This window comes from Anas platyrhynchos, chromosome 6 (genome assembly GCF_047663525.1).
Source record: "Anas platyrhynchos isolate ZD024472 breed Pekin duck chromosome 6, IASCAAS_PekinDuck_T2T, whole genome shotgun sequence".
In the NCBI taxonomy this organism is placed as follows: domain Eukaryota; kingdom Metazoa; phylum Chordata; class Aves; order Anseriformes; family Anatidae; genus Anas; species Anas platyrhynchos.
Genome location: NC_092592.1, coordinates 16,194,265 through 17,028,423, shown reverse-complemented (window position 1 = coordinate 17,028,423; position 834,159 = coordinate 16,194,265). Strand labels below are relative to the sequence as shown.

General features: G+C 38.3%; 3 protein-coding genes and 3 long non-coding RNA genes across 16 annotated transcripts; 3 read left to right on the top strand and 3 right to left on the bottom strand.

The window, feature by feature from the left end:
• Positions 1 to 39,036: 39,036 nt before the first annotated feature.
• On the bottom strand, positions 39,037 to 43,982 carry LOC140002725 (uncharacterized). Its single transcript, XR_011810003.1, has 3 exons — positions 43,663 to 43,982; positions 40,793 to 40,970; positions 39,037 to 39,151 (listed from the first exon to the last, which is right to left on the bottom strand). It is a non-coding gene; the product is annotated as an uncharacterized lncRNA (long non-coding RNA).
• A 25,809-nt stretch (positions 43,983 to 69,791) lies between these two features.
• On the bottom strand, positions 69,792 to 176,959 carry DLG5 (discs large MAGUK scaffold protein 5). Of its 4 annotated transcripts, none has more exons than XM_038181720.2 (34): positions 176,514 to 176,959; positions 135,586 to 135,654; positions 121,198 to 121,363; positions 116,681 to 116,824; positions 115,126 to 115,309; positions 111,060 to 111,319; positions 107,242 to 107,554; positions 103,467 to 103,697; positions 101,986 to 102,170; positions 101,274 to 101,399; positions 100,401 to 100,533; positions 97,632 to 97,759; positions 96,798 to 96,973; positions 96,252 to 96,355; positions 95,842 to 95,934; positions 93,935 to 94,954; positions 92,125 to 92,263; positions 89,999 to 90,143; positions 89,380 to 89,501; positions 88,181 to 88,270; positions 86,707 to 86,875; positions 83,669 to 83,746; positions 82,857 to 83,019; positions 81,797 to 81,930; positions 81,077 to 81,241; positions 80,549 to 80,732; positions 79,473 to 79,621; positions 78,989 to 79,159; positions 77,678 to 77,874; positions 76,818 to 76,961; positions 76,512 to 76,639; positions 75,597 to 75,706; positions 74,010 to 74,119; positions 69,792 to 71,624 (listed from the first exon to the last, which is right to left on the bottom strand). In XM_038181720.2, the coding sequence occupies exons 1-34, from the start codon at positions 176,815 to 176,817 to the stop codon at positions 71,521 to 71,523; spliced, it is 6,138 nt and encodes a 2,045-aa protein (XP_038037648.1). In that variant the 5' UTR covers positions 176,818 to 176,959; the 3' UTR covers positions 69,792 to 71,520. The 4 variants fall into 4 exon arrangements, with proteins under 4 accessions (XP_038037648.1, XP_071895603.1, XP_038037649.1 ...); XM_072039502.1 differs by lacking the exon at positions 176,514 to 176,959 and adding an exon at positions 159,289 to 159,374; XM_038181721.2 differs by lacking the exon at positions 75,597 to 75,706.
• Positions 176,960 to 180,647: 3,688 nt separating this feature from the next.
• POLR3A (RNA polymerase III subunit A) lies at positions 180,648 to 226,498 on the bottom strand. 4 transcript variants are annotated; one of them, XM_072039503.1, is made up of 34 exons: positions 226,223 to 226,498; positions 225,955 to 226,090; positions 225,279 to 225,416; positions 224,293 to 224,464; positions 223,588 to 223,742; positions 222,053 to 222,292; positions 220,971 to 221,133; positions 220,651 to 220,787; positions 219,996 to 220,099; positions 218,813 to 218,954; positions 218,169 to 218,309; positions 217,146 to 217,215; positions 216,352 to 216,479; positions 214,777 to 214,915; positions 212,617 to 212,781; positions 212,172 to 212,344; positions 210,897 to 211,008; positions 209,645 to 209,763; positions 208,120 to 208,257; positions 206,461 to 206,631; positions 205,629 to 205,742; positions 204,319 to 204,354; positions 200,824 to 200,910; positions 200,656 to 200,738; positions 199,078 to 199,248; positions 198,316 to 198,409; positions 198,122 to 198,214; positions 197,484 to 197,648; positions 196,675 to 196,839; positions 196,191 to 196,322; positions 194,572 to 194,704; positions 186,420 to 191,638; positions 183,470 to 185,971; positions 180,648 to 182,439 (listed from the first exon to the last, which is right to left on the bottom strand). In XM_072039503.1, exons 1-32 carry the CDS (start codon positions 226,264 to 226,266, stop codon positions 191,490 to 191,492), a joined length of 4,209 nt encoding a protein of 1,402 aa, XP_071895604.1. In that variant the 5' UTR covers positions 226,267 to 226,498; the 3' UTR covers positions 180,648 to 182,439; positions 183,470 to 185,971; positions 186,420 to 191,489. The 4 variants fall into 4 exon arrangements, with proteins under 4 accessions (XP_071895604.1, XP_071895605.1, XP_027316503.1 ...); XM_072039504.1 differs by having other exon boundaries at positions 180,648 to 183,686; positions 185,031 to 185,971; XM_027460702.3 differs by having other exon boundaries at positions 180,648 to 185,971.
• A 77-nt stretch (positions 226,499 to 226,575) lies between these two features.
• On the top strand, positions 226,576 to 232,372 carry RPS24 (ribosomal protein S24). Of its 2 annotated transcripts, XM_027460705.3 has the most exons (7): positions 226,576 to 226,667; positions 227,380 to 227,445; positions 227,798 to 228,007; positions 228,491 to 228,601; positions 229,469 to 229,486; positions 231,364 to 231,399; positions 232,282 to 232,372. In XM_027460705.3, exons 1-5 carry the CDS (start codon positions 226,665 to 226,667, stop codon positions 229,472 to 229,474), a joined length of 396 nt encoding a protein of 131 aa, XP_027316506.1. In that variant the 5' UTR covers positions 226,576 to 226,664; the 3' UTR covers positions 229,475 to 229,486; positions 231,364 to 231,399; positions 232,282 to 232,372. The 2 variants fall into 2 exon arrangements, with proteins under 2 accessions (XP_027316506.1, XP_027316508.1); XM_027460707.3 differs by lacking the exon at positions 229,469 to 229,486.
• A 13,953-nt stretch (positions 232,373 to 246,325) lies between these two features.
• On the top strand, positions 246,326 to 788,983 carry LOC101793336 (uncharacterized). 3 transcript variants are annotated; one of them, XR_005266772.2, is made up of 10 exons: positions 307,909 to 308,138; positions 308,705 to 308,836; positions 356,385 to 356,480; positions 476,427 to 476,633; positions 520,617 to 520,749; positions 657,057 to 657,156; positions 777,389 to 777,495; positions 782,872 to 783,001; positions 784,318 to 784,497; positions 785,228 to 788,983. It is a non-coding gene; the product is annotated as an uncharacterized lncRNA (long non-coding RNA). The 3 variants fall into 3 exon arrangements; XR_005266771.2 differs by lacking the exons at positions 307,909 to 308,138; positions 308,705 to 308,836 and adding an exon at positions 246,326 to 246,538 and having other exon boundaries at positions 476,434 to 476,633; XR_005266770.2 differs by lacking the exons at positions 307,909 to 308,138; positions 308,705 to 308,836 and adding an exon at positions 246,326 to 246,538.
• Positions 788,984 to 806,355: 17,372 nt separating this feature from the next.
• Positions 806,356 to 821,124, top strand: LOC110352004 (uncharacterized). Of its 2 annotated transcripts, none has more exons than XR_011810001.1 (3): positions 806,356 to 808,273; positions 814,840 to 814,941; positions 815,815 to 821,123. It is a non-coding gene; the product is annotated as an uncharacterized lncRNA (long non-coding RNA). The 2 variants fall into 2 exon arrangements; XR_011810000.1 differs by having other exon boundaries at positions 806,359 to 807,967; positions 808,061 to 808,273; positions 814,840 to 821,124.
• Positions 821,125 to 834,159: the final 13,035 nt, after the last annotated feature.

The following is an 834,159-nucleotide window of genomic DNA, read 5'->3' as shown; positions in this document are numbered from 1 at the left end:
TCCTACAAATATTTATAATGAAACTCACACACAAAGTTAAACTCATTGATGTCAGCTGGTGAGACTCGCTGTTTCTGAAGAGCTTGATTAATGAGTTGTCTGCAAAAGACAAAGCATATATAAAGTAAGCAACTTTGTATTTTGTTCACTGATTCATAGGTAGAGAAATGACACTTGAATGAGTATCAACCAGGTGCCATTTGAGTTCACGCTGTTATGAATAAGGAAAGCCCCACTTTCAACTGGAGTTTTTATAAAGTGCAGTTTGAGAACGCACACTGGAGCTGCCTGCTTCATTTATGGTGGTAATGCCTGCCTTTTACATTGCCTTCAGAACAAACAAGGTTTTCCAACTATGTTTCCTGGTACAACCTATCCTCAGTAAACACAAAATTTAAACAAATTAGTTTTCTATTTAATATTTCAACACAAGAGCTCAAAATTTGTTTGCCTGAATAATATGTACCAAACTTAATGAGCACTGTGTTTAGCTGTGATTTTTCTGTTGCTACCATACACCATAGTCTGGGACACAGCTTGACATAAATCCGGAGGGTTAGGTTCCAGAAAAGGAGCATTTTAACAGCAAGCAAATTGCTCCTCTTTATGTAAAACAGTTCCCTCTTGTGGATGTTCTGTGCACAGTATCTCACAGAAAGCATTTAAAATATGCATCCAACCTCTATCTTTGCAATTAAAAAACAAGACCTCCACTCCGCGATGATCTCAACACACAGGACAATCTTCTTGCTAGGAATTACACAGACAGGTAAGGAAAAACAAATTATCGTATTTTATCCAGATATAATTAAGCTGCAAAATCACTCATTATCAATAATAATTTAATTCATTGCAATAACCACAACAAAGCTAAAGAAAAGTTGCATAACTGTACCTGCATGAGTCTAGCATAAATCACAGTAGTTTTGTTTGCTTCTTTGTTAGTTGCATTTATATGAGAAAACCTTCTTCACTTTACATAAAGAAACCTATGATTAAAAAAGAAGGAAAGCATACACTGTGTAAAGAAAGGAGACAATAACAGCAAAATAGTAAGGATTTCCAAGGGTCCCTGAACTAAATACTGAAGACAGAGAAATTCCTTAGAATGACAAAATTTTCATTAAAACTGTCCACACAATTAAGTGGCACAGCTTTACTGGTGATACAATATTGGGTCAGGGCTTAATTTGGCATGATGGTTCAAACAACACATGGATGCTGTAACCAGGTAAGATATATAGGTTCCCTAAATTATGACTACATTACACAAATAATATATATATATATATATATATATATATATAGTTAAGAAATTAGATGTGAGAGACTGAACACACAGACTGAACACATTCCCCAGTTTCACTGATAGGCATCTGGTCTAGCTCAGTCTGGGGAAATGATGGAAAGCAATTGCATGTTATTAGCATGTTTTTGTCTTGAGGGAAATAAAATAAACAAATTATATATATATATATATATATATTAAAAAAAAAAAAAAAAAAAAAAAGGATAGAAACTTCTGATAGAATCCAGTATACCATAAACTTGTTTACCACAATTTGTTCAATGATAATATTTGGAACCTTCAAATTTGATTAAAGGTACAGCATGAATGTTGTAAAAACAACTTAAGGTTTTTACTTTTTACTTTTCCAGGGTAAAAATTTCCTAATTCCAACAGCGAGGTATTTATTTATTCTCTGCCACACCAGACTTTGGGTTGCTATCTGAACAATCCCTTCTAAGATGCACTGTTGATACCTTCTGTGATAGTTTAACCAGCCTAAATAATTACTATTTGTGACCTCCTTCTTTATGTTTTTGTTGTCACAACAGAACATACTGTTAGCTTTTATATAACTCGAGTAGTTGTGGCAGAGGAACAACTTACACAAGGAAGTACAATAAAATAATAATAAAAATTGTTTACTTCTCAATGAGCTAGATCTGCATTATTGAGCTCAGTGGGACATTTGTTTTTGACCACAATGTTACAGACACATTATCAGCCAGACTTTGCATATAGCCACAGATGTCCTGCATAATTAACTCTGAGCATTGCTTTAATAATATTCCTAGTTTGTCTTGAGACGGGTGAAAAATAACAGATTTCTAGTGATTAGACAGGTATAGGAAAAAAAACAGCATGAGATAATTCTATGGGATTTGTGATTTAATGCAAAACGTTTGCTCTCTGAAATGCTGAGGAGGATCTCCTGCTGATGTAAAACACACATAAGCATGCATCTGCTGTCCTTGTTTTAAAGACTCTGAAGTGGAAATATTTACAGGAGGTGATACTAATGTACTTACAAAACTAGCATGACTGCATATAGCTCTATATTTGTATATGACAAATGATTACCATTTGTTCTTTTAGTACAATTCAGTCAAACTATTTCCATGAGTACTAATTGACAGTCTTGCTTAGCTTATTCTGCGTATACCCAATGCCCATTCAAAGATTGAGGTACATATTTAGCATGATCATAATTTGCACTCTCTAACACCTTCTTATCAAAGCACTTTGCAAATACGAATACATTGAGCTTCATCACATCTCTCTGTAACAGTATACACGAACACTATTCTTGGCAGCAAGATTACATAACAATTTCCTTGAATTAGTTAAAACTTCAGTATTGAAATCTATTTTGGCACTTAACCCTGGCAAAATCCTCCAGCTGGCAGGACAAAGACATACCTCAGCAGAATGTTTTAATGGGTCACCCAATCATTCAGAGCGATCGTCTCCAGAATACTGGAACCCTTGCATTCAGTCCAGCTAAATAAAATATTAAAGAAAGTGCCCTACTCATATTAATCCACACAGTATGAATAGAATTTTAATACAGATTAGTATTGCAAACATATTTTCACTTGGCTTGCCATTTTTTTTTTCATAAGTGGGTTCTTGAATATATTTTGTTTATTAGCTGGCTCCTACATCAAGACCTAAGATACTTCCATGTCCTCAATTTTCCCTTACCAAATGACCTGAGCCATGCAGTATTTGATATATGTGATATTTGTTGCCAACAGGACTCCTTCTTACTGGAAAATAAGCGTTCTTTATGCATTAATTAAACATGAAGAAGACATGGTTAGCATTTGAAAAAAAGGTGACAGCAAAAATGGTTTCAGCTATATTACACCTTCTGAGCTTGGCAAGTGCATTTAATAAATATCAATACACCTATGTGAAAGGACTCTTGACTTCTCAGAATCAGAGCCTGTTTATTACTGTTGGTACTTACGATTCTTCCTTCTAGCCAGGGATTTTACCACAGGGCAAGAGAAAATGGAAAGACATCAGGAAATATTCTTTTTTAAAGATCATTTACTATACAGCTCTGCTTTGATTTTTCATAGTTTCTGCACCTAAAAGAAAAACTACCACCACCAATTATTAGAGGTGGAGTGAACAGAAACTAGAAAGGAAGGACTGCAATTCACCATTTTTTCACTCCCACAGCTAGGGGGAACAGGCTGGTTTATTTATTTTTCCCTTCAAAAGTTCCTATAAAGCTTTCCTTTTCAGAATTAATAATCTAATTTGGTGAGCAAGCATTGCATACAGACAAATAGAACCCTAAACTACTGCTGCATATATGCTAAGATACAATATGAGCAGGGAGAGGTACAGTGTCAATGCCTGTTACAACAAACATGGGACACCCTAAAGACAGAAGTGGAGCAAGTACTGTTAAAACCCAAGTAGGCTAAATCACTATCAAGGGAGATACAGGAATAGTGCAGTAATATAATGCATCAAAATGTATCAACGTAAAAAAAAGACTTTTAAAATGTCCCTCTTATGTCGCTAATTCCCCTTTTTCTGAGTGGGCTCTGATGTCTGTCCAAATAATTGAAAGAGAGAATAAGCCAACCCTTCACCCTGCCCTGAAGGTAACAAAAGAGCAGAGACAGGAGTTACAAGAAGTGGTGTGCAAAGAATCACCACATAAGCAGGGCAAAAATTCTGTAACTTTGCCTTGGGTTGCTTTTACCATGCCGTATCACATCAGGATGGCAACATCACCCTGCAACAGCATCAGCCCAATGCCAGGACTTGATTCTGCGTTCCTTTGCAGGTTTGTTTTGTGGGTGCAGCTGTCCATTTCTTTGTCCAAGTATCTGCATTCTTTGGTGCTTTCATCCAGGCCCAGAAAAATTCTCATGAGGAATACAGCAAATATTACAGTAATACAGCAAATATTACAGTAATACAGCAAATACGTAGGTCTCTTATGTGCTACCATCACGAAAACACCAAGCAGGGCGTGTGCATCTCCCATACCTTTGGGCAGTTTCCCACTGTGCTGTTACTGCCAGCTACAAATAAAGTATTGCCATAGCAATCACAAAGACTAATACTTCTTTTTAAAAATATAGTTAATTTGCAGGGATAAAGGGTTTTTGTCTCATTTTTTAATATTTTCTATTCATTTTACTTGATATCTTGCACACTGAACACACATAGATCAGGTAGCTTTATGTAATTGTTCCTACGAACCATTTGACTTGGACTCCCTACCTTTCTAAGGGAAAAATAAAATAAAACAAAATAAAACAAAATAAAACAAAATAAAATAAAATAAAATAAAATAATAAAATAAAATAGGAAAAAGACATTTCATTTTAACATATGATTTGTTTGTACTGGACAACCCTTTATCATGTCCAGAAGCCAACTGTGCCACGTGGCACTTGCAGAGAGACGCTGCTGGCAGAATCAGAGCCCCTACCATGGAAACACTGCCCATCATTCCTGAAAGCAGCTGCCAGCCTTCACATACTGTAGGGTTCAAAAGTCTGTGGTGTACAATTTAAAACAATTATTTGGGGAGTAAAGTGGTAGCAGCAGCACTGTGCTGTTGCTCTACTCTGATTAGGCCAGTGGAAATTTTCACCAGAAACATTTTGTTTCTTTTCATAAAAGTCAGCTAATTTTGAAAAAAAAAAAAAATAAAGAAAAAAAAAAGTGAATATGTACTGAAAATATCCACTGTGAAAAACAGCTCTGCGCTCTAGGTAATTGAATGTCCACCAGGTGTAAATCTGCTTAACTCTGACAAATCAGACATCAGGCATACTAAAACCATAAAGGAGACACCATATGTTTACAAGCAGCTACTCCATTTATTTGCAGCTTATTGTCACACTTACACTTTGTTCTCCCCAGGATATATTCACATTAAGGAAGCTGGTGTTTATTTATGAGAATAGCCTCAACATGATTTCAGGAAGAGCTGAGTTTGTGATGATTTGCTTAGCTTACTTGTCTCTCGCATTTGTATGGAACAGAATGGCTGAGAACAGGAAATATGCAACAGAAAACAAATTAGAACAGAAAAACAAATGGGATTGCTTTTGCTATCAAACACCAGCAAATACAATAAGTTTTGAAATGCTGAGTCTCAGCATACTCAGAGGACACTCTCATCCCACTGCATAAACTCATATCCACCAAAGAGTCTGAAATGAGGAAGAGATAAAATCCAGTTAATGCGCAATCCAGCAAAATGCTGCCCATGGCTGCTTTGATCCACCAAAGCATTTAAACAGGTGTCTAATTTTATGCACAAGTAAGCTCACAGAATTCTGTAACCAAGTCACATGTTTAAAATTAAGCATCTGTTTTAGGGCCAGGGTGACAAGGCTCAGCACCTTGTATGATTAAGTGACTAGTAAGCTGAAGAGGTTGTGTAGGAGTCATGCCCTTAATTGCTTGCTGACTTCATCAACACATATCTAACTGAGGTTGTATTTTCTAGTGTGCACTATAAAGGTGACCTTTAGTTCCAGAATGAGTATGACCTTAGGATTCCCTTTCCTGTTTGGGACTATATGTTCTTAAATTAGCAAATAATGGAATAATAATACCCAATTTAGGAGTCACAATTTTAGAAAGATTGGTGATCTAGAGTTGTACACTAGAGTTGTATTCCTGAGAACAGACAAACTTCTGGAATACTAGTCTAAAGAAATAAGTTTCCTCACTGATAGATCCTAATATGTCCTCTCACAAGTCAATGGTGCTGCTAAGGATCGGATACATACCCGTAGTCACAGATACATGTCAAATGATGGAACTCTGCTAATGCAGCAGTCCTATATGCAGTACTAAGCCTGCAGCAAGCTATAAACAGAATACCCTCAGCATGAACTCAAATTAACTGAAGTCAAGTCCATAATGAATGGCTGCCTTAAAAAGGCAATATTTTCCAATAGGGCTTTATTATTTATTTTCTGTGCTTAATTCAGTAGATTGTTAATTCAGTGGACATATAGTGGCAACCAACAAAATGAAACTCCAGTTAAGACCTCCAGCCTATAGGCAACACGATAATGATGGAATGAAGCTTTATTGACTGAATAGCCTCATATGCTGCATATACTCACATACATGGCTTTAATTTAATCTGATCTGCAGGCATCATTCAAAGCTTCTGACAATAAATTCTTGTTTATTATTACATATATTGCCTTACCTCACACAACAGGTTTTCCCAGTGCTTCTTTTCCTAGGAGGAAGTATGCTGCTATACACGTGATAATAAACTATTGCTTATCTAACGTCAGTATTTTAGAAACAACTATGTAGAGCCTATTGACAACTTTGGTAGTTAGAATATTGTTAATTTTTACATAAGGCATTTCTGCAAATTTTATAGTGCTTGATTATGGCCTGTTTCTCATAAATTAAGGCTATAGTTAAAAGTGTATTATAAATTTTTGAACATGAATACAAAAGTGTATTATATACTTTTATTGTTAGCTACAGTAAGATTCTGAAATATAAGAGTCCTAAGTCATAAGTCCTTCAGTGGTCTGAGTGTAGCCTCAGAGGAACTCTATTGTTGAGGTATTCATTCCTATTAAAAAAAAATATAAAAATTAGAATTTCAGGGATTCACTCCTATAGACAGAACAGGTTTATTACTAACTTGCTTTCCTAGAAGGAAACTCACCTTCCTTATCTAAAAAAATAATCATAAAACACTTTATCTTTTGTTTGTGGAAAGATTCAGCTGTTTAGTGACAGGTAATCGCTAGCAAATTATTTACTAACTGTGACAGAGCAATAGACCAAAGAAAGTCTGTCAAGGGCAGGTTAAAATTAATATAAATCAATACTGTTTTAACAGGCACTATTTAGACAATACACTCTGCTCACTGTACATCAGGTTAGTGTCCTTTCAGTGACAGGCACTGTCAACTAATTAGAGTGTGATAAAATCCTGATTGATGTATCAATACAACACACTTCTGTGTGCATTGCATTGATAGATTTAACCAGTTCTTTTTATCTGCATCATTAAAATGAAAAACAGAACCTAGATTATGTTAAACAGGACCAAGTTTTATGAGTAGAAATAGACAGTAATGCCCACTGAGCATTTTTATTCCTTTGTTCTAGCTTTTTACAAATCATTGAAGTCATTCGATTTCAGGCAGAAATCCTACAGACTTTGTTAAATTACCACAGTGAGTGACACTGTAAAAGTATAAATTCACACCACTATTATAGCATGTATGGATTTTCTGCATTTAAAATGTGTTTGAAATTAAAGTTTTGGAACTGTACCCTGATAAAAGTAGTTATCCATATGATTTAACTCCCTTTCATTATCAGTTCCTTAAACTTTTGTCTGTAACCTTTGGCTGTTGCCTGTATTTTAGACCACAATCTTCCCTTTGAAATCCAGTTCTTGTGATATTTTATTCTGGTATCTGGAAGCTCAGGTATAGCACCTTTAGCCATTATTCTGCAAAAATAAGAAATAAACAAACATTTGAAATGGTGTAGGAATAAGAGAAACTTATTATTGTTCAGTCTGAGATATAATATCTACTTAGGACATAACCACTGTTTATCTATTGGGTGAACTTCTTCCAGCCTTGTACCAAAAATTGCACAAGGACATTTATCTTTGCACAGGCACTGTCAAATGGACAAGCAGGAGATGTCACACTTCATTCTCTGTGGTCTCTTCCATGAAATTTTAAATACAAAAACTGTGCCAACAAATAGTCAGTCTAGATTGTAAACCCTGAAACAATGTCTTTTCTTTGGCCAGCAGAACTTCATGGAAAATCCCCATTTCCCTGGCAGCAGCAATAGCATGGCTACAGGGAGGTACGTAGTCAGAAGTCATTTATGCTCCTCCAATCCACTGATGCCAAAACACTTGCATTTGTGCAGACCCTGAGGGACTGCATATCAAATGCGTATCAAAGCGAGTCTGTAATTACTGTCTGTGGTGACTGCAGCATAGTGACAGTGTAGTCACGAAACAGACAGAAAATGCAGAATTCACATTTGAACATACACACACACCAGCTGCCTTTTTCTTTCACGTAAACCAGAATGAGGAGCCTGGTATAAAACTGAGGTGCATAGATTTAGCCCCTTTCTCCTGCTACAAACCTCAGCACTGACACAACTCAGCTTTCTGGGACAGGTGAATGATGTTCTTTAACATATATACCATATACGCTATTAAATATAAATGGAACACTAAAGATATAGTAAGTACTTCTGACAGTAGAGGAAAGCTCTTGTTCTTTGCACTGCCTCCAAACACATTCTTGCCTGGGGTAGTAGCACATTACAGCTCCTGGGAAGAGACAAAAATAAAAGCGGCAAGTTTAAAGTGTTGCAGCTCTTGAAAACTTGAGCTTGAACACCTAAACTCTGCTGATCTACCTGGAATTAGAAATAATTTATGATGGTTAGGTATTTCAATAGATAATTCAGATGTTATGCATAATCTAATGCATAATCTCTCCTTAGACATTATTACTGGATCATGTGCTTTTGCTGTTGGCAGTAAATGGTTTAAAAAAAGAAAAAGAAAAAAGAAAAAAATAAAAAAAGGAGGGACAGGCCTTTTTCCTCAGATGGTAAAGTAACCACTTTCTAACACCAACAGAAAAATATAGCCAGCCTTTCAGCCTTTCCCAGTGGTTTACCTTCCTTTTTCCTGAAGAATTCCTGTGTCCCAGAAACTAATAAAATCAGTATTAGCCATTTTGAAACATTAACTGTCAGGTCTTCCATCTTGTCAGGCTTCAGGAAATACTAAAGACTGAGCTATTTCTTGTTTGGGCCAGATCACATTTGTTTTACCTTCTTCATCTTGGTCCAACCTGTCCAAAGCTTCCATGTTATTTGGTTCCCACCTTAGCTCTATACTTCTGCAGAAACATCATCTTTTTATCATTGCATTGGATGTGGGTCAGTGCACACACGCTTTCTGGTGTGTTTTCCTCTTGATGCCCAGAGTCTCTTGTGCAACGCGTACATGTTCTTGAAAACAAGACAGAGGCGTTTAAATCTCATCTAAACCAGGCAACGTAACTATTACTAGAAAGTACTACAGATGGCTGACTAATTGAACTATTGAGAACATCATCACACCATTTCTCAATTTAGAGCTCATTATTCATTTGAGTTCAGTCTCATTTCATTACTGTTATAATTCCATACAAAGTCAAAGTGAGCTTCAAATTTATACACCTGCACGAGGTTGATTTATAATCTTTTCTGAACTGATGCTTCACTTCCAGCCACTCCTACCAGACCACTGAATGTGACTGGGGGCACGGGGGGGAAGAGAGGGGAGGTGTTATTTGTTGATTTTCTGAGAATTTGGGATTCAAGCTTACTTATTAGAGCAGAAGCCCTAAAGCAGAGCCATGCAACCTTGGCTCTGTGACCTTGAGCAAGACATACATGCTCCCTGGATCGCATGTTTACTTATGTGCAAAGGCTGTTGTGGGGGGTTAATATTTCTGCAGCACTTTTAGAGCTTCAGATATAACTCACTGTAAAATACTTATTAATAATATATATATATTTCTAGTTCATTTCTCAGGTATGCAGCATGGGAATTTGTATTTCTACAGTGCTGAGGGTCTTCTCCAATAAGAAAGACTACAGCAGCTACTTATTTAAAGTTCTTTTGCACCAGATTAACTGAATGCCTGAGAGAATGATACTAGGTCACCTTCTTAAAATGGCCTGAATGCCAGAGGAAGATTAAGAAATGGTGGGAGTGACTATATTTTGTTACACTGAAAGCGTTGCAAAGTGTATATGAGCAAAGTGACATTCAGTGACAGATTGAATTGCATTATGATAAACTAAAAATGGCAGAGAGACTCAGTCCTTTGGAATAATAACTATTGAAGATTTTCCATTTTGATAAACAGTTGATTGACAAGGGAGTTACAATAAGAAAATGGCTGTGCTTTTTAGTTCAAAAAAAAAAAAAAAAAAGGCCACCTTGTGATCTGACATAGCTTGATCATTACAGTGGAGTGTACCTGCAGTTCTGGTGTTTCTCTGTGAATCCCTGATCACTCTTTAAAAAATCGTCTAAACCTTGACTTTCCCAGCAGTAGCACAACAGCAGCTGTAACCACATACTCATAATGCCAGACCATACGTGATGGAGGAACACGAGCTACCTTTCATCTGGCCAGGGCACTTACAGTGCCACCCTATAATTAACTATTGCTATGACTTGATTTAACATCATGTGTGTTAAAATATAGTTGGAATTCTGAGATTCTAAAGACCTTACTTAGTACCTTCTATTAATTTGTCCCATCTCTCCCTGAAGTATCTTAATGCAGAACTTGAGTGTGTGGGTTACTTCGATTGCCTTGGCATAAACATGCATCAGAGAGTAATGTTGTATTAGTAAAGGTGAAACAAGGAGAGAACAGAAAACACCCAAGAGTAGGCAAAGCTGCAAAAATCGAAGTAGGAAAAAAAAATGTAAGACAATACACTCTGAAAAAAAAGATAAGCTAAAAACAACAACAACAAAACAAACAAACAAACAAACAAACCACCTTCACTGAGTTTCTAACTGCCACGTTTGTAAGCCAGGTTACCCTTCTATACTTTTTTGGCTAATTTCCTATATAAACAAAAACATTTGCAAAGTATAATCTCTAGGGTTTTTCTAGTCAGGGATAAGCAAGCACTGTTTGTCGATAATGCATAATTTTATTTGAGCAATGTCTAACTGATATAGCACAGGTGTTAGTAAGGGACTATTAAGCATGAAAATTTGCACTCTTTATAATACATTTCTAATACATCTGTGCACATATTTTATCTGTTGTTTTTAAAATGAAAGACATGAATGCAATTAAATCTTCGCTTTTACCCTTTGAGTAAAAGTTACACAAATGTTACAGGCCAATGAAAAAAGTCAACGTACAAGATACATATAAATTTGTTGTGCTCTCTTCATTGAACAACTAAGGCATTAGATTTGCTAGTGGACTTTGAAAAGATCTGATGCTATAGTTGGCAGTAAGTGACAATCAAGCAGGAATGGCATGAATGTGATTTTATATCATCATATATTTACACTGAGTACTACTGAACGCAATGTAATACCATATTAAAAAAATGGTTCCAGGATTTCCTAAAATATACTCTTCATATAGAGAAGTTCTTTTTGAGGCTTCACTGCTCTACTGGAATTTCAAAAGTTTGCTACACATTACATTTCTTGCATTTGCATTAAGGAAGGCCTTTCTGTTCTTTACAGCCATATTCCAACATGCAGAGTGGTTGTAAAGAACATTGGCCAATATGCAGAGTTCCTATTACAAACAGCATTCTGTCCCTGGAACAAGCAGAAGCACAGCTAGACCAGTTAGATTATGTATTTTTATGTAGTAAAAATGCAATGCAAGTTTCTCATACTGTCTTTTGTGCAAGTTAGGTAACAATAGCAAATGAAAGAATCTGGAAAGGGCAGTTCTCTCAATTATGTTTAACATATCTTCGTGGCCATTTTACATGCTTGTGTTTTTCTGGTTGTTGTTGTTGGTTGTTTGCTTTGTTTTGTTTGTTTTTTCTTTAATTTAATTTATTGGTGTTAACACATTGCAATTTTACTATCTTACAGAATTAATTTTCAGCATTATATTTCACACTGAAAGACAGGTTGTTTTTTGTTTGCTTTTTTTTTTTTTAATTCAGCTTTTGTGAAAGAAAGATGCACTGTGAGAATAAAGTTACTAACTGGCCAGTATCAATACAGAAAAGGGAATACTGTTTTTCCAGGCCTAGTAACATCGAGGTGAGAAGGATATCTATATCCTCAGTATGCCATGAGCTAGTCAGTCAGCCACTGGCAGCTTGAAACCAGGTCACAGTGGAGTACAGTGATCCTGCTGCTGGGTAGTATTCTCTAACAGAGAACATACATGGGCAAAGGTACAAATTGCATCAGCAGCAACAGCTGGGCAAAAGAAGATTTAACTGCTTATTGGAAGCAGATGGTGGGCTATTAGAAATAGTCTAAAGCTGCCCTGGAGGAGCAGGAACAGGCATGAGAGAGACTGCAGCAGGCAGGAACTGAAAGCATTAGTGTAAGGACTTTGGAGGATGAACATGTTGAGGCACTCATTCCTAATGTCTCCCCACCTCTATTATAAATTTTAAGGGCCATGAGCAGAGGAGAAAGACACAAATTATAGAAACAGATGGAGAGCCAGTGAGGCATAGAAATGCAGGTGCTATATGAGCAGATGGAGTGACAAGAAAAAAAAGGAAAGGAAGAGTGTTAAGTCTGAGAGTCAGTGGACTCTGTCTATATCTGGATGCACAAAAATGTGCAGGTGTCTAGCAGTTCAGTCTTAGAGAGGGATTAAGAAATTAATTACATCACTTTCCTATTCCAATAGATGACTCTTTCCTACTAGGGATACTATTTTTTCCCTCCCTATGTGCATGAAAACAAGTTAACTTGTCCTTGAATGTATCTCACTAGCACAAGTTTTCAGAAAAGTTGTGACAAAGCGTAAGTAACTAGAAGCCTTTATCTACTTAATATAATGTCATTGCCCTTTTTCCAACTATAGACAGTGTTAGTTTACTGATCAATACTGTCAAAAAAATGGCAAAGCTGGAATGTTCCTCCTTTCAATCCCTCTTTTATTCCCCAAGACTGATATCACTCTCCTAAAAGATGGTGCCAGTAGAGGCCTTCAATTTGATTAAGTGTCTGATAAACTTGGAATGCATTCACCAAATGCCAACTCCAACATCAACTTTTTATTACACAGCAAGAAGCCACCTCACTATTTGATGTTAATTACATCTTCCCTTTTGTAGTAAAAGGAAAAAAGATGGACTGTAACCCATCTGCAAAAGTTAGTGTGTTGTTTGTATTTATTTTTTTTATGACTTACAAAATGGTTAAGAAACCCTTAAATATGAAAACAGAGTACATTCTTCTCTCCACCTCTGCTTATTCAGCACAGCAAACTGCCATTACAAATGACACTGCTCTGCAGCAGAACCAGCTCTGTGCAAACTGCACGACTGAGCCTAACAGAAGCCTGTGCTGGCAGTAGCCTGAGGCTGTGATCTAGGCTGCCCAGCAATCTGGTGACTGAAACTCAGAAGTTATACCCACCGTGCCCAGCAGCAGCAGCTGGACACACAGATGAGGCCATTTACATCCAAAGACCAGTTCTGTGAGTAATTTAGTTCAAATTAAAATGCACACAAGCATGCTGTCCTGAGGGCTCCCCTTCGAAATACCACGTTTGGAGGAATTTACATTTGAAAGCTAGGCATGGCTTTTCCTTCCATTTATCATTATGCTTTCTCCCATTACCTTTTGGAAAAGGAGGACTTAGTATTCCTGCTGGATATCGTTGATCACAAAACTCTCAGCTTCTCTGTTTTCAAATAAAGTCTCTGGTTCTTTCCTTCAACGCCATGTCTATTTGAAAACTTACTAGAAAAGATATGTCTTTTTCTCATTAAGTCCAGAAGTTAGATTGCAAAAGATCTGTTAGGTCAACCAGTCTGCCCTCTTTCAAGAGCAAGACTTCTACCTTTCACAAATTTTACAATATAAGTTTTGCAGGTCTACTTTTGGTCCCACTTTGAAAGGGTCCTGTCCACATCAACACTTGCATGCAAACCCAGATATCACCCTAAACGCTAACATTAAACAAGGTCAACACTCAAGCCTGTCCTGGCATATGATCAGAATGGAGGTGAATGCACACAGATGCAGCAGGACATGCTGGGATCCCAAAGCGGCATCCTTATGGATTCCATGACACTAATTTTCTGCATAGTTTCTGGGTCACTCTGTATAACTCTGTGCTTTGGCCTTTGGTTCTTTAGTTATCTCAGTTACACTAGTGTGGTTATTTCAGTTATCCACTAAACTTCAGTTCAGTTGCCTTTTGTTATATCAATTCAGTTATCTTCAGCGATCACTGATTCACATCAGTATTTTACCATAAAATCAGAATGGTTTCACAAAGGTCTGCCAGCTGGCTGCGGAACAAAGTTGAATGCTTATGAGATTTTGAAGGCAATATGCAATAGACTACCATTTTAGTAGATTTATGCAAGTCATGTAGCCCTACTACAATAAGATGTCTCATAAACTATCAGCTTTGGGAACACTGCAGGATAAGGCATACATTAAGCAGATTGCAAACAAATAGGAGGTGGCAAAAGACAATAGCAACCATTAAAGGAAGGATCACAAGATCTGTTGGACAAAGTAAACACTCCTAATGTGGAATCACACTTCTATAAAATTAAGCATCTCAGGCTGCTGCAGTGATATTCAGAGCAGTAGGGAAAAGCAAGATGTCACTGACTACCTTGAAAACCAGTGACAAATTCAATGCAACCATCCTCCACTACCACAAGGGACTCCTGTCCTGAAGAAACCTTACCTTTCTAACAAAATATCTGAAAGATATTTGTATATTGAGATAGCAAAACAATAGGTCATGATTATTTGCACAATTATTGTTTTTACAATTACAAAATAATTTTTATCTTGGCTAACATCTCTAAAGGAATATGTCCTTTGATTTATCCAATCCATGAAAGAGATGAAATCTTGGCCAGACAAAAAATTATATTTTCATATTAATTTAATTATCAGAAAAGTTTCCTGTAGATAGGAGGAAAAAAAAAAAAAAAAAAAAAAAAAAAGACTTTACTATCTAACCTAAGGGAAAAAAAAAAAAAAAGTGGTTTGGCCTGATTCCAGACGTTTGTTCTTATATGATTGGACATATATGATTGATTATATGATTGAACAAAGGAAACAAACAGAAAAGTTGACAGAATTCTTTGCACTCATGCACAAACACACACAAGAAAATGTTTCGAATCTACAGCCACTAGCGTGACAGATGCACCCAAGGTCTTGCTGTCATTGGCAGCCTTGCAGGGGCAATCTGTATATAAGGACAAGATGTTCTTGAGCAATTCCTCCTAATGAGGTAGGCGTAAAGATTAGTTCCTTTAATATCTCTGGCATGAAGTCTTGTCTAAGTCAGTCTTTTTGCTTATGAACTGAATACTGCAGAATCATTAGAGGACAATACTGAATAATAACAATATAATTTGTTATCAGGCCCTGAAATAGATCCCTGGAATCTTCTTTCCCATAATACAAAATACTTTTTACCCCCCTCAATTGGCGACATAGTAGCTTAATAAAAGGTTTGACCATTTTACTACAATTTGACCATTTTCCTTTAACATGTAACTGCAAAAGCAAAATCATGCAGACTGTGAAAAGTAGTCTATAATTTAACCATGCCACATGAAACACTGAAAAATGCAACTTCTACTTTAAGTAAAGAATATTTACTAAAAAAAATTACTTAAATGTTTGCATATTTAATCAAATAAAATGGTATTTTTATTTTAGTACATATTAAATAAAAATGTATTTAGAAACTGGTTGAACACTTCAAAACTGATATGTCTTCTGAAACAATGCAGTCCTGTAATGAAAGGTATGTGGCAAATAGTCTCTATTCTGATACTATGACAGCAGTATAAATTGCAACTCCTGTACAACAACACCAAGAGGAAGAGCCACACCATATGAACAAAATAGCTTTCAAATAGCTCCTATCCTGCTTACAGTGGTAAAATGAAACAAGCTCGTGGGAGCCCCCAGCTACAAATTCAAGGTAAGCTGGGGCAATCTATTCCCATATAGAAGACTTAAAATGCTTTCTGGATCATGGTTAACCCATCCTTCATCCCTAGGGTTCTTCTTATACGTGCTTCTTAGCTCTGTTTTTGTAAATGGAACAATTAACCAAAGAAATGCCACCTACTTGTTTTCCCTTCCCTTCCCCTCTGAAGCTCCTGTTAACCTTAGCAATTCTTTATCCAATCTATACATAGTTGATTTTTTTTTCCAGATTAAACACTGCACTCTTCTAATTGCAGTTTTAAGAACAAACTTTACACTGTTCTTGCCATGTGAACTCCTGAAATGTGTTTTGCTGTCATGGAAGGTGCTGTTTTATATTTAATTGTAGTAATTTCCTTTAAAACAAGATTTTTCCCCCCCAAAAAAAATAATTTAGTACTTCCCTTGTAGCCTCTTTCTGTATGCATGCATCTCTGATACACAAAGGTATAGGCATGGATAGCTTCTTAATTGAATTAATGCACTAAATATACCTATATAGGTAGTATATCTAGGCATATTATCTGTATGTGTTATTATGTAATTTGGTTGTCCTAATCAGAATCACTAAGATTGAACTGCATGCTGTAATTGCCATCTATCCCAAAAGCTCTGTTCTGCATTTCCTTTTCTTTTCACAAGGTTGCTTAGTAAAGCAGATACCTTGCAAATAATGCTTGATAGACCTGATGGAAGTAGAAAAAAGACATAAAAATTTTTAACTGTAACCTTTTCTGTAATGTCCGTTGTTGTATCTGAGTCTTTCATGAACAGTTAAGGTACAGGCTCTAATTTGCCTACAGTATTTATAGTCATTTCTATACTGACAGTGAATCTAAAATGTACCTGATATGGTAGCATTATTGTCACTTGTGGTAACAAAAGTGACACCTGAAAAGGTGGTTCTGCTTCATCTAGCCTCCTAAATAATTCATTTAAGAATAACCATCTGCACTGTATAGACCAAGAATACAGCCAGAGAAATGTTATTATATGCCCAATGGCCCCTCACCATAAGTCAAAATTAAAAACAGAAACAGAACAAATGAGCACACATGCACTGCAATGCCTGTTCAATCCTCTTCAAACAGAGTCTGGAGACTGGAGATCAGCTGCAGCAGGAAGATGGTGACAGGAATACACGTGCCTAAAAACTTCCTGGAATTCAATTCCACTTAACAAATACATACTGTAGGAATGCACTGGATTTTCTGTGGGTTTGCACCAAACTAGGATTTGGACACTTCAGGCTAGTTTTCTCATTTTTAAGCACTCTTTTTAGATCTGAAAAAGTGCAGCTCAGTTATGAGTAAATTGATAGACAATCAAAGAGGAGAGCTCATGGACAGTCCATGTTAATGTTAAAATGACTTACATCACCTTATTCACACGCTTCCTGGCATTAGGAGAGGCAATACCATGTGCTCAGGGCAGTCATACAGGTAACAAGATCAACAAGGTATTTCAATCTAAGTGACACAAATAGGCTTCACCAAAATGAGAGAAATGCCAGAGCATAGTTGACATTTTCATCTTGTGCTTTGGGCTCATTAGCTCTAATTAGCTGTCAAACCAATTAGCCTGAACAGACACACCAATCCTCCCTGTAAGACTAGCTGATGTGAGCGAGCCAGGGACTGGAGAGCTCCATGGACTCTTGGTGCAGCTAGTCCCCACCTCCCACTGAGCAGCAAGAATCTGAGCGCCCCTTCTCACAAGCAGAGGAGGAAAGAACACAGCACATAGTAATGACAGCTCCAACTTCACATGACACAGAGGGGGCTGTTGCTGAGTCAACCTTGGTGATCTGTGAATTACTGTACCTTTCATTTCCTTTGACTACCTCTTATTTATTGCAACATACCCTCATAGATGAAGGGAAGGTACAGAATTTGCCCTGCATTTATTTGTGAGCAGAGAACCAGTGCAGGGTTTATGTTTCCCTTAAACTCTCAAAACAAGGATTAAGTGTGATTTGACTGCTGCTGGGCCAGCCTGTTCTTTCACAGAGATGTGTGAAATTCATTTAGTCTGATCACAGCAAAAATATTTTCGTCTCCTTTTCCAATTGGTATTAAAGCTAACTTCTGCCAAATGAGCCTTTTGCAGGAACAGCTGCAGTAGCAGTGGTTGGTTTTGCAAGCTTTTTCAGCTCTCCCTAGAACTGTTCTAGCATGATCACGTTTTTCCCATTTTTAAAGCCGCTAGTTTTTTTTTGTCCTTTATTAGATTTTTGTATTGTACATTTTCATATATTTGTATATACTATAGCTATATTTCAATTATATTCCTCTTCCTGGAAAATTAAATTCTAAACTTAAAATTACTATCCCTGTTCTATTACACTGAGCGTAACATCTTTCTTAACAAGACTATTGTGCCCAGTTATTTAACTTCAGATGCTCTATAAGTAATGTTTTTTTGGGGGCACTATCACGGTAGAAGCAGCTAATCATATATTTTGCAGGGCTATGATCTTCACAAATATACTTTGTTAGGTAGTCTTTTTTATTTCCTAAAGCTAAGACAACATAGTTGGAGGCTAGGTCTTGAAGTCCTCATTTAATATTTCAGGTAAAATCAAAACAGCAACATAGACATCCCTGAAGATGAAAAACAACAACCCAAAGATGACTCAAGGGGAATTTGCTAAGACAATGGCTTCTGAATATAGTTAACAAGAAAAATCCCACTTGCTTTTAAGCAGTAAATTATGATACAGGAATTAAGGTCATTCTGAAATTGGACACCCTCCACCGAAACTCTCTACAAGACCACCTACACTAGAGCTTTCAGTAAGCCTCTAATTGAGCTTGTGTGAACCCAAGCCTCACCATGGCCCACAACATCTGTACAAAAGTATGAGAAGAATTATCTCTCATGCACAGCTGGGGAAAAAAAAATAAAATAAAAAAAAAATAAAAAAGAGAGAGAGAGAGAGAGACAGCTAGGTAACCTGCACAAAAGGATAGAGCAAGGTGCAAGCTAAGCCTTTAGGAATGCCAATTGTCATTTACACTCCCTGACACTTGATTTGACTATCTTTCTACACGCTGCATTGGCATATCTTACTATGTATAAGAGGTACACACATGCTGTTCTACACCCCTTACTGAAACTAGTCAAATTTCCATGCTAAAGCTCATCTAACATCTCACCAGCATGACACGCTTGGAATGCACTGCTCAGAACATGTGAGCTGTTAATTCACACAATACAAGATTTCCCTTGGAGGAGAATTCCCATAGTGAGATTTATCTGCAGAGTTTACTCTATGCTACTTAAGAGACAGCTGTTACAGCAAATGACAAAATCCAAAAACAAATTGAGACAAGCATGGCTTCGATATGTGGAACTGCCAAGAGGTTTACATTACAGCATGGCTCTAGAGGTGGAGTTGATATGAAACTTCAAGGTCTGCATTTGGCATGTAACGTGTACCAATTTAAGGAGATGTGGCTGGCAGGACACCGCTACTTAAATGTGCAACATATCTTCATTAAAAACGTAAATGTTGGATAAATTTTGTCACCAACAATATGACTTTAAGAAGGTAAACATCCTATCTTTATGCACCATCTGAGACTCCAAAGATTTAACTTTTAAGACTACCATAAGGTTTCCCAGAGCAACTTTGGATGTTTTTACTTCAGAGGCCAAATCTGAGACACCATTAGAGAGGTCTGCTTCTCCAGTAAATCAGCATGTAGCCTCCAAAATTAGCTCAAGGGGTCTCATGCCAAATGCCCAGAATAAAAATTACGAATGATTGTTTTTAAATTCCTTCACTCAGATCTTTACTGATTTGTAATTTTCCTCTTGAGGTGAAGAGAAGCCAACACATTCCTACTAGAAAGAATATCCAGTTGAGGCACTGGGCCCTCAACACATATTCCCTACAGGCAAGACCCATAGTCTGCTTCGGACATACAGAATTAAATTTTGTAATAATAGGCATAAAGATGGTAATATGTCTCAGCTGACTGAATAGCAACAACAAAAGGTTCTGAAATGACAAGGTTTTCCCAAGAAAGTGAGAGTATTAAATTACAGATGGTAGTCTGTGTACTGAAAAATAGGAAATTGTGTAAGGACAATATATGCTACCACATGAGAGCTGTTTATTATTGCTAAGCAATTAAATGTTTTTAATGAGATTTATGCATATGCTAATTGTATAGCATATATTAAACATATTATATTAAAACATTATACTATATTATGTTATGATTATATTATATGCATATGTTGTATATAATACATAATATAATATGGTTATATCTCTGCTAATTTTTCCTTGGATTTCTGTTTTTCTGTAACTAGTGGAAGAGTCATACCTGGCCTGGATATGAACCTCTTAATGGGAAATATCTAAAAAGAATTATTTTGATGCCATCTTTTATGTCTTTTTTCTACTTCCATCAGGTCTATCAAGCATTATTTGCAAGGTATCTGCTTTACTAAGCAACCTTGTGAAAAGAACTCTTTTAGATGGCATCAAAAATATAACAATATTACTCCTCTGCTGCCCTTAAACAACATTAAAATCTGTCATTACTCATATATGGTTGTCTTTGAACCCCCTGCTCCTCCCAGAGTTGGCTCCAAATCTTACAAAAAAAAAAAAAAAAAGTATTCTTCAAGACCTCAGAGCAAATACAGTTAAGCTTTGATAAGCAACTTCTAAATAAACAAAATGGTTAATGAGTAAAACAAGTATCGTTACTTTTTGCAAGTGCGCTATGAGATTGGTGATTCACTTGTGATTTTTTTAAGAAAAACAGACTGTAAACTGTCTTCATTACAACTTCTCAGATATTCAACAAGGACAGTAGTATGCACCTTCTCACAGCAACCATCTCTAATTCAAAAACAAAATTTTCAGCCAAGCTCACACTCCAGAATCTTCCACTGAAAACAAGTCTAGTCCCAATTATAGAAGAAGCATATTTTTAAAACATTTTCCCCAAATAAATTAATAATTAAGATACCTTGAGCTCAAGTATTAGTCAAATGCATAAACACATAACTACCAATAGTAATTTGAAATTGCAAAAATGAACTTCTGTATTGAATCTGTAATTTTCAGGTTTTTTGTGTTTGTTTGTTTGTTTGTTTTGCTTGTTTGTTTTTTATAGTGACATAAAGATCTTAAAACCTTATGATGAGGGATTGTTTCTCTTGTAACTTCTAGCATATTTTGCTCACAAATGCAAACAAAATAATAAAAGTAATTATAACACAGAAATACATTAACACACTGTTTTAAAACTCTTGTTTCTTTAGGCCCTGCAAAATTGCCATATCTTTTCCAAGTAAGACTTCTCCATGAAGAGGTAATATTTTTCATCACTCATAGCTATATGTGATGCTTACAACTGAAGCATGGAAACATATCCGTTTCTTTTTAAATACTCAGTTTTGATATGAATGTCTTTTATCTCTAAACTCACTGAAACTTAAAAAAAAAAAATCTCAAACTGTTAGCTTCATAACCATTTTAGCACTGCTTTAGACTGAAGAAAAAAAAAAAAAAAAAGTAAAACACTTTGTATTTAAAAGCTATCTGCCTGGGGAACCATTCACTGCCCTAGAATCAGCCTGTGCCAAATAAGAAGCTGAACAAGATCTGCAGTACGCAGAGGAAAAGTCAGAGCCCTTGACAAGCTGGACTTCGTGCTCACTGTAGCCTTGCCAGCCTGCCCAGAAATTTACGCCTTCACTTACTTTAGAGAGTTTTCAGATCTTGTCCCATTGATTTAATTTCATTTAAACATCAATTAGTTTCATGGCCCACTGCTGATAGGAATGGAAATCTCATCTTGAATTCTTCCTCTGGCTTTTAAATGATGCTAGTCTAAAGATCTTTGCTAAAAAGGGACCTCTCTGTTCAACCTGTCAAGAAAAAAAAAAAAAAAGTTCACAATATAAATTAAACACATCCAGGTTTGGGGTTAAATCTCTGCCAGCCCTTGTGTTAAGCAGTTGGTGATAACTGGGCTGTTAGTACGCTGTGGTGACATGAGCTGTGGTGACAGATCTGTCCACAACAGAAAACTGGGATGGCTCTCAGGCTTTGGGATCCATTACCCCCCACACAGCTGGCCCCATCAGAAAGGCTGAGCTGAGCCTGCAGACTCCTTGCACGTGCCCATTGCTTGTTCTTCCTTCAGCTGCTGCATTTAGGGAAAAAAAAAAAAAAAAAAAAAAAAAAAAAAGGTACCTCTAGCATTTGACCATCAAATAAATTGAACTGCAGGATGAAGGAAAAGCAGCCCCAGTCAGACTCTGGCTGGCCAGCATTGCCCTGAGCTGTCTTGCCCCATCTGCTTTATCTCTGCCAGCATTCTCCAGCTCCTGCCACCTGCTTCCTCCATCCTGCATGCCTCCAACTGAAGAGGAGGCAATATTTCTTGGCCAGCCAGGGCAATTACTGCTTTTCAGCCACATAGCTTTCCCACAGATATCAACAGCATTGCCTTCAAAACAGGATAGAGTCAGAAAATTTATGTCTCAAGTTAAGGCTCAGTGTTCTATTCACAGCATAGGCTGTAATAACCAGAGACCACATCTAGAGTTCATGAGAAAGAGCTCTGCTCAAAGCAATCACTCAAAATATGCTCCCAAATACTTTATTTGACAGCCTATATCACAAAATCAGAGCATCTATCTTAATCGTTGACTAAATGAGTACTTCCTTGCTGTGAATATAAAACATTTCCCTATTTCTTACACAGAAATTGTGAATTAATCCTCCCTTACCTCCATTGCTTCTTTCATCAGTATTAGAAATAAGGTCTGAAGCAGACAAATGATATCTTGGGTTAATTTGCTCAACTGATTGTAAAGAAAGTGTTCTGAGTTAGTAATTTCACAGAATATCTAGAAGACAGAAAAGATAAGCAGAAAGGTGTTGCTTTTTAAATACTTCCACTCCTCAAAGACATTTCAACAGTTTAACATTCTAAAAATCTCACCAACACACTGATGTCTGCTCTGTGTACTTCCCTCTTCCCTTGACTTGACATACCACATTGTAAAATTTAACATCATTTTAGCTGAATCACAATTAACTCCATCCTACTACTAATCAGGGATCAGTTGTTACAAAGGCAAAATGCACAGACGTTGGCAGCCACTTCCTACTAAAACCCCAATCTTACAAGCATGATGTGATTTCACTTTTAAGTTTTCAAACCTTCCTTTGTAGTCATCATGTTGTACAGCCACATAGCTTTTGTTTGTTTACTTGTTTTTTAAAAGTGTTTGGAAGTATTATTGGCACAAATAATTTAATTTATGTTTTCCTTTTAAGTTTTACTGCAGTATAGGGAAAAACATCTGAAATACAAATTCCAAATTAATTTATTTCAAAAGCAACTTGCAACAAATGTCAATGTGCTGTTAGTTAGCTGTAGTAACGGAGCTCTTTTGTTTAGCTACTACAGTAGATGCAGTGCTTATAGCCCTGGAGAGACATGCCATGCAGAAGAGGTATTTTTTTAAGACTATTTCTCTCAAGGCCTTTTTTTGAGATAGGCAACTGATTCATTTTTTAAGCTTTCATTAGAAAATAAACTTTAAGCACAATGTCAACTCAGAGAGCACCTCAGGCTCTTAGCTACTGAGTCAGTGATGCCAGCTTTTCTGAAATGGGAGGTTAGTCCAGTGTGGAAGCAAAGATTTGGAGTGAGTTTCTACATCCCACCACCAAATCCCTTCGTGCTGTCCATGCAGTCTGGTGTCCTGGCCCACTTCCTAAAGAAAGAAAACCTGCTCACTCACCAGTCTCCCTCTCCTCCCACCCCAGAGGCTAGGGAGGCCTGAACATCAGCATGCCCAGCCTGCTCGGAAACCCTCGGTGGTCATGCCAAATATGATGACAGAGTAATGCCATTTGTCAACCTGCAGCTGCAAGACCTGTGAGCCATGGTCTTGCCCAGTCCTGCATTTTGACCACGTGGCATGAGGAGGAGGGTTTGGTGCTGGGGCCCTGTCTGCTCTCCCAGAAGGGAAAGCTTTAATCCTGTTACTGCATGGAGCCAGCTGCTCTCTGGCAAGAGCCGTTATGAAGTTATCTGCAATTAGCAGTCGCCTCCCCTGAGCATGCATACTCTCCCTAAGGCAAAACAAAGACTTTCTCTCTCAGGGTTTCTTCTGTCATAAAAAACAGAGCTGAAAAAAAAAGCCTAACTGGGTCATTTTGAGCATTCTGTCGCCACTTGGGCAGGCTGTGTGAGGCCTGCATTTTGTACAATGCAGTTTTAAATTCTAAGGCATCTGTTCCTCAAGTAATGGATCTAACTGAAAAAAAAAAAAAAAAAAAGTTTCTCCTTTAATCCTTACAAGGACATGTGAGTGCATTCCTCCTTTAGGAAATAAAAGTTAATGGTTCTCTTTTCAGGGGTATATTTGATTAGTCATTTTATACATTTGAAAAGGCTTGTTTGCATAGTCTGAGATACATTATTTGATTTCTAGGCCTCTGTCTTAAACAGCAGCTAGCATCATTAGACATTTTCATTCAATAAAGAAGGATAAACAGGGATAACACTAATGGATGGCCTGTCACATCTCATCCATCTTTTTTTTTTTTTTTTTTTTTTTTTTAATAAAAACCATCTCATAGTAAACAGAGAGCCTCTAAACACAAAAGATGCCTCACTGCCCTGGGTCCTTTCAGCTGATCAAACTATAGTCATTCAGATCCTACAGCCACTATTCACAGCACCTTAAAAGTGAAATCTCAGCCCTGGAACACCTGCCAAGAGAATAATATTAGAAAAGACTGTGTAGAGGGATTCAGAAGCCTTAAATCCCTGAGAAAGCTATGATTAGCTGACAGATTTAGATTTCATTTTTGCTAGAAAAAACTTCAGACGCTGGGGACACTTCATCATTAGCAATAGAGCAGAAAATAAAATGCAGCAGCTTTTACCATATATTGCATTTGAAACAAAACAGTTACTTGAACCAAAAACGGTTCTCAATTTAGAAGCACAAATCAATGTAGTCAAGATAGACTGCTGAAGACTTGGCCAATATATGTCTCAGGGGAAAAGTAAAAATTGTAACCTTTCCTAATAACAATCCTGAAGAAGCTAGGTTGGCCAGCAGGTCTCCCAAAGTTAACCATGATATGACAAAAGATTCTTATACATACAAATGAAACATTCATTTTATTTGGAAACATTCCAAGCAAAATAACAGAAAGTAAGTAATTGACTTCAGGGTTTTTCTTCCTGTTTCCTTTCACCTTTTCTATTTATTTAATCCTTTTTTCCCTATACAAAAGAAACATGGAAGAAGAGCTTCAAAAACCTAATTGCCAAAAATATTTAAGTTCAAAATAGCTGAAAACAGTTTCATGAGGAAAAAAAAATGAGGATTTGAGAAAAAATGAGTCCCCTCTGCAGCTCTACTTTCATGAATCCCAACACTTTTTTTTTTTTTTTTTTTTTTATATAGCAATTAGAGTGACTGCTCATGTAGGATGAGCAAACAGCATTTATCCCGCAGCCTCTCCTTCAGTCAGATCACTTGTAGGGTCTCCCCTCTCTTTTTTGACATATTTTCACTTGATCTACAGAAATTAAATTCTCTTGCAGATTATTTTTTTTTCCACTTCTGTCAAATGAGGATGAAAACAGCTGCATTAAAAAGGATTTCAGAAAGACAGTAATTGCAGGAAACAGACAGCACAGAAAGCCTTCTTTTTTTTGGAGACCAGACTATATAAAAAAAAAAAATAATAGGTGAACGTTGCATGATAGTACATTTTTTGCAAACCAGAAGGCTATGAGCCACCACTATCTGCTTCTATGTGGAACTTTGAAACAAAAATGCCCAACAAAAGTTTCATGGCTAGTGAAATATTTTCCAAAATACATACGAAGTATTTTATGAAAGAGGTCACATTATTCTGACACTCCATCTTCCTAAGAGCAACTTGAAATTGAATTGAAAGAAAAAAGTAGATGACATTGTTTGACAGGAACAATTCAGGAGGCAGAAGCATGCAGGATGCACATGTAAGACTGCCAGGGGCATCAGCTCAAGGATGTGTTCTGTTCCTGACCTTGCTGTTGTCTTGTGGCAAGATCTTAAACAAATAGCTCTTTTCATGAGTTTTCTTTTTCACTTCATCTCTTACCTTTCTTGTCCATTTAGACTAAAATCTCACGATGCTAATGTTAAGCGGTGTTCCTCAGGATTTGTGTTTTATTTGCTGTCTTTCATACTTTCTTTTAAGAGGGCAAGGTTTCTAATAGAGAATTACATCTCTGAACTTTCAAGTCTTTTCATGTTTCATGTTTTCATGTTTTAGCGTTTCATGTTTCAGTGCAAGAATTAACTTAAAAAGCTTAAAGACTACACAAGCAGTTATTTTACTTGAAATTAATAATTCAAAACAATTCAAAACAAAATAATTCAAGCAGTGATCATACTCTGGTTGTACTTAGCAATAACCAGGAATAACAGTAATAATCAGCACTGGTCTTTTAAAATGTCTGTGAATTTTCTCCAACACTCCTATAAAACATTTTAATTTCTATTCTCTGCATTCAACTACTTCATTTTTCATAAGCATCATTGTAAACAAAGGTATAAGAGATGTCTTATTTATTCTTTAGCCTCTCCCTGTTTTGAAGTGTGATTTAGTTGAAAGGGTTTTTTTTTGTGTGTGTGTGTGTAATTTGGGGTTGGGCCAGAACACATTTCTCGGGATTTCTGTTTGGAAAGTACATCTTAGGGAAATAACAGTATTTTCTTGTTCTCTTCTTCATGTTTTCATTTGTAAGACATTACTCAGGCTATACATGCTGCTTCTTCTTTCTACCCACATCCCCCAATGGAACCTTTGTCCTTCTTACAGATAGAAGGATGAACGTTGATTTATTCCAGAATTGTTGTCAGGTAGACCCAAACCTAGGCATCAGTATGAATAAAAATAAACAAAAAGAAAAGCTACATTGTACTTTAAAAGGCAGACATAAGCTGAAAGTTAAGATGTTAGGATAATTCTTTGGTAATAAGAAATCCACTCCTGGGACGTCATACACAGAACAAAAAACAACTAAAGGACAGAGCATCCTGTAATGGATGACTATATAGGACAGGGAGGGGGGCTGAAAATAAACTCTCTGTAAACTCTCATTGTAAGCTGGGATGAGACCCTTGCACCACATCACCAGTAGTAAATTAAAAAAAAAAAAAAAAAAGAGAGAGAGAGAAATGGGCATTTTCTGCAGTGCAGGATGCTTCTGTGAGTAAGGAGATCCTCTATAACATTTTTTCCTCTTCTTTTCAAGTTTGATTTGCTAAATAAACAAATAATTTGGATGCGAAACATGACAGAAGGATAATAAATGCATTAACATATGAAATGAGCTGCCTGATGGTGTAGGTCTAGCCCTGAGTAATGAAAATCCATTTAATTGATCTGGGGCTGATGGATAATTAGTCCTCGTCACTGCCTGAAGCCTCTGATCTGTTAAACATCAGGTAAATGTTCAATGAGCTTTCTTCTGCCACTCCTTCCCAGTTATATCAATATGTTGAATATATATGTTGGGTTAAATGCTCATCCAAAGGCAGACAAAAGAATCCACACAACTTCCTACCTGACGGTTGTTAGCCTGACTTGGGCCTTAGCTCCAGTTTCTACAAAGTGGAAGATCTGCTGGAGACCTGCTGACAGCCTGCACTGCAAGCAGTTTATTCAGATCAAATGAAGAAAAGCTAAAGTTCTCCCTAAGGCACCATGCATGCATGAACTCTTCCTTTGAAGGCTCTCTGATGCTTTGCAAATCTTACCCTTTCACACTGCAACTGTGGGTGAATTTAGTTTTGAGAGCAACCTAAGACCCACAGAATTAAGTAGAAGAAACTAAACGGCAGAGATGTGTTGTAGTGCTTCACAAAGGTCTATACAAGCTAGGAAAAAAAAAAAAAATCCAAGATGTGATTAATGAAGAAAATGGCATTTTTTCTGTAGAATTATTTTGTTTCTAGCTTCTTTACCCTGGAAAATGGCTCTTTGCCAGAGAATGCTTTCTGTTCATCTCTAGTTCTATACTAAGAGAATAATACTAATTCAGACTAAAGTAAAACTTGACATTTTATTACTATGGGAAAACCTGTTTAAAGAATTTCCCTGCTGATAGATTCTACTGTCATACCAACAAAGGAGGCCACAATGCAGCTATTCACATTGTACCATCTACCAACAATACTTCATTCTATGGCATTACTTCAACAGACAAAGCTCTCGAGTCTCCACAGAGCAGAGTTGACAGGAAACCATCCAGATGTACATGCTGTTCAAAATCTTTCAGTTTGCCCTACAGTCCAAATATAAGACCTCCCTGAAGCCTTTGGAATCCGTTAACTTCTCACCTATATAGGCAGTACTGTTTTACCTCTTCTGGGTAATATTTTGTGTTCTACTTAAGTCTCTGAGAATTCAGAGCATGAAAGCATTTAAAAAAACTGCTTAGAGGGAAAACAGAAAAAAATAAAAACAGATTTATGTGAACTGAAACCATTTTGCAAATATTAATTGAGGAAGAACACCATGGCAAATTACTAAAATGAAATACCAAAAATCAAAGATGAAAGCAGTTTACTATGTTATATGTTATATGAAGTTAGCTACATGAAGTTATATGAAGTCAGCTACAGAACTGGTAGTACAGTTTGTATCACGTTCATCTCTCTGGTTTCCCTTTCACGTTCTTTTTGTTGAGGTATGTGTGTGCATGTATATATATATTCACACACAGACACAGAGAAACAGACACAATAGATTAAGCAGCTGAGAATTTCCAGAATCAGTTAACACTATTTATTTTATCATTCTAATCTCTTGTACTTTGTAAACAATTGCTATTGAAATATTTAGAAGGAAAATTTCCAGAAAGACAGTAACATGTCAGAGTGACATGTGTCAACAAGACCTCATAATCCCTAACACTGGTATACATTGTGTGGTATATCAAAACAAAACAAAAAAAATCTTGTCCTGAATGAACTTTTTACTTACCCAAGTTTGGAGAAGATGAGAACTGAGAGCACCACTGAAGAAAATGCAAGATTTCAACTGAACTGTTAGAGAACTGTATTGCCCTAAGAGCTGCTTTGTCCCTTCCTGCTGGCATTGGTACTCAAGTGGCTGCATGAGTCAGGTCTTTCTCATTGATTTGCTTAAAAACTTGCAGCTTTTCAGAAATGATCTTCCTGATCAACCAGATGATTTGGCACCCTACCCGGCCACTCTTGCACTTGTGATGCAATAGAGCATAAGAAACTATACTCCACTCTGTTAAAACATGGGTATTCTGTAACTAGCCAGATTAGCAGGAACCAGAACATGGTGTTCCCTACTTGGGCTGTGAAATAACACAATGTTTGCTCTAAGGAGCACAAAGGGCTTTTTTTGGCCACCTGTGCATGGATTAATTCTGCAGAGATGGGCAAGGGAAGCACAAGGCATCCAGGCAGGGACAGGAGCTCCCTCGCTCCCACCTGTCTTCACCTTAGCATGGGTAATGGGTAACCTGCAGGATTCAGCCTCACAACAAACTCAGATTAAAGGCAGTTTAGTATAACACTGGGTTTAAAAACAATTACATAAAAGTTTTTTAAATTCTGTTTGAGTTGAACTCAGCACTAATATAAGCCCCAGTGATTTACTGTTGCCACACATAGGATGTAGTGGAAAATAGAGAATGATACAGAACAGCAGTTCTGCTGATCCTGTGTAGGATACACAACCCATGCACAGACATGAGACTCACATAGCAGCTCAATGCCATCAGAAGTAGTAGCTCCCCTGCCCACTAGCTGTGCATACCAATTCTGCTGTCAGCACCTGCATTCCTCTAGCTCTGCAGTGAGCTGGACAAGGATGTTCACCCAGCAAAAGACTAGCACTTCTACATCTCCTCCTCTGCCTTCTACACCCACAAAGATCATCCTTAGTATCCTATCAATATTTCACCCTTACTGTTGAATCTAATTATTTCTCATTTTGCTTAGAAGAAAGTCTCATTCCTCCAGAAATGAATGAAGCTGGAAAAGTACACACTGTGTGTACACACCTCATTAGCTTCATCAGTGAGCAAAACCTTTATGCTGTATAAAAAAGGAAGCATCAAATTTAGTTCTCAGGTCTTTGCCTGAGTTTAGACATCTAACCAAAAAGGCCATCTGTAATTTGTGACAGAACATGGTAGTAATATAGCTACCTAGCATGGTGCTAGCACCATGTGAGCTTTATAGGGTCTACCCCCATCTACAGGTTCCACATTCATACATTTCTCTTGCTTATCCCTTAACCTATTTATTAGAATGCACTGTTTGTTTGTTTTTGTGTGTATGTGCTTTTGTTGTTGTTTGTTTTGTTTTGTTTTTCATTAGAGATAATACATTTTATTACTTGTGATAGCAGTAGGGAATTATATACTTCTTTCTTCCCTTCTCCCAGAATACAGCTGCTTTTGGAGTTACTTCCTTTGCCCGAAGTTGCAGGATTTAGTATAATTCACTTTCTCAATATTTTGTTGGGGATATAAACTATGACTCTTATCCTCTACATGACAGAAATACAGATTTGCTGAGCTCCGGAGTCATCAGAGTAAACAAAAAAATTATCCCATTCCAGCCATCTATCATACTGCTCTAGTCCCTTCACTGAAAATTGGGCTGAAAATTATTCCTTGAAGCTTTTAACTCATAAAGATAATGTGCACAATATGTTTCTAGAGAACACCTTACAGGAAGGATTGCCCAAGGGCATTCAACACCCTGCTGTCTGGTCATTTCTGTTCTATATTCCCTGCAGCTCGTTTGCAAGCATAAAGCTTGTCCCTTATGTTAATGCAAGCATTCATCCTGCTAAGTTCAGGTGCTGCTAGCCATATGGCTGCTGCAGACTGACACACCTAGAAAACTTACCAATGAAGCTAAATCGATATTCAGGTAGTGAGCCCGCAGTGAGCCCTGTCCACCACAGCTACGTTGATAGCAATATTTCATTTATTTCAAGTCTAGTTTCTTCATCTATGCATTAGATGAAGTCACAGCAGTGCTGGTAATATTCTCAGGAACATATGTAACATAGAAACAGGGACTACAGGGCAGCATGTGCATGACCAAGTCAAGGCCCCCAGTTTCAGGCTTCTATGCAGTAGGTATCTGTCTAGTTCAGAAAGAGTCACATCTACTATACACACAGAGCACATGCCACAGAATAGTGCCATAAATATACCATAGCAGAAAACAGACTCAATCCTAATGTGCCTCGTGAAGAGAGCAGCAGCAGACAAGGGAAACAGCAGACAAGGGAAAAATAAACAAATAATTTGGATGCGAAACATGACAGAAGGATAATAAATGCATTAACATATGAAATGAGCTGCCTGATGGTGTAGGTCTAGCCCTGAGTAATGAAAATCCATTTAATTGATCTGGGGCTGATGGATAATTAGTCCTCGTCACTGCCTGAAGCCTCTGATCTGTTAAACATCAGGTAAATGTTCAATGAGCTTTCTTCTGCCACTCCTTCCCAGTTATATCAATATGTTGAATATATATGTTGGGTTAAATGCTCATCCAAAGGCAGACAAAAGAATCCACACAACTTCCTACCTGACGGTTGTTAGCCTGACTTGGGCCTTAGCTCCAGTTTCTACAAAGTGGAAGATCTGCTGGAGACCTGCTGACAGCCTGCACTGCAAGCAGTTTATTCAGATCAAATGAAGAAAAGCTAAAGTTCTCCCTAAGGCACCATGCATGCATGAACTCTTCCTTTGAAGGCTCTCTGATGCTTTGCAAATCTTACCCTTTCACACTGCAACTGTGGGTGAATTTAGTTTTGAGAGCAACCTAAGACCCACAGAATTAAGTAGAAGAAACTAAACGGCAGAGATGTGTTGTAGTGCTTCACAAAGGTCTATACAAGCTAGGAAAAAAAAAAAAAATCCAAGATGTGATTAATGAAGAAAATGGCATTTTTTCTGTAGAATTATTTTGTTTCTAGCTTCTTTACCCTGGAAAATGGCTCTTTGCCAGAGAATGCTTTCTGTTCATCTCTAGTTCTATACTAAGAGAATAATACTAATTCAGACTAAAGTAAAACTTGACATTTTATTACTATGGGAAAACCTGTTTAAAGAATTTCCCTGCTGATAGATTCTACTGTCATACCAACAAAGGAGGCCACAATGCAGCTATTCACATTGTACCATCTACCAACAATACTTCATTCTATGGCATTACTTCAACAGACAAAGCTCTCGAGTCTCCACAGAGCAGAGTTGACAGGAAACCATCCAGATGTACATGCTGTTCAAAATCTTTCAGTTTGCCCTACAGTCCAAATATAAGACCTCCCTGAAGCCTTTGGAATCCGTTAACTTCTCACCTATATAGGCAGTACTGTTTTACCTCTTCTGGGTAATATTTTGTGTTCTACTTAAGTCTCTGAGAATTCAGAGCATGAAAGCATTTAAAAAAACTGCTTAGAGGGAAAACAGAAAAAAATAAAAACAGATTTATGTGAACTGAAACCATTTTGCAAATATTAATTGAGGAAGAACACCATGGCAAATTACTAAAATGAAATACCAAAAATCAAAGATGAAAGCAGTTTACTATGTTATATGTTATATGAAGTTAGCTACATGAAGTTATATGAAGTCAGCTACAGAACTGGTAGTACAGTTTGTATCACGTTCATCTCTCTGGTTTCCCTTTCACGTTCTTTTTGTTGAGGTATGTGTGTGCATGTATATATATATTCACACACAGACACAGAGAAACAGACACAATAGATTAAGCAGCTGAGAATTTCCAGAATCAGTTAACACTATTTATTTTATCATTCTAATCTCTTGTACTTTGTAAACAATTGCTATTGAAATATTTAGAAGGAAAATTTCCAGAAAGACAGTAACATGTCAGAGTGACATGTGTCAACAAGACCTCATAATCCCTAACACTGGTATACATTGTGTGGTATATCAAAACAAAACAAAAAAAATCTTGTCCTGAATGAACTTTTTACTTACCCAAGTTTGGAGAAGATGAGAACTGAGAGCACCACTGAAGAAAATGCAAGATTTCAACTGAACTGTTAGAGAACTGTATTGCCCTAAGAGCTGCTTTGTCCCTTCCTGCTGGCATTGGTACTCAAGTGGCTGCATGAGTCAGGTCTTTCTCATTGATTTGCTTAAAAACTTGCAGCTTTTCAGAAATGATCTTCCTGATCAACCAGATGATTTGGCACCCTACCCGGCCACTCTTGCACTTGTGATGCAATAGAGCATAAGAAACTATACTCCACTCTGTTAAAACATGGGTATTCTGTAACTAGCCAGATTAGCAGGAACCAGAACATGGTGTTCCCTACTTGGGCTGTGAAATAACACAATGTTTGCTCTAAGGAGCACAAAGGGCTTTTTTTGGCCACCTGTGCATGGATTAATTCTGCAGAGATGGGCAAGGGAAGCACAAGGCATCCAGGCAGGGACAGGAGCTCCCTCGCTCCCACCTGTCTTCACCTTAGCATGGGTAATGGGTAACCTGCAGGATTCAGCCTCACAACAAACTCAGATTAAAGGCAGTTTAGTATAACACTGGGTTTAAAAACAATTACATAAAAGTTTTTTAAATTCTGTTTGAGTTGAACTCAGCACTAATATAAGCCCCAGTGATTTACTGTTGCCACACATAGGATGTAGTGGAAAATAGAGAATGATACAGAACAGCAGTTCTGCTGATCCTGTGTAGGATACACAACCCATGCACAGACATGAGACTCACATAGCAGCTCAATGCCATCAGAAGTAGTAGCTCCCCTGCCCACTAGCTGTGCATACCAATTCTGCTGTCAGCACCTGCATTCCTCTAGCTCTGCAGTGAGCTGGACAAGGATGTTCACCCAGCAAAAGACTAGCACTTCTACATCTCCTCCTCTGCCTTCTACACCCACAAAGATCATCCTTAGTATCCTATCAATATTTCACCCTTACTGTTGAATCTAATTATTTCTCATTTTGCTTAGAAGAAAGTCTCATTCCTCCAGAAATGAATGAAGCTGGAAAAGTACACACTGTGTGTACACACCTCATTAGCTTCATCAGTGAGCAAAACCTTTATGCTGTATAAAAAAGGAAGCATCAAATTTAGTTCTCAGGTCTTTGCCTGAGTTTAGACATCTAACCAAAAAGGCCATCTGTAATTTGTGACAGAACATGGTAGTAATATAGCTACCTAGCATGGTGCTAGCACCATGTGAGCTTTATAGGGTCTACCCCCATCTACAGGTTCCACATTCATACATTTCTCTTGCTTATCCCTTAACCTATTTATTAGAATGCACTGTTTGTTTGTTTTTGTGTGTATGTGCTTTTGTTGTTGTTTGTTTTGTTTTGTTTTTCATTAGAGATAATACATTTTATTACTTGTGATAGCAGTAGGGAATTATATACTTCTTTCTTCCCTTCTCCCAGAATACAGCTGCTTTTGGAGTTACTTCCTTTGCCCGAAGTTGCAGGATTTAGTATAATTCACTTTCTCAATATTTTGTTGGGGATATAAACTATGACTCTTATCCTCTACATGACAGAAATACAGATTTGCTGAGCTCCGGAGTCATCAGAGTAAACAAAAAAATTATCCCATTCCAGCCATCTATCATACTGCTCTAGTCCCTTCACTGAAAATTGGGCTGAAAATTATTCCTTGAAGCTTTTAACTCATAAAGATAATGTGCACAATATGTTTCTAGAGAACACCTTACAGGAAGGATTGCCCAAGGGCATTCAACACCCTGCTGTCTGGTCATTTCTGTTCTATATTCCCTGCAGCTCGTTTGCAAGCATAAAGCTTGTCCCTTATGTTAATGCAAGCATTCATCCTGCTAAGTTCAGGTGCTGCTAGCCATATGGCTGCTGCAGACTGACACACCTAGAAAACTTACCAATGAAGCTAAATCGATATTCAGGTAGTGAGCCCGCAGTGAGCCCTGTCCACCACAGCTACGTTGATAGCAATATTTCATTTATTTCAAGTCTAGTTTCTTCATCTATGCATTAGATGAAGTCACAGCAGTGCTGGTAATATTCTCAGGAACATATGTAACATAGAAACAGGGACTACAGGGCAGCATGTGCATGACCAAGTCAAGGCCCCCAGTTTCAGGCTTCTATGCAGTAGGTATCTGTCTAGTTCAGAAAGAGTCACATCTACTATACACACAGAGCACATGCCACAGAATAGTGCCATAAATATACCATAGCAGAAAACAGACTCAATCCTAATGTGCCTCGTGAAGAGAGCAGCAGCAGACAAGGGAAACAGCTCCTAGAAGTTAATAAATGAAACCTCTAGATGACTTCAGGTAGCAATCGTGCAGAGAAGTGCTGGAAACCTTCAGTGAAACTTTAGCCTGGCCTGGGCCCTCCCCAACTTGAAGGAAGAATGTTACTTGAAATAAACAGTAGGTTCTTGAATACAGATGAAGGTACAGGTAACCATCAACAAAAATCGAGTTTGATGTATAGCTTCCTAGTTCTGGTGTTGAAAATGTGGTTTGGTTCAGCTTTTATTTTTTATATATTTATTTTTTAGGGGGAAGGGGTTGAAATTGCATCCATAACTCTCTACACCAAGGTGATCTGGAAGGTAGTAAAACATTGAGGAGTGTCAGGACCCATGTTTATTTCAGTTTTAAGTGCAGTTATATTTAGCATAGATACTCTTTCTTTAAAGTTATAATAAAAATAAAAGTCTCTAAACTATTTACCAAGGAAAGCTTGTGTCCATATATGTATCCTGTATCACCACAGCTCACACACTGCTCTGGGTCTTAATGAAACTCATGTGATATCAGTTATAAATGGGAACTATGCAGAGCAAGTGACACAGTGTATCTGAGAAGGAGTTATAAAAAATATGCTAATAAGATTCTTGGAAGGAAATGTGAATACATTGGTGGAACACTACAGAAAGCAACACATTCTTCCACAAAGAATTTGCTGTTGCCAAGAACCTGTTGTTACTTTTCTTAAATGGTTACTTGACATAAATGAAGGACTGGAATGTGCTTTTACAAAAAAAAAAAAAAAAAGGTTCTTTCTGAGATGCTCACATGCTCTTGGTGATGCAGAATCTTTGAATTTTCAGCTGGCCATTATGTTTTACAGCTTTTCAAACATCTCTATCTCCCAAAATCAGATGGATGAAACATGTTTGCAACAAGAACAGCTATAGTTGTAAAGACATTTTCCTTTTTGAAAAAACATGGTTAATGATAGTTTTTTAAAATGAGCTTCTCCGTGCTCTGTATCTTCTAGAGGGCTTGTGGGAGGAAAGGATTACATGCATTCCTGGGTGCTCCCTTTAGTTCCCCATTCTATTTCTAAAATCCCTTCTATAACTTGATGAACTATTTGTGAAAAAAGCAGAGAAGAGTGCATTTATCAGTTGCATCTTCACCCAGTCACAAAATACTATCTTTGAAATTACTCATCTAGATAGCTCCTTTTAAACAAATATTCTGTTCATTTTTCACTTCTCACATTCTTAGGTCTCTTGACACTACCTTCATTGAAAACAGAGAATTCGCTGAAATTTTGCAAATGAACCCCCTTCCCCCCCCCGTGGAAAATTTATCTGTTTGGTTAAACAATTTCTTGGTTTTGTTTTGTTCAATTGATTTTTTATTGTTGTGTTAGAGTGCTGATTTTACACAGGTTATTTTGATTTTAATAAGAAAAGGGAATATTTTCTATTATTCATTTGAATGTCTTTCCAAAGTGTTAGCATTTCATACTACCTACAGCTTGTATTCTTCAGCTTCTTCAACTTACCCCCCGTGAGCTAGGATCCTTCACTGAACTACGTGTCTATGCAATGGACAAGACTCTGTATTAAGAAGTGACTACGGTGTACAGCCACAGATTGAATTTATGCAATACAGGCTGTACAAAAAGACCACCGATCCATTCCAAGATACAAATACAGCAGCTTTCACTGAAAATATTACATACGTCATTTTCCGTGTTTTTTAATAATTCTCAGTCTATATATTCTCATTTTTCATATGCCTCACTTTCAATGCCAAGGGAAACATAGTGCGGCAAAATTATTTGCTATGGATGCTGTGATATGTAACCTAATTCATGTGCTATAATTTCAGTACTTGGATAAACAAATACAAAGTCTTAGATGCAATAAAGGCCAACAACTAATAACCGTTAATGAATTAAAGCACACATCTAATTGATATAGTTGTTAAAATTACAGTAGCAGCTTATATGTCTCTATTCTATGGCTTCAAAATTTACAGTATTGAACCAGGGTCAGTACTGTTGCCCCTGGAGACGTTACATTATACAGTGCCAAGAAAGTGGAATATAAAATCATGATTAAAAAAAAATCCATAAAGCAATACAAAACCAACCGTAACCTTGTTAATTTGTTTGGTAGCTTTAATAGCTAACATCTTTCTGCCAGAAATGAAGCCTCCTCTGCTTTTTCCTCACGAAGATATTGATAATTAATGTCAGAGCAACGCAGAGAATGTGCATTTCTATTTCTAAAATATTTGTCCAGAAATACTTCCTGCTCTTTTTTAACTTAATAAAGATCAGCATAAATGTATTGCATTTATTTCTTTTATACTATCCAAATAACAATGAAGAGCAACATGAACTGCAAACAGAGTGGGGAGTAAGCCCACCATGTCTATTAAATTGACAGTTTATGGAAAATGCTAGTGAATTCATTATGTATTTTACCGTTATTTCAGCTTGTATGATGTATCTGGAAAACCTTCTTATGTCTACAAGAGTTTTTTTCCAGAAGAGAACATTCATTACAGTTGTCTTGGCAACATAAGCACCAGGGAAATATAAATCAGAACTTAAGAAGATTTTGTTTATAAACTCTGAAACAAATGAGAATAAAAATAAGAGTTCTACATGAGCCAAACTTCACGATCTGGTATCTGCTAAATACGTGATATGACCAGATCCATTGCACATTGCGGTATTCCACCTCCCTTGGTGTTGTTGAGACTTGAGGTGGAGTTCAGCCCTAAATAAGAGCCAGGAGCCATACACAGAGGGAGGTGCAAGAAGGCTGCATGGAGCCCACATTTATACGTAAATCATGCTTAGAAGAACAGGACCCTTGACAAAATTAGGAGGAATTCAGAGTAGAAAAGACCAAAGGGACACATGATCATGATTTTTCAAAACCTTGATGCTGTTGAAATGCATAAAGAGAATAAGGATTAATTTTATTAAAGACTCACAAATTCAGCTTAATTTAATCATTTTTTTAAGCTGTTAATTAGTGAATATGTTTGAACAATGTAATAACCTACCTAGAAAACTTATCATTTGTTGTATTTTTAAGTACAACCTACATGAGAGATTTTGAACATTTGTTCTCATACCATTTTAAATAATTTCAAAGTTTTGTAAAATTGTTATATCTTGTATCCCACTGGACATTTTTGTTGTGAAAACCATCACTCACTTCCTCCTATAGTCTGGCTGAACCCAGCACACAGCTGTGTGCTTCCAGGGCTGCCACCTGTGGGACAGATGAACCCAGACAGAGGCACTTGAGCAGGTACACAGCCTGGCTTAGAGCAGTTGCTGCTGCTGTCACTGCCCTCATATTAATGTTTATTGAGAATCACAGACTTCACACTGGGGACCAGATTCTAATAACCTTTCTTCTCCTGCTAGCCTAAAAGGCTTGTCTAGTGGCAGTTGCAAAGGGAGAGCCGAGATGATGAGCCTGGAGGAAAGTCCTTCACCTTTGTGAACTGCCTCTGCTGCTGTTACTAGCTTTGGTCCAATACTACAGAGGAAAAATATCTAGTGAAAGCCAAGCAGGTGTTTGAAGCATTTCAGGCTAGCCACCATGTAACCCTAAATTCATCTGGGGATGGATGAAAAAGTATCAAACTTGCCAAAAGCCAAATTCACTTACCAAGGGTGACACATACAAAGTAGATTTCAGCCTGGATCCAGATTTCAAGTAAGATTTGTCTGTACATTCGTAAGAGCATGGGATGTCCTCTGAAGGTCTTATGTACTGCTCAGCAGTCACTAGTGAATGTAAACAGAAAATAAACAGTTCAAAGCAACCTCACACCAACCAGATCTCAAGCAGTTTGCAGCAGCAACGCTTAAGACTGGATAAATGCTCTCCTACTGATGCTGCTATACTTAAACTGGGCTTTATAATCTAAAATGGATATGTGGATTTCAAAAATTGGGCTAACACTTTTTTCATAACTTTCATCCTTTCCTAATCTCAAAAATTAATCTTATTATAGCTGATATTCTCAAAGTACCACTCAGAAAACTGTTGATGAAACAATACAGAAGCAGCAGGTCTGGATAGGAATCACTTCCTTCCTGTCCCAATGAAACATATCTTTTCTTAAAAAAAAAAAAAAAAAAAAAAAAAAAAAAGAAAGAAAAAGATAGATAGATATACAATATGAATGATCTGGAAGATCAAAGTCTTCTGAAAACTTTGGAAACTCTTAATGTGCTTCTTTTAAAGAGAAAACGGTGTTCTCACTTTCTTTTCCTGTTCTTTCTCCTTCACCTCTGTTAAGCTTGGATGTAACAAAGCATCTTTATGACAGTAGGGCAGACATAATATGAACACCAGTGATCTTAAGCTTGCTCTTGTCTTCATTTCAGATCTAATGAGGGCAAGTAACACCAGCCACAGGAAGGGTTTTTGATTTTTCACCCATGCTATATATCACGCAGTACTGCTGTGAAAAAATTGCTCCCAAGCATGACCCACCACTCAGAAGAACAAAGTCAAAGTACAGAGACACAAAGACAAAAGGGCACTTACTGAAGCTCAGCAAGGCAGATTCCAATGCCAACTTGAAATCATTTTTTCAGGAAATTGATATACTTAAAGATTATAAAGATTAAAGGCATACTTAAGCCTGTTGTCTGCTCATTGGGTAAGAAACTTCATTGGCTAAATGTGTTACATTTTATCTTTCTTGAGGTAGCTGCTACCTCTGATTCTTCTGACCCTTACATTACGAAAGTATCTATGGTACTTAAAGTGTATCATGCACTTATTTCAAAGGATGCCTGTGGGAAGAAAATAACAGAAACAAAACCAAACAAATACAAAAACAAACAAACAAATAAAAAACAGGTATGTTTTTCCCCATTTTATTGATGGGTGAGAGACAAAAGGCATTTTAAGTTGTGCCTAGAATCTCATAGGAAAACTGGCAGAGTGAAGAAAAGAACATTCTTCTAACTTTCAATCTGCCATGTGCAACCTGACTGCATAAAAAGCTTTCCATCTCTCTCTTTTTTCCCCCCTCCTATTTGCTATACCCATTTACAGTCTGTGAGTGTCTCCTGATAGCAACAGTAAAAGAGCAGGGGAAATGAAACCCAAGATATGCTTATAGCTTCTTGATATAGCTTCTTGACCTCCCTCCTTATTTGTATGGGGAAGATTTGCAGTGCTAGCAGAGTTTCATTACCTTAAATCAAATTGGACTGTGTTTGAAGTAGGTGATTTGAGTAGTTTCAATGCCTTTTCCCCTGTGATTCTGTGCATCTCTGGAGTGATCCTATTTGACTCCAAATTAAGAAGACCAAATTGGTTACTTGTGGCTGGGTCATGCAGATATTCTTATACAGGCTGAAATGCTTTGCTTTATTTCTCATTTCTAATGGAGACGAGTGTATACTTACATGATAGAAGAAGGAAAACGATGTTTAGCTTTTAGTTGGAGAAGACAGATGCTGAATTTTCACAATTGCTTGCAATAATGTGTTTTCAAAAGATTCCAGTCTAAAAGCTGCTCTTTCACTTGCCATATTGCCCTCAGAAACAAGTTTTGCTCATGTCAAGGTTGAATGATCTCAATATCTGAAATGGCAGCATGATGACAAGCACAGAAGAGAATGAGAAATAAAAGTACTCCCTCTCTATCTTGATCTCTTTTCATTTGATGCTTGCTTGTGATGCCACTGCAGCAAAAAGCATTTTATTTTTGGTACAGAGCCTCTGGCAGGAGACTCAGAGCTGGTAGATTTAAGATATGATGTTGTTCACTAGTCTTCTAATTGTCAGGAGATACTTTAATTTTATTAATGGAATCCAATGCTCTTGCTGGAGGATTTACCATGCACGGGAGTGTGTAACTATCAAAAGAACTTGAACTTTCATAACTCCAAAACTGGTTTCCTGGCCTCCAGACTGTTAAAAGAAACATGCAGAATGTGTATGCATTCTGAAGCAGCAAAAAAACAGCAGGTATATGAGACCAGGTCTTATCTGATATTAAGGTTGTGAAGTGAGCATAAGCTAGCAACGAAAAAAGAGGAGGCGTAACATGGTTATTACAAACCCTCTCCTTTTTTGGCTGCCTGCCATCTCTCTCCAAATATTGTACCTCAGCTAATTTTCTTTTTTTCTTTCAAGACCCTTTTCAACATCACACTATAACACATGACACAAACTCAGGTCTGACAGCTAGAAAATCTGACTGGAAGTTCACTTTTCTATAACACTCATTCTTATCACCAAAAACAGAATAAAGGTTGTATTATTTACTATTTGAGGTTAGTATAAATAAATTTGTTTTGCGATTAAACTAGTATTTTCCAAATGTTTTGTGCTTTTACCAAGTGCAACTTATTCTTGAAGGCATTCACAAAATACAGTATAGCGTGATAACTATAATCCACTGGAATTAAAATTTAAAAGCATGATGCTATACACCAGCTGGGCAAATAGGTATTTAGGGGATTTCTTAATTCTGTAGAGAAAAATCAGAAAAATAAAAAGTTGTTTCTTTACATTTTAGAGATTCTGTAAATCTCACTGATAGTTATTTTAGAGCATAGATTTAATGAGACTTTTTTAATCCTTTACATCTACTTACTGATCTTCTCCCCAAGTGACTGCTCTAAAAGCACAGGATATTTTCATCTAGAATTCAACATGGTGCAGTCTAAAGTTCAGATTTGATTTGTCTGCTATGTCAACCCATAAAGTGCTAAAGAACATAGTGCTGTGAAAAAAAAAATAATAATAATAATAATTACACTGCTCTACTCTTGTATATACAAAACTAGATTGTTAGAGCTAGGGAACAGTTTTAGGGCTAATAGCTTTGTTCCTCCGGTGTCCATCTGTAAATTGTGAACAATACTATTCATTTGGTCTCATAGTGATATTGATAAGCCAAGTTAATAACACATAGATGGGATACAGTAGGGATGAGTCCAAAGAAAATGCCATGAATCAAGTGGCCTTACTGCTACTTTGCCCTCAGAACAAGGTAATGGTACAGGAAATGGTATAAGTGAAAAATAATCTGTCATTACTACACATCTATTGGGGAAATCGTTGTGAAATTAATAATTTCTATTATAAACTGATTTTGGACTGGTCTGCTGGCTTATCTCTCTCAACACAAATGCTAAGACCCACTGAATGGCCATGAGGCAACAGCATTCCCCAACCTGTCTGGCTACAGCACACTCTGAAAAACTGCACCGTTAGCCAACTCCTAGTCATATGGAAGTCACACTGAAATTTTGCTCAAAACGGCCAAAGAACAAAGGAATGGGCTCCTGTAGAAAATACAAAGAATTAGTAAAAACAAGAATATATCATATTAAGGTTACCATGAAACCATGTTTCTCTGTAAATATATGTTGAGCTGGGATATGCATGCATCCTGTCAAATATTTTGTCAAAATATGTTATGCTATAAGGGCTCTGCAACACATTTGTGCAGGAATGAATTTTAATAATTGCACTGTTTGAATCAAGTCAGTAGTTTCAGTTGCAAAGATGTTCATAAATAATAATATAACTTTTTTGTTGTTGTTGCATTTCCTTTTTCTATTAGGCTCATCTAGCCTCGCCAAAACAAACAAACAAAAAAAAACACCGTACCCTATCAGAATTAGTTGTGCTCCATTTAGCTTCAGGAGTTAACTTTCATACACACTGCAGTCCTGGCAAACAGCTTATAGTCTAATATTTGAGTTATTAGGAAAATTTGAAAAACCTTAACTGGATCCTTCAATACTGGCTTCTGCTGATGCCCTAACAAGACTTTGTCTTGATTTCATTAGAATACAGGATCACATGGACTGGGAATAACACTTTCTTGTTTTACTATGTTTTACATAGCATGAAATACTACATTTTACATAGCATGAAATGATGTTTTGTAAAACAATGTCATCTTAGACTGTGAAATAAAATTTAAAATAGAATATTAATATTTAACAGCATTCAAGTATTTCTAAAATATTCTAAGTATAAACTACAAAATATTTATCCCTTATGTTCTAATATACATGGTATTCTGATGCATTTTAAATACAACTAAGATATATCTGTAGCTTATGATCGCAATTTTTTCTCATCAGCTGCCTTGAAAAAGACATATGCTACCATGCAGAGAAACTTCATGTTAAATTGCTGTTGGAATAACAATGTACATAAAAACACATTAGTATTAATGCTTTTCTCATTAAAGCTAATGGCAAAACCTCATTGATTATAACAGGAGCCCTTTTCAGTGAGCGTTTCTGCTTACTTTTACTGCAGGCCGAATTATAGCCCTGTAATCTCTGGAACCCATAGTATTTTCCATTGCCACATCAACAGCTGCTAGCAAGTGCTCAGACTTTTTTCAAGTGCATGGTTCTCTGCCGATGTCCCCAGCTGGCTCACTCTGTGAGGTCACATCTGAAACATACACCTTCTGCTGTGTGAATTGTCCTTTCCCTCCCATTTGGTAACTAACCTCAGCACAGATTTATACAAACTCAAATGAAAGATGTAAATGACATAAATATTTAGGTGTAAATCTCTCTGTATATACTTATTTTGGGGGCAGTACATCAACTTAATAAAGACCAGTGACAAGCCTATATTAGCTAAATCAAGATTAATTACCAAAATATCAAACAATCTTGTCAGCAATTTCAACTAAACAATGTTTTTAATCATACTTCCTGTTAGCTTGATTCGCTACAGTGTAAGAATATCAAAGGACAGCAGATGATTCTTTTCTATGTGCAGATAAATTGCAAACAAAATTTGTGGTATAATTTATTTTATAATTTTTAAGTAAAACTGCATAAATTATTGTCCATTATTTTTGTTTTCTATTACTATAAAGAATGGGATTTTGGTTTTGGGGATTGGCTCTTGTGTAGATACTGAACTTAAAAAGCTCCTACCTGCCAGCATCAGTTCCTTTCCAAAAGTTTAAGTTTTCCCTTTTTCATGCTCACTCAGCAAAGATACCCACAACATGACAGTCTGTGTAACCAAATGCAGCTATACACAGAATAGTTAATGTTAAAAGTTGTAATAGACCTCGGAGAAGAAAAAAAAAATTATATGGTTTTAAAACTCACTCCCTCTTCAGGTATTCCTGAACTCAAAATCTCTTAAACTTCTACATAAAAACATTCAATAAGGACCTACATATGTTTATGGTGGAGCTGCCATTTGGGATTTCATCCAAACTGCCATCTAATGGACACAGATGCACACACACTCTGCTTCACATCATGGCCTGTATGAACTGGTCTAAAGGAAGGTTCAAGGAAGTTTCTACAGGCACAGGAAGCTGCAAAGAAAATCATACCTATAATGCTAATTACTTTCCAGACTCTGACAATCAGTTTCAAAATTTTGGTCATGAAGACCAGTATTTTTCATTTAGTTAGTACTGTCACACAAAGGCACCGATTATGACAAATTCATCCTATCAAACCAATGTTATTTTCTCCATTTCTGTGCTTGTTTGATTCTACTCAGTGAAAGAACCAAAGGTTTTGCCTTTTGCCTGTACTTTGGCTCCTTCTATTTCTCTGTGATTGAGAGGACAATGAGTTCATGTTTACAATGGAGTGATAAAGGATGAATCTGTACAGTCCTTCAGCCCATGCCATCTGCAGAGATGGGTCATCATTTATAATGATGCCAGCTGCAGAAATGCTGAAGGCACCATTAGCCAAAAAAAGGGAGGGGGCGGGGGGGAGGGGGGGAGGAGGGATTGACAGATGTAAAACAACCATAAAGATACATTACTATTAATTAACTTATTTTAGTAAAGTATATGTTCAGTGTGCCAAGCCAGAACAAGCAATATCAACAAACTTGAGCTACCTCAGAAAGAATCTATTATCAAAACAAAGACATGCACAGCTTTACCAACAAAGTCTGTAATCACAATGCACATTATACAAAGACTTTTCATGTTGCAACTGAATAAAGACTTGAAGCTATTATCAAATTGACAAGGCTGCTGACATAAAGCAGGCAGGCAATTATTTTAGCACATTGATGGCTAAATCTCTCACAATATTTCAACACGATAGCTATTCTTCTCCTTTCAATGCCCATGTGTAATTCTCATGATCATTATTATTAACTATGCAGAGCAGCATGTTAACTTGTTGGATTCTGTTTGCAAAGGGTTGGATTCATAGTGTTTTGTTCTTATTAAGGGATATACTTTGTATACATTCATATCTATCTGCCCTGTTTTCATCCCATTAAATGTTTCCACAGACCCTAGAAAACCTAATGACCATGCTGAGTTCTCTTTGAGACAAAAAGAAAAGAAAAAGTTCTGAGGATGCATGATACAGGAAGCCCACTAGCAGAGTTCAGTACTTCCATGTGTATGGCAGTAATGACGTTAGTACATACTAATGGGTATGAGAACAAAATTAATAGTTTTAATTTTAGTCTAACTAAAATTAGTTTTTAATTTGTTCTATTAAAATTAATAGAACAAAACTCTGTGACCAGAACTGAAGTTTACTCCAAAGTCAATTTTCCAAAAAATATGGTCCTTTGAGAAGTGGCTTGTGAGAAAAATCGACATTGGTTCCTGACATAAACTTAAAGAATTAAATTACTGCATTCACAAACACAGACTTGTGAGGTGTTGACATCTCCTTTTAAACAGGCTGTTTTCTTTTCTCTAGTATATTATAGCTGTGTGTCTATGAATTGTATTCTATATTACAGCTTCTACTAATCTGCTTAGTATGCAAGCCAAACTTACAGTCAACCTGCAGTCATATCTGGAGCCAGGCTGTTGATGTCCCAGTCCCATGCCTGGTTACATTCTGCGGAACAACTAACATACCACATTATTGCCTAAAAATTCCACTTTTAATGTATTTTTGAGCATGAAGGTAAATAATTAGTGATCCTTTTAGAACTGAGATAGACATTTTTATCTTAAAATATGACCTCTTGAGATTAAGACAATTTCTCAAATTAATGTGAGATTAAAAAAAAAAAAAGAACAGAGAAGAAAAAGTTCTGCTGAATGAACTTCCTTGATAAACTTCTCCCTGAACACTGATGCAACCAATGTATCAATTTAGCTTTTCAGCAATGACTTTTATTTCCCTGACTTCTTCTTTTATATCTGAATCATCAGCCATCTCCAAAACTATACTCTGAAAGACTTCTTAGGTTCTGACGTGATAAAACCAGATTTTATTACTAGCTTTCATGTTCTTAACAGGATGCTCCAGTATAGTTTTCTCTTTAACTAGTAAAAGGTTAGGCTTATTCCTAGTTGCTTGGAAATAATTTCTACATTGACAGACTTATTTATTTTACTTCCTTTACATTGCTGTGAAGTTATAGTAGCTTTTGAAGGTCACTAAAAACATAAAATGCTAATACAGTGGATTTGGTTTACCCTTTCTTCTTAAAAAAAAAAAAAAAAAAAAAAAAAAAAAAAAAAAAAAAAAAAAGCTATTCTTTACAGAGCATCTTTGCTGCAGTTAGGTCTTAAACTAGTACATGTCACTTCAATAAGGCAAGTCACAATATAATATGGAATGTCATATCATGCATTACAATCATCCTGCCATTTATGTAAAATGTCATAATATGGCATGTAATACTGCATTATTTTATATTTATACAATATTTTATTTCATTAAAAAGACTAAGACAAGGCATAACGTAATATGGATTGACATCTCGTCTAATTTATTGGGTAGCCTGTGATACAAATGAGCACCAAATACAATGAAACTGTTTATTACTAGGAAGAAGAACAGATAAGAATTCAGTGTGCTAATTAGAGGAGCAGCTATTTTCTGGATATGTTTTTTAGCCTGGAATCATTTTTGTAGAATATTGAAAACAGATGCTCTTTTAATTAGAAGCAGAAATTCTGAGTTTCAGCTAGCAACACCCAGGAGTATGCCTGACTGTACTGGAGATAAAACAAACTTTATACGAGTTCCACCACCCTTCTGTTATGTAAATGTCTTCTTATGTATATATCTGCTAGATGGCATCAGATCGGTTAAAGCATGTGCATCTCCATGTGGCTGTGACAGTCTCCTTTTCACAGGGAAGGGACTACTAGTCAGTAAACAAGCGTGAGCTGTTCCTCTTTAATATCAGTGGTCAAGCTTTTCAAACATGGGATCCTGGATTCTATCCCCAGTACTGTCTATATGCAATTTAGTTAGCTGTCTTCTATGACTATATATAGAACCAGATTTATTACTATGGGTGTGATACCAAGAGAGCAGATCCAGCCTGAGAGAAGGAAAAATATTAATTCCCTGCAGCTGAAAAACATCTTCTGTAGTCTGCTTACCCTTCTCACTTTTATAGCCACAACAACAGTGATTGATGCCTAAAAAATACCTAAGCTAGAATAAATCTCAACAGAGGAAAAAAAAAAGCGTGACCTCTCAAAAATTTTCATTTTACAACAACAAAAACACAATAGCAACATACTATGAATGACAGCTTCATACACACAAAGAAAGTAAACTCACATGTTCACCACAAGTCATTCCATGTCTAAAAGTGGACAGCCAGAATAAGAAGGAAAAAGCACAGTCTTATTTATAATAATTCCTCTTGAGATTTGGGCAGCCATCCCAAAAATAATAGCCAGCAAGTTACAATAAAAATCACAGCCTAGACCTTAACTACTTTTGGTTCTACATAAGGTAAAACTATGGCTTTTGTTTATTCCTTCAGAATGCAGGGCTGTCCATGACAACACAGCTACAAACATTCTCATATTCTACATTGTTTTAACCACCCAAGGTTGCATCCTGTTCACTGGGCTTTTCTAAAAGGCAGAAATATCCTAATGCTTTAACATGTCTCTGGTTAAAGTCTTGGCTGAAAGCTGTGGAAGCTGAGAGAGAAACGTGCAAGAGCTACCTACCCTGTTGTCCTGAGATTATACCATTGGTCATGAGACTTGCCTAAGGTGAGCCACTGAGCTGTTACCTTAAACACTCTGAAAGCCCTGAAATCACTGATGTGACTGCATAGCTCTGATAAAAGAAAAGCATTACTCCTTCCTAAGCTCTCTTAGTTAAACAAGGAGGGGGAGAAAGAACTAATGGAACAGGACTATAGCCAGCTCAGCAGTGCAAGGACGCCTGCAGTCATTTGTTTCCTCAATACACTCTCGCTGGATTTGAGTAAAAAGGTTGGAATGTTTAAGTTACACTGCCATACCAAACACATGTACAATATCCAGTCTCTGCTTTGCAGACCTCGGCCCTAAGAAGATCACAGGACATCTGAATGCAGACTGTAGCTGCTTGTTACTATAGAGAGGAGAGTGTGGGAGGCAAGCTGTAGAGTTTTAAATAGGTTTTGAGACCTAGAAAAAAAGTCTGAGTCAACTGCAGTGAATAGGAAGAGTGAAGGGAAGGAAAACTGATATAGTGAAATGCATAAGCAGATTGGCAAGACTTGTGACAGTTGGTGTTTTCCTTAGAACCTCAGCTCTTAAAATTAAGGACTAAAGAGAGTCTGATTTAATTTAATATTAAAACATTTCTAGCTCTTGGCAAGGTCATTTCAACATTAAATTTGTAATTATCTCTCCTACTTTACACATCAGTTTAATAAAAATATTGAATTCTTTAGGTAAGGGAAAAGTTCGGTATGCATGGCATTTTCACAATTTAACTATTAAAAGCCAAAACCTTCTTATTGCAAATACGATTTCATTTTCCAAGTCAGTATTTCTCTGACTGAATCATGTTGAAGTATAAAGGGAACTAGCAAGATTCTGGACAGCAGAAGGTTAAGACAGAATAAGATAAGAATAAACTAGGTTTCTCTTCCTATAAAACTGTTCCTGTTATAGTTGCCTTGGAACATGTAATTTAAAAGCTAACTTCAAATCACAGTATTGACCAAAGTAAATCTAGAAATCATGGCAACTAGGGATGCATTATGGATACCTTAGTCTAGTATGCCAAGACATGTTTCCAAGGAATTACTTGAACTCATCTATTGTAAAGTTATTTTTCCTTTAAAATTCAGAGAAATAAGTACCAAATATATGTGTGGTCTCCTGCTTATTTCTACTACAGCTCCAAGGATCTTGAAGTACTCTGCAAAAAAATTAATTCCTTCATTTACGCTCCGGAGTTGCAAAACCAGCATTATATCTACTTTACAGACAAATAATTGGTGATTTGGGTATACCATGTGACAAACTCAAGGTCACAGAGCAAGGAGGAGCTTGGAATAAACCAGGACAAGGCTATAATTCCTGGTCTCTCTTGGCTGGCATTCTTTCCTACTCCTATGCCCGCGTTTAATGACTATACAGCACTGTAAATACCAGCCAGTCCGCCAGTCCTTCAGCACAGAAGGACAGGGTTTGCTTTAGTGCTATTTTTAGTTGAGCAGATCCCACTTTTAAATCTGCAACGCCTCCATTTTCAATATCGTGATTATGCTTAATGTTCCATAGGAAGATGAAGGAATTATAGTATGAATCAGAAAGCACAATGCAGAGTAGGCAGTACCATGCTGCCTTCTGAAACACCAGCACAGAGCAAGCAGGAACTTTGGTGGGGGCTTTGCACAGGGTGGAGGCATCAGGCAGCTGGACATGTCAGCTGGGTGCCTCGTTGGGCAGCTGGTGCAAGTGGAAGGTCAAGAGCAAGTTTACTGTTTACTGAATTTGTAAATTACTAATTATTCAGCTCACTAAGCAATGCAGGCTCATTGCCTGCATGTGATACTCCCCCTTCTGTCACCCTGAAGCACATAGGGAAGAGCAGGAATTCTCAGCTATATTTTGATAGATGGATGTCATTAAATCACCATAATAAAGGACATAAAGAGCTATAATGGGTAGGTCACTAGTAAGTACAAGCATACTTTCATGTTTGTCAGAGAACACCTGTAGAAGATAAAGCCCAGCTTTGTACTGATAAAGGACAGTCTCAGCAGAGAGCCTAGGGATAGCCTTGCTAACCAAGGGACAGGGAAACGTGGGATCTGTGTGCATGGCAGGTGGTGGCCTAGAAGGAGCTAAAAAGGAACTTTAAAGTTATAGGGAGACGTCTGTCACAAGGAGAATCAGAACTTCTGAAATCAAAAGGGTTAAGGGATGCAGATACTCTTTCTACATAGTCACTGGTTGCTGCAATATCCACCAAGATGCTTTAGCATTCTCCCAGACTGAAAATCATCCCTTTATTGTACTTAACTGCTCAGACAAGAATGGGAGCGAAGGTTAACAAATTAGCAAATGCCTAGGATAAAGAGGGCAAGTTCAGAAAACTCAAGAAAAGACGAATTATAGGTAAAGTTAATGCTTGGCATGGAGGAATAGAATATGGGTCAATTGTAGCAGAAGAAAGAGACAGCATGATTTTCAAAATACTGAAAACAGCAACAAACAAAGTGTGAGGGGATGGACGTAAACACACTGAAAACAAATAAAACCTCCATTAAAAAAAAAAAAACTTAATTCAATGGGAAAAATAATAACGAAAAGCAGCCTTGAAATCCAACAGAGACTGACAAATTGCATTGGTTCAGAACAGGTTCTATGCCAGGATGCTTTTAAGTCACCCAACTTATACCCTTCTCTCTCCCCCGCCCCCATTATTATTATTATTATTATTGTGTTGTTTTTTTTTTTGAGTTGGACCACTTCAATACAGAGTTCCACAGAAGGAAGCAGTTGGAGGCTTTTTTTTCAATCAGTTTGATATGCAGTGCCTCTGTTTACCGTAAAATGCATGAAATTCTACCTGACATCGCGAAAGACCCTTTTCAAAAATAAGAAGCACCATTAGCTTCTAAAAGCGTTTTGCACAGCTCAAGACCCAAGGGATAGATCCTTACACGAAGGATTCATCTCTTAACATTTTTTGATAGAGTATTTCAGTCTTACTGTGTATATATAAAGCTGTTTCACTGTTTTAGAGTGTACATGAAGCTGGTCCTCTAGGCCTCTCAGTATCGTTTTTGATGATGATGAGCATCTTGGATGTTTTTGTAGGTGCTGTTGCAAGTTATGGTCCAATGACATCACACAGCGGCCTTCTATTGCTCTATGGTACGTAATCTGCGTGAGATTTAAGCAGCTCTCGAATACTGGAGCTTTTAAGAATACTTGAATAACTCTATCAGTCATGATGACATGCTGAGCTGTATATACACGGTACTGTGAAACAGTTGTTCATCCTAAATGATAATGTGCACCAGGGATAGCTGCACACAGGTTGGGGGGCATTAACTGAGTTTGGGAGCTGACTTCTAAGTGACCTGAAGACAGAAGAGGGAAGGTAGTAGCTCATGTTCTGTCTAACTAAAGAAAAGCTTGTTTGACTGTTAATTTTAAAACAGTCATGTTATAAAAGTTGGGGCATTCCCATGCAATTACTAAAGAGGCCTGTGGAATAAATTAAACTGGGCTGAACTATAGTAGGATATAATGCAAACGGTAGAGGAGGAAAGGTAAGCAACTACTACATGCTATGTACAGTACAGCTAAAAACAGCCTCTCCCTCTTGGTATCTTCTCCCAATCAGAAAATGTCCCAAGAGAAATCCAAGGAAAATCTTGAAAGAGAGAAACATCATGCTTATCAAGCAGCTTCCATCTACAACCTGAGTGAGCGTTAGCTTGATTCCCTGTGCATTTCAACTCAGTTTCTTTCTGAAATACATTTCATCTTAGTTTGCCATTTGAGCTTAACAGAATAATTATGAAGTGGCACTTCAAAGAAAAAAAAAGCATATTTAGAGATCCTCTTGCTGTTGAGCATCTTCAGTTGTTGGAAAGGGCAGCAAGATGTGGTAGACTACTTCACAGTGATTTTAGCACAACTTTTCAGCAGTCATATACATATATGTATGTGTGATAGTTTTGCTCTAATTTCTGCAGAAAACAGAGCAACTTTAGTCACTTCGATCATAAGCCATAAGCTTCTTTTGGAAAAGGGCAATGGTGAGATATGGAGTGCCTCTGCTGCACTGCCTCTGGTCCTCACTCAGTCCCAAGCTGAGCTTTCAAAGATCAATTAAAAACTGACTGCAGAATAATTACTGCAGTGCTTGGCTCCAGATCTAACTTGGAAAGTGCTAAGTCATCAGCTCTACAAGCCATAAATTATCAGTTCTGGTCAGTCTCAATGAAAAATATGTGAAAGCCACAGTTTCATTAGTGGTTGTCTAGACCTAGCTGAAACCGAATCCAATTAAAACAAAACCACACAATGAAAATGTTGTGTTATGTTTTCTCCAACAGACTGTGGTGTCTTAAATACAAAGGGCAACATGGATAAGGGTGGCTCTGAGACTGAGCAACACTCACCCTAGGCATGTTGGTGATGGTCTAATCCTAGCCTGAAAAGCAGGGAAGACATACTTAAACATTTATTATGTTATACCTAAACATTTACATACTGATAACATAAAGGCAACATTGAACACTTCGCTTTTTGGAGCTCCATTCTCCCTTGCTTTGTGCCTGACTACAAGGAAAAAAAATAATTTAGAAATAGCACTAACTGTCCAAACAGTAAACATATTGGAAAAATTATTTCATTTTTGAATTATCATTGAACATTTTCTGATTTGCATGTGCCCTCTGTACGCTAATTTTTGCAATGCATTTTTGGCCTAAAGATGGTCTGTGAGCAAGTAGACTGTAGACTTCTTTTTTTGAAATCCAAGCCTTGCTGAGCATTTCACAGATAGCACACAAGCTGTTTCCATTACTTTGACTGAAACCAGGCTCTTTTTTTTTTTTTTTTTTTTCAAATAGCAGTGGTTTAGAGTTCAATATTTGCCTTCTTTAAACACTTTTATCTAAGATTAGCTGTTTCATAAACATTGTTCACCACAGATTTCTTTAAAACTACTTGCTGAAATACTGTAAGGTAAAAGTTCTGCTTGTAGATAAAATAATTCTACCTTTTATTATAACATGGACAAAAAGCACTTCCAGTTACTTGTCCAGCTGTGTTAAGAGAATATTAATCAAACAAGTAAGAAACATTTATCCAGTTTATCCAGTAATGACTCCAGTCCTGTTGCTTTTAAGTACCTTGCAATCTTATCCAGGGCACATTTCTATGAGGAAAGGATATACTGGTGCTCCTATTACAGAGACCAAGGGCAAGGCCTGGAGAGGCTACACAACCTTCTAAGGATGACCCAGAGCTTCAAACTGAAAGGAAAACACAACCACAGACTCCACTGTTTTGCTTATGAATACCCACCATCACCACCCCTGAAAGAAAACAGTATGTTACTCACCAATCCTTGCCAACTAATACCACTCACCCCCCAACACCCTTTTCTTTTTTTTTTTTTTTTCTCTCAGAAAATTAACTACTTGGAGTACAAATGGTAAACTATTAATAGGCTGGTGTGATGTTTCAAACATCACAGACAAATAGGAAACATACAATTCAACTACAAAACGGGCCCATCCAGACCAAAATCCTGAGTAAAAATTATCAAAATTCAAGCAAATAAAACACCCAGATTCTTGCATAAAATTTTCACTCTATATTTTCAACTATGGCCAAGACTTAAACACAGGCTATATGTTCAATACATTCAATATACATGAACACTTAAATGGACCAAAAGAAGGAGCCTGAAACACCCTCCTGATGCTCAAAATCTGATGGCAAGATATAATAAGGCAAAGATATTGTATGCCTCTAGGTGATAGTTGCCAGAGCAGAAAATAAAACCTGGGTACCCGCATGGTGCTCTAGAAACGCAGATGCTTCAAAAGGCGAGTTCAGACACCCTGTGCGTTGAGCAGTAAAAGCTCAGTAAAGGCTCAACCCTGAACGTTTCCAGGAGTGGTGTTGGTGGGAGGGGTTGGATGGTTCAAAGCTGCACCTCCTTTCACTGGAAGACTGTAGGATCACAACTGAGAAGGGTCTGTGGAAAGGAATGGACAAGTGAGCATTCAGAGTGACACTTGGAGAAAGAACTGATCCAGGCAGTGTCTTTTAGGAATATTCCAGGTATGGAATATTCTTTGTTCTACTCTCTGACGCTTTGTCTAGTTTCTGAACCCCAGTGGTACTAAGGTAAAATGTAGTTTGGCACGTTGTGAAAAGTCCCAAACTATTGCGAAAGATTTACTAAGGTAACATTCTGTTAAAAAAAGAAAAAAAAATAAAAAAACATGCTAGAGTCTTTACAAGTACACCCATTTACTTCAGTTTTGAAGTTAAAAAATCACTAATGCTTTAACAAGCTAAATATTTATAACAGCTTCTCTCATACATGCAATGCATAAAGCCTTCCAAATACTTGAACAAGCTAGAAATAGAGAAATATTCAAAGCTGAAAGAGCCATATTTGGGGGTGAAAAATGGAAATTGTTTAAAAACACCACCCTCAGTTAGAAGACAAATGACATATTTTAATGTATGTACTATTTTAAGTTAAGTAGGCTGTAAGGATTACAGTTAGAATTTGGCCAGCATATCATACTTGCAGAAGAGAACAGCTGCCAGTAGTACAAATAAATAAGCAATAGGAGCTCTGCAGAGACACTGCACCTATGGCCAACCCAGAGCCTGAGCTCTGGAACAACCTGTCTGCAGAGCTGGTGGTGTTCCTTCCTGCAGTATCTTGAATTTCCTTGTAACAAGGCATTCCCTGAAAACTATTTACTGTCCAAAATCATCTGCAAGATGTCCAAGGCATGCAAAGTAATTGTATTAATTTGTCTTAAAGGGTTCATTTTCTTCCTTTACTGGCATTTTTTCCTCACTCAATATCAACAGTAATGCTTGCTTTTATACCACTTGGATTTCTTCCCTAAACACAACAGCTCTCTGATTGCTATACTTTTGCAAAGTGCCAGCACAACAGCAATATCAACAGGTGAAAGTCCTTGGCTGTTTTCAGCACATGCCTGTATTTTCTGCAGATATAAACCATTTTATGTGAGAAGTCAAGACGCTGGCAGAAACAGCCAAAATGTGTATTCCATTGGTGTTACAGCTGTCACTGCAATCAGCTGACAGAAGATGATAGTAAAGCTTATGGCTGAAGACATGACCACTCTTCCCTGTTTTGGGTACTCTGAACATCAACTCCCACTTCCTCTCTTGTCACAAAAAACTGTTTTCTTTAATGTGAAAGACTGAAAGGGCCCATATTTGCTCTGCAGTCAATAAATCTCTCTTTATATTATTTTAATACATTATATATATTCCATTAGCCCATTTTCTGCAGCTTGAAAATTGTGAGTGTCTGCAAAATACAAACTTATATTCCTTATAAAGTGGAGATAGCATTGTGGCATTTCTGTCCTTCGTTTCTCCCTGCTCTTGAAGGCTGTTTTTCAAATGCAGTATTTCTCTTCCCTGAAATTTCATGACAGATGGTGGGTGCGGATGGATATTAAGGCATTTTCAGAAGCAATGAAAATGCATTTGATCATTCTTACAGACACCTGAAGAACTCAAGCTCAGCAAGGCAGGGCAGGGCACTGCAGGAAGGGCTGCATCTCTCATGTCTCTTTGCTGTTAGGACTCAGCTGAGGTACTGAAAGTATTGAATGCTCTGTGATCAAACAAATAACACCTATTTTGTGTGTTAGTTGCTATTTCAGCAGCTCCAGATCATCTCCCTTCCTCAGTGAGTTGCACTATCTGAATGTTATTACATTCAGATATTTCTCCATATACATCAGTTCTACACATTTTCCTGTTGGGCTGGACAAGGGCCAGAATGAACAGCCTCTTTGTACAAGGTGCTATACCAATTCTATATCAAATGATACAATCTGATTTCATCAAGACTGGCAAAAAAAAAAAAAATTAAATGGCATTCTTCTTCATGCAATTGAGACAAAGAATGGTAACCATTTCACGATGCATCTACATAATCTAGATAATTTGGGAAAAAGTAACATGAAGGAAGATGAAGATAATATAAACAACTTTCTTCTTCTTCTTCAAATTTGGGTAGATTTATGCTAGTGTAATGTTGACTATAGTATCTTCCTCTCTTCTCATCAAGTCTGCTAAGATTTTCATGGTATATATCCAATGCCAAACCAGACTGACTTAAATAAGATTCTACAAGTATTTCCCAGAAATGGGAGACAATTTTTCTCCAGACTCCAGCTAGCAGCTTTATAATCACTTTCTTATTTCTGCATCTTTCAACACCAGTGTTAACTGAATGCAATCTCTGCTTTGAGGAGATATATATCAATTATATAGAGAGGAAAGAGCTGTCTCTTCTCCACTGACCAAGATATGCTACTAGCCTTCCCTTTAACAGTCATCATACACAGTAAGAGTTTCAAAAGGGATGGCAGAAAACTAACTGTCAAGACCACATGGTTGATAGGAGAATCTCCTATTATATAAATATACTACACACGCAAAACATAGGTGAGTATTTCTGTGGAAGCATGCACTTGACATCCCATATTATACTTATCCTAAACTAGTGTACCTTCAGATGTACTTGTTCATACAACCCTCAGAACATGCATCAACTCTCAGTTAAAATACAAAGGCAGCTACTATGCCAAAAGGAGATGTTCTGTGAACTCAGCTGGGAGTCTCATTTTATGCATCTTACAGAAAGGCTTCTGAAAAACAGCACATTAACACAAAACAAATGATAACTGAACAGGGTACAAAGGGACTGTTCTCACAAATGTCTCATCAATAAACATCATAAAAGACTTACGTCAAAAAATATTACTCCATCTACCAGCATACTCAAACCATAGTAAATAATGAAAACATAAATACAAGAACAATAAGGAAGACAAGCAGGGAGTACAAATGATATAATTGAAACACAAATAAAGAAGCAAGGTTACTGGAGAAAATGGAAAGCATTGTCTTCAAGGGAAACTGTTCTGCTACAAGAGAAATTAATGCTGGGGATAAAAGTAAAATGCACGGACTCATTCTTTTATCAAGATGCTGGAGTTATGGGAACTGAGTTTTGCTGTTTGCAAAGAGTCACTTGAGTAAGTTGACTTTATTTTTAGCTGAAATACTTGCACATCTCACACTGTGGCGTGAATGTGCTCATCGGAATTCAAGGAACTTTTATTTCTGCAGTGTAACTCACTTCAGAATGCCTCTGTTCTTGAATGAGTGTATCCATACTGTCCATTTTGGTTTCAGCAGTCAACATTAAATTCACACAACTAGATTAACTGTCTGAAGTTCCTCCACATATGCAGGCACTAAATGAGAATAGGGAACAGAGATACACTAAAGATGAAGAAAAGAGTAAGACAAAACTATAAAGCTCATTCTGTGCTGTGCTGCAGGCAACACTTGACTCTAAAGATAAAAGTTAAGCATAAATGCAGTAGAACATTGTTAAATACATTCAATATATACACAAAGCACATTTGCACAGAAAAAAAAAAAGTTAAGATTCGTGTGAAAAAGGAATGCATTAAGAAACCAAGTTAATGATAAAAATTCAAATCTATTTATGCAGCGTTCTTACAGCACACACATTTTCTTTAATTAGAAGCAAACATCCACAAAAGAAATGCAACCTTGTAACTTATAATAGCTGAAGCATAAGCATAATTACTTGTGATGGAAACTCCAGATTACATGCTCTCATCTCTCGACCTTGCAGTCGACACGTTTCTCTCTAGCTGTAATTGATACCCACGTTTTAGGAGGGCAATGACTTTGCAGGGAATGTCAGTAAATATAGGTATTCTCACATCCTTGGTATTGACAAGTGCTGCAGGTCAAGTCCATGTTTAAGGATGAGAGACACCAGCAGTTGGGCAGCCAGCACCTCTCTTTCCTATAGGCAAAGGTTGTGCACAGAAGTTCAGTGCGGACACCACTTCAAGCAGTGAAAAGGGCACTGGAAAGTTGACCCTTTTCTGAATACATCTTCCTTTTCCCACTTCAGAAATACACCTGCAGGTTTTTTCACATGACAGAGCTGTATCATCCCAATACTTGATACTCTGCATGCAGAAGAATGTTTTTGAGAAAGCTGTGCAAGTTTGCTTGCAGCTGGTGCTACCACCTACTGCTATGTATTAGGCTTGCCCTTATGCCTCCTATTAGGATCTGCAGATGGACTAGTGGAATGGACAGAATGCAAGGAAGAAAACTATCCAAAACGCATTCTGTGAAATTTGGGAAGATATGAGATGAAAACGGAGTGGCCTCTTCTAATTGACTTATCATACTGCCAAAAAAGCAAATGCTTTGTAGGAAATGAAATACAAGCCTTGATAAACAAACAAACTAAAAACAAAATAGGAAACTATTAGTCTTTGTCTTCCAGCAACTTAAGTTTAAACTATGTGTAAAAGTGTCAGCTTCAGTGGAAGTCCATCTATAGCAGCCATTCTAGACCACGGTCTTTCAGAGAGCAGAGCACTCATGGCAGCTGGGAACAACAAACACCAAGCTGTAGTTTTGTACTGCATCAAATGTCCCTACTGCCAACTTTTCAGAGGTGCTCAGAACTCATTTTTGTCATTAATGAAAAGAAGAGAATATTGGTACTTAGTACTTGTTGGAAATCAAGACTGTAACTACACCATATTCCAGCTCTCCTGAAAATCTAGGGCGATGCTGCATAACAACGACTAATCCTCTAGTAGGAAACACTGGTAAATTAGAGCAAACTCCACTAACTGAAGCACTAATGTGATCAAGACTTTTGTCCTTCAAATTCCTTTGTTCTACAAGCTTACAAAAGGGAAAACGCAAGCAGCCAAAAATAAAAATGTTAGCAACTGTTAGAAAGGGGAATTGATGTCCATCTCTGCCCTTCATCAGGTTAAAACTGACCAACTCTTCCTCCAACTTTGGCTATAGTCCATTACTATATCCATTGTGTCAACTGGAATAAACTCAGCTTTACTTCAAAACAGGACCAAATTGATCTTTCAGCTGTCTGAGCAATGACAAAAGGTAGCAACAAGCTTTGCCTTTGAGCTGCCTTCAGTGGCACTGGAGGAAGAAGTCCTTTCTCAAAGGCCAAAAGAAATAGGAACAGAATGATGCAAGAAGTAAACTAGAGAAATGCTGATTGTGAGATACTGAAATGTTATTTCCTGGAGTAATTATTTGCCTCACTGAGTGCAATGAAATTTGCAGTCCTAAGGTAGTTTGACTCTTTATGCACCATTGTGCACTACACTTCTCCTGTTAAGCAACACAACTGGACTGACATGCCTCTCCTCTTTAAGGCATTATCTAGAGTACTACCATAAACCATGGCAAAGATGCAAAGCTGCATAAAAAGGACTTATCTTCTGGGATATGACAGAGAAGCCAAGAGGCAACAGCACTGGACAACCAACATGTGGCCACCCCTGCCATCACATCTGGTGTTGCTCAGCCTCTCACAGACCACTTCACTATTCGAGGGCTTGTTTTCATTATTTTCCTCTGGGTAATTGCAGTAGCTAACCATTCGCTGACCCTGTTGTCCCATTCCTTTTCCATGTTGCTAGATTTTCTCCAAACACAACCAGGGAGGCCACCTGTAGAATCTAGGTGATTAAAACAGCTTTGAAGTACTTTCATGTTCTCAGAGCAAATGGAGGTGGGGAACGGGGGGAAGGTGGGAAAGGGGGAGGGTGGCTGGGAGGGAACATTAGCAAGTGGGAGTCCTGGGGCCTCTGGCTGGGTGAGGAGCGATTAGCAAGAAACCCAGCCAGAATCTCAGTCCCTGAAAAAACAGCAACCCGAAACGTACAGGGAAAACACACAGCAGGCAGTGCTGGACTGCAGCCATGCTTCTCCTCGTGCCAGAATAAGACCATTTCTTGTGCCCTTTGATGGTAGGGGTTAGCACTAGAAACAGGGCACAGTTCACATCAAAACCTGTACTCAGAGGTGTCTGTAACTTGAATAAAGAAATTTAGAAGTGAAAGGTCATGGCCCAATGCATAGAGTGCAGAAGGAAAGACGTAGTAACTTTTAGTTTGGCACTGGGATAATCTGCATACACTGTGTACAAGACAGCAACACATGGCAGAATAGTTAGTTGACAAGTTAATGACTGTATTACTTACATAGGTACCTAAGCAAAACAACAAGCATGCAAATCTGTATTTTTTTTTTTTTCAGTTTAAAAGGAACTTCTATAAGTAGATAATTCTAGAAACTGGTACTCACTAAATGTGCATGTTAGGGGAAAAATGCCATTACCATTGAATTCTGGACCTTTAAAATTTAAAGCTCAAAGTCAACATAACAGGACACTGGTATTTCAAATGCTTGTGTATTAAAGGGCTTTCTCTCTCTCTATTTGTATGAATATACCTTGGAGGACTGTAGAGAGCTTTGAGTAAGTCCTAAAAGGAATGTGCTACTCCAGCTGTACATATGTTTCCATAACGAGAGAAGTGTTAAATCTGTGAAGGCTTATACAACAGTGACTTCTGCTGTGAAAGCCTTGTCAAACAAGCATATAGGTTATTAAGGTTAAAGCTTCCTGGTATTACTCTGATCACTCAAAATACTTAATATGCATTAAAATAGAACTTAACAATATGCTTCTGGCAGGAGCATTTATAAAACGAGAGGCCTCAGTTCCTGTTCTTGTGCCTACACCAAGGTAAAGTGTCTATTTCAGGGGGACAAGAATGGAGGGTAAAAAAAAAAAAAAAAAAAATTGTTTCTTCACGAGTCCCAGAACAAGAAGAACACAACTTGTTCCACTATCAGGAAATTGTAGACACTTCATTTTAAACAAAGATGGATTCAAGAACAGTTCTCAGAACCTATGTCTTATTCCATTGCACTTTACCTGAGCTGAAAGCAGAGACGGTTTTAGGAAACTAATATTATGCTTTAATCGTCTGAACACATGGATATTTTTTTCCCGGGCTGAGTTCAACAACATGTTTAATACTCTTTGCCTCTTAAACAACAAACACACACCACTGCAGAATATAATAAAATAATTAGCATTGGTCGGTTCAGGAAGTCACTTTTTTTTTTTCCTTTTTAATTAAAAAACTCAAGTGGTTTCAAGAAAGTGCTTTAACTATGAGAAAAGAGCCACCAAATCCTCACAAGTTCTGCTACAGTTATTTTCTGTAAAAACAATTACTACAGAACAAAAACCATCTGCTGCCTATAAATTACAAACAGTTAAATGCCCATCGGAAAATATTTATTTGACTAAACAAAAGAACTGTCTGCAGCTCTCTTTGTTTAAAGCCAATTTCCTTGCTTGTGTATTTATGAATAGGTGGAAAATAACTCTGCATAGGCTATACACATTGAGCTAGTCAGCATAAACTGTCACAAAGGCTTTCCATTTTAAGTCATACCTTTTATAAGTATGACTTGACACCAAGCCAGTCAGCTTGATGCTCTCTCATGCTTTTTGCATACTTTAGAGACTAGATTATTATTGTCTGGTCTCAACTAAAGGTCTATGGCCATACAAGGCTTAGTATGCCTTCATCAATTTAGAGTGATTGTTACAAAATAGCCCATATTAGGCATTTTGAATTAACACACTAGTAACACTGTATTTACAGATAAGAAATATGCCATGTTTTTTTCAATCTCCTCAGAACCCTCATTATTGGAACTCTCATTAGTTGTGGGTTGCAGACTACTGCTTACACTATTTTAAGATTCAGTCTCTTTGTGCTTTCATGTAATGTGTGAAAGCTGTTGATGTAGAGTCATCACTAACATTGCAAATTCTCACCATTGATCTTGCTAACACTTGTCTTAAAGAATAAATTGTCATGGAATAAGCATTCTTTTATTTTCTTTATTCTAAACATAACTATCTGGCTTAGCTCTTGGTTATTGAAGTACTTCATAATATACAAAAAAAAACTGTCAGGCTTGTGACCTTGAAGATGACAGTTTAAAACTCTACTCAGTCTTCCAAGAAAAACAAATGACTATAAATGAAATGTTGTAACTAAAATAAATAGTCAATTGGCATAAAGGGAATTTTTTTTTTTCAAATTTGAAAATCAGATTTGATAATGCCAATGATCTATCAAGTACTATTAATTCTTTTTTTTTTAAAACAAAACAAATCAAAACAAAAACTTTTAAAGGTCTTTTTTTTTTTTTTTTTTTTTTTTTTAAATCTTGTAGCTTTGGTACTAGCAATATTAACATACTGGGAAAAGCAAGGCTTAGTCTCACACTCACCAGAATTATTTTTCCCCGTAATCACTGCATTCTGTCTACTATGCACACTAAATATCCCCAAACAAAACTCTTAGTGATGGTAGTGATGGGTTATCCAGTACAACTCAATTTTTCAATAGCTGGCTTGAGACACATTTACAAGTGTCCTTTCTCTTTCAAATATTATTAAATATCTAGCTTCTATTACTGTAAAGATTGAAAAGCTGCAAGCCCCTTCGACATGTCATGGGTTAAGATGCCCTGAAATCACTGGCCAATACCTTGATTCAGATGGGGGGAAAAACATTTGTGTTGAGAACAGGTAAAGGAAAGTGAAAATGAGATATTTTCTGTGAGAAGCACAAAAATAAAAAATTAAAATCATGCAAACAGTGCATACCATAAAATTGGATGAAGCAGAACAACAGCCCTCCTGCTGCTGAAACTATATGTCCTATTTCAACACTTACCAAATGAAATACTTCATTTTCAGTATATTGAAAATATAATTTCATTTACATTTTCTAAATATAACTTTCAGACTCATACCAGTTTTTTAAATTGTTATAGTAAAAATTGAATAAGGCTAAGTGAAAAACAGAACACTTTTTTTTTTCTTAATGTACATAATCTATCAGCTTCATTCTAAACAATTTGATAGTTTTTCTGTTTCATTTTTACTAAGAAACCCTAAATCAGCCACTTACCTATCTGTAGTACCACTGACTTCTAAGAAGTATTCTTGTTTTGTATTATATTTGCAGAATTAGATATAAAAACAACAACAATAAAAAAGGAACACCACACCTTTTATATATTCTGAAGGGAAGCCCACACTGGACAGGTTAGCTGGCCTTTTATTTTTCCACTAAGGAACAGAACATCAGTTTGGAAGGACTATAGAGCCGTGAATTCACATTATCAAGCAGGCCAATTTAATGATGGAACAAACCCTTACTTAAACAAAGAGATCTGACAAGTAGCATGGGACAACAGAAAGACACACACTCACACACACAAAAATAATATAAAAAAAAATTGTTTTGCATCTGGTATACTTGAAAAAGTGTCCCTGGATTAAAGAGCTCCTTTAAGAATTCAATGGAAAACTGACACTGTTTTAAACCACACAGTAAGATTGTAGCATAGCCAGAAACTTTTGGTAAAGGGAACCTTCATTGCTCCAATCAATGTAATTGCTCTGCACTAGAAGAGAACAACTCTGTTCTTTTGCAAATGTTAACTTCATTTAATGACTTGAAAGTCACATTTCCATTTGCTCATGTGGTAGTAAACCTTAGTTATTCAAAGTACCTTCATTCAACCTATAAACGGCACAGAGAAGAGCTTGCAGGAATGAAGAACCTACTATATGAGAGACAACAGGTAAATTTGTTTATCTTAGTAAAACAAAAGCTGAAAGTGCTCTGCATCATCAAAGACATACTGAGGCAGTGAAGTTAAAATAGAACAAGAACAAATAAGCATTAAGGTGCCACTGATGCATTCAGTCTGGACACAAGATGATTTCTAAAAACAAGGTAGTTTGAAAGTCATTATCAAAGTACTGAAAGCAAAAAAGAAAATGACTTTCGAACTCTGGCGTAATTATTTAACAAAAGCATTTCTATATCTGAACAGACCTCGCAGTAAAAGAACCAAAACGGATCTTAAGGGACCTTAACCTGTAACATCCAACAACCTTTGTTGTTTGTCACACTGTGTATTGCAGACTAAAGAGTGATAACACATAGGAATTAGAGTAAGAATTGGGCTTCAGTGCAAAAGCAGGGTGGGGAAGAAACAAGACAAACATGGCTACTTCAGGTGAATTCCAGCACTTCAGAACTCATCAACTGACCTCTTGTAACTTCAGTAGCATCCTAAATTAGAGCAAACAAAATTAGAGCAAAAGTGGTTTATTTCTCCTGAAGCACCATTTTTTGATCTCAATAATTTTACCAAGTCGTTCAGCTATACTTCTGCATACCTTACCAGTGCAGTGTGACTGCAGAATGAGAACAGTGTAGACAGAAATCAAAATCAATTCAAAAACTGCAGCCTCTGAAAGCCAACAGAGGTCACAAAACCCTAAGGCAGGTGTGTGTACTTCCTCAAGTTGTCTTCTGTTGCTTACCAAGTCAGTTCTTTTACAAATGTAGTGCTGACACTGCTGGAAATATAGCAAGGCATCTCCTTCAGAAACTGCAGACTTGGAAGCCTTGCTAAAACATTAGGTCAGTTCCTACTGCTCACAAGATCCTCAACAATGAGTATAACGAGTGTCTAGAATCAAATCAGTACTTAATACTCAACTGCACAGCATGCTTTACAAAGCAGGCTTTACATAACATCCCAAGATACTTTAACATTAGATAACAGGGTGAGGAAGAGAGAGATTAGGTTGCATTGGCAATGGAAAAAAACGAACAACTCAGAGTTCAGGTAAGAAGTAGTGGAGCACTGATGCAAGTGATGCATGAAGAAAGGAAATGGTACTAACACTAAGTCTGCACTGGAAGACACACCTTGACAGAGGATTCATATACTAAAGGCAGCAAGACTAGAGGAAAGAGAAACTAAAGCTGCATCTAATTAAAGCTGCATCTAATTGTAAAAGAGGGACCTTGTGATGTATCCTTAACAAAGTTCTTAGATAAACCTATTCCAAGGAAAATTTCATGGAACACTTACTGAAGTTATGTGTCTGTGTATATATGTACACAGCAGCCAGGAAATGACAAATGAAAAATGCAGCATCAATTGCTGGTCAGAAACCCCATTTTAGAAGCATTCTACTCTATTTTCTGTGCTATCCTAGAAAATGGAAAGCTGTCTCATCAAAAGGACAAGGTTTCCCCTAAGGAAAAAAACATCTGTATGCTCTTTTGAAGCACCAAGTGACCTCAGAGGACTTAGACAGCTAAGGCACAGTGTGAAGCCCTGGAAGGCTCAGAACTGCCACCATGCCCTCTAAGTCATCTGAGCACATTGGGGCCAGGACTGGAAACATCTTCCTAGGGTTAATTCATGTCAAGATGGTCTGAAGTGTTCGGAAGTATCATATGGAAGAGAACAGCTGTGGATTGAAGCCAGTGCAGCCCCACACTTCTGAACTCAGTGTCTCCTGGAGTTCAAATCATGTGGCTCTGAGGGAAACTCTGCCATGTAAGGTCGAAGGATAGGGGAGAGAAAGATATGCAATTGTTCTTACAACTTCATTTGAGTTAGACTGGGGCTGTAAAATAGTCACTCTGGAACCAACTATGTGGTGCCACCCTGAAAAATGAATTCTAAATAATTGAACTGCAAATCAGTCACAGCAGGTCTCAACAGCTCACACCATAATTGTGGCTATTAAACACACATTTTTCACTACAGAATAAGTCGGAGTATAAAAGTCTGAGTAATCTCTTCACATTTGAATTTTAGAAAAACATTTGCAGCCAGAAGCTGCTCAAGGTCAGACAGTTCAACCAGCTCCACATATAAGCTGCAATGATTTGTAGCCACGGGACCAACCTTAAGGGTTACTGAGGACTTGCAGCTTGTATCACCATCCTGGAACTCCACTCCATATACCTGCGTTCTTGAGAAATTGTACTAATTTATCTTGGCATCACAAACCTATCTGATACTAAAATAATAAAAGCAATTGCTAGCATTTTCAAATCATATCTTCACAGGAGAAAATAAGTTTCTCTCTCATATGTGAGTCTATAACTTTCTATAACTTTCCCATTTCATGGGAATCAAATTTTTTTTAAGTAATTGTAACTACAAAACTACAGGATACAAAATCATACTTACACCCCTTACCCATATGTTGTGGTTTAACCCATAAGACAGCTAAGCACCACACAGCTGTTCGCTCACCCCTCACCCATCCCCGGTGGGATGGGGGAAAGAATTGTGGTAAAAAAAGTAAAAGCTTGTAGATTGAGATAAAGACACTTTTCTAGGATAGAAAAGAGAGAGAAATAATAACAACAATAATAAATAGTAACGATAATATGTACAAAGCAAGTGATGCACAATGCAATTGCTCACCACCTGCTGACCACTGCCCATCCCATCCCTGAGCAGTGGTCCCCCACCCGGCCAGCCACCCCATAATTGTTCAGCATGACATTACATGGTATGGAATACCCCTTCGGTCGGTTTGGGTCAGCTGTCCTGGTTGCATCCCCGCCCAGCTTCTTGTGCACCCCTAGCCTCCTCACTGGCAGGGCAGTAAGAGAAGCAAGTCCTTGACTTAGTGTTATAGCACTGCTCTGCAACGATTAATGGGCATCAGCCTGTTATCATCCTTATTTTCACCCTAAATCCAAAACACAGCACCATACCAGCCACAATGATGAAAATTAACTCTATCCTAGCTGAAACCAGGACACCATATTTGGATGGAATGATGCATTTTCAGACTTTTGTTGCTTGCACTATGTAAACATCAGAAAAATTCAAAACACACTCAGGTTTGTCACAGGTTGGCTGTAAATAGTCTTAATTGCGTTAACCAATTAGAGGATTTGAGTAAAGTTTAGTACTTGAAGAGTAGTCAGATCTGGCTCATTAGGAAGTTATGATTATTTCAAATGACTACCATTATTTCTAATGAGATAAGTTGTATCTGTACCAAAACCAGAAGCAGAAGTTCTGGGAAAAGGGTCACTTGCTCTGCAGAACAAAGTTACTGTTTCCAGAAAGCCAATGATCCCCTGCCTTTAGAGGACAGGAAGTATTACATAAAAAAAGCATTCCCACCTGCCCTGAGAAAACAAAACAAAAGAAAAAAAATTAAAAAGGCCTTTGCAAATCAAAGTGAAACATTACCAGATATTTGAAAGCATCTAGCACTGAATGACCGGATTCCAATCTTACAGAAATCACTGTAATCTGTCAGATGTGCATCATGTATCGGGATTAAATTGAAAGGCAAATCTTATACAGGAAAACTCATTGCAAACTCATAGTTGGATGAGATACACTACAATCGAAGTACCTTTAAAGTTCCTTTCTCACTGTTTTTAAACTAAATTACTATAGGAAATGAATATAATATATAAAAGAAAACATTTTCAGTACTGGAAGTTGTTTTGTAGGTTTACAGTACTGAAAATATTTTGAGTTTTTTTATTCACAATATCCTTTTAAGCACAGTTTACTTGAAGAAAAAAAATCCATCTAGACAGCCTTTTTATTTAAAGTTACAAAGTTAACCTAAAATTACTCAAAGAGAACAAAATTGTTTGTTAAAATAGTGCTAAACAATCCCATATTAAGCTAGTACATTTGCACTTCAGTGACAAATCCCCTATTCACCTGGTTTTTTGGTTGCACTATTTAGGTTGTGACAGCAAAAGCAGTAGTCTTTAGTAGTCTTCGAATACCAAAAGGAAAAGAACGCAACCGGAATAATTGTTTGCTATCAAATGATCATCAAAAATGTACTTCTTCCGTGAAGAACGCTGAGATATTTTCTAAGCAAAATGACAGAGAATTAAGGCTGAAAAAAAATAAAACATCTCTCTTCAAAAGCAACCAAATAAATAAAAAAAACACTTCACACCAATTGACACAGCAGATATAACAACATTTAGATATAACAGAATTTAATGGAAGAATCCAAACACCTTTTTTTTATTCTGTTGAGTTTATGCAGTTCTGGGACCATTACTGAATCAGTGCACAACACTGAAGTCTGCCTTGTTGGATATTTGTATTTTTCACAGATGTCTCTTCAATTTCCAAATGAGTGCACATTTCTCCAGTGTCAGCATATTTTAAAAGAAATCACCCATTGTGGAATAGAAATATTAGAAATTATATGCAGCCTTAAGCATAATTTTAGAAAAGATTATAACACTTCAACCATGAATAAATCTATCTCAGATGCATCCAGGAAAGCTGTTCAAGACTGCTTAGCACAATGATTGGCATTCACTGAAAGGGATTATGATACGGCCTCACAATTTATCAGACTCTGAAAAAAGACCCTTGTCTGATGCAGAGGAGTTGGAGCTGCTGGACCGTAACTCTGTATGTAACAAACCCTTGCCCTGCAATTCAGGTCAACGTGAACAGAATGCAAAGGTTTGTAAGTACATAGACAGATGCTTGTCAACAATAGATCATACAGATGGACACAGTATCTTCAGCTATTTTATGCCAGTTTAGCTATGGGAAATAAAGTAAAAAGTTAACTCCATACCTACAGCACACATGGAAGTTTAAAAGCAGGAGTGTGACATTTGCAGATTTTGTCACATAACTACATTACCTTTAAAGGATTTACAAAATAACCACAGAGCTATATTCTTTATTTGAAGACCTGTACGAAGTTATTGTTTTCAGAACAATGGCCAAATCTAGCTCCAGCATGTAGTATTATAAAATAAAATGGTGTGTCAGGTAACTCTTAATCTGAGCTGAAGGAAATTTATTCTGTGTTTAACCAAGCCTTCAGTTCTATTTCCTCGTGATCAGAAGGCATGTATGGTATGGCTTTTTATTTTTTTTTATTTTTTTTTTTACTGACCTTCCAAAGCCTGAGTATTCTCATTCTCTTTGTCCTCTATTTGAAGACAGTGTACAAGTTCTGTACTCAGATTACTGGAAGACTGATTTTCTTCCAGTCTGGTTCATGCTCAAGTTGACCGTTTAGTATTTGAGAATAAAACAACTGATAAAAAGAAAAAATAATACAAAATAATTACCTTCTCTAAGGTTTAACGTAACTCAATGAACAAACCAGGTTGGTTTATTTGAACTGTAAAAACAGAGGTACAGAATACAGGTACAGAGTACCGTAAGGCTATTAATAAATGTTTTGGCAATTTGGGTTTCACCTGAACACAGGGCAGGAATTCTCAGTGACACTCTCTTCAAAATAACAGGGATAGATTTGTTCTCCCATCAAACCCTGCATTTTTAAATACAAAAAAAAAAAAAAAAAAACTACTTAAAATCCTTATGTGCCACTTGGACACAAAACATTAAAAATCTGCAAAGAGAAACCAAAATGTCCCTTCTTGCAACCTGCTGTTTTTAACGTCTTTGGTATTTATGGCTTTTAGCTATTTTATTTGGTATTTATGGCCCTGTACACAAGGCAGGGGCAAAAAGACAAAACCAAAATTTGTTTCTTTCGAGGTGGACACTTGTACCGATATACATTAATTTTAGGCAAGAGATAAAACCCTGTATTGGACTCTAAACAGAGTCAAACAGGCCATGAGGTATAAACACCTTTTACACACAAGTCAAGTTATAGAAATTGACCTTTATTTTGCTTATAATCAGTTTCTTTAACCTTTTTTTGATACAAAGTGACGTTATTTTAGTACAGAAAATCCATGTCAGAACAGTACCAGTTTAATTTGTACCATTGTAGTCTACTCTGACCTCAAACTTTAAAAAACAAGCTAAAAGGAGATAAAAGAAAAACTGCTGTCCCTCACCATGACAAGTACTTTGATTAGTAATTCATCCATGCCACCTTCTTAATTTTTATATATATATATATATACACAGTATTATAACAGTATGGTTTAATACTATATAAAATAATACTGTATACATATATTTTGTATGTATTACAGTTCAAAAATACTCTCTATATAGTAGATAACTATATATAGTATTTTGAACTATAAAATAGCATCTGTAAAACAATTTATGTTTTGGACCAAATCTTTCTTTGAAGACCTGTACAAGAAGAATCCCTTTTTATTTACTTAAACAAGCTGCAAACAAACAAAACTGCAGGCTGTAGTGTAAAACTAGAAACCTCTACATAATGAAATGTTAGGAACAGTGATTGAGAAGCAGTTCTACTCAAATAATATTTTAAAAACAATTAAAATACAGTACTCAAAAAACATGGCACAGAGACAGAAGAGACAGGTAGAAAACCTGTGTTAGGAACACAGAGTCAGAAGTGCAAAAAAAAAAAAAAAAAAGGAACTGATACAATGGAGTTTGGTACAACAGGTAAATAAGTATTGCAACCAAAACTAAATGATCACTTTTTACAGTGAAAACATTAACAATTCAGTACCTTCCTAAAGGCTTTTAATCAAAACCCTAAACCTGTGGCTGGTCTTAAATAAAAAAAAAAAAAATCCATGTGAATGCTACACACTGAAATACAAAGATAAGAATTACCCTGCAAAATTGCACCAACATAAGCTTTCCATATTTACAGTATCTAAAAGAGACAGGGCACAGCATGCTAGGCCTAGCTTAGGACTGGTCTCCACCAGTATTTAAACCAGGCCCAACAAACAAAAATCATTATTTCTCAACACATGTTAAGCTTGGATTGTTCAGATATATTACGACGTTTAAATATTAGATTCATGCATAAAACAAGAAACAGTATCTTTGACAGACAAGTGTTGACATAATACAAACAGTGGTCTGCCCCGTAGAGGAGTGTACTTCCTTCTGAGCTTACTCCCAAGACGTACCGATAAAATCCCACATTATTATCTGGTTGTCAAGTAAATGTGCTTAGAAATAGTAAAAATCGCAAGTAAGAGTCACGTTGCGCATAAACCATTCACTCAGAATTTCACTCTGTTGTGGAGAGTTACCTCATTACATGAAAGGACACAGAGTTTAAGAAAAAAATAGGACATTCAAGTAAACAGCAACAACCAAATACTTAGAAAAGGTTTTGTAAACTGGTCATTCTACAGGGTTTTGCAGCATTGCTAAATCCATTATTTACGGAGAAGTACACACAGGTTGCACACCACATGACAACCTGTCGCATGTACGCGTACAATGAGACAAGCTCGGTGAAGTGATGAACCCCTTCCCACATGCCTCGTGTTTTGTTTTTTGTTTTTGTGTTCAGTGTTACCGTTCCCCTTCATGAAACAGAAATCACTTATATCTTTATAAAGACAGAAATGGACAGAGTCCATTGGATAGAAAGTTAGTTGGTTATTTACACCTGCAAAGCAGTTTCACAGCAAAATAAATCTACAGTGGGCCAGCTGGGATCCACAGGACTTTGTTTTGTTCTTGATCAACAGTTGTCATAATCTGAGTGCAAATGCTTGAAAGGGCTCCTCCCTGGACAATGCCTAGAGAAAAAAATAGCCCCCCAAAGAAAAAAAAATTAGGCTGAAAAACAGTTATGATTAAGTACAAAGACCAGTCTTAAGCATTTTTCTGCTGAGTGTTTATCAACATATCAGAATTAATTTGCCCAATTCAATATTTGCCAGATGCATGACCATTGAGACAGGGAGAAGAATAAACAGAGCAAGGAGGTCAAACATTCAGTACACAGTCTCTTCTGCTAGCTGTTAAAACAGCTCTGGAAAGCAGTAGAACTGATGGCTATAATCAACTAAGACAACTGTTTTGTTAGAGCCCTCCCATGTGCTATTTTCAGACACATCAGGTGGCAAAGTTTAAGTCTAAAGATGGTCAGAACCTACTATAATAAACCTCTGTTCAGCATGTGGTGCTAAGAGTTTTGTATTTATGTGATAATATACATAGAGACTATAGCTGTAGCAACTAGGCACTATTTACAAATATTAAAATCAAATTATGAAGCAGCTCACAAAGTTGAAGTAAAACAAAACAGCCATGGTTGCTACCCCAACTCTTATCGACAACTACATTCAAGGAATAGAAGGCCAACTGGAAGCAAATCCCTGAAAATCAATTAAAAGTTAAACAAAGAACACCTTGTATTCTACCCTTGTTAAAGATAACAGTCACAAGAAGTAAAATACTAACACTGACAGAGCAACGGAGAATATAGGAGCTTTAAGACATCAAAGGTAAGGAACTTCAGGACTTAAATGTGTCAGCAAAGCCTCTGGCCACAGCTAACGCTAATGCTGGAAGACTATGTCAAGCCTTATAAAACTTAAGGTGTAATTCCCATTTCTGAAAATACAGATTTTATTCTTATGTAAAAAAGTAATTGATTCTGCAGTTTATACTATAATTATGGATGTCACATGATTTTGGCTACAGAACGTGCAACCAGTAAGGTCTATGAAAGGTGACAAAGCAGTTAGGCAGTGACTCAGGTAACAAATTGTGCTTAAAATTTGGTGCAGGCAACGAAGGCACTTTAATGAGTCAAAAAATGTACTTGATGAAGTAGTTGCGGAACTCAGGTTGTAAAGTGTACCATATAACTAACTTCATGAGGAAGCTACTGTATCCAACATGCTAGTCTAATGCACCAAATCACAATTGCAGTAAGCTTACATGTCAGTGCAGTTTCAACAGGAAACCTGACTAACAGCATCTGAAAAAGCTGATGACGGCTCGAGTTCACTACACTTGACACTAACAGAGAGAGGCCCTTCCCGCAGGCAACTAAGAAGGTACACATAGCACCTTGTTTAAGGGAGTCCACTTCCACTATCAGGGTGCAAATGGAATGTAACAAATGATTTAACAAGGAGCAGATGATAACGTATAGTTCTACAATATGGCCATGCGCAAATTAAGTTCTGTGAACATTTACTCAGTATAATTTAAATGAACATTCGTCTTGCTATTACATACCAGGGAACCAGCTTGGTTGAGGATGTGCAACTTTTCTCAGGATACACGGATGAATAGCTTTGCGCTAAATGCATCCACTCCCCTGCACTTGGCAGGTATGTCTCACAAACAATTCAGTAAGAAACCCATTGTTTTGGGGGTGAGGAGTTGGGTTCTGGGTGTGTTTCAAAACACTTCTGTAAGGAACCCATTGTTTTAGGGGTGAGGGGTTGGGTTCTGGCTGGTTTGGGCTTTTTTTTTTTTTATAGGCTTTGTTGCCATTCACGTCAAGATGGATAAAATTTCATCCTTACTCTTTTGAATGTAATGTAGAACCTCATGGAAATTTACTCTGAAATAAGACAAGGCAGCCTTCAAATACAGCAACATTTCTCTGGTGAGCAGCTTATTAACTTTAATCCAAGGTTCATGTAACACACTTCAAGATGTTAAAAAGGTCTGTAAACTTAACTATTCCCAATTACAATGTGCTTGAGACATCGTGGACAAAATTTGTCCTTTTTTGAAAGATTTGAAGTACACCTCAAATAATTAGATCACCAGTTACAGGTGGGTTTTTTGTTCGTCTTTACCCAATTATGAAACAATATTCCTTACATGGTATAAAACTGATAACACCGTGTTATCTGTCATTCTCAAATTATCTTCACTGTATTTCTAATACTCCTGGGCTTGTAATAAAACATTCTCAGAATCTTCTTCAGTTTTAAGATTTGTAACATGCTAAAAACAAAGCACAAAAAAGCAAGGGATAGTACTTATATCTTCAGATTTCCTTTCCCTGTAAAATGAAACACCAGAGCATGAGGTTGCCCAATAAGGAAGGAGAAGAAATAAAAGAACTCTATGAAGGAACATATTTCTTTGGAATTACAGTGTAAATGGAAGAAATTGCCACAGTATTCCTAGTGATACACTGATTAAATACTAACCTGTAAAGTACTTGCTATATTCCTGTTCTATTTTTTGAGCCGTCTCAAACTGTTCTTTGGAATGTTTTTGTGTAACTTTGTCCCTCAGGAAGATTGGGTCTTTTTGTTCTCTGCAAAAACAAAAAGAAGGAAAAAAAGAAAAACCTTGCATAACAGTAATTTTATTTTAAATGGACTCAATATAATTACCTCTAGATACCTGAATGTGAGAAGCTAATTAATTTGCAGGCATAATGCTGTGCACAGAGTGCCATCTACTGTGGTTCAGCAGTAGTTCATAAGGTTCACTAAAGTCATCAGGATCATTTGTGTGCTAACAATTTTGGTTAGGTATCAGAGCAAGACAGTCTTGCATATAAGCATAGTTTCTTAGAGCAGTGAGAAAAAAAAAGCAATATTTTATTTTATAAATACAAAAGTCACTATGAAAATTTTAGTGATCACTGCTGTGTAGGATTCTTATGTTACACAGCTTGTGGATGGGGAGTACACAAATGTACTGTATACAAAAGTATATACTGAATGTCAATAGAATCTGTGGCAAACGAAAAAGGTTCTTCAAGAGAAACCTTTGGTGCCCAGAGGAGACAGAGGCAAAAGCAACTGCATCTTACTTTATAACTATTAGAAATCCTTGCTTTCTGTCTCTTTCAATAACTTACCAAATAGAATAGCTTTAATGGTAATTACTATTATTTTCAAATGGGCTCAAGACATGACAACTCCATTTATCATTCCATGTATGAAAATACAATCCATGCTGAAACAGACCTTTATGTCTTTCTTAAATTTGAAAGTGGTGATACTCATCTTCTTTATTAAAAAGAATCAAATTTATCTAAAGATCAAGAATCTAAGTCTTTTGCTATTTTCATTTTTGAAGTTAAAGCAAAACAAAACTGTTTCTTAATACTTATATAGGGAGATTATGTCACTTCTTGCACCTCTGTCAGAAGGTGCAAAGGCTTAATAAAACATCAAGGGATATTTTATTTAATAAAATATCACGTGGTTTGTAATTCCTGCATCCTGTTTCTGGACAGGAATTCAAGTAGGAAATTCACAATTACTTAACGAGTACTACCTCTCAAGACCACAGTATACACACTCCATGACAAAAGGTGACTTCTCTGGCTAGAGAATAGAGGAGCGAAAGCCAAAGGCAAGAATCAATTGGCTGCAGTGTAGGAGAGGAAACTGGCAAAGCATCATCATACTTGGCCCCACTGAGATGAAGCTCTAGGTCACAGTTACCACTTAACCCTCAATGTCATTATGGATCATGCCCATATCTATCTTATGGCTTAATACTATTATGGCTTAATAGAGGTAAGCAAGAAGAATTTGAATGACTCCTTGAGTACATTCAGTTTAGAAAATATTATTTAATTTCTGTGAATGATTCATTTAATTGCCATGCAACCTAAAAGAAATTAAGGCCATCTACTTCACAGGTGATTTTTATGATGGTTAATTTCTGCATTTGAAAGAGATTCAACATGACTGGGATGAAAAAAATAACACCAGCACCAAAACTCATTTTAATCGAAAATAAACGTCCCTGAACTATACCTCTTACAGACTTACTTGATCTGTTTAGCATTTTTGTAGCGAATAAAAATTACAATAGGGTAGATATGAACACTGTGGAGCCGTTCGATGGCATGAGGAGCGATGTCAAGCAGACAATGACAATCCTAAGATCAAATGTAAATGCAAAACACTCATTCAGTTAAAGAGCACAAGCACACATGCAACCCCCCTTTTTCTCCCCTACTTACATCATAACAACTCAATATAATCTCACTACGTGTTTAGCATTTTAGGGCTACTGAAATTTGTACCCAAGTAACTTGCAAGTAAAAAAAAAAAAAAAAAAAAAAAAAAAAAAAAAGGACAGAAAATGAAAAATTGCAAGAAATTCCATTCACAGTACCAAAAGCATGCACTGATAGAAATAAGAGTATTTTAAAAACTAATGAAATGAAAACTCAGACTGAAATATATGCAATATGGTGTTGCTTTTTTTTTTTTTCAATTTAAATGCACATATTCATTTTATCTTTGAGAAATCAAAAGTAAAAAAAAGTGTTTAAGTAATTAGATTTTTTATGGTTTGACAGAAAACTACAAGCAATGAACAGATTTTATTTTATGTCTGTTAATTAACCTGTCTTCAGAATCATTATGTTTACATTATGGATGACATTAAATGAAACAGTTAAAAAATCCTAGTTTTACAGGGAGGTGAAACCTATGGATTCTAAGAAGAATAATTTCAAACTTTACTTAGCAATACTGCAAAATATCCCACTTTCACAAAGGTGAGCTTACTGAAAATGATTTTTCAACTGTTACAGGTAACCACTTTGTGACCTTAGGAACAAGCCTCTCAATGGCTTCAATGACGACAACATTATAATAAATTTTAGCCCTCCCCCCGCCAATAGCATGACTACATATTACAAATTTTACCAAGAACTGCAGGATTAAGTGACTCACCTTTTCTGTTATCTCCTTTATTGAAGCTACAGTTGTCACATCAAAATGTCCGCTCCTCCGTTTATAATCTATAAACAGACAATCCTTCACGCCCCGTTCAATGGCTTGTTGGGAAGCTTTCATAACCTCTGTTACACAGAAGCAAAAGAGAGCCACTGTTCATTCCTATTCCTTAAGCATAGAACAAAACTAGCAGAATAGCCTGTAAATTAAGGTTTTGCTTTTTCCATGTTTGTGCTACCGTTTAGTTCACATACAGATGTTATTAGCTAAGGGAGAAAAAATTATTTATATGCACATACTTACCAAGAGGACATCTGCAAAATTTTCCAGGGGATTCTTTGACCAACATATCTTTCACAGCATCAAGTAATGGTCCTAGAATAAGCACAGGCCTAGGAGAGGTACAGTCCACTTTCTGTACACGCTGATACGCCAGACTTGTAGAATCTATGCACACAGAAGACTTGTTTATAGAAGCAGACATTATTCTGCTGCCATTCCTCAGATAATGAGATAACAGTAATTGTGAAAACAGCTACCTTGCAGCAGATAAGGGCCTTGAGAAGTACAAAAATGCTCACTAGCCATTATAGCATTTCACAGCTTAAAATAGCTATTTTCATCAATGAACCTCCTGCTTCCGTCCTTCACACATACTACAGCCCCACCCCAATTTTTAAAAGCAATCATTCCTGTTAGTTCCTAACAGTGTGAACAAGACACAATAATCAGTTGGTTTGCTGGTTTCTTCCGTGAAGAATCATCAGCATGACTTCTGTACAGTACTAAACAAATCAAACTGAATATTTTTGAGTGTACTCAGGATTTATGTCTAGATTAAGTCACCTGGATAAAAATTAAATAGTTGAAGGAATGATCAAAACCCCACATCAAAAAGCCATCCCCCTCTGCAAATGAAACATTAATGTCAGTAGACTTAGGAATGAACTAGGAAAAACAAAACCACTAGTCTACATTCGAGATAATCTGTCTTGCCATTTAATACATTATTTTTTGTTCTTGTTGATACTAAAAGTAATGTATGCTCATCATTTAAAGGCACACGAAAAGGAAACCTATTTTATTTGTAAAGGGTCTTGCTGCAGCAATTTAAAAACAAAAGAGAAAGGCTATCCACTCTCAAGTATTACAAAGGTACTTGCCATCCAAGAACGGAATTGAGTCTGTACTAATTGTATCAAGAGCCAGTAAATCCTTTCCATCTTTGGAACCACTTCGCTTGTGTTTATGCTTTCTTCTGAAGAATGACCTTCGTGCTGCTGCTGACAATGTCTTAGACGAGCTGTTGTCATCTTTAGCCTCCGACATACTATGTCTCCTATAGAATTCCTGATCCATCCTACAATGAAACAGAGTAAGTGGTTGGTATTTCAACACACACACACATACATACATGTACATGTATATTACTATTATTTTTTTTGACAAACCATACTACTACTGTATCTGGAACAACTTCATGACAGAAAATGCATCAAAACCAAACATTTACAATAATCAAATAAACAACATTTCAAAACTCACCCCACCACCATTTTTTCAGGTTCTTATATTATAAATAGCAACAAAGCATGTAGGGTGACCACTCTAACAGCCAGGGCAAAATTTTCCAAAGCTCCAAGAGCAGCATACCCCTACTTGCCAGTAAAGCCAGCCTTCGCATACAACTGAAGATACCATTCTTCGTATGAAGCTGCATGTTATACACATCCTTAAAAATCATCTCGTATCAGCCCAAAACAACATGTAGTTTTATTTTAGATAAGCACAAATATTTTGGCCACATAACATGTGAAATGTAGTTAATTTTACTAACCATCTTCTAGTAATAAGCCAATGTGTATGCATCTGTATGTATATAGTGCACATTCTACATAATACCATTTATCCCATGATCAGGTTGAATTTTGAGTTAAAACATGGAGAGAAGACTATCAGAAAAATACAAAGGAAAGCAGAGGAACAGTAACCTTGAAATGAACAAATGTTTTATCACTTGTAATAAGTGTAATAACTCATCTGATTTCAGTAACTATTTAAAAACTTGAGTGCTCCTGAACTTTTCTACCCATGTTATGCAGTTGAAGTGAATACACAATCTTATATTAAAATTTATATCCACAGATAACTAAAACCATTGGTACTTAGCAAGAATGAGTGCAGTAGTGAGTTAAAGGATCCTTTTGCAGTGGTTAATATCACTTACAGTTATTGAATTACCTGTCACACCATAAGGCTTTGTATCCATTCCATTTCTAATTTACTTCTCAGTAGCATTAAAGATGACTTGGTAGAGCAATATATTTAAAGTTATTAAAATATGTCACCCAGAAAACGACATCTGAGAATTAACATCTCCCGGAAATGATAGAAGCAAACACATTTTATATCACATCTCATTAGTCAGACACTTTTGAAGACCAAGGTAAGTAACTTGTATGGCTGTCACTCACATATATTTACTGGGAATCTGTCCTCTTTCCAGTTTTTGAGCATTCTCATCTAGCTGCCAGGCCATCCAGCAACCAAAGTTTCCTTGTGGTAGAGTATCATCAACATACAAAATGTCATCCTTCTTAAAACTTAAATCCTGTTCCACTTCTGCAAGACGGTCATAAAGTGCTCTGGAAAGGAAGACATAAATAATCTCTTCAACTGGTCTCCACCAACTCAAGGGCAGAACAGATGCATTTCAAAAAAAAATATAATAGATTGGGGTCACATTTTACATTTCGAGAGTACAGAAGTTTACAGTGAAACATGCATCTTTTAACCAGTGTTACAGGTTGCATACTTGCTGTCAGAAACTAGCTGGGATAAATCAATAACTTGGAATTTATAAAACGTAGTACAACATTTGCACTCTTTCTCTCATATAACAGTCAGCATGCTACCCTAAACTGCCTTATATTTTCATTACCAGCCATGCTCAAATACCTAATATAGAATCCATCTCCAGGAAGCTCTTTTATCTTATTAAATTCTTCTATTCTGTATTGAGTCTTTATTTTGATGTTTTCTCCAGGCTTCAACATTTCGAGATAAGCTTCCTCAGCTGTTTTATTGCGCATATCAATGGACCCATACTGCAAAACACAAAACCCTAAGTGTGATACAAATCTCAACGTGCAATAGAATCAGGTGAGCTTGAAAAATATGTAAAATTAGTCTTTTTCCTACTGACAGACTCAATATACAAGTGAACCTTACCACTTAACTATACTACAGTTTGCACATCAAGATGTCTAACAGGAAATTGAGGGGTTGGGGTGAAAAGCAAAATACCAACTGAATGCAGCAGACATGCCCCATGAGAGAGAGTTTATGCTTCTTTAAATAATTTTCAAAGCATAAGCTGAAAATTGTAAAATTCACAGTGGAAAGAAGTTAATATTTTTAGGGGAAACAGGTAGTCTGAGGGAAAGTCCAACACAATTACAAAGCCAAGTCTGCATCTGGATACTAGAAGCACAATGGGAGAATCTCAATGCTCAGAAAGTATAGCTCAGCTCTATCTGAAAAGCTCATAAACAAATGCACATTTATCACCTTAACAGACCAGCCTAGAAGAGAAATATTCCCATGTCAAATTGAGAAAGCAGAGTCAAAGACATGATGTTTTCCCCTGAAGCCTCATTATAATTTCATTGGGGTAAACTCAATATTCTTCTACGTTTCACAGTGTCATCCCTATTCCTGTCTTTGTCATGCATACAGCATTTGGATTCAAGGTTTTCCATTTAGATGAGAGAACAGCTCTTCATAATTCCAGTAGACATATATTAGTCCTTCAAGCCTGTGCAACTTAGATTCTCAGTGGTAGCTCTCCAGGTGTGTATTATCCAGCTCTTCACAGGTTGCCGTCAGAACAAAGATTACACACCATTCTCACCCAGTTTTTCTGGCAGACTCACAGAACATCTCCCATTGCAAGACAGCAAGATTCTTTGTTCAAATCCCTCTTTATACCATCCTAGATATTTTGTCAGTATGCTGCAGTTTTCCTAACTTACCTCAAGTATCATGTCACCCAAGACTAGTCCATCAGGCCCTTTTGCTGGGCTATCATCATCTACATCTGACACAAATATTCCATAGAGGTTTCCACCACATATCTGGATCCCAAGATCCACCTGGGATTTTTTAACAACAACAGTTCTAGGTTCAGGGGTCCGTTTATTTGTGTCCACAGGGCCCCTTGCAAAAGGAAGAAAACACAAATGTAATTCACTTTAAAAACCTGTATTAAGAGTATACAATGAACTATATTCCTGAACAATACGTGTTTGCATAATTATTATTCAAAACAGGTCACCTACAGATACAATCATGAGAAAAACTTCACATCACTTACTGATCTTCTCAACTAAATCAATCTTGTTTTAGAATTTACTTCACTCCTTGTAGAACCCATCTTTCAAATCCAAACTGAAATCCTGTACTTTTATCCCGGGTCCACTTAATTTGTCTGCTTACTCATTTGAACCAGCCACATCTACTCTGACCTTTTTGCTTTCTGTTATAAAGACAAAAAATTTTACCTTAAGGAACTCCGGGGACTTGTAGTTGGTGTGGTTTGCTTGGATGGGGGTGTCATTGTTCCTTCATCTTGTTCACTCACAGTATCAATTATGGAATGATTGTCAGGTGTTGCAGCTCCACTGCCTTGAGGGGTGGAATGATTACTCACAGGTTCTAGGCGAGAACTAATAGAAAAAAAAAATAAAAATATAAGGCTAGTGGTTAGAATTTCACCAGTGATGAGTATTTTCCATGTAGACACACAGTTTTTAATTTGACCGCAAAAAGAAGTGTAAAGCAAGAAAAAATACCCCCAAACAACATGCCAAATAACATACGCTCCCCACAAATTTGACAAAGATAAAGGTCAATCTTGATATGTGATCATGCATGAAAATGGTTTATATAATTAAGTCATATGCCTTGTCCAATTTGTTTCAGGAAACTCCTCAGCTATAGAAAGAATACAAAATTGGTTTGAAGTACTGGAATCTCTTAATACTAGTATGAGGTAATCGTCAGTTTTGGTTTAATGAATCTAAGGATTATATCTTAGGTAAGAGTAAGTATAGGTGTATAAAACGTTTTTCTTGTGATAAGCACATACTCACACATTACTTTTCTACGCAATCACATTACTTATCAACACATTTGCATACAAATTACTCATACAGAAGTTAACTACTATCTATATAACTGCATGGATTAGAGTAGTTCTTTAAAAGCCTTGCCATCCTTACCTTGATCGTGAATGATTGCCAAGCTGATACATGTGTGGGTTATACTGAGCCAGAATAGTAATGGTGTCACACTGCTGTCCAATAATTAGTCGAGCCTGTTGCTCTGTAGCATTTCTTAAATTTATTCCATTAAACTATGAAAAAAAAACACAAAACAGGATGCAAAGTTTTAAAATGGGAACTAGCAAAACCATTCTTTCAGTCTCCTTATTAGTCTAATATTTAAATGCTGATCTTCTCCCTCCCCCCCCCCCCCCAACTGGAGTAACCAGAAGCATGGAAGAGCTGCCATGCAATGATTCCTAGGGTTTAAACACTCTGGAATGAATCACTAATTTTATTATTTGGTAACGTAACCATGAGTTGAAAATCCTTTTACTACTGAAAGACATAAGTATTCTGAACTGTGTTACGATTTGCTATCATTGATTAAATGAAAGTTGGTTCAGATGACTGATGTGAAAAAATTTGGGACTGAATGGTAAATTCAGATCCATAATCCTTTTCAGGTCCATTTTATGTCACCTGCACACTGTTTAACATACCTATGCTTTAACATACATTTACAAAGTGATTCTGTACTTTATATAATGTTCCTCTACACACTCTTTGGCCATATACCAAAATGTGACTGTAGCTAATAGCATACCTCAGTATTTCTTAAACCAGTTATCTCAGGTATAGGTACAGCACAACAGCAGGACATAACTCAGTAAAAGCTGAGTATTTACTCTTATGAGGAAGACTCATAAGTTGAGTGAAGTTTGACTTTAGGACTATTTTGTTTTAGGCAACTTAGCTAGTTAACTTTAATTTGAAAAATATCTATATAAGAGGCAAAGCAGTCCTATCATCAGAAGACATTATTTTATGATAAAGCCTTATGAAAGCCACTAACAGTCACAATTACTGGACTATGACAATACAGAAAGAATAACCTCTGCTATTTCTCACAGCAGACAAACTTTCACAAGATAGTCTTTTAAGAAGGGCAGTTATTGCTGGACTCATATGAACTGAAGTAATCATTAAACCAAAGAAATAGTAAGCAAACAATTACCTCTAGTAACTGATCACCATACTCAAGGCCAGCTTGATGTGCAATGCTCCCACCTGTTACTTTAGAGACAAATATTCCACCATTTTCTCCGCTCACAATGGAAATCCCTAGTGGCTCAGAACCCTTCTGCACTTTTACATGACGTGGCTCTTCCATGTAGGGCCTTTTAGAGGAGATAGTTAAAACTGATTTGGAAAAAATTGCACTTGAACCATAACAATGAGTTTTACATGCAATATTTTATGCCTGTCTGAATTGCAATAATAAAATAAGTTTAATCGGTTACTTAAAAAAAATATTGTCAACTGTTTTAAATGCATTCCTTTAACACCATGCAATGTATGGTGGCAGAACTAAACGTATACCAGGTACACAACTGGTCTAAAGCATTATGGTAAATATGAATTACAAATATTATGGTGGAGAAATTGGTAGGAAAAGAAACTTCCAGACCCATATTATATAAAAGTAATTTAACTACTATATATAATATGTAATTTACAAGCGATATTCCAGAGGGGTATGTTACTTATAAATGCTGAGTCTTTACTGACCGTAAAAATAAGCATCAAAAATGATGAGGTAGTAAACCAAGGAACAACAATGCACAATATCAGATTTTGTATTTGTATGCAGGGAAACATAAATTAGTAATGAAAATTAAGCAGTTGCAAACTCAAGCCATTAAGACAGCAGTTTGCATGGTAGTATTAAAATTACCATGCAAATTCTCCTCAGGGCAATTATCCAAACGTAAAATAGCACAAAGTGCGCAATACTGCTTGAGAAGGACAACCTTATATCAGGCCAACCTCAAACTCCTTAGTGATGAGAACCTAGGCCTAGGAGCCACAGGGATTCTCAGAAAAGACCTATTACGGAACAGATATCTGAAAGACGTAGAAGATTTGAGAAGAGAAGAACACTTAGAAAAAGACATACAATAATACAACACCAGTAAGTATAACAAGAGAACAGATCATATGAAGTAAAACCCTGATGCATTCCCCTGTCCGCCCCCCATAGTTGGGAAGTATCCACCCATGCAAACATGGCTAGTCCCTTCCACAGTATGTATAAACAAACCAAAGTGTCCTAAAAAGTGCTGGTTCATATTACAATGGTCTTAATGGTGTCTATATACCAAAAGGCACCATCAGGTGCTAACAGCTAAACTAGTTCAGAATGAAACAGATGAGGTACCAGACGTACCTGAGGGTGTCTAGAGCACATTACTGGCAACAGCAGGTCTTGGCAGCCCTTCTAGTACACAACTTTAATAGCATTATACTACTTCTGGCATGCATTAATTGGAATGTCTTCTTTCTGTACACTTCATTATATCAATTAGAGATTCTCTGTTTATTTAAATCCTGCTGTGTTAACTGCACTTCACTCACTGCTATCAATGTGGCAGATGAAAGGTATCTTTGGGAAGACCACGATTTGGGGGATGCATGGGGGGTGAGAGGAGGGAAGAGGACATTACTTCATAAATTATGCTTATTGTTACAGGCTTTGAAGGTAAGCATTTGGTTGCCTTCTGCAGCAGGGCATAATATTTTGTCACCTTATTAATATGGAAAATATACAAACTGTCTGATAAGTATGCAACTCTGGGACCTGAACCTTATACCATCAACATCACTGCTAGCAGTAATGCCCTTGGAGCTTGTCTGTCAATGTAATGAAGATAAAGCAGTTGAGTAATATATGTAAATTACAATGTCATATACAATATCACAACATGATTACATGTTAATGGGCCCAAACAAAATTTATGAAGGTCTATCACCTCACTGGAAACTAAAATTACATCTTTCTGCTCTATTGTATTTTTCTGCTTCCATCTACCACAATCATTTTCAGTTTTGTTGTTTGTTTTGCATTGGAATAATTAAGAATCAAGACCATACAAAGTGCACAGGATCATATCTTAGAACTCTAGTCAATTCAAAATGAAAGATAACTAGTAATGCATATAGTAGGGAAACAATAATAAAATAAAACAGCATTAAAAAGGTATCTTACTTGATTAGCAGCGTAATTAAAATCAAGTGAAATGCACTCTTTTACAATATTCAGACTGTCTGCTACAATCATTAAACGCTGTTTAGAAAAAAAAATAAGTAATGAATCTGATTTTTCATTTTCATTTAAATTGGTTCTCCAAAGAACACAATAGATTGGTTTTTTAATCTGTGTTATATATTCTATGGAAATGCCAAGCAAATCTCTTATATTTTATGGGAAGGAGAAGGGATAGAAAGAGTAAATAACCATTTAACATGGCATCATCGCACATTTACTTAAAATATTTCGTTTAGCCAAGTAGCTATTTTAGGAACTATTTTTGTGTTTTGTCTTTTTTGTTTGTTTCACTTATTCTAAACAAAATCATATCCTTTTTAGACTGGGAAAGTCATTCATACTACTGTTTACATGCAAGTACAGCAAGAGTTGAGGGGCTGGCACCTGACTGTACTTCAATATTCTGATCACCATTAATAGAAGTTGTTAATTTCTAGACATCAGAATGTCCTGACCATTACACAAGTTGTAGGGATGTCAAAAATCTAGCTTTGCTGCCAAACACTAAACAGAATTAGTCAGGCGAAGAAGATACTGACTTTGAATTTGCAATTGACAATTACAGGAACATTTATATGAGAAAACGAACATAGTACAGAAGTCACACTGAAGTAAAAAAGAATGAAAACCCACAAAGACCTCTTTACATTCCATTTCAAAGTAACAGTGCACACAATCTATAGTGTCACTACAATAACTTATTTAAAGATTCTTTAAACAAGACAAAAAAGTTTCATATAACATTTTATGAAGAACTTTTTATTACTACCAGCAAACTTAGAATACAGAATATCCTTATTACTTTGTTCACATTCTTATGGTCAGTCATTTTACAAAAGCCACGCAATACAAAGGGGTCCTGAAGTACACATAAATGTAATATACTCCAACACACCATAGTTCCCGGTATGCCATACACTGCCTGAGTGGCATTTAGCTGCCTCAGTGTAAATAAAAGCCTGATTCAGATTTGTGTCTTGTTGTTCAATGCTTTGAGTTCATGCAAAATGTTTCATATATTCAGTCTAGCCAGATCACAATAAAATGAAATAAAATGCCCAAGACTGATACCATAAACAATGCATCTTGAACATACTCATCATGAGATAATAAGTCATTACAACACAAAGCTCATGATCTTAAGAAAACTATCATATGAGGTTCAAATTGTGCAAACAGCTATGCATATACTTAACGCTATTGCTAGTAGTGGTCCAGGTAAAACCAAAGCGATCATAGTCACAGTAGTAAAATAGAGTCTGTACATATAGATATATTCCGGCACAGTTTATTCTTTTTATTCATCTGGCTGAATTGAATCAAGGCACAGTGGTTAGAACGCATATTCTGCTATACTAAGTCAGCTGATATTTAGCTATCAAATATTACTAGGTATTTTGTTTAGTTTTCCATGGTACAGATGAAACCTATCATTCATAAGCATCTGAGGTAGCTCAGCTAAAGGAGTATTTTAGACTATTTGCGTTCGGTGTGGCCATTAATTTACCATAAAGAAGTAAAATCTTTATGAAATTCATTACTTTTCTGAACTCAAAGACTTAGGTTTAGAAAAAAAAACACAAAGATCTTTTATATACTTCATTAAAAAAGTAAAAACATTAAGTAACAGGACCTGAGATGCTTTTCTCTATCTTTATTTGTCATTTAAACTAACTATTCACATTCCTTCTCATCCAATAAATGTAAAAGATTTCTTCAGACACATTCCTATTAAAAGCAAATAATGTGGGGACCTTACCTATCTTTTCTACGTTCTCCAACAGATACTGGGCTAATAGAAATTCTAGGTAAAGTAGAAAGGGAGTTCTGGGATTGGCTGCTGGCAAAGGAAGATGTTTCCAAGTTAAGAGGTGACTGTGGAGGAGTTATCAAGCTAGGACTGCTACATTCAGAGTGTGACAAGGAGCCTATAAAAGAAAACAACAAAACAACAACAATCAAAGTCAGGTTTCAGTGTCCTGCATTTGTCATGCTTCAGAAGATCTACAGAGACATAGGGAAAGACATCATACACACCAGACACAAATAAGGACCACACTGTTAACCATCTAATGAGCTTAGGAAGCCAGCTTCCTACCTTTGGTAACTACCATTAGACAGTGTAAACTCTCTTTCCTTAATATATGAAGTATGTCTTTTATATGTGTGCATAGAAATATTTCCCTTCTCAGCATAAAGAACTGAGTACAGACACAGGCATGTCTGAAAACACTTCACAGTGCAGTTAAGGAAAGAGTTAAGGAAAAATAATGGAAAACAGGAAAGTTAAAATAAAGATTTAATATGTTGGTTTAGTTTCAAATAAAATCTTTATTTACTGCCTTTTCCTTTGTGTTTGACAAGCATTATGAAACACCTGAAAACACCAACAAAACCCCAGCATGAGTTTTACACAAAGACAGGAAAGTATTGCAATTTTTAACAAGCCTGACTTGGCTTTTTTTTTTTTTCACTTGTACCCTCCTTGAGACATTTACTAAACAAGTTCCCTAATAAGAACATTCAGTCATCTGCTTCTTCTGACAGAAAATAAATCTCAAGTTACTAATTACAAAAAAAAGCCATTTGCAATAATTATATTTACTTGGTTATAGAAAACAACTGCATACAATCGATTAAGGCTATAAAATATTTGAGTAATAATGGCAGCAAACAGCTGCTATTTACTGTAATCAAATTTTGAATTCTAAAGCTCTTGAGCACTCCAACTGGTATTTTTAATGTATGATACATTACATTAATTCGTATCATATTTTTAATGTATGATACATTAAAAATTGCTCAAGAGAGAATATTTATAGTGAACTACTAAATTTTTTTCAATGGATTTCAAAATATGATTTATCATATGTAATACAATAGCATACAAAATAATATAAAGAATTGAAAAAAAAAAAATACTACTGCAGGTCATTTCACTGTCAAAACATTTAAGACATCATTCCTGAGGAAAATTACAACCATAAAACCCGCAGCTATGCTTACTCTTACTTTTTTGTGCACACTTTCTTGCTGTGTTCTAGAATCAACTAACAGAAGAATCACCTTTCATTTTAAAGGTTCTTTTCTTTACCTTTTTTGTTGTAAAATACAAGTTTTGTAATATTCATAAAATTGTCAGATTTTCATGCAATGTGATAGAGCAACTGCAAAGGCATTCGATTAGCAATACTTAAAATATTACAACTAAAATTACTTATGAAATAATTCACCTCTGTCAGAGCCCACGATGGACCTTGGATATCTTGGTGTTAAAGGGATCTTAATTCGTTCTGTTCTGTATTGCAAGTTACTTGAAGAACCTATTTTTACAAGAGAAAAATTATAATTCTACAAATTGAAACGCAATAACATTGAATAAAAAATACATTAATTTTTCAGGGAACACTAAAAGGTGCTCTAAATTTCTGTAGAAGCACTGATGATTATGAATATATATCGTATACAACATACATTTTGTTAATTGTCTCGGTTACATAGCAAGTACAAACAACGTAATGCAGCCTGCACTGTGTGTGTATATACACAGTATATACTATATATATCACCATATACACACCTTCCATTCTTGACTGAAAAATATTCAAAACATTTTTTAATAGAAATGCAACTTAACCTGAAATCTTAGCAAGAAACTAATACTTGAGACTACTAAGAACCTATGAGACGTTCCAAAAGGTATTTAAAGTATTCTGATTATATTCTGCTTAGATGAACACATAACTTCTTGACACTGTTTCCACACTATTGTGCCATTTTTTCTGTAGCTCCATTGTGGCTACAAAGCTTTCAGGCTCTATTCAAATGCAGTTGCAGTCACGGGTGGAACACAAGAACACATACATGTACAAAAAAAAAGTATTACATAATTTAAAATGAAAGAAATTCTACAATATTAAATGTTACTGCTATAAAGCATATGTTTTCTTTGGTATTCTTAGAACAGGCATAAACAATTTTAAACATCAATCAAGTAAACACAATTGGAACTTATCTTCCAACAATACAATTTACATTGGGCCATTTGTCATAATTTCTTTGTTCTGCAGGCTCTCTCCTTCTTTCTTTACCTCTCCACCTCACTGAACCTCAAACATACTTTCACTAGGCCTCCCACACCTTCACGAGAATACTTTCAAATAATAAGAGGCATCTAAAGAGCAAGTTTGCATCTTTAAAATAATAATTTAAAATAATATTTTAAAGCCTATAAAGAGTGAATTAAACAAGGCTACTTCCAGGAAACACCTTTAATCATAAAACTGGAAATACGATGCAGATAAACAGGAAAACTTTTAGGCTTTGCTAGGTATAACAATCCCATTAAGCATGTCCTTAAGGAATTTTCCATTCATTACTACTCTCCAAAAGGCAGGAGTCTCACATGAAATAAATCAGAAAAGCAAGTTACCAAGTCTTGCACTGGATGGCAAGGAATTTGAGCCATGAGATGCTCTTGTACGTGAATTTTCAGAGTAATCATTGGAGTGTTTATGACTTAGGTCCAAACTCAAGCGACCTTGATGCTGAGCACTACATCAAAAGCAAAGAATAGGGCAACAGTCAGAACCACGCAAAGCATCTCATCAAATAGTAAATGGCCAAACAATTTTCATTATCCTTATCCTGAGTAAAATAAATGTTCCCCTCCTTCCCACCTCCTAATTACTTCACTACTTTATGAATTAAGACAAGTGAGAGAAAAGAGCCTAAACTGCTTTAAAAAAGGAAAAGACAAATGAAAAGCTTACTTTGTTTTGTTAAAGAAAAAAATATGAACTAGTTCATTAAAAAAGTAACTTCTTAGACAATATTAGCCCATGGAACAGGACAGAAGCCCAAACCATCAGTTGCTGAAAGCAAGATGAAAGCAACTGGCACATCATCTCTATGTAATAATGTTATTGAGAAGTCTGGGTCCAAATAACAGACAATAGCAGTCTTTCACTCTGCACTGTATAAACCAACTATCAGAAACAATTTCATCCTAATGTAAATAAGTACTGAAGGTGATATCAAGCTCAAAATACCTGGGATGCAGATGTTGATGGCATATTTGGCTGGCGACTGATGGGCAATTGTTGGTGTGAACTCTATGGCTCCATGCAGTATAGATGGGATTTCTCATGACCGCAGTTACTGCAGGGCATGGAGCTAAGCTTCTTGGTACAGTACCTGTTTAAGAGGATAAAAAGACATTCTTACTAAAATTATTAGCATATAAATTACAGATTATAAATATATTTATAATACATAATTATATAAATATTTAATTTCTGCATATACATGTACATGTATCTCTAAGTTCACTACCATGCAGAATACTCAGTATCATTCAACACCTTTTAAGTAGTACATACATACTTAAAATCTGGATTATAATTTTGTAATGACTCAATAATAAAGTATCTTGGATTACAAAACAAATAAAATTTTGGACATCCTTCTCAAATTCACTGCTAACTACAAGATTTTGTCTATTTTCAAATATTAAGCTTCTTTATACAACAACAACAAGCCTGTTTTTCTCTCCATACAGTCAAAATTTTATTCAGTACTTGAACTATGTGCAGCTAAAATGATCTTGTTTCTGTTCAGACTCCCACTTTTGACATGTCCTATGGCTTTAGCTTGTAGTATTTCATTATTTTATTATTCAGAAGACTTATTACTCAAGCTGCTCATTCAAGTACACTCATCCTTCAGTATTCTAAATCTATTTGATCAATACCCTCTTAAGTGAGTTGGAGGCATAGCATACAGCAGCAAAAACTTATTCTCGTTTCAAGACAGAATCATACCATATAATGTAGGTTTGACTTGACTGGGTTATTGTGCAATCAAGGGTACCATGACAAGATGACTATTTTAGTAAGAAAAAACTTATAACAGTTTCTGCTCTCTCTCAATGAGAAGGAAAGTGACAGATAGAAAAGAACAACAGAAACCAAATAGCAAAAGATTCTTTCAGCTGAGATACTCTTTAGTATGTCTTCACATTCTGAGACAGCCTGAAGCTGTCCATTCTTCTACACATACTAGTCATTACCTTCTCCATGGTCTCCAATAAGAAGTGCTCTAGAACCTGTAGCAGCTTGGGACTTGGCAAAAACCTGAGAGTATGTTCATAAAAATCAATATTGTCTTGGTTTGAATGTCAAGTGTCATATGAAACTGCTGAAGCACTGAAAACTGAACCATCCACCTGGCCACGAGTTTAACAGGTCTAACCAAATGCATCTTGACCAGTTCAAAGCAACCAGCATACAATAGCCTCATTACCTCCTGAGGCACTCTGCTTAGTCCATGCCAACTGTCAACCGGCTAACAATTCTACCTTCAATACCAACAACTGATTAACAGAGACAATATGTTAAGTGTTTTCAGTTTTACCTGATTATACTGATTTCCATGTGAGCTACTTCTGAGTCCCCACTTCAACAGTATCTCAAACACGCTGACTTAATCTTTTATTAAGACAGAATAAGATTATAACCAATTTGGGCATTCTATTTGAGATATTCCAAGCATTTTACTTCCAATAGGCAGAGTTTGATACATAATATTTCCTGAACATTAGTTCTTTTTTGCTTTAAAATATTTCAGAAGCTGAGTGTCCATCACTTAGGATGCTTCCACTTACTGTTCACTTTCAAAAACCTTGAACATCTCATTTGTCTCCCTAACGTACAGGCTATACCTCATTCACCACTAACACATTCAGGACTCTTTTGCACAGAAATAGATGAAACAAATCCTTCAGCCAGAAGCTGTTCAGTTTTCTTCACGGTTAAACACATTTCTACTTCTTTACAGTCCAGAAAACTAACACACCATGCTGAGATTACAACAGACCCCAAAAATATATTTTGGGATTCATGTTTGCTCCTCATTTATCCTGACTGATAGGGACAGATTCCTTGGGGCATTCCTAGGAAGTAATCTGAATTCTTATCTAATCCCAGGGTAGATATTTTGAATACAGTAGTTTAACTAAGCATATTTCTGGAATAAAATAATTCAGAAGGGGGAAATTTTGCAGTTATTATTCAGGATATCAGAAACACAGACAGGTCACATTAGATATATCTGTGACTTAAATATAAAGAACCATACTGACACTTTATATCTTGCCATCCACATCAGTGTCACGCACCTGATGACATACTTCCAGTGTATAAGGTGGAAGACACAAAGCCATCACTGTGCCTAGCAGAACGTTTTGGTGAATATGGTGCCCATTCCTGTAGCTCTGGAGACAGATGCTCCTCACTGGCTGGAGTATACTTCTGCACCTACATAAACACAGAATGTGATTACAGGCAGTTGGAGATTTAGAAGAAAATACCCATACTCAAAAGGCAGTAAATAACTTCAGACTTCCTAATACATATTCCAGAATGTGCTAGCCATCACTTAAAGGTGTAACAAGAACTGACTTTTTATCTTCTACTGATATTATTAACCTCAACTCTTCTTCTTCCACCCTGCTGTTATTTATTATTTTGTCCTCTTTTTAGGTCAGTATTTGCAACTTATCTGATGTATTTTTCTTCAGAACAGTACACCTTAGTTACATTTTTTATTACCATTTTCACAAGACACTTCAACTGTAGATCTCATTCTGTTCCTTTAGACATTATGGCAAGTGTTGCCAAAGGACACCTGGCTATCCTGCCAGAAAGTTTTCCTCTAAGCCTGCATTGTCAGATATATGTGAACCAACCTCACCTTAACATAGCAATTCAGGTTGAGGAATCATGCCAATTTGTTCTCTATATAATAAATAGGCACTGGTGAGTTAGGAGACATGAAAATAGCTCAGATATTGACAGTGATGCTACAAAGATACAAGTTCAGGGTTCAGCATGAAGAGTTTACGTAATTTAAACATGAAACACAAAAACATTACATGAAAGGATGTACTAAGTGAAAAATAGATACAATTTTTTTTAAATCAAAGTAGCATTTTAATTATACAAAGTTACTGACAGTATGAAGACTATAAAATGAAAAGAATCCTTCTTAGAACCAACACTTGAATAATACCATGGGTGTGTTAGTAATCGTACCACCTGCTACTCAGGGATCAAAATTTTCTTGAACTTACTATTTTACCAACCTACACAAACTTAGTAACATATACACATGCTATTATATGACATTTTAACTCATTTTGATGTTGATTACATACAAGGAAAAGTAACTCTGAAACTTGAGCCTTTAGGTAGCAAATACAGGTAATATTTTTTCTACCTGAAAGAATCCAAGATGAAGGATCTGAAACTATATTACTAATTACACCACTTTGTATAACATGGTCAGCTAAATAGACTAGCCTCCCTAGACCACACTTACTTTTTTCTCTACCTAACCTGGTAAGACATGACACACAGTCTCCAGAATGAGATTTAATCAAACAAATAGTCCCATTTTGAATAATGTTGTTAAATCATATTTTCATAAACGGTCTATCTTTGCAATGTGACATTCCTAATGCTCTATCGATTTCAGATTACATTTACAGATACGTAGACATATAGAAAGACTTAGAAAAAACACCACTGAATTGTATACCCTTTTCCACTAATCGGTACTGTGTGCCAATGTAATTTTTGTAAAACTTCAGAATCCTTAATTTCAGCTTTTCTAAGACTGCCTCTTTCTATTTATTTATTTTATGTTGTCAAAAACATATCAGGAAGAGCCCTGATCCTCCCTCCATGAAGCAGCATTAAAAGTCAAGATGTGGCTACTAAGCAGAAACCTATCATTCTGTTAGGTGACTTTGCATTTTATGATACTGTGAAGTGACAAGTGAGTCAGGAGTAGCTTCTAAGGGGACTTGGACCTTGACAATGGGCTATGTTTCCCCTGTAAAGGTATGCAGCTGGCTACCCAAAACCACACTTCTGAAAATACCCATATTGAAACAAAAGGCAGAAGCCTTCATATGAAAATTCTACCTGAAGAGCAGGATTAGGAATGGGCACAGGGGTCATTTTATGTCTCAGAGCAGGGGCTGATTTTGGCCTTGGTCTTTTAATCTCTGGCTCTTCAACTCTTTGAAAGCCAATATCATCTTCACATGATTTTCTTGAAGACAGATGAGTGCAGTCAATTCCCTCCTCACGATAATAGTGTCCAGCGTTCCTGCTGCGCCCCTTGAGAGTAGCTGAGTCCTGCTTAAGTGCCAAGGAAACCGGAGCTTGGGCAGTGGCTGGGCTGGTGGGTGGTGATCCAGTTGTTACTGTAGACTCAGATGCAGAGCTTGCCTGCTGTTTATGTTTAAATTTGATCGAGTCACTTCTCTTGGGAGGGGTTGGAGGAGTTGAAGCTACTTCAGCTTTTGATGGCTGAGGCGAATGTCCTGTCACCTGATTAGGAGAAAGGTACTCCAACTTAGGAGGAGTTGGTGGTCTTTTGAAAGTATCAGGATCAAAAATAGATTTCCTTTGTTTTGGCTTTTTATAAACAGAGAACTTCTCTGTTTCTGTTGCTGAGATATTAACCATGACTTTTGGCCAGGTACCACCACTATGCTTAACACCATGTCCTTTGTCAAATGTGGTCTCCACCATCATACAGTCAGTTCCTGTAGGTTCATAAGGCAGCCTCCTGTTGTCCAAATCAACAACTCCATAGCCTCGGTCCCCATATGCCTCTGGGCTGAAGGAGCTGAGACTGTGTTCTGAATTACTGTGGCAACTGTGCATTGTGCTCCTGTGAGAGTCTACTCGTAAGGTATTATTAGGGAAGGGTTTGTGATCACAAAATGAACGACTGCTCTGATCACTCTGGTCCTTCTTGCCATCCATGATGTCTGGATTGAAAATGTCAGTTTGTGTTGAGCTGTTGAGTTTCAGATTCCTTTTGTTTTGGGCTTGTATCTCTGATGCATGAACCCTACAATTTGATATTTTTTCAGAATCTTTCAGATTTTCAAATATATTTTGACCACTCCAAGATGAACTCTGAGGAAAAACCTAAAACAAAAAAACAGAACCATATTTTTACAGCTGATTTCTGTTTAGTATGAGGCATATTCTAGCCTCCTTGATTTACCTCAACCTGAATATATATGTACATATGTACAGATAATGTCAGGAAAATTTTAATAAAAAACTTGCAGATTTAAAGCACAGATCATCATATAAAATTAAGACCCCCCAAAATTGAAATACTTCTAAAAACAACCCCAAAAGGGCAACTCCACATCAAAGTGGAAGCATCAAACTGACAGCAAAGGGACGTCCATTCTAATTATACCTCTGTTAGGTTGCGCTTGCAATCATCTTCCATTGCCCATTGCGGTTCATACATTTTATCTTCACAGTTTCTTAAAAACTCAATCTCTCTGGAGCTGGAATTGTCGCTGACAGGCCCAAAATAATGGGATTCTAACCCCAACAAGCTAAGCAGAACAATATTTTTTTTATAACATTAACCCTGAAAAAGAAAGCCTACTACTTATCCCTGACGACAGAGTTCAATTTTCTGTGCAACTTCCTCCTAAGAGTAAACCCTTCTATAGCCAGGAGAGAATTTATCTTTCATGCACAGAACTGGTGCAGCTCTGCAGCAGAAAGCAATAAAATAGCAGTAACTGTGCTAGGAGTCATTCCACGTGACCAGCAAACAAATGAGAAAGAAGAACAACACATAAATTTTGTTTCCTACCAGATGCCACAACAGCCTTAGTTTGGAAATAACTATTAAGTGTACTATCAGCGAAATACATCCAGATGGTCCTATTTATAGCAGAGACTTTCCCATGGTGATATATTTATTTTTAATACACGCTTCCCTTAACAACTAAGACAACCCTGTCAAAGTTCAAGAAAACTCTGCAAATTGAGCTTTTCTTACTCACCTTCATCAGTGACAGGGTAAGAGAATCCCTGCAGTTTCGTAGCAAAGCTTCACATTCAGTAAGTGACTTATTATCTAGTGCAATGCCATTGATCTACATGCAAAAAAAAAAAAAATTACAACAGAGATAGATAAAACCAAAATGGCAGGTGGGGAGCATCTTCAAGTACCATCTCTAAGACAGGAAAAATACTAGTTCTACACGCATGTATAACTTAAGTCTGGTTGACCTTGTCCTGTTCTCCACTAAAAGCTAGGTCTTTTGAATAAATTTTGCTATTCCTAGTAGAGATGCAATTTCATAACATCTGTTTGATTACATTAGCCCTTACTCATTCATACATTCACAGTTACCTTCTGTTTCACAGACGTTCATAAGGAAAAAAAAAGTTACAATGTATTTAGACTTACAGCAATTATTCTGTCTCCCACAGAAAGGGAACCTTCTTTGGCAGCTGGGCTTCCAGGCACAACAGCAGCAACAAATACTCCATTTTCTAGGCTGACCCCGCTTTCTGAAATTTACAAAACAAACATCAGTGTACTCCTGCAGTTCAATTATCTTGCTCAAATAACTGTACATGTATGTCTGACCTGCCTGCATGAGAAAGAAATGTAACTACCAAACCAAACGAGTTTCTCCATTACTGAAATTCCTTTTAAAGAAATAGAAAACGTTGTGTGAAAATGGGGATTTGGGGCATCCCAATACTTAATATAATCAGGGGTGATTGATGGATTTAATCAAATAGAACTAAGTATGAAAACAAAGATCAAGATACTTAAGGAAGAATCCCTATCATCAATATGCTCAATTCCTAGTTTGCTAGATAAAATTGATTCACATACCTATCTAGGGGGTAGTAATGGTTTAAATGGGATTTAAACAGAAGCTCAAAACATATACCTTTATTTTTGGTTGTATGAACATGTACATCCAGCCTTTATATTCATTACCTTTATGACCAGAAACATTGATGTGAAGAGGTGTTATCACTCGCCCACCTAAGGACTTCCTTCTTCGAACCACCATGTTAATAACACCTCCTCCATTTAGAACAGCTTTTATAACTTGCTTTTTATCCTTATTAGTAAGATCCACATCGTTTATCTTCAGCAACCAGTCATTCACTCTGGCAGAAAAATTCAAATACAGATGTCAGTATTCCAAGCATACTTATCAGGACATTGCATATAAATAACATTCATGAAAAGGGGTGCAACATAGCCGATATCTCAATATGCTAATCCTTAATATTCTGGAGTTCTCCATTCCTTAAAAAGCATTAAAAAGTAGCTAAGTGAAAACAAGAACTTAATTGTAGTCTGCTCTTCACTAGCAAAGTGAAACCATCAAATCACTGATAAGTACTCCTTATTTAAAAGGAACTCTTCAAAGGTAACAAAGCGATTAAAACCCTTCTATTGAGGCTAAGAACAGAAACAGGTTTCAAATTATCCTTGACCCCTAACCAAAAGTTCACCTTCGTAAACAATCAGTTTGAAGTTTGAAGAGAAAATGAACAGAACAGGACATACAGTGAAATCAAAGACAGAAGCATCATTTCGAATCCTGGGGAGTTTTAAGAGACAAGTCAAAAAGTTTTTAATTTCTGTAACACTTCTAGGTACTGGTCTTGTCAGTGTCATTTCCTAACCGACATTAATATGGTACACATGTCAATGACAAAAGAAGAACTTGAAAAACAGTTAATACTGAAGACTTTTCACAACATGCTCATATTTAGTTTATGATCAATCAAAGATGTATCTTCTAAAGCAAAGCCTTACCTTAATCGACCATCCGCAATACTTCCTTTGTCTACTTTGGTAACAAAGATCCCACAGTCTCCAGGGAGGTATGGTTCATTCACACCTTCTGCCACATCAAAACCAAGTGCTTTCAAGTCCATATCGTCCTAATAAATATTATTAACAAGTGACTCAACTGCACTGCCAACCCACGTGTCTCTGTCTGTTAGTAAGAGGCATCAGTGCAAGCTTGTACTATGCCCTTATATTTACAGGGTATAGCCATTATTGTAAGTTGCTGCGTTTCGTACTGCAACACAAGCTCCCCTTTTCATGAGGTATTAGACATTCTGTGTCATTAGGAAATTGATTTTCTCTCAGATGAAGGCTGAAACAAGGTACTAGGGGAATTTCACAGAAAAGAAATGAGAAAGCAGAAGAGCATGGGAGAAAGCACTTTCAGAAAGCACCTGTTTTTAGGCGTGATTCTGGATGTGTCATGAGAGAAAAAGGGTATGTTCTCCAAGAATGGGCATCACTTAGGAAGAAAAATTAAAAAAAAATTACAAAGCTAAGACAACAGTATTGCATCTCAGTGATGAATTCATAAAGAATATGCTTTGTTATGGGCAGAGACCACAAGTAAAAAGCAAAAAAAAAAAAGTTTTAACATTATAGGAGAGTGATTCTAAATATATGTCAGAGGTAACATCCAACCTTTGTACAAAACAGGTAGTTCACAATGTTAAAAATTATAAGCATCTTTAACAAATTAGTCATTGAACTGAAGTGGGAAGTGTTAATTCACTGTTCATTTTGGTAAATGGGAAGGTCACTGCCAACAAAAAAAAAAAAAAAAGTTGGCCAAAGCGATAAACTGATTATTTGTTATTGTTATTTTCAATGTTAAATGATACACTTAAAAAAAAAATATTACGGAACTCTACTTGAAATCAACTGGACCAGAATTATACTAAAAGCCTTGCGACTCTTCCAGGTGTTCTACGTAACAAGAAAGTTCACAGGGAAGAGAGTGAGGCTTCTAGAAAATAAAAATGGAGAGATCATAGTATAATTGCTCAGCCTCAGAGCAAAGTGAACATTATTCCTCTCTATTTTGAGTTGAGAAGAGAATATTATTTCCCTGTTTTGAGCTGAGTAATTACGCAGAACTCAGGCATAAGGTGAGGCTGAAGCGAAAATAAAACGATATAGACTTATTTGACTCTATAATCTCCATCCAGAAATTCAAATGCTGATAAAATGCTGATAAATCAGCAAGACTTCCCCATATATCTAATCAAGGTTTGCACAACAGCATTATTATAATTTGTTAATAGAAAAAAAAAGGGGAAGTTAAATTCAAATGATAAAGGCTACACTCTTGAACTCAGTATTGCAAACATTTAGAAAAACCTTTAAAGTAAAGAATAACTAAATAGTTGTACATGAATAGAAAATTCATCAGGCCACTTTTTCTTTTTTTTCTTTTTTTTTTTTTTTAACCAAAGGTACAGCATACATTGGACTTGATAGTTAATTTTTCCAGATAATTAAAACATGAAAGTTTTAGTTTTCAGTTAAGATAGATAAGATGGCATTGCATGAAATAAGTCAATGAAGAAGCTGAACCGAAGAGATAGAAAACATGGTGAAAGAGGAGGAGATGTCCTGGAAAGATTCTAGAAGTGCTAGTCCTGATGAACCAGCATTGGTACTTGGTTCATATCTTCTTTTTCAATATATAATAATACTAAGTACTTTGAGTGTGAAAATAGGAATGTATTAATGATTCTGTTGGGACGCACCATCAGAACAAAAGCATTGCAACGGTGTTAAAAGCATGACCCCAGGTACTGCAGCAAAATAAAAAGAGATGTGATTTGAAAGCTTTCCATTGCTAATGTGGTCATTCAGGATTCAGCAAGAAATTCTAGTATGATTAAAAGCTGTTTTAGTTGAAACAGAACATGGAAAACCATGTCTAAGTGTTATAAGTCAAAAATGACTATTAGCAAACAGTATGACACATCAAACAAAAATTTCAAATAGAAAAGCATATACATGTACAAATAGCATGCAGAGCAGTGAAATTTAAATTCTAGACTGCACTGAATAAAAATAAAATTAAATGGCCTAAAGTACTACTAGGATAAGAAAAGGATGTAGAGGTTATATAGAACACTAAATAAAAAAATAAATATATTAATATACCAAAGTTAAAAAGGCATATAACTCTTTCTACAGAGAGGGAGATTAGCATCCCTTCATTGCAGTTATTCAAGCTGAAGAGCAATGTTGCACTATAATATTAAAAGTAATCATGATGAACATATTTTAACTTTATTAACCACCAAATCTAAGCAAAAGTAGGTGAAACAGCTTCATGAAAGGGCTCATCTATCCTGTACACAGGTTGTAATTGATTTTGCCTATTACAGTAGACATCAGTGTTTCTATCACGTCTTAAATTTCTCCTGCTTTAGCATTGCCATTTCTGTTATAAATCACCAATTTAAAGAACAAAACATTTAACTTAAAAACACATTTTTGATAGTATATGGACCTGAGTATCCTGCAAGTTCAGATAACGGACTGTTTTTACTTATATACGGTATGAAGACAAAGATATAGTTTGTATGTTAACAGCTTGTTTTTGTCAAGTTTTCATCTATGTGCTACCACAAATGCATGGTTCCTATCGCAATAGAAAACTTTAAAATACTATATTTCATCATACATATTATCAAGATGTTCCAGTCGACTTCAAAACTACTCAAGACAATCCAGTTAGTATCTTTGACTTACTCTGTCTTTTTCAAATTCTACCACTTCTGTTTCCCATTCCAGAGAATCTGTGTCTATGGCTGAGTCATGGGAACTATGAGCCATCAGTTGACGGAATCTGGCCTCCTTTTCCAATTGATTCTCCATCTTCTCCCTAGGGAAAGAAAAATATTTATACACATAGACAAATCTTTTAAACAAACTGATGCACAACATTATAATGATGAGATAACTTGCATTTTATTTTCTAACTCAGAAGTCCAAGGTGTGCCAAATAGGTGTGTCCCCTGCTTCCATCTTTGCAATATCCTTTGGCTACTATCAAACAGACTTTTACTTTCTATATATCATGCTATCTCTTCCTTACATTTTTTGCATTGCTTTTAAATGATTACAGTGCACAGCCTGATTTCTAACATGCCTTCCTGACAATGCATATATAGTTTACCCTGAGCTGAGCTGCATCAGTATGCTTATCACAAATCGGGCATAATAAACACCAGAAGAAAAACCTCTAACATAACCCATTGAAATGACATATAATGAAGTTTTTCTTTGCATTATTTTGGAAAGACAGGGAGAATACAGTAAGGAAGAAGTAAACTGCACTTAATCCAACTTCAGTGAAAAATTCCCATACTGCTTAAGTGTATTTACACAGTACAATCTTTAAAATCTTTGTCTCAGTAAGATAAAAAAGTTGAAATTGTAAGAGTTTTAATCATGTCAGTTACAACAATTTCCACAGTAACTAAAAACATGAGCAGTGTTTCAACATAAAAAGATCATGCTGCCAACAGGTATAAAAACAAACAGCTCATTCACAGACAGAGCTAACAAAGTGAAGTTTTAATCACAAAGACTCCATGCAGTTCAGTTATTTCTGTAACATACTTCAGTTCCTTCAGTTCACGCACAGCATCATTTTTCTGCTTTCTCATGTCGTCCAGATTGCGAAGAGCTTCAGCCAAGTCACTCACAGCCCGGTCTCTCTCTCTCCTTAAATTGTCACACAAAGTCCTTCAAAAGTAAAGGAAGCAGTTTCAAAATATCCAATAAGCTACTAAATAATAAATAAGAAAAGGTTTTAGGGAAAAAAAAAAAAAAAAAGCTACTTTTTAAGGAAGAACTCATCAGAATTACCGTATCTTTCTTCACCCATTACAAAACTTTTTTTTCTTCTGATCTTTATACTAGGAGAAAAAAATCCGATTATTTTTCCTTATTCTTTACGTGTGCAGTAACAACTATGTTAGGTACTTTTTCTGAAGTGTTCCCATAGGTGAAGAATTATTTGCAAGACTATAGCTATAACAGAGTGTAGTATAACCAGGCCTAGAAGAAGACATGCTTTGTTATTCTTTTGTAGCAGTGCTGCTAGGCTCTTAGGTATTTACTGGAGACACATTATAAAGATTAAAGTACAGACCAAGCAAAGTGTCTTGTAATATGCCCTCAACTTTAAAGAACAAACAAAAGAACTGATAGCGCAGGAGTTCCAAGAAGTTGAAACAAGTGCTAGCAAAATCCATTATATCCTAGAATTGCACTGACAGCACACAAGATGTTACAAACATCGCTCATGCACCATTTAACATTTATTTACCGTATACTTTCCCTTTCTGCAACGATCTTATCCCGCTCTTGAAAAGCCCAATCTCTCCTACACTTGGCTACTTCTGCTTCCTGGACAGCTTCCTTTAGCTCTTGTGACATTGCCTCATATTGTTTCCGAAGCATTTCAATTTCTTTGTTTGCTCTTTCTATGTCTAGTGTAGCAGAATCTTGAATCTAGAAATTAAGAAACACAGATAAGGACAGTTTTAAATATGCACTCAAAGAACCTTTACTATATGTTATCTGAAGTAGCTAATTCTCACATTTTCATGACAAAAATTTACTTACCTTAATAACAACTTTGGGTTAAAAATCAAAAACAGCAGTAATGAATTTCATTCACTGACACACATTAAAGGAAGAAAATCTACATGAATAAGAAATCTTATTTGAAATTAACACCAGTGAACATTTCATACTGTATAATGTAAAAAACATTGTGTGCTTTTATCCTGTTCTGCTTATCAGACAAAAATCTTCAAGGAGATTCAGGAATTAGATATACTATTATGAGCAGTTATAATACAGATTTCCTGCATGAGTGTCTACTATTTACTCAGGGGCAAGTAGATGAAGAAGGTCAAAAAAGTTGTAATGTTTCTTGTTTTAGATAAAAATTACTTTCTTCTTATATTAACTTGTTCCTCTACCATTCACTATTTTGAACAAGAGAGATGATGACAATGGTAACACAGATGCATAAAAAATACCTGAATTTTGCAGCACAATAAGCAGAAGTAAACTGCAATGGAAAATGTGGTTTAATACTTCCACAGATATTCATTCAGGGTTGGCAAATCCTGACAGTTAAGACTAAAAACTTTTTGTACTCATAAAGGGTTGGTTAATATTCAGTAAAAAGAGAATACGTATTTCATGAAAAAATCTGCTTTGAGAAGTTATGATACTATGCATTTTCAAACTAAGTTATATAAAAGCATTTACAGTTGTATGTGGATTGACTTTTACTAGCTCATACAGGATGAGCACCAGTAAGAACTCATCAATTTTAAGAATGTTACTATCCATACACAGAAACAGATTGTCTTTATAGTAAGAATGCATACAAATTTGAACATTTACAGTCATATTTTATTTAACTTCCTTTGTCAATTATTAGAAATAACTAACATCCTGAGCAGGTCACAGGCATGAACAACACGCAGCAACAGATGGCAACAAGCCTAATAGCAGGTAATAAGCTGCCTAGGAACCTGCGGGGTTACAACGTTATACTGGCTTCCTGTTATTGCTCTTTTTAAAAACAAACTTAATATGAAGCCTGACTGTATTTCTTGCCAATACAAAGCTCTGTCACTACTTCTTAAAGAAGACAGATGCATATGTAGGCACTCCAGAGTGACTCTAAGCAAAGGGGGAAAATAACTTATGTTGCCAGATCTTGATCAAGTATCATGAAAATGACCCTTTGAAACTAATAAGAAAAAATAAACTGAAAACTTGCAATACCTGACGGGCTTGATAGTATTCCCTTAGTAGATGGTCTCTCTGGATGATAGCTTCTGTCCTCTCTTTTCTGGCAACATCTCTTTCTTCCTTCACCGTCTCTATATCCTTGCAAGCTTGATCAAGTTCCTTCTGGGCCTCTGCTTTGTCCTTCACTTCATGACAATATTTTTCCAGCAACTCATTCCTCTCACAGATTGCTCGATCTCTTTCTACTAGAGCTGAGTTTAGCTCCTAAAACAAGATCCATTGTTTGCAGTAGGTTAAATACAGAAGGAAATGGTTCATCTTTGCAAATGGATATATGCTGACAACCTAAAAATCCTACAGAGATTGTCACCAATTTTCTGAAAAATGGAAGCAGAACAGTACTGTGCTCATATTACATACAAGTAACGACTAGCAAAGAATATTAAGTGTGGTGTTACAGTTATCACAACATCACCGATGTGTCTAGCAAAATGATACCACAGAACAAAGAAGATATGCATGAAGTGGCATGTGTGTCTCACGACTGACTCAGAGTATGGTTACTTGGTGCAACTATGCAGGACTAGAAATATTATATGTATTTTAAGGTGTTTCCGTAAGAATGAGGCACTGAAAAAGTTGAATTTCAGACTGCTGCATTTTTAGATGGTACAGCTCTCTAGGAGCACTGAGCAATGGCCAAAGTCCTTTACATACAGGCACTCTTTCTAGCTGGAAATCATTGATATTTTGATCTCAAAAAGATTCAAAACAGCTGGTATCTGAAAGACAGAAAATAAAGGGTCCAAATACTTCAAGAGAGAAAGGCACCATGCAATGAAGTGACAGTTCTGTTCTACCTTCATGGATGATTTGCAATGAATAAAACTGAGAATTTAAAGCATGGAAGTCCATTGTATTTTGCAGGACAAACATAGTTGCTCCTGAGCTACGACAACTAATTAAGGCTACTCAAGCTGTTAAAACACTTCTGTGATATATTAAAATGGAGAACTTTGTGCTAGAGTAAGACAACTACTAGAAATCATGACTCACTTTGTGAACATATCAGCAAATCCCAATTAACAGAGCACTCAAGTTTGGTTGTGATTTTTATTTTTTTTAACTGAAGAAAAAAATTCCTAAACCATAGGATAGTGCAATCAAATTTCAGTACTGTAAGCAATGTTTTGCACAGCTTAATTGTAGTCTGTATCAAAATGTGTGTTCAAGTGTATGTGCTAAACTGCTAAACTTTAAGAAAAATATTAAGTCTTTTCTAACATGCAGCAGAAATGAAAATTACCACAGTATCAAAGCAGAGGGAAAGTTGTCAGAAATCCCTTCATTAAACAAAAATTTAAAGTACTTTAAAACAATTTTAAAAAGTATTGCCACAATTTATTCCAGATTGCTTGGTATAAACTGTGTGTAGAAGAGCAGTCATTGCCTCCAGTGGTCAGTAGTAAAATTTCACCTCTGTCTTTTTCTATGACATTTGCACAAAATTACAATGCTACAGCACAGGACCACCTGCTATTTGGCACCGGTTAGTACAAACACTGTTTTGACACATTACAGTGCTTTGGTTTCAATAAAATTCTGAATTTGTAAAAAAAAAAAAAGTAATGTGTGAATAAACTTCTCACATCTGAAGACAGTGCAATCGCCTCATACAGGATAAAACTCAACAGGCCTATTAAACAAAAGGGAAGGTTGAGTAACGACGAGATAAAACACCATATTCTCAAGGATTTGCTGAGCTTAAAGTTATGCCAAACCAAGAACATGACTGGTGGGAAGGGGGTGGTGGTGTTGACATCTGTAACATCTATTGACATCTGTAACATCTATTGAAATCTATAACATCTGATGCCTAGTTTGGAATTTAAATACCTACCTAGGAAATGGACTCACCGCTGTCCTTCATAGTAACTGCTTAAGATGTAATGCTTAAAAATCACCCCCTTCTCAATTTCAGCAGCTTTTACATTTCTTCTGTATACAAAAGATACACTAGTATAAACAAGCTTCACAGAAGAAACTACATTTAAAATAACCTCAATTTGCAATCCCAAAAAGTAAGTGGATGCAAGGTAACAGTGCACGTAAAGCTGCCCTACATCAGAACAAGAACACAGCACAGTGAATTAAAATTCAGCAAGCATCGGACTAGTCACTAATAGGAAAATCCCACTTATGGAGAGGCATCTTGCAGTATACTATTTCAAGTGAACATATCACTTGATGAATCATTTTTTTCAACCTCTCTTACATATGCCTTGCCAGAGCTACAGAATCCCTTCTGCATTGAATGCAATTGCTGCTAGCCAATACAATGTGACACAGGACATAGCTGTTCACAACCACAAGTCTCATAGACACAGGAAAAGAAAAACAGAAAGAAAAAATAAAAAGAAAACTCAATACCAATATTTTACACCATTTAGCACATTACAGAAACAGTTATTTCTGCTTTCTGATGAGCCTGTCTAGGGGGTAAAGAGAAATGCATGTCTGCCCCCTCTCAGCATCTCACTCACCAGTTCTAGGCCCTTTTCCGTTCTCTATCAACCACCTGTTCAAGACAGTCATCCGGAGAGAACACACATTTAAAATTTGACATCTCCTGTCTGTTAAAGCACTTAGGAAAATTACTCATAGTGGCATGACAAAATATATAATAAATTGGAGCAGGTGTGCAAAGAAAGAACTCATGTTCACTGTCACCGGTACTCCTTATATAGCTGCACCAGTTCCACTGAAATCAATAATTTCCTATTGGTTTACTGGTGTAGATTCAAGTAGAACATGTACAAAACTTATTAAAACCTCACTCAATGCAAAAGCTCAATTCCTTGTCTGGCACACATACAGCTTTGAAAGTTTTGAATTTTTAAAACCAGAAAATAGTTATTTTTAAAAACTCTGATGCCATGTGTCATAATCTATACTATGCCCCTCAACAAGGGTGTAATTTTAAAAAAGCTCTATGCCTTGAATTTTCATAAAGGGCATTTTGTTGATTTGTAAAGCTGTGGAAAAAAAAAGTAAAATGAGATTTATAGGCAATGAAATACATTTGCTTTTATCGTTTTCATGCTGAATGAAATATTTGTAAAGCAAACAGTGAAGTGAATGCATTTCTCCTGAAATGAAACCAAGCAGCAAGCTATGTTTTAGGTATCTTAACAGCACCGTTGTAATAGCATCGTTGTAACAGTGTTGTGTTATAAACATTTCAAGAACATACTGCTGAAAGATATGATCAGGTTTCACACGCTTTAAGGCATGCCTCAGTTCAAGAGAAATATATCTTCAAAATATCCTCTAACTCAAAGCAAAGCAGAAGGAGGGCAAATGAGTAAGAATATGCATATCAGTCTCGAAAATATTAATGTATTAATGCAAAGCCTGTGCTATTTTATCTATCATGTAACATCTTAAGTCAGAGTAGATGGCATCCCGTGGTTCCTCTAGTAGTTGTTAAAAGTTAGAAATAATGGATGTTTAAACCTAAATCTGTAGAGATAGCATTACTTGAAAACGGCCTACAAAACTAACTTGGAAAAGGATGAATTGGTAATACACAAAAGAGAGTTAAGTCAAGCAAACAGCAAATCTCAACTGACATGCAGTCTATTTAAACATGGAAACTTAATAAAAGGGATTGCTGTAAGGGAATGTGAGCATGGAATTTCCTCTTTGCAGTGCATTCATATTTTCCACCAATTGGTCATACATTTCCAATTCTAGCACCAATAATGTATACTCATTTCCCTTCCCCACCAAAACAATAGCTTAGTACCTGTCTCAAAGCTTCCATCTCTTCACTAGCCACTCGTTTCTCCGAAGAGGTGTTCTTCAGTTTGGACTCTGCAAGCTCCAGCTCTGTTTGAAGTTTATCTACCTCTTTGATTACCTGATCTCTCTCACTCATTATGAGGCGGTATTCATTGAAAACTGAATCCCTTTCTTCCTTGTATTTTTCTGCATCCTTTGCTGCTTTCAGCTGCATTGTTTTGAACCTTGTCACCTCTGACTGTAATCGCTCCATCTCTCTCTGCAACTCTTTATTTTGTGTGGTGGCGTTGCTTAGTTCCTGCTGTACTGACTCAAATCTAGAAATAAGCAGAAATGGCAGTAAGATACTAATTCCTCACTTTCTCTTTTATATGAATTAAGGATTGAGCTGGATAACCAAATGTATCCATTGATAAAACACAACTGCAGTTGTGTTTAAGAAGTTGCAACTTCTTAAACAATGTACAGTACTACAAAATAAAAGTTACACTAATTATTGATTTAGTAATATTATCATGGAAGGCAGAACCTCTCTGAGGAACTGAAAAAATCCTAGAAGTTAGAATTACTTTTAATTATTAAAAATAAAATTAAATTCCATTATTCAAAAAAGGAATGCAAAAAAAAAATCATTATTTAATAGCACAAGTTTAACCTTATTTGATGTGCTGAGTTCTGATTATCTTAGAAGGTACTTCCTTTCCCAAAACACACTCCCAGGCATGTGGCAAGAAGAAAAACAAATGCAGAAACCAGAAAAAGACCCAGCTTTCACATGCCCAGACATATGCCACAAGATTGGTATCAGACAGCTTAGAGGAGAAAAAGTGGGCTGATTATAAAAATGCAAACAATGGAACTAAAACAATTAATTCAAACATGCCCATTCGTTTTAATCAGTAGGTCATCCAATAAAACTCAAATGCTACACATCTTTTAAGATGTGTTGTGTTTTTTTTTTTTAATAAAAAAAGATTGACGCAGATGGAAAGCATATGTACTTGAACATTAGAGAAAATGTTTAATTTCTTTGTAGGTAGTAATTTTTGAATTTATATTGACAAAGCATTTTTACAAGTGGACATGAAATTCCACATGTAAGTTTACAAATTAGGCTTGAAAAAGAACTTGCTCTCCCCTCGCCTCATACTGTTAAAGTGCAATTGCATGTCTAATCCAGCACGTTGCCTGACCTTTCCCCAGGGAGAGCTAATAAACCCAATTTCAAATATTCCCTTGAAAGCCTCAGTGAATTCAAAGGATTGCCATAGCATTAGTGAGGCATCTGCCAGTAGTTTCAAAACCATCTCCCTGCTCCTTTCAGGAAATTCTTCAGTCTAACAGACCATCAAGGTTGGCAGTACAGGACTCCTAACATTACAAATTATATATTATTTCTCCTTTCTAAACTGTCAACATGAAGATAAAAAGAATACAATGTAAGAGAAATACAAAGATATAAAACGAATTTAAGACAAACTATGTTGAACAACCTCATTGCCATGTAAAAAGCCACATATTTGCAAACTATTTGGGAGTCAAAACAAGGACAACACTGGGAGGACATAGGGAAGAAAGAAAATGAAAATGGCAATTTCAGGCATTGTTTGCCAAACCAAGGAGATGTCACCAGCAAAGGAAAAAAACAAACAAAAAAACCCCAAAAAACAAGATAAGCAGCCGCAGCCCAACATATGGAAAAACAACAGCATTTAGGAAAGCAACCATAGGGAGGAAGGACAGTCTCCGCCATAGAAGGCAATGCTATATTAATGTGAAATTTTATAATATATTAATATATATATTAAATAGCGATAACCAAGGAAATCTTGAAGTTCTATCTGAAAAAGCGCAGTCCTGTTTTACACTTAATTGTCTCCTAAGGAGGAAATACAGGTGGCTGGATCACATTTTTACAGATGCCTTCTGCAGAGAAAGACCAGTTGCAACGATTGTCATCAATAGGTTTTAAGTAGCACGTTTTAAATAACAGGTTTTAAGTAGCAATAAGAATAGAGTTTTTAAGTAGCAACTAGGGCAACCTGCTTTGTCTTCAATATAATCAGACTAAGGGCAGATCTTTCTGAGTGCCACAGCCACATTCAAAATGAAGAGAGACACATCAAAAGTAACGTTTGGCACATAGGAATTAGCCTGTTTCATACGCAATATATTCACTAGGTCAGTCATCTTGGTAGAGTTCCTACGCTGTGTATTATTGCAACAACTTCATAGATAAAAGAAAAATGGCTGAACAATTAAGATATTTCTTTCTTTCTTCACTCAAAAAAGAGAGCTGGGACACTAAGTCTTGTTCTTCCTGCTCTCTTTAAAAGCAACTGGTTTCCAGTTGGTATTACTAGGAAAATGCAGTGCTGCATTTTATGACTTATTCATCATTAAACTGCAAACCCATTGAGTCTTGTATTCTGAGAAGTACACCCTCTTGATACATGTATTAAAACTTTTTGTTCACCTAAACAAGTACAGTCTTGGTTATGCAGAAAGGGTATAAAACATAAGATAAAGACTGAGTTTCTGTAACTAATAACCAGTACAGAGAAGTCCAGACCCAAAGTCAACCGAATAGACAGCATGAATTCCTGAAGTCCGATCATTGTAACTTAGTTGGCTCACTGGTTCATAGGAATAACGAGATCAATCCTGACATTCTTAAAACTGATCTTTGCTCAATATCAAGCTACACGTTTTTCTCAAGAAAGGGAGCTAAATCACAAGACCATAATACAAACACATTGAGCTTCTCCACGTATTATTATTAGTATGGTTCCAGTGTCTGTTAATAGTACATACGTTGGGCTTTTCCTCACTTTCAGGAATCCATGGCACTCTAAAGTTATTCGTCAGAGGTTGGACTGGGTGATCTTAGAGGTCTCTTCCAACCTAGATGATTCTGTGATTCTGCAACTTATTACACATACTCTTTTAACTTACTAGTTAGATCTGAAATATGCACATGCTATTCACAAGTATATTATCTATGCTAAATTTCATCTTTTAAAATTACTACAAGTCTATGAATGTGGAAAACAATACTTTCTTGGCTTCGGTCTATGGCAGTAAAAATATTCTCAATGCCTACAGATGCTCTTTGGATTCCTTTTGTATATTAGCATTCATCCTACCCAATATAGTTATCTGCAGGCTCAGTATCAACCAGGACCAAAGAGAGGTATGGTGTGACACTGTGCCCTTCTGATTTGGTATTTGTGGTGCTCATAGCCACAACAGCATCTTTCTGGTGAACCAAGACCTCCAGGTAGCTGCAGTCAACTCTGCTGCCAGTCTGAGGCTCTGTCTCAAGAGTCCCCTATGGTCAGCAATTCTTATGTCATAAATGTTAGCTTGATAAAATTGTCATTTGCTGATCATCTTTGGAAATTATATGCACTTCTTGAGTATTTTTTTAAATATCTCTATAAAGATGCATATGCCAATGGACTCATCACTCTTTGAGTTAACTTGGAACACTAAACCTGATGTTTAATAAAGCTTTGGTTGTGTTTTATTTCACCTTTTGTTAGTTAGTTTTTTGTTTTTTTTTTTTTAACTTTAAGGGCAGAAAGCCCTTCTTCACATGAGGTAAACAATGGTTAAAATTCCTCATACAATTCCAAAACCCTGATCTGGAAATCCTTATACAAAAATCTGATACAGAAACACACACTTACTCAACACAAAATTAATACCAGATAAAAACTTCAGGAAAATATTAGAGATTTTACCACAGAAAAAGTCTGATGCTATATTAGGAAAGTTACTGCCTTCACAGTGTACTCTAATATCAAAAACTGATTATACCTTCTGAGAGAGGATGAATATTGCTGTTGAAAATGAATTGCTGTGTCCCTTTGCTTCATTAACATGTCAATCTGCTTCTGAAGACGTCTGTTCTCCTCCTCAGCCTGCTCCAGACGGCTAAGATCTGTATTATGACTTGCTATCTTCTCATTGTACCGCTTCCTTAAGGCATCGTAATCCTTCTTCACACCTTCTAGCTTGTCCATTGCTGTATCATAGAGCTTATTTAATATCTCCGATGACCCATTTTGCTTTATAACCTAAAAAAACAACAACAACAACAAAAACAAAAGATAGAAACTTCATTAGATTTGAGCTGTAAAGAGATAATTAAGTACACATCTTTTCACTTCTCATAAAGGGAACATGATTTGTTTTTACTTGGTTTTCACAACTCCTGTCCCCTCAGGAAAAAAATCTGTATTTAAGTAGTATTCAGACAATGCAGTGATGAAATATCTAGGGAATAATCTTGCCCTTCAGACTAATAAAAACTTAAGTCAGGAATTGTATTGATAAGGTGCTTTTAATCAGTCCAATATTTTAATTAAGACTATGTCTAAGAACATAATAATAGAACAAAAATACACCAATTTTAATGATCACTCTTTTTATTGATTAAGAAATCATGGAGCTTCTCCTTAGCATTACTGCTACTCTAAACATCACTACATCCACTTAATTTTAACTGGAACCAAGTCTGGTTTATCACAGCTTAGGGTGCATAAATGTATCCATCTCTCAAATGGTAATTGCAAACAATATTTACTAAACTCACATGGTTTTCGAATAAGTTCTTTGAGCAAGAAGTAACTTGTTTGGTGGTCGTGCTGATAGCTGTAATTTAGGAAACGACCACGAGGTGGCACTGATGACAGACTGCCTATATCCTAGAGACATGCACTCAGGCATGTGTTTTAATATTCATACAAGACTTCAACTGAAAATAACTACAAACGTTCGAGTTTCAAAAACTTTTCATAAAATATCAACGGACAGAAAATCCATTTAAACATCAATAAAATCTGACCAGAACCCTGGTTTCAAAAAAATCTCGCTGTTAAGTAGTAAGTAATAAGTAAGTAATGTTCATTCTAAATAACCAGCAACAACAAGAATCCATAAAGAACATCAGCAAATCTAGTCCTTCTGTCTCAAAAGACAAAAAATAATTTGCACTGACGAGACTGACTTTTTTTTTTTTTTTTTGGTAATGTCATGCTTTTTTTCCCCTTCTCTTTTTGTATTTTAAATCAAAATTTGAACTTCATGTAGTGGGAAGAAATAGGAAGGCTAAAGACAGAGGTGCCAGGAATTTATGTAAGCTTACCATTAACCTATAATACATTAGCCTACATCCCCAATGAGCTGAAAGAGGTGTGCGTCTGTGTGTGTGTCTTAAAAAGCTGGGGAAAAAAAAGACAGAAAAGTTGCACTTCATAAAAAGTTTCTAACAAACAGAGCAACCACTCCACAAACGGAAGTCAAATAGACCTCAACCAGACTTGTCTTTTAGCCATCTGCTGCAGAGCTGTGACAGCACAGATTCGGTACTCAGTTGGAACACACTTTCCCTGCTGTGCACACATACACCACCTCAGTGACACTTTCAGGTACTATTTGGCTCCTCGGAGCATGGATGCCTGCGTACCAGAAACAGCTGACACCATGCAGAGACTGCCCACTTTGTGCACTGCTCACTGCCCACAAGCAGCAAGTAACAAATTGCTACTGTCAGAAAAACGCTTCTGTACAGAGGCAAAAGAAGAGAAGTTCTTCATCCTGATGCTGGTCTCCTTTAGCTAACCAAGGTACATAAATAAAAACAATGAATCACTGCTCATAAAGCGGTCCTGGAACGAGGCCGGACTTTGGGGAGTCTCACCAGCATGGCTGATTGCACACACTTTCACGTCCTCAGCAGCTTCAGAAGCATAACCTGCACAGAGCTGGGCCCATGATTAGCTAGCATGCTTCACCGAACCAATTTAGAGAAGCTGAAGAAGCTGATGTTGCTTCTTATTCAAGAATATACTACCGTTCTGTGTAAGAAACTGTAGGTGTATGTAAAGTTAGATACTGTGTTGATTTATATGTGCTTGAGTGCTGTTTTTCCTGAAAACTACTTCCCAAAGCATATTTAAAACAGGTTTGAGAATGGAATATTTGAGAATCCACACAGTAACAAGCAACTTTTCACTGCCTAAAGCATATATATATATTGTTTATTTTGTTTAAAATGCTAAATAATTAAAGAAGGAAAAATATACCAGAAAGTTGATGAATTTTATCATCAATTTGCTAACAGATTTCACAAAGGAGCAAAGAAATACCATAAACAGGAAGCAGGGGAATAAGGAAAGTCTCCCATTCAAAATCCCAGTATGAGGAAAAGTAAGTAGTCCCAGATGGGCCAAAGACGACAGCTATGGCAACAAGCAACATTGTGAGCTGCAGAAACATAATCTGGTCAGCTGCTAAACAGCAAATCAATGACAAGCCCACGCTAAGAGTAACTCAATCAGAAGTTTATGCTCTCCAAGGCCACTAAGATGCTGTTTTGCTACAGCCTGACAATGGAACAACACTTCAGAGGTCAACATAAACAGAATTAGACTAACTCAGGTGAGAAGTGGCACAGACAAGATAAAGAACTTGGCGCCCCTTCAAGACAACAAACATTATTCACTCGGACATGCTGAGAAACAGTTACACAACTTTCTCATTGAGGATAACATAGGTACTTTACTGTAAAGGTCTTATCGTGATGCTGATGTGAGAATTTCTTTCAGTAAATGCTTATAACAATGCTTGAACCTCCTTTTGTGCTGCAAGACAATTTCAGATTTCAAGACAGTCTAAAAATGCAACAACCTTCTCTTGGAGGTTTTACACCTCTGCTTTGCAGACTGAGAAGCTGATGCACAAAACTATTAAGCCATTTATCCAGGTTAACACAGAACATTTACATGAAACAGCCATTTCTGCTACACAGAACACAACCCACCTTCTGAACTAAGTCAATAAACCACTTCACAGCACAACTGTCAGAGGACGGGGTCACAACCAAATACTACCTTCATTCCTTTTTGCACTAGCCCCAAAACACCCCTGAAAGTGCTACTCAGCAATACAGCTTACTTTGACCTTTGCCCCTCCTACTCTAGAAAATAATTATTTTTGTTTGCATAGGTTTTGCTTCTGAAGCCTCATGTTTGATTTGCAAGTTTGCCCTGTGAATCAGCTTACACACAGTTAAATGAGATATTCTATTTAACCATTTCATGTTACTTTAACTGTGTTAACTTAATGACCAGACTTCTGGATGTGAACAATGGACTTGATAGCGCCAGTTACTCCTGACTATTCCTCTTGACTTTGTTTCTCCAGAATGTGCAAGCAACTTTGCTCATGAGACAGCCTATTATACACAGTACTGAAATGCCCACTTCTTCCAGTCCTGAAGAGATTGCCTTTTTTGCCACAAGTTCAAAAACATTCATCAGTCTGTAGCTTTGTTCTAAGACACTCAAGTGTCTGTGACCCTAAATACGCAACCTGAGTTCAGTCATTGGCCTTGCATTTAAGATGTCACCAAAAATAAGAAAAATGGTCACTCTTTATTTCTGTGGCACTTTGAATTAAAAAAAAAAAAAAAAGCAGAAACAGCATGCAAGTTTAAAGCTAGCCCCGTCCTATAAAATACCCTTTGAAAACAGTATTTTTCATCTCTTAGCAACTTCAAACTAGGTTTTTGATTCCTCCTCCACCTACTTACTGTCACCTACAATATTCATCACGTAAACTTAGTTCTTCTCTGCATTATAATTTCTTCATGCTATTTAATATTCTACATCCCTTCTTCTTTCTCATCTAGTCACAGAAGAAAAAAAAAGTCGCATTCAAGATCTCATGCTTCACATTTTACAGCACTGAGGGAAAAAATAGGTTCTAGACTACGTGAGACAAAATTCAGCAAAATCCAGTTAATTGGTTTTATTAACTTATTTACCAAAGGAAAAGCTTAGAACTGCTTCTAGCATTTACATTACAAGCTGTAGCTTACCTGCTGCTGCTGGCTGCGTAGATCTGTTATCTCTTTCTGATCCTCGTCATGAAGTCTTTTCATTTCCTCACATGACTGCTGGAGATGATTATGTTCTCGCACCAACTGTGTGTTTTTCCTCTTCAGGGTATCCATGTCCTCCTTCAGCTGTGACTGGTCACTCAGCAGCCGACTGTGCAACGTGCTGTCATGGCATATAGAAAATATGCTCTTTGAGGCAAATTTGCGTAGACAGATTCTTGTACTAACTAGTTTCATGTATGAGTTTTCTACCAAGAAAACAGATCAAACTAACTCAAATTTTCAAATTGTAATATTCCAAGAACAAGATAAATCAGAGAAGAAAAAATCTCTAAGTATAAAAAAATGTTTAAATATACAGTACTCTTAACAGAGCATCAGAAGAGATGATGGACCTATACCACCACATCAATGCCACTTAAAAGCGACTAGATAGACAAACAGGAATTGTTTGTGAGCCAGAGATGATATTGGAGATAACAGTAATTATCCCACTCATTAAGTCCCCTTCCTCCTCGGCCTCTCCAGCTAATCAACATACAGATTGAAACTAGAAAAATCTTGTTTCCTACTGTAAAAAACAAACAGAAAGTACTCTTTCAACTACATTCAAGTCGGTAAAAAGCCACCAAAGGTATTCCACATTTCATTATGTAAGCCATAATTGTTGATAGAGATTCATTCCCACTTAGAAACTAAATAACTAAGATAGAATGCTAGCTTGATAAGGCTAGCATTCAAATTATAATTCAAGGTAAAAGCCCCAAATTAGACCTAATCACTGCTGCATGACAGCAAAACTCACTTGAACATATTATACCAGTGCATATTAAATAAAGACTGCTAGTTTGATACTGTCTTCTGTTGTTGAAACAGAATGATACAAACTGAAGTCTAAGCTGATGACCAGCAGGTATGAATGCCCATAATTAAATAAAAAACAGACGGAAGCAATGAATAGTACCATTTTACAATTTTAAAATAGCTGGTAAACTACAGAAGATACTCCATCCTCATAAACTCAAGTTTATTTGCCTCCCAGGTAAATAAAACTTCCCTATTTGCATCAATGACTGATTTTTAAACTAAAACACAGACTAGCATTATTCAACAGCTGCTGCCTGTTTTACTGCATTTTCATGAATGCTTACAACTGGTCTTGGCCTGTAATAAAACTTAAGTAAGTCATCAAAAAAGCCATCACATCATGTAAGAAATCATGAATTCTATTCTCTCAAATAATATTCTGCTCTTCAGCCTGACTGGAGTGTAATTCTAAACCAGTAACTAGGCTTTCCTTGTCAGTGTCCCACCAAGTCATTATGGACTGCCACCTCAAATTCTTCAAAATAAGACACAGTCCATAACTGTCTCATTTCAAATAGTCCCAAAGTGTTTTTATCTGATGCATTCAAACATTAATCTTGCAATTAAAGTGGAAAAATAATATAAATAATGATTTGATTACCATGTTTTAATACCTTACAGCAAAGATCAGTTAGCTCTCACCTTTTATAGCTTTACTAGTACTTACTGATAAAAATCTGCCTCTTTTGCTGCTTCTTCACACCTTTTTAGTGTCTTGGTATGTTGATTCTGCAGAGACTGAAGGTCTGACATGGCCTTCATGCACTGAATCTTCAGTCTTTCATAGTCATGATTAGGTTTTGGACTAGGCCTAGCGCAGAAAAAGAATATTAAGTCAAATGACAGCTTAGAATAAAATCCAATAAATGCTGTCACACAGCTTCGGATATATACAGACTATACTTAGGCCATATTGTACTTCAAATCAAATAGTGATGGCTTCACATCAAGATGCAACCACAAGCGAAGATAAACCTGTACCAGTGTTGTACTGAGATATACCATTTAATAACGAGCCAGTTGTCCAATGCTAAATCAAATGAAAACTGTACTGTGAGTCCACATTCCTTTCTTTGGAGCAGCAGTATTATCATAGTCCAGAACTGTCACTTGACAACTCAGCCACAGAACAAACACCGCTTCCCTACATTATCATGCCCAGACTTTCAAAGAAAAAGCACAGAGCTGCAGTGTGAGTGGGGATGAAAAGAGGCTCGCAAAGTCAAGTGGGGGTGGCATGGAAACCTGTACTAGGGAAAACTCATCATCCTGGAAACAGCTGGAGGACCTTATCTACAGGTCCCTAGGAAAACCACAGCTAGGGTTAGTTTTTAGACGGACAATCTCAACAGGACACCAAATACATGCATCTGTGCCAGCAAAGTTTGATGAGACTAGTTAGACCATTTACAGTAAGCTGAACAACATGAAAGCAAAAGTCCATCAAATGATATTTTGTTTTATTTAAGTATATCACGGTGACTGGGAGACGAGAAGCTTTCCAAAATAACTTATTTTATCTGGCAATTGACCAACATAGATTATGTCTACAATGTGTATCCACTGTATGTAACACCTCTATTTATATTAGAATATTACAAATCTTTTTGAAAACTAAATTACCAGAATTATACCACCTTCTTCTGTAGCACTAAACTCTTCAAGACACACTACACTGAACTATGTTCTTCCTCTGCAGTCTCAAATTTTTTTCACCAATGAATTTTCTACTTTCAAAATGAAGCTACTAACAGCTGTCTCTATGGCATCTCCCAGATCTCATGCCTCTAACAAACAACAAGAAAAGAAAGATATTAATTGATGTCTAATTTGACTGCTTATTCCCCTATCACATTTGCTCCACTGCTGCACAGATCACCCTTTCTCCCTTTCCTTGCTACCATTCTCTCCCCCAAACGGCTTCACTGTAAGCTCTGTCTGAGAAGTAATCACAATCCTCTTCGCTTCATATAAGAACAGCAGCATGGATTCTGGAACAGAAATTCAGCTGGCATCTGAATTGAAATAAAATGGTTTTGCATGGCTGCAGTGCTGACAGTAACAGAAAAATAAATAGCAGTCACATCTGATTCACAGATGCTCAGGGAATGTGTGCGAGATCTAAAGGTGCATTTTCGCAACCTAGTTGTGTTTAGGTTGCAGAGTAGTATGGTCTTTCATTTTAATTCCTCTTTTTCTCCCTACTCCCTGAACAAGTGTTTCTGGTGAAAACAAAGGCAAAGGAAAAAAAAAAATCCCTTCCTCAAATGACATACTGTAACAAGAAGTAAAAGTCAAATTTGTATAAAGTAACACAAAGTCAGATCTTCAGGGATGTCTTTTCAGTGTTTGTTTGGATGTTTTTCTGTTTGTTTTTACTTCACTATTTATGGGTGTAAAAAAAAATACTTCATTCATACGGCATTACAGACATATTACCATAACTATTGCAGTGTTAATTTCTCTTTGAAAATACAACCCCAATTAGTGTAAGTAAAACTACCTGAGATGTTCACACCCTTGCCAAAATCACTAAAACCACAAGTATTGATTTAAATTAGTCTCTAGGGTGAAATAATTGTAGGTAGACATCATCTGTCCCCCAGTCGTTAAAATGAGAATATTAATTGAAGCATGGTTTAGTTCAGCTGAATCTTTAAGCTTGAGTTCCATTAACACTTGCTCATATTAAGCTTGTAATCATAAACACACATTCCTGCAAAATATTTGTGCATTTTTTTTTCTAAAATGTAACTTAAGTCAGCCTCAAAGCTATGGTGAGAACTTAAACATATCTAACATCAATCACATCTGTATTTCATATATTGCTGAAGCATAATTCTAAACAGAAATCCTAGATAAAAAGATAACACGGTAAATACAAAAGTTAGCCTACCTATACAATGAGAAACAAACAACAATGCCACCAGTAACCTCCTGCACTCTAGCTCATCTACATGTAACAGAACACCTGCACTGCCAAGGCAGTTATGTCCTGCACTACTGTTTCAAGGGCTTATTAATCAGCAAGAATATGGATATGGAACTAAACGTTGGTCAGAAGTCAAAAAACTAACGCTTAAAATAAAGCAATCCACTCAAAACCACACAGTGATCAAATCTCATTTAAATAAGACCACCACAGTATAATGCTAAATTGCACCAGAACATACAAAATATTATGATTTCAATAAAGGAGAAGCATCAGTTATTGCTTTGAAAGCATTAGTTCAAACAAGATACAAATTATACAAAAAAAAAAATAAAATGCTATTGTCAGAGTTCCAGCTGTTGTTCTGATATTCACATAACAATTCTAAAATCCTCTGCATCCCAAGGGAATCACCCTGATTCTAAATGAGGGCCACATCAAGACTGACGTTTAGATATATTTGATTAGGATGTAAAAGCTAATGCCAAGAGCAGTTCCAACCTTCCTATGGGCAATACTTGACCAACAACTTTAAAACATTTTCATTTACAATATCAGGTCCATGAACAACAATTACAGACTGCACATAAACCAGTCCTTTGTTCAAAAGCAGTTTTTAGGTGTTTTCTCTGTATTGCGGTTCTCTAAGGGAAATACTACAATTACTAACATCAAATATAAGTATATAAAGTTCACCTTGATCACACTAAATAGTTTAGTTAAATTTTTGCTTAATCACCGCAACATGTGCGTGCGTATAGTCACTGTCAAGTGACTCGAGCACAGCATGAGCAATCCTACTCCTGTCCAGCAGAGTGACACGTGCTAATCTGATTCAGCTCATCACAATCCACTTCTGCAGCTCCTCTTCCATTGCTCTGGACTTAGTCAACACCAGTTTTTGAAAACAGCTCTCAACTTTGCAACTGCCAACCTTCACATCCAGCCCAGCCCAGCCTATGAACGTGTTGCAAGCTGAAATCATTTCTAAGCACGCCACCATGATGTGTCAGGATTTGTCTCTACACCACCTGCATTTGGTTCAGTGATTTTTCAAGGAGTACATGTAGACTGGAAAGCCAAAGCCTTTCGGATTGTCAGAGTGACCACCTAAACAGTGGTCTTTCAGACTTGTCAATTCAGGGTGGTAGCTGGCAATATCTGGGCTTTGACTCCTGGAAGGTTGACAATTAATTTTATATGAAGAAAGAATGTGGAACATAGTGAAAATACCAGCACATTTTCACAAACCATAGATGTATATTTAGATGAGAGCAGTAATTTCCTTTTTTACTAAAGGAAAACAGTAAGTCATCTAATCAACTTCATTCATTTCGACCCCATCAGATAATTAATTTTTAGGGGGGAAGTAGCATCCTCCATCTAACAAACTGTCCAAGCACTGCACAAACACAATGTTTATTTTCATGAGATTTGTTTAAGCTGTAAATATTTGTGTTTTCCACAACATACAAACCCTACATTGGCAGAAAATTGATTTGACAGCCAAAAAAGAGAAAACTGGGACAGTCTAGAGGACAGCTCATCAGAACTTTATTAATAGTAGCTGGGATTATAGAGAACAATATTCTAAGCTGTAAAATCCTCAATGCCTAAGCTCTACTGACTTCAAATAAGGTACTTGGTGTGAGCTAAAAGTAACACGAAGCTCAGCAGAAGATGTTAACATTTGACCTTTTCCTCTCCCATCCCTGAAACTTGTTTGAGACCCTCTGACAGAACACAAAGGTCCTCAAGCCCTACAGTATCTCTTGCAACCACATCGGCCTAGGGAGCCTAAGATGGTTAGCTAAGGAATGAATGATAAAACATTCTCTCAACATCAGTTCACTGGTTCAAACCTCAAGACCTCCTCTCCTATGGATGAAATGCTCAATTAATCACCACTTCAAAACTGCGAACACTTCAGACACACAGTCTTCCACCTCTTTCTGTAACATAACCTAGGAATCCTCAACAACTTGCTTGCTTTTCTTGAGAAGGAGTTGAGCCCTATTCCCCTCAATCCCACAGTAAAACTGCTATAAAAAGCAGAAGAAGGCATCCAACACGCAGCTCTGAAACCTGGATATGGTTACCTACGTATACATCACCACAAAGCAGGTACCTTACAGGCAACAAAAATGCACTGCAATATTATTGCTGCTTTTCAAGCAAGCAGGAGACAAGACACTTGAAAATATTCCTGAAGACTGAATTCAAATGTACATTTGTTTTATTTTTATTTTTACCTGCAGTCATCAAAAGTTGATCCAGGAGATGAAAGTGCAAGTCGCTTGCGCAGCTCATCCCTCTCTCGAGTTACCTGACGGAGCTGAAATAGTATTGTCTCCAGCTTCTCACTCATCTGTCTTGTGTCTGTTACAGGTGGTGGAGATGACGCTTTACCAGTTGTACCTGACCAAAAGACAAATAACTGACAGTTAGAAAACCCCTCAAAAGAACAATACAACTTCACCAAATATGTCAGTGCTAACAACAACAACAATAAAAAAATCACATACTTTTGGTTGCAGAATCCCATTCAAAACCAAAGTAAGTCGTGGGAGTTTTCATCAGCAAGTTGGTAGAAGAACAACTCAATTCAGTCAGACTTTACATTATTGGAAAAACTCTATCCATGTTACAAGTTAATTTTGCACTAATAGGCCCCTTGCTTCCCCCATACTTACAAGTTACCAGAGAGGACAAGTAACTAGCAGTCACAATTGCAAAGACCTCGAAAACTACAACAGTGACAAAGAACTCACAGATGCAAGGTTACTTAGAGAGAAGAGACATGTTCCATGCTTTAAAAAAAAAAAATCATATAGAAAAAAAATATACCAACATAACCCAACAACTGAGAAACTGCTACAGCACAGTAGCAGCTGCTCCTTTAGCCTCACAGACACACTATTCTATGTGCTACCGCTTCTTTTTTTTTTTAAAGATAACTTATCTTTTCATATGTCACAACTTATCAGTCCAGTTCATACAGATTTGACTTGCCAGAACATTATGAGAGATGGGCTTCGTATTAACACCAGTTAAAATGAATACATTACATAAATTGCAACTGGGCAGCATATCAAATTTCCTCTAAGGGGCAGTCATACATTAAAGAGTTTGGTGCGATCTTATTCTGTTTTCTAAATATCAGAGATGAGCAATGAATGATGTCTACTGTCTTCTCAGATACCTCAGATATCAATACAAAGAGGTCTTCTACCTAAGAGATGATAGTCTGATATATTATGTTTCACAACATGCTGACAATTAATTCTCCTCTAATTTTATTTCTACCCATTTTAATCATACACACATGACAGCAAAGATATAGGTTACAAATGTGAAAGTTAAAGTCCTGATGTATACCAGAATTTACTGTATTCTACCCAAAAGAAGTTCTAGAACTACTTGGCATTAGCTTTCTAAGATGTGCCCTAATAGTGCCATTTTTTTTTTTAATGAAACAACAAAAGATCCATTTGTAAAATGATGATCACTGATCTGTCTTTTGAAAGATAAAGAATTTCAGTTACTTCATCTGATCAAGTGCTAATGAGTTGCAAGGATTGACTTTATTATTATTATTATTATTATTCATTTTCTTCCTCTAAATGCAATTCAAGAAGGTATTACAGAATGCAAGAACTCCCTCCAATTTTTAAGTAGAACTACCTGTGCTTAAGTTTCCACACCGAAGTAACTTTAGGGTTATGACTACCATACATATAGCATAAGGATCCTTGTTCTTACTCCCTTCAGCAGCTCCTATAATTCTGTGAAGACAATTTGGGAGCACAGATTTAATTTTAATTTTAGTTTTATATAAAACTAAATTTTATATATATAAATATATAAATATATAAATTTATATAAATTTATATAAAACTAATTTTATATATATAAAATTATATAAACTAATTAATATTAATTTTAATTTTTAATTTTAGCTATTGCAAAACAGTGCATGCAAACAATTTAATAGCAAATGAAGAAATAAAGAACTGCAGGAACAACCTGTCTTCGGTAGAAAGACACAGAGATTTACATTGCTATAAAGAATTCTAAATGGAAGCTGCATTTGAGTTTTTCTCTCACTATTCTATAGTCCCCTCCTCCACCCAGGAGACCCTTCTTCTGTGAGGGCCAAGGATCTCACACTTGAAACACACATCTCCTTTCTTTTTACTATTTTGATTTTCTAAAACAGAAATCATTCTACATAGTTTTTAAGGAAAGATTATGCAGAAACCAAAAATAATAAACATGCACTATCCTAGGTTCATGATGTAAGGAGTAAATAGGGAAAAAAACAAATGCAAAAGTCAAAATGCATATTAACTTGGAACCGTTTGGACATGAGCAGGATCATTTCATAAAGAAGTGAAAAGGTAGACAAACACACTCTAATTCAAGTACTGACAGGCTGCATGGTCTTGGGCAAATTCAGTCCCAAAGCTATGCCAAGCAAGGCAAGGCTGCTTTACATAAAGACAAGCTAGCTAGCCTTAGGAAAGAAGCTTTCTTGACTAATGTGAAACCATTAATCTTAGTACCAGAAATTGTTTTTTCATTGACTCGTCCCTTTTTACATGCACATCAACAAATACCTGCATGTCAAACTCAATGATGATATTGTCAATGTTTAATACCAGCCAAGATTTACATGTAAGTGCTATAAAAATTCAGATCAATGCAATTCATATATTCTCCTTCTTAAACTTAGAAGAAGTCCAAAAAGAATATCATTGTTCAATTTAATCACAACCTTACATTTTCAATAGTTGTACAAAACGTCTAACAATGTTAAATCAAATTTGCGGACACCCCAAAAAGCTTCAGTAAGCTTCTCTTTCATCAGAAAAACTCAATACTCTTCATTTCCTTCAAAAGGGCTTTTATAGCTAGATGCTAAAAGCCCTTTATTGCATCTGACATCCTGATGCAGTGTAAGGAAAGCGACCTGTGCTTCCAGCTTTGTATTCTTTTTCCATCTGACTGCATATTTTACGCAACAGTACTTCCTTTCTGCTCTTTAACTAGACAAACTGGTCTTAAAATGTACAAGCCTAAAGGCTAAATTTCCATTATCCAAATGATGCCACCTTACAGTAACTTACCTGCTTTCTCAGATAACCTGCATTTGTTAAAAAGGATTTACTGTGTGTCTTGCCAAGTACAACTCATTCATCTGCTTCAGTAAGCCTCAAAACTCATTTCTGATGTTAGGTCCACTTTGGCACTGAGAACACAACAGTATGCAAGCCACTTTGCTGGCCAGCCTCCAGGTAAGCTGTGCTCCACTAACACCTGAAACAGCCCTACGCTGGGTGTGCGTTACGGACAAAATAAGTTTTGACTCCAATGCAGTATATGCAGTAAGTCCTGAGTACACGTGAACTTAATCTAAAGCAGATTTCCCAACATATGCTGCATTGAAAAATAAATAAATAAATAAATACATACATACATAAATTTCAATCTGAAGCAATTGTATCTTCCCTAACTGTAGTTCAAACACCTGACTTCACAGAAATCATAAAGATCCATTAACATGGTACATACCAAATAAAATTATTGATGATTTTCCTAATCATCAATGACTGAAGAGATAATACAACCATACAGAAACCACAGCACTGTTAACTTCATTTTCATGTCACCCCCATTATTTTGGTGTGGGGCAGTGCATTCTTTGAAACACACAACATGAAGAGAAATATGACTGTTGTGCTTTTTTTTAACTGACCAAGATGCGTAACACTGAAACAAGAGCATGTTGAGGTAGGAAAATGAGTACCAATGCATGAACAACTATTGTTTGTTTGCTTTGTTTTTAAGAAATACTATGAATATATTTTAAGTTATGATAAAGTCATTAATTTACTCCGAGAATACACTTGTATGAGTGTTAACCAATTCAAAAGGCAATCTACCATAAGCTAACATAATGCTTCAAATTTTACTTGGACTTTTTCACGTCATCTTACAAATTTGTGCTAATTCTTGCTTGCAGGCAATCAGACTAGTCATGGTACACCTGAGCCTTTCTCACTGCTTTCATTCCAAAAAAAAACAACATGGATAGTCAGAATATCATTTCTCTATGGCCTTGTAAATCATGAAAGAACATGTTAATAAAACTAAAAGATTTTGCAAAACAAGACAAAAGATGTGTTGCAAAGTATGACCAATAGGGTTTCTCCCTAAGCTCAGGAAGACCTACGCCAGGTGTAGGAAAATACCAGCTAAAATATTGACTTGCTCTCAGTAATTTACAAGGACTAGAATAGGATTACATAACAAAAGCTATCATTTAGATATATTTCCTCATGTGTATCTTTTGAAGTGGTCTTGAAATAACGGATCAGAACTGCCTTGCAAGTGAAATAATACTTTAATGAAAACAAGCAACAATGCATGGAGGAAGGGAAACTGAAAAGCACAATACTGAACAGTGGAAAGAGTTTCATCTGACAGACAGAAAATTTAACAGGTTATGAAAGCAGCAAAGATCATGTAACGTGCAAGAACAAGAACATAAAACACTTCAGTATTTGCTTTAATACAGAATATAACAAGATAAATCAACTGTCCAGAATATGAAACAAACTTCAGCTTAGATAAACTTAAGACTTAAGAATCTGAAGCAGTGAACCACTGAGCAGTGGTTCTGGAAAGATCAACATGAATGATAATCCCAATCTAATACCCAGTAATTACAAGGAAGGAGAAAAAATACCAGGTATGTCAGTTCAAAAATTCCCTGCAGAACTTTTCTTCAGTAAAATACAACAGAGAATAGAATCTGTAAACCTGTACCATGACCATGAAAATACAGCTGAAGCTTCTGGAGTAGAGCAGCTAAGAGCTCCCTTGTGGGAAAGATCAAACCCTTTGTAAGGCTTACAACCACACAGCAAAAGCATAACTTGGGCTCAAGAACCCCATGCAAACCTGAGCAGGGCAACTGCTAGGGTCAACTACTGCACCCCGACCAAAAGGCTGAGACCTGCCAATACTCACCCCTTCGAGGTTTTTCCTGAGGGGAGTTCTGAGCATCGTTCCACCATACTGTTTTACAGTCCTCAAAGAAAATTGCTGACACCAAAAGGATTTCCTGAATGCACAGACTGATAAAGGGCCTCAGGGAGCAGTAAAGACACCGTGTTCCAGACGTGCTGTCTGGAGTGCAGGAGATGGGTATTCACACATGCTGTATTCCCATTCAAATCATTACAGATGGAATCTTCAGGAATTCCGTAAGTCAGCTGCCAAGCATTAAGAAGATACTGCAGCGAGTGAAATGGCATGAAGTGGTCAGATACTAATTACAGGTTTTCAAGCAGAATCCTCAAGAGACCAAGAAGTAATTCAAACTGATTTATTACAGGCAATGTAAAATAATAAAAATAAAAATAAATCCTTCCTCTCCCAAGACTACATATCAGCAAAGTTAACTTTTTTTTTGTTTTTACTAGTTTTAAAAAAGAGCATCACATCCACTGAACAATTCTTGAGTACTTCTGAAGTGACAGAAGTTGAAAGAACACTGCATGACTACATTTTAACCCATAGCTACAAGGAAATGGATGCCATAAGTCAGCGAGAATACAATGAAGCTGTTCAAAGAACTTAGTACTTAAGAGAAGGTGCTTATTCGTAAACACATTGAAAATCAGGCAAAGAGATTAAGGATAACCTGTATGATTCATGAACCAAACAGAGGAAAATCAAAGGAGAGTGAAGTTACTCTAAGTTTGTGTAAGAGAGTGGTTATTTCATAAGCCATGCTTCCAGTAAACTCAACATGTACTACTCAGATCAAAGGAAAAGCAAATTACATAGGATTTAAATCTATAAAAAGCGGTTTGCCTCAACTGTTGAGGTCAAACTTTACACACAAGAAAAAATGACTTCTGAATAGAGAGTATGACTGGGATGGAGGTAGAAGGTTGAAGTCTGGGATGCCCAAAAGGATCCTGATGTGGTGTACTGGAAGCATTCTTAAGTTTTCTGCATCATTTGTGACTCTTCAGCAGGTGTTGTATTAGCACATGCTGACAAAGGAACAAGTGACAACTGTCCAGGTGTCTTTATCAAATGTAAAGGTTGTGTTTGCATTAGCACAAAACCAAAAAACATCAACAAAAAAGAGATCTACAGGCTGACTGCCAAGGAGGAGAAGCAAAGGGAAGGGAAATGACATTTTCCAGCAATGAAATAGAGTTTATCTTTGAAGGAGTATCATAAACCACACCTGTAATTGAACACTTTCTATGAATACTGAAAACAATTACTTTGTTATGCACAGCTGTACAAAGTGTGAGGCAATAAATAGAAACAATATCAATATAAAGAGACAGCTGTCAAAATGGCCAAGGTGAAATGGTGAAAAGAAAGACTATGCTTTGTTGGGAAGGAATTATTATCAGATGGGAGGGGTGTAATGTTTGCTTTGGAGTAAGAATTAAGGGCCTCAGATTAAGCACTTGAATTGCAATTAGTGAAAAACTACCTGTAAATAGCCTGTCAGGCTGATAAGCTAACAAAGTGTTAAGCAAGGAAACACTGTTGGTTCAAGTCAAATTTGGAAGAGATCAGTGGGGACAGACATATGGAACCTGATGACTACAAGAGAAAGTCATAAAACGATATTGCCGATGATGGCGTTTGTTACAGACGGGAATGGAAATTCACCTAGTAAAAGGCAGCACAGTGATACTAACAGGGTAAGAAAAAAAACACGTAGGACTAAAAGAGTGATACCAGTTGCAAAGAACTGAACAGCTGGAATAATAGCATGGTTTCAGCTGCAAGACAGAGGCTTGAATACATGATGAAGAGTACAGGGAATACAAGATTGACAGCTGCAATCACAACAACTCAGATTTAGATATGGAAATAAGGAAATTATAGAAATGCAGATGGAGAGCCTGTTCCATTCTGGAAATTCACTCATTAATATCTTGGTATAGTTTTGAAAAATGAAACAGAATGTAATGCCATTCTATTCAAAATGCATCATAAAAAAGCATAACGCAGCAGAATGTCCTCAGAGCTATTGCCTGACCCCCAAATGTAACTGCTTGTTTTTCTTTACATGTTTCTCAAAAAAATAAAGATTAAATAAGAACACTGTGCAGCAAGACGGGGACGAAGAATCACTTTTTTTTGAAAGCATTAAAAGAAAACTTCGAAGTTATATTACGTTACTGAGATATTTAAATAATGGCTTGATTCCAGAAACTATAATCCTGTCACGGCAAAACATTGCTTAGGTCAACAGCGTATTACTGGACACTGGGTTTCAAAACTCTTGTAGCATAGACTAAATAAATTCATAGAGACTTTTTTTTTTCAAAGAACGCAAGTCAGAGCAATGGCTTACCTGCCTACCATAAAAAGGGACAAAGGAGCCCGTAAAATAAAAAAATAAGAAAAAAAAAATGGGAAGTCAGGTAGATAATCCATATAGGCACAGAAACTTATTAAGACATTGTGTTACTACCTCCTGTAGCAAACAAATTTGACAATTTCATGCTGAAGTATAAGCAGGGTGGCCTTGGGCTGATGTTACATCATCTACAGGAAATGAGTCAGAACAAGCCTTCCAACCTTCCTTACAGGTCCAAAAAAAATCTGCTGGAATACAGCAAGAGTAAAAATAACTTCACATATTTTAAGAGCATACTTCAAAAATACAACACTTCTAGTCTGGACTGTTTATTCAGTTTGAGTATATCAAGGTAAGGTAAAGAACTCAAGATACATTGTACATATGGTATTCACATAAATTCCCAGTAACTTAATACTCAGAGGAACTATCACTCGGTTCCTCCTAAGTAGCTGGAATTAAGTGACTCAGTAATTAGCATCTCTCTCTCTGTAATGTTACATTTATGGAGGTTTCAGACAATGCTATAAAGTGTGGTAGCTGATACTGTACAGAATACATGCTGTACAGCAAGAAACTGAGACTGAGATTAACCTGACACTAGGAACTTAAAACTATACTACTCTTTGGAAAAAAAAAAAACAAACAGAAATCCAAAATGCACATCTCCTGAATACTTGCACCATTTTGCCTACGTCATCTACTCCTGAACATCAACAGGAACGGTCCCTTGCGCCAGTCTGGCACACTGGCACTAGAGCTGACTTCAGCATACCCTACAAATCACCTCTGACACACAAACTTAGAATAGTTCACGGAACAGCTGAGGTTGGAAAGGAGCTCTGGAGGAGGACATCTGGTCCAACCTCCCTGCTCAAGCAGGGCTGCCTGGCACTGGTTGTCCAAGACTGTGTCATACAAGTTCAGTTCAATGCTTGCTGAACATTTATCTTCAAAATTATACAAGTCAAATGTCTGAGTGCACTATACAAACTGGCACATTATAAAACAAAAAACAACCAAACAAAAGGTTTCTTTATTCTGTGTGCTTTCCCTCTCCATTACCATTACTGGTCAAGTGGGAGATGGGCCAGTGACTGTCACATACAGCTCTGTTACTGGGCTCTATCCAATTCCTAAAGTTAACACTGTTGTTCCGTTCCTGGCACGCCAGGCACTCCATCTCCATAAATAATTATTCTGATGTCAGAGATGCAGGATTGTAGCTCCATTCAGAGAGTCTGCTGGGCACGGGGAGTGGGCAGATGAAGGATGCTTCTATTTACACACAAAAATCTTTGTGACTAACAGAGAGCAAAGAGAAAGGAAATACAAAGAGAGCATGACAATTTAATGAGGATTTATTCCTTTGCAGGGAAAAAGGTGGGGCCAAAGCACAATGGTGGGATGCAGGGATTACAGCAGTTTATATCATAACTCTTTTGGGAATTAATAGCGACACGTCCCCCCCGCCCCCCCCAGTGCTACCAACGCTAGTTCCCATGCACAGCATGAACATTATTAATACAGGGGAAAGAAAAGGAAGGAAATCTAAGGGAACAAATAAAATACTGTCATCTAAACAAATTTTGAATGAAGGAAGAAAGGAAGAAACACAAGAAAAAATTGTAGAGTACAACAGCCTGTCACTCTGTACTGTATTTATGTACAGACTAAACAGACAAAAAGGCAGCTATATCTATGAAGAGCCAATTCTTTCTCCAGGTCTGATACCCTGGCTTCTACTCAACCACTTCTACCATGCGTGGCTGGGATTTCATTCCTGCTGTATCCATCATCCCCTCTAAGCAGGGGAAGGGAAAAAAGCTGGGATAACAGCACAGTGCTTGCTATAGAGTGGCCCTACACTCTTCTGTGAGTCATATCAGTAATTATACATGCTACATCACTCCTTGCTCTCTTCTCAAATCAGGACTAGAACAGCTACTGAAGGCTAAAGATGAAAAAATTCCTTGTGAATATACACCTGCAGCAACACGAGAGGGAGAGGAATTTCACAATCTGGCTCCAAATCCCATCCATTTGTGCGCTTTCCTGTTTTGGGCCAGTGAAAAGTGCATGAAACACTGAAACAGTTACTGTGGTCAGTGAAAGAAAACCTTGCTCTGTTTCAAGAATCCTACCTAACACCTAATCATGAAAAGTATTGCTACTTCGTGGTATAATTGTCAAGAAAATCCTATTTCCCCCCACTCCAAACAAACAAAAACCCCAGCAATAGCAGTATTAAACAGGTCATGCTGTACCTTAGTTTATTGTAAGGAAGTAATAGTGTGAAGGGACTACTTATTGCCATCCGGCTTATCATAAAAACAAAAGGGAAAAAAAAGTTCACATGTTATTTAAAAAGCTAAGAAGGTAGCGAGGAACCTATGCTTAGGCGCATCAAAACCCTTTTAGTAAAATTTCTTCGATACCTACCAAAAATCCCTTACTTTCCTATTGTACCAACATTCCATGTTTACAACAATAATTAAGGCTACTATGGTAATAGAAAAGCTCGTTAATGAAAACAATGACTTTGTAAATTTAAAAATCATGACTCTAACCTAGAAAAACATACAGCGAAGATGTATGGACTTCCCACATGCTTTGAAGAATCACCTTGTGCATATACAGCTCTATCTTAGCAATTCATGCATCTCGCTCTATATTGTTCTTATCTTGGAACTAACTGTTATAAAGCTTAATTTTCTCCCTCAAAAGACCTTTGCCCCACAAAGAGACATTTTTCCTCTTTCACAATTAGTTCTGCATTGGGATACCAAGAGACAGGCGAGGTCATTTTCTTGTCTTCCTGTGGGAACTGCTGCTTCTCTGATGAACGTCACCAGCCTGTCCTGCCCTGAAGGGTCCAAGCGCCTGCCCAGCTGCTGAGAGCCTGCAGACACAGCCACTGAGCATGCAGCAGGACAGAGTTCAAGACACAAACTGAAGCAAGAGAAAACAACCTTGAGGGACATGCACTGATACACTACACTGCACAACGAATGCCTTCCCCATATTAATCTGTACCCTTTAATATCAAAACTGTGAGATGTAACCAGCCTTTTTTCTGACTAAACTTAACAAATAAACAGTTAACTCACTAAGAATAGAATTTTAAAAAGATGAACACTATTACACAAGGAAAACAAAACTAGCAATGGAGCATCTGACATGGACAGAATTAAGCCAACGTAAAGCAAAGGTAGGTAAACCGTGTGCTTATCCATTTATTACATTTTTTTCAAGTACCGTTAGAAAAAAAAAGTCATTCAGCAAGGATTTCCTCCTGCATTCATGAAACGAAGGAGAAAGCTTTGCAGTCTGTTGTAGTGCCAAAGACCTAATAGATTGATCTACAAAAAGTAATTTTCCTTCTCTATTTCACTACTATCAGGTTTGCCTATCCCACAACAAGTACAATCTGCTGATCAATCCTGTTTCTGCATACACGTATCAGAATTAACAACCGTTAGCATCAGTTCACGACCACATGACCACCATTTAGTGTTACTATTCCCACTTTCAGGAGATCAGGATTCCAAGCTATTCATGCCATAAAATATGCACAAAGAAGGTAGAAACTTGTCACAGACAGTGTGTGGAGAGCATTTATACCACTTCCAGCACTGATGCTAATGAGAAAATAGATACTGCAATTTTACAGAGCAAACTACCAGCTTCTGGAACATCTTGAAGAATAATTAAAAAAAAAAAAAAAAGAGGTTGCCCAGAATTCTTACTCTCTCTAGTAATTGTCAGCTCAGGACAATCACCTGAGCAAGAGGTTTTGCCTTCATGAACTTGTCTAGTTGTTTGTCAAGGCCACATCAAATGCAAATACCTGGAGTATCCTCTAGAATGAAGCTCTCTGATTCAAATACAAGTTAGAAGAATTTGTCACGATAGCTTAAGCTGATGCCCATCCAGTTTTGTATTATCCATTCACCTTCCTCAAGCCATTGATGACTTAACAAGCATCTGACATGTCTACGATTGTCCCTTGCAGACCAAAGAAACCCAGAGTATCCAGCTGTTCCCCACATAGCTTCCCCACAGCTGCTCCACAGCTGTGCAGCTGTGCTGCTGCTCTGTGCTTGCTATCCTGTTCTCTTAGAATCAAAGATTCAGAAGCGCAAATAACCCCAGACTTAGGCACACCACAGGTTTACAGTGATAAAACCATCTTTCCTCTTCTTCCTTTCCAAATTCTAACACCATGTTTGCTTTGACTGAGGTTGAACACACACCTTCGTCAATTTGTCTTTTAAGAACTGCCCTAGAACTATTTTAGTCCTTAGATCAAGGTCTTTTTTTTTTTTTTTTCCTGAAATATGCTTCTTACTATATACATCAGCTCCATAAATTAACTCAAAATCAGCATAGCTGTAAAACTGATAGAATCATCTAAATTTCACAACATCCTGTCTTACTTGGAACTATTTCAGAAAAACATCATTTAACTGACAATGCTGGCAGCAGAAACTGCCTACAACAATAGCTAGGATTATTAAGACTGGAAATAAAAGATGAAGCATAAGGACATAATTCTTCTCTATTTAGTTTTATGAACGAGAGACCAAAGACTACAAAATTGTGGATCATCTCTCCTAGTTGAAGATGCTAAGATAGACTCTCTGCTTCTTTACCTGGACTAAATTAGCATCTATAATACAGTTCTAATTTTCTCTGAAAGGTCAAATTTCCAACTTGCTTGACAAACAGTAAACTAGGCACATCAGAAACAAAAATTCGTTAAATGCTAAATGATAATGTGTTTTGAACCCAGAAAAAAAAAAAAAAGATCCCCTCTCTGCCATACAAGGAACAAATACGTGAGTAGAGAAATGTAAATATTCTTTTATATGCATATGTGTGCACATACCTATCCATTGTCCAACGATACACTTCAAACCTTGTATTGTCTCCAAACTATGAGCTATTTACCTTTTTATACCAATGCATTCATTTCATGGGCAAAAAACTTATTTCCACTGCCCAACATGGTGGAGAGCAGTGGTGGAAGGCAGATGCATGTAACATTCCTGAAACACTGAAACAACTCACTATCTGTTGGGATTCCATCCAAGAAGTCCTAACAAGCCTTCAGGGAGCTGGCACACAAACATTTTCAGTTATGATGGCTTGTCACTCAACGGATCAGTCAGTATCCAAATAACCTGACTACAGCTTTGAAGTGACTTGCAAACATCTATTAGGACATGTTGGCTACTAAGCAGAGAAAATTTGCTATTGATATTAGACCACATTAAAAATATTATCTCTTGTAGAACAAGATATGAGGGAGAGAAAATGATTGGGAAAGAAGAATGATATTCAAGACTAACAAGTCTATAACCAGGCTATAAAACAAACATGCCAGCTTCAAACAAGGAAATCCCCTGGCTGTTAATGTATTAAATATTAAATACCCAATTTAATTTAATCATTTGATAACAACAAAAGCATGGAAATGACATATTTTGTTTAAGAATGATCACTTTTTTCTTGTTATAAATAACTTGTACCACTGCACACACCAAAGGTATGTGCACTTCCAAGGATAACACTTCCAAGGATAGCTCTGAAGGTACAATATACAGGCCAGTTATTTAGTATGCACTTCAATATTTTCAAATATGAAATGAACAAAACAGTTTCAAAATAATTCAGTTCTGATTCATATATGGGAATAAAGGAAATTTCAGAAGTAAAATGCCAAATTCTAAATAAATGTGCAGAAACAGGAAAGCAAGAGTCCTGCACTTGCATAAGGTACAGAAAATCAGTAAAATGGAAAACAGAGGCTATATACATGTAACATGCAAATGGTAACAGTTAAAGCAAAAGTTCTCTCCATGGCAGCAAATACTAGCTGTTAATCTATCTAGCTTTACTTCCAAATTTATAAAATATCAGGTACAAAGGATCAACTATGTGCATTCATGAAGTTATAAAACTCGAAAAAAAAAAAAAAAAAAAAAACAACAAGCTTAGGCATTCCCTTCCTTTATTAAAGTTGGGAACATGGGACTAGAAAGGACCACCTGCATCCTCTCATATTTCAAGCATTATTTCATCTAATTATTTCACAGACTTAATAGTATTTCACCTTTGAAGAACTTCCTTTGGAAGGCTCTTTCTGCAAAAAGAAAAAACAATCTAAAGCTTAGAAACTTTCTTCTCTTCCTACTTACAGATCATCCCCTTCTCCAGCCCCCCCCATTCATTTTTTTTTAAATAACTCAAATCATACCCTTCTTTCAGGTAGCACAGAAGTGTGACCTTGATAAAAATCAGACCAACGTGTCACTGCTTCCCATACATTCAGAAAATAGTTCAATCAACCCTAAAATCTTGTTCCTGCATGTTGGAGTTAAAAGTTCACTTCAATGACTGCAACAGATGTCTGCACACATCCTTAAACAGACAACTGACTTGCCTGGTGCTGTCAGGGAACTCCACGGATGCCTGACACTACGATGGAACTTGAAATATGCAAAACCATACATTCCCTATCCAAGACCAATGACTTTTACATGGATTTCACTATAAAATTATAAGTAAATAGGAAGATTAACGGCCCATATGTCTACTCTGAGATCATCTTGTTGTTAGAGGGCTTTTGTCCACATTCCTTTTTCCTCCAGTTTTCTTTTTTCTTTCCCAATAGCTTTAAAAACGCAAAAGATGAAGCAACTCATTACACTCAGGTTAAAAAAAAAAAAAAAAAAGGAAATAAAACAAAATAAAAGAAAAAAGGTAGCTTGCAGCCACTCACAAGAATGCTCAAATACTATTAGCTAAGATCGTAGCCTTTTAATTTCTGTGATGCTTTTTATCATTTATATAACCATATGCATCCACATATATAAATGCCTGTAATTGTATGTATTTATATATATACACACTAGACTTGTAAAAACATTGCCATTTCTACATCATTTTACTCAGTAACTTGGAGTATAGTAATATAATTTGATGTATCCAAACATCATAGATTTTATTGGCAACAACTGCATACAGATACAAAAATGCTTCAGTTGCACTACACAATATGGATATATTTTTCCCTCATCAAGATGCATAGCTCTATCATATAGTTCAACTTCTTTGATGCTATGAGTTGAAGCCCTCCACCCTTCACAAAGACAATTTGGTGAAAACCATGTTATCCCAGCTCCCAAAAAACTTGCTTATCAAGTTCTTAAATTAATCCTTTACTCACCGATGCTACTCAGAGAACTGCTGCTTTCAGAATCAGAAGGCATTATGGACAGCACACTGTAAGTAGATCCTAAAATGAGAAAAAGACAAACAGTGTTACCACTACTTCTCTTTTCTTCTCCCCAGATCAAGCTAACAATTTGTTTTCTTGGCACTGAATTAGATTTTTATGCATTAATAACATTTGTGCTCTCTAATAGGAAATGGATAACTTGTAAATAAACATCACAGTACACACCAAATAGGAAATTATTCCAGGTGAAATGGTAAAACTGAATTCGGAAGAAAAAAAATGAACTAAAACAATGAGTATTTCTGACAGTGAAAATACAAAGTTTATTCTCTGAAACATTAAGATTGAGCAGTGTCTGATGATCATCAGAATCTACTTTGATTACTTGTCTTTTAATGAGCCAAATTCAACTTGATCATCTTACTGATTTGTATTCCTTTCTTCACTTTGAAATATAATTTAATTAGTAAATAAGTTTTACTTGCATACACGTGCAACTTCAAGTATCTGATCCCAAAAGCAACTGGAACTAACTTGTCACTGATGATAATGAAAGCTTTTTTCCCCCCCCCCCCCCCACATAATTTGATCAACAGACAGAGTTGTCTTTCATTTTAGTTGATTTAAAAGTATGCTAAGCTTGACTTCCTAGAAGAACTGAAAAAACAGGTCCTAGTTAAAACCTTAACAACTAAACAGCTCCACCAACCCTCACAAACAATACGAGCATCCCATAGTAAAGGAAAGGGAATCATTTCGTAGCTAAGTGATTTGAAATCTGGTCCATTTCCAGCCACAACCAGCACATGAGCTCAAGAATGAAATGAATATATTCAGGAGCTGTCTTTCCTATAGTCCTCCTTTCTATGTTTCATCATTTGTTTCCTCCAATCTTTTTGAAATTAAGAAATGAAAGGTGAGAAGCATCACATGAAACACATGGATCTACCTTTCAAATGGATTAAATAAAGTACAGCTTTAGCTCATCTCCTGTGCTTCTTCAGGAAAAAACTAACACCTATCATCATAGTACCAGATAAAGGAAAGACAAGAAGTGATGAAGAGAAGCTAACCAACAACACAAGCAATAACAGTAAAATCAACTGAAAAAAACACACTTAGGGCCAGATTCTCAGCCAGTAAAATTTGGATGGACCCTCAGTTTCAATGTTTGCTATCTCAACAAAGAATCAGGCTCCCCAATTTGATTAAAGGGACAATGGCTAGGCAAACGCCAAGTTAAACTCCTTCCAAACAAATCCCTTGGTTTTACTAGCAGACATTGCTCCAATAAGTACAAAAAAAAAAAAGAACTGGATCATGAAATACACTGTTCCACCTGACACACTCCTGTAAATAATGATTCAAAATACATTGGTCACAAATAATTCTAGTTGATTATACAGGATGTAAGGGCTTATTTTTGCTTTGGCTTGCTCTGGTTTTTAAATAAAACCTGACAAGCACCACACTGACACACCAGCTTCAGGAAGAAGTCTGCTGTGTATTTCTGCTTCCATTTGAACCATTTTCAGATAACAATTTAAGCTGTTTCTAATTAATTAGTGCTTATTAAAAGCAAAATAATTTTGTCATTAATTAAAATCAACGTCTGCCTGTTCTAAACTCAGATTTCTTGTAGTATGAGCTGGAATGATTAGAGACAAAGGGGAAGCTGAAGAAAGCAGATCGATGTATTAAACAAAGGAACACATATTTACAACAGACAATGTGTGTCAAGATCATATTAGAACTGCATGGGACTCAAAGACAATGAAATCGCGTGCCAAGAAGTGAGACATGATTACACTCAGCAACTTAAAATCACTCACTTCCTCTAAAAGCTTACATAGGAATCCCGCATGGAAACAGAGTTCAAGTGATTGTTAGCTGCTGCTGCTTCTTTTTAGGCATGTAGAAAGAAAATGTTTCCATGACAGATAATGTGATTAAGTGCTCTCCTCTTCCTTCAGGATATTTGCAAAAAGACCAACTGCCACAACCATAATGAAAAGGATGGAAAGCATTGGAGTTTTGTAAAACCAAATTTACAAATAATCCATTGACTATTTTGTGAATGGACAGGATGTCTCTAGGTACCCAAATAAGTATCTGCAATACTGTTTTAAGTATGGTAGATCAAACTTACATGATCTGCATTTTGCCTCTAGCTCTGTCTCAGTTTTTCTGTGCAATCTGTATAAGTCATGTATTTGGTACATCTCAGTTTCCCACCTTTAAATATTTAATTTGAGGATAAACTGATCAAGATGGAAAGCTCTGAAGATAGCTTGCTACATGTGCTGTACAAAGATGAAGCAAAATAAAATTATGCACAGCCTTTTCTACCTGACACCTCAGTCTGATTTTCTCTACAGTCAGATTTAAGAATCAACATGAAAATTTTAACAGACTTAAGATATATTCTAGTGCTTAGCATCTATCATCTCAAGTTTTAAAAATGGATCACATTACGTTTAGACATTGATTGATAACACCAGTTTAAAGTAATTACTACTATAAATCTGCATATAATGATTAGCTGTAGAGTTTGTCTTTCAGAAAAATACAGTAACTCTTGTAAAAGCACTTGATATTAGAATATAACTACAGCACCTATATAGCACCCACAAAGCGAAAGAAGCCATACACTAATTAACACCGAGGCTGTAAGAAAAATCAACAAGGTGACATTCCGCAGCTGTCTTACATGTGTAACTATACTTTATTACTAAAGCCATGAACTACATTTCCCACACAACTTGGGTCAATGACAATTTTTCCAGAACAGTATCTTATTTTCCCCTTACATTTTTATGTCAACATTCTGTTTCACATGCATACTTTCAAATGATGTTCAACGGATTTCCACTGTTCAACAGATATGTCTTAAGTTACACTTGCCTATATTTGTTTATTTTAATTCACAAATTGATGAGGAAGGAGGAGGGGAAATCCACATAAGTAGTAGCAGAAAGAGAAATATATTCTGAAAATGAGTGGGCTTTTCGTGTACCTTTAAAAAAAAAAAAAATACTGGATAGAACTCCTTGATATGTAATCAAGGATTACAGCACTTTTCATATTTTAACAGTAATGTAAACAACATAAAAACTTGGATCCATTGTCCATAACATAAAATGCTTAAATTGCACATCAATGATTTTGCAAGCTGATCTGAAACAGATACTTAAACTACTCTCATCATCTGAGCTGATCTTGTTTTTATTTATCTTCAAGAGTACTAATCCCTTCTGTCCTCATTCTCTGAATTAAAAGCTAAAGCCAAAACTTAAAGAAAGTCAAATTCTGCTCTCTGGAATAGATAGAAAAGTTTTGTGAAGCTGACTTCATCAAAGCAGGACTTATGACTGTTTCCAGCAATGTTCTTAAAACATCAGTTCAGATTTTGAAATGCAAGATATGGCATGCATGATACATTATCACAGAAAATGTGAGAAGTGTGAAAACGGGAGGAATCACCAGCCCCATTCGTAATTCCTCACTATTAACACCCCAGCCCCCCAAAATCCAGTAGCACTGTTGATCGTGTTTCCAAGCTGTTTGCGGGGATGTCTGGATTTTCTAACTACACAAGTTATGAGTTCATTATTTCTAACATGCCATCGTCATCATTATCAGCAATATTAAATGTCAGAAACAATTACTAGATAACTCAGTATAGCTTTCATATTATTAAAATTAATTTTTAGCTGTTAAACTGAAACATATCCACGTATTAAATTCATGCTCAATTAGCACCATAGTTTACATGATCAGAAGTATTTGAAAACAGTCCTCAAGAGCATTTCCCCACCCTGTAGGTTGCTTCCTCACATGATATAGGAAAATGCTCCTAATCACTCCAACAGAAATTTAGATACAGAGAAAAGGCAAGAAAAAATGCATAGGCAAGATTTTATAACCAAAAAGCACTACATGATCTATTCATGAGCTCTCCTCACTGAGCAAACTGTTCTCCTCTTTATTTGAAATTCTTCAACTTTTTGGCTGTCCATCTTGTCAGACTGCACAAGGAGTAACATCGGAATACAAAAGCACCAAGAACCAGTGAGTACATTAAGTTAATATTGAAAATGCTTCACATCTGGGGGTTTGCATGCCTTTCACCATACTTGTCCAAGTATCTGCCTTTTATATGTTTCCCATAGTATTTATCACACGTGCCACAGTCTCCCAGCACACAAACTTATTATATCAAATGTCAATTCACTGACTCAAGTTCAAAATTGCAGCTTGAAGTAGAAAGATATTAGATAAACACAGTACATTTTGCTTGTACTTCATTAAAAAAAGCGACCAGACATATACAGATACACATTCAAAAAGAAGAAAAGCCCATGCTCGCCTTTGCATGGCAGACTTGCTTTTTTTTTGTGTGTGTTTTTATTTGTTTGTTTGTTATGTTTTTTTCCTATTTTGCTCAACCAGATTGAGCTTCTTATTAGTTCCTGGCTACAATAAGCAGCTTTCAAAGAACAGAGCAATTTAGTAACTGCTACATTACATACACAAAAATTTCAAGAATACCATTTCCTTCTATCTTACACAATTACAACACGTCGAAAGTCTTCAAATTGTTGCTGTTCTTATGAAGTTTGATGGGAGGAAGACCACTTAAAAAATTGGAAATTGAGGAACAGAACTAAGAACTAACAAAACTACTTGCTTAGCTGAGGAAGTCACACATAAGCTGAAAGCTAGCTTTGCTACGACTGTGTAGAGCCTTCTCTTCTTCCAGAGAGCATACCAACCAGCTCTGCTCACGGCCCTATAACAAATACTGTACTGGAAGGGATTACAGCAGCAAAAAAAAAAAAGATACAGGGGACTCAGTTTTCTCTAAATTCATCTCGTGTGTCATTAATACTTACTTTTCCCCCCAGAATGTATGTTTTACTCTCCAATACTTACAAAGTTAATAGATAAAATTCAACTGAAAGAGAGTTTTTGTCAAGTCTAAAGGCTATTTTACTTTCTAAAGTTTCCTATGCTGAGTAAGTGTGTAGGAATAAGAATAATTACTCCCTCAAATATACACCTTAAGCACAGAGCCAGAGAGGTGGGTCTACTGAAGCCGCTTCAGTATGAAGAGCCAGGCTCTAATTCACAGAACATGGGGTGCTTCATCCCTCAAGATGTAGAGTGCTCTGATTTGAGCTACACAGCCCCTGGCATGTAACCCATCTTTAAAGGATTCTATTCCCAATCTGCAATACTGCTGACTCTAAATTCATTACCCTTCCCAACTAGAACACTTAGCGCTGCAGGACTCAGCCTAGAAAGGCTGCTTTGCCCACACAAGGTTTTTCACTACACCTCTACTTTTAGGATGTCATTAAACAACTCCTCATGTTCCCCTGCTGCCAGTTTCCACTGTTAATTAACTCTGCTCTTCCTCCCACCTCCCTTCCCAGTGCTGCGGCCACCAGCTGATTTGGCTCCTTGTCAGCAAGGGCTGTTTCTGACGGGGGTCCAGCACACCGGATGGAGGGCAGCAGGACAAATATTTGTTTATCCACATCTCAGGCGCACCAAGCTCAACTGACTTTGGCAGGACTCCTACTTGCTGTGGGGGAGCAAAAAACTTTGATTAAAACTGGAAATGACCCAGATTACAGTGTTTTCATTGCTTTTCACGTTACAACAAGCAAAACTGCCCAAGGAGCTGAAGACCACATGGATCTGCCACGGTCTGTCTCTGAGGCTACTCCTCTCTTGGAAGCCTGCACAGCCAGGTTTGTCAGAAACCATAAAATGCAGTCATCTCTTGCTAGTTGTGTGACATTCAGACCTTATATCCTATTTAAGGTGTCGTGTGAGGTCAGGATTTTCGCTTCTGTCCATGTCACCTTCACTTTTGATGCTTTGTAGCCATTTACCTTTAAGGATAAGAGTAACTCCAAAACCAAAAGGCACTCAACTTCACAGTAAAGGTAAAACAGTAGCAGAGGTCAGATCAGCAAAAGCTTGCTCTCTTCTCCCATCTGCTTTTAAACACACTTTTATCATTTATTCATCATACCCACAATTCACAAACACTGTGCCTGGAAGCATAAAATACTCTCTTATTTTTAGGACAGTATGAAAACAACAACAAATAAAAAGCCATTTAATGGCTTTTTTTTTTAAAAAAAAAAAAAAAAAGAATGAAGCAGAATAAAATTTATCATTTTGATTTCTCAGATACCTCAGACTATAATAATTTTGCATAGACAGTGAAAGTCAAGGCATTTATTCTCCTTTTACAACTGAGACAATATTTTACAACAACATATTTAAGATGACAAAAATATAGTTTTGGAAAAGACATACTTTAGAGATTAGGCTATTTTTCCATTAGAAAAGATAAAGAATAAACTCTTATTAAGGACAGAACAGTTCACACACGTAAAAATCAGTGGCAGTGACAGAATAACAGATCAGGCTGATTGTAATGTAATGTGACAGTTTCTGTGCAGCTTGAGATCCAGAAAAGTTAAGTAACTTGCCTGAGGCCAGAGACATCAGTAAGCAGCCCTGAGTTCAGATGCTCAAGTTCCAAGCCATCAGTCATGTAATTAAGTACAACATCCGATGTTCAGGTGTTAGAAACAACACATCCATATCTGGAAAATTCCTGTTTTCATGAACAAATGTTCAAAACACTTTGCAGTAGACCGAAGACACTCATTACTATTTCTAAACATGCATTCCCAAATATACCCTGCTAAGTAATGACTACACTCACTGCTATAGGTAATTATTCTGATAGTCAGCAAGGAATTCAGTGAGGTACTAAAAAGAATTTATAAGGTATCTTTAAAAAGAATATAAGTCACTAGAATACTGCTGTGCATCTTACTGCAGTATGAATTACAAAAGGAAGAGAAATTGATGTTTTTAATAAACAGAGAAGAACATCAGAAAGATAAGGAGAGAAGGAAAGGGACAAGAAAGATAATTAACTTTCATATATTTTCATTTTATCATTAGGATACACTTGCTGCTATCCACATACTTTATTAACATTATTTGTTCTCGTTTACTGAATTGTGAACCTGGGGTCAAATCATCCTCTTTTCACATAAGGATGGACAGAGAAAATTAAACCACTTGACAAACCTAAATTTGCGTAGTTTGGTTCAAAAAAATACACACGATGACAGTGCTGTAGTAAACAGCATACAAGCTATTTTGCCATAGAAACAATGCTCTGATCATGTCTCACGGAGATGCAACAAAAGAAAATTTTAAGAGCCAAATGACCATGATGTTTTATTAGCAGGACATCAGCTTACATATATCTATTGCCACCTGGTGACCGCAAACAAAGAGGTAATAAAGCCTTATGACTGCTTAAAAGCTAACAAAAAAGACGCCCAAGTACATCAGGTCAGCTAGAAATAATATGACCCTTGCTACCTTCCACTCTTTCACTTATTTCTTCACTATTTACAAAACAACTTATTTAATTTCTTGCACTCTGTGAAACCACAGGAGAAGCGATTAAATGTATGTGCTGGAGCACCAGGACCAAAGATGCAACGATAATTACTACTGCTATTACGTACTTAAAAGTCCTGCAGCAATACAGGTTCTGAAGCAGCAACAACAGCTTTAACCTTTGTCTTCCTGCTTTTTGACTGGGATGGCTTTTAACTCTGCTCTAGTCAGTGCATTTTGCCTTGACAAGTCATTTGTCTCCAACACTCAGCTTCAACTGAGAGCTCCAACAGCACACAACCAACAACTATGCCCCTCTTACAGCCCTGAATTCCCATTAGGTAGTGACATGAGATGGGCGATAGTTTTTCAGCAGTTATTTTAAGGCTAACAGCAACATACCTCGCTACTGTGGAAATACCAGCATGCTAACTTACATTACACTTAGATTCTGGCAAAAAGAACAACTTCCCACTTAAAGAACTGCACACAGTGCCTTCACTGGTAACCTTCGTACAATAGAAATGTTCATTTTTAGGTTCACACTCAAAAAGGGAAAAAAAAAAAAAACAAAAAAAAACATCTCCAGATTCTTTAACCTCATAAGTTCGTACAGACAGGAAAAAGCTGCATTTAAAGACAAGTCTTAGTAAAACTGCAATGCAGGCAGCTGAATCAACTTGTCACATATTCCAGCTCTTGCACATTACAGTTAGTCCTTGCATTATTGCCAGAGCATTGGTGCTGTTTTCTGTTCTAGAAGTCTCATGAGATATTACTAAGTGATCAAACAGAAGTCATTTTCAAGAATCATGGTTAATATAAACTTGTCAAACTGCAAGTTGGCTTTTCCCAGAACAGGCCACCTCCATTACATTGGTAATGAGTCCATCATATTCATTAGTTCTTCTTTTGCTTCTAGCCAGCAGGAAGCTGACATTTTCTTGGTGGATTCTATACGATAAGCCAAAGGGGAAAAAATAAAATATAAAAATGCCTAGTAGCATTTTACTTTAACAAGCTTCCTGCAGTCTCATTTTCACATCCTCATGTTTCTCTGAAAGTTATCTTTCTGATCTGGATTCCTCTGTAAATTATATATAACAGGATATAATTAATTTTGTTTATTAAGGTAGAGAGATGTAATGTTTCATTAACCCTCACAGATGACTAAAACCTAACAGAGAACATACACCAATCCCTTTCCTTCTAGAGAAGGAAATCAGATAACCTATAGCATAAATTCAGCTGGCACACCGCTGCTCTTCCAGGGCTTTACCTGCACCGTGTCCAGCCAAACAGCATCCCGCCCTCTCACTAGGTACTCCTGACACTGAGGTAGGACCCAAGGCTCCTTCAGCTGGGCAGTGCAGTGACAGCAGTCACCAGAAAGCAGCAGGCCCTACGGACCCACATCACGTTGAGTGCACTGCTCTCAGCTCTCCCTGTGTGATGCCACCTCCAGCAGGGACTAGCTGCACACCAGCGGGAGGGCAGTGGCACATGGCATGTCTACTCCACTCAGGGCGCACCCACAAATTTCCCTGTTTTGGCCCCTGCAGCACTCCTCAAGGAGCATGCCAGTTCTTTCTGCTTTTACACCTAGCCTGGTCCCATTTGTTCTCCAACCCTTTTTATTCACCACACTCCTAACAGATCGGGGCACTTCAGACATATCCATTTCTACAAAGTTTCTCATCTGCCCTACACCTAGAGTGACTGGTTTTCATCAGTCAGACATTTAGTAAAGGTCTTTTCCAAGGCCACTATGTAATCCATCTGGACCATTTTCTGAGTTTTACTGTCACATACAGGGCAAATAAGAAGCTGAGGCATCTCTATAGATAAAAGCAAGATAAGGAATTGTTCAAGCACGCTGCTCTTGCTGCCAATGGTCTCTATCTGCAGGACCTCATGCTTCAAGCCTGCTGAACCTGAACACAGAGTAGCTGGAGAGCTGGCCGCAGAGTTCCAGATATCAGCACCAAAAGGCCACAGACACCATCTGGGTTCCTCCTAGGCCATGCCTGGAGGATGGCATTGCTCACTACAACTGCAGAAGGAAGGTGAATTTGGAAATCAGACAAGTCATCTGGCAGGATTAATCTAGAGAATACCTTAAAGCAGTAACATGATGCTAGTTAGTCCTGGAGCCCAGGGAAGTTTCCTCATCTTCATCCTACACAGCATCAGTCAAAGAAAAATTCCAAATGCTCCCCCAGTTTCTGCTGGTAGACGAACATATCTTTTTGGAAAAAGGTTTAATTGGCTTTTTATGGCCAGAGGACTTAGTGTGGTGTAAATACAGCATTGCCAATAAATCTGCAAGTGATACCACTTCTAAAAAAGGTTTAACAGAACTGTGGTCAATATAATTTCTTTAAACAAACAAACAAAAAACACACCTGTGCACACAAGCAGCAGCATGTCTCCAGCCTGCAACTAGAATATGAAGCTTGACATAAATGAAATGAAATTATCTTTTCAGCTATCAGCGTCAGAGCACATTTCCCGTATGTGAAGTGATGAAATGTTTCTTTCTTCATATCTGTACTCAAGGGCTTTGGCAAGTAAATATTTTGGCTCATCCATTTTGTTCAAGGTTAACTATAAAGCCCAAATGCAATGATCAACTGATTATTATAAATATCCAGTATCAGCAGGACCCCTGGACCAACCTAGTGTGGGACTCCACTACCCTAGGAACAAACGCAGCTTAAGTCAGTTCTGAGAAGTCCTTACACCCTGCAAAAACCTGAAGCATTTTATACCCAGTGTATCAACAAATGAGTTGAGAAAACAGGCAGAGTAAGCTGTATAAGGAAATTAGAGCTGCTACAAAGAAAAAAAAAAAAAAACACAGCGAAAGCAAAAACTGGGAAAAGTGATATGGAAGGAAAGGTAATAAATCAAAAGAAGGAAATGACTGTAGTAGCAGTGAGCACAATTTGTCCTACTGTGCAGTGCCATGAAGTATTTTTAAATGTGCACAGCAGTTGATGCTTTGGAAAACAAATGCATAACAGTTTATATATACACCCTTAAACTTCACTTGGCAAACAGAAAAGCTGGACATGGAGAAAACACCTGGTCACTGTTCCTCAGCGCCTTCCAACCTGCATCGCAGAGAAGTCTCTCCCAACCCCTCCGATGCTGTGGTACATACAGCTTTTTAAGAATACCATTGAGTTGAGAGCTTAGCAACAATTCTTAAAAATATGGAGGTTATACATCCCTTTTTATTCTGGAGGGAAGAAAGGACAGACAGATGATGCACTGAGTTACCTAACATGTCATTATTTGGGCCGGGAACAAACACCTCTTAGAATATTACAGAATCACAGAATTTCTAGGTTGGAAGAGACCTCAAGATCATCGAGTCCAACCTCTGACCTAACGCTAACAGTCCCCACTAAACCATATCCCTAAGCTCTACATCTGAACATCTTTTAATTTTTTATTGCTTCCTGTCATTAAGCTGTGGCAAAAGTAACATTTCTGACTACCTTCAATTCTCCTTGCTAGCTTCATTTAACCTCCGACAGTAATATATTCACACCTACTTTTCCTAGCACACTAACCAATTCTCGAGGTTTGACGAAAGACTTGTTGGCTGCCCATTTTGTTATTCAGCAGTCCCTTCAGGGAAAGCTCAAGTTTGCAAAGATAGTTCTCTCTCTAGAGACAATTTTATTTTATTTCTACATGAAGCTATTTTCCAGACACTTTGCAAGTAACATGGCTGAGATTTCTAAAGGATGATGCAGTCTGCCCTTTCCAACTGACCCTAAAAGATTTAAGTGAAAGGAAACGATTTTCAAAACATACCCACATACTTACACAGTCAGAAGGAAGAAATTGGTGTGGGATGAGGGTGGTAAATACCAGATCCCTAGAAATACATTAGTTATCTGTAACAGTAGGTCTACAAAATTTGCAATGGTGAAAAGAAATTTAAACTTCATTTAATTTGCATAGATATACACAGAGCTTTGTAGCATATTATTTCACCAAATAATTGTGCAATCAGGTAATATGAATGGCAAAATAAAATTAAACCCTGAACTAAATGCTATATTTAAAATTTAATTTACATTTTGGAATTAAATCAAAGTAACCACTTAATTATGTTTGTAGACACAACATGCCATAACCAAACCTACATGGAAGAAAAAAGAAACTACAGGTAGGTATTTAAAACTGCAGACACTGGTATTCAGAAGACCAGAAATCTATTAGGTAACAAGGAAAGCAAGCACTGATTCAATGAGAACAGCCTCTTACTGCATCCAATACTCCATGAACTCTCAGCCTTGTACTTGGGTTTTTACATGGCAGAACATGCCGGGTGCATGCTTGCTACTGCAGGCAACAGCAACATCTATCAAGTGCCTAACTTGAGCTTTTTTCTAGCAGCTCAGACTTCTCCCAGAACAAACGACAGCCACAGTTCACTTTTTTCATTTTGAGAACAAGTCATCAGGAACACACAAACACACACATATCTACACCCATTCATAAATGTAGTCGAAACGTAAGAATTGACCTGCTTTAATGATAATGGTACGGTCAAAGTAGTACCGGAAGAGAATGAAGTACAAAAGAAAAAAGTACTTGAGCCATAACCATTCCAAGGGATGATGGTGTTTACAACTTCAGGGGGGCTGGGGGGATTGCCTTTAGGCCAATTCTTTGTACTATTAAGAGAATATATCAAAGTCAAGGAATCCCCCCCAATACTATACACTTCATCTCAACTTGCCCACACACAATTTCATCTTACAAAGCTATCAACTCTGAATACTTCTGATTTCTACAATTCTAGCACACTGTATGTTTCTTGTGAGATAAGTATTTTTTGTCAGTTTGAATGCACTTCTTAAACAGCAGCCTTTGTTACTATTCCAGAACTAAAACAGCAACTGATTGAAGAAGTTATGGTTATACAATATCTACTCATATGCTGCTCAGTATTCCCCTCTTCAGAAAACAACAACAGGAAAAAAAAGTGCTCTGAGATGAATAGTTTCATTCAGATACCTCAGCCAAGGCTCTACGTTTAACTTTGTTGTGTTCTTACAATGGAAAAAACTACATGCCTTTCCATATAGAAGATGGCTTGCATCCAGGCTTCTTCCATCTTTCAATTCACAACAATTGTTACTTGAAATGGTAACAGAAAAGAAATAGATAAACTAGATTATTTAGTCTAAGATTTCCCATTTCCTTTACAATTTTTCAACACTCTACCTGGTTGCTTTCATTTATAAAAGGAAAAATAACCAACAAAATATAGAGCTTCCCCCCTTCCTCCCCCCTCCCCCCCCCACACACACTTAGTGCTGGAGAAGCCAGAAATCCTCCTTCCAGAAGTAATTCCGTATTAAAAATATATATATATTTAATGTAGAGTAATATATATATTAAACATACACATTATGTATTAAATATATCAATTCTGTAGGCACACAGTCCAAGGCTCTGGTCAGCAAGCAGGGTACAAGTCCCTGTCACCTACAGACTTAGGCGTAAGTCCTCCTGAAGAGGTAACCAGTAACAGGAAGCTCCTCGCAACTGTACAAATGGCACTACAGCATAGTGCGTGCTGCAAGGAACAAAATCGTTGAACGAATGGTGAAGTGACTGAAAATCCTCGCTACAATTGGTCAAATTGGAGCAAGTGTTATGTGTGTCTGTACAGAACCTTTCCAGACACGTACAAGTTCTCGCAAAGGTAATAGCTTAACCAAACAAGTTTCCAGAAATGAACATGCCAAGTACTGATACGAATGACCTCAGAAGAAGGAGTGGAGAAGGTAATGATATCAATTAAGAACATATTTAAAACATAGAATATATTTTTTCAGAAGACAAACACACAGGTATAAAAAAGAAACCACGCCTATGCTCTCTTTTAAACAACATAATTAAGCATGTCCTTAAGTGCTCTGCTGTACCGGGTGATTACTACAGAAGCCTATTACCTACGAACTATTTACAGCAATAATTTGTTGCAGAAATCCCCAGGGTGATCTTCATGCCTCTTCTGGTTGCAGCTGCACCACCCACCAGCACTTCCCCTCCCTCGCCAGCAGCAGCGGCCTGCTACCTCCTCAGCTGGCATGGGCAGCTGTACGCTTCCAAAAGGGAAAGGCAACGTGGGGAGCTGAACGTGACAGGGCCTTCTTTCTCCAGGATGCCCCAGTATAGCAATGCTCACTCTCCTGTCTGAGGCAGGGAGTGGGGAACGCTGGAAACTCGTCTGGAAGCGGTGACAGCATGCACCTCTGTCCCACTTTTGGCCTCTTCTCTATAGGGCACCCGTGTGGCTACTTACCCTTCTTCCATGGTCGTAGAAAACCATGGGAGTCCGTGCTACCCGTCCAGGCAGTTCTTGACAGGGCTGGCTAGTTTGCTTGATTTGACACAAGTATTGCAAGGGGGTCACTCTTCCAGCTTTTTTGTCATTCCTTGATGATAAACTCCTCTTTGAAGGCTAAAACAGTTTGAGTCAAGAGAGCTTTTTTGTACGCAGCAAGGATATCGACATGCTAGGTGGGTCTTTAGTTTCTTGAGATGATTTTTTGGGGAAAATATGACTATAACTGCTCCAACTCTAGCAAGTCATGGAGTAGCTCATGACTTGAAAACAATGACCTCTTAAGCCAATAGGTCTGGGTAAGAAGCAACAGCCGTGAGCATACAAAGAATAACTTAGAATTTGAGCTATCAATGACAACCAGGCATATCTTGGTGATGCAAGTATTTTTATGAGCCTAATATTCACCATTAGATCAATTATGAGGAGAAAAAAAATGCCAGCATTATTGGCAGTCATATGCTACTCACTTCATCCTTCTGGAAAAAATTTTAAAGCTTACTGGATAGGCGATACATGTACAACAGGCTGAAATTACACCCCTAACACCAAGTGGTATTGCCATCATCATTACATGACAGTGCACACTAAGACTAATGGAGTGCAACAGGCCTCTCCGGAACAGTCACAGACTGAAAAAGAGCACTTGCTGAATGCAGTTCGTGTCCAGAATGTGATTCCAAAGGTGAATGTAATGCCTTAGTCCAGCATTCAGACAGCGATGCACAAGAAGACAAAAGAGAAAAAGACTCCAACACCAGAGAAATGGAATGTGGCACACTGACAGCACACATCAGAGCTGTCAAGGACAGAAAGAGTGGCCTTCCACCTGAAAGAAATAGCTGAGCCAGTAAATAAGCCAAGAGCTGCCCTGCTTGGAAGAGCAGCTACCTCAACCTCCTCCTGCCTGCATCTCATAGGCAAAAAACAGAGAAGGATGCTGCCTCACCAGCAGCACTATTTATCAGGCATGAAGGCTGAGTGAGGACAGCTCTAACATTCAGGTTCAGGTTTACAGTGCACTGGGACTACTGGTGCCAGCACAGATATACCTTAAACAAGCGTGTTGGATGGCCTGGAGTAGCAAATAGAATAGGTAACATTGTGCAACCTCTTCATTTAACTGTATAAACATGCATGTGTTTTAACAGTTCCCATATCAACAGAGGAAGAGGCAGTAAAACTTGCGCCTCCACAGGCAGGCTTCACCTGTGCTGTGATGTCTCTGCTTCACTTCAAACCTCTGGTGAGTGTGCTGGGTCTGGTTGGAATGTGAACTTTCCCTGCAGCAGCCCATACAGTGCTGTGCTCTGCACGTGTAGCTGGAACAGCAATGTTATCACACCAGTGTTGTGTCTACTGGTGGGCAAAAAGTGAGAAGAGAAACATCACCAGGGCAGCTGACCTAAACTAACCAAAGGGATATTCCATACCATGTGATGTCACACTCAGCAATAAAAGGTGGAAACAGGAAGAAGAGAGGAGGGGTGGGCTCTCGTGAAAACATCAGTCTTCCTCCCGAACACTGGCTACGTGCATTGAGGCCCTGCTTAATTTCTTTCCTCTGCACTTCCACATAGCCTTCATTTGTTTTGTTTTCCTCCCTTTTTTCCCCTTTCCCCCTCCCTTTTCATCTTTCCCTTTTTTTTCCCCTTTAGTTAAATTGTTTAGTTCATAATAATCTTTCTTTAATTATTATTATTAATATTATTTCCCTTTAATTTAATTATCCTTATCTCAACCCATGAGTTTTCTTTGCTTTACTTCTTCCCCTCTTCATCTAAGGAGGGGGAGCGAGAGAGAGGTTGTAGTGTTTAGCTGCCCAGCACCATAAAACCACCACACTGGACAGCTTGCTTCACATCTCCCTCTTCGAACAGACTATGACTATACTGGGTATGCTTCTACTGAAGATGGTGTCAAAAAGCAGCTGCCAGGAGGCTCAATTGTTCGATTTTATTTCCCATTTCTCCATATCAATAGAACGGCAGCAAGGCACAGTATGCAGAGGAACAGGAATGACATGAAGAAAATGCCAGAGTATTAAAAAAAAAAAAAAAAAAAAAAAGATATCCCTTACATTCACTGTTCTCCTCACATACATAGTGCTTCCAGTATGAAATGCTAATGGACAGTTAAGCACTGATTATAACCAAAACCATGCATCTTCCTCTGCAGTAAGAAAATACTTATCCCCACACCAAATAAAACAAATGAACATTTCTTATCATGCTACTTCACCCATACTCATCAAGGTGTTCCAAACAGGTTACAGTGAAGACCGACTTCAACTAGTCTGTACTCTCTCTCTCTCTATATATATATACACACATACACACACACACATATATAGACATATAGATATATAGATAAGCACTGGATGAGATGTATCACTGTTTGGAAGTGTAGAACAAAAATCTACCCTACCATGTTTTACTCCTACTTTTGATACAGCAGCTCTGTTCTACAAGATGTTTTTGTTTTGTTTTTAAGCTAATCTTGCACATTATGGCATCATTTCCCATTGTTACAACACATAGTTTGATTCTATGTTTCCATTACAAAAAAAAAAAAAAAAGGAAGGAACACTCAAGATGTTTAATTTACAATTAGGTTACATTTGATTACATTTTTTCCACTTCCAACAGAGTACATGTCTGAAAAGAATAAGATGTTTTATTGTATAAATTTAAGTATGTAAAGAGAAATACAGGATCTGAGCTCAGGTCAATAGTTTGATTTCCCAATGGTGCTGTAAACCACAAGTTCCTCAGGAGAAATGTTCTTCTCTCTTCATGGATAACGCCTTCCAAAAATTGATGTTTTGAGTACATTTGAAGATATGTCAAATAAATTAAATGTGAATAATAGCTTTGATCCATTATGAAGTGGTTCCCATCTCCATATCCATAATGCAAATTTCCAAGTCTTTTAGTATGTGTGAAAGTATATAACTAACCCTTCTTTTTCCCCCGCTCCAAAAGAAAAAAAAAAAAGCCGAACACCAGAGAAAATTTTGCAGCAACTTAAATTCTTCCACTGAAAAGATTGATAGCATGCACATTTTTATCATTGCTTCCACATCTTACCCTGTTGGGAAAACAGATACTGCAACTTCTCATTTGAAAAGCTTAATTTGATGTATAATTAGCAATGCTTATGATGATTCTATTTTACTTTAAATGAAATGCAAAGAACCATCCAGAAATACGAAATAGATCGGTGGTTGTTTTTTGTTTGTTTTGTGTTGTTGTTGTTGTTTTTTTGATGGTGGTGGGTCTTTAAAGAAAGACAGTTAAATGCACAGGATAGCGATAAATGGAAAAAGAAAAAGAAAAAAAAAGTGAAATGAAATCCAAACTATCGTAGAAATCCCTGAAGGAAGAAAAAGAAAAAATAGCTTGTTTCTAACTATTAAAAAAAAATATTATAGGCTTTCTATCTGTTCATATTTATTTTTTGATCAAGGGCAACGCCAGATAACCTCATGCTGCTATCTTCACCGTGAGGATAATGGGATAAAGCAGTGAGACTTGATCTGCAGAGCATTCCTGTTTTTTAGAACATTTTCTGCATGTATTCAGTAATACGTTCTGACAGATATGAGCTTGGAGGCTGGTCATACTTATTTTTCAGTTTCATAAACTATGTTTTTCTCCATTCCCTAGGCAAATTATCAGTACAAAGGCACTCAATGCACAAATGTAATTCAAATGAGAAAAAGGTGAAAGAAGGGCGTAAACTGAGGGAGATTTGCTGAAGTCCCTGTCCCACCTATTCAAACTCTCTGCATTGCCCAAGCACTCAACAGGAAAGCTAAGCTGGTGAGTTGGCCTCAGCTCCAGATGTATGACACACAGGAGCTGATTGTTCAGTCTTTGGAACTAAGATAAACTGAGCAGAAGCATCCTCCAAGGCATATAGAAGCTTTAAAATTCAAAAGCAAGCCCAAGCTGCATCCAGGAAGATTTGGAACCTGTTTCATTTTAAAAAACATGGAAGAATTCTCTGCCCAAAAAGCACAGCCTCAAGTGCTTTGTTGGTGATGATGTACAGAAGCAATTACAACATGGAAAGGGGAGCTGGTAGAAAATCTTTGAGAAAGGAAACTTGGGAGTATCTGACCTACAATGGCCTTTTGGATAGGAAAGCAACATCCCTATCCTGGAAACCTATACAAGGCAAATATGTTTTATTTAACAAGTCAAAGGAAGCACCTCGCCTGTTTACAACACTTATCTCCCCCTGCTATGTCTATGAGCCTGTGTGAGCATTCTGGGAATAACGAATAATAGTCACTACTATAAAGCACTTCATGTCTGGGCACAGCGCACAAACAGTATTTTAGTAAATCCTGAAGAACCAATTATACAGCATGGATGACCTGATTCTCAAGATGACATGCTTCCAGTCACAAATTAAGTGCTTTTTAAAAATTATCTCCGCAGTTCCTCAGCTCACCATAAGCATGGAGGATATTTGCATAGATTAGTTGTTCAGCCACTGATTCTTGTCTGCCTGGCAGGTTATGATCCCCCTGGCTAGAGAAGTCCAGAACCCACCAGATACAACATATTGGGCAGCTGAGGACCTGGAATGATTTCTCTTTCCCCCTGCCACGTACATTGATCACCTAAACGTAATTAGCAGTAGGTAAAAATAAAAGCAACATGCAACAAAAAAGCATCAGCATTTATTGCAGCTAAGCATGACAGAAAGCACAGTATTTCATAGAAGATTAACATTCAGAGAGAGTCCAGATCAGACAACCAGGCCATCGTGTTCCTCTCTACTGGAATGCAGAGGTATTACAACTGGCTTTGTGTTTTCAGAAGTACTGAGGATCTTTCTAACTATTCCCCTCCTGTAAGATTGGGAAGAGAAGTAACTGGTAGAACTAGTAGAAACAGGGTAAGGAAATCCACACTGGCAATTGCACTCCTTCATTTTCCTCACCAGTAGAAGCCTGACAGCCCTGCATAATTCCAGCTCTGAGCCTCATCCCTCCTCAGTGGAGGTGGCTCCTATCTCCTACTTACATCTCACAACAGAAAGAGATAAGTCCTAGCTCTTTATCACAAACTTTTATCTGCTTTAAGGCATTGCTCATCTTCTTACTGTGGGCAGCTTCTTCAGTTTACCTTCTATTTAATTTTGTCTCTCTTAGGAAGAAAAAGATACAAGCTTTACTACTCAGGGGAAGGGGCACTATTATGACTAGCATTTTGGGAGAAGTGAAGAAAAGGAAAAAAAAAAAAAGCTGTCATCTGGGAGCAAACAGCCCTATTTTCAACAGTGCAAGAAGTCCCTGCCAGGAGTCCCCCTCCAAACCAACACATAACCTCTTAGAACATACAACATCACATCAAGTACCTCCTGTACACTACTCAGAAAAATAATACTTTATTTTCCCAACTAGAGACCATGCCTTTATCTTCCACTTGCCAACAAATAAGGGACGGGAGACAGGGAAAAGATGATTAGGTCCTGGAGTAATTAGATTAGGAACATGTGAAAATGAAGAACAAAAATTGTTTCACTCGAGTCCCTGCTAGCTACTTCAAGACAATTGACCTGTTATATTTTTTTATTCAACAAACAGTGGTTTTCCACTTCAGTAAATTCTCTAGGAAAGCACCTTGCTGGTGCTTTTTTAATATAAAACTATAGAACTACATGGAACTATAGCTGGAAAATATAATGCACAACGTGAAAAAAAACAAGTCTTAAATAATTACATCAAGTGACAACACAATTAGGAGGCAAGTGGGTTGCTTACTTGATTCCATTTATCAAGGTAAATTTTGCGTTTTGGATTAAATCAACAGATGTCATTTGAAACAAATGGCATTGTTTTTCTGTTGCAGGTCTTAGTACAAGACAGTAAATGTGGCTAGATTAACTTCTTCAAAAGCAGGAAAAAAAATCACCAAGCATCACTGCTGATATACGGAAGCAAGATGTGTCTGGACTTACCTTCCCAAAACTGTAAACTGACATCAAACTATTTTTCCCCTATTCCAAACCTCCATGGTTGCAAGATTGATGAGATTTTAAGCCAAATGCAGTAGCCTACATTCACAAGGGGAACATGAATGCGTCTAGATATGACTGAAAGCATTATTACTATTTTTGAAACTTCAGATGAAAATTGCATTTAGAACACAGTAAGTCTATTCATGGTGCACTATACTCCTATTGTTCTTTCTATAAACAACAAAAACAAAGAAAAAAGATAACTCATGTTTTTAGACAGCTATAAGTTTCAGCCAGTAGAATACAGCATGAAAAAAAAGAGAAATCAACCTTCAGAGTTGTTAAATTACTGGGCATGTTCTCCAAAGTTAATGGGAAGCAGACGGCTTTCTGGGAAGCTGCCAGCATACTAGTATCACTCACAGTGGTTATAAGTCTGTTCTCCAACGGTAAAGCTTTGAAAGACCAGAAATATCCATAAAACACAGCCTTATTTTGAGTGATGTAGGCATGGAAGAAGCTGATAAAACAGGATAGGAAACAGACTACTTACAACGCAGTTGCTAACAACAGGATGAGGACAGGAGAAAACCCTGCGTTATGATATACAATGCTCACGTATCGAGTGGCCATCTCAAGGGGAACACATGCCTTAGCGTCCTGCTCTCTGTGTCAAACCTCCTAACAAACTTCCAGAGCACTCTAAGGTGCTTTTTGTGTCCCTGTGACTACAAGGTTGAAGCAGATAGTTTCAAGTGGCATGGAATTACCGCAAGGATTGAGGGTAACAAGGTAAATGGGCATTTGCCTTGACCTTGCACTCTGAATCATGGAGCACACTTGAAGCACACAGCCACATTAGGCATGACTATCTGTTTTCTCCATGCATTTTGATATTTAAGCAAACATACTAAATTTAAAAACGTAAATAGCAAAACACCTATTTGAAAAGCAAGAATTACTCTTATTACACAGGTTATTTCCCATCAGAAAACTTGGAGCAACCTCAACGCAAATAAATCCTATATAATACAGACTACAATTGCAGTTTAGCACGCACATGCTTTCCACAATTACAGTCAAGCAGTACTGAAGCCCTAACAGCACATTTTAAGATGAATAAGACATATGAACCAGAAAATCCTAAAAAATAAGTCGTAACGTCATTTTAAAAATATCCTCTTGCCTCTGTGCCTAGCCATGACTGGCAGGAAGGCTGTCAGGATGATTTGTATATGCACGCTGAGAAAACTGCAATGACAAAACCCACACTTCCGTCAAGACAAACCCCTATAAAGTGATATTTTCTTTGTTAAGAAGGCATAACTAAAAGATTGGGTGGGCATATTTGTCTGAACAAAAATACTACGGACGAATGGATGGAGCAAGAATTTTAGAAGAAGGTGAAAAGCTTTTGGACAGCTGGAGAAAGATTAAATTGAGAACTTGAAGAAACTGGAGCTACAGCTGAAGCTAATGTCACTTAGCCTTAATATCCCTACAGCTGCTCTGACAGTGACACTCGATGGGGTGGCAATTGCAATTTACTAGACTACAAGATGAATTTATCTTGTAATATTTCATCTTTTACAAAATCCATGCATGTGGTAATATAAAACATAGCGAAAGCAAAGTCTACATCCCCCATGAGATACTTATCTCATGTAATTAAGTGCCACGTCACTGAAGTAGATAGTGAAGACAAATGCTATTCACCGTGTCCCATGAGTCTGTCCCTATATTTGCCTGTGGACTGTACAAGAAGCTACCGACTGTTCAAATCAGGCTTCACAAAAAGGTGATTGTGGTCCCCATTCGGCTTACTTTTCCACAAAACAGGCAGCAGATCCTGTTTTGCTGGAGGTACAGAACTATCTCTGCACAGCCCCCACAAAATGCAATTCCTGCAGACTCTGTAACTCTTAATCATTTTCACCCTTAGTCACTTCTTTTTTTTTTCTGTGGAGTGAGAAACTGGTATTTAGGATGAAATGCTACAGAACTTTGAAAACTTACAAAGCTATTTTATTGCAACTTGTTCCTTCTGAAACCCATTCTCACTACTGAAAAATTACACTAACTGTTGCAAAGGAAAAGGAACAAGAACAGTTATTACTTAGGTTTCATATCTTCAGTACAAAATGCTTAAAAATCACCTTTGCGTGAATGCCTTGTGACAGTATACATCACAGATGTGCCTAGCAATGCATGTGTGTATACAAAAATGCTCTTTTTAACATCATCTATAGAAACATCAGCTACATGTATTATTTTTCTCTTTAAACAGGTTTTAAAACAAGTTCAACTATGAACATGTTTTATTAAAGAAAAAAAAAAAAAAAAAACATTTCCACACTGCAGCCCCACTGATGCCTTTGATCAACGAGGTCTTCCACGATAGCCAGGCAACCCTCAGAAAAAAAAATACTTTCGGCCACGCTCCATTCAACACACACCGTGCAGAACTAACGTTGTTAGAGTAAATCAACTTCTCCCAGAAAAGCTATGCATTAATGTCCCTCACTCCATTCAAAATATAGGCTGTGGCATGTCCAAAACACAACAATTTCCATTTGATCCCCAGTTTGGGATAAAAAGGTTGCTACAGCTGCAAATTCAAAGCTTCGTTACAAATAACACCGCTAATACAAACCCTCCCACAGAATTTCCAGGACAAGTTCTGTTCAGTGAGACCTTAAAAACAAAAACATTTGGGGAGGTGGGTACAGAAATGAAAACACCATATGTTTGAGGACAGTGACTAGCAAGACTTCCATTTACAAAGAAGCCACTTGTAGAAAGTCCTGGCTGTAAAAATCCAGGTTTGTAATGCCTTCATTTTACAGTGTCAACTGCTAGTGAGACTGTTTCCTCTATACATGGTTAGAAATGGAAGAAGGTTAGTTGTGGGGTATGAACTGGAGACATCACATTCACACGTTCATAACTTCAACATCACTTAGAAGGAATACTTTCCTGCCTATTACACTATTTATAAAGTATCAGGGACATGCAGACCAGTATGAGGTGGTCCAACATTTCTGAAAATGTTTCAATAAGCCATTTTATCTATTGCCAAGCTATTACCAGAAATCATTTGACATCTATGGAAAAACTGTCAATACAGGAACAAACATAATGAAAAGCTACAGTGCAGAATTGCCTGCTACAGGTTCTCTACAAAGCTAAAAAGGTTAACATGGCTCATGAAGAAATTACGCCATGGCACGTAGCCATATCATATATACTATCCTATATGAAGAAAAAAATTTCTATATCTGAAGGAAAAAAAGAATCATCTTCCCCCATGTGTGGTTTTTAATCAGTCTCAAGGCAACCACAGGAAGCCAGGGTGGTTGAGACTTAAGCTGAAGAACCTCATACAATACTGAGCACTGTAAAAGGGAAGTGGGCTATGACACCATCATAACCAAACCACAAGAAAAGCCTGATTCTAGTCTCAGAATGCTTCACTTCTTCACATTGCAGATTTCTTCCCAGGAATCATACAAAATAATGCCTGCATAGGACATCAGACTGCTTGATTTGCCAGTTAAAGTGTTCTTCCTTTCATAAAGGGATACTGGCAATTTGTTTCCATTAGTTTTGCTTGTGGACAGTAACTTTCTTTACTACCGCAAAGAATAGCTAAAACACAGAATACCCTGTACAAGATGCATATCAACACCATAATGAAATTCGCCAGAAAGAGAGAAAGGTAGCACAAAGGAAGCATAAGAGTGAAAAAAACAACATAGCAACAGTAACTCAAGATTTTTCATGTCCTTTTTCCATTCTCTTTCAAAAACCAAGCAGAAAGGCAAAAGAACAGCCAACACAGAGCCCACACAGCCACACCACGCTGATGCAACCACACAATTTGCCAATACCTTTCAGTGCAGCTCTACAGTAACGCATTTCAGCTTCTGCTCTCTTCCAACTCATCCTCCACCTCAACTCAACGATTACAGGTAGATCATGCAGATGGTGAAGTATATATGTTCCTCCCCACGTCCTCCCAACCTAGCAAAGCTTTGTTATTATCATTCGGCTATTGTCTTCCTCATCAAGCCCATGTTCTGCAAACAGGTCCCTGATTAAAGGCAGACAGGTTGCTTAATGACCATAGTAATTATCACTTAGTTTCAGGTGCTTTGTGTAACATTACATTTTTATTTTTTATTTTTTTCATCATGTCATAGCAATAATGTATTTGTTGCAATCTTCAGCTCTGCTTTTAAGATGAGTGAGATGAGAAAACATGAGTTAATAAAATAGAATGAACTCTATTTGAGTTAATGCAAGCTTAAAAAAGTTCAGTATCAACTACGAAAAAAAGCATAAGGGAAGCATTATTAGAGGCAGTCACACCATACTCTACATGGAGTAACATATTCTATGAGTATGTATCAGAAGTCACTATTCAGCTTAGTCCCTGTGATTTAAAAATATAAGTTAATGCTGGGGGGGGAAAACAGATGAAGAAATTATAGTTGTGCACACCAAACAACCAAGTATTACTGGTACTCCATTAGTTGAGCTGCAGAACACATTTGTATTAAAATAGCAAGAAGATAAAAAAAAAAATCAGAACAATCCTAGGAGCAATGCCTGAATAAATGTGACACAGATCCAAAAGACCTCCATGGAAATCAGTTCAGATGCAGTTTCAAAATACTTCATATGCTTCCTGACATGGCAGTATTCTTATAAAGCAACGTCTCTGAAACAAGCCAGATCACTGGGTTTCCATATCCTTGGAAACTTAAGACAGTTCACTTTTATCAACACTTACTTAAAATTTTATTCTGATATCAGGAAATTTATACACACAAGTCTGGAGAAAGCAACCTAAAATAAGTTTTCATAGCAAACAAATATAGGTCTCTATCCCAGAGTTGCTAAAGACAAGCAGTTAAAAGACAAAAACAAAATCTCTTTTTACAAAACAAAACTAAAAAAGGTTGTAAGCTTTTACAAGCCGCATCATTGGTATAACACATAAGCAGAGTACTTGTGAGGACACGGATAGAGAAGTCCAAGCTGCCATGATCTGCTAACCCACCCAGGACACCATCACCCTTGGGGCACCACAAGCTGTGCTGTAGTGCAAACAGCAAGCACGAAATGTCGTGGCACAGCTCCTCACGCTCAGAACCCAGCGAGGCACTGCCGATACCCTCTGGACTTTGTGCTGCTGCAAGAGGCAGGGTGATTTATTAGCACAAGCTGCCCGGACGCTGGCTGACAGGTTTGGCGGCCCCCAGGCCGAGCGACCTGCAGCAAGGCCTGGGCCGCCCAACAAAGGCCTCTTGTTCTCAGCAGCGCCAGGCCGCAGCTCAACCAGTCGGCCCAGTGCCGTGCTGGTCGTGCGGCTAATGGCAGGACCGGCCGCCACCTCAGCTGACAATTACTATGTGCTGGTGTAGAGTTACACAGTTCCGGGAGGTCACTCACAGATGGATTTTACTACTGCGCTACAACCCCTTTCGAAAGGGAAACGGGGGCATTTGTTTGCTTTCAAAACTAGCTTTTGGATTTTGCCCAAATCTAGGAATCTAACCACAGCACTGCTCTTCCGTATAATGCTACAATATTGCAGTGCAACTGCACAGATGAGCTAAGTAGCTCTCACATAACGATTTTAGTTGGTAAAGGGCATATACCATGGTTCTTCCTCTTCGAGTTCCTGATATCCACTAAACTTAATTAAGAAGCTGATGAGGAAAGGGGTGAGCACCTGTGGAGAGATTAGCAAAGACAAAAAAGCACCCCATATCCAAAGACACTAGAATTGCAGTATTGAAGTACAAAATTCCCTTCACAGACTTTAATCAGAACAATCTTCTCCAAAGATGGGAAAAAAAAGTGATGACAAGTTAAGTAAAGCTTTTCAGTTCTGTACATGCAGGACAAAAACAATTCAAGTTGTACCTCCTTAAAACAAATGCCAGCTGAGCTTTCTTCTCCGTCCATGATGCTGCCAGTGTCAACAGCATCCATCCCATCACACAGCAAAGGGCTTCTCATCAGCTCAAATCCTCGTGGTGCTGTCCTAGGAGGACTATTTCCTCTCTCAATAATAATGCTCCAACAGACCTTTTCCCCTTTTCATCACCTATGCCTAAAGCGAATTACAAAGCCATACTAAAGACAGGCACAAAGCAAACAGAAAGAGGGCCAAGATGTGAAGACATCCCAATACCTTAACTGTCTTTTAACTGACTACAGAGGAAAACACGCATTTTAGTTCTTAGATGACAACGTAGTAAAACCCCAATCAGATTTCTTACTTCACTAACACTCAGCATGGCTCCAGTAAAGCTAAAGATCACTCATTAATCAGAGATTAGCTCAAATCAACTACTCTGAACAGCCACGTAATCAAGACCATTTTATGGCAGGCCTTCCTGCAATCCAGTAATAGAGGGTTCACAGAGACCACTTCTGTCCAGCTGTAAAATACCACAAACACCAGAATTACTTGGCTTTACTGTATTTCTGTGGAAGGCAACAGACCTTATGTAGATTGCCATCAAGTGAGGAAATGCATGAGAACTTGTTGTTATTTATTAATGGCATAAAAAAGTAGATGACAGTTGTTATTATCTGCAAGCAGTACACAAAGTTGCATATTTTCAGAACAGATTATGTCACGACAAGAACCAACTTAATTTTCCTAGTTTTTAAGGGAACCTTAAAATGGTGTATTATCCCATGATTCAATTAATTAATCGAAAGTTTTAAGTAAAATCTTAAGTATTTTTGATGCTTTTCCTTCAGTTTAGCATTTGCTTAGAAATTAAGAGTATTCTGAAAGATCTTGAGCAGAAGCAAGTAAAGACCAACTTAGGGCAGGTAACTTCCAAACATTGCCAGAAAAACTGGAACACAACTGACACTATACGAAAGCAAATTTTATTTGCAAATTATCTTATCAGTAACTCAGGCCCCGGTTTGACAGGATGATTAAGTATGATCCTAATGCTAACTCAGGGAAGCAGCAATATCATTATAAAACCCAAGAGAAGAACTCATTTCTTGCTTAAGAGCAGCATACACTTATAGATCTTGTTACACCAAATTGAACCTTTAATGTGTTGCTGTTTAAGGAAGGACTTCAGAACCAATTCCCAGCCCACACTTTTTTGACACACATGCCAACCAATCACTGAGAGAGAGAGAATTTCTCTACCATTCTTCATAAAGACTATACCCTGAGAGTTCGCAGAATGTAATCAATGTTAATTCCTGCACATTTAACTAAATACTTCCAAATCACAGCTTTCAGAAACATACTAATGTCTGCCAGGACACCACCAGACCTTAAAAGAACAGTAATAGTTCAGCCTTCATATTGTAGTTCAAGAACTGAACTACTTATTTCTGAAAAATGTGATACTTTCCAGAACAGTATTGATTACCAATGCTAAAATATTATGCACTCGGTTATAAGTGACCTAGTATATACACATCATCGGCAGAGGTATATTTAACAGCAGTGAATTTCAAAACCAAGAAAAGCGTGATTTTACATGGCATTCAAAAACTTTATAAATGTTACTGTGAATGCAGGAAAGTCACTTTTACTTGCTTTTTCCTACTAATTATAAATGCAAAGAGGAATAAGCAAGATGACAGAAGCCGAGAGCAAGATGAAAAGAGAAATAAACCAGATGGCATGGGAATATATTTATATATACTTAAGCTATTCCCAAATTATGAGAAGAGAAAGATCAAAATGTTTTCATTTGGCCTATAATCAGTATTCTTTCAGAAAAGACTTTTCAGATGTTTTTTCATGTAAAGTGGATTCTGAATTCTAATTAAGATATAGCTGTAAGCCAGGATCCTTCGTCATACAATTAATCTTAAATCCAACCTCTTGCAGAGCAGGCTGCAGATGTAGTTAGACTGATGTAATTACAAAGTCCATCAGCAATAAGCTACTGGGAGAGGCTGCAGTATTTCCTGTATTTCTTCTTTGGACTGGGAAGTAGGTTGTTTCTGTGGAAACGTACCAAGAAGATTCAGCTACTGTGACACCATCACAGCACTCAAATATTAGTTTTAGTTTACAACATGTACTTTAAGAAAGCAATTTTTTAAAATGGCAATTATATTCATATTTCTGTGGGCTGCACTAGAGCAGGGTGTCTTCCAGTACTAGCCTGCTTCTGTCTCTTGGGATGACCTCCTCCCTTCACTGCCTCCCCAACTACAAAACCACATTTTACCACAATTCTGAACCTGTAAATTTAGATTAACTGCTGAAAATGGAATTAGGAACATAAATTCTAATAAAAATGCAATGCAATATGGCATGTCATTTATGTCTTTTAAGACATGATTGTCGTCTGCCACAGAGATTAATATTCACATATTAGTTTCCTATGAATGACAGAAACCTGTTCCAAAAGTCTCTAATTAGATATTCATTTACAGTGTATACATTTGTAAGTGTGCAATTTTCACCAGTTTTGAGGACACAAATACCCTGTTCCACCTAAGAAATAACTTCTTACATGAAAGTGAACTGACGTCTTTATACTCAGAGAACAGTTGTAATCTTAAAACTAAACAAAATATAGAAATTTTAACTATATATTTATAATAGTCCATTTTCTTACAGCTTCAGCTTTGAGCAGGATTATTTAATAATGAGGGATGTGACATTTCATTTGACATGTTCCCCATGCAGTACCATGAAAGCTTGTTCTGCTTAGTGCTTGAAAACAGCATTAGACTGCATATTTAAAACTTGAAGATGTCTCCATTTCATTTTCAAGCAGCATTTTAACACTAGCAGTGCTAGTAAAAAAATTACAGAAGAATTTAGAAAGGTTAGCATCAGCAAGGCTGGATTTTCAGTTCAGACATACGACGGGATGGTATGGGGAAAACAGTCTGTAGGAAGTAGTTAACAAGACACCTTGTGCCAAAACTCAATTTAGCAGTCGACTGGTGCTGCATGTAGCTGAGGAATGGGCAGAGTGCAGCCCTTCCAAGGGCACCAGCAAGCTTTGGCTGCCACGAGACTACAACTCTTTTTCCTGCCATTCATGGAATGGCTAAAGGGACATGAAAAGTTGGCAAAGAAAGTCTCTCTCTGAAAAGCTATTTTAGAAGCACTATTTGAAGCTGAAATCATTTTTTGTATTACTATCAAGTAATTATCATTCTTACCTTAAAATCATTCTTAGCTTAAAGTCTACCAGATAGATCCTTAATGAACCTGTTAACGAGCACAGAGCTGTCTAAAAGATGATGCAGAGTAACAGATTTTTCCCTCTGATGCTACTTCTCGCCAAAAACGCAGACACACACTGTATCTGATGGAAACAGAATGAAACAGTCCAGGACTCAACGTTATTTTATTGAAACCCTATACTTGATCTGAGAAAAGGTATCACCAATTTATATATTTCATTATTTTCATTACTCTAACTGACCAATGCTTAACGAAAACTAGTCTTAGGTAGCTACTTCTTAACAAGAATTGTGCAAATTTCTCCAGGATGATATGAAATGAAGAATAAAAAAATAAGAACGACCACACATAAAGCACTTCCTTGAAGTGAGTTTAAAAGAATAGAAAAAAAGATATTAAGTTCAGCAAGAGCTGTAATACTAATAAATGTTTTGACAAGCCCAAATTTTATATTCAGAAGGCTGCAGATATATACTTATTTACCAGAAAAGAAACTGTTGCAGCAGAAAGAGTAACTTCTAAACCACTTCTGTCACACATAACAGAATAACTTAGAGAACAAGTTAATTTCTTCAAAACCTTTCAAAAAATCACTCCCAGAGAAGTCTCACTACTGTCTTATCTTTGGAACAGCCAAAGACACAGATGCTTTGTTACAACCTCCCAGCGCGCCATACATTCAATACCTTTGTAAATGCTCAAAAAGATGTTGTTATCTAGGGTAACTGCAGAACATCTCCCCTGAAGCTAACAAACATTGGTCATCAATATAAGGACATGCTTTAAGGGAATATATAATGATTTTATATTTATATGTATTTATATTTATATTGCTTTCTTTTATAGATATATTTATCTTATATAAAGCCCAAGCAGGACTGAAAAAATTTTTCCTGGGTTCTTCAACTTACAGTGCCACACGGTATCTTACCAACACTACAAACAGTACCTAAGATCATGTTGCCAGGGAAGAGATGGGGAGAACAACATAAGTACATTTCTATTTAAATTATCTAACATTAGAAATAAATAACTTCAAAATACTCTATTTGATCAGCTTTTAAGATGTTTATGTTTTTGTGCATGCAGTAATACAGGTCTATTACTGCCACCACCACAAAAGGATGCCCAGTACTAGATCAGAAAGGTTGCAAATCTCTTTAACACTAAGGATTCTACATTAAATGCAACCACTATTCAACATCTGATATTAGTCACCATCAAGGGCCACAATCTCCCAGTTTCACCTACAGGGTCAAAATTTTAAAAACCCTATGATCCAAAGTCAACTTGCCTCATTAACAGGGAATGATTTCCAAAAATTGCTCTAACCATGGCAAATTTCTTCTCTCACAAACTATCATTTCACCACAATGTGGAATGCATATTTCATCCACTCTCTCCTTCCATTATTTATTTATTTATTTTTGTTAACCAGCCATCTATAATCAAAATAACACAGTTGAACGTGACACAATTTTACCAGATGCACAACTAAAAAGAATGCAAGCATTTCTGAAATACATCACCATAAACTGGGAAACTGATGCCATCATCTCTGGTTCTGAACAAACAAAGAAGCCAGCAAAAGAAACAATGAAAACAAACATGCATATGTTCTTGTGTAAGTGAATACACACAGCACACATAATGAAATCATTCTGTTTCTCTTGTATTTGGCCAATACAAAATGTCCTCAGTTTTAATTCCTTTTTGAGGTCCTGTCCCATAATGTACTGATATCAAAGAGTTACCTAATCTTGAATTCATTCCCACTTGTCTTTGCTTCAATACTCACCCACTCCTGGTAAGGTATGAGTAATCTTAAAACGAATAACAGAAGGTTCAACAGCTTGTATTGGTGTGTTGTTTTTTTTAATTTGTCCATTAAATAATAATGTAAACATTTCAAAGGTCCTGTGAGGTAGGTTGCATTTTTGTTTGTTTCTTTTTTGAAAACACTCAGAACAAAACCAATACCAGCTGCCTATTGCTGCAGTCTTTAGTAATCTACTAAGTATGCAAAGAGAAAAAAAAAAAATTCCCCCCCACAGAACATCAATTTTCACGCAGTTTCGAGCACTACCTCATAACTGACCTTTCTGCTACAGTCAGAAAGCTGTCTGAAGAGTTCATAAGCTGTATCGTCAATAAATCTTAAATCCTTAAGTTTTACCAGACTTCCCCTATGCCTGACTGCACAAAAAGCATTTTCACCTGTATTATGTGGAAATGCTACCAAAAAAAATAAAGCTTGTGTTAGACACAGGTACAGGAACTGCATCATGATTTAATATTTGTAATACTAGAAATGGATGCTTTTCTGAATAGATAGGAGGTATGAGAAAATCACAAATAATTGCAAGTCCTTTTCATTTTAAGAACAATCTGCATACATCAAAGGTTGACAATAGAAGTCTAACAATAAAAGGATGCAAAAAATAGAATAAAATACGAACATTGCTATACAACATGCTCTGATGAAAGCACATGGCATCATATCAACTGTTGCTTTTCATTCACTTGCCTCATTCGTTCAAATTTATAGCATTGTTCAACATCAGAACTACTTGTCTTACTGCTTACCTCAATAGGTAAGTTTCCTGAAGTATAAATAGCCCAACAGGATCAAGAAACTTCCGGTGTAATCTCATACTCAGTAACTCACCAATATATTGAAACGTGCAGAAAAAAATACACGGGGACAAAAAAACTAAGAGAATGGAGAAAAACTTATTAATGAAAGATTTCTAACATAAAAAAGGGATCAAATATTTAATGCAAGTCAAGACTTGGAGAATATTTTTACTTAATGCTGCAATTATTTAGTAAAATCAGGCTTTGCTAGAATTTTTCAATGAGCAATACATACCCCAAGAACACATCTTCCACACACATTTTCCCAATGTTAGACAATTTTTTTTAATGTTTAAAATACTTGGATAGCAATGAAAATATAGTTGCACTTGAACAAGCACAATAAAAATACAGAAAACAGCAAAATGCAGAAATTCATTAGGATTCCATTCTTTCAACCTGAATACTTCATTTAAGTGACTAATGGAGACCTTTATCATTTATTTTTTCTCTTAATGAAAGTATGCTGTTTTATACTGACTAGCCTGTATAAAACACTACAATAGCTATAATTTCTGGCTGCCTTTAAGAAAAAAAAAATACTCTGATAATTTCCTCCGTTATTAGCATGAAGGAAAACAGTCTGGCTACTGCTAACAGATACCAAATGTGTCTTCCTTTCATTTCATCTGTATCTATTTACCCCACTACTAAAAAAAAAAAACGTTTCAATAATTACTGTGGTTTCTTGTCTTATACAATAATGGTAATATATACAACCATACCTCAACAAAACCTGAAATTTTGAGAATTTTTTCTTTGTTGCTCTCTTAAATGCAGCTATTATGTAGCAATAAGCTGAAATGTTCTAATAGGAGAGAACAGGTCTTCAAATTCTCACTTATTTTCAATACAATGCTTTTTCTCCAATAAGTATTTTTATTTACATGAGCAGGATGTATTAATGTCTGGACACTCATGATGATTTTCAAGATTAACTTAAGTTCATACCCAGATGTTGTCATTGTGGTGATGCATACAGCCTCAAAGAAAACCTTCAGATAGTCTGATTTCACCACACTCACTTGCACGATATTTGAAAGCCAGATAATCATGTTTTAAATGTGAAGTAGACCTTCCAGAAAATCCCTGCAAGCATTCACAAGACTGTGTAGGAGGTATTAAAAGAGAACTTCGAAAACACATAGCAAGAAGCTTTCCTGAGTAGTCACTAAAACCATATCCATCTCCTGCTGACTTCCAGTTGAAGAGACAATCAACCATTCTTTCTTCCAGAGGATCATGAGGAAGACCTAAAATTATGTTAAGTGCTTGAAAAGTGCGAGATCACATGGCTCGATCAAGATCATTAGATCTATTTCCTCCTAAACTTATTTTTCTATGTAACCACGCAACAGAACACTATCCACAGAAACAGTGAAGGACGTAAATATAATTTTATGCTTATTAAAATAACGTGAACATCTACATAGCAATTTAGCAGCTATATTTAGTAATTTTGATATGGATGTTTACTGCATCAGCTTAGTTTTTCCTAGTCCCGAAGTTCTTATGCTTTTGAAGAAAATCATACATATCCATACCTGCTGGCCTGCCTGTCTCAGAGAATGAATACACTCAAAAAGCAAGGATTTTGGCGCACTTCCATCAACAGGATGCAGCTCATCTGCACAGAGCACTTGGAAAGTTTGAACTAAATTATAGATCAATCCTCAAGACAAAATTTCCCGTACAAGCTCCTTTTAAGTATTACTGAAAGGAAAAAAAGTAAGTATGGCAGGTCTCAGCCATACTTACCGAGGCCCAATGTATAAATGGCAGCTTACTGAAGATGAAGACATTGGTTAATCCAACAAGCTTCATATACAAGGCCTTGATCCTGCCACCATAAGCACGTGTCCAACTTGATGCATATAAATGGGGATTACTTCACACAGTCAAAAGCCACACAAATAATACCCATACTCATGAATCAGCAACTATGGCCAGGTACAATAAAAAGCTATGGTGAAAGGAGAGAGGACACAAGAAAGTTGTCACAGTGCATGTAAACAGTCATGAGAAAAGTTTCTTGATTTATCATTGGAATTTTGTCCTGTACATTTCTGAACACACAGTTGTCATTTACATAAAATGTTTGCCAAAAAACAAACCTTGGTCTGCCAATTTTTCCTCAACCCACCAACTCGCCAGCTGAAACATTCACTGGCTTTACATTCCCTCTTGCCTTTTTTCTCCAGCTAGAGGTCCATTTGTATGCCTGCAAAGCTTCTGAACCAGGTCATAATGTGCCATTTTGAATCCAACTCCTTTATCAGCCAACAATTCAAAAAAAAATTACCAAAACACAAAGAGCAGAAACCCAGAGCACACTAATTAATGCTGTGAACAAGTGAACTGCTGAGTAACTCAGCCCAGGAATTGGTAAACTGGAGATTGCAGAAGCTGAGCGAGAAGGCAGTAGCTTGCTCTTAACTTCCTCTGACATGAGTTCGGGTAAAAAGGGCCCTCCAGTTGTATTATGTTATTCTGTATGGCCCAACAACCACACATTATCAAGAAAAATATCTTTAATTATTCAGCCCAAGTGGGCAAGTGATTGTCAGCTTCTTCAAAATGCAGCAGCCCTCCGTATCTGTTCTATCCCCAGGTACTTAACCGTGCAAAGAGCATCCTATAGAGATCAGATCCTTCTTGCACAGCAGATCGCCGAAGGCGTTCCCAAACTTGATCTTACTTATTAGTTGAAAAAACAACAGATGCTGGTATAACACCTATCACCATCAAAACAACTGTTGCTACAACACAGCCTATGGTGAGTTCATAAACACACCAATGACACAGCAAACACTGTACAGCACGCATTTCTAACTCATTTCTGAGCAATAGTGCTGTGGGTTTCCTTGAATATTTTAGTAACTCTGCCTTGCATTGAGAAGAACTAATAACCCAGAGTGACACCCAGAACACCCAAACGTGGCCCTCTTGGAAGAAGAGAACTCACATGTTAAAGATACAGTTAGAGTGCTCATCTCCTCCGGGGACAGCCCGTTCTTGGAGGCTTAGATTAAAAAAATATTGGTTACCCTCAAGTCAAAGCTCAGTCAGTGCAACATTTCCACCTCCTACATCAGGATGAATCAGTTCTAAATCAACACCATTTACTAAATAACAGCTAATGACTTGTATCTTGAGGATGATAAATAATGTATCGGCAGCAACTAAACAATATAATTAGAAAATCACAGAAGCATAGATTATGTTAATAAAGCCCCAACTTTATTATTATAAATCTTTTCCTACAAAATTATGTGCACCAACATGTTTTGCTACCTAGATCATTTTTAGATTTTATAGCATGTTCAGCATTTCAAGACTGTTTATATATAAAAAACAGGAACACCCTGAACCATGCTGGACAATGAACAGCTCTGAAAGATAAAGTAAGATGCTGACATTTACAGAATTACAGGTCTTCAAAAAAAAAAAAAGTGCAAAACTGACTGAAGAAATTTACCAAGACTTACTGGTATATTTTTATTGATACAGATTTTGATTAAAAAATTGTTGTGCTGTTAAAAAAAAAAATAAATAATGGAAATAGCAAGTAGGACTGAGGGCAAAAACATGAAAAGTAACAGGACCAAGGGAAGCTAAGAAGCAAATAGAATGAAACAAAAGGGGAGGAGAGGGTCAGAAAATGGTAAAAGCAAACAACAAAGGAAAAAAAAAAAAAAAAAGCTCAAATTGCAGGCTGTTAACTGAACTGGAAAGCCCAAAGTCATTAGCCGTGTGGTGGCTGTGGTCTTCACTATCTAGGGCAGAGGTCTAAAAAGCTCACAACACCATTACAGCTGCAATAAAACAATAACATTAAGAATGATAGTTCAATTAGATCTGAAACAAGCTTAGATAGGCATTCTCTAGCTTGAACAAGTAAGTCACCAGTTACGGAAAGCTGTTGGTTTGTTACTGACCATGTCTGAAAGTGAACTGCTCTTATTTCGGAACACTTATGAAAGTGACAAGTTAAAGGAGTCCTTCAGAAACATATCATACAAAATGACAAACCAGAGCAGAGTAAGACATCAAGTCCTGTATGTCTCCAAAGCAGCTCAGTAACTGTATGCGCTAATACCACAAAAATCACTAGTGATTTTACACTGCCAAAAACAGTGGCCCAAACAGTTTACTCTGGCTGCCTTGCTCCCTCCCATATGAGCACAACAAAAATGAAATTGAGAACCACCATGCTTGGGAGTTCTGAACTGCTAAAACAATCATTTCTTCGGGATGGAGAGACCACTTCTATCCACTTACTATTACCTATTCAGTTGTGAATACCCCTCTAACACCTGCTGGAAGCTTCCTGCATTTTTTTTTTCCCTGACACTTCCAAAAGACACCGTGTATTTGAGGTCATCAGAAGGCACAGGTACTACAAAACTAGCACTGGCTATTTTCGCAACTTTAATTACTGCTCATCACTGCCAGAGACCTGTATTTCTCCTAATGTAAGTGGCTCCTAAATGCTACCTGCTTTTTGATCTGCACCATTTTTAAGAAGTCCTCTAAGAAGGCTTGAGAGGCTACCCTGAGAACTAATAACAGGTCTGAAAGAACCCAGACATACTGCTCTACTTCTCCCACTCTTCAATTTTCAGCAGTGGAAGAGAGCATAAATTGAACCTAATTGCAAAATTGCCAGTTCAGCCCTTGAATCAGTAAATTATGCTTTTACAATTTCTCTTCATTCTCCATCTTTCCCCAGGGAGCGTACGCTTCCAGTGTTACTTCTTATCTTCTCCCTCTCTCCTCCCAAGCCTCCCTGCCTTCCCACTTCCTCCTGCAGGACGCCGCAGCCTGTCTCCGTATTTCACAGCTTATCCGCTCAGGGTCTCGGCTCCTCGCTCCAGCTCCCTGGCTCTTCTACCATCGTGGGGCACCTTTCTGCAGATGGGGGCACAAGGCAGAGACCCCAGAACCAGTCTTGAGCTGTTGTGCTCCAGCTTCCTGGGGACCCATTTCTTCTCTGCTCCTTGCCCCAGAGCTGCCAGCAAGCAGAGGGGGTCACAGCTTTCCACCTCCACACTTCATACATAAGAGGACACACTGCCTGCCTGTATATGAGGACTACAGCAATATTTACAAGTAAACTCTGACCTAAAATCAGTTCTGTCTAAAACACTATATTTTTTTTCTTTTTAAATAAAGCTGAGGAAGGAAATTGATATAATCCTTAAAAGAAAAAAAAAAAGTTTCAATTCTAACTTATTTCTACTCCTGTAAGTGCCCACATTTACTTTCTGGACTGGAAATTAACTTTATCCTTTACCAAACAGAGCTAGAAAAAATAAGCGTCATAAAAGAGCAGAAGGAAACTATTTAGTCAATTTTTAACTATCTTCCTTCTTTCCTTCAGACCCCTTTCAAGAACTTGTTTAAAAATACAATCAATCCAGAGTTCTAAATTTTGAAATTTTAAAACTAAAACTGTAACCTAGAATTGTATAAGTAAAACATCTCTGAAGACTGACATGCTCTGCTTTTAAATCCACAAGGGTGCTGAACGCTTACAGGTAAAGGAAGTCATTGTGTTCTTACTAATCTTACAGAGACGAGACGCACTTACTGCAGCAAGATGGTTACAGAAATGAAGAAAAACAATTGCTAATGTAAAAAAGGAGATTGTGAACCTACCTGTTTAATAGTTTTGAAACCATCAGCAAAGCTTTTTAAGTTGAACAATTCACTCAGCTTGTGGATACAGAGCTGGGAGCACCTTTGCCGCCACTCTACAAGTTCATATCAAAAACAAATTTCAAGCATGGCAACCCAGCCTCTCCTACTTTTTTTTTTATTATTATTATTTCCAAAAATCACAACAATAATTAAATAAATATCTAACTACAAAGCCCCAGTATTATTTTATGCTTCCAAATGGACGTGTTTTGGCCATTTTATTAAATTAATAATGAAAAAAACTTTAATAGCATTTGTCACAAATATGTATCTTCTGCTGTATTCTTGGACAAGTTTTATGTTAAAGAAATGTGTATTACATTAATGTGAAAGATCATTGGTTTAGTAGGTATCTGAAACAGAAGCAACTTCTTGGAAGTGATTTAAGTCTACGTTAGAAGGATATATTTGACTATCGGAATACAGTATTTCTCATATGAACAATAGAGGTAATTTGCCCAATCAAGCATCAAATAATAATCCCATGGGTCACCCAAATAGAGAAATAAAAGCAACTAGCACACTACTTAAAAGAAAGAGTAGGTCCGTTCAAAAAGCACTGGAAGATTTTAAATCAGCAAAGCATTCACTTTGAAATGGACAGAGCCCATTTCTCACAAAAACACTTGCACAGAACTGTAACATAATAACCAAACGTATTATTCACGGAAGAACTGAATGCCATCTATAAACATGACTACGGAAAACACAGCTAACAGTACTCTGTTTATTTTTTGCTTTGATGAAAAGTAGTTGCCCTTTCGGTTTTACACACTGTTGACTGACACTGTTGAAGCACAGTATTCTCAAAGTAGAAATAAACAAGCTTAAAAATACACATTTTATTATAAAAACTGTCATCAAACCACTACAAAGTTTTATATTTAACACAAGCAAGTAGAAACTACTATAAAGGACAAAGATATTTAAACAGGGATGGGACTGGGGAAAATTCTACAAAGAAAGCAAGCCCCTTGTAACCTCACTACACTTATCCACACTTGAGGTCTTCCAACAGATACTAGTACCCCAATTCTTTCCCTTTAGCCCTCAGAACAGCTGTTGACTTCCTTTCCTGTTGTGTAGATAAATACTTATAAAAGTGTCAGCTATACATTGTCCAGCCAGCCACAAGAGCTGTTGATATAAACAACAGCCTACATTTCCATCACAGTTCACGTTACATTTCAAATCTGAAAGGAGATTATATTAAAAATGAGACAGAAGAAAACACAGTGATTGCAACCGAAAAACAAAGAGAAAATGCAAGCCTAACCACATACATGGAAGCGTAAGGAGAACAACTCTCTCACTTGTGTCATAAACAGACTACATTTGAATTCTCCATCTCTGAACCAAATTACGTTGCTGACTACCTTCCCCTTTCTTTCACAGCAACATCGGATGGAAGAAAGGAATTAACAAGTACTGCTACAGTATCAGTTGTAAATCATTTTCACCTACAACAGGCATTCAGGAGGTGTCCTTTACACAAGTATGCCACTGCAAACTGTCATATTCCATATACTAATGGTAATCCTAAAACTTAATTCAGCCAGACAAATTCAGTTAAAGGGGTATTTAAGATGGAGGTGTTTGTTGTTGTTTTTTTCCCCTCTTTACGTAATACATGCTGAGGACTGTTTCTCTCGAGTATTTTAAAACCAGAATCCAACAGCATTTCTTACTACTATGTTTACAGTTTGCTACTACACCCAAAGAACAAAACGCAGCTTGACTCATCCGCCTTCAGCATCCACAGTGAAAAGAAGTAAAAATCCTAAGTGGCAAGACAAGAGAAGACGGGTGGTCAGACTTCCTACAGGGAGACACTACAATAAAACCTGGTTACATCTGAATACAGGTTCAAACAAGAACCCTTCTACTGCACTTACCCTCAAACATTAACCCTTCACATAACATATTCAGGATGAACTCACACAGCAGCTGTGATTCTTCAGAGGCATTCGGTGCTCACACAAGCAGTCTCATGACTACTTACCATGAGACCTCCTCAGACAAGTAATGCCGAAATACATAGGACAGTCTTTGAAGGCTCGGGTCCCCTACCTTCATACATGCATGACAGCTTATCCCTAAGCTCACTCACTGGTAGCTATTTTCTGCATACTCATTTGTAGACATGTTTATTGCAAAGCAAAATAAAACAGAGCCCTCAAAGTTAGCTCTTCTTTTGCTTTCATTTATCGGTAGTAATGAAAACCACCCTGTCGGGGGACCATCCTTCCCCATGCAGATGTTAATAGAATTCAGATGATCCTCAGGACCACATTCAGTCAAGAAGGATATGGTTAGTTTTGCTAATTAAACTACATTTTCCTTATGAGCTCAGTGTTGCGACATTCTGCAATTCTTTCATATAAAAAATAAGAAGTATTACAAAGTACAACATACACTGCATTTTTTTCTTGGCATTCACATTTTACACCTCTGCTTAAAAGGCTGGGGAACACTGGTAGACCAGTACAATTAATATGTGTTCTCAACAAGACAAGCCCCAGCATTAATCTAATCATACAGAAACATCATGGGTCCCATTTCTGAAAAGCAGCAGTGCCCTCATCGCCCATTGATGTCAGACCACATAATGCCAGAAGTGTTGAGGTCCATTGTTTAGTCTGTTTTCCCTCTCCTGTGAGGTCCCGCCATATATTCATTAGACAAGGCCATACACTATTAACACATGGATATGAAACAAAACAGAAGACCCTGACGCGTTTTTCTATTTGGCAAACTATTACCATCAACAGCATAACTCAAATAGGGGCAGATCACACGGTGCAAGTGCGCACAGAAGCACCATTTTCCTGACAGAAGCAGCTCTGAAGAATTACATTTTTTTGACCAAGTCCTATAGCCTGTAAGGGTCAAGAAGCCCTCCCAAAGCAGTTCCTTATGTAACCAGGTAGTCATCCTGCAATTCCCAAGTCTGGTAACAGCAAAAAAAAAAAACAAAAACACAACGTTCTTCTTAATCACTCGGCTTGTACGCACGCTACAAGAGGATGCCTGCACATCCCCTGGACAAACATATATTTCCTTATCTACGGATTTAAACGCAGATTTATTATTTAGTTCAATTTCAGTATTTCTCATCTAGAAACACTGCTGGACTTGAGGATTACCCCCTCTTTTTCGTTGTTGTTTTGTTTTTCTTCTGAAGCTTGATACCATCCCAAGAAAAGCAGACTGTGGTGTGCAGAAAGGAGGGAAGGGAAGACCCCTGGGCCAAAGCCCAGCTTCCGAGGAAGGTTCCCGCTGAACTCCTCTCACCTGGGCGTGCAGTTACACCCAGCTCTCCTCCTCCCAGCTCACCCCCGAGCAGCACAGCCCGCAGCAACCGCGGGACCCCCCGCAGCACAGCGCCCCAAACAGGGGTTCGCAGCCTGAGCACCCGGCGGAGCAGGACTTCGGGGCTCGTCCCCACCTCCAGCCCCGAGGGGCCCGCTCTGCCCGGCGGGGCTGGGCGGGGGCAGCCGCTCGCCCTCCCTCCTCCTCCTCCTCCTGGTCCCGGGCCGTGCCCGCGCCCCCCGCCCCGCTCACCCGCCGTCTCCTCGGCCGCCGCCGCCGTCCCGGGCGCGCCGTTGAGGTAGAGGATGGAGAGCAGGTGGGGCTGCGTCTTCTCCAGGGCCACCCGCAGGTCCTGGAAGTGGTCCCGCTCCTTGGCCAGCAGCAGGGCGATGAGCAGCTCGGCCTTGCCGCCGCCCGCCGCCTCCAGGTCGCGCAGGTCGCGGGGGCCGAGGGCGCCGGCGGCCTCCAGCAGCTCCACCACCTTGTCCACCTCGGTCATGGCCTGCGCCAGGCTCTGGCGGCACTGGGCGAGCAGCTCCTTGTGCTTCGGCTCCATGGCGGCCGACGGCCAAACTTCGCCCCCCGGCCCCGGGGAGGCGCCGCCGCCGAACTTCGTCCCGGGGAAGCGGCGCCGGGCCGGGCCGAGGGCGGCTCTGCCGCTGCCTCCCTGCGGCGCACGGGGGGCGGCCGCTCCTCGTCCTGCAGCCGGCGCCCCCCGGGCGGCGAGACAACTTCTCCTCCTTCTTCTTCCCCTCCTCCTGCCGCTGCCCGCCGGGAAAGGGGCAGCGGGAGCCGCGGGAGGGGGTCGGGGCTGCTGCTGCTACCGCCGCCTCCCGGGCAGCCGGCACCCCCGCCTGCTGCGGGGCGGCGCAGCCAACTTCTCTGCCCCGCTCGCTGCAGGCCACACGGCCCCAGGGCCGCGGGGCGAGGAGGAGGAGGAGTGGTGGCGGCGGCGGAGGAGGAGGAGGAGGAGGGGGGAGACGGCCTCAGCTCCAAGCGCCTCCTTTCATTCGCGGCCGCCCGCAGCCATGTTGGTTGCACAAGGCTGCCGCCTGCGCCCAGACGGGGCTGCGGCAATGCATGGCGCCGCCCGCCCGCTCCTCGCCGCCCGCCGCCACCAGCGAAGCGCCGCGGCCGCCCCGGCCCCGGCCGAGCACCGCCCGCCGCTCGGGGGGTCCCCGCCGGCCGCCGGGGGGTGGCGGAGGGGGGCGCGGAGGCGGGGCGCGGGCGGGGCAGGACCCGAGCCGCCGCTCCGAGGGGGGGCTCCGGCAGGAGGCGGGCGGCCGCGGGCAGCGCTCTGCGCCCAGAGGGGGCAGCACGGGGCACCCGCAGGCCCGGGGGGGCCGCCCCGCACCGGGCCCGAGGCTGCGAGGGAGGCGGCGGCGGCGAGACAAAGGCCCCGCTGCGGGCCGGGGGGTGCCGGCGGCCCCGCCCCGGCGGCCCGGTCGGTGCGGGGCGCGCACCGCCATCTCGTGGGGCCGCCGCCGCGCTGCAGCCCTCAGCGCTCCCGGTGCCCAGCCTGGGTCGTGAGCGGGGAGGAGGCCCGGGATCCCAGCAAAACGTACCCCAAAAGCGCCCGGTTTGGCCAAAAGCCACGAAATTGTACCGCCCCGGTTGGAGCTTGGTCCGTGAGGAAGTAGAAAAATGAGAGTTTTCAAACAATAGATGAAAATACTATGTGTATAGATGTAGACGTTATAAATGCGTACATGGAGGTAAGTACAAATGGCTCATCTCCCCCAGCTGTGATTTCATCTGTTTCATAAATCACTGGAGACCAGGTAATTTTCCAATATCCCATTCTCGGCAGCTGAGGGATGCAAGTTTGGCAAAGAATGAGTAACAGCGTCTGTCCGAAGGTAAGCAGCCTGCAACGAATCAATAGCACTTCAATTTCCAAACAGTGAGGGAACAGACTGCAGAACGACCACAGCCACTTACAATCTGAAACTGACGTTTTATCTAAAAGACCTCTTGCCTTGTAGGTATGTTTCTGATGTCCTGCAAAGATAACGGTGGCACTAATGACTTGGCAGGGTGTTACCAGTAATTGCGTTATCCCCACTCACTGCATCCAGGAGCAACTGAACTGGTCCAAAAGTCAGACTCCTGGCCAAATCCCCGTATGCTACCAAGCTGGAGTCAGTGAGGTACAACGGGAAGCAATTGTTTGTTATTTTTTTTTAATAACACACTGATTCAGAGAATTCAGGTGCTGCACTGTGTTTCAAGTTATATTATGTAGTTCAACGGATGAAGATGGTGTCTCTCAGATGTGAAAACAGCCTTGGGTTATGCGCATAATCATGATATGAATTCCAGTGCTGTTTTTAGAAGAGGCAGATATAGAGTAAAGGGATTTGGGGATTTTTCTCTGCCTTGAAGGTCATTATTCAAAACAATCCTCTTGATACTTGACAATATGCCATGGTTTTGAAACAAGTTTTTTCATGTTTCATCCATTGTTACTTACGCTCTTGTAGATTCCTTTCTTCTAATTTTGCATTGCTGTTTGTCTTAGGAACACTTTTACTAAGTAACATATACAGAGATTAACTATGTTGGTTAACAACTGATGTTGCAATACCTGCAAACTGTGTTCTTCCTAGACCCTTTGATTTTATCTCAAAATATGCCTATTTCTCTCCAACAAACTTAAGCCTGTAAAGCAATGGTACATGACAAAGATACTAATTAATCGTGGTCTACATCCATTTCTTTTTCAACGCAGCAAAAAGAAGCAGATGGGAGTGAAACCAGTGGTAAGAAGGGAGCCCCATCTGCAGTCAGTCAGCCAAGACAGACAGCAGTCGTCAGAGTTGCTGTGGAAGGTATCCTTTTGTGCCCTTGAGGATGAGAATCAGGGCACTGGAGTCTTTCATAAGGTACATACACCAGAAGATTGAATAAAGATTGCACAAATTATTTGACTATTTCACAGTTATTCAGTGTGAGATTTTATAAACTCAACAACAGTCCTGTGTTGCACATGTGCTTCTAAAGTTTCCTGGTAGGAGAAATAAGCATACCACCAAATGCCATCACAGGGCACTTATGATCAGAGCCACGCTTTAGATGTATGAAGCAGTCCTCAACTCTTTAACGTAAAGACCGATTGTAGGTTTTTGTCCTCTGCCTGACTCAGCACTAGGGCAGATATGTGCTGGTTGCTGGAGGCTGCAGTAACAGAGAACAGCATTCAGGCACGGGGAACTCAGGCAACTCCAGTTCCTTTCAGAAGTCCGGAGAGAGGTGCATTTTCACAAGCATTTACTCAGACGATTTACGCCTGCTTTTCCCAAACGTGTGGCGGGGTCCTCTGTTTTCTCTTCCAAATAGAACATCAGTCTTCTGAGCCTGCAATGCCTGCCTTGCCTTTTTTCTTGTAGAAGCTTGGCTGAAAATCCACATCTCTGCCTTGCATAGAATATACAAGGATTTACCCTGTATTTATCACAGTTCCCAAAGACAGGAAGGTTTTTTTCTTACTTGAAACTAACAAAAGGAAGGATTTATTTGAAACGTAATTAAAATATGCTCTGTAATTAAAAGCTCTGCCAGGGGATGTCATGGGTGTTTGTATAAAATTGGATTCAAGACAACCTGACAAATTAACAAAAAGAAGATCATTAGATTGTCTAAACTGGAGATTTGGAAACTAGGCTACTGGGAATGTATGCCTTAGGCATTAGAAAAAGCCACTGACCTTCAGGGAGCACAGTCGACCAGCAATACCTTTAGTCAGAATTAAATTTTTTTTTTTTTGAATTTCAGGCTAAGCAGAAAAAAATTAGGGTGTGGAAACAGTTCCTTGTAGTAGGCAATCCAATAATTAGTCATACCAACCACATGAACATGTCCAGGTTTTTAGTCATTCCTGGGTTGCCTATACCGTTTAAGAAAGATTTAGGGGACAGAACAGGTATACAGAGGTGGAAATGGGGTTAATATTTTGATACAATACTGCATCTTCTTTACAGAAAGAATTACAGAAACACTTGTGTTGCCTTGCGGAAATGAAGTACCCAAATACAGAGTTTGAAAAATCAAGTTGGGTACCTTTCTGGTAAATATGTGTCTGTGAAACCTCCCTCTTTAGATTGACAATGGGAGCAGAAAAGGGCTTTTAGTTGCTTTTCTTGCAGAATTGGAATTATACTATAATCCTAAACACAAGCATTGTTTCAGCAATTCAGAGTCTTGGAGCTGAAGACTATTTTTATTTTTAGTCCATGCAGCTCTGTGTGGTACACAAAATCCCAGCAAACTCCTCAAGATTAACTGTGGAGTTACATTTAAACATATATATACACACACAAGCAAGCCTTTGAAAACATGAAGAATAAAGAACAGCAGGAGCAGGAATCAACCTGTAGTACAAGACCATTTTTGTTCCCATAACTGTCAGTACACCTTTTTTATTATGCAATCATTATCACGCTTGTGTATGCAACCTCAGCACATTTCCTGAAATACAATGGTGTGTCATACATTCACATTAGAAACTAAGACAAGATTCAAGTTAATGTAACCTAGCACAGTTCTCACTATAAAAGCATATCTTCCATAAAGATTAGTCAAATTTAGACTGAAACTAAGGTGGTTCTGATCATCATGGCAATCACATGGAAAAGGGAAAAACGAGAGGAAAGTACAGAGGAAGACAAGAAAGTAAAGGAAAGATAAGAAAAAGATCAGCAGAAAAGAGAAGCCTACCTGTTTTCAAGATGGATTTCTGTGCCATAATACCAAACATTGCACCTGCAATCACAGAGACTGTACCCAGTGACTGCTCTTCTATATTGCAAATTCTTTACTTCCCAAAGACATTAGGTAATTACATTTATATTGTATATTATTGATCCACATACTGAGTGATGCTATTGTGTTATTTTAGCTTGGGCTTTTCTGATAAGACACCCTTTGGAAACATCCAGGCTTTGAAACAGATTTCTTATACTTACTTTAATAGGTCTTACTATAGTTTTTGAGTGCCAAAAATACCTGTCACTCAGTCTCAAATACTTCATCCTTTTCTCCATCTACCTGCTACTGCTGCCTGAGTCCCAGCAGCAGCTTTGCTGCTATAATTACACTGGCAAATCTCCTCCTCAATATCAGTCTAAGCTACCAGAAAGTTTAATGCCCAAAAGGAGAGGATTTACTTCAAGACTAGGATTTTTTTTTCTTATATAGAAATACACAGGAGACGTTTCATGTCCTCTATAGCTTTAGAGCCCTTCGGATTCAGGTCTTCAAGCTTCACTGGCAGCCACATAAGCTAGAAGCATAGTTTGGTAATGAAAGCTAAGCTTCTCACGTACTCATGTGACTCAGGGAACCCAGGGTTTAGAGAAAAATATTGAGAGAGTTACAGTAAGTTAATGGAAGCTGACAACACTGAGTGGAGCCTGGGAAGGAAGATTATATATTCTCTCAGTAGGAGAAATAGAAGTGATTACAGAGGTGAGATTAGAGCCGTCTAGATACAAAGTAAACAAAGATTTTGTAATAGGCATTAAATGGAACAATAGCAGTTAAGCAGTACTCAATGGGAGTGTATTGTTCCAGACTGATATAACTGGAAGACAATAAATTAGTGCTTTGATGATAGGAAGGTGCTGGTTTAATGGTCCAGCAGATCAAAAGGCCCCGTTTACCTATTAAAAGGAAAGAGACAGATATGTATATAGTGTCTCTGCCCTGCCCAAGCCAAGTATTTCAGCTGGCAGCAGCACCTGCAGACAGGGGCTCTGCCTGGAAGCACCCAGACCCCTGGCTCTGCTGCTGGAGCTGCAGCCTGAGTGAACTGCTGTTTTCCAGCTCACAGACACACACAGGTCACTGGTCTTCCTAAAAATGTGTGACCTTGAGCTACAGCAAATGGGTTAACACCTTCTTCAGAAAGTTCCTAAGGCAGACTGCATGAAGTAAAGCAAACCGAAGCTTTACATTGCTTTTTCTGTAGCCTTAAAATCTATCAGCTGTTTCATCTTGCTGGGCAGTTTCATCACTGGGCAGTTTTCAGATGGTGGTTATATGGATATATTTCTACTCTGGGTAATGTGTTGAACTGGTAATTCAGATTAAAATGAAGAAGATCTGACAGTTTCCTCAGTCAGCTTCCATAGAAACAAACCATCCTGTCTGCTGAAGGTTTTTAACATTCCTGGAGCTGCTGAAAAGGGAAAAGCAAATCAAAATGATTTTTTTTTTTATGTAAGCAACTAAAAAATTACCTACTTGAAGAAGAAAAGGCCTTCCTCTGGGGACAGGATACCTTCCAGGAGGGGTCTTGGTAGTTGATGGATGGGAGGGAAAAGGCATGGGGAGGTACACCAGCTGTTTCTGGGATGCACATAAACATGGTTGCTGCTATTTCTCAGACAACTGCTTCCAGAAACTGTCAGCAAAAGGAAAACTGCAATGCTACAGGTTCACGTGGCAATGCTAAAGGGCTACAAGAATTGCATCTTCCTTAGGGAAGACACCCAGCACACACATCTCAAGTAACAGTCTGTCCAGGACAGGACTAAAGGCAACTGGATTTTCTTCAGGAGGCTGATCTAACTTGTGACTTGCCTACCTCCATCTACAAGCCAGCACATCTTAAACAGTCCGTTTTTAAGGTTGTTGCTTGTACTTGGCTATTGGTTTAGTTCCTAGGACAGTAATTCAAGTAAATACAGGCTGCACCAGTCATTTGCTTTTATTTCTTTTTGTGCCAACAGGGAGATAAAAAGCAAACAGGTGCCCTCAACATCCCTAGGTAATATCTATGGACAAGCCATGCACAAGCTGATCATTCTTAAGGAAAACTTCAGCTGAAGGTAAACAGCTGTCATGTTAAAAACTTCTGAGTTCATCTTTGTCCTGTTTCAAGATCTTCCTTGTTTTCCTGTCAAGTCTTTTGGCTGTTACAGCAATTAATGTTTTCAAATTGCATTTGAATCTCATAAAGCAATCCTCCCATTCATTTTAAAAAGCTTCGGTTCATGTCTTGTTATTATCCACAAAAGCATACACATTTTATTCTACCAGCAGAAAACATAAATATATGTTAAAAGTGCCACAAGAAAGAAAAAGAAGTTGTTTGGATAGAATACAATTCACATCAGGCATTAGTCTGATGGGTACAGAAAGAACAAAACCCAACTCATGGTGCCTAGCAGGCAGAAATGACAAAGCAGAGATTTAGAAGGACTTACAGGCAGAACGCTTGCAGAGCTACATCGGAAACATGGCCTGAGAAGCATGAAGATGCACACTTGCAGATGGGGAACATGGGGCAGCACTTCCATTGTGGGTTGGCTGGGGTCACAGATAGACTTCAAGAAAAAAGGCTCTGGCTGCTCATTAAAAGCCAATAATCCTCAAAAGACCCAAGGTGCTCCAGGTGTCTCTAGTCCAAGCCGTAAGAGGTCCCTGACGGAATGAAGACAGATATGCATGCAACTTCAGTTGTCTGGGATTCTCTAGATTCTGTGCAGCAGAATCTAGAATTTTCACAGGATTTACCTAGGTAAATATTGCATAATTTTCATATGATTGCAATTTGAAAATAAACTTTTAATTTTAGCATTATATGATATTCTTTGTGGGGTTGAGAACCTAAAGAGAAACCCTTGTACAACTTCCTACAGTCAGCTTGCTCAGACAAAGCAGGCTGTGGTCCAAGATGCAACTAAAGATGGAGGAGTGTTCAACATTACAAAAACACTAGACCTACCTAAATCCAGTTCTGAAAACATTAACTAACATGAAACCAAGTCACTCCCAAGTCACACTCTATTTTTTTAAGGGAAAAGGAGTACAGACTTTGAGCCAGTCTACATGCCTTGGCAGGGATGGGAAAGCCACCAGGGACTTTCAAAGACTTCCACAATGAAATAATGTTTTAGCTTGGCACAGTGGCAGCTCCGTTACCAACTTCCACAATGTTTGGTCATCCAGTTTAAACTGAGCTACAAATCTTAAGCACAACTGTATTTTTCTATCTCTCACAAAACAAATGTAAAAATTAAAAATTCAACAGTTCATGGTCATTAATATTTTTCAAAGACAAATGCCATAAAAGTAATTTAGAACTTCGATTATTGCAAATGCTTAGTTCTGGCAGAACTGAACAATGTTTTATCTCTAATCCCCTCTTTCTGGAGGAGAATAAATACGTTGAGCTGGCAGTCAGAGGATCTGCCACTGCAAACTTGTCATTGGACAGCTAGAAAAATGCAGAAAAAAAATGCTCATTGTTTAATGCTATTGAGAGAGAGAGAAGTCACACACCTCCATACCAAATTAAAAATAACAGAATATATAGACAGCGTCCCTAAATACTCAGAAACATCTGAGACATAGTCCTGAACAGCATGTGAAGCTTTAAAAAGGATGTAGGTTAAAATGATTCTTCGTGGATCAAGTCTGCAGTGATGCTGTTTAGAAAAATGTTGTGCAACTGTTTGAAATTTATAGAGATGCATTGACTGGAAGGGAGTTGGTGGATATAAATATATAAAGTACATATATCAAAGCTCATCCGGTTCTGCTGAGTTACAGAGAGTTCTTTAATTGGTTTCCAGGGGACTCAGATTAAGCTCCAACTTGGTAATAAAATCACCACGCAAAAGAAAACTGAATTAAGAAGTCTTTCTCCATCTCTGCTAGGGATATTCCACAAAGGATAAATACACTTCATCAGTAAGGCAAGCCAAATATTATCCTTTTTACCACGGGCTATTTGTACTGTTATATTTTTTTTTCTTAACTCACCCTCAGAGCTGCCACCCCCGCTCCCACAAGGCTAGCAGCAGCACAGCAGCTCACTGCTTTGTCCTTGCCTGTTCCCACTTCAGTCGGTGTCTGTCTTACATCTCACTTCAGGAAGAATAACTTCTGGCCTTTCTCTGCTTTCTTTGGAAGATGAATAAGAAGAACAAAGAACTACACACAGCAACTGCTAATCATATTTCTTAATCCAGACATCCTGGCAATAAGAACGTATTAAGGGAAGAAGATATACCCTTTACCAAATCTTCTGCATGGCATATACTTTGCTCAAACACATCCTTCACTCACCATGATGATCCCGTCATTTCCTTTCACAATCATGTTGCTGAGGAAAGACTATCATCATTTAGCAGTCTTTAGTAGATTAAAGTGCAGAGAGCCTAAATATTTCCCAAGGTCATGCTAGTGTGCAGCAGGAACAGCTGATATCACATATGCACATTACCACACTCCTGCATGGAGCACGGCTGCTTCTTTTTCTTCTCTAAAGAGTAAATGTAAACACGAACAAGTGAAACAACCTTTGGGTCAGGTACAGCAAAGAACAAAAATAAGACAGAGGAAAAAGTAAGTGGAAAATTCAACAGCTGAAGAGTTTTTAGTAGTGACAGAATGCCACATCTAGCAGGGATGCCTTGCCTTTCAGTTCAGAGCACAAATACATTTCCTTATATAACAAGGTCATCAGTTCAGAAGTTATTTGACCATAACTGTAATTTTGATGGCAGTACATTTCCATATCCAGATGTGCTGAGGAGGTATTTTTTCCTCAAGTGATTTCATTATCCTCCAGGCAAAGGTTCACAGCAACCTCGCATGGCTGAGCTGAAGCCAGCCAGTGGTACAGTATGGTTGATGTAGCATTGCTGCAGGGAAGTGGTGTTACCAGCAGCGACAGCCACCATGGCCCAGAAGGAAGGAATCTATGTGAGAAACAAGGACAGGAAGAGAAAGAATAAATGTAAAGGGAAATTAGAAAATGCAAAACAGTGGCGTAAGTCAGAAGAATTAAATATCTTCTTAAAACTTAAGTGTAGAGGAAGTCTCTAATGGAACTGCAAAACGCTTGTATGAGCTGAAAACCTGGAAGATGGGCTTATGGGAAAGTGATCAAGAGTCTCATGGGCTTTCCAAATTACCTATACACATATACAAGAAATGTTTTAATATCACTGCACTAGAAAAGCGCAGGAGTCAAGTAGCAAGCAGTGAAGCGTGTCTCTCCTAGGGTGTGCACAAAAAAGGTCTCCTGCCCTCTCCGCCCTTCACCACCCCACTGCAGCGATACGGCTGAGTCCATTCCCACCACTCCAAAGACCAGCAGCAGTTGACAACAGCAGCGCTGAATCGAACAGTCGGAGAAAGCCTTACCTGTGACTGCACATTGCTCAGGCTGAAGAATTTCCTTCCTTAGGAAAAAAAAAAAAAAAAAAAAAAAAAAAAAAAGGGACTTCAGGAAGTAACTCCTTAATGAAGTAACAGAAAAAGTAATATCACAGGATTATAAGCAGGGATGAATCATACCACACTGCTAACCAATACTTCTCAGAAGTGAGCAAAACACTGAATAACAAATCAAGCCTAAGAATTTTTAAGTCTGACAGGCCTAATTCTGGCACTGTCTGGGACGGTTTACCACGGTGCAGTCTCACTATTGCTTTTGCATTTCTTGGCAATTCTCTTCATGTTGTTTTTAAAATCTGCACAACGTAATATTTAAAAAGGGGTGCATGCAGATAAAACAGCTCTATGTATGGGGATATTAACCAATCAACACCCACTTTCATGTGAAGGAGAAAAATAATCCAGATACCTGCTGCTTTCACAAGAGGTTCATTTCTTGTCGACAGTGTCTCCACCAGATGAACCATAGTCACCACAGAGGTGAAAGGAACCTGGTACGAAGTCCGGTGAAGTATCCCAGCTTTCAGTAGACAACGAAAGCCAGCCACAGCGGTGCCTGCACATCCTCTAGTCTTTTATTTATGTCTTTGGACTCCTCCACACGATCCAGCTTGGCTATCAGCAAGCTCATAACACTATGGTGGCAGACACACACTGCAAACCTCTATATACACACATACATGTATGTACATTTAATTTTACATGGAATAGTTTTCCAAACCTTCGCAAATTCAAACCTTAGCAAATTATTCACCTGATCTTCATACACACTGTATCCTCTCTGCTAGTGTGAATGGTACCACAACTAGAAACTTAGTTGATGTCATTTCCATACCGTGGCCTAGCAGCACGAGTTACAAGCTCTCATTCAGAAGAGCCCATGAACTTAGTTACACATCTGCAATGCACTAACAAAACAACAGCATCCCAGTGGGTTTCGGGCAGTAAAGGGGAAGTCATCTTTCATAACTTCGCTGTTTTTAATTGTCAGTACACACAGAAGACCACCTGTTTTATATTGTTTTCAGTCCTAGACATTGGTCTCATATCTCTCAACATCACCTTCAGGCATTAGCAATTCAGTCTTGCTCGGGAGCTCTGTGGCATCTGCAGAATACGGAATGCTACCCTACCCAGCAAGCTGCTAGGGCTTCATCCTTCAGAGAAGCTCTTGCAGCTACAGTTTTAACACAGAGACCAAAGAGACTATGGAGTATTTAAACACACTACAGAGACCAAGTGCAGATTGTAACAAGCATTTCTGCATGGAAAGTGCTGCAACAGAAGACACTATCCACTTTCACAGTACATATACTGCTCTCCCACTTGTAAAGAACAGTTAAGTACTTCAGTTCCTTTAGGAATTACATCTCTCTATCTCAATGCCACATGTATTTATTTTTTTAAAGCCAGATGGGGCAAGAGATATGGAAGTCCTTACTTGATCATGAAAAAAGCATGTCTGGACTTCCTTCTCTCCTTATTTCCTTAGTGAAATGTCTTCCTTCCCCATGTATACAATTTTGCAAGTTTACCTGCCTTCTTGTAGTTCTATTTCAACTCCAACATTGCAAAAAACTTATCTTAATCTAAAAACAAGAATTGCTAAATCTGCCCATGAAGATCTTTTCCTAAAGAAAAAAAAAAGGAAAAAAAAAAAAAAAAAAAAAGAACACTGCTCTCTAGTGGAAGATTATCGTATGATCTAGTCTCTAGTCATGCCTCACAAAATGCTTTACAGCTTTCATTTTATTATTTACAGAAAGACTTCATTTTTACAAGCACTTACACTGAAGTAGCAGCACTGGTTCATTTTATTTCATTCTTTCAGATTGTCCTGTGAGATTTGGGTATTTATTCTTTCTTAAAGATAAGTTTGCTCTGCCAATCAATGCTGTAACCACATCAAAGTGACCTGTACTTTTGCATTAAAATATTAATTTATTTTCTAATTTTATTCCTTACGATTTTTCTGTTCTTACTAGTCTGTTGGACAATTTTCTGTTCTTAGTAGTGACAAGCTTTTCTAGGTCACAATGCACAGCTGTAGCTAGCTATCTTGAAGATAAAACATTCATGAGTTAAACTCACGGAAGACTTTAGGCACATAAATGGGTACTACTAAAATCTTTATGCTGTATGCTATGGGCTTTAAAGACATTCCTATCTGCAAAGACTGTGATACCGATAATACCAAATCAAAGACTGCCTCTTGCAATGGCTACTTCAGACATACTTTTTTTCCTTCCTCTGATAAGGACACGGCATAGACCCCAAACTGACATTACTTCAAAAGTACAGCAGTAGTACATGAAGCTATCATTAATGCCTCTTCGCAGCTACTAGAAACTTCACTTCAGGAAACCTCATTAATTGTCAACAGTCTTAACTAAGTCGATGAGGGAGAGACAGGTCAGGTCACCCATAAATTAATTATGCACAAATTATAATGCATCATGCACAATAAACAAACACAAGGTTTACATTTTTATCTTTGCCTCTTTTTATTGTCATAGTAAAGGCAATGATAACAGATGTAATTCACCAAATACTTAAGACACACAGAAGAGTAAACCCACCATTTAAATAGCTTTATTTCACTACATTTACAAAAGAAAACTAGGTGGATACTCATGTCAGCACAAACATCACCCGATTACAACTGTAGAAGAATCTTTATTCATAAAAACGCCAAACTCTTTCATCAGAACTTCCCACGATAAAACCAAGTAGTTATCCACAGCAAAGCTTTACCAGCTCTCTCCATTTGGCCTCTACCTGTCATATACTTGCATCTTTAAAGACAAATAAAGCTAGACTTCTATTAAGACAAACTCTTACTTGGCAATCTCTCAGAGATTACAAAGAAAATTTAAATTTATTCTGAATTCTTTAATTATTGCAAGAGAGATGGCAAAATATATATGGCTTTCAGAGCAGGTACCAAATGCCCAACCTTTACCCTGGAGAAATCTAGGCAGAGGTATATCTTAGTATATCCTACAGAAAAAATATAAAAACATCTGAGAACAGCTATGCGTAATTTCACATCGTGTCTTCACTGCATAGAAGAAGAATTAAAAACAAAACAAAACCCTAAGAACAATGAATGGCACCCTCAACTTCAACCAACAGGTTTTACATTCTCTTAGTATAGCCTTACACTTCTCTTTTGGTTGCCACATGAAGACAAACTGCAGCACAAACTCATGGATTTTCAAATGCTAGATTATTCAACAGCCAGCTTTTACTTTGTGAGTGCAACACTTCTCTTGTCTTTGTTTCTCTCTAACCTTGACCCACCATATGAGCACATTCAATATCCAAATACTGCTGACAAGAAAAAGAACTAAGATATTTGCCCTCTGCAGCGCTAAAGTAAATTTAAACATGCTACACTACAATAATTAAAAATGTATATTCATTCTGAAAACTAGTCTAATAGACGAAAATACTTGAATCAAATTATTTCAGGTCCACACATGAAAACAGCTTCCTTTTTATTCCTGCATCATGTATCAAAATAGAATTGAGTCATTCCAATAACCCTGCTTACTTACGAAATTTCCCAAACTAAGCCTGCTCTAAGTTGCAGAGGCCAGCAGTAAAACAACTGCTATAATATGAAAAACTATTTCAGAATTGGAACATTATTCTAACAGTCTTCGCAGAACATAGTAAGAAGTTCACAATCTGCCACTTGTTGTAGGTGTGTCCTAAACCAGAATCCTGGGGGAGGGGGGGAAACCGTTTCCTGAATAGTAACTTTGGATAAGGGAAAAATATATTTAATAAGTGAGCAAAGAGCAAATACTTCATATACTTTTAACAACACTCCTGAAGTTAGCACAGGATTAATGAAATCAGAAACTAAGTTCTACTTTTCTTGAGGTACACTTCATTCCTAGGAGCATAGAACAACCTCTGCAGCACCTGCTTAAATGCTTTTTCTTTGGGCTTGCACTGTACATTAGGAACTCTCAGGCAGGTGTTTTTATCAAATCTGAATACAGAATTGGTCGAATACTGAGTTAAGAAAAACTTGCACACATTAACAGTAATGCAAATAACAAAAAATAAAGCAAGCTGTCATACTGCACATATTTTATCGACTACTTGTAATTTACAAAAATATGTTTATACTACAAATGCCTCCTCTTCACCTTCACCTGTAGCCAATATTACAGCTTCACTAAGTACACAATTCTCATGGTCATCACTTCCCCAGAATTTCCTTAAGCCTCCAAAATTCATACAGCCAGTTCCCAGGAAATAATGAGCAAGTTGTGGATTATTTTCCCAAGCATTTGTGGGTTTACTATGAAGCTTTAGCAATCCTACAAGAAGCTCCAGTTGCCTACAGAACCACAATGCATGGCAACAGTAGCTTTGACACTTGATATCCACCCACACAACACACAAATTTCCAAGTACAGCACTTCCTTTCCTACAATACCATGTTTTAACATGCATTTCAATTTTCCTTCACCCATGCCACAAGAGAACCTGAAAGAGAATTATTTCTCATCATGTGTTGTAAGCTAGCTATAGGTAATTTCTTAAAAAACAAAACAAAACAAAAAAAAACACAACAAAAAACATGTATGTTGTAACATATATTATATCCTGAACACTTTATTTTTTCTTCTTAAGGCAGCATAAAGTACATGTCAAAATTTCAGAACTTGACTTGTGGTGGTGAGAAAGCAAACTTGCTTCCTCTACAAACGAGCATCAACTAGCCTGGGAAGTCATTTTCATAAGGTACTGACAGTTTCAGGTCATTCCAAAGCATGTTACTACAGGAAGAAAACCATCAGCTGAAATCCACCTTAAATGTATTTCTACTCTCACGTGCAGAGAAGCTTCTTATATCAGAGTCCGTACAAACAACAGATGGTAAACAATTGGGCAACTCTTTTGCTAGTATTTCACCTACCAATTTAGTTATTGAGACACGCAGCACTGATAAAACATTTTCTTAAATTATGATTTCTTGCTATTTCTTGTTTTTCTATCTGGTATTATACTTGAGTGCTATGTAACAATTGGAATATGAAACTCATTATTATCAAATATCAGAGGCCTCCTAGGAGGTGTTGATTCTTTGTCTGCTTTGTGCAAAAGTTTAAAAAGTCCTGTTCCAATATTCATTGGAATTCCCATGATGATGCATTCAGAAACACCTGGGAAGGGAAAAAAAAAAACAAAAACAAAAATACATTGAACACCCAAACAGTAAAGATTTACAAAACCCTTAAATATTTTAATTTGCCCATTCTGAACACATTACCTGTAACATTTCTTTGAACCTCACATCTGAAGGCCAAGGCTCCTCACTACGTGAACTTAAATGTTATGGTTATCAGAATGTTAGATCATTATGTTACTTAATTGGTGCTACTGCTATTCTAGATACCCAGGGAAAAATTCAATCTAATCTAAACACAACCTCTAGCAATGAAAGAGCTCCAGAAGGTTTTGTTTTTGTTTTTTTTTTCCTCACAGAAGACATGTTCCATTTGGTGCCAACATAAGAAGGTACCACAGCAAAGTCACTTCATATTAATTTTTTTATTAACTCAGTGCAAAGACTTCAGTCAAATCTGACCAAGCTCCCTTGAAACTCCTGCAATTTCCTGTTAAAAAGGTGTACTTCCTACTTCAGTTTGGAGTTTTTTTTTGATTTATTTATTGCATTTTCATTATTCAAAAAGAGCTTGGTTTGAACTCAAAGACATAGACTGTCTCTATTATTTTTCATAGCTACAAAACTTCACAGCAATGTTCTGACTTATCTTCCAAATACACTGATGTATACAATTCTTCTAAAGAATAATCTATATTAAAAGTAAGCTACCAGTGTTTTTACTTCTGCCTACAGTTACGATCCAAACACAAAATTTCACACATACTCAGGAACATGAGAATACTGTCCTTCATATAAGCATTTAAAAAACACATCTATAAGTCATAAGGAACAGTACATCTGAATGCACATCGTAGGATGAAAACTCATTTCCTTAAAGTTCTGGCAAGATTTGATTATTTCTTCCTATGCAAGTGAAGATTCGGTATTTTCACTCTTAGTCCAGTGTTGCATTTCTACATGTTTTCCAGCATTATGGACATAAAAAAAAAGAAGAAGATGTAATAGAAATCTTAGGCGTTATTGTAAGTCCCACCTCCTTATGTACCCTTACAGCATACATGTTGCAATGCATAAAGGAAACACCTTTCTTAAACTTAACTAAGTAAAGCTTTCCCAGTTTTGCATAATAACATTTCAAGATGAGCCAGCCTCTGAACCATGTGAACAGCATTTAGATTTCGGAAATCCTTCTCCCCTGCTAATGCTTGCAATTATATAACCAGGAGCCCTTCCTTCCCCACTTCCTTTTGCAGCATCTGGCAGTAGTCACACATAGCAGGAGATGTATGGACAGAACATGCTGCTGTAACAACCAAGAATGTTATATATGTGCTCAGTTTAATGAATTCTAGGAACCCATTCTGCCCACTGAAAGGTGGCATCAGCAACTTGCAGAAAAAAAAACACATCGTCTTCATGTACAAAAGGCATGAATCAGCATTGCCCGTTTTTCTCAAAGGAAAAAAAAAAGGCCTCTTAAAATATGAGAAATTCAAAGGTCACATTGTGTACAACTACTTCCAGACATTCTGGAGAATCACCTATGCTGATAGCAGGCACATGCTCACTTTTCTTGGCCATGTTTATACGTTTTCATCCTCTGCAGATGCAAGAATGTGAGATACTCTTTTCATAGCAATTCAAAGAGATAAATAGTGATGACCAGGTCAGGCAGCAGCACAGCAATTTTTCTTATAAGCAAGCCAGTAAATCTCTTCTGTTTTGGGACACAGACAACCATTTTCTGTTTTGTCCACTCTGTTTCCTTACTTGAACTAAACCATTTATATAGAAGACAACATGAAAGTATCTTTGGTTTCCATATAATTCAAAACAGGATCTTACTAGGTCAGTAAGGACATAATCATTCTACCATAGGATTTTTGCTTTAACCCTGGGCAGATTGATAAAAAGAATTAATAAAATCCCACCCACATGGGAGGCTGGAGAGCCTCCAGTGACTTAAAATGCAGACTAGTAATACAAATATTTCTAACAGATTCCATTGATTCAGAAAATATTCCGTCTACAAAGAGCTGACTGCCCTTTTTAAGACCATCAAGAAATACACACAAACTAACAAACCTTAACCTAACACAATCATTTTTATACTTCAGTAGCACCCAGAAACTCTAAATGAGTAGTTACAGCTCCTGGACTGTAGGCCTTAAACACTTGATAAAAAGGGTGAAAGATATTTGACTTCTTTTCCCAGTTTAACTTACTAGATAGAGAATTGTTAACAAATAACTCCAAAAGGAGAATGAAATCTGGGAGGAATGTTGTTAAAGGAGAGGAAAAACAAAACTAAACAGAAAATATTTCCATTCCAAATAATACATAGTAGAAATGCCAAACTGAGACAAATGTTGAAACAAATTCTTATCAGATTCCTTCATTACTTCAGTGAAAAGACAGTTTAGTGGACGTTAATGTTATCTCTAAAACTTAAAAAAAAACACATTTAGAAATAAATTTCTCAGGACAGGGACCATCTCTGTTCTGAATACTGACAAAATTCACCTATATTGCCTGAAAAATAAATGTCTTTCTACTTCTCTGGAAACTTAAATATTAAGTGAGATACTAGATTCCTTAGGTAGCTCTAGGTGTTGAAGATGCACAAACTTTTGCAATTGAAAAAGCGTAACTACTGATAATGGGAGAAATGTCCTGGTATTTCCCTTATCTAAGTAGTGAGAGACAGAAAATCCACATAAATCCACGTCTACTTTAAGGAATGTAAGACAAATGTCCAGCTGATCTCAAAATCTCTGACGGAGGTGAGAAGTAGAGAAAAATCCACCAAATTTCCATGATCAGGAAGCATGGATCAGCCTCAGACCTGAAGTTTTTGACACAAGCCGAAAAGAAAGCTTAACGAGGCTAAAAAATCTAATATGTGTTCATGAGCTTTACAGCTGCTGAATGAGGACCTCAAACAGCAACAAAATTTGCAATACCTACCACAAACAGAATCCTTCTGTCCAAAGTAGGCAGCATCAAAGAGATGGTCTGCAGTCTTTTCAAAAGAAGCCAGCATCAACACACTTTCCTTCATTTTTGCCAGTCCAAACCTGGTAATGCCCAGCACTTCACCCTTGAGTGATAGAGAAACCCAAAGAAAGACTCTCATAACAGTGGCTCAAGTTATACTTGTTGAAGAAGCAAATCAAGTGAACAACAGAAATGTGTTTTGCACATGGAACAACTAGTAAATGAAGTACTGTCTATAATATAGCATTTCTGTAATAGGCTGCTTCACAGCTAGACATCCAGAAGGTTAGTAGTTCTGTAGTAACAGATATTTCAATAAACCCGAAGAGAACACTCATATACTACAGAACCAGTTATAACTGTTATTAATACTCTTTCTTCAGACAGTATCTTATTAAGATTGACAGAAACATGGACATGAGAAAAAACAGATCAATTAGGTTGCAGAGCCACAAACTTCTGTAGTCTCTCACAGCAATGCTATGAAAGCACTATACTCAAGCTACTGCCTATTGTCTCCTGATAAATTTGATTTCAGCTGCCAGGAAATTACAGAACATGTAAAATCTTTATTTTTTCACTCTCTGGAAAAAAAAGAAAAAAGAAATAAGAAAAAAAGAAAAAAGAAAAAAAGAAAAAAGAAAAAAAAGAAGAAAAAAGAAAAGCTTTTTTTTTTTAAACTATCTTGGTGTATCTCTGCCTCTTTCTAACAAACATCCGAGTTATAACTGACTCTGCAGTTTTGTAGCACAAGTCAGAAGTACAGACAAAAGAATGCATGCATGCTAGGAGTCCAACAAGTGTAGAACAGTGCACTCCAATGCCCTTTTTCCTCATTGTGTGGCAGCTGTGCACAGCCAACCCTGGGGACTGTTGCAGCTCAGTACAAAGCCCTACAGTTTTGGGAGAAGTCTCAACTTCTCCATCCATTTTACCCAAATTAAACCCTTGCCCTCTGGCAAAGAGCAGCGGAAAAACTGGACTTCACTAAGTGTACTTATATATACCTTTTTTAAAAAAACAAACAACCCCACCCGCCCCTCCAAAAAAAGAAAAAAAAAACCAACACAATACACCACCACCATTTCAGATGCAAAGGAAGAAAAAAAAGTTAATAAAGAATGGATAGGATATTTTTATTAACAAGTTCTGGAAGCCTGTTTGTACTCTAAATGTAATCTGTTTCCATCTAATGTCTATATTCTTAGGCTCATCTACACAGTGCAGCTGCTATGAACCACACCCCATGTGGTTTTCTGCACAGCAAGCCTTAAATTGCATGGATGGTTATTCAGACAGTTGATTTTCATCCTACAATTTTTAAGCTTCAGATTTTGAATATGAAACTATGATTCTCTACTCCTTATATCAACTTGTCTTCTATCAAAATAGAACATTCATCTGCCCTCCAAGAACTAGATAAAACATTTTTGTTTGATACACAATCAACAGTATTTGGTTTGTACCACTTACAATTCTTTAAATCTGTAACTGGAGTTCCTGTTCTTCAGACCTGTTCTTCTCAAAGATGGTAAAATTAATTTGTATAAGCAGGTCAATGTAACATTGAGAAAAAGCACTGTACAAACCTTGTAAGTCATTAGATCAGACAGTAACATAACATGTCTCCTGTCAATGCTCATACCATGGTTCACCATTGTATACTGAATCTCATTGATAATGGTGGTCCGAGCAGCTTCAATTCCTAGTGTTTTTTCTACCTGCAAAAAAGATCAAATAGACTTCATAAAAACCTTGGAGCACATATATGTTCCTGGAACAAATACCATCTGATGTCAGATAACACTCTATTTCCATTATTATCATTTTGTATTTCTTTGTTTTAAAAGTATTTATAGAAAAAGCTTTGAAGTCCGCTGCCAGACAAATTATTCTCTTGTGTTAATGTATTCTGACAACTATTAGTGAAATCAGGCTTGATTAGATATAAATTGTGGCATCTGAGCACAAACAAGCACTTGTAATCAAGATTCTACTGGAAAAAAAAAAAACACAAAAAAAATAAACAAACAACAACAACAACCACCACCACAATACACATTTAAACATTACCTCATAAGTGTTGTTAGAAGATGTTTTTGTGCCTTTCACTCCATGAGTAGCCATAACAGCTCGCAGATTATCACCTTCAACTAGGAGTTTGTATTTTTCCTTACCACTTTGTTCATCAATATGGATGACAGCTCGGGAAACCTCTGGTATACCTTGCACTACAACCTTCACAAAACAAAAACCCAAGTAACTTGGACTGACCCTAATCAGTATTCCAACTGATTTTGAAGCTTCACTCTTTGGCGTAGATAGTGAGTTAAGATATATATGAAATCAGATTTCACTCTTAAATATGCCAGTACAAACGTAATGTTCACACCGTACTATTAACCTTACTTAGTACCTACATTTTCTATTTCATTCCAAATATCCTTACATTCAGACCTCTCTCTCTGAAGAGTAGGTCCACACAATTGAAAGTGCATCCTGCCAATAGTTAAGTTCACTCATCAATATTTTTAAAAGCAAAAAGTAGACAGTTATCCTCACACAAAGCTGCAAAAACATCAGATACTGTCAACGTGGTTCAACTCAAGATGGAGCTACAGGAAGATAATCAGTTCATACATTTACAACTGCTGCACTCAGAATGCTTCAATAAGTGTTGTAACGAAGGCTATGTACCAAGGCTTCTTTTTTTATTTATAACAATTAGTGATAGAGTCTTAGTTTCAACTGCACGTCAGTAATAAATATGCTCAAATTACCTTCAATCTTGTCAATACTGATAAGAAATACTTCATCTTTCCACTATAAAACCCCAGATTATTGTTCCTAAACACCTCCTAAAACAGAGTCTACATTTTTACCTTTGGTAATTCCTCTTTCAGGGACTGCAATACATAATACATTGAACTCTTGCTATTTTCACGAGGGGTCACACATACAACTGCTTCTCCATGGACAGCAACATCCCCAGGCTTCACTCTGAGTTTAGATATGCAAATTGAGTAGCGCACAGTCTCTGCATTCACCTGCAGGCAAGAGTTAGTCAGCAAACATCTAGATATCTCTCAATATATGTCAATGTGCTCAAAGACATGCAGCAGTCAATATTTCTGCTCTTTCAACAGAAAATCAAAAGTGGAATGTAGAAAAAAAAACAACATAAAACCAATAACTCTTACAAGTTACATGACATACCATCCTATACTGAAGGTACATACAGGTTTGTATGTTCCTAACAGACAGACAAAAAAAATCATTTTTGTATTGAAAATGACACTAAGAAACTAATTCGCATTCTAATTTCCAAATAGAGGAAAAAGTTATCTGATTTACAAGTTGTTGTTTTTTTAATTAAAAAAAAAGACACAATAGATTTAATATTGGCACAGGACATCCTTGGTTTTCTTTCTATTTTCAGTTTCATGGGTCTGATTTTTGTTTCCGTGCAAGACCTGGATCCTTCCCAAAGCACATTCTGATTACGAGCTCAAAAACCTACCTCTAATCTCAGTAGTCTAATACGCTCTAGAGACAGCTTCACTAGGATGAAACAATCATCTGGAAGAAACACTTCTTCAATATATTCTGAAATCTTAAAAAGGACAAAACAGTTAGTATGTGAAAACGGTTAAAATGCCCTATCCTGGCTAAGATTTACATTTAAGGCATTACCAATAATACAGTATTTCCTACCTCTCCTAATAATGTTTTCTCAATTCTTCCTTTAACCAGACGAGCAAAATCAGGATCATCATCTTTGTCCAACTGTGCTGTTATAATAGGTGTGCTACAAACAATAAACATGCAAGAAAACAGATTTAGGATATAGCAATTTGAATTAAAGCTTTCCTTATGAAGCTTATCACATTATCTAAATTAATATTAAAAAAAAAAAGGAAGACCTTCAGCTTCCTCAGTCACTTTGAAGGAAGTTATCATTTATGTACTGCAGGATGGCAAAAATAAACAAACAAAAGAGATTATATTAATACATTAGGGACTATTGTGATGGCCTACAGAATTCCAGTACTGCTTAAGAATACCTCCCAGGTAGTTTTGGCTACCACTAAACAATGGTAAGCTTTGTAACATGAGAGATGCCTAACACAATATTATAATTAATTAACAAGTTTACTTAATTTAATTTAAAAAAAAAAAAAAGAAAAAAATACACTACCACCAAAAGAAACAAACAAACAAAAACAAACAAACAAACACATTTCTAATTTCTGTCTTTAAACCATCACTTAGTTGTACTGAAGCTAGATTTTTCTCATTCGGGTGGTGTTCTATGGATTCAATGTCATCTAGCATGTTACCAACAACAGGGAAATGCTATACTATAAATCCCAGAAATCAGAATGTTAAAAATTCATCAGGTTTCACTTCGGCAAAGAGGAAAGAAAAAAAAAAGATTAAGAAATGAAAACCAAACCAAACCCACAATGTTAGTACCTAATTGCCTTTGAAGCATTAATAATTTCTTTGATTCTTGGCACACCCAAAGTAATGTTCATTGAAGCAACCCCTGCAAAATGGAAAGTCTTCAGTGTCATCTGTGTGCCAGGTTCACCAATACTCTGTGCACAAAGGGCTCCTACTGCAGAACCAGGCTCCATCTGTGCCCTGAGAAAGAAATGGTTTTATAAAAAATACAGGAAGATTCAGAACTCAGTAAGTCTTGCAATCCTACACAAGTAAAGACAGCAACTCTTCTGGCAGATACAAGAGAAGCGTATTAATTTTTTAGAGAGTTTAAAAGGTCACCAATACTCAAAGACACTGGTCTCATTCAAGGCAAGAGCATGCCTTGTTATATACACATTCCACAGCCCCACAATAACATCCCTAACAGAAAAGATAAAATGCTTGGCTCCTTCTCCTCAAAACCATCAAGAAGTAAATTGTGGGTTTGCCATTCATGGAACTCCCGTACATTAGTATTTCCAAAATTCCCCTTTATATTTTGAAGCAGAACAGACCGTTATTTATTTATTTATTTATTCTTTAATAAATTATAATGCAGGCTGCTTCTAATCAGAGCAAAATCCAAATATTACTGCTTTCTTGTTTCCAGCTAATTCTTAAGCCATATTACTTACTTCCCGTTCAAGTTATGCATGTAATGGGCTCATTCCCACATTTGCGTCTTTCCAAAATTTCTGTTCTAATAACTGGTTGTCATTACAGGATAGAAAATGAAGATGGCTACACTATATCATGCGATCTCTAACTGGTTTACAATTCTTCCCTACAGTTTTCTTCAGATCATTAAGTTAGCATTCTTAAGGCTCACAAAGAGTCTGATGTGATTAGCTTTTCTAGAGCAAACACAACCTCTGAACTTAAAGCTCAATACCACAAAGATTGTTATTGATTTGAAACTGACCTATTCAGGTCAGTTTCTGTTTAAATAAATAAATATAAAATACATAAATAAAATATATAAATGAAATAAATAAATATATTTATAAAATATAGAAATAAAATAAATAAATAAATAAAACTGCTCATGGTCTCTTTGGAGGTTTGCAAAAATCTCCCGCAAGAGGAGGAGGAAGGGAACATGTTGCTATTTAAACAATATCCTCTCTCCCTCCGAATCACATTGCTTTTGGCTTTTACCAGAAACTGCTGTCAAAATGCAATTTGTGGATATAACTGGTAAAGAAATACAGAAGAAAATTGTGCCTGCAGATATGACTAGTACTATTTCAGAAGACAGGTGCCCAAATGCAAGCAGATTGTGTCAAACCTCAAGAACTGTCATACAAGGCTCACCACTGCCTTAACAGATCCACCTGTAGATGCTAATGCTTGACATTTTGGCATTTAACCTTAGTCTTGCAAATTTCATGTCACCGGGGAAAACTGTTTCTTGTTCTTTATTTGTTTTGTAGTAACACTAAAACCAACATTTCAGAATAACAATAGCAAAGACTCAGTTTTGAGTTACTCCTAGATTGCAAACAAAGCAACAGATACTAAGCTGGCAAAATAAACAAGCAGAGAGAAAATAAGCCCCAAACTTACCTCATGTATTTGTCCCTACATGTCTCTAGAAACTTCTCCAGTTGTGTTGGTGTAATCCTATCCAACTGATACAAAACTCGTGGCTGAAAAGGAAATGGAACAGTTGGAGAAGGAATAGCTTATGAAGATGGAAAATAACTACATTATTACCCCCTTGAAACTGTTTACCTCTGTTGTGCCGTTGTCATTGATCCCATACTTGTCCCTTGTTTTTTTTATTTTCTCAGAAACACCTTTGATGAATTTTTTGATTTCCTGAAATTACATGAAAACAACAGTAAGCAAAGTTATGTTCTTCATATTGAGACCTTAAGTATGAAGGTATTTGATAAGAGATCCAAATGAAATGTTTAGAATAAAAAATTATCTGTACAATATGAAGAGAGAAACATCAAAACTTAACACACACACCAAATTCACTCTTGTGTAACCACAAATTAGTAGCAGCACATGAGGAATATGGTTGACACTGAATAAAAGCATCCTTCCTGAGCACACACTGAAAACAAAAGACTTGACAATGGTTGATCCTTCCTTCCTACTCACCACTCACCAAAACTTCAAAGTTCTCCCATCAAAAAAGTCATATTAAGTAAACCCTCAAAATCATTATTTTCTGAAAATACTGACACAAAAACCTTTCTCTCTCATTTCTTAGTATTCAAAATAAGTCAACGTGAAAAGACTGAAGCAATAAAATAAAGAGTGAAGAATACCTGCTGAATAGGTTTCAGAGATTTAAGACGTACTTTAACAGGGAATAGGGAACAAAAAGTAAATAAAATACAAACAAACACTCAAAACTGATATAAATATATCAATCTACCTAGTATAATTCAAATATCAACTTCTCCATGCTGTAGAGAGGTCTTGAAAAAAAGTGCATTCAACATGTAATATTAATACATGAGCCAGTCACTTTCTTATTAGATTATGCCAAAGTATGTTTTCACTGGAATAGAAAATGAAACAAGACCATTGGAAATATATCCAAAGTTTCTATGAAACACCATTCGGGCTTTGGGTATAGATATGTACACTAGAAGTCATGAAATATGATTAAGCTTGCTCACGCAAGTGGACTCTGTGTAAGTTATTACCATAAGAGGCTTACCAAAACCAAAACGTGAACAATAAGCAAGAGGGAATCATTTTCATCTACTTCAATAATGATTTAAGGAAGCCTCTGTGGAGGACCAACAAGTTAGATTTTGAGAGTCCATTTGTACCCTGACAGCCCGGCCTGCTAAACAGACCAAGTATCCCTTCTTCTTCACTCATTACTGAACTCTTTCCAACTACTGCAATAACTGAGCACTGAAAATTACTTGCAAAATTGAGTAAATATTTGAGCAACTGCCCTTTTTTATGACTCCATTCATAGACAATTATCTAAACACAATATATCATAACAGAATCCTCAGATTTTCAAAATATAACACTCTTAATGGTATTCCAAGTATTTGCAGACAGTTCATTATGTTCTGTGAATACTAGCGCAAAGTTCAAATGAAAGAATTCACAATAGAAATGTGCTGCTGGAATGGATGCTTCAAGTTTTTGTCCAGTTGGATGACACAAGTTGCATTCATACATTTCTGCCCCTTTTGCCCTGTAGTAAGTCACTGTAATTCACAAATGAAATATTGTGTGACTCGGAAGATTTTTTTGACCCTGAAATCTTAAGATAATTTTTTTTTCTAAAACAAGTTCTAAGCAATAATGTGGTATTGGCAAGATTAATATTTTTAATTTGGTTGGATTTAAAAAAAAAAAAAAAAGGAATACTAAAGGACTGGTGAATACTGGAGAAGATCACTCACAACACTTTATCTAGAGAGAAAACACAGCAGAGAGATCCTTTAAAAGTCACTCCACTTGGAAAGATGCTTCTTTTGTGGAGGGGTAGAAAGAGGAAAGGGAAGACAGAAAGCATGACACTAAGTTCTCCCTCCAGAACAACATAGACTAAGCTCTTTTGTGTTTTCATCTACTCATACAAAACCAGGGGAATAATAATAGTAACAACCACAGGAACCCAAAAGCCTTGTTATACTGATGGAAAAATTCGTCATGTGGCCATATGGGCTAAGTCTGCAGTTGGAAAGACAAAACACCAAATTAGCATTGCACAGACTGTAAATACCATGGTGGCCTATTTTATCATCAACTGTTTCTCTTTGACAGTCCCCCAGTACTAAAATATATTTGTTTGTTTGTTTTTAAACTTCTAACAAATTAAATCATTCTGTTACATATCTTCCTGCAGAGTAAATGTAGGGTACTCTAATGATACATTATTTCCTTGTACTAGAACAAAGAAAGAATGGTGAGAAATGTATGATACATCTCTGAAGAGGAATGTTTTCCATTGTCAAAACGTTTTACTCAAGCAAAAGAGAAAATTAACTATTCCTCTCAACTTTCATTTATATTTTGGCACTTTATGTAAACTATGGCTTAATTGACATTAAAAATAAAACATAGAGACAGGCTAAGCAGAGTCAGCTGTCTGAGTTATCATCTTCAGTGCAATGCTCCATCAGCACACCTATGCAGCTCTCACAGCATGCTCAAGAAGTCATTTTTCCCACAGTCCAAACCTAGAAAGTTTTTTTGTCAGGACAATTTTACCAAAAAGGCACCAAACTGACTCAGTGATCTACACAGCCAACACTCAGTGAAAATAGCAGTTTGCATGCATCCAGGGTATAAAGCCTCCTCACTTGTATATGTGGTACATGTACCATTTTTACGTATCTGAAGCACTGCCAATTCCAACGCTGAGAAGCTCACTGAATTACTACTGAATTACCAAGTGGTACAGAACATTCCACGTGATTCAGCAGGAATCCTTTCAAGCCCAGTCAGACCCACCAGGCAAGTTCTCCATGTGCCACTCACTGTCTAAGCCTTTTTTAGATTTGCATCACACTTCCTAGTGCTTGTCTCCTACCATCTCAAAAAAAAAAAAAAAAAAAAAAAAAAAGATTATTTATTTATTTCTAGATTCTGTAGGTTTCTAATTTTTTTTTTTTGTAATTTCCATATAAAGAAAAATATAAATTTCCCTTTAGCTGTATCTTTATATATTCAAGTATGCTTGCATTACAGCATTAAGCCCTGATGAGCTGTTCCAGCCAACAATATACTTTTTCATCAGTTTATTTCCCTCCAGTGCGGACACAGCACAGGCTGAAAGAATGCTAGTCTGCTTGAAACAGGCTATTTGGACATCCTATTTTCTAGACTGGAGTGGATAAGGCCATTATAATAACCTCCTTGTACAATAACAGCAGTAAAAATGTCTCTGTTCTGGAAGGGAAAGGTAGAGGAAGGGAGAGGAAAAGATCAAAAACCTCATGTTAATATCCATGCAAATTCAAAGAATGAGTTTTACAATGGAATGTTGTGTACCAAAGGAAAGGTTCCTCAAATTCTCAAATTCTTCAAAATCTTCCAATTTGACTCTGGGAATTAATTCATTCATGGTTTTCATCACTAAAAAAGGACTCGGTCAAATTATTGGGATGAACACCTACCTCAGAATTTAACAAGCAGTAATGTATATATGCTAATCAGTTACTTTAGCACTATACACACATCTTTAGCTAAAAGCACTAACATTAATGCTCACACAGTGCACACACATGCTACAATTACCTCATTATATTTTTCATAACCTGTTTCAGTTAATGTCTTCAAGGACGAACAGAAAAAAAAAAAAGAAAAGGAAAGAAGAAAATGTAACCGTATCTGAAACTTAAAAATCAGAAGTGAAGCTCATAACCATTACTGTGATGTAAATAAATTACCTTATTTTCAGAAGGACAGATATAATTTTTACTGATATAATAAAAAAAGAATCACACCTTAAAAAGAACAGCATCATCTCTGAAGCTGAATACCATTGTGTATATATATATATATATATATACATGGTATATATACCATATATAATTTTATTTTTTCTTTACAGGTGCATAAGATATAGAGAGTATTTCAAATACATATATAATAGATTTTTCTGCTCTGCTCCAGCAGTGTAGTTACAAATCCAGTTTCTTACTGGTTTTGTCACCTCACAGTTCTGAAGCGCTCTGATCTACTCAAAAGAACCCCTCCAAAAGCAGGTTACTAAATTCATATTGTAGTCATTGCCAGATATCAGAAAGTTTGTCAAGCAAACATTTTCACATATACACACCTGGGTTAACTCTACAGGTTTTAATCAATTTCTCCTAAAATATGAAAGTATCTATACTTGAGACTAAGTACTTAAACACTCAATACTCTTTTGAACAGTTTTTCACAAATCAAAGTGAAAAGCCATGTGAATGTTCTCTCATCATTGGAAGACATGCAGGTATCTCCCAGAAGATAAAGCGCTTTCAAGCAAAACACTTCATGTGGCTGAAGACTTTTGCTGGGTTAGTATCAAAGGAAAGCAACATACATAGGTATAAGTATAGAATTTATATTAAAGGAGAACAAGCAAATGCCTTAAAGAAGTTATTCAGAAGGTTGATAATATCAAAATCAATGTATAAAGAGGATCATGACACTTGATGCTCATAGTCTGCTATATATAGTAATTGAAAATTATTTAATTTCTGACATCCCAGATGAAGCATGTTAATTACTGTACCATTTCATGCTATAAGCAGAAATTCCAACAAGGCATCTCAGATCAGATCAATGCTCACTCCTACACAAAAAAAAATCACTAGATTCTTCTCTAATTTCTTGTTTCTGTGGTCAGTGTGAACATCTACTATAGCAAGAACTACTTGTCCTACCTCCACACCCCCAAAACATACAGAAATATATTAACAAGCAAACTTCTATTCTTGCTATTAATGCATAAAATTCATCCATTTCTCCTGCAGATTGATAAAACCATTCTATTTAACTTCCTTGATTTATAAGCTATAGTTAATAGATGTGATAGCAAAGTGAGATGATGGCTTCACCTGCAGAAAACTGTCTCGGCAGCAAAGAAATTCATTCTTCTTCATGATAGATTCAGATGTTAACACCAATTCATTTTTACTAAGGGCTGGTTCACTTCGGCATGGATATACAGCCTTAAGAGGGAAAAAAAATACTTCACAACTTCACATAAAGCATACAAAACTTTATCATAAAGACAGAACAGAGATAAACAGAAACATATAACTGATTAACAGTTTAATTTAAAAAAATACACAAGAATTCTATCTTTGACTATTGTGAAGGGCCACATACGTGTCTTCCTAATGAAACTTGAAGGGATATGCATGCACATTCCTAATTGTTTCAAATCATCACACTCAGATTACGGAAAAAAAAAACAAAACACAAATAAACTATCCTGTTTTCACACATCACAACATTTATGAAGTTATTCATCAGTGTGCTAGGTCAATGACTTAAGAAGCAGTCCAACATAAAAAACATGCATGTCTTGATTTATTTATGAATTACTCTGTAATTTTAATCTTACTTAGTACACAACTGAAACAATAATAACTTGGCTACTGTTTAGTATTAAACCTTAGAAATATACCTTAGCACTAAAGAAAACTCTCCTTTTCACTGCTCGTTGAGTTTAGTTCCAGCTGCTCTGTTCTGATGTAAAAATACATTTATAACTCTTTGCATACACATGCTGGAAGGCTGTGATGAGGACCACCATAAAGGTGATTTAAAAAAAAAATATTTAATTGAAACAAGTCTCTGCATAATCTCTGCATAATTTTTTACTTCCTCCTTTAAGCTTTGCAGTCTTTTCACACTTCCAACAAAAAGTTCAGTAATACTTACTCTGATATTGTCTAGAACCCGCTTGAATTCAAGTGGTTCATCTTTCCCTTCCATAGCTGCAGGATCCAAGCCATCTCCTCCATAAATAAACTGAATAATGTCACCAGTAGAACTTCTGACTGTCAAATCATACTGCGAACAAAGATCTTCAAGAGATTTTACCAGCCGCCTCTAAGGGAAAAAAAGGTACAAGGGAGGTAAATGGGATCTCTTTAAAAATATCTATTAGTTGGGATTCCATACATACACCTACAGCTTCACTGTACATTCCCCTAAGTATTAAAAGCAGAAATAATAAAATTTGTTTTAAATTTTGTTCTCCCATTGTTTCCTATACTACAGAAATTCTATATGCTAAACTCCCATAACCTATTTTAGTCCAAAAAGTTTTTACAGTCGTTTATGACAAAGAAACTTAATTTTCCATGTCTCTTATTCTTCCAATCGGGCTTGTTTCTCAAGCAACACCAATTTTTTTGTATGGCAGCACAACAATTATTTTCACTGACATAAAACAGAGAGCTCATCCTTTAAAGCCAGTAGTCGCCATTTGTCCACCAGTATTAACTACCTACTGTCTCTTATATTGATTCACTGTAGTGGGAAATCCCTTTGCTACCATTTTCCCTCCTCCATCTCCCAATAAAGAAGGCATGCTATGAATCATCAGTGGTTAAGAACCTTTTTACTTGAAAGATGGATTTCATCATTCTATCAATGTAAATTAGCTCACTAAGGAATATAAACCGTTTTTTTTTTTTCACTGAGGAAGAATAAGTTGAGATAAAATAGAAGTTAAGAGATGTTTTATTCCAAATTCAAAGTGCTATTTATATAGGGTAAAAGTTGACAACAAAAAATATTTGCAGGTTGCACACTATATTCACGTACATATGTATATACAAAAATTGTTCTTGAAGTTTGGGAGACAAGTGGTCTCACCAGCTTATCACCCCAACATGAACTCATTTCGCTAACTTCATGAAGTTGCTTGTGTACTTCTGAATGAAATCTCAGCCCCACATTATCTTGTTTTTTCTAATGACTACTACCTTGGAGAAATGCCTATACCTAAAATTCTAAACTATTTCCATTAAAGTCTCCAGACTGTTCATAGGAGCAAGGAGCTTTGGCAGAGGGTCATTTGTTTTTACAGGAGATACAGCCAAAAACACTAGCAACCTACAGAACTTTAAGTCGAAGTCCCTACTACCCCAGGGACCTGCTACTTGAAGATGACAGATACTGAAAGCGAGCTTTAGCCATATAATACTGTATCTGAAAAATTACTCAGATCTATGTTATGATACTGATACCTGGACACACCTTACCACATAGCACTCAGATGCATTTTAAGCAAACACAGTACCTAAGAAAGCAGTTCTCAACAATTACCTAGAATAAGGGCTTTTATCACCCATATCCAACTCGAAACAGCTTAATACAAGCATATTACTGTGCCGTTGCTTGAGGTCTGTTTCACAAGCCTCATGTGTGTACTGGAGAACAGAGCCAAGTCTATTCTGCAGTACAAATTCTGTTAAATCAAAAATAAACAACAAAAACCCCTGGAAGATGTATTTACAACCCCCCAACAAGCACAAAAGAAATAGTCTCCTTTGGCAGGTTAGATAAAATCCCCACCCCACTGACAGTTACCTGCATGTATCCAGTTTCAGCTGTTTTTACAGCTGTATCAACCAGACCTTCTCGACCAGCCATTGTGTGAAAAAAAAATTCAGTGGGAGTCAACCCAGAATAGAAGCTGTTAGCAACAAAGCCTTTTGCTGCTGGAAGCTACGTGAAAGAGCAGAAAAAAAGTTAAAATGCAAAGTCTATTCTTTAGGTATGTAACAAAAACATATGTTAAATGTGGTCTAAATTCCTACAAATAGTCAGCTGATACACAAACATGGAGCAATTGACTCTATTACATTTAGCTCTTAAACTCAATGCATCTTAGGTCTGACTCAGGCTTCAAAACCCTCATCTACGTTTGCAAAACTAATACACTAGATTTTACACTGCCAACAAACCTTCCCATGCCTCTAGCCTTTATTTGCAAACACCACACCAACTTCTAACTATTCAGCTTCCCTTATTGCTAAAAGAATTGAAAGGATGATATGAACATTCATGATGAAAACTAAGGAATCCAGAAAAAATATAGAGGTATGTAAATAGCTAACTCTTTTGAATGGTTTCCTATCACGACTCAGAGAAGTTCTTGACAATGAATTTGATGCAGGTATCCCACTGAGCCAAACAATACCATGCTGTCTCCATGATCACATGGAATAATGTATAGACTACAGTAAGTTTAATCATTTGACACTATTTAATAGACAGTAGTTTCTAATTCAGTAAAAAAGATGGAGTTAAATTTGACATTCCTCCCCATATAATACACGGAGGTCTTCTTCCTTTTTTTTTTTTTTTTCAGGAAATAAAAGATTTTATGTCACAGAATTCAGAAAATCACATTTGGACATTTAGTGACACATGCAAGTGTCATGGCTATCATCCCACACAAGCTAAATAACACACCAAGTCTGACAACTGGTATAAAGAACTTTCTCTACTGATTGTTAAATTCAGACAAGCAGTTAAAACAAAACAATGAATCTCATGGATTTGGATTAACAAGTGCATGAAACTCCCCATTGTTCCATGTATAAAGCAGCCCATGATACATATCCTAGTTGAAAAAAAACAAAAACAATCCAGACTCCAGAATTGTTTATCTGGCATGTTTCACCTGACTGAAGAGCTTAACACACCTAGCAGTTATCCTGAAAAGTCATAGTACAGTGAAACAGAATGCAAGACATATATTTTAACAAATTATTTTCAGGACTATCAAAAGAGCCAAAATGCATCATCAGACTAAATTTAAACTTACTGAATTAGAAAGGTCTATATCACAAGAAACAGCAAGGCTTAACTATAAATACTCAAGCTAACGAAATGTCCTACAGCAATTCACAACATTACTGTTAATTCCCAAATTACATTCAGAACCCTTTATGTTTAACCCTTTATGTGTGTTAAACACATATGTTTAACCATATGTTTTTGTTTTCCTGCACCATGCCATGACACCACATCCTATCATGCATCCTTCTCAAAACGGTTCAACTTGTCTCACTTCTCTTTCCATTGGACTGTAAGCATATGCAATTACCTTAGAATGCTTCTCAAAATGAGGCAAGGACCTGTTCTCAAATCCATCAGGAACACGGGACCCACTGATAGCCTGTTGACCTACACATGCAATCATCTGGGATATGTTAATGAAGGAGCCTGAAAGGGAAGAAAAAAAAACTGAGTGATGAGGAATAACAGCATTCCTCTGATGACTCACTTGTCTTCAGTTCTATGATTATCTGTTAGTTTAGTAATTCTTCAAAAATGCATTTAAAATTGCATCAGTTAAAAAAAAAAATAATTTTCTATTTGTTGTTCTGTTCATATCAGTATTTATGCAGTAACTAAATTAGTTATCCATGTAGCTAAAAACCCTTTTTATTTTTTAAGTCACAGACATTCATGCCACCACTATTTTACTATGGGCCTTCTATTATCCTAATTTTTATTATGGGTTGTGGTTTATAAATCCCATGATCTTAACCTATATGTTTTGCTTCACAATTTTTTCAACAAGCATATTTAAAAATTTTTTTATAATCAAGGTTTCAGTGTCTACCAAGATTCCTACAACAAATTAAGCCTTAGAGAATTAAGTCACTAGTTATGAAGACTTATTTGCTGAACATTTTTTGCAAAAGATGACTCCCACATTCCCAAATTATACATTTGATATAGCCTTCTTTTTAGATTTCAGTATCTCTGTAAGACTTTGAAGAATGTCTTCAAAATGCAGTAGTCTCATGCCACCCTGAGGCTTTCCACAATTTCTAGACAGAAACAGAGTTAAGCAGTTTCTTCAAAATCTTACAAAGAACAAAGGAAAGCTCAGACCAGAATTTGAGTATAAAACAAATATAGGATATCCTTTAGAAGGGAAACAGTGAAAATGGCTTTATGATTTCCAATTCTTAAAGAAACATTTCTGGATGATTTTTGTGTATGATACAGATAATTGAAATGGGAAGTGCAACTGATGTCTCTATGCTGATTAACTAATTCAAGATCAATATTTTAAGAACATTTAAAGTTCTCAGAGGATGCTTTTCAACTTGTACCAAGACATTAAAGATGCAATAAAAAGTACTTTAACAGTACAGTAAAAAGAAATGAAAAATTTGCTTTCAGTTAACTAGAGCCAAACTCTATTTGTTGAGGAGTCACTTTGAATTCATATAATGTGAATTTAGTACTTGCACAACTGTCTGTATAAAACAAGCTATAAAGACAGAACAAGTAACTCTGAGAAAAAAGATGGAATGAGCAAACTAATTCCAAAGCTCGGATACCTTTAGAACCACAGAGAGCCATAATAAGGGGACTATTGCTCTTGTCGAGTTCTCTGAGACAGGCACTGCCAGCATGATCTCTGATAACTGAGAGTTCTTTAAGGATCAAAGCCTGAAATCCAAGAAAACATAAATGTGATATTAGTTAAAAATACCATACACAAACAATATGCTATCACTTGCTCACAATACTGTCAGTAGTCAATAGGAACTTCAAAGCAGAATTAAGAGAAGGTTAGATGTTTCTTTGGGTAAAGTACGTTGTAACTTAACTCATGTAATTTTCTATTTTGCTGCACAATAATTCTTTGTTGGGCTAAGACATGGGTACCTGGGGACATTACAACCTCTTTTGCTAGCAGCACCAGCTTAAGCTAATTAAACCAAATGTTGAACTGAGCTTTTCACTGTTCAATGTGAAAGATTGCCACAAAAAAAGTAATTTTGGACTTAAATTATACATTGCCAGTATCTTCAATTTTTAAGAAAACAGTAATATCAAAAACCATAGGCATCTCAGAAGAACAGTGAAAAACATGGCAAAACTTTGTTCAGGCAGAGTACAACTGCAGACTAGACAACTGTGGCAGTTAAAGCACAGCATAGGATTTTCTACCCCTCCCTTTCCCTTTTATACTTCCTTTCTACTTTTTAAAAGACAAAAAACAGACATTGATAGCCAATAGAACAAACATCTAAAACCATTAAAGGCAATGAAGACGGTATTTTTCAGTTGACTTCATTAAGAGCCTGTCCATATGTTTTTGGGCAACATTCATTGCTCTCTATCAAAGTTTTCAAAGAAAACCAACCAACCACCAAAAAAAAAAAAAAAGTAACCAAAGTACACTCAACCTTTGCCCTCATTAGTAAAAAGAAAAAAAAAAAAACACACAAAAAACAGAAGTGTAACTAAGAGTACTTTTTACTGAACTAGATTCATTGCTGTTAGTGTTCTTAACTAACTTACTACACATGGGTACATGGAATTAACTCTGTTTCAATTACCTGTGTAATTTTATTCTGTCACTTCCATACTTCCAGTGGGGTGGGAGGATCCCAGCTGTTAACTATTTAGCTAGCATTTAACATAGAGATGCCTGTATGCGTCTAAGAGAAGAGACAGACAACTAAAGTTGTGTATATAAGGGCCCTACTTGCTCGTATTTTGAAGTTTCAGTAGACACCTTTGAGCTTTACAAACTATGTGCATATATTCATGAACTTTCTACTGTATATATATATATACACAGTGATTCCATTTAAAATGTTTACCTCTAGTGTCTCTTCTGCCGTACAACCAGGCTGCTGCTGTAGTTTTCCAGTATTCAGAGCTTCAATATACTCATCACATTTCTTATAGCCAGCATTCAGGAGTTCATACTTAGCTTTTAGCAGGCCCTGACCTGGTGTGACATCACCAATTCCAATTGAAAAGCCACGATTAGCTGTCATAAAACAAAGGATTATAGGATCAACTCAATCTGACAGAATAAAGTAGAAATGAAAATCAAGAAACGTTATAATTTGTAAACATCAGCTGTTTCACCATTTGTCAGTTTCAGCTGCTTGGCTTGTAGTGTTTTTGTTTGTTTGTTTCCTTGATTGTTAAATGGGATACATTGTATTTGAAGCAAAATTCTTGCTTTATTGTTGTTTGTTTTTTTTAATCTGCTTTAGGATACTATTTCACAAGGAAATTTACTTCAGTGTTACTTACACAGATAGACAGGAGCAAGCCTGGCTAGTCGTGACATGGCATCTGCAGCTTCTACCTGTCCCCAGTCTCTCAGCAAAATGTAAAAGATATTGTTCTTGGATCCAGAACCTAAGGTTCCTTTGTCCATGCTGCCACTCATTAACTCACTGTTTTGAATTGTGACATCTACAAGTAGAAAAGGAAAAACAATTCATATTTTTTCTAAAACATTACCTAAACTCTTGTGATCAGTTATGGAGCAGGTTTGTAAATAAATGCATTGCTGACCAAAAAAGAAGGACAAAAAAAAGATAGCTATTTACCATTTCTGTAGAAATGTTTAAGGGGACTATCTACTAACTAATTTTACCCAGAAAAGCAAACATTTATGTATTACTTTTCCTCCTTAGAAGTGCAACTGTATCTATTTTTAAGACTTCTGAGAAACTTCTGAATAATCTTTTTCATTAAAGACAAAATAAATAATAAAATGCTAAACTTAGCTTCCTTAATCAAAATCAAGGTTTTAATCTTATCTGTCCAGAAATAAAGTCCTCTGTTGTGCATAGCAAATGACAGTTCTTGATTTATTTATTTTTTATCACACCAACAAAACTTCAGAAACTAAGCTACAGTTCTCTTTGTTCAAAGATTCTGATAATCATTTCACCTCTGGAAGCACAGTTTAAATTTAAAAGACATAGTGGAAGCAGATGTCTCATAGTGGAAGCATATTATAAAGACATCCATCCTGACTTTAGCCCTGTGGCCTGTACATAATGCCTCTTTTCGACAACCTCCTTTTGCTTCATCACCAACCTTCCATTTCAGGCACTGAATCTTCCTTGTGACTTTCAGCCTTTATGCAGTTAGAAAAGTATCTTCTGCACATAAAATTTAGACATATTTGGTATGCAAACCATACAATATATGTTAATTCTTAACTTCATCATTCATCTTTCGAAGAACTTATATATGAAGATAGATCCAATTTAAATCATTTTCTGCAGAACACTCTAAATGTATGCGTATGATACTCTACACTCAGTATTTTCAATACCAATTTAAATACTCATCTTGAACTGAAAGTCCATGGTCTTTACCACTTACTACAAAATGGTAATAGGATTTCTTGAAACTTCAGAGAATTTGCACAATTTTTGAATAGAATTAGTGTTAGCTAATTAGCTTTAGGAACCAAGTTTTTTCAGAGAACTAAACAGAGCCATTCAAAGGTTTTCCGCAGCACGCGTTACTCTCAAACACGAAAAACCGGAATTCAACCTATACCTCCCAGAACAGAAAGGATGCAGAGGAAAGACAAAGGTGTATGTTCACACAAGAGAATAAGATGGATTGTTTTGTTGCCTTTCACCCTACATTCTCTCAGGCTGAAAAAAATAGTATCTTCATGTTTATAGCCAACTTGACAACCACAGAGTGATCCTGTCTAACAAACAAATCTCAATCTGGTGTGGAGTGTATCCAAGTCCTCAATGGGAATTCTTTCTCACATCACCATTGCATGCCTGAGTTACTATAAACCGATGCTTCCTCCCTATGCACCTATGTTCCTAAGCTCAATTTCATGATCTGCAAGGAGATGAGCTAATCCCACCTGCTCAAGTTCTCTTTCAACTGTTACTACATAATGTTAAATGATTAATTGGAGAGGCCTTGCTCATCTCCTACAGCCTCTTCAACCCTGATGCTGTGCATGCCATTTGCCACTCCAACTTCCCCAAATGGCAAATGGTCTGACCTCCAAAAGATCCTTATCTTCCTGTCCTTTATTTCCTAACTCCTTTCACTGTTTGATTTATAATCATTGCATCACTACCCTACTTGAGATATTTAATTTTTTTCCCATTTGCCATCCACATAATCACTTCCTAAGCTTCTTGGCTTTTCTTATCTTTCTTACCTTTAAATACTTCAGTATCATAATAAGCCTAACATCACATAACAGAAATTTTATTACAAAACGCTTAAGTCTTTTCTTTGATGTTCAGCATGACTTCAACTTTTGAGAAAAAAAATAATGCATTTTTTTCCATTTCAAGAATACTAATGCAAGGCAGTGCTTTAATTCCTCCAGTAAGCTCAACAATGAACTCAACAAAACAGTATCTACAGTTTTGCTGAAGGCTTCTAAAACAGAGCTTTAAAAGTGTCACTCACAAGAATCATTGTAACACAGGTCTTCCCCTTTGCCACAATACTGTTTGCCCTTGGTTCGCAGATTCGCTTTCACAGGACAGTCATCACTGGGTTTGAGAATGAGGCTGAAAACCTGCTTTCCTGTCCAGAGTGTTACAGGCTTAGGAAAACAAAAGGACAAGAAATAGGGTTACAGAGTTTATGATACAACAGCAGTAAAACCAGCAAGCAGGAATTGAATCGTAAAATTTTGTTTTTAATATGTAATCTTTCTATACTGAACTATACTTGTGGCAGTCCATAATAGCATTATTATGAATACAGAAGTATTATGCATTTTGGAAAATATATAAGACCTGATTCACAAATGGCTCTCCTTTACATAAAGGTATGTGCATGAATTTACTGAAACATACTATTTCTCCCTTTGTCACGTTTCCCTTCCTGATTAGAAAATTTAAAAAAAAATACAATGCCACATTTATTTCATTTCCCAAGTATGGTGCCACATTTATATTTAATTCTTTATATAATGCTTCCTATTTAAATTTTTAGGAGGCTCAACATTCATACAACTATGTACTTCACTCACCTGTAGTTAAACAGAAGTAACTGTCACATCTAGTGCTAAATTTACTTATTTTGAATGACAGAAGCAGTCAAAGAAAAAGTACTCCTTGTTATCAAAAAGTTCATATAAATTCATAAAGTTTACATTAAATATCATTGCTAAATGCTCTGAACTTGCTTTACGTTACTATTGTTATTATTATTCATTCAAATTTTAGTTTCTCTTTCTGAATAATTCAGGAAGTTCCCTTAATATTACACATATAACAGTTTTAAAACTATCCATCGACTATAAGAACGTATGTATGAATACTTAATGACTACTTAACAAGTTAGAAAATGTACCAAATTCTCTCTAAATGAGTATTTGCCTTATATACAAGATTAATCAAATAGAGGTTCCCTTAAGTATATTTGAAGGAAGGCTTAATAGACTCTAATCCATTCTAATACATGATACTACAGGTCTTTTCCAAGTTTCTAACTGATACACAGATATTCAGCCCTTAACAATACTTTTTTGTGTACATGATGTAACAAATCACATAGCGCTCATTCTCTTTAATCTTCAACACAGTGACAGGTTAACAGTTAAAAGATACTATCACTCAGGTTTGACACCACCTACAGTTGGGATATTGAAACCTAGAACTGCTGAGCATTTTAACACTACTTCAGCACACCCTAGGAACAACAGTTTCTCAACCTAGCCCCATGCTAGGTTTGTCTGCTGTATGACCATCAAGAGGTGGTCTTGGAGTAGGCAGTAACAGGACAATAGCCAAACTGTTTGAACCACAATGGATTCCTGTATCTGGACCATACTATGCAAGGTTGACTCTGTTCAGTCTCAGGAACCATCAAACAACTTGAATTCTGATCTTTGCACTTCATGCCTTAGAGTATCAAATATAATACAAAACAAACACCAGAAGACACAACGACTGTCTCTCGGCTGAGAACATCAACATGGGTCAAGAGAACAGATGGTAAGTCTTTGTAATGTTAAAAAATAGTTTGACACACCTTCAAAATTGCTGGAGGTGGAAGACGAACTTTAATTTTTTCATCCTTGCCAACCAGGATAGAAGCAATGATTTGACAGGCTTTGGCTCGATCAAAAAAGGTATCTTTTAGTGTAAGAAGATAGGCACCTAGAATGTAAAACGCGATTAAATGCAAAAGCTATTATAAATATTAAAATATATTTAAAAGCTATGTTTAATACTATTCATTATTAATAATTTGATTCTGATACTACTAACTTAATTTGATTCTGATACTTACTCTGCAAAATACCATGAAACTTCCAAAAATGCACAAAGACAGTGCATTGCTACAATCTGTTCTCTTTCACACACTATCCCATAGGTCAAAAATAAAGCCTTCGTATTCCTTTTTTTAACACTTTCTCAATATTCACTGGACTTTTCTCAAATAGATAAGTAAACTTTAAAGTACTTACTATTGGTTAAAACTCATTTTAGGATAATGAGTTCAAATCCTCTCCCATAATTATAAGGAGTTCACATTACATAATGCACATGAAGACATGAAATATCTACTTTTGAAATCAAAGAAAAGATTGCAGAACATATGCAAAGCTATTAAAAATTGCACCTACAAAGGTTGACAGTATCAGAAGAAATCTGAAGAACATCATTATATTTCAGACTGACAATGGCCTTACTCTCATACTGTCAATTTGACTTGTGAAAGGAGAAACTTTTAAATTAGTAGAGAAAAATTATAAAGAAGAGGGAAGTGATTCTTAAAGAACTGTTAAATCACACAGCTCTAAATCAAGTTTATGTACATACCTGTAAGGAAATCTTGAATAGCAGCAATGAGAGGTTCTCCATTTCTTGGTGTTACCAAGTTTGCTTTAGTCTGTAAGACATAAGACAAAAATTACACACTTGAAGACACACACTTGTTGTTCAGCGGTAAACCTATTGTTTAAGACAGTTTTGTTAGCAATGGTAACAAAACCTTCTTCTTCTGATTGTAGCTAAGCCTAGCTACTGAGGATCTTGCATCTATTTGAATTCTTTGGAAACTTAACTAAGAACCAAGAGGCAAAGTCACTTTTCAGTCTCTTGCATAATACTACTAGGCTTTGTCAGGATCAGCAATTAAATCTGACACTGAGGTCAAAGTAGGTAGCCACTTCACTCCTGAATATTTTTAAAATATATCACTCACATGCACTAAATATTAAAACCAGTATGTTTTAACGTGGATCACATTCATCAACTAAAATTGTTCTCCTCAGACATCAATCTACAGTAAAGAGATTGGTTAATAAAATCAGGGTAATTAGTATGAGTTCCCAGTCATACTAATTACTGCTCCAGTTACTTATCCCCAGATCCCCACCTGGGCAGCACATGGCTGCCACAGCTTTGCCTGAACTATTTGCAGGCCCACAGAAACCTAGATCATGCACTTCATTTTTCCAGTACATGCACACTATTGCTGCCTCATTTCCAGTTTAACCATAATCCTGAAACTGCAGGCTGTCAGACCAGAACATGCACCTGTTCAGTAACAGCCACCACCCTATCTTGGTAGCAGTTGTTAACAGTAGCAAGTAGAACTATACTGATGACATGTACTTACTTAAAAGTTCTGGATTTTCTAGGAATGCTAAATACATATCTATTAGACTACCTATAAGGCTAACAGCCCTAGTTATTCTGAATTCCCTTCTGCATGATTTCAGGTAGCTTCACAGCTACATACTATCCATACCCAGGGATCTTAATGATTATTTCAGATTTCACATGCAACATAAGTACTACAAGGCATGGCCTAACTCAAGACCAACTTGACCTGCATACCCCCATTAAAACAAGTGCTTCTGCTTTTGCTTCTTCTGTCTGAGGAAGGTGAAGGTTCATCTCATCTCCATCGAAGTCTGCATTGTATGGCGTACAGACACATTCATTAAATCTGAATGTCCTATGAGGTTTTACTCTAGCCTGTAAACAGAAGAAGGGGGAAAAAAAAAGTGATGCACATGCAATCAAGCATGCTAACAGATGAAAAAACATGCCCGAATGCCTTATAAATGCTTATAGGCTTTATACTTTCTCTTATTAGACATGAATGAAAATTTCTGATCATAGGATTCAACTCAGTCAGAAAACAGACTTGGATTATATTACACAAATGTACCTAAGTTGCATTAAAAGAAATATTTATACAAAGCACAGAACACCATATGCTTTGTAAAGACCACATCAACTCTGCAAAAATTAAATCCTTACACAGGAACAGATACTATCTGTTCACTCATGGCTATTCACAGAATCGTCCAGGCTGCATAGTTACACAGTTACACATTAATTCCCATGCAAACAGCACCTCATTCATGTTTGTCCCTGCAGTTAGAGAAGAAGCTGTTTATTTCAAACAGCAGCAAAGGTAGGCCACCTAATGTTCACATGATGTATTACCTGTCTGCTAGACTGTGTGCACTTACAATGTGAGCCATGATGCTCAGCTTATGAAGAGAAGGTTGTCGGTTGAACAGGACTATATCACCATCTATAAGATGTCGCTCCACGATATCACCAAACTTCAGCTCCTGGGCCATCTTCTCTCGGTTTCCATATTTCAAAAATCTTATAGTAACACATGACAACGAAGTCAGAAGACATAAAGACAACTGCAAATAAATCCCTTGTTTATAAGGCAAGTTCCTCCATTGAACATTGGAGCATTTGTACTACAATGACTAAAAGCCAGAGCTGGTGTTGATCGCATCATTAAACATCAGTCTTGTTGCTATTTTAAATAACGAACAGATTTTTAATGTTACTTAAAACTATAGTTATTACTACAGGAACTAAGAAAAAGGCTAATCCATACAAAGTATTTGTTTCAATTGCATCATGGAGAATAGGCCGTTTCAGTCACAGACAATTATGTTGTGTATCATAGCATGGCTTAGGTTGGAAGTAACCCTAAAGCTAATCTACTTCCAACTCCCCTTCCGTGGACAGGCACACCTCCCACTACATCAGTTTACCCAGGCCCTCATCCAACCTGGTCATGAACAATTCCAGGAATGAGGCATCAACAGCTGCTCTGTGCAACCTGTTCTAGTGCCTCACCACCCTCATAGTGAAGACTTTCCTCCTCACATCGAATATAACCCCCCTAACACCCTTTTTTTAGTTAAAAACCGTTCCCCTTTGTCATATCACTATCTGCCCATGTAAAACATCACTCTCCACAAGAAGTCAATATCCATAGACTGACTGCAGATTAGTCCTCCCATAAAAAAGGCCAGCACAAAGTTACCAATATTGTCTGCCTCCACTCGTCACCTGTCAATATGACCCAAAATGCACGTCTCATTCCAGTTCCTATACTATCTACAGTATCTTAGCCTCTATTCTAAATAAAAGACACTCAGTCATAAAGAAACCTAATTGCAGTTCACTATCCTTATTATGTGCACTTGATATTTAAATCCAACATATAATCTCATAAGGTTTAGTGTGTGAGTTCTTTTTAGGTGATGATTTTTGTTACTGCCTTTTATGAAAAATGCTAAAAATGAAGATCCATTTTAACCCTTGTAGATATTACAGGTTTCATACAACAGTAAGAATGAGTTGGTGAGGAGAGATGAAAAGTGAATCATTAATGACAGGTACCTTTTCATCTGTGTGTGCCTTTGCTGAATGAAGTTGGCTCCAGGATGAACATCAGGACCATTCCGGACAAGTTTCCTCATAAAATTAATATTTGCTTTGTTAACCTGTTGCATAAAGATTTCAATCAGGAACAAGCAAAATATGTTTCAAGACCTCTTGTTTTTGCTGGTGTTCTGTGTTTTCAAATTTTAGGCTCAACTGAAAATTCCCCTCACAGCCTCAGCTGCTGAAAGGAACAGGCAGGAGGAAATAGAGGAAGAAAGTTTAAGCCTGTTTTAGAGCACAGCATCACAGTGAAATTACATTAAGAAATCTGGGAAGTAAATTCAGAAATTGAAAAAAACCCACAACCATTCCTTAGACAGTTACACCAATGAACATATGAAGCTATATAAAAGTTTAAACAGCAAGCTGAACCATTCTCTCTTGATGTGTGTGTCACTCCTTACCCCATATGCTTTCACAGTACTTGTATATATCTGATACTACAAGCTTCACTTACCAGCAGCAACAGAACTGGCAAATCATTGAATGACATGCTGAACATATAAACCACACATTTACTCCCTCTTACAGACAGACCATGAAGAAGGACAAAACTGATATATGTTTAAAAAACAAAAAGGTACAGAAGTTTTGGTTCTGTACTACCCACCTTTTCAGGAAAAGTTAATATTTTAGCAACATGAATAGGCACTGCTACTTCATCTATTCTTAAATTAGGATCTGGGGAAATGACTGTTCTGCCAGAGAAATCCACTCGCTTTCCAGACAGATTACCTCTAAAACGACCTAAAAAAAACAGCAAGTGAAAAACTCTCTTAGAGAAAGTTGATTTCAAAATGCTGTCTGCTAAGAGAACACATTAGAACACCTTTCAATATGCATCACAGTAGCACAACACAATAGTAACAAAGACGTGCTTTGGAATATCAAATAGTTGTGACTTCATTAAAAACAGCTTTGTAGACAAACCTTGCTTTCCCTTAAGTCTTTGAACAAAACCTCTGGTCCATTTTTTAGGTGCCATGTTCAGAGGAATTCCCGAGAGCTCACTGTTAATGTACAGGGCACACTGCAACTGAAGGAAGTCCCAGTCTTCCATTATCATCTGTGTTTTGGCTCCTGATATCCTGTGCTAAACAAAATAGTCACCCAGTTCAGAAAATAAGCATAGAAATAGACTAAACTAGTCAAGGTGTTTTTTTCTGATATTGAACACTTTGGAAAATAATGTTAAAAACCCTTCATAGTCACAGAAATGAAAAAGGCACAATTACTTTACATCACTATAGCATAACGCTGTTCACAAGAGAACCCAACAGAAAACCTAATTGCTTATGACTAGCATCAACACTCACAAAAATATGCATTTGTTTAAATTGCTATTTTTTTCCCAAGCCAGTGAAGTTAAGCTAATATTATTCCATAGCCAGGAAAATCACCAGAATTTAATCATTCTTCAGTCATGGGAGTTACTGCTCATTTGATTTTGTTTTCTTGGCAAAAGCCCAGTTTTGAAAATCCTGCAAAAAAAAAAATAGTCTGGTAGAGCTGTTCCTCTAAACAAATAATAAATCGTCAAATGCTTTTCTATCAGTTCGATAACTGTATTAATGGAACTTTGTTTCTTAAGAACTAGAATGACAGAATAAAGAAAGAATAAAAATGTGGTAAAGAAAATTAAGGCATGCGCAAAAGAAAATAACCTTTTAGGTATGGTATAATGTTTTCATTGTAAGCAAACTCTCAAAAATGTTATAGTGATAGACTGTGGTGGTGGGGGGGAAGTTTACAGACAAGAACTCAAATAAAAAAGTCTTCTCCTATGGGCTCCTGTAGATATTCAGCAAGTCCTACAATGCAAGCAGCCAGATAGCCAGCTCCATTTGGAGCAACTTAATTTCTCTCAATAAAATTCCAAACAGCACAGCAGTACAGTACAGACTGCTTGATAAGCCTGGGAACAACTAGATAAATACAACCACTTCCTCTACTAAATTCTAATCAAATATTTTTGAAGGCAACAGTCTTGGAGAGCTTGAAGAACGACTCACCTTTTTTATTACATCATTGAGGAAAATGATCTCTGTCAGTTTCATTGTCAAGTCGTCCTCGTTGGTGCCAGACTTCAAGTCGCTCACAACAGAGGGTCTGATACACAGTGGTGGCACTAAGAGTCGTGTGAGGATTAAATCTGAAGGCTTACCTGCTTCTGGGTTCATTAGAAGCAGAGGGATATCTTCTGCTGGGATTCTTTTAAAGAGGTTCAATACTACTAACGGATTCAAATTTTCCTACAAAATCCATTAGAAAATGTCACGATTAAGCCATCAAGTAACAATTTTCAACCCTTCCTTCCTCCCCTCATTTACTGATTATTCTGATTATTTACTCCAACTTTTGATTGTCTCAGATACTTGGTATGTTTTCTCGGTGTCTGTCTTCCCTCATTTTAACTTACATGTTTTACCTTGTGCTTATGCTACTTTTTTGAAGCAGTATTTCATAGCTCCTTGTCAAAATAATATATTAAACATTACAACAAACTTAAAATATCACAGAATCACAGAATTGTCTAGGTTGGAAGAGACCTCAAGATCATCTAGTCCAACCTAACACTAATCAGTCCTCCACTAAACCATATCACTAAGTTCAAGATCTAAACATCTTTTAAAGACCTCCAGGGATGGTGACTCCACCACTTCCCTGGGCAGCCCATTCCGATGCCTCACAACACTCTCAGTAAAGAAATTCTTCCTAATATCCAACCTAAAACACCCCTGGCGCAACTTTAGCCCATTCCCCCTCATCCTGTCACCAGGCACATGGGAGAACAGACCAACCTCCACTTCACTACAGCCTCCTTTAATTTACTTATAAAGAGCGATAAGGTCACCCCTGAGCCTCCTTTTCTCCAGGCTGAACAAGCCCAGCTCCCTCAGCCGCTCCTCGTAGGACTATTTTCTTTCATTTCATTAGTAGAAACTTACATGAATTACAATACTTTCTAGTGTTTTTCTAAAAAAATAAATAAATACAAAAACTTTTTTTCTCTTCTAGAACAGCTACTGATGCAGCATAAGAACTTCAAAATGCTCATTCCTTTTTCTGTTCATATATCTACCCTGAAATCTTTCCATCTTGCTAAGAAAAGAAGGAAACACAACCACACACAATGCAAAGCTGGATGAAACAAAAAAGCTTATTAAGCCTCCTCATTCCTCCTCAGTACTAAGTTCTTTCGAAGAAGATATCTCTGTGTATTGCAATCATCTCAGTTACAGTAAATCCACATGTAAATGTGTTATTTCTATGGGCCTACACTTTTTCTTTTTCTTTCTTCTTGAAGTTTCATACACCAAAAGCATCTCCCTTCTTTATGAATAGAAAAGTACATATCTAATAAACAAAGCTGCTCATTGATTGCCAAGTTAAAGTTATTACAATGCTAACAATATGGCAAACATGCTTCATGTGTCTTGGTATCCGGAACTACCTGACCACCTTAAGGTGCTACATTGAAAACCTTTGAGGAGTTTTATTTCACACACAAAAACTAGCAAAAAATTCAAATTGTAACAAAATTTACCTGAGCTCTTCCCAATAAGGATTCTACTTCTTTGTTATGTTCTATGGCAGTTTCAAAGGACTGGAGAAAAGTGGATACCACAGGATCTACCACTTTCTTATTGGTCTTATACTTTTCATGTATTATTTTCAACAAACCACACTTCTTCACAGTTCCTGTAAGCAAATAAATGTTGTTTTTTAATTTTTAAAAACTTAAAACAACTAAGTAATTGTTCCAAAATCCGTTACCCTCCCAGAGAACGACAAACATATTTAATCTTATGAAGAATAATGTCACAGAATTATGACAAAAGAAGTTCAAAAGTAAAGTCTACATGAAGTTCAATCAAAATTAGTCTTCCATGTTAAGGTACTGATCGCTGTCTAAAGGTTCCAATATTTTATTTATATATATATATAAATATATGTATATATATATGTATATGGTTGATCGAGACTTTTTTGCCATTATTCAAGTATTAAATATTGTTCACTGCCATGAAGAGGTACCTAAAACAAAATAAGTTACTAGGCCAATGTCCATATCCACATACATGAGAAGTGAATAAGCCTGTGCTTGGCATTAAGAATGCAACTATGTGTTTTTTAAGAAAGGCCAGAGAAAATACCCATTACCTATGGAATGAGTATTTGAGATTTTGATGCCTACCACAGCCACCAAGGTAAAAACCATCACAGCAGATAACTATCACTAACTACTCACCATTAAAGGCACCACAGTAAGGACAAGTGTTTTTCTTTCGGCACTTTTCAGACACTTTCTTCTTTAGCCCTCTCTTCTGAAGATACGTAAGGCCTGGTCGCTTCAGGTAATCCAAAAACTGTTTTTTTTCTTCCACTGACAACATGATACGGCAACAGGTTTTGCAGATCATCTTTAATATAAACACACATAAACACAGTTGTTTAATGCAGCCATGGAGAATTGTAACAGCTATTAGAACCTAGGTTCTTCAATAGTATGCACGTTTTCATTGAAATACAGCAGTCTTGGTTGAAAGACAAATTCTCATAGTGTAACACACACACAAAAAAAAAAGGACAAGGGGAAAATAATACAGGCAATAAGGTAAATTCTTATGTAAGTTCTGCAGGACCTAAACAATCCATAAAAAGTAAACAGAGCTTAGTTTTATTAGAATGTTCTAAAAGTTATGTTGCCTACACTTAGGTCAAACTACTATAGAAAGATTATGGATTAATGAGTCTGAGATCACAAAATAAAACTGATGTCTTTATAGTACTAAGAGTGATACTTAAACACAGTACTTTAAAAAACACAAGATCCAAAAAACGTATAATACAACCTTATTCTTGTCTTCTAAACTAATGTCTTTAAAGCAATCTTTACTAATCTGAGAGGAGGTTGCAGCGAAGAGGATATCGGTCTCTTTTCTTAGGTGACAAGCAATAGGACACAAGTTGCACCAGGGAAGGTTTAGATTAGATGTCAGGAATAATTTCTTTATGGAAAGAGTAGTTAGGCATTGGACAAGGGAAGTGGTGGAGGTATTTAAGAGACGTGTGGATGTGATGCTTAGGGACGTGGTTTAGTCATGGACTTGGCAGTGTTAGGTGATGGTTGGACTTGATGATCTTACGGGCCTTTTCCAACCTAACTTATTCTGTGATTCTAATAATTTCATTTCTGTAGCCTAGATATTGATAACAAATCATAATTATGTTTACCTGTAAGATGCCTATCACAGCTTTGAAGTATCCAACATGAAAACAGGGCAGTTCTAAGTCAATGTACCCATAATGTCCCAAACAGTCAGCTAGGTTTTTTCCACAGGTTTCACAGGGGCGGTCTTTTTCACTGGTTCCCTGTGAAAGAAAAGAAATACATGCTGATAATAGAATTTTATAGCTATAATGAGCTGAACATACAGAAGATGCAACAGTTTTTAAGCTAGTAGCTATCCTGACAGCAGACCCTCAGCACTTAGGTGTTTTTTTTCTAGCATTAGAAGCCTGTCAGTAGCGCTACATTTGGCCTAACCCTTAAGAAGTAAAAACGTTTTTCACACACTGGCCATCCTGATAACAGTGATACTAGCTTATCCAGCTATTGCCAGCTATCTACAGCCCACTGATCTCCAGCATGATGCTTTGCAGATGACCATCTCTGGGCCTCTGACAGTCAGGCAGCACAAACTCACCTCCTGCCCCTCAGGATGCTTTGTGGAACTTTCTCAAACCACACAGAGAGCAGCCGGCACAGCGACTGACAGCTGGTGCAATCGGAGACACATACGCACGTATTTTGAATGAACGGTGTACTTCAGTTATCTCACATTATTTTAACAATTTTGAGCAACTCTACGAAGAGGGCGTTTTTTTAAGGAAGAAGGAGAAGACTCACCATGCGGTGGTCGAGCACGCCGTACTGCAGCGGGGCGTGGTGGTTGTCCTGGCTGTACAGGTTCTTGCTGACCACCTGGATGTGCGCTTGCTGCCGCATCTCCTCGGGGGACTTCATCCCAAAGCAGATGTGGCTTCTGGCAGGGGGGACACGGGGCTGAGTGCGAACCGGGGGACACCGACACCACCTCCTCCTCCTCCTCCACACCCACCCCCGTCCCGCTCCCCACCGCCCCCGGCCCCGGCCGAGCCCCCTCAGCCCCTCTCACATCTTCTTGGCGACGTCGCTCTCTCGGAACTGCTCCTTCACCATGGTGGCGGTGGCGGCGCGGCCCCGCGGGCCGGCGGCAGGCACGGAGCACGGCACGGAGCCCGGCACCGAGCATCGAGCACCGCCCCACGCCGGGCCGGCCGTGCGGCCTCCTGAGGGACGCCGGTAGCGAGCCGGTGCCCAAACTCCCTCCGAGGGACGAGCGGGCACAGCCGGGCAGCGACTGAACCCGCTGCGGGACCTGACCCGAAGCACCGCGACCCCTCCCCGAGCCCAAGCGCAACCCCCCCGCAGCCCCGGCCGCCTCCCCCCGGCTCCGGCGCTGGGCCGAACACCCCCGGTGCAGCTCCGCCCCTTGCCCAGGCCCCGCCGCCTTATGCCGGGCCGAGGCGCACCGCCCCTTCCTCTTCGTGCTCGCCGCCTGCCCGCCAGCCGCCATCATGGTGAGGGGCCCGCGCCATCCGCCCGCCGCGCCGCCATCCCCGCGCTGAGGGGGCTCCGGGGGGCACGGCGCGGCCGGGGGGGCTCGGCCCGAGAGGGGCGGGCGGGTATGGGGGGGACGGGGTGCGCGCAGCGGCTGTGCCGGCCGGCGGGGCTGCCGCGGCCTGGCAGCGGGAGCTGGCGGGAGGGAGCCGGGTCCCTGCGCTGTGAGGGTGTCCCAGCGGTGTCGGCTGGCTTCTGCCGGGACGGAGGGGCCGCAGGTCCTGCTGCTGGGGTAGTGCCGCACAGGTTCAGGCCCCTGAGGGGGGTGCAGCGTGCTGTGCTGCTGGGTGGGCTCCTGGCTGTTCAGAAACCTAGTGAGGCAGACCCTACAGCTCCTCCTGTAGCTGTCTGTGTGTTACTATAGCACTTGGGCTCACCGTCCACGTCTTTCATTAAAAGCCATTTCAGTGTGTTAGGACAGCGGGGGCAGGGATGCTGCTGTGTTGGTTGCAAACTGGAGTTCATTCAGTGTGCTCCTCTGAAGTGTTTTCCACAACCTAGGACCAGTGTGCTTGTGAGGACACGCAGGTGAAGTCACGTTTGTGAGTTTGAAGTTATCTCGTGACAGACTAGTGACAGTTTCTTTACTGTATATTATTTATATATTTGTTAGGCTTGTAATTTTGGATAAAACTAGGATTTTGTTTCACTTCTTCATACTTCATTTTGCAGAATGACACGGTGACCATCAGAACCAGGAAATTCATGACAAACAGACTGCTTCAGCGCAAGCAGATGGTAAAAATACTGAAAAATGCCTTTATTTTTTTGTTGGTTCTGGGCTACAGGTGTTCTTTTAATGGTTACAAGTAAGGGGCCCTGGAAATTGTTTTGGCTGTCACTGTGTAAGAGCTTGTGCGTTCAAATGTCTTCATGTGCATTGAAGGTAAATCTTGATGCTAAAGCAGTGAGCTGGCCTGTCGTTATAAGCAGGAAGCTGCTAGGAACGCTTCTGCATTAAATCAATAATACTTCGTGTTGCTAAGGTGGATTAGCTCAAGTTTAAAGCTTGTGGAAGTGTAGCATGTGGCTGTTGTACTGGATATTGACTGTTTTTTGTTTTTATAACAACCTGTTAATTTGTTTTTAGGTGATTGATGTTCTTCATCCTGGGAAGGCCACCGTCCCCAAAACAGAAATCAGGGAAAAGTTGGCAAAAATGTACAAGACAACCCCTGATGTGATTTTTGTATTTGGCTTCAGAACTCACTTTGGTGGTGGCAAGACAACAGGTTTTGGCATGATCTATGATTCCCTGGACTATGCAAAGAAAAATGAACCAAAGCACAGGCTTGCGAGGGTAGGTTTTGTTTTCCAGTAAAAAGAAAACAATTGGAATGGCTTTCAAGTGTTCAGTGGTTCATTTACATGTATAAAAACTACAGTTGGTGGAAGTACTGGTATATATGGGGAATTTAGTGTTCTGTAAATTATGTTAAAAGTACTGTATAGATTATCTTTTGCAAATGCAAAGTAGGTTGCTTTTCTTAAAACCTATTATAGGTGGCTTGAGCAGTGTTATTCCTGAGATAAGGTAATAAGTCAACTAATTGCTAGTAAAGATCTTAAAGAGGCATGAGAGAGGACTGATACATATAAGATACATATAAGTGCTTGTTCTTTTGTGTCAGCTACTGAAGTTTCTAGCTATGTAGTAGTTCAGGTTCAAACAGTATTTGAAAGTTCCAGGAATAGTACAATTGGTTTAGCTCAAAACATGAAAACTTCATTTTGGAAGTTAGTATCAGAGAAGAGATGTAAAATACAACTTTTTTTTTAATAGCATGGTTTGTATGAAAAGAAAAAGACTTCCAGGAAGCAGCGGAAGGAACGTAAGAACAGAATGAAGAAAGTCAGAGGCACAGCCAAGGCTAGCGTCGGTGCTGGCAAGAAGGTAGGATGAGATGATCTGTAAGCTGGACTGTGTATGTTACTTCTGAAACGTCAAGTAGAAAGTTTTCAACAGAATAACTTTGTCTTTCTTCCATTTTTTTTTTTTTACCTGTTCTACTGGATAATAGAAGGTAATCTGTGTGGTCACATAGAGCTTCTTACCAGCTCAGTAGCTTAGTTTTGCTCATCACTGCTGCAGCTTAACTGATACACCAAGAAACCATGCTTCTTAGATTACTGTTTCCTACATCACTTGACTGAAGTTAAACTTTCTTAAATCTAACCATGTTGCTTTAATATCATAATTCAGTCATTCAGTATACAAATTAGATGTTCTTCTTAACTCTTGTTACTCAGACTGCATAAATATCTAATACTTACTCTGCCAAGGTAGTGTTCTGTTAGAAATCTTGTTAAGCATATGTAGTGTTGTGGGTGGTAAGGACTCTGTGTAATTAGTAACAAGGTAGAAGGGCTGCTTTAAATTGGTTCTGAGGGTCTGATTGGGAAAACTCGGGGCTCTCTTCCTGCTGGGAGCTTCCTGTGCTGTGGCTGGAAATTGATACAAACTTAAAAGGTATGCAGCTTGGAGGGAGACTGAATTCTTTTATCATGAAACAACCAAAACCACCAAGCTATGTAGTAGCCTGGCTGTGAAGACCTGACACCTTCCTTTGCTGAGTTCTGCACTTGGGAAAATACTGAGTAGGCTTGTGCAGCTAGGTGGATTTTGCAACAGTATTTTAATGAGGGAGGAGAGGGTGATGGGTTTTGATGCTTAGCTTTGTAGCTGCTAAGTTGCTTAACATCTCGAACTTAAGTAATCTTCACTTTTGCTTTTTTCTACTTTCTTGGGACTCTTCATCAGAAATGAAGTATCTAGCAGGTACTGGAAATGAGCATGGATGTGGTGACTGAATCACTGAAACACTTGGATATCTCCTGAAATGGAAGCACTGTACTGCCTTGCATGCATACGTGTTTACTTGAAATGTCTGTCCTGTAAAGGTTCAGATGACTGCATAATAATTTTTATTCTGTGTGACTTAAAAGTAAAATTTGGCTAATAGCAAAGGAGATGCTCAAAAATAGCAAAATACCACAGAAATAAGGAATTCGCATTGAGAAGAAAGCAGATGTATTGACTTGAGGCATTGGTTCAAAACACTACAGGTTCTGGTTCAAAGTAGTACAGTGCAATTGCATGTGTAACTTGACCTTTACACAAAAGTAGTTGTGTATTTTTATGAAAACTTAAGTCATGTCACAGCTTAATGTGTTTAAGACAGTGGTTGTAAACTATAAAATTGTCAGCATTAAACTGCTAACTATTAGCCTGTGATATTGGAAGCTAAGACAGAAATCACAGCAGCTGTTCTGAGAAATTCTTCCTCTGTAACTGAAATTCTTATAGATACATATCATTAGATACGATAAATCAGTGTTGTGGCTAACAACAGGGTGAGGGCTAGCTATTTGGAACCTTTTACCACTTCTGCTTCAGTGCTGTTTCAATAGCAAAGTTGTAGATTCATTTACAGCATAACAGTGTAAGAGCACCATCTTCATAATGTTAAGGGAGTTGTGCAGAGTTGCGTTGGTAACAGTAATGTGAGTGACTTTAGTCCCTTCAAGAATTTTGGTGCTTGAATGTGGCTGTTACTGAGTGTTAATACAGAATGGTTAAGTAACTGTCACTTCAATTAAAATTGTCTGTTTCATCTAAATTTTCTTAAAGTTGATAAGCATTTTAGAAAAAAAGACACGGTTGTGTTGAGATAATTACACAGCGTGTGACTTAGCAGAATTGTAGGGGATGGAAGGGACCTCAAGAGATGATTGGGTCCAACCCCTCTGTCAAAGCAGGTTCCCTAGAGTCTAGTTCACTTGACTTGTTTTTCAAGTACTTGTCAAAGTAGCGTGCATTGTCAATAGTAAGACAATTGTGTTTTGGTTGAAGTTTTTTGAATGTCCTCTAAAATGATAGTTTAGTTTATGACTACATAGTTTAGATCTTCTTCACCAGTTTTGTTAACCTTCGTGTCTTTGCATTAAGCATAAACTGAAGACTAATCAGCATGCCTTTTGGAAAACCTGGCTGGGAAGAGTTCTGTGCTATATCACAGAAAAAAGCTTGCAGAATACACTCCTGCCCTAAAGCTTTGTCTTGAAAAACACATGTTTGAACATAACGGTGTGGCATGGTTCAACATGCTTTTTAACAGCTATCTGCAGTTTTGAAAGAAATCCTGAAATAGGTTTTATTGTCCACCTACGTGATCTGTGACAATTGTTTATCTCAGAAGTGTTCAGGGACTTGATTATTACATTTCTTCAGGAAAGTCTGTAGTTACGAGAGTAAAAACCCATGTCTTTTCATGTTGCTACTGCACAAATGTTATCGACAGCTTTTGAGATGCAAGTCTTTCAAACAAGTATTTCTCAAGCATGATTAAACAGTAATGTGAATAGATAGGCAAATAAAGGCCTTCTGTCTTGGAGGTATAATTGAGCATGCAATTGTATCATGAGAGTTAGTTGAGCTGTAAACAACTATTGTTAGATCTGATGTTAAGTTTGAGGGAATGCATGAAATCTAAGTCCTTAGCTTCCACAGTAGTCTAGACTTCAAGGTTTTCCTATCACGTTGCTCTGTAGCAATTGAAAAAAATATATTGTCTGTGTTCTTTTCTGTTTCTTCTACAGTGGTAGGACCTTGATTAAAACTTTTCTCTTAGCAAATAATGCTTTTTTCTTTTTCAGTAACTGCACATACCTAAGATGGAAAATGGACAACAGGTATGACTTTGGAATGTTTTGTGAGAGTACACATTCAGTGGCCTGTAGTCTGACCATGATATAGGTTCAATGTTTATTTATGCAAAGAGCATGGTACTTGCACTGATACAGAAGGTAGTGCAAGAGTTGAAGACTAAGGGAGACTTAAATATTTAAAATTCACTGTTGTGCTTACTAGTGAGCTGATAATTTGTAACTTGCATGAGATACCTGATAAGTAGATAAACTGAAGTAATGGCTCAGACTAAGCTCAGATTTACTGTTGTTAAAAGATCTTACTGGTTAAAAGATCTTACTGGTTGGTCTTATTGTGAAGCATTTCTGTTTTTCAATAGTCTCAGTATGCTAAGGGTAGGGTAGGTTTGTACTGTCTTAAATAGGTCAAAGTTGCATGACTTGTATTTTGGTGCTAACTTCGTTTTCTTGCTCATAGTTCAAGTAAATGCCTTCTAAACAATCCTGATGCCATTTTGAATAAGCTTCTGACTACATTTTTCTATCTTTGCTGCAGAAACATAAGTGAATTGGATATGTTGTGGGCAGTAGCAGTTACAGACCAAAGTCTGGTTTTACTGCAAATGATTCTGAATGGCTTATTTTTAACTGTCTGGGAGTTGATAGTAGCTGATAGTGAGTATAATGTCTTAAGCAGGTGTCTGTGAAAGCAATTGTAGGTTGTTGAGATTGTCTAGAGAAATGCTGTAATCTAGGCTCTCTTTGCCATGATGGTTCAAGGCTTCACTGTACTTTGCATTCTTCTAAGAAAGGCATTGTTGTTCACCTGGCCTTGGCTTCTTTGGTAACAAGTTGTTCAGGCCATATAGTGATGTGGCTACAAAAATGTTTTATTCTTGTGGAACTAATATTTCTTTTCCTTTACAGACTACATGATTTTGTGAAGAAGTACAGGAACAATTATTCTAGAGAGAAGCTGCTCGTCTGGTTGTAACATGAAATAAACTATGTCAGTCAATTGCTGGTTTGCCATTTGGTTTTAATTTATCATAGAATCATAGAATATCCTGAGTTGGAAGGGACCCTTAAGGATCATCAAGTCCAACTCTTGACACCGCACAGGTCTACCCAAGTTCAGACCATGTGACTAAGTGCACAGTCCAATCTCTTCTTAAATTCAGTCAGGCTCGGTGCAGTGACCACTTCCCTGGGGAGCCTGTTCCAGTGTGCAACCACTCTCTCTGTGAAGAACCCCTTCCTGATGTCCAGCCTAAACTTCCCCTGTCTCAGCTTAACTCCGTTCCCGCGGGTCCTGTCGCTGGTGTTAATGGAGAAAAGGTCTCCTGCCTCTCGACACCCCCTTACGAGGAAGTTGTAGACTGCGATGAGGTCTCCCCTCAGCCTCCTCTTCTCCAGGCTGAACAGGCCCAGTGCCCTCAGCCGTTCCTCGTACGTCTTCCCCTCCAGGCCTTTCACCATCTTCGTAGCCCTCCTCTGGACACTCTCCAACAGTTTCATGTCCTTTTTATACTGTGGTGCCCAGAACTGCACACAGTACTCGAGGTGAGGCCGCACCAGCGCAGAGTAGAGCGGGACAATCACCTCCCTCGACCTGCTAGCGATGCCGTGCTTGATGCACCCCAGGACACGGTTGGCCCTCCTGGCTGCCAGGGCACACTGCCAGCTCATATTCAACTTGCTGTCTACCACGACCCCCAGATCCCTCTTTTTTTACAACTACTGTTTTGTAAAGCTTGAGAAATTCAAGATTGGTGCACTATTTGCACTGTATTAAAATCTTTTCATAATTAAACAGCTCTTGTTTTGAGTATCGATCCGAAGTATGAATTCAAGCTTTCTATAGATAGTAGTTTTAAAGACATTCCAAGCAGTCAGTGTTAACTCAATGGAGGTAGACATGCTTTGTCGTCTATTGTTCAGGTTGTATTTTGCAGAGTCCTTTTATGGTGTGCTTGACTGCTTTTATAGACCTGCAGAGTACAGCTGAAGAGAGTGGAAAAACACGTCAGCAGAGAGATTCAGAGCTGCATATTTTACAGCTGAGGTTTTAGCTACTGAAGGACTCCAGTATAACTAGTCTTTGGTTCCTCCGTTGTCAAGACAGGCTCAGGGGTCTCCATTTGCTCTGTGAATTGTGTAGTGCGTCTCTAATTTTTTTATCTGGTGGTGTTAAACGAGTCATTTGAGATTGGATTACTTGTTGGATGAGGCATGCTTTACGCTCTTAAGAGCATTCTGGTGCAGGTCTCCTGAGTAGCAGGTAGAACAGAAGTTATACAGTAAATAGGAGTGAAACTGACCGGACAGCTCTAGTGGACATGCTGATGAAGGTTCTGACCTCATTCTTAGGTAAGTGCAGTGTTTTTAAATTGTACTGCAGGTGTACTGAGGCAGGATATTGTAATACAGGTAAGACATCTTTAGTGTTTGGGGGTGGCATGGGGAGTGGGAACAACCCTGGAGCCACAGTTGAAGTGATTGGGATACTGTTACCCTAGTAACTTCAATACAGTACAGATAAAACCCTGTCTTTCCTAGTACCTTCAGTTGGTTTTTGAAATAGTGGGTTTGCTCTTAGTGTTCAGCAGCATCGCTCTCTCAGCTGTGCGATAAAGTTGCTGTACCTCATGCTATAGTATTTCTGTTTTCATTGAGGTTGGTATTTGGGGTTATGCAACTGACCTAAAGAAAGGGTAGTTGAAATTCTTCTTATAAATGTAGGTGAAGTAATGAAATCAGGCTAAGGGGATGTATAATCAGGGAGTAATTTCTTCTACAATAAGTAGTTTTGATTCTTAAGTCTTACGGAAGTAAAGGTGGTTTTTATCTTAGACCTTCAAAGATAGATGCTAGTTACACGTTCTTCCAAAAGAATGTATGCGTATTAAAATCTGAGGAGTTGATAGAGGGGCATTAGAAATAAGACTTGTTCTGCTACTTGGCGTGTCTGCTGAACTCTTGACCCTGTAGGAACACTTGGAGTAAGTGACAAATTTCTGACTAGCAAAAGGAATTTGAAGGATATGGAGCAAATATTATTCACATAAAGCATTGAGTTAAACCTAAACCTCTTTTTAAGGTAATACCTGGAGTAAAAACTTCCATTAAATGTTCAAAACTCAAGGATAGAATTCACAGAAAATATTACTGACTACTCACTAGGGGGTGGTGTGAACACAACAATACAAATACAAGACTTAAATACTTATTTTCATAATAAATAAAGCTGGAAGGAAGCTGAAATGTCCTGTCAGAGATGTCAACTCATTTGAAAGTAAGCATGGAAAATGGTTGTGGAGGATGTGAGGCTTTGTGTGATACTCCTGTCATTTTATTTGTTTTGTTTTTAATTGAATGGAAGTTGATTTTCAGTAAAGACCACATATTCAAAATACTGACTGCTTTAAAGCTCTGGAGTACTGACACTCAAATTCAAGTTGTTCTTTTCAGAATTTCTCTTACCGTAGTTAGAAGCAATCAATCTATAAATAAATCCTGACACGGGTGTCTGTTCTGCACAGTCCTGATGTTTTAATGTAAGAAAAACAATACTGTTTCCAAGGACATGTTCGTCTTGAAAAATTTAGTTCTGGAATTGAAGGTTCCCTCCGCAGTACTGTAGTATCTTCAGTGATGTATCATTAAAGGTTCACTTAAGTACAGTAGCTGTCCAAAGCAAATGGCTTGAAGTCGGTCGTCTAATTGCCTGGTACCATGCTTTGGTATTTGGTGGTGCTGTATGGTAACTGAATGACAGTGAAAAATACTGACCTAGTGATTCAGCATAACAATTGATATGTCTTGTTACATGGTTAGCTTATAACCACACATTGATAAGCTGTGTTCTTGTCTTACAGTGGGAGGCAGTAAGCACAAAAAATGGGAAGGGGAGGAAATGATTTCAAGTGATCTGAAAGTAATTAGTCCAATCAGATTTTTTCCACTATTTTGCAGCAGTGTTAATGCGGTTATGCTTTTCTTCTGTCATTCCACTTGAAAAGCGGCAGGCAACTGAAGAGCTGCCGTTGGAAATCCTCTGCTTCCACAGTCTGGAGAGCGAAGCAGCTCTTCATGCAAGTTTCTATTCTGCCAACATTTAGCCTTCGTATGCTGCAGTTTAAGCTATGTGTAGCAGATGTTCTGAATTACAGAAGTTTAATACACGTATCATGCTGTGAGGAGACTCTAGGTTAATCCCCTTTCCTGTGGGAGGTAAAACAATTAAGTAAAAAGCACTGATGAACAGGAATCTTCACTTCTTTCCCTACTGTGTGCTGAAGGTACCCTTTTATTTCCTGCTGATCTTGGCGCATCCCATCATCTATAGGTGATAGTTTTTGTCGCTGTTAGTTGCTTTTGGACTTCAGCCTGGACATCATGTAACAATATCCATGTTCTAAAAAAACAAGTTTCAAAGAGAACTTTTAAATACTGTATCTATGTAATGAGCCATCTGCAACCTAAATTATGTTACAAAGGGTTTTTGGAGAAGGAACTTAACTAAACAATTAATGAATAATGTGAAATAGGTCTACATGAAAAGACTTCCATTAACTAACATTTTAATGGGTAGGACTTGTTTGAATTACTTGTATTTTTTTTAAGAAGGTATATCAAAGTTGCAGAAAATGTTTGTTTTTTTTTTATAGTAGTAGTAGTGACTTGATACGGCTGGACAAGTAAGATTAAATCAAGTCTGTGTGTGAAATATGTTAAAAACTGCAGCAGCCTCAGAGCTTGACTTGAAGCTAGATCAAGTAGTCATATTTCTTATTGAGGTTCCACCTTTAGGTTCACGGACACAGATAAGGCATGGTCTTATATGTAATGCAGCTTCTGTCATTACAATGTAATCTTGAAGGTAAAAGACAAACTACAGCATGTGAAGAGATAGAGGGAAGCTGACTCTGGAGGAGAAGAGTTAAGTGTCTTGAGGTCAGAAGTTTGATCTGAACAACAGAAGTTGCTATCATGGGTGTAAATATTTTTGTTTTCTATCTACTGCAATAGCAGTAAGAGTAAGTTACTTCTATGAACAGACTGGTTGCAATGCTTCTTACAGGTACAGTGAGAAGGCTTAAGCTTTGACAAGTCAATGTCAGGATTAGGCATATAGAAGTATATTATAGAAGTATATTAATGTTATTGGTTTCCTTTGCTTTAAAGAGATTAAATGGCAACTTAATCATATATTGCCTGTTGGTAACATTGATCAAGTCTATGAAGCTCTAAAAAACAACAACAGAACCCCCTCTGTGGAATTTTATCTGCATCTGGACTTCGGTAAGCTTCCTTTTAATTTTAGAATTGAGTCTGTGAAGGCTGTGGTTAATGAAACAGATGTGAAAGTGACCAAAAGACATGTGCACTAGAAGACAGTTATGGGGCTTTTTGCCTGAGCTGGCCATCAATAACCACTTCAAATATATAATGATAAAAAAAAAATCATCTTCCTTTCCAGTTACTGCTGTTCATACACAGAGCTCCTAAGTAAGGTGAAGTAGTAAGATGAAGCAGAGGTAAATTCAGAACGTCTCTGACTTTGTACATAGCAGATGCTTTACAATCAGTTAAAAAAAAAAAGTGAATGCAATGTCTTGTCATGTGCCTTGTACATGATGATGGTTTTTACTTGTGTTCATTGGGTTAGAATACAGCTTGTTATCTAATAAACTGGCCAGACTCTAAACTGACCTGTGTTAAGAGAAACATGCTTCACTGCCTTTCATGATGATCTGATTTGATTGTACTGGAGCTACTACCCTGCTATCATTTTCTGTCAATTTTCACTAGCCTGTTTGTTAAGCCAGAAATCATTTGTGTGGCTTTGATAACAGGTTTCAATCACTGATAATAAAACTTCTGCAGCAGATGACCTCAGATCTGTATCTTCTGCACAGTATTGGCTGTAAGTAGAAAATTGGGTCTGACACGTTTCTCTTTTTGATACTTTGTCTTTTTAACAAGAAACTAAAATGACAATGCAAGTAGGTTAGCATTGTTAAAGTAAAAAGAGCAAAAAGGTGATTTCTAAATAGTGATCATGTTTTTTGCATTTTTTTACCTTTTTAGTTCGACAGGTTCTGGTGCAAAGCGTAAGTTAAATTAAGTCTTTTTTTTAAGGTGAACATAGGGTTGTTACAAAAATAGGGAGCTGTTAGAACTCAAGTTTTAAGTATTTACTTCAATTGATCAGTTCTAGTTTTGGAGGAAAGGTTTAAGGGGCTTTTTTTCTTTCAGCGCAAAATTAACTAAAATGTAGGAACATAGAACTGGGAGAAGTTTGTGCTCCCATGCAAATATTAACCTTAGATGTTTTGAGGTGTTAATTAAACTTAGAGGAGTATATTTTGATTACCAGTGAACTGTACAGCATTTCCTTAAAAACTCAAGCAGTGTACTGGGGCATAAACCACAGAAAACCTGATGAAAGGGAGTTGTCCAGATACAAAGAAAAGCTAAAAGGTGAACATCTAGCATTAAACATGAAGTAAAATAGAATATCCATCACTTTTTTTTGGCATTTTTATTAAATAGGAAAATCTTGAAGGGCTTGGATGCTTGTTAGTTGCCTTGCCTGTTTGTGTCTTGTGCTTTAGAAAAAATGTAGTTTTAGTATCATAGGTAGTTGCTTTCAAGTATTTTTAGGTTAGCAGTATTTTTTGGCTACTGGCAGTATTTCATTTATATGGCGTATGACCAGTGGCTTATGTGATAGACTTATTATAGGACAAAGATACTTTACAGAAGCTTTAACACAGTCCAAAGCTGGGAGTGTCGTCTTAGGAAAACTTAGACCAGTATTCGAGGCAAGTGTAAGCACTCAGGGTCTCTGTCAGGATGTTATCAGACAGTCTTCCTGGGAGATTGGGAAGTTCTTGTATTTCCACTTCACAGATGAAGCACGGAAGGGTAAGTACCAAGTCATTATTTTAAGTACTGAAATGTTTTAAAAATACAAGACCCTGTGCAAATAAACTAACTTCCTATTACTATAAGACACGTCCTTCAGGGGCTTGTCTGTATGTCAGAAAACAAGCCAACGTTACACTGGGAAGTTGAACAGTGTCAAGGTAATACTCTGTCTGCTGCTCCAGCTCCCTTTATAGCAGACCAGAGGCAGGATTTCTGTGGAAATGGTCTCAGTGAGTGCTTCGGTGTCCATGAAGCACTGAATTCCCCTGAGCCTCTGAGTTAAGTGCTACATGGCAATCTTTGGGTCAGTAACTGTGCGACGTCCAGGCTTTAGCCCAGCTGTTAGTCCCTGTTTCATGTCCCAGCCAGTGTTTTCAGCCTGCTGCCATGCAGCTGTCTAGGAGCAGGTAATTCTTTCTGCTGGGCTGAGACAGCCCAGTTACTTTTCCTTTAAAAGCTGTCCTGAATGGAGCAGAGCCTAGTTCGTGGTATTTTTAACCATTCTCACTGAATCAAAAGCTCCCATTTGTCAGCTGGCTCAAAAACAGATTTGTCTCAAATATTTTTAATGGCTCATGTGGGAATTAGCTTTTGGTGGTGACAATGCACTGAAATGATTTGGTACCTTGTAGTCTCCCAGCTATATTAACCTACATTAACCCTAAATTAACAGACTTTGTTTAGTGAAGTTTAAAAAAAAAAAAAAAAACCAATAACAACAAACCAACAAACACTGGAGGATTTATTAATTTAAAAACTGTTGTCTCAGTGGCTGTTTTATTAGAATTAGCGAATGGAAGAATGCTGTAGCAGAGGCCTATCACAAAATACTCAAATTATCTCTGAAGTCTGTTCTTCCGTTAATGTTCCTCAGTAATTTTAATGGCAGTTAAAACAACCTCACAGAAAACAGATACTCCAATCTCAGATGCTGTGAAGCACCTCTTTTGCTTTTCAGCTCAGTTCTACTAGCACTTACTAACCCAAGACTTTATTCTTACTTGTCTCATCACTTGAACAACGATCTTACAATGTGAAATGCAGGATCCTGTGTAAAATAGTTTTCCTGCAGTTTGCATAATCAAAATCGTCTGGGCATTTCCAATAAGCACAACCATCAAGAGCAAAAGTATCCTGATTTTCGTGCAATGTACATGATAGAGAAGAGCTTAGATTCTCAAGGAGGTTGTGCAAAGGAATCATTTAGCCAGCAGAGGACTGTAGAACCACACATCATAGCTATTGATGCAAAAATGTTTATTCACAAAGAATAAGGAGAAAACCTACATAGATAAGACAGTCTCTAAAACACAGTAAAATACTGAGAAGTGAGGGCTCAGTTCTTTGTTTGTTTCTCATTAAAGAATTTAATTTGCCCCAGGTTCCCTTTGTTGATGAAGATCTATGGGAATTTTGTTTACATTTGGAAGCACATTGTCAAGAAGAGTACTTTGTGCAGACGACTGAACCTTGTGGGGGAATCACAGTGCTGCAGTGACACAGAAATGGTGGCACATTCCCTAAAGGAAAGCATACTTCATTTGTAATGAACATTATGTCTGCAGAAACTAATGGCACAACCTCCTATTCAGTTTATGTAAAATAAAACAGGCCCATATGTTGCTGCTTTTAGAGTTTGGTTGTTTAAATTAAATGTTGTTTAATGAATATTCAAGCCCATTTGCTCAAAAGTTGTGCTCAGTGTAGTGTCTTTTTCCTCTGTCTTTGATCCTACCTAGAGTATTAAGCCTTTTCAAGAAGGTGCTAAAACTGAGGCATCTGTTTCTAACAAACTTCAATATTAAAATGCCAGAGCAGATGAGAGGGTAAATAAAGACATACAGTAAGAGGATCGTATTATTTTTTGTTTTGTAATTAAGACTGAGGGGGGTTTGATATGCATGATGCCCTTTAAGAAACGGGAACATTCAATGTGCTATTGCAGCAGCTGCAGATGGGTTATGTTAGAGTGTATTCACTCTGCTTCCCTTCTCCTGTAGGAGGTAATTCAGTTTCTTCAGTACATGTGGGCCAGATGCTTGTGCTGGGCTGCTTTGGCAAAGGGACATTGAGAGGCACTTACACCTATGGGGGGCCATAGGAAGCTTCTAGATCTGTGTTGATGTAGACAGGATCAGTGGTACTCTATAAAAGTTGGGGCTTGTGTGTTGCCAGCAACAAGGTGTAATTTTGTCATTGGTCCCCAGTTTGAAGTCACATAGAAATGTTAGTAGGCTGGAAGAAGTTATCTGGAAGCAAGATATGTCCCTGCAAAAGGGGTCCAGACCATTCAAATTTAAAATGCATCGCACATTTATCATCACAGACAAGTAACGGCACTGGGGTTACTCTGAGCTGGGGAAAGAAGGCTGATACAGACAGATGATTGAGTTCAGTCTCATTGTACATTTACTTATGTCTATTACATCAAGCTTTAATTCATGAAAACACTCCAGTGTATGTTTAAATTATATGTTTTCAGGAAAATCAACTCTAAGGCAAAAACTGAAATATGTACTTAAATGCTTCCATAAGCTTAATCTCCAAGTCCAGAAGTGACAGCACCATCGGCTTTTTTTTAATGGCGTGGAAAAAAAAATCTCATTAGAAGACAGCTGGAATGTAAACACAAATCACAATAATTGGCTTTTACTTGTTTTCATGAGGGTTCTTCAGATGCTTGTTTTTACTGCACAAGTGCAATATTGTAGATATACAGTGAAGCCCTCTTCAGAGAATAATTGATACATGGATAAAATACTTAGAAGATTTCCCTAATGCCGTAAATGTAAATGAAGGCCAAGACTATTACATGGGAAAAGCAAATATACAAACCCTCAAATTCTTTAAAATTCTGTTTTTGCTGAAGCTTCCCTTACTGAACTAATTCCGCTGTCTCTACTTAGCTAGGTTGTTAAGCACCCATTAGTGCGAGAACAGGACAAGAAATTGCCTGCCTGATGAGGTGTCACCTGAAGATGGTTAACCTGTGCTGGGCATGTCTGTGGACATAAAAATTTGCCATTTATCTGTCTCTTTTAGAACACTTGTTACATATCTCCAATAAGAAAAAGAAATATCTACATAGACTAAAAACAAAACAAAACAAACAAACAAAAAAACAAACACAAAAACAATACCAGCACCTTTCTGAAGTGTGAGCTTCTGAAATGAACTAAACTTGAACTTCCTCTCGTACATCAGTGGGAAATGTTCTGGCTACTGTACAGTAAGCAGTGAGAGGCCGTTCTACATTGAAATACTGGTTCTATTTTACAACTCGGTTTTGATCTCATAAATCTTGTAATACATCACAAAATGATTTTTCTTTAAAAAAATATATGATTGGGGAAGACTTGGTGAGGTTATTCTAAATTTGAAGTGGAGCTCTGTTATATCTATTTCTTACACGATCCTCTGCGTGTTGTCATGTATATTCAGTGTGTTTATCTGCTCACTGTAGTGAAACAATTCTTTCTGATTTTATCATTTATTATTTCTATGGAGCCATCCCAGACAAAAAGGGAGAAAGAACCATCTTTTGCTGTTTATCACTGGTGGGACCCCTCCATGGTTGCCATCAACTACGGGTTTCTAAACCACGTGTGCGCACAGGGGTAACAGGAAAAAACAAAATGTCAGGATGTTTTTGGAGTCAAACTGCACTGCAAGCAAATACCTGTATTTGTGCTTTATTTGCAGATAACCATGACCTCTTAGCTATAGGATAAATACAATCTGGACAATCCACAGACTTCCTGAGTTCCTTTTTTTGTGTGTTGGAAGTGCCAGGTACTGCATTATGTGATGGGACATGGGCAAATTGCTAGTTAGGTTCAGCATTCAGACTTCAGACCATACTTACGGTTCTGTTTCCCTTTGTCCCTCCTCTTGAAGGACTCCCACCCTTGCCCAGTTAGAATCTGTTTAAATCGCAGAGAGCAAACTCTTCTCCAAACACACACATCAATACAGAACACTTTTTGTTTATCATGCTTTAAAACATACTAGTGCTTTCTTCTTCACCTTTCCTCTTGGCAGATATAACAAACTGCCCTGAGGAGAGAAGAAACAATTGTTGTGGTTTGCAAACACTCTATGAATTCATGACATCAGTGCTAACATGGCTTGTTTCAGCACCAATTTAAAATCCATTCTCCTGCACCGTATGTCATCTCTTTCTGGCTATCTATCCAGCTTCTTCCAGGTTTGTTGTATTAATCTGGCATCCACCCTTTTGAATGCTAAAATGTGCTATCCTCCTTTTCTACAGTCATGTGCATGTTAAAACATTGAAATATTTTTGCATCCTCCTGAATGCTCTATAGGAGAGATGAAAGAGGCTGTGGAGAACAATTGTACATCCTGGATCTAGCCCTCAGGATAGAAGCAATACTGATGACAACCTGTCGAAATGCCGAACTCATGTTGTTGTTTGGATTAAAGAGAGAATGCAAATGAGGGATAAGGGAAAAATAAAAGCTCTGGGATGGGCAAGGGGGATTTTCCAGCAACACAACAGCAAACATTGTCAGAGCACTTGTGACTACAGGTCATACAGTTCTCCACTCTGGGAGCCAGATACGTCTCTACATCGTTTACACTCCTTCCCAGAGAGATTATAAAGCCTAAAAGAAAATAAACGTAGACAGTTTCTGCAAGCTACAGAAGAAAGATTTGCTTTATAAGTAGAAAAGACTCGTGGGCTCTGTTTGCTTGCTTCCTGCTAGTAGTTATCTTAGCATAGGCTATGAAAGTTAGTGCATTTCTATGGCATTCTGGTTTTGTATGTATGGCAAATTCACATCATTAAAATGTTTGTTAAATTATTTGAAGTAATTTCTTTGTGTAGATGTTCTCATCTGGTTTCAATTCATCTTCTAACCAGTTGTCTTAGGTTAATTAGACAGTTAAATCAGTGCTCTTGTCCTTTATAGAAAAGACCTTTAGGATGATACCTAACTACTGAAGTTAGTGGCTGCAGTTGACTCTTGTGGAGTAATATGAGGTGTCATAATGTGTAAGTCTGGGATGTATTTCTGCACTTCATTGTAGATAAGATGCACATCTTTCTAGACGATGGCCGGTTATTGCATTATGCATGAAGAAACACATTCCCAGAGCTCACACAGGTGTTTTTAAGGAGAGAACAATTCTGTTTTCAACCCAGCTTTTAGACAGAACAGGACTACAACCAAAAAAGAAGCAAGCAGCAATGGATAGAATCACTATAAAGAGGAAATCTGATTCTCTCCAGTCCTGTCTTTTTCTGTACTATGCCCTCACTTTTGCTTCCCCCCATTGCCTTGCAGGTAGGACATTAAAAGAAGTTGTGTATGAGGAACTGAGAGTAATCGGAGCACAGCAGTCTTTCTTGATTTATTACTTCATTCATTAATCCATATATAAAATGCAATTTAGGACAAGGCTCAGAAATCCTCACTCTGACATGTTCTCACATATTTGATAAATGATTCTACTGGCAGAGGCTTGAAGGGCATCTGCAGTAAATTCTGCCGAGATCTATTTCTCAAAACGTTTTTACACTTTCATATCAAATTAGAGGATATCTCTTAGATAAGGGTAAGTGATGGGATTTCTATCACTTGGGTGCATGTCTCATAACTCACATACGTGGAAGAATACAAGCAACCAGCACTGTAAGAATGGCACAACTTTAGGACAGTCCCCTTGGAAATAATTCTCAGAATTGTTTTTCTTCAGCCCAAAGTTTTTAATAATCACTGAGATGCTTAAAGACCTTGATATAAATATTTTCTCTAACTGCAGAGGAAGAAGTACTGTGATGTATGGATTCCATTTGAGTTATTCCAGGCAGAATATGGGTTCTTAAAACTCATTTGAGGGAGTTGAAAAAAATTTGAATATGGCAGTCACATAATCTCCACGTACAGGACTAGGATGACACTGAAAAGTTGGAAACTGCATTCCTTTGAATAGGATAAAGAGGGGTGGTGGAGCAAAGAGTTTCTGTTTTGGTGAACCTTACTGTTTCTGTAAACTGGCTCCAGAATTGCTGCTTTGTCCTTAGACCTTTGTCTCCCCTCCCACTCTATTTTATGTATTCTTCTTCACCCTTTCTCATTTTTATGCATAAAATTCCCTCCTCCTAGCTTACTTTACTCTTCCAGAGGGCTTTTGTCAGGCTTTTGGTTTGTGTACTCGTATTGTAATATGCTCATGCACGTAGAGATGCACAAAAGCACACTCCTGTGTTCCTGCTGTTTGAATGCCAAAGAAAAGGTCAAATGATTCCTGAGCTCTCCTGGTTATAGCAGAAAAAAGGGAGATAAAGTGGGCATTCCCCCTCTGTTCTGTGCTGTGCTATCCCACTGAAGAACAAAATCAGTTTAGGGAACAAGGCTGTACTCAGAACCTGTTCATTTATAGCTATTGTCAAGACTGACTGTCAGCAGTGGGGCTTTCTGACAGGGTGAATGAAGCTTTAACACTCTATTTTTCAATGACACAAAGGGTTCTAAAAAAAGCAAGATTTGGTCTTCAACAAACAACTCAGCTCAGAGCTAATAAACTGATTTGATATCTGTTTAAAATCTGAGCTTTTATAAACAAGGGTACATTGATCGAGGCATATAAGACCTAGAAGCGCAATTTTCTCCCTTTTATTTGGATCTTGCTTTGCTGGGAAGGTAACAATTAGACTCTGAATTCTAATGGTTACTTTGTCATTTGTGCCAACCCTTTAGTTCCAGAACCTTTTGTCCATTTCCCTTGAAATCTGGTATAGTGTCATTCTGAAGACCAGCCATAACCTGCCGATTTTGAAACCAATAAGCTTCTATTTGTGAATTCAGGGATGCTGGTTTCTAATAGCCACTTAGCTGCAACATTTCCCCTGCATCTGTAGTAAACATAGTATGCTGCATATCTCAATCGGGTATTTAAATTCTCGACGGATATATAGATTATTGCTGCTGTGCAGAGGAGATCTTTCTGCTACCCTTGAGTAATATCCTTTAGCCTTATTCAGCTTGGAAGTATTTATCAGGAAGTCATTACAGCTGTTTTGTTTGCACATAGCTTTCACTCCTCATATTTTATTGTCTGGACAGCATTAGCTCAATTAGTCTAATGAACGAGTAGGTCTTCTAATATTTACTATGTAATTAGTTCATTGGCCCACACATAATGCGCTAGGTCAAACTGTGTGATGTCTCTAGCCAAGACTACTCTGAAGAACTTTGTGGTTTATTTTTTTGATGTTTTGGCCCAGTGCTTTCTGAGGCAGACAGAGCAGGCTAATTTTGGTGTATGCTTTCCTAAATATTGACAAAGCACTAAAGCTTCTTAGAAAAATGATGTTCTTGTCCTACAAAACTCCTAGCCAGAGAAGTCTAAACCCCTTTTGTCTGGGGCAATCTGGATAGTATTAGAAAAGTAAAATAAAGGGCCATCAGTTGATTTCCAGTTGATACCTAGCATGCAACGCTAAAGCAGAAAACAACATAGTAGAGTATATAATATACCAGGGATTACAAAATGCTCTACTGCATGCTTTTCTCTCCCCACAGGGAATAGAAGAACAAATGCATAACAGATGTTAGTTATATTACTTATTAAGCAAATAGAAAGTGCTGAGATGTTTCAATAAAGAGCTGATATCAAAACATATAGATACAGCATGAATGGAAGCAAATAGAGCTAATGCTTCTATGTATAACTGAAGTAACTCAAACTTTTACTAAGAAGAAAAAAAAACAAAACCAATCATACATTTTTTCTCCTATTCTGTTAAAAATAAATAAATAAATAAATAGATAAGACAATTTAGTAAAAGACTCCTAATAGGCTGAACAGTATTACAGATACATTGCTGTTAGCCCTAACATTGTGGAGATTCCTGTCTAACCCCACCTGTAGCTACTGATGGTATAAAGCCCAGCTGATGCTCATTTTCTGTTTACCAGTCAGCAGGTCTGTGGTGTAACAATTACCCATAACACAAGTGGGGGGCGGGGGGGTTGTTTTGCTTTGTTTTGGGCTACTGCCAGTATTTCTGCTCTGAGGGCTGTGTTGCTTAAACTTAAGAAGTCATAATGAAAGAAGAGTGGAAGGGAATAGTTCAACATTCAAAGGTTTGTTTTCTCTGGATGAGAAGGTAGAAGAATGACTGTTTACCTCAAGCACACCTGGATTTTCTAGGGATCACCAGATTTACCTAGAATTCAAGGAGAACAAACTAAAAACTCGTTGAACTTAGATAAAGGTAGGAAAACTATGGACTCTCTGTTTAAGACTGATAGAGCCTCAGTAATTTTATTCAGTAATTGGGGATTCGTAGAAAGAAGAGACAGAATTTAAATATGTGAGTGAAATAATGTCTAACTGGAACTGAAACTTTTTCTTTGATTTTAAAGTAAAGAAGTTTGATTTACTTCTAAATTTAATTTTTCATATGCCAAAAAAAAGCAGGGAGAGAATATAACAGCAAAATAAATCGTGTTGAGTGGATGAACAAAACATATTAGGAAGAAATATTTCGAAAAAGAAGGTATTTCTTTTGATGGCCTTCACTTATTAGGGAATTGAACCCTTACCTTTTGAGTCAAAAAGTGCGTTTTTAACATAGGTGTTCTGTAGTTGATTATGAATATTTCAAACTACCCTTAAAATTAAAACTGGAAGATGGAAACAGAATTTCTTCCTATGTACTTAAAAACTACATAATATATTCAACGAGTAAGAGGTAGTGCAGCTTTGTATTTTTTAGGTTGTATCTTCTATGGTATTTGTTTTTTAATTTTTTAAATGTTTTTTGTAACTTAGTGACAACATGCATGGCTGCAGAGCATAAAAGGAAGATTTACAGGGCTGTAGATCTTTTGAAGTTTGCTATAGCAAACCTCAAACATACATTTTATATATGTGATTGCGAAATCATTGGGTGTATCCATGGTGTCCTTCTATGAGTACTGGAGACTCCAAGGCATTCCTGAGGTTTGCTACAAGATACTTGTATTTGTGATTATAAGAAGTTGGTCTCTAAGAGAAGTTGCGCTGTCTTTTAAGTCCCCTTTAATCAAGTAACTGAGTATTAAAGGCTTCCAAAGATAGGTGTTGGTTTTATCTTTCAGGTGGCTATCATCGTCGTGGGGGGTTAAAGTTATGGCTACATGCTATAGTGAATGCAGGACTCTGGTCACAGAGCTTGAAATCGCATTATGAAAGGCATTCTGAGATGCAGTGGCTCAGATGTTCTGCTCTAGAAGTACTTCTTGTGACAATTTAGAGATCCTCCTCTAAAATGGAAAAGGCAAGGAGCTGTCTTAAACTTAGGGCCCCATTTGTTCTGTAGAGCAGCATTACTGCTGATGTTGCTGGATGGAATTTCTAAAACACCTATTGTGAAGCATCTTAGAAATTTCTGTTGAAACCTTAAGGTTGATGTAGGATGAAAAGCTTTATGGAAATAAATATGGGGAAAAAAGCAACTTCTCATTAGTTCATATTGTTTATATTGATAGCAAACTTATTTAATTAATGTAGTGTCAGCATTATTTTAATATGCTACAGATGTTTAAATGAAGAAATGCTTGATGGCAAGTAAGGGAGGTGCTCCTTAAACAGCAATTTTACTTCCTGCCTTTTAGCAAAGTACTTATATTTGGGTGGCAGAAAGGAGATGGACTTGGCTCTTTGTGTTACCAGGTTTAAGAAGCCTTGACAGTTATCATAGGGTGTGTCAGTTTTCTGATTCTCCTCCTTGCTAATTGCTACTAAATATCTCAGACCATCTTTGTAATATCTCAAGGAACTGATTCTATTCTGATCCCCACTGGGGGAAGATTGAACCAGTGAGCCAGATCTTTGTAAACAGCTTTAGATGAAGAAAATTCTGTACCAACGACAGAACTAGAGAAAGGTGTATAACTTGCCAGAAGCTTCTACCTATATCTTTAGGCACTTTAATACCTGTGAAAGCTTGGTGCCATAGTTAATGGTTGTGGAAATAAAAGCTTGCATGGAGTACTACTGTGTCAGCATATAAGGAAGCTGTTCTGATTGCTGTACCAGTAATATTGATTGACTGTGATCAATAACAGTGCAGTCAAAAGTAGCAAGAGCAGTGCTTATGCTTCAGCTTTGGATCTGGCTTTTGGCAAAATAGGAGTATTTTGCATTCTGACAGTGCTTTTCCATCTCAACTAATGCTCCTTCTTTCTTCCTCAGTGGAGTTGTATGTAATCTGTGATGGTGCAACTCTAAAATAAGCTGGAGTCCTGCTTAGCAAACATATATAAATGTTTATAAATTGGTCTCAACATATCCAGTTATCTTATCTCTGGGCTGTGAGTGTTGACAGAATAATTTCTGATCCCTTCTACTTCATCAGTATACATTCACATAAATTCATGTGGCAGTTCAGAGCCAATTAAAATTTATAAGCCACAAGTAGTGAGTGAAATTCTGAGGATTAATTTACTCACTGGAGTATTAATCTGTGTAATGTAGTAGGTTATCCTTCAGTAAACTTGGCTATATGGAGATAGGGAGATACATTTCCTTGCATGTTTTACTGTAAATGCAGTAATTAGTCCCACTGGGCTGTTGAGCTTGAACGGTTACAGCCGGCAGTACCATCGCAGCCTTGGCCTGAACCCTGGGAGAAAGAGCCCAGTCAGCAACATGAAACCCAGCTAGCAGGATCCATTTGGCTTTTTGTTCCCTGCTCTGAGTTAGAGATAAAGAAAGGAAAAGTGAGATAAAATTAATCTTGATTTTTTTTAAAAGGAAAGCAAACATTGTTCTGAATATCAGAAAGTATAACCTATTCCCCCTGTCATCCCCAAACTTCTCCAGTAGAGTAGCTATTGGGAAAAGATTTGAGAAGGGAGACAATGATAATAAATGACTTTGCATGTTCGAGAAAAGGAGCCTCATCCTTAAGGCTGTGAGCTAGGATCCTGCAACACCAGGAGAACCTAACTGATGAAGCCTAGTAAATCTGACTGTTGTTAATGGTTTTTTAACTATCATTTATTCAGCTAATGGTCTCACTGATAGGGAGCAGGGGCAGAAGGATGTTGTGGCTTGTGGAGAGCCACAGAAACAGCTGGTACTTGATTCAACATTTTAATTTAGATCCTTTTCTCCCTGCTTAAGGACTGGTCTTTTCATCAGCTTCTGCCTTTTTCCTATGTTATTAACTGTAGACCTGTTCATGTAAAACTCACTGGAATTCATGTGTGTTTAAAAGAAAAAAAAAAAGGCAAGTACAAAAAGCTGGTGGAAAAACAGGTCTCAGGGGAGAGTGGCAAGATAAATTATTTCCATGGTTTTGTGTGGGAAAACTCAGTCAGGACAAGCAAATGAATAAATAAATATGTTATATGAACTTGTATCTGGGGAGCACTGAGGCTTGGGGATGAAGACCTGCAGTAAGGCTTCCTGGCCTAGAGGAGGCTCGGCCTGGTGTTCATGCTGGCTTTTCACTGTTGTCGCTGGCTGTGAGTTGGAAAGCCAGCTTCCTTGCTGTTATCTCACATTATTGGATTTATCTATCATATTCCCTCTGACAGGGATGATACTGAAAGGCCAAAACCTGCTGAATTGCTTTTATCTGGCTGACATGTGAATTATCCCTGTCCAATCCTCTAGTCCTAATTCTTCTGTTTGTCAATCGATGTGGAGCAGAAATGAGTGTAAAAAGGTAAATATGGCTTTCAGCAAATAGCTCCATGTCAGCTGAGGGCATGGCAGCAGAAGGCGAGTTCTCCTCCTGCCCAGCAAGCCCTGCCCTGCCTCCTAGGCTGTGCATCCCTCCTGAACCCCGAATGTTGGCTCCTGGGGGAGCTGCCTGCCCCTTGACCAACCTCAGTCCCAGTGGGTTGTGGTCATTAAGGCTGCTGTGGGGGGGCTGCAAGGGCTGCTGGCCACCAGCCATGCCCCACTAGGTGTGAGGCAGAGCCCCCCAGTGACTGAGGGCTGGCTGGGCTCTGGCCTTTTCATCTGACCCACGCTGGAGCACAGCCTGGAATAAAGGGCTGGGATTTAACTGGAAATCATGCCAGTGTTAGGTCACATATGCAACTGTTAAAATGCCATTATTAAGGTTGTCCAAGTCTTAATATAAGAAAGGTTTGAATTGGGTCACTTACCATACAGGTGCTTTTGAAAATGGTATGTCAGAGAACCTGCTGCTTATACATGTATAATACATCCTAAATGTACCAAGAATCAAAGTCGAAATTGCCCTTTGGATTTGCCTATCTGACAGAAAGAGAAATATCCATTTCAATTATATCCATTATCTGGTTGTAAATAGTAAAGCATATAAGTTGCTACACAGGTACGTACTCTAAAGGAAAAAACCCACAGCCTTGTGTGGTACATCATGAACTAACTTGTGGGAGAATGCAACCTTGTTTCATCTCATATTATTTCTAAAATGTTAACACTAATTCTTTCTTTCACCTTCTCTGTCTGGTTATTGAAGCCTGCATACTGTTTTCTTGTGCACAGTGCCTTCTAATTATCTTCTATGAGATATTGCTGGTATATCCCCACAGAGAATAACAGAACTTGGTGGAGAATCATAAAACACATTTAAGAAACATCTAATGGATGTGTGCATGTGGGGAAAAAATAGTTATTTTTGTTGTTGTATTTAGTTTAGTGTTTTTTTTTTTTTTGATGTCTATGTCTATTCAAACAGTGGCCATCAGGACACAGACTGGATAAGTAGAGGCTGTTGTATGGCGTTATTTTCTGGGGCAGTCTAGTAAGAGTTACCTTCCATGAACTTCTCCTTCATAAATAATAATGCCTGTCATTCATCATCACAGTTCTTGATCATCTAGTGTTGTTTTTTTTGTTATGACTCAATGTGAGTCACTTTTATATTTTCATATATACATGTATACACACAGATATAGTGCACGGAAACCTCAGGGAGGGCTTCCTGCCCCTTGGTTTGGGGGCATCTGGCAGCTGAGTCTCTCACCCTTGCTGCCCAGCTGCCAACACTGTGGCAGCCGCAGCTGTGTCCAACCCATGTGCTTCTGGTGAGAGCCTGTCCCCATCCACTGTGAGGTGCCTGATGCCAGGGCTGCTCCTGGCTGGGGCCAGGGGATGGGGAACTCTCTCATTGCCTGTACCCAGAGTAACTTAACTCAGGTAGGAGTTAAGGGCAAAGACAATAGGAAGCTTTTAACTGCAATAGAAGAATTCCAAGGGCTTAATTAAGCTTTGGATCAGCACTTTAGGTAGTTGTTAGTAATTTGTTGCATACAGAAATTGAAGCCTTGACCCGATGTGCCTAAATACATAATGACACAACATAGTGGTGCTAAGTGCTATTGCTTAAGGGGTTAATACCATTGACTACAAAATGCATGTCACACAGACAAGACGTTTCTCCTGTTTGCTGTAGAGAACACCTAGAACAGTGCATATGTTCAGCTGGGAGGGTAGATGTAAATTTTTTTTTCACAACACTGGGAGAATAAAGCAGGATCAGATTTATTTCAAATCCATGTCTATATCAGGAAGAGTGATGAGATTTCAGACAGATGAGGTTTTAAAGAAATTGGTTAGACCTCTGGGATTATTGTGATGCTTTGTTTTCTCAACATCAGATTGTGGTTCTTTTTGGGATAAAATTGAGAAATTATGTGCTTGGTCATCTTTGGTCCTTCAGTGACCTGCATATATTCATATAAAACTGTTAGATTTAAATTCATGTAACGTAATCGAAATATTCAATATTTTCAAAGCTTCTATAAATGAGCCTGGAGGCCACTGTGAAGCGGTGCTATCTTTGCCACCCCAGTACTGCTGGTATTCTCTGCTGCTGAGCCACTTCACATGCCTCAAGGTGCCCGGCCATTTCATGGAGAGCTCATCGACCTGCAGCTGTACTTTCCTGAACTAGTCTGGTGTCTATGTCTCCTGAAAGTCTTTGATTTGATCTTTCTCTCCTCCTGTTAAATGTTGTAGTGGGAGATGCTATTCTCTGCTGATTAAAATGCAGGATGAGCTGTCTGGCATTGCTTTTGGCAAACATTGCCCTAGTCACTGAGGTGGGGAAAACATGGAATAATGAGCTTTAATCCTTGCTAATGATACATAGGAAACACACAGACAAGCCAGTTCCAGTTGTCACAAGACCATGATTTACCAAGCCTCACCTCTTTGGGAAGAGACGATGAAGATTAATCTCTGCTTTTTGTCCATTGGTGTTTACTTCGTATTCATTTTGTTCGTGACCTTTGTTCCTTGTGAGCTTTATCACATGTTAACAGACCCCAGTGTGGTCTTCTGCATGTCAAAGAGCTGGCTCATCAGGCAGTGGTTATAAAGTGATAATTCCTTTTTATGCTCCAGTATTAAATCTGTTCAAGTTCATGTAAGGAAAAAAAAGTATATTTCTAAAAATTGATATATGACAAACCTGATGGTGATAGCAGCACAGCCCTCCTGAGGTGTAGCAGTGTGCATGCAGCTGCTCTCCCAAGATGAAAAGCCCTGGATGGGTTGTGATGTGGGATGTAACAACAACTTCAGTACACATTTTGATTTTGACCAGAGTTGACCCAGAGTTCAATAATATGTGGGACCCCTTCACTGTGCCTCAGGCCCATCCTTTATGGTGTCTTTCAGCTGTAGGCTGCTCTTGAGGTGTCAGAGGGGGAGCGTATCAATGCATGGAGCCACAGTACTGTATTATTGTGCTGCTTTTGCTGCTGCATCTTCTGCTGTGCTGGGAGGGAGAAGGAGCTGCATGAGATGACTCTTGAGGCTCTCTGTGCCCTGGCTCTCCCTTGCAGGGTTGGTGCAAGATGTGGGAGGGAAACCTGTGGCAGCGCTGCCCAGCTCTCTCCACTGTTCTGCATAGTGTATGGGTAGAGGGTATGATAGAGCTGTTGGTGTGCATTGTGGTAGCCAATGGTTTCCAGTGTTTCACGTCTATTTAAGTGTGGGCATGTGAGGAGAACTATTTGATTGGATTCTTCCAAGCAGTATCTATACCATTATCTTGATCAAATGTATTTTTAAGGGCTTTTTAATGAGATTTTCTAATATTAAATTAGTCAAGCAATGGCCTTGATCTTTACCGAATTAATTGTGTAAAACAATTTGCTTTGGTCCTAAACCAGTGGTGGACGAGAGGGGAGGTGAGCTTCCTCATTAGCACTTGTTTCTCAAGCTGGAGCTGCTTCTGTTCATATCCATAGGCTTAGAGGTGGGTTAATTCAGTAAGCTCTGTCAAGAACTGCTATTCTAGATAGACACATGGCTGCTGCTATTGGCAATATTCCCAAGGTCCTTGCTAGATCGTAAGTCTAGTTGCCTCTGTTTTCCCTAATTGTCAAGGTGATTTGTTATGTAAAAAATTAAATGTAAAAAATAAAAGGAGAGGAAGGAACATCAGAAAGAACGAGCTTCTGGAACTCTTTTGGTAAAGGACAACTTAATTGTATGTTTCATGTAATAAAAGGCTTGAATTTGATTTTATGGATCTGCATACAGTAAATAAATGAATACATTGCTTTATATTGGACCTCTTGAAGTGATCCCACAGCAAAACACAGAAAACCTTACTTGTATGTACCAACAAGGTACATACAAGGCTCTGTGTAATGCCTCGTTTAAAAAAAATAATTGAAAAAAATAATTGCTGTCTTAGGTTAAGTGCTGGGAGGTTACGCTGACTTGGAATATTGCTGTATTGCATACAAAGTCAAAATACAAATGATAGGGCTGCTTTTGAATGCTATATTTTCTTCTGTAGGAACTTGAGTATACAGATGCTATTAGTTTATATCTGTCTTCCCCTGTAAAAGGTGCAATAGGGGTCTAGAGCGTAGAACACAAATTGTTGTGTTGTAGGCTGCATGATAGGGTGAGCCTTCGCCGAGTCAGCCTCATGGTGCTGGTGGCTCAGGAGAGATCACGTTAGCTAAGAGAAATGTGTTCTGTGGAAGGACAATAAACACATGAAATGAAGTCTCTGGGATGATTGGACCTTGTGGTTTTCAGCAGCATGATGCATTATCAGTCAGCAACTTGTATATATGTGTGACTATTCACAAGCAGACTCAGTCATTGTAGCTGGTCAGGTCGTAGTCTTCCATATACAGTCCTGGTATTATGGAAAGTGTTGAACGTTGATTAGCTGTACTGGCTGGGAAAAGTAAGAATGATGCAGTGTTTGTTTTGTCTGTGGACCTCGTGCTCTTGACGCACACCTCACAAACAATATATTTGGTAAATACACAGCTTAATCGCTTCAGTGGATATTACAAGGGACCTTTCAAGGAGTTGGACATGCCACACAACAATACTGTATCGTGCTGAGTCCCCAGAGGTCACACTATCTAGAGAAAGGTCACCAAGATGCTCCAGTATTCAGCTCCTCTTGACTCCTTAAGTACTCTTGGAAGTTTAAGCCTTAGCTGTAGAAAATAGTTGTTCCCTGCTAATCATAGTTCTGGGTGAAGTTGGGGTGCAAAATGAGCTTGAACAGTGGGATGCAGCCTTGCCTATGCTGCCTGTTGTGTTTCCCAGTGCTAGCCAGGATTTCTTTGATTGAATCTGTTTTGTTAGAATCACAACCCCCTCTTCAAGCTGGTACTTGATTTTTGAGTTCCTTGCTGTACTTAGAGCCCTCTCCCCTGCAGAGTCATTAACAATGCCTTTTTGCTCATCTGCCAGAGGCTTGAAATACAGCTGTGACACTGGCTACTGCAACATAGTGCCTTTTTTCTACTGCTTAGTGTGTTCTGGTGGTCTAAAACCACTGCTGAAATAAGTGGATTCTCACACACAGAGTAAGGTAAACACATAACTTAGTCTTATTCAGGGAAACAGATTCCAGTTGATCAGGCTGAGTTTCTGCTTTAATGTTCTTTTAAATATTGTTATTGGGCAACTTGCAATCTATTAGAGAAATGAGTTCATTTGGTGTTTTTTTTTTGGTTGATTTGTGTGTTGTTTTTTTTTTTTTTACTCTTAATATATTGCCAGATCCCAGGACTGTAATGGTTTGCCTGATTAATTATCTTTTATTAGCAGTAAGCACAGTGCCCAGCTCTGACTCTGAGGCTATAGAGCATGTTACTTCAAGAAATGTACATTAATATTTTGAAGCGTAAGGATTTCTCAGCATTACCAGATAAGGGATTGTCCAGTTTCCATCTATATGTATATATAAAAAGCCTGACCACTTCCCATAGTCATAATCCTTGGATTTACTACTGCTTTGGCATTATTAGAGAGGGGCTAACTCCTTTTTTTGGGAACAAACATAGGGAAAATGTGGTTTAAATGTTAATAGCTTTTAACTCCACATTACGTGGTTTGTTAACATTAATATTTAATTTAATACAGTCAAAAGATTAATGCCTATGTTTACTTCCAAAAAAAAAAAAAAGGCGAAGATGCTGCAGGACAGTTATCTTGCTCTGCTGTGCTTTAGAAAATATAGCTGAGGAAAATCCTAATGCTGCAATTGTACAAATACACTGTTCCTTCCCTCACCCCTCTTGAAATCTATCCATTCTCTCATTGCTTATTCCTAAAAATAAGCCATAGGGTTGTAATGGGGACACTGATTAAATATTCTGCTCTGTAATTTATGCAAAAGTGAATCCCAACAGGAATCAGGGACTCTGAAAATCTGTTGTGAAATAATTATCCTGAATGACATTGTAGAAATGGTCCATGAGGATGTTGTCAATAATACATTACATAAAATCTGTTTGAAATAAAACTTGAAAATTACATGATATTCAAGGGAACCTGAAAGAATTATCAGTAAACAAATTTAATCAGCTTGATGTTATGCATACCACTCAACCTCTTATTACCTGATCATCTAGGTTTTAGAATGCTGTGGGGAATTGAATGACAATTAATGCTAAGATAAAACTGTAGGAGCTTGTGCAGTGGCTGCAGGACTACCTGATTCTCGTATTATTTGCTCATCTCTCTTCATCTGCATTCATTTCTTGCTGCTACAGAGTCTTTGGTGACACCCACTGACAGTGACCTAGCTGTTTGTTGTATCAGCCTTTCCTCTAACAAGAAGGCACTTGCTAATGAAGAACGAACCTGCTTGAAAATGAGATAATTCCAATACTTCCCACATACTGTGAAATGGTTATGCCAGTGTCTAGGCGTTGCTTGTTGTAATGTCTGAACAGCATTGTGACAGTCACATGCAACACAAACTACTCGTGCAATCATGTCCAAACTCATTGATGTTACTTGATGTAAAAGCCAGGGCCACGGTGAAATCCATAACAAACCAGTGCAGAAAAGTTGGGATCTCATTCAGCTTCACTAATGTCAGTGGAAGCCTTGCTACTGACTTCATGAGCAGAAACAGGATCAGAAATTTAAATCTGTTCCCAGGCTGCCGGTTTCCTGTTACTTTGTGGGGACATCTCATATAGATAAATGTGTAAGAGGACTCCACCAGTTTCAAAACTTTATTTTAGTAATCAGCAAAAAAGTGCAGACTTAAGTGGTACATTTCTGATGTTTCCAATCTTCAATAATGCATATGCTAGCACTCAAGATCCCACTTTCTCGCACTTCTACACATGCATTTCTTAGAGGGAATTTCTGTTTTGTATTGAATGTATTTGAGTGAAATCATCCACTACTAGAAGTGTGTCATGATGTCCATGTGCAAAATATGACTTGCCTCCATTCACTCTTCTTGAGCATTCAGGTAAAAATACTGCCAAGAGGAGCTGCACTCATTCACAGAGGTAGCCAACTTCATCATAGTTTTTCTTTCTGGTGAGTTTATGCCAAGGTGGCAGAAATACAGCCTGATGCCTTTTAAAAAAGGATGCCTATGAGCAGGAGAAGGGAGAGAACCATATGATAGACATTAAATGTATAGTTCTGCCCAAAGACTACATTACCTTTAACAAGTCACAATAGAAATGACATCTGCTTCTGTGTGTGATAGGTCTATCCAGAATTTTAAGCTTATAATCATGAAGTAACTCTTTTTCCTTGACTTTTTCCTTATAAAATGTGTTATGATATTTACCCATTCAGTGGAGCTGGCACTGAGTTAATTACGTTTGAGCAATAACATAATAGTAAGGTGATGCCAAGTCAAAGGGTCTATAATGAAGATCCTGTAGGTGACGCCTTCATTGAAGATGTTAAAAGGTTCAATTCAAGTCTTCTGGCCTGACTAGGTGGTGTTCAGTACATTTTATCAGTTCTTTAACTTACAGGAACTATTGGACATAAACTATTTGGATACGTTGCTGGAATATCCTGAGACCATATTCATGGTCTGAATTTTTGGATAGACCTGTGTGGTGCCAGGAGTGGGACTCACTGATCCTTGCGGGTCCCTCCCAACTCAGGATATTCTATGAGTTAAGGGGAAGTTGTAGTAATGAAAGAAAACTAAGATCTTCTCCATTTGTGCTTTAGCTAATAAATTTCTCATATGTACCATAGTTTTTGCCTGATGCCACAACAGCATTCTGCTGGACTCCACAATTGAAGTTCAGTTTTTCTTTTCCTCGTGTCTCAGTTGTCTCAACAGTGATGAAATGAATCTGGGTTGCTTTATGCATGTGGCTGTGGTTTCATTACAATAGTTCCAGTCACTTTGCAAAGCAATAATAATTTCTGAAATAAAGGGCAGTATTTTATTATGGAGATATGTTGTTCTGATTTCTTTTTTTTCAACTTGAAACATCTTTGTTGCCAGTTAGATGACCGTGGAATGTGCGTTCTACTTCACTCTTAAAAGAAGTGATATAACATTTGGGAAGTTTCTTTTCTTGATGTGGAAAGTTGTGGAGGTTTCTTTTCTTCTGCTGTAGCATGATATTATATGTTGAAGGGACATCTGTCCATATTAAAATTGTGTACTAGTCCAGAAAAAATAGTAATCAAAACTACAATGTTCACTAATGTGAAGTTTTTCCTTCAGGTCTCTTCACCATTTCAGTTCTGTCATCTTCCAAGTTAAATGGGTTTGTTTTTGCATCACTTTATCTGAGCCACAGGAAAATTATAATGAAAATTAAGTAGTCAAGTATCTGTTTTTCTATTCTCATAATAAGAAAGCTGTAGTTAATAGCATTTTATTTATGTTTAAATAAATTTACTTCAGGCTGGAAACAAATGAAATTGAGAGACAGAAGATACATCTTATTACTAAGATGAAGTATCCTAACCCCTGTCTGAGGGAAGATGACAGAACTAGCTAGTATTAGGAGGAGACAAGATCTGGGTCGGTTATGGTTGTATCCGCTCAAGAGATGTCTTTAAATACTTTATCTCTTCAAGTGAATCTGATTCAGCTAAGCACTGTGATCTGCTGAAGGACACAGTAATGAACTGTTCAAGAAGATACATGTAAGGGGTGACAGGACCACAAGAATTTAAAACCAGTTTATTAATGAACTACCAGCAGAATAACTTGATATGTTTTAAAGGATTATCGTGGCTTATTTTAGCATGGGTTAGGGAACAAAAACATTTAAAATCAAGAACACTGTTTCACATGAAGTGGGATAACACAAATTAGAACACAAGTTGTCTTGTGAGGTTTTGATTTAATGTGAATTTGTACCTAAGTATGGCAGAAAATTGGTGCCTGATTGTTGTAATTCTAAATCATAGATGGTCAAAATGCAATGAGTTAACTATATTTCCTTGCTTATGCTAAGGGCTATAAACTAAGCTGTTGCAGATTTGTGCACAGTAAGAAGTCGCCTAAAACTTGCCTGTAGTCAGTGCAAGAACTGAATTGTCAAAAACCCATATGGGAAGGAGAACCTCTAGAAAGGCTCCCTGATTTAACTTTTTTTTTTTCCTGAAATGATTAGGCAACCCACTTTCTATAGAGAATGTTGCTTAATTGTAGGCCAGTGCCTACACAGATACTGTTAGTTTCATCAGTGCAGTTTTTTGTCAGGTGTGTAGTTAGTCTTAATCCTCTGTGTTGTTTTGTGTGTCTCCTTCATTTGAAAAATACAGACCTTTAGGGGTATTGTTGAGCTGAAGCTTCTGAAATCCACAGTTTCAGATGTATGGTGAGTTCACTCTTTAAACATGTGCTTTAATACAAGTAGCATTTTATGACCCTAAGGTCAAATTTCCTATGCTGCTTTCAGAATATTTTGTTCAACATGATGGAATACAAATCAAGACTGGAATCCTTGTAGCTATAAAGTGTGGAGGGGTAGATAAAGGTAGCAGGATGGCACTGCATGTTAGTAATGCAGATACCCTGCTAAATTATGCGAAGGAAGAAGAGAAAATCAGTAATGGTTTGCATTGCTACCACTTTGGGTGGTGACTATGTGAAGTTACTCTGTTTTCCTTTTTTTTTTTTTTTTTTATGGTTCTGGTCTTGATAACTCTAAACTTCTGCTTTTCTAGCTGTGGACTTCATTAGTTTATGATTTCTGTCTCGTTCTGCAAGGTCAGGCAAGTGGCTAGTTTATCTAGGTGATGGGTAAGACCTTACTTGCCCTTAGCCTTGCAACTTACTCCTCTCCATGGCTGGATGCTATATGACAGTTGCACTCTTCCTTATGTTCTTGAAAGGAGAGATTAGAAAGGAGCACGTGTTTGGCTTTTTTCCTGACAGTCTTGTTTATAGGCAGTCCTGATCAGTTGGGCAAGAAAAAAAAAAAAAAGGAATTTTAGTGAATCTGATGTACAGACAGTGTATAAAAGACTGGAGAAATGACGTGACACGTTTATTGGTTTTGGTGGGGAAAGAGCTCATATGAGCTCATAAGAGCTCATATGCTGCTGTGTTTTGGATTTGTGACTAAAACAGTGTTGATGACATGCCTGTGTTTCATCAGGTAATGAACAGTGTATGCAGAGTGACAAGTTCTATTTTTGCCCCTTGCTGTGCCCAAACGTTGAGGAAGCTGAAGAGTGGCCAGAAGCTGGGAGGGGACACATCCAGACAGGTGACTTCCAACTGGCCAAAGGCATATTCTATCCCACATGTTGTTGTGGTGTTGTGCTTAGCAATAAAAGCTGGGAAAAAGGGGTAGGTGCTTAGAATTGCGATGAAGTTCTGTTTCAGTGAAGTAGCTGAACACCTGACTGCTGGTGGGAAGTGCTGAATGAATTCCTGATTTTGACTTGCTTGCACATGCGGCTTTTCTTTACCTATTGAACTGTCTTCATAACCACCCACGAGTTTTCTCACTTATATCCTTCTGATTCTAAGGGAGTGTGGGACTGCCTGCGGCTTAGCTGCTCTGCTGGGGTTAAACTACAACAAGGAAGCTAACAAACACTCAAAGTCCTGATACCAACTTTGCAAGATTGTAGACCCAGGGTGTGAGTGAATCCGCATTTTGATGAGTCAACATTGCAGGCTGTGAGGTGGCACCAAGATTTGGAGATACCTCCACAGATTTGTTGGTTGCATACCTAGTCCAATGTGTTTGTCCAAATATATTTGTCCTATTTTTGATCTTCCTAAAGGTTATATAAAACTGGTACTGGCTTAATCTTTTACTCTTGTCAGACCTATATCATATCACTCCTTCAGTGACCAGCTGGATCTATTACTTTCATCAGTCTGTAACCAGAGAAAACATTGTTCTTTTCACATTATCTGTTTAAGACCTCAAATAAAAAACAATATCCAGTCAATCATAACTTATTCATTCTGGAAAAGCTGTGTTGATCAAGCTTATTCATGCAGGTCTAAAGTATTCAGTAAATCTTTGTTCTTAGCAGGTGTTTGAACAGGCTGGCAAATCAAAATGTATGTAGATTTGTTCAATAATAGTCCACTATTACTTGAGCACTTCTATGACAGACTGTAATATTTCTCCAGCAATTGTCCTTTGTTTTCTCTGCTTTCTGACCTATATGGCTTAAATGATAATACTGTCTTTTCCTTAAAAAAACAAGTGCATTTCAGTAGTAAGGTGAGCAGTAGGTTAAAAAAAAATTTTTTTTTTACATCTATATTTGTTTATATATTTGTGTGCATACATCAAGAATATATGTAGTAGGTTTGAATGTGAATGTTAGTATACATACAGACACCTGGATAATGAATGGTAGAATATCTGACTTGAAAGGGACTCACAAGGATCATCAAGACCAACTCCAGGGTCGCCAAAGGATCACCCCACCCTCAAAAATAAATAAATCACATTATGTGCCTCAGGGTGTTGTCCAAATGTTTGTTGAACTCTGGCAGACTTGGCACTATGACCACTTGGGGAGCCTGTTCCAGTGTCCATCCACCCTTTTGGTGAACAATGTTTTTCCTGATATGTAGCCTGACCTTTCCCTGCTGCAGAATCACAGAACTGTAGGGGTTGGAAGGGACCTCGAAAGATCATTGGGTCCAACCCCCCTGACAAAGCAGGTTCCTCAGAGCAGGCTGCCCAGGTAGGCATCCAGACAGGCCTTGAATATCTCCAGAGAAGGAGACTCCACAACCTCCCTAGGCAGCCTGTTCCAATGCTCTGTCACCCTCACTGTGAAGAAGTTCTTTTGCATGTCAGTGCGGAACTTCCTGTGCTCTAACTTGCAGCCATTGTCCCTTGTCCTATCCCCACAAACCACTGAGAAGATGTTGGCTACATCCATCTGTCCCCCACCCCTCAGATATTTATATACACTGAGGAGATCCCCTCTCAGTCTTCTCTCCTCCAGGCTGAACAGACCCAGGTCTCTCAGCCTTTCCTCATGAGGAAGATGCTCCAGGCCCCGTATCATCTTTGTGGCCCTCCACTGGACTCTTTCCAGGAGATCCCTGTCTTGTACCAGAGCCCAGAACTGGACACAGTACTACAGGTGAGGCCTGACCAGGGCAGAGTAGAGGGGGAGGATCACCTCCCTTGACCTGCTGGCCACACTCCTTTTAATGCATGCCAGGATCCCATTGGCTGTCTTGGCCACAAGGGCACAGTGCTGGCTCATGGTCAACCTGTTGTCCACCAGGACCTGCAGGTCCTTCTCCTCAGAGCTCCTCTCCAGCAGGTCGTCCCCCAGCCTGTACTGATACTTCGGGCTGTTCCTTCCCAGGTGCAGGACTCTACACTTGCTCTTATTAAACCTAATTTGGTTTCTTCCTCCCCATCTTTCCAGCCAGTCCAGGTCTCGCTGAATGGCAGCACAGCCTTCTGGCGTGTCAGCCACTCCTCCCAGCTTTGTGTCATTGGCGTACTTGCTGAGGGCAGACACTATTCCCTCAGCAAGGTTGTCGATGAAGCTGTTGATCAAGACCGGACCCAGCACTGACCGCTGGGGAACACCGCTAGTCACAGGCCTCCAGCCAGACATTGCTCCTCTGATCACCACCCTCTGAGCTTGGCCAGTCAGCCAGTTCTCAACCCACCTTACTGTCCACTGCTCTATCCCACACTTTCTCAGCTTTGCTATCAGGATGTCATGGGAGACAGTATTGAAAGCCTTGCTAAAGTGAAGGTAGATGATGTTCACTGCTCTCCCCCCCATCATCTCCCCACCAGCTGGGTAGCTGGTGATGCCATCATAGAAGGCAATGAGGTTGATTGAGCATGACTTTCCCTTGGTGAATCCATGCTGACTACTCCTCATAACCTTCTTCTCTTCCAATTGCTTGGAGATGGCAACCAGAACAAGCTGCTCCAACACCTTTCCAGGGATGGAGGTGAGAATGACTGGCCTGTAGTTTCCCAGATCCTCCTTCCTGCCCTTCTTGAAGACCGGAGTGACGTTGGCTGTCCTCCAGTCTTCAGGCACCTCACCCATTCTCCAGGACCTTTCAAAGATGATAGAGAGCGGTTCGGCGATCACATCTGCCAGCTCCCTTAGCACATGTGGATGCATCCCATCGGGACCCATGGATTTGTGTGTGTTGAGCCCACTCAGATGCTCCTGAACAACATGCACCAGGGGGGAGCCCTCCATTTCCCAGACCCTTTGTCCTATTGTCAGGGGCGAGGAGTCCCAGGGAAGTGTCCTTGAAGCAAAGACTAAAGCAAAGAAAGCATTCAGTATCTCTGCCTGCTCAGCATCTCCCGTGACCATGACACCCCCCTCATTCAGCAAGGGACCCACATTATCCCTAGTCTTCCTCTTGCTGTTTACATACTTGAAAAAACTCTTCTTATTATCCTTTATCTCTTTTGCAAACATCATCTCTAGGTGGGCTTTAGCCTTCCTCGTCATGTCCCTGCAGGCCCTGACAACACATCTATACTCCTCCCAAGAGGACAGGCCCTTTTTCCACATTTCATAGACCTTCCTCTTCCTTTTGATCTTATTGATGAGATCCTTGCTCATCCCCATGGGTTTCCTGTCCCCCTTCCCCAATTTCCTATTCTTTGGGATGCACCAATCCTGAGCATGGAAGAAGTGCTGCTTAAAAGTAGCCCAGCTCTCACAAGCCTTGCATTCTAGCATCCTATCCCATGAGATACTCCCAAGCAGGTCCTGGAGGAGGTCAAAGTTGGCTCTTCGAAAGTCCAGGGTAGCAATCCTGCTTTTAGCCTTACTTCTTTTGCCTAGTTCCATCTGGAACTCCACCATCTCATGGTCACTGCATCCCAAGTTGCCCCCAACCTTCACATCCCTAACAAGACCATCCCTGTTGGTAAGAACGAGGTCCAGGAGCACTCCCTGCCGCATTGGCTCCTCCACCACCTGGGTCAGAAAACTGTCCTCAATGTATTGTAGGAACCATTTGGACTGCTCGTGCCTGGCTGAGTTGCTTACCCAGCAGATGTCTGGGTAATTGAAGTCCCCCATGAGGACCAGTGCTCATGATTGTGAGGCTACTAGTAGCTGCTCGTAGAAGCCCTCCTTGACTTCCTCCTCCTGATCTGGAGACCTGTAGTAGACCCCCACCACCATGTCTCCCATACCAGCCCACCCCTTAATTCTTACCCACAAGCTCTCCACTTGTCCTTCACCCTACCCCAGCTGGAGCTCAGTGCACTCTAATTGTTCCCTCACATAAAGGGCAACCCCACCCCCTCACTTCCCCAGCCTGTCTTTCCTAAAGAGCCCTCCATGACTGGGTTCCAGTCATGCGAGCTGTCCCACCATGTCTCAGTGATCGCAACAAGATCGTGGCCCCATGACCGAACACAGATCTCGAGCTCATCCTGTTTATTTCCCATGCTCCGTGCGTTGGTGTACAGGCACTTTAGGGAAGCAGCAGGTGCAGTTACCCCTGGGGGGATGCAAGAAGAAGATACTGGACGGGGAATTGGGGACACTACCTTCTCTGAGGAGCCCTCAGACAATCCTATGGGAGAGCTCAGAAGTTTTTCCCTGTCTTCAACGGTGACAGCAGTGACAACTTCCCCCAGCCCTTCTCTGTCCCCTTTAGCTTCCTTCCCTTCCCCCATCAAACCTAGTTTAAAGCCCTGGTAATCAGCCCAGAGAGCTTGCTTCCCAAAACATTTGTGCCCCACTTGCTCAGTTGGTGTCTGTCTGTAGCCCACATACCCGGCCTCTCAAAGGATGGCCCAAGATCAAAATACCCAAATCCCTGGTCCAGACACCACCCCCTCAGCCAGTCATTTACTTGTCCTGTTCTGCTCCTTCTATCTGCATCCCAGTCATCCAGTGGGAGGACAGAGCAGCTTAAAGCTGTTCCCTCAGGTCCTATTGCTGTCACTAGAGAGAAGAGATCAGATCAGTAATAAAAACATATATAAATACAGGCACATTTAGATGAACTTAAAGAGAGTCTATTGCTGTAAGCACTTAATGGTTTACTTTATCAGTGAAATTAATGTGAGTAAAATTTCACGGTAGTAATTTTTTTATGAAGGTTTACAACATCAGTCCATGAATTTCCAGGAAATGCTTAAGGATAATTAGGATGACTGTGCTGAAAAATGGAAATCAATGCCACCTGTAACAGCTGGTCATAGCCTCCATTATCTGTGGAGTGAGGTTTTTACGTTTTATGCATGTATATCTCCAGTTAAAAGCAGTCACAGGGAGAATGAATGTTAGAGTCCCAATTGCTTGACTTCAGCTTATGATGTATGTTGTCAGTTGAAACAGAAGTGAGTGTTTTAACTGGTGAAGTCTTCTCAATTTGTGGGAAAGCTTGCTAATTTTACTGTTGGTTCTGTTGGTTTTTAAAAACAACACTTCCAGTGTTAGTTGTGCCATTTTGCATTTTAATAAGAGAAGTCTAAAACAAATGCTTCAACTAAATGAACAAAAAATCTCTAGCATTTTCATACCAGCACTGGCAGTAAGTCTGTGGGAGTTCTTTGGGAAGGAGATGGAAGTTTTCATTCAGATCTCAACTGCTGTTCGTTGATTTATAGCCCAGTTTCCAAAATGGAATGGAGAAAATATTTTGTTCTGGGAGAGCAGAATTTACTAGTGGATGCAAGTGTAACTTCAGCAAAATACGATCGTATTGGATGTGGCAATATCATAGTATTGTTTTGCTGGCAATTAGATTCCAAACTGGCAGGGATGTATGAATATAATACTCAATTACAGTACTGTGGTGCTTTAATGCCATCTGTCAACAGTTTGCTCCTTATGCCACAGCATGTGTATCTTGGGAGGGAAAAAAATGATTTAATAGAATGAGTGAAGAGGTAACGCACACCAAATTGTATTCCACTTCTTCAACAAATGCTGTCATTTATGGAGTTCATGGTATAAACAAATTTAAACTTTGAAAGCCCCACAAGCTGCATTGTCTCCTGGTTCATGTGATATATTGTTTAGATAAATAATAATATATACTGTTTGAGACCTCTATGATCTAAGAATGCTTGCTAAACTTGATACATATGTAAAAATAAATAAATAAAATGTTGTTAATTCCTTTCTGAGTTGTCATGTGTCTTAAATAATATGTTGTAAATGGAACAATCCTATCTGTATGTGGATTTTACAGATGACCATGGAACCCTTGGCCATTGTTTGTCCACTTACCAGGTGAGGTAATAGAATTACGATTGTTCATGATGATTTTATCATGTTCTTCATGAGTATTTTAAATACTACAGAAATTTGCTATCAAATGGGCAATTGTTATGTTTACAATAATGTATATTTTATAATGTATTTGGTTTCCTAACAAACTGTATGACATTCTTGGGCTACTGGCTATAACAACACAACAGTGAACTCATGAAGATGAATTTGATCTAAGTAGAATGGAAGAAGATGGAACAGCTAACAAGGCACGTATGGATAGATAGATGTCCTGCTTATGGATTATAAGAATATATATATATAATATATACTATATAGATAATACAGATTGCAGCACTAAGGTGAAGTCACCAAGGTCCTACATGGAGAGCCTTTTGTAAATAATCTTGATGTAAGATATATTTTAGGATGACACACTGATGATAAAATTAATAACCTCTTAACAATTAGGCCTTTGTACTTAAGAGGAAAATACGTTGGAAGAAGAATCTGTTGTAGTGACTACATGATATCAGTCTGTCTCTAATCCGCAATTACCAATGAATATATTTAACTTAATAATATGAGTAGTCCCACTGAAATCATGGAAGTGATTGATATGCGTGTAAAAATGTATGTGAATGCTGTCTAGAAGCCCAAAATTTATACGTGCATATAAAGAACTGTATTAAGAATTTCACCTAACATGTCAGATTCTAGCCTGCCTACTTCCAAAATAATCAGACAGTTTCAACTTGTTTCCAAATCTTATTTCTAGCTTGGTTTTGTTTCTACCAAACACAAAAGCAGGCACAGATTGTGTCAAGTCTTTATTGAAGTACAAAAGCTGAGGTTCCAGTGTCTATTAGTGGTGGTGGAGATGATGAAATTTTGACTTACCAGTGGTTTTTTTTTGTTTGTTTGTTTGTTTTTTTTTTTTTTTTTAATCTTGAATAGAAAGCTTAGTTTTGTATCTGGGAAATGTAATCATGTAATTACTAACTGAGGCACTATTTATAAACAAATGAGTCACTGTAAAAGTATGTGATAGGATGGTATCTTATTTATGGAACAGTTCACTGTTCCATATAAAAGACATATAAGTATATATGGATATACAAAATGTCTGAATGTTTATGTGAATTTGAGCTGTAAACGATGGTCAATAGCTGTTTGTTTATATTAAAAACAGCAAAACCTTGATGAAACCTACTAAATGTATAGCCTAAGGGTGGGGTTAGAATTGAGAAATATAGGACACAAAACATATGGAATGATCAAATCTCGCTTTGAATTCTGTTCATATATAGCTTTGTCCAGATTGCTTCTCTCTTCCATAACATGAATGGCAATTTAGATCCTTGGCTTCCCTTTTGGGGGAGGAATATATTAGAGTAGATATTACCATTTTAAACTAGAACAAATTGTGAGTCATTCTGAAGGCTTTAAAGTAAACACCTTTGTGTGAAAGCAGTGTTTGGGTGGGAGAAAAACTCTATCCTACTAGTTGTTTCTCAGCTTATTCTACTTGAACAGCAATCCCACTGATCTGGGTTGCTTCTATTCTTTGTCTGTCAGGTAGCTTTAAGATGTGATTTGTTTGCTTGTGTCTCTTTTTGTGTTGTTTTAAGTAGCAGCCTAGAGACTGGAGAACAGAGCTGGCAATGTTATAGCTTTGGGCACAACACTTGTAGGAGAATATGCTGTCAAGTTAAAGGGAATTGGGAATGAATATGGGGTCAAGTTTTCTACAGAGTAAGGCAAAGCTGGCTTGTGAAAACAAGGAAATTGGGTGGGTGGAGGAGAGAAAAAAAAAAAACAACAGCAAAAGACGTTGATACAGGCTACAGGAAATGCACAAAAATTGTTTCAATTGAAGGAGGAGAAAGCTGCTGAGGCAGAGGAACTAATGGCAATGCATTACTAGTTAGGAAACTCACTTAAGAAGGTGTGTGGGGTGAATAATGAGAAACATGGGGTTAATTTCTTGAATTAAAAGTCCAGATTTTCCACCTAGTGAGAAAAAAATATAAACTGTGGATGCTGCCTTTCATTTCCAAAATAGTTACATCATTCTGCTTGGGAAGCTATGACACGGGTGTTCCACTTTTTTGAGTGTTTTCTGCAATGCATCCAGCTCCTGGGTAGGTAAACTGACTATTGCTAAAATGTCTCAAAGATTTTCTCTGTTTCCTACTAGTTTACTATGTTATTTATAGTCATAATTGTTTGGAAATATTTGCTTAGGAAACAGTCACTCTCCCCTCTTCATGACTAGCTCGGGAGAAAAGTTGTTGGCATCCAGCAGTGCTTTGGGAATTTTGCGTAGGCCCCAGTATAGAGCATGCACATCTCCACAGAGCTGAATGGTCTCATTGTGGTCAGCGATGCACTCTTCAGATACAGACCATTTGCTTACCCTGTTCAGAATCCTGCTAACCTGACTTGCTGATAAATTCTCATGGGTTGTTCTGGTTCACCAAACAAAGAAACTAAGGTGAATAGCGGGGCAAAGTAGATAGTTGTCTCATATCTTGATGTTGTCGTAGTGTATAATATTGATATGGGAGGAATAAATTCCTTAGGAAAAGGATAGTAACATTGCAAAAAGGCCACTAGCCTGTAATACATGAGAAAATGAATTGATTAAATAAAACATGACAAAATAGTTGGTAGCTGAAGTTCAGTTTTGCTTCTGAAAGGTCAGGTTTGATGCTTACTGTTACCGATTGTCCTGGCTTTGTTTTTATGATAAAATCTGTGCCTAGATTTTATTTTATTTTTTGGTCTTGATCAAAAATGCTGATTTTTTTTTTTTTTTTTTTTTTAAGTAGACATAGGCTTTAACGCTAATACTTCAGCATGAAAGCTCAAAAAGTGAATCCTAGAACTTGAAATAAAAGCTGGCAAATAGAACTTGTCATTATTTTCAAAAATTAGTTGCAGAAATATTTATTTTGATCTTTACTTTTTTTTAGTTATAGGATCTTCTAATTAAAACTGACAGGGAAGCCTTCTCATATGTCTGTAGCTCACTTAAAAAATCAGAACCTTTTTAGGGAAAAGAGTTAGGTCTGAAGCAATGTTGGAGATATTTTGTAGTAGAACCTAAACTAGAGTCTCAGTGAGAAAGTAACTGTGAATAATTCCTCTTGACCCCCTCTCCATACACAGACTTGCTTAGGTCACTCCCCTGGGTCAACCTCTTTCGTCTTTGAATCAAAGCATTGCCAGCTTTAGCAAGGATCTTGTTTTTACAGCAACTATGTTAATTGAATAATTTGTATATAAAAAAGCTGACAGACTGGACTCTTCTGGCTAATATCTGCCCTGGCATTGCAGAATAGGAACTTGAATTGGACTTCAAAATTGGTATGGGTACTACATCTGATGGAAAACTCGTTTGTCACTTGTCTACTGGTTATCAAGCCACAGATGGCTTCATCCATCCCTGTTTCTGTTCCACTAGGGTAAAAGCATCAAAAGCTTCTGGATTTGACTCAAGACTGAACAAATGAAGTGAAAGACATAGAATTTCTGGAGGGGAAAAAAGAAAGGATATCACTTGTTTTCACAGCCAGCTGTTTTGGCAATACTAGTTTCCATGGCTCATGCTGGACTTGCTGTCCCATCACTGCTAATAAATACATTATTCCTTAGGGCTGACAACCTGTGATCATTCATGATCATGACTTCCTCCACGTTGTTTTCAGTGATGACACAGAAACGGCAGGTAAAACCTATGAAGTTATAAATTTAAGTATTTGAATTCCACTCCAATTTAAATGTTATTTTTTATAAACTTCTGCTATGAAGGTATTTTTTCTCCCTTGTAAGTAATGAAGCATCCTCCTGTTGAGGTTGCTACATCTCTGCAAGTTACTGTGACTGACAAGTCAGATGATTTGTAGCTAAATGGGAAGAGGTGTCAAAATTGATGTGAGAATACCTTTTCCTCCATTTTGCAACTGTATTGTTACTTAGGCTGGGCTTCTGTTGCTGTCACACAGCTGGACTAGGGAGGGACAGCAGTTGAACTGCCGGCCTCACTCAGACCATTAGAGCAAGTCTCAGGTTTGTTACCTTTCTTTACACTGGTACTGTAGCAACACTGAAAGAAGCTCCAAGTCTATCATCACAGGCAAAACATCTCCTGCATCCAAACCACGCCTATTGGAGCCTGAGGCTGACTGTCACCACAGCTCAGTCTTGAGGTAACATTTTGCCTCTCAAGCAATCAAAGGCCAAGCAGTTTTTCTGTTAGCTCTGGAGGTTTTTGCCACTTGGTATAGCAAGTAGGATGGTAAAACCTGGGGGAGGGTATAAAGACACAGAAAGAAAAAGCTCCAAGTAGATCTTGACAGATGGTGCTTGAAAATGAGTATCTCTTTGGCACCATGAATGCTCCCTGAGGGGTTCTTCATTCTCCGACTCTTTCTCTTTCTTTTTTCCCTTCACTTGCTCCCTGACACTTCCCTTCATTTGTGGTAATTTAAATGAAAGCGCAGAAAAGGCATATTTGGTTTTAATATGTAAAGAGCTACTCCTGGGTTTGAAGCAGCCATTTAACATGCAGGATGAGTGAGGAGAGAGATGGAGACTGGGGCTGCTGGCTGTCAGTTCCTGCCACAGCAGTTGCTGCCATTGCTTGGCTGCTATCAAAGATTCATCAGGGGGGAAGTCGCTGCTTTGCAGACAAAAATAACAGATGGTCGTTCATGTTTGCCTTACTCCGGGGGCCTTGCCACAATACATGAGGTCCAAGAGAATTTGCATTACTGGGGGTGGTTGCTTTTTGTGTGTGTTCATGCATATTTGAACAGATTTTTTGTTTTTGGATTTCATAAACTTGCTAATGAGTTTAATGATGAATCTATAGATTTCCTGAGATGGTTACAGGATGTGTTGGTTTTGAAGTGAGTTTTAATTAAATTTTCCAGCACTCACCCACAATTTAGTGCTGTTCTGTTGCAAAACAAGCTTCTTACCACAGGTGGCAGGGCATGGATGTGACTCAGGAAAAAAAAAAATCTCTATTTGTGCCAACCCAAATAAACATGGTCCATTTTGGAAAAATACTTATCACATTATTTTTGTCTTCAGAAAAGTGAGTATGACGTAGTCAAAAATAAATGCCTGTTTGTGTTGAAGGCAAATAAGCCAGAAGAAAATGAACTTCAAAGATTTAAAAAGAAAAAAAGTTGATGAAATTGAATTGAAAACATCTTTACCAAGAAGTTCAATTACTTAAAACTTAACACTAAACTCGTCAAAATCAGGTAGCTCTCAAATACCGAGAAATATGTTCTTTGGTCTTTTTGTCATCTTGTTATTTTATGGTTTCCCGTTAACGAGATCTCAGTAGTCCAATTGCTATACAACTCAGTCATTGTTAGGTGTCAGTGAATGTATCTGTGAAGAGTTGGCATTGCAAAGGAGAAAAGCTGTTAATGATTTTTCCCACTATATTAATAGTTTTCCTAGTTAAGATGGTAAGCCTCCTTATGATTTTCTTAGTAGTGCTTCTCTAAATCCCACTTCAGGTTCACATATATTTATGAGCAAATTTTTAAAATGAATATAGATGTGATTAACAGCATAATGTTTTGTAGAGCCTAACAGTGAGGTGGTACTTTGTTGTGTACACACTTGAGTAGAGATTTCAACTCTTACACATTGTTACATTCTATTGTTACAACTGTACATCCAAAATGTTGACATTTTAGGTTCTAAGCCACTGGAATCTGCAGTGCTTGGCTGACTTTATTAAATGGGAAGCTTTAGAGCTGTTAAAAAATCTCAATATTTCAACAGAGAATTTCCTGGAAAAATACATAGTGTCATCATTTTACATGACAGTTAAATTTTTTTTCAAAGTACTTGTACTATGCTGAGGTTACTACTGATACAGGATAAGAGAGAAAAGAATTTTGCTGATAAAGCTTGGCAGCTTCATCAACTAAGGCTGGTAAATAGTGGAAGCAAATATAATAAAGATGAGGGGGAAAAAAAGAAAAAGTTGGCAGACATCTTGAATCCCAGGAAAATTCAAGTAATTTTTACTGAGTACTCATTCAATTCAAATATGAGTACTTTTTCAAAAGGGAAATGTGTTTGGAAGTAGAGCATACAAAACTTATGCAGTTTAAACAACCAGAGTTCCTTTTGCTCTATCACAGACAAACACATGGGCATAGTTTAGAACTTAGGTATCCAGATTTCATGTCTCTGTGGAAATGAGACGTGTTTAGCTCCCTTATGGTCTCTGTAGTAACCCATGTTTGGCTAAAAATTTTTGCCATTTTAATGGAAGAAGTCTTACTTCAATTGACAGATTTGTTTAAGGAAAGTAATTTCTGTCTTCTCTTATACTTTCTGTGTAACCTGTGATACATTCTTAAACTTCTGTTTTAGTATTCCTATATGTAATATTGAGAAAGCAGGCAGAAGGAAGATGGCTTTTTTTTTTTTTTTTTTTTTTTTTTTTTTTTTAATGAAGGTGAAGTCAGTTTCTGTTTCATGGTAATGCTACGTTAATTTGAGCTGTCTTTGAATAATTGACATCAAGAAAGTAGTTGTTAAAAACCTTGGTGTAACTGCATTGTTTAAATAGTTGCTATTATGATTATAACTATAATATAGCAACTATAGCAACTTGGGTGCTTTCTGTCAAGAGATTGGGTGGAAAGTAGATCTTTGATTATGGACTCTTGTCTCCAAAATGACTGTACATTCTGACAGAGGTGACTACTGCCAGTATGATTTGTGGCAGCTGGGGGAAGCTTGTCAGATTTCAGAGTAAATTGTTCTCTGCTTGTAACTTAATGAAGTTTCTTACGCTTCGGTCTCTGAAGGTGATTCAGAAAGTGAAGCAAGGAGGGAGTGATGGCATGGTTTGCTTCTGATTCTTTTTTAATTGATTTGTTTTTTTTTTTTTTTTATTGATTATTGATCTCTGCATATGTCCCCTGTGGCAGATGCTTACCAAAAGCCAGAGGATAAGTTAAATGTATTTATTGCTGGATTTCAGTTTATCCTACAATGTAGTTTCAACAGTGTAATGTGTTTAGCAATAAATAAATAAATAAACAGAAGGATTTTTGACTCACTCAAACAAGTAGACTTTGACCTCCAACCAGGTTAAAATACTTGGATGGTTTATTGAGCTAATAGTGAATAAGAGTTTAAGAAGGTCCTCAAATGTAATTTAGAAAAGAGCAAGCAAGTGAAAAATGATTTATGTTGAGTAACTTAACCCCAGTTTATATGGGTTATTTATAGATAAAATATATATTATGGAACTGTTGAAAATGGGGAGTGAACTTGATTGTGAATTAGGATTTTTGTTAGTTTAATTAGATTCCAGCACTGGAGAAATGAATGGTGGATTAAAAGTCATATTTGCAACATACCACAAACTTCAATTTGCTAGGTATAAATACACAGGTAGTCGAGAAACCAACATTCAACACATGTTTCTTGACAAAGTGCTGCACACAGTATTGGAAGCATGCAAACACCATGTAACATCTAGCAGTTCAAAGGAAAAAGCTTAAATAATAGGACAAAAATGGAGGCAAAAAAGGGAATGGAATTGTCCCACAGAAATAAAACATCAATACATGTGTACCATTTTTTTTAATGTAAAAGCATGTTTTCAATATTTCCCTGATAAAAGAGTAGTGTGTTTCACTACTCTTGAAGTGCTATGGTTTCAAAACTGCATAAGAACTCTTTAGAAAGTGACTGATGTTATAGTGTTAAGAACCTAATTCTTACTGAATGGCAATGAATGTTTTGCAGTTGCAGGAAGTAAAAGGAAAAGTATTTATAAGGAGACAAGTGAACCTGGATGTTTCTACCTGTTTGAATGAGGTTTGATGTACTCAAGCAACTTGAGGCGTTTAAGCTCAAAAGAAGTAAGCCATTCCTGAGGGGCAACTGAAGTGTTGTAGTGTAAGTTCCCTGAACTGTATACTTCTGACCAATATATAATGTGACAACAGTATAAAGACCATGAAGTGATGCAGTCCATAGCACTCTGGATCAGTGCTTTGTGACAGGCCATCAGGCAGTAATAATTACGGTTTGTATTCACATGTTAATTGGGAGCCCCAAGCCTTAGCTCAGGACATGCTGAAGGTACTAGCTGGGTAGAGCTTCCCTTCCCTTCTCAAATGAGTTACCAATCTAAGTTGTGACTCTGAGCCAGCTGTACTTGATTAGCTTAACTGATCTGCAACTAGTAAGCTGGGAGGAATTTGCATCTTGCCTGTGACCTAGAATAAAATAGGCTGACTTACTGCAACATATACAACATGTTTTGGGCACGGTGGATTCTCTTCAAGTCTGGTCTGTTGTTCTCTGGCTGGTCTTATCTTTTGATATGATCTCCATAACAGCCATATGTGTTTAATCCAGCTAAGACCAGAACCTGGGAGAGGTTAATGCCAGGTGCTTCAAAAGGAGGCAGAGCCCTCCAGAAGACAGAGAGAGCAACTTCACAAGCAGTGGAACAAACTCTCGGGGTTGATCTGTGAAGAAAAGCTCTTAAATGTATGTCAGCAGAGCCTGTCTCCAGTCAGTTTGACAAAACCGTGGCCAGTTCAGACTGGGAAAAGGACAAGATCTCTGGTACCAATATGTGAATGGTCAAAACAAGAAAAGCAAGAGATGATCTTAATTCTGCTTACACTGTCAGCTTTGGGTAACAGTGCTGTTGCAGTGGCACAACACTGCCATACCTGTAACATTAATGCTGTATTTTTCCGAGTAAAATGAAGCATGAAATTAGATCTTAATTGGCATAGATCACAGTGCTGGTACTTTCTTTTCTGGCAGAAATTAAGTTCCATAAGCATGTATAGGGGTAGAGCAAAAGGGTATGAACATCACTGCATCTGAGCAGCTTCTTTATTTGGAGGGTAATTAGAGAAAAAATGATTTTATCCTTTAATGTTTAACTTGGCTCCTTACCCCATGTTTTTTAGTAATTGCCCAAATACCACAGAATTACATCTTTAAATGTCCTGTGTAGTGTTTTTATGTGTCTGTATAGCAGGAGTGGAAAGCTTGTGAATTTTGGAGAAGTCAACATGATGGTGAAAATGATCTTAGAGACCAAGTTAGTTGTTGAATCTGTCAGAGATGACAAATCTTATCCCAAATCTTGTTGTTCTTCATTTTCTTAGTCTTTGGAGACTTTGGTGGAAGATAACTACAGAACACTTGTGCTTAGCAACAACAGACTATGTCTAGGAATCCTTTGCTGGGTTTCTAAACTAATAGTGCAAAGCTAGTGTGCAGATTAGTGGAAAACTATGCAGAAAGTTCTTGTGATCAAGGTTATGATGCAGCTAGGCACTAAAAGCTCAATGCTCTTAATCCTTATACATCTAACTTGTAAGAAAAAAAAAGACTACCCTCTTAAGTTTCCTACTGAAAAGGTTGTGACACAAATAAGATGAAATAGCAATGAGATAAAAATACTACTACCATAAAGAGGAGCACATTTTCAACTCTTCACCTGAAGTCAAGAAGTTTTATCAAATTTTTTGAAGCTATTTCAACATAATATCAAATTACCTTTAAGTCTCTATAAATTTTAGGTTTCTGAATGCAAAATAAGACGTTCTTCCCCAAAACAGTGGTGTTCTAATTCATTAAAATCATTGTTTAAGGAATGAAATGTGTTGATAAAGGGGCCAGTCTTGCCATTTTTTTTATATTCTTTTTTGATACTTACACTGACTGTCTTGGCCTACTACAGCAATGTAAACCAGTGCTTTTTTCTTTACCACAATTTCAGATGTTGGATGCTTGTTTTCTGAAGATAGAAAGGCAGTTCAAAACACAAGGCATGCTTATTTTGTGTAAGATGTGCCTCAAGAAGCCAGCCATATTTTCTGGATAGACCCAGTAAGAGGGCAGTTCAGAGAAAAAAGGCCTGTCCTGTGAATGTTGCTGCTGCTTGCTATACAAGAAATGGTATAAGGAGTTGGTTGTATCTGATTTACAAGAAAATGAAGTTCAGATTATTGTTTTTATACGTAGCAGATAACATAGCAAGATGTTATCAGACAATGATGTAAGACAAGTTCACAATGTAAAAAAAAAAAAAGTACCCACAATAGGGGTACAAAACTTACTATGTACTTAACCATGAGAGTGCATAGAAAGGAAATCAAATGAATAGCACTGGACTGACAGCATTTAAAATGACCTAGGTTTACCACCATCTGAATTCTTAATATTTCAAAAAACATCAAATCCCAAATCTAATTTCCCAGGCCTTCCAGCAAAAATCTGGATTTCAAGATGATGTAGAAATCCTTAAGCTTTATAATCCAAATACAGGTAGTAAATTAGTTTAAGCATTGCTTCAGTAATCCTGAAATTCTTGCTTATATTTTGGTGTCCTCAAAAAAAAAAAAAAAAAAATTCAAAATACACCCACCAAAAAAAAACACTCAACATCACTTGATCACTCACATTTAAGAATGACTCATCTCACATTAGAAGAGTTCTTGCTCAGAATATCAGAATACTACTTAATTTGCCTTGTCTTTTGGTATTCCAAAAATTACTGTTTCTTGTGGTTTTCTTGTCATAAATGAACAAAACAAGCCTTGTTAAGGGAAGCATGTATATTTGCTTTTACATAACGAATGCACCATGTTTAGCACCCCAAGCAGGGAGAAGTTCCGTATGGGACTGAATTTTCATCATGAGAACTGCAATGCCCCATCAGTGGGGTATATGAAAAGAATTCCTTTCACATGCAAAAGAACTGAGAGTCCAGTCTTAGAGCCAATAAACTGTTCTGTGTGTGTGGTGGGGAAGAGCCCTCAGTAGTATCTTCTTCCCCCAACACAGGGACAACAGACAAGTTTAATACTTCCTTCTTAAAAAAAAAAAAAAAAAAAAAGAAAAGGGGGGGGAGGGGGGACAGAATGGAAAGCACTATAAAAACCACCTAAATCATCTAAAGGTAGTCACCAAATTCACTAACAGTTGTAAACTGCTGCAAAATTACCTTCATAGATGTTACTTGTCTTCAAGGCTCTGAAATAACTTGGTCAGCAGATCATTTTTGTCCAAGAGTTCTCTTAAGGTGAATTTTCATGATCATATGTTAAAGCTATGCTGTAATGTCACATAAGGCTCAGGTGACAGCAATGAGAAGAAGCAGGGGTTTCTTGCCCTTGCAAATGTTGGCAGCTTTTGAACCTAGGTTGAACCTTAGGTTGCAACTAGACTGGGCTGAAGATAACACTGTAAATACATGCAAATAACACGATAACTCTTTTTTAAAAAACTATGGATATTTATGTAGAACAGCTTTGACACAGCTCTGAGATCCAAACATTACTGTGTAGGGAAAGCCTGTAGTTTCCCTGATTTTGCTTTTTGTGGCTCTAAAATAAGGACAGAGCAATTGCTCAGTTGCTTTCCTCTCTTGATGACCCTGAAAGGTGGTCAGGTGTTTGGCTATAGAGTACTCCAGGTTCGGATAGTACTTGACACTGTTCATTCATATGTATAACTGTAGTGATAAATGAGAGAGCGTATTCTGAAAAGTTTGCCTAATTTGGTCAGGTTATAACCTGAATGCATGTGGCAGGGATAGAGTTAAAGGCTTTAACTTCCTCTGTCTCTAGACCACCAGATGCTCTTCAATGTGCTAACAAGGATGGGTGGATTAGCAGGTGCTTCATGCAGGAAGGCTAATGAGGTTCATTGGCAATTGGGGATATGAAACAGCAGGGGAGAAGTAGGAAAGATTGGGGTCTGGGAGAGTGGTGGTGGGATTTCTGGCTGAATAAGGCTGTCTAATCTGTACAGCAGCTGCTTATTCTTGTTCTGAAACTAATAGAAAGTTATATATATATATATATGTTGTGTGTGTGCTGTTGGTGATGAATAGAGTGTAATTCTTTTTCATGCTTGCAAATGCTAGTGTTTGGATTAATTGCTTTGTCTTCCCCTGACTGCAATTCTTACTGTTAGATTGCAATTGTTTGTAATTGTATTACCCATGCTTATTCTGTGCACACTTGGTTAGTATCTTTGTCCTGAGAAATTGTGCCTTACACTGCCAACAACTCACCTTAATGGGATGGACCACAGATGGTGGAAGCTTCCTTTCCAAAGCTCCTCTGCTCCAGCTGGGCTGTCAGGGGGAGTTAACCAGATGAATTTGGTCAGTGCAGCTGAGACAATTGTGATGCTGCAGTAGCTGGTGGAAAGCACCAAACTAGGTGCCAAATCATAAACTGTTTGGGATCTGCTGATCCTTTCTCTCAACAAATAAAAAACTTAAAATATTTTACATGCCAAAATATATTTTTTTAATCTGAAATCAAATAAAATTGTTTTCACTTAATTCCCTATACATCTCAAAATCAGACATTCTTGGAAAGCTTCATGTAGATGCAGGAAATTTCCTTGTGGAGAAAGAAGGAAATTTAAGTCATGATAAGGTCATAACATTTAGTTCTACCAAACAAATAGCAATCTGACATGAAGAAAGATTCTCTGTCTGTCTAGTATCTACAATAAGTCTGGTGTGGTCATCTTTGTTTGGATGACAAGAAATACTGTTTTGAAAGGTCTCTAAAGCCTCTGTCTAAGAGGAAGTATGTTTTCAAATAAACTAGTAATAGAGACACGTAGCTTCTCTTCTCAGTCATACATATTGCTCTTCTAATGAGACTTGGTCTGCTATATTGGGGCTAAAATTATAGATTTTTACCTCTTGAGAGGAATCATGTTAAAATCTGACTGAATCCAAATGGTTGTATTTACAGATGAATGGCACTCTATTGAGTTTATGTTTAGAAAGCAAAAAATATCTTTGTGAAGAAATAACAGTATATAAACCCAACATCAGGATTTGCATTTTTTTTTCTACAAAGCACTATATAATGTAAATAGCTATTGTGCATATACACACAAAATACATGTGCACACATATTCCCTCTGTACTTCTCTATTGAAGCTATTGTGCAAACTGAGAAGACCTTGAGTGGCAGTTGGCCAGCTAACAGGGCAGTCGTACTCGCATCTTCTTTCTTAGCTTGAAATGTATCAAGTGACTTGGTTTTGATTCAGATAAACACTTAAGTGTGTCTGGGAGTGTGCAGTGGGCAGTAATATTAATATAGATGAATTCTGTGATGGGTTTTTCAACTGGTTCCTTAGGTCTAGGCATTAGAAGCCTTTGTAGGACTTCCTGGTTACAGCTGAGATGCCTAAGATGTTGAGTTAACTCTGAGTAAACTAGTTTGTTTTTAGTGTCTTCTGTTCCAATTATAGTGTTGAGGTGGACAGTTATATAGGTTAGGAATTACACAGGTAAATGCCTCTGATCTAAGTTCTCTCAGGAGTGTGAATGGCTTGAGGTGACCCAAAAGACTGGGGTCACCAACATGAAGAACATCAAGTTGCCATAAGTGTCCCAGTTGGTTTGTGTGACCTCTGTGCTGTATGGTGAGAAATGTCTGACTATAAAGACCATGTCTACAGGCACACAGGGTTGATGATGCTAAAGACAACTGACAGTTCTACATTTCCAGTGCCAAGTGCATTGCTGAATAATTCAGTCCTTGTATTGTACATTTCACTTAAAATTTGCTTGGGAAGGGATTTATTAGTTGGCACAGTAACCCTACTACTGTTCTTCTCAGAGTTTGGCTGTAGGAATGCAATAGGGTGTACTTAAGAGCAGAAAAGAGGTTTCTAGGAGACAAACTACCTGTGGTCCATGTATTGTATGGTTTAGGATAGAGCAGCTCCAATTTACAGCTGAAAAAAAAAAAGCATTCTTGAATCTTTCACAGAATCTTGTACAGTACTTTCTAACATGTTACTCAGAACATCTGTTGTATGGAGAAGCTTTTTAGGCTGCTTGCAGATAATTTTGTACCTCAATGAGCATTTTTCTTCATGCTCTGTATTGCTGTGAGCTCAAAATTCCACACACCTAATTCTCCTTGTAATGTTCATAACGTTGCAGTAAATTTGGGGCAATTAACATGAGAAAGCAGGCATCTGAATGCCAACAAAGTTGTTTCTATTATTTATCTTTGAACCACAGTTTATGGTTTTCCTTTGGTTCTGAAGGAAAAAAAAGGGGGGGGAGGGGGGAAGGGAAGTTAAAAAAAAAAAAAAAAAAAAAAAAAAAGGTGTTAGGAATCTAGGTTATGGCTTCAGTCTTTGTATGTTTCCTGGCATGTTCTCTTTGATATGCAGCAAATTGTATGACCCTTCTAGTGCCATCTACATGGTAGAGGCTTTTGAGAAGAGCATGTTCATTTAAGCATATTACAGGAGTACAGCCTGTTTGTTTAGGTCACGTTGCCTTATTGCTGTTCTGCAAATAGATCTCAACTTACAGTGTAAAGGGGCAGAAGATTGGTCATAAGCACCTTGAGCTGCTTCCCTGATCATAGTGAGATAGTAGTCTTGGTATTTATATGGGTTTACCAAAAGTTATTGAAGTTATTGTCACGTCTTGATGCTTCAGCATTTGACAACATCAGAGCAGTGGTCCTTGCTCCCCATTGTGCAGCTCTGTTGACAAATGTTGGCGAAGATCTTTGAGAGATGCTGAATAATTACTAGACATGTTTACTTGCTGGTGTATCTCATTAAAAATAATAACCACCACCTCTTTTCTTGCTGCAGTATTTTGCATGTATGTGTGTGCATGGAATACTTGAATTTTTGACTGAAGAAAATAAGAGCAGAAGAGGGATGAGAGCCTAGGTTGTGCATAAATGCTGGTTCCTTAGAAGAAAAAGGGGTGTATGGGTGGGGATGAACCAGAATCTACAGTGATGATGACCTTTAATCAAGGATGTTGTGGAATTGAAGTTGGTAGACTTGAAAATGAGTTTTTATTTTTCCTTTTCTTCTGCTTAGGCTGCATTTGAAATATAACAATACTTCTTAATCAAGACATGGAAGTCTTGCAGAATACCTGCAGAACAGGATGAGAAGATGGTGGACTTGTGCCACTGGCAACAAAAGTCTCTAAGCTTGTACAACCTGGTGGCTAACACAAAACAAGCTCCTACTGCAGTGTTAGGCTAACTGGGTCAGTAGGGCTGCTGTGTTCTTTATCAATAGGGGTTGACTCCTGTGTGTGAGATACAGCTTTGTGTTTAGTGTATAAGTATATAAAGTATCTCAGTTTCTGTAATTATTTCAATTAACAGTGTCAGTGCCCAGATACCCTCCAGCAGGTTTTCATGCTTGTGTTTTTTTGCTGTCTTAATCTGTCCAACTGGAAGTGTGTCCCTCTCTGACTTTGTTCAGTAAACAATTGAGGAGATGAAATGGAGTTACCTAGCGGTTGCATTTAGCCATCTGTTCACATGGATCCCTGGCTCACTGATTGGCTCTTTGATTAGGTTTTCTTTTTTCTTTCCAATAAACTTTTATTCTGGTAACTGAGATTTTTTGGAAACACATGGTCATGTCTTCGCATATTGTTACAGAACTCACAGGGAACTATATGGTAGCAAATAAAATGGAGTTGAAGCAGCACCTGAAACAGCTATAAGAGGTTAAGGTACACAGAAGTGTGGGGTAAGTGGATAGGATTTTCCCACAGGCAAGTGGAAAATGTTGCGGCTGGGAGACTGGGGAGGAGGGTTATATCCTTCAGCTATAATACTCAGCTGGACTCCTTAAAGCCAATATCAGTGGTACTCCTTATGCAGGAAAGCACTTGACTTAGCCTCATTATATTCAATCGCTGCTGGCTGCAGAGAGAAGAGCAGAGATAACCTGCCAGCTTTGAATGAGATAGCTCAGGTGTTAGAAGCAATTGAGGCATAGAAGCACAGAGTATCAGCTGACCTGCTGAGACCAACCTCATTTCTGGAACTGAACTGGTAGACTGTGTTTTAAATGCAAGCTCAGGTTTTCCGTACTCCAGGCAGTCAGTAGTTTACACTAATCCCCAAGTACACGTTTAAGTAAGTGATGGCCAAGCAGCATGATAAACAGGAAAGAAAACAAGGCTTTAGAGTGATTTAAGTGACTGAATGACCTGTGTCTGTCCAAATAAATATTTTTACAAGGCCCAAAGCAAGGTTAGACATCTAGGGCTAACAAACCTGTTGTTGTTGAATTGGCAACTACATCTTAGACAGCAGTGACTCCTGGTCACTGTAGCAGATTAGCAACTTGGTGCAACTCAGAGCACACTTGAGTGGTGAAAAGGACCAAGTGAACAGCGGTGATGAACAGAGGACTAGCTGTTAGGGATGGAATTGTGTCATTGCACACAACTTGGTACAAACAATATGGTACAAAATTCCAGGCCAGAACTAAAATGCTCTGTGCTTGTTCCAAACTTTGAATGGAACACTGGAACAACAACAAAGAAAAAAAAGGTGTGTATGGAAAATCACAATGTATTTGAGGGCTGTTTGTCAGTGGTGGATATTAGGAGCATGGTGTGTTTAGTGTGTCAGCAGGATTAACCAGTATCTTGCTGGTTATTGGTACCTTTACTTGCAGGAAGTTCTATAATAACTTTTTCTTCTAACAGGAAAACATAATAAACATGGCTGTCTGAAAGCTGAAGCCAGACTAATTGAAGTTAAATAAAAAGCAAATTTTTGGTAGGTTAAGTTGATTAGCTGTTACACCAAAATGTCAAGGTAACTGTGGAGTCTGTTTCCCTTAATTCCCCCAGGATAGGACTAGAAAATATAATTTGATCAAACAAGTTTTGGGTTTAAACGTGCAGGTAATTGATTAAAACTTCAAGTGTTATCTCAAGTAGGAAATTTTATTACCCTGTAATGACATTTTTTAGTTCTAATATGTCTGATCAGTTGGGGGGAAAGAAGAACAAAACATTTTTCTATGTCATGGAAAAATTATATTCTGTTAGATTTTGGTCTGGAGATGAAAAACTCCTTTGATTTTTAACTCCTTACAAATAAATGAATTTCTTTATACGAAGCTATTCCTATTACTTGAAAAGTTCATGTCAGAAGAGTGTATTTTCTGTGTTGATTGTTTATTTTGAAAATGCATTCTAAGAAGCTATGTTGTAGTGGTGGATTGTTGCATATTTAATAAATCAAGATCAGGAAGAGAGGACTGAAGCTCCTTAGAGAAAGGTGTATGGTGTTTGTTTACCTCCTACTGCTGTGCTTTTGAAACACATCTGTGAGCAGAATATTCTCAAGGGATGTTGATAATATAAGCCAGGAGCCTGTCAGCCATCAGCATTTTCGCTGCATTTTGGTGAATAAGCTACTTTTCCTTTGTGTTTTCCTGTCCTTCTTGTAAGACAAAAATAATCAGAAATCCTCAGCAATGCAGACAATTATCTGGCAGCAGGGGTCCTGGCAGCCCAAGTATACTTTTACGAAGAGAGTTGGCCTTGCCAAATTTTTCACATTTCAGGGAGCTCTGCTCATGCTGTCTGGTTGGAGTACTGGGAGCCTCCTTTGTGCTTTCATCATTCAACCTGTAGATAATGCTTGCTCATTATTAAAGACTCCTTCCTTAAGTCTTCACTTTGGTACTGGGTTCCGTAAAACACTTCACCAAGCTGGCCTTAGAGGGATTTATTAACTCTGACTTTACAGAACCATGCAATCAATAAACTGCTTGCATTTGTGTGCGGTATTTTCTTTGCCAGTGCTACTTTCAGGGGCTCGATTGTTGGTATTCGAAGTATAGTCCCTGTTCTAATGATCAACAGTGACATTTATTTAGCGGAAGAGGAAAAACAACTGTCCTCAAAACTAAACAACAAAAACCCAGCAATCTGATAACAATAGTCAACCTGGATGGTATCTTATGCCTGAAGAAAACCACACCATTAATGCCTGGAAGTGCATTAGAGCTTCAAAATAAAAATTTGGAGATAGACTTTCATCTTTGTGCTTAGTTGGAAATAGACTTTGGATTTAATTTGAATTTATTTCCAATTTATTTCTTGTAGCAAATTCCTAATGGGAAATTGTACCATTAAAAAGGTTGTCTTGTAAACTGTGTGTTACACTTAAAAAATAATAATAAAACAAGTTCTGCTATTTTTATATTTTCTGGGGACCCAAACTAAAAAGAGTGAAATTCCAGTTGCCCATTGTTTGAACACAACCATTTTGAAGCTGGTTGAAAAACAGCTACAGGAAATGGTGTTTGTGCTTTGCAGAAGTTTGGAAGTTGTTCATGGCTGGTTTTTAAAAACAGAAACAACAGAAACTCCAACAACAACAACAACAAAAATACCCAAATCAAACAAAAACCTACATGATGCTTTAGGATTATATCGAGTCAACTTTACTTTAGGCCGTTCACTGTACTGATCTGTGTAAAATACATACTGGTTAGTTTGCACTTCCCGAAGAGAAGAATCCCTTCCCTGGTCTTTCTGCTTCTGCCCTCAGTGTGATGATGGTGCCTGCCCTAGGGTGAGGCAGTGAGCTAGCTGCTGCCTGCCTAGGGCTGTGGCAAGGCTGTTTTGGCTTCCCAGCATCACAGCTATGCCTGGCCTCACCTTCTTCATACTGAAACTGGCTGCATTGTTCCCTTTGATCTCAGGGTCAGTCTGAAGGGCCACGAAGGGCAAGCACTCTGAAGTTTTGTAACAGATTTTGTGTGTGAAAGCTCAAGGCTTCTCTGTGTCTCAGCTTTCTGTTGCTTAGTCATCTGGGGTCTTGAGTTGGTGTGTATCTAAGACATCTGTTGAACACAACTTTAAGGAAGGGGAAATGTAAAATTTTACCAAGGTTCACCCATAAGGAAGCACTGCATCGGCCCCAGGTTAGCCAGGCTCTGATATTGCTCCATAGACATGATTTGAAGTCCTCAAGCCATCCTTCGATGGGATGGGTAATCAAGGCTCTCCAGCTGCAGTAGTAGGAGATACAGTGACTCTGGGACCTTGAAAAAGTTTGGGCAAAATACATGTATATATGTTGTCCAGGTGCGAAGCAGTGAAATTCAGTGGTTTGTTGTCTGTATGTGTACCTGCTTGCTAGTCCTGCTTGTATAACGAAAAGCTCCAAACAGAGTGATTGTGTAGGCTTGGTGATATGCGAGGAACCTGAAGTTCACAGACAGATTTCTCTAAGAGAAAATTTGGTATTTAGGTTGCCGAAGTGTGTAGTAACTTAGCTTTTGGAGTTTTCTCATATGTAGCATTGAAAGAAAGATTTTGTTTGCTGTACGCAAAACAATGTTTTTCTTTCTTTTTCTCCACTTAGAGATGCTACTTGAACTTCTGAATAAAATCTGATTTGTTATGTCTATTTATCATGCTTTGAACTGCGTGGAAGAAGACCAGCCTGGCTGAACAGAGAATTGTGGCTTGAGCTTAGCAGGAAAAAGAGGGTTTACAATCTTTGGAAAAGAGGGTGGGCCACCCGGGAGGACTATAAGGATGTTGCGAGGCAGTGCAGGGACAAAATTAGAAAGGCCAAAGCTCATCTGGAGCTCAATCTGGCTACTGCCATCAAAGACAACAAAAAATGTTTTTACAAATACATTAATGCAAAATGGAGGACTAAGGACAATCTCCAGCCTTTACTGGATGCAGGGGGGAACTTAGTTACGGAAGATGAGGAAAAGGCAGAGGTGCTTAATGCCTTCTTGCATCAGTCTTTAGTGGCAAAACAAGTTGCTCTCTGGATACCCAGTACCCTGAACTGGTGGAAGGGGATGGGGAGCAGAATGTGGCCCTCACTATCCATGAGGAAATGGTTGGCAACCTGCTATAGCACTTGGATGTACGCAAGTTGATGGGGCCAGATGGGATCTACCCAAGGATACTGAGAACTGGTGGAGGAGCTGGCCAAGCTGCTTACTATCATTTATCAACAGTCCTGGCTATTGGGGGAGGTCTCAGTTGACTGGCAACTAGCAAACATGACGCCCATCTACAAGAAGGGCTGGAGGGCAGACCCGGAAAACTGTAGGCCTGTCAGTTTGACCTCAGTGCCAGGGAAACTCATGGAGCAGATGATCTTGAGTGTCATCACGTGGCACTTACAGGGCAAGCAGGCAATCAGGCCCAGTCAGCATGGGTTTATGAAAGGCAGGTCCTGCTTGACGAACCTGATCTCCTATGACAAAGTGACGCGCTGGGTGGACGAGGGAAAGGCTGTGGATGTGGTCTACCTTGACTTCAGCAAGGCTTTTGACACCGTTTCCCACAGCATTCTCCTCAAGAAACTGGCTGCTTGTGGCTTGGACTGGCGTATGCTTTGTTGGGGTAAAAACTGGCTGGACAGCCGGGCCCAAAGAGTCGTGGTGAATGGAGTCAAATCCAGCTGGAGGCCGGTCACTAGTGGCGTTCCCCAGGGCTCGGTGCTGGGGCCGGTCCTCTTTAATATCTTCATCGATCATCTGGATGAGGGCATTGAGTGCACCCTCAGTAAGTTTGCAGATGACACCAAGCTATGCGCGTGTGTCGATCTGCTCGAGGGTAGGAAGGCTCTGCTGGAGGATCTGGATAGGCTGGACCGATGGGCTGAGGTCAACTGTATGAAGTTCAACAAGGCCAAGTGCCGGGTCCTGCACCTGGGGCGCAATAACCCCAAGCAGAGCTACAGGCTGGGAGATTAATGGTTGGAAAGCTGCCAGGCGGAGAGGGACCTGGGAGTATTGGTGGACAGTCGGCTGAATACGAGCCAGCAGTGTGCTCAGGTGGCCAAGAAGGCCAACAGCATCCTGGCTTACATAAGAAGCAGTGTGGCCAGGAGGTCTAGGGGAGTGATCGTTCCTCTGTACTTGGCTCTGGTGAGGCCGCACCTCGAGTACTGTGTTCAGTTTTGGGCCCCTCACTACAAGGACATCGAGGTGCTCGAGCGAGTCCAGAGAAGGGCGACGAAGCTGGTGAGGGGCCTGGAGAACAAGTCCTACGAGGAGCGGCTGAAGGAGCTGGGCTTGTTCAGCCTGGAGAAGAGGAGGCTCAGGGGTGACCTTATCGCTCTTTATAAGTACATTAAAGGAGGCTGTATTGAGGTGGGGGTTGGTCTGTTCTCCCATGTGCCTGGTGACAGGACGAGGGGGAACTGGCTAAAGTTGCACTAGGGGTGTTTTAGGTTGGATATTAGGAAGAAATTTACCAAGAGGGTTGTCAGGCATTGGAATGGGCTGCCCAGGGAAGTGGTGTAATCACCATCCCTGGAGGTCTTTAAAAGACGTTTAGATGTTGAACTCAGCGATATGGTTTAGTGGAGGACTGGTTAGTGTTAGGTCAGAGGTTGGACTCGATGATCTTGAGTTCTCTTCCAACCTAGATAATTCTGTTTGATTCTGTGATTCACATAATGTATGATGATGTGATTAAGTTCATTAAAACCTCTGTGGCAAAGGACTCTAAAATTGTATCATTTACTTAACAGATGAGCAAGCTGAACCACACAGCCTATCGGTTTCAGGTCTTCTGTAATTTGGAGGCTTTCTTGTAAATATCAATTTAGTATCTTAATTCCTGTTGTCTTTTAACTGGGTAGACTTAAACTTGAAAGAAATTTGAATAAATAATTTAACCTTTTCTTGAGTAATAGGCACTGAATTACCACAAAGTAAACTTAAGTTTCTAAGCACACTCTTGCCTCACTGAATCCTTGAGGAGGGTTTCCCTGACTTGTAACTCCTAGACCCATGGTCAAAGCACAAAAGATCATAAAGCCTGTGTCAGAGCCGTTGTGTGTGCTTGTTCTCAAAGCTCAGCTGTCTGTGTGGCACATCAAGTTAGAAATGGAAACCAGTGAAGTATCTTCCTCTGTTTACTTCGGTGGTGGAAGGTGTACAGTAATGTGGGGTCTTTGACATAAGTATAATCTTAAAAAATGAGAACGGACATCACTGTCCTTGAAAAGAATGTTTTGTGATCAAAGGAGCAGCACTTCATCCAGCAGGCTTCAAACAGGTTTCAAATCTGTTCTCCATAGATAATCTCCCCATGACCATCCTTCTACTATTTTTGTGGGTTGGTGCACTGAAGTGAGAAGCCTTTAGAGGTGAAGAACAGCATGCTCTGCACTCGTGGATCCTGTTTGTGTGATGATGCTAGGGCCAACTGCCTGGCCATGAAGGCTGGTGCAGTAGCTCCCTTGACATTAGTGTCTGTCCACCTGTGTCTGTGCTAGGTACTCTGCCTTCATTCAGGTATGCTTGGCTGTGTTGCTTATGCAGCCTTCAGGGTCAGTATCACAGTGTGACCTAAGAAACCTAGCAAGGCCCACGTGGAGCTTAACTTGAAAGTTCCAGTTTCAGTCAAAGTATTTGTGATCAAAATCTTGCCACTTGGAACTTGAAGAGATGACAACTGTTTACTCCTACAGAAGGTCTGTCTCCTGTCCTTGCCTCAGAAGATGTATTTTACTCCCACACAGCTGCCACGTGCAGTGGATCTTGTAACAGGACCTGAGATTCAGAGGTGTTGGGTACAGGAGCAGTGGTGTCAGAGTTGTTGTGGCTGCTTTGGGGATGTACTGTCTTCGTGCCTTCAGGTTGGCCTGGTTATGTGTGTATTTGTGGGGCTGAGTGAAGAAAAGGCTTCATCTTGCTAGCTGAGAAGGAAAACAGTGTATTGGCTCTTCAATAAATAGCACATATTAATTATATCTGGGTGTGGAGGTCATCTAATAGGAGAAGGGGATGGTGATTTTGGACCAATGCACTGAACACCTGATTTGCCTAAATAGCAGCTTTTATGTTCTTAATACATCACTTTACTATGTGCAGCAGGGGAAGTGTTTTCTTTTAATCTTAGTCTGTGTTTGAACATAACTTCCAAATAGTGTGCATTACAGCAGTATCTCATTTTCACCCTTGTACAGCAGTATCTCATTTTCACCCTTGCTTAATGTAGCCCCACTTCCCCCTCCTCCCAAAATATTTTATCTAGAGTGATATTTATTTATTTATTTATTTATTTATTTATTTATTTATTTATTCTAATTGAAGCTAATCCGTGATGTTCTTTCTGTTTGGTTTCCCATTCATGTATTGATATTTTTTCCTCCTTGCTTAGGACCAGGATGGATGCTTGGTTTGTTGGAGAAATTATTTAGTCAATTGTAACTTATGTATGGTGGGGCTTATGCTACAGCAACTCTGTGTTATGGGAGGTACCTGGGGTACAATTATCATCAGAGTAATGTAGTGTGTTATACGTTTGAATCAGAGTAATATGTTTGGAATGACATGAATTTCATTTCCAGATACAATCCAAGAGTGAATTAATTTTATTTCCTAAACATTATGTGCACTTGGAATATGGTCATGTATAAGCTCTTCGGGTTCTCATATTTTAATAGTTATTAGGTCTAGGAATGGACTTGTGCTCATATTTATCTTTCTATTCATACTTCGTGCATCATCCTTTAAAAAGTTAAATGCTTTTTATTTGAAAGTGGCTGGAATCAATAGTGGGAGATGCTAAAATACTCTGCCTTTAAGTAGCTTGTTCTGGATTGTCTTTAGCTGAAAAACAATTTGACGTGATGTTGTTGACTTCATCTGGCCATGTATTGAATGATTTTCACAACTGAAAAAAGATTAAAATAATAATTTAAAATAATCTTATTTTCCTTATTTCATTCCCCTCCTCATAATTCTTTATATTGAATTCAAATATCATTTTTCCTGAATGAAAGAAAAGAAATGAGCGTGACAAAGAAAGGAGTCATTTCCCAGGGGAAAAAAATGTCATTCTCCTTCTGTAAGATACTAGTATGTGCATTTCATCCCAAACTGTCTGAGAAATCTGAGCAAAAGCAAGGTGGGATAGGGGAAATTAAATCCTTGTTTTCTCCTGCACTAGTATCTGTAGTGAAGTGTAAGTTGACAATACCTTAGTTTGCTGCTACTTCAGTTTATCATTTGTTCTGCTGTCTGTATCAAGGGTGTACATGACTTAAGGATTGTTTAACAGAATGATTTGACACTAAAACCATTGGTGTGGCAGGACAATAACTGGAGGGAAAAAAATACATATAAACTTAGTCATTAGTAGTGCCATGGCATAGCTTTGTACTTGTAAGTTACATGCACAAAATCTCCGTAAGATTACGTAGTTAAACAAATAAGCAGGAAAAATAGTCTGCTCAACATGATAAGAAGCTGCTATTTTGATTGGTAATCAGTTCAACAGTGTTTGACTAACCCTTTGCTTACATTTTGTGCTTCAAGGATATTAGATAAATTTTCACCCAGTGCCAAAGATGATGGGAAAGCATCACTTAAAGTAAGAAGTAGTGTCACAGCACTGAAAAAACAGCTGCTTACTGAATAAATTGTATTTGTTTCCCCAACGCCCGCTTCACAGCATTTGATATTTTTTTCATGTATTTCACAATGCTGTTGTCTCAGCCAGAGGCGAAGAGGGAATGTAGGTGCTCTGCATACCTGCAAGAGAAGCAAGAAACTGGAATGTTCTGTCTCAGAAAGAGCATCTGCATTGTAAAGACAAGATGCTACATCTCCTGGCCCTGGTGTCCTTGTTATTTGCATCAAGGCACCAGCATGAATCAGTTCACTGCGGCAGCAGTCCAGCTGATGTGACTTGCATTATTATCAGGTACCTGATTGCAGTATCTGGATGGATGGAGGGCTGGATGTGACTAGCATACAGATAAGTATGCTGCTGCTCTCTGACAGTCAGCTCTGAGGACAGAAGCCCACCCAGCCCCATAGAGAAGTTGTTTAAGGACGCAAAGAAAGAGTTTGGTGAAATCCTAATCAGTTGCTATGATTTTGTGTTCTTTTAGACATGCTGCCTGCATGTCCAGAAGATGCTTTGGCAAACATGTTTAGGCTGTGTAGAACAAAGAAGGTACACAGCTTCTGTCATGAAACCTCAGATGTTTTCTTCTGACAAAGTTAGTTTGGAACCTGAGATATAAACCTGCATGGTTCCAAGGTTACAGTGGTCTAGGTATTGGTTTCCAGCATGATTTTTTTTTTTTCCTTTATTATTACTTAATAATGCAGTTAACGTCATTTCCTAAAATTTGGAGATAATGCTGGTGACTTGCTATATGCTCTGGTATGTTGTTGAAACACAGTGTTCTGACTGTTTACTGATCTCAAATCTCCATGATCAAACTGTACCATCTTTAGCAGAACAATTCACGATTTGCATTGGTTGCAGACTCTATAATGTGTTATTCAAACAAGACTTTTCTGAACAACAACAACAAAAAAAATAAATTGCATAAAATAATAATACAGATAATGAAATTTCAGTGACGGTTTAGCAGAAGAAAAGGCCACATAAAAGTTATTTCCCTTGATGGTCCTTCAGGAAATGAAGAAAACTTGATAACAAAAAGAAACTAACATAATAAATAGATGGAAAATAAATAAATAAATAAATATATAATGCCATTAATACAAAGAAAAATTAGGCTTTTTAGGTGCATACAGCAACAAATGAAAGACTGAAACTCAGAAGTACTGAGATCCTCACTAGTATAGAGTACTGTGCTTAAATTATTGGTCTTGGGGAGATAGTCAGTGAAGGCTATTTGACTTCAAAATGGGTGTTCTAGTCAACTGCTTGAACAAAAAATGGTCTCACTGAGCAGGGGGAAGGTGTTCCAAAAAACTTGTGTTTATGAATCACTTAAATTTTGTGAGCTACTCACTTGGTATGGTGACTACTCTTTGTATTTTATTTTTTATTTTTTTCTTGTATGAACACGTTTAAGAAATATTAGATATTCAGTATGTGAAACAATGAAGTCATTTTGTAGAAGGAAACAACTTTTTTTTCATTCTATTTTACTGCCTTAGACCTCTGTAAATTACTGACATGCATTTTCCGTAATGATACAATGTGTTTTGTGTTATTTCTCTGGTGTACTTTGAGTACAACTGAAGTTTGAGAAACACAAAACTGATTAGAATTAAGTTTCCATCATCTTTATTCTATTGTGTTCTTTTCCATTTTCTGTTCTTATTAAGTGCTCTCTCGGCCAGTGTGCCCAAGAGCAGCATCTCACCTTCTAGCTTAAAGATGACGAGGAGAAATATAATTGCTCATAATGACAACATGCTACTTACAGGTATGGATCCTTTGCTTTTAAGGACTGCAGGCAGTTGTTTAACAGGCAATAAATATTGCAGGTAACATAAGGTAATGAGCAATCCCACTCGGTATCCAGATGGAAAGATTGGAGTGGAACTATGATGTTATGACAGTTGTGCTGCTAGTGTTCCTTGTTGGGCCAGTAACAAATTTCTTTGTTGTGAACAAGTTCTTTCTCTCTTGACCTGGGTTTACCTTCAACTATTTTATTTTCTGACATTATCATGGAGGCTTAATTGCTACATGAAAAGATGACAGTGTTCCCTGTGTTACAGCAGAAAAAGGAGAAAACAGTGATGGGATGTTGTTTGTGGTGTGTTTTTAGTGAGGTCAGAGCAGCCTGTTGTGATACACAAGTGACTGGTTTGATCCACAATGTCCAAGTTACGCTGTTCTCCCCCACACCCATATTTGTACTTGTTTTGGTTGCCATCTCCTACAACTTTTGATCACTATTTCAATTTTCTGAATGTAATCTAATTTCACATTGAATATTATCATATTGTTAAGCTTGTTGTCACCATGTTAAGGTTGTTGATAAGTATTTGTCCAGTGGCTGGCCATTCTTGCTTTATTTCCTAATCTCTGAAACCTTACCACTAGCTTAAATATCACTGTAGTGTGTGCTTCCATTTTTGTTGACAGATCCACTTCATGAAATGTGAGAGTAGCCAGGTAAATTGGCACATATAAATTACAGTATTATCTGCAAGACTGTTGAACAATATGGACAGTGAGGTATGTATAAGCTGTGTTCTACCTGTAAACTATACAGCTAGCCATCCATCATACCTTAATGATGTTCTTATTTAAGTAGTAAATAAGATTATTTGTAGTTGCAGATGGTGAAATGAGTGTGTGGGGGTTGGGGGAGGAATGAGCTGACATAAATAGGATCTTTGCCTCCCGGTGGCTAACAACCTGCAAGTTTGAAGGTCATGAGCTGCTTCTGTATCATGGTTTCCACATATATTTTGATGAGTTAAACATTCAGTCCATGCCCTGGCTTTCTTGGATGTGTGTACTCCACACAATATCCACAAGTTCCATTTTGAATTGAGCTATTATCATTAGCCAGTATGACATATCAAAACAGACTGCTGAATCCAGGACACAGTATTTTTTCTCAAATGCAACTGGATTTTTTTTACATCTGAGAGCTGAAGCAGAAGTGAGCATATGCAGACACTTTAGAGAAGAACCTTTCCTCTAGGACTTGTTGCAGGTTGTGCAGAATTGCATAGGCTATGAATTTAAGCGTGAACAAAAAGCTGTGTTCCAAATTCCACTTAGTACTGGAGGCATTCTTTTCCAGATCATCCTCTGAGTTCCAATTGTGTAAGATCATGATGACTATATTTTTGAACTCTTCCAATTATTCATACAGTATTTTGAATAGTTTAGAGAAAATGTAAAGTTTTTATGCTCTTTTGAACAGAAGTAGAACTATTGCACCTATTCTGCTGATAAAAAAAAAAAAAAGCACCATATTGCAGTGAGCTCCAAGTGTCATCCATTCTGCGAACTACCCTTTGTTAACTGCTTTCTGATCCTTTGCTGAATTATTTATATCTTTATTTCAGCTTTATTTCATCCCCCTTAGATAAGGCACTGGAAACTCCAGGACTTCTTCTATCACGTTCTCAGTAAGAAAGTGCAGGATAAAACAAAGTGAAGCTTTCAGAGTAAAATGATAATTTACAGTCCAGCAGGGAAAAGAGAAATGAATATATGTCAGGGTTATGAGGGGAAAAGTCACGTTCAGATAGAAGACATTTTAAATTTTTGTGTTACACATGACCTTGTTGTGTCTGCAGGATGATCTTGTTTCTGAATATGAGGAAGGTGTTTCAGTAGACTATGTCCTACTCAAAAGTGGACTTGAGCAGTTAGACAGACAAAGCTCATTTTTGTCCCCAGTGTTTCCCTTTAGTCTCATAGACCAACATTTTAAGTAACAAACAAACAAAAAAACAAGTGAAAATAAGACCAGGCCCAGTAGCACTTCTGGAAATAGATTATTATAATCGACTAGTAAAGAACGCTACATGAAAGCCTCTGAGAGTCCCTGTACTTCTGTTCATGTATGGCAGTAACAAACCAACCTCAGAAAAGTTGTATTAGAAATTAATTGCAGAAGAAATTAATTGCTAGTTAAGTTCAGTGTCAATACAAATGGAATAATGCTTGTTGATCTAGAAGCAAAATACTGAAAATTCGGAGGTGTTCTAGATAAGAAATAAGAAGGTATGGAAACACAATCTAGCAGAAATGATAGGGCTATGGTAGAAGGAAGGCATAGTAACAAGTTCATGACACCGTCTGCACTGCAAGAAAAGGTGGGATGCCGAAGTTGCAAAAAGGCACAAGTACTTCGTAGTAAGACATTAGATGCCCACAGCATTTAAACTGTGGTTTAGATGTAAATTTTTAACTATGGGATATAAATAATTAGAGCAGGTTTTCATGGGCATGGTAAATCATATATTACTTAGACTAAGTATATAAATCAAAATGGTATACCTTAGTAAGAGAGACAATCTCATTTGACATATATCAGACAGGAATGACTTCATAAAATCATAGGAAGTGATATTAAGTGTAAGAGACTTGTCTCCTTGCATTTACTTTAGCCATTTATAAACAAAAATGTTGAACTATTTTGACATATGTTTCGTGCAAAATAGTAAGTGAATAATTTTATTGGAGAAGACCATCAAAGATGAAGTTCAGCTGCCTGACCATGTAAGGGCTAGACAAAAGTTAAAGGGTGTTAAGGGTGTTACTGAGGGCATTGTCCTAATTCTACCAGACAGGTGCAAGCAACCACTTTCTAGGAAGGCTGTTGCAGTAGGAAGGCTGTTCAAGTACATGACCACTCTCATGATAAAGAACTTCTTCCTCATTTCAAGTCTGAACCCCTCCCCCCCCCGCAGGCAGCTTTGTATTGAAGATAAATTATATTCCCTATATTCCCTTTCCAGGTTTCATAAGATATTTCTTGTAATAGATCTCAAAATCTATTCACTGTGAAGTCTAAGTCCCTGTTAGTATTTTCTGACTTCAGGAAGGAGATAAGAGTCTTTCTGGTGTGCCTTGGTGTCAATAGCATCACATTGGATGAGTTGTTATCGGTAGATCAATTGTGCTGACAGCTGATGAGAAATCAAGAGTAGTTGGTAGTTTTGACTTGCCAGTGTATGTGAACTTAGAATACCATCCATAGTTACATGGCATGTAAGAGTAATTTCTGTCTACAGTTTAAAAAAACAAACAAACGTTTTGACTACCTGGTCAGCCCCACTCTTTCAGGAATGCATACTGTGCCTGATCAGTGCTGGACAGACATTTTTAGGCATAGTAATCCTCATGTTGCAGTGTGGTACTCTTGATTGCACAATTTAAGTTATTACATTGCCTTCCTATGTTTTGTTAAAAATGAGAGCTAATATAAGTGATAAAACTAGAGAATGTTAAGTTGCTACTTACATAGCCTTAGTAGTAAAAAATAAAACAATAATCTTTTGCTTCTTTAGTTGACAAGCAAACAGCAAGAATTCACAAAGTAACTAAAACGTACATTTTCAGTTGCAAAGTCATTTTCAGTGGTGTACGTCCCCTCTCCTAGGAATAGGAGGAAGGAAAAATGAGGCACAATATACTAAACTATCTTTGTTTCCCAGTATTTGCTGACATGAAAAGTTTGCAAAACAAATCTTGTCCAAAGGAAATGAGATGCATACACAAAGAATACAAACAAGGATGAAATGGAAAGCAAATGAACTCTATCAAGTGCTTTCTAAAAGACTCTGTTCTGCAGAATTAAAAATGGGAATAATCATGCTGTGTGCTTAAAGAATTGAGAGGGCAGTCATGCACACAGTTGGCTTTGGGAAAGCAAAGGGTAGAAAAGCTCACAGTTTCTTTAGGAGATCAGTATGGTAGTTTGGGTGCCTTTTGTATATGGGAAGCAAGGAGACTGGTGGGGTTTGCTTCTTGCAGGGATTCTGACAGAATTGTTCGCAGTCACATCACAAAGGTTCCTTCTGCTGCACTGCAAAGATGTAGGGTGCTTTTGCAGTGCCTTCATGGTGTACCTATCGCAGCACTGAACATAGATAATTCAGTGTTTTACACAGTTCCTTTGGCTGACAGCTGGAGATAAGAATATGTGTGTTTTGTTAGCAAAACAGGTTCTAAGTCTTGTCTTTAAAAATTAAAATAAAAAAGTGGTTCAAGTTTTATGCTTTCTATCACTTGCTTTTGATAACAGTTTCTACTGAGTGCAGGCTTGTTTTCTGTTGAATTGTGCAGTTCTTATTTCTGTAGCAGTCAGGTAATTTGAGGGGAAGCATTTTGTCTTTCTACATGCATATAGCATTCATGTTTGGTTTGGGATTTTAGGTGACTAGCTGCATAGCTAGCTTGTGACAGCATGTATGTACATGCTGATTTATAAAGGAATGAGCTTGTTAAATTTGTCTGTATCAAATCAGAACTTGAAAAATAATTTAAAAAATGTCTTAGGGGGAGATTGTGTCTTATTGGGTCAATTGAAATACTTTGTAGTTTATTTTTCTCAATTCTAATTTTATGATGAATACACGGTTTATCTTTTAAAACAATCAAAACCTACATAATCTCTTCGTATTTTTATGTTTTCTGAGTCTAAGTATACTTCTGTAACAACCCTAGCAAAACTGAATAAGCTTATAGTGATCTTTTAGCAGAATTGTTTCCCCTTGAAATTTCTGTAAACAGTAATAACAAGGTTATTTATGTAGCTTAACTAGACAGAGCCAGCACAAAGCAATCTCTTCTGAATGCTATTTCCCATTTCTGTGTATTGTTGGTTTTGGATGCTTTGACTGCAGCTGCCTGCTTTTTGCATCGTGCACAGTGAAGTAGGATGTGGCCACTCTAGGCTGTGTGTGTTAGCCGTTTGCAAGAATGCACAGTTACTTCAAGGATTTTTCTCATATGCTTAAAAGGATTGTTTCGCTTTTTGCCTCCCTTACTCATCTTTTTGGTGGATTCTTGTACAAGACTGTCCTCAGAAATACAGGCTTGTCTTGTTATTTTATGAACAGTTTATCATTAGTTAAGAGAAACTGGAGTTTACAGCTGATGCAGACTGCTCTGTTCCATGCTTCTGTATTTTTCTCTGGGAGTTTGTGCTCGGCATGGAAATTACACTGAATCTGGAGAGACTCTTCAAAACTGAAGCTGAATTGAGTTATGGGATCTGACTTGGACAAACCACAAATACAGATGAGAGAGGAATTTATTTACACTGCCACTTCTTGTCCATTCAAATTGATCCCAATGGAATCGAGCACAAACAAACATCAATGCTGTCACGAACAAGATGTAGCCTTTCAAGCTGTGCAGAGATGCTATCAATGTATTTTCAAGGAGTGCCCAGTGCTGCCTTCCATACTTTTGCCACCTATGTGTGGCTGCCACTGACCAGAGGTCTGTCGGCCGCTTGAGTATAGAGATGAGGAGGTGCGGGGTTCAGTCGTTGCTGCCTGCTTTCACAGGGTGTCTTGCATGGTCTGTGGCAGCCCTCATGCTTTCTGAAGTGTCTTGGCTCCAGCTGAGGGTTTCCTGGAGGTCTCAAACACGGCTGAGAAAAATGATGCTGGTTTAGGCATTTCTCCAAGTGGGGAGAATCCAGCAGATGGAGGGGCATGGTGTCAGTCCCAGTACTGGCCTGAGCACTGGCAAATGGTTGGGAAACCAGGGCAAGTCCTGGCTGGAACCCTGAGGCTCGATAGGGACAGTCTGAGCAGGTATACTGGAGACATAACTTGTGTGTTCTTCATACTTGGAAAGATATCCATGTATTTGTGTATGCTTAAATAGATAAAATATTTTAAAATATATTATTTGCTAGACTCTGGAATACACATATTTAGTAATGGAAAATGTTGACAGAAGCATGTAACTTGAATCTAGCCACAAAGCCAATGTATCTGACTCTTATTTTTCTTGCCCTATTAAGGAAAGGCACTTCTTTGTACACGTATGTGTGTGTGCAGAATCCACAGAATAAGCCTATATTATTGCAGTTGGTTGTGAAAAACTAGAAAAACATTCTGAATGCCTTATGTTCTAGTCCTAATCATTATCTGCTGCATTGCTTCCTTGCAATTGTTGTGCAAGACACCCTGCCAGTGATGTTTCATTTTGGTTTATTTTGTTAGTTTTCGTTAGATGTCCATGAATAGATCTGGTGTGTTTCTCAGGGATACATGCAGTGTACACAAGTCACAAGAGTTATGATGGGAATTTTGTTTTTATGGACGTATGAGTCAAAAATGATCAGCAAATAATCAAAAATTTTAATAGGTAATGAAGCACTTGGAAATGATTTGCAAAGCAAAAAGACTACACCTAACAAATGGTACAAAGCTGGAAAAAAAAAAAAAAAAAAAGAAAAAGGATATACAGGAACCAAAAAGAAAAAAAAAAAGATGATGAAAAGATCTTCATCAATGATCTGGACGAGGGCATTGAGTGCACCCTCGGTAAGTTTGCAGATGACACCAAGCTATGCGCGTGTGTCGATCTGCTCGAGGGTAGGAAGGCTCTGCAGGAGGATCTGGATAGCTTAGACCGATGGGCTGAGGTCAACTGTATGAAGTTCAACAAGGCCAAGTGCCGGGTCCTGCACCTGGGGCGCAACAACCCCAAGCAGAGCTACAGGCTGGGAGATGAGTGATTGGAATGCTGCCAGGCAGAGAAGGACCTGGGAGTGATGGTGGACAGTCGGCTGAATATGAGCCAGCAGTGTGCTCAGGTGGCCAAGAAGGCCAACAGCATCCTGGCTTGTATCAGAAACAGTGTGACCAGCAGGGCTAGGGAGGTGATCGTTCCCCTGTACTCGGCTCTGGTGAGGCCGCACCTCGAGTACTGTGTTCAGTTTTGGGCCCCTTGCTACAAGAAGGACATCGAGGTGCTCGAGCGAGTCCAGAGAAGGGCGACGAAGCTGGTGAGGGGCCTGGAGAACAAGTCCTACGAGGAGCGGCTGAAGGAGCTGGGCTTGTTCAGCCTGGAGAAGAGGAGGCTCAGGGGTGACCTTATCGCTCTCTACAGATACCTTAAAGGAGGCTGTATTGAGGTGGGGGTTGGCCTGTTCTCCCATATGCCTGGTGACAGGATGAGGGGGAATGGGCTAAAGTTGCACCAAGGGAGTTTTAGGTTAGATGTTAGGAAGAACTTCTTTACTGAAAGGGTTGTTAGGCACTGGAACAGGCTGCCCAGGGAGGTGGTGGAGTCACCATCCCTGGAAGTCTTTAAAAGACTTTTAGATGTAGAGCTTAGGGATATGGTTTAGTGGGGACTGTTAGTGTTAGGTTAGAGGTTGGACTCGATGATCTTGAGGTCTCTTCCTGTTGCCGACGGAAGGAAGACACAGACGCTCAATATGAGTGAACAGTGAACTTCAACTTTAATGGATAGCTCAGTCGCCTTTTATCTAGTTTGAACATAATCAACTCATACACGTTGCAGAAACTAAGCTCAGGATTGGTTAACACTTCCCGGGCTTTTCAGTCTGGTCCTCCTTCTTTTGGCTACCTGTCCCGCCTTAGGGACTTTCCCGATCGCCCAAGGGCATTGTGTCTTTGAGCCTGATTGGCTCTCAGCCAGCTACATACGTGCCCAGGCTCATGTGAGTTGAGTACGGTGCTTCACCAGCCCATTGTCTCCCAACTGCTCAACATCCACATGTCCTACCTCACTTAACGATTCCTCCACATCTTCCAACCTAGAAATTCTGTGATTCTGTGATTCTATGATTCTATGAAGTTGAGAAAAATAGTAACTTAACCCAAATAGAAACTTAACTCAGATCTCTGACTCTTCTGTTAGCAATAGCCATTATTTTCTCATGAAATCTGGGATAGAGCTGTTGTCTTTCAAATGGTTTCTATACAGTTTTCTTTGTTTACTGAAGAAATTTCTTTCCAAATAAATTTACTGAAGAAAATTCTTTCCAAAACATGCTTTCCTTGCATTAAACTGTTTCAGAAAGGTTTTCAGCAGTGCAAAATAAGTGTTAAAGTTGTCCTCTTATTGATTTCCAATACTCCGTGTACCTTTTGAAAATCATCACACTTGTTTACTTTTGAATTATATTTTTTTTCATTGTTCTCTTGAAGAGTATAATAACACCTTCTGCCACTACCAGCTGGAGAATCATAGTCACCTTATACAGTGTCTTTGTATTCAAAAATAATTTTTGGAAAGATTAACCATAGAAGAATTAAAATACGCAAGCAATCTTGTAATGATGGGAAGGAAAAAATCTTTTTTTTTTTTTTAAATAGTTTTGTTCAGTTTTTCCCTCTCTGTATAAGGAAGAGATTGAATTTTCTAGCTTTGGTTACTAAGCTTTCAGCTCCTGAAGCTGTAGTTATTAATCAGCTGTCATGGCACACCATAAAAAAAAGTGGTTTTAAAAAACGTGTTTGCTTTTTAGGCTGATAATACTAGGAAGTAAAGCTGAGAGGGATACATAATGCATACATTATAAGGAACCTGTGATAATGCAGCAGTCTTCAGTTTGAAGGACTTATATTAATTCTCAAAATAAATGCCGAAGACAATTTGCCAACAAAGCTGATTCTCCCCTCCCCAGTTCAGTTGATATAATTTGTATGCCATAGCCTAGTAGATTTGCTGTGGCTTCCTTTAAAGACTTTGTTTATGCTTTTTAATCATTTGCTAATATGTATAATGAAGCAGAAGATCACAACTCAAGGTATTGCTGGACATGAAAGTGTAACTTGGACAAAAATCTGTGTCAAGGGGGGCACGGAGGAATCGGCAGAAATTCCTCAGTTTGTGTCTACACTGGGCCTTGGTCTGCCCATGGATACATACCAGTCTGATGTTTGATTGCATACAGGTAATGCTGCTGCCTCTCATGCTCTGTATTGGTTCCCCGTCTTGAAGCTTGTTTAATGCCCCAGTGCCTGCCTATTTAAAGTATTGAGACAGCTTAAGCCAGGGCAACATTTCAGAGTAGGCAAGACATTAACACTGAAATATTAGTGTTTTCCTTCAAACTGAATTTGACTGAGACATGAAACATGGAAAGAAAATTCCTTTTATCCACATGGCAGTTTCCACAGAGCATAGCAGCCAGCCTTCTCTGACACTGCTGCTGCCAATGCTGGTCACTAGCACACGTCAGTCACACCTGACAAATGAATTGGGGCTGGTTATACTTCCCCACTAACTTCTGGGGGTTGCTTGTTAATTATCAGCTTTAATAACTTGAGAGTGCAGCAGAGAGGAGTAGAGTGCTTTGCTCACAGTGCTCTAGTTCTTTGGGAATCAAGTATAACACAGAAGTCTTATTCTGGGAACTGTATTTACAGCAACACGGGATTTTTTGACACCTAACAGTCCAGAATGAGCCCTTAGTGAGCAGGAAACAGCTACATAACAAATAGTATGTCCTTAGCTATTTGCCAGTGTTGTACAACTTGGATATAGCACACTACCTTGGTTCCATTGCTTAAAATAGCACAGAGACTACCGTGCTATTTCACAGGCCCTTGCTTTGAGCATGCTTCACTCTTTCTACCACTAAATCATGTGAGACTCTCTCATGGTGTACACCAAGTCCTGGCACTCAAAAAATTTCTTTCAAAAAAAGAAATGAGCAACAAGAACAATAAGGGGCAGAGTATAAAATGCTTCCTCTGAGATTTTTTTCTCAGTTAACACAAGATTTTGGAATAGGTGCCTAACAGAAAGACAGCTGCTTGTGCAAGTAGGTTTCCACTGTTCTAGTTTTAGTTATGTGTTTTGCATTATTAGTGATGTATTTGTTTTCCTATATATCCTTAATCCAATTAGTACTGAATAATTGTAACACAAGCATGAAATCTTGGCATTAGAACTTAGTTAACCAGGTTGTCACATTGAATCACATTGAACCCCTTAAGTGAAAGCCACGACCATATGCACTCAGTTTCCAATAATAATACTCTTGCTGCTTCAAAATGGAGCCCAGGAGAGCTTAAGTCACTGCAGCCTGGCTGGTGTAACCCCATGGCAGACCCTGACTGACATCCTGGCTCCCCAGCCCTTGAGAGGCATTCTAACAGGAGGGTAAGCATAGCAGTTGTTTTCTGTGGGAGATGAGATCAAGCCTTTCAGTGATGGTCTTAGACTAATAACTGCAGAAAAAGTGTTTCTTTTTTTTTTTTTAATTCATTTTTTTAACTTTTACCTCCCATGTTTTATCTTACAGTAAGACTTCTTAGATTTGAAAAGCAGAGTGTAGTGCAAAAAAATAAATTATTATTACAACATTTATGCTCTTGCAATTTATTCCTAAGAATAAAAGCTCAAGATTAAGGGTGAGAATAATTTTTAATGACAAATGGATAGAAATGACACCGAGGTCTTCTCATCAATAAAAAGACGTCTATTCTGTGTTTAACTACAAATCTTCAGTGCACCTAGGCTTGTTTCAGGAATGTAAGTAATACTATTTTAGCAATTCATAGAAGTAGAATCAGTGTTTAGAAACGAAGGTGTCAAATTATTCTCAGTGAGGAAAAATTTACTCGGTCAGTGAGAAATCATTAATGAACTATAGCAATACCAGATTGCTGGTTTATGTACTGTATAGTGGTTTTTTTTTTGTTGTTGCTTTTTTTTTTTTTTTTTTTTTTTCCTTTATCAACATGAGATGCGGGCTTTGAGTGTTTTATCAAAATAAGTGGATGATAGAAGGGATCTAATTTGATTTGCTAATGTCTGAATATAGTTTGAATGTGCATTGTGTTTTTTAACTCCTGCACACATTAGTAGAATTCATACCTTGGGATCTGTGCAGTGTTGAAATGTTAAGGGTATCTGTTCCAGCTGTACTAGCTGTGCTGTAGTTCTGCTGATGCTGGGATGGACATAAGAACTTGAACATATAAGCTGCTGGCATTTTATAAAAACTATCATTTTTTTTTTAGTTTTATCTTCAAGTTTCAACATGGTACTGGAATTGTTTGCTAACATGTGTTGCCTAATTGATAGAAATGGACAATTCCTAAAGCTGATGCAGCCACAGTTTTTTTTTCTAGTAAAAAAACAAAAAAACAAAAAAACAAAAGCAAAAACAAAAACAAAACAAACAACAACAACAAATGCAAGGCATATGTATTTTCATGTAAGTTACAGTGAGGAATGTTGGTTTTTAGTTCTTCCCACAGGGGAATTTATTACTGTTCATGTGATTAATATTAGTCTAAGTAATATAAAAGACACTTAAAGGTCGACTGGAACAAAACATCTAGACAAAATGCAAAACATCCTCCATGTGTTATCCATGCACTTGCAAACAGTATATTAGAGGACTTCTAAAGGTCTGTGCAAGCTGAAGACTTCTTGATGTTTAATTTTCATCAGTCCTTTGCTCTAGCCGCTTAGGTGAAGTAGTGTTTCAAAAACCAGAGTTGTTAACCACTTGTTCTTTACCACTGGTGGAAATTTACCTCAAATTATTGAGATGTTGCATACAGGATGTTAAATAAGCCAATCCTTGTGTAGTTACAGCCATATTCTACTTCGTAAGTCAGACATACCAGTAAAGCTTTGAGGTTTTCTGAAATGACTAACAATTTTAATTCAGCAACTGTCTGAGGTAATGAAACTAGTGCTCTGTAGAACCATCGAAGTGAGTGTATAGGTGGTATCTGTGCACTGAGATGATCATTCAGTTGAAAAAAAATAAATAATAATAATAACAATTCTCAATTTTCGGGGCTAATTGCAACTTGATGATAAAGGACTGTAGATGCCAGAGCAGGACCTAGATCAGAAAGTGATTATGAGCTAAGTAAAGTAAATCTCATTCCAGAGCTCTCTAAAGAAGTTGTATAAAATACTGAACTATTAGCTCAGTATAACATCTGAAAAAAAGCTTGAAGCATTTTATAGCTAAGTGATGAAATCTTGCATATTTGCAAGTGACAGTGGTAGTGGTTCATCTCTATTGCTGTTTAGCACTTTGATACTTCCGACTAAGTGTTGAATAAATATCTCTATCAAACATATTTCAGTTAGCTTTGTGTCTTTACAAATCCAGTGCCAAAAATAACTGCATTCCAAGCAAGAGTTAAAGGGAAACAGTGATGAAGACAGGTGGAAACGTGGTGAATGTTAAATAGCTGCTGTGTTAATGTACGTTGTTTGGAAGGGGTCTATTCTCCTGATTCCCTTACAATGTAAATGTATAACTACTACATTGGTTACTTATAAATTTAATTTCTAATGTGTAGGCTGAACTGTTGATTCCCTGATTAAATTAAATTATGTTAAAAACACATTTTTTAAAAAAAAGAGCAAGGTAAGGATACTACAAGAAGTGTGTTCTCAGCTTGATGAACTGTCATAAAGAGCTCCAGAAATAGTCTTTTAAATTGTCTTTTAGAGAAATTGAGTATTGGTAGCAATTCTTACAATGGGATGTTTGATCCAGATAGAAAAGCAGCTGTTGCAATACTGTGGTCCCCAGTGTAGGAAAGGGGACACTCTATTTCCAAGTCTTGCATTAGGTTCATATTATTTCTATTTCAAGTTCAAAACTTCCTTCCAGATCTCTAACAAGCAAATGAAATCAATTCCTAAGGCCTGGATAAGTAGGAAATTCCCCCAAGGATGCACAGAGAAAAAGAAAAGGAAGGGTTGAGGGTTGATGCCTTGGAATATAAGGCAGACAGAGATTTGCTAGGAAAAGAGAACAGCAAGTTTTGATCACAGGAAAGATATGATCTGGTTGTGCTTCCAGCCCCCCCCAACCCCATCCCCCCACCCCTTCCTATTTCTTAAGTGATCCCAGAGGGAAAGATTGGCTTCCAGTACAGAGGTACTGACTAGAACAGGTTTTCCTGTAATAAGCAGATAGGGCATTGTCAGAGTAGCTTGACTATACATTATTTCAATCATATCATTCACTGTTCCCCCTAATAAATTAAATTAATGATGGTTTGGCTGACATACGCCTTGCAGTCATAAAACTCAAGATCCACCCTTAATAGGCAGATGAGGGACTTGCAGGCAGCATACAGCTCATCCCCATTTGTGACCTTGTGCCTAAACAGAGACCTGCTAAAAGGAGGAGGGGAGTAGGCACTCTGGGACACTAATTCAACTTAATGCTCGAGTATGATTGAAGCTGTCTCTGTAGGCAGTAAAGTATACACTCCATAAGGTCTAGGAATAATGACATGTTGTAAATTCATTTAATTTTAATTTTAAAAGCTTGCTCAAAGGTAGAATTACTAGAAGCACTTCATCTTTAGCGTGGATCTTGGGTCTGGCTTTTTTTTTTAAACCTACAGCCTCTCCAGGCAGCAGTTACTTAATTACAGATCCGGGTTTAAATATTTGATGAACTGGTTACAGATTGTGTTACTGTTGTGGGATCACTCAGAGCAGGGACCAGGTGAATCACCTTAGTGGTTTGTCATTTTCCTTTGTTGGAAGTATAGTAAAAATATAATAATAATAATAATAATAATAAAGTCCTGTCCTGTGTGTTTGCATCCATACAGCATGAATTCTGAGTTCTACCCATACAATGGGTGTGCAGGGCAGCAGAAGAAAAATGAAATGTGACCCATTGTCATAGCAGGCATGTGCTTGCAGCCTGTGTAATTACCCATCTCCAGCCAGGCTGAAAAAACCTGTAACCTCAGAGTGAACTCGAGCCCCAGACCTCTACACTGAGAGTAGAGAAACGGCATGCTCCAGCAACCACTTAGAAGCAACACAACGTCAGAGTTCACTCATGGGCTGATTTCATCCTGAATGAAGGGATGCTGGTTCTTAGCTTTATTGAAAATGCAGCTTTCTACAGATTAATTGTCTTAAAGGGTTCTTCTAGGCATTACATGGCATTATTATGATATTTTTAAAAAATACATAAAAGTGCTGTTTGCTATTACAGGCAATTATGATTTCTGCTGCCTGGAAATAGCCATTTGTAGAGCCTAGTAGTGTTTTAAATATTGTTAATAATGCTGTATATCCCACTAGCAGAATTCTCCACTCATCCTGCTTTACTCTTAGCTGATGCAAGTCCCTCCTCCATGGTGACTTGATTCAGATGCATTAAGATCTTTGCTACCAGCTTTGCTTTGGTTTTGGGGAAAGTCCCTGTGCATCTTCATCTACCAGCCTTCAGTGGCCATTAACCTTGACCAGTGGAAAAAAGAAATCTGTTTTTACCCTATGGGGAATTAAACCTTTCTGTTTTTATTTTATAAGGCTCTGAAATCTTTGTTGTTGTAAGCAGTAATAATATAATATGGAAAAGTATTTATTTCTTTACCTGACTTAGTACTAATTAGGCTTTTAATTAGCACTTACAGAAGTGATTTTTGATAGGATATCTGCAGAAAAACGTTGCATGAATATTCTTGCAGCTCTACACAGGTAAACTGTCTGCAGTAAATCCCATGTATAGCTGTGATTATGGTTCATTGTGAACTCTGTTTAAAAGAGAAAAGTGAGCTATATGGTCCAAAGCTTTATGACCAATAAATACTGAAAGTAAAAATCACAGCAGAAAATGCACAAGCAAGTGATAGGTAATTGTGTACCCTCTGTGGTAGGGAGCTGAGGATTAGATAACTCAAAGGAATAGTACCTCTATGCTTCAGTTCATCTGTGTTCAGGAAACCAATTACTCATTTACTCTTGCTTTCTAAATATCCAAAGGGAGTGGTATGTCACCATGTGTGTAGTTTCAATGGTGACATATAAACCTTTGTATTAAGGGGAAGACCAGGGGGCAGCTGCCTTTAGAATCTAGGAGACTGCAGTAAGGAATCGTATCTGAATTTAATTGAATAGTCCTTTTGCTTCCAATACTGAGCCTGATACAAATGCACTGCAGGGAGGTAAGAGGGTATTTTTAAAATAAAATCAGTTAATCAAAATAGGGCTTTACACCAGGGTGTCGATGTTACACTGATAGGTCTTTGCTTAATGTATTCCAAATGTGAGATAATTTTGCTTGCAGTAAGTCGTAGAATGTAAAAGCTGGTTTAGAGTAACTTCTGTTAATCTCCTAAACAAAAACACTGCATTTCCAGTACGCTGGAAGGAATTCAGTCCAATTTCGCATTTAAATGCGAGCTATGCTCCTACTCTGAGTCATTAGTCTGCCCCCTGCCAGGAAATAACAGTGTATTGGCTGCTTCCTGGGGAAGGCAGCCCTCACCTACCGAGACCAGGCAGTAATAGCCGGGGAGGGGGGTGGTGTATGTGTCATTCTGTGGCTTCCAAGAGCTAGTTCTATTTTTCATTAAAGAGTATATGGAGATCCGCAAGTGTCTAAATTCCCAGTTTAATGCACAGAAAAAAATCCTGTTTTCAGTAGGACAAGGTTAACTGAACGGTGAGGAACCTGTCATATCTGCTTCATCCTAAATGCTGTAATTAATCTTATGGATATTACTGGAAAGATCTGTGAATATGGTTTGTTTCTCATAAAAGCAGAAAAAACACGTTTCTAGGTTGAAAAGTTGATCTTGGTCCCTGTTATTGAGGCCTAACAGGAGTCAATATTGAGCAAGTCTTTTTTTTTTTTCTTTTTTTTTTTTTTTTTCTTCTGCCCATTCCTCTTTTTTGTCCTGTCTCAATAGCCACAGAGAGTAAGTACACCTACACCGTTCCACAGCAAGACTTTCATAGAAGTGACTCAGCAGGGATGTTCAATTCTCTCTGACCTCTGACAATCCCTTAAACTTGCGTAAAGGCAGAAAAATCTCCTAATATGAATGTTCTTGTGGTGGATTTTTATGGCTGCTACTCTACATGTTTCAAAATGGTAAGTTCAGTTCTTAATTCTAAGGAGAGGATCAAGTGATAAGGGAAGTGAACTCTGTACTTAACTCATAGCTACTTTCTGGAATAGTTTTTCCACAGCTTGACATCTCCCTTATTGTAAGGTATCTCACTCCCCATGCATTAGGCTCTTTTAATTTCACAAGCCTGCCAGGACTCATGTTTCATAAATCCATCTACATGTGTAATTCTTTCCCGTTACTCAGATAAATACTTGCACTCTCTTGCTACAGACCAGAGAACTAGAGAGAAATTGAAAGTTTTTTCTGTAGGTAAGAAAAAATTCTGTCCATCTACAGACAGTATCTGTCAATTTTTTATTTTTTTTTTTTAATCTCTGTGAAAGTCTTTCTAAAAGTCTGTGGTTAATAAGCATTTTTAGCAGATGGAATCAGGAAATTCTCTTAAAACAACAACAACAACAACAACAACAAAACACATAATGTTACAAACAGTATTTTTGCTTGAACTTTAAAGGATTTTTGATCAGGCCTGTAGTGCAATTCTAACAAGCAGACACTCAGGTTAGTCATCCTGTTGTCGTTACAGGGTGTGTTTTACAAGCATTCACCAAAAAACTAAGACGGTAACAAATGTCTGGGCTTTTAAACTGAGACCCTCAGGCTGCCTTTGGGGTAGCTAGGTATATACAGTGGCCAACTGATTCATCAAAATTGTGTGGTAAGTCAAGTCCTTTTTGTCATGCTTACTCATGTCTTTATGTAAAAATAAGCTGAAGACAGTCCAATAGTAAGTTGATGTATTTCTGAAACCTGTTCACCTATGCTTTGCATAAGTGTAATAATAATAATAATAAAAATAAATTAATAGCAATCATACTATAATCCAAAAATTCAGTTTGCTCCTTGCTGATGTGGAGGTGATGAAGGCACTATATTGTCCTCCCAGACTTTACTCACCTGCTGGTTTATATCAACTGTGTTTCTGAAAATACAGATCTTATTCTAGAATCCTGTTTTTATTTGTATTTTCATTTTATGCAACAAAATAATAATAAAAAATGTTATTAGTGAAGTTGTAATTTTTTGCTAGAGGATAAAGCATTCCATTTTTAACTGAGGGGATGTTATAAACCAAAGAAAACATGAGATAAATGAAGATATAATTTCATATTTACAGTGCACAACACTCTTGCCAAAAGGTGTCGCTTCTTTAGTCAACCTCCTATGCCTCAAACTGACAGTAATTAGGATTACTGTAATAAAGGGGACCCTGAAGAATATTAAAATGAAGTCTGTGCTAAAATATACCTAAGCATTATAGATCAGACCTAGCACTTTGAATATCCTTATGGAATGAGAAGAGTTCAGTATTATATAAAACATCAGCTTAAAAAATGCCCTCTGGGAAAGGAGTACGCTTGGATGCTGTGACTTTGATTTCTGGAAGACGAAATACTGTGGGCAAATAAATAGTCTGAACTGTTGCTCCAGGGGATAAAACTGTGCTACTTTGTTTTAAAACAAACAAACAAACAAACAAAAAACAAAAACAAAACAAGACAAACAAACAAAAAAACCTTTTTTTGGGGTGAGGATATTCTCTTGAAACTACTCTGGGCCAATTCAATAGGAAGTGAAGATTTCACTATCAAGATGTAGCTGTATCACAAAAGAATTGCTAAACAGTGTTGTAGATGTTCCCTTACAAGGGGTTGAACTTCACAGTAATTTTGGCTGTTTGGGTGCTGTAGTCTAACAGGAATCCATTTTGGGTGCATAGCAGTGTAGGCTGTGTGAGTGGCTGTGGAGCGGACTAGCTGAGGGGTGACTTCCCAAGGTGGCAGGCTGCCTCTGGTGCCAGCTCCTCCCTGGCACGCTGGAGGAGATGGGGCAGGTGTAATGTCCTCACCAAGGGCCTTGACATACTTGCTCTGCCTTTTTGAAAAAGGGAGGAAACGCTCGTGTTGTCCCATTGTGAAGTTTCTAGTGGGAATCCCATGATAGCCTTGTTTTCTTCAAACTGTAGTTTATATGTTGTATAACCATTATTTTAACTGCTACTGAATTACTTTCTAAAATTCAATTAATGTCTGGAACTCTTTATTTCTCTGTGTACTTCATTTGCCATTAGCATTATCCAGTTGGCTGACTCAGTCAAAAAATAGGCAGGAAGACAGAGCAAAGCCAGGAAATGGTAGCCAAATCTGTGATACTCTGAATCCACTGCCTTCCTTTCAGGAATGTGTCAGACTTGAATACGTGAAAGATGGCATCAAGATGTGCATGCTCTCTGAATATTCATGCATTTCTTAAAGCTTTAGAAAAAAGCACCTTCCTGGATTTTAGTGCAAAATGTGTACTTCTGCAAGTGTATTTTTGGGGACACTACTTAAGATATTATTGCACATTAAAAACCAAAATAAATAAGTGAAATCCTTTTTCTCTTCAGTAATAAACAGCCAAACCCCAAACACTTCCTGCCCATTTGTTAATTTACGTTTATCCATGTAGCATGTTTTCCCTGATAATAGCTACCCATAGCCAGCTGCCAATACTTTCTGAGGAAGGGAGGTCAAACGAAAAATCACCACTAGCTCTACGGCAGCAGGCAAATCTTGGTTTACCATCTCTCTCTGTCTTGAGTAATGGTTGCTGATTAGCTGTATTTCCACATGTAGTAGCTTGAATAGTTAGGGCTTTTTACTAAAACAGCCTCACTATGAGGGTGGAAGATTATTTTCTGCTCACTGTGGTGTAGAGCTTTAGGGTGGTCAGTTTTGGAGACAGAAAAAGTAAGTTTGGATATGTAGACCAACAGAATGCTACTGGACTTTTATATCCTTGATTGGTTCTCTAACCTGGTGCTAGTAAAATGAAGTCCCTGGATTGATCTGTCCCTTTTAATGTTGTTTGGAGAGGGCGGACAAAAACTCACTTAATTCTGGGAGAGTGCATAGTGAGACCCAAACACTTCCGCCTCATTTGTCTGGTGTATGTGGCTCTGTCAGAGTACCTGTTTCACTTTGATGCTTTTGTGTGGGGCTGTTGCATACCTGCCTGGACTATTAGACACTTAAAAAATATGTCTCTCATTGCTTTCCTTTACTGTTCAAGTTAAAAACTCTGTTCAGTGAATTTGAAACAACCTCTCCTGCTTTTCACTCCTTGGACTCGGGTCTTTCAAGTACCGTTGAAAGCCACAGAATCTAATTTCTCCCCTTAAGCTACCTGAGCCAAATACATGTACAATGCTAACAGCTGCGATGATGAATTTAGACTTCTCTAGACATGCAATAGCTTGCATGTATGTACAGACATACTGAAAGGCATGCCTGACATTTCCAAATGTTCTTCTCGCAGTTATATCATCAATAAGAGAAAGACAACAATGATATAAGGGATGCAAAATGGTGGAATAATAGCTACAGTACAACTTATTTCCAGTTGTGTTGTGTCTGGGGTCTTCTGAAAACAGTGTTTCAGTTTTTAGTTGAGATCTTAGATTTCTTTTTTCTCTTTAAATAGAACAGTCTTAACATTTGCATTTTTCTAGGGATAGTAATTGTGAACTTGATTCAGATGTCACTCATTCTGCTAGAATTCATTTTATTGGCATGGTTCCTAGTGGTAGGTATCCTAAAGAAAATCCACTCAAACTTCATTGAAGTCACTAGTGTAAAATTGCTCAAAATCAACAGATTTGAAGGGTGTCCTCCTTCATTATTTTCAGTAAAGGCAAATTTTTTTTTGATGAAAGTCATGTAAGACTGCTTACTTGAAAGCAATAACTTCTAATATCCCTATCTGTACACTTGGAGCTTAACGATATGCTAGAATTTTTCATATTTTTTCTTTTTGTGAACATCTTCAAGGCCCTTATTTTGAGTTTGTGTACAGCACCACTCATCACAGACCCAGAGAGCAGTATGGTGGTGTGTATTCAGTTAGAGCATTTAAACAGTGGAGCAGCTTTGGCTACATCAAAATCAGAGATGTCATTTTAGCTGATTACTTGGGAGTCCTTTGATTTGTTCTTTTAGGATTGTGAGGGCTTTGGCCACAATCTGGAAACTGGGAAACCAAACCTGTCTCCACTTAGCCAAAAGTAGAAAACAGATGAGGATTAAATCAAGTCCTTGTTCTATTCCATTACCATTTCTAATACTCCTCTTGAGCCAAACTTGTTTGGATGTTTTATGGATTAGTACTCAAATCAGCCATGATAGCATAGTGTCAAAACAAACAAACAAACAAACAAATACACTTTTTTTTTTCTTGCAGGTATTGGGCACCCACCCTCAAACTTGTTTAACAATTCTATTAGTATTGGTAGATGAAGATAAGCAAGGTAAAAGATTGTAGCAAATATATAGCCATCTGTTTCTTTGGTACAAGAACTGATCACCCCATGTGCAGTTTTTCTTAGAATCTACATGTCAATAGTGGTAAAACAGTTGAAGCAAGAAAAACAGATTTTGGAAGCTCATGTTTGATAGCGAATTATTGTTCCAGTTAATTATCTCCTAAGCAGTTCTCAACTGGTTTGAGAAGCATAGAGCCACGCAAACTCTTCACCATCGTTCATATTTATAAAAATATTTTAATAAACTGACTTCATACTTAATTTATGTCCTTTCTACTTAGGCCTTTCAGAAAAGCAGCTGTTCAGACGACATCTCAAGTTGCTTTCTAAAGCGCCAGGAATCAAACCAGTTAATTATGCCATTTAGAATAAGTTCCTTTGACATATATACTCATACAAAATGACTCACAAGTGTTGCTGTTACAACAGTAAAAATAAATAGTTCATTTGTGGTTTTAAGACTATACTGAGATATGCATCTGTAGGATTTGAATTGGAGTTTTCTACTACAATCAACTCTTCTAACATTATTTATAGCTGGAAACAATCCATCATTATTAAATTGATTTCTTTGAACTGCTATTTACTGTTAAGATGAACATTTTTAACAATTACATTTACAGTGCAAATCATAAATGTGATTTATGGCTTAAACGGTTAATTTACTGCAGTTGATTGTGCACCTCTGCTGCCAATTACCTGACTGTAAATTTACAGGATTTCAAATTTGTTTTCCACATAGCAATTTGGCATTGAGAGAAAGAAGCTCAGCCACAAACAAATCAGATGGGCAGATCAAGGGACAAAGGCTGTATTTTCTGCCATGAGAAATCAGGAGGCAGCTGACTAATTGAAGGTTTCTGTGATTCTGAAACTTTGAAAACCATTGAAATGCAATGCTGGTTGCATTTACCTGCTGCGTGATTTCCCTATGAGACTTTGGACACCTGGCAATAGTGAGCAATATAAGAATGAAGGCACGCTCCATAATGGCTGTTGTGTACTCTCAAGCAGACTGTTGCATGAGTAAGAACGTAGCAGTGGGAGGGATTATATGATTGCCAACTACTAGCTGCCTAGTAATTTCAAACAATTGTACAGTGGACAGTTGAGACAAATCCACAGAATATCTCATGCATGCATACACGTGTATAATGTATATGAAGTGTATAGTTTCCATATAACAAAAAGCATTACTAAGTATCCATAGAGTTCAATGCTTATCTCTGTATATAAGACATAAAAAGTGAATAGGATAGGTCAATGACCCTGTAGTGCAACTGGAATTTTTAACTTACTAAATGATTCTCTGGATGGTATGAAAACAGAGAAGGTAAAAAACAAGCCAAACACACAACCCCCCTTCACAATCCTCCTCTGCAACAGTCAATGCAAATCTGACTTGCAGGAAGAATATTTTGGCCAAAAACCTGGTGATGTGTTGAAGTGTGAACATAAGAGGAATATACATCTGCAGAATGCTACTGTCATTGAAAGTGTTAGTACCCAAATTCACTGCCTAGCTGCATAGATTTTTTTATTATTATTTTTTGCTTTTCCCCCGCAGGAAGAAGACGCTTTCTTCCTCTTCTGATTCCCCCCCCCCCCCCCCCAGAATTGAAGTTATGCTTCAAAGAAAGTAGATCCTTTTCCAGGCTTCTTTAGGTTGCCAATAAAGCAAGTCCTGATGCACAGGATTTCTGAGTGCAAACATAATGAAAGGAAAACACAATCTAGCTTGATTTTTGGTTCTCTCCTTAGAAGACCACATCAGACACAGATTCAAATACCAAGATCACTTTATTTATCTTCTGAAATTCTTGTGTGGTGTCATTCAGTCTATTTAACACATTGATTGAGCTCCAGCTCAAATCAACCTTTGGTTTCTTGTACCAGCTACCCTGAAAACATCCTCTTGCAGGACTAGTTTGAATAATATTCATGACTAAAGTATAGCCCTTTGATCCTTAATATGTCTTAAGCAGTTTTTATCCCTCCTTGATATTTATTCCTAAACATATTTCTGAAGTCAGATAGTCTCTCTTGGCATTTATTTTGCTAGCAAAACAAGCCGTCCTCTCAATATCACTGCAGACATTCAGTTTTTCTAATCACTGCAATAGGTCCTCTATGAATTAATTCCCATTTAAATTCCTAGTTCTTGCATACGACCAGAACTATATATAGTATTTTAAGTGATGTCTTACTCAAAATGTGTAAAATAGCACTTTCTTATGTCAACTAAATAGCTCATTTGATAGAGCCTGAAGTCTCAGTATCACTTGCTTATCTGAGCCAACTTTGTTCTTAAACTGCAATTACATAAGACAGGATCAATCCTAAAGTGTTCCTTGGGTAGCGTCCAGTAGTCTTATATGTTTACTTGTTGAAAACAGATGTATTTTCTTGGAATAGCTGCAGAGATAGTAGCAATCTGGGTGAAGTGCAGGTGCATCTATTTTATGCCTCTGTTTGAAAGAGCGTGGTTTATACTGTGATGGATGGTGGCATAGAGAAAATATGCAGAAATTTCAGCAGAGGCTTGTCCTGTTATCACTCCTGGAGGTATTTGGCATGCATGGGGTCAGTGTCTGTTTTTCCTGTAGGGGTTTATAGCTAGAACAATTCTGGGGGCATGTAACAGTCAGGAGAGACCCCTGCTGATTCACTTTAGTTAACAGCATTTTTGTCTGAATGGAGGTTGCAACATTTCCTGTCATTTGGAGATGCTTCTCTGAAATCCGATTGCCCAGAATAGTAAAAATGTGCTTAGCTTCAGTACAGCCTGCTGGTTCTGTCCACTTAGCTTTTCCATCTAAGTAACACTGTTTAACAAACCCATACAATTTTACTCCATTTTATGCACTGAAGAAAGCGTTGTTTTCTGTAAATATTCATGTTTTGCTTTTGCTGTTTTCTAAGTGGGTGGGTGGCAGTGACCCTAGTGTCAAAATGGAGGTACCAGAAGACTTGCATCCCAGGGGGTGAGAAACTGAGCAGAGGTTTTCAGGAGTTAGCTTCGGAGTTGGTTCCCTAGTGGAGGGGTGAGGTAGGGTTTTGACACCTCCAGATTTGTCAACCCTGCTGGCTTACCCCATAAGTGGGAGGATTACAGAAAGTCCTGCTGGCTTTCTATACACACATGAAGATTTGCGTGTAGGCGTATATGTGCATGCTCATACACAACAAGTGATCTATCTTGAGCATTTTCATTAACTGCATTATATTTCCCTTTAGCATTTCATAGAGCGTGACAGGCAGCGATAACTGTCAAATGAGGCCTCTTTGGCTACAGGAGAGCTGTGATTCATAGGCCACAGATGCAGTCAAAAATAAAAACAAAACTTGTGATATTTGCCCTTACAAGGTACCATGAAAGCTAGAATTTAGGAGCTCTTCTCATTGGCTATTTCTGTTTATATATTTTGTTTCTGATTTATGTTTGAGACAATGTTCAAATGCTAAAAGGGGGTTCCTAGCAATGCTGGCTTGAGAAATTTGAATCAGTTCCTGAAGTCAATGAATGTTGGTGGAAAAGCTTGTGCAAACATGAGATTGTTGTGACAGCAGCCTTTGGTTCAGTGCATAGCTAGGCACATAGCTAGGCAATGTCACATAGCTAGGCAATGTCAAGGGATTGTTAGGGATATATGAGAATATGGCCCTCAGGTACTTACACCTGTACATCGTATTGAGTAAAGTCAGATATGCAGTGTTTTCATTTAAACTTAAACAAACAAACAAAAAAGGCCAACAAAAAATACCTGATAAGTGTACAAGAAATTAAGATGGATACTTGTTCATTACTGTCCTTGTTGCTGTGGCTTTTAATAATTTTACTCATGACATGATACTTGAAACTGTAGTTTCATAGTGATTAAAAATATAAAAAATTAAATCTTAATTAATTTCATGAATATGTTTTTACAAAATTAAAAATTGTGTAGAAGTAAGAGTGAACAGTTAGCAACTCAAGTGGCACAGAAACATCCCCAGTCCTGTTTATAACAGAAATTGACGTTTCTGTAGCAATTTTCATTTGTTTTCCCTCATTTCGTTCACAAGTCATTCTGCTGGCTACCAGGTTGACATGCTTCTGCCGAACTACATTCACCTCTGAGATGTTCCTGGTGATCAAATGGTTCGCAGCACATTGCAAAGCTCCATGGAGGTGAAGGTTCTGTCCCCAGTGAAAGGATCCAACAGCTCTCTGTGGTGAACAGACCATACCTCAGCCTGATCTCTTTGGTCAGCTTGTGGGAGTTAAGTAATCTATTCAAGTTCTATCCAGGTGGGAGATGACTCTGAAATTTCCATCAATTCAGCTCACCTCAGTTAAGTCATTACAGTGGAATGGATTGTATCAGCATGGGACTGAAGAAACCTCATTTTCTCTTATAGCTAGTGTGTGACTGAAAAAATTATTTCAGCTGGTGTTTTGTGGAGGATGAACAGTCTTGCTGGTTGCTGTGGATCCAAAGAAATATCAGGAAGACTTGTTCAAGGCAATTGCTCTGGAAATCGGAGCTGCTTTGAAAACATCCCATCACAGCTGTCTTGTGAGCTTTGGCTGTGTTAAAAATGAGGATGCTGTCTTTTGGGCTCACTGCGTAAATATCTTAAAATGCTTCAAATAATTAATTGTCTTCATCACCACAAAGTGAGCATGCTGAAACTAAGGGTCCCTACTGCCCTACCTATTTTAAAGTTTGTGGTGTGGTCTTATCTTAACAGTTTCTGAGTCCAATAGCAGCATCTTGGAAGTCTAGCTCTAGATTTCTGTGATGCAAGGTTTGTGGGCGTACAACTTGGTTCATTACTTCAACTAGAAAAGCTCTAAACTGGAACCTGTAGAGGTTCTTGCTAGAGCCCGAGTAGTAACATACCACCCATGTTAATGAGCTGGTCACAGATAGCACTTCTAAAGGCATTTACAGGGGAGAGCATGCATCAGTGTTCACTTGATGATTTTCTTATGCAGATTTCCTGTTCCAGGATCCTGGAGGCACTGTGAGAGCAGACAGGCACTGGAACAATGAATGTGCTATTTATACTCCTCCAGCTCCCGCGGGGTTGCATGATGTTTGTTTGTTTCTTTGTGCCTTTCTTCTCTGTTATAGCCTTTCAGTCTTTAATCTGAATGAAGGAGTTGAACTGTGTAATATCCTGTGAATTTCAGGTAACTCAGAGCAGGCAATGCTGGCTGTCAGACAGACAGTATCAGGCAGTGTACAGCAGGTGGCACTATTTGGTGACTTTTGCTTAAATCAGTGTTTATTATTTCAGCGCACATGAATATATTGATACATGATCATTATTCTTCTGGGTCTTTATGGAAACATTAAGGTACACAGTCTGAAGAGGTATGTACATATGTGTCCTCCTTCCCAATGAGTAATAACTACAGTGTACTTGCTAAGCAGATCAGACACATCTGTTAGACAGTTCTGTGTTGTTATTAATAACAAATTAGATGTATCTTGATAATTTTTGGAGGGATGCTTGAAATAGGTGGAGCATTCTGGAGGAGTGGAGTAATAGTGTTTAGCTGCCACATAGTGTGGGTTACATATTTTCAAGTGGCTTAGAGGTCTGTACCAAAAAAATTCTTTCTAAATACATAGATTTGTTTTAATGGCCTCTTTAATTTTGTCACTGTACCACAAAAGGCAAAGCAAAACCTGCTGTTGCTGATGATATCTTCATTCATGATGGGAGAGAGACTTGTTGTTGCCTTGCATATTTATTTATCTTTTTAGAATAGTCACTTAAATACTAAATGCATGCTCTGTTAAACTATGATGAATAAATGTGTCTATGTGCAAGCATGTGTTTATGTTCTCTTAAGTCATATTCTATTCTCATACCATTTTTGCAGCAGGGAGATTTCTTTGAGCCACTCTAGGCTAATGTGGGTGTCAGTAAACACTTAAACAAGAAAAATATAAATACTACTCTCAACTTATTTTGTATTTAGTATGAATGTTCAACAGATGTAGTGAACCTAAACACATCTGAAATGCTACAGATGAATTGCATCTCTTCAAAAGGAAAAAAAAAAAAAAGAAGGAAGTGGTGAATGATGCAGGGAGAGAAAACAGCTTGTGAGCACACACTGGTTTCTGCCACTGCTTCTTTTCTAATGTAGCACAGAGTTATTTTTAGCACTAGGAAGTGCAAAACATGTTTAAGAGAAATAGACTGGAAAATGCAACATGCATAACCCATCTTTGTGGGTGGATGAGGTTTCTCTGTCAGGGTTGTTCTGGTCTCATTTGCATCTTCTTGCTGCGTATCACGCTCTTCTGAATTACAGATGTGTTTTGTGGCTTAGAAACCCTATCTGAGAATATTACTACATGACTGGAAAATGTATTTAAATGATATAACATACACACTAGTGTTGTTACAATCAATTTTGGATAGAAATAATTTTTAATGTTTTGATTCAATATTTCTACTTTGTTTATCAGCCTTAGAGTAATAGCAGAGTTAGAGTGAGAAGGAAGCATTTAACATGGTCTTAATATAACTTCCTATTTTGTAGGAGCAGGAAGTAAAAAACTGCTTCATGGTTATTTTGAAGGATGAACAGTATCCCTCTAGACAAGATAATGGAGGAGGACTTGAGATTACCTCTTTTTTTTTTCTTTTTTTTTCTTCCACCTTTTTAGTTTTGCCACTTGCCTCTTGGGGCAAGTCTTTTCATTTGTTTTGCTTACCTTTGTCTTTGAAATGAGGATAGTGATTCTCAATTTCTTGTTCAAGCACTTAAACATGTTCAGATGAAAAACATGTCCTAACGGTGTATTAATTTTCATGTGTTTGGCTTCTGCCATCTGCCTGTTTGCTGGACTGCTTACTCAAAGGGAAGAACCCATGCTACATGCTGAAGTGTTTTCCTCTTCAGGGTGCTCAAAATTAGGAGCTTGGGCACAAGTAATTGGTGATGCATTAATTTAATATTTAAGAAAGCAATCTCTCTGAGGAGTACACATTAGCATGGTTTTAAGATAGGAGAACACAGCGAAGGCCTCTAATTCAATCTCATGATGGAGAGAGTTGAGAGGAAAAATTCTTCTGCATGTGTATAGCAACCTGCAGTTCCTCTCCCCTTTCAGTCAGAAGGAAGAACTTAATTCTTGCCTGCAAAGAGCTTCCTTATCATGCCAAGTTATTGATCTGTACCCAGCTAGCTTGTGTGCCCATCTGCCAGCTCTACAGGTGTCCTGCCAGCAGAAAATGGGGTCCTCACTCACAGACAGTGTCAGTCTGTCTGTGTCCAAGCTTATGGTTGCTATCGTTACTTTACCTCATCTTTTTTCCTCCTTTGAGCTCCAATTAAAGATGCATGAGCTCAATAACCTTGACATAACTGACCTCAAAGATGAACTATTGAGTGTTTCCAGGCCTGTTGTATCACCCTCAGATACCTTCTAAACAGTTGTTGTAGAGAATGTAGATTTCTAAGATATTTTTTCCTTGATCCTTTTCATATTTGCACTTTCACACTTCCTCTCTTACCCTTTTTGGGTGGATGGAATAGGGTGGTGGTGGAGTGAGAGAGTTGTAGTCAGTCTGCTCCCTGGAAAGAGAAGAAAACATTATAGGTAAGGTATCTTTTTTTTTTTGAAAAACAAAAAAGCAAAAAACAGCAACAACAAAAACAAAATGTTATGATATCATCTTAATCTTAGCTCAGTCTAGAGGGGGAAGGAACTTTATACGAAGAAATGCATCCAAAAATTAAATTTGGTTTTTCCATGAGAAAGTTCACAGATAGGAAAGTGACACTAAGCTTTGCTTTCCTGTATGGTGAACACAGATGTTTTACCCTATTGATATTAAAAAAAGAAGAAGAAAAAAAGCCACTGTATGTGCACATAAGTGCAAAAAGATAATGAAGTTTATCCATTTTAAGTATATGCTTAGGCTGCCTTTTTGCCCTCATAGGTGAACGCAGGTATTCCCAAGTAGATCTGTCAATTATGTGAACTCCAAAATTCACAGTATACTCTACCATGAAGCCTCTTACCATTTTGCTTCTTAGCTCTGAAAAAGCTCAATCTAGGAAATAGGGACATAGGAAATGCAAGTGTGCAACATTTCTGTAAACCCTGTATTTGTGTCTGATGTCATCACACTAGAGGTAAACCGTGGCAGTTGAGATAAAAGCGTACCCTGTTTTTGCACATGTTGAGTTGTTTGTCAGTTTATTGCAAGTGTTGGAAACGACTGCTCACATTGAAGATGTTTCATAAATAGTTCTTAACCTTCAAAAGAACTTGAGAATAAACATCTATTTTATTGCCATTTAGTTTTTGTGGCATTTTGGAGACTTGTTTATTAAATGATGCAAGCACTAAAATGCATATTTATTCTATCATGTACAAAGTCTCACAGTCATATAAACTCTTATGTATCTGCAAGCACATCCTCCAGTATAGAGCTGCTACAGGCATTAGTCTTTTATTTGAGGATTACCACAGGCTGTAGAGAAAGGAACAATTTAAACTTCATTTTTGTGCACAACATCATTCTGAATAGTTGATCCTCACTTACCCAAACATGGTTTACAAACATACACTTCTCAACAGCACTGGGACCATCCTTGATGACCTGAAGTCCTGATTATCTAAATATGTTCATTGATACAATGATACTCAGATGATTAAGGTTGTAAGTTTTGTGCAAATTAGACACCTAGTATTTAGGTATAATTCCTTATTACATCTTGAGGTCGTTGTCATAGGCAGTGTTTAAGGTATTGAAAGAAACAGTGTCAATGAGCACATGTAGCACCAATTGGCAAGACTGGTTTCACATACACAACTTGACGAAGCTATCTGAAAAGGTGAGGTTCTCTGGTGAAAGGACCACAGGACATTTTGTACGCTGAACATGTGCCATTATCAGCTGTAAACATTCATAGAGAAGTCATGTTCTCATTGCCTTGCCATGAAGTAGTCCTGTCTAGACACGGCCTTGCAATTAGTACAGGTAAGCAACTGGAAAACAGAAGAGAAACATCAGTGAGGAAGGGGGTAGATGGGACACAGCAAACCTTGGAAGTCATAAATGATTTTTTTTTTTTTTATGATAAAAACCAAGTGTCTTGTTCGTGTCTTGTTCTCATATACAGGATGTATTTTACTATATATTTGTATGGGTCTAGTGTTGTTCTTTTACTCAACTTCTCGATGCATCTTCCTGTGTCTCATGGGGAAATATTTAGAACTTCCCCTTAAGCTACCATCTTGAGGTGGGTCCTCAGAGGTATTTTTAAAAGTGCGAGCTGTGTAATTTAGACATGAAACTGCATTGCTCACTGTCCCATATTATGTTTCCTGTTTTGACTTTTCATTACAATAAGCATGATGAACATACAAAAGAATAGACACAACATAAATGAAATGTGAGGTTCATTTTCTTAGAGCCATTTGTTAAATAACTACTTTCAGATGGTTTACAGTTTAAATAGTATTGCGAATATTGGTATGAATTTCTCTTCGCTTCTGCAGGTGCTGGTTTCCAGAGACAAATATAACCTCCAATTCCCTGCACACTGATCTGTCTAAACACAATTTGACATGCGTTGCTATTAGCTTAGCACCTTATCAAATAATGTGCCCTGATAGAGATAAAAGGTTTTACAACCTTGCAGCCTTTGTTTCTGTGTGTGTTCACCCACAGAGACAGCTCTGCAGCAGCTAATAATTAACACAAAAGACAAAGACAAATCTATATGGCTCAGTGTTGGAGGTTCCAATGTGCATGTTAAGCAGTTGGGGAAGCAAAATCCACAGTGTGAGGGTCTGGAATGGGATCTTCAAATGAGTCTTTAAAATGAATTGAAGTTGGTCTTCGTAAAGTCTCATTTTTACATGATGGAGCAGATGTCAAATCATTCTCGGGAAATCAGTTCAGTTCTGTGTGTCAGAGCATTTACTCAAACCTTCAGAGAAGCTCTTGCTGCTCTGCTGGCAGTAACCCTGTGTCGCTTTGCATACCAAGTGTAAGCAAAGCATCTGAGAATGGGATTAAGTGTGCTGAAAAAATCAGCCAGGGAGATGATGTAAAATATTCACTGAATTGAAGCTTGTTCTTCCTTCCTAACTTATTTCAGTTTTGTGTCTTTGTGGGCATACACATGCACGCAGGTTTAAGTGGTGGCTTGGGGGACTAAGCCCTAGGCCATGCTGGCTTTCTCATGCTGTTTTATCTCCATTAACACTTCAGAGCCTGGTGAAACCTCTTACATTACTTTCTAGATCCACTCAGCACCTTTAATCTACCTAGCATTTAAAATGTAGCTTTAGCCAGGCTAACTACTCCAAAATGGGAGTTGTTCTGCAATGTATGGGCAGGTCTTTCAGCATTACACAGGACTATGAAGCCAAATAGTTACCCTCACCTTCCCACCAGAGCTAGGCAAGTTCTTAAAAATAAATAAATTTTAAAAAAATCTTACTTTTAGACTCCTATGGCCATACTTGATCTGAAAAAGTCTGCTAATTGAGAACAGCAAGCTGCTTAGTAGTTCGAAAAACTGGATCAAAATTCTACTTTCATGGAGATGTGTTGTGTTTTATCTAAATACATTAAAACACATTAAAACCTGACTTTTGGAGGTTTCTGAAAACCTAAGTACAAATAGATGCTGTAGAGGATTTTGAGAATTGCATACCTGTAGGTGCTTTTAAAACTCAGTAAGTATCTGTCTGTTCTAAAGCACGCGAAAGCCTGAACAGCATCAATGAATGCTCTGAAAAAAATTTATTCTGAGGTTTACTTATACTCCTGGCCTCAAAATAAACGTGATCCTTGGTAGAGTTGGAAAGAGTCTGTGACACTCAGATGAGAGTACTTAGCAAGAGAAGCACTGAAAAATGTGACTTCTGTCGAACAAAACAAATAGGAGATACTTCAAGTCATTATCGTTTGCATCACTACGCTGACTGACTTCTAATTCATCACGCTCTCAAAATAACAAAATGAAGCTGGAAGGTCTCAATGCATTACAGCCCTGAACATCAGCAGAGACAAGCAGTTAAAGTTAAGTTTAAGAGGAAACAATGATACTTGGAGGCTTAAATGCATCTGTGGAATGGATGTTTCACTTTGATGTATTGTGGTGTAATGCTGATTCCAAAATTCAAATCAGATTTGTTTAATTGCAGTTTGGCTGAGGTTTTAAAAAGGCATCTAATGAGTTTAGATACCCAATTCCTACTGAGTTTCAGTAAGACTTGTGCTTTGGAAGTCTTGGGTTGCTGTGTTCATTTTTTTCTTCATTCTTGAAGCTTTTTTCTTTTAATGCAGCCCTAACAATCTTGTGAAGGTAAACATGCATGCTGTTACTTTGCTACCTGATGTAGCTTTCCGAAGGAATATTTTCTGCTTTGTATCTAGTGTCTGTTACTTTATTAAGCTGGTTAGAGGTGCATCGTGTTGTGATTTGGCTTCACTGGCAGTGATGGCAATTGTTTTTAATTCCATGGACCAGCAAACACAGTTTCAAGCATTTTTTGTGCACTGTAGAAATGTAATGGCACAGCATAAAACTATTCTCCTCTGTGGGACTGCTAAATGTGCAATGGAAGCTGGTTGTGCTGTTGCTTACTGCCTGATTAAATCTTTGATTTTTGTTGTGGATGTGTTATGTGATAGCCTTGGTAGTACAGCGAAGCTGCCAAGCCTTATAAATTCACCAGGTCACCAAGGGCAGTAGTCAGTGTTTATCAGCAGTGCTAAACAAAATGGTGGAAAACACTTCCTTCTTAAAGAGTTCTTTGTACCTTTCAGAATATTTTTTTTTGCCTTTTCAGTTTACATTGTAAACCACAGAGTAAGACTTAAAAGATGGCCCAATTACCCAAACCCACACATTGGTCTTGCCTGAGCTGAAAAGAAAAATGGCAGAAAACGTGGTCATGAGTAGCTACATCCTTCTGTGACTTGTGTGTTCAGCAGCTGTTTTCTCATGTACTAAAATTAGAGTGGTCTCCTTTATATTTTTTATATAATTTTGAATTTTCAGACTCCCGGGGTCTGTATATTTTGCTCCATTGCTGGTCCCCTTTCCTCTTCTGTTATTGCAGTTCTGGAATTGATGTATTATTAATCAGTGCCTCACTCACTTTCTGCTTCCTGAGCATATTTCTCTCCTGTTTTCTAATAGTTACACTTCTTTTCAGTTTGTTCTATTCGGCTTGTAGTGATGCGTTAACCTAGTTATGTGGTTAGTATTGGTTAGTAAGGCTCTATCCAGTAAAATCCCAAACCAAGGAGCAAGTGCTAGGAACTGAAGTACAGTGCAGAATGCCTTAGAGTACTGAATAGCAGTGAAAAGCAACAATGAGAAGAAGCTGCAAAGGTTTCTTAGAGAAAATCTCATAACAAGTGCAGGATCCCTGGGGACAGATTTGGGTAAGGCAGTTCCTTCATAATGCAGTTCATCTGGGGTTGAAACTTCTGCTTGGAGTTCATGACAGAAGATGTAGTTATGAAAGACAAAATGATCTTAATAGGGGAAAGCCCTAAGCAAAAGCATGGTGAAATCCCAAAGCATCCCAGATTTTACAACCTCTTCCTATAGGCTTATGTTTTTCCTGCAGAATCTAGGAAGCTTGTATGCCTTCACAGAACTCTGCAGCTCACTGTTGCCTTTAGGTATAAATTGTAAAGACAACAGTGTGGGCATGAGTGCAAGAGATACTGAGGTTTTTGAATTGGTTCTGTTGCAATGAGATGGTGAAACTAGATGGGTGCACAAATACCCTGAAATACTACTCCCAGTGATGATCTCGAAATCAGTGACATTTCAAAACACACACACACACACAAACAAACAAACAAAAAAACCTTTGGTTTACTATCTGTTATCAGTTAGTGAACTATATCGAACTGTGTGGCAGGAAGATGGACACTTGATATGTTCCTGACCTGAGCACATAACCAAGAAAATAATCACCTAAGCTGATGTCAGTGAAATAACTCAGTTTTCAATACATGAGGGTAAAGGGGCAGGGTAAGGGCTTTAGAAGTCTGATATTACTTAGTCTGAAGTCAAGGCTAAAGAATTTTACTTGATGTTTTCAGTTGAGGCTCAGTGAAGAGGTATTCCTGTATTTTCTTATTTTTTAAGAAAAAAATATTTCATGCAGTGCGACTGTGAGAGGAAAGGATATGCCCTGGTCTTCAGTAGGATTAAACAGTCTGCCCTCCTGTTCTTCAAGCAGGGTGCAACAGTGTAAGGGAAGAGGATGGAAACTGGGAAGGGACCTGGCAGTCAAACTGAAGACTGTAACAGGCACCCCGGGAAGCAGTGACACGATTGACTTCCCTCCCAGTATTAAGGAGATATGGCAAATGCACGCCAGGCATATATGCAGAGAAGACAGTAATGTACTGCTTTTACTCTGTCCTGAATGTAGGTGGGTTTTTTTGTCTGTAGTAGCTTCAATGAATCAATGAATACAACATTCTTCGAAGTGCAGGGGAGATAAATCCGTGCCTGTATGGTCTTACTGATGGAAAGATCCAGGAGAATTAGATGGGGAGATAGCACAGGTTTGATCCTGATACCTGTAAGAGAAGTGTTGTGCTGGGATGGTGATGAGCTACTGCATCGTGCCTTTTCTAACTAGTTCTGTTAATGCTTTCCTTAAATGCTTGATAAAATTTGCCGAATGGCACAGTGATAAAGGCAGTGTCTGAACTGCTATTATTTTCAGTCTGTTACTTTATTTTTAAAAAGAAAGCTTGTAGACTAATATTCATTTTTAATAAATTCATTAATATTCATTATGAAGAACATTAAGCATCTAATTTTTTATTAATAGGACACATTTGTGTTTTAATATTTTCTTTTCTATTAGCTGGTGACAAACTGAAATATACCATTCGTGCCTTGACCAACCTGAGAACCTGCTCATCTTTATTCCTGTCTTACTGCTCACAGAAAGGACAGATTGGTGGCTGAGTTGTGATTTATCTTGTAACTGACCCTGCTCTGACAACTTAGCTTCGTTTCAAGGCTTTTGATTCCATGTGTGAGGCTTTTGGGGAGAGCTGCTAACAAGGTGTAGCATCACTTTCTTATAACTCAAGCAGCTCTCTTGCACTGTGGGACAAGCTGTACGTAGAAAGCATTCAGTGCCTACACAATTGATAGTACTAGCAATTGTTTTTATTTGGTTTCTAACCAATTAGAACTTCTGAGCAAGTGTTGCAGCCCAGTTGTGCTAGGCATTGTCCATCTTTAATAGAAGAATAACTGGCATTTGATGACACACTGAGACGATAAGTGAATGCAAGAAAAATACAAGATGGTGCAAGGGTGATAATGGCCAGTGTAATACAAATCTTTAGAGAAGGCTCATTGCATGAAGAGTAGTGACTACCAAGAATAAAACAAGTGTTATTACCCTGGAAGCAGTGAAAAAAATAAATCTGAAGCAGAATTAACTACTTTCCTGCAATCTCTAATGGGAAAGAGGGATGAGGGCTGATGCAGAAGAATGTCATGTGGACACCAAGTCTGTCTTGGCCACCAGCCAGTACAAATGCTTAGAGGGCTGTGTCCTAAACTGTTCAGCTTCTTCAGGACCCTGAATACATAACCCTGGTGAGTGATGTGATTTCCTAACCCTGGAAAACCAGGGGAGAAATTTGTATGCATTACACCTTTCTGCCTCCTTTGTTACCCTTTCATTTTTCTACACGGGAGTTGTTTACCACTTTTATCTAGTTATCTAGGTTTCTGGCAGATGCCCGGTGATAGCGAAACCATTGGTCTTTTCACCGTGTTACGCTGTGTTCATCTAGTGTGTGAGCAGAGAAGAAATAAGAACAACTAATGGTAAATCCAGCTCAGATGTTCTGGCTAAGGTTTAAAAACTATTATGTTCAGAAAGGAAGCTTTTGATTGAATTATGAAAGACATGATCTCTGTGGAAATTTTATGATTTTCCTTCCCTCTCTCTCTCTTTTTTTTTTTTTTTTTGCATTTCGGATCATGTTAATTCATTCTTCTGAGTGTCTCTCCCTTTAGTGTCTCAGATTTTCACAGATTTAGTTCCGTGCCCGTTTACATAATTACCTAAGTGGGCAACTCTTTGTCGTCCATCATACTTCCCCCTCAGGACCTCTTGATTCTGCTTGCGATCTTTTGAAGTCCGGTCCCTGATTTCTGGGGTGTAGGTATTGGCTTGGTTAACTTCAAAGAGACACACCAATATCACATTAGTCTCTCAGCTGGCCTCCAGCACACTCTATGATTGTGAGTGGAATTGAAGAACTGTACTATAGGTATGTTTTTTTCTTTTTTTCTTTTTTTCTTTTTTTTTTTTTTTTCTTTTTCTCCTCCACAGCAATGGCAAAATAATTACAGATGAAGGTGAAACAATGTCATATAAGGTACCCACTCACCCCCTGTGCTGCTCAGGGGAGGACATAGAATCAGGAGTGAAATGGAGCAAGTAAAAAAGGAGGTAGGATGAGGGGAAGAGGGGGGGAAGTGTTTTATTTTTTGTCATTGTTGCTCACTGATGATCACTTTTTAGTTGGCAACAATTAAATTAATTTCCTGTAAGTCAAATCTGTTGTGCCCATGATGTTAACTGGTGCATGATCTCCCTGCCTTTAGTTCAAACCCTTAAGTATACATTCATTTGCTAGTTTATAGTATCTCCTATAGCTTTAAATGTCTAGTTTGAGAGAAAAATGGAACATCAAAAGACTTCTGTTGTTCACTGTTCTGATGTCCCAAAAGAATGTGGAGATGGGGTAGATCTGTAAATGAATTGCTTCCCTAGGACTTCACTAGTTTGAAGTAGTGGAAGACATGCAAGGATATCTTGGGTTAAACTGAAACTTGACTTATGTTTTACCAGCAACACTGTCCATGTTATCTATGCAGTACTATCTAGAGGTCAAAGCAACCTTTCTTTTACATTGATAAAAAGATAAATCATGTATAATTTTTATTAACAACATATTGCTTATATTGGCTATGGTAGTTCATTTCTTGCTGTGATACTTTTCCTACCTTATATATTTGTAGTTTATAAGCTATTTAAAGATATCATCTGGCACCAGTAATAGGTTACCAAAACTAATTATGAAAAAATACCTTGTCATCCTGATCAACTAAGCTGAGAATTTGGGGGCACAAGGAGAAATGTTCTTGGTAGAGAGGCATAGGTATTGCCAGTTTTCCTTAATAGTTAGAGATGAATAGAATCCATGTGACTTAGTTACTATAATAATTGTAATTAGGAGTTATCCTGCTACCCAGAGAACTAGTTAACCTGAGACTAGATTTGTTCACAGGTTTTCTATTGACTTGAACAGTTAGATCAATGGGGTTTTAAAGGGCACTAGATATGTTGATGACAAGTAAACTATGACTATGTCTCTCAGATTTGTTTCAGACTATTCATTTTATATATATCAGTTTTTAGAAATGTTTTCTCTTACAGTGCAGTTTAATACATTGCAGTCTCATACAGTGTCTTCTGCATGAATCAGGTTGTACTTCTTATGCAATAAAGTTCTGTAAGTAGCAGATGGAATGAAAAAAGAAATGACAAATTCAGAATTCAGACCCATGGAAACCCTTGCATGTCTCCTTTGAGAAACCAGGCTTAACCATACAACACTCCAATTAATACTGAATACTGCATATTATTTGATTACAATTCAAAAACTTTTTTTGGTGGTTCGCAGCAGAACGGCTTGATTGAAATCACCAGTTTTAATCATGATTTAAGTCAGCAGGCAGAGGCAACTTATATTTAAATAATGAATATTAATTTGCTTTTAATTCTTTTCCTAAAGAAAGTTTCAGCTCTGTTGTTGGGTATAAATAATTAAAACATACTGATTTGCAACCAGATAGATTCTTTTGATAATAATTGGTAATAATTTTGGTAATAAGGATTGTATGTTAAAGATGTACTTAAGTAATTGTCACTTAGTATACGTTTATTTATAATACTAATTTTTACATTTTATAATAATAATAAAAATGATAAATGCTATTTATCTGCATAAGGATACTTAGTTACCTAGAACTCTTTTGAAGAAGTGTGTCTTGTTTCATGAAATGAAAATGAATCAATTCATTAAGTTAAAGAGAATCTCCTTTAATGAGATGTGTACATAATCTTTAAAAGCACATTTGTAAAATATTTGGTTTGCATTTTCCATGGAGTCACTTATAAGAGGTATTATCTATAGTCAATTTAAATTCTGCATGCATTGAGTTTTCAGAAGTGTTCAGATCTGGAAGTAACCCAATTTCAATTTAGTAGGGCATTTTCTGCCCACTCGGAAAATGGAACTGGGCACTCAAATACATGTCTAGATATTGTCTTGACCAACCTTCGGTGTCTTTTCCCATGTTTTGGAAAACTTTAGAATTGACTCGTTTTATCAGCATCTGCATTCCCCTCTCCCTCCCCAGACAGGAGTAGAACATTATCTCTTTGCTTTCAACTTAAAATTGGATTTCTCAATAATGATTTTTTTTTCCAATGAATACCATTTTTAGTAGATCTACACTTAAATAAAAAAGAAAAAGAAAAAGAAAAAAAAAGGAAAAAGAAAAAGAAAAAGAAAGAAGTGGTTTATATATGATTTAAAAAATATTTAACCTTGAGTATGAATGAAAAATAGAATTTGGCACACCAATAAAACAGATTTTCAGAGGGACAAAGCAAGGCAAAACCATGTTCTTTCAACAAAGCAGCTGTTCTATACAGCTCTGCCTTTCGTGGCAGTGGCTGAACAGTACTAAAAAAGCTTCTAAGGATCCATTACACCATATTAGATCAATGACCTAGGAACTAAAGGCTCCTGTTAGCAAGCTTTGATGCAGTTGCATCTAAAAAGTCTGGTTAAAATAAATGTTCTCTGGAAAATATTGTGATTACAGTTTAATGAGGAAAGAATGCACTTTCTACCAAGTCTGTAATTATGTATTTACCTCATCTGTAATTAGAGATTTCAAAATATCTATCACTTTGGAAAATTTTAAGATAAAATATGCTATATGCTCATTTAATAGTCAGTGCTGGATAAGCAACCCCCTAATGCAAGGGAATAGTTATAATTTAAAACCGTGTTTTACTGTAGCTTATACTAGTGTTTAAGCCAGGATGTATTTCAAGAAAAGTGGTGGCGGAATCTGTTATGGGGATATGTGCTGCATTAGGTTCTAAGTTGAGCTGAGACACCTGTGGTGAAATGCTCCCTTCTATGATCTCTAGATGGCAATGGAAGAAATAATTTGACACAGAGGTTGGGCTGATAATGGCGGAAGAACTGTGTGCCTTCTAGACAGTGGGGATGTGCTAGGTAGTAGGGAGGTGTGCACTGAGGTAGTGCTAAGGGGATGCTACAAGAGCCGTACAATTTCTGTGCAGTGATTCTGTCCAGAAGTTCTTCCTGCCGGTACCCAGGAGGAAGAGTTGGCATCAGGGCTTACTGCCATCATCAGTAGTGTATGCACCCACTGGAACAATCTCCCATCTTATGAGCAGGTTATTTCTCTGTGGTCTTTGGCTGAAACAAATTCAAAACAATTCACATTATCCTAATTCAGTCTTATCCCTGTATTAACTGCTGAACAGGGCTGCCTGGGGTTTTTGAGCAAAGCTGTGCAGCTTGACAGTAAGGCATCTCTCACCAGGTTAGTGGGATTTACCATCACAACAGGGAGTGTTTTTCCTGTAGCAATGCAATGGAAGAAATAAACTGATTTTTCTTCAGCTTCATGAGAGGCCAGTCCAGCTGGTGCTGATTTCAACAGCCTTGTGATGCAGGGAGAAAGGCAAATCTGCATTCTCCGCAGTAAGACCCTGGGAGTGATCTTGACTGTTAAGTCAGATGAAAATTCATGAGCCTGTGCTGTCACCATGTGAGGCAGCATAATAGAATATGGCCTCATTGATATAAATTTCTGTTTTCTTCCCCTGCCACTTGTCTTTTTAGCTATTAAACAGGGTTAAGGGCCTTCATGTCACTAATATTAATAGAGAGAATCTACATCAAGTAGGCTTTTGCCCTTCTATTCCTTGGGAATTTTCTTGCAATGCTAGAATTAGAAATGAAGATGAAAGCTGAACAAAAATGGGGACTGAGGAAAGGGTAGATATTCAGTAGTTCTTCAAGAAAGAAAACTTAAGGGAGATTATATACGTAATCAGATACGAGGTGAGAGAAGGGTCTCCAAACTGATAAAAGAAAGGGGAACAAGATTTAAACTGATTTGTGGCCTGACCATTCAGAATATTAAAATAGGCTACTGCCCAAGTCCTTCTCTAATGATCTTGAATGTTAAGGGTTTGTTATTGATTTCAACCACTAAATTGCCATTACTATAGGGATTCACTCTTTAGGCTTCTCAGCTCAGGGAACCAAACCTTTGCTTCAAGAGGATTACAGCTCACTCCTATAGACCTAATCAACATAAACCTTTAGCCCAGCAGGCAGGTGTCACAGTAGTAGTTGGTTTATAAGGTAAGTATGTACAAGATCTGAGAAGTTCAGAATTAGTAATGCAAGTCTTCTGTCATTTTTATCATTGGGCCCTGCAGGGAGGATCTGATTAAATGGATATTAAACTCCTTCGCATTAATGTGCACCCAGTTTTAATTTGCATATAATTAACAGCACAAAAAGTATAATTTCATTATTTGCTGTTGGAAAGCACATCTCATGTAACAAGCTACATGCAGTTGCCTAAGTGTGATATAAATGACTATCTCTTATCTCTTTCTTTCTTATTCTCTTTCCTGCAGCATATTAATTTAAACATCTATTTATTAGCATAAAAAGCAACATCCAGGTAGTCTCCTGTACTAAGTTGCTTCATATATTGCTTTATCTTGTAGGTTCTTTACATAACAATAATATAACCTTATAGACCTAGTAATCTCCATGAGCACTATACAGTTTCGGTGAGGCATGTAGAGGTAAGGTACAGGGCATAAATTACAGTATAGGGATTACATTGAGAACTTGGAAGGCTTTAGTTCTAACCACCTCTTTTGGGCATCCATCTGGCATGTGAGTGGGAGCAAATCTCTGCACCTTTGTTTCCCTTCTCGCTGCTGCCTAGCTTGTCAGTTGAGACACCTGGGACCAGAATAGAAAAAGACTGGAAGAATACTTGCACTTTCACCCTGCTGTTGGACATAAATTGCTTCTGCAATCATCAAAAGTTTGGTTCCCTACTATTTTTCATTAATTAATAGGCTATATTTGAATCTACATGCTAAATATACAATTATTTCAGTTTGTTACCCTAAACAGGGGTTGGGGTCTCCTAGGAAGAAATCCTGAACTTGAATATTTCAGTAATGTCCCACATCGTTGTCTTGATGAGGCTGTTTGCAGACTAGTAATGATCTGTATTTTACCTTCCTGAGTCTTCTAGTTGCTGGTTGCTGAAAGATTGTTGGCTGCATCCGGAAGATGGTCTAGTTTTTGTCTTGTTACTAGTATCATTTTCCGCAAAATATGGTATTGTGGCTATGCAGGATAAGAAAGACCTTTAGTTCAATTTTGTATGGCAATTCTCATAATCTCATATTACCAGGTATGGTGCCTGCTCCCTACTAACTCTTGAGCATCTTTCTGCTCAGAAACAATACCCCCAAAATACATGCCATCAACATGTCTAAATGGACAGCTGTGGTGTTGTGTGCTCTTCTAGCAGTTTTAGATTTACAGCTAGTGGTTCTGTTGTCTTGTGTGTCTACAATATTGCCGCTGTTATAATGGTCATCTCTGATCTTTTGCTCAATTCAGAATTTCTTAGATCTCCTTTATACAAAGATAAAACACTCAAATTTTAAATTGAGAGAGCAGCAGAGGTGTAATTCTAAGGAATATTCCTAATTATGGAGTACTTTTTCTCCCTTTGCCGTGAATATCTGGAATGGCAGTAAAGTTGGAAAAAAATCAGCAAAGTGTAGAGAACAGACATGAAATTTATTGTTTCTCAGTTCTGGTACAGACTTTTGGGTGATATTCAGGCAGGGCGTGATTAACACTCTTTTTCCATCTATAAAATGATTAGAATGATTCCATTTTATGAAACAAGATAGGAATGTGTAATATTCAAAGGTTTACTACAAAAGCATAAAATGAGGAATAAACTTGTATTTGTAAAAAGGATTTTTCTAAGTTTATAACAGTCACTAAAAGCTATTAGCCTCCTTTTATACAAGGATTTGGAATAGCATGTGTGAGAAACCATTCAGAAATGGTGGAATTTCTTGTGTGTATGTGGTTTAAATAAACCTTCAAATGACCTGAACATTCCTTGATGGAGTTCTTTGCAGAGTTGACTCCTGTATTTTTCCCCTTTTCTCTTCCATCCTTCCAGTGAGAAGTCTGAGTATTTAAATTACCTTAAATTCTCTTAAATAATCTGTAAATGCCTGATGTAATAACTGTTAAAGATAACGTACTACAAATAAAGTCTTTTATTTCCTACTTGTATGTTTTCATTCTACCGCTGCCTATTCTTAAAGATAAGAGGTTAAGGCACGGATAGGTTATTATGGTTAAATACTTAATTGCTAATTAATGTACTCATGATGCCGAGTATTTAGATAACCAGCTGCTGTTGTAGTCTCTACATCCATGAAGTTAAACATGTAGTCAACGTGATGTGGTCAGAAAATGAAAGTAATTTTGCAAGAAATTCTATATTTATGCACTCAAACCATGCTTGGATGGAAAAAAGAAAAAAAAAAGATGGGACTTTCCAGAAATGCAAAATGTAGAAATATTTTGATTCAGCATATATAAACAGTGTTTGTGAAGGCACATTTCCCTGGCATTTTCATGGCATATAAAAGGGAATAGAACTTAGTCCACTAATTAAGAGTGAGAAAAGCGTTTTGGGTCTGGAAACAGACTCCAGTATTTGGCTCTGGATCAGAATACAGGTATTTAATATTATTTATTTATTTAACTCTAATATTTTGTGACTATTTCCTTATCAGAATAATATAGATTGAGAAGAATTTGTTTAAATATCAGCCATGCTCTATGTGAGACCGAATGCTTATTTTGCAAAATTGAGTTTTGCAGTCTAATGGCAATGGGGGCAGACAAGTCTCCGTGTTACCAGGTAGAGGAGGAACTGAAGCAGTTCACTGAAGGGCTCAGAGGACAGGTCAGCAGCTTTGCTTTTATAACTGTACCAGGAGGCCAGAGCTTATAGTACTGTGGTATGAAATCCTGAAACCCTCCTTGTTCTAGTCTGGTCGCATTAATGATTTAAAGAAACCTCTAGCACCATGCAGAATTTATTTATTTATTTATTTATTTTCACCCATTGAGGCAGTTGAAATCATAATTGGAGCTGTCTGTTCCTCATTTGGATACCTAGTATATCTCATTTGCTAGCATATGGTCTCTGTACCTTATTGTACCTTGTCCTTCTTAGCACATCTTTCCTACATTGATGTGTACCTGGAGAGAAGTTGCTGCATTTCATGTGGTCTGTAAGCAGCAGATTACTGCTGGAAAGGAATTACAGTTATTGACTAGTGTGGTCACAGTTAGTTCTGTGGGAGAGGTGTTAGGGCTAAATGATATTATAATGGCATTTTGGTTCAAATAAATGGTACCAGCATAACAAGATATATAAGTAGTTGACAAATGACCAGGAAATGCAAGTAACAAGTCCTAAATTAACACATATGTTCTGTTAACAACAATCAATCTCTATCAGTGGGCAGTACAGATGACTTGAGGGGAAGCAAGTTCTAAGCTTACTGAAAACAGGTGATACAACAACTCTAAACTGATTTTAGTACTGAAGGTCCTCACAGATCTCTTCCAAGTTCTCTCCTTAAAATGGAATTCTCTTACCACAGGCAGCAGAATTTCATTGAGGATGAAGAAACTTTTAGTATAGCTCTGAGGCCAGATTCTCTCAAGAATTTAGGCACTTAATTCCTACTTAAATGTCCCTAATTGTACCAATGAGAAATCAGGAGTGACAGTGGTGGATGATGTCTGTAGTGATGCAGTCATACTGTTAGTACAGTTGCTATCAGTTTTTCCGGAGGGATGTTCCTCACCCAGTTGCCTTGTGCCTCTTTGTAATAAGATGTGCTATGAGTGTGCTGCCTCTGTGTGTTTCACAGTGTGGGCTTCACCCGACACTACTATCTGCAGTGAGCTGCTCTCCCATGGAAGGGAATGGAGCATTACTCAAGGATGTTATTTACACAGTTACAGACTCCTATATTTTTAGGTCTAATCACTTGGTACCTCTGTAAGCTAAGGAGATTTCTAGTCCTGTCTGTTTGGTACTCCTACATAGCAGCTGCATATGGAATTGGAAATGGAATAGGCAGAGACTTCATTTGCTCTTGTTCTTGAGGTCACCTGCTCTCTTCCTCTCAGAGGCTGTGGCTTTCAGTCTATTGCTGCAGAGCATTAACTTTCTAGCTTTTGGAAGTACTCTAAGGGGCTTGCAGTGCATGACACATGCAAAAAGAAAGTTTCTGGGGTTCTTCTAGGCAGTACGATGCATGCTTGTTTGCAACAGAGGGAAGACTTGACTGGGTGTCCTGTGGGAAGGCTCCCTGGTTTATGTTCTCTAAAGCTGATGCATATTCTCTAATGCTGTCCTACGTAGGACTTTAAGCAAGAGCTAAGTGGTTTGATAACCTGGAAATCCTTCACTGAGACGTATTTGTCAAGACATGTAAAAGATTGTTTCTTTTTACTTATGTTTGCAGTATATACAGTGACTGCAGACCAGGGTGGCGAACTTACTCTACTCGGATATGTCTACACCTTTAGTTGAGTAAGAAAAAATGTATCTGAATTAAGGCATAAATAGAAATGAAGTACTATAAAAGTGTTATGTATTAGAAGTTTGACACACGTGCGATTAAAGTAAGTGTAGTTTAACTGTGGAAAGTCAAAGGTTCTGAAAAATCTACAAATTAAATATAACAACTTATTTTCAGGATCCAAGTGGAAACAACATATTTTTTTTCCAATATTCGCTCTTCTAATTTAGTAGAGGGAAGCTTTTACATAGCTGTTGTTGCCAAGGTAACCACTTCGTTCATATCCATGTGTTCAGCATGTGTGTATCACTTTATCTCTTAGCTCTCAGAGGCAATATCATGGCATTGCAATTGGGAAATGGTTTTTTTAAAAGCGTATAAAACCTTTTAACATCTAGAAGATTCATTAAATGATCTTGCTCAAGAGAGGCTTAAATTATTCTTTTGGGGTTCTTCTATGCTAAAGCTCTGAATGTGCCTGTGTCTTATCTCATCAAACTCAGTGCAGAAGTAAATTTAAAAGTAAACAAGCCAGTGTCAATAATTTATTTCAAATGCATATATATACTGATTTATGAATTATACCTACAGACATATATAAATAGATGGATTGTGCTTATATATGTATGCAGCATGCATTGATAAAGAGAAACCTAAAGGGATTTTGCCACCTTTACCTTTTCTATGGTTGATATATTTTGGTGCCAAATTCTATTAACTGTCCAGTTAACTTGAAACTGGGTCACATGAGCTGTTGGTATCAAGCAGGAATACTCACAGCAGGAGTGCTCTGGTACTGCAGTGGCTTGAGAAAAACACATCATTTCAGATATGTTCCTGTGCAGCTTACACAGTGACTAGCAACAAAAGAGTGATTTTACCTATTTCAGTATTTTTTGATTGTTTCCAATGTGCTTGTCAAGGGAGTCCATGTACAGGTAGAAAAGGGCCAAAAAAATTATGGCATAGACGAGTATACTGAAATACCTCACTTGAAACACTAACAAAATGATTTTTTAATGAAGTTGAGTAACTGCAGTTTCTATAGATGTAGAAGGACCATCACCATGCAGCTTTTGGAGTTTGCACTTAGAAATCTTTTTTAGCCTTGTGAAGGTGGGGGGGGGGGGGGTGTCTAAAACTAGGAATCCTATGAACATTTCTCACATGAATAGTTTTTGCACTATTTGTGTGTTTTTTATTTGTATGTCTGAATTTTACCTTAGAGACTAAAATGAATTAGGCCTGGTCTTGTGAGTTGGAGAGGAAAAGAAATTGATTCAGCAGTCATTAGATCAGATCCTTTGAGTAAGGCATGAGTGTAAAACAATTAAGCTTGTCCTTAGTTGAAGTATAAAACTCCATGCTCAGCTTCGTTGATCTAAAAGTTCAGGAGCTGGGTCAGTGTTCAGAGAATATTCTCAAACTCAGGAGAGAAACTGTATTGGAAAGGATCATCTTCTGATTGTAACTCAACATTACGCTGATTAATTATCAGCATATTTGACACTGTGACTAAACCTGAACAACAGGAATTGATTAAAGGACTTGTGTCTTTTTTCTACTGTACAGTATACAAGCAAAGTTAGGTCAGAAGTGAACCTGTGATACCTATGAAAGGAGAGTCACTTGGTCAATATACTGGACGAGTCTTGAGAATTTACCACACGTGGTGAAAGCAAAACTGTGTGGGCAGGTGTACAAAGAATATTTTGATAGTGTCTCTAGAGCTGTGTTGTTGCATTCAGATTCTTTCTTGACTTCCAGTGCAGTGATCTATCCTTCTGCTTTTAGCTATTTGCTTTTTGAAGTTGGTAATTAGCGTTGAGCAAATCCTCCCTAAGTGAAGTTGCAATTGCAGCATGGTATCTGTACTGGAAGATGTTCCCTTCTAGCTGGCAGTTGTGTTACCAGTTGCTGCTGTGCACCAGTGTTAATTACTAGTGAGTAGGGGCTGACTTCAAGTCCAGTTGCTGAGCAAACTAACAAGCATCAGTTTCTTGCAGTGAAGCAATTATCCCCTAGAAGGTTTTTTTGTGTCCTTATTTTCAAATTCCACTCAAGTTAAATGTATACATACTAGTACTTTTTTACTTAACAACAGAAGTTGGTTTTGTTATTTTGGCTGTAACACAGTGAAAAGGAATGTGATTTTTTTTCTTTGTGTTGTTCCTGAGCACTGACAGTTTTTTATTTCTAAATTCCACTTAGATTTTTTTCTGTTGTTGCTTTCAGGTATGACTTGCAGGGGATAAACTGTGCTTTTCTGTTGTTTGTTTTGTTTTCTTGTTGTCTGTAAAAACATGATCTCTCAAGCATTCCTACTTCCCAACTGTGTTAATGAGCAGTCGTGGTGCTTCATACTAGTTACACATTTTGTTAAGTTTGGAAAGGTAAACCCAAGTCCAGATATTCATCCTGTCTGCCTAATATCTAGTATGGCCTGTGGCTTTTCTTGTCCTGAGTGTAATAACCTAGAAAAAAAGGATGCTGTGTGAAATTTTATATTGCTGAAAACACTTGTGTAAAAGCTAACAGAAGAACTTGTATCTTTACATGAAATGTCTCCTCCTCATAATCTGGTGTATCAGATTTTTGAGTAAAGAACCACCAAACTGTACCACTGAAATGAAGGTGGGCACTTGGCTTATGGTTGTATTGCATCTTTTGGCTTGTGGACTAAAGATACCAACTGAACTATAGCCCCTAAGTCAGAGTGCTTTCAGACATTACTGTTTCAGCTATCTGCTTGCTTTCCAGAGTTACTGCCCAGAGGCAAAGTTGTCAAAATGAGCTGTGTTAAGCTACTTCAATTTTCAGTCAGGCATATACATGCAGATGAGACCTTGCTCGCAGGTGAGGAAACCCCAAGTCCATTGGGGTGTGGTAAGATCTTGTTTGCTTTGGATCCTTCCATGAATGCCAAAATGGCTTTCAGTGTTGGCAAGGATTCCACTGGATGCAGAACATGGGTACTCAGAAGTGCTGCTCTGCTCTGGGGTGAGTACCCTCCTGCAGAGGGAGAGGGTGGACAGATGAGGGTGAAAGCACCAAATCACGCCAGGTAAGCTTGCTGGAAGATGTCTGTCAGTTTCTGGGATCAGGCTTATTGAAACTCCTCTGATTGATCCTAAAGGCCAGAAGAAACATAGGATTTCAGGTCTCAGTACAATTAAAGAATGTAAACTATATCAGTTACAAAATATTTTGTAGTGAGCAGGAGCTCAGCTCCTGGCAAACTGCAAGAAGTTGAATGAGCTATATGAGCTAAATTGTTCGCTGTTTTCAGCACAAAGCTGAGCTTTAGAACAATAAATCCTGTTCTATTCAGAACTTCCTGCTGACCAACATCATGCTGAAAAATAATTCTTTTCTGCAAATGCTACTTGTGAATTTACTTCAACCATCTTTTTTATATTTGGAATTCCTGCTATCAGAACTGTCTTTGAACACTGAAGACATCGGCTGGAATGAAATTTGCAATGAATGGGGGCAGTGCACTTGGTTTGCATTGACAGCATCCAGAAATTCCAGCAATTCTCTTATCCTGCCACCAGCCAGCTCCTGCACAGCATGTCCTCCAAACTCTGAGGAGTTCTGTGCAATCTCACATGACCATATTGGACATAATTCTGCCTGCAGTCTTGAGTGGTTAGTCTGAGGTTTATTTATGTGTACAAGCTTCCTCATAGGTAAGAGGACACACACATGCACACTGCCTACAGATTCTTTGATTAAGAAAGAAAAAAAAAATGCTTGGGGGAAAGGACTGTGTTCTGCAATGGAAGAAGAATAAGATATCGTTTTGCTTTATGCCAGCATATTGGCATACTTCAGCTACATGTGCAAATACTGTTGTTTTAATGTCCAGACTGCTGTTATGAATACGTGCATTAATGTAATGATCTAAAAATCAGCCGTATTAATGTCTTTTTTCAGTTGGCTTCTATAGGTTTTAGTTTAAGGACTTGTGTAACGTCTAGGCACACAAATAAACACAATGCAGAAACCAAACATAAAAGCTTATTTCCAAAGCAAGATGAAAAAGGCCATCTGTTTTTTATTATATATATATTTTTTATTTTTATTTTTTTACAAGTGTGAAGCTCTTTGTAGTTGCACATTTTTCCTAAAGCCACCTCAACACAGCCAATCTTTAAGTGTGGATGATTTAGTTCTTTGGCTTGTTTTCCTTCTGTATTTCAGGATTCCAAAGACATACTGTGTGAGAGAAAAACTCCCTCCACTGGGAAATCCTAGACTTCAGTTATAATTACCTAAGAAACTCAGTAACAATTTTATAATTGGAACTACCTAAAATAATAAGTGATTACTAACATAAAACTAATATTATGTGGGATAGAGCATTGGTAAAAGGGGATTTTCAGTCCAACGTGTAAGTATACAACTCCTAGTTTTGAGCCACCTCTCCCTTCCTGCCACCATGCCACTGGAGTTTAAAAAGAGTCTCTAAGGTATAACTAGGGCATTTTCACAGCTCTACCTATAGTGTGAAGAAAGCAGATGATAAATAGGTTACACAAACATTTTGGAGGTAACTACATTACATTCTCTCATTTGAGAGAATGCGTTAGCCTTCTCTCATTTACTCTATCCATTCTTTTATGACATCTTCAATAAAAGGCAGTTTCCCATATCATTTTATATTTAAGAACGTTTTGTTCTGTACTTCGGTGTATCAGTTATGGCATATAGTTAGAAGGCAAACAGTTTGTATTGAGTATTCATTTGAATATTTATCTTTGAATGGAGAATTTAGCTTTTTGTTTGGAAAATCTATTGATGACATTAATGGTAATATATGACTTAGTTTTCATTTACCACTGGAAACCTGGGAATTAGGAGACAAGTAGCAGTAACAAGTAGAAGAATCATGTAACTTCAACCCTGGGGAAGGGCATTTCAAGATAGCAATAAACATACTTGTGCAGTGATTATCTGTAAAGTAAATACTCAAGAAACTCCAGGTTTTCACCAAAACAGAAAATATAACAATGTCTCAACAATTGTGTTGAGACAACTGCTGTGTTAGCAATGCTTTCAGACCAGATTTGAGTAAAAAGAAATGTATGCAATTTTTAAGATGACGTAAGAAGTGATTCTAATTTCACTCTCTTATTGGCTTTGGACTTAAAATTGTCAGCCAGCACATGCAAGATGTGAGGAAAAACTTTCTCTAATGACAAACTCAGATGGCAACAGTGTTAAAGCAAATCCAAGTAAAACTTCTTAGCCAAGAGGCTGAGTGGAATGCAATGGAAGTGGCTACTGTGCTCTGTTTTTACTATGTCCTGGTGTTACGCAGGAGTTTTTCTCTTTCAAATCAAGTATTACAAACCACTTATACTAAAAGCTGTAATTTTTCTGAATATTTAATTATACTGTCAACCAACAATTAAGTGTTTCAGCTTTGGATTACAGTATATGTTCTGTATTTTGCCTCATTCATTTGTTAAGAAAAGATGCATTAGTTTTGTGAAAGTAATGGCAAGCTTTCAGCTTGCATAAACCGAACAAAAATTGTAAGGTTTCAATACATACGTTTTACGTTTGGTAGAGATAGATCTTTCTGCTGGAGAAAATAATGTGATCTCAGCAACAAAAATAATGACCTTTGAATGTGTTTTTCTTATTTTTCTGAACAGCTTATCCTTAGATATTAGTTCAGTCTAAGAATCTCTTGCATTAGTTGAAGAGGTTATGTTTGTACCCACTCACTTCATTAGCAGATGTTACTAATTACTTGAGCTTACACATTAAAGAACCTGCAGGGGTTTAAGGAGAACAGGTTTTGTTTGTTTGTTTGTTTTTCATGGCATTTAAGCCAATCTTGTGTGTGGAAGAGTTTCAGTTGGGAACACCGAGATGTAGCTAAGTTCACACCTCTCTTGTGGGCTATGCTGTAGCTGTAGTCACATAGCCCCATTCCAGAGGTTCAGTGGAGATCCAGGTGCTCCAGGAGGGGTGATTCAGAGAAGCTTTTTGGGGCTGAAGCTGTGCCTGCAGGAGGTAGTGGTGTGCGTCCCAGTCCTTGTGTCTGCGGGAAGTTGCATCCTTGCAAGTTCTAGCCTAAAGCAGTCTTTGGACAACAAATTAAGCCCCAGTATATGGGCAACATGATGCCTTCTAAGAGTATGGGGGAGGAGAATTGCTTCTTTATGAGATGTTCAGGGCACATGAAGCAGTGCATGCACATGGTATAATTCATTTGGAGGGTTCAGGCAGGTTTCCCTAATTCATTATTTTTGTTCTGTGGAGTGGAACTGCTTTCTCACTTTTCTTAATCTAGCTGCCAGCTGTCCATAGATAGCAGTACAGTTTGACTCTCTTTCCAGAGCATGTTGCACTGATGAATTCCAGTATTAATTCCAGAAGCAAGGAGTTTATTAATGTTTTTCTCTGTCATGCTCTTGTACAAGATCTGATGGTGAGTTACCCTGGGAAATGTGAAGATGGCAGTTCTGATGACTTTCTCTGCTGGGGAGAGATGAAAGAGGAAGCCTTTCTGTTCAATCTTCCCCTTGAGCAGCTGTGTAGGACAAGTCACACACTGCTTGTCTGACTCCAAGATGAATGTTTGCCTCTTACGGGGATACTGTTGTTAATGGCATCTTACTGTCATGTACTAGATAAATCACATCATTGGGACAGTCCTCAGAAGGTTGTGTTGCTCACAGTCTTGCCAGATCCGAGTGGCTGTGTTGGACTTGAACTTGAGACACATCCCAAATATGTGCAGTTGTGCAGTTTTTGCTGATCGTATGCACATAACAAATGAAGTCAGTTGAATATATTAGAAACTGCATATACTTCAAAATATAAAGTATATAAAGTATTAAAGCCCCATAAGATAAAAAAATAAAATTAATAAAATGTCTGCAGATTGTTCATGTTGATGGAGGAATAGAGGCAGTACTAATGGATCCAGTCCACTTGGTAATGCTTTAAACAGTACACATACATGAAAATTAAAATAGCCAGTGGTGATATGACTGAGCTTATCCAGTAACAAAAAGCAGTTGAACATTGACGAATTAGCATATCAAGGATATGCCACCATCATGAACAATGGATGATCACACACTTCTGTCTTGAGCTTGAACTGATTGAAAAGATATACCCACAAATCAGATGGGTGAGATAAAAAGTATCTAGACATGTATTTCTATAAATGCTATACTATACTGCTATGATTATCAGTGGTGAACTTGAGTTTTCCATTTCTTTAGCATGTGCAATTAAACAAGAACAACCTGAGCATATTTCATCCAAAGGACTTAAACTGAATGATTTTTCTTGTTGAGATCCATACTTACTATAGTGATAGTGTATCATGGTCTTGAATTTATGTAGTTACCAGCTGAAGGATGGAGTCCCTTTGGGAAATATCCTTCAGCACAGCCTCTGTTTGATGGTAGCAGTTGTTGAAAGGCAGCCCACTACCTCCCTGAAATTATTTCTTGGATAAAATATAACAAGCCTCAGAAAAGATGTTGGGCAGGGATGCTTCTTAGCACTATTGATAAGATGTTGGAGCTGCACTGGAGGAAGGGAAAACATTTCCAATACATTGTCAGGACCTAGCCAATACTAATTAACAAACCTGCGCTCCCCTTAAGTTTGGTGGCAGAACTCTTAACAAATGACTCCCGGGAGTCCATGAGGCCTTTCCAGCATATTGTTGGTGACAGTCTGGAACTGTGTTGGGATAGCTCATTAAAATGTACATTGGTGTGATGGAACAGATGAAAAGAAGGAGCAGTGTAAGTGAAACTGGGAACTAGGAAAAAAATATCTTTATGGAACGTGTCCACTGTATAAATCATTGTTCAAACTATCCATTTCATTTCACATTTGCCATTTGTTCCACAAAAGATTTGGGCATAGTGCATTTATAGTTGTATATTATCAGGCCCACACAGGCATTTAATTCATTTTTGGCTTTACCAGGTACTTCAGCTGGAGTCGTTATTCATGGGTCAAACACAGATTATTTTAGAGAGCAGTAACAAGACATGGGACCAGACTTCTCTCCTTGCTCCAGTCCCTTTACAAGCCTGAAGGATCTAAAAAGCTCTTGTTTCTTTGCTGGTGGCAATGCCCCTGACAGAAACCTCCCTCATATAACCTCTAGGGCAATCTTTCTGGATAATTCTTTCTAGTGTGGGGGCATATGTGAGTGTTGTGGAAGTGCCAGAGCTTGCTTCTGTTTTCTGGCTGGTACAGGGGCTGCTGGAAGGCATAACAAACAGGATTAGTCCAGTGTCAACCTGTAAGCTGCAGAAGGACAAAACCGGGCAGTGGACAAGACTTGTGTCTCAAGAAGCATTGGAAACATAAAAGACAAATTCTGCATCTCAGAATAAGCGGTTGGTAACTGTAAAATTGAGATATTTCATTCTGGAAAAGCATTGTAAAACAATTTTGACAGTATGGGAAAGCTCTAAACCTCCTCACCAAAATGTGTTTAAAAAGACCCTCTTCTGGCCAAAGGGAATTAGCTTTGCCAATTATTTCTGTTGTTTTTATGGGGAGCCACAGGGGTTGTTGTAACTTCTGAAATCAGCTCTTTTGAGAAGTAAGTTGTGGCAGTGTAGCCAAAGCCACTGGAAAGTAAGATTTACCAGTGGTACAGATAAAATGTGTCTGTCTTCATTAGTTCCCTAACTTCTTGTCTCCAGCTACGCAGCCATAGCTTGTGTTGGGTATAGGATTGATAGGTTATTCCTTTGCATATGTCCTTTCTTCAGCTGGGATTCTGACTTGTGCCTTCACCTTCCACAGCTGTTTTCTGTTTCCTGATGGGTTAGTCTGTATGTCTCAGAGAAATTATGCAGATTTGTTGGAGACTGTGTTGACTGTTTTGATGATGGTGCCTTGACATGAGCCTTTTTCTTAGGCTTCAGACTACTCTGAATATTGGACAAGGACTGAATGGGTTTCACTGGCTGATGAACCTCCCTGCCTGCTTGGTTTAGAAATGGAATAATAAACTGAATTAAAGCTACATGTATACCATTGTCATAGTGTTGAGTCCTCTTTACCTTTTTTTTTGCTCCCATGTCTTTCATCTGATTTTGAGGGAAAGTCACATAAACTGCGGTGCTTTCCAGCATATTGGATTTGCTTTTCAGATGCATTTCAAGGCTAAGTTTAAGAGTAAGAATTAAATGTTGAACCTCATTGAAATAATTGGAAACTTTTGCCTTTAGGGGCAAACTGCACCAAGAATTGCTTGTCAAATCATCTGTGTAGTACTCAGACTGTGGCTCTGCATGGTTATCCTAGGCTGCAATGTACACTGCCCATATACCTAAAGAACAAGCAAGCAGAAAACAATCCCAGTTTTGATAGAGCTATCAGCAAAACCCCAGGCTTGAATCCTGAACAGAAGTGGTACTTCCCTTGGTATTTGTAGACCCACTGCCAATGTAGCAGCAGCAGCAGCTTGTGTTAGCCTAGTGGATAAGAACGGTGCACTTCAGAGAGATGAGAGGTTCTTCACATGCTGTACAGCACTTTAAAATGCTAAGTACTTCCAAATATGGCAGTACTTATCTTTTCGTTTCTACAATATCTTAATTTAAAAAAAAAAAAAAATCATTAGATTCTTGCAAGTGTTTGCTTTTATATTAATAAATCTTCAGGGAAAACACTTTTTTTTTTTTTTTTTTTTTTTTTTCTGATGGATTTTGTAATTTAACACCTGCTTTTTAAGATATTTCAAAACAGTGTTAAGCCATCGCATCCGTTTCTGTTGGATGCTATCACGTGACAGTAACAGATAACTGCTGTCTTGCAGTAATTCCATTACCATTTTATATCAATGAATACTAGAGAACAAGGATGTGTACTTCATAACAGTGCATCATCTCTAGTATTCCTTCCTTCCTGTTCCTTTTAAGGGCACTGTAAAAATAACTCATAAGCTATAATGTGGCTAATCTTCCTGCCATGAGGGTGAACTTCCTTTTCAGGGTTTTAGACAGGAAATTACTGTTGATGAAATGTGTACAATTTACAGCAATGTGAAATAAAAAATAGCACTGAATAATAGAAGAGATGAAACAGACCTGTGAGCTATGGACTTTCATTTCACCCCCTGGCAAAGATGCCCTGGTCTGACCTGGTGGGTGGAGAGGCTCACTGAGCCTCCACTAGCATTCAGGCTCTTGGCTCCTTGTTGAAGGTAAAGGCCAAAACATGCTTTCACAGGAGTTGACAGGAAGGCATTTGGGCATTATGCTGGTATCAGTCAAACTCCTACACCAGCAGTCTGCAGAGGCCTACAAACTAGTCTGAGATCTGTCATATTTCCTCATAAATCTAACTGCTGTTCCTTTGTAGCTAAGTAATGGTATGTAGTGAGTTACATGTATGACAGGCTTTTGCTTGCTGAGGTTTAAGAATGAGGTATGAATATGAGGTATGTAATATTGAACTTAGTAAGAAATCATGGTTAATCAGTGACAATACACTTCAGCAGAAGGAATATGTATTCAAATATGAGACCTGCACAACTGTGTTCTGAAATGAACTGCGTTTTGCTGTCAGCTCCAATGCATCACATGTGGTAATGTAGGTATGAGTGCTTTCAAATCTGCAGTTACCCATGTTACCCATAGAGCTCCTAATAAAGGGCAATGAATGGCAGGTGATCAGAGTGAGTGTGATTTTTGCTACAGTACCAAGAATTGGGTACATGGTGCCAGTCCTTCATGGTTATTTCTCTCCAAAAACAGGCACATTTCTAAAGGCTAAATATGACATCTGGTTTGAAATTTTGTGTAAAAATCAGGGAGCTTGTGGAACATAACGTTTCCACATTTCTCAGTCTGTATTGTGAACTTGGTAGACTCGCAAACTGTTCAATCCCCAGCCAGCCGAACTACAGTTTCAATGACCTGATTTTGACATTTGAAACTTCAATTTAATAAGCAGAGTTAGTTTTAGAGGAACAGTGCTGTTAAATGGAAGGGCCAGATCCAGGCTCACTATAAAGGGGGATGGACAGAGCCACAAAGCTCTAACTTTAACACCAAGTTCTGGTACAATCTGGTAATTATTCCTTGCAGTCCCCTTACGTGTATCTAGTCCCTGTGGCTTGTCTTATTGCCATTTTACTCTTATCTTATTATTGTTACATACACAAGACTAGATGCTATTTATTAGTTGGGCAAAATTGCTCATAGCTAATTGCCAACCCCACGATGTGTTGCTTAATATTTAAATAAGATCCTTTTGTATTCAATATGTTAGCTGCATGGAAATGTGAGGGGATATTTGATTATGGTGGTTTTACTTTCTTACTGTTTTTACATTCCTCAACTAAAATTTGAGGAAGTACCTGTTTTTGATAATGTTTTAAAAATACTTCTGCCTTGATGAAGTTTCAAAAGCAATGATATTGGTATTCACCTTGATACATATATATATATTTTTTTCTTTTACCTAGAAGCTAGTACCTGAGGTCCTAGGAGCTGCGCTGATTTGAATAAGCTGAGAGCTGATGTGGCTGTTTTTAACTTTGAAATGAGCAAAATTCTCCAAATGAGGGGTTTGAGTTGCTAGTTGCTCAAGCCCCACATTTCATGCTGTCTTTTACTCAAAGAAAACTGAGTAAGACTTATGAAATACAAATACATGTATTCTACACCTGTAGGACTGTCTCAGACTGGATACAAGGCTAAAATAAAATTTAAAATATTAATAAAAAAAATAAATCAGGTCATCTTAGACATACATACACCACCACTGCTGTGGAAAGCACATCTGCATTGTTGACTGTCACAGCAATCAGTATGTGGGAAAAGCCAAGAGTAAAAAAGCGATGGTGAGCACAGTACATTTCTATTATTCAGATGAAGACTTGCTTTAAAAAAATAGACTCCTTTTTTTTAAAGGGGGATGATGAACTTAAATCGTGCAATATCCTAAAGATCTCTTTAAGTGAGTATAAGTCACTGGTATAAACTCTTGATCTTCACTGGGAGGAGAAGAAGACAACAACAGATGTGGTCAAATTTCTTGCCAAATTTTTATCTTCAAAATATTGTTTATTCTTCTTATTATGGCAGAAGTGTCCTTTATAATCAGAGGTTGGTAAATACCCACTTATTTGAGCAAATTTCAGATTTCTGACTTTAATTTTGTAGCACTTGGTCTAAGATTTGTTTTACATGGCATACAACTTCACAGAGTTTTGTAATTTTGAAGATCACTTGGATGTTTCCTAATAAAAAATCAAGTGAAATGCGGATTTAGCTAAACAGTGATCATATTCAAATCAATCTATTGAAAATCAGTGAGATAATCCAGAGTTAGGACTAATGCTTTGATTATGTAATGAACCAGAAGTGCAGTGTTGCACCAGAAGGTGAATCAATTTTTAAGGATAAATTGCTTGCCTTTGTGTTGAATGGGGTCACTCTTGTGGAATACTTTCAAATAAATTTTGGTAAATACTTCTTTATTATGGAGGCTTTTAAATCATGTTATAGTGATGCAAAGATCTCTTCAAGACAGACAACAGGAGATACTAAATCAGTTTACCACATGACACCAGTCGGGTCCCAGTCTGGTCCTCCCTTTATTTTTAGTCCTGTCTAAATTCTTTAACCATAAGTAAGTTATAGCAACAGGGTGCTGGGAATGTTGCTCATATCCTTGGAAATAAACACTCTGGTGTCCAGCAGTGCCAAGCATGAAGTGAACAGAGGCTGTATAATGCTTCTTCTAACACAAATGGTTAAAGACTCCCAGGAGACGATTTCTCTGTGCTCTCTATCTGGGTTTTCATTTCTGAGGCATTTACTGAAATAAGATAAGAATGATATAGCACCTGCTCTTCCCAGATGGTATGTTTGTGGGACCACATCAGATGTTGAAGGTGCATTAATGGTTTTTCATTATTTATTTATTTATTTATTTATTTATTTTACAAACATAGGGGAGATGATTACTTTTCACAAACAGTCTCTCTTCTCCAGCATAAATTTTTGTGTAGTTGTTCAGGAGTTTAACTATATACAAAGCTTATCAAATTCTCTGTGCCTCATTCATTGAATCTAGTCAATAATACAGCAGCATCCCTATCTGTCCACACAAACTGGTATCTATTACGTACTTTGTTAAATTCTTGGATAAGAGGACTTCACTCTGCTCAGGTACATTTACATTAAAACTCTAGAGCCTCCTATGAGTATTGACTAATGGCATATTCAGCCAGTGTGTCTTACCTTTGACAGTGGGCCAAAGTGGGTGCCCTAGTATGAATGAGAATTGGGCATGTGTACGTGGTACCTCCCATATGCTTATGGCCATTCACTGCATGTTTAGTAATCCTCAATAGATTTTTGGTTTTCTTTCTCTTAAGTTGTACATTTTTCCCCTGAGCTGTATCTCGTTGACTATATTTTTGTCTAGGAGTCTTAGTTACTACTGCATAGTCTTGAACCATCATAAGCTTTGAGCATACCTTGCACACTTTTCTCCCGGAGGTTAGAATTCTTGGGCGAGCACCAGCTGGTCCTGGGAATTGGTTTGTTTGCCCTGTTCTCCTTAAAATCACTTGAATTTTGGAGAGATCTTTCAGGTTTCTGCAAAAGTAAGGGCTAAAGTATGGGCCAAGTGTCTAATAGTTCAAACATCACATTTCTAATACATGATGGTCTTTTCAGTGGTCAGAACTGCCATAAATAACCTGAGTTTCCTGTTTATCTTTGAGAACTTTCTGTTCTGATTGTCATCTGGCCTGCAGATTATCTGATAGGATTTGTGTTCGTATGGATGATCCAACAGTATTCATGTACATGAGGTGTTTGAAGAAAGATTTATAGGCAGTTTGGAGTCTTTTTGATAGCTTCTCAATCTCTATATTAAAATATATACATAAAACATATGTATATAAGTAGTGTGTACCAATTTTATTGTTTTTCTGGAAATGCGTGTATATGCAGTTTTTGTTTTTTATGACTATGATCAAACTTCATTTGAAGAAATGTACCAAGAGCTAGAGAGTTCAAGCACTGCTCAGCTGTGTGTGCTAGAGAGGAGTTTCTGACAGGGAGTGAATGAACCAAGTGAGAATGATTTATATGTGAAATCCTCTCATCCATAATAGTAATAAAAAAAAAATATATATATATATATATATATATTATTAGAAATGTGAAGTTTGAAGTATTAGACGCTTGGCTACAAACTAAGAAACAGCTGGAATCTTCGTTCACATTGAACAATTTTGGAAAAATACAGGGCCAATATTCAACAATGTGATAAAATTGAATATGTTATATTAAATATATGTTTTCTTCCATTAAATATAATGGAAGAAAATATTGAAAAAAGGAGGAAAAAGTCTTCATAGGTTATTTATAAAAGTAATTTAATCTTATGATAAATAGGTTGTCATTAACATTCACAGATACCCTAAAAAAAAAGCAAGACAAAAACAAACAAAAAACCTCTGCATATTGTTTTTTAAATGAATTGTTTTCAAAGGAATATTTTAAAAGGAATTGCAATCAGTAAAAAGGTGCTTATTTTCCAGTAACTTAGTCATAACTTAAGGGAAAACAGTGTATGTCAGTACAATTAGCATAGTATGAATCTGCTCCTCATTAGAATTACACAAATCTCATTAATATAAAATGAGAAATAATAGGAAATGGGAAATATTTCACTGATCATATGAATCACTGAGACCTGGGCCATATCATACTTGATTGAGGAATTTCTTTATACGTGAAAACATTTGATAATATTTTAGTAGGTTTTTGATCTGTGTTCTGAAAATAAGCAGTTCAGAATGAAGTTTCTGGTGTTCCTATCAAATCACAGGTGATTTAAAAACAGTAACATAATGAAATTAGAGGACGCTTCGAAATAATGCAAACACCTGTATTCTAAATAATGAAGTTAAAAAGCATTTCCATGTCAGTGGCTTACAGAGAGATTAGTTGAGAATGTGGGTAATTTTTAAAAAAAAAAAAAAAAACAGTGCTTTGTTCTGTGAGTTTTTTGGTATCTTTTCACAGCATCTTTTGCTGTATACTGATTTTGACAAAGGATATCATAAGCTCTTCCTGTCTGCAGCCCAGCAAAATTTGACGTGCAATATTTTTACTCTTTACTTTTAGTTTTTCTGTGGAAAGAGAATATCTTTGTATAAGTTGTATTTCCACGTCTTCATTATTTGTATGTGGAATATACAGGAAAATCATCTAGATAAGTATTGTGGGTGTGATCGGTTTACTCCTTTCCTGGGGGGGGGGAGGGGAAAGCAAATAACAACAACAAAATAATTCTTAAGGAAAAACTTGAGTTCTAATGATTCTAAACAATACTTGAAAGCTTGGAAATGGGGTTCAGCAGCTGAAATTCAAGGATAAATACCCATTGACTTCAAGAATTAAAACAAACAAACAAACAAAAAAAAAACCTCAAACAGCTGCCTTCTCTATACTTAATCAGAACCACTTGGGATTCCTCAGGCTATGAATGTTATCAGGAAAGAATGTGATTTTTTTTTTCTTTCCACCTACATTTCTGGGTACAATAAAATGATCATGTAGCTTTTGAAGGCTATGAATGTCATTGTTTTAAATTTATAACATACAACATTAATATTGACTTGTTAAAAAGCTGTATGTTTAGTTGAATATTACTTTATTCATTTGCCCACAGGTTGATAATCACTTATGTACAGTGACAGGTCTGAAGACCACGTTTCTCCTGTGTTCCACAAAATGGATCAATAGCATTCTAAGGGCAGAGAAATCTGACCCTATGCTGTTTAATTAGTGTGCACAAAACTATTAGAAAAAATATTTTGCCGAAGTAGTTACTGATGCTCTTATATTTTCCTCTTCGTCTTCTGTGTTCCTGTTATGGCCCAGCCACTTCAGAGTAGCCTGCCTCATCTTATTCTTCCTTCCCAGAGAAGGAAGAGAAGAGGTGTAGCTGCAAGACTGCTCAAAAAGATATATAACTCATTTCATACCCTTTCAAGAGTTGATATTCTCCCTCTTCATCCTTAAGGAACTCCTTAAACCCTCAAAACTAGAAGTAGAATTACTTCATGGTGATCTCATTTTTTTTTAGGCATGAACTTATGAAGTTGCTAATCCAGTCTTTTATCTTGTATTCACAATTATAATGTCAAGATTGAATAATCTGCCTTTATCTCCAGGGTGACAGCTATGTAGGAACTTCAAAAGGGACAGTTTTGCCAGCATCTAAAGACTCTTGTTAATTACTATCATGAAGTAAAGCAGGATGAAAAATGTTATTTCTTCTTGACAGTGTAGTAAAAATATCAGTGATGAAGCAGTACATTTTAAGTACCTTAAGAATGCATTTAACTGAGATCAAGACCATTTCATCATGGTGCAGGCTAATCTCTATGAGATACAAAAGACGTGTGTGGCATTGATGGTTTAGAAAGCTCATAATTAGAAATAAAATATTTTGCTTCCATTTTTCTATTGAAATAGGCTAAGATGAGTTAGTAATAGTGTTGATATACAGTGTACAGGAAGGCTTGTATTGTTATAAGTGTCTTGTAAATAAAATTTAACTTCCATTTTCTTATCTTTTCATGTTGTGTACTCCAGCTTTATGCTGTTTTGACTGCTGTTGGACTTAAATGACCTAATTAGTGTAAAGCCAGATTATATATGTTAATACAACCTGTAGCAAGCAATGTGTTGCCAGCAGAGAATATGAAGTGTATCAACCATATGCCCACATTCCTCCAGGGCTGGGATTCTGCATTGAGCATAAGTTCGTCTTTCTGGTACTTGTGGAGAGACAGAGGCCAAGTGAAACTCTGCAGGTGGGTGAATGGAGTGGTATTTGCTCCATAGACTACAAGAGCCATATGAAAGAACTCGTTAGGTCAAACCAGTAGTCTTAGACCCATGGCCAACAACTATGGCTACATTCTCATCTTTTAAAGTGATGGTGTCATGCTAGTTTTTTCATAAATTATGGAAGTCTAATATAAATAATTGCCCAAGCAGTCACCTTGGTATTACTAAGGGGAAAGCAAGTACTTCATACAGCCTAATGAAAGATAAAAATAAGGCTGAGGTTTTCAGAAAATATGTAGTATCTTATTTACTTTTAAAATCTGATTTAATATAATATACTACTATTCATATCACTAAAAACATATTAAAAACACTAGATAACTTAAAGCTGAATTGACGTTGGTGCAAGAACGTAGATCTTCATGACTAAACACTTGGAGAATGGTAATTCTGTGAGTTTAATATTACATCAGCGAAGGTTTTGAATAGTAGTTAGTCATAGAATTTTGAAGGTTGGAAAAGACCTCCATGATCATCTGGTGCAACCATCACCCTACTACCAATATCACCACTAAACCATGTCCTGAGGCAGGGAGTGGGAAGGCTGGGCCTGCACCCGATGTCCCCTGGACGAGGGCTGCCTATGGGCTGTGTTTGCGGATCGGCCGCAGGGACAGAAGCTGTGCAGGTGCACGTTAATGGCGCCTTTATGGCCTATGTGGCACTGCGCAACAACGAAGGCACACAGTTATTGAATCACAGAATCATTAGAATTGGAAAAGACTGCTAAGATCATCTGGTTCAAACATCCCCCTGCCACAAATATCACCCACTAAACCATAAGCCATGTCCTTAAGCACCAGGTCCAACCGTTCCTTGAACACCCTCAGGGGCAGTGACACCACCACTTCCTTGCACAACCTCCTCCCAGTGCCTGACCGCTCTTTCTGAGAAGAAATGTCTCCCAGTTTCCAACTTAAACCTCCCCTGGTGCAACTTGAGGCCATTCCCTCTAGGCCTATCACTAGTTATCTGTGAGAGGAGGCCAATCCCTAGCTCCCCACCACTTCCCCTCAGGTAACTGTAGAGAGCAGTGAGGCCTGCCTTGAGCCTTCTCTTCTCCAGACTAAACCATCCCAGTTCCCTCAGCTGCTCTTCACAGGCCTTGTGTTCTAGGCCCTTCGGCAGCTTTGTAGCCCCTCTGAACATGTTCCAGGGCCTCAATATCTTCCTTGAAGTGAGGGCCCAAAACTGAACACAGTACTTGAGGCCATGCTGTGGCCTCACCAGACCTGAGTACAGGTGAATGATCACCTCCCCGGTCCTGCTAGCTACACTATTCCTGATAAAAGCCAGGATGCCATTGGCCTTCTTGGACACCTGGGCACCTTGTCAGCTCATGTTCAGGTGAGCATCAATCAGCACCCCCCGATCCTTTTCCTCTGCACAGCTTTTGAGCCAGTCTCCACCAAATGGCTGTTGTTCCAAAATCCTTATGCTGCTAGTAGCTCATAAATTATGCCCTTAGGGGAGATCATCTTATGAGTATAAAGGGAGTAAGCAATTGCAGAGACTTTGGGTAAGGGGAAGAAGAACCACCCTCCCTTGTTGCTATGCTCCACATCCCCAAAATACAAGATTTGGCAGTGGTTATTCACAGTTTCCCTGCAGGAACTCCACTGTGACTGTACAAGGGATGACAATTCAGATGATATGAACCAGTCCCTGCTGCCAACAGCTGATTTTAGCAGTGCTGCTCACTTGTTTGCCTACATGTGCTGCGTTTGTGCTTTGCGATGTCTTGAAAAACATCGAAAAATAAAGGGAAGCTGGAATATTCAAGTGAGATAATACTGCCTCTGGGCAATGGAGAATCAACAAATGGAATGTTCCTTGTGTCTGTATAACTTTGTAATGGTGTCAGCAGTATGAAAACTGCAGATATAACATATCTAGTCCAGGCTTGGAGTCTCTCCCTGCGTAACAGAAGGAAATGCTGTGCGTGTGTGGCTTTCCCTGTGTACATAATTTCTTTTATTTCTTTTACTTATGGAAGAGATGAAGTTCTGAAGCAGAAGCTAAGTGCATAGATCATTGTGGTTAAATGGGGGGTCCTGCTTTTTCAGCAAAGGGACAGCTTTAAGCAATTACCAAGATGCTCTCAAGAAATTGTAATGGTTAAAATGAGTCAAGCGTGGTAATGGAGGCATTGTAGCACTTGTGCTTTCAGAAAAGTGAAGTGTACATTAGAGCTAAGGCTTGCAAAATAGTTGAATTTAGTGTTAATTTTAGTGGGATCTGTGGGGTGTTTTTTCAGTTGTGCTTGAAACTGAGAACCTTGTGTATCACTTTAGGTTGGCATGAAAGCTACTGTTTGAGTTTATTACTGGGGTCTGTTTTAAAAATACTGAGGAAGCTTAAAGGAAGTACTGCAGTTTTTTGTTTTGTTTTGTTTTGTTTTATAAGGTAGTTCTAGTGCCTGAATAGCTTTCCGAAGTTAAACCTTGTACCTGCAGGACATTAGCTTTGTAGTGCAAATGCCTCTTCTGAAAGTAGGTGTGAAAAATTACATGACTTGATATGTCCATAGCGGTGTCAGTACACTGGGACTTCTAAAAAGCTGCAGTCCTCAGATGAACTTGTATCAAGTGAGCCTGAGTAGTCTGTGCTGCCTGGCTTCAGAACAGTGCGCACAGCGCTTCCAACATGATTACACTTGAAAGAGTTGTAAGTGGGAGTATTTTAAGTGTTCTATTATTAAAGTGGTGCATGCAAACAGGCACAGCAAAATATCCATAATAAATCTAAAAAGAGTGACCTGTGAAATATGGAGTGTCCCAGGGTGGTGGAGCCAGAAATCATTGCTATTCAGTAGAAGTGGCAGAAGAGAGCAGCATGCGATGAAGTGGGCACCCAGCTTGAGAGGCAGAGCCTGTCCCAGGATGGAACTGCAATAGTGTTCTTGCACAGCTCTTTGAATAGCTGTACTAAAAAATCACAATTAAAATATGTCATTTTGTGTGCGTCTGTAACAGCAATCAAAGTGCAGTGGTGGTTTAAGTGTTCTAAAATGGCTAGGCCAAGTCATTTTCTCACATGGCTGGTTTTGATATGTAAATAATAAAAACCATGGTATGTGCATTTATGCTTTTAGAAATATATGATTTGTTACTAGGAGTAAATCTAGACTTGCTTTTAAGAATTATTATGTGTTGGCTTATTTTATTCACACAGAAAATGATGATGAAACCACCCTCAGAATCCAAAAACTGGAATGGGTCAGCCTTCACGTGTGTCAGTTAATGCATCTGTCATGCTGTGGTCAGAGATGTAAGTACAAATGATTTTAACTTTCACTGTATGTAATTATTGGAGTTTTGGTCAGAACTAACATATTGGGAAAAAAAAAAAAAAAAAGTTATATTAACTAAGACAATTGCTTCTACTGATGTGGTTGATACATTCATTGTCTTAAATGTGTGTGTGTATGTATTTATTTATGTATTTCATTAAGCTAGAATTACTTCCCAACTGGTATGTGAGAGGACCTTATATCACTTCTAATTTTCAGTCTTAAGCTTCTTAATCAAAATTTTAGAATAACTTCAGCTTACAGATAGAAACAAATGAAAATGTCTTTCAGTGACAGTAACTGAGGTTACATTACACATAAATATTCTTGGTAGCAGTAGAAAAAATCTTCCTTTTGCACTGACTGAATTGCACAGGCAAGAAGAACGGTGAGTTATTACACGTCTCTACTGTAGAAACACGTGGATACAGAGGAAAAAACTTTTGCTAATATTTTCAGTTGGTTTTAAATCCTAAATAATGTGTACTTGCCTGAACTGAAATACAGTCTAGTTTTTGCTGAACAGTTCAGTGAATTACTGCTGCAAAAAAGTGGAGTATGCAGTAGCTACTTAACCAGATTTCCCTAAAGACAGCTCTACCAGGCTTTTTGAAACTAGCTTGTCTGACTCTACACAGAAGGAAAAAACTCTTCAGTGTCTCTTTGGCAATTTCATTCAGACCTTAAATTAATGAGCAGAGTATAACCAGTTTTCAAGCAAAAAACTGAGAGGATTAGTGAGCGAGGCATGAGAAACAGTCAATCTGAATGAAGTAATTCTCAGAGTATACATGAATACATGAATATTTGCAGCGATTTCTTTTCTCTAGATAAATCTGGATTTTTAGTTGGTGTTCGCTCAGATCATCTAAGGCAGAAGGCTGTGAAGAGCACTGCACTGTCACAATATAATGCTTCGAGTTTTGGGGTGGTTCTACTGAAGGTTTCAGGGATTTTTATGCTGCGTGTGTGGTCCTATAATTGGAAGTGTAAAATTATATCTGCTGTAAATATTCAGCCACCTAATAAAGACAAAGAATGAGACTACATTTTTGTTCTCCTTTACGTCCATTTGTCTGTAGGAATTGATTCACAGTTTTAATTAGTCTGCCTTGTTTCAAAAAAATCTCTTCCAAGAAGCAAAAGTTACAAGCACTTAAGACTTTTTTTTTTTTCCTAGGTGCTTCCTTTGGTTTCAAAATTTGTACTCACAGTATTATTTTTTAGAAATGTTAATTATTAGCTCATTCAGAACTTGTGTATGTAAAATTACTGAAAGCCTGTTCTAAACTACTGGTGCATGTGTGTGCTTTGTTGGGGAAATATAAATTCTTTCAAAACCTGTGTCATTTTTGTTAAGAGTATCAGGAAAAGGTCTAGGTCTACATAGAGCTGATGAGAAAATGCAATCAATGGTGTGTTACTGAGACCCTTATCTGTTGCTGGGAGAACAGCTTTTGATTTGAAAGGAACTGGGTAGTTATTTGTGTTAATCAAAGGATCTGTTCAGAAGCAGCAAATAATCCCATTTATTAAAAAGGAGGATAGTCTCCATTCAAATCTCTGGCTGTCCTCAGAGCATAAATACCTATGCTACTAAATAACTTATCTCCTTGCTTTACTATGAAGTCCTTAAACCTTCTTTATCCATGCTGTGTGCATGGATGCCTTATTCCTTGGCCTGGTCTCAGAACAAGGCAGCTACTACCTGTTGTATGAAACCTGGATGGCTTGCAGAATAGTTGGCTCCAGGGACCTATCACTCTAAACAGTATTGATATAGTAGTGCTCGATCTGTCAGTCTTTCAGTTCTTCAACACTGTCCCATGATGTATAGACTTTCAGAGATCCTTGGGGTGTGCAACATGCAATCTCACAACAATGCCATAAAGGAAAGGATCTGGCAGGCCACGCTACAGCTCCCACTACTTAGGGTACATTGAATTGGAGGAGGGGATGCCACAGGGGTTCCGAAGGACATCTGTCTGCTCCTGCTGTTGCAAAGTGAAGGCACAGCCAGCAAGCCCCGTAAGGGAGTGATGTGAGTGGCTATGACAACATGCACACAATTTAGGGCTGTCTGGACCTACCCACTGCTTCCCAGGACATCTGCTTTAGCACTGTAGCTCTAGCACTTGATTTCCATGTTGCAGTTGAAAAGAAAACAATGGAGATTCTTTCTATACATACTCTGTTTCTGCTCACCATTAGATGTAATGTAAAAGTATATCCTTCATTTCAAGGTATTGGCTGAAGGAAGACAGCAGTTCATCTGACAAAACATTTTCACATAAGTGTATCAATTCATTGCTAAACGCTGGTCTCTTCTCCCTAAGCATAGGAACATAGGATTTATAAATCATTGAAAGCTGTAAAAAGGAATCCTATCCAGTACATCAAAATGAAATAATTGCTTTTGTTTGGAAACTTCAGTTGATCTATTTTTATTTTATTTCATTTTATTTTTACACTTAAATAAAAGAAAATCAAGAAAATATTGGAAATTTCGGACTCTAAATGCATGGTAAACAGTTGCCTGCTCAGCTGCAGTATCAGAAAATCTGTTGCTGTATTATTGTCTGTTTTAAACAGTTCAGCAAAAATTATCATACTGACAAGTCCAAACCTGAGTGCTTAAATGCTGAAATGCCTGTGGTAGTAGATTTTTAATAAACACAGTAATTAGATAAATTCTGAAATACTGACTTATATTAATTTAGTTCATGGACACCCAAATCCAACAAAACATTTGCATGTAATCCCATTAAAGTCAATATAATAGAAATTATGTATGTCCTTAAGTGCTTTTTTGGATTAGGGCCTAAATATTTGTTCTTTTCCAAGAAAATGTTTTTCAGCTCCTGGCTCTTAGACACGCTAATAAAAACAAATGTTGCAACCTGAATATCTGAGTAATGAGGCGGTCACTGCACCCAGCTATTTGTGAAGCTCAGTCTTGCCATTCTGCACTTGCCTAAGCGCATCTGACTTGAGTCAAGAAATACACGATGCTAAAGAGCTGAGAGGCTGAGGAGAAATGAGCTCCATGAGATGATGCTTATGGGAGAACAGGCTATGTAACTTCACAGACAGAGGAGCATGGATGAACTATGTGAACACAAATTTTAAGTAAATACAGATTATTGAAGATTGACCATTGTAAAGCAATTCATTTTTCTGATGTCTTGCCACAGTTAAGACAGCAAGCCTTTCTCTTAAATTTCCCCAAGGAAAGGTCTTTGAATTTACTGAGGAGTAACTCCTCTAGGAAACTATACCCCGGAAATGTAAAATATAAGAAAAAATAATATCCTCTTAACATCAATACTGTGGGAGTGGGGCTATCAGAGAGAAAGATGTGTCCTACTCTGGAAAGGGACCCTTGAATAAGAAGGCTGAGAAGGGGTAGGTGGTAGTTGAGCACAGGATGCTGTCATTGTTGTGTAGATTACAGAGATTAGATGCCTGACAAACCTGAGATTCATGTTTTTGTTCTTAGAATTATTATTCTTGTGATGATTTGATATTTTTCTTCTTAAACCTTTCATTTTTTAGGAATGTATTTAGGACGTAGGAATTTAATGTGGATACAAAAAAAAAGTGCTTGGGAACTCCGGAAAATGATTGCAAGAGTTCTGTACTCCAAAATCTTCTGGTTGCTACATACAAGGGTTTCTACCTAGAATCCATGTTGTAGATCACAGCACCTTGCAGGAAGATGGAAATATTCTTTCTGCTTCCCTTATATACCTGACCATCAAACATTCTACATGTAATAATTAAATACAGCTACTTGGATGCCTACAAATCTGTGTATATATTGTTCATTTTCTACTTCTGTCTTATTTGGACTTATCACTTGAGTTAAAAAACAAAAATGCCTTCCACTGATGTAGTATTCTGTTAGGCAGTTCCGTTGGTCTGCTAGCTCTCACTGTTCCCATCCACTTTCTTTTGTTTATCTGCCTTATATGCAAGTGCCTTGATCATGAAGCTCTTTACTACTTTGCTCTCAGATTTCCTCATGACACATTACCCTGCTCCAGGAGCAGGGAGTTGGTAATTTGTAGTGTTTTCTGTTTGAGTAGCAAACCTGAAAACTCTCAGAAGTAGTAGGAAGGTCACAATTTTCTGGTAAAAATAGGGATGAAACATAATGCAAAGCTCTTGTCATGAAGGAAATGCAGACATGATTCAGTCCAGATTTAAGAGTGTTTTGCAGCAGCACTGGAATAAAAAATAATGGTTGTACTTAGCTTGGACTGTAGGCACAGTGCTGTCAGGATGTTGTTCCTGTATTCATGATTCAGATAGCAAAACCTATTCAGAAGAGCTGGCACTACTGGATCTATGGCAGCTGTTGCAATGCATAATTAACGCAGCCCTGGGATACAGTTTCAAATACCATGTCAGTGCATACACGAAGCCAGCAAAATGGGCAGTACTTCCAATAGTCAAATATTTATGATTAAGTAACTTTTTGATGGTATACACATTACACATTTTCACAAAATACGGTGTGGAGAGGATGGATTCCCAAATACATTGTAATTGAGAGATTCCAGAGGAAATTAATGCCATTTTTTGTCCTCTATAAAGAGCGAGAGAATGATGAATTAATGTTTGCTTAAGCAGTTTGGGATATGTAGAGCATAATCAACAAAATGAGTAGAGAAAGAAACCTCTAGTTAGCTACTTCACATCTAAGTAGGTCAAAATAAGAGAAGGAAGCAAAGATGTGATCAACATTTGGGTAGTATGGTAGGTGAAGCTTGTAGGTGAAAAAGGTTTCTCAGGGAAACAGGTATGTAATATTTATGTCCAACTCCTTGCTTGGCAGGTTAAGGAAAATAAAAATGGCTCTGTTTAATATGGCTTCCTTTTGTATGTGCTGGTAGCCTTCACTGAATAATAGGAGGAGCGTCTTGTCTTTTAGGTATGAATTTGGCTCCCAAAAACTGACAATGTTATTAGAGTGTATGCTTAGTCTTCAATTATCCAAACATGTATGTGCTTGATCAGCTGAAACTGAGCTGCCATAATAAGAAATTGTCTAGGGGAAAGTCTGAAGAGAAGTTTTGTAAAAAGAGAAAAAAAAAATCTAAATATAAACCACAGCTGTGGGGAAGATCCACATTTAAAAATCTACTCTGACTGTAGACTTCATTCTTGCAGTGCGTGTTTTTTTAGAACACTATTCCTTATTGCATATGAATTATGTAAATTTGAGTTTTATTCCCAGTGCCCACAGTAGAAAACCTGCTTCATGTGTGAAATTTAACAGATGAGAAGTACAAATTGATTTTGAAATTTAGATTGTACTCCACCAGTTTTAACACTTGGGTTAAATTAACGAAGCTTTATAAATTCCAAGTAGCTCAAAACCTTTAGTGTATAGACAGATATACAGAGTATGTAGACAGATATCTATGTATAATGTCATTTCAGGACCTGAAATGTTTCTTGAAATGTTTTATGAATTTAATTGAAATAGAAAAAAAAAAATTATTATCAGGCTGAAAAAAAGAGACTGTGTGTAAAATACGAGTGATACGGGTTTCCTAAATTCCTTTGGTATGTAAGGCTTTATTTTATTGATTCTTTACTGCATAGTTGACCACAGACTAGGGATAGTGGCTGAAGCTTAAGTTAAATGACGTCTCTGTCTACAAAAGATGCCTAATTCAATGGTACTAATATAAGACAAGTTTTTCCTCCAGTCATCTATGTGCCACCCTACCTTCAAACAAGCTTTTGTGAAAATCTGAGCTTGTAGCCATCAAATGAAATCCACTAAGTAAACTAGTATATGTGTTGCAGTAAACTCATTCATCCTGTTGGTAACAATTTGCACTAGGTTGTTGTAATTAAGTTGTTTCTTAAAAAGGCATGGAGTAGAGTCCTTAAAGAATCTCTTGCACAGGTATGGGTAACTTGTGGAATGAATAATCTGTACTGTCAGGAAATGGTTTAGCTGCTACACTTCATTTCAACAAGCTCTGAGAGATCTGGAGCAGTGATATAGGAAGGCCAGCTTTTCTAGTATGTATCTTTTTAGCTAGCATGGTTCTGAAAAGCCTGGAGAAATATGAGGACCATAGAGGTTCTGATAAGCATGACCCCAAATTAGGAAACGATAGCTAATGGGCTGGCACTGCAATATGCTATTCTCAATCTGGATAGTGATTCGTGGTATCTCGCTACCTCTGTTTCGTGAAACTAAGAAATTATGCTTCAAATCGAATACCTCCAAGTTTGCTTTAATATATGTATTTTATATGCTTTTTACATGTATTTTTAATATGCTTTTTAAAATTTTTACATGCTTTTTATATGTATTTTATACATATCTAATTTGTTGGAGTAGATTGTTATTTACAAATTAAAACAAAAATTTATCAGATGTGGAAAAATGAGAAGGGAGGTAGACTGCATTTAAAGCAAAACAACTGCCCCCCAGTCCCATGACAACAAAAAAGAGGGGATACATAGACCAAAGAAATGGTTTGGGGTTTTCTAAGGCACTTCTGGGTAGTTCTTGACTCCTTTCTAAACTCCTATTGAGAAGAGCACAATTTCTTAGCTTACAGACTGCAGGCTGTTGAGCAGTATCTGCCCCCTTTTTATGAGTAGAATTTCATCTTAATTGATTATATTCGAGCTGGGTGTTCCACAGCTAACTTAGAGTGAACACAGGAAATTGTTCTTCTGCAGAGAGTAATATCTAGTTAATACATGGAATTTTATTAATAGTATATAAATGAATAATTCTATGTATTTTTAGAGTCAGGAACAAACATTATCTAGTCTAACATTACTTGAAAATGAGCAAAGAACCCCCTACCACAGGGGAAAACATAGGTGCATCTTGTTTTGTTATAGGCTTGGGTGATGCTTAAATGAGCCAGAACAAAGAAACTATTTGGAAAGAAGTTACATTAGGATTTGGTCCAGTTACTTCGTATGTGTCCCCTTTTGTTGCCAGCTGCAGAAGGCTATCCCATAATGGGTGGCCCTGTCAAAGACCATTTAGGTATAACAGAAGCAGTCTCCTAGTAAAAATGGAAGTAAATTTTTCATCTACCTACAACAACGAGTGCAAATGTTTCCAAAGCGCGTGCGTGTGTGTGTGACAACCAAACCCAAGAGCGCTTTGGTTTGTTTATTTATTTATTTATTTTTTTTGTATAAAATGCTTGGAACAACCCTGCAGTGCAGTTCTGACCTTTTCATCTACCGAACTAAGTGGTAGGGGAAATTGGGTTTCCTGTCAGCTCTTACAATCTGCTATTTCTCTCCTTTTTTTTGTGGTCAATACTTGGCTTTTCTCTAAAGCCTTGCTGGGGATATTGTTATTTCAGTTAGACCATAAAGACCCTCACCTGCCACTGCCAACGTTTCCTAGCAGAAATAGATTAGCTCAAATGACAGGATCCAGGCAAAAGTTCAACTTCAATGTTTGATGCCTTATAGAAAGCTAGCAGCATGCAATACATGGCTTAGCCGCACTTCACTGTCAATATGTGTTTTATTCAAGGTTGGCTCTTCTATATACATATATATATATAGAGAGAGAGATAATTTTAAATGCAGAGAGAATAAAATTATTCTTTCTTTCTTTTTTTATGCTTGTAAAGGAAAAATGTTTCTGGTTTGTTGTAAGATGAGATGGCAGGAAAGGACAGAAGAAAAGTAGAGGATGATGACACAAAGTATTAGAAGTGAAAAAGATTAATTAAGTGAATCAGTTTGATTTGTGAAATTGATTAAATTAGGCAAATTTCTAAACCATAAGGGAATATTATTTATTGGAAGTGATTTATAGGAGCTCAGACAATGAGTAAGCTCATCTGTACTGCCTTTTTTTAATTGGTAAAATTCTTATTGAAATTTTTAAAATGGAAGTAGCTGAAAATTGTTAAGAATGGGATTGTGTCATGTAAAATACATCACAGGCCTAGCAGACTTGGCTTGGGGTGAAAACAAAAGCTTAGCTTCAAAATTGTGATTAGAACTGTTTTGTTAGAAAGTACAAAAATGAATAAATACACAAATGAAGATCAACCCTCAAAGTGTAGATGATTCTGTGCTTGTTGTGATCTGCAGCTCTCTCCCCCTGCACTTGTGACACTGTAATTAAGGAGGATTAATTACCACGGAGGTCTTGTTGAGATTAATGCTGGTAAGAAAAGGGGCTAAAATTGATAGTCTTCTGTATCCTGTGCTAATCCATGGACAACCTTGTGGAAAATAAATGACAGGAGGAAAGACTTAGGGGAAGCTGACTTAGCAGAGTGTCAGGGTATCAAAAGGCTTCACATGAAGAAGAGGTAGAGAAGTCTGGCACGATCTGGAAAAAGTGAAATCTGTGGGACCAAGGACTGTTTTCTTTTTTCCCCTGTTCTTTTGTTTGAATGTTTTGGAAGGAGTTTACTATTTTGCTATTTCTGAAAAAGATGCTCTAGGGAATCCTTCTCAAGGAATGTGGACTTATGAAAGGTACTGTGCAGATAAGTTATGCAGAAATTATTTTGTATATAACATATCCTGTAGATCATGACAGAGAGTAAAGAACAATAAGGGAAGAGATGATATAAAAGCTGTTATTGCAGTTTTGCTTACAATAACATACTATTAATGCAAATTAAAGGCAAAGGATGGGATATCTTTATAGAGAACAGTGCATTTTTACAGAAGGTGCGTTGTGTCAGAGCTGAAGCCTTTGTTGCATGGATTGATCTTTGAGAAACGCTGCCAAAATGTTCAGCAAAAGGACAAATAAGCCATGAGAAGTGGAAGAAATAGCTTTAAGTGGGAATGCATTGGGGCCTGCCCAAGCTGCTTGGACTGCTAAGGCGAATGACTGTGCAACTGTTTTCTGAGTATTGGTCAGTATGATTTGAACTTGTTATTTTGCTCAACATTTTCCTTAAAAATAGACTTAGATGAAAAGAATAAGGGGTTAAATAAAAGGACAGAACTTCAGATAAAAAAAGAACATCTACTTATGAGTAAAATATTTTCAATCAATCCATAACACATTTGAAGGCTTCAACTGACCTAACTCTTTTACAGTACCAGATGATTTAATTTGACTGAAAAACCAGAAAACTCTGTTCACCCAACTGTATAATTGACTTAAGGAGTGTGAATAGCCTGTTTCTCCTTCCATTTGATTTTTCTTCTTTATTTCTGGAAAGAATGTTGTAGATAGGTGGAAGCAAAGGTCTGTTACTTCATAATGTTTGTTTTTACAAATGGAGGCTCTGTTTGTGAAAAGGTCACTGTATGACTTAAATTTGACAAGGTCCCCTTTAATAAAACCTCTAGAATGCAGTTAGGCTTTTGCTATTATTTTTGACAAAGTTCAGCTGGCAAATCATAAGTTCAGTGAGGACAAGTAAATCTAAGCTGCCCCATGCCAGCACAAGTTCTCCTGGTGCTACTGGTAAGCATACTGAAAAAAAAAACAGGAGCCCATGCAGAATGGTGTAGAATTATTTAGGTTGAAAAAGATCTTCAAGATCAACAAGTCCAACCATCAACCTGACCTACCGAGTCTTATTGTTGAACCATGGCCCTTGGTGTAACGGCATAGACTCTTGGTCCGTCAGTCAGGCACAGATCATTGCTTTAGATGCACAAAAGGAAAAATAATACTAATAAAAAAATAAAAAACACATAAAACATTAATGTGGGGAAAGTGCCTGGATAGATACAGAGAAATGGAAATTGTAGAGTCCCTAACGCAGAAGAGGTGCAGCTTTTTGTAGGGAGAAGGACCAGAAGAATTACACCATTTTTAAATGCTGCTTTCTTTTGTCTGGTATAGGACTTGTAGTTTCATCACATTTTGCCTCCCTGTTGCTTTCTGGGTGCACTTAGTCATTAGTCACTGACAGTGTCCTGCAAGCCAGTAGGACCAGGGAGAGGCCAGGTCAAGGATAGGTGCAACAGACTGCTCCACTGAGAGGGGACAGGATAAAGCAGCTGAAAAGACCTGAGCACTTACTGTGCAGAGAGGTCACAAAGGAAAGCAATGCAGCAGCTAAGCAGTCTGTTGTGAGTTTCATGTGACAGTAAGGATGCAGCCTCCATTGTCCTGCACAAATTCCTCCAGGCCTTGCTGAATGGCTTCATGGCATTTTCTAGAGTAAACACTCCTTTTAAAGAAAATTTCTTAGGAGAAAGACCCCAGAAACAGCCTATGGTCACAGCATGTTTGGTATAACGGAAGAAATACAAAATACAGGAACACAGTGGCTGCCTCAGTCTTTGCTGGTAAGAGCAATATTCAGGAAACCCAGGTCCATGAAAGCTGTGGTAAAGCTCAGAGCAAGGAATACTCTTTCTTGATTGGAGGACAGTTAGGTTAGGGAACTTCAGAATCAACAGGACTTGCACAGCTCAAGGGACTTAACAGGATACACCCACATGTGCTGAGGAAGGTGGCCAATGTCACTGCAAAGCCACTCAATTATCTTTGAAAGGTTGTGGCAATTGGGGAGGTTCCTGAGAACTGAATGGAAGGAAGTATTGCTGCCTTGAGCAGGGAGTGGTTGGACCAGACAATATTCAAAGGTTCCCTCCAATCTCAACCAGCTTGTTATTCTGTGAAATAGAGCTTTTCCAATAAGTGAATGAAACTGCTTGTACCACACTGCTACCTGAATTCTGTACTCCATTTGAGGGATGCATAGAACTAAGCAGTTACTAGAAGGATAAGGCTCTAGCTGACAAGAACATACAAGCTCTTCGGTTGAAAACCTGTCTACAGGGCTCCTTTTTAGATTACGTAGAGATGTGATGCTCTGTGGCTGATCCTGTACTTCATAAAAACCAGTGATTAAATTTCCACTGGGGATAGGATGTAACTGGTGAGCTCAGGGAGGGCTATAGTATCATAAATATAGATGTTGTCTTCTCAGGAGTGCCTCAGGGAGCAGGGCATTTAGAGTAAAAAATCTGTTTCCTGCTTGCCCTCTGTTGTTGCTCCCCCTGAAAGCTGCTGGGCTTTGTTGATCCTTCAGGGGCAGCTGCTAAAATTGCAGTGGAAACCCTACAGATAACAGACGCTATCATGGCAAAGAAAGAAGGTTGATTCAAATTCCTACATTCACTTTTTTCTGGTGAGTTACTTGAAAGAATACAGTTACCTTGTGCTCTCTGCCAGATATTCTGTTCGCACAGTCTTTCCTTCACCTTCATGTTGGCAAAATATAAGTTTGTTTCAAAACTTCACTTCTTCTGGTGCAAATATGCAAGGAATGTCTTTTCTATAGCCCTACTGTTGTTGAAGAGATTTCTGACGTCCCTGTGTCTAGCTCAGTTAAATTGTAAGTTAAAGATGAATGGTTTTCTATGCATGTATGTGAGATCCTACACGACTAGTTCTAAGCTCTATATGCTGTTATAAGAGAATGAAGAAATAACACGAAGACTTCAGTAATACTTCATAGCTGATGAATAGCAGACAACGCTTGTGTGGTAAGTGATTGAGTGAAATGCTATGGAATGGCATCAAACCAGCTCACTGGTGAGATTACTGACTGCAGAACTAGGCTTTGCTAAATAAACTGGTGTACGTTTCTTCACCTTGTCTTGAACTTACGCACTAAGTAGCTTGCATGCTCTCTAGCCAGAAATATACTGAAGGCAGAAGAAGGCTTTTTCACGGGATTAAAAAGAAATATATAAAAAATCAGGCTACACTTGTTTCAGTAATGATGAATGGATTTTGTAGATGTTCACCTGTAAGGGAGATGACTACAAACATATCCATTGCTAGGTGTTTCTGTGTGGATAGAATCATTTGTTCTAATTCAATTTGATTTTTCCCCCTTCTTTACATGACTTTAGTTGTGAAATAATGATGGGAATATTTTGATATTTCAGTGACATAAAGTTGATATTAGAAGATTTTTTTTCCAAGACAGCACTCTATTAGCTGACTTCTGTGTTTTGTCTGATACCCCTGTTACTATAAAAAGGAAAATAATCTATTCTTGAAGAGCTGTCAGAGGATTTTTTTGCTAACTTATTCCAGACAGTAGTTCTCATAGCAAAGACATCACCCTCATACTCAGATCATATTTACTATTCCTAATGAGAACAAATGTTTGTATTCCTGTTATAGTCAGTTTGCTCATCCTTAATTTGTTTATGAAGAAGCAGGACTGAATGTTCTGCAGCATCTGTGAAATATTAACAATTACTTTCCCATTACATCATTACTAAATAGTGTACCAGTTTTCTTGTGGATAGATCTGTGAATCACCAACAAAAGGAAAAGTTTTTAAAAATTTCATTTTTAACTAAATCACCCTTTACATGCAGACAGCTTTAATATTCTTTATTATAACTGCTTTATCTTTACTAAGTCTCTACAACTGCATATTGTGGCTTATGTTATGTAGCTGTCTCATAGCCATCTCCTTTGGGTGTACAAACAGATGTCTGGGTAAGCCAGAAATGAACAGTATGACTGTATAGAGGCACTGAGCAGTTGGTGAGATTTCAGAGCAGTCCACCAGCTAAATTTCCTGTTTGACAGAAAGGGGTCAGGTTGTTACCATGCAATCTCACACTAGCCACAGCAGTGCTACCCTAGGAGTACAGGAAATCAATGGTGACTGACAGATTCTAGTTGTGGGCACAATTTGCTGCTTGTCTCATTCATTGCTCTGTGATGAAAGAAACCTGCATTGGTTCTTTTGCTCGGATAAAATTGCTTCTCTCTATGTGTCAGTTCTGGTGCTTGATTTAGCTTGCAAGGGACCCAACAAACTGCTATTTCCTTCCTGTAACTGCCCGTGCCCTCCGCACTTTCAGAGGGAGGAGAGTGAAAATTCAGTGGTGGTTTCTTTTCCTGATGGTAGTTTAAGGGGTGCAGGCAGTCTCTGCGCCGAAATTAGGGGGGCACTTGAGCTGATTGCAGGTCATGTAGCCAGGCTCAGGACTACAAATGATAACAGATGTATCCCAATGTGTTCAAGAAACAAAAATGCTCTGGGAGGTGCACGAATATCAGTTGGTTATCTTGCGATGTAAAGTGTGTGTCAGTGCTGCTAACCTATTAGCTGCATTTAGGCAGATGGGTTGCAGAAATGATGTAAAATACACATGGAACTTAGTTTTTCTCTTTCAAAGCCTGTAAAACTTTCAGAGACAGACAAACCTTCAGAAAATCAGGTACTGTATGAAGCTGACCAAATTAGCTGAGGGACTTATGTGTCATTGTAGGCAGCAATATGGGCAAGTCCTTTTTATTATTTAGTTGATGGTTAAATAAGGAAGTTTCAGCTTTTTTTTTTTTTTTTTTTTTTTTTTTTTTTTTTTTTTTTTTTTATGGCTGTGACACTGAAGCACCCAAGTTGGTTGTAAAGTAAAAAAGTTCTAAGTATTAGACTCTTTGCAGTATGATACTGGATACTGGAAACATGAAGGGTATGGACTAATACACAATTGTTTGTCTGGAACAGTGAAGCTTGGGCAGTGAATGCACTAAGATTTCACTGTTTATATTAAATTTACCTTTTTTTTTTTAAGACTTAGTGGTTTCTGTGAGAGAACACAGTGGAGGACTAGTAAGGGAGGGATTCTGTATGGGTTTTATTCTTTTCAAATAGAAAATAAAAAGAATATTGAGATTTTATTTTCTATAGCTGGGGCCAATAGCTGGAAATAGCTGAGGAAGAGAGAGACTTGTATGTTAAGTCATTCACTTAACACAGCTGGCTTGGAGTGAGGGGGCTGTAAGGAAAATTAAGCAAACGGTGCTAGAGTTTGCCAGATGAAGTATATCCACTTGACATGGAATAGTGTAAATTGAGTAGTGCAACAAAATGTTCAGATTTCATCACAAATGCTGGGTATAAATTTGTTCACCCACGTTTAAGAATGATCGACTTTAACTGGAACAGGTACACAGAACTGCTGTGAGGTTAATGAAAAACCTGTCTTCTGAAAAGAGACAGAAAAGAGATTGCTCATTTAACTTAGGAAAATGAATCTGAGTGGGATCTGAGTGCTGTCTATGAATACATCACAGAGTACGGTGGTAGGCAGAATGCAGTGGAAAGAGATGAGCTACTTAATCTCTGAAGGACACGCACAAGAACAAATGGGTACAAACTGGTTATGAATAAATTTTAGGTTGGAAATTAGAAGAAGGTTCCTTGCCATTAGAAGAGTCAGACTTTGGCATAGCCTTAATTAGAGTAACAGGGGCAAGAAATGACCAAGCAGATTATATTAGATAGTGGATTGCTGATAGCAGGGGATTTGAATCAGTGGATAAGAAGGTCCATTTTGGGTTCACTTCTTACGTGCCCTATATTCTTTCCTGGGAAGATGAATATAAGCTGGTCTCCATATGAAAATCATGGCATTATTCATTCTACAGTACTTTCATACATAGTTACTGCAAGAGGTATTTAGATATAACCAATCATGTGTATCACTATTACACTGTTGACATCTCAGTACTGCTAAGCTCAATACATAGAAGAGAATTTGACATAGAAGTAGAAAACTTTTGCTTTGGACTAAACAGATTGTGATTGTTCATTGAGAAATTGTAAAGACAAAGCCCATATATTTTAATTTGGCCAAAACACAAATAAGATAATTTAGTAATGAGTGTATCCAAGCTGTAGGAAACCAAAGGATGGAGTGGAGGGAAAGAAAAGATGACTTATTTAGTAATCTTTCAGGGGTTACGTTAAAATTAGAAGGCACAATGATACCTTCCCATTCTGTTTTCTCCAACCTTTTTTAATGCTCCTTTCATAGGAGATAGAGCAAAATGTAAATGATTTGAGGTGTATGGTAGAGAGCAGACTGGTTTTAGGCATGAGAGTAATACTTAAAAATTATCTCATTAGCCTGTTTCTTTTTATATCTAAATCAATGCTATGCTATCCCAAATGGATAATTCAGTTAGGCTTTGGTTTATGAGACCTAACAAGAAAGCTGAAACAAAAAAAAAACAACATACAAGTTGTGTGAATTTATAAGATGCCATCAAAGCTAGTTCATGCTTCTATTTTAACATTGATTCAGTTTACCTGATATAAAAAAATGTTCCACTTGGTCTAGTAATAGAGACAGGATAAGTGTTCAGGGTAGGTGGGTTTGTAACATATAAATAAATGTTTATATTGTTCTTCAGGGTTTACTGTAAGGTTAGCCTGGTTCAAGCTCAAACATAGATCTCTGCAGGTAGGCTACAGAGGTGCTCAGTCTGTCTTCAGACCCTTCTAATATTAGCACAAAGCCACAACAGGCAGTGGGAGCAGAGTTATGCATCACAACTGAGGAGTTGAGAAAACTACTTCTGATCACCACCTATTTACTGCTTTTCAAATGAGCCCCATGAGTGCCCACATCTGTTACTGGGAGATGGGACCTGAAGGTGCTCCTTACAAGCGGAGACCACTGCTTGCCACCTCTTTGAAAGAAGTCAAGGAAACAAAACTTCTGTGCAGCTGTGCTCCAGTCTCAGCTGGGAGGGGTCATCAATGGCAAGTAATACAGAGCATAGGAAATATGTGTTTTGTCTGTGTTTGGGCATATTGGAACCCCATCCCTAAAATTAATTTTAATCACAACAATGTAAGAAGATGTGTTGATTCTTCAGGGATGAGTTCTTTCACATTGTAGACAACATCACTGCAACCTAGGCAAGTGCACCTAGACAACTGAAATTGAAGCATTTCTGCTGAAAGTCTTCCATCAGGCACAAAAAATACAACTGTATGTAAAACGTTTGGCTTTTAATAGCACTAATGACCTTGATAGAAGGTAGTCCTAGGGATTTATGAACACCTGATGTTAATGGACTCAGCTCCACCCAACCAATCATTAATTATGAGCCAATGCCCCAGACTTTGATCATTAGTGTTGAAAAACAAAATCAATTTTACATGGTTTAGGGCACCTTTTGACCAGCGATATCAACAATGCAGATTCTTAATTTTGAAAATGACCTTCCTGCTAGATTTTTTTTCCTTCCCCACATTTACCCAATGTTTAAGCATAAAATGAAAATGTCATATTTCAGCATGCTGTGTTTTGAAATGCCTAGTTTAAATCTTGAGGTGTGTTGATAATAGAAGCATAACTGCTTTTTTACATGGAGCACTTGCAGGTTCCAGAGTCTTGTAAATGGCAGTTGTTAACATTTTTTGAAGTATTTTCTGAAGACTTTGGACTTTGCATTTGAATTTAATAATGTTTGAGTTTAACATACTATTAATCATGTTGCTTTTTTGCATGCCATACCCCTGTAGGTAAGTACATGGTGTTTAAGGAGTTGTGTTGACACACTTGTGTCTGTTTTAGATGCAAATCCTGAATTCAGAAATACTAAGAGAATTTTCAGGAATATTTCAGTAACTTCAGTTATTCCACTGAAGACCACAGTAGCCTAATTTTTCTAACATACTACATATAGGCTTTTTTTCAGCTGTATACAAAAAAAAATAAATATAGTGTACATAGTAGTAAAATATAATACTTGTTCACATGTTATAAAATACAGTCTGAGACTAAGCAGACAAAACTGATGCCACGATGCTGTTTTCATATGGGATAACATGCACATCACTAACCTTCTGAACTGCATGGGCTGGATGCTCTCCTTTCCATGTTAGGAGGGAGTTTAAGTTTATGTATTAACTTAAACATAGCACTCCATTTCTATGATATCGATGCTAAGCTTTTTATTAATATAGATACACACAGACAGTCAAACAGCAAGAAAGCATTCTGAATAAAGAATATCTTGCAAAAAATAGCATTACTAAAACACATTTATTGAAAACACGACAAAAACAACTATTTTCTTTTACTACAGAACAGACTTTGATTTAACTCCCTATATACATATTTATATTTATTAAAAGACTGGCAGTGGAGTCCTAGCCCATTGAAGATTGTGACAAAATATCTCATCTCTTCTGTAGAATTAGAACTAAATATGAAAAAACAAAACAAAACAAAAACTTATTGCATAAGAAGAAAGGAGACCAGAATAAAAGAATTTGCTTGAAAATTTATTAAAACAAAAATAAAAACCACTTGGCTTATTTGAATGTCAAGGCATACTTTCTAGAGATTCAAAATGCTTTGATGTTTCTGAAAGTGTTCCTTACATAATGTAGAGCCTGACTTAAATGGTCAGTTTGCTTGAAAAATCATTAACTTTCATACCTTTCCTCTGAATTTTCTCATGTATGAATCTTAGTTGATAATACAGCTCTGTTTCTGCTTATTTTAACTAGAAACACCTACAATTACGAAGTCTTTTTTTTTCCTACTTAGTTTTAGATGAGAAATAGTTGAATAGTTACTCAAGTGTTACACTACTGTCTGTTGTACTGTGAATAAATTTGTGAAGTTTTTGATGGTAGCACCTACTACCTCTCGCAACCACAGGGATGCATCCCTGCTTTTACCATGGCTTTATTAAGGTTATTTTTCATAGGACAGTTGGTTTCCATGCATGTTTCTCCATAGGCTTTTCATTCTGGCTTAACTTACCAAGTAATAACTTGTTCTAATAACGTTATCCACCTGAATTCAGATGCTGAAGGAGTTGGCAGACATGCCTGCTGGGCCACTTTCCATCATCCATCAGCAGTCATGGTTATCTGGAGAGGTCCCAGATGACTGGAGACTTGCTAATGTGACACCCATCTATTAGAAGGATTGTAAGGAGGACCTGGTGAACCTCAGGCCTGTCAGCCTGACCTTGGTGCCAGGAAAAATGATGGAACAGGTCATCTTGAATGCAGTCACACCACGTGTGCTGTGGGATCAGGTCCAGTCAGCATAGGTTCATGAGAGGCAAGTTCTGCCTGACCAACCTCATCTCTGTATACGACCAGGTGACCTATCGGGTGGATGAGGGAAAGGCTGTTGACGTAGTCTACCAAGACTTGAGCAAGGCCTTTGACATGGCCTCCCACAGTATTCTTCTGCAGAAGCTGGCAGCCCAGGGCTTGGATAGGTACACTCTCTGCTGGTTAAAAACTGGCTGCATGGCAGGCTCAGAGTGGTGGTGAACAGAGTGAAATCTAGCTGGCGACTGGTCACCAGGGGTATTCCCCAGAGGGTCAGTGTTGAGGCCTACCCTCAACAATAAATATCTTTATTGATGACTTGGATGAGGGAATTGCATGTACCTTCAGTTAAGTTTGCAGTTGACACCAAGTTGGAGGGAAGTGTTGATCTGCTGGAGGGTGGGAGAGCCCTCCAGAGGGATCTGGACAGGTTGGGTCGATGGACAGAGGCCAGTGGGATGAGGTTCAACATGGCTAAGTGCTGGGTCCCACACTTCAGGCAAAACAACCCCCTGCAGCACTACAGGCTTGGGAGAGAGTGACTCAAAAGCTGTGCAAGGGAAAAGGATCTGGGGCTGTTGGGTTGACCCCTGCCTGAATATGAGCTGGCAGTGTGCCCAGGTGGCCAGGAAGGCCAACGGCATCTTGGCTTGTATCAGGAATAGTGTAGCCAGCAGGACCAAGGAGGTGATGGTTCCCCCGTATTCTGCTCTGGTGAGGCCGCACCTTGAGTGCTGTGTTCAGCTTTGGGCCCCTCACTACAAGAAGGACATGGAGGCCCTGGAACGTGTCCAGAGAAGGGCTACAAAGCTGGTGAAGGAGCTCAAACACAAGTCCTGTGAGGAACAGGTGAGGGAACTGGGGGTGTTTAGTCTGGAGAAAGGCTCAGGACAGTCCTCACTGCTCTCTACAGCTACCTGGGAGGAAATTGTGGGGAGCTGGGGGTTGACCTCCTCTCACAGTTAACTAGCGTTAGGCGTAGAGGGAATGGCCTCAAGTTGCGCCAGGGGAGGTTTAGGTTGGAAACTAGGAGACGTTTCTTCTCAGAAAGAGTTGTCAGGCAGTGCAACAGGTTGCCCAGGGAAGTGCCCAGGGAAGTGGTGGTGTCAGTGACCCTGGGGGGCGTATAAGGAAAGGTTGGACCTGGTGCTTAGGGACATGGTTTAGTGGGTGATGGTGGTGGTAGGTGGATGTTTGGACCAAATGGTCTTTGAGGACTTTTCCAGCCTTAGTGATTCTATGATCTTGTAACTGTGTGCTCTGTCGTGGTGCAGCACTGGAGAGGCCATAAAGGCACCTTAATGCAAGGAGAAAATGGGCTTGAAGGCAGGGCGGCAGCGGCTGAGCCCCCAGGTAGCAGCTGTGTCGACTGCACGGCTTGTGTCCCTGAGGTTGATCCTCACACACGGCTGGGGGACAGCCTTCACCCGGGGAGCAGCGTGTGCGGGCCCGGCCTTCCCCCCTTCGCTCCCCTCTGCCCAGCGGGCTGTTGGCTGGGCTGGCTGGCGGTCCATAGGGCACAAAGATGGCCCCTATCCAGCTTTGGAAAAGCTCGGCTCCACTTTCCTTGTCAGATGAGGTCCTGACAGCGCCTGAGCGCTCGGAGCTGGGTGCAGCCGCCCCCTGAGGGCCGGTCCTGGGCGGGAGGAGCCTGCCCCAGCACCACCCGGTGGCCCAGCATGGCCGGGGGCATTCAGGGGGGGTCCTGCGGGGAATGGAGGGGCTTGGAGGGAGCTGCCTGGCCCCCGTGGCCTTCCCAAGTGGTAACGCAGGGCGTCTGGTGGTAGCGAGCCGCTGTGAAGAGCTGATGGCAGAAAAGCAAAGCGAGGAGCTGAGAAGTGCATTCTGCTGTGCGTGCACACATGCATGCAGAGATAATCGCATGATTTTCCATCAGCCGAGTCTCTAGTGTGACAGAGGGAGGGAGAACAGTCACATGCATCAGCCTCATAAAATCTGCAGAAGCCCTGCTCTCAATTCAGCCATCGGCTGCTCCCAGACCTCACGCAGAGAATTACAACGAAATTCTATTTGCAGACTGACGTCCCTAATGCTGCCGTGTCCTTATGTTTACTTCGGTTAACTGTCAGCCCTTATAAAGTGCACTGTACCACAGCCACTGCTGCGGAAAAAAACCCTCAGCGTAGCTGCTTTTGGGGAGATATTTGAGAGAAACATAAATAAAAGAAGAGGAAATATTAGAAAAAAAGAAAAAAAATAAGGGGGGAGGGGAATAAAAAGCTGCTTCTATGGATCTGCACATGAGATTCAAAACAGGGATCATTCAAGCCTTGTTTTCAGCATATTTCTTGGTTTAAGTCTTCACTGATAAAATATTTAACAGCCATCTTAGCACTCAGCATAGCAATAACCAAAGCACATCCAAGCTCTCAGCCTCCACTGAGACAGAATTCCAGTGACATGAAGTTTTCTTTTCCCCCTTCAGATGTGATGTGCCGTCTAGCCTAGTTCAAGGTTTAATGTGAATTTTTTTTTTTGGGGGGGGGGGGGGGGGAAGGCCCCATTACAGCATGTCCAGTTACTGAAACACACATGGTTTTCTGGAAATTACCAATCGAAGGATGCCACCAGCACCACTATATTTAATGCTCACATTACTGCATTTTTCTGCCTTGAAAAATGTGTATAAAACAAAGGTTACCTAATCTTGTTGTTTTATTTCTTTTGTTTGTAGTCCCTGGTTAGGATGGAATTTTGTTTTTTTGCCTGCAGACATAGAACAAAAGGCCATGTCTATACTAAGGAGTGTGCTTTCTAAATAAAAAGGTTGGTGAAAGGAATCAACGAGGGATCTCTGGCAAAGAGAACAAAGTACCATGTAAAAGATTCCCCGTTATTCTCTGCTCTCAGGCCAGGAACTGAAATGAGGAATAGCTACAATCTTGCCTGTGTGTTAGTACTATTAATTTTAAGATCCCTCGATTTTTATTTTATTTTATTTTTTTTTCAGATAGGAAATTAGGAAAATGTTAATGAAAAATTACATATAAGATCAACTTCACTTGTGAGGGATTTCATATAGAAATACAGTGCATTAATTGCTATACTGTCATGTAATGATAGGAGTTGGATGGTTATTGTCGTCATGGTGGTGGTTGTTGTTTTCCCCCTCCTCTCTTCGGGAATTACCAGAGGGGTCCAGTCCCAGTTCTGACTGAGCAGTATCTTTCCAACATCTTTGCAAGGTTGGCTTTCTCAGGCATTTTGTAAGAGTGGCTGTATCAGTTCTTGAGATTTTTATTAGAGCTGTCATGGTCTTTGGTGGTTTCCTTTACGTGCCAGCTGCCAGAATCAGGAAATTACACCATCTATTCAGCTGCCGTTGCTAAATAAGTAAATATGCCCAACTTTTTCAGATGTGCAGCTTGTGATTTGGTGAGGCTCAGGAGCCATCAGTCCAGGGCTCCAGAACATCTTATCGAGAATGGATAGATTCTTAGGAATTTTGTCTGGTTAGGTTCTGATATAGGTTAGATGATGAACACATGCTTGTAGGTAGAGCCAAGAGTTAGACTTTTAGTTAAAATTCTCATCCTTTTCCTAGATGCTATTTCACACTGCCTGTAGTGTCTATAGGATTCAGCGTTTCAGAGCAAGTTTTCTCATGCCGGGTTATCTGTGTTGCTTACCTGTTTCTTTATTTCTGAATTTCAGTTTTTACTTACGATGACATCAGTAAAATGTTGGGTTTTAATGGTGTGATATTTGTTTAGGTAGTGATCATAAGTGTCTCAGAGTTAGATGACAGATCTGAAGATTTTCAAATGAGCTGAAAGTACCCTTTCCTACAGACTTCCAAAGGTGTTTTATTGTTGTTGTTGGCTGGAATAACGGTGATGAACATTTTCTTATTAAAACTAATAAACTAGGCCCTGAAACTCTTTTCCATGTGTGTCAGCTGCTGCTAGGGTTTTAACGACAGAAAAGATGAAGTAGCACTACAGCTGAGTAACTTTCTATATCAGGGATATATCTGGGCAACTTAACCCAGTTGCTCAGCATAGCAAGGCCTGTATTTTTTCATCTGTAATATGGTGAGAAGCTTTGTGAATTTTTGTTTTCTAAATGAAATTGCAAAGAACTTACTTAAAGGAACATATAAAAACTGTGTTCTTCCCAAAATTCTAGCCCTTCCTATGCCAGCCTGTTGTGGTTGACCCCAGCAGGCAGCTGAGCAGCACACAGCCATTTTCCCACCCTCCCCAGGTGGGGTGGGGGAGAGAATTGCCAAGGTCCAAGTGCCAGAACCCACAGGCTGGGATAAGGACAGTTCACCGGGGAAAGCTCAAGCCGCGCACGCAAGCAAAGCAAACCAAACCAAACCAAGGCATCCATTCACTACTTCCCATCAGCGGTGGGTGTTCAGCCGCTGCCAGGAGCGTGGGGCTCGTCTTGTGGAAGGATTCCTTGAGAAGACAAATGCCATCACCTTGAATGGCCCCCTTCCTCTTCCTTCCCCAGCAATTACAGCTGAGCATGACGCCACACAGCAGGGGGTATCCCTTTGGTCAGCCCAGGTCACGTCTCAGGGCCATGTTCCCTCCCAGGTCATGATGCACTAGTTCCTGGTGTTACCCTTCGCTGGCCAGGCAGCACGAGGAGCAAAAAAGCCCTGGGCTCTGTGTAGGCACTGCACTGGAACAGCTCAACCATTGGTGTGCTATCACCACTGTCTATGTCAAAAATCCAAAACACGGTACCATACAAGGTTCTACATGGAAAATTAACTCCATCACGGACAAAACACAGGCTAAGAAGCTGTTAAAGAGGGCTGAGCTACTCTGAGTTCAGTGTTTTTGTTGAAGGTGTCTGGTTGGATGACCAGAAAATGGGCTCAAAGAATTAGGAATCAAGAAGTATTTGGGTTGTTCCCAACATGAACCTAGGTCCATAGTGTGTGCTGGCACAAGTGGAAAGAACACTTTTCGGCGGTCAGTATTTTCAGTCATATTCTGCAGTATTGCTTCCATATCTATATTGCTAATGACCTACACTGCTAAACTTGAAGGAAGGGTGAAAATACAATTTGATTCTCATTAGATATCTGGTAGCTGAAGGCATTGCTGTTGCTAGCACTAACTGGTTTCTTTTCCGGTAGGGTGGGAGAGAGGCAAGGACAGAGGAGAAGCAGCGCTACTCTTCCTGTCCAGCTCATTTCGAGGCCTGCTGTTTTAATGTGAGGGGAAACTTTGTACCAGCTTGAGGATTGGTTGTGGGGATGGAAGTTCATATTTATTTAGATGAGCATATGCTTTTTTACTGAGAACGCTTTGAAAAGTTCGTATCATTCCTGGGTTGTGTTGCTGAGATTATCTAGGTAGTCTGGTGATGATCTGAAGTGTTCCACTGAAATGCGTTCTTCCTTTTGAGAGAAAACATTTGCTAAGCTAAAGGCTGTTTTGAATTGAGATGAAGGTCCACTTCCTGTATTTGATTTTAGTTTCTTGCTTTCTGAAGGGCATTGTCCTCCTTTTTGGAGGCTCTCCAATACCTCTACTACATTACAGCAGCTCTAATGCTGAATGAGAACCTGAATATCCAATCTCCCTAATAACTGTATTCATTTATAGAAAAACTGAAGAGAAGTGGAAATACTCAATAATGTGTACTGTATAAGGTGGGTCCCTGATCTGTCAGCATTTACCAAGCACTATCAAACCCTGTCATGCAGGTAACGTCATCTATATGCAGTGCACGAGAACGATTTTGTCTTGAGTTACAACTATGGAAATGCTAGCCACACTGAAACCCTTTCAGGGATTAAATGTGGGTCTTTATTTTCCTCATTGTTGCCTTACAAACTTCCAAGAATTTATACGTTTTTATGTCATCCTTGTTGGTAAACAGGCTTATGCTTTGGCATTAGCTCTTCTTCATGCACACAACACAAAAAGTAATGATTTCTTCCAGTGCTAATATGTTGAGGAAATAAACCACAAAAAAGCAACATCCTAATGGTTGTACAGTGACATAGCACAAACAATGTCGGCATATGCACAAAACAATGTGAAGGAGACCTGGATTTGAGTGCCTCTGTGAACATACAAACTCTATCGTTATGTTTATTGGAGATGACTTATAAAGTGTATTTGATACGAAGGTACCCTTCAGTTTCCTAACTGAAGTCTTGTTTTTAATTCTTGTTTCAAGATAGCTAAGCTGTTGCAATGAATACTTGAGCTTACTGTCAAATATGTTTAGATTATTCTGCAGTTATGAATGTTCCACTCTGTTTTTCTAGGCAAATGAACACAGTTAATAACATTAAAATGATAAGGCATTTACTATTTACCAAAAAACATTTAGCTCTGCTGTCTCTGGGGATTTATTTGGAATATCTGTATTTTCACAGCTGCAAAATACAGGTGGCGTGGGCTGTTGTTGAATGAGTATGACATGTTTTTCAAAGGCAGAAAAATGAAGTCAATAGTCACACGACTAATTGACAATCATTAGTGAGTTGATCTTTTGCACCAATTGTTGGTTGAAGGCTTGAAAAATCTATCATTATCCCTGACAGCAAAAATTAGCCTGGTGAGATTCCAGCTCTCAGTTGACTAATTAGGTTCTCTAATGCTGATAGACTTCCACCAGGTACACCTAGGAAATACAGCCACAGTAAAAACCCTCAGACACGGATTCATTTGCAGGTAGTCTCTTTTGGGGAACTACAGTGTCAGGAGATATGTGAGCAGTCTATCAGCGGCGAAGGTGTTAAAGGCAAGAAAGCACTATCTTGGTAGCCTTAGAGAAAAGGGTGGTCATGCCTAAGCTAAAATATCTTATCACAGTTTCAAAAGCTGTCTTCTAGATTAGGGAGCTACCAAACACTATCTTAAAATTATATACAGCATTGTAGATGCTTCTGATTTGAATTTTTACTTACAGGAGCTACTGAGTAGGACTAACTAAATATTTCTGGTAGAGCAAAATGGTTTTGAGAAAATGCTGCAAATCTGCTATGTTGCTCTAATACCTGAAAGTGGATGTAGAATTTTGTGTTGACTACTTTTTGAAAATAGCATTTCTAATTCTGTAAAGCAAAGTTATTAACAACAACAACTGTAATTAATGGATATATAGACAAATATTCAGTAACATTAAAAATGAGTTTTCAAGATAATGTGATTATTCCTGCATTTCTTGAAATCACTGTGACCAATGGACTGGTATTTCATAGCAAGAATGTGTAGGCCTTCTGGGCAAAACCTGACATTTACTGTCTTGGCTGAGACAGATCCAGCACAAATGGCATGTTAATAATGGCAAATAGCAAAATGTTAAATGAAAGGCTCTATATGACAGGCCATATGAAGATATAAGGTGGGTCCATTTTATTCAGATTTTTCTTTTGCTTCATCTAGCTATATAGTTCACTAAGCTGAGGCTGAAACAATGATGAATATTATTAAGTTAGATGGCTTATATTCTGCACCCTGATGTCTTCCTATCATTTGGGCACTCAGATGGCTTTGTATTCTAATCTATTACTATCACAGACTTCCTCTGACAACCTAATGAGTTACTGTCATTAATTTTATCTTTAATTTGACCACATCTGGGTGTTCAGTAGGGATGTGAAATTAATAATGTGCAAGTTCTTGAACACTCTTTGACATAGCGCTTTCACATAACTTATCACCTTCTCTCAATGTATTTTTAAGTACATTTTTCAGTGGAAATATTGGTATCTGGCAATGTTCAAATATGTTGGTGCCAGCTTTTGTTCATTGACGAAAAATATTTATATCTTATATTAACTTTATATGTTATATAATTATATATATAATGTATAATACACACATATATTTATATATATTACTTTATATATTAAGAGAGAGTAGTGTCAAACTTGAGTGTTGGCATATTTTTTCTTTTCTTATGGTTTCCTTGCTGTACCCACCCAACAACATAAAACCAACCAAGCAAACAAAAGAGAACTAACCCAAACAGTGTGTGATGATTGAAATATCAGGAGCTGGGATTTGCCTTGTTTCAACTGATCAGGAGTGGTTGCATTACACTGCAGAGTTACTAGGATTTTCAGAGTTGTCCCATGTTCTTGTGGATGAAGCGTGTGCTCTACCTCAGAGCCTGAGGCAGCTTGCAGTGAAGGAAGGGGATTTCCCCTAAAGGGCTTCAGTGATGGACAGCAAGAATACATGTATTTCTTGGTACAGAGCATGTTAATGACAGATAGTACTCAGGCACAGTTCAGCAAGATTAAACATAAGTTGAGAAGTGGGAAGGGTCTAGACCCAATTGCACGGCCACTCCAGCGAAGGTTAGGCTCTCCCTGCTCCAGCCACAGTGTCACAAGAAGTGGCAATGAAGAGCAGGGACACACCTGGTCGCCCTTATGCTTGCTGTAGAGTCTGCAAACCAGAGTATTCAAGCCTAAATCAAGTTTAAGTTTGTCAGGAATAAGAATGGCACGATTGTGCACTTACAGCTAAACGTGTAGTTAAGTGCTTTGCAGAAGTGGAGTTGAAAGAGCTGAGGAAGCCTAGTCCATCTGCAATCCATATGCAATCTGTATAGGACCTGCAGAAATTGATCCCGTCTTCTCAGGTTCAGTGTAAACAGACTGCTCTCTTACTAATGAATAATGGTAGTCTCAGAATGGCATAAAAGGTTTTTGTTCACTCAGTTTTTTCAGCTCAGTGATTTGTGCACTTATTTTTTTGTGTTTGCAGTAATCCTTACCGAGTAAGTGCATTTTGCTTGCAGTTGATTCTTTCAGTTCATCCTGCTGCTGTCAGTGTTTTTATTCCATAGCATGTATCAGAGTAGCTGATTTATTTAATTTGAATGCCCCTTTTGTAAGCTTTAGGTAAAAATTAAATGTCTTAGAAAAAGAAGGTAAGAATAAAAAGTCTGGTGTTAAATTCTGCTTCTGTGATTCAGCTGAAGCTAGGAACAGGCCTTCAGCAGCTGTGTACACTCCTAATTTCTTACAGGATAAGCATTAGTAAGTCACATACTCCAACACTGGTGACATATCAAAGGCTTTTTAGAGAAACAAAGTGTGCCACGTGAGAGCTAGTCCCTTAGATAATTGCAGATGCATATTGCACCAGTACTGAGAGCTTCTGCATTCCTGCCCAACCCTGGATTTATCAAACTCATTACATTGTGTTTTTATAAGCACACCTGAAATGTCTTTGGGAACATCTTACAACCTCTTACAAGAGAGATCATAAAATCTCTTACAATTTCTCAATCAATTCTTACAAATTTCCCCATTTGAATCTAGACCTGTAGGATATACTTCACAGCAAAGCTTGTTAGTTACTGCCTTGCAAAACTGTGAACATTTAAAATTCTCTGTACTTTACCTACTAGTATTTAACAAGGATGTATGAAGAAGCAGTGTGCCTTTTAATAGTTATTCATGCAGTACCAATCAGTTCCTCTCTAGCATTTGTTCCCCCCTCCCCCAGTTAATTAATCTCTTTCTCTGTTCTGTTTTAAAATTACCTAATTACCTGTAAACAAAAGGAAACATGTTTCTTTTTTTTATGGTGGAATTTAATTTTTACTAATCTTATTAAATAATAATATTAATAAGACTTAACAGTTTTCATACAAAGAAAGAGAGAACACTATAGAAAACATGAATACATTTAACCAGTGTAAAAACAGCTTGAACCATTTTCATTTCCACTGTGTATTATGTATTTTTTTAAAGAAGAAAATTAGACACGGGAGAATTAATTTTAACTTCATTGCTTCTGAATTATTAATTCCTTATGACTGGAGTTATTTACATACTGAATAGTTAGGCAAAGAGCAATTAGAAAGGTGTAGTTTTCTAAAACTTTAAGAAGCCAAAATAATGGGCTCTTGCTGCCTTTTTTTTTTTTTTTTTATTTGGTTTGACAGTCACATTTCCATCAGTTTTCCCTTGTGGATGTGTACGCTGTGACATGTATTCTTGCAAAGCTAGTATTGTAGCTTCCATATGCTCCACTTTTATATCTATCTCTTGACCTCCTTGTCACACTTTAGCAATTTTGTGTTTCAACTACATATTGAATATTTCCTTTTTGGTCACCATCATCTCAAATTCAACATCTCAAATTCAATTGCCTTCCTGTAGCTCCGCTTCCCTTTCTGTTGCTCAGGATTTTGTGTTGCTGTAACCCTCTCCTGCTCATTCTTTCAGCCCTTCATTGACTGTCTGTTTATTTTTCCATAGGATTCAGCTCTATTTGTTCCTTTTAGATTCTCAAACATTTGACTCCTAGCTGATTTCCTGACAAATTTTTTCTTACTCTGTTCTGAACTTTTGCCATGCAACTGTTCCTACTGTTCCTTTACCCACCTCCTTTCTATTCTTAGTCCTTGGACATGCCCGTCCGCAGAGTCTTACCCTTCTCAGTTTGCTTCCAAGGCTTGGTCAGTCTTTAGGGGAAGCAGAGAAGCATATAACATTGTTCTAAAATCCTTTTTGTCATCGTTCTTTGTTTCTGCAGCTATAGAAAACTGCAGTTGTTGATTTTAAAGAAATATATTCAGTGTATACCACAGGTTAAAGAAACTTCCAGGGGAAACTGAAGGCTCCTGGACACGGGTGAAATTAGGTGAGGTGATAAACGTGTCTGTAGGCAGGGCTGTGCTGGCTGTTAAATATTATCCCAGGGCAGATAGAAACTTGGCACCTGATGACTAAGGTGAACAATTAAACCATTGGGCGAAATTTTGCTGTGTTAGAAGATGTGGACTATATTGCTTCAGTGAAATGTTTTAATGGGATAAGAACTGCAAACCTTCCAAACCAAGCTTTTGTCAATGCTAAATAAATAAAAGGCCTGTGGTAGGTTTGTCACAAGTTGTAATCTAAAATTGCAACTTCCTACATCAGTCTGTCTTTCAAATCCTTGCTGACTTGGATTGTCAGTGACTTCAGTTTTTATTTTATTTTCCCTAGTTTTGCAAATATTTATGTTCACCAAGGAATTTTGGCCCAGTACCTAGAGCCAATATGAAGTAATGATGTTATAAGTTACAAATACTGTAGGAAGATAGAGAAAGGCCACGTCTTTATGCTTCAGTCTTCAAGATAATTTATAAAAGCTCTGAGACATTAGCAAAACTGTAATATTATAGTATTTTGTGTGATATGAAAGTATCTGGGGATCTCTGATTAAAAGATCTCAAAAGCTATTCAAGATTTGTTCTAAATTGCAAGAGAAAGAATACAGGCTTGCATATTATTCCTTCTTTAATGCCAGATGGATTAGTGTTATGATAATGAATATCCAAGGAATTAAACACGATTTGTCACTTGTTGCAAAGTTTTGCCCAGAATAGCAATCCATCATTGCTTTTTCATGAAAGAATTTTTATCGCTGAGTGAGATCTCAAAGATATTACTCTCTTCATAAAAATGCCTGTTGCCACTATTAACAGTGTTCTAATAATATCAAAGCAGGTTAAGCCCCAGTAGTTTAGCAGGAGTCAAGAGAGGGCCGAACTGACACTTTTAATGAGATCACATAGGCTTGCTTTAATGGGTTAATTTTGTACCACCCTCCCTCCTAGTTACCGTCATGCATGACTATTTCTCTTCCCTGCAGTGTGCAACAAGCAGATGGAACGGTCAGCAAGTCAAAATATGAAATGTTGGAAAGGTCACAGTACTACAGGATGCCACTGTCTTTCTCATCTGTCTTACAATTAGGATGTCTTGTTCTTGTAGCAAGAGTCATAATAAGGACTGTAATGAATACAACTTATATCTGTTCCTCTCAGCCAGCAGCTGAAAACAAAGGACAGGTGAATTTGTACTAATGAGGGACAGGGCAAGGCAGCTTTTATTTACATGAGCAAATGTTTCTCGTTATATGCTCGTACTCAAACTGGCAATTATTCAAGAAAGAAAGGATTGCAGGTCACTCCAAGACTGTTTTGAGTCTTAAACTTTTTAAGGTGGAAAAAAGCTTGGGGAACTAGAAGTGTTTTCAAAAAAAATAATTGATGGGCATGTTTTTGATCAGTATACTGGATTTAGGTTCAGGAGACCCAGGTTCTGTCCAACAATTTCATGTAGAATGTAGTGGAAGTTATTTCACTACAAGGCAAGGTATCTTTTCTTTGGTGGGAATGGAGAATGGAAGTAATGGAATATGTTCTAATCTGTCTCTGTGTTTTCTATTTTGTTTCAATTTTTTGAATGTCTTTTGAGCCACAGTTAACGTAAGTTTGGGTGACATGTGCCAGAGCTCTATCACTGCAAAAACTGATGTCCAGTAGATCTGCTGCTCTGTGCAATAATCTCATGATTTACCAGGCAGTGACTGATGGTCATACCTGCTATTCTAGTAAGCAACTTTCAATCAGGTAAAGAGAAGAGTAGAAACAATGGCATGAAACTTGTATTTTTGAAGGCCCTGTGCTGTTGTTAGTGTCGTTACCTGGCACTACCATAGTAGTGCCTAATGCTACATGTGAGCAGTTCCTAGGCCAAAGGCACCTAAGAAGCAATGAGGAAAGCAGAAATAGAATTAGACAACCATCATAATTTCCTCTGGTTATGTAGCTGGTCAGTGGCAGAGCCAGCAATATAATGTGTTCTGCAATTTCCTGGTCATCTCCGCTATCTGTGTGAACTTACACTAAAAGTATCTGACTACACAGTTACATTTGGAGACGTTTTTTCCTCAGTGTTTCTGTCTTGAATAATTTTTAAAACATGGTGTGTTTTCTTGCTTTCTCATCATTTATGGAAAAGTAGTAGTGCATGTAAAAGTATGCATTCAACTGTAACGTGAACCATGAGAGATTCATACACAATGAGCACTTTGCATGGAGGCATAAGCCAATATATGGAAAACGACTACTAGGAAGCTAATAATCCTAGAAAGAAAATGCTAGTGTTTATTCATTTTGCAAACTTTTCACACATCATTCAATGCTGGCTGGTTTTTATACATGCCACTTAAGCAAAGCACCTCATGCATCAGGGAATCTGGTATGCCTGGTTGTGGGGCTGATTCTGTGCTTCGAAACTGCACCATGGAGTGCTAGACCTTCTCTGTCAATAACTAGAGAAATATGGGAGATAGAGAATAGCTGCATGTATTTTATTCTGATTCATGGTAGAAGCTTTACACGGTGGTAACATGAAAAGGTTCAGTGAGTGAATTTTCATTAGAGTTGCAGAAGTATAGGAGTTATGGCAATAGCAGAAATGTATAGGAGTTTTGCAAATATTTTGTGAACGTTTTACTTTAGGTGAAGAGGAAAAACTTCAGGAATTTATACAGATCAACTTTGTTGTCAGGCATGCAGTGCATATTTTTGGCTCTAGAGTTTATGTGAGGAAAAATAATGGATGATATACCAGAAACCTTTGCTGAGTTATACTCCACAGTTTTTACTAAAGCTGTACTAAACCAGAATTTCTTCTTTGTCTCTATCACCTGCAGTTCACAAGCTGAATCTCCACAATTACATGTAAGGTCCTTTGCACTGCCATCAAAAGCCTTGCTGCCAGATCAGGATCTAGTTCCTTCAGAACATCTAAAGATCAGTGGAGGGAATCTTTCCACTGACTTCAGTGGGTTTGAGTCTCACTGTAACTCACTCCTTAAAGCAGTACAAATAGAAGATCTGAGGGCAGGAGTGCATTTGCAAATCTCCTTTACCCCCTGAAATACTAGAGGTGGTTGGATTTTTATGCTTTTTATGAAACTTCTGTCCTCTCCCTCACACTTTTCTCTTTCATGCCATCTTCCCCCCAGGCTTGATTTGAACCCTTATTCTTTTTTCTCTACCTTGTATATGGTCTTTCTTTCACGGGGAGGAGGAACAGGTTCTGGTTAGCTCTAAAGACCATTTCAAAAGCAGGCACAATGTGTAGAGCTAAATAATTTGGATATTTTGTATGCTGCAAAGATACCATTCTCTGAGTTTTCCTGAGTTAGGGATTTTTTGGTTTAGAGCACTTTTTTTTTTTTTTTTTTTTTTTTTTAATATATCTGGCCAATGTAAGCCTGCTAAAATTAAGCAGAGAACCAAGCTGATACCTCACTTTATGCTGATAAAAGAAACACTGAAAGACCAAGCTCACCAGTTTTTCAGGGGTTCTAGTTGGGATTTGGCTCTGTTGTAGGGTTTGACCTGAGTTTACATAATCCTTGAGCGACAGGCTGCATAGTCTTAAGGTTAAATCAGATAAACTGAATCTGCCACAAACTAGCAAAAAGCTCTTAGAGTCGTACAGTCATTTACCTTGTTGGTTGACTGACTGGCTTTTTGCTGTTGCATTAAGTGAAGGGGAAATACCACCATGGTCTTGTTTTCATTAGGTCACAGATGAATCAGTTTCCATAAAGCTTTTTCAGGTATTAATACTCGTTTCTCGCTATTGTCAGTATGAGAGCATTAGTGGGAAGGCATCCTGGTATGAAAGGGTTGCTTTATTAGGTTATGCTGTTGCTCTAAATGTTTCCTAATTATCTCTGTTATGGTAGAAATCTGAAAAAGTGCAAATTGAGTGCTTTGCATAATTTATAAATGCTGAATGTTTCTTAATTAGTTCTGTTGGGTTAATGATACCACAGCCTCATTTTTCCATGGCCCTGAGCAATGACCTTTACCCTCCTCATTTTTAACACTTTCTTTTAGTTCAAAAACATGTGGTGACCTTCCTCATCTTGAATGATCTTAGGGAGACATAATGCTTTGGAAAACGTTACAAATCCCTTCTCCCCTCTTCCTTTGAAAGTAAAGAAATGGCCTGCTTTATGCAGGCAGAGTAAAAGCCTGATTTATACAGATCCTCTGAAGAATGCTGGTGAAGTGCATTCCTTCAGTGTTTTCATAGAAACTGATGTGAGCTGCATTAGCAGAAGATGTGAAAATGGTGAGGTGGGGGAGAGAAAACCTCTCTCAAAAGGATTCTAAAATAACATTTTGCATCCTCGAGTAATTCCCAGCTCTCCCTGGCAACCATTCATTTCTTCCGAACAGCAGAAATTTGCAATATGAAAGTGGATTGGCTTGCTTTTCCCATGGGGCTCTGTATCTCTTCATCCACCGCCTAGGGTAAAAAGCAATGCATACGTTTACAATATAAATGTGATTTAATCGACCTCCCTGTCAGCGAGAAATGGCAAGCATATCAAACAAGCCCAAGATGTTAGGAAGAAAAAATCATAAATTATTCCAGTGATGAGTTTCTGAGCAGCATTTTGGACTAGTAGATGATTCTATGTAAAGCTGTTCCTTGAAACAATAATTAAGATAATTCTGTGTGACAAGGAGAAAAATGTTCAGCTTTGTATGAAATGTGCTTTATGTTTAGCAAGCTGCATGTTCACTGTATTGATTAGAATTTCCCTTAGCTGCTGCAGTGCAAAGCTAAAACTAATTGAATGATGCACCATCTTTATTTCTAAGTCCTTATTTATTATATCCTATGCAAAATCAGTTGGCTTCTAATTCAGGAAGATGATGCCTTCCTTTATGGGTGGGTCACTCTGCATGTATATGTTAAGGTTTTCAATAACAGGAATTTTGAGCTGTGAATATACAGCTATCTGGAAAATTAGATTTTTTATTGTTTATTTTTAAATCTGATTTCTATTGCTTGAAAGACACTTGAGTTGTCCTGAGAAGAAAAGCAAAAGGATTCTTCAGTGATCAAGTGCTCACGATGTTATGGCAATTAGCTTATCTCAGAGCCAGAATTATGTCCTATTTGTAGGCACAAATACACATTTTCTCTATAGTCTTTATTTCTCACAAACATAAGTAATAACATAGGTGGAAAAGTGTTTTTTGTTGTTGTTGTTGTTATTTTTTTTTTTTTTTTTTTTTGTTGTTGATTTGTTTTGGCAGTTGGAACAGTTCCCTTCGCCAGTATGATCACAGCCAGTTCCTCTTCTGGGCCTCTCTCCCCACCAATGGATTTTTTCTTTAGTCAGATTGTCCAGATTGTCTGAAACTTCCTATGCCCTTTTTTTTTTTTTTTTTTTTTTTTCCCCTTTTTCTTCTTTGCTTTAATACTATGGGGTTTGAGCCATGGGTACCTTAGTTCAGAACTCTTATCTCCATATCTTTTTCCTTTTTCTGCACAAAATCTGGGCTTGTCAATATATTAAGTTTCTGCATATTGGAAAGAGAACATGACGGGATTTTCTGGTCGTTTCCACTCATTTCACTGATAATTATTATTTTAAATATGCTATTGCATGTATCTCTTCAGTATTAGTATAACACAGTAGTAGGAGGTGGAAGAAATCATTTTGCCTCATGTCTATAAGAAGGGAGAATTGGTACTTTGTTACCTTCTTTTATGTTATCTTCTTTCAGTCTACTTCATTACATTACTAAGAAACCGCTTTCTGTTGACCTTTATCCTCCAATTGTAATGCTTAATTTGTACATTGTTTATTTTGGACTTCTTCCTTTTTCCAATGTTAGGTACTTACAACTTTATTTACAGCCTCATCCTTATCATCACTGGCTTCACATCTGCCTGGTACTGCTAAGGCTTTGGTTAAAAACAATTATGATCTGATGGATTTTTCCAAGTCGTTTCCTATGTTTTTATGTTTTGACCTGGCGTAGTATGTTTCTTTCAAACTCCTTTGACAGAATGTGTCATTTTTGAACTTTACACTTGGATTCTTGGCTCCAGCACTCTTAGAATTACTGCCTTTCTCCCCCTCTCGTGAATAAATTATAGTTCCTACCTCTTAGAGGACTGTCATACTGTCTCCTTTGCTGACCTCATGTTCTTAATTCACTTGAAAATTTCTTGTTATTTAGCTTAACCTCTTGTGTAGCTTTGCTTTCTTCCTCTGCAGTGCATTTTCTCTTTTTGTGCTCTTGGATCTTTAACGTATAATCTTCCCAATCTCATTTTGTACTTGCTATTTTACCTCTTAAAGGTCTTTATAGCAAGGTTGATATCTCTAGTAGCCTGGCCAGATTCCAGTTTAAGTAATTACATTCTGTCTTTCTAAATTCTTCTTACCCTTTAAATTGATCATGATGGTCCCTCTCTTCCCGTCCTTCACTATTGTGTGCATTGGTAAGCAGTTCCTGTGCTTCAGCCTCAAGCTTTCCTGCCACATTTTCATTTCTGATGTGTTTTGGGACAAAAGGGAAATTTAAGATCCTGTTTATCGTTATTTTAACATGTCAGCCATCCATTCTTTATGCTTTACTCTTAGTGATATATGGGTTCTTATTCACCCCTTCTCACTGTTACACAACGTGTTTAATGACCTATTTGTCCTGCAGAACCCTTTTGCAGTACTTTGGGTCTTTTGTCCAAAGTATGTTTCTCTCACGTCTCTTGTCATAGGTATTGAGCCCTTTTTTTTTTCCTTATTTTCCTTTTCTTCTCTCTCCCCTACTTCCCCCTTGTTCTAGCCCCTCTTCTGTGCTTTAAAATCTTCAATTTCTCGTGAAGTTCTCTTTGTTCATGTGTTCATGGTGAGTGTTGCATATATATATATATGTGCACCGTTCATTTCACAATAACGTGCGTAATGCCTTGCCCTACTGCACATGCCTCAGCAGCCATACCAGACTCTCAGGGCTGTTAGCAGTTGTATCAGCCTCCAGTAGGCTTGAGATAGGTCCATCTGGTTTTCTGATCTGTGTCTACAGCCCAAAAAGATGTATGAGAAATTGAAATGTTTTGGATCTCTGCAGCATTCGTGGTGCATAATAAAGAGAAAGGGATCCATGTCACTTACAGTCCCATTCTTTCCAATTCTGTTCTGAATTATATGTCTTGATGTAGGAATGGATTCTGCAATGGTCTGCATCTCTTGGTAACAACTAAGATTTGTTATTAACCAGCTGCTCCCCAAATGCTTTGGAGGCTGTGGCAGAAGTACACTGATGATCAGAAACAGGATCCTCACTTCTGTTACTGTGTTGGCCTCCCAGAAAGGAAGATGACTGTGCCGCTGCTGAGTGAAAGTCATTGCAGATGAAATAGTGTGGAAGCAAACCTCTTCTCCTGAGTTTTGAATTTTTTTCTTAAAGGGAAGTTGTCTTCTAAAATGTACTGTGCCACAAAGAATAGGTGCTGATAGCTCCTAGTGTAAAATAATTGTGTTGAAATGACATGCAGAATGAATTCAATGCTGATGTTGTGTGCTGGGATGAACATACTGAGAAATCTGAAGAGCTTTCCTATTGTAGAAGAGTTTGGCTGATTATTTGACATAATCTGTATGATTCATGACAGAGCCAATGAGATAATGAGGCTAGTTAAGTTTGGAGCAATATAACCCTCTGGGACATCAGAAAGAATCTGCTTTTATCCACCGCTCTGCTCCCTGCCCACCAAATATATATATGCATATATATATATATATATATTTATCTATCTGTTTATTTATTTATTTATTTATTTTCCTTAAGCAACTAGAGTTTCCTTGAAAAGCAAGGTGTCCGAGAAGAAGGTTACTGCTAGGTGTGATTATGGTACAGTGAGATATGAAATGCAGTAAAATCAATGGAGAGATTGGGATGGTGATTAACTGGCTTAAAAACAGAACCATACTCATCAAGACATTTTTATCTCCCCAGATACTGTGTACAGAATAGTTTAGGGCTCATACTGTTCTGCTGTTCTTTAAATAAGTGTTTGTTAGCCATCAGTGGCTATTGACATGTATTGTATGATTTCTTTTAAGCCTCCAGTGTTCCTCAGCTCAGAAGAAAATGACTATTTTAGTTTTTCATGTTAACGTCAGCAGACCCTGTTGCAGAGTCTTATCTAGGGACTGGATCACAAAGAGTTTTCAAGAGCAAGGTATATAATTAAGCAAAAGCAATAATATATCTGTCATAACCATAGAAACAGTCTAGTTAAACTATAGGCATGAGTGTATTGTGGTGAATTTGATGCAGATCCATGTGACAGGCAGGGTGTACACTGTGTGACTGATTCAGCGATAATAATTGAAGACTTACAGAGATGCAAACCAGCATGGGGGAGAGCGTAGCAAGTGGAAATTAAATACACTGCGGGGAGATATGCGTTTCTATTGCTGACTGGATTATTCACATATTCAAATCTAGATGTAGATCCCTCTCTTATTCAGAGGGCTAGCCGTAGCCAGCACAATGGGCTTCCCCCGCGCTCCCCCCGGCTGTGGTATGGGGAAGGAAAGGCTGTGCTGTAAGAGTCATTTATAATATTTCCTTTCATTTTCAGGAAAACGGGGATAAATAGAAACAGAGCTTACAAATCAGCATTAAGTAGTAGGAAAACAATCTACTTGAATGATAAACGCTGTGGCATGGCTAAGGAATACAGTTAGAAACCTGGTGCATTGTTGATATTGCTGTGAGCAGATGGACCGTCAGTGCATCCGCTGCCAAACCTTCCCAAACCCCACACGCCAGACATGGCAGCATGGCAGGAAGTTGGAGAGTGAGTGGCAGCTTGCTACCTTCCCTCTAGCATTTGTTTTTAAATTCTGTGGACATATAAGTTTTTCAGTACAAGTATAGAAATGTGTATATATATGTGTATGTAAAATGTAATCCTTATGAAAGGGATTATAGCAAGGACATAAGGAACGCTTATGTCCCTGTTAGATAGATGCCTGCCACTTTCTAACAGTGCTGATTGATGATGAAAACTGTGGCCAAAATGCCGACTGTCACAGTGGTGACAGCATCCTCTGCCACGGGCAGGACTGAGCAGCAGACCCGAGCACCACAGGGTGGCTGCAGCAGAAGCGCCATCCCCACCATCTGGTGGGCAGCAGTTGTTTCTAAAAGCAGCATAGTGTTCCTCTCCTGGTGGGCTGTGGCACTTGAGGGAGGCTGTGGTTTACTTACGGTGGCTATGAGGAGAAATGGAAGGGACATTACTGCATGTCTTTCCATGACATAAAGCAAAACTGTGCTCCTTCACACACCACCACACTCAAGACCACGTAGCTGTTAGCCTCTTGTTGTATGCATGCAAATGCTATTTTAGGTTTTTCTCTGGGGTACATTTTCATTCTAACTTCTCTAAGTAACAGAGGCAGTGGTGGAAAATATTTCTTTGAATACTCCAAAGCAGCTTTGCTCTAGATTGATAATTTTCACAGTGACCTAAACTGTTAAGAACAGTGAGACCTCCTATGACTTGGGACACTCCTGGTGAAAAAGGTCATGGAAGTATGCCAGGCTCTGGCACTAAGAATTGCAGAGCTTAGAAAAGATCCCATTAAAAGCTGCAGTTCATGACCTTCATTTTGGATGGCATCTGGCTGCCTGGGCCAGTTCTAAATATCCTTTATATCCTTTCAGACAATGTTGTACAGCCTTCTCTTGTCAGTCAAACAATGCCAAAATTGTCTTTATAAGCCTGATAACAAAATTTTTTTCTATTCCTTCTAATATTGATATTCTCTGGGGGAGAAAAAAAAAAAAAGAAAAAAAGTAAGTGCCATGGTGTATGTTTCCTGGGACTTTTTTTTTTTTTTTTTTTTTTTTTTTCAACTCGGCCAGCAGGTAAAGGAAAATATTTTCTATATTTTCACCCAGTCACTGAGAGCTGCCAAATCTTCTGGAAGATAAGTGAGGACAGACTGAGAAAGAATGAAGCATGCTAAAAACGAGGAAGGCCATGACAGAGATTTCTAAATATATTGAGGCAAAGAAGGGTGTACCAGCCATTAATATCAACAGTCCTTAGTCAACTGCCAAATTAAGGGGGGTTGAACATTGACATTGGTATGCACCTTTGAGCACGTTAGCATTCTGCCAAAACTTTTAGTCTTAGACTTTTAGTCTTCTTGTCTGAAAGAGTCCGTTCACTTTAAACCTTGGTCAATATTTCTAAATGTAAAAAAGAAAAAAAAAAAACATGCCTTTTGATTAAACCTTTACAATTTATTTAATGCTCTCAAGGTAATTTCAAATGTTCTTACATGTTTTAATGACTTTCTTTTATAGATTGTCTAATAAGCAAAGTAGGCATCACTTATCATTCTCTTGAAGAATTAAAATGGAAGAAATAAAAATTATTATTCATAAATGAAGACACATCACTTGCTAATTTATTTATATACCTTTCTCTAATTAGGACTTAAATGTACATGTGCAGTATCTACTTAAGTGTCTGTGTATGCCTTTCTGAGAAACACAGGGCATTGTCCCTGTTAGAAAAGAGTATTCCACAGCTGGTGGGAAGGTGTTACAAAACAGCATGCTTCAGGGCTTGGGCTAATCACCAAGAAAAAGGTTTTAGAAAAATAGCTGAAGTACAAATTGAAAATAAATTTGGTATCATTTACTTATATTTGTTCACTGCTATTTTCTTTTCAGTTATGGTCCAGTTCTGTGATTGTATTAAATCAGTCCAACATGGGTGATTGTGCTATGCTCTTTCCTTCCTCTGTCCTTGCCTGCTTCCAGTATACATGTAAATAGATACCTCAGGACAAAATGATGTGATGGTACTTCCACTATTACATCTGAAGTTTTGGTATCAGTGGAAAAAACTTGTATTAAAAAAAAGAAAAAAAAAAAAAAGAAAAAAAAAAGCATAGTCTGCAAACCATGAATCTAAATAATACTGTCAATAGAACAGGTGGAAAAACAAATGGGACTAAGTAATTGCTAGTCTGGTCTCCTGGTGCATCTGCAATTAATTGAAGCACTCTTTCTTCTATGAGTTGTAAGTACAGTACATGGAATTCAGAGGTCTTTTAATATATTAGTATATACATTTGCTCATTAGTGCATGGGTATCAAAGGAGAGGTTATCTGTAGATACTGATGCTGTTATATTTGCTCCTAGTTCAGTTGGTGCATTATGTGATGCCAGATTTATCTCTCTCTCTTTCCCTCCGTCCTGGCAAACAATTCTCTCGACATTTATCATTTAAAACTGTCACAGTCCAGTGCATGTTCCAGGGACCAAAATCAATACTGATCTTGGTTTGAATACATTTCTGGCAAGGTTCTTTTTGTAGCTTCACAAATAGAACTAATATGTTAAAGCCATTCAACTTGGTATTTCACAGCCTCATTGACATATTAAATATCATCATTAACCATGACTATTAACCTTATAATATTAAGAAACAAAAATCCTCTGTGCATATTTGTAACTTCAGTATTATATTGTAACATGCAGTAGTACAAAACAAAATAGAATGCAGCATGGAAAATTAGATTAATTTGGACAAATATCCATCGACTTTGCTGATATACTCTACCAAATTGCTTCACCTGCTAAAAGTTTCACCAAAGCAGGGAGAACTTCCATCCTGAGTCACCAAAGCAGGCAGAACTTCCATCTTGAGTATGCAGACCTACAGCTTGATTGTTCCCTGGATGCTTCCCCGTGCAGAAGGAACTGTCCATACTGCAGGGACTGCAGTGGACAGCATGTCTCAGGAAGAACACATGCTTTAAGTGCTTTAAGCATTTTTATTTATTTATTTATTTATTTTCCCTTTTTTAAGTAACTGGGAACAGCAGATGTAAACTAGTTACATGATTACTTCAGGCTGCCAAGCCTGTGATCAAACCACTAGAACATAAATACCATGTTTTCAGTCTTTGACTGTTTTGCTTTGTTTTGGAAGACAAACACACTTTTCCTTCTGTAATGTGACTCTTTCTCTTTTATATTGTCACAGACTCAGCTGACACTTTATCAGTCTTTTCAAACCAATGTGTTATCTATATCCAGTCCATATTATGTGACCAACTAGCACTCCTCCAGTTCAGTACCAGTGATTCTACAAGCTAAAGGATATTGAAAAATGATAGCGTTGTGCATGTCTTTTCTCCAAAGCATCTGTCCTGAGAGTTAGATGTCATCTAAAATGTTTTAGTGATCTGTTTGTCTTCTCCCAGAGGAGTGACTGGTACATCTATATGCACAGATTCAGTAAAACAGGTTGTCAACCCCCCTCTTGCCTGGGGTCCCTTCATTCTCACCAGGGAGCAGGTGCTGGCACAGATACCAGGCCCAGTCATTACACCTGTCTCTCTTACAGAAACACCCACAGTGTCACAACTTTCTTTGCAGAGTTGGAACAAATGCAGATGATACTTTGCTAAACATCTGTGCCGCTGTCAGTCACTGAAGATACCTGCAGGTCAATGCATGGAAAAAGGAGGCCTTCTGCTGCCTCCTGCAGGAGGAAAACCTGTAGGGACAGGTTTTGTCAGAGATGCTGCTGTGAACCTGGGGAGATATACCAGTGTCTCATCCTTAGGTAACATGCTTTTAGGTTTTCTCTATGATCTTGATGTCTTTTTTTTTTTTTTTTTTTTTTTTTTTTTTTTAAACTCCTGCCCCTTTCTTTTTGAAATGATAACTCAAAGAAATCTACGTTGAAGCTCCTCGCATCTTAATCACTATTTTATTCTATTCCTTAGGTGGCTTTCACTGTTTTTCTTACTTCTTTTCTCCCTTCCTTATTATATTATCATCAAACTTCTCTTGAAGCTGTTTCTCTTTGGACTGCTTTCTTTCATGAATATGGGTAAAGTCCTGAAAACAAGTCTTCATATCCACGGGCACTTAACTCACTTCTACTCTCCTCTGATCGTTAGAGACTCTATTTGCAAAGGGGAAGAGTACAGCTGAAAGGAAAAATTTGCCTTAGTGACTTCCAGAGGAAATGGGCCATTGAAAGGGCAAAGCAGAGATACAGTATCCTTCAGTAATCCAGCCAAGAGATTAATAGGCAAGATAAAAATAGAAAAATATAATTATTCTAACTTCATTTCCTCTCTTAGAAAATCTAAGATCAGGCAGGGCCTTCACAATCCTGATTCCCAGGTTTACATCTCCTTATCAGATTTGCATGACTTGAAGCACATGGAAGCCTTAGTAGTAAAACTAAGTGAATAATTCATGGTGAATAACTTATTGGATGAATTACTGAAGCCCCTTTCTCTGTTTATGTGAAAATTTTCTAGCAGATGACAATTTCTTTCAACTTATGTATTATTCAAATTTACTCAACCATTTACTTATTTATTTATTTATTAGCATGCTGATTTACTGCAAGCAGCTTCCCTGGTATTGAGCAGTACCAGACTTTTGACACAGCAATTGTGGTCCCCAAAGCCACGTGGCAGAGTTTGTTTCCCAGTTGGCTGAACATAACCTTTACACTGAGGAGAGTACTTGGAAAAGAAGGCAACGCTCTTTGATTTTCATAGAGAGAAGCAGCAATTGGTTTGAAATTCCCTCTAATTCTTTAATCTTTTTTCCTTTCTGGGTCACAGAGGCATTGTATGAGGTGTCATTCTTGTTAGGTAAAAGGCTAATGCAAGATTTATTGGCTGTGGGTAGAGTTCAGATTTAAATTTCTCCTGTCACATTCATACAGAGTAATTGCCTGTGCCTTTACAGACCTACTAGAAAATGGTACAACCAGACCCCTATCTGCTGCTTTTAATTACTTCCATATTGGGACTGTGGAAAGTGTTTTTATTTTTTTTATTATTTTTATTTTTAATTTATTTTGTTTTGTTGTGTCAAGCAATATGTCATCTCACACAAAATCTTCATCTCTTGTGGTGCAAAGGCTTTATGTGTTTGTGCTGGTGAGAAAGAGAAAGATTATTGGGATTTGTAAAACTGAAATTCTTTGCAGGGAGCGTGATGGCAAGCTCCCCTGAGCCTGTTGTTCAGTTGAACACATACATTAAGAAGCAGACCTGCACTCAGCTTCCCTTGTTCAAGGGAAGTATAATTTGCTAGTCTGTAGCCCAGGCTCAGGGAATAGTGCTGAAACAGAAGTTAAACACTATATCTTTTGCAAACAGTTAATTATTGGGGTTTCTTTGGAGATACTTTGTGGACATTGGAGACCTAGAGATGCAAAGTGAGAGCTGAGGGGTCATTTGGCAGGTAACATCCTTTAACGTTTGCAAGAGAGGAATTTGTAACAGCAAACCTTAGCAATTCTTCCTCTAAATCTCTTCTCTGTTTTTTGAGTGTTATTACACGTTATTGTGAGTTGTCAGTCTTCACAGAATTGTTTTTATTTATAGAAAACAAACAAACTGCCTTGTGCTTGGCATGCTGTTTTCTTTTGTTGCTTAGCATGTAAGCTGTGAAGTTATGCCCTCCACAACCTGTGCACCACCTTACCAGGTCTTAGCTGTTTAGATGGATTCCTGTGTTAAGAAGGTATGTCTTCTAGCAGAGAGATCCTCAGATCCCATCTTAGTCTCCTCTGCATTTACTGCTAAGATGAAGAAATCTGTGCTGCCATACCCAGGATGTATTGCTTCAATTAATGTGGGAAAAATTAGCATTGCTTGTTCTTACATGAAACACTTGTAAGACTAAGGAAGAACTGACAGAAATGGTATGCAATAAGTTAAGGGTGCAGTTTAACAACATGTCCAACCTATGTCATGAGAAATTATTTGGGATTTTACTTGACTTATACCTTCTGATTTTCCTTAGAAAAGCAGTTGTTTCCATAGTAACAGCCACATTACATGGTTCTATACTTATGATACCTCTGAGATAGACCAGCATCTCAAAGAAATATACCTCTCAATATGTCATGTAAAACTCCTGTACTTGTTAGTAAGAAAAATCTTATTTTCAGCAAAGTGAGACACCTTGTTTGAGGTTTCTAGGCTATGGTTAATTTGTTTATACTTTCTTTTTCAATCCCTCCCTCATTTATTACAGATGGTGCTTATATTGCTGCCTATTAAGGTGTCTGACACTTCCCATTATAGGCCTTTGTCTTCAGCACTATACAGCTTTTACCAAATATTAACTGTTTGTACCCATGCTTCTACTCAGGATCTCTGCCTTATGCATAATCCTTTTGGAACATCTCAGTCAAAACCATTCTATCTTTTCTGAGAATGACTGTATCTATTATTTTTTTGTAGGTTAATTATTCAATGGATCGTTTAGATTTCTGTCCTAGCATAGGTTGTTTTGATACACCTTTTGATATACCCACCGAAATCTGAATTTTCACCAAGTTATAAAAGTTGGCAATCCTTAGTATCCATGCTGTCATTTCCTTCCTTTTTGGTACTTGTGAGGGATGATAATGACATGCTCCAAATTCCTATCTCTTTCTAAATATATATTTTAGTAAGTATGTACATATAGACATCCACACGCACACTGAATAGAGGTATGCATTTAATAAGTATATTCCAGTGGTGGTCTGGAGAATGACAGGTACAACACTCCTATTCTTTCTGTGTCAGAGGAGGAAGAGATCAGGTATAGATACTGTAATAATTGGAGAATGAAGAGAGAACTCTGGGTCTCACCAATGCCACTAGTCCAAGGAGAATCAGAAGTGGTAAGCAGTCAGGTCGTGCAATTTTTGCAACTTATTCAGAAGCTGCTATGGAGACTATTAATACCTCAGATATTTCTTAATGATTTTTTTTTTTTTAAAGGATGTGTGCTTGGTTACTGCAGTGGAATGCTGTATTGTGATTCATTCCTTGCAGAAAATGTACTGAGGCACGTATTTATGAGGCCAGTGCTGTTCAGTGAATACAGAATTACTTCTGTGGTCCTTGGTCTGACACTGTGAAGAATTTTCTTTTGGTATTTTAGTATTTAAGAATTATGGTTTATTTTCTATGTCTTATTATTATTATTTATTTATTTATTTGTCTGTTTGTGTATTTTTACTGTGGGCTCTATGGGTACATTGCTCTGTTGCAAAGTAACGCTATGTCAGTATACCTGAGTGAACCCTTGAGTGCTGGTATGGCTTTTTTGGCGCTTTGCTCCATCACTATTCAGTGTAGTTGACCTGACTGAGCCACTGCACAGACACAGATCCTGACACCTGAGATCTTGTTGCTATAGGCAGGCTGCAATATTATCACAGAATCATCCAGGTTGGAAGAGACCTCCAAGATCACCTAGTCCAACCTCTGACCTAACACTAACAAATCCTCCACTAAACCACTAAGCTATATCACTAAGATTATGTTGTATTGTGTAAATTTAAGTTGTGTACCATTTACCGAATTCATCCAGATGCATGTTTCTTCTTGTGTCTGTAAGGACAGAAGTCTGCCTGGAAAGCCCTGCTGAGCCTTGGGCACCGTACCTCTTGTTTCCTGTAGAGAACACAGGTGGCGTTAAGAAGGACATGTTGCTTAGTTCAGGAGGGAGTAGAGACCCACCATCTCCTGCAGCCTCCACAGTGGTGCTTTCATGGCTGCTGCTTTGACCTGTCACTGGGGTGGTCTCCTTCAGTCTCCTCCTTGTGTGAAAATAGCTAGTGCTGTGTCATTTTCCTCGCTAGTGCAGATCTGAAGTGGTTGGTTCGGGAATGGGAGCTGCCACCCCAAACGTGGCAGGCAGAAAACAAATCAAACTCTGTAATGCAAGCAAGCTTCCCGTAATTCATGAATCTCTGAAGCAGTAAAGATAGCAAAAGGCATATTTTTAGGTGGGCACAGGCTATGTTATACTATCTCTGTAACACTTTATTTTGACAAGCTAGCAGATTTGTGGTTGATTTTTAGCTTGGGATTTTGATATCTCTCTAACTGTAACTCTGGTGTTATTGATCAGACTGTGCGTAGTGGCAAGTTAGCCGTGGGGGGTTGTCAGAGCAAAGGAGTGAAGATACAGATGGACATGAAATAGCACGAGCTGTGTGCTGCATGGGACATGTCCTTTGCTGTGCCTTGAGTAAGGACTTCTTGGGCAAACAAGTAAAAGACAACAGCAGACAGGAGCCACCTCAGAGGGCCAGGTGTTGATCAGAATAGTACCTCTGTATTACTTCCTTGTATTTGATTTTATTAAAAGAATTTAACTACTTTTCTTTTTCTTTGAATTTCTCATTTAAGAGCTGGGAAGCAGTATATTGGGCATAAACAGTAACGTAAATGTAGAAGTTCTGTCAGTAGGTTTTGGGCCTGAGACAGGAAACCCGTGTGGAGGTAGTTGAGTGTGGGTAGTGCATTTTGTGGTAGATGATAAATTGAGCAAAGCCTTGAAGTAAGAGCTGCAAGTGAACTAAATAACCTGCCTATTTATTTACTTATCCTGCCAGCGTTCTTGGAATCTGTGTATTGTCTTTTCCTCCTAACTTGTTATTTAATCCTGGACAAAAAGGCATGCAAGTGGCTTTAAGCTGAAGCAAGATAAATAAGACTAAGAATAGATGGGAGCTTCTAAAAGAGAGAGCATTTAATCGGCAGAACAGTGTACCTACAGCTGGTGTAGATTGTGGGTTGTCTGTTGTTTGGAATCTTTAGATCAAGATCGGATGTGTTTTTATACTTAACAGGGAGCTTAGCGCAGAGTTTACTGGATCAAAAACTGTCGCGTTAAAGGGGTGTAGCTGATTAACCGTTACGGGCCCAGTTGGATTCAGAGTACTGAACCAGACGGACATTCACCAAAACTGGGGGTCCGTTCGGACATTCACCAAAAACGTAATAACCACCTGGGGGTCCACTCAGACATTCACCAAAAACGTATTAACCGTCTGGGGGTCTGGTTAGATTCAGAACACTGAACTATCACAGATAACCACCCTCACCCTAGTTGCATTAATGAGAGCTATCACAATGAAATCAAGTATGGTTTATTACAGCAACAGATAATCAGGTTCTTTTGGATTGCCGGTGATAGTGACTATCTGCAAAAGCAAGCTAGTATGCATGAAATACACAGGTGTTACAGGTGTTCTAGGTGTGTGTTCTAGGTGTGTGTTCTAGGTGTGGGTTCTAGGTGTGGGTTCTAGGTGTGGGTTCTAGGTGTGGGTTCTAGGTGTGGGTTCTAGGTGTGTGTTCTAGGTGTGAGTTCTAGGTGTGAGTTCTAGGTGTGGGTTCTAGGTGTGGGTTCTAGGTGTGGGTTCTAGGTGTTCCAGGTGTTATAGGTGTTCCAGGTGCTATAGGTGTTACAGGTGCGCAGCCTAGAAATAAACGCGTTAAAAGGATCAAAGACTCTATAGAGATTTATAAGCAAATATTCAGATCTCACCCAAAGGCGTCCCAAATGGGGGGGGAAGAGAGGCTCAGCCCGTCGACTGATCCCAGGAGTCAGGAGGTCCTAAGGATGTTATATGTCCTTGGGATGGTATCTCCCCTGACGACGGTATCTTCCCTAACATCCCCTCTCTCTTGGGCCAATTTATATTATTTTCTGTCTTCTAGGTGGAGCTTGAGTGGCTCTAGTCAAGCATATCTTAGTTATGATTGGTGTAAAGTTTTCCCGTCTCCGTTTAAAGTAATAGGCTCCAAGAAATTCAGAGCGCATGCTCAGTGAGGGGTGGTCGCACCTTGGAGGCGGGTAGCTTTTGGGATGGAGGTGTGTTTTGGTATTATAATGATATTATAATGAGCAAAAAGAACACTAGGGTACAGCATTTGTCAAAACATGACAGGTCTTTGGCTTAGGGTGGCAAAAAGTGCAGCTTTGTGCACAAGAACAATGGAGGCCCCACCTGATTACAGAGCCTAGCCGTGGTGTCTCCACTCCACTCCACGCTCCGTGGTGTTCCTTAGAGCTAGCACACCAAGTTTCCCCAGCGCGATAGCATCTAAGGTTGGGAGCCTAGGGAATGCTCAGATAATGCAGTTATGCCCTACCCTGAAAGCCTCTTCAAAGCTGTACCTTTTCCTTAAAAGTGTGAGTGTTAGTTTTATTTTCCTAGTTACTTCAGGCATTTACACCACAGAAACTATGGCCCGTGTGTTGTAAGCCATCCCACCAGGTGAAAGGTTGTGAATCTTTCAGGAGAAGGATCTCTAACTCTCACTTCTCTTGGCTAATTGCTTCATATTTCCTAATTGACATGTATTTTAATTTTGCTCAATGTCACCACTCTCAGATAAAAGTATCTGAAAGTATCTAGATGAAAATATGTAAATGTACCAAATGAATATATAATACTAAAAACCAATATACTGTGTTAATCGAATAGGCTATTTTTAATATCAGATCTTCAAATTAGATCAGCATAGGTATATCTTTGTGTCCAGAGTTTGTTGCCTTCAATTCTGCAGATCCGTTTGCTGGAATAACATTGTATGTTAGGATGACAATGTGTATGGGGCCAGATCATTATCTGAAAGGTCATAATACTGTGAGTGAGTCATAAAATGAAGGATAAAATTAATTTAAGAAGTGCAAATAAATATATTGGGGTGAAATAACCTTCAGTTTGTATTTATATGTATATAAAACCACGGTTCTAAATTAGTCAATCATGCCCAGGGAGGTGATGGCAGAGCTCCACCTTCATTTTCAGGATTTTGGTAACTGTGAGCCCTAGTGTGCCTAAAGCTCTGGTTCTTCAAGTGTGCAGGCTAAAGGACTTACTGGAGCACAGGGTCTCTGCTTTCCTGCTCAAGCATGTGCTTGCTTTAAAAAGCAGATCTTGTCTGTGTGTGCAGTTGATATGTGAGGATTTGCACCTGGAAACTAGGAAGGGTTCCTTTTGGTGCTGTGGTTTAGATTCACCTCTTATGGAGGGTTTTGTGAAAACATCAGCTGTCACTGCTTGGAAGTTGTCAAAGGGCCAATAGAATGATTACAAAGTTGAGGGCATTTACAGTTAACTGTTAGAGGAAAATCAAACAAACACATTATGTCACCATAGGGTGCGTGCACTTTCTGAGTACTTCATTCAGTTTTGATCATTTCATCCAAGAATGAATACAGTAAAGGAAGGAACAGTACACCTTAGAGAAGGATAAAAAGAGCAATGTAAAATTACAGAACGGGTTTCCTGTAAGAAGAGACTGAGGTCTTTTAACGTGAAAAGAAATGACAGAATGGAGACTACTTAAGAGTTTAGCAAAACCTTGAAGGAATAGAGAAGATGATTAGAGAACAATTATGCACTAATTCTTTCAATATAAAAATCAAAGGGACCTGGGTTTAACATGACCAAACTGAAATTCTGTTGTGTTTTGTCCACGTTATGCCCAAGAATTACATTGTGTAACTCAATAATGCATGTATGATGATGCAGGCACTTAAATAATTTAGCAAGGTTCTTCAAATATGAAAGTCTGGATGGATTACCCAGATGACAAAATCCCTGAGTTACTGGCTTCTACAAGGTAGTAGGATATGCAGGGGAAGTCAAATTCTGGTTTTAGGACTCTGTATGGAGATTCGGTAATGAGTGGTAGAGCTGATGGATCCTTGGTTTGCAGCACCATAGTGCTGACAAGCTTCTACCTTATTTTGGAACCTTGAGGCCTTCTACTGTCCACTTACCTACTTAGCATTTCTCCTTATTATGACTACACAACTACCTTGGAATATGGAAAATTAGTTCTCTACTGCAAAAACACAACTTAGTTTTTCACCAGTTAGCGTATTGTAACTCTACTGCAGTCAAAAGTCTGTGCTGATTTATACCTAGGACTTTAACACTATCTCTTGTACAACACTTGCATTTATTTTACAGCAAATTTTATCACTACTTAGTTATATGACTGTTGTTTTCCCTTAATGCTTTTACATGGAAATTAGTCTTCAATATTTATTTTTAATTATTAAATTGAGCCCATGCCTGAAGTAACATCTGTCACCCACTTTTGTCTTCATTTCCATGTGAGACTTTAAAGACTCCAAATAAGATAGTAAAAGCACAAAATTACCTATGGTGTGAATATGGCTTCCCTAGACTGCCCACACATGATGCAAATGCCAAACTAAAGGATCAGGTCTGTTTCTGGTATAAACCAATGCTATTATGTTGCCTATAAGTAGCATCGTGCCATTTCTCAGGATCTGTAATCAGAAAGGGAGCAATAACCAGTCCTTCTGACAACCCTACAGGCTAATATGGGTGCATGAGGGGAGGAAAAGGGGAGCAAATTATATAGGTCAGTACCTCATTGATCACTTTTTCTAGCCACATGAAGTCCTTGCATTTGTAGTCTCCGCTCATCTGCATGATGATGCTTAGAGTCCTTTTTGCTTCCAGCAGGGTTGCTGCAATGTTAACTCATGGTCATGCTTTGTCTCAGGGAAAGTCAGAATAGTAAGGACAGGTAAAACTAACAGAGGCCAAGCAAACAGAAATGAAGGAAGCATTTGGTGGCCTTTCCTGCATTTCACCAGTCCTCCTTCACACAGGCAAAAAAAGTTGGTTGAAGTCTGAAGTGCTTAAAAGAACTGCTTCCTTTTCTCTTAGAGCCTCAGTGCAACTTAAATCCCTACTATGTGTTTGTTCATCTGCAGGGAAAAAACAGGTGCCATAATTTGTATGATTCCCAGTATAAAACTCTGAAAGCCTTTGTAATGCAAATATTTTGAAGAAAACATAAGGCAAATATTGAATGCTTATTTTCCTCTGATGAAAACAATATGCTATTTTTTTGTGAAATGGAGATGCGTTTGAAATTACATTGCAGCTAAGAACTATATTCCTTCAGTGACACATTATTCTTACTTCATACGGTAACTCTGAAGTTTCTGTGTTTCCAAAAAATTTTGGCATATGTTCCTGAGTGTCATCCCAGCTGTATGTCTGCAACTTATGCTAAATTGCTGGATAATTTATAATCTGTTCCAAAGCCAATTGAAGTTGATAGAAAAAAATGTTGACTTTTAGGAGCCTTGTATGAGGGCTTTAAAGATTTTCTTGTTTGCTGATTCTGTGTGTCAGCAGCACTATTATCAACACCTACAGACTTGTTACACTATAAAGAAACAAACCTTTGGTATTTTTCATTTCATAGTTATGGAAATTAAAGCACAGGAAGATGAAGCGGTACAGCAGCGGTCCTTAGGCAGACAGTAGTAGTAACAAATCTGATTCTGGTGCCATCAGCACTAGACCATAGTGCACTGCACAGCAAGAGGCTTAATGCGGTCTTATTTTCTAAAATATCCCTTTGTACAATGGATGCTTCTAATGGAATTAGTATTGCAGGTCCCTAGCTGTATTTATCAACAAATGAACGATTTCATCCTTAGAACAGCACCTGGATTACTGGCTTCTGTCCTGCCCCTTGTTGGCCCAGATTCATAGAGTAAATGTTCTTTAAGGCAACGATCCTAAAGTCACTATCTTTTAATGGCAGCTGCAGATAAATGAAATGATAGTAATCAGTGATGTGAAACACAGTAATGATCAGAGTCTCTGCAATCTATAGTAGTGTGCATTGTCTGCACCTGGCTTCTCAGTTACTATCATAGGTAGAAACTTAGTGCATTAACAGGAAGAATGTGTTGTACGATTCTACTTAGCTAGTTTTCTTCCAGCTTTAGATTTACAAATAAAGGAAGTGGCACATGGCTGATACTGTTCTTAATCTTATTAGAAAAAATAAAATAAAAATAAAATAAAAAAGAAAACAAAATCCCACCCCATGTACCCCATGTTAGGGTTCTGAAGAAACCCTTCAAACTGACAGCCATCTACCTGGTGTGTTTCCTTCCTGTAGTGATGAACCTTTGTTCATTCTGCACAGCTACTGGAATGTTTTTAATGCATCGTGTAAATAAGGAAGCTGTATGCAGCTGGGGGGCAGTGAAGAGTTTCAGACAGTAAGTGGTGTTTCTGTGGTTAGTTCTTGGAGATGCGTTTATCCAAAATCTCCATCGTCATTGGGCTGGTAGAACCAGCGCTCATAAGCAGAGCTATTGTCCGCCTATCTAATAATCAGTAAGACCATGTGTGACTACTCATCAGCAGTTCTGATTGATGATTCTTTGGTGGCTTGAGCTAGATGGCTCTTGGCTTACTGGGGGTTTCTGCTCCATATTTCGCTCCTTCTCCTTATTTCCACAAGCTATACTAAAAATACTTGCTTTCTGTGAAACCAGTTCCTATAGCTGTATCAGGAATAGTATTACTCTCCATTGGAAAATGACCTACATGTTTGTGAACAGGAGGTCAAGTCTTCCATGAGACATTTTATCTGTTAAGTAGTGCTTGCCATGCAAAAAACACCATGACCAACAAAAACAAACAAACAACAAACAGCAGATCAGAGCCTCTGCCAAAAGATGCAATTAACTACTCAAACATAATTTGGTGGTCCTATTTGCATCTACCAAGGATGTAGCCCTGCTGTGTTTCTGTAGGTATTTATAAAATACTTATATTGGAAAAAATTACTTCATTTTTCAAAGCGGCAGCCAGAGAATTTTAGCTACACAGATCCTGGTACAGCCAATGAGACCATTGCTATCTCAGGTAAAACACTGAAAGTATTACAACTACAGAATATAATTATGTATCTCTGTACCACACAGCCTATGTTTGACTGTTCAACCATTGCTTTTAGGATGCAGTTAGGTAAAGATAATGCACAGTCATGAATGTAATGTCATGCTGCTGTCAGGAAAACAAGCTGGTGTCAATTGTCACAGTGTGTTCAGAGGCTTGTATGCAGTAGTGCTGTGTTTACTGCAGAGAAGTCGCTCCTTTTTCTAGTTTAATATTATGTCCATAAAATAACTCAATCCGTGACAATCAAATGTTATTGCAATCTCTTTATTATGTATTATTCTTTTGCAGCACTGATAGCATTGAAATTCTCTTCAGAGTTATATTTTTATACTAACAAAACTTCTAAATTTGAAAATCAATATGGTATTTAAACTTCACTGCAGTTATGAGGAACACTTAAGTGAAATCTCCTCTTAGTTTGTAGTTGTAGGTATGTCTGGATTGCGGTTTATGTCTTGTCACTAGAGATTTTAGTGTGTGTGGAAGCACTGAAGGATAAATGGTTACACTCCTTCAGTAGGTAGTAGCGGTGCAGTGTTTGTCAGTTTACTGTTATAATCGTTTCACTTGCACCTCAGGTTACCTCCTTTCATTTGTACTAGTTCACTCAGTACTTTTTCTGCAGTTGCGAGCTACTCTAAAATTCAGCATACCCAGTATTCATAGAATCATAGAATTCTTTCCTTTTTGATTGCTGCTTAGCAAATATTAAGTCTAAGACTACTTTCTTGTTGCAGATAGAGTAATTGTAGAAAACAATTTCCTTACTTGCAGCAGCTTTGACGAAGGCTTAACATGACCATTCCTTGTACCCTACACTGCAATTATTAAGTAAGGGATCACAGAGAAACTGTAATAGGAAGAGATGTGTAAAGAAGTTAGACCAGAACTGGGTTCTGATAGTTCCATTATCCTCAAGCATCTTTCTACAAGTACAAACATTGCAGTGTAGAGCTGGAAAAAATGAGCAGTAAAACTAAAACTCCCCCAACCCCTCTGTGCTGTTACCATCCCTACTTCACAGTTGGCTACATTTGTAAAGTGGGAAATATTTGTGTAATGATATCTTCTGTTGCTCTACAGTGTTTTCCCATTATATTCACCAATTAGTTTTCCTTCTTCAAAGTAAAATTAACTGGCCTTCAAGAAAACTAACTGTGGGGTTTGAACTGGGACCCATTGTCATCAGCTCAGAAAATTCCTAATTTCATGAAGAAGTCTAAAATACTTCTGTCATATCTGGAAAATCATTTAAAAGGTATATATTTTTGAAAGTGGACTTCCCTTGAATTATCCAAACAGCATACAGTCCAACCTGGGCACCAGAGACAATAGGTAACTTGAAAGCAAGACAATACAACAAAAATTATTTTCTAGCCTATTTGACAGTTCTCTTACCTGACCTACAGCCTAGCTTTTACTTTACATATGGGTAATTTTTGATGGTATGTTTGAAAGGGATGAGTTGAAAGCTATAAACAAACGTGCACAGGCTATTACAGGAGGGCTGGTGACTTTTGGAAAATTAAATAAGCAGATACATTGCCACTACTGTCTGGACAGAGGTTGGGAAGTGACATTTCCCTGCTGAATGAAAGACAAGTAGGGCAGAGGCATGTAACGGAGAGCTTTGAGTTTGAAGAAAAGTAGTTGCAACTGCCTTAGGGCAAATAAAGGCGCACATCTCCCAGTGACTGCCATATTTCTGCATGGCTGGTGGGGTCTGAAATGTATTGGAGCAAAGTACAGTTAGGTTTTCTAAATGTGATTTTCTGTCAGTTCTCTAGGGACTAGCCTAGAAAATAAATTTCATGGGACTAGATTGAGTTTCTCGGTTCCTGTATGCTTTTCTGTTGTTACCCATTTTGTACTAAAAATCTCCTTGTTTAGGGATATCAGAAGTGACAGCAGCAGCTGATTGGATGCTATTCCCAGCAAACCAACCAGCCAACAACACCATGTCTCTGTGAAAACAATATCCCTCTCCTGCTGTCTTGTACTCTGAAGCCAGGAATAGGCAGTTTGAATGACTTCTTAGCTCCCAGCTACGTGCCAATACCAGTACCACAAACTCTGCTTGTATTTTTTTCCGCCAAGATATGAGAAGGGAACATCCAATTTCCCCTGTTGTCAATGGGTCCTCCTTACCCAAGAATGAACATGCACGTTTTCTAGGGAAAGAGGGAAACCAGTGCAAAGCTGTATTTTTCAGAAATGACCTCTTCTGCATGCTGGGTATGTAAGTTTTGAGTTCTTAGATGAGTTCTATGTGAGAGAAAAAAAAATAAAACAAAACAAAACTGACTCCAAAACCCTAGCCATCTTCATACTACTAGCAACTACTTTGAATATTTTAACCTCAGCTGCATGCATCACTGAACCCAGCAATCTGAATTTCCCCGATCCCTTTATAAGCACTCCAGGCTGAGCCCTCTCCATGACTTTCCAGGATATATCCAGGAATTATGTACTTGAAATTGTAACTTTGCAGGTTACATCCAGGAATTATGTAGTTGTAACCATAACTATGATGCAGCTTGATTTATTTATCTCACAGCTGCCTCCTGACATTGTTAGCTGATTATTGTTCACTTGCTATGAGCAAGTTTTTTTTCCATGAATGATTATTATTTAGTTCTCTTTTCAGTAGTACTTCATAAAGAACCCTTAGAAAAAATAGGGTTTTGTCCTACTTGCTTGTCATTTTGGGCCTGCATGTGCAGGTCTCAGGTTTGTCAGTCACCTTACAGCTCAACTGTGGCTGCAGGTTTGCAGATCCTCCTCTCCTAGAGGAAACTGCTCCTGGAGACAAGGCACAAGGGAAGAGAGAAATTAAGCCAGACCTTTTTGTTTGAAAACACCTCCAAAAAACAAAATATGCCAAATGGACAAAAAACTTAGTTTTTGCTTCATAAACTGGACATGGATTCTGCAGTGCAACACAAGAGTTTGGGAAGCAAAGTATTATTTTGGTCAAAAGTCAAGTCAGACAATAAAATATGAGTGAACACTATAGGCTTCTAAGTGTACACTGCATTGTCCATATCTGTCCTTCAGCCAGGCAGGGCTTCATAAGTGTATGTCTGTGAGGTTAATGTGTGGCAGTTTTGTTATAACTTTAATGATCCTAAAGACAAGAAGGAGAAGAGCCCCCAAACTTCCCTGTGAGACAGTTTGACTTGTGGCAGACTTTTCAATGCCATGGTATGCGGTGGGCAGAACTCAGGTGAAAGTCTGCAGCACTGATTCACCTACCTTTTTCCATTCTCTTCCCAGCTACCAAATGATAACCAAAGAGGCTCCTCTTTGCTCTTCCTCCTTTTCATGCAGTTGTTTACAGCAGGCTGGGCAACAGCCTGACAGCCTGAAAAGGTGGCCTGTTGTTCCAGAGTCCTGCATGGCCTCTGTGTCTGTTCTTGCTGTCCAGCCATGCAGCTGAAGTATTTTGATCCAAGGAGCATCTGCGAGACCAATTGTGAAGCATAGTGACTCTGGGAAGGGTAACTTTCCCTATTAGCCAGTATACTGTATAATGTGTAGCCCAAGCACATTGAGGTAGGTTAGGACCTACAGATGTCCTTGGTCCACTCCAAAGGGCCACCAAGCCAACCACAAACCACTTTCATATGTGTGCAGTTGCGAAGATGAATTATTGAATCAGAAAATTAATGAAAAAAGTGTTTAAGTTCATGGGTGTAAGATATTGGATATATGCCCCATACCACATCTGTTAGTAGTTGATAGTTTTTGGCTTTTCTATAGCTAGGCTTTTTGAAAGCACCTGCTACCAGCCTAACTTTTCTCGTGGTAAAAGCAATATATGAATGGTGACATTAGCAGGGGGAGAGGGTAACATTCATTTGTCCGTGGTGAGATTTTGGTGTGTCAAAGAAGGGAAGCAAAGAAATAACTTTAAACAAAAAACAGCTTCACAGATTACAGAAAATGCAACAGATCTGCTACTTCAATCCTTTTTCCCTGACCAACACGGCTGCTGAGAGGGACAGTGATACCTGGAACAATGCTCAAGATTTGTCAATGGTTATTGGACTATAAATTGTATATCTGAATATATAACTAGTGTAAGTAAGGAATATGAGTCTAAATTTACTTCCAAGCAATCCTCACAGCTGCAGACAGCATCCAAGGTGGCTGTGATCCAGAAAAGGCCTCTGAAGGTAAGCATCCCTTTCTGCTGGCATTTCCCAGCTTTTGCAAAAGGCTAGGAGCAGGAATCAGACACCCACTCATCTTTCTCTTCTCAGATCTCTGGATATGATGTATGTGAAGCCATCAGCACCTGGTTCCTCTTCTTTCTGCCACTTTGAGGTATTTTTACCGTTTTATGGCTACTTATTTCTGAGTGTGTGGATTGGTAATGTTCTTAATGCTCAAGACATAGAAAGAACAAGTAGGAGAGGGATCAGAGAATGGGGGAGGAAGAAGGAAGACCTAGTAAAACGACTTCACTTTTTCAGTGCACTCTTTTCACACCATAGCTATGTAAAATAGGATCTCTGAAGCTATCTCATACTCCCAGCTGCTTCAGGCAGCATGAGCTGCAGCCATACTCTTTAGCCCTGTTCTTAGAGGCTCCATGCTTCCCAGACAATCACTTTCAGTGCTTCACACTCCTTACCATCAGGAAGATTTTGCCCAATATATATTATTACTTTTTGCAACCCAGACTTGTTCCTTGTTGTCCTGGCCAACATGATTATTGAAAAAAGATCATGTATTTTTGTGGTAGGATTTTACCTGGACTATGTTTATATGCTTCTACTTGACTTCTTTTCAGTGAATAGACATCTCCTCTCCTCATGCCCCTTATTTTTTATTTTATTCTTTTTATATAGGCTATCCTTTCTTCATTAGATTCTTCAATACTTTTACCAAATGGTCCACATATTTCCTAAAATGTGTCTGTCAAATAAGAAGAGTTTCATCAGCTAAGAGGTACCAGTGCTGCTTGTACTTTCTGCCACTGAACTATTATCTTTTTGAATGCTGTGTTTGATGTCTGCAATGATTTTGAATTTTACCACTAATGTCCAGTATGTTTATAACCAGATATTACTTGTCTACATAGTCATCTCTATACCATCACTTTTCTTTTGTGACAGTGTAAGTTGTACCAGATCCAGGATATACATGTAGACAACCCCAGCTGATATATTTTGATAAAGATTACTTTTGCTTGATGCAGAGGTCTAGCCAGCTTGGAACATACATATGTATATATAAATATCTCTCTATATATTTGTTTATTAGGAATACTATTTACATTAGTATTTCTAGTTTTAGTTATTTTTAGCTCTCAAGACAGGCTTCTTGTCTGTGGTTACAGTTACTGTCGTAATGTCCTGCATCTTTGTCCAGAGGTCTGTCCTTTGGAGAACACCAACTCCTTTGAGATAATCCAGTGTTTAGAATTAAGATGCTGTAAACATCATCTTAACACTAGGAACTAAATATTGAAAACAATTTTTATTACTCTTAATGGTGGCTTAAAAACAGTTTATAAACTAATCCTTGTCCTTCTGGCAAACAGTCTAGGACAGAGAAAATAGCTCTTGCAAAGGTATCTTTATTTGTGTGAATACCATCCAAATCTTCAATTTCTCCTGAGTGCTCTCAGAACATTAATCAATGAATCTATCTCTTGTTAATCAGCCTTAAGAATGATGCTCAGAGCAGAGAGAGAAGAGGGAATGCTGTGTTTAAAATACTTTCTCATGTGGCATTTCCATATGTGTTGCAATGAAATGGGGTCTTGTAGGGACTTGTCCCAGTCAGAAACTCAGTTGCTGGAAAACCACAAAACTTCGTAAAATATCATAGCTGTATATGATGGTAAATGGTAGCAGAAAAAATTATAGATGAATGAAAGACTGGTTGCCTCAGTCCAGACTGAAAGGTGTATTGATATTGTGCAAGGGTATGTTGTTTTTGTGAGTGGTAAATGGGAAAATAATAAAATCCTTAAGCAGTGGAACAAAAAGGGAATATCAGAAATGAGGATTAATTTAGCTAAAGAAAGATAGAGCCTCCTTTCCCTTATGCCAGTATGCTACTCTGTCTTATTTTTCTCTCTCTTATTTCTCCTCTTCTCCCCTCTTTTTTTCATCTGGCATACATAGCTTTGCTTTTTGCACCACTGCTATGAATGTCCTATCTGAGAAGCAGTTTCAGGCTATGTCTGTGTTTTGGCATAAGGCAATAGGCATCAGCACCAGAGACAAAAGCTGCATTCTAGATCCGATGGTTTTATCTTTTTTTTTTTTTTTTTTCTTTTCTTTGTGTAACTGATTAAAATGAAGTAAGCTTAAATTGTAACAGTTCCACTTCATCTTATTGTTTCCTAAGAAAGCAGTTTTCATCATCTTCAGTACCACTCTATCAAATGATAGTCAAATGACACCTTTTGAAGACAGGAGGAGTATCTTGCCCTGTGCAGATTCTCTTCAACAATAGGTAATGAAATATGTTTTAAAATGTGCTAGTATTTCAAACACTTCAAACATTTTTCCCCAACATTCCTTTAACAAAGGTTATTGAAACAGTCCAAGCTCACGGTACTTGCTGCACAGAATTGAGACGAACTGTACTAGAGTGGTAAGATGACGTTAACATCTCTGATCCCCTGAGCTAATTTGTTCTGTTGAAAAACATCAAATAGTATTATATGTTATTCATACAAATTGCTACAGTGTGTTATGGAGTGGACTGACATGCCTGGATTTTGCCCTTGTTTTTGTTGTGATTTTTGATGGACTGTTACCTGAGTCATCCATGTACCTCAGTTTTACCAACAACTCTGTCATTTGGCTTTACTATGTCAGTAACCAGAAAAATGTTTTGAAATATTTGAGTAAAAGATTTATGCACTACAAATGCATAATAATCTAAGCATTAGAAGGATGATACTTATGACTGCTTAGTATTTTAAATACAGATGTTTTTAAAAAAAGTCATCCCTCATAGATTAAATACCCTTAAAGTTTTTTTGTGTGTGAAAGAGGGGGAGAACAAGAAATTATCAATATAGCTGACATTTATTTTAAAATGGTTTTGCCCTAAAAGTGTAGCAAAGGAACACTTCAGAAGGAAAATGAGGGTAGTTTGTCCTGGCTCCATCATTACACTTCCAGGAGGAGAGCATTCAGGTGTAGAAATAGAGAAAACTCTGAAAAGAAAACAAAACAAACCATTTGTATTTGTTTGTTTTTGTGTTTTCATTTATTTTAAACATATATATTGGAGTCTTCAGAGCTGTGGGAAAACAGCCATCCTCAAGCAGCAAGCCAGAACAGTCTTGAGTGTGTGTTGGAATATTCTTTCTGAGCTGTTTTACCCAAAGAAACAAAGGTGTCACAGCCTTTCCAGATGGAAATCACAGGCTCCTGGGAACACAGATTGCAATAGAGCAGAGAGATTCTCACTGTCATTCTTCCAGTTGCACTGTGTTTTGCAAACTAAATATTGGGAGGAAGGGTGGGATTTCTTTCTCAAAAAAACTTTTCCATTTATATTTTGTCTGCTCATTCATTAACACTTTCATGTTATGTTGTTTCCTAAACTCATTGCTTCCACTTTCTCCTCTGCAAGTGCTTTTCTGTCACTGCTGTTTTCTGGTAAAATAGTTGGCAATTGGCAGCTCTGCTTGTATTAGCAGTTTTGGGACTGCTTTTCCTTATCTCCAGCTAACTATAAAATTGTCCTGGCTTTTCAATGAAGAGATTAGCTTGGGGATATCTATAAAAGCATGACGATGTCTGTAAAAGCAGCTAGGAAGAAGATGAAGGCATTGCTGTGTGAGATGCAACCTCTTGGTACATCAGTCATTTGCCAGTCACTGGGAGAAAAATACTGTTTTGTAGTGCTTCACAATGTAAAAGACAAACTATCCTATGTTTCTTCCAGATGTTTTTCATGTTCCTCTTAATGTAAAACTGCTTGAGCTAGAAAAGTCTTTACAGTTTGTCTGATCTCTGAAATTAAATTATTATTAATTGCTGAGATCTTTGTCAGCTGACCTGTAGGCTTTCTACTACTTGTACATCTTAACATGTGATTCACGATCTTATCACTTTAAAAAAAAAAAGAAAAAAGGAATAATCAAAATGTCTACCTGATATGTGACTGAAAGATTGTTGCAATCCTAAATATCTTAAAGAAAAACAAACAAAAAAACCTTTCTATCTCTTGCCCTCTTGCGTTGACCTTTATAGCTGTTCTTGCACTACTTCAATACTTTGACAGTCTGAAAATGTATGCAAGGGATGTAATTCCCTGTGTGTTAATGGTTCCTGTTTGCACCTGAACGACACTGAGTAAATATTTAAGGGGCAGAAGTCCTGAACTTCTTCCCATAACTCAAGGTTTTTTTCCATAACTTAGGGAGCTTGAGCAAGAAATCTGACCCCCTTGGACAGCTGCCAGGATTGTCTGGAAAGGCACCTGGATTGTATGAAGTCAGTAGATAATTATTATAAACTGAGTAATGGTCAGATAAAAAGGTAAAAGAAGCTGTCATTTTCCCTGTAAATAATGTAAGATTTTACCTTAGCTAAGTATACATAGTTAATGAATTTATTTCATTACTTGTGTATATACAGTCTCAAACCAATATCGGCTTTAATATCACTTAATTCCACACAGCTGTTTTCTGGGAAAGGAGCACTGTAACTTTTAAGGAAGAAAATTCCTACAGTCAAGGTATTTTGCAGCCTACTCTTCTCTCTCAGTATCAGCCAAACCTAGTTAGCAGATTCCTCTGTCAACAACCTTTTATGCCACTAGGCTGCAACAAGGATGGAGCAGGGACAAAGACAAGGAGATTGAAGTGGTCGGGGGTATTAGTCATACAGCCCTGTGCTATGCTCTTTCCCAGGAGTGCATTCTGTGGGGCCATTAGTCAACTGAATCAGCACTAAGATGATGACGTGTATGGTGATGGTGGGTATATGTGAGGTGACTTCACTGAAAGGTAAATGGTGATAATGTATGTTTTTGTGTGGTGCTGTTTACGCAGATTCCTATTGTGTTCTTCAAAGACTACACTTTAGAGAGTTAGTTCCCATGTTATACAGACAATTAAAATACAATTAAAGAAGATAGAATGCTGAAAAAGAAAATAGTTAACAAGTAAAAGCATCGTGAGGCAAAGAGTTATTTCTAGAAAATATATACAAGGAGGGACAGGGAGTGAATGTTAGAGAAATAGAAAAGCATTCTTAAAAGTCCATCAAAAGATGACTAGTATGGGAAGGGGGAGCAATGAGTAACAGTAACTGAGCGAAATGGAGAAATATGACTAGCAGAAATGACTAAAAGGGAATGGGGGATTTGTTCCTTACTCAGGGTTTGATGAGTAATTGTTTTGGACCAATTGGTCTTTTACACATTGGGTATACAAGAAACTTTCCTAACTCTGCTCAGAGATGGCATTTTATAACCACTCCTTTCCTGCCTACATGCCTGTCATCCAGACGCCTGTTTTTCTACTTGGGGATGAAATCTAATGATTGTTCAGGCTTTTAAAAGTCTGCTTTTGAAAGACCATTGAAAATTGCTTTCAACTTCTTCTATGCTCTTCTTGTGTAGATGTCAAAACTGTTGAGAAAATATCATAGTTTAATAAGAAAATGACTTTACTTATGGAGAGTACCCTGGTGAAGACAGAAATTCTGATGAGCTGTATGGTCAGTTCCTGCACTAAATGAAGATGTATGCTGTGCTGATAGAAACAGAGAGGTGTCTTAAATGGCTACTCAGGGGTCTTAATTCTGTGAGTTGGAGAGGAGAGTCTTTAACATGTAAACAAAGTATTCGTGGCCTCTCAGTGTCCCCTGATTTAATTTGCAAATGCCAAACGTGTTGCCTCAGGACAGCATTGCTCAGAGATTGCATCCTGTCTCCTTGAATGGACTTCCCCAGTGTTCAAGGGGCACAGACTGTCCCCCTGCACCAGGGGACTCTACAAGAACAGGGAACAGTGATGTTGCAGGAGGGCTGTGAAAGTTATTTGTGTGACATTGGGACTTGAATTTATGTCCTATGTCAGAGAACCACAGAATGACTGAGGTTGGAAGAGACCTCTGAAGGCCATCTAGTCCCACCCCCTGCTCAGGCAGGGACACGTAGAGCCATTTGCCCAGGACTACGTCCTGTTGGCTAAAAAAGATCTCCAAGGATGGAGAGTACACATCCTCTGTGGGCAACCTGCGCCAGTGCTCTGTCAACCACACAGCACAGAAGTGCTTCCTGATGGTCAGAAGGAACATCCTGTGTTCCAGTTTGTGCCCGTTGCCTCTTGTCCTGGCACTGGACACCACTGAAAAGAGTCTGACATCGTCATCTTTGCACCATCCCTTCAGGGAAGGGTGTCCATTTTCTAAGACCATACACAAGTGGCCCAAGGCAGCAATGAAGAATGAAGCTTTCAATGGAAACTTGGGAATTTTAATTTTATTATTAAACTAAGTTTAATTAAACTAAATTTAAATTTAAATTTTTCTGGTTGCTGGCTCCATGACATGTGACACCATTTTTAACAATAATAATGTTCCCCTTCCTTTCAGGAATTACCAGTGAAGTGCTTTTGTTACTTAAACCCTTGGTTTTAAAGCACTGATTCTATGTCACTTGAGGTCTGCAACATGCTTAATTCTGATTTTTTAAATATTAAGTAAGAAATTGGGTCCTATAATTAGCATGCTCCACAAAATTTGATTATTTTTTGTATGTTGCAGACACTTTCTGCATTTCACTTGGACTATGTAGCAGGTGAGCTCCAGAACAAAGCTGATCTACTGATGGCCCAGGGAGGGGAACTAGCCAGAGCACCTATTGTCTTCCCTCTGACCCATGTGAATTATATTTCCTTTCAATGAGAAACAAGAGGTGATAATGTATATTCTGGTGCTGGCTCCACAGCTGGAAAGTGCATCTGGGTCTGACTGTTTAGAAGTGATTGAAGTATTTCTGTACTTTGATATAATATCGGTGTAACAAGCGTAATAGTACTGGTCTACTTTCTAGGGGACTTAGGAAAAATATTAAAGACTGTGACCTCTTACAAAATGCTGAAATAGGGAGGAAGCCCAGAGCACACTGCAGAAAGGAAATAGTTCTTCATGCACTGCCTATCCTCTCTTGAAAGTCCTTGCAATAGATTACTGTTGATGCCAGGTTTGTGCAGGTTGTGGTGTGGAGTGAAAGTGAGATGCATTTTCCTAATGAACCATAGCAATTTATATACATTGCAATGATTATATACATTGCATCTTTTCCCAGACTTGCAGGGTTTAGTCACTTTTTTCCATAGTCAGGATCTGTTTAAAGACTGTTTTCCTGGGTTAGAATGTCAGATTATTACAGGTCACCTTTTTTTTTTTTTTTTCTAGTACCCTTTTCTATTCATTAAGCAACAAAAGTGTAAAAGAATGACAGTTCAAAAATGCATCAACTTCAGTACCTAAAATGTACTTGTTGCTTTTTACTTTCAGAGTACACAATACACATCTCCAATAGAATTAGATGTATGAATTTTCATTTGTTGTATATCCATGACCCTAGGAAGGCAGGAGATCTTGTAGGCAGAAGAATGAGGCAGTTGGGCTAAAAAACAATGTGAAAGTCAAGGGAAATGGAGAGAGGTCTTCTCACTGCTTTGGTTGGTGAGAAAATATTTGTGCTAAGGATGAAGAGAAGGAATATTCTTGAGGGGAAATTATGGAGTGGAATATATTGGGGACAAGCCCTGGTTTCTGATGGTAGATGCTACTTGGAGTTTTACTAGGGATGCTGCTTTAGGAAGTTTCCCAAAAGAACATAGGTTGATTCAAGCCCATGAAGGGAAACAACTTGCAGTTCAGTGTCGTACCCTGTTGGGAAGGTGGTGGCAAATATCTTTGCCCTAATTGAGTATAAACTTGTTTTAAATGGGTACTCAGGTCTCTACTTCAAGATTTTTATGCAAGTGTATTAATGTTGAAGGAATGAAGCAGGCTTTCACCTTGCTGATTGGTCTGCAGGTTATTTGGATTTTTTGTGTATGTGAATTGAACAGAAAATTAATTCCAGTTGTTGATATTGTTAAATTAGTTATGCTGATGTATATTTGTGTGCATGCTGGAAATGCCACCGTGGCTTGAGTTCTTGATGGCTTAAAACTAAAGGTATAGCCGTTCAGTTTTCTACCACAGTTTCTGTGTGAACCCTTATGGCAAAGCAGTGAGATCAATAAAAATGCTCAGAAATAAAGTGTCAGTGGAAAGTAGCTGCACAAATATCAAAGTTGCCCAGTACATTAAATTTGATAAACAACTGTTTGGGATTCTTTAAGTGACAAACCATACTGTATATTTACGCTGGTAGTCCCCCCATCTTCTGCTGTCCACGTGCCTCCTGAGGCTGGAAAATTATGTAGACAACCTGTAACACATTCTGGAGAGGCTTGCTCACCTCTAGCTCTTATACTCCTGAGATGTGCAGTATGGCTGCAGGCTGGAGATGTGAGCTCAGGTTCAGAGGCTAAACAAGCTTGAACTGAGGTACAGCTTCTGCCAAAATACCCACATGTCATCTGAGTAGATAGCTTCTTCCTTCTCCGTTAATAAGATATAGATGTCAGCTTCCCCTTCAATCCCAACACTGCAGTATATGGGTGTCAGCTGATTGGCTCACTAGCTCCAGAAAAAATACTCTCACTGTTTTTTCAGAGAGGAAAAGTGTTTGGCTTGAATCTGGTACCTATTCAGAGATGGGAAAATGGTAAGACATTTTATTCTTTGTTCCTGTAGTGCAGGATTTATGATTTGCCATATCCTGACCCTGAAGAGTTTCTTTCTTGTAAATGAACTTGGAAATTGTGTCAACATTTTCTGATAAACATGGTGATCTGGCAAGTGTTAACCATGTTCTGAAATGTTCAGACACAGTCACTTCTATAAATGCATTTCTCTTTAGACTAATTGCTTTGCAGAGTTGACCCCTGTATACAGCTTGTTTCAATACCGCTTAGAATGTCCTTTAAGAGTGTAAAAGTCTGAATAGCTTTTAAGCTTCAATTTACTATGAATGAAAACGTTTACTTGTTGTGCTTTTTAGTTCATTAGTACTAATTAGAACTCGTTGTGCATTGTTATTGCACTTTTATGTTGTCATAAAAATCATTAGACCTCTACAGAATCACTCAACTGTACCTTAATATAAAAACTCAGCAGCAGCACATATAAGACTAATATATTGCCAATCAGTTGGGAGTGGAACTGAGGGATATTTTTATTTTAGTTTTCCAAAGCTACTAAAACAAAACACATGCAGAAATTAACTGTATAGAGATTCTCTTCAACACCTTACGTAGTTATACAATCCTTTTGTCTACAAAGCAGACCTCTTCCAGCTGTGCTTTTGTTCAGTATATTTCCCTTCAAATGCCCTAGCCTTTGAACTTCTGTAATAGGGTCACAGTTCTTCAAACTCTATACACATCACTTAATTTAAACATGTGTTGTGTGGTTATGGATGATCTTGTAAAATTTACTACATAGTAAGAGGGTCAGGGTTCTAGGTATTATTAGTTATGAGTGGCCAAAGTTCCTGATGAGTATTTCCTGTCCAGAATAATCAAACCAGTCTTAATTAAATAACCATGAAATTAGTGGCTAGACTAATTCCCTTATATTTCCTTCTGCTCAGTTATTTCTACTATGTTTAGAATTTAGTTCTGCAATCAGAAATATTTGCATTTTGTTCAGAAACAATACGTTGAAAGATATATCATCATATTCACCAGTAGACTTGAAAGCAACATCTTACGGTGTTGTATCACTGATCTGTAATAAATATTTTGTTATGGGGAAATCATGTTATAATTTTGACCTGTACAGTATTAAGTAGAGATTAGATACCTCTCATTGGACAGTTAGCTTGGAGCTGAGACATAAACTGTCTGATTCATGCCTGTATTAGTGGTTCTATTTGTTTTTGTTTTCAGAGGCGAAGACATAGGATTTGGAAGAATTGCCATAAATAACAACAGGCATAGAAATGCTGTCTGGGTTTTTACAAGATAGGTCTTTTTACCTGGACATTGTATTTGAAGTTAGGAAAAATGTTTGTATATAAAAGATTTCTAGCCTGGCATGCCCTAAATTCTGGTCAAAAAATCATATCCTTCTGGAGGAGTATTCTGTGCAGTGTGCTGAGTGATCCTGAAGTCGTCTGGTTCTGACACTTCCCTCCTGTGGCATACATCTGTGGAAAGTGCCTGTGTGTATCTGTTCATGTACTTGGCACATATTTGATGCTTCTGTTAAGGCAGTCAGACCATCTTAAACAGGGTAATTTCTTTTGCAGAAAAAGCACATTAAGATCTTTCCTCTTAGACGTGGTATGCGATCATTCTGAAATAACATCTGATACTGCATATTTGTTCAAAGCAATGAAACTTGAGAGAAACTGGCTTGTACTGTTCCAGTTTTTATGACCTTTGGGGCACTTTTAAAATTTTTGGTTTTGAAGCTGTTGCCACAGGGCAAGAGAATGGGTGTTTACGTAACACTAAAAAGAGCTTTCTTTGCATCTTAAGAAATGAAAACAGTTGCTGGCTATGAAAAAAATGCCATATAAAGGCTAGACTTGCAAAATATTGAAAGGATATTAGCTGCATCTTGTCCATTCCTGCTGTTTTGGGGCCTTTTTCCTTGTTAAAGAACACTCTAAGGATTTTTTTAGGAGCGGGTGTGTTCTCTTCTCCAGTTGCCGATTTTGGATACTAACTTATTGAAGCCAACCTAAAAAACAACTACAGGTTTTAATGTGTTAGAAGTATCTTTAAAAGTTTTCCTTCAGAAGAGTGACATAACACGGTGGATTTTCACTTCTGTCCCCTACTAGTTTAACAAATATACTTTAAAAAAATAGCGATATTTATTTTATTGCCCATCCTCTGACATGAATGTAAAATCTGAAAACTCTGGTTAATCCTTGTCATTTCCCTCTCTATTAAGCTATGGATGTGCTGGGAGTAGAGGAACTACCAAGACATCCTTGGCAGATGTGATGCCAGTAATGTCCTGGAAAAGCCGTCCCTTCCATGCTCCGGCATTTGCAAATGTCTGGAACATGAGAACAATGTGTTTAATTCAGGTTGTGTTCCTGTGAATGCTTATTCTGCACTATGCGAAGTAGGAAAGCATGGTGGAAATGTCTTGTTGTCTATTAGATAAGCATTTTGCACTTAAAATTGCACTCGAGCATACCTTTGGAGTAGAAAGCTGCTATTATGTTTTCTGTTTTGAGTAGACTTGTTCTTTAAAAGGAAAATGAAATTTCATTCCAACAATGCTGAAAGTACAGTACAATACATTACAGGATTTTGTTATGTATGTGGGAAATCAGCATAGTAAATATAGTAAATTATGCATATCTTCAGGAAATTCAGAGACAAGTTAGAGAATTCAGTTTGTAAGCGGGATATTACAACTGCTTTTCGTGGGATGCTGTAGTTTACAAAACATAATGGCTCCTAATTAGCTTTTGTGCTTTATGAAATCATAATCATGTGCATATCAAAATTATTCCATTGAATGATGGAGAGCTACAAAAATGAAGGAACTGCGATTTCTGTAAAAGATCAGTAGTGCAGAAACCAATTGCACTGCTCACTTGTGGACTGCAGGTTCAGCTGCATGCTTCCTGCCCCCTGCAATTCAGGAGACAATTCCCTTCAAACCCAAATTACTTGAAGAGCAAAATCATGAAACCAATATTTCTGATACCTTTTTGGAAGTGAGGAGGACGAACAAACAAGCTAGCAGACTTCAGCACGCTGTCCTGCTCCATGTGGAAGTAGTGCTCAGCTGAGTGGTACTCACAGAAATGCGCTCAGTAAGGACACCCATTAAAGGTGAGGTGAATATGTACAGAAAAAGTCTTGCCAAGTCGTTTATTTGATTTCTTATGACACCTAAGGGCAGTTAACGTACTGAATGATTAGGGGATGATGGCTGTGGGCCTCAAGTCATAGATAATGAATATATGTAGCCTTGAATCACGGTTTGATAATCATCAAGTGTCAATGCACATACAATGCAATACCTCAGAGAAGGGTTTGTTAAGTCTTGAGGTGGAGCTGCAGGTCTATCCATGCGGACCCAGGGAGCTGTGCTGAGCTCAGACCCTTGGCTCTGCTGCCTCAGATGTGCCGTGGTCTTGTCTCTCTCCAGAAACTTAATGCTCCTGGCTTCTTTACTGCTTCTTTCCTATGAATTTAAATGACCTATTTCTTAATGAGAGTCTACTGGCTACTCTTCAGGTATATCAGAGCTGTATTTCTGTTTGTTGATACTCCGGAGTAGTCTAAAGAACAAGGAAATGACAACATAAATGAACCCTTGCATCTGTGAACACCCTTTTTGATTTGGTCTTCATAGTGGATTCATAGTCTCACACCACAGTAACTCAATTTTTGACATAAATCAAGGTGTGGTGGAGCAGAACTGGTGGTAACTGGGCAGCCCCAAGGGATTTCCGTTAGAGTGACTGCACTGGGGTGCAAGGGAGTCAGCTGGGGATGAAGGTAGGCGAAAATGCTGAGCACTGGAATGGGGTCAGGAGGCACTAGCCCACATAAGTCAAGGCTGAGAAAGGTGAGAGCACAGAATAGATGTATTTGTTTACTGATATTAGAGGGCAGGTTCCCCCTTCTCTATAAATAACAGTGAATGGCAGAGTCAAAACATAATCTGTGGACTATGCTTTGTCTGTAAGCGAATGGTGAAATGCACCCTGCCTGGGAGCAGCATTTATACAGGTATTTGGTGTGGTATGAGCATGCAAACTTCAGAAGCCATTTGAGAGAAAAGCTGCTTCTCTCTCCTAGTGCTCCTGAGACTGTGGGCTGTCTCAGCAGCCCTGAGATACAAAATGATTTTCTCCTTTGCAAACAGCAAAAGCATTAAAGTCTTAGAAAATCATTTTGAAGCAATAGTTTTTAATTTTTAGAGGCTTTGTAGAACCTTTATATTTTAAAATAATCAGGAGTATGGTTCAGATCTTTGTTAACAAAACAGCGTTTCCTGGTTAGGTGATTTTTGGGCTGTGAGGAGAGGAAAAGTATTGCAGTGTGTTTGCTTAGTACTCCTCCCTTAGGCAGCATATGGATTTGTTTTTGTTTCTAACCCTTGTGTTTTTTTTCCTTTGTCTGGAATGATCCTGTGAAGCTGGAATCCTCAGCAGCCCTGGCTCTGTGTTTGACTTTTGCTATCTGGGACACATTGGCTGAGTTTTATTTTTATTTTTCCCCTCTATGTGCAAAAATAGCAAATGGAAATTTTTATCTTTTTAAGTTATAACAATAATGTGCTGTGCCCTGCCCCTAAGTCTGGCTTGACAGAATCCCTATGGCTTCAGAGCCACAGCCTAATTTGAGCCAGATCAATGAAGAGATTATTAAATAACTGAGCTCTTCCATTTGCGAGGCTTCACCCCTGTGGCACTTTTTACTTTCACCTCCAACTTTGGCAACACTAAAACAATCAATAATGACTCAAAAAACCCAGGCAGCGAGAAAATATTCCTCTTCTGGGGGATAACTGCAGAATGATTTCACTATTGCGATGCCTTGTTAGTGAGCAGGTAAAGGACAAAGCAGGTAAAGCATTCCCTTTAGTTGTGCAGATCCTCTTGCACTAAGTGGGGATGAGTCTTTCTGCTCTTTTACCTGTTATTTTAGATAATTTAGATAATCAGACTACCCCTTTTCCTACAGCTTTCCTTATCCCACTACTATTATTCTCGGTCCAAGTGTCCCATCAGTGCCAACCCCACTCCACTCACTGGAGGACTCAGTTCTGAGGATTAGAAGAAATTCCTTCCTGTACACATTCTATTTTGTTCTTCATTTCTCCCTTAAGACCAACATGTCAGTAGTGTATTGTACAAACCACTATCATTGGTGATACTGCTTGGTGACCTCCACCAGAATCTAACTGGTACTCAGAATGAGCAGTTATGCTATCAGTTAAGTCTTCCAAGTACTTTGTACGTTACTGGTTAACTGTATGAGTATGAACTTTTTATTTTCTTGTTTTAAAGATTGTGGATTTTTGTATTTTTAACAGTTGATTTTATTTTTTTTTCTGAGAAGCCATGCATGTGTTATGCTTTTCCAGGCTTACCCTGTATGTTTTTGTTTGCCTTCTTCTTTCTTTATTTTGAATAGAACTTTAAAAATTCATTAACAGACAATAGAAAGTAAAGGAGAATGAAATAAAAAATTCAGAGTATGTCACCACTTGATGGGACTAAGGTGAACTGAAATGATTCAGACAGAATGGGTCAAACTTGGTTTGTCCTTCAAGCAATGCACACTGCTAAAATTTGGCTATTCTTTGAATTGTACTAAGGGAATAAGGACAAGATAAAAAATGTAAAATATACTTCTGTTCTTTCCCTTTCCATCCCTCAAAAAACTTACACACTCAACCACACAGTCCACTATATATTTTGCTCCAAATATAACCAGTTTCCTGTCTTCCTTAAATCCATGCTTTTGTGCCTTTTTTTTTTTTTTTTTGCTTTTTTTATTATGGTTCTTCTCAGTTGCTGATTTCTGGATCTCTTTCTGAGTGCAGGAGTTCCCTCCTGTTCAGTGGGCCAGACACTGGGGTAGAGCTGAGCAGGCAAGGATAAGCTAGCAATCCAGCTGTTGGCTTTTTTTGTTTAGTGACAATGGTTTCTTTAGCCTGTTATTCTGTCTATCACATTTACAAGGTGACTCTACTAGTGGTTTTATAGACAGAGCAACTACTGTTCTGGGTAGAAATGAACAAACAGCGTGGGTGGGAGTGACCCAACTGGTTAAAGTGGCTCTGGCACAGAAGTACCTGTGTCCATAAACTTAATTGCAGGATGCCACAGCCAACTTCTGCTATCAAGGGTCCTGAGTGCATGTCAGGTCCTTGCCAGCTAGTTACCACATATGGGATTTCCTTGTAGATGCTCAGTGTCAGCTGGAATGGGTATCTTCTTAAGCACTGATAGAATAATAACATAGAATATATTGGGGGTTTTACACTACTTTGATTTTTCCTTTTGTTGATGTTATTGTTGTGTTTTTCACTTTGGTAGATGTTTCAGAGTGTAGGTGTTAAATTACTACCCAACACCAGAATGTTTGTTTTTATGCAGGTGAAATCCTTCATCTGTAAGCCTTTGTTTATTAGTCATTGTTAACTTGACTGAATTCTTCTTTTTCTGCAGTGACTTCACTGTTGTCTTGACTTTAACTCAAAAACAAAACAAAACAAAAAGCACAGCTCTTTAGCAAAGCTCTGGTTAAAAAAAAAAAAAAAAAGACAAAAAAAAGACAGGCTTATAGAAAAAGAAGTAGCAAAAGATTAGTATTGTAAAATTTATTCACTGATGGATACAAACCCAAAGGTATCGATTTAAATAAGAGGAAAGCATAAGGATAAGCTCTGCACACACCATACATCATCCCTGTTTGTATTCCTCTGTGCTGGTAGCTAAATGTTTGTAAAATACAAAATGTCCCAGATGAGCAAGTTTTGCTTTCTACTGTGCAGACTCAAAAGCCCTGTAGACTTGCTGTCTGTGTTGGCAAAGCGCCTCCTTCTGATTCCCATTAAAATATCTTCTGAAATCTTCATTCTGATATTTGGAAAGGATTTGTCTATGTATTAACTCTCAAAACAAAAGGAGGAAGAGAATATCTTACTGAAACTGCTATTTTTCAGTTCTGTGACCGATAAAGGCTTTTTACGTGTCTATAACCATTTCACATTTCCAAACGGGGGTGTATTGTCAAGACAGGACCAAATGGTCCATACGCTGAAATTCTGTTTACTCATGAAGTCCTTGATTATTTAATTTTATTTTATTTTATTTTATTTTATTTTATTTTATTTTATTTTATTTTATTTTATTTTATTTTAAAGTCTAGCATGTAACTGGTACATACAGTCAACAGCTAAACTTTGAAATTTTGCAAGGTGATGGTTGTAGTTAATTTATATTGCATTATTTTTCGTGTCTGTTTATTTTTCTATATTAGTAATGTCTAATAGTCATCATTTTACTATGCACAAGAAAAAAAAATAAATGCCCCAAACAGGATTTAACTGTCCTTAACACTTTTTCTTTGTTGTACTCAGAAAATATATGGTGCATGCTTCTCTTTTAATATGACTTTGACTTCAGTGCTTAGTGCATTTCTTACGAAATGAAGACAAATTGCTGTAGAGAAATAAGGTATTTGGTAAGGTGGCTTTTAATTCTTTGTCTGAGAATTGCTCTGTAGTAGAAGAGCAGTGAAACTCGATATTGGATTGAAGCCATTGAGAACTGCAGTCTGTTACTTGTTCTTGAAGAGCTGCATTTGCTTACGTATAAAACCCTTCGTGTCTCTTTCTAACAGCCGCTTAGAGATCTGCGGTGTGATAAAAATCTCCTTTCTCAATAACAATATTCAGCAGCCTCACCTTGTGCATGCTCACGTGAACTCTAAGTGTTCTTTGTAATACATAGCAGCAAAAAGAGCAGCCTGGCTTCAAACTTGCTAAAGGGCACGCGGAGGAAAGGAAGCAAAAGGCACACTTCAAATGAAACCCAGTTAGCTGTAACAATCTTCTTGATGGTTTGACTATTAGTCCTCATGTCAGCTGCCAAATGTACTTTCTGCCCTGAGCCTCCTTGCAGGCCTGGTTAACCTTTAGTCACTGCTCATCAGACACTTGAGGAAAGTTACGGGGGGGAAAATGGCTTGCTAAATATTTGCTCTTTGGAGTTTTACAGCTCTGCCTGTAGAGAAGTTCCACATGAATCCCGGTAGTTGTGGTATACATTTCAGCAATATTGTAACAACAGCAGTAGTTTGCAGTTGCTTCAGGATTTTTGTCTCCTCAGTTGTTAGCTGTGTAAGGAGCAGACTGTTTTTCAAATGTCTCTCTTAATATGTTTTACATTTTGATTGACAAAAGAAAAGAAAAAAAGTGTATTAGCTCTTCCACTTGCTTCAATGTTTTCTAGGGAGTGAAAAAAGATCTGTGCTTTGATGTGTTGTGAATAGGCTGATGTGAGCTTGGGGGATTAGTGTCTGAGTTGCTGGGCTCACCATCTGGGAGAATAATTTAATTTATTTTCTTTTTTAAGAAAGGACTGTGAAAGACCTTGAGGTCAGTGCAACTTGATGGAAGTATTCACCAGGAGTCCAACTGAAAGAACCTATGGAATTCTAGTTTTATTTACGTGCTATTTCAAAACACATTTAATGGAGTCCAGATCCTCAGTGCATGTATATCTGCTGATAAATTTAATGATATTAACAATCTCCACATCAGACTTTGTCCCGGTACAAATTCTTGCTTCCCAAAGCTCAGTATTGCTGGCTTGCAGGCAGTCGGAGGCTCTCATGAGAGGCCCTTCTGTCTCTGCTGCATCTTCCTTCTGAGTCTGTTTAAAGTAATGAGGCCAGCTGCCCTGTCTGAATGAATAGGCACTCAGGTTCAGCTCTTTTCTTTCAGTTAAACTCCAGGGAGAGGAAGCCTTTGGTACTCATCAGGATTTCTGTTTCTTGAAATTCAGAAAAACCAGACAGAAATACTGGGTCAAAATTTAGGATAAATCCACACATCATGCTACTAACTAGAACAGTTCTCTGTGTAACTTCCATTTATTTACATAGGTGGTTTGAAGGGATCTGACTGTTCAAGCCCCAAAGCACTTTTTCATGTGACCCCAAAGGGAAAGCATAGTTTCATAGCTGATTATAAAAATATGTATTCCTTCAGAAATAGACTTTGACTGAGCAAATGCTATACACATAAATGTTGTTTCACCTCGTAAGTAATTTATTATGCTTAGTAGAAATGTTTTATATAGATTGCTGTAGTAGTTTTTACTAAGGTGCAGGACTACAACAAATATTCTGGTAATGAACCATCCTTCTGTATTCTTTGAAAACACTGGCTTTTGAATACTAATATTATCCCTCCACATTCCCAAACGTGAAGGAAGGAAATCAGATATATGAGATGTGAACTGCAGTGATGCTACTTTGTCCAACTTCTTCATCTGAGCTTCAGTCACCCTGATGGGAGCTGACTGTTAGAAAATGGGATTAATAGGTGTAGCACTGCAGATGCTCTAGAGGAGTACTTAAACATCTCACTGCATGGGATGTGGCTCTGTATACCCTGAGAAAAGAGCTCTGTTCTAAATTGTCTAGGTTCCAGTGCTCTATGGGAATCTGCATTCCTGAAACAAAGCTTTGTGGGTAAGCTGTTTAGCTTACATGTAGATGAAAAGAATCTTCTGCCTGTTTTGTACTACAGAATATTTCTGAAGACCTGGACCTGGAACAGTGCAGTTGTGCTTTGTTCACCCTTACCTTGTGGTGATTGTTGCTACTTTTGTGTTTCTTAATGGATCTCTCACATTAACTAACACAGCTTCAAGACAGCGTAGAAGGCTAGGAAGCAGACAGCACTTGCTGGGCACTGCTGTGGCATTGGTTGTGCATGGTTAGCAGTCTGCTTAGTGTACTTTAAAGTACAAAAACACCCTCGCTACATTTATTAATTACCTTTCAAAGAAACATAGTTAATGATATTTTTACATATTTTACTGTAACATCAGTTAGTGGAATCAATTAAGAATTAAAGAGCTTATACCATTTATTACCAGAGGAAAATGGTTATCAGTGAATAGACCATTCAGTGACCTGAAATTAAGATGTTGTTCTGTTTGTCCTGATGTATTTTATATCTTGTCATTATTGAAGGGAGAAGAAATATAATGTCTATCAAGTGTCTCCCAAGGAGAGTATACTGCATATCAAATGAATATTTCTCATCTAACAGTGGGTCTGATCTAAGCCCGTATTTATCAGTAAATGTATTTTGTCCAGTCTGGTAGAACTATTCATTTTTGGCACCAGCCCTCAGTATTGAGAATAGATGATATAATTCTTCCAGGAAAATACAGGAACATTCTGTTCACAGACTATTTGTTTGTGTGGCTGTTAGTGAAAAAAGCAACAAAAAAAAGGGTTGTAGAAAGGAGCTAGAGCAGAGGAATAGGGGGGTATGCAGGAATAAGGAGGTAAAATAAGAACAGAAAGACTTATATAGACAGTGAAGCAAATTAGTAGGTATCAGGGAAAGAACAACAACAAACAAATAGGGTTCAGAAAGAGAAGGAAAACTGAAATGACTAATTCTGCTAGAGAACTGGAGGAATGGATTGGAAACCAGTAATAAGAACAACGGATGGAAGAAAACTGGTCAGGGAGAGGTTCAGCAAAACGGAATAAATAGAGAAAGGTCTGTTTGGGAGCTATTAACTGGTGGCCTGGTGTGTAATGCTGGTACAGTGGGGCTCAAGTTATCTGTAGCTGTAACTAAGCTAGCTCTTAGTCACATGTTTCTACTGAAATAGCAGCATTAGTGTTCATTCTTGTGATCTTGTGCTGGTGCTGAGGTTTATTCATCCCCTGCTATACTACCCACATCCCCAAAAAACCTCTAAAATTGGAATAAATGCATTGAGTAAATGAGTAAATAGTAAATGAGTAGAAAGCTCCTTTGCTCCGCTCTCTCTTTCCACCCCCTACCCACCCTATGCTTTCCCCAAACCCAACTTGTACTGAAACATTTAGGTGTGAGGCTATGCAGGGAGTCACAGCAGCGGAGAAATCACGTCCCTTCCCTCCCCCACCCCAAGGTGTATATAGATTTAGCTCAGCCCAGGGCACTGGTTGGCTGCAAAAATGCTTGCAGCAGCATAAGGATGGGGATGAGCGATGGGGTGAGTAACAGTGTTCCTAACAGCAATGGGTGCAAGTTTATGCTAGCATAAAATATAACTGTGTCTACGGCCACAAACAGCCATTTGGAAGGAAGGATTATCTTGATGGGATTTGTTGGAAGATCTAGTCAGGGATTTGTTTTCTGGAGTAAGAAGTTAGACTGAAGTAGAGTCATGGAAAAAAGGCTGTAGAAATAGCAGATTTCCGCTCAGAATGCCAATGTTATGCCATCACAAATCTGAAAATTCTGGAAAACATTAAGAACAGGTCTGTGTTGTAATTCATTTTCTTCTCATTTCCTGATGTTTTTGCAAAGGACACTACTTTTTTGAGAATGGTCCAGGAAAATGCAAGCCCAGAAGTTTCTCAAGAGGTCTTTTTTTTTTTTTTTCTTTCATGGGTAATAACAAGAAATCAAATTGACCTGTCTAGACTATACTTTTAGTATGAAATCTAGAATAAGTGAGAAGTCTGTCAAGTTAGACATTCATTTATGTAGTCTTACTGTTCACATTTTTATCTCCCTCTTTTTTTTTTTTTTTTTTTTGCGTGTGTGTGTAACATTCTGTGTATGTTTTGTACACATGGCCCTTACCGTTATTAAGCTGTAGCATGCTAATCAGAATATTTTCAGATGCAAATTCCATTTCAGCCTTCAAAGGTCTATGTGGTCATTGTTATTAGCAAGTAAGCATATGTTAACTGGATGTAAGCTCCAACTTAAACAAGGAGGTGCATAGAAAAATCCATTTGCCACAAGATGTTTTATTGGTCCAGGAAAACTCTGCATCTGTGACAGCATGTATGTACAGTTACTTGCTTACGGCTGCCATCAACTTTTTTATTCCACCTTCTTATTACTTCTTTAAACGTGCTTTTTTTTTTTTTTTATCTTACGTGTATAAAATTCTCATGAAGATCTCTCTGTTATGCTGGCACTATTAATTTTTTTCATTGCCAACTTAATATTCTTTTTATGAGTGATAGTCTCTGAGACACAGTATTTAGCTCAGTTGGGTCACAAATTATCTGTTGCAGGTATTCCAAGAATGCAGATGAAAAGACTTAAAATATGTATCATTTCTAATTTTTATTTTCATCTTGGCTTAAGTATGCCCACTTAGAGATGTCATCTTTGTCAGTAATAGGCCTCATGTGCAGAGCCCTGTCTCAAGAGACTGACACTGGGACCCCAAGTCTGGTGAAATTCCCTTTTCCGTTATAGGGGTAATAGATGGAGAGAGAAAGCACTGACTGGGGTTAGAGGGATACATAGGTTAGGAATTAAGTCAGTAGGCTGCTGGGAGACAGGCAGGGAGTCACAGTGACAGGAGGAGTTAAGGAAGTTTGCACAATGCTGGTTGCGAAGGGGCCATCAGGGTCTGCCTATATGAGATTGGCAAAGGTTACAACAGCTTCAGGAGGCTGAGGATGACCCTGTTGTCATCAATTATTAGCTGATGGTTTTGAAGCAATGTGGCTGAGAGCTCCCTTCCTCACCTCCTTCACCTAGTTTGCTTTCTTCTGGCCAGCTGCCTAGGAGAAACTCTTTTGTCCAGAAGCTTCCAATTCTTCCTTTTGTAGGCTTTTTCCATCTCCAACACTTGGGAGCTGCTGCTCCTGCAGCAAGCAACATTTTCTGATCTGGAAAGGGAAAGGACATGGGCATGGGAAGAACAAGACACAAACCTTGATCTTGTTGTTGCTGGTGGTAGAAAGAAGCAATTTTTTAAATGAAACTGCATGTGATTTTATTTATCTTGAACTGAAAACGTTTGTGGCTTGTTGTTGACATTTGTGCAGTTCTCTATCTTACATTAGAAAGGATTTTTAATTTTAGTCCTCTATTTTTACCACTTCAAATCTGTAGTTTTACCTTTTAGAACAGTGCCTCCAAAACAGGAGTTGGAAGCATTAGATTATGGATTGGAATGGCTGAGGAGCAAACTTGTGAGTACCAGGCTGTGGACAAAGCCCCTTGCCTATTGTGGTAAGCTCTGCTACTGAAAGCTGACTCAAACTCCTGAAGCAAACTTGCTTGGCTTGCGAGCACAGGAAATGCTACTGCTGTGATGTTTCCTATTTACTTGCACTCTAACTAGGAATGCCTGCTGTATGTATTCTTAACATATGTTAACCTCTCTGCTGCAGTTCTTGCCAAGAAACTGTCACAAAGGTATTTAGCAAACGAAACTGCATAGGAAACATTCCTGTTGAAGTGGAGTGCCTGGTGTAACTAATTGGGCATGTACAACAGGAGGGTGAGGATAAATAAAGCTACACGTGCACATTGTTTAAGTAAAGTGCATGATACTTTGCATCATGATTATAATTCTTTTAGATGTTAGTGATCTCCAGAAAGGCACAAAAAAACTCATCTAAACAAGCAAATGATGGAAATGCAGTCCAGCATGAGCCTTCTCCCAGGATTGGTATTAACAACATGAGGCAGGATCATGCAGGGCTGTTGTTGCAAGTATCCAAAGAAATTATTCTTTCGTGTGCATGTGTCTGGGCATGCGTGCACACACTTGCACTCTACATACATAGTGGTTGTTTCTTTTCACCTTTCCCAGCCAGGCATCCTGAGTGCTCCCACCCCTCATCCCTAAACTTGCAGGAAAAGTTGCCATGTCATTGGAAAACAGAGCTGCATTTGCAGAGTATGCTGTTGAAAAATATTTTCCGCAAATAAAAGGAAGTATCACTTCCTGCTGAAAAAGACTTGATTTTGCTGATCCAGCACAGTAGCCAGGTATATTTTGTGAGAAGCAGAGGAGGCTGTGGGTACGGTCTGCAAGCAGAAGCAGTTTGCGGGCAGGACTGAATGGCTGGGGAGGCCAGCACAGCATGCAGCATGCCACCCGTCGCTGCATGAAATGAGCCACAAGTGGGCTATGGGCTGCAGGGCAGAGGGGAAAATGGGTGGGCTAATAACATGTTAGGCTAATACCGTATTAGTTTCAAATAGGTTTTGGATATACAAAGTGGATTAGAGAAGAAAGTCTCAGATCTTTTATCTTTTCTTTTCCCTCTGGTAAATACATTTGTTCTAAATTGTAGATGGTTTCTCTTCCCCTTCCTTGTCCCTGGACTACGTATTCTTCCAGGCATGCAAGGGATATTTTGTTTTCTTCAATTTGGAAAGGCTCTCTCAGCTCAGGAATGTTGCTTGGCACAAGAAGCACGGTAACAGTCAAGAAAGATTGAGCTGTTATCCCTACAAAGAGAATTAAAAAATAATGTGTGCTGTTGTATTTAATGCTTTGCGGTGTCTGTCTCTTGTTTTAACCGAGATCACAAGTATGAAGTAAGGTAATATTTTTTATTTGAGTGATTTCCCAAAAGACAAAGAAAAGGAGTGTGTGGTCTTGTAACTTTTATTGTGAAGTTTAAATTACAAAATGGATTTACAATAATGCTGTTTTTCATTCAGTATACTAAACCACTTTAGCATTGTAGTTTTTTAATACTGTAAGTGTTGGCCAACATTGCACTTCCAAAAAGAGAATCATAAAGAAGAAATAAAATGGGAATTAAATTGTAGATTGAGTAAAATTGTGTGTTTGATGTGTATGTGTACATATATAGAGTCAGTCTCAGTTCATCTGCATCAGCATAGGTTCATTGTAATGAGGATAACCATGTCTTCACTTATCATTTTAGTAATATATGTCTATAACTAATTGTACAATTTTCTCACAAAAATAAGCCAACAAAGCAAATCAAAAGCTGCATAGTAACATGGACAAGATTTAATTCCTAATCTCAGCAGAGGAAGATTTATAACTGTTCATATGCTGCAAAAAAAAAGGGGTCAGGTGGGAAGAACAATTTACAGTGCTTTGATTACGATTTGGTTTACATGTAAATAAATTGGATTTATCCTTGTCCTAACACATCTGTGTAGTGAATTAGCAGGGAATAAGGATGTTTTGTGGCTCAGACCCATAGTTAATATCTATCCTGTCTGTCTTGGGATCCATAGCCAAAGCTTGTAGCTTAGCCAGTGCAGACTTAGGAGGACACTGGATAGGTTCTGCTTGGTGCTGCACACAGATCAATTTTATTGCTTTCCAGGGCTCATGCTTTATGCTTAAAACCAGCTGTGGTCACTGACCAATTTGAATAGGCCCCTCACTGTGGAATACCCATTGTCCTAAGTCTTGTAGGCTCTTCGTTTGTACTCAGGTGATGCCAAAAGTAGGTTATTTGAATGTACAGACCTTAGTTACTACAGCAGAAACAGAGCTTTTCAGGCAAAACTTAAAATATTTGGGAAAGCATCTTGGGCAATACACATTTCATACATGTTGCACCATGTAACAGATTTCAAGGAAACCTTACTGCGTGGATGTAACAGATCAAAATAAGGTTTTGTTTTGTAATGCTTGGACTCCTTTCATGTATGTTCTTTCTCCTGGGATTTTGAAGACCAGCTTCTTGATATATAGTATGTTGTGCTACCAAACTCTTGTGTAGTTTTTTTAGAGTTTTCTTTGAACGCTTGGAGGCTGGCAGCATGCTGTGTATTACATGAATTCTGAGAAAATGAATCCCTGGATTTCCCTTGGGAAACCGTGTTGTTCACCTCTTAACTTTGGTGTGATGATCCTTTAAAGTAGCAATGCTTTCTTCTCTTGTATTCTAGGGGTGGTTGTATGTCCTTCAACCCTGAGCTTTCAGCTGTGTGAGTGCAGGTGTGCTCCTTGTCAAGGCAGTGGAAATCTGCAGGGTGCATTGCACTCTGCTGCAGGGCTAGTTGTTCAGTTTGTCAGGTCAGACAGAAAAAAACAAGTGATTCCAAAATGAATGTCAGAGGTTTCATTTCTAGCCAAATTATCCTGGCCTTCCATCTTCTGCCATCTGGCTGAATCTGACAGAAACTCCCACTAATTTCTATATACAAGCCTCAGTTGGCTCCAGCTGTAGCCTAAGGATGTGTAAGACATATAGGGCAATTTGCCCAAGGTAAACTTCATCTATGCTTTTTGAGCAGTTGCTGACTGGGTTTAGTGATGGTTGGGTTTGATTCTTGTATAGGATTGTACCTGTGTTCTCTGCCTGTGTATGAGAGAATAGATGATTGAAACAAATCACTGTTCATCTGTAGCTGTTCCTGTGCTTGAGATTCTTTAGAAGAAATTGTGGCAAAGCTTTTGCAGGCTGTTCTAAGGAGATTTGAGGTAGTATCATGCAATGTTATCCTGAATTCCTTACCATCACAAACAGCAAAAGGGAGACACAGTTGCAGATGCACATTTGATGCCATCCAGCCTGCAGGCTGCACTTACATTGTGCTGTGCGCTGCAAATGGTAGCTAACAAGCAGCGCCAGGTGACGAGAATATCTGCTTACCTTCTTAGCTCTGCCTCTTCAGCATTGTTCTGAATTTCTGAACAGCATTTTGAATGTGAGTACCAATTTAAAGCTGTTTTTGCTGTCTAACAGGCAGTGTATTTCCTCCTTTATGAAAACAACTGGTAACGCAGGTGTGAGGGTTTTGCATGTTGACTGACTTGCCACTGGTGTTTCCACACCTCCTGCCCTGAGCCCCAAGGAGCACGTGCATTTAGTGAACTTGTTAGTTACCCACGCTTCTGCTGTGGCTCAGTGAGCAGGCTTGAAATGAGTCAAATTATATGGAGATGATGAAAACTGGAAGAGGTAAAGGAACGAAGAAAAGCTGCATAAGTTATCTAGATGTTTATACACATTTACAGATATTTGCAGGCATTTGTGTTTGTTGTTGTTGATTTTGTTTTTCCCACAACATGTTGCAGCATTTCTACCTCTATTAATGTTTAAAAAATGTGTATGGGAGCCTGCTAATGTCTGAAATTCAAGTGGAGATGAAATTCTCATATTACTTTTCCATGTGCTGAAGGTTAGAAGGGAAAGGAGCATACGGGGGGGAGGAAGGATGGCAAGATATTTCCCATTTGAATTTGAAACCTGCTTTGGCTTTTTCCTACAAGTTTGACTTTCCAGTGAACAGAAGAGTTGAAATTCCTCTTGCCAATTTTCCAATTTCCACTTGCGGGTGGGACATAAAAAATCCAGAATACAGACCACATGTGATTAGAAGGGCAGAAAACTTAGAGATCAGATGCAGGACTGCAGGTTCTTGAGTCTGGCCAATAGAGGCAGCAGCATGTGGTGTTACTGAAGACAGTCACATCACCCTGTTGGCAAGAAATGCATTCTAGGACCCTGAGTATGTGTGAAACTAAGCTCTCTGTTGCAATAACAACCTCTCTTCAAAGACCATGAAGCTGCTTAGGAAACAAGAGACACTTTGCCTGGTATTTCACAGTTCAGCTACCTGGCAGGTGAATTTAAACAGCTCTGAATTCCCTCCCCTTTCATGCTCCTGATGTGGCATGGTGCATTTTTCTCTGGATGTTTGTAATCCAGAGGATACAGGAAGAATAATGGGGGAAAGACTTGAGCAGTTACTTTGAATAAATCTAAGAGATGTTAGCAATCTGTTTGCAAACTTGTCTTGGGCATAGATTGCTTTCTAAACTAAGGTCTTTATTGCTTCACCGTAGCTCTGTGCAGCTCCTCCACACCCACACAGTAGAGTAATAATTCCTAATCACATCATCTTTAATTCCCGGAGTTCGCCAGTATCCAGGTTTTTCTTATTCATTTCCAGTGTTTTTGAAGGAAATTGAAATTTCCTTAATCTATTCACTCTTCTGCTTGAACTCTGTATTTCTTAAAAACAGCGCTCATGAAAGGTGCGTAATGTGTAATGATAGTGCTTGAGTTTTAAACCATCAATATAAACTGTTTAAGAAAAATCACTGGTAAATTTAATTTTATACATATTCATTAAGTTCATTCTTTGCACACAAAATATTTTCTTGAAGCAAAAATATATCTTGCATACTTAGCTAAAATCAGATTAATATTAATGCATTTTAATGTACCAGTGTCTTCAGGTTTGTAGCCATATAAACTTCTGTTGTTAATTCAGAATCATCATAAGCCTGTAAAGTTGTTTATGTAATACTCAGGGAACCTTTCTTCATCTTCACTGGCTATAATCAAATCTGTCTCTTGGACTTCCTGTTTCTGTTTTTTTTTAACAGTGAAAAAAAAATCATTTTGCGTTCTTGTTGTTGTTGTTTGTTTGTTTGTTTTTTCTTTTGAAACCTAAATTCAGTTACACTGTTATAAAGTAATGTCCTGATAATATGCTGAGATAAATTCAGTCTATCCGTCAGCTGGGGACTTAGAGTAGGATTGAAGTATAATACGCAGTGTTTCTAGTTCTTTAACCGTTAATGCATAATCCTCAGCAGCCTTTGTCTTTCCAAGACCTTGCTCTAGTGAACTGGTACAGGTGCCATGTACACGTATCTTACCATGCCATGTAACAAAGCAATTAACAGGTGCTGGATTAGGCACTGAACTTGAAATACTTAGACTGCACACCAGGAAGGCTGGCGGGGAGGGCAGAGCAAGACCTCCAGCAGGTTTAAGGCTGCCTGGAGATGCGAAGCAGTGTCTGCTATGCAACACCAGTGTCTACTTCCAGTGTGAAAATGGGCTGTGGAAGCAGTGTAGTTTGTAAATGCTGCAGAAACCCCGCTACTTGGAAGTAAAAGCATCCTGTTTGCAGACTTGGGCAAACAAGATGATGTAATTTGTTCTGTAAATGTACATCTATATAAATGGATTAATGTAGATCTATCTCGTGTGAATCATCTTTACATGTGAAGGCAAGCTTTAGGCAGGTGTATTCATTAACTTAAAGTTGTGGGTTTTTCTTTCCAAGTCATCTAACTGTAATAGTTTGTATGTAACTTTGTGTATGTAAATTGAGACCTTGAAAATGAATTGCAGCCATAAATTAGTTAAGTTTAAACAAATTTGTGTTCAGCATCTTTGTGTAGCAAATTTGTGTTATGTAACAGATGATTCCTGAAGTAGCTAATATATGTGTGTTAGGGAGAGACATTTCCAAAAGAAATTCCCTAAATGGATTGCCATCACTGCACAGCAGTTCAGCAGAGGTGGTGGGTGGCAGGTAACTTTCTGTAGTCGTTTCCTGTAGTTCAGCATTTAGCGATTTTTCCTCTGTGTCTCTGGGTAGGTGTGTGGCCATGGCTGTGCTGCAGCTGGCAGTTCAAAGCAAAACACAGAGGCAGCCTCTTGTTCTCTGCAGGTTGTGCAGCCTATTCAGGGCGCTGCAGAAATAGTGGCTGATACAGACAGAGTTCTGTGCTACCTGGGCTGTGTTAGAGTTGGTTTGTGTGCGTTGACTATAGAGATGCATCTGTACCTTATCTATCATTCAGATAATGTGACTAGCCATTTGAACAAAATGCCATGAGAACTGATGGATTCTTGTATCAAAATTGGAAGATAAACTTTAACAAAACGGAGCCGAACAAGTACTGGGATAACTGGATGAAATATAATGCCCTGTCATACAGTGGGTCAGTTCAAGACATGATACTTTGTTCTGCTTTTAAAAGATATAAAACTATAAAACATATATTATTCCATTATCATCCTTTTCCTTTGCTCCCCCTCCTTCCCCATCTCTCTTTACTTCAGTGGATCCATAAAGCCTCAGAAAAATCTGGTGAGTGGTGTGCTTATCCTTTGGGAAGCGAGCTGCTTTACTCATATTGCTCCCTAGAACAGCAGCTGAGAACAGTGGGAAATCAAGTGCTGGCGTTTTTGTTGGCTTTGCATTAAGCAACAGGAGAATAGGTTATTTGCAATGGAATTCACACCAGGTAGTCAAGATACAAAGATCAACATCACTCAGCAACGGACCACAGGAGCAGAATTGAAAGAACAGGCGAGCATTAAACAAGAGAGCACGTATGCAATTGTGCACACTGAATAGCATCATCACAGAGCCACAGTAGCATGCAGCCTGTGTGCCCTAACTGTAACTGCTTCCTATAACCTGCATGCTCTGTGCAGATGGACTCAGGGGAGTGAAGGCTATCCAGGGAAAAGTAGAATATTTTTGCATATTTTCACAGAAACCCTTTGGAACATTTTCAGTTCCCTCCTACTTGTCTGAGATAATCTCCCTTCCTTCCTTTCCCTTCCCCTCATATAATTCTTGCACTAGTTTAAAACATTGACGAACATAGAGGAAAATTCTTTTTGACCTGTCTTTCTGAGATCTGAAGAGAATGTAGATTAGTTCACTTGGAAGGGACCTGCAGAGACTGAATCTGGTTCTTTTGGACTGAATTTTTTCAATGTCTAACAGACATTATTGTCTATAAGACCATATCATACTTTTATGTAAAATTCGTTTCTACTGCTTGACTTGATGACTTGTAAGAAATAGCGAGTTTGTGTATCATACAAGTCAGAAGTCATTTCATGAGGTTTTTTATTTGTTCTTTTCAACTTTATAAGATGTTCCATTTGAGCATTAAGGAATAGAACTGAAAGAGGGATGCTCCTCTGCCCTCATCGTTGGGAAATAAGGTAGTGTTTACAAACAGTGGTTGGCACATTGCATCTGGTTGTATCTGTTTCCTGTTATTTAACTGCCAAGATCAAGTGTGAAGGGCTGCAATAGATAGAACTTGAAGTGAGACGAGTCAGGATTAAACTGAAAATAGCATGTGCCTTTATTCCTAATGTACTTGATGTAGGATGAAATACATTCACTAAAGCCTAAATGACTGTCTGGGGACATTGTTGAACGAATCAGCTAGAAGTTTCCTAAAACAAGATATGCAACATCCTACGATTTTGTTTTATGCGCACTGAGTTGAATAGCCCAATTCATGTAGAATTTCAGTAAATACCCTTTGAAAATTAAGCTCAAATGACCACTTAAGAAAGAACAGTCCATGAAGGACTTATTTTTCCTGAGAGAATGAAAATATGACTGCAGACAGTTGCTTCTCCATGAGGTGTAACATACTGTGTTCCACTGCAGATAGCAGGTTGCTTGAAATACAGTTTGATGAAATTGGGGAAGGAAAGTACTATTTTTGAATAAATGTACCATGAGCAAATTATGCCACTGTTGCTCTGCTGAGAAGTTCCTGAAATGCAAATGAACTGTAATTACAGAAATAGGATACTTCTGCATGGCACAAAATGACTAATAGCTGGGGAAGGACTGTAGAGCAGAAGGCTCAGCAGAGGAGGACAGCAAATAAAGAGCTGTGCTCCCCACTTCTGCATTGAACATGACTTAACCTCAGAGTTGGGGATTTTCCCTTGAGTTTCAGAGGGTTGCCTGGATGTTCGCACATAACACACAACTGCTTGTGTAGTACAGTGTGTAGGATTTTTTTCTCTGTAGTGACTGTGGCTTACTATGTGTGTATCTGTTAATCAAGTACGTATAAACAGTGTACCAATATAAATTCACAATAGCAACTTTATGATGTTGTAGTATGTGTATCGTTACGCAAAGTTCCTTACAGGATATACTTTGGGACACAAGATGAAGAAAAATGCGGTGAATTATGCAACAGTGCATGTTTGAACTTCTCTTGCTTTCATGCATATTTTATGCTGATAATTCATTTTGCAAGCTGTCAGCCTTATAGCATCTTAGCCATGTCTAAAAAAAAAAAAAGAGAGTAATATTTAAAACAATTATATATGATTATGGACTGACGTTTCACTAAAAGCTGGTTTTATTTAAACCTTAAATTCTCATTCATGTTCTGCTAACATTTGTATGAATGAGTGACTGGTGAATTTTAAACATTATTAATAAGTTCAATAGTCAAAACCTTAAAGGGATTGTAAGCTTGTTACTTTTAATTCCCTGTCTTCCCTTTTAAACTTCACTGACAAATGAAGTTTGATTGATTCCTGCTTTCTTGAACCAATTCTTTTTCATTTAGGTGCTGGCTCGTTAAGCTGCTAAAATATCTTGTGTCTTGAACTATAAAAATGGAGAACACTGGAATGGGATGGTGGTTTGGGTGTGGGGTGTTTTTTGTTTTATTTTGTTTTTCTCCCCCTCCTCCTTTCCCTTCTCTACATTTTTTCCCAGGCTCCATGCTGGCTAGACCTTGAAGCTTCTAGGAGAATATAAAAACAGAAAAGAATGGCTTTTGGAGTGAAGTGTAGGCAGTAAATGATTGGAAACCATAATAGCATTCTTGGCATCTGCTTGGCAATTTTATATAATCAGATGCCTCCTTTTAGTTAGTGGTTTGTTAAATCACTGGTTTATAGATTTTTAAATGTTTTGCTCTGTCTCTGTGCAGCTCTAAGGCTCGGGCTTATTGTCCTAGAATTGAAATTGATGACCTGGAAGGCATATTTCTCCCCCCCTCCCCTCCTATGTATTTCCACCTTTTGTCTTTTAAAAGTTATGTCAGAAAGAGTAAAATTAGGATTGGGTTTCAATGTCCAAGAACAGTGAAACATTAAACAATGAGGATGCAACTTCGTATGTTCTGACTGGGGGGTGCTCAGTTCCAGCTTACATGATAATTTTTGACTCTGTGTGTGTACCTAAGAACAAGGCAGTGTTTTACAACAGCAAGTTCATCTGGTAAGAGTTAATCTGGGCTAAAACCTTGTCTAGGATGCAAGGATAGCTATTATGTAGCAGCACCCTTTAACCAGGAAAGGTGTGGTGAACAAGTAACCGAACATAATGAGAAAGGACATTGTCATTTAGTATGGATTCTGATTAAATTATTTTTTGCTTAATGATTTGAATAGTTGGACCCCCTTTTTCATTCATATTGGACAAAATCAAATCTCTATTAGCATGTTCACTACTTGTGTGATAAGTGATGGTATAAGAAATTTTATTCAAAATTTTGCATCTCCATGCTTTTTTATTATTATTATTGTTATTAATTTATAGTACTTTCATGATAATTACATTAAAACCTTAATAGCTGCCACCAGGCAAGAGAATGCTGTTGCATTAGAGTGTGTACAGAACCATCCTGTAAGGAAGTGTCCCAACCTTCCCTTAACAACCTTTTGCTATAGGTGTGTCTGAAACATTAACATCTTGTTTATTGCATTCCCTTTGTGATAGTGACTTCTAATTTGTTCAGTTGTGTGATTTGGTTTGTATTGCTAATAGAAAAATTCAGTGTCCTTAATTTCTATCTATAGCATCTGCTGTGCAAACAGTTTTCAAAACTGTCTGAGCTTTGAAATGGGAAAACTGCTGAATGAACAATGGTCACTGACCATTGTATTACTCTGAGGGCACAGCCAGGCTAAAGTTTATGGGCCTCTGTCATGGTCTGGAAGTAAATCTTGTTCAGAGTATGATAAATTTATGTCAGCTGCTTGTTCCCAGGAGAAAACTAATAGGTTTACTGTGTTTCCACAACAAATGCCACAGAAAGATTTCTCCATTCTTTTAATGCCAGTGACTTAATCACAATTGTGAAGAAATTTAACAAGTTACTAATGAGATTGGACTCCAAAGTGTTGCAGAGTCCTTGACTTCCCATTGGTTCTTCTGAAGACTGGCAATAATTCTCGAAGGGTTTATTAGCTTGGTTATTTGTATCTTGTCTCCCAAAGTCTTTCTGCTGTTTGTTGCTGGGCTCTGCAGCATGCTTTATGAACCCGTGGAGCTGTCCTAGGAAACAGCAAGGAGCTGTTTCAGAGTTAGCGATGAATCTGTTGAGACCCTGTTTTGAGGGAGGGTAGGGCTGGTGGTGGGCATGTTGGTGACACAGTCCTACTGCAGTCAAATACAGCACTGGGTGTATGCACCAGCTGCCTTCCAAGCTGCAGAGCCAAGCCTGTGCCCCACGGGTGCATGCTAAAACATGGTGCCATCATGAAATATGTAGCACTTGTAGCTACGCTCTGCATGTGTGTAGATGCAAAATTATGGTCATACTTCATTGACAACTGTAGACCAGTGTTAAGTCTATATCTGCAGCAGTTACACTGCTGTGAACAGCAGTCTGTCTCCTGCTGGATGAGTATATTCCCTCTAAAAACACGCCTTTTTGTCTACTGATAAACAGTGTGGTGTGTTCACTGTGTGCGTGAAATGCTTTGTCTGCCTACTACATACCTATGCCAACAGCATGTATATTCTGTAACTTTTCCTAAACCTTAAAAAATATTTGTCATCTTTTTACTTTACTCTCAAAATATTATGCATTTAGAGAAGTGCATGTGCTGAAATCCATTATATTGAACCATCTGTGAACAAGTACAGTATGCAGTATGACCCACTTCTGCTGAATATCCACTCTACTAATTATCTACAAAAATTTGTCTGCATAGCCTGCTGTCCAAATTGCTGCCATGCACCAGAAGTAATTTGCTGTAGGAAGAAGGAAATGGTTTAGTAAACATTATTAGAGAATCAGACACTTAAAAAGATCTTCAGGTACTTGATCCTTAGCTGAAGGAAAATATGACAAGCAAACAAGAAAATCTGTATCCACACCGGCAACACGTTTTTTTTTTTTGTTTGTTTTGTTTTGTTTTTGTTTTAATAAAAATAATAATAATAATAATAAAAAAAGCAAAGAGCATGATGAGACGAGAAAACAGGAAAAAGTGTTTGGGTGTCTGAATATGGAGTTAGCTATTACAATCTGAAGGCAATTTGCTTAAGAGAGCAAATTTCCATGAGCTTGGTTTTAATACATAAAATTTAAGATAGCTGGCTAAGTTTGATAAAAAACTTAAGTGAGTTGACCTGGGCTAAAAATCAAGTAAAATCTTGAGTGTGAGGCATACTCAACAGAGTTTATTCCGAGTCATCTTTGAATACACTCTTTTTTTTTTTTTTATTTCAAGAAATTCATTAATGTCAAAGTCCAAGAAAAATGCGTTATAATTCAATAATCAGTATTATTATGGGGAATTGGTTTTTACAGAAGCTGGGAATAGACTTAACACTGGATTCAGTAGGACTTAAGAATTGCATTAGAATGCTTTTTCTGAATTCCAATTTGGTAGGATTTAGGTAGAACTGTAATGTGAGAAGTAGTAGAAAATTCAGTGATTGTTTCTTTTTTAAAAGTCAGTCAAGTGTTTTCATATATCCTTGATGTTCAAGTTTCCATACCTGTTAGAATTTTTCATGGAACCATACATCAAGTTCAATTCATTGCCCCAAACTTCTAAACACTGGAAATTTATAGACAAGAATAATACTAAATTATGTTGATAAAATGAAAAAGCTTAAAGTGTATTGTAAACTTGCAATACGCAGCTTTCTTTTTCCTTCCCTTTCCTGTTGTGTTCAGGAGCAATAACTGTGTCCTTTTTTATTTTTTTCAAAAAAAAAAAAAAAAAAAAAAAAGGAAAACTATTAGTTTTTCTTATAGACTACAGAAACCTGCAAACAGGTAAGAAATTAAAACTTACCTAATTACCTGCTGCATATAATTTGCTCTGCCAAAGGGTGATTCTTAAATTTTTCCATTTTGTTATACATGGAAGCCTACACCAAGACACTGAGGTCATAAATTTCTGCTTTGTTGCGCTTTAGCTTTTGGACATGATTACATTTTTATGTGCAGTTTTCCTTACATGTATGAAATCCTGCATTTACTCATGAAATCTGATGAAGTAACCCCCATGACAGTGTCTGGCAAAACACAATTAGAGGAATTGCTCAGGAAAGCTCATCTGCTTTCCAACAGATTGGACTTCAAGGTCCCTTCCAACCCAACCCATTCCATGAACTTGCCCATGACACAGGCTTGCTGCCTAGGAAATGAACCTTGCTTTGTGAGAATGGGTGATGTGGCCAGGTCTACTCCTGGAGGACTACAGTGGCAAAAAGCTCTACCTCAGCCTTGTCCCCTAGGCTGGTGGGGAAGTACCGTGCCATTCATAGGACAGCAAAATCACATAAGTTGTCATGCAAATTACTCCTGTAAGATTTCCTTTAAATTAACTGGGCATTTAATATTAGTCATAAATCTGATAGCACTTTTAATACTGCCATTCCAACTAAATGTACTAGGATCTACAGGTGCTTAGTGCCACTGCAAAACAGCCTGTGCAGTCTTCCCTGATTCCTCTGCTACTTAAAGAAGTAAAGCAAAACTAGGAAGCACTGAAACATTGTCTCAGGCTTCATTCTGTGAGATACATGTGTGTAAATCACAGGTGCAAATCAAAAGTTTGTATCTCACTAAAGTTTAGTTTCTGTGAGTTAGCTGAAGGTCAATTCTGCATGTTTGAGTAACACAAATGGGCAGACAAGGGAGTAAGGAATGCATAGGTGAATTCTACTGAGATGGCCAATTAAAATAAGATTTAGTTTTCAGAAAGTATTATTTGGGCAATGCAGAACTTGTATGCCTGTAGCTATCTGTAATACATGTCTCCTTAGGAAGTGCATACACTTAGTACAGATTGAACTTGTGGCTTGGTTTCTTACACAAGTTATAGATAGAAAGAAGTCTGATTTATTTTTTGAAGTTCAGGTCAGGTTTATTAAAATTAATCTCCTGTTTTCCTACAGAGAAGGCATTGATCCTTATCTACAATTAATATTGTGTATGAAAATGGAAATGATGAAACTGGAATTGGACTGACACCTTAACACACAGTTAGTTGTAACACTCATGCAAAACTTTCCCTGTGTGAATTTAGTTCTACTGAAACTTGGAAATCTAGCTCAGGCTGTGAACTGTAATAATTCTTTTTCTAAACAGGGAAAATAAGTGTTTTTTTAATTCTCTAATATGAAAAAATATATTTATATCTTATTAGATAATATGATTAGATAGGGCTGAGTGTTTAATGATTCAGATGAAAATGAATCAAAATGGTACAGAGTATGATAATCTTTTTTTCGTTTTTATTTTTCTTAGTCTTTATGTAAAGATGCCAAGAAGTTTTCTCATTGTGATTTCAAACACATGACCAAAGTTGTTTGGAATGAAAATGCAGTTTTCCATCTCAGTCTCATTTACTATCAGTTAAACAGTGTAAATAGGAGCATCAGATCATAGGATTTCTTGTTCTTCTCATTTAAGGAAGCAATAACATCCGTTCTTCAGCTTGTGTTGCAAATGAAGCAGTGGAAGTAAATGCTGTGTCAGGATGAATGCATATGGACAAAATAGCTTGTTGGGGGCTGCTGCATAGCCATGCCTTTACACCCCAAGGTTTGCAACCCTCCGTGTATGCAGAGCCATGAATCCACATAAGCATTGCACTGCAGCTCTACTGAGAGGATTCACCTATGCGTGAACCCAGGAAAGCTGCAGAAAGCTTTCAGGGAAAGGTGCAGCATTATAAATATTTTAAATCTTACTGTGAGCAGGGAACAGTGTGACATATGTTTTACATTTCAGTGCCTGCTATGGTACCATTATTTTAGAACCTGTCGCCTTTCGTAGGCTATGCACTCATAGACAAATGCCATCACTTCAAAACCAATAACTAAGCTGCCTCTTTTCATACTGTTTCTTTCAGTTTCAACTGACAGTTAAAAAATGTTTGTTGTTCTCTCCACACACACCCTGTTCTAAGTGATCTGACCTAAAAAGAGTGTAGCATACGTCTGAGCTGAAAACACAAACATTCCCTTTGAAAGCTGGAACATACCAAAGTCAAGGAAAATAAAAAAGAACCCAATGTTTGAGTGAAGCAGTGCATAGATAAAGCCATCATCTGAGAGAAGGGGAAGGTGTGTTTAGTGTCTGTTTCCGAGTAGTAGGAAGAAAAAATGACAGCTGTAGGGGTTCCTCCCCCCCAACTACTCCCTTTTTGTTTTTTTCATTTGAACATGGCTCAAATCGCCTGTGCTTTGCAAAGCATTGTTGTCATGGATGGGGAAACATGGCATGGCAATGATGAGATGGATCTCAGCTCCTTCTGCAGGCCAGCACTGGCACAAGGGCTTGAAGCCAGGTCTTCCAAATTCTAGCTCAGCTTTCTGTCCGCTGATCTATACCTACCTTGTGGGAGTTAAATATGTGTAAAATAGCATGAAGCATTTCAGGAGAAAATGAGTAAGCATTTTTACATTGTTCTGAACAATTAAATGGGTTCTTATTAACAAGAAGATGCACATCAGACAGTGTAACTGCAGGTAATGCTCTGTGTATGTACGCAGACCTGCTGTTTCCTTCCCACTTCTTGCAGTCTTAGTTCCTCTTTTTGTCACAGCCACAGACAGGAACCCAAACCTGACTGACTTAAAGGCAGATTGGACGAAAGGTGTAGAGGATATAGTGTGCTATGGCAAATTAATACGGGCACAGTAAAACCAATCCGGTATTCTGTGAAGTCATTTAAGAAGATTAATTTCTTTCTCCCATGTATGCTATTCTTGCAGTGTAATTAGGATAACAGCTGACAATTGTGCATTAACAGTTAATAATAATTCATTTTATAATCATGGAATAGGTATGTACAATGTGGATGAAACAATTTTTATTTAACAGTTGCCATTGACTTTTATAAAGGTCCTTTCTTGGGCCAAACAGTTTTGTGTGCCATTCAACAGGCTAATTAAAAATAGATTGTCAGGTATCTGTCAGGATTTCCTGATAAACTTAAAAAAAAAAAAATGCTAAAGGTGCTGTATTGAAACATTACTCCATAAGAGTTTTTTTCCTAGCTGGAAGCTATATAGTTGTACATTTTAAATGCTGATACAATGACAAAACAGAAGTTGAAAAGGAGATGGACTCCTGTGTCTGACAGAAATCTTAACAAGTCCCTTCTTCCTCTTCTCTTCCCCTTACCTCTACCAACTAATTAACAACAATATTTGTCACAAATTGCTTCCAGTGGCTGGAGGCATTTAGTGAACTTAAATGATATAGCTTTAAACAGTATTATTCTTAGAGGCCATCACAGGAAAATAAGACTACTGAAAAGGTGTTGAATCTGAGAGAAGAATCAGTCCAAAAATCTCAAATCTCATAGAGAGCTGCAGAAGGAGTTACTTGTGTCTTTATGTCCAGAGCTAGAAACCAGGAGCATCCCTTGGCACCTTGCAGAGAAACTGTTTTGGTAGTGTGCATTGCTCATTCAGGTAAACCCACGTCATGGTCCAACAAATGTGGCTTTGAAGTCAGGGTTTATAGATTTTTCTTGAACACATTTAGGAAAAATGTAGACCCATGAATTCTCAGTGCCAATGTTCTGAGAGAGCAATTTCTGTAATTTCACTTTGAAAGTTGATATATTGCTAGTGGTTTTAGAAGGAAAAAAACAAACAAACAAACAAAAAAAACCACCAGGACAAACAAAAAGTCAGAGAGAACAGTTGTCTGCAATGTATGCTAGTATGAAAAGAACTGATGATATTTTTTGAAATGGCAAAGGGACAGATGTCTTTCTTCTCTGTACCTATCTGACTCAGAGGATCCAGGTTTGCTCTTTTTGAAGTTACAAACTATAACCCTGCAGTCTTCACTGAGGGCTGCTGATGCCCTCACTACTGAGCCTGCTGATGGTAGGCACATTTCAAATAATCTCAGTGAAATTCCTGTCCTGCTTATGTTAAGAGACTTGCTCTCTATTTCAATGGAACGGGCTTTCACTTGTAACCTTACAGTAGTGGTAAACTCCCAAGACGCGGGGTAGATTTCTATTTTAGTTCTTTAAAAATAGCATTTTCAGTGTTCCTTTCTGAAATCATGATAAGTGCTCCTGAAATCAGGATCTGGGCTGCCTAAATTCCAGTGTGAAAATGTCCAAAAGAGTCAACAGTGAGAACATATGCTACAATTTCCATCTTCACTTAACATCAACATCTTTTTTTTTTTTTTCTTTTTTTTTTTTTAATACCGTTAAAGAGGTTTTGCTAAATGAACAAATCAGCGTTTTGTTTAAACATGGAGCTTAGCACATGAGGGTGATGCTTTAAGCCGAGTCCAGGTGCAGGGCTGAGGCTTCCACCTAACGTGCAATTTGCGGAGTGCCCTGCATGGGGAGGAAGGAGAGGGCAGCTTCACAAACTTCCCTGTCTGTATCTCAAAGCCACGCAGAAAAGTCAAAATGAAAAGTTTTCTCACACACACGTTCTGCTGCTACAGCCTATAGCAATACCCAGCTTAGTTTCAGAGAACCTTTGGAATTTGGGGGTAAAATTTTTGCCTGAAAAAAATCCTGATTGTTATGATGAAAACTTTCACCAGTACTTTCCATCCAACCCAAATATATCTCAGTTTCTTTTATACCTTTCACATGTAAACTAAGATGAGAGATTTCACTTGCATACGTGAGTATGCAAGTGCATACTCAAGTATTTGAGTACTCACATACTCAAGTCCTCCGGAATGATTGTGCAAAAGATGTTAACCTGGAACCTCAGGCAATTACTACAGAATGAGTAACAAGATTTTCTGAAGTATGGGAGGAGGTTGTTCTTAAAGTTATTCTTTATCCAATAGTACTCATGAAAACAGTTAGCTTTACTTAAATTATAAAGATTTAGGGAAACAGCCAGATAGTTCCCGCCCATAGTACTAGCTGGAACTTGTATTCTAATGTCTTTTAGCTGTCTTGAGAAGGATGGGTGTGAAATAAAATACATAAATGACTTACTGTTTCTTGCTCTAACCTCTCACCATTGACTTTTTTGAGGCAAGAGCATGTTCTAAAATGTGAGTCTTATCAAGGATGTATTTATGCATAGTAGGTAGAAATAGGGTAAATTGCAATTCATGATGTAAAGTGAATGAGTTTTTTTTTTTTTTTTTTTTTTTTAAATCAACACTAGATACGGTTACAGTATTTAAAATAATGTTTTGGCTAGGGAGTTTGATTCCTACAAGAAAAGGTGTAGATGATGGTGTGTGGATGTACAAGTATATTTCGCTATTTTAAGGACTGATTCAAAACTGCATCTCCAGGTCTCCAGAGATGATACAACAGATAAAAAGTAATTGTATAGCTCTTGTTCATACTTGGATTCCATGCTTCTGCAGAAGTTGAAATGCTCCTAGAAGTGGAAGAAACCCATTATACCAGCTGTTGCACATTTTCAGTAGTCTTCTTAGGTCTGGCTATGGATAACTTCACAACCAGTGACCTAGATAGCCCACAGTGTTCATCTGCCATTTTCCCCATCTGCCTTAGCTCTACAAATGTCTTTACTGACATAATGAGAAGAGCACAGTAGCATCTTTTGCAGTTTCTGCAGCAAGGGACCATTGTGCTGAGAAGCTAGCCAGAGGTATGAAAGACTGGTCCAGTTCTTGAGTTTTACCCCTTCATGTCACGGGGGAACGAGATGGCCCCTTTTATTGTGTTAAATGCATGTTAGGAAACTTAAGAAGGATCATGGAGGACTCAGAAATTTAGAGCAGAAAGGATTAAGTAGGTTATCTTATTACTTTCATGTGATGTTTTAGACTGGCATTATGGTAGGCACTGTGTTTAAATGCTGAAGTGCAGCAGAAAGGTTATCAGATTGCAAGTAACACATGCAAAATTACAAATGCACTGATGTTCAGAGTGGGAAAGATGAAATTGCCAGAGATTAAGTCACATCCTCTGGAGAGAGAAATATCAGGAGACTCTGGTTTGAAGGAAAGCAGGCAGTTGTGTTTCCATTTATTTTATTCAGACTGTCTTGCAGATATCAAGTCTTTGCTATATGTTCTCTGAGCTCTGCTACCCTGTACTGCCTTTAAGAAAGGGGATTAAAAGAAAATTTGTGTTTTGAAAGCATTGTGGCTAAACATGATACTACATGGCTATGATGAAATGTTTAGGTGGAGCCTTGTGTAATCAACCATAAGTCTTGACGTGTTCCCAAGCAATCAAAGTAAGAATCAATAGGATGGACTAGGAATAAAAGTGAGGTAGATAATGATATAGGTCAAATAAAGATCATGTGTTTATAAGTTATACAGGAGAAAAAAAAAAAAAAAAGAAAAAAAAAAAAACACAAAACAAAACAAAAACACCTCTGCTCCTTTAATGTAAAACCCAGCTTGGAACTGTGCCACTTAAAGGGATGTGGTGCCACCAATAAAACACAATATATGGAAACTGTGGAAAGGAGAGCAGCTAATGAACAAGAGATTGCTACTTTTTCAAATAGCTAAATGAAATAAAAAGCCTTTTTGACTCTTTTCTGTAGAAAAAAAAGCTTCATATTAGGAACAACCAAATCTGTATACACTAGACATAATTATTTGCCAGTAGATGGAGTAGTTAAATCAAATGTCTATGATTCACTATCAGATCAGTTTCTCGTATGACAGTCTCCATAGCTTCTTGACACCATTAAACCCTCGAATGCTTTCTAGTATGATTGTGGAGTCATTCTGTTACTGGTGAAGACTTTCTGCATTCACTGTAGTGGCAAACATGATTAGCTACATATCTGTCAACAAACCCCTTCTATTTTTTTCCCGCTTGGATATCACACTTGCCTGCTGGATTTTTTGTTAACATCTACTGAGAAAATGTAGAACTAAACTATTCATGATGCTAACATCAGACTGCTAATCAAGGAAGGATGGTATTGTAGGTTTTATACAGATTTTTACCTTGTCATCAGGAAACACATGATGACTCTGTTCTTTCACAGTACCATGTGATATTGATAAGGGAGTTCTTTAAAACAAACAAACAAATAAACTACAGAACCATTGGAGGATATGGGCAGGAAGTTTGCCCTTACTGAAGCTGGGACTGCCCACGTATTACCAGTACACAACTGTGAAACCCATGTTATTTCTCTTGACTTCCCTGACTCTCAGCTCTGGGGCAGTAACTTTTATAGCACCCAGGTTTTCTCTTCCTGCAGCTTGTCATCATAATGCCACAGCTTTTTAGTTACTCACAGCTTTTTAGTTACTTCATCCATAATTCTTCTCACAGGGACAAAATGTCCCCATGTCTTGCCTCCTATAGTAGAAAACAAAATGAACATTCCTGTTTTTCCTGTCTTCAGACATAAGCATAAGATGCCCTATAATCCTAGTTATGTTAATACATGTAGATTCTGAAAAATTCAAACTCATTCTACCACCATATCATGATAGCAATTATTTTTCTTTCTCTGCTTGTAAATATGGAGTGTTTCCTGTATCTGTTCAACAGAATCATATGGCATTAAATATATATATAGGTACACATATATGTATATAAAATGAGGCCATAAATGGGAGGGAGAGTAGAAACTGTGATGCCTCCAAGAATGTGTGAAAAGTAAAGATTTGTGCATGACTACTTGCACTTGGGTGAAAGAACTGAGAAATGTGGATGTAAACCCTCTCAGTGTTTTTGGAAAGGTTTGCACTGAACAATCCAAACATCTTAGCATCAAGTCTGTAGCAGACTTGTTAAAATTAGTCCAGGATTGTCTTGCAACAGTGTTAGTTTCAGTTTTTAGATTTAAATAAGCCACATATGGTCTGCTAATAGTAATTGATTGAATGGTCTGAAGAAATTTTAATCTTTGGAAATCGTGAATTACTGCTGTATAGTATTATGACATTGTGGTTGCTTTTGCTGATTGGGCAATGAAAATGGTAACCGAAGATGACTAGAAAATAGGTGGAACATGAAACAAGAACTTCTGTTCTTTATTTAAAATCATATTTTGATGCCATGCAGTATTACAGATATGTTAAGTATCACAAAAATTTCAATGCTTAAATACAAACAAAAAATGTATAAAATGATAAAGAATACAAAAGAATTCTAAGTACTTCTCCCTCCCTTCCATATCCCAAACTGAATCATTCAGTTGGCTCTGATTTTCTAACAGTTCTAAAAACTTTTAGTCCAACATGTCTGTTTTCTTAGCTGTACTGAGGGAGTGGAAAGGGGTGAAGAGGGAAATGTCTTGAAATGAAAATTCATGAAGCAGAGTTTAGTTCTGACATGTTACTTAGTGTAAAAAACAGAATATAATATTCTAAATATAATGGAAATGATTGCAGAATTTTGGTTTAGGTATACAACTAGTGATTCCCCAGCAAGCTGTGGGTATTTTATGTACATTACATAATTAGACATGTGCATTAAGAAATGAATATACAATGCCCCAAGTATTTAGAACCACTGGGAATTCAAGGTTAGTAATATACAATTTCATTTATTTGTACATTGGTTTTGGTGTTGGTACATCAGGGGTGATTTGGTTTTGTGCATTTGTTAACGATTATGAAACAAATCTGCAATACCTGTGTTAGCTGAACTGTGACAGAATCCAAAATGAGGAAAACAACCAAAAAAAACCCAAAAACTATATGAGGCTTGGGTAGTCTGCAAACCAGTGAACATGCACAAGAGACAAAAACAAACAAAAAAAAAAACAAAAACAAAACAAAACAAAAAAAAAAAACAACTGTTCAGCCAACAATAGAAAGTGGTTCAATCTGCAGGCATGCGTTAGCTACCCACTGAAGGCAGAAAGGCAGGGAAGTATGTACTAGCAAAATGAGCACTCTTAGGAACTCCATGAAGAACAGGTAAAGATGAAAGCGCAGGATCAAAGCTTCAGAGACTTCCTGACAACTGACATATGAACATCAGAGGTTTTCAAACGCCCTTTGAATAGATTTCCATGTTAGAATCTCATGTGTATTGCACATATCCTAAAGTTTTGATTGTAGATTAACCTTTCAAGCTCAAATCCATAACCTTATTCACTACATTGTGTAATTTCTAAACAGATCCTTGCTGTCACCTTTATACAGTTTTTCTGACCCAACTCTCCCCTTTTTGAGGCTCAGCCAGAAATGTGTTAGCTACCTACTTATTTAATTGATCTCTGTGGCTCATGCTTGTTGTTTAGCCACTTTGAAATATCAACAGTCCAGTCCATGCTCTCCCCATGGTTCTGCTGTCTCTCAGGAAATTCTGTGTCCACTTTGTTGATGAGCTGTCCCTAACTGCAAGAGTGGTAATTGTTTCTATGTTCAAGGACCCCTTTGTAGCTCTATCAGAAGAATATGCTGTACTATATTTGGATATAAGTAGGCATTAAGAAGTATGCTATTTTTATAAAATACTATTGCCTTTGGTAATACCAGTGAAATTCAAGATCATTAAAACTTCCGCTGATTTCAGTGTAAGACAGAAGTGAGTAAAAACTTTCTTGTATTTAAGGTTATGAATTAGTGCTTAAAACTCCTGTTTTGTTGATAACATGCTACCTTGCTCTTGCTCTTCAGCATGCAGAACCTGGCTTTTCTGCAACAGTAATAAGCTGTAAATCTACTCCAGTGGAATCTGAAAAATCTGTGTTAGCTTCAGAAATAATTTCAAGTGAAATTTAGATGAATGAGATATAATTAGGAGAGTACAGATAAGGGAGCTGCTTGTTTCAAAGTGAGTTAAGCAGGTCACAGCTGAAACAGTCACTTTCTGGTCTTTCAGCACAGCACGATGCTGAGGCATACCAGGCACTCTCCAGGCCTACGTGTTTAGTGCAGTCTCTTTGCAGACTCCATCCTGCACAAGTGTCAGATGTAACTGGAAAAAAAAATTCTTCCTTTCAGTGAAGCACAGGTGATTTTCATTTCACACCACAACTACCTCAGGTTGGCAAATTTGCCTCTGTTTTCTTTGTCTTAGATTTTAGATAAAGCTGATTGCTATCTTTATTAAAAAAGTCATGCTTTGATATAAAGAGTACAAAGCCTCAAGTAGTCTGTCTACACCAGACTCCTTTTATTTTATTTTATTTTATTTTATTTTATTTTATTTTATTTTATTTTATTTTATTTTATTTTATTTTATTTTATTTTATTTTATTTTATTTTATTTTAATTGTCAAGTAATGTCAGGTACTCAGCACATTCAGAATGGCTAGTATGACACCCCATGTAGGTTTGCCCTGGGCTATGCATTTTAAATGATATTATAGTTTCCTGAAATGGTATTCTGATATCAGTCATTTGCAGATAGCTTCTGGAAGAAGTTTGGACAATTACTCTATAACGTTGTAGCATTCTGGTCCTTAGTTTTGCCTTAGGGCCCATTACCCTGCTTCCCTCTTTTTTACCATTGAGGACTGGACATTTGTTGTCAGAAGTTATTGGACCACCCCTGCTACAAGCCTCATTTCTGTTGAGTGGCAACAAATTTACAAGTCATTTTTCTGCAATAGGCCTGCAGGTTACAGCCTGCTGTTAAGAAGAAGGTGGGGAAAAAAAAATCACCACCCTCCATCCAGCCTTGATGAATGGCGCTTCTTTTGGAAATACCGATTTGGCCACTGTAAATGCTGACAGCTGCGTATCTCCTATAGTGTGACCTGTCCTTGCTGAGTGCAGAACCCTGAATATTGCTCCATCCCTGGTTTTCTGCCATCAGAACGGCCAGTATTTGGATTTGTCTAGGCTGATGTGTTTTTCTTTTTTTCTTCTTGTTGTCTAAAGGGATTTTTGTCAAGGTCCATATTCCCTGTGGGACAAGAGAGAAATCACTCACTTAGGACCATGTCCATCACTTGTATCTAGGCCAAATAATAAATAAAATAAATCCTCTTCTGATAAGTAGCAGGCTACATTCATGTTGTCCAGATTCTCACTCTTTCTTCAGAAATGTGTCAGGGAATAGGTTGAAGCAGGTTTATGGGCAGCAGGCTGTAACAACACTTGAGTTACTATGAGTTTATGGCTATGTTCTTCCTGGCCATGCTCCTCCATCAGCTTTGGTACCTACTTTTTTTTTTTTTTCCTTTTTTTTCCTTTTTTTTTTTTTTTCCTTCAGGTTAGCTAACTGCCAGATTGGTAAATTATATAAATCTGTAGATGAATCTCGTGTGCATTGGAGCAGGTAAAATAAAAGCACTGAGAATGTGTGCCTGGGAGAGTTTTTCTCCCACTTTGGTGTCTTGTTAAGCTGGCTCACCTTGTCCCATGAAACTACACACATTCCCTGAAGGGAAGGTAGCAAATATCCTTCAGGATTCCTTCAGAAATAAGAGGTAATGCTAGTGGGTTTAGCATATCTTGCTCCTGTATCCTGTGTACTCCCTACATGTATGTTTATTTATCCAATTATGTTTGTATTTTTGTTCTGCTATAAGTGACTAAATATTCTAAATATTTCTAAATATCCTAAATATTTCTCCAATTGTTCCATTGAGATGGGTGCTGCCTTAAAACAGTGCAAAATGAGGATACAGTAGTCTGATAATCAGAACTGAGGGAAGATCAGAGGCCTGGACTTGAAGGTTTAATTTTAAGCAATGAAAACCTCAGCATTACTTCTTTGAATACTTATTTCTTACAAGGCACTGTCCATATTCCCAATGAAACCTTACTTGGAAATTCAGAAAGACAAAAAGTGGCTTACACTTGATTGGCCTCATCCTTATGTATTTATTTATTTTAAGCACAGCACAGCGAATAGAGAAAACATGTATTTCTTGGAACAGTTCCTACATTTTGCCATCAGTGGTCAGTAACTGCAGCCTGCAGCTCTGTCACCTGAAGGGCCATTTATTCAGCCAGTGCTTGTAGCATCTTCTCAAGTACTAATTCACAAATGAGACAAAGGGCAGCCAGCTACTGAGTAGCCAAATCCTTTCCAAGTTTTCATGCTCATTACTATGTGAACTCAATCAGGACTGCAAGCTAGCACAGAATATTGACAGCATGAAACCTTGAGGAACATGTCTGCATTTTGGCAAATTAGATTTACTATCTCATCCTATCTAATAGACCATTTAGAGCTCTGCCCCTGAGACAGAACTCTTAAGCTGAGCATCTACTGCCACCTTGTAATGTTTTCTCTTCAGTCTGAATGACCACAGCTTTATGAATATGCTTCTTTGTACTTTATTTCTATGGTTAGGAAAAGAAGCTGGATAGCCAGTACTGTCATTACTGCAGTTTCTAAGAAAAGGCAAACAAGGATCTGCATTAAAATGTACTCCTGGAAAACCCCGTCAAAATAAATAATTAAATAAATAAATAAATAAAATCTTTATTTATATAGGGAGACATATTTACAAACAGACACCTATGTGTATATAAATAAATAAAAAATACACTCTCCCAAATGGGATGATGTGTACAGCAGTGCAAAACAGATCTGCCATCATCCCTTCATCCCTGACAGTCTGCTGGAAATAGAGTTGATTGAATATGACTCAGACCCTCGGTCTCATTGTCCAATTCATCAGTGAATGCACTGCAGGCTCATTGATTATATGTAAGACCAGCAGGAATGCTTGGCTTGCTTCATGGGGCTGCCTGTACTGAGCTATTATAAACACCCTCTTCTGTGATGTGTGCATGTAAATAAGTTCAGATTGCTTAAATGTGACAACTTAGCCACATGTTTTAGGAATAAAAAAAAGGACAGAAATTCAGGCACAGATCTTTCTGTGCAGAAATGACTTCATCCAGAACTAAGAGGATGGGCAGTAAATCATCAGCTATGCTTTAAAGTTAATTCATGTATTCTAGTAAAACTCTGACAGGTAGATACACCTGATTGTGTAGTTTTTTTGTTTTGTTTTGTTTTGTTTTTGTTAGGTTGTTTTAAGAGCAAAAGTGAGTGGGGAATTATTTAGTTTAAACTTCAAAATTAGCAGAAGACATTGAATGGAAACAGTTTTCCGTGAGCAAGCATGATTGCATATCATATGTGCAATTTGAAAATATTTTTCTTTTAGTAACTAAGCACATGGAATGGATTTAAGTAAACCTCAGTTTCCCTGTAGAGAATGGAAATTTTACCAGCCTATGCCTCTGTAGATGTGCCTGTTCTCAGGAAAACAAAATAATTTTTAGCTGGAAGTGGTACATCATTGCACCTTTATTTTCTGTGCCCTGGTCATCCCCACAAAAGTTGACGTGAGAAGCGAGATGTGCTCAGCCATGTCCCTTACTCAGGGAAGGAAAACAGAAGTCCTTAGCTGGCTGCTGTTAGTCTCACAGGCTGTACCAATTACTTCATTGTGTCATATGGCCCACTGACAAGATATACAGAAAAAGATTTACTCGGTTTTACAGTAAGTAAAACACTAGGGTTGCCTATCTTGCTACTTCTGGATGGGCAACCCTATGAAAATGGCACCAGTCAAGTTTATAGTTAAGCGAACTTTGTATGGAAAAACTACCATTTTGTTTTGTATTATTTGGTTTTGTTTTGTTTTCATGAGAAAAATGACATTTTGCTAAGGGATATGCTATTCCTTCTATAGTCAGGCTGAATATTAGCAAGTTTTTTCCAGTCTTCTGGCCTTTGTGAAGTATTCTATGAAATCTTTGTGGGCGGTGACAATAGAGAATGTGATGAAACACCGGCTTGCTTTCCTGTCAGTGGCCTTCCATAGGAGGCAACTTGGATGAACAGAAATTTTCATGTGATCTGGGATATCAACCAAAACCATGATCACATGCCTCTGAGTTTGGTGAAAAGGAGCAGGAAAGTGAGGAAACATCAGCTTTTTTTTTTTTTTTTTTTTGCATGCACACATCCAAAATATGTCATAATATTTGTTTGCTCTAAGCATTGAGTAATTTGCAGTATGCTCTTGCAATCGTATGACAGAGAACTTTTTGTAATTGTGCATATGGGATTTACAGAGAAGTTTTCAGTAACCCAAGTATTTCATCTACTCCTCCTGCTTGGGAGCCAGAAGTCACAGTGAGGTGGAGGAGGCCAGGGATGTCATAAGGGCAGCCTGAATGTAGCAAGTGGGTTACCAGCTTCTTGTAACACAGTGTGCTATTGCTATTTGCACTGATCTCATTAGTTTGTTTACATATCCTGATTTTACTCTCTCCCTGACCAACTCCCTGTACCTTATGTTTCCTGTGTGTTCGTTTCAGTGCTGCTCACGCAGAGAGAACAAACAATTCAATCAGGCTGTGGAGTTTGCAGAACAGACTGTGCACGCCTAATGCTCATGATGCCAGCAGTCAGGTCCTGAAAAAGTGAACTGCCTTCCCACTTGTGTTTGTTTTTAAATGGCAAGTCACTCGTCCTGGGATACAAAGCCATTCTCCCATCTCTGCTGCTGACAATGTTTAGTTTTCTATGGCTTTGAAAGGGAATGTTTAGTTTGAGTCATAGGGGCTCTATATGTTGTCTTGTTAGCTCTGTAGCTCAACTACCTTCTTTAGGTGCATGATCTTCTAGTTGTTGCCCACCGGTTTCTAAATGAAAGCCCACATTCTGAGTTAAACTGGTCTGAAAACATGAAAGTTCTCAAGAAAACAACCTCTTGTCAACCTAATACTTCACTTTAGCCAGTGGGAAAATAAAGGGAAGTCAAACAACTACCAGCCTAAATATTCAGTGGGTTTAACAAAAGCTGCTTTTATAAGAAATAAATCTACTCTGTTCATGATGATGCATGTATTCTGGCATCTTTTCACCCCCGGTCACTACCCTGGATTTTGTACTTAGATGATCATTTCACAAAGACCAAGCGACTTGGTAAATCCATGTGTTGGTAAATTCTGAGGCTGAATTTTTGTTGTGTATTCAGAAATCTTCTGTTTTCTGTTAACGTGTGGTATGGTGTATTACGGTCAGAATACAATGGGTTTCACCTGAAGTTGGCACCTGCTGTTAGTTACACTACATACTTTGAAGCTTTTGTCATTTTTTCAGGTTTGCTTTTAAGCTGTTGTTTACCTGCATTTTGTTTAAATCTGACTGGAATTTGAACTGTCTGCAAATTGACAAAATAGAAGAATTGAAATGCTGCTGAACAGACACTTGTGCACTATATTCATATCCCAGGATTTAAAAACACCAGGAGTATCAATTTCTCTTGCCCAAACTTGAAAAACAGAAAAATCTTTTAGACGCTTTGGTAAACTTGAGAGAAACTTCTGAGCATTTAGCTGAGGTGAAACCCAAATTTCAGATACTTTGTGATTCCCTTGCTAAATGAATGACATTAAAGCCAGTGCCCCATAGAGATGCGAAGCTGAGTTATTGAGCACATTGAACTGTTGGGCCTGAGCAATGGGGACGTCTCTGGAGCAGCCAGGAGCAGAGGCTTCAGGAAGCAAGCTGTTGTCATGGCTTCGAGTCCTCCCTAATGTTCAGCTCACAATAGCAGAAGGATTAAGTGTTTCAAGGAAGGGATTGAAACTGTGAGTTGGTCATGAGATGGTGAAAGGGGGTTCAGAACAATCTCTGTTGGCTGCTTTCCAGCAGGGGATATACATAATAGCAAATGATGTCATGGAGTGGAGAATGCAAAAACATTCTTCAGCGGCAAAAAATAGGGGGTTACTGAAAAATAGAGACAGAGGTGTTGTGAAAATATGATATGTGTGTGTGTATGCATTTGCACACAGGTTAATAATGTATGTTTCTGGCTTCCCAGTTTCCAGGAAGGTGGCAAGGGGCAATAATATGTTTATACAATCAGTGACTGTGGCAACTGTATGGAGCAGGCAGAAATGGATGAAATGTGTTTAGCCTCTGCTTCCTTCAAGCTTTTCATTAGAGTATTGTAGATTACTGCAACAAAAATGTAATTCAGTTAAAATACTGACATTAAACAAAGCCAGATGTACTTAAGTAGCAAAATATCCAGAAGAAATGACTTAACATACAAGCTATGTGTGGATTAATGCAACTCCCTGTTCCTCCCCCTGTCTAATATCTCTGTTCTCCTCTCAGAAAAACCCCAAATCAAAACACAGCAGACAGCAGAGGAAGGGGAAGGGAAAAAAAAAAAAAAAAAAAAAAAAAACCACGCAAACCATAAAACCTAAGACTTGCAGCCAAGCCAATCACTGTAAGGCGATTTGCTAATGGTTTTGGCAGAAATGATCCTGTTCAGCTTGTCTTCCTGCCATGCTAGCAAGCTAGCATTTATCCATATGTGAAATGTTTTATTTCCCCTAACAATATTTGAATGTTTTCTTCTTTTTCTCTGAAATCTGACAAATGATCCTAATTTCACTGTTGTAGTAGAGAAAGGTTAGTTTAAAAGCAGTGTGTTGTTTATAGTTGATTTTGTGAAATCTATTGTTATCTCAGGTCTTAAGAGCGCAACTTGGAAGCAATTTGGATTCTTTCCAAGCTCTCAGAACATATTTCACATATCGCATCATATGTTTTTACTAGTTATATGAAACTCGGCGAGAAAAATTTAATCAGAGTAGTAAATATGAAAATGTCATGGCCAATAATGGCCATGATAAGGAAAACTTCACCACATTACCCTTCTGGATCTTTCTGTTGTAGAAAAGAAGAGAAATTGCAGAAATTATGGTAACTTTTACTGTTAGAAGTGTTTATACACAGGTGTGTCACAATTTGTCTTGCAAGAAATTGTTTAAATTGCATTTGGGTGGTAGAGAATGTGACCTCCATTGCAACTCATTAGGCCTGCAGAGAACTTCATGTACATTTAATATCCGGAGCTTGACATGATGGCTCCCAGATGCTCACAAGAGAAAAATCTTTAGATGATGATAGGAAAAAAAAAAAAAAAAAAAAAGAGTGGAACACAAAAAATAGTTTTGTTTTGGATTTATTTTATTTTATTGAGATATAAAACCTTTAATTCATTTCAATTAGTTTAATTACATGTCAAGAAAGATAGTTTGTTGCAAAGTTCTCATATGTCACAAGAGCCTCCAACATGTACACTTAGCTGTTCTGAAAGGGATTGAAATTCAAATTTATTTGTGCAAATCTAATTGGTCTCTTTTTTTTTTATTATTTTTTTTTTTGTTGACAGATGTAAATGTTTCTTTTGTACAAAAGTGTTATGGTAAGTTTGTTTATTTTTCTTATTCTTGAGTACCTTTTCTTAGGTTAATCAGAAGAGGAAAAAAACAAAACAAAACAAAACAAACAAACAAAAAAAACCACTAATTGGGCTCTTTTTCTGCAGATGTTTTGCTTTTTTTCCCCTGCGGTCTTTTTTCCTCTTCCATCGGAGTCTACTGCTTGTTTCCAGCTTCTGTGTACTGATAATAGCTGTATATCTACCACTATAAGATGATGTATGTCTATTAGCAGACATAAAATAAATTGATATAGTTACTCAGAGGTCATATTTTATTAAACTTGTTACAGGAGGTACCCACTGTGTGCAAAGAATAAAGTAATATAAGAAAACTGCTTTAATGCTGTATTAGAAGGGAAGACTACACTGACTCAGAAAGAGTCACTGAAATATGTACAGTTGTACCATTTGGTTAGTCTCTACTAACTCATTTCTTCCATGTCATCTACTCAGACTGCACTTCTCTCCAGTCTCTTTGCTCTACATGTGCTTTTTCACTTGAGAAAAAGAAAACTTTTGAATAAAGTGAACTTCTGGTGTAAGACTCCTGCTGGCTAAAATAAATAAATAAGCAAGTCTGCGTTGGGCTCCTGAATGCTCTTGAGGACTCTGGTGTTAGCAACTGGGTTGTTGCAGGTATAGCTTTCTCTATAAATTCATTTACAGCTACTAATTAAAAAGAGAAAAAAATAATGTGGCTGTGTGTGCAGCAAGGCAAGGGGAAGGGGATTGCAAATATCAGAATTCATTATTTAAACAAAATAACTAGGAAAGCAGTAGTTACTGATTTAAATGTTGTGATCCCTGCTGTGTCTCATTTCCTAAAATGGGGATATTCTGTCTGCTGTAACATCTGTTTTTTCTATTTTCTTTGCTCATTGCAGAGATCCTATAGCTGCTTTATATTTCTGTCAGGTATTGACAGGTATTGTTTAAATTTTCACCTTGGTTATTGCTTAGAATCACCAATGTTATTATTTTTGTATTCACTTGAATGAGGAAATCTAAACCTCTGATTTACTCTATAGCATCTCCCTGGCATTTGGATTTGAAGTTTAATGTGATGGAGGAGGTCAACTTCAAAGCATTTCTTGAATTTTATGACTTTCTAGCTAGCATTAGAAAAAGAAGAGTAAAGGTAGTCAGAAGCAGGAGTGCTTTGTCATCCTCTACCACCACCATGACAAAACCTTTAATTAAGTGCTAAAACGTTATCTTTCTTTTCTATAATTTATGGGTTTTATGTTCAAGTTGCTGCTACTGAGCTGCACTGCAAGTTTCAGGCAAGTTCAGGTAGAAGGGAAGTTAGTTTTGTAGGTGCCTCTGCCAGATCCATCAACAACTCAAAAGAAAAAAAAGAATTTTGAAGCAAGTTTCCCTCCACACTGCTCTCTGGAGCTGTACCTTTCCTCCTTTGTTGCATCTGGTGATTTCCATTCAAAGATCTTCTCCTTGCTCATCTGCTGTTCTCCTGCAGAATCCCTCCTTTATCCTTTTCTGTCCAGTTTTGGAGTCTTCACACTCACTGCTCACTTTTACAAGGGATAGTAGAAAAGAGCAGTGAGTGTTATAAAAATGGTAGTGGAACTGGAAAGGGAGGGATGTTATGGAGAAATAAAGTAATACCAGGCCAGTATCTGCATGTCAGCTAAATGTTTGCTTCACGTTCTCAGTCCCAAATAATCTGAGTGTGGATTATATGTGTAGTTCTTTGAATAGAAGCCTTCCTTTATAGCAGTGAGCAAAAATGTGGGTCACTTAAAATAATATGAGAGAGAAAACACTGCAGCAAATTTTAAAACAGATGGTAAGTAGAAATGAACTGTTTGTTTGTTTGTTTTAATCTTACCAATGGAATTTTACAGCCTGCTGAGACCATTCTCTGTTTCAGATCTCTGTTGACTAAGACAATAGAGATCCAGTTTGACTGCAGCATCACTGTTTCATTATTTTATTTTATTTTATTTTATTTTATTTTATTTTATTTTATTTTATTTTATTTTATTTTATTTTATTTTATTTTATTTTATTTTATTTTATTTTATTTTATTTTATTTTATTTTATTTTATTTTATTTTATTCCCATTATTAATCTTTGATAAACATATAGCGTCAGATTTCTGTCACTACCTCTGACAGTTCCTGATTATCCTCTAGGTAGGACCTGGCCTTTTGTAGCAGAGTTCCTATTTGGTTCAAGTAATAATATCTAATAAAAACTTACTTAAAAATAAATGTAAAGAAAAATTTTGAAAAAGATTAGAAATTAAAAGAAATAATCTCTCAAAGACATGGACATCTGCTTTCATGTTAAACCAAAATTATGAAAATGGAGGATTAATTCAGTCCTGCTGTATTTTGAGTTTGACATTTTCCATGTTGTCCCATGAAATTTATAGGCACTTTTATCTGTATTTAACAAAGAAATAATAAATTATTGTTCTGGTTGGATGATCCTATTTTATAGTCATTTTCCATTGCCTAAATAAGAGATGGGTGAAAGGCAAAGGAGAAACTTTGGCTTCTAGTTGGTGTTTACCTATTTTATCTCGTGGGATTGAGGTTATATGCGCCTCTGGCCTTGCTATTATTTAATTATTGACATGATGCATGTTGAAAATCACAGATATTGCAGTTGCAATGTACATAAAATTAGTTTCTCACCTGGAGTCAAATGGAAAAGCTAGTTTTACTGACGCCTGAACACAGAGCAACAAATTAAGATAATGCACTCATTAGTGAGCTGAAATTATCTTCCTGGTTTGGAAGAGCAAGGACCAGTTTCTTAGAGGCACTGCTTTTTCCTGAAGAGAAGTGTACAGAAGTTTTCCGTATTTTTTTCCTCATGGTTTTGCAGGTGACTAATCTGTAATATTATGACGATTTGACAAATAGACCTAAGAAAATAAACTAATTATTTGAATGTTATGACTAACATTGAATTTACAATAATGAATTATTGTCCCAGATACCTAAGTTAGGCTGTTTACGTCAGCATTTTTGAAAAGAAGACAGAATTTTATTCTGTTTACTAGCCACATAGCAGGTGCCTATTTTATTTTCAGCTATTTACAAACACAAAGGGAAAATAAATAAATAAATAATCCTGTGAAAAATACGTATGGATGAAAGGAATAACAATAATAAATAAATGAATGGAGCACCATCAGTGGAGATTTCTTCTTCCCTGTAACTGTAGAGTGTGCTGGATGCAAACTACATTTTTTCTTAAGCACTGTTCTCTTTAAACCCTGAAAGAGACCCATCTCTATATTTTCTGCTGTTTTAAGGCAAAAGGACAATCACTTGATATGGTTTTTTCACTGTAGTTTCTAATCTACATGATTTTAACATTTTTAAAGCACTGGAGTCCTGTGTGGATCTCCACTGCCAAAGATCTGTCTTCATCTCTTCTTATGAGGCAGTGGTAGCACGACTTTGTTTTTCATCTTTGGGTATTCCAGATTTTTATTGTTTGTATATTCTTGTAAAGGATTTTCAATAAACAGTAGGTATGTGGTTTTAGTTTGTCTGATGTTTGTTTTAACTTAATTTGTAGCTTTTTAAAAAGCAACCAAACAACAACAACAACAAAAATGCAGGCAGGCCTACATATCATCTGTGTCCCATCAGTGGTAACTCATACCACATAGCAGGTATGCAGGGCAACGTTAGAAATGACCGCAAGTTCTGCTTTTCACCAGAACTGTCAAAAAAAGAATAAGGTATGCAAAAACCTTGAACATAAAGGATTAATGAAAAAGAAACACTTCTGGAAAGTGGCAGATGATGATGATCATCATGCAGTGCTAGCTAGCCCCACACATTCATTCAGAAAATTAAAAACAGCCTGAAAAGGGTTAATGTAGCCTGTAGCAGAAATCTGCATTACTTCATCCTGAATATGTTGTATTTAAAATCTGCTAACTAAATCTCAGCTGAATCCAGGAAGAGTCATTAATCCTGCTGCATGCTGGGGTGGGAGCGCTAGGCCATAGAGCCTGACGCGCCAGTTGTGGTAAGCGCTCTGAGGCGGGGAAAGGCCTAACGGCAGGCATTGCAAATGATGAGGAAGCTCGCCAAGACTTGTCTGCAGCATCTGTGTCTTAAGTTTGAATCTAAATCCTTCAGCAACACTGAAGGTTGTCTTTATTTGCCATATGATGGTAATGCACAAGATATCACTCTCGAAATAACTCCTAAAGGGATGAGCAAAAGGAAAATGTTTGCACGGAAGCGTTGCTCAGGTATGTGGTTGTGGTGTGGCACATTTTACGCCTCTGCTAGCCTTTAAAAATTATACCTAGGCCTGTAGAAAGATATGTTCCACTTTGTGATTTAGTTTGTTTTCTTCATCATAGCTTACAGAATGTAAACACAAATGCTCAATACAAGCAGCTTTAAACCACAATGGCCTCTCTGTCAGGCATCTGTTAGTTTATTTTTTAACAGAAAGTGAAGAGAATCTCTTCAACAGTCAGTTGCTTCATGTTGCTGTTAAAAGATCCTTCTGTCAGCTGAGTTGGCCAGAAGATCACTGACAGAAAAAGTACTAGTATTTAGACTAGATATGTTGAGAGGCATTGCAGGTGGGTCTAAGGGGCTTTAAAGGGAACCAAAGGAAAAGGTAGAAGTTATGTTGATGCAGATTCAACCTGAATCTGGCTCAATATATTACCAATGCATGAGGATCTCTAAATTATTTTACAGAATTCTTTGAACTGAGTACAATGAAATTGCTTTTTATTATCATTGAATCAACTCTCAGAAGTACCCTGTAACGTGAAATCAAACACTTCTGGGTAGATTACTCTGGAAGTTCATCTATTGGTCGCTGTGTACTATATATACACCCTAAGCAACACAGTTTCATGTGACAATGAATATGCAGAGTAAATAAAGATGAAAGACTATTTTAAAATTGTTGTAGGGTAGTAGTATGTAGAGTACTAAAATACATGGTGCTTTTCACACATTTAAAACTTCCGATATTTTTTAGTTAGCAGCAGAAGTACAACCAGGCTTACACACTTTCTCTCGGCCTTGTTGCTGCCAACTATGATATTCTCAGATTTGCTTCCTGCAAGTTAATTCAGAGACAGGGAGTCATGTTTACCACTTGTTGTATCACATATAGTGATACAAAAGTGGCTTTATAAGGATGGATACAATTAAGCGAATTTGAAGTGATCTGTCTTGTCTTTCAGGCTGGATTTGAGTTCTCAGAATGTACTAATATTTTTTCAGTTTAATATATTAAACTTTCTATACTGTATGTAACTGATGAAGAATTTTAGAATTAAATCTTGCCTAGTGTAGGAATACAGATGTATACTTGCAATGACATTCAAATGTTTTAAGGTCTTCTATATATCACTCTTTTTTTTAGGTTTCTTATTATATTGTGGGCCTTTTTGTCCTATTGTATGGGAAAACAACCAATCCTGGGTCAAAGTGGATCAAATGGTTATAAAAATGTTTATCATATATTGATTGTCTTAAAAAAAATCATAAAAGCGAAACATATTGTGCTCGTCTCTTGCAAAAAGAGATGCTGATTTTAACCTTTAAGTGAAGTGTTAAGGCTAGCACTGCATGGGAGAAGTAGGAAAGAACAGTGTGCTATACCTGAAAAACTGCCACATCTGATTTCTATTTCACTTCCTTTATTAGGCTCCCAAAGTTTGCCTACCTCTTTCTTTTTGGGAAGCTGTTGTGCTATCACCTTTTCTTCTCTCCTTGATCCTTTTCTTGTGTTCCAGATGCAAAGCATTCAGGATTCACTTCAGTGAAAAAAAGTGATTACCTTTAGATTTTCCCTGTCTGAAATGGTAAAAATGTGTCAGGAGAAATGAGGAGGGGCAGCAGCACGGGGCGGATAGAGAATAGCAGTAGGAAGGTTTAATTTATTTCAATAGCTGGGTCTGAGTACAGCGACAGGTTATGCATTCTTGAAGCATCTAGTTCCAAAGAAGCTGTCTGAGAACTTTTTGTACTTTTCTGAAAGAGAGAGTCACAAGATACATCACAATGAATTTATAGGGTATGTGCACCTTGTTTTGTATTATCATCCTTTCATTTTAAATGAGACTATAATTTAAAGTGAAAATATTCTCATATGTTTAAGAAATCTTTGGGAATTTCCAGTGATGCAAAGCATACATAACATCTAAAAAGTCTCACCATGCTTTGGCCAGGGCTGTAGGGTTACTACTCACTGAGGAACAAAATGTTCATTATATGTCAAGTTCCAAATAAAGTTAAATCCATGTGACAAGCATTTTCATGGAATAACAAGAAAGAATGTTCGCTCACCTGTAGATGTAATTTTGAAATTTTATTGCTTGTACACAGAAGCCAGGCAATTGACTTAATTTGATGTTTGAGTAGACTTGATATTTCCAGTAAATACCAATTTGTAACAAATAATAATATGGGGATAATTTGAGAGTGATGGTAGTGGTGAGGAAGACACAGCATGTTGCTTTTGAGGTTTTCTGAAATAGGCATGTAGGATAGGCCTGTGAAAACTTCTACAAAACAAATTGCAAGGATAGGGTATAGATTTTTTGTGTTAACCCTTAGTGACCTGAGGAGCTAATGAATCAGTTGGAAGGGATCAAAATATGCCAGTTTTCCAACAAACATGCAGAGTGTTTACAATTTCAGTATCACTGAGAAACACCTATCTACAGTGCCCCTGAGTACGATCTGGCTTGCACATTGTTGCTTAGTCAGAAGGCAAGTCACTTCTTTAAGTCAGAATTCTATTGCTGCACCTGATTACTTCTAAAGCACTAACAAAGCTTAATTACCTTATTCACAGAAAGGCTAATCTAACCTTTCTTCTAATCCAGGCAATCCAGAGTGCTCTTCTCTGCTCAGGGCATATGGTTCTTACATGTCTATATTATAATGTGTCTTTTATATCTCTGTGGCACTTCAGATGTGGCATGTTCATCATACCAGGATTGAGACTCAAGACCTGTCTGAGTTTACAGTATATTTTCACATTGAGTTCATGTTTCATCTGAGTTTGAGCTTCTCTGGGTTTCATAATCTGGATTTGCTGATGATGGTACAAATGTATCTATTAGCATCATGATTTTATGAACTTTATATGACTTAATATGACAATAATCTTTATCTGACTGTCTGTAGTCTGCTTTATACATGTCTTCCCTCAGCTTTCTGTATGTCAATGATTTCCATTTACATAGTTTATTCAGACATTGAAACATTACTGTGTATTAGAAATACCGCCAGGTAATTGATTTATCTGGAAAATATTATCTCATTATAGTACTGATTCATGGTGATATTTTTTCAATTACTTTTAAAATTGTATGGGATCTTAAAGAGTTTAAGTGCTTAAGAGTATATGCCACCTATTACTTTTAACAGTAAAGAAGAAAAGAAAATAAAAGAGTGGTTAATCTAATGCCACACTGTAATTGACATGTCACATTTTGCAAGAGCAATTGTTTCTGTTATAGTGGTAACAATTGCAGACAAACAGTCCCAGACAATATCCAAGCCTACTGGAAACCTGAATTGTCAACTATTCCTAATAAATTCAATGTGTTTGAATAGTGTAGTTATTTCTGCATGGTCTGGAAACTGTGACAAGATGTCATTATTTGCTGTTAATTTTGTATCAAGTAAATCATTTCTGCTCTACGGTAACTCATACCAAATAGTTCAGATGTGAGATGGGTAAAGTCAGTCTGGGGCATGTTCAATCTGCCCCCAAACCCAGGCACTTATTTCTCAGGCACTTATCAAACGGTACAGATCAGGTATCATGAAGCTTATTTAAGCAAACACAATTGAGGCACCTGATAAACTAACCCTTGTAAATCCTGACTGTTCAGAGAAGTTGCTTAAGCAAATACACATGCCTTATTTGGTGAATACCTATAACATGCATATACTTCAAGATGAAAGAAAGGATTCTTTGATCAAGTACACAGGACTGCCCGCTTGCCATCTGGAGGAAAGTCAGACTCATGTTTGCTTTAGTGCTAACAGGTATAAATCTGTGCACTTTGATGCAGTTGTGTTTTTTCATACTGTAGTGTGCTGGGAAGGTACCTTGATCTCATGAAGCTGAGTAATATCAGGGTTCAGTAAAGAGTACAGCACAGTTAAGATGAGGTAGGAACAAGTCCCTAAATTGGGGGATTGTACCTGGAAGAGAATTTGGCAGCAGGGAGATTGCTACAAGGGGAAATATTTAAAGCGAGTTATTTTATGCATTCAATCTTCTGGTTTAGGGAATTTGAAAAAACTTCCAACTAACTATGCAAAACATTTTCTCATGTCTTGTGTTCATATAAACAACTTGTAAAAACAGCTGCTTGAAAACCTCCAGATTCAGTGAAGTCATAATAATACTGAAATTTTAAACAAAAGCAATACGTTTAAATTTGATTGGTTTATTTCTGAAAGTAACTTTTATTTCAACCAGCTTAGCTTGTTGAAATATCTCAATTGTTTCAGCTCTTCACTGAAGGTAGTATATCTTGTAATGGCAGAAAAAATAAGGTGGAAAGTCAGTGAAATGTACAACTATTAAATAAGTAAAACGTAAAGAGAAAGGAAACTACAGATGGTGCGAGTGCAAAGAAGCATGATTAGAGAGAGAGGAGAAAAGAAAGATGAAAAATATATGGATGGTGAGTGGAAAGAGAATGAGGATAAAGTGGCAATCATGTGATGAGAATGTATGCTAGAGGTGGCCATTCACCGTTCCTTTGCAGAGATGAAGCTCTGAAGAGGTAGGAAATAAAATTACAGATTTTGAACAGCTAACTTACTGTCCATCTTCCTTTTCATGAGACTATATTAATTCCCTGATAATTTAGTAAAGGAAAAATAATGTCATTTTGCATCAGCTGGGCATTCACTAGAAAATTCCCTTTTCATGTGATGGTTTTGCATAGTTTATCTCAATTCTTCCAGTATGTCACACAACCCTTTTGTTTGGTTCCCCAGTTCCTGACGTTGTGAATGGTTCTCCTCTCCTCTCCTCTCCTCTCCTCTCCTCTCCTCTCCTCTCCTCTCCTCTCCTCTCCTCTCCTCTCCTCTCCTCTCCTCTCCTCTCCTCTCCTCTCCTCTCCTCTCCTCTCCTCTCCTCTCCTCTCCTCTCCTCTCCTCTCCTCTCCTCTCCTCTCCTCTCCTCTCCTCTCCTCTCCTCTCCTCTCCTCTCCTCTCCTCTCCTCTCCTCTCCTCTCCTCTCCTCTCCTCTCCTCTCCTCTCCTCTCCTCTCCTCTCCTCTCCTCTCCTCTCCTCTCCTCTCCTCTCCTCTCCTCTCCTCTCTCTTATTTCTTATGCATTTTTATCTAACTGTGGGACAAGAGCCTGCAAAATGGTCAAGTCAGTCCTATTAAATGTAAGGATGAGTCCTTCTCCTCTCCTTTTCCAAGATAGAATGAGAATTAATTCTATCTTCTTCTAAGATTTACAGCTGACCTTCATGCAAAGTGCATTCATCTTTGTCACTATTGAACATGGGTGAACATGCAGACAAACACCACTGTTCTTTTACTCCATTGCTTGTATACCCTTGCACAGTCACTTGATAAGAAAAGTTACGGTCCTGAGGGAAAGTAATTCTGTTCTTTATTCCTGTGATCTTGTATGTGTGGTTATTGTGTTTTGGATACAGTGTTTATCAATAAAATGGTGTTGATGACCAGAAAAATGTATTTGCAGAGAGATGATAAATATACCTTCATTTTGTTGTTTAGTTGATTTTAAAAGATTTTCTGAATACTAGTAAAGCCCATACCTTTGTGTCTGATGCTGGAAATTGAGAAATTATGCAGATTTTTGACCCACTGGTTTTGAAAAGATTTGGCATCCCTCTGTGGAAGCTGGGGATTCTGCATCTCTCTGCCCTTTTAACTCCTTACACTTAACTAAAGTGTATTGACTCTGACATTCATCACATTTAAAACCCTACTGTGGTTTTACATGCCTTAATGTCTCCTTGTATGTCTGGTTTTTATATGTGATATTCTCCTGGCTCTTTGGTTTATTTTTGTTTGTTTTCTAATACCTTCTCTCAGAGTTCCAGGAAGACAACCTTTCACATTCAGGCCTGCAAAATAGAAAAAAAAATAATAAATAAAAAAAACAACAAGTGTATGTCTGTGCAGTTTTTTGAAAGGCAAATAGATGTTTACCCTGCCAGGTAACTGAATTAGAGCAGCACTGAGATTGAGCTAATGCAGTCTGCCTCCCAGCAGTTGTACAGTTTCCAGATCCAAGTTGTTTTATGGCCAGCTATCTTAATGTGGAAGCTGTGAATGTGTGGTTTTACTCATTTGTCCAGAAATACCCTTAGCTTGAGGACTGTTTTGTGACACTGTTCCATATATGAAAGTAGGCAACTGGGGGCACAGAAAAAGATGATATTTCAAGCACTTCCCTCACTCTCTGCCAAAACAGGTGTCCAGGTAAACATACAACATGTGGATTAGTCAAGGGAAAGCAGTAAATTACTGCTTTCCAAAAACCAAAGTGGTGTTTAATTTGCAGTTAGTTCTCCATGCATAAAGCCAATTAACTCGATGGACTCAATTCAAAAGTCTGGTAGGAATTTAGCCCTGCTTTACATGGTTGCTCTTCTCTGATATTTTTCAGATAAGGTTGCTGATAAGGACAATTCTCTGATAAATACCCTTTTTCTGAAATCAATCTAAATCTACCTGCCAGCCAAGCTAAAAAATAAAACACAGTATGCTCTGTCATTTCATGTCAGTATTTGGTTTCTGGAGGCAACTTATTTTGATCACTTTCACTATCAGAACTGTCCTATGTGACATTACGTTATGTCACTATCATTGCCTAAACTTCTACATTAATTAAAGAAGCAAGACATTACCAAATGCTTCTTATACTGATATCTACTAGTCCTCCTTGCCTCTTCAAACTACAGCAAACTGTGAAAGTGGAATGATGTGGAGAGAGGCATAAGCCCTTACTGTAATATGGAGAACAGCCTGATGGTCTTCAGGATCATTAAATCACCCATTGTGAGGTAAAAGTTTTAGACTTTCAGGCAATGAAACCCCATTAAATCAGTGCAGGTCTGTGAGGGAGAATGTGAAGGTTGAGTTCTGAACTGTGGCTTGCTTAAAAAAAATGATGTGTGCTGTATGCTTTTCCCAGATGTGTTAACAGTCTACACTATGTGCATTCATAAGCTGCTTTGTCTTTCTTCAAATGCACAAAATGGTTGAGCTTGGGAAGGACCTTTGTGTCCACCTTTTCTGCTCACACAGGGCCATCTAGAGCCAGTTTCCCAGGCTTCCCAGGTCCAAACAGCTTTTGAATAGAGTGGAGATAACCTCTCTTGACTGCTGGCAACGCCTTGCCTAATGCAGCCAACAACGCTGTGAGGCTCTTTAGTGGCAAGGGCACACCCTTGGCTCATGTTCAGTTTGTCCACTAAGACCTCCCAGTCCTTTCTGCCAAGCTGCTTTCCAGCACAACACATACTGGTGCCTAGCGTTGTTCCTCTCCAAGTGCAGGACTTTGCGTTCCTTTCTTGAGCTTCATGATGCTCTTGTCCACCCCTCTCTCCAGCCTGTTGAGGTCCTTCTGGATGACAGCATGACCCTCTGGCCTCTGAGCCCCTCTTTCCAATTTTGTGTCACCTGCAAACTTTCTGAGGGTAAACCCTTATATAGATACATTATTTATTCTCTTCTAATATAACTCCCACAAGAAAAGCATGAGTAACTGGTTAGTAAGCATAACGACTAGTGGTTTCCTCTGTAAGTAGTGTTATCTCACTCTTTCTTTGCGTTTTTTTTTTTTTTTGATCTCCTATTTGGTAAATTTCTGGAAGTGTCTGTCTTTTAATAGTTTGTTTGTTTGTTTGTTTTTCTTTGTTTTTTTTTTTTTTTTTTTTCAAAAGAACCTGATATAGGACATTAGGCTCTGGTCTGTAACGGGGCAATATACCAATACAAGTAACATTTATAGCACATAACTTGCTTGAACTTGAGCAAGTCAAAGAAGTCCGGAAGGTCCATGCCAACCTATACAGTAACTGTTTGACCTCTAGGAGGACAGGCTAAATGTGGGTGACCCAGAAAAGAAAACAAATATATAAACGTACAACTGTATGAAAAGTTCAAAAGCATAATATCTCGATCTTACATTGTAGGAATAGAATATAACTGCAAACTGTGGGGAATCTATGATATAATACAGTTGGCATACTCTTTTCCTAATAACAAGCTTATACTACTAATTCAAGGCATTTTGGTGATAGTTGCCCTGCTTGTTGAAGTTATTTGAATGAATCTCGTGCAGAAAGTTCATGCAAGAACTTTTTTAGAAATGTAGAGCGTGATTTTCAAATATGATTATTCCAATCATTATTCCTCTTTAAGCCTACAGGCATAATACCGAAGATGAACACTACTGTGGAAATGGCAGAACGACTGACTACTGACTGTATCAAGTCTAAGCACACTGACCTAACAGTGGCTAACATGGGCAGAAGAAATGCAACAACTTCCCTCACTTAAAATGCTCCAGATGATGGATCATGAAGAACAGCAATTATGAAAGTCATTCTTACAAGAACTCAGCAGAAGGTATGTTTTTTTCTCCGTGTTCTCTGCTACATCTATTTTTGTTTTCCTGAACACATCATCCACCTGTATGATATACTGTTAATATTGTTGCTAATCGCAGTCCTTGAAGGACCTATTTTTTTAAAAGGAGAGGGAGAATAAAAAAGCAAAGACAAAGTATTTTTTTCTTTTAAATTCATGTAATGTGTTGTGGGATAGAATCTCACCCAAGTCCTTCAGGAGGCTCACGTAAAGGTGATAACATTTCTGGAAATACTAAAATCCTTTTTATGTTCCCTTTTTCCTCTTTTTCTTTTTTACTGATATTTTTTCAAACATATTTTTTGTTGAGTTGACATTTCTCCTCTGCATGACTTCAGTTCCTGGTAGTTTACTGTGTGATCTCACAGCTACAGCTGAATAAGCTTTTAAAATGTTACCTTGCAGTTAACTTCTGATCATATCTTTCAAAAGTTCCATTAAGTTCTAATTTAGAAGAAGAAAAACATACGGGGGAGGTGGAATAAGCAGAAGTCTATATAAAAACACTGTTGGAAGTTCCAGAAAGCAGCCGAGCAAGCTCCTAATTTGTACTGCTAGCATGTAGTGTTCATTTTTGCAGCAAACATAAATAATCATGTATTGCGCAAAGGATTCTGTGGGTTGTAGAAAAGATGGTATTCTATCGTGCATTGCAGGCAGTGGGGCATGCAAAGTTCTTCATGGCTGGGAAACTAGGCGAATATGCTTGGTGGTTCTGAACCTGCTGAGGAGGAGGCAGTATAACCTGCTAGAAACTGTCAGTTACTTGTTGTGGACAACAGCTGGCTCCCTAGTCCTGTACTTCAAGGCCAGTAGGTACTAATTATATTTAATAAGACCAGTAATGCTGCTTTTTCTCCCTAAAACATTGATAAATGGCATTCACTTAAAACATCGTCATGAAGTGTTTTGCTATTGTTGCTTGCAGTGCTAGTGAATATTATGCAGAACACCAATGATTGAATTCAGGCAGGCTGAATTAAAAACAACACTCTTTTGGAGAGTTACTTTTAACCAGGGTAATTGCACTGATTGAATTTGCCACATGGCCCCAAAACAGTTGTACCTGTAGGAACAGGAGTCAGTGACCAAAGTGCTGGTGTGACTTCGGAACAGAGAGCTTTTTAAATTAAATTAGTACACTGTGAAAATCTACAACCTCATCGGTTGCAAAAGTAGTCCCTGTTCACCTGCTTAGTCCTACTGATGCCGGTAAGCTTGCTGGGCAAAATGATGCTTTTCCAGGACTGAACCTTCAGTTGTGTCTTTTTGTACCTATGTTAAGTGCTACTGTTTGATAGGTTTTCATCAGAAAATGTTCTTCTGGTTGATTCTAACTTTCCCACTTTATCTTGTCATTTTTGATGCCAAGAAGGTTAAGTATGAAATGTCCTGAGAATGACAAGAATCCTGCTTTCTACTGAGTACAGTTTTTTCCTCTGAGTCTGTGGTAGGAGGTTACCTATTTTAATTCACATCTCTTGATCACAGGGGAAATCATCAATGCCAGAGATTGTTCACGTATTTTGGAAATATGAGTGACAAATCCAGCTAAGACAAGAATTTATCATTTTTTGTGTTATCCTTAATACTATTCTGTGCTTGAAAAATACTAAGTTTTCATACTGTTGATGCTTAGTGCCTCACAGAAGTAGGCTTTGCAGACTATCGATGCATAAAACAGTCCTAAGCTTTTGTTTCAGTTCTTGTCAAAAGAACTCAATATCTCCGCTTTTGATGTATTTTAAAGTTATATAAACAAACAGTAGAGAAGACAAAAGCATAAAGGAATGAGACCTGAATATTTATCAGAAAAGATAAAACATGGAAATGGGAACTTGGAGATGGCAACTATTCTGTCTGTGCCATGGATCTTTTGTGCAATCCTGGGCAAATTGCCTAACTCTGAACAGAGGACACACTTAAATTTATAGGGTAGTAGTTTCCCAAGTCTAGTAAATAATCCCTTTATGCCTGCATTTGCCTCACTGTGAAATGGAAATAATACTATTTCTTTTGCTCATCAGATAGGTAAAACAGCATTCTGGTAGGCTGTATGGAAGTGTCTACATGCACTCCTTATAATGAAGAACACTCCTTTTGGAATACAGAAGCGTTGTGAAATCAGTAATCAGTGTCCCTAACCACCTTAAGTTTTATACCAGCCTTTTTTTTTTTTCTTGCCTGCTTTCATGGGCTCTCTGCTGCAATGAATGGTGCTTTCTAGGGAATGCAGCTGTTCAGTCCTGGAATTAATATGTAAATGTTCTTCTCTTATTGAAGCAAGGGAGGAAGATGGAATGTAGCTGTATTTTCTCTAATCAACATACTCTCCTTTTTATCTGGAACTACAACAAAGCTGACTGTCAACTACACAGATAATAGAATATTTATTTTTGCTGAAATTAACACATCTAGAAGGATACTTTTCTTGAAAGCTTTTACTGACCAACCCAAACAATATTTTAGTTCAGTGAAAATATATGTATTTAGAACTATTCACACACAAATCTCTCATGCTTTTTCAGTAAAACAAATAGAGTAAACGAAGTACGTTGACAGAATAATAAATTCAGCTGCATAAGTCTAGTATAGAACTGCAAATGTAACCACTACTGCATTTTGGGAAAATGCAAATTCATATATTGGAACCATTCCTACTGTAGAAGTCAAATTTTGTCCTCAGGTTCACAGATAGAGGTCTCCCAGGATCAGCTCAGTTGTGATTTGTGTACCTGATTCTCCACAGAACTGAGTAAAAATGTTACCCAATAGGAATAATGAAATTTAACAGATTGTTAGCACAAATGTAATTCAACAAACTAAGCGTGAGATGGTAGAAAGTAAGATACACAGACCTTAATTCACCCATATAAATAGACAACATTTCAGGACTACAGATAGCAAAGGACACCAAATGAGATATGAAGAGAGCATCAGTTATTCTCTACAGAGTTTTAGAGCAGTAGAGAATATGGTGCAAGTTGTTCTGAAGATGGCTTTTGATATGGCACAATATATACCTAGACTAAAATAATATATATTCTGAGACCAGCGTGTGAGAGACCTTGTGTGCCTCTTTACTGAGGTTTCATTTATTTTCTTCCCTTTTAGCCTAGCAGACACATCTTCACATTCAGCTGAAATTTCTTTGGACAGTTTGAGGCAGCAGTAAAATAAACCTTCAGAAAAAAACAAAATCAAAAACAAAAAAACACCACAGGACAGAGTTAAAGCTAAAAGCAAGATCCTAAAGTCAGAAACAAGAGCTTGAAGTCAATAAAGAAAGCTATTGGAAAACAATGTAAAGATTGAGTCTGGAATTGCTGGCTGGTCTGACCTAAGCCAACTTAATCGATACCTTGGCTGCTGAGTTGGGAATAAACAGAACTGCTTGTATATGAAGAAGAAAAACATGACAATGGAACTTCAACTTCTACGATAAATCTCAGCTATGTAACCTTCCCATTGAGACAGCACGTTTGCAGTGCAAATTAGCCAAGTCCTAAATGACTGAGCAAATTACTGAATTTGATCTACAAACTCTATTTTGACCTTTTAGAAAAATTAAAGGACAAAAGTAGTCCTGTGACAGTCAAGACACCCTTAAGTTGGAAGAATAAAAACACTCAGTATGTCAGTCAACATTCTGTGCATGGCATGATTCAAATTACATGAGATACAGCAGACAAATTTTCTTGGACTTAAAATTCCTATCATTGGTTATGTCCTTTTACAGGTCTTGTACTAAAAACTTTAGCTAGTGGTGACACATTAAATGATTCTTTCTCCCTGAAGAAGTGTTGTATACAGAAATGGGTCAGGTACTAAAAAGATGAATAAAGAACTGAAGATGCCTGAAAGTTAGTAGGATTAGAAAGTTAGTAGGAAGATAAAATGTAAATGCATTTCTTGAACTGCCTCCCCTGTATTGTCATCTTAATATTTCCACTTCCCCCTCCCCCCATTTTTAATGAAGTCAGAAGTGTTTTGATTCATGTTTGTGATCTATAAACCACCCTTACAACATGGTACTGTGACTATTTCTGTCAGGTTTATGGCACGTTAGGTTAACTTCAGATTTTTATTAAGTAAGTGGTGAGAAGTTAATCTACTGTTTGTTGGCAGACTAATTGTATTCCTCTGTAAGTCCATGGAGTGTTTCAGAAACTAGGAAGTTTAATACTGAGTGCTACCATAAAATAAACAAAAAACGGATTATACCGTTATCTCTCATAGAGCAGAGAGCTCTTTAAAATAACTAGCTGTTTAACTTGTGTGTCTGGTTCAAATCAGACTTTTCTTGACAAGCAGTCCCAACCATGGGTGTGAAATCTGTCCACAAATTCAGTGGTTAGAGTTCATTTTATTTTTCTAGGCACTGAATCAACCCACTCTTTGAAAACTCAGTCATCTGCAAAGCCTTAAGCCAATCCACATCCTTCTCCAAAGAGTAGTCTCAGATGCAATCTCCAATTTGTCTTCTGAAATTATAAAAGTCCTTCTTTTTAAATTGGATGACTTTTATATATTTAAGCAGGTTGAATGTCTCTAACTTAGATGCAAGTTGATGACAGTAAAGGTGGCGATAAGGCTTCACCCATTAAATCTTTCATGATAGAGGCACTTCTAATGCTGTTTCACATTTTAGAGCGACAGCAGTGAAATCCCCGGGAGAAAGGATGCTCACGTGGACTCTTTCTCAGGGTCTAGCCTCACTGCCTTTCCTGTTCCAAATCAGCCAACTGTCTGTGCACATGGCAGCAGTAGTCAGCACCCAAAGTGATTTCCCTCAAGTTACCTCCCCAGGAGCTGGGCTCTGTGTGAATCCAGAACAAGTAACAGCAATTTGTTATTTTTCTGGGAAGATGAGTGGGGGTGGCATGGGGAATGACACCATTGTGAAGTGCTGGGGGACAGAGCAGTGCCCTAGCAGTCACATCCAGCCCTTGCTGGAGTGAAGATGCTGTACATGCTGCTCTGGGTAGGGCTGGCCTGGGCCAGATCTTCTCACTTCAGGCGATACCAGGCCAGATGTAAGACTCATGTTGAGAACACTGCACTGCTGTCGAAATGTGTCAGCAATGCTCCGTACTTGTCTACTTAGAAACATGGTGCTGCTAAGGGGCTGCTGGCTGGCTGCATGCTTAACATGCTGTTAGTTTCTGCTTTTATGGTGGTTCAAGGTGTTGAGTCATTTTTTGAAGAAGGCAGCACTGGGATGAATTCTGCACTTTGCTTTACTGAATTTTTATTAACCTCAATAAAAATTACAACTTTGAACATGACAGTAAAAATGGGCTCAGAATTGAGATTTTTTTTTTTCTGTACTATGTCGAGCATGTTTCTTGTACACTTTTCTTGTTTCTTCTCCTTCTAGTCCATTGCTTTAAAAAATATTTTACTGTTATAATGCAAAATGGAAAACAATAGCATTAGACTTTCAGCTGAACTTTTGAAACTGTGGTATTTAATCAACATATCCTGTATTAAATTGGTTACTGGCTGAAGTTTTTCTGAAGGGCAGAATTGTTGGGTACAGTACGGTGTGTTTTGGGATGAGTCACCTTTTTTGGAAACAAGTCATCTTCCATACTGGCTAATTCTACAGCTTCAAATCCTTGACATGCTAGTGGTAGGTTGTTAGTACCACACTTAATTCCACTTGGAATATCTGGAATGGATGGTAGTAACTATGTGCTAAATTAATTTTTCACCAAAACATCCTAGTGAATTTAGTCTTCACTGATCTCAACAGGGAATGCTATTTTTCTTTGGTAAATTCTGCTTGCTTTACAGGCTGTCAGCCTCTTTGTTTGCTGGATTCAGTCTTAGTAAATAGTGGAATATCAAAATACTCTTAGATTCTCCTCTTCAGCAAAGTTCCCTTACTAGCTTTTTTGTTGCCTTTGACATGACCATAGAAATCCTGTATTTATTCACAAGTGAGGATATTAAGACAAGCATCTGAACTTACAGATTCCTGGACTTCTGGATAAATCTTCATCACTGAAAAAGAAGTGTCAGAATCTTCGCATCATGCAGCTGTAGTTCCTGCCACTCACCCACTGTGTCTTTTTATTGTTTGGGATTTGGGGGGTGTGTGTTCTGTTGTTTTGTTTTGTTTTGTTTTTTTAGTCTTTCATTTTAATACCTGGTGCCTCAAACATCGAGGTTAATTGATCTTGCCAATGTCTGTGTTATGAGTGTGTTTTGTAGGAATAGAACTTGAGTGCAGGGAGAGTTTGACCTGATGTTTTGCAGTCCAAAGTTTTCAAGAGCAGAACTATGCACTTCTCATTCAAAGCTAGAAGTTTGACAAGTCTAGAAAACATACTGCTGTGGGCTCCAGAATTGACAGCCTAACATTGCCTAATATTGATGGACTTCTTCAGAAGAGTTGGGCTTAGCACTTTTAATTGGAGGAATCCACACTTGTCATATGCACTGGGAAAGTGTTTGTGTCTGATAGATATGCATGATATCACAGTGGTTTTCATCTGTACAAAGCATTTCATGACAGGTGCCAACTTAGAGTACCAACATTTTGTTGCAGTGGACATCCTTTCCCAAATCCTGTTTGCAGATTCTCAATGTCTTTTGTTATTTGGCCTCTCTGTTATTCATAGTGATTTTTGCAGGGGTTTATTCAGACATGTTTTGGGACATCTTTTTGTGTATATGTATGTACATATATACACCATATATATGTGTATATATAAGTATACATATATTGTCAGGCTGATGATTGGACTTGATGATCTTGAAGGTCTTTTCCAACCTAGATGATTCTGTGATTCTATGTGTATGCAGAGGTGTGTGTGTGTACATGAATATCTGTAGATTAACATATTCAGACCTTGCTGAAGTCAAGGTCTACCTTGACTTCAGCAAGGCTTTTGACACCGTTTCCCACAGCATTCTCCTCAAGAAACTGGCTGCTCTTGGCTTGGACTGGCATGCGCTTCATTGGGTTAGAAACTGGCTGGATAGCTGGGCCCAAAGAGTCGTAGTGAATGGAGTCAAGTCCAGTTGGAGGCCGGTCACTAGTGGCCGGGGCTTGGTGCTGGGGCCGGTCCTCTTTAATACCTTCATCGATGATCTGGATGAGGGCATTGAGTGCACCCTCAGTAAGTTTGCAGATGACACCAAGCTATGCGCATGTGTCGATCTGCTCGAGGGTAGGAAGGCTCTGCAGGAGGATCTGGATAGGCTGCACCGATGGGCTGAGGTCAACAGCATGAAGTTCAACAAGGCCAAGTGCCAGGTCCTGCACCTGGGGCGCAATAACCCCAAGCAGAGCTACAGGCTGGGAGAGGAATGGTTGGAGAGCTGCCAGGTGGAGAGGGACCTGGGAGTATTGGTGGATAGTGGGCTGAATATGAGCCAGCAGTGTGCTCAGGTGGCCAAGAAGGCCAACGGCATCCTGGCTTGCATAAGAAACACTGTGACCAGCAGGGCTAGGGAGGTGATTATTCCCCTGTACTCGGCTCTGGTGAGGCCGCACCTCGAGTACTGTGTTCAGTTTTGGGCCCCTCGCTACAAGAAGGACATGGAGGTGCTCGAGCGAGTCCAGAGAAGGGCGACGAAGCTGGTGAGGGGCCTGGAGAACAAGTCCTACGAGGAGCAGCTGAGGGAGCTGGGCTTGTTCAGCCTGGAGAAGAGGAGGCTCAGGGGTGACCTTATCGCTCTTTATAAGTACATTGAAGGAGGCTGTAGTGAGGTGGGGGTTGGTCTGTTCTCCTACATGCCTGGTGACAGGACGAGGGGGAATGGGCTAAAGTTGCACCAAGGGAGTTTTAGGTTAGATGTTAGGAAGAACTTCTTTACCGAAAGGGTTGTTAGGCACTGGAACAGGCTGCCCAGGGAGGTGGTGGAGTCACCATCCCTGGAGGTCTTTAAAAGACGTTTAGATGTAGAGCTTAGGGATATAGTTTAGTGGGGACTGTTAGCGTTAGGTCAGAGGTCGGACTCGATGATCTTAAGGTCTCTTCCAACCTAGAAATTCTGTGATTCTGTGATATATACATGTTGTGTATGTTGAATAACTAACTGAATGTGATATATTGCTCAGAGTTTGTTCCTTTGCCTAGTTTTCTTAGAGAAGTGGGATCCCTGTCAAATGAGTTGATCCTGGAAAAATTCTGTATGAATGGAAGTCAACTACCTTCTCAGGGTATCCATACAGAAATACAAAAAACACCATCTAGTTATTGGAGCAAATACATGTGCTGAACAGCAAAAAGAACCATTCAGTTCTGTGCAACACTTATATTTAGAAGGAAAACATTCAGTTCTGTCCTCCCTAGTACAAGGATTCTATAGACAAAATAGTAGTTAGTCTGTCATGAAGCTGTTCTGGCTCAGTTACAGTTGTTACAGAAATGTCTAACTCTACAGTAAGGTGGTGGAATGCAACAGAAGCAATTGCACTGTTAAGGGTACCGCACAGCAAGAAGTTAATGTTGATGTGAATGCTAAATTAGGTCCAAACAAAGAATTTCAGACTTGTCTTGAAGAACCTCTCGAGCTTTGATCCTCTGGGAAAGAAATGATCTTTGATGGCAGAAACTCAGAGACGGCTGCACTCAGAGTGCCAGCAGAAAGCAGTGGAAATTGCAGTGATGAGGTGCTGCCACTCCTGCTTTAAGCCCACAGAGACTCTGTAAGGAAAGCTAAGGATGGAGCTTCCTGGGCAGTCACACTGCAAACTGAATCTGCTCTGTCTCTCCCCTCTCTGGAGTCCCATTCTTAATAAACTATGTGGAACAGTTTTCAATTCTGTAAGCATAGCCAACCAAGTCATCTTGTGGTTAAATTATTTATGCCAAGAGCTGAATGCAAGGTTGCATGAGCAATGTGTTCACTGTAATAAAAACTAGATATGGGGTGGGGGAGAAGAACCTTGACTAGTCAAATAGGATTTTTTGTGTGTGCTCTATTGCAAATTGACTGTGAGGGGGAGAGCCAAGGGGAGGGATAAAACAAAGCAGATTAAAAAGGGTGTCAAAAAGCCTGTTTTACATATGGTTTGCTAAATGGAGGGCTGCTGGGAGGGTGCTGTGGCACTGATTACTATGATTACTTTATCCACATAGAAGGAGTTTTAAGAGATCTTACAGAAATGTGAGTTTAGAGTTAAAGTTGTGTGTTTGAGCGATGTTTGAGTATGAGGGAGCGCAACGTTTCTTGATCGGTAAGCAGCAACACTCTAATGCTCTTTTTTATATACCTGTAATTGCTAGTTGCAAAATCAATTCAAGGTATGTAGCAATGGCCCATTATTTCTTTGTAGCAATCATAGGTAGTCACCTTGCAGAATCCCTCCCTTTTAGGATGAGGGATTATTTCATTTTAGCTTAAATCAGCAGCTTTAGAAATACAGAAATTTGTCTTTAAGTCAAGTGGTTGTTTGCCTCAAGTATGTCAAATACTTTTGGGGGAATCCTAGAAAACAGTTTTTCAGACTGATCCTGTTCCTGACAGAGATATGACTCAATTAAAGATGGTTCTTGAGAGCACGCTGTACAGCTGTGGGCAAATGGAATTAGAGGCTTTAGAGCACTGTAAGATAAGTTATTTTACTACAGGTTCAGGGTGGACAGCTTGCCTGCCTTTTGCTTTCCTAGCCATGCAAATCACAGCGTGAGAAATAGCTTCCATGCTTCTTTTATAATGTAACTTCGTTGCACCTGAAATTACATTGCAGAAATACTATTCTGAACTCTGGTTTCCCAGTGGTAAGCTTAGGTCAGGCAAAGTAGCCTGGAGGGATACATTTGCCTGATTAAATTTGATGTATTCTATGTATCTTTCCTTGCTTCTAGCCTTCTCCTAGTACATTTATTCTACAAGCTCCAAGTCAGTAATCAACTTCAGCACCCACCTATTAGAGTGATTATTATTTTACGATATGTAACATCTTACATTTGGGCCTTGCTGTTCTCTTTATGTAAACATAAGATGGAAAATGATTAAATTTGTACCTTGAGATAAACTGTACCATGCATGCATAGAAAGACAGCTTTAGACTTGTGTTGCCTTGATAAATTAATGCCTGTTACAAAAGAAAAAAATCCTGTCATTGAAGCCACAAAATGTACAATTATGAATCATCAGAGGCAGCCAATTCTTTCATTTCGTTCTTTCTAATGAAAAACACTGTGTACTGGAGAGAAAACAAAACAAAACAAAACACTTTTTTTTTTTTTTTTCAAAAAGGTGAAACAACAGTTTGAAAAAAAAATCACAGATAGTCTCTTGGGTGTTACAAATGTTTGAAGGTATTTTTGATGGAAAATGAAGTTTAAAAAGAGAGAGAGAAAAAGAGTATTGTCTCTGACTAAAGAGAATTGTCACCAACTAAAAGCACATCAGTGAGACAAGAAATAGTTTCTCACAAAAATCTGAAGTCATATGATGAAAATGATGTTTGGGTGAAGTTTAATGGCACTGTTGAAGCATGCTTTCCAATGTATTTGCTTTTTTCCTTTCTCCCACCTTGGCTGCTTGGCTTCCCTCTCATCATACTCCATCCAGAGAGCCACCTTCACCAATATCCTCAAGTCCTCCCAGTCCTCCACTTGCTGAGCATCAGCCACCCACACATCTGCAGACGAAAAGGAACAGAGATAATTGTTGAATTCAGACATAATTTTTCTGCTAGTGACAATAATTATTAGTCTCTTTGTTCAGCTATCATTTTTCATGACACTTAAAGAACTTGATTCTCTTTGAGATCTCACCTTTTTAGTACATGTATGGTAGAAATATGCTGGTTTCTTAAGAAGTATTAATCTAGAGTGTAGTGACCAACTGTCATGAATCCATTTTCCACAGAATAACATCTTAAATATAAGCAATATATATATATATAAACAAATATTTTGCAGTAAAGTGTGCTTACTAAATTTAAATGAAGTTTAATTCTGTATTTAACTATGGAGATATCAATATCATGTTGAAAGAAAAATATTATGTTGAAAGAAAATAAATTGATCTAATCACATTAGGTACTTAACGTTTTGCAATCTTCTAAAATAAATAAAAAAAAAATGTTTTGTTTTAAACTAAACATTAAAAAAAGTGTCAGTGAAGCAGGCTTTAGCATAAAATAGTCATTCTGTATTATCTTGGCCCAAACTGTCTTGTTACCTATTTAAAGGAAAAGAAAAAAAAAAATACAGAAGAAAAATGTCATCTCAAAAGGCCTCTGGAAGAAAAATCTGCAACTTGTTTAATGAGGTATACTCTTCAAGTGAGGTGAAAGAAATACACTTGGAGCCAGTGTAAATAAATCAAGACATATCGGACAGATGTTCAAAGATGATTAGAAGCCTGAAAATGCAAATAAGCATTGGCTAGATTTTTTTGAGTGCCTGAGTCAGATGCCTTGCTCTCACTAATTTCAGTGGGATTTAGCTGTCTAACCTGCCTAAGTGATTTTGAAAAATAACACAAGCTGCCTGTCTGCATCACTAGGTGCCTAAACACTTCTGGAAAATTTGTCCCTGAATGTCCTTAATAAAGAAAAATAACACATCAAAATGTGAGGGTGTAGTCTCAAAGCAGAGAGAACTCAAAGAACAAGGCTTCAGAAAAATCTAGCCTGAGTTCATGGCAGGTAACTCCTTTGCTGAGTCCAAAGTTGGTTGTGAGCCACAATACTTTAATTTTCTGCAAAAAGTATCCTGGTCTGTTCAAAGACTCCAAACAAAGTTTATGCATGTCCAATTATGCCTAACGGGCAAGGTCTAGGTAAAGACGGTAGTAAGCCAAATATAACCTGTGTACAGTCTGAGGTATTCACTCTATTAACAGACCATATTTCTTTTGCTATGAGCTGCACCCAACACTGAAGATGAAACACTTCAATGATCTTAGCAATATTATTTAATGAAGTGCCTTATTTAAGAAAATGTGTTGCATGTTAACTATCCATGGATTGCAACATAGTGCCTATTGAAGTTTAATTAGTCTAAGTAGCATATCCAGTGGTTCATGTAATTAATTGCAGATTACATATTCAAAAATCAATGTTTTTGTTAGTGGTATGAGCAAGCCTACAATGAGCAGTTAGGCACTGAGTCATCAGATGTACTGGAGCAGTAGCAAAGCCAAGCATCGGTTAATATGTCAAACATCCATTCCTTTTCTAAGTTCTATCAGGAAATGATGTATAAACAACAAAAATTTACTTGTACTTGGTAGCTGTGATAAATTCTTTTTTGAGTCTCATTTTACTTTCTTTGATGTTTCTGTGTTTAAGTGAGGATTCAGTGAGTTTTGCAGGCTGAAGCGAGAGTACAAATTTGGTAACATTCATGCAGAGTTAGCACGCTTAGACTGTTATAGACTAGAGCCAGACTTGGAAACTCAAAACATAGAACCCAGATCTGCAGAATCAATTAAAAATGTATTAGACAGCTGAGTATCAGCTGTCTGTATTATCACATGAATAGCCAGCTACTTTAGTGATCTGCGTGTCTGTTTTTACAAGTCAGAATGGGAATTACTTTCAAACCATTGCTCCAAAACCAGAATGATATGCAATATACCCCTGCCTTATATATAGACACAATGTGTAGGCACAAGAGACTGTAGCAAAAGGAAGGTTTTGGTACCCGTATTGAGAGCTCTCTTGCTATTAGTGGCATTATGTATGGATGAAAGAGGTCATGTGTGAAGGTCGTCTTTGCTTTGGTGTCACCTATCAAAGCTGCTGAAGACCAGTAAGGTTGCAGTGGTAGAACTTAAGGCATATTTTTTCTTCTGAGTGTTCATCAATTGTGGAAAGGAATGAAGGTAGGTGATTTTTTTCTGATCTCCAGTTGAGTCTTCAGCCTATCTTTATTACAGCAAACTGAACTGAGATGAGATCAAGTTTTTGAATTCCTGTAACTGGGGAAAAAAAAAAGAAAAAAAAAAGAGAGAGAGAGAGTGAAAGGATTGCTTTTGTTTGTCCTTACTGTCTGTATTCAGTTATTCAGTTCATGGAGATGGCAGCAGATGGTTGTAGTAAGCTGATGACTTCCTGTTGCATCTTCCGTCACACCTATTGAAGTTATTCCATATCTCTGCAGCTGACTAACAGATTATAAACGCCAACCCACAGCTATCCGTGTGAGAGTAACATATATCACTAATTCATATACAGTCTAGAGTTGCAGCCAGGATTGTCTTTAAAACCCAGTGATTGACAGGAATTTTAGGTTCCTGAAAATAAAAATTGAGATGAGGAATGGAACAGAATTTCTCAAATACTCGATTATGTCATATACCAAGCCTAACTAATGAAATTATCAATTATGATAAAGAGTAATGATAAGAAAGGAATACAAATGAAACATAACCCATTTCTTGAGGGAAGAAAATTTGTTGAAAAAAGCATGTCTATGCCATTTGTTTTACCTAATCCTTTGTCCACAAATCTGTTGCAACATGAGGTAAAGCATAAAGATTTGGAAAGATTATTTGTTTGAAAATTGCCATTTTCTTCATGGTAGCTGTCAGATTTTGTGTGTGTGCTTTTATTACAGTTTTTAATAATTGGTTGATGTGTTTTTGCCTGTTTCACTTATAATATTTGAGAAAATGATACTTATATTGTCTAGTAGGAGCTTAGTTCAGAAACACCAGATAAGCTCGTGTAGGATTTGGTTGGTCTGAATTTGTGCTTTGTCTCAACCGCTGTTGTGCAGGTTTGGGCAAGCCATTCTGCCTTGCACTTCAATTTCCTATCTGTAAAGTGGGGATAGCACACTGCTTTCTCTCACAGGAATATTGTTGTGAATAAACACATTACAGTTTATATTGCAGTCAAATTTGTTGCTTTGGAGATAATGTTAAGATAAGTATCTTACACAGATTTGAGTGTAAAACACACTTTGTTCATAATTGAATGTCAATTTATATATATATCCATATGTACAACAAGATAGTCTCACTACAGCAGGGGAGTAGGATATGCTAAAAATTAGCGTGCACTTGGGTGTACAGCAGAGTTTCTGACAATTTCCTGCTATCGATTTGGCATAATGCAATAATGTACTTCAGTGAAACCTTTATAATGCAGATGGTGCTGCTGTGTTCTGTGCAGATGGCACTGATTTACTGCTATGTTCTACAAAGTACGGGAAGTCTTTCATTGTTAGTGTGGATTGACAGCTCGGAGCAGGAATAACAAGATGCTAGACTGTTCGTGCTTCTAGCTGACTGAATATCTTCAAAGCTGAAAACCAGGGAGAGCCTGAGGTAAATAGCCCAAGCCTGTGTTTCTATATCTGTAATCCTACTACTAGTTCTTTTTTTTTTTTTTTTTTTTTTCCTCCTGACAGGTGGCAATTCTTTGTTAGTTAGTTCTGAAAGTCAAAGCATTCAGCTTGTGAGTCTGAAGAAAGTTCTTTTAATCGTAATCGCAAGAATGTTTTAAAGTATGATCTTGCCCATTCTCTTTGTTCTGTTGGTAGCCAGTTACAAGCTGCAAATGTTACACATCACATGGTCTTTAGGTAATCTATGCACATAAGAAGGCCCTTCAATATCTGGCAAATTTGAGAAATGCAGTTAAACCTCAATACACCTGTTGGTATTTAAAAAACAAACAAACAAACAAACAACAAAAAAAAAAAACCGGGGAAAATGGAATGAAAGTGATTTTTAATACTGAAAACAAAAAGAAGACAAACAAAACCCAATGAGAACCTTGAGTTCTTCCCTATTTTTTCTTCTTGCCTTTTGCATTCTTTTTCTTCCATGCTCCTGTGAATGCACCTCAGTAGCTGGCTGACAGTATCCTTATCCTCTGTAGCCCTTTGCCTCCCTTTGAGCAGGGACTGCTAGTCACATCAGACACCGCCTGAATGGGGAGCAGTTGTGTGAAGTGCACAAATGTGAGGTAGGACAAGAGCACCAAACTAATTTTAACTTGTGACCTAATCAAGGGTTTGAACCCAAGTCTCCCGAGATAAAAGGCTATTGCACTTATTTTTCATCTGAAAAGCCATTTGGTCTGCATATAGACTGTTCCCCTTGAGGGAAGGTGTCAGATTGATGTACTGCAGCACAAAATGGGAGTGTAAATGTATGTGATGTTCATGGACTAGTGAATAGAGCTAGTTTACTATGAAATGAATTACTAGCAAAATAAACGGGCTACCTCTAACCCCAGCTACTGCTTTCTTATTTGAAGCTGATGATAGCTCAGCTCCAAATGGGTGTTGATTCTGACACATTCTTAATGGCACTGACATATCAGGGAAAGTTTAAATGCTGAAAACTTGTTCTCATTTTTATTACAAATATATTAGAACAGAGGAAGTAGCTCAAAGGAATGGAAAGAATGGAAATTGCTTATTGCTTCATTGTCACAGTGCTAAGGATTCATTTATTCAAGGGCTCCTTGGCTAATATGGATTCTTGAAATTAGCCTTCATATTTAACAGCCAGAGAGACTTAGTGAGTCTGTTAAAGTCTTCAGTCAGAGTGCAGACAAGCAGCCTGTTATATTGCATAATTGTAAGGCCCAGCAGATTTTAAGACAACTTTTGTTTTGTGTTACTTGTCAAATAGAAGTAGAGATCGCTTTAAAATTAAGTAACTGAGGTCAAGACCATAATATGTTTACAACCAGACTTTTTTCAATCCTCATATATTCTTTAGTTATTACAATGTAGAAAGGGAAATGCATTTCAAAAATAGAGAGCATTTAGGTGGTGTTAGTAACGTTGGGGTTATTTCCTGTTTCCATTCCTTTTTTGGAACTGCAGGTGCTGCCTAATATAAATCTCAAATGAGCAGATTATTGTGGGAGAGAGAACAGAATGAAAAGGATATGATAAGGAATCCCAACCTAATTTTATGCCTTTGAAGACTAGTGACTTCTTATTTTTCTTGATGTTATGTATGTGTTTTATTTACCACTGGAGATTAAAAGTGTTCTGCTCTGAAACACTGTGGAGATGCAGGTTCTGAGTTTTAAAAATCACATAGCAAACTAGACTGAATCATGTCCATTGCCTGAGGCAGTGGGAAAAAAAAAAAAAGCCAAGGGAAGATAAGGAAATGGTTGCTTGGCAGGTTGAGTCTTCAAAATAATAAAAAGATATAGCCTTATCAAAGTCGCTTACAATCATTTTCCTGTTCTATGTAAAAGTAGATTAAGGTATGGAAAGGTGACATGCCTTACCCATGAGTTCCTAACAGAGCTGTATCAGGGTCAGAAATGGAATCTGGTTCTCACGAAGGTGTCTTGCCTACAGATTTGGTTATATTTTCAGGAGGAAAAAGTTTCAAAAGATTTTCTATATAAAATCTTGTTTTCCAATTATTCAAGTATTTATTGATTTCCTAGTGGTAAATCTTATATATATATATATTTATATATATGTATATAATACAAATGCTATATATTTTTTTTCTTGTGGTTATTTAAAGGAGTTACATGATTCATGGAAGATAATTGAAACTGCAAAATTTTGTGTTGAATAGTAACCTACCAACAGTGATTGGTGGGGTTGGGAACTGGGAATAGCCTTCACCTTCCCATTCAGGATTTCTAATCAGAAAGATTAGAACTGGAGAACTAGATCAGTACTAGAGATGGGTAGTCAACAGAGATGGGAAAAGGTGAAAATAATGGTGTTTTGTAAGGTTTCTAAGTCCTGGAATCATCCCAAATACCTGTCTTTTCACTCTCGCTTCACAGTCGCTTGGTTTACCCCTAAAAACATTGTCCTTAATATTACCTTGCTCCTGTTCCTCCACTCAGAATTCTGAATCATAACCAATGGCTTCTTAATAACAGCTGTTATTTTCCATTATTTTTATGAATTTGGATTCTTATTACACTATTGCTCAAACACAACACACAGAAGTAAACAGTCTGTGTTGGTATTTCTTCTGCAGAACAACTTGTACATCTGTTCTCCACCAGCAGAACTCTTCAAGAAAGGTGGTGATGCCATCACATGCTCCTTTATAGTGCTCCTTTATAGCTTCATCATAGTGAATATAGCTTTCAGTGCAGCCAAAATCTGTGTCTTAGAGTGACTTTCTGAATTCTGATGAATCAGAAGTTGCTTCTCTTCCATGTTTGTTTTCTGATTTATTGTACTAGGGGAAAAGGCATATTATTTCAATAGATAAAAGATTGTAATTTTGGAGGGTTAGGGAGTGGTTGAACAATAAATTGTGATGTTTCTGTCAACAAAATAGTTGATTAATTTAATTTCTTGACATGAATACAGCACATTCTCTTGGCTCGTATTTGTTATTTACCCATAAGAAGCAGGGACTTGGAAAAGCTTCTCTGCTCTGTTCAGTTATTTTTAATATGATGTATCGATGTGATTTCTTAATTTTTTTGTTTTGATAATTTGTTTGTCAGTGTCTTAACAGGTTAAGTTAAAATGCATTTTGTTGATTTTTTGTTTGTTTTTGAGAGAGAGATTTTAAAAGCCACTATATGGGTGCCTTCCAAATTCTAGTCTATTAAGAGCACTTCAAAAATTAAAACTGAAGCATAATATATGCATTTATTTTTTGTTTTGTCTATTTTTCCATGCATTTTTTGTTTCAAGTACTAATATTTAGAGAGGTTTGGCATAGCAATGTTCATGAAAGAAATGTGACAGAAAATTCCATGTTCAGTAGGTGCTTCTTCAAGTCAGAATATGTTATGCCAGTCTGAACTGAGAGAAGCAGCCGACCAGAAAGCTCAGTGAAAGCATAAGCAATTTCTCTTCTACTGCCAGCTACAGCAGTCAGATGAACTTGGCAAAAAATCAAGCTGGGCCAGGTGCAAACCTACTGAAGTAATAGATGAGATGAGCCCTTTTTCTCATGTGGTCATATGCACATTCCTCTTTGCCATGATCCAACCTTGTGATGGAAAGCTGCCTGTGGCTCTGAAAAGTGCCACTTCTAACAGCAGGCAGAGCTTGGTGTCTGCTCTAGTTCATCCGTCCATCAGCAGAGTTTGGTAGCAGAGCTATTCCGTGCCAGACCAAGTGTTGCTTTGGTTCTGCAGTGACTCCCACAGAGGGCTAATCCACGACCACCAACCTCCTTTCAGTTAATAAATTAAAATCAAACTGACTTCTTATTGTTTTCGTGGTCAAAAGAATAAGTGGTTAACACTGTAAGTAACTCAGCTCTGCAATTTTATGAGGTGTGTGAACGAATGTGAATTACAGCTATGGCCTTTCAAAGAACATGCCCCAAAGCAGTCTTGACCAATGTGGTGCAGACATATTGCACACACACACAGAGTACTGCTGGGGATTTCTTCTTGCTCTGCTTTCACTTATTTTCCACAGCGCAACATCTGCAAGGAATGCCATCTTAACCTTCAGCTGATTCTCTTTCTGAGGACTGAGGGATCTAGGAAAGCAGTGGGTAACATTTTCTCCTGATATACCTTCTCATTATACAATGCTGGTGCCACAGAACTGAAATTTTCTAGCAGTGTGTGTTGATTTCATCAGGGTTGCTGACAGAAGCCAGGTAGGAAATAGGCTGACTAACCTCTCCTGGTTTCTTGGGTTTTGGCCAGCCATCTTGCCAGCTAGGCTGCTTGCAAGCTGATGTGCAACCTGACGGGCTTCCTAGCTTTCCAGAGGCCAGTATTGCAGGCTGCTGGGCAGCCAGTCTCCCCAGCTGCCCTCTTGATTGTGTGCCAGGCTTCCAAAGCTGAGTCTCTGCAGGTGCAAATCCTGCTATTCCATCAAGAAAATAATTTGTTTCTGTAAGCAAGGCACTATACCCCCAGGCAATTAGTAAGGAGCTGAGTTTGGCAAGTGGGAGGGGAAATCTAACAATAGAGGGAGATTCCTAGGACTTTGTGGTCTAAGTAATTAATGATAGAAAACCATTTTCCATAGAACTGCAGCAGACCACTTCAGGTAACTTGAAACTTTGCTTCAAGTCAAGGTGTAAAAATGAAAATCACTTGAAAATGGGGCCTCTATTTTTTAATTTTAAACGCAAAAAAAAATCATCCTTAAGTTGCAATAATTTTTAAATGGGTACTTTCTTTAGATTTTTTTTTCAGACTAGTCTGCAATTTCCTATAGGACTCAGATTTACTCTTTCTCTATTTGCTTCTTCTGTTCTCTGCCTAATTTTGTAGGGATTGCAGTTGAGTATGAATATGCTATGTCCAGTATGACTTGTCTTGACAAAGTATAATTTGTACTTAGGTGTGGTACTGTCCTCTGATCACTGTGACCACACAGGGAAGACAAAATGTTTGAAGCAAGGGTAGATGTTCAGCATGCCCCATCTTTGATAAAGCTGAAAGAACCTGACTACAGCTGTGGTTGAATTCCATTGGACTCTATTATTATATTTCTCCTGAATACCTTGTTTTGAGCAGTGCAGCACATATTTTACTCACCTCTGTTGTATTCTACTGATTCAAGTGTGACTCAAATTCCTTTCTAAATATAAACTATAATATGTGTAATCACATTGTTTAATGTTCAGGAACTGAATATGTAATGTAGCTGCAAAATTGTTCATTTTAAGCTCCCACAAAATGTAGGAAAAATCAGTAAGTCATCACATTTTGTGGATATAAGGAAAAGCCCTAAAACGTGAAAAAAGGCCTCCCCTCTGGTGATATGGTTATATGGAAAAAATCCACTTCAGCTTTGTCTTTAGATAGGAAAGTTCACTTAGTGACTTTACTTCAATGATTTTAAAAGATATTTTGAGGAGTTTTTGACATCTTTATGTTCATTTTTTAGAGAGTTCTCAGCTGTGCAGATCTAAGTTTACATCAGAGGTCAGTTCCAAACCCAGTCATATTTCATGGGTTTTGCAGGCATTTCTGCATTGGAAAGTCAAAACTACATGGTGCATAGGAACCATTAGAAACAAATGTTATATGTTTTCATTCTTTCCCACCTGCCAAGATGTTTCCTTGATGGCTGCAGCCAAGAAAACCATTACAGATGAAGATTAGATTAAAATAAATTGATTTAGAGTCTACAGGATGCTGCCTTTGGGGAGATTTCTGTCTATAAAAAAGATTTATATATTTTTTTATGTATGTGTGTGTTTTATACATACACGACATACAGTGCAACAGGATGCAGAAAGATAAATCAAATAGGTCTGGAGCTATGTAGGGAGGTCTGGGTTTAGAAGAGGGGGCTGTAAGAAGGCCTGCATACCTACAATGTATGGAGCTATTTTCCTGTTCACGATGGACTTGTTTTTTGTAGTGTTTTTAATGTGCTTCAGTCTAGTCTCCTTTAGTGTATTAGCAATTTGGGAAATGCAGGGAAATGAGCATGTGTGTATGGCAAGTTGGTATCTGAATACACAAATGTCAGATTCAAGCATGTAGTTTATACCTACGTGTACAAAACCAGTTTGAAGCCTCTTTAGCAAGGTCTTTGATTCAGGATTTCATGTGTGTCTCCAGTCTCATGCCTTTTTGTTCAGGAGCTTGAGAGTGGTTCAGTGTTTGATGCTAGATCTATGCACTGCTGAATCAGTCATGAGTGCAAATCTGAGTTCAGCCTTGCAGGTCTGAATGAGTGCATTGGAGTGAACCAAAATGCTGTTTAGATGCGTAATCTGGGTTGAGGAATGATTTAACAATACAAAGATTCAAAACCTTGAAAAAATGTTGGAACCAGAAGAGGAAGATCAACAATTAATTTGTATTGAATCAAATCTTAAATCCAATTTACCACCTTACAGAATTGGCTTCAGTTAGTAATCCTTTACAGAGCTTTTTATTCAAACTAAAATGTAGAACTGGTCACACTGATGGACTGTTAAAGTAAGAGTTTTCAGTGCAGAAGGATCATTTACTGTAGATAATAATTACCTGTCCTTATCTCGTACCATGAATCACTTTGAATTTTGCCAGAACATCTAAACAAAGAAAACTATATCCCCTGCAATAAAAATACCATCTGCAAACAGGTATCAAAAAATTAAGAGTCTGATATATGGAATATGAAAGAGAAGTGATAGGTGATAAATACAAAGGCAACATGAGAACAAGACAAATCTCTTGGTACCAATAAAAGGGAGGTGAAAATCAGTATGACACTACGCGCTGTTGTTGAAATCTTTGATTAGCTCCTGCCTCTGCTGACATTTCCAAAATCACAGCTTCTGCCACCAGCTACTTTGTAGTCTACCTTTTAAAACTGTAGAGACAGCCTATGGTAAGAGGAGTGGCAAAGATCAGTTAGTCATTTTCTCTGCCACTGACTTTTCTTAAAGATTGTTTGTCATGTAAATATATCCAAGTCATACATAACCTCATTTGATAACATCTGTGGAGAAAAAAAAAAGAACAGTGATCTCAATTTTTTCTTCCATTTTCTAAGCCATTAATGGGAGAGAGCAGAATGGAATGAGAACCCATGGCATTTTTGTAAACATTTCTGCAAATGAGTGCACCTGTTCTCTCCCTCTCTCTCTCCCACTCTGTACTACCTGGTGTTGTCTGATGGACACAAAGCATGAAAAGGCCTCTTTTGGGCCATGCCATTAGGTTAGCTACCTATCTCCAAAAAAAATTCCTGACAGTTAAGTTACTTTAATAATCTACACATCAAAATACACAGAACTGCAGATTTCAATTGCCCCACTGATACACAGGCATCTTTTAAAACTGATTTTAGGTCAATCTGTATTTCATCCCATACTTGGATTCTTTGTGACATTATCTACTGATGTGGGCAGCATTCTCCTGGCTGAGTCTGGACATTTGCTTCCTGTGGCCACCAAAAAGCAGTTGGATAGTACCAGCTTGTGCATAGCTCAAAAGAAATAAATTTGAACTAGTGACTTCCTGATGAAAGAGCTCATAACTCTATATCCATGTCTGGATCATGCATCACCTTCCTAAAGCAATTTTTGGTTTATTGATTCAGGTTGAGAAAACACCCTGTAATACTGGCCTCCCACTTCACAACTCCTTTTTTTTTTTTTTCTTTTCCATAAAGGAAACAATAGTACATCAGCACTCACTTTGAGTATCTGTGTACAGCTGAGTCAAATATTCAAACTGCGTGCATCTCAATATTTTGGAGTCTTGCTGATCTCTTTCTCCATAAAGCCTTGTCTAGAAGCCTGTAACTGACTGACCTCCAATTAGCTTGTAAATAAAGAATACTTAGAGGCTAGCTGAGCTACATCTATGTATAAAAAGTTGTTTTCAACCTTTCACTGCACAGTTAGTACAAGAAAGCCATTTCCTGGAGAACGGTGCCTAGAAGCAGCTTGTGCCAGACAGCCAGACTTCATTTGTATTCTGTGGACCTTTAAATGCTATCATTTAGAAAAAAAAATAGAGGGCTTTTTTTTTTTTTTTTTTTCTGAGCTGTCCTGCTTAAATCTTCAATTTTTCTATTCATATATAAAAATAATAATGCTGAAAGGAAGCAGGTTTTGTCCTGTTCTACATAACCAGATGACCATTACCATTGACTCTTCTCTTGTAAAAAACAGTCAATGGTAGGAAAAATAATAATAATAATAAGCTTTGGCTTTTCCTCTTTTTAAACCACATGTTGAAGCTTCTTTTCTCTCTACATTTTCTATTCATGTGCAAACATTACTTATTTTGTATTAGGCATATCATAAATAAGAAGATGCTCTTTGACTGTAGCATTTCTAAGAGTTTTTCTTCCCAGAATTCAGTCCCCGTAAATCAGAAATGAATCTTCTGGAGATTATGAATGCAGTGTGGATTAAACATGTTTACTATGCAGATTAAGATTCTGTCAAAATCCACAGCTGAGCATTGATAGACTGAAGCTCTGTAACAAGTTAAACTCAGATTGGTGCCATTTAGTCCAAAACTTTCCACAAACAAACCTGACCCACTGTATTTGCTTCTGTTTGTGTTTCTGCTGCCTCTATACTTTGTGTGTTTGTTCGTCTGTCTTTAACACCTTGTTAGGGAGCTATGACATATATGACAATCTCTAAATGTGAGATGCATTTTGTCATTCTATGTTATATTCTAATCTCATTGAAATGGTAAAAAGAAAAAAAAAAATCAACCAAGAAAATATCTCCTGTGGATGACTTTTACAAAATAACAGGAAAGATACACTGATAATTTTTAAGTACAAGTGCGGAGTATTTCTAAAATTTGCCTCAGGGGTGATTAATTTTTACTTTAAGCTGTCACGACTGGTGAATTTTTTCTGGTCTCTTGACTGAATTAAGTTTCAAAATATGCTGTGTTTCTTTTGTTTTGTTTTGTTTTTTAAAGAGTTTTTTTTTTTTTTTTTTAAAGATGCCATATTCCTATAGACTTATTCTGTCCACAAGGTTTTCTCTTCAGTTTTGCTGAGTTAAATGGCCAAACGATGGTTTTAATGCTTTTTGCTTTGGATTCTGTTGGAGATGGTCTTTATGGGAACCTATGTGCTATTGTTATCTACCAAAAGCATAATATATAACTAAATTTCAATTAGTGACTCTAGGCATGATCTGTCAGAATGGCAGGGGATGGGGAGCAGTATGCATATCAGCATTATTTAAAGATGTGCAGAGAATTGCTCAAATTCATCTACAGTAAGATAGAAATTTCCTGGCATTCCCTGCAGCCAGCAACAACATGAGTGGTAATACAGAACAGCTGCTGAAATAGCTGTGTTTTGAGGCCCTAATTGGATACTGCAGGACCTTTTATTACTAGGAATGATGAGAGACTAGGACGTGCATGAAACAAAGTACCCGCATAACTTGCAGATCTCTGGTTTTGTTGGTGGTGCAGTTACTGGGTGACTGGGAGAGTCTTTTTGTTTTTACACCAGGCATGTTTATAAACCAGGTGAGATTTATAAAGTCATTTCCAAAGAAGCAGAATTGCACTATGAAGACTTACAAATTAGGTATCACAGAGCAATCTTTATCCTTTTTAGATCTGTCATCACCCTAATAGCTCATTTTACTATGAGTGGCCAAATACTGATGCTAGCAATTGGTATACGTCGTGTGGGTTTGGATTAGTGTAACTCAGGGCAGCACATGGCTTGCAGACTATGTGGAGATGACAACACGGAGGTCTGCCTACAGATAAGAAAATAGGCAGTAGCAGTTGCGCAATGGAGGGGTAATTACTATCCCATCTTTATCAGGAAAAGTGAAAATTACTTTGCTAACATACTTTAGTAGTGTGCACAAGTTGGATATGCCCGGTACCAAACTTACTGTGCTGTAGACTTGTAGCTCTGTGTTTTCCTGTGTTCATTTATCCATTTTGGAATTATCTGCTATATACCGATATCTTTCATCAGTTGCTAGCTCTGTCCATAAGGGCTTACTTCAGTTTTGGCTGTGGTATGTTAACATCTGTTCCTTTTATTTGGCTCTACTGAAGAAAGAGAAAAAGGAGAATTAAAAAAAAAAAAAAAAAAAACACTTTGAAAGATCCGTTCTTGAGAACAATTTCACTTTGTTATGCAGCTACATTTATGAGTTTTGAATACTTTCCTAGTTGTGTAAGACTTTTGTTCTGTACAAAATAAAATACTCAAGGAGCTGATTCTGGAGGAAGATAGAGGGAAATATGAAATTATTTCTTGGTGATGTCTTTTGCAATTCAATCATAAAGGTTACCTTCTACTGAGTAGTTTTGGTGAGAGTATAGGTCCTGCATTCGGAGTACCTCTCCTTTGCTTAATCTCTAATATAAGTTATGAGTAAATCCCATGTGAAAATGCATGAAAGTGTGTGGGATTTTTTCACTGTAAAGCATTTTTAAAATAGTAAGAAACTGTTGCCATGTAGTAAAACTTCTAGTAAAACTTTGAGAATTTGGAAGCAAACACCTGGCAATTTTTTGTGTTTTTTTTTTTTTTTTTTTTGTTTTGGTTTTCTCTTTTTCTTTTTTTCTTTTTGATCTAGAGCTTAAATAGGTCACCAGACAACACAGCTGATCCATTTTCAGTGGGCTACAAGCTGCCTACAGGAGCTGAGGAGTTCTGGAGTCAGAAATACTGCTGTGCAGTTCTGAAATCCATGGGGCAGGAGGTGTGTAGTCCCTAGGGAGGAAGAAGAAAGTGTGGAGCTTTTCAGGTATTAGGTGCTACGTGCAATTTTAACAGTTATTTTTTTATTTGCAATAATAGCAGAAAAGTGAAGACTTTTTTCAAAAAGCATGGTTGTCTGTAGTTCCACGGCTTTCTGTCAAGTGTTATGTTTTAACTCATTCTTCTGTGAGGATAGGCATGAATGGTTACTTTTGCTGAAAGTGAGATAGGTGGTACCACACAAGGGAGGAGAATGCAGAAGGAGATATAGAATGCTGGCCTGACCATTTCATTTTCTTCTGAAGAGCTCAGGGCAACAGGTCTGCAATTGAGTTGCTCTAACTGGTATTAAACTTGCAGCTGCGTGTTGTTTTTGTTGGCTGAAGGAGGCCACCACTGAGGGTCATGATCTCAGTTCTAAGGAGCTGTTTTTCTTTGGGGGATAGGTAGGCCTTCAGGAACTGCAAATTAGTTCAACAGGTGACCTGAGACTTGACCAGAGAGCTTTACTGAAAGAAAAAAAAAAAAAAAAAAAAAGTTGTTTTGAGCAAAGTCTGTGTATTACAGCGTGCATGGCACATAAAGCTATGAAGGTTTGCAGGCTCCACAGAGTCCTAGGATAAATTTAGGATGTGAGGAATACTGCTTTCCTGGAAAAGTCTGTTGATACTTTGTGCTTTTCTGAATCAAAGTAACACACTGATCAATATGCAAGGAGTAAACAAATAGGGAAGACCATCAGCTTTGCACATCAGGTGCTTTGAGTGCAAGTGACAGCAGAATGAAGTCTGCAATTCCTTTCTCTTGCCTGAGTGAAAAAATAGGAAATGAGAACATACATGGAGCTCAAATGTCTTCCCTCAACTCTTTTACTGTTCCACAGTTCTGAAGAGGCTCGGCTCCATTTTGTATTTTTGTCTGAAGATTTTTTCTATTCAGCTAGATTCAATATTCTTTCTCCTATTCAATTAGATAGCAAAACTTCCACTAGCTTCAGCAGGAGTTTCATCAGACTATTATATTTATTCTTATTATTAAGAGAACAATAAAGCAGAAACAACAAATGCATGGTCATTTTTAAAGCATATGCTGAATACACATTTATTTATCAGATTATTTGTATTTGGTTACCAGTTTAGATTTTAAAATATAATAATCAAATCCATTTGGAAAGTGATGCTAGAATCAGGAAACCTCAAGTCTGCCTGGAGAACTGGGAGTGCATTTTGGGTGGCAAGTATATCTTGAGGCAAAGAATAACAATCGAAAAGAATAATAATCTTCCACTAAAAGATCAGTTTCTTTCATGCACTATCTCAAATACCATTTCTGTGAATCAGGCCATGCAATAAAAATCAACGTTAAATATACTTAAGCTTTAAAAACACACCAGTAGGAGGAATACATGTATTTCTGCATTGATTTCCACTTTCATCGGGTTTATAGCTCTTTAGAATAATTTTATTAGAGCAAATGCACTTATATAAAAACAAAGTTTGCTTTTGAATGATAGACTTGCACAAGTTTACATTTTTTGTCTTGATTCTCAAATACTGGGATAAAATATTTTTCAGCTCAGATTTTTTGAAAGTTTCTTAGAATCAAGGATTTTTTAATAATTTTTTTTTTCTTTTAACAAAATTACCTAATAACATAGGACTGCAAAACAACTTTGAGTATTTTCAGACTCCATCAAAATATTGTGTTTGAGAGGATTTCATAAGGAATAAAAATTACTGGAAAATGGTTAAAATCTCTGATACCATTTCCTGCTCTCTGACTTTTATGATGGGGGATTGGACCCTAAAGTGAAATATTTTCTGAATGATTCTACTTTGTTTTGCTAATTTTTGCTCGTTGCTTTGATTTATGCTGTTTTGAGACGTTGTATACATACTTCAAACAAAATGAAAGCCTTCTATTTAACTTGAAAATTTTCGTAGAACAAGTTCTCAGCGTTTCTGAGGAGCACTTCATTCGTCCTGTGGTGGCCTTTGAAGCTTGGAGAAATAAAACAGCTTCTGGCATGAAATGCTTGATTTCTTCCTCAGGAAGCCCCATCAGGGGAATTGCCAGCATATCTAAGGAACTAAAGGTCATTTTAAAAATGATTAGGAGTCCTTATTTTTCCTACCTAAGCCAGAATTTAAAAACTGATACTGAAGATTACTGTGTTATTTTGATGATTGTTTCACTATGTTTAGCTAGGTAGCTTATCTGTGCAGTGATCATGCTCTAAAATACAATTGCAAAAAACTGTGTGGGTTTACTTTATAGTATTTTCAGTTTAAGTAGCACTTAATGGTGCAAAGTGTGCTTCCAGAGGTTGTACAAGGAGAACAATCACATTTGTAAAAATGTGTAAAAAAAAAAAAAAAAAAAAAAGTAGTTTTCCAGTGGAAATTTAGGTTGCCTGTTTAAATTAGAATGGCAATGATTTAAAATGGATTGGCTAAAACCTGTTTGAAGGTCAAATTTGACTAGGAATTACAGAGGGAAGAATACATTGTTTTTAGTTGTGGCATCTTCAATAAATTTTCAAAGGGATTTCTAAGCATCCTTTAGCCTGTATGTAGTAAAATAACTTGAAAGAAGAGTGACAAAACCTTCTCTACTGGTGATGATAAGGACAATGTTTCAATAAAGCCTTTGGCTTAGGAATTCCCAAAGTACTGAATTCCAGAAACAGAGGTCTATATTTATTATGTATTCTGTTTTTTAAGCATTTTCGCTAGGTGTGTTGTTGACAAGTGTTAAAGATGGTCTAGTGAGCAGTAGTATTCTGAGATGGGTGGTCTGATCCACTGTGCAGGTATCCAAGGCCATGTTTAGAAGAGATAAAATCCTCAACAAAATCCAGAAAGATAAAGTCAAATAAATCACATTATTTGGTTTAGCACATCTCTAGAAAGCCAGGGCTGCATATCTTACAACAGCACTACTGGAAATCTCCGAAATAGAATATTCTCAAAAATGCATACTGCATATTTAGAGAAAAAAAATCTCCAAGGTACTGAAGTTTTCTTTGGTTTATTCTCTTCTGCAAAAGCTATCCAATTTTGTTTTTCACAAGCTTTGCCTCTTAGCTGTTGTATGAGACCCATGCTGGGGTTTGTGGACAGAAAGCCTCTTTCTTCTGTTGCCAGGAGAATAGTGTGTTTGCACAGAGGGGGATAAAACATTTGAAAAGAGCAGAGGTTTTGGTGGAATAGGATTCAAATTAGATAAGATAGATGATCTAATAAAATCTGAGAGAGAGCAGTAGAAATTAAGATGTAGAAGTAATTTGTAAAGATTTGCTTATTCTACTTGCTCTATGATTAGAAGGTTTTTTTTGTTTGTTTTGTTTTATTATTATGATTTTTTTGTGGCAAAAATTGATTCAGTTCAAATAGATTTTATGTCTGCAGAACAGAGGGTTTCCCAACCTATTCTTGGATAATGGCAGCTTACATGATGTTAATTGTGAAACACTGAAAGCTCAAAGTACGTAGTCTTTGAATTCACACTTTGAAAAAGCATCCAAATCAAGTGAATTTGCCTTTACTCTTTTCTTAGAGCACTTGTTGTTTTAATAAGCCCCTGAAAATGGAACAAGAAATAAAACATTAAAAAGCCAGAGAGGTGGAGGTTCACGTAAAAATTCCTGTTGGTGCATGTGAAAGTTCTGGTGGGGATGTTTAGTAGATCTTGTTACCTTTGTTGAGATTAAAACAAACAAATATATCAACTGCAGATCTCCCTAGAAACTGTTCAGAATACTGCGCAGCAAACAAGAGCATAGAAACAGATTGCTATTCCCTCTGTCTTGATGAAAATTATCATTTAGTGATGCTTTTTATTATGTTATGTGTTTTAGCAATGCATATTAGGTGTTCTAGCAATTCTACCTCTTCTAGGGAAATGTTCATTTTCTGCACTCTCACTGTGCACTTAGTCTCCCTATTCATGCATCCTGAAATAGAACTGCTTCAGGATTTTCTGGAAAACAGAGATTTGCTAGTGAGGTGGAACAATTATTAAATTGCACTACAAGAGCAGCTTCCCATGCCAAAGCCTTGTGATGTGTTTTCAGGTGACAAGAGATGACAGGATAACCCTGTGAATCTCTGCAGCTCCCAGAGGAGAAAGCTTATGTGTTCACAGAATCACAGGATGGCTGAATTTGGAAGGGACCTCTGGTGGTCATCTTGTCCATCCAGCTCCCGTGCAGGAGCAGGCCCACCCCAGAAGTAGGGCCACTTGTATCCAAGGCTGAGGACCCCACTGCCCCTCTGGGCAACCTCTTCCAGGGCTCAGTCACACAGTGGAAAAATTGTTTCCTGATGTTCAGACAGCACCTCCTGTGTGTCATGGTGTGCCCATTCCCTCTTGTCCTGTTACTGGGCACTGACGGAAAGAGCCAGGCTTCATCTTGTTTTCACCCTTACTTCAGGTGTTCCAATAGAACACCTGAACTAGAACTGAAACATTTTCTTACAAAAAAGAAAAATCTACATGCTACTTTCTCCAGCAAAATTTTCTTAAGAGTTCTATATCCGACCAGAAAAATCAAAACATTTGTTTTGCTCAGCTTCAGTCATGGCTTTTCAGACACGTAGGATATGGTGAGAAGCCTCTTTTCTGCTTATTGTGAACTACACCTTGAGTTAAAGCCAGTGTTGTAATTCACTTACCTGGAAGTATCATCATTTCCTTGAGAAAACCTGTGCTGATTTGCTGCTGTGTTTCCTCCATGTTCCTCACTTCAGGGAATACATTTTGACTAGACATGATGAAGAGAAGTGACAGACAAAACCTCTAGGAACTAACTCAAAGCAGCTTTGCTCCCTTATTTCCTTTCATCTGTTGTGCAAAACATAATTTGCATATTTTCCACTCCCTGCATTTTCTGTCTTCAAACCTGAAGGGGGAGAAGTAATCTCCATGATACCCAGAGAAACAGGTTGTGCAGTGATTTCCATTACAGGGAAATGACCAGATGTGCTGGTGGGAGCTAACAGGGTGTACAGTCTGATAGTAGTTGCCATCCGTCATGTTCTTGCCCAAGCTGTTAGCCTTCTCAGAGTGCACAGGGCCTGGACTACGTAGCTGTAAGACATGATGGTTTGTTTCTTAGTTCAAGATTCATGTGCTACTTGTTCCTAAAGAATCAGTGCTGACTTGACAGAAGTCAGTGATATCTGCTCAGTTACATGTGCATTTCTAACAGTGGCACAGATGTCATTCACTCAAACACTAGCCTAATTTGCATTCTCAGAGCGCAGTCCAAGGACTAAATGAAAGTGTGAGCCTGAACTCCTCCCTTTCTACAAGAAATCATTATTCCCAGCCAAGGTTAGACCTACAGCTGAGACACAAAAGGAAGATCTCTCTGGTACTAATGCACTGAGAAGATGTCTAATTATAGGGTAGTTGATGCAGATCATATCTCATTGTTAATTCAAATCAACTGAATTTCTTTGATGCAGGTAATTATCAGAAATTCCTTTTGCTTTACCTTCTACATCACTTCTTGTGCTAAGTCACAGAAAGAAGCTGGCAGGAAGAATGCAGTGGAAACCCCTCAGAGTCTGCCAAATTTTGGGTTTGGTTATGTTGAAGAGAAATTTTATGGCATGAAAAATGAAGTGAGAATTTATTGTGGTAAGAGAAGAAAAGATAGGAATGATACCTATTTGTCACCACAGTACCTTAGAAATAAATCTTAAAAATCCACATCCATTGACCTGAGAATCTGTGAATGTTGACTCTCAGAAAGAGGATTTGCCAAAACCTCAGCTGAAGTTGCACTTATTTACATCAGTCAACCATCTGCTCTTGTGTTTCAGGAACCAAATTTGATTTTCAAGGATCTGGAATTCAACCAGTTTTTGCATTACTTCAATTTTAATACTGAAGGAACTAAAATAATCCTTTTTTCTCTCTGCAAGGTCTCCTTTCAGTTTCCTCACCCACCTCCCCTTCCTCTCCCTTTTAATTCCACCAGCTCCTTTTCTGGTCTGTGGGGTTGCTTTTTCCTCCCTCCAGTTCAGTTAGAAGGCTGGTGGCTGGGGACACGCCATGCAATTACTATGCAAATAGGCACACAGTATGCAGCACCCCCTTAGACGTGATGGAGAATTAAGCCCTAGGGATTTGGTAGCAACTTGGCAGGCAGCATTACACCATCTCACTGTCTTGTTTCTGACGTTAGGCTTGTTTAGATGTGGTGAATGCTGCTGAATGGTATCAGCTGCATGTGTGAGAGAGTAACAGCTCCTCTTGCACTGCATTATCTAAAGCTGCATGTGGGCATTTGGAGTGCAGCCTGGCTCACTCTGAAGAAGCAAAAATAATTGAAGAATACTCAGGTGCAGTCCACTTCGCTCAGCTGTGTTCAGAATTTTGAAGGTACCTCCAAGCTAATGAAACTGATTTACGTATGTGTGTGTGTGAACTTTATTTTACAGAATAGAAAGTTTCATAGTTCTAGATTCAGCTCTGTATAGAAGTATCCCACTCACTCAAGACTCATTGCAAGCTCAGTGAACTGAGCAACAGAGAAAGGTGACAGAAACTTCTTTCTTAGAGGTTTGAGCAAGAAGCTTTAATGTAATTTTACAAAAGAACAGTGATAATTTTGAGTGTTCTTCCCTTTCCACTGACATGAAATTAAGGCCTTTGGAAGGTAAAAGCAAAGCTGGGAGAAATTAATTTCAAGGCACTGATGGGTAAACAGTTCAAGATATAAAATCTGGGAAATGTAGGGTTTTGTCATCGTTTTCATTTTTTTCAGGCCACTTCCCACATCCCCAATGAGTGGCATAGGCTCACGTGAGATATCATTTTCCCATAGCTTGACCAAAAATTCCCTCCTGACCCCAAGAAACTAACTGTAAGTCTGTAAGGAAAAAATGCAGACAGATTCTCATTACTACAGAACAAACTTAAGTTAGTGGAATATAGAATGGAACTGGAAACCACTGAGAACTTGGATTTCTAGACCAACTTGATTGACTTTGAGTTTAATATGAATAGACAAACTCAAATCCTCCAGGGGAAAAAAAAAAAAAAAAATCAATCATGGAACTTGTTCCTCTTTCTATATTAAATCTTCAGTTAACCAAGAAATGCCCAGAAGAATGGAAATAGTAACAGAAGTTTCCCAAGTTGTGGAAACCTTTCATCGTCTTTGGCTTAAAATTTTAGAGTAAGTTCTGTTATTTTTTTAATTTCTCCAAATACACATGCTTAACCTAATTATACATTATTTTGTTTTTGGACTATTTTCGTTGATGTAATTTCTGGAGTGTTCTTAACTGCTTGTGATCTAATTATATGGCATTAATTACAAATTGTTCTACTTAGAGCTAAATGTTCCGTCCTTAGATCGTACCTTTGACCTGCGTTTCCTGACTAAGAATGATCTCAAATTACCTATTTTCTTTTTTTGCCTGCATGCTGTTATTTAGAGATACAATGGTTGCTTGCTTGCTGCTTTCATTTTAAATCCAAATCCTTACCGAGAATGATTTTATTTGTAATGTAGCAGCAGGGACACCTGCTCTTGATATGTGAGAATGCTCTGATGACATAACCAGCTACCAATAATAGAAACTGCACTCTGGGCCTTCATTGTAAGCCATGTGATGCTTCCACCGCACTGCCAAGTCAAACATGGTAATTCCACGCACTGAGAAATTACTGTTCTCCAGAGAGGGAGCAAGAGAGCAAGTCAGAAGGATTTCTGGTTTGGAGTGCTGAGTGACTTGTGAATATCCTGATGTAACACAGTTAGCTCTAGTGTGAGGTGTTTTCTTTGTATTGATGCTCTGCTTCTAGACTAATGGGAAGAGTTTTAATGTGTTCTTTGATTAAAACAGTGTGGCATGTTCTGAAAGGACTAGAATTGCAAAAATTAAGGGAAAGCATTTACTAAAGAAGTAGTTTCAGCCTGTTGCTGACATACTTTGTTTGGACATTACTTTGTTTTAATCCAATTCTTATACCCTGTCCTAGTGAGACTTGACTTACACAGGGCCCACCACTGCAATTAATATCCCTCTGAACACTTATGTGCCAAACTGACCCCTGCAGGGCCCACAGTCATTTCACAGCCTGCACTGTGAGTGAACAGGTGTGCGGAGTATTACATTTCTCTAGGGAACGATGCTTTGCTGTCCTGGAATCTGCATTCAGGCACCCTCGTGTACTGGTTTGTTATCTCCTGCTAACCTTATACTGTCAGTGTCTGTGTCACCCCTCTACATCTATGCCCTGTTTGGAGATAGTCCATGTGAAGCACATCTTTGATTTTTCCTTTTTTGCTTTGATGTGTTTGTTGTTTGTTTGTTGTTTTTTTTTTTTTTTGTTTGTTTGTTTGTTTGTTTGTTTGTTTCCATTAGGACCAGTCTGATATTTGGAGATTTTCATTAAGATCAAACATACAGTTTCTCTCCTTGAAGAGCAACTGTGAAAATAGCCTTCTTCCAAGCTGCCATGTCACTGCTTGTCACAAATGGGTTGTCTGAGTTATATTTGGTTTACAAGGTGCGTAAATCACAATAGAATTTGTCCTGCTGTCTGGCATATCAGTGCTCTGACAGATCTGTTCTTTTCATAAAAAGATCAGAGTTACTATGTCATTTTCTGCAAGAATGATTTTCTCACCTAGATGTTATAGTTTCACAACTAACTGCATTTCCAGTTTTTTGGAAGCTGTACAAAATCCTGCACACTCCTGATTTACATACCAGGTGTCAGATATGGAAAGTTTCTGCACTCCACAGCAGGGAAAATGAGAGAAAGGAGTTTACAAATGTATCAAGATGGAAGGAGGCTGAGAAGATGATTCTTTGAAAAGATCCCCAAGTTCTTTTTCTCACTTCTGCTGTTTGAAAATTTGCTCATTTATAGTAATCTGTTATTCAGAATTGCTCAGCAATGTTCCAAGCGAGTAAAAGCCTCCAGCCTGTACCTAAAGGACAGTCGCCCCGTGTCGTTGCTGGTTGTTGCTCCTAGCACTGTGTTTCCATGGCAATCTGCTTGGGCGCGGACTGGCCAAGTGTGCCGAACAAAGAGCAGGGACGCTCTGATCAATTCACTATGCTTTCCACACACTGTGGTGAATTTAAAACGTTTTTCCCTCTGAAAAGAAGAAAGCTGACAGGCTTACATAAGTTTTAGGGGGGTTGTGCAGAAGTCAGCTGCTGGCCCAAAAAACAAGTTTACTTTCCTCAAGGAATGAATGTTGGTGTACACTTCAAGCTCGTGCCCATTTCCATCAGTTTCAGACAACTAGATACTGTTCACACAGAGATAAATATATGAAGGGCAAGGAAACAAGAAATAAAAAATAACTTTGACTCACCAGATTGTTTTTGTTCAGTTTTGCCACTGTTCATCTAACTGTAAACATTGTAATTCTCTGAAGTACACCTTCACGGAGGCAAACAATGTAACTCTGAGAAACATTAAAAAGCAGTAAAAAGGAATTTAGGAGGTTCTCATGATCTTTTTTGTTAGCAAAGAAAACTGCTGATCAAGACGTTTAATGTTTCTGTTTTATATCTGCCAGTGGATTTCAGGTTGTACCTTTCTATTTTCTCTTCATCATCTCTTGCTATACGTGAAGCTTTATTCTGTGCTTAGCAATTCACCTTTTTTTCAAGCCAGTATCTTTCTAAACCCAGTAACAACAAGAGATGAAACTAACATCTTCTCAACAGCTACAGTTCAATTCCACCTTTCATTTCAGCTCATAGCACAAGGATAGCTGTCATGGGATGCCACTCTGCCAAGCTACCGCAGGAAGTTTTAGGAAATCCAAACAAAACATTATAATGACATCAAGGGACAAACAGCATCCTTGTGCCATGCATCATTCCACAGAGTAACTTTGTACTTAGCCACTTAGTAAAATGTCATGTAGTAAAACACTTGAAGAAACTGAAAGATTTGAAGCCATTTATTAATCCATTTATTAGTTTCAGGTGCTTACAACATGAAACAGTATTAATTATGAAAAACAATAATCGTTCTTCGGGTATTTTATCTGATTTGAAAATGTCCAGAGTACATATACTTCTGATAGCAATGAATGGTAACTGTGAATCCTCAGACCCATCAGCATTAGGAAATAACTAGATTTGTTTCTGTATATCTTGGGATTTTTGCTTTTGAACAAGTGGCATAAAGGACCCTCTCACCACAGCTAGTAAGCACAGCTCCAGCAACCTGCATATACTGTGTTTGAATTTGCTCTAAAAGAGGGAGGATGGGTGATTAATTTGCTATTCCTGTTAGTGAATTTACAAAAATGTAAGTAAAATACAGTGTTACATGTTGTAGACTATTGAGGCTAAGTTCCAGCTTTTAAGTGCTTTCAGCACTAGTGGTGTAGCTATAGTAGCTTTTTGTTCTCTGAGATGTCATCTATAAAGTATCACTGCAAAATTGTATGAAATGTAGTTGGCTGAAATAAGTAGGTGTAAATAGGAGCAGGCTTTAATTACAGCCAATGCCTCACATGGTTTCTTTTAATGTGAAAGAAAAATATTTTTACAAGAACCCAGCTATAATAATAGTTTCTACAAGGATGCAACACAAGTTATTTTGCGCTGTCTTTGATACAAGGGAGTGGAATATTGAAGGATGGCAGCTAGCCGGGTAAACTATGCAAGTATGCAAAAACATGCTAAGGTCAGAACAGATGTCACTAGGAAGTAGGAGCGCACCAAAGGAAGAAAGAGATATCGTTGAGACATGGGTCAAAGGGCTCTGAAGAGAAATTAATTTTGTAAATGAAAACTTCGGCATCACACAGAAAGCCTGTTCCTGATGGTCGCAATACTACATTGCAATATTAGTTAACTGTGGCTAGTTTTTTTGTGAGTAGGTAGGTCTTTATTACTAGAGTATTCCATGGTACAGAACTGTCATGTTTTTGCTAATAGTTTTGATTGAGTTGGATTGTTAGCTTCTTGTTTGTTACTTTATCATAACTTCACAAAAAATTCTTTGACCATATGACTTCTACCCTGGACATAAATAACAGGTCACCAAATTTTGGAGTTCTTTTATATTATTTTGTATTACTTTTTCATTTCATTGAGGCTCAATTACACCTTGCTATGAAATATAAAGAGCTTTATCAACTTTCTGTATGTGTGAGGTTTTTTTGTAAGTTATTTGTTCCAGTTTGAAATTAGCAATAGTTTTCAAAGTGAAAAGTCATACCAGAGATATAAATTAATATTTTGTTAGTGTAATAAAATAAAGAAGCTGTAATGCCAGTTATTTTGATATTGTAAAAACTATCTGAACTAGGATTAGGTTGAAACATGCAGCTGGTTTCTGGGGTGGTACATCTGGAATGATTTCCTTGAAGTCAGAGTTGAACAGACCAGTGCAGAATGTCCTGGGCATGGAAGTGTATTCCAGCTCCTTAATGCTAGAATAGCCCTTCTTAGCTCATCTCAGAACCACTCCCCTGATCTCTTATGCCTTGAGCTGTACCAAAAAGAAAGGGGCAGACCAGGTTTTTCCCAGTGGTTGAACAAGCTTCAACTGCCCAAACAGCCCTTTAAGGTTCCCGGCCCTCATAATGCTGCCCATAGGTTCAGCTATTTATGATGAGGTTTGCTCAGCTTCTGGTCAAGGTGGGAAACAATATTTGAAGCTCCTTTACTAGACTTTTGATGGTGCTAGCTTACCTTAAGATGAGAAATTAGCATTATGGATAGTGATGATGCCTTTCTATTTGTTTGTTATGTTCGGAAGCTGCATTTGACAAGATCTGTGGACTCATTCCATTTGTAACAAAATAAGTTCAGATCCCAATTACCCAGCACACTGCTTGTTTTTATTTAACTACATCATTTTCCGTTGTGCTGCGGGGTATGTTTTGCAAATTATGTCACTTCCAGTTACTCTCTTGAGTCTGACTGATGTTAAAGCACTGACCTGAGATGCAAAGTCAAATACTAAAAAGCAAAATAACATTTGGTTCATCACTGCTAGACTCAAAAAAGATATCTGCGACTGTTCCATTAGCCCTGAGCCCAGAGGGTTTCAGGGAGATGTAGGATTATGCTGAATATTAGGTAGAACTACAAAAAGCTTAATGAGTAGTTTTCCTGTTTGGTTGATTTTGTCACAGCTCAGCTAGAATTCTTTTGAAAACTTGTATCTTTACTTTGTAAGTGCCTAATGTCATTAAGTACTTTGCAGAGGAGTATAAAGAGAACTGGATTTTTTTTCCTTTTTTTTTTTTTTTTTTGAATTTATTTTATTTTTTTCCTTCCCCTGGAGGTATACAGTTTTTTGCAGACTGTAGGGAAGATGAAATATGTGAGTAACTACAGCAAAGTGTGCACCTAGTGATGTGTAAGGGCTTCAGATGTGCTTGTTGCTTGACTGGTAATGCAAGAAGAGAGATGCATCTTGTTGCTTTACCCCTTTCCTTTACTGCAAAACAACAAAACACTACTGAGTTTAATTTTATACCTAGGTTATAGTGAGTTGAAAGTATCCTAACTGAAGACTACACTGAAAGTTACTAGAAATATCAAGACAACTCTAAGCAGACTTTGCTGCTACATAGATCAGAAAGGAAATTTCACTTAATGTGTAAAAGTCTCAAGTGTTTGATGTATTACGAGGTGTTTGGCCACTGCAGGAAACAAGCTTCTGGATTTGACAGACAAAAGAAAGGACTGTTGGACAGTCACTGTATTTGTACAGTGTAATGGGTTGTTTCGTAAGAAGAAGAGCTCATTTGTTTACTGGAGAACACCATAGATTAGGAACTCCACAGATTGCTGACTCTCATTGAATTCTCAAAGCAGCACGTGCAAGGTAAACAGCTGAGTAGCACGGATCCCCATGAATCCCTTATAACTTTTCAAACCAGAAGTTGAGAGAATGACCAAATGTGACTGAAAAATCACTTACAGAGAGATACGATTTTCAATGAACAATTTTGTCAAATCATAGTGGGATAGGAGCAGCATAAAGCTTGAAGATGCCATGAGGCATGGCATGACTGGATAAGCTCCTATGGCAGAGACTACAGATGAAGAAGCTGTATGTTTTCAATTTGGAGGGTAAGGGCTATGTGGTTTACAAGGGGAAGGAGAGATCAAAGAAGAGTATGTCAGGTGGCCCCAGAGGGACTTCTAAATTATAGCAGGGACTGGAGTAATTTGTGAGATGCTTTTAATTTCCTGTGCTACTCGTAGAAGAGAGTTTTAGAATTTTGCATGCCAAAATTGCTGGAGAAATAGCTAATAGTTATTTCACAGAAAAGAGAAACTGTATGAGTAGCTAATTTTCAGAGGATTTCTTTGAGCTGATGCATGGAACTACTTTGGTTGAACTTTGTGAAGAGATATTTCATGTGTACATGCAAAGTGCTTAAGGATTCTTCAGGATGAAAAGCTACCTATATAAACGTAAGATATTAACAAATGTGCTTCATGCATTTAATTTCTGAAACTACATATGATTCCCGACAAATTAGTTTGTTACAGTTCTTCATGCATTTATTTTGGATTTCTCCTACAGACTTAAGAATAAAGCAGTAGGATTTTATATGTTTTATTGAAGGGGAGATGAAAATGAAATCTATTTTCATCAACTTCTAAATACATATTTAGAATTTTTTAAGTGTGTGTATATATCTAAAAATATGTAGCTATCATAAACTATATAAAGACTGCACTTGCTTTAAACTATTATAACCATTTGTCTTTAACAACAATAATTAGAGTAGCATATATATTCTGTTGAAGTTTTATTACAATCAGTTTGTTGAAGTATTAAACTAACTGTTGATGGAGATACCACCTTCCTTGTTTGTGTGAAAGTTTTCATTTTCTGTTTTGTATTTTGTTTGTTTGTTTTTGTTTATTTTGTTAATTCAGAATTAGTTCATTGAAAACTTAAAAACCACTTGGGAGAACATTGAAAAACAGTAGGATTTTTTGCTCTTCCAGTTTATGTTTAGGAACTAGATGTGAGAAAATCGGATGCACTGTTTCTCAAGTCATGGAAGAATGGAAACGATATGTTTAAATCAATTAATGTGTAAAAATATTTATTTTATCAACCGATTCAATGCCAATGCAATTTAGCACTTCATTTTTCTTAAGAAACAGACATATTTAAGATGATTTTATGTAGCAAAATTTCAAAATTCTTCTCTTATTTTAAGCAGTTTCCTGTTACCATGCTATTATGATTGATATGTATCAACTTTTTAAAAATTATCTAGTATCGATGTGTGAGCTTCATATGTATTTTCTAACATAATAAAACAAAGAATATAAATGTATTTTCCACCATAATAATACCAAAAATAAAACTAAATAAACATAAAGTAGTCATATATAACTACTAAAATAAATACATGCGTAGGAAAGCTTCAATGCAGCAAAAAGAAATACTAAATTTTATCACCCAAAAAGTAGTGAACTTTCTTTGGACGAATGACTGAAACGTACAAATAGAAATCAAATTATAATTGGTTATTTCAATTAAGGGTTTTCCTGTGAATTTAATTACAGTTAAAAGCAGTGAATTATGTTGCTTCCATTTCAGACACTGCTGTAAATATAAGTCTAGGGATGATCTGGTTTCACATAGGAAAATTGTCAACATTGTTTACCTGATATTAGAGAAAATAGGTAGGGGAAAGCACTTAAGCTTGTCAGATTTCAGTAGAAAATATTGTGGTAGAGCAGCAGATACAGAATTATTGACGTGAATTTACCTTTAAAATTTTCATTTTGAAAGCAAGATCATTATGAAATCATCTGCGGTCTTGGAAATGTACAGCTTGTACTGTTTATGTAAATACTGGGCTGGAAAAAAAGTCAGCTCTCTAGGCATACCTTCAAGAACGTACAATCTATTGCTCTGAAGAGAAGAGCTGCTAGGAGAATCAATGCAAATATAGTTCCTTTTCTCAGTAGAAAGCTCCTGACTAGGGTTCAGCCTAAGTTCAAAGATTACATTGCGTTGAAATACAATATGGTTACACTATGCTACGCTTCGAGGTTATGGATTCATCACCTTAGGCAGAAGATGCATAACTACTTGTCTGACACACGTTTGGCCATGGTGGCTTGGCTTTATCTGGCTTTCATGAGCATTGTGTTTCCTCATTCAGGACTGAGCCTAAGCAGTCTTGTTTATGCATCTCTACCTTTTTATTTCATTTCTGTGTCTTTTTTTTGGAAATGGGTAAGGCATTAAATCCATATAAAGAGAAATTTTTTTTTAGCTGTATATGAAAATGTACCCAGATTAGAATACTAGATCTTAAATTATTCTGATCCAGACATTCTTTTTGATATCATAAGTCCATCAGCATGTTGCTGTGTGCACTACATCTTGTTTCCTTAGCTTAAATGCTCAAACAACCATTCCTTAGGCAACTGAAATAAATATTCAGAAAGGTGATGTGGAAATTCGTGCACCTTTGCATCACCTTTCTAAAAGACTATTTTTCTGTACACCTCAGTCACTGAAGGGCTCATAAAAATTGGCCTGAAAATGTGAGCAAGAGGCTTCATTCATGCTGGGAAAATGTTTCACCTTTCTGGAAATCGATGTATAATTTTAATGTTTGATATGACATTGTGTGATTGGACTACATACTCTTCTGGATAGTATATTTGACTGCATAATTACTGATGAGGCAACAATACGCATCTGATTGCCATTACAAACAAAGAATAAGCAGCAAACATAATGCTCTCATGTTCCAAGGGAGCCCTGGGTGAAGAAATGTTTAATCCTTTAATGTTGGAAGTGTTAATAACCAGATAAGAAAATCTCCCTAGAGGTAGTGTAAATGCTTCCTCAAGGCAAAAATCCTTGAATGAAGGGGGGAAGCTCTTGGTGGACTGTTGGTCTGAAAATGTACAAGGTTGGTTGTAGTCCAAATGGTGTGCTTTTTCCAAATTCAGAGCTTTGTGCAGTTTGGTGGCAAAGCCTTGTCCAAGGCTCTGTGCACAGAAGTGCTGGTGAGCCAGCTGGGCTGGATTGCGGGCTCCTTGCAGCTGCTTTCACCATTTTCACTGCAGTGCTGAGACACTAAAAAATATAAAGTATTAAATTAAAAGAGTGCAAATAAATTTGGATCTAAAAATCAGCAAATTTAAATAAGTCAGCTTTTCAACATTAATTATTTTGTAAGTTGTTTCTTGTTAATAAAAAAAAAAAAAAAAAAGGAGGAAAAAAAAACAACAACAAAGAAACAAAAACAAACAAAATACTTGACCATGACAGCTATTGCGCTGAATTGAAAATGATAACAGAGTTAGGTTGGACTGAAAATGATTGTTAGACGTAAATGGTGCCCATTATGACTTGTTTCATCAGAGGCAGTTTTCATACAAGTTTCATGAAGAATTTTCTGAGCAAAGTAATTGGTGTTTAAACATTTCAGTATAAAGGGTTCCTCTCAAGATTTTGGTAAGTAAGAGGTATAAATGTATCATTTAAGAAAGTTAAAATTATTATTTAATTAATTTTTAATTTAATAATTTTCCATCATAAATTAATAGCAGTCACAATTAGGGGAAAAGTAGCCCTATCTAGAAACAACCTCTGTTTTGAAATGTAGGATCCCAATGCAATCAAGTTAGTGATGTAACAGAATTTTAAGTAGAAATGGAAGGAAGCATTGTAGTACATGTTGGCATTACATACCACCCAAATGAAAGGAGTGTTTATTCAACAAAAGCAACTGCAACAACAGTAATTATTAATAATTGCCTTGCATTTTAGAGCAGGACTAATGGATTGTAATGGAGTGATTAAAAGGTATCTGTGAGACTGTTCAGAAGAGGCAGGGGAGACCCTGGATTTGAGCATTTTGCCAATTTTGCATTTTGGGTAGTTGTGTCAAGATGACTGAAACTCCAAAAAATCCTTTGGAGCTGTGGTAGTTGTGGTATTTGAAGTTTTCTTCTATGTTTGTACTAGCACAAGATAATTAATGTGAAAATGTAATTGTGTGTATGTTTGTAAAATCAAAATTACAGTTTAGTCTAAGCAAAGTGATGGCATTTTTATTTAATTTTCTACAGTTGTTGCTGCATCTGTTTTCAGTTATTTGATGAGAAATATTAAATGTGTCTTTCAGTGTTTATTTGCCCTGTACTTGGTTCCAGGATTATTTTAGCACAAGAATAAACTGAAACTTCTACCAATAAGGTTATCCAAACCTAGGTACAAATCAGGTGTCTAAAATGCCAACACTTTTTTAATTATTATTACTATTATTTTAAAATGCTAATCTTTAGTCATCATCTGTGCGTATATTTTTGTATTATGTCTATCATTTTATTAACTAAAAACATCACCAAAGAAAAGTAACATTTGTTCCAAAACTGCTTCTTAAAAAGTTTTCTTTCCAGCTTTTTTCATTGTTGAAATGTTTAAAATTAACTCTTAAATATATATCGTAAATGTAAACCTGACTTAGATCTGGCACTTCGGAAGCACGTTCCAGTTTTCTAAGTCCCATGAAGAACTGTAATTTGTAACCTCTCTGATAAACTTGATAGTTACTGCTGAGATTCTTTAAGCATATTTTTTCAGATCAAACCAATTACTGGTGGAAAACAGTATTTTTATGTCAGGAAAAGTTGCTCTTATTTCTAAGTACTATCTTAATTATTACATTCTTCACCAGATTCTTTGCCTGACTAGAAATGAACTTCTTACCCAAAATAAATACGAATACTTACTTAGAGGCTCAGCATTTTGCCCGACTGAAAGCAACATATTTGTGTCATGTCAGTTCTGGCAAGAAAGTCAGATTAGGCATTCTCACCTCCCCCTGCCCCTAGACATTAATTTGTGTGCCTCCATTCATTGCCTTTTCATTTGCATTGGTAGAACAGCTTTGGAAAATAAACTTCAAGTCAGTTACAAGGATGCCAGTTTATTTATTTTTTAATAATTAAAAAAGAGGCAAAACCCCCCAACACTCCCCAAGAAAATATAGAGTCTGACCTTAAATAAGGATGATTTCAACCTTCTAATACAAGCAGCATTGTAATGCAAACAGCAGCGTAGGTCCAACAGAGGAGGCAGTCACCAGTGGTACAGGGCTCCACTGGTAAGATCACTATGGGCATTTTTGGTGCCTGTTTGTTTGTTTCACTTCCAAATCGGTGCATTTTCAAAACGCTGACTGGGAAGGGAATTGAAGCTTCATGCGTATATAATTATGAATTTTATATAAACACAAAGACTCAGTGTAAACAAACAGCTATAAGGACAACAGAAGCAGTTCTTGATACAGAAATGAAGGAAAGGAAGTACTGCTGGAGTGGCTGAAACCTGTACTAAGGCTTGTTTAGATGAGTCAGGGACATAAGAAGACATTTTTCTGCATTATCTTTCCAAACTTTTTTAATCCTGATGTTTAAAACTGCAAAATATAATGTATGTTAGGACAAAACAGTTTTTTTTTTTTTCCAAAATCTTGATTTCCAACATGAACATAAGGTCACATGATAGTAGCTGAGATAAAATAATAATAATAATAATAATAATAATAAAATAATTGATTAACAGTAATTAAAAACATAATTTTGTTTTATTAATTGCACTTTACAGATGTCCATGAAGAAAACAAAATGTGAGGACTTTTTATTGTTGTTAGTGTGGTTCACCTCATCTGAATTTGTAGCATTAATAGCTTCAAAAAGTGGGTGCACCTTATTTTACATGACTCTATTACATGTTAATTGCAGTTTTGACTAAAACTAATCCAGTTGGAACGAAAGTGGTTATTGAATCTGATTTTCTGTTTCTGGTAGAAGGCAGATTTCAGCTCAACGAAGGTTAACCAATGGAAGATTTATTTTAAACTTCGTAAACAAAAAAATAGCTGGATCAGTTTTATTGGCAAGCTTTACATAAGTCTTTTTGTTTCATTCAGGTCCTGGTACAATATCAGCTAAGGTCTGTGTAAGAGCAATATGACGGCTCAGAGTAAATATCTCCTGGTTTGAAGGTATGCGATGCCACAGTTCCACTTCTGGCTTGGCTGCACGCATCCTACGTGACCTTGGGTAAGTCATTTACCTTCTCTGTGTCTTAGCAGCAGTTATAATTCTCCGTATCACACAGGACATCTCTAAATAGATACACACAGGACATCTCTAAATAGATAAGAGGGAGATCAGAATATAATTACATATGTAGAATGTCTTTGATAATGAGTTAGTAGTGTGGATTGTTGTCACTGGCCATTAATTGTAAAAATATTGTATTTTGCTTTCACTGTTTTGGAGGCTATTTTGTGCTGCCATCATACTCCCTGTACTGTTTTCCTCAAGTGCCTCTCTCACAGGACTATCTTCAATAGACGAAGTAGTCACTTGCCTAGAACACAGGCTTGCCTAGAACACAAGCTACCTTGACTTTGTACCCAGCTCAGACTTGCTCCTGCTTGAGGAAAAGACAAGATTTGTGCGGTGGCAGCTGGTTGTGTCAGGGAGGTATCCCCATTCCCACATTCGTGTGCTCATTCTCCCTTGCAGCTGCAGGGTTAGCTTACCCATTCCCCCATTCCACTCCTCCCCTGCATGAGAGCCAGCTACCAGGTGAAGCTACCCTCTCTTCTTGTCCTGTCTCCAGAGCAGGTGAGCAAAAGCAGGGCTGCTGCAGTGTGGAAAACGTAAGAGGCTACTTTGTGAGCAACAGCACGAATCATTGCTTAGAGAGGAAATGCTGAGGTCTGGTTCCTGGAAGTGGTGGGGGTGAACAGTTCTTGTCAAGAACTCAATGTTTTGTCCAAAAATCACTGAACCTTTTTTGTAGTACCCAAAGGCTCTCACCTGATGATGAGAACTATTGGATAACTGGAATTATTTTTTTCCCGATTGTAACTGCAGCAGCAGTGATTTTTTCTGTCCAACTTAATTTGAGATTTAATACTTTCTTTAAAGTTCTGCCCAATTGATTTCAGTTTTTTTTTTTTTTTTTTTACAGCTTTGATAAATAGTGCATAAATACATATTTTGGAGATTAAAGAAAAAGTTTGCTGTAGCGATTTTTATTTTTTAATTCTGGTTATAGATTTCTACTTCGAGGACTGCTTTTTGATGTTTTTTATTGTTATTCTTTTATTCATCTCTATCTTATCTCAAAGACCAGTTGAAAAGCATTTCAGCTATTGTAGTTCGTGTCCAAAAGCTGTTATCATTTAGCAGCTGCTTTTGTTGTTTTTATAGCCATATGCCACTTAAAGCTTATTTGATCTCCTTAAATGACCTTATTGTGCACTCTTACGCAATCCTATTTTAAAGAGATTTAGGTGCCTACAGCTGGAAATAGGCTCAAACTGGGATTTTCAAAACTGTCTAACAGTCCGACTTGCACCAAAATCGGTGACTGTCACGCTACTGGTAAATCCCTCTAGATTCCTGTCTATCCATTTAGAAACCTTAATGACCTTGAGGAGAAGGGCCCACAGGGACCTCATGTTATCCCAGTGAAAGCGAAAACTCTCACAGTGCTCTCTGGCACCTGATACTGGTGAAGTGGGTGTGCCTGGAAAGCTGGGACTCATAGCTTGGTGGGGAGATCAGGGGAACAGAGCAGTGTTTAAACAGCAGCTAAATCTTGAAAGAATAATGGATGTGGATGCAGGGATTGTTAGCTGTGCATCTCTCTTGTTTTACTTGGAGTACTCGGCGTAGTTCTCCAACCAGATATGGTGTGTCCTGGTCGTCTGCACTGTGACAAGTAGGAACACTACTGAAAATCTGCTCTGCAACTTAAAACCTGTACAGGAATGTTACTTACCATGGGTATTTCCTATACCTGTCATCTTTCTCTTCCTGGAATGATAAATTGAGACTGTTTATACAGAACATTTGCACACTCGAAGATGCTTTTTGAGTGCTGTCAGTTAAGGAGTTGATGTAAAGCCTGGCACTGATAGACAAGTATGGAGTAGGGGACAGTAAGCTCGTGGCTAAAAGCCTGATCAGAATAGTTAGGCGAGCAAGCTCTATAAAAGTAGCTCTATGTTTTTATAAGTGAGCATCTTGTGCAGCAGAATGAAACACCTTATAACCAAAAAGTAAGGCTGTTCTGTAGCTGGAGTTAAAAAGTTCTCTGTTTATGTTGTAACAACCTTTGTTGTTACTCTCAGTTAGAGCCTGGAAGACCTAAACTTGAGAAGTAGAGTCATAGCGGGAAACTCTCACTGGCAGACTTCTGCTTCTTTGGGGAAGATTTGTCAAGCTGTAGCTCACGCATGTCATTTTGCTTTGCTGCAGCTTCCTGCAGAAAGTTATTCCATTCCTGGCCTTATGCTTCTCGCTCAACATGATTTCTTTTTTCAATACTTCCCTTTCAAGCTCACTGTTGTAATATTTTACCAGTGAAAAATGATTTTCTTCTGTCTTTTTCATGGCAATAACCTGTGTTTTTGCCATGCATTTCAGACCAATTTGAAAAACATAAGTCTCAGAGGTCCAGATTAAAAAATGGCTTCACATACCTCAGTCCTGTCTGCAGTGCAATTTAGGAGCCTGTGACTAATAGCAATTTGCGTATATACTGTGCCTCATTTCTTAAGTGCCTATTAATTCATAGGCTCCTGGTTTTCTGCCTGTAACATTGCTTTAGTACATGTCCACATGGTGTACTGTAGTGCTGTGCACAACCCTGTGCCCATAGGAAGCAGCAGTGGTTCCTTGTAGAGGTACTTGGACAACAATGGTTCCTTGTAGAGGTACTTCGACAAATATGAATCCAGAATTACTCTGCCTGCATAAGCATGATGCTGTGAAAGCTAATGTACAGCTGTTTGTTTAAAGCTCTGAGTATATCTGTCATGTCTTCATGGAGTAGGATGAGATTAGGAGGGGCAAGGACGGATTGGTATGCAAGTGAATGATGCCTAGTAGCTAGGAATTGTTTCCTGATGACACCTCCTTTTTCTCCAGTTTCATTTAAAGGAGGTAGTTTGCAATATTAATGTACCTTCATGTATTTAGCTGGTCTTGTGCTTTGCAGACAGTCAAAATATCATAATCAAAGTGCCTTCTACAGAAGTTCACTGCTGTGTGACCTGGCACTGACATCTGTAAGCTGTCCTCCTGGCACCTTTCTATAAAACAGAGTTCTACTGATTCCTAGTGTAATTATGAAATAAGAACAGTGTCATCACCAAGCTGCAGTCAAATACTGGAGAACAAATCAGATCAGAGGTAGTCATCTATGGTACTACTGTAGTTAGATCCAGTTAGTTGACTACTAGCTATTACTTTACTTCAACAACAGAGGCTCTGAAAAGTTGGAGACTAGGAGACTTGATTGCACAGACAGACTGAAAGAGTACCATGGAGTTAACCAGAGCAATTCAGGGAAACAGCAGACAAAAATCTGGATTTCACAACCTTAAATTGTTTCTGAACGATTAGCTGGAAACAATGCAGAAAAGCTCTCTGGACTTGGGAGGAGACCTTGTATTTTTCAAGTGACCCTTATTTTGTTAACCAAGATTATAGATGAGTTAAGTCTTTAATGTAATATGAATCCATCTTTTTCTGCAGCGCCATCATCATCATCTTTCAAAAGCTGATAGAAACAAATTTCCAGCTCCAAGTATAACATGAATTTGCTTGAAATATGTTGTAATAGTCACTGAAAACAGATGTCTGTCAATGATGCGTCTGCGTTGAGAAGATTACTGAAAAAAAAAAAAAGGCAATTGATCCATATGGGTAGTGGTGTGCTGTCTTTAGCAAGTTACGGAGATTTTTCAGCCTGAAATCTAAGCCTACTCAGGGTATAAGGTATCTGTGATCAATTAAAAGAATGACCTGAGAAAAATAAGTCTACAGTAATAGGCTTGTATTTCGTATGGGGCATCCATAGTCTCAGCTGTTCCTGGCTTTGATGGGTGACCAAATGTGAGGGCAGTTTGAGTCATTTGGTTGATGTGGTTTAAATGCTGTTGTAAAATATCCAACTGCTGTTTCCAAAGAAATAGAAGCAAGATGGAGAGAAATGTGAATAAATAATTTAGAAACAGAAACAATGTAGAAATTAGTTGAAGTAGAATTAGTGAACTGAAGCTGTCATTCTTGTTTATTGTTAAAAATAATAATTTATTAACAAATATATATATAACTTTATAAATTATTTTAATAAATTTATAAATAGTAAATATGTAAAATATTATTATAATTATTATTATTATTATTATGACAGCTATTCTCCAAGGAATGGAGAAGATTACAGGAGTGGACATATTTTTGGGGTATGTGTAGGTTGATTTATGATCAACTGAGTAAAGTAATGGGTTTGATGCATTAGAAGACATCACGCAGTTTGTGCTGTCTATCAAGAATCAGCATGGATGCTTCTGCTGCAAAGCAAAAAGGAAAGCCTGAAGTGTTAATGAGGATGTTTTTGTTCTGTGTTTGACACTTAGAACAATCACTGTGCAAAGAGTGTGTTGGTCTTCTTTGCCCATTTAGATTTTTAATTTAATTTTATTTTTTCAAGTCTGGTTGAAGTAAACCATCTGGATTTTTGGGTGCTATTCAGCCTGCAGAGATTTTTGCACATGTACTGTACTATAGCTGGTATTAATTTTCAGGAGGGAAATTTATAGGCTTTGTGTTGGATGCTTGTAAACGTGTACCACATCTGCAGGTGTGGCCATTATATCTATTAGCTCAATACTGTTTTCAGGTTTCTCTAGGGATGAGAGATCCACAAACTGCAATAACATATAATGTTGTATTGAAATTAATCGTTTCTACATTGTAGTGATTCCCATTTTCTAGTCCCCAAGCTCTGGTTCCTCTGCAAGTAAAATCTTTCACAGATATAAGCATCAGTTCATTGACAAACTTAAGAATGTGCTTAATTTTAAACATATGAATAGTTCCCCAGATATGTCATAAAAAGGGCACCAACAGCAGAACTTCATGTTTCATACAGTATTTAGCAAATATAGACAAAGAACACAGGTGTACTGGAAGCCACTTTTTTTTTCTAAATCATCGTTTCTGGTTCATGGTGTTATTATAAGCAGCAGTATAAGAATGAAAGCATATGCACAGTGGGAACGGGATCAGCCTTAAAGTTTATAGCCTTTGTAGGGAAATGAGAGCCACAAGGGCTTTTTAAAGGACTGCCTCACACTATTATGCATGACTGTATTTCATAATTTGATTATCATAAATATATGTTAAGATAGGTAATGCAGTAGCTGGAGAAAGTTGTGGCAACAGAAATACAGATTCACTAAAATATCTGCATTTTACACTATTTGACAGCGAGTGTCATAAGTTATAAATGCTCTGTAATGAAGACATTTAAAAGTCATAATTGTTAAATCAGAGGCTGACTTGAAATTTTTCAGACTAGATCAAACTCTAAAAAGCCACAATGAAGTAAAGTTGGCAAAGTCAAATACTTGCTCAGAAAATCAAGGTACAGTTGATTCCCTAACTTTAGAATAATTGAATAAAAGAACTCCTATAACACCCGAGAATATTTATATTGATGCTAAAGTAAATGTAAATGTTACTGTAATGTCTCTGTATGCTTTAGAAAAAATCTCAAACCCTGGATTTCCTAAACTGTCTTTGGAAAAATTCCATCATTACTTTGTTTTGATCAGTTGCTTTAGGAAGAGGGATAAGTAATGATATCAGCTGAAAGCCATCATACTACAATCTTTATAGTTTGCTTCTTTTTCATGTAGCTGTAATTACATATGAAACCTGAATTACCTCAGAGAACAAGTACATTCCAAGTGACTCCAGAAAGATGAGAGCAATTGGGTTGTATACAATGTACTTAAATTTGATACAAATTTTTGTACAAAGTTGCATGTTCAGTTACATATCTAATTTACATATTAACTACATATTCTTTTTAAAGTAATATATGTTTGATTCAGGACAATTGTCTTTCTAAAATTTTCAGAATATGGTTTCTGTATAAAAATTTGTAATCTATGACTTGTGCTTCAGTGGAACAGTTCTATAAGCAGGTGTCATGGGTGTTTGTCTATCTGAAGACATAATCAGGCATTCCCAGCCTGGAACGTGGCCTGCACTTCTTCCTGAGTTTGAAATACTCATTAAAGATCCCAAGAAATTCACTAGAGGAAAAAATTACAAAAGGATTTGGAGAACAAATGACAAAGTGTTCATTCAGCCCACATATAAGAAGGAAAACAGTGTTTAGTTGATCATTTTCTTGCAGAGCAATTCAAAGATAACAGTTGATGGACTACTGAAAGAGATTGGAGAAAAAAGTCAACAGTAGAGATTCCACAGCATTTTATCTCTGAGAATGAAATAAAACACTACTAGAAAAAGTGCAAACATCAGTTAACCTAACCTTCTTGAACTAAACACTTTCTTCTGGTGATGCTATTTCTGGCACCAGGAAAAAAAATGAAGATGACTGGTCAGACCTTTATTTGGTATAAAACTGGTGTCCAGTAGAATTCCAGACTTTGTTCTGAAGTTCTGTTTCCCATTCTGTTTGTATACTTAGCTTGGTTACTAGCAGTGTCATTTTTTTTTTAATTTTTTTTTTTTTAAAAGCTCTTACTTAGCTGAGGCATAAAAGGAAAACATTCATCTGTTAGCAGTGTCAAAAAGAACTGCATTTTCTCACCAAAGTAAAAGTAATATAAACATACAGACTTGACAGGTTCTTTTCCTGTGTTCTTATCTACCATTGAGCATGGAATTAGTAAAACACATTTCTGAACAAATCCAAAATTTTTTCTAGCTCACATCACAAATATTTTTTATCAGGTCTGAACATAACCAAAAAATGCATTCCATTGAACCCTACATATCTCAGGCATTTGTGCTTTACACCAAATATGATGTAATCATAAAAAAATCATGGCATAATTTTTCACTCCTACATTTTAAAGCGAAGCTTTGCAGAGATGATGGCACTTTGTTCTGGGAGAGGAAAGCTAATACATAAGACTGAGATCATGAATGGAGGCAGTAATATATATACATGAAAACTGGTAATATATAAATATTCCTGTTGAAAACTATTCAGAACATGAGACATTTTCATGAATTCCTTAAGGGCTGGTCAACATAGTCACTTTATTTGTAGTCAAACACTGGAATAGATCATGCTACCAGGACATCTGCTGAATAAACTGAGCCATCTGCTTAAAAACTGATGGCACAATATAGAACAGTGTTTATGATCTCTACAACTTCAGCACAACTAGTTTCTGATTTCTATAAAACTGTAATTAGAGCAAGTGTGTTGCAGGTGCAAAGTCAAGTTTCCACCTTCTGTCCTTTCAGTACTCCTGATGGAGAAGGAAACAGAGCAGACATTGCCCCTAACACCTAGGCCTATATGCCCAGGATTTAAACAGATGATGGTGAAGAAATAGGGATGGGAAGAATGGTTCTCCTCCTCTGGCACACAGCTCTGCAACCAGCTCTGCTGGGGGGAATTTTGAAGAAAATAATGAAGCAGAGCTTACATGCAGTATTACACTTGACTAGGTGCTAGTTCTCCTGTTCCTTTGGCAGTCATGAATGAGGAATAAATAAATACTCAGCTGTTAAATAGGTCTATGCTAAACTGACTTTTGCCTGGTTAAATGAACTTCACTTTAGCGTTGAACATGATCTGGTCCACACTACTGTCATGAACTTGCAATGCATCTGCACCCAATACCATATAAATTCTCTTTGAATGTGAAGTATGAGTTATTAGTCATTTTGCCTTTTTAAAACTTGTTTTATTTTGTTTTTCCCTGTTTTAAACCGTAATTTGCTGTTAAGAGAAATATGTGGACCACATACTAAATGTGATGCCAAAACTGTTCACTTGAAAAGTAAACTTACTTTTGTCTTATGCTTATTGTAATAGCACAAGTTTGGAATGCTCTAGGGGTTTTCACTGAGAACAATTTATCCAAATATTGTTGTTATTCAGGTGGAAAATTCGCATAGTTGGGATTCTGCGCTGCTCCTGAATTGTGTTTGTCCAAGGTGGATTGTGTGTGGCTCTGTGGGTGGCATGCTATAAATCTTAGGCCTACCTTTCTATTTTTTACACCTGTAGTGTAAACTAGATGAATCACAGACCTGTTCCATAATAAAACATATAAATGTCTCCCTTGAGAGTGATACTTAGGATAGGTGTTGCCAAAGTGCAGATTACTCTTCCAGAGCCTTTGCGGTATATCCTGATCATGCCTTCAGGGAAAACCTCGTTTGAAATGAAAGGTCTCTAGATAGCCGGGGGATTCCTTGTGTTTTGGGGATACCTGTCTGCTACTCTAAGGCACATGACCAGACAAGCTCTTGATACTTCCACATCCTTGATAATTGGTCTCATTTACTTGAGTGGACAAAGTTAATAGAGAATATAGAGACTCATGTCAGCCTTCACACACAATATTTTGCTAGGACAACAGATAAACTTCAATGCATCATTGTGTTAATACTTTTGTAGCACATGCAATGTTATTTCAAAACATTCTTTAATACAGTTTCAGTCCCCTTTATATCTAATTCTTTGTGTTTGGCAAGCTGAATTAGGGGTCATTCCAAAGAATTCAGCATAACTTAGAGGACAGACATTTTACTAGGCACAAAATCTAAGCTATATAAGATCACACATTCTTCTGCTGTTAATATAGTTCGTAGCTTTTTTATTATTTTTTTTTTTACAGATTTAAAACAAATCATGTGCTATTCTTTCCAAACATTTACATGTTATATGTAGGAGGTCTGTCTTTAATACTTCCATATTACCTTGTATATCTGCAAATTTTTCTTTCCTGTATTTATGCAATTGCTTAAAATAAGATATCTTTCTACTCAGATGGCAAAATCATTCAAATGTTTAAGCTTTTACTTATGTTAAAGGCACAAATAATCCTACTGGGTGCAAACACTAAGAAAATGCCAAACATAGTTGTGTGATTTCTGCTGAAATTATGTTTTTAAGTTAGGCTGGAATAATTTCTAACTACAGCTGTGAATATGTTGTTTTCCCAGATTTCAAAAATATCAGTGTAATCTCCAATTTTTGATCATTGATATTTTTCACCTTATTGTTTGACACTGAAACAGTGACTGTTGTCTCTCTTAGATACAGGGGGAACATATCTTTCCGTAGAGTTTTATTTTATTTCTTTCCACTTGCAAACTCCTTTAACTCTTTTGCCTACTCAGGACCTTTTTTTTTTAAAAAAAAAAAACACAAACCTTGCACAGTCCAGATGTTCCAGACTTCAGAGTTCCGAAATCCCATAGAGAATCCCAAGCTTTTAAACAAGTGCCAGTGTGGGCGAGGCTAAAGTACATCTAATAGAGGGCTCAATCTTCAAATGCTAGCCAAGCAGCTGGCATTTAGGCTGACATTGATCAAAAGATAGTACTTCTGATTTTATGAAGTCTGCCAAGATGAAAATCTTTCTTTCAATCTGGCTCTGCCATTAATGCAGTTCTCCACATAGTTTAATGCTAGGGTTAAGCCAAATCTCTTTCATGTTACATTCAAGCATGTTTTAGCTAGAGAAAACAGGCTCTGTAAAGCCATCAGAATAATGGGGTGATTTTAAAAACTCCCCCGGGTTTAATAAAAGGTGGTAGTTTTGGTGAAATTTCTCAGATAGGCCTTTCTGTTAATGCTTATCTAGATAATGCATCTTCCAAATGTTCTGACCAGAGTGTGTGTGATATTAAGAAGACTTTGTTATGTGGCTCCACAGATGGTTTTTCTGCACCTTTTTTATTATGAGTTGGGGTTAGAATTTCACAGCTACGTTCAAGAGTATTTTGTATTCTCTATGCATCTAGCTATAGGCATGTTGAATTCCCCAGGGGAATTTGGCAGGGGGGGTAATAGACTTCTAAAAGACAAGCTTGTTGAAATGAATGCAGTTGTTACTGCCAAATGCCAGCTGCATTATCACGGTTCAACTGCTTCTTATCCTCTTTAGTATGGTGTCTCAAGAACAACATGGTTTTGAATGCCTGGTGGTCATTGGAATATAGAGCAAGGTGCCATCAAAGGAAAGAGTGTATCAGAGTGCTCCAGGTGCAGATGAAATGTGTATTTTCAGTTGATTTGCATGTTTGGGAAGCAGAGAAATAAAATATTTTCCAGTGGTGTAAATAAGCATAGTTGTATTGATTTTGGTGGCAGTTTAAAATTGCATACATGCTAGGATCTGGTGTAGTAGTTAAAGGCTGGCTTCTAAACCAGACTTCCTTCAGATATGCTGCAAACTGACATTTTCCAATTTCTGGTTCATCTGGGAACAGCCAGTAGGAATTTTATTTATGTATTTATTTATTTATTACTGCAGCCTGGTATTTAAGCTCCTGTGTGAAACTGGCAGAATTAAAAGATAAAAAAAAAAAAAAAAAAGTAGGTGAACTTTATAATTACCTTATAAATTGTTCTAGGGGAAGATCAGTGGACAGTTGCCCTACAAGTTCTTTCATTGTAATATTTACTTATTTAAACTGCAGTGATGCAGTGAAACAGTTATTTTGATACATGTAACCATTCTCTAATAATAATAATAATTGTTTTTTCCTTCAAAGATCTTTCCTCTCTACTGGCCAAAAATATGTAACCCTTAAGGCAGACACTTGACTTGATACCCACGTGTGACTTTGCCTTTCTTTGCTCATAAAGCATTGCAATAGAGCTGCAGCCCCGTGCTGTATACTGTTGGTCAGACATCTGTCTAGAGCCTTGAAAGCAAACAGCCCTAACAACTCCTGTCTCATTACACAAAACACAGTTGTATATTGCTAGTTGGCCACCTAGTCAGTTTGTTATCTGATGTGTAAATGTACAGTTCTTGGTATCTTCAGTTTGTGAGCATATTTGCCCAGTCTAGAATTTTTGGCTCACAAGTATTTGAGCTGGGTACCATGTATGTGGTGTTCTTCAAACACCACTTCTTCAAACCTGATTCGGTCCTGCTGACTTGCAGTTCTTGTTTTCATTCCTATGACAAAATCAGCAATTTCTAGGCCAATATAGAACCCTGCCAGCATTTTCATAACTTCCCAGTTCTCACTTGTTTACAATTAAGTAGGCACAAGCCAAGAATCACAATCAGTTGATGTGTTGGATGTATTGTATGACTTGTGTTCTGCTGTTTGCTCAGTTAGGGGTTTGGAAACACTTTGAGAGTACTGATTGCATTTCAGTACAGAGTGTGTCAAATAGACCTCCCTTCTGTCTCATTTGCAATGACATGAACTGTTACCTTTCCCATTTTTAGTGTGCAAAATGAGCTTAAGCTGGTGTTACAGAGAAAAAGAGAATATATTAGAAAAACATTGGGACAGTAACTGGTGTGTATACGTGTATGTGTATAATTTTCTTGTTAACAACAGTTAAAACAGAGCTTCCAATGCAGCATTGATGTTTGGCCCCATACCATTTTTTTAAGGTTCCTATTACTCACATTTGACTTCTGATGATGCCTTCTGCAGCTGGTCAGCTCTAGAATTCACTATGTGTGTGTGTTATACTAAAAACCTACTCCTGCTAAGTAACAATTCTTACTTTCTAAGTGGTGTGATTTGCTTTATATCTGCCACAGTTTGGAGACATAATATTCAGAAACATAGTTAAGGTCTTGGCACATCTGACAATTTATCTAAAAGGACTAGGAACAGTTCAGTTGGTAGACATAGACCTGGTTATTGCCTTTTGCAATAGAGCTGTGAGAGCTTTGAAAATGTTTGGCGCTAATTAAGCTCTTACAAGTTTTGAAAAGTGCTCTGATTTCCATCTGTTCCGACTTGTCAGCAGATCACAACTTCATTTCCGAGCTCCTTGCGCTTTCACACAGAGGACATTCCAAACAATCAGCTATCCCTGTTGTCCTGTTCAGTGCTTTTCCGATACATTCTCTACGCAGGGCTGTTACAGTCTATGCAGTCTGTATAACAAATAGCTCCACTGGCTTTGCTTTACATTACCTGAGGATGTAAAAATCTATCAAAACTATGCATTTGGCCATGTCTAGGTAGCTTTGGCAATTTCATGGAGAAAGTTGGAATGACCTGTGAGCGTATTCAGAGAAAAAAAATCTTGTTTATACTCTGTAGTTTATAGTGAAAAGATAGGAATTCTCTTACTGTATGGTTATTGTTTTCTCAGTGTATAGATATTGAACAAATGCTCATTTCAAGCTTTGGATGTCTTACCGCAAACTGAAATTCCCTGATGAAATGTGTGACCATTCAAAATGTGCTTGTTCAATTTGTTCTTGCAAACCTCCACCATGATAAAATGCCCTCCACAGTGAATATTTGAATAGTGGTGCTTTCCCTTCAAACCCCCCCAAAAGAGTGGGATCATCAATAAAAAATTCCTTTTAAGCATGTGCTTTTCTCATAGACAAAAGCTCAGGAGATCAGCACCCATAATTGTACCATATTAAAAATGAACTTAGCTTTTACAATAGAAGTGTTTGCTATTTCCCTGTGTTCCGTAAAGCAGCTCTTCCAAAGAGCTGGCTTACAACTGTGTCCATTCCCCCATCCCCTGTTGTCAAAACGATAACATGAAATACAGCTGAATGACCTGATTTCTTAGGACAAGCTGACCTGCTTCATTGTTCACTCTTTGGCCATAAGCTTCAAGTGCCAGTCCTCTGGGGATCTCTTTGTAGAAACCATATTCTATGGATGCGGTCAATGTAAGGAGAGGAAACATCACTGGAATTCCACTGTTATTAATTTAGCTCTAAAGAATAAAAGAATTCTGAGCCTTGTAATGTTCTGTGCTATATTCAACATGGGAAGAAATCTGCACTGTTATGAAAAAAATTAACTGAGCCAGATCTTCTGCTGATATAGATTGCCTACTAGCTTATCATTTTGGCTCCATGATATATATGGTATAAGTTGTTTTTTTAAAAACAACAACAACAAAACGTACTAAAATGATCTGCAAGCTCAAAAATGAAGATGATTTCATTTGAAGATGTCTGTACCTCAAATAAATAAATAAAATTGCATTCACTCAATGGAAAACTGTATTTTAAAGATTTAGTAGTCCACAGTAAATGCTCAATTAACTTTCAAAGATGAGTTTTATAAAGAAAAAATTGAATTCAAAACTTTGATTTTTTTTTTTCCCTTGATTCTACAGAAATAAAAAAGCACCAGAGAAATCATCATGAAAGTTTAAATATGTTCTTGCTTTCTATACTTGAAATTTCTTCATCATTTCTTCCATCATCAAATACTCTGGGTTCTGCTATGCAGTTATACCTTATGCTGGCATCTTTGGTATGCTAGCGATGTCTGGAGTTATTACAGATGAACATGTATGAAAATACCTCTGCCATATCATGAAACATCTTCCTAATCAGCGTGAATCCTGTTTACTGTTACAGTAAATATTGTAGTACCTAATAGCTGCTTGGCTTAATCACACAGACACATAACTAAATACATATATATAAAAAAAGATAATTATTTTCAAAATCTTGGCTGAGACTAAAAAGTCTGAACTGCTGTTAATGCAGTCTGAACTGCTTCTTTCCATACAGACATAGAAAACATTAAGACACACTCAAAATAAAAATATAAAAATTTTGAGTGAACTACATGAATAGGTTTTGCTAAAGCTGATCTTGCACTAAAATGGTGCTTTCTACAAATGTCCTGTAACAGTCAAATATTAGTGTAAACCCTAGAAGCATGATTGTTTTCTTCCAATAATATATTGAATATAGTGCTCAGTAAGGGCTTTTCATGACAGCATAAATAATGTTTTAAAATAGCAAATGGTATTTTGATTTCATGTGCTTTCTTTATTCAAATTCTTGTTAAATCTCTTGCCTTGCAGAACTCTGCCTCTAAGAAACACCTCTGATTTTATATTTCAAAGTTTTGTTGAAATTTAGATTTTGCTGTCAAAGATGAAACTGGTGACTGAATTGTACTGTGCAATCAAATTAGATCATTGTTGTAAGCCACAAACGTAAAAATATTTTGTTTCACTAGAGATTCATAATAAGCCACGAAGTTGAACATCAGGCAAATAGCTGAGTCAATGACCTTTATTAATGCTGTTCGAGTTGTTGCTACTGTTGATATTCTCAGTCTGTATTTTGATCTTAGATATACGGAACGCAACACCATCTCTTACATAAACAGCTATATAATGTACATACTAATTTGTAAAGAGAAAACCTACTCAGAAATTTCCTTCCATTTCTTAATCTTAAAAACTGCAGCATCCCCTGCCATCCAAGGCACTGAAATACAAAATATCAGAATTATACATGTTTTTTACATCTCTTTGATGGCTTAATCATATACTTTCTGGAGTCTTTTTGCTTCAGTTTGTGTCTGGGATCTGGGCCTGGCTGCTAATTTATGCCTTGCGAACAATTTATGTAGAGGGTACATTGACAGTTAATACTGACTCCTTATTCAATTGTATGTTAATTATAATTAAATTTGTATGGATTCTCTTCCCTAACAGAATGCATTCTCTAACTAGTAGAACAGCAAAACCTGAAAGTAATACAGGACTGATTTTCTCTATCTCTAAATAGAGATTTTAGAGTTTTTTAATCTTTTTTTTTTTTTTTTTTTTTTTTTTTTTTTTTTTTTTCCACAGGAGATAGGCAACATTAGCAGATGCCGTTCATGGATGTCTTCTGACAAAATATTTTGTGTTGTTTGGTCAGTTCAGACTTTTGCTGTTCCTGTGGAGATCCATGTGTGCTAGTCACTTCTGAAGGCCAGCTGTATTGACATGTTAGCCATGGTGATGCCACAGTCAGCATCACTCTGAGCTGAAAAATCATCCCAATCATCCAAAAATCATAAGCTTTCTAGTAAGGATACCTTAGCAAAAATTTGTGACTTGCAGTATTTCATGGTAGCTTGTTGTCCTCATAGCTGTGTTGGCTACCTGCTGGCAGTAGCGTTATTGCAGCCTGCCCAAGCTAGGCACCTACAGACCATGTTTGCTCACGTTGAGAGAACAATCAAGTGGCATGCTCTATGATAGTGTGGGGCTCCTTCAAATGACTAAATCCCCTCTTACATGGGCACTCTACATGTTTGCTGGTTGGCTGATAAATTCGAGTGCTTGAAGTGGATGTTTATTTCATTACTCAAAAGTTGCATCCAAGCAACCTTGTTAATTAGCACCTTAGTTTTTTTAGTGAAAATTTAAGAAAAGCACAGGAAAATGTGGGGCACAGGGAACTTTCCTTTTTACTTGGTCAGCAACCCCTAAATCATTGCCAGCTTAGGTGAAGCTGTAAAAATAAAAAACAACTAATGACATCCACTTAACAACTTTTCAGCATAATACCTAACTGCGACCAGCATTATTTCCATTCCTCTTAAGGCAACTTTAAATATTGATACAATAACGATTTTTATCCTCCATAGACAAATAGGAAGTGAGTGCAGGGTGGGTTTGAAAAAGTCTGGGAATGAAGAGTGCAGAACATGAAGTGCTGGGTGGGAGGCAGAGAGATGCAACCTGTCAGTCCATCTCCCGAGCTCCCGGCAGCACACCATGTTAGTCTGACTGAAAATGAGTGTACAGACGAATGCGTAGAGAAAAGAGAAGTTATCTTTGTGATAGGGCAGATTGCTGACATACTTCTCAATCAGTTCTGTGGTGTTTGTTTGTTTGTTTGTTTGTTTTGTAGCATATTGTTATCAATATGTATTTTAGAGCACAGGTAGAGTACAAATCCTGACCCCACATAAAAAATAAGGTGTTTCCATAATAGTGTTTGCAAAATTACAAGCGCTAGTCCAAGTGGAAAAGCTTTAAAATACAAATGAAACAAAAATGTTATAGTGAAAGCAGATATCCTGCCTTCAGCATGACTCTTCTTCAGTGTATAGGTAAATAGCAGTTTTTACTATCTCTCAGACTTAATAGGGTATAATTCATAATATCTAGAAGCTTTCTTTTGTTCCCTATAGTTACATGTCTAAAAATTTGGAAGTCTTTAATCTATTAAATCCCTAGATTTTTAATTTTCTAGTTGTTTTAGTATTTGATTGCATCTCTTTTGAAGTTTTTTTCTTTTTTCCAAGTCTGCACCCAGCTACAAACTCCCAAGGTGTTAACCCAGGTTTTTGTGAAGTACTACCAGTCTACTAAATTCAGCAAGTGACTGAGTTTCCTGGCTGGGAGTTACGTCAATCAACTTGAAATGTGCATTACAAATTAGTAAATGAATGCAAATTCATTCACTGCTAGATGATGTTTCTTGTCAGATTAACTTGTGTGCCTCCCCAATTGCAGTGATTCATGATAGTTGCATCTCTTATACTTTCTTGATTTTGTTATTAGCTCTTCTCATGCCTCTGTAACGCATGTAAGATATCACTCCTTTGATATCTGAGTTTTGTGCCTTGGTAATCAATGAAGGAAATTTTAAATTCAATGCGTTTTCCAAAAGATAATGAAACTAGCAGTGAATTGGCTACTTTTTCTGTCTTAAAACAGTGCTTGATAGCAAAACTGACAGACAGCTCTAATGCCATCAAGCATGTAAGCATATACTCAGCTTTACACTTCCAAAGCAAGAAGTGTTTATCCAGACTGAAGGTCTGAAGTACTTCATCCATTTAGGCTTTTACAGAAGAACTTCCAGTGCACACCAAATTTTAATGAAGTTTTATGAAATTCTTAATGAAATCACAATGACAGAAATAATAATGACAGGACTGTATAATACTATTTTCCAAATGAACTTAGTATAGATTGTTTTGTGTCTTCCTATACACTTCTATAACTTTTTTCTGAGTACCATGTCTTATCTTTCCCTTTATCATTTACTCAGACAAATATTTCATATAAGCAGTACATTTGTAATCTGTTTTATCTTGCTTCCAATATATATTGAAAATTTAATGTAGCTGAGATCCACTTTCATTTGCTTTCTATCCAATGAACCAATTAGGTACTGTGTCCTTTAAGTAGATATTAGTGAACAGGTCATTCAATTTTAATCACCTGTGTTTTAAAAACAACCTGTAAAATTTCAAATCAGCCTACCTACTTTGAGTTACAAAATTATTTTTTCTTGTACTCCTTGACCTCAGCAGGTCTTGTGATTTCATTTTTTCTTATGTAATTGTCTGCAAAATCATGAAGTTCCAAATTACTGAGTTGTTATATGAGATTTTGTAGTCTTATTTATTTATTTGTTTTTCATTTTACACGTCCCAAAGTAGTGAGGGCAGTAATGTAACAGTGTTAACCAAAACATTAAGGCATTTTAGCTATTAGGGATGACCAACCTTTTACACAGTCAAAGCATCAATACAAGATGTACTGTGTCAAAGAGACACAAGAATTTTAAAATATTTAATATTTTCAGAGGTTTTTGTGTTGTAGTTACTACAACCTTACTATTTGGTACTGCATAAATCTGAGTAAGTTAATTCTTTGGATAGGAAGGCTTTATAAGCTTTGTGGTTTTTTTTAATGAATGAAGTAACTATCAGAAAATTTAAACCAATAATGTAGGTTTAAATTTAATTGAACTTCATAGAAGTGTAAAGCATTTTAAGCAGAAGAATCAGGCTTATATTCTTTGTCGTTGATACATACAGAGTATTATGAAAGTATTCGCACAGCTCTTAGATCTGAACTTTCTCTCTTTGCTGAAGTCTTATGCTTCCCACTATTCCCCTTTTGGCGTTCCCTGGTTGTTTCTGCTCTTCCCCCTGCCCTGCCTTTTTCCTGCTGGTCCTTGTGTGTTTGTTTTTCTCTCCTTTTCCTCTATTATTATAAACCATGGCCTTCTCACCCTCCACCAATGAGTGCATGGGATCCAGGTGGTTGTTCACACGGAGGGGAAGAAATGGCAAGCTGAGTGTTGCGGCAGCACTGCTCGCCCCACTCCGGCGGATTGATTGGGTACACTTCCAGTTCAAGCTATCAGCTCGCAGTGCAACCAGCCAATATTGACTGGCTGAAAGCCAGATGTGGCAGCTCTTTTAGATGTCTGTGCCATGACTGTACAGAAACTTTAGACACCCCACTGATAGGAAATGTTTGCAGAGAAAGTGTTTTCAGCTGAGAAGACTTGCATGTCTTTTAATGTATCCATTGTCTGCAACCCCTATTACAGTGAAATTTCTATTTGCATCACAGGAATCTGAATCTGAGTTACAATTATAATGCAGATCTCCAGCACTTCTGCTTCTGTGATGCCTTCTCCCACATTTCTACCAAAAGGGTTTTCTGATAATATCTTAGAAATTCCCACAGTAGTCATTTCAAGGAAAGTTAAGAGTTAAAAGGAAATAATCATTTGCAGAATTAAGATGCTTTTTAACCCCTAGAATACTTTTCACAGAATCCTAGCTCTAAACAAAAGAGAATTTATTTTGGATAGATAATGCTTCCAAATAAAGTAGCAACATGACTTTCTAAGAAAGATAAACCACGCTCTTGACTCATTTCTACCATTTTCTTTTTGATGAGCTGACTGCAGCATGCTGCGTACACTTGCAGACTGCATTCATCAAACATTTCATTATCAAATGGTTATTTTTAAGTAAAAAAACAATACAACTATCACTGTTGTTTTAGAAGAAATAAACATGCCGAAGTACTTAAGCACTATTAAAAAGAAAGAATTATCGGAATGTGTTTAAATGCAGATGAATTTTGACAACATGCAGTGAATACTAAGGCCTGCACAATACATTTCATTCATAACACTTAGTGTTGAACAAATATAACAGCTCTTCTGATAGAAGTTGCTGAAGGGCTAAACTGTCGTTGCAAGTCACATCACAGTGATCTATACGTAGTTCAGAATACTAAATTGTTCCATTTAGCTTTAGAGCCCCAATTAGTTGTTAGTTGTTTTTTTTTCTCTTTACAGTGATTTAAGTGATTTAAATACAAAAGGTGAATATCCCAAATCTGCTTTTTAGAGGTTGATATTAACATACTGTGTTTCTGTCTCTGCAATGACCTCTTCCGTAACCAGTCTATCAATATTTAGGGACTTGCCTAAATATGAGTATGTCTGGTTTTCCATACGGAATATTTCAGTTTTCAGAAGAAATACTTGTCCCCCTATGTGGATAGCCTTTGCAACAATAAAGTTGAAAATGGCATTAAAAACACTGTAATATTATCTTGCCATTTTAAATCTTCAACAGTACACAGAACTACTGCTAAATTGCCTTTAGTGTGCCTGTGCAGTACTCATCCACTGGCTGAGAGAGAAGAGAAATTTTGATGGATTACGATTTAAAGGAAACAACAACAACAATCTTTTATTGGTTTTGTTGTTTTATCCTGGATTATTTCACTATAAACAGCTGCATTAAGTGCAACCACTGCAGATGGCTTATTTCTTGGGGAAATGTGGAAAAGTGCAAGTGAGGAATGATGTGGCTGCATCTCTGAGAAAATGTCATAGAACTACACCCAATTTTCTCTTTCTAAGCAAATAGTCCAAGTCAGAGAATAATAAAAACCTCAGCTAGACATCTGTTCATGTGCGTCAGAAAGAAAGAAAGTCAGGATGATACATAACCATCTTATTATTTCTGATGCTACATTTCTGTTATTGAAATATATCAAGAGCTAGGGACAGTCTGAGATGAAAACCCTAGGCACAGCCAATCATTTAATTTCTTGAGTTGCATCAGGGATGAATGGGTTTGGCATGGTGCCAGTAGGTATCCCAGATGTTATGTGAGAACTGCTATATTTTCATTCTGCACACTGCCTTTAAGAGTGGTGTATTAAGTGGACATGATAGTATTTGTTTATTGCTGCTGATTGATATAATGTTTTCATTTCTGAGTAGCTGAAGCCATTTAGCTGGCCCAAAACTAGTGGCATCAGACATGAGATAAGTAAGTAGTCACCCAAGGACCTGGTGAGCTCTTTGGATCAACTTGGACCAAGTTATTGTTTTCTGATTTGCTTACTCCCTAGTGAGACTGAACGTTGATCCAAAACTACTGCCATGAGATTTTTTTCTGTGTTGGAAAGCGGGGCTGGACAAACCTGGTGTGCTGGAATTTAATAGCTCTGTTCAAGGCAAGTTTGAAGCTGCATGTTGAGTCTTTTTGATCCTGAACTGTGTAAGGTCCTGAGCTGCCAGTAGCAGATAGCACTGTCTAGAATACAGAATATAAAATTTGGTGGGATCAAGAGTTTTATCTATTTTTAAATGGATTTTACTGAGCTTGTTATATGCAAAGAGCATTTGTGTTCTGATTTTGATTCAAATCAAGTTTTGATTTTAAACATTTACCTTTTCTGAAAACAGAAGTCTAAGATTTTGGTTTAGGTCTGTCACTTGAGAAGTTAGATCCTGCTTTGGGCTCAAAGGCCATTTCTGATCTTCGGAAATACAAAGGATGCAATAACTTGATCAAGTAGGAAATAGTCTTATTAAGCACTGTCGTGTTCTAGATAACCATACTGCAGTTGATCTAATATTAGGCCAACTGTTAATAATTTTACAAGCAGAGCGTGAAATAGCAGCTTGATACCTGACTAAAGGGGAGCTACAACGCTGTACGAGAACATTTAAATGTACTACCCTTAGTGAGCAGACATTAATGCTATTTCAAGGAGTGTCAGTGAAGAGTCTTTGATATTGTGATTGGGATACTTGCTATTACATCCATAGTGACAGCTCCAATTGACAGGATTAAAAAGACAAAATTAAAAAAGGAATTATTTCATGCCCTCAAGTGCAGATAAGAACAGTTACATCTCTGCTACGTGTCTTGGCTTGACAGTGGATTTTTTTCTTAAGGCTTTTCATATTCTACACAATTCTTAAATTCCCTGTGTCATTTCACTTAGTCTTCCTCTCGTATTCTCTCCTTTCCTGCCACATCTTTTTATGCTCCTAACTCTGCCCCTCAAACCTCCTTTCTTTCTAAATGATGGACATTTGTGGTTTTTATATATTTTATATTATGGAATTATTTTTGTCTTTAGTATTTCTTTGTACAGTGCTGTTTTTAAGTCTTGTACAATGTTCATCGGTAAAATTACAGTGAGAGATGGTGATGAAAATCCTATCCCTATCCTCCAAAGAAAACCACAGAAAACTAGTAGGTTTGGATATCTGTGGTGGTTTTACTCGGGTGGGCAGCCGAGCTCCACCACAACCACTCTCACTCTCCCTCTCCTCAAAGAGGAAGGGGGAGAAAATACAACACAGAGAGCTCGAGGTTTGAGATGAGAAAGGTTTAATTAAAGGGAAGGGGAATGGGGAGAAAAAGAAACAAAAGAAACAGTAAGACTATGCGGAAGCACAGAGAGAAGGAAAAAAAAATTATTCTCTACTTCCCATCAATGAGCAATGTTCGGCCACGTCCTGGGAAGCAGGGCCTCAAAATGTGTAGTGGTTGTTCAGGAGGAACAGCCCCCTCACCCACGCGAGCCCCCCTTTTTATTGCTGAGCATGACATCAGGTGTTACGGAATATCCCTTTGGTTGGTTTAGGTCAGCTGCCCTAGCGATGTCCCCTCCCCATCACTTGTCCACCCCCAGCCTGCTGGCTCTCGGGGGCTTGGAAGGAGTCCTGATGCTGTGCCAGCACTACGCAGCAATAGACACAACACTGGAGTGATATCAGGGCTGTTCCAGCTACGAGTGCAGAGCACAGCACTGTGTGGGCTGCTGCGGGGAAAGGTGACTCCATCCCAGACAGACCCAACACAACTACATAAAGGAGAGACTTGTCACAAGATAGAAAAAAAAAAAGATTTATTCCTTTCTAAGTAAGGTTATTGAGATGGTACATACTGTAGGTAGCTTGGATGCCTTTTGTCATGTTAATATGAGAAATTCTTGAGTAAGATGAAGAAATACCTATTTACAGGCAACAAAACCAGTAAGAAGACAAGACCATTGTATGTCTCTTTCAATCTAAGAACCTGGAATGCTGTGTAAGTGACACTTTCTTTGCCAGTGTTTAATAACTAAGCTCAGGTAAACTTAGGTGCAGGAAGCTTAAATTGTCCAAAGATGCTCAGCAGACTGATGAAATAATTCAGAGCTGCTGAATCCAACAAAGTCCTAAGAAAGCAAGCAGGCAGTCCCTCCCATGCAAGTGAAAATAACTGTGACAAGTGAAAACTGATGAGATTTATAAGGGTGGTAACTACAGCTAGACCACATATTTCAAGCAAGGTTGTCTAGAATTTATGGACACATCCTGACTTTAAGTTTCTAAAGAGAAGGACAAAGTGGATGTATGTCAGAACTGTATTTGTGCAGTCAGGATGCACACTGGTGGGACTTAATCTGAAAAAGATGGAGGTCATGAGGAGAGACCAGAGGAAGTGGCATCTGTCAATCATGAAGAGAATGTCCTGTGACTGAGAATATATGTTTTTGTTTATTTCTTCCACTTGAGGAGCAGATTAAGTTGTTAGTTAAGATTTATAACTAGACCAAGGACTCAGGCAGTGGGTTTGGTAGGGAGCTACTACTTCAGCTTTTAGCTTTGCCATCCCTGTTCCTGCCACTCCTCAAAGCTATTGCAGTGCTTCTTTCAGCAAGACAGCAACCCCAGCAGATGGTGTTGACCATTGGGATCTTGGAACTGGTTAGGTACTAACAGGTATTGACGTACATATAAAGATCTTTTTTAACCTCATGTTTCTAAAACTTGTGATTTGAGATTTGATTGTGATGTAAAAGTTCCGAGAGGCTGAAATTCTTCTTCCAAACTGAATTCTTTTTCTGCCAGTGTCTTGCAGACATAGCTGTAATCACCACAGGAGTCTGAGATGGACCTTGTTTTTTATGAGCAGGCATTAAAGGGGATAGAGGTGGTTGGAACTGATTGTGTTTTCCTACTGCCTGCTCATCTGCCCGAGTGTAATCCATGAATCCATGCCCCTCCTCATGGTCTTGGGAGAGGCACCAACGAGGAACAAAGATATCCCACTGCTGTTGGCCATCGAAATGCAGTCTCCTTCTCAACTGCATTGACGTATTAGTCTGAAGGAACTCGCACTCTTTTTGCTCTTCTGCAATTGCAGAGGGTTTTCTTCTATAATCACAGCTCTGAAGACTGTAATTCCAGCACCTTATGGAACAGTGAAACAGAACTAACCCAAAGATCCCTTGTGATCCAAGTAACTGCATACAAGTATATTGACTGAAGGAAATCAACTAAATAATAGTAGAGAGGATGGGTTGCACAGAGCTGTAGCTAATAATATAGACTGTGAGGAAACATGCTAATTTGTTTATTTACAGTATGTTTGCTATGATATATCGGTCTCCACTAGGTTTCTTTTCTCTGTTAATTTTTTTTAAATGTAATTTGAATAGACTTTTTTCTTAGTCCTATTTTATTAAATCATTTTCTTTCCTATTCCTGGTGATTTTTGTTATGTTTTGATTTGTTTGAGGGAGAGATTTTTTTTAGATACAGTATTCTTTATGTTATCCTCGCTTTGGGAAAATGTTTACATGTTGCAGAGTTGCTCATTTGCAACTATTAGCTCTGCTGCATGTCTGCATTCTACTTTATACATTATTAAAGATTTCAGTTCAAGAGCCTGTGTAATTGGCTTATTTATGCCAAGTCTTTTCTGATTTCTGTAGTCTTATTCATATTCCTTACTTGTTCCCAAACATACCTATTCTCCTCAACATAAATATTCCTCTCTTCAGAAGTAGAAGAATATCATTTCTGGGTAGAGCAATGTTTTTATTAAGTCTGTGGGAATTTGGCTCATTCTTTAACGTGCAAGTTAGATTTTAATCCCCTTTCTTTACTTCTAACTGTGCATGGCTGGAATTCTGGTAATACCTTAGGAAAGATGAACTAGATATACATGCCTGACATCTATTAGTGTATGCATACATGTATGAGCAGAACTACATTTATAAATTACTTAAATGGAAGGTTTTTTTTGGTTTTTTTTTGCAAATTTTTACATCACAAAAGAGTTAGAATGCTGCACCAATAACATTTTTTGTTGCTAATATTTGCATAGGACAGCATTTCTAGTTCTTACCAGCATCAAAACAATGACATTCAGATGACCAAATGATGGTCAAGTAAGAATGTGCAAGTGAACCTTATGGAGGTAGGAGGTCCAGTGGTTACTTTGCAGATTTCAAGTCTGTAATGGTGGGCTACAAAGCTTATTGAAAGAAACACAGAAACTTAACTCATGTTTGTCTTTTTTTTTTTTTCTTGTCTGTTACTGTGTGTGTTCAACAAATTTTGTGGTTATTTTTACTCAGCAAACGTCCATTAATATATTTCATGCAGTGAATTGCTGAGAAACTATTTATTGTCACAGGTCTTTTGAGTAATTTGATACTCATCATTTATATCTGTGACTTAAATTCTTTTGACTATGCAGAGGTGGCATTTTTTTTTCTCTGACTGAATAGCAGTTATCCTTAGGAACAGGTTTCCATATTTGCTCATTCCAGTTTCATTTTCTATGAAAATATTGTTGACTTCAAATTGTCATTCTCTTTAAACTGAAGAACCTTGACTGAAGTTCTCACTTGAGTAAATTCAGAAGCTAACATATTTAAATACAATTTAGTCACTATAGCTGTTTTTTATTTGCTTAGTTCTTCAGTTACATAAACATTTCCTATAAAATCTGTATTGTCTCTTTCTTTTGAGAAGTTAGTATGTTTTATAACATTTTTTCAACCAAAAGTTGTTTACACATGACTTTGATGTGTTATAGAGGTTAATAATTGATTTTTTTGATTTCGGCTTTCTAACCTTGCTCAGAACAGTTTTCCATCTGGCTAAATAGAAACTTAGCAATCTTACACTAAACACTGAAGTCAGCATAGGTCAAATGCACATACTAAATGGCTATTTAATTATTCACTCTGTGAATGTACATATTTTATATCTAGATTGTACTTGGTTTTGACAAATCCTTGAGTTCTCAAGGACTCATGGGTAATGAATTCACACATGATTTAAATTCATTAAACTGACTGCCTTTCGAAAAATAATGATTTTATTGAAAAAATAGCAAACAGACCTCCTGCTTATTGTTGTAATGAGTAAACAGATGATCCTTCTGCAGTTCATTGAAAAATGATTTTGGCCACTTTGGGCAAAATCAGGCTTTCAAAAATTATTAATGTGGTGTATCAAAATTCATGTACTTTCTTTAAAATCTGACATTATGAGAGTGTTAATATTAAGTAATTTTTATTTCATTTTACTATTTTGAGCTCTAAGGTTTGAATACTCAGTCCACATTCTTGACATTTTTCCTCGCAAAGAGAGAGAGAAATGTGCTCATATTTCAGTGGAAAGGGAGGTTCTCATGTAACTGCTTAGTATCAGATGATGGGAACTGCTGAAAACCCTGTGTACCTCTTGTGAGGTCTACTTCAAACACATCTCAGAAAGAATAGTCTCAAAACTTTGTACAGAAAACTTTTCATAGCGGCCTTTTTCATGCTTTTATCAGGGTTTCAACTGATAAATATCTAAAAGTTGTCTATGTTCTTTCCGGTTTCTTCTTTCCTTGCTGGATAAATCTGTAGTCCTTTCCCTTCCATAACTAATAGTTACATTGAACCATACTATTTCCTGTTTCCTCTGTTTCCCAAATATATTTCTGATTATTTCTGCTCACAATTCATCAAGATCTATCATTAGTCAATCAAAACAGTAAAATCTAGAATGCATCTGCTCTGAATAGAAAATTAGAGGAACTCAGAGATAGAGTTGGTGTCTGCTTTAAAAGAGAAAGGGTTTAGCGTTGTTGTTATATTTTGTTTTGTTTTAATCAATTTCCCTAAATAGATTATGTCCATTTTTATTTTAGATATTTCTTGAAAAACGTTGTTCATATATTTATGCATCATATCAGTAAGTATCCATGTTAACACATTTATGAAAGAGCCATAGTCCCAAATTTACAAATATATTAGTAGACTTTCTCAGATTTTTGACTTGCAGATAAACTTACTATGTAAACAAAAAGTATTATTGAGTGATGTCCTATATTTGGAGAGAATATTAGAAATCAATAGCAATACAGACCAAAAATTAGGTAATGTGGTTAAGCATCTCTGATTGATTACATTTTAAAAGTTGATTGCACATAAATATGCCTATGTTTGAAATAGTGATGATTATTCATTTTATGTCTGCAAGAATGAGACTGTCTTCAAAATCATAAAGTATGTTGTGCATGTCTGGTTAAGAGGGACGAAAGACTAGCCCGTTATTGACACAGAAGCATGTGAAGAAGCATAAGATATAGCACATGGACTCTAAGAGAAACAAGTTAGGAGGTTAAGAGGCTCATGATCCTCACTATTCAGATCAACTGGGCTAGAGATGAATAAGGAAAGACTACTAAAATGTAAAGTTGGTGCCCAGACAGGACTATTTGACTTTTCTGAGAGTAAGCTACTTAACCTACTACCCCTTGGTGATCAGACAACAAAGAAATGAGGTGACCGCTGTAGACAGTTCGACATGATCTGTTATATTTGGGTTACATAATTATCATACACTCACAATATTGAACAAGCAGCATGTTTAGATTCACATTGAAAAAATATTCCTAACTAGCAAAGATTTGGTTTGTGTTTTTATAAAGGCTCTGTTCTCTAAAATTTACACCTACAACAATCTTTCTTATGCCAAGAGTCCTGTTGAAGTAAATGGAATTACTCAATCAAGAAAAATATTTGGACTAGGAAGAAGAATTAATGTGGTACACCAAGTACTACTAATAGTTAAAATAGTCTTCCTTTGACAATGGTTTCAGAATAACCAGATGTTTTTTATTATTACCACCATCTTGCCTAGAGAACTGACCATTGCTTTTCCTTTGTCTGTACTGCCAGAGGTTTGTTTTCGGGGAGTGCATGCCCTCCCTCATCCTTCCCTGCTTGAAGCATGGGCTTGTCGGATTAAGCCCTACTGTGATTTACAAATGTGAAATAGGCGAGGGAAGAGATTCTCTCTCTTTTGCAGCTCCTGTTTACATCTATAGCCATGAACAAGAGAGAGAAAATGTCAATATGCCCTTAAGGAAATCTGTCCTGATTTCCATTGTATAATGATTAAATTAATTCTTTGCATGAGTCTAAACACACTGGAGTTAAATGAAAAGACCAATTCTGGAAATGTGCTGAGACACCAATATTATCACACTAATAGTAATTTTCCCCTCTTCTTTTCCTAATTTGTTTAGAACTGTCCTAGGACTTTGAAACACAGAAAATCCTTAACTCTATATACCTGTTGAGGACAGTGTTCTGTCTCCATTGAACTCCATAAAATTTTGTAACATTCTGCTTTTCTTTGTCTCCTTACTTACCTAAGTCAGGTCATGATGCAAATCACTGCCACAGATATGGAAGGTTAGCATTCCACCTTGAAATTTCAGGTGGATATCTTTATCTGTCTGAATTTCCATTGAGTCATGCATTTATTTCTGTAGCTGTCTTCTGTCTATGCCATATCATAGGCATGATAAAATACTTATTTTTAGTCATTCCCTTTCAACTGAAATAACCTTGTGTATGCCACTGGAATAGGACTGTTCCCCACTGGAGTTCTTGTTACATGTTTCTCCAGGTAAAATCAAAAAGTAAAAAAGAAAATGCTAATTCTGCTTTCTAAAGTATCTTGAATTTTCAGATTTTGTTTCAGTTCTAGTACATTATTTTTCCTATGCTTAAAAAAAAAATCTGAACACTCACAATGTATGGGTGGCAATAAAACCTTTGAGAAGTGTTTCTAATAAAAGAACAGTAGCCTGTGAAATGTGCAGCTGTGTTGCGCAGTAAGTATAGTGGCTCACCTTGAACACTTCTTTTATTGAATACTTTAGGGCAAGCATGTCTGATTGTCTGTAAAAGCTTCTCATGTATGGTATGGAGACCTTGTGTGCTCCTCCCTTCGTGCCCTTTTCCTCCTCCTCTTTTTATTCAAGGATGTGGCTGCCAGACACAGAGCCGTGCTCCTGTACATTCTTCCCAGGAGGCCTTGTGAAATCAAGTTGCTCACTGTGTGCCAGCATGGCTTTTGTTCCTTCGAAGGCTGAGCTAGGAGCCTTCTTCCACTGGCAAGAATGCAGGCAGATTGTGCTGCGGGGAAAAAAATCCTCTTTTTTATTCACTGCACTGTTTCATCTTTTCAAGTAGCTGGCATCTGCAGCTGGTTGTGGCAGGGAAAACCTACAAACATCGCACTTGATGTTAATAAATGTGTTTGCCATTAAGTGGCTGTTGTAATGCTTTGCTTGTTTGCCTTTCTGTGTGCACTTTCATCCTTCACTGTAACACTGCTGCTGCCTTGTAATTTGTCTCAGACATTTACATTGCTGGTTGCAGGTATACAAACCTCTTAGATCAAGTAACTGCTCAGACACTTGATAAAAGGACCCGGTTAGGGTCTTTCCTATTCTGTCTGCCAAATTCAAGCATAGCCTTGATGCATGGAATACAAACTGCCTTATAGTCATAGACCACATTTCACTTCTCCTTGACTCCTGACCGAATGGTACAAACCATTAAGGAGTTTATGTGAGATCTTTAGTGCAGCCGCTGATTTTACCAGAGTCTAACGATGTCTCCTGTGACAGCTTTCTATCTCTCCCGAACAGCTGGAGCAGCTATTCCTAGAATTCTCTGAGTGAAGTCCATATTTCAAATAACTGAAAGAGGATCATATAACATTGTTCTCGGTGGGATGGCAGCCATTATCTCCTCCAGAACATGCCCACTGTAGAGAGAGAGAAGGCATCTCAAAACAACACATCTGCAGGGTTTTTTCAGCAGATGCTGTTTTCATATATACAAAAGGGACAGCTCTCCTTCCCTCTCAAAACTACCCTCTCTTCTTTTTCCTCTGAGCAAACTGTGACAAGTTGATAAAGTCAGGCTTGTCTTAGACTGACTAATGAAAGCATTACCAACAACTGGACCCATTTGGAATACAGAAGAGCAGGCAGGCTGCTTTCTGAGGCTCTGCTTTAGCAGCCTGTCTCTATTTAGCAAAGTATACAAACGTATGCTTAACTTTCGGGGACTGTAGCAGGACTTAAGCATATATTTGGCAAGATAAGTGCCACAGTGATCTGGGATGACTCGAACGTGCAGAAGCCTGAATACAGTGTACGAGATGAGGGGAGGTAAAGGGCAAGTCCTGGTAACAGCCTTTCCATTATTCCCTGGGCAAAGGTTGTACACTATGAATGAAAAAAGGGAAAAGTGGAAAGATGTGGGTCTTTTAAAGATGGTATTTCACACAGGCTCACAAATTTGGCAGAGCAGGCAAGCATAAGCGGGAAACAATGTCCTTTCTCATAAAAGTATCCTCCTTTTCCTTAGCAAAGTGCAAAATAGTGTGTCACAGCAATTCCTTTGGTTGCCATCAGTAACAGTAAGCTTAGTGTTTTGTAACTGTACTCCAGCTTATGGCAGCACAGTTACAGGAAATAAGAGCAGTTTGATGGTTGCAAAGCAACATAACCAAGGTAACTGAAATTAAATTCCCTGCATTGGAAACTGAACGCTTTCTGGTGTTCCAGCCTCGCAAGTGTCTACCTTCCAGTGTTATGATAACCTCACTAACATATGCTATTCTGGGCGGAAAGAAGATGTGTTGTTTTTAAAGAAATAAGCAAGGTTGCATTGCCCCTGTTGTGAATTGTGCTGTGTTTGTTTTTCACCAGCTGAAGTCGCTTCTTTGTCAGGCTGGTTTCCAAGTGAGAGAATCTCTTTTCTGTAACTTTCAATCCAGCAGCAGCAAAGAAGTTTTTCAGAGTGGAGCACATGTAAGTTATATGCTAAAGAGTGAATGACTAGCTCAAATACCTCCCCAATAATTACTTACTTTCACTTAATATCCTGTGGATTAATGGTTTAGCAGTGTAGGAATATAACGAGTAGGAAAGTTCTTAGAACCATACAGCACAGGAGTAAAAAGGGAGCAGTAGTAGGAGAAAACAAGACAGCAGCTGCATCTGATTCTAAGGGTCTGGGTGCAGGTCTGCAGCCCAGTGGGTAATCAGGGTGCAATGTAACAAGGAAAGAGAATCCACAGCAAAATAGCATGCTATGGATCCATGCTTGCTTGATAGCCATTTTTCTCAGAAAGCAGCTGAAGACTAATTCCCCAAAACTGCCTGTCTCCCTTGCACCAGAGAAAAAGCCCAACATTAGGGAACCTCCCTGGCAAATGTTGAAATGGCTCAAATAGACCTGGCTGTCTCTCCCCGCCTTTACGATTCCCCAGAAAGTCTGTTTGGGATGAATCAGAAGGGATGTGCTAGGGACAGCTATCTCCAAGCTGCAACAGTGGTAAAGGGCCAAAGAGAGGTAGCGATTAAAGATGCAGAAAGGGTGCAAAAGACCAGTATTCCCTGAAGGGGATCATACTTCCTTTTGGTTTGTCTTTTCCCCAAGGCAAAATTGAATCGAGCTCTCTGTTACTGGTATTTTTATTTGCATCAATGTATTTTTCTAGATGTTACTGGTAGGTCTGCTTTACTGTCTGGCACCTGTCTCATCTTGATGGCATGGCATGAAGATTTACTTTTTCTTTGGGTTTACCCAGAGATCAGTAGATTGCAGCTCAATAACTAGAACTAACCTTGCATATTCTGAAAGAAAGGAAAAAAGAAACAATCAGTGTCTCAGCTCTTCTCTGCACTTTAACCAGGCTTTGCCATCTGTGATGTTCTGACTGAGAATTTCTAATTCACTGTTTCAAGAGATGTGAGTGGTAGGAAGGATACGTTTTTTAAGGTGTAATTATCTCTTTTTAACAGTGAGCTCCTCAATGCTGCTTTGATTGTGATACCTCCACATCGCCTGATTAAATCAAAGCCAGGTTAGAGCATTAGGATTAAGGACATAAATTAATTGTAATTACATCAGAGCCAGCCAAATTAGCGAGTCATCAGTAATATAAGCAATGCTAAATGGCATCTAATTCTGTATAATAATTAATTGGGTTCTTTTACTAAATAAGACCCGACACATCGGTCCTTTATCAATCCACTAAAGGCTGGTTAGCCTTGGGCACTTCTGACATGAAACAATTACAAAGGTTCTAAAAAACAACATGTTTTTCCCCATTTTCATTTTAAGCTCCAATACCCTGCATTTACATGCTTCTCCCAATTTTCTGTTAATTAAGTCTTTCTACTCTCGGATTTCTGTTATTCATTGTGCCTGTCATCCAGGACAGCTGATAGCTAGAATAGTGCTGCCCACACATCTCAGAGAGAGAGAGTCCAAAGAGGCAACCAGAAAATGACCAGTTCTGGTGATTGGGCCAGAATGACCATTCAAGGGAGGGCTGATTTCTGAGTCAATATCAAAATTTGGGAAATAAGAGCAAAAAATGAGACCTTCCTGTAGGAGACTAAATATCAAGAAGGCAAGAAATTTTGTAAAACAACATCCAAATACAGAATTAAGGAACTCAAAATTTAGGCTGGTTATCAAGCAACTCCCACCAACAGCACTCTTAATGGGCAGATCTGTGAAAATTTGAATAAAATTTCAAGAGAAGTGGTGGGATCATCAATATTTGATCTTTTGAAACCAGTCTAGGAAAAAAACAAAACAAAACCACAATAGGATCCTGTAGAGTATAGCCTTAAATTTTCAGGTGGCTGGACTAGTAGATCAATAGGTCTTTGTCATTTTTAACAGCAGCAGTTCTGTTCTGTATCTCTTATAGAGATGCTGTTGTTGGCTTCTTACCACTGGAAGTGATTTGTTTCTTGTTTGTGTGACAGATGAAATCTTCAGTAGCTAGTCTCTCAGAACTGCATGGTTGCTCTCCCACTGCTCCAAAAGCTTTCCAATTACATATCCCTCACAAAGAAAAACATATTAGTAGTTCTTAGACCTCAGATGTAGTCTGGCTAACCTTTGTTCAGAGCAGGACCTCAAGGGAAGCAAAGCAAGCCCCAAACCACCTTTGTATTCCTCAGGTCCATTGAGCTGCCAGGAAGTAGCTTGGCATTGCTCCTAATAGTCACAGAGTATGTGAACAGCCTTTGCCATCATTCTGGGTGTTCCTCCACTGTATATACTACACATTGTAAATCTTCCTACATTATTTACCAATTATATCAATGGTAAATTGATTTAATCTGTTCCATTTTAAATTGTCACAGTTAGTGTCAGTGCCCTTCTGTTCTAGAAAAATGCTTTTGGATATTAACTCTCAGAATCCCATCCTTTCTGGGTAGTTCCACTCAAGAGAATTACAAGAGGAGTCAAAACTGAGACACAGAACTATTATCAATTTAATTTTTCACTGTATTCATTATTAACCATGTACAAATATAGTGGGAACTGTACAAATTTTGGTTTGCTTATTGCAGGGCCCCTGAAAAATGCATGAATTTTCTTTCAGAATGTGTTTGGGGATGGCTGGTGGGGTGGTGACATTGATGGACTCAGAACTCCAGAATGAGCTTCCTATTCCACTGCTGTCCTGCTCATGGCAAAGCTCACTGTTCCCTCTGCCTGCTGGCAGCACACCTGTGAAGGAGGTGATGCTTAAAAAGGAGCTAGACCCCTATTGCAGACATTCAGTGAAAGTTAAAAAAGGATACTGAAAGGTATAGTTTGCAAACAACAGCATCTAAAGAGCCATTTTAGAGCCCATGAGTTGATACTTCTGAGAGAAGGAGACTGGGATTTGCAACAAGTGCTGCATGGCAACACCAGCTCTGTGAAGTAGGTTTTAGAAACTTTACAAACCGGAATGGTTAAAATCATTACCTTCAACCTGCACTTTGCTTTTGTCTCTTAGTCGTTTAGGGTGAGTTTACCCTGTCTCTGGCAGATGAGGGAGGACTCACGCATTTTTTTTTTCCAGCCAGCAGCAAGAAAAAAGGGAGGGAAGGAGAGAAAGAGATTTATGCTGAAAAGTAATCAGGGCGGCAAATTCAGCTCCAGAGGAGTACACATGGATGTGCCCTCATGTGCATTTTTGAACGAGCTGCTATGTCAGTAGGCTTAACACAGTATGCTAAGATAACTGTCCATATGACTTTGTGGGTCAGGGACTTTGTGTCTTGCAGATTTAAAACTAAAGGGTAACATGCTTCTTCATGGCTCTGTTTTTGCTATATATGTGCATAACAGTGCTATCTCTAAAGGTAAAAATGCTGCCTCTGACTTACAGTGTGAGTTATACAGCTGACTTTCACTATGTGTCATTCTACTTTTCCACAGAAACTTTTTCTGTACATTTTAAAACACCAACCAAAATTTGATGGAAACAGTAAATAGTACTGAAAAAAAATAATCCTACAATAATATACTCCTTGTCCAGCATCTAGCATTCTGTATTCAATATCTACATTCAAAACCAACATTCAACTTTAAAATATTTCTTATATTGTTTTTGTTTGTTTGTTTGTTTGTTTTTTGTTTTGTTTTTCTGCTAAATTATTTTTAACATAACTCAGTGCTGTGCTTTTCTTGTACTATTCCCTGTGGAGAAGTCTTCTTCATGTTCACTCATGCTCTAGCAAGACAGGATATCTATGTAATACATTTGCCTAATTGTCAGATACTATGAATTCAGGAGAAATGGTAACTGGGGTGAGACCTGCTGCTATTTGTTCTACTCGATTTGCTCCAAAGATTGCTTGCTCCTGAATTCACCTAAGAGCATCCTACTTTTAAAACCTGCCGGTGCTAGTTCTGCATGAAGCAGAGACAGTGTTGCGGGATTTTTATAAATAAAATCCAGTGACATTCATAGCCTTGTAATCAATTACTTGGCCACTTGGCCAAAGATCTGTTGTACTGTAAATGTTTATACACCCAGAGTGCCTCAAGGCCTGCATAATCATTTGGCATACACCATTTGGTCCACAAGTGTAGCGTGGCCTTGCTTACAAAATACATCCATGATGGCAATTGGTAACAGCATACTGCAACATCCACGGGGTAATGAAAACAGTAAATTCAGTCCTGGGTATGACAGAATAGGTGAGGAATCTGAGAACCTTTTAACCAGAATGTTTTTTACTAAAACATATGTTTCTATGAAAACATATGCAAATGTATAGATTTGGAAATATGTACAGGCACATGTAGATCTATATCAGGTTTTTATGCATTTTAAAAAATCTAAAAAGATTGATCAGTGGCATTTATATTTATTGAAATACTTAATTCCCTGTGGTGTCCGTAGGCTTTCATATAGTGCTGAAAAAGTGGTTAAAAACTACTGGATAAAATGGATGAAGAATTGGTGTCCTTCCATATTAAGTGTTCTGAGTAGGTCAGGTGAAAGAGCTTAGGAAAACCATCTGATTTGTGAAATTATCTGGGATATAGGTAAGAGAACAGGTAACTCACCTGACAGCAATTATGGCTTTTGACAGTGCTGTCAAAGATTGAAATTTCTCCACTTATCCAGGGTTTACAGGAGACTTTTTTTGCTTTTTAAATGTATGTGTTATGAAGGTTAGATAGGAACTGAGATTTATTTATTCACCTTTCTTACATAAGTATCCAAAAGAAACAATCAAGAACCTGCCCGTAAGTGGGGATTTTGTGTATTTCAGCTGTTGATTTTTGTTAGCAGATTTTTGTATGCATGTGCTTACACCCTTTGAAAACAACACTTAGAGCCACTCAAAAGCTGTCCTTCGAAGTGCCTAAATCACTTTGGGAAAGAGGATTCCAGTTCCTGTTCAAGTACGTAAACATAATCCCTGAGATTTACAGCACATAAACAACTTCTGCTTTACATTTGCTAAATGCTTTACTCTTCCATTGGCACATTTTCTTGTCCTGTGCCAAGCAGTATGATCTCATTGCAGATACTTCTGATGTATAAGAATACTCACTTGTCATTGGTTACAAAACCTAATTAAATTATCTCTCACTTGGTAACTGTTCTGCAAATAATGTAGAACTGTTTTATTTTGGTAAGAACTGAAGAAATGGTAATGTCTGTGGCAAAATGCCTAAATGAAAGACAGTATATATGCCAGTTTCCAGTAAGAAGGTGAGCATCAAAGCTTGAGCTTATGCAGTGTATTTTATTCCAGTGTTAAATACCTGTCCTCTTGGCAGTAGTTGCCTTTTTCTTGACTTCAAGCTGTGCCTAGACTAGCATAACTAGTACTGAGAGGAATAACAGTAGTGTCTTCTGATTCAGTCTTAGGAGGCCTGGGCAAATTGCCACAGATTACATTTCAGCAAGTGAGGTAATAAAAAAATGTTTTTTCAGGTCTGATGTATCTGAACTTTAGCGGTTATTGTCCTGCTCTTAACAGTGAAATGGAAAAGGCTTGTTATTCTAACACTTTCATTTCAGGTGCCTGTCTTTTCATTACCATGGAAATTATAGCTATGAGGAGTACTATTTAAAAAAAAGGAAATGTATATTTTTGAGTTTCAAATGGCTCCTTAAATTACACCACTTCCATAAATTTCCCTCTTTGGTACAAGACAGTTTTATTTTATATGTAAGCAAAGAGTTATGCTACATTAATGTAAATAATTATGTGTATCGAAGACTACCTTACACTTATCGTCACTTTGAATCATCATCCTTCTGGTTATCTTAAAATGCTTTATAAGGCTAAGTACATTTCACATCACCTGAGACATTCAGGACACACTTTGTAGAACCTCAGGTAAAGTGACTTGCTCAGATTCATATAGGAGGCCATCAGCAAAATAAGGAATAGAATCCTTCAGTCCTCACTCCTAGGTATCTGCTATAGCCATTAAAATCTTTTTACTTCTTAGCAATTTTATTTCAAAAGTCTATATTTTGTAAAACCTTGTGATCCTAAGTTTTCCAAATAAATAAATAAAATTATGCTTAATAGTTGTGGTGTTGGAAGGGATGAATCATGGTCTGCAGACACTGTATTGTTGAGTTTTTTCCCCTCATTACTAACGTTCTCTTGGGGAAGGTTTGCCTCATACATATTCAGATATGCCACATCCCACATGGTCCCTCAATTTAAACCATATTTTTCTTCTCTTCTTTCTGCACCATTCTTGTTTTGTACATAATTATATACAATAACAGTTTTTAGAATTGTCCCTGGCAAATTTAAATGGGGATTGTAAGCAGAAGTGAAAACTGCAGGGACATGTCTTATATATCGCTTCAGTCTTTCACTTTCTATGGAGGGTAACCCTCCTAAAACGTAGTAGAAGCTGGTCCACTGGGAGTCTTTTGTTCCCTGCTGGAAAACGGATTTGAACCTTATTACTCTTTGCCATAAGACTGTTGCAAGATGAAATGTAAGAAAGAGGGAATCCCACAAAAAAAATAAAATAAAATAAATCCTGTTGGATGTGTTTGTTTCATGAAAAGCTGAAGTGAATTAGATAGGAGGGAAAGCTTACAGATTTCAGGGAAGATGTTCATGTACTGAAAAAGCTGGGATAGATCTCAGGAAATTTGCTGTCTATTCCTGCTTCCTGGTATTGTAAAGTTGGGCAAGTGACTTCATCTGTAGGTTCCTCTGCTGCTAATGTGTAAAATGGAGATAACCTCTTCTTTTGTTTGTCTTGCCTGTTTCGGGCCACTTGCCAAGGCGATCAGCTCTGGGGCAGACACGTTCTGCAGCGAAGAGGGGTATCGGACAGGCAGGGCTAATTTTTCCAGCACCGAGCCCACTTGAGGGGGCTCCCAGGACCCGGCAGCCCTCGCAAGGGAGGTGAACGAGGTGAGAAGGAGGCATAGGCGGAGCCAGCAGCGCCCCCTCCCCGGCTGTCATAAGCTGCCCCTAGGGAGCTACCAGGATGGGCAAACAGGGCATGGCGCGGCAGTTAGCATGGCAGTTCAGGCAGGAAGGCCAGAGCGTTCCCCCCTGCCCATATGAACACCTCTAATGGCAGTCTACCGCTAGCTCAGCTGCAATGGTGTACACCAGGCACAGCGTGCTCTCCAGGAAGCCTGTACACACCCAGACCAACTGCCTGCTCAAAACTGTGGCAGTTCAGGTCTCCGGGTGCGGGCAGTGCCTGAGCCTGTTGCTACCACCTGCGGGGGGCAGAGAGACTGAGGGGATCAAGTGTACCCTCAGTAAGTTCGCAGGTGACACCAAGTTAGGTGCGTGTGTCGATCTGCTCAAGGGTAGGAAGGCTCTGCAGGAGGATCTGGATAGGCTGCACCGATGGGCTGAGGTCAACTGCATGAAGTTCAACAAGGCCAAGTGCCGGGTCCTGCACCTGGGGCGCAATAACCCCAAGCAGAGCTACAGGCTGAGAGATGAGTGGTTGGAGAGCTGCCAGGCAGAGAAGGACCTGGGAGTGATGGTGGACAGTCGGCTGAATATGAGCCAGCAGTGTGCTCGGGTGGCCAAGAAGGCCAACGGCATCCTGGCTTGTATCAGAAACAGTGTGACCAGCAGGGCTAGGGAGGTGATCGTACCCCTGTACTCGGCTCTGGTGAGGCCGCACCTCGAGTAGTGTGTTCAGTTTTGGGCCCCTCTCTACAAGAAGGACATCGAGGTGCTTGAGTGAGTCCAGAGAAGGGCGACAAAGCTGGTGAGGGGTCTGGAGAACAAGTCCAATGAGGAGCGTCTGAGAGCGCTGGGTTTGTTCAGCCTGGAGAAGAGGAGGCTCAGGGGCGACCTTATCACTCTTTATAAGTACATTGAAGGAGGCTGTAGCGAGGTGAGGATTGGTCTGTTCTCCTACATGCCTGGTGACAGGTCAAGGGGGAATGGGCTAAAGTTGCACCAGGGATGTTTTAGGTTGGATATTAGGAAGAACTTCTTTACTAAGAGGGTTGTGAGGCATTGGAATGGGCTGCCCTGGGAAGTGGTGGAGTCACCATCCCTGGAGGTCTTGAAAAGATGTTTAGATGTTGAACTCAGTGATATGGTTTAGTGGAGGACTGGTTAGTTTTAGGTCAGAGGTTGAACTCGATGATCTTGAGGTCTTTTCTAACCTAGATAATTCTGTGATTCCGTGATTCTGTTTCTAAGCTTACAGGGGAAGAGGCACTTACACTACATGTTTTCTGAGAAGAAACTCCTCATAGGGTCCTAATCTCATCCAGGTTCTCTGCATATTTCTAATTGTGAAGCAAATAATAAAATTTCTGCAGTGCTACATATTGTGTTTCATAGCTGACCGTGTTACCCTGTTGTAAGACCAGAAACAGACAGTACAGTTGCATCTGAGGCTGTCTAAAAATTCTGACATATGTGGTGCTTAATTTCTTTCCCTTGTGACCTACGGCTTGTCTTGAAAATACCATCCTTGCATATTTCCCTGACTTTACATTGTTTATGAAAATGAGGTGGTATCAGAGGGCTGTGTTCTCTGTATATGCACATAGAACCATTGAGCTCTTCAGACAGGTTTTCCCCAGGTTGGATATTTCTAGAAATCTTCCTGCTCCTTGATGCTCATAACGTATGTAGCCGCCATTAACATTAATGAGAATTGCATGCACACTTGGAGGAGAGAATAGCTGCATGCCTCTGGGCATATTTAATTGCTATCAGATCAAGGCTGCTTCCACATAACATAGGGTGTGCATAGAACATGGTAATAAAATTGAGAGGCAAAGGCTTTGTTTAGGAAGGTGTGCATATTGCTCTGTGGGGAAGCTCTACAGAACTTGGAAAGCTTTGCCAAAATGGACAGAAACATGGATGGAAGACAGGCACAAATGTCATATTTGAGGAGTGCATAGGCTATAATATGTCTGTAACCAATAGTTTGGATTTCCTTTGTAGTATACAATCAAGACATGCTGCTGAGAATGATTAGCTGCAGAAGCAAGATGCTAACTTTTTTCTTTAAATCTCTTTTCTTTCCTGCATGAGGCTTGGAGGTTGCTGTGCTGCCTCTTACTCTGACTTTTCAGTGACCTTGGATTAGGTTGTAGTGAAGTGGAATAAACCAGGTGAAAGCAAGATTAAAACCAAATCATTATTTTTGAGGGAGTAGAAATTGAGTACTAGAAAAGTGCAGAGGGGTCTAGTGCCTGTGCTCTAGTCCTAACTCTGACTTCCCCTGTGAGTGGTTTGATTCACATTAGGTTCCATTCTTCAGAATAAAACTTGTTGTTGTTTTCTTTTGTTTTGTTTTGTTTTTATCCCACAAAGTACCTTTCTCAAATAAGGACTGAATGTAAGCATATGATTGGCAGCAAAAATTGAAGCAGTTCATTGCTTATGTGGGAACACTCATTTGTCTAAAATATTTTTCTAGATGAAAGGTAGAGTGTTGAACTATAGAGCTGAGGACAGTCTTTATGGATATTTACATTATGGTACCTGTGTTCTGAGGGGTGGCCATGCCCTGAGGTGTAGTGCCATACTGAGTTTCTCCTGAAACCATCTGGAGTTAAGGACTTCACCAGATGAAAGGATCAAACCTTGTACAATACAGGTGAAGACAAAGAAATGAATATGACTGATCCAAGGCCCATTAAAGACTTCTCTCTCCATCATTAAAAGGTTGGACCACATTTACATGAATGCTGTGTCTAGACAACAATACTGATACTGGACTATGCAGTGATCCCTTTACATCACAGGTACAAAGCTATCCTAAGAGCACCATGTGTACCTATAAAGAGAAATCAGAGAGGGCTGTCTCAGCCATACAGAGTGTTTTAGTCCCAGTGTCCTGCCCCTGAGGTCTCACTGTACAAGTAGAAAGAGGAAGGCACAACTGTGGCCTCTCTGCACAATTGCGACTTCAGTCACTCTGACAGCTGAAGGGCTGATGGACATTGATACTAGTTAGAAAAACCTTTTGGAAGCTGTAATTTATACCATTTACGTTCAATGCACAGTTAAGCTATGAAATGGAGGAAAACGAAGGCAATTTAAATCCACCCATCCATAAAATAAGTCACCAAAGAGCTGGTTTAATATGACACTAGTAAGAGCATAGTCATGATGAGATAATGTTGGAATGCGATCAAATGAATGTATATAATTTCATGTAAACAATGGAAGTAGCTTTTACTGGGATTTCGTAAAGAACAACATAGGATCAACAATAAGCCAGTTTTTAGACCATTTAGTGAATACGCTGTGTTCAGTATTGGGAATAGAAGCCTGCATATGCCTGTAGCTGATTTCTAATTAAAGAATGGAAGGTTCAGCAGAAGAGCAGAACCGAGCAACGCACACTCAAAGCGTTAGGAATAGCCTACTCATTTAGTGATGCATTATTATACTTCTTTCTATTGGATATCTCTTTAGTTTTCTGAAGTTAAATATGATACATATGGGAAATAGATTGAAGTACATTAATTGCCTTATTCATCACATCATTAAAATTATGGGTCTTGCTGCAGACTAGCTGCAATGTCTTATTGTGTTTCTGGTACACCATTAATAAAAGCACTCCTGCTAGTGGTATGCAAAATGTACTTTCTAAATAACTGTACAGTGATTTGGGGCTCACTTATGCAACATATTGCTACAAACTATTGTGATACCCCTGGCACTAGCTTAAACTCATTGGGCTAGTGATGGAATTAATGAGGCTGGTGCTGCTGCAGTATGCCAAGCACGCTCGGCTCCTTCGCTGCTCTTTGTCTGCGGCGCGGCTCTTGTCTTTCAGAGCTGGCTGCCGCTCTGTCTCCAGGGCTGAGCCGGGGATCAGATAATGAACAGCGTATCAGTGCAGCAGAGGGGGTAGGGGGTGATGGGAGAAGACTTATTATTCCTTCACTCTCAAACAAAACAAAATCATTGAACTGTCAGGGTCATTAAGGACCCTGGGGTTGTCATGGAAACGACCTTTGGGGGTTTATGGCTGTTAATGCATGAGTGACTGTCTGTATTATATGTGTGTGGAAGGGGTCACCGTTTTCTTGGTGGCTTCTAAAAAAAGCTGGATTGGATGGCTGATGTTCAGAAAGGAATCTCTGTGCTCTGTGGTGTGACTAACTATTCTGAATGTAGCAGACTTGGAAGGGGGAGGTGGGAATGAAAACCTTTACTGACAAATATTTAGACAGAAACGTAATTACTCTTGAATTTTGTTTCAGTAGCAATGCAACTTTATTTCCAAGTTTCAGGAAATAAAGTCAGATTCCCTCATCTTTTTATGATGCTTAAAAAAACCCTGAAAGCAAGTAATTTTGGTCCAGATAGATTATTTCAAGATAGCAATGCAGAGCACTGCCTAGAGACCGGCAATAAATTTTAGAGCTGCCACAGCCAGAGAGAAAAAATGTTAATGTACACAGCTAATAAAATCTCCCTTGTCCTCATACAGACTTCCTGTACAACCTTGGGCAAGTCATTTAACTGGTTGTCCTGTTAAAGTCAATGCAAAACACCAATTGACTTCCAAATTGCAGTAACAACATTTGTTGAAAACGAAGAATATTTGATTTTAAGAATATGATTTTAAGGGTATAAGTACTGAGAAAAAGAAGTTACAGTAAAAGGAAATCAAAGATTGCCTAATTTTTTCACAGTCTCATCTGGAAGTCATCCTGGCATTTTGCTTTATCAGCCGCTCTCTGCTGGCTGATTAACAAATATTCTGTTATACATCAGTCTTTGGTAGAAACTACAGCACTTGCCTCCATATGAAGAGAGAAAAGAAGGGGGAGGGGGAGACAAAGAGGCAGCAAGGCAGGGACAATATTGATGGTTCCTTTTACAGGCGGTGAGGAGATACCGACCACCCAGAAGCCAGAAATATTAAAGATGAGAAATGTCCGTGTTTTGAAGTCATATTTGTAATGCATGGCACTTAATATCTCTTCTGTTTAGATATCTATTCCTGCAAAAAGTTCTGTGTTTACAGTATATTGACCATGGAGCTGGATTCTTGCCCCCCAGCACCTGCTAGATAAATGAATGATTGCCAGGTTAAAATTGGAGGCAGGATTTGACTTCATCTGTGTTGTAGAGGAGGAAAGCTGAAGTCTAAGCTTAAAAGCTTAAGTCTAAACTTTTAAGTCTAAGCTTAAGTCTAGCTTAAGACTACTCAGAGTTCAGTACCCTTGACTTCACTTTTTTTTTTTCCAATTACTAAAAATGATATCACATCATCTTTCTTGACTCTCATATATCTTCTGTAAAGTAAGCATACTCATATTTTTGTGTTTCATACATACCTTGTATTAAAGTTCATTAGCTACTCTGGTAATACATCAGCATGCCTACATAAATATAGCGGACAGAGCGGTCAATAGCGGTGTGCTACACATAGGAGCTTCAGAGCCTTATAGCCCATATTCTTCTGATTTTTGTAGCCTAAGAAGTTTTGTAGAGCCATTGGGCAGAGCAAATGCAATGACAAAGTTGCTGAATATCATAACCTTATGGTTTGTATTGGTGTGCTTGTTTCAGAAATTCTGCTTTCTTGTAATTGCAGCAGTTACAGCACATCCCTGTTAAACAGATTAAGAAGATAAAAGAATGTCATCAAAGCACTGAATGTCATTGAAGCACTGAATGTTGTGTTAGTGTAGAACTGATTTAATTCAAAAAGGCACTGTTTTTATTTATGTTGATGGTTGTGTTGAAAACATTTAATTAAACTGATTGAAAAGCATATTTGCAGATTGTATTACTAGACTTTCTTTCCATAGACTCTTTAGGCATCTCTGTGTATCAGCTGCTAGAATGAGATTTGAGGCTTTCTGGCTAAACTTCTCTTCAGTGTTGTCTTGAAATTTTGTATTTTCTTTTACTAAAGGAAAAGAAAATTGTGAAAGCTCAAGATTGAATTTAGTCAAGCTCAGCATCAATTTGTTTCAATACAAAGCTTTGCATCAGCTCCAATTCCCTTGAACTGGGGCCAATGCACTCTGAAAGCATGCATGCTTTAAGACTTGGTTCATTTGACATGCCAGCTGTGTGTGATACTGGTTGTATTCACTTCTTGTAGTCATGTTGTCCCCCTTGCTTTTTGTCTTCTCTGTTTCTGCTTCTCTTCCTGCCCCTCCAAGCACTCCTTGTCCCTGCGTCTCCTGGATCTCCTCTCCCCGCACCCACCACTTTCTGTGGGGGTCTCGCAGGTTTTGTTGTCGACTGCCTCATTTCCTCCCTCAGCTTTTAATCTCTGGCATGTGCAAATGGTATTATCTCACTTTGCTACCATTTCTGTGCTGAAGGGTCATAGGTGTACCCTCTAATACCAAATCATTTTTTTCTGTCTAAACTAATATCCTGGCCTGTTTCTCTGATGCCTGTGTGCACATCTAGCTCTCAGTATAATCCCAGTCTCTTTAAATCAGAGCTGTTAATCCCCTTCACTTCTCTTACTACATCCTTTAATTGATAACTGTGAATAAAGCCACCATCCTTTCTGTAATTTGGGGATCATCTTTGTTTTTTTATCTCTCTAGGTCCTCAAATACAGAACGCATGTCATGCACAAACTTTCTACAGAGCATCTGAAATATAATTTTTCCTAGTCACCTACAGAGCTGAGACTTGTCCAGGCTCTCTTAATTGGACATCTTGGTTGTTTTAAGATCCTTCCTCTTGGTCCTGGCAAACACAGTCTCCTTTCTACAAAGACAGCAGTTCTGGATTCCTTTGCTCCTCTCTACACTGTAAATATCATTTTCGCTAAAAAATGTCTGTAGAAGTTCATCTTGAGCTCCTTAATGTGATTTGTCTATTTTCACTTTTTGGTTTGTATTGTGCCAAAGTTCCCACTGATCATCTTGATATTAAGGCTAGCAATATATATCTATATCTATATCTATATATCTGTATATAGATATAGATATATATTTTTTTTCTTTAAAATCTGGAAGAAATTGTAAATGTCTGGATGTTTGATGATCAAATATATTCCCAGCCTAAAACCAATCTCTGAAATATTTTTTTCTGGGTTGGGTCTGGGTAGGTTGGAAAAACTTTGATGTACACAGTTCTATTAGGTAAATATTTATTGATATGAGTCAAAATTCTTAGACTCTTAGTATCCTGAGATCATAAAAAATCACTCAGAATTTACACTCCTTAATGTTTTATTAATTATTGATTTATACATGGTTGCAGAAATAAATGCAGACATTAAGAGTCGAAGAAAGAATTCCTTTGTTCACTGTTCTCCAAGTTGACATATATATTTGATGAAATAATCCTCTGCAGCCTCATCCTGCTAATTTAGATAAATGTGGTATCTTTCAACATACAATAATTTGAAGCATAGTATATTGCAAGACTTGTTTTTGCTTTTGTTATTCATATTTTCCATTCAGATTTTAGTTCTGTAAAGAGAGTGTCAGTTAAGCACTTATCAAGAATAAAATTTGAAGTAGGAGAAACAGCTGCTGTAAACTGGGGTGGCTCCACTAACTTTTCCTGAACTGTGCTCATTTACACCAGTACTAGGATTTCCATTGCTATTGCACTTTCACTGCAGCCCAAGGAAACTTAGTGCAGAAGTACCATACAAACCAAGAACAATCAAAAAAAAAAAAAAAAAAAGTGATACTCATTTTCTTCCTCAGTCTACAGTGATTGCTTTTGTAATTACACCGGGTTCTGAAATGGCCTTAGATCTTTTCACTGCTAGGGAACCTAAATTTATATCAAATGCTGCATAATTCATATGGCATGGACAGCAATTATGAGTTAATTGAAGGGTGTAATGTTTAAAAAAACACATAATGAAGAACAGGAGGAATGTCAGAATGAAAAAAAGGCTCTTCAGCCAACTGAATCTGATTTTTCTTTTAGTATTGTTTTCTTTAAAATGGCACTCATTGTCTGTTGAAGGACATGAGAGAACCCAAAGTTCCCTGCTTCTGCAACATTTCTTGGTCAGGCAGCATCTGAGACATTATTCTTTCTGGGACAAGTAATTCCAGTATCAAGTACAAAATTATTCCTTTCCATTTTTCTCATTTATCTCTCAGCAACAGCCATAATCTTTAAATCAGATATATTTCAATTAATACATCCCTCTTGATACTTTCTCACCTTTCAGATTATAAGGATTAAGTACTATATACTATCTATACTGTCATTGCTTCTGTTCCTACAGTCAACTGAGCCGTTAATTTGCTGTCCCTTCTCACAAGTTATAATATCTCCTTTTGTACAGCTGGCTTGAATGGCTCACTGGTAATCTGAACAGAGTTTCTGGCCTGTTTCCATGCCTTTGAATAATGAGGACATTTAGCACTGTTAAGAAGATGTTTGTGTTTTGCATTTCAAGTGTTACTGTGCTGACATGCACTATAGGGGAAATCCACCTCACCCACACAAAGCCAATGTCATCAGGCTTTCAAATAGACTCTAAATAGAGACAGGGAGATGAAATTCAAGCATCCAAATCTATAAGCAGGTCAAAACAGGGCCACAAAAAGAAATCTTGACTTATGTTATTTCATTCCCGAGGCTGGAAAGAAGGTCAGGACCACTCTACTACTGGGCTGGTCCAAGGATTCCTTAGGTTGCTTCTCCACTGCCTTTGCCAAGCTGATTTACTTATGTCTGAAATGAAGTTCCTTTTTGTAGCACTGAGGATGTGTGAAATTAAATAGTTTGACAGATCATAATGTCCTGTGTTGCTCTGTACAGTCTGTACACTCTGATAGGAAAGGCTTTTGTTTTCATATGAACCCTCTGAACCTACCACTTTGAAAGGAGAAAAAAAATATTTTAACAATAAGTACGTATTTTTTAAAAAAAAACTTCAGTACGAGGCAGCAAGTCAGTCTTTGTCCAAAATAAACAGAATTAGTTGGACTGAGTTCGTTTTAGAAATTTCCCATTATATTGTAAAGAGAATTTATTATTATTATTATTATTATTTTAAGGTGTATTGAAAATGTTCAATGAAAAAAATATGCACAGAAAGTGTACTTTCAGTTCAAGTGTTCTGATTCTTTTTTCCATCTAAAAAGTGTGATATACTACAACACTGAAGAAAGGAATGAAACATGATATTATCATATTTAACAGAGAATTTATCCATTCAATGATGGGGAATATACAATTGCAGTTATTTGCTACAGAAATTTGAATGATTCTTTTATCTGGAATAGGTCAACAAATTTGCACTGAAAGCCTTAATCATTTCTTAATTTCTTAATCGTTTATCTTAATGTGATAATAAGTCTCTAGCAGGCAAAACAAAGTGGCTGAATTGCCAGTCTGAGTTAGCTCCTCTAAGCTAGTCACTCCTCTGTAGCTGGGCACTGCACATGCACAGTGCAGCATGTCAGAATTGTTGGATGCAGGTGGAAGGCTTGGGAGTTGAGGAGACAGGATGCACCTCAGTTAACTTACTTTGTATTATAACCACAGATGGAAAATTATTTCATCACAGTTAGTGATCCATAAAAGGCTGCTTGGAACACAAGTGGGTCAAGTCTCTTCTGTCATCATACTCAGAAGTGTAATTGCTCATGGGGAATGTCTCTCTTACCAAATATCTTTACTTCTCACAATCATCTTCATTCTTACTATCCTGAAAAAATATATATATATATTTAGGAGCCAATGCTTTTCTGTCTTCTGTTTCTTCCAACTCACTCACAGAGGTGCTAAATGACACCTGTTTTAGTTGGAAGGCCCAAAGCATCCCAGCATCCTACCTTTTTTTTCTCCCTGATGTGTTTCTTTCCCTGCTATTCCCTCCAGTACAGCACCTTTTTCTTTCTGAGCTTTTTATCTAAACAGAACCCTTGGTTCCTACATTTCTGTAATAGCTTGTTTGAAGACAAGGGAAGTGTGGTAGTTCTAATCTTTCTGGCCTTCAGTGAAGCATTTGATACAATGCCATATGGGAAATTATTGACAAAGCCATGCAAGTTGGGGATTAGTATAAGAACTGTAAAGTGGGTGAAGCAGTGGCTAAAAGGAACTGGCAGAGGATTGTGCTGAAAAGGGGTATGAGGCTGCAGGCAGGTAACTCGTTGGGGACCACTCTTAGGAATAATCTTCATTAATATAATATTTTCATTAATGATCTGGGTAGCAAAAACAGACATTACTTAATGACAATTGATGAGGAGTGGATAAAGGAGGCGTCACCTACAAGCAAAGGGATAAGAATGTCCCAAAAGAGATGGATGCTGGTCTGTATCAACAGCAGTGGGGTTTAATTTAGTGTTCAAATTGTAAAGCAATAATTTGTAATATAATTTGGAAGCTATGCAACTGGAAACTGTGGGGGAAGGAAAAGTTCTGGGTGTTTTAGTCCATCACAGTAGAACTATGAGTCACCAGTTGTGGAAAAGGTGGGATCTGAGGGTGTGTATGGTGATATAATTCATATGGGCTAGCATTGAGAGCATTGCAGTAAGTTCAAGAGCTCTTCCAAAATGGTGAGTACATTGGTCTCTTAAACAAGAAAGTTGATTTCAAGATGTAATAGAAAATGTTTACGAGGATGAACACAGAAATTCTACACTATAAAAGAAAAAAAGTCTTTCTTTTTTTTTAACCCTAACAAGATGATCACTTTCTGCTACAAGTAAAAAGCAGAAAAGAAAAAAGACTTTGCCTTTAATGATAATGCTGGTACATATATAAATGGACATCAAATGGTTCAGACATTAGCAGGACCGTTCTGAAACAATTGTCCTATCAGAGCAAAGGCTATGATAGCATACGATAGCAAATTTTATGATAGCAAGTTGTCCTATCATAAGTTTTAAGAGGTTTTAAGTGAAGCTGAATAGCTGTATTGCTTTATTTATTGTTTATAGACTCATCGCTGAAACAAAATCCCTTCCTGTTTAAGATCAGCATCACGAGATCATCCCCCTAACACAAAGACCAGTCATATGAGGTCATCAGGAAGACTTGCTCGCCAAAACTTTGAATGTCTGTGTAGCTGTAGTCCCCTTTACTAGGTAGGACTTCAGTTCAATGGCAGTAAGTTAGAGACATAATTTACACCTGTAGTTAAGGTATGGCTCATATTCTCATGCATGCCTTTCCATACTGATAAGAAGGTGAAGGTAAATGACAGCAGGAATGGTTAGATTTGGAGAAGTCATTTAGAATAAATGTTTTAATTAGTATGCTACATTTATATTATTTATTCATATTAAATGGTTTTGTTACTGTGCAACTTAGAATGCCAGCAAAAACATCACGAATGTGAAAAAATACAGAAAATATTCAGGGAAAGCATTCAGTAATAGATGGTGGGAATTGTTTTCTTGTAATAAATTTAGCAGAGAGGTAATAGAATTTGTAAAATGGTTCCTATTTTGTTCTACGTGATGGTTTATTTCTTTTATTTATAGCTCCCAGCCCTTGTCAAGTCCTCTCTGGGCAGTTGTTCTCAGGAGCTGACATGTTGATGCTTTCAATCCTGTCTAGGACTGAAGGCCTGATAAGCCTGGCTGGCCTGACTTTTTTAATAACCATCTGTCCAGCATCACACCATAGTTCTTGCATCATAGGTCTTTTCTCTTTTCAGTTAATTTCACTGAGGGAATTTGAACATTTCTCTTTAATTTTCTATTTATAAACTTTAATGAAGACTTAAAACAGTGATGAGAAGACAAACATAGGATTAGTGACAAAAAGTAGCTAATCGTCTGTACTTGTTCAGTGGCTATAATAATGGTTTGTGAGATCTTGAAGTCCATGGCAAGGAAGGGATAAGAGGCTTGAATGCTCTAGCAGGGAGGGACTGGCGCAGGGAGCATTGATTTCAACGGAGCCTGATATGGAGCTGTCACAGCAGCAGCGTTTTAAGTACTTGTGTGTGTTGTTTGCTCTCATGCAGAGGTGGTATGTCTTCCTGACACTTTTCCTCTCCCCTTAAAAGACTTTAAATCATAACATTTTTCCACTTTGGCCTCACAGAGCCACCAAGCAAAAAGCTGCTGGAATTCTAATAAAATATGTTTGAATTGGTGTCATTATCTAGAAATCTGCTTGCATTGAGTCCTACCCTGTATTCTGTTGTGAATAACACAAAAGGGATTGTATGAGAGAATAGAGGGTAAAGGCTGAGTCCTGTGGATTAAAACCATTCTTGCTCCCCACGAGGATAACAGATGGACTCTTTTCTTTGGGCTGGCTTGCTGTTTTCAATCCAGGCAGTGGGCTTACCCGGCTGGTGGCTGCCCGGTTGGTAGCAGCAGGTCGGCTGCCGGGCGAAGCAGGGCACGCTCCCTTGCAGCACATGGACCGCAGCGCTTGAGCGAGAGGCTGAGAGCAGCCCTGCTGTGTGTGACAAAGCACACAACCCCCTGACATCCAGGTCTCAGGAGGAGGACAAAAATGAGATCATTGTCTTTGAGTGCCTTGGCTGAGTGCAAATAGTGCGAAAGGACTGAAAAGGCAGAGTCAGTATGAAAGGATGAGGCTAGAGGAGCCACCTCTTCAGCAGGAAGACAAATGTGGAATCTCATCAGCGTTTCTGAGCTCAGTCCCCTCTCTAGGATCTAGGCTCTACTTCTCACTAGGAAAAAGCTGTGTGGTTCAGGTGTGACATACAGAGCTTTGTAAGACTGCCTGAGTAGATCAGACCAGCAGCTGCACATTGGGTGCATGGTGCTGGATGTACCAGTGGCATCGCTGTTGGGAAAAGACTGTACTGATGATGTTTTTCCTATTGTATTAGTTTTCAAGGACTCAGGAGGGATACCCACATACCTATTGTGTATAAATGACTGGGTTTAACTTAGCTAATAGAAGCAGTAGTAATTTCACCACAGTAAATTTCCACCAAAGTTATTTTGTGTAGTATATTACTTTAGGAAAAAAAAAAAAAAAAAAAGAAAAAAAAAAAAAAAGAAAAAAGAAAAAGAAAAAAAAAAATAGATCGGGACACTGTACTTAACTAGACCAGCATGGTAATATGGGTAATATGGCCATGTTTTTTCTGGTACCCAGGCCCAGTTCACCCAGAACCAGGTCAGCTTATTTGGCACAGCACTGCACGATAATGTACTGTAGCAGCTTAAGGATCAGGCCAGTCTTGAACTATATAGATGGTGACTTTAGTGTGTGCAAAATTCAGTGATAAATTCCTATTCATATGACACTATTAGTTAAATCATGCGAAAGACATGCCTTTGAGCCAGAGCAGGTGTCTGTTTTAGTTCCGCAGCAACATGCCATCAATATAAAAAACAGCACGATGAAGTCAAAACTTCCCTGAGGATGATGTCCAGCATCAGTGATTCGTTAACTCAGGCCTCACACTGAACTGGAACAGATTAATACAGTAAGAGCCATGCTGCCAGATGTAGAGTTTCTTGGCCATGTTTTGAAGTCTAAGCATTAAAGGCTGGAGTTAAAGGTGAAGTTTGATCTTAATTCCCTAAGTCTGAGGAAAAGCTGTCTGGCTAGTTTCTTTTATGTATAGCTTTATTAGAAAGGACTTGTGTAATTAAAAGCATTTTACATAAAACAATTAATGTAATTACTTTAAAAGGAGTGAATGTTGTCCTCTTGGGGCAAATAAAATAGGTCTTTAGCCTGTAAGAGAGCAGGCACAAGCTTACCTTTACATGTTGAGCAAATACTGAAAACAAACAGAAATTTTGAACTCTGGTGAATACATTTCTTCAGGGCAGAAGCTGGGGCCCAGTCATCCTCAACATGAGTAAAGTTCCTGTTCTGAGAGCAAAAGCCAAATTTGCAGTTTGTGGAGCTTTAGCTTTGTTAATGTTTTCCTAAAGAAGGTAATTTGCAGTTAGTGGCAGGTTTTTATGCAGAATAAGTTATCATGCTCTGCCTATCTACAAGAGCTTATCTCTGCTGTCACGACTCTTCACTAGGAACATTATTTTCTATTTTCAGTATCTTATACTGAAAGTAGTTCAAAAGAATGTAAGATCAACGGTCTTTGGCAGCAACCATTTCCTAACAGAAATATAATGAAGAATACAAAGGAAAACAGTGTTGCTTAACAAAGATGGGGAATAAATATTTTATCTCCTTGTTTTAGCTTTCTTAAGGTAGTAATAGAGGTTGGTATACAGATTTGAGACAAATTTGGTAGATGATCCGCATGGCTCCTCTTCCAGTCCACAAGTAGGAGCTACTCCTGTGTAGTTTTGTAGAAAACTCACAAATAGAAACAAATTATTTCCTACCAATCTCAAATACGCAGATTTAATAACTGATTTAGACTGCCCTAGCTTATGTGACAGAGTTCATAGCATTCTTATTTACAGGCAAGTGGAGACACTCCTAGTGAGCACAGTGTGATCTGGTAAGAAGCATCATGACTGTTTGGGGAAACTCTGTGTTTTCTTTACAGCATTTCTCAGCCTGGCAGGAACAGCCAGGTTAGGGAACCTGACAGTTCTGTAATCAAGGTAGAAGTGACTTGAGTATGAATCAGAATGTTTGTGTGTTCTCTGAACCTATCCTTCAAAGGCTAAACAACCAATTTACAATCTAGCCAAACTAAATCATCTTCAGAACATGTTAACTGACTTAGTACCTTGAGAGAGCTACTTTATACCCAAAGAAGGACTAGTAGAAACAGAGCTAGAAATATTCAGGAATGGAGACTTTAATTTTGACCAAAATTGAGAAGTAAGAAACTTGTTTAAATCTCTCAAGTACATTACACAGATATTAATGCAAAATTTATAACCAAAATATTTTGACTAAAATCCTATAGCATCCCCAATAGTGCCTTATGAGAACTACAGACATTCTTACGTACTCCTCCAAATTGGGCATGTCTCATGCCATCTTGCCTTGCTGAAGGAAGGCAGTGACCTGCTGTGGCTGTCACACTGCTGCAATGCATCGCAGCAAGCATGTTCCAGCAGAGGAAGCTATATTGTAGATTAAGTGAGAAAATTAGACTTCTGAGCTAATATTCATGCAAGATATCTGAAACAAAATATCTGCTATTCTGAGATAGCCTGATTTTCCAAAACCCCATAATTTTCACTTGGAAAAGAGTTACCTTAAGTTCTTGCACTGAAGTTGGTTAGCATTATCTCTGGGCCTTTGTGAGAGTAAAGAAACATTGCAGCAGAGTGCACCTGATTCAGTAAAGATAGACGTATTTTGTGAGGTAGAGTCCCATCTATAACGGGCTGAGGTAAACCTTGTATATGAAACTGTCCAAAATCCTAGATACCATTGTAATCTTTAGAGAATCTGTACTGACTTGAACTTGAAAAGTTCATGCATTTATATTCATGAAGTACTTTTTTGTTGTTTTCATTCATTTTTGGGAATCAGAAAAGTTTCAAATAACAATGAAATAGTCTATGAGTAGGAATTAAGTAAGTGAAATAAGTAGGAATATGAGTGGGAATGAAGTGAGTTAATAAAGTCATACAAACACTGCTGTAATTCAAAATTTAGTAAATAAGGAACTAAAGTGTCATCATTTTTATTTATTGGTTTTGGAATGTATTTTAAAAGACACTGGCTTTTCTGTAGCTGAGCGGGTGGGTTATACTGAAATCCAAAGCTTTAATTTCTGCCACTGGTAGCAAAACTGAAATGAATGAGCAATGCTGGGCCTGTGTCGGGGAGGCTGTGGGGCCTGGCAAGATGAGGCTGCAGTGAGGTGCCTGCATCATGCTCCTGCACTGCTCCTGAGCTCAGGCACAGCTTGGAGCTGTGCAGCCACGCTGTGCCCTTCCAGGGTCACAAGGCTCCCGGGAATGTTAAAATAATCCAGTATCAAACAGACTGCTCAGAGCACAGTGCCGGCAAACAGCTGACAGGTTCACATGTGATTTACATAGAGTATTAATTGATTAACCCTGAGAGTCCTGTGGGTGATTACTGTGCTGATGAGTAATTTCTTGTGCTGATATGTAGGCCCTTCCTTTCCTCTAGCTTGCTCCCAGGTTCCATGAGCATTGCTCCTGTGATGATCTTCCTACTGCGTCCCAGTCTGCTCCTGTTTTGCACCACTGGTGACCCTGGCCAGGGCTGACAGCAGGCTTGCTCCTCGAAAGAGCAGGCAGGATGACAGCTGAGGTGCTGTGGCTGAGCCTGAGTGGCCTGGCCACGTGTCCTACTGCCATGTCCTCTCCTTCCTGAGTGCTGCAGGCTGCAAAGAGATGGGGAGTAGATCACTCTTCCATTCTCACTACAAGTAGCAGAGCACTCCAGAGGCAGCACAAAAATGCAACAGCATTGTCACAGGAGCAGTGGTGAGGGTCTGAAGACTACGAACAGATGCTATTTTATTGCACCAGTTAATTTTAGGCTGCCCCAGTATCTTTTTTTCTCTTTGAAAACACTAATAAAAAGTCAGGCTTGGCCACAAAATTCAAAATAAAAAACATTACAAGTGACTTGGTTTTCAAGTTCCTGAAAATAAAGTCACTTAGGAGATTTGCCACTTTGTATTTCTTATTTCACAGCTTGATTTTAAAATTTCTCATGATAAAATGAGAAAAGATTTGAAAAACTCTAAGGTATTATGTAACAGAAATAAACAGAAATTATTTTTCTTTGGATATGTTTCCTTTAATTTCCTAAAGTACGCTGGAATGCATGTAAATGTAACCAGATATTCACTGTACTCTAGATGTTGTTATTATAACATAAACGATTTACCCTGATAATTTGCTCCCAGTATGTAACAGTGCTTACATATATGGGTGGGTTAGAGTTAATTGCCACACAGTTCTTTTTATTAGGGCTATTGAGATTAGTGGCCCACACAAGTTCATGAAAAAAAAAATACACATCTACAAGCATGTTGATCTGATTAGGGCTGAGAACAGACATTCCAAACATAATTACATGAAAATCTGTAAATAAGTACATGTAAAATAAGAAAAGAGTTACTTTTTAGGTAATGTCTTCATTTGGTTTAACATATTAAAAGGCACGTGCTTTTCAGTTGATAATTTCATAGAGATTAATGTAGTATTCCACTTTTTATGGAGTAATATTCATCCCAAGGAAATCCAAGGTCACCGGGTTTGAAGATCAGTTAGTTGGGCGTATGTGTTTCAGATTTATTTTGCTGAATTTTTTGACTGTCTTTAAGAACTGAGTTTGATTAAAAACTACTTAAATTCATAGGTGACTTCTATGTACATTAAGAAAAAAATGCTTAAAATCAAGCACATTTTAGGATATCTTTACAGATATGCAGTTTTAGTTTTTCATATTAAATGAAGGTTTGTTAATGCTATCTGGATGAATAATACATATAAGTGGATAAGAAAAATGTTATTTGACCAGGGTTTCACTGAGCAGCTATGGTCATTAGTCTGTGCACGAAGAAAGAAAAAAATGGTAAAGAATCTAAAACCTGTCTTTGTCTCAACAACAGTGTTCCAGTCATTCCAGTGGACAAATCTGGTTATATCTTATGGCAATTAGTTTCCTCCAAATGCTTCTCATGAAATTGTTACTGCTGTGATTGCAAAATAGTGTTAAATCAACCTGAGCTAGTTTTAAACTTTAGTACTGAACTGAACTATTACTGGTAAATGCCTGAGGTAGTTTAAAACTCCTGCAAGGGTGCATTAAAGCTACATCAACCCCATACAACAATCATACAGAAAGAAAACACTGGCACCTGACTTCAAACTCCAGTGACTGGATTGTAGCCACACCGCCAGATGATCTAGCCTCATTTGGCTATGTGGGATTTTAATAATAGGGAAGGAAAGTTATTTGCTTTACCTATGTTGTCTCACAAAAAATCCTCTGAAGGCTTTGTTTTCCTTTATTAATATTTTATATTTATTTATAATATATTTATAATTATATTAAATATAATTATATTATATAATATATTTATATAATAAATTATATAATATATATTTAATAATATATTAAATATAATAATATATTTATATTTATTAATATTTTATAGTCTTTATTAATATTTGCAGTTTCAGAAATTTTTCTAACTGTATAGCCCTACAAAAATGTCCATTCATGAGCAGCACCCATTAAAATAAAGTGCTTAGAAAAGCTCTCACAGGAGGTGTTGTAAGCAGAAGGGCAGTATGTCAAGGTTTTTTGCTTTTCTGTTTTCATCAGAGGATGCTGGGAGAGAAACCAAATTCTTTTCTGCCCAAAGCAGTTTGTGAAAAAAAAAAAAAAAAAAAAAAAAAAAAAAAAAAAACACCATTTCCTTTTGTTTTGTGTTGTTTTTCTAATGTGGTATATGTGCATATTTTGTGTGCATGGCTGAACTGGGTGTTGGATTATTATTGGTTAGTGAACAGCCGTAATAACAATAATAATAATAAGGTAACTTCCAGCAGGTCTTCCATGTCGGCTGTGGGAGGGAGGCCCTCATAAACCCACCTCCAGATCACCCAATGCAGTTTCTTCTTGTTGAGGACTTAGTTGGTTTTGGACTCTTGAAGTTTCTTGTCTAGCTTCAGAAGCTACAGCAATTCCCTGTGCTGAGACAAACTGAAAATTCAGACAAATATTGTTCCGTGACACTCGGCTCACATTGTCCAGCTGTTGTTCTCCCTGAAACCCAGAGCAAGAGAAGCCTTTGGAAGTAGCTGATTCCCACATCTTCAAGTGGGCTGTCGAGCTGACTACCTGGCACTTAATTGTCGCTTTACACGAGATTAGGACGGTGAGGATGTATCTGATGTGAAAAGAAACCAGAAAACGTTTCTGAGATTCAGTGGGGCTGGAGGTATGACTGTTATGCAGGAGGGAAAAGATAGCTTCGGCAAAAGGAGCAATTGCGTTTCTTATGCTGCAGAGCCTGACTGTCCCTGGAGCTCAGTACGTGTACCTGAGGCACTGTGTAGTTTTAAGTAGTTTCTGTTATTTAAAGTACCTTGATTCAATTGTATAATTATTTGATTTTTCTGCACATGTTCTCTCTGGAGAAAGTTCCCCAACAATTGCTGTTGCTATTAATATTATTAGGGCAAATCCTCAGAAACACTGAACATCTGTGTCTTTCTTGGGGGAACACCTGAGCCTACAGGTGTTCAGCATCTTAAAGGCTTCTGGATAACTTGCCCTGCATTCTGGACTTAAATGGTCAGGATTCAAAGCCATGATTTTACCCTGACTCCCATCTCACATTTGGAGAGAACAATTTGTAACATGGGATACGTTTGCACTTAAGTTTCCAGGAAAATATGCCACACGTACTTAAACCAGTTACTAACTCCAGGATCAGCAGGCATTTTGCATGTCTCTAAGCCACCAGATAAGGACAGGATCTTGAGGAACTCTTCACATTCAGAAATTTTGTGGATTTTGTTTTGTTTTTCCTCAGGAGGGCAGTTAAGATAGTCAAAAAAGCATTACCTGAGGAAGAAGAACAATGGCATGGAACAGGACTGTTTGATTAGTCATATTAGGTATTTAACATTAAATAGAGGCAGCCTATGGTTTTTATTACTGTTCTGAAAAGCTGCACTCTGGGAGGTACTAGCCAGTAATTTGGCATGTGTGCAAACAAAACATATATCCAACTTGAGTTATGCATTTGAGAGCAGTAGAAAGATTATCATCATAACATCCTTCACAGAATATTTCATATCAGGCAGCTTTCCACAGCTGTAGTTCTTAGTCTTTATTAGATCTATTATGCAAACACAGAAGGCTTCTTGAGTCAGCAAAAACTCAGCAAGCTGGTATGTGTTGTTCATGCAGCCTTGCAAATCACTTACCCTAATCACCTAAGAGTTGATTAAAGTGGAGGTTGATTGGTTAATTTGCTCTCAACCTTGGAGAACCCATGAAATTGATTATTATAGTAGTTATTTAAAAATACGTGGTACGTCATTCTCTCTTAGGGTACAGCTGACTCCTAAAGACAAACAAGAATTTATGGATCATTATGGGGAGAAAAAAAAAAGGGGAGGTTGGGGGCAGTAGGGAATAACTTCCTTGCTAGGCATTTGTGTAACATGCTTTTAAATCAAACAGATTTTCATCAATATCTCTACTAGTCCTCTGCTTGACAGGGTTCCTCTGACTAATTACACAAGTTAGGGAATGTATGGACAGGAAGAGAATAAAGAATGGACAATAATAATATATAGAGAGATTATATATTGTATAAATATACATATTGTACCTCAGTTTACTTCTCTAACAGTGTTCTCTCTGCAAAGAGTTAAAAGCAATGAAGACTGTTGGGAAAACCTCCCTCCTCCCCCACATGCAGTAAAAGGAAAGATAATCTAGAAAATACCTTGTGTCCTGAGGGAAACGATGGGAAAACTATTAACAGGGTGGAGTACTGCTATCCTAGTTCCAACTTTCTAGAAAAATTTTACAGTTCCCAGCCCTGCCCTGGTGATGAAAAGGGAGAAAGGGGGCTGAGTAGTTTCCCAGCACTGCCCTGGAAATGTCCATGACTGCTGACAGGGTTTCTTGGGCTCACACAATATGCCATATGTTTCTCCTACCCATAGATGGGAGTAACTGTAATGAAAAGAGGATAACAATGCTTGAAAGATCAAGCATTTCATAAAGGAAAACATATTTATAGTTCTGCCTGTTGTTTTATCCTTTTGCTCTAAGTACTTTGGCTGAAGGAATAAATAATCACACAGAATCACAGAATTTTAGGGGTTGGAAGGGACCTCAAGAGAAATGCTTTGCTTATAAGGAAGCTCATTTTGAGTCATTTTAATAAAGCATTGGCAGTCTCCCAGAACAAAAAGTTTCACAGGTACTAACAAACACAGCTGAGCTTATGAGGCAGAGATGCAGCACAGAGGTGCATCTGGAGATGCACCAGCTTCTGGAGAGCCCCAACATGGCAGCAGCACCACCCAGGAAAAGGGTCAGGGTGCAGTCACCAGGGATAAGGAGAGTGCTGAAAGCATAGGTTGCCCTATCACATCTGCTTCCTTCTCTCATTCTTTGCAGAAAAAAAAAAAGCATTAGATATCCAGGTATTTGGTCTTCACACGTAAAGTTCTCTGTTACTCTTCTTGACCAAGGCATCGTAGTAAGACTTAACAGAATTTAGACTCTACCTTCTGTTTCATGGACAGGAATAATCACATTTCAGTATGTATGTTGAGTAGTTCCGGGAGATGGTATGGACAGCTAGTTTCCTCCTTTGTATTTAATCAGTTCCTCATTGACTTGCACGTGAGCCAGGCCAGAAGTCTTGGGCATGCAGTGCAGGACCCCAGAGCCCTCACATCTGTCACTAAGGGGAAACTTGTCCCTTTCTTCTTTGCTTTTTCACCAGCATGGTGCTTGTGGTCTAATCACAGCTGACTTTTTGTTTTGTTTAGTTTTAGGATTGGAGGTGAAAGGGGTTGGTTGTTCTTGTTTTGTTTTGTTTTTCTTTATCAGCTATATTGGTGCATATCCCTGACTTCTGACTACAGGGCTGGTCCCTGCTGACTGCTGTAGCATCTTATACACAATTTGACTTACCTTCACAAGTTTCCTGAGTGCATTTATTGAGGCAGCCTCTGTTATCTGGTGCCATTTATTGAAGTTGCTAAAATCCACCAAAATATAAGAACTGCATGTACACGCCTTCTTTTTAGTTGCTGTCTGCATCTTTGTTCATACAGTTGATTAATTCTTCTGTACAATGCCTCAAGGAATTAGTGTGTGAAGTATTCCATCTGATAGATCTGCTGAGTGCATTTATGAAGACATCTTCCAGCAACTGTATTGTCATACAGCTGTAGAGGGTTTGTTTTGAGTCCCATCCTTACTGGTAAAGTCATGTCTGTATATTTCCTAGTGACTAATTTATGCCTGAGAAGAGATGTTTGTGGGAGCCTGCTAGCAACTGTTGGGCGAAAATGACACGCACACACAATGTTTCCTTGTTTTATATTGTCTGCTCATTTCTTCATCAGGTAAATGGTGTGCTGTTCAGAATTGTATATTTTTTCTTTTCATAAATTATTCAAAAGAGTAAGAGAAGAGGAAAAAAAAATGGGCTGTTGCACACAAGTCCTTAGTAATTTTAGTCATTTTCTTGCACACATTGACACCTTGCAAGAGCTGCAAAGGTCCAGTCCAAACTGACTAACCTGCTAGGAGCAGCAATTTCCTACCTGTAGCTTTAAGCAAGTCTAGTGGTACATTTTCATTCTGAACAGGTATCAACCTCACCACTGTGTACAGCATTTTCCAGCTGGGGTCCACACTACCAGTTGATTAGAGGCTTTTCATGCTGCTAAAGGACAGTGAATTGTTGTAGATCAAATACTAGCAATAAAGGCAGATGACCTCCTCTACTTACTGGGAGGAATTGGGAAGAGGGAAAGCATATGTATTTCATAAGTTGCCATATTCAACTGTCAGAGAAAAGATACAAATCTGTAATCATCTTTCAGATGGATATTTCTAAACAGATATTTTTAATCACCTGTTTTTACAGATGGCCCTCTTTATTTGTTAGAGCACACTCTAACACAATCCAGATTTTGTGTTCATACTCTGGCACCTGAGACTCAATTAATAAAACTAACAGTGAAGGGCTTTAAAACACCTATATTCTGACACAGAATCTTGTGCTTTCTGTACATGAATATACTTTCTATTATCCCTGGCCAAATATAGAAGTAGAGTCTGATTTTGCAATGTTTTTTGATACCTTCCACTTTGTGGGATTTTTCCAATGGATGTATGACCTGTGTGCTGAGGGCTGAAGCTTGACAAAATGCGTTTTTTCTTTAAATTCCTTTAGCAGATCTTCTGTAATAATGTACGGACCACAGGCTGAAACTGCTCGAGTCCCCTGTTTTGTCTATATTTGGGCTCTGGAAGCAATGCTTCTGTAAAAACCCATAGGCTTTGTGATGCTATGCAGTGGTGCAGGATAAGGGCTCCCCATAGAAGGTGTGTTTTCAAGGAATGGTTTACATCTGTTTTAAAAGCATTTATGCAGCCAAAGCATTATTAGGATAACTGAGGAGCAGACGCCTAGTCAACCTGAGTGCACATGAACTTATAGTTAATTTCTGTTTCTAAGAAACAGAAAAGGGTAAATACCAAAGTAGTACCATTGTGCTCTGTTTCTTCTCTTAACACACAGCAGTAGTTTTGCCTTTCAAAATTGTGCTGGAGCTACAGATTCATTAAAAGATTTTCACTGTTGCTGATAGAGAGTGGGGCCTGGAGGTGCTAGGCACGGCATAGAGCAAAGCAGACGGACCCAGCTGTCACATGTAAAATAAATAAATAAAAATATACGGAGGGAAGATACATAACCAGCAAGCAGTGCAGAGGATAGTACAAGCAAATCTCAGGTGAGATCCATGGCCTAGGGCTCAGTTTGATTTTTGAGAAGTAGTTAGACAAAATGGAAAGCGAATAGAGAGTTTAAAAGAGAGAAGATCACTCTAGGTATTGAATCACTGTGTATGACTGAGAGTGTGAAACAAGCGCATAGAAAGTAATTCAGTGATGTTTTGGTCTTTCCTGTGTGTTCAGGGTGGTTGCACCAGCTTCAGAACAGAATGTGTGAGCCCTCCTCACTGCCTTAGTGCAAAGTCCAGCAACTGTGGACCATGGTAACTAGCCCTCTGCTAGCTGTATATAAATATTAATTACTGAACATGTCACTTTTAATAATTGTTTAAAAAAGTGTATGTTAAATTATCAAAGGGTAGAAATCACAAGCAATTATGTCATTCTGTTACATTTTTATTCACGTATGAAACAGAAGGATGCTTATCTAGTTATTTACAATTATTAAATCAGTGATGTTTGTATCGTGCTGGAGGACAGCAGATGAATGAATTGTGCTCACAGTGTTTTAATATTCTATCACTCTGTTAAATGAGAGAGAATGATTAGCAGAGGTGGGTTCATTTTACAGAGCTGAATTTCCCTACCATCAAGATTCAGAAATTCTTAGCTTGGAACTGCCATTGCTATTGGAGCAATACGGCATCCAGACACCACTCTGGTGCCACCAGCTTTCTGCTTCGAGTGGGGAGCATTGTCCATTTGCAGTTCTTGGAGAAACATCCAGGACCCACTGTTACAGCATTTACTGATATTTTTGAACTGTCTGTAATCTGAGTGAAAACAAGTGTTCTCAACATTTTTGAAGAAAAAAGAAATACAGATCACCAGCTTTAGGAAAAAAAAAAAAATGTATATATTTGCATTGTTTCCATGCACTGCAATTATATTTTTACTCACATTACTAAATAACACCTTGTGTTATGAGATATTCTTGAACTTTGTGAAAAAGTAAATTTATATCAAAACCATATGCAGTGCAGAGCTGTTTCATTGACATTTTCTAGTTTTCATACGCTGATTATTTGTAGCATATTATCACAATATGTAATAACTGGTCAGATTTAACTGTCTTTAAACTCCCTAATCTGTTTATGTGAAATACAGTCCTATCTCAGCTGGAGATACTATTCTCTACATTTTACAGAGAGGTCAGCTCCTCATGGTTACCAACCTTTGAGGTTTTTCTGCATAGTATTTTCTCAAATATCCAGAACAAAATTATCCTTGATATCACACAGAGAGTAGCAGGTCAAAAATTATTTAACATAATATGTTTTTATATAAGAAAATGTCAGTTCATTTTACGTTTTGCTGAAGCACGTCAATTTTGATGACTTTTCTTTAAAAGCTGGTAAGCACACTGCTAAAGCTATCTTTTAGACTTCCTGTAAAGCACGTCACTTTGAAATTAGTATTTCAATCATTTATGTATAGACTATGGTATATATAATTTTATCAAGTCAAAACAAGAATGAAATGTATTGAGTTTATCAACACAAGTGTTTTTCTGAAGTTTGTTGTGTTTCTGAAGTTGAAGTATGATATTTCCTATGAATTGAAGAGCTAACAAATTATTGTAGGAAATTTAAGCAAAAAATCTCATAAACAGAAAATCCAGATTTCACTGGATTTGTACTGGTGAACTTCTTAGGTAACTCTGTCATCCTGTGTACTTAGACAGCAATTATCAGCTGTACAGATTAGCTGCACTGTAGAACAATTGTGTTGGGTGGCAATTTTGTAGAAGAGGTACCATATCTTCTTATAGATCTCAAGTGAATATGAATCAGCATTATGTTTGCTTCCTATACTAGAAAAATGCACATCTTGTACTGGAATGTGTTAAGAGGAGCATCTTCAGTAACATGTATGAAATAATCCTTGTGTTGATGGGTTCCTTTTACAGATCAGAATTTCCCTGCCATCAAGTAGGGAATCAAAATTCTTACCTTGAAACTGTCATTGCTGTTGTAACAGTATGGCATGCAGAGACCACTCGGGTACCATCTTTCTTCTTGACACTCTGTACCATCTCACTTGGCACCACACCTCAAGGAAGCTGTGGAGCACTCAGAGGAGATGAAGGTGAAAGCAGGGAGAAAAGTCTTGAGGAAAGAGTGGATTATTGGGTTGTGATGTCTGCAGAAGACTGAGTGAAGACATACATACAGTCTTTTGGTATGTAAGTGTTATCTTAAAAGAGAAAGGAAATAATTTGGTTTTCAGAGAATCATTTGTTTTACTGTCTAGAAGAAGAAGTAATAGGCCTAAATTAAAGCAAAAGTGTTTTGGATTATAACTACATTAGCAGGTAATTAGGTGCAATAGGAGCTTAGTAGTAGATCTAAACAGTTGGTACTAATGCACTTTCCTGTCTTCCTCTAGACTAAATTTAGTCTGGTCCCCTAGAGTGAACATCCCCACCATCCAGGAGGTTTGAAACCGCATGAAGAACTAATCATTGGTTCTTCCCCTTAGGTGTTGGTGCATATTTGATGTGCACCTGTAGCAGATCTTTTGGTTTAGTTTCCTCCAAATGGATTCTAACTTATGAGCACCAAAAATGCTCTGTGGACTGAAATAACATATGATATTGACTTGAAAACTGTACTACTGCTCTGAACCAAACCACTAATGTAAACAGCTTACATTATGTTACATACATAATGCAGACATCTGCTCATGCTAGAGGCTTTGTGTCAATGAATTAGATTGATGCCTTGTAAGATGTTAGATTTATTTGTCAGGTATTGCATGAGTATAGATCGTTTTCTCAAGGTCCTTTCCAGTGCTGTTTTCTGTGCTTTCATTGTATAGATAACATGTTTTCTACCCAGAAAGGGGGAGACTGGGATAGATAAACACTATAATCAAAACGTGTAAGGGATCACTGGCCTCAGTGCAGAAAGAGATGTATTTAGGTCTTGGGGATATGAATAAATTAACCCTACTGCAAATTGTATAATACTGATGTACCGTCGATATTTTTAAGCAGGTCTCCTGGCTTTTTCTTTGCAAAAAATTACATTTTTAAAGTTTAGTTGCACTGCCCATTTAGGCACCACTATTTTGCTATTTTATTCTTACCATCAAAAGGGAATGCAGACTTCTTACAGTTACAAAACAAAACAAAATATTTAAGTTAAAAAAAAAAAAAAGTCAGACTATCGTAAGTATTTATGATGGTTTTATAAACCTATAAAAATGTAAAAATGATCTGCTGATTTCTAAACTCACTCCTTAATTGAGTGACATGAACTTTAATTAATTAAATGGTTGCTTGAATTTTTAGGTGAATTAGGATATTAAGTCTGTGTTCCCTTTTTCAAGAAAATGAAACTAACTGGGGCACTATAAAATGGCAAAATCCATATATTGTTATACTCCCATTGCTTTTGATTTTTTGAAAGTTTCTAATTGCTATTAGGTGCTCGAAGTGTAGGTGATTCCAAAAAGAGTGCAGTAACAGGTGCACGACAGCCTAAGTGAGACATAGCTTACTTAGTACCCTGTGCTTACACTAGCAAGCTGGGAAAGTCCTCCTGGATTTAGCCTGTAGAATGTTCCCATTTGGAAACATCAATTCCCCCATATTTTTCTTGCTTTTACTTCACAGGCTTTTCTCTTTCTTCAATGCATTGTGCTGTTTTAATGTCACCTTTTTCTCTTAAGCTTGCCCTATTTCCCACTCATACATAGCTAGACCAAGCCCTTTTTCAAATGAAGGCACAATTCTGCAAAAATACATAGATATATTTTAACCAATTAATTTAAGTCTATTAAACATTAGTTAGTCTAATGTAGTGGTACCATGACTGATAATCATTTTGTATGAGGATTTTCTGTGTTTGGGTACATTTTTAACCAAATCAGTTGAATCCTTCCTAGTGGTGCCAGGATATAATTTTGAAATTTGGGAAATTACTGTATAAGATTTTTTGGTGGTGATCATGAGATGTTCAGGCAAAGAAGAAAAATGCCATTAAATTCAATGGCTGCCTGTATTTGTCTTTCTCAATGCCTTTCTAGAAGGAGGAAGCAAGACTCCTTGAATCTCCACGCTGACATTGCTTTTAGTATTTCTTGGTTTCTGACCAGTTGCACTCTGCTCCTCTTGGATGGGGAATTATGTGTACTACTTCCTTGCGTTCTCCTTTCCCGCTGTATGAACTACAGTCATATTCGAATGTCCTTTGGGTTACGGCTATCTGATTTCAAGTTAATGTCTACTTATAATATAAAAGTCAGTAATATATGCATCTATGCTGACCTAACATGACCTCACCACAGTAAGAACAGTTTTTAATGGCCAGTGGGACCTTCCAGGTTATGTTTCTGTCTGCACTGGTATGTAAAAGAAAGTCCTATTATGATTTTTCATTGCCGGGTGGCTGATTACATTTTTCTGCAATAAGTGCCATTTGGGGTGAGTATTATCAATTATATACCCTGAGGCATATGATGAAGACTTGTTTCTCAGGTAGCCATGGATTTTTTAAAAACTGATTCTGTACAGAGACCTCTAGAAGTATGAAAGTATTACTGATCATGTTTCTAGGATATACGAATAATGATCTGATGTGTTGTAATTAAAATATTACAAGATCTGGCAATACAAAGATGACAGTGGAAACTTGGTCTGTGTCAAATACTGGGTTCTCATTTCGGTATACTGAGATTAAAGTGAACTTGGGTAGCTTGTTTATCTATACAACTCAATTTAGAGAGGTGTGTGTCAAATGGGTAGAAAGTTGTCTTTTATGTTGTTTTACACCACTAATCTTCCCAAATCTTTACATAATCAACATACTCCTCCTAACGTTACCTCATCATTTCATTCATGGCTGGATTTATTATGGGTTTTTGTTAATGTCTAGATTTTCTCCCTGAAGTGAAGAATTAAATTTTGTTCATTAGAAGATTAAATTTAGGTTTCTCACCAGAGAACTCTTCTCCTAGGACATACTGCCTGAGGATATTCCATATTATTATATGCATTATTCCATCTATAACATTCCTTGCTTTTAAGGATGGAAGGGGATCCAGCTGTCCCCCATGAAAACTGCATTCAGCATTGGACAAAGACCAGTGCAGAAAGCAATGCTTCATGGCCCATCTTTCACACCCTGAGCAGCAAACTGCCCCTTTCAGCAAAGCAGTTAAACACATGCTTATATCCTATTGACTTTTTACCACTTAAACATATGCTTAACAGCTTGGCTGAATGGGGATAGACTTAAGCAAATGATTAAGTGCCTTTCTTTATCGGGTGTCAAAGGAAGGGGGAATATTTGCCTGCTCTGCTTTTAATTTTCAGTCTTGTTATTCAGGAGTCTACATAGACAATTGTGGGTCGAGAAAGCTCTCTGAAATACTGTATCCTCTTACCAGGTGTATGTCTGTTTTTGTCTGGTTAACCAGCATGAGGTATAGTACAAGAAACAGACTGCTTCTTGCTTTCCTCCTCCTAGCACATTTTTCAGGTCTCTTGCATTGAGTTACTTTTTTATATATTGATTCTGGAAGAAAGTATTGACTGCTTGTTTCAATACCGCCCAGCATAGCTAGATGTAGCAATTTAGCTCTCTTAAGGCAGAAATGGGCAAACTCCCACTGAGACAGCAATCCATTGATTAACATCAAATACTCACAGCCTTTAATGTCATTCTATACCTAGACTCCTATATTATTAGCCAGTGTCTGGTTCAGAAAACACGGGGATATAAATCCAATTCCACTTTTACCCCCTCCCAAGAGAAGGAGATTCAGAGATATAACACAATCCACCTGAAGCATAAATCTGCAACCGAAGCTTAGATGCAGACAACAATTTTCTAGTGCAAGCTGTTGAATTGCTTTCCCTGGGTCTCTCTCATTTTTCCATCATCATGCAAATGGCTGACTATTGGGTAATACAGCCTTCCCTTTATATCTGAATAAAAGCTTGGTACTCTGAGCTTTGTCTCCTGGTGAGTATGGCAATCATCAGAGCACTTCTTTTCATGAGCTTACACACCAATGTAACTGTAGGGACTCTAGGAAGGGTCTAACCTTTGATATTTTTTGAACAGTGTGAGATAGTTTGGCTATTTTGATTTGATCTGCACCAATTTACTACCATTAATCAGCAGGGAAAGCCACTAATGAACCAGTGGCAGATTCCCCAGCTCTAAAGCAGGTACCGCATAGCAGGGTTTCTGCTGTCTGTTAGTGAAATACCTCTGCTTGTTTCTAAATAATAAAGATTTTCATTGATGCTGTTGGTTGATTTAACTTTCTCCTGATGAAATATTTGTTTAATTGGACATTTCCTGAAAAGTGTCTTATTGCTGCCTTTGCCAGTGTAGGATCACCTCTTCCAGAAATGATTTATGTACCTGGGATTATTTTTACCATGAAGGTCTCAGCAGCTTCAAATTTCAGAGTTTGTACACAGACAAGGAGCTACAGCTGGCAGCCCATGAGGCTGAGCTCTGTTAGCCTTAAAAACTGAGACCTGTGTGTTGTGCCTGTGTTTCACTAGAGACCAGGAGTCAGCATGATGAGTAAGAATATAGCTTTGAATAATTTTTAAAGGGTATTTTAGGCTCAAGTTTAGTTGATTCTCTCCCCTTGCTGGTGATGTGATAACACTATATAGATACTTCATGGTCGTAAACACCATGAGACATGGGAGACAGAAGAACTGAATGAAGTTTGCTATGAATTAAAAGAAGTTGGAAATTTGAAGAAGCTTTTACTACCTAAGGGAGCAGTCTTGGAATAGCCTTGTAGACAGAATAAAACTGATGAGATGTCCAATAAACTTTATGTCAAAGGTTGATACCTTTATGAATAGGGCAGTAAGAAATGGGTGCTAGTAATCCTGAGAGACTGTGTTTGATGACCCAGGAGGTCATTTTCATGAGCTTCATGTCCAGCATATACGGTATTGAAGTGACACATGCAAGCTGCACTGCTTCTCTTCCTAGATAAAAGTAAGTCAGAGATCTCTGTGCGCTTCCTTCATCTGCACAGCACAAACTGCAATGAAGACCCATTACTGGATGGGGTATGCTCCTTTAATGCAAACAGTGGTTGTTTTCAAAAATGAAATTCACTTTGTAATGTTTTCATTACAGAACAACCAAGCACACATTTGTTGTTTTGAGGAGCTGGAATGCTTTGTAAGCACAACAAACACAGTAATTGCTTAAAGTTGCCTCTGGTGTGCAGCGCATAACAGTGGCCTTGCACTCACCCAATATTTTTAGACCTGTATGAATCATACTGTTAGAATTTTTATCAAAGTTGAATGAAAAAGAGTTCAGGGCTGTAACTGAGTGACAGTTTACACCCATTTTCTTAGAAGTAACGCTTGGGAATCTAGAAAAACACAAGCTTTGAGGAGTATCTACTTGCCATTATAGGGTTATTCTTTCAAAGAATCAGGGAATCTTATGTTTCACTGGAATGTTTCTAACACATAATGATTACATTAAAAATTAAATGAACGAGCCTGATTCCACACTGTTAAATGGGAAGTCCCTACTCTTCGTTTGGACTCATGTTCTGTTTGCCTACTTTCTTAGGTTTCTTCTTCTTGTGATGAATTTGCACATGAATTGCAACCTGATACACTGCTCTCTAAAATCTGTCCTAGTAAGACTTCTGATTTTTTTTGCTGAGTAGCACATAGAGTAGAGGAGAGAACAAGGGACACAATCGCTGCCTTTGAGTTAGTGTTTGAGTTTTAATCCGATTAAGATTTCTTAAGCAGAAAATGGAATTTAAAAATGCTCAGTTTTGGCAAGCACTCAAAATCTGATCGGTTATAAGCAAGTAAATAAAGATGCATCACTTTGACCTTTTTTGTTTTGTATCTGGACAATAATGTTGTTTGTGAGTAGCTCCCATTAAAACATCAGCCTTTGCACATGATGGCATTGTGCAGCCACACTGCCTCAGTTCCCTCGTGTATTTGGAATGGAAATTCCAACTGGTAACATTGTGGAACATGTTCTGCACTTGTTAATTTCTTAATAATGTATGTTATATTAATGTATGTAAACATGCAGAAGACTATATTCTCTCATCCTAGGTCTTGTGTATTCACTAACAGCTTTTCTCCTTGGCAACGTTGTCTCATGAAAAAAAGTTTATGGATATGTTTTTCAGCAGGATAGTAACACAAATTGGAATAAGGTATCCAGAGATGTTGTAAAATCTCTGTTTTGAAGACCTATCTTGGAAAAGATTTGGTGATATGATCAACTGTTGGTGAGCTCTAGTGATTGTCTTTTTAGTGGAAACTAAATCTAGTGGAAATTACGTTTGAAGGTTCCTTCTAACAAACTTATTATTCTCTGAAACAGATGCATCTTCAAATCTTTTGCTGTGTATTTTCCAATTTTAACAGTTGAGTATCTTTATTTGAACAGTTGAATCTTTATTTGTCATGCTTCTTAACAAGTTTCTGCTGCTCTGACACCTTTAAAATTTTGATTTACTTTATTATAATGTTTAAGGTGCTGCACATTACATAATAAAATTGTTGTTATAATTTTTACGTGACAAAGGAATTTAAAAAATCATTGGAAGTTATAGAGAGACTTGAAACATACCTAATCCAGTTAATAGGTGCTGAGTTTTCATGCAGTATATCTATATTATAAATATGTATGTATGTATTAAAAAATGCACATTCCATACCTATGTGATTATATCCCAGTTTGTACTCGCTGCACAGCAACACAGTAGTTTTGCCTGTATGTTGTGAATGGGAAAATCTGGGCCCCGGCTTCATGCTCCCAGCTGCTGGAGGGTTCTGTGGCTGTGCTGATCAGCCAAGGGGTGAGCTGGAGGGAGGAGCGGGCGAGTGGCCCGGGGCAGCTCCTGCAGCACGGGTAATGATGTGTATAATGGGTAATGATTGCTATGTCTCTGCACCTCTGGCAGGTCACACAGCCCACTGATGGTGCAGAGAGCCCAGCATAGTGAAAATATACAGGGATTCCCCTGTACAGACTGTGGAAAGTATCCGTGGTATGCAGTGTATGGCAGAAAAACATTCTTGGGGTGGCTGGAGCCAGACCATTCTCATACAAAGACATGAGTAGGGTGAGGAATTCCTCCTCTTGCTGTTGTAACCTGACCAATGAGTAAATGAAATGGCTCCACAAGGTACAGCTCAGCTCAGCTGCTGGTTTCACAATCCTATTTTGCTCTTTATAGTATTAAATAGGCTGGACTGCTTAATTGACATGTAACCCTGCACAGTCAAAGAGTTTAATGGAGCAAAGATCTAGGCAAATTTAGCCCCTAGGTTGCTCATTTGACTCAATATCACTTTGTCAGTAATTCCTCTGAGTGTTATGGATTGAAATAGTTTCTTTTCTTCTCTGAATATGAGTGGTGGAGAGATTTAAACATTGCATATCTAACTAATTTATTAATCAGCTTGGCTGGATTTCAGCTGAATATCAGCTGAGAGCAAAAAAAGCCTAAACCAAGCTCTCAGAAAATGTGTTTACTTTGCAGGCCCCAAACTGTGACAGGCCTTCTGTGAGGAAAATTCCCAGTGACATACATTGACATACTTTTACAACAGAGCGGCTGGAAAGAACTCCAGCATTTAGATACGTGCACGACGCAACCTTGCTTTGTGATCAGATCCGTGCACGGATTCTGGCCAGAGTCTGGTCTGGAAAGAGTTAACGCTGCCCTGGCTGGGAGAAGTACACAGCTGCAGCCCCCGGCTCAGGGATTTCCAGCCCCTGGGCTGACCCAGCTGTCAAGAATTAAGTAGTGCACTCTGCAAAAGGGAGGTGCTCCAAGGGGTGGGCTCCTGTTAGGGGTTAGGTGCTTTGTGAGGGAGAGCAGGGGAAAGAATGAGCTGAAAAGAAAAACACACTCTTTTTCCTGCCCTCTTTCTCTTTATTGGATTCAAGCTTTGAATGATTTTTTTTTTTTTAATATATATATTTTCTTTTCAAACTTATATATATAGAGAGTTGTTTTTTTTTTTTTTTTAATTTTTTTTTTTTTAGTCAACCTGTTAGCAATATTAAGCAAGGACCTGTTTTGCTGAGTTGTTGTTTCTATTAGGTAGCAAAGGGGAAAGGTTTCCCAACCAATTGTCTGTTCTTTTAAAAGCTGGGGAACGTAGTTTTAGGTTATCTTTGGTGCCCCAGATCTTTCATGAAACATCACATTAGGGTGGTATAAAATTGGGTGCTCTATCTAGCAAGTGAATTTATTCTTTTCCTTTAGATCCAAATGGTGTCAGACGTAACTTGCTGAACCTTGATTAAAGGGAAAGCTGCTACTCTATTATGTAATGTAATTATGCAGTAAAGCTATCTAGGAAACTACAGGAAAGGGTGAGGAGGGAAGAACTTGAGAACTTGGTAGCCTTTTGAGAGATTCAGTCTGATGAATGAAAAGCTGCTCTCAGGCGAGTGCTTCATGGTGGGGTTGTACAGCCTAACACACTCTAGCAGTACAGGAACTTTATCATGATTTGATCAAGGGCATTTTGAAAAACAGCACTAGAAAGGAGTCCTGGTAGGTCATTTTATGCTCTGGCGTTATTTAGCTGATGTGTTTTTATCATGGTGTTCTTTAGCTGGTATGTTTGTATTGTGCTACCTGAACAAATAGCTTCAGCTGTGCTGAGTCAAGATTTTCCCAAATGGGCAATCACATAATTCTGCAGTTATGAAAGTATTTATTAGGGGGAACAGATTTGTATGAACTATGTGAGCTTAATTATTTTATAAGAAATAGTGGGCAAGCATATGCTGGAAGTAATAAGGATACCCTCAAGCAGCTCTGTTTACACAAGTCTGTTTTTCCCCAAACTGCTGTTCTGTCAGTTACTGCTTGTCTGGTTTTTTTTGTTGTTGTTTGTTTGTTTGTTTGTTTTCACCTCTTCTCTCATCACAATAAAATACATTTCTCTTACACTTGTTTTAGGGACAAGACTCACTCCAGAGCAAACCAGAACGTGTAGGCACCACTCATCTTCACGTATCCTGATGTTTTACTGCTTAATGTCTATATTCACTTTGCTATTATTGTGTGTTTGAGTGAGTATAAAAATTTTGTCTTGTGTTAAGTGTATTTTTTGCTTTACCCTTTGCAGCACAGATGACTAAGTCCTGCAAGTATAGTCACCCTGTCTTTTGCTACATAAGTGACAAGTATATATGACAGGTCCACTTTGTTTGTTCAGCAGGTTCAGGAAGAAAACAGCATCTGGCACAATACGTTTTAAAAGTGCCTTTAATAATCAAGCAAATGGAGTAGGGGAAGCCTTATACACCACAGAAATTGCTATACCACTGAGTTATGAAAAATGGCTCCTCCTTGCATAGCCATATGCATGTTGTAGGTTGACAAGGGACCAATGAGATTAGGAACCCTTGCATTTGCTTACAGCTTGCTAGCTGATTCTTCTCCATATCGACACCCATTTACTGAGCTTTGTAAAATGGCGTGGTGGTGTTTTCAGAGAGCAGAAAATGTTAATGACAGTCAAGCAGCAACTGACAGCATTTTGGCTGTTTTGCTTATTTGCTTCTATTATTTTTGTTTTCTTATACTGTGGAGATTTATCCTCCCATGCTTTAAAGATGCAATAAAGCAGATTTTTAATTTTAAATTTATTTTAAGTTTCTTTGTAAGGTATGAAGGGGCCTTTTATTGAAAGCAATCCCTGAGTACCCCATAATGCCATAGGACTGGGTTGTGGAAGCTCAGACTAAGACTATCTCATGTTACTGGCCTGTGAGTTGTAATATACCAGTATCTCAGAACTGTCTGAGGTGTAAGGCCAGCAGGCTTTTCTGGGCTGCTCATGTTCAGTGTTACAAGTCTACTAAAGCTGTTACCTATCAGCTTAAACTGCCACCTTTTGTATTTTTTAATTAGTAAAGAATGACAATTCCTTTCTTCACCACAGGATGATGAAGTATATTTTATAAGGCAAACAACAGCTGCAGGGTATGGGCATGGTTATTATAAAATAATCATGCCTGCAGGGATCAGGGAGGCATTTGGTTCTGCCTCGTGCCTCATAAGAACCGTAGGGTGCAATTGCTGTGCAGCAGTAGCCTCCCTGTCATTTTCCATTATTTAACAAATTCCACTACATTGTCTTCAAGCTCTGCCTTGCAGTTGTTGTGAAGAAATTCAAATATCTGCTGTACTGACTGTATTAGCCATTCACCTCCTATTTGAGTTCTCTGCTGCCACTAATATAGCATGGGACAGTTTTCTGCTGTGAAGGAGGGAAAAAGGTGATAACAGTTGTTCAGTGTAATGCCCAGGTCCTGTTAGAAGGGCAGTAAACACTTCAAAAGGTGTATAAATTGAGCAAATCATAGACTAACTCCTTAGCACCTTAACCTGAAGGAGTGTCAATTGTCTGATGCAGACAATAGCTATGTTCCCACAAAGTGATTACAGTGCTCCCTTCTAGCATTGCATTATAATGTCACCTCCTGTATTTCACAGACCATTGTGCTTTACATGCTTAAGTGTAGTCAGTTGAGTAATTTGTTTATTTTATCTTGCACATGAACAAAACGTCTACTCAAGAAAAACTTCCTCTGTTTGTTTGAGCATATCAGTCAGTCATTCTTGGCCATGATAGTTTGTTCTAGTGGTAAATTGCCACCAGTGGTCTTTCTTTCTATATTTTCCTTTTAGCCACCTAAATTTTAGCATCTCCATCTTCTAGCTCTTAGAGTCTTTTCTTTGCCTTTGCAAAGCCTTGGTAATGAGTTCAATCTTTAGTCATCTTCTGCAAACCCTAATTAAGTGGAGACTACTGCTTTTGGTTTTCCCTCCTCCCCCACCTTGAATCACTTTGCTGTTCTTTTCATGTCTTTGTCCTTAGACCTATTATTCCCATCTCAAGTTAATTATTTCGTTTTGATTTTATAGCATCTGTCAAACACTCTAGGCATTTTCCATAAATTAAATCTGCAAGCATCAACTAAAGCTTTACATAAACAATGTAGAACAATCCCATCAAATAATCATCATGCTCTGAACTGCATATCAGTATTTCTTGCCTCAGTGTATCAGCTAGCATAATGGGGCTCATCTTAATGGCTATTTTCCTTCACATGTTGTCAAAAGGGGAAAATGAAGATGTGAATAAAAGCTCTTCCTTGCATTGTGCTGATTCTTCTGAAGTTTGAGAGTATTTTTATTGACTTGATACATTTTTATATTAGATAAAATCTTTACAAACATATTTGAGGGTAAAAATTCAGCTCCTAATGGAGTTGGGTTCATGTGGAATAATGAGTCTCCTAGAAGTTGTATTGTCTATTTATAAAGGTGATAAAGTACTGACAATACATACTTTATATTATGTCAGAAATTTACTTAACCCTATTAAATAATGATTTAGGAAAACACTTCTGCTGTTATAATGAACTTAGTGAATTTGTGTTTGTTGGTAGATGATTCAGAACTAGTAAATCCATCTGAATTAAATAAAGTTGTTCCTGATAAATAGTCTGACCAGTTTTCATACCTTAGTATTTCTGAGTTACTGCAAATCTGATTTATGGTTAATGAGGTAGGGTACGATTATGTATGACCTTTAGTATGGTAGTCAGTGCTACAGGATCTGAGCACTTCTCAGATGCTGGTGTGTTGCAGGAAGAACGGCCAAAAACATGACAGACACTAGTATGGTCAGATCATGCTCCATTTTATTACCCGAATAGCCTAGCTTTTATAGTGAACTTAACAGGGGTGGATAGTGTCTCACACAAGATTATTGGTCAAAAGCACTTAGACAAACAACTACAAGAAAACAACCCCACCCGCAAGAAAACAACCCCCTTGTGATTAGCAGTCATGTAGACCTTGTCCTTGAAGCCAGCTGCCGGCAACAGTATTTCTCTCTATTCCTCAGTTGGGTGATATGGGAACTTCTCATAGTCATCCTGGTAGCTTGGTTTGCTCAGCTGCAGCAAGCCATGGGATCTTTGCTGTTTCAAAAATCCCTCAACACTGGTGACTGTTTTACTCAAAGAGGAAACAGCAGAACATTATCCTGATTTCATAGGACTTGAAGTGATTTACAGAGAAATTACAGCATTGGTAGGAACAGAACTAGGTTGTGAAGTCCATTATCACAGCAGCAGCATAAAACCCTGCTTGCAGACTTACCAAACCAACTCTTTTGCTGCACTGGGAAACTTTGTTTATCTAGTGACTGAAACATCTACATTTCAGCCAAAGCTTTTATCTTAATTTTCTATTGCTTTTTCTTATATCAGCTTTGTACCTCTGTATTGAAAGCTCTTCTTTGATTCCTTTGTTATATTTATTTTCCCAAATTAATGAGACAGAATCTTGAATTCCCTAGTCATGCTGAAGTCTTTTTGCATAGTCATTGTGTGTGCATTAATATTTTTTGAATGTGGATGATTCAGCACAGCAGAGTAAGTTGCATGTATACTTTATACTTTGCAAATGTATTTCATACTTCCTCAGTTCTTCTGGGAATACTAAGACCAGTCTTTCCTGGACCTATTTACATTTTTCATTAATATGTAGTGTAAGTGGTTTCCAGTTATTGAGAGACTCCTTTAGAGCATACAGTGTCCTTCTACTCTTCATATTCCACTTCAGGATGCTTCAACTTATAATGATAATTAATGTTAGTCCTTAAATGTGTGAATGTAAGTGACTTTTTTAATATCACATATGAATAGTATCAAAATAAGAATAGCTCAGAATAAAGTCTTGAACTCCATAACTTACATCTTGTACTTTGACCACAGGACTCATCTTCCTTTTGCTGCAATCTATAAATGAGATATTTTGCCTGAGGTCAAAAAAAATTTTACATTTGAAATGACAGCCAGTTAGAAGGACTCCATTTATTAAATAGGACAAATCATTCTACATTATAATTCTCTTATTGCAAATATACATTATGTAAACGTATTATGGATTTTGCCCAAAAAGAAATGTTCATTACACAGAAATGACAATGGACTAAAATAAACCCCAAAGCTAAATAAAAAAGTAGATTTTAATTTTCAGAAGACATATTTTTATTTTGTTTACACTAGCATTTAGTCCAGTTTGACTTGATTCTTTAAGTACTTTGTAGTCACTTCCTGACACATTTTTAATGTTTTACACATTCATGAACTTTTTGCGGTACACAATAATAGATCATATCTATGATCCAGGATCTCTATGATCTCTTTTATGGTACAGAGACTGCCATTAAAATGGAGATCTAAGCAGAGAACTTTTTCCTCAAGATAAAGTAGTCATTTTCTTAAAAACAAAACAAAAACACAAGGGAAAGAAAAAAAAAAAAAAGATGAATAAAATACTGGAGAGACTAATTTGCAAAAAAGTAATACATATTTTCTTGGGGGAAAAAAAAAAAATCCATGAAATAATAGTATGTCCACTTTCCAAATAAATAAAACACTAAAAGAGAAAAAGTGAGAAAACTACCTTTCAGAGTTGATCCCAGGTCTTCAATGCAGATATACTGACCAGATGTTTCTGACATCCATAACACATTGCCTAAATTGAGATATTTCAGGTTATGTTTCTTCCACTGCTGTCTTGTTACATTGTCTTGAACAAGTCATGAATTCTCAAGATCTATGTACCTATTGCTTATCTTTCTTTAGAGAAGGCCCTTTGCAGAGATCAGTATAAAGGAGTCTTGATCTCTCTAAATCCTCCAGCATATACTAAAAAATATAAAATACATCATGAGGAAGGTATGAGAACTGCTTTCTGAAGGGAAGCAACATTCTTAAAATAAGAGCTGAGACAAGACTTCAGAATAAAACTGCTGCAAAAGGGTCTACAGAAATAATGCATTTTTTCTTTTGAAGGAAAGAATACATTTGAATAATTGTTTCCATCTCCAAGGATTTTGTGTTACTGCCGACCTTTCTGGGGAAGTCACCTGTCTGTGAAGTGCAGCCATCTGTTTAAGATTGTGTTGCATCAAGCTATCAAGTAGGAAAGGAAATCAAGTCAAATAGTTACTGCAGCTGGAACAGTGGAAAGATAAACGTACTCAGAATTAACTGAGGACTTTGAATTTTAGCCTTTTTAACATGGCTAACAGTCCAAGTTTCTGTTTAAAAAACTCACCACACACAAACCTGAAATGTGAAGAAAATCTCTACTTTCTTGCTCTATCTGAGAGTCAGATGCTCCACTTACCATCCTGTTCTGAAGACTCTCTAGAGGTTGCTATATTCCTTTAAGTGCCTTTGGAGTTTCTCTGAGCATCCCATCCTGGCTTGTGAAGGAGCATACTACAAAAATTCTCCTCTGCTTTCTTGCTTCCTGTGGTTTTGGCCTATGTTGTAAGAATCTCTGTGTGGCTTCTTAGAAACAACAGCACACCAGGTAAATCTCATTTCTCCACAAGGGAAATGGAATATCTTGTAATTAGAGAATTGAATGTGGCTCAGGAGACTTGTTTACGTTGCTGTATGACCTTGACAAGTCCTTTAGTCCCTCTATACCTTGGTTTCTAAGCTGTAGGCTCTAGCATTGCCTATCTAATCACTGGGAAACTTGAAGCATAGGTGCAGTGCCTGGCTATCACTGAAGAGTAAAATATCACTGTCCAAGATGTTTGAATGATACAGACCAACATGAACCACTGCACCCTGAACTCTGGAAGATGGTAAGATGAAAACATTCACTCTGTAAATTTTTCTCTCATGTTAATAAAGTGATTTGTTTGCTTGTGGTGGGGCAGATCTTTCTCTTCTCTGTATTTTCAAGGCAGCACTTCCATTTCCTTGGGCTGGTCTGGAGTATAAAGAATTGCTATTAATCTGACAAGTTGTTTCCAACTGCTGCAAGCATGTCATTAAAAGGATCTTCCTAACCCACACATCAGTCTTCTTGACATCTGTCATGCAGCTTAGATCATATATATCTCTTTCTCCCCTATGAGAAAGAGTCATACTGTAAACATTCTTTCATTACTCTTGGTCTCATGTCAAAAAGAATTATATACTTACTTTCAGCACGTCCAGCTTCCCCTACTAATGGCAACCACAGATCTACAAACATACTCCCTGATTATTCTTTCTTTGCATCCCTTTTCTAGTTACCAACAAGCTTCACAAAGACAGAATTAGACTTTGCATGAAATCAGCAGTACATGTTGCTAACAGATTGCTGGACAATGCAGTAATGAAGCCACTTCACTCTTACCAGTCTGCTTCTCTTCTTTGTTCACACTGATAGGTGAAACTCTCTTAAACTGTCCCCAGTTTAAGATCTTCAGGTTCTTTAGGATCTTCAAACTGCTGCTGCTATTTTTTCTTACTCTTTTTCTGTTCTGCTCTTCTGCTGGCAAACCCTCTGTTTATGTAAGTGATTGTACTCTCCTTCTTTTGGTTGTTCTCACCGTTGGTGCTGTTTCTGTGTTGTAAATAGCTATTTCTGTTTTCCACTTTTACGTGTGCACTTGCATGTTTATATCCAAAATCTGGCATCACGCTTGACTGTAATTCAGATGTCAGTTTGGATTGAAGCCATGCCTTGGAGGATACACATTTGAAGTGGCAGGCAGTAAGTGATTGATAATGAAAATAAGCATTTATTATGTCAGAACCTCAGCAGATCATTTATTGGAGAGCATACTCTAATGAGTGCCACCCACACCTACCAGATGTGTCGTTGGGGATTAGGCCAGATCCTTAACAAGTGTGTTGTTTGATACCCCAAACAACCTGAAGAAGAGAAAGAAGGGGAAGATGGCTTGACTTTAATCACTAAGATGGTGGTTTGTGGATTTGCAAAATGGGTTAGAGACTTGTGGCAACCATATTAAAATGTCAGACTTAGTTTGTGCTTTGAGTCATGTAAATCAATAGTCATTATTTAACTAGACTTTGCTTCACTTTTTGGCTGTGTTTTTCTTTATATGTATAATATAATTGGTAGAATGTCATGATCTGATTGAGAAATGTGGGCTACATGTCATATCCTTAGAAATCCTTGCCCCCCAGGATTACTTCTGACTCGTCATTTCCATATTCCTCAGCTGCATAAGCATACACTGTCATAAAGATCCATATGTGTAGGCAGCTTTGTCATCAGTTCATATGCATAGCTGGGGTTTTCTATCAAAATTATTTTAGATATACACAGGCAGAGCCTAGAAAAGAAATCTTATTCTCCTTTTCTTTGCCCCATTTTTTTTAACAGTATTTGGATAGATTTTAGAACCTTTTAAGGAATTAGATTACCCCTTCTCTACTTTCTTACCTTCAGAATATGGTATTCTTCTTTCCTGCAGCCTTTTTCCATTGTCTCTTCTTCTGCTCACCATGTTAACTCCAAAGTGATATTGCCCTTAAAAATTGCTTTCCCACCTCTGGCAGGTACTTCGTGATGGTCTTTTATAAGTGTGAAAATACCCCATCCAATGATCAGCTGAAAATCCTTGTTCTTCTTAGTGCTGTCCAGCTATGAAAAGGATTTGATCCTACATGAGTTTTTTTTCTGTCATATTATCAAGTTATAAGAATTCTCCATTGTCAAGCGTTCTCCCTCTACTTGTCAGAAATAAAGCCTGATGTGGAATTAGAAGACAAGCACATTCTGACTGAATTTGTAATTTTAAAATAGATACTGGGAGTGCATTATTGTCAACTGGAATTCAGAATTGGTACATAAATTTTTTTTTGTTAAGCATGAGGCAGAAATAGCACTGAATTTCAATTAGACCAGAACGAAATGTGTAACAGTTCTTCAGGGTTTACCTAGTAGTTTTATTTTTTATTGATTATGGTTTTTTGTGTGTGGATTTTAAATTTTGTGAAATTTTAATGAGAACAAGGTCATCATTCTCATGGTATTCCGTGTTGTATGCATGTGAACTTAACTCCAATAATTAGTGATCTAACTGATTGCCCCAAAGCTCATTTTTATTCTTATTTTTTTCAGTGCTTCATAAACAAAACAGTAGCGCTTTCAGTGAAATCATTGAGAAATTGAACCCAAGATTGAAACTTAAAAGAAGTTATGGTTTTGATTGTTTGGTATTTCAGTAACAGCAAGGTGTAAGATGCAAATTAGATTAGATGTGCACGTGGTATTCTCTACGCTGGGGTAATCAAATATTCTGGAATCCTGTCAGAGTGGAACTGTCATTGTGGAATCCTGTCATTGTGGAACTCCTCAGCTCACCGTCCATGGGAACAAAAGTAATCCCACTCCCTGTTTTTGCTCAAATGTATGGCAAGGCTACATCAATTGGTGTGTCATGACTTTTCCCAACGATAAGGGAAAGAAAATGAAAACTGAGAATGACATTAACATTAACCTTGATGATTATGAGGGGTTAATGTCTTTATGAGTCAAAGATCTGAGAACATCCAAAACTGAACTTTAGAAGTTATAATATTGCCAAATGTTCTCCAATGAAAAATGTCAAGCACACCAGACCGATCATTCTGTTTTCACATTGGATCCACCCTCCAAGCTCTTAATCAAATTTGCATGCTTAGCTTGGAAGCATTTTGAGACGGAATCCAATCTTTTCTTGACTGTGAGACACCTAATGTATTTCAGGCACCCAGTAAAAACAATAACATTGAGATTCAATATCTTTTTTATATTTCCAGAAACACATAAGCCAGAATTAGAAATTTGAGCCTATCAAAATTTATAGAGTGATGTTTGGATCAAGATTTTTGAATACTCACTAAGTGATTTCATTAAGTAACACACCCTATTCTCACTGAAATCCCATTTAGTCAATATTGTTATTAATAACACCTGGTGGAAGAAAGTAGTAAAATACATGTATGTTCCTGAGTTTATTGTGTTTGGGTCTATGTGTTTTGATGAAGAATATACACATACATTAATCTTTAATCTATACATATATTTTAATTATTTCTAGGCATAGCATTGCATACACCTTTTTTTCTCTGTATTTACCAGATGCTGTACATGTTGTAATACATTCTGTAGTTTAAATACAGTCTAAAAAAAAGAAAAAAAAAAAAAAAAAAAAAAGAGGTTTTCTTCAGTTAGGAAATAGGAAATCAGTGAGGAGCAGTATGACAGAGGTCTATTAAGTCCCAAAGAGTACAGAGAAGTGCCTGGAAGATTTTCTTTTACTGTCTCTTCTAATGCAAGAACTAACTAGCCTGAAGTAATGGCAGGGTCAAAACAAACAGCAGAAGATGGTGTTTCTTAAAATAAGAGATATGAGAGAGATTTCACTGCAGGATACTTCAGACACCAGAAATTTAAGTCATGTTACAAAGTTGTGTAAGCATATTAGAGGGAGAAAACCCTGTTTTATATAATTTAAAAATGGAAACTATTTTCTCTAACTCAGAAAGCTCCTGAACTGCAAAAAGTGCTGATTGCCAAGAGATTTTATCAGAGATATCACTGTGTGTCTGCCCTGCTCTTCCATGGGCATTTGCCTTTGGCCTCTGTCACATGCATGACAGTGGGCTAGTGGGTGGTTTGGTCCATCTCAGAGACTGATGGAGTGGCAGAGAGACTTGGCCTTCTGTCCCTCTTGCTTAAACCCATGTAATGTGACTAAGTGAAACTGTGAAGTTGTAAAGTCTGAAAGGCAAGCGTGAGCCTCATCATAGATTAACTGTAGAATGGTAGATCTCCACAGTGTTGTCCATATAAGTTAATCGTCTCCATCATTAAAGGTAACAAGAAAAAGCACAGTGGGGCAGGGCTGTTATGAGTGGTATTGTTTTTCATATATAAGAGAAATGTGTGCATGTCAGTTTATTGTAATCTGTCTAAATGAAACTCTCAATTGACCAATGGTTCTGTTTCCAGCAGTGATCTTCTTCACTGGTGCATATGTAAAAAAAATTGGATTAGATGATCCTTGCGTCACATTTATCTTCCTGTGCATTTTATGGTTATAACAGTCAAGGGCAATAGCACTACAAATTGTGTAATATTTTGAGGAAGCAGGAGGAAAAATAGAAAATATGTTAGGATTTGGACTGGAGCTCCTACAGAGAGCAATGACTAAGATCCCATAAATATTTCCTGCTGGTCCAGCAGCTGCAGAAATTAGTAAGGTTTTCCCCACCCATTTATTTTAAGCCTTCACAGTGCCATCCCTTCTCCATGAACTGTATTTAAAATGTAAATAAAAAGAAGGCTTTTAGGAGATTTAACTATTTCCCTTGGTATTTAAATTATTCAATTATAACTAAAGCTATTAAAATACAGTTAATTAAAATGGTTAGATTGTTTTCCTTTGCACTGATCACAGCATTGCCCTACTTCTCCCTCTAGCTGTTTAATTCCTATTAAAAATGATAATGCTTTGCTTTATTCATAAATGCAGTAACCTTACGTACATTCTTCAAGTGATCTCTTTGGTACAAACTGTGCTGGTTTTCTTCTTCTCTAGCAGTGAAGCGGAAATTCTGCTGTAGTCTTTGGAGGTTTAATCAGCAGTAAGAGGACTGCGAATTCAAACGTTAGTATTACCAGGTTATGAGAAATAATACAGCTCACAGTTAAAAGCATGGGTTTCATTTTGATGCAATATAATGTCAGTAGGGACAGTAGGAGAACTGTGAAGCTTAATAAAAGGTAGAACCTAGATAAAGGTTTCATAATTCACAATATAAAATTACCAGATCTACACTTTTAAATATTTATCTGAATAGTTTCACAAAACTCTGTTGACAATAGCAATCCAGCTGAAGTGCAGATGGGTAAGTGCTTTAAAATCTGCAAAAGATGCCAAGGCAAGTTCATCTTGTCTCATCTTTATCTTCACAGTCAAGAAGGAGACAAATCTACCTCTCTGATTTTTGGCATTACATTTAGAACATTATAGCCCTTCTTTCTCCCCCTGGGTCAGAGAGACCTTTCTTGTAAGTGGTTGTTGTCTCCTGTGGGAGGTAAAGCTAAATTATAGAGAAGCGAACTCTTGATAGCCTCTCACGTTCACTGATTAACAAGGTTTTCTGAGGTAAAGCCCAAACGAACCTCTTTTTATAAATTATGTTTACATAATTTTGCTTAAATTTGCATAGGTACAAGAAATATGTCTGTGGAGGCACAAAGGATGTTATGCAGGCATCATAATGATAGTAATGTCACGTAAAGATGATCACTTGGATCTTAGTCAGGCCCTGATAAATGTTTACTCATCAAAGTGCTGAGGATCTATATATATGGGGCCACATCCACAACTTTGATCTTTTCCTTGCATCATTAGGGAGGGGCTACAGGGAAAGATTTGGACATGTTTGTTCAAATGTTTGTTGAAGAACCCTAAATCATGTAGCATTGTTTCTTCTCTACCATGAGTGTTTCCACAAAGTGACAGCATACAGCCTGGGAATATAGCACTGTGTATGACTTACAGTCGTAGGGCATTGCTGAAATTCCGCCTCTGCTGAAGAAGGTAGCAGAACACTTTTGGTTTTCAGTTTGGTCACTTTTGCTTATTTTCATATAAAAGCAATTTCACAAGAAGACACTCTGTGTTCCATGTTTCTCAAGGACATTGAAAGCTTTAGATTTTGCTACAACCCACAAGCAGGGGGTTGTGTTAAGCTGTGTATTAGGAGAAATTTCTTTGCTGAAGGGGTTGCACAGCACTGAAAGAGGCTGCCCAAGGAAGTGGTTGAGTCATCATCCCTGGAGGTCTTCAGGAAATGTGTAGATGTAGAACTTAGTTTAGTGTTAAAGATTGGACTAGATGATCCTAGAAGTCTTCTCCAATTTGAATGATTCTATGATTCTAAGCATAATAAATAATATTTGCCATATACAGAACTTCCAGTTATAACAATGCTGTTGCACAACTATGCAACAATTTGCGCTGTCACTTGTGTGTCAGAGAACATGTAACACATGGGCCAAAGGTAAAGAGAAAGCTATAGTGTGTGTGTGAATCAGGAAGGCTAAAAGGCTAAACTGAGGCTTCCTGACATAGAAAGAAACATTGGAAAGAAAAGAGTGCAGATAATGTAGTTCAGACTCAGCCCTGAATGAAGTTAGAACCAGCTCAGGTTGTTATGGTTGATGAAAAGCAGTGGAAATTGAGGGGTTCTTGCTGATTATTTTAGTTCTGTTATCTATTATGAACCATTACTGACTATAACAGAAGTGGAGAAAAGTGATGTGTCTGCAGTGAGCTAGAGAATGTAAGGAGGAGGCTTGGCTAGAATTCAAAAACCTCTGGTGTTTCAGCCCACACTAAACTTTTAATCTGAGAAAGAAAGGTTTGTAACAATTTTACTTGTTCTTCTGTCATATGACTTTTTCCAAACATAGAGACCTCTGGAATTTAGCAAGGAAGGGGTCATTTGCTTAGCCTAATTCCATATCTTTTTCCATAAGACAGATTTTCATACAGTGAAATTATTCATCTGTCAGTTGTAGGAGGGCTTCATATATTTTACATAGGTATTCTTGCATGAATCTGTCTCCTTGGGGGTGGAGCAGGAGGGGTCTTAAAAAAAAAAAAAAAAAAAGAGTTGTGAGTGGGACAGTTTCCAAGACTTAATCCAGATGTTCAGGTCCAGTATTCAAGGTTAAAAATATTGGCATTTTCTACTGTTTCAAATTAAAACAATGGTGACAGCCTTAAAATAAAGTTTTTTTTTTTCTTAGTTGAAAATTTAATTTTCAATAAAAGATATTAGAGGCTTTCATGCTCTGTAATGTTACATTATACTAAGTAGTTTGACTAGCCACCTCCTGTTCTGTTTCCATTTTGTCTTCCTTGTAATTGAAGTTCTCAACCAAGGACTAAATTTGTCAAAGGGTTCAGTGAGTACTATCAAACCGATGATTCCGAAATGCACTACAGGAATGGTTGTTCACTTGTTCATTCAGTGGAGCTTCCTACAGAGACAACATCTGCTTATTGACTTCTGATGAGGTGCGTGGATGGAAAAGTAGCTATTGCTTCTAAAGTGTTTTTTATTCATGAAGTCCTTTTCTGGGAGACTTTGTATGATTCTCATACCGAGGCCATTACAGTTGTTATCAGCACTCAAGGTTTCTGTTCCCTGATTTAGTTAGCACAACTGATTCAGCTGGGCTTGTACTGGAAGGTTTCCTTAGTCCTACAAATGTGCTTATCTCTTCCTTCTATTAAGTATTCCATCTCCTTTGCCAAAAGGAATAGCAGAGGTAGTTTAAATATATTTTTTTCCAGACAAATTTTAATTGTTGTGATGAAGGTTTACTACAGAACTTCATTTATGGACTTTTTATATGATTATGATCTTATATTAAGGGCCACTGTAAGAAATATAATAATTTTGCGTTAACAGTAAAACAATCCTAATTTGTAAAAGAGTTGTCTATATTACTACTTTTGTTGGTCCCAGGTTCCTCTGTTTTATTTGGATTTTTAGAATGTTGATGGGTAGCTCTGCTGGTGCAGAATAGCTGCTTCCTTCTATCAAAAAAATATTTTAAAATCTGGAAAGGAGAACAGGGTTTCTCCAGTTGAAAGTACACTCAGTAAGAGTTCTAGTGCTAAATTACATGAAAGGAGAATAAAGATCAGAGAGCCAGTTCAAATGTGTGCTGTAACAACCAACCAAGCCCCACAACACATCTTATTTAATCCTGGGAAGCATAAGAGCAATGCATCAGTTATAACTGCAGCTTATCCTGACTCTTAGGATGCATTCATCCCATGCATGCATGCTCTTTGACATCTGCCATACGGTTATTTAAAAATTTCTGATGACATGCTTGACTGCTAATCTTGGATTGGGGTCAATTCAGTCATCGTTCCATGCAGTGAGAGTAGGATTGCTGTTCCCTTTGTGCATCGCCAAGCGTAGTAACATTCATGTACACGGTGCCACCATCCTCCTCCCAGTACCGCTCTGTAACATCTCTATTTTTCTCATGTGGCATACATATTTATTTAACAAGATTGTTTTATCATGTAGCTATGTGATCTGATTATTTGTATTACAAGTCAAATAAAGTACGTGATAAGATATCCCAAGTAAATGAGCCATTAGAAAGTCTTTACAAGTAAAAAAAAAAAAAAAAAAAAAGTCAAAATCACAAAAACTACCACTCAGTAATCAAATCTTTTTTTTTTTTTTCCAAAATTCAGCATGTCACATAAATGTGTGTGACACACCATTTACTACTTGCCACATTTCAGATATTTTCATGGGTTGAACTAGTAGCCATTTTTCTCCTGAATCTTAATTTATATAGGATAAACTGTGAAGAACCTGATATTATTAGATTAGATATTAAATAACAATTTTACAACTCCTCTCATTATCACAACAGTAAAAAAACATTTTGTGACATCATTATATTGTGAAATAATGTAAAAAATATTAAGTATATAGGTGGTAAAAATGCACTGTGCATTATGTTTTGCTCACAGGAGTAAAAATGAATGTAATCTCAGTGTATCGTTATGGAAGTGGGGTTCAAAAATATTTTTAGTGGAGCAGTGAGGAAAATTATTTATGCAGTAGTTAGCAGGCCACTGAATGCTTTCTTCCTGCAAAGAATTCCAATTTGTAGATCCAACAGATTTTTTTATTATCAGTATTTATTTTTGATTACAATAATTACTCAGTAAAGAGAGTAGACTTTCTAATAAATAAATAAATAAATAAATAAATAAATCTCTGTAATGCTGCTTACAGAGATAAGAAAAAAAAAAAGTACTCTTACTCCACTTGAACCTGACACATGTGCAACTGTACCTGCTTCTGCACAGGTATGTCCAAAGAAGATAGTGAGGCACGGGACCGAAATCTCCTTGCAGGCATGCACCAGTCAGAGTTAATATACCGCTGAGCTGTTCTGGGCCAGAGTGAACAGCTATGTCAGATTCCCAAAAAAGCCTGGAGAGAGAGAGAGAGGCACACCATGTCCTTATATCTGACAGCCCGCAGTGTCAAACAGTGACACATTACAAGCATATTCTCCAAGGATGCAGCGAGCTGCTGCTAGACATGCTGTTCTAGTAATCCTGGAGGTGTTTTACTTGAGCCTGCACAATTCCCACTGGGCTGTCCTGCTGAATTGCTACCCCCTAATTTTCTCTCTTTAGTACCACCGGATGACTGTAGGTTAGCCCCCATGTGACTTTGAAATTTTGTATTATCTTCCCCCCAGCCCAGTGCTGTGCAATGAAAGCTTCCATTTTATTTCTAGCAGCACTGGCTTTGCCAGTATTTGTAAGTGATTTTCCAAGTCCCTCTCACTCTTTCTTTGGGGCCAGTATGCAAATTGAAGTTGTGTAACTAATCTGTGACTCATCCTTCCACTTGCAAAATCTCTCTTTGGGTGGGCCCTGCTGGTGTCCAGTTAACTGTCTCTGCTATGCTGGCACGTTTTCGTGCTCTGCTTTGGATAGCCAAGGATTTTTTTCTAGTGAACAAGTGCCACATTTAACTATAATGGCCATTTCAGTTTTCAAGGCTTAGACACCATGCAATGTAATATCCATCTGATTGTATCCAGTTTTAGTAAATTGTTTCCTGGCCTCAATAGCAGAAACAATTCTCTTAATATTTGTGTTTCTTTACTGAAACAACATTTACTTTCAAAACTGTAGAATGACAGGCACAAAGTAAACAAAAGACTTATTATATTGATTTCACTAATGGAACAGAGCAGTCTAGTATAATGCTGAGTGAATATGCTCTTTTACATGAGTCACTAATGTTTAGTTACATGTGTTTATCTAAATCACGCTATTCTCTTTCAAGAGAGCAAATCTGAAGTCTGTTTGTTAGAAAAGCAGTAGAGAGTAACCATACTGCTTGTGGTTGGTTTGTGCTTGCCCTTTGTCTCATGATTATCATTTGAAGTGGAATGAAAACACCAAAAACCTTGCTTATTTGCTGTGCAAGAGGTAGACTCCTCGAGGAAAGGTGTATAAATCAAGTGGACACCAAAACCACAGCCTGTTTGAATGTTACTGCCTGCAGCTGATCTGGGTATCTTAACTATTCTTTTTTGAAAATGCTACTTGTCGCTATTTTTTTATTATTTTTTTAAATTATTTTTGATAAAAGCTTTGGAAAATAAAAGCAAGCATAAGAGATATTAGAGTGTTGTGAAATATTTAACAAAAAAAAAAAAAAGCTGAGCAGTTCAGTGTGCAACACAAATACATTGTTGGTGTTGATTATTAAGGAAAAGGACTTATTATCAAGTTGTAGAGGAAAAAAAAGGGAAAATATTGTCCTTTGTGAATTCAGCTATGGGCTTCTTCAAGTCTACATTATCCATGGACTTCTTACAAGACAGGTTTCATAAATAGCTAATCAGTACAGTATCCAAAATTACCTTTACTGAGAGAAAATGGATTCATGATAAACAGGAAAAGTTTGAGTCAAAGCAGAAATAAGGAGCAAGGAATATTTCCCTAATCTGAATCTCACAGAGAATCTATGCAGTGTTTGCCAACAAGTGATATATAAATGAAATAATCGCCAAATGATCTTAAATAATAATTTCTGGAAATTGTGCTCCATCCAGAGACAATAGATAGAAACAGAGACATCATCTTCAATTTAGAGAAATCTGTTCTTCAGCTTCCTTGGAAAAGAGCATCAGCTGCACTCAGCACAGCTGGGGAGGAGAGTAGAAAATATGTCAGTAAATCATACATGTAATTTCTGGTATTCAAGCTGTTCCAGGGCTGCTTTGGACCCCAAAGTATTTTAAACAAGCAGTGGTATTGCTCTAGCTCATGCCTTGCCATAAAGCTTCCTTTCAGCCCCCAGGGGTCTTTGTGGCCAGGGGTTCTGCCACATTGCTTTCTCCAGGCCATCTATGCTAACCACAAACTTCCCACATTCTGGAAGACTCTCCAGAAAACAAAATCCACCCATCAGCAAAACACAAAGCATTTGGAGAACGATCAAGGAATTTGCATTCTGAAGGAAAAAGAGCTGAAGCATTTCCAAGTAACAGGGCCATCAGTCCCACAGAAGATATTGCCATCTTTTGCAAAACATTCAAACCCTTGAACTGAATCAGAAAACTAGTGAAGAACAGAGTTTTGAGATCAATATATATAAAATAACTTTCATGATTAACAGGACATGAAAATCAATTACAAACAATTAAAATATGTTGAAAGCTATGGATCAAGTCAAGCAGGGCTGAGCAATGTGATTACTGGCGACAAATGACAGAAAATGAGACAGTACAAACTGACTAGAAAATGCACCAACATAGATTTTTTTATATTTATTTGAGACACTGTGTATCAATAATAATGACATTTGACAAAGGACTATGGTCATTCAGTGTTCATTATGGTATTTGAAGAACTTTAGGTAATAATAACATATATTCTTGATAACTGACTAAATTGAACAGGTTTTTAGAGTGTGATAAATTGAGGATCTTGTGAATCTCTCTGCAGTGCAAGTGAGAAAATTGTTCTGAGGAAGTAAAAAGTAGATTGAAGAACCTAGAAACAGATTTTAAGTGGTATACAAGAGCTTTACTCATCTAACAAACTGTTGAAAATATTAGTGATTAGAGAATATGCAGTATAGGGCTTTAGCATTGATAAGGACAGATGATGTTTTAGTGGACCTATTTCATTTAGTTTCCAGGCTGGGCCAACAGAATTACTCATGAAATTTTCTTTCTGCTTTGGTCTGAACTCAGCTGACTGTAATTAAAGTTTGACTCTTTCTATTGGGTTAGAAACTGTCTCTGAATCCAAATAATATCGAGTAACATGTTCATACAAATTACTAACAATTCCTTAATGTAGATCCAACTATGTAAATAAGGATCACTGTTAACAAAGGGTCTCTTCATTACTGTATATTTTTCTGCAATAACAGTATATTGTTTTGAATTCTTTGCCTCTCAATGACTTTTGACCTAAATAGGAAATTGCATTGAAAAAGCTTCCGTTTCCTCATCCCTATGATTTTCATGAAGGACAAAATGCTAACTTAAGTGACTAATACATTAAGTGACTAATACACTGACCCTCTCCTCTCTGATGCTACCCTGGCACATTACCTTGTATTCGTATATATATATATATTGTGTTAATAGTAGTAAATGCAGGGGACTTAGTTAATGCCATAACAGATTGTTACCCAGGACTGATACATTTTTTCTTTCAGATCCAAAAGTTCACTGTGGGGGTGTACGTAGTTAGTATTTGCTTAGTAAGAAGCACTGACTTCCAAAGGTGATAAACAAAAATAGCATGTGAAGACATTTTCTACAGGTGGGCTTTGCCATTATTTTCACCACTAATGTAGCAGCATGGTAAAAATACCTAATTGGCATCACCAATGCCAGTGTTTGCAATAGTGAAGTCTGAAAGCAATTTGAAAGTGGATAGAGGCTGGGGAATGGCATTGGAAAACCAATGTGGAGTGGAAGCCACCATCTCAGCAGGAAATTTTCTTGCATGTCTTTTGAATGTGGAAGAATTTTACAAATTATTAATTTTTCTTTGTTGCTTTATGTAGTAAAAGCTTTTCTCCCCAACCCTTTCATGACTAAAAGAGTCATTAAACTGTGTGGTGAGCTTTTGGAACGATGGATAAAATTTCTTGAAACAGTTGCCTGAAGTCATACGCATAGGTCTATACCAGTGGAAATGAAATAATTTCAAAATGTAAATAGCTAACTCTTAACTAACTCTCACTAAAAGTCAGTTCATATACCTTTATTGATAACATTTGCTCCATATGTGTATGAATTTTACCTGTGTAGTATGAATATAAACACATTGTAATTATCCACCTGCATTTTTTAAAGTTATTAGCGGCTTTGAGAAATGTGCTCTTTGTGAATACTGTGACATTCAAACCCCTTTGTTGCCTCTTAAAGTATGAGCTACACTTCACGGCTAAATTTGCAGTTACAGTTATTAATATGTCCATGATTTATGCAATTATTGCTGCCCTACCAGAAGCCTCTCCAGATTAGAGGTCTTTTTACTTTCTTAGAGGTTCACCAAAAAGAAAAGGAATATATTGTTTTGAATCTGTTTTGCATTTGCCTTTAAATGACTTACGATTAAGGTATTGTATTCATTTTCCCCTTGTTATTCTGACCCTAGAATGAATCATTATATAAGTCTCTGAGATTCAGTTATTAAGATGCCTGAAATCAGACTTACTACTACCATCCTTTATGCAATCATCAGTTGAAATATCAAGTGCCAACACTGAAAATTATCTTTCCACATGCATATGTTCTATTAAGAAACAAAGTAATGTAGTGTGAGATTGAAGATTAAGACCAAATAAAAATTAATGTCATCGGTAGTTCTAAAGTTCTACCTGTTAAAATTACTCCTATTTTGACACACCTCAAAGATTATGCAGTCAGTAAGCTTTAAAGTTAGATCTGTGTTTTGTTTTTAATATGGATGTTATTTCTCAAATATTCTACAAATTAGCCTTCAGGGGAAATAAAGAGATTTCATTTGAATCTTCGAATCTATTCCTCCTTGAAAAATCAGTTAGACACGTGCTTAAGCTTGTCCCACTTCAGCAAGAAACTGGAGAGGTTCTCCTCGCAATTTAATCCTTCCACATACTTTACTTATTTTTCATGTTTTAAGGTAATGTCTTCTTCAATTTACCCACTGGGAAAGCTCCTTTTTCTTATAGAAGCATGTCTCATCTCTGTTGCACTGGAGTTGTCACAATACCTTTGCATCACAAATACAGTTTTTGCTGACAATTTTTTTTTGTCTGAAACAAAAAAAGTGCAGACTGTTATATGTGCCCTTTCCCCCATGGTAATTATAATAAGTCACCTAGTAAAGTCTTCACAGAACAAAATAAAATTCTATATAAACCAAAATAACAGAAGATACAAACAAATTCAAAGTGAATCACAAGTTCATCCTAAAAAAATCATTTCTTTCCTATCCTGTGACTGAATTTTACCGTATAACAATGACTTTCAGAGATAGTTTGGCTAGTTCAAAGCAAGGAAAACGGAAATTGTATAATGACTCTGCTGTGAGTGTGCCCTGTTTGAGGCACAGGACAGACACTTGAGTAGTTCAGGTTCTGTTACTGGCTCTTCTATGAGCTTGCTGGACAAGTCACTCTGTCTCATTGTCTGAGTGACTTTTTTCATGAATGTAGTTTAAAAAAACACAACAACTATTAGGACTAAAAGGAATATATAGTCTTGTATATATATCTACATACATATATATACATATATGCAGCACATAATATATAGTACAAAAATATAACGTATTTATATATAAGTATAATTACAGGCCACAGTCTAACACACTTCAAAAAGTACATTACAATAGCAGTAAGACAGTGTCTGGTCAGACTAGCCCAGCCTAGTTGACCGAAGGGTTCAGGTGTGAGAGCCCAAGAGAGTAGCAAACTACAGCTATTAGTCAGAATGAGATGTATTGACATGATGCTCATTCTTTGCTCCACTGTAGTGTCAAGGCTCGGAAAGCCCTTATGAAACTTGTGTCAGTAATTTATATTAATGATGTTTTAAAGTCAGACTACTTACTAGTAAAATCTCATGCTACTCCTTTTGCTTTGGTGGTTTTTCATTCATAGGAACAGAGATTTTATGGTCCCTGCTGTTCATGAAACATACTAAAATGACAGTTCAAGGATCTCTGAAAATCAGTTAAATTCCAGGATTATTTTTCTTCCCCAGAGACTGACAATTCATTAGGGTTTTAGTCAGAGCACGTGTAACTCAAATCTTGATTCAGATGTAGCCTTTGTTTTGAATCTCCTGCACCACTGACATCTGTTCCTTTCAGTAGGATTTTTCCATTTGGATCCTGAAGAGCTCAGCCATCGGCTGTCTCTGGATCTTCTCCAGACTAGCGCTGCCAGTAGCACACTGTGTCCACCTCTCTGCACCTGTCTGCTCCTGCAGCCTGAAGCACCAAGCTGTCCCTGCAGAACAGGGCATGGGCTTCATTGAGTTTGCATTTCCTTGCAGTAGCAGGAGTTCACTGTGAGGGAGACACAGCTCCTTTGAAGCCCTTCATTGCTGACAAATCCCCATGTAAGTGATTAATCCCAAATTTGAAAGTTGTGGTCAAGCTTTATTCCTGTTCTGTATCATAATGTTGATAAGCTCCTTACCTCAAAGTATACTTACATGATTATTTTGCCATTTGTAAATAACCTATTTGGAAAGCTGGCAATAATACAAGACAAAGCCATCTTGGGATGAAAAACACTTCCTTCAAAGTGTGGAATCAGAAACCTCTGAAACAGCAGCAGTAACTGAGAGCAGGTAGTTTTTCTATAAATTGTGAAGGAAATCTTGTTATTACTGTCAGTTGGACCTCTGACCTGAAAGTTTGCATGACCTGACTCAGTTTCCCTTGTCCTGGTGAACTTGCAGTATCACTGATCCTGAATTTTTCAATTGCATGTTAGCAGTACCCAAAGGCTCAGCTCATGATTGTGTCCCTAGTATACAGACTCTGGGACAAACACAGGGAAAAACTAGTTTTGGGGTGACCACTAACATCAATATTTTCAATATAGAGAAGAGAATTATCTTTCTAATTCTTTCTAATCTGCTGTGAATTCTTTGAACATTAACCAGTAAATCTGAAGCAACAATTTGATGTTAATTCTGTAGTTTTAAAGTTCCTATTCCTTTCTTGCCATGTGCCCTCTAATTTCCCTTTTTGGCAGCTCATCTCTCAGTTAAAAAATCTCCTTTAAGATACATCTCCTGAATTTACAGTTCTTCATAATACTGATGATGACTACTTTTATATTATGCATTTTATTCACTTGACAAAGGCCTGAAATCATAGTCCAGATAAGAATATCCAAATTGTAATGATAGATTTTCTCACTTCATGTTTGTTGTTACGCGTTGTCCACTTCTCAGAACGGAGGTGTATTGCTGCTCATTTGAGTTAGAAATAACACAGAACTTCCTTAGACCAGTATATGCTTGCTTAGTGTAGGTGCACACTTTTTTTGTAAATAGCAAGTTATGTTAGTGCCAGAAATATCTGAATTCAGAATATCTGAATATTTAAAACAAAAACGTATAAACAATACAGAGGACATGTAGACCTGAGTCTCTGTGACCTTTATGAAAATGAGAGAGTATGTAAAATAGATATGAGGGGTTCCAGTTCTAATCTGATGTCATTTGCCTTGGTTTAAAAGATTCATCAAAGCCCATGACAACAGTGAGTTCTTTCAGTGTATTTGTTTGAAACTTGTTTGGGAACAAAGCAAAAAGTTTTGTGAGGTTCTGAGGATTAGGAAAACAAGAAATTCTAAGTTTTGCTCTAAGACTCTGAGCACATGGTAATTCAAAGTTTGATTAATTTATTTTTATTACAAAACAAGTCATGTTTTTAATTAATGCCAGTGTTCAGGCTCTTTTCAGAAATCTTTTGGAGTGGAGAAAAGCACACTCTTCATAGGCAGGTCCTTAATTTTGATTTCTTTTAGGTTACTTCAACATATTAGGTGTGTTAACTCCTATCGTCACGTCCTCTCTTTTTAAACAATAAATGGCAGAATAGTCTGGAAAATTTGTATTACTACTAGCCTGCAGTAGCCTCTAGTGGCCTGAGGCAACTGGTTGTATGTGAAATACAAATGCTTCTAGCACCTATGGCTTTTTTATTTTAGCTATACATACGTTAAATATATCTATTCATATCTGCTGTATTTGAGATATTTAATCTTCAGCAAGTGTAATTCAAGAGAAAAGAAATCTCCATGTACGCTTCCAGCAAAGCAGGAAAACAAGTGTGAATTTGAATTTCTGTGTATTGTACTTGAGCATCAGCTACCAGGCTTCTCCTGACAATGTAGTCAGCATAACAGAACAGATGTGGATTCTGTGTCTGATCGTGGCTTTTAGGTCAACTGTTTTGTGTCTAGCTACAAAATGAAAGACCCTTGAAACATGTTGCTTACGGAAAGAAAGAAAGCTGTAAAAAAGATATGAAGTATAACCAGGTGTTGGCCGATTTTCAACACTGTAATCTCAGGATTCTTGCTGACCTAGAACTATATTTAAGAAGCCAGAAAGTGCTGGTACAATGCTGCTAGCTAGAGGTCTTCTTTCAGTACAGAGATACTGGTCAAAGGCTAGAGAAGAATCTTTCTTGATAAAATGATTACCTTTGTCCCAGAGTAATTTGCTCTTGGATTTTTGGAAATTCCATTTTCTTTCATGTAGCTTGTTGAATCAAAAAGCAAGGCTTTTCCTCCTTAGGTTTAATTCCTATGATTTATGAGTATCACTCTCTCTGCCTTATTGCATTTCCATCCAATCCCTTCAAACAAATCAAGTGTGAAGCCTGGGACTATGCAACTCATTCACTAAGGCCTGAGATACATCATTTGTTATTTTTATTAACATGATAAAGTCAAGCTTGCACTTGAAATTTTCTTCTTTTAAATCAAGTCTTTCTCAGTAGAGTCAAGCAAAAGAGAGAGATTGCTCTGGTCAGTCCCAGTACCCTCATTAAGCGCTTCTGTTGACTTGGGCTCTAGAGAAGCTTCTCTTCCCAACTTTGCTAACTCTATAGGGATCTAGAGAGTTATCTCTCACTTCATCATCTAAGTAAATCATCACTGGTAAATTAAAAGAAAATATTAGTACTATGTAACCCGACTGTCATCATTTGTCTTGAAAATAACAATATTAGATAATCTGTGTTTTGGAATTAGTATATAAATAAAAGTTTTTGCATTTTATAAGAATCCATCTTGGTAGTAAAAAATCATCATCCATGGAAAAAATAAAAGTTACATGAATTCTATGTTCCTATATTAGTTTTATAACTAAATTTATAATCATGAATTCTGTGTTCTGTTCCTGTATGGGTGTTTTTTTTATAATTGTGAATTTCCCAGGTGGATGTCATAATTTTCAAAGACAAACGTATCTCAAGGGAAGAAAGAAAGGGAAATTCTTCTAGGGTGCGCTTTCATTACTTTTAACCAATATAAATTTATATGTCTGCCAAAAGGGATATGCCCATTCTCACTCCCCATACAATGGCTTTTCTGCTGTCAGTGTTCATCTTACAGAGCTTTGTGAGCAGCCAAATCAGGTAATAATCATGATGAAAACTAACCTTGTTTCATTTCTTGGAGTAACTTTCATTCTTTTTTTTTGTATCTTTGGGCAATGATAAACATGTAAGTGCCTACAGAAGAAAAGTAGCAGACATATGCAACTGAAGAGCAAGAAGGGATTGTCCCTTTTAACAGAAATATGGACTTGGGTCATCTCAGTTTCATTTGATTGAGAATGAAATTATTCCCTCAGTTAAGAGACATGTAAATAGGATTTAATCACCTGATGAGAATCCATCAATGTCCATGTTTACACAAAAAGAAATACGAGTATAGTTACTGTAGCATAAAGTATGCTGGAAGAGTTAACTACATGACCTTTCTGTTCCAAAGTAGAAATCACTGTCATCTTAGAATATTATAAATATTACTCCAGAATATTATAAATTTTTTAGTACAATCTCTCCATGGAAAATTATTCCTGAACAGTTGTGTTAGACACTTCCCTTGGTGAAGATGTAAAAATACTGTTTGGCTTGTAAGGTGTTCTAAAAATATACTCAGCGTTTCCTTCATGGAAGGTTTGAAAAAATCAGTCTGTTTACACAGTGTAGATAAAGTATACGGACATTTTCTTGCTTAACAGCTAGAACTTGCCTTTTCTCTTTTGTGTTCTGCTGAATTGTAGACTTAGTCTTAATTGTTTGAGAAGGGAATCAAACGTAGACTGATAGTTAAGAATCCCAGGAACAGGTCTAGTGATTTCGTATTACATATAAAACCATTAATGCAGCTCCACACCTCAGCAGGGCTGTAGTTCCCAATTCATAATCCTTCTTAAGATTGGAATAGACTAACCCAAATGCATGCACACCTCAGAGCTCAGATGTTCAAGTTGCTCTGTTACTCATTAGCATTATGTGAAGGAAAGGGCAAAGCAGTCTGGATAGTATAAAACACATACTTCACCACTGGAACTTTGCCCAGTGCTTCAATCAAATTCAGTCAAGCCTTTTTGAATTAAAAATAGTTCATATTTTCTTTTCTCTATCTTTTCTATTATTATTATTATTATTATTATTATTAAATACTTCTTGCGTCTCCTTAGAACTAAGAAATAGAAGTGATGAAAATGCTAAGATGGATCTCCGCCTGATGACATACAGGAAATTGTAGAAATTACATTAACATATTTTGACTCAAGAAAGCCTGAAGTGTGCGGTTCCTGGATTCCCTTGGAATCAGGCTTAACTCAGATTCATCTTTGCTAGATAGCATGACTGGCTTAATTAGAAGAAAAATTTTATGTTCACAAATGGGGAAACATTGAGTATTTCTACTTCCTTTGATTTTCTAGCAAGTTTTAAGGCAGCTGCCATTTTCCCAGGAGTGGAACCGAGAGTTCCATTTATAGTGTATGAAAAGGTAATAAATGATTAGTGGATGTTTTAATAAATAATAATAGGTTGCTTACAGAAGAGTCAAATGTAATGAAGAACAATCTTTATCACATATCACTGGTGTACATACAACCATCTGCAACTATTTATAAACACCCCAAAAGCTACAAGGGCTTGCAATATGCGTTAAGAATCTATCAACAACATGTTAACCCTCTATAAACTACTTCAAATGGATTCTTAATGTGGATTGTAACTAATGTAAGTTCTAGGTTCTGGTTAGAGGCTATGGGCTGTGGATTGTCTTATACTGACAATGTGTCCTTAAGACCATGGTGTCACCATATATAAAGCTATGACCTTTTTTGTGTGTGTGATTTCATGCCTTAAGATCATTATTTGTGTGCTGTCTGTCTCCCTTCTTCCATCTGTATGGGAGGTGATGCTTCCACAAATAATATACAACATTCAGAGCAGGGGGCTTCGTCATTTTATTAGGAGCCCTTGGTTACATCTGCAAAATGTCAAGAGCAGTGGTAAACCACCAGCTCCACCGTTAATTCTTCAAAACAACTGAAATGCACTAAAATGAGCTATTTAACACATTGCCCTCTGTTAACTTTTGCTACCAACAGCTCGTTTTAGTATTGCATGCAAACACGTGCCGGGCAGATATTTTGTGTTAATCTCTCCATTTCTGCACCTCAGAGCTCCCCCCTCCCAGGCTGGCCTGCAGCCCCGCATGTGCCGCGGCAGAGCTGCACACCAGCCCGCGGCGTTGGAGTGCCATGTGTATGTGATTGGAGGGCCCTGCACACTGCGTGCCAAGCTCGTGCTGGGAGGAGAAGTTTGTGAAGAAGCCAGGAGCTCAGATACAGGGTTAAGCAGCTGTGCTGTAACTCCCTGACAGGGACGTGCGAACCTCAAGCTGTTTGTCTCAGTTTGAAATGAGCACACAGAAATATCCAAACATTTGAGGAATGCAGTGCTGGCTCAGGACTCGGCACTGTTACTGCTGGTGTTATGCTGGTGGTTAGCAGTAACTCAGGACAGCTTACGTGCTACTTGTACCGCTCCAGTCACCGCTCCCAGGCAGGCTGGTTTCAAACCACCTTCTCCTGCAAGTAGGGCCTTGTGGTGCTGCTGCTGTAATTAAACAAAGCCTCTCTTCTGGTATGCAGTGATGTGTGTTAGTAGTTTTCACTTCACAGTTACCTGAGGGAAGCATTCTTTGCAGGGACCGTATTTTATCAGTGCTGTTGATCAGCATGATGTGTCTGGGATTTGCTGCTCCAAGTCTCGGTGTCGGACTCCACTCTCCTTCCTGGCTGGGCAGGCACTATAAATTAGGTGGTACTGCTTTTCTTAGGGTGGTAGTTGTTTAATCCCACAAGGATTGTTCTTTTATTTCACTACCTGTAGTCTGAGGATGGTATTTGAATTGTTTTAGATTTTCTCATTTGTATAATATTTCAGAAGCAGCTGGAGGAGGAAGCATGCAGTTATTTTAGAATCTCCAGCACAGTTAGGGTTATCATGACTGAAACACCTTCTGTGTGTTTACATATGTGAGCTGAGCTGATATGTTGATTCAATTCCTACTATTCAGATATCAACATTACAGAAATTGTGAACATGACTGACAGCAGCTAATGTGCTTTGGATTGTCAGCTGTTGAAAGAAAGTGGCTGGTAATCAAATGGATTGGAAGATATTATACTTAACTCTTCGCATTTTCTTCTTTGTTCATATTTGCCACAGGCAAGGGTACAGAATTTACAGGACTGTTTGTTCTATGCATGGGACTTTTTTACTTAAAGACTGGGACCAAGTGTAGGTAGATGGCTGACGGCTGAGAGTCTGCACAACCCTAGATTATTTTTACCAGTAGGGAAATTAGCTTCTCTGTATTAACACACTTTTTTCGTCCTGTTGTTTACAGAACTAATGCAAAGTGCTAAAATCAATTGTATTGGTATTGCTCATGTTCTTATTCCATTACTGGTTTTGTAGGCAACTGTCATGAGTTATTTTTGTATTCTTCTTATGCTACAGAAATGTAAAAGTCAGTGTTGGCTGACTGTTGTACATGAATACTTGCAACTTGCAGCTTCACTGTTATTATATTGCTGTAATGCTGTCACTAACACCACTTAAGCTTAAAATTACTAATTATACTAGTAGAGTACACTTTTGACGATACTTATGTCTGGGTGCAAATCTGAGAAGATCCTATAAATTAAAGGCTAAAACTACTTCAAGGCAGAATTATAACTAATAGACTCATCCCTTGGTAGCTTGAAGGATTTTTCCACACTTGAAGCTGTTGATTTTAAACCTAAAAACAGTTAGCCCTCAGCATAAAATCATCTGCCTGCTTTTCTGACATGCTCAGCACCTTCCTCTCTCAGCACCTTTTGCATACCAAGTAGAGTCAAGATTCACAGAGCCTGCATGGGACTCGAATGACATGATAGTCTGTGCGGTCTCTCTGCACAGGTGTGAATTTTGACCAAAGTACTGAGAATTTACTCAGCCACCCGTGCAGTTAGGACAGACGGTCATCTGGAATTTACTTCAAGAAAAGAAAACTGTATGTGCAGCTTGTACACGGAGATAATCATACTTTTAAAATAAGAGTCACAGCTTACGTATTTGAGATAACAGATGCAGCACTGCCCTGCAGCAAAGCCTTACTCTGCATATCATGTGACTGTTATATTAGGAATATGTCCTGCTTAAAAATAGGAAAGCCTGCTGCACCGGTTGGGAAGTAGAGAAGTAGAGGTTATTATTAATAGGATATTTTGCATGCAATTTTCTGTCAATTAAGTTTCAATAATCAAATCCACATGATTTGAACCCCCGCATCACACCCCTTTAAGCAGTGAATATTAACATATTAAAACAAAACAAAACAAAAAAATCCTCATGAGTATTTGCACTGCATTGGCTCAAGAACATATTTGGAAACTGGCTGAATGACTGAGAAAGAGAGGGATGCCCAAAAGGATGGCTATATTTTGGCAGATGCCAATGTGTAGCTGTCTTCAAAATTCCCATGGAACTTCAGAGAAAAGAAAGGTGCGGGTCTTGCAATCCTGGCAAAACTGCAGGTGAGCGAATTGTGCCCTACCTGTTTAAATTTCTCTTGAAATGAGTCTCAGGAGTGATTGTATGTTTAGTTATATCATTTTTATGAAACAAGACTGACACTAGAAAACGTTGACAATTTTCTTAAGATAAGTATTTTTCATTCTAAATAACCTACATTAAGATATTTGTCTGGTCCAGAGGCAAATCTAGTATAGGTTGAACCGGTATCGAAACAAAACCCACACTGCAGTATGACAAATACCAGGCACTGCTGTTTTCAAAGCTGCATGTCTGCCACTAGTTGTGCTACCAGCTACAGGGGTTCAGAGCTGCACCTGCTCTAACAGTGTCAACACACTTTTACATCTCTGGAGCAAAGTAAAGGCACAGCGGAAATTGTAATTGTCCTGATCTGGTCCTTCTTGACCCTCAAAACCAAACGATGTCTCTTGTCCCATGTAAAATATTTCATTCTCTCACCCCATTTTAGTTCACTGCAAGTGCCTGTAAGTCAATGGGGAGCTTTTAAGTAAATTACAGACAGCTCCTGGACAGCTGAATAGAGAATTATTACTGGATACATTTTTTAAATAGTGGGAACTTATTTTAAGTATAAGAAAAAGAAAAGTATACATATTGCCTTTATTTATTTTATTTTAAATACTTAGTTGTTAACAATATGCAAATATTTCAGTGCTACAGTTGAGCGAGGATTTTAGGTGCTTAAAGCTAAAGCTAAGTAAAAGGCCACAGCAAAACAATGATAGCTGGTGTGATTTGCAATCTGTGTGATATCGAAATAACTTCGGTTCTCTACTAATAATGCACCAGGAGAGAGGCTGGTAGGGAGAGTGTCCTTTCTGAGCTCCCAAACTGCTCACCAAAAACTGACCAAAGTCAGGTTAATTAACTCATAATTGTGGACAATATTTCCTTTTCTTTCCACATCCCTTGCTGCCATAAATTCAGTTTATTTAGCCAGCTGATACCATAACGTACCATCAGAAGCCATGCCGAATGACAGATTTTAGAAGTTAGTAGTTACCTGATAAAATGAAACCAGAGGAATCTAACGGTCTTGAAAAACATTTTTTCTACCAGCAAGACAGCATTGTTCTCTTTCTTCTGCTTTCTTTTTTTACTATTACCTTGCTCATCCCAGGGCAACTGTCACTGAAAAAAAAAAATAATATAATGATAATAAATAAATAAATAAATACTGTTTGAAAAGATGCACACTGGGGGATTTTTTTTCCAGCTTCTGACACCTCATTCTTCCTGGAAGAGGCAGACTTTGGGTAGGAGCAATATGGCTGAAATCCCAGGCTACCACAGGTGGGCAGCAGGCACTAAAAGTGACCAGTGTCAGGATCAAAGAGACAGAAAAAAAAGGCAGAAGGGGCAAAACTTCACTAAGAACAACAGTCAACACCCAATGTCTCTTTCAGCTTAGCATCTGATCCAAAATCCACCTTCATCTCTATTCCAATTAAAATAGACTATAAGTTAGGTTCAGGAAAATAAGTATGACTGAGGGCTAGCAATTTCTTGGGAGAAGATTTAGCCAGGTGCTCTGGGAGAGCTGTTATCAATAACCAATTTAGTTGCAAGACTAACAGTCCTAATTACGGGATGATGGGCAATGTGCCTCAGCCCCAGCTTGGCCAAAGGGTGCACTTTTAAAACTAGATAAACTATCTCTTTAGTTCCAGAGGAACAAATAGATTAAGGGCAGCTAGTGTCATTTGGGTGAGAAGGATGTAGAAAGAGTTTACAGAGAGAAAGGGAGCTGGGGAGGGCTGTTTCCACTTTCCAAATGTGGTTCACTGTCTTAGAATAGTACGTTTTTAAGCATCTGTTCTATAAATTCCTTCTTTTCCCTCATGAAACTAAAGCTTTATAACAAACATTACAAACAGATGAAATAAGGAAAAATTTTAAAAATAGTCTTTATTTCCAGACAGTTCTCTAGTATAATGGTACATAAAAAGTACATAAAGTCACCTTGTTGGTGTTCCAGATTAGTATTGAAAACTAGCAAAAGCTCTGTTAGCTAATTATGAAGTGAGCTGAAACTTCAGCCTAAAGTGAACTTTTTAAGATTTCAACCATTTTTTTCTCCCTCAAATTCATGCAACTCTGTCCTTTTGCTTTATGCCAGAGCAGAAATGAAAGAAATAAAAAAGCACCAGGAAACAGCATTTGAGCATGTCTGAAGGTGCAGAAATTGCCCACAATCTTCTCTTGTGAACTTGCCTCTGAGATTTCTATGTTTACTTTCAGGCCCTAAATTTCTTGCCTGGCTTTTCAAAGTCAAGCATGAATCTTCTGAAGGCATCAGGAAAGCAAATATGTTGGTTGGTTTACAAGCTTCACTTCTCCAGCAAACGGTAGCTTCAACAGCTTGTTCAATCAAGAACAAAATAAGACCCGGTATTTTTTTAAATGAGTCTTTCCTTTCTCCCAACAGTTAAAATCCTGGCACGCAGTGCTCATTGTTTAACAGAGGAAAGCATCCAACTCTTCTTTCCTCACTCTGTGTGGTCTGTCAGATATTTATCTGAAGAAATGTGAATCACAACTCGCTGCTCAGCCACTCCATGGACATGCGGCACCCCTTGGGAGGGATTAGGTATATCCAAACCAGAGAGAGTCTCCTGCATTGCTTTTTCCCCTCCCATGTGACAACTCTACTTTCTAAACACAAGAAACTGTTCGAAGCAGGCTAGTTGGGGAGGCTGCTTTGATGTCCTGCCATCACACTGAGCTGTGGAAAGCCTTCTTGTTGTCTTATGTAGGGAGCAGTTGAGGATATCAAAGGGAAGATGGGATGTTAAATTTTTATTGATGAATGTTTAATAGTCTGGGTTGTAAGCTGTCATGAGTAATGCAGTAAAGGGATTCATTCTGAATCTCACTGTTTGCCATACAGTGCCTGAAAGTGATTAGTCTTTAAAGAGTACAAATCTTTACTTTTTTTCTTTTTTTTTTTTTTTTTTTCTCCAGCAATTTATTTTCTGCAGCAGATTAAAAGAAATCTATCATGATACTAAGGAGAGAGTCAAGTGGGCACATTAGGTTAATACACCAGCCTCTCTCAGCTTGAGACTTGAGTTTGAATCAGGTTTACAACAAAAAAGCAATGAATTTAGCACCGTTTTCTGAAAGCCCACTAATGTGACAAGTTTGGCCACATCTCACTGGGCTTAGGGTCACACATCTCATGAGGTGCAACTTTATACCTTGTAAAACATGAAGTGTGTTAATTGAGCAGTGTGCAGAACCACTGGACACAGTCCCAAGGACATAGCCAGAAGATTGCTGAGGAGTGATCTGTTCCCCTCCTCCCCCTCAAAACATCAGGACAAAACAAATAGCTCTATTTTACCTCATCAGAACATCCAAGTTTTAAAATAAACATAAACAAAAGCATTTTAAGGCCACTGCTCTCTCCTCCCTCCTCCCCCCATTGAAAAACATTGAAAAAATGTTTAATATAACACTTTACACACAATTTGAAAATAAACCTAATACAGGAAATTCTGAGTAACAGGGTGGGTTGAATATCATTAAAGGTTAGAGCTGTAATGAAATGCTTCTAGAGTCACAGAGTGATCCAGGCACATTTCTGAAAGAACAGAGAGTGCGCAAGGGCCAATAAAGGTAGAGGGAGAAGAGGTGAAATCCTTACAGGAGATTGCATGCTGGTACATGGTTCACTACCCTGCCATGAGCAGATCACATGTGCCTGAGAGGTCAGAGGGATGCTTGATAAAGCTTCAGGAGATGAAAGGTTTTCTTTTCTTATACTAAATGTGAGTCAGCCGCAAGGTTTGGTTAAATCTGAGCTCCAACAGTTTTCAGCTATTGTTTAAGACACTTCAATTTACGAAGTTTTAGTGAAGTACAAATGCAATTGTGTGAAAGAAGCCCAATAAGACAGCCTTAGGTCCAGGCATATCATGAATTTTATCGAACTCCATTGAACATATAAAATAGCTAGCATCATCCTTTAACTGCTTCCCTGTTCTGTAGAGAGCAGTTTTTTTTGGATAAGGAAAAAAGATGATAATCCTTTATGCTTCTTAGTCAACTGTTGATCATAACTAGTTTGGTGTTTCTTGACAGCCCCAGAGGCATTGGGATGCTGTGAATCCATATTTATCCAATGAAAAATTGAATGAGATACTCTACTCGTCCCCTCCTAGATTTCTGAGAAACCATCAGACAGATAATGGGTTTCGTTCACTACTGTCTGAGCTGGTGATGAAAAGCTTTCTCAGTTTGAGGTCATGTTAGCAATGGGTTAACCTCCTAACTACTATCACTATATATTTTTTAAGATTTTTTTTCTTTCATTACTTCTGAAAAAGAGCATGAAACAGTGTTTTTTTGATTAGATATCCTAGAAAAAAAAAAAATCCAAATTTAGCAGGAAAAAATCTAGTGGCCTGACACAAACAGGTAAGGAAAGAAAATCCTGCATATGTATGTCATTTATGAGGTACTTGAGGATAAACTTATGCACAGGGAAGCGTATGTGCCTGTCATCCCACAATCTCTGGTTTACACATCTGTGCAAAACTCATGACTGAAAATACACAAATTTGTTGCCCGTTTACTGATTAAAGGCAGATGGAGTTTCATTTGCTTTGAATAAATAGTTCTCATTTCTGTTTTATTTTCACTTTTTAGGAGAGACTCTGTTTGCATAAAGAGCTCTTCAGCAGAGCATGATTTAACAGCCTACTCAACAACAGCAAGGCTACCTGGCTACCTTGAAAGGCAGATTTAAAAGGGTGATAAATACTTAGGTGGACCCAAAGTTTAACTGTATAAAGTTCTCAGTCTCAATTAGAGAAGGGTGCAGTGAGAAGAGGTGGCAGTATTTTCCCAAGGTATTGCTTTAGACTAGAAGATCGATGGGGATTTTCCCTTGGATTACAAGCTGTTAAAGTCTACTTAGTGCAAAGTTTTCTTTACTTTCTGAAATGTATGTTTCGCTGCTACTCTGAGTTTTTTCACTTTCTGTAAATTCATGACAAAGTGTCTTACAGCTCAGTGGAGAACTAAGAGGAAACTAAGAGCTAATTAAAGTATCACTTTTTTAAAATGTAAAAAACAGTTTTCTGGTGTAGGCACCAAATTTTATTTAAAAATAATCAATATAAACACTCAGAATATTATTGTTACTAATGACCAAAGAGAAAAGGAAAAGAAAAATATGTATTCCTAATGCTTTCCAACTCCCTCTCTTATGAGGGCAACCACAACCAAGCCAGACCCAGTACAGCTTTGTCTAAAGCCATGGTGTTATCATATGTTAATTGGTGTATTCCAGTACACTCATATCATCTAGTGTGGAGCAGTCAGTGAATATTTTATCTTATACTAACCTGCCTTAGGCCTTTAAAACATTTTTAGAACATACTTGCTAATACTTATCAACCACATTCCTTTTCTCAGCTTTCCAGCAGTGCCATATACAACCAGAAAAGTGTAGGTGGGCAGGTGTTGAACTCATCTCAGAGTCTGATCCCAGAGATTTTTATATGTTTTGTATGGGCTACAACTTTCTTCACAGTCTTTATTGACAATTGCATGTCACTGCAATCTGTTTTGAAAACGCAGACATCATTTACTTGTCAAGAACTTCTAAGGGACACACAAAAACGTATTTGCTTAGATCTTGGTATTTTAGTTATTATATGCTGCTCAGGTTGTTATTTGCAATAACTATATATTAAACATCATGCAAGATCATATAGTGTAAGCCTATAGCTCAACTTGATAGATGAAATTGGTAGCATTGCAAACATATCCTAGAATGATCACTTGCCTCTGGCACTGCTCTTGTGTTAATGGTGACATTTTTGTCCCTCCTGAGAACTCCCTGTGTTGATGGAGTCAACAATAAAGTGCTCATGAAAGAACTGCTGCAGCTTCAAAGGTAACTCCTTGGCCCCTGCCTTGCCAGAGAATTGTTCTCTTCCTTTCTTCATTTTAACTCTGACCTTGAGTTTAAATTCTTAGTTAAAGGAGTCTACTGGACAACGTTGCCCCTTAACACCTGATTGCCAGCATCTTTATTAAGCAGAGTTCTTGATGCCTACAGATCTCTTTCCATGGGAGTTACTGAAAATACTCAGCTGCTTAGGAACTAAACAAGACAAAGTCAGACCCACAATCTCAGTCCAATTCTGTCACAAGATAACATTTCTCTCTTTCCACCAGATCGCTCCCTGGTTCACAGAACTACAGTTATGGCACAACAGCAGAGAAATATTTTTCTAGGCACAAGTAGAAGAGAGCAGAATTGTGCTGTTTTCTGCTTTTTGCGTGCTCATTTGTAGACACCAAGACTCCTGTTAAGGATTTGATTTTAAGAAAAGATGTAAACTTAGCAAAACTTTAAGACTTTTGTTGATCAGGACTAAACAGTTTATATGAAGGCTCTTGTGCTTCAGTCTCACTAACTCTCACACCTAGTAGTAGTACTTCTGTAACAGAAATTAGGCATAAAATTAAATATTTTTAGGATTAGGACATACATCAGTCCATTCACTGTGGGCTGTTTACCCAATTGGAGAAAAAAAAAAAAAGAGAGAGAAAAAAGTGTCATAGAATATAATAATTAGAGGGAAAGAGTGTTCATTCATTCATTTGTTTGATTTGCTAAAGATAGGCTGTATTTAAAGACAACAGTGTGCTTCAGTTAGGTATGAGCATTGTTTAAAGCTCTTTTTTTCTATATGTATATGTGTATGCTGGGCAAATTTTAACTGCATGTTTAGGAATGCTTTTAAGCAGTTTCTCAACTCAATGAAATAATTGATTTGAGTCACTAGAGTAATATCTGGTAGTATTTTATATGTGTGGGTGAGCCTCAATATTGATAAATTTTTTATTATTTTTTTAATGCCTAAATGGGAAAGCAAATCGGCGGCAGGCAGGTTTCAGGTTACTGAAAGAAGTTTCATCACCCTGTCAAAGTGTGTGTCTAGAAGTACAGCATACAAAGATGAGTAACCTCAGGAGCTGTAGAGGACCTAATGCCTCTGACACAGCACACATGTGAGTTAGAGTACTGTGCCTGAAGTCTGTACTATCTAAAGGAAGGACAAGCTTGTAAGCTCGTGTAGGGATGTTCCACTGGTTTCAGTGAAAATATAGCTGGTTTTACCAAGCTCAGATTTCCCAGGACAGCTTAAAGGGTGATGGCTAAAATCTAAGGGCCTCTTCAGTCCACATCACCTGTTTTTATAATGTTTATGCAGCCTCCCTTGCACACATTCACAGCACAGCTGGCTCTGGTGTTAGATTTCTAACAGGTAAGGGATGTGGTCTGGGCGTCCTAACTACTCACATTCATTTAGTAATTGCATATATAAAAAGAAAATTTAAGGAAGAGAAATGTCTGCGTTTTGAAGTAAGGAATTCTGCTGACACTACAGATTCGGAAAGCACAATGTGCTCAGTGAAAGTACTTGAACCTTGAAATAGAAATATAGACCTCTTAATTAATCTCTCTGTTATTCTATAAAGTGCAAAGAAAACTAATACAGGGAATTTTCCTGCTAATTACAAATGTTATATGTGTGTGTTTGAGTGTGTGATGGGGAGGAGAATGTTGGACCAGGGCAACACAACATTGCACTTCCTACATAATTATGTAGGAGGGGTAGGTTTATTAGGCTGCAGCAAGCCATTATTTGTACGAGTGGAATCTTTATTAGGAAACTACCTTTTATCATTGCAGTTGTTCAAGTTGTAGTGGAATATCTAGTCTAAATCCATTTTTTTCATGAGAGTATATATAGCCTGGAATTATTTTCCTTAAGGATAAATAAGCCATAAAAAAAAAAAAAAAAAAAAAAAAAAAGTGCACAAGCATACACTTTCTTAAACCTTTGCTGTTATAGACTTGGTTGTACTGGATCATTTTTCAGCTGCTCAAAGCATTGAAATTGTTTCCTTTTAAGGTGGTACTGTTAAGACAGGGCAATATAATTCAGTTTATTATCTCCACTGTTTTGTAGGACAACATATGGAGGCATTGCTTACTTTCTTTCCTTTCATGTGGCTTAGCTGAGTCTTGCAGCCCAATGTGAGGGATTCCTTATTGGCCCAAAGCCACTACCCAGGTTCTCCAAGGCAAAAGAGGCAGCTCAGTGAAAGAGGTCCACTGGCTGTATCTAGTTTGTGGCTCATCATTTAATCCTAATGGTCACGCTGACACTTCCTGGAGGTCTACACCAGTGATTGTTCCCTGAGCTGCAGTACCTTGCAAATTCATACTTCAAACTTTAAGGACATCTGCATCTACCCAGAGTGAATCCCGTCTGCATACCAAATGGGTGGAGATGCCTTTCCATGTCTGAGTTCTTTAAGCGCCCTCAGCAAGGCTCCTGTAGCATTCACCTCTGGTACACTCATCTGTCTAATACGTGCTTTGTGACATATCAAAGTTCCTACCTACTCCTCTCTTTCATTTTTCTACACTGTTCTCACCTCCCAAAAAGGGCACTCAAACAGATGTTTTGCAGGAACATATGTGTGCCCTGTGCCACTATCACAATCTATTCTCTCCCTGGTTGGTGACTTCCATGACCCTGCTGCAGTCAACCTGGACCTTCTTGGCAGTTTCTGAAAGGATGTGATTTACTGAAAAGATGTGACAATATATGGCATCAATTACCATAACAAAGGCTACATCAAGTAAAAACACTTTGCCCTGTGCCATGAGTCTGAATGACAGATGATGCTGCAGTTTGGACTGAAACACAGAGGTCCCTTAACCTACCTATTTTTGTGTACCCAGTAGTTGGTTTAAAACCAAATCCCATTTCTGATCTTTCCCTTTTTGAGAATGGAATGACCCAGAAAATTCACTGTCATCCTGCTTTTACTGCTTATTTACTGCTGAGGTTGTTCCAAGAAGGTGGAAGGGGTTTTGCCTGAGGAAAAACTCAGTAAGGGAAGATGCAGCAAAGGAGCGGGACTTCCAACATAGCAGCAGCCAGCTTCAGACACAAGGAAACACTGGCAGCCCTTCTACAAGGGGGTGACACACTTCCACCTCAAGGAGCCCCAGCCATTAAATGAGAGACAGACTGATTAGTTGTCCTACTTGCCAAATACATAGTGCCAAAAAGTAACTCCTTCTTGAGTGCTGCCTGTGGTCTTCCTCAGGAAGACTGAATGCAGCTCTGGCCTGGTTACTGGAAGTTGTAGGAGCTATAAATGTGCTCCAGCCTTATGTACCCTGGATGGGACAGTATTACTGGAGGGAGAGCTCAATCTTTTTTTCTCTTTCAGCAGATTTGTGCCTGCCCTTCTTCCCCATCCTCTCAGCAGTGCATTGTTCTAAATTATGTTGCACAATGTTGCAGTGCATCTTACTTTTCCTTGTTTTATCACAAAGTCTCACAGTCACAAGTTCCGTGATCTGTACATTCCTGAGGATAACAATATAAAACAATCTGGGAGGAAAAAATGGATAAATGTAATCTGCCTTGTGAATGACATATTAGCAGAATGGGATGCATTGGATCTTGCTTTTCTTCTGCCCCACAGGGGAGAGACTAAATTAATTCATCATTTTGCTTAAGCATGGAAGAGGGCACCATTAAAGAAAGCTTAGAGGAAAGAGAATTAAAATGATAGGGCACAATCTTTTTAATCATTTGGGCTCAGCTTCATAAAAAGAGGTGAAATTTCTTTTCATTGGTCTTCAGAGTGCATGAATTTCATGCATGATTCCTCATCGACTTGTCTGCTGTGCATAATTAAAAACTCTGATTTTTTTTTAATACGCCCTATATAATTCAGCAGAAGTTTTATTGAGAAATATTTGCAATGTTTTGGTATTTTCCTTCTATCATGTGTTTACTGTTCCCCTCCAAGAAAGCAACAATTATTTAAATAAACATGAACGTGTCCGAGTAAGCCAACCTTTCATGCAGCAATGCCAGCTGTTGCTGACCTGGCAGAAAGATCCAGCAGAATCAAGAAACACATTCTTATGAAAAAGAAAGGGGTTGAGAATTGGAAGGGAAAAAAAAGCAACACCCGATGTTCTCCTGAAAAAAAAAAAAAAAAAAAAAGTGGATTGTTGTAACAAATAAACAGAAATGGAAAGAGTAGAGACAGACCTCATAAAACAGGCAGTCTGTGAACCCAGTCAAAGGAGGTGAACCTTGTCCTGCAGCAGGATTCAGATTTTCTAGTCCTCTAGCCTTCTCCTGAGACCAAGTGACAGCTACTGCTCTGTGACATTGCTCATTGCTTTACCAGCCACTAAACTGGGACATGGAAATAAAAGGATTAGTTATGCAGATAACATAGTTACACAGAGGCTGGCATGGAAGATACTCCTTATGTGGGATACAATGTCAGAATGGATATGTGAACATCAGATGCTGAACCTGGATTAGTGCTGGCTTCTGTCGTTCGTTGTTTGCCACCATGAATCTTCCTCAGCAGCTAAACTCTCCTAAGCAGGTTTCTGAAAAGGGATTCTCAATAAGGGGACTGTACAGTAAACACAGCTGTGTGCAGAAAGGCTGTCCCCTTGTCCCTCAAAAAATGGGCTGGGGTACAGCCAGCCCTCCAACTCATTATCAGCTTAATTTGCCTTCCTATAAGTCAAAAGTGAGCCAGTAACTACTATATACCTAAACCTTACCTGTGTGGAAGTGTTAATTATGTATGTAAGGTTATGTGAAATATAAGGGTCAGTATGTGCAGGGAAAAAAAAAAAAAAAAGCTCTAAGATTTGAAAGGCTGATGAGAAGAGCTTCTTCATCAAGGATCAGAAGGATGTTTAGGGCTCAGGGAAGCACCCATCAATCATTAGGTGACTCCTTTGCTACCTTGGTGAGAGTTAACATCTGGTGGCATATGCAGAGTCAAACCAGGCAGGGACAACCACTGGGAGGGGAATAAAAACTCCTCTCCAGCTGAGATAAGGTACAAGAAACCCAGTAGAAAAGGTAGGTCAGTGTGGAAAGGACAGCCTTGGATCTAGATGGTGCTCTGTGCAGGCTGTGATCAAGCTGTCTTGAAAAATAGCTGTCTTGAAAACACAATTTGGGTAAGAACGTCAGTCAGATACAGCAGTTGACAGAAAGGATTTCATCTCAATGTAGGCGGATTTACTGTGGTATTTTGCTTTTCTGTGATGCACGGTGTCACCAAGTAAATGTTTCAATTATTTTAGGGTAAATAAAGACATGTCTTTTCTTTCCCTTAATCTGACTCACAGCACCACAAATTTGGGGTGAGAAGGGGAGAAATGAGGCATTAAGGTCTTGGTTCCCTAATCTGTCATTGTCAACAGGAGTCTTTCTGTTCATGTAAAATAATTTCAGGATCAGGCCCTAAGCTGTTGTGTCTCTGTATACAAACACATTTCTGTGTCTGTGTGAATATGTGCTGTTGTGGGGATGCATATAATGCTTTGTGTATGTGTGCATATATGTGTGTATTTACATACACATTCTCACAAACACAAATATATATTTAAGATTTACTGTTCTGGAAAACCTAGTGAATAATGTAAATGATTAAAGCAGATGCCTTGCAGAAAATATTGTTCAGACCTTCTCATTTAAATTCAGCCTCTTATTCACACTTGGTAATACACTCTGCTGTATGAATTATGGATTCCTGTTTTTATCTCTCACACTACACATGAATGTTTGATAAAGATTGTTTCCAATATTATATTTTGTCAAAATGCTCATCTAAAATGCAGTCAGAAATGCTTCCTAGTAATTATGCATTGACTTAGCACTATAAAATAGAAAAGAAAAAAAAAAGACGAAAAAAAGAAAAAGAGAAAGAAAGAAAGAAAGAAAGCCAAATGATATTATCATTGTTTTTCCTGAATATTTGTGCTAAATAAGACTAAGAGACTGACAGGATTTGCAGCCAAAATTCCTTATTTATACTCCATCCAAATGGAGCCAAGGCAGCTACAGTATGTTTTTCACACAGCTCTACAAATGCTTCAGCCTCATTGCTTTGTCTTGTGAGGAAAAAGGCTGCTTTTATGCTAAATTATTCGTAATGACTTTGTGAAGTGGATTAATATCCAGAAGGGGTCTGGATTCACACTGGAGAAATATCAAATAATATCTAATTTACCTCCTTAGGGAATCAGGATAGTCTTTCTATAAGGTTCCGGGGGTGGGGGGTGGAGGGGCGGGGGAGATGTATTAGTGTCCACAATATTTCAATATTTTTATATTTTTTGTATTTATTTTCTTTTGCTGCATGTGACATTGCAGCAGCTGAGAAAAGATTCAAGTAGAGAAAAACAAAATGTATTTTTCCATTCTAGCACGAAACCTATGTCTCGACCTATAATGCTACCCAATCTTCCCCTACTTTTGTGCAGGGTTATCTTCAATTTTAGCAGGCTGTGCTGGGGTCAGATGTCCAGAAGGAAATCCCTTTGGCTATAACTTCATTCACAAGGAAGGCAGCACAGTAGGCGTGCATTCACAGCTTGAAACAGTATCTGCTAAGGACCTGTAACCTACAGCGTGTGTGTTTGGGGCGGGAGCATTACTTTAGATTAGCTCCAGTCTAGTTTCATGGACTGACCTCTTGTCATGAACTGGCATGCACAGGTACACTGCTGGAGTGCATTTCCCGCTTAGCTGCATTTGGAAGGAATCTATCTTGTGCTCTCTGAGAGCCAACCAAACACAGTAAATGGGGGAAACTGGAAGACTGGCATTGAAAGGACAAGCCTCACCTCAACTAAAATGCTGTCATAGATACACCCATTGAATCCAGCAGGCTTAGGATCTGTCTGCAGAAGCTGTGAGCTTTCCTTCCCTTTCAGAAGAATTGAGTTAGGAGAGACTGAGGGCCAGATCAAATGTGGTTACTGGTGTTTCTCTGCAGGAAGCATTATAGTCAGCTGCACAGTAACTGATGCTCTTGGTTGCACATTACTTTTGGCTGGGGGAAGCTCCTGGAAAATTGTCTGTACAGGCAACATCATCATTTTAATTTTCTCTCTTAATTTATGGTGCAACAAGACCAAAATCATTGGTCTCAAAACACTAGAGAAATTATGGACTAGTTAGTATGGGAGGGCTGCCTTTTCTCTCTAAAGGATGAGCAGAAATAATGGATTCATTTTTGCCTTTCTGTCTGACACTCCAAAACCTTTCTGCTGCACATTTAGCTGAAGAGTAACATGCTCTCATATGGTCAGCTGTGAGGAGATAAAAGCCAGTTCTCTGTACAGAAAGACCCCACTTCCTTTTCCAAGTACAAATCCCATTCCTTCATTTCTGTTCACCTGCATATTCTCCTAGTGTTATTTGAAATCCTTTCATGACTGTGTTGAAAGCCTAAAATGCAGTGCTAAGAAAAAGATTGATCCATAATGGAACAGACCAATATTGACAAATTTCAAACATACTTTGTATAATGTATCACATAAAGCACATCGTTATTAATCTGTCTTAGATACATATGTGTTCTGTATCACCAGAGATATTAGCCATTTTCCACTCTTCATTCACAATCACTCCTTACAACATGTTAGTGCTGTAAATGCTTTTACCCCTACTTAGCTGGTGGGAAAATGCTGTACCAGGAGTGGCTTGTCTAAGTTCAGATGTGTAGACCACTCCCCAGAAAAGTGCTTTATACAGTGGAATGAAGTCATGAACAACCCAAAGCATTTCAGGTTAATAACATGTACAACTTGTTCTGAAGAAGACAAAGAGGAGAGCATGAGTGCTCTATTTCAGTATTTTTTGGTAGCATGCTGCATGCAAACCTGTGAAATAAAAAAGATGAGGTTTGTTTCCATGTTTTATATGTATCAGGCTGTGCAACTGCTACTTTACAAAGAATGAAAAAAAAAATCAGTCTCTCACTTCTACCTGAAGTATCACATTTCTTTCACAACTGCTGCTACATTTTCCAAAAGTTTTTCAATTCAGGTTACATCATGGTGTATTGCCTTATAAATTCAAGCTTGTGAGTACCTAATAGAGAATGATTCCCATTTACATTTCACAGATTTCATTTGTTAATAGTGGTGCTGCTGTTTATTTTTTTTGAATTACTCTGTACAATCAGAGAAGCCCCAGACAGCTGCCATAGCAGAGAAGGAATTGCCTTTTACATTGTGATAAAGTGTGAAGGATTATCCTAAATGTAAGTGGCATACTTTCATAACTCGTAAGGCCTACTTCTTTAAGAGAGGGAAACAACTTCTAGCTGTAGACTTCTTAGCTGAGGTGTCGTCTCACCCTCCAGTACTTCAGCCTCAAGTTCTTTCCAGGGCATTTACAAATCTCAGTCGAATCCAGTTGCTTAAAACCACTTTTTCTCTTGCTTCCCATGACTTTACACATGGGGAACCTTGGTTGAAAGATTTCTTTGGGACCAGTGGGATTGCAAAGATGGCCTGATCACTCTTCCTTCATCAGCTGCTGCAATGGGAAGTTCAGAAATTTCTAATACAAGGATGAGTGCTTTAGGCAATGCAATAACCCTAATGACTTTCTGGATGCAACTACTGTACAATATGCCTTAACTCCTTTTGTATAGCATTTTATTGTAAGCTCCATTACAGAAGGCATTAGCACCTTTCTACATAACAATATGATGACAGGATTTCTGCCTGTGCTTTCAGAGGCATGTCCTTCAGGGAGTGCCACAACCAACATAATGTTAGCAGATCTGTGTGTGAGCATACACGTGTCTATCCATCTGTTTAATAAATGCTACACATCAGTTACTCTGGCTAAGGGAATTATTCTGCCCCATATGGCCATCACTATGACATATTTCAAGACAAAATACTACATATTTGAAGTGTCAAGTCCTCTAAAAAAGACACACTTTGTACTAGTTTTGGATATCTGTGGCTACCAGTATAGATGCTGTCAGTATCTCTTAGGAAATAATTAAGGCATGAAAATACTTAGTGAAGTCAGTACTTTCACCTTGCAACCTACAGAAACCATCACCTCTACATCTTAGGCCTGATCTATCCTAGTGATCTGATGGGAAAACTTCACATTAAATGGCTATTATGTTTGCTAAAGGCATTATCAGCATTAATCGGCTGCCTGCTATCAAAGGAAAGGATCCCACGGCATGACACATAATGCCTAGCATGAAAATGTTTTAAGGTCAATAAATACTTGTACTTTGAGTCTTATGTATCTGAATAGATGACCTGAATATACTCTGAAACAGAGTTCACTGACAGGAAAAAAAGACCAGGACATTCTGTTTCCTGAATCATTTCTTAGTTGCTTCACTGCATATTTTTCTCTTTTTCTTTGGAAGTGAGTAAAACGTTTCTGGTATCAGGCCAAATCCTCAGCTGGAGTCCATCCACACCATTCCAGTTAGTAGTAAAATGGAATTAAGGAATATTACACCAGAAAGAATCTTGCCCCCCGCACCAGTAATTTGTCCACTGTATTTTTTGCATCAGTAACCATAAGAAATCATTACTGCTTCCTCTTCTGCTGCATATTTGTACTGTGGTTAAAGATGAGTTACTGCACAGTTTGGGTTAATGGAGGCATATTCCCCTGAGACATAAGTACACACTAGCTTTAAGACGGGGATGGGTACTTTATTATGGTCTATGACTGATTTCAATGCTGCTTTATCATCTGCCAGCATGCACACACAAACTAATAAGCTATTCACTGCTTTTTGCCCCTGAGGGCACCTTTCAATAAGGAAAGTCATTGATTTTTACCATCAGACACACATACCATAAGCCATTCCCTGTATCATTCTATCCCCAGTGGTGCATTCTGCAGGGGAAACTGGTCATTTTGGTCACATGTGTGCACACACACTAGCCAGTAATAATCTGTTTTAGATGCCCAGATATTTATTTTGCCTCTATTAGAAAAACTATTTATATTAACCTTTTCTGAAATCCTGTCAGCATAATTTTTATTTACTGTGATACAATGATGAGGCTTCCTTTCCTTTCCTTTCCTTTCCTTTCCTTTCCTTTCCTTTCCTTTCCTTTCCTTTCCTTTCCTTTCCTTTCCTTTCCTTTCCTTTCCTTTCCTTTCCTTTCCTTTCCTTTCCTTTCCTTTCCTTTCCTTTCCTTTCCTTTCCTTTCCTTTCCTTTCCTTTCCTTTCCTTTCCTTTCCTTTCCTTTCCTTTCCTTTCCTTTCCTTTCCTTTCCTTTCCTTTCCTTTCCTTTCCTTTCCTTTCCTTTCCTTTCCTTTCCTTTCCTTTCCTTTCCCCTTCTTCTGACAGCATGCTGCTAGTATATAAATCAGCAGCTGGCCATCAGTGCCACTCTGTCAGGCAGTCCTAGCAGGGAGCCCACAGACTGAATTGCAGTAATGTGTATAATTATAGCCACTGCCTCTTAGGTTACTTGTGTTTCTCCTAGGCCTGAAAGCATCTCTCCTACGGCATGTTGTGGGCCTGCCTACAAACTTTTTTCTATTTTATAGACCACTAGTACTTAAACTTTATGACCTAGCTCACCATATTTAAGATATAAAAGTCACAATGCGAATTATTGTGGTTCTAATCACTGCCACTGTCTTTCACTCTTGCTCTGATTCTGTGCTTTAAATTTACTAATTTAGCTTCCTAAAGCTGATGAGACCAAAAGAACACAGATGCTTAGCTGGTATCAAGTGGAATAATTCAAATTTCAGAGGGAGCATACTGATGTCCTCCAGCTGAGGATCTGGCCATCGTGAAGATATTTCCCACTTCATTTACTCCTCTCGTCAGCAAGCTGTCCCTGGGAAAATAGCTGACATACCAGTTAGCCTCACCTCCCCAGTTAGAAAGATGTGAGGAGCAGAGCCGGTGCAGCAGCTCATCTTTCTCTCCTATCCCCTCTTCAGCCATCTGGCAAAAGCAGCAAAGGGAAGAGTTAGCTCAATTCTTGGTACCCCGTGATGCTTGAGGTACTGAAAGCATCCTGGCCTGTCTGGAAAAATGGCCTGTAATGGCCTTAAGCTATTTTAGCTTCATCTGAAATCCTAGTGACAATTTCTTCTGGGCCACTTGGGCACAGAACACATGCTGTCCCAGAGGCTTTGCTTCCAGTGGAGGAAAGCAGTTTTTAACAGCTTTAGTGGTTCATGAAAAAAAAAAAAAAAAAAAAAAAAAGGCCTTAAAGTCATATGATGTGGATTATGCTTTTTTATCTGCTTTATGTATGCCTTTAGATCAGTCCATGAACTTCACACTATCTATAGCACATCTAAACTTTAAATAATCAGAACAGTTAAAAATGTTTTAGGCAGAAAGTTTTCTCAGCTGCAAGTGAGGACTCCCTAAAATATTTCTTTCTTTAAGAAACAGTCAACTGTATTTCTGATCAAAATACTGACACAAAGTATTGCAGCAAGATACTTGGAAGTCCTCATTCAGAGTTTTCTGGAATTCCCTTTAAGTATTTCTTAACAGCCTTTAAAAGGTTTTTATTGAAAGGCCCTAAAAGGCCCACAAAAGAAAAATAAAATAAAATAAAATAAAATAAAATAAAATAAAATAAAATAAAATAAAATAAAATAATAAAATAAAATAAAATAAAATAAATCTGAATGCCAGCATTACTGCAGAAAGTAAGGTAGCATTTATTTTTCAGCTATCTCTAAGCATTAATCAACTAGTTTGTTGAATTATATTTCCATAACATACACAGCCTTGCTTGTAATTCAAAATATACATGTAACTTGTATTAAAATCCACAACATTCAACTGATAACTATGCTGTCAACTTTCACATGATAACACTATGCGTTGAAACAAAGCACCTTCATCCAGTCTGGGGATGTACTGTTATCTTTGATCCTCATCTTCCTGTAGGGGAAGGACATGTTAAAATGAAGGATTTGAAATATTACAATTTTTACATCATGAAAATTATTTCCTAAAATGGAGCAAAAGATGCTTTAAAGTGCAATAAGTACATACATCTTTCAAGATGTGTTTGAAAATTCAGGCAGAAGAATGGATGTGTGGTTAATTGGCAAGTGCAGCTGATCAGAAGCAGATAAGCAGCTCACTGCACGTCCCAATGCCGTGAGGTTACAAAATATGGTTCTGGTTATTGCAATGGAACTTTACAATGTAGTTTTTATATACAGGTCTGACTGTGAATGTTTCCTTCTGTGTCATATTACACGATCAAGTGGTCATCTCTGACCTCAAGAATTTATGGGTTTTGTAGTTTTAGTAAGGAAAATGTGAAGTTCTGTGTATTCAAGGTTGGAGGGAAGGAATAACTGTTTGGAGAGCAACTAGAAAAAGAGATATTTGTGATGGTGGCACTGAGAAAAAAAAAAATCAGAACTATCCCAGCTCATAGAATGTCAGTAGAAATCTACTTCTCCAAAGTTAATATCAAAGGATCACTATTTCTTATGACAGTGTCTCTAAGCAAAGCAGCTAAGCCTCTGATTGCTAATTAAACCATTGCAAAAAGCCCTTAAACAAAGCACCCCCATGCCTGACTAACAACTCAAATCTCAATGGCTTTCATAATTGAAAGTGGAAAAGACTAAATTAAGAAAATATTGGAGAGTTAATGTATGACAAAAAAAATTATGTGTTTATAATGTTTGTTTATAATGGAATGAAACTCAAGAGGTTGTCTCCCCTAGACATGGCGGGGGGTGGGGGGGTAAAAATGTAAATACCTATCAGAACATATGTTTTAAAATGACAGCACAGCCTCAGAGCACATCCGTCCAAACAAATATCTTGTATCCTGCAAGGACAAGTTTGCCTCATTTTCTACTTTTTTTGGTATGGTATTATAAAAGAGATGCTTGACTCTAACCCAAGTTGCTTGTTAGGATCTATCTCAATGGATGTAGGAAAAATATACATTTGAAATGCATACTTTTGGTCCTCCAGCTCGGACACATGTTCCAGCTTCCCTTTTTCCCTCTCGTGTATGCAACAGAGTGAAAAGGGTTCTGGTGGCTCTGGTTAAGGTGCTCCTCACTTCCATGGAGATATGCCATTCTGCTGCTGAATGATGGCAGATCTTTAGGACTCAGTTCTGGGGGGAAATGGAGAGTGATATGTGTCTTCCGAGAAAATTATTTAATTGGTTGCTACAACACAAGTATTACTCTTTAAGGATATTTCTAGTTGAGGTGATAAAAGAGTGGCAAGTAAAATATACATATCCTAGTGCGCATGTTCTGCTGTTAGAAAAGTCTGAAGCAAAGACCAAAGATGTCAGTCTCTTTTCTTCCACAGCTGAATGGAAACATAGTGGTGGAAACACAATTTATCTAAATATGTATGTATATTGCTGTTCCCAAATAGGGATTGATCCCTTTCTCCTTCTATGATATTGCATAATCTGTGATCTCCTGTTTACCTTGTCTTCCTTTACTGTCAGTTTTGCCTCCTATAAATAAGCATCATCAGTTAGCTCTTCCTAACTGAAAACTTTTGTGTAGAGTTAGAAAGGGCTTAGCTGCTACAACAGAATGCCTCACAATGAACCTTTGTCAGCACATTGCTACTGTTTCCTAAATAATGTCCATGTTTGTATGTACATGTAGTTGTGGGAAGCAAGTAAGCTTTAAGGAAATGTTGGTTGTGAAATGTCTGGCTGATCTGTCAGCGATACACCTAAGCAGGGAAATGGTGAGAGCTCCAGTCTGCTCTCTCACTTCTCACAGACCAGCTGAAGCGAGGGTTTAAGATGGTGGATCCTGCCCTGGCTGATAAGACTGCAACATGCTACTTCCTCACATTTTGGAGCAAACCAGATGACAGAGAGAAGTGAGCCTCCCACTTGGATTTAATCCTCCTGAGGTGAATTTTATACACAATCCCTTGCTCAGGAGGTTTCGTGAGCAAAAGCTAGCCCTCACTAGATAAGCTCTTTTGACTGAAATTGCAATCAGTTTCCAAGGTCTACAGAAAAGGCATTTGGACTGAGCTGGAGAAAGATTGCATTTTACTCTTTTTTTTTCTTTCTTCCCTTCCCCTTCAAACAGCAACTGAGTACTCAGTGCAGTGGGTTTAACTTCAGTGAGGATAAAACTGCTGGAGAAAATGGTCTCACCTGAACTGTTCACCATCAGTGAGCTTTGGATCTCAGAGAAGCCCTTTCCCTGCAGGTTGCAAAAGATGAAGGCTAACTCTTTAAGGATTACTCACTTATCAGGCTTCTGATGTCTGAGCCTGGAAAATGTGATCTGTGACCAGTGGAAAAGTAGCAGAAGATTTTCATGGAAGTTCCAGAACTGCCTTCGCTGTAGACTGTAATTGCCCTGTAATGAGTATCCTGACATCAACTGCTTTTGCACTGAGCTGCCTTTTCTCTTAAAGGGAAAAAAATCACCTTACTTGTTAATTTAATTTCAGGTAAAATGCTTTGAAATTGGAAACAATATTTTCTGAAGTCTGCTTTGCATTTAAGAAAATGTATGTTCAACATAATTTTAAACATCCCTCCTCCTCTCAGCTGCATTAGGGACTAAATTGTGTTGTGCCTTCCACTACTGGCATGGAGTTCTCACAGGCATCAAGCCTCTTGCAGTCATATAGATTTCTTAGTAGGAAATAATCACTTATTCCTAAAGCATGTTTGAGTTTCCTGTTAATGTTTTGAAATGTTAATGTCACACAGTTGCAGAGTCAAAATCCCTATGAGACTTCAGTGGAGGTGCTTTGTAGGTAGACATTAAGACTCACAGAAATTTGATGTCAAGCTGTCAGATGTTGTAAGGTAGGATTGCTCTACTGACTTCAGAGAAGAGATGCAGATTTACAGCTGATAAGGAGCTGGCCCCAGATCTGGAAAAGACACGGTTTGTCCTATCCCTCTGCTAATACAGGACTGTTTCAGAAAGCTGCAATCTGAATGATATGTCAAACTATTCTTCCATTTTTCATGTGACAAAACTTCATCTGTTTTCCTGGGTGATTATTACACAGCTGAACAAGTCTCACCAGTCCTGGTGAGAAGAATGACAATGTCTCAATACCAGACTGAAATTTCCTCCTTAACAATTCCATGAAATCATTTCTAGTGATCTCTCTTTCAGCTGCTCTAAGAATTCTTCAACTGTCTTGCTGAACAACACGCTTCCAGCACTGTCTTTCTCTTGCAGCATGGCTCAGTGACCCAAGCTCAGATAGTTCAGAAGCACCCAACACGTTTACCTGTGTCCATGAGGTTCTCAGACAACATGCAGTGTATGCCAGGGGCAGGTCACGTTCCTGTGGTGGGGCATGGCTATGCTTGTTGCAGTTTCTCTATTTATAGTCTTTGCTGTGTGCAAAATGAATCTGCAAGGAATCTCTGGAAGTATTCCTACACAAGAGAAATAGGGTGAACAATAAAAAAATAATAAACACAAATCAGTTTAAGGCACTTCCAGCCCTTCTTCAAACACGTGGCCTTGCCCAAACACCCTAACTGTAAGATGTCTGTTCACAAAAATGGAGTTAAGAGAGGTCAAAAATGCTTGAATATGAATGAATCCAGGCTTTGCTGGGTAGGTGATAGAAATATTTGTGTCTTACTGAAAACTGGAAACAGATGCTTTGTGCAAACAAACTTTTGTGCTTCAGAGTAACAACGGCAGAAAAAAAATATTTCAGCCTGTGAAATGGTACATTCAGAGAAAGTTGCATGTCACATTTAACTTATGTTTTCAAGCTTTCTGTCCATGCCATAGCATGCTTCATAACACTGAGGGTCAACGTGCTACAAAGAGCAATGCTGCTCTTCTAAGGGAGCCTGCCTATAACGTTAAGGAAAGAGGCCTATGCATCAGCACCAGGACATTGTGAGACATTGAGTATGAGGTGGCCAGTCTGATCCAGCAGTTACATAGTTCTGTATAATCAGAACAACATTCTGTACTGTACTGACACCCCCCCCTACAGTCCATGAAGAAGAGCTTTTTTTGCTCCGGTCAAGAATTTACAGGTAGTTTTCAAGCGTAACAGCAAGTCAACAGCCCAGGAGCAATGAGGGATCCAAAAGCCTTCCCTGAAGTGGGAGATTGGAAAGAAACTTGCAGCATGTTCAAGGAAAAAAAAAAAATCCATCTCCTAACAATTTATGGTTGTGATCGTTCTGATTTTTCCTGGCTTTCAGTGTCTCCAGTGACTTTAATTTGACTTTTCCATGTGGTGCACACACTGGGCTCTATTTTTCTTTTTAAAAATGAGGCTGTTCATGAGGCAGGTTTTCCCAAACACTTGCAGTTCTACTTAGTAATCAGTCACCCTCAGATGAATATTTTTAATTATGAGCTTCTGGCAAAATAACAAGCTTATGGAAATAACATATTAGGTCATCTTGTGCAACTCACTGGCAATGCAGGATTGTTTGCTATAGGACATCTTCTAGTGCTTTGTCCTTTTCATCCTAAATTAATAAAGCATAGTAGATTACCTCACTACTCTTAAGTGATTGTCTTAAATACCACTCTTCGGATTTTTTTTTTTTTTGTGATGTTCATGAACCCAAACATGAAAATGATTAAAATTGTTTTCTTATTACAATTATGTGATGATACAAAGAAAAAGCAAACAGCTGTAGAGGTGCAGTGGTTCTTGCTAGGATAGTAATTTTTATTACAATATCACAATATTAAACTTTTTTTCTCACTCACTTGTACTACCTTTTGGCTTATCAGAACAAATTAATGCAGATTTTGAACACTATTTAATAATTCTAGGGCTGTCCACACTGTGGTGATATCAGTGCCCTCAGGTAGCCTTTTCTTTCTTTCTTTCTCTCTCTCTCTTTCTTTTTTTCTCTCTCTCATTCTCTTTCTCTCTCTCTCTCTCTTTCTCTCCTTCCTTCCTTTTTTTGTCCAAGATTACAATTTCCATTTCATAAGGCTCAGAAATCTTAGTTCTACTGCAAGTTTTGACTGACATTAGTGGCAAAAAACCCTGTCTGCACAGTGAGCACTTTTGGAAATAGTCCCTATCACCTTCCTGGTATTGTGCTTTTCTCCAGGTCCATTGTGCCATTGTTGTGCAGCAGAGTAACTCCTCTGGGCAGGGTATTCCTTGTAATTTCATTCCAGGAATTCTCTGTGTGGTAACATAACCATGATATTGGAGTCCTCTTTATCTTAGCCTTTGAGCAATTTTTCTTTAAATCTTCACAAAGGAAAAGCCGTTTTGTTGTTCTTATTGGCTTACAATTCTGTATTTGTTCTGTCTGTCAACAGAGAGAAAAGGAGGATTCAAAATATTTTCATGGATTGATAAATTACTCATTATTTCAATCAAAATCAAAGGATCTACAAGTTATTTGTGAATGATGCAACCCATTTCAGAGTAACTTTCTAAAGTTACTGACGCTAGCTGCAGTTGTGTCCAAGTGTTCACTATGAATGTTATATTTTCAGTGTAAATGTACTGGCAGGAAACAAAAAATTAAAAATCCAGCTAAAATGAGGAACCCATTTAGTAGGCACATGGGCTCTTGGAAAGGTGAAACCTGACCCAGAAGTAAGGACTAGGTATGCTTTCTTTTTTTCCTATTCTAATGCCGTTACCTACTTTTTACCTCTTTACTGGATTAGTTTCACTTTCCCTGATGCTTTTTCTGTTTTTGTTTTCACTCCTACTCTTATATTTCACTTCTTTCTTCTTCTTTTTCTTCTTCATTAAGGATTGCATAAATTTGATGCACATGTTTTATCTGATCTCCTGAACATCACAGCCCAAATGAGTTTAGAAAGACACAGAAAAGTTACAGTCTCTAATCAAGAGAAGGGAATAAATGATCAGTGCATGTAAATTTGTGTAGCTTCATGAAATGAAATAAGGTTGTTGTGCTTCCTATTTTTAAGAACGTTGATTCTAATTTCAGGTTAGGTAGCAATGTTCACCCTGAACTCATCCTTGAATTAAATTCATGGATTTATACTAAGGTCAGATTTCAGCCTATATATCTTAAGAGTAGATTGGCTTCTCTTTGTTTGTGAGGAGTCCTTTATATTTCCTCATTTTCCCCTATATTTTCCCTACTTTAAATTCTACTGGGAGATTTCGCTTGCCGTCATGAGAAGTGTTGGACTGGGCAAAGTAAGCTCATGCCAAATTATTGGTGATATAGCACTGCGCCAGATCATACACTGTTTCTACCAGTGGCCGCATCTGGTACTTTCCCTTTCTGGTTTTGCTGGTTAGCTAACAGCTCTGATTCATTTTCTATTATTATCTTTGGAGCAGGAGAGGCTGTATCTTGCCCTCTCTTAAAAGCTCTGTGTCTGAAAATAATTGCAAGAAGGTTTTAAATTAGAGGTTCCTAAATAGGAGTTGATTTTCCAGTAGCTTGAACTTTGATTGATTTTATCTTTGAACTTATTAAATAGCAAGATCAAGAATTGTTTAGTCCTTATTTTTGACCTAATAGCTATATCTCAGCTAGAGTCAGGTCCCAGCTGGAAAAAATCTCACTACACCACTGAACATTGCACAAAACCCTGACAACATTTTCCATGATACAAATCTATGTGTATGAGTTTCAGGCTTTCCACTTAACAAAAAGTGCCTATGCTCTTTCTACTGAAACTCTGTAATTGAACGTCTGCATTTCACAGAATCAAACCGAATTGTCTAGGTTGGAAGAGACCTCAAGATCATCGAGTCCAACCTCTGACCTAACACTAACAAGTCCTCCACTAAACCACATCACTGAGTTCAACATCTAAACATCTTTTAAAGACCTCCAGGGATGGTGACTCCACCACTTCCCAGGCAGCCCATTCCAATGCCTCACAACCCTCTCAGTAAAGAAGTTCTTCCTAATATCCAACCTAAAACACCCCTGGTGCAACGTTAGCCCGTTCCCCTTCGTCCTGTCACCAGGCATGTGGGAGAATAGACCAACCCTCACCTCGCTACAGCCTCCTTTAATGTACTTATAAAGAGTGATAAGGTCGCCCCTGAGCCTCCTCTTCTCCAGGCTGAACAAACCCAGCTCCTTCAGCCGCTCCTCATAGGACTTGTTCTCCAGGCCCCTCACCAGCTTTGTTGCCCTTCTCTGGACTCTCTCGAGCACCTCCATGTCCTTCTTGTAGAGAGGGGCCCAAAACTGAACACACTACTCAAGGTGCGGCCTCACCAGAGCCGAGTACAGGGGGACAATCACTTCCCTAGCCCTGCTGGTCACACTGTTTCTGATACAAGACAGGATGTCGTTGGCCTTCGTGGCCACCTGAGCACACTGCTGGCTCATATTCAGCTGACTGTCCACCATCACTCCCAGGTCCTTCTGCCTGGCAGCTCTCCAACCACTCATCTCCCAGCCTGTAGCTCTGCTTGGGGTTATTGCGTCCCAGGTGCAGGACCCGGCACTTGGCCTTGTTGAACTTCATGCAGTTGACCTCAGCCCATCAGTCCAGCCTATCCAGATCCTCCTGCAGAGCCTTCCTACCCTCGAGCAGATCGACACACGCACCTAACTTGGTGTCACCTGCGAACTTACTGAGGGTGCACTCGATCCCCTCATCCAGATAATTGATAAAGATATTAAAGAGGACCGGCCCCAGTACCGAGCCCTGGGGAATGCCACTAGTGACCGGCCTCCAGCTGGATTTGACTCCATTCACCACGACTCTTTGGGCCCGGCTATCCAGCCAGTTTTTACCTCAACGAAGCATACGCCAGTCCAAGCCACAAGCAGAGAGTTTCTTGAGGAGAATGCTGTGGGAGACGGTGTCAAAAGCCTTGCTGAAGTCAAGGTAGACCACATCCACTGCCTTTCCCTCATCCACCAAGTGTGTCACTTTGTCATAGAAGGAGATCAGGTTCGTCAAGCAGGACCTGCCTTTCATAAACACATGCTGACTGGGCCTGATTGCCTGCTTGCCCAGTAAGTGCCACATGATGACACTCAAGATAATCTGCTCCATGAGCTTCCCTGTCACTGAGGTCAAACTGACAGGCCTACAGTTTCCTGGGTCTGCCCTCTGGCCCTTCTTGTAGATGGACATCACGTTTGATTATATGAATTTATTATATGAATTTATTATATGAACATTATATGAATATTGTGTAGGTCTGAATCCCACATTGGTCTTTCATAGCTGAATAACTGGGTATAAGTGGTAGTCCATTTCTTTCTGCCATATATGTTAGAATGGGGTCTGGTATCATAAAATTTCCTGTGAATACAATCGTGTGAGTGTCTCCCCATTGCAGACATTAGTATAAATGTATTCTAGCTACAAAAGGTGCAAGACAATGGGGAATGGCATCCTTCATGTCACAAACTACTGCAAACCCTCTTGTGCTACTAAAACAGTTTCAGCCTAGTTGTGTCCCTTGTGACTTGGGGCTGCATCTTCCTTATGGATTAAATCTGCTGACTTAAATAAATAAATAAAAAGCTTCTCTAAAAAATGATGATAGTAAGTGAATGCAGATTCAGTAAAATGTAAAACATTAGTAGGTCAATAATTTGCATTGGTTTATAGACAGATTACTTTGAAGGTCGTCTGTAGTATGTCCATTCTGGATTAATACACAAAAGGATGAATACACTAAGTGCCAACAATATTAAGTAACCTTAATATGCTGCTCTTCTCATGTGGGAGAAGTATGAAAGCAATCAGAGCCACATAGCATCCTGGTTCATTTCTTACAGAAAATGGAACAGACAGGACTAACGCTAGATACTGCAAAAGCTCATTTAGAGTCTGTGACAGCACTGGACAGCCTTATTCTAGAAATCATGAGAAAGTGTTAATTTAACATAAATCTAAGCTTTCGAAATAATTTAAGTATAATCAGGAGTCCATAAGTGGAATTCATTGAGGATCATCTATCATTATGTTAAAAGCAGACTATGCAGAGATCAGAAGCACTGGTTGTCCCAGTGCCCTCCCTTTCACCCCTAGCATCAAGCTCTATTGCACATTAAGCTTCTTATAAGTCTTCTGTATTTTTCAGCTGTTGGTCCTGTTACAAATACATCTCTGCTTTGTAATGTCACAACCAACTCCTCTCTGCAAAGAAAGCCTGTCAGGCCTTCTCAGTGTTCCTTCTGTGCATTGTGCTTGCAGACACTGGCAAGAGCAAGGAAAAGATTTAGTAAATGGCTTTGTGTAAAGCAACGAGTGCAAGCACATTAGTCATAATTATTAGTACTCTCTTTTGCTTTTATATATAGATTAAGAAAATCCTCCATAAATTTGATTTGCTCAGACACCTTGCTTGCCAATTAAAGAATATTCTTTCTGTACAGTTGGTGTATGAAATGCTTGCTAGCATGAAAGTTTTGTGAATAAAATGAAAAAAGTTTGGTTTTCTGGCATGGAATAGAACCTCTAAATAACTCAGTCATCGCTGCCAGTGAAAAATATCTGCAGCATCCCTCAGATAGTTTATCAGGTAACAGTGGAACAGTGGTCACAAGCAAACTTGATACGTTTCTCTATTCTCTATGTCCAGTCATAGAAAGCTAAACAATACAGATCTTCAGTTACCTGGTTTTATAAGAATGTTATATCTAGACATTTGAGAAGAAGTCACTATTAAGTAAAGTGCCAGCAGATGGCATTGAAGAATATATGTCATCATTCCTGTTTCTTGTAGAAGTAATGTTTCATGTCACCATGTACCAAAAATTGCTTCGTCTATATACATCTCCTGAGTAACGTACATGTATGTCGTCCATTAAATAGGCCAGTTTACAACAGCTGGGTACCTGGTTTTAGACACCAAAAATTTTAGAAGGCTTTAAACTCTCTTTATATGCTAAAGCCTTTATTTATCAGATACCTCTGGACACATCAATCAGATGGAGAAATCCTGACTAGGTTGCCATCAGTAACAGAACCATCACAGTGCCAAAGGTTTTTCTTTGGTGTCTGCCATGCTTGCACACTGTTGGCCCCACTCCTGGTGAATGACTTCTGCATAATAGCTCTGATGTCCCTTCTAACGATGCTTACTCCAGATTATGTTTTTACCACTTCCAAACTCCTTTAGCGGGATGAGCAGGAAGGGAAATAAAAGCAAAGGGGAAATAGGTATATTTAAGAAACACAAAAGAGAAGGTAGACAGTGAGAAATAAAAAGAAATGTGGAAACAAAAAGCAGAATGATAAGTAGCAGAGCAAAGATACTGAGATCATGAGGATTTAGTCAGAGATCTCATTTTGATTATGAAAAGCAGCTGAGTTTTAACTTCGATTGCTTTTTAGGTAGTAAGCCTTAGCAAAGTCTGATCTACATTGATTCCATTTTGCAATCAGTTCCAGTCAAGGGATGAAGGACTGAAGACAATATACAAGAAAAGGGTAAATGCAGAAATTAATAGGGTAAATTCTTTAGATAGTTGGAGAGTTGGGAAACATAATTCCTTTAAGAAAATACCTTTCTAGATACTTCCTACTGTTCCTTTTGGTTTGCCTTTCTAGACATCTCTCTCCTACTCCCCATATGCACCTTTTTTTCTGTCTTGATTCTTTCATTCTCCCTTTTTCCCCTCTTTCCCTGCCCTGTTTTGCAGCTGTTTCTTTTTCATTGAAGGTAAATAGATAGGATCTCCATTTTCTGTTAGATATGTTTCTCCAGATTGACAGGTTTCTACAGCTCCACTCTGAATTCAGTAGTGAAAGGCTTCAAATATTCATCTTTCCATAAGTGGAGAAGGTCTTAACAAAACACTGTAGATAGAGAAATCAAAGGCTACTGGCTGTGTTTACAGGCTGTAATAAAAGGAAAAATATCTGCTGATTACTCTCCATGTTTAATGGTGGTGGGTGATTTCTTCCTCCTTTTCTGAATTTGAATGGTTTTCAAATGCCAAATCAAACACCCATCCAGTGACTGTGCAAAGATGTATATGTGACACAAGAAGCCACCTGCAGATTGCTTTACTTTTTACTCAAGTAATACTGAGAGGACAGGTTGTCCAATGGGGAAAAGGAGACAGACTAATTAAGAAATGTCACGTTTCTTTTTCTTGACTTAAAATTCTCCATAGATTTTTTTTCTTTATTAAGCACTTCTTAAGATCCCAAGCCTGCTAAACTTATAAAACTTTTTTTTTCTTTTTTTTTTTCCTTTTTTTTTTTTCTTTTTCTTTTTTTCTGGATGTTCTAATTAGAATATTTCCCATTCCAGCTAATGACAAAAGAAGTATTTGGTCTATGGCTGGTCTCCATAATCATCTACCTAACTGAAGGATATAAAATTGTGAAGTTTATTTTAAATCTTCCTAGCTTCATCTAGGGTATTTTATACGAAAGAGAAGGAAATCCCAGTAGTTATACAGCACAGCATCATTCAGCAAGCAAAGGTGTGAAGTGTTGGATTTATTGTGGTTTTTCATACAGAAAATCAAGCTGGCATCTTTAATGCAGACACAGATGTCAGACATCTTGTGAAGAGAACCAACATGCTGCAGTATGATTTACTTGGCAACATAGTGCAGCAAAAAAGGGGAAATTGTTTGGCTGTAGAATAGACGATTGATTTGAATGTACCTCCTAGCCAAACAGTAGCACTGCACTGATTATGTTATCATGAGTTCATCTTTCTCCCAGAGAGCATGATGTCCCCCCGACTCCATTTCACACTGATTACTTGTTTTCAACATTGTCTCCCGATGACCTTTTTGTCCAGTCTTGTAGTGCCGACGGGGGTGATTTTTTAAAACATATTTTCAGTGATTAAGCAATATGTTAATTAGAACACACACAATATGTTTTTGACCTCATATGGGGGGTCAGTGAGAATAAAATAAATAAAAAAAAAAGATCAGAAAAGCTTAAATAACATTACCTACATTTCTTCATATGGAAATGTTAAGAATATATATTTGTTTATTGACTTCCAAGCCCACCAGTAAGGAACAGAGCACCATCTATCATCTATCATGATTATCTGCTTTTATTTATTTTAGTAAAATGTTTTCTTTTCAGACAGTTGGGTCTGCAGCTTCCTTGCTCATCCTTTGACCAAACCTCACTTCTGCATGTAGACAACAGTTCCATCAAATCTCAGAGCTTCTTTTTCAGTGTCATGTTTGACTTGTCCTGTGTTCTTCTGGTGCAACATGTCAGGGCGTTTGCACACACAGCATCATCTCTCCCTTCAAGGGTTCATGTGCTGGATACAGCTCAGCTGCCTGCCACCAGACAACTGTGATGGTGACCACTGGAAGGATGCGCTGCAGCACCGAACGGCAGCTGAAGGCATGACTCCATGCTTGTGCCAAAGGCTCCCTCTCAAGTCAGCATGAAATATGACCCACCAACCACCACTCTAGATTGGTCAAATGACTTCACGTGTTGAAACGTCAGAACCTGAAAAGAGCCATGTTGAGCCAGGATACTAGAAAGGACTAAATGGGATTTTCATTTGCTGCCAACAGCACCATTAGCACCTACAGAAGACAATGAGAATAGAGCAAGCAAGTGTTCTCCAAACTCTCTCCCAGCCTTCAGCAATTTGCAGATCAGAAACCTTCTGAGATAAAATGTTTTGCTTTCCTCTTCAATAGCTCTTGATGGATTTTTCTTCTATGAGTTTATCATTTATTAAACAAATGTAAATTTTGACACCTACATTGTCCTCGTTAGGGTTTCCACAACTTAACTCAGCTGAGTAACTTCTTACTTCTAAATCTTCTATCTGTGGGTTTCATCTGATGCCCTGTAGTCCTTGTAATGGAAAAAAAAAAAAAAAAAAAAAAAAAAGGAATATTGAGTCTCTGTTTACTGTCTCCATTCCACTCATGTTTTAAATATCTCTATCATACACCCACTCAGCTGTCTCTTATCCAGGTTGAAGAGCCGTAGTCATTACTTGTATGAAAACCATTCCATCTCTCAAAACATCTTTCTCTACCTTTTTCAGCTCTAGTCTGTATCTCATTTTGAGTTGAGGACATGAGAACTTGAAAGGTTAGAAACATTAACTTGTTTCATATCCACAGTTATATTACATACAAACTGTAACAACAATAATACAAAATCAGGCATGAAGGTTGCAGTAGATCTGAGTAATCCAGAGTTATGACTTCTGGGATAAATCCATAGGCCATTACATGTTGGACTTGTTAATTTGTTATTTTATGCTATGTTATGTTATTTATGTAATTTTATTTTGTTTACACTAAGCCTTTTTCTACCACTCTAACAGCTCATATCTCATTTTAATTGCAGTACCTATTTTTGATTTTATTGTATATTTTAATCTGCATTTTGCCCTACAAGCACGGCTCCAGAGTGCCTCCAGCACCGACAGTTTGGCTCCTTTCAGAAGCCATAAAAATTCCGTCAGCTCATAACAGGCCCACTAGCCCCAGAACATCCCACTGTTTTCTTTTACCCTTTCTGTCTTCTCTACAAAGAAACCTGTACAATTCAATTGGCTAGACTTGGACCATTCTGTGTGATGGATCTGCTCTTAGGAAATGCCGGGAGATAATTCTGGTCTCATGTAAGATGGGTGAGAAGCAACGTTTCTTCTACATATTCTACAAGGAGTTAAAAATATAAAGGAAGGGTTTTTCAGTGTGCCTAGGGAATCTGGGGGGGAGAAATCCCAGCAAGACATCAAAGGATCCTCCTAAACTCCCTTGAATGCTCCTGAAACCCCCATCCTCAGTTTCTTTTAGCTGCCTGCCCTCCAAGGCAAGATTATAGGTATGCCTCAGCAGTGGCAGTGTGTTGTTCTCTTTGTGATCTTGAAAGAGAAAACTGCATTTGAAGCATATGTAAACAGACTCCCTTAAATCACTGACTGCATCAAAAGATTGGAGCAACCCCCTCTTCTGCCTTCTTGTTCTATCCCAAAATGACCATGGCACAACAGAAAACCCATGCTGGATGCTCTGAGGAATGACAGAGCCAAGGAGGACTTTCACCAGCTGCTTCACAGGCATAAAAGCAGCTGGAATCATTGTACATTATGGAGTTAAATGTTGTGACTTTACCTTCCCCACAGAAGGATCAAACCCGGTGAGAAACAGTCTGCAATCTACAAGTTTTTCCAGATGGGAAATGGAGACACAGCGTGATTTAAGTGGTTCACCCAAGGACAGAAAAAAAGAAACAATGGCCAGTGCTTTAGCTTGAGACTTGCAGATTTAATTCAGTGCTTTGTCAGATGCTTCTGAAAGTCAGTGTGCTTTACATAGAAACTTGTTTTTCTCTCGCAGTAGCGTGAGATAATTACACAGAAAGTTTTGAAGTGCTACAGACTGTTGTACCAGTGTTCTGGGCACACAGCTAAGAGGAGTCAGAAACTGGAGGTTCCCAAGTCATGGATGGTTACTTTAGCTACCTGGTTATCCCTCTTCCTTCCCCTCCCTGTAATTACTGTTTGTGACCTATCACATATGATGTAATTACTATTTTATTGACATGGGAGCTTAAGCTCAGGCTCTTTCTAAAGATGAGCCTGAATGTTTGAAAAGGCTTCTCTATTATCTTCCCCTTGTTGATAGGAAAATGAGAGTACTAGGAACGAAAACATGCAGTGGGACTTAGGTTGTCTCAAAAAAGCTGTCTTTCTGTAGTGATAATACAATTTCTAAGGAAAACCATAGAAAGAATCTAACAGTTCTTGGGTATATGAAGAAAAAGAGAGGGGTGGAGACACAGGAATAATAATAATGATAAAAATAATAATACAACCTTCCATTTTCTAACATGGACAGTTGGCCACACTGTGGTTTTCCAATTAAGATGATAGCGTCTGGACTACTGTAATCCTTAAGGTTGTTAACTGTGTCATGTTACCCTCTCCAGAGTGGGTTCATCAGTCAGCTGGCAATAATTTATCAGATAAAAAAGAAAACCATTGCCTATAATTTTACTGTAGGGTGCTTTTTTTTTTTTTTAATCTCATATGCACTGTGAGAAATCATTTGTCTAAAGCACCAGACTTGAAGAGAAAAAAAAATCAAGAAAAAAGCTTTTACTTCATCCTCCCTTGCCTGTTCAAAAATATCTAATACAATGGAGTTAAGATGAGGATTTAATGATTTTAAGGTGATTTTTTTCACCTTCTGTATTAGACTGTGTATTATACACTGGAGTTGTACAGTGCATCTTTGGAAGGGAAGAGCAGCATGGCACATGGGACTGTACAACAGCTACCACCAAGATACGTATGGCAGGGGGATAGCAGGGAAAAAAAGGCACCATCAGTAGTGAGAAGAGAGAGGAAGGAGGAACTTAAAAGGAACTAAGAGCAAGTGAAATGAAACTGGTTTCTATCTCCCTGGTCTTTTCTTTTGCATCCAGCAAAACTTTTGCATTAGAAACCTGAACGTAATGTTTTTATCCTACAAAAGCATAATATTCACTGCAAAACAAGAACCGTGCTTTTAGGTGCAAATAGGGGTTGGTGCTGACTGTTTTCACACTGCTTGTCTGATGCTCATTAAAAAAAAAAAAAAAAAAAAAAAAAAAAGAGTTTATCAATATTTTTGACATCCCTGTAACGTTATGATTCTTTTTTCATTTCTTCCAAATCATTTGGGTCAGAAGTTTAAAACCAAAGTTCAGTTTGAACCACTACCTGCTAACTTTACAGAGGATACTTGACAGAAATAAATATATAGAAAGACTTTGGAAAAAAACAGTCACAAGAATAAGAAACCAAGGACTAGCTAACAAACCTTCCCTCAAACAAGCTCCTTGTTTGATCCTTGTGTAATGGGAATGCTAAAATGGAAATACTTGACACCTGACACCTGCTTTGCACAGGTGTAAGAGGTAATAAAAACAATGAAAGCAACCCTTTTTTCTTTTTTTTTTTTTTTAAGGACTCAGGTAAGCAGAAGCTCCTGAGATAACTGAGGTAGAATAATAGCTAAGCTCTTCTTAAACCTTGGTGGGTTTTCTGTTGGTTTGTTTGTTTTTGCATTGTTGTTGTTGTTTTTATAATGTGGGATGCATTTCAAATTGTTTCTTGGCTTTCTTAGTGAGGCCTGGTAGTTTTTGGGTTAGGAAAGAGAGGGCTTTATTTTTTTCATTATGGAACTTACAATTCTCTCCAGACTTTTCTGGCTTGGTTTGGAGCATTATGTTGAGATCCTCTAATCTTGTATGAACCCTAAATGCAGAATAAAATATCCTGGTATCAATACAACTTCCTTGAAGTTTCCGAGGGAGTGGCAACATTTGCTAAAAATGTGATTTTGAAAAATGCAGTAAATTGTTAACCTCATCCTTAAAACAGCCTGAGAAAGCCTGTTAAAAAGTGAAAGATAAGACCATGATTTAACACCCTTGTGTGCAGTAGACAACTCTGACCAAAAAAAAGTATAGTCAGCCTTCTCTCCAGTCAGGCAGTAGTAGGTTTGGTGAATCAGTCGTAGCCCTACTTATGACAATATTTTTCCTGTAGCAGAGGCTAACGTTCTTTTTGAGGAGTTCTACAGGCACAGTAGGCATCTCATAAACTTGGCAAGAGATGTAGGTAGCTCTGCTGCTTCACCAGGATACAGGTGGAGCTTCTCTTCTAGTTCATAATTCCCACCTGTAAGAGCCTCTATAAAGAGGCCTCTGCAATATCTAGAAGCTTTCATGTTGGTGTCCTGGATGAGTGAACCATGAGTGGCTCTGAACCCTTGGTTCCCGTGTGGCTCTTTAAAAAAAAAAAAAAAAAAAAAAAGTGAATTGACAGCATCAAGTTGACTCACATTTATCTTTGTTATCGGTACTCCAGCCTCACTGCTAATCTAAGTATGTTTGCTATCTGAATTAGTTTAATATTAAAAGATGAGTTGAGATTAGGGCAAACCGCAATTAATCTCTCTTACCCTCTCTCCCTGCCACTTGCCTTTTTTAGGCTCTCCCTCACCCATTTGCCTTTTTTAGGTGGCTTTCAGCTAACAACCTGCTGAGTTTCCTTTTGGGGTAGCTGCAATCCATAAACAGTTGAGAATTACATAAAAATTCTTCTAATGAGTTAGCACATGCAATGCACAAAGAACAAAAGCCTGAGCAGAAAATAGACTGCTTCTGTAAACAAACAAACAAAAAAAAAAAAGTATGGGTTGGTTAACAGCAAGGAGCAATCTGTGTTAAAGAAACCATGATGTGCAGAGTTACTGACAGGAGCTTTGCCTCGCTAATAGGAAACCTGCAGTTTCCCAGTGAAAACTGTAGTTTCCCAGGTGGACTTATCCAGTAACCCAGCTATGGGTGCAGTCCTGCTGTGCCAAGGGTTTTGGGGGAATCAAGAGCAGTAAATAATCATTCCCTGGAGATTTCTGTTTTTAATCGGTGATTAAATAAAGGTTTAGCTGTATATATAAATTCCTACCACTTTAAGTGCCCAAGATAACACAGGGGCTGTGCTTCTTTACCCCAGGCAAGACTTCAATATAATAATTTTGGGAAGCTTCCTTTTTCACATAGAGTTCTGTATTATGTAAAGGGAGTGGTATGAGTGTTACCTGGCCTGATTTCTACATGTAATTAATTGACTTCATCTTCTTTCTCTGTATGAAATTCCACATGCAAAAGGGTATTTCAAATCGCAGCCAACTGTTGAGAAGACCTTCCATGGAATCTCATTTAAAAAAAAAAAAAAAAAAAAAAAAGAGAAAAAGAAAGAAACTCAAGTACTTCCATTTTCATTTATTTCCATGTTATATAATTGTAAAGCTTTTAAGCAAGCCAAGTGCTATTTTTCTACTGAGCCTTGAAACCACAAGCATTCTGTTTTTTTCAGAAATACTGAAGTTCCTAAATTATTTCCATAAGAATTAACCCTATATCCTTGACTAGTTTTTTTATTTGGAATACTGTTGTCCAGCAACTCCACCCTGAAGGCACCTACGTATGAATAATTCATAAAAAATGAAAGAACATTTGGGAATGAAGAGTAGTTTTAGAGAGTACATAAAGTATTATGACCAGGGCTTCAATTGTTTCTTATCTAGGGCTCCAACACAATACCTAGAAATACTGTTTTCCTGGAATGACAGCATCATGAAGTGGTTTGAGTAATTGTTTGGAGCAATACCTGTGATTTCTGGCATGTGCTGGAAATTTTAATTCCGGCTTACATCTGTTGAGAATAAACACTTGAAATCACAAGACGGGTAAAATATATAAGCTCCTTTTTATGACCTTGAGTTGACTGAAGCTGTAGTATCAGTGGGAGCGTATTTTGAATTGCAATAAAAAATGGCCTCTTTAAAGGAAGTCTCAAAATGGAAATTTGCTGGGTTTTCTTTTTTCAAAATGCTGATGGATAGAAGAAGGGTCTCGATCAGAGGAAAATACTAACAGAAAAAAAAATAAGAGAGAAAGGAAAAAAAGAGTTTTGAAAGTTAGATGATTTGTTCAAGAGGAAAGAGAAGGATAGAGGTAGGATACAGAAGTGATGGGAATTGCAAGGGGAAAACGATACAGAAAGGAGCACATGAAAAATGAGAATAAAATTAAGGAATAGAGCAGAACAACCAAGAGAAAAAGCATAAGAAGCAGTGCTGGAATTAGGCCAGTACTGAGCTGTGGCAGTTCACAAAAGAGTCCTGATAGCTGTCATAATGAAGGTCAGAGTAATGAAATTTGTCCCTAATTTTAATGGTGAAATCCCAGTACTGATGAGGGAAACATACAGAAAAATGCAGAATTAGAACAACTCTCCAGTATGACTAGGAAAACAATTATTTAAACATCAAACATAAAACAAGAAGAATATAATTTTTCCAAGGTCTAAGTTTTTCCTTTTTATTTTCCAGCACACAATAAATTATCACTGAATTATCCCTGACACTGAACATAAGTGGAATTCAATCAAGTTCCAACTTTAAACATCAGGCCTGAGGAGACTTCTTAAATGTAAGTCATTTGCGTATGAATATACATTATTCAAAACAAAACAAACTTCCTGTATTCTAAAAATAAGTATTACGCTTTGGGGAGGAATAAACTGTATTCATTATATGTAACTAAATGGCTAAATCTACCTTTTAAATACAAAACTTATTGCAGGCTGAACCACAAGATCGTGACTGATGCTTCTTTAAGAAGTAACTTCTTAGAGAATCTCCTGTATTTAACATTAACAATAACATAGAAAAGGAAGATATTTATGGTTCAAGGTCTGCAGCTGGCAATTTATACCCGGAGAAGATCTGATCCTTCTTGTCTATTTTATCACTAAATCATTGCAGGGAATAGACGAGAATGAGGCAAAGAATCCTTGACTTTTTCCAAAGCAGAGAGTCTCCTTTTGTGTAAATTAAGTTAATAAATTTACAGTTTTAAATATTAGGCTAGAATAAATTGTTTGAATAACCTTTTTTTTAATTATTATTATGAATACCTAGTATAATGGAGAAGTAATTTCATAGAGTAAAAGACATGCCCAGTATTTTTCATTTAAGGTGGGAAAGACCTGTCAGTACAGCTAAAATTTATGGGGCATAATTCTTCCTTTTTACTCATACCAATTTAAAGGAGAGGCAACTCTGCTGAGGTAATGCTGATATATATATAAAGTACGCTGAAGATCTGCCCAACAGTGAGGAGCCTGATTCAACAAATTGGATGAACACTTGCTTAAAGTCATTCCCGCTCTGAGCTCCATACATGCTCTTTATTCACGTGCCTTATCACACAGAGTCTGTCAGCTGTACCGTAGACCAAAATATATGAAGTAATTTCAGATGGTATCCAGAGCTATAGTCTATGTAAAGTCAGTGTTAATATCAGCTTCTGGGCCCCAAAAGTGGAGTGAGAGCCACATCCAGGCTCTGTCACAGGGAGGAGCACCTCAGAGCTCTTGTGAGAAGGCACTGAGTTGCTGTGGCTGGGCAGGAGGATGTTTTGATCTTGACTTCTTTTGGAATAAATACTTAGAAAAAGCTAGCTACTTTGTTAATGCATTTAGATGTTATAGTGATTGGCACCTTAGAAATACTGAAGACAGACAGATAAAAGGATTCCAGATGCATCCTTTGTGAATTTTTAATACAGAGATTTTGCATTGTCCGGTGATGAAAACAAATCATCTGTGTAAAGGCAAAACTGTCTTTCCATTAGTATCACTCACTGAGGATGTTGGTATATATTCAGTGTCTGATAGTATCTTAAACTTAATCACTTTGCCATTTGTAGTATCAAGTTATCTCACTTGACAAGCACTTATTTTATATATTCCTCTCCTTTTTTTTTTTTTTTACAAGCTCCAAAGCCCATCTTTTTTGAAATCATCATTCTGTGCTTTTTGTGCAATCAGAGAAATCCTTTCTGTCTGAAGACAGTGTTTAGAATTCAGTGTCTTTAAGCCAGTCGAATAGAGAGTTGATCATCACTGAAGTTTTTTGATGTAAGATTGTTTGTTTGCAAACAGTTTTCCTTTTAAAAAAAAATGCAGGAAAGTAAAGAAATTGGGAAACAATTTTCTTGCTTCAAATCATTTTTTTTTCAGCTGGAGCTGAACCAAAAAGATCTATATTTCCCAATGCCGACAGTCATGCTGACTAGACTTGACCTTGCTTTCATTTCTGTGTTTGCTGCACTGAAATGTCTCCAATCCACACCTTTTCCCAAAACTATGTATGAGCAACTATTCTATCCAGAAAGTTTTAATCACTGGGCAGCTTCCTGTTTGCCCTTGCTTTGGGACAGTGATTTAACTTGTAATATGTTTGGTGAAAGAGATTGGTCAGAGCAACTAGCTTCCATGAAGTGTGATCTGGCCTGTAACACCATGTCACTAATGTTTCCTGGTGAAACAAACCAACTCTCAGCACCTCATGGGCACTCTATAAAGTAGGAACTATTTACCAAAAGCTAGCGTGTTCAAACCCAGTCATCTCCCAGTACCATATATTATCCGGTCAGTTCTAGGGTACAGAGCAGTACTCTTAAATGTGACTTGTTTCAACATACTTGGATTAATAAAGTTTTTTTCTGTATGTGTTTCTCCATTTAATTTTCTAAGTTATTTACTGTTCATCCCTGAATTCTTTTAATTTCCAAACTTTAACCAGACTTAAACTAGGATCCTTGATTGTGCTGCACAACTGTTAGTAACGAAAAGGTGTTTTATTCCTAATATTACCTTGCTATAGGTTTTAAAGGAAAAATTGCTAAATGATCATTTAATATCTCACGCTCAATTTCCAAGAAGTATTTATAAACATTTTAAGTCCATAGCAAATGTATTTTTTCCCTGCAAGTTATCCTAATACTAATGACAATGAGGTATTTTATAAATGTTCAGTGTGTGGTGACAAATAGTGTATTTTATAAATTAATTTCAAGTTAATGCTAAATTACTATGGAATTACATATTACATACACTTTACTACCAAAAGAGTTCATCATGATTAATGTTATTATAGTGAACACCAAAGGAATTAATAATGATTTGCACTTATTATAGACTGGTACCAATGTAGAGAAAAGAAGGTTAGCCTAATTAAATTCCAGAAACCACTTTAGGGCTCTGCTGCATTGTGGAGGCTGGTTTTTATGTTAATTAATTCTGTATGAAAGGTTGCTGAAGTGTTTTAATATTGTTCCAAGAGGCACCAGGAAATACTTCTGAACTGTAATATTTATGTCCAAAATATTTGGACCAAGCAAGCTGAGATCCTATCTGTGATGAGCTCCTGCAGGCTGTGTAAATGATGGTAAATAATAAGAAACTTAAGATTGTGGGGAGTTTGAGGGATGAAGCTTAAGTGGGCTGGACGTAGAGCTGTGTTCTGACAGAACCCAACAAAACGGGGATTAAAACTCAGGCCTGGAAATCGAGTTCATTTTCTTGCACTAAGCAGAGTTACTGGGTGATACATTATAGGTTTAACTCCCCTTCAGAATTACTGCCCTGACTGAAATGCTAGACCAAAGTTAGCTTAGATTTTACAGACATCTGATTTCACAAGGATTTGGAGATCCAGGTGCTGCAGTTCAAGGGGTGAAAGGGTAAGTTTCTGCACATAATTTGCTTTTGGTTCTTTTTATTCTGTGACAAAACAGGTAGAAAGCATTTATAGGTATTAAAGCATTTATAATTCATTCACAGCTTCCCCTAACTGTTGTTGAGTAATACAAATGTTTCAGACTTGGACTGAAACCAACAAAAGTAGTTATGGAAAAAAAAAGAAAAAAGAAAAAAAATTGCTTTGCTGCTTCTATTAAAGTTCTTGGAAATGTTTTTACTTTTATCCTTCTAATAGACCTGTTTGGAAATCCTATTGAAGCTGGATTTTTCAAACCCAAATTCCCTTAAGCACAAGCTTCACATGTTAGGAGTGTTTAAATTCTCTTGATTTACTGGCATGTACTTAAGAGTATCACTGAATAAAGAAGGGCATGAGCATGTAGTTAAATGCTGATCAAAGGAATAAACCTTTTGATTTGATCTACACTTAACGCAGGTTAGGTTGCCTTTACCTGTTATCCAGTAGTCAAGAACATGCCAAATGTCTTTACTAAATACACCATTGCTGATTAAACTGAATTCTGTTGGCTATGGAAATAGGAAGGGCTGCATAATACAGCACATTTCTTCCTTTATGTTTTATGGCATTGGTTGTAAATTACATTTTCAAGTGCTACAGTCTAACTGCAAATAAAAGGGGGGATCAAGACAGTAAAAATGAAAAGAGAGAAGAGGGGTTTGGCTGTTAAATTCATATATTCAGTGTAACACTAGAATGATTCAATATGTTTTATGTGCTTAATATTTTTCTTTCTATATGCAGTACACTATGCAATGCATCTCTTCCTCCTTACACTAACAATTTATATTCAGGATACTCTAATGAAGTACATCTTGAGTCTCCTTTTCATGGCTAATGAGGAGACAACAAGAATTTGACTAATACTAGTACAATTACTGGAGCAGTGAAGCGTGCATCTCTGATTAGACGTGATAATTTGCAAGGCTGGGCTCTTCACATTAAGTTTGCAAACAGTTTAAAAATCACTTCCTCTATTTATCCAGCTAATCTCTGTTTAATGACTCCAGGCCTGACAAAAAGAAAGAGAAAATGTCTCTTAAAATCCTATACTTCATTTATGAAGCTTGTATATAGAGTGGAGGTGCAATTTATAGCAAATCTTTCCAGAAGACTTTTGATGAAGCCCTGCAGCTGACTTCTCACAATCCAGTGGTATTTGTATTCATTCTGTAATACTTCAATTTTCTTTATGTAGAGATATGTTGTCTTTGTTCAGATTTAGATATATTTCTATGGATTTTGGACTTTTGATTCTTTTTTTTTTCTAATTCACCCTTCGTTTTCAATACTTCATTATCTACAGAGGGTGAATATTTTTGTCTGATTTGTTTATTTTTGCAGGAAGGTATGGTGGTGACTGGTGGTGCTGGGGACTTCTTCATCAGTCGTCATCATCATGGGCTGTAAGGTTTTAATGAGAATCTGGCCTGTACCATTCCAGATCTATGAAAATCCTTTTTCTTTGAGGCCTAGTTTCACCATTTGGACTTGAAGCAAAGTTGCCTGAAGCCACAGCAACCCAGGTTAAAATTGTTGATGAGTTTAATTAAGCAAATGGAAACAGCTCTTGCTGTCAGTAGGTGGCACTCGTCCTGAATCAGCAGTGAGCAGATACAAAAAGCCCGTTCTTTTTAAGCAGTATGTTTGTTTTTGAGCCTAGAAATGGACAGTGTCATGTACGATAGTGGGCCAGAAAGCATCACTGATAGAAATAACACATCCTAGGGGTGATCGCAAAGAACGAGTGGGCAGCACTTGTTCTGGAGGCTGCAACTCAGTTGTTGTAGTTATGAATGACTCACCAGTTGCTTTGCTCCCCTTTGGACTGAGTGCTAGTGTTGACTCCATATTACACAGTGACACCATCAGCGGGTAATTTCTTTTAGGATTCACTATAACTCAGTAAAACAAGATGCAATATCAAGATACTGTCCTAGGAAGCCATAAAGGATTCAAGACTGTGCCTCACATAGATCTTTCCTGGAGTGTAAAAGCTGATATGCATAGTGATCAAATGCTCAGCCTGTTGTGCAGTGTATGTTTAGTTGCTTATATAGCTTTCTGAGAGCATGATCAAATGTGTCTAATGTGTCTTGTTAAAGTTTGGCTCTGGGATTTCCTTGTCTATTTTACTTAGATGTACCTAATAGCTTTTTGTTTCCCCTGAAAAGCAGCAGCTGTTGCAAGGTTTGTGTGGTACAGACAGAAAATGTACATCGGCTTCATTCTGTACCTGTGGAAGTTATTTGTGTCGGGGACAAGTGGGTCCCTAGAGAAGTTTTGGCAGACTGTGTAGAGAAGATGTCTTTAAATATAGAGGCATCTGCATTTTCTCCTTTTCCAAACACAAAGAAGCAGAAAATAATAGAGAACTGCGGTGTTTTTTTCAGCTCCCAGGGATGGCAGGTTTCTAAAACTGATCTGTGAATTCCCAGTAGGAGAGCATCCTCCCTGCAGACTGGGATGGAAGGGTGGAGGCAGTGCAGAATGACATCACTTTCTAGCTGTTACTAATGTGATGGAAGCTGGCCAATACAACTTCAAAAATGGAAAAAGCAGATAAAGGATTTTCTTCTTTTTGTTCTGCAGTCTCCACTGGTGGTCCTAATAGGGTGAACTGTATGATTTCCCTCTCCACCATTTCAAAGTAACAGATTTAAGAATCAGAAGGTAGCGTTTGAGTGTTACCTCTTATAATTCTTAATATAATTTTGTAAATTGGGCTAGTGCTGCATAAAGCTGTAGGAACTAAGGAAGCCATTTCTCCCCAGAGGAAAACTGAGAAGCAAGTAGTGCTATAATCAGGGCTAGCAGTAAGTGTGACTTGCCAGTGCTATGAGAGCTGTAGGTTGAGAATTGCTGCATGTGCTCTATATAAGTGGCATCATTTTGTAATATTGATTAATTTCCTGCTTCTAATCACAACAGCAGTCCTGGGAAATAAAACAACTTTTGCACTTGCTTGGTAGCTTGGGAAGCACGTTATCCCATCCATGGATGAAGATGAGAGCATTGCACTGGTGTTTTTGTGCCATTTGGATTCTGCCTGTGATTATTTCAAAGTTTCCTCACTGTCACTTAATGGGCAATCCCAAGCTAATACCAGGCACCATCTGCACTCTCCAAAGCTGCTCATGAAGCTCTGAAGAGGAATAGAGAGTTGCCTTTTCCTCTCCTGTGCCTTGTGTCAGGATGCTGAGGGAGGGTGGAGCTACTCCCTCTTCATCTGCCTGATGGAACAGGATGTGCTGTGCTTGGATAGGTCATTTAGAAGTGATTTAAACTACAAGATAAGATGTTGAGAGAGATTTACTAAAACTGGTTAGAATTAATGCAATTAAGGGGAAAAAAAAAAGATAAAAGCAGTGAAATGAGTCATAACCTTACCTTTAGAGCCCCCCTCCCTAGCTGATTGCTAGTTCCAGCTTATAGGGCTGGCCAATTAGCTACTGTATTTTTCCTAGAGCTTGCATACCTGGGAGAATTCCTAGGGCTACATAATTCCCACTCCTTTTGAAACAGATAATTAGTGGAGCCACCTTCAGTTAAGTCTGCTTTTTTCTCATTCGCAATGAAATAATGCTTTTTTCTCATCTGCTTACATATCTCTTTGTGACTGTAAAAGGCAGGGCAGGAGCTTTTCCTTTCTCTTCTACTGATCAGTAATTTCTGATTTGTATGCTCTGGTACAAATAGCAAAGTATATTTTGCCTGGTAGTCAGCAGGGTCTGATCTGGACCCCTCTGAGCTTTGTGGGAGTCTTTCCAGTACACCTTATTCTCTCATAATAATGCTGATTTACCACTTGGATGCATTTTAAGAGAATCAAACAGTTTTTTTCTTTTTTTTTTTTTTTTTGGGGGGGGGAGGAGGAGAGCACCTGAGTTTTGTGGAAATAATTTGAGGCCAAGAGTCTGAACTAAAGGGTAACAATATTTGAAAGATACACTCACTTTATCTCAAAGCTGAGTCATTTTCTAAAACACATTCCTGTAGTTGGCATGCACACTGTAAATCAAGAAAGCACATAGATACTCTTCTGAATACACCCATAATAAAACCCTAAGTTTGTTCTGTTGACAGTTCCTTAAATTAAGGGTTTTATTCAGCAAAGTTTTCCTTACAATATTTTCATTGTCATTATCAATGTAACCGGAGCACTGTTCAGAGCATGCAAAGAGTGACTGCCTTTTTTCATTCAATACTTCCAACTTCTACGTAGTATTTGTGCTTAGATGCTCTATCCTTTTGCAGTTCACAGTGAGAAATATCTTGATCCTAATTTTTTTAAGGAACTACCTCCAGTGCAGACTGTGCTGGCAGCCCCCTGGGTACCAGGCCCCACTGCACATATCTGTCACCTTTCCCTGCTGAGATGGCTTGCATGGAAGGGTTCACATATCCCTGTCTATGTCCAGGAGGAAAAAACAGTTCTGTGCTTAAGGCATTATCATGGGGCTCTGGAAATCTGAGCTCTGAGATTAAGCCACATGTCCGAGGAACATGTGGAGAAATTTGTATGATAAATGGCATCCCTGTCAGAATTGCCTGTGTAGAAATGTTTCCTTCTTTCCTTGTTCACATGGGTCATAGACTCCTTAGGGAGTAGATGGTGGCACAGTAATCACAGAAATAATATTTGGATTTTCCTAGGACAATTGTTTTTCCACCATAAGGAATGTTGGAATAAGATTCACTGCTCCACTGGAAAACCACTGTGACTTCCAAGTTTACCTAGTCCCTCAGGTTTTCCACCTCTACGTTGTTTGAATCCTGATTTCCAAAGGAGATAACATTTATATAAGCATTTTTACTTCTCTTCCCTTTTTGAACAAGACATGTTTGTGAACAGATTTCTTAGTCACATTAAATTTCTAATATGCAGCAATTAAGCTCACCTGGAAAGCAAAGATCCTCTTAGGGCACTCACTGGAGGGAGTGTGGGGAGAAAAAGCATCATTTAAATTCTGAAGTCATAAATCTGCACAGGTTAGCATCTTATGAAAGCTTAACTGCTTGAGAAGAAGGCATGTTTTGGGGTTCTTGGTATTTTGGGCACTGGAGAATGCCCTCCTCAGCTAGTTTGTTTCCTGGGTGAATTATCTATTTTCAAAAAGGGAGTAAAAGAAGGATGTTTTTCTTCCAGCTGACACTTACTGGTTATTTAATTAGGGTGAGCTCACACTGCAGTAATATTCAGTTAAAAAGTCAATCAGCTAGAAACCAGTGGAAACCAGATGTGGTTAGCTCCAGTGCTCACGGAACAAGTTGTTCTCTGCAGACTCCTTGTCGCTTCTTCCCCAGATGTGAGCTGTATGCTCAGATTATTTTCCTATTTCAAACAATTTGCAGGCTCCACACAAATTTCAGACCAACTTTTGTGCAGTCATCCTTCTTCAAGCAGGGAGTACATAGGGATTGAGCTATTTCATAGATTACTCTTTAGAAAATAACCTTAAGTAGTAGCATTCCTTTCTGCTTACTTGTTATCCATGCAGTTAGTCTGAAGCTGGTGCTGCCTGGAGATTCTTCGTGTGACATTTCTTTCAGTACCTTTATTTTTGCAGCTGTTGTAGGAAATGCATGCACTTTTGCTACAAATAAGACTGCCTTCAGGGTATCTTGCAGTGGATTTTTTCATGCTTTTATTTGTTACTTGAGTGGACACTTGGAAACTTTGATTCAGTCACGTTTTCAGTCTGTTTCCTGAACTCCATGCCTAAACCTGGAATTTATTGTGCCCTGAACTATCAACCTAGGAAGTCCTTATGAGCTGACCCTTAGTTCATCTTTGTGGAGATTTGTGGCATAGTCCATACAACAGAATGGTATTACACATCAATATTACTACTGCTTCCATAGCAAATTATCAGGTTTGTTTCTCTTCGTAAACTCTTTACATTTGAATGTGGTATAGGCAGGTAGAAGAGGTATTTTATTCCATTTTCTGTGAGCCTAGATGTTTCACTTTGCCATGGGTAGACTTTGTGTCTATGGGCTGCTTTTGAGCTGTGAAACACCAGCTCATAGCTGTTGGCATTTGGAAATGTGCTGCTGTTGAAAATGTGCAAGACGTTCAGCATTGTCAGAATGCAATGCCCGGCTACAACAAAAATACTGCTTTTGTGAGGGGGCACAGCTACTCACCAAAGTGCAAAGCAGATCTGGAAAAGCTGTCTTGGTATCTTCTGTCCTCTCGATGTGTGAGGGGGATTTATTTGTGTGTGCCGTTCCCATTAACCCTGAAACAAGGGTTCCTTGCCATAGCAATCTTAAGGCACAGGTTGTTGGTTTTTGGTTGCAAACGTTAAAACAATTAACTCATTCATGAATCAGGAATTTTAATTGAGATCACCAGGGCTGGAAAACAAGCATGTTATTCATGAGTAGAATTATGCCTTTTCCCAGTCTTTTCCTCTGAATATTTGGCTATAGAAGGTTTTGGTTTAGACCAACTGCAGCAGAAGAAAACACTACACTCAGATTTGATATTTTGTGAGTCAGTGAAAGTTGGTAACATACAGCTATATTTATCTTGTCCTGTCATTTCAAATGTACCTTAGCCACTCTATGGAATCATTTCTTATAGATGTTAGCAGCAGTCTTTGCCATCCCATACCTGATTTTTTTAAGCCAGACTTGTTTATTTTAGACAGGTTGCTTCATACCCTGTTCAGAAATGAAATGTTTTCTTTGTGTATGGACTTTGACAGAAATGAAGAAAAATCTCATCCATTTTCCTCAGTTGTCCTTACCTCATAAGAAGGAAAACATTCACAGCTGTCTCTGGTGTCCTGCAATGCAATAATTTTTCTCAGAGGTAGACTAATACCCAAAAACCTGCTGACATGGCCACTTGCCTTCTGTGGTACTGTAATGTCTGGACACTGGGAGTGTAAGTTTGTCCTTTGCATATTTCCATTAAGCCTTTAAACAACCTCATAGCTTGCTATTTAGGCTATCAGAAACCACACCAAAATATTTTATTGGCATTGAAATGAATAATTTTCACAACACCCCGGGGGAGCTATGCACATGGATCTTATTGATAATCAACAAGATTTGTACTCATTAGAAAATTCTCCCTTTAGACAATTGTTGTAGACAGATAATAACAATTACTCTAAAATAAATATCCAGTCTTGGATAAGTTATTTTCCTTTATTCGTCTTTGTGACATTGGGCTCATCTTTCCTTTGAATGAAGTATTCTGGACAGTGCTATGCTATGGATATATGCATTCAGCATAAAGTTGACTTGAACTGGCTTGAAACTGAGTTGCAGCTCTAATAACCATTTTTTAAGGAGTCAGCATGAAATGAATATGTGCAGTCTACACAAAATGAAGATAAAACAAATGCAAACTCAGATCAGATATTTAACACATCTTTGTAAAGTACTTGTTATAAATCCCAAGAAATAGTTCCACAATTCTTTGAAACAAGGAGGTTAAGCTTTGTAAACCTAATGAGGTTCCTTTTTCTCTCTTTGAAACTGTTAGCAGTTTTTTGTTTAGGGTCAAGATAATGTAAATGACAATGGATTTGAAGTGTTTCAACCTCAAACCAGATGAAATCATTGTAACTTCATAAACTTAAAAAAGAACAACAACAAAAAAAAAGATACAAATCTTCTGTGTGATATAAAAACCACAAAGGTTTAAACACTTTGAGAGCTAAGCAGTACAAGGGAGGGTTGTAGTAGTGTTAAGGAGGTGTTGGGGTGTAACCTGGCAGGCAGCTCAGTATCATGCAGCTGCTCACTCCCCCCCAACTCCACTGGGACAGGGGAGATGGGGGAAGAGGGTTTAAAAAAACCTCAGGGGTTGAGATAAGGGCAGTTTAATAGAACAGAAAATGAAGGAAAATAATAATGATAAAAGAATATACAAAGGAAGTAATGCACAATGCAATTGCTCACCACTCACTGATGCAAGCAAAGGCAGACCCTGAGCAGCAGCCCCCAGCCCCAACCCCAGCCAACTCCCCCATATTTATTGTCCCACATGACACCATGTGCAATGGGCCATCCCTTCAACCATCTGGTCAGCTATCCTTGTTCTGTCACCTCCCAGCTCCTCATGTACCCCCAGCCTCCTTACTGGCAGGACAGAACGAGAAACTGGCTTTGTAAGTGCTTTGGCTTTGTAAGTCCTTGGCTTTGTAAGTGTTTTTCTACAACAGCTAAAACATCAGCATGTTATCAGCAATATTCTCATCCTAAATCCAAAGCACAGCACTATACCAGCTACTAGGAAGAAAATTACAAGGAAGAAAAGTGGGCTGGATATTCCCTGTCAAAACCAGGGTGGGGGAAAAGAGATCTTCATGAACATAAAAAATAATATATATTTATTATATTTTCTGGAGAATATTCAGACTTTTTTTTTTTTCTCTTTTTTGTGTTTTTGTTTTGGGGAAGAGACTTCCCAATTTTTTTTCCAGTAAGTCAGATAATTGAGTTGAATAGGGAAAAAGGCCTGGCATACAAAATAGACAAAACTCTTTTCTGAGTAACCTGCAGCAGAGAAAACTGAGCCCCCAGTGTGGTTCCACTATCCCTGCCTACCACTTCTAGTAGCAACTGCAGTATGTGACTGCAAATCCAGGCAGCGTGTGAATGTGCTGCAAAGCCAGGTGTGTCTAAAGGAAAAAAGGATTCCAGAAGTGAAATACTGTGGGTTGAAGTCAATGGTGCCTACGCCCTTGGAAGGTCAGAATTAGACTTTAAGCATTCATTGTATTTTGTTAAATTGAAGAATGTAACTGTTATCCTGATGGTAAAAATTTTATTATTTCCTGTGTATGTAGCATTTTATCCCATTACATGTTGACCTCACTCTCATAATTGCCAAGAGGGTATTCCATTAAAAGTAAAAGCTTTTTTATTTCATTTTTTTCTATATAGTTCAATTTTTAAAGTCCATTCTCTTAGTGACCAAGCATTTGCTAGGTTCACTAACTTCCTGTAGATGACTGTATATCATGGCTCCATTGCTCTGAAGTCAATCTACTATTTTTTCTATTTATTTACTTAAAGAAATGACCAGACCTTTCTTGTCTGGATTGCTCATCTTCTAGGCTCGTACATATGTCAGAATAAGCCACAGCTTTCAGGTGCCAGGAAAGCACTGTGTACTAGATATATAAGTATATAGTTCTCAAAGTGAAGCACAAAGAATTTTTCATCTTCGAGGTCTTCTATAACCTTTTGTTTTGTTTGGTTTTCAGCTTTGTTTAATTAGAGAACATATTTCAGTGTGTATGTGTGCCTGTTAAGCAAGTGTATGAACAGTACGATAGCCTTATTAAAGCTTTTATAGCGTATGGAAATTTTATACTTGGATTTATTCTAGGAATGGACTATCATAATGAGACAGGAGAATGGACTATCATAATGAGACAGGAGATAAGGGTTTATACATTGTAAAATTTATAATATTTTGACATGATGAATTGAAAATAAGGAACACTCACTACAGATTAAATTTGGAGACTGGACTTCTTACACTTCTGAATAATTATTTAAAATATACTTCACATGTTTTTCACAGGTGAACACGGGACCAAATCTGTTCTCAGGAGAAATAATTAAAGTGTCCACCAAAAATAAATCAATAAATAAAATCTTTCAGATTACTTTATTATTGAAAACTTCCCTCCAGATTCATTTCCTCATCTGCTCCTGTTAAAGCATTTAATTCAAGTATAAACTTTCTGTACTCTGCTTTTATGGCTTTGCCTCTAATACACAAGTGTACTGTCACATACTTGCATTTATAAAGTGGAGATAGGATCTAGTGGCATATTTATTAACTAGGTTTCACAGACTACAGCAGTACCGGTTAGAAAGAACACATTTTGGTAGAAAAATGCATTCATATTCATAAATAAGTTTGCTGGTTAATACTTATTTGTGTGGAAGGTGCAACCTGCTATCTGATCGGGTCTTAATTAAATCCTGGGAGCAAAGCACAGCCATTCTCTAGATGTCTCATAAATTCATTTCATGAACTGAAGTAAATTTAATATAAATACAGGACAATATATACACAAAAGATAAAACAATCGTGCTAGAACTGATGGAATAGATTTTAAATTAGATGTATGGGGCTTTGGCTCGTGATCCATTCTCTGACAAGGTAAGGGTTTAGCCTGCTTATATCTGGTTCATGGAGGAAAGTAAGAACAAGGTTGAAGGTATTTTAGATAAAAGGAGTTAATGTATACATACAAATTCCAAAAGGCAGTTTGTGGATACCGAAGTACTTCTCATGGTCATGAAGCTTGCTTAGTTGATGCAAGTCTGATGAAACTCTTCTGATTCTAACTCCAGAGAAGCCAGGGAGAACCCTTCCACACCACCCAAGAACAGGCTATCTTGACAGGACTCAGCTTGGGAAAACTGTCTGTCCAAAGATTTTGCTGGAAAAAATAGTCTTTTGGAGTTTCATTGGGTAGATTGCTCCAAGGCTGGGCATAGGTCTATAAGATTTGTCTCTGTGTTGCTATGCCAGAAACTCCAAGCTCTGTCCTGAGCAGAAAGCCCCCACAGTAACACCAGAATGGTCCTCCGGCATGATGCCTGCCTGGTAGCCAGCACACCTAACCAGAGCCCTGGCTCTACCACTGTCCTGCTTCCTTCTGCAAAGCACAGATGAGGAATTTAGAATGTGGGATAAGTCTGGTCTGAGATTCCCATCAGTCTTGGGAATCTCAAAGTTTGGAGAAAAATAAAGTCAATTGGTGCAGCTGCAGGGTCCTGAGAACTTATTTCCTCTGGAAACATCATGTTTTCGGAAATATCTTGCTGTCAACTCACATTTGTCCAAATTGATAGTCTAGAAGAGGCATATTTTCTGGGAATTAAAAACTACTTTTTGACTAGTTTCTGTTATAGCAATTGTCATGTTTTTTCTTTAATTTTTATTGTCCTACTTTACTTTTCCAACTCAGAATGCTGGCTTTTTTTTATTTTGCTTTGTTTTTCCATAACTGAAATAAGTATCTTCAGAGCAGAGCACTTCTGACCAAGCATAGAGAGGAATAGTTCCAGGAGAGGTAAAATCAGTAAGAGAGGAAAATAGCTGCAATAGCTTCTTGACATACAGAGAATAAAACCCATAACCCTCTATGGGGAACAGCATTTTTTTCTTCTGAAATAAGAGATGGAAAAATGGGGGGAAAGCTATTCTGCTACCTCATTATAGAGTTGCTTCCCATGTGGGTTCACTCACTTCCAGCCAACTTTTTGCACACAGTTCTGTGGTAGATCAATAATTGTAATGTGCACAGTTGGGATATGTCTAAATCCTGGGATACACAAAAGAAGTTATCGTTTAAGTGTGAAGACATTGGTCCAAAGCCTGTTGATGTAATCCCTCCCAGTGATTCTACAGTGCTTTGGAACAGTCCTTAGGTAAGCACAACCACCATCTTCAGTACTTCTAAGAACACACTAACTCAGTTGAGGAGAAGAAATGGCGATATTGCTTGATAAATAGAATGCTTTCCAATCTGCTGAGCTACTGGCCAGCTGCTGAGATCTCTCACTCTCAATCTGACAGGAAGTGTGCCTGAACAAAGGAAGCTGCTAGCACTAAGGAATAAAGTCAGAACTTAAGCACAAATGAGCTGCTTTGGAGTAATTAAGGCATTTTCCCTATTAAAATGATGTAGCTGCCAGCATTTCATGTTTTTCTTATATAAACACTACCAAATGGGGAGATGCTGAGATGCCCAGTGCACCTTCAGATAAACTGTTCACATTTGGAAGTAATTGAAATGGAGAGAAGGCGGGGTTCTCTATTGGCATCTACTGATATGTTCTGGTTTATATTAGGATGGAATTTCTGAGATTGAGAATGTATTTCTCTAACAAACAGTGGTTGCTATAGGAAATCTATAATCATCTGTATTATTCAACATGTACAAAAAAGACATGCATGTTGACAATTTGTTGGGATTTGAGTGTGCTGGGGAGAGTTAACATACTCTAAGAGTGTTATACTTGTAATTTCATATCTTGCATTTGTCTTCTTTACCCTTGCCATTGTGATCGTTATGTGTAATCCTCAGGAATCCATGTGGGCTATAATCTGCCACCAGTACACCATTTGTATTTTCCATCTTCAGTTCCATCTAGGACAAGATGATGATTGGGAACAGCCAGCATAGATTTACCAAGGGCAATCTGCCTGACGAATCTGGCAGTCTGCTAGGATGGAATAAGTGGTTCTGTTGACTAGGAGTGGAGTGCATGTCTTTCATTCTGACTCTAACACAAATATAAGGATAAAAACCAAAATTCTGTAAAGAGGGCAAAGTAACATATCCAGATACTTGAAGTTTCCGGTTTCCTCAGAAAATAATCTGGAAAACGTCTGTAATGTAAATCTGTAGTGCTTAATAATGTCTGTAATATACCTAATTAGTAGGTCTAGTTTTCCTCAGCCTTTAATGGATGTCAGTACAGAAGAGGTTGCCGGGTGAAGGCAATGCTGTGTATCATCCAACTCTGTCCATGCCATGGAGATTCCCTGTAATTGTGTGTGGTTGTTGCAGCCTTCTGATGCATCAGGCAACACTTACATGTATTATCTTGTTTCCCAGAGACTAGCAGATTTGAAGGGGGTGGCTTCAGCATCAGGTATATTCAAGCCCTGTTTCAACAGCCTACATTCTCTTCTGTACTGCTTGCCAGATGCATTCACTGAGTGCTGTATTTGATAATATTGTCTATTGAAGACTGGGTCACTGAGCCAGCATGTAGTGATTGTATACACTGAAATCCCCTGCATTTCCCTAGCTCTGTGCTATTGATGACAGGCAAAATAGTAATAATTCTGAAGCCAGTCATAGAAATAAAGAAACAGGAGAGCCTAATCTCAGGGTATGTGCTACTGATAGTGTGCAGAAAATTTGAAAATACGGTACTACAAGTAGAGCCTGAGAGTACACGGCATTTGAATTTGGACCACCTTTCAAACATGCAGCTGTCAAAATAGCAAACATATTCATGAGGTTCAGATCGGATTTACTGTTGCAGACATTCTTTCATGGATGCAATCCATCTCTTCCCCACCACTGTACAAAAACAGCTTATTATAAGATTTGAAATAGGGCTCTAAGTGCATCTGAGGCCATTTTTCCAGGCACCCAAAGGCAACTGAAATAGTGACAAAAAGGTGTAGGGCATGTGAAGTGGAGGTGGCAATGATGATCTTCCACTAACATCTGGTCATTAATTCCAGCTTTAGGGACTTCCAAAATGCTGGCAAACACTGCTCCAGCTGGCCTGGGGACTGTTGCTTCTCCAAGAGCAGGTAAATATGCCAGATGGTCTCTAATTTTACTACTGTTTCTTGTATGGATGATGGGCTTGGTCCCTGCAGAGCAATGTGCCTTCCAAATGCTGAACGTTTTTATTCACCTTTTGACCACATGGAAATAATGTAATTATTAGAAGAGTAGTAAAATGATTAGACCAGTGGCTAAGAAGAAAATCTGAGAGTGAGAAGCAAAGAAATGGAATCTAAGATCACCTTACTTTCCTCTTCCCTTTCAGAATGGCTAAGTCTAAAAAATCTTTCTGAACAGTTCCAGTTCCATTTCTTTGCTCTAAAACAAAACCATTTTGCTTGTAGGAAGGAATTGGAAGAAACTCTTCATTTTTCTATTTGTGTTTCTCTCAGCAACAACACAAAATATCCAAACAAGAAAACCCCCCAAATCCCATCAAGTAGTATCTAGAACTTCTAATGCTAAGAAGAGCATCAGGAAACTGAGAACTCAAATTTAAATCCTTTATCATTATCAGGAGTTATTGGAGGGGATTTTTGCCATGGCTACATGCAGCACAAAAACTTGAATCAGGGTGGGAGGATGAGATTTGGAGCCTCTTGACTTGGAACCTAAGGCAATTTTCAGGCAGTGATTATGCAATTGTTGCGTAATATGGAGAGTGCTTGCATGAATAATCCTATTAACATGAGGGTTTCACAATCAGGCCATTGTGGAACATTGCACAGTTCAAAATCATCTGTATTTATGGTGGAAAAATCAGCAAAATCACCATTAAAGAAAAATAAAAGGTCTCATAAAGATAGTCTTTCTAAGCAGGGATAAGAATGCAGGAAGGTCAGAAGAAGGAATCACAAAAAAAAAAGCATTTTTCCAGTTTGGATGAAGCAGGAAGGTTTGGTTTTAATAGTTGCTCTTGAGAAAGAAAAAGATGGGAGAAGGTATAGATGACTATTATGGCTTGTCATTAGTTGGTCATATCTGAGAAAGACCATGAGCACAGAGAAGTGGATAGGAAAGTGAAAGCACACATACTAGTACTCCAAATAACTTGTTAATATTTATTTGCAAATACCAGAATGCCAGAGCCAGGGCAGGCGAAAGGATTAATTCCCAAACATTTGATGGTTCTTTGTGCCCATACAGCAATGGCTGGAGCAGCAGGTGCAGCCTCAACACCCTCTTCAAGTTGCGAGCCCCTGTTGTTGGGGCTGCCGTGGGGCTGCTCCCCTTCCTGCTGAGGGTGAGGGCCACTGCCTGCCCCCAGCACAGCAGGCGGAGCAGCACGCACATGCCAACGAGAATGTCTGCGCTGCGGCTGTGAGAGCAAAAGCATCTCTCCTCACTGTTTGTGTGCGCCAAGTGGGAGAACGCACACTGAGCTCGAGCTTGTGCCATGGGCAGCCAGGGGTTGGGCTTGGGCTGCATGCGGGGTGGGAGCTGTGCTCTGCCTGCACAACTCACGTGCCACCTCCCGCAACTCTGCCAAGCGCAGAGCAGCCAGGCATTTCTAAGGAACCTCTGCACAAACACATAGGCGGCAGCAGCTGCAAGGCTGGTGCCAGCAGTGCTGTGGAAAATAAGTCATTGAATGTCTGATATATGAAATTTAAGCTAAGTGCCAAAGCAAAAATAAACCTGTTAGGCTGCTTTTTTTTTTTTTTTTTTTTTTTTTCCTTTCCTCCCCACCCACCTCTGAAGGCTACAGAAAATGAGTGGATCTTTCAAGATGCTTCTCTAGGCATCAGGGACAAGGCAGAGTGACAGCTAAAATTTGACTTGAGGTAACGTTGCCAAGAAGAATCTGAATGTTTAGGTGCTGATAGCTAAAGAATTTGTATAGTCATCTGTGCAAAATGATTGGGAAAACTATAGCTAGCTGAGGAAAGTCATCTGCTTTTATCTCACTCCTCAGAGTTTAAAAAAGCAAATCCAGTGCCCTAAACACCAATAGCTGCAGAACAGCGGAGCTTTTCAAAGCCAGTTTGCTTCTAGCTGGATTTATTCATTAGGTTTGTAAATCTTAGGGCATGCCAGAACTTAACGACTATTTCCAGACTAAATAGAAGTGGTACAAGACAAAAATAATATTTTTATGGTTGTTCCTGTGTGACAATCCAAGACGAATTCTGGGCTGGAGGATAGCTGTCAGTCAGTTTTCCCTGTTCTGGATTTTACTTGCCCTGTGGATAACAATAATCATCCAGTAGTCTTCTGTATTTGCTGGTTTCTTGGATATGCATATGGGTTTGGATGTGACAGTAATCTTGAAATTTACTTCTACAGGAAGATAAGTCTGGAGAATGCACTGAAGACACAGTTCGTTTTTTTCTTTGTTACCCAGCATACTTTCTTTGTGCATTCTAGGGTGCAAATGGAGTTCTCAGTGTGCTATAGGAAATAAACTGGAAGAGCTACTAAAAGCATATCCATTCACTTGAAAAAATGTATTTTAGTGTGTGGCATTTAGTATTTTCATTTTGGGGAAGATAATGAGTAATTGCTAAGAACGGGCAAATCTCTAACATCAGTGCAGCTGCATTCATTTAAATCAGCTGAGGATCTGATTCACTGTATGACAAAATGTCTCGACTAATATAATTAGCTAAAGCTGCAATCAAAGCCCAACGGGGACGTGGGTTGTTGCAGCAGTGTAAAATAGAACCAAAAGCAAAAATGAAAGTTTCCAATATATATGAATGTGTTCAGCTACATCTACTGTTTTTTGTTGGATTTATTGACGTGATAAGTGTGTGGCTGTGCTGGGACAAGGTGAGGCATCTAAGTGAGTGGGACAGTTTGCCTCACAGTCATGGCAATTACTTTTTCCTTTGCCTTCATGCAAGTAACAGATGCGATAATGCAGACCTGTGGCTGCTGGATGAGCAGCAGTGAGAGCTAATATCTGAGCTTACATTATCCATTTTCCTGTTCTGTGTTTGCAAGGCTCTGTGTTCAGCTCACCAGCAGCAAGCAGCTATTTTTCTAGGTGCTTTAGCATGCTCATTCCCAGACCTGTCTAGCTAGATCTTGGAGGCAGAGCTTGCTTTCGCTCTGCGCCTGTCATTGTGCCTCCTGCAATGAAACCAGCCTTCACATACCTTCTGCTTTCTGCCTCTTCCCAGCAGTGCCAATTAGAATGAATGTAGTCATCGCCAGGCATAAATACTGATCAATATAAACCAAATCCCATACTATTAAGAAATACAAACTTTGCAGGTCCCAAAATTTCCAACCTAGCCTTTGACTCAGTTTATCAAAGCTGACCTCTCTTTCCTATGGTCATATCTTTTACTGGGCTAGCATAGTATCCAAGGCCTCAGTTTTCTCTTGGCTGCTGGCTTGAGCAAGGAGGCAGGAGACAAGCATGGAACGCTTTGTCAGTGCCCTTGTAAGCACTGTTTGTAGCTTTGCTGGGGACACCTATCTCTAGGTGGGGTCTGACTAATCCCTTGTACCTTGTCAGCAGAAACAATTTTCATTGCATCCTTCTCCCACTAACAGGATATTTTTAACGTCAAGTTTTAGGTAACAGGGAGTAACAGTTCATTCTTTTAGTTCTCAATTAGTATAGTGGGTATGAAGAGAGAGCTTCTTGTGGTAATGTTCATACATAAAACACAAACCGCTATTCAGAACAATGCATTGCATCTTGGTCTGAGAGAATTCTTGCCAAAACCTTTCAAACAGATCATATAATGATGCAGTAATGGACAGATGTGGAGTGAATGGGTGTTTTTGATTGGTGTTATTCATTCTTGCTCTAGTAAGAGAGAAAAACAGTGCAATGGAAGAGACTTTGAACCAGAGGAGAGCAGAAGCAGAGCCTCAGCACCACAAGGCAGGATGCAGCCCTTTCTGCCAGGGCACAGCTCTCCTGCTTTCTCCAGTTTGTTTCCCCATGGTTCAGATTGCCTGACAATGGGTAGAAGTCCTTAGCTAATGAAAAGAACAGCACACACAGGAAAGGCCACCCTCGCTTGAACTTTGGGAACTAGGAGACTGAAAATAAAAATAATAAAGCTACACATTGTGAGACCAAAAGAGCGTACCTTGAAATGCTATTATAAAAAATTCCTGTGGGGGGCAAATTTCTGTCCTAGGAATTCTGGTTGTGATGACTGACAGTGGCATCCTAATTGCCTTGTAAATCCATAATAAGACTCCAATATTCTATTTTTAGCATTTCTCACTTTACTTACTCTCAGGTTCTTTGTGTTCAAATTACCTTAATTTTTTTAATACCTGAACTTTTTTTTTTATGAATTACTATTTGAGAAGTTCATCTTAGTTTCATGTTTATTGTTTGCTTTTGAGGTTGGTTAATGGTTTTTCAGATATCATACAGTTTAGGTAAGAACACTAATAGTCAACCTACAAAAATAAAGAGTGCAAAAATAGCAAATGGAGTATATTGCTCAAACATGATGCTAATATGTTTTCAAGGCAATTAAGCAAGAATGAGACAATGTGAGACATTGTCTGGGAGTTACAGGATTATCAGTTGTACAGTTGTCCAGCTCTAAGGCTTTAGAACAGCATAGCTGTTTGCTATCAGTCAGGCACATTTCACTACTTGCAACCTCAGCAGGGCTGGGTCTTTCACTTCTTGCTGATTATGGAGAAAAAAAAAAAAAAAGACACCTCAGATGAGGTGAGTTTTGTCAGGGATTTGTAACATTAAACAATAGCATCAGACAAGTTTTTCCAATGAGGTTTTTGGTTTCATACTTCTAGTAGCAACTTAGTTACAGTAAAATCACTAGAACAAACTGCATTTAACTGATGTGACAGTATATCGGAGTCTAACACAAATTAATTCTTTATGGCAAAGTGGTGTAAAATGTGGACTGCTTCTAATTTGCAAAATAAAATCAAATAGTTTTAATTTTTATTTTATTTATTTATTTATTTATTTATTACAATTTCCAGTTCAGTAAGAATTCTTTCCTTCAAACTACAGACATGGACAACTAAAACCTCAGTAGTAATAGTTAAATTATTTTAGAGCCTGAAGGATAAACTAAGAGAATAAACTTCTGCACAGGTTTGTCAGACCTTCTGGCTTATTTTAAAGCATTTTGTTTAACAAATATTTTAGTTCCATTCCTTGTGCTTCTTAGAGCTCTGTCTTGAGTGTGCTCATGTGGTCTAGATACCAGAAAAACAGGACAGCTTGCAATGGAGAAAAATGAGCTGTGTGCATTTTTCTACCAAATATCTGGAGACAGTAACTAGGACACTTCAAAATCATTTTTGAATTTCCAAATTATAAGAAAAAAAGGGCTGTGAATGATTCAAATATGTATGTGGATTTGAACATCAGCCATCTGTTGGTCTGTCAATGGTTTTATATTCATACCTATTAACTTAGATTTGAGGAAAGGCTAAATTGTGTGTTTGAACATGGAAATCTTCTGGAGGTGCTAGCTCAGAGCAACAGAGACAAATGGTAATAAAATCAAAAACTGGAAAACAAATGGAAGGTTTCCAAAGTGCAATCTCAAGTTGTGTTGCTGAAGTAATTGAGCTTTAGGCTTCAAAGACAAGCAGATAGGGACTCGAGTTGTATCCCTGTGGGATGGACTCTGCTACTGAGAAATTCTGACATTCCAGACATAATTTCTTACTCTAAATCTGAAAACATCTGTTCTTAGCAGATGTGTAGGTGATGATACCTGCCTTGTGAAGAGGGGGGAAATTTGAGAACCTTGCAAAAGAAAAATTAGTTTCTTTAGACGCTTGTATGTTCTTCAGTGCAAGTATGTGTCTTTGAAATCCCAGTGTAATTTGGCTTCTCTGTCAAAAAAAGAAATGAGAACAGCATTGAGATGTTCTACACTCCAACTCACCAAGTGAGAGAGTTTTTGTCTGGTTTTTGAGCACTGAAATTTAAAGAGATGATGGATCACTGAGAGTTGATCACTCCCTCCCTGGTTTATCTTTGCATAGAACAGGAACCACAAAACCACAGCATGGCTGATGTTGCAATGGACTTCTTGAGATGATCCAGTCCAGCCTCTCGCCTCAAGCAGGGTCACCCAGAGCAGGTTGTCCCAAGCCTTGTCCAGTCAGGTTTGGAATATCTCCATTGACTGAGACTCCACAGCCTCTCTGTGCAGCTGTCCCACTGTTTGACCAGCCTCAGAATAAGGAAGTGCTTATTTTGTGCTCAGAAGCCATTTCATGTGTTTCAATTTGTGCTCCTTGCCTCTTGTCCTGTCATTGAGCGCCACTGAGAAGAGTCTGGCTCCCTCTTCTGCATTCCCTCACATCAGGAGCTCACGGGATCCTGCACAGGGGTTTAGTCAGTAGTTTATTAGTAACATTATGCAAAAATAATAGTTTGCCTCATTTAAAAATGATTTCCCATTGCAACTCCAATAGCTTTGGATTGGCTTAAGCAAGACAGGCAACAGGTAACCCTGCTGGCATTTGGTGAACCAGACATTGCAAGAAGTATATAAATCTAAAGCAGAAAATCTGTCATTTCAAAGCTGTTTTTGTCCAGAACTCAAAGTGCTTTCCAGATGAAATGAGGTCATGCAAAGCTGTGGTCATACCCAAAGCCAAGGAGCAGCTGACTAGAGCTGAGAACAGCTTTTATGTTAGACCTCCAACCCAAACAAGCCTAGACTCAAGGTCCTATGTGTTTGTGTAGTATCAGCTATCCTCTTGGAAATGCTGCTGACATGAGCCTGCACATACATGCCTTAGCTAGTCGTTTCTTCCCTTTCCCTTTGTGCAGACCAGGAAATATTTGACTCAGTGGATGTAGATCTGCCTGGTTGAGCCTATGAGGTCTCTGCAGGTTTTTTTAATTCAATCCCACTCTCCACTGCAAATGTTAAGCTCTTCATTCTCTGGTTTTACCTCCTTGATCGAATGCTAAAGGCCAGAGATAGAAAACTAACAAAGCAGAGTTGATGGCTACTCCCAAAATAAGATAGAGTTGAATAAAAGGCAATCGCTTACCTGGGAAAATGTATTTGTAAGGGAAGAAGTCATCTTATCTGCAAGGTTGAATGCTGAGGTCTGTGCTTGCTTTGAGAAGGTGAGTAGGCCCTCGCAATGGCAGACAGGAAAATGATAAAGGGAAAGAGCCTCTCAGTTCTGGAGGCCAATTTTACCACTTTGTAGAGGAATTGTTCCAGGAGTCTCATAAAACAGGATGTATCTGTGTCTCTTTGAATACAGACTCTCTGGATTTCTCAGGGAACGATAAGTGAGGGAGAGAACTACTGCATCGAAACTGCTTTTCTGAAGGATCACTATTTTTAGGCATCTTCCTTTATTTAAAGAGCAAGTCGCCTGATCAGAATCCTATGCACATGAGGTGAGCTGCCTATACGTTACGCTGGCAGCTGCCTGAGGTTGCCTGTCCAAGCCCTGTGAGAAGGGCAGAGCAGCAATGCCAGGTGAGGCACCTCTTGGAGATGGTTCAGAAGCTGAGGCTCTGTCACTGTGGGGCAGGAAGTCCTCACTTGCTGCTGGGTGGTACAGGCACCAGCTCTGTCTGCTCACAAAGCCTTTTGGATCATGTGCACTGGAAAACTCGGTTGCCAGGTAGACACAGGGTGTATTTGCATTAGAAAATTAAGATTTGACATGATCAAACTCCCAAACAAAAATTGAACTGTAGGTAAATAATAAAATAAGTACGGAACACTGTGAAACAGATTGAGAATAAAAGAGCCAAGTGTCTACATGAGTTCTGAGTTTAAATTCCATTAAAATAATCATTTTTAAAGGCATCTATTTTCCTTACAATCCTAAGTTAATCACATAATATGCTTCTGACAGGTATTATGAATGTGGAAAATAGCTCTAGTTTTTCAGACTGTCAAACAAACTGATAAGCCGTGCCAGTGAGTTCACCAAAACTGTCTTTCTAAAATGCTGTTTCACTGACATATGCTACTTACTGTTCCATGTGCCTATATTGCTAAATAAAAACAATTATGTATGTGTAATCATATATTATTTAGTAAGCACCATGACTGCTTGCATATTCTGTTAGGCACACTGAGAATCTATTTATTGTAGCATGTCTTTGTGAAAAATAGCTGGGGAACTGTTACTCTAGCTATCTATTAGGACAACATTAAATGTGAAAATTTTGGGACCAGAAGGAGAGATAATATTTATGTTTGTTTAGGTTTGTTACCATGGTACTTAGAATAGTTACTATGGGAATGGAAACAAATTGGTAAGTTACCATTACCCACTAGTATCAGTACTACAGGGGGTTTTGTTTCTACAAGTCAATAACCTCAGCTTCACTGATTTGCCCGGAACACTTTTTATTATTTAACTCCTTTCTCTACATTAAAAAGGAGAAAGTACAAAAAATTAAAAAATACATATATATTAAAAAAAAAAAATCGCTGGTGGAAACTGTTATTTGAAGTTATATTTGGATGAAAGCACAGAAGGTAGCTATAAGATAAAAGGGGAAAATGCCCACAATGATTGATCCGAGTAAAGGAAAATAGAAATTTAGACCCATAGCATTCACTGTGTGTAGGTTAATCAGGGTGAAGGGTGTGACTGGCCTACTTGTTAAGGACAGGGTCTTTCTGCTCTCTCATTGCCTTGGCAGTGTGCACATGCACACAAACTCTTTTAATGTAGAATTGCAGTGATGATGAAAATGTAGACTTCAGAGGGGTGATTAGAAATACTAGGGAAGCAGCACAGAGTGTGAACAGGTCAGGTACAATGGAATGGAGAATCATAAAAATGAGATGCAAAAAAAGAGATCTGCTAACACACATTGTACCATCTTGATGCTTCTTGGTGGTTCTAAGGTGTATGTATTTCCATTATCATTCAACCCTGTGTTTCCAAATAAACCTGTTGCTTGACCAATTTCCAGGGTATTTAGATGTGTACAGGGTGAAAGATTATTCTAAATTTGCAGCTCCTAAAAGCATAAGTCTCCATGAAAATCTGTTTTTCTTCAGCTGCTTGTGAATGTCTTGTAACAGGCTCAAAAAGGAGAAAACAAAAAAAAAATCATATAGTCATGTAGATCATTTTAAATCACTCATATATGATTGTTCTTTTGAAATCTCTGATTAAATACCACTGAAATGGTATTTTTTGCCTTTAAAACAAACAACACAACATCACCTTCACAAGACTGAACAAGGCATGAGTGTCAGAGAAAGTGTTATGACTGTGGCTGTCCTCCCACAGCAGCACCCTTGGAGCTGGTCTGCATTAGCTTGCTGCTTTTCTGCCTCAGTCAGTGATCCAAAACATACCACACGGAACACTTAGGAGAAATTAAACATTGGGTAATCCCTGACAATGGGGCTCTTGAAACTACCCCACTTTTAAGAGGTAAGATTCACATTAATTAGAATGCAATTTAAATGAACTTGCAGAACCCTGTGATATTTACCATGTACAGTGAGTATTCTGTGATGATCGTGTGCATGTTTTAAACAGTAGTGAAGATGTTTGTATCATCAGTGTGAAATGCATGTGTACTCATCTGCATTATATATCTTTGTTCCCAGCTGCACTCACGTAGTTTATCTTCTTACTTTATTATACGTACTTTGATCATCTCAAATTTTCAGGAAAAGCTGGTAAAATTGATTAACTTTTTGAGGCAGCCTGAATTGATTTGCAATTCTGCTTCTGAAATAAAACACAAGGTACATTTGGTAGACTGGTGGAAATTGTCTTCTAAAAATCAGCTCTGCTTGGAGATTTGGGAGTCATTTAAACCCACACAGAGTGGAATTAAAGCAAATAGTCAGAGGAGGTGCGTAATGAAGGCAATGAGAAAGGGAAGGTTGAACTTTCCACAACTGGTTTTCTCTTATGAGCATTGCTACAGTCTAGAACCACAAATGTCCATGGTTGTAACCGGATTAACATGTGTTCAATATGTTAAGATGTAGTCGGTAATCGGTATCCTTTCCCTAGATATTTGATAACATTTTGGGACAATCATCAAACCTTTTGTTATAAATGCTCAATGTAGGTCTGCAGCACTGCCAGCTTTAGGTACCTTTACCACCAGTGGTACTTGGACTAGAGCAGAGGCCTTGTGCCTTGGACACTGGGCACCCTGCTGCAGCAGTGCCTTCCAGAGGGGCTCCTTCAGCTGCCAGCTCTGACACCATGGTCAGACCTTGCTTTACAGTAGGACCTCATATTTCAGATAGAGCTGGCTGCTATTTACTCTCATACCATGTCTCATCCTGAGGACAGATGGATTTTTGCTGAGGATCATGAAGTTATTTTTACTGCCTTGACTAGAGAGAATGAAAACTCAAAAACATGATGCGGTTTTACACTAATGCTTCCAATTTGAATTCATTATTTGAGAAAGAATGTGATTTTTCTTGTTTTTTTTTTTTTTTTTTTTTTTTTTTTGTTTAGTGATGTTTGGTGTCTGACTTGTGACTTTTGGCTGCGTGGGATCAGCTGTACCCTGAACTTCTGTTAATAAACCCTCATGGTTTTCCCCAGCCACACTCACCGATAAACCAGTTAATTTTCTTCTGCTTAAAACATATTCATTGAAGAGAGTTAATTTGTGCTTCACAGTTTTTATCTTTACAAAGTAAAATGATGATTCTGCCTGACATTTAAAAAGAAAAAATTTTGTGCTGTGATGCAAGTAGTCCCAGGGAGAGCCCCACTTCTGATTCTTGTGCTTGATCCCAGTGGTCTCCAGCAGTGTTTGGGAGGGTTACCTGGCGACCAGCTGCACAAACACTGTACCTGGCTCTTCTAATCCTGTAAAACCCGGCATTTGCAAACCTAAAAGCTGTGCTCTGTGTACACAAACATCACAAATAAATACCAGAGCGGGGACTGTCCCAATTAAACAGCTGTAAAAATAAAAAATAAAAATTAAAAAGGTTTGCCTTATGAGCAAGCTATGAAACCACAAGGAAAGCATCTGCAAAGAGCAGTTAGAAAAAATAATACTTTCCATTCAGCTGCACAGGCAAAAGCACTTGCAGGCGAGCATCTAGGATGCTGGTTGTTATATTTAAGTTATGCACAGAAAAGGCAAGATCAAGTTCCTCTCCCAGCTTGCTCTCAAATAATGGGACATCTTAGTCTGGCACATCATTGGCAGTGTACTTTTTGGCTAAAAAAATCTGATTAACTAGTTTTGAACCATAAAAAAGTGAAAAGCTTGTACATTTCAGGCTTCATATTTATGCAAGGTCTGCATGTATGCAAGCAAAAACAAAAATTCAAATCAATTTATCCTGCAAAGGAGAAAACTGAGTTTAAAACTACTCATGCTCATCTTGCCTCTGAAAGGAGGTGTGCACTTGGGGGAAGAGCACTGGTTCTAAAGGGTATGATACCATTAAGCAATAAAGAATACAATTACAAGAAACCATTTGTGTCTTTTAAGTATAATCAGAGGTATTATTGTGTTTGTTTCTTTTTTGAAAAAATTTTAAAGATCATGCTATAGTCAGTATAGAAGAACATTAGAAGTTTAGGGTTGGTGTGAGGATGCCAGTTGGATGTTAGTTTGTTGTGAGAATGCTACCCAATAACATGATGTATTTTTTCTTACGGTAAAACACATTTTCATTCTTAGTGTTTTAAAAACATTTCTTTCTTGGACTGTTCATGATAATGCTAAGTTTTCTTGCAAATATGTATCTCCAGAGATATTCCTGGTTTAATTCTTGGCATAGCATCTTACTAGGGGTAGGGATGTCTGTTTAATTAATGGAGTCTGTGTATGAAATTCACCTCACTAGGGGTGACTATGACTTGCTGCCCTCTGACTAGTTTTAGCTCTCATCTCTCAGAGATCTTGCCAATGAAGATCACAGCATAGAACCTTAGTTACATGGTCTTTCTCTCTACCTTACCTTTGATACTTCGCTTGCCCTTAGCAGAAGTAATTTGCGGCCCTTATTTTAATCCGTCACAGCCTGGATGCCAGCACCAACACTTCCCTTTGCAGGATGTTCCTAGGGACTAGATTCCAGTCTGCTCTGCACACCCTTTGCCCTGCTTGTTTGCTTCTGAAGAACACTGGGGGTATGAAACTAGCTGTTGCCTGCAATTTCAAGTGTTTTTCGCCTACTGTTTGCATGTCACACACGGTAAAGTTCTTATTTGTTATTTTTCAATTACACAGGACGCTCTTTAACAGTTTTCACATACAATTACCATTTTTCAGTGAATGTGCTGTTTTTCAGTTGTTCAGGCTAAAGTAAAGATTTGTTAGTAGTCTTCTAAATTGTTGAAATCTAAACTTGGAAATCATCCATACTGGCACCTAATATCCTCGGGCCCTTTCTTGCTGCTTCCCTGCTGCTTCTGTGTTTCTCTGCCAAAGGCTTTGGGTGGGCTCTGTTGCCCCTGTAGCTGGTGATCTGAGGTTGTTTTTTTTCATTTATGCTGCAGAAGTACCATTTGATTTCAACTTGCTGAATATTTTAGTGTACCTTGTATTTTCTCATTTGAAATCAGTGAGTCCCTAAATGTTTCCTCCGGAACTGCTAATCAGGACTTTAGATGAGGCTGTGAACTAATCCTAAACACTGTCACAATCAAGATCATTGTTTTTTACCTACAGAAAAATGGCTGAGGTGGGGTGTTAGAATGGGTCAGGGCCTGACCCTGCACAGCCTGGTCAGAGAGCACCGGTGCTCCCTGAAGAGGCCAGGAGCTGCATGGGGTTGGGGGCACACCTTTCCCCTCTGCTGCCTCCAAAGGGAAATCGGTCTGTCCAGACAAACCCTGTGGGCAGGGGCAGTTGTGAGGAACAGCACAGATCTCCACAGCTGGACTAAGAGCAAAGTGCATGGCATGGAGACATAAATTCTAGGCTGGTATCTCCTTGGCTCTAGGGAGTCCCTAGTCCATGTTTAAATACACACAAATGCCTCACACCCCTAAGAAGTTTTTAAAAATTGGATCATTTCTAAGCTAGAAGAACTTTGGTGATACTTCTGGAATTTCCTCAGGCCTATTCCCCCACGCGCTGCCTGGCCCAGTGTTGAGGCCATGTTTTTAGACTTGGATTGGTGCAGGTTTGCATTGGTTGCACCATTATAAGCCAGAACACTGAAAAAGATAAACCGGTAAACCCAGAGACTTGCCCTGTGAAGGGAAAAAAAAAATAAAAAAAAATCCAGTTCTCCCTAAACTTTTTAAAGAGATCAGAATTCAAGTGTGGTGTAAATAACTGGTTGCAAAGTTGGGTCTGAGAAATCATGCAGAACATTTAAATGTGAATACTTTAAAAGCAACTGAAAATTCCCAGGCATTTCAGCAGATTATATCTCCAGGTAACAAATGCTCTGAAGTAATTTTCTCAGTCTAGGTTCCTGTTAGGAACGGTCACTATGAAAGGAAATTACACTTTGAGAAGGCGTTAAGTACAGCGAAAGACTGGGAAATACCCATTAGGAAATCAACTCTTCTCCACCCAGGCAATCTTCATTTAAGACCTTCAGTGCCCTTTTCAAACATTTATGAAATAGTGACCACTGGAGAAAATTCAGACATGGCTGACATGTTTGTCCCATTTCTCCACATGCTGCAAGCCTTTGTTTTCAGACCATCTTACCTGTTCTATTCTGTGTGATCGTGCTTGGCAAAAACATCTGAAAAACTCCAGTGGCTCTTTGATTCTAGCTCTCATAAACAGAAAAGTCATTCTTTATTTAATTGTAGTATCAGGATTTTTTTAATTTCAACATTTATGTTCCCAGTTTGTGTAGAGAATTTATGATGATGCCAGTAATTCCAAATACATAACAATAATTGCAATTCTTGGCATTTTTTCATTCCTACTGTGAATACATGAATTAATCTAGCTTCCAAAAACTGCTCCTGAAATCCAGGGTACAAGTTCATGCTTGCTGCTTAACCAAAAACTATATCTGCTTTAAAAACACATGCCAAAGGAATTGTGTGTATTTTTATTGCAAACAATCAAAACAATTCATTTTTATCCTAATACTGGCATAATAAAATAAATGTAAAAATAAAAAGGAGGGAGAAAAATAAAATAAAATAAAAAAGAAAATACAAGAAGGAAAGGAAAAGGAAAGACCGGCCAGCCTCCTGAAATAAAAAATTATGATTTCCCTGGCCCTGTGTGACCCTGGGAAAAGTACCTAACGATGGATCCTGCTGGGGCCTGCTGTTTCCATGTGAGGCAGCACAGCACCAGGCAGGACTCGAAGGCAGACCCTGCACCCTGGGTAGCTTTTGAGTCACCATGCTCCAGCATTTTGATACTTCACCCATCCTATCTCAAGAATGGATTAACAATGCACAGGCTTCCCCCCCCAGCATACAGGTGCAGTGATGCTGCCTGTGTGCCTGCATTAATCAGTAAGGCTCCTTCTTAAAAATTCAGGGACTGTGCTGAGAGGTGTCAAATCAAACCCAAACCATTTTCAGTTGAAACTAAAGGAAGGGATAATGTTAGATTTGGGCCTATTCATGTGTCAGAGGTCAAGTGTCATGTGACACAGGTCCGTGAAAAGGAGTTGCAGTATTTTGAATGAAACATTTTCCTTAAAAATATTTTCAAATATGAATATTTTAACTAAAAATCATCATCAGGAACAATGTTTCTACAGGCATCTTTTTGCCATCTTAATTGAAATCATATGCAAATATTAGCAAAATGATCGTAGATGTCCTTATTTTACAAGAAATAAAAACACTTCTGGCAGCAGCAAAATATATTATTATATCTAATGCATCTATATCTAATATATCTAATATGTCTATATCTAATATATCTATATTATAGTATCTGTAAAACATTAAAACAATTGTTATAACTTAATCGCAAAAGTAGTCAATAAAGAAATACAGATACTATTTCAGAAGCTTCAATTCTAAGTGTCTACATGTTGAATTAATTTTTGTTTGTTTGTTTGTTTTTAATTACGTTGGCTATTACGTCATTTTTATACTTTCAAATTCTTGTAGAAATATCAAGATAGATGGTAGCCAGGCAAACTGGGCCTTTCCCAATTCCAGGAACCAGTCCCAAAATCTCAGAACATACTCTGTAACATTTTTTGAAGAAATCCTGCTAGAATCCACCTAGGAGTCATGTTGGTGAACAGTCAGACATCTGGTCGCATCTGGCAATATGGTCCCCAAAATGAGGAGGTCATCCTGTTAGTGGCATAAATTACCCCTGTCCAGAAGTCGTTACTTCAGACAGAAGTGTTTATTTTCATAAGAAAACACTTTGTGAAAAAGCGTTTCAACAAACCATTCCATTGTAAATGTATTCTTTTGAAACTAATTAGTAGTAAATTGTCCACCAAAGAGCAAATCCACATGCTTTTGAAGGCTCACTTTACGAAGAAATCTGATTATCTCCCCTTCCCGTACCTGGATATAACGTCGAAGACAAGATACCAAGAAAGGGCTAGAAATGCCTTTTAATGAAGAGAACTAAAAATCAGATTAATAATTGTGATATATTTGAACAGCCATTTATTTGGGCTAATATCAAGATCATATAAACCAAGTGATATTATGATATTTACATAGCAAATAGTCTGAAAATGACATGCCTCAAAACTGCTTTGGCAATCAGTTACATGAGTGCTTGTGTGTGTGATTTTGATTGTTGTTGTATTCTACAGAAATATTCAGATTATTTTTATTTGTTTTTCTAAAAGTTGGCAACAACAAAAAATAAAAATACCATATTTGATTTAGCTTTTCTTTGGAATAGTTAACTTTTTAACAGATTTTGAAATCCACTGCATTGTAATTTTTGCTATACAAATATCTATTCTAACTCCTGAATGTAACATAAATCATTTAATGAGAAGTTGAGTTTACAACTGAAGTTCTTTGAAGGCTCACATTATAAGATATAGTATTTAACATCTGGAGATATTTTCATATAAATTGTCTCATGTTATCTGCAAAGTATTAACCAGGAAAAGTATGAATTCCCAGCCATAAAATTAAAAAAAAAAAAAAAAAAAAAAAAAAAAAAACATAAATAACGAAGAGAAAAGCCACATTATTCCTGCTTTAGACTAGGATCATATGTAAAATTCTTGGACTTTTTAGAAATAAATAGAGACAAAGATTGGTTAATCCAGTATGAAAGGCAGACAACAAATATCAGACTTTATCTTAATACAGATGATGGTATTCTGTGATAGATGGTACTTATGCATGAGAATATGCTACACAAGCTTTTGGATTCTCTCAAGATCTCTTTATTATCAGGTAGGCTAAAATTGCATATGTAGTAGGGTTATAAATAATGTACATAGCTTTGCTTAACCAAAATAAGTTGTCTCATTTACTAGGGAAAGTTGATGTGTTGTCTAATAAACAAGCTGTTGGGAATAACTTGTCTTTTTTTTTTTTTTCCTCATTTAATTATATCTAATGCCTGGTAGTGCAGTGACACATCTCAAGAAAATCAAGTTATGTTGATAGAGCAATAAAATAATAACAGTAAAAAAAAAAATATGATTCAGCCTAAAGTTCCACTTGCAACAGTAAACAACTCTGAAAGAATAAACATTCCAACTTCTATTTAATAATTAACTACAAATAGTGACAAACATAATTTTCTGTACTGCCAAACCTGGACTGCTCGTGAGTTCACATTATAAGCTAATTGTACAGATTAGGCTCTGTAACTTAAACCTGTGCATCAGTAACTTATCATGAAACTCCTTGGCATTTGGAGACTTTTTTTCTCATTCACTTTAAGACTTGCATCTGCTCATAGTCAGAGGCAGGAAGGCTTTCCTGTATGCCTTGAGTATTGGCTGGGATGATAATGTAATTGATTCATGCCCTTTGAACCAAAAGACACTGTGTTTAGGATAAAAACAGTTCAGAAAAATGTTAAAAGACACTGGCCTGAAGTTAGCACCATGGGTATGTCTGGAAAAAACTTTTAAGAAAACTGGAAATGTAGCAGAAACCAAAACTGCCTCTAACCCAAGACAGAAGTAATGGAAAAGTTTTTTTTTTCTTTCTTTTTTTTTTTTTTTTTCCAAGAATTCCAATCAGCTATTTCCTAAAGAAATATTTCTTTACACAGAACCTGGTCTCAGACATCATTAGAAAAGCAGGGGGAAATCTCTCATTTCCTGTGCTCAGGCCTACCAATACACATGGTCTTCGTTAAGCACTATCAGTCATTGCTTGGTGTGTGTGCTTCTGTCCTATCAGCTATATGAAGTGAGTGTCTTGTTTCATGAGACCAATCACAGCAACAGGATTATGGTAGCTTTACTCCTCTGACCAGGTCCATTGTCTTCGCTGGTATTGCTCTCCTGAGTGAAGAATCCCCCAAGTTCATCCTTTATCTGTGTTAGCTTATTAGACCTTAAACCCACATGCCTATATTTTTATTTCACAGCATCAGACAACAGACTCATAATTTCAAACACGTGAAACAGAACAGAGAGCTATGTTAATACCTGTCTGTGTCATGTTTGTTTTTTTTTTCCATCTTTCCTCATTCCCATACTGAGCACAATGTTCCTGCCTACTCTCCCAAAGCTCATAAATTTAGTAAGAAATAAAGAGCTTTTCAGAGTTGGAAGCAACTCTAGAGTTCAAATTCATTCCAAAACCTATGTCTTGTTACATTCCTCAATTGCTCAGTAAGAGATTCAGAACTGGAGGAGATGCAGAGTGAAATGAAGAACAACAACTCTGGCTCGAGTTGTAGGCATTGAGACTATTGCTGATCCCTGTGGACATGGGCTGTTTGCAGCAGCTAGGAATGGTTTCCCAATGCTTTCACTTGCTACTGTTGTATGAAAAATTTATATAAACATATGTTCTACCACGGAGCCTTTCAGGAAGTCAGCTTTATTTTTAACTGAAAATTGATCAGGTTTTAAGGAATGGTCCCAATGTTTACGTACAAAACATCTTGATAAGAACATGGTGAATAGACTTTTTCGATTTTCTCTGCCCCTTCTGCATTTTTCTCTCTCTGTCTCCTGGTTTCAGCTTGCTTAATTTACTATAACCTTGGCTATCATTTACATTTTAAGTCCTGTGCAGCCAGACAAGAGATTCCATAGAAATTAAATTGGGAGGATTTTCCTTCGCTGCTAGTTTTAATATGGAAACTCCGTGATGGAAAGGAACAGATTTTTTTTTCTACACTGAAGCTATGCCCTGAGAACAGTATTCTTGTGTTTTGCATCACAGCTAGTAAAATGATAGTGCGGACAAATCATCACTGGGAAGGAGGGTAGTGGATGGTGCAAAAAGAAGAATAAAACCAGGACAAGTTTTCATCAGCACTGCAGTTCGGCTGATAGAGCTTGATAGCATTTTCCATTCTACTCTGCTGACAAATCAATGGCAGCAGAGACCAGGCAATTTAAAATAAAATTCTTTGTTGTTTTCCAGATAAATTCAGTGGTTACTGAAAGAATGGGAATCACACAACCTCCAATTGACTTCAGCCAGTTGTTATACAAAGCAATAGCATCAGGCTATATTAAAGAGGAAGCCTTTATGCTCATATATGCATCGTGGGGGTAGAGCAGTTTGACCCTGAGTGGGGGAAAAAAAAAAAAGTTGGGCTTTACAAATATAAGAATCTAATAATAAGTTTAATAAATGCATAAATTATTTCAAAGTCTTGGACTTTTTCAAAGATAACTGTTGTTAGCTATATTGTGAAGACAACTGGCTAGCTGGGGACAAGTTTTGTGGACTCTCTTCCTTTGCAAAAACCATTTCTGCTGAACTCAATGGGAACTTCATTGTTTTTGCACTGAATACGACAGAGAAGAGCTCATTGAGCTTTTCCTAATTCATCTATTTTTAGCCTTAACAAGCTAGTTTGAGAAGAGAAACATTTCTGAGGTATAAATAAAAGTACAGAATATAAAAACACCAATTTTTAATTGGAATAAGGAAAGTGGGTGAAAACCTGTTTGAAAATGATGCTGAGTACAGATCAGTGAAGGTACCTCTATGTTGCATTTCCTGTTCCACCCTAAATACTGAATCTGCTGTTTTAATTTAATAATAATACACAATAATAATCAAGGTTATAAATCTGCCAGAGAAGATCAGACCAATGTAGGGGCACAGAATTTATAGTGGTTATGTCAGGAGTAAAAGGGATAAAGTAGGAAACCAGAAGGGAGTTCTCTTCAGTGCTGGGAGCAAAGGCCGTGGGCATACCGTGGCTGGAGAAAGGCTGTGCCTCCCCTTACCCGCAGTTTTGTAGCTTTCTTGTAGTTTTAATTGTTCCTTTAAAAGACATTTAATTGATTTTGCTTCTCTGGCAATGTGATGACTTCAGTGACTACTCATGTGACATTTATTTGCTTTTTACTTGCATTCTTGTGATAGCTTGCTTATTTAAAGAGTTGTTATTAACTGACTAGCAATTTATCAAGCATTCATGGGTTAATGAAGAAAACATTTATGGTCAGCATTCTTTATGTTTTGTTTGAACTGTTGCTAACAAATTAATTATTAGAACAGAATAGAATATTCTAATGGAATAGACTAGTTCAGTTGGAAGGGATCTTCAAAGATCACCAAGTCCAAGTACCTGACCACTTCAGGGCTAACCAAAAGTTAAAGCAATTTATTTAGGGCATTACCCAAATGCCTCTTGAACACTCTCCACTTTTAAGAAATAGCTTGGATTCTACTAGTTTATTCACTATTTATATTTATTAAACAGGTCACGGAATTTTATCTCTGAGTTATTTAAAAAAAAAATCTGATTTTGGTTGGCCATGAAAGTGAAACAGTTTTGTGGTTTTAGCTTCTGATTTGATCACTCAAACATTTTAAACACTTTATTACTGATTAAGGAGAGATGAAATACCTCGAACCATTTTAGGACCAATTTTTGCATGATTACTTACTTACAATAAATTAAGTTATATTTTGTTGTTTTACCAAGATCATCTCAAATAAACCAGCAGCTAACTGAATGTCTCACAAATGGCAAACAATGAGATATACAGAGGAGTAGAAAATCATTTGCTTGGATTCTTTGACTGGCTCTGCTCAACATATAAAATGTGGAGCACTTCCTATAAGGCAGAATACTTCATTCCCAAAAAAGGATCTAGTTTATTTTGTTTCACGTTTTTTGGCACAACTGCGATAACAAAGCAGCATTTCTCAGATGTTTCTCATTAGACCCAAAGCTAGCTACTTTCCAGATAAATGTGAACTCTCTCCTGAAAATGAGAAAAGCAGTATCATGACACTGAGGCTGCAGAAACAAATCTACTACTGAAAACTGAAAAAAAATAATTAAATAATAATAATAAAAATCAAAAAGCAATATTCATTTTTGCCTAAAAATGCAAGGATTCTACTAAACTTGAAGTATAGTTCAATAGGAAACATTGTCCTTTCTCAAGGAATGGCAAAGTTCACATAGGCATCAAGAGAAGAGGGACATCTCATCCTTAAATGTATATTTTTGTGCTTATTGCTGTTATGAACATGGAGCTGAAGTATTTGGGGGAGGGAGATAATCCTTTAGGTTGAGTCTCTGTCACACCTGGGTACTTTGGGTTATCTGGACCTCATGGAGCCCATACAATGCACTTCAGAAGCATCTCCTTGCACTTTTTACTAGAGAGGTGGCACTGCTTGTTCAATGGGCACTTGTTTGTATGAGGCTCCTTGTCCAGGCACTATTAGAAAGAACGGAATACATCTGAAGAAGTCTTAAAAATAGCCTTATTTTTAAATTACATGGACGTTATAATAAAATGCTCATGTAAGAAGCACTACTTATAGTGTAGCATAATTGTTTATGCCCTATTTCAAGGCAATCAATTTGTGGACAAAGTAATACATATCTAAAATGCATAAAGAAGATCACTCTGTTTAGTTTTTGTTGTTTTTTTTTTTTTGTTTGTTTGTTGTTTTTTTTTTTACTTTCCCCTTTGCACAGAAATGTTTGCTAACTTACTGGTAGTTATATTGTGCTATCTTTTCTCCTTAGAACAGACATGGGCTAACTACCATCTGTTGTTATAAAATTTACTATTCACACAGGATGCTATAAAAACAACCGGTAGAGCTGACTGAAAAATAATTTTTAAAAATAGGCTCCATTTACTATTTGGCTTTAGGAGGAGGGGAGACCTTTTTAATCGTATTTCTTTTCAGGTATTTTTGGAGGACATCAACTCTCTCAATAAGATGGTTTTGATTTTTATAGTATTAGATTGAATGTACACGAAGGGAGGCAGCAGTGAAATAAATCTAACTAAATGAGGCTACAAAGTGGTTTCATACCTAAACTTAAAAGCATTATGTGTGTTTTTTGCTCAAGTCATGATATTTTCACTGCACATAAAATATTTTTCTATCCATATCAACGCACATCCAGAAACACCTGGATTTCAGTGCCATTCAGCTTGAGAATGCTGAGCATGGTTTTGGTCTAGATACTCATTTGGAGCAAATTAGTGTGGCTTTATCGGCTTCAGTAAAGCAACAGCCAACTGAAGAGTGAACCTTCACTCTCTTACCTAATGAACAGCTTAGGATATACTTTTTTTTTTTCCTTTATATTCCTCGCCCTCCTCTTTTTCAATAGTCTTTTGCTTGAAATGATTATGAATTGCAACATGGGTAAACAGTACAAAAGCACTTTTACATGAAGGTAGTTGCATGTTTAAGACCATGTATACTGGGACTAAGTTGGGTGAGGTACTACACACAAATCATTGAAAGGTTTCTTCTTCCAAATCTCTTTCAGTCTAAAAGCATTTCAATATGCCCTTATACATGCTGCAGGGAATAAATACTTACCACATGCTAGGCTGCAGCTAAATTTCAAAGCCTTGGAATGGGACCTCTGAGAGCCCATTGAAAGGCGTAGCTAGCAAGAGGATTTCGTCCCCTCCTAGAAAATAGCATGAGAAAAGTCCATGTTTGTAAAACTGAACATGTTCTTTGTTGAAGACACTGACTGCATCTGTTTTCTTAGCCCTTTGCACATGTTCCAGTTTCTTGGCAGACTCTTCAGACTCCTTTTCTTTGCAAGCTGTGTTCCTCCTTCCTGTTCCATGTAGCATGTTACTACCTTGCTCTTGCTTTTACCTTTTATCCCACCAACTTTGTAAGGGACGGCCATCTTTTATTCCTTCACAGAGTATATGAATAAATGGATGAATAAATAAAACAGCTTTTGCAGAGCTGGGTACAGCAAAGCTCAGCTTTGCAAAGTAGATGAACGTCTCAAAAGAATCCTTGAGCCAAGGACAAGGAAAGAAAACTAATGTTTAAAATAGCAAAACAATGTCAGCCAGTAGGATTTTGTGCAAGCTAGTTCTAAAGAAAAGTGAAAGATGAATAGGGTCAGTCAGTCACAGGTTAAAGCAAACAGGAAATTTTTACATGAGATCCGGTACAGTTGTCTGGAGTAGAAAGGTGAGAAAGTGTTTTGCAAAAACATGGAAAAAAACAGGATGAGAAGCAATAACTACTAACTGTGGGAGTCCTACAGTGGCAAAGAAGGAATAGGTCAACAATGACATGTGGTCTTGAAGTGACAAGAAGCTGGAAGGGAGATGCAGAAATGGTTCAAGATGAGTTTTGAAAACCAGGGAGATAATTCTGAATGTGTTTTAGGATATGAGTGAACTGTGGATAAACTGTTGATACCTTGAAGCACATTAGCTATTCAGGATTGTATCTCCATAGTTCTCCAAGGATATTTATCACCCCTGCCCTCAGAGGGAGAGCTGGGAAGCTCAGACCAGCTCAAGAAGCCTTTGGGTTAGAAGAGCAGGAGCAGTGCAGGTTTCCTGTGGGGCTGGGGGTTGTTGGGGAGGATGGGAACTTGCACATTGCCCATGTTACCTGTCTGTTCTCTGCCTTGCTCAGCTCCTTGCTAGTAGTCTTGTCTGGTTCAGGTGCAGTGCCTTCATACAGAGTACAGACCGTGAAAGGAAAAAAAAAATAAATCATGTCTCATCTGGGATCAAAAGCACACACATTTTTGCTGAGGCTCCTCTCTGTATGCCCCTCAGATGCTATAACAATGTCAGCAATCTAAGTCCTTAACTGTTGCAGACTGCAATTTAAATGAGATTCAACAGTACCTGATGTTTTGTTGGTTTTTTGTGTTTTTCTTTTTTTTTTTTTCCTTTCAGAGTTTCTTACACCCTCACCCCTCTGCAGGGATATGTTCAAACAAAGAAAGCACAAGAGTAAAGATTAAACTGAACTTAAATCAGACACCTCCTGCGCTCAGATAGCTGTGTCCTTTGTTCACAATTCGCTTATAACCCTCCCCCTACACTAAGCTGTATTTTTCATTCTCAGCAAATCACAGGAGCAGATGCTCCTCTTGACATGTGGAGACAAGTCACAGATTTGGAGGCTTTCTCAATTTGTGTTGGCTAATGTAACAGTTATTATAGCTACATTCTCAATATTGGAGAAACATGCTTCCCTGACTTGCTTTGATTTCTTGTCAAAGTACCTTACAGAAAACACAACAAGTGGCTATTACTTGTTTTACTCTCTCTCCTGTTAAGTTTATTTTAAAAGTGGCATGAAATTAATTTTTCCACTTTGGGTTATTTCTTTTTTATTAGTTTTCAGTGTGAAATGGTTGAATCTGACTTCTTTCTCTAAAAATGAGAATCTGACAGTAGTGAATGTACTACTGGGATGGAAAGCTGATGCACTGACACTTCTGGAGGCCAGTGGTTATTATTGGTAGTACAGTGCAGGTACAGTTGCTGCAGTACACTGCAGCCTCAGCCACGGAAAAGGACCTCATTGTACCCTATGTGTTGTGCAGACAAGAAACAAGAGTTGTCAGTGGTAAGGCAACCTTCAGTAATAGGTTTGTTTTGATTCCATGTTTGGCCAGTTTGCAGTTCACTCAGACATGCCGAGCCAGTGCAAAGCTGAAGAGCAAATGGTGTTTGGGTGTTTTCAGCCTGGGTATTCTCTTGGGTATGGCAGTTCATGAAAACTTAAATGTGTGGCTTTAGATGAGCTTCTGGTAAAACTCCATGTTACTATGTTAGCTTCAGCTGAATCTAAATGATGATCACTGTGGCACAGAGCTTGTCATAGGTTAATTTATCCTGATGTTTGGCCTCTTACTCTGAGTACTAGTAAAGAAGCAAGAGCAGGAAATAATTTCTTATGTGTATAGGGCAGGAGTGAACTGTTAGTGGTCTAAATATCTGTTCATACAGAGAGCAGAGAACTAATGTTTAGCACTGGTATTTACAGTGTCTCTCATTTTTCAGTGTAATGTGTGTGCTTATTCATAGTGTAACATATATATTACCGGTCTATTTCTAACATATTTATCAGCTGGAATCAGGTAAATGCACAAATCTCTGGCATGCAGGTTGCTGTATAACAATGAGGGCATGAAAATGGGAGCAAGGCTTTCACCAGTGGGGCAGGTACCTCAGGTTCTTTCAAATCCACGTAGAGGAGAGGGGCCTTCATTTTTAAAGGCCTCAGTCAAAGGACTAGATGTGGTTACAGCATGGTGCTTAATTTTTCTTCCTTGGAACGATGAAGGGCTGAGATGACCTTGTAGTTTCAAGGAGTCTACAGCAGTGATTTCAGACCTGACACTTAGATCAATCACTAAATCATTCTCCTTAGCTGAACTGACTCATTGCCTATTTGCCCACCATGAAGAAAAAAAAAAAAGAAAAAAAAAAAAGAAAAAAAAAAAGGTCTTTTGATGCCCCTCTTATATTTCAAAACCACTCCTGTGTAAAGCCTGTCCTATTCAATATGCTCGCTAGGCATATGCCAGCCAACTTTTCTAGTACAGAAGCTGCATGTAATTTAATAAATGATTCCAAAAGCAGCAGGATTAATTAACCTACATCTCCTCCACTCAATAAGCCAGCCCATGACAGCACTGACTACAATATCTGCAGGTCTCCCCCATAAACCCAGTGCCCCATTTCTTTTTCCCGGATGTTTACTATTCCCTCCCCCCTGCCATTTCCTGAATCCTCAGCTATACCCTTCTGGTCTCATATTCCTAAAATCACTCCCTATTGCAATGCCACGCATTTATCCTTTGCTCCCTGCAGTTCGTAGAACCCTTCCCAACCTCCCCTTGTCTTCCACCTCCCAAAAGTTTCTGCTTTCTGCTGTGATGAGTCCACAGTACATATATTTGTGCTGCTTTGCAAGCAGTGCTGATCAGTCAGTCCACACACACATGCGACTGCCCGGCTAGCCACTGCCAACAGAATGAATAAAGCCTCCTTTCTCTGTGTCTTTTCCTCAGAGAAAGGATTAATACGGTCATTTTCTTTCCTCTACCAACTTCTGATTTTCATTAAACTTCTCAGAGAGGAAGATTTTTGAGACCTCTATCCCGAAGGCATTGTCAGATGTGGTTGAAATTGGCTGGCAGGTTCAAGATCATTAGGGTCAGGACTGACAGACAGGCTGGTAGCATGATTGCATTATTTTTTTCCATAGAAACCATGATAAAAAAGTGGGTTTGACATTGTAATTGATACTGGAGGTTGTGAGCAAAATAAGCTATACTGGCAAAAGTACCTTTAATTTAATACTGATTTGTCTGCAGTAAGATTTCTGCAGTACTGAATTTCCTTAAAGGATCATGCCCTCAGTACCAGTAAAAATGCACTCCTGGCCTAATTTTGATTAGCAGAAAAAAATGTCTGCCCAGCAGCAACAATCCACACTGCAGAAAACAAATAAGGGCAAGGACTCTTCACATACTTCTTGCTAGAAGAACAAAAAAAAGCTTATGCAATTTATGATAAGTTTATAAATAGAGAAAAAATAAACCATTTATGCTATTCATTTTTGTTAATATATAATAATTAGTTTAGACTGCTGGCTCTGTGCTATTCAGTGGCTAGATTAATGAATCTGTTGTGACTGTCACAAAATGTCTCTGGCTTTTCCATTGAAGACATCCTCCTGCTCCAAGAGCAGCCTTTAAAATAATAATAAACAAGGATAAGAACCTCCCACAATCTAAAGAGAAGGGTGTAGCTCTCATTTTGCAGCCAATATCTCCTTGTTACTTTTCCACAGCAATGGGAAAACCTCAAAAACATCTGTTGCTCACAAAACTGCTGACGTTGGCGGCAGATCTGGAGATCATCTAGTCCAACCCCCCTGCTCAAAGCAAGGGTCACCAAGAACAGATTGCTCAGTACCACATCCAGTTGGGTTTTGAATATTTCCAAGGATGGAGGCTCTGGGAAACCTGTGCCAGTCCTTCCTGGGCTGTGAAGCCCAGAACTGGACACAGCACTCTAGAGGAGGCTTCACGAGTGCTGAGCAGAAGGGAAAGACCCTCTTTTTCGACCTGCTGGCAGTTCTTCTCCTGAAGTCACGCAGGATGCCACCTTTGTGAAAGGCCACATTGCTGGCTCACAGTCAGTTTGTTCACCAGGATCTCCAGGCCCTTTCTTGCCAAGCTGCTTTCCAGCTGGTCAGCCCCCAGCCTGTGGTGAAGGTTGCTGCATTTCCCTTTGTTGAACTCCATGAAGTTTCCACTGGCCTACTTCTTTGGCATGCCAAGAATCCTTTGAATGGCAGTCCACCCACATGGTGTCCCTTCCCAAAAGTTCCCATTTAGTGAGCATACATGCCCAAGGAACCAGCTGGAAATTTCACAGCATGGTTATAACAAACTTAGTCATATTATTTCCAGTCCCATTCAGCACACAAAATGTTCAGTGTTTCTTGAGGTTTTCCGGTTTCTATAAAACTCGTCAGGAAATGCTGGCATACAGACTTCTATGCCAAGCATACTCGGTGACACTCCTCTAGTCACATAATGGATGTCACACTTAGGGTCCACACTAAAGTGGACCTTGTTTAGGAACAGTGAAGAACACAGGTTTATCATGCAGAAGAAAAGGATAATTCTCTATGGTTAAAACCTTTAGCTGCAGAAATGCAGTTATTGTGCGAGAAACTGTGTATACAGATCAGATATTTCCCCAGAGAAGTTGTGAATGCCCCATCTCTGGGTGTGTTCAAGTTGGACAAGGCCCTGGGCAACCTGATCTGGTGGGTGGCATCCCTGCCCATGGCGGGGGGGTGGAACTAGATGATCTTTAAGGTCTCTTCCAACCCAAGCCATTCTCTGATTCTATGATCAAATGATTTACTGAGTAACTTCAGTCCTAATCTGACAACAATTTACAGTTTCCCCTTGAAAGCTCTTTTCAACTCTGTATAACTCAGTTATCCTTTGATGAAGCATTCATAGCCTTTACCTGCTTCACATGGGTGTTGTGGGCTTCATTAATTAGTACTTGAAGATTCTAAAAATAAGGAAGTGCCATATAACTGCAATGTATTCCTTTTATTAATTCCATTTATTAATTCCACATAAGCTATTTTGATCGGACTCTTCAGCTGCAGAGCCATCAGATCACACAGCAGGCAACTATGGAGGTAATTTTTCCTTTACTGAAATGAGACCCTAGGTGTTAATGGTTGACTGTTAAAAGGTTTATCCTGTTAAGTTATGGGGAGAAAGAGGGTTTTGCCTGATGTGATACCGACAAAAAAAGGAAAATATCCAAAGCAAAATCAAAACTGTTGGATATAAGTGATCAACTTATGGGATGTGTTGGAATGAGATCCTAGGAATGGGAGAAGGTTTATAATAGTTCATACAGTCTGAAGGTTTGCAATGAATTTTGAGCTACACATTGCCTACTTTCAATTCACTATTTAAGAAAGAAACCTCTATAAGACCAAGCAATGAAACCTATCCTATTGCTAGTAGAGAAGTTTTGCAAAGTAAATGTTTATAAACCTTTCATATGAAGTTAATGATGCTTATTAAAACATTAAAAGCAGTCATTCACAACGACTTCTATTTTTAAGAGCAGTTATATTATCACACTCTGCTCTGTGAATTAATGGGCAGCTTAGTTACTTATTTGGTTTACAGTAAATGTTGGCCAGATTATATAATTTGCTTCATGAAATATTTAGGGATTTTTGAAGTTGTAATCATTTTTAAAGTCTGCAGTATCTACAATATCTGTGATAGTGTGAATTTAGCCCTTGAAATAATTCCCAGCATTGATATCCCTTTCTGTACTCCCAAGAACCTGTTTCCTTACAGAATTACATTTATATTACTTTTTTTCCCTGCCGAAATATTTCCATTTCTAGGTTTGTGAAACTTGCCATTTTATGGCCAATCACATAGGAGTTCAGGGTTGGAAGTAGGGACATGCCATTCATAACTTCAGGGAATGTGCAGCCAGACACATACATGCTTACACAAACTTGATTTGGGCTAGGACAACAAGCTATTATATGATTGGAATTACCATCTGAGTAGAAGAGGTATTAGACTTTTAAACTCCGCATTGTTATGGCTGTAGAAAATGCTAACAGTTAAAGCTAAATGCTAACAGTTTCTGGTTACTTTGAAAAAGCATCCCCAATTAAAAACCTCTAGAAAGAAATATTGTGTATGTAGTATGACTACAATTTCACAAAAAACATAAGCTTACTGATATCACTAGGCCTTACATATGGGCCTCAATTTAAACATATGTTGTTTACTGTATAAGAAGAGACTGCTGAATCAGAGATGTAAAAAGTGAACAGATATTTTTCTTTCTAAAAAAGTACTAAAAAAACCTGCTAGTAAACACTTCTGGCAGTGTTTCTTTGTCTCTGATTTTGCTTTCAGTTTGGGGTGGTTTTGAGGGGGGTGGTTCTTGTTCTACACAACACAGAGAACATCCATCCATCCTCTTTCAAAAAAAATATCTTTATACATATATAGATAACAAAAGCATGGTTGTAGACCAAAAAATTGTCATGGGACTCTAGGACAGAGGTATCAGCTGTAACTATTTCTACTACTAGTAAATAATTAAATGGACTTAAAACTGCTAATGTAGTTTAAAATAGCTAATGGCATAGGCAGATAAAATCTTGTGTCACCTTTTCCATCTTCTGAAAAGTCTACTGTGACCAGATTTTTAACAAAATCATTTTAACATGAGAAGCACAAGAGAGCACAAGTGCTTTGAAGAATATTTAGGCAAGATTATGACTGGTGGAGGAAGTTCAGAGCACTTATGGAAACTAATTGTCCCTGAGCAATTAGTGGCTATTTTTGAGAACTTGTGGAAGACTGGTAAAGAAAGAACATAGAATCTGCATTTTAAAAATAAGAAGTGGAAAAAATGAAGATCTGAGTAATTAGAGACATACACACACAGTCTCCAGAAATATTCTAGCATTTATCTATTTGTAAGGAGCTATTACCTTCATGGAAGACAATAATGAGATTAAGGCATAGATAAATATGTTCATGGAAAAGAAATTGTATCAAGTCAATCCATTTTCCTTCTTTGTTGTATCGTGGTAAGTGATTCAGAGAAAAATGATAGATGGGATACATCTTTAACAAAGTATTTGATTTTCTAGTATTGCTGTCTCAAAGCGCATTGAAAACAGTGACTCTAATGGGAATGCAGAACTCTCAAATACTAGGGAGTTTCAGATGGATCTCTGCAGTGATCCATTTCTTTTAGATGGATTTGTTCTACGCTCAGCTTTTTATTATTTTCACTAGTATTTTGAACAATGAAATACAGAGTATAGTTGCATCATTTGTGGATGACACCAAAACACAGCAGTTTGCAAGCACTTTCAAAGGCAGAACTGTAATTCAAACTCATCTTTATGAATTGGAGAACTGGCTTGGCATTGACAAAAGTAAAATCAATACATGCAGCCAAAAAAAGAGCAGTTACAAAGTTCAGAATATATTATAGGAGTTATAATGGATCACAGTCTAAGTTATGAGCAAGGAGTGTGATGTTGCAAGAAAAAACAGCTCTTATTTTGGGGTATAGCAGTAGAAATGTAGCAATTGCTTTGTTAAGCACGGCTGAGACTTTAGCTGGTACATAATTCTGGACATCACAGTGTACAAAAGATGTACACATTTGAAAAAACTAGTAAGGGAAGCAGCAACAATGGTAAGAGGTTTAGGAAGTGTATCATGAGTGAAGTTTGAGTAACTACTGCTTAATTATTACAAAGAATAGAAGACTTACAGGAAATAACAATCTTTCTAATGTTACCTAGATATTAAATTGAAAATAATTACGTTCAATGTCTAATGAATGGTAGCAGAAATAAATTGGCTTGACTTCTGAATACTGCGTGTTCATAAATTGCAACAGATTATGTAGCAACATTGTGGTAAACTCCTTAACCAGCACTTTTAAGAACAGTTTAAACATGTTAGGGATGATTTAAGTATTCTTGATTCTTTCTTCATGCAGGGAGTTTGACTGAGTGCTCTCTTGAGATCCCTTCTAGTCTTATGTTTCTGTGATTTTAATTTACATGGAACTCTCTAAAAAATCTGGGTCAATCTATTCGTTTTTTATACATCAAATGAAAATGTTAGATACATGAATAACTCCATAAGCTAGGGTATAAAACTTTTTTTTTTTTTTAAGCCATCTTGGGTGCTGGGAAATGCAAAGTTCATTCATCCTATTTGCTTAATATAAATTGTTGTCAGTTGCCAGTTCTCTCTCATTTGCAAGAAATTGTTTTGTCTAATGCTGACTTGAGAATTTGAGATTTCTTGTTCTAGGTTCTCTAGATCATTTTTGCTTCAAATAAGAAAGCAAAACAGTGGTTATCTTCACGTTTGTCATGAAAACAAAATTCTAATTCCTCATTATGCCTTGTATACTTCAGAGTGGAAGTTTCCTGAATTCTTACAGAAGGCTAACTTGACCTGTTTTTCATGTTTTCCTGTAGATGGAAAGTTTGAAGAAGTTACCAAAACTGCTTGAAACCCACCACTATTTTTTATTTTTTTTTAATTTTCTGTCCTGTTGTCCACCTCAGTAGGACTCTTAGATCTACAGTATTTTAGAAAAGTACTGACACTGGAATTTCTGCTGTTTGTACAAAACAACAGTTTCTTGGGAACATTAAATTTGTCTTTAGACACAGATGAGAAATCACATGCATAGTTTGCAATTGTCCAGTTTGGGATAGCTTTATTGGAAACCTCATACACAAATAAATCTGTGCATTGGCCCATGCGTTTTTTCAAAATTGCCAACAGGACTGTACAGGTTGACATTTGCATTCAGACTTTCTGCTGGTAGAAACAGTGTGGATTTCACAAGAGGAAAGATGATTTATACTTACCAGGGCCCCAAAAACTTATGATAATGTTGCTTGCTTTTGTAGGTATATCAATCAAAGGAGGAAAAAATGAATTTAAATCTTTAAAAGCACATAGTGAAATGATTCAATCTGCATGTATCCTTAGGCTTCGTTTTAAAAATTACTAGTTGGGCTGATTAAAACATACTAAAAGCAGCCACTGTGGGGCTTTTTCAAGTCTATGTGCTTATTAAAACCAGAGAGCATGCAAAACAATCATATAGTTCCTTAACCAACAGTTTATCTTCCATGAAGGAAAATACCATTATATCAGTCTTGATGAAACCTAATTGCTAGTTGACTGTGATCACATTAACTGCTTTGTGCTCCAAAAGTGACACTTTAAAAGTGAATTCATGTATGCATTAGTAAGCCTAACTTATAACAGAATCTTGAAGAGGAGTATTTTGTGACTTGTGTTGATCAAACATCATTTTGATCGCTTATATTTAGTATTAGACTGATTAAATATACATAAGTCATCTTCCTGACAACAGCCTTTTTTTATTTTTTTTTTTTTCTTTGCTCACACATTCACAAAAAGAAATCCCTGGATCCCAACTGTGCCGGTAATGAAGGTGAATTGTGTTTAATGACTTAAAGAGTGCCATTTTGTGCTTAACAGTTTACGTATTGCAAATTACCCTGTAAATACTCTATTTCTAGATCAAATTAATTGTATAACAAGTTGTGTTGTGAGGCAGTGAATTTTCTTTGCTATTTTAGCTCCCAGAGTCTGGCAGTTTTAAATGGTTTTCTTAAAATCCTTCTCATAAGCTTTATGTTACTACCATATGAGTACTTAAACACAGATATGGAATTCATTATGGATGTGGATGTTGCCACTTGATGTTTAAAACAATAAGCTGTTATGACATTTAGTGGGCTTTGACTTGGTTGCTTTTGTTAATAAATCAGTGCACTGGAAACTGCATGACTTCACCTTTTATGCCCGTAATTCATTAAATTAAAGATAACTGGCCAAGCTGAGCTCACCTTTAATTACTGTGGGCTTACATGGAGTTATCCCTGATTATACTTCGCCTAAATGCAGCTTACTCTTCAAGTGCTGGATCCAAAACACATCAACTGCATCGGAGTCCAGCATCAGTCAACATTGAAATGAATATTCAGACATGGGAACAGAGACACACAAGAAATATGAAAGGAAGCAGCAGGAAAGGGGAAGTGAGTGGCAAGGTGGAAATTTTGCTTTCTGAGCCCTTGTCTTTTGGTCCATCTATCTACCTGCTCCTTCTGTAATGTACTTGTGCATTATATTTGCTCTCGTGGTTTCATTGCTTCATTTGAAAACAAATATAATGAAGATTGTGACTAGATAAGCCTGAGAGGCCAAAACACAAAGAATCTTTGGGTTTGAAAGTATTGCATAAGCAACTTTATTTACCATTAACTCTGAAACTGTACCACCCCTAATTACAGAAGGTATTTCCTCTTTTTCTTTGTCTTTTTCCATTACCTAAGGGACATTTTACTGAAAGCCATTACTGCCTGCTTCAGAAGAACAAGGACTGAAGGTACAGATGAAAACATTGTTGTGGTACTTAACTGATATTTAAGGAAAAGCTCCAGGCCACTGATTTTAGATCAATATAACACTATCTAGCTCAGTAGTGACTAAAGCCAGTCTTAATGTTCAGCAACAAGGAGGTAAGCCAGATTGATAAAGGACATGAAAATATTCCCAGAAACCTCTACCATCTCCTACCTTACCAGCAATTGTGTTCAGCTGGTGCTCTGATTTTCACCGGGCTGTTTCTGGCAGCCTCCTATTTATCAAGGGCTGTGTCAAACACAAATCTTAGAGAGTCTGGCTTGAACTGCAGAGTACTAGTCTGCAGGTATATAATGTAGTGTTGAGGTGAACTTCTGATCCTATGAGACTGGAGCTTTCAATAACGTCTACCCCAAAAGAACTTGGAACAGGAACACCCTGATTGATATGTTGGCAACAGTCTCATATCAGAAAACAGCTTTACCAGGAGAATAAATGAACTAGGGGCTCAATAAATAGATTTAAGTGATACAGCAATGATCAAAGGCAGAAGAGGAACAGCTTTTTTTGAATACTTTATGTGTGAACCTGGAAGCTGATCTAAAAGACTGCTGAAAGTAAATGATCTTACAGTGTGTACATGAAGTCACATTTGAATCAAACACACATAGTTTGATTATGCAGTATTTTTAACTGCATTTTGGTAATGGAGATCCTTAGCAGTGATATGAAGTTTCCTTATAGTGGTCTGAAATAAAAGCTGAGGTGCAAATTAAAAAGACCATTAAATTGCCTGTCACAGAAGTACCAAAAATACTGAAGGCCACTTTACCACTGTAGTCATGTGTATACACAGTAGATTGCACTCATTTACCTAAATTGTCTTTTAATTGTGTTTTCTGTTTGTAAAATATGAGTGGCACCACAGTAACATTTGGCCTATTTGAAACCTCGCTTTCAATATTCAGATGGTCACATGGACTTCTTTGCTTACTACCTTCTGCTTTGATCTGTGAAAATGGTGTCTGTGAACTGAGTCATCAAGAAAAAGGAATGAAAAAATAGTATATACACATCACAAAATAGAAATGTAAAAGTATGATATATTTTATGCTGTACCAATTCTTGTCCCACGTTTGCATCTGCAGAATCTGGCTCATTCCCTGTCATACCAGGGACATGTTGTAAAACTAAAATCCTTTTTGTCAGTGGGATCTGGATACCAGTGTAATAAGCAAGATAGACCATCTCAGGATAAAATTAATAAATCTGTCCTCAGAGCAGGGCTATGCTATGGTAAGGCATGAACCAGATACTGAGTAATATAGACAAGAAAAGAAAGAAAGAAAGAGAGAGAGATAGAAAGAGAGAAAGAGAAAAAGAAGATGATTGAGAAGATGATTGTATAACTTCTTGTTAAGCAAGCATTTTGTTTTATGCAGGGAAGGTTACAGGGGTCCAGGAGAAAAAAAAAATGTGATCATGTAATTAAAGACTGTATCAAAATGTATATCCACAAGAGGGCCAAAACAAAAAAGTTGCATAAGCAGTAGATAACTTTAAAGTACTTGGTTTTACAGTCTTCAACATGTCTTTCTAATATACACTTTTCAGTCTCCGTGCTCATTTCACTGTTTTTACTGCTACCTAAAATTGATCCCATCCCTTCACAAAAATAGGTATTCTCATCAACTACAAAATGGATGTTTACGTTGTATAAATAAGAACCACCAACAGAATACAAACAAGAAAGGGTTATAGCAGTGGGGCTGAGCTACAGCTGTATCAAGGTAAAACAGATTGGCTTAATTGCAAGAGCTTTGCATGATGAGGTTCTGATGGGAAAATATCTTATTGCTTAGCCAGATGTTGTGAGTTTACCCTGCCTGTGAGAGGGATGACACAGCTCATTTGCTCTTCAGAGCCCTGTAGTATTAGGCAGGGAGTTGGAGTCCTTCAGTCATGACAACTTTGAAGGTAGGGTATAATCCTAAAAAGATTTTTTTAACACAAACAGCAAACTTTGTTAAAATATATAGTTTTAATTTGAAACCGCTCTGCTGTAGAAGAAGGTGGAGGGCAGCAAAGGCTGTAAGTGATGTGATTTCTATGTATCTCAACAAACTGTGTCAATTGTTATTTTATTTAGTGCTTTTCTAGTAGGGTTGATGATGTATTTGGTTGTGATTGCTTCTGTAGAATATTTTGAGTTGTTACATGTGTTTTGTTGGTAGGTGTTTTTTTTTTTTTAAGCTTTAAAGAAATTTGACTGAAACAGATCTGGCTGAAAAAGTAAATTAGAAGGTGGCAGCAAGTGAAAGTCTTTTTATTTCTTTTCTTAAACTGTTGCTTAGTGTTGATGCACTCTGTTGAACAGGCTTTGTTTGCCATCTCTGAGGTGGATGTATCTCAGTGGAAACAGATGTGAACCCTTTCTGTGAGACGTAGAGGTTTCTTGCTTTACTTTTTTAATGAATGTGTTCTTGTGCTCGATTGAGAGGTTTGCTGACCTCAGGAGAAGCACCACGTGCTGTATCAATGTAGGCTGTGTGAAGTAAGTGAGTAGCACTAACTATGGGTGAAAAATACATTGTTGACCATAAATCTACTTAGAACTGGCTAAACTTGTAGTGCTAAGTTAAACTTGTTCTTCCTATTATCTGTGACTTGGTAGCTTTAAATAATAGCATTAAAAGTTGAAATATAGGGGCAAATGCTTTTTCCTATCCATACTGTTGAACATACTAATGCTCATATGGAGCTTGTCTTCGGTTATGTCTTCAGGATATATTTGTAAGAGCAGGTACCAGTTGTAGGTCTCTACACGTCAAGCTGTGTGATGGTGCAGAAGACAGTCCAGAACTCACAGTATGAAGGATGTGTTATTGCTACTGCATCTTCAGCCTTACATTTGTTCTTATTTAGTTATAAAGCTCTTTCCAAGATTTAATAAAACATGGTTTTAACCCCAGCTGTGTAGACTTCAGCCTTATGCTCATGGAGCAGATTTGCTGCACCTGTGCAAATCAGTACTTGCATTAATTGAAGTCTGCATGCACCAGTTCAAATGGTTCAGTGTGGTGTAGGATGTGCAACTGTAATTTACAGAGACTTTAGCATTGTATGCAAGAGTAAAATTGATCTTGTCTGCCTTTGGGGTTTCAATAATATTGGTGCATCTCTAATGCTTCATAACGAACATTTTCTTCTATAAACTCATGAAGCTAGAGTGTTCATCAATTGATGTTTACAGGTGGGGACGTTTGTGGAACACCTAACTTGTGATTTAAAGCCATTTATTTGGAGAATAGAGCTCTGTATTCTTTTGTGACACCTGGATACCTGTCAGTTGCCTTAGCACCTTTTGCTGCATGCATACTCTTTGTCATATGGGTTAATAAGCCTATTTCTGAACCAACAAACATTCTCTCTGTGTCTGACAGCGTTTATCTGCATAGTCAGGTCAGTGAACAGCTATATGCTCTGTGATTTGTGCAGAGACACAACAATCCAAACAGAACAGCCAGCCACTCTTAGTGCAAACATAGGCTACTGTACAGGGCTAAGATCAAGTACAAATACTAGAAAAACTGAAATTTAAGATACTTCTTCCACAACGTTTTACTGAGAATAGCACTTCTGTTTGAATAAAGCTCTCAAAAATGAATTTAATTGCATGGCAAAGTCCATGTAAGAAACAATGTTTTCCTAGCCCAAAGCTGCTGGGGGGAGGGAATACTGATTGTTGAGGCTCACTTGTGTGTGCTGTGGGTATTGTCTTTTTTTTTTTTTTTTTTTTCCCCATCTCCTTCATCTCTTGCACTGAAGTCTGGCAGCACACAATTATTTTAGTCTTTGACTTTAAGTCCTGAGGAGATTTATTTTGATTGGTGCTCCTTGTCTAGAGGAAGGGAGTCTTCTGGCTGAGTGAGATCTGAAAAGCCAGATGTGCGTGATTTGGCTGAGATTTGGGAGCCTGACCACTGCCTAGGAACCTGATACTGGCTCATATGACGTTGTCAAAATCTGCTCTGCTTTAATCTGAGGGTCTGTAGCATGCCCTATTGTTTCAGAGAATGAGGGCAGTGTTGATGATCCATCAAGGCTTTCTGTGAGTTTATTACTGTTGGCTGATCCAACTGTTCTTTACGAAAGAATTGTATTCCTTCTTAAGAGGAAAACAGTCAGCCATGCTACATCCTGTGCTCAGTGCGTGTGGCTTCACAGTTCCATAATACAGGTCTCTCACTGTTCTGTAGCTGTACCTTGTCCTCTGCTCCTAACCCCGTGTGATAACAAAGCGTTGTTTCAACCATGAGCAAGGAAATAGAGAAGCAGGGCTAGATGAGGCCACCTGGCTGTTGGTTTCTTTCAGGAGCTTGCAATTTTGGGCTTTCATGTTGAGGTTAACTTACCAAAATTCCAGTGGAGCTTATTACTTTTAATCCCACACAACCCTCCTGTCCAGTAACAGTGGGTAATGGAAAATCAGCTGCATTGTCTGTGTGTCAGTACTAAATTTCTGCTTCTGAACAGTGCAGACTACTTCTAGGAGCAAGTGAAAAAACTTGCCTCCGGACTCATCTGTATCCAAACTACCAGATCTTATGACTGTGTCCAGAACCCTCTGATCAAGAAAAAAAATGTCTTTCTTTTCCTGTCCTTCCTGGAGACATGGAATTTTTTTTCTGCGCAACTTGTAAAATAGAATGGAAACTATAATCAACAGTGAGGGCTAGATCTCTAATTATAGAACTTGGACCTACATGTATTTCAGAGGTTCATGAAAAAATAGTGGGTTTTGTATATTTAATAATAATAATAATTAAAAAAAGTAGCTATTGTAGATGTCGGTAAATCTACACCAAAAACAAGCGTGATAGTTGGAGAAAGTCACATCCTAAGTGATATAAAAATACTTTAAGGCACTACTAAATAGCTAGGTTTAGGAAACATTGGTAGTTCATTAATCTAAGCCCTTTCACTCTTTGCTTCATTTACAATTTTAACCTTTCCCATTTTCACTGATTACATAACAATTTATATTAGATTTGTTTTATGTAATTGTATTCTGGAACTGTGAGGTTGCTGCCTCATTGCACCTTATGCTTATCATTTTTAAAGACATATCTATCTATAGTACTATCTACTAGGAAAGTCCCTGAAAAAGAATACAAAATAAGAGAAGGCAAACAGAAATAATTGGTGCACTTCTTTTTTTTTCTTTTTTTTTTTTTTTTTTTTTTTCCTTTTTCCTTTCTTCTTCTATTTATGCTTTGGGATCAAGGCTAACTGTCCCATCTTTCCTCCCACTCTTTTGCCTCTAAATTTAATATTCATATTCAGTGCATCTCAAAAAAATTAAAAAAAGGGGGGGTGGGGGAATCCTTCTACATGGGACCTGCTTTTAATTAAAAATAAATAAATAAAAAATTAAGAAGTTCCTGAAGTTCCTGTTCATTTAGTTGGACAAAAATGACCCACTCTTGCAGGTACTAGTCCTTAAGTACATGTAGCTTGCTCTAGGTGTTAGAGATTTCTCGGTTTTGAGACGTATTGTGCTTCTGCCTTCAAAGCTATTATTTTTATGTAAAAAATACTGTTTCTCAGGCTGTTGTTCTCAATAGTGCAAAGAGGGGCAAACATCACAAATTTTGCAAAGCAAAAGACCTTGTGAACATAATGTTTAACAGGTAGTGGAAATTTCTCAGACCATTAGAAATTGATGTTTGTTTGTTTGTTTGTTTTCTGCTAAGTGTTCTATATATGAGTTCAATACAAACTGAAATCATGATCTATTAAGAGTAGTCCTAATTACTTACTCAGATGGCCTATTCATTGCTCTCCTTGTTCTAATTGCACATTTCAGTCCTTTAAACTGTTCTGTCTTGCTCTTTCTTTGCAGTTTCTCTGAACTGATGGTGGCTCATTGCATGAGCAACTGTACAGGGCCACTTTTCATAAACCACAGGTGAAGTCTTGTTTGTTTGTTTGGTAAAGGCAGAGTGAAGTGATGAAGCTTTCTGTGAAAACCAAAAAGCCTTACTGTTTTTGTTGTTACTCTGCGCATTGGCACAAAGCTCCACGGGAGACAGGATTCAAAAATGCTCTGGATTTCCAGGAGGTGGGGGGATAGAAGTGAAGTAGTATATAGGCTGGAAAAATCTTAGGGGACAGGGCAAATGTGGAGAGATTGGCTACAGGGATGAAAACTGGATATGTCCATTTCCAGAGTAGAGAAAGAACTGGAGTTGATCATTGTCCTTAGTTTCCTTAACAGCTAGGAGATGAGGAGAACAGCTTAAGAGTATAAACTGGGGAATTGTTGTTGTGCCTCATAATGATAGACACAAAATGCTAGTAAGCTCTAGCTGCATAATGGGCACAATTGAGCTGTCATCAGATATAAGAACTGCTGAAAGTTAGAAACTGGGGTGATGTTGGGTATTCTGGTAGGGTTTCCTGTATGCACCTACTTGTGTTGGCTTTGACTTGTGCTGATGTGTCATCTGCTGGCTGTTGTCATGGTGTAGTTGCAAGGACCACACTCATCTTGGGTCGGTTAGTTTCTACATTCCTGAGCAAATCTAACTTGGTTCCCAGTCTACCAATTACAACTCAGTTACTGGCAAGCACTGACTAACAAAGCCTAGGTTTCATCTGAAACTAACGCCAGTGTATAAATTGATGCAGAAGATGGTGTGGCACTTCGTTTTAGTGTTAGTATTGTTTAGGGAAGACCTAGGTTATCATTTAGAAGCCCTGTGACAACAGTACATATTTATATGAAGACAGAATTGCAGGTCTAACCTCATATTTTAAGAGATTTTAAAAAGACAACAGCCCTCCATGTACAATATTCTTGGGTATTGTCTTGTGTCCAGAGCAGACAGTTCATCCTTAGTTGCATATCTTGAAGCCTTCTGTGTTTATGTCAGGGACTGCAAAAGTTCAGCAGTGTTGGGAAAATCTACAGTAGAGATGTTATTTCCCAGACTTTGGCTTTGCACTTGGCTAATTCCTGATCAAACGCCTGCTGACAGTGACTTAGAGTTCTCCAGGCACAGTCTGAAAGCGTCTGTGGGAGAACAGCAGGAACCTCCCCCAGCAGGAGAGCATAGGTCTTGCACAAAACTAGCTAGAACTGCTCCATGCATTGGCACGATACGGACTGCCATGCCCAAAGCAGGGACAAAGAATGAGGACTCATCCTGCCTCTTTGCTACCCCACTCTGGACTCTCTGCCCAAGGAGAACACCAACAGTTATCACTAAAATTGCCAGATGTGACAGCACTGACTTCTTCTGTGGCATAAAAAACAGAGCTTGCTTACCAGCCCAGCTCTGGCAGCCCATGCCCACATACCTCTCCACGCTGAGTTCATGAGCTGCTCTGTGCCTGGAGGCTGACACGTGTGCCCACCAGTATGGATGCAAGCAGCTTTGCTGGTGAGAGGATTCAGTTTGGGAACCCAAGCTACACTTGCTGAGTAAGCCTGAATGGCTTCCTTTCAGGACTTAATTAAAGCAAATTGAAGAATTACAAGAGGGGAGGGAAATCAGTGTTCACAAAAAAAAAAAAAAAACAAACATATGAAGATGCATTATGGCCCTCGCCTCTTTCCACTAATGGATCCTTAATGAAAATAGCACTCAAGAGAAGATGGATCAGAAGTAGAGGGTGTAGAGCCTGGCACAAAAGGGTCAGGAGGCCTACACAGCACCCTCTTGTTGGCCAGTGGTAAGGGCAACCACAGCTGAGAGACCAAAGCGAGGGCAAATACTGTGTCACTGCCAAATGCCCCCAGAGACCTGTTGTCATGGTGAAAAGCAGCATGTCAGAGACGACTGAGTAAAATGGGCAAAGGCTGTGTATCCAGATGCATTGGGAGTTTGGTGAGGGCGCTTGAAATCCAGATCTGAAGTGAGCTGTTGGCTACTGACATCTCGAGTAGTCTGAATCCACAGAAAATCAGCAACAGCCTGAAGACAAAGATTTGAAATCCAGGCCGGAATCTTTTGATGTTATCTCATATTTCAGCTCCAGTTGTAGCAAGGAGTAGCAGAATTCAAGTGAAAGACCTTGGTTAGCTGCTGGTACAGCTGTGGAGGATCAGTCACTGGTTCAACAGTGGGTGCTGAGCTGATGCTGAAACTGAACAGGGTAAGCTCCAAATAGGGATGGCAGCCTGTAAAGGGGGCATTCTGTGCATACAGAGTGAAGAAAGTGCTGAGGGAGTGCTAGAGTAAGTCTGACCTTGTGGAACTTGCTTCCTTGAAGGAGTGCTCACCTCTTGAGCTGACCTGAATAAATGTTGTATCCAAAACCACTTCCTGGGATTTTGTGTCCTTCCTCTGGCTGCCTGTGACTTTCCCTTTAGTTCAGTGCTTTGCCTCATATAGATGATGGTGGCTCAGCTCCCGGGAGAACGAGCTGCTACTAGTCCTATGTAGTTATCATTTTATCATTGAACACAGCTGCTCTGAATTTTAATAGGTAAGTCTTCTGCATCTGCAAGTAACATATGGCTAGCACAGAGCTGCAGCTTCAAGAGCCTCTTCCTGCTCACATCTCTATCAGGCAGCGTGGAATGGAAACCTGCCACTTCAGCAACGGCATTTACAGCAGGCAAGCTGTGGGAAGATAGTCTGTGTAAACATGCTGTAGTTAATGTCAGGTATCCTAACGTGTGCTAAACGTAATCTTCTTGACTTTGTATTTGTGTACAGTAATCTCCTCTAGTGCTTTGCCGTTAATAGATGAAGTGCTTTCAGGGTGGTGCAGTTGCTAACACGCATATAGATCTCTAGTTAGTAGGAAAGGTCTTCAGTCAAGCAGGGAAGCTCGTCTAAGCCTGCAGCTTCCCCAGAAGGGAGGTGTCATAACTACAGGGTGTGTTTTAGCTGCAGAGATGGAGCTGCAGCAACTTCACCATCCCAGAGGCAGCAGAAAACAATGCACCTGAAAATGTCATTTAAATGGCCTTACTGCTCAGTCCCTTACCCCCTGTGGCTGCTGCCCATATCCTTATGTTCCCTGCTCTCCCTGGGGCCTTTTTGGAGTGTTTACCCTTTCAATCACATCTCCCTCCTATTGCATGAAAAACAGGTATTGATTTTTTTTTTCTCCTGCCTCAGAAGAGGAGATCACAAAATCCTGTGCCATTGAAAGCAGTACCTCAGATATTTGAGAAAAATTACCTATTGCCATTAGCAGCACAGGCTCTGGCCCTAGTGATAACTTGTGAGATGGAGAAATGATGACTGCTGTTTGGGGGGAGGAGTGAGGATTATTCCCCTAAACTTTGACCAGTTCCAGTAAATGTGCCATACACCTCTTATTACAAATTGCAAATGGGGGACTTGTCTAGGTAAGCAAAATCTGCATGGATGTACTCAGTGTAGGTAGAATAAGATAATACTCAGTTGACACACTGCGTTGCGCTGGCATAATGACATATGGTTATAGCTAGCGTATATCTCTCTCGGCTGCATGTGCTCTGAAGCATAAAGAGGATAAGTGACTTGTACAAGGCTATTCAGAGGATCAGTCATGGAGCAAAAATGCAGTGGCTTTAAAAGCTAATTGTCAGTCAAGAGACAAAATCATTACTCTGAGTGCTCCATGTTTTGTTTATTTTCATTCTAACTTGGAATGAGAAGGTGTAACTTTCAAAAATGTGGTGGTATCTTCTTTTCCCGCCCACCTTTCCAAGTCAGTTTGTATTATAGAATAACTTTAGCTTTTATAATGTCAGACTTATTTGACAGTGTTTTTGTCTCAATTCATGTGATTTCTAAACATGTTTGGAATGTTTGCAAATATATTTTTTTAATTACTGCTCTCACCTTGAACAAATGTTTACTATCCCTTGGGGGGAAAAGTTTCCATGTCAGTTAAGGAACATTTCAATATAGTAACTCCTCTTGCTTTAGAACATTTCAACCAGTCCAACAAACCAGATCAACTCCAAAATGGCTTTTTAAAATCCAGGTAAATAGGGTGACTACGTCTTGGCAAGTGACTTGCTCAAGAAACTGGCTTCTCCAAGTGTTTTGTTTGTAATGGCTGCCTTTCAGCATGCTGGTGCAAGTACGTGGCAGGGGTATGCTGCATTGTGGTGTAGGTGCAGAAAGTCCTTGCAGTGCAGCGATGTAAAATGCATTGTTGCTCAGGTATGAATAGAATCTTTTTTTTTTTTTGAGCTAGAATTAACTGACACAGCTTTGTTATTGATGTTCTTCCGATTTTTTTTTATTATTATTTACTAACTGTATTATTTTATATTGTCTGTTTGTGTATGCTTTGTGTGCTTTGGTGAATACCAACTGAGTAGCAGTAGGAGTTGCATGTAGTAGTTCTGAGAAGCAAACTAATCTCTAGAGTACTGGAAAAATAAATCCACACCCCTTCAACTGTGAGCTGTACCATATTTAAATCAATGCCCGCATCTGTAAGAGGAGAAGGAAAAGGCAAGCAAAAAATAAGTAAGTTTTTGCTTTTCTAGAACAGGTAGAAATCCAGGTATATCTGTATTGAGCAAAATGAGAACTGCAGCCTTCTGGATTCTGTGCAAACAGCTCTACCAGCTGTAATGAGTACAAGACGAAATTGAAACACAGGAAAGAATGATAAAATGTTACAGTCCTACTGATATCTGTTATAATGGGGTAGTTGATCCAAGAAAGGGTTCTTCGAGTGCAATGAGCACATACAGTTAATATCACTTGAACAATACAAGTGAGTATATCTTTCCCCAAGATGTGCCACATGGCATCTGTAGAGACTGCAGCGTGTGCAGTTTGGGAAGGGGGAGCTGGAGCTGATAATGAGGTGTGCCTTCCAAAGGGAAGGGCAGCAGGCAGCTGATGAGAGGAGGGTCGACTTCCATGTATTGCTTTCCTCCCACGGGGAAAAATGCACTGCACCTCTTCAGTAGATGTAGAAATCTGCAGTCACTCCACCCTGTATTGCTCACTCTACCAGTACTAATGAGCTCCAGAAGGCATTTTGCTGTCTGAGGAGATGTGCCTTTACTGCTGTTCCTGGGCGTGCATTTTTATACTCCCTCCGTGAAGCAAGCAAATGCAATCCTGGCCTGTGTGGCTTCTGAATAATTCTTAGGAGTAGCATATTGGTGTAAACAGTGGCTTCTTTACTAAAAACCTTTATAGTCCAGGGATTTTTTCTCTGCATTTGTGAGTATCTGTGTTTTGTTTTTTCCCTCCAGTTAAATGCTGCTTCACCCTCTGCCTGTAAGCCGAGCGAGGTTCTTTACTGGAATAAGCTGTGTCCTTAAACAGGATGAAACTAGACTCAGAGCTGGCATAAATCACCACTGCACACTGCTTCAGCACAGCTATGCTGATTTGCTGTTGCTGAGTTTCTGCCCTAATGTCTCCTCAGGACGCAAGCAGCTCTGAGCTCATCGGTTAGGAGTGGCCAGTTTTCAAGAATACAAAAAGCTACTGTCGTTCACACACACAAAATGGTCAGGGCGGAAAAGAGAGGTCTTACAGTCACTTCCCCCCTTCCGCCCCCCTATTTCTTTCCTCCCTTCTTTCATGGAGAGACAGAAAAGCTCTGTTTTGGTGCTGCTACAAGAGCTCAGATGAATACAATGCTTTGCCAAAAGTCATATTTGTGTCCGTGTCATTTGCTTGCACTACTGCTAGATAATGTGATAACAGTTAAACTGGACAACAACTGGACAGCACTTACTAACCAGTCCCACTGACCACAATTTCCATTTGAAATAATGACAGCTGCTTAGCACAAACTACTTGCATTTAAAAAAAAAGGGGGGGGGGAGAGAGAAAAAGGTGGAGGGGGGAAGCCTCAGCTTTCCTTGGACGCAGAGCAAAAGGAGCTGCTTTCTGCTATGGTTGTGAAAAGTCTGGATCTCTCTACAGGACCTGTGCTGTTCACAGCCTGGGGAATGTGCAGGGTTACAAGACATGGGAACAGTCTCCCCAGTACCAGCACCAGGCTGACTGACTGAGTCTCAAATGGCAGAGAGCTCCTGACCTAAGCATGCCTGCTAAGCAGAAAAGAGGACTGCATGCATACAGGGGATGCATCTCTACTGTGGCTCTGTTCATTGACTAAAACTACAGCCCTGTTTCCCAGAAAGTTAGTCTTAGGTCCATGCTTGCTTTCTCAGACAGCTTCATGTTACAGAGCTCCCCCTTCCTGCCCTCCCTGGGTTAGTGCTCATGGCTGTTAGTTTCTCCCCTTTCTGGCTGCCTCTCATCTCCCTCTAAAATCACTCCCATGGGCACCAATACAACTGTAAAAATTCCAGGTGTGAAGTTAGTCATTTAGAAGGGCTTTCCAAAAAGGTCTTACTGTGGTATGTCTTGTGTCAGGGTCTCCTTATTTCTAACCCTCTCACTCATTAAAGGGACTCTTATTTTTTCCTCCTGCTTAGAAAGCAAGAGGAGTACGAGCTCACCTACCAGCTTTAATGAGTGCTGCAGGTGGAAGTACCATGAGGGTGACTGTCCCTGTTGGGAGCCTTGCTCTGGAGCACCTCTGCGGTGGTCAGGGCCATGTTTGGCCATACACCCATTAGGACAAAGGCAGGCTATCAAGAATGTCAGACTCATCAGGATGCGGTGTGGTGTTTTAACCAGGCTGACCCAGTGACGGGTGCCAGCAACATGTGCCTGACCTAACGCCAAGTGCACTGCAGTGCATGCCCCTTGGCTGGCCACCGCCGTGCCGGCGCTCAGCACAAATGGTGGAGGGAGGGGGGACGTCTGGCAGAAAGCTGACCAGGGCTTTGTTTGTTCATGTGGCAGGGTGAGCTGTCCTGCCAGTTCCGCACTCTGAGCAGGTTCACTGTGGGGTTAGGGAAGTGCGAGGCTTGGCTCAAGGGGAAGCGACAGAAGTGCGTGCCAAGGGTGGGGAGCAGGGAGAGGCACATCATTAGCCTGCCTTAATCGCACACCAGCACCCCGTGCTCCAGGTCATGGCAGTGGCTGTGGTGGTCCCTGGGCCAGGGCAGGCAGCGTCAGCCCCTGCAGCGTCAGCATCCCTAGGGGCACCCATCCAGCTGCACCCCCGGGACTGCCAGCGGTCCATACACACACCAACCTGCAACCTGGCCCCAGATCCTGCGGCTGCTTATTAACACTACTTAGTGATAATGAGGATTTTTTTATGTCAATAGGAAAGCGTTCTCTCTGTGTATCGTGGGGTTTAAGGGAGCCCAGCCAGCAGGGAGTTGCTGTTTCCTCGGGTGTCAGAGGGCTGATAGCAGAGGTGCAGCAGTGTCTGCCCCGGTGTGTGGCCGCAGCCAGCGCCTGCACCCAGGGCGAGCAGGCTCACAAGTCAGTCTCTGGCTCGCAATGTGTGGTGCCTTTGAAGTCGATCGCTTTGTAATTTCTGGCAAATGGAGGAAAGATGACCGGACAAAACAAGTCAGGGGAGGAATATATCTTTGCTTTCCACTAAGCCATTTCTCCCTCATCATCTGCCAAGAGTAAACTTCAATTTATAATAGAAAAATAAATCTAGCTAGAGTTTACATACAGAGAATTGTTTTTAAAATGAATTTTAGTTGAAGGAAAACACTGCCTTATTGCAGTCATGTTTTCAAGCAGCAGAAATTAGATCTTTAGAGTAGAGGCAAAAGATAAAAGACAGGCAAAGGGCAGAGAGGACTTATTCCCCACTGAAGCCCCTGTGCATCCCATCACCCGAGGATGAGGATGGATACCTAGTGAAGTGCTGCAGGCTCTTTCAGATAATGCTATGTGAGTGGGTTAGGAGCACAAGCATTTGAATTGGGCGATTTATTGTATTTTGCTGTTTCATAGACCTTTCTTTGGCCTGGGGAAGCTCATGCAGGTGGATGAAGCTGGAAGGACTCTAGGATTAATCTTTCCCAGAATGGGTACCAGTGCAGGCACCCCAGCACACTCCATGTGCGGTGGCACTGCTGATGCTGCTGGGGCTGTGCTCTGCCTTCTTGCCCCAGATATAGGGGCTGTCAGCAGCCAGCTTACAGCTGCAGTGATGACCACCCCTTGAGGTGGGCTCAAAGGGGGGGAACCTTCAGCACCTTCTGAGGGGAGTGGTGCTTCAGGAGTTGGTGCCTGTAGGCTGGCTCTTGCTGTGAATTGGGAATATTCCATGTGGGAGAACACCATAAAGACCTTTCCATTTGCAGTCTGGCAGAATTTAGGTATCTTCCAGCACTGCTCTTTTTTTCTTCTTCCATCTTCCTTCTCACATATGTAGAGTGAATTTATTCAGCAAAGTGATTTATCCAAAACACCCCCATTTCTCCTTTTAACTTTCAGCCAGATTGCACTGTAAAGAGAATTGAGGAAAATCAGCTGCACAAATACTTGTGCTGGTGTGAGGCAGAGTGTAGGGGCAGAAATGAACAGCTAGGGGCAGCAAATATGTAACATAGCTAGCTCTAAAAACACTTCTGATTGAATCAAACCCCATGTTCAAATGGGGCAGGGTGGGAAAATTGGCCGAAGATGGCCTAAATGCCAGTAAAGCTTTATGCTTTTGGCATAGCTAATGCGGATTGAGGTACGTAGAAATTAACCCCTGTCATCTTTTCTCCAGTTTGCTGCATCAGGCCCCCAGCTGTCCTGGTGCCCTCAAAACACAAGGTTTTCAGTTTGCCTGCTGTAGTTCAGTGAGCTGGTGTGACCACCCAAAAAGGGAGTCTTGCTGGTAGCAGTTGTTGGCTGTCACTTGCTTAGCAGGTTCCAGCAATGCAACTGTCCTTGTCAAAGCATTAGATGTGACTTGGTCTCCCATGAGCAAATGTGCTCCTCTGGAAATCAGACGAAATTTTTGGCTAGCGAGGAGGCTGATCAAAACAGCGTGGGGTTACAATCCTGTCTGTGGTACAGTTGTGGAATGAGTTTTCACACTGTAAAGGAGAGAATCTCTGCTGGGGGTTATCTAATAAGTGAATGTTATATTGAGGATAAAAGAGCAAGTGTTTTTAAACCATCTTCAGTCTAATATGATGTATTACTTTATGGTTTACTTCTTTATGTAACTATAGATGTGACTATATATCATGATGATACAGTCCTGATTTTTTTGTTTTGTTTTGTTTTTAAAAGCAGACTTTCTCTGCTTGTATCCTTTATTGAGATTCAGGAAGCTAATCATCCTTTACAGTTTAGTATAATATTTTCCTCACTTCAGCCAGATGAGCAGCCTTTATTGTTTTACATCTAATTACCTGCTAAAGAGTTGTAGAGTTCTGAATAAAATGCCTAAGTGAATGATGAGCAGATTTCATTTTTTATCTGTAGGACAAGCTACGGGGGAGTAAGAGAGTAGTAGTTTTTCCTGATATTCTCAACCTTCTCAGCGAAATAATTCTAAGAAGAAATACAAATATTGCAGAAAACAAGGTCTCTTACAAGACTCAGGCTTGGTTTATCAAACACAGATAAAGGATTAAAATGGTAATGGATTTTTTGTTTATTTGTTAATGCTACTGAAGATAACTTAGTTTTGAAAATTCTTGGAGTTACTGTGCATCTGTAAGTTTTTGCTTTTTCTGGTTCTTCTATGTTAATCTTAATTGTTTGACCAACTGCAAGACTTAAGATATTGTTCTGTCACTTTCAACACTCTTAACAATCTGCTTTGGATTGCAGTGCTTTGCACAGAGTAATGATTTTCTGTGTCCATCCTATAAATACTGGGACATTGCCAATACTGAATTCCTACATTCCCCACACCCTTTCCTATTGTATTTAAACCAGCTATTCTCATTTTCGGAGATGGGCAGGGTAAGTGCAAAGGAAGATTTCCACTTCTGTCAGTTACAACAAACAATTGTAGAGAAAGAAACAGAGCTGGGCTTCCAGCTTCTATTGAAGATCCACTGCCTTGACCCTGAATCCTCAAACAATTTCATTAAGATACTCATATTAGGAGTGCTGTTTCTGGGTCAGGGTCTCATACAAATGGTTATAAAAGGTCTGTAGTTTATTTTGACTGAAGGCTTTCCATGCATACTGAATCGGTTTTTTTGTTTGTTTGTTTGTTTTTTCCTTTGAAAGGTACAGTAATATTTTTGAAATAGAGAATATTAAACTGGAAAGATTTCTTCAGGTATGCCGCACGGATGGTCAGAAGTATGTAGAATATGAGAGACTTCTTGTTTTTCTGATGAGCAAATCAGCTTAGCTGTATTCTGTATTACTGACTCACTGTCACTGACTCGAAAGCTCTGTAGTTGCTATTAATTTTTAGTTGAAAAATTGTTGAGAAATTCACTTCTGTTTAAAAAAAAGAAATCTGAGTGGCTAGAAGTTGTGAATCGAAAAGTTTTAGTGGTTTAGAAGGAATCTTTCTTCTTTGATAAATCTTTTCCTGGCTAAGCAAAATTTTGATCCTTTCTCATGAAATTTCCTTCTGATCTTTAAGTTATTTAATTGATTGTACTAGGCGTAGACCATGTAATGTTTTTTTAGGCACTGTTGATTCTAGAAAAGGTAAGTTATCCCTAGTCCTGAGCTGTAGCACTGTTAGTAGTCCTTGTCTCAACTACGCGAAGAATCTGTTAATTCAATTAAAACATGTCATACTTGGGTAGTGTTAATATGTTCACCAAGCAATGTGCTAATTTTAAGGCTACTGAACTCATTCTGTGATCCTGAGGCCATTTCTAATCTTTCTCTCTTAGGAGATGTTAGCTAATAATTTTTGAATTTATGTAATGAAATTCAAGTATCTACTAGTGCAGTCTTAATTGAGCAGGTTGGCTTGACTTGACCATGAAAGGAAAAGCAAAGCACTTACACTTCTAGCATTGATAAACAAGTACAGCAACATGTCTGGGAAACTTGGAAACTACTGAGACTACCCCAGCTCATGGTAATAATATTTCCCAACATCAAAACCTGTGAACGCCTACAAAAATTTCTCATACAGATACATAGGTCTGACTAGCTTAAGAGCGGGAGGCCAGTGATAATGGGTTAAAACTGGTTAGTATCTTAGCAAAACTAAATTCAAATATTTGACCTTGCTTTAAACTTGTTTGTGCTTTTGTATGTCCACTTCCCTGCTTGTAGCATAAAGGAATTGTTTCTTTTTTCCCCTCATTTTGCCTGACTGCCCTACTTAGACTGTAAAGTCTCCGGAACAACTGCTGTCTGATCTAATGTGCGTGTACAGAGCAGAGCACAATGAAGTCCTGATCTCAGCAGGAGTCCCATCTGCTACTGCTGAGATAAATGATCTTTTCAGTACTGGTTGTTTTTTAATCTCTTTAAATTACCATAAATACATTTTTAAAGCCATATGCTTTCATTCTGTATCCCACTCCACTGAAGAAATCTGGGTTTCTGTGGAAATATAATTATGTAACCATATAATTAAAGACTACATCATACCCCATACATGCAAGTGGGCTGAGCTGAGGTCAAGAGCCAGACTGATCTTCCACTTCGCAGGTTTCAAGTACCTAAACTTATTTCAGAAGGGTCATTTTAAATATGGTTGCGTGTATATAACTTTATACTCTTTAAAGGAAAAAATATATATTCTGTTGAAGTGCAATTAGTTCAAGTAAACTGAAATTAGTTTGAAGTGGAAGAAACAGATTCCAAAGAGACCATTAGATTTTGGGATTGGCTGTCCAACACTGGATACTGATCAAGGAAATCTAAACAAAGCTTTTCATTTATGGCACAGAGAGAGAGAGAGAGAGACAGTGGGTGTATAGCCCATAGGATCACATCTGTCAGAATGGACAAAAGTTAGTAGAAACCTATGGAGGGGGAACACTTCTTTTCTCTTTTTTTGTCCTTTCTGTGTCTCTACTGCATCCGTGTCTAGGTGTTCCCAGCTTAGTATGTGATGGTGCTGCTTTGGCAGTGCCATAAACCTAATGTTACCATGCTGGTTAGTATTTTTGCTGAATACAGGCTTTCTAGGATAGTACAAATGCTAAGAAGGAAGTGGCAAACTTCAGAAGTTATTAACTTATCCAAATTGGAACAGGAATATATAGGCTGAGCTAAGAGCATGTGTCTAATCATAGGCATTTTGTCACTGTCAACTTTCAGCACTTTGCCTGAAGCAATGGAAGTGTTGCAACCTTTCAGAAAAGACCATAAGTTTCTTAACAACAAATAATTATTCAACCTGGATGTAAGAACTACCACCATTCCCACGTAGCAACAGCCTGGGATAGGGGTCACTGCCTCATGACAGATCCTTCCCTTCCCTGCTTGAAGAGCTCTTACCTGAGCTCTGGTAAAACTCAGCTTGCTATAAACTGCTGTACGGGACCTGGGTGCAGAAGGGTGGGTGGAGAAGGATTTTGTGAACTAGTTCCCTGCAGTACAAGCTTGCACAAAACAGACTGTTTTATTTTGTCTTTTTCCCTGAACAGAGAAGTTCTCTTCACCTAGAGTTCTTCTACGTTCAAGTGAATAAAGTTAGCTAAGGATTTGTTTTTGTCACTGTGGTGTTTCAAGAATTGTTTGTGATTTGTTGTAGTTCTGCTCGATTTTTATTTTTTTTTGCTTTAGATTCTTAACATAAGGAGAGATTCAAGTTTTGCATACAGCAAATCTTTCCTCCCTTAAGAAACTAACTAACAAAGAAACCTTGTAAGCACCAGGTGCAAGAAAACCAAAGTAATTGTCTGTAATTGTGAGATTCTTGCAAACACAATACTTTGCTCAGTCGGATATGTACACAGCATCCATTTCTGCCAATGGAAGTTACATACACAAACTGAGGGTACAATACGGCCATTTATGTTTAGCTTCCTTTACATAAAATGTATTGAGGGTTTTTAGTAGGGAACTGTTTTTTAAACAAAATCAAACATTTACATGTATAAGATGTGACATCCAGAATTTTTCACAAGTTGTTAAACTCCAATTAGGTTTCTGCAATCTGTATTTACTTGGTAGTAAGATAATTTGCTGTTATCAAAAGAAAATACAGTTGATGTATTTCATATGTAAATTAATTTACTTTGTCGAAGGGAGGAAAAAAAAAGCTTTGAAAGTTGATGCTTCTGCTAGTGTCAACATTTGCTTATGTTTGAATAGCTTTTCATAATAATAGTCTTTGGCACTCCCTTTTGGCCTTCCACCCAGTCTCGAGGTACCTCCACAAATCTCAAGTTGCACAGGTAAATGCCATCCCCATTTTAGAGTAAGTATGGATACATCTCTGCCTGGGTGTTAGCTTCAATTTCCAATAATGGTGGTTAGCCATGTTTTCTTTACTTTATTTTGCTTTACAGAAATAATCAAGTTCTTCTGGCACATATAAAGTTTTCCCCTGGTAGTGCTGAGGTTTTGTGGGTGCATCCATTGCTGGACACAAGACTTGTGTGAAGATAAACCACTTATACAAAGATGCCTAGTTCTGTAAAGAGTTCAGGCTAGAGTATCTTTGAGCTGAGCAGGATGTCCTAGACCTTGACTGATCAGAAAGGACAGATCAGACCATCTCCTCTTCTGTGGAAGCTGGTTATTCTTTCAGGCTCACTGTCAGTTCCTATTTGGAGGACAAAAATCGAGGGTTTTTTCCTTCTCTGAGCACCCATTAAGAACAGATTTAAAGGGTTCATCACCCATCATGAAAATCTCATTTTTTTCTGATCTCATTACTTTGAGTAGAGCCTCAGATGTGTTTAAAATTAGCCTATTAAAGCATGTATGACATTAGCAGAAAGAAGAAAAAAAAAAAAAAGGAGAAAAAAAAAAAAAGAAATAACTGAATTTAGAATACCTTTTTCTTCTCAATCAGGTTCTTTTCCAGATAATTCTTCCAAAGCATAAATATGGACTATTTTGTTGATGTGTTTTATCCTACAAAAGGGCAAATTATTTGATTTGATATGACTATAATCTCTCACTTGGTTTTATGGATACAACTTTGGAAAAGGAATGTTCACTTTATTTTATATGATCTTTTGTATATCATCTGGAGAGGAACATAAGCTGGAGTTATTGAGCAATAGCAGACAAACTGTACCAAAACACTGTAACTTAAATAAAACAATATTCAGGGGGTTAGTTTTACAGGATTTTTTTGTTTTGTTGTGTTGATTTTTTGGAAAAAGAAGCTGCCAAAGCATTTGTCAGAAGCAGCACACAATCATAACATCATCTAATTAAAATTCAGTTACGTGCTTCCAGGCGGTTTTAATAACAGTCTTGTTCACACTTCCTGGTTATTGTGGAATACAAATCAAGAAAGGGGTAAGAATTTGTATATCCAATTTATCCTCTGTAGAAACTTCCAGAAGTCTTGTTGACAATATAGTAGTATCATAAAGTGTCTTTTGTCCTGTTCCAAGTCTAAAACGTGGCTTGTGTTAGCCGCTGCCTGCTTGCATTGTCCTTCGCTAGTGACTGCTGGTGCTGTTTGTTTCAAATGATTATATGGCGTGGTCACTTCATTTTAGCAGATTCTGGGACAAACAGGTAAAAATTGTTCCTGGTCTGTGTACAGGATAGTTACTGGAAGTTACCAAGTGAAGTCTTATGGATCTGCGAGGGTAAGAGTGGGGAGTAAGGGACTGCTGTACCCCATTACGAATGGGTTGCCATGCCTGGGATAAGACCAAGTCAAAGCACAGCAGAAACCCTAACAGGTGGTTTGCTGGGGTCTGTTAATTTGTGTTGCTGTCTTGAAGGAAAGTATTTGTAGCATGAAGTGGAGGTGAAAAACAGAGCTATCGCCAAAAAAAAGTGCCTGTGGCCACACTACGTCAGGATGCAATCATGTTTGGCCCTGTGTACTACATCGGGCCGGGTGATCAATAGCTGGACTGGAGAGCTTCAGCAGCTGCTCAGCATGGCGTGCTGCTGGAGCATGCAGCATTTGTCTTTCTCTGCATGTGCTGAATCAATGTCATTGTGTATTACAGCGTCTGATGCACCCCTTGTGTTTTGTATCTGTGGGCTTCATATGCACTTGGATAGCATGTTGTCTTCTGAATACCACAGAGGGTACACATATGAGACACTGGGGAAGAAGGGGGAGAAAAAATGTGCATTATCTCTAATAACATCATAAGATGCTGTGAGCGTCAATGAGTACAATGGGAAATGCTAGTTACTGAGTCTAGGCTACAACTTCTCTTCTGATTAACAATGACTGTTTTGCATTGCAAAACGCTGGAGGCAGTGGGTCTGTGCTACCAGTGATTGAATACAGGACTTCATTGAAATAAGGCAGCCAGTTTTAGTTATATTATTGTTTTAAGAAGAGGATAAGACATCTGGAAATGGCCAGAGTACTAATTTTTATTCCTTCCATTGGAAAAAAAAAAAAAAAAAAGCCAACTGATTTAAACCAGGCTGAATATAATATCACCTTCTAGGTTGTAAAGTGGATGATCAAGCTAAAATCTGAAGCATTGATTTGGTTTGTCTTTAATGAGCAGCTGAAGAAATACCAACACACCTGCATAGGTGCCCCAGGTAACAACCCTGCCATGGTGCACCAATGAATTAAACCCCCAGGGTTGACTTATTCCACACACTTCTGGGCAGAGAACATCTTGAATAAACTGATGTCCAAACTAGACTTTGCTCATAGACTGACCAGAGGAAATACTATAAAAGAGTAGAGGGAAACAGTCCCCCTCAGGCAGTTACAGGTATCTTCAGTAGGCTGATTGCTGTCTATGAAGCCAGGATCCACAGTGTGGATCACCTGTCTGCATCTGTATCAAGTTGTGTGTGCCCAGTGACAGTGCAAGGGGGAAGAAACTGTTACACGTGAAATTCCATCTGAACACACACCCCTAAAGAAGCATTCATTTACCATGAGAGTGGTTAAATACTGGAATGAAGTGAGCAGAGAGATGGTGAACTCTCTGGCTGTGGAGGTATTCAAAACCACAGTAGCCCAGCTTTGGGCAGGATAGGACTGGGTGATCTCCTAAGGTGCTTTCAAGCCCCAACCACTTGTTTGTTCCCTAGGAACTCTTTTCCAAGAATTCCAGGTTTTTCCACAACTCCACACAACATTAAAACCACAACTCCATCTCCCTCCTCTTGTGCTGTTTCCTCTGTGCACCACATTCCAGCAGCAGCAACCTTTTATTTTTTCCCCAGTTTTTGCTGGCATCACCTCCCATACAGGCTAGGGATGCAGGAGGGCCTTGGGCAGTCTACCAAGAGCACCATTAGGAGCTCAGAGCAGAGCTACATGCTGGTGAGAGCTGTCCGCAGCTGCATTGCACAGCAGGATGTGGCCCTGCACCTGGGGGACACGCTGCCTCGGAAGCCCTCACTGCTGGTAGCTCGGTCCCACTTTCTCAGGGCAGTGGGTTTGGAGAGGCTTGCTGCTGCCTTAACAGGTGGCCATTTCAGTGCTGCGGCTCATGTTAACTACTGTGCTGCAGGAGTGATGTACGGCAAATTGTGTTGCGCAATGGAAACGAGTGTCCAGAGGTCAGGGCTGGACCTGCAGTGTAGAGGGGAAAAAAAAAAAAAAAAAAGCTGCGTGTCCTTGATTCACATCTGCCGTGTTGCAGTCACCGTTTCCTCAGCTGTGGCAGAGGCCTCACCACGCCTGTGTTTGCTGAGGGCTCCTCCCAGAGCAGGGCTGGCAGGCTTCTCTGCTCCAGCTTCCTCCGCGCGGCTGCGTGCGGGCTGTCCTCCCTGGGAGCAGGCGGCGTGCGGGTACGCGCGTGTACGCACACTTGCACAGAAGACTGAGTGTTTAAAGAAGAGAACTTTGTCAGCAAATTATCTCATCTTATTTTGGCTATCATAATCCCCTTCAAGCCTCAACAAAACACTCTTACGTGTTTGATCAAGTCACTATTAAAGAGAAATATTATGCTATTCTTGCCAGCTCGACCACCTACACCTTGGTATCACTATAATTATTGTCAAATATTATTGTTACAAGGGGGCACAGAGTGTGTAGATCTTTCTTTTAATATGACAGTGGCCAATTTAATGGAACATTACTGATTAACACAGCCAGCACAGAATATGCTAGCATACTTTCAACAAAACTTTATGTTCCAGTTGAATGGATTACAGAACACCTCTTGAATGCCTAGTGGATGGCATTGTGCCAGAGCCTTTAAAATTGAAAATGCAGCTTGCTTTCTCCTCTTTTTCATAAAGAAATGTGAAAGCAGAAGCACTGACCTTGGCAAGCCTCTCACACTAAGTTTTCCAGTAGGCAAAAGCACTATAAATCAAACCAGAATAATCCTGTGTATGTTTTTGTTTTTACGCAGGCTGCAGGGATTGCACTTAAGGACTTGATTTTTATTACTAAAGGAATGTTTTTAAATCATCAAGTCCTAGAGCATGTTGTGAGCTTAGTCCAAATGTCATCATCATCTTTTGCAATTTGCCTAACACTCTGGCTCTGTGCTCCCATGGAAATACAATTTATTTCTCTTGCAAAAGTCATTACAATCTATAAGCACAAACAAAGAAACCTGCAAAACTGAAAATGAGCAATAAAATCATGACAAAATCTGCTACCTAGGTTCTTCCCCTAAAGCAGGAAAAAATAAGATAAACAGTGCTTCTCTTTCTCTGAGTTATTATTAGTTCAGTATTATTTATCACACAGCTTGGAAATCTTAAAAGGTTAGAGTTTATTCTTCATACATGGCTTTGGGGAGCCTTTTGACTGCTGAGAATTGTAACATGACATTGTTTTGGAAATGAAAACTCTGGACGTATTATTTTCCATATTATCTAGATAATGGAGGTGATAGATGGGCAGATGCTAGCTGGTGGAAACAGCTGTAACTCAGTTATATGATGAAAATTGCACCAGCAAAGAACCTTCCCTTAAAGAGGGAAATCTGGAGGAACTGCTTTGCTCTGCATTGTTTTTTCTAACATGGATATAGCTTGTATTTAGGTTTAATAATGAACAATGTTAGAACTGAAGTTTAATTCCACCTCCAGTTGTTTACAAATGCCACATCATTAACAAACATATTCCCTAAGCTTGTCAGCAAGTTTCATCCTTGTGTACATCCAGGTCTGCTAAACACACGCTTAGAGCATGAGTGATTGACCAAGTCTATATTACTGTGGGACTTCCTATGTGTTATAGTAAGCTCTGCTAAATATTGATCGATATAAACAGAAATTTAAAATCTATAGTGTTTTCCTGATTCTGGGCTTCCGAAACCTCCTGAGGTATTAGATGTGATATAGACTAGATGTATTTCTCTCCACATGTGTATATAGCACATATTAAAAAAAAGAACAGAATTTAATAAAATTATTAAGTTGTACATGTAAGGAAGTATAGGTTATTGCTAGTATTTTCGTCCCTTCCTCTTTTTTTTTTTTTTTTTCCAGTTTTTGAATCCAGACTTTTGATGTGCTATTTCTGAATTCCAGTACCAGTTGGCGAGGGCAGGGCCTCAAACCCACCCACAGCTCCGTTTGTGTCAAAGTGTTGGTTGGATCTGTAGGGCTCAGAAGCTTGTGACTGAACCACCAGATGAGTCTGTAGCAAATGGTCTTCTTCCCTGCTGATTTTCTGAGTGTGCTGCTGGAGCACTTGCAGAGTTAATTAATAATTACAAGTGTGTTGAGTGGGCCTAGTTTACAATGGGCATGGCTTATGATAACCGTTTTTCTTGCTTCTCATGTTGTAAATGAACTTGCTTGTCCCTACAAGTTCATAAATGATAGATAAACATATGCTTAAATGTACTGGGGGCAAACACAGAACTTAAGCTTCTTCCTGAAATTTCTTCTTTATTCCTGAATATTCTTTACCTTCTCTTTACCTTCCTTCTGTTTCCCACCACCAGAATTAAAGCTTGTCTACAAAATTAAATTTAAATTTAAAATTAAAGCTTGTCTACATCCATATGTACTCTGGGACAACAGCTACGCTGTGGGAAACCACCTGAACCAACACTGGAAGTCATGAAAATAGCTGCACTAAGGCCTTTTGTCTGCTGCTTCATCAGTTGCATTTTATGTTTTTCTGTGGAATCGGTTCAGCAGATGTAAATCCCCTGGATTGTACTGTAAGGGTAGTCTCTCTTACCCAAGCCAAAATCCATTCCAAAGGCATGTTGCATAGAATAAAAGTATCCATATGGGGTTTTGCTGACTTAACTTTCCTAGTTTCAGAATGTAATTTTACTTACCACTTCTCTAGAGAAACAAGTTGTACAAATTTAAGACCTAGCATCTAGTTTGAGTGTATCTAATGGGGAAACAGGGAGGGAGAGAATAGTCCTACCCTGAGACTTTTTGTGTATCAAAGTGAAGTAACATTAAAAGCCAAAAACATGATTTCAGCCAGCTATACTTTCTATTTATATTTACAAATATAACAGTAGAGGGGTCTGTTCAGGAAAAGGAAAAATAGAGTATTGCAATGTAAGTGACAGTAGCAGTGACACATTAAGCCTAGGTAACTTGGGCCAATTTAGAACTGACAGGCACCAAGTAACTTTAAAAAAAAAAAAAAATCTTGAAAAAGTAAATGATGGTGTAGCTGAGGTGAGGAGGAGGTGGCTCGCCACTGGTTATGCAGCTTGCCTGGTCTCCTGGGGTGCAGCATGGGTGGGGGGAGCTGCACTAGTTTATGTTGCTGGATATAAATGTGCCTCTTCCTGTAAGTGTTCTTGCATGGTCAGGAAAACTATGTGATATACAGAATATCTATAAAGTGTCTTGTTCAAATGCTCGCATGCAGCAAAAATGCTTCTCTAAATAATGCTGGTTCACGAATGTCTAAGCACTTATTGCGTGCCAAGGTGATGGATACCTTGCAAACACTTAAACTGGATAGAAGTGCTGTTGGCTAGATAATTGTCTCCCATATGCAGATTTGTTAAGCTTTTTAGCACTACTTTCCACAGTGCTCAATAATAACTAGATGGATAGTGTCTACATCTACATGTATTTTAGTGGGTAGAATCATTAGCATACAGTCTTCATTGGTTTAAAAACCACCACCAACAACAACAAAAACTGTAAAACCGTTTAAGGACTTTGTTTAGTAGTGCTTACTTTTGGAGATTGGAACAGCAACATCAACTCTCTGTCCATGACTATATGCGTGTGGTTTGACAGGCCTAACAAAACTGGGCAGTTGGTGATCTCAACAAGAGGCCACTGTAAGTGAATGACTTGGGGGGTGGGGACAACCTGCTAAGCTATTAAAGTTTAAAGTCTAACTTTCTACCATTAGACATAAAATATTAATGTAATGAAGCATCCAGTGTGTAAAGTAATAACATTTTCCATGTGCAGCTTTTAAACCCATGCTTGCAGTTATCCCTGATGAGCTTGTATTAACTGAAATTATATAGCTTTGTTTCAGAACCTTAGTGGATATGTCTAGTACACGTAATTAGTGACCCCACTTCCAAAACATTCATGCAAGAAGGAAATTCTTTGCACTGAAAACAATCTATCCAATCTATCGCTAGAACAACCACTCCAGGGATTCTGCAATGTCCCTGTCACTGGAGGTTTTCATGATGCGATTGGACAGGGTGCTAGATAATCACATCTAGGCTCCTCTTTCCCATGAAAAGTTGGACCTGATGATCTTCCAAGGTTCCTTCCAACCTGAGCTCTTCAATGGCTCAATACCAGAATCATCTGCTGTTTCTTTAATCTGCCCAGGTTGTGATCTTATGATGATGTTCTTGAAGCTTTCAGGTTCTTTATTTCTTCATCTGGAATTTATTTCCTTTCAATGTTTTGAATTAGTTGTCTTTTAATACCTGTTTGACTGCACTGGAAGTGTTATTCTGGAAACAGTTTCATTGAAAACAAGAGAATTTCTCAGACTGAGTAAAGGCTATCAAAATGCACCAAAAAGATAAGGCAAAAAATACACTCAACATCCAGAAGATCATAACTACACGTACTCTATTTTGGGCTGGGCCTGTATCTGAATGGGACTAGCATGCTTACAATGGTGACGGTAAATTGTCTTGCAAAATTGTTAGAAGATAAGCTTCTGTTTCTTTCACTTAAGTGATTATGTATGGGTCTTTTGAGCATTACCTTTTTAAGCCTACAGAATTATCTTCTTTAAATCTACAGTGATTTCTAAAAGATATCTAAAATGGATTGACTAAATGAAAAATATTTGCTTTTTTGTGTTAAGCTCTACAAAACAATATATATATATATATGAGGTTGTCCTGTAATTACATGCAGCCAAATGTGTAAATAAGTGAGCTGAGATCCATGCAGAGAATCCTATATGTTCCAGTTAGTTCTCTGAAACATATGTGAAGTTCTTAACATTGCTACTGCTTGAAAATTAAGCTGAGATTCTCACTAAAAAATTAAGATTTGGCTACAGAATGCTTCTAAAATTGGCTATGGCTTCACAGTAATACTCATTTCTTTCTACATTGTAGTTTAAAACGGTAGTCACTCCATGAGCCAGTGGTGTGCGCCAGGATGCACAAAAATAGAAATTAATAGCATCTGCTAAGTATTCAGCTCTCTGACAGCAACATGGGAGTAGAAATTCTCAGTGATTTAAGAACCATTATTTTCATTTAGCCTGATACTGGCTAATTTCTGAACAATGCTTTGCTGGCTACTAAACTTATTTTTAAAGTAATCCTTGAAAAATTGCATGAAAAAAAATCTTACTCATCCATGTGAAGTCCTACAAAGGCAGAATTCAATTTAATTTTTGGAGAATACGTTTTAAATGCACAAAAACATGGGAACCCAAGACTTAATGTGAGGACTGCATCTGATTCTTCATCCATAACATGCCACGATGTGTCTGGAGATTACAGCACATATGGTCTGGAAAATCAACCACCATTTCAATATCTCTGAAATCTTGAGTAGTATATGTAGTGTCACAAGTGCGGTAGAAGATTGGATGTGAGTGTTAGACCTACAGAAATGTAAAATCATCTAGTTCAGATGAAATAGCTGGTAGTGCACACTTTAGTCCTCTGGGCAGATCTGGAAGGATTCGCCAAGCTGCGTGCACCTTAGGCACCAGATGTGCTGAAGCACCAGAAAAGTTGAGGACAACCAGTGTGTTGGAGCCCAGCTTCAGTGGGGAGAGTCTGAAATGAGTCATGCCAATGGCAGTAGCTCTCCTAAGTACTATTTCTTGCTATTCCTAAAAGCTTCTGTAATGTTTACCTTGAGGATTGCTTTAGCTAGTTGTGTGAAGTTTTTCCAATGCTTTCATGAAGTACAGTATGCTATTATAAGAGTTTAAGTCATCAATATTTCAAGCAGAGAAATGCAAGAAATAGGTGCTATTTACTGGATCTAGTAAAACAGATGCCCTTCAGTGGGAAACAACAATATAAAACCACTACTTCATAATGATACAGGTCATGTACACGCAGATGTCAATCCAAGGGAACTCTCCTGAAGCTTGTTGGTCAGGACAAAGCTACTGTTGCAAAGAATTGTGGGTTCAGTTTTTAAATTAACAAACATCCATTACATTAGGAGCATCACCCCTCCCCTCCTCAAAATAAATAAATAATTCATAACACCACCTTCTAAATAAGGGATTCTTCATAGGGCATGAAGCAGTAAAATGCATGTGAACATGTGTGTTTTACTGCAGTAGAAAGCAGAGCCTAAGATCTGATTTATTTTTTTTTAAATGTAACGAACAGAAGTGAGAAGAAAATGTCAGAGTTTAGATTCAGATTGGCTGTAGATCTGTGGCTTCGTGTATCTTTTAAAGGACAACTGTCACGCAAACTCTTAATTTGGAATTAAAGTTCTAGATGGTCAATGGGATTTGTGTTTTTGTTGTGTTTGTTTGTTTGTTTTTTGTTTTGTTTTGTTGTAAGTCTATTGTATTTACTGTATATCCAGAAACAAAATCTAACTAAATCTACTAGAAAAAAAAATACAGGGAACTGCCTCTATTTTATCTTGCAGGTCCTCTATATTGTGTTCAATAAAAGTCTGTGATGGTGTTCAATCTTGGAATGCACAAGTTTAAGCTTTTTTATGTATTTCTTTGTACTGAGTTGAGAAAATGCACCCATGTGATGTGAATCAGGTGTCCTCAATCACAAATTGTGCTCCCTCACAATGTGCATGGCTTAATCCCTGATGCTACAGGGTGTTCAATTGTTAGAAATCTCCAGGTGTTGTGGAAAATCCATCAATATTTATTAAATGCAAGATGTCCAGAGCCATGAATGGTGTGAGGCTGGGAGAGGATTATAGGGAAGTTTCCAAACATGGTGGTTGTGCTCCCCACAGGGAGCTGCTAGCAGCCGTGCCTGGGCCAGCTAGACCCCTGCTTTGAGGTGCTGGGTTGTGCCCCAGCACTTGTGGAGCCCAGCATGGAAAAGGCAGATTTCCTTTCCGTGGGCTCCCAGCAAAATGTGAAGTACACTTCTCTGGAGCTTGTGTGCGTGTGACTGAAACGTGGCCTTGTAAAGCTAGTAAATAGTTGACAGGTACTCCCACGGTCTTGTCTCCTGCACTGCATATTTGACAAAATAGAAGATGGTTAATTCTAGATCAGAGAGAGCTAAAAAGCCAAGCTTGCTCTGTGAGCAGTTCACCACTGTTGTTGAAATTGTCTTTACCCAACTTATCTTTTACAACTCCTCAATCATTCTTTAATAGAAGCGGGAAAGGAATCCTGTTATTGATTGAGCTCCTTGCTTTTATCCAGCCTACCTTAAGCTTTAAATAGATCTCTCTTGTCATAGAAATAATAATACAGCTTGCTCATAGAGGAGAATGGGGTCCTAGGTGCTGTGAGAGTTCATGTTGCTCACAAAATAAGTGAAATCTGTTTGGATAAGCAATGGCACTGATGCCAGCTTCCACACAGGGACAAGTAGTGCTGCACAAATTGATGTGCCACCTTAATGCTGCAGGATTGATTGAACATTTTCCTGCTGTTATTTTTCTGCTGTTGTCTTTCCTCAAGAGAACAGTGTTCCTAGCATGACCCCTTTTTCTTTGCACGTCAAGTGAAGGAAAATCACCCTGTGCTGTACTTCTGGGGACAGATATTGATCTCAGACACAGCGATGCAAACCAAAAGTAACTCCTTGGGAGCTGGAGGGATTGCTCTGAACTCTGGCCTGTGAAACTGGGGTCAGGTTGCAGCCAGTGGCCTCCCAGCTTTATTTCTGGTATAATGGAAACAGTAGATGTAAAGCAACGGTGCTGTAGAGAGTGCTGAGCCAGTTGGCAGAGGTGAAAATTTATTATTATTTATTATTGATGCTTATAATGCAAAACATTGATGTATGTCACAGTCTCAATACATTTTCTTAATGGACATATCTATGCCAAATGTATTGATATTTCTGCTAGTCATTATGAGCATTAATACCAACATTTAATTTTCATAAAAGCTTTTTTTTTCTTTTAGGAAATCACATAAAGCCTTATCTCATAACTTAGCTACCACTTACTGTGCAACAGATGCTCTATGCTCGGTTTCTGACTTTTTTTTTCAAGTGCTGGATGTGGACGTAGCTAAACTTTGGACAAATCCCTTCAGTCCTGCCTCAAAATCTTTGGGTTTTATAGAATACCCTGGATAAAAATGTGGATTAAACTTCAGCTGAGATAAACATAAAAACTTCATGCATTTAAAAATAAATTTGAAAAAAGAAAAAATAGGGAAGATTGGTAGACACTTAAGGAAACTTCTTCAGTTAATGTGATGGTCTGCAGAAAGGTAACATATAAAATATTAGAAGCCATTTTCTCTAGAATTTAAAAAATGCAGATTCTAACACTAGTCACTGGTGGCTGCCTTATTTATAAATAAAATAAAATTAGAAAGTGGACCTCTTTCTTAGTGAGATGACTAGCTGCAACAGCGAAGTGCCCCTGCGCTGATTTAGTCTATAGCACACTTTCTGGAAAATCCATGAAAATAATTGTAAAATATGTAACCAGACTTCTCTGTAAGTCTGAAAAATCTGAAGCATTGTGCTGAAGTCTGTGTGGTTAGGCCTCTTTCTTCCATGAATGGCTTATACATAAGGGAAGAATTTTTTGTATAGAAAGAGTACAGAATTACAGTCAGTACTACCGTCCATTTTCATTAGTCCTTCGCATGCAGTCAAGAGACTTATAATAAAAATACACAATCTGAAGGAAAATAAATATTTATTATTACTTAGATCTGTCTTCTGCAGATTCTTACTCTCATTGGAGATTTAATATCCACGGGAAGCTTTGTAGAAATGCTTTTGTAGCAGAGAAGTGGGTTCCATTACTGCAATGAAGATAAAATGGTACTTGTTGTTTATGTGTGGGGTTTGCTTATTTTCTTTCAATTCTATCTCCTTCTGATTTAAAATTATCTTGCTGATAAGCAATTTTTGCTGCCTATCAGTTATGCTGTGGCACTGACCAACAAAGTTAGATGCTACTTTTCCTTCTTCCTAATGAGATGGTTAACACATGTATATTTTTTAACAGGAAAATGAGGACTGGATAAGTGAAAATGGAATAAATGGTTATCAGCCAGTGTCCATGTTCATATAAAATATATATGTGGTTTTGTGGCTAAGTGAAAGCGTTCACAAAGCTAGCAGCAATTCCAGACCGTTGTACAAATACAATACTATTTCTGAATATAAATTCAGAAAGGTATAGAAGCCTGCACAAAGTGAACAACCATTTACAGTTCAAACAATTTTTCTCAAACACTGTTAGCACAACATTTAACCAGCTTTGCACTTAAAAAGTAATTCAGTGCTGACGCTTTGCCTCTCAGAGGACGGAAAATATTTTTGCTGTCGTTTGCCTGAGATGGTACTATTTCCTGGTGCTTTGAAGTAAATAATTTATTGTAGCTTGGGGCTTTCACTCTAAGACTTCTCATATATGATACACTACTTACCTTAGCATTCCTGTTTATATATTTACATTGCTCTCATCTCAGTAGTACTCAGGCTCCTATGTACCAACATGTCTTCCACTCCCCACAGAGGAAGAATATAATTCATTAATGCTTCCGTATCCCTGATGATTTTATTAAATGAAGTTTAATTACTTCCATTGCTTTTGTATAACATAATCTAGTGCTCATTTACTCTATTATTAACATTCAGAGGAATTAAAATAGGGTGCATTTGCATCAATACACATTGAGCATGATGTAAGGCCAGGCGTAATTAATTTCTCTCTTATAGCTATGGAGACTGTTAATTAAAAAAAAAAATAGATAAGCCAATGTCTGGGACTCGTAGCCTTAATGCAAGTAAAAATCTCTCTGTCACTCTAGAGGTGTAAATCTGCATTCTGGTTAAAAGTGTTTATATGTTTTACTCATAAGCGCTCTTTACCAGAGTGATGTCAAACGGTGAACTGTAGTGGCGTTTCTTCTTTGTTGTGGAGGAAAAAATGGAAGCTAGGTGTTCCAAGTTAAATATCTGAACTACTTCTCTAGCTCTTCATGTGAATGGCAAAATTTTCATTAGTCTCAAGTAGACAAGGTACAGGTCCTTCAGTGAGCAATTCGTAACATCCAGGAGAAGTGCTTTTATGTGCATCCCGAACCCTGCAGCAGGGCTGTGGCCCCATGGGCAGCTCCCATCCTTACCTACCCCACTCTGACTTCTGCTGCTGTGGGTGGCAGGTTTGGCAGCCCGGCCTGCTGTGTGCCTGCACCTCACCAGCTGGGAAACACTGCCCTCGAAGCTGTCGCTTGCAGATCTGCCTGAGTTAGGGAGTTTTAAGCTCTGTTTGTCTGTTCCCAGTCTGACAGAAATCCAAGTGACCTATTTTATTTTTTTTTTTCTACAGAAAGTGTTGGAAAAAATCATCCTTGTGAAAAATCAGCCTCTTTAGAAGCTTGCTAAAATGGGAACCCCAAAACCAAGAAATACCCAAATCCTCAAGCGCTTTTAAAAATATATTCCTTATGTAAGAGGATTTGTGAACAGAAATTAGACTGAATATTTTAAATGAGCCACCCGCTCTTGAAATACATCACTCCAGTAGCCTTCCTTGAACCTTTGTGGAGCATCGCCTGCATGTGTTTGCTAAAGAATTTTTTGGTAGAGCAACATCGCCTTTCCAATTTAATTCTGCGCTGTTTCCACATGGCAGCGTGTTAGGAGATTGCTTTTTCTGTCCCCTGTCAATAAGTGACCTGCCTTACACAGGCACTCAGAAATGAATCATAACACTTGTCAGCATGAGCACTGACGATTGCTAAGGAGCTAACTGCTCAGGGGTTGCCTGCAGCACCTCTGGCTGTTCATCTGGCAGCGTGAGGTGGGGCACGGTTATGTCTTCAGAAGTGAGTGTTATTGAAGAGAAATCAGGAAAGGGGGACATGAAAGGATTACTCCATCGGCTGCATCAATTTTGTTAGTGTTTACTGATCGTGAAACGGGAAGGGGTAAAATGTTTCAGAACAGGGATGCAGCAGACAAGATGGAGGTGCTCCTGCAGTGGTGGGAGTGGAGGAGCGGGAACTGGGGAATTGCTCTAAAAGAGGCACATGGTTTGGGAGTGTTCTGGTAGTGTCTGACAAAAATGCAAAGCAAAGACAGCAGTAAAGGCAGTCCTAAGAACCCAGGAATTTCACCACTGATGGAAACTGTTGTTGTGGGCTTTGTTCTTAAAGGATTCAGATTCTAACATTGTTGGTATTGTAAATTTGCCCCAAAGAGAAATTCTCCATAGTGAAGCTAGTATTCAAACAGAAAGAGAAAGGCAAGAGGTCTCTTCCCTTCCACTCGGAGGAGTTCCAAGAGTAGGAAGCGTAGAAAGAGAAAAAGGAAATGGAAAAGCCCCACACGAGTAAAAATATTTTTCACTTTCCTGGTAAAGGTCTAGTAAACAAGATACAAGACAGGCACTAAGATGTCTGCTGGAGAGGTACAGATTTGCTATGTTTGAGCTTGAGTACTGTGTTAAATTTCTCAGTCTTAATTCTCAGTCTCAGTTAACTGGAATTACATTGGAATTCCTGGTTTTATGCATTGAATTCAGGTTTTAAAAGAAGAAATAGCCTTGCATTTTCATTAGAAATAATGCAGAGTTTGGTCTGCTTTCTCTTTGGTTCCTGAAAATTGTGACACAATCCTCGGGTGTTTGATGTTGAAAAAGATCAGGGGGCCTTCCTGCAGTGTAATCAAATAAGATCCATTTTGTTAACAAAATTTAGTCAAGGGGGCTCTTAAACATCCTTCACAACTGGATGACAGTGCTGACGTAAGTATTGGTATACCGTGAGACTTAGCATGTGAGGGCTTTTGTAATGGACCATTTTCAAAGGTACGGGTAACTGAACAAAATGGAATGTTCCACCTGAAAGCATCAACAGCCTTGTTGTTTCAGTCTAAGAAATACAGTTCAAATTCCACAGGATTATTTACCTTCAGAAATAAGCTAGGAGCCAAAACAAACGGTCTAAGAAATTGTCCTTGAGAAAAGCTAGTAATAAATCACATCAGTACTACTCCTTTTCTTCATGCTCCCAAACCTTGCTAAATGCCTTCTTCGGGCCAATAAGGCATCTTTATTATGCTAAAATTGGATTAATGTTGGATTAATAAAGCATTAATAGTGCAGTAGCTTGAAGTTATTGATGATAAGTTTTAATTTGAGGAAATTCAAAAGACCGAAACAGGCTTGCTAGTCCATGTACTGTAAAGCATACAGAAACAGAGTATTCTGAGAGGAGATCTACAGAAAGGAATACAGGGGGCTCAAGCCTGAGTCAAACATCACTGAAGTTTAAGGAAAGATTACAGGAATTGATAATCTTTAGATTATCTTTCCTATCACTGTCTTATTTACATATCTTCATGAGTGTGTTTGAAATGATGATTATTAATAATTTACCACTTTTAAAACTGGCATCTGAAGTCACAGGAAAAAATACATTCATCACAAGGGAAAATGAAATAGTTTGCGTCTCTTCATCAGCTATATTTTTTTAGTCTTTTTTTTTTTTTCAGAATATATACTTGGTGAAAACAAATTATTGGAAAATATAGTAGCAAGATGTTAAGTCATAAAAACAAAACATTTCAAGTAAAACAACTTAAAAAGTTATCAATATAAATGATGGTGTTTGGATATCCACTTAAAAAAAAAAAAAAAAAAAAAAAGACTGTTTTTATCATTAATAGTACATGCTGTATAAAAAAAAAAAAAAAAGTTTCATGATCAAATTCCAAGAATGAATTGAGTAAATTGTGGGGGAAAAAATGTATTTCTGTCACTAGTGCTGTCTATACAGTTTTCCCTGAAAGACTGTAAAGTAGTATGAACTATCTTCTCTATGTTTTTTTCTTGATGAAAATTATTGGTGCTTTCATTGTATAAGAAGGTTTTTTGCCAACAATATAATAATTTTCTGTTTAAACTTGATAGGCCACAGAATTTTCAAGTTTTCCATTGAAATGAGTATCACAATCTTTTTTTTTTTTTTTTAGTTATTAAAATATGCTATCATACATGTGGAATAACAGAATAATCTAGATAATAGCTGGGGGGTGGGGGGGAGGCGGTGTTGGAAAGGAATCCTTACTCAATAAATTCATTTGCTTTTCCTGTGGAGTATTTTACAACAAGTTAAGTAAGCTCTGAGCAGCACCAAAATGTGATGGATAAGCAGTTAGAAGCCTTAAGCTCTCCAGGATTTTCAGCAAGTAGTGATTGACCAGAATGGAGTTTCAATGCAAAGCAATTAGATTGTCCCCTGAATGTCCTCTGAATATCCATGGCCTGAAGCAGTACACTATAATGGACCAGATTTCTCATGTAGTATGGTAATGCTCGAGTATCAACAGAACAAAACAGCATGAACAAATTTTAGGCAAGGCTCTATCCAGGACCTAAGTACAGAAATACCAAGGAAGCTGCAGCAGTTTATGTCTACTATGGATTTGATCCTGTATTCTTCTGTCTCTTAAATGTTAATTTCCTTTGTTTCCTCTACTGCCACTTAAAAAGTTGAATTCAAAAATAGTAATAATAATAATCCAGAAACGCAAAAGCCTGAGCAATACTCCTCTGTGTATTTGTGATAGAAGATCACTGTTATTCACACAGATACAGAAATTATTGGGTGATACAAGAGCAGATGCATTGTCTACGGTGTGGGAGTAATACTGGGTACTATGAAACTACTACTATGAAACATCAAAAATAAATGTTTTGGAACTAGCAATGAGGTCCTGATCTTTTTGCTTTTATTTCAAAAGAAGGTTTATTATCATTACTGATGGTAGGGCTGGTGAATCTTGGGAACAAACATACATAGTTTAAAACTTCTTAATGTAGCAAGAGAAAATTCTTGTGACCTTCTACTTTCAGTCATTTCTAATGCAGGTACTGACAGTTACTCTGCCTTCTATCTTGTGTGTCAGGAAGGGGAGTCATTACCTTATTACTTCAGTGTGCTTTGTCAGGATCTGTCTCTTCAAGGGTAGAAACTATCCCTGTTAGCAACAAGCAATGGTCCTAGAAATGCCAGAGAGGAAGAGCTACGTGCGTATCTGTCTGAGCAGGTATAATGGATGTGGGGTGATAAACATGCCCATAGGAAGAGCTTATTTAGACCTTATCTAAAGGGAAAGGGTTCTCATGGTGTGAACTTCTAAGTCCTTTCCCTAAATGTCCTTGTCTTCTTTATTCCTGTTTATAATGTCTTCAAAATTCAGGGAGTGATTTCCTTAAAAAACACAAGCAGAATAAAAAAATCAGTGTACTACCCTTACATGACTAGATACACCCCTTGCAAGAGGTGTATCTAGACCCTGAAGTTACTCTGTCACATCTTGATACCGTACTAGTCTTTTCTGAAAGGTCTCATAGTCTCTTCTTTCAGTAGCCCAGGAGGATATCGCAGGATCTGTTGCTTAATTCTGCTCATTAGCATCCCAATTACCATCTTCTACAACAGTGAGTTAGGAATGTGCTATTTTTCTAAAAGCTATCTTAGCTGGTTGTGGGGCAGTTGATTAAATTACTGGATTAATTATACCAGACCCTTGTAGAAGTGCTATCTTCTTTTTTTTTCTTTTTTCTCCTCTCTCTTTTTTTTTTTTTGGGTCATGTGTATGAAAAATGCACATAATCAAGTATTTTTTACTTTGGGTTCACATTGCTGAAATGTATGCAATGTAAATGTCAACCTCAATGGCATCTTCTTCTAGCATGATCAATATCTCACAATTCAAATTGGCCAAGATTAGTGTGTTCATAGACTTTCTCACTTTAATTCTAGAAATAATTCTTGGCCAGCTATTTTTCATTTCATTTAATTATGAATGACCGTAACCTTAATCACATTACCATTGTATTCTTCTTGATAGCTTTACACACCCTTGCATCACCTGCAAATTTTCTCAGTATGAAATAGAAGCATGTTTTTGATAAATGCACATTTCACACTGACATAAATAAATCAATCTCAACAGTGTTTGAGAGGTGTTTTCTTTTGTTTATATGTGTGTTTCTGTTGATTTCTTTTTTAATTATTTTTTTACCTTAGGTAGAAGCTAGTTAGAAAGTATCTTAACAAGTTAGAAGGTACCTAAAACTGCTTTCTGTTTTTACAATCATAACCTAAGTTTTGTGTGCTGCTTGGTATTAAATCTCCTGGTTTCCTTCCTGTAGTGACATTTTGCTATATATATGCATAAGGTGAATTGATATGTCAAAATCTAATGAGGCTACATATGGTTATCTTCTTGTGATCGAAGTGTTTAAGCATGAGTTCTTGGCAGGTAAATCATTTGATTTGGGCCCATTGGACTTCATGCAGGAGATGTGCTTTTGACCTTTTATATTTTGGAGTTTCCCTGATTCTAGAATTTGTATTTCTAATCTTTTCCGGCCTTCATGGTTAATTGTGTCTCTGCAAAGATCCAGATGGCTATTTAAGCCCTTTAACTTTCTCTTTACAATGAGAAATCTGGCACTCTGTCCTAGCTGTGTGACACAAAATAAATCCTAAACTGTCTTTACTCTGGTAAGGAGCCATTGTCATATACCAGCTGGGATAAGTAAAACCAGCAGTCAATCCCTGTTGTTTTTTTTTTTTGTTGTTGTTGTTGTTTTGTTTTGTTTTGTTCCTGGCTGTTGTTTTTCATCCAAGTGCTGGAAGAGTTCAGGAGCCACTAGAGCACCCTTGACAGAGAGATTCCTCTTAGGATGAAGTTATCACATCAGTTCCTCCCATTCTTTCTGCATTTTGCTGTCAAGCACCATGTTGCACAAATCCAGCTAAGTGATCTCATCAAAGCAATTTACTCTTACTGTGCTCTTAAAAGCAATCATACAGCTGGTTCAGTCTCAGCTTTGCCCAGACTTGTCCTATTTCTTCTCTAGCAATTCCAAGGAACATGTTAGTTGTCAGGACATTAATGTCTATCCAGAAATACCTCTTTGACACCTTTCCCTGCAGCCTCCAACATGTATTACCACCATGTTAAATACAACTACTCAGAGTTGTTAGGACCTACTCTACGCAGCCTAGATCAGCCAAGAGCTGAAGTTCTTAAGCTGATAAACAGCTCTTATTGATTTTGCTTTTCAGTGTTCAAATAACCGTTCAGCTGTTTGCCTTCCATGAAGAGAGTTTCACATATGGCTATGGTTACAGGCCAGGAGGATGCGGATGCAGTAGGTGTGTGAGCTTGTGCAATTTTATACGTATTGGCGCAGGTCCTTGGACATCTGAAGGAGAGCTGTCCTTGTAGTCCCATCTCACAGCTTCAACAGCTAGTCAGGGTACAGACTATTTCCACAGTTCTTGGGAGCCTTGGGTAATGGCTAACTTTGTTTTTAGGAAAAGCTTCTTCAGGGATCATTTCTGAACAAGTGGTTTTTGCAAGTGTTTCACAGACATAAACCTATTAGAAGGACACATACCTATCTCACAATGGTGAGCGGTCCAGAGACTCAAAGAAGCAGAAACTATGCTTGCTGTGAAATGAGAAGCAGTTCAGCTATTGATTTGGAGAGTAATCTAACATCTGATTTCATTGGATTTTTTGTTTTGTTTTGTGTTAGTTTGGTTTGTTGTGCTTTTTTTTTTTTTTTTTTTTTTTTTAATAGTGCTGCGAAGATGTTAGCCTGCACATCTCTTTACTGTTGTTCAAGCTGGGTGAATTGTACACACAGTCTAGGTCGGGATCATGTGAAATTTCTACTTTCTGTGCCAACTGACTAAGTAAAGAGAAGGTGCAACTTATTAGGAAGGATTGTTAGGAAGGCACTGAAAGTAGAGGTGACTATCTATCACCTTTATCACAAAGCCAGGCCCAGCAGAGAAATACCATCACTCAGCAGTGGCTATGCCAGTCCTCCTGACCCAAGGTCATGGAGAACTTAAGTGAATTTTCATTTCTCTTTGCTTGTAGCTTGCCTGGGATCCATGTGCCTGAGATTTGGGTTTGAGAGAGGAGTTATTTGCGTTTAGATGCAAAAATATGAGACTTACAGATTCTAAAGAATGCTCAGGCATTTGAGTTTAGCATCTGCTAGCGTGCTTGACCTTTAACAAACTCTTCTGTGTTGTAGTGTAAGAACTTGTCCTTTTCCCTTATTTTCCAAGTTTGGGGAGAGCAAAAATAAAATTTGATCTTTAAAAAAAATGTATTGTTGAGAGAATAAAGAAAATAGTCTTTGAGTTCAGAGACGATTTATTAAGAATGCCCTGAAAGAAAGAGTGCACCCTAACACCAGATGGAGTGAAAAGTGGATAGCAGCTTCATAACAGAATAATCTAGTTATGAACAGGAAAAAGGTGCTGTGAGAGCAAGAACTTTTGGGAGAATTCCTACAAGTCATAAAACAGCTAATAGCCTGAGAGGTATTTTGTATCAGTGATCAATAGACTGTGCTTTTAAGGCAGGTATTATTTTTAGTCATAACTTTAATTTTAAAATTAAGTATTTTTTCGTGTAACAAATATAAAATAGGACTTCTGTCTTGAATAAAATAATTTTTAAAAAAGATTAGAACATATGATCAGAACAGTCAAGATAAAAAGTCTTTGACTTCCTATAATCCCCTCTTCTGCTATCTCAGAGAAGTAAAATGATTTTCTTTCTCTAGTTACTTTGAAGAAAGATTGTATTACTTACGTCTAACATTCATATACTTCAAGATTTCTAAAGACGCAGTGGATGCAGAAAGTTTGGAAGTTTGGGGTTCGGTTAGGAAGTACTGCCAGCTTTACGTGGCTGATGAGACAAATGACCCTGGTTCTAGTCACTGTTTTGCAGTGACAGGTAAATGCTAATGCTACATTGATACCACAAAGAATAGATACTGCTACTGAGAAGTGCTTCTATTATGTTTCAGTTCTACCTTTGTTATTTACTTGAACTCTATTTCAATCTCTATATACAAGAATAAGGTTTGTCCATCTTTTAAATGCATGTATTTTTTTCTATAAAAGGGATGCATGAAATATTTCAAGTCCTGTGTTCACTCCCAGGTACAACAAACACCATGGGGAGAATATCCTGGGACATAGTTTATTTTGTTTGTAACATGATAATTGTCATTAGCTCTTCATTCGGAGTGTCATCCCTTAGCTCAATCAGTAATATTTATCCTCAAGAGGAAGGATCTTGTCCTGGATCCTGCATTACAGAATCACAGAATTTCTAGGTTGGAAGAGACCTCAAGATCATCAAGTCCAACCACTGGCCTAACATTAACAGTCCTCCACTAAACCATAGCCTCTCTTCAGGTTTCTGTCAAGAAAGCTGCTGCAAAATGCAGCTTCCAGACCAACAGAGAGTTTTGTCCCTTATTTAATGTCTCAGTACCAAACCCAGCAATCTCTGATACGGAACTGAATATCAGAGGTTTTTGGAAAACAAAAACGTACAGTGACCAGTAAAAGATGCGCCATGTTTCCTGTGATCACTGGAAAGAAAACCTCTCTCTGAACTCATTAAGAGTGGCCTTCTTCACATAGTAAGCCAATCTTGATTGGTGATGTTGGTGGTGGCCTTCAAGGCACTCTTGTATTCAGCCTTGAAAAATCAGTTCCAGAAATTTTCCTTCTCTGCTTAGCTTGCTTGCCTGTAATGGAGTTGATGTGCTCTTTGTTTTTCTCTCCTTTTTGAGTAGGTGTTTTGTGTTTGCCACTTAACAGTTCTCCAGGGTCTGTTCTGAAATTATCAAAGTTTATAGCACACATTTTCAAATTAACATTCTTAAATATGCCCACAAAATCTGTTGCTGCTCCCCAAATGCATCTTTTTTACATTAAACTGCATATTACCACATGTAAATACCCATCTGCATTCACAGAGAATGTACAAATAGTTACTCAACAAATTTTGCAAAGATGTTCCATGAAAAGTTGGGGAATATTTTTAAGGCAAATGTTTTCTAACCTAAAGGCAATGTGTGACCAACAAGATCTCGGTGTACTTTCAGAAATGTAGTGATGCAGAAGACTATCAAATTTACCTGCTTGGAGAGGACCTTCTACATTTAAATCTCCCTCCAAATTTAAAACAGTGTGGATTTCTCTGGTGCCACCCTTTTGCTTAGCTGCAACTATTTTTGGATTTCTAGATCTGTTCATATGCAGGAACTAAAACCATAGTAGTAGCAAGTAGGAAGATTTCTCAGACAACCCTTAAAATAATAACTATGAAGGACTTTTTAATGCATGCTTTTATTCAAGTGGTTAGTCAGATTGCGGACTCTGTCCAAAAATCCAGGGATCTCAGTTTTTCCCAAGGTTTTGGTTCTACAGACTCCATGAAGTATCTGAAAACCAATCTACTTTTATTCTGTATTGGACATTTTAACCAAAAATATTTACCAGTTCAGTCCCTGTTAACTCCTTTGACGTGAAAAGCAGAACAGATTCCATTTTGCAAATCTGTACTTGTCATTTTTAGAAGGGACTTTGTTCTCATCCTAAGATTTAACTCTTCGGCTATTTGATTAAAGGACATCTAGAAATAGATTTTGCTTGGAAAAACTGTATGTATGCATTTGTCACTTTTCAACTGTTTTTCACTTCCATGTCCTTCAGTGTTCAGCATATTTTTTCTTAACTGAGAAGAACTCATATAATGAGAATTTATAACATCCCATGGTACTTTTCTAGTATTTTTTTAATACTAAATATCATTGGCAATGTTGGAAAATGAGTTGTTGGTTGATACTTTTCTTGAGATATTCTCTGCATTGCCACCTTCTGACTACTCAGAAGTCACTGCTGACAGCACTGGTTTCCCCGTGAGGCAACAAGCACTGTATTTCCAAGCTGAGACTGTTCATCGCTGGTAGCAGCCTTTCCAAGCATTCCAAACAATCCTGGCCAGTAGAAACTTCTATCCTGTATCACTTTTCCATGTGAAGAAAAACATGTACGCAGAGAAGGATTATTACAGAACAATTCTGTGTGTTTTTTTTTTGTTGTTGTTTGTTTGTTTGTTTGTTTCCCTGAAGGCCTGTATCTTCCATATTGTGTCTGATTCTAGTATGAAGTTTATTTGCAAAATCCCAAAGGTTGCCAGGAATCATATTCAAATAAATATTTATGCTTACATTGAATTTAGTGAGTTCTGTAATTTTTTTTTTCTTTTTTCTCTTTTTTCTTTTCTGGGGTGTTTGACCCGATGATCTTTCATGGTCCCTTCCAACCCCTACAATTCTCTAATTCTGTGATTCTGATTCTTCTGTCAGCTTACTTATCTTTTAGCTCCTGGCTTCCTTAGGATGAAAAAGTCAGATGAGCAGCCTGTCCTTGTCAGACAGACCAAGTGCCCCTTTTTGCATGTCTGGGAGGTGCCTCAGACTTCAAAGTGTGACTACGGAAGAGCAGTAAGAAGTGCATAACTGACTTGAGTTTTGAGCCAGAACTCAGCCTGATTTGCACAGTCTGAATGTGCTTCTGGAGTGCCGAGGTTTACTGTTTCATTTCAGTCCATGACAGATCAAGCTATGGAGTTCAAATCCCAAGCTATGATCTGGCCCCAAGTACCTGGAGAATTCACGGCAGGGTTTGGAGCTGGTGCTTCTGCTTGAAGCATACTTTGCATGAGCCGAAACCTTGAAGCAAGACTGAGACAAGGCTACAAGATTAACTGAATGTACCTCGTGATGGCACACAAGTTAGTAAAGCTGTCTTTTTTCTTTTTCTCTTTTCCCCTCTCTCTCTGCCTCTTCCTGCCAGGTTCTCAAAACTTAGCATGAACCTTCATAAAGACAGTCTGAGTTTCTGGTTTGTCACAAAGCTTCAGAATGAGGCAAATTTCCCAGGGTTTGTGGTTTCATTCCAAACATTTCATAGAGCTTTAAATCATACCCAGGAGCTCTCCTCCGTGTTTTACAGAGAACAAAGTCACAAATCTGGCTACTTATTGAAATTGTAACTATTTCATTCACCTATTGAGTACAGTAAATTCATCTTTTGCAGACAGCAAGCGAATACCTTAACAGATGGGAATTTATATTGTTTCCATGGTTACGATAATAAATACAATGCTGATCTGCCCAAAGTAGCTCTTGTTTTTCAAAAGGGTCTTTAAATTACTTGCATTTTCCAGTGGATTTAAAACTTTTTTTTACGATGGTAATCTAGAAGCTATTTTTTATAACAACAGTTTATGCTAGACACTACAGTTGTTGCAAGACAATGTGATTTCATATTTCTCTAAACCAATTAGCAGAATGAATTAAAATAATGCTGTATTCTGTGTTTGCTCAAACCATCACGATCCTGCAATACACACAAATTTTAAAGCCAGCAGTAGAGAGATATGACAGCGATCTTAAATTTCAATTTTTCAATTCATATTTTTGTGAATCACAGAAATGAGTTAGTCCAGAAACAGTTAAATACTGATAATAATGACTTTATTTTTACATCCGTTTGAACAGTACCACAAAGAAAGATTGTCTGAAGCATTAAAGTCATGGTTATTCACAAAACCATCATTTAAGAATTGATGGGAAAAATAGCTGAATAAAATATACATCAATATTATCCATTATTCAAACCATTCTATATGTCACCACTGAAATCTTTACAACACATTTTTTTTTAAACCTAGTTGACCTAAACTTAATCTTCTCTTGATTCTGTCTGTGCTGTGATCAAACTTTTTGCAATGGCCATTTTCATGGAAAGTATTTATTTCCAAATTTCTTTTAGTAAAAAGTTTAAAGACTATCTCTTTGTGAAGCAACCAAAAACTTCTTCCTCGGTATTTCTTCCCCTTGGAATCAAATGGAGATGCTGTTGACAAACACTGCACCCAATTCAGGAGTTTTGTTTCCTGAAATAAATAAATACTGTATCCAGCTGAAATGCAAACAGACAGCTTTAGAAGGCAGAATTTCATGAGCTGCACTGAAATATGGCAGATCAGGAAAGGTACCAATGCTCCTGGGAACTGATGTTTTTAATGGCTGAAAGCAGGAAGCCAGTATGCTGAGTAAAGCTCCCAGATCCTAGTAGCTTGTCATTTTATTACACTGACTCTCAGAATTGTTTCTGAAATTCTTTTGTTGTTGTTGTTTGTTTGTTTTATGCTATGTTTGGTCCTCTGTGAAGAGACGTTTGGGTATCTTTATACTGAAAAGTTAAGCTGGGGCTGGGGGCTGGAGGGATGGAGATGGAGAGCTGATACCAGACACTGATTTTACAGAGACAGCCTGGCCCTATGCATCGCTTACGAAAGTAATTATTCCATTGGGTTGCTTCCCCAGGCTCAGGATTCAAATTACACAGGCTGAATATATGTCAAAGAAGGATTTAAAAACGCAGTTAAAGAGAGGTGCTGCCTGGGCAGAATACAGCCCCACTGCAACTTGCCAGGAAAACAGCCAGCCAGAGCAGAGAACCCAGGAGGGACTTTGTCTAGATTGAAGTCTTGACCAGGCTCTGGGCTCATATATCAGCTGAAGGGCTGGAGAGAGAAGCAGCACGTCTCAAGGCTCCTTTTTGTTTTGTAAAGATTAGTAACTCCCTAATGTTTTCTTCGCTGTAGAGATAACTGTGCTTAAGAAATTCCTTGGCTACGCTTGTTTTCCCAGCCTGTCTTCTACATTGATTTTGAGTAATCTTTTCAAAGAAGACATAAAATCCAGAGGGCATGTATCCTAAGCAGCCAAGTGGTGGAAGGAATGAAGCTCTCCCTGGTGACCTGAGGCAAAGCAGTAGTGCTCCAGGAGAGGGCAGCGGGTGCTGTGGCCACCCCTTGGTGCGCCCCTGCTCAGAGCCACGTTGCAGCCCTGCCCTGGCTTGGCTGGCTGTGGGAGCATGGCATCCCAGTGCAGGGATTCACTCAGAGTATAGAAATATTTGCTCTCTGGAATAGGCCTGCACCAAGTTTTGTCACCTGCCATGTGTGAATGATGCCCAGAAGTGCAGTGGAAAATGCTAGCAGATTTGAGCCTGTGAGTCAGCCGTGAGTCACAAACTCAAGTTGCAAAAATAAAACTTGCAGTGGAGGATTCAGCAATGCTGTATGTGAAAGCAGGTAAAAATCATGCGTGATGCTTATCAACAGCATTGATCCTGCTGCCAGTAACTAGTGCTGATCTCATCCAGAGAAATGAAGAATCAGAATTCCTGGACACAAGAGTCTCAAACACTATAATGAAAAGTTAACTGCAATTGCTCTCTCGTGGCAACATTTTACTAAGCCTCTGCAACTTGGGAAAGGCCGGGGCAAACATTCATGTTAATCCTTTGGGAGCCTGTTGTTTCACACAGTATTATGATGCTTAATTCCTGAAAACTCCATGCTCTTCTGAATAATTCTTTAAAATGCGCTGTTGAACACATCATCCTTGGGAGGCCATCACCTCGGTGGTGGCTTGCAGCATCCAGCCAGCCTCAGAGCTTGTTCTTGCGGAGCAGGCAAAAACATCCAAATTTGAGCGATTCTACCTGTAGTAAACAGCTGTGAACTTATTTCGGGAAGTGTGTACAACAGGATGGTGCTTCTGAATGAATGTGTTTTTGATTAGCAGAATACCGCATAATCAAGGGCTTAGTTAATGGGGCACGAGGCTTTAGCCTTTCTCCAAGAGTCTCTTTAAACACCTGATATTACTATCTGAAAGCATGGAAGTTAAGAAATAATCCAGAAAAGTACATAGTTACTATTAAAAATCTTTCTCAGGAGGAAGAAAGGAGTATGTAGGTAATTTTACTAGAAAACCAACTGTGTTGTGTTGTTTAGCACAAAAATATGTGCACAAATCATGTTAACATCTTCATAATGTGAAGTAAATTTCAAAGGTAACAAGTGTCAGTTAACATACAAAGCTCTTGTTCATTTTAATAATAGTATTCTGAAATACAAGTTTAAATAGGCATTACCAAGATGTGGTAAATGTGGAGGTTTTTTATTTGGTAGATAGTTTTCCATCCTCAACTCCTAGAATTAATAAGGTCAGGATTTCAAGCGTGGTCTCTGTTACACTTTATAGCATACGGTTTGGAAGACTATGAGACTTTTCTCAGCCTCTGCTTTAACACATTTCTGTCCTATTTTCATGCTATTATTCAAGTAGTTACATTTTTTTCTTTCTAGACTTCCTTTTTTTTTTTTTTTTTGTTATCAGTATTATCATTTATATGCATCCAGTTTAAACTGTTCATATTTTACTAGTGGTGATTTAGCATTTGAGGAAGAGTTATGAGAATTAGAAAATGGATTAAGTAGTTTTGATGTAGCTCAATAAAATAAAAAACAATTTAAAAATAAATCAACAGGACTCAAGGTTTTGTTGAGCCCAGCTGTCACAAGGGCTTGACAATTAGAATTTTGTACTGCTAGTCTGTTTTGAGACTTTGAGGGTTAACAAAAAAAAAAGTCTTATGTGCTTGATCTTTATACTGTCTGCATATGGAGGGCAAACCACTGGAAATGCATAAACACTAACAGCTTAACTGTGTGATGAGCTTGTGTCCTTTTTTTCTCTGTGCAAGGTCCAAGCGTAAGATTTATGTCTCTTGATTACATTTTCTCTCTCTTTTCTAACGTTTCTGGCTGACAAAAATACTTTAAAATACAAAATCTTGTTGACTTCAGTTATATAGACTGGTGAAGGGAGATGTAGTGGACAGTGGGCTTCTGTGCTTTGACACATGAAGGACACTGTTCCCTTGCTTAGTGATGTTTCCTGAATGGTTGCTGTCTTCCAGATTATAGTGTCAACATTTCTGTAAAATACTGCAAGCTGCAATTCATGGCGGGAGGTGGAGGTGGGGGGGTGGCGCAAGTGCTGATGAACTAGTCCCAAGTTGTAAATCAGGACCCTGTTTCCCTATAGCAAGAATCAAATAAGGTGAAACAGGGCTTCATTCAGCTTTGGCATTAATGCTTTCATTTCCAGTACTATCCAAATAACATCCTTATTTGTAAACTCTAAGTACAGAATTACATGAATTCCCCTCATTTTACCATTTAAAAAAATAACTGATTTGAATGGAAAGAAAAACTAAATGTTCGTTTTGTTGTTGTTGTTTTTTTGAGCTACTTATGTTAGACTGCTTGTTTTGATGAATTTAGATGTATAATTTCTCTTTGATTTCTCTTTGTTACATAGATAGGGATAGTTTAAATGTGTTTCACAAGACAGGTCATATATAGTCTACAAAGATTCAATCTGCATTAAAAGAAAATAGAAGACAAAATCTACAGTGAACTCAGAAACTTGTGCTTCACTGACAGGTTCTCCTTCCCCTTCTCAGTAATGCTTAGAAGAGTACAAAGACAACGTGCTTTAACTAGTTGTTTGCATCAAACGCTTATTCAACACCAGTTGTAGTAGCGTAGTTGTGTTGTAGTTTCAGGATGATGTGTAGTGCAACAAGCCAATGAGCAGTAGCAGCTCTCCACACTGCTGTTTCATCACACTTAGTAGATGGTCTTACACTTTCAACTGAGAGCAACTTACTCTGTTGAAAGGGAGGATGCTTTTTTGTTTTGAGGAAAAGCAGTCTTTTGAGTGTGGTCCTGTGTACCTTTCTGCATACTGGGCACAGGGCGTGACCCATGGAAAGGGACGTCTCTACTGTTGCTTAATGTAAGTGTTCCTCTTGTTAGTGAAATGTGTTCATTAAGTCTATTACTATCTGTTCCATCTGGCAGAGGAATGAAATAAGAAAAGCTACATGTCCTGGCTGCTAAGATGGATTTATTTCTCAGCTTGATGCTGACCTAAGAGGAGTGTGTTGTAAGGTTCTATCCATTGATATTTCCTCTCACAACTTTATGAGTTAACCCCTTGATTAATTCATCAAGGCAACAAACTTAGTTAAGTTCGCACGCTGTTGCTTCTTTTAGGTACCAAAATATACCTAATAGTAAGGAGGAAAAAAAAAGTGTATGATTTTTCAGTATATCAGTGTTTTAAATTTGATAGCCAAATGCAATGGCTGCTAAAGCAGCACAGACAAGTAGTCCTCAGCTAATTTAGACGGGGTGGGGATAGAGCAATCTGAGGTTCCCCTGTGGGAAGCACATCTCTTTGTTCAGACCTGTGGCATTTAGCTGTACACCTGTCAACGTTCCTTTAAAACATTCCAGTTGTGCCGTTTTGGTTGCAGACCTGCAAGTGGGTGGCTGTGACTCTCCTTGTTCTGAACGGAGCCCAGAGCAGTCATATCAGCGTTAGGTAATGACACCCTAGAGCTGACAGGCTTCCAAAATCCTTTTTGTCTCACAACTGGTACAAATCTTCATAATTGATTTGGATTGTGGGGCTGGTAATATAGCACGGAGTAGCAATTAATGCTAACATTTTAGTTTCATTTCATTCTGTCAAATACACTTGACACTCTTTTTATGTGCGAGATTGTTAAGTATAAAGCCATGTGTCTCATTATATGCCTATTTGTCACCTCCCTTCAGATCACTGCCACAAACGATGCAGGTAAAGCCTCCCCTCCCCTTAATTCTTTTAACTCACTGGTATTGCAAGAGGAATTTGTAACAGATGCACCCATAGATTCCTGGAAATCAGATCAGTTGCCACCACTGCCTCATTACAAGTAAACCTGTGGAAAAATGTTCTTTGTGCTTCTATATACATGTATTTTATTAAAAAAAAAAAAAAGTTATTTGACACTCCACTTTTGTTATAAGAGTAACTCGGAGATGTCTGCTCCACTGTGCCCAGGCCCATGACTGGCTTCAAAACTAAATGTTGAAGAGAGAGAGATGAGGTGTGCTGCATGCATGGTTAGGCTGCTGTTTGTTGCGAAATTTAAATGCTGCCGATAGAAGTTCTGCAATTCATATTGAAAGAAAACAAGGTCAGGTCCTTGATGAGAAATGGCCGTGCAGACTAAGGCTGATGCTGCTAACAAGAACCTCAGTGAAGTCCTCTAAGCCAAGCCTCCTCTACTAGCAGTGCTGATGGATGTGCCCTGGTGAAGTCTGTTTTCTTTGATTATTTTTAAATTAGATTGAGATTAATTTGGATTCATATTAATCTTAGCATTGGTTTAATTAAATATATGCATATCATAGAAATTTCTAATCTTTTGACTGTTCCTTAGTGAATGTACATCCAGTATGAACAGCATCTGGTATTGTTAGCCCAGGATGCGCTATATGGCTTCAGTTTTAGGGCTGCTGGATAGACACTCTAATCATTTGATCATCACTGTGAAACTACTGATTGCTTTCTTAAGATGAGACTACTGATTCTCTACCAATTCTTTCCAGTATGGGGGGGGTGGGAGGGAACTGTTCATGTGTTGTCTTTGTTCTTTTTTTTTTTGCCGGTGCTGGGAATTTTTATGCATATGGTAAAAAATGCTGCTCTTGCTATCTGCTCATCTTATATGCATCAAGTTAGGGACAGATCAGAGTCAAACAGGACATGACAGTTTCGAGGAGTACTTAAAAGGAAAATCTATGACATGACAAGTAATGTATGAGTGCCTGATCCAAAAAGCCTCTAACAAGTGTACAAATCCCTGTCATCTAGATCTCCGCATCAAAAGGGTTTGCACGCAAGCTGGAAGGCCGCTAACTGGGTAAATTCCACCTCTGTTGACAGCTTCATGGGTGCAGGTCCAACAAAAAGCAGTACAATTGCTTTAACAAGGAGTTCCTTCAACCTCAGAAGAGACTGGGGCACTGTTAGCAGAAGGCTCTCCTCATTTTTGAATACTCAAGGCTCTCTTTGCACTAGGTTTCAAAAAGAAGGTCAGAAAGAGAGCTGCTTCAGTGTGGACAGCCTTTCCTCACATAGTGCTTTTTCTTCTGAGCCAGTGTTCAGGCTGGGTGAGCTGGATCCATAGTGCTGGAAAGTCTGATGTTAGGTGACTTGTTAAGCAAATCATCTTTGTAGGTCTTCTGAACACTGGGGAAAACAGCTTTCAATATTTCTGCCTTAATTTTAAAAAGTTGAACAAGTAGGTTTCATCATTTAGTCAACTGTGAAGCTCAGTCAGGATTAATACAGAACCTTAGGATTCCTTACTTCTCTTTTTCTGTTCATCCACCCATCAGCAGTTAAAAATAAGAAACAGTAAACTGAAAAACCAACATTAAAAAGAGGAGAAATTCAAAATCTGGAATAGGTATTGAAATTAAAGAATGAAAATATTTTTTCTTTCTCTCTTCTGTTTTTTTTTTTTTCTTGCCTTTTTCCCTCTCTCTCTACATTTGTTTTTGCTTGTTTTCTCTTTGTTTGTTTAAAGCACAAAAGTTGTTCTTGAAAAATACTAGGTGGTTATTGTCTTGTGCCCTTTGAAAACCTTCAAACTGCAAAAGCATTTTAACTAGGACTTAGAGTTACTTAAGAGTTAATCTTGACCCATTGGCTAGACAATTTCAGTCTTTCAGTAATTAAAAATTCTGTTTCCTCAGGACTTGTCCTTTCTTTCAGCTTTTCATCTCACCTTGGTTTTTGCCATCTTGATTTGCACCATCTTAAAAAAAAAAAAAAGTCCCTGTCACTAAATAACTGAATGTTAGTGGTGGGTTCACTAAAGAGAGACCAGGAATGCTGAGGTCATTGCTTTAGACTTTTTTGTATTCTGCATTTGCCAGGGTAGTCTGTGCAGAGTATTCGACGAGGCGATTGGTGTCACAGCTTCATTACAACTTCTTAAAGTATATCATGCAACATGAATGAGTCTTTAGCAAATGTATACAGACTGAGGGGAAAAAAGGGATTAATATATTATTACATCATTTTAAAGTCTCTCTAATCTCTTTCCTTTGTAGGCAAGTTTAGCAATTTTACAAAATCCCAGTTGAGCTAAATCATGTTAGAAGGAGTCTGGTGAAAGCCTTATTTCTATTATATAGTATATAGTATTAAATCATATATCACTTAAAAATCAGCCCCCCACAAACATTATTAAATGACATTGTGATGCAGCTGTTCAGAATCCACCATGCAATTTGTACCTACTTGCAGAACTGCTTCAATACAAAACAAATAATAAATGCTCACATCAGTGTGTATATATATCTATAGATATATCTATATGTGTATATAACTCTACATGTACACATGCTGAAGTCATAAGCACAATATACATTTCTTGGAGCATTATTATTATAGCACATTCCTCTTAAAAGCAAGATACTTTCCCCAGACAGTCTCCTGCTAGCTTTTATCAATTTCATTCTTTTAATGATTCATGGTTTTACTATGATGTGCTATTTGTTACATGGGACTTTATAGATATAACAGTTTTTATTAATTTGAGAGGTTTCCACTGCACAATGAGATGTCTCAGTATGACAAAGAAAGTATCATAAATGAATTGATTTGTCACCTATCAGAATGTGATACAGCAGTGATTTCATTATTGTGGTTATTTCCCTTCAATTATCTGTGAACTCGGGATGCTACATAGCATTCCCCTATCAACTGACAGAGAGAAAAAAAATCATAAAGATAAACATAAGTAGGTTTCACAAATAACCTTCAGATTATTGTGTTTCATAATTTTTCTTCCTTAGGGCACAGTCTTTAATGAGATGAACAAAATATTTATTCAAATGTTTTAAGTGTGATCTCCTAGGCAAACAGATACAATGTCAAATATTTTCTGTATCTGAACACGTAACAGTGTTGTTATGGAGGGCTGCATGCATCCAACAAGATACGGTTTGTCTGTAAGATAGATTTCCTTATGCCTATCACACATAGGATCATAAAAATGTACAAAATGCAAAGCGTTCTTACTGCAGTGAGTATTTAGAAAGATATGAGTTTTTCCACATACGCAATTGGGTTTATCAAAGGAACGAGTCTGCAGAAGTGATGTCGAATTAAGATACTAAATTCTCCTAGGTGTCTTTAAAAGCCCCAGCCTAAAACTCTGTAGCTTTATTCACATATTTACTCCCTGAAGTAGCTCTACAAAAAATTATTCTCTTTTCACCCATTGTGAAAAGGTAATTTAAGCAATCTTATATTGTGCTCATATGGACCTGGAACATTGATGAAATGTGTTACCACAACATGACTATAGGATGGCAATTTTGTAAGAAGTGAATTTTTAAACTTTGAAATCAAGCAAGTATTGTACTAAACTCTCTGCGATTTTGATTACCTGAGAATCTGGGGGAAAACCTGAGAAATGCTGTTGCTGGGGATGCTGCAGCATATCTTTTAAAATAAAAGTAGCCGATGATACCCTACTAGATGAATTTTTTCTCTTTTTTTTTTCTCTTTCTGCACTGGATGTTGTTCTTTACATAATAATAATAATAATAATAATAATAATAATAATAAGTGACACTCCTTTAGGACTTCTTGATTTTCTACTGAAAACAAATCCCAGGAGTGGTCATCAGTATCTCTTGAATTGCAGTTGTGACTAGAGGCTGGGTACCTGCCTGGCGATACAAAAGGAGATTGTGGCTTCTTGTATGAATACTGGAACAGATATCAGATGCACTTGGCTTTCAGGTAGTTGAAAGAATGATATAAATTCATAGTTCCTACCCAGAGGTGTGAACAGTGCTACATTTTGAGTTCCTTTTATTAAATCTTAGTAATTAGTTTAATTTAGCCTGTTAGATATATCTTAGCAACATGCCAAGTGTTGATTTACAGGCTTTAGATACTTGAGCATGTACCACATTCATGGGAAAATCAATACACTTGGTAATTAACTTGTAAGTTTAAAAGCTTAACTTCTTGTTAGTCAGAATTAGCCAAATTTTAATTCTAAATTCAACCTCTCTACATCCCCTTAATGCTTGTGTACTTCATATCATTCTAGTATCTCCCTTCTGAACAGTTTCCAATAGTTTTCAGAATCCTTTTTGAAATGCAGATGCCAGGCCAACATGTCCAGAAAGTTGCCGTTCTGCAACAGAAAATAGATGCAAGTAGATAAAATTGACCCACTTAAACGAGAGTAGAGGGGGAGTGTTTATCCTGCTCAGTTTTAGACTTCTTCCTATGTAAGAGATTTCTTTCCTCCAGGAAGTTTTTTGAATATTTTTTCAGATGATTTATAAGATTAGTGTCAGATTATGAGAGAATTTTAAAACAATAAAGTCATATCCCAACCGACTCAGTTATGAATTTTAAAATTGAATTGACAGAAATTTACAAGAAGTTTAACTTCTTACTCCGACTGGTGACTTGCACTTGGAGCAGGGATGATATTTCCAATAGTACCCCAAGTTTGACATGCTGCAGGGTCTGGTGGGAGTGGAGATCCACATTCCTCCTCCAGGGATATAACTTCACTGCCTTTCACCAACTCTCTTAAACCTGACAGCAAAGGAGTATCACAGAATATAGTAAAAAATAATAATAATTATCACAAATTATTATAACAGTTTATTAAAATGTGGAATGGCAATCTTTAAAATATTGAAAATTACTAAAAGTAAATGAAATGTCTCACATAATATATGAGAAATAAAGCAAGCACAGTTCTGTATTCATTGTATTCTTTGTGGTTAAGAAACTGGGTGAAATTATATAGGAGCACATTGCTATGGAGCACCACACTGTATTTTATCAGACCAGTGGAATACATGACATTTGAAGTCAGAAAGACAGGTGTATTCATGCCATTTTATTCTTTCTGTCTGGCCTTTGCTTTCACACATTGTATGTGGTTACATCAAATTATTCATGTGCACTAATTCTAGGTTTCATTCATGGGTTTGAAAGATGAAGAGACAGATTCAAATATGGGAAAAATGACTAAACCTGAAATAAATTCAAGGTGAACAAGTATTCCTGCCTCCTACGTTGACTATTTCATTACCACTCTGACCTCTAATCACTAATAAAGGTTTACTCTGTCTGGCATTAAAATAGGATAATATGTGCAAAGCATATCTTTCAGAATAATTCTGCGGCAACAAATGAGTGTCTCCCTTAGTCTGTGTGCGTGTGTTGAAAATATACATGTAATAGGATATTATGTCTGAAAACTTGCAACTAGTGAAAAAAAATCAGGAAGGCATGGAAGTGACTGCAGTTTTTATAGCAAAATCAAAGTAAGTTCATAACCAAACAATGTTCTTTAAAAGGTTGATGATTGTGTTCTGATTTTAAGTATCTCCATTTCTGCTAAAAAGAAGCCTTTTCTCTGGGAACTCATTTTGCTTCTAGGTATTTAATGTATGGATGATTAAAAAAAAAAAAAAAAAAAAAGATATTTCCTGTATCTAAGTGATCATAGTTGATCAGTTCAGAATACACTAAAAACATACCCCCTTCTTTTTACTTTTTTTCTATTTTGTGTGGTTGCATTAATTGTGTTTGTTATATAGCAAAGAATGAAGTGTTTTATAGAGAGAAAGAAAAAGGAATTCTTATTTCTGTGATCCACTGTCACTGAGTGTACTACATTTTCAGAATAAGATCAAGCATAAAAACATTCTATTATTCAGGAACCTCCTTATCTCTGGTAAGAAAATAAACATTTTTGAGATTTTGCTTGTTGTTGAACAGGCTGTTAGTTGTACAAGCTATAATGAACAAAATCTATGAGATCCTGAAAGCCTTATAGATGTCATCATTTTGTCCTAAATGTTATGCCTTTAGTATCATAATCACTTTTATTGCCATCTTCCTGTCATTTGTTAAAAGTAGCAGCAAAGTCTTCCTGCAAAGTCTTTCTGCAGGTAGGCTGGAGTAGGCCAACTGGTTCAGTCTTTGTTCTCTAATTAGTTCATTTTTTCCTGAGTCAGTTTTCAAGCCTGAGGTTTTTTAGAAGGATAGATGTTATACAAGCTACCTTGCAAATATCCAGAAACAGTTTCACAGGTGATTTTCATTGACCTCAGTAACATTATCCAGTCCTCTTATCCCACAAAAATGCTCCCCACTTGAGAAAGGATGACAATAACAAAACAACAAAGAAAAGCTCTTCTGGACAACAGGATGTCCTCTTCTCAATGTGTATTTCATGAAGACAGAAGTAAAAAATAGACATGCACGAGTAAACTTTGTTGGCATCTCAGCAGGAACAATACCTTATTGTTCACCCTCACCATGACTTTGGTGTACATACCTTTGGACAGAAATGATCTGAAAATATTGAAGGGAGATCTGAAAATTGTAAAGTCCATTTCAGATCTCACAATAAGTTTTCATTATGAAGGATAATAGTAGCATAATGATGTCTCATGGTTACAGGCCATCAGAAACACACAAACATGGAAAGAACAAACTTAGTATTGATTCATCCTCTATTCATTTGCAACAGAATCAAGATGCAGTTTTGAACTCATTTATGTCTCAATATAGCTAAATGAACTTGGAAAAATTATACCAATTTTAAACCACAGTGGGATCAAAGTCCCACCTTCGGAGTTTGTATCAGAAGATTCTAAGCAAAAACACTTCAAATTACTTCATCCTCATCAATGTATTCTTTCTTTCATTTGTTTTAACAGTCATCTAAAATGATCTTTTTTCAGTTTTAAAAGGCACTAGGAATTTGGTTTTATTTTTTTTTTTTTTCTATTTTAAGGTACATATTATGAATCATACAAACAGGAGAAACAATGGAGAAGTAATTAAGAAGAAAAATAGGACTCCTTTGTGATTATATAATCAGTTGTGCTGTTCTTAGTTTTTCAATATTTCCAATTTCCGCTTGTTGAAGCTACTCCAAAGAAAGTAAAGGAAACACTGACCAGCCCTCTGATATGAGCTGCCAGTATCAAGAGAGCTGCTTGCCTATAAACCTGTCAGACTTCATTAATACTTATCTAAATCTTAAGAAAATCCTGGCTTGTGTAATGGGAAGTGTCCAAGGTAAATTATCAGCTACCTACAGAAAACTATGTCCTTAAAAAAAAAAAAAAAAAAAAATCTTTTTTGGAAGAAAAGAAAACCACACTATCTAGTATATTAGACTTACACTGTTTTGATGTGCATGACTGTTGTTTTTTTTAAATGTATTCATTTATTAAACTGTGAGTAGTACAGCAGAACATTAAAAGTTTCTAGTATGAGTACAAAATCTTGCTCAATTGGTTAAAAAGCTTTTGCGGGGTTAGAGTTAACCCAACCTTATATGGGAAAATTGTACCCAAATACTCAAATCTACTTGAAAAATTCTGGGGTAATGTTTTGTGTAAAAGTGATTTAAGTATCTCAAAAAAATGAAATATTCTGCCTTCTACCTCCCTTTCAATAAGACAGACAAGTGGATTATCAATTTTTTTTTCCCCTTCTTAACTATCTTATTTTCTGGAACTATGATTTCAGGATGATTCATCCCCTTTGGAGAATTTCCATTGCCCTTACCAAAAGAATTTGGCTTTTAAAAAATTCTGTGGTCACAGAACAGATACTGAAGGGAAGGCAGTGGTGTTATTCTCTCCTTTATGATGAATACATTACATGATTGGTTTCTGTTACTGGGCTAGCTAGTTCTAGAGAAACACCCAGAAATGTTTATAGTGTGTGTGTTGGCATCTTTTCTTGGTGGCTTTGTGCTTCAGGTGTATGCTCCAGTTCACGTAGACAGTAGTTTTTTATGCAGGTCTCCTAAATTTCAAAGTTACCAGACAACCAGATTATAAAGGGAGAGTATGTCTTTTGTTTCTCTTCTCATTAAAGAAATATTTTAAAAATTTCCCTGTGGTGTTGAATGGCTTGAAGAGAAAATGCCAATAGCAGTTAGAATATTTTGTAGTACAGGAGTTTTAATGGCCTTTTGTAGATGGACTTTTAAACTTAAATTCTACTCAGAACTTCAGCTAATCTGGATTTCCAGCATCCTTGATTCATTTGCTATTTGCCATGCCTTTAGGGCATGAAGCCTAAAAAGAATTAGAACCCTTCATTCCACCTCTGTTGTGTTGGGTTGGCAGCTCCAAGTTAGCCTCTCACGTTCATTTCTGTTATTTACATCTGGAGCACCTTTTAAGAATATTTTTTGTTTCCATACAGAAATCTTTTGTTTCAAATGAAAGCAAAGGGTCTTTTTTATGCAAAGAAACAAAGTTCCTTTCTGTTCAAAAGCAACCTTGGTTGTTTTTATTAGTCCACCAGATCAAACTGCAAACTAAGACACTTGCACAGAGACGGTTGGGGGCACCCTTAGAGCAGTCAGTGTAGGTCCCAGCATGGGGACCAAGCGACCGTGTCATGAATTGCCAGGTGTGAGCGGGGACATGTGGGTAAGGCCAGAGGTCAGCCAAAGTCATCATCACTGCATGACAAACGCGTTCCTGAGCTGCAAGGCAAGCAGTATTTGTCTATGATCCTTGTCATAATCTCATGGTATATTTACTCCTGGTAGATGATAGTTTTTGGTGTCCTCCACCATACAGTGAGCAAGTGTCACTACTGACTCTCCTGTGAGGCAAAGGAGATAGTGTCCACATCATTAATCATGGGCACTTATCTAGCAGCAGGGGCCCATCAACCTGTGACAAGTTTCTATTCCATGGACATTAACTCCTAAATGCTGTCACAGTCCTGCCATAGATTGTAACAGACAGCAGAGAACAAGAACAAGGAGAGTTTCATAAAGCTTTTTTTTCCTTGAGTAGAATAAACTTCCAAGTAGTTATTTTTGCCTCCATTATTTTGTTAGACCTCTAAAAAGTTTGAAAAAAGGTCAATTTCAACTGTACCCCAATCCATTTGGCAGATACTGATTCTCTTTTGCCTGTTCCTGCTGGAGTTTGATCATTAACATCCTCTCTGTTTGCTACTTTATTTGTTCACTAACATGAACCTGGGATCAGGGCATTTATTAGCATAATTGTTACAAGAGTATACAGCTTTGTTCCTGAGTAGGTTTGATATAAAGAGTGGCTAATTCTCTTTTAAAGTCTCAGAAGTGGCTGATATTTTACAAGACGGATCTTTTCTTTCTTTCTACAGATGATCTTTTTAAACAGTACTGACACACATAAAATACGGAAACTACTTATAAAAAGTATTGAATTGTTTATGTACTTCGAACAAAATAATCAGAACTGGATCTGTTGTGATCACAGACATGCTCCCTGCCCAAGTGTTAATCTTACTGACTTAGGAAATGAATACTGGTTGTAAATAAGAAATACAATGAATAAAATAATTTAGGAAGAACTTAACTATAATGTTTGTAAATAAATGTATACTTTTTTTTTCCCCCAAAGTGTGTGGAACACAGTCATATCTGAAATTTCAATATTACCATCATAGGAGTGAGCTGCAACATGCAGATCCCTAATTTCTGCATGTCACACAGGGGTTTTGCTGTTCTAACATCAAAAGTTTATTAAAATGCATTATAGGAGAGAGAAGAGGTGGAAGGAAAGAGATCACATTCCTGTAGCTTGTCATGATTTTTCATATCTTTGGTAAAGAACTTCAAAACCAATTCAGTGAGCCCACTCCCAAATGTCTCGGGAGGAGCATGGTAAGACTGCCTGGGACGTAGTGAGGAGGTTCAGCATGGTCTCTGATGCATCACCTACTTTGGAGATAAATAGCACAGGGCCCCTTTGGGACTTGCACTTGCTAGAGGCTGCCACAGCCCCTAATCATTTCCTTGATGCATGAAAAGAAGTGTAAAAAATAAAACTTTTTTGTCTATTTTTGTGGCAACTCTGATCAGACCCAACTATTAGAGATACATTCTCTGAAACACTGAATTGTTGTTTTGCACCCTAAGGCACCAAAACCCCGAAGACCTTGAAATACAACACAAATAAAAAGCATCTGTTTTTGCCACTAGAATATGTGTATTAATACTGAAACAGGACCCTTAGATGCTGAGAAGGAGCTTTTTTTTTTTTTTTTTTTTTTTCTTCATATTCCCCATTATTCAAGAAGTCTTTGATAAAAGCAACGTCTTGTGGAGGTCTGAACAGAAGGTCAAACCGGCTCCAAAGCCTTCAAGGAAAATCCACTGTGACAGGAGTAATTCTGTTGCTGCATCTGGAAGTGGATATCATTGTTGTCTTTTATTGCTATTTGGACATATTAGCACAATAATACTATCATATGTGATGTAAACATTTTGTATTCAGAGCATGCAGTGCAGGAGATTTCTAGCCCTATCTGGAGCTTCTGAGGTTTGACCCAGTAATAATATTGCCGTCTTTCAGTGAGGAGGCATCACGACTGTCACTGCTAACAGGCGGCTGTGACCTTCCCACAGCAAACTTTATCGGAAAGCTAAGTAAGGGCTCTTAGGAACTCACTCCGCAGGGACACCATGGCAGTGCCGTGTTAATCGCAGCGGCCACAGACCCTTTGTGACGGGCTCTTTTGTTACAGAGGGCAGGGAGGTGGGATGCAGGGGCTCGATCTGGCAGCAAAGGCAGCCCTCTAAGAGAAGTGCTAGGAATTTGGAGGGAGAGACTGTGTGAGGGTGTCAAGCTAGGAATCCCTTTGATTCTATCTATCAATCAGTTCCTAAAACAATGTATTTACATTTCTAAAAATGCAGAAGTGACTGCGGTGCATTGGGGCTGCGGAGGAAGCGAAGGCGGGTTGTATTCCTCTGCCTCCCTGTAATTCCAGCCTTCTTTCACAGCTGTAAATCTTCCTCAGAAAGCTTTGAAAGTCTTTTTGAGCATTAAAAGCTTGGGTGGTCAGGGTCAGGTGAGTTCCTTCCTCCCTCTTTCCCCACACAATGAATAGTTTTAAGAGGCCTACCCTTCTAGTTAGGTTTCCTTATCTGCCCTTTTTATGTCCCTCTCCCTACAGGAAACAAAGCGGCACATACAACTGGCTAGGGACTGTATAATTCCTAATGCAGATTTAAAAGGTAAAAATCCTCCTTTTCTTGCATATTCCCAGAGGACAGGATCAGTACCTAGTGATCCCACCTAGTCATAGATGCAGTTATGCTTGCATGTTGTGGTGCTGCCTTACCTGAGATTATTGCGTTGCACAGGAAAAAAAAAAAAAAAAACAAGCACCAATAAATAGCTTCCAAAGCAATGAAATGCTCTGATCTTAAAATACAGGGCCATATTCAGGTCCTGTTCATTCACATGCAAAAGATACTGCTTATATAGTCATGTGCCAATTCTACTTTTTACTCACATGTGTCTGGTTTTGAATACCTGCTTTGATCTGTGAATGAATAGCACATGCTGTTGCAGATAATAGGACATGTTATGTATTTTGGCAGAAAGCAGCTTGAAAACAATGTTTTGTTCCAGCAGTGATTTAGAAGATACAGGATGATGCTCTGAACAGAAGCTAGACCTTCCTTTCCTATTGGTTATTTTAAAAATGTCTCATGTGCCTGTGTAAAAATGCCGCAGATAGCTGTGTTTCTCAAAGGTTTAACTGCAGTCTGCAGCACATACATCACATTAATTCCTTTGACTTTTAAAATTTTTATCTCCCTATTATTGTCTTATATCGACAAAATGTCTGTACCTTTGAAAATGGAAGTCTGATTATTAGGACCCTTCCAAGTCAGGTCTTGTCCATATTACGAAATGGGAACAAGGTTTAATCACAATTACCTGCCATGCTGAATATGATTTGCTCTGATCTACAGTGACAGGTCAGTTACGGTCGTCATTATGTCACATCTCCATGCAACAAAATTTCATAATGAAAGCAAGTCCACAGCTAGTGAGTTTTAGGAAACACAATGCACCACTTGTTGTATATGTAAGAAAGAGACTTTCATGGAACTGTGTGTACTGGGTTACATAGAAAGAAACAGTAAAAGCTGTGAAACCATACTTTGTATCTAAACCACCTTTTAGAAGCTTTATTATCAGCAGACTGTTTTTAAAAAGTGATGTTCTTTCAGTGGGGCCTAGGAAATTGGGGTATTTGTGACTGCAGTAAGTATCCTCAAAAGGACAAACTTCCCAGACCTACATGAATTTCTGGACGTCTCAGAGGAGACATCACAGCTTTTACAGGAGCTGGGACAGTGCCAGAACTACCTGTCTTCAGGATTAATTCACAGCTCTGCAGAAAGTCCTTCTTTGTAAATCTAAACCGAGTTAAGGACTGGATGCTAAATTCCTTTGGTTTCAGCAAGACTTTGGATCTAAATAACCACATATACTTCATTATTTTAGTGTTTGATAATGCAACTTATTGAAGAATCTTGTAATTTATGGCATCATGCCAGTAACTGACCAAATCAAAGCCTTCAGCTTCTTATATTTACCTACAGAAGAGCTCTTTTTCAGTATTTTTTCTCTTTTAGGAAATAATCCAGAGTATTTACAGTATAGTTAGTGTTGTTTTCCCCAGTTTGTTTCTTTTGTTTTTCAGATGTCAAGACAGTTTCAACTGGGCCTTGGTCTTTGTTTTCTTTAAACCTGTGTAGCCTCCCCTCTCTTACTAAGAACTCAGTTTCTGTATGAGTTGTGATAGTCAGGACAAACCTCTCTTTCTTAACATTATGAGCCAGTTTTATCATTTTGGGAGACTAAATCTGGATTTCTGCATTTATGTCCCTGGAGTGCATTTATATGTCATAATTGCAGAACTTCTTTGTTATAGTTTATATTTCAACTTGTTTGTACAATGAAGTTATAATAATAGGGTCATTATTTCTAAAGTCAAAGTCCGCTATTGCAGAGATGCCTGGCAGAAGGTAAATTTCAATAGATCATGTTCAGCACCTCATAAAAGTCAAGTGCTTCCAGTGGAGCCCAGAAAAAGAGTAGCACCCAAACTGACATTTTGGAATGGGAGCAGGATGCTGGGTGAGACAAAACTGTGGCACATGTAAACAAGTGGGCTAGAAAACCTGCTGTATTTACTGAAAGTTGTGTATATTACTGCTCTAAATTTACTCTGGCTTTGAATGGGGCTGCTCCTAGTTATTCTAGAGTAGTTATTCTGAGCCCTAAACAGTATTGTAGTGGGATTTAGTCCCAGAATTGCAGTCAAGCACTTGCTTTGGTGTTTGAGTGACTCAGACAGTAATACCAAATTCCTAAATCAAGGTGAATAGTACAATGCTATCTACTAGTATGAAAACCATTCTGTTTTTCTCAAATTTTGGCATTGACTTGACCCTGTAGCCAGCCATACACAAAGAAGTTACATGGCCAACATCCACCTGATTTTCAGCATAGTTGTCGTGGCCTAGAGAAACCTCTGTCCCACACGCCTAGCAGGGCCCGAGTACCCACCTCTGATCTGCTGAGCCACCTCCCCTGCTGATTTGCTCCACCTTGCTCTGTGAGTACTGTCATGAAGGTGTTCCCAGCCTGATGTGGTCACAACAAGTGCTAGCTGGGCCCCACTACAAGCTCTCCCAGCAGTTCCCATCTTTGACTTCTCTGTGAAATTGCCTACTTCCTACTCTATTACGAGTTCCTTTCTAATGACTGCAGTGTTTGCAAGGGAATGGAGGCACATACTTGTCCTCTGGGTGCATAGAAACTACAGAAAGTTTCAACTGTACTATGGGAGGAGAAATCCTGGTGCTGTGCTGATGGTGGGAAGAAATTAATAGTGAGCTTTAAAGAGAGTTTTCTCCCATCCAAATGCCAGCAAGGCCATTTGGGTGGGAGAAAAGAATGATGGGATTTGCTTGAGGTTTTCCGTTTGTTTCTTTTGATTATTTTTTATTTACTCCTTTGAACTTTTGAGAGTTGAAAGCAAAACCTGAGTAATGTCTTTCTCTGTCACACACAGCAAGACAGTAGAAAACAATATCACATTTATAGGATGAAAAATAACTCCTGCAGCACTTAAATGTTGGTGTCAGGCTGAGTGAGCAAGCTACATGATAAAAGCTGTGCTGCACTGCTGAAGACAAAACTCATCCACTATGTAGTGTGTCTCTTACACGTGGGTCAGAGTGCAAATTCACCACTCACAGGAAGTTTTATTGACTCAGTTGTAAATTTGCATGGGATATAGGCAAGTGTAGACCTAAACCCAGAAAGAAACCCTCAAAATGAACTCCCTGAACACGCAAAAATCAAATGCCCAGTTGCAGTGAAAAGTTAGATGGCCTAGTTACCCCTGGCCCTGGTGTTGTTGAAACCATGTTTAAACATGTCATCAAATATTTTACTGCTCCTCTTCTACCCCCTTGTTTCCATCCCTACTTTCAAGTGTGAAATGCCACCAGCACTTCCAAGTATGAAAAAAAAAATCTCTGCCTGTTTCTGACAAAAGAACTGCGTCAGTTTCTTTTGTCTGCCCAGCTTATTTGTCTCTGAAAAGCCATGCCGTAAATTTCACAGGCAGTCAGCTATGGTGGCTCTGGCAAATGTTGCTGTCCTTGCTGCCCATCTCCCTGCTGCTGGAGAAGATTCCTCTTCTCTGCAGTAGTGTGAAGAAACTCCTCTATCTCTGCCAGAATTAAGAAATGGTGAATTCTTTACCTCTGTTTTATGGCTATTTAATAGTCTTCTTCAGGTAAATTTACTGAATAGTGATGCTGTCTCTCCTACCGCCAAAAAACTTCCTACTCCCTTCAAAACTTTTCGAAGGAGATCTGCCCTGCTATGGAGAAGGCCATGTATTTAGCATCTCTCAGGAGAATTACAAGCCCAAAAGATACATGTTTCATCTAAGAAGATGATTTTCCTGTTGCATGTTTCCTCATTGTCCTGGTTTCAGTTAGCACAGAATTAATTTTCTTCCTAGTAGCTGGTGGAATGCTGTGTTTTGGCTTAGGATGAGTAGAGTGCTGATAACACCCCGATGCTTTAATTGTTGCAGAGCAGTGCTTATACTAAGCCAAGGACATCTCAGCCTTTTGCTCTGTCCTGCCAACGGGCAGGCTGGGGGTGCAGTAAGAGCTGGGAGGGGACAGACCCAGGACAGGTGACCCAAACTAGCCAAAGGGGTATTCCATACCATCTGACGTCATGCTAAACAATATATAGGGGTGGCTAGCCGGGGGGAGGGGGCCGGACTGCTCGGGGTTAGGCTGGGCATCGGTCAGCGGGTGGTGAGCAATTGCATTGTGCATCACTTGTTTGTACATACTATTACTTTCGTATTATCACTATTGTATCATTATTATTATTATTGTTATTATTATTTTTGTTATTATTATTTTCCTGTCTTATTAAACTGTCTTTATCTCAACTCACGGGCTTCACTCTCCATTTCTCTCCCCCGTCCCAGAGAGGGAGGGGGGAGGGTGAGCGAACGGCTGCGTGGTGTTTAGCTGCCGGCCGGGTTAAACCACGACACTCATGAACAGCACTTGTACACGGACACTCATGTTCCAAGACTATGTAGGCTTTTGGCTTAGGTTTAGGCTATTGGCTTAGGATTTTCCATCATAGCTGAAAAGTTCCTCCACAAGAATTATGGGTTAATTGTTTCTCTTTCCATGTATTTAGTAGTGTCTAATACTACACTGGACTAATAACAAAAAGAAAAGAGTGAATCTCTCTGTTACTGTTTATAACTGACTAAGGTTTTCCGAGGGGTCAGGAATGGATATAGGGTTCCTAAGAGAGACAGAGCTGATGGGCCAGAAACACAGCTGGAGCCCAGATGGATACAGGTGGGAAATACCCTTCTCTGCACGCAGACAGGACCTTCTTCAGCGGCATGGTCAGAGGCACTGAGGCACGTGCCTGGTCCTTACCAGAGCAAGCTAAGGCTTGAGGAGATTTTCTATTTTGCTCCAGTCTAGTCCTGGAGGCTTTGCCCTCTAGTTAACTCTCTTGTCTGGGTCTCTAAATTTAGTAAAACTAAGTCTGTCTGGATTAATTTTCTCCTAGCCATGCATCTTATATAATTGTGCCTGTACCTCTGCAACTTTACCATGGCTTGTTACATTTATATATTAATAACAATTAATAATATAATTAATTAATTGCCTTTTTCAGAATTGCATATAAATACATGCAACACTTGATTAAAAAAAGTCTCCTGTAGTTTTGAAATGAGATTCAGTGCCAGAAATAAGTACGTGCTACAACTTCCTTCTCTTTCAAAATGTAATTGAGAATTTGTATTCAACTCCTTCCTTGCTTGCGCTTGGAAACTCCCCAAAAAGATGTTTTCATTTTCACATTGATGAACTTCAGGAATAATACCCTGACCAAATGTTAAGTAACAGAGACATTCTGGGTCTGTTGGCTAAATTTTTTTTTTTTTTTTCCACAGAAATGGAAAGTTTCTACTGTAATTGCAATTTTAGATAGTTGTACTTATGCTTTAAATAAATAAAAGACATAGAACAGAAGAAAGATCTTCCTGAAGAATCCACTTATTCTATTATATAGAATATATATTATATTTTATTATTCTATTATATAGAATAACTTATTTCATGTGCTATATATGTGTTTTTTGCTGGACTGATATGTTCATAAAGGGGATTTGTGAACTTTTTACGTTTCTTCATCCCAAAAAATAATAAAAAAATAAAAGTTCTCTGAAATTATTTTTAAAGCTGCTACCCAAGATCTGTTAGTCAGATGTGATTAATAGTAGAGATTTCTTAGTAATTGGTTTGCACAACTCTATTCTTAAATTTGAAGGGTTTAAAGCATGTGTTTTTGAACTTCAATTGGTCTGTCTTTACTCTGATGCTAAAGTGAAGTATTCACACAATAGTATCAATGTTATGATTTGCTGGAGCCCATAAAATCCAATTCATGATCTTATGTATTTCCATTGCAGGTTGGGTGTCTAGTTTTCTTTATAGCTCAATTTCCAAGAATCCTGAACTATTGACAAAGTATTTGCATACTTTAAATGTGCAAACTTTACAAAGTTTAAATATCCCTTTTTATTTATTTGTATAATGCCTTTGCCTAGATCGAGGAACGAGCTTTAAAAAGGAGGCTGGAAAAAAATTGTCGTTAAAACAATAACTAAATTCTTTAGGTCAGCTCTTTATGTGGCATTAAGCAGCTTCTATTGAGCATTTGGTAGTCTGTGATTTTCAGCTTATCTCTTCAGGTTTTTCCACGATAAAAATCCATCAAATTAAATAATCTATAAAACAACAAAATTAATAACAAATGTTTAATTTTGTAATGGCAATTGAAACTAGATAAAAGTTTAAATAAGATACAAGGTGTGGGATAGATATATAGTATTAGGGATTTTTGGAAATACACCTTTGGTGCTTTTATTTCTAATAAAACTATTCATGTGAATTGCAGAATCCTTAGTACAAAGACTTCAAAGGTGTCAGTGTTGAAGTGGCATCTGCCCTTCTCATCTCATCTGAAAATAAGTATCCAGGGAAGGTTGAGAAATATTAGTTGCACAAATGATAGAACAATACAGCTGATGGACCAGACCACAGTTGCAATTAACATTTGTGTTTTAGAGTAAGTCAAAGATTCATAACTAGAGCTATTTTCTTTTGTTGAATTTTTCCGTGTTAATAGGAGTAAAAAAAAAAATAAATAAAAATTAAAAAAAAATCTAAAAGAAAAAGCAAATGGCAAATAACACTGAATTTATGCTCTTTTTTTTTTTTTTCTCTACAAAGAAAGAGATTACTTCTAAGTAATGGTTCTAAAATGAAAATGTTTTTATTGAATGATTGTTTTCTCTTGTGACTCACAAAGAGAAAGAAGAGGGGCTGTTATGAAAAAGCTGCCAGTCTATAAAATTTAAATTCTTACCAACTTTAGCTTTAAGGACTTTGGGACTCATTTCTCATATGCCACAATGCAAATGTAAACTGTATTTTACAAACACTTTAGGGCTGTTTTATAATGCCAGAACTAAGAAAAGTGCCCACAGGGTAAATGAGAATCAACCACTAGCCGGTGGCCAAAGCCTCCAGCCTCCAGTCTGGATTAGGACCGTTGAGAAAATGTCTGAAACAAGTCACAGTCTTTGAAATGTTCTATTCAAAACTTCTGTTGCTATCAATTTGACAGGGAAAGAAGGTCTGTTTGAAAGTTATACATGAAAATGTCAGTGTTTGCACCACATTTTTCATATTTGTACATAACTTTCTAGATTTTTCAAGAGTCTCAACAGACTTTATCATATTCTGTTTTATTATTCCATTCTGCTTTCACTGATAGGTTGTACAAATGACTGGAGCCACTCAGGGCAGAAGTGGTGGTTTGTGCCAGCAGGTTCTTACATTACCTGCAAGTACTGCAAGTGAAAACAGCATACTTTGGGATTAAAAATCTGTGGAAATCCAAATTTAATAATTAGATGCATTTAGGTCTACAAGAAATGTATTTCCCATACAAAATATACCCTATTTTTTTATTGGAGAGTGATTTTACCATTTGAAGTGTGCTATAGCAGCAGAGTTTTAGAGACCTGTTTTCCTACGTGTCACTTGCTTGTGTCCTTCTGTGGTATTTGCAAGTCATAATCAACATAAATAGCTATTAGCATGTGTTGTGCTTACTTAGCTGGCAGAATTGCGGAGAACAAAGGCAGGCACTGACTTATCAGATAATTTACTCTTGATCCTATACCAAATCCAAACAGCCTTTCTCCTGGGTTATCCAGTGCTTCAGGAAACACCCAGATTCAGAATCCCTTCTTCCAGAGAAGAGCTGGGTTGGAGAAGAGATCTCTAGGATGTCTGGCCACTGAAGAGTGGCTTTTTAGAGCTTGTGGTTTGTAATATTTGTTCATAGAGAGGAGTAAAAGATCTCAAAAAACTTCTCAATGCAAAGAGAAACAAAATGAATTTTCTATTTTTTTTTTTTTTGATGGCTTTTTATTGAGAAATTAAAGGAATTAAAGTAAATCAGAAATCAGTGTTATAAGCTGAAAAGCACACAGGCCTTACTTCAGCAACTACCTGAAGAAAACAAAAGAATATCCCAGTCCAAAAACAAACAAACAAACAAAAAAAGTTTGTTTTGCAGCGAAGCCTCCTGAATAGTAAAAGCCATAGACCTTGACCCAATACTTGCCATGAGATAATTCTGGAAATTCTGTACTTCCTGCAACGCCCTGAATACTCTGCAAGAAAGTAGCAGAAAGGACAGGATAATTCTGAGCTCTTTATGCCCAAGAACAAGCTCAGTCCCCACCTATGTTCTCACTAATTTCACCTCTCCCATGGACAGAAACCCCATCAGCTGAGAATGAGACAACAGTTTAGTGAGTGAGGCAGCAAGTAAGGAAAAGGGACTCTATTTTGTCATTTTCTGTTGCCATGAACTTTCTCTTCAGGACTGCATCACACATGATGCAGAATATACCAGATAGGGCCCTGGTGAGAATAAAGGAATTGAATATTGCAAAGTGGTGCAATGGGAGCCATATAGAAATACTAAGATAAATACAGATTTGATAAATTACTGGCAAAGGCACTGGAGGGAACAATACAAGATGATGCAGTCAGGCTTTTTCATCTCTAACGCCTGTGACCCTGAGAGAAGACATGGCTTTCCAGAGCTCAGCACCCGAGGCAAGATGTTTTAGTCATTTTATAAATAATTACCCCCTGAGACCTCTCAGATTCTAGAATAATAAAATGTAGCTGTAGGTCTTCAAGTGTGCTGATATACAGATGTCCGTTTCAGAACACATAGAAATACTGCAGGCCCACACTGTTTAGCTCAGATTGCCACTGCTAAGGTGTGTAAGGTGCTCGGCAAGGCATCTGCGCAAATTTATCTCCTGGGCTGCACCTATTGCTTGGTATGGCATGGGTTTGCTCTTAAGGCTTCCAGCATGTTAAATGGAGAGACACGCATGTCCTTCCTGGTTGCAGTGAAGACAGCTCCCAGAGAGCTGAGGATTTGTCCCAGTTGTCTCTGCTGAGCAGCCTTTTATTTTAGCTCTACATCTAGCAACATCTAGTAGCTAACTTAAAATAAAAAAAATTCCAACAACTATTGAAGGGACAGTCATCGTTTTTGCTCCTGACATCCTTGTTTCTTAGGCCTGTTAAGCAAAGGGATAATTTGCTGCAGAGGAAGTATAGTAAATAGAATACATTTTTACAAGTATGTGATTACTAAGGAGTACCTTTATAAATATGCATAAATTCATGCACTCTCTGAAACAGTGCCACCCTATATGAGCTCTCACAAAGGTTCATATGCACATCTTGTTAATTTGAGGCTTCTTAAAGGCCTTTTTTATATCTTCTACAAGATGTTTTGTCTTGAATCACTTTGCCTGACAGAAATATTACTTACACTAAAATCTTTAACGTGAGATGCACTATAAAGAAGTTGTTTCATTTAATAACATTCATTGTATTAGTTCCCCCTAAAGTAATCACTTTGATGAGAACACACTCTGTGTTCCTTTATTTGATCTGGGAATAAAATTATCTTGTTTTTACTTGAGTATCTCCTTCTTATTTTTCCTAGAATAAATAAACATGAAGCTGTCACTGCAGAGCAGGCACTGCCTCTCCCTGTTAAGAACCTTTTGATTTTTGTGTTGAGAGATTTTTTTTCTGCACAATGATCCTTTTAGAATATGCTTAGAGTACTATATTTTCTTGTTTCCTTGTTTCCCATGTACATAAGTAATGACAGAGTTCCTGGTGTCCCAGTAGATTATATGTCCTATTAAATTTTATTTCCTCCTCATAGAACTGATCAGATTATTTATCATCAATAAGTTATTTAATGTATCAGGCACTAATAACCCTAATCATCAGGCACAATAACCCTAATAATCAGGCACTAATTTTAGTAAAATTACTATTATACCAACTAAGGCTACCAGTTGTGAGATTTGGGCCATTTTATACCATTAAAACATACAGCAGCTGGTCTGTCAAGTCTTATGCATATGCCTGACTTGTGAATTAATCACCTGCATGGGTGTCACGAGTTGCTAAACTCATGTTGTGGACCTGACCCATGTCAGGGCCTCAGCACTGTCTTCTATACTTCCATGGGGCCACAACTTCAGCTCTTTTTTAAGTCTTTGTAAGATGGAGGCTTCATTGCAAAATCTTTATGGTATGAGCTTAGCTTCTGAAGTGAGGAGATAGTGAGGTAAGTATGCCTTCTTCCTCATTTTCACCAAGTAAAGATTTGGGTGATTAGTCTTCATCCAAGCATTTGGGTTAATCAAGTGTTGGAGGATGATATTGATGAGGATTGCATCCTCTTTTAGGCCATAATGAACAACTACTTTCAATGTAAGGAGTAACATGAGTTGGAGAATAATGCTGATAACTTACATTACTACAGTTTTTAAAATTATTATTTGAAGGATCAAATCACAAAACTATTCATGCTAAATCTTGTAACCTCCTTCAGATGGTTCTGCTACTGCCTGCCACATTCACCAAGAGCCTGCAACATGTGGCTTCTTGGCAGTACTAGCCAAAGGATCACAAGGTAAAAAGGAAAAAAGAAAAAAGAGCCCACCAGCTGTGGAAGAAATGGGTCTGTCACAGACAAGTTATTGTTAGCTGTGATGATATTATATGGTAATATATATGTTAGCAAGATGACATTGCTTTGAATCACAGCACTACACACACTCACACCAACTCTAGCTGTGGGCTTTCAAAAAGCTGTAAATGTGGATTTGGTTGTGTACTGCTTACACTTGATGTACTAAAAATCAGCAAAATTCTCTGAAAGAAAACTAGAATTTCCTGGGCTTATTTACTACAAAAGAGGTTATTGCGTCATGAGATGTAAATGTTGGATGCTTGTAATTCTGTGGGAACATCAGCAAGAAACACTGGACTGCATGGTTTCTGAAAGTCCAAAGTGGTAATCTATTTGACGCACCTCCAGGCTTTCAGAGATGCATTTAAATGACACGTTATTATTTGTAGTTTTTCTTCTCATTTTGGAGACAAGCCAGAGCCTTTTTACAACATGTTATGTTGGTGACTGGATAGTTCCGGGGGCTAATGAGGAGACAGAAGATCACAGTGAACCCAGTGACCATTTCAAATCCAAGTAAGTATTGTTCATTTGCTCTTTAATCTGGTATCTAATCGAAGTAGGTGTTAGTCTCGCTTAGTCTTTAATCTGGTAGCTATCTGATAAAGGCGTATGAGAAATGAGTTGACTGTGTCAGTGCAATTTGCCAGACAGTTGTAAGAAATTAGCTTCCAAACTGAGGTATTTATTAGTAGCACTTGTGAAGAAGCTAGCAACTCAACAAGAGCAGAATTCTTGTCATCATTAGTCAAAGGACTGACACACTTGAAGGAAGAGGATAAATACACTGGGCTGTTTTACAGTTTCCTTGCTGAAAGAACAACAGCACTTTTTCGCTCAGATAACATCAGAGGCTAGTTAAAGAGTGGAAAGGAGGTGGCTTTAAGGACCAGGGAGAAAAGCAGATGCTGGATGTTTCCAGAGAAGATGGAAGAAGAGCTTCCCTGCTGGACCCTGGGGACAGCCTCCCCCTTCCTGGTGGTCTCTGTCCTCTGTGAAGGACAAAGGGCCATTGTGTCACATTGTCCCCCCAGCTGTGTAGCTGTCACTCTGAAATCACTCACCCACGTTACAGTCACTTGCGGTTGTGAAGAAAAGCTGCTCACAGCTGCAGGACAGGGAATCCCTGTCACAGTGCTGCTGCGAGGTTAAAAACAAGTGGGCCCTACGGTCAGGTTTTTCATTTTTAATCTAGATTTTTTAAGAGAGCATTTAATTGTATTTACCTCTAGCTGTTTTTCATCGATGTTGAGAGGATCATCCTCAGGAAACAGTCAAGCTCTCTTCTCACCCTGTGTGAGACTTTGGTGCTTGTTTCTATTTGAATCTTTTGCACCCTAATTCAGAGATGTGCCTTTCCATCCCCTTCTTAACAACTGGAAAAGGAGAGGTCAGCTCTCAGTAGGCTTCATTAGTCCCTTAAGAGGCTTTCAGGACCCCATGGCATGCACCACTGGGAGAGGTATCCTATCCAGCCTGAGATTTGGTGCCAGCCCTGTGCACTGTCCCCAGAGCCCCACCAAAGCCACCCCACCACAGGGCAGCTTCATCCAGGCAGCAGACTTCCTGGGGACTATGGCAAGTGCTGACAGCTCTCGTGGGCTTGTTAGCCCAGTATCATCCATGGGTAGGTGAGGGCAGGTCTGCTTTTATTTTTTCCTAATTCCCTTTCAGTTAGACAAACTGTAAGTGGATGAATATAAACAAAGAGGGAGCAGTCTTTGTAATTTATGAGCAAACATTATAGATTATGAGCTGAGGGACGGGGCTCAAGAGGCGGCAGTTCAGCAGCCAGTCAGAATCACCGACTGAATTTTTCTTTACTTACTTTTAGGGTTTTTAGTGCCCTCTGGAAGGACATCAACAAGATTTAGACACAAGCATATCACTGCTGTAATGAACACTGACAAAAGATTCAGAAACGGGAACTGGAAATGCATTTGCAATAGTTCTACTTTGGGAATTGCTGCCATAATTACACCAGTTTAGAAAGCAATCCCTTTATAAGTGCTTTTACCCCATCATGGATCACACCAGGGATTATAGCATTTTAATGATCTTGGTGACTAAATTGTAAAACACCTATGAGAGTACAAAATCTAGGAGAAATTTTGGCTCCATTGAGGCCATAGAAAAACTCCTACTGACTTTGTTGGAGCCAGCATTTGAGCAAAAATTCATCCTAATTTTCCAGGTATGACTGGGTCCAGTCACAAAAAGGGGCTTATAATTTTGCCTCGTACTCTTAATATGTGACTATGAGCAAAATGATACTTCTCATGCACAAATACTACAAACACCTTGAATTTTATTTCACGAAAGATGTTATGACATGGAATACACTGTTTCTTCATGAAACATGCACCTTTTAATAGCAGTTACTGAAAGGGTGATATATATATGCCTATTTCTCCTGTCACCAAATAAAATGAAATTCATAGACCTGCTCCTAGCTAACGTGATACACTTTTTATGGCTAAATAAGGCCTTGAAAATGAAAATCTTCTGCCCTTCTCATGAGGTATATAGATCCAAATTAAATGAGCAAGTTACATTAAGGCACCTGCAAACCTTGAAAAGGGTGTATTGGCTTGTTCACGCTTCCCATGGATAATAAACTCACTCATCAACTGTCTTCTAGAGAGCAAGCCAAGGAAAGTGAATGTTGGCCTGCCTTAGCTTCCTTTATATGTTCTCAGTTTTCTGAAATCGGGCATATCTTCTGCAGATAGGACTATAACAGATTGATAGATACCTTAGGATCAGTTTACACATGAAAAGGTAATGATTGATCCCTGGCTACTCTGTGAACATCCATTTAGTTCACTGTGCAATTTCAGAAGTAAATCAGAATAACTGGTTGAAAAATAAAAGGAGGTAAAAAAGCTCACCTTCCTTCAGCTTTAGAAAATATATGTTGTGTTAGGAAAGGTGTTAACAGACAACATGTTTTACCTGAATGGTGATAAATATGACCAAGCCCCAACATTTTCTCCAGTGTGCAGACTAGCCTTTGCAAGAGCCTGGAGGGATCCCCACTGGTCTCTGCAGGATTTGGCTTGAGCTCCTTTGCAGGAATGAGTTCATGCCAGTGGATGTAAATAGTCCCCTGGGGCTGCTGTTGCTGAGGTTTTTATGTATATAATAATGTGCTGGCTGGTACAAAGATGGGAAGTTGCAACCACATTGTATGTATAACTCCGCACCACTCATCCTTATCAGTAAGAGACCTTTGCAAGGACAGAAATGTTAACAGCCATAAACATGGGGGGCCAGGCCACCAACCACCGCCTGCACCCTGATGGCCTCCAGGCAGCCAGTAGCAAAGCCGGCCCCTGGGAGCATGGGGTAAGGTAAGCTGATGGCATCAGGAGAGCACAGGACTCTTCTGACTCACAACAGAGCCAATAAAAGGCACTTCTTATGGAGGAGCCCCCCTTGAGGCTCACAATTTCCAACACTCCCAATGGCTGTTCATGCTGTGTTATGGTCTTTTCCCTAGTGTGGCTCCTAGGCACCTCCTGGATAACAGAACTCAGCACCATCTGAAGACCTTTTATTCTAGCCTACAAATAACAAAGATCAAGTAATGTTTCACTCCCAAACTGTCACCAAATGTCTCTGTTCTTACATTCAAATCTGGTAGAAAATACAAGGGAAGCACAGTTTTCTACCCACATCCTTGTAGGAAAAGAGGACGGCATGGTCAGTGGTCACATTTCGTTAGTCAAAGATTTGAGGTTATTCTCCTTCCCTTGCCAGATGCCAGCACTTGAAGTTAACTGAAATGAAAATAAGATTGAAAGGGCCTTTGATACTGATACAGTGCCTTCTCTTCATGTGTGCTCTTTATCGGTACTTTCAGACATCTGAGCACCAAGTGGAGCCTTGTAGAATTGGCTGTTCTTCACGTTTTTAAGGACTGTTTTCTCACTTATTTCCTGTTTTCTTAGTAGCAGCCCCAATCCCATCCAGAACCTAGATAATAATTGCATTGGTATCTCTGCCAGCTTTGTTTCAACTCCCTTTCTACTCTTTAAACAAGCTTGGAGCTCCACTTATTCCCCTTCTGATACATAACTTCAGCAAAACTTGACTTGAGGCCAACAATATCTAAAAAAGGAAAAAGAAAGCTTGGGCAGAATAGGAAACAGGTAATTCTGCTGCTGTTGCAAGTGCTGGAACTTAGACTTAGCATTTTCTAATAACTTTCTCCAGCTGCCAGTTACTTGTTCAAAATGAAACACATATACCGCAGGGGGAAGAAGGCTGATGCGTTTCTAAGTTAAAAGAAATGTTGTCAAACATCTGTGTGCCACCTGGTAGCCTTGAATGAAATTTTCCCGCCTCCCAGCTGTCGCTTGCCTCGCTCTGCCTCCCCTGGTCGCCACTCTCTGCTCCAGCGGTGGCTGCGTTTTGGTGGGTTTGCACTTATAATGTCATGCCAGAACCCGTAGACTTCATTTTCATCGAGTCCAGACTCCCATTGGAGTTCACCTGGGCAAGGAGTCAGGAAAAGCGAGTGAGGACCTCAAAGCCCCGTCTGGAGCATCAGAGTGCGCTGGGAGCCAGCGAGACCCGAGGCCTTTCTGCAGGATGCAGCCTGCACGCGAAAACCTCAGCCCCCTGAGCGCCCACCCAGAGCAACAGGGAGGCCTGTGTTGGTGTGGGGCAGCCCCAGCACCCCTCTGATTTCTGAACAGAAAACATCAAAGGCCACCCAATCTCAGACTGCCGGCTCCCTCTCCTGGCAGAGCACGGCAGTGGGAACTGGAGGGGGCAGAGGGGGCTGCTCGGCACCCCGGCTGGCAGCGCAGGGGGAGCCCTGCCAGCAGCTTAGTGCGGGATTAGCGGAGCAAATCTATTCTAGCGAGGAACATCTGTGACATAGCTTTAGCCGCATAGAAAATAGGTGCTTGAGCACAGATAAAACTTCATTGCTGCGCATTATCTGCAGCCCTTAAGGTTGGGGGTAGTGCAGTTCATTCTCTAATGCTCTGACACCAGGCTGGCTGGGCTGCGACTCCGCTCCAACACCGCGCGGCCTTCCCCTGTTTGCTGATTGTAAACACCCAGCCCACCCTGCACTTCCCAGCCTGTAACTTAGTCCTGGAGAAACACTCAGATACTGTCAGGATGAACCAGTCACTGTGGCAGGTAGCGTATGGCACAGGGGCTCTCATGAGCAGCCTCCGGGCCCCACAGACGTGTGCTGCATTTCCATATATGAAGGTGCAGCCTCCTCACCAGGAAGCATTCACAGCATCCCGGTATGGTGAAACACGGGCCGAAGCCATGTCCCTGGACGTGACATCCACCTCAACACCAGGCACAGAGGGTGACGCCTGCTGCCTTGGCACTCATGCTCTGTCATGCCAGGGAAAGCCACCTCAAACCCAGCCTGGGCTGGCCTGGTCACACTGGCCACAGAGAGCCACCAGGCCCCATGTGCTCCTGCGGGCACAGCTCCATGATGTAGTGGCTTCCAGCCCCTGCCAGGACTTTTTTAGCAGCTTGCTTGAGGGTTTTTTTAATTTTCAGCAGAGTTTATGGCTCACATTCATGAGGAGGAGTGGCTGACAGATAGACATGCTGTTTTCTGTTGTGGTTGCATTTTCGTCTAGGTGTTGTATCGGAGCAGTCTTCCAAAGCTGGTGATGCTCCTTTGCAGATCAGTGACTTGCTTCAGGATGCCTCTCACTCTCCTGCACTAACTGCAGCTCCTGCTGAAGTATGGTCTTTCAGGCCTGTGAAGGGAAGATCAAGCTGCACAAAAGGGATTCATTTGGGCTGAGGCTGTAGCCAATAAAATGCCTCATTGTAAGTTTACCATTCTGGTCATAGGAGACTTTCTGTATATTAGTCAGAATGAAGTTACTGTTTCTTCCTCAGGGAAAGAAAAGGACGTATTGTAAAAAAGAGAGAAAGACAAAGAGGAAAGCGTGCTTCTGGATTTTGCAAATATCTCTAAACGTCACTACAAGATTTTACCTGCACGCTCACCAATTTCATGTTAGGCATGGTAAGTGACTTATCTTTGCCTTATAGTAATGGAAAGTGTTCTTAAAGACACAAAGGTTGCTCTCTAGCAGATACTCATCCAGTTCCTTAGCTAGTACACATTCCTGCAGCCATCATCAGGCTGTGGTCATATTCTGTCCTACAGAGTTAGGTTATTATTTGCTCAAAATGGGTTTCAGTTAAAGGTATTATAAAAAAGTGTAAGTCTATTTGTGCCCTGGAAAATGGTAGTTCATTTTATTCCTTTACCTTTGATCAGTATTTTGTCCCTAGAAGTAATTACAGTTTTGTGATAAAACCAAAGCTCAAAATGAATTTACTGTATTCAGAAATATGTCTCACAATCGATCACTAAGTGTTGGGGAACACTCCCAGCTAACACAGCATTACTGTTACCTGATTATATGTAGCTATATTAATCAGATAGAGGATATATTTTCAGACATCTGAATATGTTAATGTTTTTTCTGAGAATGTTATCTTTTAACTCTGTACCTACTTTTCTCAGTTTGCACATTTTCTTAAAGTATAGAAAGAATGTTTATGTACTTCAGGTTGTGATTCCCCATAGCTCAGGATTTGGCCCATTGCTGTGGTATGTGACACAGCTAGTATTGAGAAAAAGGGAGGTTACACCTAATGCTTTTTTTTTTTTTTTCCTTTTTATTTATTTATTTTCACCTGCTCTCCAGCCAGACTAGGTAATTAGCTTGAAATTTGAGAAACAGTTTGTGGTCTCAGATGGAGAAAGCAAAGATGAGTCAGTAAGGAGGAAATTTTCCAACCTGGAGCAGCACTGGATAAAGTGGTGGTGTTGGCCCTTCTGAGCAGTAGCAACCCCGGCAGCAATTCCTCCTCTGAACCTGAAAGTCTGCATTTCCTGAATCGACAGGCCCAGAGCAGGGCTTGCTCTTACCACCATTACTCATGTCAGAGCCCTAGTCACGTCGCTGACTACATGTGTGGTTTATGTCAGTGCACGACATGGCTGGTACCTGTTTTGTAGCCATGAGACCAGTGAGTAGTCATTTCACTAAACTTTGTAATTGATCACTAAGGGATGTGACAAACGTCTCCGTTAATCAGAGTCCCTAAATCAGAGCTGATTGGAGAGGGAACTCAGCTAGAAGCAGTTGGGGCTGATACAAAAATAATGGGGCAAAATGATGGTATGGCTGCTTCTGTGTAGCAGATCAGTTTAAATGCTGGACTCTTATAACCCTACAATTTTTTACAGGAGGAGAGGGTTATGTGTGCCCATAGGCATACATGGCAGACTGCAGCTGGGTACTAACTCTCTGTCTTGTAATTTTGCAGGTCAGTGCCACTCTGGGTAGAGCCGTCTTTCTGCCTCCCAAGCACCCGCTCAGGAAGAGATCTTAAAACACATTGTTTCATGTAAAAAACATTCAGTTTTTTTGCTTCCGGAAGCTGATGTAGAAGGACAGCGCTGCTCTTCCTTAGTTTACAGACCAGTTTGGCCACACAGCTTGCTAGGTAAGGACAAGCCAGCACAGTTGTATTAGTGCCAGGAATATTGCTACTGATGGAGCTGACTGAACCGTGTTATATCAGCTGCATCCATGTCAGAGAAGCATGTCCAAGACTAGCTGCAGCTAACAAGGCTCTATTTGAGGCGAGAAAAAATAACAACAGAGTGAAATTTAGGACAATTTCAAGTACAGAACAAGCATTATGAACAGATGAGCCCTAATAATGCTAAGGTCTTCTTTATATACAAACATCTTCAGTGGCAAGAAAAAGAGAAATTCAGACAATAATAGAATGAGCTAGAACAAACACTTCTTCCAAGTGGAGTTTTTCTGTATTTCCCCTGGGATTGAATTGAATGGGGGAAGACAAAAAAAAAAAAAAGAAAAAGAAAAAAAAAAAAAGGAAGAGCGCAAACTGCTTGCAACACAGAACAAACTCTGAGTGCCAAGAACAGGCTCCAGATTTTTTTTTTAAGATGCCTGGCTCTTATCTCAGACCTGATTCATCACAGTTTACTCTCAAAGTTATTCAGAATTCAAGGACCTTGCTCCTATGGGGTTAATGGGTTATGTTCAGCATTGAAACCCATGACACAAAGAGCTGCTTAATTATTCAGTCCAGACTGGTTTTGGTGGTTAATGGAAATAAAAATAGCAACAGGAATAATTTCATTGTTTTACGTGATTTACATTTTGTAGGTGAAATTATTTTTTCTTTTAACTGTATAATCCAGGACTGTGCACAGGAAGGAGGGGGCCCATATAGAGGAGGGGTCAGGCTGCTTGTGACACAGAGGATCAGCATGCACATGACTGAAGAGGAGGAAAAGGAAAACACTGCCATAAAAGTGACAGTAGAGATGAAGAATTGTCGTGAATGTGTAATGCACCACTGAAAAGATGCAGGAGAAAACATACCAAGCTGGAAGTCTTATCATATCTGGAGTCTCACTATTCCAAAGCAGGAATTAATTTAAAGAGAAGAAGCTGCTGCTCTTGTTGGCTGACATCGCTTGTTCGTAAACACAGGAAAGAAAAACACTAAAGTGATATGGTTACCATAATTACTATCTTTGTTCAAAAAACATGGTGGCTTTCTACCCTTAATTCAGTTCAAGCAGCCATTGCAGCTAGTACCAGCCAGGAGCAAATGCCACACACTGCAGCTACTCTGACAGCAAATGCAGTAAATCTTGCACTTCAAATGCACCATACAGGATGTCAAGGTGTACTACAGACACAGGAGCACAGAAGTATTATCTAGTGTTGCTGTTACAATGAATTAGTGTGTAGCTAACCAAGAATACATTGCCAAACCAAGCCTGGCAAATGCATGCCACTCCAATAGCAAAGAAAAACCATGGGGTGATGATTCTAAACATGGGGTTTCTGTGAAGGCTCAAGCTTAGCATGTAATTATTTGAGCCCTGTTTGGAGGTCGTGCTGTGGCACTAGGTTGGAAATTGGCAGGTCAAAGAAATAATTAGGATTGTTTTAAGCCAAAGTCGTCACCAAATGCAATATTGCTGTGTAAAAGGGATATCAAATCAGGGTAATCAATCCCAGCCCTGTCAGCTTCTTGTCTTGCTGTGGCTGCCCAGGGAATAGGCTCAGAACAAGGCTTTCCCAGCTGGAGGGGGCAGTGAAGCCCTGGTTAAACAGGTATCTGTTTGGTTTTGGATAAAGCTTAAAGCAAAGCTGGTTAAATGACTTGCTGAGTTGATGAAACCTTGCAGTTCTGGCTGCTGGTCTCCTCCTTTCTCACTCTGGTTTGCTGCAGTAACTGGTCTGTCTTGGTAGATTTGTTTGTAAATGCTCATTTACAGCTTACTCTAATTTAAAAATTGAAGGGGGGAAAGCTTTTAAGCCAAAACAGTTTTTGAACTTCTTTTGTTTAAAAAAAAAATAAAAAATCTTTCATGTTTTAGGAACACAAGCCAGAGTTACTTAAAGGACCAAGTCTGGGATGTTTGGGTTCAAGTTCTGATTCCCAATGCATCTCTACTTTCCTACTCTCTACTCCTGATTCCCCATTTTTTTCATTGTATCCTTGAAAAGGAAGGGAATGAAAAGGAAAATAAATACTAGTTGCTGTCTTCTCCTCTGAACGTGTGAGATAGTGGGGATTGTTTTTGAAAATTTTCAAAAGAAGTGTTAGTTTTGGCTGTATACTTTTCCATGGTTTTTCACATTGCTCACTTACCAGAAGGTTAATATTTGGATAACCCGGGAATGAGAGGACATGGGTCTGTTCTTGTAGAATTAGCTTACAGGGTGCGCTTCATGGAAAATATCAAAGGAAAGCTGAAGCATGATTGTTTTGTGTTAGGCACAGAAAGTGAAGAGTTACTCTCTGGGCCACAAGAAGTAAGGGGTCATTCTGCAAGTGACAGTGGAGGAAAGGGAGTTTTCTGCTTCTGTCACAGAAGGAAAAGGATTACCGTGCAAATGATGCTCAAGGAGAAGGATTAGGCTGTATATGACAGAGAAGAGAGGTCATCGTACGTACGTCATGAAAGGAGAGGGTAGCGTGACACAGAGCGGAAAGGATCCTTTGAAAGTCACCATGAGAGGAGAGACAATTGTGCAAGTGAGACTGGAAGACAAGATTTTATATGGGGGGAAACAAGTAAAGAAAGAAGGAAATGTCTGTACTACTAAGCAAAGAAACACAATTTATTTCACAATCAAACACTTAAAATTTTCGGGCAAAGCCCCCATCTCTGTGGAGTCCTGTGCCACTCCTTAGTTTAAAGGAATACACCATTTTCAAAAATACTTGGAGCAAAAATTGAATAATGTTATCTCAAAAGATACTTTGTCATCTTGACATCAACTCAGCACACAAGTGCTGTAGGTCTGGTGAGCTTCCAGCCCTTTCCTTCATGGTTAGGATTTCTAGTGTGCCAGGAATAAGATCGATGGCCCTTCTATCTACAGAGAAGCAGTGCATGCCTAGGCAGAAGATTTTTTTTGTTTCCTGAATAAAAGAAAGAGAATCCTCTTCCATAAGAAAAGTATGTACGAAAGAAAAAGTTTTAACTTTGGTTATGACAGCGAGGAGAAGTGTTTCTCTCTATTCAAGCACTGATCCACATTTCCATACAGCACTGGTCAGGGTGTCCCCACTGTGGCTGTCCTTTTGTACGCTGTTAGGTAATGGCATGTTTGGGTGAGGGCTGTGGTGCACTGCATTGGTTTTGTGTAATGAGAAAGTAGAAATAAGATGTGAAAGTACAAATTATTTCCATCTTTATTCTGTCTTGAACCAATATCTGATACAAGACTTGCTGGTTATTTTGGGGTTGGTTTGTCTTCATGCGATGATCCTGACCTCCAGTTATAGCATAACATATCGCTCTCAAATGTAGTGCAACACTTTGTACCAGGAACCACATTTCAGAGAAGGTGAAGCTGGGGTCAGACACATTCCTGCTAATTGCACTGATTGCAGGAGAGTTATACCATGATTGAATTTGGTGTCTGATGTTAAAGAGGGTAGCTGCTAACTGCCTTTAAGGAGGACCCAGAAAAAGGAGGCTAGACAGTAACTCCCTGCCCAAGCACATGCACACATGCACAGATAAGTGTTGCTAAACTTTTGGGGGAGTGTGGTATGTAAGGAGCGAGTCCAGGTCAAGCTATGCAGGGGCTTGGAGGGTGATACACAACCAATCAGTGATGGAAAATGGGTTTCTGTATGTCCATTAATTCTGTAGTGTTGTTACTGTGTAGACTAAATCTAATATATTGATCTGATTTCTTCAAATCAGGCCTTTAAATCAGTGAAATGGCATGGCTACCAGCTCATTCCTGCAGTTACTACGGTGTTCTGACTGCTCTCATCTTCCACAAAGTTTATCTGCCATTACCATGATCCCACTAGGCAGCATATAGGTTTCCTTCCTGACCTGACTTTTTTGTATTTTTTTCCCTGTTGATCTATCCATAATCTCTCTTTGAGTTGGAAAAATCTTACAAATAGGGCAAGGAGAGCCACGCAAGCTCTAGTGCATGCGGACTATCACAGACTAGTTCTGGCTCAGTAATATGCGATGTCAAGGCCAAACAAATCCTGTCTCTCCACTATAATTTATGATTTGATATATCAGGGAAAGTATCAGTTCATTACCCTACTATAATTGGGCTCCCTTTCTTCCACTTTCCCCAGAAATCCTTGCTCCCAAAACCTTTTCTTCTCAGACATCCAGGCTCTGAAAATTGCCTGAGCAATACCTCGTTTTGTAAATGTTTCTGTTGCCTGAGTCATCCTGTACCTTATTGCTGAGAAGAGTGCAGTCCTGCAGAGTAAGGGGAATTGCCTAGGGTTTAGGAAGGCTTACCAGCTTGGGCTTAAATTCATCAACTAAGAAACAGGACATTCATTTGCATCAACCTGAGGTTGCTTGACTGGCAGAGCTCTCACTAGTGGCTACCTCAGGAGACTGAGCAAGTTGCGGTTTATCTAGTTCTAAGAGTTATTCTGTCTGTGCAGGGGAAAAAGAAAAAAGGGGGGGGGGGGGGGCCGGGAGGACACGACACCATAAATGAGATTTTAGCTGACAAATGTTTTGATTTGAGTTCTTTGGAAGGATTCAGCAAAATTGTCAGAGTGACTTTCTGTGCTGAGATCCAGCTGCTCTTCTCCTTTGGCTGCTGTGCCTTCCCACCAGCAGCAGGAAGGCCAGGCTCCCTTTGAAGCCCTTGGCTTCTGACAGCATGCAACTCCTGCCCTGCAGATACGCTGACATAAGTACAATATGTCCTTCGTGTACAATATGCCTTTGCTGAATGGGTTGATGAGGAGGCAGAAAATAACCCCAGCAACTGAAGTTTAGCAGCTCTGGTTCACTGTTTAAAGTCATTGGGCTTCAAAAGGAAAGGAGCAGGGTATAAGGACCAACCCAATTCAGTGTAATTCTGTTGTTCTGTAATTCAAAGGAAAAGGTGGAGTAAAACCAGCTAAGGATCTGATTCTGAATGATGCAGGCAAGTTTGGAACATGCTTGTAACTGTTATTTATGTAACTTTCAGGTAACTAAGGCTGACTTCTAAAATGGCTTCTGTAAAAAGCTCCACAAAGCATGCACAATGCAATTTGTGACTGCTCCCCTGTACCAGTGCGTGGAATGGGCTCACAGCACGTTTCCCAAGAAGCAGGCAGTGACCATGGAGCAAGTTTTGTACTGAAATCAGGAGAAACTGTAAGTTTTGGCTTGAAGCTTGTCAAGTTTAGAATGAGTCAGTGTTGACTTGAACTCAATATCTATAAGCAGAATCAATATAATCCTTGCAAAAATAATAATAAAAAAATGTGATCACCGACTGCACGCAAACAGCATCAACCCTGCAGTACAAGCGCAGTGGCGAAATATCTCAGGCCATGTTTTTGGTGCTGCTGCAAAGCATTTGTGACCAGACAGAAGTGGGTGGCACGGGCCCTATTGAAGCTGTGGTCAGGCAGCAGATCATTAGGTCTGTCCCTTACTGACACATCTCTCCCAGGTAGGAACAGCTCTTCAGTTAGGTAAATGCTTGATGAGGTGTTTTTGCTTGCAAAGGAATTGAGCATGACCTAATTAAAGGTGATCTTGTGGCACAGAGTTCTTTCTCCCGATTTTGTTCTTCCCACAGGCTGGTATTTTGCAACCCAAGGCTTCAGCTCAGATCCCCTGTTCAGAAATAGATCTGAACACAAGGCAAAGGGAAATAATTTTCTCGTTAACTCACCTGAGCTGTCAGGGATTCTGTTTTCTCTGTTAAGGATGATGAAATTGCTAACCCCAAAAGCTCCCTGCCCTTCATTTAGGGATTAGTGACTTCATCAACACGAGCAAAACAAACACAGAGCTCTGAACTGAGATCTTGGCAAGTTCAAAGCTTCCCAGTCCAAGATGAGAAAATAAGGAAACACTTACGGCAGCAACACTATTTGAGCCTTTTAACAAATGAAGGGACCTACAAACTAATGATAAAGGCTTTGGAGCCAATCAGCCAAGCTCATCCCTGCTGTAAACCTGGTATTCTTCCAATTCAAACAACAGAAAAGGGGCAAACAAGAAAAATCCTTGGTAGCAAATGTGATTAGATGAAGCAAACAGTAAAGGCTCCACTGTAACTGCAGTTCATCACGCAATTAGTTTCTTAACAGCTTCACCATTCAGACGGCCTCTTCCCTGGCGCAGCGCCACGCCAGCCAAATAAATCAGCTCTGCATGCACAGCTGTCAGTGCGAGCTGCGTCTCCAGGCCTCAGGGGCTGAGCTGGAAGGCTGGATTGAAAGGGAGAGGGGAGAGAGGCCCCAGTAGGTAGGTGGAAACAGGGCCTCAAAGAGAGGAAGAGGTAGCCAAGAAGCAACGGCCTGATTGCACAGGGTGTCCAGGAGTCCCTCGAGAGTGAAAGGACACAGCAGAAGTGTTCTGTTAGCAAAGGCCTTTGTATCTCTGGCTCTGCTCACCTTCAGAAAGAGAGAGCTGCCACCTTCAGAAAAAAAGAGCTATCGCTAACTAAAGCAGTATTTGTTTGGAAGCGGGGCAAAACCAGAACAGTACTCTAGGGCTAGGCTCAAATGGGCACAGCTGGGTTTTGGGCTCTTAGGATGAGGTAAAATCTTGTTTGTTTGTTTGTTTATATGCTTCACAGCAGGTCTGCTGTTGAAAGGTGACTGAAAATTATTTGATAGAATCCTTTTTGCCTGTAAACATTTTTATTTATTTATTTATTTTTTACAAATAACTAACACAGCATATTTCAATTATGTGGGGAAAGATCACAGTAGATGTTCTTCTTAAATCTCGAGGATGGGAGGCTATTTCAGCATTGTCATCTCATTTATTTTCTCTTATATGATTGTAGAATGTGTAGAAAGAACAGAACTATGGTCAAATTGAAATGGGGGCCAGGTTATTGTAGGTGTTTATGGAACAGAAGCAGAGTTGACATTTTCTGTAATATGCGTCTGGTTTGAGGGGTAGCGATGGTGGTTTTTTTGTTTGTTTGTTTTTGTTTTTTTTGAGGGGAGGGGAGAGAGTGTTGAAAATTAGCCAATAAAATGTTTCCCAAAAACAGTGTTTTGATCTAAAAGAAAGAGAAAAATTATTTGAATTCTTTGGAAAGTTTGAGTACATAACATGCCTCATAACTCCCCTAGACCAGTGTGGAAGAAATTGTACTGCAACAATATTTTGGGATTAAATGAGCTACTTAGCCCGAGGCATCATTTAAGGTGCTTTATTATTTAACACAAACTGTGTTATTGCTTATATAAGAAATCCTACTCTACATCTATTTGTAGTGTAATAACGCTGAAGTTAGGGAGTTGACACTGAGGACGAATTTGCACTCTTCCTGTGTTCTTCACTTCATTTGACCTCAAAACCAGAATCACAATTACTTATTTATCAGTGTTAAAAGTTTGGCACCAGTATGGGGAAAAAGGGGGGGGGGGGGAGGAAGGGGATGGAGAGGGATGGAAACAAACAAACAAAAAAAGAAAAACACATTAAAAGCTGATCACGGGAGTTCCTGCTCAAGTTTATACCTGCCAACCCAAAGCAGTGCAACAGCCACGATGGCTTCAACTGATAGCTGTAGATAAAATGTTCTGGCCTGCAAACCAGCTGAGTTGAAAATAGAAAGCGGTGTTTGCATGTAGATACCTAATTTCTCTACTTGAATTCATGCAGTGGAACTACCATTAACTCATAACTCAAATACTGAAGTACTTTGTGAACAAAAAGACTCTGTGCCCTGCCTTTGGCTTCAATTGGAATGGCTCCTGGCTTTCTGAAGGCCAGATGTTCGCCCTATCTTGTGCCGATATTTTGTTCCTCTATTTAAAGCGAAGGTTATTGTTTTTTAAATGGGAAAGGGAAAATATGTCTGAAGTCTACAAATATATCTGAAGATTTTTAAAGTCCATTTTCAGCATCGGTGTTCAAGTCACCTGTCCACAGATCTAAAGCTATTTTAGGATATGTTTAAAATACCAGAAGAAATGGAACTACCCTTTAAAACTGAACCTGTGTTCTTTGTGACACACTTTGTGATTTTGAAGTTACAGCTGATAAAAATATAGTTGTAATTTATTTTTAAGTACTTAACTGTATTTATGTTTTTACTTCTAATAATGAATTCCCACATTTCAATGGCTTCTGACCAGCTGTACTGGAACCAAATCCACAGGGAGTTAGGACTCTTCACAATACTTCTGACCCAAAATCCATCAAATCTCATTTTTTGTTTTGTTTTTGTTTTTTGTTGTTGTTGTTTTTTAATGTACCTACAAGGCTAAGATATTCATCACAAGAACCAGACACATAGACTGAGATTTCAATCATATTTACAACAGCATAAATCAAGTAACTTCACTGAGGCCAATGGAGTTACTCTGGATTTACACTCATCACTCTAACAAATATATAAATATATTTAAAATTAAAAAAAAAAGTACCAGTTAGGACACTGATTATTTTATCACTGAAAACATGATGGAGCTTTATTTTTTTTACTAACTGAAATATATATATACATATATATATCTGTTTTTTACGTGTGTCTTCAGTGAACAAGTATATTACATTTTGAACAGAATTCCTATTTTCTATGAAAAATTGAATTTTATATTTTTAAAAAGAATTCCATATACTTGCAAACTATTTTCTTTAGGAAAACTCTTCTGATGGAAGTTTTATGACCTACTAAAGCCTAACTCATAATTCATACAAATCAGACAGTGCTCAGCAGATGTTCAGGAAGGAGCAAGCCAGTGAAAAACCTAAATGACACATGCAGTCCTGTGTGGTTACACTTGAGGTTCTTGGTGTAAAAACAGGCAGGATGGGACAGTAGCTAAGGCAGAATGAGTTAGGGGAGTTATTGATTTTTTTCATTCAGTAATGCACCTAGTTTTTGTTTCAAGGAGGAAAAAGGTTTCAGATCAAATAAGAAATACACCAATTCCACTCTTAAAGAAATATTCCTGAGTGCTTTTTACCCCAGCTGCTGTGAAGTCTAGCTCATTTTTATATGCAAAGTGAAAAATTTTGCATCTTAGAACATGTCAAACTATATAGCTATAACTGTTCAAGAAGTTTGACTTGATTTTGGCAAATATCTCTGTGACTCTGAAACTGCCATTGGCAGTGAATAAGATGATTGAATGGGAAAACTCTGAATCTGAGGAAGACTCTGAAACCTGGCCGCAGGAGCAGCTTGCTCTGGGTCTCAGGACGAGCCTCCAGGACCAGGTCCTCACACGTACTTGCTTTTCCTGGAAAAGCAGTGTTTTCAAGATCTCTGCCACAGTGTCTCTATTAATTCTACAGTCGTATCACTGCACAAATATATGAAGGACCAGCTGGATTAATGCAGATGCACAACTCTAAAGAGCAAGACCCGGTGCTTTCTTCACTGTGGCCACTGAAAGAAAAACCTGACAGTATTTGCACATAAACAAACACTCCTCTTTCTTTCTCCAAAATGTAGAATTTCCTGCACAATGATGAAACTCCACGTCTTCCTATGTCGTGTCCCATTTTCCTTCAATATTCTAGATTAATACACTGTGTTTGATCCACTTCCCCTTTGTAACCTTGCTTTACACCGGTGCAGACAGGTGCTGCAGAAGCCTTTCCTCACCCGGGGATGCTGGTGGATGGATGGACAGATGGCTGCATGGGTGGATGGATGGGATGTGTGCCTTTCCTGCAGCAGCCAGCTCCAAATGCTCTGCAACTCATCCCAGCACCAGAGCTACGGGAAATGGCCAGAGCTGCTGTTCAGCCATTGATCCCCTCCCTTCCCTTCCCTCTCATGCTCTCCCTGCTGCCTGAGGGCTCGCCTGCCTCACTAGGCGCGTGTCCCTTCTGCAGGCACATGGAGATTGTGGCTCCTGGTCCGGGGGGAGAGGTGGAGGCAGCAAGGAGACAGCCTATGCTGGTTTTGCATCACAGTCTCTCAGTGACTGCAAGCCCGTAAAAAAGGAAAAAAAAAATAAAAAAAGAAAAAAGGCAAAGAAAAACAAGAGGCTGTGCCTGCTGTCAGAGCCTTTCCACAGTAGCGAGTACATCTGCTTTTTCTGACCTCTGAAGCAAATCAATATGGCTTTAAATGATTTCCCTGATGCCTAGATCTCTTACCTTGCACTGCTGTTATTCCAGCCACGCTATTACCTGGTCATTCCTTCCTCTTCTTTTCAGACTCTCTCCCTTGGCTGCTTCTCTTTGCCTTTTCTTAAAGATACACACAAAATGCTCACTGGAGCAGCTCAGTTTTGCTCATGTGTTATTTTCTCGTACACACAAACGTACACACACAACCATTTCCCACTGCTTGCAGCCACACGCGCTCACTGCAGTGTCTGCCTGTATCTCCATCTCTCTCACTCATACACATGCACTGCCTAGCTGAGCACTGCCTAAGCAACATCTGCTTATCAGGAGTTTTTCCTCTGATGCCGTGGTTAGTGAAGGAGTGCTCATGTTTCTTTAAACCTCTGTCTGCCAGAGATACTTGAGCTGAAAAAAAAAAAAAAAAAAAAAAAAAAAAAAAAAAAAAGAAAGGAAAGAAACAGAAAGAAAAAAATAATAATAATAAATAATCTGCTCAGCTCTGATCTTTTTCCTCTCCCATACACCCCATCCCCATCGGGGCAGACATGCTTGAGCACTATCACTAGTGCTAAAAATAAGACCTCCATGCAGCTAAACCCATGCTTTTGGGACTGCCCTATTTTTTTAGATCCTGCCTAATCTAGGATTTGGGTTGTTCAGAAGATGAGGTATTCCTGATGGTATGAAAAGCTGTCAGAAGTGCTTATGCATCATCTAAGTATATTGACATTCGGGTGCTGTCTACAGAGAAGCCAGCCCTCCATCAGTGCAGTCAGCACAGGCAGGAGTCCCCCGAATGCCCTTATCCCTTCAGCGGCACACAGAAATGCTTTAGCTGCTTAGCCCAGGCAGAACTTTCAGCTTACAGATCCAAAACACTTTTGACAGCACAGTCACAGTATTTCTTATTTATTTCTACCATGTATTTCTCTCTCACTAATTTTTGCATTTTGCGATGCCTTTATATGCCCAGTCACCCACTTCAAGCACCTAGGAGATCATTATTTGCTTCTGATTAGCACAGTGCATTTGAGCAGTGTGCTAGAGGCAAAAAATTTAAATTTATCAAAATGCAAATATTCCCCCATTGACCTCTGGTAAATGCGTTACATTACAAAGTACTTGCAAAGAAAGCTAGAAAGGAAGAGGAGAGAGGTCATGAGTTTGCAGAGGTTTACGATATTAAAAAATTAATAGTAAATGGTTGCTCAGAAGTCCGCTTTGTGAGTAAAGCAGAAAACTTTTTTGTATTTTTTTCCCTTTATAGTGGGAACGGAGGGACCAGATTATGATATTCCTGCCCATTTTCTGTATCACTGTGCTTACTTTGCTAGAAGAACCACTGAAGTGAATGAGGTTGCTTGTGGTGCATATTTTTCAATCATCTGCCAAGATTTGAACATGTAGTCTAATGTATGGCAGCGGCCCAGAGTGAGACACAGGAATTATTCATGATCCTTCTTCCAATGTGAAAGACTCCTTCTATAACCTCAGCTTAATGACTCTGCATTTAAGAAGTAAATGGTTTTCACCAAGGAAAGTAAGAAGCAGCCAAATTTGCTTGGAGAAAATAATGGTAGTATTAAGACAAGTGATATCCCAATGGTGAGGTATGCCTGAGAAGTGCATTGAGGAAAAAGATGCGATGTTACACAGGTTATTTGAGCTGGTTGCTCTCTTACCCTCACCAGTAAGAGTAAATATACTCTTTCACTAGAGAAGACTGCAGTTAAATGTTGGATAATGCTGGCCAAAAAAAAAAAAAAGCAAATTCTCCACACAAAAGATGGAAGCTTATGGCCTGCCTCATCCTTATCCTCCACAAGGCTTTTCTGCAAATATTTGTTTGTCTGGCAGCGTGACTCCTCTCTAATCCCCTGTCATAGATCCAAAAAATGGTGGTGTCCTCTCAAAGCAAGTCAAAAGCTTCAAAATAATTTATCTTATCCAAGCAAGAATGTGCATGGATTTTAGCTCAGTGTTCAAATTAGCACTGCTGTTGTAATGAGGAAAGTCACAGAAGCAACCTTTGAGCAGCGGTCTTGCTGCATTCCCTGCTGCTGGTGTTCGGGGACAGAAGAAATACCGCAAGGAGAAGCACTACGGCTTCTGACTGCACCCAGTCACTTATAGCCTTACTCTTCAGATATGTATCTAATGTGCTAAACACAGTCAAGAATGTAGTGTATAGCTATAGGCATGGTGACTACTAGCATATAAAGTTCATAGGGAAGGAGAAGCATTCCTCCATCTCACAATGGTTGTTGTGCCATTGCTTAGCTGGTTCCCTCATCCCTGGCTACTGCTTCATTGCACTTGGTCATAAATGAAAGCTATCTAATGCTAATGACCATGGTGCCCACCCTAATCATGCATTTGAAATATTAATAAAAATAATTTATGTCATGTGACTGCTTTTTAACTAGCTGCTTTCAGGACTTTAGATCAGGATTATAAAAGACGTGCATTTATAAATTATTAGCCTTGAGCACATAAGCACTGCATACTATGGGGAGCACTTTTGTAGCACTTTAAATTAATTTATTGTTATTCATTCCAGCTGTCTGTGATGTAAACCTTTGGCTATAAATTTGTACCATCATCCAACACACCATTAAACTAAAGTGGTGCCCGTGCTGGAGCATATAATAAAACATATGAATAAGATTTCTGTGGGGACACTTTTTTAAAACTCTCTTCTCAGTTAATGACACAAGAAAAGTGAGATAACATAGTCACCCTGTAACTATGCATTCATTAAAATACATCTGGTGGGGGGAGACTTTCAAATTTGCACTTCTATTGAATTCTGACTCAATGTTTTTCTTTACCCGATTGTTTCAATTCGTATCCTATCTCAAGCAAAAGGCTTTGCCAGAACCCGTCATGAAGTCACTAGCTAAGACTGTGAGAGGATTTTGTTGGACCTGAACTTCTCAGCAGTGGAAATAGATCCTGACCACTGAACTACAGAAGTACAGGAGCAGAGCAGTTTTAATGTCTTATCTCCTCTGCAGGCAGACATTCTTTCTCCTACAGATCACCATTATGGTAACAAAACCTTATCTGCATGACTAACACCATAATGTCTTAATCCACTTAACAGTAGAGATACATTTCATACCAGCCCATTGGGATACAATTTTCTAAACTTTAAAGCAAGTAGCGGTCATGCAGTGCGCTCTACCAAGCAGAGTTAGAACCTCCCAGCTTTTCTCTCTCCATATAGGTCTCATCTTGCTCACGTGCTTTTTAATACTTTATGTCACTTTTGTGACAGATGATCTCTGCTAAACCTGTTCAGAAGAAGTCTTGCTCATCTCATGTTTCTACTGGTTCCAGTAAGAGTTGGGCTGCTCAGAATTTTGCAATTTAGACTCTTGCTCCTGATATCAAATATAGCTATAGGAAAACAGAGACAAAAACCTGAATGTCAGATTCACGGCTGACAGAATATAGCACAACTCCTTTAATTTGTACCAGCTGATCGCATATTGAATACTTTTCATATCTTATGCTTTCACTCAGAGGCAAGGTGTGGAAAAAACATACTCAAAAATAACACATTTTTTATTTTAACTAATCTCATTAATATAAAGATTAGTTTGATGGAATATTTTTTTTCTCTTTATTACTAAATCTTCCCTAAACTTCAAGGTTTGGGAATCCAAGTATTTAATTTGGGGTCCTCTCTAAATAATCAACAGGATATCTGCACTACTTGGGAATACATGTATTATTACCTAATAACTGCCCTTTACATACCAAAAAATAATATTTAACTATAGGAAAAGTATATAGCATGGTACCATCCTGCCAGGGAATGTTCTTTTGATACCAATATCTAAAATTTCAGAGGTCCAAAATTTTTGAAACATTTTCAAGAGAAACCTCAAAAAGGAGCCTTTAGGACACACCAGAACTGAATTCTGCTCCAGGTACTTGAACCAGAATGGTGTTCTTGCAAAAAGATTGGCACTTCTTGACTGTTATGTACTGTATCATAAATACTGTCTGATTTGTATGCCACAGCAAGAACCTTACATGGAGAAGAGGGGACTTTTACTCTGTACAAGAGTGGAAGATGATGGTGGTACAGAGAAGACAGAAATAACTTGATTTCTTTTTTTTTTTTTTACACAGTTAGGAAAAACAGGTGAGCAGCCAAATTTACCTGGTAATGTTAATCCTGCCTCTCTGAGCAAAACATAAATTACTATCAGATTGCAACTTTATACCACTTCCAATTATAAAAGGACACAATTATGACAGTCTTTGGTCTGATTGCAAAATGTCTCTCAGCTTCCAGTAAGATGTAGGGTCTTCACCTGAAATCTATCAAACAAGGAGTTAATCATAGTTTAAGCTTCCCTGTCACAGGTACTTAGGAAAATAGGTATAAATTAGATGCCTGAGATTCTACATCATCTCAATTACTGGGTGAGAGTTAGCTGTTGCTTTAGCTGTGAGTATGAAGACCTGGGTGGTTACAGCGGTCAGCATTGTTTTTAGCAAAATTCTCTGTTCTTAGGGTGTTTCCTGTGAAGGAAACAGACATACCCTGTCACTTCTAGCTACACAGTTAGTTTTCTAGTGATGTTTATGTTTTATCTGAGGATATTTTTCCATGGCAGAATGTTATTTTCTTGTTCTAAGTTAGATGTTAACGTACTACAGAAGAAGACAGTTTGGTTGGGAGGGGAGTGTATAGAGTTTTTTACTAATTGAATTATCACTGTTATTTAATTAGAATCTTGAAAGAGAACTTCCTTTTTTTGTAACATATAACCTATAATTAGAATATAACTTGAATGGTCTCAAAAGAAGGGAGTGCACTGCAGTTGCAGATACTAACATGACAGGATTCACCTCCCAGCTGCTAATGGATCTTTTCAGTTACCTGTGCCTTAATTTCCTCACTGATTACATAGAAAAAAAGGTGCCTTTTTCCCTTTGTTCTTAAACTGTAATCCCGTAGGAGACATCTCTGTTCACTAGGTACTACCAAAGTTTGCTTAAGCCCTCTAAAGGTGCCTCAAGGAGAACAAGAGGAGCTTGTCTTCAGTTTCCGTGTTCCCAATGACATGGGAGATACCTGCAGGACAGGCTCTTCTCCCTCCTTTTGTTTGGTAGAACCAAGCTCCTTATTCCATTACAGTGCTCCAGGCAGGCATGAGGACCTGACTTTGTGCCAAGCAGTGAAGAGGGGCTGTTGCTCTAAAGAGAGCAACTCATATATGACAAAAGATGATGAGTGTATACCAAGACCTGAAGGTAGCTGGAAGAAGTGGTGGCTAGGCTTCCACAATTCAGCAGCAGTAGTCTCTCAGGCAGCTGTACGAGTGGTACACTCCAATTTTAATCCACATTGCTGCCCTCAAACAGCTGTGGAAAGATTGTCTGAGGAGGGCTGGTGGCCTGATCATCCTTCAGTTTATGGACACAGGGCCTTGTAGACCCTGGAGGGCATCTGCTTGTATCCAAGTTGTTAAAGTGATTGCCATGCCTGCCACATCACAGCCTCACAGACATATGCTAGTGTTTGTGGTACTGTCAAAATATGCTTTAAAGCCCATTTCAGCAGCAAGCTTGCTTAGATTCTGTGCCAGGAAATGTTAATTACTGTGGTGCAGTCTTCTGTTTTCTGTGGTGCAATAACAATTAATTTACACCATTTGGAAAAACACTTACACTTTTTTATGAAAAATCAATAGAAGGAAATCAATACAGTGTAAAGTAGACAATATCAAAATGAAAAGCTCTTGTTTTTATACTTGGGCATCCCTAATAAAATTTCGTTGTTGACTCAGGCAGCCTGTCCACTGTAATCTAATGAGAAGCTGCCTAGCTTCTTTTTAATGTTTTGGAAGTTACCATGTAGTGGGGCAGCCATTTTCATTCAAAGAATTCAATAATTAACCCCCAAGTTGTAAGTCTATGTGATGATGCAGATGCTGCTGCATTTGTTTCTCTGCATTGCATCACCTATGCCACTGGTAATCTGTGGGCTCTATTTTGAATCACGATGAAGGTTAATTTTTATTTATAGTTATAATTGGAAAAACACTAGCTCTAATGGAAACTGCTCCATTGCTAAAACGTATCACCGCAGAGTAAATTCCACATAAATTTTGGCATTTTAATAGGTCAGAGTAACACAAATGAATTGCTTCTTGCTGGGGAAATCTGTTTATTCTTCAGAATATAGTGATTTACTGGGACAATGATCTCAAAGAAAAAAATCCCAGAGTTGTTTTTTTCTACCATTGCTCCAACCGCATGAGGTGCTGCATAGCCTGGGAAGGCAGCTTATGCCAGTAATTTTGCGGTTCCTTGGCTCCCTGCAGCAAGGGCCAGGCAAGACCAAGGTTGCTGGGAGATATGCGTCCCAGCCCCTCAACGCCCTGGCTCTGAGGGGATAGGAGCTCTGGGACTTTTGCAGTGGTGATTCAGTGCCACAGCTCTGCCAGGGACGTGGTCCCTCAGTGCACAGTGGGATGCTCCCAGCTGCTGCAATGAAGATGCTCTACCCTTTAAAGCACAAGCTGCTGTTCCCATCCCCATGATGCACTGCCATGTCTGCGTGTTTCTGAGTGCAGCCACCACAGCTATGGCTGGTCTTCTGGGAGTCAGCCAGAGCAGAACAAAATGGGATGGTTTGAGTCCTGTAAAAGCACTGATGTAAGCAGCTGGGGACATATCACTGTGGAAGGGCAGAGCACCATTTCCTTTCTGCAGATAGAACTATCAAGGGTTTGAGTCTGATGACTTTTTTTTTAATGCTGAATTGATAGAAGGTGCTTTTCAATATGTGTGAAATGATCCAGATATGATGGGAGATTTTTCAAAGCCAATAGACAACTCTGGTGGGTCATGACAGTGGGCTGGGAGAGCAAGTGTCACTGAGAAAGATGCATTAACTGGACTAATTTTAAAGGAATGGAGAACTCATAGAAAACTGCCAGAAATGCCTTCTGCTTTGCTACAGTGGTGCTGGGAAGCTAGACATGGTAACTGAACAAAAGGAAACACTCTGAAATACAGTCAAAGTTTTGCAAATTGGGAAGTTTGTTTTGAATTATCTCTAGAAATTTCAAAAGCTTGGCAATATGTCACTGTGATGCTGGGAGAAAAAAAAAAAAGAAAAAAAAAAAAAGCTGTAATCTGTGTATGTCATTATATGCAAGTGTTCCCCTCTGCAAAGGGAACTATGATGTAACCAAAAGTTTGTTACTGTGGTGGATGAGTCCAATGTTTCCCTTTACCTTAAAAAAATTACAGTAGTCCATCTTGCTCTTTGCATGGGGTATTTTTCCTCCTGTATATCCTACCTGCATGGCCTTTATTTCAGTTTAAGTTTTGTTTTCTGTCTGGTAAAACATAATGGTTCCTTACCTTCCAATGCCTGATCCAGCTAAGCTATAACAAGCCGTGCAAAGATACAATGATTACTATTATATAAGCCTTACAGACTCTTGAAATAAGGGTCCGAAGCATATTGTTAGCTTCAGACATATTAGCAAGCCCCACTGAGGATGTGATTTAGGGCACAGATGACTACCAGCTAAGAAAAAAATGATAAACTTTTTTTTTCTGTTTCCCTTCAGAGGGGTAATTGATCACTTGTGGAGTAACTTCTCTCAGAAACTATCACTTGATCTGTACTTGAAGTGTATAGGAGTGAGCTGTATGTTAGTAATCTCCTCCTACTGCAGAATTGATGAGTCGCAAGAAGACTGTAGGAGTTTCAAATAGAAACAGATGTTCTGTTGGACATCCTATAGCAGAAAATCAATAGTAGGTGAACCATAAGTAGGCCTTCCTTCCTGAGAAGGCACCGCTGTGATAGCTGTGCAGGAACAAACTCACCGTTGGACTGGGCTAGTAGAGGTGACATTAAGACAATAAAGTTTTTGTGGCAGGCTTATCAAACATCCACTATTTGCCTTACCTCAGGTAAAGTAGGTGCTTTGCATGATGCTGTTTAATTACCTTTCAGAGGTATTGTGTACTGATTTCCATCTGCAGCTGGAGGAGGCTGCTTTTCAGTTATAAGCATAGTCCTAAGTTGTTGTATGGATATACCAGGTAGAAATGCAAAGGTAAAAGCTCTGAAAACACATGGTAAGATGTTAACTGCCCCAAGGAACTTAATATTTATCTCATCCTGAAGAAGGATGGCTAGGGAAAGAAGCAGGAATGAAGCAATGTTTCTGCTTTTATTCAGAAGTCCACATGGGATTAGGAGCAGAAATTGAGTTTTCCAAATGTTACAACAAACATATTTAAGGATCCTTTGGAATATAAGATGCTTTACAGACTTTAAGTATTTCACTGGTTCTCACATTCAGGTAGTGTAGTGTGGCACTCTGTGAATGTGCAGGAGGGATTTTCAGATGATAGTCCTTTCTTTCTTTTAATGGATGTCACAATACAGAGAGAAATACTAAATGCAAGCAAGCCCTATGGTTTTGATTGTGGTTAGTCTGACGGTTCTGGTTTGCTTTAAGTGGAAGCTGATGAACAATGGTTTAAAAGGAGAAAAGGAAAACGGCCCCAGCACTGAGGTCAGTCAGCCACTTCCTACATCCAGCTGTTTCAGTTTATTTTTTTAATTAAGTTTGGCTTAAATTAATGATGACAGTTTAAAGAGAACTCTTTCACCTATTTAGCTGACTTTACATCTGAAACCAAGTCCCTTCTGTCCAACTGCATTTTGTTACAAGATTTGCAGTTAAGTCCCTAAAAGTTCCTGGTTTCTCCCCACTTTATTTTGTCATCTTTCTGCTCTGTTATTGCCCTCTGCCCTTTAGTGCCCTTTCAAGGGAGGGCTAAAGCTATTGCTGCTGCAGTATGGAAACAAAGTGCCTCCTAATTGATCGTTAATACTGCCGGAGAGTGAGGATGTTGGGAACTGCCAGATCAAGCCCATTTACTCCAGCTTCTGGGTCAGCTCTTCAGCTGGTATAAATCAGCCATCCTTCTTGGCTTCTTAACAGTTGAGTGTAGGCTGTGACATTGAGGAGTTGGTTCTGGCTCTGTAGCCTGGTGCTCTGTGCAAGCACCAGATCCTACAGGGCTTTTGTCTAGCAATGAAGGAATGCTCCCTGGTCCAGAATAGTGGTGATTTACGTCCAGAAGCCTTAAAATTAGTAGCTCTAGAAGTATGTGTCAGCTCCCCAATTTAGGTGATGGGGGAAAAGAAACAGCAGCAGTCTTAATTTTCAGAAAAAAAATGCAGCTGGAACAAGAGCTTCTCTGATCCTATCAGACAGCACAAAGATGCACTCAAGTGCATGGTTCTGATTCTCTTGCTAAGCCTGTGGAGTGTCTGCTTTTTTCTATAAACTTCATACTTGCCATAGAGAAGGAAAGAGTTCCCTGCTCTGGGGGTTCTGGCTTCATTCTCATGGAAATTACTTAAATTCCTCAAAGCTATCAATTTAAGCATTTCTCTGTAGGCCTGACTGCTTCTCTTTCCAGACTAGAGTAATTTTTTCTTAGATGGGGAGACTTCACCATAGTGCTTAAGGTAAGAGCTGATAACTCATCACCAAAATAATGAATGAAGTGCCACTCCTTGTACCTTTCCATAGTTTGCTAGGAAAGCAATAAGAATTGCATCATCACTCATTGCAGATATAAACGTGATCATTATGTGTGCAGTCCTCTGTAAACAGTAAAACCTTAAAGGTTCCTTAAATTGAAACAAATCCCATGGCCTGAGCAGTCCCAAGTCTTGTAAGGCATACAAGGTTTTCTAGGGAACAGTCTTTGACTGGAGTCTTAAGAGGACTGTCAAAACAAGCAGACTTGTGGTGTTTTGGTCATTAATGAGACAGAATTACATTGTCTCTCCAGAAGACAGCAGAGGTAGGGCTGTGCTTAGTAAGATGATAGAAAGAAATCAGTCCTATGAGCTGATCTGAATCCATGACAGAAACTGGCATGAGCTAGGAAGAACAACAGAGGATGATCTCCTGGGTAAGTCTGTGCACTTTTACCTTTTTTTTTTTTTCTTTTGCACTTTTTTTGGAATATAGCTTCTTAGTTACATCTTGGTAATCAGTGTAAATGTTTTGTGATGCCTGATTATAAAGACTTTGCAATGACAATAATAAAAAAAATTACATGTTGTTATTGAAATGACTGTGTGGCTGATGTAAGATCAAATGTAGTCCACAAATATCAGGTGAAATCTCCTGTGTAGATTTCTGGGCCCAATTCAGTTGAGAAAATAAATAGCTGTGAAGGTATCATTATATAAAGATGTCATAAATTGGAATTAATGGCAAATTGCCACAACTTGCAGTAATTTTCTACTTTTTGTGTACAGATCTGGCAAAAGTAGTTGAAAAAAAGGTCCCTGTCTCTGCTCTCCTTCAAAAACACATGAACTATCTACTTTATTTTGGATGTCTCTTTTCTGCTTCATTATCAAGATATTTAAAATGAATTTTAAACAAAAATAGAAACATTTGAAGAACGGAATGACATGCTGCTTTCTTTCAAGCCAATCTCCAGAACCTATTTCAGTGTACTTTGCACAAATTCAGAATTAACTTTGACTGAATTGAACTGTACTTTTTTTTTTTTTTATGTTCCTCTGTGATGAAAATCTCTTCTTCACTTGAAAAAAAAACTTCTTCAGCTGTACTTCTGGTCTTTGTCTAAGGTGTTAACAACCAGACTCTAGCACCTTGTTTTCAATTTTGCCTCTGCTGGAGACACTACTTAAGCTTAGGCTTTTCTTTTATTGGCAGTAGCTACAATGATCTAGACTTTAATCACCAGCAGCTGTAGAAATGAGAATAGGATTGCAAAAGTTCCCTCAAAGATCCATTGAATTCACATCTGCATGTGCACTGTTTTTCTAGTATAACACTCCAATTCAGCAAGGTTTTTAATACCTTGGGAACTCATTCTTGGCTCTTTTCCCACCTCTGGGTTAAAATCAAGCGTAAAATACTTATTGTACAGGGAACAGTGATGCGAGCTGAGCAGAGTATCTTTTGCCTGGCTTATTTCAAAGTAACATTTTACAGAATTTATTCTATGGTTTTGCAGAGCTACAAACCTACACAAAACTCTTCCTGAAATCAACCAGACTCATTGTGTTAGCAAAGCTTAGTGGATGCAGAAATAGAACACAAATGAGTACTTGGTCTGGTATTTAATATCCAGCCTTTCACATTGTAGATAGTTGGTAAAACACAGAAGGGAATTTGCAGACTGGGATTACTGGGCTCTGGACCACTTTAAAAGCTACTGTTCAGTAATGCCCATCCCACCCCTCAGGCAGAAGTTGCTGTAGCAGGGGTGCAGAACAGGTAGCTTGCTCTTGGGCCATTGCAGTTGACAGCATGGTGTATTAACTTCAACAGGCATTGATTTCAATTTATGTTAACATGCTGGGCTGTGAGCTGCAGCAGGAGGGGTCTCTGGTTCGTGACTCCTGTCAGATTCAGAAGAGCTGAGGTTATCACCTCAGCAGTAACCTTTTTAGCCACCAGAGCTGAATCCAATTCAATCATGAATCAGTGTCCTTAATTAATTCTCCTTTATAAAGGCCCAATGCAATTGTACTGATGTCAGTGGAAGAAAAAAAAAAAGTTTGATTGTTTCTTCAATAATAAATAATAAAATTTTTAAAAGGAGATAAAAAGCTAAAACCAAATGTGTCACTGGGGAAAGGAATGGGCCATTAATATATATCATATTTATTTAAAAAAAAACTTGTGTGTTAACAATTTAACCCTCACAGTTTCTTAGGAGGAAAATAATTACTGCTCTGAAGGACTGACTTACATTCACTGAATTCCTTTAAACCAAATGACTCTATTTGAAAGGTAGGAATACATTTTTAGTGAGAAAAATTATTCCTAAGAAGTAAACTGTCTTAATATCTGAATAGACCTCTCCAGTCTTGACATAGATGTATGCTTAATATTGCATATGCAAGAACTGTGAAGAGAGATCAAATCTACAAAGGAAGGTATAAAGTTTTGGTAAAGACTAAATTCTGAAGATTATTATGGATAAGCTTCGATCGCAAAAAGGTCAGCATTGTTGTACTCTTGAATACAGACATATCAAAAGAGGTTGGAAAGGAGAAGTGCTGCTCCAGAAAATGTCTTTCACTTCGGTCCTTGGGTGTCCTTACATTCTCCTGGCATTGTTAGGAAGTAAATCACAGTTAAACAAGTTAACTGATGCTTGAAAGCTCTGATGTGTGTCTTGTCTGTCTGTCTGTCCATCTTGAGTTTCACTGCTGCACAGGGGATTGCCCATGTTGCCCAGTAATGAGAGAATAAAACCTGTGGCACCAGGATCCTGAGGGATGGACATGGGAGCAACCCAGTTCTCATGCTACAAATTCACAACCCTGGGTTTTATATAGTGTATCTGGATGTTGCAGTGAAAGCAAAATAATTCTTCAAGTTCAAATTAGGACATATTTAATCTTCTTTGGAAGTAACAGCAAAAAATAAGCTGTTGTACTTTTAAAGAGAAATCCATCAGAAGTATATCAGCGCACAGGCCCAGAGTGACCTTCCTCTGTGGCTGTGCCCTGAATGTACACACCTTGTGCAGGGCAGGCTGGCCAGGAGCAGAAATACGCAGAGTCCACGCTGGGCCATGACTGATAGTGACAAAGTAAGCTAAGATGAAAGAGACTTAACAATAGTTAAATTAGGATGGAGAAAATCTTGTATAAAACAGTCTCAGTTTGGTCCGTCTCTAGTATGGCTCCAAGTTCATTGGCAGGCCTATATGGCTCTGAGAGAGTTGTAGACAACAGAAATGATTTTGCCAGCCTTAAATTGCTCAAAGTCAGAAGTAGCGACAAAGTGAGGCCTGGGTTGAGCAGCACAGGCCAGAAGGCCTTGGTGCATTTATTAAAAGAGGCTGCCTAAAGCCCTCCACAAGACTACTGCAGGGTCCCCATCTGTGGTGGCAGAGGGCCAAGGAGCAGCCACCGTTGTGACATGGCTCAGCTGAGGCTGGAGTCACCAGGACTCCAGCCTGAGGTTCAGGGCACCAGGACTGTAATGAGGACAAGCCTGAGGGCAGGGATGTCTGCATCCCAGGACTAGGAGCAGCCAGGTTCCCCCCTGGATTTGGAGACGTGTAGGAGCCTGGGCCTGTGCGCTGCAAGTGAGGGAAGAACTTTCCAGAGTCACAGCTGCCCCTGACAGCCTGAAGTGCCTGTGTGCAGTGCGGTGGTGGCGGGGACAGCCCTGCCTGCACACTGGTCACAGGACCACAGCGAGGTGCAGGTTGTGTAAGGCCTGGCAGAAACATTCCTCAGAGACATCACTGACTGAGGGGGAAAGGAAGGGAAGCCATTTGCAATCTGAGGTCTGCGACTCTCCAGCTAAGAGACAAGCTGGGCAATAAGACCCAGGCAGAATGCTGATTTTTTTTTTTTTTTTTTTTAATGGGTTAAAACAGAGCGAGCTGCGGCAAACAACACAGTGGATTTATTCAGCTGCAGGAGCGGCACACAGCAGGTGCCTTGGAGGGACAGAGGGAAGGAGCAGAGGAAAAATGAAAGAGGCTGAGGAGAGCGAGCAGCCAGGGAGAAACCTCTGGAAGGTTCGGGCATGCAGTCGGCTGCGCTCATGCTTTATGTCACTGCAGAACATTAAACGAGCACTTAAAAAGGTAATTAGCACCTTTTCATTGGACCAGAAATCAGAGGTGTAATTTACCAGAAGTCAGTGAACAATGTAAGAGATCTAATTTAATCACGTTGCGTAGCTTATCCAGGGTGAAAAATGAGAAGCCTAGCTTGGCTGAGTGGTTACGCCTGCAGCAGAGCCATTTCTGCCCCCCCCGCAGGACAATGCTGCCGCTACCTGAACTGCGCTCGGTGCAGGGCCGAGGCGAGGCTCAGGGTACTTGTACCACTTGAATTTTATGGCATCATTTTCATTGTTTCACAGTAAAAGCAGGAGGTCTGTGATATACAGGGGATAAAAAGCTCTTGTCTAGAAAAGGTAAAAAATTATAGCCAAAATTCTGCAATGTAGTTGAAATCTTCTCTTCCAGTGCCTCTACACAGATGCTCCCAAATTCAGGTAGAAGGGGAGGAAACGGGCTTTGTTTGAGCTCAGTGTAGATGAAGCCTGCTCTTTCAATATTCATAGTTCAGTTTAGACTGTCCAGTCCTGCCTTTAGGGTTTGGAATGGGTGATTCAGCTTATTTCTATTCTTTGTACCAAGTGAAGTGTTCAAAAGATCGATAAAAGGAGGAGAAAAAAACAACTATCAAAATTTAAGTGCCATATAAAGAAACTAAGCTTTAACTCAGTTACTTTTCAAGCTGTAGCTGTAGCACAAGGCTTGTTACCTTTATTGGGATTTCTTAAATAAAAACGTGAACTGTGTATGAGCACAGTTGTAAACTCAAGCTGTTAGCTGACTAACAAAGCTGCAGTACAGCAAATCATGTTCAACATTACACCACCTAATGAGGATTAAACTTTGTCCTCTGAACACTACTACCTTTCCAAGATTTCTGACTTTTTTTTTTTTCTTCTATATCTTTGTATGAGTTTCTGTGGCAGCTTGGAAAACCTGGAAGACGTAACCACAGTGGCTAGAATTAAACCTGCTGATCATACTGGCCACCTCTCAATAAGCACAGACAGTTCCTCTGCTATTGCTTTTTTTAAAGGTCTTCACAGTTGTGCTTGAGAAAAGAGGCAGCTGAACCTCAGCAGCAGAGCAGTACTCTCTGTCCTCAGGTGCAGCACCTCTGTTGGCAGCTGTAGTGTGGCCAGCACAAGATAATGAACTTGGAGATGGTGTGGTCTGTACTAAACATGTCAAGAGAACAATTTCTGCTGACTTATTCATCTGGGTGAATAGCCCAGACAAATAGTAATCAGTCCAAACAAATAAGATTGGAAAAAGTAGTAATCAAATTTGATGTGGCAATCTCTGAAAGAGATGCAGTTTACTTAAGAAAAATTCAACAAGCAATAAGTGTCTCTTTACTGCAAGACATTCCACTCATCCCATAATATATTACCATGCTCCTAATTATTATATCTAATTATATATAGATTTTCCTAAGCGCATTGGCAAGGGAAATATGTTGTAAAATGTAAGTTGAAATATTACTGTGCTATTGTTGAGTCAGCTCCTGGGACATGAGGCGTTAAATATCTGTATCTGTGGCTGATTTCAGTGTTTTTTTATGTTGCTTAACCACACTGTTAAGCTGTATTATTGCAAACTTCCCTTTGCTCGTTAAATTTAGTTTCTCTGCTCTCCAGGTGTAATCTGATGCCAGCTAAAACTGTCTTTCCTATTCTTGCACTTCTCTTCCACCAGATGTTTACTTCCCCAACTGGCCTTATTTCTTTTATCTTTTTCATTTTTTTATTTATTTTTTTTAAACTAGACTATAAACATTGATCATTTCGAGTTTCATGGTAAAACTGTGCCATGTGTTGCTTCTTCCTTTGGGTTGCAGCCTGGTATCAGCCCCCTGCAAACCCTAATATTGGGTATGATTTGTACTCTTTAGTCAGTGGATGTGGGATGTGATATATTGTTACCTGTACTCTGTTTCATCACATGTCCTACAAACCACTTGAAGGATTTGGACCTTGAGGATGAGTCCACATTAAGTGAATCAGAATATTAAACCATAAGGAAAAATAGTTGGCAGTAAAGCATGGAAGAGAGAGCGAGCCCTGGAATGGAAGAATTACTTTTCACTTTATCTCTCCACAAGTGGGTAACAGGAGAGAATCTGACACAGGGATATTGTTTCAGCACCCCCATAAAATATGTTATGGCCTTCCTTAAAAAATGAGTAGCAGTGATTAACTGTTAAAATGAATTGCTCTTCTTTTTTTTTCTTAAAAAAAGAAAAAAGGCCCCTAAATCATTGCATTTATTAATTTCTAACCACTAATCTTTTTGAGTAATCCCCTTTAAAACACCTCTGAAATGCTTCAAAAATCTCTAAGAGAGTTCCAACCAATTACACAACAAATGGCTTCAAATAACCATTGAGTAGTCATGTGGTGACTTGCAATACAACTCCTGTTTCTTTGTCTCTTAATTACACAATGATCATGTACTGCACTTGATGACTGTATTAAAATGTACAGCAAGCCGTGCTGCCAGATCAGCCTTATACTGTCATGAGGATGAGCTAGGAGGCCAAAGCTGTGGCTGACATGACTAGGTCTTTGGTAGAAGCCTTTTTAGGTGATGCACAGATTGCAGTTGTAGCATTTGATAAAAACTCAATTGCATATGGAAAGGCAGCATAGATGAGAGAGCAAATGATAGTACTGTTGATGTTCCTTGTGTTAGGACATATGCAGGATAGAGGATGAAACTATTATTAGAAATGCTAAATTTATTTTTTCTGCTTACACGAACCAACTAGATCTTGTATGGCATGGGTACTGTTTCTAGAAAAAAGAAGAATGAAAAGAGAAAGAGAAGTCTGATTAACTTCAGAGTGTTTAGTCTGTGCAAAAGTCTGGGGGAGTGCCATTCTGCCCTTGGAAAGGCTGCTTCTATCTCCTTGTAAAAACACTGCATCTTTCAGTCTTAAAGGGCTCTGATGGTGTTTTCTCCTGTCTCAGCTTCGTACTAAAATGGCTTGAAGCTCAAATATTCCATGATGGACTCTGATTGATTTCCAGTCAAGACCTCTTAAATCATATTTCTGAAAAGCCCAGTTCCTATTGGCAGGCTATTTTCCCCATTTTTGACTAGTGTGTACTTCTCCAGTTTTACAGCACAGGGAGCAAAATGTATTTACATGCAAAAGTTACCTGAGGGGAAATGAGCAGTGGACAAAAGCAGAGCTTGACGCTGGCAGAGCAGTGTGTCTGTATCTGTGAGTGCCACAGCCAAAAAGCACGGCAGCTGCCTCCAAAGATAGGCGCAGATATTAAAATGTTGTGAGTTCAACGTGCAGAAGGCAAAGTGATGAAAATTATAAGTTTCAAACATCCCTTTTCTGTTTTTCCATTGCACAGACTGCAGTCAGAGCAGCCTGACCACAGGTCTGTTTGATATTTATAGAATACAACTCAGTCGCATACCACAGAAATGCAGAAAACAAAAGACCCACTCACAAAACCTGTTAAAGTTACCTGCTGGGTGGTACCTGAGGGTGATGAGCATTGCATGCAGGGGTGGCTGTGGGGGCTTCTCCCCTGGACATGGGTCAGACCTCTCCTTGTGTTCTACAAAAATGTTTTCACCAAGTCCATGGTCTGTGAATCAGACTCTTAGTTATGCAGGTTATATACCCTGTTAAACAGGTAAAATGTTGAAAGAAAAAGGACTGGGGGAAAAAAAAAAAAAAAACATTTTATTAAACCCCTTCAGTTCTTCATTCGGGGGGTGGGGGGGGGAGGAAAAAAACGTAAAAACGTGCAGTGTAATAAATAGTTCAATCTTTTGTAAAGATTTAATGACATAATCTCACTTGAAGAGAAGTTCAGAATACTCTCTGTAAAAATGGATCCCGGCAGTCCTCAGCACTTTTGTCCAAAATTTCCAAAACTCACCTGCCCAAGTGCGAAGTTAGGACCTGCCCTGAGGAAATGTAAATATGCTGTTATATTTTCCTAAGCTGCCAGCAAAAGTTTGTAAATGCAGTTTCCAGATCACACCCTTGAACAGAGAACACTGTGTCCTGTGCAGAAAAAAACGAACGCCACATTGCCTTCTCTTTAACAGAGAAAACTTGGAGAGGGGCATGGCTGGACTCACAGAGACTGTCTTAATCTTTTTAACCATAGTTCCTTTAATTTTAATTTCAGAAGTAATTCAGGGTTATAGCATACCTCAGCCACTACCTAGTGGCACTTCCAAGCAGCTACAAAAGCATTTTAACAGGTCTCTTTGCATCGTTAGGGATGTAGGGCACAGCAAACCACCGTCCTGCAGTGGTACAGGCAGTACGATGGGAAGGAGAGCTAGAAATTATCATAAAGGTGGATGAGAACTAGCATGTGGAAGTTGTCATAGACCACAGCAACCTCAGCAATGGAGTTGTGTGGGGCGTTTCATTTTCGTGGCGCTGTCTTGCAAACAAGTAAAGCTTTACACAGTCAAATATTTCAGATGTGTTCAAAGTTAGATTAATTCTAGCACTGCTGTGGGGACTAAAATTGATTTCCAATGGATCCCATCAGTATTTTATCAGGACGTACCCAAGCATCACCTTACAACCTCATGTGCTCATTGCTCCCCAACTCCCTGTTAGAGTTGTTTTTTAACCACAGCCCTGCAGAGCAGAGGCCACCGTTGCTGTCTGCAGAGAGCACATTTTGCGTACCACAAGCACTCCAGAAAACATTTCCATAAAGTTCAGGGAGGCACCACTTCATGACGTAGACGTACAGAAGGCTTCATGCATGGCTTGATGCTGAAGAATGCATTCCAGAATGCAAACTGTGACAGCATGAAGTGGGATTTCTCTTGCTGCAGTGTCTTACAGGGCACTACAAGGTCATATTACACTCATCTTTCTTAGATGAAAACTTTTGATTGTGGAATACACATGGATAAACCAGAGGGGTGATAGCTGCATGTCTTTGTGATTGTAACACGCAATGGGAGCATCAGAAATGCTGGTCAAAAATAAAGAGGAGGAAAATAAATACAATGAGAAAAGGTCTGTCTCTGATATATAGTAAAACCTTCTTCTGACCAGAAAATGATGTCCTTATGTGAGCACTGGCCAGAATGAAACTAGAGAATGAGAGTCTTGTTTGGGGGATTTTCCTTTTTTCTGTACTATCCCAAGGACACCAGACCTCCATGAAGGCAGCCTAAAGTTTTCAAGGCATTCTTCCTCTCTACCATTTCTCAGCATTTCAGCTTAGCACAAAACTAAATAGTGCTTCTGTGAAAGCTGTATCACAACTTTTTGATAAAATATTTTTCAGTGAAATGAAGTAAAATGTGATAGACATGCAGTAGTAAAAAGTATGTCTTTGGAAATTAAGGTTTTTGTTTGAAAACCCTAATTTAATTTTTTTAAAGCAACAATATTGGTTTTATTAGATGAAAAAGATTGAGTCAGCTGTTTTCCAAACTATATTTGTTTCCTAAAAATGCTGTAGAAGAATTTGTAGGATCATCTTAACACTGATGTGAAAGCTGTCAGCGGAGGAAAGAAATACAACTATCTTGAAATCACAAAATAACTTCTCTTATCACATACCACCACATAGAGCCTGCTCGGAGTTCATACTGCTGTAACACTGCGGTGAACAAAGCTGGCAGTTTCCACAACTGGAGGTACTCTGAGTAACGAGTGAGGAGTTAGGCCAAAATTACAAAGGCAGCTGGAGATGAACCTTGATGCCTGGCAGCATTTAAAGAAACCAGTGGTTCTGGTGACTCCCTCCCAGTGATTTGGTTAGCTATTAAAAAACCCAGCACCTCCCGAGAAAGGAATATGCTTTTGAAGTCAGTGATCTGCTTCTGTAGTTACCTTCCTGAGTTTTAAATACTGAAAATGAAGTATTCTGATGTTAAATGTTTTCAGAAAACTTAAATAACACTGTAACTGTGCAGAAAACTGAGAGGAACAAATCATTGTGAGCATTACCAGCAATGTAATTCACTCATCATCAGCTGGGAGGCAAAGTCACGTCAATGTAAGCATCTAGGACTGTAACTAGGAAGAGCAGAAGGTTATCTGGAAGACCAAGATGATGCAGTTTATTTTTGGTGTGCTGTCCCTTTGCTCCTTTTGGTCGAGATTGGAGCTAAGTTGGGTAATGAATGTAATCTAGTGCCTGGGGACTGACAGTATGTATCAGGATGGTTTAGCATGTAGCATAATGTGAAAGACTAAACAGAAAGGCTTTTGTTTGGGGGGTTTTGTTTCATTTTGTTTGCTTGTTTAAAATGAAAGAGGCTGCGGTAGCAGCTGGGTAACTGCAAATGGTTAATCTTCCAGAAATTCAGAAGAGCCCTATCGGACCAAAGCTTTAAAAAGAAATGTAGAAAATGAACCTACCCATTAATCATTGCAGAGTCCATGACCTTGCAGGTAAAATAGCATACTAAATGATTATTTGCCTGCCTGCAAGTGCAATCACCATAATTTTAACCCTGTTAAGATGTTTGAAGAGTGCAGCCCTCTTGCTTTCTTCTTGGGAAAGAGCTCTTGTAGGCTGTGTTGGTTGCACTTCCCTACTTTGTAACAAAGGTTCTTGAAATATATTCAGAGAGAAGACAGACTGCAAGCAAGCAGGACTGGGGAGGACCCAGGAGCCCCAAGGGACACACTGAGATGGTTGCCACGCATGAGAAAGGGCAGCTCAAGAAAGGTAAAATAAATTGCTGTGGCCCTGCAGGAGCTGGGGAGGCCTGGCTCTGCCTAGCTCGGCCTCCCGTCCCCTCTGTCACTAAGCCAGTGGGAGCTTTCCTCTGCATTGCCATTTCTCCATCCCAGAGGTGGGAGCATGATCCTTGTCCTCACAGACCGCAGTCGCTGATGTGGAGCTGGCTGTTACTACTGCCAAACAGGCTCGCGGTTAATACAATGGAAAGGAAAACAAATCTCCCAGCTATTTGATGCTATTGTTCTGTTTATGTGTATTCTTAATGGCTTAGAAAGGGAAAGTAGAACATGCTGATTTTTATCCCTATGTCTGTTGTGAGAGGCAGAAGCAATCATAAGAGCTGATAGGAACTGTGATACTATGGATGAAAGGGTATATCAGAAACTGAGACTTGAAAGCTTTGTTTTCGTAAGTGAGATATATAGCTTTCCAAGTAAAGGCGTCGTTTGGGGTGTGGGAGGAGTGGTGAGCAAGACTGAGAACTGATACCTTCCTCAAAGTACTCAACACAATATTTTTTTTTCCTCCAGCTTTTGAAAGAAACAACGGTTTAGAACTGATTAGAAAAGGATAATTTTGAATATATGTATATATAGATTAATTTTCTATGGTCTTCTTATCCTTCTGCTCCTAAAATTAAGAGTTTCAAAGGGTATTGAAATGCATCCGTATTTCCAACAACCATATTCAAAAGATCAAATCAAAATATTATAGATTAATGTTTTAAGGTAAAAAGCAGATAGACAGCGTCAGCTGAAAATTGCCTCAGGTTGATTGCATCCTCCACCCCTTCCCTTGGCTGTCCATATCTGTGCTACGTCCTCCTTGGCTGAAGGGCTGTTCTGGTTCTCCTCGCAGGCTGCCAGGGACGTGGCAAACGCCACTTCACCATTTCCACCAGGAACAAAGAGCCATGCACAGTGCTGGCTGCTGCTGACGCACGGGGCAAGTTTGATACAAAAACATTTTTGTTACAGTGCAAGATTTGTCATGCTAGCATAAACCTTTGTGTGGAGAACTTTATCTGTGCTTAGCATGATAATGGTAAAGCAGACATAAGTAAATTAACCGGCACAAGACAAATGTCAGTGAAGTTAGTTTAAGAAATTTAAGCCGATACAAAATGAAACGTGTTCCCTTTGGAATTGCCTGCTGTAGGGTATTTGTGTAGCAGATTTGCATCTTAATTTTAAAACCAAACTTAAATGTTACCTCCTATTTGATTTTCCTTTTGTTTTGCCACGGGCTTCAGCAGGCAGCGGAGAAGTCCCAGGGGGCCGCAACCCAGGGCAGCCTGCAGTTCTTGATCTTGCTCGCACTTGTGAGCAACACCATGAGAAGATCCCAGCAGCAGCCATGGGGTGGCCCAGCAGACAGGCAGCACCAGCTCACATTGCACCTCGTAGGGAACAGCACTGGGCAAAGTATGATGCTGCATTAATGCCAACACTGGCACCGGGGAGCAGGCGCTATCCCTACAGAGACCACACTTTGGGGCAGCCAAAGAGTTTTCCAGTGCCAGGAGAGTTTTGGACAGTGCACCATTGGTTCTGCTGAATTGCCTCTTGGTATCTTCTACACACGTTGATTTATTTGTCAGGAAACAGAAGAACCTGGTAACTCTGTGTGATCCATAATGATAATAACAAAAGATATAAATCAGATGAATTTCATTTGACTCGCACGGAAAGGGTTATAGTTTTGCCATAAAAGTTTATTCAAGCTAAGGTATTCTTGAATATTACTATGCCATCCAAGGGTTTATTTTATGGATCTATACTGTGAGGCTAGAAATAAAGGCTAGGCTGTGGCTTTGTTCCAAGTCCTTAGTACGAGTACTCAGCTGTAACAGAGTGGAAGTAAACCAGAGCACCTTTGGAAGCTCAAAGAAGAAGGAGCAAGCCTTTGATAAGCTCCTAGAAGGATATGGAAAGAGCAAGTTCCAATAAGCTCACACCTGTAAACAAATTCAGATGCCTCCTCCTTTCTTCTTAATCCTCCCAGGTGCTCTGACCAGGAAATTTGGGAACTGCAATGACATTTCAGATTCTTCTAGCCATCCCACCTGCTCCAGGCCGTGCTTCACCTTCTACTTCTTGTAAACTCATATCCTCACACCATGTCCTCAACCCTTGGAGCTGTTGCTCCTTGTCATTCTGCCTGACCCATTCGCTCATCCCCAGCCACCTGGGGTAGGAGCTCTTCCCAACACAGCCTCAGGAGCCCCAGCCTGGACCAAGTGTCTGCGTGTCAGCCGCCTGTGCCCAGCGTCCTACACCACAAAACATGAGAGATGATCCATGGAGCAGCTACTTTAGAGCAGTGGATTCACACTTTTTTTTCCTGTAGAAGGCAGCATGTTCCAGCTCCCATGTTTGCTCTCTCTATCCTGTATGTTTCTGCTAGAATAAAGTTCCTCTTCATTCCAGGTGGCGGTGTGAAATACCTAGTGGTCAATGAAATCCCTCACAAGTTGTGGGATGATGACCACTGTTACAAGGCACCCGAGGGACTGACCTGTGATAGTTCAAGTTAAAAAGGCAAAAAATGTACCCTCCATGTAATGATGCCATAAAGGATTCCACTTTGATGCACTCAGTTTGATGAGTTAAGAGATCTCTCCTCAAAGTTATGTGTTTAATGAATGTTTTCCTGTTTATCAATAGCAGCAGTGTTAGGCTAGGTTAAGCGCTGTTAGCTGCCCTTACACATCCACAAGTAAGAGAATGACACAAAAGTTGATGCACTGCCCCACAGACTTCACTTTTCCAACCATGCAGAGGTTCTCAACTATTTAAGACATAGACACGATGGGATTTATTCCTCCTCTTCCCCTGTTAAACATGATGTGCGGAAATAGGGCTGACCTTACAGTCTGTTTGTCAGTTCCAGATCTGGTTTCTTTTGGTCACCTTCTGCCAGACAGATCCTTAAAGTTGGCAATGTCAAAAAATCCTGTCCTTTCCTTTGGAACAGACACATTTATCTGCCTTTTTGCTCTGTGAAAAAAGCAGTCAGCAAGAGGGGGTCTGGAAGCCTCCAGAAGCCCTGTCCATGAGTGGGGCGGTGGAAACAGGAGCGCTCTCTGTGCTGGCTGGAATTTCCTTTCTCAGGAGTTGCAGCTGGCACTCTGGGCCTCCCAAGGATGACTGCAATGAAGTCCTTTTTCCAGACTAAATAACCATGCTAATATAAGCAGCTCTCTCAGAGGCTTGAAGGTTTTTAACAAGATTCTTTTGATTCAAATCAAGCGGGTCTCTTACCTCGAGCTCTTCCAGAAGCGGAGAAGGGCTTGTGGGACTTCCTGAAGGCAGTAACAGAAGAGACTGCTATTTCCATCGCTCCCCTGGCCTCATTCACAAATCTCTTTACTGTTTTCTGTGGGTTTGGTTGAACCTTCCTGAAAGCTTATCAGTTTGAATCAAAGCCTCACCTGCCTCCATTTGTTGAAGACACTGTGCTTATGGACTTAAGCAAGTTCTGGATGAAGCCTCATGCATTTTAAGTATCCAGGTCTTTATCAAGGAGCTGGATTTGAAGTTTTTCCCAGTCTATCAAGACATCCTTGTGAATTATTGGCAAGAGCAAAAACATTTTGAGGAACTTGAGTCCTACCAAAGGAAAGAAACTTGCGATAAATTACATTAGTGGATGTTAGGTTTCAGTTTTGACCCAAGAGACATCATTCCAGGATCTTCCTCTGCAGCTGGTAAACACTCGGAGGTACCTCCTCAAATCTCTTTCTCCTAGAGGCATCTACAGCTGCAGCACTCAGGTTTCAGTGAGGGACAGTTCTGACTGAGCCTGCGCATTATGTGAAGTAAGAGGTGCTGAGCAGCTAGATGTGCCCTTCTTCAGATGAGCTCTGAAGCAAAGGCACTGGCCACTGTAGTCAGTAATTCAGCCAACTCTCTGTCTCTAGCAAAGTATTTTAAAAGTCCTCAAGCGCTGATTTTTTTCACACCTCTATTGATAATGTGGTTATGCCTCTGCTGCATTGCAGCAAAAGGTAAAGCAATTATCATATATTGTTTATCCTTTGTTTGGGAGAACTAGGAAGCTCAGTTGAAGGGCAACCTAAATACATGAAAGACACTACTGAAAAACAAAATCTTTGTACTACTTTCAGGACAGAAGTGCAGAAGACAAGATTGTACATCATTTGTTAAACAGTCTGTCTTCCATGAAACCTCAAAAGTTTCTTTTCATATCCAGAGTTTCTGGCAAGTCATTCCTTAAATTCATACTGCTTAGCAGTTTTCCTTGCCTCCCTGTGTGTTTACTTCTACAGCATCCAAGAGGGCAGGCTGAGCTAAGTACAGATACCATCATCTGATGCTCTACGTCAGAACCAAATATATAAATATATATACATATATAATACAGAGGCCTTTGATTCCCTACTCCCATTAGATGTTATGCAGCATTTCTGTGCATTTGAGTGATGTTACTGCTGATACTTGGTTTTGGAAGATGAATGCTCACCCATACACAGGATTCAATTAACATTCTTTTATGACTGCATCCATATTTTTCTTAATGAGCATACTCCTTGGTGAGAGTGAATATTTACCTCGTGGCATTAAATCCACAGTTATCTACCACAGTCATTAATGATCATATAGCAAATGATCACCCCAACACTCTGGCTACATTCCAGTTCAAGTAATTATATTCTGCCTCTCTTAATTTCCTTTCGAGAGTAATTGGACATGATAATAGTCTTCACTTGTTATCCTAAACTGCTCTGCAGCCTTACCACATCTCAAAGCTTCAAGGACTTAATCACAGCTCCCAATAGGTGGAATATTGATAGATGATCTCTCTCTTCACCCCATCTTTTTATCACATAAAAATCCATTAATTATCGTAACACCAAATGAAGGCATCTACCAGATTTGACTACGTAGATGCAATACGCTATGCCATCTGTATAGCACTAGCTGTCTAGAGACATAAGCCAGAAGTTTAAATGTTCTCAGAAACTTACAAAGTCATTGATTTTAGGAAGCTGATGATATGAATTGCTGTACCTTTATGTGCCTCTGCCTTTGTCTACATTAGCAAGCAATTAGGCATAGGAAGAGCAGCTTGGTACAACAATGCGACTGGCTGTGAGAGCTCTACATCTAGAGTGCAGGCGGTTTGGCATTTTATCTTAGATTATATTTAGTTTGATTGACTGGACAGCCTGAATGCATGCAGTTTAAATGTCTTCTAAGGACCACTTTTGTCCCTGCTAGGGGCTGAAGCACAACCAGTGTGCACCTGAAGTAGACAGCTTCTGCTTTAGTTTCCTGCAAAAAGAAAATGATTCATACACTTCAAAACTGCAAATCAAACCAGGGCAGGATAAATGAGGATGACGAAGACAGATGCTGCAAACCTGCTCTGCTGTTCTGAGCATTAATGTGGATGGGATCCACTGCACGCTGAAGTGTCTGATACCTATGCAAGGACTGTTAAAGGACAACAGGTCTTAACAGGGGGCTGTATTCTGATCAACAATGGGAACAGAAAATAATAACAGAGCTTATAACTGAATCATAATGTATGAAAAGAAGCTTTTGGGTAGGAGAGAGAAAGAGACAAGCATGCTTCAGCAGCCTGGTGGGGGTGCAGTCCTCAGGAAAAAAATTCTCCAGCCCTAAGGAAACTGCTCCAGATGGCAAACAATCCAAGATTGAACACGTAGAGTTTGTCTGATATGTGCTGGTTTATTTTTGAGTTACTCCAGAGAGACCAAGCACAGAAACAGCATTGCTGCCCATTTATACTGCAAAGCACTTAGAACATGTAGGAGCGCTGTTGGCGTTGTGGCAGGAACCACCACTGCTGTGACAGCACATGGGGGTCTCTGGAGTCGAGTCAATCTGGAGGATACCTCACAAAACCAGAAGATTACATTAGAGTAATAGGAAAAGTCCTTAGCATCAGGAGGAAGCAATGGGAAAAGTTGTATTTCATTTCTGACTTAGCCAAGCTCCAGATTCAGAACCATTTTTAAGGGTTTTAAACCTAAAATAATTGTGAAAATGCTGAATTTTAGCAAACATCTACAGGAAATGAGTTAAATAATAGAAAATGTAGAAGTAAAGAGAGGGTGTTAACATTTTGATTTTTTTCTCTCTGTGAAGTTATGTGAAAAAAAGCATAAAATTTTCTACAGCTTTTTTTTTTTCAATAAAATAAATGTCTGTTTAGAAAGATTGTTCCAGTTTGTTTTTCTAGTTGAAATGCACCCAGCAGTTCTCTGCATGCACCACATATCCCAGCAATTTATTACATGATGTGAAAGTCAGCCTCTGAAAATAAATAGTTTAGAGCTAACAGTAGCCAAAGCTGAGGTGTCCTAAAATGAGCATTAATCTGGAAGGAAAAAGGTAACTATATAGAGGCTTGAGAACCGTGTTGCAAAGGTGTAGTTCCTGGGGAAGTGCAGGCTCAAGTTCTTGTGAAATACACCATTTAGCACTTGTTACTGTCTAGTTGTATTCTTTCACTTTACTATTTATATTTACTCACCTTTTTGTGCCTTTTGATCTTTGCTGTAGCATCATAATTTTCAGGTCACTTCACTAACGTTAAGTGCAAACAACATGCGATCAAGTACGAAGTGGCCAGGAAAATGACAAAGAGCATGGGGTCCTAGGTCAGGAGTCACCCTGAGGTATTTGATGGACCAGGGAAGATTTAAATTCTTTCAGTCGTTGTCTTCTTTACATTCATATGGTGCCCCACACTGAGGGCCATGAGAGTGGGCTGAGGTCTTCCCATGTTTAATAAAATATGGAAATTTTCAGCTGTTATGTATTACCAGATAGGAAACATCTCCCCTGCCAGGGGGACACAGGACTGGAAAGGGACACCCAAATCACCCAAAGTGATCCCTGCAATAGTGCAGGAGATATCCAGTGCCAGGAGCTTCCTCAGGATGATGATTCCACATCCTTAGCCAGGGAAATATTTCCTAATCTTATTAAACAAAACTTCACTACAGTTATAGACAGCAACTGTATTTCAAGTTACAGAAAAAAATAAACTGAAGGAAAAAGAAGTTTTAAATAGATGGAAAACTTCCTCACTGTCCAGAAAACTGATGATCAGTTTAATTCTGAGGATGTGAGCAGGACACTCTGATCACGTAGCTTGGAGGATGAAATGCCAACTAAATCTTGGACCAGTCGGCATCTCTCATCCAAACATGTCTGCTATGAGAGAAGGGCAAGGGCAAGCCACTCCGTGCGGTACGAAATAACCCATTCCTTGTCTCAGGAAAGGGAGGGTGAAAAAGAGTAACTGTACGAAGAAATGATGCTCTATCTGACTGTCTTTTGTCCTGCAGCACAAGGTCTGTTGCCGTTACTCCATAAAAAGTAGGAAACAGAAGTCTAATTGCTGGTAGCATCGAAAGTATGTGCCTCGCACAAATTATAGTTTGCAGATAACCCTGGGAGGTGTCTGCAGTGCTTATTAAGGGAGTATAGCTGTGTCAACGATAGCTGTGCTCAGCCTACTCTAGTTGCCTGTTATCCTGTAAGAGCTGTTCCAGCCCCGTTCCTATGGGAAGGCTTTCAGTGAGATGACCAGGTGCCAGGGCTGCTCATCCCCAGGACATAGTCCTGTGTGGCATGGAGTGCTGGTGGGATGTGGCAGGAGCCCTCCAGCAGACTAAAAACAGTCCTGTGGGGATCCAGCTCTTCATGGAGGGATGCATGAACTGACAGAGACCCCACCACCCTTACTGCCACTGCAAGCTTTAAGCATAAGGACTCAAAGTAAGCCCTTGCAGTATTCAGCCGCAGTTCCTAGTCAATGGGAATTGTTCCTATTAAACTGAGAGTGCAGCTAATCTAATATTTGAAACTCCTCTTAAATATAAATATTGACATGGTTTAAGGGGATAAACCATGATGACTGGATTCTTGCTAAAAACTTTTTAAGATAAAAAGAACTTTTTACAAAGTTTTCACAGACATCATTTCCTGTGATAAAATAGAAAAGGGGGTTTTCCCCTTTGAGACTCTCCTTATGTAAAATATAACTCTCATAAAAATACACATCAAGTGGCTCTGTGTTTAACTTATTAATGGGCAGTAAATGATGTCACACTGGTGGCAAAGAGAGAAATAGGTTAAATTTTCCAAAGCCATATACTTTAGCGCTACCAACACAAAGTTGCTGGTCCTGAAATGTAATTACTCAGCTATTTTATTTCTGGTAAGCGCAGATTTCTTAGCTTGCTTCTCTGCATTGGTGATCCCAACTGTAAAATGGGAATGATCACTACAAGAACTAGAGAAGCATTTACAGGTGCTGATTAACCCGGTCCTCACTGCACATTCCCACACCACAGCAGCAGCCTTCTCTTCATCCACCACTGTCTGCGTGTGACAGTGAGAACCAGCTTCCTCATGCACAGGATGGCTGGTGTGGGGAGAGGAGAGGATCAGGCGCTCCCACACCTCTGAAGCAGCTGGGAGAAGCTAGGGTGAAGGCAGAGAGAAGCTGGCCCTGTGCACACACAGCATGCCCCAGGATGGCCTGGCTGCTGGGAAGATGCTGGGGCTACTAGCGAATGAAAGTGGAGATGATATTAGATAGCTATCAATATTACAAAAGCCTTTGAAATCAAAAGAACCTCCAAAAAAGCTCCCAGTTTTCTCTGCTAAAATCCTTGAGTTCAATCTTTGGCTTAGTAAACTGTTTCTTTTAGCAAAGCAAATTCAAAAATGCCACAGTGATGAACAATGTAATAAAGAAAGCCATCATATTATTCTTGAATGAGGTTTAATAAAAATCAAATAAAAGCAATTATATGAATTTTCAAGAGGATCACCTCTTCCTTCCCTGAGGTATGAAGCAGAATGAATTCAGGAAATCATTAGAATCAGAAACTCAAGCTGCACAACAGAGCCAGTGTTTGCTGTACAAAGACAAACAGAAATCTCTTCCCAGGCTAGCAGCCTGGTTGCTGAGGCTGGCTGAGTGGAAATTCCACCTATGGGTGAAGGAGGGTAATTAAAGAGGCACAAGAATTTCTTTGTAGTAGGGCTGGCTTTTCTACTCTGGAGCAGCCTTCAGCTTTTCAGTTATTCTTGTTCTTCTTTATTCATGCAAAAGATGGACATAGTGAAATACAGCTGCCCACAGATCTCTGTAAGCAGGTCCATGTGAACTGATAGCCATTAACTGGTACCACATACCACTTTCTGCTCTGTTACACCAGTGTATATATCCAGAGGTCCAAATTTACCATTTTCTCCTACCTTATGCAGTCATGTAGGTTGATGGAGAGCATTTGCAAACCACCACCAAACAGGGCCAATACTAAAAGACTTGTCTTTACACATTCCAGTTGGAAAATGCACTTTGAGAGAAATCCAAATCTTTTGTGAGAATGTGTTGTTTCCAATGACATTTTCAAAAGCAGAGAGCAGAAATTCATTATTTCAACATTCTGATTTATTCTGATAAGAGGAAAACATTTCATGCTGACTCTCATTTCAGTTGCTTTTGTTTTCAATGTTATGGTAAACTAAGTATTGCAATATTGATATTACTGTTTACGATTTTGACGACAAGCATGGTTATACAAATTTTTACAAGAAATCTTCAATGTGCCAACGTTCTCTTTCAGATTCAGAACAGAAACAAATTCTGAAATAGAAATCTTACTGTTGAACTAAAACGTATAGCTAAATTAGACACACACTGCCTGGAAGTCAGATGCAGAGCAAATCCCTTGCTTTCAGAGGAGCAGCTTTTGCTTGCTGCTTATTCCAGGAGAACAGAGGTATGTCCTCCACATTATAAAGAACCTGTGGATGGTAACAGACTATTTAAAAGGTGCAGGTCTTATTCCGTTTGACTAACATTTATAAATGACCTGATCTTTGCAAAGGAGGGTGCCTGAAGTTGAAGGGAAGAGGTGGAAGCTAGACGGTGTGATCAGGTGCTGTACTTTCACTGTGAATGAACTTCTGTTCTTGGTCAAATCATTTAAGGGCTTGATTCAGTCTTGTAGACCTTGGTCCTTGCATGTCTCATGTAATCACTTCTTAATGTGAGTCAGATTCTTGCTTTGAAGTCAAACTCTCCATGGCAGCCCAACAATTAATTAGTAGAGCAGACACTGAATTAAAATGCACCAACAATATTGACTTTGGTCAAAACAATTTAAAAGGAGAAACATAACAACTTAAAAATAAGACCCAGGGAAGTAGAGATAGGAAGAAAAGAGCCTCTGATCCTAATCTTGCAACAAATTGTATGCAAATGGTGCCTTAGGCAAGCCATGGGGCTGTGCGAGTTTTCCTGTTAAGTATTTTGTGGAATTTGGGCCTTAACTTCATGTCACAAATGTGGAGAAAAACGCTGAAGTGGAGGGAGGTTTGTCTCCGCTCCTATTGATGCCCTGTGGGATTCATTGTTCAACTGCCTGAAAAGAACAGCAACAGACTCCTTGTTATGTATGTTTTATAATTCTTGGAATGAGTGCTGTTTTGCCAAACTGCCAGTTTGCCTGGCATACGTTTTCCCCAGAGAAATGGCTAAGAACTGAGAAATGCAGGTTCTTCAAATTAAAAGAGGAAAAATAATCTTACCACAGGTGTCTAAATATTACATGATTACGTGAATTCCACTCTGGCAAGATGCATCTTCCTTATACCGATAAAAGAGCAAAATGATTGTTCGTATATTTGAAAAGATCAGAGTCACTTCTCTCTACCAGATCACTTTAAGGAAAGATAGGAGAGAGGTTTAATGCTGGGTTAAGGTAATTTGTTGTTTATTTGCTTCTTTCCACCTTTGTCATTTGAGAGGCTGGTTGTTCTGGTCGTCTGTAGAGCCAAAGTCACTGAGGACTGACCCTAAAAGATCACACATGTAGGTGAGTGTAAGTCAAGAATGGGCTGTAACAGGACAGATTGCCCCTAATTTTCTTTTACCTCTGAAAATGATAAAACAGTACAGGCAGCATGAGAATGTGAACTTCCTTCCCACAAAGATTTCTTTTAGCAAAGGTGCCTTCTGATTTCAGGACTTTGACAAACGTACCCTGTACTCCCCAATTTAACCTTCAAGACCTACTGAGCCAGTGTAGAACATAATGCTGGAGGTGTCATTGGCGACCTTTGCACTCCCCACCACATGAGACTGTAGAGCCTGAACAGAAATAATTCGAGTGGCTAGATTCCATCTCAAAGTCGCAGTTGAGTTTTATTCAGTATTTAAACAACCCCCAATTGCAGCAGCCATATAACGCATGTCATACATTGTTCCAGCTGGGTTTGGGGATTTTCCGGGTTTTTAAAGGTGAAGTCCATGTAGTACTAAGTGCTCTTGAAGGCATTTCTACATGTTGGAACTATCTTTGTTCTACCTACCAGATATGATCTAACAACCATATGCCAGCTGCCAAAAGAAAAGAAAAAAAAAATCCAGAAAGGACTATGGAAAAGTAGGCTTGGTAGAAAGAATTTCATCAAATGTTAGGAAGCCATTAATTCAAGTCAAGCTTGCTGCATGTGCCTCTGTTTTGTTTAAACAAAACAGTGAGGAAAAAAAAAAAAAAAAAAAGTAGACTCATTTACAATAACAGGAAATCAAATGGATGCTGTTTCAGCATGTATACTGGAAAATGTATATGCACAGGGATTAAATAAAAGAAAACCTCTCAGCTAAAGAAATGGCTGAAATGATTACTTTTCCACTTTCAAATTTTCGAGGGCAAGGTTGAGTGGAACAAGTGTAATTCTGCTTGGAATAATAGCATTATTCTTCTTCTTTAAAGGAGCAAGCACAGCAAACAAGCAAACACTAGTACCCTTCCCTCCGCAGCCGTGTGCTGTGGCAGAGCACCACAGGCAGTAGCTGCGCGTCTGTGGGTCACACTAGGGACGGAGCTACCAGGCTGGGCCTTCTCCACAATGAGAAAACTTCTTAGCAAGTTTGTGGCAGGTTAGCAAGGGCGGCACGCTCGGGTGGTTTAGCCTACATTTAAATGAGGGTGACTCAACACAGGGATTTAAAACACACGTACGCTGCGGCTGTGCCTGGCTTGTTGGAACAAGGCACCTGCCAGTGCGGTTCCCATGTTGGGAACAGGTTCAGGTACAGATTGTGGTCAGGAATTTGCACTGATTTTTGAGCAAATCCTCTCACCTAAATTTCCAAGGATATCTTCTATTTCTGGTTGCAAATATCCAGCAAGGGACACCTTCATCATGGTTCATATGTCCCAACAGTTCCTACCAAATAGCCAGTTATGCCAGCATTGTTCCTGCAGGGATCTCAGAGCAACCAGTTCATTTCACAAACACCACCCATGATGCATATCAATACACATATATTTGTATTCATTTATATCTACTTACGTTTAACAATATTTATTCATGTTGCTCATGCAGACCAAAAGAATCATACAGTAATTTAAGTATGAAATAAGCCAGTTACTAACTGCAGGTGTTTTCATGTCCAAACTATCAATTTGAGACACTGGGGACATGATTTTCAGAAGAGATAACCTTGCAACTCTTCTTGCTAAGGGATCTGAATGTCAGCTGTACCAGCAAACTGCTTTTGCTCATCTCATTAACCAAACCTGTTTTCATAAATTAGGCAACATCCATTCACAAAAGAAGGGACTTTCGCTGGAACAGTAAAGGGGAGAGCTGGATTAGCACAAAAACATCTGCATTTCCTTCTTCTGTTGGTCTTCTAGATCACTACAGTCATTTTACCTTTTAATGATACTGTGTGAAATGGAGCCAATGGCAGTGACCTCTCAGGTTAAAAAAATCTGTGAAATATATTAGAAAAGCAACAGTGACCCATAGGCAATATGGAGAGAACAGATCTGTATTTGCACCATCACTAGCATTGCAACTCACATCTGGATTCTGAGATACCAAAAAGAAGTATATGACATTGTAATTGTAGACATTGTAAATGCTTACACTTAACCAGTTCAGAAAAAAAAAAAAATATAATAGGGCCCAGGCAATTTATTTATTTATTTGTTTGTTTATTTATTTATTTATTTTCCCTCCTATTTGTGCCCTGTATATCTTCTCCAAGTGGAGGTATTAGATTTTTCCTGCCTGTGCAAGCTCATTGTGTGGCATGGGGAGGAGCAGCAGGTCTAAGGGACCTTGCTGGAGTGCAGACTTACACAGCCTGGGTAGTCATGATGCTGGAAGCAAGTGTTTATCATACGAGTTGCCACTAGACATAAACATCCGAAAGACCTTTGGTCCTGCATTAACAAAAGTTAAAGCACTAACTTAACCTCACAATGCTGCTGTATAACAAAGACAAGCCGAAATAAATTCCCTACAGACAGGCTGAAAATATGCTACAGCTGTAACCCAACTCGCCTGCTTTCCAGTCATGACCACAAACACTGTATTCCATGAATTTTAGACACCCACTACCCGTTATCTGAAGAACAGTCCAATTTATTGTAAAATTGAAGGAAATTAATGCAACAGACCACTGTTTTAGGAATACTTTTTTTTTTTTTTTTTTTTTGGTCAGAAAGACTACATTTGTATGAAATCCTCTGTACTTCTTCAAGATTTCCAGTTAACTAACAAACACGTTACTGGAAATCAAAAATTTTAAAATGACACTGTACCATCTTTAATCCCTATCAAGCATGAGTGCAGACATTCTTATCACCATAGGAAATTAAAAATCCTGAAAATATGTCTACTGTTAGAAACAAAGTAGGAAATAGTCAATGTCCTAGACAGTTTGTCTTGTTTAACTGGAGCCCACCAGTGAAAAGCTGTTTTTAAAATAATTTTGTATTACTAGATTTGATCTTTTTTTTTAATATATATATTATTATTATTATTATATAGCTATGTAGCATATCCAAAATATATATCTGCATACATCTGAAGTTCCAGTCAGTTCTTTCCCTTATACTTTAAATAAGCACACAAAAAAACAATTATTAGTACTTTTTTCAGAAGTAGGTGTTTGTGCATTTCAGTGTTTGTGCAAATGGGACTGCTGTTCTGCAGTTGTGGGATTTTTTATTTTTTTTTTAAGGCAGAAAGCAACAGGAAAATTACACATTCAAAAATACGTGTTTTTTTTTTTTTTTTAATGAAAAAAAAAAAAGTAGAACTCTGGACAATTTCTCCAGCCCAGGAAGTCTGAAAGAGGGAACTAATTACTGCCCCAGCTGTGGCTGGGAAGCCAATTTGAAACAGCTGCACTAAAAACCCCTCTTGAAATTAGTAGCTGGGGCTGGTGCCCGAGGCCTTAGTGAAGGTTGTGGAGTGTTGCTGTGCAGCTCTGGGGAAGTCTGGAGGCTGCAGGAGATGGTGCTGTGTGTCCTGCTGTGCTGTGTCTCCTGTGACCTAGCATGGCCCATTCTGCATCCTACCAACAACAATTGTGGTCGGTGGTGTACTGTGTTGTGCTGGGGTACGGTAAAGGTAGGTGCTGTGGACATGGGGCTTTTTGACCCATGTGTATAGGGTTTGGTTTAAGTGAATAACAGTATGTGGCTGTGAGTCCTCTAAATCATAGAATCATAGAATCACAGAATATCCTGAGTTGGAAGGGACCCTTAAGGATCATCAAGTCCAACTCTTGACACCGCACAGGTCTACCCAAAAGTTCAGACCATGTGACTAAGCGCACAGTCCAATCTCTTCTTAAATTCAGACAGGCTCGATGCAGTGACCACTTCCCTGGGGAGCCTGTTCCAGTGTGCAACCACTCTCTCTGTGAAGAACCACTCTCTCTGTGAAGAACCCCCTCCTAGAGTTTTGTTGCAAGTCCCAAGGAAGCTCTCCTTTGTGTCTTGGCTTAAATTCAGTCTTGGTAGTGTAAAGCTCTTGTGTTGGCTGTTGGAGGTGGCCCTGATGAAGCTGGGCACTTGCATGAGCGAGTGAGACTGTAGTTGTGCTGTGGGGCCAGCAAGCACACCCCGAGTGAAATGGAGTGGGGAGGGCTGCTTCTGCCTCGGGGTGACTCGGGTGTGTGCCTTCCTTGGGTGCAAGTCCCATGAATTCAGTGACCGTAAAAACAGCATCAGCATGTGGCTGAAGTGATTAAAACTTTGTACAACATGTCTTGAAGCTGGAAGCTTTGTGGTGTGAAACATGTGCTGTGGATCCCAGCACCTCTGTTAGGCTGCTGTACCTACTGAGCAGCCCCCTGTGTGCTGGGTGCCCATCTGGTGGGGCCTCTGCTAGAGGTGACGAAAGCCAGCCAAGCCCCTGGACTGCATGCATGCATCCCTGTCTGCTGCCTTGGGATGAGAAGGCATGTGCTGCATGTTTCCAAAGCCGTATTTCCTTCTGTGTCTGGAGTCATCATGGAGCATTTAATTCCCCAGGCCCTGCGTGCCCTGCTGGGCCATGGGTTGCAGCCTGGCCTGGCCTGGCAGGAGGGCCCCGGGGCACCCACCTGGGCAGGTGGGGAAGCAGAGAGCGGGGGAGTACCTGAGCATTAGTTTTAATCTGCCATGAAAAACAGAACTGTGGAGGGTTGTTGTTTTTCCTTATTTATCATTCTAACTGATAAGAGTCTGAAAGGAATTGTGCCCAGGCATGACAGCTGTGGTTGATGAAGTGGTGTCCTCTACCCAGTTATTCATGCAAAGATCGTTGTATTTTATTTAAGAAGTGAGTTCTTCTGAGCTTCCTCCTCCTCCCCTTCCCCACTAGGTTACATGACTGACACTTTTGCCATGACAAATCCATGAGTGTTTTAAAAATTTACCATGAAAACCCTGGAGCTTTAATTATTGTGCATTTACATAATTAGTGCAAATACATGCAATTACCATGTGTACCTACACAATTACCAGCTACAATGATGTACTAACAATCCTTATTAAACTTTAGTGGGGGAGGGTTGTGCTGATTGTGTGCGTGAGCAACATCTGTAGCTTGATCCTCCTTTTTCTCTCCCTTGTTTGAAGCCGCTGTGCTTGTCTGGGGACAGGGGCTGACATGCTGGGAGCAGTGACGCGCTGGAAGTAGGTCAATCAGCTGTCCAAATTGGAGTTCATGTGAGATGAAAACACGATAGATGCTTCCAGGATGCAGTAGCTTCTGCTGGTAGTGTAACACCATCAATTCTTGATTACCTGTGGGTTCATAATCCCGAGTGTGAGGTAACTGTGCTGCATCAGTATCTGTACCTTCCCTCACATCTGTGGTTCACCTGAGCGGAATCCCCCAATTTCTATCGCAGCTGCACTTTCCTTGGAGTTAGAATTAGCTGCATAAAGAGGGAGTCCTTGCGGTTGCTGTGTCGAGCTGAATGTCTACTACAGGTGTTTCTAAATGAATTATTTATCTTAATTAATCTTGGAAAGAAGAAATGTTCCAGCCCACAAATGATCTCTTGTACAACATTTGCTTCCTCTCTCATAGAAATTACTTCATGTAGAAATACAGAGCGTTAGGAAGTCGGCTAACTCAGTAGTTCTCCGTGAATTTCTCCTCCTTCTGTTGGCTCATGGACAATGAAACAGTAAGTGATGCATTAGGGACCGCACCTCTTCCTGTTGTCTCCAGTTTTTGCATTTATTCTGCTCTTCAGCTGTAAGGAATTAGTTGCCTGTCGTACCTCCGAGGAAGAGCCTTACAAGGAAACTCCTCTCTGCTCCTTCTCCCTTGTGTAGTCCCCCAAACAGTGAGGAAAACAGTCTGTTTGTTTCATGCACTTCACTGAACACAGTTCAAGCCTTGATGGTCTTTTATGCTCTTTATACACAGGCCTGTGGAGTGTATGGTCACAGAAAAGCTTGTTTTTGTTTTGTTTGTTGTTTTACCTCTCCTTAAAGCAGAAGACCACAGTGTCTGTTAAAGGAGGGAAAAATCAAGAGGCAAATTGTTGCTGTAAAATGCAATAAAGTAGTACTCTGGGCTCTCGGGCATGTTTTATGACCAACATGGCAATTACTGAATAAAATCCCATGCCCCAGAATGTTTACTACTGTAAACAACTTATCGTTATTTATTCATATTTTATGAATTCATTTTTTTTCACAAACTGTATTAACAATCTCTTGTGGCACAAAATAGGATGTGGTGTAATTTTTTTTTCTAACCAACTCTAAATAAAAGGATCCATTGAGAATCTAGTCCTGAGTGTGTTTCAGGCTACATTTTACTTAGCATGATTAGCTGTGTTAGAAGGCATTATGATGTTCTGGCAAGCTCTCTCTGGTTTGGAGCAGTCCTTGCTCTCCTTATCCTTACAATAACATTTTAGTCATTGCTTTCCTTTCATGTTGTCAGGCTGGCTAGTTCAGACTAAAACCTTTCACACAAACTCAGGCCAGGGTTCAACCTCGATGTTGTCCAATTGGTGCTAGTGGTGTTAGTCGCCTTCCCTGCCTGATGGGGAAGAGCTGAAGCACAGGGGAGAGACAGAAGTAGGTCTCAGACTTCAGTATTCGTGCTCTACAAATGGCTGCATTTGTCGCTCTTTAAATCTCATTATCGTTCACAATTAAAATTCAGTCAGGCTCCAAGAAGACCTGCTTACTGTCAAAATCTGGTATTAGGTAGTCAAATGATAGAAAGGCAGTGATGTTTCTTCCCTCTATGAAATGAGAATCTGCCTTGTGGACAGCTCTGCTAACATACTAAGTGAAATGATTTTGGGGTAGTTATGTGCCTGTTTGGTTTTACATAGGGTTACTCGACTGCATTATTTGGAGCAGATAAAGAAATTGTGGTCATTCAGAATCCTTGGGTACTCTTTTGTAAGAGTGTGGTGTTGCACATAGCATGCTGGCTATCTTCCAGCTTTGATAATTATTTTCTGCTTGAAAACCTTGTCCAAGTTAAAATGCTGGGGAATGTATTGTTTCCTTCAGGTTTCTAATCCTGAAACTGTATGGTGTAGCTAGGGGAAAAAAGTAAGTTTAACAGCAGGAGTGACTGAATCCCCTATCTATCAATCTCAGCTGCAGGAAGATCTGGAGCTTTAGGAGAAAGGCTTAGACTAGTTGAGTGACTTTATTCCAGATCCAATTCCAGTTTGAGATTTCTCAAAGTTGAGATGTGCTTGGTTCTCGAATTTATGTTTGTTTGGCTCTGACAGGGCGCTGTCTCCTGGTGTAGGACAGATCAGCGTGCAGTGGGGCGATGAGTGTTTATGTCCCTGTAGAAGCGCACTGTGGGCACTACATAAATAGCACGCTTACAATGCTGCGTTTCCTCAGCTCACATATGTTAAGTTCCTTCTCAGTACGTTACAATCACATGCCATGCCTTCTCTTCCTATTCTTTCAGCTCGGTTTTGTTTTTTTGAGCTGTATCCTTGACTCTTGAAGGCGTGCATCCTGGATCTCAGTGCTACCTCGCCACATCATGTTTTTAAAGGCTTTATTCTCCTTGCCAAACGACTCAAGTCGCCCTGCTGAAGCTAGAAGGGTGTAACGGTGCTGTAAGCCAGAGCCCCGATCCTTGGCAGAGGGTGCCATGGGTGCCGGCTGCCCGGTGCTTGTGCCCCTCTCAGCTCCCCGGGTCTCTGTGCAGGGTGAGGGGCTGGGTGCTCAGACCCTGGCCCCATGCAGCCCTTGGCACCAGCCTGGCAGCAGTGACGGCTCGGCGCAGGCAGGGCGAGCACAGCAGGAGTTTGAGGCGGAACTCCCCGTAGGAGCCGGGCTGCGTCTCCTCAGCCGCTGCCATCGCTGCTGCTGCTGCTCCCCGCCTGCCCCTGGAGCCCCTGTGGAGGCGGCCAGCCCCCAGTGAGCGCGGTCTGAGCGCTGCCCCGCTGCTTTCAGGCACCGCCTGCTCGGCGCGGCGCCTTTAAGGGGCCGGCAGGGGAGGGGAGGGGAGGGGGGGAGCGGCGGCGGCGGGGGCGCGCTCGGCGCGGGGGCGCGCGCGGCCGGCTGGCAGGCAGCGGCATTGTTCGCTGACGTCACTGGCAGGCCGCGCGGCGGCCGCTCTCCAGCTCGCCTTTGTTATTCGGCGCTCCCCGGCCGGCGCCGCGGCCGCACGCAAAAAGCGGAGCCGGAGCCGCGCGGGGTGGAGCGGAGCGGAGCGGCGGGGCAGCCGCCCCGGGGGCGGGGGGCGGGCGCCGGGGATCGGGGGGGGGGGGCGGTGCTGCCCTCCCCGCTGTGTGCCCCCCCCCGGGGCTGCGAGCAGGGGGGCGGGCACGGGGCGGGGCTGCGGGGTGTGGGGGGGAATTGGGGGGGTCTGGGGGCGGCTC

Bases quoted from the DNA above. Each gene is read 5' to 3' on its own strand.
- DLG5 (XM_038181720.2), bottom strand. From the start codon at position 176,817: ATGGAGCCGAAGCACAAGGAGCTGCTCGCCCAGTGCCGCCAGAGCCTG. The intron at 100,534-101,273 runs GTATGTTACAGA...TTCTTTCCCTAG, and splicing joins CGTGAACTGAAGGAACTGAA to GGAGAAGATGGAGAATCAAT. The intron at 86,876-88,180 runs GTGAATTATTTC...TTTCTTTTATAG, and splicing joins CATCGTGGGCTCTGACAGAG to GCTCCTTGTCACACTCTGAA.
- POLR3A (XM_027460702.3), bottom strand. From the start codon at position 226,266: ATGGTGAAGGAGCAGTTCCGAGAGAGCGACGTCGCCAAGAAGAT. The intron at 223,743-224,292 runs GTGAGTAGTTAG...ATTTGCTTACAG, and splicing joins TTACTGTGGTGCCTTTAATG to GAACTGTGAAGAAGTGTGGT. The intron at 208,258-209,644 runs GTAATTGCATAT...TCTTTCACGTAG, and splicing joins ATTTTGAGAAGCATTCTAAG to CTTCCAGCAGCAAAAGGCTT.
- RPS24 (XM_027460705.3), top strand. The intron at 227,446-227,797 runs GTAAAAATACTG...ATTTGTTTTTAG, and splicing joins TGCTTCAGCGCAAGCAGATG to GTGATTGATGTTCTTCATCC. The intron at 228,008-228,490 runs GTAGGTTTTGTT...TTTTTTTAATAG, and splicing joins CAAAGCACAGGCTTGCGAGG to CATGGTTTGTATGAAAAGAA.